Source organism: Lissotriton vulgaris, chromosome 5 (genome assembly GCF_964263255.1).
Source record: "Lissotriton vulgaris chromosome 5, aLisVul1.2, whole genome shotgun sequence".
NCBI classification, from domain to species: Eukaryota; Metazoa; Chordata; class Amphibia; order Caudata; family Salamandridae; genus Lissotriton; species Lissotriton vulgaris.
Genome location: NC_141693.1, coordinates 243,709,077 through 244,862,509, shown reverse-complemented (window position 1 = coordinate 244,862,509; position 1,153,433 = coordinate 243,709,077). Strand labels below are relative to the sequence as shown.

General features: G+C 47.3%; 1 protein-coding gene and 1 pseudogene across 1 annotated transcript; both read right to left on the bottom strand.

The window, feature by feature from the left end:
* Positions 1-231,601: 231,601 nt before the first annotated feature.
* LOC147710591 (CDK5 regulatory subunit-associated protein 2-like) lies at positions 231,602-1,114,852 on the bottom strand. Its single transcript, XM_086921269.1, has 38 exons — positions 1,114,363-1,114,852; positions 1,083,202-1,083,266; positions 1,079,417-1,079,484; positions 1,072,934-1,073,044; positions 1,052,992-1,053,068; positions 1,024,778-1,024,901; positions 1,015,829-1,015,983; positions 982,967-983,114; positions 947,937-948,056; positions 945,250-945,342; positions 943,941-944,159; positions 932,913-933,131; positions 900,427-900,597; positions 891,173-891,343; positions 881,233-881,364; positions 861,142-861,297; positions 811,300-811,397; positions 783,775-783,896; positions 744,090-744,205; positions 739,966-740,094; positions 708,645-708,820; positions 656,321-656,702; positions 634,295-634,532; positions 569,503-569,890; positions 568,933-569,165; positions 565,918-565,975; positions 504,781-504,989; positions 452,668-452,793; positions 451,129-451,242; positions 446,826-447,015; positions 414,918-415,039; positions 403,714-403,962; positions 348,514-348,645; positions 348,169-348,419; positions 343,999-344,139; positions 317,618-317,756; positions 308,460-308,506; positions 231,602-232,136 (listed from the first exon to the last, which is right to left on the bottom strand). The coding sequence occupies exons 1-38, from the start codon at positions 1,114,413-1,114,415 to the stop codon at positions 232,080-232,082; spliced, it is 5,799 nt and encodes a 1,932-aa protein (XP_086777395.1). The 5' UTR covers positions 1,114,416-1,114,852; the 3' UTR covers positions 231,602-232,079.
* LOC147710592 (TSC22 domain family protein 1-like) lies at positions 732,599-738,515 on the bottom strand (annotated as a pseudogene).
* Positions 1,114,853-1,153,433: the final 38,581 nt, after the last annotated feature.

Here is a 1,153,433-nt window from a genome sequence, read left to right as displayed (position 1 = left end):
GAAATTCCTTCTAACTGGAGTGAAGGTTGACTAGGGGAAAGCAGCACACTGGCGTTGGAAAGTAAAAACACCAAGAGAGCATCTGATAATGAAGTGGCACGGATGAGCAGAACACAGTATTGGTTTCAAAATCTTTAAAACATTTTTTAATCACGCGTGTAAGAAACATTAGAAACCTGGACTGTCTTGTAACGTGTAAACTATGATTAAAAGTGCAGGATTTTTAAGCACAAAATAAGGGGCAGATTTACCAACAAGTCACACAGCGCAATGCAGCAAGATGACTTGCTGCGCTGCTTGTCAAGGAGAGGGCAGGAATGCACATATCTACTAAGCTATAGCCCATTCATTCTCTCTCCCCACACTGGAACTGATTGCAGTCTAGCACCAAAGCAGGCATCGTTGCACCATAGTGCGTTACAGCCAGGATTGCTTTTGTGCAAAAAACAATCTTCTGAGGCGTTGGTCTCTTTTACGTGTACTGCAGAATGCAATGCTCGTGGAAAGAGGAAAAAAGGAGAAATAAACCCATTTCTCTTTGTTACACCTCACCAGGGGAGGCGTAGCATTTTGATGCATTCCCAAGTTTGGTAGTCTCAGTAAATCTGGGAAAGCACCAAAATCCGGGAGTGGATGCTAGGGAACACCCACCATCCATCTATGGAATACCTTACCAGGGCAGAGTGATGCAAGGCAGTAGCTTGCGCTGCCTTGTGTTACTCCAGATTTACTGAGCCACGCAGAGCCATGCAAGGGGGCTTTGCTTGGCTTAGTAAATCTCGCTGAAGCTCCTGCCCTTCGTTGTCTTGCTTCACCTTGCTTGATGCAAGATGTCAAGGTCTTTTCCTGACACTGCACGACACAATTTGATTGTTCTGTTGTCTACCGAGTGTGTGTGGAGGCCTCTTACACATGATTTTTAGTTTTTCGTGTGTTTAAGTAATTGGTTAAGTTTGGGTAGACACAGTTTTTTCAGTTTTTCCACTTTGCCCTTTCCATCTTAATGCCGGTAATATCGCGGTGGCATGCTGTGCAATTGATGGGTTTCCTTTTAATGTCTAAATAAAGTTGTATGTTGAATGAATATATCGTAATTGATTTGACTGTTTGCGGTTATGGGGCCGATTTATAGTTACTCTCTTGAACGCATTTCACTTGCTGCCATTTACTATATCTGATATAATTGATTTCTAATTCTTGATATGAATCAATGAACTATTTTTGGTTTTGTTTTCAGACGATCTATTGGGCGCATTATATGATGGATTAATGACATCATCTATAGATTGAACTACACTTTGTGACACATCTTGTCCCTTCTAAATTTCGCCCTTTTTCAGTAAGTCATTTATTAATCATCTGCTGAGTGGTCCCTTAAATTCAGTCTTGCCTAATAATTGGCGTATTTGGAACAATGGTATTTTCTGTTCTTACATAGATCTGGAATCATCTTGCCAAGCCATTCATTACCGTTTGGTCCGTCACTTCTTTTTATAAAAGGTGATTTTTTTATTCATGATTTTTTAGGTGATGGAATCACAATTGGTGTGGTGATAGCTCCGTTTTAAATTTCTTTGCCTTTTGTCACTTGGTGATTTTCCTAGTCTTTTTCTTTGAAGAAGCCTACACTATTTAATGTAATAATAATTTTAATATCTTTTTTGTACAGCTTTGAAACGCTCATGCAAATTCCAGTCCTGATGATGACCGTAAAATATTACAGCGGTCGAAACGCCGTCAACGCTTCTTGTGGCCATAATTTAATAAGGACACATTATTTTTGTTTGTGTTGTTCCTTTACACATGTAATGTATTTTGTGAAGCCACATGTTTGGTTTGTGATATGTTTGTCTTTTTGTATACCAACATTTGTTTTGAGCGTAATTGTTATTTTTGAACCTTTCTATAGATATAACAAACTGTAATGTTTTTTTTAAATTTAGAAATTCTTTGTGTGTTCACGAATTTATAGGCTTCTTCTTTTTCCTTTTTCTTTGTAAAATTTTTTGATTTTAATTGGATGTGGGTAGTTGTATAATTCGAGTGACTTTCTTTTCCTGATAGCTTGTTTCCTTCCCAGTATAAGAATTGGCTTGGTAGTTTGGTCTGCCCTGTTCCCATGATGTACTGGGCCAGGGTCAGACTAATTTGCATATAGCCAAGTTCTGAGCTGGGATGGTGCAGTGAGCTGAAAAACGGTGATGGATCAAGCCCTGATCTTTGGACTGGGTAAGAGTGGTCTGCTTAATTCAGACACTCTGTTCATCACCACCCCCTTTTCTGAATCATTTTTGTCCACCATAAGCGTGGAAGGGTATACTCAGATGTGAGTCCCTAGCTCATTGCACCATCAGGATTCAAGCAAGCCGGGCCGAAGACGGCTGAAATGCCAGAAACCGGTCCCTGGTAGCTTGTTTCCTTCCCAGTATAAGAATTGGCTTGGTAGTTTGGTCTGCCCTGTTCCCATGATGTACTGGGCCAGGGTCAGACTAATTTGCATATAGCCAAGTTCTGAGCTGGGATGGTGCAGTGAGCTGAAAAACGGTGATGGATCAAGCCCTGATCTTTGGACTGGGTAAGAGTGGTCTGCTTAATTCAGACACTCTGTTCATCACCACCCCCTTTTCTGAATCATTTTTGTCCACCATAAGCGTGGAAGGGTATACTCAGATGTGAGTCCCTAGCTCATTGCACCATCAGGATTCAAGCAAGCCGGGCCGAAGACGGCTGAAATGCCAGAAACCGGTCCCCGGTAGCTTGTTTCCTTCCCAGTATAAGAATTGGCTTGGTAGTTTGGTCTGCCCTGTTCCCATGATGTACTGGGCCAGGGTCAGACTAATTTGCATATAGCCAAGTTCTGAGCTGGGATGGTGCAGTGAGCTGAAAAACGGTGATGGATCAAGCCCTGATCTTTGGACTGGGTAAGAGTGGTCTGCTTAATTCAGACACTCTGTTCATCACCACCCCCTTTTCTGAATATAATTTAATAAGGACACATTATTTTTGTTTGTGTTGTTCCTTTACACATGTAATGTCTTTTGTGAAGCCACATGTTGTTATTTTTAAACCTTTCTATAGAAACAAACTGTAATGTTTTTTTAAATTTAGAAATTCTTTGTGTGTTCACGAATTTATAGGCTTCTTCTTTTTCCTTTTTCTTTGTAAAATGTTTTGATTTTAATTGGATGTGGGTAGTTGTATAATTCGAGTGACTTTCTTTTCCTGAACCTTTTGTTAGGTATATTGATTGTCTGTCCCTGGTTCAGGATTGTTGGACAGCCCCTGTAGTTTCCAAAGGAGATTGAAGACTGGCTGAATAAGTACATATTACTTCCCTTCAGGAAGGAACTATTTTTGTATCTTAGTAACTCCTTATGCATCTGGGAAAAGATCCACACTTTTAAATAAGTACTTGGTAGTTGGAAGGAATTGTGTAAAATTCTCTGGAAGGGCAAATGAAGGCTTCAACTTAAATTAACTCCAGAATGGTCCTAGGAGTGTTGGAAACTCCACACACAGGGAGAGATTGTGTCCTGCTGCCTGGACCTCTTGACTGATTAGAATAACCACACACAGACCTAGTTGCAGTTTAAGTATAAAAAGCAAAAAAGGTTTATTTTTATTTTTGAACGAATAGCAAAATAAGAACCATATTCTCTATTTTGAAGTTGTTTCATATTACAATAATAAATATCAATATTTCTCTGGGAATAATATGGATGTTTCATCTTTGCAGGTTAAGGCAGAAAAAGGTATTGCTTTTAAACAATCAAGGTAATTTCTAAGCTGTACGTTGCTGCAAGTATCATGTTTTGAAACCAGCACTAGAGTGTACAGCAAAATACCTGGTTTTATTTTAAATCTGAGCAAGTGAAATGTCTGTTTGTCAAATACTAGGTAATCATTGCTGTTACGTTAAGCAAGCATGTGTTTATCCCAAAATTTATAGAAATAACATATGATGAAGGATTCCTTTTTATATTGCATTTGAATGATGCTAGACTGATAAACATAAGAGTGTAATTCTTATATATAAATTCACCGAAGAAAAACAAAGGTTAAAGGCACATTATAGTTAGGTTGAAAATGCCAAGAAGGATTTACAAATAATGGCTGAGGCTTTACAAAGAACAACATCGCTCATGTCTCTATTCCCAAAATTAGTTATTCCAATTTACATGAGGTGCATGTGGACCGAGAAAGACATTACACCTTCACCTTAATTGAGTACAACTCAAATGATATGCACGTATGGGCCAGCACTCTGTCTTGATATCCCATCCTCATGCTAATAGTATATTTTATATCTGTCAAATATAATATAGGAAAATATCACATTCAAATGTACAGTGAGATAAAGCCTTTTCAGTTGTAGACAGAGCCAATGCATTTTGTTCTCTAGGAACTTCTTCAGGGCTTATAATTTCTTGTTTTCAAATACAGTACATTCCTCATATGATCCATATCCACACCATATCCGATATAAAGGTATAGTCACTGTAAAATTGTTAATAAATGAATAAAAAGAAGAATAAAACATTCAAGTGAGCAAGGTGGGTTTATTAAAACCTCATCCTAAAACAGCCAACAGCAACTGACCAAGTCAGAATACATATCAGTGTGCATTCTAAGATCTAAGAACACAAGCAAAGAATCATGAGTCTTAAAGGGGAAAGGGGAGAGAACATCACACATCTCCCTTCCATACATATGAAAAATAAAAGAGAAAGCAAAAATATATTACTAAGCATCTACAAAAGAAGAACATGTTCAAACATAGTCTTTCAAATAAGAGGGGGCTTTACGAGTTCTTTGACTTCTCTTAGAAGAAGACGATGACCTGTCAAAGGAATTGTTAGAACCCAAGTGAAAATTATTGCATAAATCATCATTATGAGCAGAGTCACTTGGAAGAGACAAATTAGGATCAACAACAACTACACGACTCTTATTCCAGATTCCTCCATCATCAGTCTTAACAGCATTTTAAAAAATCTTGATAACAGCTCTAATGTCAGTGTACTTTGACCACGGTTTGCGTCCTATTGGAGTCTTTATTTTCACAATATCCCCCACTTTGACTTCCTGAGAACACACACTTTTCTTTTGGTCAAAGTATGCCTTGCGAGCATCTTGTTTAAGTAATTCCTTAGTTCTCCAATCACCAATATCATTGTTAACAAGACCTTTATTCAAGCACATCCACCCAGGACACATCAATGTGTTAGGAACCCTCCCTTTGAACAACTCAAATGGGGACCTACCAGTAGAGGAATGAGGGGCAAAACGATAAATGTTAATTCTGTCCTGAAGGGTGGTCTTCCAATTTAAACCGGAAGAGCGAGCAAGTTGTATAGACTCTTTCAGTGTCTTATTAACCCTCTCAACTGCACCATTGGTTTCAGGATGGTATAGTGAACACCTTTTATGAATTATCCCACATTTTCTCAGAAAATCAACAAACAAAGAGGAACAGAATTGAGGACCATTGTCGGATAATAAACTATTAGGAAAACTTTCCTTATTAAACAAGGGCTCTAAAAACTTAATGATAGAATCAGAAGTGATTTCTCTGACAGCACAAACTTCAATCCATCTAGAGTATAGATCAATCAACACTATGAGGTAAGGGGTATCAGAAACACCAGAAAGTGGACCCAGGATGTCAATAGCGACCTCATCCCAAGGATGACCAGGTAAGACCCTCTTTACCATAGGCATTTGCTTTGTTTTTAAAATCTTGTCACTAGAACAGCACTCAGGACACTCTCTGACCATCCTCTCAATTTCTAGGTCCTTCCCAGGCCACCAAAATTGCATGCGAAGAAACTCTTTAGTTTTCACGATGCCCAAATGTCCACGATGAGCATGAGACAACAATTCTTTGCTTAGCATAGTGGGAGGAACAAGTTTAGTACCTCGAGTTAAAAGACCATCGTTTACAGACAGTTCATCAGAAACCAATAACCAAGGCTTATTCAAGCGAGTATTATTCTTCAAGGAAAGAATAACTTTTGAAATTTCTTCATCCTTCTCCAACTCTGATCTCCATTCAGATTCGACAATAGCACCATCAGTCACCTCACACACATTCGTAAATTCCTCTAGGTCACATGAATCATCCAACTCAGAGTTTTCACAGTCAACCAATCTAGATAAGAAATCTCCTGACTTGTTAGCAATCCCAGGAATATACTCAACCTCAAACTCAAATTCTTGCAAAGAAACAATCAATTTTCTAATCCTAGAGGATATGGCATCTAGTCCTTTTTTTGAAAACACCTCTTTCAAAGGTTTATGATCGGACAAAACGCAAACTTTCATCCCCCAAATCAAGTTTTTAAACTTTCTTAAAGCCCAAAAAATTGCTAAAGATTCCTTTTCTATTACAGAGTAATTAAACTCCGATCCTCTGAGACAACGAGAGGAACAGCAGATCAAGAAATCCTTACCATTCTTCTTCTGAATTAAAACAGCACCTAGTCCTTTATCACTTGCGTCAGTAAACATAACAGTGGGAAGACCAGGAACAAATGCATAGAGAGAAGGTGCTTTGTTCAATTCCTTCTTGATACTTAAGAATTCCGACTTGCAATCACTTGACCAGTCAAAGACAGCATTTTTAACCGTCAACTTTCTTAAATTATGTGTTTTGTCAGCAAAGTTAAAAATGAATTTACCATAAAATTCCACCATACCCAAAAATGAGAGAAGTTCATCTTTGTAAGTGGGTTCTTTCACTTTGTCAATGGCCTCAACTAACTCTTTCTTTGGAAAGACACCATTACCAGTGATACGGTGTCCCAAATAATTAACCTCTTGCACCCTGAATTTGCATTTTGACCTTTTTAAAGTCTACCTGCACCATCTAAACGTTTCAAAACCATGGACACACGTGTATCACGCTCAACAATGTTATTACCATAAATTAACAAATCATCCTGATAGCACTTAACACCAATTAATCCCCTCAAGATTTTTGACATGATCCTTTGGAAGACGGAGGCCGCAGAAACAAGGCCAAAAGGCATTCTCTTAAATTTAAACGTACCCATAGGTGTAATAAAGGCAGTTAAGTCTTGAGATGAATCATCTAGCTCCACCTGATGGTAGGCGGAAGCTAAATCAAGAGTAGTGAAATATTTAGCCCCTTCCAAAGTACAAATCATCTCATCTATGTTGGGAAGAGGAAACCTATCAACCACAACCTCTTTATTTAAAGATCTTAAATCAATGCAAAGGCGAATCTCGCCAGTGGGTTTCTTCGCTATAACAACTGGAGCAAGCCATTCAGTTGCTTCAACCGGTATAATTATGTTACTCTTAACGAGTTTATCTAACTCTTCCTGAACTTTTGCTTGTTCCATGAGAGGAATTCTCCTAACCTTTGCTACAACAGGGAGAGCATTATCTTTCAATTTAATGTGATGTTTGTAGCCACGCAAACATCCCAAATCCTCTTTAAAAACATTTGGAATTTTTTTTGCCAAACTCAAAGACAAGTTTTCATCACTTATATTACATGTTGTATCAGATATTTCATGAATTTGAACTTGAGGAGAAGCATTGGGATCAAGGGTAACCCCTAATTGACGTTGATGTAGCCAACCCAATAACGCATCTCCTTTTTTTGACACATAGACCTTTCCCACAATAATGCGAGATCCAAGTTCTATCTCAGCCATGAAATATCCTAACATAGAAATAGGCTTCTCACTATAACCTAAAGGCAAAATATCACATCTGAACATTTTCACATCTTTTGAAAATAACTCATTAAACATTTTCTCATCAATAATTGTTATCTTAGAGCAAAAATCAAATTTAAAGTTTATCATAGAATTTTCTACTTTAACCATGAATGAAGGATGATCTGATTTATCATCATTCACCTCAAAACAAATAGATCTTACTTGAGGTTGAGACCATCTTCTCCTTGAATTATCACCGTTTTGTGCTTTTGTCCTGCAAAACTTAGCATAGTGACCTTTTTTATTACACAAATTACAGGTTACTTTTAAAGCAGGACAAATAGGAGAATTAGCCAAATGATTAATTTGACCACATCTAAAACATGAACACCTGTTATTTGATGAATTTGCTTGTCTATTTTGTTTATCTTCAAAATTCACACCATCTGTTTTTTTTAATTGACAAACAGTCTCATCAACTTTTATATCTTCTTTCGACTCAGAAGTAGAAGGTTTTTCTTTCTCTTTTTTTAGTTCACCAACACATCTTGTCATATGCTCAACTTGTTTAGCTATTGCTAAAACTTCTTCGAGAGGTGGCTCATCTTTTAACCAAAGTTCTTTTCTAATTTCATCATGTGCACATCTTAACACAAATTGATCTTGAATTCTTTCATCAAGGGTTCGTCCAAAGTTACTTGATGATGAGAGTTTCCTTAAAGTAGATACATAATCTTCTACCGACTCATCCTTCTTTTGTTCTCTCAGTCCAAAATGGTATCTTTCCATAATTGTACTGAGTCTAGGTAAGTAGTGTCTATCAAGTTGTAGAATTGCTATCTCATATTCATTCAGATTTCTTTGTTCTGCAGCTGATAGATCTGGTAAATGCTCAAGAACATCTTGTCCTTCACCTCCTAAACAATGTAGAAGAAGTGAATGCTTTCTTTCCGCACTCAAGTTTGTTCCACAAACTCTTGCGTAATTTGCAAAAAAATGTTTTCACTTTTTCCATTTCACATTTGGCTCACCTGGACTCGTAAGAAAAAATGCTGGCTGGGTTACATTTTGCATTTTTTAATAGAAAGAATAATAAAAAAAAAATAATATATATTTATTATCAAACACTTATTAAAGGTGTTGATATTATTTCTCACTTAAAAAAAAATAATTAAAGATGTTTTCTTCAATCATAAATCTCCTTAATATTGAAAGAAATCTTCAATTCCTCTTGCTTTATAACAAGGAGTGGCCTTTTTTTTTAAAACAAACTCTTGACTTATTTATTTAGCATTGTCCTTTATTAAATGCACTCCACCATTCTTGATTTATTTTCTCTGCATTGTCCTTTGTTGCAGGTATTCCAATTCTATGAACGTTCTTTTTGAATGTAGAACGATTTAATAATGAACTTGTTCTATGAATGAGAACGCTATGCTGGAACACTTCTAAATGCAGAGTTAACTTGAAGAACGCTGAGTTGGAACGCAGCGCAAGTTTCTTTGACGCGCAGCGTTTAAAAAAAATGGAGGGACGTAATGCTGGAACGCAGCGAAATGTTCTCTGGAACGCAGCGTTAATCCCTTCTCTTAAACACAGCTTAAGTGACGTTGTTGTAAGCGCGAGCAGCTTGGCTCTGAATACAGCGCGAGGAGATTAAGAAAAAACGTTCACTTCGGGCGAAGGTTAAAATCCCTTATTAATCTTCAAATTAAATTATTTTTAAGTCCCAAAATCATTTTCTTTTAAATAATCCTCCCGCTCTCCTCACCCGTGAAACAGATTCAATTTCAGCCGCTGGGAAGTCGGCGCTTTGCTTCATAAATTGAAGAGCAGCCGCTGGAGGAGAAACGAGGTTAGATTACTTTGCCGAGTTGTTTAGTTGAGGTGGTTTCCGATCGTCGCCAATGTAAAATTGTTAATAAATGAATAAAAAGAAGAATAAAACATTCAAGTGAGCAAGGTGGGTTTATTAAAACCTCATCCTAAAACAGCCAACAGCAACTGAACAAGTCAGAATACATATCAGTGTGCATTCTAAGATCTAAGAACACAAGCAAAGAATCATGAGTCTTAAAGGGGAAAGGGGAGAGAACATCACAGTCACCACATGTATTGGACAAGTAGTGTAGGAATGGTCCAAAAACGGGTGGAAAACATAACAGTAACCCCCGTGATGTATATAATACTCGCTGTGAGGGTGAGAATCACCCTCTGTAATTTTAAATGCAGCATCTAGGTGAATAATGCCAGGAAGAAGGGGAACTTCTTCAATATATTTTGGCACCTGAGGAATACCACAGTAGAATCATCCATAAGTGTTAAAGATCTCACCCTCAGAATTTGCTCTGCACAGCTGACTTTTCCTACTACTACAGTGAAGAGGTTGAATGTCCTACAATCTACTCAACTGAGCCAGACAGGGTGGTAAACTCCAAAACAGGAATGGCAGAAAATATCAGCTGCTCTGCACTCTAGAAACAATAGATGTGGCTGCTGATGTTATAAAGTATGATGGAACGACATTTCGTCCCAATCCAAAGGCACAGCTTGTTTCATTCCTATTATTTTCACGTTTCAAACAATGTATTCCAAATTTATGCCATGTAATCATTCACTTCTTCCATGTCTTCCAGCAGTTAGATACCAGGAATGTGTGTTTGAGAAATCGGGCGAGACTAGAAGGGCGTGTGTTCAGAGACAGAATGACAAAATATTTAGCGGGAGATTCTGGTCCCGGGGCTAAACAGTAGTTGTTTGGTTAAGACGGTTGGTAAAAAGGTGTACGCGGAGGGGGAAGTGGGTGTGTTTCAGGAAGGTGATTGACTCCGGAATGGACGTGATGCGAATAAAGAGTTTTTGGGAAGTGAAGGGGGTAGAAGGAGAGAGATGGGTTTATCATCTAAATTGGGAGCCATCTGGAAAATATCATGAATACTTGAAGACAGCTAGGCGGAGAATGACCGCTGTTGGAAAATCTATTGTTATTTGATCTAATAACTCTGAGGAACGGGTTGATACAATTTGCAGTAAAACATTAGAAGTTTTGCAAGATAATGGAGATACATTTAGGGTGGGGCTAATGGGATTTTCACACTTAATATTTTGTATCTAGAATTTTGTGCGTGTGGAAACTAAATGGATGAACAGGAGAACATGGAAGAAGTGAATGATTACATGGCATAAATTTGGAATACATTGTTAGAAACGTGAAAATAATAGGAATTAAACAAGCTGTGCCTTTGGATTGGGACGAAATGTTGTTCCATCATACTTTGTAGCTAATTTCAAGTGCCATTAGGGTAAGGTGCTTTTCCAAGGAGCACACACTATACAGTCATTTGGAGAAACATTGGATTAATTTTGAGAATAGGTGTTCATTCCCTACCCCATGATGTACATTCTAATTAAATTACCCAACCAGGGTTTGCACCCGCGCCTGGTTAAACATGAGTACTATGGATATATTAAGGACTGTTGTTTCCACAAACAAGGCGGAACCTCGTGTTCATTCGGCAAGTTTTTTGAACGGGGCATTTTATTCACACAAGTAACTTTTTAATGACTTGGATGTAAACAGTGGCGTACAATGCAAACTGCTAAATCCACATCGTTTGTCAAGAATGTAATAATTAATTTCTTTCACTGTTTATTACTTTGCACCGTGATGTTACTTTGCATTATGGGAATTGCAGTGTGTAGTCACTGAAGGCAGGGCGCGTGAATCACGAGATTAGATCAGGTGTTACAATTAGGTAATAGGAACTCGGGAGGGGTTAAACTATGGAGGCAGGGTATAAATCGTAAGGTAAAAAGAGAAGAGGGAGATTTTTTTGTCAAGCATGATGATGATGGATCGCCTATGGCAGGTACGAGGGATACAGACATGGAAATTACCAGCAGTTAGATACCAGGAATGTGTGATTGAGAAATCGGGCGAGACTAGAAGGGCGTGTGTGTTCAGAGACAGAATGACGAAATATTTAGCGGGAGATTCTGGTCCCGGGGCTAAACAGTAATTGGTTAAGACGGTTGGTAAAAAGGTGTACCGTGGAGGGGGAAGTGCGCGTGTTTCAGGAAGGTGATTGAGTCCGGAATGGACGTGATGCGAATAAAGAGTTTTTGGGAAGCGAAGGGGGTAGAAGGAGAGAGATGGGTTTATCATTTAAACGGGAGCCATCTGGAAAATATCAAGAATACTTAAAGACATCTAGGCGGAGAATGACTGCTGTTGGAAAATCTATTGTTATTTGATCTAATAACTCTGAGGAACGGGTTGATACAATTTGCAGTAAAACATTAAGGGCCAGATGTAGGTGGCTCAATACCGGTCGGTAACGGCCGAAAAAAACGATTTTCGGCCGTTACCGACCGGTATTGGGCCATTGAGATGTAGGAGTCCGAAACGCGCTGGATTTGAATCAGGTGGTAACCAGCTGCAACCCATAAAAATGGACCCAAAATGCAATTCTTCTTGCACAATGGCGGCATTTTATGTAATTGCAAGACGGCTACGGCTACAGCAGGAAAGAGAGAGGGAATGGCAGAGAGAGGAGCGGGTCTACAGACAGAGGATCACCCTGTTCATGCTCACAGAGGCAGAGATCCTCCAGAGGTACAGGTTGGACCCAGACCTCATCAGGGACCTCCAACCACTGTTGGAGCACACCACCCCAAGGGCACATGCTATCCCACCACACGTGCAGGTGCTATGCAGCCTACACCTGTTTGCGTCTGGTAGCTACCAAAGTGTGGTTGCTGCGGTAGGTCGGGTGACCCAGAGCAGCCTGTCAAGGTTTTTCCACAAACCTTGACGCCATGTTACAGAGGATGGACCATTACATTTAATTTCCTGCAACCCATGTGGAACTGGTCCAAACAAAATCTGACTTCTACCAGATGGCACGATTCCCCAATATCATTGGCTGCATTGATGGCACGCACATTCCCATTTGTCCCCCTGCTGCCACCGAATTCATATACCGCAATAGGAAGTCAAAGCACACCATCAATATGCAGGTGATTTGCAATGCAAAGTGCGCCATCACTGACCTTGTGGCAAAATTCCCTGGGAGTACCCACGACTCCTATATATTTCAAAACAGCGACGTCTATGCACGGCTGACTGCAGGGGAATTTGGTGAAGGATACCTCCTAGGTAAGACACAGTGTCAGACCCCCATAATACCTATAGCAGTAAGAAGTACATGTATGCATGTGAGTAATGTGTTCCCTTTCCCTTTTAGGAGACAGTGCATATGCCCTCCGCTCATTTATACTCACCCCTACCTCAACCCCTCAACGCCCAGGCAAAGGAGGTATAACCGGGCCCACAAAAGCACAAGGAATGTGGTTGAACGGACCTTTGGCATCTGGAAAAGCAGATTCAGATGCTTGCACAAGAGTGGAGGTGCAAGGCAGTATATCCCCATCACCTGCTGTAAGATCATTGCTGCCAGTGCCATGTTGCACAGCCTTGCGGTAAAGAAGGGTACTGTGGTGGAGCTGTCAGACTACGAGGATCATGACGACGACATTGCTGTGCCTGAAACATAACCTGCTGGAGTGTCAACACCAAGTGATGGCAGATACAGACGTGAGGAGATTACACAAAACTATTTCTGAGTGAGTAATGAGACACAGACAGGTTGTGAATGTGAAGAACGTAATTTAATGTTGGCACAACGTTCATGCACTGATGTGCAACAAAACAAATGAATTAAACGTGGGGACTGCATGTGCCGGGTTTCCTCACCCACACCGGCAATGTCATTTGCGGCCGCGCTTCCCAGAGCCACTGGGATGTTGCTCGCTGCTTTTTGCATGGCCTGCAGGCTCAGCTGAGCGCCTGGCGCTCCTACGTGGCTCAACTACAGCGCTTGCCAAACTGCTGCGGCTACTGCTGTTGTCTGCCTCTGCCACATCCATGGCAGGATTTACAGCAGTATGTGAAATTATCATCGCCTCCAGGGCACTAGTGATCCTGGCCATGCCCCTGGTGACCTCTGCCGTGTTCTGTGTGAGGCTCTCCTGCATATTGACGCCTCTACGGCATAGCTGGGATGTGGCAGTGGCCAGCCGATTCATGGCCCTGTTGTGAACACGCGCATCCCTGTGCCTTGTGTGTTCTTGGCTGTCCATTTTTGCGCAGAGCTGGGTGATGGCGGTGCTCATTTGATGCATTCCTGATGCAATGTCTGCATTTGTCTTTGCAACCTCCCAATTACTGTCTACTATGTCACTGATACCCTTCCCCATGTCTCCTATTTGTTGGTTTAGGACTCTGAATTGGCGGTGGCAGGCCTGTATAGCTTTTCCCTGCATGCGCTGTATGCGTACCATGCTCCCCTCCAGGCCACGGAACACAGTGCCATCTCCAGGTGCACCTGCACTGCTGGGTCTGCGTTGGCGTCTGCGCGAGGTGCTGGACTGATTGGTGGACTGCAGTGCAGCAGGAGTCACTTGTACAGTTGCTGGAGCCTCACCCTGTGCTCCCTCCATTACTGGCAGTGGGGCCCCGATTCTCCTTCTGGCTGGTGAGGTTGCAGGTGCAGACAGGGACATTGATGGGGAGTTCTCGGGTGAGAACACCAATGGAGGGGATTGTGATAGGTGTGGGAAGTGGGGAAACTCGAGGGACTGTACTGTGTCATCCTCATGGAAGATGGCAGTGGTGTCTTCATCCTCCTGCGAGGCTTGTACATTGGTTGGCCCTGCCTCCACACTCTTCTCCCTCGCTGGTGCAATCCCTTCTGATGCTGAGGTTCGACTGCCTGATGTTGCCCCTAGGTATGAAGAAGCGTATGTCAACTGAGTGCTACTGTGTCACAGTAACTACAATAAATGCTTTGCACATTTAACTTTCTTTTTTCTGATTTACTTTCAGTGCCTTGCTGATGTCTGTGCACTTACACATGGTCCTACATTTGCTGACTACATTTCCCATAATGCATTGCTCCTGTATAGTGCTAGCAGTACTGGACTGGGGTTGGCCTGTACACAAAGGCTAAAGGGAAGCTGGTTGCTATGGAGTGTCATGCTGCGCATGCCTCTTACCTTTTCTTGTAGCTCTGGCTGAGCTGTCCACATCTCCTAGTCCCAAAACACTGCCAGGCTCGATGGTTGAGGCCACCAATTCCTCCAGGTCAGTCAGGGGGGGCGCTGGGTTCCTGCCTCCACCGGTGACACCAGCCTGCTTATGAATTTCTGCCATCTTCTTTTTTGTGAGGCTCCTGATATCATAAAACCATTTCTTCAGGTCCTCAATGTTCCTGCTGGTGACACCCACAGCATTGACCTTCTCTCCTATAGCAAGCCACATTTTTCTTTTAGCTGACTCAGGTACAGTGAGGGACTGCCTGCCAAATAGCTGCTTGTGGACTCTCACCAGTTCCTCCACCAGTACCTGCAGCTCCATGCTGCTGAACTTTATTTTTCTTTTTCTCTCTGCCTTCTGGCTCTCAGTGTTGCTTGCCATTTTTCTTGTATTTCACTCCAAACAAACTCTCCCTGCTGCTCTGTCTCTCTGCTCAGCTCTGACTGCCTCTCCAGAACCTTCTAATGAGTTGCAGCTACCTGGGTAGCCACTTCCTGGTAGGGAGGGGGAGGGTGGTAGCACCTGATTGGCTGTTTTCATTAGTTTCACTTTTGCCTGCTTTCCCGATCGGAATTTACCAATTCGGTATTTACCGATTCGGTATTTACCGAATCGGTATTTCCAATGCATGCCTATGGGCCTTTTGGCCCATATGGATGAATGGGCATTACTGATTCGGTAATTACCGATTCGGTAAATACTGATAGTCCGATACCGATTTTTACCGATTCGGTATTTGATACCGATTTTTTTCCTACATCTCATTTACTGATTCTTGAATACCGATTCGGTAAAAATTGGTATTTAAGAATCGGTAATTGACTTTTACCTACATCTGGCCCTAGAAGTTTTGCAAGATAATGGAGATACACTTAGGGTGGGGCTAATGATATTTTCACACTTAATATTTTGTATCTAGAATTGTGAGAACTTATAAAGTTCAAATTATAATTGTGTGTTTTTATTGTTACTTGTAGTGAACCCCTGACGAAGGGCCCCAGCAGACCGAAATGCATTGGGTCTTATTAAATGCTGGCATATGATGAACAAAAGCGTCAGTACGTGTTTTTGAATAGAGGTCCGGACGGACACATTGAGAGCATGAGAAACTTAGAAAATTGGCTTAATTCTGTGCGCGTGGAAACTAAATGGATGAACAGGAGAACATGGAAGAAGTGAATGATTACATGGAAAAAAATTTGGAATACATTGTTAGAAACGTGAAAATAATAGGAATGAAACAAGCTGTGCCTTTGGATTGGGACGAAATGTCGTTCCATCATACTTTGCATCTAATTTCAGGTGCTTTTCCAAGGAGCACGCACTATACAGACATTTGGAGAAACATTGGATTAATTTTGAGAATAGGTGTGCATTCCCTACCCCATGATGTACATGCTGATGTTATAAGACAGGCACTTTTTATGTAGTGAAATCCGGCCATCTTTGATACGCATCCTGGGTCTCCGTGAGCTTAGTATCATCAAACCTCTAAAACATGAATGAGGTGCCAGGGCACATGTCCATAGGTCTTTTATGCGGGGAAATAGTATGTGGCTCCCACGTGTATCAGGACTTCACTCACTAGTTTTCTTGGCCGCGGTCTTACCAGAAGGGCTTTTTGATGCATAGTCAAGGATCTGCCTATAGTTGCTAAAGAGATTTACAACAGTCACTAACCGGCAACTTCTCTATTGCCATAAGACTTTTACTATTTTCTCAAATAATATTATTTGAGTGCGGAGTGATAACAAGTTAGTAGGAGAGGGGAGAAGACCCCTCAGATCTGAGTATGTGAGGCAGTCAAGGGAAGAGAAGCAGTCTAATCCTGCTAAAGCACTTAACATAAATTGTTTGAGCCTGATTAAATCATTTAATTTCCATTTACCTAGAACTGTAAATATGTGTGAAATAGAATGTAAAATGTAATTTAATTGTTAACAAGTGAAGTGTGATGCTATATGCAATTCAAATGTACAAACCCCTAGTCGATGTGCAAAATCTTATATCATCTCCAAACACTCCCATTGGTCTACCGTGCTCTGTTGTTACTCCGCTGGGCAGAGCTGGCTTTAGTGCTGGTGGCGCCCAGTGCCACACTGTTTGTTAGCACCCCCCCCCCCCCCAATTACCACCTCTGCCATGGATGGATATTCTTACTACCACCCTTTAACAGTGCTCCTAAAGTCTCCATAACCGCTCTCTCTCAGATGCATTTAATTCGTTTTATAGCACCACTCATTCCAGTGTAGTGTGTCCGAACACTTTACATCACGCACACATTACAATGAGACAATGAATCATTGTGTGTAAATCAGTGTATAGTAAATGTTACATAAGAAAGAGGACTACCAGGTGCAGGAGTCACATGTCATCCATACTAGTAGGCAGTATACTTTAAGAGTGCTTGGTCTGGAAAAGCCAAAACTAAGAATTTAAAACCATGGTTGGGGATTCTCTTTCATAATAAGATTGATTTCTACCCAAATGTGCCCTTTTTGCAACATTAGGATAATGAAAGACTAGGAAAAAATCATAATGCTCTAACCTATAATTTGCAGTTATCATACAGCTCTCTGATGGCAATTAATAGCTCTATGTTCTATATTAGGATTTAAACGTATAAACTGCAAATTATGCTATGACAAAAGCAGTAACCCACTGACATATTTACATTATATGCACTTTGTGATCTGCATAGTACATATTCTTTGCAGCAGGCATATTAACCTTCTGTGGTACTATGAGTCGAAGCTTCTATGAGATATAACTTCGATTTGTCTCCCAGAATGATATCAATCATCAGAAATATCTTGACATTTTTATTGTTGCCTAAAACCATGAACGTAGCAGCAGGGGCTTTAAAACTATAATATGCTTGGAAAAAGGCACCCCCCCACCTGAAGTCAACGCCTGCAGGGGGTTTGTGGTATGTAGAGGCCGTGTAGAGGTATGTTATGTTATGTTATGTTATGTTATGTTATGTTATATATTGTCTTGTATAGCGCACGGCTACTCAAAAAGAGTGTCCCAGCGCTTTTATTGAGCCCTATAGCATAATAACACAACACAGTGATATAAAAACAGATTAGAAGAAACAGAAACAGAGGGAATATGGCCTAAAGGGCAAAAAGCCAGGTTTTAAGGCCCTTCCTGAAGGCAAGCAAATTAGTAGCACTGCGTAATGTCAACGGCAAAGTGTTCCACAACTGTGGCGCCAGCAGCCCAAAGGAGCGGCCTCCAATGCGGGCTCTTTTCACTCGCGGGGACCACCGCAAGAAACAAAGATTCAGATCTTAGAGATCGAGCCGGGTGGTAAAAGGCGAGTCTCCTTTGGAGATACTTTGCTCCCTCAGCATGAAGAGCTTTATAGGCCAAGGTCAAGGCCTTAAAGGCAATCCGCTTCCGGATAGGCAGCCATTGGAGCAACTGCAACAGGCCGGCAGCGCTGGCTTGCCTATTTAGGCCATAAATGGCCCTCGCGTCCGCGTTCTGAACAACTTGCAGCCGCTGCAATAGATATTCCGGCAGGCCCAGATAGAGGACGTTGGAATAATCCAGTCTTGAGCCAATCAAGGCCTGCACTGTCATCTTCCTATGCTCCTCTGAGAGAAGAGGCAGAAACTTCCGGAGCATCTTGAGGAGACCAAAACATGTTCCCGTTAAACCAAGGATCTGAGATCTCAAAGTCAGACCCTTGTCCATCTTGACCCCCAGGTTCTTGGCCAGCTGGGACGAACAAGACGGGGGGAACATATTAATAGGCCACCATGCCTGCCAGTCCGGATCCGATGAGCAGCCGAAGAAGAGTACCTCAGAGTTATCTGAGTTGCACTTGAGGCTGTTCAGCTGGAACCATTTAAAAACAGCCCCAAGGCATTCCCGGATACTCTCTCCATCAAAATCTCCTCCTTTCTTACACGAAAAGAGGAGCTGGGTGTCATCGGCATAGGATACGATCTGAGCCCAGAAAGACTCCGCCAATGCCGCCAAAGGGGTCATAAAGATGTTAAAAAGAGTCGGTATGTAGAGGCCTTGACTGATCTATGGGCCTCATTTGAATGTCAGTGGAACCACCACCGATAATCTGTAGGTGGCTGTCCCACCAACATCCAGGCCATTGGTCCGACTGCCGCATTACGATGCAGACATTCGGACCAAAGTGGTCTGGGGGACAGACCGCCGCCTCAGACAAGATCAAGGACTGTGCCTTGCTTCAAAAAGTGAAAGGAGTACACTCCCTGAAAGCTCCACCTGCATCATCTCCACCAAGAAGAACCCACCTGGAGTGTGTCCTGTGGACTTTTAAGGATTTGGCCTGGTGCACTGTGGAAATTGTAGTTCCAACATCCCAAGGACAATCTCAGCGCTTCTATACCCTTGGATTCATGTTGTGGACACTTTGTACCCCGCAAAAGAACATAGCTGGAAGTAAGTGTAAGAGTGTTACAACACGGTTGGCTGGATCTCTTTACTTTGTCTTTGTCTCAGTCCAGCACAAACTTTCTTTTAGCCCTCTAAGCGCTATTTGCTTCTAAGTAATAGTTTTACTTTTAATCTTTACAAATTCATATCTCTGGTTCCCTACATTGTATTTTAGTTGTTTAGGTGTCACTTTAATCATAACAATATAACCTATTTTATAATTTGATGGTGGATTTTTATTGTGTATTGTGTTTTACTTATTTAGTGTATTGGTGTATTTAAAAGCTTTACACACCTGTATCGTAAGTTAAGCGTGCTTGCTCATTGCCAGCTACCTCGTTTTGAGCAAGGGAATAATTTATTGAGACCTTGATTGAACCCTTTATTGTGTTTGTGACCTTATTACTAGTGGTAGATCCCTACTTAACTCTACCATTAAACCACTTTCCAACACGTGTTCTACCAATATAACAAATGCAAGATAACAATGGAATTCCCACAAAGCTTTAGAAAAGTGTGTGTTTTAAGAAGGAGTGCATCTTACCGAAACATCTTCAATTGTTGATGTCCTTGCAGAAGGTTCTTCCACAGAGGCTGGGTAGTTATTTGATGCTATTGATATAATTTCTGCATCAGTGATTGGTATTTCCAATTGAGGCGAACTCACTGTCAGTAATTCACATGAACTGGGCTGTACAGTGTCAGCACAACATTCAACTTCAAAAGCCCTGCAAGATAAGATTATGTGATAGATACCAGCAACAAAGACAACAATGCATACTTCCAGTCTCAGAACTTCACTGTGAGTCCCCGGTATCCCCCGGTAATTCACCCTTTGGCGATTACTGATGCTAGAAGCATCAGAAGTTAAAGGGGGAAAGTTACCAAGGATTATTTAGTATACTTGAGGATTCCCAAAGGATTTACCAGGGGAATCATGACCATGGCATCAGATTCCAGCACTATTCCTCGTTTAATTCACCTATTTTATCTGTCCAAGTGAAGTACATTGAAACTGCGGGGTTTCTACGCCATCTCCTTATACCGATGGAGCCTGTAACATCCGTCACCTGCTCCATCGGAATTACAGGAGCACTAGTGGTGAATGACCGATGAAATACTGAGCATTAAATAAGGTGCTTGTTCTATAATGTACATAGCTGCCTAAATGGTTCAGCTTTTCTAAATCACAATTGAAAGTGTTGTACAGTATTTCATTATGAGGTGAAATCTGAATTATATTTGGACTGACAAGGTTGCCAGACATATAACAATCGCTATCCCAGCACTTTTAGAGGCTATAGGCTGCCTGGAAGTCAAGATGGGCGAAGTTTAAAACATTTTTTTTAATCTGGTTTAGGTCATTTTAGGTCTTACCTGGTAGGCTCTCTTCCCTGTAAGCTTGTTCCCTAACAGGTACTGCATCACTACTCTTTCTGCTTTCACCCCACTCTCCAGTGCTCACCTATTCCACTCCCTGTTTATTTATTTAATATTCAATATTTTTTTCAAGTAATTCTATTCTCAGGCGCTCTTTTTATCTGCAACCCCTCCATCAGTTGTCTGTTCCTCAATAATAAACTCCCCCATCACAGACCCCGCCGGCTGACCATTTTGCAGTTTTAAGAAAAATGCCGTGTTGTGGTTTTTGTTTTTTTACCTAAAAGAGCGATTAGGTCACACGCGGCACTCCTGCACACTTTATTCTTAATTTGACATTTTCATTGGTAATCAGTGTTAACGTACTAAAATGGTAGTTTACAAATTTTAAATGGCCGATGGTGCATCATTTTCGTCACTATGTAAACTTCACTGTGTCATGGTTTCCTCGTGTGACCAAGGAAGTTCGCTTCCGAAACGCGTAACCTGGATTAAATTCTTCTTTGCAAAGACTCCTGAGAGCGCGCATTATTGGATTTGTTGCTGTAAATATATATATATATATATATATAGATAGAATATAGATATATAAATATTGTAATGTATAATTTAATATTGACATTTCAATTATGTCTAAATGTTTTCATGTTATAATTATTTTTTATTTTTTCCAGTTATTAGATATATGTTTGCATGTTATTTTTTGTAAAATATATATTTTATGATTTTTATACTTTTAATTTAAATTATAATATTGATATTTACAATTAAATATATTCACTTACAATTATATTGTCGATATTTTGACCACAATACCTTTTACTGTGATATTTTTTTACTGTACTGGCTGTTAAATTAAAATGTTTGTGATCATTATTTTTCCCATTATATTTGTTTGATAGATATTTCATCACACAGCACCCAAGGTAGCCTAGCCTTGTTTTCACCTCATGCCTCTTTTTTCCCACCACTTTACACTTTTTGTCTCTTTAACTCACTCTTGCAGATTGCTTTCGTGCCTTTTTCACCATTGCCTCTCCTATCTATCTCTTTGTTCTTCCTTCTCTATTTTTGACTACTGATAAAAATTAAGTCCCCGTCCCCAAAATTGAGTGCAGATGACCACCATCAGCAACCACCTGCACATATTAAATACTAGCTATATAATCAGACAAGAAATAGCAATTAAAGGATTCAGGGCTTTTTGACTGAAACTTCTGTGTAGATAATATGTACATATGTAATTTTCTCAGGAGGTGTTTTATTGCACCTGTGTTAATAAACCATCTCTTGTTCAGTCAACAGAGCAGGTTTCTTTTTGCTAGGCCTTATAACCTCCTGGATGCCTAATGTGCCGGCCAGTGACAATTAGAATAGTGATTTGGAAATGAGCAAAGCAACACACATTGCATGTTGAGGACCGGTTCCTATCGAAGTGACACAATCAGCGTTTACGATCAAATGTACAATACTTAATGAGATGCAGCCTGGAGGGTACGAACCTGTTTTCATGGAATGTCTCCATATAAAAGTTTCTTCTTTTCTCTCTTGTTCTGGGGGACTTCCGGAGCACTGTAAGAAAACAAATTGACAGTGGCACAATATATCACAAAACCTTGATCTATACTACTATTATAAAGGAAGAACTTTGAACCTTTGAGGCGGGTAAACTCGGGAACCACAGCGCCAAACCACACACCCGATACATCGTTGTAATCGTCAGGGTGTGCAGATGGACATAGGCTATATAAACTTAATAAATAAACGTTATTTAAAAAATTTACCGAAACAAAAAAGTAGTCCCTTGGAAGAAGCGCCGGGCGCGACGTGCGTGCCCGACGGGAAGAGCGCGGGGAGGAGAGCGGGGAGGAGCGGCGTCCAGGAGCGCGAGGAGGACCGGCGGACATGGCGCGAGGAGGAGAGGCGGACAGGCGGTGAGGAGCGGCGGACAGGCAGGGAGGAGCGGTGAGCGGCGGATGAGGTAGGTTATTTATTTATTTATTTAGGAGCGGTGAGCGGCGGAAAAATTAAGCAAAAAAGAAAATCGTGAGCAAGAGGAAGCAAATGGAGCATTACAAAAGTGAGCCAAACGGTGCACTACAGGAGGAAAAAGTTACGTGTGCAGGTTACAAAAGCGTACATCGTGAGCAAGAGGAAGCAAACGGAGCATTACAAAAGTGAGCCAAACGGTGCATTACAGGAGGAAAAAGTTACGTGTGCAGGTTACAAAAGCGTAGAAAGTAAACATAGAGGTGTAGGAGGAAAAAGTGACATGTGCAGGTAGCAAGAGGAAGCATTAAAAAAGTGAGCCAAACGGTGCATTACAGGAGGAAAAAGTTATGTGTGCAGGTTACAAAAGCGTAGAAAGTAAACATAGAGGTATAGGAGGAAAAAGTGACGTGTGCAGGTAGCAAGAGGAAGCAAACGGAGCATTAAAAAGTGAGCCAAACGGTGCATTACAGGAGGAAAAAGTTATGTGTGCAGGTTACAAAAGCGTACAAAGTAAACATGGAGGTATAATACTGCAATATATGGAGGAAGGCTCCGGGGGGGGCGGGCCGGGGCCCTGAAGCATAATTGCTCCCAGACAACATCGGGACGGGCTGCTAGTATGTATATATTTGCAAAGAAATCAATGGCATATTACTGGTAGGAGAAGGCAAATAGTAATTTTTCTAGCAAAGAGACCAGTAGGTGAACTTCACTCAGCGCAGCTTAACAAGTAAAGGTTAGTAGGGAAAGGATCCCTAGTGAAATGTCCTGTCTGCAGTCTGCCAGGGTTAACTGGCATGGCAAAGATACATCCTGTGTTACCATTGTGTGCCTCTACTATCCACGTAGCAGCAACTGAAAGGGGTACATGGACTAAGCCACTATATGATCCAAGAAATTTACATCTTTTTCATCTAGTCCTCAGTGAAGTGTCCTCAAACCATCTGCCCTTCACATCTTACTAAGAGAAGTTGGTTAGCCACCAGTGGCTGCTCCTCTGCTAAGGAGGAGTGTTGCCCCACTGCTCAAAAGAAAAAAGAAAATGATAATAACGTATCCTTATTATTTTATTTTTCCTATTGAAGTCAGTGGCTCTCGGGCTGGGCTAGCCAGCACAGGGGGAGGAGTAGTTTGCACTCATTAAGTGCGCATTACTGCTTGGCTGGCCCTCTTGGGCCGGCCAAAAAGTCATGCACACTTTGCATCTTCCCCACCAGGCTGCATTACACAGCCTGGTGAGGAACATGCAAGGCCTCCCAGTCCCAGTCTGAGGGCCGAACCACCGTGCTCAGACCAATCACAACGCTGCATTGCAGAGTTGTGATTGGCTTAGAGGAGCCTGGGAGCCCAGGTGCTTCCTGCTTCTTCTTGCTGCCATCGGAGACAGGAAGAATGAAGAGGGCTGAGGAGAGACGCCGGCCGGCTGGCCCAGGTAAGTGCTTTTTAGGTCGAGCTGATGTGGCATTCATGCGAAGCATGAATGCATCAGCTCGACAACTTATGCTGCCCGTATTTAGGAGACTGGACAGCAATCAGACGCGCGCTTTCACTCTGTCAGATTTCACCTCGGGAGCGAGCTTTCTAAGCGGCGCTTGCGCAGACTAACTCGCTTCCCTAACTCGCTTCCCTCGCACGCATTAACGGCACAGATACAGCCATCCCCCACCCCTCTGCACGCACGCGCACACATCCACACGCTGCCGCCCCCTCACCCCACCCACACACACACACATACACGCAGACAGGCACAATACACGCAGGCACATACAAGCGGCGCACCCCCCTCCCCCGTCTTACAAACCCGCACACACACACTTCCAACCCCGCTCACCGGGCACAAGCAGGGCTTCCATCACGGGGGGGGCTGGCACCGTCAAAGTGCTCCCCCCTCTCGTCCTGTCCCTCCGTGTCAGACCAGACTCCGCAGCCCGCTCCGTTTCTCCGCCCCTTCAGTGCGTGTCACGCCTCTCCTTTCTCCCGGCCGGAAATCCATTTTGCGTGTCAGGCCTCGTTTTCGGAACTGAACTGCAATGCCGAGAGCTTGTTACTTTCATGACTTTTCTTTTACTAATTGCTGCGCGTCTTCCGTTTCCACCGAGAACACGCCAATGGTACCAACAAAGAGCTGGTCACAACTTCGTACTTCTGTACACTTTAACAACTGTACTTTGAGGTAAGCGCCGATAGCATGATTCAACTCCTGGTGTTTCTCACTCTGTGGGTCCAGTACTGCCTTTATACATCTTCGATATATTACCTGAATCGGTACTAAGTCACTCTTGGCACCTCGCACTGTGGAACATTGCTCAGACTCGCATGTGCCACGTTTGCGATCATATATTGAGCAAAAACATGTTTTAGATGTTTATTTTCATTCACTACCTCATTGTTTCCTTTAGGACGAACCTGGCATGTTTGCACATTGTATTTCCACACTCGTCCTTACACCACATTTTTTCACATGAACTCGCCATTTTTCATCACAGTGAGACGCGTTCCTTAGCAATTTTGAGCACATCGGTGTGTTAAAAGCCTCTGCTGCCACCTTGTGGGTTGTTGACTCCTTCCGTATGATAAAGAAACGGAACTTCGTTTTTAAATGGCTGTTGTTTTTTTTACCTTGTTGCACTAATGTTGGCGTTGCAATTTGCCTCCAGGCGGCTCAGACTGGGTCACGCATTCTCTGGTCACAGGCTCTGGGCTGATGCCGGCCTGGCGCTGGTCGCAGCCCGTTCACCTTTTCCCCCCTGGGCCGTGCCATCTGTTGTGTCCATTTCCTCCCGTGGGCCCTCGCAGCTTCGTCAGGGCAGCTCCGGGCGGGTCGCAGCTCCACGTCGGGTGCATTCACTAACCTCGCCTACAGTTGCAGCATGTCCTCAGTGGGGGGGGGGGAGGGGGACTCTCTCCGGTACCACCAGTGCTGCACGGCCGCCCTCAAAATTGTGCCACCTGGGGCGGACTGCCTCCCCCCCCCCCCCCCCCGGCACCCACCTAGCTACGCCGGTGGACAGACTAACCCATCTGACAGTCTTACAGTGTCTGCATTTATATACAGGGACAGAACAAAGGCAAAAGCATGCCTCTGTTAAGTACCTGTGGAGAGAAGGCAAGCTGTGTGCCTTTGTTTCCCTCTGTGGCATTTACATTTAAATGTAAGGTTCCAGGCGCCCCCAGTCAGCATATACAAACAAAAGGAGGCCGGATGGCCCCTTAACTTCGGCCCAGCTGGAGGTGAAACAAGCATTTTCAATGCAATAGCTCTCACATTATTAAAGTTTGAGCTATTGGCATTGTAAATGACAATGCCTTTCATTCATTTGCATTGGTGCGTAAACAAGCACTTTGTACTTATAGTCCATGCTTATGAGAAGCACGGCTGGCAGTCTCTTTTACTGCCAGCTTTGCTCATCCTAAGCAAGGACTATACGTTTAAAGTGCGTGCTTATGCACCGATTGCAGGTTTTAAAAACAAATGAATAAAAGGCACTGTCATTTACAATGCCGATAGCTCAAACTTTAATAATGCGAGACCTATTGCATTGTAAATGCTTGTTTTTCTCTTCCAAAGCCTCCTACCCTGCCCCTGACCCACCACTCCTGTACCACTCCCGTCTGGTTGCAGCCACTACTGTAAGACACTACTGTGCAGGTTTTCTCTGCAACATAGTAAGTGAAACAAGGGAAGGTAAAGGCAACATCCTGATCACATCTTTCCAGCCCTTGCAAAGTAAGGATTTATGGGGCAGGCCACCTCATAATGTTACGCCTCTGCACCTTAAGACACAAGGTAAAAGATGCTCTATGCCACTTCACATTTTTCCTCCTTTCTGGCTAGGCTCTGAGAAGTCAGAGGCCAATGAAAGCTTCAACCCTTTATGCCTTTATCTTATTCTCTTAAACCTTTAGCACTAGATGTAGCAAGGTGAAGAGGCCACTGTATGTTTACAGAAGGCAAACTATTGATACGTATGCTAGTTGGTGATATGTGCGCTACAATTGTGAAATTCTATGAAGGGTGCATTTTCCACACACATATGGATTTGTGCTTCATATTGCAAAATTCACAATCTGCTGCCTCATTTGCAGCTGCCAATTTGAGAAATATGGCACTAGCTCGCACCAATCAACCCTTCTACAATCACTATAATTGCAGAAGTAAAGGAGTGACATTTCGCCCAGTGATATGTGGGATCGGGTGTTATAGATGGGAACATTTTTCCCAGATGGAATAGCTATCCCCAATTTTTGAACTCGAAGGAAAGGTGTTTCTTTTCAGATGGAATACATCTTACTTATTTAAATGTACTTCAAAGGCCAGAAAGAATGATTCCTTCTATGTCATGAAATTATTTTCTTTCATACTCCATTAGAATTAATGTTTATATTGCTGTGCTGTCAAAGCAGCAATTAGCTCAGGAAGGCATTTTTACAATCCTATGGTCGAATGTTTTCGGTTTTATGGTTTAAATCTTTTTATTATATTTTCGATTTTAAAGTGCATTCTAGCGAGATAATTAAAGTGTGTGTAATGTACATTACTATTCTGCGCAGACAGAGGTGTTTTTAAAGATCCTATAATATGATCACAGAAATACCAGAACGCGGGCTTTTAAACATAGTTGAAATAGAAGAGACCTATGTCCTGTTATAAGGAGCATGTAAAAGTAGGATTAATTTTGCTGTGTATAATATTGCTTTTGCTTTACAAAAATAATCTTACTGTGGCATGTAGAAAGGAGAGCGTTGATAAAAAAAAAACATTTTTGTGCATCCATGCAAGCAAAGATAATTCATCGTTGGTGCATAACAGTTTACAGAATAGGGTCTACAGCATGTATGCAACCCGGCAGTCACCGCAGTGGAGATCTCTCTCTGATATACATTCACTATAGGGCAGTCCCATAGCATATACTTACTGTCTGCATTTGGGGTGCACCAACTAGGGCATAGTAACTAGCAGTCGTATAGATGTTCACCAACCTCGTTGAAGTAAGAAGGGCACAGTGGAGTATATGGAATTGAAGATATTGAAATCTGGAGTTGCAGGAAACCTTATGGAGGTGGGAAAGTAGTCTCTCTCACGGGTGAAGGGCAAACTACATGGCTCTCCCATGCCCTACGAAGAATAGCTAATGAATCTGTTGAGAGGCTTGGGTTGGCTTGAAAGAGCCAAGCGATAACTCCTTGCTCAAGCCCAATGGTAAACAATGTGTGAGCCAAAGGAGGGGAATGTGGCTCTGCCTTATTCCTCTAAGGTAGTTGAGTGCGGCAACCAAAGGTCTGTGTGTAAGAAATTGGCCTGTAGATAAGCCAGTGTGTTCAACAAGGGGAAACAGGGAATTAAAGCCCCATCCTGAAAGAGGTCTCCTATGCTAGTGATTCCTGGGCTCTTCCATAGCTCAGCTGCATTCAATGTAATACTTCTTCTGAAGGAGTGGATACTCTTTAGGTGAACCACAGGCATGTAGAACTGAGAAGTCAGAGGTAGTTTATGGGCTTAGTGGGAGCTGTCGTGGGCGATGTGTTGAAGTTTGTTAGAGGACCTAGGTGACAGATTTAGGCAGGAAGGCCTCGCACAGTAAGTGCACAGTGTCTCGCCTGTTGGTGTCCTCTATTTCAGATAAATCCCAACCAGCAAGCAGGTCACTGAAGCTGTGGCGCGAGGTAATAATGTTCAAAATCAGAAGCGCCCAGAACTCTTCGATCCATGGGGCGCTTCAGCTTGGCCAGAGCAGGCTTGCGTATGTCTGCAGGGGTTTTAGATTAAGTCTCCCATCATTGCATCTAAGGGCCAGAAAATGCTCCTAGGCACAGGGATAGGGAGGTTCAAGAAATAGTAATGGAGCCGAGACAATATCATCATCTGGGCAACAGATACTTGGCACTGAATCATGAGGAGGAGCAAACCTACATATTTTCTATAATGCTGAAATAACCTTTGTATGAATAACTGGGTTTTAAAATACCAAAATAGCTTAATGAAAATGCAGCAGACTGTTTTACCTAATTTGCTTCCTTTACATTATGTGCTGCATAATTTGTTTTCTAGTCCACTTAGTTTAGTCGACCCCCTACATAGCCACATGTTTCCACTGGCCTTTCCATTAGTGTCTTTCAGTTATTCTCTCTGGGGAATACACATCCTTGCCAAATTTCCATTATTCTTTTTCTGTGTTTTTCTGGCCCTGGTAATGTAATCAGTTCTCCTAGTTTGTGCTAATTACTTGCGTAGTAATTTTCCGTTACTCTTTTTCTGTGTGTTTCTGGCCTCTAAGATGTAATCAGGATTCTTAGTGTGGGCTAATTATTTCAGGTATATTTGAAAAATGAATTCTATGAAAACAATACAACACACCACATGGTCTCTCCCCTATGGTCTCCCTGATATAGATATTACTTCCACATAAGTTTTGTGCGTGTGCATGAAATAGAAAGGGAAGGAGACAGGAATATATAAAGGGGGCTGTGTTTGTATTTCCACTCTAGATTTTAAAACCACTAAACATCACACTACTTCATACTCAACACATCCTTGTTTTTCTTTGTTCATATGAATTAGTTATTTTCCACACTGGCCTCACACTAATCCTGGCCAGGCACCCTACTGCAGACCACTACTGAAGCAGTACTGAAACATATCCATACTAATGTAATAAAGAGAGAGCCCAACCTTTTGAGGTGGGTAATCTTAGGAACCACAGCTCCAATCACAGCACCCAATACAGCGTTGGAAAGGGCAGTTGCAGCAGAAGGACATAGGCTTTGCAGACGCCCACCATATACATTTAAAAGGTAAAAGAACAGTGCCAGTAAAGTAGTCCTTGTGGGCGTGTCTGCGTTGTGCTGTGGGCGTGTGCTGGGGGCGTGACAAACGCTGGGGGCGTGTGGTACGTTCCGCCCTTCATGCAATGTCTCATATCGTGTGCTAATCCCACCCTGCTCCCTTTAAATACCCCTGCACCCCATAATCATAACCCACCCTTACTCCTTAAAATACACCAACACCCTTAAACACTAACCCATCTTAACCCTATAAATATACCCTGTACCCCAAAACCCAAACCTATCCCTAACCCTAAAAATACCCCTGTACCCCAAAACCCAAACCTAGCCCTGAACCCTATAAATACCCCTGTACCTCAAAACCCAAACCTACCCCTGAACCCTAAAAATACACCTATACCCCAAAACCCAAACCTAGCCCTGAACCCTAAAAATACCACTGTACCCTAAAACCCAAACCTACCCCTGAACCCTAAAATACCCCTGTACCCCAAAACCCAAACCTAGCCCTGAACCCTAAAAATACCCCTGTACCCCAAAACCTGAACCCTTAAAATACCCCTGTATCCCAAAACCCAAACCTACCCCTGAACCCTAAAAACACCCCTATACCCCAAAACCCATACCTAAACCCTAAAACTACCCATGTACCCCATAACCCAAAACTATATCTGAACCCTTAAAATACCCAAACACCCCAAAACATATACCACAGTACCCCAAAACATATACCCCTATACCCATACTTACCTTATCCAAACATTTAAAAAAAACATGCTTTTACCATTCATTCATTTACAACGAATTTCGTTGTAAATGTATGCGTGGTAAAAACATATAAAATGTACTGCCATGCGTTATAATGGCATTGCGGAGTCATGGTACTTTCGTAATGAAAGTATGCGGAGTGATGGTATGCGGAAAGAAAGTTGCGGAATAATGTGTGTTTACCCTCCCCCGGTAAGTACATTGGTGGCACGGCGGCCCACATCTCCAGCAATATACTCATATTTTTTCACCACCCATTTGAAAAATGCACAGGTCTCTCATTGATGGCCAGCACCGACATACACTTTTAGACACACCTCCCGCCACAAGTTCTAGAATTGCGAACTTTAGAGCTGGGGAGCTACGTTCGAATCTCGGCATCAGCTCAACATCCTGTGATTCCAGGCAAATCGCTTTGTCTCCCCGTGCCTACCACAAATGAATGTGTTCTTCTGTAATGTAAATTGTGCTCATGCCATGTTGTCGAGTTCGGGCTATATAATATTGCAAGGAAAAATAAAGTAGGGAAACTCGAGTTCACACACTACTGAACGCGCACTCTTAAGTGCATCAGCAGTGCACTGTGAATCGGAGCGTTTCACATGCCTGTCACAGATAAGAAATGCTATCAAAACGAAATCCTACAAAATAATATACTACTGGCCGGCAGCATATTCATACCCTGACAACGTCGGGACGGGCTGCTAGTATTAATATATATGTATTTTCTTTTATATATTCATGTCTCATGATCGTTTTTCGTGGTGTGTTGGGCATTTGAAAATGTTTGTCAAATTGCTCATTATGAACAAGGCCTATCTAGGCCGAAACACATCGATCTGACTGCCATGTAATGAAATAAACACACAATTGAATTGCACTTTTGAGTACGACCATTTTCTTTCATGAGGATGGGGAAAACATCTTTATGATGTATATCACCCAGTGGCGGCCGCTTCTGAGTAGTTTTCACACCGTTCAAAGACTCCCCACGAAACTTTCCAAACAAATTGTTCTTCCAAGTCTGCTCCCTCTTGGAAACTTTCAGGTTGTTCCATCAAGCAGGAGCCAAGAAAATGGGGGGGTGTCCCCAAACATTTTTTCCTCATTCATTTTTCCATAGGAATTTAGGACACAGCTACAGCCCAAACGCCTGCACGGATTTACACCAAATCTGGGAGCAGATTATTGTTTCCCTGCTCCTGCCTAGAGGGAGCAACCAAAAATAGCTACTCTCCCTGCTTGGGAGCAAAACCGGCTCCTGCTGCACTTGGGATGGGTGCATGTGGGGAGCTAGCACGGCTGCAACAGCCCTGGTGCTCCCCTGCAGCCCCCAACAGAGTGTGGTGGGGGCACCCGGGTGAGCACGGGGGCACCCATGTAAGGCCTTAGGGGATGGGGTCCCTGGGCCCAGTCATGGCTCTAGGAGAGGGGCGATGCCTTTTCTATCGATGGCCGAGCCCCGGTTGGAAGGAGTCCCCATGGCCGAATTCAGCGCAGAAGGGCGGCAATGTTGCCCCCTCTCATATTCCTATTTGACTGGGCCCTAGGGGATGGCATCCCTGGGGCCATAATCGGCCTGATACAAGGTCATGAAATTACGTGGTCCCCAACAATGTAAAGCTTATTTTACCCCAGGACCTGGCCCAACCGGGGGGGGGGGCACAGAAAAGCAAGCGCGGTCAACCGCTCTTGCTTTTTTTTTCAGTTTTGCTGTGGATTCATGGATCTGCAGTAAAATTGTGGCACAATTGGGAAAAAACGTTTTTGGCCCTCAGCAGGAACCCACCACCAGGTCTAGAAGTCAGGGTATTCCTACCCTGCCCCCTTCTTTTTTGCCTTTTTTCTAGGGACTCGAACGAGTCCCAGGCCCAAGATGGCAGCCAACACTTCCTGGTTGCAGTGTTGGTAGCCAATCAGATCTCAGCATAGGAACTGTCGGATCTGTGGAGGATTCACATTCCTAGATATACAAATGTATTTTTTCTTTAACCCCTGCGCTGCTCATGAAGAGCTCAGCTCGTCATGCAGTACACTGGTCGTGTGCTTGGGACTTTAAAGCCATAAAGGGCCTGGGGCGCACCTTGAATAAAACTGTATCAGAATTAAACAACTGGAAAGGGTTTGAATTAATCCATTTTGAGGTTCTTATGAAGAAGATCATTCTTGATGTCAAAAAATCAAATTCGGCACCAAAAAAGATTCTTCTCCCAAGATCGATTATTCTCCTCAATAAGGAAATAAATAAGCTAGTGCGGGAGCAATACTTGTGCAGATCAATTGACAGACTCCATAAAATTGATCGATTAAAAAGAAGGAGAAGTAGGATTAAGAAAAAGATAAAAAAAGAAAAAGAAGATTCCCTATGGATAAGTTTACGGGAGGCAGTGGTTCATGGCAAAGTTAGACAGTTTTGGTCTCTTATTGGGGAGGGTTGCGGTGCAAGAGTTGGTCCCCTCCCAATTCCAATCCCTGAATCGTCATGGGTCAATTATATCTCCACCTTATACGCTTTAAATGGGCAGTCAGTTGAGCTTAGGGACCTTAGTATTGAGCTTGACTCGGCAATAGAGCCCCTTTCAGAAAAAACTATTGAACAGGCGATTAAGGATATGCGTACTTCAGGAGCCATGGGACCTGATGAACTCCCGATATCAGTCTTGAAACAGGAGCCAGTTTTATGGAGCAAAATACTGTTCCCTGTTTTCAGTTTTTGCTTCATGAAGAAAACTGTCCCCTATTCTTGGAAAGGGAGCATACTAGTGCCACTATTTAAGAAGGGCGATAGGGATATACCGAAGAACTATCGTCAAATTGCCCTCCTTGACGCAATTGGAAAAGTTTTTACCAAATGTCTGCTATCATTAATTAATGATTGGGTTGATGCAAACCACATATTACCCCTAGAACAGACTGGATTCCACAAAGGGCACGGCACCTTAGACAATCTAACCGCACTTCAGATTATTTCTGACAAATATGTAAAGGTCCGTGGGGGTTATGTGTATGCGGCATTCATAGATTTTTCCACAGCATTCGATAAGGTGGATCGACCTCTGCTGTGGAGAAAGCTATCCGCAATGGGCATGCCTCCTCACTTGTTAGATCTGGTGCAGGTTCTACATACCGATACATGGTGTCGTGTCCTTCAAGGTGGAGAAAGGGGGTTATCACAAGTTATTCCATCAATTAATGGATTAAAGCAGGGTTGTCTCCTTGCTCCATTGCTCTTTTCCCTGTATATTGCGGATCTCCCTGCATCTCTTTCCTCAAGTGACGGTATAGCCCCGGTTGTAGGGGGAACCCCTATTTCCTGCTTGTTATATGCAGACGACATTATAATATTAGATTTAACACCTAAAGGGTTGGCCAATCGTCTCCGTGCATTAGATCTTTTTTCAGAAGCCCACTTCTTGAGGATAAATGCAACAAAAAGCAAAATCATGAGTATTGCAGGGAGAAAAAAGTTAAAGTATAAGAACTTTGTTTGGTCAGTTGGTGGCCACAAATTGGAGGTAGTAAAGACATGTCTTTCTGGGAAAAATCATCTCAAATAATTTGAGTGATAAACCCCATACAGATAACAACTCCCGCAAAGCTCTATCCCAGGGAAAAGGCTTGACTGCTTTATATTCAGCCACGGGGAGAAGACACTTTGATTGCCTATTGGAAGTCTTTAGGGCAAAAATCTCATCCTCCCTTCTGTACGGAATGGAACTGGTTGATCTAAGGCAATGGAATTTCCTACATTCTATAGAAGGGAAGTTATTAAGATCTATGTCTTCTCTTAACACTGCTTGCTCAGCAGCCGCCTGCAGACTTGAATATGGCCTTCGCAGTAGTTGGGTACAGGGCCTAGCAGTGGTAGTACGGTGGGTTGCTAGTTTGGCTAGAGGAGAAAAGGGTGCACTAAGATATCTTATGAAGATTGAACTGTTGGGCAGCTTAAAGGAGTACCCGCAAATTATTAAGAATTTCAGAAAGGCGGTGGCCCTTCTCCAACTGGAAGAGAGCACTCTTTTTATTATTTCTGCTGCACAATTTAAGTCACTTCTGAAAGAGGCATCCTGGGATCTTAGCTTTAAAATGGACAAGGAGGCTATTTACTCTAAGAAGGGGGCTAACCATCTTACTGATTCATATATGAGGAAAACTATCCAACCCTATGTCGCCTGGAATTTACCACATGGCATTCGGCGATTTTGGTTTCTCCTAAGACAGGATTTGTTGCCATTAAATAATTTATTGGCAAAATGGTATGGTACTCCTGCAATTTGTAATTTTTGCAACTTGTCCACCCAGGATTGCCTGCACGTTCTCTTCATATGCCCTTTATTGCGTCCATTCCGGCGTAAGTGGTTAAGATATATATGTCTGCAATTGGGTATTTTAAATGCTAACTCTTTCTTACTTGCACTGTATAATCCCCCAAATGAAATCTTCTGTTTTAATATATGTAACTTTATTTAATGCTTTTTAGCTATTTATTGATGACTTTTGTAGTTGGTGAAATTTGATTATTCTGAATTCTTGTAAACATTGTAGATGTCGATCTTTCATTGAATGGATTTTGTATTGTGTATGGTTCTTATGTGGATCTCCTCGGAGTTCCAAAACATAATAAAGGAATTGAATTGAATTGGTCGTGTGCTTATGACGAGCTGAGCTCGTCATGAATAAAGGGATTCATAGATCTGCAGCACAGGAGGGGAATTGCCTTAGCAGTCAAGGTGTTAATAACTCGAAAACTACTGAACAGATGTACACCAAGTCACAAAAGGGCTCTTTCTGGACTAAGATCTAGCTTTCTGAAAAATTTGGTGTAATTCCGTCCAGCTGTAGTCATGTCTAAAATCCCTATGGGAAACTGCATGGGGAAAACATACTTTGGGATGCCTCTTTTTCTCTTTGACAGTCTACATGGTGATGGTGTCACCAATCACAGTGGCATGTCATATTGGAGTGGTGGTTGATGGTTATTCGGTACGTTTCCACTGACCCTAAAGACATTGTCAAATATATACTCATCAATTCCATTTATGACTGTGCTGAACCGTAATCAAGAAAACAATGATCATCTAAGTTTATGAACAAATTGTCAGCAACCACCATTAACAAGAACAGATCAGCACTCAATCACCACCAGTTTAGATTCAATCCATGTTGCACTATCAAAACATTCACCATCCACGTCGTCGTTGATGTATTGCAGGTCATAGGCGCTGGGAGTAGGGGTGCTGGGGACCCCCAAAATAATCACCATGGTGTTCAGAAGGTGAATGAGCAATAAAGATTCCTTTACATTTTGTTATTATCTCACTACATTTGCTGTACCTTAAAGGACAGAGGTCAAATACCTGGCTCTGTCTTCTGACAAATGTCCACTTATTCTTTTAACACAGAGAGGGACGTTTACTTGTACTTCATTGCCTAAATTAAAGGAGTTTGTAAGGTTAACTATTGGACGTTCTTACTGAGGTGCAGTGAATGAGAAAGGAAAGGATGTCTGATGTCAGTTGTTTTCTTGCACACATTTAGATTTCTGTAAATAAACTATACAAATATTTCAAAATATATCAACACTTTAAGCACAGATTAAACAATTTTTTTGTAATTCTGAAGTGTGATGCAAACAAAGATTTTAACCAAATCATGACACTTAGTTTGGTGACGTGCAAATGATTAATATTTGTTTGAACCCCATTTCCACACATTATCGTTTGTGCTGTATAGTTTTATCAGTAAAACTGCATGTCAATGCAAATTTAGTAGCCATTTGAATGGATAATATACTGTCTGTAAATGACAGTGCACTACCACACCATGCTTTAGTAATATAGTTGCAGCAGTGTGCTCCAAAATGTACCACCAGCTATATACCACATCTTTACCACTCTCCTGATGAATTGGCGTGGCTTATTTGCTATAATTGTTCTTTGTGCAATTTGAATGTTTCCCAATCTCCAGCACTTCAGTGATATAACATTGAGGGCAGTACCCCACTATGAAAATTGTTCCAGCTCCACTGTTACAGATCTGCAATCTTGGTGAGACCTACGTCTCCGGAGTCTCTCAAAACCTTCAATATAGTCCAGCTTTAATTTATGACTAACATCCGGTCTAAACGCATGGACTTGATTAGCACTGTGCTTCGTTAATTAACAACCAACTTTTCTTTGTCTCTGACAATCACCAATTTGTTCAAATTATCTTTCCCATACCTTTTCCTCATGGTCTGCAATCTCTACATAGAACCTCTTGGCTCAACTACTTCTAGAGTATGGTAATACCCAGCTCTGGTTCTCATTACGAGTTGCCTCGAGCGGTACCCCTAATTGGACAACTACAAGTTATCTGGGGTTTCCAGACATGAAATTACCAGGCCCGGAAAACTCGGGTCTGGCTTTATCAGATTAGGATTCGCATCAGGTAAAACCACAGAAGGATAGGGATTGCGGGTTGAGAAACAACCTGTCCCCTGGCTGCCCACTCCATGACAATGGGGCAGCAGGCAAGGCTTCCCTAAACCTCACAAATCTCTTCACACCCAACCCACCCCAGCCCCCCTCAGATATTTACCACCTGCTTAAGCAGGTGATAAATATCAGCATTAAACTTCTTGGAACTAGGGAAAATCTGTAGTAAGGGACCTAGTTAATCCACAATTGTGAGGTTATTCCCCCTTCTGGGTATTTTAACTCATAATCCCTATTAACTCAAGGAGAGATTACTTTACCCAGTTACAAGGAAATCATGTCACCACCTATCACTACTCTGAAACATAAATCCTTACCTTACAGGTACAGTTTTAGAACTGCAGAGCAAGTCCAGGACCCCTTAGACAGTTGCAATTACCACCTCACTGGCATCACACATTAAACACTGCCCCCTTGAAATGTGTCATGCATAATGCAGCTCGCCTCACTAAAGGACTATCAATTTTGACTCCCATTACCTTAAAAAAGTGACATTGGGTGTCCCTACACACCAATATCATCATCAAGCCCTGCTGTTTCATGCAAGGGCTTTGAAATTGACTTTCTCCTCCCTCGTAAGAGTAAACCTCCACTATCTTGGGAGGCTCTGGTATCACAAGAAAAAGGTATATCAACAGGTAAAAAGTTAAGTAAAACCAATAAGAAATATTAGAACATTGGAATGTGGAGCACGCCATTGAATACAATGGAGTGCTCCAAGCTTATACGGGCTGGTAAAAACTTGCAAAGCAACATTCCAATGTTGTTTTACCAAGGCTTCTCAGAGCCCGAGGGGATTTAAACCACCTCGGGCTCCGAAAGGCCTTTGTTTTATTTGTTAGAACTTTCTGCCCTCGAGTGGAAGAATGTTCTAATAGCCATATAGCCCTTCGTAGCTGGGCTATACCGGTTATTAAAGTCTTGCTTCTTCGGCTCGGGCCTTTAACACTGGAGCGGGCCTTGAATATCAGGTATAACCTTCTACGGCGGACAATAAGGGTAAAATAAGGCAGCAAGCTTTTTCAAGCTATGCACTGAGTATCTGGCCCACAACTGAACTGCACATCATGCTTGTCAAATACTTAATTTACTCCAGGAAGGATTAAAATGTACCTCGTCATGGCACACCTGATTCATTATCAATACTAGCCATAGCTAATGAGGTACTTAAATACCAATACATACAAAGACACAGTCTAGTAATTTGCCCACAATTGACTTATCGAGTCAAATTACAGACAAAGGTGCATAAAGAGAGCAAAGAGGGCAACATGATTGCATAACATATTGTATTACACTTATTGTATTAAATATATGGGCACAAGCCAGTTAATACACCTAGTAATTGACCCCCAATAGAGTTATCAACTCAAGTTATAGACAGTGGTAAATAAAGAGGGCAAAGAGGGTCACATATTATACTACATTTTTTGCATTTATAAGTAGTACCACCTCAAAAAATCCTCCTGTCCCCTCACTTCCAGTCCTCTCCTTCCAGCCCCAGTCCTTGCTCTAGCAGAGCATTAGACATGATCCATATGATGTTAAGGGAATAGGGAAAAACCGGTGACAAATGTGCTTCCCCTTAATATGGATCTCTCCTCTTTGTAACCTGAGTATGGAAGTTGGTCTAATGAAAGCATTTCAAGCACTGTACCTGACTAGCAAAAATTGAAAAACGCAATTCATGTGTGAACAACTAGAATATTCTGAATCAATGTTTAGCGCAAAGGAGTTTAAGGGGAGTGTAACCAACAACAAATGTATACTCACACATACATTTCCCTTCTAGTTTTCCAGTCTTCTGCTTGAATGAGCAAGCCCCCATGGAAAAGAAGATAAAAAGCAGTGAAAGGGAAACTCCAACAACCACCGGTATGTCGTGCTTTTCCAAAACTGTGAAGGTGAACTGATTTGGAAGCTTCTGTCTGTGAAAATAAGCAGACCACACAAAAAGTGTACTTATTACTCAGGAGTTACAATTACATTTCCATTTTAAATTGCATTTATATAGCGCTTACTACCCCTGAGAAGGCGTTGCCATTTTGTTTTTCATTACAATTAATTTCATTAGAGTACTCCTTGAATCAATGTTTTTGTTACAATCGAATGCAGCATCCTGTCATTAACACATACGCAGGGCGACCAGCCGTGATCCTTATTTGTGCAAAAATGCTGGGTGTTGATTGTAAACAATGAGGGGCCCATTCATTAACTGAATTTTGTAGTACATTTGTAGTACCACAATAGTACTACTAAAGTACTAAAAAATTCTATTCTCTAACCTACAAGTGTAAATGTCCACAATTACCTTAACTGTCTTTTCTATGGGGAGATCCTCACACATGTATGTTTACTGTTTGGTAGTAAATATGGGAGGGACCAGGGCAGTGAATGGAAAAAGGGGCATACATATTAGAAAATGGCAGGGGTTTAGTGAAGAGTAAGGAGGGGTTAGGGAGGGAAATTCAACCAACCTGAAAAGAGTAAGCCCATTGCTATTAACAAACTGCACATCTAAAGTTGCTGTAGGCAAACAGGGACCCAAAACAGTAGTAAATGAGTAAGTCCAGCACCACAGATACAACACCCTCCCAAAGAAAATGACAGAGGTAGGTAACTAATATTAGATTAAATTACAATATTTTAAATATTTAAAAATATAAATACATATAATTTAATATGAAAAATGTTAAACATTAAAAAAATCTAAAAATAAAACTCTAAAACATATGTATGTTAAATATTAAGGAACATATTTGTTTTTTTAATAAGTGTTGATAATAAAAGTGATGTATAGAATTAACTTAAAGTATGCTAATTACATTTGATAAAAATTTATGTTATAGTAATTTATAAATTGCAAAAGGTTGTTAGAATATTTTATAATTAAATAATATTTTTTTTGTGACTATTTTGAACATTAACGTATACTTATATTTTAACCATTTTAAATTATTGTATTTAATTCATCATTATTTCCTATTGGATTTTACTTTAAGGGCCAGATGCATCAAAGGGTTTTGCCCATTCTATGTCTATGGGAAAATGTGTTCATGCATGTGGCCCTTAGTCCCTACCTTCATTATTTTCTATGGTAGTGTGTTGCAGTGCCAGTAATTGGCCATGTGCAGGACTTTACGTTTTCGAGGGCGGGGAGACTTGTGAGTCTAGAATTTTTAGTAACTTTATTCTCTAATTTTGTGAATAGTTCAAAGTAGTAAAGATACTCAAAAGTGTAAGAGTAAATTGCGCATGTAATATACTCACAAATTGAAGTTTCCTTATAAATAGACCTGTAACCGTTAAAGCCATTCCCTAATTAGTCCTCATATATAAATGCGTTGTCAGTCATAATTGAATATGATAAAATACTGCCATGAGTCTGACTGTTGACAAATTGCAATCTGATGAAGAACCTTTTTTGGGGAAAAAAGGCAAAGCACTGGCAAAGCCCATGTGTTTGGCTTGCATTTTGAGTCCTGAATAAACATTTAAAAGGAGTGCTGCAATACAAAGAAAAATGAATGATTACTTCCTGTGTACTCCTGTGAGATAAAGCATTTAATGTGTGATGATTCCGCATATTTTTTGGGATGTTAAATAGATCCTCTGGCATTGTAAAGCAAGCATTCTATAGAAGATTGAATGAGACACGTAATGACTAGGAGAATGAGGTGTGAGAGACCCTCGTGTGGGCAGAGCCAAAGTGCACTCTATGTATATAACAAGAGGTCTTGCAGACAGCTGTGAAAGAGGACTAAGGAGGACTGTTTTAAAATGAGAGTGATTTCACTCTTATCCGAGTTTCAAATGGTTAGTGTGCAAGAGTATATATATGAGGCATGTCACTCACAAGAGTTGAACCCAGCCGTGGCCCGTGCAGGTAAAAGCGGTGGGGCTGGGTTGGGGGGAGGGGGTAATAGATTCAACAGACGACCAGGAGGGAAAATTATATAAATAATGAATTTTCCCTTTTCCCTCATTGTCCGTCTAAATCCCCCCCACCCCCCCGGATCCACCACTCTTACCTGCAAGGGCCGCGGCTTGTCGAACCTATGGTTTCTATCTACGTCAAAGCAAGAACTATTCAAGAAATTCTTTACATACACATGAATCAGAAGGCTGCTGCAATCTGGGGATAGATATGATTAGATGGGGCACGTTTCTTTACTGCCAAGGAAAAGCAGTACTGTACAGTACTAATTAATACAATAATACAATCTAATACAATTCAACACAATACTTTGAACTTCATTAGAGCCCTCTGCAAGAACCTGTGAAAACTGTACAAAATTCTATTCTGAAACATAGACTGCAACACACAACTGTGGTCTGAAAGATATCCAGATACTCCATCCGACATATTGGTGCTGATGGAGAAACTAAAATTCACATATTCAGCCACATTTTATAGTGATCCAAGGTTAGGATGATAGTGTCACTCTCAACAGCAAAGCACTGCCGTATGAACAACAGACCCCTTCTGTGACAATGTGAGACAAGGACTGTACTGTTTAGGAATTGTTTACAGCCTATGCTGATAAAACCTTGGCCGAATTAAATCAAGCCTGTGAGTTGAAACAATGGCAGGATGGTAGCTTTCCTCCATCTTGGATTCACAAGATGGCAGATTCGCCACTTTTTTTCAAGCAGCATCTTAACTTGCTGCTCTCACCTATGCTTTGCACTAGGAGTAGAAACCTCCCCGGGAGAGTTAATCGCGAAAGGGTGTCCGATCATGCCACTGGCAATTAAATGAGCAGTCTACTGGGAGTGGCAGAAAGCATCTCTGCTTCTTCTGGGATGGGCTTTGTACCACTTGGGCTTAGCTTTTGGCTACATGGTAAAGTAGACCTGCCTGCAGAGCTAACCTCACTCCACCCGTGTTGCAGATTAAGTCGCAACGACTGCTCCTCTCTTTTCTTAAAAGTACTCCAAGGACCAGCTCCTGCAAGCTTGACAATGATCTGTATAAAAATAACACATTCATTGGCGTTGTAAGAGATTTTGATACCACACCAAACTCTGCTATCTCTCTTCCCATGTCCTGGGAACTATGCTCTGGTTTTCCTTTAGCTGTCAGGAAAATTTGTGATTGTGTCTTACTCCTATTGGCTACCCTTAGCCAGTGGTTATTTCGAAAAGAATAATTGCAGGTGCCCAAACTTTTATTAATAAACCAGCGGCGAGTGCTATCGAAGGTCGAGGTGCCGAATACCAAAGCTGCGTAATCTTGATTCCACCTCATGCATGTTTAATCCACCACCAGACACTCTCTGCCCCGTATCTCACTCTTGCAGGTTCTTTTTCTCTTTCAAACCTGCTTTCCCCCTTTGCCACTATTTCTCTGTCTTTCTCGTCCTCCTTCATTCCCCCTTTTGCGTTTTTTGTCTCTCTTTCTCTGGGTCAAAGTCGTTGAGGAGAAATAAGCATGCATTCCCAAAAAAAACGAGTACTGGTGGACCCGCCTACAACCAAAGGATCAAATTAAGCACTGAGTAATAGGGTGTACTCCACTCCTAAACATTCTAAGAGCTGCAGTTCATGTTTGTTTGTTCTATTGCTACCAATTAATTTTATAAATCATCTCTAGAACTTTGTCTCTCTGTTCAGAGATGAAATGCACTGCAAATCACTTATGGCCTTATTTAGGCTTTGACAAGAGTTCCTCCTGCTGTCATGACTTCTGCCTCAATGGTGGCCATGACCTCTGCCACCATGGAGGTTGGCACTCTACAGCATTTAGAGATCCCTGCTTCCCTGGTGTTGAGCCACTCTGCAGAGAAGGGCGCTGCCACCACACAGCACTGAAGTTCGACGAGAAGGCGCCATATTTAAAGGGCTCTCTCTGTAAACTTTTTTGGTTCAGGGAATAAAACAATTTCTACAGTTGTAATTTATTTTCTCTGAACAAACGTAAATGGTCCAGACATTAACTTAGCAGTTTCCCTGACTATAAATAGTGCAGTTGAACCATGTTTTTTTGGCAGGCCAGGAGGACCATCACTTTAAGGGGTTCCTCCTGCTGCTCCCAACCCTAAATAAGGCCTTTGGTGTGCCTGAAGACAAGAATACCTCTTCCTATTGTCGTCAACATTTACATGTCTCAATGTGTGCTAGACGGTGTGTGAGCATGCAAAGCCTGGGGTAAGAAGTGAGTGAAACCACAGTGAAATGGGTGGCTTTCCTGACCATGTTGTCATTTCCTCTAAGACTTCAGTAAAGCTGGACATTTAGTCACAGTCTTGTACGTGACTGCCACGACCCTTCCAGCTTTTCCGAGATACCGGGGTTATGACTATTCTTCAACCTCCACCTCCATCAGTTGTGTTCAGAGTTCATTTAGTCTCTACGTCAGTCACTGATTCTGAACTTGCAGTCTGTTGTTGGACTGTGAACTATGTACAGGGAATTTTGTGGAATTTCTGGCAGGGTGATAAGTTCTTCCTAAACTAGGTGTAGATGGGACAGATCGCGGCACAGGACTGCCCCATGCTTCCATGACTTTCGAAAACTCTATAGTTCTGATAAATGTTGTGATTTCACTCTAGGCCAGTCCATCTCTGGTCAGGTGTGCTCCCTAATTACTCTTCCTGGATTGCCACACTGTGCTTGTGCATAAGAAGTCTGTTGACACGTGTTGGTGAAAACAGGGAAACAGAGGTAGCCGCTCATCATTTGGACGTCAGTGCTTCTGAATGACCAATGTGGTTGTGGTGATGATGAAGAAACTGATTTCAAGAGCCCTTGGCAACCAGAAGGTCATCCAACAGCTAGTAGTCAGTCAACTCCTGATGGGACCTTTGCATCCATACTTATTGAAGGCTTCTTATATTACCACCCAGGTTTATGTATCTTGGTCCTGGGTTGCATTTTGTCATTAAAGATTTTGAGGGAAAGAATAATGTAGACTCCCGGGTTTCTGGAGGGTGGTTATTCTACCTTATTGTTCAGACGTGTATGGCCCTGTCAATCACTCATGTAGATTGGCTAGCTGATTTAGCAAACCCATTCTCCTTTTTCTGTAAAGCCAATGCATCCATGCACTGTTCTAAGTAGATGTGTTTTCGGTGGTACTGCCAAGTGTGATTCCAGAAAACACACATCATGTGAACGGTATTCCATTTTAATATGGACTACAGAATATCATGCTACCAATATATCATTATATCATGGACCAAAATACCGACAAGATAAATATATGTGGATAGGTGTAGGTTTATTTGACTTAACAACTAATTATATATATATATAGATATATATATATATATATATATATATATATATCTTGAACAAAAAAGTTTGCAGACAATGCGCTTCAAGCATGGCTCCCACTCTGCAAACCTCAGTGCTGTGAAAGGAGTCTGCTGTATGGTGTCAGCTTCCTTTACTACAGAGAGCTCAATGCAAGACAGACAAGGAAGGGTCATGACCTCTGCTCCTGCTGCCATGGCCTAAATATGACCATAAGAGATGTGTAGGACATTATATTGTCAAAGTATATAGACATGGAGTTATGAATAGTAAATCTATACTTATGAAAAAGCCTTTACCTTCTTGATATTTTAGTCTTAATATTTTGCCCTGGATATTATGGTAGCATGATGTCTCAGTTGTCAGTGTTAGTAGGATACTGCCATGTGAACAACAGCCTCCTTCCTTAACAACAAGCAACAAAAAGCATACTGCTCCGAAGATTTTCACAGGATATGTTGCTGCTAAAGTTACAATAACCCCCAAATATTGTATTATAAACTATATTAAGAAGCATGTTATGGTATTGAAGGGATGTTAGACAGTGATTTATTCCTAAAAGAATAAGTGTCAGAACTCAACTCTTTGCTCAGAAGCCTGGCAGACGCAGTGGTGCTAAAACAATGTTCACAGTGGGGGTTTTGCCAGTAATGTTGTTACATTTTAAGACCACTAAATTCATAATGTTTTACTAATACAACCATATGGTGTGGAAATGACAATGTGTGGAAATCGTGTTTCAATAAATAATTATCATTTGCTCATCACTGAAAGCGTCTTGATTTGTTTCCATCCAATTAAAAGTGTTTGTTTCCATCACACTTCAGATTTACAAAAAAAAGCTTCATTGGTGTTTTCATCACTACTGATGTTTTTGATGTATTTGGAAATATTTCTAGAGTCAATTTACAGGTATTTCATTTTTTGGGTGTTTCAAAAAATATTATCTAATAACGTTCACTTTACTTCCTCCTTGTACTCCAGCAAGATTGTCAGACAGGTCACTTTACAAAGTCTTCTCACTTTGCAGAGCATGAAAAGTAAACACCAATATCTATGTTAAACCAATAAGCAACAATTTGTCAGAAGACATAGCCTGACATTTAAACTCTGTCTTTAAAAGCACAGCATACTGACAAGATAAAGAAAACATATAAGGCATCTTTATTACTCATTCACTTTCTGAACTCCAGCAGGGTTATTTCTGGGGATGCTGCAGCACTACCACGCTCCTACTTCAAGCGCCTATGCGCAGCTGGTGCTATCGAAGGTCAGGGTGGCGAACACCAAGGCTACTAAAGGCCTTATTATTACTTTGGCAGTCCTGTAGCGGACAGTGCCATTTGCTGTCCACTGTTGGACTGCCAAAGCCATGGTGCAATCGCCCGCCAGATTAGGAGTTAATCCTGGCGTGGCAGGCGGTACTGTAGCAGTCTGACAGCTCAGAGCCTAACATGTAGACCGCAGCTCTCGGAGCACAGACTGCACCTTCTCTGCATGGCATGGCATACATGCCACACTGTGCTGGAAATGGGGGTGCAAAACCAAGGAGCACTACAAGTGCCGCCCGCATGCACCCTCAGTTCCAGAAGCTGCAGGGGGCCCTGTTTGGGCCCCCTTTGTTGCCTCCCCACCACCCATTACCTGGCACGCTCATCACCATGAAAAGGACAGTGAACAGGCAACTCCTAATATGCTTGGAGGTGCTGCAGCGGTAAAATACAAGCGTAAAGCTGGCGTCCCTGTCCGTTTCCCTGTGAATAATTCCCTGCGGAAGCGAGATTTTCTACTCAGGAGAACTGCCTGTGAGGAGAGAAAGATTAGTAGAGAAGTTCTGGATAACTGCTCGCCAACAATCAAGGCACCCTTGGGGGAAGATTAGAATGGTATATTAATTATCTGACTAATAGAATTACGCAGACCTGGGACAAAAGAAACCAACCAGAGCGGTTAATATAGATGTACAAGGGACCATCTTGCTGCTTACATTTGGATTTGTGGACACCAAAGGATTTGGTCTTCAGAATACTGATAGAAGATATGTCCAATATGCTTGAACTAAGAAGCCCTGATGAGAGCCCGTGAACAAAAATAGCGAGGCCTGAAACGCGTCGGCACAATCAATTGATGATGCACAATTAATTCATGATGTTCAATAATTGAATCATGCAAAATGGACTACTAGTTGAAAGCAAAAAAAGTGGTTTGCACGTATATGCCTAAATAGGAGGTGGGGTATTTGAGAATTAATTTACACTGGATACATATGGTGCAATTAATGTGGAATTGCTTCTTGACATATCATGTGTTTTATGTTGTAAATATGTGATTGATTCATGTTGTTTAAATTTGTCTTTATGATTTTTTGTAAATAGAAATACAAATCAGTGTGTGATCCTCTGTAATGAGAGGAAAATCCGTAAAAAAAATAAGAAGAAGTAATAAATAGGGGTAAATAAATAACCCAAATCACAAAAAGTACATAGTGTGATTTTTTCATCTTTGAAGAAATAGGACTTTAGGTAAATCTTTTGTATATGCAGCGGCTCTGACAGCATATTAGTGCTCCTGACTGCTGCACGACTGCCGCAGGATCCTTCATCCCAAGCGGTTGCAGGGGTCCTGTGGTGGTCCGCCCGCCACACTCATAATACTGAGGACGGGCCCACAGAGTAGTGGTAGTCAGACTGACACCACAGGTTTGGCAATCCAGAACTCGTGATAAGGCCCATAGTCTTGATTCCGCCACATGCATATTTCATCTGCCACCAGACATTTCCTGCCCTTTTATCTTATCTTGAAGGTTTTTTTCATTTCTGCTTTCTCCCTTTGTCACTGTTTTTCAGTCTTTCTCTTCCTCCTTATTCCCACTTTTGTGTTTTTCTCTCTCTTACTTCAGGTCGAAGTCTGATTTTGAAAAATAAGTGCAGGTCCCCAGAAATGAGTGCTGGTGGATCCCACCTGCAACCAACAGCTCAAATTAATCACTGAAGTTAGAAGGTTTGGAAATTAAGGGGGTTAGGCACCTGGAAACTAAGATGACGCCAGAGTACTGTTCACCACATATTAGTCGTCACAATGCAATCTATAAGAATGTGGTAGTTTACAACGCAGTTTTTACCATGAAAGGCATTGGCACACATTTTAATGTAAGTGTATGAAAATGATCTTTACCAAACTGCACTTACAAAGCATATTTTTAACCAAGCCTTTCGAAAAATACATTGAAAAGTACATTGTTGAGGTGTATAACAACATCAAAAAATAGAATACTTAAAGCTAAAATAGTGCCAGAAATTTAAAAAAACTTACAATTTTATTTCCACCCCAACCAAGATGGCGCCCAATAAATGACACATACAAAGGTCAAAATCTATATTTCTAAAATCAGTTTAAATAAATAGGTTTTAGTTATAAAATGATCACAGTAAGAAAAAATTCAAAAATATATTTGTCAAATAAAAAACAAATATGCAACACTTCACATACAAAACCTTCAGCCATCATTTTGTTACCACTTCTCCGGTAATCATTCAGTGGAGAGGACATGCTATTGTGAAGTTCAAACAAAGAAGAGTGCCATCTTCGTCCAAACTCAAGTAAGAACATATGTACAAACATCGAATATATTCATAGAGTAACTAAAAAACAGATTTCTAATAATTACAATATTATTTCTTTTCTGTAAAATATTTAGAGTCAAATACATCAAATCCGACAAGAAAATAGAACCAAGAAAAAGGTAGATAAGTGAAAAGTTTGATAGCAACTTGATAAGTGAAGGAGTACTTTTAAAATAAGCCAAATGAAAAAAAACTAACTAAACGTTTGTCATTGTACTAAAACCCGAAATGAAACAAAAACAGTCTGAAAGTATTTCCGTAGTTTTTACAAATATGTAATAAATATGTAAAATTATTTTAACTTTCAGATTATTAAAAATAATCCACAAGGTTAACATATTGTTTCAGAAAAAGGAAAACACATCCTCTTTCAATTTCGAATTATTATTTAAAAACTAAAACAGAGAACTACAAATATTTTTTTCTTCATGAAAAGAGGTACCTAATCAAAAAGCACCAATCTCCAAAAATAAAACAAATGCACCAAGATAAAAAGTTTCAAAGCAATTCAAAAGATATAAATAACATCTAGCATGGATGTGCCTTGACTGCCTTCTTCCACTGCGCTTGTGGAGCAGCCCTTTCCCTGGGCCACAGCACAAGCTGCAGTAGAAAAAGTCAGTTGCTGACTCTAATCGTTAAAAGGCGGGTGGGACCACTGACTCCTTGTTGGCCGGTCTCATTTCCGCTGCAATGGTGGTCGGTCCGACCGTCATCATAAGTAGGCCCTTAGGGCCATATGTATCAAGCCAAATTGACTTCGCAAATGCCGAAATTTGCAGAATTTCTTCGTTTGCGAATGCAATTTGGACAAATGGTATGTATTAAGGAAATCTGCTTTAAAAATAAGGAATCGCAAAATTTGCGATTCCTTATTTTGCGATTGCATTTAAGGAATCGCAAATTTTGCGATTCCATAAATGCAATGTGAGAAGCCAAAAAAAATCGCAAATTGGCCTTAAGGAATCGCAAATTACCACCAACTTCTAGTTGGTGGTAAGTTGCGAATTCCTTTAAAAATGCTATTTTTGCAGTGCCATGTGACGCACATACATGCCCTTAGGGCATGTATGTGCGCCACATGTGCACCCATGCATATTTCAGGGGTGTAACAGGGTGTCCTTTGGACACCCCTGCACCCTTGAAATTATTCTCATTTTGCGATTAGCAAATTGCGAATCGCAGATTGAGAATTATTTCCCATTCATTCCTATGGGCCTCCTGGCCCATAGAAATGAATGGGAAAGTGTTACTTAATTGCAATTCGCAATTTGCTAATCGCAATTAAGGAATTCTAAGGAATCGCTAAAAAAATGCGATTTTGTACATACATACCCATTTGGATTCTCAAATAGCGATCCCTTAAAAATCGCTATTTGAGAATCGCAAATGGGTATCTTGATACATATGGCCCCTACTGCCTTGCGAAATAAAGCGCTGTAATGGTGCTTCATCCTGCTCTGTTTCAGTTATGTTTTCAATGACAGTTTTAGGGCCAGAGCCAGGCACAATCTGCCAGGGCCACACAAGCTGCCAGGCGCAATTCTAAAGTTGTTAAAAATGACATTTAGATTACATTCAGTCCCCTGCCTCTTATCGGGTACTCTCTTATGGTCAGCGACTCATTGGTAATATTTTCTAGAGTATAGTCAGTCATTACTGACCTTTCTCTTTGCAGGAAGGTCATAAACTAGAAGGAGCTACAGTCGGTATGGATGACTTTAGGCCATTTCCTGGGCGTCTGCTCTTGAGTGCCGAAACCCTGGCAAAGTCCAATATTATTGCAAACCACGTATGAAGATGAGTTCATATCTGGAGTGAATGACTGATTCACGTGCATAATCCACAAACATATTAAAACTCATTAGAAATTAAACTTGAATGAAAGCAAATGTTCAGGTGACACCTGTATAACTGAACATGGTATCAATGCAGATTTGCCTAGTGTCGACTAGACTCATAGAAAAGGGAATATTGGAAATCTCCCATAATCTTTGTGTAAAAAATGAAAACTCTCAGAATTCGATGCTCCCGTGCGCCTTAACTGTTCTAAGAAATATTAGGTCCTCGCCTGACTGGCTATTGAAGAGGGATGTTCTTGGAGCATCCTTTTCAGCACACTGAGCAATCTGCAATCATCCCTGAAGAGACAAAAATACTTTCTCGAACTTCCTCAACTATGCATTGCTGAGCATCATCGCGTTTATACAACCATGCATTTCTTTGTGCTCACTGTTGTAACTGAAAGCTTTTAACATACTCAAAAGTTGCAAATTCAATGTAGTGTACAGACAACAAACCGCTTCCCTTACCTCACTGTGGCATTCATATGCATCGCCGCGGCAACCGTAGCATTTTCATCATATCGTTTTTCGGACACATTACTAACATTGTCGTAATTCCGAGTAGTTTCAGGAAGTGATTGCTCGCTGCTGTGTATGGGTGCTCCTGTGTCTGTTTCACTGACCGGGATATCTGCAGCCACTGATGCGTTATGAAATAGATCACTCAATCCTGCAATTCTTCTCTTTCCTTCATCTTCAGAACTTGTGGTGGTGCCAGCTGAGGGCACTCTACCAGTAATGGCTTCACCCACAGTAGTAAAGGCGGCTCTGCCAGCATACACCGCGGTCTGAATGTCTAAAACAAAATGAAATATATGTATTAGATTAAAAGGAAGACAATGTAAATGTAAATACCCCTCGGTTATATGTGAAACTCATGTCTCTTAACACCAAACCCCGCTCAATTTATCTATCTAAATTGAGTCTGAAAGATTACATTATAAACCAATGCCTCTTGTTTCTTGTTTCAGTAGGTGTTGATATAGCCAACAGAGTAAATTATATCCATCTGCTTTATCATCCGAAATCTCAGGCCAGAAACTATAATTCAGTGTCTACTCTCAGGTCAGCAGTACAAAGGTAGTGTGCAGCCTTACATAGTGCTGCTATTTTTGCAATGGAGAAACAAACAGCGACATGCATCAAGTGATTTAGGAATCGCAAACGATGCGAATCGCAAAATTCGGCCGTTTGCGATTCCTAAATCACTATTTGGGATGCATCAATCAAAAATACATGAAATCGCAATTTTTTGCGATTTCTAAAAATGCGATTGCATTTAAGGAATCGCAATTTGCGATTCCTTAAATGCAATGCATGACACCTAAAAAAATTGTGAATTCGCAGTTAGGAGGAAAAAATTACCATGAGGTTGGACCTCATGGTAATTTGCGAAAATTCTGAAAAGTGCAATTTTGTGCATTTTTCAAACTGTCATGTTGTGCACACACATGCCCTTAGGGCATGTGTGTGCACAACATATGTGCATAGATTGATTTCAGGGGTGCACCAGGGTGTTCTTTGGACACCCCTGCACCCTTGAAATCGCAATCTCAATTTGCGATTAGCTAATTGCGAATCGCAAATTGCGAATGTCTTCCCATTCATTCCTATGGGCCTTTTGGCCCATAGGAATCAATGGGAAGGGATTCCTTAATTGTGATTCGCAAATTGTGAATCCCAATTAAGGAAAAATAAGGAAACGCAAAAAAATTTGCGATTTTTTGATGCATTGTCGTTTGCGATTCCTTAACTTTCGCAATTAAGGAATCGCAAACGGCACCAATGATGCATGTAATAGTCCTGTGTCACTCAAATGGAGCAAGGTTAGAGGCCATTATTGACAGACTCAGAATGGTGATCTTTGATGGCGCACTTTTCCATACTTTAAGGTAGCCTATAGCACATCAGCACATCTCAGTTTTCAATGGGATTTTAAAATCCCTTATTCCGCCCTGAGGATAGTTTTACTGATGAAACAGGGTAATTATGTGCCGCAGTATGTTAATCGAGTCATCAATAAGGCATAAGAGCACAAATGCACACTATGATGTTCTATAAATTAGTTCAATTTTCTGAAATAGTGAGGTCTGTGAAATTACCAACTATGTGGGCTGCTGGAAAACATAGTATCCCTCATGGAGTACCTGTGGTTGAGCAAATTGTCTTACACACCAGACAACTGAATGACAATAGAGCAAAGATGCTGCGGATTCACAGAAATCAAAAAATGTATCGGTAACAGAAGGACTCAGAGGGCCCATGCAGTGAGGGATATCTAGATAGCTCTCAAATCCTAAGGAGGCATCATTAAACAAAGGAAATTCTGGAAAGCCTATGGTTGGTGATTGCTTTCGATAGGCAGGACTGGGTAAAGAAAAATGATTTTTGCATCGGATGGCCCCTTCAAAGTCTCTGAATAGTAAAACCTTTCACAGGAATATCTTCTAATTGGTTTCCATGTATTAAAGTTGGAACAGTCAGAATTGTTTCAAATATGTATGTATGTATATATATATATATATATATATATATATATATATATATATATATATATATATATATATATACATATATATATATATATCCAAGACACCGCGTCTTTACTCCTTCGCTCAGGCATTCCCCCAGGCAAGGAAACGCAGACACGGACCAATTTAGTGCAAATTATTTACTCAGTACAAGTTAGAGCATGACGTTTCGGCTCTCAGCGAGCCTTGTTCACATGACAGTGATCCAAATGCTACTCAGTCTTTTTAAAGGGCCCAAAGTTGATTTAAACAACATCACGTGTCAGGGCTAAAAAAGTGAAAAGGGAAGACATACTTGGGGAAAATACATGACGTTCCCTTTGGAATCCTTAAAAACATTCAGAATATATATATATATATATATATATATATATATATATATATATATATATATATATATATATATATATATATATATATATATATATATATATATATATATATATATATATATATATATATATATATATATATATATATATATATATATATATATATTTAAATATGTTTTATTGTATTTTGCTTCAATACATTAATACAATTCAGCTATTCCTTCCCACCAACCCCCTTCCCTTTCCTCATTCATGCAGGAGCGAGTTATAATAGTGTTTTACGAATTTCCCATTACAACCAGTAATATCGCATTAAATACAAAGAACAAAAAGGCAACATACATATGGCAACATTGCAAGCAAGAAAATGATAGTAAATTCTCAAGATTCAGTTGTTATAACATCAAGTTCCAACGTTGAATCGGCCCTGCGCAATGGAAATCATTTTGCGTCTCACCCTGCGTTAAGCTCCTAGCCATCGTACATATTACCGCAACCAGTGCTTACTCGTAGGTATTCTAGAAGTGATCAAACATTTTGCTATACATTTTTTTGCAATCGCTCATCCTAATTCATCTATTTTTTTTTTTAGCATGTCTAGTTACTTTAGTACCAGATATCAAGCCCAATAGACAAACCTGACTAGAGCATTGCAAAGGTAATTCTGTCAAATCTTTCAGCATCCTAGTGAGCTCCTCCGACAATTCTCATATCCCTGGGCATTCCAACCACATATGTTGATATGTCTCTGTAATATGCTTCAATTTAGGACAGCCTTCTGGTTTAGTGGGGTTCACCTTGTGCAACCAGCTTTGTGTGACATAGTCTATGTGAGTATCAATTTGTACCTCGCGTTGCTGGACACTCTCCTAAAGTTACCTAGGATGTCTGTCCACTCCTTGTCCTGTAGTGCTTCACCTACATCTGCCTCCTACTGTAGTCTCGGTGTATCTATATGGTATGTGGCATTTGGTAAAAGTAATGTGTATAACCTGGTGATAAGCTTGTCTCCTCTTCCCATATCCGGTATGGCCTGATTGAGTACCTGCGTGCCTGGTTCCTGTAGGAACCCCTCCCAAGCCTTGCAAATTGCCGCAGCCAGCTCAGCATAGGCCAGGAAACCTTTTCCTGTCAGGTTCCCCTTACCAGAGACACTAGCATAGTTCATTAATCGGCCATCCCTATATAAATCTTCCAATATGCATGGAGAATCGCCTCCTCTCAAATACCGCAAAGATACCAGTAATATGGGACTAATATCTGTTAACCACGGAATTCGCTGTTGTAAGTATATATAGTTAGCATTTTTATCTTTCCTAGCTTGTTTCAATATATCCAATAATGTACATATTTGTAATGGGAGCATCCTCCTCCTCTTCCTATGGAACACTGGCAAAGCCAAAAGTCCACGTGGTTTAACAAGCCTCACTAACGTTTCTGTCACTGGATCTGTGCACTGGTCTATAGACCACCGGGCTCTATGTTGCAAGTGGGACGATTGATAAAAGATTATAAAATGCGGGACCTGGAGTCCTACTCTGTCCCAAGGCAACTATGAAACCTTTAAACAAGTGCGCGCTTTCCCTGTACCCCAATATAAAAGGCAAAGTAACTCATCCAGTCTTCATTAGGGATCTTCATCTGCATATGCTGTAGAACATATAGAACACAGGGTAACAGAATCGTCTTACTAATCGCTAATCGTCCCATGAGTGACAGGGGAAACTTCAGTCATTGTCAGATACTACGCTCTACACTACCTAGCAAGACTCTCACATTGGCATCATATATTTTAGTGATGTTGGGGCTCAAATGCACTCCCAAATATTTAACGGGAATTTTCTTCAATTGTATACTGAAAAAGACTTGTCCCCAAGCCAGGTGCCTGTCTTGGATAAATAACAAATTTGTCTACATTTAGTATACACCCTGAATGAACCCTTACTGCTGTGATAATATTATATACCACCGGCCACGTATGTTCAGGGTCCATCAGAGTCAACAGAATGTCATCAGCATACAGAGACGATTTCCCGTTTGGTCATTAATCCCTCCGTCAACAGTCTTGCCAGAGGTTCAATAACCAACGCAAACATCAGTGGTGATAGGGGACAGCCATGCCGGCTCCCGCGTTCCACCGGCCAACTATCTGAAAAGCTATTTCCCATCTTCACCCGGGCTCTACTGTCTGTCTAAAGTAACTTTATCGATTTCAAATTAGTGTTGCCTAGGTCGTATCGTCTCAATAAACACATCATAATTCGCCAATTAACAATATTGAATGCCTTATGCACATCCAAATTAGCAAACACACAAGGTACTTCCCCTTTTTTGGATCCGTTCCATTATAATCTAGGCCTTCTGCATGTTAGTGGTGGTAGTGCGGCCTTCCCACAAATCCCATCTGATCAGGATGCAGCAGATCTCCAGCCACCCTAGCCAAGCGGTGAACCAAGATCTTCCCTAGTATTTTTGCATCTACGTTAGTCATAGATAGCGCACAGTACGATTCACATTCAAAAGTCTTTTAGTCAAGCAAATATTCCCTTTGGGACACCTTATTATTGAAACAAATATTTTCAAAGACACAATAACAAAAGTAAACATTTACCACAAAACTGTACTAAGGCAAAGTGACAACACATAAAAAATCATGAAACATACTGGACAATTTATTCATCACATAATACACCTTAAAAAATATTTCCATTAAAATAGATTTACATTTAAAAACAAGGGGGTAGACATTAAGGTAAGGAAACAGTAAATTCCTATTTCTACAAAAGGAGGTATAAACAGGCAGAATTGATTCAGCGAAAACGTCAGAATTATTCTCCAATAGATTTATGAAACAATCCTCCTTTCTTTCATGCGACGCGTTTCGGTGGATCACTATGGTTACACCACCTTCATCAGGAATACAATGTAATGTCTTCCCAGAAAAGTTCTGAAATTTTAAGAAAATATTTTTTAAAAAACATTGTTAAACAAATATACAATGAATGCCCTGCACAGCATATATCATAATTACATTATCACATTGCCACCAGTTTTGTACAACACTGTTAAAAACAACATACAAATGTACCACAGCCTACACATTTTTTAACAATTAACAGACCGTACTAATACATAATACATAACACCACAAAAAACAAACAATTTTCCTGGTTAGATTTGATTAGCAGCATTTTTGGTAGTACTTTAGTTACACACATTGGTTTATTTAAGTTGTGTGCTAATCCACATAAACATAGGTACCCAGAATTGGTTAAACTTCAAAGGAAAAGCTTCATTAAACATACAGGCTAAATAACCGCCTACCTAATAGCCCCATAGGTGGAGGTGAGAATCTTTATCCTGGCAGAAAATTAACCAAAGAGGGTCTGACATTAATGATTTCTATAAACACGCTGAAGTGCTAAAAAATAAATTTAAAGATCGTGGATACCCAAGAAAGTTACTATCACATTCACTGAAAAGGGCGAGATTCTATGACCGTGAAGCATTGATTCAACCAACTAAGAAAGATAGAGGTCAAACCAACAAAATTGTGTTTGTGAGTAAATTTTCAGGCATGAGCAATCAGATAAAGAATGTGGTTAATAAGAACTGGCATATCCTGAATCATGATGAGGAAGCTACCCTTGAGAGACCTCTTTATGTGTTTAAGAAAAACAAAAACTTACGTGATTTATTGGTCCATACCTACAGAGACAATGTGGTAGATCCACAAAGAACCCTTGACAATACTAGAGTAGTAGGTATTTCTAGATGGGGTTTTTGTAATGTGTGTCCCCAGTGTATAGTTGCCTCTGAATTTACGAATAACGGAATGACGATGAAATGCAGAACACATAACAACTGTAGGAGTAAAAATATCATTTATCTCCTGACCTGTCCCTGTGGGCTTTGTTACATTGGGGAGACAGGGAGAGACGCACGTGTTCGTTTCCAAGAACATAGATCTGCAATAAAGACAAAGAAAATCACAGCTCCCGTTGTCACACACTTTTTGGAGAAAAACCATGGAGAGAGCGAATTTAAATGGTTCATCCTCGAGAAAGTGAAAATTGGCAAAAGGGGTGGCAACATCACAAATGTACGCAAACAGAGAGAACAATGGTACATTTCCTTCTTCAACACAGTGAGGAAGGGTTTGAATTCAAGGGAGGAATGGGATAGGATCATTGGTGCAGTCTAGCCTTTCCACCCTATTCATATTTAATTATGTTTATTGCGCTCTGTTTTGAACATCTGGTCGTTTTTGTCCATCTGGCCTGGCTATCAGTCTGATGCAGCCTGGGTACGTCCGTGGGAAGGTACTCCCTTTGAGCTTCTCTTTTATATCCGGTACGTCATAGAGCATCCTCACCGCTATCTGTTGAGGTATAAGCACTTGGGTTATGGTCTAGATTACGATGACGGTTAGTATAGCTATAGCCATAGTTACATCCTGCGTATGGCTGCCTCCATACTGTGTATAAATAAACATCTACGTTTTAGTATAGGGACTGACATAATAACCTATTTTGGCTAGTTCATCCTTTGGAATACCGCGGCAATATAGGAGCCACTCTTGTTTTTGTGGCTGTAAAACACGCACAGTTTGATATTCTATATACTGGTGTTATAAAAATTCACATATGATTTTCATCTCATGAGGGTTTGTGTCATTGTAATAAGTACCATATTTTGCAATATATATTCTATAAACCTGTAGCTTTTTGTTAGGATGGCGTTTTTATGCGGTATCTCGTTTATTAGCTAAAAATATTTTTTGTATCAGATTTATTTTTCGTGCGTATTGTCGATAATCACCAACAAAGTAAGTCTTTGTATAAAGGCTCTGTGGTCATTTTAATATCGTAACGATATGGCTCACTATGAGCTGTTTATATCATTGAGTACAAATAGGGCTCACTTTTTAGGAGTTGGTCGGTAATTCGAGTTAATAAAAAAACAATGAATATATCTCAGCCATGCTGGAAGGGCTACTTTCTGATACCATATAGGCTATATAACGAAAATAGTCCTATCTCTATTTTGATGACTCCATGGTTTGAAACAGGAAGTCTAAACCTATGACCCGGACATCTATTAGGTTCCCGCGTTTGAAATAGGTATTTAAATGAAACCGGGTGTGTGTGTGCCGGTTTTCAAGTCGTTAGGCTGGCGGAGGCGGACACACGTGATGCGAGTATCTTGAACCCTTAGGTAAGTCTTGGCGCAGGCTCGCATTTGGGGTTCGATGCAATGCTCACTTCACTTTGAGGCTAGGTGGTATCCGAATATAATATATTAAGGAACCATCTTGATGCTACGCTATATCGCCGTTTAAAAAGGCTTAATTTGAAGAACTTCCCGTGCGGTGAAGCTGCGCATAGTACCGTGTGTCATTGATGAACCCATTGAATATTTATCTATGTGAGAATAACGATGTACTCCATAAGATCTTTAATACACTCTAGGAGGCCCTTTTTCCCCCTTTTACGCATTGGAACCTTTGGTTGACATCACTGTTTCATTTTTATTTTTTCAGTTTAAACTGCACATCCCGCCTGAGCCCAATACAGACATATTTGAAAGAGTGACCAGGCTTATATTTCACTACAAACACAGGCATTGAATAAGGTGGGTTTGGCTTGTGTGATGAGTCGCGTGTTAAACCTTGGCTAAAATGGATTTATGGTAAATAAGTACGTCATGTTTTTTCAAACTTATAGATTGCCGGTGATAAGAAGTTCCGATCTCGCTGGACGAGAGTCGTTTTTAAGACATAGGAGGTATCTACCCCGAGATATTATGTCTAGAAAATAACCATTAAGGTATGTGTATGTGAACTTGTCGATCATACATAGCTCTGTATACATGGTGTTATGTTGCCCCCTTTGGTGAATTTTCTGCCAGGATAAAGATTCTCACCTCCACCTATGGGGCTATTAGGTAGGCGGTTATTTAGCCTCTACGTTTAATGAAGCTTTTCCTTTGAAGTTTAACCAATTCTGGGTACCTATGTTTGTGTGGATTAGCACACAACTTAAATAAACCAATGTGTGTAACTAAAGTACTACCAAACATGCTGCTAATCAAATCTAACCAGGAAAATTGTTTGTTTTTTGTGGTGTTATGTATTATGTATTAGTATGGTCTGTTAATTGTTAAAAAATGTGTAGGCTGTGGTACATTTGTATGTTGTTTTTAACAGTGTTGTACAAAACTGGTGGCAATGTGATAATGTAATTATGATATATGCTGTGCAGGGCATTGATTGTATATTTGTTTAAGAATGTTTTATTAAAAATATTTTCTTAAAATTTCAGAAATTTTCTGGGAAGACATTACATTGTATTCCTGATGAAGGTGGTGTAACCATAGTGATCCACCGAAACCCGTCGCATGAAAGAAAGGAGGATTGTTTCATAAATCTATTGGAGAATAATTCTGACTTTTTCGCTGAATCAATTCTGCCTGTTTATACCTCCTTTTGTACAAATAGGAATTTACTGTTTCCTTACCTTAATGTCTACCCCCTTGTTTTTAAATTTAAATCTATTTTAATGGAAATATTTTTAAGGTGTATTATGTGATGAATAAATTGTCCAGTATTTTTCATGATTTTTTATGTGTTGTCACTTTGCCTTAGTACAGTTTTGTGGTAAATGTTTACTTTTGTTATTGTGTCTTTGAAAATATTTGTTTCAATATTAAGGTGTCCCAAAGGGGATATTTGCTTGACTAAAAGTCCTCTGTGGTACTCCATCCCTTTGGGTTGTGGGGTCCCTCTCTCTTTTATTAGAGTTATTGTACGGCCTTGATTGGCTGGAGAGTTCTTTTCTCTGTTATTTAGTTACAAATAAGTTGCAGATGGCACTGGATCAGATTAGGACCTTTGGGTTCAGTGAGGATCAGTTAAATCGCATAATCAATACCAAAAGCGGAAACAAGATTACAGTGGCTTCAGGGAAAGGAGAAAACTGGGGCAAACTGTTAAATCTTAAAAAGAAACTTATCCGCACTGAAGCACATGCAGACTTTCTAGTAGAATATGTTAAGTCTGGGACGATTCCCATCGGTTTACAAGTACGAAACGAAACTGGGCTATTTATTGACAATAAAAAGTTTCTGGAAACATGGGCACTGATCTCTAAGCGATGTAGTAGAGATTGGATGCTCTTAATAATAGAAACCGCCCAACATCTGATCATTATAGAAAAAGAAGCAATTGACCAATTAGAGACAGAACTAAGAAATTGCCCTGCATTAGAAGAAGCAAAAAGAAAACTAGAGGATATTAACTGAGATGTAGAAGGATACAGTGATTATCTACTAAATAAAAAAACCAACAAGCTGAACAAAGATATCGAACATTACTCTGAGGAGAGAGTATATCCTTATCTAAAAGAAAACTACTACCAATTACGAAATGAAGGAAATTGGGAAAGGCCACAGAATAAACACATTTATTCTAGGGGTGGCAAAAAACAAGTCACCTTCTCGGAATCATCAGGTTCTAGTAGTGAAGATGAGGTTGGTCAGAGTAGTGAGAACCCCGGGAGGAATGGACGAGACCAAGGGCATTTTTTAGAACCACGCCCGAGGAGAACTCGAGGATTCAATGGGAACCAAGGGAGGGGCAACTTCAATCGGGGTCACCAACAACAATACAACCGAGCACCTCCTCAGCAGGAATATATCAGTACCTGGAGCAAACGGTATTGGCGTCCAGCCGATTACCAGTAATCAATTTATCTAGTAGAGAACTTAGTGCAGTTGAATTAGGGATTCTCAGTAGAGGCTTTAGTTTTGTCCCATCTACTAACTTAGAAAAATTTCAGCTGGAGAAGGATCCTCGATCCTTCTTCAGGAAAATTAGACTTCGCAAATTCTTTGAGAATAGAGAGAGTAGGGAACGTGAGAATATCTCAGGACTGAAGCCCAGATCTACTTTCACACCTACCCTAGGGATAGTTAGTAAGAATGTGGAAGCTTTTTAAGTAGCAGTTGAGAGTGGGATCCACAAACTCCTAGAAAATAAAAAGAATTTCTATGGTTTTAACATCAGTAAGGAAGAAAGGATAGCCCTTAATAAACTTAGCAACGATACCTCCCTGACAATTGAGCCTGTAGACACAGGTGGTGGTGTCGTTGTTTTTGACACTATAGACTATGAGGAAAGGATGTCTGAACTATTAAATGTCGAGGAACATTATGTGCGGGTCAATGCTACCTGCATAACAAAAATAGCAAAGGAATGTTTGGACCTCCTAACAGAAGCTAAAGAGGAAGTCACATCTGCGAGGATGAGTACAGATTTTTGAACAACTTGGAACCCAAGACCCCGGCCTTTTACGGCCTCCCAAAAGTGCACAAGCATAAATTTAACCCCCCAATGAGGCCAATTGTAAGTAGCATTGATTCCTTATTAGAACCGGTCAGTAAATATGTGGACCATTGTCTTAGACCGTTAGTGTGCAATTTTAAATCATATGTGAGGGACTCCGCCCACATTATCTCTCTGGTAGAGGGCCTACCTTTTTGTGAAGAGACTCAGTGTCTGGTTACACTAGACATTGAGTCTCTTTATACGAATATCCCACAGTCAGATACAGTGGAGGTTATTGATGCCCTCTTGACCAACCAGGACTTGGGTGGTGCGAACAAAGAATTTATTGTTTATTGTGTGAGACTTATACTTACCAACAATGTGTTCCTATTTAAAACGGAGTATTTTAGGCAGTTAAAGGGTACCAGCATGGGGGCTACACGTGCCCCCAGTCTGGCATGCCTCTATGTGGGACAATTTGAAGCCAAACATGTACACAATGAACTGGCTCCCTTCTTTGAAAATGTAGCGGGCTGGTACCTCTACATTGATGATATCTTTTTTATCTGGGAAGGTACCACTGAGCTCCTGGAGGAATTCCTTAGTTGGATTAACTTGGGGGATCCAAACCTAAGATTTACATCTTTCTACAGTACCAACAAATTAGATTTTTTAGATATCTCAATTAAAAACTCAAATGGTGTTTTAAAAGTAGAGCTATTTACTAAACCCATGGCGAAGAATACTCTCCTTCATTATTCAAGTTTTCATCCAAAATCTCAGAAGGAGAGTATTCCATTTAGCCAATTTCTTCGGTTGCGAAGAAACTGCTCTGACATTAATGATTTCTATAAACACGCTAAAGTGCTAAAAAATAAATTTAAAGATCGTGGATACCCAAGAAAGTTACTATCACATTCACTGAATAGGGCTAGATTCTATGACCGTGAAGCATTGATTCAACCAACTAAGAAAGATAGAGGTCAAACCAACAAAATTGTGTTTGTGAGTACATTTTCAGGCCTGAGCAATCAGATAAAGAATGTGGTTAATAAGAACTGGCACATCCTGAATCATGATGAGAAAGTTACCCTTGAGAGACCTCTTTATGCGTTTAAGAAAAACAAAAACCTACGTGATTTATTGGTCCATACCTACAGAGACAATGTGGTAGATCCACAAAGAACCCTTGACAATACTAGAGTAGTAGGTATTTCTAGATGGGGTTTTTGTAATGTGTGCCCCCAGTGTATAGTTGCCTCTGAATTTACGAATAACGGAATGACGATGAAATGCAGAACACATAACGACTGTAGGAGTAAAAATATCATTTATCTCCTGACCTGTCCCTGTGGGCTTTGTTACATTGGGGAGACAGGGAGAGACGCACGTGTTCGTTTCCAAGAACATAGATCTGCAATAAAGACAAAGAAAATCACAGCTCCCGTTGTCACACACTTTTTGGAGAAAAACCATGGAGAGAGCGAATTTAAATGGTTCATCCTCGAGAAAGTGAAAATTGGCAAAAGGGGTGGCAACATCACAAATGTACGCAAACAGAGAGAACAATGGTACATTTCCTTCTTCAACACAGTGAGGAAGGGTTTGAATTCAAGGGAGGAATGGGATAGGATCATTGGTGCAGTCTAGCCTTTCCACCCTATTCATATTTAATTATGTTTATTGCGCTCTGTTTTGAACATCTGGTCGTTTTTGTCCATCTGGCCTGGCTATCAGTCTGATGCAGCCTGGGTACGTCCGTGGGAAGGTACTCCCTTTGAGCTTCTCTTTTATATCCGGTACGTCATAGAGCATCCTCACCGCTATCTGTTGAGGTATAAGCACTTGGGTTATGGTCTAGATTACGATGACGGTTAGTATAGCTATAGCCATAGTTACATCCTGCGTATGGCTGCCTCCATACTGTGTATAAATAAACATCTACGTTTTAGTATAGGGACTGACATAATAACCTATTTTGGCTAGTTCATCCTTTGGAATACCGCGGCAATATAGGAGCCACTCTTGTTTTTGTGGCTGTAAAACACGCACAGTTTGATATTCTATATACTGGTGTTATAAAAATTCACATATGATTTTCATCTCATGAGGGTTTGTGTCATTGTAATAAGTACCATATTTTGCAATATATATTCTATAAACCTGTAGCTTTTTGTTAGGATGGCGTTTTTATGCGGTATCTCGTTTATTAGCTAAAAATATTTTTTGTATCAGATTTATTTTTCGTGCGTATTGTCGATAATCACCAACAAAGTAAGTCTTTGTATAAAGGCTCTGTGGTCATTTTAATATCGTAACGATATGGCTCACTATGAGCTGTTTATATCATTGAGTACAAATAGGGCTCACTTTTTAGGAGTTGGTCGGTAATTCGAGTTAATAAAAAAACAATGAATATATCTCAGCCATGCTGGAAGGGCTACTTTCTGATACCATATAGGCTATATAACGAAAATAGTCCTATCTCTATTTTGATGACTCCATGGTTTGAAACAGGAAGTCTAAACTTATGACCCGGACATCTATTAGGTTCCCGCGTTTGAAATAGGTATTTAAATGAAACCGGGTGTGTGTGTGCCGGTTTTCAAGTCGTTAGGCTGGCGGAGGCGGACACACGTGATGCGAGTATCTTGAACACTTAGGTAAGTCTTGGCGCAGGCTCGCATTTGGGGTTCGATGCAATGCTCACTTCACTTTGAGACTAGGTGGTATCCGAATATAATATATTAAGGAACCATCTTGATGCTACGCTATATCGCCGTTTAAAAAGGCTTAATTTGAAGAACTTCCCGTGCGGTGAAGCTGCGCATAGTACCGTGTGTCATTGATGAACCCATTGAATATTTATCTATGTGAGAATAACGATGTACTCCATAAGATCTTTCATACACTCTAGGAGGCCCTTTTTTCCCCTTTTACGCATTGGAACCTTTGGTTGACATCAATGTTTCATTTTTATTTTTTCAGTTTAAACTGCACATCCCGCCTGAGCCCATTACAGACATATTTGAAAGAGTGACCAGGCTTATATTTCACTACAAACACAGGCATTGAATAAGGTGGGTTTGGCTTGTGTGATGAGTCGCGTGTTAAACCTTGGCTAAAATGGATTTATGGTAAATAAGTACGTCATGTTTTTTCAAACTTATAGATTGCCGGTGATAAGAAGTTCTGATCTCGCTGGACGAGAGTCGTTTTTAAGACATAGGAGGTATCTACCCCGAGATATTATGTCTAGAAAATAACCATTAAGGTATGTGTATGTGAACTTGTCGATCATACATAGCTCTGTATACATGGTGTTATGTTGCCCCCTTTGGTGAATTTTCTGCCAGGATAAAGATTCTCACCTCCACCTATGGGGCTATTAGGTAGGCGGTTATTTAGCCTCTACGTTTAATGAAGCTTTTCCTTTGAAGTTTAACCAATTCTGGGTACCTATGTTTGTGTGGATTAGCACACAACTTAAATAAACCAATGTGTGTAACTAAAGTACTACCAAACATGCTGCTAATCAAATCTAACCAGGAAAATTGTTTGTTTTTTGTGGTGTTATGTATTATGTATTAGTATGGTCTGTTAATTGTTAAAAAATGTGTAGGCTGTGGTACATTTGTATGTTGTTTTTAACAGTGTTGTACAAAACTGGTGGCAATGTGATAATGTAATTATGATATATGCTGTGCAGGGCATTGATTGTATATTTGTTTAAGAATGTTTTATTAAAAATATTTTCTTAAAATTTCAGAAATTTTCTGGGAAGACATTACATTGTATTCCTGATGAAGGTGGTGTAACCATAGTGATCCACCGAAACCCGTCGCATGAAAGAAAGGAGGATTGTTTCATAAATCTATTGGAGAATAATTCTGACTTTTTCGCTGAATCAATTCTGCCTGTTTATACCTCCTTTTGTACAAATAGGAATTTACTGTTTCCTTACCTTAATGTCTACCCCCTTGTTTTTAAATTTAAATCTATTTTAATGGAAATATTTTTAAGGTGTATTATGTGATGAATAAATTGTCCAGTATTTTTCATGATTTTTTATGTGTTGTCACTTTGCCTTAGTACAGTTTTGTGGTAAATGTTTACTTTTGTTATTGTGTCTTTGAAAATATTTGTTTCAATATTAAGGTGTCCCAAAGGGGATATTTGCTTGACTAAAAGTCCTCTGTGGTACTCCATCCCTTTGGGTTGTGGGGTCCCTCTCTCTTTTATTAGAGTTATTGTACGGCCTTGATTGGCTGGAGAGTTCTTTTCTCTGTTATTTAGTTACAAATAAGTTGCAGATGGCACTGGATCAGATTAGGACCTTTGGGTTCAGTGAGGATCAGTTAAATCGCATAATCAATACCAAAAGCGGAAACAAGATTACAGTGGCTTCAGGGAAAGGAGAAAACTGGGGCAAACTGTTAAATCTTAAAAAGAAACTTATCCGCACTGAAGCACATGCAGACTTTCTAGTAGAATATGTTAAGTCTGGGACGATTCCCATCGGTTTACAAGTACGAAACGAAACTGGGCTATTTATTGACAATAAAAAGTTTCTGGAAACATGGGCACTGATCTCTAAGCGATGTAGTAGAGATTGGATGCTCTTAATAATAGAAACCGCCCAACATCTGATCATTATAGAAAAAGAAGCAATTGACCAATTAGAGACAGAACTAAGAAATTGCCCTGCATTAGAAGAAGCAAAAAGAAAACTAGAGGATATTAACTGAGATGTAGAAGGATACAGTGATTATCTACTAAATAAAAAAACCAACAAGCTGAACAAAGATATCGAACATTACTCTGAGGAGAGAGTATATCCTTATCTAAAAGAAAACTACTACCAATTACGAAATGAAGGAAATTGGGAAAGGCCACAGAATAAACACATTTATTCTAGGGGTGGCAAAAAACAAGTCACCTTCTCGGAATCATCAGGTTCTAGTAGTGAAGATGAGGTTGGTCAGAGTAGTGAGAACCCCGGGAGGAATGGACGAGACCAAGGGCATTTTTTAGAACCACGCCCGAGGAGAACTCGAGGATTCAATGGGAACCAAGGGAGGGGCAACTTCAATCGGGGTCACCAACAACAATACAACCGAGCACCTCCTCAGCAGGAATATATCAGTACCTGGAGCAAACGGTATTGGCGTCCAGCCGATTACCAGTAATCAATTTATCTAGTAGAGAACTTAGTGCAGTTGAATTAGGGATTCTCAGTAGAGGCTTTAGTTTTGTCCCATCTACTAACTTAGAAAAATTTCAGCTGGAGAAGGATCCTCGAACCTTCTTCAGGAAAATGAGACTTCGCAAATTCTTTGAGAATAGAGAGAGTAGGGAACGTGAGAATATCTCAGGACTGAAGCCCAGATCTACTTTCACACCTACCCTAGGGATAGTTAGTAAGAATGTGGAAGCTTTTTAAGTAGCAGTTGAGAGTGGGATCCACAAACTCCTAGAAAATAAAAAGAATTTCTATGGTTTTAACATCAGTAAGGAAGAAAGGATAGCCCTTAATAAACTTAGCAACGATACCTCCCTGACAATTGAGCCTGTAGACACAGGTGGTGGTGTCGTTGTTTTTGACACTATAGACTATGAGGAAAGGATGTCTGAACTATTAAATGTCGAGGAACATTATGTGCGGGTCAATGCTACCTGCATAACAAAAATAGCAAAGGAATGTTTGGACCTCCTAACAGAAGCTAAAGAGGAAGGTCACATCTGCGAGGATGAGTACAGATTTTTGAACAACTTGGAACCCAAGACCCCGGCCTTTTACGGCCTCCCAAAAGTGCACAAGCATAAATTTAACCCCCCAATGAGGCCAATTGTAAGTAGCATTGATTCCTTATTAGAACCGGTCAGTAAATATGTGGACCATTGTCTTAGACCGTTAGTGTGCAATTTTAAATCATATGTGAGGGACTCCGCCCACATTATCTCTCTGGTAGAGGGCCTACCTTTTTGTGAAGAGACTCAGTGTCTGGTTACACTAGACATTGAGTCTCTTTATACGAATATCCCACAGTCAGATACAGTGGAGGTTATTGATGCCCTCTTGACCAACCAGGACTTGGGTGGTGCGAACAAAGAATTTATTGTTTATTGTGTGAGACTTATACTTACCAACAATGTGTTCCTATTTAAAACGGAGTATTTTAGGCAGTTAAAGGGTACCAGCATGGGGGCTACACGTGCCCCCAGTCTGGCATGCCTCTATGTGGGACAATTTGAAGCCAAACATGTACACAATGAACTGGCTCCCTTCTTTGAAAATGTAGCGGGCTGGTACCTCTACATTGATGATATCTTTTTTATCTGGGAAGGTACCACTGAGCTCCTGGAGGAATTCCTTAGTTGGATTAACTTGGGGGATCCAAACCTAAGATTTACATCTTTCTACAGTACCAACAAATTAGATTTTTTAGATATCTCAATTAAAAACTCAAATGGTGTTTTAAAAGTAGAGCTATTTACTAAACCCATGGCGAAGAATACTCTCCTTCATTATTCAAGTTTTCATCCAAAATCTCAGAAGGAGAGTATTCCATTTAGCCAATTTCTTCGGTTGCGAAGAAACTGCTCTGACATTAATGATTTCTATAAACACGCTAAAGTGCTAAAAAATAAATTTAAAGATCGTGGATACCCAAGAAAGTTACTATCACATTCACTGAATAGGGCTAGATTCTATGACCGTGAAGCATTGATTCAACCAACTAAGAAAGATAGAGGTCAAACCAACAAAATTGTGTTTGTGAGTACATTTTCAGGCCTGAGCAATCAGATAAAGAATGTGGTTAATAAGAACTGGCACATCCTGAATCATGATGAGAAAGTTACCCTTGAGAGACCTCTTTATGCGTTTAAGAAAAACAAAAACCTACGTGATTTATTGGTCCATACCTACAGAGACAATGTGGTAGATCCACAAAGAACCCTTGACAATACTAGAGTAGTAGGTATTTCTAGATGGGGTTTTTGTAATGTGTGCCCCCAGTGTATAGTTGCCTCTGAATTTACGAATAACGGAATGACGATGAAATGCAGAACACATAACAACTGTAGGAGTAAAAATATAATTTATCTCCTGACCTGTCCCTGTGGGCTTTGTTACATTGGGGAGACAGGGAGAGAAGCACGTGTTTGTTTCCAAGAACATAGATCTGCAATAAAGACAAAGAAAATCACAGCTCCCATTGTCACACACTTTTTGGAGAAAAACCATGGAGAGAGCGAATTTAAATGGTTCATCCTGGAGAAAGTGAAAATTGGCAAAAAGGATGGCAACATCACAAATGTACGCAAACAGAGAGAACAATGGTACATTTCCTTCTTCAACACAGTGAGGAAGGGTTTGAATTCAAGGGAGGAATGGGATAGGATCATTGGTGCAGTCTAGCCTTTCCACCCTATTGATATTTAATCATGTTTATTGCGCTCTGTTTTGAACATCTGGTCGTTTTTGTCCATTTGACCTGGCTATCAGTCTGATGCAGCCTGGGTACGTCCGTGGGAAGGTACTCCCTTTGAGCTGCTCTTTTATATCCGGTACGTCATAGAGCATCCTCACCGCTATCTGTTGAGGTATAAGCACTTGGGTTATGGCTTAGTTTATGATGACGGTTAGTATAGCTATAGCCATAGTTACATCCTGCTTATGGCTGCCTTCATACTGTGTATGAATAAACTTCTACGTTTTAGTATAGGGACTGACATAATAACCTATTTTGGCTAGTTCATCCTTTGGAATACCGCGGCAATATAGGAGCCACTCTTGTTTTTGTGGCTGTAAAACACGCACAGTTTGATATTCTATATACTGGTGTTATAAAAATTCACATATGATTTTCATCTCATGAGGGTTTGTGTCATTGTAATAAGTGCCATCTTTTGCAGTATATATTCTATAAAGCTGTAGCTTTTTGTTAAGATGGCGTTTTTATGCGGTATCTCGTTTATTAGCTAAAAATATTTTTTGTATCGGGTTTATTTTTCGTGCGTATTGTCGATAATCACCAACAAAGTAAGTCTTTGTATAAAGGCTCTGTGGTAATTTTAATATCGCAACGATACGGCTCACTATGAGCTGTTTATATCATCGAGTACAAATAGGGCTCACTTTTTAGGAGTTGGTCGGTAATTCGAGTTCATAAAAAAACAATGAATATATCTCGGCCATGTTGGAAGGGCTACTATCTGATACCATATAGGCTATATAACGAAAATAGTCCTATCTCTATTTTGATGACTCCATGGTTTGAAACAGGAAGTCTAAACCCAAGACCCGGACATCTATTAGGTTCCCGCGTTTGAAATAGGTATTTAAATGAAACCGGGTGTGTGTGCCGGTTTTCAAGCCGTTAGGCTGGCGGAGGCGGACACACATCCCGTATCTTGAACACTTAGGTAAGTCTTGGTGCAGGCTCGCATTTGGGGTTTGATGCAGTGCTCACTTCACTTTGAGGCTAATGTGAATTCGTCTCTTGACGTCTTTTAGGTGGTATCCGAATATAATATATTAAGGAACCATCTTGATGCTACGCTATATCGCCATTTAAAAAGGCTTAATTTGAAGAACTTCCCGTGCGGTGAAGCTGCGCATAGTACCGTGTGTCATTGATGAACCCATTGAATATTTATCAATGTGAGTATAACGATGTACTCCATAAGATCTTTATTACACTCTAGGAGGCCTTTTTCCCCTTTTACGCATTGGAACCCTTGGTTGACATCAGTGTTTCATTGTTATTTTTCCAGTTTAAACTGTACATCCCGCCTGAGCCCATTACAGATATATTTTAAAGAGTGACCAGGCTTATATTTCACTACAAACACAGGCATTGAATAAGGTGGGTTTGGCTTGTGTGATGAGTCACGTGTTAAACGTTGGCTAAAATGGATTTATGGTAAATAAGTACGTCATGTTTTTTCAAACACATAGATTGCCGGTGATAAGAAGTTCCGATCTCGCTGGACGAGAGTCGTTTTTAAGACATAGGAGGTATCTACCCTGAGATATTATGTCTAGAAAATAACCATTAAGGTATGTGTATATGAACGTGTCGACCATACATAGCTCTGTATACATGGTGTTATGTTGCCCCCTTTGGTGAATTTTCTGCCCGGATAAAGATTCTCACCTCCACCTATGGGGCTATTAGATAGGCGGTTATTTAACCTCTACGTTTAATGAAGCTTTTCCTTTGAAGTTTAACCAATTCTGGGTACCTATGTTTATGTGGATTAGCACACAACTTAAATAAACCAATGTGTGTAACTAAAGTACTACCAAACATGCTGCTAATCAAATCTAACCAGTAAAATTGTTTGTTTTTGTGGTGTTATGTATTATGTATTAGTACGGTCTGTTAATTGTTAAAAAATGTGTAGGCTGTGGTACATTTGTATGTTGTTTTTAACAGTGTTGTACAAAACTGGTGGCAATGTGATAATGTAATTATGATGTATGCTGTGCAGGGCATTCATTGTATATTTGTTTAAGAATGTTTTTTTTTAAATATTTTCTTAAAATTTCAGACATTTTCTGGGAAGACATTACATTGTATTCCTGATGAAGGTGGTGTAACCATAGTGATCCACCGAAACGCTTCGCATGAAAGAAAGGAGGATTGTTTCATAAATCTATTGGAGAATAATTCTGACGTTTTCGCTGAATCAATTCTGCCTGTTTATACCTCCATTGGTACAAATAGGAATTTACTGTTTCCTTACCTTAACCCATTGCCAGCGCTGAAAATATTCCACGCTAGTGCGGAACGTTCCATTGAGCTAATGAGATTGGAACGTTCAGCGGACGTGCGCAGCACTAGCGAGGTAGTGCACGCGCCGACCGCTGAACGTTCCCCGCACTTAAGGGGTTAATGTCTACCCCCTTGTTTTTAAATTTAAATCTATTTTAATGGAAATATTTTTTAAGGTGTATTATGTGATGAACAAATTGTCCAGTATTTTTCATGATTTTTTATGTGTTGTCACTTTGCCTTAGTACAGTTTTGTGGTAAATGTTTACTTTTGTTATTGTGTCTTTGAAAATATTTGTTTCAATAATAAGGTGTCCCAAAGGGAATATTTGCTTGACTAAAAGTCCTCTGTGGTACTCCATCCCTTTGGGTTGTGGGGGTCCCTCTCTCTTTTATAAGAGTCACATTCAAAAGTGTCATGCCCAGATTTAGATAAAATCACTATCTATGCCTCTCTCAATGTGGCAGGTAGTACCCCCTGTTCAAAGGCCTCCCGACACACGTTCAATAACGGTTTCAGTAACGGCTGGCACAGGTAAGAGCGGTGGAGCTGGCTGGGGGCAGGGCGGGGTGTAGGGAAGTCAACAAACGAGGGGTTAGGTGAAAGTAAATTAAAAAAAAAATCACTTACCTCACTGACTCGGTGATGCAGTGAGCGCAAGGTAAGTGGTTTTATTTATTTTCTTTACTTCATTTTACCTACCCCGTCATCTGCCGACTACCCCCACTTCACCACTCTTACCTGTGCCAGCCACTACTGAACGGTTTACACAACATATCAACATATTACTTATAAAACTCAGCTACTATACCCTCAGTCCCTGGTGTCTTCCCAGTACTCATGTGTTTGATAGCCCATTGTATGTCCGATTCATCTAACAGGATATTTAATGTGTCCAGCATCTCATTATCTGTCACTAGTAGCCGAGCCTCATCTAGAATGCACTGAAGGTTTACCCCCAATCTCCCCCACTACTCCCACATATCTTCTATCTGCAGATCTCAGTTCTGTATTAACACGCAGAGGAATGCTACTATCTACCCACAACAGCACCCCCCGTGCTGAGGAAGTAAAACTCGTATACCACAATGTCCTTTCCCACTTGGTTCAAAATGTTGCAGTATTCTGGGGTAGCAAGTGTGTCTCCTGTAGCATAATTATTTTCGATTGCCGCATACGAGCATATGACCATATTCTTTGACGCCTAATGGGATTCTGAATCCCTTTCACATTCCATGATAGGATTGTCACCTCATTGCGCAGTTATATAAATCCACCCAAGAACATGCACCATCAGTTATAGTAAGTAATACTTTTTGGATTGTAGTCGCTCCCCCCAATGAGTATGTGAACAATTGCACTTTGCCTTCCCCTCCCATGTGGCCTACCCCAACTTGGCCTCCACATTCAACACAATACGTGTTTTCCTCCCACCTTGCAAAAACACAATCAAACTTCCCTTTTATAGCGCAATGTTCCCAAGGATTTCAGTTGTAGGATCCCCAAGGGACAGCAACGCCATTAGTGTCAGGCATTCTTAAGACAATTCACTCAGCGTTTCCATCTCAGCCCCGGTCAATACACATTCTGGTCTTAATCGCTTATTACAGCCCCCCTCTCAGTAATCTAATATAATGTGGGCCCTCTTCCCCTTATCTACCAGATTCAAAACATTACACCAATACAGCGTTCACCATCTGCTGGTTGTCAATGACTCTCCAGAAACTGCAAAGCCCCATCCGGCTGTTCAGAAAAGTACCTCTTTCCTTGCCAATCAACTCTTAGGCGCGCCAGAGGCAGGAAGGCATAATCCCATCCTTTATCTCTGTGTTTCCATTTGACTGCTACAAAAGATTTACATTTTTTCTAGGTAGCCTTGCCATAATCTGCGTAGAAAGAGATCCTATAACCATTGTACTCTATCTCTCCCCACGTATACGTGCTGCTGCCAATATACCCACTTTGTCTCTATAGCTCAACATGTGTGCAATCAACATGCGTGGCAGTGGACCAGGTTTAGGTCTACCCCCAGGAATCCACATGTAACTCTCCTTCCACATTTAGTCCTGGTAGTACTTTAGGAAGCCAATCCTCCAGAAACAGTTCCACTGGTGTCATCTCTGTTCCCTCTGGCAATCCTAGAATGTGCACATTGTTGCGTCTGATCGATCTTCCAAATCTGCATCTTTTGTTACCTGCTGTTGTATGCGTCGTTCCTCGTCTCTCAGCTGACTTTCATGTGTGCCCAAAAGTTCCTTCGAATTGTCAGTTCTTGAGCCCAAATCTTTAACTCGTTTGCGTAATTTATCCATTTCCTGATGAAGTAAAGTCACTGCAACTGCCACACCATCTAATTTTTCAGTGATAGTTTTATTTCCTTCTAGAATCAATTTATTATGTCTAGATAAGACAGTGGAGCAGATTCTCCAGTGTCATTTACGGCCCCAGCTTGCGCCATCTCAGCAATTCTCTCTTCAATAGTGTTGCGGGTCTTTGAGGCTGTGCCTGAGCCCCTCTCTTAATTGCCCACAGCTCAATCTGAGATCGAGCTCAGCTTCAAGTTCCCCAATAACAGGGAGCACCACAGATCTCTTGTATATGAGACTCCGTAATGCACACCAAATCACCTAAAGAGTCTCATAATAAATTCTCCCTGACAAAGTGGGAGGGATCTTGGACCTCTCCCGCCACCTGACAGATGCAACAGCTCAAATGTTACCCTTCTCCCGTCAGGTCGCCACAGGTAAAAAAAAAAGCAGCAAATCAGTGGGATAGTCACCCAATACAAGTTCCACGTCAGTGGTCCAATGTATAATCACAACTGCTCCTGAAAATCTTCAGAGCGACAGTTCCCCCTCGTTTAATACGAACACTCGATATACATACTCCAGCTGCGTGCACTGTAGAATACTCCGCTTCGAGTTACGCAGGATGTTCACAGGATGGGTCAATGTTTCCACCAAAGTGCCTGCTATCCCAGATGCGCAGGACACCCGCAGACGCCGCTCTACCTCATCAAGTGAGCATTGGGGACAACCCCCACAGCCAGAAGAATGCAGGGAGGGTGGGTCATGATACACTTACTCCCCCCTCAATATTGTAGCTATCAGAGGGGCTCCTCAATTCCAAACAGAGTTGCAAGAGCCCCATTCCGGCTCTCACCAACAGGACCTTTAATCCCTTTGCTGGCCTCCGCCGCCAGCTCCTCCAGTCTCACCACCCTGGCTGCCAGACGGCCCGCCGTCACTACTCTGTCAGACCAACGATCTCAGCTCCAGCCTGGTCTCTCTACCTACTCCGCTCAGAGGTCCAGTCAAGCAGGCCTCACTCCAAATTGCCTTGCGGGCGTGCCCATTCAAGCTCTCAGCCCCCAACAGTCAGCATACCAGGCGGGGACTTCCATAAATAATCACTTCAGCGTCTGTGGGCAACATCTGTGGGGGTTCCACGTAGCACAAATTGCCAGAGCTCTGATCGAGCACATCTGCTCAGTCGGCCATCCTAGCTACGCATCTTTCAAATACATTTATAATTAGTGATGGCTAGTATTAATATATATATGGGTGTGTATAGATATTAATATACCTACTGACATCATCAATATTGTTAAATAATTGATTACAAAAGGCCTCAATTCTTCAAGGCACAAAATAAATACACATCAATAAGATCTTCCATTCTTCATTTTTTAGAGCAACCAAAAATCAAACACAGTGCAATATTCAAGCATAAACTATCATTTATATGCTGCTTGAACATGAAAAACTGATCCTAATTCAGTTTCTCACATCTACTCGTTTGTACCCCATTGGTCAACAAGCTGCTTGCAACATCTAAAATATGTTGATGGAAGCAAATAATGGTTGGATTCTGAACGTAATTTACTCATTACTTTGAGAATCAACTTATATAAAAAAAAAAATATGAAGCAGCCAAATAATATATGACAGAGGTGCTATTTTCACGGATATCTCCAGTAGACATTACTTCTGGGTTAGATATGAGCAAATCCTATTCAGCCGATATTATAAAAATCTGAATTTTTGTGAAATTCTTACACCACCAAACCTTATGAACCTCATGATGACTCAAGTACAGACATTTGTAAAAGTTACAGCCTGCGGAATGTTTCATGGGCCCCTTCGTTGAAGTGGCCAGGCTCTTCCTAGTTTAAAGTAATCATTGGAAACAATTTGTGAGAGAGAGTGCTGTTTCAGTTTATCCGAGACAGGAAGAACAATTAACTGCTTGTGGTAAGTTTTAACAAAAACGGATAAATGATCACTGCTTACTTGTTTGCATGACTTATCCAACAGCATTTTGCAGCGAGATTCTTGCAATTTGAATGTATCATTAAAAGTATGACTTTATCAATTCTAAAGTGAAACAGGGGCTGCTCCTCCGTTGGAGAGGAGGAGTACAGCCCCACATAAAATCTCCCTAAAACCCCATGAAAAATAAAATGGTAATTTATTACCATTTTATTTTTCATCCCAAGCCTAGCGTCAGGATGGGGGTGGGGTCGCTGCTGTGTGGCAGTAGCAGCAGCAGGGAGGAGGGTGAGCTGTCTAAGCATTTATGTTTAAAGGGCGCATGTCTTTTTGACCAGCTGTCCTGAGATGGCCAGCCACACACATGCACTTTAAACATCTCTAACTGAGTTGTCTTAAAACAGCTAGGTTAAAGTAGGGGCAGACTTCCAGGATGCTGTGGAGTGCCGAGTGAGGCCGTACCCTTCAGTCAGGGCGCTGCTCTCACAGCATGAAATCAGTGACCTGATTGGACAAGGCAGTTCCAAGCTCCAGCCTCCAGTTCCTGTGGAAGTCTGGAGCGGAGGACGTCACGTTTGCCCGGTAAGTTTTTTTTAAAAACGTTTGTGTTTTTGCGCAAGTGCCTGCTCCCCACTTCCCTGAAGATGCCAGCCACTACTGAAGTGGAAGGGACAGTTAGCTAAAAAGACTGCTCTGACAGCTTGCGTCAGACATGAAGTTGGACTAATTGCAGAGAGTAAAAAAACAGTAGGTCTGGGAGCACACCGCTCACCTATTAAGCAAGGTTCGCCCCTGGCATTCTGGGTAATGCAGTCTCTGGTAGTTTGCCTCGTAGAAGTGTTGTCGAGTGTTTCACCAAGGTTGGCGCAAATGTGCTGATCTCTAGATACCGGTGTTTCAGGTTCATTAAGCTTCGTCAGTAGAGATTACAGACTAGTTTTAGGGGTTTGCTGAATAGGTTGCCGAAATCGTCTCCAGTCTGGTACCGCTCACTGGCGCGCAGGGCATCAACCACGAGCTCGTCAGCTCCATGACTCACGGGAGTCCATTAGAAAAAACAGCAGGTCTGGGAGCACACCGCTCACCTATTAAGCAAGGTTCGCCCCTGGCATTCTGGGTAATGCAGTCTCTGGTAGTTTGCCTCGTAGAAGTGTTGTTGAGTGTTTCGCCAAGGTTGGCGCAAATGTGCTGATCTCTAGACACCGGTGTTTCAGGTTCATTAACCTTCATCAGTAGAGATTACAGACTAGTTTTAGGGGTTTGCTGAATAGGTTGCCGAAATCGTCTCAGGTCTGGTACCGCTCACTGGCGCGCAGGGCATCAACCACGAGCTCGTCAGCTCCATGACTCACGGGAGTCCATTAGAAAAAACAGCAGGTCTGGGAGCACACCGCTCACCTATTAAGCAAGGTTCGCCCCTGGCATTCTGGGTAATGCAGTCTCTGGTAGTTTGCCTCGTAGAAGTTTTGTCGAGTGTTTCGCCAAGGTTGGCGCAAATGTGCTGATCTCTAGACACCGGTGTTTCAGGTTCATTAACCTTCGTCAGTAGAGATTACAGACTAGTTTTAGGGGTTTGCTGAATAGGTTGCCGAAATCGTCTCAGGTCTGGTACCGCTCACTGGCGCGCAGGGCATCAACCACGAGCTCGTCAGCTCCATGACTCACGGGAGTCCATTAGAAAAAGCGGCAGGTCTGGGAGCACACCGCTCACCTATTAAGCAAGGTTCGCCCCTGGCATTCTGGGTAATGCAGTCTCTGGTAGTTTGCCTCGTAGAAGTGTTGTCGAGTGTTTCGCCAAGGTTGGCGCAAATGTGCTTATCTCTAGACACCGGTGTTTCAGGTTCAGGTTCAGTCTGTAATCTCTACTGACGAAAGTTAATGAACCTGAAACACCGGTGTCTAGAGATCAGCACATTTGCGCCAACCTTGGCGAAACACTCGACAACACTTCTACGAGGCAAACTACCAGAGACTGCATTACCCAGAATGCCAGGGGCGAACCTTGCTTGATAAGTGAGCGGTGTGCTCCCAGACCTGCTGTTTTTTCTAATGGACTCCCGTGAGTCATGGAGCTGACGAGCTCGTGGTTGATGCCCTGCGCGCCAGTGAGCGGTACCAGACCTGAGACGATTTCGGCAACCTATTCAGCAAACCCCTAAAACTAGTCTGTAATCTCTACTGACGAAGGTTAATGAACCTGAAACACCGCTGTCTAGAGATCAGCACATTTGCGCCAACCTTGGCGAAACACTCGACAACACTTCTACGAGGCAAACTACCAGAGACTGCATTACCCAGAATGCCAGGGGCGAACCTTGCTTGATAGGTGAGCGGTGTGCTCCCAGACCTGCTGTTTTTTCTAATGGACTCCCGTAAGTCATGGAGCTGACGAGCTCGTGGTTGATGCCCTGCGCGCCAGTGAGCAGTACCAGACCTGAGACGATTTCGGCAACCTATTCAGCAAACCCCTAAAACTAGTCTGTAATCTCTACTGATGAAGGTTAATGAACCTGAAACACCGGTGTCTAGAGATCAGCACATTTGCGCCAACCTTGGTGAAACACTCGACAACACTTCTAAGAGGCAAACTACCAGAGACTGCATTACCCAGAATGCCAGGGGCGAACCTTGCTTGATAGGTGAGCGGTGTGCTCCCAGACCTGCTGTTTTTTCTAATGGACTCCCGTGAGTCATGGAGCTGACGAGCTCGTGGTTGATGCCCTGCGCGCCAGTGAGCGGTACCAGACCTGAGACGATTTCGGCAACCTATTCAGCATACCCCTAAAACTAGTCTGTAATCTCTACTGACGAAGGTTAATGAACCTGAAACACCGGTGTCTAGAGATCAGCCCATTTGCGCTAACCTTGGCGAAACACTCGACAACACTTCTACAAGGCAAACTACCAGAGACTGCATTACCCAGAATGCCAGGTGCGAACCTTGCTTGATAGGTGAGCGGTTTGCTCCCAGACCTGCTGTTTTTTCTAATGGACTCCCGTGAGTCATGGAGCTGACGAGCTCGTGGTTGATGCCCTGCGCGCCAGTGAGCGGTACCAGACCGGAGACGATTTCGGCAACCTATTCAGCAAACCCCTAAAACTAGTCTGTAATCTCTACTGACGAAGGTTAATGAACCTGAAACACCGATGTCTAGAGATCAGCACATTTGCGCCAACCTTGGCGAAACACTCGACAACACTTCTACGAGGCAAACTACCAGAGACTGCATTACCCAGAATGCCAGGGGCGAACCTTGCTTGATAGGTGAGCGGTGTGCTCCCAGACCTGCTGTTTTTTCTAATGGACTCCCGTGAGTCATGGAGCTGACGAGCTCGTGGTTGATGCCCTGCGCGCCAGTGAGCGGTACCAGACCTGAGACGATTTCGGCAACCTATTCAGCTTACCCCTAAAACTAGTCTGTAATCTCTACTGACGAAGGTTAATGAACCTGAAACACCGGTGTCTAGAGATCAGCACATTTGCGCCAACCTTGGCGAAACACTCGACAACACTTCTACGAGGCAAACTACCAGAGACTGCATTACCCAGAATGCCAGGGGCGAACCTTGCTTGATAGGTGAGCGGTGTGCTCCCAGACCTGCTGTTTTTTCTAATGGACTCCCGTGAGTCATGGAGCTGACGAGCTCGTGGTTGATGCCCTGCGCGCCAGTGAGCGGTACCAGACCTGAGACGATTTCGGCAACCTATTCAGCAAACCCCTAAAACTAGTCTGTAATCTCTACTAACGAAGGTTAATGAACCTGAAACACCGGTGTCTAGAGATCAGCACATTTGCGCCAACCTTAGGGAAACACTCGACAACACATCTACGAGGCAAACTACCAGAGACTGCATTACCCAGAATGCCAGGGGCGAACCTTGCTTGATAGGTGAGCGGTGTGCTCCAAGACCTGCTGTTTTTACTTGCAGTGAGTACTTGGTCAGAGGCAGGGTTGGAGGTTAAAATCGCAAAGAAACCCTGCCTTACAGCAAGGTTTAGTGAGAGTGAGAAAGAAGGTAAGACAGAGTCAATGGATACGTGTAGGATTAATAATCCAGATGAATGTCAATATTTTCTTTTTTTCCAGAGTATAGCTCACAGACTAGAATTGATTATTTCTTTGTGAGCAAATCTTTATAATCTGATTTAGTACATTTGGAAATTGGAGCCATTATAATTTGGGATCATGCGCCTATGATTTCAGATTTTGATATTATTGCAGGGAAAACTGTGAAGAATAGCTGTGATTTAGGGCCAGATGTGCATAACTTTGTGTTTGCAATTACCTAATGGCGAATTTTTGCAATTCGGTATTAGGTAATCGCAAACAGTGATGTATCAATCATTGTGTGTTATACAATTCCCAGTGGGTCGCAAATAGACCTGTATCATTAATATTCATGAGTTAGGTCTTGGTGTGTGACCCATTCGGAATTGTAAAATTCACAGAGATGGTGACCTGTTGGGGTCAGCAGACCAACATGTCTAGGACTGCTTTTAAATACAATATATATATATTTTTTTATGCAACCCATTTTCCCTAAAGGATAACAGGACGTGTTTCAAAGAGAAAAATGAAACGTTTTCTACTCACTTTTTTAAGAGCAGGCAGCGGTCCATGGGACCACTGCCTGCTCTTAAAAAATGTTTCTACAAACATTCTCAAAGGGGAAGAGTTGCCTCGGGGACCCCTTCCCGTTTGCGAATGGGTTACCACCTATTTGAAGTAGGCGGTAAAATGTGAATGTTTTGCAACCAGATTGTGGTCGCAAAACATTCACACATACAACTGCGAATCGCTATTAGGAAGGGAAGTCCTTAACATGCCCCTCCTTAATACTGAATCACAAACCTATTTTGCAATGCAGTAATAGGTTACCTAATCGCAAAATAGGGCTTTGTACATAGAAAAATGCTTTTTTCCCAGTCACAAACAGACAATTTCTGCGAATTGTGCTGTGTGTGACCTAAAAAAAGCATCATACATCTAGCCCTTAATTCCACATTGTTAAAGAATACAGTTTATTATCAGATTTAGATATTTTGGCTATGAACTGTTTGATCTGAATTATATAGAGGATACTTTTATACACATTATCTGGGATACTTTAATTAGAGTAAGACAAAAGATATGAATAAAGAATATTGCTTTTTTAAATCAAAAACTGGAAAATTAATATTTTTTATCAAAGTCACAAAAATCCCTTGAAAAACTGGTGAAGGCTAAGTTAAAATCGAACTATTTATAATGCCTGGAGTTATCTTTACAAAATTATATCAAAATATTCTAGGGGTCAGGATAAAATGGCTATAATGCTAGTAAATAACTCAAACATTAAAAACGGAGAGATCTTATAATAAGGCTGTCAACGATGAGCTGGAATGACCAAACTGGAAGATTTAGACATTAAAAAGTGTTTTACTATATTTTATAAAAGTTTGTACTCTGCAGAGGAGGCAAGGGTGATCTTATGACCTTTTCAGCAAATATAAAGAAAAGTGTCCTAGTTGAGTGTGATTTTTTCCAGCCTTGCATAGGATTTTTATATTAGTTAATTTGAGATTGCTATTAAATCACCTAAAAAATGAAAAGACTCCAGGTTACCGTGTGGTTTTCCTCTAGAATTTTGCACTCAGCTGTCTGAAATTGGTGTGCCCAGGGTATTTCAACTATACAAGGATTTTTTTGGTCCACAATCCCATTGCATGAAGACTAAAATGGCTTCTTGCTATAGCTATTTGAGTGGAACAATCTGTTCTTATTGAAAGATAGTTACCATCAGACAGTGCAAGATATTTCTTGGACATCATATGTAGAGGTTATAAATTTAGATTATCCTATGCCTGCAATCGCAGACCCAGAGAAAGCATTTGATCAGGTTGGATGGGATTATTTATTCCAAGTGCTGAAATGGCATGGTTTAGCCTCAGATTTATTATATACTGCACCCATGGTTTCAATAAATGTCAATTAATTTCTCTCCCTAAATTCCTCTAAAAAGAGGAACACGATTTGGGTGTCATACCTATCTCTGTTATCATTTATCTAACCATTAAATACAGGTAAATAGGTTTTTAAGTATAAAGATAATCTAAAATATGTGGCATAAGTGGACGATATTCTTTTTTATTTCTCAAATCCATCTTTTTTTACAAAGTTGCTATATTTTCTAAAGAATCTGCTAAATTAAATGTTGAGAGATCAAAGGTATGACTTTCAAAATAATTCTGTCTTAAATCTTAGACTGGAAGTTATAACTAGGTTTGGGGAAGTGAAAAACATAAAACATTATGGAAACAATAGCATTTGGAGGACATTAAACTGAAAATAGACAACATGATTACAAAATCGTACACTTTGAAACTATCATGGGTGGGGAAGATTTCACTTACCTCTAATTGCAAAGAGAAAAGCATTCTTGCCTGAAGTGTCCGGGGTGTCAATTCCATCTGTTCCTTTAGAGGCGTGGTTATTGTCGAAGCATCCATGGTAGTCAGGGTCATTATCTTTTTTTGTCCTTCTATCAATTGTTATCAAAATATTCACTGGTTCTTATAGACCAAATTGTTTGTTCAATTTCCTCAGAGTTTATTTTTTTTCTTTTGAGAAATAATGATAGATGTATCTGTTGCCAAGCTTGATGGGGACCATGGCCCAGATGCATCAAGGTAAAATCCGCTCGCAATGGGGTAGATTCTCAGAATCTGCCCCTTTGCGACCGGTATTTTTGCATTTGGGATGCATCATCCCAAATGCAAAAATCGCATATTAAGAATTCGCTAAATTGCGATTACTTGCATTTAAGGAATCTCAAATTGAGATTCCTCAAATGTAATGCATCAAAGTTAAAAAATTAGCGATTTCGCTAATAGGAGTGGCAAATTACCATGAAGTTCAACTTCATGGTAATTTGCAAAAACTTTGAAAAATGCACTTTTGTGCATTTTCAAAGTTTCATGTTGCGCACACACAGGCCCTAAGGGCATGTGTGTGCGCAACACATGTGCACAGATCAATTTCAGGGGGTGCAACTGGGTGTCCTTCGGACACCCCTGCACCCTTGAAATCGCATTCTCAATTTGCGATTCGCTAATTGTGATTCGCAAATTGAGAATGTCTTCCCATTCATTCCTATGGGCCTCTAGGCCCATAGGAATGAATGGGGAGGTATTCCTTAATTGCGACTCGCGATTTGCGAGTTGCAATTTAGGAATTTTAAGAATTCGCTATTTTTTGAGCGAGTTCTTCTTGCATAGCATTTTGCTATTCCTTATTAGCGATTCCTTATTTTTCGCTAATAAGAATCGCAAAATGGATGCTTGATGCATCTGGGGGCATGTCTTTGGGCCCACTGTACAATCTGTCATGCCAGCTGTTGTCATAGTAAGCAGGCTATAATTTGTCTTGGGCTTTATCTCTTGCCATTGTCAAACATGCGGTCTCGAGGGGGGCGTGGCTACCGGCCAAGTATGGCGGCAGCATAGTGTGAGAGCTCCTGAAGGCACTGCGGCCTAATCACAAATCCGTCACACTTATCCGATACATCACCCACCCGAAGAGGCAGCATTCGGGTCCGGACCCAGAGCGGGGCCACCGGGTCGATTTCTGGCAGGCAGCGAGGACCGGAACCCTCCAAATCACACACGGGCGCCTTGGGGCCTGTGATCAGGGCAGAAGCAGCGACCTCGAGTAGGACGCCGGCCCCAGCGGAAGTGAGACCGGACCGGCCTGGCAGAGGAGGCACCTCCCGGTGCACCGCCGGAAACACAATCGCACCCACATCAGAAACCGGAACGACGGGAACACCCACAGTGACACTGCCAACAGCTGTATTGCCCAAATTCAGCTGCCAGCGCCTGCCGAGCGACAGCGTGAAAAGACGCAGCAGGATCAGAGGCGGAGGACGGACGGAGCGGCCGGCGGAGAGCGGCGCACCGGTGAGCTCCCCCAGGGATTGACCGCTTAGCCCTAAGCGTCCATATCTGGCGCCCGGCAGCCACAACAAGAGAACCAGCCCCGTATGCCCCCCGGGCCGGGGCGACTGAGGAGACCGAAGCGGGTGCCCCCGGGGGACAAAAGGGAGAACATTCTCAACGCGCCTATTAAGGCCCGGAAAACCGTCAGCGCCTGGAAACACGAGGCGAGGGAGGCGATCCTAACACGCCACTAATATCACAACCCCCAAAGTCGAAACGAATGACATCCAGGAAGGACCTCAACCGGGCATGAAATGACCCCGCTGTGAGGGTCGCCTAAGGGGTCCAGTAGGACGCCGGCCCCAGCGGAAGTGAGACCGGACCGGCCTGGCAGAGGAGGCACCTCCCGGTGCACCGCCGGAAACACAATCGCACCCACATCAGAAACCGGAACGACGGGAACACCCACAGTGACACTGCCAACAGCTGTATTGCCCAAATTCAGCTGCCAGCGCCTGCCGAGCGACAGCGTGAAAAGACGCAGCAGGATCAGAGGCGGAGGACGGACGGAGCGGCCGGCGGAGAGCGGCGCACCGGTGAGCTCCCCCAGGGATTGACCGCTTAGCCCTAAGCGTCCATATCTGGCGCCCGGCAGCCACAACAAGAGAACCAGCCCCGTATGCCCCCCGGGCCGGGGCGACTGAGGAGACCGAAGCGGGTGCCCCCGGGGGACAAAAGGGAGAACATTCTCAACGCGCCTATTAAGGCCCGGAAAACCGTCAGCGCCTGGAAACACGAGGCGAGGGAGGCGATCCTAACACGCCACTAATATCACAACCCCCAAAGTCGAAACGAATGACATCCAGGAAGGACCTCAACCGGGCATGAAATGACCCCGCTGTGAGGGTCGCCTAAGGGGTCCGGTGAGCGCCCGACCCCTATCCTGCCTCACAACGCCACGAACACCCTGACCCTACCTGAGAGGCCTACCACAGCACGGGACACTAACAGTAGGGGGTCGGATCACCGCGACCGACACGACCTTTACAGGCGACGCAACCTAGAGATCCACACCTACTGGCCAGGTGTGTCCCAAACAAAGAAGGGAGCAGGAGCAGGGAGTGGAGGAGCAGGACCCCCACCTACAAGTGCACAATATCGGAGTACACGCCAGCCTGCTGCCACTGACCTGCACGCCGGGGGGGGGGGGAGTCAAACAGTCAGCGCAGGCCACGACGCAGAAGGGGACGGCCCCGGGCTCCGCAAGTCTCCGCGCCATGGCGGGCAAAGGAACCAGGAGTGGATCCACACAAGCTAAGCTCGATAAGTTTGCGTACAGCCAACCCGGACACTCACATAACAGTGGGCGCAACTCCACGGGCGCTACCCCGGACACGGAGGGTGACAAAAGGATAACGCTGGAGGACATCATGAGAACCCTCACAGAGGTCAAAACGACGGTGGGTTCCATCTCCTCTGAAGTCACACTGTTGCGTGCGGACTTCCAAAAGATGACTGAAAGGGTATCCCAAGTGGAAGTAGTCACGAAATCTCTACTGGAAGACACGTCGGAACTGCAAATAGCCATGGAACGCATGGAGAAAGTCACAAAAAGCCTACAGGATAAGCTGGATGTCCAGGAAGGGCGTTCTCGAAGAAACAACATACGCATCCTTGGGCTTCCAGAATCGGAAGGGAAGGGGGCCATGGACCTCTACGTCGAAGATCTTATAACAAATAAACTGCAGCCCAAAGGCCTCTCCCACTTCTTCTCGGTAGAATGAGCACACAGGGTTCCGGGCGGGGCACCTAAGCCAGGAGCAGCGCCGCGACCAGTGCTAGCCAGACTCTTCAACTTTAGAGACAGGGATGCAATCCTACAAGCAGCAAGGGCCTCCCCACCTGTCAAAATTCAGAACGCAACCTTGTCATTCTTCCCGGACTATACAGCGGAGGTGGCCAGACGCCGCAAATCCTTCACGGAGGTGAAAAAAGCGCTAAGAGACAGAGAATTGCCGTACTCCATGCTATTCCCGCTAAATTACGGATAGTGGCCGATGGAAAGACATGGTTCTTTGACACACCAGAAGCAACACGGGACTGGCTGGAGGGCTGGAGGCAAGTGGGGCACCGTCACCGTCCACACAAAGATCGGATTAATCACCGTAATCGCACGCAAACGGACAGCCAGGCGGCCCACCCGACTCATCAGGATGGCACGACAGCAACAGAATCCGACTCTACACAAGACCCGCCAGACTCTGGACGGCCGGCGCCAGTCTGAGGACAAGCTGTTTGTAGAGTGACCTGGGGGTGCCGTGATGGACTTTGGACCTGGTGCGGCTGAGTAAGGTGGGCACAGCTAGTGCCGGAGGGGGACTCACCAACCCCACAAGCAAGTATGATAGTTGGGGAAGGACTAAAGCACTCTGCAATGTTGGGGGCACGGGCGGGGTTTAGTCCGTGGAGCAGGGGAGCAGGGAGGGGGGATGGGAGTTTAGTTTTAGTTTTTGTTCATGGTCATCGCTCACTTCACACGTACCACTGCCACTCTAGATATCGGCGTACTCCTATGCCTCGTCAAAGAAGACAACAGCTGCATAGCGCCTACCGACGCAGCACTCATGTCACGATCCCGAAGACTCCATGGCCAACCCACCACAAGCTGCACCCACTGAGGGTACCCCGGTCACAGTAAGGGTGCCCCCTTTGCGCGTCTTAACATGGAACGTCAGAGGCCTAGGGGACAAGATAAAAAGAGGCCTGGTCTTGCAAGCCATCAAACGCCAGAACCCGGATGTGGTTCTGCTTCAAGAAACACACCTTACAGGGAAGGCATGCAAAGCGCTTGACAGGCGCGGGTACACTATGGCGACACATGCAGACTTCACTTCTGGGTCTAGGGGGACAGGGATACTACTAAGAAAGTCATCACCCTTTATAATCACACATCGCGCGACGGATGATCAGGGACGATTCGCGGCAATACATGGCCAGTGGGAAGGCAAGCCGCTTAATGTGGTATCAGTCTACATCCCCCCGGCACTTCACTCTATAGCACTACCGGCGTTGGGTAAATTCCTTATAGACCTCCCTGAAGGTGACACAATCATAGGGGGTGACCTCAATGCAATAATAGACCCTGCACTGGACACCTTTCCCGTCAGAACCAACTCACGAAGGAATGCACCGCTCCCTGACTTTTTAGAAGCATTGGGCATTGTAGATGTGTGGCGACCTCTACATCCAGCAGCGACTCAGTACACTTTTTACTCAGCAGTACACGACAGCCTGTCTCGCATTGACTATTTTTTGTTCCTGGGGGTGGGAATGGGATCTGTAGACAGTATTGACATCCTGCCCAGAGGTATATCTGACCACTCCCCAATACTTCTCACCCTTACCACTAGAGAACGGAAATACGCAAGGATCTACCCAGTCTACCCCAATTATTTGAAAATCCCTAAAATACTGAAACTGAAACTAGCGACAACACACTATTTTGCTGAAAACACCGGGACGGTGACTTCACCGTCAATCCTCTGGGAAGCCTACAAGACCGTCCTTAGGGGGACTGCAATAGCGGCCATTACAGGACACAAACGAGACTCTCAGAAGGAACTTACTGAAATAGAATTAGCACTCCACAACGCAAACGCGGCACATATGCTAGACCCCTCCCCAGCTGCAGCGCACGCGCTGCAGCTACGACAACAACAATACCAGGCCCACCTCAAAACGACAGTGCGAGGTTACATTGCCAACACAGCACATAGAATTTATGATGTGGGCGACAAAGCAGGGAAAATGCTGGCATGGCTAGATAAGAGAGGGGGAGGAGCAAAAGGTATTCAGAGACTATATACTGCGGACGGCCGAGACTTAACACACCCGGAAGACATTGTGCACACATTGGCAGATCATTTTCAGAACATATACACCCCGGACCGCACCGTCACAGCACAAATGGCGGCTCTCTCACTGGCAGACGTTGCCATTCCCAGCATATCGCCAGAGAATACGCAAGACTTAGAGGCTGATCCGTCAGAGGATGAAATTCAAATAGCGATACAGTCGCTGCAATCGGGCAAGGCACTGGGTCCTAATGGACTGCCAGTGGAATGGTATAAGTCAATGGCATCGGAGCTCAGTAGGCCCCTCTTAAACATGTATCTGGAGAGTAGAGAGAGGGCAGAATTGCCGCTAGATCAACGCACGGCCACAATCGTGGCTATACCGAAGCCGGGTAAACCCCCAACCGACTGCACCTCATATCGCCCGATATCGTTACTAAATGTGGAAGCCAAGGTACTGGCGAAACTACTGGCCAACCGTCTGATGCCACACTTGGGCACCCTGATCCACCCTGACCAATCAGGCTTTATGCCACACCGCAGTACGGCGCTGAATCTCCGGAGGGTACGCGGGGTAATGGCTCGTTCGCACCTCCTCCCAGAGCAGGCCGTAATACTCTCCCTCGACGCAAAAATGGTTTTGACCTGGTTGAATGGGAATACCTCTTCGAGGTGCTGGCACGTATGGGCTTTGGCCCAAACTTTATAGCATGGATAAGACTACTATACTCAAAACCGGTGGCGCAGGTAGTGGCTAATGGACACATCTCACCGATGTTCCCGTTGGGCAGAGGGACCAGACAGGGATGCCCATTGTCACCCCTGCTCTTTGCGTTAGTACTTGAACCCTTAGCGATCTTGATCAGGACAACGCCCTTATTCAAAGGCATTCAGTGGGAAGAGGGATGGGAAGACAAAATTTCCCTATATGCTGATGACATGCTCATATACATGGTAGACCCTGATGACGGAATCCCAGCCCTGTTGGAAATATGCAAAACACATGGGCAAACATCAGGCTACACCCTGAATTGGTCAAAATCGGTGGTATATCCGCTAAAAGGTCCGGCACCGAGATTGCAAGAAGGCTGCCCCCTGGCGGCGCCGACGACCTCCTTCAAATACCTAGGCATTGTCATCGCAAATTCTGAAGCGGATTTCTTCACCAACAACCTCAAACCACCTCTGGATCGCTTACGCGCAGACGTTAAGCACTGGGCGACCTTGCCCCTCACCCTACTGGGGAGGGCAGCCTTATATAAGATGATGGTGCTTCCCAGGTTTCTATACATATTAGAAAATACCCCGTTTCTTGTCCCGCAGCGATACTTCAAACAAATTGCTGCGTTAATTTCCAACTTACTCTGGAACAATGGCCCAACACGCATAGCATACGACAAGTTGGTGAAAAGTTGGTATGAAGGAGGGATTGCGCTTCCCAATATTCAGCTTTATTATTGGGCTGCACAACTCAAAATAATTAACCAATGGCTTCACACCCCGAGAAACGACCCAGCCTACAGGGCAGACTGGTCACAGCTGGGGACGAACTGCATGCTCTCGACGCTATATAATAAAACGCAAATCAAACATCTGCGCGGCCCGACACAACACACGGTGGCCCTCTGGCATATAGCGCAGGAAAAACTGGGCTAGAAAGGAAGAATCACCAAAATGACACCGTTATGGGACACAAAATCACTGGGGAACCTTAGAAGGTGTGCAGGATTTACACAGTGGGACTCTGTCGGTATTTCCACGGTGGGGGACCTCTGGGACAAAGACACGGTAATACCGTTCCCGCAACTCCAGCAGCAGTATGACCTTAGTCCCACGGAAACATTCAGATACATACAAATTAGGCACGCGCTGCTCCAAGCGATCCCAGCAGGTACAACACTGCCAGAATCCTCACCACTTGAAGACAGGCTATTGACAGACTTCATGCAACAGAGCGCGACTTCCCTCACATACAAAAAATTGATCAACAATTTAGAAGACCCCACGCTGAAACTTAAAGACAGGTGGGAAGAGGACATAGGGGTAACGGATGAATCGGAATGGAACGAAGCTTTGGCCTCCCCGAAAGAAGTAGGCATTTCGGCAAAGTTCAGACTGGTGCAATTAAAAATTTTGCACCGCATTTACTACACCAGGACACTACTCCACAAAATACATAGAGTGCCCCATCCCTTCTGCTTGAGAGGCTGCGGGGAGGAGGGAACACTATTTCATACACTATGGGACTGTCCCCACATACAGGACTTCTGGAGGCAAATCATGCGCACAATCTCCCAAACACTCAGGGTCTCCATTATACCAGAACCTCGTAAATGCCTTTTGAACATCTGGGACCCAAATGACCTAGATAGATATGGGGCAATTTGGACTACACTGGCCATAACAGTGGCCAAGCGTGATATCGCACAGAAATGGGGGGCTCCGGATGTACCCACTGCGAACAGATGGTCCAAGAACATGGATGTCCTGATGGTCACGGAGAGAACTGTCTATGTACTTCGGGCCTCACCCCGCAAATGGAATAAGGTGTGGTCACCATGGAATATTTATAGGGGAGAAATATGTGAGCCCTTACCGGAGGGTGACGAACTGGACTCGGAGGGGGAGGAAGAGTAGCGAGTAAAATTGGGGATGTCCGCTTACTCGTGCTGCGCGCGGCAGGGAAGACAAAGGGGCGGGTGGGCCTGATGTTGGGAGGGGGAGTGGGAAACGTACATAGAAGTGATGACCTGAGTTTTGGGAGGGGAAGGGGGGAATGTCTCTTGGAGTTTTACGAGAGACGCCCATGTTGGGAAACACTTAAGGGGAAACACTGTTGTATTTTATTAATTTAAGTAAGGTACTACGATAGAACGAACATAGAACATAATAGAGAGGAAACGAACAAACTATGGGTTAGAAAATGTCGTTTGAGATCCCAGGACAATGTCGTACGTATGCGAAAATGCCAACTTGAATGTACTGTACTAACTGAATATTGTGCCTTGATATTAATAAAGTTTAAAAAAAAAAAAAAAACATGCGGTCTCTGGAACTCAAGCGGTGGATCGAGTGACCGGGTCATAAGTTCCATGAATAGACTAGTGCAAAAATGTGTTTTTTTGCAAATTTTTGAGAATACCCATGGAAGAGACCATCAGCCTAATTCATGAAGCTGAATTCGGCTCGCAAAGGGCCAGATTCTGAGAATCTGGCCCTTTGCGAGTGAGATTTTTGCATTTGGGATTCATCATCCCAAATGCAAAAATCGGTAATAGCGTTTTCGCAAATTTGCGATGGATTACATTTAAGGAATCTCTATTTGAGATTCCTTAAATGCAATTCATCATCCATTTAAAAATTGCGAAATCGCAATTTCGGGCCGCTATTTACCGCGAGGTCAAACCTCGTGGTAAATAGCGATAACTCAGAAAAATGCTTTTAAAAGCATTTTTCCGAGTTGCATGTTGCACACACACATGTCCTTTGGACATGTGTGTGCGCAACCCCTGTTCATATTAGCATTTAAGGGGTGCTACAGGTACCCTTTCAATCGCTATCTTATTTGCGATTAGCTAATTGCTAATCGCAAATAAGGAATACTCCCCATTCATTCCTACGGGCCATTTGGCCCATAGGAATGAATGGGGAGTTATTCCTTATTTGCGATTAGCAATTTGCTAATGGCAAATAAGGAATTAGTAGGAATCGCATTTGCAGGTATCTTCGGTATCTGTCCTCGAAGTCAGTAAGTTTCCTGTGAAGGTGCCAGTGATTCTAAACCCAGTGAACTGATTTGGCTTGCTTTTCCCCACTTCTGCAGCCTGTCTGCACTGCCTATGGACTTGTGCTGAAAGCAGCGATGTCACTCCTCAGTGAATTAGGAATCTCTGACACTATTGTTTTCAATGTGGCTTCTGACACGTTGGCTCTCTGTAGCTCTTGAGATGGCTCATGCGATTTCCTAGGCACAGCTTCCATAAATAATAACTTTCTGCCTGAATTTTGGTGAGGCATCCAGTCAATGATAAGGGACATTGAGAGAACCCCAATAAGAGTTATTTTGATGTCCAAATAACTTCGTAATCAGTGATTAGACAAGTCATTCATGAGTAACAGGGTGAAACAATTGTAAACTGGGGTATGACTGAAGAGGAGATCAGGAGACATAAACAGAAATGCATATGCATCGTTGGCTTAAAAGCAGGTTCATTCACTGGGATGGGATCAGAGGGTTCTGCTGTTATAATAAACTCCATTGCCTGTAGGCAATGGTTGCAATACAGTCACAATGTCACCAGGTGTGGTTCAACATTGCTACTGTATTCAACAGACATAATGTAAGTCCTGCCAGCCTTTACAGTAGTCTCCCCCCCCCCCCAAACCTTTTGCCTACTCACCTCCTGTTACAAAAAAATAGTTGTGTTGGCTTTAGGACACTTTGCACTTTACCAGTGCTATAATGCTAGTCTCACTCCTTAAAACATTGCAAAATTGTCCATCAGCTGATTGCCACATTCAATTTACTTATATGTCCCTAATAAAGTAGTATAACATGTACCTAGGGCCTGTAAATAAGATACTGCTAGTGGACCTGCAGCACTTATTGTGCCACCCACTTATGTAGCCCTTTTATACATGCCTTAGGCCTGCCATTGTAGCCTGTGTGTTGTTCTAACCTACAAATTCAACCTGGAAAAATAAAAATAAACCTTTATGAGCTTGTGACATAGTGCAGTGCAGGAAGTCACCTTGAATGATAGGCAAAGGGCAGGAATGTGCCACATTTAAGGCAATATTGCACATTGTTCTCCTTTCCCTTGTACTGGTGCCCTTTTTGCAGCCTAGAACACACACAGGCACACTTGCACCTTGGTGCAATGGTGCCTGTGTTGCATGCAGGGCTGTTTTTTGTACATGAATGGGAACCTGCCTGTACATTAACAATCCTGGAAGGTATATTCCTCTTTCTATGTGTGCTGCATTTAGCACACATAGACAGAGGAAGAAAAAAGAAGAAATTAAGATATTTCTCCTCGTTTCACCTCCCCTGGGATGGTGTAAGATTTTAGCACATCCCCAGGTTTACAAGTTTTGTAAAATTATGAATGTGTCAGAAACCACAAGATTTGCATGGGAACAACCACGCAATGCACATGGAATGCCTTTCCAGGGCAGAGTAACTCAATGCAGGGTTTTGAGCTGCGTTGCGTTACTCCAGATTTCTGAAACTACTGAGAGCCATTTGTGTGGCTTAAAAAATGTGACTTAGAGGTTTGCCTCACACATGTACCACGTTGTGTGGTGCAAACATAATGCAACCCTCTCATAAATAGGCCTCTTGAAACCAGTCCTGTGTCATCCTAGACCTTTTGGAGCATGTGCAGGGGAGAAAGGAAAATACCAGAACAAGATATAGGGGTCTAGAAGTTCTCCCACTTCAAAGGCTGGCACCGGGTATAAATATTAGACCCTCGGACCAACTCTTCAGTTTACTCTTGCACCTGTGGACAACCCCCAGAAAGACTGCCCTGTATTTCACATGACTGCCCTGCTGCTTGAGGCTTGCTTTGTATGTCAGAGGATGTTTCAGTGATTCTGCGGAGTCACAAAACTATGCTTGGGATCATAGGACCTTAGTTGGCAGTGACTAGGTCATGCTACCAGCTGAGTACCCATGACCTCGGGACTGACTAGCTATAGTGTCTCACTTGTCCTCCTACTCACTCACAGAGGCACAAGTGATTAGACACCCCAGAAAAGAACACTCCCGACCTCAGGAATCACGGTTCCAGGACACACCCTTATGCTCTCACACTCGTACTGGTCCACAATAAGTTCTAACAGAGGCACAAGAAAGTTTAAAATGTTTATTTTAACTATTGTGCTGTACTATGCAGTATACGTGACACAATAAGTAATAAAATGCCTAACTCAAATATGATCTGCATAGTAACTAGTTTATAAATGATGAAAGGAGCGTCATTGTATAAGACAGGATAGCCTAAACTCCCTCCCCTTCTACAGAAGCAAAATGATTATATATCAGAAGATCTGGGTGTTGGCAGCAGCCACGTACCTTAGCATACACAGATGAAAGTTCTACATCTCAGGTGCTGTCACAATCTCTTCCCTGGAAAGATCCCTCTCCACATGTGGGGTATTACCTATTTGTGCATACCTATATGACAAAAGAATGTGTTTCCAAACAACAGCTGCATTTGTGTGTTTTATCTAGGTGCTGGAGCCTAACCAGAACAGAATAGTGGAGGGCATTGTTGTTTGAACTTGTCTACAGTGTTCAAACTACATCCTAGGAAAGAACACAACGCAAAAACAACAGCAGGTTCTGTGTGAAAGTACAGTGTGGCACAAAGCAAAATATGTTTGTATAGTAACTTGCGCAAAGCAGGGGGCTGTCTGGAACATGCTCATGCTAACATAGGAAAAACGACAATGGGCCTGCATGGGACATATGACAAGAACGTCCCTGCTGCTACCATACCATTGCCCTGCTACTTGAAGCCTGCCTTGTACCTTCAGAGAACTGCCCCACCTGCTTCCTGCTTAATACCAGGACTACCAGAGTGACTCCAAGGGCTAATTGGCTGGTTTCCTGCCCTAGGCTACAGAGACTCAAAACTCATAAAGTTCCAACAACTTGAACCCTGCAACTAGACCCAGCCTGCAGAGAGATGCCATCCGTGCCTTCTGCGCTAGGCTATGCCTCCCCTCTGCAAGACCACGATTGCAACCTCTCCAAATGTTTAGGGAATCAGAAAACGGTAAGAGTGGCAATCTCCAAAATGAATTGTTTTAAACAATATGTAAGGATAAGGTTCCCAGATTTTTATTTGTTTTATTTAGCATTTGGGCTTAGACAAACCTAGGGGTCTATTAGGATGGCGGGGGGACTACAGTCCACCCCCGACCCTAGCGTTGCTGGGACCGGCTGCCAGTGGTGCGGCGGTCCAGCACTGGCAATTAGAATGCCACGGTGGCGGTGGCATCCCGCATATATTACAATGTGGCGGGCGGTGCTGTAAGCAGCTCCCGCTACAATGCAATACATGCATGTTGTCCATTGGCATGTACAACGTGACAGGCACAGTGCGATTCCTGCCACCTTGTGCATGCCAATGTTGGGGGGCACTATGGGTACCCCCCCAAGTTGAGCCCCCCACCGCCTAGGGGCTCGCAACGGGCCCCCAAAGGAAACACAACATGCCTTTCCATGGCGGAGTCTCCGGCGGAAAAGCGGCGGACGCCGCGGTACCCCCGCCATGCTATTGTGGCGGGGTGAAAGGCTGTCCGGCAGGGTGTTTTGGCGGGCGGATCGCCACCGCCGTTGGGGCGGTGGCGATCCGCCTAGCATCCTAATAGACCCCCTATTTTTTATTATCCACTTTTTAAGATCCAGCAGTTCTTTTTTGGCTATGTATAGAAACATGAAGTGTTCACTTTTCACTTTTGTTGAAGTGGTGTGTGACTCTACCGTCCACTGCTAATACTTGCAGAATACATTTGGGTCCTTAAGATTTCCCTGTGCCCTGAACAGAACCTCCGGATCTCAACATCCGATGGCGATCTCGGGCTCACTCTCCTTCTCAGAGACATGTTTGGAACTCTGGGGTCGTCCCAGTCCCTCACAATGTATTGGCGCCAAAAGCGCAGAAACATTAACCCTTTTTGAAACTCCTAAACACAATCTCATATAATGTAATGTAACAAAAAGACATTGTCACGCTAGCACCTTCCCTCTTGAGTTGGAGCCACGTTTTTTAGGGTATATTGCAAACGTATTTCAGGTAGCCCAGAGCAGCAAAGGCGGCATGCGTTGCTCACTTCCTTTAACTGCTAGTCCTGACAGAATCATTAACTCTCTGCACTCACCTTCCTCTTCCCTCTCTACCCCAACATCCTTCTAACTAGAGGTGTCTCCAACCTTTTCTTTAAGAACATCACCCGGAGCTACTATCATTGGTGGATGTTATAGTTACCACCCCATCCTAGGGTGTCTGCAGTGATTACATCAAATCCTGCAGGGTTGCCAGCAGTAAAGTAAAAAAATAATTATCAATTTGGATTTCCCCTACATGGGTAATACATAACAGCCATCGCTGTAATCCCAGTCGCACCCCAATGTATTACTTTGAGTAAAAAGTCTCTCCAATACCACATGAGTGATTTATCACTCAGTTAATAGCTTTAAATACATTTTGAACATTCAAACATTTCCTCCAAAAATCAGCTCATAAGTTCTGAAAATAGACATATTTTCATCTCAAATATGCACTTTTTTAATTTTGCGATGCATATATTAATTCAAGCTAGCAAAAGCTTCTATATTAGTTGGCTGGGCTGACCACACGAGAGCTACTTGCAGGTAGCTGGAGAGCTACTGGTAACTCACAAGCTACTCGTTGGAGACACCTGAGACTAGACAGCAACGTTTCAACTGCCTGCCTCCACATGACTGGACCACAGCTTTGGGCAATCACGTCCCATAAGGTAGTATGGCACTCACTTGATGATGCATGATTACATGAAAGCATGTGTACTTCTTAGTCTGCCATTCACATACCATAGGTGCCGCGGTCTGTAATGCATAAGCTGCTCCATACACAGCAACTGTATACCATGCCATGGAAGGACAGCTGCAAAGCCATAACGATTTTTTTTCCAAAGGCTGAATCGATGGATTTAAGAATGCTGGGGATGGATCAGCTGATCTGCACAAAATTCTGAAAAATACAAACACATATGTATAGATGGTAAAGCAAATAAATACATTGTAATTGATTATTGCACATGAAAGATGCTACATTTACTACCAAAAGTTCAGTTCTCGATAGGACAACCCTCATATAATTCATTTGGCTAGCTTTACCATAAAATAAAAATATATTAGAAACGATTGATTGCCAAATATACACTCAAAGCAGTGGAAATGACCAGACTTAAAAAATCCTGGTGATGATTGATGCACTTGGACCTTTATGGTGGTTTTGAGGCACCATGAGATCGTTGTAGTATATTGTGTTGTATGGTACTTGCATTTATATAGCAACTCTTACCCATGATAAGGTGCCAAAGTATGTTAGCAGATGGCATGGACATTGATTCACCAAAATACCAGTGGAAGTATTGTCACATACACGTTGACCTTAATAACAGCACAGGAAGTGACATCATATGACCTTTGAGCCTGAATCATAACCCTGATGACATCACAATAATTGACACAGCTGAACTTCGAAATTCAATGCATCATTAATATAAAACCAAAACACAGACGAATGTCTGTATTAGATACCACCTATATTAGAGTGCTGACAATCATGATCTTTGAAAGTGAGGATGAGCAATACTCTTCTAAGTGGGCTCTACGGTCTCCCTCCCCGACATAAGTTGGAAAGAAATTGGATCAAATAGTGAATTTTAAAGTACGATTTGGGTAAAAAAAAAAAAAAGCCTTAGGCTCTGAAAGGGCACTTGCTAAAGAACCAAGCCATTTTATGATGATTGTAAGTTGACACTATGTTTTGCAAAATGTGTTATGGGTGTGAGAGAGTCAGCAGTCTAGTAGTTGGGTGGGTGGAGCTAGCCGGGGCCAAGGGAAGAGGAGGAGTCTAGACAGGAAAGGGCAGATAGAGTAGGGACAGGGACTGGAACAGACGTGTCAATAAAGCTCAGTACATTTAAAAGTATATACCACAAGTCTGTCGTTATTTATGTCAAGACATGACAACTGGCGACGAGGGTGGGATGAGGTGACCTGCCATCCCTGCCGAATCGAGAACGACCCTGTACCGGGCACCAGCAAAGACGTGGTCGCTGTCGCGCCGTCTGTGCCCCACGAAGCCGCCGCCTACAGCCTTAGGCCAGCGGTAGATGAGCCGCTCCACGATCAGGCGATCGTGTAGAGCCCCTTCTGAGCAGCGTGACTGAAGCACTGCCTCTCCGGCACTGGACGCACTATTTCACGCCAAAAGAAAAGTCGTAAGTGTGCCCGCAGGCTGTGCCAATAAAAGGGGAACTGGGAGCCCACCCCAGTCCTCCTGAAGTGCCCTGAAAGAATAAGGGAGTGCCTGAAGAAGTGAGTGACCCCGCGGAGGCGTCAGAAGAAGAACGCCGACTTTGCCGCCTTTGGGTTCCACTCCCGATGTGTGAGAAACGACACGCTGCGGCCGGAAGAAATCGGAGCTTGCCCCTAGCCTACCTTAACGGTGTAAGTGGCCTGGAAGTGGGAGCTGTGCTGCATAATTCCTGGTGTCCGGAGAAGAGATCCTCGGTGAGTGCCCAGTGAGACCGAGTGAGCTGAGAAATGAATGAAACCAGACCTCGTGGAGAATGAGAGTTTCAAGCGGGCGGCCATCTTGAAGTCAGGCAAGCCAAAGAGACATCCATGTGTAGTTTGTGAACGGCCATTTTGAAGTCAGGCATTCCAGTGAGAAACAAGCATTGGTGCATGAGACAGTTGGAAACAAACAAGCACAAGCCAAAGCAAGTAAGAAATAACGAACAATCACAAGTCAATGCAAATAAGAAATAGTAAACAAGCACAAGTCAATGCAAATAAAGAAACAGCAAACAAGCACAAGCCAAAGCAAGTAAGAAATAATGAACAAGCACAAGTCAATGCAAATAAGAAATAGTAAACAAGCACAAGCCAACGTGCAGGTGAAATAGTAAACAAGCACGTGCCAAGCTAAAGAAGGGTGCTGTTACAATGGTAACTCCGTCCACCTCCCCACAACGAAATGAGGTCAAACCAATCATAACGGGGGTGTCACATCTGCGGCCCCCAGAACCCTTAACCCTGACCACTGGAGGGAGCATGGGCCCCAGATGGCAGGAGTGGTTTGAGGACTTTGAGGACTACATCAAAGGATCAAAGGTGACAGAAGATGAGGATAAACTGATTGCCCTCCGCAATCTTGCTGGAAGAGAAATTAGCAAAATAATAAAAGACCTTTCTCCGACGGATGCTGGAGATTATGGCAAGGTGCGAGAAGCTCTAAACAAGAAATTCCTACACAAGAGGAATGTAGACTATGAACGACATGTATTTCATCAAGCACGCCAAGGAAAAGAGGAAGCTATGAGCACGTTTATTACGAGACTGCGTTGATTATATAGACACTGAGAGTTTGACACCTTTTCAACGGATGACGCTATTAGATCACAAATCATTGATGGCTGCCACTCTGAGACACTCCGGAGGCGACTGCTGAGGAAACGTCATGAGATAGATGACATTGAGGAAATGACTCGTGTGTATGACCAGGCGGAAGAACATGCCAAGAGCATTGAGACTGGTAGAACTGAAAGCCGAGAGCAGGTGTGCTGAGTACAGGCTAGCAGCGGTCGCAGAAGCTAGAGAGAAAAGCAGTGGAGACCCCGACAGGTGTCCCGCCACCGACACACTGAGTATAGGAGGCGTGACCCAAGCCGAAGAGAAAGGAAACCAGAGAGATCAAAAAGGTGCTATAGGTGTGGATATGACTACCCGCATGCCGATGCATGCCCTGCCATGGGTCAACGATGCCGAAGATGTGGACGGACGAATCACTTCGAGGCAATGTGGGGAGACTATCAAAAGGAGAGACGGAGTGAAACAAAGAGGCCATCTCGCTCTGACACCAGAAGACATCACGCAAAAGCAGTCCAGGATAGGCCGAAGTCATCATCGGGCTCTTCACATTCCAGCCGGGAAACACGAAGATCTCAATGGTTAAGGAGATTGCCATCTAGAGACTCTAGATCAGCGTCAAGAGAATCTGAATACACTGTTGAATATGCGAACATGATTGCAGATCCTGACCAGCTCAAGAAATATCCCCGTTTGGACATCAGCGTGGGGAACCACGCAACCAAATTTGTGTTGGACAGTGGAGCGTCCCTGAATTACATTCCTGTGACTGAATATGAAAGGATGGAGCCACGACCGCCCCTGAGTCCTGCCCATGTTCGGGTATTCACCTGGATGTCCAAGAAGCCTCTTCCTTGCTTGGGGAAGTTTCCAACAACACTCAGGCACAAGACTGTGGCTGCACCAGCGTTCATCCATGTAATTGAGGGCCCAGAGGCTGACTGCCTCCTCAGTTTGCCAACGGCGGAGCGCCTTCGACTTGTCGAGATTCTTTACAGGGTCAGTGTTAATCCGGAAATTATCCATAAATTCCCCAGGTTGTTCCAAGGGCTTGGGAAGATGAAGGGGTGCCAAATTCGCCTTCATATCAATGAACAAACCAGACCGGTGGCGCAACATCCCCGCCGAGTACCGTTTCACCTCCAACAAGCTGTCGAGGATGAACTTCAAGAACTTTTATCCTAAGATATCATTGAAAGGACAGATGGTCCAACCCCCTGGGTGTCGCCGGTAGTCATCGTACCAAAGAAGGGCACTCCTGGTAAAGTGAGGCTATGTGTCGACATGCGCCTCCCTAACACAGCCATAGAGAGGGAGCGTCACCCGGGGCCACATCTAAGCGATATGATTTCTGCACTAAACGGAGCGAGAGTGTTCTTGAAACTTGATCTGAACAAGGGGTACCACCAGCTGGAATTGCATCCCAAACCACGTTACATCACTACGTTTGCAACCGATCTTGGACTGTTTCGCTACAAACGGTTAAGTTTTGGCATCTCCTCGGCTGCAGAAATTGTTCAGGAGGCAATTCGGCAGATCATCCAGCATGTCCCCAACGTCCTGAATTACAGCGACGACATTCTTGTGTATGGATCTACCGTTCAGGAGCACGACAAGGCTCTAGATCGGGTATGTCATGCCCTACTAGATGCCAACTTAACACTGAATAAAGACAAGTGTGAATTCCACCAATCCACCCTTAAATTCTTTGGTCACATATTCTCAGGCGATGGGATGAAACCCGACCCTGACAAGGTAGTTGCCCTCAATGAAACCAGGAGCCCCCAGGATGTTGGTGATTTGCGGTCATTCCTGGGCATGGCTAGCTATTGTGCTCGCTACATAAAGGACTATGCGACCATCAGCCATCCCCTCCGGACCCTCACAAAACAAGGACAGCTGTTTGTCTGGTCTCCTGAGTGTGAACAAGCTTTTAGAGAAATCAAGCAGGCGGTAGAGTCTGCTGACAATCTAGCATACTTCAGCCCTCACAAGAAAACGGAGATCATTGTACACGCCAGCCCTGTGGGTCTTGGTGCGATTCTGGCGCAGTACGAACATGACACTGACTTAAGACGCATTGTTGCCTATGCCAGTCGCAGCCTGTCAGATCCCGAGAAAGCGTATTCTCAGCCCGAAAAAGAAAGTCTTGCGGTTGTGTGGGCATGTGAACATTTTGATGTCTTTATTTATGGAAAACATTTTACCAGGATTACTGATCACCAAGCACTTGTCACAATCTTTGGCAATCCGAGATCCAAAATGCCACCAAGGATTGAACGATGGGGTCTACAGCTACAAGAATATACCTTTACGATAGTGCACAAACCCGGGAAGTCAGAGAACCCAGCGGACTACATGTCGCGACACCCGCAAGCATCGTCGGTGTCCAAGCACTCCATTGCAGAGGAGTATATCCACTTCGTGGTGGATCAAGCGCAGCCACCAGCAATTCCTTTGGAAGTCATCCAGGAAGCCACTGCACAAGATGCCATCTTACAGAAAGTGCTACGTCGACTGCAGACAAACCGGTGGAGACATGACAGCGGAGAGGAAGGTAGCGATCCGACTGTCCGACAAGAAATGCAAGAAGGAGAGCGAAGTCACCATCTTTACATGAAGGAGACTGTGTCATCGTAAAACAAGAGCAGCCAAGAAAGACAGATTTCCGAGCAGAACCCTTACTGATTACCCAGCAGAAGGGTACCATGATAACGGCGGAGTCCGACCATAGACGAATCACCCGGAATGTTTCACATTTCAAGAAATGCACTCCAGACATGAAAGAATCTCTCACAAGGATGACTGGAGCGCCAGTCAATGAAAGACATGACAGATCAGATCAAGAGAGTGCGAGTCAGGCGAGAGATCCTCAAGTAGGATCTGGGACTGAGACTGGAGGTGTGTCTCTGCGACCTCGATGCAAGATTCAACGACCAAGAAGACTCATTGAAGAAATTTGAGTAAATCAGTTATTTTGTTTGTTAAGAAGGGGGGAGATGTGAGAGAGTCAGCAGTCTAGTAGTTGGGTGGGTGGAGCTAGCCGGGCCAAGAGAAGAGGAGGAGTCTAGACAGGAAAGGGCAGATAGAGTAGGGACAGGGACTGGAACAGACATGCCAATAAAGCTCAGTACATTTAAAAGTATATACCACGAGTCTGTCGTTATTTATGTCAAGACATGACAATGGGTGTCCCCATACATCAATTACCTTCATTATGCTGGAGCCAGCATTTTGTAACGGTACCTACAACGTGTCATGGGCGCCCCCTTGTGCCGAATTTTACATGCAAGGCGTCAGGTGGTGAATTTTGTGATGAATGCCTTTCTTTTATCATGAATTGCGCCTATGTCAAAACTTAACTCTAGTATGTCAGCATTTTGTCATGGTTGCCCCCCTTCCATATGTCACCTTTGTCCTTCCTTATTTCAAAAATTAACTTCAACATACTAGTGCCAGAATTTTGCCATGGGTGTCCCCTGTGTCAAGAATTTCTTCAAATATACCAGCAAGAGCATTTTTGCAAGGGTGCCAAGAATTACCGGTATGCCAGTATTAGTGATTTACCATGGGTGCCCATTATGCCAAAACTTATCTCTAGAACACCAGAACTTTCACACAGTTGACTGCAAAGAATTTACCTGAAATCTTCCAGAACCAGTATTTTGCCATGGGTACCTCTACAATCCAAGAATTACCTCCAGTATGTCAGATTCAATGACAGACTCATAAGCATAACACCACATTTTTACTTATACTTACATTCGCTCACTCATACTAATTTTCACTCACTCATTTATTAATTTTCACTCACTTGCACTCAAGCATTCATTCACACTCACTCTATTGCACTCTTACTCTCACTTATTATTGTTGATTCATTCATACTTTTTCACTTACTTATGTGATTTGTTTGAAACTTCTAAATTCCAATGTTCAGAGTATAGGAAATTCATGTTTTCTTTAACGTAGGACAATTTAGACGATGGTGTCCATCTTGGTGTAACTCTGTTGTCTATCACGTGGCTTGAACTATTGTTTAGTCTATGTTATAATGAAGACTTTGCATTTTCGCTTCTTGAGAAAATGATTCCCTGTAGCTGCCTGAGCAGAGTGTACTTTCGTAAGGTCTGAGCAACTGCCCCACGTTGAATACATAAGGTGCAACATTTCATGCACTGAGAACAGATGCTGTCAACACTAGAACTACATGAATTAGAATCGTGAGAACATCTTTGAATGTATTTTCTTGCAACTGTTGATCTGTGCTTGATTTCTATTGGTTATGAGCATGTGAACCATGTACTGATGTAATAAGTGTGTGAAACCTTTAGCTAAAGCTCTATAAAAGAGTGTGATTTCTCCATGCTGGAGAGATCCTAGCCCCATTTTTAGAAGGCAAATCCATGCTGGATTTTCAGAAGTTCTTGCTGTATTATTTAAGATTTGTATGCTTATTGATCTAACTTTAATTTCACAGCCAGTACATTTCTGTATTTTATCTAATTGAGTAAATCTTGAAACAGAGACTTTGTCTCTCCTTCATTATCAGAAATGCTTTATTCTTGCCCTCTGCATGTTCTCCACCTAGCTTAAAAAGGGAGATTGGTCCAGCTGGGAGCACCAAAGTCCAGCAGGGACTACACGGCTCTCGATCCGGTGCAGTGCATATAGGAGGAAATTAAGGTATGGGTTTGCGCAGTGACAGATCTGGTAGCAGAGCTGATGGTTTTGACTGGATCTGTCAAGTACTGATCAGACCTGTAAGGGTATATTGACCCAAGTACCAAGAACTGTACCATGATGTTATGGATAGTTGTGCCCTGAAATCCAAAATCGACCCAGTCCATGCCCAATGCTGACCCGAGATGGCCGTGAGGAGATGAGGCGGACGATGTAATAACCTGAAAACTACGACATGAGTATCAACAGGGACCATTGCATGTACAAATTAGTGCAGATGAGGAGTGGGGGTGCATTTTAGGAGTTGTAGTGTTAGGGGAAATATTGGAACGCAGTGAACAGATTTGGAATTGAACTGTTCTGTGACGTTGACCCTTAGTTTCATAGGGACAGTGGTCATTGTTTCTTTGATATTATTTGTAGATTTCAGAAGAGTGCATTGAATACATTGCTTGTGGTGGCGTGTATTGATAAAGGCACCTTAGGTGTAGCTCAGATATTTATCAGGTTGTTCTATTCTTTGCTATGGTGATGTGTACTGTAAAAAGCTATTAGTCACACCAAGATTGGGATATACATTTGCTTTGTGATACTGTACTAATTAAAGCTGATTGCCATTCATTTTTAGGTGCCCAGGAGTGAGCACATTGCTCAGGGTAAACTTCTGCAGGCTGAACTTCTGCTAATGTAATTTTCTGAGTAACATAGTTCTTGTAAAACCTTCATTTCATGTAGAAGAAGCAGATAATGCTGAAACTGTGAGAGAAGACAGGCTTCAGGAGACTTCCACAGCACGCGGACTATTAATGTCACAGGGTGCCACGGAGGGGTAGGCTGGCAAACGGCAAGAGCTGCACTGCAATTGGCTACCCGATGAGGTGGTAGCACTGTGATTGGAGAAGGAACAGAGGACTCTGTGTGTGAAAGAGATGCGAGTGGAAGGCAAGGAGAAGTTATAGTTGACATGAAAGGGCATAAATCATGGGGATTGAGTCCCAGAAAATTTAACCAGAACTAGAAAAGAAAGATACATTTCTACCTGAAGGTACACGAGCAAGGGAAATGGCGACAAATAAATGGTTGCACATGTGTGTATGGCTCAAACAATGGCATCAATATACTGAGAAAGATGGGGAATTACAGTTCCTGCTGGGTGGTACTTACCACATACCCAAGCTTGAGAATCTGTGGAGGAGAATGTATGATTTAAACTCTCAGCCTAGACCCATACAATGCAGGGCGCGAAATCTGTGGGAACAAATTGCAAATGAGAAACACAGAAAGTGGTTTGCTCTATAGGCCTGGCAGAAGTTCGGTTCTTGGCTGAAAATTCAGGATGATGGCAGTAGGATGATGGTGGTATGATGTGATTGAGATAGTAGGCAGTTACCCTGTGAAAGACAGTGAGGCCCTGGGGAAGGAGAACCCTGCCCTTCCAAAAAGCCTAAAGAGTTAGATCCAGTGTGTGATGAAGATGACACTATATATGAACTTCTGAGAGCAACCCCTGTAAAATGCAGCGAGCAGCAATATATGCCACAACGCCATGCAGAGAACATGTCTATTACACCAACCCCCAGAGGCGAGTGTGCCGCTAAGCTACACCAAGCAGGAAGCACACAGGTCCTGTTGGTCCTTAGTACGCCTTCAACTACAACCTAACCTAGGATGACCTCCTTTGTAGCCTCTATTTTTTATTTTTTTAGAAATGTATTTATTGTGTTTTATCAAGGTTCAGAAAACATACATATGTACATTATTGTTCGGTATTCCTTCAGGACTCAGAACTAAATAACATAAATAATGGATGGCATTGAAGACAAGCATAAACAAGTACAGCAAGGACATTGCAATCATTATTGGTAAGCAATAACAGTCAAGGTGGGGATTCAGAGCAGGAAAGGAGAGGAGAAAAAAGGAAAGGGCAGTGTGGGACAGTTCGGACATATGTCACCGAACATATGAAGAGCATGTTTGGTGAGAGTACACTGTACCAATTTTTCTGAGGTGAGTGGCAGCTAAGGATTGGGAAATAACAGAAGTGCTGGTGAATATAAAAGGCCCCAACCATGTCCCGCTGAGTCTCTGGAGGGCCCAGCTAGTGGTTGAGAGAGTCTGTGGGGTCGAATTTGAGGCCTTGTGGGACTGGGTCCGCCTGGTTACGCTCGTGTTCGGCATATGGTAAGCGGGTATCGGGCTGATACCAATGGTGGGCAAACTGTGATTGTGCGGCAAGAAAGTATGTGTTAAAATCAGGAACACCAAATCCTCCACGTTTATATGGGAGTATGACAGTATCCCAGGCCATTCAGTGTCTCCAGACGGTCTTAATCAGATGAATCAGCAACCCACGCAGATTAAAAAAAAAGACGGTGCGGGGTATAGGAATATTTTAACCCCTTCGCTGCGGCGGCTATTCCGCCGCAGCGCTAAGGGGGTAGGGCGGCCGCGCGGCAGTCACATGCTTGTGACGGAACCGCTCCGTCACGGCACGCGGGTGAGCTGTGCTTGTGACGGAACGGTTCCGTCACGAACGCGCCCGCTCAATGGAACACGCCGCGCAGGCGCGAAATCTGCGCCGCGCAGGCGCGCCGAGCGGGCCGCGACGGAACCGTTCCGTCACAAGCACAGCTCACCCGTGGCTTGTGACGGAGCGGTTCCGTCACAAGCACACAAGGGGTTAAAACCAATAGAAGAAACGGGGGAGGACAATCATTTTTATGTTGGCAATCCTGCCCGCCATGGACAAGGGGAGAGAAATCCAGTGTTTGATCTGGTTTATTTCACGTATGAGAGAGGTTAAATTGTCCAAGGGCTTTTTAATAAACAGTAAGATCTTGCCTGTGTACTACAAAATGAGTAGTGAAGTCCCCAGTGTAAGTGTTTCTCCTGTAAATGGCGGACCAGGGTGCACATTGCCATGATAAATGGTAGCTGGGAGAGGGGGCATCCTTGTCTGGTGCCTCGTGTGATGGAGAAGGGGTCGATAAGGAGCTAATAACTCGGATGTGGGTAGCTGGTGCGCACTATAAGAGTGAGACCAGGGCTATGAATTGTGTGGGTATACCCAGCCTCTGCAGAGTGGCATGCAGAAAAGGCCACTCTAAGGAATCAAATGCCTTCTTCTCTGCATTGAGAAGGGCAATCGCAGCTGGCATCTCTGGAGATATTCTGTTCAGAACCCAGAAGATGGTACGTAGGTTGAGTTATGTGGATCTGTGGGCGATGATCCGGTTTGGATGGGGGACATAATTTGGTCCAAAAGTAATAAGCCTGTTAGCCATTGCCTTGGCGAGGATTTTAATATCGAAGTTTAATAGGGACAGGGGCCTGTAAGAGGTGCAGAGGGTTGGATCTTTGTCGGGTTTCAGTAGAAGAGAGATTGCAGCTTCTCTCATGGAGTGGGGAGGACATTCCTATCAAGGGCCTTGGCGTATACTGCCATGAGGTGGTGTATAAGGAGACCTTCATATGCTTTATAAAAAGCACCTGTGAGGGCGTCAAGACCAGGAACCCTGGACCCATCCAGGGAGTCTATTTCTAAGGAGAGCTCCTCCTATCCAGCACCTATAACACTGGGAGCCTCTCAGCTCAGTTTACCCCAAGCAGTCAAGTAGTCACAGGGTCCAACAATGTCTTAATTCCTACAGATTCGAAGTGAAGAATCATAAAGTCTCCCATGCAGGACGAGGTAACCAGGACGACCCCACCGGCCAGTGGATCAGTTCCACAGAAAATAAATACTGACCAACTGAAAACCAAACTTGCTGAGATCGTCAAGGGAAACATAGAAAGTCCTAAGGACATTACATTGAAGACAAATCGATTCACCCTGGCAAAAAATCTGCAATAGTGGCATGGGAGGAGTCTGCAAAGAGGGAGACTCTAGAGAATAAGTACGGGCATGATCTGACCCAGAGAAAGAAGTTAAGAAGAAACGCCAGAATGACAGCTGGGGACAGGGACTTAACCTCTTCGCCGCTAATGACAAGGGTAACTCGTCATGGACTTTCCATTGATTTCAATGGAAATTACATTAAAGCAGTAAAATAGCCTTAGCAGTAAAGGGGTTAAGGGCATTGAAGCTAAAGGGATTGAGAATGCATGTGATGCAACTGGTTCTATCAGAGAATGGAGTGAACTGGAGAAGTTCAGGAAACAAAGGGCAAAGAAGTAGAGACACAAGGTGAGATGGAGGAAGGAAACAAAGGGAGTGGACACTAGAGTGGTGGTGAAGGAGAAACCCCTTAAGGTATGTTCACGAGGGAGCTTATGTACTCATTCCATGGTCATGAGCGGACCTTTTCCATTTGACTAATTCACTCCCTAAGTTAATACACAACCCCTACAAGTGGTACACCCAGTTGGATAGGATTTGGACCATCTCCAATGTGCTGAGGGAAGACTTGGATATGTTGTTCAAAGTGACAGTCCCAAGGACTTATGGACAGACTGTAAGAGGGCAGTACACTGGCTGAACCTCAGAGTAGCAAAGACAAAAGCCCCATTTCTGACAGTAAAGACCAAGTACAATGCTGTTAGGGCCCACTTTAAAATAAAGGTCCCCCAAAGACGTGGATTGGAGCAAGATATTCAGACCGAACAGGAACCCAAGAAACCGATCATGCGTATTTTGAGCGACTGATGCAGTTATACATACAATATAACAGCATGAATGACCCCATTGGTGAGAATATGAGAGGATTTATTGCATCATTTGTATATGGGCTCACACCCGAGATTACTTCCCAAATATTATAGGGTGTACTCTGCTAGCAGTCGAAGCTGATTGATGAGCTCCTACACTATAAGCTAAGTGGAAGGGATTGAAGCAGTAGTATATGGTTGCCCTGACCAAGTTGGCACAAAATTGAGGAATGAGAGAATGTGACTGATGCAGGATTTAACTTTTAAGCGAGTAATGGATTAAACTTACAAGGAGTTGGCATGCAATATGGAGGGAATGTACTGAAGCATGGGAGGGGATGAGAAAATGCAAATGGTACAAATATTAGCCCACGTCATATTTGCAAAAAAGTCGGTCACTGGAGGAGGGAGCGTCCTGACCGAATGCAGATTGATGCTCAAGTACCTGACCTTGTGGTTGAGGAAGGAATTCCCCAAGTGCCTACACCTCTAATGAATCCTAATTTCCTGAAGTATAGGCTGCCCCAAGCTGGTTTTGTGCCCATGCAAAATGGAAATTCCAAATTCCAGCCCAATCCTAGGAACTCACAGATCCAGTTCTCAAATCAGGCTCCATAGATCCCTCTCAAGTTTGAGAGCGCAAGTGGGTGGACGCATTAATGGTCACCCCTTGTTCTTCTTGATTGACACTGGCACTACTCGTTCAACTGTGCGTACCATTGAAGTCCCTGTGTAGTTGTAAGCATCTCAAATCAATAACACTCCAACCAGGTTCGCAGGTCTTGTTCCAGTGAAGATAGGCTCTATATGAGATCAGTACCAATTTGTCATTTGCAACTCCAGCCAAGTAAATCTCTTAGGATGACAGTTTTTGTGTGCGCTAAACTGCATCATATATTCTTTTCCCAGTTTTTAATTTTTGTTTCTCTAGAGTCTAGTAAAACTGTTCCCCCCTCTTGGAGGGGGAGCATATTAGTCCCCCTTTATAAGAAGGGAGCACGTAACATGCCACAAAATTATCGTCAAATCGCCCTTTTGGATGCCATAGGCAAGGTTTTTACAAAATGTATTCTCAAATTAATTAATGATTGGGTGTCTAGGGAAGAAATTTGGCCCTTTGAGCAGACTGGGTTTAGGCAAAGACATAACACTCTAGACAATTTGACAGCATTGCAGGTTATAACAGAGAAATATGTCAAGATTCGTGGAGGGAGAGTTTATGGCGCCTTTATAGATTTCTCCACAGCATTTGATAAAGTAGATCGATCTTTGCTGTGGAGGAAATTATCAAATCTTGGCATGCCGTCTACTCTCCTGGAGTTAATATGAGCTTTACATTCGGATACCTGGTGCAGAGTATTGTTAGGTGGGGAAAGAGGTCTTTCGCAAGTAATTACTACAGCTAATGGGTTAAAACAAGGCTGTTTAGTGGCCCCTTTATTGTTTTCCCTTTACATAACTGATCTCCCCCATGTTTTGTCTGCAAGTGAAGGAATAGCTCCGGTGATGGAGGGTGTCCCAATTGTTTGTTTAATGTATGCAGACGATATATTGGTCCTAGACTTAACACCTAAAGGTCTAAATAACCGTCTGCAAGCTCTTCATAAATATGCCGAGGCACACCACCTGAAGATAAACGTCTCAAAAAGCAAAGTAATGTGCATGACAGGTAGGAAAAAGTTGAAATACCCCTCTTTGCCAGTTTATTTATCAAAAGTTTACACAAAGAAATCCCAATTTTCTGTCAATTAATATGTGGGATCCCTTCAGTATTTGGATATAGGGGACACTGATTTTGGGTTGGAGTAAGTCCTGTGGAGTGCTAGCTCTGGCTGAAATGCCTCATCTCTGCACTTCAAGCCTCTCAGGGGCTAGAATTATTGGAGTCGCAAACTCTGATCTGATAATTCTAGTCCAGGAGACTCTGGGACTGTCTCAAGTGCTGCGTTGGCAAGGGCTGTGGGCAGCATCAAAACATGATCCCTAACCGACTCCTGCAGAACTCCATAGGGAGAAGACAATGCTCCCCCTGGACACATATAAACCTGCCCCTCCACCTTACTGCCTGAGCCTCCACCTGACTCCTCTCCATTGACACTTTATACATGTTCAAAACAGGCGGAAGAGGTCAGTGTTTTTCTTCCAGGAATGACGAAAATATGCACATAAAGGATATGGTATTTACAAGTTTGTGCAGGTATTCACCATTCTGGGGGAATAGCTCAGAATAGCTCATTTGTGGATGCTAGCCAGAATCAGATATTATGGCTCTCCAACTACCCCAACACCAAAACTGCTATACTTTTAATCAGACCGTAGGTCAGCTGGTACCCTGGGAACCATTCCAAACAGGCTATTTCTGAAAAGTAGATACCAGATGAAATACACTGTGGTGTGGCTTCATGGATCCCAGCCAACTCTTTACCCAGAATGCTCAGCAAAGTATAGGTCAATAAATGCAAATGTTATCACATTTCTGAGACAGAAATCCAAAGGGTTTCCATCCACTGGCAAAAGTCTTATTATCCAGCATTCCCACGTGTCCTGAGAAAAAACATACCTCCCATGTGTGGGTAGGCCTAATGTACCTGCTAGGAATGTATTAAAACTGTAACCATGCGACAATCACATTAAGGCTGTACTGACTGGTTCATGACTAGTTTAATAGGTCCACACACAAATATGTTGTATCATTTTCATCATGAGAAGAGTGGGAATGCAGGACAACTCTTCCTGTTAGTTGAAAGTTGCATAACTTTCAGTGATATAAATATGAGGAAATTGAGTTTTCAAGTTTTCACCCATACTTTGACGTCTAGGGAATTCAGAGTAAGAAAAAGGATTGGGATCCAGGCAAGCCGCATGAAATTTGACTAGCCTTAGTGTCGAGTTTGCAGAAATATCTGGGGTTGGTAGGTTTCCCTGGGTACCGGCTGACAGCATGCCCAAATACCTCAACAAACAGTTTCCTACAATGATTGCATTTCAAAGGAAAAATCTTGACATTCTCAAGTTGCATTTTGTGGCCTTTCCTATCACAGACAATAGGCCCATACAAGTGGGGTAACACTTTTATTGAGAACTGTGTAAGAATGCAGACAAGTAGGACTTAATAGCGATCCACACAGATTCCAGAACTTTAAATCACAGAAATGTATGGAGAATCTGTGCTTTTAGCCAAATGTTGACAAATCTGACAAAGGTTTAAATGTATTTACAATGTAAGTTGTAAACATGTTGTGCTTTAACTTGTGACCCGTTGCTGCTGACTCGTCCTGGCTGTTCCAAATGCCACTGCTAGGCAGTTGCAGACGGTAGAGCTTGGGACGAGGACGCAGCACAGTGGGCTCCTGAATTTTCTTGGAATAAACTACAACTATATCTTCTCTTCCCTTGGATGAACCCATTATCTCCAGTTGTAGGGGGGATATGTATTTTAGAGAATCGCTATTTGAGAATCACAAAACAAGATATATGTAGGATTAGCAAAATAATTTGCGAATCCTTCATATTCCTTGACTGAGAATCGTAAATTGCGATTCGCAATTAAGTAAACCCTCCCCATTCATTCATATGGGCCTAGAGGCCCATAGGAACGAATATAAAGACATTCTCAATTTGCGATTCGCACTTAGAGAATCACAAATTGAGAATGCAATTTCAAGGGTGCAAGGGTGTCAAAAGGACACCCTGTTGCACCCCTGAAATAAGCATGGGTGCACATGTGGCGCACATACATGCCCTTAGAGCATGTATGTTCGCCACATTGCACTTTGAAAAATGCAAAAATTTGCATTTTTCAAAGAAATCGCAAATTACCACCAACTTGAAGTTGGTGGTAATTTGCGATTCCTTAAGGCCAAATTGCACTTTTTCTGTGCCTCATAAATTGCATTTAAGGAATCACAATTTGCGATTCCTTAAATGCAATTGCAAAATAGGGATTCGCTAATTTTGCGATTCCTTATTTTGTGCGGCAGTTTTTCATTGATACATGCCACGAAGTCCAATTGCGATCGCAAATGCTGAAATTCTGCAAATTTCGGCGTTTGTAATTGCAGTGTGGAATTATACATATGGCCCAAAGCACCACAGATGGTAATCTGAAATTCTGATTGTGCCCCAATAGGAAGAGCACAGCATGAGCTACTACAGAAAGCTCCCTTTGAACAAGCTGCATGTTAGGTCTCAGCAGAGAGGTGCAGCTTGAGTACTAGAGCAGGACCAAGGCTAATTTGTATAGTGTTGGTCCTTGGCTGTGGGCATAGAGAGAGTAAATAAAATGATGAACTGGAAGGCAGGCATGAGTAATTTCTATGATCCGAGATTAATTAAAGCATTTTATCCATCACTTTATTTTTGTTTTCTGTGTAAACACCCTATGTGAGATGGGCCTGCCCAAGCATAGGTCCAATACTTCTCTGTGGTAAAGGGTTCCAGCTGCTCTCATTGATGAAGCCAAATAAGGCCAAAATTGGTTGATTTGTTCCTGTTTAGAGCATGCGAGGCCTAACGAACAAGTTACTTACCTTTGGTAACGATATATCTGTAAGAAACATTAGTTATTATTAGATTCCTTACCTTAGAATATCCCCAGGCGTCAGACTGGATCCGGAAATTTTTGCGTAGCAATACCCCTGCGCGTCGTTAGGCGTCGTCTCCAGCTCCGCGTTCGTCATCGGCGTCGTCTGCGCCGGGATGACGTCGTCGGAGTACTTAGACGCCGCCTATGCGCACTGACGTCAGTTCTTAGCCACAGCTTTTCCGCGCCAGATACGCAGAGCCATGGTAGAACCAACACTGGTGCCAAGAAACTAGGGCCCTGAAAGGGGAAGAACCTTAACCCTAGGTATCAGTTCGCAGAACGGGGAGGATGGGTGGGGCGGTAAGGAATCTAATACTAACTAATGTTTCTTACAGATATATCGTTACCGAAGGTAAGTAACTTGTTCATCTGAAAGAAACACGTTAGTATTAGATTCCTTACCTTAGAATAGATACCCCAGCAATACCAACCCCGGTGGTGGGTCTGCGAACCAATACTCACACCAGGAAGTCCTGGAGGACGGAACGGCCAAAGAAGCCATCCCTCCGGACTTGACTATCCAGGCAGTAGTGCCTCGCAAAGGTGTGCAGGGGGACTCCCCGACCCAGGGAAGTAGTAGCCGCCGTGGCCCGAGTGGAATGGGCCCTCAGCCCGACTGGAGGCTCCTTTCTAGCCAAGGAGTAGCACGCCTTGAAGCATAAGACAACCCACCGAGAGATGGTCCGCTTATGCACCGCCCGTCCCTTCTTCGCACCCACGTAGCCAACAAAGAGTTGGTCGTCCACCCAGAACTGGCGTGTGCGCGCCACATAGAATGAAAGCGCACGTTTTGGGTCCAGACGATGGAGCCGCTCTTCATCCTTTGAGGGATGCGGAGGCGGGAAGAAGGAGGGCAAGGTGATGGACTGCCCGAGGTGGAAAGCAGAGACTACCTTGGGCAGGAAAGATGGCTTCGTACGCAGCAGCACCACTTTGTCTGGATGCACAGACAGGAAGGGAGGTTTGCAAGATAGAGCCTGGAGCTCACTCACCCTTCTGGCAGAGGTGATGGCCACCAGGAAAGCCGTCTTTAAGGTGAGAAGACGGAGAGGACAAGAGTGAAGTGGCTCAAAGGGAGCGCACATCAGGAAAGTAAGAACGAGGTTCAAGTCCCACTGGGGCATCACAAAAGGGACAGGTGGAAACATGTGTGTGATGCCCTTCAGAAAACGATTCACTATAGGGGACTTGAACAAAGAAGGTTGATCAGGTAGCTTTAAGAAGGCTGAAAGGGCAGAAAGGTAGCCCTTGAGAGTGCCCAGAGCAGAGCCCTGCTGGGCAAGAGAAAGAAGGAAGAGAAGAACCTCAGAAAGAGGGGCAGAAAGGGGATCCACAGCCTTTGCTGTGCACCATGCCACAAATTTGTTCCACCGGCAGGCGTATATCGACTTAGTGGAGGGACGCCTGGCTGCCAGAATGACATCACAGACTTCAGGAGGCAAGTCAAATGGCCTCAACTGCCGCCGCTCAATCTCCAAGCATGGAGGTGGAGACTGGACAGGTTCGGATGGAGGACCGTCCCCTGCTGCTGCGACAGAAGGTCCTCCTGAAGAGGCAGACGGATCGGGGGACCGACTGACATGTTGAGTAGCTCGGGATACCAGTACCTTCGAGCCCAGTCCGGAGCCACAAGGATTACCTGGGCCCGGTCGCGCCTGATCTTCTTCAGTACTCTGGGCAGAAGAGATATAGGCGGAAAGGCGTATAACAGACCGCAACTCCACTCGCGACGAAATGCGTCGCCGAGCGAGTGCCGCCTTGGAAATTCCAACGCGCAGAACTGATGACATTGCGCGTTCTCTTCGGTGGCGAATAGATCTAACCAAGGCTCTCCCCAGTGCAGAAAGATGCCTTGCGCCACGTCCGAGTTCAGACGCCATTCGTGATCCATCGAGCACCGTCGGCTGAGTTCGTCCGCCCAGGCGTTCAGAGAACCTGCCAGGTGTTGAACCACCAGGGTCACGCCCTGATGTTCCAGCCACTGCCAGAGCCGCAGAGCCTCTTAACAGAGGGTCCAGGACCCCACACCGCCCTGTTTGTTGCAGTACCACATGGCTGTGGTGTTGTCCGTGAACACCTGCACTACACTCCCCCGAACAGAGGGGAGGAATGCTTTCAGTGCTAGACGAATCGCCCTCAGCTCCAGAAGGTTGTAATGGAGCTGGGACTCCGCCGGAGACCAGAGGCCTCTGATCTCCGCCTCTCCCAAGTGGCCTCCCCAGCCCTGGAGAGACGCGTCCGTCACAACCACGTGTTCCCGTTGGGGAAGGGAGAGGGACCTGCCGTTGACCCAATCGCGGTCCGTGAGCCACCACTGCAACTGTCTCGCAGTGCCCTCCGAGATCAGGACATGGTCGGACAGGTTGCCCTGATGCTGGGCCCACTGAAACTTCAGGTCCCACTGCAGAGCCCGCATCCGCCACCGGGCGTGATGCACCAGAAGGATGCAGGAGGCCATCAGCCCCAGGAGCCGCAGCGTCAACCTGACCGAAACCCAGGATAGCGGCTGGAAGATGGGAATCAACGCCTGAATATCCCGGATTCGCTGCTCGGGAGGATAAACCCGAAACTGCGCTGAGTCCAGAACTGCTCCGATGAAGAGGAGCTTCTGAGAGGGGCACAGGTGTGATTTCGGCACGTTGATGGAAAACCTCCGTAATCTGGAGGTGGTTGACGACTGTCTGGGGCGGGCCCGCCTTCAACAACGAGTCGTCGAGGTAGGGGAAGACTGAAACCCCCAACCTGCGCAGATGAGCTGCGACCACCGCCATCACTTTCGTGAACACCCGTGGGGCGCTTGTGAGGCCAAAGGGAAGCACGGTGAATTGAAAATGCTCGAGGCCTACCGTGAACCGCAGGTAACGTCGGTGGGCCGGCAGGACGGGGATGTGAAAGTAGGCGTCCTGCAAGTCCAACGCCACCATCCAGTCTTGTGGGTCTAGGGCAGTCAAGACTTGAGCTAAAGTCAACATCTTGAACTTCTCCTTCCGGAGGAAGCCGTTGACGCTCCGTAGGTCCAAGATAGGGCGTAGGCCCCCTTTGTCCTTCTTGGGGACCAGAAAGTAGTGGGAGTAGCAACCACACCCTACTTCTGGCCCAGGAACGCGCTCGATGGCCCCCTTGGCCAAGAGGGCTGTAACTTCCTCTTGCAGAAGTTGCAAGTGGTCCCCCGACACGAGGTGGTACTGCGGTGGCATGGCTGGAGGGGTCGACTCGAAGGGGAGGGAGTAGCCCCTTCGGACGATTTGCAGCACCCACCTGTCCGATGTGACTGTGCGCCAGTGGAAGAGGTGATGGCGGACCCTGCCCCCCACTGGCGTCACATGGGCCTGAAAACTCGGACTAGGAAGGTTTTGAGGTGGGAGCTGCGGGAGCGGGTGCGGACTGGCCTCGCCTAGGACCCCGACCGCCTCCCCGGCGGTTCCCACGGGCGCCACCGCGCTGGACATTTTGCTGCGGTGTGTGGCTGACTGCCCGTGTGAGGGCGCCCCTTCCTTGGCCACGAAAGGAGTGAAAGGCACCCATTTGCTGGCGCGGGGCCGAGAGGCCCAAGGACTTGGCCGTAGCCCTAGAGTCCTTAAAGCGCTCAAGCGTGTGGTCTGCTTGGTCGCCAAACAGGCGACGGCCATCAAACGTCATGTCCAGAAGCGTGGCCTGGACATCAGCCGAAAAATTGGCGCACCGTAGCCAGGCGTGGCGTCTGACCGCCACTGTCGGGGCCATCGCTCTGCCTAGCGTATCGGTGGTATCCAGTCCGCACCGGATAGAGTACCGTGCCGCATCTCGACCCTCCGCTAGGGCTTGGGCGAGTTTAGCCCTGACCTCCTCAGAGCATTGTGGCAGCACGTCCGTGTCCCACAGGGTGTGGGTGTAGCGGCCCAAGAGGCATGCGGTGTTGACTGACCGCAGTCCCAGACTAAGGGACGAGAACACCTTTTTGCCAAACTGTTCGAACCTCTTGGATTCCCTGTCGGGAGGTGCCGACGGGAACGCGGTCTGGGAGTTAGAGGCCTGGATAACCAGGCTCTCAGGGGTCGGATGGGTCGACAGGATACTTGGGTCACCCGGAGCCGGGCGGTAGCGTCTGGCCACGTTCCTGTCCACAGGCTGTCCTGAGGCGGGCTTGGACCAGGTGCCCAGCAGAACGTCACATAAGGCCTCATTGAACGGCAGCAGAGGCTCGACCGAGCTTGACTGCGGTTTGAGGACCTCGGTGAGGAGATTAGTCCTCACGGCCGCTGAGGGGAGTGTAAGGTTTAAGGCCTTAGCTGCCCGCATCAGAACTACGCTATAGGCTGCCCCCTCCTCCGTAGCCACGGTTGGAGGGGAGACAAAACCAGTGTCTGGAGAAAGATCCAGGCCGCTGGCTTCCCCAAGCTCCTCTGTCCAGTCCGTTTGGTCCTGACATTCCTTTGTCAGAGGGTCCTCAGACCCCTCCCAGTCCTCATCATCACCCAATGCCTGGTAGCCAGGATCAACAATTGGGGCCCGTTCATTAAAGTAGAATGTACCCAGAGCCGTCTCGTACGGCGCCCAACGGGGCCGTGTCGACGGCTGAACGGGATTGACCGAAGAACTGGGGCCGGCGTCGACCGAAGTCGGCGCCGGTGGTGACACCCTTGGGGACGGCGCCGGCGAGGTTGTGAGGTCGACCGGCGTCGACACGGACCTGGATCCGGAGCCGGATCCGGCCGGGGCCTGCGGCGCCGGGACCGAAGTCGCCGGCGGCGCCGAGGCCGAAGCCGTCTGCGGCGTTGGTGCCGGAGCACTCGACCCGCTAGACCCCGGAGCCGGTGCCGGACCCACTGGGCCCGAAGGCGCCATGGGGTCCGGTGGAGAAGAGAGCGACCTCATGGCCATGAGGTACCGCTCGATCTCCTCCGGCGCCGCACCCTGTTCAGGGACCCGAAGGTATGGGGCAGGATGCGGCGCGAGCGACTGCGGAGCCGCGTGGGCGGTGCCACCCAAAACCCCGGCCGCGTCGGGCGAGCGTCGGGGGCGGTCGGAGGAGCGATGACCTCTCATGCCTCTTACCTGAGGAGGAACCAGAAGACAGATGGCGAGTTCTGGAGCTGCGAGGGCTCCGTCCCCGCGACCGATCCCTCGACCTCCCATGGGACCAGGACCTCGAATGACGCGGGGCCGACTGTCGGAGCTCGAGGCGCTTGCGGGACCGCTCCCGCCTAGCCTTCGACGTCAGAGCTCGACAGTCGGAGCAGGAACGGTCGTCGTGGTCGAGGCCTAGGCATTGCAGACACCGGCGATGGGGGTCGGTACTCGACATCAGTCGACTACACCTCGAGCAGGGTTTGAACCCGGGCATCCCTACCGGCACCTGAAGAGTCGAGCGACTCGAAGAAGATCAAAAATGATCAAAAAGTTTTAGTCAAAAAGTGACTAAGGGGTAGAGCTTCTCCGGATCTGCGCTAGCTGGCACGGAAAAAAGAAGAACTGACGTCAGCGTGCATAGGTGGCGTCTAAGTACTCCGACGACGTCATCCCGGCGCAGACGACGCCGACGACGAACGCAGAGCCGGAGACGACGCGCAGGGGTATTGCTACGCAAAAATTTCCGGATCCAGTCTGACGCCTGGGGATATTCTAAGGTAAGGAATCTAATACTAACGTGTTTCTTTCAGATAGTCGGGTGTGCCTGTCCCCATTGCAGCAGGAACATTGCTTACGTTTGTCGCTCCTTAAAGTGGCACTAGGTGCACAAACAGTGGACTAGAAGTGGCCCAGAGTAATTAAAACTGGCTGGGACGAATTCAATAATTCCACCCACCACTTTTTTTTTTTTTCCCAGTTAAACCCTCTAACTGTGAAGGGTATACCCAGACTAAGTGGCAAAGCTCACTGTGGTACTGGAATTAAGCTGTAGCTCACTGGTCAAATAAGGCTGAAACTAGTCCAGGATTGCTGTGGTCCCTTTCAGAGAAAATATGGCCTAGCAGGGCTGAACTTAACTGTTGCCACTGGGGCAGGTTATCCTTTGACTGTAAAGGTAAAGTCACTATAAAATGATGAACTTGAATCTAACTCAAAATGATTAAAAGTGGTTGAGTGAGTTTAATTCAAACATTCCACCAATCAGTTTGCTTTACTCGTTAGAACAACCTGGAGCAGATTTCCTAATACTTTGTACCGGGTTTGCATCACAAAACAAGGTAGGCAGGACTTTGCATCAAACATGTACACCTCCTCTGGGAGACGTTACAGTGGAGAAAAGGTTTCTTTGTTCCAAACTTTCTTCCAAACTTTTCCGGCCCTCCATATATGCTGTACTGTGCAGCACATATGCACAGCCGCGGTCCGTGCAGGTAACAGCGGTGGAACGGTGGAGCCGTGTAGGGGGGATTTCGAGGGACAATACCAAGGGAAAATTAAATAATTAATTTTCCCTCTGCATCGTACCTCGAAATCCCCCCCGCCCCCAAGCGACCCTACTGCCCCACCGCTGTTACCTGCACAGACTGCGGCTGCATATGCGAACATGGAAGCCATATACATTATGTCTAGAAATAGTATTTTGTACTGTGGGAATATTCTTCCAGTACAAAATAAATGCATGACATAATACACTTGCACTATGGTGAAAGTGTGTGTGCGTGATGCAAGGCTGCCTAAAGTGTGGCAACGGTGGGTGGGATGCAGGGGGAGAAGGAGAGAGAAACAGCCCCATAGCCTAGTGTATATGGCGCTGTTCTGCTGCCCCCCTTTGACATAGCACAGCTGCATTATTTGCTGAAGTGCATTGCTTCAAATATTAGTAAATCTGCCCCCCAACCCCGAGGAATGACAGATACGTCCAGATGTGGGTTCCATAGTTTACTTTACCATTGGGCTCAAGTCGCAACTTTTCGATGAGGCCCAAGAAGTCCACAACCAGTCTGGGGTTACTGTGTCCCCATTTAGTGGGAACATGTCCTCCTAGATTGTGCTTGGCTGTTCAACTGACTCCTCTGAGCAGCATAGCTCTCGGTGTCTGTATACCCTCGCAGGTGACTAGCCGTGCTCTACAAATCCAGTTTGATTGATTGAGGACTATTCTGTTTGGGGATGACCATGACTAATTGGCACTTGGCTGGTCCCTGGCCCTCGAAGCACATTGAACAAAAAATCTGAAAGAATGCGGCCCAGTGTAATTACTAATATCCGACATTAATTCAAGCATTCAACCATCATCATAGTCATCAAAGTTCCATAAAACATACAATAAGGATAAGACACACAAAACGTTCAAAACAATCATATTTGCTGAAAAGAACTCCATGCGACAATTAAATCCTATATATGAATTTAAGACAGACATTTAAAAAACACACAACTTAGAACAATGAATTACCCTGGCTCAATCTCTTTCTCAAAGTATTCCACCCAGTGCTTAGTTTGTTTTTCTCTGTGAGGTGCCGTAAGTGCTACGGTTGTCATATTTGCCTAGTAACAGTGTGCACAATACTGTATGCAATCATGTTGTCTGCAATAAATACTCATAGCCTTAGACAATTAAACCATTTAAAAGTAATTTAATCCGAGCCAATTCATTCTTTCACTTCAGTCAATGCATGCCTTAGTGTTTATCCTAATTCAAATTACTAATGAGCATTCCCTTTCTTTGTCTACTAATCGATGAGTCATGGATTAAGATGTGCTGCAAATGGGTCGTTTCTGATGTTAATGCTTGTTAATTCACTCTAAACATAGCATTATGTCCCAAGCTGTGGGTGAGTGTTAATGGCTCGATGCTCATTCATTCGTCTAATGCACTCTAAATGGCAAATCCTATGAATGCCTATTTCTTGGGAGTCATCGCTGAACTGAGCTCAAAAACAAAGACTTCCAAAGTAGGCGTCATCTAACAAACTGAAGGTTTGAAGTGCAAAACGAGCAATGCATTAAGCTGTTGACTTGCACTCCAGGTCAGACTGCGACAGAAAATAGGCCAGGGCACCACATTAAAAGGAGCCCCCAATGGTGAATCGGAAAGCTCAAATAAGTCGGCCACATTTGGAACTTAGGACAGTTTAAACATGTAAAAACAAGTTGCATGCAGCTTTTGCAAGGTCTGTGCGACGGCATGCACTTGTGTCTGCTGCAGGCAGCGTTTCTGGTAATATCAGAGAAATCAACAGCAAAAGCCTGCCCACTAGACCATAAAACAGGCCCACAAACAGCCACAAAACAGCCCACGCACTGATCTGTGAGTCCAGACCTTCGGGCACTGTCAGGTTGCCCTCTACTCTTGTCAGACCCTGCCTGAATTGTGTTCATCTTGGACCGGTAGGTAGTTGCTACTGTGCATTATCATAATATAATAGTGTTTTCTAGCCAGTATTCACGCAGACAAAGTCCATCTGGGGATGCAGCTGTCTTTCGGGTGATTTAAGAATTCTACTGGACCCAAGTCACAGTTACACATATAGAAAGCTGAAGCATCCTCTCATAAATTCCTAGTCCTGATCTATCGAATTTTAGGAGCAGGCTCAAAACAGGAAAGGCTCAAGTAACGAGCAGGCAGCATGTGAGCCAGAGGGCTGGAGGACCAGAGGAAACACCGCTCATGATCACAGCACGGGTAACAGTGTGGAAGGTGGGACCCCGGGAAGCTTAAGAAGCAGGCGGCACAGGATGCATCAGCAAAAGGAAGCAAGGTGTTGTATAGGAGCAAGGGCATCTCGGGGAGGCGGGCGAGAGGAAGAAGTGGGCAGCACAGGCAATTCAGAAGGATTAGGACTATCTGTTCTCTTGCACAATTGATGTACATTTAAGCAGAGCTGCAAAGTCTGCTAGTACACTGGCCAATTAAAGGCCTTTGCCTGCAGTCTATGTTGGCCTGCAGAGACAGATGACATAACTAGAATGAGAGCAGTTAATTTAAAACAAGTACAAACATCCTCAAGTGAGGTACCACACTCAAAGTAAGACATTGTGATGGTAATTTCATCTTTTTGCTGGACTTACATGCTTAGAATATCAATAGGGTAAACCTTGCTCCAACCCCCTTCGAATAAAGTAAGCCTGTTTCTGCAGACTTTGGGTTGACACATGAGCTACACCATGTGTCCATAACAACCATCTGTCGCTGGCATAGCTTAGACATACGCAATATCTTTGAAGCTTGCAGAATATTACGTTACAGTAACATTTCAGAGCCCTACATCCAAACACACAAATGTATGTACGACAATCATGGACTCAGGACTCTGATCATGAGAATTGTAGGCCAATCGCTCTGCCTCCACCTAGGGTTCTACTCGCCACCTTGAATTAGGTCAAAGATAGTAATGAAGACCCTGACTGTGGAGAAAAGGATGTGAGGAGAGGGAGGGAGTAGAGCAACTCCTGCAGGTTGGAATATGAAAGATCAGACTGGATTCCTTAAGCAAAGAGTTTCAAGTCCAACTTATCAAGGTTAGGCCTCCACCTAAGGGTGAGATAACCTGAATTACTAAGGGGCTTTCATCAGGAGCTAACCAAAGACATCTAAAAACTACTGATTGGAACTTACCCAGTGCAAGCAGGTGCTATGCTGTAACTAGCCCCCAGTACTGCAAAACTAACTCAGAAGCCGAAGATGAACAATGCGGCAGCACTGGGAGAAAGTAAGTCTGGATGGGAAAGACCAACTAACGACAAGGGCAAGAAGGCAAATAACGAATCACAATGCGTGAGGAATCACATGGACCACGAAGTGAAGGAACATGTTAAACAGGCTTAAACAGGGTGAGAATTAAAGCAAATAGCGAGAAGTCATAATAATCACTGTTGCCAGACAATGGAGCTTGGAGTTAGTCAGGTCTAAATACTTTGTGGGCACTATTGATCCCGAAGTGTGTCTGAGTGTGCTGGTCCTTTAGTGGCTGGAGCTGCGACTCTGGGTCTTGTAAATGTAGTATTATGTATCACAAGGTGTAAATTGCATTGTCTTGTGTGCTATCTCTTCTATGTTTGCTTTGTCTTGTCCCTAATCGTGCATCTTTGAGCTAAGAATGACAGCCCAACACGTCTGCCTTCTCAAATACACACTGTACAGTACATTGGAAGCATCAAACTTTAAATAAGCAATGGTCTTCTGACATAAAGAACCTAATGGTAAATAAACTGTACATTTTAATGCTGTGGAACATTAAAGTCTCCTTCACTCTAGACATCCACTGCCCGCGCTTAATTTCAGACCTGGATGTCCAGCACCTTCCTGAAACGTAATACAACAAAAAGGATTTCTTCCTACTGACCAAAAACATCAAGCCGCAACCAAGCCAAACCTGGCTCAATGACATGAACCTGAATGTAACTGAAGCCCAACTTTCAACCTTCACTAAGAGTCACCTTCGACACCTCAAGGAAAACAGCATCTAGAAGCTAATGATGATATGGTAACAGCTAAGAAAAGGAAGCCACTCCTCCCTGAAAGCGACTTCAGAACATCTGCTCAATACTTCGTACTCTTGCGTCTGGTTTGTGCCAATTTCACGCACTGCACAACCCAGACTCCACACTAGCCCTACCCCCTTCAATGCATGCCCTGTGCCACACCATGACTCTTCATAATGGAACTCCACTGGCTCTCTCTGTCGACCTACACCACCTTCAAGGGCAACTGTTTATCTACAAAGCCATCACAACCAGTGCCTGCCACATCTGTCTGACAGGTTCAATACTTCTGGTGTCCCTCAGCAGACCCACAACACGAACATCCTCAGGCTAGAGAGAAAGAAGTGCCAGAAAGAAAAGACTCGGTCCTGGCTTTTTCTATCTACACACCCAGGACCTGGAACATTATTATCCACTTCAACATAGTAAATAGACTACCTCCCCATTCAGAAGCCAGCACACCCGCCTAGAATTCATTCTCGGATTGAATCTCTGTCTTTGACCCTTTGCAGCGCTCTGCTGCTTTATGGATAGGGGTTCACTATACAAACACTACATAGATACATACTTGGGAACGAGGAAGTATTTGGAGGGTTTTATCAAGGAGGCTGTCATGTACTGAAAGGAAGTACATGAAGGGAACATGAGCTTAAAAAGTGGAACACATCCCGGAAAAGAATACATTATGTACACTGATGCTAACTATGCGCCACTGTTTCTGTACGCTGCCCACCTACAATCTGCCATACTATGTTTATACAACACTTTAAACAAGCTCTGGCGTTGCCAATAGGTCTCGCAGTAGGAAAGTTGGAGCTATTACAATTGCAAATAACAATGCCTTTTATTTTTGTTTTCATTTTAAAAACATAAAGGGCTTTGTCATTTACAAAATCAATAGCTCCAACTTTCCTACTGCGAGACCTATTGTGCACTGCACAGTGTGGATGAAAGTGGCACTGCGTGGGTGTGAGTTGCGTTGCGTGGGTGACTGGCGTTGCGTGGGTGAGTGGCGTTGCGTGTGTGAGTGGCGTTGCGTGGGTGAGTGGCGTTGTGTGGGTGAGTGGCGGCTTGCGTGGGTGAGTGGCGGCTTGCGTGGGTGAGTGGCGGCTTGCGTGGGTGAGTGGCGGCTTGCGTGGGTGAGTGGCATTGCGTGGGTGAGTGGCGTTGCATGTGTGAGTGGCGTTGCATGTGTGAGTGGCGTTGCGTGTGTGAGTGGCGTTGCGTGTGTGAGTGGCGTTGCGTGTGTGAGTGGCGTTGCGTGGATGAGTGGCGTTGCGTGGATGAGTGGCGTTGCGTGGATGAGTGGCGTTGAGTGGATGAGTGGCGTTGAGTGGATGAGTGGCGTTGAGTGGATGAGTGGCGTTGAGTGGATGAGTGGCGTTGCGTGGATGAGTGGCTTTGCGTGGATGAGTGGCGTTGCGTGGATGAGTGGCGTTGCGTGGATGAGTGGGGTTGCGTGGATGAGTGGGGTTGCGTGGGTGAGTTGTGTTGCGTGTGTGAGTGGTGTTGCTTGGGTGAGTGGCGTTGCTTGGGTGAGTGTGGCATTGCGTGGGTGATGGTGGGCTTGCGTGGGTGTGAGTGGCGTTGCGTGTCTGAAAGTGGTGCTGTGTGGGTGAAAGTGGCACTGCGTGGGTGAAAGTGGCACTGCGTGGGTGTGAGTGGCGTTGCGTGGGTGTGAGTGGCGTTGCGTGGGTAAGTGGCGTTGCATGTGTGAGTGGTGTTGCGTGGGTGAGTGGCGTTGCATGTGTGAGTGGCGTTGCGTGTATGAGTGGTGTTGCGTGGATTTGGCTTTGAATTTTTCCCCATGCTCTGAATACACCTTAAATGCTGGCTTAAAATAAAATCAGCAGCCTTCTAAATACTGAGATGTGTCCTGTTTGTAAGCACTCACAGTTTTTTAGCAGGTCTACCGAGCAAATTTAACCTTCAGGAGATTAACTGATAGCCCAGGATGACAGTGTTGTCCCCGAAGTATTAGGTCGGGCTAGAGCTTTAAGGGGAGGGAGGGAGGGAGTGAGGGAGAGAGAATGAGAGTGAATGAGAGAGAGAGAGAGAGAGAGAGAATGAATGAATTTGTGTTTTTAATGTTGAGGTGCGGTTAGGTCACTCTGGTGTACTCTTTCTGCATTTGGAGTGTGGGAATGACATTTCTGTATTTCCGTTAATAGAAACACGCTCAAGTCGTAGACCTCTCGAATTTCAGTGGCTGTTTGTTATTTTGTACTAGAACACACTTTGTTGCAGTCTGCTGGCTTATTACACACTTTGGCCGTTCAAAGGATTGGAAAGCACTATACTGCAGTAATGTAATACAATTGACGTAATTCATTTCACATCGCTGGCTGTGAGCACTTTCCACCTTCACCCTCTTGCCGGTGGCCTGCTCGGGTGGTGTGCAGTACAGGAAGAAGCAGTTGGCGAAGCAGCTGTCAGTTCACGACCAGGACCCCTCGAAATGCCACGAGTTGTCCCCCGGCGAGGTGAAGCAAATGGAGCAGTTTGTGAGCAAGTACAAGCACGACGTGCTGGGAGTGGGGGATGTCAAGCTCCCAACGGAGGTGGAGGCCCAAGCAGCGGAGAAGGGGAGGGGGGAGGAGAAATGCGACACGGCGGGCAGGGGAAGGGGCCGAGAGGGGAGAGCAGGCGATGAAATCAGTGCACAAGGTAGACTAACACAGGGGTGGGGGGGCAACACAGGGGCGGCAAGAGAAGCACATGATGAAAGGAAGAAGGCAGAGTGTGAGGAGTGATAGCAGCATGGTGTAGGGGAGAAAAGCTCATGACAGAACACTAAGCATGGGGAGAAGGACACAAGAGAGAACCACAGAGGACAGCAGGGGGGACTATGGGGGAGGGGCATGTGAGGTGAGCATAGGAGGATGAGAGATGAAAAGGACACGTGCTTCAGTGTAGTCACAGCAAAGGATCCCACACGAGCGCGTCTTGCAGGCCACAATACAAAAGTTATTCATTCAATTACCGCTGAATGGGTGACACTGTGGGGAGGTTCCTGGGAATTCTTCCAGTGTGACTCTTTCAGGGTGCAGTTCGAACGAAACATCAGGATTTCAGTGTATTTCACGCAATGCCTGCACGTTGTGACATCAGTCAGGGGGTGTGTTTCGTCTTACCTTCCTATCCACTCGGTGATCACGTCAAAGCCAGGAGTGAGTTAAGAATAGGAGGCCCCCATCTTTTGATGAATTATAATAAGGTGTGCTAGAGATGAAGGCGCTAGGTCCGAAAGCCAAGTCTCGAGTCACGTGAGTACAGGAAGGAATGTGCTTGCCTGTGAGAGAACTGGTCCGCAGAGAAGCCTCTTTATAGAGGACAAACCTGTGGCAGTCATAATGGCGAGGGAGAGCAAGCTGTAGACAGAGTCGGAGCTGCGGGCAGAGATTAGGCACTGGAGAGGGAGGGGGTGGGCTGCCTTTGATGATCATGCGAGTCACGGAAGGGGCGGGTGGGCAACTCGAGCGACCACGACCACGACCACGTGGAGGAACAGATGGCTCAACAATGTACTAAGTGAGACAACTGTATGGGGGGGCACAGGGAGGATGTGTTGAGGGAAAAGTAACAAGAGTAGGGTTGCGAAGGAAAGAGCATGGAGAAGGAAAGTCAGGAGGCAAGAGAGGGAGGGAAATGAAGAAAGAGTGGGAAAAGAAAGAGATGAGGCGCGAGAAAGAGAGGGATAAACTCAAGAAAAAACGTGGGAGTGCGAGAGATAGCGAGGACAACCAGAGAGAGGTCGTGGGAGGCGATGGAGAAACAGAAAGTGAATGAGAGAGAGAAGCGCAGAATCACCGAGAAAATAGAAAGTGGTAGAGGGCAGACCGCCAGCCAGTCAGCTCGGATGCCTCTTCAGAAGGTAGCTTGGGAGTTCTGCGTGCGAATTTCAAGGGATTTCCCCTTCATAAGCAAAGAAAATGGAAGTAAACCAGACGGCAAGGCTGTGTTTGCGGGGAGAGAGAGGGGAGGTGCTGGTGTGGGAGGGGGTGGTGCTGGTGTGGGAGGAGTGTTGCTAGGGCAAGGCTGTGTTTGCGGGGAGAGAGAGGGGAGGTGCTGGTGTGGGAGGGGGGAGGTGCTGGTGTGGGAGGAGTGCTGCTAGGGCAAGGCTGTGTTAGCGGGGAGAGAGAGGGGAGGTGCTGGTGTGGGAGGGGGGAGGTGCTGGTGTGGGAGGAGTGCTGCTACGGCAAGACTGTGTTTGCGGGGAGAGAGAGGGGAGGTGCTGGTGTGGGAGAGGGGAGGTGCTGGTGTGGGAGGGGGGAGTTGCTGGTGTGGGAGGAGTGCTGCTAGGAGAGGAGAAGCCCTGGCCGTGAATGCGCGTGCATGTCTGCTCACGTGATTCACGTGAACTGCAAGAAAACCGCAGGGCTGAAAGCCCTTGGTTTGAAGAGGATTTTGCAGACTTGAATTCTCCCCATTTCCCATTCCTGCGGAATGGTAAAGGCGAGACCTAAAAATGGTGAATATTTTATGATATCCTGGGCCAGATGTAGGTAAATCTAATTTACCGACTTATTAATACCGAATTTTACTGATTCTATATTTATGAATCGGTAAATTAGAAGGAGGGAGATGTAGGTAATTTTTTATTTTGAGGGCTTTGGAGCCCATAGGAATCAATGGGAAATACCGATTCGGTAAATACCGAATCCAGCAAGGGTGCAGGGGGTGTCACTTTGACACCCTCTAGCACCCCAAGTGCAGGCTTGTGTGCCATGTGGCACACATACATGCCCTAAGGGCATGTCTGTGTGTCACATGGCACAGGTGTGCATGCACAGATGTGCATGCACACCTGAATTCGGTATTTTACCACCCAATAGGATTGGGTGGTAAAATACCGACTCTTAAGGGCCTGTGGCATTCTGTGGAGTGCCACCTACATCTTGATTTACCGAATCGGTAAAATTACCGATTCGGTATTTTACAGAATCGGTAAATTTACTGATTCGGTAAATTTACTGATTCTGTAAAATAATAGCCCCTACATCTCAATCACCAATTACGGGTCGGTAACGGCCGAATTCGGCCGTTACCGACCGGTAATTGGCGACCTACATCTGGCCCTTATTAATTCATTTTAGGCTTTCTTATTATTAATTAATAGTTGCAATCAAATACAATATGTTGTCCATGTGTTACCCATTTGCCCCATCACTTGGATTTAGGTCAATAATGTTATATACCAAAATCCAGATGTACTAGCAATGGTACTGGGATTGACTATTGAGGCGAACAGTCAACGTTGGTAGGTGTTGCTACAAATAGCTTTAACAAGAGTTCTGGCCTCAATACGTCACAAAGAAGTTTAAAGAAGTAGAGAGGAGGGTGAGATTTGGGTCAGCCACCTTCAGCTATTGGCTTTCATGTGATTGGTTTATTGCTTGGAAGGATGTCTATTAAGGCCACAGCTTTTTGAGGAAGGTACGTGATCTCATTTGTGTTTCCTTTAAATTTGAGTGGAGAAAACAATCCTAAACTGCAGATGCAACAACTTGAAGTTTTAAAATGAGACCCAATTTGTGTTGTTTGATGTATTCATCTTGGTAGCACAACATTTTAATTGCTGATTTACGGTTTTTCTGCCTGATGTTTGGATGCTTTCATGATAACATGTTTTTGGAGTTACAGTTTTGATTTGTTCACAAAGTAAGATGTGTGGGCAATCATACGTTCTTAAAGAGCAACGGAAAGGCTAGGATGTTGTCACAATGTCAAAAATATCTACTATGCAATACATTGCTGTGTATGTGTTTTAAGTTCTTCACTTACAATGCAATCTTAAGCTTCTATCTTGTTTTTATAACACTCTTCATTGAGGGTAGAATATAACTCTGCAAATGTAACCTTCTCAGCGATTGGGCCATTTTAAATTTATTATTATTAGTAGCAGTGGCATTAGTAGTAGTAGTATGAAGGAAAAGTACCTACATGCATATGAATCACTCACTTAAGAGCAAATAAGAGTGCTTTATTGATGACAATAGATGTTTGTTCTTTCCGGAATGCTTTGATTTGTATGCAAGAAGTTTAGAAAAGGATATTATAGCACTGTTAGACATCGGGGTATCTAGTTGGTAAAGGTTTGCACTGTTGTTCAAGTAGGGACCCTTCTTCCTAGTCGGGGTAAGGAGGAGACACTTCTAAAATTACCCCTGCTCACCCCCTTGGTAGCATGGCCCGAGCAGACAGGGTTATCTCAGAGGCAGTGTGTAAAGTATTTGTTAACACATACAGTAATATAGTGAAAACACTACAAATGGACACAACACCAGTTTTGAAAAATAAGTATTCTTTATCTAAATCAAATATTCCACAATACAGTAATAAAGATATGACTTTTAAATGATAAAAATAGTACTGCTCAAAGCATATTGCAGATGCGACACTTTTCACACAAAGAAACTTTGATGCATCAAGGACATCAACAAAAACTGTTGCTGGGAAGGTGATGCTTCGGTTCCTTATGGCTAGGGAAAGTGATGCATTGGTTCCTTAGTTCAGAGTAGGTGATGCGTCTGTGCCTTACTGCCATGCAGGGGCGGTGATGCGTCGATTCCTTACTGAAGGGGAGGTGATGCGTCGGTTTCTTACTGTGCGGGAGGTGATGTTAATGTTAATGTTAATAGTGCTTATAAAGCGCAACATTCATCCCAAAAGGATATCACGGCGCTGAGATTGAAAGGTGTACAGTGAGGTAGCACGAATGACTGGGAAATTTAGTCTGCTTTGGGAAATTGTAAAGTTTTGAGTTTTTTCCTAAAAGTAAGGTAGCAGTCTGTGAGTCTTATATCTGTTGGCAGATCATTCCACATATTTGCAGCGTGATGTGAAAAGGCACGACCACCCATCCTGACTCTCTTTGTTCGCGTAGTGGCTGCTCTTGCAATTGATTGGGAGCGAAGGTTTCGGTTCGGTATGTAGAAATTGATCCTGTTTTTTAGGATGCTCGGGCCAGTATTATGCAGCACTCTGTGGGTGATGCATAGCATTTTGAAGGAAGCTCTTTGCCTCATTGGGAGCCAATGCAAGGCTCTCAGACAGCTTTTAGCAGAGTCATACTTTTTTTTAGGGCTCGGCCTCCGTCACCACGAAGTGGGGCGGAGCTTCGAGCTCTATTGTTATATAAAAAAAAAAAAGGTTTCTTTAGGGCTCTGGCCAGAAACATTCCAAACATTCCTTAGTGCGCGTGGCTGTTTTATGGCATCTGCATAGTGATTCGTCTTCGCTGTGCTGTCTTTGTAGTAGCCTTGACGCGATAGGCTTTATGTGATTTGCGTCCGCCATTGTGGGCATTTTCTCTGCGGTTTCGCGCACGGGCGTCCATAAATAAAAATTAGGAGCTGTCAGGGTGCCTCGTTAAGTGAATGCAGACGGCCGGGCGCGTTCACCATTCAGCAGCGCTCCGTGCGCTGGCTCGCTCTGCACTGCAGCCTCAGCCTCACCTCTGCTCTGCTGCCAGACACTCAGTGCTGCTAGCTCAGTGGGTTAGGCGATGGTAGCAGAGGTCTATCACTTAACTTTCCATTCTTCTTTTGAGTTTGAATTGGAATACGGCAATACAATTTGTGTGTTTGCATGTGTCTGCTTTAAAAATTGTACTAATAATTACGTTTTGTCACCTGTAAATCAATATAGAATATTAGTAAACTTTTTGGTTTTTCCAGGCTATGCCTCCAGGCTCATCAGCACAAGGCTGCATTCATACATCCTTTCCATTGCTTGTTACCTCATTAAGAATACGGAAGTCATCTGCTGTGAGTTTGTTTACGTCTGTCTTTGTTGCTCGTGGGACATGAGGCGTGCAGAGTGGAGGTGAGTGCAGAGTGGCGATGACTGCAGAGTGGCGGTGACTGCAGAGTGGCGGTGACTGCAGAGTGGCGGTGACTGCAGAGTGGCGGTGACTGCAGAGTGGCGGTGACTGCAGAGTGGCGGTGACTGCAGTGGCGGTGAGTGCAGAGTGGCGGTGAGTGCAGAGTGGCGGTGAGTGCAGAGTGGCGGTGACTGCAGAGTGGCGGTGACTGCAGAGTGGCGGTGACTGCAGAGTGGCGGTGAGTGCAGAGTGGCGGTGAGTGCAGAGTGGCGGTGAGTGCAGAGTGGCGGTGAGTGCAGAGTGGCGTTGAGTGCAGAGTGGCGGTGACTGCAGAGTGGCGGTGACTGCAGAGTGGCGGTGACTGCAGAGTGGCGGTGACTGCAGAGTGGCGGTGAGTGCAGAGTGGCGGTAAGTGGCGGTGACTGCAGAGTGGCGGTGAGTGCAGAGTGGCGGTGAGTGCAGAGTGGCGGTGTGTGCAGAGTGGCGGTGTGTGCAGAGTGGCGGTGTGTGCAGAGTGGCGGTGAGTGCAGAGTGGCGGTGAGTGCAGAGTGGCGGTGTGTGCAGAGTGGCGGTGTGTGCAGAGTGGCGGTGAGTGCAGAGTGGCGGTGAGTGCAGAGTGGCGGTGAGTGCAGAGTGGCGGTGAGTGCAGAGTGGCGGTGAGTGCAGAGTGGCGGTGAGTGCAGAGTGGCGGTGACTGCAGAGTCGCGGTGAGTGCGTGAGTGCAGAGTGGCGGTGAGTGCAGAGTGGCGGTGAGTGCAGAGTGGCGGTGTGTGCAGAGTGGCGGTGTGTGCAGAGTGGCGGTGAGTGGAGAGTGGCGGTGAGTGGAGAGTGGCGGTGACTGCAGAGTGGCGGTGACTGCAGAGCGGCGGTGACTGCAGAGTGGCGGTGACTGCAGAGTGGCGGTGACTGCAGAGTGGCGGTGTGTGCAGAGTGGCGGTGTGTGCAGAGTGGCGGTGTGTGCAGAGTGGCGGTGTGTGCAGAGTGGCGGTGTGTGCAGAGTGGCGGTGAGTGCAGAGTGGCGGTGAGTGCAGAGTGGCGGTGAGTACAGAGTGGCGGTGAGTGCAGAGTGGCGGTGAGTGCAGAGTGGCGGTGAGTGGAGAGTGGCGGTGAGTGGAGAGTGGCGGTGAGTGGAGAGTGGCGGTGAGTGCAGAGTGGCGGTGAGTGCAGAGTGGCAGTGAGTGCAGGTGCAGAATAAACAGTGTGTGACTATGCAGGGTGACATTGGGAGTGCGCGGGTGAGCAGTGTGTGAATGTGTAGGGGCAGTGTGTGATTGTGCAGAAAACACCACACACACAAACACCACACACACATAGCACACACACACACCATAGACCCATACACCACACACACATAAGGCACACAGAAACCACACACCTCAGTCTCTCAACACCACACACTCGTCACCACTCAACACAACACACTCACCACCACACTCACTCCCCAGGCTCACCCCCACAGACTCACCGCCACACACTCACCAGTACACAGAATACAACACACAGAACAACACACCCCCAGCCGTCAATGAATGCTTTCACCATGCACAAACACCAACAACCATCAGCCATCTGTGCACGCTTTTACCAAGCACACACCCACCAGCCGTCAGTGCACCCTTCTAATGCTTGTTTTTTTGATGTGTTGGTTTCTTACTGCGCCCCCAGTGTTCTTGCCGGTGTGGCACCCAGATGCGATGCGTGAGGATCAGGGATGCGTTAGTTTTCAATGCGGCGACACTGCGTGGCTCTCTCCAGCCGTGGTCCCACGATGCAATGGTTCTTGCAGCTGCACAGCAGGGCCTGCGTCAGGACCGGTGCAATGATCTTAGCATGCAGTGATTTCTCGAGAAACGGCAGGCGCTGTGACGGTTTCTTTGGTGATGCATCGGAAACAGGTGCCGATACGGCATGCTTCTCGAAGTTGCGTTACTTTTTCAGCTTCCAGCGGCAAACAGCCTCCAGAGGTCCAAAACAGCAGCAGGCACCTCTTAGCAGATAAGAACTCCCAGCAAGGAAGTTCAGGGAAGCAGGTGGTGAAGTCTTTGTGCCCCTGAGACTTAAGAACAGGAGGCAAGCTCTTCTTTTAAGCCCTTGGAATTCTTTAAGCAGGGGACACAGCACACAGCAGGAATAGTCACTGCAGGCCAACCCGACAGCACACAGCAAAGGGCAGTACTTCTCCTCAGTTTCTCCAGCTCCTCTCCTTGGCAAAGGTTCCTCTTCTTTTCCATAATGATCTAAAAGTCTGGGGTCTAGGCCGCTTTTTTTATACAGTAAATCGCTTTGTTCTATGAAGGCAGAGAGTGTCTTTGCCCAGCCAAAACCAGTTCTGTCCTCACTGATGCAGCCTCCTGGCAGGAGGTGGAGACAGCATTGTGAAAGGCAGACCAGGCCTATTCAGGTGGAAGGAAGTTTCCTCCCCCTACTCTAAATGCAGCTCATATCTATTCAGCCCAGCCTTGACTCCACTCCAAAGCCATTCAGTCAATCCACATCCTAGCTGAGACACAATGGATAGTTAGGCAAGAAAATACCTACTTTCTAAAAGTGGTATTTTCAAACCCAGAATGTGAAAATCACCCTCTCTAAAAGATGCATTTTAACATTCTGAGTTCAGGCATATTAAACTTTATTTTCCTATCTTGGTCCCATGGGCAGTAATGCTCATAAAATATTATGATCAAATTCCCCATTCTATCCTATGGGGACAGATAGCCTTACAATAGAGAAAAACAAAATTGGCAGTATTTCACTATCAGGATATGCCACACACATCAGGGCATGTCCCACCTTTCACATATACTACACCCTGCCCACAGGGGTACCTTGGGCCTACCTTAGGGGTGACTAACATGTAAGAAAAGGGAAGGTTAGGGCCTGGCAAGTGGGTGCACGTGCCCAGTCGACATGGCAATACTAGATTGCACACAGGCACTGCAATGGCAGACTGGAGTTACATTTACAGGCTGCTTATGGGGATGGCACAACCAGTGCTGCAGGCCCACTAGCAGCATTTGATTTACAGGCCATGGGCACACACAGTGCATTGCACTAGGGACTGACTAGTAAATCAGATAAGCCAATCATGGAATCACCAATCCTTAACAACAATCGACTAAGGGAGCACTTGCACGTTGGCACTGAAGAGCAGTGGCAAAGTGCCCAAAGTATCTAGACCAGCAAAATGAAGTCCAACGCACAGAAAAAACACAGGAGGCAAAGGCAATAATTACTGGGGAAACCCATGCCCATGATGCCAGGTCTAATAATCACAAACTTATAAATATCAAACAAAAATGTTATTATGTCCAGCCTTCTATAATTTAACATGCATTACCTAATCTACCATACTTATTTGTTTTTATTTATTTTATTTCACATTTTTGATTAACACAGCTCAACCCAAGCAGTGAGCTAGTGCTATTTACAAGTAAAATAACACTGGAGGACGAAACTAACTTTACAGTGGAAAGTGGAGAAAAAAACACGAAGAACATTAAAGGTTAACATAAACCAGTCACCCAGAAAAGCCATATGTATAAAACTACTAATTAAACGGAAGATGAGAAAGTGAGGTAGGCATGGGAGGTGGTGCAGTGAAGAGTCAGAGGGCAGAATAAATACCTAGTTAGGGGGGCTGTTCAAGATGAAGGATAGATAAGTATTTTAATGGACAAGATGGGCTAAGAGGTTAGAGAAGAGTGAAGGAGAAATGTGAAGAAGAGAACAAGGGGGCAACAAACAGGAGCAGGTAGGACGAAGGTTAAGGGTGAGTAAGAATAGCCAATAATTAGCAAGGTTGCAGATGGGAATAGAGGAGGATACGAATGAGAAAAAGTGAGAGGAAAAGTGGGAGTCAGATGGATTAGGCAATCAGAAACGACAAGGAAGATGCAGAAGGAAGAGAGTAAAGGGGGGATAGAGGGGTGAAATGCAGGTGAAGAAATAAGAAAAGCATTTACAGATCAAAGTAAAGCCTTAAAAGGTAGATTTTTAGTTTTTTGTAGAATTGAAGATAGTCCATATGTTGAAAGAACAAATGATGGACGGAATGTTGAACAATGCAAACATTCACCCCCAGATAGTCCATCTGTTGACACAGGTTTTCAGATAGGGCAATCCAAGGAGATGAACCCTCCCCTGAGAAAGCCCTCTGTTGCGGCAAGGTGTATTCTAATTTCTAAGATACAAGCCTGAAAACCTTCTTGCTCCTGGTGTGTTTACATCCTCCAGATATATTTAAGGAGAAAAATATGTAGGCTAGACTTTGTAAGTGGAAGGCTTCAAAAGGGATGTAGGGAAGCTGAATTTCATTCTGGCTCTGGAAAAGAAGCCAGTGTAGATCCCAATAGATTGGGGACATTGAAAGGAGTGAGTCCAAACAGATGCCAAAGCATCTGACCTCATGGGTAAGGGAAGGTGTAAAGTCAACTGACAGAGGTTTATAAAACCAAATGTGATCAAATTTTGATTGGTTATGTAGGTGAAATCCAATACATTTTGTCTTGTCACGGTTAAGTCTAAAGAACTTTCCCAACATCCACTTGTGAAGGTTCGATAGGCAGTTTATATAAAGTTAATGTCAGTGGAGGAAGTGATTGTTACGTACATTTGGGTGTCTCGTCAGCATATTGATGGTTTGTGACATCAGAGCTCTCTATTACATCTCTCAGTAGCACCAAGTACAGTTTACACTTATTGTTGCTAGGATTGATACTTGGGAACTCTGCAGGAAACTGAATCTGGTTCAAAATAGAAGTTTCTAAGCCTTCCTAATTGCTTGCAATAGGAAGGAATGACTTAAACCAATGAAGCACAGTTCCTTTAAAACACAAATTATTTTTTAAAATTTGGATACTCCTATGGTGGTTGACAGTGTTGAAGATATCAAGTAGGAGCAAAAGACAAGCATATCCTTTGTATAGAATGGAGGCAATGTCAAGAGGTCCCATCAACGTATATACTATACATACATTTCCATACCTACCTATCATATCTGCCCATCATAACTTACATACCCATCTACCATAAGAAACTTATTATACCTTGCATACTTACCTACTATACCTAATTTACATACCAGCCTACCGTTGCCTACCTACAATACCTTGATTACAATTATGTGCAACTGTGCATCCAAGACTTGTGTTGCATTCCAAACAAACATCTCTAAGGACGCATTCTCCTCAGTAGGGTGCCCAATGCTAAATCCAGTTCAGTTTTAGGTGGTGTCCAAACCACTAGCATTATGGAGGATGCAGCAGAATCAGCAACAGGTTAGGTAGGCCGGGAGTAAATTGTGCAACTCCTCATCATCTTCCTCATTGTTCGGAAACTGTTTGAGCATCTGAACCTCCAACATTACTAGTGTAGTACTAGGACCAGGGATAGAGAACAGTTGGGCAATCCATCCATAGTTACAGGTTGTGTTTTGATTATCTCAAAGCACTGACTTAGGTCAAGATCTGGCTGAAGTTGGTTCCAAATCAGACTTCATCATCGGGGCAAAGTCTAGAACGGGTCCTGCCTGTGGCCAAGGTGGCATTAGTGGCTATGCTTGCAGCAAAAGTGTTGAGGTGCAGCTTGGTGCTGGCTGAGGACCAGGCTGAGGCCATACAAGGCCAGTTGGTGAAGTGGAAGAGTGTGTTTGCAAAAATTCAACTAGAGGCCCTAAAGAGTACATGAGGCTTCGAAGTGCACCAGAGGCACACAGAACCATCCAAAATAACTGCAACTCTCTAAAGGCTACTATCCCTTGCGGACTTAACTTGGACAAGGGCAATCCAAGGTGCATCAGGTCTGAGTTGGACGACACCACTGGCGTCACAGTCTTTCGGTGCAGAATACATATGGATGAAAACCTTCACATCCGCTTCTGCTACTTTTTCTGTGTGGATATTTGCGCCCTGGTAGCGGAGATCTCACCACACATAAGTATACTAGTTTGCAGTAAATATAGAAGTGACGAGGGGGAGTGATAGGAAAAGGGGGGATAATTACACAAAAATGGTTGAGGTTAAGGGAAAATTAAGGTAGGGCTTGAGGGGTGGGGGCATGCTAATATAAAACACACACCCATAAAAGAGTAAGACCATTGCACGTCACAAAATAAATTTCAAAAGTTACTACAGTCCTATTAGCGCCAAAACATGCTTAAATGTACATCAGCCCAGCTGTGGTGTAAAGCAAGCTCCACACATGGACGACCACTGGTACTGCAATACACTGAGTGGAGGTAGGGAATTAAACTAACACAACGCAGAAATGAATGTTAAACTAATCAAATTATATATGCTTATCTGTTTCCAGTGAAACAAAAAGCATAATTAATTATTTGATTTTATTAATGCACTTAATTTTAACAAAAAATAAATTAAACTTCATACCTTATTTTTAAAAGTATAAAAAATATTTAAATTAAATAAAACATCTAATCAAGGTTACTACAAGTTACAGAAAAATGCTAGTAATGGTGTTTTTTTATTATTGTTTAAAAAGTCATATTCACACATAAAATATAATAGATTATTGCATTATTTAACTCACATTTAATTTGAAGAGCTAATTGTCAGCAACTTTTTAGCTTTAATTTAATATTAATCATGTTACATTAATATTTTACATTAAGAATATATTTAATGTTAAAAAAAAACTTTATTAAATGTGCCTATATTTTCCCATAGGGAGATCTCCATCAAAAGGTGAAAAATTCCTTGTAATAACTTTGCACTCATAAATTCATTCATTGAAGGCTCCACCCCATCTTTGGTGTCGGAGTAGATCTAATGTGTGATTTTTTTCCCCGTGAATCGAGCCCTTAGTTGTGAATAAGAACCATGTAATAATTTGTGCCCTTTACATACCGCAAGTCTTTTTGTTCTTTTTAGTTTTTTATGCATTGAGGAGCAATTGTAACCTACAGCTCATAGTTTCTGGAGGAGACCATCCACCATCTGGTATCACTATACCAGAACAAGGGCTTGTCCAGCACTCTGGCTCCCTGCCTTGAGGCAGTAGCCAGATGGATGGAGTGTTCCTACCGCCGCCTTAATGGGGATAAGACAGAAATTATGGTTTTGGAGAACCCTTCACCTACTATATCTGTCCCTATGTGGCCGCCATGTTTAGGCCCCGCACCGTCCCCAAAGCCCCAAATAAAGAGTTTAGGCATTTGGCTTGACAATGCCCTTAACTTTGGATATCAGGCCACTATGCTTTCATCAACTTGTTATGGATTGATGAGACTGCTCCGAAAAATCATTCCCCTCCTTCCATTTGAGGCTAGAAGGATTATGGTCCAGGCCCTTATATTGTCCCGGCTGGACTACGGAAACATTTTGTACCTGGGAGCACCTCAAGCTACATTAAATAAACTACAGGTTGTTCAGAACTGTGCAGCACAGATGCTCTTGCAGGTTCCACTGCGGCAATCAGCAAGGCCAGCCCTGCAACAGCTACACTGGCTACCCATCGCTGCTCTAATACAATTCAAGGCAATGTGTCTGGCTCATAAAGCCATGTGGAAAACCGGCCCATCCATCTTACGCCCTCTACTAACACATTACCTGCCACCTAGGACTCTTCGTTCTGGTTCCCTGCACCTGGCCAGCATCAAGAAAATAAGGAAGGTGAGATGGGGTGGACATCGTTTCTCCTTCATTGCCGCTGGGTTGTGGAACTCCCTTCCCCAAGTTATGCGGGGGAACAACAATCTGCTGACCTTCCGCAATTGATTAAAGACCCATCTGTTTAGAATGTTCCCTTAAAGGTTAGTTCGATGTTACTCTGTTTCCTTTCTTTTAAGCGCTACGAGGCCTCCGGGTAGTCAAGCGCTATGGAAATACCTTTCATACTCATACTCATACTCATACCTCCTATGTAACTATGATCAAGGCTGGCAAAAAGATTTTAAATTCTTGCACAGCAGGCATGGTGCGAATCCATCCTTGGTGTTGGTCATATTCAGACTGAGCTAAGAGGGGGATGCATCCCTCATCAGTACTGGACAGGAGAGGAGCCACTGATGTGCTAATGTGCCAGTCTTCAGAAGCAGTTGAAAGGGAAGCAAGGTTGAAAGGAATGCAAATTGTCATTGTTGAAGTCGCCATAGTGTTGGTAATTGCATTAAAAAAACTGCTCGCCGGTTTAGGTGAGAGGCTTGTTCGACCACACACACTACCCCTGTATTCACGCTGCATTTCAAAGCGCGCATATATTTTAGAGGCATGTTTACACCTATGGTCTTCGTGTGCCACTCGCTTATGTAACTTGTTCTTTTTTTTCTAACATAAAAAGCGGATACGTATTTTTTCATCATTCTGTAATGGTTCTAAAATTAATAAGCCTAGATTTACTGAGGGTTGTGGGGGAGCTAGAGTGGCCCTGCACAGGTATGAGCTGTGCCCACAGGCTCTTTTAATGGTAAGTAAATTGATGCAGAGTATTATGTAGCGAGAACTCGACCCGAAGGTATTGGAGCACTTTACAGGAGCACCAGTTATATTACACAAGGAGAGACTCCTTTTTGGTAGGCGCGGGGAGATTAAGTGAGTTGCCTCGAATCAGAGGGTGTTGAGCCGCCACTGAGACCAGGACCTGGGTCCCCAGTTCCAAAGTTGCCAGCTATGGCTGTGACTTAACTTGGCGCCATAGGGGTGGCCGGGTAAAATCTTACTAAACACATGATTTGGCCCAGATTTATCAAGCCTTTGCATTGTCCTTGGGTCGAGCAAAGCAATGCATGGACAACACAAAAGCTTCAGCAATATTTACATAGCCACGCAAGGGGCGAAATGCACTGTCTTGTGAGGCTTTGTAACATAACACAGCTGTTTGCACTGTATTATGTTACATTTGAGGCTGAGAAGTGTTTGATGGTGGAGCATGGTCATCCCATGCACCCACCCATGGATTTTGGTGCAATCCCAGATTTACTAACGCTAGGAAACCGGGGAATGCATCAACATGCTACACCCCCCCCCCCCCCCCCCCCACAGTAAGGTGTAACAAGGAGAAAGATTTTTATTTCTCCTCGTTATTTTCTCCTTCCACATATAAATCTAAAGATTGTTTTTCTGCAATTAGATGTCCTTTCCTGCACAAAACAATCAAGGCTGTAACACAGGGATTCTTGCATTATGGTGCAAGGCTGCCTGCATTGGCGCTAGGCTGCGTCAGCACAAGTAGAGAGCAGAAATGCTCCATATCTTTGTAAATGTGGAACATTTCTGATCTCTTCCTTTCATGCAACGCAGTGCTATGCTACAACTGTGATTGCTGCCCTGTTTTGCATGAAACATAAGTTAAGTGTGCCCCATAGTGTGTTAACTGGCAATAAATGTATACTTCCAAGGGCGGCTTTGCTGAAAGTTGGAGATAACTTTGTTTACAAACTACAACTGTAACAGGAGAAGAAACTCTGTGTCTTCTGTTGAGTATTTTGTTCATGCCTACCCACGTCAGTATGCTGTTACATTAGGTATACTCAGGAACACTGGAATTATGTGTTTTTGTGGCTGCAGTGTTTTTTGCATGTTTATGGATTTGTCGAATTTGCTACGTTAGACCTGTCAGCCTTAGGGTAGTCTTGCCCCAACATTTTGCCTTCCTGCTCCATTTTTTTAATCTTGTATTTGCTGGCCTTGGAACTGTGCACTTTACCACTGCTAACCTGTGCTAAAGTGCGTGTGCTCACTCCTTAAAACATGGTAACACTGGCTTATACCCAATTGGCATATTTAATGTATTTGTAACTCCAGTGTAATACCTACTGTGCCTAGGGTACATTAAATGCTACTAGTGGGCCTGCTGCACTGATTGTGCCACCCACTTACGTAGCCCTATAAATATGTCTCAGGCATGCCATTGCAGCCTGTGTGTGCAGTTTTTAAACTGCCATTTCGACCTGGCAAAATAAACCTTTTGCCGGGCCCAAACCTTCCTATTTAATACATATGTCACCACTAGAGTGTGCCTTGGAAAGCCCAGAGGGAAAAGTGCAGTGTACTTAAAGTAATCTTAAGTTTTACATGTCTGGTATTGAAAAACTCTTCCATTCATTTTTTAGCTACTGCAAGGCCTACCTCTCGCATAGGATAACATTGGAGCTACCTTCTTACATTTAATAAGCTGTAACTTTCAGAGGGGAAAAGGTATCCAGTTTATGTCTGGTGACTTTGGAATTTTAATGAAAAATCCTCTGTAATGGTAAAGTCGGATTTTAAATTACAATTTTGAAAACGCCACTATTAGAAAGTTGGAAAGAGGGCTCTTACAACATTGAACCCTGCACCTGGTTTCTGCCTGCTGTTAGTAAAACCCTGCCAAGTGGTGCCACCTCAGTCCTGGACCCTTGAAATGGGGCCAGAAGGTGTTCTGCCAGTTCATCAGTTGAGCCAGCAGAGCCAACACATCGTCTCTGCTGAGCGGCGCAATCCTCAGCAGAACCGTTGCATCCGCTCTTCTGCGATTGTTCTCCCAACACAAAAGCGGGTACTTGGCCCACCTACACCAGTGAGGTAGTATTTTTATCGGGAGACCTGTGGGAATGCTGGGTGGTAGGAAATCTGTGCTGGCCCTTTTATCCTGCAACTTTCCCACACAGAAATGGGAGGCAAATCGGATTTGTTTTGCTAAACTTGAGGTTTGCAGGGGGTTCTGGGTAAGAAAACGATGGGGTATACACACAGGTCACATCTCCCTGGAGTCTTGTTTTTAGAAATGTCTGGATTTGGTAGGTTTTCCTAGACGGTCGCTGAGCCCAGGACCAAAAATGCAGGCGCCCCTCTTGCAAAAACAGGTTGTTTGTGATCGATAAGAGCAGTGGCAGCTTCTCCATTGAGGTGGAGCAGCGTCGCCCCACTGCTTGTCAGCAGTGGAAAAAAGGAAAAATAAAATGATAATAACATGTTATTATCATTTTATTCTTCCTTACAGAGGTGCTTGTGGGGGTTCGTGGGGCTGGACTGTCTCACAGCCAGTAGGGGGAGGAGTGGTTCATGCACTTAAGTGCACATGACGGTTTGGCCTACCGTCTTGAGCCAGCCAGTCATGCGCACTTAGCATATTCTCCACTGGGCTGTAATTCAAAGCCCAGGAGGTGGAGAACATGCCCAGGTTCCCACTGCCTGTCTGAGTGCTGAACCACGGCGTTCAGACCAATCACGCTACTGTCATGGAGAAAGCAGCATCATGATTGGCTTAGGGGAGCATGAGTGCTTCCTGCTTCCAGAGGAGAGAAGACGCTAGTGGAAAGACAGAGAGATAGCGGCCCTGCAGAGGAGGTAAGTGGGTTCTTTATTTATTCTTTTCACATCCCCCTCGCCCCGCCACTCTCGTTGTGTACCAGCTGTTGCTGGATAGGGGGACACCTTCAGGCAGATTTACAAGCCAATGAGCCACTTTTGCGTCACTTTTCTCATGTTAAAAGTGACGCAAAAGTGACGCAAGGGGGCTTGTAAATCTGCCCTTGCATTTTTGGTCCCGGGCTCAGCGGCCATCAAGGTAAATCTACCAAACCCAGACATTTCTGAAAACATGATACCTGAGGAAGTCCAGGAAAGTGTGGCTTGCATGGATCCTCCAATGTTTTATTACCCAGAATCCCCTGAAAACCTAAAATTTAGCACCAAACAAAAATTTAATTTTACACACATTTCTGTGTGGGAAATGTGTGGGATCACTGGACTGGAACAAATTTCCTACCTCTCAGCATTCCCCCAGGTCTCTCGATAAAAATGCTTCCTCACTTATGTGGATGGGCAAGTGCACACAACAGGGAAATGCCCAAAATGTATTGGGGAGGCATTAAAATTATCAAACACTAAACAACCTGCTTTTGCAAGAGGCTCGCCAGCATTTTTGGCCCCGGGCTTGGCGGCCGTCTAGGGCAATCTACCAAACCCAGATATTTCTGAAAACTAGACACCCGGGGGACTCCAGGGAGGTGTAGCTTTCAATCTCCCATTGTTTTCTTATCCATAATCCTAAGCAAACGTCAAATTTAGCTAAAATAAATCACATTTTCTGCACATTTCTGTGTGGGCTCACAGCACCACTACAAATTTCCTACCACCCAGCCCTCCCAACGGTCTCTCAATAAAAATTATACCTCAGTTGTGTGGGTGTCCAAAGCACAGTCAGCCTAAAAACTTATTTTTAAAAAACCTGACCTCTTGGACTTGCTTTGGCCCCCCCCCTCATTCTCTACACGTTTTTAGCTTTTCCCTGTCGCAGACACTTGGCCCATGTAATAGGTGAGGTATCACTTTAAACGGTAAACCATGCGGAATGCTGGGTGGTAGGAAATTTGTGCCGGTGCAGTGTTACCATTCAGAAACGTGATTTTCTTTTTAGCTAAATTTCAGGTTTGTAGGGGATTTTGGATAAAAAAATGTCGGGGAATCCATGCAAGCTAAACTCACAAGTATCAACTGTATATGTAGCTAGGGAGGACGTAGCTCCCCTTTCCTATTCTGAAAAGTGAAAGGACCTCTCTAGGTAGTGGTTCACCAGCCCTCCCAGCTCCTAGTTTGTAACAGAATCCATGTAAGCCACACCTCCCTGGACTCCCCTGAGTGTCTAGTTTTCAGAACACTTTCCGTAGATGGTGGAAGAGCCCGCAACCAAAAAAAGAGGTGGCCCCAGGTAGCTTTGTGATTGATAAGGTTGATGCCTCCACAATATGTTTTGAGACTTTCCCCGTCACAGGCACTTGGCCCACCCACACAAATGTGGTAGCATTTTTATCGGGAGATATGGAGGAATGCTGGGTGGTAAAATATTTGTGACGGCCCAGTGATTCCACACTGAAATTTGAGGAAAATTTGACTTTTTCAGCTAAATTTAAGGTTTACAGGGGATTCTGAACATTGGGGGATTCACACAAGCCACACCTGTCTGAACTACCTGTGTGTCTAGTTTTCAGAAATGCCCGATATGGCTGCAAAGCCCACGAAAAAACAGTCCCTGGTGTCTGATGGGCGTTCTAACTCCCGCAGGGGATATTTGAGGGGCTGTTGCCCTCATTTGCCACTTGGGTCGGCAGAAAGACTGTAAATATTTTGGGGGAGGGTGTCGGAGCATAGACATGCCCATTCTGGACAGCCCCCTCGCGTATACAAAGTAAAAATAGCCCATTGTGCCTAGTGGAATTTCTTTCCATGTTCGGAGGCGGTGTACCCAAGTTTCTTGCTACAGCTGGCATAACCTTTTAGGCATCATCTGGGCATCATGGGCTCCATGATTCCATTCATAGTTAGTCATGTTCTGCCAAGTATGTGGCATGTCGTGCGAATCCTAGGATTATTGTGCCGGTCTCCCGGTATATATACTCGATCGGGTGTGATTTCTCTCCTGGCTCAATTTCACGACAGCTGCTACATGCGCGATGCCTAGCTTTGCGCATGCACGATAGTTAGTACATTGGCCACATGCGCGGTAACAATACCTCCAGCGTGCATGTGCAGTGCGCAGACGCTTCACAGCATCCACACGTTCAGCTTTACAGTGTGTATACCGGCCCCTCCCTGGCCGCAACGTGTCCGATTGCACGGACCTCAGGGAACCACACCGGAAGCCTGTATTTGGTATGTCAGGCAATGCTCCTGACCTCCAACAAAGCGCGATGCTGGGACACCAGACGCCGCACTCTAGCACCCAATTAGTCCTTGATTGGCATTAACTACCTGGCGCCGACACTATAAATAACCACTCATTTAACAACGAGGAGTGGAAGAGCACAGATATAGGCGCAGATCACGTAACTTATCAGTAAGAGTATGAATGTGTGGATACATGTGTTTCCTTTTCAGGCAATTTGAATCTGATATACTACAGAACCTCATGTGTGTTCTTTGTAGTATATACCTTCGTTAAACATCTTGTATTATGTTCTTTTTCTCATTATCGGTTTTCAGCGCTTGACCTAAGGGGTCTTCTGCCCTAACCCTCCTATAGGGCACAGTGTCCCAACTATAGGGTAAGCATTTTGGAGACAATTTCTTCTCTATGGTGCACAGATGATTGTCACAACTGCTGCACTCATAGCCACTCACAATAGTTCCTCGGTATGTGTGGCTGACTATATAATGTTTTGTGTCCCTAGTGCTCTGTTACACTGTACGTTTTTCAACTTCTGTTTTTTCTTTCAGGTTTTAGAAACAGGCCAGATCACGGTGGAGTGTGATCTTTATCACCCCACTCAATGGAAATCCTCTCACCACAGTCTGGTAAGAGTGGAGCCCGCAGGTTATTTATTTAGGTCCTGATGAATGCCACGGACCCTACTGGGCATTTGGCAGAAACATGTCGACCCCATTGATATAGGTGGGAGGACAATACTATTCCCAAAACACAGATCACTGTGTTTTAAATACCATATAGATGCCAGCAACATTACAATGTATTTGACATCTATAATGGCTTTTTAACCTCACTATCTTTGTGTATGGGCCCCCACTTAGTTTAGAAGTGCATCTGTCGACAGGTGTATGCCCCCCCTCTATCAAACCAAGTTTCTAGAGGGCGAGGACTGGTCAATGATGAAGCATGACACCAGGTGGTGTGTGAGGCCAGTCCTTCACTTTTTGTGAAATTCCTGCACTCACAAATCGATTAGCATAAGCACTAGTGACACCTCACTGGGAGCGGCTCAATTGTGATAAACAGCTTCTGTTGGAGGCTGTCGACTCCTAGAACCCTGTGCCTCTGGTTCCCTCATCCCAGATTTTGTCTGGGTCTTGTGGTTACACAAAAGAAATCTTATCTCACAACACTTCCTCAAGTGTCCATCATCAAAGAAAGCGAAGAAATGCAAAAGTCTCAAATACCTGCAAATGTCACGCTGCTTGCATGCCCAACACACAGTAGACATGGTCCAGAGTCTTCTCATCTTCACCTCTCCCAAATGGCACCTCCATTCCAGGAGTGCAGGTCCTTTGCAGTTCACTCCGAGATCTGGACCATGATGAGGAGAGTCCCCTGATGATGCGCCCACTGAAACTTCAGGTCCCTCTGCAGAGCCTGCATCAGCCATGAGCCATGTGTCACTAGAAGGTTGCAAGAGGCCATTAAGCCCAGCAGCCTTAGAGTAAGAGTACTGAAATCCAGGATAGAGGCTCAAACATCGGTATCATAGCCTGAATATCCTAGACTCGCCGCTTGGGAGGATAAGCCTGAAACTGCACTGTATCCAAAACAGCTCCAGTGAAGGGGACTGTCTGAGAGCGAGAAAGGTGTGACTTCAGCATGTTAATACTGAACCCCAGCGAATGCGGGAAGTTCGCCATAGTCCGGAGGTGGGAGACGGCAGCCTGTGACGAGCCTAGGACGAGCCTGCCTTCAGCAGCCAGTCATCAGGATAGGGGAAGACTGGCACCCCTGATCTGCGCAGATGAGCTGCAACCACTGCCATCACCTTGGTGAACACCAGAGAGGCACTGGTAAGGTCAAAGGGGAGCACGGTGAACTGAAAATGCTTGTGCCCTACTGAAAGCTGCAGGTAACCCCTATGGGCAGGCTGGATAGGAATGTGAATATAGACGTCCTGCAAGTTCAACGCCACCATCCACTCTTCCGGGTTCAGGGCAGAAAAGGGCAAAAAAACACAGTTGATGGACAGAATGCAGAACAATGTCTTACATTCACCCAGTACAAAGATCTGGGCCTAAATCCATCGTTTTTTTGCACTCCACACCACCCTAGGTCAGACAATGGCTATATGCAAATCAGCCTTGACCCTGTGCCTCATGGGAACAGTCCAGCCCGAACTACCAAGCCATGTCTTTCCTAGACCGGAATCAAGCATCCAAGGACCGGTTTCTGGCTATCAGCCTTCTTCAGCCTGGATAGCTTGACTCCAGTGATGTGGAGAGCCTGGGGCTCACGTCTGAGCATACCCAGCCCACTCGGGGCAGAAAAGACCTGAGACAATGTGAGAATTTTTAATTCCTCCTTTTTGGAAGTAGTTGAGGGCTTGGGGATATAGAATAGGATGAAGGCCCTTGTCCTTCTTCAGGACCAAAAACAGGAATAGCAACCACAGTCTACTTCTGGCACCGGAACCCTCTCTATGGCTCCCTTGGCCAAGAAAGCCAGGACTTCCTCCTAGAGCAGAGACATGATCCTCTGTTAGCCAGTGGTCAGATGGAGGCATGGCGCGAAGGGTAGGCGCGAAGGAGAGGGAGTAGCACCTTTGGAAGATCTGCAGAACCCATCTGTGTGAAGTTATCGAGTACCAGTGGTGGAGGTGATGGCGGATCCTGACACCAACTGGAGGCCCATGATCTAAAAGGGCAAGACCAGGAGGGGTTGGAGGCTGCCGCTGCCAGAGAGATGGTGGCTGGAGCTGACTGCCCAATCTACAAGGCCAGTAGGAACTTTCCATAGGAGCATTCAGTTAGGGCCTATCAGTAGCACTGGCTGCACTGACTGTGGGTTCCGTTTCATTACGAATCTGCCCACTGACACTATGATTATTGATGCAGGTCCTCAGGGTACCATTAAGGCTTGCCTCATGAATGTTAGATCTATGAGGAAGCACTTCATTGACATAACAGATCTGATTACTGATAATCAGCTAGATCTCCTTTTCATCACGGAGACCTGGCTCGATACCTTCTCCAACCCAATTGTTGCGTTGGCTACCCCAATGGGCTATAAAATTCATTGCTTGGACCGCCCAGTCGGTAGAGGCGGGGGCCTGGCTGTACTATACAGAGACGGTGGTCTCTTTGAAGTAAAAACTACACCTTGTGGTGGGGCGGTGTGAGTCGCTTGACTTTTGCGTACAAATATCTCCAGATTTCACCTTAGGGGGGTCTCTATCGACCTCCGGGGCCAGCTAAGGCATTTCTGGATTCTTTTGGGGATACCTTGGTAGAGAGATCTCTTCGCTTTTCAAACTATTTGCTGCTGGGCGATTTTAATCTGCATCTGGATGTCACAGACTTGGTGGATTCGGTGGCTTTTCTTGAGACACTTCAGATGACTCAGCTTTCCCAATGGGTGGAACACCCGACCCACCAAGGGGGCCATACTTTTGACCCCATCTGTGCCAATTTCCAAATAATGGTAATGAAGCCTCTCCAGGTCGCTTGGTCTGACCATTTCCCCGTATTTTTTTCATGGGTGGTGCAACGCCCGGTGCGGGAGGCTAATTACCATCGCCCCCCCAATGCTAGTAAACTGGACGCTAGGCAACTTAGCGGCTGTTTGGGTGCGGGCGGCCCATCCTTCTTGGCAGTTTGGATGAGAATGTGGCTAGCTTTGCTGATTGGATTTCTGATTCGGTCAGTGTCCTCTCCACGCCGGTTCTGGGTAAGCTCAGGAGAGAGTCCCCCTCTAAGCCATGGTTTAACCTGGAGCTGAGAACACTGAAACATGCATGTAAGGTGCTTGAAAGAGCCTGGCGCTCTAGTGACTATTGTCTAATTGCCAAACAGGCACTTAGAGCTAAACAGAAGCTCTACTACTCATCTATTGGCTTAGCCAAGGGCTGTTATTTTTCAGCTCGTATTGAGAGGGCTAACAATAACTCCAAAGAATTATTTGCCATCATGCAGAGTTTTGTGGCTCCCAAGGCCCAGGCGGCGGTGATACCATCCTCTGTTGCCTGGTGCAATACCCTGGCTAATTTTTTTCAGGAAAAAATAGCCTTCATCCAACAATCTTTTTTGGATGGGCCCAAGCTAACTTTGCCTGCTTCTACTGGGCTACAGGATAGGGAGCGGGGTAGCACCTTTTCTGGATTTAGTCCGGTGGAGTTAACTACGTCACTTAGAATTCTGAAAGTACTTAAATCTGGCTCGCCGAAAAAAACGTGTGCGGCGAGGCTCTTAGCGGAGGTGGCTGACACTATTAATTTTGAGGTTAATCTAGTGATTAATCAGTCGCTCCGCGAGGCCAGGGTCCTGTTGCCATGGAAGCAAGCACTAATTCTGCCTCTCCTTAAGAAGCCGTCCCTTGACCCTCTGTCACCTGCTAATTATCGGCCTATCTCGCTTTTGCCAAGTTTGGCCAAAGTCTGCGAGAAGGCCGTGACATCTCAGCTCACCAACTTTGTTGAGATGGCTGGCCTGTTACATCTGGCGCAATCTGGGTTCCGTGCTGCTCATAGCCCGGAGTCCGCGCTCTTGGAGGTCAGAGAGGTGATCCGTGAGTGCCTGGATGCTGGCGGGAGAGTCGCTTTGGTCATGCTCGATCTCTCGGCGGCATTCGATACGGTGCCCCATTCGCTACTCCTGGATCGCCTAATGGCAATCGGCATCTCGGGTTCGGCCTTGAGTTGGATTCGATCTTTCTTGGAGGGCAGATCTCAGCAGGTGTGGTTGCCTCCCTGTGCGTCTGCGCCGTTGCATTTGTCTACCGGCGTTCCGCAGGGGTCATCCCTTAGCCCTCTTCTCTTTAACATCTATAGGACTCCGCTGGTTTACCTTGCGGAGTCTTTGGGGGCTAAGGTGATGGCCTACGCTGATGACACACTACTCCTGTTCTCCTGGAAGAGGGGAGAAGACTCAGTGGAGGCTGTGCAGCATTGTCTTGCCGAGGTGTTTTACTAGCTGGCAGGCGCACAGTTGAAGTGCAATGAAGAAAATTTGGAGGATTTCCTTTACGGCGCATTCCCTGTGGATTTCAGGGACAGAATATGGCCTTCAGATTTCCCTTGGCCAATGGCGAGCAAGGGCTCCGCCAAAAACCTTGGGGTGTGGTTTGATGAAGACCTGAATTTCTCATCCCAGATAAAAAAAACTGACAGGGACATGTTTTGGGACCCTGAAAACCTTGAAGAAATTTCTTCCTCTTCTGCCAGTCAGTTCGGGCATTGATTTTATCCCGCCTGGACTACGCCAACGTTCTCCTGGTAGGTAGCCCTGCTTATCTGAGTAGGAAACTGCAAGTGGTCCAAAATGCGTCCGCCAGACTGCTACTGGGACTGCCTTCCAAACAGAGTGTTCGTATCCACTTACGCACCCTGCATTGGCTACCTGTGGAGTCGCGCCTCAAATTTAAATTGCTATCTATTGTTCAGCGCGCGCTGTATGGGCTAGGGCCTAGATATTTGCAGAAGAGGTGTACCTTCTATAAACCATCGCGGCATCTGCGTTACTCGGATCAGTTGCTTATGCAGAATCCCCGGTTCAATCACCAGAGGCTAGGCGGTCATTCTTTCACCCGCAAAGCTGGTTTGGCCTGGAATCGGTTACCACTGGCGCTGAGGAGTGTCTCTGACCCACTGCTCTTTAAAAAAACATCTAAAAACGCTGCTCTTTTAGGATTGATTCGGAGTGTGGATTAATTGGACTTTCGTGAGTTAGCGCCAGGACACTTTTAGTAGCTGTGCGCGGTACAAATAAAATATAACATATAACATAACATAACTGCGCCCTCATCCATGCAGAGGTTGGGAAGGTAGCATGGCCCGGTGGCTGGGATAAGGTTGGCACAGTTGAAAGCCCTTTCTGTGACCAAGAAAGAAGCGAAAGGCAGGCTGGGGATGACATGGGGTAGCCGAGAGGGCCAAGGACTTGGCAGTAGCCCCCGAGTCCTTAAAGAACTCCAACCCCGAGTCTGCCTTGTCCTCAAAGAGAAGGGTGCCATTGAAGGGTATGTCCACGATGTAAGCCTGGACATCCCCAGAAAGACCAAATGTTCTCAGCCAGACTGAGTGCCACCATTGACAAAGCTGATCTTCCCAGCGAGTTAGTTGAGCCCAAGCCACAGCAAATAATGAACTTCACTACATCTCTCCTGTCGGTAACTGCTTGGAAGAGAATAGCCCGGGCCTCCTCCAGGACCTGTGGCAGCACTTGCGCAACCGTTTCCTAGTGTGTGGTAATAGCGGCCCATTAAGCATGCGGAGTTCGCTTACCGCAATTCAATGTTGGCAGAAGAAAACATTTTCTTTCCCAAGCTATCCAGTCTCTTGGAATCCCTGTTCGGGGAGCGGCATGGAACACGCAATGGGAAGTGGAGGCGTTGGTCCCCTGGAGCGGGCAGTGGGCAGTTTTCCTCTTCACAGGAGCCCCTGTGCTAGGTTTAGACCAGGTCCCCAGAAGGACATTGGTCAGGGCTTCGTTGAACAGGAGTAGGGGTTCAGAGGAGATTCCCGGTTGCAACACCTCAGTCAAGATATTAGTCTTGACTTCCACCGAGGGCAACTGAAGCTCAAGGATCTCAGCAACCCTCTGCACCACTATTTCATATGTGGCTCCCTCATCCGGGGCTAGGGTAGGGGTGAAAGCATGCTGGTATCTGGAGATGTGCTAAGCTCCTGGCATCACCAAATTCCTCACACCAGTCCATTTTCTGTTCATACTGGTATTCTAAGTGATCCAGTGACCCCTCCCATGGCTCCCTCAGGCCTAGACCTTCAGAAAAGGGCTCCGGCTCCGACCTAGGACACGGGGGTTCTGTCGGTGTGGGTTTGGATCTGTGTCGTCAGGTATCAGAATGGGGCTGATGCCGTTGGTAGGCACTGGAAGTGTCGGACCAGCACCGGAGAAGGTCACAGTGACATGACTGGTGCCAGATCATGGGGGCCCATCAGAGCCGGGCCAGAGCCACTGACGCGGAGCCAGATGTGGCCCCCTCTGACCCCACTGGGGCCAAAGGCGCACCGGAGGGGTCGGGCTGTTCAAAAATGAGGCGCATGGCCTCATAGAACTCTTTGATGGTGGGGCACTCCGGCACCTGGAAAATTGGGGAGGCACGGAGTTTGCCCAGCTGCAGGTTCTGAGGAACCAAGTCTCAAACACAGATGTTCCTTCATCGCATCGGCAGACGGACAAGGACAATTCAAAATGCGCTTCAACTTCTTGTGCCTCTTACCCGAGTGTCCTGACTATGTGGAGTGGGATAATGAGGACTTCAGATTCCTGGAACGGTCCTGAGACCTTCCTCTCAAGCAGGACCGCGACTTCTGCAGAGTCGCCTGCTGGTCCGCTAGCATCTTCAGGGACTGTTCGCATCTTCAGGGACTGTTCTCTAATGTCTTCAGCACCATGGCACGGCAGTTGGAGCATTACTTGGAGTTGAGGTCATGCTCCAAACACGAGGTGCGGCTCCATCACTGACATGGCGAGGCGGCAGGTGCCACAGGGCTTAAAATCGGTCTTCCTCTGTGACATCCTCGACACATCCGGAGTTTGATGCAGCTATAATCCACAAAGTAACCACTGTTACAAACAGCTGTACAGAGATGCCACCACTGCCTTATAATGACCTTGTTAAAATGTTCAGACTGCCAACAAATTGCCCCATTAGCAGCATAAAGGAGAGCGGATCAGCGATTGCAGTACTAAATTAGCCAAAGAGTGGTGTTTCTGAAAGGATGGTCAGAAAGCAGCAAATTGTTCATGTCAGTAACTGCAGATTGATTTTATACTCCAAATCCATTCCATGAATCCCAAGTATCATCTACAAAACTTCCTGTGGGTGATACACGTCGGCTTCTTGCACCCACTTCTCCAGCTGTAGAGGAGAGTCATGCCAGAGCTGAATAAAACATTGCTGAACATGATCATTTGCACATCTGTGCAATACAGTGGCAGGTTCAAGTGTTGGGAAAAACTATAGATCTTGATCAATATTGAGCAGGCACAAGCATTCAGGGAAAACTTGCAGCTGAAGGCATGAAGCTGGTGAATTTTTGCCAATATGCATGAAGGTGTTTTGCCAGTATGAATATTCATGTAATAGCAATGTAGTGACATGTCTCACCTGAGTTGAAGGCTCATATGTGCTGAGTTGTGGAAGTGCAGGGCGGGCAAATATGTGGGACAGAGTTAAAGACTGAGGATGCAATTGCTGATAGACCTTTTCCTAGGTCTCCCTTTTTGCCCAATTTCCCCTTTTCATAACCAGATATTGGCTATAAACAATATCAGTGCTCCTCGCGGTGTGTTTGCGAAATGCTAAGCTTAAGTAACTTGCCGCATTCAGAAAAAGAATTGACTACAAAAATATGCGAAATGAATGCAGCCTCGAGCCTTTTGCTAAATCCCCTGATGCTGGTGTTTGCCAAATGTATGTCCACTGGGCCTCTAATCTATGGACTAAATGGGAACAAAAAATGCAAACTTTTTGACGATTTAAACAGAATCAAATGAGCTACACACCAAAGACATTACTTTGACGTATTTCATATAAATTAGCATAGTCACGATTTTAGTTGATGAGATTTCAGGGTTCAAGACCCTGAAGGACATAATAGTGTTGGCCGCGGAGTCCAATCTTTGGAAGAAAGGAGGAAGTCTGGTACAATACAGCATCTCCAGGGCGACACGTGCTGTCTGTTCAAGGCAAGGGCGAGCTGCCTCTTCCTCAAAGGCAAGGGCTGTGCTCAAGGCAGAACAATGGCCGCCCCAGACATTGCCTTTTCTTCATTATAGACGTGGTCACGCGCGCAGGAAATTGCCTGCGTGCAGTGCCACTTAAGCTGAAGTACATGCGCCTGACTGTATCTCTTGAACAATAATGTAAGTGCTGCAGTATATCAGCTGTTTTGTACCATGGCTTTTCAATTTTAATTGATGCTTTTACTTATTGCTTCTATGCAATTGTCAGAGGAAAATATTATCTACAATGTTTGCTTTAATAAATGTACATTAAAAGTTGGGTTTAGATGATTTATTAGAAGTTGCTGGATTCTTATACTTTACCCGTATTCAACGCGAGAGGTTCAGATTCGATATACTTATGAATTAAAGTTTTATGCGCTATATTGTGCTGCAATTAGGAGCATCAAAAGGCCATACCCCTATCACTGCAGTTAAGCATGTAGAAAGCCTGGTTTGTTGGGCGTTTATTTATTAACAGCGCTCCTATATTAAATGGGACGCCAGGCAACCTGACACGACAGAAACATGAAGAGGAAGAGTAAAGACTTGCCACACTGTAGAGTGTACCCTATGAAATGAATCTCCATTCGGTGCCGGTTCGTTAATAACAAGAATTAAGGGGGCGCCCCTGGCATTGAGTGGCTGTCTTTAGCATACTGTCAGCATACTTTCAATAATAATTCGTATTTGTAAAGTGCGAACACATCACCCCCTCAAGGGTTTCAAGGTGTTGGGGGCCGTTGGGGAGATTAAGTGAGCTATTGCCCTGAGTCACATGATGCTGAGCTGAGCTGTCGCCGGCCCCGGGGATTGAACCGTGGGCCCCGTGCTCCGGAGTCAGCCGCTCTGGCCGCTGCACCTGCCCCAATTATTGTGCAAGTGTGCGCATCCATGGCATCTATTGGTCATCCTGGAAAAAGGTGGGCATCCATGCGATTTACTGGGTACCTACCACTAAGCATGTATAATTGTATAAAGGAATCTGTCATCATCAACGCCAATACATATCAATAACAGCAGAATCCACCTAGTGAACTTTCGCATGTGGGTGTTTTCCCCTTGCCAGCCTGCCCCATCTCCAAACCCAGAGCCATCACAAGCAGCACCCCCGCCCACAACTGTTCCAAATTAGGAAAGAGTTGAAGACTCACCTCTTTAAAATCACTACATCACCATGCATTAACTATCCACAACTTCACTTCCTCTCCTATTAATAGGCAACTTAAAGCTTGCCTTTGATCATGTACAGTGCTTTGCTGCCTTTTGGCTAGGTTCTCACTATAGAAATACAATATACATACATACATACATTTTATATCATACCTCAATTACAAGGTGAGCGTGAATTTCAATGCCTGTATAAATAGCAAACGCCAATTTGCCCATGGATCAGAATTCTAAATAAACTAGTAACTACAACATTCCCCTCCCACACCCCACCCACCCCACCCCCAACTTTCCCCAGGCAAATTTCAGCAGGTCAAACCTCTCACAATGTACTAGGAAAAAATGTGTGGTAATCTCTAATGCGGGATCTAGTGCGAAAAACACCAATTCCACTAGTGAGTACCAATATTTCCTCCTCGTGACCGACCTGTCCAGTAACAGGTGTTGATAAGAGGTACATGTAACAAGAGGAGCCCGTGCTCTCAGAATCCAATGATCTTGGAGCCGCGCGAGCGCGTCGACCAAGATGGCCGCTTCCACCGGAGCTCCGTAAGTGCCCCGGCCCAATTAGCCGGTTAACGACGAATTTTATTTCAGGTATCTCCTAATTTTTGCTGCGCTTGTATTTCCTGCTCATTTCCTACCGTATGCTTCATTTTTCGTCGAATTCTCTGTGGGGAAGTGCTTCTGCTGGCTACTTGGTTCCCCCCCTGACTTTGCCTCAGCTTCTGCTGGCTTGCTCTGCAAAGGGGGCAGAGTGTTCACGAAGAGAGGGCCTGGCTTGGGCCTGGCAACTCCCATGACCTAGTGTAGCTACTGCACCAGTCCTTTTGAAGAGTTCTTGGGGACTTTTACGCCCTTTTTCCCTCATATTTATTAAATTTTGAGATGTTTCTTCATGTTTACATTTCTTTGAAGCAAAAGGTTATTTTTTCACCTCAAAATGGATAATAACAATTTGGCTGCTAATAAAAGGAAAAAGCAGATATCACCTCCTCCTTCAACGTTTAAGGTTGTTCAATCTTCTGAACCTTCACTTGCTTTAATTTTGGAGGAAATTCAGGCGTTGCGCATGAATACAGATACTATTGCAACTAAAGTGAAAAATGTTCGCAAAGATATGGCTTCTATGTCCATGAAAGTGTCTGATAATACTATCAAAATTCAGGACAATAAGACTAAGTTGGACGCTTTTACACCTTTGGTGAATCAAATAGCACCAATGCATACTCAATTGCTGGAATTGGAAAACCGTAATAGACAATACAATCTCCGTATTTTCAATCTGCCTGAAGAGGTTGAGGGATCTGATTGTCGCTTATATCTAGAGTCATTGCTAAATATCAAATTTCCTGAAAAATTTGAAGTGAATAAGGCTCACAGAATTCCCTCGCGCAGGAATCTCCGCCACACTAAGCCCAGACAAATGATTTTTAAGGTTTTGCGACACCATCATTTGGCTCTTATCAGGAGAGCAGCAAGAGACATTCCCTCACTCTTAGTGAATTGCTGTAAAATCTTCATCCATCAAGATTTTGCTAAGGAAACGGTTGCTATTCGCAAGTAATTTTCCTCTTATCGTCCACAACTGAGAAGCCTTGGTTTAAAATATGGTCTATTTGATCCTTCTACGGTGAGAGTTTGGAAAGACACCTTCTCTAAATCTTTTCATCGTCCTGAAGCTTTAAGGCTTTTTCTGGAACAACAAGCTTCACCGTCAATGGACATTCATGATCCTGTTACTTGAATGCTTATAGTCTGATTTATCCTGGCATTTAATTATCTCTTTCTTCTTGGGCTCCAACGGTTTTATGGCCATGCTTGAGGAACGGGAGTGCGTCTCTATGTTCTTATTTATGTGTCTGTTACTTGTTTGTCCTTTTCCCCTCCCTTTGTGTTCCTTCCTATTGTGTTTTTCCTTTTCGTGCTCTCTACATAGAGTTGCTCTTTTTCCATGGCTGTTTCTCATTTCCTCTTCCTTTCAATCTTTTTCCATCCTCCTCCTTCTAATTCCTAATGGCTAATACTCATAATGTTAAAATTGTTTCACTTAATGTTAAGGGTCTACGACATCCAGTAAAACGCACTAAAATCCTGGACTACTTGGATGCATGCAAAGCTGACATTTGTTTTAACCAAGAAACGCATGTTGACGACAAAATCTTACAATATATGAGTAAAAAGTGGGTTGATACCATTGTTTCCTCTCCTGCGCTGGGAAAAAAAAATGGTGTTGCCATTTTCTTTGCAAAAAGGTTACATTGTCAGATTCTTAGTAAGTTCACTGACACAGAAGGCAGATATGTAGTGGTTAAGGTTAAAATTCATGACTCAACCTTCTTCCTGCTTAATGTCTATGAACCTACGGCTGATGACCCTGCGTTTTGGTCTACTATAACAACTGAAGTTCTAAAGTTGGGGCAAGCTCCTTTGATTGTTGGGGGGGATTTTAATGTGATTATTGATCCGTTGTTAGATAGACTTTCCACTACAAAATTCCGGCCTGCTAAAGTTTTTCATGCATTTAAATCTTTCCTTCGTACAACCAAATTGGCTGATATTTGGAGGCTTCACTTTCCTTCTGAGAAATGGTTTTCCTTTTTTTCTAATCCCCATAATTCTCACTCAAGAATTGATTATTTTTTGCTTTCGCCTTCACTACTGCAATAAGCCACTAATACTGTTATAGGTAATATTGATGTTTCGGACCATGCATTAATTTCCTTTGTTTTAAACATTTCCTCTACTTTTGCCAAACAAAACAGGTGGCGTATGAACTCGAACATTGTACTTAATGATAAGCATAAACCTAAACTTTTGCAAGCTATTCAAGACTACTTTTTGTTTAATCCTGAAGGTTCAACTTTGATAGTTAATAGATGGGATGCATTTAAGGCCTACATTAAAGGTTCCACAATTTCTATTATGGCCCATGAGAATAAAAAATGTAATTCTAATGTTAAACTCTTTGAAAAACAAATTGCTAAATATGAACGTTTATTTATATCTTCTAATGACCCTCAACATAAATTTAAACTACAAAAGCTTCGTTATGAATTTAATGCTATACTTAGTACTAGAGCAGGAATCCAACTCGCAAAATCCAATGCTAAATTTCGCTTTAACACCAATAGGTCTGGGAAACTCCCTGCAAGCTACTTGCGGATCAAAAGGGATAAGACTCAAATAACTTCAATACGTGGTTCTCGTGGCCAAGTTGCTATTTCCCATAGTGATATTGTCCAAGAATTACTAAATTTTTACTCTACCCTATATAGTAAGCCAGATCCCTGTGATGATTCTTTAATTGATTCCTTTTTAAATAAGTGTAATTTGCCTCACATCTCTACCTCAGATAGAATAGGTTTAGATTCTGCAATTACATGTGATGAAATCTTACTTGCTATTAAATCACTTCCTAAGAATAAATACCCAGGTCCGGATGGGATTCCAGCTGAGTTTTATAAAGAGTTTCAATCTCACCTTTTGCCCTATTTAAGTGAGCTTTTTTCACATTTTGGTTCCTCTGGTACTATTTCGGGCTTTTTTACAGATGCTCTAATCATTGTTCTGCCCAAGCCTGATAAGGATCCTACGCTGGTTTCTAATTATCGTCCCATTTCCCTAATAAACCAGGACTGTAAGCTTTATGCTAAAATCCTTGCCACTAGATTAGCTCCTGTCCTTCATTCCATCATTCATCCAGATCAATCTGGTTTTATGAAAAATAGAAACTCTGCTAATAATACTAGAACACTTTTACACGTTATTGAACAGAGCTCTCATCTTACATCCCCTGCAGGAGTGATGGCTTTGGATGCAGAAAAAGCTTTCGATAAAATTCATTGGCAATTTCTATTTAAAACTTTATTATCTTTTAACTTTGGTGCCCATTTTATTTGTATGATTTCTGCTTTATATTTTGCCCCTACTGCTCGTTTGTTTATTAATGGTCACATTTCTACTCAATTTCCTCTCTTTAGAGGTACCAGGCAGGGTTGCCCCCTTTCCCCATTATTATTTTTATTAGGAATTGAGCCTTTTCTTAATTATATCCGCTGCTGTGACAATATTCAGGGTATTGCGATAAATGATGTCACTGTCAAAACTTTAGCTTATGCAGATGATGTTTTATTGTTTATTAGTAATCCTCTTTCCTCTGTTCCCTCCCTATTAGATATTATTGCAAAGTACTCTATAGTTTCAGGTTACAAATTAAATGTAAATAAGACTGAATTTTTTCCTTTAAATGCTTTTTGTACATCGGACATGCTGCCTAACACAGATATTCTTTGGCAAAACATTAAGCTTAAGTACTTAGGTATCCTATTTGCCTCCTCGTTGCCTGCTACATTAAAATTAAATAGTGATTTTATACTTGATTATGTTAAAAGCAAAACATCCAAGTGGTCTTCCCTTCATCTCACCTGGTGGGGGAGAATGGAAGCTGTAAAAATGAATATTGCACCAAAAATCTTTTACTCCTTGGCTATGATTCCTACTCAATTTCCTCTCAAATTCTATAAAAATGTTGATAAACTGTTATCTAAATTCCTTTGGTCCAACAAAGTCCCTCGTATTGCTTACAAGAAATTAAAACTCCCTAAATCCCAGGCGGGATTTGCTATTCCAGACTTTCACCTTTACCATAAAGCTTTTATCCTAAAACAAAGCTCTTTATGGTTTACAAATGCACATGTGGTCAAACATCCAATTTGGTTTGATATAGAATCCTCAATTATACGTCCATTTTCATTACTCTCCTTGATGTGAATGTCTTCTACATCCAAGGTAGTTCATCTGTCATCTATAATTAAACCCTCTAGATTAATAATTAACGATTTGGACTCTAATTTTGATTTACCTTTACTCTCTACAGTCCACCTGTCTTTATGGCATAGTGCTTTACTCAAACTAAACAGAAACATTAACTTCTGGTCCTCGTGGATCTCAAAAGGAATTTTATATCTTAAAGATGTATTTTGTGGAAATGCCTTTATTCCTTTTGAGCAACTACAGTTAAAATTTGATATCCCGGCTTCTGATTTCTTAAAATATCAATCTTTATGTAATTAAATTTGGGACTCTTTTCCCAATGGTATTCCCTCTTCCACCACTAATGACTTATTAATTTACCTTACGGCTGTTACGTCATCCTCCAAAGCTGTCTTTGTTTTTTATAAAAAACTTACCATCTCCCAAGGCTCCAATGTTGGTGCAATTTTATCTGTATGGAATAATGAGCTTTCCATTTCCCTATCAGATGACTTATGGTCCTCAATATGGCTCCACAGTATCTCTGGTTGGCTTCCCGTGTCCCTTTATCAGACTAATGCTTATATTTTATTTAATGCTCTTTGGACCCCATTACGATTGAGTCGTGCAAAATTGTTACCATCTGATGTTTGTTGGCACTGCAATTCAAGTACTGGGTCACTTCGTCATATGTTATTTGATTGCCCAGTTATTATGAAATTTTGGTTGGATGTTTGGAATGTCATTTTGAAAATATTACCTTTACATGATGATATCTCTTATGTTATGTTAATATGCAAATCGGTTGTCCTTTCTCACCCTCTTTGTGAGTCAGAGGCAAAGTTATTTAATTTTTTTATTACAGCTGCTTTAAAGTCTATTACATTTTGTTGAAAAGACGCTTCCTCTCTTTCAGTTCATGCTTGGTGGTCGTGGATTACCTTTACAAGAAGAGGTGCTCAGCTGTCACTTAAAGGGGTTATTCACAATTCACAGTCATTTCAATCTTTTTGGTCTCCTATTGATTTGTATGTTATGAAATGATTTGAATATGTATTTTCTTAGGTGTCTTAGTGCTTCATTTATCCTTATGTACCATCTTTTTTGTATTCAATTTAATTGTAACTCTATATTATATGATTTTCTGTTTATATGATATATTGTACTCCCCTGCCCCTCCCTCCCTTTTCTTCCCCTTCCCCTTCCCCTTCCCTTCCTATTCATTGTTGGCTTACTACACGGAAATACTAGCCAGATGGCGTCTGCATTGATGGCGGCACCACACCAATGAGGATATCGAAAAGATTCAAGGTAAATTTCCGCGAGCCACTTTGCTTAATGTTAACACTAATCGCATAATGGTGCAATCGGTTGACTGCACGACCCAGTGCCTCTAACTAGCACATAGCGATGCAGTGGTGATAGTGAATAATTATGCCGGCTGCCACCACACAACCAAAGGTTACCGGAGTATACATGTCTCAAGCCAATTGCTCCTCCTTCACGAAGTGATTTTGTGTTAGAAATTTGGCAGTAGTTCTTCCGACGCAACCACGCAATATTAGATTGTGACAACAGTGAATTTACCGGCGTGGCTATGCACTAATTCATCCGTTTACTTAGCTGACGTTTTGTGGCACCGAAGTTCGCTTTATAACGAATTTACACCTATTTCCATTTCTTTTAGAGAGTGAACCATCTCTCATTAAAAGAAAAAATTACCGACAGATTCCCCAATTCAAAAAGACCCAGTAGGATATAATCGATCGACTACACAAGTAAGTCTTTGTCGTCTTCCTGCAAGGATCCAGACTTCCGAGCCCGACGAGACCCGGATTCCCAGACCTCTCCGACCTCTACCCACATCTGCAGCACAGCTGAGACCCGTGGGTGAGACGAGACACGTGGGACCGGCCATCTTGAAAGAAGCAGCACTTCGCTCCAGCACGACTTCAGAGGCATCCTCGACCAAGTGCTTTGGGGACTGAGAAGCCCCGACCCCGAGCAGCTCCTGCACCGAAGACCAGCCCTCCAGCATCCACGAGATCTGCGTGGGGCCCTTCTGCCTGTTTGCTGCTTGACGCGTTGTCTGGTCACTTGCCGGCTGGCTAGTGGCCTCCTAGACGACGAACTCCGACAACTTCACTGCTGGTCTGGTTGCTCCAGACTGGCCCTTGCTCCCTTCCAAAAGAGGAGCACCCCGGACCCTCCTGGTCCACTCCAGACGCCGTTTCCACTCACCGCGTGGGGTGCCTTTGCCAAGGCTTGTTGAACCCAAATCCGGAGACGACACCGCCGACAGCGAGAGCCTGCGTGGGACAGCTCGTGCCTCCATCCTGGTCGTCGAAGACACCACCTGGTCCACGTGGCTGCAGAGACAAGCGTCCACCTTCACCTGATCGTGACGACGACATCTGGTTCCACTCCTGGTTCCCCTCCAGTCACTGGCTAGTGACTTTGAACATTGTCCCCTCTGCTTTCAGGTTCTTCTCTTCACTGATCCACCCTTGGATCACACCGGACATCTTCCTATTGACCGCCTGCAGCATCTTTTCCTCCAGGCTCCATAGACTTCAACGCCGGAACCCGACACGACTTGGCACCTATGCACCCGCAGCCTGTGGGTGAGGTAACACGAGCATTTCGGTGCTCAAGGGTAGCTTGACTCTCCTAGTGTCCAGTTCCACAGTCGTTTTTGTCCTATCTAGTCAGGGACGTCCGTACTCACCTTTTCTTAAAACTGTACTGTCCATAGACGTTTGTACGCATCTCGCGTGTGAGTTCACACTTGCGTTTCGTGGGCCTCCTAGTACTTACCTCAAGTTAGTATAGCGTGGTCCCAGCGATCCTACAACCTCTGGACAGCTCCATTCCTTTGATTGACTTTCACATTCCACTTACTTAGTATATGGTTTGTCGTGCCCCTAGGGCACCATTGTAAATCGTGCAACTTAAACGTATTTTTCCTAAGAGTTTGTCATGTGCTTAGCCCTCTGACCTCATAAAGAGTTCAGAGGTGTATGTTAGTTAATAAATACTTGTTTATTTTCCTAACAACCTGTGTGGTGTCCTTTCATGTGATATTCAAGGGGTTATATGTGGTAAAACAGCTGGCTTCACATGCCAAAAGAGTTTAGCCTAAAGACTGCTTTGTCCATGCTACCATTAGGATGGCTGGTCTATAAGGTTGACTTACAACCAATCACCATAAGGGTTGTTTGGACTGATACAAGGTGATCACTAGATCTAGTGAGCATCATATATCAGGCCAACTTCTCACATCACCAAGCAGGAAACCTATTGTCCAAACCTCCGTGACTGGAAGGACTACCAGCAGCAGGAGGTCAGACTTGTGTCTGTGGCAGCAGCATCCATTTTGTGATGCTGGGGCTCTGGTTAACTTTAACCGGGATAGTCAGAGCTAACATGTCTTCTCCCTCTAGATGGGTGGAATGCTACCCCCGTCGGCAGAATTGGCGAGGGGGTAGTATTCCAAAGCGTATGACACCTTACACAACATGTTTGGATAAAGCCAAACCAAAGTTAGCATTTAACCGCGAGGTTCATAATGCACTTAAGAGTATATGGTATGGCAATATCATAGAACAGCTATAAGGACATGGTTCCAAAAGCTGCAGACAGGCTCAGCTCATGCTAGAGCACCATCTCACACATAACCACGCACTCTGCCTTCAGGATTGTTAAGGCCTGCCATAGGAGTGATTTATAGGTTACTATGTGTCTATATGTAAGTAGGTATAGGGATACTACACCTACGCAAGGGGTAATTACACAACCTTGCCCCAGCTGAGTTATCAGCCAGTTGTGTCTAGTTGAGTGGCCAGCCAGGGGTGGCACAATACATGCTGCTGCCCCTGGTAGGCCTTGGTTACACCTATGCCCTGAGTACCTAGGGTACACTTTTACAGGGGCTGACAAGGTGACCCAATTCCCAATTGTGTATGTACCTAGAGTACATGGCTTGAATTTAGAGAGAGTGCATCAGGGCTGTGGGTCTGATTAGCAGGCCCACAGCCACATCTAAGTCGAAAACCAGTAAAGCAAAAGCAAAAAGTGGGGGTGACCATAGGAAGCAGACCCTACTCTCCTACAGCCCTAGCCAACACACACAAGGTGTTAAGAGCCTGCAGAGCTGTCCTGGTTGAGGCAAACATATTGCGGCCCCAAGAGTCCAGCCAACAGGCCTCCCGGGAAGGTGGAGCCAACAGCGACAGCAGGGAAGGAAAGGAGGTCTGCAACAAGGGCCCACTGGCAGAGGGGTGGAAGGAAAGACAAGCCGAGTCACACGGCGCCGGAAGGTGTCGATGAAGAAAGTGCGGGCGTCTCCAAGTCCCCGTCAGAGAGGAAGTGAGCGAACCTTCAAAGGGGAGCAGCAGCTCCCGTCCACCAGAGCCCTGGTGGAGAACCTCCAAGAGATGATCCACGGGGAAATGGGCAGCCAGATCTCCCATGCGCAGAAACCCCACAGCCGTGGAAACAGCGTGAGCAAAGGCTGCCCCCGCCTCCCTAGGGCCCCGTGGAAGAGAAAGCAGCTCCTCTGTGGGCGACGGCTGTAGGCTATGGCAGCCATCAATGAAGCCAACCGGAGGGGCAAGAGCCAAGCCCGAAAGGGAGAAAGAGGAGCCGAAGAGTGGGGGACCTGTGGTTCCTCCGGCGAAGGCTGCGGCGACGTCAAGGAGCCGTCTTTTGATAACGCCGGGGAGAACGCCTCGACGTGGCGGCCCTTCTCTGGTGAGGACGACACCAGCAGGCGCACAGCCTCTGGAGAAGAGGCAACGTCTGAGGACGAATCCACGATCTGACACCTGTCCAGTGCCGTAGAATTCACAACCTGGAGCAGGGCGTCGTCACCGTCATCCAACACCACAGTAGACGTCGGCCAGGCCACCGCCTCTCCACCCGGTGCCGGGGACTGGGGCTGGGACGGAGCAGACTCGACCTCCAACGAGGCAACCACCTGCGTGGAGGAATGAGAAGCCACGAGAGAGTGACAAGGAGTCCCCCGCTAGCCTCGGCCCATGGGGGGACGAGAGAGAGTCACCGACCCCCACGGTGGCGCCAGGTCCGACTCGACCTCCGGTGAGACATCTGCCTGCACGGAGTGACGAGAGGGACCAGGGGACCCACAAGGAGTCCCCCGCCAGCCCCGACCCACGAGGGTACGAGAGGGGCCCACTGACCCCTGTGGAGCCACCGGCCCTGACTCGACCTCCGACAAGGCAGCAACCTGCGTGGATGGACGAGAAGGCCCCGGAGAGAAGCAAGGGGTCCCCTTCCAACCCAACCCAAAACGGGTTAAGAGGGGTCCGCCGAATCCTGTAGTGCCGCCAGGGCCAGCAGCTGCCGGCGCCGTAGCGGCATCACCTCGGCCTTAGACAGTACCCCCTTGTCAAAGTGCCAAGATGGGCTCGGGATGCGACCCGAGCCCCGGCAACCTCCTGCGACACCACAGGGACTCCTGCATAAGTTTGCGGCGAAGCAGAGGCGCCGTGGTCCAAAGGAGGGAACCCTGAAGGGCCGCACCCCAACAGCACCACCTCCTCTGAGCCTGGATCCGGACTAGCCAGCGCCGGGGCCGAAGCCACCGGTGACACCGCGGAGGGCCCCGCACGGCGTGAGGGATCCGCCGATATCCCAGGAGGTGAAGGAGGAGAAGCCAGCAAGGCCGCAAAGCCGCTGCATATGTCTCCATTTGGGTTCTCGATGCCCCCTCACCGGGGGAACGGTGGATAGGGGGACGACACGCGGGGGTCTGCATCACCCGTGGAGAGCCCACGCCCCAAACAGGCCGGAAGCAAGCCCTCGGGGACAAGCTGCGACACTTACCCACAGGCGAGCCACGCTCTTGCGGCAATGGAGAGGTATGAGGACAACGGCGATGATGCCGGCTGCTCCGAGAACCATCCACAGAGGCTGAGCGAGGCAAAGAAGCCGATCTGGACATGCGAGCCGATAGAAGTTTCATCCGGCTTTCCCGCCGCGACTTCGGCTTCAACCGCTGGCACGCCTCGCAGTCATTGGAGCCGTCGTCCTCCCCCAAACACCACATGCAAATGAGGTGAGGGTCCATCGCCGACATCAAGCGCCCACAAGACTTGAAGCCCGAAGGCATTCGCATACTGTTCCCACAACACACAAGGGAAAGAAGGGAAAGGCCCAAATAGGCTCGCGCATGAACCGTATCCGCGTTGCACGTGGAAAAGGAAAAAAAAAACGTACGTAGGCGTGCCGGGACTTATGTCACCTCGCTGACGTCACGTACGCGGGTGCGCCTGGGCGAAGCCGCGTGATGCCGCCTCCCGGCGCGCAGGGATGCTGGGCAAAAAAGTTTCCGGATCCAGTCTCATGCCTGGGGATAATTCTACATTAAGGGATCTGCGGCTAGTAGTCTCTGTCAGATCCATCATTCAAACAAGGCTTTCCGTGTCTCCCTAAACCTGAAGTCAATCCTGCAAATAGGTGGTGCATTTGCTTCACTAGATGCTGAAGAATTGCATCCATTAAGTCTGGTACAATATTGTTCTAAACCAAGTTAAGGAGCTGAGCAAATAAACGTCAGGTTCTGAGACAGAGTCAGAAGTAATTTCTGCAGACTAATTAGAAATCCATATTGAACAAGAAGATAGCACCCTCTTTCCATGTCCCTCGTGGTTGAGTAGCATTGAAGAATGATGGAGTCAGTACAAAAATAGCAGAGTGCCTGACTTGTGAAGGATTGCTGCCAAAGGAGATAAGGCCTTACTAAAAACCCTTGGAGATGATTTAATATTGAATGGAGGTCCTCTAAACTGCCAACTGACTCTCCTGACACAGAAACAAAGATACCTCTGATGAGATGGACTGAGTGGCATGTGTATGTTTATAGCTATCATATATTTCCCTGGAGAAATTAACAGAATGACTTATTGTAGGGTCTCCATTTTGAAGCTTAGCGTGCTTGTTGATAATTATGCAAAAACTCCCTTACGGTTTTTGGGCTAGGAGTATACTTTCGGGCCAATCTGTGTGAGTGGACTGATATCACAGCTCTTTTCTGCAACTGCTCTTTAATCCCCTGAAGGAGGGCTAATTGCCTGTATGGACCTCTTTGCCAGGGAGTAATTGAACCGAATTCCAGGTGGCATCCTTGCCTGATTATTCCCAGTACTCCTAGCCCTGTCAAAATACCACACATCCGGGTTTTTAGTGTTGATGTCCACATCACAACAGTAAAATGCATCAGTCACGGATTACTAGCTCCTATTAGAATAGATACCCCAGCAATACCAACCCTGGTGGTGGGTCTGCGAACAAGATTACACCAGAAAATCACGGAGCACAGAACGGCCAAAGAAGCCGTCTCTCCGGACCTGACAAGGCAGTAGAGTTGGTAAACGTGTGCAGCGAGGCCCACGTAGCTGCTTGACAAATGTCCTGCAAGGGAACGCCGCGTCCCAAGGCAGTAGTGGCTGCCTTTTCCCTAGTGGAATGGGCACACAGCCCAGAGGAGGCTCCTTCTTAGCCAAGGAGTAACATGCTTTGATGCACAGAAAGACCCACCGGGAGATGGTCTGCTTGTGCATGGTCCAACCTTTTTTGGCGACCACGTAGCCAACAAAGAGCTTGTCATCCACACGGAACTGTTGTGTACGCTGCATATAGAAAGCGAGCGCCCGCTTTGGGTCCAGACGGTGGAGCCTCTCCTCCTCCCTAGAGGGATGCGGAGGCGGAAAGAAGGAGGGCAAAGTGATGGTCTCCCTGAGGTGGAAGGGCGTGACAACCTTAGGCAAGAAAGAAGGACGGGTCCTCAGAACCACCTTGTCCGGATGAACAGAAAGGGAAGGAGGTTTAGAAGAGAGAGCCTGGAGCTCCTCACTTTTCTGGCAGAGGTGAGGGCATATTGAGAGTTAGAAGACATAAGGGACAGTTATGAAGGGGTTCAAAGGGAGCGCACATCAGAAAGGTCAAGACAAGATTCAAGTCCCACTGAGGCAATATGAAAGGCACCGGTGGAAACGTATGCGTAATGCCTTTGAGGAAAGGATTAACAAACGGGGACTTAAAAAGAGAAGGCTGATCTGGAAGCTGTAGAAAGCCGGAAATGGCCAAAAGATAACCTTTGATAGTGCACGGAGCAGAGCCCTGCTGAGCCAAGGATAGAAGGAACGGAAGGACTTCAGAAAGAGTGGCAGAAAAGGGATCCACAGCCTTCGCCATGCACCAAGCCACAAGTTTGTTCCACCTGCAGGTGTACACCGTTTTAGTGGAGGGACGCCTGGCTGCCAAAATAACATCACAGACTTCGGGAGGAAGGTCGAAAGCTGTCAACTGTCGTAGCTTAATCTCCACGCGCGGAGGTGGAGGCTGGACAGGTTCGGGTGCAGGACCGTCCACTGCTGCTGTGACAGAAGATCCTCCCGAAGAGGCAGAAGGATCGGGAGATTGACCGCCATGCTTAGTAGCTCGGGATACCAGTATCTTTGTGCCCAATCCGGAGCAACAAGGATTACCTGTGCCCGGTCACGCCTGATCCTCAACAGCACTCTGGGCAGAAGTGGTATAGGCGGAAAGGCGTACAACAGACCGCAACTCCACTAGCAACGAAAGCGTCACCAAGCAAGTGCGTCTTAGAAATTCCAACGTGCAGACATTGCACGTTCTCTTCGGTGGCGAATAGATCTAACTAAGGCTCTCCACATCGCTGAAAGAGACCTTGCGCCACGTCCGAGTACAGGCGCAATTCGTGATCCATCATGCACCGGCGGCTGAGTTCGTCCGCCCTGGCGTTCAGAGAACCTGCCAGGTGTTGAACCACCACAACCCCACCCCGCCCTGTTTGTTGCAATACCACATGGCGGTGGTATTGTCCATGAACATCTGCACCACACTTCCCCGGACAGAGGGAAGGAATGCCTTCAGTGCAAGACGGATCACCCGCAGCTCCAAAAGGTTGATATGGAGCTGGGACTTTGACGGAGACCAGAGGCTTCTGATCTCCGCCTCTCCCAAGTGGCCTCCCAATCCCAGGAGGGACGCATCCATCAGCACTGTGTGCTCCGGTTGGGGAAGGGAGAGAGATCTGCCATGAACCCAATCGCAATTTGTGAGCCACCACTGTTGTGCAGTGCCCTCCGAGACCTGGACATGATCGGACAGGTTGCCCATATGCTCTGCCCACTGGAACTTCAGGTCGTCTCGGAGGTCCAAGATGGGGCACAGGCCCCCCCTTGTCCTTCTTGGGGACCAGAAAGTAGTGGGAATAACAATCACTCCCCACTTCCTGCCCGGGGACGCACTCAATGGCCCCCTTGGCCAAGAGGGCCGTGACTTCCTGTTGGAGAAGAACCAAATGATCACCCGAAAGGCGGTGGCACCGAGGTTGCATGGCTGGAGGGGAGGACTGAAAGGGAAGGGAAAAACCCTTGCGGATTATCTGCAGCACCCACTTGTCCAACGTAATGTCGCGCCAGTGGGGGAGGTGGTGGCGGATCTTGCCACCCGCCGGCACGGGGTGCTCCACAAAGCTCGGACTAGGAAGGTTTGGAGGTAGGAGCAGCGGGGGTAGAGGAACACTGACCTGCACGCTGATTCCCCACCCTGCCCTTGCAGAAGCCGCGACCACGGCTGCGCTGAGGCTGGTTCTGCACAGGTCTGTTGAAAGAACGTGCCTGGGTGCCTCTGCCCTGGCCACAAAAGGAACGAAAAACAGAAATGGCCGGGTTCTTAGCAGACATACCCAAGGACTTCGTGGCCCACAAGTCCTTAAACCGCTCCAAAGCACTGTCGGCCTTATCCCCAAACAAGCGGGTGCCATCGAGGGGCATATCCATGAGCGAGCTCTGGACATCGGGCGAAAACCCAGTTGAACGTAACCAGGCGTGGCGTTGCAACGTCACCGTTGTAGACATCGCCCTGCCCAACGAGCCTGCGGTGTCCAAACCACACTGAATGGCGAACTTAGCCGCATCCTTCCCTTCAGCAATCGCCTGAGAAAGGACAGCCTGGACTTCCTCAGGACACTGAGGCAATACCTGAGCAACGGTATCCCACACTGCATGAGAATAGAGGCCCAACAAGCAGGCAGTGTTGCGGAAAGTGGAAAGCATGGTGAAGGGGGAGCGGGACACAAACAAGTACATACAAGAAGATAGAGTGGTGGAGGGGAAGACTGTACACAATACAAACTTTATGTGATGTGTGAACTTATATTGGAAAATTAAATAAAAAGACTTGGAAAAAAAGAAGACAGAGTGAAATAACAGTTTTCAAAAGGAAGGAGATGACTTATAAGATTGCAGTTGGAGAATTTCAGAAAGACATCAGGAAAAAACAAGAAAAATGGCTAACAGAGGAAAAGAGAGCAGAGCAAAGTGATGCGACGGCCTTAGCAATGTTCAATTCACATTCACATTCATATTTTGCTGGAACAAGAATGTACTGGTGGCGGAGCCAGACCGGCGACCAAGATGGTCGCCCGGGCTCCCGGCTCCGTCGGCCTTCTTCCCCCGCCGCCTGATCCCCCTCGACTATCCTGCGCTGCTACGGTGCTCCCGAACGTCGGAAAGGGTGCTGTGTTGCTGTGTTCGACTCCGAGGGATTTTCGCGTCCTGAAGACGGAGATATTGACCCTCGTACGTTGTGGCCTGCACGAGACCCGAAGCCGGGACCCCGCGTGATGCTGCTGCCGGCCGAGAGTGCAACAACAACGGCCACGCAGACCCGGAAGGTGCCGGTCGACCGCCATGGAGGTCAGCCCACCCCAGAGAGCGTGCATCCAGCGCTCGCCCCATGGAGCCTGGTGAACGAGAAATATGCCATCCCTCTATGCCGATCATGTTCACCCCCTCCCCCCCCCGATTGCTGATGGATGAAAATGGAAACCTAGACGCTGCTCTTTGTTTCCCTACCGGAACCTTGTTTGGCCCGCGTGCCGCTGTTTACATCCCGCACCCCAGGTGATCGGAGCCGGTTGCGGCACAACGTTGTTGCGGCACTTTTTGGACCGAGGGGGCTCGTATGTGACCATCAGTGGGGAAGTGGAGATGGCACTCATACTGTGTGCAAACGTGGAGGACTTGGTGATACTATGCTTTTCCCTATATTGAGGGCTGGCGGCTCTGGTGTTCGTCTGAGCGGCGCTCACGCTGGGAGTCCCTTTTGGAAGTAGCGCCTCAATAAGACATACCTGACCATGGCGGTGGCAGTGCGCACTGAAGACCGAAGGGAGGAGATCGGATACCCCCTGTGTGCTGGAAGGGCAGAATCTGGAATAGATCGTTATGGGGTGATCCCGGTACATGTGGAATGGAAAGAGAGCCCGATGCCGGTATCGTCTTTAGGAGACTTTGTTTGTGTGGCCCCTTCTACACCTTGCCGTGAAGACGCTGCTGTGGGGAGTTGAGGTGACTCTATTGGTGGCTGAGAGGCTAATGTTTGTACTTGGGGGACTCCCTGTTTGTTCCCAGTGGATTGCTACAGGGACACCTGGTTCCATGGGTACATGGTTTAGTTGGAGAAACCACCAGATGTGTTTTTATCGCTCTCTCTCTCACGCTCCTTCTCCGGTGGCGGGTTTTGTCATGAGACCCAGAAACTGCGTAATGACTATTCTTTTTGCGCTAAACTTTGTTCTCCGGATCGTGAAAGACCAAGTGGCGGCAGATGGCTTTCGAGTGTGTCGTATCCTGGTGCATTGCAAGATTTCCGGCTTCTCTCCGGACTGGCCTGCTTGTTCACTATGGTACTTTGATTGCCCGACCCTGCACCACATGGACTGGGATATGTTTATGATTAGGGCTGGGTGGATCTACGTGAATTAATGGTACTCTGGTCTCCTCTGTTGCTACACGGGGGGACTTTCATCTTAGCTGGGTACCTCGGGGAGCTGAGCGGCGACTGTTATCCTGTTTATGTTGGTGTCTTTGATGCTTTGGTAACAACTCCGGTGTCATTGAAATGCCACGCGGCGGTGGGGGGAGGGGGCCGGGGGCCTGTACTGGGAACCCTCCAAGTGTTCTTTCTTTCTCCTATCGTGGGGCTCTAGTTAACTTCTTTCCTTTCCCTTTTCTTGCCAGGTGTTGAACTACTAGGGATATGCCCCGATGTTCCTAGCCATGTCCAAAGGCGAAGACCTTCTTGATATAGGGTCCACAACCCAACCCCGCCCTGTTTGATGCAGTACCACAGGGCGGTGGTGTTGTCTGTGAACACCTGCACCACTCTTCCTTTGACATAAGGAAGGAATGCCTTCAGTGCAAGACGGATTGCCCGGAGCTCCAAAAGGTTGATGTGGAGAACGGACTCCGCCGGGGACCAGAGACTCCTGATCTTCGCCTCTCCCAGGTGGCCGCCCCATATCAGGAGAGACGCCTCCGTCACTACTATGAATACTGGTAGGGGAAGGGAAAGGGATCTGCTGCTGACCCAATCCTGGTTCTTAAGCCTCCACTGCAATTGAAGTGCAGTCCCCTCCGAGATCTGGGCAACATCGGAAAGATTCCCCTGATGCTCCGCCCACTGGAACTTCAGTCCCACTGCAGAGCCTGATATGCCACCTGGCATGATCCACCAGCAGGATGCAGGAGGCTATGAGGCCAGCAGCCTCAGGGTCATTCTCACCGAAATCCGGGATAGAGGCGGAAACATCAGTATCATAGCCCAAATATCCCAGACTCGCTGCTCAGGAGGGTGAGCCTGAAACTGCGCTGTATCCAGAACTTCTCTGATGAAAAGGATCTTCTGAGAGGGAATTGATAGTGAACCCCAGCGAGTGCAGGAGGTCCGCCATAGTCTGGCGGTGGGAGACGACAGCCTGGGGCGAGCCCGCCTTCGACAGCCAATCGGTGAGATAGGGGAAGACTAGAACCCCTGATCTGCATAGATGAGCTGCAACCACTGCCATCACTTTCGTGAACACCCAATGGGGGCTGGTAAGGCCAAAGGGGAGCACGGTAAACTGAAAATGCTTGTGGCCTACCGTGAACCATAGGCAAAGCAGGACAGGACAGTGATGTGGAAATAGGCGTCCTGCAAGTCCAATGCTACCACCCAGTCTTCGGGATCGAGGGCAGACAGGACCTGAGCCAATGTGAGCATTTTGAACTTCTCTTTCCGGAGGAAGCGGTTAAGGGCCCTGAGGTCTAAGATAGGACACAGGCCTTTGTTCGTCTTGGGTACCAGAAAGTAGTGGGCGTAACAACCACAACCTAAATCTGGCACAGGGACCCTTTTGATAGCTCCCTTGGCCAAGAGAGCTGCACTTCCTGGCAGAGAAGGGCCAAGTGATCCTCCGACATGCAATGGAGTGCAGGTGGCATGGAGGGAGGGGTAGTCTCCAAGGGTAGGTTGTAGCCCCTTCAGACTATCAGCAAAACCCACCTGTCAGACGTGATGTTTTGCCTGTGGGGGAGGTGATGGCGAATCCTGCCGCACACTAGCCTCTGGTGGTCCTGAAAGGTCTGAATAGGAGGGTTTGGATGCTGCTGCAGGGGGTTATAGGTGGACTGGCCCGCCGGCTGGACCCCACACCTGTGTTGCTGGGTCCCACGTCTGCGGCCAGGCAGAGTCAGGGTAGCTTGCGTGGCCCTGTGGCCAGATTGGGTGAAACATGGCGGGGCACCCCTTCGGAAGCCACAAAAGGGGCAAAAGGCAGAGTGCGTGAGACGAGAGGTTGCCGCGAGGCCCAAGGATCTGGCCGTAGCCCTAGAATCCTTGAGACGCTCGAGCGCTGAGTATGCCTTGTCACCGAACAGGCGACAGCCATCAAATGGCATATCCAGAAGGGTGGATTAGGCAGTCCCTGAGAAACCAAATATCTTCAACCAGGAGTAGTGCCTCAAAGCTACTGACGTGGAAACCGTTCAACCCAGAGTCTGGGGTATCAAGCCCACACCGGATGGTGAACTTCGCTGCGTCTTACCCTCTGCAATGCGTGGGTGAGAACGGTCCTGGCCTCCTCCAGGCACTGTGGCAGCACTCGCGCAACCATATCCCACACTGTACGAGTATAACGGCCCAAGAAGCCTGCGGTGTTCATCGACCGCAGCGCTAAGCTGGTGGAAGAAAACATCTTCCTCCCGAGGTGGCCCAGTTTCTTGGATTCCCTATCTGGGGGAGCAGTAGGGAATGCGCCCTTAGACTAGGCTTGGACCACCAAGCTCTCGGGGTAGGGTGTTGGGAGAAAAAAAGTGGGTCACCCGGGGCCAGGCGGTGGAGTTGGGCAATCATCCTGTCCACAGGAGCCCCTGTGCTGGGCTTAGACCAAGTGCCCAGAAGGACGTCAGTAAGGGCTTCATTAAAAGGCAGCAGGGGCTCCGAAGAGGCAGCTGCTGGTTCAAGTACCTCTGTTAGGAGGTTAGTCCTGACTGCCACCGTAGGAAGCCGCCCTATGCAACACCACTCTGTATGAAGCTTCCTACTCCGTAACCACGTTAGGAGGGCAGAGCATGCCAAGGACTGGGGGGGGGGGCTACAGACCCCTCTCAGTCCTCCTCAGGCTGCCACTTAGGGTGTTAGGGAACGCCAGGGATGAACAGTGGTACTAAAGCACAAGTTACTACTTCTGTAACGATATATCTATAAGAGACATTAGTTAGTGATAGATTCCTTACCTTAGAATATCCCCAGGCGTCAGACTGGATCCGGAAAGTTTTGCGTAGCAGTACCCTTGCGCGTCGGTAGGCGTCGTCTGCGGCTCCGCGTCCGTCATCGGCGTCGTGGGCGCCGTGATGACGTCGTCGGAGTACTTAGACGCCGCCTCCGCGTGCGGACGTCAGTTCTTAGCCACAGCTTTTCCGCGCCAGAAGCGCAGAGCCATGACAAAAACAGACACTGGTGCCAAGAAACTAGGGCCCTGAAAGGGGATGACCTTAACCCTAGATATCGGTTCGCAGAATGGGGAGGATGGGAGGGTCGGTAAGGAATCTATCACTAACTAATGTCTCTTACAGATATATCGTTACACAAGTAGTAACTTGTGCATCTGAAAGAGACACGTTAGTGATAGATTCCTTACCTTAGAATAGATACCCCAGCAATACCATCCCCGTGGTGGTGGGTCTGCGAACCAATATTTACACCAGAAAGTCCTGGAGAACGGAACGGCCGAAGTAGCTGTCCCTCCGGACTTGACTGTCCAGGCAGTAGTGCCGCGCAAACGTGTGCAACGAGGCCCACGTAGCTGCCTGGCAAATGTCCTGCAAGGGCACACCTCGGCCCAAGGCAGTTGTAGTGGCCGTGGCTCGAGTGGAATGAGCCCTCAGCCCGAGTTCCTTCTTAGCCAAGGAGTAACACGCCTGGATGCACATGATAATCCATCTAGAGATGGTCTGTTTGTGCACCGCTTTCCCTTTCTTAGCGCCCGCGTACCCAACAAAGAGTTGATCATCCACCCGGAACTGGCGTGTGAGATCCAGATAGAACGAGAGCGCACGTTTTGGGTCCAGACGGGGGAGCCTCTCCTCCTCTCTCAAGGGGTGCGGAGGCGGAAAGAAGGTGGGCAATGTGATGGACTGCCCAATGTGGAAGGCCGTGACCACCTTAGGCAAGAAGAGAGGGCCTAGTCCTCAAAACAATCTTGTCCGGATGGACTGAAAGGAAAGGAGGCTTACAAGAGAGAGCCTGGAGCTCACTCACTCTCCTGGCAGAGGTGATGGCTACCAGGAAGGCAGTCTTCAAAGAAAGAAGGCGAAGAGGACAGTTGTGAAGTGGCTCAAAGGGAGCGCACATCAGAAATGTTAGAACCAGGTTCAAGTCCCACTGAGGCATCACAAAGGGAACAGGAGGAAAGGTATGTGTGATGCCCTTCAGGAATCGATTTACGATAGTGGACTTGAACAAAGAAGGCTGGTCAGGCAGCCTCAGAAAGGCTGAAAGAGCCGAAAGATAGCCCTTGATAGTGCCCAGAGCAGAGCCCTGCTGGGCAAGAGAAAGAAGGAAAAGAAGAACCTCAGAGAGAGGGGCATTGAGGGGATCCACAGCCTTTGCTGTGCACCATGCCACAAATCTGTTCCACCTGCAGGCGTATACCGTCTTTGTGGAGGGACGCCTGGCTGCCAGAATGATGTTGCAAACCTCAGGAGGCAAGTCAAATGGCCTCAACTGTCGCCGCTCAATCTCCAAGCCTGGAGGTGGAGACTGGACAGGTTCGGGTGGAGGACCGTCCCCTGCTGCTGCGACAGAAGGTCCTCCTGAAGAGGCAGGCGACCCGGGGGATCGACTGACATACTGAGTAGCTCGGGATACCAGTACCTTCGTGCCCAGTCCGGAGCCACAAGGATGACTTGTGCCCGGTCGCGATTGATCTTCTTCAGCACTCTGGGCAGAAGAGGTATTGCAGAAAGGCGTACAACAGACCGCAGCTCCCCTCGCGTCGAAAAGCGTCTCCGAGCGAGTGCCCCCTTGGAAATTCCAACGCGCAGAACTGATGACATTGCGCGTTCTCTTCGGTGGCGAATAGATCTAACCAAGGCTCTCCCCATCGCAGAAAGAGGCCTTGCGCCACGTCCGAGTTCAGACGCCATTCGTGATCCATCGAGCACCGACGGCTGAGTTCGTCCGTCCTGGCGTTCAGAGAACCTGCCAGGTGTTGAACCACCAGAGCCACGCCCTGATGTTCCAGCCATTGCCAGAGACGCAGAGCCTCCTGGCAAAGGGTCCACGACCCAACTCCGCCCTGTTTGTTGCAGTACCACATGGCGGTGGTGTTGTCCGTGAACACCGGCACTGCACTCCCTCGGACAGACGGGAGGAATGCTTTCAGTGCCAGACGAATCGCCCGCAGCTCCAACAGATTGATATGGAGCCGGGACTCCGCCGGAGACCAGAGTCCTCTGATCTCCGCCTTTCCCAAGTGGCCTCCCCAGCCCTGGAGGGACGCGTCCGTCACAACTACGTGCTCCGGTTGGGGAAGGGAGAGGGATCTGCCATTGACCCAATCGCGGTCCGTGAGGCACCACTGCAGCTGTCTCGCAGTGCCCTCCGAGATCAGGACATGGTCGGACAAATTGCCCCGGTGCTGGGCCCACTGAAACTTCAGGTCCCACTGCAGAGCCCTCATCCGCCACCGTGCGTGATGCACCAGAAGGATGCAGGAGGCCATCAGCCCCAGAAGCCGCAGCGTCAACCTGACCGAAACCCGGGATAACGGCCCGAAGATCGGAATCAGAGCCTGTATATCCCGAACCCGCTGTTCGGGCGGGTAAACCCGAAACTGCGCCGAGTCGAGAACCGCTCCGATGAAAAGGAGCTTCTGAGAGGGGCACAGGTGTGACTTCAGCACATTGATGGAAAATCCCAGCTGGTGCAGGAGATCCGCCGTAGTCTGGAGGTGGCTGACGACTGCCTGGGGCGAGCCCACCTTCAACAACCAGTCGTCTAGGAAGGGGAAGACTGAGACACCTAACCTGCGCAGATGAGCTGCGACCACCGCCATCACCTTCGTGAACACCCGTGGGGCGCTGGTAAGGGCGAAGGCGAGCACGGTGAACTGAAAGTGCTCGAGGCCTACCGCGAACCGCAGGTAACGCCGGTGGGCCGGCAGGACGGGGATGTGGAAATATGCGTCCTGCAAGTCCAACGCTACCATCCAGTCTCCTGGGTCTAGGGCAGCCAAGACCTGAGCCAGAGTCAGCATTTTGAACTTCTCCTTCCGGAGGAAGCCGTTGACGTTCCTCAGATCCAAGATAGGGCGTAGGCCCCCTTTGCCCTTCTTGGGTACCAGGAAGTAGTGGGAGTAGCAACCACGTCCTACTTCTGGCCCAGGAACGCGCTCGATGGTCCCCTTGCCCAAGAGGGCCGAAACTTCCTCCTGCAGGAGCCGCAAGTGATCCCCCGATACGCGGTGGTGTTGCGGTGGCATGGCTTGAGGGGTCGTCTCGAAGGGGAGGGAGTAGCCCCTTCGGACGATCTGCAGCACCCACCTGTCCGAAGTGACTGTGCGCCGAGAGTGGTGATGGCAACCATGCCTCCCACTGACGTCACATGGGCCGAAAAGCATGGACTAGGAGGGTTTAGAGGCGGATGCTGCGGGGGCAGGTGTGGACTGGCTCCGCTTGTTTCCCCGACCGCCTCCACGGCTGTTTCCACGGCCGCCGCCGCGCTGGACGACAGTTTGGGGCGAGTGGCTGGCGGCCCGTGTGGGGGCGCCCCTTCCTTGGCCACGAAAGGAGCGAAAGGCACCCATTTGCTGGCGCGGGCCGAGAGGCCCAAGGACTTGGCCGTAGCCCTGGAGTCCTTAAAGCGCTCAAGCGCGTGGTCTGCCTTGTCGCCAAAGAGGCGACGGCCATCGAACGGCATGTCCATGAGTTCAGATAGTTCAGTTCAGATAAGCTTTATTCGGTTAAATTAAAACCATAAAAGCAACAGAGAAAATTACATACATACAAAAATAACTCAGCAGTTCATTGTAAAATTAAAGGGAAGCTAACTATTTAAAACAAACTAAAATGTTTTAACTAATCGACTGTTCAAAATAATAACCCAAAATACACAAAGTCCCACTTTTTCATCTGATATTATAATTTGGTGCTCGGGGGCCAGGATAAAGGTCATGCAGGTCCCAGATACAGATGGGACCGTCTCCAACTGTGGGCTGGGTAGATCGTAAATAGGTGGCAATGTTCCTGTATTTAAATTTAATTAGTATCAGGTCCCCCGGAATGTCCTTGGGCAGCAAACCTAGCCACTCCACCCTCCTGACCCTCAGGATCCCGCCATCTAAGTCAGGTGGTAACGGTCTATTGTTTTTGAGCCAGAAGATGGCTTTATTCAGTAGGTCCTGGTGTGATTCATGTTTGCCTGGACTGAGTGCAGGGACCCCAGAGAGAACGGTGACATACGGGGCGGCTTCGGGGGGTAGATCAATTCGATGCCTTCTTTCTCGAACTCTGTGAGGGGTATGTCCGGGATTAAATGTAGCGTTGCGGCCACTTGGAATGCATGTTGACATGTGGGAATCAGATGTCCATGAGTGTATTTTGGACGTCTGCCGAGAAGTTGGCGGATCTCAGCCAGGCGTGGCGTCGTATCGCCACCGTCGTAGCCATCGCTCTGCCCAGCGAGTCAGTAGTATCCAGTCCGCACCTGATTGAATACTTTGCTGCGTCCCGGCTGTGGGAAGGTGGCCTGATATGCAGTGGTCACTATTCTAGTGAACACTATGTATCAGTCCAGCAACCCTTATTGATGATTGGTTGTAAGTCAACCTTATAGACCAGCTATCCTAGTAGCGTGGATACGAGCAGTCTAAGGCTAAAGACTCGAGAGGGCGTGTTAAGCCAGCTGTTATACCACATATACCCCTTGAACACCAAGTGAAAGGACACCACACAAGTGTTATGAAAATAAACAGTTATTTATTAAAGATCACAACAGCCCTGTACTCTTTATGAGGACAGGGTACTAAGCACAAACCAAAACTCTTACAAAAATACTTAAGTTAGCACAGTATATACAAATGCCCGAGGGGCACGGAAAACCATATACTTGAAAAGTGGAATGCGAAATTACTAGCAGGTAAGTACAGTACTAATAGGCTTTGGAATCGCTAGGACTTGACTATAGAATCGTTAGATTACTTCTAGGAGACCCAGGGGACTCGGGTGCAGTGTGTGCACTCTCACGCGAGATGCGGGACAAAGTCTATGGTAGCTAGGAATTGCAAAGTTAGTGTTCTCAGGCGAACCCGACCTGGTAGGGAGAAAACGAAAGTAGATTCTGACCCTTGGATAGTGAGGCTATGCTGGGGCACCGAAATGCCGAAGTTACCTAGCCCAGGGGCTGCAGCTGCATAGGACTCAAAAGACGTCGGGAATCCTCGTTGACGGACCAGGAGCCTGGAAGAAAGAAGTTGCTGGCAGGCGACCAGTGAAGAAAGTTCGGTGGATCCAAGCCTGGATCGATGGAAGATGACACCTGAAAGCAGAGGGGACCAAGTTCGAGACTACTAGCCAGTAGTCAGTGGGCACCAGGAGGGCACCGGATGGTAGCCACCTCGACAAGGCGTGTGGGTGACGCTGGGCTCGGAGATCTCACGGACCAGGAGGCGTTGTCGGCGACCAGGAAGGAGGATCGAGCTGTCCCACGAAGATAGAAGCTGTCGGCGTCGCTGGACCCAGGATTGGGCAACAAAGCCTTGGCAAATTCAAGCCCACGCGGTGGACCTAAAATGGCGTCTGGAGTGGACCAGGAGGGTCCGGGGTGCCTCTCTTCAAGAAGGAAGCAAGGGCCAGTCTGGAGCAACCAGACCAGCAGCAGTGATGTCGTCGGGCGTCGTTCAGAAGGCCACAAGCCAGCCGGCTAGTAGCCAAACAACGCGGTGCACAGCAAACAGCAGAAGGGCCCCACGCAGATCGTGGAGATGCAGGGAGGCTGATCTTGGGTGCTGGAGCTGCGCAGGGTCGGGGCTTCTCGGACCCCAAAGCACTCACCCATGGAGGACACGGTGGGCTTGCAGTAAAGATGTCGTGCAGTCTTGGCGATCGTCGGTCCCTCGAGGTCTCGTCGCACTCACGGTTCTCAGCTTGGCTGTAGAGGTGAGTAGAGGTCAGAGGTGCCAGGGAAGCCGGGTCTCGTCGAGCTGGGTCGTCGGATTCGTGATGAAGGACTTGCAGCAGACCGCAGTGTTCTTTAGGATGGTGCCCGCTTGATGCAGGGTGACTACTCCTTAGCCACAAGGGAGAATCTTGAGGAAGAAATCTTGAAGTCCTTTCGCAGAAAGTCGTGTCTTGATTCCAAAGATGATCTAATTTGAACAGGGGGCCCGCTCCCATCTTTATACTAAAAAAGGGGGCTGACCCGGTGACTAGGTCCTGCCTATGGGTGGGACTAGGAGGGGGGTGGTTACACCCCTCTGCCATGCCGGACTTTCCCCAGGCCAGGGGCTGGTGTGCCCCTGGAACTGGTTCTGACCGGCCTATGCGTAGTGAGCACCGGGGTGCCACTCAGCAGTCACCTTCCTGAAAAGCCCTGCCTACCCAGGATACACAAAACCATGTCTGGGACGGTGCTAGCACCGCCCCGGACAGGAAACCCTTTGTCCAGGCCTCCCTCGCTGGAAGGACTCCCAGCAGCAGGAGGTCAGACTCGTGTCTGTGGTGGCAGCATCCATTTTGTGGAGCTGAGGCTTCAGTTAACTTTAACCGGGGTTCACAGTTACATACATGTTGTGTCCCTCTAGAAGGGTGGAATGCTAACCCCGTCGCCAGAATTGGCGAGGGGTTAGTATTCCAATTCGTATGACACCTTACTCGACATGTTTTGATAAAGCAATACCAAAGTTAGCATTTAACCGCGAGGATTATAATGCACTTAAGAGTATATGGTATGCGATATCATGGAACAGCTATTAGGACTTGGTTCCGCAAGCTGCAGACAGGCTCAGCTCATGCCAGAGCACCATCTCACACGATTCCAAGCACTCTGCCTTCAGGATTGTCAAGGCCTGCCATAGGAGTGACTGATAGGAATCTGTGTGTCCATTTTAGGGTTAGGTATAGGTATACTACACCTACAGCAAAGGGTGATTACACGACTTTGCCCCAGCTGTCATGCAGCCAGTTGTGTCAAATTTAGGAGGCCAGCCAGGGGTGGCATAATACATGCTGCAGCCCCTGGCAGCCCTGGGTACACCTATGCCCTGAGTTACAGGGTCTGATAAGGTGGCCCAGTGCCAATTGGTAAATGCACCTAGGGTACATGTCGTAATTTAGAAAGAGAACAGCCAGGCTGTGGGTCTGATTGGCAGGCCCACAGCCAGAGAAAGTCGTAAACCAGTGAAACAAAAGCAAAAAATCTGGGTGATCATAGGATTGCAGACCCTACTCTCCTACATGACCCCCCCCCCCAAACTTTGGGACAATAAGCTAACCTTGACCAGGTGAGTCTTCTTGTTCTAAGTGGAAATATCTGGAGAGCCCATCGGCATTGCCATGATCAGTACCAGGTCTATGTTCCACTGTAAAGTCCATCCCCTGTAGGGAAATGGACCACCTAAGCAGTTTGGGGTTTTCACCCTTCATCTGATTTAGCCACAAGAGGGGCTTATGGTCGGTCTGAATCTTGAAGTGAGTGCCAAACAAGTATGGCCTCAGCTTCTTCAGGGCCCAAACCACAGCAAAGGCCTCCCTCTCAATAGCTGACCAATTCTTCTCTCTGGGGGTCAGCCTTCTGCTTATAAAAGCAATGGGCTGGTCTTCACCATCAAAATTCAGTTGAGAAAGTACAGCTCCCACACCCAACTCAGAAGCATCTGTTTGGACAATGAATGGTTTGGAGTAGTCTGGACTTTTAAGGATAGGTGCTGTGCACATGGCCTGCTTTAGGTCATCGAATGCTTTTTGACAGCCTGCTGTCCACTGAACCTTTTTTGGCATTTTCTTACTTGTCAGTTCATTTAATGGTGTCACAATGGAACCATAGTTCCTGACAAACTTTCTGTAGTATCCAGTCAGGCCCAAGAAAGCTCGAACCTGAGTCTGGGTGGTTGGAGGAGCCCAGTCCCTGATAGACTGTATTTTACTCTCCAGTGGCTGAACCTGGCCTCCACCTACAAGGTGGCCCAGGTATACAACCTGTGTCTGCCCTATCTGGCACTTGGTGGCCTTGATAGTAAGGCCTGCTGCTTGCAGAGCCTCTAACACTTTCCTCAGGTGGACCAGGTGATCCTCCCAGGTGGAGCTAAAGACAGCAATATCATCTAGATATGCTGCACAGAAGTCATCCAGCCCAGTAAGGACTTGATTCACCAACCTTTGGAAGGTGGCAGGTGCATTTTTCAGACCAAAGGGCATTACCACAAATTGATAATGCCCACCAGGGGTTGAAAATGCTGTTTTGGGCTTGGCAGCCTCAGCTAACCTGATTTGCCAATACCCAGCTGTTAAGTCAAATGTGCTTAAGTAGTTGGCAGAAGCCAATCTATCTATCAGCTCATCTGCCCTTGGTATTGGGTGGGCATCAGTCTTAGTGACTGCATTGAGACCCCTGTAGTCTACGCAAAACCTCATCTCTCTCTTACCACCCTGGGTGTGAGGCTTTGGCACTAGAACTACTGGACTAGCCCAAGGGCTATCTGAGGGTTCAATGACTCCCAACTCCAACATTTTCTGCACTTCAGTTTTTATGCAGTCTCTAACATGATCAGGCTGCCTGTAGATTTTACTCTTAACTGGCAGACTGTCACCAGTGTCAACCTCATGGGTACACCAATTGGTCTGACTGGGTGTCAGAGAAAACATATGTCTGAAAGACTGAAGAACCTGTTTACAGTCTTTCTGTTGATGCTCAGAGAGGCTGCCACAAAAGACAACACCATCTACTGACCCATCATCAGGATTCTGAGTGAGCAGGTCTGGGAGAGGGTCACTCTCTTCCTCCTGTCCCTCATCTATGGCCATGAGCAAGCTCATGTCCTTCCTGTCGACATATGCTTTGAGCCTGTTGACATGGAGCACCCTGTGGGGGCTCCTGGGAGTTCCAAGGTCCACCAGGTAGGTGACCTCTCCCTTTTGCTCAAGAATTGTGTGGGGCCCAGACCATTTGTCTTTGAGTGCTGCTGGGGCCACTGGCTCCAACACCCACACCTTCTGTCCAGGCTGATAAACAGTCAGGACAGCCTTTTGGTCATGCCAAGCTTTTTGAAGTTCTTGACTGGCCTTAAGGTTTTCTGATGCCTTCTCCATATACTCAGCCATCCTGGAGCGGAGACCAAGTACATAGTCCACTATGCTGGTTGCAGGCTTTTTGAGAGGTCTCTCCCATCCTTCCTTCACCAAACACAGGGGGCCTCTCACAGGATGCCCATACAAAAGTTCAAAAGGGCTGTAGCCAACCCCCTTTTGTGGGACCTCTCTGTAAGCAAACAGAAGGCAGGGAATCAGGACATCCCATCTACGCCTGAGCTTTTCAGGTAGTCCATGAATCATCCCTTTTAGGGTCCTGTTGAACCTTTCAACAAGCCCATTGCATTGTGGATGATAGGGTGTAGTGAATTTGTAATTGACACCACATTCCTTCCACATAGCAGTTAAGTAGCTTGACATGAAGTTTGCACCTCTGTCAGAGACAACCTCCTTAGGGAAGCCCACTCTGGAGAACACTCCAACTAGGGCCCTTGCCACTACAGGTGCTGTAGTGGTCCTAAGTGGAATAGCTTCAGGATACCTGGTGGCATGATCCACTACCACCAGTATAAACTTGTGCCCTGATGCTGTCTGGGGTTCCATTGGGCCAACAATGTCAATCCCCACTCTTTCAAAGGGCACCCCCACCACAGGCATTGGTATAAGGGGGGCCTTTGTTGTGCCACCTGACTTACCACTGGCTTGGCAAGTGACACAGGAGCGACAAAACTCCTTGGTATCCTCATTCATGTGAGGCCAGTGAAAGTGTGAGACAAGCCTGTCCCAAGTCTTTGTCTGGCCTAAGTGACCTGCTAAGGGAATCTCATGGGCCAAGGTAAGTAGGAAACCTCTCTGAGACAAGGGTACAACCAGCCTCCTGGTCATGCCAGGCTTGGGGTCTCTTGACTCAGTGTACAGGAGTCCATCTTCCCAGTATACCTTGTGGGTACCTGTGGCGTTCCCAGCAGCCTCAGCAGCAGCCTGCTGTCTGAGGGGTTCAAGAGAAGGGCAGCTTAACTGGTCCTTCCCCAGGTCTTCCCTTGAGGGCCCCCCTGAACCCAAGAATTCAACTTGATCAAGTTCAAACTCTCTGGGCTCAGTTTCCCTCAATTCCTGTAGGTCAGCCTCCTCTGAGACTTGATCCTCAACCTGGGGCAAGGGGGAAGGCACAGCCTTAACCCTACTGCTCTTCTTCTTGGGAGGTGTCTGGTCCATTGTTCCAGGATCCAGCACCTGTTCAGTGGGGCATTTCCTGACCTGTGACCTAGTCACAGCAAACACATGTGCTGGCAAACCTAACATTTCCATGTGAGTCCTCTGCTCCACTTCTGACCATTGTGATGACTCCAAATCATTGCCCAACAAACAATCCACTGGGAGGTCTGAACTAACTACAACCTTCTTTTGGCCAGTTACCCCTCCCCAGGAGAAAGCTACAATTGCCATACTGTGATTGGTAGTGACATTGCTTGCATTGGTCACCAGGAATTCTGTACCTGGCATGATCTGTCCAGGGTCCACAAAGTTAGGTGTCACCATTGTGACACTGGCACAAGTGTCCCTATAGGCCTGAGCCATTTTTCCATTAATGAAAGGTGTCTGTCTGTATTTGCCCAAAGTATTGGGACTTATATCAGGGGACATATCCATATCCCCTGTACTGACAAGGACAGCCTGAGTGAGTGTACCAACTAAGTTGTCACACCCCTCAGAACCCAGGGTTAACCCTACTAAACCCTTGGGAGGTGCACTACCACTGCTGGCTGTACTAGGGGGCACAGGTGCCTTAGGGGCTGCAGTGGCAGGAGTCTGCCCTCCTCCTTTCTTGGTGCACTCACTAAACCAGTGAGTTTTACTTTTGCAGTATTGGCACCACCTTTTAGATTGGCCTTCTTTCTTCTTTTGGGGAGCCTGACCCCCACCCTCTTTGGGTTGTTGGGGACCTGTCGAAGACTTCTGGTCATTTTGTTCCCCCTTTGAATCTTTACCCTTCTGGTCTGCTTTCTTCTGACCACCTTGATTCTGGCCCTGGTTCTGTTTAACTCTTGTTCTAACCCATCTGTCTGCCTTCTTTCCCAATTCTTGGGGAGAGGTCAGATCTGAGTCAACAAGATGCTGATGCAACAACTGGTTCTGACAATTGTTTAAAATTTGTTCTCTCATCATCAAATTATACAATCCTTTATAATCAGTAACCTTACTGCCCAGCAACCAGCCCTCAAAAGCCTTAGTGGCACAATCTACAAAGTCAGACCAATCTTGAGACTGAGTTTTCTGGGTATCCCTGAAGAGCACCCTGTACTGTTCAGTGGTTAGGCCAAACCCTTCAACCAGTGTATTCTTCAAGATTTTGTAATTGTTAGCATCCTCTACCCTTGTGGTGAGGAGCTTGTCCCTGCCTTTACCTTCAAAGGAGAGCCACAAGATAGCTGCCCACTGACTCTGGGGAACACCTTGCACAGTGCAGGCCCTCTCCAAAGCAGTAATCCATTTGTGGATGTCATCCCCTTGTTTAAAGGGGGGCACTATCTTACCAAGGTGCTTTGTATCAAAGCTCCTTTCCCTATTGCTAGGTAAAATGCTGCCACCAGTGGGGACGACCCCACTTAACTGTTGCTCTCTAGCAAAGGCAAGCCTTTCTTTGGCCAGGGCAAGTTCTTCCCTTTCAATCCTCAGATTGGCTGCCCTTTCTTTAGCTTCATATACTCTCCTCTGAGGGGATGTCATCCCTCTTTGAGAAGAGTTGTGAGAGCCATTGGTTTGAAGGGATCTGCCAGAGCCTCTTGACAGAGATCTGGCTCGTCCATTCCCAATGTTAAGCTGACCTGATAGTGGCCCCAGGGGTCCCCCAGTACCACTGTCATGTTTGCTTACGTTGGACCTGGTTAGTCTACTGACTTCTACCTGTCCCTTATCTGCCTCATCTCCAGAGGGATCCTCATCCTCATCCTCCTCCACATCTTCATTCTCAGTTGAGAGGTGGATGAGGTCAGGGTCACCTCTGGTTCCCTCAAGGGGAGGCATGCCTCCTTCTGGATTAGAAAGGCTAAGAAGTTTCTCAGCCTTTCTGGCATCATAAGTCTCTAGGAGACCAATCAGAAAGGAGGTGGTGGGGTTAGCCCCTTGCTTAATCTTCCTAGAGGTACATACTTGTCGTAACTCATGGAAGCTAAGCACAGTATATCTTGAAGGGATGACCTGTGGAGGGTCAACTGACACAAGGGGAGACTCAGAGTTTCCTCCTTTGTCCGACATACTGTTTCTAGTGTGGTGTAAGTGATGCACCTACCTACACTATGTGTTTACCTACTGATCCCTTGCTAAGAGTTGCAGCCAAGGTGTGCTAAGCCTTGAGGAGCTGCAACAGCTGGTTCAGTAGAACTCAGAGTATTCTAAGCTTACTTATATGTACTAACAGTACTTATGTGATCTTTCAACAAGATATTCTTAGGATACGTGTGGTAAAACAACAGCAAGCTCAAATCCCAACCGCTGCTCACCAATGTGGGAAGGTGGCCTGATATGCAGTAGTCACTATTCTAGTGAACACTATGTATCAGTCCAGCAACCCTTATTGATGATTGGTTGTAAGTCAACCTTATAGACCAGCTATCCTAGTAGCGTGGATACGAGCAGTCTAAGGCTAAAGACTCGAGAGGGCGTGTTAAGCCAGCTGTTATACCACATATACCCCTTGAACACCAAGTGAAAGGACACCACACAAGTGTTATGAAAATAAACAGTTATTTATTAAAGATCACAACAACCCTGTACTCTTTATGAGGACAGGGTACTAAGCACAAACCAAAACTCTTACAAAAATACTTAAGTTAGCACAGTATATACAAATATCCGAGGGGCAGGGAAAACCATATACTTGAAAAGTGGAATGCGAAATTACTAGCAGGTAAGTACAGTACTAATAGGCTTTGGAATCGCTAGGACTTGACAATAGAATCGTTAGATTACTTCTAGGAGACCCAGGGGACTCGGGTGCAGTGTGTGCACTCTCACGCGAGATGCGGGACAAAGTCTATGGTAGCTAGGAATTGCAAAGTTAGTGTTCTCGGGCGAACCCGACCTGGTAGGGAGAAAACGAAAGTAGATTCTGACCCTTGGATAGTGAGGCTATGCTGGGGCACCGAAATGCCGAAGTTACCTAGCCCAGGGGCTGCAGCTGCATAGGACTCAAAAGACGTCGGGAATCCTCGTTGACGGACCAGGAGCCTGGAAGAAAGAAGTTGCTGGCAGGCGACCAGTGAAGAAAGTTCGGTGGATCCAAGCCTGGATCGATGGAAGATGACACCTGAAAGCAGAGGGGACCAAGTTCGAGACTACTAGCCAGTAGTCAGTGGGCACCAGGAGGGCACCGGATGGTAGCCACCTCGACAAGGCGTGTGGGTGACGCTGGGCTCGGAGATCTCACGGACCAGGAGGCGTTGTCGGCGACCAGGAAGGAGGATCGAGCTGTCCCACGAAGATAGAAGCTGTCGGCGTCGCTAGACCCAGGATTGGGCAACAAAGCCTTGGCAAATTCAAGCCCACGCGGTGGACCTAAAATGGCGTCTGGAGTGGACCAGGAGGGTCCGGGGTGCCTCTCTTCAAGAAGGAAGCAAGGGCCAGTCTGGAGCAACCAGACCAGCAGCAGTGATGTCGTCGGGCGTCGTTCAGAAGGCCACAAGCCAGCCGGCTAGTAGCCAAACAACGCGGTGCACAGCAAACAGCAGAAGGGCCCCACGCAGATCGTGGAGATGCAGGGAGGCTGATCTTGGGTGCTGGAGCTGCGCAGGGTCGGGGCTTCTCGGACCCCAAAGCACTCACCCGTGGAGGACACGGTGGGCTTGCAGTAAAGATGTCGTGCAGTCTTGGCGATCGTCGGTCCCTCGAGGTCTCGTCGCACTCACGGTTCTCAGCTTGGCTGTAGAGGTGAGTAGAGGTCAGAGGTGCCAGGGAAGCCGGGTCTCGTCGAGCTGGGTCGTCGGATTCGTGATGAAGGACTTGCAGCAGACCGCAGTGTTCTTTAGGATGGTGCCCGCTTGATGCAGGGTGACTACTCCTTAGCCACAAGGGAGAATCTTGAGGAAGAAATCTTGAAGTCCTTTCGCAGAAAGTCGTGTCTTGATTCCAAAGATGATCTAATTTGAACAGGGGGCCCGCTCCCATCTTTATACTAAAAAAGGGGGCTGACCCGGTGACTAGGTCCTGCCTATGGGTGGGACTAGGAGGGGGGTGGTTACACCCCTCTGCCATGCCGGACTTTCCCCAGGCCAGGGGCTGGTGTGCCCCTGGAACTGGTTCTGACCGGCCTATGCGTAGTGAGCACCGGGGTGCCACTCAGCAGTCACCTTCCTGAAAAGCCCTGCCTACCCAGGATACACAAAACCATGTCTGGGACGGTGCTAGCACCGCCCCGGACAGGAAACCCTTTGTCCAGGCCTCCCTCGCTGGAAGGACTCCCAGCAGCAGGAGGTCAGACTCGTGTCTGTGGTGGCAGCATCCATTTTGTGGAGCTGAGGCTTCAGTTAACTTTAACCGGGGTTCACAGTTACATACATGTCGTGTCCCTCTAGAAGGGTGGAATGCTAACCCCGTCGCCAGAATTGGCGAGGGGTTAGTATTCCAATTCGTATGACACCTTACTCGACATGTTTTGATAATGCAATACCAAAGTTAGCATTTAACCGCGAGGATTATAATGCACTTAAGAGTATATGGTATGCGATATCATGGAACAGCTATTAGGACTTGGTTCCGCAAGCTGCAGACAGGCTCAGCTCATGCCAGAGCACCATCTCACACGATTCCAAGCACTCTGCCTTCAGGATCGTCAAGGCCTGCCATAGGAGTGACTGATAGGAATCTGTGTGTCCATTTTAGGGTTAGGTATAGGTATACTACACCTACAGCAAAGGGTGATTACACGACTTTGCCCCAGCTGTCATGCAGCCAGTTGTGTCAAATTTAGGAGGCCAGCCAGGGGTGGCATAATACATGCTGCAGCCCCTGGCAGCCCTGGGTACACCTATGCCCTGAGTTACAGGGTCTGATAAGGTGCCCCAGTACCAATTGGTAAATGCACCTAGGGTACATGTCGTAATTTAGAAAGAGAACAGCCAGGCTGTGGATCTGATTGGCAGGCCCACAGCCAGAGAAAGTCGTAAACCAGTGAAACAAAAGCAAAAAATCTGGGTGATCATAGGATTGCAGACCCTACTCTCCTACACCGGCCCTCCACTAGGGCTTGGCCGAGTTTGGCCGTACCTCCAACGGACACTCTGGCAGCACTTCCGCCACCGTTTCCCACAGAGAGTGGGTGTAACGGCCCAAGAGGCATGCGGTGTTGGAAGACCGCAGTCCCAAGCTAAGGGACGAGAATACCTTCTTGCCATAGGCCTCGTACCTCTTGGACTCCCTGTCCGGCGGGGCCGTCGGGAAGGCGGTCTGGGAGCTAGAGGCCTGGATAACCAGACTCTCGGGGGTGGGGTGGGTGGACAGGAAACATGGGTCGCCCAGGGCCGGGCGGTGGCGTCTAGCCACGTTCCTATCTACAGGCGAACCTGTAGCGGGCCTGGACCAAGTGCCCAAAAGAACGTCCGTCAAGGCCTCATTAAACGGCAGCAGAGGCTCCATGGAGCATGACTGCGGCTTAAGGACCTCAGTGAGGAGGTTAGTCCTCACGGCCGCGACGGGGAGCTCAAGGCCCAAGGCCTTAGCAGCCCTCATCAACACCACACCATAAGTAGCACCCTCCTCCGAAGCCACGGTAGGAGGAGAGACAAATCCAGTGTCTGGAGAGGTGTCCAGGCCACTGGCCTCCCCAAGGTCTCCTGTCCAGTCCATGTTAGACTGACACTCCCTGGTCAGAGGGTCCTCAGACCCCTCCCAATTCTCCTCTTCCCCCATCTCCTGAGATTCAGGGTCGTAAGTGAATGGGGTCGGTTCATAGAAACTAAAATCCCCAAACGGCGTCGAGATCGGCGCCGATAGGCGTCGTTCCGACGTCGGAACCGATTGAGAGGAGGCATCGGGGACGGCGCCGCCCGAGGACGACGCCGGAGGGGACACCACACGGACCGACGCTGGGGGGGTCGTAAGGTCCACCGGTGACGATCCATCGCCCGAGGAGGGTCCAGCGGCGCCCTGCGGCGCAGACGACACCAGGGCCGCTGTACCCTGTGGCGCCGAGCCCGAGGGCACCGGCGGTGTTGGGATCGTGGAGCCCTGCGGCGCCGGGCCCGAAGGCGCCGGCGGCGTCGAGGCCGAAGCACCTGACAGCGTCGGGGTCGTAGCCCCCGACCCACTAGGGCCCCCAGACGGGTTCACTGGGCCCGAAGGAGGAGAAAGGGACCTCATGGCCATGAGGAAACGCTCGATCTCCTCCGGCGTCGCGTTCAGCCCAGGAACCGGGGGGTATGGGGCCGAACGCGGCGCCCGCGACTCCCGAGGAGCCGCGTGGGCGGTGTCACCCGAACCCACGGCCGCATCGCTCGAGCGTCGGGGGGAGTCAGAAGAGCGATGATGTCTCTTCGACTTCTTATGCTTCTTACCGGACGACTTGGACCCGGAGGAGTGGCGCCGACTCCCGGAGCTGTGACGGCTCCGCCCCCGCGACCTGTCCCTCGACCTCCCGTGGGACCGGGACCTCACACGGCGCGGGGCTGACTGGCGGATTTCGAGTCGCCTGCGGGACCGCTCCCGCCTGGCCTTCCTCGAAAGGGCCCGACAGTCGGAGCAGGCCTCGTCGTCATGGTCGACGCCCAAACACATCAGGCACAAGCGGTGGGGATCCGTGACCGACATGGTACGGTCGCACTCGTCGCAATGCTTGAATCCGGGCATCCCTAACGGCACCGTCGGAGTCGTAAAGACTTCGAAATGGATCAAAAGATCACAAAAGTTTAGTCAAAAAGTGACTAGGGAACTGCTCATTCCAGATCTGCGCTGGCTGGCGCGGAAAAAAGAACTGACGTCAGCACGCGGAGGCGGCGTCCAAGTACTCCGACGACGTCATCACGGCGCCCACGACGCCGACGACGGACGCGGAGCCGCAGACGACGCCTACCGACGCGCAAGGGTACTGCTACGCAAAACTTTCCAGGTCCAGTCTGACGCCTGGGGATATTCTAAGGTAAGGAATCTATCACTAACGTGTCTCTTTCAGATGTACCCTCCCGCACAGGTACCGGCATCAGTCTGGCATCGTGTCCAAGTAGGGGGGGGGGGCTGGGGGGCTGGGGTCAACACCGGTCGGGGGCACAGCCGACGTCGGGGCGTCATCACTGGAATTGGCACTGGGGAATGTACCATGAGGTCGACCGGCGCCGAATCTGGATCCAGCCCTGGATCCTCAGGGGCAATCTGGCGCCGGAGCTGCCGGCATCAAAGGCCCAGGGCCCACAGCCTAGTCCGCGGGGCCCGAAGGTGTGCCAGCGAGTCGGCCTGGCCAAAGAGGCTATGAAGCGCTTCGTAAAAAGCTCTAAGCTGGGCACACGAGGTGCGGATTTGTGACGGACATCAATTTGTGACAGGAGTCATAAGGCTTGCAGCCGGTCTGACGATGGGACATTCCTCGTGCTATCATGAGTTGAATACTCAAAAAAGACGTCGACAAAAGTCGAAAAAAGTTTAGTCATTAGTCAAAAAATTACTAAAGGGCAAGCTCTCTCCGGATCTGCGCTGGCCGGCGCGGAAAAATAAAGAACTGACGTCAGCACGCAGGTGCAGCGTCTAAGTAGATACTGCAACGTCACCCCAGCGACCAGTCTGACGCCTGGGGGTAATTCTAAGGTAAGGAATCTATAACTAATTGTCTCTTTCAGATATCTCAGTCTACATAATACAGCGCCTGACATAAATACATGCCTTTTCAGTTCATTATTTCAGCCCACAACAAACTCAAAATTGTATTTAACAATATGTACCAGGCTAAAAGTGCTATAAAGGCAAGCGAAAAAGATATGGCAAATTGAAAATCCTGGCTCTAGCCTAATCGATTGTAAATGTGGCATTTTATACACACAAAGTCTCCTCTACAAAGGTAATTTATGGTTGTCTTTTAGCCACCAATGTTCAGAAACCAAATCGGGACCACACAGGATAATATGGAGGTACTGGTAGCCTAACTATATTTAAAACTTTCGCTTTTTAAATATATTTTGCAGTTACTGGTGAGGTGTTTGAGTTTCCTTGGCAGACAGAGTCTGTGATCTTCACCACTCTCTAGAGTCTAGAGAGTCTAGACAGACCCAATCACTGTGAATGTTCATACAAGCCCAGGCATAACTATTTACAAAGCAGGTGCAAGCCTATATCCAGGTCATGTTAACTGTGATTAGCTACTGAACATATTGTCAATGAGCTAAATGCTAATCCCTGGTGAAAAGCGCGGTCGTTTGAATATTAAACAACTGTAAATGTATGGGTCCTGCGTGACTCCTCTATTACTGAGAATATGTGCTGTTAGAAAGGCTTAATACTTTATGACTTGTAGGTCACATCGGATGTCAGCAGCTCACTGTGCCATCTTGCCTAGCCATAGTTATAAAAAAGAACAGCTGACTCATTGGGCCTCGTTCACAAGGCAGTTTGTTCATGTAAACATCCTTGCATACACAAATACTCTTCTTCATACAGAAAAACGACTTTTGCAATTCACAGAAGTCAATTTTGCACTTGAGATAGGGTTTACTCACACTAAGGTTTCCGTGAGAGCATTCTCTCCCCTCTTGTGTTTGAGGAGGTAATGACGTGGAGGTATTGAACACCCACAAACTCACAGCTTTGTGGGTAGTGGCAAATCTTTTTCTTGTCTCACACTAGGAAACTGTCTGATATGTACTTCTGTTAAGAGAAGGAGCACATTTCTTATCTGCGTTGAAAGGGGAAGGGAACTAACCCGACCCCAAAACGGGTTGGTAGTGTGTGTAGCTAAAAAAGAAAACAGTAATGAAGTATACCTGCACTCAAACGAAAAGCCATACCAGAGGGCACTAAAGAACTCCCTCTCCCAATGATCACAAGGGTAAAGGAGGTGGACAGGTACAAAACTACATTATTTAACCATCTTGGTCCTACGTACAAAGTTGATGGGGAAACCACACATTTCCAATGTTTCACCCACGGCCGTGGGCTCTGCCAAAGTGCGTCATTTTTTTGAATATGCGACAAAGACATGATTATATCGATTCTCGGAAGCAAACAAGGAATATGTGGCACTTTTCTAGGATTACTCTTGGAAAACTTGGACTGGAAGATCCGGGTGGGAACATGTAATTGTGACAGTATGCACAGTACAATTTAATGTTTATAGTGCACATTTTAGAATCATGCAATTGTACATACTTGTATAACACAACTTTACAATTTCGGGTATAGGAAAGAAAGTTATTTGCCCGAAAACACAATGCTGTATTGATCAAGCGAGACCTCTACCTCCGACAAATATCTCTGCAGCTGGTACTCAGTGAACTTTCTAACCATCATGAGGTAGGAAACAGACATGTTTATATAAACCAATACATCATCCTTTAAAATATAATTATTGCAATAGGTACATATACATTTATAGCAAATAAACCCGCCGGACCCATTAATAGATTAAAAAAATATATAGATAATTTGTATTTAGTGCGCCTAGAAAATACAGAAAACATCGCTTATGTAATTAAAAAAAAAAGTTCTTCAAATGATACCTTGAATAATTTACGCCTGTTCGCCGCTCCGCTCCTCTTCTCTACATAAGGACAATATTTGGGTTCAGAGGAGTGAGCGCAAAGCAGGGTGGGAAGCAGACAGCTGTGTGCGCCATACACAGCAACAAGTTCAAAGTGCCCGCTTTCTCTTCCAGCGCGCGCACAAGCATCTCTTCCAGCATAAATGGAGAGGTTGCTAAACTACAGTGGGAGCAGCAGCTGCGGGGGAGGAGAGATGGTTGAGGGGGAGGCGAGGGAGTCCGTTAACGCTTTCATTGCCTCAATAATGCCTACAGCAGTTTGGCGGACTAAGAAGCGGCTAAACAGATGGACATTATAGAGGCCGATTCATACCAAATGATTGGAAAAAAGGCCACCCGGACAATTCCCATACCTGCAACAGAAACTAGGCCCTGCACTTCTGTCTACTACCTTCTCCGACCAGACCCGTATCTCTTACAGCCGCGAATTCTGAGCTTTTAGATGTTTTCTTTATTGGTGACCAGTACTTTTGAAAATTATATTTTTCCTTCTGCTGTTTGCAAACATTGGCCAAATAGTGAACAGCTGCAAGTGGGGCTGAGCCCTAAATTATGTGATCAGATCGCAGTATGTCGCCACTTTTCCATTCCTGGTCTTTGCTTTTGCATATTTGTGCATTATAGAAGTTGTAGTCTTGGTTGATTTTAATTGTGCCAATCAGACAAACACACCTAATAACAATGATCTATAAAAGCAAAGTGGTGGACCAGTGGCTTGGAGACATTAGGTCACCCAACCTTAATCCTGAGATAGACTAGTGTTATCTAAATGCAGGTTATGCGAGATGCCATGAGCAGTACGCATCCAACCAAGCTCCCTCCAGTGACAGATCAACCACATCCTCTGCCACTTCCCTGTAAGACCATACCAATCCCACTGATGACCACTCTTAAAGACCATGCCCCACCACCTATACAGCCAATGTTTGGAGTCGTCATCCTTTTCCAACGACGTAATTTTGGGATGTCAAATCCGAGGATAATGATGTCTTAAAAGACTTAAAAGCTAACATTACTACATAATTCTGAAGGACGCTCACACGTCGCTATAACAATGATTTGTAGAAGAGCCACATCCCATCACAAAGAAACACTTCAGGAAGGAGGAGGGTGGGGGGAGGGAAACACCACCGAAAACCACCCCTTTGAGGGAGAGACCAACCATCACTCAGAAGGCGGCATCTGAAGAGCGGGAGTGCACAGCCCACCTCGAAGATGTCATTTTGGGGGACCCAACAGCATAACTGACTACAATACTTTGGAGGTAATAACCTAATCAAAAAGATAGCCAGTTTAATATGCCAACCATAAATATGCTTCTACAGTCAGCCTGCGTAAAGAACAATTGTCTTGTGTTGGGGCCTGAGTCACACCAATCAGGAGCACAGAGGGAACCCCAGACTGGTACTCATTCCTTCCCCAAGGTGCATTCTTTCTATTGGGCATTGACCCCATTGCAATGGACGTCGTTCAGACATGTTTAACACTAGCCTTCCACTTCTGAAGTCACAGCTTTTCAAGTAACTTGCTCAATCATCATCTATAAATGGGTTTTGAAGTGATCTTTGATTTAGGCTGTTGTTTAGTAATCAATAAACATCTGCCATTACTACTCAGTTTATTGAGCCATCAACAATTTATCCCACCCTGCATATAACACATTTCCATAGCCATCAATCACTTGGGCTTGCTTAGACATATGCCTGTCAATCCCTCCTAACAATTATATCAAACATTGACCCACCTTTGAAAGGATTTTGATGTAGCCTTTTGGACTGTAACTTTAATACTAACATATTTATGGAATATCCAAAAAGCTTTCCAATCAAACCCCACCCTTCCTACTATATCACATCTCCATGGACTTTGGACCTTGTAGCCTTGGAGATCGTACCATCAGAGAAAAAAGAGCTGTCCTGCAACATGTTTGGGAAAAATGTATGCTGTTACTGCATCTAAAGATCAGTTTTGAAGACCAGGGCCCCAATATTAAGATCTTGGACCTGGGGAAACCCCTGCTGGTCATGCATGACATGACCCTTTTAAAACCATGCTTCAGCAAGATTGAAAATGAAATTCCCCAATGCACAATTGACCTATTACCTGTGCTTACACAGGTAAAGAGCCATAGTCCAGAAGCTTACTTATCGAAAATTCAAGTCATGTGTTTGTCTTACATCCTTTGACATACGAGTTACTTACCTTCAGTAACAATGTATCTGGTAGAGACGATTCTAGCCGCAGATTCCTTCACGTAGAATTATCCCCAGGCGTGAGACTGGATCCGAAAACTTTTTGCCACAGCATCCCTGGGCGCCGGAGACGGGGTGACATCACGCGACTCAGCCCAGGCGTCGTCTACGCATGTGACGTCTGCGAGGTCACATATGCCCCACCCCGGCGTGCAGTCAGTTTTATTCGGAGAACTTTTCCACACCACAACGCGGAGCCACCACACAAAAAACTGGGGGAGCATGGGAACAGTGAGTGAAAGAGTATACATAAAAGAACCCCATAAAGAACAGTGCAACACCGCAGTGTCCAAGGGCAGAGAGAGAGAGGAAGAACAGAGCAGATCCCTGAGCAGCCACCCCGCCGATACATAGACAGCAACCCCCCACCTCACCCCCGGAGACCGGGAACCTGCGTAAAGGCATGACACATGTAGCAGGCCCACAATCACAACTCGAAACAAGGAAGAGGAGACAGTCCCAACAGGCAGGAACAACCAACCTCCAGCCACCACAGCCTAGAGGGAATCCACTCCCCAAGAAACAAGGGTAAGGCACGACCCGAGGGCTCCAACTCAGACGAGGTAGAGGGGCCAGGCCCCTAGCAGCAAGAGGAAGGGAAAGAAGGGAGATATTGGAGGCAAACCTCCCCGACCTGGAGCTGCAAGAGCAGCGGGGCATAGGAACACCAGAACCCTACCTTCCCACAACCAAAGAGGAGGGAAGAACAGCAACCAGACTGAGCCATCGTCAAGAGCAAAAGAAGGTACTCATAGAAGACATGGCCCCCCACCTGGAGGCGAGTACCAAGGACCAGCCCAGGGGTCCTTGCAAAACAGGGAGGAAGGGTTGACCGTGAAGGAATCTGCGGCTAGAATCGTCTCTACCAGATACATAGTTACCGAAGGTAAGTAACTCGTACATCTGATAGAGACTACTAGCCGCAGATTCCTTCACGTAGAATAGATGCCCTAGCAATACCCACGGGGAAGGAGGGTCTGCGAAAGGACCCCACCAGACTGGACAGAACAGAAGTCCCACATTGGATCAGACCTGTGGACCAGGGAGGTAACCTCATCCCTACCAGGCAAGAGGAACCCCACAAGTCAAACGCCAGCAGCCCCAGAATGGATGTAGGAGGAAGAAGGAACAGTGGAGCCCCACACACTCACAACAGAGGAACCTAGGGCATGGCCAGAGAGGCCGAAGCTCCCTACTCCACTCCAAGGGCAACAGAGCTTCCACCCAACGCCAGGACAGGCAGAGTAACAATAAGAAGAAGCCCAGAGGGAAGGCAACATGCCAGCCAGAACCGTAGATATAACCATAAGCCGCCAGAAGTATGAAGGACACTGAAGGACACTGAAGCATCCCAGCTCTCAGCACAAGAGAAGGAAGGAGAGGAAATGGGCGGACCTACTACTAACATGGGCCGCGCACACAACTGCAAGAAGCAATAGCAACGCACAGAAACGCCATGGAGAACAGGCACCGAAGGCAACCAGCACTCCCCAGTAGAGCATAGCTATACAACAGCTACCACTACCCCACATAGGGTACGGTAAGTCCCAAAACACGGGAACCCTCTTTGGAAGAACGTCCGCAGCAGAGGAGAAAGCAAAGCGTCACGGGAAAAAACAGCCCCGCGGAGGGCTTGACATCAGCCCAAAGAAAAACAGAAGGGCTAATCTCAGGGCCAAGTCTGTGCACTATTCCAGCAAAAAAACACACACACACAGGCAACAAGGGCCGTCCAGCAGCCAACAATGCCAAAGTCCCAGCAAGGAGGACTCAATGGCCAGCAAATACCATCTACAGCCAGGGCCTCCAAAAAGCCCAAACCCAGCTCAACTCAGCAGTCACTGAGGAGGAGGAGAATAAGGCGGAGGAAGAGGAGTAGGAGGTGGAGAAGGACGGAGCCCCGCCAGGAACCTCTGGATGGCAGATTCAGCAGGGGCAACCAACAACAAGCTGTCATCAAACGGAAGATCAATGAGTCGCTCATGAATATTCTCAGGGAACACGCCGTCCTGAAGCCAAGCATGGCGACGGAGGGCGACTGAGGAAGCCATGGCCCGGCATAACACCTCCGAGATGTCCAGAGCGGAGCGGAGAATAAACACCGCCAGCTCCCGGCCATCCAAAACATGATGTCGTAAGTCGACCTGAACAGTCTCCTGGGAAGCCTTGGATCCCAGAGACTCTCCCTAGTCCCACAAACAAGAGGAGGCCCTCGCCAATACACACAAGGTGTTAAGGGCCCGCAGGGCAGCACTGGTTGAGGCGAACATGTTGCGTACCCAAGAATCCAGCCAGCGGGCCTCCAGGGATGGCGGACTCAACAGCGGCAGCAGGGAGGGGAAAGCTGTCCTCAAAGGTGGACTGGCAGCAGAGGGGTGGAGGGAGAGGCACGCTGGGTCACGTGGCGCCGGAAGGTGTCGGTGCAGAAGGTGTTGAGGCACCGGATCCCCTGAGGCAGGACGCCTCCAAGCTCCCGTCAGGGAAGAAGTGAGCGAACCCTCAAAGGGGAGTAAGATTTCCCTCCCACCAGAGCCCTGGTGGAGAACCTCCAAGAGATGGTCCGCCGGAAAATAAGTAATCGGGTCCCCCATGCACAGAATGCCCAAAGCTGTGGACACTGCGTGAGCGAATGCCGCACCCGCCTCCGTAGGGCCCCGTGGAGAAGAAAGCAGTTCCTCCGTGGGAGACGGCTGCAGACTAAGGCGGCCGTCCCCGAAGCCAAGCGGGACGGGCAAAGGCCAGACTTGGAAGCCAGAAGGCACTGAAGAACGGGGGATTTGCCGCTCCTCCGACGAGCACCTCGGCCTCAGAAAAGGCGGGGAGCCACCCTTTGACGACGTCGGCGAAAAAGATACCACACAGGGGCCAGTCTCCGGGGAAGAGGATACCAATATGCAGCTAGCCTCCGGAGAAGAGGTTGCGTCCGAAGACGAATCCTCGGCACGACCTCTGTGTGGAGCCGTGGAGTTCGTACCCTGAGGTAGGACGCCAGCATCATCCGGCGCCAAAGGAGAGACCAGATAGGGCACCTCCAAGCCACACCGCACCGGGGACCGGAGCCGAAGTGGCCAAGGGGCGGCACCGGAAAGGTGTTGACTCGACCTCCGCCGAGGCAGCCGCCTGCATGGAGCGACAAGAGGGACCGGGGGAGTGACCTCTGCCAGCCTAGGCCCAGAATGTTGCGGAGGCGGTCCGGGGACCCATGCGGTGGCACCAGGGACGAATCAACCTCCCAGTCACCTTCCGACGAGGCAGCCGCCCGCGGGGAGGAACAAGAAGGGCCCGGAGGACGAGGAGTCCCCACCCCACCTCGACCCAGGGCGGGACGAGGAGAGGTTACCGACCCCTGTGGCGTTGCCCGAAGCAGACACTGGAGTGGTGGTGGCGTCAGCTCAGCCTTGGACAAGGCCTTCGCCTGCCCAGAGGACTGATCGGGGCTCGGGGATGCGACCCGAGCCCCGGTGACCTCAAAGACACTGCAGGGACTCCAGCGGGAGTTTGCGGCAAGGCAGAGAGACCGTGGCCTGAAGGAGGGACCCCAGAGGGGCCGCACCCCAACAGCACCACATCCTCCAAGCCTGGATCTGAACCAGTTGGCGCCAGACCACAGCCACCAGCAGTGGCTGTGGTCCTGAGGGCCCTGCACTAGGCAAGGGATCCATTGACGCCCCAGGAGGAGGGAGGAGACGCCAGAGAGGCCTGCTAAGCCGCCGCGTATGTCTCCATCTGGACTCTCAAAGCCCCCTCACTGGGAAACGGTGACTAGGAGGATGACATGTGGGCCGTATCACCCGCAGAGAGTCCACGCCCCCGAAAGGCCGAACACCAGCCCCCAGGGACAAACTGCGAAATTACCCACTGGGAAACAACGCTCTTGCGACATCGAGGAAGGACGAAGACAATGACAACGGCCGTATCTGAAGCCGTATGCCGAAGCTGATCGCGTGGAGGAGGTCGACCTGGAGAGACGCACCAATAGAATTTTCATTCGGCGCTCCAGCCGCGACTTCGGCTTCAACGTTTGACACGCCTCACAATCAGTGGTGCCGTGATCCTCCACACGACATGCAAGTTTTGAAGCCCGAAGGCATTCGCACACCGAAAAGAAGAGATAGGAAGCAGCCGGGTCATAGGTGACTGCACCACCAAACTAGTCACAATGGTATATCCTATTGCCCACCTCAAGTTATCTGCTGCTTGTAGATCACAAAAAATAACTAGACTTAATTTGGCTGGATGAGAGGCAATAAATAGAAAACAAACATTTAGGCACATACGAACATGTAAACAGAGGCAATTACAGATGAATTAATTTTAGGATGTCTTTATTCTCTGTTGTGCTTCACAAGATATAATCAGCCAATGCGTTTCGCCCAAACATGAGCTTCTTCAGGGCAGTATGGTATGTAAGGAAAGGTGTATCCGATATCGCATTTAACCAAGAAGAACGATTTGAGATGAATCTTCAAAGCGGCATTAACCGCATGTTGAAACCCGAGCCTGGCCCATTTGCGACGTCCTTAGGCCTGGTCGGTAGAAGCTTTATCTGTAATTGCCTGTGTTTACATGTTCGTATGTGCCTAAATGTTTGTTTTTTATATATTGCCTCTCATCCAACCAAATTATGTCGCATTCGCACAGTGTTCCACCAGACAAAAGACAGTTGGTGAAGAAAAAAGGGCCCAAAACAGGCCTGCAGCAAGACCGGATCTGCGTTGCACGCAGAAAAGGAAAAAACTGACGGGGGCACGCCGGGGTGGGGTTTATGTGACCTTGCTGACGTCACCTGCGCAGATGACGCCTGGGCGGAGTCGCGCAATGTCTCCCCACCCCCGTTGTGCAGTGATGCTGTGGCAAAAAGTTTCCGGATCCAGTCTACGCCTGGGGATAATTCTACGTGAAGGAATCTGCGGCTAGTAGTCTCTATCAGATAAAGAGGCCAGAATTCGTAATTCACAAGGACTCTGGTTGATGGTCCTTCATTTCTACCTCTAAAATGTTGAAGAACCAGGGCTCAGTAAACTCTGGCATCCAGACAGTGGTAATGTCCTACCCAATGGCCTCCAACTCCACACCGGTACCACTTGGGGGCATCCTACACGCTGCATCCCATCTCATGGAAGGCCTAAAGAAATCTGATAACATATCCCTCATCCAGATGGAACTCTATTGACTCCACTTGTTAGCCTGACTTACCTTAAAAACCAGCTCTTAGCTGCCTTTAGGCTAAGTTTGCGCTATAGAAATGCCATATACATACATAAGCTACTCTCCAGGCAGCAGACTGGATCCGGATACTCTGCAACAATACTTCTGACTGTAGGGGCTCTTCACTTGTGTTCCACTCCGGAAATGGCATACAGAGCCTATGTAGGTACCACCTAGGAGCTGTGAAACAGATCGAATGGAGAACACATTAGAAACATAAGGAACAAGTTAAGGTCCCACTGTGGCATGAAAAAGGAAGAGGGTGGAAACAAATGTTGTAACCCTTTCAAAACGATCATAACAACTGGGGACATAAACAAAGAGGGCTGATAAAAGATCTGCAAAAAAAGCCAAAAAGTACCCTTTATGTGCCCAGAGCAAAGCCTTGCAGATACAGGCACAAAACAAATAAAGGGTCAGACAAATTTGTCTGAAGATATTCTGTCTGCTGAGTACCGCACAAAACCATAAATTTGTCCCAATGGCAGGCGTACACAGTATTTGTCGAGGGAGGCAAGACTGCCAAGATGACATCCACCACCTCCAGAGGAACGTCAAAGGTGTTCAGCTGTTTGTCACTTAATCTCCAAGCATGAAGGTGGAGACTGTTAAAGCCCGAGGCAAAACCTAGTCCGGCTGTTGGGACAGCATATCCTATTGGAGTTGCAGCCTGATCCTAGGACAGATGCGCAAGCCTAGGAGTTCTGGATACCATACTTTCCGTGCCTAATCAGGATACACTAGGATAACTAGGGCCTGGTAGGTCCTGATTGTATTGAGAACTTGGGACAGGAGTGGTATCAGTGGTAAGGCATACAGGAGTATTGAATTCCCTTGAGGCGAAAGGCGCCTCTCAGCGAGTGTCACCATCGAAACTCCAAAGCGCAGAAGTGTTGACTTTTTTGTGCTCTCGGCAGTGGCAAACTGATCGAGGCAAGGATCTTCATATTGGTGGAAGAGACCTTGCACCATCTCTAGGCATAACTGTCACTCGTGAGCTGATAAGTGCTGATGGCTGAGCTCGTCTGCCCAAGCATTCAATGTTCCTGCTACGTGGTTCACTATCAAGAAAATTCCTGGGTGGGCCAGCCATTTCCAGAGGTGCAAGGCATTCTAGCACAGAGTCCATGACCCCACCCTGCCCTGCTTGTTGTAGAATCACATGGCAGTGGAGTTGTCCGTGAGCACCTGTACCAGCCTCCCCTTAATGGATGGAAGGAAGGAAGGCTTTCAACGCCTAGCAGATGGCCCTCAGCTCCCGAAGGTTGACATGGAGCCAGGACTCACCTGGACACTAGAGGCCTCGGATCTCCATCTCTCTCATATGGCCACCTCCAACCCAGAAGAGATGCATTGGTCACCACTGTTGGGGGAGGATGAGAGATCTGCAGCTGACACAATTGTGGTCTAGTGACCAACACTGCAGATCTTTTGCAGTCTCCTCTGAAATTGAACGTGGTCAGAAAGGTTCCCTTGATGTTGGGCCTACTGAGCCTTCAAATCCCATAGCAGAACCTGCATATGCCACCTGGCATGCTCGAACAGCACGAGGCAGAAGGCCATCAGTTCGAGAAACCTCAGAGTCGACTTCACTGAAATCCAGGACCGAGGCTGCAAAAATGAGGATCATAGCCTGAATGTTGTGGACTCTTTTTTCCAGGGAAAGTCATGAAACCGGACCGTATCCAGATTAGCTCCAATGGAAGGGAGTGCCTGAGAAGGAGTGAGATGTGACTTAGGTATGTTCATAGTGAACCCAAAGGATAACAGAGGGGAGGAGAAACCTGACATCTGAAAGTGTACGACCACCACTGCCATCACTTTTGTGAACACCAGAAGGGCACTGTTGAGACCAAAGGGGAGCACAGCAAACTGAAAATGCTCCTGTCCTACCACAACCAATAGGTGCGGATATCGAAGTAAATGGCCTGCAGCCTGAATGCCACCATCCAGTCTACAGTGTTGAGGGCAGACCTTACCTTGAGGTAATATGAATTTTTATGGTCAATTGTGTCCCCTAACGTAGACTCCAACGGCTCCATGTACGTGCTTCAAGTACATGTATGTTCCCTCCACAACCAGCTATGAAGACGCAAATACATTTGCGTCCAACGTTAACATGTCCTCTTTCAGATCCACCATGAATGGGTCGGATATTCAGTTCCTAAGTATGCCGTGCCACCGTCTTTACATGGTACACTTTCACGTTTTTCTGGCTCTGGCGAGTTAGGCCCTGATTCCTGCCATCGAGCCCTTTCTGCCTTCTGTCTCTGAAAGCTGCAACCTGGATCTGCATCTATGACCCTTACCCTACTCCCTGCGCGGCTAGCGGTGCCTGGCTCGGCCTGCTTGCCTGCCAAGACTGTATTTTGCCTTCAAGTTATCTGCTCCGCTCCTCGAAAATACATTCCTGTCTAGTGATTTAGGAAAACATCTCCCCAGCTGCAGAGCCAAGGGCCCGGCCTTTCTGTCTCCGTGCAAGTAATTCATTGCTCCCGTTACCATGGTAGGCCCATGGCCCCCTCGCATTACACGTAGACACGTAGTCACATATGCACACACTAGCAGTCAGTATAGAATAGCCTCTGCCCGAGAAACCTTTCCTTCTAGATAATACAGTTCCTCAAACACAAGATATTAGATATGATTTGGGTTTAGGTTGTTCTGACACGCCAGACTTCTGTCTCCACGTATGGTGCTAAATGTCAAGTCCCCTTCACCCTCCAGTTCCACGTCAATCACACGTCATGCTGCTGCGCGCGCATCTCTGCCATATATTTCTGCTGACACTGCAGGATCCCTCTATGGATCCACCCACTTGTGACACTTTCATGTGACGTTGTCTAGCACACACCTCCGTGTACGCCCTCGTGCACGCCTTCTGTTACGTACATGTGTTCTTATCTCTTTTCTCTCAGCTGTTACGCCTTCTGTATCCATCACCATTAAATGCATTTACTATATATATTGTACTCTGTTAATAAAGCATTGTCTATCCCTTCCTGAACCTTCGTGGTGATGGAACATGATACCTGGTTCGAACCAATTCCTTTTTAAGGAATAAAACCCTTATAAACTCAGATGCCACGGACTCTGCCTCTCATTTTTGATTGAGTTATTCTTATTGAACTTTACCGCATAGAAATTCAGTATAGGTAATTTTTATTTACCACATAATTGGCGCCCGAATAGGGACCCCTCCCCCACCTTACGCGCCGGCGGTGCGTTGCAGGCCTGGTCCCCTGCCACAGCTGTGACGGACAATTACGCGTACCCGCAGGATTTCCTGTATCTCCCTCAGGCCAACGGAGGTGACTGAGGCTGCGATCGACACCCAGACGAGGCGGTGAGGAGTGCGGAGGATCCCGACCAGAGCCCAGCTGAGAGAGCAAGGTCCGAGGTGTTCAGAGGCCCACCAGTTCCGAAGTTCCGAAGTACCTACGTCACGAGTCGAGTCGAGTCCAGTCCGGTCCAGTCCAGTCCAGTGTCGAGTTTCCGAGGCCTTCCGTTCCGTGCTTCCCGGTGAGTACCGTTGCTGGGGACGCATCTAGACGGGTGCATTAATTTGTGTCCGGTCAAGACGGGTTTGGGTACACAGACCCGGTCTGCACTGTTTAGCAGTGTATCTGTACTGTTTAGCAGTATATCAAGTATTCAGCTATCAAGTTATTGTTCGTTTTACGAAATGTTTTAATGTGTTTTAATGTCGTGGTATGAGTGATTGTTTGATTTTCATTACTGTGTTTATTGTATTAGTGGTGTCCAAATCCGAGTAAGTATCAAGTATCAAGTATCACAGCTAAAAATGCCGCTGTTTTCTAAACTGAAACAGATAGGAACTAGAAAAGGGATACTCGAGGAAGCTGTTCCCATCCCACCCAGGGACACTCCAGGATATTTTATGTACCACAAGCACGGCTTAGACGCTGTATTATATCTCGACTTGTGGGTGGATTACACCAAGGATTTAGCAGAGAATCAGAGATGGCCCGCTACAGGGACATGGGATGCCGAGTGCATCATGAGAGTAGAGGAAGCATTATGGAAAAAGAAAGCCAGACAGTCACAGAAAGATGCCATTGAACTATGGCGTAAAGAATCACACAGACGGACAGAGAAAGCACTCAGAAAAGCAGAGAAAAGTAGAGAGGATTCTGATAAGGCCAAAGAAAAAGAACTACTAGAAGAAGGAGAACGAGTTAGAATGGAACAACACGATAGACGGAGTAATGCCATTATAACAGGATTGTATCCTGTCCTGGCCGAGGGCCTGCCCAAGGCGACCCCGGAAGTACCAAAAGATCTGCCCCCTCCATTGGTTCCGACTAAATTACGTCACAAGACTGCAGCAGATATTTTTCTTTCTTCCTATTTAGACGATGTAGCTCCCGAATATACCAATGTTCCACCTGCACCTATACCACCCACTGATCGCCTTCCCCAACGACAGACCACTCCTCCACCACTTCCTGCACCCCCTACTAATCCTTTTGGAATTCCGTTACAGCCGCCACCGACCCTACAGACAGATCATGCTCAAGCCTCCGTCTCAGGAGGTGCATTAGGGGGTTACAATACCCCGCCACCAGTACGCCGATTAACTATTAGAGAACTAGCAATGGAACGTACTCCGAAACCAGTCACAATTGAAAAGCTTAAAGAGTTTCTTACAGGCTGTAGATATGACCCAGTACCAGGCAAAGACGGTTGCATGATATTAGCCTCAATACGCATAAGACGTGCTGCAAACTTTTTGGTTCTGTTTTCAGGAATGCAAGATTATCTAGACAGGATATATCATTTTGTCCAGACTGGGGAGGGTCAGGAATGTATTCACGAGGCCATGGCACATCAGAAAGTAGACACTCAAGGTGTACTATCAAGATTCCTCATAAACTGTTTCATAAGAGAACGAGACCGGCCTGGTGTAGATAAAGAAGAGATGGAGGTACTAACTACATGGGGTCAGAATATAGCAGACGGAAAACACGATAAACAAAAATGTATAGAGGCCATGTACAGGAAAATCCGTAAAGAAATAACAGTATTCCATGCAAAAGAGAAAGCTGAAAGGGAAGCAGAATCAGACGCGAATAAATCCTCAGAGGAGGATGAGCCAGAAGATAAAGGAACGATAGCATATGTAGGAAAGGGTAGACCTTTTAATAAAACGATACACCCAGAAAGCAAGAGACTTTTTCACTCTGCCATGTCAAACCCGAGGACTCCTGAACATCTGTTTCAGGCTACCGATAAAATACTTCAAGAACGAATGGGGTACCATGTACTCGATTCCATGGATGAACAAGAATTAGCCAGGTCAGCAGTACAATGGGCTGACAATTCCGATAAATATAATGATGACGCAGTAGCACAAACCTTTTTGAATCTTTCCCCAGACGAACAGCGACTAGCTGGTATGTACATGATACAGCACCTCCTTATATTGTATAAAAGCCAACATTCTGATCCAGGTCCCCTACCTGATGTATTAATAGAGTTACTCATGAATAAATGGAGAGGCCTGGGTACCGATTTAATTAAAGTAATTCTAGAACATCGACACAAATATAGTGCTTTTCTGAATCCACAGTTTGTTCCAGCTCCACCCCCAGAAAGAAAAATGTTTTACATAGACAGACAGAATCCCTTACGAGAAGTGCACCCAGTCAGGAATGATGATAATACCCTTAGACGTGTGTTTGTGTACACGCCCATAACTAAAATGGAATTATTGGAAATGAAGAAATTAGTGCCCAGTCATGATAAAGACCCTGCAGGTTTCCACCGTGAAATAAAAGACATGTTACTCATGGGTGATTATACCTACCCTGACATTATGAAGATATTGAAAGTACTATTGCCTGCCGGTATTTACGAGAAACTCAAAGAAAAAGAATGGGAGGTGGGAGACACAAAGATTGATTGGGCTGCATTAGAAAATGAAGAAGCAACTCGAACCCCAGGGTTGGGTCTTGGGGACAAAACTAAAGCGTTACCAGGATTGTTAGTACAGGTCTTGCCGCGATTATTAGCAACTAAAAAGGAGGACTGGGATGCAATCTCAGCCTGCAAACAGAAACCCGACGAAGACACTAGTGATTTTTATTCCCGATTTGAGAAATGTTTTATTATTAATAGTGGCCTGAAAGCAAGTAGCGAGTCATACCCACACCTTTTTGTATCTAAATTAGTCGAGAATTCTCTACCCCAAGTTAAGAATCGTGTACTGAAAGTCGAGAGCACATGGCAAGCAAACACGCCTTCACAAATGTTACAAATGTTGCAGTACCACCAGAACAGAATTAGAGAAGAACATGATCACGAACAAAGACGTATGAAAGACACGAAAATGAAAATGCTAGTTGCTCAGTCAGTTCCAGCTGACGGTCAGAAAAAGGGTATGCCGCAGTCCAATAATTCAGCAGCTCCTGTTAAAGGGATATGCAACTATTGTAAACAGCCAGGTCACTATGTAAACGATTGTGCGGTTTTGAAACACAATATATCTACAGGTAAAACTAAGGAAAGACCCCGTCAACCTAGACAAGACCAGGCCCAACAACACGTTCCACAGAATGTACAGCCTATGCATGCTCCACAACAGACAGTACAGACCGTAGCGGTACCACAGCCACAACCGATTGCCGCAACACAACATGCAACGCAGCAGATGTACCAGTATGCACAAACTGATTATCCCGATTATCAGCGATACACATGAAACAGACTAGAGAGGGAGGTTGGCTTGCCTCTTATTGAGGTTCCTGTAGATCAAGAGGGTCCTTATGTACATAGTCAAGTATTAGGAAAAGATAGAAAGTTTTTGATTGACACAGGGGCAAGCAGAACAACAATCAGTCACGACGAGGTTCCAGGGGCACCCCTCTCAGGCTCACAGAATGTTTCCCTTGGATTTTCAGGCAAGCCTATTGTAAATGAAGTATCGAAACCAGTACCCCTTTTAGTTGGTCCATTGTCTCGTACTACAGATTTATTGCTCACCAAATCATGTCCAGAAAACTTGTTAGGTATCAAAACACTGAAAGCTCTAGGAGCTGTGATTTGCTGTTCTCCGGAAGGAGTAAGATTGTTTTTGCGTGACTTTAAGGGTAACTATGTGTTGAGAGATATTGATCCTAGATTACAGAATGTTCCTGCACATTTATGGGCACAAGGCCCCACTGATGTAGGTTGTATGCACATCACTCCATATCGTGTCACACTCAAGCCAGGAGTAGTACTACCACGAATCCGAAAATACAAGTTACCACCAGATGCTGTAGTGGCTTTGCTGAAAATCATTGACGAGCTCATTGCACAAGGAGTGGTTGTAGAAACCGACTCGAATCTATGTAATTCCCCTATCATTCCAATTCTTAAACGTACGGATCCAAATGCACCTCCAGTTTATCGATTAGTGATCGATTTACGAGAATTGAATAAATGCATTGTCCCACAGTACCCTGTGGTTCTAGACATCTCTTCATTATTGACAGCTATTGATTCAGAGGCAAAGTTCTTTACTGTAATTGATCTGAAGAACGCCTTCTTTAGTGTCCCAATCGACCCGGAAAGCCAATATCTTTTCGGATTCTGTTTAAATGGCCGAAGCTTCAAATTTGCACGCGCACCTCAAGGATTCACAGAAAGGCCCAGCATCTATAGCCAAGCACGGAAAAGACAACTTGACAGTATTCACATGCCTGATAACACTGCACTACTTCAGTACGTCGATGATCTATTGATCACCGCCCGAAGTGAACAAGAATGTGAACAAGCATCACTGACGGTTTTGCATTTCTTGGCTGACAAGGGACACAAGGTGTCCCCTTCGAAGCTGCAATTCTGTGTTCAGCAAGTGATTTACCTTGGGCACTTGCTGTCCAAAGGGGGGAGACAGCTAACGCCTGACCGTATCCAGTTAATTGTAAACATGTCACAGCCCAGGACACAAAAGGAGGTACGGGCCTTTATAGGCCTCACTTCTTACTGTAGACAATGGATCCCTCAGTACGCATTTCTAGCCAAGCCACTCATACAGTTGACAACTCAGGAGGCAGCGACTTCGACTGTCCTCCCTTGGACTCAGGAACATACACAAGCTTTTGACGAATTAAAGAAAGCCTTATGTCAAGCACCTGTTTTAGCGACACCATGTTACAGTAAGCCTTTTACACTTTTTGTCACAGAACGTGAAGGTACCGCATTGTCAGTTCTCATTCAGGATCAAGCAGGTTCACACAAACCGTGTGCTTATTTTTCTAGTACATTAGACCCAGTAGCCCAGGCTCTGCCTGCGTGCTTGAAATCTGTGGCAGCAACAGCTCTAGCAATCAGACAAAGTGATTCCATAGTGTTAGGACACCAATTGACAGTACAAGTTCCGCATTCCGTGGAAGTCCTTTTAAACCGAACACAGACTCAGCACTTGACTATAGCACGATTGACAGGTTATGAATTGACATTGTTTCAGCCACACATAGAAATCAGACGTTGCAATACATTGAACCCTGCTACACTTCTGCCATTAAGTGAGACAGACCCTTTGGCACATGATTGTATTGAAGTCATTACCATCACGACGAAACCCAGACAAGACTTGACAGACACTGCATTACTAGATCCAGACCTGACACTTTATGTGGATGGTTCATGCATGAGAACAAGTACAGGGGAGTTAGTGGCCGCCTATGCAGTCACAACAGAAACTGAAGTCATAGAAACGAATTGTATTGACACCCTGTCAGCCCAAGCAGCAGAGCTCACCGCTCTGACTCAAGCCTGTATTCGAGCAAAGAACAAGAGAGTTAACATATACACAGATTCACGGTATGCTTTCGGAGTTGTACACGACTTCGGTGTACTCTGGCGAGAGAGAGGTTTCTTGACCTCTCACGGAGCCAAGATCCAACACAGTCCCCTCATTCAAGCTCTGTTAGAAGCAATACATTTGCCTACAGCGATATCCATCATGAAGTGCAAGGCACATACGAAAGTCACAGATACCATTTCCCAGGGTAACGAACTGGCAGACCGAACAGCCAAGCATACAGCTCGTGGAACGTCATAATCAGACCCTGAAAATTCGCCTTGCCAAGATATGTAGAGAGAAAGGCGTTGACTGGATAGTAGCTTTACCAGTTGCACTCTTTTACATGAGAATGATAGCGCATTCAAGAACAGGGCTATCCCCGTATGAGGTGGTCTTTGGTAGGCCACCGAATATGTGGGGGACGCCTCTGCCTCGTAAAATCACTGATGTTGACTGTACTATGCTGACAGATTACCTTGCCTCCTTGATGTCTGCACTACAATCATGTCGTTCACAGGTAGCTGCAGCCTTTCCCGACAACACTGAGGTGAAGCCACACGAGATTGTTCCGGGGGACCTGGTGCTCGTGAGGAACTTTGAAAGGAGGAGTCCGCTGGAGCCCCGTTGGCAGGCGCCGAAGCTCGTGTTATTAACAACAAGGACCGCGGTCAAGGTGGAGGGCCGCAAGGGCTGGCTCCACTCGAGTCACGTGAAAAGACACTATGGACTGCCTACGAAACTAGACTCCCAGCCCTGCCCCCTTCCAGAGACTGATACTAAACTTCCCTTGGAAGAGAAAACTCCTTCCCAGGAATTTCGCATGAAGTTGAGGTCTAGCAAGTCAGACAGTTTAATTGTTTAAGTCCTCCCCTAGGTGAATCGGTTAGACAAGTTTCTGACATGTACCCGCTAGATCCCAATAGAGAGAGAGATAGACAGAAACAGATCAAGAAACATGAATATTGTAAATCTCTCCGTAGTCACTGCATTGTGACATTATTGATTATGTTTTTTCTGAGTCTTTTGATTATTGCTGCAAGTATACTGTTACACATATATTTTCCTATTTTCAAACGTGCACATTCTTCCTCGAATGACACTGCCGAGCATACTTTCAGTGAACTGCCCCCGCACGAGTTATCTTACCGACTTGCGCTGCGCAACAATACATTCATTAGTATGTTACATCATTCCCATCAGACCAGCAATGCTACCAATTGTTGGATATGTGGCCGACTCCCTCCCTATCAGAAATACAAGGGAGTTTTGCCCCTCTTTCCGTACCCGTTCACACACAATGGTTCCTGTGGTGCATGGTTTAGTTTAATGAACTCTTTAGATTCTGATTCCGTAGTTTACCAGGGAAATTGGGTATGGGGAAATCTGAACACAGTTCTGCATAAAGTTTGTTTCCCTGACAAGGAGGGTCTTCCCCAAAGGACAGGGACTGATCTAGAAAATGAAGTATATGGATTAGGTAACTTTACACTTAACCTCATGATTCTGAATGTCCAGTCCGAAGCCGAACCAGTCTTGCCCGCAATGTCAGTATTACCAGTCAAAGGTGAATTATGTGTCAGAAAGAATGGTTCCGTACACCTGGGTCATAGTAGATGTACTACCGTGATCGAATTCAGTGATAAAGGCAAGTCTACATTTAAAGCCTCCCGTCATTCCTATTTCATTTGTGGTCATACAGCATATATACGCTTACCTCTAGATTGGGATGGTACTTGTTACATTGCATTCCTTCTGCCACCTGTTTTCCTAGCCCCTCCTGATTATCATAGGGACTCCCATCTAGTACACATTAGACCCAAGAGAGATCTCCCGATTGTCGACTACACTGAAACGGCATGGGAGCAGTATACAGACTTCAATAAAGGTTTCTTTCCCTATTTAGGTGCTGTTTTTAATAGTAAACTGATACGTAAATTAACCAGAACCCTCGAAGCAGTAGTGAATGAAACTACTTCTGCCCTAGGCAACTTAACAGAGGAGCAGTCTGCTATGCGGATTGTTGTTCTTCAAAATCGTCTTGTCCTTGACGTCATCCTGGCCGATAGGGGCGGAGCCTGTAGAGTCATCGGATCGAGTTGCTGTGTTTTCATTCCAGAAAACGCACCATCAGTATATAGAGCCATAACCCGTCTTCACAAGATTGCAAGTCAGATACACCAGAATCCAGGCACCTGGACTTGGTCCGGTTGGTTCTGGAGCGTACTATCAGCCTGGGGATGGAAAGTCCTATCCTTCCTCGGAATAGCCCTTCTCATAGTATTCAGTTGTTGCCTATGTTTACAATGTGGGCCAGCGATTTGCGGCTTGTGCGCCACATCATGTATTCCCCATTCAAGTCCACGTTCAAAATCCCGCCAGAAAAAAAGAAGAACAAATGATGTTATATGAACAAATTGATAGACTAATGAAGATCGATATATCATGAAGGGTCCGTAGGGGACAAGGAGGGAATGAGGTAATATGAATTTTTATGGTCAATTGTGTCCCCTAACGTAGACTCCAACGGCTCCATGTACGTGCTTCAAGTACATGTATGTTCCCTCCACAACCAGCTATGAAGACGCAAATACATTTGCGTCCAACGTTAACATGTCCTCTTTCAGATCCACCATGAATGGGTCGGATATTCAGTTCCTAAGTATGCCGTGCCACCGTCTTTACATGGTACACTTTCACGTTTTTCTGGCTCTGGCGAGTTAGGCCCTGATTCCTGCCATCGAGCCCTTTCTGCCTTCTGTCTCTGAAAGCTGCAACCTGGATCTGCATCTATGACCCTTACCCTACTCCCTGCGCGGCTAGCAGTGCCTGGCTCGGCCTGCTTGCCTGCCAAGGCTGTATTTTGCCTTTAAGTTATCTGCTCCGCTCCTCGAAAATACATTCCTGTCTAGTGATTTAGGAAAACATCTCCCCAGCTGCAGAGCAAAGGGCCCGGCCTTTCTGTCTCCGTGCAAGTAATTCATTGCTCCCGTTACCATGGTAGGCCCATGGCCCCCTTTGCATTACACGTAGACACATAGTCACATATGCACACACTAGCAGTCAGTATAGAATAGCCTCTGCCCGAGAAACCTTTCCTTCTAGATAATACAGTTCCTCAAACACAAGATATTAGATATGATTTGGGTTTAGGTTGTTCTGACACGCCAGACTTCTGTCTCCACGTATGGTGCTAAATGTCAAGTCCCCTTCACCCTCCAGTTCCACGTCAATCACACGTCATGCTGCTGCGCACGCATCTCTGCCATATATTTCTGCTGACACTGCAGGATCCCTCTATGGATCCACCCACTTGTGACACTTTCATGTGACGTTGTCTAGCACACACCTCCGTGTACGCCCTCGTGCACGCCTTCTGTTACGTACATGTGTTCTTATCTCTTTTCTCTCAGCTGTTACGCCTTCTGTATCCATCACCATTAAATGCATTTACTATATATATTGTACTCTGTTAATAAAGCATTGTCTATCCCTTCCTGAACCTTCGTGGTGATGGAACATGATACCTGGTTCGAACCAATTCCTTTTTAAGGAATAAAACCCTTATAAACTCAGATGCCACGGACTCTGCCTCTCATTTTTGATTGAGTTATTCTTATTGAACTTTACCGCATAGAAATTCAGTATAGGTAATTTTTATTTACCACAACCTGGGCCTATGTGCTCAGTTTGAATATTTCTTGCTGGAGGAAGGCGTTGAGAGGGCTTAGATCTAAAATAGAACAAAGACCTCAGTCCTTCATGAGCATCAGAAAGTAGCAGGAATAACAACTGCATCCTACTTCTGGCACCCTCATGATAGCCCTTTTGGCTGATAAGGCTTGCAATTCCTGACGCAAAATGGATCGATGATCCTCCATCAGTCGCAGGGGGGGGGGGGGGGTGGGGGGTGGGGGGGTAATGGAATTTGTAGCAGCAAGAGAATGAAAGGTAGGGCATATCCCTACCTTTCAACTTGCAGGACCCATCTGGCCAGCCAACAGAGCAAGACTAGTTGGATTCTGCCTCCCATTGGGTGGCTGTACTCCACTAAGGTCACACTAAAGGGGTTTGGCAGGTGGGGTAGTGGACTTGGCGGTTCATTGACCTTGACTGAGGAGTTGCTGGTGGGTACTATGGCCTCGCCCATGAAACTGTTGGGCACTGAGATAAAAATGCCTCGTCATCCATTGCAGAGCGAGGGCTTCTTGCAATCTTGTGGTTGACCAGAGCACTAGAGCATGGTTTGCGCGTGACCCCAAAAAAGGGTCTTGTTAAAAGATAAGAGGGACTCAGTGGATACTGGCCCCCGCTGAAGGACTTATTTAAGAACATTGGTCTTGATATCTAAGGTGGGGAGCTAAAGGTCAGGGATTTTGGCACACCTACACATCGCCATGGAGTAGGAGGCACACTCCTAAGTGGCAGGACCATGGGTGAGAAGACACCAGAATCAGTGTATAAAGGCCACTAGCCTTTTGTAACTTGTCTTGTCAATTCTCTTTATGGTATGGCTGGGCTATCTCATCACCTGGTTCGTAATCGCTGTCCAAACCGGTGCCAAACGGGGAATGCAGAGTATGTGTTTTCACTTGTGAAGGCTTAGTTGGAGGAAGCCGCGACCCAGCACTATCTCAGAATGAGAACGTAATGTAGGTCCCCTTCTGCTTCTCCCACTAGCAGTGTTTATTTCTCAAATCATCCATTCTTTTTTGTCAACCCAATGAACAAGTTACTTACCTTCGATAAATATGTATCTGTAAGATACATAAATTAGTTATAGACTCCTTGCCTTACAATTACCACCAGCCATCAGACAGGATCCGGAGAATTTTTTCTTCAGCAATACCCCTATGCGTCGGTAGAGGGCATCGATTGACTCCGTCGTCGACGTCGTGGTCGCCGATGTGATGTTGCCATGCCTACTTAGATGCCGCCCCTGGAAGCTGATGTCAGTTCTAAAACGACTTTACATGCCAGAAGTGCAGTCATGAAAGACACCAACATCTGGTTCGCCACACTAGGGCCCTACAGGGGAGTCCCTATCCCTAGAAGTTAGTTCGCAGAGCGGGGAGGATGGGTGGGGCGGTAAGGAATCTAGAACTAATATGTCTCTTACAGATACATTGTTACCGAAGGTAAGTAACTTGTTCATCTAAAAGAGACTATTAGTTATAGCCATCAAAGAGATGATCATCCACCTGGAAATGCTTTGTGCGGTCAAGGTAGAAAGACCCCGCACGTTTCGGGTCCAGACGGTGGAAATAGGTGGGTAGAGTAATAGTCTGTCCGATGTGAAAGGGAGTGACAACTTTAGGCAGGAAAGAGGGCCTCGTTCGAAGCACCACTTTGTCCGGATGGACCAAGAAGAAAGGGGGCTTAGAAGAAAGAGTCTGAAGCTCACTCACTCTGCGAGCAGAGGTGATGGCAACAAGAAAGGCAGTCTTCAGAGTAAGACGCAGAAGAGGACAGTTGTGAAGAGGCTCGAAGGGAGCGCACATGAGGCAAGTCAAAGCAAGGTTCAAGTCCCACTAACGCACTATGAAAGGAGATGGAGAAGAGATATGAATAATGCCTTTAAACAACCTACTTACAATAGGGGATTTAAACAAAGAGGACTGATCTGGTAGCTGAAGAAAAGCAGAAATGGCTGCCAGGCAGCCTTTAAGAGTGACCAGAGTAGAGCCCTGCTGGGCAAAATAAAGAAGGAACAAAAGAACCTCAGAAAGAGGGAAGAAAGGGGATCTACACCTGCTGTGCACCATACTAAAAACTTCTTCCATAAATTGACAGGCATATACCTTCTTAGCGGAGGGACTCCTGGCTACCAAGATGACATTACAGACTTCAGGCGGAAGGTCAAAAGCTGACAACTGTCCCCGCTCAATCTCCACGCAAAGAGGTGGAAGCTGGACAGGTTCGGGTGGAGGGCCATCCCTTGCTTCAGTGACAGAAGATCCTCCCGAAGAGGCAGTCTGATCAGAGGATTGATGGCCATGCTTAAGAGCACGGGGTACCAAACTCTTCATGTCCAGTCCAGAGCCAGAAGAATGATCTGGGCCCGGTCGTGCTTAATCTTCTTCAGCACTGAGGGCAGAAGTGGTACAGGCGGAAGGCGTCCAGGAGGCCGCAGCTCCACTCGTGACAAAAAGAGTTGCAGAGAGAGCGAAGCCTTGGAATCCAACATGCAGAACTGTTGGCATTGCGCATTCTCTTCGGTGGCAAACACATCTAACCAAGGCTCTCCCCACTGCTGAAATAGATCTTGCACCACCTTTGAGTGAAGACGCCATTCGTGATCCACCAGGCACCAGCGGCTGAGTTTGTCTGCACTGGCATTTAGAGAACGTGTTAGGTGTTGAACCACCAAGGTAATGCCCCGATGTTCCAGCCATGTCCAAAGGCGAAGAGCCTCTTGACAAAGGGACAACGACCTCACCCGTCCTGTTTGTTGCAGTTTCAAATGGCGCTGGTGTTGTCCGGGAATACCTGCACTGCCTTCCCCTTGAGAGGGGGAAGGGATGCTTTTAGTGCCAAGCGAATCGTCCGGAGCTCCAACAGGTTGATTTGGAGCCTGGACTCTGCCGGAGACCAGACTCCTCTGATCTCTGCCTCTCCCAGATGGCCGCCCGATTCCAGGAGTGATGCATCGGTCACCACTGTGATGTCTGGATGGGGAAGGAAGAGGGATCTGCATCTACCCAATCCTGGTTCGGTAACCACCATTGCAGTTGTTGCGCAGTTCCCTCCAAGATCTGGACGTAGTCGGAAAGATTCCCCTGATGCAGCGCCCACTGGAACTTCAGGCCCCACTGCAGAACCTGCATATGGCATGACCCACCAGCAGGATGCGGGAGGCCAATGAGGCCCAGCAGCCTCAGAGTCATTCTCGCAGAAATCCAGGATAGAGGCTGAAACATTGGAATAATAGCCCGAATATCCCTGACTCGGAGCTCTGGAGGATAGGCCCGAAACTGCACTGTGTCCAGAACAGCTCCGATGCAAGGGAGCGATCTGCGCAGATGAGGTGCGACCACTGCCATCACTTTCGCGAACACCCGAGGGGGACTGGCAAGTCTGAAGGGGAGCACGGTGAACTGAAAATGCTTGTGGCCTACTGTGCACCGTAGGTAACATCTGTGGGCTGGCAGGATGGGGATGTGACAATAGGCGTCATGCAAGTCCAACGTCACCATCCAGTCTCCAGGGTCGAGGGTAGACCCGAGTCAAGGTTAGCATTTTGAACTTCTTCCGAAGGAAGCGGTAGAGGACATCGAGGTCTAGGATAGGATGCAGGCCTTTATCCTTCTTGGGCACCAGAAAGTGCGAGAATAGCAAGCACGACCCTCTTGATAGCTCCCTTGGCCAAGAGAGCTAAGACTTCCTGGCAGAGAAGCGCCAAATGATCCTCCGACATGCAATCAAAAGAGGGTGGCACGGAGGGAGGGGTAGTTCCGAAGGGATGGGAGTAGCCCCATCTGACTATCTGCAGAACCCAACTGTCTGACATGATGGATTGCCATTGGGGGAGGTGATGGCGAATACTGGGGGAGAGGGAGAGGGGGTGGACTGGCCCGCTTGCTGGTTCCCAGACCTGCGTTGCTGGGTCCCACGCCTGCGGCTACGCAGACTGTGGTGGACGGGAGGATGCAGTGAGGGCCAAGGATCTGGCCGTAGCTTGAGAATCCTTTAAGCGCTCCAGAGTCGAGTCTGCCTTGTCACCAAAAAGACAACGGCCATCGAAGGGCATGTCCAGCAAGATTGAATGAACATCCCCCGAAAAACCAGACGTCCTCAACCAGGTGTAATGCCGAAGGGCTACCGACATGGCAATCGTTCTGCTCAGTGAGTCGGTGGTATCCAGTCCACAGTGGATTGAGAATTTAGCTGCATCTCTCCCATCCACCACTGCCTGGGATAGAACAGCCTGGGCCTCCTCTGGGCACTGAGGTAGCACTTGCGCAACCGTATCCCAGACAGTATGGGTGTAGAACGGCCCAATAAGCATGCAGTATTTATAGACAGCAGCGCCAAGCTGGAGGAAGAGAACATGTGCTTCCCAAGATGTTCCAGATTCTTAAATTTCCTATCCAGGGGGGCAGAAGGGAATACACCCTTGGAATAAGATCCTTGGACCACCAAGCTCTTGGGGGAAGGGTGTTGGGTGAGGAACATGGGATCGCCTGGAGTTGGGCGGTGGAGGCGGGCAATTGTGCATTCCACAGAAGCCTCTATGCTGGGCTTGGACCAGGTGCCCAGAAGGACGTCAGCGAGGGCTTTGTTGAACGGCAAAAAGGGTTCGGAAGAAGTTGCTGCTGGCTGAAGCACCTCTGTCAGGAGGTTATTTATTTATTTATTTATTGTCCCGACTGCCACTGTATGTAGCTCCAGGCCCAAAGACTCAGCCGCGCTACGCACCACAACTGCATAGGACGTTCCCTCCTCTGTAGCCATGGTATTTATTTATTTATTTTATTTATTTTCATGGGGAGAATGCATGCCAAGGTCTGGGGAGGTATCCAAACCACTGGCGTCACCCAATTGCTCTCTCCAGTCCGGTTCTTCCAGCTGGTCTGTCAAAGGGTCCAGCGACCCCTCCCAGTCCTTATCACCACCCTCCGGGCGATAGGGAACCCCTGGGATGAACAAGGGAACAAAAGTACCCTTCGGCGTCGGATTCGATGTCGATCCGGCTGTATCTTGGGGATGAGGACGGCACCAGCCGGGGGCACGGCTGGCGCTGGGGGCATCGTCGCTGGGATCGTCGCTGGGAAGATTGAGTAAGGTCGACTAGCGTTGATCCAGATCCAGGCCTGGATCCACGGGGCCCGCCAGGGCCGGAGCCCCCGTCATTGAAGGCTCAGGGCCCCTAACTGGCTCTGCGGGGCCCAAGGGAGGGCTTCGTAGAATGTACGAAGCTGGGAAGGGAATGCTCCGGCTTCCGGAAACGGGGGGAAATGCGGAGTTGTCCCTGAGTCAGGCGCATGAGACAGAGCCTTAGAACAACGTCGCTCAGGGTCCTGTGTTGCATCAGACGACCGACAGGGGGAAGGAGAAGAGTGACGGTGCTTCTTTGCCTTCTTCTTGTGCTTCGACTTACCTGAAGAGTGCGATGACTCGGAGAAGGTGTAGTGGCTCCATGACTGGTCTCGAGACCTTCCCCTTGAGCAAGACCGGGAGCAACGCAGAGCTGACTGCTGGGCCTCCAGAAGCTTTCGGGACCACTCTCACAAAGACTTTGGATTCATGGCCAGACAGTCGGAGCACGACTTCGGGACGGGGACGGGGATCAGTCACGGACATCAGCTTGTGACAGGAGTCACAAGGCTTGAATTCGGTCAGACGATGGGACTTCCCTCACACTACTAGGAGTCAAAGACTTAAAAAACAAGGGATTTCAGGTAAGGCTACATTTTTCTCTCCCGGGTCCCCTTGTTGACATACGTATTCTTCCAGCGTCAATGGAGTCTGCATCGGTGTCAAAATGTCCTTGGCGCCAGAGGCAAAGTCAGAACTGGAGCCGGAGATGACCCTGCGGTGGGGTCGGAAGTTCCAACTGGTGGCGAGGGAGAACCCGCTGATAGTATTCGAGATGGAAGGCCATTGGGCCAAATTGACAACCAGCGAGAGTTGGCAAGGATTCGAAGAGTACGAGCATGGCCTCCCAGAACTCCACAATTTGTTTTGGCATGGCAGATGTCCGGAAACTCAGCTTGTGCTGGAACAAGTTGCTGGAAAGTCTCCAATGTCAATCGAATTTTGGAGTGAGAAGTATGCCACCGTCCCCACGTTGTCTCAGGAGGGTGATACTGTTGTGAGGTGGTCCATCTTAGATTACTTGTGTTAGATTACTAGATCTTGATCAAGACAAAGACTGACCTCTGGAATGATTCCTGCAAAATCTGGATCTGTAACGGGACCATTGTCGAACTTTTGATTTGGAGCAGTCTCGTATAGGAGTCTCCTGGTGCTGGGTGATGTAGAGTTTCGTCTCGCGATTCATCGACTTGCAATTGCTGCAGGCTTTAGAGTTGTGACTCGAGCCCAGGGAAACCTAATGAGGATCTATTACAGACATCTGCTGCAGACATTTCCTATAAGGTTTAAAACCTGTTGCTTTATTTATTTATTTATTTATAAAGTTTTATATAGCGCAAACTTGATCCAGAAGGATATCAGACGCTTTACAATTTGAGGCAAAGGCAACAAATCAGAACATTAGTCTAACATTGGGAATCTAATGGGCATTGATTACATTTGGAAAGAAGGCTATGTGACAGAACTCAACCAAATCAGCTTCTTTTAATTTTTACAAGTCTGGGCCTCCATTAAGGATCTGATATACACTGCTTTCTTATCGAAGCTTTACAGATGACCACTGTAAGGTAAGCTCAATCTGTTTGCAGTTCAACTATTTTGAAGAACAAGTATGGTGAAGTGCAAGAGACATCAAGGTGAGTTTCCCTGGTGCAGGCCACTATCAGATACATCTGGAAAGATGCTTATGTGGCTGCACACAAGTAAACCAGCTTGTTTCTCATTTTGTAAGTTTGGGCCTCCAAATACGGGTATGGCAGAAGGGGACTCTTTTTTATTCAGTTTTGACTCAACATAAAATTAATTGGAGTTTGGCAGTTTACCATTCATGTAGCTACTTTGGGCATTCTGACAAACCTTTTAGCTACTTTAGGCGCACTAGAACAATATAGAAAATCTAAGTATGCCACCTAGTTAGCAGTTCATTTGTCATAAATAGCATTTTCTAGAGTACTTCGACAAGAGAGGGCCTTTGTTGGGTGACCACCAGGAATATAAAAACCAGTCTCTGGCTTGTCCTTTCATTTGATGCTGTAGGAACGACTCATCAGTTATGCCAGTTTCACACTGTGAATGGGCTGTTTTGTCAGTCAAAGTTCTTAGTGACCTGGAATTGGCTAATATTCTCTTTAAGCATCAGACTAATGTACAATAAAGCTGTTCCTACTAGATTTTAATTTGGATTGTCCCCAAAGACGGTTTACTCTTAAAAGTTTTTGCTACCTAGGTGGGAATGCCAGACACAAAAGTCAGCAGATTATGTATTTATGTACTACACCCTTAACTAGGGCAAGAATACATCTGGGAAGGTGCATGAAGACGTCATGGTTATCTACATGTATTTAAAATGAAAATATTTTTGGGATGGATTTTATACTTTTACCAGCATATCATTGTTTTTATTACGAGGTACGTTTTAATTGCTCTTACTCTATCAATTTACGCAGCAGCTAAGGCATAAAGAACAGCACTCCCAAGTCATTCCCAAGTAATGAGCAGGTGCACGCCTTTGAGCGAATAACAATGGGCGCCATGGGAAAATAATAAATGAAAGGGAGGAAAGGGATTGCTTTGCAAATGAGGTAACAAAAAAGGCTGGTAACAGCACTACTAAAATGCAACCCGTCTGTTTTTAGAAGTGTAATTCCACAGCAAAGGAAAGAGGAACAACTGTACCTGTGTTAAAGAGTGTTTCCTGGATAAGGAACAATAGAGAATGAGCCTGCCTTTTGAAAATTACTAAATCAAGGTGAGATTAGGAGATAGAGTGTTGTAACAATGGATTGTGATATATTCAAAATACGCAGATTAAAATAAAACATTCTATCTTTAGATTGACTTATAAAAACAACCAACAAACAGAAGGGACTAGTACATCCTTGATTAAGATAGATGAAGCTAATCGAGGGACAGAACTGTAACTATTAAACTAGTGCCCTTTGCGATGCCTAATGAGAAAGGCGGGACCATATATTGAGTGACAACCATTTTTTAAGAACAAGAGAGAGTTATCAAGTGATAAGGATGACTAAACCATGTCTCTAGGATCGGGAGGGTAGAAAAGAAAAAGGAAAATCGATCTGAAAGAAAGTATTAGGATATGATATAAATATATGTGCCATTAATACAAGGCTTACTACTGACACTTAGAGATGGGAGGAATAGATGAATCAAGTTGCAGTTAAATATTTTCTAAAAAGGTATACCGATCGTAAGGTTGACTCAGTTCATCAAAGGAGCACAGGATGCAACAAGAATGTTTCCCTTTGTGTAGAACTATGAGACAGATTATTATGTAAGAGTCAATACAAGTTACACCCAGATATGTTTTTGCATTACAATATAGCGACAGTCTAATTATTTGTATACATAGGTATAATGTGATTGTACTGAGAAATTATGGTTGAATTAAGGATCAAATTAATATATTCTTTAGAAACTGAGAATCAGGAAAATATTGTATGTACAGTTAGGTTGTGATTTGAGGATGAGTTAGAATTAGAATAGTGCTTGAAGACGAAATTATAGTGGAGAATGACTGAATAATTTTGATTGAGAAAGGTTCTGTATAAGAAAGAACACATTCCTTTTTGTTCTCCAGAACAAATTCCTTTCTGTTCTCCAGAACAAATGCCTTTCTGTTCTCAATGCACCATGGACTAGTAAAATGTTGTTGTCTTGCTGGAGAGAAATGTGGGGAATCCTTATAAATCTTTGGAAGACACACACACACATACATATATGTCAGCTCCATAGTGTGCCAGAAAACGAGTCACTGCAATAAACGGGTGCTGTATACGTGGTGGCGTGTCCGCGATATCAATGCCTGCTCCAACATCCTCTCATCCCTTCCGAGAAAACAAAACAGCACTCACGGGAACATTTAGCAAAAAGGTGGGTTAATTTACGTCTTAGACAAAAGACGTGAATAAACCCACCTTTTTGCTAAAGGTCCAGTGAGTGCTATTTTGTTTTCTCAGAAGGGATGAAAGGACGTTGGAGCAGATATATATATATATATATATCATAGGCATGTAAGATAATGGATTTGAACATTCTTAAATATTCAATATACAGCTAGAATTGTTTCTACCAGATACATTGTTACCGAAGGTAAGTAACTTGTACAACTGATAGAGACTACTAGCCGCAGATTCCTTCACCAAATTTCGAAATTACGATTCATGGTGTTGGAGACCATTTCGCAATGCCGAGACAAGGATCCAATTAAACAAAGACTAAGGGCTGAATATTTTTGGATCAAAAAATTAAATTCTACCCAGCCTATGGATCTGAATGATCGGATTGAATATTGAGGTTTTTTATAAACATCAATTCGCATTGACTATAGGCTCATGTTGAGCACCCCTTTATAATCAGAGTTTCACTCATCAAGTGAAAAACGTTTTGAGCATGTGCTTTAATTTGCTTTATTATTTCCAGTGCACACATTACAATGTTTAATTTTGATGCCTTGAGAAGTTTCTCTTTATCATGCATGTTTACAAATTACGAACTGTCACGCATTTCCTGCTGAAGCCGCTATACTAGTATCACATAACACGGACCTTGTGTTTTGAACAATTTGATTGGTTGTGAGGCTAATCACGTGATCCTCTTAGTTTTCCTCTTGTTTATTTGTATTTCGTGCGTAATTCTAGTTCCGTATAGCTGTTGTTCACGCAAACAAGTGGAGACTCTGGTTCCAGTCCCCGGTAAGCTAAAGAAATCCATGCATTTAAGCTTCAGATAACGTAGTATTCAATGTGGTATTAGATCGTCCGTTCAGTCTTCTATTCAGATTTAAGCCGTAGCGGCTACTACTGTTCACGTTTGTACGAACGTATGTAAGGTCAAAAGAAATGCATTGGGTCCATATTTTACCGTATTGTTGTCGAAAACAGTGATTCATGTGTTTTTAGTGTGTGTGTACATCATGAATTTGATAGAGAGATTGTTTAGTACAGAATCGCATCATGTTATCATGTATTATGTTGTGGAGTTTCTGACCAGGTCCTGTCTCATTTCTCTACAGACCCCTGATGAAGGGTCATTTGTCGTTGACCCGAAATGCATTGGGTTTTTGCAAAATAATGTGAACAACTTTGAAAATTACAACATAAGAAGAATATTATGTTTGTACACTACAGTGAATATGAACTGATTCAAGATTTCAGAAAAGCTTACAAATATTTCTTGAATTGAATTAAATTCAAACTTATGAAGAAACCGGTGTGTTTCATGTTATATTGAGCGCGCATTTCGGTGGGTAGAAAGCTCTACCCACAACAGTTCTCCCCTAAACACCACATACAAATGAGGTGTGAGTCCGTCGCCGACATAATCAATCAATCAATCAATCAATCAATCAATCAATCAATCACGGCATTTGTAAAGCGCGCTACTCACCCGGGAGGGTCTCAAGGCGCTGGGGGAGAGGGGTATGCTACTGCTCGAACAGCCAGGTCTTGAGCTGCTTCCTGAAGGAGAGATGGTCTTGGGTTTGCCGAAGGTGGGTGGGGAGGGAGTTCCAAGTCTTGGCTGCCAGGTAGGAGAAGGATCTTCCTCCGGCGGAGGCTCTGCGGATGCGTGGTACGGTGGCGAGGGCTTGGCTGGTCGATCGTAGCTGGCGGGTGGGCGTGTAGAAGGTCATGCGGTCGTTGAGGTACTTGGGGCCCAGGTCGTGGAGAGCCTTGTGTGCGTGGGTGAGGAGTCTGAACGTGATTCTCTTGCTGACGGGGAGACAGTGCAGGTCTCTCAGGTGTCCGGTGATGTGGCTTTGTCAGGGGATGTCCAGGATGAGTCGTGCGGAGGCGTTCTGGATGCGTTGGAGTCTTTTTTGACGTTTGGCTGTGGTTCCGGCGTAGAGGGTGTTCCCGTAGTCCAGTCGGCTGATGACGAGTGCCTGGGTAACGGTCTTCCTGGTTTCTGTGGGGATCCATCTGAAGATCTTGCGGAGCATGCGCAGGGTGTTGAAGCATGATGAGGAAACTGCGTTGACTTGACTAGTCATCGAGAGGGAGGAGTCCAGGATGAAGCCCAGGTTGCGTGCGTGGTCCTTTGGCTTGGGAGCGGTGCCCAGGGCAGGGGGCCACCAGGAGTCGTCCCAGGCGGAGGGTGATGATCCCAGGATGAGGACTTCCGTCTTGTCTGAGTTCAGTTTCAGGCGGCTGTTCTTCATCCAATCGGCGACGTCTTTCATCCCTTCGTGTAGGCTGGCTCTGGCGGTGGCGGGGTCGTTGGTGAGGGAGAGGATCAGTTGGGTGTCATCGGCGTAGGAGATGATGTTGAGGTTGTGTTGGCGTGCGATGGCTGCGAGGTGGCTCATGTAGACGTTGAAGAGGGTTGGGCTGAGAGAAGATCCTTGTGGTACGCCGCAGATGACTTCGGTGGCCTCGGATCTGAACGGGGCGAGGCGGACTCTCTGGGTTCTTCCGGCGAGGAACGAGATGATCCACTCCAGTGCTTTCTCTAGGATTCCGATGTTGCTGAGGCGTTGCACTAGGGTGCGGTGGCAGACAGTGTCGAACGCCGCAGAGAGGTCCAGGAGGATGAGGGCCGCTGTTTCCCCGTTGTCGATCAGGGCTCTGATGTCGTCGGTGGCTGCGATCAGGGCGGTCTCGGTGCTGTGGTTGGCCCGAAACCCGGACTGCGAGGGGTCGAGGGATCCGTTCGTCTCGAGGAAGGCGCGAGCTGTCTGTTGACGGTCTTCTCGATGACTTTGGCAGGAAAAGGAAGGAGCGAGATGGGACGGTAGTTCTTGAGGTCGGTGGGGTCCGCCGTTGGTTTCTTCAGGAGGGCGGTAAGCTCGGCTTGCTTCCAGCTCTCCGGGAAGGTGGCAGTGTGGAAGGAGGTGTTGATGATGTCCCGGAGATGGGGTGCGATGATGGCGTCGGCTTTGTTGAAGACGTGGTGTGGGCAGGGGTCGGTTGGTGATCCGGAGTGGATGGAGTTCATCGTGCGGGTGGTGTCTTCGGTACTGATCGGGGTCCGGTTGCAGAGGGTGGTGGTGGCAGGCGTTGGTTCGATGGTTGGGTGCGTGGTTGGTGCGTCGAAGCTGTTGTGTATGTCGGCGATCTTGCGGTGGAAGAACGAGGCGAGTGAGTTGCAGAGGTCTTGCGAGGGAGTGATGTCGTTTCCGGCGCTGGGGTTGGAGAACTCTTTGACTATGTTGAAGAGTTCCTTGCTGTCGTGGGCGTTTTTGTCCAGTCGTTCTTTGAGTGCCGTCTTCTTGGTGGCGCGGATCAGCTGATGGTGTTTGCGGGTGGCCTGCTTGAGGGCGGTCCTGTTGTCTATGGTCTGGTCGAGCCGGCAGGCTTTCTCGAGGGTGCAGCAGTTCTTCTTGGAGTCCTTGAGTTCGTCGGTGAACCAGGGGGTTTTCTTGCTGCCGGGTCTGCTGGGAGGGTTCTTTAGTGGTGCAAGGTCGTCAGCGCAGTTGGTGAGCCACTTGGTGAGGTTGCTGGCTGCTTAGTTGGGGTCCGTTGTGCTAGTGGGAGTGTTCTGGCTGAGGGAGGCGGTGAGCTGCTCGGCAGTGATCTTGCTCCAGCTCCGGCGGGGAACCTGTTGCGGGTGGTGGGGGGTCGTGGTTCTTCTGAAGCTGAAGTGGACGCAGCTGTGGTCGGTCCAGTGGAGTCCGGTGGAGTGGCTGAAGGAGATGTGCTTGCTGGATGAGAAGACGGGGTCAAGCGTGTGGCCGGCGTAGTGGGTGGGGGTGTTCACCAGTTGCTTGAGTCCGAGGTTGGCGAGGTTGTCCAGCAGGGTGGTGGTGTTTCTGTCATTGTTGTTCTCCAGGTGGAAGTTGAGGTCCCCTAGGAGGATGTAGTCGACGGAGGGAAGGGCGTGCGGGCTGATGAAGTCTGCGATGTCTTCGCTGAATTGTGTGCGTGGTCCCGGGGATCTGTAGATGAGGGTGCCTCGGAGGGTGGTCTTGGGGTCGGTGTGTATCTGGAAGTGGAGGTGTTCGGCGGCGGTGAAGGTTTCGTCGGAGTTGGTCGAGATGCGGATGGTGTTCTTGTGTACGATGGCGATACCTCCTCCCGTCTGGTTGACGCGGTCACTCCGGGTGATCTTGTATCCGTCCGGGATGGCTATTGCGATGTCGGGCGCTGAGGAGGCGTTCATCCAGGTTTCTGTGAGGAAGGCGACGTCTGGTGCAGTCGCGTCGAGCAGGTTCCAGAGTTCCACGGCGTGCCTGAGGACGGAGCGGGTGTTGAGCAAGATGCACTTGAGGTGGTTGTTGCTAGTGTCTGGCTTGGCGGGGGTGGTGCAGGTCTGGAGGCAGGTGAATCGGCAGGCTTGGCAGGCGAAGGGTCCGTGGGTCCGTCTCGGGGTGGCTCGGTAGCAGGCGGGGTTCCGGCCAGCGTTGAGTGCGTTGAGGGTGGTGGGGTCGTACGTCCGTCGTGTGGGCTGGCGTTCTCGGGTGCCAGGTGTCCTAGCGCTGGGCGCGGTCCAGGCGCGGACGGGCTTGCCTTTGGCGCGCCCGCTGCGCTCGTCCCCTGCGCTCCCGTGCGGCGACCTCCATAAATGGCGAAGTGGGAGGGAGGAGCAGCTGGGAGGCGGGAGCGGGGTGGCCAATGGGCGGGTTACAGAAAGGAAAAAGGGGGCGGGCGGCAGGGGAGCAGCGGCGGGGGACGGGGAAAAGCGGCGGGAAGGACAATGGGACGGCGACAATTCAAGGGCACAGAAGGCACAAAAAATACAATCACAGGGGCACAGGCACAGTAGGCACAACGAAATACCAATGGGCGGGTTACAGAAAGGAAAAAGGGTGGCAGGCCGCAGGGGAGCGGCAGGCGGGGACAGGGAAAGGACAATGGGACGGCGAAAATTCAGGGGGACAGAAGGGACAAAAAATACAGTCACAGGGGCACAGGCACAGTAGGCACAACGAAATACCAAGTATGGGGCACAGACAGGCAAACAGCTTGCAGAACGGCAATCCAAGCACACGGCTGTGCGAGGCAGCAGCGGGGGGGGGGGGGGGTGGCTCAAGGGTCCCGGCACTCACGGAGGAAGCTGCGCGGTGTGTGGAGCGACCGGCCCTGCATAAGACGCCCACAAAACGTACAAGTTTTGAAGCCCGAAGGCATTCGCACACTGTTCCACCAAAAGATATGGAGAAAAAAGGGCCTGAAACAGGCCCGTAGCAAGGACCGGATCCGCGTTGCAAACTGAAAAGAAAAAACGGACGTAGTTGAGCCAGGCGGGTCTTATGTGACCTCGCCGACGTCCCGTATGCGGACGAAACCTGGGAGGAGAAATTTAATTTGTGTTTGTGTATATTAGTGCCTAGACATCAACATTAAGGAAAAGGCCAGCTCTATTATGATGTTGATCACAGAAGGGCCACAACCTAGGCACAGCAGAAAGCAAGGTCACATGAAAACAACCCATGCTCTGTCAATAAGAATTGTGCAAAACAAGCTTTTAGCTCCACTTCAAAATGAGGAGCAATGAAATAAAGACACAAAACCCTGAACAAAACTAGCACCAAAGTCTCTACGAAGCAGACTAGAAGAAGGCTCCTTATGTTAGGCATACATAATATAGGTCAAAAGGAGCTGGCTTACCGTTATTTTTTTAATAAGTTATAAAAACATTATACATCTGTAAACAAAATCATAAGGGACAGTTCACAACCCAAGTGGACCCCCATTTTCTATTAATTATATTATACCTCCAAATCTTTAAGATGAATTAGCAATCACAGTTCCACCTCGCCTTTTCTCACTCTTCAAATGTTTCATAAGGCCATCTACAAGTCCTAGGGGATACATTTCAACATTGCCTGGCATTCACGTCCGGGGACCCTGCTGAAAGCGAGCAGCGCCTCCCTAACTTCGACAAACGCCCTCTGGCTGCCGCCATTCACGGCGTGCACCGAGGCCACGCCCCCCGCCCAGATTAAAAGGCGCTGAATGCGAGCGCGCTTTCAAGACTCTTTACTCCTGAGGCGGATAGCCGGGAGCTGTATTTTGTGTTGGGCTGATTTTTAAAGCTTTTAACATTTGAGTGTGATTTAAAACTGTGTTGTTTTAAAAACCATCCTACCTGACAAAGCCCTCTTGCTCACGTCCGGGGACCCTGCTGAAAGCGAGCAGCGCCTCCCTAACTTCGACAAACGCCCTCTGGCTGCCGCCATTCATGGCGTGCACCGAGGCCACGCCCCCTCTCTGGCCACGCCCCCGCCTCCTCCTCACTATAAAATGTGCCACTGGAGGAAGCGCAGCGGACGAGCGCAGCGGGAGCGCCGTTTGCGCGCCGAAGGCGCGCTTAAGGCAAGCCCGTCTGCGCCCGTCCGCGCCAGATCGGGCTTAGGGCCAGGCACTCTGGACCTTTCCCCTCAAACCAGGCTGCTGTACTCAAGGGAATCTCTGCTACAGCTGAATCAGCCTCCACAGGCCTCATGCGCATACTCCCTTAAAGGTGAGGCCCGATGCACCCAATGTTCACACTGCCCATTTAAATTCACCCCCACTCCTAAGAATCAACTACCTCCGACAATCATTAACATGGCGCTTTTGAATTGTAGATCGCTACCCAAACACTCCCAGGAAATACACATGTTACTAGAAGAGGAGAAACTTGAGATCTTGTTCCTTACAGAAACATGGCTCACATCTGACTCAGACTATGACATTGTGCAGGCGTTACCTCAGGGTTACCTCCTACAACATCTTGATCGAATAAAGGGAAAGGGAGGAGGGATTGCGATTATCTACAGGGACCAATTCACATGCCGATTTCACGACAGCCCCTTATTAAACTGTGAAAATATTCATTTTAGCATCCAACTCTCCCCATGCAAATCCCTTTCAAGACTCCTCATCTACCGCCCACCAGGGCCACGGGGTCAATTCTGTAGCTCCCTGGTGGAATCTTCAACTTTACTGTCCAGCACCTCGCCTAACATGATAGTCCTAGGCGACCTCAATATTCATTTTGACACCAGTGAAGATAACACCGCCTCAGAGCTACTGGCAGACCTAGCAACTCTCCAACTCCACCTCCAGAATGACAAGCCCACGCATATGCTCGGACACCTACTTGATCCCATCATAACCAACATGAACAATCTTACAACTAAGGCCCCGATTCCGGTGCCTTGGTCGGATCATCTACTCATCCCTTTCAGGTGGGAAACACCCCATTCCCTTCATCCTAGTAGACCCTCAGACAAACCCATGCGCCCATGGGCCAAGCTAGACACTGAGAAGTGGAAACAGGCTCTGGAAATCCATAAACCACCCCTGGATACAGACCCCACCAAAGCTGATACGAAGTTCCATTCCTGGATTGAAAACTCCCTTAACAGGACCCTCCCAAAAAAATCTCACCTTACCTCCTGTAAGAAAACATCGGCTCCTTGGTTTTCCCAGGAGATGTGCCAGCTAAAGAAACTGTGCAAAAAAGCCGAAAGAGAGTGGCGGAAAGACTTCGACCCCAGCCGCAAGCAGGACTACAGATCGGCCATCCTTGCGTATAAAAAAGCCCTGAAAAATACCCAGACCGCGTTTTTTTCAAGAGAAAATAAGCTCAGCATCATGTTCATCGAGGGAGACCTTCCGAATTGTTAAACAACTTCTCAAAAAACTAGAACCCTCCGGCTCTATCAATGCCTCTAACAATCACTGTGATGAACTGTCTAGATTTTTTGATCAAAAGATCCAAAATATCCTAAAGTCACTCCCACCCCTCGTCCAGTCGAACCAGGCATTGCCACCGGTACTGCTGAGCAACAATCTGAATACGGGACTTGACTCATTCATCCCGATAAGTCCCGAGTCCCTGTCCCCTATTCTTCAATCGCTTTAAAGTGGCTCACCTTCGGACCCGGCTCCAGTCAAAATCTTAAAGCTGGTTGCACCCACTATCCTTGAACCATTGGCAAATGTGATCAATGCCTCACTGACCAACGGACTGGTTCCCCCCAGCTGGAAAAAGGCTAAGGTGAGGGCCTTACTTAAAAAACCTAACCTGGACCCCCTTAACCTCTCCAACTTTAGACCGATCTCCCTCCTGCCATGCACCAGCAAGATCGCAGAAAAATTTATTAACGCCCAGCTATCTAAGTATCTTGAATCCAACGAATTACTTAGAGCATCTCAGACAGGCTTTCGCCCGGGCCAGGGCACTGAAACAGCGATGGTAACTGTGGTCGAAGAAGCCAGGAAGATTATGGATACAGGAGGATCGGTGGCAGTGATCCTCCTGGACCTAAGTGCGGCCTTCGACACAGTTAACCATCAGGTCCTGGCCCAGCGACTCAGCGATCTCGGGATCACAGGCATAGCCCTGTCTTGGCTGAAATCTTTTCTGCAGGACCGCTCATTCCAGGTCATAGAGGGCAATTACACATCTAAAGAGACCCCTATACGTTGTGGAGTGCCTCAGGGCTCCTCCTTGAGCCCTGCACTCTTCAACGTATATATGTCCCCCCTAGAAAAGATAGTCACCGCACACGGGATAAAACACCTGACTTACGCGGATGACACGCAGCTGGTGGTGTCCCTCTCCCAGCGGGAAAATCCCACCACAGACCTCTACTCCTGCCTAAAAGACATTGTCAGCTGGATGGACTCATCTCACTTGAAGCTGAATAGCGACAAGACCGAGATCATGGTGATGGGGAACCAAGCCCACTTCCATCCTAACTCCCTCTGGCCCCCCTGCATGGGTAAACCCCCAACCCCCAAGCCGGAGATTAAAAGCCTTGGTCTATGGCTCGATAAAAACCTCACCATGCTAACCCAAGCCAGGAAAACGGCTGGAGTCTGCTTCGGTCTCCTACGATCCACCCGAAAAATCCTGCCACTGCTCACTTTCCAATCAAGGAAACTCTTGATTCAAGGTCTCGTTCTATCAAGGCTGGACTACGGCAACGCACTTTACCTGGGTGTGCCCCAAAAGGTCACAACTAAACTGCAAGTAGTGCAAAATGCCGCCGCAAGGATGCTGACCAACACCAAGACCCGTTGCTCGGCCAAACCAGCTATCCGCGAACTGCACTGGCTACCCATCATGGAGAGAGTGCAGTTCAAAGCGCTGTGCCTTACTCACAAAATTCTTAATGGAAAGGCCCCCCCCATACTCAAAGATCTGGTCACTCCTTACAGTACCTCTAGACCCCTCCGATCCTCTAATGCCCACCTTACACGAGTCCCGAAGATCAACAGAACACAAGCAGGAGGCCACTGTTTTTCCTACAATGCGCCTAAACTACGGAACTCCCTGCCCTCTGATCTTCGTGCACAACCCAATTTGCTAGCATTTCGCAAAGCACTGAAGACGTGGCTGTTCCCGTGATCAGCCCTACTCCAACTTCATCGGTAATGGGTCAGCGCTGGGACGCTCAAGGGAAGCTACGCGCTTTAGAAATCTTGAAATAAATAAAATAAATAAATAAATAAATTTCGTTCCAACCACCTTGAGCACCTGGACTCTCTCTCACCACGTGGCTCTGTTATAGCATGGCACTCAACACCTTTAGCCCCAGCCGCCTCTGTCACAGTACTAAGTCACCCAGAGTCACCGGTGCTAGATATCAAAAGTTAAAGAGAAACTTGGGTTTGTTAATTTGATGCTTGAAACAGCAAACAGCACACAGCACAGTGTGAGGGTGGAAGCACAGCAAACATGATCAGGGATGCCCTTAGAAACACCTCAATTTCTCATCCAAAGGAAGACCTACTCATGAACTTCCTTGCTCCTCCACAGCTACGACCAAGAGGGAAAAAGAAGATATGGAGCAACATTCAAGGGTTTACCAACACATAGCCACATTGGTCTCCAGCAAGCCTCATGTTCAGGGCTAAACTGTTTTGTAGTTTACAGCACTGGCACTTTTGCCCATTTCTCGGAGATAAAACAGATAAAATACAAGCACTGTGATGAGTAACATGTACAAAATACCTGTATTCCGTAAAGTAGAACTGTTGAAGGAGATGCTGTACTTCCGCTAGTATGCTATGATTTATTACAATGTATTAGGGCAGTGCACGTTCTTCTCTTGGTGTTATAGGAAGAGTCTCACATTTAGTTTGTTGAGCTATATTAGCTGAAGTAGTGGACGACACACGCCGTAGATTTGGTCATAAGGTTTTTTACAGAATTAAGGACTGATGCAATATAGACAACATAAAAAGGTTGTGCATTTTGATTGCAAATTCAAGTAGAAAAGTAGCGTGATAAAAATGTGACACACACTTGCATACATACTAGTAATCCCCTGCACCACTATTCAAATTTCCATCTGGACAATAAAAGATAATCAACAAGCACTTTTTAAATGCAAGATTTAATTTGCAAAGTCAGTGTTTTTAAGCCTTTTTTTAGTATCTATAAATTAAGAAAAATTGTAATAAAATGTACCCATTCATAAATATATTTTTTACAGCTGTAATTGAAAGTAGCTGGTACCATCAGAGTTGTATGCAATTCTTAAATGAGTATTATTTTTGTGTTAAAAAAAGTTTTAAAAAGGCATGGGGTTTTGTAATACATAAAAAAATGATCAACTGCAAAAGGCAGAAATAAATGCAACTTTAAAAAAAATAAAGTACAGGCAGTGTGTTTTGTTGGTCAATAATTTGAAGACAAGACAAAATAAAATAAAATAAAAAAAGCTGTCCAAATGGGTTCTTTTTAACCAACAATCAATAATTATTGCTTTCTATAAATTATAATTATTAAAACATTAAATACAAAGCTCATTTAAGGAAGGCACTCCTCACACAAACATTTAATTGCTTCAATGCACTCATTCCTTTCTTTCAGCTGCACTTGATGCTCTTGGCTCATGGTCGGATGGCTGATTCTAGAAGAAAAGATGTACATATAATGTAAGGTAAATACATTTTAAAGTTTATAAAATCAGGACACACGTTTGCAACCTAAGGTATGTGTTTTCTATGCAGCATAGTTTCATTTTAATTTGCTGAATTTCAAACAGCACTTCAAAATAATTAAAGCATGAGTCATGTTAATGCCAGAGAACTAAAGATCAGCAGCCTTGAACACTACAGTAGTCGGTGAAGACACTCAGTTCGGTTCAAACAACTTTTTTTCCGGCTCCGTTTGAACCATAAAAGTGCACAGTGCAGAGCACTATGTATAATAAAAGATTAAAAGTAGTCATCCCAGTTCATAGAAATGAATAAATAATCATACAGCAGCAATTGTCAATAGGAAAATCAAAAAGCTCAGATAAAACTAAAGGAACAAAAACATCGAAAGGAGTCCTAAAAGAAAAACGTGTTAGGGGTGCCCTATGTCCTTCTGGGTTATCTAAGCAGAAATTCAAACATATTGAAGACAGTCAGAACTACAATCAAGAGCACGGAGATCCATCATAAAAATAAAATAAAATCCATAAAAACCACATAAGATTTATAAAACATCATATAAGAACTGTAGCCCTGTGCTTAACAGCACGTTCAATGTATGTGGCAGCAGAAAAGCAGATCTTGATCGTGGGTAAAGATTGCAGATAAATAAAAGCGGCTCTACAGTAGCGAATGTTGGCCGCCCTAAGGATTGGCAGTCAATAGCGTTTCCTCAACAGCAAGTAAAATTTACAAAATAGAATAAAACGTAAGGGGGTCTGTGGGGATATGGGCATAAAGGAAGTTGTGAAAAATAAGTGCCTTGTGACGTAAAAGCAGTAAGAAACTGGACAGTGCAAAGCCTAAGCCTCGTCAATAAAAATGTGCTTGTTACGAGTCCTACCCATACTAAGTAAGGCGCAGGACTTTCAACCGGACAAATCCCCATATAAACTTTGACTGTTGGTTTGTCTGCAGCACACCGCATTTTATCCTCCAGGCATCCCTCCAGAAACGCATACTTTAAAGTCCTAATGGAGGTAGCTGAAGCAGTGCTAGGAGTGGTAAACAAGTCCTTCCGTCTCATGCTGCAACTTAGCTTTAGTATATACTTCAACCAAGGAATACTCAAACGGTGGTCGAGTGTTACAGTCTGCAAGCACAGCCCTATTGAAGGATGTCTGGCTTTTGATCCATCTTCTAATCCACAAAAGGAGGGGTTGAATTTTAATAAGGTCGTCTATATAACCAATCCCTACCTCAGTGTGGCACAGCTAGCAAGCTCTTGATAAAACTATTCTCGATTTTTTCCAGAACACTCTGAACTTCAATGCCCCACACCTCTGCCCCAAAAGAAGCAATAGCACAGCATTAGGCTTTGTAGACTATCGCGAGTTCCTTAATTGGTTTCTAACCAAGTTTACGGGCAAAAGTACGGATGGCCTCCACTGTTTGGAGAAGGCAGCAGCTCTACTAGTCTTCAGTGGTCCCCATGACAGTCGAGTGTCAAAGGGGATGCCAAGGTAGGTAAAGGTGGGAACAGAGCCAACCTTCTTGCTATTCACTACAAAGGAAACATTTTCCTTCTTCCTTCCCCCAAAAATCATTATACGGGTCTTGTTTTGGTTGACCATGAGATTTAAACTGGCCATAAACTCACAAAAGCGGTCAAGAAGATGTTGTAGACCATTTGCAGTCCTGGTAATTAGGACTTTATTGTCCTTATACATTAGAGTGGGGATACACACAACACCTACACAAGGCCAATCGACCCTGAGATTAAACAGTTTATCTTCCAGACTGTTTATCTAAATGGAAAACAGAAAAGGAGCCAGGAAACAGCCCTGGCGTACGCCCCTAGCCTGAATAAAAGATGGTGTGGTTTCTCTGCCTGGGCCATACCTTACGCTGGCAGTGACATCATTATGCAGATCTCTGAGAAAGTTAACACTATAGATATCAACCCCCAATATCAATCATGATGTCCCACAATGTCAATCTGTTTACAGAGCTTATCGCAGATCTCAAGTCCATAAAAGCCTGATACACCTTGCCACACTTCGCCACAGTGTATTTGGCAATTAGCGGAAGCGGAATTGAAGATCCGAAAATAGGTTACGTTCCTTGGCCCAAGGCTGCAAACGGTCCAACAGAATTCAACCCATGATCTTCGCAGTGGAATTAATCGGAGATATAGGGCGATAGCAGTGGGGGTCATTTTTCGAGCCCTTTTAAAAATTGGAACAATGGTCACATGGGGCCAGTTCTTTGGAGGGCCGGTCACTAATTAGCCTTAAGGACATTTGTCAATACAGGGGGCCACAGTGAGATATTAGCTTCAAACCAATCTGGACCAGGAGCACGCTCAAACGGACAACTAGCCCCAGCCCATATAACCTCTTCCAGGTCAGTGACTGGCCCCGCAGGATCTCTTGGGTTCCTGAATAAGGGCCAGCATGAAGCCCGGTAAAATGATCAACCCAGGATACAGATGAAATAACAGTACCAATGGGTGATCCTCTTGTTGCCTCAAAAAAGCTGCGATTAACTGCTTCCCAAAAGGCCTTACAGTCCCTGAGTTTGCTTGCCTAGACCTGTGATGAGAATGCTGCCTCTCGGATAGTGGTCTTTCTGGCTTTGAGGGCGTCTCTATACAGGGATCGACATCTCTGCATCATGCCCTGATCTCTGAGGGATTGTCTTAAAGCAGTGAGTAGCTGGTTGTGCGCCTGGATGCAATTGGCTTATTATTTCATAACAATAGGGTATACGTAGTATGCAGTTTGACCTGGGACAATAATGGTATGGACAAGAAGATGTCCAACTGACCTATATGCTTTTCAGAGAAAGACAAAAACCTAATAAGACACCCATCAATTATTAAATGAAACAATAACCAAATAATCTTAGTTTGGAGAAGGAATTATATTTAAGAATGTAATCAAACATTCACAATTTCAAAAGTTTCTCCAAGGTGAAAATGGTGAATAAAGTGCCCCAGGTAGTGCTTGTGAAGTGGCGGGGATGTGAAAGTGGGAATATAAAGAATTACAATATTTACAAGAATGAGAAAGACCTGTCCAACAATACGTCAAGGAACTGACTAAAACGCTCAAGACATGGGATGCCAGGAATGGATATTATGTTCACTGCTTCTGGGCTGCAGATAAGTACAGGTCAAAATACAAGTGAAAGTCGACGTTTTGAACCCAGAGAATTGAAGATGGCAACTGATTCCTATAAACGGGGTCTTCCTCAGGACGATTAGCAGAGCAACCTCAATCTAGGACTGCCGGTTCAGCAAGAATCGTCATCCCTTTGCTCAAATCCTTGCCAAGGCTCCGACCTTCTCTGTATGTGCAGTGGCTTCATTTTTTCTGGACTCGGACCGTCCAGCCCTAAACTGAACTTCTTCACTGCTGAACCGTCAGTCCTAGATTGAGGTTGCTCACATCCCCACCACTTCATGAGCACTACCTAGAGCACTTAATTCACCATTTTCACCTAATGTTTGAAGAAATTCTTAAATATAATGTTATGTTATGCAGTACTAATAGAAGATGATTGAATGCTGCTCTACAAATTTGATAAACACTACTGAGGAGGGCTGGGTCTCACCCCTTTGGGTAACTGGCTGATAGATAAACCAAGAGTCAGGGTAAGTGAGGACCACTAGCTGTACTAAAACAAGCATTTGCAATGCAATAGGTCTCGCATTAGGAAAGTTTGAGCTATTGGTCTTGTAAATGACAATTTTTTATTTATGTGTTGGTTTTGAAAATAGATAAATTAATAGCTTTGTCATTTACAATGCCAATAGTTATAACTTTCGCAAATGTGACACCTATAGCATTTGTAATGGAACATATGTTGTATTTACGTGACTTAGATGTATTGATATTACAAAGAACAATGGCTTTTAATTTTTTAAAATAATTAATACTTAAATAAAAGGGATTGTAATTTATAATGGCGATAGCTTAAACTTTTGTAAATAACTTTTCTGAAGATTATGTTCAGCGTATTTTATTGTGACGAAAATCCAAGAACAGAAGTAAAATATTAACATATTGTGGAATGGAATAGCGAGACCTAAAAAAATGGTATAATTGACTACTTAATTCAAAGGTACTCCCTGGGCGACTTCAAAGGGATGAAAGGCTGAGTCAGCGCTGCCAGGATTGAAGCGAATTCCTGGCTTATTAGACGCGTATCTCTGCAAGCAGCCTGAGCGTGCAGAAACATTTTCAGGATTTAGTGTTATACAGGAAGTCTTTCTTGCCCTAAAGGAGTGAAAAGTTGTCACTCTGTAGAGTGAATGTAGACTAGCCCAATATGCGGCAAGAATAATCTATTTTTCTGATTTTGGATCTATTGTCTGCACGTGTATGACACATTCACAGCAACTACTAATCTTATTTTTTTTAAACAAGATGATGCAAAAACATCTTAAGCAAAATTTGTTACAAGTTACAAATTCACTGAGCAATAACGTCAATCAAAAAAGTGCCATAACTAAGCAGATGGGGTCTGAATCTTAGCCACGAAAATCTGATCAGCGCTCACCTAGTAGTACTGGTCATCTGAATTCTTAACAGGACTCTTCTGGCCTGGAGAGGCAGCGGAGGGGAGAAGTAAGACGCCCCCAATGTGACATTAAAATCACAGCTACTTGACTGCATTAGGTGTTTATCCGAAGGCTGGGGCCTACTGGGCCGCTGCTGACCACCCCCTCCCCACCAAAATATGCTATGTGGTCGAAAGTCCAAGAGGAAGCTGTGCCTGGATAAATGGCAACGTTCCATTACGAAATCCCACTGACATGGGGTACATTCATGACTTTTGTAGACATAGTTAATATTGCTGCAAGCTCTCTCTATATAGCGCCTGGCAGGGGGGGAGCCGGGGGGGAGGGGGGAGGGGCTGTGTGCCTGTATGTGTGTGCCTGCGTGCGCCTGTGTGTGTGCGTGCATGCAGAGGGGTGGGGGCTGGCTGTGTCTGTGTGTGTGCGCCGTTAATGCATGCGAGCGGAGCGAAGTGAAAGCAGGGGCTGGGAGTTCGTCTGCGCAAGCGCGGCTCAGACGCGCGCTCCCGCGGTCAAAACTGAGACTGCAAAAGCGCGCGTCTGAGTCGTGTCCACATTCCCAAATACGGATCACAATAGTTGTCGAAGCTGACTGCAATCAATGCTTCGCATTGAATGCAGGTCATGCTTCGACCTAAAAAAAGGATTCATCCACCTTAGACCATGCTTTTATTACCCCATGATTCTTAGAAGATGATAAAGGCGTATGGTGATCCAATACAGGGATCCTGGTGATCAGCGAGCCGTGAAAAGAAAGAGACAGAAGTCTGTGATCACTAAGGGAAGAGTCGGCCAAACTACAGTCTAACACCCAGACTCTTAGTGATTTAGAAAAGAGAATAACATCAATTTGACTAGGTGTACCTCGCCCACCACAAATGTCAGTGTATTGTTGGATGTGGAGCATAAAGTATCAAAAGAAAAACTGAGATTAAGTTAGACCAACAGAAAACTCAATTAGTCACCAAGAAGACAATGTGCAAAATGGATGATAGAGACCCCATCCTCATCCTCCAGCCCACAAATATTTCCATGGGAATAGTGACAGATGTTTAAGTTAAAATCCCCTAATAAAACCAAGGCACAATCACCATGTATGTTGTTGTTACAATTCTCAATGTCCTTCCGTAAAGAACATGCTAAGTCAACCTTAGCGTGGTCAAAACAATGTGGTATAGATTTATCAGCAGCAATCTAGCATCAGAACACTGAAACAGAATAATTTGATAATATACTGAGTCACACTTTGTCCAAAGTACCTTTGAGAAAGAGTAAAGAGAACAAGCGTGATCAGACCACCCTTGGCCCTGCCCATATTACTAGCCACTGCTGGCATCTGGTAGGTGGCAAACCCATCCCCATAAATAGAGTCAATGAGCCGCATCTCTTGTATACAGATAATAGTATGGCATTCAAAGAACTTAAGCCAGTCTGGCCTATCCCATTTACTAGCTAAACCAGCGATGTTACAGGAAGCAATGGACAGTATTTGCATAGGATGACTTGAGCTAGCCCTAGTGGGAACGAGATTACATCCTGTGGGCAACATAGAGACTAGATTCAATATGAGTACCGGCTAACAGGCACAACTGGCCGGTCACTTAGGCCCAAGGGAGTAACTGCAGCAGGAAGTCAGTCCTGTAGGTCCAATTGGAACAAAGGAGATAACCTATTGGAGGTCGCCAAGTTTGGCTCAGGGTGGGATAGAGGTGGGCAGAAGCCCCAGGGGTCTGTAAAAATAGCCCAACGGAAGAGCCTTAATGACAGCTGGCATAAAAAGGGAAACGTTAAGCTGGGAGAGGATGTCGTTAGCTGCTCTTTGATCTCTAAAATTCATCACAATATAATCCCGGTCATCTGGTTTGGAGTATTACCCACCCAGGAAACTCTGCTCACGAGATTTATCTGGTTGTGACCTAGCACGAGGCTACCCACTCGAGTATTAACCCAGTGTACGACTTTATTGACCAATTCCTTATGATCTCCATATGAGCTCTTGCTTAACGAAGGGACATTCCTTAGATCACAACAAAGGGGGTAGCCTGAGGAGGCAATGGCAATGCAAGGTACTTAGAGGGTCCAGAACACTGAGTGAAGCCTAAAGACATATTACCAGGGCCACCTGGTAATATGTCAATTTGTTTGTGTTGGCAGTAGCAAACAAAACGTTCCCATTTTGCAGCATAACATGCTCTAGTTGTGGGTTTGCGTGCTTGCTTAAGAATGTTCATACAATTAAGATACAGGAGCCAAACTTCTAAATGTAAAAGTTACTTACCTTCGGTAACGCTATATCTTGTAGAGACACAGTCTAGCAGCAGATTCCATAACGTTAAATTCTGCCCAGATGCCAGTCTGGATCCCAAAATTGTTTCAGCAGTACCTCCGCGCGCCGGGGGGCAGATTCATACGGCTCCGCAATGACGTCATCTCCGGATGTGATGTCAGTGGAGCCATATAAGGCCCCTCAGGCACATGGACGTCAGCTTCTTCTGTGAAACCTTCCATGCTAGAACGCGGAGCCACTATAGAAGCTGATTGTGGCAACAGTGTGCCAAAATGGATCAAAAATATTTTAAACATCATTAAAAATTAAATATCAAATGGTATGAAAATACTCGACATGGATTTGAGTGAAAATCCCCCAAAAAATCAACTTAACACAGGGCTAAATGAAACTCTGTGCCTTGGTGAATAACCCTCAAACGAGGGAAGAGACCATACCCTCTATCAACCATTCATCAAGGGTAATGAATGGCATGACAATAGTCCGACAGGACCTACAATAACAACACTAAGCAGATTGTTAATTTACACAATCACCTGATATATTATCGGTACTAGTGTCAAGGTATGATGTTACCAAGAAATCTTTAATTGAAAGAACAAATAAATTAACACTGCCGACTGGTGTGTAAAGCAGAGAGCAAGAGAAAATACACACAAACCCACGCTACAACCCATACAAATTCAGGTGGTATTGCACCCATTAAACATAAGCTAAGTGGCCAGGCCAAGCAATTTGTTTAACCCCAACATAGATTGAGATAGTGATCACTGGAATATAAACCAAGGTCTGAAAGGGTATAACCCTTACCCCAAGAATCATACGCAGAGCAGGGAGGATGGGCAGGGTGTTAAGGAATCTGTGGCTAGACTGTATCTCAACCAGATAGAGCGTTCCCGAAGTTAAGTAACTTTTACATCTGATAGAGACATCTAGCTGCAGATTCCTTAACTTTGAATTAAATACCATATTTGTACCCCTCTGGAGGTGGGTCTGCGAACCCATCCGTTGAAAGTTCTCAAAGAGAACTAAGGTACGAGTTACTTACCTTCGGTAACAATGTATCTGGTAGAGATGATTCTGGCCGCAGATTCATTCACGTAGAATTATCTCCAGGCGTGAGACTGAATCTGGAAACCTTTTATGCCACAGCATCCCTGCGTGCCGGGAGCGGGGCGACATCACACGACTCCGCCTAGGCATCGTTCGCGAACATGGCGTTAGCGAGGTCAAATAAGACGCCTACGTCAGTTTTCTTCTGAGAACTTTTCCGCACCACAACGCGGAACCACCAGATAAAAAACTGTGGGAGCATGGGAACAGTAGAAAAAAATTGGAAAGAAACGGTGACTAACACACTACACAGAGTAGTGACAACACCGTAGAACCCAAAGGCAGGGAAAGAAGCCACCCCAACACAGAGGCAACACAAGCACAAGGGGCAAGGCAAGACATGGCCAGGCGACCCTTAATCAGAGGATAGCAATGGAAGGAAGGGAGGGAAGGGAAGGACAGGGATAGAAAGCAATCCCCCCCCAAACCTGGAGTAGCCAGAGCAGCAGGACACCGGAGCACTGGAACCCCATCCCCCTAAGGAGCAAGGAGGAATGAACCGCCCCCAAACTGAGTCACCCGTCCAAAACAAGGAAGGTACTCACAGGAGACACAGCCCCCCACCGGGAGACGAGTACTGAAGACGAACCCACGGGGTCCTCGCAGAACAGGGGAGGAAGGGAGGGCCACAAAGGAATCTGCGGCCAGAAACTGTTCCACCAAAACGAAATGGGGGAAAAAAGGCGCCAAACAGGCCCAAAGCAAGGACCGGATCCACGTTGCACGTGGAAAAGGAAAAAACTGATGTAGGCGTGCAGGGGCGGGTCTTATGTGACTTCGCTGATGTCACGTACGCAGGTGACGCCAAGACGGAGTCGCCTGATGTCACCCAGGGATGCTGTGGCAAAAAAAGTTTCCGGATCCAGTCTCACGCCTGGGGATAATTCTACGTCAAGGAATCTGCGGCTAGTAGTCTCTATCCGATCGGTCAAACTAACAACCGACCAAGTGTACATAGGAATAGCAGGACAATGGCTTGGCTCTTAATAGAATCAATGATCACTGTCACAGAATATATTAATTAAAACAAACTTACAGGTCTGAGAGAATCAGCCCATGAAGGAAAAAAGGGTTGAAATCCCCTTAAGAATCAACCGTCAGAGAACAGACAAACTCATGTCCCCCAAAGGATAAAGAAAGTTTGATGACTGAAAAGGGTTAAAAGTATATTAAAAGTCCTATAATCTGCATTGTTCATGACAATAAAGAATTATAAAAAGAACTGTCCTGATAAAATCCCAAAACAGGACATTCAGTACTCATTTCCCCAAGAGAAAGATGAACGACAATCTAAAATGATCCTACGCACAGATTGCATAACATCTTGACACAAGATGCATATATAGACATAAAAATATATACAAACATAAATGCATCACCAGATACTCCAACTGACCCAGCACTTCACAGAATGTAACTGGTCAATAAATACTGCCAGTAGACAGAACGTATAAAGCTTGCCTCCATACAGCCTTCAGTGCCATAATGCAATAAACTGAATACTATTTTGAGCTCTGAATAAGCTCCAACACCAAGGCAAGAGAGAAAAGAGAATCAACAACATCTTTGATTAAACATCTTTCTTTTCTCGTTTAAAAAAAAAAAATATGTGTCACATACATGATACCGCCATGTATACACTGTATACATAAGAATAAACTAGAACTGAGAAACCAGTTCCAAGAAACACTTCTCAATAATATTGAAGAAGGGGACGCACCTAAAAGTGCAGTTCCAAAATATCTCATAAGATAAAATCCTGTTGAGAACAGGCACATACGATACCTAAAATATAAGAAACGCAGCAGCACATTTTATCACGTATATACCATATATCATGATGTATGCAATCTCTGAAAGGAGAGATTCAGCAAAAATATATAACCCTCAAGAGAAACAAGCATTTGCAATGCTATAGGTCTCGCATTTGCGAGAGTTTGAGCTATTGGCATTGAAAATTACAATGCCTTTTATGTAGAAAAGGAGGTAGGTACCAAGGAGGGACTAACAAGAGTATCAAAGAATCAGAAGCCAACGTTTACAAAGGATAATAACACAAGCCAATGAAAAATATGGGCGGAGAGTGAACGGAGCTTCAAGTCCATAAATACAGCACGTCTCAAAGAGACAGCGGAAGCACTGCCTAGGTGAGACCTAAAAAAACACAATTTGACGATGAGCAAATGTCCGGCAAAGTGGGGGAGGGGGGGGGGGGGTAGTGCTGGCATCTAAAGGATGTCTCTGCCCCCATCTTCAGACCCGAGTTTTAGCTCCCCGAGGGGCACCCTTCGCAATGAAAATTAAAAAGTGCAGAGACCAGATGAATAGCTGAGGCTCGAGTTCCCCTCTTAGTTCCTCCTAGCTATAACACACACACACACACACACAAATTCCAAAATATATTTTATAGCGAAGAACTGCAGACAAAAAACTAAACCAAATTTGTCTATAGAAACATCTAGGAGACAAAACAGCCACGCACACTTCACCTATCACATACAAGTCATTTGCAAAAACATGGAGGTATGGGATTGATTGTTTTTTGGGTTTTATTTTTTTGTTGGAAGAGCCTCAGTTTAGCAAAAACTACTGAGCCACTTTCTTTTCTATTTTTAGTACCATTTCAACAAGAGCCCCAATCTAAGGAGCGCTCTTTTTAGGTCGAGCTCACTCGACCTATTGTCGCCGAGTTGCTCCTCAAGGGAGATCGACTGGTGCACGAGCGCCGATTGCACATCGTGGACGCGCACGCCCAGCCCCCCCCCCGGAGCCGTGCACATCTCTTGCTCCAACTGTGCACAGCCAGTCAGCCTTTCAATCGCGCGCGTGCACGCACACACACGCGCACAGAGACACACCCCCTCTCCCCCTACAACTAAGCCCCACACCGCACACACAGACACGCGCGCACACACACATTCCCCCCTGCTCCCCCCCCCCCCCACTCACCGGGCTCTTTCCGCGTGTCCCTCTCCCTCCGCAGCAGGTCAGTCTCGGCATCGGCATCAGGCTCCAGGCTCCATGTCTTCTCCGGCATCCTCCTCAGCTTGCGTGCACGCTCACGGCGACGTCTCGTGCGCTCCCACCTTGTGCACGACGCATGCCTGAACCTGGTGAACGGGATAGTTTTTGCGATGTCTCGCGCTGGTGCGCGTGCAGCAGTTCGCCGGCGGTCTGTGTTCCTGCTGGTTAATTATGTTTTCCTTTAGGGGGATTATGGTCCCTCTTCTGTGTTCGGGTAAATTGTGCATCACTCTCCATGCATGAGACTCCGAAGTGTTGCTAAGCTGTGGTGACGCGGCACGCGGGGCCTTGCTCCCTAGCGCGGGGCAGGTCGGGATATTTAAGGTGGTCCAGCGCGTGGCCCGTGATGAATCCTGCAGCCGGGCGCCTGAGCGCGACCTTTGTGCTCGTGCGGCACCACGCGTGGGTGGCTGTCTGGGCCGCGTTTCTGTTGCTCGGATTTGGCCTGCTCCTACCCGCCTGGGCAGTGGTGTCACTTCTGCTGCTTGCGGGCGGCGCTTGGTGCCTGCACACTGGGCCTCCAGGTCTGTGTCTGCTGCCGGATGTTGAGTGAGCACTCTGTAGGTGTTTCTTGGGACGCAATTCTAATTGCCACGTGAGCCGTTATGATACTGTTTTCATTTTGAGTAGGTGAACAATATTTACTGGCACATCTGTTGGGTTACAGGCGATGCGTTACATAGAAATAAAATATGTTTGTAATAATGAAGCAGGTCCGCAGGAGTTCGGTTCGATAAATGGAGCTTTATTATGACAGCCGGCAGTAACCGTGATTACAAGAAAGGCATTCACTGTTTCAGAGTACCTTTTTGCTACTGTAAGTCCTACAGGAGACATCCGCTCTGAGCAGAAAATGTTGCCCTCTGCTATGGATGTGATTGATGTATACTTGATTCTTGATAGGTGTCTGCGAATGACGGTGCAGTCAAAAGCTATATAAAGTTCACCTGAGGGTAATACACGTCTTGAGTGGCGCATGTTTTCGATCTTTTGCGCACTGTTTTTGTGGCGAAACAATCCAAGCCCTGCATCACATCCTACTGACCTAGCAATATATTTTCGAAGGATGAACGCATTTGTGGGGCGAGTGGGGTTGAAAGTGTGCGGATCAATATGCCAGGGTGAACACGAAGCACTCCTTTCAACATCTGCCAGGTTAGAGGCTCCCGGCTAGTTCTTTGGATTACAAATATTAAAGTTTGCAAAGTAATTTTCTAATGAGGGGGATATATTTCTTCACGTAGTGCAGAGCTGGAGATTGTCGCTTGGCCCGCCGCTTTGTCACCGGTTATCTTTAACATCTAAATACATTGCATTGTCTCTGTTCTACACACGATTGTATTAACTATAATGCTTGGTGAGTCTCGGAGTTTGCTGCTGCTTTCTCCAGCATCTGATAAATTTTAATTTAACATGCTTGAATGGCCTTGCTTAGTTGCCCAGAATTTCATTATTTTCTCTTCAGAGAGCTCCCATGTATGAATCGCTTTGCTCTGACACCTAGACAGCGGTATCCTATTCAACAGACATAGTATGCTATGACTGGGGCAATGCCTACAGTGCGCTGGGATGGCTACTAACGCAAGAACAGTGATCCACAGTCCAGTTACAGTGAAGATTGCTCCCCAGATAGCAAGATTGCCCGCTCTCCCATGTAAGTGTATAGCTTCTATTTGCTGTTTTTGTGCAGACAGCTGGACATTTTCAATAAGCATTAATATTTTGTAGCTATCCTTGCATTGAATGTGAGCATTTTGATTTAAGTGACTTATTCAACACTTGTTCAATTGTCTACATATTTGGCTTCCTGTATGCATTGCGGCTTCCTGTATGCATTGCTGTGATTGCTCCTGATGTCTTGTAGACTTCAACTTTAAATCAAACTGTTGGTGGTACCGATGGTTCTTTTGTTGGAGCGTTTTTTTTATAGCTGTTGTGCAACTCGAAGCTTGCTTAAATTGCTGCATGCTTTTTTGCAATTAATTCTTATAACCTGTTCTGTTTTCCATTTGTTGATGATCTAAAAGTGGATTTTGTTATATAGTTGGGAGCACCCTTCTACCCCTTACCCTAATCCCTCTCCCCAAACCATATATGCCCGGAAAAATAAACTGACGAGAAAATCCCTCCCAGCTCTACCTCTCTCCACGTTTAGATGGCCAGGAAAACAAACGGAGGTAAACGGGTATTACCTTTTAGGGCGATAGGGATCCTAGTTACAAAGCCCATTTTTTCAGCAGCCTTCTAACTATGATTCAGTTTTCATTGAGCCGCTTTGCGGGGTCCGTCTTGCTGCCATGACCCTTCCATGTTTTTAACATTGTAAGCCTTTCTAGTACTAGTTGTTGTGTTATAATTTAATAAACGCAGAAGTGATCAGTGATGAAGCATGTTGCATTCAGCTCGTCTTTTAATGTGGCTAGTGGATTTCCCTACAGTAGATGGTTACTGGCTTTGCTCTAGGGATTGGGTTCTCTCATGGCCCATATGGACTGTATTCTACCATGACCGTGGTATGCTTAAAGTGCTTTAATTTCTATGTGATATGTATAGTATCTCTAGAATAGTTGTGATTGTTTCTGAAATGGAATCTTGTTCTGTTGTCTCCTATTTTATTTGCTTATGCTTTGTCCATCTTCTACAGACGCCATGACAGCAGTGGCAGTGGACAGTCTGCATTTGAATCCCTAGTGGCAAACGGCTCGCCTGCGTCCCTGATACCAAAGTAATTAAGAAGGGAAAAGTCACATGGATAAACTGTTTCATATAGGGGGGGGGGGGGGGTTGCATTGGGAATATTAGTGGATGCGTGTAAGGATTGTTGGTCGTTGCTGATGTTTTAGTTTAAGGCGAGAGCATATCTGGTCTAGAGACAAACTGATTCTTCTCGAGATTTCCTTTTTCACAGTATTGCAACAACCTTCTTCTTCAAGCTGATTTCTAAGTATTCCCTTTTCCCTTCTTTTTTTGTCGATGATGGTCTTTGTTGTGAGGCATGATGGATTTCCTTAATAGATAAGATTGTTTTAAGTGCTTTTTACATAACTGATGTAGAACGTTACAAGCCAAATCATAGTAAAGTAACACAAGTAATACACAAGGTTATCAACCAATTCCCTTAGTTAATAATGTTCAGCACATAGTAGTAAGCTGGGGCTTGCAATTTCTTTAAGTTAAGAGAAGATAATTTCAAAGATGGGTGAGTTATCTGGGGCATGGCAGTTGGGACTAGGTAGAGCGGTTCAGAACATTCTAGAGTAGGACCGATTCTTGAGGAATCAGTGAGGTATGGGGTTTCAAATGATGGGTAGAATCCATACAAGTAGGTACTCTTTCAGACTTTTGTCATAAGCAATATGAGGCATTTGTGTCTGTAGGGATGCTGTTCTAAATCTTCATTGAACTTTTCAAAATCGCGGAGTGCAAGCAAAGTACAGTTTTGCTATCTAGCACTCTATCCACCAGAGATGGTTACCACCTTTGCCTTCATTTAGCAATATTGCAGTAGATGGAAAGACTCCTTCAGGAGTAGGAATTGTTGGAACAGCTCTGGCTTCTTTTGTTCATTTTAAGTTGTCTCATAGTAATACAGCTCTGAATCAGGAAAGCGGCTTTTCGAATGGAAAATGGTGCTGTTTCGGTTAATCATCCAACGTCATCTGGATATTTAGTAGTCTCACATTAGTACTGCTTTTTAGGTCTCTCCTGAGCCAGCGCATACGTTGCTCTGGAGAGACATTTAGTAAGTGGGCTTTTAAAAGTCCAACCACACACTTTTGCTGGCCTCAAGCTTGCGGTTACGTGCGCGAGCACGTGCACAGCCGCCATCTGGCTTTCCTCGCAGCACCCTTGCAGCGCGCCTCGCTCCGCCCCTCCACCACCACATAGCGCGTCCCCACGATCGATTTCGCGCCTGCGTTAACTTTTACTTCTCTTATCTCCCATTCCCCATTTAATCTTGAAAAATTGGCGGTCGAGTGGCTTCATATAAAGCAGGTCACCCAAATCTTTTGTTTTTAATAGTATAATTTTCAGTGCATATGGCGGCAGCGTGTCTTTCTTATAGCATGCACTGCCAAAATCCTTATTAAGAAACTGCAGCACGCTGAGCTTGTGTTTTTTGGTGGCACATCGCTGATTTGAGGGCGCATGTTAGTCAGCCTCCCAAAACCGTTCCACTCCGATTTCCCCGCGAATCCCCCCCCCCCCCCCCCCACCTGACCAGCGTCAGCCTTTAGCCGACGTTGCAGCATGTATGCTTTATCCTTGAATCAGCCCAGAATATTCTGCTTTCCTTACCTGGTACGTTCACTTCAGGCTGCGTGAATCCTCTGCATGTGTAAAGGGTAACATTCTGTTGCTCCTGTCTGTGCTTAACTAGTTACGTGCTGGATTCTTTTAGTACAGTTTCTATTCACTAGATGTTCCAGAGATGAAAAGTTAATTGATGCATGCAAAGCTTAATTTTTATCAGCACTGTTTTATAAGTATGCCTGTTCAGTTCTGTCTCCCAACACCATTCTGCTATGCAGCTTAAACCCCCCACCCCCCTTACCTCCCTAAAAGCTTTATCTATGTTGGCCTCGTAAATGCTTGTTATTACAAGACACTGGCTAAACGCTACATCAGTCAAACCTGACCTAAAAATCTGCCCAATCTTTTCCCACCCGAAAACGTTTCAGAAAATGTAGAGTTTATGAAGGTCTTCCAGGGGATATGAGAAGCAGATTGTGTGTTTTATTGCCTGTAAACTGATGTTTAATGAGCATTTACAGTCTAACTTCAAAGCAAGTCATTCTGATCACATCACAGTTCTCCGGCCCCGGTCGTCAAAATCTGTTCATGAGATGACCACGCTTGAAAACACTTCATTACGGCGCCGGGGGTCTGCAGGCACGGGTTTAAAGCAGCTCTGCTAGCACAGCAATACTGTATGCATGTCGTGTCTATGGAATGAACCGTCATCTCTTTCCCTGTCTTACATTCTCGGGTTAGCTTAGAATGGAAAGGGAATTCGGTGAATGAAAGACGGACTACTTTTTGGCCATCACAAGGTACCTATGCCGACTGGCCCATCTGGCAATGCCAGAAGGACAAATTTGGTAATGATAAGTGCATTTGTATGATAAATTCTGAAGCGGAGAGCGAAAAAGTGCACACACTTTCTCGCCTCCTTATCCTGTTTACCACCTCTACAACCAGCAGGCAGGACTTCCACCCATGGGTGGAAGATATATCACCCCAGTTTTTGGGATCATGGGAGAAAAGGCGACGCAACAAAGGGGATTAAAAAACTCTTCTGAGTGCCTCCAGGGTTAGTAGGGCCGTTAGCGCTTTGCTGAGCCATCAGCACACTAAAGTGCTTCCTACGATGGTCCTGCTTTCGACCTTCTGACCTGTCCCTAGTACTTGTGACCAATCTGTAGGTTATGCAGTGAGGCAGAGTTCTGTGCTTCTGAGGACAAGAGAAGAGCAGGAAAAGGGGAGGAAGTGGTTTACTGCCTGCAGCTTGCCCTGGAAGAGAACCAGTCACCCTCTGGCTGGCAGGCATAGGCTGTGGGCAGTCTAGTGCTCCCGGCCCTCCTTAACCATAGCCCTACGAAGTTTCCCAGTTCCATGAGTTATGAATTGCTCCAATCCAGGTTCTATTATTTGTAGAGGCAAAACTGTCACCTAAAAAAAAGTCATCCTGACACTAATCTAAACGTAGACCCATCCAGACATGACATGTAAGAGCTTTAGAGCTTACAGAGCCCGCTCTTTAAGGCTTTCCTAAAAGCACAGAGATAGCTAACAGAATGAAGATAGACCAGCATACTGTCCCATAGCCAAGCCACTTATACAAAAAATGTTCTAGCACTAAGGTGAGCGTTCTTAAATTTGAGAACTCTGAGCAAATTGGCATTCGCAGAGTGTAATGACCTAGTTGGAAGATAGCGTTGCAGCTGTTGTCGAAGTGGAAGGGGACCAGTGTGATGAAGAGCTCTATGGACGGTGCTTCAAAACTTTATACGCTTGGCCATGGGGGAGAAACCTGCTGACTTATAGAACATAGTACATAAGTAGGGGGTCCCAGTACAAATATACATACAACTTAGATTCAATGTTATTTAATCACAATGAATCCAAACATAGGGTTCATATGCAGATTATTGAGTCATAAATTATGTTGTCCAAAATACGACAAACAAAGAAGTGCCCCAGGGAGGGTGGAGGCGGGAAGGTGAGGTCAGTGCAAGGTAAGTGCGAAGGTTTGCTGGGAAATCGGAAAGGAGTGCTGGTCAGGGTGACCTACTTCCTTGAATAGTTAAAACCGTATTGACTAAGAAACGTAGCCACACTTATAACATGAATGTTCAAACAATTGCATCATAAGCCATCAGAAGGGAAACCATTGCAAATAAATCAACAATATGGTCAAAATGCAGGCACATAGGATGAGCGTCAATGTTTCAACCCCACAGGTTCTAGGTAGCAGTGTGAATTTAGGAAAGGGTCTTCTTCAGGACAAAAAGGGATTGAGGAATACAGGGGTGTGGGGGGGCCGGGAACCTGGGAGACAAAGGCAACAAATCAATATATGAGTAGGCTCACTAAATGGCAATAAAAGGTAGCTAATGTGGCAAAAAGGGTTAATTACCGTGATCAGCAGTATCACAATGTGGGATTTACATGGTATTAATGGGCCTGCAGGGCTCCAAAAGCGAGAAGAGATGACATAATTGGGTGTCTGGAGGAGGAAAATAAAAGATAAAAACTAAATTCTATGCGTGTTTACAGAAAGCAATCTGAACAGCAAGGTAGGCAGTTACTCAATATACTCACCCTGCGTGATAATCACAGTATTCAAGAAGTGCGGGTGCCGCCAGGAGCAGGTCGGCATAGGACGTGGTCGGAAATGGAAAGGCCAACACTTAAAATAGTTGTGACGGTCCGGTGACCGCAACTACACCAGCCCACTCAGTATTGAAGAGTGGGACCCCGCATGGAGGGGTATGAACACAAACAGCCACACTCCGAGACAAAGTATACAGGCTTTACTCACTTGGCTCACGAGCTCAACGAGGACGTCATGCCAACGCTAGATGCGTGAAACCTACAGGTGGTAGGGGGTGTGGTTGCGCGTTGATGCAGACGCTAGCCTGATTGATGTGGTTGCCTAGGTGACACTGACACCATAGACATAAAAATACATATACTTAAAAGGACAGAGACTATCATGTGCCATAGTAGATAACCGATTACTGGGATAGACGCCACTGTGCGGGTGAGTGCACATAAAGTATCACAGTCCAATAGTTTAGGCCGCGGCTCTAATTCACTGGAGTGCAAAAGCTGTGTCAAACGCATATCTCTTGATACGAGAGGACAGCGGGTCAAAATGTAATGACGTCAATCATTTATAAAGTTTACTTGAAATTACTAAAGACAAACAAGCATATTAGTGCGTTGCCACAGAACTATCGAGTACTTCACATCGCAGGAGAGTACAAGCGTCTGTTCGGATTGAGGAAACCTTCAATGGTCTAACACATCATCCTTCAAAACAAGGTTGTCCAAATAATTTATATATTGGCAAATTGAAGCCAGTGCCTCTCATCGCAGGAGGGTAAAAGCTCCAGTATGGATCAGAAGTACATTTCAAGAAACATAGCAAGTCATTTTTAGCTAGGGAAAGGCAGGGATTGCAGGGAAAGAATTTATATGGGCATATTACAGCCAGACCCTCAACGCAGGAGGGTTAAAGCGTCTTGTTCAGTCCAAAAATCAAAGCCCTCGATAGCTACTTTAGAGAGAGAATGAAAGACCAAATTTGAAGACAGGATAGATTCAAGGACAGATAGTTGCTAGTTGGGCATGGCTACTTTCTATTTCATACAGACCATTCACAACAGAGTCAACAAGCATTTGCAATGCAATAGGTCTCGCATTAGGAAAGTTTGAGCTATTGGTATTGTAAATGACACATTTTTTATTTATATGTTGGTTTTGAAAATAGCTAAATTAATAGCTTTGTCATTTACAATGCCAATAGTTATACTTTCGCAAATGTGACACCTATAGCCTTTGTAATGCAATATGTGTTGTATTTACGTGACTTAGATGTATTGATATTACAAATAACAATTGCTTTTGTTTTTTTAAAAATAATTAATACTTAAATAAAAGTTATTGTAAGTTATAATGGCAATATCTTAAACTTTTGTAAATCACTTTTGTGAAGATTATGTTCAGTGTATTTTATTGTGACGAAAATCCAAGAACAGAAGTGAAATATTAACATTTTTTTGTGACATTTGTAATAAAGCTTGAAACATTTAGAGAACATATTTGAACCAGTTTTTGTTGAATGGTTGCACAGATTGATGATGTGGTGGCGCAGAGTGATGCTGTAATGGCGACGAGTGATGCTGTGGTGGCGACGAATGATGCTGTGGTGGCGACGAGTGATGCTGTGGTGACGACGAGTGATGCTGTGGTGGCGACGAGTGATGCTGTGGTGGCGACGAGTGATGCTGTGGTGGCGACGAGTGATGCTGTGGTGACGAGTGATACTGTGGTAGCAACGAGTGATGCTGTGGTAGCGACGAGTGATGCTGTGGTAGCGCAAAGTGATGTTGTGGTGCCCCTGAGTGATGCTGTGGTGGTGCTGAGTGATGCTGTGGTGAAGCGATAGACACATAAATAAAAATATTGTCATTTACAATGCCAATAGCTCTAAGTTTGGCAAAGGCGAGACCGTTGCATTGTAAATGCTTGTTTTCAATAAAGAGATGGGAATGTGGAAATTCACTACACACCGTGGCACCAAACAGTACGCCATTGTGTTAGGCAGTAAACTCAGAAAAACAATTATCTACCTGTACCGGATATACAGACACATAGACCCAGGTCTGTGTACAAAAATACATGCTATAGTCTTGTGTAAGTTCACTTGCATAGAATTACAACTTTCTGCTGGTGCTACAACCAGCATGTGCACCTCTCTCACCACATATATGTGAGGTGCTGTGCTCCATGGACGGATCTTAGGGGCAGGAGAGACACAACAATCAGGGCAAGCTGCAACACATTGAAAAATACCTTCCGTAAACCGTGCCCCACCCGTGACGCAGACGCACATCTCTCCTTATGTCTCGAACGGTCTCCTGCCACCAGCCTTGTGCAGTGCTCTTTGCTTCCTCAATCTTTAAGGCCGAGGCTTAGCTAGGAAGATGTCCCGGGAATGGGAACACCAGGGAACGGATTACTGCTCGTGAAGAGCGTGCCTTCTCTGAGCCCAGGGAAGTTACAAGCTGAGAGCTGGAGAAGCAGGAGACACAGTAGGTGGTGGGGGATGGCGTGGGAAGTTGAGGTGATTTACGACACACAACAAGTGTGATGGCTGAAGCCATGGTGAAGGAAAAACAAGCTTGTAAAACACAACAGCCATTTTTGGGAAAATAACTGATTAAGCTATCAATTTGATTTGGAGTAGACCTGCTGCAGCTAATGCATAGTGATTAAGGGAACAACACGGTCACTTTGCACAGAGTAAGCATGCATCGCTCCCATGTTCTTCAGTAAAGAGGGAGTTGGGTGGAGACTTGCAAGACTGTGAGAGGGGCCTAAGGAAATTCTAGATGCTTGACGTGACAGTGATGATTAGTAATTGTGAATAATTTCTGCTACCATTGTCAACAATCTTCCAAAGTATTTCCTTGTGTAAGGGTCAAAGGTATGATAAAAAGAAAGATCCGGAAAAGAACGACATGTGGGAGGTGGTGGAGAGACTCCGACACGAACGGGAAAACAGCAATCAGGGAGAGGACGGACAATCAAACAAAAACACAACTCCGGGCGCAGCAGTCGTGCTGATTATAAGAATAATATATCTTGGAAAATGCAAGCGCTGTGTGGCGTCCTTGAGGGCACTGTGCTGATACACAACCCTTATTCAGCCCAATAAATAAAAAAAAGTGCAGGAAGGCATGTAAAGTAAAAAAAAAAAAAGTAAGACCACATGTAGCAGGGACGAAAAGGCGGGATTAATTAAGCATACTAGCCAATCAAAAGTAGGCATGTATGAAGGGCATGAAAAGGAACAAATAGAAAAGGTAGGAGGTGCTACAATCGACAGTCTACATTACAGCATGTCTTTCAGAGCAGTTCATTCTCGACCTAAAAATGACTGGCCCTTACGATGTAAGCAAGAAGATGTATTCGACGCTTGCTCTGCACGGTCCTATTCTCACAACCTAACAATGCCCTTATTTCACTAGTTATAGTTCCCATAGTCTCACCCAATCAGCATTGCCAGTCTCATTCTTGCTGCCCAGCACTAGTATCACTTCTTCAGGATTGCCCCACAGTCTCACTCCGCCAGAATTATTAAGGGGGAGGTGGAGGAGGTGGTGGTGGGGGGCGACAGACAATGGAATAGGTATAGTTGAATAAATAATACCTATTCTGTTGTATGTCAGCTCTCTCCCCTGCCGTGCCCCACCTCGCTAACCTGTGCCGGCCGCCGTTAGTTGCTCATATACAGTACACACTGGCACACTCAGCCGCAGTAACTCTCTCTCTAACAGCAACGTTTTCAGTACCTCTCTCTCCCAGACAGTGCTTTAAGGGCAGAGGTCCAATAGTTTAAAAAGAATACTGGAACATCTGAGTAGCAAGCACATACCCTGGGATACTGAGTACTTATACTTCTATATTTGCATGCCAAATACTAAACCCAAAAGTTACTCAAACCTGCTGTGTCCCGAAAGGCCACCTTCGGACGACCCCAGGAATGTCACTTTCAACTGGGAGTATGGTGGACGAGTTTGGATGGTACACAAGCCACTTACCGGATGCATCTGGGTTTAACAGCAAATTCCTATTCAGTTGCAGATGCAAACCAGATAAGAGCTGGAATGGGTTGTGGTGTGTGTGCATAGCACAAGTATACAACACTTCTCCATGTGCCACAAGGATTCCGACAGGTTCACTGCTGCTGCCACCCATTCTAATCCGCCAAGGCAGTACCCTGTTAGGGTAAATCTATGCCAATGAAATTGGCAAAACGCTTTATCTGACAAGTCGCATGCTCATTTTGGAACTAGAGGTTAAGTCAACAAGATACATAACAACGGGATACAGTTGAAAGAATAAAAACTGATTCGACATGCCACGATAACTCAATTAGAGTCCCTTAAACTAGTTTGAAATAAAGTTGGAACCGAGTTAAAGAGTTGCGTGGAACCAAGCCTGGACGAAAAGCATTCCACATTTTTTTGTATCTCGTGGGAAATCTATATTATTCTACTTTTAAAACGGTTATCTTTAGTCATGACCCCACGCAACGACGTCACGTTCTCCCCTATGAGGTCATGCTGAAACGCGCAGCCAATCAAAAATATAAAGGAAGTGGTGGAGTGTTGAAAAGTAGGCTGGCCTACACGCTAAAGCAAGGTGATACAATTGTCCCACTGTAGAATTGTCGCTCCGCCTTATGAAGTTGATTGGCTATTGGTTCCTGCAACAATGGCGGCGCCCTGAGTGTCTTTTGTGGGAACTGAAGGAGTCATTTATTGAGAGAAAGCCGGGAGACTGTAGGGGCTATTGTTCAGTTGTCTTTTGAGAACGAATGGATAGCTTCTGTGGTAGCTATTTGGTGATAGGATTGTACAGTGACCCGCATTCAGTCAGCTTCTTTTGACGAAGCAATGAAACAAACAACAGCAGTATGTATTGCTTTAGTGGTCCAATGGGAAGTGTCTTAGACAAGCAGTGGCCGCGCTGCCGTGAAAGTGACACGGCGTGCGGCCGAAAAAGTGAAAGTGGTCGAGCGCGTGCGTGTGCGCATAACACCAAGCTGGTGGCCTTTTAAATGTATATGGTGGGCGTCTGCATAGCCTATGTCCTTCTGCTGCAACTGCCCTTTTCAACGCTGTATTGGGTGTTGTGACTGGTGCTGTGGTTCCTGAGATTACCCACCTCAAAGGTTTGGGCTCTCTCTTTATTATATTAGTATAGATCAATCACGTCTACGCTAGGCACTGTTCCTTTACCCATAAAGGAGGAACTCACAAGCAAATAGCATCCAAAAGAATGCAAAGTATAAACTCTGAAGTAGAGCAGCGTTCAAACTTGCTCAATCTTCAAAGAACTGAAGCACTCATAATAAATACGTAGTCCACCACAGAAGAGAAAACAAGCTGCACGGAATTCACTAGTTTAGAAAAAAACATAGATGAGTGAAAATGTAACAGAACCCTCCGAAAGTGTATCACAAAAGGAAAAGAGCACTCTTAGCTCACTCAAATAGTTCTTACTAGAACATAACAAGAAGTCCAATTAGGACTAATCTGTACAACAGAGAGATCTATACTAAAGAAATAGATTACCAAAGTAGAATTGCAGAAGAGCTATACAAGAGCAAACCACCAATACTACGCATAGAGAAAGTCACATACCCAAAAAGGCGTACTAACTTTAAGACTAGCTCTTTATCAGCTCTTTAAAAGCATGTAAACACCATCCGGAGAAAAAACAAGTCAAAACTACTCATTATATGCAAAAAGTAGTGCTTTACACCTCAACACTACAAGACATACCAGAGGCAGGCACCACAGCTGTGGAAACTTAAGAAATGTAACAAAACACCTGATAAGGTCCTATTACTGATGGCCAGCAATGAGGCGCTGCACTTCAGAATCAGCACAGTTATCAAATAGGCAAGCCTCATCAAAAGACAAGTCTTTCAAACTCTCACAAACATTTTCAGGAAACCTTGACTCACACAACCAAGCGTATCAACGGAGAGAAACTGATCGAGCCGTAGTTCTGCCAACAGAATCGGTTGTGTTAATTGCTGATTTAATATTAAACCTCGCCATCACACGGCTATCCGGCACAAGCTGAGAGAGCGCAGCCCTGAACCTTTCGGAAAGGGAAGGACGCAGGTGGTCAACAGAGTCCCACAAAGCAAAGGAAGCCGTTCCCAGGACACATGATGTGTTAAACAACCTCAAGGCCGAACTAGTTGACACAAAGATATTCCGGCCACACATCTCCACCCACCTAGGCTCTCTACCTGGCGGAATTAAAGGAGAAATCTCCACACTATGCGAAGCTGTAGCAGTTAGCACAACAAACCCGTTAGCAGTAGGGTATCGAGAAAGGGAAGCAGGGTTGTCCAGAGCAGGACGATGACGATGCGAAATAGCACGCTTTACAGAGATGCCTGACATCGGCCTTGCCCAAGTACCCAGGAGAATATCATATAGAGACTCTCCGTAAGGTAGCACAGGTTCAACACCAGTGACACCCTGATGAAGTAGATCAAATAATGGATCAGATGACAAAGTCACTGATGGAAGCTGTAATGCACAAGTTACTACTTGTGTAACGATATATCTGTAAGAGACATTAGTTAGTGATAGATTCCTTACCTTAGAATATCCCCAGGCGTCAGACTGGATCTGGAAACTTTTGCGTAGCAGTACCCTTGCGCGTCGGTAGGCGTCGTCTGCGGCTCCGCGTCCGTCGGCGGCATCGTGGGCGCCGTGATGACGTCGTCGGAGTACTTAGACGGCGCCTCCGCGTGCTGACGTCAGTTCTTAGACACAGCTTTTCCGCGCCAGAAACGCAGAGTTATGCCAAAAACCAACACTGGTGCCATGAAACTACGGCCCTGAAAGGGGATGACCTTAACTCTAGATATCGGTTCGCAGAACGGGGAGGATGGGTGTGTCGGTAAGGAATCTATCACTAACTAATGTCTCTTACAGATATATCGTTACACAAGTAGTAACTTGTGCATCTGAAAGAGACACGTTAGTGATAGATTCCTTACCTTAGAATAGATACCCCAGCAATACCAAGCCCGTGGTGGTGGGTCTGCGAACCAATAATCACACCAGAAAGTCCTGGAGGACGGAACGGCCAAAGTAGCCATCCCTCCGGACTTGACTGTCCAGGCAATAATGTTGTGCAAACGTGTGCAGCGAGGCCCACGTAGCCGCCTGGCAAATGTCCTGCAAGGGCACACCTCGGCCCAAGGCAGTTGTAGTTGCTCTGGCTCGAGTGGAATGAGCCCTGAGCCCCACAGGGGGTTCCTTCTTAGCCAAGGAGTAACACGCCTGGATACACAATATGATCCACCGCGAGATGGTCCGCTTGTGCACCGCTTTCCCTTTCTTAGTGCTCACGTAACCAACAAAGAGTTGATCATCCACCCGGAACTGTCGTGTGCGATTCAAATAAAATGAGAGCGCACGTTTTGGGTCCAGACGGTGGAGCCTCTCTTCCTCTCTCGAGGGATGTGGAGGCGGAAAGAAGGCGGGGAAGGTGATAGATTGCCCAATGTGGAAGGCCGTGACTACCTTGGGTAGGAAGGAGGGCCTTGTCCGTAACACAACCTTGTCCGGATGGACTGAAAGGAAAGGAGGTTTACAAGATAGAGCCTGGAGCTCACTCACTCTCCTGGCAGAGGTGATGGCTACCAGGAAGGCCGTCTTCAAGGTGAGAAGGCGAAGAGGACAGTTGTGAAGTGGCTCAAAGGGAGCGCACATCAGAAATGTAAGAACCAGGTTCAAGTCCCACTGAGGCATCACAAAGGGAACAGGAGGGAACGTATGTGTGATGCCCTTCAGTAATCGATTAACGATAGGGGACTTGAACAAAGAAGGTTGATCAGGCAGCCTCAGAAAAGCTGAAAGAGCTGAAAGATAGCCCTTGATAGTGCCCAGAGCAGAGCCCTGCTGGGCAAGAGAAAGAAGAAAGAGGAGAACCTCAGAAAGAGGGGCTTAAGGGGATCCACAGCCTTTGCTGTACACCATGCCACAAATCTGTTCCACCTGCAGGCGTATACCGACTTTGTGGAGGGACGCCTGGCTGCCAGAATGATGTTGCAAACTTCAGGAGGCAAGTCAAATGGCCTCAACTGTCGCTGCTCAATCTCCAAGCATGGAGGTGGAGACTGGACAGGTTCGGTGGAGGACCGTCCCCTGCTGCTGCGACAGAAGGTCCTCCTGAAGAGGCAGACGAACCAGGGGATCGACTGACATACTGAGTAGCTCGGGATACCAGTACCTTCGTGCCCAGTCCGGAGCCACAAGGATGATTTGTGCTCGGTCGCGCTTGATCTTCTTCAGCACTCTGGGTAGAAGTGGTATAGGCGGAAAGGCGTACAACAGACAGCAACTCCACTCGCGACGAAATGCGTCTCCGAGCGAGTGCCGCCTTGGAAATTCCAGCATGCAGAACTAATGACATTGCGCGCTCTCTTCGGTGGCGAATAGATCTAACCAAGGCTCTCCCCACTGCAGAAAGAGACCTTGCGCCACGCTATTCGTGATCCATCATGCACCGGCCGCTGAGTTCGTCCACCCTGGCGTTCAGTGAACTGGCCAGGTGTTGAACCACCAGAGACACGCCCTGATGTTCCAGCCATTGCCAGAGGCGCAGAGCCCCCTGGCAGAGGGTCCACGACCCCACCCCGCCCTGTTTTTTGCAGTACCACATGGCAGTGGTGTTGTCCGTGAACACCTGCACTACACTCCCTCGGACAGACGGGAGGAATGCCTTCAGTGCTAGACGAATCGCCCGCAGCTCCAAAAGGTTGATATGGAGCCGGGACTCCGCCGGAGACCAGAGGCCTCTGATCTCCGCCTCTCCCATGTGGCCTACACAGTCCTGGAGGGACGCGTCCGTCACAACTACGTGCTCCGGTTGGGGAAGGGAGAGGGATCTGCCGCTGACCCAATCGCGGTCCGTGAGCCACCACTGCAGCTGTCTCGCAGTGCCCTTCGACATCAGGACATGGTCGGACAGGTTTCCCTGATGCTGGGCCCACTGAAACTTCAGGTCCCACTGCAGAGCCCGCATCCGCCACCGGGCATGATGCACCAGAAGGATGCAGGAGGCCATCAGCCCCAGAAGCCGCAGGGTCAACCTGACCGAAACCCGGGATAAAGGCTGGAAGATTGGAATCAGAGCCTGTATATCCCGAACCCGCTGTTCGGGTGGGTAAACCCGAAACTGCGCCGAGTCGAGAACTGCTCCGATGAAAAGGAGCTTCTGAAAGGGGCACAGGTGTGACTTCGGCACATTGATGGAGAACCCCAGCTGGTGCAGGAGATACGCCGTAGTCTGGAGGTGGCTGACGACTGTCTGGGGCGAGCCCGCCTTCAACAACCAGTCGTCGAGGTAGGGGAAGACTGAGACCCCTAACCTGCGCAGATGAGCTGCGACCACCGCCATCACCTTCGTGAACACCGGTGGGGAGCTGGTAAGGCCGAAGGGGAGCATGGTAAACTGAAAGTGCTCGTGGCCTACCGTGAGCTGCAGGTAACGCCGATGGGCCGGCAGGACCGGGATGTGGAAATACGCGTCCTGCAAGTCCAACGCTACCATCCAGTCTCCTGGGTCTAGGGCAGCTAAGACCTGAGCCAGAGTCAGCATTTTGAACTTCTCCTTCCGGAGGAAGCCGTTGACGTTCCTCAGATCCAAGATAGGGCCTAGGCCCCCTTTGCCCTTCTTGGGTACCAGAAAGTAGTGGGAGTATAAACCACGTCCTACTTCTGGCCCAGGAACGCGCTCGATGGCCCCCTTGGCCAAGAGGGCCGAACCTTCCTCCTGCAGGAGCCGCAAGTGATCCCCCGATATGTGGTGGTGTTGCGGTGGCATGGCTTGAGGAGTCGTCTCGAAGGGGAGGGAGTAGCCCATCCGGACGATCTGCAGCACCCACCTGTCCGAAGTGACAGTGCGCCAGTGAGAGTGATGATGGCGAACCCTGCCCCCCACTGGCGTCACATGGGTCGAAAAGCACGGACTAGGAGGGTTTAGAGGCGGATGCTGCGGGGGAAGGTGTGGAATGACCGCGCCGTTGTCCCCGACCGCCTCCACGGCGGTTTCCACGGCCGCCGCCGCGCTGGATGTTAGTCTGCGGCGAGTGACTGGCGGCACGTGTGGGGACGCCCCTTCCTTGGCCACGAAAGGAGCGAAAGACACCCGTTTGCTGGCGCGGGGCCGAGAGGCCCAAGGACTTGGCCGTAGCCCTGGAGTCCTTAAAGCGCTCAAGCGCGTGGTCTGCCTTGTCGCCAAAAAGGCGACGCCCATCGAAAGGCATGTCCATCAGAGTGTTCTGGACATCTGCCGAAAAATTGGCGGACCTCAGCCAGGCGTGGCGTCTTACCGCCACTGTCGTAGCCATCGCTCTGCCCAGCGAGTCGGTGCTATCCAGCCCACACCGGATCGAATACTTGGCTGCATCTCGACCCTCCACAAGGGCTTGGCCGAGTTTGGCCCGTACCACCAACGGGCACACTGGCAGCACTTCCGCCACAGTCTCCCACAGAGAGTGGGTGTAGCGGCCCAAGAGGCATGCGGTGTTAGAAGACCGCAGTCCCAAACTAAGGGAGGAGAATATCTTCTTTCCATAATTCTCATACCTCTTGGATTCCCTGTCCGTCAGAGCCGTCGGGAATGCGGTCTGGGAATTAGAGGCCTGGATGACCAGACTCTAGGGGGTGGGGTGGGAGGACAGGAAACATGGGTCACCTGGAGCCGGGCGATGGCGTCTGGCCATGTTCCTATCTACGGGCGAACCCGTAGCGGGCCTGGACCAGGTGCCCAAAAGAACGTCGGTCAAGGCCTCATTAAAGGGCAGCAGAGGCTCGGTCGAGCATGACTGCGGTTTAAGGACCTTTGTGAGGAGGTTAGTCCTCACGGCCGTGACGGGGAGCTCAAGGCCCAAGGCCTTGGCAGCCCTCGTCAACACCACACCATAGGTTGCCCCCTCCTCCGAAGCCACGGTAGGAGGAGAGACAAAACCAGTGTCTGGAGAGGTGTCCAGGCCACTGGCCTCCCCAAGGTCTCCTGCCCAGTCCTCTTGAGACTGACACTCCCTGGTCAGAGGGTCTTCAGACCCCTCCCAATCCTCCTCCTCACCCATCTCCTGATACTCAGGGTTGTAATTCAATGGGGAATCGTAGAAGTGGAAATCTCCAAACGGCATCTGATGCGGCGCCCAGCGGCGCCGCTCCGACGTCGAAACGGGAGCAAAGGAGGAATCGCGGGCGGCGCCGCCTGAGGACGGCGCCGGTGGTGACATCTGACGGACCAACGCCGGGGGGGGAGGTTGTAATGTCCACCGGTGACGATCCAGAGCCCGAGGAAGGTCTAGTGGTGTCCCGCGGCACCGGGCCCGAACGCGCCAGGCCGCTGGACCTTGCGGCGCCGGGCCCGAAGGCGCCGGCGGTGTCGGGACCGTGAGCCCCTGCGGCGCGTCCCGAATGCGCCGGCAGCGTCGGGCCGAAGCCCCCGACCCGCTAGGGCCCCCAGACTGGTCCGCTGGGCCCGGAGGCACTGCGGAGCCCGTCGGAGGAGAAAGGGACCTCATGGCCATGAGGAAGCGCTCAATCTCCTCCGGCGTCGCATCCTGCCCAGGGACCGGAGGTTGTGGGGCGGGACGAGACGCCCGCGACTCCGAAGGAGCCGCGTGGGCGCTGTCACCCGAACCCCCGGCCGCATCGAGCGAGCGTCGGGGCGGGAGTCAGAAGAGCGATGACGCCTCTTCGACTTCTTGTGCTTCTTACCGGACGACGACTTCGACCCGGAGGAGTGGTGCCGACCCCCGGAGCTGTGGTGGCTCCGTCCCCGCGACCTGTCCCTCGACCTCCCGTGGGACCGGGACCTCACGCGGAGCGGGGCCGACTGCCGGAGTTCGAGTCGCCTGCAGGACCGCTCCCGCCTGGCTTTCGAAGATAGGGCCCGGCAGTCGGAGCAGGCCTTGTCGTCGTGGTCGACGCCTAAACAGGTCAAACACAGGTGGTGGGGGTCCGTGACCGACATCGTGCGGTCGCACTCCTCACAGTGTTTAAATCCAGGCATCCCTACGGCACCGATCGGAGTCGTTAGACTTCGAAGAATGATCAAAAAATTATCAAAAAGTTAGTCAAAAATTGACCTGGGTAACTGCTCTTTCCAGAACTGCTCTGGCTGGCGCGGAAAAAAGAAGAACTGACGTCAGCACGCGGAGGCGGCGTCTAAGTACTCCGACGACGTCATCACGGCGCCCACGACGCCGACAACAGACGTGGAGCCGCAGACGACGCCTACCGACGCCCAAGGGTACTGCTACACAAAAGTTTCCGGATCCAGTCTGACGCCTGGGGATATTCTAAGGTAAGGAATCTATCACTAACGTGTCTCTTTCAGATTTTAATATTTCAGCAGCTCTTTAAATAGCCTCAGCAAAAGCTGAACTACCTTCTGTTGCCATTTGTAGTGGAGAAAGCAATCATAATTAGTAGATAGTACCAGACTACTATCTCCACCAAAAATCTAAGAATCTCCTGCCTGAGGTTGACTAAGACCAACCAAGCGGTCGACGTCACCAGTGTGTGCAGAATCTCACTGCAACACTGGAGAAATGGCACCATAAGCAGCCTCATCCTCAACTTGAAGAGGGGATGGTGCAGAAACTGCCATGGCTATAGGAGGCGTCTCTGGCACGATCAACGTCAGGGCAGTGTCGTATCGACGTGCACGACTAATGGTGCCTCCGGCGTCGACCGGCGACGTCATAGTAATGCCACCGGCATTACTACGGGAAGCCGCACCCGGCTATGCTCTGACACCGTTATGACTCGCTATACGAGTCGAGGTCCTCGACTAGCACTAAAGGCAAACCCGCCAGCGAACTCCAGATCAGAGACCCATCAACTTCTTTGGGGCTCGAAAGCGCACCAGGGAGATGTGTTGAGCCAAGGAAGGTTTACAGAGCCTGAAAATATGCCCGTATTATCGCCCCAGCTTCAGGATAAGGAGGGGCACAAGGTCGACTACTGCGCATGCACCTCCAATAAGGACCGGAAGGAACCGGCTATGACGTTTCGACTTTGCTTGGCCGTCGACCTCCGAGACTTGGATCCCTTCCGATGGGATTTCCGTGACATGGATGAGCGACACCCATTGGAACAGCTCCTTGACCGGCTCTGCATAGAAACTTCAGAGCAGGAACGGGATCGACGTCGCCTGGACTCCGATCGGGATAGCTTCGCCGTCAGCAACTTCATCTGCCTTTCCGGCAAGGACTTAGGCTTCAGCCTCTTAAAGATGTCGCACTCATCGGAGTTGTGGGGCTCTCCTAAATACCACATGCAGATGGAGTGCGGATCCGTAGCCAACATGTTTCGAGTACAGGTCTTGCACGTCTTAAAACAGGAAGGCATAGGCACACTCTTTCCAGACTCAAAAAGGCATTGAGGTAGGCCAGAAACAAAAGGCCAGAGGAACTGCTTCTTCATATCTGCGTTACAGTGTGGAAAAGGAGAAACTGATGTCCGCACAACGGAGGGGACTTATATGGCTCCACTAATGTCATATACGGAGATGACGTCACAGCGGAGCCATACGACGCCGTCCCTGGCGTGCAGATGTACTGCTGAAAAAATTATAGTGCATTGCTCTTGGATTTGGGGTGGGTGTGGGTACCTGGAGGCAAAGTATGGGTATTTTGTGTTTTCAGCTGTGGTGCAAAGGTCTATTTGAGGAAATCCCAACTTTTGAAAGTAGGGAAGGAGGACTTGTGGGTGGTGTTCTGTGGTACTGCAAATCCGGACCCCGCTGTTTTACAGATATCGAGGTCCAACACTCGTGTCGCAAAATATCGTCGTACCATGACGAATTTGGTATCTACGAACCGGTAATGATTAGGGCATTATCCCTATGCATTTGCGTCACGATTGAGTGATGCTAACACCCTTAAATCGTAGTTTCCGTCCCGAACCCTCAGACTCCATCTTGTAAACGAAACCAGCTGTTCAGGGGTTTTTAAGATAATTCAGATACTAGGGGCGCTCTGCCTCAATTTCTACGTTACAGTGTGTAGTGTAAATAGGTCGATGGGTAGTGCGTGAAGAGCAGACGGAAAAACACCCTTAACCGTCTAAAAAAAAGTCAATGACTTAACAACAATTACACAGCTGTGCTCTCGCAACTACAATAGGGTGTCACAAAATTTTAGTACAATGACCAATGTAATTCAATAGACAGAAGCAGATTCTTTCGTGTTTTTCTTGTCACAGCAAGATGACGGTTTATTGTATCCAGACTTTCAGAATTTAGCGCTATAGTAAAAGAAAAACATAGAATGCAAAGGCCATCAGGCTGGAAATGGAGTATATCGCGTCGCTCTAAATCACGTTTGAGGTGAAATTAACAAGAGATAGAAGGTTAAGAATATGAATGTACCTTAATACGGGTGTGTATCAGGCTGTACCGGGAGGGGATCCATCTAATGTGGTGCTTTTGAAAACGGATGCGTTTTCTCAATCGCGGTATGCTGAGGAGGGAAACATAATTGTATGCGCACGCATTAGGAGTGCGAGAGCATGGACGTGTGAACTCATCAGGCGAATTAAAAAGGGGATTCAGTTGTTGTGAAGAAAGTACAGCAACTTACCAGTAGTGCGGTATCCCTCCTCTGTTGTTTCCCGGTCGCCGTCTTTCGTAAATGGACACGTGACCGGAAGGGAGGTGTCTTTTTATAGGAGTTTAAACATGGAAGATGTCGATTATGTGTTGTCAAAACATGACCGCCATGTTTAAGAAGCGAGCCGATAAGGCGAGATGCTTGGTAATTGAGTGCTCTTGTAATGTAAGACGAATGGTGGTGTGCAAAATTACCACACCTATTGGAAGGAGATAATGGCGAGTATCAGAGCGGAATGTGTAAACTATCTTAGTCTAAGGTGTCTTTTTGACCAATCACTATTAACTCATCTACAGGACACTCAAACTGAGATTCGGGTGTACATTATATTAGATAGATAAATACGAAGAGATATTGTGGTTTCTATAACATTACTTTCAACCGACCACTATTTAGACTAAGATAGTTTACACATTCCGCTCTGATACTCGCCATTATCTCCTTCCAATAGGTGTGGTAATTTTGCACACCACCATTCGTCTTACATTACAAGAGCACTCAATTACCAAGCATCTCGCCTTATCGGCTCGCTTCTTAAACATGGCGGTCATGTTTTGACAACACATAATCGACATCTTCCATGTTTAAACTCCTATAAAAAGACACCTCCCTTCCGGTCACGTGTCCGTTTACGAAAGACGGCGACCGGGAAACAACAGAGGAGGGATACCGCACTACTGGTAAGTTGCTGTACTTTCTTCACAACAACTGAATCCCCTTTTTAATTCGCCTGATGAGTTCACACGTCCATGCTCTCGCACTCCTAATGCGTGCGCATACAATTATGTTTCCCTCCTCAGCATACCGCGATTGAGAAAACGCATCCGTTTTCAAAAGCACCACATTAGATGGATCCCCTCCCGGTACAGCCTGATACACACCCGTATTAAGGTACATTCATATTCTTAACCTTCTATCTCTTGTTAATTTCACCTCAAACGTGATTTAGAGCGACGCGATATACTCCATTTCCAGCCTGATGGCCTTTGCATTCTATGTTTTTCTTTTACTATAGCGCTACATTCTGAAAGTCTGGATACAATAAACCGTCATCTTGCTGTGACAAGAAAAACACTAAAGAATCTGCTTCTGTCTATTGAATTACATTGGTCATTGTACTAACATTTTGTGACACCCTATTGTAGTTGCGAGAGCACAGCTGTGTAATTATCCATCTTGTAAACGGCATCCATCTTGTGACTTGCCCTCATATAAGTCAATTGATTAAAGCCGAGCTTGATCTAAAAGGACACGTCCTTTGTAGCTGACTTCCCCATGACCTGGCCGAAGCTGCCTCCACTGCCTCCAGACAAGCCTGTTTGGGCAGCTCCTCGCCCAGTGGCCGAGCAAGATATCATCAAGGCACAACATATCATAAACCATCCACTACATACAGACCCTGTTTTCCATACACATACACCTGTCCATGATTCTTGTTTATGACCCGTTTTATGATGGGAGGGTACCCGACTGTATTGGTGTTTCATCGATATCTGATGGGAGTTCTGGATCTGGCGGGGTAATCCATCACCAACTGGACATCTAAAATATGTGCTGACCAGCATGACTTCGCTCTTTGTATTATTGTAGAAATATTTATATAGCCATATCATAAACTCAAGAATTCTTGCCTGCAGCTGTTATTTATGTATATAAGGAAAAGGCTGGTTCTGTAAAAACGAACAGTCTCCTGAGAACTTACGGCCCGTGTTGTCGTACTTCTAGGACGCATGTTACTTGGTTGCAGCCAATAAAACTCGATCATTGACTTCAACTAGAAGACTCTGTGTTTCTGTAAAGTCCAGAACAGGGAGAACTCAGAGGTCTTCGGGTGTGGTCCCCTGGCACCACCGGGTCTCTAAAAACCCGGCACCTCAGTTGGCGCCCAACTCGAGGCGATATCAAGCGGTGACGGTCCAAGCCAGATGTTCGTGAGGAGCTTCGTGTGAAAATTCCGGAGGACGGCCAGCCACTTCAGCGACCCCTGCATGTCGACGTGGTTCCGAAGGTCTTTGCAGCGAGGTTCCCCGCGTCCCGACGGCTACGAAGGACTGCTGCCCTGACTATCGCCCTGTTTTGGACCCAGTGATCCTTGGTAGAGCGAAACGATAGACGAGTCTTCTAGTGACGTCACCGATCTTCAATATTCAGTTAAGTATAAGTGGAGCGTCTCCCAGTTCTTAGTTTGGTTCTTAGTTTTGGTATCCCAGAGATACGGTTTGTATTGGTTCTTGCAAGCACCAAAACCGAGGGGTTCGTGTATTCACGACAATATCATAATTAGATAATCCCTTGAAGTTTGAAGCTAGACTAGTGAGCGAAGATGCCTGGTCTCAGCAGACTTGGAAACTTGTTTTGTCTTGGTTGTAGTAAGGACTCCCGATTAGAGGATTCGTGTCCGGTTCCTCCGATTGGAAGTCCAACATACGAGTTATATATAAAGCATGGAGTAGGTCCTATCACATATAATGAGGTGTGGATAAAATACACCCGCAAGGATGGTGTTTTAAAATGGCCCCAATATGGTAGTTTTGACTCAGAAATATTAGATAACCTCGAGGTCAAATTGTTCAAGAAGAAAGCCCGGCCGGCGATGTTTGACTCTTTTCGCTTATGGCGCAAAGAAGCCAAACAGAAAGAAATAAAATTAGCAAAGAAGAATAAAAGAGGCATGTCGATGGTACAAGCTGCCATCGCATACAGGGATAATGAGGAAGAGCAGGAAAGTGAACAAATGCTCAGAAGCAAGAAACTAGCAATAGATAAATGCTACCCGATGTTACCACATGGGGGACAAGACTTAAAGGGAACACCCGAGAAAGATCCATTAATGTCCCATTTATTGAACTCACCACCCCCATATACATCGAGTATTGTTGGACCCCCGAGACGTACTGTTATACCGCGCCCTGGCGCACGAAAAGCAGCTCTTGCACAAGCACCAGCTCCTCTTCCGCTGGTTCCTACTTCTCCGGTGCAGCCTTCTCAAGGGCCGCCGCCTTTGCTACATACTCCTTCTACTTCTACAACTTTGCCTACTGCTCCAACTATTCACTACGATACTACGTCTGCTACTGCCTCGACTTCCTCTGCTGTTGCCTCGACTTCCTCTTTACATCAGCCTGTCTTTTCTGGCGCATCTGCCTCACCGCAAGCTTCTCCTTCTGTCAGACAGAGAGTGACAAGTACTGTCACTGGTCTATTCTCGCCCTTCTTTGGGTCGCCTAAAACGACCCCTAAACCAGAACGTAGACAGTTGCGTAGTCAACTACCCGACTACGAGGAAAGAGAAGTACTGAATGAGTTAGCACGCAAATGGGTTACGGATACTGTAAGATATGATGTTCAGTCTGTTATGGAAGGGTTCCGTCAGTGGGATCCATCCACTCAAAGATACGTATTCGAGGAAATGTGTGTGTACCTCTGGGAAGATTTACAAGACAATGACCCAAAATGCAGAAAGCAGGAACTAGCCCGCATGCGATTCAAATTTTACGAAGGCATGATTATAGGCGCAGATGTTGAGAAAGCAATGGATCTGTTGTTATCTTATAGGAGTAAGGGAAACAGCTCTAGATCGTTTGATGAGGATGATGTGTCTGGTAGGAAAAAGGCGCGACAGTACCCCATGAGAGAGGTTCCTCCGGTATGGAGGGAAGGTGATGCGAATGCGCAACCGCCTGTTCCATCGCATTTCCAGCGCGTATGGCTACATGTCCCCTGGAAAAGATCCGAAGTTTTAGCACTCAAACAGAACCTACCTGATCCCCGTAAAAACCCAGCAGGATATTACAAGGAATTATCACAGACTGCCAGCTCATGTATAATGAATTTAGCAGATATAGACATGTTGTTTGGGAATGTTGTTCCGCATCCTTTATGGAGTAAAATTCGTCATGTACATCATGATCAAGAACTAGGTGACTCATGGGCTAATATCACTGCTACTGATGCTAGACAAGTAGGTGGTTCTAAACCAGAGCCTTTAATAGCAGATCTTCCTGGTAGGATTATCGCGAACATGAAAACATTAATGCCTGAATTACGTGTAAATTGGGACAAGCTATCTGCGTGCAAGCAAAAGAAAGATGAAAATGTGTCTGACTTTTTCACGAGGTTTGAGGAGACTTTCACTGATCATAGTGGTCAGGACATGGCTACCGAGGGTGGCCACAGATTGTTTGTAGACAAATTTGTACATAATCTGCTTCCTGAATTGTGCAATAAATTGAAAGATTCAGAGAGTGCTTTGGCTGTTTCCACGTCAGCGCGGATTCTAGCCACAGCCCAGTACTATGAAAATAGACGCAAAGACGAGCTAGATAAGTCAGACAAGAAGACTAAAGAACTAAAAACTAAGGTCCTTCTCCAACAAGCCTATCCGCCTCGCACTCCTAGTCAGCCCAATTATCAGCAACCACAGCAGTATTCGAGAAACGCGCAAGGAAACGAGTTTTCCCACCAGCGTTCTCCATATGGCCTGAATCAATGTGCATATTGCAAAGAAGAGGGTCATTTCAAAAGTAATTGCCAAGCTCTTGCACGACGTTTAAACGGTGTCTCCGGCGCAAGAGGTAGAGGTGTTCAACAGGCTCCTCGAGGTAGGGGTCGTGGAAATTTCTCCCAGAATACCATTTCTTTTCCGCCTCAGAATTCTATGAATAGCTTTGACCAACAGAATAACGCATCTTCCAGGTCAGCCCAGTACTATGCCGATGACTATTACGCAGAAAATGAGAATGAGGGTAATAATTGCTAGGACAGCCATGGACAAAGAGAGGGAGTTGTTTCAGTTCCAGTAGATCAGAATGGACCTTATGTCGAGGTGATTACATCAGGAGTGTCGGAGCCATTTCTGCTGGATACTGGTGCTACAAAAAGTTCTATTGTGCTACAAAAAGTTCTATTATGCACTCAAAACTTCCTGGCGCACCTTTGTCCGGCGAAATGAATGTTTCAGTAGGTTTTTCTGGTGCCCCTGTTAGAAACCCGATCTCCAGTCCTATGCCCCTTTCTGTTGGCCCATGCGAATTAGAAGCACCCCTCATTCTTACAACAGGTTGTGGCGAAAATTTGTTAGGTTTGGATTTATTGAAGAGATTACATGCGACTTTGTATTGTTCTCCTTCGGGAGTACAACTCACCCTTGGTAAGAAAGTGATTTCCCCGATGTATTTGTCAAAGGAAAGAATTCCGACTGAGTTGTCATCTCTTCCAGATGTACTTTGGGCGAATGGTTCAAATGATGTAGGTTGTTTGGAGATAGCACCGTATGTCATAACATTGAAAGCTAATGTCAGGTTGCCACGTATTCCCCAATACAGAATGTCAAAAGAATGTGAAAAGGCTTTGCTAGAGATAGTCCACGATCTGATTGCGAAAGAGGTCATCGAAGAGACTACAGGCAACATTTGTAACAGTCCTGTTTTGCCTGTCTTAAAGCGTACCGATCCTTCACAGCCCCCTGTGTACCGATTTGTGATCGATCTAAGGGAAGTGAATAAGATCGTTGTACCGCAGTTTCCAGTCGTACCGACATTACCGCCTTATTGACAATGGTTCCAGCCTCAGCCAATTGGTTTTCAGTGATCGACCTGAAGAATGCCTTCTTCAGCATCCCGACTGCCGAAGAGAGCAGAGACATCTTTGGCTTCAATTTAGGAGGACGAAGCTTCCGCTTCAGACGCGCTCCTCAGGGCTACTGTGAGAGTCCTTCAATATTCAGTCAGGCTCTGAAAACACAACTAGATACGATTGTTCTACCTGGTGGCGCGACTCTGATTCAGTATGTAGACGATTTACTGATCGCTGCAGATACAGAAGAGATTTGCAAGCAAGCCACGTTGTCCTTGTTGCGTCATTTATGTGACATGAAGCACAAGGTCTCGCTTTCCAAATTACAATTTTGCCGACAAGAAGTAACCTACTTAGGTCACATCTTATCGAAGGAGGGAAGGAGACTGACCCCAGAAAGAATACAGGCAATTGCAGAACTGAGTGTCCCAAGGACACAAAGAGAAGTGCGTGCCTTCTTGGGCATTACATCATACTGTAGACAATGGATACCGAATTTCTCACTGTTGGCCAAGCCCTTGCTGTCATTAATGCGCAAAGACACACCCAATCCTTTGCCTTGGTCTGAAGATTGTCAGGCGAGTTTCCATGAGTTGCGTGAGGCATTATGTTCAGCTCCTGTGTTGGGCAACCCCGACTACAGCAAGCCTTTTACATTATACGTCCATGAGAAGGAAGGTTGCGCATTATCAGTCTTGACACAGCACTTTGGGGACAAACAACGCCCATGTGCATATTTCTCCGCGACTCTAGATCCTGTAGCTAAGGCATTACCAAGTTGCTTGAGGGCCACTGCCGCAGCGGCTGTCTGTATTCGACAGTCGGCTGGGTTAGTCATGAATAATACTCTGACCGTTATGGTCCCACATGCAGTAGATAGCCTACTAAACAGGACGAAAACACAGCATCTAACTAGTGCTCGACTGTCCAGCTATGAATTGACCCTATTAGCAAGCCACATTCACATAAAGAGGTGTGATACTCAACCCTGCTACGTTACTACCCATTCCACCAGCAGAGACAGAAGAGGTCGACAAACATGATTGCTGCTTTAGGACAGAGGAAGAGACAAAAGGGAGAGTAGACTTGCAGGACACTCCCTTCCCTGAATGTAATGATAATTTATGGGTTGATGGTTCATGTTTCAAGTTGCCAAATGGTGATACGACTGCAGCATATGCCGTGACAACATTACACACGATTGTAGAGACAGCTCGCATCCCCCAGAATTCTGCACAAGCAGCAGAATTAGTCGCACTCACAAGAGCATGCGTGTTGGCGAAAGGAAAACGAGTGAATGTGTACACTGATAGTCAGTACGCCTTTGGCGTAGCCCACAGTTTTGGAAGATTGTGGCGTGAACGTGGGTTCCTGACGTCACACGGTGCGAGAATCCAACATGGCCAGCTAGTACACGACCTTCTTGAGTCACTGACCTTGCCCCTACAGGTTGCGATTGTGAAGTGTAGTGCGCATAGGAAAATCCGAGATGATGTTGGCCGAGGGAATGCATTTGCCGATGAGGTCGCGAAAGAGACTGCAAGGAACACAATGAGTCGGATGTATGTTGTAGGTCCTGCTAGATGGACCCCTGATGTGGGTATGTGTGAGGACACCATCGAAAGCGTAAAGTCTATACAAGCTGATGCTACCGAGAAAGAGGTGAATGAATGGAGAGAGAGCAAGGGTAGGTTAGACGCGAATGGTTGTTGGGTCGAACTGTCAGAACATCAGCGATGGTTGCTACCTAACGCCTATGTGCTCGCAGTGGTAACGATGGCCCATGGAATGGCACACATCAGTGTGAAAGGAATATGTAAGCTGTTGGCCCCAGTATGGCAGAATAGTGGCATCCCAAAATGTGCAGAGAATCTGGTCAGAAATTGTATGGTGTGTTTGAAGCACAATCCCGGTAGGGGAACCCCAACCCCAGCTGGTCATTTTGCCCCTCCAACGTACCCGTTCGAGGTCTTGCAACTCGATTTCATTCACATGGAGAGGTGCAATAACCTGAAATATGTCCTTGTTGTCGTTTGCGCCTTCTCCAGGTGGGTAGAAGCGTACCCCCTTAAGAACAACACTGCATTGTCAACTGCCAAAGCCCTTGTCAAGGAATTCTTCCCTAAATTTGGCATGCCTAGAATTGTCTGGAGTGATAACGGAAGTGAATTAGTGGGACGAGTGATGAAGAGAGTGTGTGAGTGTCTAGGCATCCACCAAAAGTTCCATGCTGCAAATCATCCCCAATCGGCAGGATTGGTAGAGTGCTATAATGGCACGTTAAAATTGAAACTGGCCAAGATCCAAGCCAGCACAGGCCTCAAGTGGCCAGACGCCCTGCCTTTAGCACTCCTGTCTACCAGGATGATTGTCCATTCCAGATTAGGAGAGATCGTGTTCGGGCGCCCAGCAAATATATGGGGAGTACCGAGACCCAGGAGGCTCAGTGAAATAGAATACCCTGCACTGTCTGATTATTTGCACGAACTGACAACTAAACCGCATGCTTTACATCAACAGGTCCACAGCTCCTCTCCACCAGCGTCTGACGATCCAGGCCACGCCATCGAACCCGGCTCCTGGATCCTGATTCGGAATTTCAGACGGACCAAGAACGAGGAGCCTCGCTGGACCGGACCTTTCCAGGTTTTGCTGTCCACCCGCTCTGCAGTACGTGTCCTCGGGAAGAAACACTGGGTGCACGGCGCCCATTGCAAAAGGGTCGGGCTCCCCCTTCCATATGACCGAACGGTCCGGCAAGGAGTCGCTGACTCCGAAACTGAGTTTACACCTCGTTTTGTCCCCTTCAGCGATGCACGATTAAAAGGAACTGGTACCGACAAAGAGAGTGATTGTATTTTGCAAGGATCTGTGCCTCCGTCGATGCAGTTGGACACTACAGAACCTGAAACATTGTTTGAAGATCACACCGTGCCTGGAAAGGAACGATATAATCTGAGGTCAAAACCAAGGAACTGACATAATTGAATTTGTGCGATTTTCCCCCCTTTTCCCATGAACTATTTTTGATTTCACAGCTCTCTCGCCCAGGGAACTAGCTCATTTTTGATTTTCGAACCGCCATCCGGTTCTGCTGCTAGGGCCGCGGTTGAAGTCTGAGGAGTGCAGCCGGGGACGCCTAGGTCAACGGTTCTGGTCAGTCTGAGGGAATTACCCCGGACTGGACAGAGCGCACATCTTGGCAGAAGCAACCTCCCACCGCGGGCAGCAACCAGAGGATGGAGTTTCCAGGGGTTGAGAGACCTGCTAGACACATGAACTTTGAAAAGAAAATATGTACTGTAATGGCAAAAAGACGTACTCTAGTGTTAAGCATCCTAATGTTGTGCAGTATAATAATGTTTTTAACTGGCTATGCTCTGTCCATTTTTCGAGTTCCATTCATACACAACACACAGCTCGCACCTCCTCCTACTGTTCCCACACACTCCTTTCACCCTCTACCTGAACACGAGTCTGCCAGAAGACTAGAATTCGTAAATAACTCCTTTATCCAGCTCCTACACCAGCACCAGTCTATAATGAACACATCAAACTGTTGGATATGCGGACTCATGCCACACACTACTGATAAGGGCATCCCTTACTTTGTCCTGCCATTTAGTTACTTCGGTTCTCTGTGGGCTTTTCAGACCATGTTCCTGTATTCCCTTGAACCATACGTTCGAGGTGAGAACTCCAACAATAAGGCACTAGTGGCAGGGATCCGAAATATGAGTAGAGATATTGACACGGTTAGAGCAACTCCCAAAGATGAGTTTACCCCATACAGCAGGTGGAACATCACCAAGTGTGGGATTTCCCTAAGTGAGAGCCAGCAATCAAAGGAATCCTCCCCAGTCTGGATAGTACCCCGCCGAGGTCACTTATGTCTGCAAGGTATTGGCAGGGATCCCAAAGCGCAGTTGGGGAAGAGCATATGCACGGAGACGTATGTGTTTGCCTCCCGAACTTCCCCTCCATTCTTGGCGGCTAAAGGCACCTATTTCGTCTGCCATGACAAAGCCTACACATGGTTGCCCCCTGACTTCTCGGGCACATGTTTCATCTCGTTTCTGCTGCCACCCACCTACACGGCCGGGGCAGATTACCATCGGACAAGGACAGTTAGGGGTGTCGTGAGTCAAGACGACACTGCGGGTCAGGAGTTTGGAGACTTCGCAAAGGGTTTTCTGCCATTCTGGGGGCCCATGGTGAACAGCAGGAACATTCGACAATTGACGAGAATAGTTGAATCCGCCGTGACTGAAACGGCTGGTGCCCTTAGCAACTTGACAGCTGAGCTTCAGTCGGATCGACTTATGACCCTTCAGAACAGGGTTGCCCTAGATGTCATACTTGCAGACCGTGGTGGTGTATGTAGAGTGATCCAATCTAGTTGCTGCATTTTCATCCCCGATAATGCTCCGACGGTATACCAGGCCATCTCCAAATTACACAAAATCTCTGATTCCCTTCACATGGAGAAAGGAGACTGGTCTCTGCTAGGGTGGTTCTGGGAACTGATCTCTGCCTGGGGATGGAAAACTCTGATCTTCATCGGGATGATCTTAGCCGTTCTGTTTATGTTCTGCCTGTTTGTGCAGTGCGCTCCTGCAATATGTGGCCTCTGCGCCACTTCATGTGTAAGGAAGCCTGTGTCAAGGGACGAATTGAGCAACAGAATGATGCTACAGCAGCATCTCCGTGAATTCATCAATACAGATTTGGACTCAGATTAGCGTGAGTTATTGCCTAATATGAGGGCAAAAGGAGGGTCTGTGGTACTGCAAATCCGGACCCCGCTGTTTTACAGATATCGAGGTCCAACACTCGTGTCGCAAAATATCGTCGTACCATGACGAATTTGGTATCTACGAACCGGTAATGATTAGGGCATTATCCCTATGCATTTGCGTCACGATTGAGTGATGCTAACACCCTTAAATCGTAGTTTCCGTCCCGAACCCTCAGACTCCATCTTGTAAACGGCATCCATCTTGTGACTTGCCCTCATATAAGTCAATTGATTAAAGCCGAGCTTGATCTAAAAGGACACGTCCTTTGTAGCTGACTTCCCCATGACCTGGCCGAAGCTGCCTCCACTGCCTCCAGGCAAGCCTGTTTGGGCAGCTCCTCGCCCAGTGGCCGAGCAAGATATCATCAAGGCACAACATGTCATAAACCATCCACTACATACAGACCCTGTTTTCCATACACATACACCTGTCCATGATTCTTGTTTATGACCCGTTTTATGATGGGAGGGTACCCGACTTTATTGGTGTTTCATCGATATCTGATGGGAGTTCTGGATCTGGCGGGGTAATCCATCACCAACTGGACATCTAAAATATGTGCTGACCAGCATGACTTCGCTCTTTGTATTATTGTATAAATATTTGTATAGCCATATCATAAACTCAAGAATTCTTGCCTGCAGCTGTTATTTATGTATATAAGGAAAAGGCTGGTTCTGTAAAAACGAACAGTCTCCTGAGAACTTACGGCCCGTGTTGTCGTACTTCTAGGACGCATGTTACTTGGTTGCAGCCAATAAAACTCGATCATTGACTTCAACTAGAAGACTCTGTGTTTCTGTAAAGTCCAGAACAGGGAGAACTCAGAGGTCTTCGGGTGTGGTCCCCTGGCACCACCGGGTCTCTAAAAACCCGGCACCTCAGTTCCCACGTGTGGGTCTCTTGCCGCATCCTGCTGATCAGGTCTGCAAAATCGCTGTCTGCTCCTGGCAGACATTCCACCAAGAGATGAATGTGGTGGTGTCAGTTCTATATGAGACAGTTGTGACAGCTGAGAAGATCGTGTCCCTGTTGGCTGTCATAGTGTCCGTCCAGATTCGGACAACCTTGTGAGATTGGTGAGGAAGGAAAGCCTTTGGTGGTAGGAAGATCGCCTGAAGATACCAAGTAGTTGATTATAGAGATTGATGTTTGGCATCCCACTGACCTTGTACCGTGAGGTCTTGTAGATGGACACCCCAACCCGTCTCCAAAGCTTCTGTGGCGAGAGTGAGGTGAGGAAGAGGGTCTAGAAAAGGCCACCCCTCTAGCAGGTTGTGGGGTGTTCCGCCATTGCAGAGAAAGGTGAGTGCGGCGGTCTATCAGCACAATCTTCGAGGTGACCCTGTGATTGCGACCACTGGTGAGCTAGACATTGCTGCAGGTGACGCATGTGCAACCTCGCGTGGGGAACTATGGCACTGCAAGAGGCCATCATCCCGAGCAGATGCATCATGGTCCGAACTATGAGAGTTTTGTTTGGTTGGAACTAAGGTAAAGTTAGCTGAAAGTTTAGGACTGGGATAAGCTTGTCCTAACTGAGTGTTAATAATGTTTCCTAAGTAAGGTTGACGTTGGAGGGGTTGAAGGGGAGAATTAGGGACATTTATTGTAAACTCTAGTCTGTGAAGTAGATCCACTGTCAATTGAGTGTACTGTTGGCATTGTAGAGGAGTAGTGGCTTTGATAAGCTGATTGTCAAGGTTAGGGAATCTATGAACGTTTTGTCTTCGCAGATGTGCTGCAACTACTGCTAAACACTTTGTGAAAACCTGAGGTGTTGCGGTCACCCTAAATGGTAGATCTTTTATTTGCGGTGCGCAGGGTGTATTGGTATATGAAAATAGGCGTTCTTTAGGCCTGGAGTTGGTATAAAGTCACTCTGTTGGAAAAGTGGAATAGCATCCTGTAAAGTAACCATATGGACATGTTCTGATAGGATGTAGTGGTTGAGGGGTCGGAGATCTAGCATTGGTCTCAGTGATATGTCTTTTTTGGGAATGAGAAAGAATATACACCTGATCCTTTCTGTTGAAGCGAGTCAGGTTCTATAGCCCCTTAGAGAAGAAGGGCTTTGACTTCTTGTTTGAGGAGTGTTAGATGATCCTGTGATAACCTCTGAGTCCAAGGTGGAATGTTGGGTGGTGTGGTCATGAGCTCCAGACAATAACCACGTTGGATAATGGCTACTACCCATTGGTCTGTGGTGATGGATTCATAGACTAGGTGGACAGACTGTAGTTCACCCCCGGACAGGTGTGCAGTGGCCGGGGAAAGGAATGGTTAGTCACTGCTTTGAAGTGGGTGTTGCTTCGGGTGGGGAGGTACCCCTGCACCTTCCCTTGTTGTTTCCGCCTCTGAAGAAACCTCTAAAACCTCCCTTACTGTAGGCAGACGGGCATCGTTTTTGTTGGGAAGAGGAGGCGTCTGTGGTGGTGGATTTATATTCACCCTTGTAGTCTGTGAGATGAAAGGGCCCACCCTAGGAGCTGACGTCTGTAATGCTCCCATGGCCTTAGATGTGTCAGTGTCCTTTTTTATGTTATCAAGGGTGGTGTCGACCTGGGAGCCAAAAAGGTGCTCCTTGTCATGAGGCCTATTTAGTACTGCCTGCTGGACCTCTGGTTTGAACCCAGAACACCTAAGCCATACGGGTCATCTGAGATGCACACTGGTATGGATACTCCTAGAAGCTATATCCACCGCATCTAGTGCACATAGGATGTAATTGTCGACAAATGCTCTGTGACAATTTGTTGTCCCCTTTTGCAGTGTTCCTCTGTAAGAGTTCAACCATCTCATTCCAATGGGCTGTATCATAGCGGGCCAGAAGGGCTTGGGAGTTGGCAATAGCCAATGATTAGCTGCTTGGGCTGTGACTTGTTTCCCAGCTGGATCTAATTGCTAACTCTCCTTTTCATGAGGTGAAATACCCTCAATATCCTGGGAGTAAGATCTCTTACGAGCAGTAGCGGCAACTATGAAGTCAAGTGAAGCTTGACCTCTGATAAAGAGTGGGTCCGAAGGTGCCGCCTTGTGTATTTTGTCCACCTGTGGGGTGATAACTCTGGCACGGACTGGCTCTTTAAAAATGTCCTCTGCATGCCTCATCATGCTGGAAGTGTCATATGGATACTTCGTTACATATATTGCGTTAAGTTAGCATGAGTGCATTACATGTTTAAACAGCCTTTTTTCCTTCGGCTTCAGTTTTGCACACGACACATACTTGTTGTTGTCGCCTTCACCCTAGAAGCGGTGAGGTGGTTTATTTGAGAATAATATGTTATTTCTATGCTATCAGCTTTACCTGGTACACTTGGTACAACTGTCTGCACACAGAGCTGCACACTCTAAAATTAACCTAACACAAGGTTGCTGGGAGGCTTGATCCTCGCACCACATTAGACATAACACAAATAATGTTGATGCCAACATTTTGGGCTCTACGCGGGTTTAAGATAGAGTTACACGGAATGAACGTAGACACTTGGTGCTGCGCATGAAGAGAGCTGGTAGCGGTTGATGTGAACTGCTCCTACTGACATTGAGAGGTATGGGGCCGCCCTGCTAAAGCCCGAATGAGACCTTCTTAGATATAATATAATATGCTAGATAGGGTGCGCGAAATATAGGTGATATAGATTTCTATAGAAATTGCATTATAACATGCTAGCACCTTTTGCTTACTATGGATTAGTGACTATGCTGCTGACTCTGATTTTTATAATCTGCATTTTGGTATTATACAAGATACTGCGTTTGAGAACTTTGCATTGAATAATAAATATTTCAAACTTGCACTTGTGTTCTTTTACTCTCAGTTTTGGTTTGAAATGATTATATAACGAAAGAGTGTTCATGTGTTCCACGACTCCTGAGGTATTCTAAAGATCATGTTCTGGTTTGTCTAATACATGGATCATTCCATAATGATCCATGAGACACTGTAGCTAGCTAGGTAACGAGATTTCTGACACTGAGATGAGTTTTTGGATCATCCTAACTCACTGAGGTTCTAGATCTCTATGCACAGTTCTGTGGGAGAACGGAAACCCTGCTACATGGCGCCCAACGGATTGGTTGGCCGTATTTCATGACACTCGAGTAGTATATCATTCATACCTTGACGCCTTCATTCCCGTTTCCGGTAAACGGCGGTGTCGGAAAACCTACCTGTTGTTGAAATAGGTCTTTTCAAGCTTGAATTCTTCTAAAAAAGGTTTCTTTGAATCACTACCCAGTTGTGCTACAAAGTGTTCTTTGTCTTTTTTTTCTTCTTACTGTGCTAACATGGCAGTGGAAATAGCGCAGCATAGCCGCGTCGCGGTTCGCGACCACTTGCGGGGTTATAATGTACCCGCGGAAGGCTTAGCTGTGGTTCTAGTAGTGAGTGCGGAACATGCGTACCCGTACGAATTGTTTTATTCCTGGGTGACATTTCCGGAAGTGGACGCTAATTCAGGTGTCTACCATTCATACACTGCCACGGATGTACCGGCGGCTTATGCTCCGTACAGGGCACTGGAAGTACCTATAGACGCTTGGCAGCACGGAGTTTGGTTTGGTGGCGCCCTACCCCATTCTTTAACGGCTCCGAGGTTAGGTCCCTTATCCATTCCGGGCACAAATTGGCCCGCTTTGGGTGGATTTACTCCTCATCCTAATCGCACCACTTGTAATGTAGCTGACCTGCGGCGTCTTCATGAGGTCGCGGTTGGAGTGATTAGAGCGCTTGTTCATTACATTGGTCGTAATATTCATGGCGCAGCCCCCGCAGGTGCGCAGCTTCGAGCAGAACAGGCTGGTTTGAAAATCAGTCCTGTCTTGGTGAATTCCGTTATGGGCAGAAAGCCAGACAATAAGGATGATTTTCCTTACTGGCTTGCCGAGAAATTCGACCAGCTGGAGGCTGTGTTTCCTAATACGACTCCGGGTGAGAAACACCGGATTCTTACGCTTAGTTTACCAAAAGATTTAGCCCCGGAACTTGTTGACTGTGAGACATGGGGTAAGACTTTTGCAGCGGTTTACTCGCGGTGCTTTGGCACACCGTCAGTGTCGAACCTGTCTGCGATCCTCAAACGTGTTCAGGATGATCACGGACCTGAGTCGGCGGTTGAGTTGGGTATGCGCCTGAACGGTTCATTTGAGACAGTTTGCGGTATTATCCTTGCCAATGTAAAAGGGGATGCAGTGAACTTTCAAGTGGCCAATGGTCTGGCGTTAATTCCCGATGCCGAGAAACCCCGTCAGCTGGCAAGAATAATTGTGGCGGCTTATAAAATGGTTGGCCGCAATTCTAAGGGTGCGAAGGTTTTTCTTGAAAAAGAAAAGAAACAGCCCCAGGGGCAGTCTTCGGAGACAGGTGGACAGCCCAGGTCCAAAAAACAAAATTGGCCTAAAAAGCAGAATCAGGGTAAGCAACAACAACAGACACAGGTCTCGAGTCCGGCGCCTTCACAACCTGCGCAGTCAGAGCGAGTTTATGAATTGCGCGATCGCGCTACGATTAAATCGCCTGACAGATATCAGGCATCTGACCAACGCTCTCCTCGTTCCTTTCAGGACTCATCGGCTCCGTCAACCGGTGGTGGAGGGGGCGGCAGGGGCAGGGGTGGTCAGCAAGGACGTGGCCAGCCCCGCACGCGAAGTGAAGGGGACCAGCGGGACGACTCTACGCCAAAGAGACCGCAGTTTGCCAAGAAGAAAGTCGCAGCCTTAACGGCACATCGATATGCCCCAGATAGTGAGAACGCGGCTTCGGAATCTGACGTGGGCTCTGACCTTGCTGGACAGCGCGGCGGAGATTACCATAGTGAGAGAGGCCCTCCGTCCACTGTTGAAGGTGACAGCGACTGAAACTTATGTTGTAATCGAAACAGCTGATACACATGTTGCTCCCCCTGAAAGACTTTTTGAAATTGTCCTGTTAATTGAAGGTGACATGCAGCGAACTGTAAAAGGGGTATTTTGGGAGAATCTTTCGGATACGTATGACATTTTGCTTTCGGAGGCTGACTGGCCCCCACCTTTTGTTCTCGCAGCTCCGCGAGGGGAGGAGGTAATCCTCCCCAGTTTCGCGCACACTGTACCGAGAGTGGAAGCGCTGCATTTTGCAGAAGAGTGGGCTCTGGCGCTTGCGCCGGCTGTGTACCGAAATCAGTGTGGCTGGGATAAATTGTCCCCTAGCCATGAGATTCCTTTACGGTCACAGCCTCAGCCACAACCCCAGTATCCCATACGGCGTGAAGCTAAAGCTTCGGTCGCGGCTATCCTTGAACAATTGGAATATCAAGGTGTAATTGAAACATGTGTGTCACCAATGAATAATCCCCTTTTTACTGTTAACAAGCCGGACGGCTCGTATCGTCTGGTTTTGGATTACCGGCATTTGAACTCGCATTGCCGTAACTGTGCAGTACAGAATACTCACGGCTCTGCCCTAGTGAATAGTCTTGAGCGTAAACGGTTCAAAACCACGCTTGACATTTCCAATGGTTTTTATGCACATAGATTAGATGGTCTAAGTTCCCAATGGACCAGTTTTACGTGCGGCGGCGTACAAAAAATGTTTAAACGACTCCCAATGGGATATAAAAATAGTCCTGGAGTGTTTTCCGCCCGCATAGTCTCTCTTTTGGAGAGTTTCGATCCAGTTGCATGTTCGTATGTGGATGACATTTATCTCACAGACGACGAGCTTTGGGTGCATCTGTGTCGAGTAAACAGCATAATTTGTAACTTTGCAGACATGGGTTACAAGTTTAACTTTGCGAAGTCACACATTGCGGAGTACACAGTGTTGTTTCTAGGTTATGAACTTAACCATGAAGGAAAGGGATTGGCTCCTCACTTCCTGGAGAAGTGCGCGCAGTTGCGCTCTCCGACAACTCTGAAAAAATTACAGTCTTTACTGGGTTTTTTAAATTTCGGGAGGACATACATTCCGGAATATGCCCAGCGTATCAAGCCTTTATATGCCTTGGTACAACCATCTTTTTCCAAATCATGCTGGCTGCCTGAGCATTCAGCCATTCTGCAGTCTTTGCAGGCTGATTTGCTCACTTCTGACTACTTACAGACCCGTGATAACCAGACCAACCTGGTGATAAGAATTATCCCTGGGACGGTGGGTTTCACGTACCTGACTTTTAATGAGGGGGATACTGTACCTATTGCTTACAAGTCACACTTGTACACTTCGGCTGAACTGCGTTGTTCCACTGTGGAGAAAGTGTTAACGGCTGTGCAGATGGCAATTCTTAAAGAACGTGCCCTGTCGCAGGGAAAGCGCATGTTGGTTGTTACCCCGTGTCCTGCCTTGGAGGCGGTCACGAAAGCCAGTGTACCTAATTCTAAAGCTTTGCACCCTCGGTGGATTCAGTGGGCTACATCCTTGACATCTTAGGATGTCACGTTTATTTTTGACGCCGCTTTACGGTCGCAGGAGTATTTGCAGTATGAGTTTGTTCATCCTGCTCCTTTAGCAATGCGGCCGTTGGAGGATTTCCATTGTATCATTTACACGGATGGTTCGGCGCAGGTTGCGCATGGCTCTAAACATGCCTACGTTTCCGCTTGCGCCATTGTGGTCGGTGCCATGGTGAACGATGAGTTCAAGTCCAGTGTCGTGCACACGCAGACGCTTGGAGACTGCACCGCACAATTAGCAGAGCTCCGTGCTCTTATGCTCGCATTGGAGTACGCAGATCCTAGTGTGACAACTTTAATCGTAAGTGATTCTTACTACTGTGTCCAGTCTTACAATGAGAACTTGTTCTTTTGGATTCAGAATGATTTTCGTGATTCCAAAGGTAGCACAATAAAACATAAAATGATCTGGGTCCGAGTGGCGGAACTTAAAGAAAAGCTGCCGCTCGTGTTTGTGATTCATACTCTCGGCCACCAGCGCGTGGGAGTCCACGCTGTTGGCAACTCGCTTGCTGATGAAGCAGCGAAGTCAGCGGTATCGAAATACTTAGTTGCAGCAGTCACAAGGTCCAAAAGCAAAATAGATGATGACATCTTGGCGGCTGTTGCTGCCACGGCGAAGGGAGGTAAATATCCTGCGGGGTTCCCTTCGAAGTACACATACCACTTAAGTCCCGATAAGGTTCCTTATGTGAAAATTCCTGAAGTTGGAGAGCGTCTAGTTCCCAACTCGGATCGCAGAGCTTCTCTGATTACAGCGGCTCATGAAGGTGTGGCGTCTGCGCATGCGGGCGTCTCAGCCACTGTATCTCAGCTACAACAGAGGTTCTGGTGGCGGGGACTGTACAAACAGACGCGCGATTATGTCCTTATGTGTGACATTTGTCAGCAGATTAAGCCTTCTACTGCTGCGCGTCCGCCTCAGACACAGTTGTACATCTCTAATAAACCACTTGGATGTGTTTATTTGGATCACTGCGGTCCTTTTTCTTCTGATACTGCGTATAAATACATCTTAGTAGCAGTTGACTCATGCACACGCTTTGTGTGGTTATGGCCGCATCGCAGCGCTGATTCACGGACTGTCATTAAGGATTTGCGTGTCTTTGTGGGAATCTTTGCTTGTGGTGCTTTCCATTCGGACCAGGGTCCGGCTTTCGCCTCTAAGGCGTATAAGGATGCTATGGTTTCGTTGGGAGTACAGGTGAAGTTTTCAAGCCCCTACAGGCCTGAGGGCAATTCTGTGGTAGAAAGAATGAACCGCGACTTAAAGCAATCTTTGACAGCCCGAGTTATAGGCACTGGTAGAAACTGGCTGACCCACCTCTATGGCGTGCAGCGTGCGCTTAATAATCTCCCTAGAAGGTCTCTGGGTGGGCGGACCCCATACGAAATGCTCTTTGGTATCAAGATGTACGTCCCTGACCTTGATGGTGCAGACTGCGAGGCCCAGGCCGCGGCCTTTGACGTAGATGAACATTGCAATGTTTTACAGGATCTACAAAAGACCAGAGACAGTCTTGCAAAGGAACACTTGCCCTCCACGTCGGATGATGCGTTGCAGATCCCGGTAGTTGGCTGGCTACCCCAAGTTGGAGAACTGGTTCGAGAGAAGATCGATAACAAAAAGGAATTTGGTCCCTCATATCGAGCGCCGGTTCGGGTCCTTGGAGTGAAGGGCACAAGAACAGTCATTTTACCACCACTTCCAGGTCGTAAAGAAAACAGATTTATTTCTATTGACAATGTCAAGACACACAGGGTGGCCGATTCTTCATAGCATGACACCGGCTGTATCCTGTCCTTCCATGGTGAGGCACTCTGTGCTGGCTATTACATCTGGTGCAGATCAGGAGGTGTCCCTCGAGATGCCTGCCATATCAAGTCCTTTATTAAATACTATTCCTGTTACTAACATTGATGAGGTGACCTATGCAGATCCTGCTGATTTATCTATGTCCGATTTACATGCTCGTTTGGCTAACCAGTCCAGATTCTCTTTTGACTCTGATTCGGAACTTTCAAAGAAACCATCGACTATTGCAAAATATGCCACGTTGTTTAAAAAACATTTTTTAGTTCCACCTTGGACATACATTTGGCTGATACTATTTTCATTTTATCTTTTTATGTCAATTGGTTTTGTGTTTTATTTTTTCCGCCTGATTGATGGCCATTATGTGAAAGAAAGAACAGGAATTCGGTACCTTAATGGAACATTGGCCCCTCACTCCTCCTCACATTCAGCACATAGACTAAAGAGAGACTTACATTCAGTACAAATTACTGCTTGGCCTGTCCTTGATGGGATTGTGTGGGATGCGGTTAGGTTTCAGATACATGGCCCCACAGAAGTTATTAATGTTCCTAATGTGCTTAGAGTAAACATGGGAGATGTGATTAAGCAAAATATTCGTTCTGATGATTGGGATCTTCAGGCCGTAGAAGCATTGTTCTCTGATTTGAAATATTATGCGGCCTTTGATGATGAGGATTTGTATTTAGATTCTGTCAATTATGGTGATTTGTTTTGTTACCAACATTATGGAAATCATTTCTTGCACAAGACAAGTTCCAGGCGGGTTCCTGTGAATTACACTCAGTGGGAACATTGCCCTACTCCTTTACAGGGGAGCTCAAGTACGTTTCTGGGAAAATACTCTTACTTTACAGATTTTAATCAATCAAATCCTGAGTCGTTTTATTTTAAAGTGAAACAGAAATTCATGCCAAAAGTTAGACTAACTGACACAAAATTGTTGTATTCAAAGTCCTTTCTAGAAAGGTTATCTGTGGATGGCTATGAGTTATGGAAGGATGCTATTGACCTTAAATCGGTTTGGGGTACCAAAGATTGGCAGGTACAAGGCACTGAGGCTTTGCATCGTGCATGTCTCATCCCGAATCACATGTTGTTTTTAAATTCGACTATTTCCCAAACAACATGTTTTGGATTGGCTACATCTAAAAAATTAAATACCCCTACTATCCCTGATTTGGAAGAATATTCAGGTTGGAGTAATTTCACTACATTGTCCATAAGTGAGATACAAGCACTTTTGCAGAATTCCTCCTTTAATATTTCCAGTTTTGATCCAGATGGGTGGCTTTTATGGCAAAGAAGCTCTGATTCTTGCCAACGTCGTTTTTTGGGTTTGTCTGAAGGTTTTACACGCATCAGGCCAGATCCCAGGTTTGACTCAGATCACACTGTTACAACTTATTCAGTAGGCAAATTGTGTCAGAACTGGTTACAACATTCCACTTTAGCTGCAGTTAAACTGCATCTGTCCCAGTTGAATGAGAACATAGAGTTAAATGATTTTATAAAAGGCCCGACTATGGGTAGGTCTAAACGCTTTATTTATGCTATTTACAATGAAATTTGGAAATTTTCACAAGTCGAAGCAGCTAAACGCCTGAGGGCTATTGATCAAGCCAATTTGGAAAAAGTGCTTGCAGTGGTCGATAACAGTATTAACACGCTTTCTTCCAGAATTTACACATTGGATAATATTGTTTCTTCTGTTGTTGATATTGTACATGATGAAGTGTCCACGTTATACCATGGTCAAAATCAATTGCGTTCTGTAATGCAGTTTGCCTGGACTCTACAGACAATTAAGGCTGGTCGAGTTCCCTGGACCTCATTGAACGTTTCATCACTTTTTGCCCCTTTTAATCTTACTGAAAAACAGCGCATGCTTTCAATGCGTGATGCATCATTCTCTATGTTACATATTGAGAAGCTAGAATCCTTGCCTTTTTCTGTTGCTGAAACCACTACTGCCACGTGGCTTATTCATGGTTTAATTACATTACCATTTCCTTTATATAAATTTACTAACTGTATGCGATATATTGCTATAGGACGATATGAACCACTAGGCAATGCATTCCTACATGAGACATGGTCATTACCATACACATACAGATGTCTGAAGGATGGGAAAGAAGTGAATCTTAATGGTGAGGAATGCACACAGTCACCTGACCATTCATTAATATGCAGACACATTCAGTTACACGGTTCTTGTAATCAGGACCGCCCAAATTTAGCATGTGTTTTAAAAGGCACGCCAGTTCCAGCAGTGGTTCCCACATTCACATTGTTAGCTAATGGTAGTTATTTACTTTTAAACAACGAATTATGTTGTGGTTTATTAATTGGTGTGGCATATGTGGTAACTGTATCAGAGCGTGTAGTGTGCTGCAAGAATGTTCTATACCCACCCACGCATGGTTCTTCAGATGTCTCCATCTGGCCACGGATTCTAACCTTGGAAGCAAAATTCAATGGTTTAAGCAGAATAAGGGCCCTTTTGTCTCAAAAACAAGTGACCCTGAGTTCGGCCCGGGAAACTTATGTCCTTCACATAGCCAACACCCGCACAGAGGTGCAGGCGCTTTTAAATACTGATTTGCCGTTTCATTTCTGCGAGCTGGTACACCAGATTTTTAATGCTTCTTCAACGACTGGGCTGGCACATTTTTTCAAGTTAGTGAGCAGTGGCCTCGTGACTACGTTTGAGAAGGTTTTTGGTATCATTCCCACGTTTTTTCACACTATTTTTTCGAGTTTGTTTGGTGGACTACCTGTGTTATTGGCTGTAGCCGCAGGCATTCTGTTGGTATTTTTCTTCATAAAACATGGATGCCCATCCTGCACAAGACGCCGTTCAATGCCTCCTGACACTGTGCCGTAATCGGATGCTCAATTACTATGGAACATTGCCGCTTGCAGCATTAAGCACGGCCTATAGATTGTCATTTCGGTTCACCGACTTCACGTGTGTCCAACCTGTGTTTCACTGCCTGAACTGCGAGTTCGATTGGGCCATTGATTTGTGCCTATGCTTGAGGACTGCTCCTGACGTCGATTTTGATCAGCTAATGCGTCCCGTGGTGGCTCATGAGTTGATCTGTTCTGGCGAGAGAGTTATGGCCTTGGCAGCAATAAATGGAGTTCTGGGCCAATGGGAGATCTCTGCAGCGGCGGATGCCTTTCTGACACACAACGATCTGGTGAACCCACCGAGTTGTCCTCTGGCGTTACAGGAGGATCCGATGCTGGAGGAGCACGTATGTTCTTTCCCATTGCTGAATTGGATGGCTGAACTATTTTCGGATGATGGCAGTGATTTCATACTGGAGGCTGTTGCAACTTTCTTTGCATATACTTTCCATTCATGACATACCTGGGAGGAGTGCTTTGTTGTGAAATATGACTTTCTCCTCGCTGAATTGGAGAGATGGAGTGTGTTCAGCTGATGGAGAATTCAATCACGTGATGTCGCTGAGGATAACGTCATTGTGGCACATGACTTTGGATATCGGATAAGTGCCTTGTTTTTTCTCTTACAGACATTTGGATTGATGCGACCTGGTCTTACTTTCATATTTTTGAGACCTGGCGAATGACTTTTGGTTCGAAAGTTTTGTTTTTATTTTTAGACTTGAGGCCACTGTAGGCATTCATACATATTCATTCATACATATTTTTAGCTTATTTTAGCTTAAGATTATTGAGCTTTGCTTTCAATTTTTGTATCTGATTTAGTATTGCCTTTTCCCTTATGTTTGACGGTGCTCGGACCAATGGGGGGGTGTCATATGGATACTTCGTTACATATATTGCGTTAAGTTAGCATGAGTGCATTACATGTTTAAACAGCCTTTTTTCCTTCGGCTTCAGTTTTGCACACGACACATACTTGTTGTTGTCGCCTTCACCCTAGAAGCGGTGAGGTGGTTTATTTGAGAATAATATGTTATTTCTATGCTATCAGCTTTGCCTGGTACACTTGGTACAACTGTCTGCACACTGAGAGCTGCACACTCTAAAATTAACCTAACACAAGGTTGCTGGGAGGCTTGATCCTCGCACCACATTAGACATAACACAAATAATGTTGATGCCAACATTTTGGGCTCTACGCGGGTTTAAGATAGAGTTACACGGAATGAACGTAGACACTTGGTGCTGCGCATGAAGAGAGCTGGTAGCGGTTGATGTGAACTGCTCCTACTGACATTGAGAGGTATGGGGCCGCCCTGCTAAAGCCCGAATGAGACCTTCTTAGATATAATATAATATGCTAGATAGGGTGCGCGAAATATAGGTGATATAGATTTCTATAGAAATTGCATTATAACATGCTAGCACCTTTTGCTTACTATGGATTAGTGACTATGCTGCTGACTCTGATTTTTATAATCTGCATTTTGGTATTATACAAGATACTGCGTTTGAAAACTTTGCATTGAATAATAAATATTTCAAACTTGCACTTGTGTTCTTTTACTCTCAGTTTTGGTTTGAAATGATTATATAACGAAAGAGTGTTCATGTGTTCCACGACTCCTGAGGTATTCTAAAGATCATGTTCTGGTTTGTCTAATACATGGATCATTCCATAATGATCCATGAGACACTGTAGCTAGCTAGGTAACGAGATTTCTGACACTGAGATGAGTTTTTGGATCATCCTAACTCACTGAGGTTCTAGATCTCTATGCACAGTTCTGTGGGAGAACGGAAACCCTGCTACAGAAGCATGGGTAAATACTGAGTGTTTCTATGTGTGAAAGAGAGGCTTTCAAACAGAAGGACAAGTTACTTACTTTTGGTAACGCCATATTTGATAGAGACAATCTAGCTGCAGATGGCTTACCTTAGAATATCCCAGGCGTCAGACTGGATCCGGAAACTACTGCTCGAGCAATACTCTTGCGCGCGGTAGGTAGCGTGTGTCGGCTCCACGTGATGTCGGAGGCATCCACTCTGGAAGTGACATACGCATCACCTATACAGGCGCAACCTCGGTGCGCAGATATCAGTTACTTTTCACGACTTTCCACAACAGGAGCGCGGAGTCATGAAGCGCACTATGGCCCTGGAAGAGATCCGCTCTGACCCTAAAAAACCTGTCCACAGTGTGGGGAGGATGGATGGATCAGTAAGGAATCTGTGGCTAGATTATGTCTCTACCAGATAAGGCGTTACAGAAGGTAAGCAACTTGTCCATCTGATAGAGACATCTAGCCGCAGATTCCTTACCTTAGAATAGATACCACAGCAATACCATTGCCAGAGGAAGGACTGTGTACAAGTTTAGACCAGGAAGTCCTGCAGGACAGAGTGGCCAAAAAGGCCATCCCTGTGGACTCGACTTTCCAGGCAGCAGTGCTTAGTGAACGTGTGCAGTGACGCCCACATTGCTGCCTGACAAATGTCAAGGACTGGAACACCACGTTGCAACACTGTGGTCGCATCCAGAGATCTGATGGAATGAGCTCTTAAGTCTGCAAGAGGCTGTTTCTTGGCAAGAGTGTAGCAAATTTTGATAAAGAGCATGACCCATCGCCAGATAGTCCTCTTCTGCACCAAACAACATTTCTTTCATCCAACGTATCCCATGGAGAGTCAGTCATCCAACCGGAACTCTTTAGTGGGGTCAAGGTAGACCGACAACACTCTTTTTCGGTCCAAACTGTGAAGTTACTCCTCTTCTTTAGAGGGATGCGGAGGAGCGTAAAAAGTGGGCAGGGTGACAAATTGCCCAATGTGGAATGGTGTAACCACTTCCAGTAAGAAAGAGACCCTAGTGCGAAGCACCATTTTGTCAGGAAAGATGGTAAGGTAAGAAGGCTTGCATGACAGATCCTGCAATTCACTTACCCTGCTGGCAGATGTGATTGTCACTAACAAGGCAATTTTTATGGTAAGCAGCCAGAGGGGGAAGTTGTGCAAGGGTTTGAATGGATAACACATAAGGTCCCACTGAGGCATGATGAAAGGGGCAGGTGGAAACATATGTACAAACCCCTTGAGAAACCCATTTACAATAGGTGATTTAAATAAAGAGGGTTGGTCTGGCAATCTCAAAAAGGCAGACAGGGACGAAAGGAACCCTTTGAGAGTGTCCATAGCAGAGCCCTGCTGGGCAAGGGTCTGAATAAAGAGTAAGACCTGAGAGAGGGAAACAGAAAGAGGAGCAATAGAACTTTCTGAACAATATTTTACAAATTTGTTCCACCGGAAGGCATGGTAGAGAGCCGTCAAGCCACCAAAATAACAATGCAAACTTTGGGAGAAAGGCCAAAGGCTATTAACTGCTGCCGCTCAAACTCCATGCAAGAAGGCATAGAGTTGACAGGCTCGGGTGGGACCCTCCCCTGTTGCTGCGACAGACGATCCTCCCGAAAGGGGCAGCCTGATCAAAGAATCAATGTTCAACTGGAGTTACTCACTGTGCCCAGTCTGGAGCCACAAGAATGACTTGGGCCTGGTCACTCCTGATCTTGTTGAGCACTCTAGACAGTACTGGTATTGGCAGAAAGGTGTACAGGAGGCCTGAGCTCCACTCAAGACGAACAGTGTAGCTGAGCAAGTGCCACCTTGGAAATTCCGGCATGCCAAACTGTTGAGATTGCGCATTCTCGGCGTAGGCTAACCGATCTAATCAAGGCTGTCCCCACTTCTGAAAAAGATTTTGCACCATCTCCGGATTGAGACGCCATTTGTGATCTGCTAGGCATTGGCGGCTGTGTTTGTCCGCCCTGGCATTCAGGGAACCTGTCAGGTGTTGAACCACCAGGGATGTGCCCTACTGTTTCAGCCATGTCCTGAGATGCAGGGCCTCCTGACAAAGGATCCACAACCCCATCCGGCCTGTTTACAGCAGTACCACATAGCGGTGGTGTTGTCTGTGAACACCTGAACCAGTTTTCCCTTGATGGACAGAAGAAATGCATTCAAGGCCAAGCGAAATGCTCGGAGCTCCAGCAAGTTGAAGTGGAGTCCGGATTCCGCCGGAGACCGATCTCCACCTCCCCCAGATGGCCTCCCCATCTGTCACTACTGTGTGATCTGGGTGGGGAAGGGAGGGGTCTGCCTCAGACCCAGTTGTGGTTGGTAAGCCACCACTGCAGGTCCTGTGCAGTTCTCTCTGAGATCTGGACCATGTCGGAGGGGTTCCCCTGATGCTCCATAAACTGGAACTTGAGATCCCACTGCACAGCCCATATATGCCATCTGGCATGTGTCACTAGCAGGATGCAAGAGATCATGAGTCCAAGCAGCCTCAGAGTCAGTTGCACCCAAATCCAGGATAGATACTGAAACATCAGTTTCATAGCCTGAATATCGTGGACTCGCCGCTCGGGAGAATAGGCCCTAAATTGCACTGTTTCCAGAGCAGCTCCGACAAAAGGGAAAGGTTGAGTGGGAGCAAGGTGTGACTATGGCACGTTGATAGTGAATCGCAGGGAAAGCAGGATGCTCGCTTTAGTCTGGAGGTGAGAAACAGCCTGGGGTGAGTTCACCTTCAATAGCCAGTCGTCAAGATGGGGGAAGACTGAAACTCCATATCTGAGCAGATGAGCAGAAACCACCACCATTCCACCTTGGTGAACACCCCAAAGGTGCTGGTAAGTGCTCATGGCCTACCATGAACTACAGGTAACACTGATGAACCGGCAGGGCGGGAATGTGAAAATTGGTGTCCTGCAAGTTCAATGCTACCATCCAGTGTCTAGGGCAGACAAGACCTGAGCCAGAGAGAGCATCTTGAACTTCTCCTTTTTGAGGAAGCAGTTGAGGGCTCGTAGAACTAGGATATGATGAAGTCCCTTGTCCCATTTTAGGATCAGAAAGTAGCGGGAATAGTAACTTTTGGCCCGGAACCCTCTCTATGGCTGCCTTGGGCATGACAGCCCGACTTCTTCCTGAAGAAAAGTCAGGTGGTCCTCTGTCAGGCGGTCGTACGCTGGAGGCATGGAGGGAGGGGCAGTCTCAAAAGGTAGGGAGGAGTCCTTCCGGACTATCTGAAGAACCCACTTGTCCGATGTGATGGTTTGCCAGTTGTGGGGATGATTGCTGATCTTGCCACCAACTGGCCGCCCATGATCCTGAAGGGCCAGACTAGGAGGGTTGAGAAGCAGCGGGGTGGACTGATTGGACCTCTGGCTGCCTTATCCACAGGGACGAAAGTAGCCACGCATTGGTTGACAAACTTGCGCGGTTTTGTGACTGGCATGGCAGAAATCCCCTTCCTTAGCCATGAAAGGGACGAAAAGCAGACAGGTATTGGTGGTCACCGAGAGGTCGAGGGACTTGACCAAAGCCTGTGAGTAATTAAAGCATTCTAGGGCCATGTCTGCCTGGTCTCTGAAGAGATAGGCGCCATCAAAGGACATGTCCAAAAGGGAAGCCTTAACAGCCAAAGAAAAGCCAGAAATCCGCAGCCAGGGGTGGCGTCGAATAGCCAGCGTTGACAAAATTGCTCTTCTCAGCGAGTCAATGGTGAACTTGGCCATATTTCGTCCTTCTGATACCGCATGGAACAGAAAGGCCCGGGTCTCCTCTGGAACCTGTGGCAGCACCTGTGTAACCTTTTCCCACAAAGAGTGGGCGTAAGAGGCCAAGAGGCATGCAGTGCCCACTGATAACAATGCAAGGCTGGCGGAAGAAAAAATCTTCTTGCCCCAACTATACAGCCTCTTAAATTACGTGTCTGGGGTGTTAAGGGAATGTGCCTCGTGACGCGAGGTAGAGGCTTGTACCAGGTGCCAAGAAGGGAATCAGTTAAGGACTCGTTGAAAGGCAGGAGGGGTTCTGATGAGGAGGCACCCATCTGCAGAACCTTCATCACAATGTTAGTCTTGATGTCCAGTGAAGGGAGCTAAAAGTCCAGGATCACTGTTGTCTTTCTCACCACTATGGCATATAAATCTCACTTGTCTGTAGCCATGTAGGGAGAGAGAGCAGGCCAGAATCTGGGGAGGTATCCCGGCCTTTGGCCTCGCCCAGTTCCCGATACCAATCCATGTCATGCTCAGGCTGGTCTTGTAAAGAGTCCAGCGAGCCGTTGCAATCTTCCTCCATTTCTAGCCGCTAAAAATAAGGATGAAAAACTGACCATGGACCCGAGGGTGCAGTCGGCGCTGGTGTCATCGGAGATGAGGATAGGACTGGCACTGCTGGGAATTTCAATGCAGGGGCTGGCGCAGGTAAGATTGCAGGGGCACCGGTCCAGATCCACGACCGGATCCACTGGGGGCCAGTGATGCCGGAGCCACAGGCACTGAACGTGACAGAACCCCTCCTGAGCCTCCATGGCCCTAAAGCACACCGGGAGGGTCAGGTCGCCCAAATATGGGGCACATGGCATCAAAGAATTCCTTTAGTTGGGCGGTGGTCGCTTTGGCTCCTGGAAATGCAGGGAGGCGTGGAACCGACCCAGGTGCAGGTTTTACAGAAAGAGGCCTAGAGCGTCGCGTTGGCCAACGGAGGGGGAGAAAATGAAACACGCTTCAACTTCTTTTGTTTCTTATGCCTCTTACCTGACTGACTCGACGACTTCGAACGGCGGGCCGAGGTCTTATGACTCCTGGAGCGGAGCCTGGACCTTCCGCCCGATTGGATGGAGACCTCGGGGGCAAGCGGTGTGGAGAGAAACGTGCGGCCACAAGCAGCTTTAGGGAAAGCTCCCTCAAAGCCTTTGGAGGCATGGCCCAGATGTCGGAGCACGACATCAAGTTGTGGTCATGCTGCAGGTACCAGAGACAAATCAAGTGTGAATCGGACAATGTGCAGTGGCAGGTGCTGCACGGATTGAATCCAGAAGTCTTCTTCGACATCGAGGGAAAACCTACACACCAAAATCGTTGATAAAACCTGAAAAAAGCCAGCCAAAAAGTGAGAGAGGGTAGCTCTCTTCACAGATCTGCGTTAGCTGGAGCGGAAAGAAAAGAACTAACATCAGTGAGCCAAGGTGAGGCCTATACAGGTTACGCGGACGTCACTTCCGGAGCGGACAACACCGACAACGTCATGTGGAGCTGACCAACGCCACCTATCGGCACACAAGTGTATTGCTCGAGAAAGAGTTTCCAGATACAGCCTGACACTTGGGATATTCTAAGGTAAAGAATCTGCGGCAAGATGTCTTTATCAGATAATCCTGTTCTAGGGACTCTTTACACAGCTCAACATTGTGGAAGCAGCTGCCCTAGCAATACGTTTTTGAAAAGAAGAGGCATCTACTTAACGATGGTCCAGCTAAAGACAGAAGTTGTACACAAGGTGTTGATTGGTATGAGGATATTTCATGAGGCAAAGCGGGCAAAATCTGAAGGGTGTGCATTCCATCAGAAGGGCATCTTCAATGGAAATTAGTGCACGCAGGAGCAGGCCCGAGACGGGCGGCGCTCGGAAGGGTGATTGGCTGAAGAGTGAACCGACGAAATTCGAGAGCAGCGCAGAAATGAAAAGCGCAAACTAAACAATACCGTTGAAGACAGTAAAAGAACAGAAGAATCGTACCAAACAAAATCGAAACTAAAGACAGAGGCCCATATGACCTAACCCGACAGCGGAGAGAAAACAATCTTACAAAGAAGTTGATGCCTATATGCATATCACCGAGTGGAGGAGTCACTCGGTCTTGTGACTCGAAGTACGCGTTACTTACCTTCGGTAACGATGTATCTGGTAGAAACGATTCTAGCCGCAGATTCCTTAACGTAGAATTATCCCCAGACGTGAGACTGGATCTGGAAAACTTTTCTGCCACAGCATCCCTGCGCGCCGGGGGGACGGCACCACGTGACTCCGCCCTGACGTCATCCCGCTGGTGACGTCAGCGAGGATACATAAGTCCCACCCCGGCGCGTCTACGTCAATTTTCTTCAGAGAACTTTCCGCGCCACAACGCTGAGCCATCACAACCAAAACTGTAAGAATACTGGAACAGTGTGTGAAAACCCAGCTATACAGAAGGGAAAGGAATAAAAGGAGAGTAACAGCATATCCAGAATAGTGCCAGGCACTAAGGCACCAAGTCATGGAATGAAAGAATAGATCGCAGCTACCATAAGCAAGCCTGCAACCAACAGAACAGCCTCCCAGGAAACAGAAAGTATGTGAAAAAGGGCACAGCAGACGAAGAAGTCTGCAACCACCGCCCGGAGCCAAGAAGGGGTCCAAGGCCAGAATGGAAGCCAAATGACAATTCATCCCCCATCAACACCAGCAGAGGGGAGCTCCAAAATATTACTGAGGTCGAGACACAGCCAGGAGACCTCAACCCCAAGGACTGTAAGAGTCAGAAGTGCAAGCAACACAAGGAAGCAGGGCACAACCAAACCTATGTTGGAGACCAAATGCATGGGAGTATTAGTACCCCGGCATTCGCTCACCAATCACCAGAAGGGAAGGATTGGAGCAACGACAACAACTAGGCGAGTATCCCCCAGGAAGGGAGTAAGAAAAAGGCATTCGCAGAGGACCGCCGCCCTGAAGCAGGCGAGTGTAGAAGACCGAGAAGGGTCCTCGCAAAAATCGGGAGGAAGGGCTGGTTGAGAAGGAATCTGCGGCTAGAATCGTCTCTACCAGATACATCGTTACCGAAGGTAAGTAACTCGTACATCTGTTAGAAACTACTAGCCGCAGATTCCTTAACATAGAATAGATACCCTTGCCAGACCCCCAAAGGGGAGGAGGGTTCTGCGAGAAGACCTCTCCAGATCAGACGAGCCCAAGACCCCCAACAGGGGACCCGCTACGGGGACAGAGAAAATAGCCCCGTCCAACGCAGCAGGGATTAGTCACAGGCCCTAAGCTGAAGAGAACCTCAACATCGTGGAGGAACACCTGCCCCACAGGGGATGTGTTAGAACGACAAAAGAGGCAACCCAGCCTTCACCAACAGGAGAAAGCAAGACGTAGGGGGGGAGCAGAACACCTCTAACCCAGTCAACGTACCAGGGACCTCCACCGGAAGCCCCAAGGTACAGGTAGCACAGAGAAAGAAGAGTCACCTACAGAAGAGAAGAGGCCGAAATACAACAAGCCCTCCACTGGGAAACATACCCAGTGAAGAGGGCCCGAGCCAATCACATCTTGAAGACAAAAGACAAGACTGAACAACGCCTCAGCAAGAAAGCAGGCAGAAGAATGTGGCTAGCTGGACGTGTGGGGGCGCCCCTTCCTTGGCCACGAAAGGCGAAGTCTGCCGCCGAAGCACCCAACGGCGCTTGGGCCGAAGCCGCCGGCCCGCGTGGGCTCCCAGGCGGGTCCGCAAAGCCCGAAGGCACCTCGGCAGGACCCGACGGAGGGAAGCGCGACCTCATGGCCTTGAGGAAGGCGCTGATCTCCTCCGGCGTCGCGTTCAGCAAAGGGACCGGCGGGTGTGGCGCTGGATGCAGCACCTGCGAGCATCGGGGGGAGTCGGAAGAGCGATGTCGCTTCTTCGACTTCTTGTGCCTCAACTTACCTGAGGACTTGGAGCCCGACGAGTGGTGTAGACTCGCCGAGCTGTGATGACTGTGGCCCCGCGACTGGTCCCTCGACCTCCTCCTGGACCGGGACCTCGAGCGGCGCGGGCCGACTGCTGGATCTCGAGGCGCTTACGGGAGCACTCCCGCCTAGCATTCGAAGTCAAGGCCCGGCAGTCGGGGCACTACTTGTCATCATGGTCGGCCCCTAGGCAATAAAGGTACAGACGGTGGTGGTCAGTAATCGACATCAGTCGGCTACAGTCGTCGCAGGGTTTGAACCCGGGCATCCCTATCGGCACCGGAGTCGAGAATCGACTCGAGAAGATCCAAAATAGATCCAAAATAGTTAGTCAAAAAGTGACTGAGTACTGCTCTTCCCGGATCTGCGCTTGCTGGCGCGGCAAAAAAAAGAACTGATGTCAGCGCGCGAGGGCGGCGTTTAAGTACTCCGATGACGTCATCCCGGCAATCACGACGACGACGCGGAGCCGCAGACGACGCCTACCGACGCGCAGGGGTACTGCTACGCAAAACTTTTCTGATCCAGTCTGACGCCTGGGGATATTCTAAGGTAAGGAATCTAACACTAACCTGTTTCTTTCAGATAGGTTTCCCCAATAGCTGAACTAGGACAACATTGAAAAACATTAGTTCTTTGGAGACCGCAGAAAAAAGGATTATGTAGGCATCCTGGTGGGACAGGCATCATTTATTTCCCATCCTGCTGAGATGTGGTTTCCATGGAATGAATGAGCCTTCTCTTGGCTCCATTAATTGGCCAAATGTAAAGGAAAGGCAGAGGAACTGTACTTGAACACATGAAGGGTCATTAAGACCAGGGGATCCTAGAACCACCAAATCATAGTGGATTGGTGAGTGGAAGTGTGGTGTTTTACTTAGCAAACTCAGATTCCAATCAGTGTCATGTAGGCCCTAAAAACTGAATATTCTGTGATGGTTCTTCAGGTGACTTATAGGCGACTTAGAGAAACTCACAGACAATCTGGCATTCTAAAGATGAATAGACACACCTGGTAAAGAGTGTGAGAGAAAATCCAGAAAGGACCTAACACAGGTCATGCATAGCTGTTAGGAAAATGGTGAAAGATCATGTGATGTAAGTCAGCATGAAATGGAGGAGTCTATATTGATAATACACAACCCCAAATACGAGAATAAATTCTACATGGGATAAGTAGACATTGGCAGTTTGCAGATTCAGAGTCAATTTCCAAAACTAAGAACTATGGGTCTCGTCCAGGGTGACCATCTTGAACCTTTTCTTTCAAAAGTACCTCTTGAAGAAGGTTAATGTCCAGGCCTGTCTACAACCCTACTTTGCTACTGCCCAACAAGCTTAATTTGGAGAAGAAGCAAGAGATGACTTCCTCTGGTGGTACCTCTATGATGGTCTCCATGGACAACTATTTTCCCGAATTTCTGGAGAAGTTCTAGCCTGACAGATGGGATGGAAAATCAGGTTACTGTAGGGACAAGGAAATCAGAGTCAGTTATCAGTAGATAGTGGCACAGCACAAAAATTAACAATTGGCCTGCTGAAAGATGAAAAGAAGTCAGCTCTGTTTCTTGTATTCCTTAAACAAGGTAGAAGAGAAGATGTTTGTTGCTGAGAAACTAGGTTTTTAACTTTCTAACCAGTGATCTGTGTGAGCACGCTGACTGGTAAACCTTTGAAATGAAGAAAAGGATGCATTTGTCCTATATTATGCCATGGGCCTCCCAGATGGAAGCTAGTGCAATACGTTTCTTCCTTATTTACACTGGTATTGGTTCAAAGACCAGGGCAAAAGTGTGCTTATCCAAACAATTAGTTGAGAGATGAAAGGCAACCCACTCAATTTCATGCAAAGAAGTCATGTTTTACCTTTCCACCATTTTATAAACCATGCTGAAAGTGAATGTTCTCCCAAGCACGCCCTGCTTGCTAGGAAATGTATGGAGCTAAATAAGAACAGGGGCTATTTGCTTAGATTGGCTGCCAAGAACAGGGCTGAGGAAGACAATGCCTTATTAGGTAAAGGCCACAAAACACCTTTCTCTGTACTTCTCAAAGTCTCATGGGAGGAGGAGGCCTTAGAGACATTTGCCCTGAAAGTCTTGGAGACAAAGACTGAACCAGTGGCAATCAAACTGTAATCAGTGGAGATAGTGCCAGTACCTGCCCATTAAACAAGAGACCGAAGGTACAGATATGTGCCTGGTTAATAATTACTTGTAGAAATCTGCTTTTGAAGAGTTCAAATCGTCATGAAAGGAAGATTCAAACAATTTAGCAATAGCATAGTAGTGTCCTGTTAACAGAACATGGACCATCTTTTGACCCTGAAAATGTATCTGGGACACCACGTCTCTGAAAGTGGTTAAGGCCTGATTATCCTGAGACCGCCATATGGGTCACCTATGGTTCAGCATCCTGGTACAAATTCATTCATCTGTCGGTAATCTCTGCCACCCTCACAATTCATCTCTGAAGAAAGCTGTACAATATGATAATCAGATGTGTTTAGAAAAGTCAGAAAAGTGAAAGGCAGGTCTTTTGCAGTCATTATGGAGAAGTGTGGCTCAGGGGTTAGAGGCGGCAGACCTGGAAGCTGAGATCGGCCCTGGACCAGGGTTCAATTCCCCGCCTCGGCGGGTCTTGGGCTCAAAAATTCCACGGACTCGATAATTCTCGCACCGGTGCCTACTCAACTCACGGGTTCACACTCTGCGACTCTGGGCAATAGCTTGCTTAATCTCCACAACGGCCCCTCGCGGCGGGATGCCTGGCTTTCACCTTGTGGATACCCTGCCGGGGTTATCTCACAGGGGAATACCAGGACGGGTTCCCTAAGCAAGCGCCGGGAAACCCTTTGTGGGTAGCTGTGCGCTATATAAGCTCAAATACATTTACATTTACATCAATGGAGGGACAGCATAGTGATCTAGGGCTCAAGCAAATCTGGGAGAGTTAAGCGAAGCACATGCAGAAGCCTGGCATACTCCCAGCGCCCATAGCTAGCACAGCTTGAGGTCACCTTTCTGTGGCCATCAAGGCCACAGTACAGCTTTGGCCTTGCTGCAATTGGTCATTTTCCAAACTCTCTGGCTACATATATGTGGTGGATGGTCTGATAGAGGACCCACCCCTGTTGCTGCGACAGAAGATCCTTCTGAAGGGGCAGCCTGATCAGAGAATCGATGTTCATCTGAAGAAGCTTGGGATACCAAACTCGCTGTGCCCAATTCAGAGCCACAAGAATGACTTGAGCCTGGTCGCTCCTGATCTTCTTGAGCACTCTGGGTAGAAGTGGTATGGGCAGAAATGCATACAGGAGGTTTGAGCTCCACTCACAACAAAAAGCGTCTCTGAGCGAGAGCCACCTTTGAAACTCCAAAGCACAAAACTGCTGAAATTGCGCGTTCCCTTCTGAGGCGAGCAGATCTAACCAAGGCTCTCCCCACTGCTGAAAAAGACCTTCTGCCTCCTCTGGATGGAAACGCCACTCATGATCCACAAGGCACCTTCGTCTGAGTTAGTCTGCTCTGGTGTTCAGAGAACCGGCCAGATGTTGAACCACCAGGGAAATGCCCTGCTGTTACAGCCAAGTCGAGAGGTGCATAGCCTCTTGACAGAGTACACGACCCCACTCCACCTGGTTTGTTGCAGTACGACATGGCGGTAGTGTTTTCCGTGAACACCTGAACTAGTCTTCCCTTGATGGATGCTAAAAAGTCTTTCAGTGCCAGTAGGATCGCACGATGTTCCAATACGTTGATATGGAGCTTGGCTTCCACCGGAGACCAGAGTCCTCCGATCTCTGCCTCCCCCAGATGGCAACCCGATCCCAGAAGAGATGCATCAGTCAGCACTGTGACATCTGGGTGGGGAAGGGAGAGGAGTCTGCCTCTGTCCCAATCGCGGTTTGTCTGTCACCACAGCAGGTCTTTCGGAGTTCCCTCTGATATCTGAACCAGGTCAGTGAGATTTCCTTGATGCTGTGCTCAATGGAACTTCGGACTCCACTGCAGAGCCCGCATACTTCACTGTACATGGTTCACCAGCAGGTTGCAAGAGGCCTTGAGGCACAACAGCCTCAGAGTCATTCTCACTGAAATCCAGGATAGAGGCTAAAACATCAGTCTCATTGCCTGAATATCCTGGACTCGCCATTCGGGAGGATCGGACCAAAACTGCACTGTGTCCAGAACTACCCAAATGAAAGGGAGTGTCTGAGAGGGAGTCAGGTGTGACTTTGGCACATTGATATTGAACCCCAGCGAATGCAGCAGGTGCGCCATAGTCTGGAGGTGGGAGACGACTGCTTGGGAGGAACCAGCCTTCAACAACCAGTCGCCGAGCTAGGGGAAGACTGGAACCCCAGATCACCGCAAAAGGGCTGCGACCACGGCCATCACCTTTGTAAACATCCGAAGTTCAATGGTAAGGCCGAAGGGGAGCACCACAAACTGAAAGAGCTTGTAGCCCTCTGTAAACAGCAATTAGTGATGATGGGCAGGGAGGATGGGAATATGAAAATAGGCATCCTGCAGGTCCAGCGCTAACATCCAGTCTCCCGGGTCCAGGGCAGACATGACCTGATCTATGGTGAGTATCTTGAACTTCTCCTTTTTGAGGAAGTAGGTGAGGGCTCTGAGGTCGAGGATAGGACCAAGGCCTCCATTCTTATTTGGAACTAGAAAATAGCAGGAATAACAACCACAGCCTATTTTTGGCCTGGGAACCCTCTCTATAGCTTCCTTGATCAAGAGAGTTTAGACTTCCTCACGGAGTAGGGCATGGTGATCCTCATACGATCGTACACTGGAGGCATAGCTGGAGAGGTAGTCTTGAAGGGAAGGGAGTAGCCTCTTCGGACTATTTGCAAAACCCACCGTCCGAGGTGATGTTTCGCCAGTGGTGGAAATGATGGAGAATTCTGCCAACAACTCGTCGTGAATGATCCTGGGGGAATTGGACTAGGAAGGTTTTGCGGTGGAGGATGGGATCGTGGCTTGGCTCGACTTCTGGCCTCCCGACCCAAGAGGTCGGGGTGAACCGAATCCATGGCCTCGAAGAGGCTGCTGAGCTTAGGTATTTCTCAGGCTGGAACGGGGTTGGCACAGTTGGTAGCCCCTTCCGTAGTCATGAAAGGAGGGAAAGCAGATACAGGCCTGGATGTTGTGGTGTGGCCCAAGGACTTGGCCGTAGCCCGCGAGTCCTTGAAACGCTCAAGGGAGGCATCTGCTTTGTCTTTGAAGAGATGGGAGCCATCAAAGGCCATGTCCATATGCTTAGCTTGGACAGACCCCCAAAAAAACAGACGTCCTCAGCCAGGCGTGGCGACATACAGCCACCAGCGTGGAAATCGCTCTATCCAGTAAGATGTTGTGTCCAAGCCACATCGGATGGTGAACTTTGCTGCATCTCTCCGGTCTGAAATGGCTTGGGAGAGTAGGATCCAGTCCTTCTCCAAGACCCTGGCCAGCAACTGCCCAACTGTGTCCCATAACAAATGGGAGTAACAGCCCAAAAGGCATGGGCTGTTCACCGACCGCAATGCTAGACTGGTAGAAGGCTGTTCTTTCCAAAGCTTTCTAGTCTCTTGGATTCCCTGTCTGGAGGTCCGAGAGGGTACGTGCCACGCGAAGTGGAAGCTTGAACCACCAATATTTGTGAGGTGGGGCAGGCGGTGAGGAAAACTGGGTCGCCTGGTGCAGTGCAGGGCGATGGCAGCGTGCAATCATTCTATTCACAGGAGCCCCTGTGCTGGGCTTGCACCAGGTGCCCAGAACGTCCTTTAAGGCCTAATTGAAAGGCAGCATAGGTTCTGAGCTGGGGAAACCAGGCTGCAGGACCCCTGTCAAGACGTTAGTCTTGTCTGTCACCGCGGGGAGCTGCAGGTCCAAGACCTCCGCAGCTCTAGGCACCACCATATCAAATGATGCTGGGGATTAATGAATATTCTCCAATTATTATGCAGAGAGAAAATATAGTGGGGTTCAAGAAAGATTTTTGGAAACAACCATTCCAAAGAAAGATTCCAAGTGAGATGATTCTAGATACAGAGAATTCAAAGCTAATAGAATTGGAGATTTCCCAAATGTTAGACAAGGGAGCAATTATAAAGATCCCCTTATCAGGGATTCCAAAGGGTTTTATAAGTACTATCTTCTACTCAAAAAGAAGGACAAGCGTTGGTGTACAGTCATAAACCTAATATATCTAAACAAGTTTCTAACTTACAGACATTTCAAGGTGGAAGGTATCCATCTTTTGAGAGACGTTTTGCAAGCCATGGATTAGCTGGTAAAATTGCATCTCAAAGATGCCTACTTTACGATACCCATGGACGAGGACTGTCAAAAGTACCTTCGTTTCACTTGAAAAGGAACCCTTTATCAGTCACAGTGTCTCCCCTTCGGCTTGTCCTCAGCACCTTGGTGTTACCTCAGGGAGAGAGGGCTTCGTCTAATTATTTACCTAGGTAATATTCTCATTATGTCTCAAGAAACGTTGGAAATACAGGAACACTGACCGTCTTCAGAATCTGGGATTCATCATAAATATAGAAAAATCTATCATGGTCCCAACACAGGAGCTGGAATTACTCGGTTTCCAGGTAAATACATTTCTTTCCAATCTAATTCTGCCTCACAAGAAGGTTACCAAGATAAAGAAACATGTCTCCCTTATCTTATCGAAAGAATTAATTTGTCTGAAAGACCTGGCCAGGGTTCTAAGGCTCCTGTCATCCTCTATCCAGGCTATTTCTCCCGGCCCTCTTTATTACAGGGGGCTTCAAAGATTAAAAGCTCTAGGCCTTAGAAAATGTTTGTGGTTCGAAGATTCAGTTCCCCTCTCAGAAGACGCTCAAGAGGATCTTCACTGGTGGTTGAAAAGCCTTCAAGCATGGAACTGGAAAGCTATTTTCAGAAATGTCCCATATTTTACTTTAGAATCAGATGCGAGCAACCGTGGTTGGGGTGCTCGCCTAAACAATTTAGAGACCGGGGGAGGTGGTACTTAGAGGAACAATCCCTACACATAAACTCTCTGGAAATGTTGGCAGCCCTGAATGCGCGTATGAGCTTCAAAGAGTATCTAAAGAATTCCAATACTTAAATCGGCCTGGACAATTTCTCTGCTGTCTCATAAACAAATCGCCTGGGGGGCGCGAGATCCGAGAACCTTTCAGACATTGCCAAACAGATCTCGTATTTTTGTTGGGATCAAAAGATTACGCTCAGGGCAGAATTCATTCCGGAATTGAGAATCTGAGGGCAAACTGGAATTCCCGCTTCCTTCACGACTCCAGCGATTGGAAGTTGAATCCGGGGGCCTTTTCTCAGATTCAGGAGTTATGGAGACCATTTCAAATAGACATGTTTGCCAGCAGACTTACTCACCAAGTTCAGAAATACTTCAGCTGGAGACCGGATCCCAATGCGTCAGGTGTAGATGCCTTTCTCCAATCTTGGGAGGGGATCAAGGATTACGCCTTTCTTCCCTTCTCAATGATTCAGAGACTGTTGTGGAAGTGAGACTGGAGTCATCCTCCATCATTCTTGTAACCCCCCTTTGGAAATCCCAGGTTTGGTTTCTGGTAGTTCCGTTACTAGAGGTGGATTTCCTGCGGCTAATTCAGTCCTCCTTTGGTCTACTCCAGGGTCCGGAAGGAGAGGAACATCCTTTGTTTTTAGAAGGGAGGTTTGGAGAAAGTGGTCTTGTTGGTGCATGGAAAGGGATCTGGATCCCGTACAAAGTTCTCTACAACACGTAGTCAATTATCTAGCCACTCTCTTTGAGTCAGGTCTCTCCTATAGGACTATCAACTGCTACAGATCAGCAATATCCTTGGATCATGCCTTGATTAATATTCTAGCTATTGATAGCAACCCTTTAATCAAAAGGGTTATGAAAGGTGTTAGACTAAGAAGACCCCCCAAGGCTTGTTACGAATCCCTTTGGGATGTTAATCTGATTTTTAACCTCTTCCTTTATTGGCCTTATAACAATTTTCTCTCCCTTAAACAAATCTCCAAGAAATTGCCGACTCTTTTATGTCTGATTTCTTTCAGAAGGGTCTCAGACATTAAAGCTTTAGAACTTTCTAATAGATTCTACTCCTCCGAAGGTGTTCTCTTCGATATCTGGAAAAGAACTAAAACAATGTCAGACTCTTATTTTCTACCCCCTTATTCATGAGTGTGAAAAATTGTGTGTTGGTGTTGTAAATTGTATGAAGTCTTATGAGAATACAATTTCAACATTTAGACCTCTTAGCACTGATCAGCTTCTCCTGTCATAGGTAGTCTTTTTAGATCTGTTTTTTCAGCCACTCTAGCCAGATGGGTCCGCCTGATTATGCATGAAGCTGGCGTGGATCGCTCTAGATTTGGAGCTCACTATTCTAGGGGTGCAATGGCAAGTAAGGTATTTTGGGCACGGGGATCCTTGCCCGAAATACATAAAGCTGCTGATTGGTCAAATGCAAGTACCTTCTCAAAGCTCTATTTGAGCTCTACATGGCTTTACACATACATAATGGTAGCCTTTGGTCTTGTAATGAAATGACGATTCTCCAATTATTATGCAGAGTGAATGTTGATTTCATTAAAGACAAACTGAGGCTAACATTATCCCACCCTCCTCTCCCTGAGAGGCTTTTGTTTGGTACTGTTTAATCTTTATATGTTATATTGTATTTCTTACATTTAATGTATTGTGCATTGTTTATTATCTGTTCGATATGGACACTTTTTTAAACCTCTTCACTATTAAGTTTTTTTAGTTTTTCCTCAGATTATGTTTAGGAGCATCTGGAATGCCACGTTGTCCACCTGTGTCATCGCAGCCTTAGAGGAAGATGGGAGCGTGCACTGTCTTCTTATGATATTGTTAATGTTCTATATTTTGTGATGTATCAACATTCTTTAAAGGGCTGCATGTTGGGGCAGCAAATAAAAGTATTTGCATAATGATAGCCTCTTTGTAATGAAATCCAGACCACTGGCATCACCCAGTTTCTCATACCAGTCCATGACTTGTGGTTGCGGGATTTCTAAGGGATCCTGCTCCCCGTCCCAATCCTCCTCATCCATTCCGAAGCCTTCTGAATATGGCAGGCTGAACGGCATGGAGCCGTACGGCTCTGCCAGCACCGTTCTCAACGTCGGACGCGTGACTTGCTCCGTCTCGCGGCGATTATGATTGGGCAGCCGGCGCCAGATAAAGTCATTCTGGAGGTACGGCCTGCACAGGTCCAGAATGGGTCCAGTTGGAGGCCGTGGCCTCTAGAGAGGATGGCGCAGAATTCATGTGGGGGGATTAGACTCCGCCGTCATCCGAACCTGTGGGGCCAGAAGACACGCCAGCAGGGTCAGGCTGATTAAAAATGGGGTACATGGCAAAATGCTTTAAGTTGGGCACGAGTCGCTCCCGGCCCGGGAAGGGCGAGACGCACGGAGCCGGTACTGGCACCCGCTGCGCGAAGTGGGGGCTCAAACGCCAAGGTTCCTCAGCCTCATCGCATGACAGGCGGGGTGAAGCTCAGACCTTCCTCTCAACTGAGACCTAGACTGGGATCAAGATCAGCAAGGTAACCTCCGTGGTGCCGGATGCTGGCCCGCGATCAACTTCAGGGACCGCTCCCTCAAAGCCTTGGGCACCATGGCCCAGCAATCGGAGCACTAGAGACACACTAAGAGGTGTTCTGTGACCGGCATAGCACGGTGACAGGCGCTGCATGGCTTGAACCCTGAGGTCTTCTTACTAGATATCTCTAGCACACCAAAACGAGTCAATAAAAAGTTGAAAAAAGTCTGTCAATAAATGACAGGGGAGAAGTACTCTTCGACAGACCTGTTCTGGCTGGCATGGAAAGAAAAGAACTGATGTCAGTGAGCCGGAGTAGCGGTTATATTGACAATGCGGATGACACGACGACGAACACGACGCCAACGATGTCATGCAGAGTCAACTGACGCCATCTACCGGGGCACAGGCATACCGCTAAGAAAAATCTTCTGGAATCTCCTGGAAGTTCAAAGGTAAAGAATCTGCAGCTAGATGTCTCTATCAGATATGGTGTGATGCACAATTAGGTTACTCTAGGGAAGCTCTGGTGTGAGTTTGTCACGTTCTGCTATGAAGAAAAATTATTTGTCTCGTCACCTCAGAAAAGAGTCGCTGCAGGGTCTACTAGACATCTAAAGGCAGTGCCCTCTGATAGACTGTATCGGAATTTTCAAAAGGAGCAGAGAATTTGTCATTAACGCTAGATCAGGAACACCATTGGCCAGGTAATCTTGAGAGTAGTCACCACACTGGCTTTACGAGCCTTCAGATCCACCAAAGTATCAATTAAAGAGAGATCACTGTTGCTGGGTCCTGGTAAAAATGGTTTCACTTGCCTTTTGTTTCATTGCATAAGATGAATATATGCCTGCAAACATGCCTGGTCTTTGAAGATGGAGCTGAAAATGAGCTGCATACTCAGGTAATCTGTAGAATGGGGTTCGGGCAATAAAGGCAGTCATCCAAAAGAATGTTGCCTCAGCTAAAAACACTTTCTATAAAATTAGGGTTCTAAAGCATAAACAGGATCATCACAACTTGGAAGCCAGAAAAGAAGGCCTGAGGCACCAGAATAAACATCTGGGAGGCAATTTAGTTGAGAATCAAATAAGAACACATCCACAAATCTCAGGAGTGATAAGTATATATGATCTATGAACCCAGGAAAAACAACCAACTGCGACTTGCATCAACGTAGGCCTTTGCGATTCCTTAATTGAGAATATTAAGGAATCGCAAAAGCCTATGCATGTAGGAATCGCTATAAAAATAGTGATTCCTACACATTCCTTAGTTGCGACTCGCAAATTGCGAGTCGCAATTAAGGAATGCCGTCCCATTCATTCCTATGGGCCTCCAGGCCCATAGGAATGAATTGGAGATTGCATGAGCAATTTGCGAGTACCATTAGGTACTCACAAATTGCTCATACAATTTCAAGGGTGCAATGGTGTCAAAATTACACCCTGTTGCACCCCTCAAATTGATTTGTGCACAGATGTTGCACACACACGCCCTAAGGGCATGTGTGTTCGCAACATGAAACTTAAATGCACAAAAGTGCATTTTATAAAGTTTTTGCAAATTACCATGAAGTTTAACTACATGGTAATTTGCACTCCCTATTAGCGAAATCGCTAATTTTTTTACTTTAATGCATTGCATTTAAGGAATTTCGATTTGGGATTCCTTTAATGCAATCGCAATTTAAGTAATCGCAATTTAGAGATTCCTTAAATTGCGATTTGGGATGATGCATCCCAAATGCAAAAATACCGGTCGCAAAGGGGCAGATTCTGAGAATTTGCCCGTTTGTGACCGGTTTTTGTTTTGATGCATGTGGGCCAAAGAGTGAGCCAGGCACGGTGATTAATGGCAGCCATCAAAATGCGCTCATGTCATTTTCAATTTTCAATGGTGTCCCACTTGCTAGCGGGCAACATTCAAGATGGAGATGCAGTGAAGTATCATTCAATTGAATGACAGCTATTAACCATATGCAATCTCTAACAAAACAGAGGTAATAATTTACATTATAAAAATTATTCAAGTTAATGTTCAAGTGCATCACAATAGAGAATAAAAACATTGAAACTTCTAATAGATGTGTTAATTAAAACTGAGCTAGTGTGGAAGTACATACTGATTTCAATTTTTTACTAACATACCTCTAGATTTCCTCGAGCTTTCCTTAAGACATCATGGGTCGAAGCCACTGCAAATGTAAAAAGAAAAAAAATAAAATAAAAGAAAATGGCGTTATGCAACATTCTTGATATGCAGATATGTGTATTTCACACGTTCTTTACCAAACAGCAAAAAAAGAAATCATAATATCACATGGTCAGCACTTTTCATTGTACGGGAAAAGAGGTTTCTTGGTAGCACAACATCACAGATTTTTCCAGGATTCCACCATTACAGCTATTGGCTCAAAATGGCAGATGATATTTCAAACATTTACACTGGAGTACCAGCAGTTGCCATAAATGGCAACAAAACTGCACAAACTTTGTCACATATACTAAAGAAGCAAACATTGCTTGCACTTCAGCTTTAGTACAAATGAAACTAAAAAGTGAAGGGTGGAATGCTCAAAATAATCCAAGTCACTGGTAATAACTCGCAGCTGCTGCCCACACCGTTATTATTCTGCACACCATACCACCTCAGTTTGGACCCATCCATATGCAAATCAGTCTTGACCCTGATTCAAGAAGAGTAGTTATTCTGAACTGTAAGGCCAGGTAATCTCTGAACCAGAACACAAGCAACCCAAGACTGGCTTCATCCTGATTGGAGCTTTTCAGTTGGTTGCAGCTTGATTCCAATGGCACACCGAGCACGGAACCCATGTCTGGGCCTACTCGCTGTACTGAAGTATACAAAAAAGTCATACGTGGAATGCTTGAATTAATGTCGTCCACTGGTTAATTAATCGGGGAATCTAGGAGGCTGGCTTAGTATATGCTGCTCACTTATGTAAGTGTAGCACCCTCCACTAATCCAGACAAACCTTATGGTGATTTTAGTGCTTTTAGACAACCTTAGAAAGCTCTCCAAGTGGTAGCTGTGGAAGGAAGCCTTCAGGCTTAGTCCAGAAGGAGTGTGAAGCACAAGTTACTTACCTTCGGTAACGATATATCTGTAAGAAACATTAGTAGTGAAACATTCCATACCTTAGAATTAACCCCAGGCGTTAGGCTGGATCCGGAAAGTTTTCGTCAGCAGTACCCCTGCACGTCGGTAGGCGTCGTCGTGCAGCTCAGCGTGTGTCGTTGGCGCGCTGTCTCCAAGATTACGTTGCTGGAGCTACTTAGACACGCCCATATGTGCTGGTGTCAGTTCTGTACACGACTTTCCGTGCCAGGAATGCAGAGCCATGCAAGAAACTGACCATTGGTGCCATGAAACTAGGGCCTTGAAAGGTATGATCTCAACCCTAGAAATCAGTTTGCAGAACGGGGAGGATGGGTGGGGCGGTAACGAATTTATCACTACTAATGTTTTTTAAAGATATATTGTTACCGAAAGTAAGTAACTTGTGCATCTGAAAGAAACACGTAGTGATAGATTCCTTACCTTAGAATAGATACCCCAGCAATACCAATCTCGGTAGTGGGTCTGCAAACCAAGATCACACCAGAAAGTCCTGGGGAACAGAATGGCCAAAGAAGCCGTCTCTCCGGACTTGACTGTTCAGGTAGTAATGCTTGGTAAACGTGTGCAGCGAGGCCCACATAGCTGCCTGACAGATGTTAATGTACGAGTTACTTACCTTCGGTAACAATGTATCGGGTAGAGACAATTCTAGACGCAGATTCCTTAACGTAGAATTATTTCCAGGTGAGAGACTGGATCCGGATTTTTTTTTGCCACAGCATCCCTGCGCGCCGGGACCACATGACTCCACCTAGGCGTTTTCCGCATACGCTACGTCAGCGAGGTCACATAAGTCCCACCCCGGCGCGCCCACTTCAGTTTTCTTCTGAGAACTTTTCCGCCCCACAACGCAGAGCCATCTGCCAAGCTGTGGGAGTATGGGAACAGTGTGCGAAGAACAAGAAAAAGGAATGGTGCTGAACAACACCCCAAAGATCAATGTCAAACACCGTAGTACCCAAAGGCAGCGAAAAGAATAAAGAACAGAGCACAGCCCTGAGCAGCCACCCTGCCAGTAAGGAGACAGCCCTCCCCTTAGAGACAAAGAACATATGTAAAAATGTCATGATAACATGTAGTAGGACTACAATCCCAACCAATCACAAGGAAGGGGAACCAGTCCAGGACAAACAAGGAACGAAAAACCTCCCAGACACCCATCACAGAGTAGGATAACCCCCATAAGGAACAAGGGACAGAGGCACAGCCAAAAGACCCCAACCCAGAGGATAGCAGAGGAGCCAGAACCCTAGTAATAAAGGGGGGAGGCAGGGGAGGGAGGGCGGGATGAAAGGTAGGCCCCCAACCTGGAGCAACCAGAGCATAGGACATAGAAGTACCTATAAACATATCCTCCCATGTGCCAAAAGGGGAGAAAAGAAAAGAAATAACAGGACGAACATCCCGTCAGAAAGAGGGAAAGAACGTACTCACAGAACACACCGCACCCACATGGAGGCGAGTGCAGAGGCCAAGCCTAAGGTCCTCGCAGAACGAGGAGGAAGGGCGGGCCGTGAAGGAATCAGCGGCTAGATTCTTCTCTACCATATACATCGTTACCGAAGGTAAGTAACTCGTACATCTGATAGAGACTACTAGCCGCTGATTACCCTAGCCATACCCACGGGGAAAGAGGGTCTGCGAGAGGGCCCCACCAGCCTGGACATAATAGAGGTTCCTACAGGGAATGAGACCAACAGACAGGGCGAGGAGCCAGCGTGATACTATACACCAGAAATGGGCAAGAAACTAGAGCGCTAACCCACAGACGTGATGGGCCCACTCTAACAGGTGGACACTGCCAGGGTTCGAGTGCGCTACGGGGAAATTACTGTGGTAGTCTTAGAAAGTCAAAAACAACTTTGTGAATGATTTTAAAATATAAAGTGCACATAACAGGTGCGCAAACACTAGCATAAGCAACAACACACAGTCAAAGATGGTATCAGCATGTATCAGCGCTGCACGGTCACTCCAGCGTGATGCTATACACCAGAAATAGCCACGAAACCAGAGCGGTAACCCACTCGTGATGGGCCCACTCTAACAGGGTTCGAGTTCGCTACAGAGAAATTACTGTGGTAGTCTTAGAAAGTTAAAAACAACTTTGTGAATGATTTTAAAATATAAAGCGCAGATAAAAGGTGCGCGAGCACTAGCATCAACAACACACAGTCAAAGATGGTATCAGCATGTATCGGATGTCATGCAAGGGAACACCCCGTTAAAAAGCAGTAGTGGCTGCCGTAGCCCGGGTAGAATGGGCATGTTGCCCCACTGGAGACTCCTTTTTAGCCAAAGAATAACAAGCATTAATGCATAGAACGACCCACCAAGAGTCGGTCCAGTCCGCTTGTGCACGGTCCAACCTTTCTTGATGCCCACTTAGCCAACAAAGAGCTGGTCATCCACCCAGAACTGTTGTGTGCAGTTGAGGTAGAATGAAAGCGCACGTTTTAGGTCCAGAAGGTGGAGCCTCTCTTCCTCTTTTGAGGGATGCTGAGGCGGAAAGAAGGGGGGCAAAGTGATGGACTGCCCGATGTGAAAGGCAGTGACAACCTTTGGCAGAAAAGATGGACGAGTCCTTAGAACAACTTTGTCCGGAGGGACAAAGAGAAAAGGAGGCTTAGAAGAAAGAGCCTGGAGCTCACTCACTCTTCTGGCAGAGGTAATAGCCACCAGGAAAGCTGTCTTAAAGTAAGAAGACGAAGAGGACAGTTGTGGAGTGGCTCAAAGGGAGCACACATCAGATAAGTCAGAACCAGGTTCAAGTCCCACTGAGGCATTATAAAAGGAACAGGAGGGTAAAGATGAGTAATGCCTTTTAAGAATCTATTTACAACAGGGGACTTGAAAAGGGAAGGCTGATCTGGAAACCGTAAAAAGGCCGAAATGGTCGAGAGATGGCCCTTGATAGTGCCCAGAGCAGAGCCCTGCTGGGCCAAAGAAAGGAGAAATAGAAGGACCTCTGAAAGAGGGGCTGAAAGGGGATCCACGGCCATTGCTGTGCACAATGCCACAAATTAATTCCACCTGCAGGCGTATAACATCTTAGTGGAGGGAAACCTGGCTGCCAAGATTACATCACAAACCCTGGGAGGCAGGTCAAATTACGTCAACTGCCGCCGTTCAATCTCCACGCAAGGAGGTGGAGGCTGGACAGGTTTGGGTGGAGAACCGTTCCCTGCTGCTGCGACAGAAGATCCTCCCAAAGAGGCAGTCGGATCAGGGGATCGATAGCCATGCTGAGTAGCTCGGGATACCATACTCTTCGAGCGCAGTCCAGAGCCACAAGAATGACTTTGGCCCGGTCGCACTTTATCTTCTCCAGCGTTCTGGGTAGAAGTGGTATAGGCGGAAAGGCGTATAGTAGACCGCAACTCCACTCGCGACGAAAAGCGTCACCAAGCGGGTGTCACCATGGAAATTCCAACGCGCAGAACTGATGACACTGCGCATTCTCTTCGGTGGCGAATAGATCTAACCAAGGCTCTCCCCACTGCAGAAAGAGAACTTGCGCCACGTCCGAGTTCAGACGCCATTCGCGATCCATCATGTTCCGGTGGCTGAGTTTGTCCGCCCTGGCATTCAGAGAACCTGCCAGGTGTTGAACCATCAGGGAAATGCCCTGATGTTCCAGCCATGTCTAGAGGCGCAGAGCCTCCTGACATAAATGTATAGGAATGTAAATGTACAGGAATTTATATAGCGCAAATCACCGAGCGGTTTCTAAGCGCTTGCTTAGGGAACCCGTCCTGGTATTCCCTTGTGAGATAACCCCGGCAGGGTATCCGCAAGGTGAAAGCCAGGCATCCCGCCGCGAGGGGCTGTTGTGGAGATTAAGCAAGCTATTGCCCAGAGTCGCAGAGTGTGAACCCGTGAATCGAGTAGGCACCGGAGCGAGAATTGTCGAGTCCACGGACATTTTAGGACTCAAGACCCCGCCGAGCCGGGAATTGAACCCTGGTCCCAGGCTGACCTCTGCTTCCAGGTCTGCCTCCTCTAACCAGTGAGCCACACTTCTCCTTCGACCCTACCCCGCCCTGTTTGTTACAGTACCTCATGGCGGTGGTGTTGTTTTTTTACCGCAATTGGTGAATGTTTTGCTAGTCTATTGTATATTAATCAATTTCACCTATCCAACGGCCAACATGGCACAAACGAAAGGGCACTAACCTTTCTTGTTCCAAGTAATAACAGGGATCTAGACTCTGCACATAACGTATTATCCTGAGCACCTCCTCAACGGCATTAACATCACTAAGCGTAGATTGCACGTTTAGCACACCATTCACCTTTTTAATAATGGTGTTAGGCCTTCACGGACTAAACCTACCTTAGCACAGGCATGCATGGATAATTGCGGATCATTTACCATCCTTGTACTGAACCTTACTTTCTTCTACTTTTCAATTGTACAGACCCTGAAGAAGGGCTATTCTCGGAATGCATTGGGCATAGAGAAATTGTTGTTCATCACATACAGCCATACAGGAGTGTATCACTAATTTTAAAAAATTGATTGCTAATTTTTTTAAAGTGCTTGTTTTAATCATTGTATTTCACTGTATTATTGTGTCATCCCTGCACTTGCCCCACGCGGCGCTTCTCTCTTCCGCACTGCTACCGCGAACCTAGGCGCCATACTTGGACCAGTCTGGGGTGACGGTCTAGTTGTTTGGAGATACCTGCCCCCAGGCACCAAGGCTATTTTAATCGCGCTGACACCTTGCGCGCTAGCCAGATCGTTTAGACGCTTCCTGAGGCACAGCCGGGAAAGCTAGGAGTGTATCACTAATAAAAAAAAATTGATTGCTAATTTTTTAAAAGTGCTTGTTTTAGTCATTGTATTTCACTGTATTATTGTGTCATCCCTGCACTTGCCCCACGCGGTGCTTCTCTCTTCCGCACTGCTACCGCGAACCTAGGCACCATACTTGGACCAGTCTGGGGTGACGGTCTAGAAGTTTGGAGATACCCACCCCATCTCCCCCTATTTATGACTACCATCAGTCGTCCGTGCAGCGGGCGGGCGCGCCGGCGGCGCGCCAAAGGCAAGCCCGTCATCACCTCGACATCGCCTCTCGCCAGGACCCCTGTTCGAGCTCTACCAGACTCCCTGGTCTACGAGAGAGAGGTACTACTATCCTTGAACTCAGGGGGGGAGAGGTTTACGAGACTGCCGATGCAGCTGGGGGAAACTTGCTTGAACTGCATCGCCTGCCAGTTCAGAGCCCCCGCACCTGGCTGAGTGAGACAAGACAGAAAATTAGAAACTCTGGCATCGATCACGGTCCTCCAGCTAAATGTTGGATCACTTGCCAAACACTACCTTGAAGTACAGACGCTCATTGTCGAGGAATCTCCTGATGTGTTTTTCATATGCGAAACGTGGCTACGAGATGATGATATGACAGGGATAATTCATCTCACTCTTCCGGCAGGATACTTAATGAAGACACTTAACAGGGACTCTAGAGGCGGTGGTATTGCGGTAATCTACAAAGCCCAATACCCCTGCTCCTTCATTAAGGAAGAGATATGTGGAGGTGACTGTGCACGTTTTAAGATTACTATCAGTGCACATTTCACACTCTCAGGAGTATACATCTACCGCCCACCAGGGCATGCCTCAAAGTTCATTGAAGCTCTGTTAGATACAGCCAATTCACTTGTGGTTAGGTCTGCTAATTTTACAATTCTTGGGGACCTGAATCTGCACTTTGATCAGACGCAGGATCTGACTATCCATAGTCTATTGGCGTACCTAGCGGCCTTACAGTTAGACCAGCCTAGACCCAGTGTTCTCTAACATCCCAGAAATGACCTTAGCTTCACCGAAACCTATGGGCTGGACTGATCACTCTCTGATAAGAGCCTGCCTGGAGATCTCAGCACCTTTCAGGGTGGAGGAGGCGAACAGGGTCCTGAAAAGACCTTGGCATAAGCTCAAACTAAAGGACTTCCATGCTTTCCTTGGAGGGCTCTCCCTGGAAGACAAGGCAGATCATGACCCTATGAGGCCGGCCCAATTTATGGAGTCCCTGGCGCCCTTCTAACAGCCGCTTGGCGACATAATTAACCTATCTTTCTCCTCTGCTAAAGTACCAAGAGCTTGGAAACAGGCTTGGGTCTCCCCCATCATTAAAAAGCCCTCTCTAGATCCTTCTAAGCCAGAAAAATTTAGGCCCATCTCTCTTCTACCATGGGCAGCCAAGATTGCGGAGGCTCATGTGAATGACGTGCTATCACATTATCTGAGCCACAATGACATCCTGGATCCGTCTCAGAACGGGTTCAGGCCGGGTCACAGTACTGAGTCTGCCTTACTTGCTACCGCCGAACATCTTAAGATGATTCTTGATGCCGGTCGGAGTGCAGCACTGATTCTGTTAGATATCAGTGCTGCCTTCGACACGGTATCTCATGACATCCTCCTGTCCCGGCTGGAAGCGATAGGGATCACAGGATCCGCCCTAGAGTGGTTTCGATCATTCCTTGAGGAGAGATCCTTTCGGGTCTCGGCACCACCGTACATCTCTAAGCCTTACCCTATCGGTCAGGGGGTCCCACAAGGCTCTGCACTTAGTCCATCTTTGTTCAATCTTTATGTGCAACCTCTGGCCGATGTAGCAAAAAAGTGGGGCCTCACGCTGGTATCATATGCAGATGATACCCTGCTGGTCATCACTCTATCTGAAGGGCCATCTGCTTTGGCTACCAGGTTTAGAGATGGAATGACAGCTGTCGCCCAGTGGATGACAGACAATTGTCTGCAGCTCAATACTAGCAAAACAGAGGTTTTGCTGGCAGGGAAGAACACCGCCCTCTGGACTGAGCATTGGTGGCCGGCATCGCTGGGCGAAATGCCAACACCAAAGGCCCTTGTTAAGAACCTGGGAGTCTGGATGGACGCTTCATTAAACTTCCAGACCCACACCAAGAGAGTGGCAGCTGCATGTGTGGGCCTGATGAGAGGCTTTAAACCCATCCTGAAATATTCTGAACCATTCTGAACCATTCTGTACGTCAGTTCATCATACAAGCCATGGTCACCTCATGTTTGGACTACGCTAGCATGTTGCTCCTGGGCGCTAATAAAGCTGAGATCCTGCGACTCCAAAGGGTTCAAAACAAGGCTGTGAGAACCCTGATCGGTCTCCCTCGCTGGTGCCCGGTCAGAGCAACAATGGAAAAACTTAATTGGCTCCCGATTACATCTTGGATTCGGTTTAAAGCTCTGGTTATGGCGTTTAAGATTCTTAAAACCGAGAGCCCGGCCTTACTATGCCCTCTGTTGACCTGGTATGACCCACGGCGCAGCTTGCGTTCGCTGGGCCAATATCTGGTGAACGTGCCAAGTATCAAACTATGCCGCATGGGTGGCCGCTCTTTTCGGGTTTTGGCAGCCAAACAGTGGAATTCTCTGCCGATCCATATTCGTGGCATGGAGAACATGTTAGTCTTTCGGAAGGCTATTAAAACCTTTCTGTTTCCATCATTATAGTTTTCTCCTGTTAATTTCTGGCTAGCTTCTGGTTTTTGATCTGGTAGTGCCGGGACGCCCCTTTGCTGGAGCAGCTGTTGCGCTTAAAAATCTCTTAACATAACATGACATAACATAACATACATTGTTATGAAGTAATAAAGAACGGATGAAAAACCAATGTGAAATTAAGAATAGAAATTTAAAGTGAATAAATCAATTTCTAATAAACTAAGAGAGAGAAGTTGACTCTGTATACCTTTCTCCGAGTGCACAAGGGAGTCGCACCTCTGTGAACAGAGGGTAGCGCCATTTTGTAATCTGCATTCCATCCTCATACTCAGGTGTATTAACCCTACTGCACCACCTACCTTTCCTACAATGTGGATACTATAACACCTACACATCAGGAGTGCGTCCAACTGTTGAAAGTCTTATACACTACATAAAAAGCCAGTTTCCTACACTATGCCACTCCCTTGCTTTAGATAATCATCTCCCCAGCTGTGGAAGCATGAGGGTTAGCCCTAAAACTAAGGTCCTCATAGCATACTTACTGCTTCTGGCATTGCCAACGCCAAACATCTTGATAACATTCATCATCGAACAAAGGGCTGCAATGAAGCTGTATAGTAGCAAATCACCAAAATATAAAGTATAGACATTTTGTTTACTAACACTGATCAATAATGATTTTCTCCATGTCTTCTTTTATCTGGTTGGTGGAGTGTAATCGTTTCATTGTAGAATGCAACTTCTTCTCGTGTTCAGACAATGTCTTTCGGAGTCTGTTTATTTCTATTTTCATTTCGTCTTCCTTGAAGGAAAAAAAAATTTGAAAAGCAATATGTATAATGACTTATGGAAAATGACAAGAGCACTAGTGAGTAATGTGTAACATCCAGAACATCAGCATCATAAATTAGGAAGCATCATCAGTGTTCTCTTCAATTACAATGAATTCAGTTGCACTCATGTAAGTCACCTCTTGTATGTGGAGTTACTGCCTAAAGTAATGAGGACTGTGCAATACCTCCAATTAATGAAACACACTTACAGGATGTGCCTAACTGCCCATTATTTCAAGTTAACTTCAATCAGATGGTGACACACTGTATAATATGGTTCTAAGTTTCCAGACCTGCTGCTGACGGAAAGTGGGGGCACTGCCCTGGATTTCATTATGCACAAGAAGAAAGACCACTTGTGATGTTATTCTGCTCTTGCTAATTGGGAATTACCCGAATGCAGCCTGTGGAAATATTAAAAAAAGTGATGCAAATAAGAACCAGTCCTGACATTACAGAATCCTTCGGGTATTGTGCTCAAAATAATAAAGAGGAAAATCTTACTGATGCACTCCCTGCTCATAATGCTCACTAGAAGTTTTACACTTTATGCAGATTTTCACAAGTGGCACCAGCCTACCTGCCTGTAGACTCATGGACTCTGAAGAAGCGAAATGCAGTGCGACAACATGGCTAGATAAAGTGTAACAATACAAGGCATCAGTAAAATACTATGAATAAAATGTACACTTGCTCTTAAAGCAAATTTACATTGCAACACTGTTCTGATTTATACAAGTGTGGTAGAATATGTTGTAACTGTTTTTGATTAACTCCGTGCTCAGCATTTCAGGTTGCCTTCAGCCTGAGAGCAAAGTAACACAGGAAATCATCTTGTCGAGGGTCGGAATGAGGAAGGAAGCAGAATGTTTGGAGTTAAGATATTCTGTTTATGATCCGTCAAAAGAGCAAGTCAATAGTTCTGCCTTTCTTAAGTGTGAGCAATGTGCACTCAGAGAATATACCAAAGAGTTCTCCATAAAGTCCCCAGAGTGGACATGTGTTTGTAGACACACTAATAAGCGCACATGCACACACTCACACATGTGACTCAGGGATCCTTTACTAACATGTTCACATGGACTCTACAACCTCATTTTTAGAATCGATCACTACTCTTCTGGAGGTTTGAACTTAACCAGGGCTACAAGTTTTAAAAGGTACACCAAAAAACGATTAAATACAAAGAAAAGTTCTAAGTAATTTTAACTCTTACTAAAACACAAACCAACCAATCAACAAAGAGAAAATAAAATAAAATGTAGATAACTTTAGTAAAGGCGGTGTAGACAAGGTTAGATCGACCAGTAGGTCCATAGTCTGGTGGATCAGAATACCAGTTTCTAAAGTAATAAAACCAATTGTGTGGGAAAACTTGCTGCATCTGTTTGCTTAGTTATGCTAGGGAGTTACATTAATGATCAGATATTTTAGTAACACATAATGCTTAACAGTCACATAATTGTGAAAGTTTTTATCATAGTGAATTGTTGGGCTGGGTGATGTATTTAGCAGAGGCCTAGACATTAGAATTTCGAAATGCCTAGCTAGGTGCTTCTCTTTTGGGATAGTAGAGGCAACTTTTGAATTTATACTCTTCAGTTATCCTTGGTTTTCTAGTTTTTTTTTACTTTACTTCGAGGTACCCAGATGAATAGAGTTCTCCGGTCTCAGCTCTGCTGCACTTTTTTATTTTTACATATTGCTGCTTGCCACTCCTAGCATGTAACCTTTACGAATTCTTCAAGCGAAAGAGGCGTGCACACAGTCCAAGTGCTTGCTTTGACTAAGTGGGATTATGCTCAGCGGCTGGTATCACAGTGGATGCAGATGCACCCACTCATCTTCACATCCCTATAGATGATGAAAAGCAGTGGGGCGGGGGAGATCTACAAGGACCACCACATGAGATTTCTTTAGTGGCAGAGTGTGTGTTTTCTATTTTAACGTGGTCAAGTCAAGTCAAGTCATAAAATTTATATAGCGCACTACATACCCAGAGGGTTTCAAGGCGCTTAGGAAGGGGAGGAGGATTATTTGTCAAATATCCACGTTTTAAGCTGCTTTCTGAACGCTAGGTGATTCTGGGTGAGGCGAAGGTAAGCGGGGAGTGAGTTCCAAGTTTTGGCAGCCAGGTATGAGAAGGATCTGCCTCCCATGGTGGTCTTGTTGATGCGAGGCACAGTGGCGAAGGCTTGGCTGGAAGATCGAAGTTGGCGGGAGGGGGTGTAGAAGGACAGTCGAGAATTGAGGCAATCTGGTCCGATGTCGTAGAGTGATTTGTGTGCGTGGGTAAGCAGTCGGAAAGTAATCCTCTTATTGACGGGTAGCCAGTGGAGGTCTTTAAGGTGACCAGAGATGTGTTCGTTGCGTGGGATGTCTAATATGAGCCTGGCTGAGGCGTTTTGGATTCGTTGTAGTTTCTTCTGGAGTTTAGCGGTGGTGCCTGCGTAGAGGGTGTTTCCGTAGTCCAGTCGGCTTGTGACCAGAGCGTGGGTGACTGTTTTCCTTGTTTCGGAGGGGATCCAGCGAAAAGTTTTTCTGAGCATGCGGAGAATGTTAAAGCAGGAAGAGGATACGGCGCTGACTTGTTTGTTCATTGAGAGTGAAGAATCCAGGATGACGCCAAGGTTCCGTGCGTGGTCTGTCGGGATGGGTGCATTTCCGAGGGCTTCCGGCCACCAGGAGTCGTCCCATGCAGAGGGGGATTTACCTAAGATGAGGACTTCTGTTTTGTCCGAGTTAAGTTTCAGACGGCTTTGTTTCATCCATTCGGCGACTTCTTTCATTCCTTCGTGTAGGTTAGTTTTGGCGGTGCTGGGGTCCTTGGTGAGAGATAGGATCAGTTGAGTGTCATCCGCGTAAGAGATGATGTTGAGGTTGTGTTGGCGGGCGATGGTCGCGAGGGGGCTCATGTATACGTTGAAGAGGGTGGGACTGAGTGAGGATCCTTGTGGTACGCCGCAGATGATTTCAGAGGCCTCGGACTTGAATGGTGGGAGGCGGACTCTCTGGGTTCTTCCGGTGAGGAACGAGGTGATCCATTTCAGTGCCTTTCCTTGGATTCCGATGTTTCTGAGGCGTTGTAGAAGGGTGCTGTGGCAGACTGTGTCGAAGGCTGCAGAGAGGTCGAGGAGGATGAGGGCGACTGTGTCTCCATTGTCCAGTAGAGTTCGTATGTCGTCTGTTGCTGCGATGAGGGCGGTCTCAGTGCTGTGTTTGGCTCGGAAGCCAGATTGTGAGGGGTCGAGTGATTTGTTGGCTTCGAGGAAGGCGGCGAGCTGGTTGTTGACAGCTTTCTCGATGACTTTGGCCGGGAATGGAAGAAGCGAGATGGGGCGGTAGTTTTTGAGTTCGGTGGGGTCTGCTGTTGGTTTTTTCAGAAGGGCGGTGAGTTCAGCGTGTTTCCAGTCTTCTGGGAAGGTAGCGGAGTTGAAGGAGCAGTTGATGACGTCTCGGAGGTGCGGAGCTATGATGGAGTCTGCTTTGTTGAAGATGTGGTGAGGGCATGGGTCTGTGGGGGATCCTGAGTGGATGGAGTTCATCAGGCGGATGGTGTCCTCAGTGGAGATTGGGTTCCAGGCGTTAAGGGTGTTAATGGGGGGAAGATGGTCAGCTGGTGGTAGGGTGGGTTGGCTTCTGGGTTGGTTGTCAAAGCTGTTGTGGATGTCAGCAATCTTGTTGTGGAAAAAAGAGGCTAGGGAATCGCAGAGGGTTTGGGAGGGGGTGATGTCGTTGGAGTTGGCCGAGGGGTTGGAAAATTCCTTGACGATGTTGAAAAGTTCCTTGCTGTTGTGGGCGTTGTTGTCAAGTCGATCCTTGAATGCTGTTTTCTTGGCTTTTCGGATCAGTTGGTGGTGGGTACGGATGGCGCTTTTGAAGGCGTCCTTGTTGCTGGTGGATGGGTCTTTTTTCCAGGCCTTTTCAAGGGAGCGGCACAGTTTCTTGGACTTCTTGAGGTCATCGTTGAACCATGAGGCCTTCTTGATGCCAAGTTTGTGTTGACGTTTTTTCAGTGGTGCTAAGGTGTCGGCGGTGTTGGATAACCAAAGGGTGAGGTTGGAGGCGGCTTCGTTGGCGTTAGAAGAGAGGTCTGGGGAGGTTTGGAGGAGCGATGTGGAGATCTGTTCTGTGGTGATTTTGTTCCAGTTTCTTTGTAGAGTTGGTTGGAGGTGGATGATGGGTTTCGGCTTGTTGTAGGTGAAGTGAACGCAGCTGTGGTCAGTCCAGAAGAGATCCGTAGTGTGGCTGAAGGAGACATGGTTGCTGGAGGTGAAGATGGGGTCGAGAGTGTGACCTGCGATGTGGGTGGGGGAAGTGACCAGTTGTTTAAGTCCGAGGTTGGCGAGGTTGTCCACTAGGGTGGCGGTGTTGCGGTCGTTGATCTTTTCAAGGTGGAAGTTGAGGTCTCCCAGAAGGATGTAGTCTTTGGAGGGGAGCGCGTGTGGGGTGATGAAGTCCGGGATGTCTTCACTGAATTTTGCGCGTGGTCCTGGTGGTCTGTAGAGGAGGGTGCCTCTGAGTGTGGTCTTGGGGTCGATGTGGATCTGGAAGTGAAGGTGTTCGGAGTTAGCGAGGTTGGCGTCGGAGCAGGTTGAGATGCGGATTGATTTCTTATGGACGATAGCGATTCCACCTCCTGTATGGGCTGCATTCAATTATAATGGATTTAAGCCAAAGCGAAGCTGACCCAGTAGCCAGCTCATTCTTTCCGCCTATGTAAGAGAATTTTGGTTGCTTACTGTATCAGGGCCCTGCTGGGCCAAAGATAGGAGAAATAGAAGGACCTTTGAAAAAGGGGCAGAAAGAGGATCCACAGCCTTTGCTGTGCACCATGCCACACATTTATTCCACCTGCAGGCGTAAACTGTTTTAGTGGAGGAACGCCTGGCTGCCAAGATAACATTACAAACTTCGGGAGGCAGATCAAAAGACGTCAACTGCTGCCGCTCAATCTCCACGTAAGGAGGTGGAGGCTGGACAGGTTGGGGTGGAGGACCCTCCCCTGAGGCTGCGACAGAAGATCATCCCGAAGAAGCAGTCGGAGCGGGGATCGATCCCCATGCTGAGTAGCTCGGGATACCATACTCTAAGAGCCCAGTCCAGAGCCACAAGAATGACTTGGGCCCAGTCACGCTTGATCTTCTTCAGCACATTGGGTAGAAGTGGTATAGGCGAAAGGCGTATAGTAGACCGCAACTCTATTCGTGACGAAAAGCATTGCCTAGCAAGTGCCGCCTTGGAAATTCCAACACGCAGAACTGTTGACATTGGGCGTTCTCTTCGGTGGCAAATAGATCTAACCAAGGTTCTCCACACTGCTGAACGAGACATTGCGCCACGTCAGAGTTCAGACGCCAGTCGTGATCCCTCTTGCACCGGCAGCTGAGTTTGTCCACTCTGGCGTTCTGTGAAACTGCCAGGTGTTGAACCACCAGGGAAATGCCCTGATGGTCCAGCCATGTCCAGAGGCGCAGAGCCTCCTGACATAGGGTCCACGACCCCAACCGCCTTGTTTGTGCAGTGCCACATGGCGGTGGTGTTGTCTGTGAACACCTGCACTACTCTCCCCATGACAGAGTGAAGGAATGCCTTCAGTGCAAGTCTGATCGCCCGAAGCTCCAGAAGGTTGATATGGAGCTGGGACTCCGTCGGAGACCAGAGGCCTCTAATCTCCGCCTCTCCCATGTGGCCGCCCCATCCCAGAAGGGACGCGTCTGTCACAACAGCGTGTTCCGGTTGGGGAAGGGAGAGGGATCGGCCATTGAACCAATCGTGATTCGTGAGCCACCACTGCAATTGTCATGCAGTGCCCTACGAGATCTGGACATGATCCGACAGGTCGCCCTGATGCTGCACCCACTGAAACATCAGGTCCCACTGCAGAGCCCGCATATGCCATTTGGCACGCTCCACTAGCAGGATGCAGGAGGCCATCAGGCCAAGTAGCCGGAGGGTCATCCTGACCGAAACCCGGGATAGAGACTGAAAGATCGGAATCCTAGCCTGAATATCCCGGACTCGCTGTTCGGGCGGATAAACCTCCCGAACAGCGAAAAGCAGAAGGCAGAGGAGAGCGAGAGGCCGACAGGCCAAAGGACTTGGCCGTAGTCCGGAGGTCCTTAAAGCGCTCCAACGTACTATCTGCCTTATTGCCAAAGAGGCGAAAGCCATCAAAGGGCATGTCCAGCAGATTGTTATGGATATCCCCTGAGAAGCCAGTGGCCTTCAGCCAGGCGTGGTGCCGAAGCACCACTTTCGTGGAAATCGCCCTGCCCAGCAACTCAGCGATATCAAGCCCACAACGGATGGTGAACCTAGCTGCATCTCTCCCAGCTTCAATAGGTTGGGAGAGTACAGTCTGGGCATCCTCCGGACAGTCAGGCAGCACCTGTGCATCCGAATCCCACACAGAGTGGGAATAACTGCCCAAGGGGCATGTGGTGTTCACCAACCGCAGCACTAAGTTGGCAGATGAAAATAGCTTCTTGCCAAGCTGCTCCAACTTCTTGGATTCCCTATCCGAGGTGCGGAAGGGAAAGCGTCTGGGAAGCAGAGGCTTGGACAACCGAGCTCTCAGGAGTGGGGGTTTGGGAGAGAAAGAGGGGGTCGCCCAGAGCCTGGCGATGGCGTCGGGCCACGTTCCTGTCCACAGGAGGGCCTGTGTTGGGCCTGGACCAAGTGCCCAAAAGAACGTCAGAAAGTGCATCATTAAAAGGTAGCAAGGGCTCCGAAAAGGCTGCCACCGGCTGAAGCACTTCTGTCAGGAGGTTAGTCCTGACGGCCACTGTAGGGAGTTCGAGGTGGAGGGCCTCGGCCGCCCTACGCAACACCACTACGTAACTTGCTCCCTCCTCCATGGCCACGGAAGGAGGAGACAGCATGCCAAGGTCAGGTGAGGTGTGAAGACCACTGGACCCCCCAAATCCTCTGCCAGTCCGGATCATAACCACACTGCTGTGTGAGAGGGTCCTCAGACCCCTCCCAGTCCTCCCCTTCCTTTGAAGTCTGTGAAACAGGCTGAAAATAAGAAGTATGGACACAGGAGTAAAAAGGCCCCATGGGTGTCTGAATTGGCATCGAGCAACGCCGTTCCGGCATCGTGTCTGGGCTGAAACTGGGCCGACGTCAACGGTAGCACGCGGGCGCGTCTAAGTAGCTCCAGCAACGTCATCCCGGTGCCAACGACGCACGTGTAGCCGCACGACAACGCCTACCGACAGGCAGGGGTACTGCTGACGAAAACTTTCCGGATCCAGTCTAACGCCTGGGGGTAATTCTAAGGTAAGGAATCTATCACTACGTGTTTCTTTCAGATTTGGCCTTTTTCGACAAAGATGCAGGGGTCATCAAAGGGCCTGTCCATAAGGGATGCCTGGACATCCCCTGAAAAGCCAGTAGTTCAAAACCAGGCATGGTGTCCAGGTGTCCATGACAACACAATTGCTGTGCATAGCAAGCTGGTCATGTCCAGTCCACAGAAATATTGATTTTTGCAGCTTCTCCGCCATCTGCAATGGGCAGTGACAGTATGTTTCCGGCCTCCTCCAGGACCATGGGCAGCACTTGCACAATCGAATCCCAAACTGTATCCACTGACCGCAATCCGAGGCTTGCAGAAGAGAACATCCACTTGCCAAAGGTGACCAGCCTTATGGATTACCTATATAATGAAAGCTGGGTCCTTAGGAGCAGGGCAATTATGGCGGGCAACGGTCCTTTGCACAGGCACCCCTATGCAGAACTTGGCCCAGGCCTGGAGCAGGACATCAGTGAGGGGTTCTTTAAAAAGGAGGAGGGGTTTTGAGGGAGTGACTACTGGATGACGCACTTCTGTCAAAACACTGGTATCACCTGAAGGAGAGACCAGGCCAGTGTCTGGTAAGGTGTCAAGATCACTGCCATCCGCCTGTTTCTCATACCAGTTACTATCAGCCTTCTCAGGGGCGGTGTAAGTCAAAGGGATCCTCAGATCTTCCTCAATCTTACTCCTCTCCAGGCCTGTCAAAGAAAGGAGGCTTTGGCTCCGACTTGCAAGGTCTGGTATTGTTCGGCCCCATTTCTGGGAGGATATGATGATGGGTCTACACCGTCATGGGGTGTCGGCAGAGTGGTAACGATGTCACTGGAACAGGCTCCGGGGATGGTAGAGGTCTCACAAGCGGAGCTGTTCCGGATCAAAGGGGCTTGAAAGGTGCCAAGTGCGGACCTGCCGGTCGGAAATCCACTGGGGCACACGTGAAACCAATGGGGCCCAAAGGTGCTCTAGCGTTGTTGGCTTACCCAAAAATGAGGTGCATGGCTTCATACAATTCAGAGTTGGGCAGGGGTCTATCCGCCTCCAAGAAACTCCAGGAGGTGCAGAGGGGAACCAGAGGCAGGATAGACGTGGGAGCAGGGCCTAGAATAACTACTTTCCAGCACCAAGTCCAATGACGCTGAATGGCGCAGTGAAGTTGAAGAACGCTTCAACTTCCTTGAATTCTTCAATTTCTTGTGGGACTTACCAGACAACTTCGAAGGTGAAGACAAGTGCATGGAACTTCTCCACGGGTGGGCTCAGGACATTCTGCGTAACCAGGACCTGGAGTGTTGTGGCGATAAACAGCGTCAGGTGACGAGGAGCTTCAAGAACACATCCTTCAGCACCTAAGGATTCATGGCGCAGCAGTCCTCACAAGCCTTGGAGTTGCGGTCCGGATTCGAGCACCAAAGACAGACCAGATAGAAGTCTGTCACAGACATTTGTTTGTAGCAGGAACCACAGAGTTTAAACCCCACTGGATTTTTAGGAGACATCCCCGGCACACCGGGAGACAGGGACTCTGAAAACGATTAGACAAAACGCTGAAAATGGGTCAGCCCAAAAATGACTGTAGGTAGCTGTTATGGCTGGATTTTCTGATTAGATGGGATCAGCCCCTAGGGGCCCCTCCAACCCAGCCAGAACGTAATCACATCCCTTCTCAGGACCAACTATCCAGGGACCTGGGTACCTACCTGAGGATGGGGAACTCGCAATATACAAGCTCATATTATTAAAAACACCACTAAATCTATAGGGATACTAAGAATACTCACTGATTACTAAGGATAACTTATAGTCTCGCGGCCACTCAGACCCAGACTAATCTACCCTGGGGCAGATATGACACACAATCCGGTGCGTCTACACACGTGGGTCTGCAGCCCCAGTGCTCTCCCTTATTTCCAAACGGTTCGTAATCCGGCAAACCTCCACGCCAGTCTCCCCCCTGACGCTCTCACTTACGCAAGCCACAATCCTGTGGGTATACACGCTGGTCTCCTACCCAACGTTCTCACTAACGCCGCATATCCACGACGACCACATTCCTATGAACACCTATATATATATATATATTGGGAAGTCTCTTCACTAAGGGTCTGCTACTACAATAATATTATGGGATAGCCGAATTACTTAGTGTCAACAATTCCCTAGCTCAAGGGCTCCCTGTTCTCCCTATTCATTCAGACTTACCGGATCAGGGGCAGCATCTGTTCTGGCTATAACATCTGACTAGGAGGAAAAAGGTTACCTATGCTTTGGAACAGAAGACGCTGTTTACAGGATTATGGGAGGGTGTGGTCCCTTAGTTGCAGGTCTCCTCTCTCCCTCACTATTACTTACCTGATCAGGGGTAGCATCTGTTCAAACAGTAATACTAATACTACTAGGAAAGGGGATTACCCTCACTGTATGGGATACACACTATGTGATTGAGTTATTTCTTGATTTAAGCGCTCCTACTCCCTTCTGATCCATCAGTGGCTCAACAGCAACTGGCTAGAAGCCAGGATAGCTTTATCATAAAAAACTCATGCACACTAATTCACTAATTAATGGGGTCATTTATTGTAACAATAATAAAGTATACATATACAAAACTATGGGGTCTCTATAACTAGCAGTAACTTTAACACACCGCTGAAAGAGAAGGATTAAACATAACAGGAACACTCCGCTGAAAGGGAAAGGATTAGTTAGACATACAATAGCCTAGGGAATAAGAACAAGATTAAGGTGTAAGTGTAAGTGTAACTAATTCAGACTACCTCACCTATTAGAAGGAAGATTTCTCTCTCTGCCTCTGGTGGGATTAGGGCTCTCTCTGCCTCTGGTGGGATTAGGGCTCTCTCTGTCTCTCCCTCCTTCACCACATCACCACGCCTCTGGTTCAGTTGCTCCAGCTGACAGCCTTCTTTGATGCTCTCTGCACTGCTTTCTCTCTCCTCATCTTCAGCAATCGTCTGCCTTCTTTCTCCACTTAAGAACTGCACTCTATTCTGCAGCTCCAGCAGACATTCTCTCTCTCTCTCCAAGCTGAATTGAGCTCCCAGCTGAACTGAGCTCCCAGCTGTTCTGAGCTCCAAGCTGTTCTGAGCTCCAGGCTGAACTGCACACAAGCTGGAATGAACTCCAGGCTGAACTGAACACCAAACTGAACTGACCCCTCCTCCTCTCCTGTAGCTCACTAATATGGATTCCTCTCCCCTCATGGAAATTTCCACCAGAGGGCTGCCTCCTACCGAATTCCTGTGCCAGCTCCCAGGCTTCCACGCAACCGCAGTGGCCATCTGCTTGTTACGTCTGGGCCCAAGAGAAAAACACATTTCTCGGATAAGAAGCAGTCCTAACTGGATTTTCCTCTAGCACACAACAGTCTTAACTATAAACATTACCTTTACCCTGAAAAGCCTCTCAGCTTCATCAAGATGGAGTCCCTCTAGCTCTAGGCCTGTAGGCCTGAAAGGGATGAAATGCCCCTTAGCTCTGCCAGAATACCTACATAAACCATACCAATGTGTCAAGTATGTCAAAGCCAATAGGCAATAGACAGGTTAAAGTCAAGAATAAAGGATCTATAAGCAGCTATCCTCTTCTAGGTCTGGAAGAAAGGGCTTAAAAGGGCCAACACAGGCTAAGAATACCTATACTAGATGTGAGCAAGACTAATGATCTATATCACTGCTAAATAGAGCCAAAAACTCTGCCATAACAGTAGCTCTCTCCGGATCTCCACTAACTGATGCGGAAAGAAAAGAACTGATGTCAGCATGCTGAGTGGTAGTTATATAGGCACCACATGCATCACTTCCAGCGCAGATGACACAAAGCTGAACTACACCACCTATCAGACCACAGGGGTACAGCTCGAAAGGTTTCTAGATCCATTTTAATACCTGGAATTATTCTAAGATAAGGAATCTGCAGCTAGAAATCTCTATCAGATATTTTCAGAGCTGTATGTTTACATTAGTTGCACTAACAAAACAGACAACTGTAAATCTGAAAGACATTAGTGTTCGATTCCTTACCTTAGAATATCCCCAGGCGTCAGACTCGATCCGGAAAGTTTTCGTCAGCAGTACCCCTGCGCATCGGTAGGCGTCATCTGCGGCTTCGCGTCCGCCGTCGGCGTCATTGTTCGCCGGAATGCGGTCGTCGGAGTACTTCGACGCCGCCCTCGCATGCGGACGTCAGCTCTTCTTTTTTCCGCCCCAGCAAGCGCAGATCCGGGAAGAGCTAGTACCCTTAGTCAATTTTTGACTAACTTTTTGACAAACTTTTTGACTATCTTTTTCGAGTTGACTTCGACTACTGGTGCCGGTAGGGATGCCTGGTTTAAACCTGTGTGACGCCTGTCATCGACTGATGTCAGTTACCGTCCCCCACCGCCAGTGTCTCTACTGTTTAGAGGCCGACCACAATGACAAGTTATGCCCCGACTGCTGGGCCTGGACTTCGAAAGCTAGGCGGGAGTGGTCCTGTAAGCTTCTCGAGCACCTGCAGTCGACTCCGCGCAGCTCGAGGTCCCCGTCAAGGAGGAAGTCAAGGGACCGGTCGCGAAGCCACAGCCATCACCGCTCATCGGGCTCCAAGTCCTCGCACTCAGCTAAGTTGAGGCATGGAAAAAAGAAGTCGAAGAGGCACCATTGCTCTTCTGACTGCCCTCGCCGGTCGCGCGACTCGGTCGAGGGTTTGGGTGGCACCACCTGCGCGGCTCTGCCGGAGCCACAGGAGTCGCGTCCAGCCCCACACCCTCCAGTTCCTGGGCTTAATGCGACTCCGGGCGAGATTCGAGATTTCCTCGTGACCATGAGGACTCTCTTTCCGCCGCCGAGGCCTGACGGGCCGACTGGGGACCTAGCCTGCCGGCGGCTTCGGCCCTGACGTCGCCTTTGGTCCCGGCGTTGCAGGACCAGTCGGGATCCAGGTCGACACCAGTCGACCTCACAACTCCTCCGCTGGTGCCGACCCCTACGGTGCCACTCTCGGCACCGTCCTCGGACAACGCTGTCCCTGGTTTCAGCCCCGGTCCGGGTCCGACGTCGGAACGGCTCCGCTCTGCACCGTCTCCGGCGTCGATGGGTGAGCCCTTCACCTATGACCCGGCTGCGTCCTTTATGCCTGTTTATCAGGACACGGATGAAGGGGAGGACTGGGAGGGGTTTGAGGACCCTCTGGCACAAGAGTGCCAGTAAGTCAGGGCTGGGCAGATGAGCTGGGGGAGGCCAGTGGCCTTGACACATCGCCTGACACAGGTTTCATCTCTCTTCCCTCCTTGGCTATGGAGGAGGGTGCTACATATGGTGTGGTGTTACGCAGGGCAGCCAAGGCCTCGACTCTTGAGCTCCCTGCTGTGGCCGTGAGGACTAATCTCCTCACCGACGTGCTTCAACCGCCAGTAAGCTCTTCGGAGCCTATGCTGCCGTTCAACGAGGCCCTTACTGTTGTTCTGATGGGCACTTGGTCCAGGCCCTCCACAGTGCCCCCTGTGGATCTGAACGTGGCCCGACGCCACCGCCCGGCGATCCCTGCTTTCTGTCCACCCACCCCACCCCTGAGAGTCTGGTTATCCAGGCCTCCACGTCCCAGACCGCATTCCTGACCACTCCTCCGGATCGGGAATCCAAAAGGCTAGATCAATTTGGGAAGAAAATGTTCTCCTCGGTCAGTCTAGGGTTGCGGTCCATCAACACTGCATGCCTTTTGGGTAGTTACACCCACTCTCTGTGGGATACGGTGATGGACGTGCTGCCCCAGTGTCCGGAGGAGGCCCAGACAACGCTCGCCCAGGCTCTTGCTGAGGGGCGGGACGCAGTACGGTATTCCATTAGATGTGGACTTGATACCACAGACTCGCTAGGCAGAGTGAATTCCACGACGGTGGCGATCCGTCGTGGAATTCACTCTGCCTAGCGAGTCCGTGGTATCAAATCCACATCTGATGATCCGCCAATTTTTCGGGGGATGTCCAGAACACATTCATGGACATGCCCTTTGATGGCCGTCGCCTTTTTGGCGACAAAGCAGACAGCGCGCTTGAGCGTTTCAAGGACTCCAGGGCTAAGGCCAAGTCCTTGGGCCTGTCGGGCCAGCACCAGCAAACTTCTGCTTTTCGCCCCTTTCGTGGCCAAGGAAGGGGCGCCCCCACACGTTCGTCCAGCCACAGGCCGCAAAACCAACCTCAAAGCGGTCGCAGATGGCGTGCCCGCCGGGGCGGGGCAGGGGGACAGAGGCCCCGTCAGTCCACATCCGCTCCCGCAGCATCCGCCTAAAAGCCTTCCTAGTCTGAGCTTTCAGGCCCATCCGACGCCAGAGGGGGGCAGGGTTCGCCATCACCTCCTCCACTGACGTATCATCACTTCGGACAGGTGGGTGCTGCAAGTCGTCCGAAGGGGCTACTCCCTTCTCCCCGAAGCGACCCCTCCAGCCATGCCACCGCAGTCCCACCGCATGTCGGGGATCACTTGCGACTTTTGTAGGAGGAAGTTACAGCCCTCTTGGCCAAGGGGGCCATTGAGTGTGTTCCTTGGCCAGAAGTAGGACGTGGTTGTTACTCCCACTACTTTCTGGTTCCCAAGAATAGCAAAGCGGGCCTACGCCCTATCTTGGACCTCTGGAGAGTCAACGGCTTCCTCCGGAAGGAGAAGATCAAGATGCTGACTTCAGCTCAGGTCTTGGCTGCCCTAGACCCTGAAGAATGGATGGTAGCATTGGACTTGCAGGACACTTATTTCCATATCCCCGTCCTGCCGCCCCACCGGCGCTACCTGCGGTACATGGTAGGCCACGAGCACTTTCAGATTACCTTGCTCCCCTTCGGCCTCACCAGTGCCCCTCGGGTATTCACAAAAGTGATGGCGGTAGTCCCGGCTCATCTGCGCGGATCAGGGGTTCCAGTCTTCCCTATCTCGACAACTGGTTGTTGAAAGCGGGCTCGCCCCAGATAGTCATCTCCCACCTCCAGACTACGTCCAATCTCCTGCATTCGCTGGGGTTCTCCATCAATGTGCCGAAGTCACACCTGAGTCCCTCCCAACTGCTCCTCTTCATCTGAGCAGTTCTGGACTCGGCGCAGTTTCGGGTTTTTCCTCCCAGGCAGCGGGTTCGGGATATTCAGGCTCTGATTCCAATCTTTCTTTTATCCCGAGTTTCAGTCAGGATGACGCTGCGGGTCCTGGGGCTGATGGCCTCATGCATCTTGCTAGTGTATCTTGCCAGGCGGCGGATGCTGGCTCTGCAGTGGGACCTGAAGTTCCAGTGGGCACAGCGTCAGGGCAACCTGTCCGACCACGTCCTGATCTTGGAGGGCACCGCGAGTCAGTTGCAGTGGTGGCTCATGGACCGCTATTGGGTCAGTGGCAGATCCCTCTCCCTTCCCCAACCGGCGCACATAGTGGTGACGGATGCGTCCCTCCTGGGAAGGGGGGGCACATGGGAGAGGTGGAGATCAGAGGCCTCTCGTCTCTGGCGGAGTCCCGGCTCCATATAAACCTTCTGGAGCTGTGGGCGATCCGACTTACACTGAAGGCATTCCTTCCCTCTGTCCGGGGAAGTGTAGTGCAGGTGTTCATGGACAACACCACCACCACCTGGTACTGCAACAAACAGGGCGGGGTGGGGTTGTGGACCCTTTGTCAGGAGGCTCTGCGCCTCTGGACATGGTTGGAACACCAGGGCATCTCCCTGGTGGTTCAACACCTGGCAGGTTCCCTGAACGCCAGGGCGGGCGAACTCAGCCGCTGGTGCATGATGGATCACGAATGGCGTCTGAACTCGGACGTGGCGCAAGGTCTCTTTCAGCAGTGGGGAGAGCCTTGGTTAGATCTATTCGCCACCGAAGAGAACAAGCAATGTCATCAGTTTTGCGCGGTGGAATTTCCAAGGCAGCACTCGCTCGGAGACGCTTTTCGTCGCAAGTGGAGCTGTGGTCTGTTGTACCCCTTTCCGCCTATACCACTTCAGCCCAGAGTGCTGAAGAAGATCAGGCGCGACTGGGCCAAATTCATCCTTGTGGCTCCGGATTGGGCACAAAGGTACTGGTATCCCGAGCTACTCAGTATGTCAGTTGATCCCCCTATTCGTCTGCCTCTTTAGGAGGACCTTCTGTCGCAGCAGCAGGGGACGGTCCTCCACCCGAACCTGTCTAGTCTCCACATACATTTATGGAGATTGAGCGGCGACAGCTGAGGCCATTTGACTTGCCTCCTGAAGTCTGTGATGTTATTCTGACAGCCAGGCGTCCCTCCACAAAAACGGTATACGCCTGCAGGTGGAACTAATATGTGGCATGGTGCACAGCAAAGGCTGTGGATCCACTCTCTGCCCCTCTTTCAGAGGTTCTCCTCTTTCTTCTTTCTCTTGCCAAGCAGGGCTCTGCTCTGGGCACTATTAGGGCTATCTCTCGGCCATTTCAGCCTTCTTGGGGCTTCCTCATCAGCCTTCTCTTTTCAAGTCCCCTGTTGTAAAGAGATTCTTGAAAGGCATCACTCACATGTTCCCTCCTGTTCCTTTCGTGATGCCTCAGTGAGACTTGAACTTGGTTCTTACTTATCTGATGTGCGCTCCCCTTGAGCTACTTTATAATTGCCCTCTTTGTCTTCTGACGCTCAAAACTGTTTTCCTGGTTGCCATCACCTCTGCCAGAAGAGTGAGTGAGCTCCAGGCACTTTCCTCTAAGCCTCCTTTCCTCTCTGTCTATCCGGACAAAGTTGTTCTGAGGACTCGTCCTTCTTTCATGCCCAAGGAGGTTACTGCCTTTCACATCGGGCAGTCCATCACCTTGCCCACCTTCTTTCCGCATCCGCATCCCTCGAAAGAGAAAGAGAGGCTCCACCGTCTGGACCCAAAACGTGCGCTCTCTTTTTACCTAGTCCGCACACGACAGTTCCGGGTGGATGACCAACTCTTTGTTGGCTACGTGGGCGCTAAGAAGGGACGGACGATGCACAAGCGGACTATCTCTCGGTGGGTCATTTTGTGCATCAAATACTGTTATTCCTTGGCTAAAAAGGATTCTCCTGTGGGGCTGTGTCTGTCCATTCCACTCGGGCCACGGCGGCTTCTACTGCCCTGGGTCGGGGAGTCCCTTTGCAGGACATTTGTCAGGCAGCTACGTGGGCCTCGCTGGACACGTTTGCCAAGCACTACTGCCTGGACAGCCAAGTCCAGAGAGATGGCTTCTTTGGCCGTTCCGTTTTCCAGGACTTCCTGGTGTGATCTTCGTTCGCAGACCCACTACCGGGGTTGGTATTGCTGGGGTATCTATTCTAAGGTAAGGAATCCAACACTAACGTGTTTCTTTCAGATGCACAAGTTACTTACCTTCGGTAACGATATATCTGTAAGAAACATTAGTTAGTGTAAGATTCCTTACCGCCCTACCCATCCTCCCAGTACTGCGAACCGATATCTAGGGTTAAGGTATCTCCCTTTGAGGGCCCTAGTTTAATGGCACCAGTGTCGGTTTCTTGCTTGGTTCTGTGTTCCTGGCGCAAAAACCTATGTACAGAACTGATGTCAGCGCGCGAGGGCGGCATCTAAGTACTCCGACAACGTCATTCCGGTGATCACGACGCCGACGGACGCAGAGCCGCCTACTGACATGCAGGGGTGCTGCTGACGAAAACTTTCCTGAGCCAGTCTGACCCCTGGAGATATTCTAAGGTAAGGAATCTAACACTAACTAATGTTTCTTACAGATATATCGTTACCGAAGGTAAGTAACTTGTGCTTTTCCATTCTCTGAAATGCTGCAAGACTATGAACAGAGTTGCTAACTGCATTTAGCCTCACACAAATCAGGCCATAAAGGATATACAAATAGCAACAATTGCTTGTTTCCATGTGCCTCTGTAAAAGAATCATTGCTAGCATTTTGGAGTGATGAAAATCACTGGAGGAGAATGTATACAGACTACTGGAAATGTGGGTATGGCAGACACAAGGAGACTGCTAGAAGGCCACGCTGAAGTGCAGCTATTCAACTTCAGCCCCACCAGCTTTCTGAGGTATGCAGGGATAGTTATACTGCTTGCAATATAAATAAGTATGGAATTTTGATAACAATTCAGCCAATAAAATAAACATAAGACTGAAAACATATGTAGTTATTAGGTTAAGAGTTGAATAATCTAAATGAAGAGAGTAGGAATATGATGAAAAATATTTAAGGTATTGCTGATCACCTTGTTTTAGATTGTGACTGCTGAGGTATATGTATAGAGAGTGATCAAATAACCTTTTATTAACAAAACTCAAACTGTTTGTAGGGGCAAGGGTAGGGATCCATACCTATATACAATACTCTATCTGTAGACAGGAGTTACCATGACCGGGTTATTGGAATCCTAACACTCCTTATCTATATGAGCATAGCTCGTGGTGGAAAGAGAGACTTCTGCGAATTCTCCTTTTCTTTGAAGAGGGTATGCTACGTAAAATTCCTCCTAGGGCTTAGATCATCTCTAGCAGGTTAGCCCCTAGCCTCCAGACGAGGTTCACAACACTGCCCAAGTTGCAGAGATAGGAGATCTTCCTGAAAGGGTAGCCGGATCAGAGGGTAAATGCTCAGCATTTCAGAGTACTACACTCATATGCCTCAGCCTGGCACTTCTCAGGAGACATATCCCTGGTCTGTCCTGGCATTCTTCTGAACTCCAGGAATAAGCAGAAGTGGTCGCAACAAGCAAAAGAGACCTGTGTTGCATTGAAGACAGAATGCATTTCTTGGAGGCAACTCCAGTGTGCAGAAGCATTGACTCTACACATTATTGATACTGGCAAACAGATCTACTGTGGGCATGCCCCACTGATCAAAGATGCCTTGAATCATCTGGGGATGGAGACACTAATCGTGGTCAAGCAGCAGTCCGTTCAGCCCCTCTTCTCTGACTTTCAGTAACACAGCTAAAAGGCTGGCTACCAGAAGGATCCTCTACTTGTGCAGCCACCTCTAGAGGTGCACAGCCATTTGGCATAGGATCCAGAACCCAAATCTGCCCACCTTGTTGCAGTAGCAAAAAGTAGCCATGTTATCCGTGATGCCCAGCACCAACCTCCCCTTAATAAATGGCAGGATGGCTGTAAAGGCCAGATGGATCACTTAAAGTTCCAGAAGAATAATGCAGAGCTGGCTCTCCACTAGAGACCAGAGGCCTCTGATCTTCACCTCCCCCAAATGGCCTCCACCTGGTAACAATGCGTATGTTACCACTGTGAAGGGAGATTGGCCTGTCAATCGTCAAGTTGGCACATGTCTCTCCAGCAAATTAGGTAATGTTAACATGTTATGTTAACAGCACTTTTATAGCGCACAGCTGCCCCAGCAAAGGGGCGTCCCGGCGCTTTGGACAGGCAAAAGACATAACACAGGAGACATCAGGGAGTCAGGTAGCAGAAGAGCAGAATGCTAAAGTGCAGAAGGAAACAGATGGGTTTTAATAGTCCTCCTGAAATCAAATAACTCATCCAATGCACAAATTTGGGATGGAAGTGAATTCCATAACTTGGCAGCTAAAACACGGAAGGGTCGTCCTCCGGCGCGGCAGAGCTTGAACCGCGGGACCACAGCCAAGTTTTGACCCAAAGACCTCAGAGAATGAGAAGGAACATAGGGAATAAGAAGGTTCTCGAGGATCTGGGGGGAGAACAATTTAAGGATCTTAAAAGACAGACATAAGGTCTTAAAAGCAATCCGTTGCGCCATGGGCAGCCAGTGTAGTGTCCGGATAGTTTCTTTCACGGAACAGAACCTCGGTAGACCCACCAGGGCTCTAGCAGCAGCATTTTGGACTTGCTGCAACCGGGCGACTTCCGCCTGGTTGGCCCCTAACAGGAGCGAGCTGGCGTAATCAAGCATTGATAAAATAGTAGCTTGCATAATCAGCTGCCTGGTAGGGGCGTCGAAAAATTTCAGGATGGGCCTAAGCCCTCGCAGAATCCCAAAACAAGTAGCTGCCACTTTTTTTGTGTGGCTACAAAAACTGAGGGCAGAGTCTAACCAGAAACCCAGACTTTTAACCTCCGAAACCGGAGTAGAAGCGACCCCTAGCTCTGGAGGCCATCAGTCTTCACTCTAAAGGCTGCTCTGTTTGCTCACGATCAGGACCTCCGTCTTCTTAGCATTGAGCTGAAGACAGTTAGCTGTCATCCAGCCCGCTACTGCCAAGAGACCGTCCCGGAACCTGGGGGCATCAAGGTCGGACCTCCCACTCAGTGTCACCGCCAGCTGCGTATCGTCAGCATAGGAAACCATATTCATGTCCCAAAGCTTGGCGACCGCAGCCAGCGGCTGCACATACAGATTAAACAATGTGGGACTCAGTGCCGACCCCTAAGGCACTCCCTGGTCGAGCGGATAGGATTTAGACTCAAAGGGCGGGGTAGCAATCCTGAATAAGCGGTCGGCTAAAAACGACCGAAACCAGTCCAGTGCTGTACCAGAGACACCGGCCTGTTCCAGACGTTGCAGCAAAATCGAGTGTGAAACCGTACCAAACGCGGCACTGAGGTCAAGTAACACCAGTGCCACAGTCTGACCGGAATCAAGCACAGAGCGCAGATGTTCCGTCATCGAGAGTAAAGCTGTCTCGGTGCTGGGGCCAGCACGGAAGCCATTCTGGGAGGGATCCAGAATTTTTGCCCTCTGTAGATGTTCCGACAGTATACCATTGACATGGGCCTCTGCAACCTTCGCAACCCATGGGAGCAAAGAGATTGGTCGATAATTCTCCAATTTGAGGGGGTCCAACGTGGGTTTTCTTTAGGATCGGGGTGACAAAAGCCTGTTTCCATTTAGTTGGAACAGTGCCTGAGAAAAAGGACAGGTTAATGAGCTGGCGCACAGGAGGGAGGCAAAGAATATATGGTTCCCTAAACTGCGCCGATCTGAGAGGTTCAACAGAAGACCCAGATTTTACTTTAGTGGCCAACCTATTAAACACCTCCTCCGACAGGCAAGGGAGAGTCGAAAGAACCACATTCGTGGAAAGGTTGGTTCTCAGAGCCTCACTCGAAGGGATAGAGCAAGGAAAAGAACGATAGATAGCCTGAACCTTTTCAAGGAAAAAGGCCGCTAGATCTTCACAATGAGACTCTGAACAAATTTCAGCTGTAGGAGCTCTTTTCACGGTCAGGTCTTTAAGAACTTTGAAGATCAGTTTCGACGCATTAGAGCTGTTTTTAAACTCGTTAGAGTAATAGGCCGCATGTGCCCTACAAATGGCTCTATGGTAGCTTTTGACTTTAGTGAGGTATGCGGTCTTTTTCCAAGCTTCGTAAGTTTTCCGCCAGTCCCGTTCCGCTTGTTTACATGCTTTTTTTAGCGGTAACAAGGCACTATCGTACCATGGGCTTGGTTCTAAGGAGCGACATTTGCTCCACGTGGCCGGGATCAGAGCATCTAAAGCCTGGCTAATCCAGGCACAGAAAAGATCATAGCCGGATTCCACCTCGTTGAGGGGACCAAGTGGATTTTCAACAAGAAGGCGGTGGAAGTCTTCAAGCATTAGTTTTTTCCAAGGACGTTTAAAAACGACTCTAACGGTTTGAAGGGAAGGTCACTAATTGTAAGATACAATTTCACAAGAAAGTGGTCAGACCAGGCAACAGGGCTAGGCTGCGGAACCTTGGCACCCGACAAGTTCGAAAATATGGGGTCCAATATATGCCCACCCACATGTGTAGGGTGAGTGACCAGCTGGCTTAACTGCAGTGCCTCTAGATCTGCAATAGTGCTGCTAATCGGTGGAGTAAGGTGGCAATCAAAATGGAGGTTAAGATCTCCAAGGATACTAAAATTGGCAGAACCCATTGCAAGGGAGCTAGCCATTTCAAGAAGACCTTTCCTGAAGGCATTATCATTGCCAGGCGGACGATAAATCAAAAGTCCGGAGAAGGTGAAATGGTGGCTGACCGTGACATTAAAAGGTGCACTCTCGCAGCCATCCAGGTTCAATACCTTCCAGACACAAGGATAACAAGACTTGACCACCAAGGCGATGCCCCCACCCCTAGAGTTACGATTATGGGTAGAGATGGAATACCATTCCTAACAAGATCTGGTCAGAGTTGAGGAGACAACACAGTAGGTTGCATAGCAAGGTCTGCATACGACATTTGGTGTATAGGATAAGAAGAAAGCACGAGGCCAAGAGACCAAGAAGCTTCAGAGCCATCCTCACCAAAACCCAGGAGAGAACCCACAATTTTGGGATCATATTCTGGATGTCCTAGACTAGTTGCGGTGGTGGAAAGGCCTTGGACTCTATTGTGTGCAGGGTAGCCCCTATGATGGGAATACTCTGCTTAGGCCTCAAGTGGAACTTATGCTTGTTGTTGGAGAACCCCAAGAAGATTTGCAGAGGTGGTCAACAAGTGAACGTGGAGACCTCAACTTGAACACTCAGTCACCGAGGTCATATATGCCCCCATGACCTTTGCAGATGAGCTGTGACTACCACAGTCAGTTTCTTTAACCCCGAAGGGCTGAGATGAGGCAGCATGGCAAACTGGAAGTGTTCCAACACCACAGTGAACCACAGATCACATCTGTGAGACTGTAAACAGGTATCTGAAAATATTCATCCTGCAAGTCCAGAGACACCTTCCAGTATCCTGGATCGAGAGCAGAGAGGATCGGAGTTAGAGTGAGCATTTCAAGTTTGTTTTCTTCTCCTAGACTGGCATTCTAATGGGCAGAGGTCCAGTACATGACTGAGGCATTTGTCCTCCTTCGGAATAAGGAAGTAGTGCAAATAACATCTGTTGTCCCTCTCAAAGACTAGCACCCACTCAATGAGGATTTTGGCCTCCATGGGATTTTTCTTCTTGCATAGATACAGATATGATCTGCTGACTATTGCTTTGGCTTAAGAAGAATAAGGGGAGCGTACAAAATGAAAGGCAGGGTGTAGCCCCTTTGGACAATTCCACTCGTTGGTCTGATGTGATGGATTTCCAGCCACTAAGGAAATGCCATATGCTACCCCCTACTAGCTGCTTGTGGACCTGGAAGGGCAAATCAAAGCACCTTGGGAGATGCTGCAGCAAGGAAGGAACAGTTGAAGGACTGCTGTCCCTGCTGGTGTGAGCGGTTTCAGCTACAACCTCCTACCCTGTACTAAAATAGCGGATTTTGCTCCTGCACCGGCTGGGAAAGTTGATGCTGCCGGTAAGCTAGGCATCTGGAATAGCCCCTAAACTTTCTATATTGCTGGTGAAAGTGTCTGCGGACAATTATACCAATAAGCGAGTTGTGGCACAACTAAATTGAATTTGCCTGAGTGCAAAGTCAGCCTTTTCTTCAGATAGTTCTAGATCCCGTAAAGAGCATGTTCATATGTTATGCTATGTTTATTTGAAAAGTGCACTATAACCCACAAGAAAAGCGAAGGAGGCTCTGATATGGTGTGGGAGGTTGTTCCTCGCTTTAGGAGCGATGTAAGAGAATGCTTGTTCTCCTGATCTGGTTCTGCTTATATGTTAGATGCGTGCAAGTAGGAACCCTGCGGAGCGGAGGTGTCAGGCTTTTTGGTGGAAGGAGGTGCAACTGTTCAGGTAGATGAGGCCTGAGATGTGCAGTGCCTTGAATTTGTGTGTAAGGAATTTGACTTAAGCATGTTTGTGCAGCAGGAGCCAGTGTAGTTCGCGGAGGTTAGGTCTGATGTTCTGTGAGGGAGGGAGGATGAGGATGAGTCTGGCTGCCGAGTCTTCTAGTGAGTTGCTGGTGGCAAAGGCATGACAGTTGTTCTGGTGTTGCTTGGAAGCCATTTGAAGATCTTCTTCAGCATCTTCAGGGTGTGAAAGCAGGATGCAGTTGACTTTTGTGGTTATGTCCCATTTGCTGTTGATGATTACGCCAAGGTTCATGGCGTGGCTCAGAATTCGGCCGGCCACTAGTTGGAGTCCCATAGTGAGGAGTTCTTGCGGAAGATCACCACTTCTGTCATGTCAATGTTGAGCTTGAGACAGTTGGCTTTCATCCAATTAGAAAATTCTGTCATGCAGGAAGTTTACTTATTTCTTGTGGTGGGGGTTGTGTCCGTATGAGTTATTTGTCGATTGTTGTGTCTGCGGATGACCGCAGTCTGAGGGATCCTGTATAGATCCATAAGGTACACTTGGACATCCCCTGAAAACCCATTTGAACGCACCCAGGTGCTCTTCTAAGCACTAAACTGGTGCCAATACCACAACTGATGCAGGTAGTGTTGTCCAGGCCAGCATGTAATATATACTTTGATGTCTCGATTTGTTTGGGATGTGAAGTCCAGAAGTCCTCGGGCAGAGGCAGCAAACCTTGCTGGCCATGTCTCATAAGGCACGGGTGCCATTGCCCAGAAGGCACACTGCAGCCAAGGACTGTAAAGTTAGGTAAGCTGGGGAAAGATTCTTGCCAAGGAATCTATACATTTCAACTCATTAGCCTGTGGATTCTGAGAAAAAGTGTTTGGGTAAACTATATTTGTGGATACGTGTACCACCTGGCTTTCAGGTATTGGGTGATTCAGCAAAAAAATATAGGGTGGTCTGGGGCTGGGCTAAGCCTCCTGCTCACAGATCAGCTCAACTTAGTAGGTTGAGCGTGACTTGGCCATGAGAGTCTCCATGAAAATCTTATTCAATGGAAACAGTGGCTCAGATGAAGACAGACCTGGTTAAGATTTTCAGTCATTGAACTTGCTTTGGTTTCCAGAGTAGCCAATTGCACATCTAGTATTTTTGCTGCTCTTTACAAAACGAAAAAAAAGGCACTTTCTTCTATTAGTGAACCAGGTGGAGAGTCTAGCTCTGTCTCAGGTGATGTATTCAGGCCGCTGCAATTTTGCAAGCCTAAGAACGAACCCTCGCCAGAGTACTGAGTAGGGAGCAGATTGCCTCGTCATAATTTTTGTCATGAGGGACATTAGGTATGCTTTGGACCGCATCACCGTAGGAACCAAATAGGCCTCTGATAATACTGTTGTTAAGAGAGAGGCAGAGGCTGACGATCAGGCTATATAACCACAGATTGTGCCTTAGTTATTCAAAACCTTCTGTGGGCCAGCGTCTGGATAGGATCTAATACTGGTGCCGACAGTAGAGTCAGTATTAGCATAAAGATGGAAGAAACAGATGTGGACCATGGGCCTGGGATAGAAGTCTGATCTAGCTTTAAAATTGGTCCGGGGAATGGGACCCAAGGGGTCAGTGTTAGGTTGGGTCCACTAGTATAAGTCCAACAAGGGTCCCTGCAACTCCTTGGGGCGTGAAGGTGTGCCACAAAGGGTTGGGAAAACTTGAAACACGCCCTCCTTGAAGTCTGCTATTTGCTGTGGGTTCAACAATGGAGCAGGTAATGCCCGAAACAAATAATGGGCTGCTTAGAGTCTGAAGACGTTGAACCCTTTGAAGGACACCCTTTACTTTTCATCACACCTTCAGTGGAGGGATTTTGTGTCCCACGTGGCATGCTTTGTACCTTTGACTTACCGGAAGGAACTGACCTGGTGACCATGACCGAAAACAGGCCTGTAATTTGGAATGGGACCTTTCTTTCGCAGCTCAACTGCAACCTCTTCTTATGCTTGGTGACACAGAGCTTCATTTCTCGCTCCATGATAGTCTTTGAATACATGAGAGTACACTTATTGCATGAATGTAGTGGAGTGCGACTGCTCAATTTGTTTTGACAGCACAAAATTAGACTGTATGCAAATCACTTGATTTGCATACAGCCTTTTTTACTTGTTGTTCTTTTTCCTGGTTTTATTTTTGTTCCAGCAACCTTTACCTACAACTACAATATCAGGAGAGGAGTGGAGGTGTTCAAGATACAGGCATTTTACAAATACAACTGTCCATGTTGTATTGCAAGTTGTCCCCCTAGGAGTAGTAATCCTCATTATTGTCATCTAGAGAGCAGGGAAATTACACTTTCTTTCTGCAGTATTTTTTTAGCAGAGGCTCATTGCCTAATAACATCAGATATTATTTCATTCCTGTAATCCCTGAGAGTAAAGCCTGTAAGGTTATATTGACATGAGTTCAGTGATAGTTAAGTGACTCCAATCTGTGAAAGGATGGTGGAGTACAAGGCAACACTGTGGCTTTACTGGTGGATTGCTGATGTGTCAGTTTGCACCGCATAAGCTGGGCCATCCAGCAAATGTATCAGTGATGCTTGGCACAAACTGAAGAGAAGTCAGGTCCTTGAACATGGTCGTAATAGCCAGGTATAAGATTTCCATTTGACTGGAGTCTGATATGAGGTAAACTAACTCGTGGAAGAAGTATCTTCATTAACAGAAATGGTGCTTTAGAGTATGAGGGTGGGGGACACTCAGACATAAAAGTGGATTGGAGCATGGAGGAAGATAGTAAATGATACCGGTTCAACCCCTACACAGGTAGTTGAATAAGACCCACTCTGAGGTCGGTGCAACTGGGAAAAAATTAAGCTTTCTTTTAATGAATTGCACTGAAATTTTGATTAGACCCCAAACACAACATATTGCATGTAAGCATAGCTTAAAAATAAAAATACTGAAAATATTGCAAAGGAAGATTAGATGAGAGCACAAGTAAAACATCCATCCTACATGAAAAGAAGAAACGGACGTCACAAACACAGATATTGACATTAGGGAACTATTGTGTCACTTAAGGTGATTATGTCATAAGCTCCAAGCTCAATGTTTATGGAATCTGTTGTGGAATTATCTTTATATTAGCTGGGAGTATTGAAAGATAAGATTTGTGGAATGCATACCATTCCTGCAGTTATTTCCCATCTGTGGGATGAAATATTCATTAGATATTTCTATCTGCCAGGCCTGAGGACGCCACCTTTAATGGTACAGGCTTAGAAGTTAATTTTGAATAAATTCGACTAGGCTCAAAACGCCAAAAAGTACACGTACCCTGTTTGAAGTATTGGTTGAGATGTTCATTGGCAGTGACACTTTCCACATGAGCTTTGACAGGCGGTTTGCTTCTTCCAACACTTGCTGTGCTCTGTTGATATTTGCACTAACACTATTCAGAGAGTCTTGATCTGGATCCTAAATGTAAGAGCCATGAAAACAAGTGAGGTCTCAACAACCAGTTTGTCAATTTACAAGTGCAGAACAAAAGGCTAAGATATAATCTATTTCTAAGAGCATGTAAACACATCCCTCACATATTTTATTGTATTAGAACTTATGTGACAGAAAGCAATTGCTACTTACTTGTAAGTCCTGGTTCTCCATAGTTTGATTGTTCATTGGAGGCTTACACATTAGAATAATTGCCTGGAAACCTCAAAATATATATCTGTAAAGCATATAGGAGTACAGAAGGTGGAGTAAAACATGTCCAGAGTATATAATCTGGGAGTTTGTCATTACGAACTCCACAGCACCATAATGGCTTTACTGAAAACTGGGTGGTTTGATATCAAACGTCTCCACCCCAGACATGTTTCTGGACCCCTGGGTCGAGAGCCTCCTGCTGTCAGGGTCCTGAAACAAAGCACATAATGGGCAGAGGTGCCAAGCCTCCTCCCCTAGGATGGGCAGGGTCTACGAAGAGGAAGCTTCAAAGGCTTGCTGCCTTTGTGAGATGACCCAGCCATTTGCTACTCCTAGCAACTGGCCTCCACCGGTTCTGACCCTCACCTTGGGCGCGAGAATCGGCGGGAAAACTGAGATAGGAGGAGAGGTGTGTCCTCCTTTGCCAACCCCAACCCTAAGGTGGGGGAGGCGAGGTGAAGCACAACTCTCAGTCCCAGCCTTCTTGAAGATGGGGGGACCCAGCCAACCTGAGTGAGGTTTATGGGCCCCTCCCACTGAACGGTGGCATAATAGGGGGTGTGCCCACTCCAAGGAAGAGACCAATTGGTCCCAACCTGTACCTACCTGAAACACCCCTAAATTTAGTTATTAAGGGGCAACCCTGACCCTTGCCTCCGCAGACAAGAAGAAGAAGAGAACACCAACTGACTTGGCCCCAGCCCTACCGGTCAGTCCCGACCTCAACCTGCTCCAGCGGAATTCCGGTGTGTCCTGCAGCCAGCATCCCCCCCAAGAACCCAGAGGACCTACCCTGCCTTCCCTAATAAGACTGTCTCCTGTGAGCACTGGATTTGCTCACCAACAGAATCTGGCTCCAGACAAATCCGCAGATCTGCAGCACTATGAAACCAACACCCATGGCCAGAGTTCGAGTGGCCCAACACCACGAGGAGGTCTCCATGGTGATCCTGACCTGAGATCTGGTGGTCCCAGCCCTACCTCAAGTCTCCCAACGACGCCTGCAGTCCTTTTCTGGAGAATCACCCGACCGCAGCCAGTAAGAACAAACCCAACGCCAAAATACATCCCTGCACTTGACGTCCCAGGGCTGTGGGTGGCCCAACCGACGGTGTCCCAGCATCCCTCGACATGCCAACTTACCTATCCAACCGCTGGTCACTTCCAGAAGATCTTCGTGCATGAGCTGCAGTATTTGTTCTGACTGGAGCCTCCCCATTGAAACCACCTGGTCTCCCAACGTCGATCCAGCATACTGCACCCGGCCGCCCTTGGCTGCTGTGGGTGCTCTATGAGGCCTTCCTTGATCCTGGGGGAACCCTGGTTCTAACCCCAGACACACAACTCACACAACCAAGTACTTACAGTTAAAACAATAACTTCATTTCCTCCCATAGGATTGCATTCACTGTTTTTCATTTTAAAAAGTTGTGGAGTTGGAAATTGTATGAATACCTAAGAAACTGAGTTTTGCCAAAAACAACATACTTACTTTCTATCCAGGAAATGTCCCAGTGTGATATCTAGGCATTTTATACTAGATATGAAAGTAGCAGAAAAAGTAATCTAAAAAGTACTCAAAAAGTAATTGCGAACTAACTGAAAAGTAATTTACACTGTTTCTGAATATATGACCTACCTGTAACAAAGCCAACTGCATTCAAACTGTATTATACCAGAAAAGTACTATTTTACTTACCTGCGCTAAGTCTGGCTTGGTTCTAAAAATAAAATACAACAAAGAAATATTTGTATACAAAACAATTGGTCTGAGTTCAGTCTTTGAAGGTGTGACATAATTTCTTGTCTGAGTGTGTACAATAAATGCTTAACACTACCCTCTGATAAAGCCTTACTGCTCGCCTACACTACCACAAATAGAGAGTATGGTATTATCTACTTTTACCTCTGTAAGACTTTGGGGTCCACTGGACTCTAGGCACACTATACCTTACTTTGGTATAGTATATATAGATAGAACCGGGGGTCTATAAGGGAGCTTCAAGTACTCCGAGCTGCTGCAAAACTCCTACATAAGTGAGTTAGGCGCTAATAGAGCTATATAAGTCTCTATATCAGAATGTGTGCCAGGACAAACCTGTCGAAGGACCTACTGAGATTGTTGGTAAGACCCGTACAGAGATGTGTTGGATTCCCATCAAATAGGTATGTAGATCAAGTGTTCTCATTTGGTCATCCAAAAATGGGGTGGTATGTCTCTTGATCAATGAGACCCATCCATCGCCCTTACTCAATTGAATCGCACCATCAATCGCTAAGGTACCCATGAACAAATGATAATGATGGGATCGAGTGCAGTGCAAAAATCAAAAGATGTGTGAGTTAAAAACAAGGGGTAAAAGGATCAATAGGCGAAAAACTCTAATGTAATTTGTCCTTTCCCTCAAACAAACAAGAACAATGCAGAGGAAGCAGTCTAAATATATAACTGCATTTACAAGGCCAATATGTTTCAGCCGGTAGGGACAAGATCCCATGGCTTTCTTCAGGGCCAGAGTTCTAAGCATTAGCTACTGCATACATAAAGTGAACGTAACGACAATCTGTAAAGGATATACATAAATAGTCCAAAATCGTGTTCCTCTGTACCAAATGGTGTCTCTTACATCTGAATAGTACAGGGAGTGTACCTCACCTCTCCTGGAACCTCCCACGAAGCTCGGGTCCTGCAATGAGACAACGCCGGACAGAGCGGGGCCTCCTTTTTCCTGAGCTGGGTTCCAGGAGAGGTGAGGTACACTCCCTGTACTATTCAGATGTAAGAGACACCGTTTGGTACAGAGGAACACGATTTTGGACTATTTATGTATATCCTTTACAGATTGTCGTTACGTTCACTTTATGTATGCAGTAGCTAATGCTTAGAACTCTGGCCCTGAAGAAAGCCATGGGATCTTGTCCCTACCGGCTGAAACATGTTGGCCTTGTAAATGCAGTTATATATTTAGACTGCTTCCTCTGCATTGTTCTTGTTTGTTTGAGGGAAAGGACAAATTACATTAGAGTTTTTCGCCTATTGATCCTTTTACCCCTTGTTTTTAACTCACACATCTTTTGATTTTTGCACTGCACTCGATCCCATCTTTATCATTTGTTCATGGGTACCTTAGCGATTGATGGTGCGACCCAATTGAGTAAGGGCGATGGATGGGTCTCATTGATCAAGAGACATACCACCCCATTTTTGGATGACCAAATGAGAACACTTGATCTACATACCTATTTGATGGGAATCCAACACATCTCTGTACGGGTCTTACCAACAATCTCAGTAGGTCCTTCGACAGGTTTGTCCTGGCACACATTCTGATATAGAGACTTATATAGCTCTATTAGCGCCTAACTCACTTATGTAGGAGTTTTGCAGCAGCTCGGAGTACTTGAAGCTCCGTTATAGACCCCCGGTTCTTTTTGTTGTTAGGATTACAGTTAGGGGGATACGAACTGGGCAGGTCTTTAAATTTCCCTCAGACCCTTCTTCAATTGTTTGTGTTTTACTATAGTATATATAGAGCCAGCTTCCTAGATCAGGTTGTTATATTTTAAATGTTAACATCCTCTAAGACAATTATAAACCTTCAATATTGTGAGATCAACTTCGAGTCTATAATTTGCATAGGCCACTGAGAAAAGAAAATACAATTCAAAATCAGCAAACCATCATCAAAAATAAGTAAAATACAAGAAAGTACTACCTTTGAAAATATTTTCATCTCATCAAAATCTGATTCCAGCAAGGGTATGAGTACCACATTTTCAACATTAATACAGATTTACCTTTGAAATGGAAGATTTGTGCTGTTTACTTCTGACGTCTTTAACAAGAGCCTCTGTCTTCCGTAAAAGCTTTCGACCCTCAGCAATCTGCTTCCTTAATACACAGTAATTCTCATTCAGTCCCAAAACATGGCATCCATTTTTATCAGCCCACATGCGAGAGGAAGTAGCGGCATTAGACGATGTGGCTGAAAAGTTGACTGATGAATGATTAAGGTATTGCGAAGAACTTGGTTCATTTAACACTGGATCTAGTAGTGAAAAGAAATAGACATTTCTAAATTATGTTGTTTAAAAGCATAATTCAACTGTGTATCAAAGAGTTAGGTAACTTGAACATCTAACCTGTAGCTGATTGGAAATGTAAATTTACAGCACTTTGATCAGCTGGGGCACCACCTTTAGGCACTTTTCCAAATCCCTGTTTCTTTGATGTGTGAACCTCTTCTTTTGAAAATTCAGCATCAATTTTTACATCTGCAAAATTTAAAAAGTTTCATTTTATTTTACTTTATATAGAAATAGATGGGGTCTCTAGTCACACCACTCTCACAGCAAATCAGTTAACAAGACTGGAAAGGGACAGAGTATTAGGTAACAGAGCAAAAGGGAAGACCAAGCCTATTCTTTTCTTGTATATTTTGTTTTACAATTATTGATACAAAAACAAGCACAGAAAACATGGGTAAATATTGAGGTATGCAATGCTTAGCATTCTAGGATTCAACAGTATTACAATATCATACATCATAGCCCCTTTTCTTCCACCACAGCGGAGTATTTTACTATTGCACATTACCTCCATTCCTCTAGCCAGACCATACGTTTTCTCATTACTTCAGGCAGCTCCTCCCCTTCTTAAAGTTTTTCCCACCAACATACACCAGTCTAAATCCTCCTTCCATTGCTGCAATTTCAGATACTCGGGTGTACTCCATTGTCAAACAATATTTTGTCTTGCTACCACTAGTACCAACCAGAAGAGGTTATATCTATATTGGTTTGAGTCGATATACACCCCACTCACACTCCCTCCTCAGACATCAAGGGATGTTTTGGACAGGTTGCAATTTAAACTGAAACAATTTCATTAAGATATGTTTCCACCCACTTCCAGAAGGCAACAGAGTGGTGCATGCTCACATTGTATGGAAGTACCTGCCTGGTTGTCCACATCCTCTAAGACAAATGTTTATAGGGGCAGGCCCCATCTTGGCCAGAAGTGTTTTGGTTAAGAAGGCCCTCTGTAAAAGTTTTAGTTGGACAAGTCTGAATCCTGCTTTTACTGCAACCTCTCCCATTCTCCCTCTTGGAAGAATCACACATTTTTCACACAAATCCTTTAAATTCGCCAGTGGGATTCCCCTTTGTTGTTGATTAACTTTTTATATATGACAGCTGTTGCTTTCTGTGGGCGGGGTTCATGTAACATCCCGTCTTCCAGCAGGACTATGTCAATAGCAGTAGCTGGTGAGGGCTCCAAGAGGCCAGATAGCCCTTCTGGGAAGAACCGCTGAACAGGATTTGCTGCAGCAAAGAAGAACATAGCAGGAGCTTCTGCAAAGTCAGGCCAACCAGAGATGCACCTTGGGAGGATAGAAAACCAGGTTGGCCCCGGTCTCCTCTAGGTTCTCAAAGCAGTTTTTAGCTAAAATCTTTTCAAGTTCCACGTTCTGGATTTGGGCAGCTGGGCACATTTAGAACCACTTCCAAGGGTCCAGGACTGGGGAGGTACAACTTGGGGGGATGGGACTCACTCAGGCTGCGTCCAGGTGCAGGTTCAAGATGGTTGGAGTCTTTTCTGCCCCTGAGGCTCTGATCAGGCCAGTCAATTAACCCTTGGAGTCACTCCTGGGTTCAAGAAGTGGAACAGGGCTCATACAGCAGGGCGGTCTCTGAGTATTCAAGGCAGGCTCCAGGCAGCAGAGCAGTCCTTCCTGGTGCAGGAACGAGGACTCCTGCAGGCCACAGCAGCAGGCAGTCCTTTGGGAGTCACTGCGCGTGTCCAGAAAGAGAAATGAAAAGTAGGGCTGAGGGTCCTATTTTTATACCTGGTGCCTTCTTTGAAGTAGAGGTTTCTAGAGAATTCTCTTTGAAGTGCAGGGAGTTTTCTGCCTAAAATACCCTAGGCTCTAGGCTGCCTGCAGGCACAATGCACTGGTAGCAAGTCTTTTGTATAAAGGAGGGCCGAGCCGAAGGATTCGCAAGTGGGGCTGTGCGCCCCCCCCCCCCCCCCCCCAAATCCTGCCAGGGATTGCCTATCCAGGCACACCTAATATCTCTACCATGCGGCTCTCAGGGAAGAATATACAAAGTCCAACTACACCCAGTCATTTCACCCAAGAACAGCCTGCAATCAGCAAATAGGGCAGAAAAATGGCAACTTTCAAAAAAGTGGAATTTTCAAAGTTCTAACTTAAAATCCAACTTTACTATTTAAGAGGAATTTAAATTACAATTTATCAGACACCAAAGATGAAATCTTAACCTGTTCCCAATCAAATGTTAGCACAAATGTAATAAGGCAACCCAGTGTGCCTCACAGTAGATAAAAATGAATTTTTGAGTTTTTTCTATTCGGACATGTAAAACTTAAAAGTACATTCTCAACCTTTTAATGACAATGCACCCTGGTCTAGGGGCTGCCTATGGCCTACCTTTGGGATGACTTACATGCATTTAGGGCTTGGCAAGGGTGACAAATTGTCAAGTTGAATTGGCAGTTTAAAACTGGACAAAGGCTGCAATAACATACCTGGGATGTTTTAAGGAGCTACTTTCGGTGCCACAATAAGGACTTCAGGCCAACTAGTACCATGGCCTGGGTAAATGGTATACCACTTTACTAGGGACTTATAAGTAAATGAATATGCCAATCAGGTGTACGTCAATTTTACTGTGTTTTAGGGAGCGAGCACAAGCACTTTAGCATTAGTAAAGCGCACAAAGTCCTAGAGCCAACAAAAAAACAATTAAAACAAATAGGAGGGTGAAAGCAAAAGGTTTGGTGGAAGCCAACCATAAGGCAGACAGGTCTAACATCAACGGAGATCCCACTGGGTCCAGGGACTTTCTTGGGTTGGAGATCCCTAATCACCTCTATTTCTGCCTCAAACCATTCCTGATATTCGCTAGATAAACTGAGGAGTTCGTTATTCCTCAGGAATGCTCTGAGCCCCTCCCTCTGTACTTCGATCGTACTCCTGTCTAAGTTTATTTAGTATTCAGCAAGAGCTGTCACCATATTAGTATTTCCTGCTATTTTGGCACCCTCTTGCCACTAAACACTGGGACTCATCTGTTCCAGTCTATGAAGTCAGGCCAACATGTTGCCTCCCTTATTCTCTACATCATCAAGTCTGTTGTGTATAGTTAGATACTGAACTGTATTGCAGCATTTATATAGCTCTAACTACCCTATTCGGGCACTGAAGCAGCTACATTTGATTTCATACCTCACCCATCGCTAGGTAATGGGATTACTGTTGGTGTTCTATGCTCCACCTGTTCCAACTCCATCCATGATAGACAAGTTTCTCCAGGGTCAGAATTCCATATGGTCACCTGCGACTCAACCGAGGCCCAGTTTTCCATGATATAGAACAATGTTGTTTCTCTGACTTTTGCCATTACTTCCCTATCTTTCTGCATCCAAGGATCTAGTCTCCATTTACTCCTGATTTTTTTCCTCTTCACCCGCCAAGTACAAACTATAGTGGGGAATGCTCGGGTATGCCTCTGGCCAGAAATGGGCATCCTTGAATTTACCTATACATGAATGGCTGTGATGGACATCTGAATGGAACGACTATTGACTTTTGAGTGGATACTGGGTCCACCAAGTGTATGTTAATCCAAAAGCCTGCAAGAATTCTTTTTAGTTGGGTGCCTGTTCCTCATCACTTCATTTCTTCATCATCTCAGCCAGCATCACCCTGAGATTCTAAATAGTTGCATGAGTTCTGCATGTCCTTTCATAGACCACTTGCCATCCTTCCAGACAATCCCATGTTTCTTCTAGCATCTAGAAGCTCTGTGTCTTGCTTTCAGCCACTACCCTCATTTTGCTAGGAACATGATCATATATTTGATTCCGCGGTCTCTCAGTTCTCTTTTGACAGGATCAAAACTGCATCATTGTTTTTGGACCAGCAGAGTAAAGTTGGGAACAATCCATATTGATTAATTTTCAAAGTGGAGCTGATCCATATTCTAGCCGCCTGTAAGATTGCATCCCTTTCTCTGTGATTAAAGATGCAGCAAATGATTGTTCTCAGGGGGGGTAGGGGTAGTCTGGGTGGACATGCTGGTGCCCTGTGAGCTCTTTTCATAGAGTCCTTTAGGTTCAAGGGTGTTTAGGATCCCATTTTTTACAAAGAGTTTTGCACTTTGGCATTTCCCCCTCTCAAGTACACTTACTATTCTTATATTGTTCCTTCTGGACCTCTCCTCAGAGTCCTCCAGTCTTGCCAGCGACATCTAATTTTTTTCAGAGGTTTGTTAAGTTCTCTGCACAGGGTTTTTATCTCACCCTGAAGCGTCAATGTGGCAAGTTAATTTTTGGGTACATTTTTCACAAATGTAATGCATTTTTGCTCTGAGCAAGTTATACATATACTGCATCGATTTCTATCTCAAGTTTTTTGTGCTGTGCACTGCAGCCATTATGCCCCGTAGTTGGTTCGATCTCTGAACTCCACTGAATTGCTTCTCTTCCTCTGTCTCTCTTCCAGGAGGGCTTGATCTGAAAAAGGCATACTAGACCATCTTATTTTATTGCTGTGGCTTAGTCCCATTTTCCCAGTCCATTTTTTTTATTGCGTAGTATTGTTTGGTAGCGGGGTCTATTTCCCTGCCGTGGGCGTAAGTAGCACTAAAAAAGGTACAAAAAGGTAAGCAAGTAGCGCTAAAAAAGGTACTTTAGGTTACGATGGACCGAGGCAAAGTCTAAGTTTGGACCAGCATTTTGGAAGCACAGGTTGGCTAGAGGACCCACACAGACTCCAGTGAAGAAAGTACCTTTCCTGGTCGCAAGCAGAGAGATGAGTCAATCTTTTCCATTCAGTGAAGGCGATGCGTCAATTCCAAAGATGGGCGCCAGAGTTGAGAGGAGTCGAGCAAGGCGCCAGATCCTGCCATGCAGTCACATGGCTTGGCAGTTCAGGCTGGACTGTTCCCATGAGGCACAGGGTCAGACTGATTTGCATACAGCCATGTCTGAACTGGGGTGGCAGAGTGGGCTAAAGAACGGTGATGGATTAAACCCAGATCTTTTGACTGGGTGTGAGTGTTTGATTGATTCAGATGCTCCGTCCATCACCACCCCCTTTTGTACCGCTTTTGGCTGCCACAAGTGTGGCAGGGTATGCTCAGACGTGAGTCACTTGCTCACTTTGCCACTGGATTCAAGCAAGCCGGGCTGAAGATGGCTGGAATGCCAGAAACCGGTCCTCGGAAGCTTGTTTCTGGTCCAGGGAAGACATGGTTTGCAGTTCGGGCTGGACTGTTCCCATGAGGCACAGGGTCAGACTGATTTGCATATAGCCATGTCTGAACTGGGGTGGCAGAGTGGGCTAAAGAACGGTGATGGATTAAACCCAGATATTTGACTGGGTGTGAGTGTCTGATTGATTCAGATGCTCCGTCCGTCACCACCTCCTTTTGTACCGCATGCAGTCAGGGGAAGCAGCAATCTCAACAAACTGCAGCAGTAGAGATATGCTGTCCAAATCATAGATCTCTGGAGGCAAAGCGCTGGTTCCGATGACATGCGCCACTTTTACTGCTGCAACCGGGTCAATGTGCCGGTTCTGTTACACATAGACAGGTGATGCATTGGAATCAGTGTTGCAGGTGTCTGGGCCACTTCTAGTGAGCCAGGCACATGAGAAGCGGCAGATACTTTGATTTCCCTGAGTCCAGCTCTTCTTCAGCAGAGTCAAAGAGCAGCAGGCAGCAAGGCTTTCAAAGTCTGCAGTCTAAAGAAGATTCCTTTAAGCAGCACAGCATTCCTACTGACAGAGGTTGGGATCCAGAAGTGTCTGTTTTAGGGGGTCAGATTCCCTTTGCTTATTCCCAAAAGTGCCTCTAATGTGGGGGGGGGGGGGGGGGGGGGGGGGGGGACTTCCAAGAAGCTCTCCGAAGTGCACAGGTTTCCCTCTCAGTCCCGTCCTGCCTGCCAGACTAACTATATGGGGGATTAGCCCTTTGTGTGGGCACAGGACACTACCTATTCAAGTTAAGAGTTAGTTCCTCCCTTCCATCCTGCCCAGGCAAGGCCATTACAATGCAGATGTATGGAGATTGGTACTGACACACCTATCCTTCCTGTGTTGTGGCTGTCTATGGGAATGCACAAAGCGTAGCTGTCACCCACCCCAGACATGTAGTGGAGCCAGGCTGCCAGGCACACAGAGCAGTAAGTGCAGAGAAATGCCCACCTTCTAAAAGAGGCATATCTAAAATAGTAATGTTAAGTCCAACTTCACCAGTAAACTGGACTTATCAATACTATTCCAAACATATGAAACATGAAAAAGCTACTCCTCTCTGATCAGGATTACAGTTTAAAAGTGTACTAAGGCGAGGGTATGTCCAAGATGGTGCCCGTGTAGGAGCGGCTTCTCTGAGCTATGCTGCCTGACCTCTGCATCGGAGCGACTTGGCAGATCTTGAGGCCCTTTGAGACCGTGTCTGCGCATTCTGTCCTGCTGGGATGCTGTCCGGACCCGGAGTAGCCTCTGCTCCAGTGGTGGACCCCGCAATGCATTTGGGGCCGGACGAGGCCTGCCAGCCGTACTTCCAAGATGGCAGGTTCATTGGGCCTGGCGATTGCCGATGCCTCACTTTATACCTAACATCTGCTCTGCCACCTCCATGCTTGTTGCAGAGAGGAAGAAGCAGAGAGACTGTCCATCTCCCTTGGCGGACTTGGCCGGCTTCCCTGCACCCCCACAAAATACACAGAAGTACCGGCAACGACCAGCCAGGAACGAGGGAGGATAGACAGGTGCACAAATCAAAGTGGTGGCACGGGTGAACTGTGACGCACAATTCCTGGTGGAGGGTTTAGCGGCTCCCCTTTGCTCTAACCTCCCAGTGCATCTGATGTGCCTGCAGCCTGGGTTGAGGACCTGCCTGGTGCTACACCTGCCGAATAGCTTGTAAACTGCGGGTGGGACCTGAAGAGACGCTGTCTGCTGAGGAGCCTCTTTCGGCCAATGCATTGATGAAACTGCCTTAGTCGAGTGCTTCTCAGGCAAGCTGAACGACTTTGGCGATAGTCCATGTGAGTGAGGCGCTGCAGAGGAAGCCGGCTACATATTACCTCACCTGCATGTTTTTTTGGGGGCCATAAGGGGAAGCTGAAATACCCCTAGCGCTCTGGGCTTCCATCTCTCTTCTGGGGATGCTCGATGGGGGACCCCACGATGCCTAATTCATGCGCAGCATTGGCGCAAAGATGGTCCTTTTGACACACCTGAGGCTTTGAGTGCTCCTTGAGCCCAGCCACTGCTGCTGTTTGGACCCGCTGTGGTGGGGTTCACCTGCCTGGGAGAGACCTCCCATCTTATCTCCAGCATCACTGGGGGCCTTCCTTAGTGGCGGCCAGCACAGCGGTTCCTTGTTTGCTATTGTAAGTCCTGGAAAACTGCAGCAAACCTCCTTTACTCTGGCCTACAGCTCTTTAATGGTGTAGGTGGCTCACAAAGCAAGCCATCATGATTTCCCACTGCACTACCAAGTAGGATGACACCCTCAAGGACATATTCTCTAAAACCCCAGCAAGAAAGGCGGAACAACCTACAAATACATCCCCCACCCCAGCACTGGGTTAGGAGCTGGGGAATGAGGTGGAAAATGATACCCCCAGATGATGCCCAGGTGACGCAACCATTTCAGGAACAACTCTTTCGGATTCTTCAATGTGACTTTGCCACCCTTAAACAGAAGATGGCATCGGGGGTGAAGGGCCTCAGGAAAGGACATCAGCGTCTTGGACCAGAAAGTGGAGTCACTGGAACAAACCCACAACGCTTGTGAGGAGGAACTGGATGGTCACCGACTAGAATCAAGGGATCAAGATGTTGTCCTTAAACGCATTCACAGGGCAGGCCATCCTGCCCGCTCGCCAGGTCAAGCACAGGATATCCTCACCTGCCTGCACTACTACAGACAAAATGAGTTCATCCTGTCTGTGGTACGTGAAAAACTCACTGTTGACTTTGAAGGCTTCAAGATAGGGTTGTATGAAGATCTTTCCCCAATGACTTTACAATGCCACTGAAGCTCCGACCTGTGACAGACTTCCTCCATGAGAAGGGTGTCTGATATAGATGGGGGCACCCCTGCCACCTCCAATTTGTGTGGAACAATCAGACTCAGAGTGTCTGATCTTTGGAGGAGGCCCAGTCGCTGATAGATATGCCAGCGTTTCACGAGACCACTTCAGCCCAGTCGTCTTTGCAGGACCCAACTTCCTCCTCCGTCAGCCTCTGTCGCTCCACTCATCTAAAGCAATGCAAGCTACGTAACGCCCAGGAAACTGAGAGTCACATGGAGTGCGGCGCGTTAATACGCCAACTACAACACCAGGAAAGTGCTTCTGATGCAGTTCGTGACCACTGATGCAGGGGCAGTTCTTGACCTCCTCGCCGTGGCACAGCTGCCACATGGGTTCAACAAACTAGATACCCTATGACCTTTATTCCATTGAAGTCCTTGAGACTCAGGATGCATTCCCGCACACCATACCGGATAATCCTGATAGAGCAGCACCCTCTGATGCAAAAGCTATAGACATGGAAAGGGCAGGATAAGTTTAAGTAAAAAACAAAAGTACTATGCAGGATGGATTACAGCAGGATGTCTCCTGGCCCCGACTCTGCTCTCAGGCTATAAGGGAGAATAGATGAGTTGCTGAAGTCAGATGGTACCCTGACCCATCAGTAAGAGTTGATCACTGAGGAATTTAAATCATTTTATACCAACTCTTACTCTGCGGAGAGCCTTGATGCGAATTGCGTACTCTCTGACTTGCATCTAACCCCCTAACCCTCCGCCCCCCTCCAAACCCCCCCTCCACCCCATGGATATCGCCAGTCTGAATTGGGACATAACCCATAATAAAGTCCTTATGACAATAAAACGCCTCCAGACTTCACAATGGTTACAGCGTAGAATTTTATAAAGCATTTGGGAAGGGGGAAGATCCTGATAAGGGCAAGGCTATACAATGATTTTAGCACCACCGGCTCCCTGCACCCCCAATGCAAGTGGCCACAATTACTGTCATCCCCAAACTGGAGAAAGATCCTAAGTGCTGCTCCTCATACTGTTCCATCTCCTTGATGAATGTGGACACCAAGATCTTTATGGGTATTCTGTTTAATAGGCAAGCTCCCTACATGCAAGATTTGGTACACCCTGAACAGACAGGGTTTACACCTGAGCGGAGCTGCGGGACAACATCAAACTTCTCTGCCACCACCTAGATAAGACACAATGCTCCTGTACACCAGCACTTCTCCTCTCCATCTACGCAAAGAAAGCGTGCGATCGAGTTCAGTGGCCATATCTCCATGCAGTACTAGCACACTGTAGCCCGTGGTTTGGCGGATGGATCCAGAGTAGCCATGCCTCCAACAAGGCAATGGTGAGGGTTAATGGAATCCTGTTCCGAACCTTTACAATCACAAGAGGTACCCACCAGGGTTGCCCACTGGCGCCCTCATTGTTTGCTTTATATATGAAACCTTTTATGAACGAATCTGCAGTCATTCACAGATATCTGGCATTACCTTGGGGGGCTCATCTTGTCGAATTCACACACCTCTCCGACTGCTGTCGTGGAGGAACTGGCGACTTTTAGGGAAACCTTGGGATTTAAAACGATCCTTCAAAAATCATCTTTACTAAATCTCACCATTCTTGAAATAGCTTGGGGTACATAGGGGGCAATCTTTGTGTTTACCTGGGCCACACAAGTGGTGAAATACCTAGGCCTGAAGATACACCCTACTCTGACCACTATGGCAGAGCGTAATTACAGCATAATAACGATGACTGCCCATTCAGATTTGTCTAAATGGAAGGGATGTGGCCTCTTGTGACTAGGTTACTTGGCTGCAGTTAAGATGATGCTTTTACCAAAGGTGTTGTATGTCATGAAGACACTGCCACTCCCGCCCCTCCCCCTCAGACAGTAGATAAACTGTAGAGTCTTATTTAGGGGTGGGAGGAGGGCAAGGATGGTAAAGGCACTGGCATACCTGCCCCAGGCGGCAGGTGGGCCTTAGGGTCCCCCATTTAGCACGTTACTATCAAGCAGCACAATTGCGTTACATGGTGGAGTGGACCCGCACTGGCACTGAAAAACAGTGGTGTTTCATTGACCAAAGCTTGGCGGGCATGCATATTTGGAAGGTGCAGTTGCTACCAAAATAACATCAACCAGCTGGAGTAAATGTCTCACAGATACTTTGCACCACCATGGGGGTGTGGGACAAGGTTCAGACTCAGAAGGGAATGTCCACTCCTATCTCCCCCAGACACCTATACTAGGGAATCTGGATTTCCCCCGAGCGCTGAATTGTTTCCAATACAATGAGTGGCAAGAGGCCAAATGTAGAAGAGTGGGAGACCTTTTTGGCGCCGATGGCTTTATGGATTATTCCCAACTTTAATCAGCTTATGGTCTCTCATCATCGGCCCATTGACAGTACATAACCTTGAAGCTCTGGGTGTCTTAGCCCTTGATTCGGCCCCACGCCAGCAGACCCCTCACACCATTCGAGAAGTGGCTACTAACACACTCCTCCGACAAACACTTGCTATCTGACGTCTACGTCTTCCAACAAAAGTGCTACCTGGCCGATGAGGGGTGATAGCCCAAAGCTGGTCCCAGGATGCCTGTTTTCAGGTCCAGGAAGGACCTGGCCTAGGAGTTCAGGCTGGACTGTTCCCAAAGAGAACAGGTTCAAGACTGATTTGCATATAGCTGGGTCCAAACTGCGGTGGCATGGTTAGCTGAAAAACAAAGGATTTAACCCAGATCTATGACTAGGGGTGAGTGTTTGACAATGTTCAGAATTCCATCCATCATCTTTTTGTGTTGCTAGATATAGTCTCTACCAGATAAGGCATTACCGAAGGTAAATAACTTGTTCATCCCAAAAAGACTTCTAGCAGCAGATTCCTTACCTTTGAATAGATCCGACAGGTGTTTACAGTCTTGGTGGAGGAACGCCTGCCTACCAGAATTACATTACAAACTTCGGGAAGAAAATCAAAATCCTGTCAACTGCCGCTGCTCAATCTCCACACAAGAAGGCAGAGAGTGGACAGGTTCGGATAGAGAACCCTCCTCTGCTGCTGCGACAGAAGATGCTCCAAAATGGATAGCCTGATCGGAGGATCGATGGAAATTCTCAGGAGCTCGGGATACCAGACTCGCCATGCCCAGTCCGGAGCCACGAGGATAACTTGGGCTCAGTCGCTCTTGATCTTCAAAAGAGCTCTGGGCAGGAGTGATATGGGTGTGAAGGTGTACAGGAGGCCCGAGGGCCACTCGAGATGAAAAGTGTGTGAACAAGAGCCGCCTTGGAAACACCAGTGTGCAAACCTGCTGACATTGCATGTTCTTGACGGAGGCGAACATATCTAACCAAGCAATTCCATTCCTGGAGGAGGGTCTGAAGACCAATTTCAGACTAAGAAGTCCTAGTGAACCGAATGGCCAAAGTGCCCATTGCTACGAACCTGACTGTCTAGACAGTAATGTTTGATGAACATGTGCAGGTAAGCCCTTATACTGCTTGGCAGATATCCAGAACTGGAACTCCGCGAGCGAACGCAGTGGTAGCAGCTTTAGCTCTGTTGGAAATAGCTCACAAGCCTTCAGGAGGTTGCTTCTTGGCCAATGCATAGCAGATTTTGATGCAAAGCAGCAGCCATCGAGAGATGGTGTGCTTCTGCACCACCCAACCTTTCTTTGCACCAACATACCCCATTAGGAGTTGGTCATCCACCCTGAACTCCAGTGTGCAGTCAAGGCAGAACGTCAAGGCAAAGCTCTTTTTGGGTCCAGACCGTGGAGCAGCTCTTCCTCTTTAGAGGGATGTGGAGGAGCGTAGAAGGTAGGTAGGGTGATAGACTGTCCTATATGGTATGGTGTAGGCACTTTCGGCAGAAAGGAGGCCCTTGTGCAAAGCACTACTGTGTCATTGTGGCTAGAAAGATACAATGCCTTGGACAAAAATGCCTGCAGCTCACCAACTATAAGGGCGGATGTAATGCCACCAGGAAGGCTGATTTGAGAATGAGGAGCCTCAGTGGACAGTGACGATATATCTGTAAGAAACATCAGTAGTGATAGATTCCTTACCTTAGCATTACCCCCAAGCGTCAGACTGGATCCGGAAAGTTTTCGTCAGCAGTACCCCTGCACGTTGGAAGGTGGCGTTGTGCGGCTCTGCGTCCGGCGATGGTGTCCTGGTCCCCGAGATGACATCGCCGCAGCTACTTAGACACCGCCTTCGCGCACTGACGTCAGTTCTGTACACTACTTTCCATGCCAGAAATGCACAGCCATGCAAGATACTGACCACTGGTGACTTGAAACTAGGGCCCCTAGAGGGATGACCTTAACCCTAGAAATCAGTTTGCAGAATGGGGAGGATGGGTGGGGACGGTCGGGAATATATCACTACTAATGTTTCTTACAGATATATCATTACCGAAGGTAAGTAACGTGTTCATCTGAAAGATTCCTTACCTTAGAATAGATACCCCAGCAATACCAACCCGGTGGTGGGTCTGCGAACCAAGATCACACCAAGAAGTCTCGGAGAACAGAACGGCAAAAGAAGCCGTCTCTCCAGACTTTGCTGTCCAGGCAATAGTGCTTGGTGGCAGTGTGAAGTGAGGCCCAGTTAGCTGCCTCTCTTGTAAGGGGACACCACATCCCAATGCCCTAGTAGCAGCCATCGCCCTGGTGGAATGAGCACGCAGCCCCAACAGAGCTTCCTTTTTAGCCAGAGAATACCAAGCTTTAATACAGCAGACGACCCATCGGGAGATAGTCCGCTTATGTCCGGCCCGACCTTTCTTGGTGCCAACTTAGCCAAAAAAGAGCTGGCCATCCACCCGGAACTGTTGTGTGCGGTTCAAGTAAAACGAGAGATCACGTTTTGGATCCAGACAGTGGAGCCTCTCTTCCTCTCTAGAAGGATGCGGAGGCGGAAAGAAGGTGGGCAAAGTGATGGTCTACCTGATATGAAAGGCAGTGACAACCTTTGACAGAAAGGATGGACATGTTCTGAGCACCACCTTGTTCGGATGGACAGATAGAAAAGGAGGTTTACAAGAAAGAGGCTGGAGCTCACTCACTCTCCTGGCAGAGATGATGGCAACCAGGAGAGTCTTCAAAGTCAGCAGACGAAGAGTACAGTTGGGAAGAGGCTCAAAGGGAGCGCACATTAAACATGTAAGAACCAGATTCAAGTCCCACTGTGGCATTATGAAAGGAATTTGAGGGAAAAGATGAGTAATGCCTTTGAGAAATCTATTTATAACAAGGGACTTGAAAAAAGAGGGATGATCAGGGAGCCTGAGAAAGGCTGAAATAGCAGAAAGACAGCCCTTAATAGTACCCAGAGGAGAGCCTTGCTGGGCCAAAGAAAGAAGGAACAGAAGAACTTCTGAAAGAGGGGCAGAAAGGGGATCCACAGCCTTTGCTGTGCACCATGCCACAAATTTGCTCCACCTGTAGCCATATACCAACTTAGTGGAGGGACGCCTGGCTGCCAGAATGACCTCACAGACTTCAGGAGGCAAGTCAAAAGGAATCAACTACTGCCGCTCAATCTCCATGCAAAGAGGTGGAGACTTGACAGGTTCGGGTGGAGGACTGCTGCAGCTGCGTCAGAAGATCCTCCCGAAGAGGCAGTCGGATCGGGGGATCGATGGTCATACTGAGTAGCTTGGGATACCAAACTCTTCGAGCCAAGTCCGGCGCCACAAGAATGACTTGGGCCCGGTCGCACCTAATCTTTTTCAGCACTCTGGGCAGAAGTGGTAAAGGCGGAAAGGCGTACAGCAGACCAACTCCACTCGTGGAAAAAAACCGCTGCCTTGGAAATTCCAATGCGCAGAATTGCTGACATTGCGCGTTCTCTTCTGTGGCAAATAGATCTAACCAAGGCTCTCCCCACTGTCGAAAGAGAGCTTGAGCCACGTCCGAGTGAAGACGCCATTCGTGATCCATCATGCACCTGTGGCTGAGTTCATCCGTCATGGCGTTCAATGAACCTGCCAGGTGTTGAACCACCAGGGAAATGCAGCTGCATCACTTTCCCTTTGACAGAGGCAAGGAATACCTTCAGTGCAAGTCATGCCTTCAGTGCAAGTCGGATCGCCCAAAGCTCCAGAAGGTTGATATGGAGCCTGGACTGGGCCGGAGACCAGAGGCCTCTGATCTCCGCCTCTCCCATGTGACCCCCCCATCCCAGGAGGGACGCATCCATCACCACTGTATGCTCCGGTTGGGGAAGGGAGAACGATCTGCCCTGGACCCAATGTCGGTTCATGAGCCACTACTGCAGCTGCTGTGCAGTGCCCTCAGAGATCTGGACGTAATCGGACAGGTTAGCCTGATACTGCACCCACTGGAACTTTAGGTCCCACTGCAGATCCTGCATACGCCATCTGGAATGAGTGACCAGCAGGATGCAGGAGGCCATGAGTCCCAGCAGCCTCAGGGTCATCCTGACGGATACCCAGGATAGAGGCCGAAAGATCGGAATCATAGCCTGAATATCCTGGACTCGCCGTCAGGGAGGATAGGCCCGAAACTGCGTCGTATCCAGAACCACTCTGATAAAGAGGAGCTTCTGAGAGGGAATCAGGCGCGACTTCGGCACATTGATGGAGAACCCCAGCAAATGCAGGAGGTGAGCCGTAGTCTGGAGGTGGGAGACGACTAGCTGGGGTGAGCCGGCCATCACTTTCGTGAACACCCGCGGGGCGCTGGTAAGGCCAAAGGGGATCACGGTAAACTGAAAGTGCTCATGGCCTACCGTGAACCGCAGGTAACGCCGGTGGGGCGGCAGGACGGGAATGTGGAAATATGCATCCTGCAAGCCCAACGCTACCATCCAGTCTCCAGGGTCGAGAGCAGACAAGACCTGAGACAGTTAGCATCTTGAACTTACCCTACCGGAGAAAGCGGTTGACGTCCCAGAGGTCCAAGATAGGACACAGGCCCTTGTCCTTCTTGGGCACCAAAAAGTAGTAGGAATAACAACCACATCCTACTTCTGGCGCAGGAAGGTGCTCGAGGCCCCCTTAGCCAAGAGGGCCGCAACTTCCTGTTGAAGAAGTGCCAAATGATCCACAAATATGCGGTGGTACTGAGGTGGCATGGCTGGAGGGGTAGTCTCGAAGGGGAGGGAGTAGCCCCTTTGGACTATTTATAAAACCCACCTGTCAGAAGTGATGGTGCGCCAGTGGGGGAGATGAGGGCCAATCCTGCCGCCCACTGGCGTTTGATGGGCCTTAAGACCGGACTAGGAAGGTTTTGGGGCAGTGGTGGGCGGGGTGGAAGTGGACTGACCCGCCCACTGGCCCCCTGACCCACCTCTGCGGGTCCCGCGGCCACGCTGAGACTGCTGCTGCTGCAGCCTGTGGCTCTGAAGCGAACGTGCTGGGGCACCCCTTCTGTGGCCACAAAAGGAGCGAAAGGCAGAAGGCAGGGGAGGGCGAATGGCTGAAAGGCCCAAGGAATTGGCCGCAGCTCGCGAGTCCTTAAAACGCTCCAACGCACTATCTGCCTTGTTGCCAAAAAGGCAAATGCCATCAAAGGGCATGTCCATCAGGGTGCTTGTGACATCCCCTGAGAAGCCAGTAGTCCTCAGCCAGGCGTGGCGGCGCAGCGCCACTGCCGTGGAAATCGATCTGCCCAGCGAGTCGGCAGTGTCAAGGCCACATCATCTTGTGAACTTGGCTGCATCTCTCCCCTCAGCAATAGCCTGAGAGAGCACTGTCCACGCCTCCTCAGGACACTGAAACAGCACTTGTGCCACTGTATCCCACACAGAGTGGGGAAAACGGCCCAAGAGGCATGCAGTGTTCACAGACCGCAGCCCTGAACTGGCGGAAGAAAAAAACTTCTTCCCAAATTGTTCCAGTCACTTGGATTCCCTCTCCGGGGGTACAGTAGGGAATGCGCTCTGGGACGTTGAGGTTTGGACAACCAAGCTCTCAGGGGTGGGGTGTTGGGAGAGGAAAATGGCATCGGGCTACGTTCCTATCCACAGGAGCCCCTGTATTGGGCCTGGACCAGGTGCTCAAAAGAACGTCAGAAAGGGCCTAATTAAAGGGAAGAAAACAGCAGGTCTGGGAGCACACCGCTGACCTATCAAGCAAGGTTCGCCCCTGGCATTCTGGGTAATGCAGTCTCTGGTAGTTTGCCTCGTAGAAGTATTATCGAGTGTTTCACCAAGGTTGGCGCAAATGTGCTGATCTCTAGACACCGGTGTTTCAGGTTCATTAACCTTCGTCAGTAGAGATTACAGACTAGTTTTAGGGGTTTGCTGGATAGGTTGCCGAAATCATCTCAGGTCTGGTACCGCTCACTGGCGCGCAGGGCATCAACCACGAGCTCGTCAGCTCCATGACTCACGGGAGTCCATTTGAAGAAAACAGCAGGTCTGGGAGCACACCGCTGACCTATTAAGCAAGGTTCGCCCCTGGCATTCTGGGTAATGCAGTCTCTGGTAGTTTGCCTCGTAGAAGTATTATCGAGTGTTTCGCCAAGGTTGGCGCAAATGTGCTGATCTCTAGACACCAGTGTTTCAGGTTCATTAACCTTCGTCAGTAGAGATTACAGACTAGTTTTAGGGGTTTGCTGGATAGGTTGCCGAAATCATCTCAGGTCTGGTACCGCTCACTGGCGCGCAGGGAATCAACCACGAGCTCGTCAGCTCCATGACTCACGGGAGCCCATTTGAAGAAAACAGCAGGTCTGGGAGCACACCGCTGACCTATCAAGCAAGGGTCGCCCCTGGCATTCCGGTGTCTAGAGATCAGCACATTTGCGCCAACCTTGGCGAAACACTCGATAATACTTCTACGAGGCAAACTACCAGAGACTACATTACCCAGAATGCCAGGGGCGAACCTTGCTTGATAGGTCAGCGGTGTGCTCCCAGACCTGCTGTTTTCTCCTAATTAAAGGGAAGCAGTGTCTCCGCAGAGGTTGCCGCCAGCTGAAGCACATCTGTCAGGAGGTTAGTTCGGACTGCCACTGTAGGGAGTTGGAGGTGGAGGGCCTCCGCCGCCCTACGCAACTCCACTGCCTAACTTCCGTAGGAGGAGTGAGCAAGCCAAGGTCAGGAGAGGTGTCCAGACCACTGGCATCCCCCAGTTCCTCTGCCCAGTCCGGGTCATACTCACACTGAGTTGTGAGAGGGTTCTCAGACCCCTCCCAGTCCTCCCCGTCCTTCGAAGGCTGATGTACAGGCCAAAAATAAAGAGGCTGGACCTAGGGGTAGAAAGGCCCTATCGGTGTCAAAATCGGCATCAAGCAACGCCGTTTCGGCTCCATGTCCATGTCGGGGATGAAACCGGGGCGACGTCGGAGGTGGTATCGGTGTGGTCGATGTCGGTGGAGATGTACCGAGGTCAACCAGCGTCGGCCAGGATCCAGGCCTGGATTCTTGGGGGCCCTGCGGCCGACTGTGATGCTGGAGCCGCTGACAGTGAACGGAGAGGGCCCCCAGTCTGGCCTGTGGGGCCCAAAGGAGAACCGGAGGGGCCCGACGGCCCAAAGAGGCAGACTATGGCTGACAGAAATTCCTGCAACTGGGTCGGAGTCGCCAACGGACCGGGGAAGGGCGGGTAGGCTGATGGCGACACCGTAGGCTCTGCCAGAGCCACGGGGCAGCACCACCCGCACACTCAGCCACGTGGCGGGCGAGAGGAAGTCGTCGAGCAATGACGCTTCTTCGACATCTTGTGCTTTGTCTTACCTGACCCCCAGTGCGAAGACTTCGATACCGACAAACGATGGTGATGGATCTGCGACCGGTCCCTCGACCTCACACGGGACCTTGAGCGGAAGCGGAGCTGACTGCCGGACTTCAAGCAACTTTCCCACAAAGTCTTTGGCGCTTGCTCGCGCGGAAAAAGAAAGAACTGACGTCAGTGTGCAGGGGCTTTATGGAGAGGGTGAGCAACCCAATATCAGTTGTATTTAAACAAATGCGCTGTTGCTGCCGACGTCCTCAACCTTGTTGCTTCGTATCTTCTTCTTCACAAATCGTGACTCTCCACCAGCTGCCACTGAAGTCATATTCATTTTTGATACCTGAACTTCTTCTGCTGCGTGTTTGAAATTTAGGCACACGCATTGCTGTTGCCTTGTAGCTCCTGACCTTATAACTGGCAGAGTTCTCTTGTCTTTCGATTCATCTCAACGAGCATCACTGACCCTCATGGGAAGTGTATGTTTCATTACCTCAATATAATTTTTTCTAGGGTCATCAATTATAATGCATAAAGCCCATGTCCTGATGATGGTCTTATGAAACTATCTCCTAAAGACCGAAACGTCGACTATCAAGTCTAACTCTGCTCATTATTCAACAATCACCATTGATTTTCATTTACTTATCTGAAATCATCGTGTTATTTATTAGCAGTGTAGACTTACTTTGTGATGTAATATAGGAGCATATAAGACACTCCTTTTATGTCTCAAATGCATTTTTCTGTACCCTATTTTTATCACTGATTGAATTTCACTGTCGCAAAGAAAATAACAATCTTTTGACTTAAAAACCCGGTTATTGTATTTTTTCATTTCGATGTGTTAGTGTGGTAACATTATTGATCTGTATTAAAGAAATCATATTCAGCCACTAACTGGTAGTAGTGTGGGTACCCAATCAACCTGAGTCCCTTACTTGCTGACACTGAAAATCTCAAACAAAACCCCTTGCTGGCCCCTTTTTTGAACGTAGTGTGCAAGGGCGGCGTCTAAGTCGCTGCCGCAACATCATCTCGACGACGCCAATGACGGACGCGGTTTAGCACGACGCCACTTTCCGACACGCAGGGGTACTGCTGACAAAAAGTTTACGGATTCAGTCTAACGCCTGGGGGAAATTCTAAGGTAAGGATACTATCACTATGTGTTTCTTTTAGATTAAGCTCCCCCAGAGGTATAGTGTAGGGGGAAAAGGGTGGATGAGACCTTTCATAACCCTATGTACAATTATGGGATTTAAAGGAGGAGAGTTGGCCAGGCAGCCACAAGAAGGCAGACAGAGTAGAAAAATATCCCTTAACGGAGCCCAGTGCATAGCCCCGCTGGGCAAGGGAAAGAGCAAATAGCAAAACATCAAAAAGTGGGGCAGACAGGGGATCAATAGACTTTTCTGCACGCCATGCCACAACTTTTTCTAACAGGTGTATACTGTCTTGGTGGAGGAACACCGGTCTACCAGAATCACATTATAAACTTCTGGAAGAAGGTAAAAAGCCTGTCAACTACAGCAGCTCAATCTCCATGCAAGAAGGTGGAGAGAGTGGAAAGGGTTCCGGTGGGGATCCCTACACTGCTGCTGCGACTGAAGATCTGCGTGAAGCGGCATCCTGAATGAAGAATCGATGGCCATGCTCAGTAGCTCGGGCTACCAGATCGTCTGTGCCCCGTCTGGAGCCACAAGGATGACTTGGGCCCGGTCGTTCCTGATCTTCTTGAGAACTCTGGGCAGGAGTGGTATGGGTGGAAAGGGGTACAAGAGGCCTGAGCTCTGCTGACATTGCCATTCTCGACAGAGGCAAACAGGCTCTCCCCACTGTTGAACAAGACCTGGCGGAACCTCCAGATGAAGCCATTCATAATCCGCCAGGCATCAATGGCTAGGTTTGACCACACAGCCGTTCAGCGAACCTGCCAGGTGTTTAACCATCAGGGAAAACCCCTGCTGTTCCAGCCATGTCAAGAGACGCAGGGCCTCTTTAGAAAGGGTCCACAACCCACCCGCCCTGCTTTTACAGTAGCACATGGCAGTGGTGTTGTTCGTGAACACCTGCACTAGCCTTGATGGAGGGAGGAAAGGTTTTCAATACCAGTCGAATTGCCAGGAGCTCCAGCGTGTTGATATGGAGTACGGATTGCGGAAGAGACCAGAGTCATCTGATTGTCATCTCTCCCAGATGGCCGCCATATCTCAGTTGTAACCCATCTGTCACTACTGTCAGATCTGGTTGGGGAAGGAAGAGGGGTTAGCCTCTGACTCAATCGCGGTTCGTTAGCCACCACTGCAGATCTTTTGCAGTTTCCACTGAGATCTGGGCCAAGTTGGAGAGATTCCCCTGATGATGCGCCTACTGGAACTTCAGGTCCCACTGAAGAGCTTGCATATGCCATCTGCCATGTGTCACCAGCAGGATGCAGGAGACCGTAAGGCCCAGCAGCCTCAGTCAGTCTTACCGAAAGGCAGGTTAGGGCCCGAAACATCAATATCATTGCCTGAATATCCTGGACTCCCCGCTCGAGAGGATAAGCCGAAAACTACACTGTCTCCAGAACAGCTTCATTGAAAGAAATAGTCTGAGAGGAAGTCAAGTGTGACTTCTACATCTTGATAGTGAACCCCAGTGATTACAAAATGTTCGCCATAGTCTGGGGGTGGGTGACGACAGCTGGGGCAAGTCTGCCTGCAACAGCCAGTAATCAAGATAGGGGATAACTAGCACCCCTGTTCTACGCAGAGAGCTGCAACCACTGCCATCACCTTGGTGAACACCTGAGGGGTGCTGGTAAGGTCAAAGGGGAGCATTGTGAACTGAAAATGCTCATGGCCTACAGTAAACTGGAGATCGCGCTGTTGGGTGGGCAGGACGGGAATATGAGAAATAGGAGTCCTGCAAGTCCAACCTTACCATTCTGTCTCCTGGGTCCAGGGCAGTCAAGACCTGAGCTAGCATGAGTATCTTGAATTTCTCCATTTTGAGGAAGAAGCTGAGGTCTCAGTGGTCTAGGATAGGACGAAGGCCCTTGTCCTCTTTGGAGACCAGAAAGTAGCGGGACTAGCAACCACAGCCGACTCCTGGCCCCCGAACCCTCACTGTGGCTCATTCGGCCAAGATAGCTATGACTTCCTCGTGAGGCAAGGATAAATAATCCTCTGTCAGCTGGTCGTTAGATGGTGGCATGGATGGAAGGATAGTCCCGAAGGGAAGGGAGTAGCCCGTTAGGACAATCTGAAAGGCCCACCTGTCTGGTGTTATGGAATGCCAGTGGGGCAGGTGATGGAGAATCCTGCCGCCAGCTGGATGCCTATGGTGGTAAAGGGGGAGATTCAGACGGCTTGGAGGCTGCAGCTGCCGGATGCATGGGGCAGGGACCATACTGCTGGCTTCTTTACCCACAAGGTCTATGGGTACCGCAGCCTCGTCCACGCAGAGGCTGGGGAGCATGACCAGCTCTCGACTGGCACGGTATTGGCTTGGTAGTGGCAGGGTAGTGGCGCGGTTGGAAGCAAGCCCCTTCCGTAGCCACAAAAGAAGCGAAAGGAAGACTCTGGGTGACGTGGGGCAGAAGAAAGTCCTAAGGACTTGGTCAAAGCCTGCAAGTCCTTAAAGTGCCCCAGGGCCGAGTCTGCTTTGTCTCTGAAGAGACAGGTGCTATCGAAGGACATGTTCATAAGGGAAGCTTGGACATCCCCCAAAAAGCCAGTCGACCTCAACCAGGAGTGGCACCTCTGGCCCACTGTCGTCAAAATCGCTCTGCCCAGTGAGTCAGTCATGTTCAAACCAGAACAAATTGTGGACTTTGCTGCGTCGCTCCACTTGGTAGTAGACTGAGATAGTATGGCCTGGGTCTTCCATCCGGGACTAGCGGAAGCACTTATGTAAATGTAACCGCAGCCATAACAGCAGCCGTAACCCCAACCGTGTCCCACAGAGTTTGGGAGTAATGGCCCAAAAGGCATGAGGTGTTAACTAACCGCAATGCTAGGCTGGCAGAAGAAAACATTTTCTTCCCCAAAGTGTCCAGTCTTTCGGATTCTCTGTCCGGAAGAGCAGTAGGGACTGCGCCCAAGGACAATGAGGCTTGGGCTTCTCTGGCATAGACTAGTGTGTACGAGGCTCCCTCCTCTATAGCCATGGTAGGGGGAGAAAGCATACCATTATCTGGAGAAGTATCCAGTCCACTGGCTTCACCCAGTTCCTAACTCCAGTCCATATTAGGGTCTTTTATGCATGGCTGGTATTCTTCAGGGTCTAGCAACCACTTCCATTCCTTTCTGAGTCCTCCCTCATGGGAATACGGCTCAGGCTACATTCTAGAAATAGCGGTGCCTGCTGGTCTCAGAGTCACGTGACACCCATCAGGCTTTGTGTCGGAGTTCGGGATCACAACGGGGACGGCGCTGCCAGGAGTGTCGGCATTGGGACCGGTGCTGGGAAAGGTTGTGATGGTACAACTGGCGTCGGTCCGGATGCAGAAATTGATCTGTGGGGGCTCGATGCAGGTGTGAAACCAGATGGGGCCCCCTCTGACCCTGCGTGGCCCGAAAGCGCTCCAACGGGGTTGGGCTACCCAAAAAGGAGACGCAAGTCCTCATAAAATTCTTTGAGTTGGGCGGGGCGGGGCATTTCGGCTCCCGGAAAGTCGGAGAGGTGTGGAGTCGGCCTAGGTGTAAGCTCTGAAGAACCATGTCTTGAGTTCTGATTGGCAGACAGACGAGAAGTCGAAGAGTGTTTCGACTTCTTGCACTTTTTCTTGTACCTCTTACCTAAATGTCCTGAGGACTTCGAGCTCCGTGAACGATCCCAGGACCTTCCTCTAAACCGATACATAGATTTCCGTGGATATGTGTGCAGGGCGGCTAGCAGTTTCAGGGACTGCTCCCTTAAGGCCTTTGAGGCCATGTCGCGGCAATCGGGTCGCAACTTGCTGTCATGGTCACGCTCCAGACACCACATCAGCTGATTAAAGGTGCCAAAAGGCTTAAAACCTGTCTTACGAGATGATATCTCGACACACAAGGAAGTAATACCTCAAACACAGTAGACAAAACGCTGAAAAATTCTGTCACAAAATGACTGAGGGGTAGCTTTTCTCTGGATCAGCACTGGCTGGAGTGAAAAGAAAAGAATGGACATCGGCGTGTCTGGGTGGCACCTATGTAGGTGCCACGGATGTCACTTCTGGCACAGATGCCACCGCAGACACCACACAGAGCCGATTGACACCACCTATCGGCGTGCAAGGGTACAGCTCAAGAAAATCCTCCAGATACAGTCTGACGTCTGGGAAAATTCAAAGGTAAGGAATCTAAGGTCAGAAGTCTCTATCAGATACATGGTTATACATTGCAACTGCAAACAGTAATGAATCAACAGTTTCTAAAAATACCAACGAATACCAAGCATCTGTGAAAATAATATTACTTCCTCATGCAATACTAAATCGACTAAATTCATAACATTATTTGATTTTGATGGTTTGTCATCAGTCAAGGAACAAGTACTAGAAGGAATTCACAGGTAAAAATGTTAAACTTCACCCCAAGTGAGCCAGCTGCTACAAAGATTTAAATGTAACAGTAACCCACCTGAGAAGACGTCAGTTACCAACAGTGCAAAACTCTTGGCACATAATAAAGGTAGAGGAAAAGGTGAAGTTTAAAATAGTTTTTTTGTTCACCATCATCTATATAGTACTTCAGTCCTTGGGTATTTAAGAAACTTTGTGAACTGTCACAACACGAGAGGAGCCTTGTTATCAGTGCTTTCCTGAATGAAGTACACTAATTCATGAGGTGCTGCTAACATTCTATTTCATTCCAGAGTGTGAAAGCCTAAGTGGGAAATATTCTACATCCTACCCTTTATCAAGAGACTTTTTATGGAAGAGTGGGGGTTAAGTCACGCATTGCTTTTCACTTGACCACAGTTTTCTAACTGCACAGTAAGATGAGGAACATATCTTCAGATAACTGTGTTTCTGGTAAGAAATCATCTTATGAACTAACAGCAGAACTTTGAATTTCACCTTTCAGTTACTAGAAGCCAATGCACCTTGGTACTGCATTGGGTGCTCTCGCAAGGCAACATTTGCTATTGCTTTGCAGTATTGGATCATCGGAAACTTTGCAATATTTTGTCCTTGAATTACCAGCCTCAGAAAATTTCTATAGGCACATTCCACCTGATAAATGCTCTGGCAATCTTATCTCTGTTCTCTTTATTTAGAAGTGGAATAGCTCATCAGAGCAATTTTAAATGGTAATTAAATTTAGTAATCATTGACTTTACTTGGAAATTCTGTAATTAGCCATTAACCAAGTTAGTGGTAAAATTAATTCAACAACTTGAATGATCTTAAGTATTTCCTGGCCTTTCTTCAACCCATGGTGAAAGCCTGTCAAAGAGGAACTCATCTATTCTGCTAGGTTGAGTTGTGCAGCTCCATGCTGCTGATTTCACACCACCCTGGAAGTGACGAAGAGCATCTGCATGCAATCGCCACCCTTGTGTGTTAACATCAATTTCTTATCTTTTACCCCTTCTGCAGCCTCAGACATGGAGCGTGAACCATTACTGGTAAACGTGCTGAAAACTAATGTGGGACATTTTTAGATATTAAAGAGAGGCCACAGATAGGGGCGAGTTAGTGATTAATCTCCAGTTAGATAGAGTATCCACTAGGAAGATTGTTACAGAAGGTAATAAGCTTAATCTTTAGATGGTTACTTTTAACCACCAATTCCTTATCCTATAGTAGAAACCAAAGCAGTACCTCTCCAAATGGAGGGTCTATGGACTATACTCCAATCAAAAGATCTTTCAGGACTGAGCAGGAAAAATGTCCTTCCTGTTCATCCTGCTGTGAGGACGGCAGAGCTTTGTGAATGTATGCACTTATGCTCACATCACAGACTGGCAGATGTCAAGGACAGGCACTCCGTGTATGCCAATGCAGTGGGAAGAAACTTAACCTTGGTAGAATGAACTTCCAGACCTTCCTGAGGTGGATTTATGCCCAGCGAAAAGCAGATCTTAATTTACAGGAATACCCACCTCAACAAAGTCCTCTTTTGCACCGCCTTCCACTGCCATACAACATTATGGTGGTGTTCCCTAAGTACCTGCACCAGCCTCCCCTTGATGGACAGCAGGAGGTCCTTCAGACTCTACCTCCCCCAAGAAGACCTCACCAGCCCAGCAGGGACATGCATGAGGCTAAGAGGCCAAGAAGCGTCAGATCTGCTCTCACCTTGATCCAGGACCGTGCCTCAAACAATGTAATCACAGGCATCTGTGAAGGAATAGGGTGGGACCGCGGCTCATACTAGGGAACCCCAGTGATTTCAAGAGGTCCGTCTTCAACAGCCAGATAATGAGGTTAGGAAATACACTCATCCCTAATCTTGAAAGATGGGTAGTGCCAACCGCCATCACTTTTGTGAACATCCCAGGAGTAATGGTGTGGCTGAAGGAGAGCACAGCAAACTGAAAATGCTTCTGGACAACTTTGAACTGCAGAAATGTCCCCGAATCTGCAGGACAGGCATATGACAATATGCCCCTACTGGTTGAAGGACACCACTCAGTTGCCAGAGTAGACAGGATCTGAGCCACTACTAGCATTCCGAATTGTTTTCCGCAAGAATCGAACTGTAAGATATCATGGATCACCACCTTGAGCGGAAATGTTGAATCCTGCCTCCTTACGGTTTGGTATGCACCATTAACAGCAAACTAAAGATGTTTGGTGGCCATTGTAAGCGGTGGAAGAGGAATTAGAGGACTGAGGTCTCCATTGGCCACATACTGCCTTCTTAAACTGCGCCCACAGCCTCGAAAGGACTGAGATGTCTTGTGAATCACAATTTGAGAAGACTGTCTGTGTGTTAGTTAGCCCTGTGAAATTGCTTCTAAACTTTCGGGCACTGGCAGGGGTCAACAGCCCCAAAGAGCGCACCGTAGCCCTGCTGTCTTTAAAGTGTTCAAATGCAGAGTAGACCTTCTCACCAAATGACCAGGATCAATTCAAAGGCACATCCATTAGGGAGGCCTGTAGATCGTATCCATGCAGGTCTACAAAGGACACCACTGATACTGATGGCCCTTTCCAAGCAATATATAGTATCCAGATAATATATTTGGCCACGGCCTGTCCATTAGGACATATCTGGGCCAAAGACGCCAAAGAGTCTTACATGGCTGTCGGTAAGATCTCACTGGCCATATCCCAAAGGGCCCAACCGACAAACAGTATTTATGGACCGCAGTGCTATTCTGGCAAAAGAAAACGTGTACTTGCCTACTTTACTAATCGAGACCTGTACAATAAGACTAACTGGAGAAGGGTGCTTGGTGAGAAAATCTAGATCACCAGGGACGGATTTGATGCCTGGCCATTTGCCTATTCACAAGCAGCTAAGAACAAGACTTAAGGGCAACATTAAAAAATAGAAAGGGCTCAGAAGTCGCTAGCCTGAAAAGTCGGTCAGAATATTTACTTTGATCTTAATGGAGGGAAGCTGCAATTCTAGAGCCTCAGCTGTCCTCCGGACCACAACTGTACATGTGGAACTCTCATTGGTAGCCCAAGTTCTGAGTTGAGTTATGTCTCAGTCCAGGTGTCAAGCCCACTAACATTCTGTAAATCAATGTATAAGGCATCACCAATATGATGATGAGGTGGAGCAAGCAATCCCTATAACCCTCATCAACATCAACAACTTCTTGGGGCACGCCTTGCTATGGCACAGGATCCGAATCAGAGCAAAAGAGGTAATGGAGCCTCTATTGGTACGAGCACGTAGCAGAGACAGGATGCAGCACGACGATTGCACTTTTGTTATTTCATAGCGTGACTTGGCTCTAGATTCAGCATAGGGTCAAAACTGGATGCTGAAGTTGGGTGTGCAGACTGCGAGATCCATATATGGCCCTTGAGTGTCTAAACATCAAAGAGCTTTGGGTGCGCTACTTGTGCTTCTTCTTAAATTGGTCCCTAGACTTGTCTTTCGAATTCAACTTTGACCTACCTCAAATAAGACCAGTCCTGCTTCTTATGTCCTGTAATGCAGAGCCTGGCCTTGCGTTCCCTGATGGCCTTTGAGTACATGAGGTAACATTTCTCACAGGATTCGAAATCATGCTTGGCCCTGAGGCTCCATAAATTATTTGAGGAGTTTAGATGAAAAAAATAGAACTGATAGGAGGAGAGCTCCTGATCTGCGTTTTTAGGAATCTATGTCCGTTCACAGGGCGAATGCGTTTATGTGGCTCTTTTATGTAGCTCTGTATTGCCCTGTCCAGAGGCAGGGCAGAGTTGCAACATAGAGTAATGTAGCCAACTACAGGCACACAGGAGCTTTTGCAAGAGTTTCTGGTTTGAGCCTGTCACCTCGGGAGATTCACAAGGTGTTGAATCTGCGGTTAGAAGCCTCAATCAAAAAATAACTATTTTGAGGTTTCTAAACCTGTATGTATAGATTTGTGATCAATTTAGAAAGAAAGGAAAGGCATGTTCTTTCACACCCTATTGGAACGGACATTTCTCCAAAAAACATCTTTAAAAGAAGAAGAAGCCAAGCAAGAAGACTTAATTTTCCATCACCCTTTAGCACAGGAAGTGACATAACTGGATCTCCCATCATCCACCTCTACATGAAGTGATCAGTGAATTTACCATCATCCAACTGGACAGGAAGTGACAATACTGATTTCCCCCCAAAACAGTCTTCCCCCCTTCTAGGAGCTACTTAATGGGAGCTGCATTCATCTGTGCCTGGACTGTGCCCAGCGCAAGGAACCCTGGTTGGATCTCTATCCAGCAATATTCCGCAGCACTCCTCAGGTCACTAGACCCCAGACACTGTTCTCTCAACTGCTGTAGTGCTACACCTCCCACCACAGTAGGAGCTTTCACATGCACCCACTGTCAGTTCTCCAGCAGCCACACCCCCACACATTCACACAAATAGTTCAAGTTCAAAGATCTTTATTTGGTTATTAGAACAAACAACCATAAAAGCACAATCAAATAAACAGAGTTTTAAATAAATTGAGACTTCCAGAATTAAAAGTAACAGTTCGTCATAAGCACTACAGTGTTAAAAACAAATTAAAACATTTATTCCTCCATGCTATTTCTAAATTTTAGTGCTAATTTAAAAAAAACTGTTACAAATAAAGTGCAATCATGGGTTAGCAGCTGTAAATAACAAGGGGTTTTAGGTAAAGTCTCCGAGGTATGTCATAGTAAGGACAAATAAATAGAAAGTGCACCAGGTCCTGCGGAGACACGTTGTCGCAGCCGCAGGACGGTAGCACTTGGCCTCGGTGGCTCCCCTTAGGAACAGCAAGCAGTAAGTGGGAAAGGTCCAAGCGGAACCTAGTTAACAGGAATTAATCAAAGCCCGACATTGGCCATGACAAGTACGGTTCCATGCTGGGTGTAGATTTTATTACAACGTATTTCCGGACACTGCTTTTATTCAGTTCCACCTCCTCACGTTGTAAATACCGAGAGAGGGAAAAGGTTTTCCTGACAAATGTAACGACAGAGTAAGGGTCGTAGCGCTATGGTATCACTTAAGAAGGGAACGCCCAGTTGTTCATGCACTAAAAAAACTGGCCGTTCCCTTGGGACCCCCAACATCTGTTTCAAAAAGTTGTTTTCTGCAACCGCCAGGTCATTAATTGTCGTATGCCCCCAGAGCTCACTCCCATAACAGGCTATCGCCACACTCTTTGCCTGGTAAATTTTTAGCAATGCTGCAATTGGGCGTTGCCCATTTTCCTAGCAAAGCTAAAAATGGCTGCGTTAGTCCGGATTAGCTCCCCCCTTTTCCTCTGGACCGCAGGGCCCATTTCAACTGATTATCAAACAGGACACCCAGATATGAGAAGGTTTTTGTAGTAGGGATCTTCTCCCCGTTAACATGAAATGAGGGTGTCATTTTAGGGCCTTCCCTACATTCATTACAAAGGATTTTGCATTGTTAATGGCAAGGTCTCGGGATTTCATGAAGCTGTAGAAGGAGTTAAGTAACGATTGTAGTCCTTTTGCGGTCCTTGCCAGCAAAACGGCATTGTCCGCATAGAGTAGGACAGGTAGTCCTTTACGTCCAACATAGGGGTAATCTGCTCCAGTATTTAAAAGATACTCTTCCAGATTATGGATATATAAATTAAAAAGAAACAGAGCTAAAATACAGCCCTGCCGGACTCCCCGATGCACTCCAAAATCTCTTGTTACCTTTAACTCTTGGGAGTAACGTATGCTGGCCCTCGTGTCCTGGTGCAGATCTGCCAGTAAGTTAACTAAATTTTGCTCCACGCCCATATGGCCCATGGCCTCTCACAGCTTGGCCCGGTTAACACAATTGAAGGCCGATGAGAGGTCCATAAAGGCCATGTGTATTATACCCTGGCGTGCTAAGGTGTATTTTCCTAGGACCATGTACACATTAAGACACTGTGAGATCGTGGAGTGGCCTGGCCTAAAGCCGTATTGGATCGGGGAGATTATATTGTGCTCTTCCGCCCAGGTTGTTAATCTGTTTAAGATTACCCCCCCCCCGCTACTTTGACCACAGAATCAATTACAGATATTGGTCTGTAGCAGGCCGTGCTGTTACGGTCCCTTTCTTAAACACGGGGACTATCGTGGAGACCCCCCACTACCTGGGACATCCAGATACAACGGCTGCATTAAGCACAGCGGTAAGGACAGGTGCCCATTATGATACACATGACTTAAAAAGGTCCGGGAGCAGGCCATCAGGCCCTGGGGCTTTATTACTTGTTAGGCCCTTGATCCCCTTTTCAACCTCACTAATAGAGAAGCACAGAGGGTTATCTTCTAATATATCATTTTTGAATTCTGCTTGTGGTAAATTACTTTTAAAAATAGAACTAAAATGAGAGACCCACTCTTCTTCTGGTATATTAGTGCCTATAGCGGAGTTACCTGTTGATTAAAAAAGGGGTTTATTTATAATTTCCCAAAACTTTGCGCTATTTCTTAAGGTTTTGGGGTCTAGCAGGTGTTGCCAAATAGAGGCCTTCACTTCTGATTTGCGTTTAACTAGGGCCTTCTTATAACAAATACGTGAAGCCCTAATTCGAGCAGGATCTCTGGGCCTGGCCTTTAGTGCCATCTTTAAGTCACGACTTGTCTTGGAGCAAGAGTGATCGAACCATTTCGGGCCACTGCAAGACGGCCCTGTAAGGGGCACGGTTAACATTGCCCCAACTTTAGATACGATGCCATCAAAAGCAGACAAAATCTCTTGGGGCGGGGGGACCGAAGACACACAAAGAGACAACTCAGGGCCACACATGTTGTTAATTGACTCGTATAGTTGGCTCGGGTCTACCGTTGCCCACTTTAAACGACGTTTACCATCAGTACACTTTAAGACACCACCATCTACCCTCTTCTTGTGCAGTTCAGAGATCACACCTCCTAGTTGAATACAAACTGGGTTATGATCACTATGTTGGTTCTCCTCAATTTTAAAGCCCACGATGGAGGTACCGAGATCACCAGAAAAAAGTATATGGTTAATATAGGAACCACCTGGGATGCCTTTCTAAGTGGGTACGTCATGAAGGGTGTGGTCAGCCACCACTGACATGGCAGAGGGTAAATTAAATTTGTTCAGAAGGTCATTCATCAAATTACCCCGCAGTGTGTGATCGAAATGAAAACCTCTCTGTCTATGACAGCCCATTGAGCCTGATAGAGAAACCCCTGGGTTCCCACAGGGGTGTGCATTAAAATCCCCTGCGAGGAGTATATGTGGGAGGGTCTCCAGTTTGTTCCTAAGGAAGTTGCCCAAATCCACAAGTCTACATTCACCATTATAATTTACAGCGTTATAAAAATTAATCAAGGTTAGTGAGTCTTTCCCTTTCTTAACCAACAGCACTTGAATGTCAGTATTACAGAAGGAATATCTTTTGACAGTGCATACTAGTGCTAGATTAATGAATACAGCCAATCCCAATTTGGCTCTACCGCTACGTGACGGCTCTGCCGGTACAAAAAAGCTTTTGCATCCTTCAATGAATACGTTATTCCCAACCAACCATGTCTCTTGAAAACATACCACTGCAAAGGATCTTATAAAGGCTACCCAGGTTGGGTCACTAATTTTACCTGCTAGCCCAGCGATGTTCCAAGAGATTACATTAAAGCTAGGTGTCACTAGTTAATTAGGGTCCTTCACACGTGCATCTAAGGCTTTTTCTGGGGGAGCCATAGAACTAACTTCAGTGCTATCCCCTATGACTGTGTTTGACTCGGTGTTGTCTCTCTGGGTAATTTTTGACACTTGAGTAAGTTCATCGGATGTTACAGGATATACTTTGTCTGGGCCGCTATAATTCAGGGGGACGTTATCTACCGCTAAGTGCCTTAGGTGAAGCTCAGCCACGTTGGTTCCCCTGTCTGTATCAGTTATAAATGGGTTTGATGTATCCCTTATAGCAGCTAAAGAAACCTGAACTACCTTCGTCTGTTCCCTGTTTGCTATCCTACCTCGTGGTTCAGTAGAATTATAACTAGCATTCACACAAATACTAACAACACTCTCAAAACCCCCTCCCAAACCACATGCCACCCAAGCACCAACATACTGAATGCAAAACGTACTGCGGACTAAGATGTGCCCCAGAACCCCTCGAGAAAGGCTTCACTCGGAGGAGGCGCCTACGATCCAAGAGAGGAGACACTATTGTAAAGTCTCCATATATATTTTCAATCGATAGATGTCTCCATGATGCGTGGACTCGATTGTTTCACGACGGGTTCATTCATTAAAAAGGCTCTTCTTCAGTAAGAGCTGTGAGGTCCTGATGAGAACTCCCTACTAAATAGGAGTTTGAAACGCGTAGACCGTTAGTTTTTACGCCATAAGATCTCAAAATTGTGAATAGCACTTAAATAAGAAACAGCAGAAAAACATATTGTCTATGGTTTTTTTTATATATGTTTCATTGAATTCTTATTGTAAATAGATTGTTGTATTTGAATGTGAGAGTGAATGTATGAATGGGGGATGGAATGCCTGATTATGAGTGAGGAATGATTTGGAATTTGCAGCTTGATTTCCTATTGCATTGTATAAATTGTTTGTATATTGTAGGTTTTTGCTAAATTGTTGAAGTGGTGTAAATTTTTCCCCCAAAAATTATTTCAAGTAAAATAAAAATATTGATTTATTCAGATTGATTTAAAAATCTTGGTCCCATATTTAGTTTAACTCCAATATGTTGGGATAAATAAGAAGAAAATGAGGATAACAGTATTAGAGATTGTTCTGTTTATTATTAGGTCAGTAGCTTGGCTTTACTGTTGGGAGCCCATACCCAGTAGTGTTTTCTAACCCAAGCACCAACAGCACCTACACCCCCACTTTACACCGTGCATGTTTCTCAACACATGATCACTCAACACACAACGGATATATGGGAGCTGCTGAGTAGCGATGTACCTGACATTATCTTTATAACAGAGACCTGCTCAACCCCTCATCTGCTCCCGACAACATGGCTGTAATCCTAGCGAGCTACAAGATCGCTCAACAGGACCGCCTTCAGAAGCTAGGAGGAGGACTAGCTATCATCTACAAGGAATCCATCAAATGCACAAAATCAACAAAGAACGCCATCCCATGCATGGAACACTTGGACTTCAAGCTGCTAAAGACTTCACCGTGACCAGAACCCTCGCCTACTGACCAGTTGAACCACAAGCCACTTTTACTATTTTCCACATCACCAACCTAGTTGCTCCGCTCACCAGAGGCTTCATTCTGCTCAGTGACCTTAACTTTCACCTGGAAAACTTAAATGACCCCTGATCCACAGCACTCTTGAAAGCTTGAGCAACATTGTACTCACCCAGATCATCCAAGAACCCACACACACACTGTAGAACATACACTGCACAACATCTTCACCACAAATGACAGAATCAAATACAATTCAACCCCACCGCTCACATGGACTAACCACTCCATCATCTACTTCCAAATCAACACACCTCAAGTCAACACCTCTACCTGGTTCAGCATTCCAAGCCGCAGCTGGGGCAAAATCACAGACGCATATGGGCTCAACGCCCTCAGATGGATCAAACTAACCCAGAGGTCTTCAAACTTTTGGATGCTGAGACCGCCCGTCAACATTTTCAGGCAAAAGGACCCCCTCCTGACAAACACTTCTAAACCTCTAGGCAGAGCTACTGGAACTATGAGGCAGGTGAGGGCCAAATTATGCGGCAGGCTCGACTAAATTGTATGGTAAGAAAAAATAAATAATGCTATGTGATGCATATTTTGGGACAGTATTGCTTCATTATTTTGACATTTTGTACACAGTAACACTGAGGAAAGATTTCATCTCATCAGTACCAGTTTATAATGAAAATACATCAATAAACAACAGAAAGATGTATAGTCAACCTTTGTGAAGGGACTTCCACTCCACAGGAATAAGTACTGCCACATTATAGGCTCACCTCGCACAGGCCGGGAGCAGCCTTATGCAGAATTAAGCAGTTTACCCATGCCACTATCCTCTCACCCCCTCCCCTCCATCCCTCTCACCTCTTCCAACCCTGGATCCCTCTCTCACTTTGCAAGCCATTTTCTTTCACCCCTTTTTACAACTTCTGAACTCTCCCCATTCAACCTTTCACTTTATGTTTAATCACCTCTTGTCATTCTGTCTGTTCACTGCCCTCCTCTCTCGAATTTATCTCACGGCCTCTCTGGACACATCACCTCTCTCCCCCCTCAGCACCTCAAGTCTCTTCCTTCAAATTTCTGTCTATTTGTATCTCCCCTTTGTTCTTCCACACCTTCTTTAACCAACGTCCCTTTCCCCTATTACCTCAGCACCCACCTCAGTACTCCCTCTCTTCCCTCAACCCTGTTGTCCCTCACCCACGTCGCACCAAATTCTCTTTTTATGTCACAGATCATCACTCAGCTATCTTCTCTCACCATTCAACAGTATCCCTCCTCTGTGCCCTCACCTTTCGCTCACACTCACGTCTCCTCTTGCGTTTGTGCACTTCTTCAGCACTTCACATTTCTCCTCATCCCTGACCTCTTAAATATATTTCGCTCCCATGCCGTCCTCTCTCATCCCATCTACTCTCACCCTCTCATCTATCCTCACTGGGCATACCCGTAGGCTCCTCTCAGCCTGTGACAATCTTCTTATTGTTCCCTAATTAAATAAAACATGAATAGTCGGCCTCACTGTTTTGGTGCGGCCTGCACAGTTATGGAACTTTCACCCACCTTTCCTTCGCTCCACCATTAATCTATTATCCTTTAGGAAGCTATAAACACCTGTCCCTTATACCCTGTAGGTTATCCCATTTGGCTGGTTCTCCTTCCCCTTCTGTGTGTTTCTTATTTGCCATGTCAGCCGGCAGATGGTTATTAGCCCCAGGACACCTTTTTGGAAATAATAATAATAGACCTGGAATGTGGGACCCACTTTCTATCATTCCACGACCCCCTCGGGGTCGGGCCCCCACAGTTTGAAGACCCCTGACCTAACCCCACAGACAACCTCAACAAGAACATCAACAACTTCAACAATTGCACGGACTCCCTCGCATTCATCAAATCCAACAAGCATAATAGATCATACAAGCAGGCCAGCTGGTAGAAAGAAGACCTCTGACACCAAACGACATTGTAAACATCTAGAAAGGAAATTGAGAGTCAGCCACAACACCACCAACAGAACTACCTACAAGGCTGCACTCAGAAGCTACCACCAGCAAAGAAGAGACACAAAGAAAAAAGCACAAGTGGACAGTGTTGAAGAAAGCTCCAATGTTCTCGATCATTAAGGATTTAACCTCGCCCTCAGCCACTGTCCCCAACAACTCTGTCACAACCTTTCCAACTTCTTCCACAGCAAAATCAAAAACATCTACAGCAACTTCACACACTAACTCAAACCCAGAGAACTCATTGTTAACCTACCCGCCACCAACCAAGAAGGCCACCTGACTGGATGTACAACCCTCACCAAAAACGACGGAAATCATACTGACCATCCACACAGACCTGTGCCCCATCAAACCTACAACCTGGAAACATCACCAATCAGCACCACCCTAACACACATCATCAACACCTCCATCACGTCCACTACTTTCAGGAATTAATGGAAACTTTCAGAAATCAACACCCTCCTCAAGAAGCTCACAGCCGACCTGAATCAACTGAGCAACTTCCGACCTAGCTACATGCTTCCCTATCCAGCCAAAGTGATTTAGAAAGCCCTCAACAAGCAATTCCCATCCCACCTCGAACTTCATCACCTTCTAGACAACACTCAATTAGGAATCAGAAAGAACCACACCACCAAAACAACACTCATCGTGGCCACCTATGGCATTCGAATCATCCTGGACTGAGGCGAAACAGCGACCCACATCCTGCTAGACCTCTCTGTGGCCTTCAATAAAGTCTCTCATAATTTTATTTTATTTTAATTATAAAGTTTTATATAGCTCGAACTTGACCCAAGAGGGTATCATAGCGCTTTACATTTAAGATTGTTGCGTTTAAAGTTACATCAGTTACAAGAGCATAGTATGGTACAGTACACATAAACAATGTTGCAAGAATTCGTAGGAGGGAGGGGAGGAAGGAGTAATAGCGGGGAGACGATGAGGAACTGTGCCCAATGTCCGGCTGGGTAGGTGGCGGTCAAGGGGAAAACCAGGGCCAATCTCCTTATTAGCTGTCTAGCAGCTCTACCAGGCATCAGCCATATTGTTCAGGTCTCAACGGTTTTTGTAAGAAATATGCACATTCGCTGCACCCCACATTTCACAGATGTGTCAGCACTGCAAATCGTCTTAACTACTTGGCCAAATGATGAGTCAATCAGTGAGTTTAAGATTCACCAATGACATCTGCTATGATCTGCAACACATGAGCATAAATCACAGCAAGACACACATGACCATCCTTTCATAGAATGTCAGCAGACTGAAAACCATTATATTGGTTTAAATTCAACCTCTTACATAGAGCGCTTACAGCTGGCACGTGTGATTAATGAAGCTCTACATTAGACACAATGCATCACCATGGGCCTGCAAATGGTAAACTTAGTTTAGCATGCACAATTAGTGTGCAAGCACAGCATGCATCTTCCACACATGCACCTTTCAAACATAATAAGCACCCTCTACACACAACCAATGTTCCCTCTAATTTTTTTCCTTGGTGTGCGGCAGTGGAGGGTCTCTGTGCGCTGCAACCATGGCTATTTGCGCAAGGAACCAAACCGCGCGTGTCTGCGGCGCCAAATGGCACTCAAAACGTTTACTTTAAAAAGTCAAAAGATCGTGCATTTTCACACATACAGTGCCACAATAAGCGTCTTAAGGGCAGTTTGCAAATTTATTGTATTGCCTGTATTTTCATTGTTGGGTCTGTGATTGCTGTTGTCTGTCTTCCCCGCTGCCTGTACGTGGTCCGTGCCCCTTTTTCTTTCATCTGTTCTCCTCGCTGTCCCCGTGCTCTCTCTGCCCGGTCTTTCCTTCTGTACCCCTCGCTGCCCGTGTCTCTGCCCAGTTTTTCCTTCTGTTCCCCCTCGCTGCCCCTGTGCCTCTCTGCCCGTTCTGCCTTCTGTTCTTAGCTGCCCCTATATTTCTGTATTCTGCCTCTGTGCCATTAGTTTTTTGTGCCAGTCTGCCATCTGTGCCACTCGTTTTTGTGCCCCTTTTGCCTTCTGTTCCACTCGTTTTCCCCTCGTTTTTTGTGCCTTTCTGCCCTCTGTTCCACTCGTTTTTTGTGCCTTTCTGTCCTCTGTTCCACTCGTTTTTGTGCCTTTCTGCCCTCTGTTCCACTCGCATTTGTGCCTTTCTGTACTCTGTCCCACTCGTTTTATGTGCCCTTCTGCCCTCTGTTCCACTCGTTTTTGTGCCTTTCTGCTCCACTCGTTTTTGTGCCTTTCTGCCCTCTATTCCACACGTTTTTGTGCCCTTCTGCCCTCTGTCCCACTCGTTTTTTGTGCCTTTCTGCCCTCTGTTCCACTCGTCTCGCTGGATTAGGTGGATTGCACTGTTCAAATATTGAGGGGTAGACTGTACCTCTTGACAAATTTGCAGACATGCGGGTAACACGTGCACCCCCCAGTGCGCCTTGTGGAGAGCGGCGCCGAGTGTGGGGAAGCCAGACACCAGACAACCCCAGCTAAACTTTGAAAAGAAGGCCACTAAGGGGCCTGAAACAGACACTGGCTCACAAGGCCAATCGGAAGACACTGCGACATATCAGCCGCCACCCAACGACATTCGTGAGATGTTTAAAGACTTGAAATCTAGTCTACAAGCTATCGATGACAAAATGGACACCCCGGCCACTAGAATGGACAGGATAACTCGGAGGATGGACAAGCAGGAAGGTCGAGTGAGTGTACTCGAAACAAGGGTGACTGAACCAGAGGAGGACCAGACGGAGATGGAAAAATAAGCAACAGAACATGGACAGAATCCTTCACATTATTCAACAGAAAAATGAGGACTTGGAAGCCAGGTCACAACGCAACAACAAACGCATCACCGGAATTGCGGAAACAACAAATATTTCGAACATGGAGAAGTACGTGGAGAAGCTATTGTCGGATCTGTTTGGGCAGCAACTATCGACCATGTTCCTGGTTGAAAGAGCACATCGTATGCTGGGCCCAAGGCCGCGGCCGGGGACACACCGGCGCGCCAGGTCCTAGCACGAATCCTCAACTACCGAGACCGCGACACCATATTGCGTCTGGCAAGGGAAAGAGGCGATATTCAATACGATGGAAACAACTTGGCATTGTATGAGGACTTTACACTCCAGGGGCAAGCTGCAAGGAGAGAATTCATCCCAGCCAAGAACATTTTTCAGCAGCTAGGCACTAAATACTCTCTGATATACCCGGCTAAGCTGAGGGTACAGGGGCCCGGGAAACCGACCTTCTACACTGATGCCAAAGCGGCACTCACATACGCTAAGCAGATGGCCAAAGACCGCAAGCGACAGGACACGGCGGAGGAACAGAGGGCTGATAACAACCTCAGTGACAATGACTGATCGGGGGTAGCCGGTTACCCGGGAGCGCAGATAAGTACTGTATTTTGCAATTGAACATGCTTGGGCTGTCGTTGGGGGGGGGAGGGGGGGGGGGGCAGGCTTGGTTCAGGGGTGCATTAGACCACCAGAACTGCGTTTATTTGAGGTTCAAGTTTAACGTAGGAATAAGCAAATTGATGTATAGTTGGAGTGGTTCCGTTGGGCGACGAAGTGTTGCGCCAACTTCCCGGCCACCCAGCCACAAGTGCAGGGGTGTCTGTCCAGCCGACCCATGAACCCCACTGGGATGATTCCCGCACGTTACCTATTGTGGTGTTTTTGTTTGCAGTTCGCAGGGTTCTGGGAGGGTATATCACAACCTGATTGGGGGGTTGGTGTGGGAGGGGGGTGGAGGGATACTGTTTTTTCTTCCCTGTAATTAGTTCTGCCTCATATTGTGTGGATATATATATGGTGTGTCTTTTTATTCTGGGTCGATCCTGTGTCACCGTTGGATGGTTCTTTGGACATTGCTAGATCTAATGCAACCTAGGTGCTTCTCCACAGGAGTTTAGAACACAGTCGCTTAAATGTATGTCCTGGAATGTAAGGGGTCTCAATGACCGCAGGAAGGTGAGGCTCGTTCAGACCTACTTGCTGAGTCAGGAGATAAATATCTGCCTTCTTCAAGAAACACATTTGCCCACCACAGCAGCATGCACTCTTAGGAATAATAGATGGGGAGAGTTACAGCTGTCAGGCTATTCGGCGTACTCAAGAGGGCTGGCGTTTCTTATACGTAGAGGGCTGCAGTGGAAGACGCTTCAGACAGTAGTGGATAGTGAGGGCAGATTTGTTATAGTTCAGGGCACGCTCTACAATATCTCCACACTATTGGTCAATGTATATGGCCAAACTCTGACAATTCAGATTTCTTCCAGTCTCTTCACCATCAGATACTAGCACTGGGACCCATGGCGATACTATGGGGAAGGGATTTTAATGTGGTTCTATCCCCCACATTAGACAGTGAGGGAGTGACCCGTGACCACCACCCTAGGGCTGCGCTTACCTTAAACGACATAATACAAGATCTTCATCTAGTGGATTCATGGAGGGCACTACATCCCACAGACAGAGAGGGCATCTGCATCACTCACCATAGGAGCTCGTGGTCAAGAATAGACTACTGTCTAGTATTGAAAGATATTCATAATGAGGTATCTGACGTGATGCACTATCCTCGCACCTTCTCGGATCACGCACCCACTGTGCTTGTACTACATATCCCTGAAGAACTAGTTACTTACCTTCGGTAACGATATATCTGTAAGAAACAGTAGTTAGTATTAGATTCCTTACCTTGGAATATCCCCAGGCGTCAGACTGGATCCGGAAATTTTTGCGTAGCAGTACCCTTGCGCGTAAGTAGGCATTGTCTGTGGCTCCGCGTCCATCGTCGGCGTCGTGGACGCTGTGATGACGCCGTCGGAGTACTTAGACGCCGCCTCCGCGCGCTGACTTCAGTTCTTAGACACAGCTTTTCCACGCCAGAAACGCAGAGCCATGTTAAAAACCAACACTGGTGCCACTGAAACTAAGGCCCTAAAAGGGGATGACCTTAACCCTAGATATCGGTTCGCAGAACGGGGAAGATGGGTAGGGCGGTAAGGAATCTAATACTAACTACGGTTTCTTACAGATATATCGTTACCGAAGGTAAGTAACTTGTTCATCTGAAAGAAACAGGTTAGTATTAGATTCCTTACCTTAGAATAGATACCCCATCAATACCAACCCCGGTGGTGGGTCTGCGAACCAATGATCACACCAGAAAGTCCTGGAGGACAGAACGGCCAAAGAAGCCATTCCTCCGGACTTGGCTGTCCAGGCAGTAGTGTTTTGCATACGTGTGCAGTGATGCCCACGTAGCCGCCTGACAGATGTCCTGCAAGGGGACTCCCCGGCCCAGGGCAGTGGTAGCCGCCGTGACCCGAGTGGAATGGGCCCTCGGCCCAACTTGAGGCTCCTTCTTCACCAAGGAGTAACAAACCTTGAAACCGAGAGATGGTCCGCTTGTGCACCGCCCGTCCCTTCTTAGCGCCCACGTGGCCAACAAAAAGTTGGTCGTCCACCGGGAACTGGCGTGTGCGATCTAAATAGAACGAAAGGGAACGTTTTGGGTCCAGACGGTGGAGCCGCTCTTCCTCTTTTGAGGGATGCGGTGGCGGAAAGAAGGTGGGCAAGGTGATAGACTGCCCGATGTGGAAGGCAGTGACAACCTTGGGCAGGAAAGAGGGTCTAGTCCGCAACACAACCTTGTCCGGATGGACAGAAAGGAAAGGAGGTTTGGATGAAATAGCCTGGAGCTCAATCACTCTCCTGGCAGAGGTGATGGCAACCAGGAAAGCAGTCTTCAGAGTAAGAAGGCGGAGAGGACAGTTGTGTAGTGGCTCAAAGGGAGCGCACAACAGATAGGTAAGAACCAGGTTCAAGTCCCACTGGCATCACAAACGGAACAGGTGGAAACGTGTGTGTGTGATGCCTTTCAGAAAACAAGTTACAATAGGGGACTTGAACAAAGATGGTTGATCAGGCAGCCGTAGAAAGGCTGAAAGGGCAGAAAGGTAGCCCTTGATAGTGCCCAGAGCAGAGCCCTGCTGGGCAAGAGAAAGAAGGAAGAGAAGAACCTCAGAAAGTGGGCAGAGAGAGGATCCACAGCCTTTGCTGTGCACCATGCCACAAATCTGTTCCACCTGCAGGCACATACCGACTTTGTGGAGGGAAGCCTGGCTGCCAGAATGATATTACAGACTTCAGGAGGCAAGTCAAATGAGCTCAACTGTCGCCGTCAATCTCCAAGCATGGAGGTGGAGACTGGAGAGGTTCGGGTGGAGGACCGTCCCCTGCTGCTGCGACAAAAGGTCCTCCTGAAGAGGCAGACGAACCGGGGTATCGACTGACATACTGAGTAGCTCGGGATACCAGTACCTTCGTGCCCATTCCGGAGCCACAAGGATGACTTGGGCCCGGTCGCGTTTGATCATCTTATTCAGCACTCTGGGCAGAAGTGGTATAGATGGAAAGGCATACAACAGAACGCAACTCCGAAGCGAAGCGTCTTTGAGCGAGTGTCGCCTTGGAAATTTCAACGCGCAGAACTGATGACATTGCGCGTTCTCTTCGGCGGCGAATAGATCTAACCAAGGCTCATCCCACTGCAGATAGAGACCTTGCGCCACGTCCGAGTTCAGACGCCATTCGTGACCCATCATGCACCGGCGGCTGAGTTCGTCCGCCCTGGCGTTCAGAGAACCTGCCAGGTGTTGAACCACCAGGGTCACGCCCTGATGTTCCAGCTATTGCCAGAGAGGCAGAGCCTCCTGTCAGAGGGTCCACGACCCCACCCCGCCCTGTTTGTTGCAGTACCACATGGCGGAGGTGTTGTCCGTGAACATCTGCACTACACTCCCTCGGACAGAGGGGAGGAATGCCTTCAGTGCTAGACGAATCGCCCGTAGCTCCAAAAGGTTGATATGGAGCCGGGACCTCTGATCTCCGCCTCTCCCATGTGGCCTCCCCAGCCCTGGAGGGACGTGTCCGTCACAACCACGTGCTCCGGTTGGGGAAGGGAGAGGGATCTGCCGCTGACCCAATCGCGGTCCGTGAGCCACCACTGCAGCTGTCTCGCAGTGCCCTCCGAGATCAGGACACGGTTGGACAGGTTGCCCTGATGCTGGGCCCACTGAAACTTCAGGTCCCACTGCAGAGCCCGCATTCGCCATCGGGCGTGATGCACCAAAAGGATACAGGAGGCCATCAGCCCCAGAAGCCGCAGCGTCAACCTGACAGAGACTCGGAATAAAGGCTGAAAGATCGGAATCAGATCCTGAATATCCCGAACCCGCTGCTCGGGAGGATAAACCCGAAACTGCGCCGATTCGAGAACTGCTCCGATGAAGAGGAGCTTCTGGGAGGGGCACAGGTGTGACTTCGGCACATTGATGGAGAACCCTAGCTGATGCAGGAGGTCTGCCGTCGTCTGGAGGTGGCTGACGACTGTCTGGGGCGAGCCCACCTTCAACAACCAGTCGTCGAGGTAGGGGAAGACTAAAACCCCTAACCTGCGCAGATGAGCTGCGACCACCGCCATCACCTTCGTGAACACCCGCGGGGCGCTGGTAAGGCTGAAGGGGAGCACGGTAAACAAAGTGCTCGTGGCCTACCGTGAACCGCAGGTAGCGCCGATGGACCGGCAGGAAGGGGATGTGGAAATTAGCGTCCTGCAAGTCCAATGCCCCATTCAGTCTCCTGGGTCCAGGGCAGCTAAGACCTGAGCCAATGTCAGCATTTTGAACTGCTCCTTCCGGAGGAAGCCGTTGACGTTCCGTAGGTCCAAAATAGGGCATAGGCCCCCTTTGCCCTTCTTGGGTACCAGAAAGTGGTGGGAGTAGCAACCACACCCTACTTCTAGCCCAGGAACGCGCTTGATGGCCCCCTTGGCCAAGAGGGCCGTAACCTCCTCCTGCAGAAGTCGCAAGTGATCCCCTGACACGCGGTGGTATTGCGGTGGCATGGCTGGAGGGGTCGCCTCGAAGGGGAGGGAGTAACCCCTTCGGACGATTTGCAGCACCCACCTGTCCGATGTGACAGTGCGCCAGTGGAAGAGGTGATTGCGAACCCTGCCCCCCACTGGCGTCACATGGGCCTGAAAGCACGGACTAGGAGGTTTTGAGGCGGATGCTGGGGGGGTAGGTGTGGACTGACATCGCCATTGTCCCAGACCGCCGCCACGGCGGTTTCCACCGCGTTGGAAATTAGTCTGCGGCCCATGGCTGGCAGGACGTGTGGGGGCGCCCCTTCCTTGGCCACGAAAGGAGCGAACGGCACCCGTTGGCTGGCACGGGGCCGAGAGGCCCAAGGACTTGGCCGTAGCCCTGGAGTCCTTAAAGCGCTCAAGCGCATGGTCTGCCTTGTCGCCAAAAAGGTAACGGCCATCAAACGGCATGTCCATGAGAATATTCTGGACATCGGCCGAAAAGTTGGCGGTGGTATCCAGCCCACACCGGATGGAATAGCGTGCTGCATCTCGACCCTCCGCAAGGGCTTGGGTGAGTTTAGCCTTGACCTCCGTCGGGCATTGTGGCAGCACGACCGCAACCTTGTCCCACAGAGAGTGGGTGTAGCGGCCCAAGAGGCATGCGGTGTTGGAAGACCGCAGTCCCAAACTAAGGGAGGAGAATACCTTCTTGCTGTATTGCTCATACCTCTTGGATTCCCGATCAGGAGGAGCCGACGGGAATGCGGTCTGGGAGTTGGAGGCCTGGATGACCAGGCTCTCGGGGGTAGGATGGGTGGACAGGAAACAAGGGTCGCCCGGGGCGGGGCGGTGGGGTCTGGCCAAGTTCCTATCTACAGGCGGACCTGTAGCGGGCCTGGACCAAGTGCCCAAAAGAACGTCAGTCAAGGCCTCATTAAACGGCAAGAGAGGCTTGGCCGAGCTTGACTGCAGTTTACGGACCTCAGTAAGGAGGTTAGTCCTCGCGGCCGCGACGGGGAGCTGAAGGCCCAAGGCCTTGGCCGCCCGCGTCAACACCACACTGAAGGCTGCACCCTCCTCCGTAGCCACGGTAGGGGGTGAGACAACACCAGTGACTGGCGAAGTGTCCAGACCACTGGCATCCCCAAGTTCACCTGTCCAGTCCTGCTGGGACTGACACTCACGTGTCAGAGGGTCCTCAGACCCCTCCCAATACTCCTCATCACCCATTTCCTGATAATCAGGGTTGTCAAAGGATGGGGCCGGTTCATTGAAGTAAAACTCTCCAAGCGGCGTCGAAAGCGGCGCCGTTCCGACGCCGGAACCGGATCGAGGGAAGCATCGGGGGACGGCGTCGCCCGAAGGCGGCGCCGGAGGTGACACCCTAGGGACCAGCACCGGTGAGGTCGTTAGGTCAGCCGGCGACGACCCGGATCCGGAAGCGGCTCCAGTGGGGCCCTGCGGCGCCGGGCCCAAAGACGTCGGCGGCATCGGGCCGAAGCACCCAACTCACTAGGGCCCCCAGACGGGTCCGCTGGGCCCGAAGGCGCCACAGAGCCCGTCGGAGGAGAGAGAGACCTCATGGCCATGAGGATGCGCTCGATCTCCTCTGGCGTAGCCTGCTGCCAAGGGACCGGAGGGTATGGGGCAGGTCACGACGGCTGCGACTCCGACGGAGCCGCGTGGGCGGTGTCACCCGAACCCCCGGCCGCGTCGCGCGAGCGTCGGGGGGAGTCGGAAGAGCGATGACGTCTCTTCGACTTCTTGTACTTACCTGACGACTTCGAGCCTGAAGAGTGATGTCGACTCCCGGAGCTATGATGGCTCCGACCCCGCGACCTGTCCCTCGACCTCTGTCCGGACTGGGACCTCTCGCGGCACGGGGCCGACTACCGGAGCTCGAGCTGCTTGCGGGACCGCTCCCGCCTAGCTTTGTATAGTCAGTGCTCGGCAGTCGGGGCAGGCCTTATCGTCGTGGTCCACGCCGAGACAGTGAAGACACCGGTGGTGAGGGTCGGTTACCGACATTAGTCGGTCGAAGTCCTCACAGGGCTTAAAACCTGGCATCCCTACCGGCACCGTTCGGAGTCAAAGACTCGAAAGAATGATCAAAAGAGATCGTAAAAAGTTTAGTAAAAAAATGACTAAGGGACCACTTTTTCCGGATCTGCACTGCTGGCGCGGAAAAAAGAAGAACTGACGTCAGCGCGCGGAGGCGGCGTCTAAGTACTCCGTCGACGTCATCCCGGCGCCCACGACTGACGAGGAGCCGCAGACGACGCCTACCGACGCGCAAGGGTACTGCTACGCAAAAATTTCCGGATCCAGTCTGACGCCTGGGGATATTCTAAGGTAAGGAATCTAACACTAACCTGTTTCTTTCAGATCAATATATTCAGCCTTTTGCCTGGCGTTTTCCGCCTGCTGCACTGTTAGATCAGGTTTTCAGAGAAGGATTGCGGGACAAAATAGAAGAATACTTTACGCTTAATGAAGGTTCAGTAGACTCGCCTGGTATGCTCTAGGAAGCTTTCAAGGTGGTCATCGGCGGTAACTGCATAGCGTTGAGAACTGGGGTATTACGTGATATCAGGGGTACGCTAGCCAGATTGGAGAAAGAAATAGGTGATCTGGAGCGCAACTTTCAGATTAGCCCATCCCCGGCCACCACAGCGAAAATCAGGTTGAAATTGACGGAATTTCAAGTTGAAGCGGAAAGAGAGACGAGCTATTTGCATAAATATGCGCAGGCGAGATGTTACGGAGAGGGTGACAGAGCCGGGAGGACACTAGCTGGTCTGTTGCGAACAACTAGAGGCGCTGACTATATCACAGAACTAAAATTAGATAATGGTGAGGTTGCTAGGACACCGCAGGAGATTCTGTCCACTATATCCCACTATTATCAGCAACTATACACATCCACCATGAGACCGTCGGAGGCAGATATTGTGGATTATCTAGATACGGTGGCTCTGGCTTGGTTTAATGATGGAGCCAGAGTTTACATGAATATGCCGATTACCGTTGAGGATGTACGACAGGTAATTGGCAGTATGCCCCCGGACAAGGACCCAGGTGCAGACGGCCTTACAGCTGCTTTTTATAAAGAGTACGCTGACCTACTGGCCCCTCGTTTACTGCAGGTATACCATGAAGCGATGGAGTCAGGCGAGCTGCCCCCACACTCAAAGAAGCCATGATCATAACATTGCTCAAACTAGATAAGGACCCTGCCTCTCCTGACTCCTACAGGTCCCTGTCTTTAATCAATCTAGACGCCAAGATATATGCCAAGTTGTTGGCCAACAGGTTTCAACCAATGCTTCCGCAGATCGAGCTTCCGGACCAATCCGGGTTCATACCAGGGAGGTCGACGTCCCACAATTTGCGCACACTGTTCGGGGTCCTCCATTACCTAGCTCCTCATGTACAGGCAGTGGCCGCTCTGCTTGACGCCACTAAAGCCTTCGATTCACTGGAGTGGAAGTTCCTGTTTAAACTGTTGGCCCGTATGGGACTAAGCCCACCTTTTATCCAGCAGATTCAGATTCTATATTCCAAATCAGTGGCGAGGGTGCGTGTAAATGGCCAGGTGTCGGACCCTTTTAATATTACCCGTGGCACGAGACAGGGGTGTCCTCTATCGCCCTTGCTCTTTGCCATCGTGACAGAGCCTCTGGCGGCAACCACACACACAGGAGCATAGGGTTACGTCCCGAGGCCTTTTAATTTCCATGTACGCTGACGACATGACTATTTATATGACCAACCCCAAAGACAACTTTGACGTTATTATGAGGGAACTGATCCGATACAGGAGGCTCAGTGGGATACAAATCAACTGGACCAAATCTACGATATTAGCCCTCACCGCAGAGACTGAACGTTTCATAACGGAATACCCGATCGACTGGGTGGAGTCGGAGACAAGGTATTTAGGTGTAACAATCAGTAGAACCGTGCAAGACTTGTGGCTGGCAAATTACGGAAAGGTTGTAGACTGGATTGAAACAAAGGTCCAGAGATGGAAACGACTTCCCCCGTCGCTGTTAGGACGTATAGCAATTACCAAAATGGTTATTTTGCCTAAATTGTTATATTTATTTGTTAATATACATATGCCGCTTAATGTGCATTTCTTTCGTAGACTCAGGACGGCCGTGCTGGAGTTGGTATGGGCCGGCAGACAACCGCGTGTCGCCTGGAATCTGCTGACGCTGCCCTTCGTCGAAGATGGTCTGGCCGCCCCGGACTTCAAACTCTATGCATACAGTGCTCAGGCGCAGTTTTTGCATTTCTGGCAGCACCGACACCATTTCAACCGCATGTGGCAGTAGAGATAGATAGAGCAGCCCCGGTCCCGCTAAAAACGGCAGTGTATCAGGCATATAAGCGACCACAACAGGAAATAGACACGGTAGAGGCATCAAGATGGGCATGGCATAAAATAGCGAAACGTGCAGGGGTAAGGGAACTTTATGCTCCATCCATACCACTGGGGGGCAACCCGCTTTTGACTCCGCTCATGGATAGGGCTACAACTCGGAGGACGGAAGCGCGCGGGTTGGTGACAGGTAGGGACCTATTCCCAGAGGCCACATTTTTGACACTACAAACCATGTGCGGGGAGCAGACGCCCACAGCGACAGACACACTGTTATTCTATCAACTTGGAGCCGCATGTAGGGCGCGGTACTCAGAATTCTCCCAAGAACCACAGGCTCTCCCAGCATTAGAGAATGTTCTGTCTAATCCGTCTCCCAAGAAATTGATCACGCGTATATATACTGAAACACAGAAGACATCCCCCATTGCCACTTACACTTCGAGGGCTGATTGGGAAAATGACACAGGTTCACAAATCACGGAAGAGCAATGGACTTACTGTTGCTTTTAGCTAGAGTGTCTGTCGCCAAATTACCGGCTTCGGCTCATACATTTTAATTTCTTACATAGGGGTTACCGCACACTGGTACAATTACACCGCATGGGCCTTCTGGGAGATACAAAATGTTGGAGATGTGGTCACCAAGATGCTACCTTTCTGCATCTGGCATGGTCATGTAATCCAATATCTCGATATTGGGTGGAAGTGGCCCGTCACATTGGCAATATTATTAATGCACAGATAGCGCTCACGCCACAGATAGCACTGTTGAGTCATACTCAGGCGCTTCCCAGGGAGAGTCGTAGGTTGGTGTCAATGCCGTTCCTCTTGGCCAAGCGTCAGGTGGCGATTCACTGGAAGACAACCAGACCGCCTACAGTCAGAGGTTGGCTAACTCTGTCACCTACTGCAAAGACCAACTGACACATTATTGGAAACTGATGCCTGCTAGATCCTGCCCGGAGGATATCTGGGGGCCTTATGTGGCATGGCTGGAGGCAGGCAGAGTAGATCATTGTCTGGAGATGATTGTATGATCGGGATGTGCAGCGGGGGGGTCGAACTGTATAGAGTGGAGGAGGCGAGTGTAGTATGGATATTAAGAAGACTTTGCTGGACTCAGGAAGGGCAACATGTTACGCAGGATGATGGTATTAGCTATCAATCAGGAAAACACTTGACGCACAGGGTCGGAATGTATGTAACACACTAGATAGGAATAGGCAGAACAGGGTTGGGGGAGTGTTTTTGGATAAAACTTACTTATAGGACAGGTAGACACAGACAGGACACGTTTGATATGCTTTATATTTTAAATGGGTTTCCTAAACATTGTTGCAGTAAGGCTTCTTATTGGTTGATTTATTGTAGACTTGACTTCGCTGACGAACCTGGGCTGTCGGCCATTGAGCTGTGTAACAGTTAAAGATTGTTGATATTATTCGCTGCCGGCCTCCGGGTTGTAGGCGCATTCATGCTGTGTATTGCCTTAACAGTATAATAAATTAATTTAAAATGAAAAAAAAAAACTTTCAAGACCTCTTGTATATACTTTAGCATATATTTCTTTATGGGATTACTGCTTTTCATTGGTTTGTTTCAGTGTCCTTTAGAAATCCTTGCTTGCTATTTGTAAATCTTTCTTATTTGACCCCCTTTTCAATTCAGGGAGCAGCGCACCAGTACTTGTACCCTTACACTTGTCTCATTCTAGCATCTGTTTAGGGACTGATTTTCCCTTTCTCTAAGAGCGTTTGCCCAAAGCGCTCCATGTTTTCAGTCGTCCAGGTCCATTTCAGTAAACAAGCTGTAAATCATGTTCTTCTCTCGATACATTTGCTGTGCATTCAAAGATCGAGGTCAAATGTTAGAGCCTGTTTTCTGAGGGCGATTGTTTCCACCCCTGCAGTCGTTGTGCAAATAACTATTTACATAGATTTCGAGTTGTAAGCTGTCGCTGTTGATGCTGAGAGAAAATCTGCTACTGTTACTATTTTAAATATATATTGCCTCAATTTAAGATGGTGACTGCACGTCATGCACAATGACATCATTAAAGTCATGTGGCCATCTTGTTATACCTGTGTTGCAGAGGGTGTCCAGACAATATGTGATGGCGCTGACCATTATTCGTGCTGGCTATGGGAAGAGCACAGGTTTCCAAGTTTACTGCAGAGCTGAGGACAGCAGCTCTCATCTTGGGCAATAGAGCCGAGATCATGCAGTTTTTACAGTAGGGCACAGGTTGTTAACTGTAACCGAGAGAGCATCCTGCAGTTGTATGCAGGGCACAGTGTAAACACAGTATGGTAAGGCGTTAACAGCAGTGGTGTAACATAGGCCCCTGCAGCCCCCGTGGTACAGGGGCTCCCTCAGCACAGGACCCTGACCTGAGAGCTCCCGATTTAAGTCCGGAGGGGAGCCCATCCATGTACCTTGCAAGGGGGCCCACTCAATATTCGTCATGCCACTGGTTAGCAGGCCGAAATGTGCAATCTGGCAACAGTGCACTGGTTATGCACTCTTACAGTATGGCTAACAGTGTTCACTCTCACAGTTGTCCGCAGGTGGTGCCGTGGCATTTGAGCATGGCATTGCCTGCACAGCGGTATCTCTAGAAGAGAATGTTACTGGGGGCACATGCTGAGCCACAGAAGAGAGTGGATATATAAATATAAATTTGCGCATTATTTATGCATGTGTGTAAAGAGATAGATGGAGATGCCATTTGTGATCCGCTAGGCATCTTCAGCTCAATTTGTCCACTCTGGGGTTCAGAGAGCCAGCCAAATATTGAACCACCAGAGAAATGCCCTGATGTTGCAGCCAAGTGCAGAGTCACAGGGCCTCTTGACAAGGGGTCCATGACCCCTACCCCATCCTGTTGGTTGCAGTACCCCATGGCAGTGGTGTTGTCCATAAACACCTGTACTAGCCTTCCCTTGATGGGGGGTAGAAAGGCTTTAGATGCCAGCCAGATCGCCTGGAACTCCTACAGGTTGAGATGGAGTAAGGATTCAGCCGGAGACCAGAAGCCTGTGATCTCCACCTCTCCCAGATGGCCGTCCTATCCCAGGAGTGTCTCCACTGTCAGATCTAGTTGGGGAAGGAAGAGGGGTCTGCTGTTGACCCAATCATGGTTTTGTTACCCAAAACTGCAGATCTTGTGCAGTTCCCTCCGAGATCTGGACCATGTCAGGGACATTTTCCAGATGCTGCGCTCACTGGAACGTGTCACAAACATCATGCAGCAGGCCATGATGCCCAGCAATCTCTGAGAAAGTCTCACTGTAATCCAGGATAGAAGCTGAAACATCAGTATCATAGCCTGGATATTCTGCACTCACCCTTTGGAATGATAGGCCCTAAACTGCACCGTCTCCCTAACATCTCTAATGAAAGGGAGCATTTGAGAGGGTCAGCTATGACTTCAGCACATTGACAGTGAACCCCTGTGTAGGAGAGTAAGGTCTGCTTCCTATGGTCACCCCCACTTTTTGCTTTTGCTTTACTGGTTTTCGACTTAGATGTGGCTGTGGGCCTGCTAATCCGACCCACAGCCCAGATGCACTCTCTCTAAATTCAAGCCATGTACTCTAGGTACATACAATAATTGGGTCACCTTGTCAGCCCCTGTAAAAGTGTACCCTAGGTACTCAGGGCATAGGTGTAACCAAGGCCTACCAGGGGCTGCAGCATGTATTGTGCCACCCTGGCTGGCCACTCAAATAGACACAACTGGCTGATCACTCAGCTGGGGCAAGGTCGTGTAATCACCCCTTGCTTAGGTGTAGTATTCCTATACCTACTTACACATAGACACATAGTAACCTATAAGTCACTCCTATGGCAGGCCTTAACAATCCTGAAGGCAGAGTGCTTGGTTATGTGTGAGATGGTGCTCTAGCATGAGCTGAGCCTGTCTGCAGCTTTCGGAACCATGTCCTTATAGCTATTCTATGATATTGCCATACCATATACTCTTAAGTGCATTATAATCCTCGCGGTTAATGCTAACTTTGGTTTGGCTTAATCAAAACATGTTGTGTAAAGTGTCATACACTTTGGAATACTACCCCCTCGCCAATTCTGGCGACGGGGGTAGCATTCCACCCTCCTAGAGGGAGAAGACATGTTAGTTCTGACTATCCCGGTTAAAGTTAACCAGAGCCCCAGCATCACAAAATGGATGCTGCTGCCACAGACACAAGTCTGACCTCCTGCTGCTAGGAGTCCTTCCAGTCACGGAGGTTTAGGCAATAGGTTTCCTGCTTTGGGAGATGTGAGCACCACCCCAGACAGGAGAATGTGTATTGGGACAGGGAGGGCTGAATAGAATCAGACGCTGCCTGTAGCACTCTGGTGCTCCATGCATACCCCAGTTCAAACCGGTTGCTGGGGCACTCCAGCCCCAGCTCTGGCGCGAAACTGCACAAAGGAAAGGGGGTGTAACCACCCCCATTCCTGGTCCCACCCATAGGAGGGACCTAGTGACCAAACCAGCCCCCTTTAGTTGTATAAAGGTAGGAGCTGACCCAGGAGACTTTAGATTAATCCTGGAATCGACTGAAGACGAAACTCTGGACCCTTCGACATTCACTGAAGACTGAAGAAATCTCCCTTGTGGCCAAGGAGTGACCACCCTGGGCAACCAGGCACCATCCAGCAACTCGACGGCTTGCTTTGTCCGCGTTCCCGCCGGAAACCGAGCACAGAGCTTGACAAGACCTTGACCCCCGGATCCCTCTGACCCCACTGCACGACTCCAGCACAGCTGAGCCCCGTGGAAGGCACCGGGACCCGTGGAAGCAGGCAACTTGGAAAGTCTTCAACTTGCTAACAGCGCAGCTCCTGAGGCCTCCTCGAAGCTGTGCACTGGGGACTAAGACACCCAGACACCGAGCTCCACCTGCACCGAAGATCAGCCCTCCACACTCCACGAGATCTGCGTGGGGCCCTTCTACTTGTGTACTGCTAGACGCGTTGTCCGGTTGCTGGCCCGCTGGCTAGTAGCCCTCTGACGACGATCCTTTTGAGAATCCACCGCTGGTCTGGTTGCTCCAGACTGGCACTTGCTTCCCTGAAAAGGTGAAGTACCTCAGACCCTCCTGGCCTGCACCAGAAGCTCCTTGTGGATCCTGCGTGGGTTGCCTTTGCTTAGGCTTGTTGGCTCCGATCTTGAAGCCGAACCCTCCATCTGCGAGATCCTTCGTGGGACAGCTCCTCTCCAGCACCTGGTCGTCCTTGGTGCCTCCTGGTCTGCGTGGCTGCAACGACAAGCTTCACCCCAGCACCTGATTGCTCCTCGACGACGTCTGGTTCCCTCCTGGTTCCACCCAGTTACTGGCTAGTGACTTAGACTCTGTCCCGTCTGCTTTCAGGTCTGCTTCAACTCCGATCCACCCTTGGATCCACCCGGACATCTTCCTCCTGGTCGCCTGCAGCATCTTTCTTCACAGGCTCCATAGACGGCAACGGCGAAACCCGACACATCTTCACACCTATGCACCCGCTTCCTGTGGGTGAGGTAACGCAAGTACTTCAGTGCTCCCAAGGGTATTGACTATCCAAGTGTCTAGGTTTTTAGTTGCATCCTCCTAGCTAGAACGGAAGTGTCCTAAATCTTCATTTACTTACCTTTTACGTTCCTATTGACTTTCTATTGATTCTCGCGTGAGAGTACTGACTCTGCACGCGCCGCCTGTGGGCCTCCTACTCCTCACTTAAGGGTCAGATAGTGTAGCCCCAGCGATGCCTTAGGCCTTCTCCTTTCATAAGTCGTGGTTCTTATACCACTTACTTAGTATATGGTATTACGCGCCCCTAGGGCCTAACTGTAAATTGTGCTATTTAAAGTATTTCTAGGTGTAACTTGTTATGTGCTTTTGCCTCTGATCTCATAAAGAGTTCAGAGGAGTGTGTTAGTAAATAAATACATATATATTTAATATATATATCCTGTGTGGTGTTCTTTCATTTGATATACATATGGTAAAACAGCTGGCTTTACACGCCCTCAAGAGTCTTTTAGCCTAAGACTGTTCTGTCCACGCTACCTCTAGGATAGCTGGTCTATAAGGTTGACTTTACAACCATCACCATAAGGGTTGTTTGGACTGGTGCAAGGTGTTCACTAGAACAGTGAACATCATATACCAGGCCAACTTCTCACACCCTGCAAATGCCGGAGGTCTGCCGTAGTCAGGGCAGACAGGACCTGAGTAAGAGTGAGCATTTTGAATTTCTTCTTGAGGAAGAAATTGAGAAAGCGCAGGTCGAGGATAGTATAAAGATCTCGGGCACCTGACAGTAGAGGGCATAACAACCATGACCTACTTCTGGAGTCAGTACTCTCTCTATGGCTCCCTTGGCCAAGAGAGCTGTCACTTTCTGGTGGAGAGGGGATAGTTGGTCCTCAGTCGGCCTACACTCGTAAGTAGCCTGCATGGAGGGAGTGGCAGACTAAAAGGGGAGGGAGTAGCCCCTTCGCACAATCCGCAAAACCCACTAGTCAGATGTTATAGACCACCAGTGGGACAGGTGATGGCAAATCCTGCAACCCTCTGGTTTCCCATGATGGTAAAAAAAGGCAGATTAGGAAGGTTTAGAGGCTACTGCTGCTGTGGAAGGGGAGGCGTGGTGGACTGACTCGTCCACTGACTGCCCGACCTATGGGGCCAGGAGATACTGCGGCCTTGGCCACACAGAGGATGTGTAGCATGCGTGCCGCAGTGGCTGGGTGGGTACAGATGAGGCAGGATGTCTCTTCCATGTCCAGGAAAGGAACGAAAGGTGGATTGGGGTGGCAACGGGACATGGAAAGTCCCACGGACCTGGCTGTAGCCTTGCCCCAGAAAAGCCAGCGTTTCTCAATCAGGCATGGAGTCGTACAGCCACCGTTGATTAAACCGTTCTGCCCATTGAGTCAGTTGTGTCTAGTCCACATCTTATTGATAACTTCACTACATCCCTCTTGTCGGCATAAGCCCGGGAGAGTACAGCCTGGGTCTCCTCCAGGACTGTTGGCAGCACCTGCACAGCCGTATCCCACAGAACATGGGAATAGCGGCCCAAAAGGCCCACAGTATTCACGGCCCGCAGTGCCATGCTGGTGGCAGAAAACATCTTCTTGCCGAAGTTATCTAGCCGCTTGGATTCCCGATGAGAAGGTGTGGTTGGGAATGTGCCAGGATTTACATTGGAGGCGGAGACTTGGACCACCAAGCTCTTCGGGTGGGGAGTTTGTGTGAGGAAGTTTGGGTCCCCAGGAGTGGAGCAGTGGCGGGGGGGGGGGGGGGGGGGCAATTGTCCTGTTCACAGGGGCCCCTGTGCTGGACTTGGGCCAAGTCCCAAGCAGGACATCAGCAAGTGCCTCATTAAAAAGGAAAAGTGGTTCTGATGGGGACAAACTTGGCTGAAGCACTTCTGTCAAGACATTCATATTGACTGCCTCCAATGGTGAGCTGAGGTTCAGGACCTCGGCCTCACTCCTTACCAACACTGCGATGGAAGCTCCCTCCTCGAAAGCCACAGAAGGGGGAGAAACCATGCCAATATCTGGAGAAGTGCCCAGTCCACTGGCTTCATCCAGATCCTCTCACCAGTCTTGGGTGTCATACGACTGGTATTCTTCAGGGTCCAGGGACCTCCTCCCATTCCTCCCAGAGTCCTAGCCCATAAATACAGGGCTCCAGTCAGCACCGGGCTCGGTGTCAGGTGATGCACTTCTGTGTCTGCCTCTGAGTCAGGGATATAAATGGGGGTGGCGCCCCTGGTGGTGCTGGGAGTGGTGGTCTCTCGACCAGCGCTGGGGAAGGTCGACATGGCACAATCGGCACCGATCCAGATCCATCTGTGGATCTCTAGGGGATGACTGGTGCTGGAGCCGCCAGCGTGGATCCAATACAGGCCATCCCGAACCCACAGGGCCAGAAGGCGCGCCGGAGGAAAAGGGCCACCCAACTATGAGGTGCATGGTCTCATGAAAATCTTTTAGTTGGGCAGGGGTTGCTCCGGGTCCTGGAAATTCAGGGAGGCACGGAGTTGGCCCAGGGCTGGCTCAACCGTAGAGCCAGGCCTCGAGTTACACTCCCTCCTCTCGGCAGCCAACTAAGGAGGTGAAGTTGATGGAGTGGCGCCTATATAGGCACTGCGCACGTCACTGACAACGCCACGTGGAGCTGAACGATGCAAAGGGTACTGCTCAAAACAAATTTCCATATCTAGTCGGACGCCTGGGGATAAATCTAAGGTAAGGAATCTGGGGGTAGATACATTTTCCTCCAGATCAATATAACTTACAATATCGACTCTGATCAAAACCAACCACCACTATAATCTCATGCAGAGCTCTCATGAATAAGCCATACATTTGTGAAATTATAAACCCTCATGTTTAAAAACCTCTTGCATCACTAATCACGTTAAAAAAAATTGGTAAACAATGGGAATAACTAATCATACATTACCATATCTTTCAATACGATGTTGCCATTCTTCTTTAAAAAAGTTGTTAATCTTCACTAGAGCCTCTTTTTTCTCAGGATCATTTTCTTTTGAAATCTGCTCCTCAAGTTTCCTCCGCAAAGCATCATTTGCTTCTATGCTTCTTTCAAGCTGGATACGCAAACTTTGTATTTCAGATAAAAGTTTATTCAAATCGATGGATTGGACTTGTTCCTTTGTACATTCTTCTACTGTACACAGCCGCCCAACACCTAGACAGCAAATAAATAAATAAATAAATAGATATGAGAATATAAAGATTTAAAATGTAATTACCACTGGACCAGCTAGACCGGGTTGCTCTACCGGGTATTTGGGTAGCTAAAGATCAGCGATAAGCAGCCAACAAGGTCTATGTAGTGGCTAAATGTGACCTTGCTTACAACAGCATTTCTAAATCTGTAAATTATGTTCACATGTATAAGCGAATAGCCAAAATGCTTCTGAGGTCTCTACTACTGTGTTTGAGTGCCTCTCTCTCTATGAGAGATTAAATGAATCAGGCTATGTGCTACTGGATATGGTTATAATGCTATAAATTCCCCAGCATTGTGTTAAGTAGGAGTATGAAAAATTTCTAATAGGTCAGCAGAATTGAGAAAAGAGCACACCATTGTTATTTCTAGGACTCAAAACAGTTTGAAGAAACAACTAATTTGTGAAGATAAAGTTATGATCATTATTGCCTTCAAATACCAACTGTAATTAGCAAGTAAATACAAAAACAGTAAAGTATACACACAATCTTAAAGGTTCCAGTTTGAAGACTTCTTTACACAAACCAGGTCTTGATCTCTCAATAGTGCCCTTTACAGGCAATTAGCCAAACCCTCTAGGAAGGCCAAGCAAGTTCAGATGTTTTCTGTAAGGCAGTCAGGTTACTTGTGCGGTTTCATTGGAAACTTTCTAGCATTATCAAAATCCCCATTTGTAAGTTAAGTTACTGGGCGGTTCAGTTCCATTTGTGCCGTTTGTTGAATCATATTCGATGGGGCATTTGGTATCACGACAGGTTGGTCTTTGTTTGCATGCCACCCCTGATCACACGGGTATTTCAGAACTGAGCCATAGGCTAAATGCTGTTATAGTTTATGAATCCCTAGGCTGACTGCTCATTAACTACCTTGCTTTGTTGGCATCCTCCACAACTATTGTGGATTCTGACCTCTCCCTCCAGGTGTCCCATCCTCCAACTCCACCCTCACTACAATTAAGAGTCACTACCAGAAGGTAAGTAACTTGTTCTTAAGATAGAGACTTCAAAAAGCAGACTCCTCATCTTTCGAATAGATACTAGAACAGTACCTATGTGGAGGTGGGTCTTTGAATTAGCTCAAATCAAAAAGTCCTGTAGGACCAAGTGGGCAAAACGCCTTACTTGACGAACATGGATGTCCAAATACTAGTGCTTAATGACTGTATGGAGTGACACCCAGGTAGCTTTCTGACAGATGTCCAGGAACTCTGCATGCCTACAATGTAGTAGCAACTTTGGCGCTGGTGGAATGAGCCCACAGTCCTTCTGGACGCTACTTTTTAGCCAATCGTGGTGCAGAGTACGATCCAGTGGGAGATGATCCTTTTCTGCAAGTCCTTGCCCTTTTTCACAATGACAAAACCCACAGAGAGCTGGTCGTCCAGCCGGTGTTCTCTGGTACAACAGATGTAAAAGGTTGGAGCACTATTGGTGTCTGAGCAATAGTGTCTCTCCTCCTCCTTAGAGGGGCTACGCAAAGCATAGAATGCCTGCAGAGTGATGGTTTGACTGAAGTAGAACGGATGCACAACTTTGGTAAGAAGGATGCTAGCATCCACTGAAATGGTTTGATTGGGAAGAAGGTGGTTTATGGCAGATTGGCACAGAGAGCCTGAAGCTCATACACTAAGTCTGCCGCTGTAATGGCGATGAGGAACACCTTCTTGAGAGAAAGAAGCCGTAAAGGACTGCTGTGAAACAGCTCAAAAGGAGTGCATACTATGTGAGAACCAAGTTAAGGTCCCACTGTGGCTTAACAAAGGGACAAGGAAGAAGGAAACAAACAAAAGAATGTCAGATAACTTGGCCTGAAGGGGGTCAATCTGACATGTGCTGCACAAACCATACACATATCCCAACGACAGGCATATACAGTTTTGACAAGAGACACCCGCTGGCAAGGTGATATCTACCACCTTCGGGGGAAGGTTCAAAGTGTTAAGCTGTCACCGCTCAATCTACAAGCATAAAGATGTAGACTGAACGCCTGAGTGCAGAACCCTGCCCCAGTGCTGCAACAGCAGGTCCTTCTAGGGGGCAGTATGGTCAGAGAATAGATGCCAAAGCGTAGGAGCTCTGGATAACATAGTCTCTGTGCCCAATCAGGGCCTCAGGGAGGACTTGGGCCAGGTTGGTCCTGATCTGTGAGAACACAGGGCTGAAGAAGTATCAGCAGGAAGGCATTGAGTCCTCAGTTCCACTCTAGTCGCAACGCGTCTCATAACTAGTGACCGTGGAAACCCCAATGCACGGAACTGGTGACACTGTGTTCTCTGCAGTAGTAAATAGATTGAGCTAAGGTTCTCCCCTATTTCACGGAGGAGACCCTGCGCCACCTCCAGATGTAAATTCCACTTGTGAACTACTAGCCGTCGACGGCTGAGCTCGTCCGCACCAGCATGCAAAGATCATGTCAGTTGAAGCATCACCAGGAAAATTCCTTGATGGCCCAGCTATTTCCAGAGATGAACAAGTTACTTACCTTCGGTAACGATATATCTGTAAGAAACATTATTTAGTATTAGATTCCTTACCTTAGAATATCCCCAGGCGTCAGCGTGGATCCGGAAATTTTTGCGTAGCAATACCCCTGCGCGTCGTTAGGCGTCGTCTCCGGCTCCGCGTCCATCGTCGGCGCCGTCATGACGTCGTCAGAGTACTTAGACGCTGCCTATGCGCGCTGACGTCAGTTCTTAGCCACAGCTTTTCCGCGCCAGATACGCAGAGCCATGGTAGAACTAACACTGGTGCCAAGAAACTAGGGCCCTGAAAGGGGAAGAACCTTAACCCTAGGTATCAGTTCGCAGAACGGGGAGGATGGGTGGAGCGGTAAGGAATCTAATACTAACTAATGTTTCTTACAGATATATCGTTACCGAAGGTAAGTAACTTGTTCATCTGAAAGAAACACATTAGTATTAGATTCCTTACCTTAGAATAGATACCCCAGCAATACCAACCCCGGTGGTGGGTCTGCGAACCAATACTCACACCAGGAAGTCCTGTAGGACGGAGCGGCCAAAGAAGCCATCCCTCCGGACTTGACTGTCCAGGCAGTAGTGCCTCGCAAAGGTGTGCAGCGAGGCCCACGTTGCCGCCTGGCAAATGTCCTGCAGGGGGACTCCCCGACCCAGGGCAGTAGTAGCCGCCGTGGCCCGAGTAGAATGGGCCCTCAGCCCAACTGGAGGCTCCTTCCTAGCCAAGGAGTAGCACGCCTTGATGCATAAGACAACCCACCGAGGGATGGTCCGCGTATGCACCGCCCGTCCCTTCTTCGCACCCACGTAGCCAACAAAGAGTTGGTCGTCCACCCGGAACTGGTGTGTGCGATCCACATAGAATGAAAGCGCACGTTTTGGGTCCAGACGATGGAGCCGCTCCTCATCCTTTGAGGATGCGGAGGCGGGAAGAAGGAGGGTAAGGTGATGGACTGCCCGATGTGGAAAGCAGAGACTACTTTGGGCAGGAAAGATGGTTTTGTACGCAATACCACTTTGTCCGGATGCACAGACAGAAAGGCAGGTTTGCAAGATAGAGCCTGGAGCTCACTCACCCTTCTGGCAGAGGTGATGGCAACCAGGAAAGCCGTCTTTAAGGTAAGAAGACGGAGAGGACAAGAGTGAAGTGGCTCAAAGGGAGCGCACATCAAGAAGGTAAGAACGAGGTTCAAGTCCCACTGAGGCATCACAAAAGGGACAGGTGGAAACATGTGTGTGATGCCTTTCAGAAAGCGGGTTACTATAGGGGACTTGAACAAGGAAGGCTGATCAGGGAGCCTCAGGAAGGCTGAAAGGGCAGAAAGGTAGCCCTTGAGAGTGCCCAGAGCAGAGCCCTGCTGGGCAAGAGAAAGAAGGAAGAGAAGAACCTCAGAAAGAGGGGCAGAAAGGGGATCCACAGCCTTTGCTGTGCACCATGCCACAAATTTGTTCCACCGGCAGGCGTATACGGACTTAGTGGAGGGACGCCTGGCTGCCAGAATAACATCACAAACTTCAGGAGGCAAGTCAAATGGCCTCAACTGTCGCCGCTCAATCTCCAAGCATGGAGGTGGAGACTGGACAGGTTCGGGTGGAGGACCGTCCCCTGCTGCTGCGACAGAAGGTCCTCCTGAAGAGGCAGACGGATCGGGGGACCGACTGACAAGTTGAGTAGCTCGGGATACCAGTACCTTCGAGCCCAGTCCGGAGCCACAAGGATTACCTGGGCCCGGTCGCGCCTGATCTTCTTCAGCACTCTGGGCAGAAGTGGTATAGGCGGAAAGGCGTATAACAGACCGCAACTCCACTCGCGACGAAATGCGTCGCCGAGCGAGTGCCGCCTTGGAAATTCCAACGCGCAGAACTGATGACATTGCGCGTTCTCTTCGGTGGCATATAGATCTAACCAAGGCTCTCCCCAGTGCTGAAAGATGCCTTGCGCCACGTCCGAGTTCGTCCGCCCTGGCGTTCAGAGAACCTGCCAGGTGTTGAACCACCAGGGTCACGCCCTGATGTTCCAGCCACTGCCAGAGACGCAGAGCCTCTTGACAGAGGGTCCAGGACCCCACACCGCCCTGTTTGTTGCAGTACCACATGGCGGTGGTGTTGTCCGTGAACACCTGCACTACACTCCCCCGAACAGAGGGGAGGAATGCTTTCAGTGCCAGACGAATTGCCCTCAGCTCCAGAAGGTTGATATGGAGCTGGGACTCCGCCGGAGACCAGAAGCCTCTGATCTCCGCCTCTCCCAAGTGGCCTCCCCAGCCCTGGAGGGACGCGTCCGTCACAACCACGTGCTCCGGTTGGGGAAGGGAGAGGGATCTGCCGTTGACCCAATCGCGGTCAGTGAGCCACCACTGCAACTGACTCGCAGTGCCCTCCGAGATCAGGACATGGTCGGACAGGTTGCCCTGATGCTGGGCCCACTGAAACTTCAGGTCCCACTGCAGAGCCCGCATCCGCCACCGGGCGTGATGCACCAGAAGGATGCAGGAAGCCATCAGCCCAAGGAGCCGCAGCGTCAACCTGACCGAAACCCGGGACAGCGGCTGGAAGATGGGAATCAAAGCCTGAATATCCTGGACTCGCTGCTCGGGAGGATAAACCCGAAACTGCGCCGAGTCTAGAACAGCTCCGATGAAGAGGAGCTTCTGAGAGGGGCACAGGTGTGATTTCGGCACGTTGATGGAAAACCCCAGCAGGTGCAGGAGATCTGCCGTAATCTGGAGGTGGCTGACGACTGTCTGGGGCGAGCCCGCCTTCAACAACCAGTCGTCGAGGTAGGGGAAGACTGAGACCCCCAACCTGCGCAGATGAGCTGCGACCACCGCCATCACTTTCGTGAACACCCGTGGGGCGCTTGTGAGGCCAAAGGGGAGCACGGTGAATTGAAAATGCTCGAGGCCTACCGTGAACCGCAGGTAACGTCGGTGGGCCGGCAGGACGGGGATGTGAAAGTAGGCGTCTTGCAAGTCCAATGCCACCATCCAGTCTTGCAGGTCTAGGGCAGTGAAGACTTGAGCTAAAGTCAACATCTTGAACTTCTCCTTTCGGAGGAAGCCGTTGACGCTCCTTAGGTCCAAGATAGGGTGTAGGCCCCCTTTGCCCTTCTTGGGGACCAGAAAGTAGTGGGAGTAGCAACCACACCCTACTTCTGGCCCAGGAACGCGCTCGATGGCCCCCTTGGCCAAGAGGGCCGAAACTTCCTCTTGTAGAAGTTGCAAGTGGGCCCCCGACACGCGGTGGTACTGCGGTGGCATGGCTGGAGGGGTCGCCTCGAAGGGGAGGGAGTAGCCCCTTCGGACGATTTGCTGCACACACTTGTCCGATGTGACTGTGCGCCAGTGGAAGAGGTGATGGCGGACCCTGCCCCCACCGGCGTCACATGGGCCTGAAAACTCGGACTAGGAAGGTTTTGAGGCGGGAGCTGCGGGAGCGGGTTGGACTGGCCTCGCCTGGGACCCCGACCGCCTCCCCGGCGGTTCCCACGGCCGCCACCGCGCTGGACATGCTGCTGCGGCGTGTGGCTGACGGTCCGTGTGGGGGCGCCCCTTCCTTGGCCACGAAAGGAGCGAAAGGCACCCATTTGCTGGCGCGGGGCCGAGAGGCCCAAGGACTTGGTCATCGCCCTGGAGTCCTTAAAGCGCTCAAGCGCGTGGTCTGCCTGGTCGCCAAACAGGCGACGGCCATCAAACGGCATGTCCAGAAGCGTGGCCTGGACATCGGCCGAAAAATTGGCGCACCGTAGCCAGGCGTGTTGTCTGACCGCCACTGTCATGGCCATCGCTCTGCCTAGCGTATCGGTGGTATCCAGTCCGCACCGGAAAGAATACCATGCCGCATCTCGACCCTCCGCCAGGGCTTCGGTGAGTTTAGCCCTGACCTCCTCAGAGCATTGTGGCAGCACGTCCGCAACCGTGTCCCACAGGGTGTGGGTGTAGCGGCCCAAGAGGCATGCGGTGTTGAAGGACCGCAGTCCCAGACTAAGGGACGAAAACACCTTCTTGCAAAACTGTTCAAACCTCTTGGATTCCCTGTCGGGAGGTGCCGACGGGAATGCGGTCTTTGAGTTAGAGGCCTGGATAACCAGGCTCTCAGGGGTTGGGTGGGTCGACAGGAAACTTGGTTCACCCGGAGCCGGGCGGTAGCGTCTGGCCACGTTCCTGTCCACAGGCTGTCCTGAGGCGGGCTTGGACCAGGTGCCCAGCAGAACGTCACATAAGGCCTCATTGAATGGCAGCAGAGGCTCGACCGAGCTTGACTGCGGTTTGAGTACCTCGTGAGCAGATTAGTCCTCACGGCCACTGAGAGGAGCTTAAGGTTTAAGGCCTTAGCTGCCCGCATCAGAACTACGCTATAGGCTGCCCCCTCCTCCGTAGCCACGGTTGGAGGGGAGACAAAACCAGTGTCTGGAGAAAGATCCATGCCGCTGGCTTCCCCAAGCTCCCCTGTCCAGTCCGTTTGGTCCTGACATTCCTTTGTCAGAGGGTCCTCAGACCCCTCCCAGTCCTCATCATCACCCAATGCCTTGTAGCCAGGATCAACAATTGGGGCCCGTTTATTAAAGTAGAATGTACCCAGCGCGGATCCGAAGTCGCCGGCGGCGCCGAGGCCGAAGCCGTCAGCGGCGTCGGTGCCGGAGCACTCGACCTGCTAGGCCCTGGAGCCGGACCCACTGGGCCCGAAGGCGCCGTGGGGTCCGGTGGAGAAGAGAGCGACCTCATGGCCATGAGGTACCGCTCGATCTCCTAGGGCGCCGCACCCTGTTCAGGGACCCGAAGGTATGGGGCAGGATGCGGCGCTAGCGACTGCGGAGCCGCGTGGGCGATGCCACCCAAAACCCCGGCCGCGTCGGGCGAGCGTCGGGGGCGGTCGGAGGAGCGATGACGCCGCTCCGACCTCACATGCCTCTTACCTGAGGAGGAACCAGAAGACCGATGCCGACTTCCGGAGCTGCGAGGGCTCCGTCCCCGCGACCGATCCCTCGACCTCCCATGGGACCGGGACCTCGAATGGCGCGGGCCGACTGCCGGAGCTCGAGGCGCTTGCGGGACCGCTCCCGCCTAGCCTTCGACGTCAGAGCTCGACAGTCGGAGCAGGAACGGTCGTCGTGGTCGAGGCCTAGGCACTACAGACACCGGCGATGGGGGTCGGTACTCGACATCAGTCGACTACACCTCAAAAAGGGTTTGAACCCGGGCATCCCTACCGGCACCTGAGGAGTCGAGCGACTCGAAGAAGATCAAAAGTGATCAAAAAGTTTTAGTCAAAAAGTGACTAAGGGGTAGAGCTTCTCCGGATCTGCGCTAGCTGGCGCGGAAAAAAGAAGAACTGACGTCAGCGCGCATAGGCGGCGTCTAAGTACTCCGACGACGTCATCCCGGCGCAGGCGACGCCGACGACGGACGCGAAGCTGGAGACGACGCCTAACGACGCGCAGGGGTATTGCTACGCAAAAATTTCCGGATCCAGTCTGACACCTGGGGATATTCTAAGGTAAGGAATCTAATACTAACGTGTTTCTTTCAGATGTAGTGCCTCCTTGCACAGGGAGCCCACACCACTCTGCTTGTTGCCATACCACATTGTGAATGTTGTTCGAAAGCACCTGTACCAGTTTCCCAATGATGGATGGAAGGAAGGCTTTTTACGCCAAGCGGATGGTCAAGGGGAGGTTATTCTGGAGCTGGGACTCTGTGGGACACCAGAGACCTCTGATGTCCCCCTCTACCAGGTGGCCACCCCAACACCGCAGTGAGAGATTGGCCACTACTGTCAGCTCTGGGTGGGGTAGGGAGATGGTCTGTCACTGAGCTGATCGAGGTCCAGCAACCACCAATGCAGGTCTTTTGCAGTCTCCTCCGAAATCTGGATGTGGTTGGAGAGGTCACCTTGATATTGGGCACACTGATATTTCCGATCCCACTGCAGAGCCACAAATGTCACCTAGCGTGCTTGACCAGCAGAATGCAGGAAGCTACCAGTGCCAGCAGGTGCAGAGTCGCCTCACTGTAATCCAGGACAGAGGTTGAATGATTGGAACCATAGCTTGAGTGCCCATGACTCTAATTTCCATGGGAAAGGACCGAAACTCAACCATGTTCACAACGGCTCCAATTAAGGGAAGAATCTGGGAAAGAGTCAGCACTTTGATAGTGAACCCCAAAGATCACTGGAGGTGGCTAATGACTGTCTGTGCTGAGCCCACATTCAACGGCCAGTCATCAAGATGTGCTGCCTGCACTATCACCACCATCACTTTCATTAACACCCGAGGGACACTGGTCAGATGTCAGGGAAGCACAGCGAACTGAAAATGCTCCTGTACCATCACAAACCACAGGTAGCACCGATGGCTCCACAGGAAGCATATGTGGAAACTGACATCCTACCGATCCAATGTTACCATTCAGTCGTTAAGGTCGAAGCCAGACCAGACCTGGGCCATTGTGAGCCCCTTCAATTTGTCATCGCAGAGGAAGGTGTTGAGAAGGTGCAGGTCTCAAATAGAATGAAGGCCTCCGTCTTTGATTGACAGGAGGGAGTAGCAACTGCAACCCACTTCCAATGCCAGCACCCTCTCAGAAGCCCCTTTGGCCAAAAGGGCTAGCACCTCCCGCTGTAAGACTTACAGATGGTACTCTGTCAATCGGTCCATGGATGGGGGAAGGTGAGGTGATGCAGACAGGAAGATTAGGGCAAACCCCTTCTGTAGAATCTGCAGGACCCTCCTGTCAGATGTTATTGTCTGCCAACCCAGTAAGAACCGCTGAACCCTGTTGCCAACTGTGAGCCCTAACTCCCCCTAAGGGTAAGCTAAAGGGATTTGGCAGATGGGGCTGCATCGAACTGACTGGTGTCATGTACCTAACTGCAGGGCCGGTGGGTGCCACAGCCGCGGCCATAACATTTTTGCACCCGCCCCGCCCCCTTCCTCCCACTGAGATTGAAGTGGCTGCCTATAAGTATTTCCTCTGCAAAATTTGTGAAAGGAATGAAAAGGGTGATAAGGCTGGCAAGGAGGAGCAGACAGTATGTTGAGTGCCCTGTGGCTATGCTCTCCTTAAAATGATCAAGAGTGATATCAGTTTTCTCCCCAGAATGACAGGTCCTGTCAAAGGCCATGGCTATAAGGGACACGCCAGAGGGAGTCAGAAGGGATTGGAAGAGATGGAGTTTGAACTCTTGGATCTGACTCGGTGTGTCTGAAGGCCCCGGAAACAAAGGCTGTGGCGGAACAAGTTGCGAGATGGACTCCAACGTCAACCAACTTCACGAGCGAGATCGAGCGGCATGGGACCACCCACAACCCTTCTAAAATGTTCAAGAGTGGCTGGAAGGGACCAAGTCCCGTTTGAATTTTTAATGTTTTTACTACAACTTACCTGAAGATCTGGAGTGTGAAGATAATCAACCTTAGGATCGACTCCTGCAGCGTCTAGACTGAAAGCAGGAGCGAGATCGAGACTGAACTTTGGACTTGCACCAGTCATGATGTGGAGTCTTCTGATGCTTGGTGATGTACAGCTGCACCTCGTGAACTTGGCCTTTGGGTTCACTGGCATGCAGTCCTGCAGGCCTTAAAAGTGTGGCTTGAGCCCAGGCACCACAGGCAAACCTGATGAGGGTCTGTCTCAGACATTTGCTTGCAATAGTCCTTACAGGGCTTGAATCCTGTCACCTTGGGAGGTGACATGTCCATCGCATTGTGTAAGATTCTGGCAAAAAAACTGTCTCAATGAAACAAGAGGTACATTTAGACTCATGTCTGGTGGCGTGGAAAGAAAGGAACGGTCAGCATGCAGGAGTGGTGCCTATATGTGCCCTGCACATCATTTCTGGAGCAGAACAGCATGTTTTGAGCACCATGGCGCCACCTACCGGTGCACAGAGGTACTGCTTAAAAGTTTCCAGATCCCTTCTGATGCCTGGGGAATACTCAAAAGGTGAGGAATCTGGGGTTAGAAGTTTCTATCAGAAATCCTCTTTTCAAAAACCTTTAGCCCTTCTGTGGAACTTTCAATATCACAAAGATTAATTTCCCTTTATGGACTGAGTGCAGAAAGTGCCTTAGGCACAACAGTGATATTCAACGCTGCCTGAATCATAGCAGAAGAGGATAAGATACCCTTCCCTTTATACTGATCATACGTTGCTGCCTCTTTTAAGGTAGCAGGGGGGAAAATGCTATTCGCACCTGTCTACATGCCATGGTTGATTGCAGTAAGCAGCACATAGTCTGGGAGGGAAGACGTGGGAAGATGGCTGGGTGGAGGAAGGCTGGAGAAAGAGCAGGTCAGTGCCAACTCAGGTCACTTAATTTCATAGGCAAAGTACAATGTATTAGTGTGTTGGAATAGATAATACTGTACTGATAAACTTATACAACAAATACCGAAGACAAAATTTAAAGATATACAAATAAACATCTTACCATTTTCTATTTGTTTTTCTTCTCTCATCTTTTCATACACTTCTAGCTCGGTTCGTAGTGACTCCAAGACCTGCCTATCATCGGAAAGTCGAGTCTGTTGTATATTGAGTTCACTCTGCAACCTGTAAAATTAAAATAATCTATTTTGAGAATATACTCAATCAGCTTCCAATTGAAAATAAAATGGGCACTCTAAATATGCACAGGACGATGGAAGCTCACGAGAATGGCTAAACTCACAATATGGCTCCTTGATGTAGGAGTTACTTACCTTTGGTAACGATGTATCTGGGAGAGACGATTCTAGCCGCAGATTCCTTAACGTAGAATTATCCCCAGGCATGAGACTGGATCCAGAAAACTTTTTTTGCCACAGCATCCCCGCGCGCCGGGGGGACAGCACCACGTGACTCCGCCCTGACCTCATCCGCGTTCGTGACGTCAACGAGGATACATAAGTCCCACCCAGACGCGCCTTCGTCAGTTTTCTTCTGAGAACTTTTCCGCGCCACAACGCGGAGCCATCACAAACAAAAAACTGTGAGAATACTGAAACAGTGTGCGAAAAAATTAGCTAAACAGAAAGGGAGAAATGAGCGGTGAGCAACAACACCATCCAGAGTAGTGCCAGGCACTATGGCACCAAAAGTCAAGGAAGGAAAGAACAGAGCACAACTACTGCAAGCAAGCCCGCAAACAAACACAACAGCCTCCCTGGGGGCAAAAAGAATGTGAAAACTCCACAGCAGACAAAAAGTCTGCAACCACAGCCCAGAGCAGAGAAGGGCATCAAGGCCAGAACGGAAGAGGAACGACAATTCACCCTCGATACACCAGCAGGGAGAGACATCCCCTGAAAGAGCCAAGGGTCGAGATCCAACCAAGAGACCTCAACCCCAAGGACTGCAGAGGAGTCATAAGTGCAATCAACAAAAAGAAGAGGAAGAGCACAAGCATACCCCCCACTGGAGACCAAGGTACAGGGGCGCAGAAGCACCCATGGAACCATCAACCATTCACCATTCAACAACAAGACTAGCATCCCCCTAGAGAGGGAGTAAGAAAAGGCACTCGCAGAAGACCACCACCTGGAGGCAGGCGAGTGCAGAAGACCAAAAAAGTGTCCTTGCAGAACAGGGAGGAAGGGCGGGTCGTGAAGGAATCTGAGGCTAGAATTGTCTCTACCAGATACATCGTTACTGAAGGTAAGTAACTCGTACATCTGATAGAGACTACTAGCCGCAGATTCCTTAACGTAGAATAGATACCCTAGCCATACCCAAGGGGATGAGACGCTGCAAGAGGACCTCTCCAGCTCAGGCGAACACAAGACCCCAACAGGGGACAAATCAAAGGGAACAAAAACTGTCCTCCCAAACAGAGGATGAGGCAGAGGGACAGGGGAAAGAGCCCAGTCCCCCCCAAACAGAAGAGAACCTCAGCATTGTGGAAGAACGCCAGCCCCACAGGGAAAGTGTTATAATGACAAAGAGGCAGCCCAGCCCTCACCAAGCAGGAGAAAGCAAGGGCAATACGAAGGAGGCAGTACACCCCAAGCCCAGTCAATGTACCAGGGACCTCCACCGGAAGCCCAGAGGTACAGTCAACGCAGAGGAGTACCGAAGCAGAAGAGCTACCCACAGACTCCAAGGAGAAGAGGCAGAAACACAGGCAAAGCTCTCCACCGGGAAATACACCCAGTTAAGAGGGCAGCTGAGCCTATCACAGCTTGAAGTCAACAGACAACACAGAACGGCACCTCAGCAATAAAGCAGGCAGGAGAAGAAGAACGTAATCTCACAAGGTTCCCGCAGGACAAGTAGCAGGAGTGCCAGGGCGCATGCGAAGGCCTCCGGCAACAGAACTAAAGAGCAGGCGGGTGCAGCCAGCCGCTGACAAGCGCCACAAAACTAACGCTCAGACCACGCCGAGCTAAGAACAAGGGAAAGGCCAGAAAAAAATCCTGAACGACCCCTAAAGGGGACCGCTCCGGACAAAACCGATCCACAAAGAAGAGCGATCAGCTAGAAGATAAGAGGAGAAACAAGTAGGACAGACCAGGCCATCAACACAGGAAATTATCCCCTCAGAAACACCAGTCAGAGGACCAGACCAAACGGCAGACAAAGGCAAAAACACTGCAACACAACGCCGTAGATGGCCAAGCCACACCCAAGGAAGGACCAAGGACCGCAAAAGCATAATATAGCCACTAGGAAGGGCGAGGAACCCGCAAGGGGGAGTCCACACAGGGCTATACAATAGCTACAAGTACCCCACATAGGGTAGAACACGTCCCAAAGAAAGCATGAGAACCACTCTCAGGGAAAACAATCCCGCATCAGATGACAAAATCATAAACCTGCGGCATAAACCACAGAAGGCTTAGTAATCAGCCAAAAACTTACATCCTTACCAAAAAAGGGAGCTGAACCAGCACCCACATGAAGAGAGGGGCCAACCAAAGGACCCAAGGGAACAGCAACACACACAGAAAGTGTAACAGCTACTCCAAAAACCAAATACCAGGAGCAGGTGGGATAACGCCTCCCACCAAGACCGGGAGGATCAGCAAACCAACCTACTGAGGAAGAGGAAGAGGAGGAGGTGGAGGACGAAGCCCCGCAAGAAGACGCTGAATGGCGGAGTCCGCATGAGTGTTAAACAGGAGGACCCTTCAAAGGGAGGTCAACCAGACGCTCCCTAATATTTTCAGGGAAAACAGCATCACGCAGCCAAGCATGGCGGCGTAGAGCCACAGAAGTGGCCATAGCACGGCTGAGAGCATCAGCAACATCCAAAGCCGCACGAAGAATAAACGCGGCCAACTCCCTACCATCCAACACATGGCCCCGCAGATCAGCATGGGCACCCGTATGAGAGACATGAGAAAGAAGGGACTCCACAAAGTCCCACAGGCTGGAAGTAGCCCTGAACAACACACACAAAGTGTTGAGGACCCGCAAGGCAGCACTGGAAGAAGCGAAGACATTATGCCCACATGAATCAAACCACTGGGCCTCCAGAGACAGAGGAAACAACACCACAGGCAAGCACGGAATGGCATTCTGCAGAAGAGCGCCTTGGGTAGAAGGGTGGAAAGAAAGACAGACCAGGTCATGCGGAGCAGGACAGTGGCGAAGTAGGAGCGCCTGAGGCACCGGATCGCCTGTTGCAGGGCGCCCGCAATCACATAAGAGAATTATGGAATGACGCTTCAAAAGGAAGGAACAAGAAACAGCCCCCATCCACCAGAGCCCTGGTGGAGAATTTCCAAGAGGTTGTCTGTAGGAAATGGAGTGACAGGGTAACCCATCCTCAGAATACCAGCAGCCATGGAAATAGCCCGAACAAAGGCAACACTGGCCTCAGTAGGGTGCAGCAGAGGAGAAAGTAATTCCTCCGTGGGGGACGATTGCAGACTGAGCCGCCCATCCCCAAGTCCCAGGGGGGAGCGGCCAGACCCGGAATAGAGGAGGATCCACAGATGAATGAGGGGCCTCAAGGGAAGGCGGAGAGGCCGGTGGAGAAGTCAGCCGCGAGCCACGGAAAGAAGGGTTCGAAGATTTAGGCTGTGGGGATGGCGAAGAGCCTTCCCTGGAAGATGCCGGTGAAAAGGCAACAACATGGCGCCCTGTCTCCGGGGAGTAACACACCAACAGATGATAGACCTCTGGAGAAGAAGGGACCTCAGGAGACAACTCAAGAACCCAAAGCCGGCGCGGCTCCATGGAGTCCGACATCGGTGTCTGATCGATGCCGACCGGCACCGGAAGGGGGATTTGTGGTGCCGGGTCGACTCCTGCCACCACATGCTCTCCAGGAGAATGGTATTTACAACAAGGGGTGGTGAGGGACAGAGTCTCTTAATTAGGCAGAAAGCTCTCACCCAGTCAAGAGATCAGGACTAGATCCAACACCGTTTTTTAGCTCACTGCACCATCCCAGTTTCAGAACCTGGCTGTATGCAAATTAGTCTGTTCCTGTCCCAGTGCATGATGGGAACAGGGCAAACCAAACTACAAAAGCCAATTCTTACACTGGGAAGGAAACAAGCTCCCGGGGACCGGTTTCTGGCATTACAGCCGTCTTCGGCCCGGTTTGCTTGAATCCTGATGGTGCAATGAGCAAGGGTCTCACATCTGAGAATACCCTTCCACGCTTAGGGTGGACAAAAATATTTACAACAAGGGGTGGTGAGGGACAGAGTCTCTGAATTAAGCAGAAAGCTCTCACCCAGTCAAGAGATCAGGGCTAGATCCAACACCGTTTTTTAGCTCACTGCACCATCCCAGTTTCAGAACCTGGCTGTATGCAAATTAGTCTGTTCCTGTCCCAGTGCATGATGGGAACAGGGCAAACCAAACTACAAAAGCCAATTCTTACACTGGGAAGGAAACAAGCTCCCGGGGACCGGTTTCTGGCATTACAGCCGTCTTCGGCCCGGTTTGTTTGAATCCTGATGGTGCAATGAGCAAGGGTCTCACATCTGAGAATACCCTTCCACGCTTAGGGTGGACAAAAATATTTACAACAAGGGGTGGTGAGGGACAGAGTCTCTGAATTAAGCAGAAAGCTCTCACCCAGTCAAGAGATCAGGGCTAGATCCAACACCGTTTTTTAGCTCACTGCACCATCCCAGTTTCAGAACCTGGCTGTATGCAAATTAGTCTGTTCCTGTCCCAGTGCATGATGGGAACAGGGCAAACCAAACTACAAAAGCCAATTCTTACACTGGGAAGGAAACAAGCTCCCGGGGACCGGTTTCTGGCATTACAGCCGTCTTCGGCCCGGTTTGCTTGAATCCTGATGGTGCAATGAGCAAGGGTCTCACATCTGAGAATACCCTTCCACGCTTAGGGTGGACAAAAATAGGAGAATGGGGCGGGGTCGACGCCGGAACGGCAAAGGAGCAGCGCCGAAAAGGCGCCGGCTCGGCCTCAGATGGGGCCGCCGCCCACGTCGAGGACTGAGAGGGACTCCGGAAGGCGCCCCAGGTCCCGGCCTCCACCCACAACTCCACCGGAGCCGGGGAGGAAGGCTTCCGGCGCCGAAATTGTGCCGGCTCGACCTCTGGTGAGGCAGCCGCCTGCTCAGAGGACCGAGGGGGAGTCGGGGCCAGCCCAGAGTCCCAGCGATCACCTGCGATGCTGCAGGGAGCCCTGAAGGGATTTGCGGTGAGGTAGAGACGCTAGGTGCCGAAGAAGGGAGCCCCGAAGGACAACGCCTCGACGACACCACTCTCCTACGACCTGAAGCCAAAACCTCCGGAGCCGCTGGTGATTCCGCGGAAGTTCCCGCACGAGGCAAGGGATCCGAGGACGTCTCATATCAGGAGGTGGAGGAAGTGCCAAAGTAGCCTGCAGAGCCGTAGCGTAGGCTATTATTTGGGCCCTAGTCGCCTCCGTGCCGGGAAACGGCGGGTAGGAGAGCGACAGGCGGGGGCGCATGTCCCGGGGGGAGACTGCCCCCACTGCGGAAGGAGGGCAGGGCCTCCGAGACAAGCTGAAGGACCTACCAGCCGGTGCGCCATGCCCAATGTCACAGAAGAAACTGGCGGCTCCTTGCTTCCGAGGTTGGGGACAGACGCTGGGATGACACCAACCTGGAAAAGAGCGCCGACAGCAACTTCATCCGGCGTTCCCGCCGTGATTTAGGCTTAAGGTGCTGGCAAGTGTTGCAGCTCTCCGAGTTGTGGTGCTCACCCAGGCACCACATGCAAATCGGGTAAGGGTCCGTCGCTGACATGGGACGCGCACAGGAGGTACACGTTTTGAAGCCCGAAGGCATTCGCACACTGTTCCACTGAACGCCAAAGCGTGAAAGAATAGAAGGCCTGAAAACAGGCCGGGACACAATCCGGATCCGCGTTGCACGTGGAAAAGAGAAAAAACTGATGTAGACGTCCCAGGGTGGGACTTCTGTGTCATGAACGCGGACAACGTCAGGGCGGAGTCATGTGGTGCCGTACCCCGGCACACGGGAATGCTGTGGCAAAAAAAGTTTTCTGGATCCAGTCTCACGCCTGGGAATAATTCTACATTAAGGAATCTGCGGCTAGTCGTCTCTATCAGATATAAAGCTCCAGGGTCTTGTTTGTCATCTTCCTATCAGGAAATTCTGCCAAATATTTACAACTATCATATGAACCCTAATATTGGCTAGTTAAAGAAACCATCTGGTATAATTAAGAGCTGTGTGTTGGAGAACAGATTGCTGTGAGAAGTTGGCCTGATATATAATGTTCACTATTCTAGTGAGCACTTTGTATCAGTCCAAACAACCCTTATGGTGATTGGTTGTAAGTCAACCGATAGACCAGCTATCCTAGTAGCATGGACAAGAGCAGTCTTCTGGCTAAACTCTAGAGGGCGTGTTAAGCCAGCTGTTATACCATCACATAAACCCCTTGAACACCAAGTGAAAGGACACCACACAAGTGTTATGAAAATAAACAGTGTATTTATTGAAATCACAAGCTATATTGGCATCATGATGGTATTACCTAGATAACATATTCAAAAAGAGCAATTCCCAAAAGGAAAAACCAAACGTGTGCATTCCAAAAAACAAACAAACGAAAGTCTGTGCAGACAGATATACAAGCCACCGGGGACTGTAGAAAAGTAGTACTGACCGATATACAAGTAACTAGAGACTGTAGAAAAAGTAAACCCAACTGAGAAAACAGGGGAATGTGTCAGAATGGAATTAGTGCGCCTAGAAGGGGAGTGGATACGTAACGAAATAGCTGTGGTAACATAAGGCATGCTCACGTGTAAGCGGATCTGTAATGCGGTGCTAGAAGGAAGGGTGAAAACGGGCGGTTAAGTTATCACTCGAAACGCGAGTGCAGTAATAATCAAATGTACGTTGCCGGGTTTCCGTGCTTACCAATATGTGATTTCAGATGGGGACAAAAGAAGTCTCCTGGTCGTTGGCTGCAACTCGGGCTCGCCGGGCTGAAGTGACGGCTCGCGAGTGAAATTGACACACCTTAAACGTAACGCGGGATCGGCCAACATGAAAATTGACAAAGGACTCGGCGGTGTTAACTATGGGGGCCATATTGGAATGGACAAATAACAGAAGTGGTATGAAGTGGGAAGGTGACGTGAACATAAAACGTGCAACAAACAAGGTGCAACAGACAAGGTGGTGTGACGAACAAAGTGACATGTATTGACAAATTATCAAGAGGTTGAGAATAGCGAATATATGAATAAACAGAAAAATAGGCTGAAAAATAGTGTTGTCAGGAGTGGGTTAAATTGGCATAAACATGAGATGATGATGAAAAGATAAATAAAAGTGCATTAACATTTCAGAGAAACTCGCACAATGCGAATGTGTCCATCATGTACCCGGCTGGGTACTTTACAGGAAGCAACTTAGCTCAATTCGATCATTGAGCCCAAAAGGTTTATACGATTGCAAATGGTAGATCCATGACGTTTCCCTTTGTAATAGAAACTTATTATTGTCTCTTCCTTCTTTTTTTTCAATCATCTCGAGGACCAAAAATTTCAATTGTGCCACAGTATGTTGATTTTCCATAAAGTGTGCCGCCACACTGGATTTGGTTTGCTTTGTCCTTATGTTAGATTTGTGTTCGTTTAATCTAACTTTAATTTTTCGCTCAGTTTTGCCTATGTAGGTCTTGCCACATGGGCATTTGAGGAGGTAAATTAGGTTGGATGAATCACACGTTGCGTTGACTTTCAGGTTGATGGCTGTTCCTCTCATGGGGTGGTTGATTTTGTTGCCCATTATGATGTTGTTACAACTGTTGCAGTTAAGGCACGGTTTGGTGCCTTTATAGGTGGGTGAAATGGGTGTTTCTTTTGATAGGATCTCCTTCAGGTTGTTAGCTCTGGTATACGCAAAAATCGGAGGGTTTTTAAACATGTCTTTAAAGTCAGGTTCAGATGCCAAAATTCTCCAATGTTGTAAGATAATTTTTTTATATCTTCCACTCAATGTTGAGTATTTTGAGACGACTACCATCCGGTTAGTCTCTTTTTTGGTTGTCTTTTTCAAAGCTGTTTGGCGTTGAATTCTGGATACTTTAGTCTTGGCCTCCTCTGTGGTTTCCTTTGGGTATCCTCTGGATGTGAATCTTAAACTCATTTCATCGATCCGTTGGACCAAAGTATCCGGATTGGATACAATGCGTTTAACTCGCAACATTTGACTGTATGGTAGGTGACGTTTTAATGAATGTTGATGAAAGCTAGCGAAGTGCAACGTGTTGTTACGGTCTGTCGGCTTTCTGTACAGATCTGTGATTAATCCGGTGTCGGATTTAGTGATAAGGACGTCCAGGAAATTGATTTGGGTGTCATCGATGTTCCATGTCATTTGTATCCTGTGGTCTTTGGTGTTTAAGTTGTTGAGCTCATCTTTCAACATGGTTTTGGTGCCTTTCCATAGGAAGAATAGGTCGTCGATGTACCTCACGTACATCAACAAGTTTTCAGTCCAAGATGGATTGTCATATATGTAATTCTGTTCGAAATCAGACATATAAATGTTAGCGTACGCTGGAGCAGCGCAATTGCCCATGGACATCCCAGATGATTGTTGAAACCAGTGGTTGTTGTAACAAAAATAGCTATGATAAAGTGTGTAAATCATAAGCTCCATCAGGAAAACTTTCATAGCTTCCGGGATGTTGCTGTGTGCTAGGGTTTTCTCAATGGCTTCTATTCCACCTTTATGTGGAATTGAGGTGTACAAACTGTTCACATCCGCGGTGCAAAAGGTTACGGTCGTTTTGGTTGATTTTGATTTCTGACAATTTGAGTATGAACTCGGTGGTGTCTTTCACATAGCTTTTTCATTCTTTGACGAAAGGTTGGAGATAACGATCCAAAAATTTGCCTACGGGCTCATGAAGGGATCCCTTAGTGGATACTATAGGCCGCATTGGCGGATCTTTTAGGTTTTTGTGTATCTTGGGTAATAAAGTTATGGTGGGACTTCTTGGGTAATCAACCACTAGGTATTTCTTGGTGCGGTCATCGATGGTGCCTGTATCGTGAGCTTTGTTTATGATTGATATCAATGCAGCTTTGTATGAATTGGTAGGATTGGATTCCAGTGGAATGTAAGTATCAGATTCACTGATGTGTTCATCCATCTTGGTGTCATACATACTGGAGTTCATGACGACGAGGGCCCCGCCTTTGTCAGCTTTTATACATTTAATCAATTTGTTATTGGCAATCTTTTTCAGTGTGTCATTATCTTTCTGTGTCAGATTTCTGGTCCCAGTTCTTTTCTTGAAGTTTATTTTACCCAAGTTCTGTTTGACTAAAGTCTCAAACGTATCGATACTTTTGTGACTGGTGGGTGGTATGTATGAGCTCGTTGGGCGTAATCCACAGAGTTGATCCGGTTTCTGATCTATAGTTGGTGGAATCACATTCTCAAAGAAGTGTCGTAGCTTTAATTTCCTTGTCAGTTTAAATGTGCTGGTTTCTAATTCCAATTGATTGGTGTAAGAGGTGGGAATGAACGATGTGCCCTTTTGCAGAAGTTCAGTCTCGTGTTGTGACAGTTGAGTGTCAGAGATGTTGATCCTTAGCGATTCTGTTTCTTTTTGTCCTTCTTGGAGCCTCTTGTGTTTGGGGCTTCTGGTTCCTTTTCTCTTACTTCGCCTGGGTCGTCGGTTTCTGGGGGGCCTCTCTCTAAAAAAGGACCTGTGTTGGATGTAGAAGCGCTCTCTTCCGCTTGTGTTCTGTTTTGATCTTGACCCCTGTTGGTGTCAAGGGTTGTCTTCCTGGTTTGTCTGCTCGAAGTGTCACTCCCAGAGGAGGAGGTATCAGTGTGTTGACTTGTCGGTTTATTACGACGGCGTTGGGCGTAAATGTCAGCCCAAGTGTATACCTCATCCAATTGGTAATCTAAAGTATCACGTTTGAATTTCCTAAGTTTCCTGTCGTTGATATCCTTTGTATGTTTATCCAGTTGGATTTTCATATCCTCTAGCATTTGTGTAATGTCTTCTGTTGTTTTGAACACTTCAATTTCTTTCTCAACCTCTTTGATTTCATTGGTGAGGTCAACGAGGATGTTAGACAATTCTTCGATGATAAGCAGTATGAGATCTAAACTGCATTTATTTAGAATTGCGTTCCACTTGGCTTGGAAGTTTTTAGAGTTCTTGCACAAGGACGGTTTGAGTGCAATCCTGAGTCCACGGGGAATGCGGAGAGCTTGATGGTATTTTACTAATGTCTTTGCATGCAGTTGCTGGTTGATGCGTCGTTTAGATAAGTATAGGAGATGTTTGACACATTGTTCTCTTGTGCGAGTGCTGGACTCTTGTGATACGTCGTCTTGGATTAATGCATAGATGCGTTCTTTTTCCTCATCTCCATATGCTAGGAGGTCTGCTCTTGCTTCTGTAGATTTTGATATGGTTTCGTATTGCATGCTGATTGCGTGCTATTGCCTATGATGGGCGGATCAACTGTTAAACTCAAAAGGTAGGATAGGCAATGCACTGCGTGATTAATAGAAAAAGTAAAATTAAATCTTCGCAAATGCGTTCATGTGGGTTTAAAGGTGCTCCAACTGGTAGCGTAACCGTCCGTCTACGCCAAATTACTGACTTTAAATGCGTGTGAACATTAGAAATGCGCACATCCCAGTATTTGGGCACTCCCTCCGGTTCAAAAATGGATTGACTCCATATGGTTTTATAAATTTATTCAATTATAGTTGCTTATTATTCAAAAGTTCATCAGTGGATTATTTTCATCCAATTGATTGTATTTATCACAAAATCATCATTGCTCCGATGCATTTCGGGTCCAATACCCTTTCTCAAGGAGCACTGTAAAAATAAGAACGATCTATATTGGCATCATGATGGTATTACCTAGATAACATATTCAAAAAGAGCAATTCCCAAAAGGAAAAACCAAACGTGTGCATTCCAAAAAACAAACAAACGAAAGTCTGTGCAGACAGATATACAAGCCACCGGGGACTGTAGAAAAGTAGTACTGACCGATATACAAGTAACTAGAGACTGTAGAAAAAGTAAACCCAACTGAGAAAACAGGGGAATGTGTCAGAATGGAATTAGTGCGCCTAGAAGGGGAGTGGATACGTAACGAAATAGCTGTGGTAACATAAGGCATGCTCACGTGTAAGCGGATCTGTAATGCGGTGCTAGAAGGAAGGGTGAAAACGGGCGGTTAAGTTATCACTCGAAACGCGAGTGCAGTAATAATCAAATGTACGTTGCCGGGTTTCCGTGCTTACCAATATGTGATTTCAGATGGGGACAAAAGAAGTCTCCTGGTCGTTGGCTGCAACTCGGGCTCGCCGGGCTGAAGTGACGGCTCGCGAGTGAAATTGACACACCTTAAACGTAACGCGGGATCGGCCAACATGAAAATTGACAAAGGACTCGGCGGTGTTAACTATGGGGGCCATATTGGAATGGACAAATAACAGAAGTGGTATGAAGTGGGAAGGTGACGTGAACATAAAACGTGCAACAAACAAGGTGCAACAGACAAGGTGGTGTGACGAACAAAGTGACATGTATTGACAAATTATCAAGAGGTTGAGAATAGCGAATATATGAATAAACAGAAAAATAGGCTCAAAAATAGTGTTGTCAGGAGTGGGTTAAATTGGCATAAACATGAGATGATGATGAAAAGATAAATAAAAGTGCATTAACATTTCAGAGAAACTCGCACAATGCGAATGTGTCCATCATGTACCCGGCTGGGTACTTTACAGGAAGCAACTTAGCTCAATTCGATCATTGAGCCCAAAAGGTTTATACGATTGCAAATGGTAGATCCATGACGTTTCCCTTTGTAATAGAAACTTATTATTGTCTCTTCCTTCTTTTTTTTCAATCATCTCGAGGACCAAAAATTTCAATTGTGCCACAGTATGTTGATTTTCCATAAAGTGTGCCGCCACACTGGATTTGGTTTGCTTTGTCCTTATGTTAGATTTGTGTTCGTTTAATCTAACTTTAATTTTTCGCTCAGTTTTGCCTATGTAGGTCTTGCCACATGGGCATTTGAGGAGGTAAATTAGGTTGGATGAATCACACGTTGCGTTGACTTTCAGGTTGATGGCTGTTCCTCTCATGGGATGGTTGATTTTGTTGCCCATTATGATGTTGTTACAACTGTTGCAGTTAAGGCACGGTTTGGTGCCTTTATAGGTGGGTGAAATGGGTGTTTCTTTTGATAGGATCTCCTTCAGGTTGTTAGCTCTGGTATACGCAAAAATCGGAGGGTTTTTAAACATGTCTTTAAAGTCAATTTATAAAACCATATGGAGTCAATCCATTTTTGAACCGGAGGGAGTGCCCAAATACTGGGATGTGCGCATTTCTAATGTTCACACGCATTTAAAGTCAGTAATTTGGCGTAGACGGACGGTTACGCTACCAGTTGGAGCACCTTTAAACCCACATGAACGTATTTGCGAAGATTTAATTTTACTTTTTCTATTAATCACGCAGTGCATTGCCTATCCTACCTTTTGAGTTTAACAGTTGATCCGCCCATCATAGGCAATAGCACGCAATCAGCATGCAATACGAAACCATATCAAAATCTACAGAAGCAAGAGCAGACCTCCTAGCATATGGAGATGAGGAAAAAGAACGCATCTATGCATTAATCCAAGACGACGTATCACAAGAGTCCAGCACTCGCACAAGAGAACAATGTGTCAAACATCTCCTATACTTATCTAAACGACGCATCAACCAGCAACTGCATGCAAAGACATTAGTAAAATACCATCAAGCTCTCCGCATTCCCCGTGGACTCAGGATTGCACTCAAACCGTCCTTGTGCAAGAACTCTAAAAACTTCCAAGCCAAGTGGAACGCAATTCTAAATAAATGCAGTTTAGATCTCATACTGCTTATCATCGAAGAATTGTCTAACATCCTCGTTGACCTCACCAATGAAATCAAAGAGGTTGAGAAAGAAATTGAAGTGTTCAAAACAACAGAAGACATTACACAAATGCTAGAGGATATGAAAATCCAACTGGATAAACATACAAAGGATATCAACGACAGGAAACTTAGGAAATTCAAACGTGATACTTTAGATTACCAATTGGATGAGGTATACACTTGGGCTGACATTTACGCCCAACGCCGTCGTAATAAACCGACCCCATGAGAGGAACAGCCATTAACCTGAAAGTCAACGCAACGTGTGATTCATCCAACCTAATTTACCTCCTCAAATGCCCATGTGGCAAGACCTACATAGGCAAAACTGAGCGAAAAATTAAAGTTAGATTAAACGAACACAAATCTAACATAAGGACAAAGCAAACCAAATCCAGTGTGGCGGCACACTTTATGGAAAATCAACATACTGTGGCACAATTGAAATTTTTGGTCCTCGAGATGATTGAAAAAAAAGAAGGAAGAGACAATAATAAGTTTCTATTACAAAGGGAAACGTCATGGATCTACCATTTGCAATCGTATAAACCTTTTGGGCTCAATGATCGAATTGAGCTAAGTTGCTTCCTGTAAAGTACCCAGCCGGGTACATGATGGACACATTCGCATTGTGCGAGTTTCTCTGAAATGTTAATGCACTTTTATTTATCTTTTCATCATCATCTCATGTTTATGCCAATTTAACCCACTCCTGACAACACTATTTTTCAGCCTATTTTTCTGTTTATTCATATATTCGCTATTCTCAACCTCTTGATAATTTGTCAATACATGTCACTTTGTTCGTCACACCACCTTGTCTGTTGCACCTTGTTTGTTGCACGTTTTATGTTCACGTCACCTTCCCACTTCATACCACTTCTGTTATTTGTCCATTCCAATATGGCCCCCATAGTTAACACCGCCGAGTCCTTTGTCAATTTTCATGTTGGCCGATCCCGCGTTACGTTTAAGGTGTGTCAATTTCACTCGCGAGCCGTCACTTCAGCCCGGCGAGCCCGAGTTGCAGCCAACGACCAGGAGACTTCTTTTGTCCCCATCTGAAATCACATATTGGTAAGCACGGAAACCCGGCAACGTACATTTGATTATTACTGCACTCGCGTTTCGAGTGATAACTTAACCGCCCGTTTTCACCCTTCCTTCTAGCACCGCATTACAGATCCGCTTACACGTGAGCATGCCTTATGTTACCACAGCTATTTCGTTACGTATCCACTCCCCTTCTAGGCGCACTAATTCCATTCTGACACATTCCCCTGTTTTCTCAGTTGGGTTTACTTTTTCTACAGTCTCTAGTTACTTGTATATCGGTCAGTACTACTTTTCTACAGTCCCCGGTGGCTTGTATATCTGTCTGCACAGACTTTCGTTTGTTTGTTTTTTGGAATGCACACGTTTGGTTTTTCCTTTTGGGAATTGCTCTTTTTGAATATGTTATCTAGGTAATACCATCATGATGCCAATATAGATCGTTCTTATTTTTACAGTGCTCCTTGAGAAAGGGTATTGGACCCGAAATGCATCGGAGCAATGATGATTTTGTGATAAATACAATCAATTGGATGAAAATAATCCACTGATGAACTTTTGAATAATAAGCAACTATAATTGAATAAATTTATAAAACCATATGGAGTCAATCCATTTTTGAACCGAAGGGAGTGCCCAAATACTGGGATGTGCGCATTTCTAATGTTCACACGCATTTAAAGTCAGTAATTTGGCGTAGACGGACGGTTACGCTACCAGTTGGAGCACCTTTAAACCCACATGAACGCATTTGCGAAGATTTAATTTTACTTTTTCTATTAATCACGCAGTGCATTGCCTATCCTACCTTTTGAGTTTAACAGTTGATCCGCCCATCATAGGCAATAGCACGCAATCAGCATGCAATACGAAACCATATCAAAATCTACAGAAGCAAGAGCAGACCTCCTAGCATATGGAGATGAGGAAAAAGAACGCATCTATGCATTAATCCAAGACGACGTATCACAAGAGTCCAGCACTCGCACAAGAGAACAATGTGTCAAACATCTCCTATACTTATCTAAACGACGCATCAACCAGCAACTGCATGCAAAGACATTAGTAAAATACCATCAAGCTCTCCGCATTCCCCGTGGACTCAGGATTGCACTCAAACCGTCCTTGTGCAAGAACTCTAAAAACTTCCAAGCCAAGTGGAACGCAATTCTAAATAAATGCAGTTTAGATCTCATACTGCTTATCATCGAAGAATTGTCTAACATCCTCGTTGACCTCACCAATGAAATCAAAGAGGTTGAGAAAGAAATTGAAGTGTTCAAAACAACAGAAGACATTACACAAATGCTAGAGGATATGAAAATCCAACTGGATAAACATACAAAGGATATCAACGACAGGAAACGTAGGAAATTCAAACGTGATACTTTAGATTACCAATTGGATGAGGTATACACTTGGGCTGACATTTACGCCCAACGCCGTCGTAATAAACCGACAAGTCAACACACTGATACCTCCTCCTCTGGGAGTGACACTTCGAGCAGACAAACCAGGAAGACAACCCTTGACACCAACAGGGGTCAAGATCAAAACAGAACACAAGCGGAAGAGAGCGCTTCTACATCCAACACAGGTCCTTTTTTAGAGAGAGGCCCCCCAGAAACCGACGACCCAGGCGAAGTAAGAGAAAAGGAACCAGAAGCCCCAAACACAAGAGGCTCCAAGAAGGACAAAAAGAAACAGAATCGCTAGTGATCAACATCTCTGACACTCAACTGTCACAACACGAGACTGAACTTCTGCAAAAGGGCACATCGTTCATTCCCACCTCTTACACCAATCAATTGGAATTAGAAACCAGCACATTTAAACTGACAAGGAAATTAAAGCTACGACACTTCTTTGAGAATGTGATTCCACCAACTATAGATCAGAAACCGGATCAACTCTGTGGATTACGCCCAACGAGCTCATACATACCACCCACCAGTCACAAAAGTATCGATACGTTTGAGACTTTAGTCAAACAGGACTTGGGTAAAATAAACTTCAAGAAAAGAACTGGGACCAGAAATCTGACACAGAAAGATAATGACACACTGAAAAAGATTGCCAATAACAAATTGATTAAATGTATAAAAGCTGACAAAGGCGGGGCCCTCGTCGTCATGAACTCCAGTATGTATGACACCAAGATGGATGAACACATCAGTGAATCTGATACTTACATTCCACTGGAATCCAATCCTACCAATTCATACAAAGCTGCATTGATATCAATCATAAACAAAGCTCACGATACAGGCACCATCGATGACCGCACCAAGAAATACCTAGTGGTTGATTACCCAAGAAGTCCCACCATAACTTTATTACCCAAGATACACAAAAACCTAAAAGATCCGCCAATGCGGCCTATAGTATCCACTAAGGGATCCCTTCATGAGCCCGTAGGCAAATTTTTGGATCGTTATCTCCAACCTTTCGTCAAAGAATGAAAAAGCTATGTGAAAGACACCACCGAGTTCATACTCAAATTGTCAGAAATCAAAATCAACCAAAACGACAACGTAACCTTTTGCACCGCGGATGTGAACAGTTTGTACACCTCAATTCCACATAAAGGTGGAATAGAAGCCATTGAGAAAACCCTAGCACACAGCAACATCCCGGAAGCTATGAAAGTTTTCCTGATGGAGCTTATGATTTACACACTTTATCATAGCTATTTTTGTTACAACAACCACTGGTTTCAACAATCATCTGGGATGTCCATGGGCAATTGCGCTGCTCCAGCGTACGCTAACATTTATATGTCTGATTTCGAACAGAATTACATATATGACAATCCATCTTGGACTGAAAACTTGTTGATGTACGTGAGGTACATCGACGACCTATTCTTCCTATGGAAAGGCACCAAAACCATGTTGAAAGATGAGCTCAACAACTTAAACACCAAAGACCACAGGATACAAATGACATGGAACATCGATGACACCCAAATCAATTTCCTGGACGTCCTTATCACTAAATCCGACACCGGATTAATCACAGATCTGTACAGAAAGCCGACAGACCGTAACAACACGTTGCACTTCGCTAGCTTTCATCAACATTCATTAAAACGTCACCTACCATACAGTCAAATGTTGCGAGTTAAACGCATTGTATCCAATCCGGATACTTTGGTCCAACGGATCGATGAAATGAGTTTAAGATTCACATCCAGAGGATACCCAAAGGAAACCACAGAGGAGGCCAAGACTAAAGTATCCAGAATTCAACGCCAAACAGCTTTGAAAAAGACAACCAAAAAAGAGACTAACCGGATGGTAGTCGTCTCAAAATACTCAACATTGAGTGGAAGATATAAAAAAATTATCTTACAACATTGGAGAATTTTGGCATCTGAACCGGACTTTAAAGACATGTTTAAAAACCCTCCGATTTTTGCGTATACCAGAGCTAACAACCTGAAGGAGATCCTATCAAAAGAAACACCCATTTCACCCACCTATAAAGGCACCAAACCGTGCCTTAACTGCAACAGTTGTAACAACATCATAATGGGCAACAAAATCAACCACCCCATGAGAGGAACAGCCATCAACCTGAAAGTCAACGCAACGTGTGATTCATCCAACCTAATTTACCTCCTCAAATGCCCATGTGGCAAGACCTACATAGGCAAAACTGAGCGAAAAATTAAAGTTAGATTAAACGAACACAAATCTAACATAAGGACAAAGCAAACCAAATCCAGTGTGGCGGCACACTTTATGGAAAATCAACATACTGTGGCACAATTGAAATTTTTGGTCCTCGAGATGATTGAAAAAAAAGAAGGAAGAGACAATAATAAGTTTCTATTACAAAGGGAAACGTCATGGATCTACCATTTGCAATCGTATAAACCTTTTGGGCTCAATGATCGAATTGAGCTAAGTTGCTTCCTGTAAAGTACCCAGCCGGGTACATGATGGACACATTCGCATTGTGCGAGTTTCTCTGAAATGTTAATGCACTTTTATTTATCTTTTCATCATCATCTCATGTTTATGCCAATTTAACCCACTCCTGACAACACTATTTTTGAGCCTATTTTTCTGTTTATTCATATATTCGCTATTCTCAACCTCTTGATAATTTGTCAATACATGTCACTTTGTTCGTCACACCACCTTGTCTGTTGCACCTTGTTTGTTGCACGTTTTATGTTCACGTCACCTTCCCACTTCATACCACTTCTGTTATTTGTCCATTCCAATATGGCCCCCATAGTTAACACCGCCGAGTCCTTTGTCAATTTTCATGTTGGCCGATCCCGCGTTACGTTTAAGGTGTGTCAATTTCACTCGCGAGCCGTCACTTCAGCCCGGCGAGCCCGAGTTGCAGCCAACGACCAGGAGACTTCTTTTGTCCCCATCTGAAATCACATATTGGTAAGCACGGAAACCCGGCAACGTACATTTGATTATTACTGCACTCGCGTTTCGAGTGATAACTTAACCGCCCGTTTTCACCCTTCCTTCTAGCACCGCATTACAGATCCGCTTACACGTGAGCATGCCTTATGTTACCACAGCTATTTCGTTACGTATCCACTCCCCTTCTAGGCGCACTAATTCCATTCTGACACATTCCCCTGTTTTCTCAGTTGGGTTTACTTTTTCTACAGTCTCTAGTTACTTGTATATCGGTCAGTACTACTTTTCTACAGTCCCCGGTGGCTTGTATATCTGTCTGCACAGACTTTCGTTTGTTTGTTTTTTGGAATGCACACGTTTGGTTTTTCCTTTTGGGAATTGCTCTTTTTGAATATGTTATCTAGGTAATACCATCATGATGCCAATATAGATCGTTCTTATTTTTACAGTGCTCCTTGAGAAAGGGTATTGGACCCGAAATGCATCGGAGCAATGATGATTTTGTGATAAATACAATCAATTGGATGAAAATAATCCACTGATGAACTTTTGAATAATAAGCAACTATAATTGAATAAATTTATAAAACCATATGGAGTCAATCCATTTTTGAACCGGAGGGAGTGCCCAAATACTGGGATGTGCGCATTTCTAATGTTCACACGCATTTAAAGTCAGTAATTTGGCGTAGACGGACGGTTACGCTACCAGTTGGAGCACCTTTAAACCCACATGAACGCATTTGCGAAGATTTAATTTTACTTTTTCTATTAATCACGCAGTGCATTGCCTATTCTACCTTTTGAGTTTATTGAAATCACAACAGCCCTGTACTCTTTATGAGGACAGGGTACTAAGCACACAACAAAACTCTTACGAAAATACTTTAAGTTGCACAATTTACACAAATGCCCGAGGGGCACGAAAAACCATATACTATGAAAGTGGAATGCGAAATTACTAGCAGGTAAGTACTGGTCTAATAGGCTTTGGAATCGCTAGGACTACGTTACTGAACCTTCAGATTACTAGTAGGAGGCCTAGGGGACTCGGGTGCAGAGGGTGCACTCTCACGCGGGATGCGGGACAAAGTCTATGGAGGCTAGTAAAAGCAAAGTTAGTGTTCTCGGGCGAACCCGACTAGGTAGGTCGAAAACGACAGTGGATCTGGACCCTTGGATAGTGAGGCTATGCTGGGGCACCGAAATGCCGAAGTTACCTAGCCCAGGGGCTGCAGCTGCATAGGTCTGAAAAGACGTCGGGAATCCTCGTTGACGAACCAGGAGCCTGAAGAAAGAAGTTGCTGGCAGGCGACCAGTGAAGATTGTTCGAGTGATCCAAGCCTGAATCGAAGATGGATGACACCTGAAAGCAGAGGGGACCAAGTTCTTAATCACTAGCCAGTGATTGTGTGGGCACCAGGATGGCACCGGGCGAAGTCACCTCGACCAGGTGAGTGGGCGACGCTGGGCTATGCAGTCTCACGGACCAGGAGGCGTTGTCGGCGACCAGGATGGAGGTGCGAGCTGTCCCACGATGGTTGATGCTGTCGACGTCGCTGGACCCAGGATTGGGGCAACAAGTCTTGGCAAATTCAAGCCCACGCTGTGGGCCTAAAATGGTGTCTGGAGTGGACCAGGAGGGTCCGGGGTGCTCCTCTTTTGGAAGGGAGCAAGGGCCAGTCTGGAGCAACCAGACCAGCAGTGTTGTCGTCGTTGATCGTCCTCGGGAAGGCCACAAGCCAGCGGGCTAGTAGCCAGACAACGCGGTGAGCAGCAAAAAGCAGAAGGGCCCCACGCAGATCGTGGAGATGCTGGGGGGCTGGACTTCGGTGCTGGAGCTGCTCAGGGTCGGGGCTTCTCGGACCCCAAAGCACTCACCAGAGGATCCCTCGGCGGTCGTGCTGGATAGAAGTCGTGCAGTTCTGATGATGGCCGGTCCCTCGAGGTCTCGTCGCACCTACGGTTCTCAGCTTAGCTGTAGAGGTAGGTAGAGGTCAGAGGTGCCAGGGAAGCCGGGTCTCGTCGAGCTGGTCAGTCGGATTCCTGAGGAAGGACGTGCAGCAAACCGCAGAGTTCTTAGATGGGGCCTGCGGATGCAGGGTGACTACTCCTTAGCCACAAGGGAGAAATCTTGAGAAGAGTCGAGAGTTCCTTTCGTAGAAAGTAGTTTCTTGATTCAAAGATGATCTAATTTGGAAGGGTCCCTGCTCCTGCCTTTATCCTAAAGAAAGGGGTGGGTACTCGACTAGGTCCTGCCCTAGGGGTGGGACCAGGAAGGGGGTGGTTACACCCCTCTCCCATGCCGGACTTTCCCCAGGCCAGGGGCTGGTGTGCCCCTGGAACTGGTTCTAGCCGGCAGATGCATAGTGAGCACCGGGGTGCCACTTGCAGTCACCTTCCTGTAAAGCCCTGCCTACCCAGGATACACAAAACCCTGTCTGGGATGGTGCTAGCACCGCCCCTGACAGGAAACCCTTTGTCCAAGCTCTCCTCGCTGGAAGGACTCCCAGCAGCAGGAGGTCAGACTCGTGTCTGTGGTGGCAGCATCCATTTTGTGGAGCTGAGGCTTGAGTTAACTTTAACCGGGCGGCGGGGGGGGGGAGGGGAATGGGGAGTGGCTAGCTGGCCAACATGGCGGACGGAGTTTGCTAGTGCTCCGGTGCCGCTGGGGGAGGAACGATCCTGTCGTCCACGCTGAGGGGCCGTATCCGACCGAAAACGGCTGTATCCTGTAGCTCCTGCACCCCGCCTGCCTCGCTGAAAATCCTGGAGCTCTGGCGGCCGGTGCCCCGGAGTTACGCCGTGGCCGGGGGTGAGGCCTGGTGTCACGCTGCGGACCAGGGACTCGAGTAGCAGCAGTACCCGGAGGACGAGGGCTGAAAGGTGGCGGCGCGCCGGGGGCCCCGTGACCGGAAGTGCACCCCTGGATCAGGAACCCCGACCCCGCGACAGCCGAGAGGGGCAGGCGACACCCTACGACCCCGGGTGCCGGGTGAAAGGACGGAGACTGCGGACGGCCTTGAGCGGTGGACTGAGGTGCCGGAGCGCGGATGCTGTGACCCGTGTGTTCCTGCCGCTGGTGGCGACCACTGACGGGAGGGCCCCGCCGACTGAGTTACCCCCTGCCCGCGAGGGCCGAAGGTGAGAGGTCCGAGGAAGTGCGGAGGGGCCTGGTGTGGCGATGCTGCCCCACATCCAGCTGAGGGCGGACTAAATTCGGCAGGGACCCCTGGACTGAGGACCGGGTCCGGCTGGGACGCCCTGATAGCCCGGCTGCAACGAGGTGGTGCTGGGGGTGTCTGGGCCTCCCCCCGGGGCGAGCTAGAGACCGGGGCGCCTGGAGTGGGGCTGACACTACCCCTGGAGCGCCATAACTGTTTCATTGCCGGCTGGGCCCTAGTCACGAGGCACCGGACCGGTGTGGCTGATTCGGACGGGGTGGCACCCACTGGATCCTGCTGCTGTTCTTGGGCCCTTGATGTAAGCCGAAAGGGAAGAAAGAAATAGCGCCTCAGGGTGGACGGCGCTACGGAGGGCCCCGACGCCCCTATAAGCTAAGCGCCCCCCCCCCCCTTAGCAGTGCCACGGCGGCCTTTGACGGCTACCCCAGGTAGTGGATGCTGGGTGCGACCTGCGAGGGGGCAACAGAGGAACCTCGGACGGCTGGTGATCGCCTGCGGACGCGACCCTACCGCCGTCTGGACACCGGGCGCTTAACATGGTGCGCAAAGGCATGAAGAACACGGAGGGCAAGGAGGGGCCAGGCGTGGGCCCTACTCCAGATGCGGACCCCGGGGGCTCTGCGCCGCTGACGTTGGCTTCCACCCTTTCAGAGAGTCAGCAAGGTGATAAGCTGGACCTTATACTCAAAGAGATTAGAGACTCCAGAGCTGTGATGGAGACGCAGATGTGTACCCTTACCACTAATCTCTCCTTGCTTAAGGCGGACCATGAGAAATTAGCGGACAAAGTTAAGGATCAAGGTCTATCGCTGGCTGAAATTGCCCCGGCGGTGGCGGAGCACACGGACTCCATCCAGCTGATTCAGCGTCAAGTCAAAACCCTGATGGAACGCGTGGAGGATGCGGAAGGGCGTAATCGACGCAATAACATCCGCGTTATTGGCCTGCCGGAAAGAAGCGAGGGATCCTGTCCGGCGGAGTTCATGGAACAATGGTTCCGGGATAACGTCGCCCCTGAAGGTCTTTCACCGTTCTTTTGTGTCGAGAGAGCCCATAGGATCCCAACAGGACAACCTAAACCGGGCCAACCGCCAAGACCGCTCATTGTCCGGATCCTGAATTACCGGGACAGAGACATGCTGCTGAACCAGGCCAGAATAAAATCGGTCATACCGTGGGAGAATAAAAGAATATCATTATACCCAGACTACACCACTCAAGTGCAAAAACAACGGTCATCATACTATGAGGTGAAACAGAAACTCCAAAAGGCGAAATTGCGTTATGCCTTACTGTTCCCTGCGCGCCTAAAGGTGATCCATGACAAGAAAACTCACTTTTTCGAAAGCCCCACAGATGTGGAAGAGTGGATGGAGGTGATGGACATTGAGGAACGACTGGACCCGACACAGGATTCTACGGATGCTGGGTCCAAAGACGGCCAGAATCAGGAGGTCAACGGGGATGGCGTCCGACGCACTCACCCAAGACAGCGTAAACCGACTGCCCATCAGCAAAGGCAGGGACAGGTGGATGCAGTGGCAGCCGTGGGCACCTTCAGGGAGGACCGAGAGACAATTCATACGGACACTGAGGATAGCACAGTCCACTCGGACTCGGACAATAGTATGGTCCTGTTTCCGACGGTGACACCTAGAACCGCGGACGAACTTATGGACAATGCCCAAGAGTAATACCTCCTGTGGACCAGACCTGAAGCTTGAGTACACCACAATATCCTTTTATGTGTGAACTGGGGGGGCGGTGGGGGGAGGGGGAGAGAGGCGAAATGTGTTTGCTCTGACATTATGTGTGGCCCTTCTTTGATGGCGGACACTACGTGCCCTACCCTTGGGTGGGGAGGGAGCCTCGGATGTGAGGACTGCGAGATGTGACTCCTGTATCTCCTGTGATCCTACGGCGCTTGGCAGCTGTTCACTGGCTGTACCAGTATGGGGCCACCCCTGTTTCCCCCCCCCCCCCCCCCCCTGCCCCTGCCCCCTTCCTCTTTCCCCCCCCCCCCCCTTCCACAAGACGTGGCTACACAATAATTCCGATGGGACTCTCCCAGCGGCGCCGTTGAGCCGGCGGCTTGATCAGGCATGGCACTAAGGACACGGCCAGAGCTTGGCCGACCCACCACTAGCGTATGCAACGTTATCTGTTTTATTATGTTACACAGTTTATTGTTCGGCACAGCGGAGTTCAGAGGCTGCGCCTCCACAGTTGGGGTTTGGGATAGGGTGGGTACTGTCTCCTGGTTGACACGGGCGAGTCACTCACTAGGACATATGGGAACACTCATTGCGACACCTACACGGGGTTATGGCTGACGTACATGGTAGGTATAGGCTGGTCACCTGGAATGTGAGAGGGCTGAGGGCAGTGCAGAAGAGACACAGGGTGCATGCTTTCCTGCTGCGACAAAAGGCACATATAGTGTTCCTACAGGAGTCACACTGGACACACTCCGAAGCACTCCTGCTGCGGAAGAAATGGAGAGGCACTGTATTCTCTACCACATACTCTGCATTCTCCAGAGGGGCCACGATATGGGTACGTCATGGTACTCCTTTTGTGGAACTGGAGAGACGGACTGACGACCAAGGGCGCTACGTGCTAGTGAGAGGTACCCTAGACGGGGAAGTGGTAGTGCTGGGTAGCATCTACGCCCCGAATTTCGACCAAGATAAGTTCTTAGCTAAGGTGGGCCGGGCTCTGGCGGACTGGGCGGACGTCCCCTGGATCTTGGGAGGTGGCTGGAACATGATCTTAGATGTGACCCTTGATAGGTCACACCCCCCCCTTCAGGCGGCGGGAACACAAACTATCCGAGTTGTTTGGGACATGGCTTCGGGGCTGGGGATTGGTTGACACCTGGCGCACATTGCACCCGACACATAAAGAATATTCATGCTACTCCCCTGTACACAACCTGCACACCAGACTGGACAGATTTGTATGCTCCAGCTCTCTCGCGGCCAGATGCGACGCAGCAGATTATCTGGCTAAAACGTTCTCGGACCACCGGTCGTTGGCGCTTGACTTACACTGGGGTAGAATACCCTCGCCTGTCCCTACCTGGAGGCTTAACCCTGCGTTGCTTGCGGATGGCCCGTTTCACTCACATATAGCTGAGGCCTTAACTGGCTACTTCGATACAAACTGGGACTCTGCGTCCTCGAACTTAGTGGTGTGGGACGCAATGAAAACCGTAATTCGGGGGGCTGCTATAGGCCGCCTGGTGGGAGCCAGACAGGAGATCCATAGTAAACTGTGCGAGGTAGAGACGCGCTTAAGTGACCTGGAAATTGCGGTGGGGCAGGACCCTGACCGCCGACCTGATCTACAGCAGTGTGATATCGAACATGCTGAACTACTAGAGACCCTGAGGGTGATGGACTACGGAGCCTATTTGAAACGGCAACAGTCAGAGGCAGATAGGTCCGGTGCTCTGCTTGCCCGGCTGGTCCGGGATGCCCCTGAGAGCCCTACAATAACGTCTATCCGGAACGCGGCAGGTGATTTGATACACACTCAAATGGGTATTAATACTGTGTTTAAGACACACCTGGAGACCCTCTACGCTCCCCCCTCTGTAGAGGACAGGGACGAAATTACGGAATTCCTGGATGACTTGACGCTCCCAGTGCTGGCCCCGGGAGTCCAGGCGGCTCTAGCCGGGCCTATAACACAGCAGGAAATAAAGGTAGCGATCCACTCACTTAACCGGGGCAAAACCCCGGGTATGGATGGCCTACCAGGGGAGTTTTATCAATCATAGACTGATGTGCTGGCCCCTGTCCTGGAGAAAATATACCTCACTGCGTGCGAGGCTGGCCATCTCCCGGCTACCACCATGCAGGCCTTGGTGATTTCGATCCCGAAACCCGGTAGGGACCCTCAGGATGTAGGTAACTACAGGCCCCTTTCCATGCTCTCCACGGAGTATAAGATTCTCAGTAAAGCTATTGCCTTGAGGATCCAACATCACCTCCCTGGCCTGATCCATACTGATCAATGTGGCATCCTCCCAGAGAGGAGTACCTCCCAGAACTCGAGGCGACTTCACGCCCTCATGACAACTACACCCCACAATCTACCACACGCGGGCTGTATAGCCCTAGACCTCCGTCAGGCGTTTGACTCTTTGACATGGACTTTCATGTTCGAAGTCTTGCATCGCTTTGGTTTCCCGGAAGCCCTGATCAAATGGATCCGTTTATTATACACGGGTCCGACGGCCAGGGCGCGCACAGGAAGACACACTTCGGACAGTTATGAAGTCCACAGGGGCACCCGACAGGGCTGCCCATTGTCGCCACTACTGTTTGTGTTGACGCTGGAGCCCCTGGCTATTGCGCTTCCCAATAGAGCTGCGGAGGACGGCATACCGGTGGGAGGCACCGACCACATGATTTCAATATATGCCGATGACATCCTGGTGTTCCTCCGAAACCTGCGAGGAGACCACTCGTCTCTGGCGGATATCTTCAGACGATTTGAGGACATATCTGGGCTGGCTATAAATCCAGGGAAGTCCCTGGGCTTCTTCTTTCGAGATGACCAACAACCTCCCCTCATACAGTTCGGGACCTACGACATACAAGTGGCACCGACCACGTTCAAATATCTCGGAATACAGGTCTACCGGGACCCGGAGGCCCAGATTGACGGTAATATCCGTAAGGCCATTACTGGCATACGAGGTAGCGTGGGCTTCTGGACGTCCTTGCCCCTATCGGTAATGGGACGAGTGGCGGTCTCGAAGATGGTCCTACTTCCCCGCATTCTATATTATTTTGTGAACCTACCGGTTCTGCTGCCGCGTCAGATATTTACCACACTGAATACATTATTGGTCACCCTCATATGGGGTTCGGGGAGGAGGCGGATCAGCCTTAAAAAACTGCAACTGAATGCTAGGCAGGGCGGCCTGGGAGTGCCGGACCTGCGCAGTTACTACTATGCCAGCCAACTCCAATGGCTGACTCGATGGGTGGGGGGCAGGGACTTGCATGAGATCGCTTACACGGAGGACAAACTGGCGCGGGGAGACCTGCACTCCCTCCTCTTGCCCAATGCTAGGATTCCTGGGGACTGCCACCCCCTCCTGCACGTGGCCTTGACCTGCTGGAAGAAAGCACTGTCGTACTCGAATGGGACCTCCCCATATGCGGACAATATACCACTACTGGGACTCCCGACACCGCAGGGGACTTTAACACGGCGCAGATTACGACCCTGGACGGAGACTGGAGTGGACAGGGTGGGAGACCTGTTCGGCGACGACACCATGCTGGACCATGACTCGTTTGTGCAGGCCACAGGAGCACCTTCACGCTTCTACCTACTACACGCCTCGGTGACGCACTGTGTCAGACGGGCTTGGGCCCCGCAAAGGACGAAACCAGAACAGCATGAATTAGTGCACCTCTTATACTACATGGGAGCGGGGGGACACCTAGTGAAATGGCTGTATACTGGCATCAGGGAACATGTGCCTTCACCGATTGCTACACTCAGGGAGTCCTGGACTGCAGACTCGGGGGGAAACATAACGGACGGGGAATGGAAAATTATTTTAGGCCATCATAGACGGGTGTCTAGGAATGTTAAGTTTCAGTTCATACAGGCCATGGTTCTCCACAGAGCTTACCTTACACCCCAGAGGCTGCATCGGATGTTCCCTGCCACCGCACACTGCTGCCCGAGGTGTCACCAGGATGAGGCACATATTCTCCACATGCTATGGACATGCCCGAAGTTACACTCTTACTGGGGAACGATCAAACATACACTACACTCCATAACAACACTCCAGATCCCTGAGGGAGCGTTACCATGCCTACTGGGGAACAGGAAGCGGCCCAAGACATGCAAGGCACAGTTGAGATTTACGGACCTGGCGCTGGTGCTGGCGATCAGGGTGCTCACCATGAGATGGAAGTCACCCAGGGCCCCGCAGATAGAAATGTGGCGCAGCGACTTGCTGAAATGGGGCAAGACAGAATCCGCGGCGCTGCGAGACGAGGAGAGCAAGGGCCTGCGCAAATATCCTATAGCTCAGGAATGGGACTTAATGATGATAGACCTGGAGGAGATAGACCTGAACAGCTCGGGAGGCCCGGTGGGATGAACTCACAAATGTGGCGGGAGGGGGACGAGGCTTAAGGGCACCAGTGTGACTCACAGGGGCTAGACCAGACCTACGGCTTTTACCACTTCAGACATACATAGTGCCACCTTGACCCGGGATGTGGAGTGTACGAGTGAGAACGACCAGGAGACAGGGGGTGGGTGGGCGGTTGGGGAGGAAGGGACAGTTGGGGTATGCTACTTATGACGGACACGATTCTGGAGGGTACGGAGTACATATGGGAATCATCCCGGGAATGCTCTGACAAGCAATTTGTAACTGAAATGCACTGTTCCCACAAGTTTCTGGGTTTGAAAACGGAAAAGACTGATGTATGTTGTGATAAGAAAATGTACAGAAATGTATGTCATCCTGTAACAGTCACGAATAAAGAGTTAAAAAAAAAAAAAAAACTTTAACCGGGGTTCACAGTTACATACATGTCGTGTCCCTCTAGAAGGGTGGAATGCTAACCCCGTCGCCAGAATTGGCGAGGGGTTAGTATTCCAATTCGTATGACACCTTACTCGACATGTTTTGATAAAGCAATACCAAAGATAGCATTTAACCGCGAGGATTATAATGCACTTAAGAGTATATGGTATGCGTTATCATGGAACAGCTATTAGGACTTGGTTCCGCAAGCTGCAAACGGGCTCAGCTCATGCCAGAGCACCATCTCACACGATTCCAAGCACTCTGCCTTCAGGATTGTCAAGGCCTGCCATAGGAGTGACTGGTAGGAATCTGTGTGTCCATTTTTAGGGTTAGATATAGGTATACTATATCTAAAGCAAAGGGTGATTACACCACCTTGCCCCAGCTGTCGTGCAGCCAGTTGTGTCAGATTTAGATGGCCAGCCAGGGGTGGCATAATACATGCTGCAGCCCCTGGTAGGCCCTGGGTACACCTATGCCCTGAGTTACAGGGTCTGATAAGGTGGCCCAGTACCAATTGGTAAATGCACCTAAGGTACACGTTGTAATTTAGTGAGAGAACAGCTAGGCTGTGGGTCTGATTAGCAGACCCACAGCCAGAGAAAGTCGTAAACCAGTGAAACAAAAGCAAAAAATCTGGGTGATCATAGGATTGCAGACCCTACTCTCCTACACCAGATTGCCTTGTGCCAGATTTATGGAGTTTGGAGAAAGGTACAGTGTTCATTTAAGAGACTTTCCTTCCTCAGTCTATGAGTATGGCTGTTTTGAGAGTTATTCAGCACATTAAAACTCGAGATTGTGACTTCCTTGAGTAACAGGAAAAAATAATAAAATTTAAAAAATGAACTCTCCTGGCTCTAGCAAGAAAATCCTACAAATTAATATTAAGTTCCAGACAAATTGTTTGATTCATGAGCAGATCTGCATGCACAATTATTTTAAAGATTTTCTGTATAGTGAAGAAACCACCTGCCACTCTAAAAGGAGTGGCAGGTGGCCACTCAAAAAGGAGCAGGCTACCACAGGGTAACTGAGGTTTACCATTTGCGCAGATGACTTTACATAAAAGGTTTCCACTAAAATTCACCATAAGTAATACTAAATGTAATTTAAACTATGTCAATATTATTAAATTTGACTTCATTTGAATTTATTACATTTAATTATTTATTTAAGCTTGCCGAACTATTCAAAGCATTTGATATCTGAGGCCAAATCAGTTCCCTGTAAAGTGTTCAAGCGAACAACATGCCTACTTAATAAAAATTATGGACTATTTTTAACCTTACAACACGCAAACTAACATAACGAACAAACACCAATAATTGAGTTTTGTGATATTAGCAGTTAATACATTGAACAGGCAATAAGAATATATGGCATTTATCCTACTCAGAAGACCTAAATGTATCAGTCAACCATAGTTAAACAAGAGATGCCCATTATCTCCATTTTGAGGGAAATTAATTCCAAGAAACAATGGATGCAGTCATATCGGCAAAAAGAGCAAGGGCCAGTATACACTCATGCTTTAGGCCATTATTAATTTTGATTTTAGCAGAACAACTGCTCTTTAGGGAGACTAGCACCTCAACCCAGTTGTGTGTATGAAGCAATTGTATGGTGACCAGTAATCTGGGAAGGATGCTCCACAAATTTAACTTTTACCAGAGTTTAGATTAATCAGTAGAGTGGAAGGAGACCCAAAAATGCATGTTCTCAATTTGCAAATACATTGCATCACTGCTCTAATCAACAAGTAATGTTTAAATGAGACTAATGGAGAAGATGGGTCTAGTGAAATGACTGCTGAGTTTGGAACTTACGAATCATTATTCTCCAGAGCAGTGTTAAAGTTTGCTACCCCGAACAAGCCTGGGAGTAGTTTGAAAGCCCTGGTAGTAAATGTAAATGTAAATGTGGGTGCACTGTCACTCTAAGGAGTATCCCGGCGCTGAAGACCACTGGGGAACCCGTCCTGGTTTTCCCTGTGAGATGGTCCCTTTCTGGGTATCTCCAAGGTGAAACCAGGCATCCCCGGCGTCTGTGGGGGGCCGTTGTAGAGGTGAGGCAAGCTTAATGCCCAGAGTTGCCAAGTGTGTTCCCTGGTTAGAGTAGGCACCGAGGCGAGAATTATTGAGTCCGTTTGACCCTGGTCCACGACCCTGCCGCGTCGGGAATTGAACCCTGGTCCCGGGCCATTCTCTGCTTACGGGTCTGCCGCCTCTAACCAGTGAGCCACACTACTCCACTAAGGAGGATGATTGATTGGTACCAATGAGAGCAAGGAGGATGCTGGGTTAGCTAAAACACTGAGAACATCACGAGAACTACTAGTGTGAGAAAAATACATGATGTTGAGTAAGCCAGTTTTTAGTGTATAAAAGGAGGGGTGCAGATGCTTTGGGGAAGCTCACAGACAGAGTCGTGCGGATCTGCCCACAGCTGCTACACCGGAGGGAGAGGGGGAAGGAGAGGGAGAGGGAGAGGGAGAGAGGGAGAGAGAGAGAGAGAGAGAGAGAGAGAGAGGGAGTGAGTGAGTGAGTGAGTGAGTGAGTGAGTGAGTGAGTGAGTGAGTGAGTGAGTGAGTGAGTGAGTGAGTGAGTGAGTGAGTGAGTGAGTGAGAGAGAGAGAGAGAGAGAGAGAGAGAGAGCATCTGACCTTGCTACATCACTGATAGTAAGGAGAAACGCACTAAGCAAAGGGTGTAGGTACCAGCATCAATCTCTACCTTGTATATTAAATCGACCATGGTATATATGCAGACCATGTTGGTAAGTCATGCTCTATTTGTACTTTGGAAAGGTGTATCCATTTTTCGTGTTCAAAATGGCTGTGCCTTGTGGGCATTGTGGATCAGTTCACTGTGTACAAGGTACGGCTGTAGGTCATTCTTGTGGGTAATATGGACAGAAGTATGGCACACAGGTTATGGATGCAGGCAAAGCCTATTACGAACTACTGATAGGTTTGATGCACTCAGGCAATACTCGCAGGCCATTCCCTATGCGCAATACCAGTACAATATTGCTACAGTTCAGGACCTGCATTTATAATGAAGAGGTGCCCTGCAAATAGAGCTGTATGGTATACGCATGGCATGGATGGCAGTCACAACTTATGGTTACTAAGGAGAAGCCAAGGCTGTAGTCTATGCACAGTGCATAAATGGCACTGCCAGCAGGCATGCCCTCTGCAACCCATGTAAAGAGCAAATTCATAGTTTATAACAAATTCCAAAACACCTCAAAGTTGTCAGTAGCTAGCCACAAAAGCATAACTCCAGATCCCTTTAACCCAACAATACACTGTGTAAGACAGAAATGATCCAACATATAAAATCACAGATGTCATCAATGATGGTATCAGCTTAAATATGCAGAGGACATGGTCAGAGGCCACTCCATCTGTGCAGTGCATAGAAACCATAGCCTATAACAATGTTGTGTCTACACTAAGCACAGGTTGTGTAGTATTTCTATCACACCGAGGACACAGCAGCAGTCCATGCCTTGTGCATATTAAAAATAGGGCATTCCTGTCTTATGGCTATACTCTATTTGTAGTATGCACATGGGAGGATTGCAGGTTGAACCCCGTGGAAATTGGACACATTGTCATTGATGACTTGACTGGCGATGTCCTGTGCTACTGCATCAGTACGTTTGTAAATCATTTTCAGGGTGTATTTTGCAAAAGCTTAGTTTGGAGACAAAGATTTTACCCCTGACTTAACTCCTACCTATTTATTTCATTCCTGCTTCCACAAACTTCCTGAATAAGGTGCTTTACTTCGTCATCCTTCTCCTGGATCTTTATCTGCAACATCTCATTTTCTTTTTGAACACGTTCGTATTCACTATGAAGGTGATCAACCATAAAGCTCTTTTTTGAAAGAGATTCCCTTAATTTTTCATTTTCCTTTTGCTTGTCTGCAGATATAAAAGTTATACGGATTAGAAAATTAACATGACTTCATACTGTTTTTTTAAAGTAACATTCAATACTTTATATTTGCCTCCTAGAATTGTGCTACAAAACAATTTACAGTAAAAAGACCTCACACGTTCAGCAGATTTTTAATAAAAGCAACTTGCTGTAATATATTATTGATCAAGGGGTATAAGTATCAACTCCAATTCCCGTTCGGAAACCGGACGATTCTCAGAATTGGCCGTTCGTGAACGGGAAAATGCCTTTTGGGATGCATCATCCCAAAAGGCCCTCGCAAAATAGGGAATCGCAAAATTTGCGATTCCCTATTTTGCAAATGCATTTAAGGAATCACAAATTGCGATTCCTTAAATGCAATGTAGGAAGCACCCAAGTTGTACGATTCAGGTTGGTGGTAATTAGTGATTTCTTAAAAAATGCACTTTTTTGAATTTTTTCAAAGTGCCATGTGGCGCACATACATGCCCTTAGGACATGTATGTGCACCACATATGCACATATACATATTTCAGGGGTGAAGCATGGTGTCCTTTTGACACCCTTGCACCCTTGAAATTGCATTCGCAATTTGCGTGTACCTAATGGGTACTCGCAAATTGCAAATGTCTTCCTATTCATTCCTATGGGCTTCTAGGCCCATAGGAATGAATGGGAAGGTAGTCCTTAATTGAGATTCGCAACTTGCGAGTCGCAATTAAGGACTATGTAGGAATCGCAATTATTATTGTGATTCCTACATACATTGCATTTTGCGAGACCTTAATAGCGATCCGCAAAAAATCGCTATTTAGGGCTCGCAAAACGGTGTTTTAAAATATATGACCCCAAATGTGTAAAAATTAGAAACATTTCTAAACATGCAGTAGAAGCTTAATTGTCAGTATAAGTGAACACTGTAAAAAGGCTCATACTCTGTACAGTTGACAAATGCACTGCAGATGTGGCCACTGTTTAATTTTATTCATCCAGCTTATATATGTAATTGAGGACACAAAAAAGCAGATAGTATCCTTTTTCACTACTCCACCCTTCAAAAGAGCAAAACCATGGAAAAGCTGATCGTCCGGTTGTATACCACTGATGTAATGTGGGACAGCCCACTGAAGGACCAGCATGTACAATCACTCCACCTCCTAAGCAAGATGAGGTGGGGGAAAGAAAGATGGAAGATCAACGTTTTTGAGTAAACTACCATAAATGGGTGGAGGGGGTTGGAATGACAGGGTGTGGAATTTTCTAAACCCATCAGAAAGACAGGTTTAAAAGATAAAGGATGAACAGAACACCAGTGTATTGGTTCAAATGAAGACGCCATGAGGAAGTACAGAAGTAATATTAATTCCAATTAAAGGAGTGGGTGGAGGCATTAATAATGAGCTTTTCAAGAACTAAGCCAACAGGGAGAGGCTGAATATGGAAGGTTGGTCAGGAAACCATCGAAAGAGAGGCATCGGAAACAAGTACCATTTAACTGTAGAGATTGATAAACCCGAATGAGTGAGGCAGAGAAAACAACTAGGTAATACCTGAAAGGGTCTACCCTCCCTCCAAGCAATAAGAAACAAACTTATTCCAGAGCCCAGTATAAACAAAGTTGTGCCTGGTCTCTTGGCAGCCAGAATAAAATCTGGTATCTCTGAGGAAAGAAGGAAAACTTCTAACTGATACCATTCAATCCTCATGTTGGGAGCAGAGGAGATCAAACACTGGTAAGGATAACCTGGCCATGCTGCTGCAAAAGCAGATGCCCTCTATCTCTGCAAGGAAGCCAGGCCGAACACTGAGATCCAACATATCAATATACCAAATCCTCCTCGCCCAGTCAGGATAATGAGAATCAGTTCCACACTGCCCTTGCTCACTTATGTAGCACCCTTAAGATGTGTGGATTTTGATGGAGTGCATAAAGTAGGTCCAGTGCAAACTTGAAGTGTAATATGTCCCAGAGAACCACATGGTGAGAAGTGCAAGGTGTAGAAGGGAAGACATTTGCTGTTGAGAATCATGGAAAAGAAGTACATATAAGAACGTTCCAGGTGACCGAAGACCACCCAAACACACTGGTGGTAGTGTTGCCTGAAAGGAACAGTTCAATGCTGAGTGAAAAGGAAGGAAGAAACACCTTCCAGTTTAGGCAGATTGCCCGTAGCTCTAATTCGCGGAAGTGCATCCCAAGAACCTTGCAATATCATCTTCCACAGCAGCCCAAAGAGGACGCACCAATAATATCTGTGGTGTGCTACTGTGGATGGCAGAAATGGCAGCCCACTATGAAACTGATAGGAAAAATCCATCAGTGAAGACCGAAGAGCTTCATCAGTCTATCTTGTGAGAAAGAGGATTGACTGATATGTGGGTGGCTGGATGCAGAGCTGAGGAGTCAGCTTCGGAGGACCACTGGAAAACCGAATAGTCTAGTAACCTTTCATAGAGGATAAGAGGCACTTGTTTACCACCACAGAGGTGCTTTGCTAAAGTGGTGGAACATGACCCGGCCAAAAAGTTAGAGGTGAACTAATTTAATCCAATGAAAAGGAAGCAGGTAGATTGATAGGGGAGAGACCTGCCTTTTGTTTTCTGCTACTCACTAACAGGGATAAGTCCACCCACTTGGTAGCCATATTCTACCACTACATTGCCTCTGAGGGAATGCAATCACACAAGATGCAGAAACAAGGACCTGAGACACTGAAAAGGGTATTGGGGAGTGAATTCTACCACTAACAGGACAGAGTAATGAAATGGAGAAACACATGGAGCATCTAGTGCCAAGGAGACCCACAATTGCAGTTCAAAGTCACAACATCAACAGGGATTTTCAATCAGGTGTGGAAATTGCCTAAGAGACCACCATGCAATCATTACACACACACACATGTGCACAAGGTGGCCCTGGAGGGGACAGTGAAAAGCCCTTCCTGAGTGGAATTCAAGATGAAACGAAAGTTACCTTTTTGAGCATAACTTTCATTCCAAATATTTATCAGTTCAACTTACCAGAACTACTACATTGAACAGAATGATACAACAAAAGAGGATATGTCGCTAGGTACAATTTCATAGGAGGAGCGATCCTTTGTGTATAAGATTTGCAGAAAAAAGAAAACTCTCAGCTAAAGAACAAATCCCTTGAATCTGACCCAGAAGGTGGGTTAAAATCAATTTGCGTATCAGGAAGGGGCTGAAATTGTTTACTTAGTTAGAGGGGCCTTACGATAACTCGACCAAATCACCGGTCTATAAAACTTCCCCTGATGAGATGTATTTTAGCTATTAATTTCTCATTACATTATTCTCCAATGCTTGTATCAAAAAATATATTATTGTTGAGTTGTTGATTAATCGCATTTCAAATTAATCTCTCCCCACTGCCAAAATGTATTCACCAATAAGTACTCAAATGGAATGATCTTAGTTATCAAGAAGACATTCTCCATCCTGAGGTTGACTAGCCTGAGGTCACAAGCCTCCCCCCAATATTCCTATGCTTCCCACTTGAATATTTCCCCACATCATCCCAGAATCAACATTTTCCTCATATCTCCTAACCCCTATTCCTTTTATTCCCCATATTCTCCCATTCTATACATCCATTTACAAGTCTATCAACGCCGACTACGATGAGGATCTCAGCCAAGAAGCTCTTGTCAACCTCTCTGGTTTTTCACCCTCTTTCGAGTCCCGTTGTCTGGGTTACCTTTCATTCTCATTCTGCACCCAATAAATCCAACCCATGACATTTAGTAATTCCTTCTCCCAATCAATTTCTGCGGTTCCAGAGCAATTCTGGCTGCCACCCTAGCAAACTCCCTTTACTGACGGGGAAGAGACACTTTGGTAAAACATATGCCATAGCCCATCTATAACCCTAGCAACAATTATTGTGTAGGAAGACTACTGTATGAGAACAAGTATGGCTTTCTACAACAACAAAAAATAAGAAAGGTAAATACATTCTCCTTCACTTTGCTCTTTTATTCTGAGTTTGTACAGCAAGATATGTTTGACTATGAATTAAGTTTGGTTTAGAAAAAAAGATCATTATAATACTAACAGCGACAATACTCATTCAAACCACAGTGGGGACTTACCTCTTGATCCTCTAGCAAGGAGATCTTTCAGAGATTCATTTTCTCTTCTTAGGAAACTTATTTCAGAAATGAGTGTATTATGTTGATCTGTATCACTGTACATCTGTGTAGCCCCTAGAAATTAAGAAGTGTAAACTTAACTAAATATACTCTGTACAATAGTTTAATATTGAGTCATACTCTGGTTTAAACATTAGAAGCAAACATTTCTAGACAGTGGAAAAGGCTCCACATCTCATTAACTTGTGCTTTCTACTTAGTTGGCCAGTGCAGTTTGGTTTATCATATTTATCTTAAATATGCTCTGCTACAAGAAAAATGGGAGCCCTAGTAAAAGAACTCCATGTATTACATTCCATTATCTTGCTCTGCTCTTTTCTATCCCATGGTCAGTAACTGACTGATGGACAGCCATCATTGTTACTTGGCCACCAAAATCCAGAAGTGGAAAATATGGTAGTTTTATGGTGGTAAAAGTTAGACAGAGGGGAGCTTGGGCACAAAATCAAAAAGACCAGTGTAATTTGGCTACATAATCAGTGCGTGTTCAGTCATGAGTACATTACCACAACCAGGCGACCACAAGGTTTGTAGTTCAATAATCCTGTTTATTAACAGAAATGTTTTATAGGAGCCACCTAGCAAACATCAGCCTTGCAAGGAGAATCAACATAATGGTGCTTCTAAAACAACACACTAAAACCCAAGAATAACATTTTGTAGAACTTTACAGTGTAAATTGTATGACAGAAACTAACGTACAGTGTCTTATAATCACACTTTTTCTCTCACTCATTCTGAAATATATACCCTGAACTGGATCAAGGAAATGGATCCTTTTGAGGCAGATTCCCTGATTAGATTCTATGAAAAACCCATGCAAAGTAGTGATTTGGCAAGCCACAGTTTTTCTAGCATTTTGTTAATTACAGCATCGTGAAATTGTAACCACCTCTAGTAGCAACAGCGGTTTTGAAAAATAAGTAGTGACTATCTGTCCTTATAATAACCTTACTGTGACCACACACACAAGAGACATCAGAATATGAGGGGGAGAAAACAATACCTAAGAAAAACACATTCCAGTTTTCGAGGTCCTATCTGACAGTTATGAGGGTAGAATCAAAATCATGAACACTTAACAAAACAGGAATAAACGAATAACGAGCAACGGACATATAGGACTAAAATGACAGATTGCTCATTGAATGTAATCCCAAATGGAAGATAAAACATTTTAGAAACACAAAGAAGAATGTGTTTCTAAAGTAATATGTCAACAGCAGTAAATGTATAAAGTATAATTTAACAGGCTTTTCTGGTGCAACATGGATGAACAATGTGGTTTGCATACGCCAACAGAAGTTAGTTTAATGGGTCCCTTCCATCTTGATGTTAAAGCATATTTCATGAGTTGGATAGCAATTATACTTTAAAAAAATAAACTTTGCAAATCCACAACATGAAGATATTGTTCTCTCAGATTACTACGTAAAATAACCTAGCTGATAGATATTTAGGAGATGAAGATGACCTTACCATGGTCTAGTTCAACTTCTGCTAATTGCCGTTCAAGCTGTTGTCGTAGTCGGTCATTCGTTTTAATGGAGTCTTCAAGTCGATGTCTCAAAATTCGTATTTCTTGCAAATGTTCCATTAATAACTCTGAAAAAAATTGTACAAATTAATCCACCTAATTCTTATTATGTGTGTTACCTTCTAAAAAGCTTGATTATCAAAGCAAGTACAGTGACTTTGATAGTCAAATATACCTTTTTTTAATAGCTCTTACCCTCCATCTCCTAATCGGTATATCCACCTTTCCACAAGACTCTAATTAGGAAAACTGTCTAAATAGATAAAGAAATAAATCTCTGATTTTTAGGACAGTGTCTTTGTCAGCCTTAAGTACGTTCTACAAAGCTGCTACTTGGTGGAGCAAGACAGTCAATTCTCACCTGTTTTCCAGTGATTAAAAATATTCAGGAGGGTATTCAGTCTCCACTTGTTGATAGGACATGGTCAGATAGACAAGTAAAATTCCCCAAATGCACCAGTACTCGCACAATTATTTAATTTCAGGGATAGGGATGCCATCTTACAAGCCGCAAGGATTTCCCCGCCCATACGAGTGCAAGACTCCGTAATAACTTTCTTCCCGGACTACACTGCGGCGGTGTCCAGGCGCAGAAGAAGTTTTCAAGACATGAAACAAGTACTAAGAACTCAGGAGCTGCCCTATTCCATGATTTTTCCTGCAAAGCTCCGAGTAGCCGCAGATGATCGGACATGGTTTTTTGATACACCAGAAGCGGCACAGGACTGGATCGAGGGATGGCGAACGGTGGGGAACCCAAAACGCGGAAACAGACATCGCCGCCAACAAGAAGATGGAGACAACCTGGGAATGCAAGGAACAAGACACTCGGAATCGGAGCAGGCATCGAGCCAGGAGAAGGAATAGTTGAAGGGACGTTGCAGGCACCACTTGATAGACTACCAGCGAACTGTTAAACAAGAACAAGTAACACATACCATGACCTAAGCTGGGCCAGCTGGGGCGGCGGACTGAGGCGGGCCTTGGAGGGCAAGGAGGGCTGGGGCCCCGCTGGACCTCTTACCCCGGACAAGCAAGTACAATGTTTTTGGGAGGGCAAGAGCACTCTACTGAGTTGGGGTGGCTGGTAGTTGCAGAACCGCTAAGCAGGGAGGGCGGGGAAGGGAGTGGGGGGGATGGTTGTTAGTTTTTGTAATTGGTTAGCGATAGTTAATGGCGATGCTCATAAGAAACCGCAGCGACTGCGAAATAGACTTCTAGCTCAGGAGACACGACGCACACCAGAAGAATGGCTTTCTCGTACACATGGCGAGCGTTATTTAGGCACTTTCCTAGGTTCCACTTTCGCCTACTCGGCGAAGCCACTATCTGAAACCCAGAGAATGGGGTACCCCTCACAACTAAGCTTTATCTATGGCGTCGGACTCCATACCCAATGGCCGTGATGCATTGACACAACAGTCGTCAGTACAACCCCTTAAACTTTTAACATGGAGCGTGAGAGGGCTGGGGGGAAAATAAAGAGGGGACTGATACTGCACGCTGTGAAAGGTCATGGCCCGGCGCAGGCGCTGCTCCAGGAGACGCATCTCACAGGAACAGCATGCAAAGAACTGGATAGATGGGGGCACAAAATGATTGTACACTCCGAATTTTCCTCGGGATCCAGGGGAACCGGCATTCTGATAAGGAAGACATCACCGTTCTTGGTCTTACAGACTAAGGTTGATGATCAAGGCCGATTCGCAGCAGTACAGGGCCAGTGGGAGGGCAGACTCCTGAATATAGTGTCGTATACATACTGCCAGCACTCCACTCAGTGGCTCTGCCGGCACTCAGCGAATTCCTACTCACACTACCAGAGGGAGACCTTATCATAGGAGGGGATTTCAACACCACAATTGATGCAGCATTAGACAGATACCCTGCTCGACTGCAAACACCTGGACCCTCACAATTTCAGGGGTTTGTAGAAGCTATGGGACTCATAGATATCTGGAGACACATACATCCCACTACTTATCAATATACATATCATTCCAAGGTACATAATAGTCTATCCCGGATAGATTATTTTCTGTTGTTGGGCACCAGCATCCAGACTGTCGAGAAGGTAGACATAAAACCGAGAGGTATTTCAGACCATTCCCTGATACTGCTGACACTCTCCTGTCAAGAAAAAACACACCGGCGTTTGTACCCCATATATCCAGGCTACCTTAAAGTTCCTGCCATCAAGAAAGAACTCCGCACTGCAACCAAACACTACTTTGAGGAAAACACAGCATCAGTAGACTCTGCCATTACAGTATGGGAAGCCTACAAGACGGTGTTTAGGGGATAGGCTATTGCATCCATCACTGGACACAAGCGATTGCAGCAGAGGAAACGGACAGAATTAGAACTGGCCCTTCAGAGGCGGATACCGCTTACACACTAGATCCAACTCAAGACGCAGCACATACCCTAAAACTCCGCCAACGGCAGTTCAAGGACTACCTTGAAAAGCGGACAATGGCCCACATTACAATGACTAAACATAAAATGTATGCTATAGGTGACAAAGCTGGTAAAATGCTAGCATGGCTAGATAAGAAAGGTGAGGGCACAAAGGGAATACAACAGTTATGGTCGCGGGAGGGAACTCTACACTCACACCCAGAAGCAATAGTACACTTACTAGCTGAACACTTCCGAGAGGTATACACTCCAACTGCAGAGCTAACGGAAGCAGAGATACAGGATTCCCTGGACCGTATTGAGATGCCAACTCTGACACCGGAGACGACATTGGAACTGGAAAGGGAACTGACTCTTGCAGAATTGTCAACTGCAATTAATGTGGTGCAATCGGGAAAGGCACTGGGACCCACCGGGATACCCATAGAATGGTAGAAGCAAATGCCAGACACATTAGGCCCACCCCTGTTGGCGATGTATAAGGAAAGTTTGGAGAAAGCGGAACTCCCGTTGGACCAGCGTATCGCGACGATAGTGGCGATCCCAAAACCTGGGAAACCACAGGCGGAATGTGCGTCATACCGCTCGATATCTTTGTTAAATGCAAAAGCGAAAATTTCAGCAAAACTGTTGGCAAACAGACTGACCAGTCTGGTTTCCTACCCTACAGGAACACAGCACTTAATTTGAGACGTGTACAAGGGGTGCTGGCAAAGGCCCCATTCCGAACGGGCCCGACGGTGATATTATGATTGGATGATAGAACGGCGTTCCATATGGTGGAATGGGAATACCTATTTGTAGTATTAAAGCGGATGGGTTTTGGTCCTCAATTCAGGGCGTGGATACGACTCCTGTATACCAAACCCGTGGCCCGGGTAACTGCTAATGGCCACATATCAGAAGAGATACCGCTCGCGAGGGGAACACGCCAGGGATGCCCCTTGTCCCTGCTCTTATTTGCACTAGTGCTGGAACCACTGGCATCACTGATTAGGGCAACCCCGTTGCTGAACTGGACTAAATCGGTTGTCTTCATCCTAAAGGGACCGATGCCAGCACTTCCCACGGAATGCCCATTATTGATTGCAGAAGACTCCTTTAAATATTTAGGAATACACGTCACTAGGACCTCAACCGACTTCTTTACCAAAAATTTGACACCACCACTGGAAAGGCTGCACCGAGATGTGTCGCACTGGGCGTCTCTGCCCCTCACACTGCTCGGGAGAGCCGCATTGTACAAAATGAAGGCGCTCCCTCCATTCCTTCACAAAACACGCCCGACCAGGTCTCACCTCGCTATTTTCAGCAAGTAGCAGCACAAGTGTCAACCCTACTTTGGGATAACCGCCCAGCTCCTATTGCTCAAGCGAAACTGTATAGGAGCTGGTACGATGGGGGGGATTGCACTTCCGAATCTCCAGCAGTACTATTGGGCAGCGCTACTTAAAATCATAAACCACTGGCTCCACAAACCCCAAGATGACCCAGCGTACAGGGCGGATAGGGCACAACTACGAACACATAACATGCTAACAGCGCTTTATAACAAAGGAGCAATATCGAAATTGATAGGCATTACGAAACACACTGCCCAGATTTGGCATGCGGAACAAGCTCGGTTGGGCTGGAAAGGGGTGATAACCAGGATGACCCCGCTGTGGGATGTCAAAGTACTAGGACACCTGCGACGAAGTAAGGGCTTCACACAATGAGATAACATAGGCATCTCCACAGTGGGAGACTTATGGGATAAGGGGACAATGATACCCTTTGATCAGCTTCAACAACAATACAACTTGGGCCCGAATGAAATATTTAGATACATGCAGATACGACACGCATTAGTGACGGCGATACCACATGACACAGAGATCCTGGAAGCCTCCCCGCTGGAAGACCGGTTGCTCACAGACTACATGGAGGAAAAGGCCACTTCATTTACATATCGAAAACTACTTAATAACTTACCAGATCCCACAAACGCACTGAGAGTAAAATGGGCGACAGAGATAGGAGAGATAGATGATCATGAATGGCTGGAAGCATTGGCATCGCCAAGAGAGGTGGGAATATCTAGCAGGCTTAGACTAGTACAACTTGAAATTTTACACCGCATCTACTATATTAGAACCACCGTACACAAACTACAAAGAGCAACGCACCCGTTCTGCCTCAGGGGCTGTGGGGAGGAAGGTACATTTCTACACACTCTATGGGACTGTCTGGTCTTGACAGGCTATTGGCGGCAGGTATTACGCACCATATCGCAGACAACAAATGGGTCACTCTTAGCAGATCTGAGAAGATGTTTACTAAACATATGGGAACCTAATGACCTTTCACGTCACATGCAAACTTGGGTCACACTGGGTTTCTTGATTGCCAAACGAGACATAGCGCAGAAATGGGGGGTGGCTGGGGTTTCGACACTGACAGCGTGGTGCAGGAATATGGACCGGACGATGGTCACTGAACGTACAGTATATGTAACTAGGGGCTGCCCAAGGAAGTGGAATAAAATCTGGTCGGCGTGGAATACTTTGAGGGAACATATGTGACCCACTGCCAGAATCAAACATAGACAGTTCAGACGATGAGGGTGAGGAAGGATGAGAAGAACATAAGAACTGCTGGGAGGGTGGTAGCAAGAAGGGTCAGACTGTCTGTGGGTTTTCAACAAAGAATTGTACTGAATGTGACCCATGACCTACCTGAACTGTAAATACATCCGATATATATGCTTCTATATGTATTGCCAAATCGCTTTTTGTTTTAATAAAAACAGTTTTAAAAAAAAATCCCCAAATGCAATTGTGGATTTATGCATGGCAGGGCCCATTGGTGATGCACAAACAGACTGAACTTTCCTGCCAGGTTTCTTCCTCCACAATATGAAGTGGCCATGTTGTAAGGAACAATGGCTGATTACTGATCTTTAAGTGATGGCCATCTTAGAATTTACATCGACCCATAGGCACTCATCTCAGTTATTTGGAGAATACATTGAACTTACAAGTGAGAGGTACGGTTGCATGCTTTTACTTTATAGACGCTTGATGAACAAGTTACTTACCTTCGGTAACGATATATCTGTAAGAAACATTAGTTAGTATTAGATTCCTTACCTTAGAATATCCCCAGGCATCAGACGTCTCCGGCTCCGCGTCCGTCGTCTGCGCCGGGATGACGTCGTCGGAGTACTTAGACGCCGCCTATGCGCGCTGACGTCAGTTCTTAGCCACAGCTTTTCCGCGCCAGATACGCAGAGCCATGGTAGAACCAACACTGGTGCCAAGAAACTAGGGCCCTGAAAGGGGAAGAACCTTAACCCTAGGTATCAGTTCGCAGAACGGGGAGGATGGGTGGGGCGGTAAGGAATCTAATACTAACTAATGTTTCTTACAGATATATATCGTTACCGAAGGTAAGTAACTTGTTCATCTGAAAGAAACACGTTAGTATTAGATTCATTACCTTAGAATAGATACCCCAGCAATACCAACCCCGGTGGTGGGTCTGCGAACCAATACTCACACCAAGAAATCCTGGAGGATGGAACGGCCAAAGAAGCCATCCCTCCGGACTTGACTGTTCAGGCAGTAGTGCCTCGCAAAGGTGTGCAGCGAGGCCCACGTTGCCGCCTGGCAAATGTCCTGCAGGGGGACTCCCCGACCCAGGGCAGTAGTAGCCGCCGTGGCCCGAGTGGAATGGGCCCTCAGCCCAACTGGAGGTTCCTTCCTAGCCAAGGAGTAGCACGCCTTGATGCATAAGACAACCCACCTAGAGATGGTCCGCTTATGCACCGCCCGTCCCTTCTTCGCACCCACGTAGCCAACAAAGAGTTGGTCGTCCACCCGGAACTGGCGTGTGCGATCCACATAGAATGAAAGCGCACGTTTTGGGTCCAGACGATGGAGTCGCTCCTCATCCTTTGAGGGATGCGGAGGCGGGAAGAAGGAGGGTAAGGTGATGGACTGCCCGATGTGGAAAGCAGAGACTACTTTGGGCAGGAAAGATGGTTTTGTACGCAATACCACTTTGTCCGGATGCACAGTCAGAAAGGGAGGTTTGCAAGATAGAGCCTGGAGCTCACTCACCCTTCTGGCAGAGGTGATGGCAACCAGGAAAGCCGTCTTTAAGGTAAGAAGACGGAGAGGACAAGAGTGAAGTGGCTCAAAGGGAGCGCACATCAGGAAGGTAAGAACGAGGTTCAAGTCCCACTGAGGCATCACAAAAGGGACAGGTGGAAACGTGTGTGATGCCTTTCAGAAAGCGGGTTACTATAGGGGACTTGAAAAAGGAAGGCTGATCAGGGAGCCTCAGGAAGGCTGAAAGGGGGTGAAAGGTAGCCCTTGAGAGTGCCCAGAGCAGAGCCCTGCTGGGCAAGAGAAAGAAGGAAGAGAAGAACCTCAGAAAGAGGGGCAGAAAGGGGATCCACATCCTTTGCTGTGCACCATGCCACAAATTTGTTCCACCGGCAGGCGTATACCGACTTAGTGGAGGGACGCCTGGCTGCCAGAATAACATCACAAACTTCAAGAGGCAATTCAAATGGCCTCAACTGTCGCCGCTCAATCTCCAAGCATGGAGGTGGAGACTGGACAGGTTCGGGTGGAGGACCGTCCCGTGCTGCTGCGACAGAAGGTCCTCCTGAAGAGGCAGACGGATCGGGGGACCGACTGACAAGTTGAGTAGCTCGGGATACCAGTACCTTCGAGCCCAGTCCGGAGCCACAAGGATTACCTGGGCCCGGTCGCGCCTGATCTTCTTCAGCACTCTGGGCAGAAGTGGTATAGGCGTAAAGGCGTATAACAGACCGCAACTCCACTCGCGACGAAATGCGTCGCCGAGCGAGTGCCGCCTTGGAAATTCGAATGCGCAGAACTGATGACATTGTGCGTTCTCTTCGGTGGCGAATAGATCTAACCAAGGCTCTCCCCAGTGCTGAAAGATGCCTTGCGCCACGTCAGAGTTCAGACACCATTCGTGATCCATCGAGCACCGCCGGCTGAGTTCGTCCGCCCTGGCGTTCAGAGAACCTGCTAGGTGTTGAACCACCAGGGTCACGCCCTGATGTTCCAGCCACTGCCAGAGACGCAGAGCCTCTTGACAGAGGTTCCAGGACCCCACACCGCCCTGTTTGTTGCACCACATGGTGGTGGTGTTGTCCGTGAACACCTGCACTACACTCCCCCGAACAGAGGGGAGGAATGCTTTCAGTGCCAGATGAATCGCCCGCCCTCAGCTCCAGAAGGTTGATATGGAGCTGGGACTCCGCCGGAGACCAGAAGCCTCTGATCTCCGCCTCTCCCAAGTGGCCTACCCAGCCCTGGAGGGACGCGTCCGTCACAACCACGTGCTCCGGTTGGGGAAGCGAGAGGGATCTGCCGTTGACCCAATCGCGGTCCGTGAGCCACCACTGCAACTGACTCGCAGTGCCCTCCGAGATTAGTACATGGTCGGACAGGTTGCCCTGATGCTGGGCCCACTGAAACTTCAGGTCCCACTGCAGAGCCCGCATCCGCCACCGGGCGTGATGCACCAGAAGGATGCAGGAAGCCATCAGCCCCAGGAGCCACAGCGTCAACCTGACCGAAACCCAGGACAGCGGCTGGAAGATGGGAATCAAAGCCTGAATATCCCGGACTCGCTGCTCGGGAGGATAAACCCGAAACTGCGCCGAGTCTAGAACAGCTCCGATGAAGAGGAGCTTCTGAGAGGGGCACAGGTGTGATTTCGGCACGTTGATGGAAAACCCCAGCAGGTACAGGAGATCCGCCGTAATCTGGAGGTGGCTGATGACTGTCTGGGGCGAGCCCGCCTTCAACAACCAGTCGTCGAGGTAGGGGAAGACTGAGACCCCCAACCTGCGCAGATGAGCTGCGACCACCGCCATCACTTTCGTGAACACCCGTGGGGCGCTTGTGAGGCCAAAGGGGAGCACGGTGAATTGAAAATGCTCGAGGCCTACCGTGAACCGCAGGTAACGTCGGTGGGCCGGCAGGACGGTGATGTGAAAGTAGGCGTCCTGCAAGTCCAACGCCACCATCCAGTCTTGCGGGTCTAGGGCAGTCAAGACTTGAGCTAAAGTCAACATCTTGAACTTCTCCTTTCGGAGGAAGCCGTTGACGCTCCTTAGGTCCAAGATAGGGCGTAGGCCCCCTTTGCCCTTCTTGGGGACCAGAAAGTAGTGGGAGTAGCAACCACACCCTACTTCTGGCCCAGGAACGCGCTCGATGGCCCCCTTGGCCAAGAGGGCCGAAACTTCCTCTTGTAGAAGTTGCAAGTGGGCCCCCGACACGCGGTGGTACTGCGGTGGCATGGCTGGAGGGGTCGCCTCGAAGGGGAGGGAGTAGCCCCTTCGGACGATTTGCAGCACCCACTTGTCCGATGTGACTGTGCGCCAGTGGAAGAGGTGATGGCGGACCCTGCCCCCCACCGGCGTCACATGGGCCTGAAAACTCGGAAGGTTTTGAGGCGGGAGCTGCGGGAGCGGGTGCGGACTGGCCTCGCCTGGGACCCCGACCGCCTCCCCGGCGGTTCCCACGGCCGCCACCGCGCTGGACATGCTGCTGCGGCATGTGGCTGACGGTCCGTGTGGGGGCGCCCCTTCCTTGGCCACGAAAGGAGCGAAAGGCACCCATTTGCTGGCGCGGGGCCGAGAGGCCCAAGGACTTGGCCGTAGCCCTGGAGTCCTTAAAGCGCTCAAGCACGTGGTCTGCCTGGTCGCCAAACAGGCGACGGCCATCAAACGGCATGTCCAGAAGCGTGGCCTGGACATCGGCCGAAAAATTGGCGCACCGTAGCCAGGCGTGGCGTCTGACCGCCACTGTCGTGGCAATCGCTCTGCCTAGCGTATCGGTGGTATCCAGTCCGCACCGGATAGAGTACCGTGCCGCATCTCGACCCTCCGCCAGGGCTTGGTTGAGTTTAGCCCTGACCTCCTCAGAGCATTGTGGCAGCACGTCCGCAACCGTGTCCCACAGGGTGTGGATGTGGGTGTAGCGGCCCAAGAGGCATGCGGTGTTGACGGACCGCAGTCCCAGACTAAGGGACGAAAACACCTTCTTGCCAAACTGTTCAAACCTCTTGGATTCCCTGTCAGGAGGTGCCGACGGGAATGCGGTCTGGGAGTTAGAGGCCTGGATAACCAGGCTCTCAGGGGTTGGGTGGGTCGACAGGAAACTTGGGTCACCCGGAGCCGGGCGGTAGCGTCTGGCCACGTTCCTGTCCACAGGCTGTCCTGAGGCGGGCTTGGACCAGGTGCCCAGCAGAACGTCACATAAGGCCTCATTGAACGGCAGCAGAGGCTCGACCGAGCTTGACTGCGGTTTGAGGACCTCGGTGAGGAGATTAGTCCTCACAGCCGCTGAGGGGAGCGTAAGGTTTAAGGCCTTAGCTGCCCGCATCAGAACTACGCTATAGGCTGCCCCCTCCTCCGTAGCCACGGTTGGAGGGGAGACAAAACCAGTGTCTGGAGAAAGATCCAGGCCGCTGGCTTCCCCAAGCTCCCCTGTCCAGTCCGTTTGGTCCTGACATTCCTTTGTCAGAGGGTCCTCAGACCCCTCCCAGTCCTCATCATCACCCAATGCCTGGTAGCCAGGATCAACAATTGGGGCCAATTCATTAAATTAGAATGTACCCAGCGCCGTCTCGTACGGCGCCCAACGGGGCCGTGTCGACGGCTGAACGGGATTGACCGAAGAACTGGGCCCGGCGTCGACCGGGGTCGGCGCCGGTGGTGACACCCTTGGGGACGGCGCCGGCGAGGTCGTGAGGTCGACCGGCGTCGACCCGGACCCGGATCCGGCCGCGGCCTGTGGCGCCGGGACCGAAGTCGCCGGCGGCGCCGAGGCCGAAGTTGTCGCGGCGGCGGTGCCGGAGCACTCGACCCGCTAGGCCCTGGAGCCGGACCCACTGGGCCCGAAGGCGCCGTGGGGTCCGGTGGAGAAGAGAGCGACCTCATGGCCATGAGGTACCGCTCGATCTCCTCCGGCGCCGCACCCTGTTCAGGGACCCGAAGGTATGGGGCAGGATGCGGCGCTAGTGACTGCGGAGCCGCGTGGGCGATGCCACCCAAAAACCCGGGCGCGTCGGGCGAGCGTCGGGGGCGGTCGGAGGAGCGATGACGCCGCTCCGACCTCATATGCCTCTTACCTGAGGAGGAACCAGAAGACCGATGCAGACTTCCGGAGCTGCGAGGGCTCCGTCCCCGCGACCGATCCCTCGACCTCCCATGGGACCGGGACCTCGAATGGCGCGGGGCCGACTGCCGGAGCTCGAGGCGCTTGCGGGACCGCTCCCGCCTAGCCTTCGACGTCAGAGCTTGACAGTCGGAGCAGGAACGGTCGTCATGGTCGAGACCTAGGCACTGCAGACACCGGCGATGGGGGTCGGTACTCGACATCAGTCGACTACACCTCGAGCAGGGTTTGAACCCGGGCATCCCTCCGGCACCTGAGGAGCCGAGCGACTCGAAGAAGATTAAAAGTGATCAAAAAGTTTTAGTCAAAAAGTGACTAAGGGGTAGAGCTTCTCCGGATCTGCGCTAGCTGGCGCGGAAAAAAGAAGAACTGACGTCAGCGCGCATAGGCAGCGTCTAAGTACTCCGACGACGTCATCCCGGCGCAGACGACGCCGACGACGGACGCGCAGCCGGAGACGACGCCTAACGACGCGCAGGGGTATTGCTATGCAAAAATTTCCGGATCCAGTCTGACGCCTGGGGATATTCTAAGGTAAGGAATCTAATACTAACGTGTTTCTTTCAGATGTCATGTTCAGTTTACACATTCAACTGAGGATTATATTAAGTGGACTGACATAAAAATGCAAAGACATCATTACCCTCCCTTTTCATCCTTCATTTAGTTTCAAAGTTGGCATAAACAGGAGATACTTCTTACAACCATAATTCACCAACAGCCCATACATTTTCTCTACGCCTTAAACATCTTTAATTGCCCATCTGACCACAGGTGACACCTGTTGGCTAATCCCTCTCTCACCTTTTTGCACATTACACAAACGATTATTTATAGCTGATGCTCTAATCCGCAAACCAACATTGTTTCCATAGTCGACCTATATGGTGAACAATAACCAAAGACCCATGGCTAATTTTTTTGCTCCTTCTGTGATGTGTACACCGCTCCAGGGCTATTTGGGGACAGTTGCACCGCAGACGAGCAGCGGATTAGCAGCTCTCCAAGGCCTTTTTACTGATTGCCTTCTGACACTGTGGACACTTTACACGATGCTGCTATCTCGTTGTTGCTAGTTTCCTGGATATCTTTTATTCATTTTAATTGACCTCTGTACTTAGCTCTGTATTATTGCTGATCCTTGCTTCTGATTTGCTTGCTTTCTGGGTTTTTCGTATTTCAAGTTCACCAACTCCTTCTTTGATATTACCCAACCTCGTAGCACAGGAAAGGCCTGCTATAGGCCAACATTGATCAGGGTTAGAGATCAGCACGGGACTGTACAAGTACAAGTCTGGACTGGGTGGCAGCATGGGCCAGGTAACAGGTCCCAAGAGGTCAGTCAGTGCTGAATGAGAACTTGCCAGCCTATATCCAACTGGGGGAACACTGTGGGTCTTTGGGGCTTGAAGTCCGACAAAAAAAACAAGGAACTTGGACACTCTGAAGGCTGCAATTTACTGCTGAGTTTATAACTGCCTGGAGACTTTGGGGCATGGCAGGATCACTTGTGGAACTGGGTTGGAATCAGAAGACAGGGAAAAGGGGCAATATTTTGCTTGGTGGTGAAATGGGAGCTATTATCTTTTGATAGTCACCCATGTCCCTTCTTGTGGTTTGATGGAGTCAAGTCCTGTTGGCTTTCTAGGCTTATGGTGCACTTTTGACTTCAACTTCAAGGAAGACTTTGATCAGGAATGGACTTTACGCAGGGGCCTCTAGCCTAGATCGCCAGAAGCCGAGCGACCTGGATCGGGGCTCATGCTTCAACTATTACATCTTCTTATGTTTGGCGACCTAGAGCATCACCTCCCACATGAGGGTGCACATACTGCACAAATTCAAATCATGACAGAAGACCAAGTGCCACAAACACATCTTGTGCGGGTCTGTAACCAACACCTGCTTCCTGCAGTCTTGGCGCAGTCTGGATCCTGTAATTTTAGGGCAGGAGTTTCCAACCTTTTCTGTAATATGAACTACTTTATGTTCAATGAAACTTATCCAGAGCTACTATTATTATTGTAAAAGTGACCACATTACACATAATTACATTAGTAACCACCATATGCAGATTACTAGCAGTGATCACCTCAGTGCATCAGGCAGGGTTGCCAACAGTAACACAAACAATGTTTTTGTCAATGTGTCACACCCCTACATGGAGAATACATAACAGCCATATATACAATAGCCCTTGGCACCAAGATATTAGTATTACGAATATTTCTCCCCAATGCAACATGATTTATCACTCAAAAATCAGCTCTACAAATATTTTGGAATTTCAGTCACTATTATCCAAACATCTGGTTTTGAGTGCTCAAATATACACTTTTCAATTTTGCTTTACATATATTAATTCAGTCAAGCAAAAAGCTTCTCATTTAGTGTTGCACACAGGAGAGCTACTTAAAGGCAGCTGGTAAGCTTCCAGTAGCTCACAAGCTGCTTACTGGAGAAGCGTCTTTTAGGAGACATATCTTTACTAGCACACTGCAAAAAATAATTTGGGAACTATTGGAAGACCAACAAAGTTGGGAGCAGAGATCCAGATCCGTGTCGAAGGACACGCAAAAAAAGGAGCAGACGTAAGTGTACAGGGGTGGCACTTAAATGCAACTGTGCTCATTAACTTCAAGGGGGGTATGGAGTCACTGCAAAGCTGTCTAGCGCCATCTGAATGCTACTGGGAATACTGCTGAAGAGCTCTCCAGGTCCATCCTAGGAACTGAGTACGCTAGAAATTAGGAACCTGCTGTTAGAAGGATCCATTAGAAGCCTAGTTTAGGTGCTGCTGCTGTGCTTTGCAATGTACGTTCGTAATGTTCCTGATAAATGAATCTTAAACTTGGGTTTCTTTAATGTGATTGTTTGTATGGCTATTTCCAATTAAATAAATAAATAAATATATAATAAATAATAAAAGGAACTCTGACACTACATTGCAGGAAACTCTCCACTGGCTTCTGGTTGTGATCGGGGAAGATTTTATGGTTCAATGCTCAAGATATGGCTTCTCGCTATTTAAGGGAGCACTTCAACTGGCTAAGAAACGTTTGACACATGTCCGAAAGTTGGAAGTAATAGCCAATGGGATTGCCGATTCACTATCGCCCCTCCCATAATGACTTGAAAGAAGAAAAAACTTTCTAAACTCATGAAGCTTAGGAATACTCTAAAAGGCCCATGTTTAACAATTTTCTCGCAGGCTCCTACATAGTGTGATCATTAAATTAATTTTATAAGTTTTCTGGAACTTAGAGACAATTTGAGTGGATAGGGACACTGTATAAAGAAAACTACAAATTATAAAACATGTATATCAACGTGGACATCAGCGTGATTTAGGTTATACATATCTGTGTTAGAAGGTGCACAAGTGCACACAATCTTGGGATCCACTCTTCCTATTCTAGATGGTCCAGAAAATATTTTAAATTAGTCATTTTTAAAAAGACAGTACTCTTGGCCTTGTCCATGCCTATTTTTATCTCATTTCTTCCTAGGTCTGTAGACTTTGCCGTCCCATGTCGTCTGCCAAACTGAAGTTGTTCTATAAATGTGGGGTGCCCGGTGCTCAGTTTACAAATAAACGGCAGAAAATGTGCACAACAAAGAATTGATGCGTCAGGATTCCACGTCACAAACAGCTATGATGCTGCAGCAAGGAGGTAGGTAGCATACGTGACCCCAAAATAAACGATTTTGCAGCTAAAGTAATGTGCGCCTCCTCTCTCAATGCTTCTCACATGAGAAAGATTTTCGTTTCAGACACACTACTCACATTACTAAAGTGTTTCTGGACAGAAACGTTTGGGGCCACAGTATTTACTTTCAACATATTTTAAGTGATCTTGTTTGCCGTCTTTTCATTGTGCATCTTGAAGTATTAACTCACTTCACTGCCTTCGCACAGTATTTATGTTAAATGATATCTATTAACATCTTAAAAAGGTCTACATAGCCCAACATCCCACAAAAGACCACACTAAAAAAAACCCAAGGGTACTTCAAATTCGCTTTTAGAAGTTGTATTCAGCTTAATATGAAAGTTTTCACTGTCTACTGTCAACAGTGGGCACTACCACTGCAGTACCCTTTCTAGTCGCCTTATAAGAAAATCAACAGCAAGCCTGCAATGTCTAGCAGACAACTTAACAACTGGGGATCTCACGCTCTCTACTCATTAGTCTTTATATAGGCCCCAGTCACAGTTATACAGAAAGTCACATAAGACAAAAAAAATCCAACTCTATGCCCCCACCATGTGTCTCACGGCTTCACTTGGGCAGTCATATATCCAAAAACGATGGTGATCTTCCAACAATGGGTAACATGTTTACTAATAAGACCTAACCTTATGAAGAACGGTCATCTCAGATGGGGTTAACACTTAATGGTAAAACATGTAATACTTTGAAAGCAAGAGCTTTACCAATATAGTTGCGGGTCAAGACCCTCAGTCAAAGTGAGTGTCTAGAGGCTATTAATTTGCAGTATTGCCCTACATAAAAGTGACAAAAAAACTTAAAATGTATTAACTTTTTATTTTGGGGTCTTTTTGTTTCATGATCTTCACGAACACACACACAAGAATAAAAATAAAACACAGGAGAGAGAGAGGCAGGCCAGTCTAAGTGCCATCTGATCCATGAGCCACACGATCAATAATTGAAACAATCGGCAGCTTTCTTTACATCATGATTAACATTACTATCCACATTCGATTTATTGCTTTCAACATGAAGATTCACATTTCTACTGAAATTCGATGAGGCAATAAAATATCATATTTAACTTGTCATAATACCACCCAAAGTCTTCAATGTGATAATGAAACAAGGTCTTCTGTACATCATAAGTAACATCCTTAACACGAGGTTGCAGGCTTAATTAAGTACACAAAAAACCTAACCAGTAAAGAATTCGGTACTCCCCCTCTCTCAAGTTACCTTTCCAGTCTGCAGGTCGAAAGCCCTTCCTGCGTCTGCTCTCCAGTTCAGCCGTGTACACCAACCTTTCTGCTCTGACCACACCTACACTGTTGTTCAGCTGCTCCATGCCATTCAAAGATGCAATTTCTTGTCTCTAACATTCAGTTACAACTACTCCAGAAAGGAGGCTGACTAATAAACCATCCAACTGGCATCAGCTCCTGTGCTTCAGGAAAATAGACCGTTCAAATAAGACACCAATCATCAATTATTGAGATGCGGAAAAGGTGCACTGTTCAAAACGAAATGTGACACCAGCTTTCACAAAAGAGGAAAGGAAGTCTTGGAAAGCCAAGAAGGGTTTTGTCCTTAAGCAGTCAGTCAACCAAAGAGTATCTAATGTTACATAATATTCTATAATATAATGGTTAATAGTTCGACTTTTAATAAACACCATTAATTTATTTTTATTAATCCTAATTTTGGGGTGGCAAATCAAATGCCAAAAAATGCATGTAGCCATAATGCCTGGGATCTACGTTCCATGGCAGTACCCAGGCGGCAAGATCTCCTTTAATGATCCTGTTATTCTGGCTGGCGATTTTAATGTGTTTTAGATGGTCCATTGGACCGTTCTATTAATAGCCGATCGGTTATAAACAGCAAGATGCGATTAATTAAGACCTCCATGGTAAAATTAGGATGGCGTGACATCTGGTGGGACAGGATGGGGAGCTCCGAAGGGCTTTACATATAATAAAAAAACACAGGCACCCATCAAGAATCAATTTCTTTTTAGTTGACCAAGGGTTTAGAGAATAAGTGGAAAAGATCACTCAAGTGGGAGGCCATCTTTAGGACCACTCAGCACTTGCAATGATTCCAGCAGTGAGCACTGGGACAATACAAGGAAGGTGGACTATGGATCACACTATATTGCTAGATGAAACAGTGAAAGAGGCACTAAAATTAGAGTCGGAAGAATGTTTTGTTATGAATATGGATAGTGCACCTACAGGCATAGTATGGGACACATTCAAGGCGTTTTTGAGAGGGAAAATAACCAGTATTAGCCAATTGGTCTCGCTTTTGGGACCTTATAAGTGTTTAGTTATGCAGCACAATATCCTAGGTGCAACAACATTAACTGTTGCATGGTTAAACACTTATAAGGTCCCAAGGGCGAGACCTATTTGCTTTGCAGCCTGCTCACACTGCTCACTTCTTACTAGTGGATAAGTTACGGCATGACATCATGCCAGGTGAGCGTTGTAGGTGAAGGGAAATCCTTTAAAGAGAGTTATTTTCTCTCTGGACTTTCCTTCTCTTTTTGAAATTCGGGAGCAACAACACTGTCCTTGTATCACCAGGGCTCTAAGTGGAAGCTTTTTCAATATTATATACAACAACCCATAGTTGCTGCTTATTTATCTAATGCAAGTAACAACCATTGACAAAGCCAATAGTCCTAACTTGTAGGTATGATCTTACTTGTTGTATGATATATCTAGATGCAATGACAGAAACAACAAAATACAAGTCGGGCGGCACACTATGCTAAGCACAGGTTTTTTAGTTTAAGTTGTTTAAGCCACGTCCTTAATTACATTGGCCACGCCCCTTTGAGACCCTCCAGTTTTTTCATCCCACTTGAAGCCTTGAGTATGCGCTATATAAAAACGCATAAATAAATACTACCCATGCGTGCTACATGCTTGGAAAGCACTTCAGAGATTTCTCAAGGGTTATAAAAGCTTTACTGTGCCACATTCCTGGCCACATAGGTGTCAATGCTGCCCTAGCAGATATCACCATAAACGCAAGTTGGAGACCGAGCAGAGATGCTCTTGTAATTTTCTGGACAGGGAAATGTATCCTTTCAGTAGTCATTTGTTTTAAATTGCCGTTCAATAAGGCCATCAGGGTAGTCGCAAAACTTTTCACTCTGCACGCAAGCCTTAGTCGCTACTTTATTCTGGTGGCCACACATCGTCTTTTCTTTCGTGTTTAAACATTGGTTGGACGAGATCACTGGAAGTGACATCGACGACCAGCCGCTATCCGGTATGTGCCACTTGTCACATCAGGAAGTCCTCCGCGGGCGTGGTTAATAGATGACGTATAACCTACTTTCGAAAGGTCATTGACGTTAAAACGCATCCTTCTGTCATCAACATTTAGAACAAGAATGAGAGGAGGCGGGAGAGTCGCAGGCACACGTGATGGCGTGCGTCAGTGTTCCGTGGAAGACGGACTGCTTTTTTGTCGCCAGCTGCAGGAGTGAAGAGCCTCCCGGAAGTGCCTCTGTGTCTCGAGAAACTAAGTAGAGAGAGTAGCTCTCAGCAGGAGCGTCACAGGAGTTGGCGGGGTTTACATAATGACTGCTCACTGGAGTTTCCTGCCTTCATTTACACTAATCTTCCTTATAAAAGGATGAAAACGTTGCTCCAGTTACAACACTTTCTCCGCTAAACTGCCGCTAATCGGTGCAATCGCACACTAATCGTGCATCTGCATTCAATGCTTGCAACGAGGGGACAGCACAGCTGGGTGAGCAGCAACGTTGATGAAGGTAGTAGAAGAATGGGAGGAGAAAACAAGCACGTGCTGAAGCTGACGGGGAGGGAGTGGGAGGGGGTAGGGGAGGGTATTCACGCTTGCGATCATCGAAGAAATCAAATGCCAGCTGCTGTGCATGTCACGCGCTTGTGCGCGTGAGAGCAGGCTGGTGGCTGGCCAAGTAGCACTTTTAAAAGCCAGCTACTAAATGTCTCGCCAGACCAGCGCATGCGCTGGGTCTAGTGAGACCTAAAAAGGAAAAAGTTTACTGCGGAAGTTAGTCTTTTGGAAAGCCGTATTCAAAAGCAGGAGCAAGACCTCTTAGAGGAGATGGGGGAAAGTGAGAAATCGACTTTACAAGTTTACAACTCGAAATGTCTTTCAATTGCTTTATATGGTGCATCACTATGGGGCATTTTACCACAGAAAAAATTGCAGACCATAGAGAATACATTTTTGAGATCTCTTCTAGCAGTCCCCCAATCAACCCCAGTATTTTCAATACACTCAGAGCTAGGACTTGGGTATATTTTGGACAAGTTACAATTAGCTCCACTAATTTGCTGGGCTAAAACATGGTTGAATTATGAAATTACTCTTAATCACACCATCCTTACTGATTGTATGGCTCTAGACAGAGTAAATAAAATCCCCTGGCTAGTCTATAATTAAGAACACTATGTAGTTTGGGTCGGCCGGATCTATACACCTCACCAAAATCGTTACATAAGGGTGATGTTAAATGGATCAAGGAGAACTTTCTGGGACTAGCCATGCAAGAACGGGAAGCAGTGGAGGTCCTAAAAACGGACATCAGAGCAAATTATATGCTCCTAACCACTTCGGAAATTGAACCTTATCTACAGATTGTTACCATCCCGTTCCACCGACATCTGCTGGTTAGATTCAGATTTAATATTATACAGTTCTCTCTTGGCAATTATCCTGTATGGGGAAAATCTGAACAATCCACTCCCTGTAGCTGTGACAATTTTTCGGATCAATCGTTAATGCATTTTATCATGTTTTGTGATTTCTTTTCTGATATCCGAAAACAGTTTTTATTACCATTACTGAAATTGGCGGGGTTTACACAAGTGCGTCCTGCACTATTATATTTACAACTACTGGGTAGTACTAAGGTGATTTTTAGGGTTGTAAGTTTTCTGGTTGCTGCTTTGCGTAATAAGGCAAAAAGAACGGCTGATGGACAATTAAGAGGCATTACCGTACTTTAACTGATTGTTATCCATTTGTATGAGATGTATCCTTTTTTAATACATTTTAATATTTTAAACACTTTTATGGCACATTTGTGAACTTGAAATGAATTTTCTTATATATGAATTGTTTGATTTTATCTAAAATGTCATGTGATTGCTTTTATGATTTTAATTAATCGAATAAAGCTGTTTTGACTGGCTGACTGACTGACTGACTTTACAAGGTGTAAAAGAGGCGCTGTCTGCTTCAGTTGAAGATAGGCTAAGGAAAAGATGGAGGGAAAGTAAAATTGCGCGTTTTGAGTACGGAGAGGGTTGTGGAAAGCTCCTAGCATGGAAAGCGAAGGAAGACCAAGCAAGATCTTTTATTAAAGAGGTTAGGTCCGAGAAAACTGGTAATATTCTTGCTAGAAGCAAGAAAATTGAGGAACCCTTTCAGTTATTTTGGAGAATTATATCATGAGGACCTACCATTCACTGAAGAAGAAGTTTAGGCATGGGGCAGGAAGTTCCGGATGGTATTTCTGATATCAGTAGTACAGCGTTAAACAGCAGCATAACTACCAAAGAGATAAGAAATGCAATAAGGGCAGGTAAGTCTTGGAGGGCAGCAGGTCAGATGGGTTACCTCTGGAATTATATAAAATACTTGAGGAGGTCCTCTTGCCACACTTGACAAAGATGTTCTCTCAATTTTTTGAGAAGGGAGCAGAACTCTCAGCATCTTGGGATGAGGCAACAGTTATTCGAATTCATAACCAGGGAAGGCCTTGAATTTATGCGATTCTTATAGGCCAGTTTCTTTATTAAATTGTGATTTTCAGTTTTTTGCAAAAATCCTGGCAGAGACTTATCGCGGTGGTAGGGGGCCTTTTACATACTGACCAAAAAGGTTTGTAAGAGGAAAAAGGATCCAGGAGTTGACATTCAACCTGATTGGGGTAGCCAATATAGTTTCCACTTATAAACTCCCCTTAGCAGTTATTACATTGGATGCCACTAAAGCCTTCGATGGGGTAAATTGGGCTTATCTGCAGCTGAGGTTAAAACTTTATAACTTGGGTGGAAACTTTTGTAAAGCAATAGCCATGATATATAGAAAAAAACGGACCAGAGTTTTGATAAACGGTAATCTTTCTGCGCCCTTTAGTATTTCAAGAGGGACGAGACAGGGATGCCCGTTACCCCCCTCCTTTTTAACCTATATATCAAACCAATGGCAGGTAAGATTCGGAAAGATAGTCGAATAGTTCCCTTCAGATACAAGGATTGGGAGAATTAATTGGTGTTTTACGCTGATTTGTTGGTTTTCGCATCAGATACGACCTATCGGTCCCTCTATTAAATGACCTAACTTCACAATTTGGCTGTATTGCTGGGTATTCAGTAAAAAGGGAGAAAAAAGAGGTTATGGCATGATATTTGGAGTCAAAGCTAAATATATGTAAAACGGAGATGAGATATTTAGGCATAAAGATCACCCAGAATATTAAGGACCGCCCTTTCTTCAAGGTAATAAAAGAAGCTGGAAAACTGATGCTTAATTGGTCTCATCTTCCACTGACGTTTATAGGCACAGTAAATTTAGCGAAAATTAAAATTCCTATTTAAGGGGGAGTTAAGGGGGAGTGGTTGAAGAAATTACAGGGAAAAATTATCAGTTGTATATGCGACTCAAAAACCCCCCGTACTGCCTGGAAAAATCTACGCAGAAGGAAAGAAAAGGGGGCCTTATGTCTGCCAGACCTAACGTACAATGCCTTGGCTTTTCTTTTAAGAAACGGGAAGATGCTATTAACCAAACCAGACAATTATGACATTAGCAAAATGTTTAGGAACATGTTGTCAGATATTGAAGGAGGAATGCAAGGCTTTATGTAAAAAGTTTGGCAACCCAAAGTACTTTAAGAGAGTATGCCTCAAAATTTTACAAAATATGCATAACTTTGGTCTAAGATTAGGAAGGAAGTTAAACTCATGTACTATAATAGGTGGGCGCTGAATTGAAATGCACCGGGATCGCTTGAATCAAAGAATAATTCTTTGGCCAGTCCGCTAAAAGAGGCAGGAATGTGGAGATGGGAGATATCACGGAAAAAGCAGATTTGGTAACCTGTGATAAATTGATAGAACTGTCCAATAATAATCTCTCCAGTTTTAAATATCTGCAAATGAGAGGGTGGTTACAGTCATCTGAGGTGGAGATAGGTACATCAATTGATTTGGAAGATGGCTTAATGAGTAAAGTAGAACAGAAGAAGGAAGTTGCGAGGTGGTACTGGCTTTTGGTGGATCTTTCAGAGGGCGATTTCAAACTTCCTACGATTTATGGGGAAAGTGCTGTCTGATGCTGCAGCTGGAAGACCTATGGCAAATATCTTTTACCTTCCTTTATTCAACGGTTTATCCCGCCAACTTAAGAAAGAACCACATCTTCTGTATCCATAGAGTGCATTGGATGCCGAACAGGTTATCGAAGTTGGGGTTTGGAAGATGATCAAGGTGTGCCAAATGTTGCCAAGAGAAGGCAGATGATATCCATATGTTCCTGGAATGTCATGGGATTCAGACATTTTGGGAAGAAGTAAGTAGATATATCTCAGATATAGTGAATTTGAATTTAAAAATATTTATTGAGCGCTCGTACACCAGGCGGTTTCATGGCGCTATTGAGGAGAAAGAATGATTCCTGAGTGAAAGGGAGGATTTAGATTTTAAAGGCCTGCAAAAACAAATGGGTTTTTAGGGTGCTGCGGAACTCCAGGTAAGATGATGTTGATCTCATTTGGAGAGGTAGAGAGTTCCAAAATTGCGGCGCTAGGGCGGAGAACTTGGAGCCTCCCATTCTGCTCTTCTTGAACCTGGGCACCTCCAAAAGGGAAAGAAGAAGAACGCAATTGTCTGCTAGGGATATAGGGTACAATTTTGGACCTAATAAAAGAAGGCGCTGTTCCCGCGAGGGCCTGGAACGTCATACATCCCATTTTAAAAAGGGCCCTTTCTCTAATAGGGAGCCAATGGAGTGATCTTAATAGGGGAGTGATGTTATGTGATTTGGGTAAGCCATGTACCAGGCGGGCGGCTTGGTTCTGCACCAATTGAAGCCGTCGGATGGAATATGCAGGGGCGCCATTGTACAGGACATTCCCATAATCTAGACGAGGGAGGACCATAGCCATCATGATCAATTTGAGGGCTGAGAGAGAAAAAAAACGTGAGACCTTCCGGATAGTACGCAAGGTGAAAAAAACAAGAGGAAACCACCGTGCTGATCTGGGAGTGTAAAGTGAGTTGATGGTTAAGAGTGATCCCCAAGGTCTTAACAGAGAAAGAAGGGGAAGGGGAGGAACCAAGAGAGGGGGGCCAGAAAGAAGGAGACCAGGGGTTAAGTTTACCACCAGTGAGAAGAAGCTCGGTCTTGTCAGGGTTGAGCTTGAGATGATTAAAGCTCATCCAATCCCTGACAAAGACCATCACTGATTGGAAATTAAGAATAGAGTCAGGGGAATCAAAGAGGTTAAAAATGAGCTGGAGGTCATCGGCGTAATTAAACACCGTGACCTCCATCCCCTGCAGTGCAAAGATGAGGGGAAAGATATATAAATTAAAAAGAAGAGGGGAGAGAGAAGATTCCTGGGGGACACCACATTGAACTTTGCGAGCCTGGGAGGAAAAGTTCGCCAGATTGACTGCCTGTGAGCGATCGCTCAAGAATGATCTTAACCAGGCCAAGGCAGAACCTCCGATGCCTGCCGCCTCGACACGGGAGAGAAGGATGGTATGGTCCACCGTGTTGAAGGCGGCCGACAAATCAAGCAGAACCAATGCCTGGGGGAGATTCGTGTCCTGCCCCTCCCTAAGTGTGTCTAAGACAGATACAACCACTTTTTCAGTGGAGTGGAGAGGGCGGAACCCGGCTTGGCAAGGTGCAAGATAACCGCTGTCCTCGATGAAAGAGCTGAGGACTTTAGTGACGTGGCGTTCTAGGACTTTGGCTAGATAGGGGAGAAGAGAAATCGGCCGAAAATTTGCAAGCGCTGTAGGATCTGCGCCTGGTTTTTTTAGGATAGGGATAATGGTGGCAGCTTTGTGACAGGTGGGGACGGTACCTGACTTGAGGATCTCATTAAGGAAAGTGAGGGGAGGCGAAGGGCAAGTTAGAAAGATGTCTCACAGGATATGGGCCGGGCAGGGGTCAGAAAGGGATCCCGACTTGACGCAAGAAAGCAGAGGGAGGAACATTTCTTTAGACAACGGGGCTAAATGGTCAAGGTGATAGGTGTTGGGTGGGGGATCAGGGTTTAGAAATGCTGGGGAGGGAGGGGGAATGTTGACGTTGATGTCTGAAATTGTATTGATGAAAAAGTTATTCAGCGAGTCGCACAAGAGCTGGGAGGGTGGATGTGGTCCTGTCCGAGGAGGCCAGTTCGAATACTGTTGTGAAAATTTCCCTGGGTTGGTTCTCGGCCCGGAGGATTTTATTAGAAAAATAGGAGGTTTTGGAGTCTAAGTGAACACTGAATTTCAGGTAAGCTTACCTCTGGTATTTCTTTGGGCTATTGTCTGTGCATGCAGATTTTACAAATGACGAAAAAAAGTTGGCCCTTTACCTGATTCTTTTGGCACGTAGAGAGATTTGTAAAAAGTGGGTAAGTAATTTGCCGGTAAGTAATTTGCCGCCAAATGAAGTAGATTGACTTAAACTGTTAAAAATATAGAAAGTCTCGAAAGAACTTCAGAAAAGAAAAGAAATACATTTTGGAACGCTGTGTTTAAGTGGTCAGAGTCCAAATGTAGGGAGCAGTCAAGGGTAGGGTTAGCTTCAATGATAATTCCTGTCTTCTTTACGGTCTCCTAATTCTACTGGATGCTCTGCAGTGCGTCCGGTTAGTGGCAATTGCGGAGAAACAAGGAAGAACAATATGTGACATTAAGACCCCTGGTACAATCAACTTGCTCTGGTAGGAGCTAGATTTGGGAAGGGGAGGCTGAGGGGGGGGGGAGGAAGAGGGGCAGAGCTGGACTCCAAGGTAAATGAGGACTAAAAAACACAGTATCTATTGTTACATAATATTCTATAATGAACAAGTTACTTAACTTTGGTAACAATATATCTGTTATAGACATAGATTAGTTATGGATTCCTCACCTTAGAATTACCCCCAGGCATCATACTGGATCCAGAGAATGTTTTCCTCAGCAGTACCCCTGCACGTCGATAGGTGGCATTGGTCGACTCCACATTCGTCTTTGGCGTCGCGGTCACCGGAATGAAGTTGCGGTATGTACTTAGACGCCGCCCTAGTGGGCAGACATCAGTTCTTTACACAACATTCCACGCCAGAAGTGCAGACCATGCAAGACACAGAGCACTGGTAAGCAAAAACTAGTGCCCTGAAAGGGAGTTCCTTAACCTAGAAGTCAGTTCTTAGAACGGGGAGAATGGGTGGGGCGGTGAGGTATCCCTAACTAATCTACGTCTCTTACAGATATATTATTACCGAAGGTAAGTAACTTGTTCATCTGAAAGAGACAATTAGTTATGGATTCCTCACATTAGAATAGATACACCAGCAATACCAACCCCGGTGGTGAGTCGGCGAACCAAGTTCACACCAGTAAGTCCTGGAGAACTGAGCGGCTGAAGAAGCCATCTCTCCGGACTTGGCTGTCCAGGGAGTAGTGCTTAGTAAACGTGTGCATTGAAGCCCACGGAGCTGCCTGTCAGATGTCAAGAAGGGGAACTCCATGTGTCAAAGCAGTAGTGGCTGCTGTCGCCCTGGTGGAATGGACACGCAATCCCACTGGAGGTTCCTTTTTTAAAAAGGAATAGCAAATTTTGATGCAAAGAACGACCCATAGGGAGATGGTTCATTTTTGCACGGCTTACCTTTCTTGGCGCCTACATAACCAACAAAGAGCTGGTCATCCACCCAGAATTGTTTTGTGCATTCCAGATAAAATGAAAGTGCACATTTTGGGTCGAGACGGTAGAGCCTCTCTTCGTCTTTAGAAGGATGCGGAGGCAGAAAGAAGGTGGGCAAAGTGGTGGTCTGTCCTATATGGAATGGGGTAACCACTTTGGGAAGGAAAGAAGGGCTAGTGCGAAGGACAACTTTGTCCGGATGAAGAGCCAGGTAAGGAGACTTAGAAGAAAGGGCTTAAACCTCATTCACCCTGCGAACAGAGGTGATGGCAACCAGAAATGGAGTTTTAAGGGTCAGAAGTCTGAGAGGACAGTTATGTAGCGGCTCGAAAGGAGCGCACATAAGAGAAGTGATAACCAGGTCCAAGTCCCACTGGGGCATTACGAAAGGAGTTGGAGGAAACAAGTGAGTAATGCCCATAAGTAAGCAATTTACAATAGGGGACTTGAAAAGAGAAGGCTGGTCAGGCAGCCGAAGGAAGGCGGAAATGGCCGAAAGATAGCCTTTGAGAGTACCCAGAGCAGAGCCCTGCTGGGTCAAAGAAAGAATGTAGAGGAGAACCTCTGAAAGGGGAGCAGAAAGGGGACCCACAGCCTTTGCTGCGCACCATGCCACAAACATGTTTCATCTAAAGGCGTATACTGTTTTGGTGGAGCAAAACCTGGCTGCCAAGATAACATTACAGGCTTCGGGAGGAAGGTCGAAAACTGTTGCCGCTCAATCTCCACGCAAGGAGATGCAAGCTGGAAAGGTTCGGGTGGAGGACCGTCCCCTGCTGGTGCGACAGAAGATCCTCCCGAAGAGCCAGTCTGATCAGAGGATCGATGGACATATGTAAAACCTGGGATCCATGACTCTTTGTGCCGAATCCGGGGTCAGAAGAATGACTTGGGCCCAGTCACGCTTAAGCATCTTCATAAATCTGGTTAGAAGTGGTATAGGCGGAAAAAGATATAGAAGACCGCAACTTCACTTGCGATGAAAAGCGTTGCCTAGCGAGCGCCGCCTCGGAAATGCTAACGCGCAAAACTGCTGACAATGCGCGCTCTCTTTGATGGCGAATAGAACGAACCAAGGCTCTCCCCACTGCCGAAAGAGGACTTTCACCACCACCGAGTGAAGACAGCATTCGTGATCCATCATTCACCTGTGGCTGAGTTTGTCTGCTCTGGCGTTCAGAGAACCTGCCAGGTGTTCAACCACCAGAGATAAGCCCCAATATTCCAGCCATATTCAAAGGCGGAAAGCCTCTTAACATAGGTCCACGACCCCACCACGCCCTGTTTGTGGCAGTACCACATGGCGGTGGTGTTGTCCGTGAACACCTGCAATACTCTTCCCCTGACAGAGGGAAGGAATGTTTTTAGTGCAAGACGAATCGCCCGAAGCTCCAGAAGATTGATATAGAGACCGGACTCCGCCAGAGGCCTCTGATCTCCGCCTCTCCCATGTGGCCGCCCCAGCAGCGATGCATCTGTCATCACTGTGAACTCTGCTTGGGTAAGGGAGAGGGATCTGTTGTTGACTCAATCCTGGTTCGTTAGCCACCACTGCAAATGAAGTGCAGTGCCCTCCGAGATCTGGATGCAATCGGAAAGATTCCTGATGATGTGGCCACTGGAACTTCAGGTCCCACTGCAGAGGCTGCATATTCCACCTGCCATAGTCCACCAGCAGGAATCAGGAGGCCATGAGGCCCATATCCTCATGGTCATTCTGACCAAAACCTGGGATAGAGGCTGAAGCAGCGGAATCATAGCCCTAATATCCCAGAATTGCAGCTCAGGAGGATAAGCCCGAAACTGTGCTGTGTCCAGAACTGCTCCGATGAAAAGGAGCTTCTGAGAGGGAATCAGGTGTGATTTCATTACATTACATATTGATGGTGAACCCCAGCGAATGCAGAAGGTCGGCCTTGGTCTGGAGGTGAAAGACGACAGCCGGCTGCGAGCCTGCCTTCATCAGCCCATCCTCGTGATAGGGGAAGACTGGAATCCCTGATCTTTGCAGATGAGCTGCGACCACCACCGTCACTTTCGTGAACACCTGAGGGGCGCTGGTAAGGCCAAAGGGGAGCATGGTAAACTGAAAGTGCTTGTGGCCTACAATGAAACGTATGAAACGTAGGTAACGCCAATGGGTCTGCAGGACGGGGATGTGATAATAAGTGTCCTGCAAGTCCAAAACTACCATCCAGTCTCCAGGGTCAAGAGCAGACAGGACCTGAGCCAGTGTCAACATTTGGAACTCCTTCTGGAGGAAGCGGTTGACATTTTGGAGATCCAAGATAGGATGCAGGCCCTTGTCCTTCTTGGGCACCAGAAAGTAGTGGGAATAACAACCACAACCTACTTCTGGGGCAGGAACTCGCTTGATGGCTCCCTTGGCCAAGAGAGCCGTAACTTCCTGTTGAAGAAGGGCTAAGTGATCCTCCGACATGCGATGAGCCCCTTCGGACTATCTGCAAAACCCACCTGTCCAACGTGATGTTGAGCCTGTGTTTGAGGTGATGGCAAATCCTGCCGCCCACTGCCAAAAGGTGGCCCTGAAAGTTCGGACTAGGAGGGCTTGGAGGCTGCTGAGGAGGGGGGCGCTGGTGGACTGGTCCACCCACTGGCACACAGACCCACGACGGTGGGTCCCACTTCCCCGGCCGCGCAGAGGCTGGGCAGCTTTCGCCAGCCTGTGGCTCTGGGCGGAACATGGTGGGGCGACCTTTCTGTAGCCACAAAAGGGGTGAAAGGCAGAATGAGCTGGACGGATGCGAGGCCCAAGGACCTGGCTGTAGCCCTGAAGTCCTTATAGCGCGAAAGCGCATTGTCCGCCTTGTCACCAAACAAGTGACGGCCATCAAAGGGCATGTCCAAAAGCATACCTTGGACATCACCCCAAAAGCCAGTAGACCTCAACCAGGCATAGCGCCCAAGGGCTACCGATGTGGAAATCGTCCTGCATAGTGAGTTGGAGGTGTTCAGCCCACATCCGAAGGCAAACTTCACCGCGTCTCTCCCTTTGGCAACTGCACGGGAGAGCATGGCCCAGGCCTCCTTCAGGAACTGTGGTAGCACCTGCGCAATCGTGTCCCACACCGAGTGACATGTGTTGTTCACCAACCGCAGTCCCAAGGTGATCCAGCTTCTTGGATTCCCTATCAGGTGGTGCGTTAGGAAATGCGCCCTTGGAAGTCGAGGCTTGGACTAGCAAGCTCTCAGGGGTGGGGTGGTGAGAGAAGAAAATGGGGTCGGCCAGGCTGTGGCATCGGGCAATCATCCTATACACAGAAGCCCCTGTGTTGGGCTTGGACAAAATGCCCAAAAAGGATGTCCATGAGGGCCTCATCAAATGGCAGCAGGGGCTCCGAAGAGGCCGCTGCCGGCTGAAGCACCTTGGTCAGGAGGTTAGTCCTGACCACCACCGTAGGTAGCTCGAGGTTTAAGGCCTCGGATGCCCTATGCGACACCACTGCGTAAGATGCACCCTCCTCCGTAGCCACAGTAGGGGGAGAAAGCATGCAAAGGTCTGGGGAAGTGTCCAGACCACTGGCATCACCCAACTTCTCTCTCCAGTCCAGTTCCTCTAACTGGTCTGCTAGATGGCCCACAGACCCCTCCCAGTCCTACTCACCCTCCCCTGGTAGCCACTCAGGGCAATAGGAAACACCAGGGGGGGAACAAGGGTACAAAAGTACCGGTCGGCGACAGTCCTGATGTCCGCCGACGACGGTCCGGCTCAGTGTCTACATCGAGGGGGAGGTAGGGTCGACATCAGGTGGGGACACAACCGGCATCGGAGGGGTGGAGGTGTCGTCACTGGATTCGGTGCTGGAGGAGGTATCACAAGGTCGAAGCCGCAGACATTGAAGGCCTAGAGCCCCAAGCTGAGTCTGCAGGGCCAGAAGGCGCGCCGGCGGAGTTGTGCTGCCCAAAGATGGAATGTAAGGCTTCATAAAAGTCGCAGAGCTGGGCAGGGATCACTCCGGCTCCCGGAAACGGAGGGAAGGCCGGAGGGGACCCAAAAGGCTCCGGGGGCAGAGCCGGACAACTACCTTCCGCTTCCCACGCTGCGTCAGCCAACAGACGGGGAGAAAGTGAATAGCGATGATGCTTCTTCGCCTTCTTCTTGTGCTTCGACTTAACCAAAGACGAAGACTTCGATGATGAGTGGGGGTGGTGGCTCCACGACCTCCCTCTGGACCGGGACCACGAACAGCGCGGAGCAGACTGCCGAGCCTCAAGAAGCTTTCAAGACTGCTCCCGCAAAGACTTTGGGTTCATGGCACGGCAGTCGGAGCACGCTTTTGGGTTGTGGTCCCACTCCAAGCACCAAAAGGTACACGTGGTGCCGGTCCGTGACCAACATCAATTTGGGACAAGAGTCACAAGCCTTGAAGCAGGTCGGACGTGACATCCCTCCATGCACCAGGAGTCGAACGCTCAAAAAAGCTGTCGACAAAAGTCGCAAAAACAGAGTAAAAAAGTGACTTGAGGTCCTGCTCTCTCAGGATCTGCCCTGACTGGGGCAGAAAAAGAAAGAACTGACGTCAGTACATGAGGGCTGTGTCTAAGTAGATACCGCAACGTCATTCCGGCGACCACGATGCCACCGATGAACGCGGAGTCGACCTACGCCACCTATCGATGTGCTGGGGTCCTGCTGAGGGAAAAAATTCTCCGGATCCAGTCTGACGCCTGGGGGTAATTCTAAGGTGAGGAATCCATAACTAATGGTCTCTTTTAGATACAATAGTTAATAGTTCTACTTTTAATAAACGCCATTAATTAATTTTTCATCTTAATTTTTAGGTGGAAAATCGAATGCCAAAAATGCATTTATCACAAACTGTACCCCCAAAGCCAGGGATCCACAGACCCTAATTTGTGTTCCATGGCAGTACTTAGGCGGCAAGATCTCCTTTTGCACAGACAGAATAGAATAGAATACGCACTTATATAGCGCATGGCTAACCAAGGGCATCCCAGCGCGTCATGTGACACCATTCTGTCCCCACTAATTACGGAAAGAGGAAAGTCTTCAACTGCTTCCTGAATCTAAAATGACCGGGTTCAAGATTAATGAAATCTGGGAGCTGATTCCAAAATTTTGCCGCATTATAGGAAAACAGCCGACCTCCAGACCGGGCCAGTTTGATCCTCGGGACTACAAGCAATCGCTTATCATTCGATCTTAATTGTCGCCTGGCGCAATAAAGTTGCACCATGGGCTGAATCAAAGAGGGGCCATTAACAGAGATTGACTTATGGAAAATGCACATGTCTTTGATCCGGATTCTTTCCTGAACAGGGAGCCAGTGCAACAGACCAAGCGCCACCTTTACCAACTTCCGTTTAGGGATGATCAGCAAGAGACGGGCCTCACAATTCTGGGCAATATGTAATATCTTAATGGTTCCATGTGGCGCACCCAAGTAGACTGCATTAGATCAGGTTTAGTTAACTCAAAATCAACAGAGCTTGCAATATGGTCTCAGAAAAAACACATATACATACTAAATTCATTCAGGGGGTGGAAAGACGACATCAAACTATGAGTTTGTGTCAAATCTTTTTTAAACAGTTTAATGAAAAATCCAATCCATGTAACAGCCAAGGCCTTACACACGCCCCCACTTAATACCATAAGTCACACAAAAGGCTTTTAATTACTATCTGCACCACCTGTTAATTACTGAATAAAGACTACCTACAAATAAGTCGGGTTTTATCCTCCAGACATAACCAGTACTCTCGCCCTAAAATTACCAAAATACTAACCGTTTATGAATGTGCCACAACCAGCGCCCCATTCTATTGCCCAACCTTCATGAAATACACCTGATCCCATATAAAAAATATACAATCTTCTACAGAGACAAAGACTAAGCTAATGGGGACAAAGAATAAAGTCTAAGTTTGTGGCTTGTAGCTGACAAACGCTCCCCAGTATCTGCAAGCAAAAGAAGAGTTCTGCGATGCAAGATACTTCAACTTAATTAACGCTCCATAATTTAACCTTTGGAAGAAGAAAATAAAGTTTCTCTCCCGCTTGCAGGCTCTCCAGTTGCTATCTGTGCCTCTATAACCTACTTAGGTGGGTCCCCACACAATTAACATCCCATATGCACACACACGCAAATCCCTTGTCATTTACCTACTTAACAACACATGTATCTCTTTCCCACTTAAACCCACATCTACTTTCTGTGCTAACACTGGACAAATCAGCTGCATGAATTGTGTCCCTGCTGTTTGCAATATGGAGGGATGTAGTATTTTGTAGTCATGCTGGAATCCTGATTTGAGTGTAAACAGGACTTTAGGTCCCAGTTGGGCTTAACAAGGAAACAGAACGCGGCCCTTATAGGAATAATTAATAATAAGTGTTACTTTGGTTATCAGATTTAAAACATCCCAAAATGTGTAGGGTGTATTTGTTTTTTACTCTCCAATCGAAATGGTTTTATGAGTGAAGGATTGCGCTCAAAACCATTATCTTGCAAAGAAAAACTCAATAAATTTGATTTTTTGTGACGGGATGTTGCTTTTACATCTTCTTTGTAAAGGTGACATCCGGCCCACAAATAAAACAAGATGGGATCAAATGATTTCCATGGAAGAAGATATTTTGCTGCCCCAGGTAGACAGACGTCTAGGTGTGCCAGGTTATCGGGCCGGACTCGCATCCACCAAACTCCCATGAACGGAGCAGTCTCCTAAAGGAAATTAAGTTATGCCTAACCAAACCCCCTTGAAAAGCATGATCTCTCCTAGCTCATCTACATACTTCCATTCTATGGAGGGACTATAGTAGAACGCTGGTTAGCAGCATCCCTCAAATCCTGAACGTATGCATTGTAGTCCTCGACCAGAAGATAAGCACTCCTCCCCAGGACTTCAACACGCCCTCAGAGGTGCTGCAGCAAATAAATCCAACAGTGTGGTAGACACTCCCCACATAAAATGATCTCTACCTCTACCCTGTCAAGCAGTCCTCCACATCCCTACAAGCCAATACTGCACTCCAGTGAAATGAACAAACACTCCTTTGCAGTTATCTTCAGCTCTGGGTCTGACAAACTTGGCATCCTACTTTTAAAAATAAAATGCCTCTATTCGGACTGAGAGTTTGCCGGCACCTCCTTTACTACTCTGGGAAAAGTGTTGCAGCACACTTCCAAGGTCCACATCCCCTTTGCACCAATAGGTCAAACTCAGTTCATACCTCAAAGTAACAATGATCCTCGAACTCATAGAGCCAGTACCTCTCCCTCCAATGAGGCCTCCATAGAATTTGCTCACAAGTATCAAGTCCTAAACAAGTAGAGATCCTCCTACACCCAGAGAAGCACCTCACCTTTACTTGTCATAATAAACAACAGAATGCTGGTAACTCCTCATCCTGCAAGCAATGACATTAATGTTCAGATTACAATACCAATCATACAGACATCTAAAATAATCAGCACAATTTGCAGCTAGTGAAAAGTAATCTAATCCCAATACACAACAGCTAATAATAGGCCAACTCAACTTTCTCCAAAATGTCTTGGCTCATCTCAGTGACCTATTAGTTTGTTACACAAATGTTATTTGCACAAGTGTCGCTAAGCCCCAATACAATTCCTGGAACTTGCAGGTGTAATACTTAATTGTGACTCTGGCCCTTTATTCCTAACTAAAACCTACATGAATCATTCATCACAACTGATAATAGACATTATCACACCCTCTTCTCAATTTTACAACAGAACCGAACAAAATAGGAGGGGAGAAGGTTTGATTTGATTTGAGGATTTATAGAGCGCGTAGCTACCCTCGGGCGTCCCAGTGCTATCGTGACAGCTTGACAGTATTCCTGGGGGTGGATTATTGGGGGAACAACCAGGTTTTCAGCAATCTGCGGAATGAGAGTAGGTTGTTTTCTTTGCGGATGTTGAGGGGGAGGCTGTTCCAGAGCTTGGGAGCGTTGTAAGAAAAGCGGCGGCCGCCCGTGCGTGCTTTCCTTATTCTGGGGACGCTCGCCAGAAACAGGGTGTCCGACCTGAGCTGTCGGGTTGATTTGTGAAGCTTGATGAGAGGTCTCAATATTGATGGGCCTTTGCCTTGTAAGATTTTATGGGCGATGCATAAGGCTTTGAAGGCAATGCGCTCTTGGATGGGAAGCCAGTGAAGCGCCTTGAGGGATGGTTTAGCTGAGCATCTGGATTTCGTTCCCGTGAGTAGTCTTGCTGCAGCGTTCTGGAGTTTTTTTTATGGCAGCTGCTGGTGCGCCTAGGTATAGGGCGTTTCCATAGTCTAGTATCGATAAGATGAGGCCCTGGATCAGAATTTTCCTAGACTGGGGGGGGGGATAAGAGGAAGGATCTTACGGGCTGCTCGCATGAGCCCAAAGCAGGTGCCGGCTGTCTTTCTTGCTTGGGCTCTGAAGCTAAGGTCCTGGTCTAGCCAAAAGCCTATGCTTTTGATTTCTTGTTTTGGTGAGGGGGGAGTGCCCATGCTAGGTGCCAGGCAAGGGTTTTGGGAAGTTTGTTTGGGTCGCCTAGGAGCATGATTTCGGATTTCTCTCCGTTGAGTTTGAGTCTGGAGTCGCCCATCCATATAGATATATTGTGCAGGCAGGTGACTAGGTTCTCCATTGATTGATCGGCCTGGTTGATGGAGACGACTAGTCGTGTGTCGTCGGCGTACAGGACCACCTTTATGCCGAATGGTGAGGCGATGTCGTCCAAGGGGGCCACGTAAACATTAAAAAGTGTGGGGCTCAGGGAGGAGCCCTGAGGGACTCCACAGTTCAGGGGGAGAGATTCGGAGTGACCGTGGCTGTCGGCAACTTGGAAGGTCCTGTGTTCCAAGAATGATTTTAGCCATGCCAGGGTGGTCCCCGAGATGCCCGTTTTTCGGAGGCGGTGGAGGAGGATGGTGTGGTCCACTGTGTCGAAGGCGGCACTCAAGTCCAGGAGGATGACTGCCACTGATCCTCCTGCGTCCAGAATGGACCTTGTCTCATCTGTTACAGCCAGGAGGGTGGTGTCAGTCCCCTGTCCAGGTCTGAACCCGGTCTGTGAGTGGCGAAGGAGGTTGTTAGTCTCTAGAAATGTCGAGAGCTGTTCATTTACAATTCTCTCTGCCACTTTGCTGATGCCTGGAAGGAGGGAGATGGGTCTGAAGTTTGAAGGGTCCAAGGGGTCTAGATGAGGTTTCTTTATGAGTGCCTGAACTATCGCACTTTTCCTGTTGACGGGGACTATCCCGCTGGAGAGAGAGGCATTTATCAGTCTCGTGAGAAGGGGGATATAGTTGGGGCTACTAGTTTGAGTTTACTCATGGGTGCTGGGTCGTCCGGGGAGCCACTCTTCACCCGATTGAGAGTGTCCAACAGTCTCTCGATGGAGACGGGGAGGAAGGCTTTCAGGGCTGGTGCATCTGGGACGATGGGCCCAGCTGGGAGGTCGATTGGGGGATAGGTATTGGGGAAAGTCATTATGATTTTGAGGATTTTGGAAGAGAAGAACTCAACGAGTTGGGTACATCTGGCACCGGTGGGATCCGCGGCCGGCTGCGGTTCAGGGACTTTCATGAGAGATTTTACTATGCGGTAGGTCTCCTTGGAGGCCCACCTTTATGCCGAATGGAGGCAGCCAAGATTTTTCCTTCATAATAGGAAGCTTGTGTATTTTTGATAATGGTTTTATATTGCTTCATGGCCGATTTGTAACTTTCTTTGTTGTTTGGTTTCCAATCTTTCCTCCAGAGACGTTCCAGTTTTTTGCATTTTTTTCGGAGATCTCGTAGTTCCGAAGTGAACCAGGAAGATTTGAATGAACCCCTCTTACTAGGGAGCTGTTTGACGGGGAGAACCACGTCCAGGGACGATTCTATCCAATCTCGGATTTGGGCGTCTGCTAGTGAGGGATCCGGATTCAAGGTAGGGGTGGAGGCTATGAGCTGGTTGGTCCAGGCATCAGTGTTTAGTTTGTGCCACGGACGTGAAGGCGCTTGGGGTGGAAGGTTGAGGCTGATTTCGCTAGAGATTGGGATTTTGAGGCAGATAAGGTGATGATCTGTCCAGGGGATGGGTAGGGGTGAGGATGTGGAGAGTTCTGGGATATTTGAGAGGATAGGGTCCAGAAGATGGCCCTTTTTATGAGTGGGCAGGAGGTTTTTCAGGGAGAGACTGAGTGATCTTCTTTGAGGTCTCCCGCTATTTTGTTCCCTGGGTCATCCAAGTGGACGTTAAGGTCTCCCAGCACTGTAAGGTTGGAAGATAAACAGGCTAGGGAGGTGGCAGTCTCTACCAGGGAGTTAGGGAACTGTCCAAGTGGTCCCGGGGGTCGGTATATGAGAAGACCTGACAGAGTTTTCTCCGGGGAGAGATGTAGGGCAAAGTGAGCGTTTTCGCAGTTAAGGACTGGACTGTCTTTGAGATGGCAGGTGAGATGGGCTTTGGTAATTATTGCTAATCCCCCTCCTGATCCTTGAGGTCTGTCCAGATGTTTAACTGTATAGCCCGGAGGGAGGGCTTGGACTATGGACTATGTCTGGGTCGGATGCTGGATTGATCCACGTTTCCATGAGAAACAGCACATCTATGTCGTTGTTCAGTATTAGGAGGTTTATTTCGGTGCTGTGCTTGGGGAGGGATCAGCAGTTAAGCAGAGCCATTTTGATTGTCCTCACTTTGGGAGATGAGTGCGGGGTGAGTTTGTATGAACAATGGTTGCATTTGTTATGATGCTCATCGGGAGAGATTGAGTGAAGGCAGGGGTCCAGGGCACGAGTTGCCAGTTTCCGAAGAGTGTCTGATGAGTAGCTAATGGGTAATGAGACGAGGGGAGCAGGGGGCTGGGCTCTGGGCTCGTACTGGTGCGGACGGGCGCAGACGGGCTTACCTTTGACGAGCCTTCGGCGCGCTGGCGGCGCGCCCGCAGCGCGCGTCCGGCCGATGTAAATCCTTTTGAGGGAGGTGGGAGGGGACGTGGCCTCGGGTGGTGAGCGTGGCCTCACTTCCCTTGCAGGTGGCGGCAATTGTTGTCAGGCCCGCGGCAGCGTTAAGATCGGCTGCGCGGTGACTGTGAGCAGCTCCAAGGAGGGGGGAGTGCTCAAGGTGAATGTGCAGAACAAACAGGTATTTTAAAAACTGTTTTTGAACTACAGTGCTTTAAAAAACGGCGATCGATTCCTTCCGGCTTCCGCCTCAGGAGTTCTCTGTGTCAGCTAATGCGGGCTAAGATTCAGCGCGACTTATATAGTCCAGGGGGGGGGGGGGGGGGGGGGCGTGGCCTCGGGCGGTGGGCGTGGCCTCACTTCCCTTGCAGGTGGCGGCAATTGTTGTCAGGCCCGCGGCAGCGTTAAGATCGGATGCGCGGTGACTGTGAGCAGCTCCAAGGAGGGGGGAGTGCTCAAGGTGAATGTGTAGAACAAACAGGTATTTTAAAAACAGTTTTTGAATTACAGTGCTTTAAAAACGGTGATCGATTCCTCCCGGCTTCCGCCTCAGGAGTTCTCTGTGTTAGGTTCCTAATCATTGACACTCAACTAAAAGCAAGTTTATAAAATGTGAACAATTATTCACCCTTCAATGTCTGTCAGTGGAAGTGAAGTTTAAAGACAGGAGGCACACCATGTTACACATCATATTCCATTCTCAGGTGACCATATTCTTTTAACCACATGACTGCTGGCCGTTTTCCCCCCCTGTGCTGGATTTTGCACTTTTGCTGCCACCATGACGAGCTCAGCTCGTCATCAGCACACGACACCCGTGGGTGATGACGAGCTGAGCTCGTCATCAGCATCGAAAGGGTTAAAAGAACAAATGAGAGGATTCATTATCAAGATATCTAATTCAGCTTCAAATCCAAGGTTCGTACGTTACTTCAACCTTCAGAGTAGACAATAAGGATAAAGCTATAGCACAATTCTCATTCTTTCAGCTCAATAATGATCTTTGTCAAATATGATCATTGCCTACTCACATGAAGGATGCAATGCTTGATCTGATAATTACCAAGAAAAAGATACTGAAAATGTAAGGGCTGGTTACAGTGGAGTAGTCTGCACACCAAAGATTAGTTTCTTCTGTCTCTTCGACTGTTAGGCACTTAGTCCAAAACATACACCATTACCATGAGGGTAAAGGTTAGTGTAAGATTCAAGTTAGGTTTAGAGTGAAGCTTAGAGTCTGGGTTAGACTTTGTGTTAGGGTAAGAGGTGTGGTTAAGGATGCGTTGGGATCAAGCATTGCCTTGGGGTAAGACATGTCGTTATGGATAGGGTCATATCAGATTTAATTACGTATATGCTTATATACTGTGGGTTAGGCTTAATGCTAGGTGTAGCGTATAGGTCATGGTCAAAGTATGGATTAGAGTAGGTGTTAATCTTCAGGATTATGCTAATGTACATATGCAGCAGGGGTGTCAATGCAGTGAGTCACTATATTCTACAGATAACTGGTTGATGTAATAATAATCGATTAAGTGGCTTTTATAAAGTGGTAGTTTGTTGGCTTTTATATAGTGGTCGGCTGAGCATAACAAGGTGCTTACTTTACTTATAACGGAACAAATCCAAAAAACATAACAATTAAATCCTTTTCATGGCAGAAGATTGTGCCATTGCTCTGGTTATCAATTCAAATTACCCTTAAATAATTTACTTCGATGAATCAAAGCCATCTCATAACCTTTAACGTTTCAGCCTGATCATCAGAGAAATGACTAAGAGACTTCACAAATAGGCTCAAAAAGAGTACCAGTATTGGGCAATTTTAATTGAGCAGTGTTCTAATGAAGAGATGGAGACCCCAATGTAAAGAAACAAGTTACTGACTTTTGTTGATGGTTTATTCTAATTGCTACAATTTCTTTTTGACGATTATTCATCAAGAAATATCTCCTGAAGTTGGCTGGATTAGCAGCTCTATTATCTAGGAGTCGCTACAAGATGATAAAGGTATCACCTGCAAGCATGACATTAGTTCTACCTTAATTCGTTGAACCAGAGAGGTAAGGGAGATATGGAGAAACAAAACCAAAACTGCAAAACCATAGAAATAACCCACTGCCCAAAACATCTCACAAGGAGGAGAAATAGAAAGGCACAGGGTCATCTGGTAGTAGAATAGCCATCAGGTTGCAACTTAAGTAAGACTTAAGTGAGAATAAAGGTTAAGAGATTCTCTGTTCATTACAACTCTAGTCACCACATCAGCTAGATCCAGTGATGCTCTTATAATGTAGTTTTAGACACCTTATCCTTCTGCAAATACATGTATACCCACCTGGCATAATCAATCTACAAGTCTGTTGGAAATAGCATCTCACAAAACCAAAGCATTTATGGGATAGACATTTTTGCCTTGATGTTTCATCATGTCATCTTTGTTTTCCAGAGGTCTGAAGAACAGAACATTCCTTTTTAAGCATAAAAAATGATAAATGAATCTCTTAGCAGATTTTTAAAATCTAATGGATCTTTAGGAGAAGCTTTATATTTAATATTGAACATGCTCTTGTACTTATTGGGGTTTAAAAAAATCAGCGGGCGTGGCAAAGATGGCGGGCTGAGAGGTTGCACTTGCCGAGAGCTCCCGTGCCCCTGAAACCCTGCACCGCTCGTAACCGCTGATTCCCCCCCGGATCAAGCGGTGACTGCGCCTGGTGACCCCGGTGGTGGTGTGGAGTGGCCGGTGAGCCTTGACTTCCCCGCCGGAGGTGCGATTCTGTCCGAGATAGCCCGGGGCGGAGCCCGCTGGGCGGCTGGTGTGCGATCCGGAGGCCGTGAGGCTTCCAGGCTTGGGGTCTCGACGGTGTGCTCTGCTGCCTGTGGTGTCCCGTTGGAGTGTCTGAGCCGCAGTGGCCGAGTGGTGCCGGCGGAGGCTTCGCCGGCGGAGCGGAGCCGAACGGAGGAAATTGGAGAGAGCGGAGCCGAGCGGAGGAGATCGACGGAGGCGGAGCCGGCCCACGCCCGCTACGCAAGACCGGGGTTTGGAGAGTCCTCGCCTCGTACGGCTGTTCCGGCCAGGCCCTGGTTGTGGAGGAGTGGTGTTGCGCCCCCGGAGCTGTTCTTCGACTAGGAGTGCCGACCCCGATTGCCTACGCCCTGAGAGCCTGCCCTCCGTCGCTACTGGACTCGCGACAGGGGTAGGCCTCACTCCCTGGGCGTTGGCCCATTGACTGTAACGGGTGGCCATTTTGTGAACCCCGGCCTTGCTTGGGACCTCCGGGTGACGGTGCTTTCTGGCCGGAGTATAGCTGCCTTGGCACTGGTCACCTCTTCGGCGAGCGACGGCCATCGTTGACTCCCGTACCGCCAGGATGTCGAACGCTAGGGGTCAAAGGAGGGGTGGTCGGACTCTGCCGGACATGTTGGGACGCGGAGCCCTACGCAGCGGAGGGAGCCAAACCGCCACGACCTCCCCGGCCCCTTCCAGGGGCGCTGAGGGCGGTGAACCCCCGGTGACGCGGTCATTCCTCGAGTCGCTGTTTAGCTCCTTGCGGGAGGACTTTCAGACTTTGAAGCAGGAGGTGGCCGGGGAGGTCCGCGAGATCCGGCGAGAGGTGGACTCCCTGGGAGAACGAGTCAACACCGTGGAGGAAGCTGGTCACTCCAGAGACGAGGAGATCACCCACCTGCAGCAAGAGGTCCTGCGGCAGCGGGAGCAACAGATCGAGCTGCAGGCCCACGCCGAGGATCTCGAAAACCGGTCCAGGCGGAACAACATCAGGGTCCGGGGCGTTCCGTCCGGCGAGGAGGGAGAGGACGTGACCGCATACCTGGAGGCCCTCTTCCGTTCCATACTAGGGGAGTCAGAAGATTTTCAGGTTCGCATTGACAGGGCGCACCGAGTGGGCCGCCCCCGCAGGGCCACGGCGCCCCCCCCAGACATCTTGGCCTTCCTGCCGGACTTTCCCCTGAAGGAACGGATCCTTCGCGAGGCGCGGCGGCAGCAGCCTTTCCGTTTCCGAGACCACCCGGTGGCCCTCTATCAGGATTTATCTACGGTCACACTGCAGAAAAGAAAATCCTTTAAAATCGCCACGAACTTCCTCCGGGAACAGGGGACACAGTACTCTTGGGGACACCCTTTCCGCCTGATTTTTCGGTGGAACGGAATATTGCACCAGCTCCGGTCCCTTCAGGATGTCTGCGCAGTATTGGGCATAACAGCATCGGATACAGACACCCCGGCGCCGCGCCGCAGATGCAGCACTCGGGACGGTTGGCAGCAGGCTGGTGAGAGGCGCTCCCCGCCACCGGAGCGTCCGGACTCGCCCACGATTCGGGCGGACATGTCGGCCGCCATCCAGGAGGCCTCCAGAGCGACGGCGACCGGTGAAGTGGCCCTGACGGCCTGAACTTACTCCGGGGGGAGTCTGCATTAGCCTTTTCTTATTGCAGGTGCGGGGGTTCTGGGGGTGGGTGGTGCGGGATGGCGAGTGCAGGTGTTGGTGGCTGGACGTCCACTAAATTGACTTTCCACGGCCTTGTCCGTAAAGGACCGGACTGGGACAATGACTTTTTTCTTTGGTTTGAGAAGCGGGGAACGGGAATGGGAATTGCAGGGGGTGTTCTGAGTTTGGGGGTCAGCGAGGGGGCTGAGAGTTGGGAGTGGTGTGGGGTTGGGTTTGTGATGTTCCAAGGGAAGGGGGGGTTCCTTCAGTTGTGGGGTTGTGGGGTTCGGGGACTGTACTGTGCCGTAGGGATATCTATGCTTGCTGCGCGCTGGGGTTTCGTGAAGTGGCTTCTACGCTTGCTTGCTGGGCCTCGCCCACCTAGGTGCGTTTCAATGATTCCCCTCCTTGATGGATCTTAAAGTTGTCACTCTGAATGTGAAAGGGCTGAATAATCCGGTTAAAAGGCGAGCGGTTCTGTCTCTGCTAGAGAACTCCCGGGCTGATGTCTGCCTGTTGCAAGAGACCCATCTGCTGGCCAAAGACTGTCCCAGAATGCGTACCCCTAGGTTCCCCACGCAGTTTTTCTCCTCCAGCGCTTCCAAAACGGCAGGGGTGGCACTTCTGTTCTCCAGGGGGTTCCGGGGGGAGATCTTACACAAAGTGGCGGAGCAGAAAGGGAGACTCTTGGCGTACAGGATTAGGGTGGGAGGCTTGGTGCTGACTGTAGGCTCTATCTACGGCCCCAATGACCGCCAGGAACAATTCTTGCACAGGGCACTGGAAGACGTGGCGTCCACCTCTGATAAGCACATAGTGTTGGGGGGGGATCTGAATCTGGTTTTTGATGCGGCCCTGGACAGGTCTGTGCAACGGCGCCACCAGTTGGGAGAGCTTTCGGGCTTGGTTCGCACCCGACTTGAGGAGCTGGACTTGCATGACATGTGGCGCCATCTCCACCCCACCACCCGCGCGTACTCTTACTTCTCACACGCACACAAGTCCTATGCACGACTAGACCATTTACTTGTGTCGGGACCGATGCTTGTTTTAGCCTCGAATGCTGACATGGGGGTCCTCTCTCTTTCCGATCATGCGCCGGTAGAGGGCACCTTCAATCTGCCCCCGGTAGCTCGGCCGAGAGGGGTCTGGCGACTCCGGGACACATTATTGCACAGGCGGTCGACGGTGGAACAGATTCGTGCGGCCATTGCGGAATTTCAGCGCGTAAATGATAATGACGACACCTCCCGCGCGACGCAATGGGCAGCCCTGAAGGCTGTGCTTCGGGGCGAGTTTATCGCTCTCTCCTCGGCGGAGAACAAGGACCGACAGCTCAAAAGGGACGAGCTTACCCGGCAGGTGCGGGAGCTGGAGCAGGTTCATCACAGAACCGGAGCCCCCAGGATCTGGAGGCAGCTGAAAGCCGCCAGAAAACTCTTGTCTGCCCTGGACACGGACCGGGCGGAGTACGCGATGCTTCGGCTGAAGCACAAGTATTATACAGGTGGCGACCGCTGCGGACGGCTCCTAGCCAACAAGCTCAGGGTGCAACACCAACAGCACCGAGTGAAGGAGTTGGTTACCCCGGCCGGACGCTCGGTCACGGAGGACGAGCAAATAGCGGATGTTTTCCGTAATTTTTACGCAGATCTCTACACAGGTGAGGCCCCTTCTGCCCAGATGGAAACGGACTATCTGGAGTCGGTGCAGCTCCCTTCGTTGACGCCGGATTAGGCCCAGTACCTGGAACGGGAGATCCGTATCGAGGAGGTGGTCACGGCGATCTCCCGGCTCAAGCCGGGCAAGGCCCCGGGCCCGGATGGCTTCATCCCTCTGTTTTATAAAACTTTTTGTCAGGAGCTAGCGCCCCTGTTGACTCGCCTTTTCAACACGTTCGCAGAGCCGGGCGCCATTCCCCCTGAGTTTCTGCAAGCCACGGTCTCCGTGATCCCAAAACCGGGCAAGGACAGGACTGCCTGTGGGTCCTATCGTCCTATCTCGTTGCTGAATACAGACCTGAAAGTGTACACCAGCATATTGGCAGCACGCCTGGCACTTCATCTCCCGGGCATGGTCGACCCGGATCAGGTGGGCTTTGTACCTGGCAGACAGACAGTGGACAACACAAAGAGGGTAACTCATATTCTTGAGAAGGCCTCCAGGATCCCCGGGGAAAGAATGCTTCTTTCCATAGATGCGGAGAAGGCGTTTGACAGGGTGCACTGGCCCTACCTGGAGAAGGTCTTGGGCAAGTTCGGGATAGGCGAGAAGTTCCGGCACTTGATCTTCAACTGCTACCGGTTCCCGTCCGCGGTGGTCCGAGTGAACGGGGGCAGTTCCCGGCCCTTCCCCATAGAGCGGGGCACGCGACAGGGATGCCCTCTGTCCCCTTTGCTCTTTTCTCTTTATATGGAGCCGTTTGCTCAAAGGGTTCGGCAGAACCCCGACATTGCCGGGGTCAAGATGGGCGAATTTCCCCACGCGATCAGTCTGTATGCAGATGACGTCATTTTGACGCTTGATGACCCGCGGAGGTCGCTGCCGGCTTGCATTGCTGAATTGGACCTCTTCGCTGCGGTGGCGGGCTTCAAGGTGAACCTTGGGAAATCAGCTGCCCTCGACATCTCGCTCACCGGCGCCACCAGGGCGGAACTGCAGAGACTTTATCCTCTGAGCTGGTCCGGGGACCGGATTCCGTATTTAGGGATCCTGTTGGCGCCCTCCCTCCCGGCGATGGTCACGGCCAATTATGCGGCTTTGAGCTCAAAAATCAGAGAGGAATTGGGCCGGTGGGATAAGGGCACGTTGTCGCTGCTCGGTAGGGTGGCCGCAGTAAAGATGACCCTCCTGCCTCAGGTGCTATACCTGTTTAGGGCGTTGCCGCTTCAGCCCCCCACAGGGTGGCTTGCAGAGACTCAATCGGCCATTGCACGGTTTGTGTGGCAGGGCCGTAGACCGCAGATTAAGAGGACCATTGCTACGCTGGCGCCCGAATCTGGGGGGCTAGGGATACCAGATTTACGGAAATACTTCCAGGCCGCCCAACTTCGCTATCTGGTGGAATGGAGCCGGTGGGAGTCGGACAAACACTGGCTGTTCCAGGACCAGGCATTAGCGGGCAGAACGCTATAGGAGGTGCCGTTCTTGAGGCGGTCACACCGGCCCCCTAACCTCTACGCATCTTTTGTGACACGTGTCCCACTCCGGGTGTGGGACTCGGTGGCCACTAAGCATGAATTTACTACCTTTCCCTCTCCCTTCACGCCGCTAATTGGCAATCCTGACTTCGGTCCGGGACTGGAGCCTGGTGCCTACGATCGCTGGCGGGCGGCCCGCTGTTGCACTTTGTATCACCTATATGGCCCCGAGGGTGTCATCCCCTTTCGGGACTTACAGCGGGACTACGGCTTCCCTGAGACGGAGCGCATGAGGTATATGCAGGCGCGCCACTGGGCACTACAACCCCAAGTGCGCGAATCGGCGTATCGGGAGATCACGGTGTACGAGCGCTGGTTAATCACTCGCACGTCGGACGCTAAACTTATCTCCGATTTGTACAAGATGCTGCAGCCCCCTCCCTTTTACATTCACAACCCCGGTAGGGAGCGCTGGGAACGGGAGCTCGGACGGGGGTTGAGCCACACAGAATGGGACCACATCTCCTACCGCTCACGCCACTCGGCCTATCACACGGGGCTCACGGAGACCTTCACTAAAATTTCGACATACTGGTACCGCACTCCTGAGAAATTACATGAGATGTATAGATCACTGCCGGGGACGTGCTGGCGTAACTGTGGCCACACTGGCACGCTTACACACATACTGTGGGATTGTCCCCTCTTGGCTTCTTATTGGGAGGAGGTTCTTGGCGAGGTGGACAAATGTTTTGAGATAGAGCTGCCACGGTTCCCTGCCTATGTCCTACTGGGGTTGCCGAATGGGTTGATGTACCCCCTCAGGTCTAGAAGGGGCAGACAGATTGCGATAGCCTTAGGGTCAGCGGTGCAAAACATTCTCATACGCTGGCGCTCCACCACACTTCCCACTGTTGTCGGCTGGCTGCATAGATTGTGGCATGTCCTTGGCATGGAAAAGATGTCCTTGGTGGCACTGGGGGATACAGATGCTTTTGAGGAGCTGTGGGCGCCTTTCCATAGCTTGTTGTGTTCTGAGTTCAGGGAGATCACCTGCCAAAGGTATCTTAGGTTGCTACGACTGACACCGCCGCCAGATCCGCCTGTCTGACTGGTCGGAGTTGGCGTTGAGTAGCGGAGTCGACCGGAGAGTCGCTATGAGGGGAGAGCCGGAGGTCATTGGCACAGTACAGGGGGTGGGTTGGGGTGTGGTAGTTGGGGGTTTTGTAGGTTGGGTAGGTTGTGGAGCAGGGTTGTTTCCCCACCCCTTTTCCCTCCCCCCCTCTTTTCCCCCTCCATTCCCCCCCTTCCCTCCTCTTCTTCCCCCCTCTTCCCCTTCCCCCCTCCCCCCTTCCTTTTTCGTCCCTAACCACAGGCGCACAAGCTGTGTATCCATGCCGGAAGGAGCCTATTGCCGGAACTGAACTGCTCTGATGTATCTCATATACTGTATGCATTTATTGTGGGGCACCTGTGGTTTTTCTTTTCTTGCCCTGTTGTTTCCTTCTTTACCCTGCTTCAATAAAATACTTTAAACCTAAAAAAATCAGCTTCAAAATTCCTGGCAACAATCTGTTTTTAAGAGCATCTGTAAACTTCAAAAGCATCAAAAATAACTTACTTGGTAACTGGTATGATGATTCAGCAATCTGACATATTTTGGCTGCCCTTCTGAAATTCAGTGCTGCTGAGCATGAAAGCAAGCACTCACAGGCGCAGTTAAAATACACATAAGCACATATACATTGCAAGTGACCACCATGTATATCATTAGGATGCCTAACTTAAGAATGTTGGATTTATTGGACAAACAAAAGACAAAGAAAGAGAGACAGTGCACCTCCATGAATCCACTGGACAATGGAAAGTGTACTGGCCAGAGAAAAGGGAGCTTTGTTTACTGAACAAATTGTTGTTTCAGTCTATTTCGCAGTTGCAAGGAGCCTAGCTATTTCAACAGAGATTGTTGCGATGAACCTCTGCGTTTCTGCAAGATCCACTGACAGCAAAACCTTTTCATTTTGACATATCCAAAACAGTGATTTAGGGAACATAAACCACTCTCAAGCTGAACAGTGAAGCAAGTCAGACACCTTGGCCCATATTATTAGTTTGGCAGGAACTACATAGCCTCCAATTTCTGGAGGAACCTGAACATGGAGTAGACCCAACAATCTTCAATTTCCTACATCACACTGCCCCTATGCGAGAGAAAATTCAGCAGATGGAGTCTACTCCATATTCAGAGTTTCCTTAAGAAATTGGTGGATTTTCTGTTTCCTTCAAACACTAAATGGTGCCTTTAGTCTTTAACAGTAAGCTTAAGAGGAGGGGGTTAGCTGTACCACACCTTTGTGACAACAGTCATGGAGTTGCATTTTGCCAAAGGCAAGGTGGAAATCTAAAATAAAATGGTATCTTTTTGCTAATGACTTGACCATGATTTAAGCCTCAAAGACCTCACACTGCGCAGAATGAGATGGCTTTACCAGAGGCTACGGGTAAACTGGTTCCCTCACTTTGCCATCTCACTCCTCACTGCCAGAAAAGTCTTGCAGATCGGTTACTCATAAAGCTTCAGAACTGGTTGTGAAGCTACCAGTCCTTCTTCTCACTATAACATCTATGTAATCTTTAGACAATCAGGACTAACTAAAGAGGCAAATGCTTTTTTGCACCATTCTCGCTGCCTGATTTTTATGGACTATGTGAATGGCCTCTCAGGTTCCACTGGAAGTGATGTACTCACTGCCATAAGAAGAACCACATGCACCAGTGACATTTGTTTCTTTTCTCTAGGCCGCCAACAGATATAGGATCTAGAGCTGTTAATTATTTATAACATTATTTGAAAATTGTGTAATTTTTTCATGGCTTGTTGGCAGTTCATCCACCTAGGAAGTGTAGCGATATAACAGAATGTCTGTGCAGTATACATTCAGTGAATCATGAGTAGCATCTACAACCAAAGATGGCGTCCGAGATAATTTAAATTGGGGTTTTCAGGATATAGATCTATCTCCCACAAAAGACACGGCTCTTTGTACCCAGGTTAGCGCAAAGTAGCTTCTTTGGGAGGGAGTCATTGGGGGATTATCCTCTCTGAAGAGGTAAGTCAATCTTATGCACTTAGTCCACCACCGCTGATGGAGCAGATTGTCTACACAATCTGTCTTCAAAGAGTGCAAGTAATTCTGACTACCTAGATTGAACTTACGATCTGTGGTACTCGGCTCTAATGCAACTGAACTTATCGAGGTTTTTAGCCTCTGAGGTAGGATCTGTTATTTCGCAAAGGGGGCAGTCTGTTTCAGCTGAATGAGATCCGGTGTTACTGATTATCATCTTCCTTAGGATCTTCTAAATCTTCTATTGTTGGCACATAGGCCATCAACTTGGGCACCGTATTCCAGTAGTTGATCTGCGTTTGCTGCTTTGTGTCAAGTTGTTCAATGGATCCTATAGGAGCTTAGGTAGTTAATTTTCTGCAGTTTCTCCTGCATTTAGCAGAAAAGAGACGCAGCGTAATTATAGTTCAAGATTATTTGGATGCCCTTTGACCTCGTTTATTTTTCCCCAAGGAGGGTTTGCTATTTACATTGCCATTCATTGTTAGATTACTTCCTGAATTTGTTATTACTCCAGCTTGGGTCTGAAACATAGTGTTGACATATCTTATGGCTTCTCCCTTTGGACCAATGGATTCCAATGATCCTACATTTCTCTCCTAGGTAGTGACTTATTTTGCTACAGATCACTTTTTATAGGGGGATTACCAAGCTGCATATTTTATCAGCTTCTCATTTTGCAGTTCCCTAGAAGGATAGGTAAGTACTTCAGGTTAAATTCCTTTTTTGTCTTCAAACGAAAGAGGTGTCAGAGCTTCACATTTTTCAGACTGTCATTTTGCCTGCTCTCTTTCCTCCCTCATCTGATTAAGCATTAGGAAAAGCATCGTAGATTAGAACGTTAACAGCACTTAGTTTTTTATTCAGCGAACATCAGATTTTCAAATGCAGAAAAACATGTTGGTGTCTATTAAAGAACCCTATTTGGCACCCTACCGTTAGGAAGCGGACTAGCTCTCCATGGATCTTTTTGACTACTGAACTCCGTTATGAACTGACAGGGTACGTTCCTCCAGAGTGCATTCAGGCTCATTCCACTATGCACATGGCAGAAATGTCAGCTCTTTTAAAGTAGTGTTCTAATGTGGTATATTTGTCAGGGTGATATCTATCTTTCTTCAAAACTATTATCTGCAGATGCAAAGGTTGTTCTCAGTCCCAGTTTGGTAGGGTAGAGTAACAGTCAATTTTGGCCTAGGGTAGTCTCTGTCCTGCTCAAGTGAGTATTTTGCCGAAGTTATTATGCTTCAGAAGAATACATGATTTATCTTCTGATACGTTCTTTTTCGCGGCTGAAATTACTACAGCAGATTACGCATACACCAAACCCCCATCCTCTCAGCATGAGTTTTTTGTTGTCATTTTATTTTTGTGCCTCATCATTTCGATTACAGTGATACTTCTGATGGTGAATATTATGGGAAAAACTGGATCTAATCTGGTGCCGGGGGAGGGTTAGACTTTGTGTTAGGGTAAGAGGTGTGGTTAAGGATGCGTTGGGATCAAGCATTGCCTTGGGGTAAGACATGTCGTTATGGATAGGGTCATATCAGATTTAATTACGTATATGCTTATATACTGTGGGTTAGGCTTAATGCTAGGTGTAGCGTACAGGTCATGGTCAAAGTATGGATTAGAGTAGGTGTTAATCTTCAGGATTATGCTAATGTACATATGCAGCAGGGGTGTCAATGCAGTGAGTCACTATATTCTACAGATAACTGGTTGATGTAATAATAATCGATTAAGTGGCTTTTATAAAGTGGTAGTTTGTTGGCTTTTATATAGTGGTCGGCTGAGCATAACAAGGTGCTTACTTTACTTATAACGGAACAAATCCAAAAAACATAACAATTAAATCCTTTTCATGGCAGAAGATTGTGCCATTGCTCTGGTTATCAATTCAAATTACCCTTAAATAATTTACTTCGATGAATCAAAGCCATCTCATAACCTTTAACGTTTCAGCCTGATCATCAGAGAAATGACTAAGAGACTTCATAAATAGGCTCAAAAAGAGTACCAGTATTGGGCAATTTTAATTGAGCAGTGTTCTAATGAAGAGATGGAGACCCCAATGTAAAGAAACAAGTTACTGACTTTTGTTGATGGTTTATTCTAATTGCTACAATTTCTTTTTGACGATTATTCATCAAGAAATATCTCCTGAAGTTGGCTGGATTAGCAGCTCTATTATCTAGGAGTCGCTACAAGATGATAAAGGTATCACCTGCAAGCATGACATTAGTTCTACCTTAATTCGTTGAACCAGAGAGGTAAGGGAGATATGGAGAAACAAAACCAAAACTGCAAAACCATAGAAATAACCCACTGCCCAAAACATCTCACAAGGAGGAGAAATAGAAAGGCACAGGGTCATCTGGTAGTAGAATAGCCATCAGGTTGCAACTTAAGTAAGACTTAAGTGAGAATAAAGGTTAAGAGATTCTCTGTTCATTACAACTCTAGTCACCACATCAGCTAGATCCAGTGATGCTCTTATAATGTAGTTTTAGACACCTTATCCTTCTGCAAATACATGTATACCCACCTGGCATAATCAATCTACAAGTCTGTTGGAAATAGCATCTCACAAAACCAAAGCATTTATGGGATAGACATTTTTGCCTTGATGTTTCATCATGTCATCTTTGTTTTCCAGAGGTCTGAAGAACAGAACATTCCTTTTTAAGCATAAAAAATGATAAATGAATCTCTTAGCAGATTTTTAAAATCTAATGGATCTTTAGGAGAAGCTTTATATTTAATATTGAACATGCTCTTGTACTTATTGGAGTTTAAAAAAATCAGCGGGCGTGGCAAAGATGGCGGGCTGAGAGGTCGCACTTGCCGAGAGCTCCCGTGCCCCTGAAACCCTGCACCGCTTTTTTGCACCATTCTCGCTGCCTGATTTTTATGGACTATGTGAATGGCCTCTCAGGTTCCACTGGAAGTGATGTACTCACTGCCATAAGAAGAACCACATGCACCAGTGACATTTGTTTCTTTTCTCTAGGCCGCCAACAGATATAGGATCTAGAGCTGTTAATTATTTATAACATTATTTGAAAATTGTGTAATTTTTTCATGGCTTGTTGGCAGTTCATCCACCTAGGAAGTGTAGCGATATAACAGAATGTCTGTGCAGTATACATTCAGTGAATCATGAGTAGCATCTACACCCAAAGATGGCGTCCGAGATAATTTAAATTGGGGTTTTCAGGATATAGATCCATCTCCCACAAAAGACACGGCTCTTTGTACCCAGGTTAGCGCAAAGTAGCTTCTTTGGGAGGGAGTCATTGGGGGATTATCCTCTCTGAAGAGGTAAGTCAATCTTATGCACTTAGTCCACCACCGCTGATGGAGCAGATTGTCTACACAATCTGTCTTCAAAGAGTGCAAGTAATTCTGACTACCTAGATTGAACTTACGATCTGTGGTACTCGGCTCTAATGCAACTGAACTTATCAAGGTTTTTAGCCTCTGAGGTAGGATCTGTTATTTCGCAAAGGGGGCAGTCTGTTTCAGCTGAATGAGATCCGGTGTTACTGATTATCATCTTCCTTAGGATCTTCTAAATCTTCTATTGTTGGCACATAGGCCATCAAATTGGGCACCGTATTCCAGTAGTTGATCTGCGTTTGCTGCTTTGTGTCATGTTGTTCAATGGATCCTATAGGAGCTTAGGTAGTTAATTTTCTGCAGTTTCTCCTGCATTTAGCAGAAAAGAGACGCAGCGTAATTATAGTTCAAGATTATTTGGATGCCCTTTGACCTCGTTTATTTTTCCCCAAGGAGGGTTTGCTATTTACATTGCCATTCATTGTTAGATTACTTCCTGAATTTGTTATTACTCCAGCTTGGGTCTGAAACATAGTGTTGACATATCTTATGGCTTCTCCCTTTGGACCAATGGATTCCAATGATCCTACATTTCTCTCCTAGGTAGTGACTTATTTTGCTACAGATCACTTTTTATAGGGGGATTACCAAGCTGCATATTTTATCAGCTTCTCATTTTGCAGTTCCCTAGAAGGATAGGTAAGTACTTCAGGTTAAATTCCTTTTTTGTCTTCAAACCAAAGAGGTGTCAGAGCTTCACATTTTTCAGACTGTCATTTTGCCTGCTCTCTTTCCTCCCTCATCTGATTAAGCATTAGGAAAAGCATCGTAGATTAGAACGTTAACAGCACTTAGTTTTTTATTCAGCGAACATCAGATTTTCAAATGCAGAAAAACATGTTGGTGTCTATTAAAGAACCCTATTTGGCACCCTACCGTTAGGAAGCGGACTAGCTCTCCATGGATCTTTTTGACTACTGAACTCCGTTATGAACTGACAGGGTACGTTCCTCCAGAGTGCATTCAGGCTCATTCCACTATGCACATGGCAGAAATGTCAGCTCTTTTAAAGTAGTGTTCTAATGTGGTATATTTGTCAGGGTGATATCTATCTTTCTTCAAAACTATTATCTGCAGATGCAAAGGTTGTTCTCAGTCCCAGTTTGGTAGGGTAGAGTAACAGTCAATTTTGGCCTAGGGTAGTCTCTGTCCTGCTCAAGTGAGTATTTTGCCGAAGTTATTATGCTTCAGAAGAATACATGATTTATCTTCGGATACGTTCTTTTTCGTGGCTGAAATTACTACAGCAGATTACGCATACACCAAACCCCCATCCTCTCAGCATGAGTTTTTTGTTGTCATTTTATTTTTGTGCCTCATCATTTCGATTACAGTGATACTTCTGATGGTGAATATTATGGGAAAAACTGGATCTAATCTGGTGCCGGGGGAGGGGACTGAAGTGAGTATTTGGCAGGAGCTAATATCCATTAGAATGTATTGGTATCCCCTCATTCTTTAATGTTCTTACTTATTTATCTGCTGCATCCAACCAATGTTCTCTCCTTGTCTCTAGAACACGTTCTATGTTTCTGGATTATGTCTGCACCACAGAAAATTTTAAATAAATAAATATGAGATGCACACAAACTGATTACAGGATTCTTTGATATGCAATTATTGCAATTAGTTTAATGTAGCATTCTTTCATTGTTGTAAACATTAACTCCTCCAAAGGAGGTATATATCTCTTAGCAGGATGGGTGCAAGTTACCTTGAGAAAGCCTCTGTGGAGAAAGTGATTTCAGCTCGTGGTCTCGCTCCAATGTGCCCGCCATGTGTTCTACTGATGGAGCATAGATGTTATCTGTGTTATCAATATCGGAAAGGATGTGACAGGTTGAAGGAATGAGTACTTCATTTTCCATCTGCTGTTGGAGATGGTACATTGGTAAATCTGCATTAGAATTATCCTGTTCATACCTGTAAGGAAAAGGAAAAATATGCCTCAATTATTGCAACACTTGAACAAAAACAGTGAACAAAATACCATTTTGTTGCACCCCAACATTGTACTCTACCTTTAAAAAAGTAGCAAACCATAATAAACTAGATTTACGTAGGCTTGGTTGTGTTGCATCAATCAGGTGCTACTTCTGGGTCTATCAGACAAGGGCACAAAGTAGACTGCTAGTTTAAATACTGATATATCTTGAAAATAAATATTTACTTTCTGGGTGCGTTATAATAATAGAGACAGTAGGATACAGCTACAGTCTCTGATCACATTTGTGGCTGTTCTAGTGGTACTAATAACTTGTCAATCGCAATGAGGTGTCCCATCTCAAGCAGGACCCAGCGAGTTTGCCAGCGGCCATTGTAGAATGGGTGTCCCTCATTCTCAGCATGTGTAGCAGATCATGCAGAGGGCAAAAAGGATTGTTACCCAATCTGACCACCAGTGTAGTGTAGTACTAGTTCTTGTGAGATCTTCCCCTGAGATTAAGGGCTAAACTTAGCATCCTTGTTTTGAATCAACACACTGTGTTTTCCCTTGGCAAATCAGTGCACATGGTTTTGGCAATTTCTAGGTCATCGTAAAGTTATTGTAGGTTAAAGGATGAACGCCTGAAAAACAACAGGTGGCAGCCTACACATGTAAAACTAAGGAACGCATACGAAGAGTGTAAATACAGCTATCTTGGCCTTTGTCAGTCGAGTTCGGTTACCATTCAGGTTTGATGCAGAGGATTCTCTGAAAAATTTCTTGACTCCTAAATATCATTGGAATTCTCCACATAACACTTTCTAGGATTCAACATGTGCACTCTCCTCTATTCTCAGCTTTCAACTGGTGCAATTACACATGCACTCAATACAACCTCCTGAGAGACTCAGAACTTTAAGAGCACTTTGCATACAAACACAGGTTGCACTATCAACAGCACTTTCTCTGGAAGGAAGATGATGTATGGTTTTTTCAATGAAATCTCATTTACTCCTCCATTTTCCCTGATACAATCATCACCAGAAAGACTGCTTACAAAGTCAAAGACTTCAATGAACATTAATAGAGTGATGCAGAAGGATTCATGAGCAAAAACTAAAACACCAAAGCTAAGTAAAAAGTGCTGGAGAGAAGGAATTCTGAACACTCTTAATAACCCTGGCACCACAGGCTATTTGAAAACAATCTTGCTGAGGCACCTAAAGGTACTCTGTGACCTATTTTAAGATCATGTTTCACCAATAACATGGGTAACTCCAATATACGGAGAAGACCAGTCTTTATCCGTTTCATCACACTACTGTTCAAAACGTTTCTATTGGTTGAGTTTAGTGGAAGGCCTCAGAGAAGGAAATACCATCTTCAGTTATATTTTGTGGTAAATCAGTTTGTTTCAAAGTATGGATGGCTGCCCCCAATATTTGTGCACAGTGATTGTAGATTTGCGTGAAGCACTAGTAAGCTCCACTGGGTTAGAAGGACCTCTCTGGGCTACAGTCTATACAGATGGCACAGACACATCATGGAGGTGTAGAAACTGGGGACACCGGTCCCAATCCAAAAGCTAAGAGGATGAGGTCTACCAAGTTTCTTTATTTTCCAAATCAAATTTGGTACCAGAAAAATTTTGGGGAATCTGTAATAAGGCCAAAGTCCCAATCGGTGCACCTTGCAGAGTTCACCTAGAAAATAGTCCAGTGAAAAATAACTAACTCTTAACTGACACTTTTCAACTGCTGGCATTAGTGGAGTTCTCTGCTCATGCAAGATGAGCACAGGTAATAGTGTAAAAGTTGACAGTCAAGATCAGGATAAATTTGGGTGCCTGCATGCCATAGACTGTGCCGGGTAATGAACAGTCAACATCAAGGTCAGAAGGTGGGGTAGTGAAAGTGATACCAGCTATGCCAAAGTAGAAGGACCTCATTTGATCTGAATTTGCACTAAAGCAGTCATAGGGAATATTGTCACCTGAGGAATCACCTCAACAATAGTAGCTACAGAGTGTATGCAAGAAGTCATGAAGATTAGGAGAAACTCTAAAAACCTCCAAATGTCGACCTCAGACTTAGGCACAACTTCTCAAGCACTACATTGGGGTTGGAGATGCTTCTTTTTTTATTCAACAGTGTTATGTATGTACAGTACATACACAAAAAGTTATTAGTGAGCGACAGATAAAACGAGAAGCCAGTAGCGCATGAATATAGAATAAACAACAATCAAATGACGGTGCAGGGATGAAAATTCATTCAACTATAAGCATTAGGAGGATAGAAGGCAACATTCACATGAAACAAAAGCCAGCTATTGATTCTGGAATTGGTGGCCTGTGGAAAAACTCTAACACCATGTTGTGTGACACGTTTAGAAAGTTTCTACATCGCTTCTGGTGGTGCTGCCTGCAAATCCTCGAGTAGAGCAACTTTGCAAAATTCTGGTTCTGACTTTTGTCTAGTTTGCCCCACATAAGCCATCCACAAGGGCATTTAATAATATATATATATATTATTTTTTTTCTTATTTATTTTTTTTTTTTTCTATTTTTTTTTTTTTTTTTTTTTTATTATTGCAGGAAGAACATCATCATACAATACAAAAAAAATTATATACAATCTTTCATTTAACAGCTAAAGCAGGGGATAAACCAATATAGTTTCAATAATGCTTTTCAGAAAACCATAGTTAGAACAATAAATTAAACACTGGCCTGTAAACATGATTATAGTTCAAAACAAGTGAAGGTTCCCCAAATTTTTTCTTTCTTTTTCAAGGCATTCGGTCCTCTAAGTCTTGCTAAGGATAGTTCCATAACATTAATTTCATTTATCAAGCTCCACCATTCCATTACGCTTGGAGGATCTTTTAAGATCCAGGATCTGGCTATGACTAGCCTTGCACAAGCATATACAATTGTTAATAAATCCCTACATTGACTATGGTTGTCCTGAATATCAAGTAAGATCAGTTGTGGTGATATCGGCGGAGTATTAATTTTTTTCTTCAGCAGAGCATCAGTTATTCCTTTCCAAAATATAGATAGCTTCGGACATAAGACCAGCATATGTTCGATGCCAGCTGCATCCATATCGCATTTCGGACATTTAGTACGATCGTTAGTCTGGTTACCACATGTCCAACTAGCTATTCTCTGTGGAGTATAATATAGCTGGGTTACCGTTCGATATTGCTGGAGCCTTAAATTTGAGGATTGAACAACCCGGTTTATTTGACATAATGAGGCTGAGATCTGTTTAGGGTTAATGTTGACTCCTAGTCTAGTCGACCATTTAGCCGCTAGATTCCCACAGTCATCCCGTTTGTTTGCAGTCAGATAACCATAGCTTAGGCTTATAAGTGATTTAACTTTATCTGAATAGAGACATATTAAAGTGTCCGAGTTTGATACTTCTACAATCCTCATCTTACGAAGTAAAAAGTCCCTGATTTGGATATATTTAAAATACATGTCCTCATTTAATTGAAATATAAGCCTAAGTATGCCAAAATCTAGTAAACCATTTGGGCCATAAAGGTCTCCCAGAATAGTAATTCCATGCCTAGCCCATATCTTCCCTACACCGTCTGAAAAAATACCAGGTAGCCCAGGATTGCCCCACAGTCTAAGCTCGGCATTATAGTAAGAAATTCTTTCTAAAGTCATAATTTGGTCCCAGATTTTCTTGATATGTCTCGCTGTCTTGAATTTAACTCTTTTGAAGTAGTTAGGATCGTGTGCACGAAATAAGAATTGGTTGCAGTCAGGTCCCAGCATGTAATGGTGGTAGAATAGGGAACTATCGTTTTTCAACAAGCTTCGAATACGTAAAAAAAAAGTAGCAAAATAATATAATCTAAAATCAGGAAACATCAAGCCTCCCTTTTCAATAGGTAGCTTCAATAATTTGATAGATCTGCGTGCTTTTTTATAGCCCCACACAAAATTGCTACAGATGCCTTCTAGTTTCTTAAAGAAAAGTTTGTTAATTTGTAAAGGGATTGATCTAAATAAATACAAAAGTTTGGGCAAAATCTTCATTTTAATTAAGTTAATTCGCCCCACTAGGCTAAGCGGAATCGTGTGCCATTTTTTAAAAGTGATGTGATTTCCTTTAACATGGAGTCATAATTCATAGTTATCACCTTTTCTATATTGGCTGCCAACTTAATTCCAAGGTAAGTTGCGCTTTGGCATAAACCCAAGATTGGTTCCGAAGGTTTGTGATTAGCAATAACTTGTGTCTTGCTTACGTTAAGTTTATAGCCAGACACATCTCCGAAGTTTTCAGCCTCTTGTATTATTGCCGGAATTGCTGTAGCCAAATTAGTAGTGTATATTGCTATATCATCTGCATAGGCAGTTATCTTCAGATTTTTACCCCCGTGTTGTGCAGGTGTGATACTATCCTGAGCTGTTAATGCATTTAAAAAAGGCTCCAAAGATATCGCAAAAAGTAGAGGGGACAGAGGGCAACCTTGCCTTGTTCCCCTCTCTATCAGAAACGTGGGTGACTCCGTTCTACCATAGCTGATCTTTGCCCGAGGTGCATCATAGAGTGAGCATATCCAATCAAAATAAGGGCCCACAATACCAATTTTCTTCAACACCTCCCAAAAGTACTCCCACCCCACTCGGTCGAATGCCTTTTCCGCATCTAACATCACCATCCCGAGTGGGGTGAGAGTAGTTGAGGCAACATCAAAGGCAGTAATTGCCATATTTACATGGGCTGTGGTATCTCTCCCGGTCACAAAGCCGTGTTGCTGGGAGTTAACTAAGACTGGCATTATGGGGGCTAAACGTTTAGCCAAGATTTTGGCAAATATTTTTACGTCTGAATTGATCAAAGAAATCGGCCGATAGGAGCCGCATTCTTCCGGGGGTTTATTTTTCTTTTAAAAAAAAACTATTTTTGCATTTAATAATATAAATTGCATCTGAGCTATGACATTTGGTGTGGTCTTGCAGAGTAATTTATGTATGTCTTTTTTTGCAACAATGCAGATGCATCAGATGCGGCACTCTGGGAGCACCTCTAGTGGAACATTAACCACAAGGCCGACGAGTTAAGGTGGTTTCTGCTTGAACAAAATGGAAAAGTTTCAAGAGTTGGTGACTTCACTGCTACATTGAACCTGAGAGAATGTAAATGCATACCTTTATTAATCAAAGTTCATAATGGCCTGAATGAACTTGAGGAAATCAATCGACAAGTAGTTTCTATTTATAATGGTTATGCATTTCTCTGTATGATATTGGTTCCTTCATTTGCTAAATTGTTATCCAATATTGTATGCTAAGGTTATTCACCTTTCCCTTTATTATTAATTTCATCTTTCTTTCCATGTACATTCTTATTTAATTATTGCTTGGTTTTAATGTGCTCTTGCCCCGTATACGCGACTTCATTTAATTTACACAATAGGTTGATTGTGTCCTCTCACAATAGTTACATTAGGGACTGTATGGAAAGCGTATACCATTGATTTGGCTTTTATTCTATGTCCCCTAGGCCATTTAATCTATTTTCAGAACTCTGTGTTTCCTTCATGGTCCAGACATCACGGAACGCAACAGTAAGCGCGTCTCTGTTAGGCCTAGAACACTCACTTGTGTCAGCAATCCTGGCAGTAGGGCTTTCGCCTCACTGCCTCCGTGTGCATTCCAGCGTTGGGATGAACTCCTCTTTATCTATGCGTAGCCCATCGGCTCGCGTTTCACACAAGCTGGTAATGTTTAGAAGAAGCTGCTCGCTCTTTGCAGGTATAAAGTTAGTGCTTCATGGTAATGTTAAGCAATTTGTTTGTATTTTTGAGGATTTCCAATCATATTATGGCATCCAGTGTATATGCCGCTTCAGCTCTCGTTTGGGATGCACCTGTCATTTTGCAATTTCAATCCTTGTTTGTGTATTTCTTTGGTGAGTGTATTTTGAAATTTTATTAGTTCCATTCTTATAGCCATAATATTTATGAATAATGGTGGAAGGGTCATATTTAGTTTGCTTTTTGATTTTTCCCTTTAGGAGCTTGCCTGGATGTTTTTACACTGGGCACTCTGTACAACTTTTCCCATTCACATGTTATTTCAATAATGAAGAGTAGGAGCTCATTCTCATTTTCTTACACAGTAATTCCTTACATGCTATTATACAGTCAACTTGATTAGTCGCTTCTTCAAATACCACTGATGGTACTATATTATCCTTGAACATAGGAGAGTTTGACTTATGTTTATTTGATATTCATGGTGTTTTTGATGGTCCTGAACAAGACCCCTCTTTGATGTACTACTGACACAATTACTAGGCTGGTCAAAACGTTGACGGAATCCCTTGCGTTGATCCAAGGGACTTTATGTTGGACTATCTATTTTGAGAACCAAGTGCACAGTCCCAACAGTTTAAGACTCTAATGAAATTTGCCCCTGACCAGGCTACTTTAAAATACTGCATATTTATCTTTCTTATGTATTATACACTGGTTGACACATTGCACAGGCACTTTTGCACTTACCATGGAGCACTCTTATTAACATTATTCCAATACAATCCAATCCAAAAATTCTTTATTTCGGTCGTAAGACCATAAAAGATACAATACAAAACACAATAACATACATTTTAAAAACATAATTCATACAGTTTGAGTGATTTCCCACCTAGTCAGACAAGGAGGTTAAAAGCAAATCATAGCAGCGTCCACAGATTAGAGTTTTTTTTTCTTCCTAACCAGCCAGACTGCCATTAGAAATTTGGCTATTGCAAACACAATATGGCCAAGAGTGCTCGTTTTCATTACTCTATATGCCTGTGAATAATTTCTGAACCCCAAATTTCTGCAGAGAGGCGCTATCCAATATTTTTTAGATCTATGGTAGGCAGGGCAGACAAACATAATGTGGAGTTCGTCTTCCTCATGAATGTTGCAGCATGGACACATTTTGTCACCACCCTTAATCCATTTATGGGTAAAAGTTCTAGTGGGTAGTGTGCCTAGCCTCCATTGTACAAACAGTTTCCTCGTGAGGATGGGAAAAATAAAATCCATAAAACTTTCAAATACGTAAGAATTTTTGGATTCCAGAAATCGCTCTGTAAGGGTGCCGCTGTTTTGTGCATTCAGCAAGAGTAGAAATCTATTTTCTTTGTACATTTGGACCAAGCTTTTGCGTGAAACCCTTTGGCAGCCTTGTACGGGTTCCTCCCATAGCTCAGATAAATTCATGGAGTGCAGTTCGTTTTTTACAAAAGCGAGCCAAGGGATTTTGTCGCTTCGATTCAGGCTCATGACATGGATAAGGTCCTGCCTGTAGTGATGCAGTTCATTAGTGGACCATAGCCTGTGCCAGAACCTCACCGGCTTTGACTCTAACTCCTCAGCAATAGAGGGGAGGCCCATATCTAATCTCAGTGGCAGGAGTGGTGTGCCTCGAGGAAGAGCCAGGAGGCGTCTAAGAAAATTATTTTCCACTCTTGCCAGTTCTTGGCCTGCTTTGTGCCCCCATAATTCACTCCCATATGTAGCTGCTGCCTTAGCTTGGGTTTGGTACATTTCAAGTGCCGGACTGATGGGCTTATAGGTTGAAGTATTGGCCACCTTCAGGATTGCGCCCGACAGCTGAGACAGTTTGAGCCGTGATCTTACTATCTGGGGGTCCCATGATAGATTTTCCTGCAGTGTTACACCCAGGTACGTAAAGGTAGTTACCCTCTCAAGGCTGGCAGTAGCCAGGGTGGGATTGGGCTTGGCTTTTTTTGGTGGATTGAATATCATGAATTTGTTTTTTTCTGTGTTTATCTCTAGACCATGTCTGCAGAAAAGACCAAATCCCTCCAGAATCCTCTGGATTCCCATCGGAGATTTGGAAAGCAGGAGGGGGTCGTCGGCAAACATGATTGCCGGAACCCGCCTGCCTGCCAGATGTGGGGCGTCGTTGTCCTTAACGTTTTCTAGATGGGATATAACGTTGTTGATAAAAAGACAAAACAGGGTCGGTGCCAGGACACAACCCTGCCTCACCCCTCTACAGACAGGGAACCTTGATGACAGGCTATCATCCCTCCAACACCTAACCTGCGCATAGTTGTTCTCGTGTAGCCTAATTATGATGCTAAGTATCTGAGCGGGTACCCCTAACTTTTTCAAGACCTCCCAGAGTTTCTTACGCGGGACTAGGTCAAAGGCTGACTTCAGGTCCACGAACACCATGTACAGCCTTCCCCCCTCTAACCTTACCGTCTTCCAGTAAAGCAGGACGAGGCGGAAAATCTGATCCATGGTGGACGTATTTTTCCTGAAGCCAGCCTGGAGGGGACTCAGGATATCATTGGCCTCCACCCAGTCTAACAGGTGGTTCAGGATGAGGCGCGCGAATAGGTTTTGGGGGACATCTATAAGGCTGATCGGCCTGTAGTTGGCCGGGAGCAGAGGAGAACCCTTCTTGTATATGGGCACAATCTCTGTTTCCAGCCAAGAACAGGGGATCGCCATACCTCCTAGGATGGCATTAAAAAGAATAAGAAGGTACGGGCCCCAGATTTCAGGATGGTGTCTAAAGAGATCCCCCGGTAATCTATCTAAACCAGGGGCCTTTCCCATCGCTAATCGCTCCATTGCAATCACCACCTCACCTAGGGTGAATTCCAGGGCCGTTTCCGAGGAAACAGAGACCTCAAGCGCCGCACCATTGGACAATAAGATGGTATCTTGGTAGAGTGTCCCAAAGTGGGTCTCCCAGACATAGGAGGCGATATTAGGCTCCACTGCTGATTTGAGTTCCCCTGTCCCAGTGTTCACCAGGGCCCAGAATTTCCTAGAGTCTTTAGCGTTAAGGCGTCAGATAAATCATGCCAACGGTCCCAGTCCCACTCAGCCCTTGCATTATTCATTGCCGCTTTGTACTCCCTCCTGAGTTCTGCAACCTTACCCTTATTAGAGCCATCTTTATGGTAGCAATTAACTCAGACTTAATCTTCCTGCAGGAAGAGTTGTACCAGGTCGGGGTTCGTGTCTTTTTCCTACCTAACGGTACCACTGGATAGAAAACCTCAGCGAAACCCCTCACTAGTTCCTCATGAATTTGAGCTTGTTTCTTATTGTAGTCAGTGGGTCTCGGTTGATTTATAAGATCATCCACTTCTTTGAACCTGGGGAGTGCTATTCCATATAGCTTATTTATGCCATCTTCTGTGTTTAGCAACTTCCCCCATTTTACGCGACGCCTATTTGTGGTGAGAAGCAAGTCCCCAGCGTCGTCGCCAGTAGAAGAGGTAGAAGACCCGTCTACAGGTGCGGGGTGTTGTATCTCCAGTTGGAGGGCATTGTGGTCGCTATCTATTCTAGGTACCACCCTGAAGTCCTGGACTTTGGGCCACATGCTAATGTCTATGAATATATAGTCTAGCCTTGACTCATGGTCTTTTCTATTAAAAGTGCACAGTGAGGGGGTATCGGACGGGGTACGCCCATTGCAGGCCCTTATTGCGAAATTCAAAGTGAGGGACATGAGCTGTACTGCCAGCGGGGACCAGGTTTTGGGGTGGGGGGATGAAGATGGTGGAACTCCCCAGTAGTCGTCCTCAGTGGTGAGAGCGCCCTCCTTTAATCCTTCTAGGGGTTCGAAGTGACAATTGAAGTCCCCACCCATCACTATCTTGTAGTCACCTGGCAGTTGTCCCAAAAAGGATGATAAGTCATCTAGAGAGGATGATTCCTTGGGCGCAGCGACTGGGCGCGAGTAAACGTTGATAATTGCCAATGTTGTTATGCCAGGCCATCTGAGCAGCACGCACTGGATGTCCTGCGAAAGCGTAGCCATATTTTCCGCCTGACACCCAATATGACTTGCTACCCAGATCGCCAAGCCACCCGAGGGCCTCCCCCTGCCATTCCACTTTGCCGGAATTTCAAAGATTTCATACCCCATTCTACTCTGGGGTTCCCTCGCCCATGTCTCCTGAAAAAGGCAGACATCACTGCCGTTTATCAGGAGATCCCAGTCTGCTGTGTCCACCTTATTTGTAATCCCCGCCACATTCCAGGAAAGGACCCTCAAACCTAGACTGCGTGGTGGTCCTACCCCGTCAGGTGTAGTTGATGCAGTGACTATGGAAGGGTCAGGATTTTCCGGGACAGTTAGGGCAACCGGTGTGGGAGGCGGAACACACACAGCTACCGATGTCAAATTGATGCCAGTCAAAGTTTTAGGTGGAATCTGTACTTGACCCCTGGTACTTCCAGGTGATACCCTTCTCCCCTTGGGGGGATCCTGCACCCTGGTATTAGTCTTGCAAGCAGCTCTCACCACCCCCCTGCCTACAACCCCATTAGCAGTTCTTTCCGGGACCTGTTGGGTAGCACCCTTTTGTGGTCAGTCTACCTGGTCAAGGCAGGAAAATCTATTCGGGTGGAAGAAATTACCATGAGTGGGGAATGCATTGTGCTTAGGCCTATATCGTGAGCCATCCACTGCAAAGCCGACTCTAGTCCAGCCCTCTTCCCTCCTCACAGCTGGGTTACATGCATTTGGGTAACAAGCATTGGAAATGCAATAGGTCTCGCATTAGAAAAGTTGGAGTTATTGGTCTTGTAAATGACATATTTTATTTATTTGTTGGTTTTTAAAATTGCTAAATTGATGCCTTTGTCATTTACAATGCCAATAGTTATAACTTTCGCGAATGTGACACCTATAGCATTTGGAATGCAACATGTTTTGTATTTACGTGACTTAGATGGCAGCTCTGGTCGTTAGGCCACATCTCTAGAGAGCAGGAGAGTGCAGCAGGGGAGAGAAGCACAGCAATGCAATAGGTCTCGCATTAGGAAAGTTTGAGCTATTGGTATTGTAAAGGACACATTTTTTATTTATGTGCTTGTTTTGAAAATAGCGAATTAATAGCTTTGTTATTTACAATGCCAATAGTTTTATCTTTCGCAAATGTGACACCTATTGTAACACAATATGTGTTGTGAGGGTGAGTGAGGGTGAGGGTGAGGGGTTGAGGGTGAGGGGTTGAGGGTGAGTGAGGGTGAGGGGTTGAGGGTGAGTGAGGGTGAGGGGTTGAGGGTGAGTGAGGGTGAGGGGTTGAGGGTGAGGGTGGGTGAGGGGTTGAGGGGGAGGGGGAGGGGTCGAGGGTGAGGGGTTGAGGGTGAGTGAGGGTGAGGGGTTGAGGGTGAGTGAGGGTGAGGGGTTGAGGGTGAGTGAGGGTGAGTGAGGGTGAGGGGTTGAGGGTGAATGAGGGTGAGTGAGGGTGAGGGGTTGAGGGTGAGTGAGGGTGAGTGAGAGTGAGGGTGAGTGAGGGGTTGAGGGTGAGTGAGGGTGAGGGGTTGAGGGTGAGTGAGGGTGAGGGGTTGAGGGTGGGTGAGGGTGAGTGAAGGTGAGGGGTTGAGGGTGAGTGAGGGTGAGTGAGGGTGAGGGAGGGCGAGGGAGGGCGAGTGAGGGCGAGTGAGGGTGAGTGAGGGTGAGTGAGGGTGAGGGGTTGAGGGTGGGTGAGGGTGAGTGAGGGTGAGGGGTTGAGGGTGAGTGAGGGTGAGGGGTTGAGGGTGAGTGAGGGTGAGGGGTTGAGTGTGAGGGGTTGAGGGTGGGTGAGGGTGAGTGAGGGTGAGGGGTTGAGGGTGAGTGAGGGTGAGGGTGAGGGGTTGAGGGTGAGTGAGGGTGAGTGAGGGTGAGTGAGGTGAGGGGATTTCTATGCAGGTAAGTACTTAACAAAAATAACTCAATCGGAAAGAAAGAGGCAGAGTCCGTGGTGTTAGAGTTCTTAGGGGTTTTATTCCTTAAAAAGGAATGGTCATGGTACCAGATCGGATATCGGGTTCCTGCCACCACTGGGGTGCAGGAAGGGATAGAGCAATATTTTATTGACAATACATAGCTTATATACTTAAATCATATAATAGAAACCAATACAGTAGGCGTAACAGCTGAGAGAAACAAGATAAGAGCACACACGTGGTAGTGATACGTAATTAGAAGGCGTGAACTAGGCGTGAACATAGAGGCGTGTGCTAGAAACGTCATATGTAAGTGTCACGAGTAGGTGGGTACAAAGCAGAATTTGGCAATGTCAGCGGAAATCTGAGGCCTGGATGCGCGCGCAGCTGCATGACGTGTGATTGACGTGAAACTGGAGGGTGCAGGGGACTTGACATTTACACTGGCGGAAAGAGACAGAAGTCTGGCATGTCAGATCAACTCGTACCTCTATCATATCTGGTATCTGATGTTTAGGAACCATATTATCTAGAAGGAAAAGGTCTCTGGGGCAGAAGCTATTCTATACTGACTGTGAGTGCGTGTATAAGCGTCTAAGTGTCTGCATGAGATGCGAGGGGGCATGGGCCTACCATGGTAACAGAGGCTATGAATTACTTGCACAGAGACAGTGAGGCCGGGCCCTTTGCTCTGCAGCTGGGGGAATGTTTACTTAAACTAGTAGGTAGGAATGCATTTTCGAGGAGCGGAACAGATAATTCGAAGGTTGAATTCAGTCTTGGCAGGCAGCAGGCTGAGCTAAGCGCCATTAGCCGCACAGGGAGTAAGGCAGAGGTCACGGGTACAGAGACAGCCCAGGCTGAGGCGTTCAGAATCAGGAGGCAGAAAAAGGCTCGATGGCAGAATTCAGGGCCTACTTCGCCAGAGCTGAAAAACGTGTAAAGTACACCACAAAAAGACGTTGGCATAGCATACTTAGGAACGGAATATTCAACCCATTCAGGGTGAATCTGAAAGAGGACATGTTAACGTTGGACGCAAATGTATTTGCGTCTTCATAGCTGGCACAGGAGGGAAGTTACATGCACTTTAAGCTGGTACATGGAGACGGTGGGGTACACGTTAGGGAACATTACTTGACCATAAAATTTATATTTCCTCATTCCCTCCTTGTTCCCTACGGACCCTTCATGATATATCGATCCTCATGAATCGATCAGTCTGTTCTTGTAACATCATTTGCTCTTCTTTCTTCTTTTCGCGTTTTGAGTGAAAACTGGAATGTGCAATGCACGATGTGGCGCACAGACCACAAATCGCTGGCCCACACTGTAGGCACAGGCAGCAACTGAATACTATGACAAGGGCAATGCCTAGGAAGGATAGGATCTTCCATCCCCAAGCGGTCAACGTTGTCCAGAACCAACCGGACCAAGTCCAGGTGCCTGGATTCTGATGTATCAAACTTGCAATTTTATGAAGACGTGTAATAGCTTGGTATACCGTTGGCGCGTTTTCTGGAATGAAAACACAGCAACTTGACCCGATGACCTTACAAGCTCCGCCTCTATCTGCCAAGATGACGTCAATAACAAGACGATTCTGAAGAACAACAACCCGCATAGCGGACTGCTCCTCTGTTAAGTTGCCTAGAGCGGAGGCAGTTTCATTCACTACTGCTTCAAGTGTTCTAGTTAATCTACGTATTAGTTTACTATTTTGGACGGGGCCTGTGAAGAAAAAGAATCCTTTATTGAAATCTGTGTATTGCTCCCATGCCGTTTCAGTATAGTCGACAATCGGGAGATCTCTTCGGAGTCTATTCTTTACTAGATTTGTATTTCTGTGATAATCAGGAGGGGCTAGAAAAACAGGTGGCAGAAGGAATGCAATGTAACAGGTACCATCCCAATCTGGAGGCAAACGTATGTATGCGGTATGGCCACAAACAAAGTAGGAATGACGAGTAGCTCTAAAGGAAGACTTGCCTTGATCACTGAATTCAACCACAGTAGTACATTTACTATGACCTAAGTGTACTGAACCCTTCTTTCTGACACATAAATCACCAGTGACTGGTAATACTGACATAGCAGGGAGAACTGGTGCAGCTTCGGATTCGACAGTAAGAATCATAAGGTTAATTGTATAATTACCTAATCCATATACTTCATTTTCTAGATCAGTTCCTATTCTAATGGGGAGTCCCTTCTTGTCAGGGTAACAGGCATTAAGCAGATTCTAAACCATGCACCACAGGAGCCATTGTGAGTGAACGGGTACGGAAAGAGAGGCAGAACTCCCTTGTATTTCTGATAGGGAGGGAGTCGGCCACATATCCAACAGTTTGTAGCATTGTTAGTCTGATGAGAGTGATGTAACATACTAATGAATGTATTGTTGCGCAGCGCAAGTCTGTAAGACAGTTCATGAGGAGGTAATTCACTAAAAGAATGTTCGGCAGTGACATTGTAAGCAGATTGTTCACGCTTGAAGATAGGGTAATATATGGGAAGCAATATACTGGCAACAATAATCAGAAGGCTTAGAAAAAACATAATCAATAATGTCACTATACAGTGACTGCGGAGTGATTTACAATATGTCCGTTTCTTGAGTTGTCTCTCTCTCTCTCTATCTCGATCTAGGGGATACATGTCAGAAACTATTTAACCGATTCACCTATGGGAGGACTTAAACAATTAAACTGTCTGACTTGCTAGATCGAAGTTTTGTTCGATACTCCTCTTGGGGAGTTTTCTCTCTTTTTGGAACTTTGAAGTCTTTAGTATCGAGGCAGTCCTTTGAGGGGGTGGACGAGTCAGTTTCTGGCAACAGTTCATTACATTTTTTAATATGACTCGTGTGGATCCACCCCTTTCGGCCTTCCACTTTGATTGCGGTCCTCGTGGTAAGAAGGACGATCTTCGGCTCTTTCCAGCGGGGCTCCAGCGGGCTTTTCCTGTCGAAGTTGCGAATTAACACCGTATCTCCGGGACGGACATCGTGTGGCTTTACATCAGTGTTGTCGGGAAAGGCTGCAGCAACCTGTGAACGACATGATTGGAGTGCAGACATCAAGGAGGCAAGGTAATCTGTCAGCATGTTACAATCAACATCGGTTATTTTCTTAGGCATGGGCGTCCCCCACATATTCGGTGGTCGGCCAAAGACCACTTCATACGGGGATAGTCCTGATCTCGAATGGGGGACCATCCTCATATAGAACAGTGCAACGGGCAGGGCGACTATCCAGTCGACCCCTTTCTCTTTACAGATTTTAGCAAGGCGGGTTTTCAGTGTCTGGTTATGCCTTTCTACAAGGCCAGCGGCCTCGGGATGTCGGACACAATGGAATCTCCACTGATATCCTAGCAGGAGGGAAACCTGTTTCATGAGCTCGGATGAGAATGGCTGTCCGTTATCTGAGTACACGATACGAGGCAAGCCGTACCGTGGGAAGAATTCTCGAACCAGCTGCCTGGCAGTGGTCGGAGCAGTGTAATCTGGGACTGGATATGCTTCGGTCCAACGGGAAAGTGCACAAACAACTACGAGGACGTACTTGAATCCTCGACAACGGTCCATCTGGATATAATCCATCTGGAGGACTTCAAAAGGGTGATCGGGAGGATGGAATCCACCTTGCTCTACAGGGACGCTTTTACCTGGATTGAACTGACAACAGATCATGCAAGTACGCACTTTCTGTTTTGCTGCTGCTCGTAAGTGTTTGTTGTACCAGAGATTCTGTAAACTGTCTAACATAGCTTTTTCTCCTAGATGTGCTGGACTATGTGCTGTATTTATTATGACTTGAACCATAGAGTCGGGGAGAAACCATGTAGATTTTCCCTTCGTCATCCAACCTTGATCTGTCTGAATCCCTCCTAGTTCAGTCCATTTCTTTATTTCATCTGGAGTAGCATGTGTCTGAATATCGATTACATCTAGTGTGGGATCCCTAACTGCCATACAATGTGTCGGTACTATGATCTTTGTCACGTCAGTTGTCTGGATGTGAGTCAATGCTGTATGTTTTGCTGTTTGGTCTGCCAGGTCGTTACCCTGGGAAACAGAATCTGTAACTTTAGTATGTGCTTTACACTTCATGATGGATATGCCTGAAGGCAGATGTATTGCTTCTAACAGTGCTTGAATGAGGGGACCGTGTTGGATCTTGGCACCGTGAGAGGTCAAAAAACCTTGTTCTTGCCATAACACTCCGAAGTCGTGTACGACTCCGAAAGCATAACGGGAATCAGTGTATATGTTAACATTTCTGTTCTTGGCTAGTATACAGGCTCGGGTCAGAGCGATGAGCTCTGCTGCTTGAGCGGACAGTGTATCAATACGATATGTTTCTTTAACTTCAGTTTCAGTGGTCACTGCATATGCGGCCACTAATTCTCCTGTACTTGTTCTCATACATGAACCATCCACGTAAAGTGTCAGGTCTGGATTTGTCAATGGAACATCTGTTAAGTCTCTTCGGGGCTTTGTTACTGCATTAATGATCTCTATACAATCATGCGGGGCTGGATCTGTCATAATCGAAGGTAACAATGTAGCGGGATTCAGAATGCTGCAGCGTCTGATTTCTATGTGTGGCTGGAATAGCGTCAATTCATAGCCTGTCAGTCGTGCTATAGTCAAGTGTTGAGTCTGGGTTCGGTTTAGAAGAACCTCTACAGAATGTGGAACTTGTACTGTTAATGGATGTCCTAAAACAATTGAGTCGCTCTGTCTGATTGCTAGGGCTGTTGCTGCTACTGACTTTAAGCACGCAGGGAGTGCCTGGGCTACTGAATCCAATGTACTTGAAAAATAAGCGCAAGGCTTATGTGATCCTGCTTGATCTTGAGTGAGGACAGACAACGCTGTACCATCACGTTCTGTAACAAAAAATGTAAAAGGTTTGCTGTAACACGGTGTCGCTAAAACTGGTGCTTGACATAAAGCTTTCTTTAATTCCTCAAAGGCCTGTGTATGTTCCTGAGTCCAAGGAAGTACAGTCGAAGTCGCTGCCTCCTGTGTTGTCAACTGAATGAGTGGTTTAGCTAGAAATGCATACTGAGGAATCCATTGTCTGCAGTACGAGGTGAGGCCTATAAAGGCCCGCACTTCCTTTTGTGTCTGGGGTTGTGGCATATTTACAATTAACTGGATACGGTCAGGAGTGAACTGTCTCCCCACTTTGGACAGCAAGTGACCCAAGTACACAACTTGCTGAACACAGAATTGTAGCTTCGAAGGAGACACCTTGTGTCCCTTGTCGGCCAGAAAATGTAAAACTGTCAATGATGCTTGTTCACATTCGGGCTCACTTCGTGCGGTGATCAGCAGATCATCGACATATTGCAGTAAGGCGGTGTTAACTGGCATTTGAATACAATCGAGTTGTCTTTTCAGTGCTTGACTATAGATGCTGGGGCTTTCTGTGAATCCTTGAGGTGCGCGTGAAAATTTGAAACTTCGTCCATTTAAACTGAATCCGAAGAGGTATTGGCTCTCTGGATCAATGGGCACACTGAAGAAGGCGTTCTTGAGGTCAATTACAGTAAAGAACGTTGCTTCTGAATCAATAGCAGTCAATAGGGAAGAGATGTCGGGAACCACAGGGTACTGTGGAACGATGCATTTATTCAGTTCTCGTAAATCAATCACCAGCCGATATACTGGCGGTGCATTGGGATCAGTACGTTTAAGAATCGGAATGATAGGGGAATTACATATATTGGAGTCGGTCTCTACGACCACTCCTTGGGCAATGAGCTCTTCAATGATTTCCAGTAAAGCCACTACAGCATCGGGTGGTAACTTGTATTGTCTGATTCGGGGTAAAACAACACCTGGCTTGAGTGTAACCCGGTATGGTGTAATGTGCATGCAGCCTACATCGGTTGGGCCTTGTGCCCACAGGTGTTCTGGTACATTTTTCAATCTGACATCAAACTCTCGTAATACATAGTGACCCTTAAAGTCACGCAAGAAAAGTCTAACTCCTTCCGGAGAACAACATATCACAGCTCCTAGAGCTTTCAATGTTTTGATACCTAACAGATTTTCTGGACATGATTTCGTAAGTAACAAGTCTGTAACACGTTATAATGGACCCACAGCCAGGGGGACGGGTTCCGATACCTCATTTACAATAGGCTGTCCTGAAAAACCAAGGGAAACATTCTGTAAGCCTGAGAGGGGTGCCCCTGGGACTTCATTATGGCTTATTGTTGTGCGGCTTGCCCCTGTGTCAATTAAAAACTTTCTGTCTTTTCCCAATACTTGACTGTGTACATAAGGACCCTCTTGATCTACAGGAACCTCAATAAGAGGCAAGCCAACCTCCCTCTCTAGGCTGTTTCATGTGTATCGTTGATAATCGGGATAATCAGATTGGGCATACTGGCACATCTGCCGTGAAACTTGCTGCGTCGCGGCAATGGGCTGTGGCTGTGGCTGTGATACCGCTGCGTTTTGTCCTGTATGTGGTGGAGCATGCATAGGTTGTGCATTCTGTGAAGTCTGTTGCTGGCCCTGGTCCTGTCTAGGCGGATGCGGTCTTTCCTTAGTTTTACCTGTTGCTATATTGTGTTTCAGGACTGGGCATTCATGTACGTAGTGACCTGGCTGCTTGCAATAGTTGCATGTCCCTTTAACGGGAGCTGCTGCATTTCCTGTCTGGGCCGTACCCTTTCTCTGGCCGTCGGCTGGAACCGACTGGGCCACTAACATTTTCATTTTTGTGTCTTTCATTCGTCTCTGTTCATGATCCTGTTCTTCTCTGATTCTGTTCTGATGGTACTGTAACATCTGTAACATCTGGGATGGCGTATTTGCTTGCCATGTACTCTCAACCTTATATACACGGTTCTTAACTGATGTCAAGGAATTCTCGACTAATTTCGTTACAAAAAGATGTGGGTACGACTCGCTACCTGGTTTTAGGCCACTATTAATAATGAAACATTTCTCGAATCTTGAATAGAAGTCACTAGTATCTTCATCGTGTTTCTGTTTACAGGCTGAGATTGCGTCCCAGTCTTCCTTTTTAGTGGTCAGTAATCTTGGCAGAACCTGTACTATCAAACCTGGTAATGCTTTAGCTTTCTCCCCAAGGCCTAGCCCTGGAGTACGAAGTTTTTCCTCGTCTTCTATTTCTGTCCATATAATCTTTTTGTCTCCCACCTCCCATTCTCTTTCCTTGAGTTTCTCGTAGATGCCTGTGGGCAACAATACCTTTAACAATTTCATAACATCAGCATATGTGTAATCTCCCATCAGTAACATGTCTTTAAGTTCTCTATGAAAACCTGCAGGGTCTTTATCGTGACAGGGTACTAGTTTCTTCATCTCCAATAGTTCTAACTTGGTCAGAGGTGCGTATACATACACACGTTTCAAGGTATTATCGGTACCCATAACTGGATGTACTTCTCGTAAAGGGTTCTGCCTTTCCAAACGCTCCATATGATACATTTTTCTTTCTGGGGGCGGAGCGGGAACATATTGTGGGCCTAAGAAAGTGTTGTATCTGTGCCGTTGTTCTAGAATTATTTGTATTAACTTGGTACTTAGGCCTCTCCATCTATCCATGAGTAGTGCTTCTAATGTATCGTGTAAGGGACCTGGATCAGAATGTTTATTTCTGTATAACGTGAGGAGGTGCTGAATCATATATATACCTGCTAATTTCTGCTCGTCTGGGGATAGGTTCAGAAATGTCTGCGCTACTGTGTCATCATTATATATATTAGGATTGTCAGCCCATAGTACTGCTGACCGGGCTAGTTCTTGTTCATCCATAGAATTGAGTACATGGTACCCCATTCGTTCTCGAAGCATTTTATCAGTGTCTTGAAACAGATATTCAGGAGAATTCGGTTTTGATATGCCAGAGAGAAAAACTCTCTTGCTTTCTGGACGAATGCCTTTCCTAAGGTAAGTTCCCTTACCTACATACGCTATCGTATCGGTAGTCGTTTCTGGTTCTTCAGGTCCTTCCTCCTCCTCGGAGGAACCATTTTCTTTTTCTTTTTCGTGTATTTCTATTACTGCTTTTCTTATTTTCTTGTACATACTAGCTATACAATTCACTTTATCATGTTTTCCTTCGGCTATATTTTGACCCCACCTGTTTAGTGCTTCCATTTCATCCTGTTCTGTCTCAGGCCTGTCTCGTTCTCTTATTAAGCAATTTATGAAAAAACGTAATATATATGCTTGAGTGTCAACTTTCTGATGTGCCAGGGCCTCCTTAATACTTTCAGGATTTTCCCCAGTCTGGACAAAATGATATATTCTATCTAGATGATCAGTCATCCCTGAGAATAACACTAGGTAATCTGTAGCTTGTCGCAAACGTAGTGATGCTATCAACATTCTATCGTCTTTGCCGGGTACTGGATCGTATCTGCAAACTGGAAGTTGTTCTTTGAGTATGTTGAGACGGGGTGACTGGAGTGTAGGGTGCTTCTGCATGTCCCTAAGGTGTAATCTGTGTGTTGCTGGCGGGGTCTGGAAACCCCCGGTCGCACCTCCTGAGGCGGAGGCTTGGGCATTATCCCTCTGTGGAGTCTGTATGTGTACTTGAACTTGTCTCTTAATAGGATCAGGCAAAAACGGATTAGGTATCTTAACCTTAGTGGTGGGGGTGGAGGGACGACAGGCTGTCGGACGGGGGAACTTTGTTGCGGTAATGGCGGAATATGGTCTGGAGGCGGGTTGCCACCTCCGTCCCCGTCACCGTCAGTAGGCGGAGCGCGTGAATTGGTGTAAGCGGGTGCTACATCATCTAGATAGGAATTCAGAAATATGTCTTTAGTAGTCCTGTGCTTTACTTTAGTTGGAACCAATGGTGGCGGCAGATCTTTCGGTATTTCTGAAGTGGCTTCAGGCGAACCCTCGGCCACTAAGTACATGCCATTTACAAGATTGTTTTGTGCGCGGTCTACTTGTTCTGCTTTTACTCGGATTCCTTCAGTAACTAATTCGTTTTCTCGGACTTTATCCGATGCCTCTCTAAGTCTGTCTTCTTTTCGTAGTTCTTTCTCGGCTCGTTTATGTGATTCTTTACGCCATAATTCTATGGCATCTTTCTGTGATTGTCTGGCTTTCTTTCTCCATAGTGCTTCTTCTACTTTCAGGATGCACTCAGCATCCCACGTTCCTGTAACGGGCCATCTGTGTCTTTCTTCTAGGTGCTTAGTATAATCGGCCCATAAATCTAGATACAATATGGCGTCTATGCCATGCTTATGGTACATGAAATTTCCAGGGGTATTCACCCGTTACAACGCATCTTTTACTCCGCACTACCACTACAACGCGGGCATTACAACGCATACCGTTACAACGCATTGCGCTGGGGGGCGCTCTAGGATAAGAGGTAAGTTTAATTTACTATCCAACACCTTCCCTAGGGTCCACGGGGACTGGAGTTAGAATAGTAAATTATACTTACCACTATCCAGCACCCCAAAGCGCTATGCGTTGTAGCGGTATGCGTTGTAAATACCGCGTTGTAATGGTCCGCGGAGTAAAAGTATGCGTTGTAACGACATACATCCATTTCCAGGCGTGTCCCTAGGGGGAATAGGAATTTCTTCCTCTAGTATCCCTTTCCTAGTTCCTATCTGCTTTAACTTATTGAAAAACGGCATCTTGTTTACTTAGTACTGTATACTCAATCCTTGCTACTTAACTCTGAACACAACTAGTTACACAAGAACACAATAATGTACATTAAACAATCACTCATACCACGACATTAATCACATGAAAAACATTTTGAACATATATCTCTACCCTAGATACTGGATGTACTGCTAAACAGCACAGATACACTGTCGAAGACAGTGCAAGAACTTGAATAACTGATATACTGCTAAACAGTACAGATACACTGTCTAAAACAGTGCAGACCGCGTTTGTGTACCCAAACCCGTCTTTACCGGATACATAATAATGCACCCGTCTAGATACGTCCCAGCAATGGTACTCACCGGGAAGCACGGAATCGGAAGGCCTCGGAAAACTCGACTGGACTGGACCGGACTGGACTCGACTCGACACGTGGATACTTCGGAAACTGGTGGGCCTCTTGACACCTCGGACCTTGCTTCTTTCGGCTAGGCTCTGGTCGGGATCCTCCGCACTCCTCACCGCCTCGTCTGGGTGCTGATCGCAGTCTCCGTCACCTCCGTGGGCCAGAGGGAGAAACAGGAAATCCTGCGGGTACGCGTAGTTCCGTCTTGACTGATGGCAGGGGGCAAAGCTTGCAACGCACCAACCGGCGCGTGGGGTGGGGGAGGGGTCCCTAGTCGGGCGCCAAAATAATGTGGTAAATATTTGATTTACCGTCCTAATTTCTATGCAGGTAAGTACTTAACAAAAATAACTCAATCGGAAAGAAAGAGGCAGAGTCCGTGGTGTTAGAGTTCTTAGGGGTTTTATTCCTTAAAAAGGAATGGTCATGGTACCAGATCGGATATCGGGTTCCTGCCACCACTGGGGTGCAGGAAGGGATAGAGCAATATTTTATTGACAATACATAGCTTATATACTTAAATCATATAATAGAAACCAATACAGTAGGCGTAACAGCTGAGAGAAACAAGATAAGAGCACACACGTGGTAGTGATACGTAATTAGAAGGCGTGAACTAGGCGTGAACATAGAGGCGTGTGCTAGAAACGTCATATGTAAGTGTCACGAGTAGGTGGGTACAAAGCAGAATTTGGCAATGTCAGCGGAAATCTGAGGCCTGGATGCGCGCGCAGCTGCATGACGTGTGATTGACGTGAAACTGGAGGGTGCAGGGGACTTGACATTTACACTGGCGGAAAGAGACAGAAGTCTGGCATGTCAGATCAACTCGTACCTCTATCATATCTGGTATCTGATGTTTAGGAACCATATTATCTAGAAGGAAAAGGTCTCTGGGGCAGAAGCTATTCTATACTGACTGTGAGTGCGTGTATAAGCGTCTAAGTGTCTGCATGAGATGCGAGGGGGCATGGGCCTACCATGGTAACAGAGGCTATGAATTACTTGCACAGAGACAGTGAGGCCGGGCCCTTTGCTCTGCAGCTGGGGGAATGTTTACTTAAACTAGTAGGTAGGAATGCATTTTCGAGGAGCGGAACAGATAATTCGAAGGTTGAATTCAGTCTTGGCAGGCAGCAGGCTGAGCTAAGCGCCGTTAGCCGCACAGGGAGTAAGGCAGAGGTCACGGGTACAGAGACAGCCCAGGCTGAGGCGTTCAGAATCAGGAGGCAGAAAAAGGCTCGATGGCAGAATTCAGGGCCTACTTTGCCAGAGCTGAAAAACGTGTAAAGTACACCACAAAAAGACGTTGGCATAGCATACTTAGGAACGGAATATTCAACCCATTCAGGGTGAATCTGAAAGAGGACATGTTAACGTTGGACGTATGTATTTGCGTCTTCATAGCTGGCACAGGAAGGAAGTTACATGCACTTTAAGCTGGTACATGGAGACGGTGGGGTACACGTTAGGGAACATTACTTGACCATAAAATTTATATTTCCTCAATGAGGGGTTGAGGGTGGGTGAGGGTGAGTGAGGGTGAGGGTGAGGGTGAGTGAGGGTGTGTGAGGGTGAGGGTGAGTGAGGGTGAGGGGTTGAGGGTGAGTGAGGGTGAGGGGTTGAGGGTGAGTGAGGGTGAGGGTGAGGGGTTGAGGGTGAGTGAGGGTGAGTTAGGGTGAGGGGTTGAGGGTGGGTGAGGGTGAGTGAGGGTGAGGGGTTGAGGGTGAGTGAGGATGAGTGAGAGTGAGGGTGAGTGAGGGGTTGAGGGTGAGTGAGGGTGAGGGGTTGAGGGTGAGTGAGGGTGAGGGGTTGAGGGTGAGTGAGGGTGGGTGAGGGTGAGTGAGGGTGAGGGGTTGAGGGTGAGTGAGGGTGAGTGAGGGTGAGTGAGGGTGAGGGGTTGAGGGTGAGTGAGGGTGAGTGAGGGTGAGGGTGAGTGAGGGGTTGTGGGTGAGTGAGGGTGAGGGGTTGAGGGTGAGTGAGGGTGAGTGAGGGTGAGGGGTTGAGGGTGAGGGGTTGAGGGTGAGTGAGGGTGAGTGAGGGTGAGGGGTTGAGGGTGAGTGAAGGTGAGGGGTTGAGGGTGAGTGAGGGTGAGGGGTTGAGGGTGAGCGAGGGGTTGAGGGTGAGTGAGGATGAGTGAGAGTGAGGGTGAGTGAGGGGTTGAGGGTGAGGGGTTGAGGGTGAGTGAGGGTGAGGGGTTGAGGGTGAGTGAGGGTGAGGGGTTGAGGGTGAGTGAGGGTGAGGGTGAGTGAGGGTGAGTGAGGGTGAGGGGTTGAGGGTGAGTGAGGGTGAGGGGTTGAGGGTGAGTGAGGGTGGGTGAGGGTGGGTGAGGGTGAGTGAGGGTGAGTGAGGGTGAGGGGTTGAGGGTGAGGGGTCGAGGGTGAGTGAGGGTGAGTGAGGGTGAGGGGTTGAGGGTGAGTGAGGGTGAGTGAGGGTGAGGGGTTGAGGGTGAGTGAGGGTGAGGGGTTGAGGGTGAGTGAGGGTGAGGGGTTGAGGGTGAGTGAGGGTGAGGGGTTGAGGGTGAGGGGTTGAGGGTGAGTGAGGGTGAGTGAGGGTGAGGGGTTGAGGGTGAGTGAGGGTGAGGGGTTGAGGGTGAGTGAGGGTGAGGGGTTGAGGGTGAGTGAGGATGAGTGAGAGTGAGGGTGAGTGAGGGGTTGAGGGTGAGGGGTTGAGGGTGAGTGAGGGTAAGGGGTTGAGGGTGAGTGAGGGTGAGGGGTTGAGGGTGAGTGAGGGTGAGTGAGGGTGAGGGGTTGAGGGTGAGTGAGGGTGAGGGTGAGGGTGGGTGAGGGTGAGTGAGGGTGAGGGGTTGAGGGTGAGGGGTTGAGGGTGAGGGGTTGAGGGTGAGGGGTTGAGGGTGAGTGAGGGTGAGTGAGGGTGAGGGGTTGAGGGTGAGTGAGGGTGAGGGGTTGAGGGTGAGTGAGGGTGAGGGGTTGAGGGTGAGTGAGGGTGAGTGAGGGTGAGTGGTTGAGGGTGAGTGAGGGTGAGGGGTTGAGGGTGAGTGAGGGTGAGGGGTTGAGGGTGAGTGAGAGTGAGGGTGAGTGAGGGGTTGAGGGTGAGGGGTTGAGGGTGAGTGAGGGTGAGGGTGAGGGGTTGAGGGTGAGTGAGGATGAGGGTGAGGGGTTGAGGGTGAGTGAGGGTGAGGGGTTGAGGGTGAGTGAGGGTGAGTGAGGGTGAGTGAGGGTGAGGGTGAGTGAGGGTGAGGGGTTGAGGGTGAGGGGTTGAGGGTGAGTGAGGGTGAGGGTGAGTGAGGGTGAGGGGTTGAGGGTGAGTGAGGGTGAGGGGTTGAGGGTGAGTGAGGGTGAGGGGTTGAGGGTGAGTGAGGGTGAGGGGACATTCTTTTCACTTTCTTCAAAGGTTGTCCGTGCTTCAAGGGTAGTTGACTGAACTTTAAGTATAATAATTGTACGTACTCTTCGGTGGCATTGAGCTCACACCCTCGAATGGTCTTCGGTAGTATTGTTTCCTGTAGAATTCTATTTCCTGCTTATAAAGCGCATGTCTCGGTCAGTATCAGCAAAGTGGTATGTGCATGTGAAAGTCGGAGAGTTGGAGGCGGTTAAGGAAATGCAGAACATTCTGCAAAAGTAATGGGAAACCATTTTTATCTTGAAACTGTTTTTAACCGACAGTCTTTTATTCCTAATCATAGATGAGTGGGAGTAATACAGGGACTGGAGCAGCAGCGCCTCAGTTTGGATTGGTGTGGCAGGCAGGAGAAAGTCAGGAGAGGGAGGAGAGGGAGGAGGGGGAACTGCTTGCGAAATGAAATTAAAAGCGGCCGGGCGGGAAATGCTCTCGGTAGCATTCGTTTGAAGTGTGAAGCAGGGGGCGTGAGCAGCCTTTGATGTGCGGATAATTAGGGGAGGAGAAGCCAGGAGATCCAAGCTGGGGAACAGATGGCTGGCGATTTGGTGCTGTGCACGCGCATTTTAGGTCAATGCGCTTGCGCATTGACCTAAAAGCCACGGGCACAGCACCAAATCGCCCAGTTAGTTTAACTCTGGTTAAAGCCCTATATCCTCGCAAGCTCGATGCGCATGCGCATCGAATAGCGAGACCTAAAAATATGAAAGAGACACCAATTCAATAGAGGTATTACCAGCCCTGCCAAGCCAGTTGCAAATATATGGGGCAACCTGCGGACTTTTAAAGCGAACGATTATGCAGTCCCCCACTCTATTCTTAGGGGTAGACCCAATCCATGGGACCCTTCTAACCATCAGAACGTCTCCTTTTAAATTGGGTGGGAGTGGCCTATGAATATTTAGCCAACTGATTACCTTGTTGCGCAAGGAGTCCTGCGGCTCCATTGCACCACCGGTAAGCTCTGGTACACCCACCATGATCGCAGTATAGGCTACTGCCTCAGGGGGCAAATTAACCGTCCTGCGCCTGGTGTTAGGGCTGATAGGACGGCCAGTTTGCCCATTAACTGAACTCTCCTGTCTCGATTGTTGAGACGGGGCAGGTTGTTTTGACCTTCTGGGAGCAGGTACCGGGGGCCTCATCATTTGGGATGTCGATGGGACCGGTTGGGGGACAGGTGCAGTGTTGTTACTAGAAGTTTCCCCTGATTGAGCTAGTGGAGCATTTGGGACCTGGGTAGTTGTTACAGGGGTCGGAAGACTAATCCTGGCACTATCCCTGGGGGCCCTCTGTGCATTTACGCCCAACCCCGGGTCAAGACCATTGTTCGTGTGGATGTTTTCTATGGTCATCAGTCTGGCCTCTATAGAGTCCAATTTATCAGACAGAGGATTCAGAAGATTTCTAAAAATGTCCATAAGTGAGCTAATGAGCAAATTTGTGGTGTTGGAGGGGGCCCCACCGAAAATAAATGGGCCAGTACACACCGGTAGGGATAAGGCTAGTGGGGGTCTGGGAAGTTCCGTCCTATTCCCCGGGGATGTAGCCCCAGGCGAGGCCACAATATCTATGTTATCATCCTGAGTGGGCATTATTAAATCAACTTTAGCCCTTTTGGCGCCTTTTGGCTTCCTTGACCTCTTTCTTTTGGATGGATGATCCCCTCTGCTGCTTGCGTGTTCAGTTGGAGCTACATCCGGTCCCACCTCCTGCGTCTCTATTTCTATACAATCCGCGTTGGGGGAGAGTTCTACAACCCCAGAGAAGCGTAGTGAGTCTCTATCCCTCTGGGAAGTTGAAGGTGTCCTCAGTTGTTGTAGGACTGACTCAATAGTCTGATCAATGCTGTCCATAAGCGACAGGTGGGTGGCATCAAGCAATAACGGTGTGCTGGCATTAGTTGAAGAACCCGGAGAGTCCAGCGACAAATTATCTATACCCTCCTCAGGTTGACTATCTAGCACAGTTAGTCCTTTATTAACCACAGCGTTAGCCTTGGTGAGAAATTTCTCCATAGTGCCAGTAAACTGTTGAGCAGCCTTGCTTCTGGATACTCTGATGGCCATGTTATATGGGGCAACTAAAAAACGAAAACCACAGCCCAGAGGAGATGAGTGGTGAGAGAGGCAGGGCGTCAGAGGGATGGCCCGGTCCGGTCTCTTCCGGCCTAAAACGGCCCGCCCTTTGCCCGGGCTTAGCCCGGCGCGCGTCCCGCGATGCGCGTCTGTGGGCGTGATGATATGGATGCTCAGGGTACGGGGGCGTGGCCAGGCGGGAAGAGTCTCCAGGTGCGGCGTCTCAGGCAGCCGCTTGGAAACCTGGGACTCGCAGTCCCGCTGGTCCGCTGCTGACACAGGCTCTGCCTTCAAGCCCCTCCGCAGCCTTCCTTCTCCAAGGGACACACAATCCTGGTTCCTGCTGTCTCGAGCGGCGCCCGCAAAGCGGGGGCCGCGAGTCGCGGTTTTGACCGCCCAGGGCAAAGGGGCGTGGCCAGGCGGGAAGAGTCTCCAGGTGCGGCGTCTCAGGCAGCCGCTTGGAAACCTGGGACTCGCAGTCCCGCTGGTCCGCTGCTGGCACAGTCTTTGTCTTCAAGCCCCTCCGCAGCCTTCCTTCTCCAAGGGACACACAATCCTGGTTCCTGCTGTCTCGAGCGGCTCCCGCGAAGCGGGGGCCGCGAGTCGCGGTTTTGACCGCCCAGGGCAAGGGGGCGTGGCCAGGCGGGAAGAGTCTCCAGGTGCGGCGTCTCAGGCAGCCGCTTGGAAACCTGGGGCACAGTCTCTGCCTTCAAGCCCCTCCGCAGCCTTCCTTCTCCAAGGGCCACACAATCCTGGTTCCTGCTGTCTCGAGCGGCACCCGCGTTATTGTAAATATCATCTATGACTTTAATTTTTTCATACAGCTCTACATGTCAAGAACAGATTCTTACTGGGTAAGTAACATTTTCCGTTTGAGGCCTGTGAGCTGTAGATCACATGCTTTGCTTAGACTATACAGCAGTATTTTCCCAAAGCGGTGGCTAACCTGTAGCTGTTGCAGTTGTCTGAAAGAGAGTTCTAAGTGCTGCCTGGCCTACATTAGCTTGTTGTCTCGATAACACATCTACACAATAGTGCTTGGTGAATGTGTGCAGTGTAGACCATGTTGCAGCTTTACAGATGTCAGCTATGGGGATGTTTCCTAAGGAAGCAATAATAGCCCCTAGTTTGGGGTGGAATGTGCTCTAGGGGGGTTGGTAAAGACCTCTTTGCTTTTCCATAGCATGTTTGAATATATTTAACTATCCACTGAGCAATACCAGATTTAGAAATAGGATTGCCATTGTGTGGTGGAGCAAAAGCCACAAAGAGCTGTTTAGTTTCACGAAATGGGTTTGTTCTTTCTATGTAATGCAATAATGCTCGTTTAACAACTAATGTGTATAGAGCTCATTCTGCCACTGAATCTGGTTGAGGAAAGAACACAGGCAAATCAACAGATTGATTGATAGGAAAGACAGATATGACTTTGGGTAGGAATTTGGGATTTGTGCGAAGAACCACTTGTTGTGGTGGGCTTGACAAAATAATTCCTCTATGGTTAGTGCTTGAAGCTCACCCACTCTCCTCAGTGATGTAAAAGCAATGAGGAAAGCAACTTTCCAAGTGAGAAATTGCAGTTCACATTTGTGCAATGGCTCAAAAAGTGGGCCCATTAGACTGGTAAGGACAATATTAAGATTCCACACTGGAGCAGGAGGTCGTTTTGGTGGAATAACTCTTGAGTCCTTCCATGAAAGCCTTGATAACAGATACTCTGAAAAGAGACAGATGTTGTATATTTTGAAGGTATGGAGCTATTGCAGCGAGATGTAAGCATATGGATGTGTAAGCCAATCCTGACTGCTCAAAGCGTAGTAAGTAAGCAATGATATTTTTAATGGAAGCATCTAGCGGGTTGATATGGTTGTTATCCATACTAATATAATAAAGTTGAGCCCAAACCTTTGAGGTGGGTAATCGCAGGAAACACAGCTCCAATCATAACACCCAATACAGCGTTGGAAAGGGCAGTTGCAGCAGAAGGACATAGGCTATGCAGACGCCCACCATATACATTTAAAAGGTAAAAGAACCGTGCCAGCAAAGTAGTCCCTTGTGGGCGTGTCTGCGTTGTGCTGTGGGCGTGTGCTGGGGGCGTGACAAACGCTGGGGGCGTGTGGTATGTTCCGCCCTTCATGCCATGTCTCATATCGTGTGCTAATCCCACCCTGCTCCTTTTAAATACCCCTGCACCCAATAATCATAACCCACCCTTACTCCTTAACCTCATAACTCCTATGGAACGTCCAGCTCCAGTGCTGGACGTTCCATTGCGCAGGTGCAGTTCGAACGTTCAACGGCCGACGGCAGCACTACGGAGGTAGTGGTGCCGTCGGCCGGTGAACGTGCGCAGCACTTAAGGGGTTAAAATACCCCAACACCCTTAAACACTAACCCATCTTAATCCTATAAATATACCCTATACCCCAAAACCCAAACCTAGCCCTGAACCCTAAAAATAACCCTGTACCCCAAAACCCAAACCTACCCCTGAACCCTAAAATACCCCTGTACCCCAAAACCCAAACCTAGCCCTAAACACTAAAAAATACCCCTGTACCCCAAAATCCAAACCTAGCCCAGAACCCTTAAAATACCCCTGTACCTCAAAACCCAAACCTACCCTGAACCCTTAAAATACCCCTGTACCCCAAAACCCAAACCTACCCCTGAACCCTAAAAATACCCCTATACCCCAAAACCCAAACCTAGCTAAGAACCCTAAAAATACCCCTGTACCCCCAAACCCATACCTATCCCTAAACCCTAAAACTACCCCTGTACCCCATAACCCAAAACTATATCTGAACCCTTAAAATACCCAAACACCACAAAACATATACCTCAGTACCCCAAAACATATACCCCTATACCCATACTTACCTTATCCAAACATTAAAAAAATAACAGGCTTTTACCATTCATGCATTTACAACGAATTTCGTTGTAAATGTATGCGTGGTAAAAGCATATAAAATGTAATGCCATGTGTTATAATGGCATTTCGTAATGAAAGTATGCAGGGTGATGGTATGCAGAAAGAAAGTTGCGGAATAATGGGTGTTTACCCTCCCCCGGGAAGTACATTGGTGGAACGGCGACCCACATCTCCAGCAACATACTCATATTTTTTCACCACCCATTAGAAAAATGCACAGGTCTCTCTCATTGATGGCCAGCACCAACATACACTTTTAGACACACCTCCCGCCACAAGTTCTAGAATTGCGAACTTTAGAGCTGGGGAGCTACGTTCGAATCTCAGCATCAGCTCAACATCTTGTGATTCCAGGCAAATCGCTTTGTCTCTCCGTGCCTACCACAAATGAATGTGTTCTTCTGTAATGTAAATTGTGCTCATGCCATGTTATCGGGTTCGCGCTATATAATATTGCAAGGAAAAATAAAGTAGGGTAACTCGAGTTCATACACTACTGAACGCGCACTCTTAAGTGCATCAGCAGTGCACGGTGAATCGGAGCATTTCACAAGCCTGTCACAGATAAGAAATGCTATCAAAAAGAAATCCTACAAAACAATATACTACTGGCCGGCAGCAATTCGTACCCGTCAACGTCGGGACGGGCTGCTAGTTACAATATATAGCAAACTGCTTCCACTTAGCTGCGTAGCAAGCCCTTATTGTCGGCCTTCTGGCGCCTTTAATGATATTCATGAGGTCCGGTGGAAGGGTGAGATAACCAAACTCTATGATTTCAGGAGCCAGATCGCTAGGTTGAGATCCTTGGGATCTGGATGTCTTATCTCATCATGGCTCTGTGTGAGGAGATTGGGTGTGAGATGTAGTTTTTGATGAGGACCTACTGAGAGCTCCAACAGGGTAGTGAACCAAGGCTGATGGGCCTATGTGGGAGCTACAAGGATCAGTGTGAGGGATGTTTGTCCGAGCTTCCGAACCACTAGTGAAATGAGTGGGAGTGGCGGAAAAGCGTAGACAAATATCCTGGATCAGCTCATACATAGTGTATTGCCTCTGGACAATAGGTGCGGTTACCTCGAGGCGAAGGTTGGGCATTACGTGTTTTTGTGAGTTGCCAACAGATCTATCTGTGGAAAACCCCACATTTGAAAGAATGGGAGGAGAACTTGAGGGTGAAGTTCCCACTCGTGAATCTGTTGTCTCTGCCTGCTGAGATCTGTGATCTGATTGTTCTCTCCTGGGAGATGTTCTGCCAGGAGATACATTTTGTGATGTATGGCCCACCTCCAAATGGCTTGTGCAAGGCTTACCAGCTGGAAAGAGTGTCTCCCCTACCGTTTCAGTATGTAATACATGGCTGTCATGTTGTCAGTGCAGATCAGGACAGTTTTGTCTGCAAGGTGAGTCTGGAAGGCTTTGTGCACTAGAAATACGGCTAGCAGCTCTAGATGATTTCGGGTCAGGGTTTGAAGGTGGGCGGTCGAAACGAGACTCCTTTGATGGAGTAGCAGCTGTTTTATCTTTCATTGGCAATATTTTTGGAGGCAATATTTTCGGGTTTGAAGTCTTCGGATCCGAAGATTGTTTTGGTACCGAAGGAGTTGGCTCCGAAACGCGTTTCGGTTTCGAAGCAGATTGTTTCAGTTCAGTGCCAGAATGCGGCCGAGTCAATCCCGAGACGGAAGGCTTCGATATTTGTTTCTGAGCCGGGCCCGAAGGTGGGCGTTCGAATTGTGATCTCGGTGACGACCTTGGCCGAAGGCTGAGGAGGGACCGGAGCCTTTTTCTTGGGCAGAGGTGTAGTTTGGGGAAGGGTAGGATCAGTACTCACAGTACGCTGACCCTGGGGAAGCTTCTCGTCCATGTTGGAGTCTGCCTCTGACACGGAAATCATTACCTCTTCTTCCTCGGCTCCTTGCGTGTCGTCGACGTCTGATTCTGCGTCTTCTCCGCACATATCCGGAATGGAGCTGCTGTGTTGTTGCATTTTGTGGCATCGAGCCAGACGGTCACGGAGCGATTCTTGTATGGGAAGGATTTGCAACTGTCGCAGTCCTGTTCGTTGTGCTCCGGAGAGAGGCACAAGTTGCAGACTTCGGGCGAGTCGGTGCGCGGGTAATTGGCGTGACACTGTGGGAAGAATTTACATGGAGTCCGTTCCATCGACTGTGAGGTGGCTTAACGGGGCTTGGCCCTACGGCCTTCCTCGAAGTTTCGGAACTGATACGATACGCGGAGAATGGGAAACACGATCGAATAACAATACAGTCGAGGGTGAGTGGATTGCACACCAAGGGGAACCTGAGAAACGGTGTCGAACCAGAGAGCAGCAATTCACGTCCGAACCTGATGTTGGAAAAAAACAATCTAACAATGGAGTCGATGCCATGCGCACTATCCACGAAAGGAGGAGTCACCTACTTTAAGACTGGAAAGACTTTGTTGAAGAAAAACAAAGTGCAAACATCCAGACTCATCACTAAATGGCAGGAGTATGCAAAGTATGTGATCTACAGCTCACATGCCTCAAACATTATGTTTTTCTGATTTATTTCTCCTGTGTGCTTCTTGTGTGAAGAAAAGATTCAATCGATTTCTGCATGTATACAAAGGGAAACTGACAGGTCCATTTTTTCTTTGATATCTATGCATTACCATGGCATAGAAAGCAGATTCTTCAGTCGCTGGACCAGAGGGTGAAAGAAGGGGGATTTCAGGGTAGGTATCGAGACCATTAGACTCCTGTATGCCATCATACCAATTGTCATTTTGATAGAGCTGAGCAAGCTCATCACCCCATCATAATTGCATCATAATAACTATCTAAGTCTGTGCAGAAAAATGAGTGAGTGATTGATTGAGTGTAGGGTAGTTGTCTACCGTGTGGAGGGGGCAGATCAAATGGAGGAAATGGCACCTCAACTTGGTCGGGCTCGGTGTTGGTCGAGGTCGGACCAGCGCCGACTCGGACTTTAAGAAAACAATGGATATCTCTTCATCCTGTGTCAAGGAAGTCTGTATCAGCATCGAAGTGCCAGGAACAGGCATGATCTTGGGTGCTGTAAAGCAGGGACTGGACTGGCGCCATTGGCATTGTGATCGGTTAAGATAGTCCAATAGGCGAGGAGGGCGAGCTCATTGAAAGTGCTAGAGTCTCGCAGAACTCTTTGATCTGTGGTGGCGTGCAGATAGATTTTGATTTCTTGTTCTAATTTCTTGACTTATAAGACGATTTGGATTGCCCAGGATGGTCTTTGGGTTCATCATTTCGTAATCAACGCAGTTCTTGAAGTCGTGACTTAACCCCAGGCACCTGAAGCCCACCTGATGGGGATCTGTGACAGACATTTGTTTGCAACAGTCCCAAGAGGGCTTAAAACCTGTCAATTTGGGGGGAGATATTCATAGCCCACCGAGAAATTTTGACATTATATTGAGGAAAGTGTCTCGGAGAGACAAGAGAGAGCTACGAATCAGTGCCTGGTATAGGAAGATGGAATCCAAATGCATGGTTACTCCCACTTTTTGCCTGGTGTTCTGATGCTTTTTGACTTCGTTTGGCTGGGATCTTGCTAACCAGGGTCCCAGCCTATCTGCTTCCTCTCTAAATTGATTGCATGTACTTTAGGTACACTCCAGACTGGTTACTGGGTTACCCTTGTGAGTCCCTAGTATTTGGTACCTTAGGTACCAAGGGCATAGGTACCCCAGAGGCCTACCAGGGACTGAAACATGTATTATGCCACCCCTGGGAAGCCTTCCAAAATGGCACCACAGGTCTTCTCTTGCAGCCTGGGTAAGGTGGTGTAAGCACCCCTTACTGAGATATAGTATACCTACCTTTAAATACAGAAACATATAAACCTATAAGTCACTCCTCTGGCAGGCCTTGACAATCCTGAAGGCAGAGTGCTTGGTTTTGTGTGAGAGGGTACCCAAGCATGAGTGGAGCCCCTCTGCAGCTTTCGGAATCAGTTCCTTATAGCTGTTCTGTGATACAGCTAAACCGTTTACTCTTACGTGCATTATATCCTCGCGGTTAATGCTAACTTTGGAGTGGCTGCATCAAAACATGTCGTGTTTGGTGTCAAACACTTTAGAATACTACCCCATGCCAGTTCTGGCAGCGGGGGTAGCATTCCACCCTTCTAGAGGGAGAAGACATGTACACACTGGTCTGACCGATAGTTTAATAGAGCCCCAGCGTCACAAAATGGATGCTGCTGCCACAGACATGAGTCTGACCTCCTACTGCTGGATGAAACTCCGGCAGGGGGGCCTGGACAATAGGTTTCCTGTTCAGGGAGGTTTAACCACCTACCCAGACAGGCTTTAGTGTATTGGGGCAGGGTGGGTGCATTCAGTGAATGCTTTTCAGACACTGCCTGGGGCACACAAGGTGTCCCTGTGCATACCCCAGTTCAAACCGGATGCAGGGGCACTCTGCCCCTGCTCTGGCGTGAAACTGGACAAAGGGGAAGAAGTGTAACCACCCCCACCAGGTCCTCCCATAGGTGGGACCTCAGAGTTAGTCCATCCCCTAAACTTGGTATAAGTATAGGAACCCAGTCACTAGGACCTTAGATTACCCTGGACGAAACTCTGCAACATATATCTTGGACCTTCAACATTGTGGTCAAGGAGTGACTCATGTGTCTCATTTTCGAGGCTCCCGCCGGATCCCGAAGGATTTGTGACACAGGACACAGACTTCCAGACATCTCTGAGGCCGACACGAGATCACAGCAAAGCTGAGACCCGCAGCCGTTACGAGAGACGTGGGACCGGAACTCCTGGGCACTGTGCATATTTGCAAGTGTACCTACTTCCCGAGCTTTCCCGAAGTTGGGCACTGGGCTATTTGTAGTCCAAGCCCTGAGCACCATTTGCACCTAAGATTGTGGATTTACACTCAACGAGTGTTCCGTGGGCCCGCTTTTAGCAACCCTGCTCCAGGCTCCTTCGCGATCCATGGTCCGTCGACCGGTGGGTCCCCACGAAAGTAACTCTTTTGTTTCTTGGGCTTTCCTGGTTGCTCCAGATGTGCCCTGACTCCCCTCCAAAGGGTGAGTCCCTCAGACCTTGCTGGTCTGCACCAAAGCCAATCTTTCCATTCTGCGTGGGTTGCTGTTGCCAAGGTTTGATGGGTCATATCCGGATACCAACATCAGACGTGGGACAGCTCGAATCCAGCTCCTGGTTGTTGTCGACACCTCCTGGTCCTTGTTGGATGAAGAGTCAAGCTTCACCTCCATCACCTGAAATCACCCGACATCGGCTGGCATCTTCTTGTTGCCTCCCTGGTCACTGACAAGTGACCCAGACTCTGTCCCCTCTGCTTTCAGGTTCTTCAGATCTTTGATCCACCCTTGGATCCATCCGGACACTTTTCATCTGGTCGCCTGCAGCACTTCTTTGCAGTTATCCATAGGAAACTACGACGAAACCAGACATGAAAAGACCCCTATGCACCGTCTTCCCTGGGTGAGGTAACACGAGTATTTCAGTGCTCCCATGGGTCTTGACTCTCGAAGTGTCCAGTACTGAAGGGGTTTGATCCTAGTCCACTTCCAAGTGTGCCTAATCTTTAAAAATCTAACCGCAACTTTCTCCATTGAACTCAATGTTGATTTGCGGCTGTGTTTAGACACTGCACACGTCCCAGTGGGTCTCATGCGTCCCTACCTTGGGTGGTTCTTTGTTGCCCCCGCGGTTCTACAGGCTCTAGGCCTTGTCTCTATGACTGTAGTGGTACTTATACCACTTTCTTAGTATATAGTTTGTGAGGCCCCAGGGCAAAACGTATATTGTGCAAATGTACTGTGTGCTAATTAAATTCTCTGTAAGTACTTTTGCCTCTAGCCTCATAAAGAGACTAGACGGGTGTGTTTAGAATAAATACATTTATTTTATATATATATATATATATATACACCTGGTGTGGTTCTCCTTTCATTTGGTCATTCACGAGATTATAGACTGGTAAAACAAGCTGCTTTACATTCCGTTTGGACTGGTGCTAGGTGCCCACTAGAATAGTGGACATCATATGCCAGGCCAACTTCTCACACCTGGTAGCTCTGAAAGAAAGGAATTGACATCACAGCATGGGATTGGCACCTATGGAGGAGCTGCATGTCATTACCAGAGTGGAATGACATTAGCGCGGTACCGCACATGACCACCTACCAGAGCGCAAAGGGACAGCTGAAAAGTTTCTGTATCTTGCCTGACACCTGGGAAATTTTCATAGGGTGAGGAATCTGCAACTAGATAGTCTCTATAGCCTTTAATCATGCTCAGTGCAAGGCTTTGCGGAGTGAAAAATATAAAAAAGAAAAGGAGGTCCAACAGCCTTGTTGGTAGACAGTCAGTTTTGTGAATGTTACACAGGGCCACAAATATTTCATGTATGCTTGGCATAATAAAAACTCATGAAAGTAGGTCTGATGACCTCCATAAATTTAGGTGGTAGATCAAATACAGTCAGTTGCTGTCGCTCAGTCTCCATGCATGTAGGTGCAGACTGAGCAGATACAAGGTAAAAAAAAACTTGACATGTTGCTGAGCGACAAGAAGTTCTCCTAAAGTGGTAGCCTGATAGGAGGACAGATGCTCATGCCCAGAAGGTCCAGGCACCAGACACTAGTGACCAAATCACAGGCCACTAGGATGGCTTCTGTCTGGTCGCTCCTGATCTTTTACAGAACTTGGGGAAGGAGAGGCAGGCGTACAGGAGTTACATGTCCCATTCCAGCTGCAACACTTATCCTAACGATTTCCTTAGGAAACCTCAAAATGCAAAACTTTGGACACTGAGTGTTTTTGAAGGTGGCAAAATGATTCTCCCCACTATTAGAAGAAACTCTACGCAACTTCGGGATTCAGGTCTCTTGTGATCTGCTGTATGCAACCTTCTCAGATCATCCGTTCGGGCATTCAGGGACATTGCACTGTGAGATAAAGAAAATGCCCTGGTGCGCTAAACATCTCCAGGGACACAGATCACGACAACAGTACTCAGAATCCCACAACTCCATATATGCGTAGAACAAGTTATTTACCTTCGGTAACACCTTATCTGATAGATACTTTATCTAGCTGCAGATGCCTTACCTTTGAACTTACCCAGGCATCAGACTAGATCCAGAAGATTTTTTGTGAGCAGTATCTCTGTGCGCTGGTAGGTAGCGTTGATTATCTGCGCGTGGCCTCATCGGTGTAGTCCAAACCGGAAGGGACATTGGTGGCACCTATATAGGAGCCAGCCAGGCAGGCTGTCAGCTACTTTTCACCTCTTTCCACACCAGAAGCGCAGAGTGATGAAGTGCACTGACACACGCGTGTCCAAACTAGGGCCCTAAAGGGATCAGTCGTGACCCTAGAAATCTGTCAGCAGAGCGGGGAGGATGGGTCAGTCGGTAAGGAATCTGCACCTAAATAAGGTCTCTACAAGATATAGCATTATCGAAGGTAAGTAACTTGTTCACCTGATGGAGATTTCTAGCCACAGATTCCTTACCTTTGAAAAAATACCCAAGCAATACCATCCCCTGAGGAGGGTCTGCAGCCCAATTTCAGCCTCAGACGTCCGGTAGGACCGAAAGGGCGAAGTGCACGAATTTGACTGTCCAGTCAGTAATGTTTGGTGAACGTGAGCAGGGAAGCCCACGTTGCTGTCTAGCAGAGACATTTCAAAAACCTATGTACAATTGGAGATTTAAAAAAAGAGGGTTGTGTGAGAAGTTGGCCTGATATATGAGGCTCACTAGTTCTAGTGATCACCATGTATCAGTCCAAACAACCCTTATGGTGATTGGTTGTAAGTCAACCTTATAGACCAGCTATCCTAATGGTAGCATGGACAAAGCAGTCTTAGGCTAAACTCTTTTGGCATGTGAAGCCAGCTGTTTTACCACATAGAACCCCTTGAATACCAAATGAAAGGACACCACACAGGTAGTTATGAAAATAAACAAAAACCCCATGCCATTTTCACAAACAGGAGTATCTGTGGTAGGGGACCTAGTTAGGCCAGAGTCCACCTGATTACCCCAAGTATACCCAACCAATTTCTTGGGGGCACTCCCACCACCTGGGGGATTACTACTAGTAGTAACAGGAGGGGTTAGAGTATTACCTGGAGGAATATTTTTCTTATTGTTGGCCTTTGGGCAACTGCTGTCAGTTTTCCAATGGCCTACCTGTTTGCAGGCATGGCAATAGGGTTTCTTTTGGGTATTGGAAGGATTCTGGGACCCACCCCCTTCAGAGGATTTTTGGGGCCCTTTTGGTGTTTGATCTGTAGATTTATTCCCACCCTTCTCTTGAGGCTTGATTGATTCTTTCTTTTGGTCACCACCCTGGTTCTTAGGCCTAATCCTGGTTCTGACCCATTTGTCCACCCTCTTACCCAATTCTTGTGGAGAGGTCTACCAGGTGCTGATGTAATAACTGGTTCTGACAATTATTTAAGACTTGCTCCCTCATAATTAGATTATACAATCCTCTGTAATCAGTAACCTTACTTCCCAGTAGCCAGCCTTCCAAAGCCTTAGTGGCACAATCAACAAAGTCAGTCCAATCCTGAGACTGAGTTTTCTGGGTGTCTCTGAACATCAACCTGTACTGTTCAGTTGTTAAGCCAACCCCATCAATCAGTGCATTTTTCAGGACTTGGTAATCATTAGCATCCTCATCTCTAACAGTGAGGAGCTTATCTCTACCTTTACCTTCAAAGGAGAGCCACAATATAGCTGCCCACTGACTCTGGAGTACCTGCTGTACTTTGCAGGCTCTCTCCAAAGCAGTCATCCATTTGTGGATGCCATCCCCTACCTTAAAGGGGGGCACTATTTTACTCAGGTGTCTATTATCAAAACTCCTGTCTCTATCTCTAGGGATAATGCTGCCACCAGTGGGTTCTAACCCACTCAATTTCTGCTCTCTGGCAAAGGCAAGTTTCTCTGTGGCAAGGGCAAGTTCTTCCCTCTCAATCCTCAGATTCACTTCCCTCATCTTAGCTTCATGCTCTCTTCTCTGAGGGGATGTCATCCCTCTCTGAGAAGATGCCTGAGAGACATGGGTGTGAATAGATCTTTTAGAGCCTCTGGAGTGAGACCTAACTCGTCTATTCTTAAGGTTAGGCCTGCTTGTGGATGGGTTTGGGGCTCCATCCTCATGTAGGCTTAAGTTGGCCCTGGTAAGTCTGCTGACTGTAACTGGACAATTGTCTACCTCTCCTTCAGATGATTCTCCATCCTCCTCCTCCACATCTTCTGTCTCAGGGAGGTTAGAGTCATCTTCTACTGGGGGTATGATTCCATCTGTAGGATCAGGGGGGCCTGGTTTAGAAGCCCTTCTAGCATCATATGTCTCTAAGAAACCTATCAGCAATGGAAGGGTAGGGTTAGAACCCTGTTTCAGTTTCCTGGAGGTACACAATTGTCTCATCTCCTGGAAGCTGAGGGCTGCATATCTTGAAATGACCTGTGGAGGGTCAACATTCACAAGGGGAGTCACTGCGTGCCTCTCCTGTGATAGACATGCTTTCTAGTGAGGTGTAAGTGGTGCACTTACCTACACTATGGGTTTTCCTACTGATCCCTTGCTAAGAGTTGTAGTCAGGGTGTGCTACTCCCTTTCTACTACAACAGCTGGTTCAGTAGAACTCAGAGTATTACTAAGCTTTGTTATATGTACCTATGGTACCTTATGTGATCTTTCAAATGATCTCAAGATTATATTTGGTAAAAACAACAGCAAGCTCAAATCCCAACCGCTGCACACCAATGTGAGAAGTTGGCCTGATATATGATGCTCACTAGTTCTAGTGATCACCTTGTATCAGTCCAAACAACCCTTATGGTGATTGGTTGTAAGTCAACCTTATAGACCAGCTATCCTAATGGTAGCATGGACAAAGCAGTCTTAGGCTAAACTCTTTTGGCATGTGAAGCCAGCTGTTTTACCACATATAACCCCTTGAATACCAAATGAAAGGACACCACACTGGTAGTTATGAAAATAAACAAGATATTTATTAACTAACAAACACCTCTGAACTCTTTATGAGATCAGAGGGCTAAGCACATGACAAGACTCTTAAGAAAAATACGATAAGTTGCACAAATTACAATGTTGCCCTAGGGGCAAGACAAACCACATACTAAGTAAATGGTATAAGGAAATCAATAGAAGGAATGGAGCTGTCCAGAGGCTGTAGGATCGCTGGGACTACACTATCCTGACCTGAGGTAAGTAATGCACAAGTTACTACTTGTGTAACGATATATCTGTAAGAGACATTAGTTAGTGATAGATTCCTTACCTTAGAATATCCCCAGGCGTCAGACTGGATCCGGAAAGTTTTGCGAAGCAGTATCCTTGCGCGTCGGTAGGCGTCGTCTGCGGCTCCGCGTCCGTCGTCGGCGCCGTGATGACATCGTCGGAGTACTTAGACGCCGCCTCCGCGTGCTGACGTCAGTTCTTAGCCACAGCTTTTCCGCGCCAGAAGCGCAGAGCCATGACAAAAACCGACACTGGTGCCAAGAAACCAGGGCCCTGAAAGGGGATGACCGTAACCCTAGATATCGGTTCGCAGAACGGGGAGGATGGGTGGGTCGGTAAGGAATCTATCACCAACTAATGTCTCTTACAGATATATCGTTACACAAGTAGTAACTTGTGCATCTGAAAGAGACACGTTAGAGATAGATTCCTTACCTTAGAATAGATACCCCAGCAATACCATCCCCGTGGTGGTGGGTCTGCGAACCAATATTTACACCAGAAAGTCCCGGAGAACGGAACGGCCGAAGTAGCCGTCCCTCCAGACTTGACTGTCCAGGCAGTAGTGCCTCGCAAACGTGTGCAACGAGGCCCACGTAGCTGCCTGGCAAATGTCCTGCAAGGGCACACCTCGGCCCAAGGCAGTTGTAGTGGCCGTGGCTTGAGTGGAATGAGCCCTCAGCCCAACAGGGGGTTCCTTCTTAGCTAAGGAGTAACACGCCTGGATGCACATGATAATCCATCGAGAAATGGTCCTCTTGTGCACCGCTTTCCCTTTCTTAGCGCCCGCGTACCCAACAAAGAGTTGATCATCCACCCGGAACTGGCGTGTGCGATCCAGATAGAACGAGAGCGCACGTTTTGGGTCCAGACGGTGGAGCCTCTCCTCCTCTCTCGAGGGGTGCGGAGGCGGAAAGATGGTGGGCAATGTGATGGACTGCCCAATGTGGAAGGCCGTGACCACCTTAGGCAAGAAGGAGGGCCTAGTCCTCAAAACAACCTTGTCCGGATGGACTGAAAGGAAAGGAGGCTTACAAGAGAGAGCCTGGAGCTCACTCACTCTACTGGCAGAGGTGATGGCTACCAGGAAGGCAGTCTTCAAAGAAAGAAGGCGAAGTGGACAGTTGTGAAGTGGCTCAAAGGGAGCGCACATCAGAAATGTTAGAACCAGGTTCAAGTCCCACTGAGGCATCACGAAGGGAACAGGAGGAAAGGTATGAGTGATGCCCTTCAGGAATCTGTTTACGATAGGGGACTTGAACAAAGAAGGCTGGTCAGGCAGCCTCAGAAAGGCTGAAAGAGCCGAAAGATAGCCCTTGATAGTGCCCAGAGCAGAGCCCTGCTGGGCAAGAGAAAGAAGGAAGAGGAGAACCTCAGAGAGAGGGGCATTGAGGGGATCCACAGCCTTTGCTGTGCACCATGCCACAAATCTGTTCCACCTGCAGGCGTATACCGTCTTTGTGGAGGGACGCCTGGCTGCCAGAATGATTTTGCAAACTTCAGGAGGCAAGTCAAATGGCCTCAACTGTCGCCGCTCAATCTCCATGCATGGAGGTGGAGACTGGACAGGTTCGGGTGGAGGACCGTCCCCTGCTGCTGCGACAGAAGGTCCTCCTGAAGAGGCAGACGAACCGGGGGATCGACTGACATACTGAGTAGCTCGGTATACCAGTACCTTCGTGCCCAGTCCGGAGCCACAAGGATGACTTGTGCCCGGTCGCGCTTGATCTTCTTCAGCACTCTGGGCAGAAGAGGTATAGACGGAAAGGCGTACAACAGACCGCAGCTCCACTCGCGACGAAAAGCGGCTCCGAGCGAGTGCCGCCTTGGAAATTCCAACGCGCAGAACTGATGACATTGCGCGTTCTCTTCGGTGGCGAATAGATCTAACCAAGGCTCTCCCCATCGCAGAAAGAGGCCTTGCGCCACGTCCGAGTTCAGACGCCATTCGTGATCCATCGAGCACCGACGGCTGAGTTCGTCCGCCCTGGCGTTCAGAGAACCTGCCAGGTGTTGAACCACCAGAGTCACGCCCTGATGTTCCAGCCATTGCCAGAGGCGCAGAGCCTCCTGGCATAGGGTCCACAACCCCACTCCGCCCTGTTTGTTGCAGTACCACATGGCGGTGGTGTTGTCCGTGAACACCTGCACTGCACTCCCTCGGACAGACGGGAGGAATGCTTTCAGTGCCAGACGAATCGCCCGCAGCTCCAACAGATTGATATGGAGCCGGGACTCCGCCGGAGACCAGAGTCCTCGGATCTCCGCCTCTCCCAAGTGGCCTCCCCAGCCCTGGAGGGACGCGTCCGTCACAACTACGTGCTCCGGTTGGGGAAGGGAGACCCAATCGCGGTCCGTGAGCCACCACTGCAGCTGTCTCGCAGTGCCCTCCGAGATCAGGACATGGTCGGACAGGTTGCCCCGGTGCTGGGCCCACTGAAACTTCAAGTCCCACTGCAGAGCCCGCATCCGCCACCGTGCGTGATGCACCAGAAGGATGCAGGAGGCCATCAGCCCCAGAAGCCGCAGCGCCAACCTGACCGAAACCCGGGATAACGGCCTGAAGATCGGAATCAGGGCCTGTATATCCCAGACCCGCTGTTCGGGCGGGTAAACCCGAAACTGCGCAGAGTCGAGAACCGCTCCGATGAAAAGGAGCTTCTGAGAGGGGCACAGGTGTGACTTCGGCACATTGATGGAAAATCCCAGCCGGTGCAGGAGATCCGCCGTAGTCTGGAGGTGGTCGACGACTGCCTGGGGCGAGCCCGCCTTCAACAACCAGTCGTCTAGGTAGGGGAAGACTGAAACCCCTAACCTGCGCAGGTGAGCTGCGACCACCGCCATCACCTTCGTGAACACCCGTGGGGCGCTGGTAAGGCCGAAGGGGAGCACGGTAAACTGAAAGTGCTCGAGGCCTACCATGAACCGCAGGTAACGCCGGTGGGCCGGCAGGACGGGGATGTGGAAATACGCATCCTGCAAGTCCAACGCTACCATCCAGTCTCCTGGGTCTAGGGCAGCCAAGACCTGAGCCAGTGTCAGCATTTTGAACTTCTCCTTCCGGAGGAAGCCGTTGACGTTCCTCAGATCCAAGATAGGGCTTAGGCCCCCTTTGCCCTTCTTGGGTACCAGGAAGTAGTGGGAGTAGCAACCACGTCCTACTTCTGGCCCAGGAACGCGCTCGATGGCCCCCTTGGCCAAGAGGGCCGAAACTTCCTCCTGCAGGAGCCGCAAGTGATCCCCCGATACGCGGTGGTGTTGCGGTGGCATGGCTTGAGGGGTCGTCTCGAAGGGGAGGGAGTAGCCCCTTCGGACGATCTGCAGCACCCACCTGTCCGAAGTGACTGTGCGCCAGTGAGAGTGGTGATGGCGAACCCTGCCTCCCACTGGCGTCACATGGGCCGAAAAGCACGGACTATGAGGGTTTAGAGGCGGATGCTGCAGGGGCAGGTGTGGACTGGCTCCGCCTGTTTCCCCGACCACCTCCACAGCGGTTTCCATGGCCGCCGCCGCGCTGGGCGACAGTTTGCGGCGATTGGCTGGCGGCACGTGTGGGGGCGCCCCTTCCCTGGCCACGAAAGGGGCGAAAGGCACTCATTTGCTGGCGCGGGCCGAGAGGCCCAAGGACTTGGCCTTAGCCCTGGAGTCCTTAAAGCGCTCAAGCGCGTGATCTGCCTTGTCGCCAAAGATGCGACGGCCATCGAACGGCATGTCCATGAGTGTATTTTGGACGCCTGCCGAGAAGTTGGCGGATCTCAGCCAGGCGTGGCGTCGTATCGCCACCGTCGTAGCCATCGCTCTGCCCAGCGAGTCAGTAGTATCCAGTCCGCACCTGATATTATACTTCGCTGCGCCCCGGCCCTCCAGTAGAGATTGGCCGAGTTTGGCCCGTACCTCCAACGGACACTCTGGCAGCACTTCCGCCACCGTTTCCCACAGAGAGTGGGTGTAACGGCCCAAGAGGCATGCGGTGTTGGAAGACCGCAGTCCCAAGCTGAGGGACGAGAACACCTTTTTGCCATAGGCCTCGTACCTCTTGGATTCCCGATCGGGGGGCGCCGTCGGGAAGGCGGTCTGGGAGTTAAAGGCCTGGATAACCAGACTCTCGGGGGTGGGGTGGGTGGACAGGAAACATGGGTCGCCCGGGGCCGGGCGGTGGCGTCTGGCCACGTTCCTATCTACAGGCGAACCTGTAGCGGGCCTGGACCAAGTGCCCAAAAGAACGTCCGTCAAGGCCTCATTAAACGGCAGCAGAGGCTCCATGGAGCATGACTGCGGCTTAAGGACCTCAGTGAGGAGGTAAGTCCTCACGGCCGTGACGGGGAGCTCAAGGCCCAAGGCCTTAGCAGCCCTCATTAACACCACACTATATGTAGCGCCCTCCTCCGAAGCCACGGTCGGAGGAGAGACGAATCCAGTGTCTGGAGAGGTGTCCAGGCCACTGGCCTCCCCAAGGTCTCCTGTCCAGTCCATGTTAGACTGACATTCCCTTGTCAGAGGGTCCTCAGACCCCTCCCAATTCTCCTCGTCCCCCATCTCCTGAGATTCAGGGTCATAAGTTAATGGGGTGGGTTCATAGAATTGAAATTCTCCGAACGGCGTCGAGAGCGGCGCCGACAGGCGCCGTTCCGATGTCGGAGCCCAGTGAGAGGAGGCATCGGGGACGGCGCTGCCCGAGGACGACGCCGGAGGGGACACCACACGGACCGACGCCGGGGGGGTCGTAAGGTCCACCGGTGACGATCCAGCGCCCGACGAGGGCCTAGCCGCGCCCTGCGGCGCCGAGCCCGAGGGCACCGGCGGCGTCGGGATCGTGGAGCCCTGCGGCGCCGGGCCCGAAGGCGCCGGCGACGTCGAGGCCGAAGCACCCGACGGCGTCGGGGTCGTAGCCCCCGACCCTCTAGGGCCCCCAGACGGGTTCACTGGGCCCGAAGGCGCCGCAGAACCCGTCGGAGGAGAAAGGGACCTCATGGCCATGAGGAAGCGCTCGATCTCCTCCAGCGTCGCGTTCAGCCCAGGGACCGGGGGGTATGGGGCCGAACGCGGCGCCCGCGACTCACGGGGAGCCGCGTGGGCGGTGTCACCCGAACCCCCGGCCGCATCGCGCAAGCGTCGGGGGGAGTCAGAAGAGCGATGATGTCTCTTCGACTTCTTATGCTTCTTACCTGACGACTTGGACCCGGAGGAGTGGCGCCGACTCCTGGAGCTGTGACGGCTCCGTCCCCGCGACCTGTCCCTCGACCTCCCGTGGGACCGGGACCTCACACGGCGCGGGGCCGACTGGCGGATCTCGAGTCGCCTGCGGGACCGCTCCCGCCTGGCCTTCCTCGAGAGGGCCCGACAGTCGGAGCAGGCCTCGTCGTCATGGTCGACGCCCAAACTCATCAGGCACAAGCGGTGGGGATCCGTAACCGACATGGTACGGTCGCACTCGTCGCAATGCTTGAAGCCGGGCATCCCTAACGGCACCGTCGGAGTCGTAAAGACTTCGAAATGGATCAAAAAAGATCACAAAAGTTTAGTCAAAAAGTGACTAGGGAACTGCTCTTTCCAGATCTGCGCTGGCTGGCGTGGAAAAAAGAAGAACTGACGTCAGCACGCGGAGGCGGCGTCTATGTACTCCGACGACGTCATCACGGCGCCCACGACGCCGACGACGGACGCGGAGCCGCAGACGACGCCTACCGACGCGCAAGGGTCCTGCTACGCAAAACTTTCCGGATCCAGTCTGACGCCTGGGGATATTCCTAGGTAAGGAATCTATCACTAACGTGTCTCTTTCAGATAGGAACGCGTGTGCAGAGTGTGAACTCACAAGCGAGATGCGTAACAAAGTCAATGGACAGAACAAATTACGAAAAGGTAAGTATTAGACAGTTCCAACTAGCTAGGACTAAAACGACTGGAAATCTGGACACTTGGAGAGTCAATCTCCCCTTGAGCATTGAAATGCCCTTGTTACCTCACCCACGGGCTGCGGGTGCACAGGTGTCGGGTTTCCGCGTTGAAGTCTATGGAGCCTGGAAGAAAAGATGCTGCAGGCGGCCAGATGGAAGATGTCCGGAGTGATCCAAGGGTGGATCAAGGAAGATGAAGACCTGAAAGCAGAGGGAACAATGTTCACAGTCACTAGCCAGTGATTGGGGTGGAACCAGGAAGGAACCAGATGATGTTTTCGCGATCAGGTGAAGAGTGGACGCTTAACTCTGCAGCCACGTGGACCAGGTGGTGTCTTCGACGACCGGGATGGAGGCACGAGCTGTCCCACGCAGGCTCTCGCTGTCGGCGGTGTTGGATCTGGAATCAGCGTCAACAGGTCTTGGCAAAGGCAACCCACACGGTGAGTGGAAAAGGCGTCTGGTGCGGACCAGGGGGGTCCGGGGTGCTTCTCCTTTGCAGGGAAGCAGGGGCCAGTCTGGAGCAACCAGACCAGCGGTGTGGATTTCAAGGATCGTCGTCTAGGAGGCCACTAGCCAGCCGGCAAATGACCAGACAACGCGTCAAGCAGCAATCAAGCAAAAGGGCCCCACGCAGATCTCGTGGATGCTCGAGGGCTGATCTTCTGTGCAGGAGCTGCTCGGGACTGGGGCTTCTCAATCCCCAAAGCACTTTGTAGAGGATGCCTCTGAAGTCGTGCTGGAAGCGAAGTGCAGTTTCTCCAAGATGGCCGGTCCCACGTGTCTCGTCGCACCCACGGATCTCAGCTGTGCTGCAGATGTAGGTAGAGGTCTGGGAATCCGGGTCTCGTCGGGCTCTGAAGTCTGGATCCATTCGGGAAGACGACGAAGTGAACCGCTAGGACGCTTGATGGTGCCTGCAGATGCAGTGTGGACACTCCTTGGCCACAAGGGATATTTCTTCAGTCTTCTGTGGAGCAGAACGTTGAAGTCCAGAGTTTCTTCTTGTAGAGTTTCAAATCAGGATAATCTAATTTGGAATGGGACCAGCTACTACCTTTATTCTCCTAAAGGGGGCTGTACTATGACTAGGTCCCTCCTATGGGTGGGACCAGGAAGGGGGGTGGTTACACTCCCTATCCTTTGTCCGGTTCTGCGCCAGAGCTGGGGCTGAAGTGCCCCTGCAACTGGTTTGAACCGGTGTATGCACAGGGCACCTTGTGTACCCCAGGCATGTCTCATTCCTTTCAGGCCTGTCCTATCTAATACACAAAATCCTGTCTGGGGTGGTGCTAGCACCTCCCAAGGCAGGAAACCCTTTGTCCAAGCCTCCCTCGCTGGAAGGACTCCCAGCAGCAGGAGGTCAGACTTGTGTCTGTGGTGGCAGCATCCATTTTGTGATGCTGAGGCTCGAGTTAACTTTAATCGGGGTCCCTCTAGAAGGGTGGAAGGCTACCCCCGTTGCCAGAACTGGCGAGGGGGTAGTATTCCAATTCGTATGACACCTTACTCGACATGTTTTGATAATGCTATGCCAAAGTTAGCAATAACCGCAAGGTTATAATGCACTTAAGAGTATATGGTATAGCGTTATCATGGAAACAGCTAAAGGAATTGGTTCCGAAAGCTGCAGACAGGCTCAGCTCATACCAGAGCACTATCTCACATAATTCCAAGCACTCTGCCTCCAGGATTGTTAAGGCCTGCCATAGGAGTGACTTATAGGAGTATATGTGTCCATTTTAGGTTTAGATATAGGTATACTATATCTAAAGCAAAGGGTGATTACACCACCTTGCCCCAGCTGATTGATCGGCCAGTTGTGTCAGATTTGGATGGTCAGCCAGGGGTGGCATAATACATGCTGCAGCCCCTGGTAGGCCCTGGGTGCACCTATGCCCTGGGTACCTAAGGTACACTGTACAGGGGCTGATAATGTGACTCAGTATCCAATTAGATATGTACCTAAGGTACATGGAGTCCATTTTAACAGAGAGAGCAGGAAGCCTGGGGTCCTGAATAGCAGGATCCCAGGCCAACTAAGTCGAAAACTAGCTAAACACTAAGCAAAAAGTTGGGGGTAACCATAGTCAGATATCCACCTTCCTACAGGCTGGTTAGGCAGCTGCAAGAAGGCAGACAGAGCAGAAAGAGATCCTTTAAGGGTAACCACTTAAGAGGCCTGCTGGGCAAAGCAAAGAGCAAAAAGTAGGACTTCAGAAGTGGGGCAGAAAGGGGATCGATGTCTTAGTGGAGGCACGCCTGGCTGCCAGAATCACATTACAGGCATAGAGAGGAAGGTCGAAGGCTGTCAACTGTCACCGCTCAATCTCCACGTTGGCCACACTCAGTAGGTCGGGATACCAGACCTTCCTTTGTCAGTACGGAGCCATAAGGATGACATGGGCCTGGTCGTTTCTGATTTTGTTGAGAAATCTGGCAGGAGTGGCATGAGTGTAAAGGGGTACAGGAGGTCTGCACTCCACTTGAAATGAAAAGCTGCTTGGAGTGACAGACGCCTTGGAAACTCCAGTGTGCAAAACTACTGATATTATGTGTTCTCAAAGGACAAAAACGGATCTAACCAAGAAGTAGGGAATGCGCCATGGGAATTTGAGACTTGGACCAGCAAGTTCTCCAGGGTAGAGGCTGAGTGAGGAAATTTGGGTGCCTGGGGAACATCAAAGGTCAGGAATATGTGGCAAAAAGTCTATCAGGTGCCGCATGGCAGTAGGGTTGTCTGTGAGGACCTTCAACAGCCTCCCCTTGATGAACGGTAGGACGGTCTTCCGAGCCAGATGAATGGCTCCCAACCGCCACAGACGGATGAGAAGCAGTCCCTGCGCCTGAGACCAGAGCCCACTGATCTCCACTTTACCCAGTGACCACAACAGCCCAGCAGAGATACACCCATCACCACCATCAGCTTTCGGTGGGAAAGGAGAGGGGCCTGGAGCTAGACATATTTTGTTTGAGCAGTCATCACTGCATATCACAGAACAGTCACCACTACATATCTCGGAGCCTTCTCCTCAGAGACCTGAATGGCATCTGTCAGAATGCCTTGCCACTGGGCATAGCTGATAAAGAGAATGTCGAAGGCCAAGACGTCTCAGAGCTGCTCTCCTTATTATCTAGGATTGAGCCTCAAACATCGAGATCATAGCCCGAATGTCCTGGACTCACGGTGGGGGAAAACCCTAAACTCCACTTTGTCCATGATGCCCCAATGAATGAAAGACTCGTGGAGTTAGGAGGGACTTCGGGCTTGTTGATGGGGAAACCCAACTAAGTCCAGAATTTCACAATTGTTCGGAGGTAATCCACGACTGACAGTTTCAAGCCCACCTACAACATTGATCATTGAGGTACAGAATACTGGAATCCCCGACCACTAAAGATTGGCAAAAGCATCACTTTCATGAACACCCAAGTGGTGCTGGCGAGGCTCAATAGAAGCATACCAAAGTAAAAATGCTCCTGGCCTTCCATGAACTGCAGCTAACGTCTGTGAGACTGCAGGCCGAGAATATGAAAATCTGTGTTCCGCACGACAAAGGACAACATCCACTAATCTGTGTCCAGAGCAGAGAGAATCTGCGCCTGCGTGAGCATTTTACATTTGTTCTCCTGTAGGAAAGCATTCAAAGGCCAAATTCCAGAATAGGCCTTAGGCCGAGTCCTACTTTGGGACAACAATATAGGTAACGATTCCCCTCTCTTTCCAGGTCCAGAAATCTCTCGATTGCACATTTGGACAGCACCAACTGCACCTCCTCTAACACAATAAATGGGTGCTCGCCTGGAATTTGCTCTGATGTGAATGGAATAGTCTGCAGGGCAGAAAAAAAGTAAAGTCAAAGCTATTGAAATACCTAGATGACTGACATGATAGACAGCCAACCTGGGGGGGAATGTGGAATCATGTCCCCCATCAGTTGGGCACATACCACTAAGGGCAAAATAAACTGGTTTGGTGGCCATTGTAACAGGGTAAGATTTCATTGAAAAAGCATGACTCATCAAAGGGCATATCCATGAGGGAGGCCTTTATAATGCCAGAGAATCCTGTGGAATGTATCCACATGTGTTGACTAAAGACAACACAAGTACCGACAGCCCTCGCAAGGCAATGCGTGGTAATCAGGTCAGTGGCGATAACATATTTGACTATCATGAATCATCTGGGTCAAAGAGACCCTGAGGGTTTCTGGAAGTGCCAGCTGTTTGGGACATGGCCAGCAGATCCTGCTGGCCATGTCCCACACAGCATGCTTGTAATGACCAAGAAAAAAAAAGAGCATTAAAAGATCACAATGCTTGACTAGTGGAAGAAAACATGCGCTTGCAAAATGCGTCAAACCTCTTGAACACCCTTTCCAGAGGAGTGGTAGGAAATTAGTTAGGATTCGCTTTACTGATCAAACCCTGCAGAATAAGAAGCTATGCAGTGAATGTATGAAGCTTATATAGTGCATGACTTACCCTGGGGCATCTCCGCGCTTGCTTAGGGAACCCGTCCTGGTATTCCCCTGTGAGATAACCCTGGCAGGGTATCCACAAGGTGAAAGCCAGGCATCCCGCCGCGAGGGGCCGATGTGGAGATTAAGCAAGCTATTGCCCAGAGTCGCAGAGTGTGAACCCGTGAGTCGAGAAGGCACCGGAGCGAGAATTAACGAGTCCGTGGAATTATTGAGCCCAAGACCCGCCGAGGCGGGGAATTGAACCCTGGTCCAGGGCCGAACTCAAGCTCCAGGTCTGCCGCCTCTAACCCCTGAGCCACACTTCTCCAGTGGGGCGCTTTGTGAGAAAATAGAAGTAATCAGGGGCCAGTATATGACATCTGCCACTTGCATATTCTCAGACAAGCAAGAACAAGGCTTTGATCAAGTGGCCAATAGACTTTCAGTGATCGTATTGTTCAAAGGAAAGAAGCTGTCAGAATTAGCTGTCCCAGGCTGTAAAATCACAGCAAGAAATTTGTTTTGGCCTCAATTGAGAGTAACTGCAAGTTTGGTGCCTCCGCTGTTCCCAGGACCACCACTGCAAATGAGGCAACCCCTTCCCCTTCCAGAAGACGTGTAGCATGTTTGGACAAAGCCAAGGAGGATTGGGGAGCCTTGAATTATTGCGGTAAACCAAGCACAGACAGACGAGAGCAGTTCTCCTGGGAGTCACAGGCATGAATATTTCCCGCAGCAGATTGACTCTGCATCTCATATTGGATTTTCCACACTGGTTTCACTACAGAAACAGATTGATGTTTACCGCAATTATTGAAGGCTCCCCAATTATCCTTGGTTTTGTCCAAATATGCAACACCATCTTCTGGCGAAAGGACTACATCAAATACCATTGACTGCCAGTACCCGCCCCTCCATAGGTGCCCGGCCGGGCCCTATGTGAATATCCTTGACCACCCCTCACTCCCACAGGTGTTCACCACACAACTATCAGTCATCCACAGGTGTGCCTACATTGATAGGCCCGGATGAGACCCCACATTGTTAGCTGGGTCGAAACGTCGACGACAACTTGAAGAGAAACAATTCCCAGTCCCTAATAATATACTGGGAGGCTGTTAACATTTATTGTGTATCCATTGAATGGTCCTTTCTGTAACAACATTGAACCCTTGTTTTTATATCACAAAAATCACAATCAATACTCATAGGTTTCACCTTTTTAGTCTCGCGACCTATCAATGCGCGCAAGCGCATTGAGCGGAGCGAGAATTCAAGTGCTCAAAATGCTTGTGAAACCAAGGGTTTCGTTCGTGCGGTTTTCTTTAAGTTCACGTGAATCACAAGACCAAACAAGCACGCGCATCAGCCTCCCTCCCTCCTAATTGCATTTTTTCACGGCCGCACAGCACATCAAAGGGCTTCTCCCAGCGTGTGCTGTGCGGCTTCTCCTCCCCTAATTATTCATGGCCGGCCGTACTTTCAGTTTCCCGGTCGCTCTTGTTCCTAATGTCTTCCCCTTCATCGACTTCAGTCTAATTGGAAACATTTCTCGTTTCTGCTTCGGGCCACAAGAATGCGTGACGCGCTGTCTCTCTTTTATTGGCGTTCCTGTCCTTTCAATGAATTATGCATTTGTTTCGCCCGTCTGTGTCCTAGCATCTGAACTCGCACGTGTGCCCCACAGAAAGCAGCCCGGGTCTCCCGCCAAGTGTGGCAAAACGTTCACGTTCTGATGCCAGAACTGACAGACATTTTATTGTGCCGTGTGAATTAAGATGACACATTTGGAAGTAATTCGCTCACAAGTGCCGCCCTCCCTCCATAAACTTAAGGCCAAGCAAACTGCAGATGCCTGCGCTTGGCGTGAGATACTCGTCACACTCAAAATCTCCAAGCCCGGCGCATTCGTGCCTACAGATACCCAACTGGACCCGTGGCGGCCGCCAGCTGCTTCATAAATATGACTTCTAAGCCTGGGTCCATCCGCCCAGGGGGCCCGAGGAGTGGCCGGCTATGGAAATAAACAACTTCTCTACTCGTTCCAGGTGGGTGGAGAACTTTGAACATCCGCCGTGATTTCAAGTACTCAGTTTGTGCCGTGGGCCGCCTGGCCGTCATCCCCCAGCGGATTCTAAAGAGGCCTGGTGGGTGGAGAACTTTGAACATCCGCCGTGATTGCAAGTACTCAGTTTGTGCCGTGGGCCGCCCGGCCGTCATCCCCCAGCGGATTCTAAAGAGGCCTGTTCAATAAGGGGCTACAATAAATCAATGTAAAAGTGCTCGCGCTCTGTCTCTCGTGCCTCTTCCAGCCCGAAGCCCCGAGACCAAACAAGAGAACCGCTCTGGGGACTAACACCAGTACAGTAGTGGCCACACAAAAGTTTCATCTCGCTACCAAGCAAGCCCTCCCCAAGGCAAGCGTGCTATCCCGTCCGCTCATGCTTTTCAATGCCACATCGGAGGTGTGAAGTGGTACATGAATCCAAATACAATACAATGCAAATGAAACAAGCACTGGCAAAGCCAATAGGATTCCCTTTTTGAGGCATATTGGCGTTATCAATGTTTTAAAGATGTTGCACAGCAGAGCGTGTTGCTGTGAAACATGGCTCAAAGTAGACAAGCACTGGCGTTGCCAATAGGTCTCGCAGTAGGAAAGTTGGAGCTATTACAATTGCAAATAACAATGCCTTTTATTGTTGTTTTCATTTTAAAAACATGAAGGGCTTTGTCATTTACAAAACCAATAGCTCCAACTTTCCTACTGCGAGACCTATTGGCAACGCCAGTGCTTGTTTCACTTGGGACACTCAGCACTGAAAATCTACAACAAACGTGGATTGCCATATATAAAACAGTTTGTTTCTCTACACACTCTGTTACATGTCCTTCTTTCTCAGACATTTCTGTACCCCCATTTAACTGCGATTGGGCTGATATATATAATATAATATTAATCATTAAGTGCCCACAGGAACCATTGTTTTTTTTTAGATTTCTTGTGCCTTGGGACCAGCTAAAGAATATGTTCCATGGACCGAAACCTCAAAGAGGTGGGAATGACATTGTGATGCCCTGGAGCCTTCTCTTTGGAGTCAGAGTGGCAGGATAGGGTCAAGCCCCACTTCACTTTCCTATACTTGCACTTGGACTTGAACTTCGACTTACTAAAGCACTTCAAGTGTAAAGTTGAGCAGTTGCAGAAATGGCCTTCGGACCGGGATCGAGTTCACACCCACAATTTGGATGGGAGTGGGACTTTCACAAATATTGCAACTTCTTCTTGTGTTCCACAAGGTACAGCTTTGCCTCCCAGTCCCTTATTACCTTTAGATGCATGAGGGAACACTTATCGCACAACATAGAGAAGTAGCCTGAGCTCAGACACCAAAGACACACCCTGTGCTGCTCCATGACTGACAGCTCCACCCTGCAGCTGCAGCATGGCTTGAAACCTATTGTTTTGGGTGGGGACATTGTTCCCTAGCATACTGCTGAAATCATTATTTTAAAGTAGTGGAAAAATCTACAAAGTTGGGAGCGGAGCACTGGATCTACACTGGAAGTGGAAGAAAGAAAGAAATGGACATCAGCACACACGTGTTGCTTATATGCGACTCCCTATGTCACCTGTGGGGCAGTGAGAAGTCAGCAGAGCCACACAGCACCGCCTAGTGGCAAGCTGGAGCACTGCTATGGAAAAGGTTTCTGGATACAGTCTGGCGTCTTGGGAGAATTCCAAGGTGAGTAATCTGGTGTTAAAAGTATTCATGAAAAAAAAACATTTTGCATTTATCCTTTAATTATTATCTAGAGGCTGATGCACAGGCAGAGCAGGGTAATCAATTAATAGAGCTACATTTATGCCGTTATGCAAATCGGTGTCAAGGTGAGTGGATAAAATACTAGTGTTGCTTGAATCTGTATGCACTTTGAACAGATCAATGCCAGGATATCAACAAATTAATAAACAATGCAGGAACAATACAATGTTTAGAATATTATAGAACACAGTGATGAACTTGCTAAATAAGAGACTGGTAAAATGCAAAAGCATCAACTACTTAATGAAAAGTAAGTCAGTGTTGACCTAGATGCAAGCAACAACATTAATTTTCATTGCAACTCCACAATAAATGTTTTTAAAAACACAAAATATTTAATTACCTCAAGTGATAGTGTGCCAAAGCTGCTGAAGACTACCATCTGGCCATCTACAGTGAAGCAAAAGTTACTTACCTTAGGTAACTATATATCTGTAACAAACAGTAGTTAGTTTTAGATTCCTTACCTTAGAGTATCCCCAGGCGTCAGACTGGATCCGGAAACATTTGTGTAGCAGTACCCTTGCGCGTCCGTAGGCGTCGTCTGCGGGTCGGCGTCCGTCGTTGGCGCCGGGATGACGTCGCCGGAGTACATAAACGCCGCCGGAGTACATAAACGCCGCCCTCGCGCGCTGATGTCAGTTCTTATACACAGCTTTTCCGCACCAGAAACGCAGAGCCATGATAAAAACCAACACTGGTGCCAAGAAACTAGGGCCCTGAAAGAGGTGAAACTTAACCCTAGATATCGGTTCGCAGAAATGGGAGGATGGGTGGGGCGGTAAGGAATCCAATACTAACTACTGTTTCTTACAGATATATCAGTGCCGAAGGTAAGTAACTTGTGCATCTGAAAGAAACAGGTTAGTATTAGATTCCTTACCTTAGAATAGATACCCCAGCAATACCAACCCCGGTGGTGGGTCTGCGAACCAGTCTTGGAGAACGGAACTGCCGAAACAGCCATCTCTCCGGAATTGGCTGTAAGGCAGTAGTGTCTTGCGAACGTGTGCAGCGAGGCCCACGTAGCTGCCTGAAGGATGTCCTGCAAGGGGACTCCCCGACCCAGGGCAGTAGTAGCCGCCGTGCCCCGAGTGGAATGGGCACGTAGCCCCACAGGAGGCTCCTTTCTAGCCAGAGAGTAACGAGCCTTGATGCACAAGACGACCCATCGAGAAATGGTCCGCGTGTGCACCGCTCGACCCTTCTTAGCGCCCACGTAAACAACAAATAGTTGGTCATCCACTCGGAACTGGCGTGTGCGCTCCAGATCGAATGAGAGCGCACGTTTTGGGTCAAGGCGGTGGAGCCTCTCTTCCTCTTTCGAGGGATACGGAGGCGGAAAGAAGGTGGGCAAGGTGATGGACTGCCCGATGTGGAAAGCTGTGACTACCTTGGGCAGGAAAGAGGGTCGCGTACGCAACACAACTTTCTCCGGATGGACAGAAAGGAAAGGAGGTTGAGAAGAAAGGGCCTGGAGCTCCCTCACTCTCCTGGCAGAGGTGATGGCAACCAGGAATGCAGCCTTAAGAGTAAGGAGACAAAGAGGACAGTTATGTAGTGGCTCGAAGGGAGCGCACATCAGATAAGTCAGGGCAAGGTTAAAGTCCCACTGAGGCATCACGAAAGGAGCAGGAGGGAACATACGAGTGATGCCCTTCAAAAACCTATTTACAACTGGGAACTTGAACAAAGAGGGCTGATCAGGGTGCCTTAGGAAGGCGGAAATGGCAGAGAGGTAGCCCTTCAGAGTGCCCAGAGCAGAGCCCTGCTGGGCAAGAGAAAGAAGAAAGAGGAGAACCTCTGAAAGAGGGGCAGAAAGGGGATCCACAGCCTTTGCTGTGCACCATGCCACAAATTTGTTCCACAAGCAGGCGTATACCGATTTTGTGGAGGGACGCCTGGCTGCCAGAATCACATTACAGACTTCAGGAGGCAAGTCAAATGGCCTCAACTGCCGCCGTTCAATCACCATGCATGTAAGTGGAGACTTGACAGGTTCGGGTGGAGGACCGTCCCCTGCTGCTGCGACAAAAGGTCCTCCTGAAGAGGCAGATGAATCGGGGGATCGATAGACATGCTGAGTAGCTCGGGATACCAGTATCTTCATGCCCAGTCCGGAGCCACAGGGATGACTTGGACCCGGTCCCGCCTGATCTTCTTCAGCACTCTGTGCAGAAGTGGTATAGGCGGAAAGGCATACAACAGACCGCAGCTCCACTCGCGACGAAAAGCGTCTCCGAGCGAGTGCCGCCTTGGAAATTCCAACGTGCAGAACTGATGACATGGCGCGTTCTCTTCTGTGGCGAATAGATCTAACCAAGGCTCTCCCCACTGCTGAAAGAGGCCTTGCGCCACATCCAAGTTCAGACGCCATTTGTGTTTCTTCATGCACCGACGACTGAGTTTGTCCGCCCTGGCATTCAGAGAACCGGCCAGGTGTTGAACCACCAGGGTCACTCCCTGATGTTCCAGCCACTGCCAGAGGCGCAGAGCCTCCTGGCATAGAGTCCACGACCCCACCCCGTCCTGTTTGTTGCAGTACCACATGGGGGTGGTGTTTTCCGTGCACTACACTCCCCCGGACAGAGGGGAGGGATGCCTTCAGTGCAAGCCGGATCGCCCGCAGCTCCAGAAGGTTGATGTGGAGCTGGGACTCCGCCGGAGACCAGAGGCCTCTGATCTCCGCCTCTCCCATGTGGCCCCACCAGCCCTGGAGAGACGCGTCCGTCACAACTACGTGCTCCGGTTGGGGTAGGGAAAGGGATCTGCTGCTGACACAATCGCGGTCTGTGAGCCACCACTGCAACTGTCTTGCAGTGCCCTCCGAGATCAAGACATGGTCGGACAAGTTGCCCTGAGGCTGGGCCCACTGAAACTTCAGGTCCCGCTGCAGGGCCCGCATCCCCCACCTAGCGTGATGCACCAGAAGGATGCAGGAGGCCATCAGCCCCAGAAGCCGCAGCATCAACCTGACCGAGACTCGCGATAACGGCTGAAAGATCGCAATCAGAGCCTGAATATCCCGAACCCACTGTTCGGGATGATAAACGGCATGTCCATAAGGGTGTTTCGGACATCAGCCGAAAACTTGGCGGACCTCAGCCAGGCGTGGCGACGAATCGCCACCGTCGTTGCCATCGCCCTGCCTAGCGAGTCTTTTGTATCCAATCCACACCGGATGGTATACCGTGCCACATCTCAACCCTCCGCAAGGGCTTGGGCGAGTTTAGTCCTGGCCTCCTCCGGACATTGTGGCAGCACGTCCGCGACCGTGTCCCACAGAAAGTGGGAATAACGGCCTAAGAGGCATGCAGTGTTAACTGACCGCAACCCCAAACTCAGAGAGGAGAACATCTTCTTACCATACTGTTCATACCTCTTGAATTCTTGATCGGGGGAGCCGTCGGGAATGCAGTCTGGGAGTTAGAGGCCTGTATGACCAGTCTCTCGGGAGTGGGGTGGGTGGACAGGAAGCAAGGGTCGCTCGGAGCCGGGCGGTGGCGTCTGGCCACGTTCCTATCTAAAGGGGGACCTGTAGCGGGCCTTGACCAAGTGCCCAGAAGAACGTCAGACACGGCCTCATTAAACGGCAACAGAGGCTCCGAAGAGCTTGCTTGCGGTTTAAGGACCTCAGTGAGGAGGTTAGTCCTCACGGCCGCGACGGGGAGTTCAAGGGATAAGGCTTTGGCCGCCCACGTCAACACCACACTATAGGCAGCCCCCTCCTCCGTAGCCACGGTAGGAGGGAAGACAAAACCAGTGTCTGGCGAAGTGTCCAAACCACTGACATCCCCTAGCTCACCTGCCCAGTCCTGATAGTGCCAGAAGGCCCTCAGATCCCTCCCAATCCGCTTCACCACCCATCTCCTGGTACTCAGGGTCAAATGATGGGGTCGGATCATAGAAGAAAAAGTCTTCTCTCGACGTCGAATGCGGCGTCGAGCGGCGCCGCTCCAGCGTCGGAACCGGCTCGAGGGGGGGACCGAGGACAACGCCGTCCGGCGTCACCCTAGGGGCTGGCGCCGGCAGGGTCTAAGGCCGCCCTGCGCCGGGGCTGAAGCACCCCGCCCGCTTGGGCTCCCAGTCGGAACCCAACAGAGGAGTGAGCAACCCCATGGCCGTGAGGAAGGCATCGATCTCCTCCAGCGTCGCGATCTGCCCAGGGGCCGCCGGGTGTGGAGCAGGCCGCGACGCCTGCGGGTCCGGCGGTGTCGCCCGAACCCCCGGCCACGTCGCACGAGCGTCGGGGGGAGTCAGAAGAGCGATGTCGCTTCTTCGACTTCTTGTGCCTCTTACCTGAGGACTTGGAGCCCGAGGAGTGGTGTCGACTCTCCGAGCTGTGCTGACTTCGGCCCCGCGACCGGTCCCTCGACCTCCTCCCAGACCGGGACCTTGAAGGCGCGGGGCAGACTGCCGGAGCTCGAGGCGCTTGCGGGACTGCTCTCGCCTAGCCTTCGACGTCAAAGCCCGGCAGTCGGGGCATGACTTGTCATCGTGGTCGGGCCCCAGGAAATGTAGACACAGGCGATGGGGGTCGGTAACCGACATCAGTCGGCTGCAGTCGACGCAGGGCTTGAACCCGGCCATCCCTACCGGCACTGTCGGAGTAATTCGACTTTGAAGAAAGATCAAAAATGATCGAAAAAGTTTAGTCAAAAACTGACTAAGGGTACCACTTTTTCCGGATCGGCGCTTGCTGGCACGGAAAAAAGAAGAACTGAAGTCAGCGCGCATGGGTACTCCGGTGACGTCATCCCGGCGCCGACGACGGACGCGGAGCCGCAGACGACGCCTATCGACGTGCAAGGGTACTGCTACGCAAAAGTTTCCGGATCCAGTCTGCCGCCTGGGGATATTCTAAGGTAAGGAATCTAATACTAACCTATTTCTTTCAGATAAGCTTAAATGTCTTGTGTTATACTTCTACACAAATAAACTGAAAATCCTCAAAAACCTGGATTGAAATCCATCGGTCTTGCACACATAAAGGCAACACAACTGCAGAAGAGGATCATCTTGCTTATCAAGGATGCTCGCTTACCTAGTTATTGGAGCTCTTGATGACCAATTGGATTTTGCATTTTACTATTAGCCATGACCTCGAATTGTAATTCTGAGTAAGGATGTTTGTCCAGAAACCTCTTCTTGACTCTTGAATGCTCCAAAATGCAGATTCTTTCTGTCCCATGTCAAAGCCAGGGAAGCACAGTGCAAATGTGAGAATGAAGCTTGGGACCGCTGGCCTAGAAAATATGTTAACAACTTGCCCAGGGAAAAAGAGGGAGCACACTGATCTCATTTTTTCACCCTTCAAATTTTGGATATCAGGTAAGCATCTTAATTTACCCTTGCAAGGATACTCCAGTCCTCTGCAGTGCCTAATTTGGTTTTGTATGACCAACTTCATAATACAATTGAGCAGCTCTAATGATTTGTATATGATTTTGCTATGAATATGCAACACTGGCAGCTGAGGTCCAGCCTCTATTAAGTAATTACTAATGATGGATGTACCTACAGACTTTCCAATATCACTGGATCTATCATTCCTAACTGTGTCTACACAGTTAATTGTGTTTGAGCAGCCCTTTGTCACCTCTGCTTCTCTGTTTCCTGAGAGTCTACTGGTCTCCAGAAAAGCAGGGCCCACTTTGGTGGGTGATGATTTGAACCATGCTGACAGGGTATAACAAGGGGCAAACGGGAAAAAGTTCCATAAGTTGAAGATCGCTCATATCTTGCGTCTGGGAAACATGCTTTATTGTTTCTATGGCTCCACCAATATCCTGCCTATACCAAAGAAACAACTGTGGCAGGACATGGTTGAAACACTGTGATTGGGAATGGGTTATGGTAAGGTCGAGTTCCTAAAACAAGAAACAGGAAGGCATATTTCAAGTTGTGAACATTTCATACAAGCACCTAGAAGTAAAATGTTAACAGAGAGTGCTGCACATGGAATACACCAGCTGAAGTTTCAAGCTCATCCATTATCACGACTGAAACCCCCACAATTTCGACTGCAACAAGTGGAAGGTGTTTTTTTCCAGGGACAGAACTGGTGGCATCCAACCAATACATTGTGAAAATCCAAAGTGTTAAAAATGGTTTAAAATCTTACTCTGCATTACTTCATTGATCTGGGCTTGGATACTAAATGCATTTCTGCAAATGTTGAAGTGGCAGCACCTCAAACCAAGGTCTGAGTTCTATTAACTGTGATGTCTCTTACATATCTAGTATCAATAGTTCTAAGGTTGGATAGACGCCTTACCCATGTTCCGATTCATAAAGCACACTTCCACTCTCTTCTGGCTCAGACGCTTCCTCCCCTGTAAATATAAGAGTATGGAAAGGTCTTTAGCATCCCATAACTAATAGTCCACAAAGTTTATGCTGACTTAAAGCATGAAAGGTAACAGGGCAGGTTATGCGGTAGAAACTAAGATAACAGTACACGAGAAATAAAAAGCAACACTTGCAAATGTGGCACAGTTGTATGACTGATCTAGTAACTTTACAGGCTTTAAAGGTTTGGCACCTTACGTGAACATTTTTTCTATACTATGTAATTGAGCGGTAATACATCTCAGAAGCCTGCATGTCGTGGCATATCACTATAGCCGAGTACACACATAAATGGGTAAGTATAGACTTAAAGATTCCTGGAGCCTGTCAATCAGTCAATATACGGTGAAACATTTGATTTATTCTGCTACATTCTGAAAAAAATGGACTGCAAATATTCGTAATGTTGTAACTCTGGCATTCAATCATATTCAAAGATGCTGATTTTAAGTTGTCAAAAGGGAATGTAACAAAATATGTAAGTAGGGCTCATATTTTCTGGTCTTAAAAAAGCAAAAAAGCTAAAGGTTACTTACCGCAAGGACACCTTTATTCTTAGTCCTCTAGTCTCTTCAGATTATTGAATGGGAATACCTTAAATGAGGCCCAAGCAGAAGCAAGCTGCCCTCAAGTTTTAGGCACTAAGAAATAAGCTGCAAGAAGATGGAGAGGGTGCCGTAGTCCCCTCATATGCTCTGCCCGTTACCAAATTAGCTTCTGATTGCCAAGCCTTTTTCCCGGGGCTAGAGTGAAGTCTTCTACTGGTGAATATAACATGACAGGAAGACCTCAGTAGTGGATGCCGAAAGGCAATGAAATGATAAAAATACATTGCAGTGACTGCTCAAATCTGGCACCAAGGAAGTATTCCTCTCTCATCTAAAGGACTTAATTCAGGACTGTCCTCTTCAAGGAGAGTTTGATTGGGCAGCTTTTGCATTAAGCCACCTATGGAGCAGTTTAAATTCACATAAGTTACAGAGAGACACTTTCTCCTCCTCTTTTTCTGTCCTCACTTTTGTTGGCTTTTGGACTTTGGGCATTTTACCACGGCTAACCAGTGCTAAAGTGAATGTGCTCTCTGCTTAAAACATGGTAACATTAGCTTATCCACAATTGGCATATTTCATGTACTTACTTATTTATAAATCCCTAGTAAAGTGCTTCACATGTGCCCAGGGCCTGTAAATTAAATTCTAATAGTGGGCCTGTTGCACTGATTGTACCACTCACTTAAGTAGCCCTTTAAACGTGACTCGAATCTGCCATTGCAAAAACTGCCACCTCCACCTGCCAAGTTAACCTACTTGCCAGTCCCAAATCTCCCTTTTTATTACATATAGGGCACCCTTAAGGTAGGCCCATGGACAAGGTGCAGTGTATTTAAAATGTAAGACCTATACTTGTACGTTTTACGCGTCGTGGTAGTTAAATACTCTACAATTATACTTTTTACTACTGCAAGGCTTATCTCTCCCATAGGATAACATCGGGATTACCTTATTACATTTTATAAGTGCAATTTCCAATTGGGAAGATGTCCGAGCCCAAATGAAATGCTCACCATTACCCTTTTATCTGCTGCAATAAAATCTAAATAAGCTGGAAAGATATCAACATTCCTGCTCATCCTGGACATGGGGTGGAACTGGACTGTAGAGAGAGCAGTTTGAGATCTCGAAAATGAGAGAGGCAGGAAGGTAGGGAAAAGAACAAAAACTTCCTTAGAATAGTAAATTCAAGGAGAAGGTACATGGATGATCTCAGCAGCAGGAAAGAAGGAAGGAAGAATTGACTGTACGAATAAACAAAGGCATATTATTTGAACTCACTGGAAAAAACACTATGCCCATCATTTTGTACAGCACAAAAAAGGGTTAATACTAATAACCATTGATTTTTAACCCTTTCGATGCTCATGACGAGCTCAGCTCGTCATGATGCACAGTTGAGCTGTGCTGATGACGAGCTGAGCTCGTCATGAATAATGTAAAATATCAATGTCCAGCACAGGAGGGGGAAAACGCCTAGCAGCCAAGGTGTTAAAATGTTTGAAAAGACTGGAAACTAACACCAGAATTTACAACCAATAGAACCGGAAACAGGAAAACCACAACAAAGATCTTCTTTGTATATAGTTTGCGGGAACTGGAGCATCCTAGTTCCAGTGTTGCAGAGTGAGGAGAAGTAAGGCAGACAAGACTGCATGAGACTGTGTTGATTGTAGGTGTAATACTCCCACTTCTTCAAGGACTTGGCCACTGAAAGGGCAGATGAGTGATGGGATAAAAATGTGTTGCATCATACTTCATTGGGGTCAAGGCTGAATTTCTTTGATAAATGAAGAACATCTTCCAGTTTCAGGGCAGAAGAAAAGGTGCCAGTATGAAAGGATGATAATTTTAACAAAAGGGTAAGTTTGATGGTTTAACAAGGAAAGAAGGTCATTCATGTAAAAAATTGCGCTGGGGATACAAATCTAGCATTTCGTATGTATGCATAGTATTTATATTTTTAGTTCCACATTACAAGGTCTTAAACAATCGTAAGAGCTGGATCTATGGTAGCGATCAGTAAATAGAAGAGAGCAGTACCTTTCAATCACAACACCAACATTTTCTTAAAAAATGAGTGAGCGTTTCATGAACGAATCTGAAAGAGTTAGATTAAATTACTTTAACACCATCGATGCTAGTGTTATTTTCCTCCTGTGCTGGATGATCTTTTTTCCCATTGTTCATGACGAGCTCAGCTCGTCATGAGTGTATGGAGTTGTACACCATGACGAGCTGAGCTCGTCATGAGCGTCCAAGGGGTTAAAATAAATCTTTTAAACTTATATTGAGTAACTGCAGGACTCTATATCATTTCACAGCTTCCTGAACTTTAACACTTCATTAAATGAATATTTCGACTAGTAATGCCTATGTAACATTCTTACCATAACAAAGTTTTTCTTCAAGTGTCTGTAGGAGCTGCATACTTTGATTTAGTTGCTCCCGAAAGCCCTCAGCAACATAATAATCAACATCACTTGCTTGAAGTAACTCCTCAAAGGCTTTAATAAGATTTACAAGATGATCATGGTACACAATACACGTGTTGTGGCCATCTCTAATCTGTTGCCGTTGAAAAGAGAGCTCACGTGCTTGGGACTGAACCAGGGAATCATATCTGATAAAACAAAATGAAAATGTAAAATTTCTCATTAAATTGTCCATGAGTGTAGGATTTTAAGCCCTAACTGCATACACAAATATGGCCATTGAAATACCTTTAATCACTAAGCACTTGTAAAACAAGCCCTTTCTTTTTACAGTGCCAGTAAAAATAACATCTACACATGGATCAAACTACAAGTAAGAGATATTCTGCTGTTGGATACCTGTTCCATGCAGGTTTTCAAATTTTTATCTGAATTTCTTGTAATAGACGATTTCTCTCTCACACAAAATGCAATGAAAGGAGTCTCTTTATTTTTAAAGATGTTCATCTAGCTACAGGTTCTCACCTGGATGGAGAAAGTTCCCCCATTTTTCTCTGAAGATTAGAAACTTGGTCAAGAAGCTTTATATTCTCTGCTTTTTCTCTTTGGAGTTCAGATTCATAATGAAGATTTTCATCAGGAACAAGCCCAACCTCTTTCTGATTGGGTAAATTCAAAGGGCTTGAGTTCTGATTATTTTCAAGTGAAAGCTGCATGCCAGTTCTTTCTTGTAATGTAGTCTGAGGAGTAGGGACATTGTGACCTTCAACATAGATCTGTTTGCTGAGGGAAGTCAGACTGTTGCAACTTGTATTCAATTCAGTTGAAAGGTTGTCATCAGTATTCTGTAAACACAAGTTGTGATTGCTCATATTTCCTGGACTGCCATTAGCATGGTTCAATACGTTGTTTCCTACAAAACAGAAACGTTTTAGCTTTGATGCACATATTCTGACATTCACACTAATCAAACAAAGCAACTTCCTGAAGAAAATTCTGGTACTTTTAGTCCTTCAGCTGACTTCATTGATACTCTGAGGATGGACTGGTACAAATGTGTGTGTTCACAACGAAAGATACCACAGCACATTGACTGCCCACTTAATGGTCACAATACGTGCTTGAGTGACTCTGCCTTGGTTCATTATCTAAAGCTACTTAAACAACATATACACAGAGATACTGAAACATGGAAACAAGGAAATTATTTAATGCATTGGCTTTAGAGTAAGAGAGCCATTGCTACTATGTAGGTTTCTTGTGTTAAATCAGACTTATTAATCTACATCATTCATATTCATGAAAAACTTCCCAAGCATCCTAAATGCCAAGTATCATGGCTTGAGATAAAAGTCCAGCTGCTCTGGAGTCAAAGTCCAGTGTAGTGGTTCACATGGCAGGACTTAGGAGAATGTCCTACGCAACCTAGATCTGTTTCTGGAAAGTCATCAAAACTTCTATTTCATAGCACCTAGACCATGGATATCTGTATGGCAGAAATCATTGATGTGCAAAGCCCAAAATACATAAAACAATCTAACTAGCCCAAACAAATACAAGATAGTCTACGAATCTGAGATATCCAAGAGGCCTTGCTGATCAACGCTAGGCTGCAATTTGTTGAGAGCACATTTATGGCATTCAGAACAAATCTGTTTGCATCACATCAGACTCAGTATCAGGAAAGGGAATCTAAAAGAACTGAAAGAACTAAAAGAATAGCACTTTCCAGATTGAAATGAAAAAGTTACAGAATTTTTGGCACAAAGGACTAGGGCACCACCTTGAGGAAGCCCTTATAGGGATCTTGGCTCACAAGGTTTGAAAATCTCAGATCTTTAGACTCAACACAAATACCATTACTAGGGCCATCTTTTAATGGACCCAATATGACAGAATTATGGATGAAGCGAGGTGTGGGGTGTTCTTATTAGAGCATTTGAAAGAAGGCCCAAATTCCATGTAGAGTAGAGTTGTGAGAAACACCTTGCAGGAGTGGATAATACAAACTTGCCAAAGAAACAAGCATTTGCAATGCAATAGGTCTCGCATTAGGAAAGTTTGAGCTATTGTAAATGACACATTTTTTATATATGTGTTGGTTTTGAAAATAGCGAAATTAATAGCTTTGTCATTTACAATGCCAATACTTTTTTTGCAAATGTGACACCTATAGCATTTGTAATGCAACATGTTTTGTATTTACGTGACTTAGATGTATTGATATTACAAATGACAATGGCTTTTAATTTTTTTAAATAATTACTACTGAAATAAAAGTTATTGTAATTTATAATGGCAATAGCTTCAACTTTTGTAAACAACTTTTGTGAAGATTATGTTCAGTGTATTTTATTGTGACGAAATTCTAAGAACAGAAGTGAAATATTAACATCTTTTTGTGACATTTGTAATAAAGCTTGAAACTTTGAGAGAACAAATTTGAACAATTTGTTGTTGAATGGTTGCACAGATTGATGCTGTGGTGGCGCTGAGTGATAATGTGGTGGCGACGAGTGATGTTGTGGTGGCGACGAGTGATGTTGTGGTGGCGACGAGTGATGTTGTGGCGACGAGTAATGTTGTGGTGGCGACAAGTGATGCTGTGGCATTCAGTGTTCCGTAGTAGCTCATAGTGATGTTGTGGTGCCCCTGAGTGATGTTGTGGTGCCCCTGAGTGATGCTGTGGTGCACCTGAGTGATGCTGTGGTGGTGCAATAGATAGAGTAAGGGCAATAGATAGATAGAGGGAGCGCGATAGAGTGAGGGCGATAGATAGATAAATAGAGTGAGGGCGATAGAGTGATGACGATAGATAGATAGAGTGAGGGTGATAGATAGATAGCTAGAGGGTGATAGATAGCTAGCTAGATAGATAGATAGATAGATAGATAGATAGATAGATAGATAGATAGAGTGAGGGCGATAGATAGCTAGATAGATAAATAGATAGAGAGAGGGCGATAGATAGAGGGCGAGCGATAGATAGAGTGAGATAGATAGATAGATAGAGAGATAGAGAGATAGAGAGAGAGTGAGGGCGATAGATAGATTGAGGGCGATAGATAGATAGAGGGATAGATAGATAGATAGATAGATAGATAGATAGATAGATAGATAGATAGATAGACAGACAGACAGTGAGGGCGATAGATAGTGTGAGGGAAATAGATAGAGTGAGGGCGACAGATAAGAGTGAAGGCGATAGATAGATAGATGTGTAGTTGTGTGTGGTTGGGTGTGTGGTTGTGTGTGTATGGTTGTGTGTGGAGTTGTATGTGTGGTTGTGTGTGTTGTGGTTGTGTGTGTTGTGTTTGTGGTTGTGTTTGTGGTCGTGTGTGTTGTGGTCGTGTGTGTTGTGGTCGTGTGTGTTGTGGTTGTGTGTGTGTGTGGTTGTGTGTGTGGTTGTGTGTGTGGTTGTGTGTGTGGTTGTGTGTGTGGTTGTGTGTGTGGGTGTGGTTGTGTGTGTGGGTGTGGTTGTGTGTGTGGTTGTATGTGTGGTTGTGTGTGTGGTTGTGTGTGGTTCGTTGTGTGGTTGTGTGTGGTTGGGTGTGTGGTTGGGTGTGTGGTTGGGTGTGTGGTTGGGTGTGTGGTTGTGTGTGTCTGGTTGTGTGTGTGGTTGTGTGTGTGTGGTGTGTGTGTGTGTGGTGTGTGTGTGTTTGGTTGTGTGTGTGTGTGGTTGTGTGTGTGTGTGGTTGTGTGCGTGGTTGTGTGGGTGTGTGTGGTTGTGGGTGTGTGTGGTTGTGGATGTGTGTGGTTGTGGATGTGTGTGGTTGTGGATGTGTGTGGTTGTGGATGTGTGTGGTTGTGGGTGTGGTTGTGTGGGTGTGTGTGGTTGTGTGTGGTTGTGGATGTGTGTGGTTGTGGATGTGTGTGGTTGTGGATGTGTGTGGTTGTGGATGTGTGTGGTTGTGGATGTGTGTGGTTGTGGGTGTGTGTTGTTGTGGGTGTGTGTGTGGTGTGTGTGGTGTGTGTGGGGTTGTGTGTGGTTGTGTGTGTGGTTGTGTGTATGATTGTGTGGTTGTATGTGTGTGTGTGGTTGTATGTATGTGTGTGTTTGGTTAGAGAAGGATGTATGTGGAAGAGAGCAGCAGATCAGCACAGCAGAAGAGAACAGGGAGTTAGAGAAAGAGGTGGGTGGAAGAGAACAACAGATCAGCACAAGAGAAGACAAGCATTAGAAATGCAATAGGTCTCGCAGCATTAGAGTTAGTGCTTTTAGAATTGTTAATGGGTTTTTTTGTAAATCTTTAGCATGAGGGTGAGGGTGAGTGAGGGTGAGGGTGAGTGAGGGTGGGTGAGTGTGAGTGTGAGTGAGGGTGAGTGTGGGTGAGTGTGTGTGAGTGTGGGTGAGTGTGTGTGAGTGTGGGTGAGTGTGGGTGAGGGATTGAGGGTGAGGGGTTGAGGGTGAGTGAGGGTGAGGGGTTGAGGGTGAGTGAGGGTGAGGGGTTGAGGGTGAATGAGGGTGAATGAGGGTGAGGGAGGGTGAGGGGTTGAGGGGTTGAGGGTGAGTGGGGGTGAGTGAGGGTGAGGGGTTGAAGGTGAGTGAGGGTGAAGGTGAGTGAGGGTGAGTGGGGGTGAGTGAGGGTGAGGGGTTGAAGGTGAGTGAGAGTGAGGGTGAGTGAGGGTGAGTGTGGGTGAGTGTGGGTGAGTGTGGGTGAGTGTGGGTGAGTGTGGGTGAGTGTGGGTGAGTGTGGGTGAGGGATTGAGGGTGAGGGGTTGAGGGTGAGGGGTTGAGGGTGAGGGGTTGAGGGTGGGTGAGGGGTTGCGGGTGAGTGAGGGTGAGGGTGAGTGAGGGTGAGGGGTTGAGGGTGAGGGGTTGAGGGTGAGTGGGGGTGAGTGAGGGTGAGGGGTTGAGGGTGAGTGAGGGTGAGGGGTTGAGGGTGAGTGAGGATGAGGGGTTGAGGGTGGGTGAGGGTGAGGGTGAGTGAGGGTGAGGGTGAGTGAAGGTGGGTGAGGGGTTGAGGGTGATTGAGGGTGAGGCGTTGAGGGTGAGTGAGGGTGAGGGGTTGAGGGTGAGTGAAGGTGAGGGTGAGGGTGAGTGAGGGTGAGGGGTTGAGGGTGAGTGAGGGTGAGGGGTTGAGGGTGAGTGAGGATGAGTGAGAGTGAGGGTGAGTGAGGGGTTGAGGGTGAGGGGTTGAGGGTGAGTGAGGGTGAGGGGTTGAGGGTGAGTGAGGGTGAGGTGTTGAGGGTGAGTGAGGGTGAGGGTGAGTGAGGGTGAGGATGAGGGGTTGAGGGTGAGTGAGGGTGAGGGTAGGTGAGGGGTTGAGGGTGAGTGAGGGTGAGTGAGGGGTTGAGGGTGAGTGAGGGTGAGGGTGAGTGTGGGTGAGGTTGAGTGTGGGTGAGGGTGAGTGTGGGTGAGGGTGAGTGAGGGTGAGGGTGAGTGAGGGTGAGTGAGGGTGAGTGAGGGTGAGGGATTGAGGGTGAGGGGTTGAGGGTGGGTGAGGGGTTGAGGGTGAGTGAGGGTGAGGGTGAGTGAGGGTGAGGGGTTGAGGGTGAGGGGGTAGGTATTTTGGGATGCGAGGTGACACCGCCACGAGACCTTGTCATAAATGCATAACACTGTCCACAAAGGAAGCAGCTGCTCTGCCCCATCTACCCTCCCTCCTCAGTTTGTTAGCACGCCATCAGCATCCACATATCTGAACAGACAGCTCCCTATCCAGAGGGCATTAGGCAGTTATATAAGTTATCATGTTATTAAAGCCCGAGTGGCCTCAGATGGCAGTAGCAACAAGACGGACGGACGGAAGAGAGGGGAGGGGGGAGGAGAAATGCGACACGGAGGGAAGGGGAGGGGGCGGAGCGGGTTAAATTATACAAACAAAAAACAAGCCTTTCACCGTAACACGGCGGGCAGGGGAGGTGGCGGGCAGGGGAGGGGGCGGAGAGGGGAGAGGTGCGACACGGCAGGCAGGCAGGGGAGGAGAGTAGAAGGAGGAGGGGGGAGGAGCTGTATGTGTGAGTGCTCCCGAACAGGACAGGAGGCTTGTAGGAGTCTGAGGGAGCATGTAGACAGCACAGGGCCGAAAGGAGACGTGCATGTATGTGTTTTTAAGAGCAGTAAGTGTCAAATGAAACAAGCAGCATGTGCATGCCGGTAGGGGCAGGTAAGGAGAAAAGGGCAGAGGGTTTGCGTCTGGTGTGCGCGCGCACATGAAGGGGTAGGTGCAGGCAGGCAGGCCTGTGAGTGTGAGGTGCAACATTTATTACCACCACTACCTTCTTGTGTTTTTTTATCTTTGACGTAAGCCCTGCCATTTTCATCCTGCTACTAACAACTGGGAGTATAGCACCAAAGCATATGATTTGCTAGCAAAGATGTGGTTCATTGTCCTTGGAAAAATGTAAATGTGCTCTCATCCTAAATTCAAGGCCAGATAGCTGGATACATGCAGTTCTTAACCAACATCCAAAGGTCGCTACCTCTAAATTGGGATGCCACGGATTCTGACACTTAAATATGCTTGGGAAACATATATGTAAAATGCAGATTCCGTCATCCAAAAATATGAAGTTATTTACTCCAGACACACCTCCTTGTTAAACATCGAAAATACCCATAGCTATTTGCCATCATGCCCTAGGACAGTGAGTGTGGCCGGACAGTGGCAGGACAGCAGGGTGCCGCTGCCTGAGAGGAAGCTACCGAAAGGCCGAGATCGGAGGCACCGCAAATGCGGTTACGGCCTGAAAGGTGAACAGCAGGATGATGTAGGCGATCACAGAGGGGGGTCTGCATGGTGAAAGCAGCGGAAGAGACAATCGAGGCTCTTGCAGAGAAACGGGCCTGGAGCAGAGCTTCTCGAATACTGGAAAGACAGAGAGACGTGCGGGGGCCTGACCCTGTGACAGTGTGGAAGTGAACCGCGGGGGCCCAGAAACCCGAGTCAGACCCCCTGGATTCCTGAAAAAGTAGAGACACTGCAGGCAGCCGCAGAAACCACCAAGAACCCGCGGATCAAAGCCCGGACAGTGCGTGCGGAGGCCCAAACAGGCTGGCAGTGAAGGGAGGGACGCTGGCAGATACAACCAGCAACGAGCAGAGGAAAAAAAGGAAAAGGCGATCTGACCCAGCGAACGGGGAAGTATGTACAAATGGCGTGAGGCCTGAACCAGTGAGGAGTGTAGCAGTCCCGTAGACGGAAACAGCGAGGTTGTGACAGGACTGGGGCGTTCTCCCTCTGCAGCCTTACCCTTGGACATCTAAAGCAGACACCACGGGGTGAATGGAGTAAGGAGCCGCTGCCCTCACTGAGACAGGCCGGCCCTGGGAGCTATAAGCGCCTCCCTCCCCCACAACAGAAGCTGACCAGTACAATCTCGGAGGACAGAACCGGGTGAGCACGAGACAGGGTAAGACTGTCCTGTTCAGTGAGACACTGAGGGGCCAAAAGAAGGTGGAAGGGTTGGACGAGCACAATCAGGGGGGAAAAACAGAGGGCGAAGGGGGCGAGGCTTGGGACCCTAGAGCCACCACAAGATGGTGTGCAGGAGAAGTAGTAGCACATAATTGGACGCCTCCTGGCGGACATGGCGCAGGCACATTGATGAGCCCACAACAGACATAGATGGTGGAAGACGGGGTGGCCGGCCTGTGTTCCACTGGACTACCACTCGGAAGAGCACAGGGGATGCGACCACAGCGGAAGGAAGAGAGGGGAGGGGGAGGAGAAATGCGACACGGCGGGAGGGGGCGGAGCGGGTAAACAAAGACGGACGTGCACGCGCACGCGCTTTTAAGGTCAATGCGCATGCGCATAAGCTCAATGCGCATGCGCATTGACCTTAAAAGTCACGGGCACTGCAAGGAATCGCCACGATTCCTTGCAGTGTAGATAAAGAGTGGATAAGTCGCAATACTCTCGCTTGCTCGATGCGCATGCGCATCGACAGGCGAGACCTAAAAAAAAGGCAGTGATAGAAGGAGGCGGTGGAAGGGAACAGCAGATCAGCACGGGAGAAGAGAAAAGGGAGTTGGAGAAGGGGAAGGGGTGGAAGGGAACAGCAGATCAGCACATGTGAAGAGAACAGGGAGTTAAAGAAGGAGGTGGGGTGGAAGAGAGCAGCAGATCAGCACAGGAGAAGAGAACAGGGAGTTAAAGAAGGAGGTGGGGTGGAAGAGAGCAGCAGATCAGCACAGGAGAAGAGAACAGGGAGTTAAAGAAGGAGGTGGGTGGAAGAGAACAGCAGATCAGCACAGGAGAAGAGAAAAGGGAGTTAGAGAAGGAGGCGGGTGAAAGAGAACAGCAGACCAGCACAGGAGAAGAGAACAGGGAGTTAGAGAAGGAGGCGGGGTGAAAGAGAAGGAGTAGTTTCTGTCCTGTAACTCCAGTTCTGTAGTAGGGGTATCTCTGTTATAGTCATAATCTAGTGAATAGTCCCGCCCATGTGCGTGGACCCCGGCAATCAAAAATAATCTCTTAAGTTGTCAAAATAATGCAGAAACTGCAAAGACACTTAAGAGAGAATTTAAAGACAAATAATGCAGCCTATATCCACAGGCTACACTGTCCAGTACTTCAACTAGAAATTCCACCTAAAAAAACCACACACAAAACAGCCTGCAGTTTCTACCATAGAGAAACTTGCCTCCCCCAGTCAAAGACTCTGGAATGATAGAGAGGAAGGTAGGGACAGACAAGCCCCATAGGCTGCCATTATGTGGCTTAAATAGGATACTGTGCCTTTAAGAGAACTTTCCAGAACTTCTCCCAGTATCCCAGAATGCATAGCAGGTCCCTATACTTTCAGTTCTTTTTGGAGGCGAAGCACGCCAGACCTGTCGCATTCTTTACATGATGAAAAATCTCCACCGGGGAGGAGGGCGGGCGCTTATGACTATAACAGAGATACCCCTACTACAGAACTGGAGTTACAGGACAGAAACTACTCCTTCTGTAGTAGGGGATCTCTGTGTATAGTCATAATCTAGTGAATAGAATGGCAAGCCCATCCCCACACCAAGCGGCGGTGGAGAATAAATACATAACACCACTACTGTGCGAACAAATTCCGCAGCGAAGCCTGCCCAACCTGAGCGTCTGCCCTGGCGTCAGTGTCCAGGCAGTAATGCTTAGCAAAGGTATGAACCGACTTCCAAGTGGCTGCCTTGCAGATTTCAGCAATCGGCACGTTACGGAGCAGAGCCGTCGTGGCAGCTTTGCCCCTGGTAGAATGAGCCTTAGGCTTACCTCCTAAGGTCTTATTAGCCTTTTGGTAACACAATTGTATGCAGGACACAATCCACCTGAAGATGGACTGCTTTGAGGTCGCAAGACCCGTCCTGACCGACCCATAATTGATGAACAACTGGTCAGACCTACGAATATCCTTGGTTTTATCCAGATAAAATTTCAACACCCTCCTAACATCCAGGGAATGGAGAGATCTCTCCGCTGGGGATGAAGGGTTCTGAAAAAACGTAGGCAAAGTTATAGTCTGGTTGACATGAAAATCAGAAATAACCTTGGGAAGAAATTTAGGGTGAGTACGCATAACAACCTTAGCAGCATGAAATACAGTATAAGGTTCATTACAACACAACGCCTGAATTTCACTCACCCTGCGGGCCGATGTAATGGCCACGAGGAACGCCGCCTTCCAGGACAGGTGCTGCAACGAAGCCTTATGAATAGGTTCAAAAGGCTCCTTCATCAATCTGGACAGCACCACATTCAATTCCCATGAAGGCGAGGGAAGCCTGACAGGAGGGAATACTTTCTTCAAACCTTCCAGAAAATCTTTGATCACAGGGATCTGGAAAAAGGAAGTCTGTGAAGGGCATTTCCTGTAGGCAGTCAATGCAGCAAGATGTACCTTAATGGAATGGACATTAAGACCAGACTGCGCCAAATGTAAAAGGTAAGGAAGGATGACATCCTCCTTGCAGGTCGTAGGATCATGGTTCTTAGACAGGCACCAGATACAAAATCTCTTCCACTTGTAAGCATAGGAAGTCCGAGTGGAAGGTCTCTTAGACTCCTTCAGTATGTCCATGCAATCATCGGGCAGATTCAGATGGCCATATTGCACTATCTCAGGAGCCATGCCGCCAAACTCAAAGACGAGAGGTTGGGGTGTAACATCCGTCCCCCGAACTTCGTGAGAAGGTCCGGCCTGCACGGCAACCGAATGTGAGGAAGGAGAGACCGGTGAAGAAGGTCCGTGAACCACCACTGCCTGGGCCACTCCGGGGCGATGAGTATCATCCGAGCTCTGGACCGGGCCAGCTTGATGAGCACCGCCGGAATCAGGGGAATGGGAGGAAAGGCGTACAGAAAGCTGTTCGTCCAGTTGATCCATAACGCATTCCCCAGCGTCCCTTGTTGGAAGTACCTGGAGGCGAAGTCTCTGCACTTGCTGTTTTCGGCGGTGGCGAACAAATCTACGTCTGGAGTTCCCCACCTTGCGAAGACTTCTCCTAGTACTTCGTCGTTTATGACCCATTCGTGGTTTTCCTGAACCAGTCTGCTCAGTGCGTCTGCCTGAACATTCTGCACACCTGGTAGATGGGTGGCCGTTATCGTCAGTCCTCTGGCTAGGAGCCAGTGCCAGATCGTCTGCGCCTCCTGTGACAGAGTGCGCGATCTCGAGCCCCCCTGCTTGTTGAGGTAATACATCGTGATGGTATTGTCCGTCTGTACAAGCAGAGAATTGGTCTGGAAGGACGGAAGAAAGGCCTTCAGCGCCAAGTGAACAGCCCTGAGTTCCAGGAAATTGATGTGATACGTGGCCTCCATCGGTGACCACGTGCCTTGAATCTGTAGAGTCCCGGAGTGCGCTCCCCATCCCAGAAGAGACGCATCCGTCACGACAGTCTGCGTGGGAATGTCCTTGTGAAAGGGAACCCCTCTGAGGAGATTCTCCGCCGAACACCACCACTTCAGAGACTGAAGAGCATGCAGCGACAGGCGAATCTTGTCGTCCCAAGATCCTTTCCTCTGATCCCACTGGTCCGCCAAGCACTCCTGCAGCGGTCTCATGTGCAGCCGTGCGTGTGGCGTCAGGAAGATACAAGAGGCCATCGATCCCAGTAGAGAAGACACCGTCCTCACTGTTGTAGATGGAGTCGTCATAAGAGCCTGAGCCTTCCGAAGGAGTGATAATCGTCGCTCTTCCGAAGGAGACACGCTTGCTGACAGCGTATTGATGGAGGCTCCCAAGTACTGTATGCACGGGACAGACTTGGCCATGTTGATGTGCAGCCCCAACTTGTTCAAGAGAACGCACGTCTTCTGGAAGTGTGCTCGCGCTTCCGAGAAGGAGGATGCCTTGATCAACCAATCGTCCAAGTACGGGTAGACGAACACCTTGTTCTTCCTCAGGTGCGCTGCTACCACCGCCATGCACTTCGAGAACGTTCTCGGCGCAGACTTCAGTCCGAATGGGAGTACTGTGTATTGATAGTGATTGGTGCCGACTTGGAACCGCAGAGTACAGACCTCTTCCTCTCTGAGACAGAGGTACGTCTTCTATCGCCCTTTTCCTCAACAGGATATCCGCTTCCGCCTGAAGCTCGCGCAGCTGAAACTGCGAGCTGACCGGTGGAATAGCTGGAGGAGGGCTGGTGAACCGAAGACTGTATCCATTGCAAACAATATTCAGCACCCACTTGTCCTGAGTAATTTTTCTCCACTCTGCCAGAAAAAATTGAATGCTTCCCCCTCCCGGAGTGGGTAACAGATCCGGGGGAAGTAGGTTCCTAGGGCCTAGACCCAGCCTGGCCCTTGGGCGCCGGGGCCGACTGCTGGCCTCCCCTGCCCTTCTGGCGTTTCTGGAACGGCTTACGGAACTGGTGTTGCTGTTGCGATTGCCCCGAAGCCTGTCCCCGACCTCGGCCTTGTCCGCCGAACCGCCGTTGGAAAGGGCGGTACTGCTTCTTGGTCTCTTTAGGCTTCTCCAGGCCCACAGCCGTCAGCGTCTCGGCCTCCGCCTTCATGCGGGCCATCTCGTCGTCCGCATGCTTCCCGAAGAGGGTCTCACCGGAGAACGGCAGATTGGCTACCCTCTGCTGAGCGTCCGGCTTCAGGGACGTAAGCCGGAGCCCAGCGTGGCGCCGTTGGTTGACTCCGTGGCAGAATCCGTGAGCAGCCAACAGGGAAGAGTCCGCTGCCGCGCTGATAATCTGGTTGGCCACCAGCATCCCCTCACTGAGTACTTCCACGAAGTCTTCCCGCTGCAAAGCGCTCGAGGGAGTCGCAGAGGGCGCGGTCGTAACGGCCCAACAGTGCCGTGGCACTCGCCGCTTTCATGGAGGTAGCGGAAGTGCCACAGACTTTCCTCCCCGCCGAATCCATCCACCTTGACTCCTTATCCGGGGGAACCGTGGAGGACGGAGTGGTGGCATGCTGCTTGCGGGCCGCCGTCACAATGACAGAGTCAGGAGGAGGTTCCGTTCTTAAAAAGGCCGGATCCGAATCGGGGGCCCGGTACTTCTTCAGTAATCTTGATGGGGCCGCCTTCGTCACCGCAGGGGTGAGGAACAGGGCCATAGCCGGTTCTTCCAGGCCCGGCACCAGAGGCAGGAGAGGACGAGACAGGTGTTTCTGATGTAAAGTCTCAAAAATGACTGACGTTTTCGGAGTGGGCACCGTCAGGGATATGCCCAGCTTCGCCGCGCCCCGTAAAAGGACGTCATGGAACGCCACCAGGTCATCTATCGGGGACACTCTCGTGTCCGGTGACCCCGATAGGGTTGGAGAATAGTCCCTGGTCCCAGAGGACCTCGTTTGTGAGCGAGACTCGCGCCTCCTACGGCAGTGTCTCGACCTCGTGGAAGATCTGCGTCGCGATCTCTCCTTCCTCCCAGAGCGAGAGCGAGACCTGCCTGCCCGTGGCCGCTCCTTCGGCTTTCGTGGAGGGGTCTTCCTCGGTTCCTCACGGGGTTTCTGTTTCGGGGTCCCCTTAGGAGGAACAGGCAGTGACGGCAGGGAAGTGGACCTCGGAGGAGGAACCTTCGGCTGCGGGGTGGGCCCATGTGGAGGGACCGGAGGCGGAGGAGGGTCTCCTGAAGGCAGTGGCGGTTTGGGTGGAGGGTCCTCCTTAGGAACAGGAGGAGGAGTCGGAGTCCTGGGCCGAGATGGCGTGTACACTTAGGCGAAGGGTGCGGAGAGCCAGCCCCATCAGCAGGCGAACGCTTCCTCTTGCGTCCTCCACTGGAAGCAGCGTGACTTCTGGGACTAGAATCCCTCTTGCGCCGTTTTGGAGAGGCTGACCGACTCCTAGACGCTGACCGCTGTCTGCTGGACGCAGAGCGACGCTTCTCCGGCGTCGAACGACGCTTCCTGGACTCCGGCGTCGATCGCCGTCTCCTCGGCGTCGACCCTCTTCTCCTCGGCGTCGACCGTCGACTCCTCGACGTCGACCTCCTCTTCCGCGACGTCGCACGTCGCCTTCTCGACGTCGAGCGTTCCGTCTTCGACGACGAACGTCGCCGTCGTCTTGATGCTCTCGACGTCGACGGCGATCGACGGTGTCGCCTCGACGGCGAGCGTCGGTGCCGCTTCGACGGCGAGCGTCGATGCACGTCACTTTGCCTTCGGCGTCGGTAGGAAGATCTCGACGTCGACGAAGACGATGACGTCGACGGTGGCTTCGACGGCGGCTTCTCCTTCGACGTCGAGTCGTCACGCCGTTTCGACCCGGAGCCCCGGGGAGAAGGGGAGCACACCGCCGTCATCCCTCTCGACGTCGTCGTCGATGCAATCGACGTCGACGGAGAATGGGACCGTTTGCTGGACTTCCTGCCCCCGGGGAGCCCCCCAGGGGCCTCAGCAGACCCACCTGCAGCCCGCAGACGCCTATCCTCCAGGCCAGCCAGCCTGATCTTCAATCTGTCCCTCAGAGTCCGAGCAGAGAGCTGCTGGCAGATGACACAATCCTCAGGGACATGATCTTCTGGAAGGCACACGATACAGACATCATGGGGGTCACTCTTGGCCTTCTTCCTCTCACATGCTGGGCACTTAACAAAAAGGCCAGGCATTTTAGAGCCCTAAAACGCCTAAAACAGCACAAAAAAAAGGAGAAGAGAACACCAAGAAGTAAACTGCAACACTTTTAGAATTCAAAAGTGCAAAAACAATTCCAATAAACCCTTGAAAAAGGGAGAGCTCAATGCCAGGGTCCTGTAAGCAGGAGCCGGAAAAAAGAACTGAAAGTAGAGGGACCTGCTATGCATTCTGGGATACTGGGAGAAGTTCTGGAAAGCTCTCTTAAAGGCACAGTATCCTATTTAAGCCACATAATGGCAGCCTATGGGGCTTGTCTGTCCCTACCTTCCTCTCTATCATTCCAGAGTCTTTCACTGGGGGAGGCAAGTTTCTCTATGGTAGAAACTGCAGGCTGTTTTGTGTGTGTTTTTTTTTGGTGGAATTTCTAGTTGAAGTACTGGACAGTGTAGCCTGTGGATATAGGCTGCATTATTTGTCTTTAAATTCTCTCTTAAGTGTCTTTGCAGTTTCTGCATTATTTTGACAACTTAAGAGATTATTTTTGATTGCCGGGGTCCACGCACATGGGCGGGACTATTCACTAGATTATGACTATAACAGAGATCCCCTACTACAGAACAGCAGATCAGCACAGGAGAAGAGAACAGGGAGTTAGAGAAGGAGGTGGGGAGGTGGGGAGAAAGAGAACAGCAGATCAGCACAGGAGAAGAGAACAGAGAGTTAGAGAAGGAGGCGGACTGAAGATAGCAGAAAGATCATCACAGGAGAAGAGAACAGGGAGTTAAAGAATGAGGCGGGAGGAAGAGAACAGCAGATCTGCATGGGAGAAGAGAACAGGGAGTTAGAGAAGGAGGTGGTGGAAGGGAACAGCAGATCAGCACAGGAGAAAAGAACAGAGTTAAAGAAGGAGGCGGGGTGGAAGAGAATGGCAGATCTGCATGGGAGAAGAGAACAGGGAATTAGAGAAGGAGGCTGGGTGGAAGAGAACGGCAGATCAGCATGGGAGAAGAGAACAGGGAGTTAGAAAAGGAGGTGGTGGAAGGGAACAGCAGATCAGCACAGTCCTCATACGCAACCTGGGCTTCATCCTGGACTTCTCCCTCTCCATGACCAGACAAGTCAACGCCGTCTCCGCGTCCTGTTTCAACATCCTGCGCATGCTACGCAAGATCTTCCGATGGATCCCCACCGAGACCAGGAAAACGGTCACCCAGGCCCTCGTCACCAGCCGACTGGACTACGGCAACGCCCTCTACGCCGGAACCATCGCCAAGCTCCAGAAGAGACTCCAGCGGATCCAGAGCGCCTCAGCCAGACTCATCTCCGGACATCTGAGAGACCTGCACTGGCTCCCCGTCAACAAGAGAATCACCTTCCGCCTCCTCACCCACGCACACAAAGCCCTACACAACCAAGGCCCGAGCTACCTCAACAACCGCCTCAACTTCTACGCTCCCAAACGTCACCTCCGATCGACCAACCACGCCCTCGCCGCCGTCCCCCGCATCCGAAGAGCGAGAACAGGAGGAAGGTCCTTCTCCTACCTGGCCGCCAAACCTGGAACACCCTCCCTCCCGACCTTCGCCTGACCCAAGACCACCTCTCCTTCAGGAAGAAGCTCAAGACCTGGCTGTTCGAGCAGTAGCGGTACCCCCCCCCCCTCCCCCCCAAGCGCCTTGGGACCCTCCGGGGGAGTAGTGCGCTCTATAAATGCCTTGATTGATTGAGAAAAGAACAGAGTTAAAGAAGGAGGCGGGTGGAAGAGAATAGCAGATCTGCACAGGTGAAGAGAACATGGAGTTAAAGTAGGAGGTGGGGTGGAAGAGAGCAGCAGATCAGCACAGGAGAAGAGAACAGGGAGTTAAAGAAGGAGGCGGGTGGAAATGGAACAGCAGTTCAGCAGAAGAGAAGAGACCAGGGAGTTAAAGAAGGAGGTGGGGTGGATGAGAGCACCAGATCAGCACAGGAGAAGAGACCAGGGAGTTAAAGGAGGCGGCGGTGGAAGAGAGCAGCAGATTAGCACAGGAGAAGAGAACAGGGAGTTAAAGAAGGATGCGAGTGGAAGAGAACAGCAGATCAGCACAGGAGAAAAGAACAGGGAGTTAAATAAGGAGGTGGGGTGGAAGAGAGCAGTAGATCAACACAGGTGAAGAGAACAGGGAGTTAAGAAAGGAAGCGGGGTAGAAGAGAACAGCAAATTAGCACAGGAGAAGAGAACAGGGAGTTTAGGAAGGAAGCGGGTGAAAATGGAACAGCAGATCAGCACAGGAGAAGAGGGCAGGGAGTTAGAACAGCAGGCTGGGAGGAAGAGAGCTGCAGATTAGCAATTGTTGCCAATTTAGCTCTGTCACTTAAAAGATTGTTTTGCACCTCTGTCATGATGTGCAGCCAGTAGTTTGTTTTCCTGCCGGGCTGTGTCTTCCATCCTTTCGAGGTTGGTATTTCAAGTATGATTAAAAGCTGGTGTTAGAACTGGCTATTTCTGGTAGGCTAAGGCTGATGCCAAAGCCAGGCAGAAACCACCATTCTAGTCAGGGCAAGGAAGTCACAAGCCAAGATAACCCCTGCTCACCCTCTAGGTAGCTTGGCACGAGCAGTCTAGGCTAAACTCGGAGGCAATGTGTAAAGCATTTGCGCCAGCGCACAACAGCAACAACATACTAGGCACACCACAAAAGAGACTCCACACAAGGTTAATATAAAAATAACTTTTGTATTGTAAAAACACATCAGATAAAATCACATATATACATGGTGCCAACTGGCACGGGCAATATTCCCATTGGATTATTCACAAGACAGGGCCACATGGGCCACTGTCATAATCAGCACTTAGTAGAAATGAAATACTGTCAGAAATTAGAATAAAAGAATATAAAATCACTGTAGCACAAAGTAACAGTTATAAATCACATCCAGTAACTACTGGGAACAGGTGAGTACACACTACGCAACCCTAAACACCTTAGGAGCATGTCACGCAGGGAACCAGGACCTTACTAGGACCACCTGTACTAAAAAGAACAACCACCTAAGTATCACACAGCATTTAGGGGTCTAGGAAAGAACACATTTCCCATGATGCATAAATATACATTCAGAGGAGTAATAACGGGAAACACATGACGCATAAACCTGCACATTCAGCGGTGTTTAAGAACAGAGCACATGATGCAATAAAATACATTCAGGGGTGCAGCGCAAGAAGACACATGATGCCTAAAACATTCAGAGGTGCAGCGCATGAAAAGACACATAATGCATAAAAACATTCAGAGGTGCCAGAGCCATACATTAGCGCAAGAATCACATGATGTCTAAAAACATACAGGGGTGCAGTAATAACATATGATGCAAGAGAACACATTCAGAGGTGCAATAACCATATAATTGCGCAAAGACTCACATAAGCCACTACCTGTGGCAGTCCCTAGGCCAACTGGCCTTGTTGGGGCTCAGACGCCCTGAGTCTCAATGTCAGGGTGCGCTGCCATGCAGCGCCAGTCTCAAAGTACAAAAAGCCTAAACGTGGCAGCTGCCCACAAAGTGCTGGGCAGCTGGGGAACAAAACTGCGCCAGGGCCCTCACTGGCCCTTAGGCGCAAACTGCGCCACTGCTGGAGCCACACAGGCTCTGGGCATATCGCACAAGCCCCAGACGGTGGAGCCACACAGGCTCTGAATACATCCCTCGCAGGCAGGCGGGGGCGGGCACCGGCAATGTGCCCCGACACCCCCTCTCACTAGAACAGGCTCTTAAACACAATATGGCCCCTCTGAGCCAAACAGGCTCTCTAACGTTGGGGCGACCCGCTGCCAATCAGGGCCGCCCTGACCAGCAACAACAAAAGGGCCCTCGAGCCTCGCCGGGCTCGTAAATCAAGAAATGGCCCCCTAGAGCCTCTTGGGGCTCACACACGTTGGGGCGACCCACTGCCAACCGGGGCCGCCCTTGAAGCCCTCATGGCTTCATACTACAAGAAGCGCGAGCTCGCGCTACTGGGGAGGGGCGGGCACCGACCATGTGTCCCGGCGCCCCTCCCTTCTCTTCTGCCCCCTCGTTGAAGCCTTGCAGGGCTCAACACAAACACTGGCCCCTAGAGCCTTCCCAGGCTCTACACACCGTTGGAGCGGCCCGCTGCCATACGGTGCCGCTCTGACGAAGGGAACCGCCCAGGCAAAGCCCTACTCACCGGACTCACGAGGCGGCTCCTCTGTCTCCCTGAGGCAGGCGACGACAATGCGCCTCGAGCCCCCTGGCTCTCACCTTCTCGCTGTGAGGCAGCCGCTCGCTTCCTCACCCAGGGCTTCACCGGCGGCGGGGGATGGGCACCAACAATGTGCCCCGCGCCCCCCTCCGCTCTCTCTCCTCTCGGCACCGGCCACCATCTCTCGGGCGCCTTCTTCCTCTTCTCCCTGCCTCACAGGCTGCGGGGAGGGACTTCCGGCCGGCCGCGCTGGGATTGGCCGGCCGGCCAGCCGCTTCCGGGTCGCTGCGGGCAGCGCAGCGGCCCTTCTCCTTAGGCAGGCAGGCGGGGGCTGATTTCTCTTGCGACCAACAATTAAACAGCGCTCTCAGCGCTGGGGGGAAACAAAGCGCGCCAAAGCGCTTTGAGCACAGCTAGAGCGCTCCCCGGCGCCGAAGGAGATTTAAAGCGCTCCATGCGCTAAAGGGCAAAACCACGCGCCCAAAAGTAGAAATCAAGCGCTATCAGCGCTCAGAATCCACATACAGAGCTAGAACCAAAATAAAGCGCCCTTTAGCGCTAGAGCACAATCCACAGCGCTCCCAGCGCTAGAACAGCAGGCAGAGCGCTCCCAGGCTCTCAGGGGGAAGCACAGCGCCTCCAGGCGCTAGAAATACCACTCCAGCGCTCTTCACAGGAAAATGCAGCTTCTCCATGCTGCAACGGTCCCAGAGCTTCCCAGGGGCAAAGCCAAGTCCCCCCCTTCAGCCCAGGCAGGGCAGAGGGGTCCCCCAGGAGTCCAGGAATCCAGGAATCCAGGCATCCGGGGGCTGGGCAGCGCCCACCCCTGGTAAATTCAAGTCAGCCACAAGAGCAAGAACAAGAACCTTTTGGAAGGGGAAACACCCCCTTCTTATACACAGAAAAGGCTTTGAAGTCATTTGAAGTCTTTGTGCTAGCGGGCCCTGAGCCCTGGGTGTATCTGTTTTCCCTCTCCTGTCAGCCTCAGGTCAGAGGTGACAGTGGGCCGTCAGGAGGGAGAGCCAGCATGGTGGGCAGGCAGGCACGGCCCGGCACCACCAGACGCTCTTTCCTCCCATCCCTGACAGCAGATGGGGCCTTTCAACTACGGCTGACTCAGACCCCCTCCTCCGGGGCCCTGCAGACCCTGTCCTACTCAAACCAGACAGTCCATCCACCAGCAGGCCCAGGCACTCCTGGGCCAGGCTCACCAGCCAATCACGTGCCAGCAGACTCACTACACAAATATGCCAACTTCTAAAAGTGGCGCTTCTAGACTAGACACAATCATGCCGCATATACCATTTTGCAGCATTCAGTCTCACGCGTTCGTACACACCAAACTCGACCCTGCACTCCCCACACATCAGGAACTACCATGGGCATACATATTCCCCATTCATTCCTATGGGAGGGCAGGTCACTCACCACTCATTCACAGAGAGCTCAAGCACTTTACACTGTACCACAGTGAAAAAGTGCGCAGAGGCCTAAAATCACCAACACCAGGTTCCATAAACAGGCTAGGAAAAAGCAAAAAGTCTAGGGGTGAACCTGCCTAAAGGTACGGGTCCAACAGCTGGTAATAGCAGTAATGGCTATTTACAGCGCTTACAATCTGCAAACTAGATGGTTTAGGGTTAAAACTAACACAGAAGGTTCTGTGGGTCCATTTTACACCCGGTCAGTACCACATATGTAGACCTGTAAATACTCATGACATAAAAGCAAAAAACAATTTCACTGGTCATGTTTTACAAAATTATATTCTCCTTGACATGTTAAAAACGGTCTTGTGAGTGAAGACGGCGCAGTGCTCAAAAGTGCAAGTGTGGAACAAAAGTGATACCCAAATGTATACACAATCATGGATCCATGCTAATTCTTTGTGAGTTAAATACTAAGTAATAAAGCCTCAGTGACATTTCAAACCTTTTCTAAGATTTTGAGGCTTCATCACGTCGCAAATTGTGCCATCTATCTCAAGTACCCAAGGGAGTACAGAAAGGCCTGTTGGGCACTCGTTAGTGCATAATAGCCCAATCAATGTGTGTGGCCTACCTCCAACTCCGTAATAGATACACTCCAGAAAGGAGGTGCCTTCAACGAAAGCACTACACAGTAAAGAAAGCACATTGTCTATTTTCCATCGGTATTAACCGCAACATATTGAACTAAGGGACCCGAATTCCTGCTATTTTTAAAATCATGCTACCGAGCCTCATGTTGACCACTAAGGCCAAATTGCAACTGTGTGCACGCAGTCTGTGCATGATATGTACCACAGCAAGTCCAAACTATACTATACTTATGTCTCTGTTGTGTTTATACTCTTGGTAACCAGGGCTATCCATGATTATGGAAGCAGCCACCCAGTTACACATGCCAGTTCAGTAATTCCGGACAAAAGCACAACTCAGCCACAAAATAACTTGAATTACAATTATACACTCAAATATTATATTGTTGCCATCAAAATATCCAAAGCAGGTTTAACAGTTCTGGATCTAAGTGCAATGAAATAAAACAAGCATTTGCTTACACTTAAGCTATTGGCATTGTAAATGACAAGGCCTATTTATTTATCTGTTTTGAAACACAATATATAAATAAATAAATAGCATTGTCATTTATAATGCCAATGGCTCAAACTTTCGCAAATGCAAGACCCCACTCCAAGCACACTGAAAGGGAGGGGTGGAGGAGAGGAATGCTGCGGGGGGAGGCCAATGTGTTTAAGGGAGGTGCTCAGCTGTGCAAGCAGTGCTGACAAAGTGAATCCGATGAGCTGCGACTAAAGGGAGGGTCACGGATGCCATTGAAGTGCAAGCACGGCATGGGGTGATTTCACAAAAAAAGCATTTGTTTAAAGAGCAGTTATGGAGACAGCCACAAAGTGCGCTATACACATGCAGGAGAAACTGAAAGCTTTGCGACAAACATGGAAAAAATGTAAATAGACTGGAACAGAAAGAAAGTACTGCTTGTTGACAGGATGGAAAGTTGAAGTGCAGGCAGAAAATAAACAAGCGTGAAAACCCACTAATTACTTGCAAGAACCAGAAAGATCAGAAATAAATGTGAACGGAGGAACACCAAAGCATGTGATTCACTCATGAATATGAGGGTGAGAACGTCGTGGCAGTGGTATTTGTCCACATCTGCTCAGGTCACAATCGAAGTTATCTGTAAATGTAAATGTACATGTATTTATATAGCGCAAATCACCGACCCGGTATCTAAGCGCCTGCTTAGGGAACCCGTCCTGGTATTCCCCTGTGAGATAACCCCGGCAGGGTATCCACAAGGTGAAAGCCAGGCATCCCACCGCGAGGGGCCGTTGTGGAGATTAAGCAAGCTATTGCCCAGAGTCGCAGAGTGTGAACCCGTGAATCGAGTAGGCACCGGAGCGAGAATTGTCGAGTCCGTGGACATTTTTTAGGACTCAAGACCCCGCAGAGCCGGGAATTGAACCCTCGTCCCGGGCTGACCTCTGCTTCCAAGTCTGCCTCCTCTAACCAATGAGCCACACTTCTCCACACTTCTTCTAAAAAAAAAAACAAGAACGGACTCAGTAACCAGCCTCCTGTGCGGACCTGGAACTACAGCTGGGGCAGAGGGTCCGGGGTGGACGAGAGGGGTGAGCAGAGGCAGAGAAAGAGGCCACTGGAGACGGGCAGAGAGAAGCTGAGACAGGCAGACGGTGGCAAAGACAGAGGAGCTAGCAGAGGCAGACATAGGTCACTGGAGACAGCTAGCAGGAGAGACAGACAAGGGCGGCAGAGACAGCGGGTGAACAGCGGCAGAGTGGCCACTAGAGACAGTCGGAGAGCAACCGGGACAGGCAAAGGGCATCTAAGAGAGAGGGGAGACCAGAAGCAGAAAGAGACCACTGGAGACAGTCCGAGAGCAGCTGAGACGGGTAAAAGAACGTTAGCGAGAGAGGGGCGACCAGCACAGTGGTGGTGCGTCCATTGGGGGTGTTGGGGTGTTGCCCCACTAGCCTGGACGACCGCTGACACCACTGCCAACAGTTGAATAAATAAGTATTTCTTTTATTTAAAATTTTAAAAAAGAATCGTAACCGAGCGCACTAAGGCCCCGGGAGAAGCCCGACAGGATCGGGCATCCATAAGGAAGTGGGCCGTGGCATGGGGGCGGGGCTGCGGCAGAGAGTGACAGCCAGGCAGGCAGCGCATAGGCAGAGGGTGACTGACTAGTCTGCGCATGTAAAATGCAGGAGTAGTCGAGATTTCGACTGGCCCGCGAATACGCACATTTGAGATCCACATGCCGCCCCCACCCACCAGTAGTCTATATAGTCATGGACCCGGGGCCCGGGTCTCAAAATGGGCAGATATGAGTCTGCTCTTAGCCAATCCTTGATTGGCTACCAGCAGGATGGTGCTGCGCGTGGGTGTTGGCTGCTCTGAGCCATTGTTGTCGGTGATTGGCCACACTGCGCATGCTGGAATCATGCCACGACAACAACAACACCAGTAAGTGAAAGTGGATGTAGTCGACTGATCATGATGAGTCATAGTGAGAGAGAGTCAGTGGGCGCGTGACTGTCTGAGTGACTACTCATTGTTGTTGCTTGTCGGACTCATCGTGACCAGACGTGTGTGTATGTCACTGGACTCGGACCGCCTGCCTGGACCTAGTGTGACATCGAGTAGCACAGCCTGACCGTGTCCCCCCCCACCCACGTAAGTAATGACCAATGAATTACCATTGAGTTTATTTGATGACGTTACGTAACGTTAATATCAATGTTCACCGTCTCGGTAAATTACTAGTAGTTCAAAGAAGGCCTCATGCAGGCTGGCCAGGGTGTGCAGGCCAGGCGTCGTCGAAGACTGCCCTGCACACACCCTGGCCTGCATATTGTCGTGCTGTGGTGGGTGGCGGTGCATCGTGCATGGGATAATGGGAGCAGCAATCTTAGGCGGCAGCCGCTGTGCCAGCAAGCAACTACACAGAAGCATTGCTCAGCTGAGGCCTTTTCAGCGAGGCCCCGGGTGTGCCGTGACCCACCTACAAGCAAACAAATACACTTTTGATCCCCTGCGGCAGCACTAGAGACAGAGAACTCAGGGGATCAAAAGTGTATTTTTTTTGCTTGTAGGTGGGTCACGGCAACTGCGAAACAGCTCTAGTAGCTATGAAAGTTAAACTGGCAGTGGCACAATGTGTATGCTGACTTGTTGCTAAAGCTTAGCTAATTGATTAGGAAGGCGGCTGGGAAGCCACTGCCTGTACGTGAGCAGACACGACGACACAACGTCCCATTCATGGCTGTTTGCTGCACTGGGGTGCATTTATTTCATTTGTTCAGAATCAGTTTAGAATTGATTCAAGACTTCTTTGCGTGCTTTTTTCCCCCCACATGATTGCATTTTTGTTAGTATCTTCTTTTTTTGAATGTCTGTGTTCGATTGCAACTGACAAAGCGTATCATAAGCCAGTTTCTTCTTATAACAGTTAACCAGTGAACCGGATGTGGTTGATTTATTTGCTGCTCCGGTTGAATAACATTACCCCGTGGTGAGGCTTCACACTTGGTGTGACAAATAACGTCTGTTCCTCGTTGTCACTTGCAAATGAGGATTAACATGCAGAGTCAATATTTAAAGCAGCAAATTCTGTATAGTTTGCCATTTTCCATGTCTTTCTCATGATAAATTTCACAGGGTTTGATAACTAGCTTCAGGAAAAAGCAAGCATTTATTAATCGCATAACTTGGAGTTCTGAGCCCTGCACAGAATCCTGTTTGAGCAGACATCGGAATTTAACTTGGAGTCAGGGCCTTCTTTTTATAATATTCAGTGGTTCTTTTGTTGTTTGCAGTTTAAAAAAAAAAGTTGTTTCAATAAAAACAATCTGTGAGGTTCTCAGCATTGTATCTTGCAGTCTGTTATGAAGCTCTGTGGTTATACTGAATAAGCAGCTACCTATGTTATATGACAGCTCTTTAATAATGTAATACCTGCACTTTCACAATTGCTTTATTAACCTTCCTGCTTTCTCAAATTTGCTTGAAAATGAACCATTTTTCCACGATTTTTTCAAACTTTTCTCGGGGGAAAATACCCCCGAACCCTCCTTAGGGGGTTCGGGCTCGCTCGATACGCACGCTCGCTACGGTGCAGTATGATTATCAGTTTCCGGCGCACCACTTTCAAATGTCACCAGCCGCCACTGCAGACAGAGGCCACTGGAGACAGTCGGAGAGCAGCCTAGACAGACAGACGGCGGCAGAGAGAGAGAGAGAGAGGAGCTAGCAGCAACAGGGAGATGTCAATGAAGACGGTCAGAGAGCAGCCAAGGGGCGGCAGAGAAAGAGAGAGAGGCAGGAAGACGTCACTGGAGACAGCCAGAGCGCAGGCGAGCGGCAGAGAAAGGGAAACAGCAGCAGGGACAGCGAGAGGGATGGAGGATGGCAAGGACAGAGGGCAGAAGAGAAAGAGCGGGAGATGAAGAGACAGAGGAGAGACGGCAGGGAGGCCAACAGGGGGAGGAGAACAGATATAGACCAGAAAGACAGGCGAGAAGTTTGCAGGAAGAGAAAAATTTAAACGTAACGGGATGCTTTAGCTCAGAGAATTATTTATGCATTTTTTCAATCTGTAGATTTAACATCATTCTATATACCGATATATTTAGTATATGAAAAGCAGAATAGATTCTGGTGTAGTCACTGACGTGGTCTGCATAATTAATCCGAAGCCGAAAGGAAATAGAAGACTACACGTAGGAAGACGCTTTAATCGATGTGCACGAGGAAACATACAAATAAATAAAGGCTCACGAGAGCGAGGCCAGCAAGTTCGGGAGCGCACTCCTTTGAAGTCTGATGGGGGGGTGCGGGGGAGCGGCTTCCTTTGAAGTCTGATGCCGAGGCTCAGACAAATGGTGGTGTGCGAGCGGCTTCCTTTCAAGTCTGATGCGGGGCAAATGGCTAGCGCGCACCAGGTGCACATGCACTGCCAATAATCCGCATTCCAAAGCCCTATTGGTAGGATTTTCTGGTGCCCCTCTATATCGCTCGCATAGGCAATAGCTAGGCTCGACCTAAATAGGAATGCCTAAATGTACGTGAGAGGACAATTTGGAGATTATTTTCTGCATACACAGAAAATGTTCCATTCACATGATGTGGGATACATCAGTTATCTCATCCTGATTACATAGAAAGCATCAAGCCATCAAACTGACAATACTTATGAGACAGAGAACCCTTTTTCTTTTGGTTTATCCTCTTTATTCTGGCTTCCCATTTTCCACAGCTTAGCTCTTTTTCCTCTGAAGGACTGAGGATACCGTTGGCGGCATCATCTTCATTTTGCAAACCATGCTTGTGGATTTTAAATGACAAAGCCAGGTTCATTGTTAGATGCCACATGTATTTTCTAAAGCTTTTAAGACAACTGTTTTGGAGTGAGCTGTCTTCACATGCATATTTTCAGGTACTGGCAAGTCAACACAGCATCCGGCGAGGTAGAAAAACTCTCCATATAAGCACAAGGGTTTTTAAAGGAAGAAAAATACAATTTTAAGAAATTAACAGCATCTGTTTATTCCCTAAGACTGAGGTGCTGCATGGCCCCAGCACCACAGGTTTAGGGGAAAAGATAGGTACTTAAAGCCCAGGGATGCAAATAGGGCACAGACATCGTAAAATTTAAATATTTTACAGAGACAGGACACAGCCGGCCTGTGCGCATTTACACATGGAAGTGTTGGACCATGTGGCACATTGAGCCAGACCATGTGGCTTTAATGCTTGTTGTCAGCATGTTTCCATTTCAATCTATGATTCAACATGGTGAAAGTTGGGATTTTCATAGAAATGAAGAAGCTGTCTGAACAATAACAAAAGAGGTAGTGATAGATTAGCATGTAATGTTTCTTTATGAAAATCAGGTCCAGGGTGAAGCCCATGTTTAGGTAGGGAAGAGCAAAGAGGACATTTTGTAGTATGCTGTATGAAAGGAAAAACATTTAATAAGGGATATGGGGTGGCTTACTCTTTCCCCAAGTGCAGGTTGAATTCGGCCAAGAAAATGTGATCATTGTGAAGGTGAGCTGATCTAAGCAATAACTGATTAAACCATCTATAAAGTTATTTTTGCAGCCAGCTGGGTGTCTTAAGGCACTCAACCTCAGTGGTATAGCGGTCAAGACTCATTACTATGTTGAATCACTGGAATTAAAAGTATTTTATTCAGTTACTCAGTCTGCATTTAAAAGACATATAGTAGATTAAGGCAATTATCTTCAATAGGTTTTTCTTTTCTATTGAGGCGGAGGATGTTGAGTCATGGGGCTAACATATTTGTGTAGAGAACCCTAACAGGGTTTTTGAGTGCAATAGTGTTAAGATCAAAGTCTTGGATGAGGGTAGGCTTGAAGCTCCACTACAGACAGCAAAGCCGCCATTCAGATTTATATATCACAAGGGAGATGGGTCACTATGTTCAAAGGATGCGATTCTCTGATGTTACATGGGCAGCTGCCCTGTAGACTGAACAGTCTGTGACAAGAGAGTGATTGTAAGAGGCAGATGTAGGGCAGGGTCTGCAGACGTTATGCATTCGGATGAGGATGATCCAGCTTTAGTCTGATGTCCAGCACTTCACTCTGATGAGTGGATATGAGATTCATACTCTGGTACGTATTACACGGTGGCATAATGGATTAAGAGGAGATTAACTGAAGCACACATATAAAATATAACTAAAGGTAGTTGAATACTTCTGCGAGATGGTGTCCTGTGTCGATGACACACACATACTGGCAAGTTATCTGACAGAGTTTAGCTGCATCAAGTGGTGGTGGCTACTGTGAGTGGAATGGGTTTAGTCCTTGGCAGTAGTTTGGATAGGATGATATATATCTCACATTTCTGTGTGCGCCTATAATATTGTTTACTGATTAAGTTTTCTAGGTTGGCTATCAGATTTACTGTTGGGAGAAAAGGGTGACTGAGCTATTGTTAGATACATTTTGGGGTTTATCGGATATGTAGCTTTCCTTCAACATCGGCTGGTGTCCATCACAAGATCACACAAAAGTACAGGTGGGCTATTGATCTTGGAAGGCACATTTAGTATGAAACAGCTTAAATATACCCCAATAGGAGATCACTGAATGCAAAGATAACAAGCATTGGCATAGCCAATATGTCTCACTTTTGGGACCTTATAAGCATTTAGTTATGCAACACAATAATCTTGGTGCAATAACATCAACTGTTGCAAGGCTAAAAACGTATAAGGTCCCAAAAGTGAGACCTATTGGCTGTGCCAATGCTGGTTACTCATGGTAACACTGTCTGGGCAACGATTTCACCACTGACGCACAAGTTACTTACCTTCGGTAACAATATATCTGTAAGAAACAGTAGTTCGTATTAGATTCCTTACCTTAGAATATCCCCAGGCGTCAGACTGGATCCGGAAACTTTTGCGTAGAAGTACACTTGCGCGTCGGTAGGCGTCGTCTGCGGCTCCGCGTCGGTCGTTAGCATCGTTGGCGCTAGGATGACGTCGCCGGAGTACATAGACGCCGCCCTCGCGTGCTGACGTCAGTTCTTATACATAGCTTTTCCGCACCAGAAACGCAGAGCCATGATAAAAACCAACACTAATGCCATGAAACTAGGGCCCTGAAAGGGGATGACCTTAACCCTAGATATCGGTTCGCAGAACGGGGAGGATGGGTGGGGCGGTAAGGAATCTAATACTAACTACTGTTTCTTACAGATATATTGTTACCGAAGGTAAGTAACTTGTGCATCTGAAAGAAACCGGTTAGTATTAGATTCCTTACCTTAGAATAGATACCCCAGCAATACCAACCCCGGTGGTGGGTCTGCGTACCAATGACTCTTCAGTCTCTGAAGTGGTGGTGTTCGGCGGAGAATCTCCTCAGAGGGGTTCCCTTTCACAAGGACATTCCCACGCAGACTGTCGTGACGGATGCGTCTCTTCTGGGATGGGGAGCGCACTCCGGGACTCTACAGATTCAAGGCACGTGGTCACCGATGGAGGCCACGTATCACATCAATTTCCTGGAACTCAGGGCTGTTCACTTGGCGCTGAAGGCCTTTCTTCCGTCCTTCCAGACCAATTCTCTGCTTGTACAGACGGACAATACCACCACGATGTATTACCTCAACAAGCAGGGGGGCTCGAGATCGCGCACTCTGTCACAGGAGGCGCAGACGATCTGGCACTGGCTCCTAGCCAGAGGACTGACGATAACGGCCACCCATCTACCAGGTGTGCAGAATGTTCAGGCAGACGCACTGAGCAGACTGGTTCAGGAAAACCACGAATGGGTCATAAACGACGAAGTACTAGGAGAAGTCTTCGCAAGGCGGGGAACTCCAGACGTAGATTTGTTCGCCACCGCCGAAAACAGCAAGTGCAGAGACTTCGCCTCCAGGTACTTCCAACAAGGGACGCTGGGGAATGCGTTATGGATCAACTGGACGAACAGCTTTCTGTACGCCTTTCCTCCCATTCCCCTGATTCCGGCGGTGCTCATCAAGCTGGCCCGGTCCAGAGCTCGGATGATACTCATCTGTCATGGATTGGCAGCAGCGCAGGCTCACACACGCCACTAACCTTAGCTCAGGGTGTCCGGCAGAAACGACTTCGGATGCTAAGCTCTCCTCCCCCCACCAGACACGGAACCCACAGTGGAAGCGAAACACACTGTGCGCACACGTACCTAGCCGGGAAAGGGGAAGTGGATAAAATAATAAATGGGTAGCGATGATTCCTTGGGATCCCCCGGGAGTCTGGTCACCAAGATGCGTAGGACAGCAGGAGAGGACCCACCTGATTAGGGAAGAGTAATGAACACAATCAACACTACACTTCATGTGTCTCGGACAGTATCTTAATCAACTCGTAGGCACCTCACTCACCGGAATCATACAAAACCCAGGCAGTGAAGAAAAGGCACCACAGCAAGCCTGCAAGGTCTATGACTCGTTCTGTCAAGAGTTCAGGACTGTGGCATGCAGTAGTCAAAAAGGATATGGAAAATAGCGGTTGTTTAAATGACACAAACCGCTCTCAGAGTTCAGCCACAAGTTGGGTACAGGGAACCAACAAGGAACGTCAATGGAATAATGTCTCTGTCTCTTGTGGCAGGGATTGTCCGTTGAAACAAAACAAAATAAAACAAAACAGTTCTGAGACTACGTCTCCCAGAAACCCTCTCTGGAGAGAACGAACAAGGAATATTAGCGCAGCGCGTCTTCAAGCAGAACGCTCCCTAATAAGAGGTGAATGAACAAGCGATACGTCCCAAGACTGCCCTAATCTGTCTAGCTAGGGACGTTCAAACAATAAAGCAGAAAACGAAAGCGAGCCCGCTTTCGTCTCTCGAGTACTTATCCGAAGAGCGCTGTATGTTCCAAACGCTGGGTGAATCACGGCTTCTCAAATCCAGGAATCTTCTAGCTTCTCGCTGGAATCCGGCGGGGAACACCTTCCGCCACTCCGATCTTCTCTACAATCAAAATTGACAAGCACCGTCCGTGAGGATGGGAGGGGCTAATATGCCTTAGGTCTCATGGCTCTTCCTGCTTGCCCCTTGGAATGCTGGTCAATGTAGTTCACTCTACCCCTTCTACAAACGTCCCCACACGCATACCATCTTCGGGATCTCGATAGTAGTACCATCCCTCGACCCCCGGGCACTGCAATCGCTACAGAACCCCCTCTCGAGGACTGCCGACTCGGCGGTCGACCTGGCTTGCCCGGATGCAGGGCATGGAACCGGTCAACAAGCTCCGGACAGTGCAGATTCCCCAGGGGTTCCCAGGATCGATCTTCCGGGCCATAACCCTTCCACTCCACCAAATACTGGATTCTGCCCCTCACCATACGGGAATCTAGGATGGACTGCACTTCAAATTCCTCCTGACCATCCACATCAATAGGAAGGGGAGCTACCGGGAGTCTCATACTGGGAGGGCAAGGAACCAGGAGGGAGACATGGAACACTGGATGTATCTTCCAACCCACCGGGAGCAGGAGTTTCACAGCAACAGGGTTGATCACTTCAACTATACTGTAGGGGCCCACGTATTTGGGTGTCAATTTGGTATTCCCTTTAATGTGGAGATTCTTGGTGGAGAGCCACACCTTGTCCCCTACCCCATATGTCGGTTCGACCCTCCTTTTCCTGTCAGCGAAGCGTTTCTGCGCGGACTGGGCATCGGCCAGGCTGTTTCGTGCGTCCAATAACACCGCTCTGAGATGGGCGTGGTGTTCGTGGATGCTAGGAACAGGGGAATGGACAGGCCACTCAAAGGGAAGGATGTTTGGATGGTACCCATGGAGGCAAAAAAAAGGCGAACAACCCAGTGTTGAGTGCACGGCATTGTTGTATGCGAATTTGGCCATCCAAAGTAACACAGTCCAGTCCATATCATTCCTCAGAGAGAAACAACGAAGATATTGCTCCAGGGTCTGGTTCAGGCGCTCCGTCTTTCCATCCGTCTGAGGGTGGTAGCTGGAGGATAGACGGGCATCAATGTTCAAGGTGGTACATAATGCTTTCCAGAATCGAGAAGTGAACTGAGAACCCCTGTCGGTGATCAATACACAAGGAAGACCGTGGGCCCTGACTATATGTTGAAGAAACACTTTTGCTAATTCCGCAGACGTGGGGACATCCTCCAGAGGTATGAAATGGCCCATCTTCGTCAAGTGATCGACGACAACTAATATCACTGTCATTCCATCACAAGGGGGCATCTCAACGATAAAATCCATGGAGAGAGTGTGCCAAGGTTGGGGAGGTATGGGCAAGGGTCTCAGCAGTCCCACCGGTCGAGCATGCACAGCTTTTCCTTGCGTACAGATGGCACAATTCCTCACATAAGACCGGACTTCCTCTCTTAGTTGGGGCCACCAGAAGGAACGTTCCACAATAGCAATGGTTTTGTACATTCCCATGTGTCCCCCCAGAACCGAATCATGAGACCAAACCAATACTCGTTGTCTTAGGGCATCGGTGGGGATAAACAGCGCAGTATCCTGGTAGGCGAGATCATCCTTTTCCGTGCGATGCTCCGGATCCTCTTGTATCCATTCAAGTACGTTCATATCTGCAAGGGCTATTTTCACGTCCTCAAGAAAGTTGTTTGACGACAGGAGAGCGACAGATCCCACGCTTGCAGTTGTTTCTTGAAGGATCAAAGGTGTTTCTATGTCTTCGGTCTTTCTCTGTTCTCCATCCTCCAAACGTGACAGAGCATCTGCCTTCCATTTTGGGGTCCGGGTTTGTATTTGATAATGAAGTCATAGTCAGAGAAAAACAGAGACCACCGTAACTGTCTGGGAGTGAGGGCCTTAGCTGTCTTCAAGAATAACAAATTCCGGTGATCAGTATAGATCTCAACTGTATGTACTGCGCCTAGTAGATAATGACGCCATTCCTCACACGCCCTTTTAATAGCTAAAAGTTCTTTGTCTGTTATGGCATAGTTCACCTCACAGGGCGTGAGCTTCTTAGAGAAGAAGGCAACAGGGTGTACTTGGCCTGTACTAGGGTGTCTTTGGGAAAGCACTCCACCCACAGCATATTGAGATGCGTCGGTCTCCAGTATAAACGGTAGTTGCGAGTCAGGGTGACGAAGAATAGGAGCTTGAGTAAACTGCTTCTTCAGGTATTGAAAAGACGCATCCGCATCTTTACTCCACACAAAAGGCATATTTTTTCTTAACAAACAAGAAATCGGATGTATGATCTTGGAGAAGTCCTTGATGAACCTACGATAGTAGTTTGCGAAACCGAGAAAGCTTTGTACGGCTTTCACGGTTTTGGGTGTAGTCCAATTGAGTATCGCCTCTACTTTACTCGAGTCCATTTGAAAGCCCTTCTCGTTGATGATGTACCCAAGGAAGGACACTTCCTGGACGTGGAACAAGCATTTCTCCAACTTGGCGTATAGAGAGTTATGTTGTAATCGGTCTAGCACAGACTTCACATGCATGACATGTTCTGAAAGAGTGGAGGAATACACCAGGATGTCATCGATGTAGACTATGCAATAGGTTTCCAGACAACCCCGCAGAACCTCGTCCATGAAAAACTGAAATGCGGCGGGGGCATTGCACAGCCCAAAGGGCATTACCCTATATTCAAACAGGCCCAGCTTCGTTCGAAACGCTGTATTCCACTCATCCCCTTTTTTGACACGCACCAGATGATAGGCTCCACGCAGATCGAGTTTGGTGAAGTATCTGGCTATTTTGAGTTGGTCCATGAGCACTGGTATCAAGGGGAGAGGGTACCGGTTTTTGATGGTCACACGGTTAATGGCTCGGTAGTCTATACAGGGCCTTAATTCTGCGCAATCCTTCTTGGGAATAAAAAACATAGGGGATGAGGCAGGAGATGATGAGTGCCTGATGAATCCCGATGCTAAATTCTCTTCAATGTATGTCCTCAGATATTCTGTCTCCTTCTCGGTCATGGCATAGACCCTACTACATGGAATATCTGCTCCTGGTATGAGGTCGATTCTGCAGTCATATACCCTGTGTGGCGGCAAATGGGTAGCCTGTTGTTTGTCAAACACAGGGGAGAACGACTGATACTCCAAGGGAAGAATCGTGGCACAACAGTATCGCTCGAGAGGACATGCAGCCGCCAGACAAAGAGAAGACGAGAGTTCGGTAGTGCAGGGAACCGAAGAAACCTGAGTACAATGTTCCTGACAATATTCGGATGACAAGGTGATAGTGCGTGCTGCCCAACAGACCTTTGGATCATGTAGGGTTAACCAGGGCATTCCCAGGATGAGCCGAAACTGGGGGGCATCAATGAGATCAAACTGGATGTATTCCTGATGATTGTTTCCTGTTTGCATCAGCATGGGACAGGTGTGGTAGGCCACTGGACCCGACGATAAAACAGTTCCATCCACGGCTTTCACCAACTCCGGTTTTTCTTTTTTCTCACAGGCAATCCCGATCTTCATGGCGAATTCCTGATCAATGTAGTTTCCGGTGGCTCCTGAATCTACTAAGGCATCTATATTCAATGATTTCTGAGGGGTGACCCAGAGGATGATTTGAAGGTTCATATGCGCCACTGCAGGATGCAATGTGTTTGCAAGACATGGGGAGATCATTTGCGGCAAACAACCCAAGACAGAGACCTCTTCCTGGTTTGGGTTCTTCAGTTTTCCGTCGGTTGATCGGACTGTACTAGAGCTTGTATCCTTGGGACGGGGTTTCTGGCTGGAACGGTATTCCGGGCTCTACAGTCCTTAATGAAGTGACCCCCTTTCCCGCAATAGAGACATTGCTTCAAACGCCGTCTTTTCTCCTTCTCTTCCTGTGTCAGCGGTCCACGGATACCACCGATTTGCATGGGTTCAGGACCTTCGGAGGGTTTGGAACGTTCTTCAATAGGACCCCTAAAGCGAGGGTAGAAAGGGCGATTGTCTCCTCGTGATCTATCCCCTCTTCTCTCTAGGAGCCTGTGATCCAACTGGACTGTCAAATCAATGAATTCTTCACAGGTGTCGGGTAACTGTACCACTTGTGCAAGGACGTCCTTTAATTCCCCACGAAGGCCTTGATAAAATAATGAGATGCGTTTTGCAGGAGGCCAATCGGTCTCTACCACCAACCTGTTGAATGAGGTGATATAAGACAACAAGTCCTGAGAACCTTGACGTATGGTGAGTAGTTCCCTATCCAGGGTCAACATATGGGATTTGCGATCAAAAAGTTTGCGCAACTCAACACAAAAAGCAGAAAAATCGTGCAGCACTGGGTCGTTCTTCTCCAGCAATGGGATGTTCCAGCTAGCAGCATTACCCCCCATATAAGACATCATAAAAGCTGTCTTTGCAGAATCGTCCTGAAATACCCCGGGCTTACATAAAAAATGTAACCTACATTGATTCAGGAATGTTTCAAACTTACGGGGGTCTCCGTAAAAGCGTTCAGGGGAAGCTAAAGGAACGCCTACGGTCTGCACCACATGAACGGTATGAGCGGCTTCAGCCGAGGGGGCACTAGAGGTGGCTATTTGAGGGGGAACAGAGAACCCACCCCCTTCCACTTCCATAGGTTTTTTTGCGCCAGGGGGAGGTAATGTAGCAGGTTTAATATAAGGACTCCCTCCTGTTCCTTTCTGGACTAGTCCTGCGACTTCCCTTCTTAAGGTGCCCACTTCTTTATACAGGGTTTGATTTTCAGCTCTGGAAGTGGCTACTTCCTGTTGTAAGGAGGCCATGCCTTCCACCAGGGAGGCCAAGACTGCCTCAACATTCATCGTTCGGGCCGGTGTGTTAACTTGGGCTTGTCAATCTGTCATGGATTGGCAGCAGCGCAGGCTCACACACGCCACTAACCTTAGCTCAGGGTGTCCGGCAGAAACGACTTCGGATGCTAAGCTCTCCTCCCCCCACCAGACACGGAACCCACAGTGGAAGCGAAACACACTGTGCGCACACGTACCTAGCCGGGAAAGGGGAAGTGGATAAAATAATAAATGGGTAGCGATGATTCCTTGGGATCCCCCGGGAGTCTGGTCACCAAGATGCGTAGGACAGCAGGAGAGGACCCACCTGATTAGGGAAGAGTAATGAACACAATCAACACTACACTTCATGTGTCTCGGACAGTATCTTAATCAACTCGTAGGCACCTCACTCACCGGAATCATACAAAACCCAGGCAGTGAAGAAAAGGCACCACAGCAAGCCTGCAAGGTCTATGACTCGTTCTGTCAAGAGTTCAGGACTGTGGCATGCAGTAGTCAAAAAGGATATGGAAAATAGCGGTTGTTTAAATGACACAAACCGCTCTCAGAGTTCAGCCACAAGTTGGGTACAGGGAACCAACAAGGAACGTCAATGGAATAATGTCTCTGTCTCTTGTGGCAGGGATTGTCCGTTGAAACAAAACAAAATAAAACAAAACAGTTCTGAGACTACGTCTCCCAGAAACCCTCTCTGGAGAGAACGAACAAGGAATATTAGCGCAGCGCGTCTTTAAGCAGAACGCTCCCTAATAAGAGGTGAATGAACAAGCGATACGTCCCAAGACTGCCCTAATCTGTCTAGCTAGGGACGTTCAAACAATAAAGCAGAAAACGAAAGCGAGCCCGCTTTCGTCTCTCGAGTACTTATCCGAAGAGCGCTGTATGTTCCAAACGCTGGGTGAATCACGGCTTCTCAAATCCAGGAATCTTCTAGCTTCTCGCTGGAATCCGGCGGGGAACACCTTCCGCCACTCCGATCTTCTCTACAATCAAAATTGACAAGCACCGTCCGTGAGGATGGGAGGGGCTAATATGCCTTAGGTCTCATGGCTCTTCCTGCTTGCCCCTTGGAATGCTGGTCAATGTAGTTCACTCTACCCCTTCTACAAACGTCCCCACACGCATACCATCTTCGGGATCTCGATAGTAGTACCATCCCTCGACCCCCGGGCACTGCAATCGCTACATCATCGCCCCGGAGTGGCCCAGGCAGTGGTGGTTCACGGACCTTCTTCACCGGTCTCTCCTTCCTCACATTCGGTTGCCGTGCAGGCCGGACCTTCTCACGAAGTTCGGGGGACGGATGTTACACCCCAGCCTCTCGTCTTTGAGTTTGGCGGCATGGCTCCTGAGATAGTGCAATATGGCCATCTGAATCTGCCCGATGATTGCATGGACATACTGAAGGAGTCTAAGAGACCTTCCACTCGGACTTCCTATGCTTACAAGTGGAAGAGATTTTGTATCTGGTGCCTGTCTAAGAACCATGATCCTACGACCTGCAAGGAGGATGTCATCCTTCCTTACCTTTTACATTTGGCGCAGTCTGGTCTTAATGTCCATTCCATTAAGGTACATCTTGCTGCATTGACTGCCTACAGGAAATGCCCTTCACAGACTTCCTTTTTCCAGATCCCTGTGATCAAAGATTTTCTGGAAGGTTTGAAGAAAGTATTCCCTCCTGTCAGGCTTCCCTCGCCTTCATGGGAATTGAATGTGGTGCTGTCCAGATTGATGAAGGAGCCTTTTGAACCTATTCATAAGGCTTCGTTGCAGCACCTGTCCTGGAAGGCGGCGTTCCTCGTGGCCATTACATCGGCCCGCAGGGTGAGTGAAATTCAGGCGTTGTGTTGTAATGAACCTTATACTGTATTTCATGCTGCTAAGGTTGTTATGCGTACTCACCCTAAATTTCTTCCCAAGGTTATTTCTGATTTTCATGTCAACCAGACTATAACTTTGCTTACGTTTTTTCAGAACCCTTCATCCCCAGCGGAGAGATCTCTCCATTCCCTGGATGTTAGGAGGGTGTTGAAATTTTATCTGGATAAAGCCAAGGATATTCGTAGGTCTGACCAGTTGTTCATCAATTATGGGTCGGTCAGGACGGGTCTTGCGACCTCGAAGCAGTCCATCTCCAGGTGGATTGTGTCCTGCATACAATTGTGTTACCAAAAGGCTAATAAGACCTTAGGAGGTAAGCCTAAGGCTCATCCCACCAGGGGCAAAGCTGCCACGACGGCTCTGCTCCGTAACGTGCCGATTGCTGAAATCTGCAAGGCAGCCACTTGGAAGTCGGTTCATACCTTTGCTAAGCATTACTGCCTGGACACTGACGCCAGGGCAGACGCTCAGGTTGGGCAGGCTTCGCTGCGGAATTTGTTCGCACAGTAGTGGCGTTATGTATTTATTCTCCACCGCCGCTTGGTGTGGGGATGGGCTTGCCATTCTATTCACTAGATTATGACTATACACAGAGATCCCCTACTACAGAAGGAGTAGTTTCTGTCCTGTAACTCCAGTTCTGTAGTAGGGGTATCTCTGTTATAGTCATAAGCGCCCGCCCTCCTCCCCGGTGGAGATTTTTCATCATGTAAAGAATGCGACAGGTCTGGCGTGCTTCGCCTTCAAAAAGAACTGAAAGTAGAGGGACCTGCTATGCATTCTGGGATACTGGGAGAAGTTCTGGAAAGTTCTCTTAAAAGCACAGTATCCTATTTAAGCCACATAATGGCAGCCTATGGGGCTTGTCTGTCCCTACCTTCCTCTCTATCATTCCAGAGTCTTTGACTGGGGGAGTCAAGTTTCTCTATGGTAGAAACTGCAGGCTGTTTTGTGTGTGGTTTTTTTAGGTGGAATTTCTAGTTGAAGTACTGGACAGTGTAGCCTGTGGATATAGGCTGCATTATTTGTCTTTAAATTCTCTCTTAAGTGTCTTTGCAGTTTCTGCATTATTTTGACAACTTAAGAGATTATTTTTGATTGCCGGGGTCCACGCACATGGGCGGGACTATTCACTAGATTATGACTATAACAGAGATCCCCTACTACAGAACAGCAGATCAGCACAGGAGAAGAGAACAGGGAGTTAGAGAAGGAGGTGGGGAGAAAGAGAACAGCAGATCAGCACAGGAGAAGAGAACAGAGAGTTAGAGAAGGAGGCGGACTGAAGATAGCAGAAAGATCATCACAGGAGAAGAGAACAGGGAGTTAAAGAATGAGGCGGGAGGAAGAGAACAGCAGATCTGCATGGGAGAAGAGAACAGGGAGTTAGAGAAGGAGGTGGTGGAAGGGAACAGCAGATCAGCACAGGAGAAAAGAACAGAGTTAAAGAAGGAGGCGGGGTGGAAGAGATTGGCAGATCTGCATGGGAGAAGAGAACAGGGAATTAGAGAAGGAGGCTGGGTGGAAGAGAACGGCAGATCAGCATGGGAGAAGAGAACAGGGAGTTAGAGAAGGAGGTGGTGGAAGGGAACAGCAGATCAGCACAGTCCTCATCCTGGGCTCCTCGCCCTCCGCCTGGGACGACTCCTGGTGGCCCCCCGCCCTGGGCACTGCACCCAAACTAACAGACCACGCACGCAACCTGGGCTTCATCCTGGACTCCTCCCTCTCCATGACCAGACAAGTCAACGCCGTCTCCGCGTCCTGTTTCAACATCCTGCGCATGCTACGGAAGATCTTCCGATGGATCCCCACCGAGACCAGGAAGACGGTCACCCAGGCCCTCGTCACCAGCCGACTGGACTACGGCAACGCCCTCTACGCCGGAACCACCGCCAAGCTCCAGAAGAGACTCCAGCGGATCCAGAGCGCCTCAGCCAGACTCATCCTCGACATCCCCGACGCAGCCACATCTCCGGACATCTGAGAGACCTGCACTGGCTCCCCGTCAACAAGAGAATCACCTTCCGCCTCCTCACCCACGCACACAAAGCCCTACACGACCAAGGCCCGAGCTACCTCAACAACCGCCTCAACTTCTACGCTCCCAAACGTCACCTCCGATCGACCAACCACGCCCTCGCCGCCGTCCCCCGCATACAAAGAGAGAGAACAGGAGGAAGGTCCTTCTCCTACCTGGCCGCCAAGACCTGGAACACCCTCCCTCCCGACCTTCGCCTGACCCAAGACCACCTCTCCTTCAGGAAGAAGCTCAAGACCTGGCTGTTCGAGCAGTAGCGGTACCCCCCCCCCCCCCCCCCCCCCCCCCCAAGCGCCTTGGGACCCTCCGGGGGAGTAGTGCGCTCTATAAATGCCTTGATTGATTGATTGATTGAGAAAAGAACAGAGTTAAAGAAGGAGGCGGGTGGAAGAGAATAGCAGATCTGCACAGGTGAAGAGAACAGGGCGTTAAAGAAGGAGGCGGGTGGAAAAGGAACAGCAGTTCAGCAGAAGAGAAGAGACCAGGGAGTTAAAGAAGGAGGTAGGGTGGATGAGAGCACCAGATCAGCACAGGAGAAGAGACCAGGGAGTTAAAGGAGGCGGCGGTGGAAGAGAGCAGCAGATTAGCACAGGAGAAGAGAACAGGGAGTTAAAGAAGGATGCGAGTGGAAGAGAACAGCAGATCAGCACAGGAGAAAAGAACAGGGAGTTAAATAAGGAGGTGGGGTGGAAGAGAGCAGTAGATCAACACAGGTGAAGAGAACAGGGAGTTAAGAAAGGAAGCGGGGTAGAAGAGAACAGCAAATTAGCACAGGAGAAGAGAACAGGGAGTTAAGGAAGGAAGCGGGTGAAAATGGAACAGCAGATCAGCACAGGAGAAGAGGGCAGGGAGTTAGAACAGCAGGCTGGGAGGAAGAGAGCTGCAGATTAGCAATTGTTGCCAATTTAGCTCTGTCACTTAAAAGATTGTTTTGCACCTCTGCCATGATGTGCAGCCAGTAGTTTGTTTTCCTGCCGGGCTGTGTCTTCCATCCTTTCGAGGTTGGTATTTCAAGTATGATTAAAAGCTGGTGTTAGAACTGGCTATTTCTGGTAGGCTAAGGCTGATGCCAAAGCCAGGCAGAAACCACCATTCTAGTCAGGGCAAGGAAGTCACACGCCAAGATAACCCCTGCTCACCCTCTAGGTAGCTTGGCACGAGCAGTCTAGGCTAAACTCGGAGGCAATGTGTAAAGCATTTGCGCCAGCGCACAACAGCAACAACATACTAGGCACACCACAAAAGAGACTCCACACAAGGTTATTATAAAAATAACTTTTGTATTGTAAAAACACATCAGATAAAATCACATATATACATGGTGCCAACTGGCACGGGCAATATTCCCATGGGATTATTCACAAGACAGGGCCACATGGGCCACTGTCATAATAAGCACTTAGTAGAAATGAAATACTGTCAGAAATTAGAATAAAAGAATATAAAATCACTGTAGCACAAAGTAACAGTTATAAATCACATCCAGTAACTACTGGGAACAGGTGATTACACACTACGCAACCCTAAACACCTTAGGAGCATGTCACGCAGGGAACCAGGACCTTACTAGGACCACCTGTACTAAAAAGAACAACCACCTAAGCATCACACAGCATTTAGGGGTCTAGGAAAGAACACATTTCCCATGATGCATAAATATACATTCAGAGGAGTAATAACGGGAAACACATGACGCATAAACCTGCACATTCAGCGGTGTTTAAGAACAGAGCACATGATGCAATAAAATACATTCAGGGGTGCAGCGCAAGAAGACACATGATGCCTAAAACATTCAGAGGTGCAGCGCATGAAAAGACACATAATGCATAAAAACATTCAGAGGTGCCAGAGCCATACATTAGCGCAAGAATCACATGATGTCTAAAAACATACAGGGGTGCAGTAATAACATATGATGCAAGAGAACACATTCAGAGGTGCAATAACCATATAATTGCGCAAAGACTCACATAAGCCACTACCTGTGGCAGTCCCTAGGCCAACTGGCCTTGTTGGGGCTCAGACGCCCTGAGTCTCAATGTCAGGGTGCGCTGCCATGCAGCGCCAGTCTCAAAGTACAAAAAGCCTAAACGTGGCAGCTGCCCACAAAGTGCTGGGCAGCTGGGGAACAAAACTGCGCCAGGGCCCTCACTGGCCCTTAGGCGCAAACTGCGCCACTGCTGGAGCCACACAGGCTCTGAGCATATCGCACATGCCCCAGACGGTGGAGCCACACAGGCTCTGAATACATCCCTCGCAGGCAGGCGGGGGCGGGCACCGGCAATGTGCCCCGACACCCCCTCTCACTAGAAATGGCCCAACGCTGGAGCCAAACAGGCTCTTAAACACAATATGGCCCCTCTGAGCCAAACAGGCTCTCTAACGTTGGGGCGACCCGCTGCCAATCAGGGCTGCCCTGACCAGCAACAACAAAAGGGCCCTCGAGCCTCGCCGGGCTCGTAAATCAAGAAATGGCCCCCTAGAGCCTCTCGGGGCTCACACACGTTGGGGCGTCCCACTGCCAACCGGGGCCGCCCTTGAAGCCCTCATGGCTTCATACTACAAGAAGCGCGAGCTCGCGCTACTGGGGAGGGGCGGGCACCGACCATGTGTCCCGGCGCCCCTCCCTTCTCTTCTGCCCCCTCGTTGGAGCCTTGCAGGGCTCAACACAAACACTGGCCCCTAGAGCCTTCCCAGGCTCTACACACCGTTGGAGCGGCCCGCTGCCATACGGTGCCGCTCTGACTAAGGGAACCGCCCAGGCAAAGCCCTACTCACCGGGACTCACGAGGCGGCTCCTCTGACTCCCTGAGGCAGGCGACGACAATGCGCCTCGAGCCCCCTGGCTCTCACCTTCTCGCTGTGAGGCAGCCGCTCGCTTCCTCACCCAGGGCTTCACCGGCGGCGGGGGATGGGCACCGACAATGTGCCCCGCGCCCCCTTCCGCTCTCTCTCCTCTCGGCACCGGCCGCCATCTCTCGGGATGCAGGCATCCAGGGGCTGGGCAGCGCCCACCCCTGGTAAATTCAAGTCAGCCACAAGAGCAAGAACAAGAACCTTTTGGAAGGGGACACACCCCCTTCTTATACACAGAAAAGGCTTTGAAGTCCTTTGAAGTCTTTGTGCTAGCGGGCCCTGAGCCCTGGGTGTATCTGGTTTCCCTCTCCTGTCAGCCTCAGGTCAGAGGTGACAGTGGGCCGTCAGGAGGGAGAGCCAGCATGGTGGGCAGGCAGGCACGGCCCGGCACCACCAGACGCTCTTTCCTCCCATCCCTGACAGCAGATGGGGCCTTTCAACTACGGCTGACTCAGACCCCCTCCTCCGGGGCCCTGCAGACCCTGTCCTACTCAAACCAGACAGTCCATCCACCAGCAGGCCCAGGCACTCCTGGGCCAGGCTCACCAGCCAATCACGTGCCAGCAGACTCACTACACAAATATGCCAACTTCTAAAAGTGGCGCTTCTAGACTAGACACAATCATGCCGCATATACCATTTTGCAGCATTCAGTCTCACGCGTTCGTACACACCAAACTCGACCCTGCACTCCCCACACATCAGGAACTACCATGGGCATACATATTCCCCATTCATTCCTATGGGAGGGCAGGTCACTCACCACTCATTCAAAGAGAGCTCAAGCACTTTACACTGTACCACAGTGAAAAAGTGAGCAGAGGCCTAAAATCACCAACACCAGGTTCCATAAACAGGCTAGGAAAAAGCAAAAAGTCTAGGGGTGAACCTGCCTAAAGGTCCGGGTCCAACAGCTGGTAATAGCAGTAATGGCTATTTACAGCGCTTACAATCTGCAAACTAGATGGTTTAGGGTTAAAACTAACACAGAAGGTTCTGTGGGTCCATTTTACACCCGGTCAGAACCACATATGTAGACCTGTAAATACTCATGACATAAAAGCAAAAAACAATTTCACTGGTCATGTTTTACAAAATTATATTCTCTTTGACATGTTAAAAACGGTCTTGTGAGTGAAGACGGCGCAGTGCTCAAAAGTGCAAGTGTGGAACAAAAGTGATACCCAAATGTATACACAATCATGGATCCATGCTAATTCTTTGTGAGTTAAATACTAAGTAATAAAGCCTCAGTGACATTTCAAACCTTTTCTAAGATTTTGAGGCTTCATCACGTCGCAAATTGTGCCATCTATCTCAAGTACCCAAGGGAGTACAGAAAGGCCTGTTGGGCACTTGTTAGTGCATAATAGCCCAATCGATGTGTGCGGCCTACCTCCAACTCCGTAATAGATACACTCCAGAAAGGAGGTGCCTTCAACGAAAGCACTACACAGTAAAGAAAGCACATTGTCTATTTTCCATCGGTATTAACCGCAACATATTGAACTAAGGGACCCGAATTCCTGCTATTTTTAAAATCATGCTACCGAGCCTCATGTTGACCAGTAAGGCCAAATTGCAACTGTGTGCACGCAGTCTGTGCATGATATGTACCACAGCAAGTCCAAACTATACTATACTTATGTCTCTGTTGTGTTTATACTCTTGGTAACCAGGGCTATCCATGATTATGGAAGCAGCCACCCAGTTACACATGCCAGTTCAGTAATTCCGGACAAAAGCACAACTCAGCCACAAAATAACTTGAATTACAATTATACACTCAAATATTATATTGTTGCCATCAAAATATCCAAAGCAGGTTTAACAGTTCTGGATCTAAGTGCAATGAAATAAAACAAGCATTTGCTTACACTTAAGCTATTGGCATTGTAAATGACAAGGCCTTTTTATTTATCTGTTTTGAAACACAATATATAAATAAATAAATAGCATTGTCATTTATAATGCCAATGGCTCAAACTTTCGCAAATGCAAGACCCCACTCCAAGCACACTGAAAGGGAGGGGTGGAGGAGAGGAATGCTGCGGGGGGGAGGCCAATGTGTTTAAGGGAGGTGCTCAGCTGTGCAAGCAGTGCTGACAAAGTGAATCCGATGAGCTGCGACTAAAGGGAGAGTCACGGATGCCATTGAAGTGCAAGCACGGCATGGGGTGATTTCACAAAAAAAGCATTTGTTTAAAGAGCAGTTATGGAGACAGCCACAAAGTGCGCTATACACATGCAGGAGAAACTGAAAGCTTTGCGACAAACATGGAAAAAATGTAAATAGACTGGAACAGAAAGAAAGTACTGCTTGTTGACTGGATGGAAAGTTGAAGTGCAGGCAGAAAATAAACAAGCGTAAAAACCCACTAATTACTTGCAAGAACCAGAAGGATCAGAAATAAATGTGAACGGAGGAACACCAAAGCATGTGATTCACTCATGAATATGAGGGTGAGAACGTCGTGGCAGTGGTGTTTGTCCACATCTGCTCAGGTCACAATCGAAGTTATCTGTAAATGTAAATGTAAATGTACATGTATTTATATAGCGCAAATCACCGACCCGGTATCTAAGCGCTTGCTTAGGGAACCCGTCCTGGTATTCCCCTGTGAGATAACCCCAGCAGGGTATCCACAAGGTGAAAGCCAGGCATCCCACTGCGAGGGGCCGTTGTGGAGATTAAGCAAGCTATTGCCCAGAGTCGCAGAGTGTGAACCCGTGAATCGAGTAGGCACCGGAGCGAGAATTGTCGAGTCCGTGGCATTTTTTAGGACTCAAGACCCCGCAGAGCCGGGAATTGAACCCTGGTCCCGGGCTGACCTCTGCTTCCAAGTCTGCCTCCTCTAACCAGTGAGCCACACTTCTCCACACTTCTTCTAAAAAAAAACAAGAACGGACTCAGTAACCAGCCTCCTGTGCGGACCTGGAACTACAGCTGGGGCAGAGGGTCCGGGGTGGACGAGAGGGGTGAGCAGAGGCAGAGAAAGAGGCCACTGGAGACGGGCAGAGAGAAGCTGAGACAGGCAGACGGTGGCAAAGACAGAGGAGCTAGCAGAGGCAGACATAGGTCACTGGAGACAGCTAGCAGGAGAGACAGACAAGGGCGGCAGAGAGAGCGGGTGAACAGCGGCAGAGTGGCCACTAGAGACAGTCGGAGAGCAACCGGGACAGGCAAAGGGCATCTAAGAGAGAGGGGAGACCAGAAGCAGAAAGAGACCACTGGAGACAGTCCAGGAGCAGCTGAGACGGGTAAAAGAACGTTAGCGAGAGAGGGGCGACCAGCACAGTGGCGGTGCGTCCATTGGGGGTGTTGGGGTGTTGCCCCACTAGCCTGGACGACCGCTGACACCACTGCCAACAGTTGAATAAATAAGTATTTCTTTTATTTAAAATTTTAAAAAAGAATCGTAACCGAGCGCACTAAGGCCCCGGGAGTAGCCCGACAGGATCGGGCATCCATAAGGAAGTGGGCCGTGGCATGGGGGCGGGGCTGCGGCAGAGAGTGACAGCCAGGCAGGCAGCGCACAGGCAGAGGGTGACTGACTAGTCTGCGCATGTAAAATGCAGGAGTAGTCGAGATTTCGACTGGCCCGCGAATACGCACATTTGAGACCCACATGCCGCCCCCACCCACCAGTAGTCTATATAGTCATGGACCCGGGGCCCGGGTCTCAAAATGGGCAGATATGAGTCTGCTCTTAGCCAATCCTTGATTGGCTACCAGCAGGATGGTGCCGCGCGTGGGTGTTGGCTGCTCTGAGCCATTGTTGTCGGTGATTGGCCACACTGCGCAGGCTGGAATCATGCCACGACAACAATAACACCAGTAAGTGAAAGTGGATGTAGTCGACTGATCATGATGAGTCATAGTGAGAGAGAGTCAGTGGGCGCGTGACTGTCTGAGTGACTATTCATTGTTGTTGCTTGTCGGACTCATCGTGACCAGACGTGTGTGTATGTCACTGGACTCGGACCGCCTGCCTGGACCTAGTGTGACATCGAGTAGCACAGCCTGACCGTGTCCCCCCCACCCACGTAAGTAATGACCAATGAATTACCATTGAGTTTATTTGATGACGTTACGTAACGTTAATCTCAATGTTCACCGTCTCGGTAAATTACTAGTAGTTCAAAGAAGGCCTCATGCAGGCTGGCCAGGGTGTGCAGGCCAGGCGTCGTCGAAGACTGCCCTGCACACACCCTGGCCTGCATATTGTCATGCTGTGGTGGGTGGCGGTGCATCGTGCATGGGATAATGGGAGCAGCAATCTTAGGCGGCAGCCGCTGTGCCAGCAAGCAACTACACAGAAGCATTGCTCAGCTGAGGCCTTTTCAGCGAGGCCCCGGGTGTGCCGTGACCCACCTACAAGCAAAAAAATACACTTTTGATCCCCTGCGGCAGCACTAGAGACAGAGAACTCAGGGGATCAAAAGTGTATTTTTTTTGCTTGTAGGTGGGTCACGGCAACTGCGAAACAGCTCTAGTAGCTATAAAAGTTAAACTGGCAGTGGCACAATGTGTATGCTGACTTGTTGCTAAAGCTTAGCTAATTGATTAGGAAGGCGGCTGGGAAGCCACCGCCTGTACGTGAGCAGACACGACGACACAACGTCCCATTCATGGCTGTTTGCTGCACTGGGGTGCATTTATTTCATTTGCTCAGAATCAGTTTAGAATTGATTCAAGACTTCTTTGCGTGCTTTTTTCCCCCCACATGATTGAATTTTTGTTAGTATCTTCTTTTTTTGAATGTCTGTGTTCGATTGCAACTGACAAAGCGTATCATAAGCCAGTTTCTTCTTATAACAGTTAACCAGTGAACCGGATGTGGTTGATTTATTTGCTGCTCCGGTTGAATAACATTACCCCGTGGTGAGGCTTCACACTTGGTGTGACAAATAACGTCTGTTCCTCGTTGTCACTTGCAAATGAGGATTAACATGCAGAGTCAATATTTAAAGCAGCAAATTCTGTATAGTTTGCCATTTTCCATGTCTTTCTCATGATAAATTTCACAGGGTTTGATAACTAGCGTCAGGAAAAAGCAAGCATTTATTAATCGCATAACTTGGAGTTCTGAGCCCTGCACAAAATCCTGTTTGAGCAGACATCGGAATTTAACTTGGAGTCAGGGCCTTCTTTTTATAATATTCAGTGGTTCTTTTGTTGTTTGCAGTTTAAATAAAAAAAGTTGTTGGTTTTGTTGTTTGCAGTTTCAATAAAAACAATCTGTGAGGTTCTCAGCATTGTATCTTGCAGTCTGTTATGAAGCTCTGTGGTTATACTGAATAAGCAGCTACCTATGTTATATGACAGCTCTTTAATAATGTAATACCTGTACTTTCACAATTGCTTTATTAACCTTCCTGCTTTCTCAAATTTGCTTGAAAATGAACCATTTTTCCACGATTTTTTCAAACTTTTCTCGGGGGAAAATACCCCCGAACCCTCCTTAGGGGGTTCGGGCTCGCTCGATACGCACGCTCACTACGGTGCAGTATGATTATCAGTTTCCGGCGCACCACTTTCAAATGTCACCAGCCGCCACTACAGACAGAGGCCACTGGAGACAGTCAGAGAGCAGCCTAGACAGACAGACGGCGGCAGAGAGAGAGAGAGGAGCTAGCAGCAACAGGGAGATGTCAATGAAGACGGTCAGAGAGCAGCCAAGGGGCGGCAGAGAAAGAGAGAGAGGCAGGGAGACGTCACTGGAGACAGCCAGAGCGCAGGCGAGCGGCAGAGAAAGGGAAACAGCAGCAGGGACAGCGAGAGGGATGGAGGATGGCAAGGACAGAGGGCAGAAGAGAAAGAGCGGGAGATGAAGAGACAGAGGAGAGACGACAGGGAGGCCAACAGGGGGAGGAGAACAGAGATAGACCAGAAAGACAGGCGAGAAGTTTGCAGGAAGAGAAAAGTTTCAACGTAACGGGATGCTTTAGCTCAGAGAATTATTTATGCATTTTTTCAATCTGTAGATTTAACATCATTCTATATACCGATATATTTAGTATATGAAAAGCAGAATAGATTCTGGTGTAGTCACTGACGTGGTCTGCATAATTAATCCGAAGCCGAAAGGAAATAGAAGACTACACGTAGGAAGACGCTTTAATCGATGTGCACGAGGAAACATACAAGTAAATAAAGGCTCACGAGAGCGAGGCCAGCAAGTTCGGGAGCGCACTCCTTTGAAGTCTGATGGGGGGGTGCGGGGGAGCGGCTTCCTTTGAAGTCTGATGCCGAGGCTCAGACAAATGGTGGTGTGCGAGCGGCTTCCTTTCAAGTCTGATGCGGGGCAAATGGCTAGCGCGCACCCGGTGCACATGCACTGCCAATAATCCGCATTCCAAAGCCCTATTGGTAGGATTTTCTGGTGCCCCTCTATATCGCTCGCATAGGCAATAGCTAGGCTCGACCTAAATAGGAATGCCTAAATGTACGTGAGAGGACAATTTGGAGATTATTTTCTGCATACACAGAAAATGTTCCATTCACATGATGTGGGATACATCAGTTATCTCATCCTGATTACATAGAAAGCATCAAGCCATAAAACTGACAATACTTATGAGACAGAGAACCCTTTTTCTTTTGGTTTATCCTCTTTATTCTGGCTTCCCATTTTCCACAGCTTAGCTCTTTTTCCTCTGAAGGACTGAGGATACCGTTGGCGGCATCATCTTCATTTTGCAAACCATGCTTGTGGATTTTAAATGACAAAGCCAGGTTCATTGTTAGATGTCACATGTATTTTCTAAAGCTTTTAAGACAACTGTTTTGGAGTGAGCTGTCTTCACATGCATATTTTCAGGTACTGGCAAGTCAACACAGCATCCGGCGAGGTAGAAACACTCTCCATATAAGCACAAGGGTTTTTAAAGGAAGAAAAATACAATTTTAAGAAATTAACAGCATCTAATGTTTATTCCCTAAGACTGAGGTGCTGCATGGCCCCAGCACCACAGGTTTAGGGGAAAAGATAGGTACTTAAAGCCCAGGGATGCAAATAGGGCACAGACATCGTAAAATTTAAATATTTTACAGAGACAGGACACAGCCGGCCTGTGCGCATTTACACATGGAAGTGTTGGACCATGTGGCACATTGAGCCAGACCATGTGGCTTTAATGCTTGTTGTCAGCATGTTTCCATTTCAATCTATGATTCAACATGGTGAAAGTTGGGATTTTCATAGAAATGAAGAAGCTGTCTGAACAATAACAAAAGAGGTAGTGATAGATTAGCATGTAATGTTTCTTTATGAAAATCAGGTCCAGGGTGAAGCCCATGTTTAGGTAGGGAAGAGCAAAGAGGACATTTTTTAGTATGCTGTATGAAAGGAAAAACATTTAATAAGGGATATGGGGTGGCTTACTCTTTCCCCAAGTGCAGGTTGAATTCGGCCAAGAAAATGTGATCATTGTGAAGGTGAGCTGATCTAAGCAATAACTGATGAAACCATCTATAAAGTTATTTTTGCAGCCAGCTGGGTGTCTTAAGGCACTCAACCTCAGTGGTATAGCGGTCAAGACTCATTACTATGTTGAATCACTGGAATTAAAAGTATTTTATTCAGTTACTCAGTCTGCATTTAAAAGACATATAGTAGATTAAGGCAATTATCTTCAATAGGTTTTTCTTTTCTATTGAGGCGGAGGATGTTGAGTCATGGGGCTAACATATTTGTGTAGAGAACCCTAACAGGGTTTTTGAGTGCAGTAGTGTTAAGATCAAAGTCTTGGATGAGGGTAGGCTTGAAGCTCCACTACAGACAGCAAAGCCGCCATTCAGATTTATATATCACAAGGGAGATGGGTCAGTATGTTCAAAGGATGCGATTCTCTGATGTTACATGGGCAGCTGCCCTGTAGACTGAACAGTCTGTGACAAGAGAGTGATTGTAAGAGGCAGATGTAGGGCAGGGTCTGCAGACGTTATGCATTCGGATGAGGATGATCCAGCTTTAGTCTGATGTCCAGCACTTCACTCTGATGAGTGGATATGAGATTCATACTCTGGTACGTATTACACGGTGGCATAATGGATTAAGAGGAGATTAACTGAAGCACACATATAAAATATAACTAAAGGTAGTTGAATACTTCTGCGAGATGGTGTCCTGTGTCGATGACACACACATACTGGCAGGTTATCTGACAGAGTTTAGCTGCATCAAGTGGTGGTGGCTACTGTGAGGGGAATGGGTTTAGTCCTTGGCAGTAGTTTGGATAGGATGATATATATCTCACATTTCTGTGTGCGCCTATAATATTGTTTACTGATTAAGTTTTCTAGGTTGGCTATCAGATTTACTGTTGGGAGAAAAGGGTGGCTGAGCTATTGTTAGATACATTTTGGGGTTTATATGATATGTAGCTTTCCTTCAACATCGGCTGGTGTCCATCACAAGATCACACAAAAGTACAGGTGGGCTATTGATCTTGGAAGACACATTTAGTATGAAACAGCTTAAATATACCCCAATAGGAGATCACTGAATGCAAAGATAACAAGCATTGGCATAGCCAATATGTCTCACTTTTGGGACCTTATAAGCATTTAGTTATGCAACACAATAATCTTGGTGCAATAACATCAACTGTTGCAAGGCTAAAAACGTATAAGGTCCCAAAAGTGAGACCTATTGGCTGTGCCAATGCTGGTTACTCATGGTAACACTGTCTGGGCAACGATTTCACCACTGACGCACAAGTTACTTACCTTCGGTAACAATATATCTGTAAAAAACAGTAGTTAGTATTAGATTCCTTACCTTAGAATATCCCCAGGCGTCAGACTGGATCCGGAAACTTTTGCGTAGCAGTACCCTTGCGCGTCGGTAGGCGTCGTCTGCGGCTCCGCGTCGGTCGTTAGCATCGTTGGCGCTAGGATGACGTCGCCGGAGTACATAGACGCCGCCCTCGCGTGCTGACGTCAGTTCTTATACATAGCTTTTCCGCACCAGAAACGCAGAGCCATGATAAAAACCAACACTAATGCCATGAAACTAGGGCCCTGAAAGGGGATGACCTTAACCCTAGATATCGGTTCGCAGAACGGGGAGGATGGGTGGGGCGGTAAGGAATCTAATACTAACTACTGTTTCTTACAGATATATTGTTACCGAAGGTAAGTAACTTGTGCATCTGAAAGAAACCGGTTAGTATTAGATTCCTTACCTTAGAATCGATACCCCAGCAATACCAACCCCGGTGGTGGGTCTGCGAACCAATGATCACACCAGAAAGTCCTGGAGAACGGAACGGCCAAAGATGCCATCTCTCCAGACTTGGCTGTTCAGGCAGTAGTGTCTTGCAAACGTGTGCAGCGAGGCCCACTTAGCTGCTTGACAGATGTCCTGCAAGAGGACTCCCTGGCCCAGGGCAGTATTAGCCGCCGTGGCCCGAGTGGAATGGGCCCTCAGCCCAACAGGAGGCTCCTTTTTAGCCAAAGAGTAGCATACCTTAATGCACAACATGACCCACCGAGAGATGGTCCGCTTGCGCACCGCCCGACCTTTCTTAGCGCCCACGTAACCAACAAAGAGTTGGTCAACCACCCCGAACTAGCGTGTGCGATCCAAATAGAATGAGATGGCACGTTTTGGGTCCAGATGGTGGAGCCTCTCTTCCTCTTTCGAGGGATGCAGAGGTGGAAAGAAGGTGGGCAAGGTGATGGACTGCCCGATGTGGAAGGCTGTGACTACTTTGGGCAGGAAAGAGGGTTGCGTCCGCAACACAACTTTGTCCGCATGGACAGAAAGGAAGGGATGTTTAGAGGAAAGAACCTGGAGCTCACTCATCCTCCTGGCAGAGGGGATGGCAACCAGGAAAGCAGTCTTCAGAGTAAGGCACGAAGAGGACAGTTATGAAGTGGCTTGAAAGGAGCGCAAATCAGATAGGTCAGAACAAGGTTCAAGTCCCACTGAGGCATCACAAAGGGAAGAGGAGGAAACATGTGTGTGATGCCTTTTAAGAATCTATTTTAAACAGGGGACTTGAAAAGAGAAGGCTGATCAGGAAGCCTTAAGAATGCGGAAATAGCAGAGAGGTAGCCCTTGATAGTGCCCAGAGCAGAGCCCTGCAGAGCAAGAGAGAAGAAAGAGGAGAACCTCTGAAAGAGGGGCAGAAAGGGGATCCACAGCCTTTGCTGTGCACCATGCCACAAATGTGTTCCACCTGCAGGCGTATACAGAGTTTGTGGAGGGACTCCTGGCTGCCAGAATCACATTACAAACTTCAGGAGGCAAGTCAAATGGCCTCAACTGCCGCAGCTCAATCTCCACGCATGTAAGTGGAGACTGGACAGGTTCGGGTGGAGGACCGTGTAGGAAGGTGGATACCGGACTATGGTTGCCCCTAACTTTTTGCCTAGTGTTTAGCTGGTTTTCGACTTAGTTGGCCTGGAATCCTGCTATTCAGGACCCCAGGCTATCTGCTCTCTCTGTAATATGGACTCCATGTACTCTAGGTACATACACAATTGGGAATTGGGTCACCTTGTCAGCCCTTGTAAAAGTGTACCCTAGGTACTCAGGGCATAGGTGTAACCAAGGCCTACCAGGGGCTGCAGCATGTATTATGCCACCCCTGGCTGGCCACTCAAATAGACACAACTGGCTGATCACTCAGCTGGGGCAAGGTCGTGTAATCACCCCTTGCTTAGGTGTAGTATTCTATACCTACCTACATATAGACACATAGTAACCTATAAGTCACTCCTATGTTAAATGTTAAATGTCGTATACTTGTAAAGCGCACAGCTGCCCCAGCAAAGGGGCGTCCCGGCGCTGTATACCGCTGGGGAACCCGTCCTGGCTTTCCCTGTGGGATGGTCCCTACTGGAAATCCCCAAGGTGGAGCCAGGCATCCCCGGCGTTGATGGGGCCGTTGTGGAGATTAGGCAAGCTAATGCCCAGAGTTGCCGAGTGGAACCCCAGGTTAGAGTAGGCACTGAGGCGAGAATTGTCGAGTCCGCTGACCCTGGTCCACGACCCTGCCGCGTCGGGAATTGAACCCTGGTCCCGGGCCGACTTTTGCTGCCAGGTCTGCCGCCTCTAACCAGTGAGCCTTAACAATCCTGAAGGCAGAGTGCTTGGTTATGTGTGAGATGGTGCTCTAGCATGAGCTGAGCCTGTATGCAGCTTTCGGAACCATGCCCTTATAGCTGTTCTATGATATTGCCATACCATATACTCTTAAGTGCATTATAATTAGGGCTCCCGGTTTTATGGTATTTATTTTTTTCACATTTCCGTCTGTATTTATCCATATTTATTTTTTGGTCATTTTATCTGTATTTATCCACATTTATTTTTGACGCAAGGAAAAAACGCTAAAGCTAGTATTTTTCCACATTTATTTAAGTTGGCATGCACACTTGCACTAGGTTGTTATAGCTTGTTAAAGCACATTAACCTCGCAGAATTATATCTCATGGATGCGTCCACATCTCTTCTGGTCCTCTCTCTGTCTCCATGGCACCGCACTTCCTCTGCAGCTGTTTCACTTTTGGAACAACGCTCCCTGAAGCTTTCTCTCCCATTGCACTCCACCCACTGCACCTCTCTCTCCCAAAACACATCATTGCTTGTAACAAATCCAGCATCTGGGGACATTCTAGCCAGCAGATGTCTCTACCAAGTCACCTCATAAATGCAGTTCTCTATCTCAGCCCACATACCAGCAAGCATGCCTCTCACTCCTCCACTTAGCACAACACCGCCTGCAGCTTTCTCCCATACCAGCCCCTCCATCCTCTATCAAGGAGCAAATTACTGTCTCTGAATGACACTCCCCCAATCCTATCACTGCTTTTAGCGTTTGCTCTTGTGTCATATTCACCTTGCACAACTCTCTCCAACTATTTAGCACAACAGTGCATATTTTCCAAGACATATTTTGCAAATTGCTCCCAGTGCACATCACAGTTCCTAAGAATCTCTTGCCTACGGCATATGTAAACCCCTGTGGATTTTTCTCCCTTGGCACATTCCCCCCTTGCGGCTCTAGCTCCCAATCTCTGCGTCAAACGGCGATGCCATAACTTTGCTCTTCCCTGCCTCTAGTTCCTATGTGCCACGTCACTTTGCTTACGTCCCCAGGCCTCCATTTACATGTGATCCTCCTTTCTTATGTTTAAATGCAGTGCCCCTCCCTAGTTACAGTTTAGACTACACCCACGGCCAACTCTTTCAAAAAACGTCCTGCCTTTCATTAATCAACCCACCATTCTCATCGGCCCACTCCGATTTGTGGCAAAATGCTCCCAATTCCAGTTGTGCCCTCAATCCCCCACACGCATTGGCAGCTGGTGACCTTTGAAAGTGGTGTGGCGAAAACTAAACTAAAAATCTGTGCTTAGCATAGTGTGCCCTCCGCCTGGTGTTTTACTGCTTCTGTCATCACATGCAGTTACATAATACAACAAGTAACAAGCCAGGACTATAGGCTTTGTCAATGGTAGTTAGTTGCATAAAATACCTAAGCAACAACTATGGCTTCGTTGCATATTTTGAAAATGCATCAGCTCTGAAATGATTAGGTTATTTATTGTTTTGTAAAGATACGCAAATGAAAAAAAGATTCATATTTCCAATGGTTATTTAAATGCTTGATGTGAATAAAAGTGACAGCAGAGTTTATTTTTTAATTTACGTGTGAAACAACAGCAAAACTACATGCCCCGCAATGCACCAAGCTGGTGTTTTGAAGGGGGAAAAAAACGATGATGAATTCTCGGTCCTAAGAAAGATGAGAGCTGGGAAATGCAAACTAAGCCTAGTGGGGGAAAGGGCAGACATCCTTTGCAGTCCAGATACATGTGAGTCTCTCACTGTTAATCGGCTCCTATAACACTCTTCACGAGCCTGCTATGTGCGTCATTTACCAAAACAATGCCAGCAGCAGCAGTTAGATGGGTCTAAGATCCTTCAGACAGGAAATATGTCCTGTCAACACTACGCGAAAATGTTCCCAGCCTAGAAGGTGGTGGGATTAAGGTGGCGTGTCCTGTGGTGTTTTCACACCTCTTAACCCCTCCCCTGCTGATGATGGAACCGCTCAGTCATCAGCTGCGGTGGCGCTGTGCTGACGACGGAGCGGTTCCGTCATGGCCCGCCCGACGCTTCTGCGCGGCACGAATTCCGCGCCTGCGCTGAGCGTTCTATTGAGCGGGCGGGGCCATGACGGAACAGCTCCGTCATAAGCACAGCGCAACCAACGCTGGTGACGGAGCGGTTCCCTCACCAGCATGCGCCTGCCGCATTTCCGCCCCGCCCCCTTAGCACTGCGGCGGAATAGCCGCCGCAGTGAAGGGGTTAATGGACATCGGCTGCTTGCACTGCTACAACAATTGGATTGTGTGAACTACTGTGTGAGGGGTGCTGGAGTGTCTCTGCAGACACAGTGCTGCCAGTTCCCCCGTCTCTGGAGCAGTTTCAGGGCAGCAGTTTCCCATTTATTTTGGCTGCCACTCTGTTCATCACCACCCCCTTTTCTGAATCTTTTTTGGCCACTATAGGTGTTGCAGGGTATACTCAGACATGAGTCCCTTTCTCACTGCACCATCAGGATTCAAGCAAGCCGGGCGGAAGAAGGCTGAAATGCCAGAAACCGGTCCCCGGTAGCTTGTCTCCTTTCTGGTGAAGAATTGGCTTGGTAGTTTAGTCTGCCCTGTTCCCATGATGCACAGGGCCAGGGACAGACTGATTTGCATATAGCCAGGTTCTGAGCTGGGATGGTGCAGTGAGATAAATAACGGTGATGGATCAAGCCCTGATCTTTGGACTGGGTAAGAGTGGTCTGCTTAATTCAGACACTCTGTTCATCACCACCCCCTTTTCTGAATCGTTTTTGGCCACTATAGGTGTGGCAGGGTATACTCAGACATGAGTCCCTTTCTCACTGCACCATCAGGATTCAAGCAAGCCGGGCCGAAGAAGGCTGAAATGCCAGAAACCGGTCCCTGTAGCTTGTCTCCTTTCTGGTGAAGAATTGGCTTGGTAGTTTAGTCTGCCCTGTTCCCATGATGCACTGGGCCAGGGACAGACTGATTTGCATATAGCCAGGTTCTGAGCTGGGATGGTGCAGTGAGATAAATAACGGTGATGGATCAAGCCCTGATCTTTGGACTGGGTAAGAGTGGTCTGCTTAATTCAGACACTCTGTTCATCACCACCCCCTTTTCTGAATCGACTGTGCACCTCTGACTCGATTTTACAGCGCACAGAGGCAGGAGGAGCATTGGTTTTATTAGTATTTTCCCGTTTTTATATATAAATACAGACAAAAACCAAAAAGCTTTCTGTCTGTATTTATATGTAAAAATCCGTTTAAACAGAAAACCGGGAGCCTTAATTATAATCCTCGCGGTTAATGCTAACTTTGGTTTGGCTTTATCAAAACATGTCGTGTAAGGTGTCATACACTTTGGAATACTACCCCCTCGCCAATTCTGGCGACGGGGGTAGCATTCCACCCTTCTAGAGGGAGAAGACATGTTAGTTCTGACTATCCCGGTTTAAGTTAACCAGAGCCCCAGCATCACAAAATGGATGCTGCTGCCACAGACACAAGTCTGAACTCCTACTGCTGCGAGTCCTTCTAGTCACGGAGGTTTGGACAATAGGTTTCCTGCTTGGGGAGGTGCGAGCACCACCCCAGACAGGAGGATGTGTATTGGGACAGGGAGGGCTGAATATAATCAGGCACTGCCTGGAGCACTCTAGGTGCTCCATGCATACCCTAGTTCAAACCGGTTGCTGGGGCACTCCAGCCCCAGCTCTGGCGCAAAACTGCTCAAAGGAAAGGGGGTGTAACCACCCCCCTTTATGGTCCCCCCCATAGGAGGGACTTAGTGACCAAACCAGCCCCCTTTAGTTGTATAAAGGTAGGAGCTGACCCAGGAGACATTAGATTAATCCTGGAATCGACTCAAGACGAAACTCTGGACCCTTCGACATTCACTGAAGACTGAAGAATCTCCCTTGTGGCCAAGGAGTTACCACCCTGTGCAACCAGGCACCATCCAGCAACTCGACGGCTTGCTTTGTCCCCGTTCCCGCCGTAACCCAAGCACAGAGCATGACAAGACCTTGACCCCCGGATCCCTCTGACCCCACTGCACGACTCCAGCACAGCTGAGCTCCGTGGAAGGCGTAGGACCCGTGGAAGCAGGTAACTTGGAAAGTCTGCAACTTGCTAACAGCGCAGCTCCTGAGGCCTCCTCGAAGCTGTGCCCTGGGGACTGAGACACCCCAACACCGAGCTCCACCTGCACCGAAGACAAGCCCTCCACACTCCACGAGATCTGCGTGGGGCCCTTCTGCTTGTGTTCTGCTCGACGCGTTGTCCGGTTACTGGCCCGTTGGCTAGTAGCCCTCTGACGACGATCCTTTTGAGAATCCACCACTGGTCTGGTTGCTCCAGACTGGCACTTACTTCCATGCTAAGGTGAAGTACCTCAGACCCTCCTGGTTTGCCCCAGAAGCTCTTTGTGTATCCTGCGTGGGTTGCCTTTGCGAAGGCTTGTTGGCTCCAATCTTGAAGCCGACCCCTCCATCTGCGAGAACCTTCGTGGCACAGCTCCTCTCCAGCACCTAGTCGTCCTCGACGCCTCCTGGTCCGTGTGGCTGCAACGACAAGCTTCACCCCAGCACCTGATTGCTCCTCGACGACGTCTGGTTCCTTCCTGGTTCCACCCGGTCACTGGCTAGTGACCTAGACTCTGTCCCCTCTGCTTTCAGGTCTTCTTCAACTCTGATCCACCCGGACATCTTCTTCCTGGTCGCCTGTAGCATCTTTCTTCACAGGCTCCATAGACTTCAAAGGCGAAACCCGACACATCTTCACGCCTATGTACCCGCTTCCTGTGGGTGAGGTAACGCGAGTACTTCGGTGCTCCTGTAGGGATTGACTATCCTAGTGTCCAGTTTTACTAGTTGTAACTTCCTAGTTAGACCGGAAGTGTCCTAAATCTTCATTTACTTACCTTTTACGTTCCTATTGACTTTCCACGTGCCGCCTGTGTGCCTCCTACTCCTAACCTAAGGGTCAGATAGTGTAGCCCCAGCGATTCCCTAGGCCCTAGGCCTTCTTTCCCGAGTCGTGGTTCTTATACCACTTACTTAGTATATGGTTTTACGCGCCCCTAGGGCCTAACTGTAAATTGTGCTATTTAAAGTATTTCTAAGTGGAACTTGTTATGTGCTTTTGCCTCTGATCTCAAAGAGTTCAGAGGAGTGTGTTAGTAAATAAATACATATATATTTTATATATATCCTGTGTGGTGCCCTTTCATTTGATGTTCAAGGGGTTACATATGGTAAAACAGCTGGCTTTACACGCCCTCAAGAGTCTTTTAGCCTAAGACTGTTCTGTCCACGCCACCTCTAGGATAGCTGGTCTATAAGGTTGTCTTTACAACCATCACCATGAGGGTTGTTTGGACTGGTGCATGGTGTTCACTAGGAAAGTGAACATATACCAGGCCAACTTCTCACAGACCGTCCCCTGCTGCTGCGACAGTAGGTCCTCCTGAAGAGGCAGACTAATCGGGGGATCGAAAGACATGCTGAGTAGCTCGGGATACCAGTATCTTCATGCCCAGTCCGGAGCACTTCTTCAGCACTCTGGGCAGAAGTGGTATAGGCGGAAAGGCATACAACAGACTACAGCTCCACTCGCGACGAAAAGCGTCCCTGAGCGAGTGGCGCCTTGAAAATTCCAACGCGCAGAACTGATAAAAAAAATTGTAAATTGATACTTGTATAGCGCACTACTCACCCCCAAGGGTCTCAAGGCGCTAGTACGAACACCGCTGTGGAACCCGTCCTGGCTTTCCCTGTGAGGCGTCCACTCCTGGGCACCCCCAGGTTGAAGGCCAGGCATCCTTAGCGGTTTGGGGGCCGTTGTGGAGATTAAGCAAGCTATTGCCCAGAGTTGCAGAGTGGGACTCTATGATTGGAATAGGCACCGAGGCGAGAATTATCAGGTCCGTGAAATTTTGAACCCAAGACCCGCCGAGGCGGGGAATTGAACCCTGGTCCCGGGCTCTAACCATAGAGCCACACTTCTCCACTGATGACATTGCGCATTCTCTTCGGTGGCGAATAGATCTAACCAAGGCTCTCCCCACTGCAGAAAGAGGCCTTGCACCACGTCCGAGTTCAGACGCCTTTCGTGATCCATTATGCACCTTCGGCTGAGCTCGTCCGCCCTGGCGTTCAGAGAACCTGCCAGGTGTTGAACCACCAGGGTCACGCCCTGATGTTCCAGCCACTGCCAGAGGCGCAGAGCCTCCTGGCAGAAGGTTCACGACCCCACCCGCCCTGTTTGTTGCAGTACCACATGGAGGTTGTGTTGTCCGTGAACACCTGCACTACACTCCCCCGGACAGAGGGGAGGAATGCCTTCAGTGCTAGACGAATCACCCGCAGCTCCAGAAGGTTGATATGGAGCCGGGACTCCGCCGGAGACCAGAGGCCTCTTATCTCCGCCTCTCCTATGTGGCCTCCCCAGCCCTGGAGGGACGCATCCAACACAACTACGTGCTCCGGTTAGGGAAAGGAGAGGGATCTGCCTCTGACCCAATCGCGGTCCGTGAGCCACCACTGCAGCTGTCTCGCAGTGCCCTCCGAGATCATGACATGGTTGGACAGGTTGCCCTGATGCTGGGCCCACTGAAACCTCAGGTCCCACTGCAGAGCCCGCATCTGCCACCTGGCGTGATGCACCAGAAGGATGCAGGAGGCCATCAGCTCCAGAAGCCGCAGCGTCAACCTGACCGAGACCCGGGATAAAGGCTGAAAGATTGGAATCAGAGCCTGAATATCCCGGACCCGCTGTTCGGGAGGATAACCCCGAAACTGCGCCGAGTCGAGGACCGCTCCGAGGAAGAGGAGCTTCTGAGAGGGGCAGAGGTGTGACTTCGGCACATTGATGGAAAACCCCAGCTGGTGCAGGAGGTCCACCGTTGTCTGGAGGTGGTTGACGACTATCTGGGGCAAGCCCGCCTTCAACAACCAGTGGTCGAGGTAGGGGAAGACTGAAACCCCTAACCTGCGCAGATGAGCTGCGACCACCGGCATCACTTTCGTGAACACCCATGGGGCGCTGGTAAGGCCGAAGGGGTGCACGGTAAACTGAAAGTGTTTGTGGCCACCGTGAACCGCAGGTAGCGCCGGTGGGCCGGCAGGACAGGGATGTGGAAATAAGCTTGGCCAAGAGGGCCGTAACTTCCTCTTGCAGAAGTTGCAAATGATACCCTGACACGCGGTGGTATTGCGGTGGCATGGCTGGAGGGGTCGTCTCGAAGGGGAGGGAGTAGCCCCTTCGGATGATTTGCAGCACCGACATGTCCGACGTGACAGTGCGCCAGTGGAAGTGGTGATGGCAAACCCTGTCCCCCACTGGCGTCACATGGGCCTGAAAGCACGGACTAGGAGGGTTTTGAGGCGGATGCTGCAGGGGAAGGTGTGGACTGGCCTCGCCGTTGTCCCCGACCACCGCCACGGCGGTTTCCACGGCCGCCACCGCACTGTGTATTAGTCTGCGGTGCGTGGCTGGCAGCACGTGTGGGAGCGCCCCTTCCTTGGCCACGAAAGGAGTGAAAGGCACCCGTTTGCTAGCGTGGGGCCGAGAGGCCCAAGGACTTGGCCGTAGTCCTGGAGTCCTTAAAACGCTCAAGCGCATGGTCTGCCTTCTCGCCAAAGAGGCGACGGCCATCAAAGGGCATGTCCAGAAGGGTGGCCTGGACATCAGCCGAAAAGTTGGCGGTGCTCAGCTAGGCGTGGCGTCGAACTGCCACCGTCGTTGCCATCGCTCTGCCCAGTGAGTCCATGGTATCTAGCCCACACCGGATGGAATAGCGTGCCGCATCTCAACCCTCCGCAAGGGATTGGGCGAGTTTAGTCCGGGCCTCCTCCGGACATTGTGGCAGCACGTCCGCGACCGTGTCCCACAGAGTTTGGCTGTAGCAGCCCAAGAGGCATGCGGTATTGACAGACCGCGATCCCAAACTCAGGGACGAGAACACCTTCATACCGTATTGTTCGTACCTCTTGGATTCCCAATCGGGGGGAGCCGTCGGGAATGCGGTCTGGGAAGTAGGGGCCTGGATAACCAGGCTCTCGGGGGTGGGGTGGGTGGACAAGAAGCAAGAGTTGCCCGGAGCCGGGCGATAGCGTCTGGCCCATTCCTATCTACAGGCCTACCTGTAGCGGGCTTTGACCAATTGCCCAAAAGAACGTCACACAAGGCCTCATTAAACGGCAGAAGAGGCTCAGCCGAGCTTGCCTGCGGTTTAAGGACCTCAGTGAGGAGGTTAGTCCTCACGGCCGCGACGGGGAGCTCCAGGCCCAATGCCTTGGCCTCCCGCGTCCACACTACACTGTAGGCATCCCCCTCCTCCGTAGCCACAGATGGAGGGGTCTGTCTGGCGAAGTGTCCAGTCCACTGGCATCCCCAAGCTCACATGTCCAGTCCTGCTGAGACTGGCACTCCTGTGCCAGAGGGTCAACAGACCCCTCCCAATCTCACTCGTCACCCATCACCTGAAATTCAGGTTCAAAGGATGGGGCCGGTTCATGGAAATAAAAGTCTCCATACGACGTCGAGAGCGGCACCCAGCGGCGCCGCTCCGGCGACAGAACCGAATCGAGGGCAGGATCGGGGACACTCTAGGGGCCGGCATCGGTGAGGTTGTGAGGTCGACCGGCGACGACCCGGATCCGGAAGCGGATCCAGTGGGGGCCTGAGGCGCCGGGTCCGAAGTCGCCGGTGGCGACGGGGCCGAAGCACCAGACCCGCTAGGCCCCCCAGCCGGGACCGCTGGGCCCGAAGGCGACACGGACCCCAGCGGAGGAGGGAGGGACCTCATGGCCATGAGGTACCGCTCGACCTCCTCAGGCGTCGCATCGTGCCCAGGGACCGAAAGGTGTGGGGCAGGTTGCGGCGCCCACGACTCCGTCGGAGCCGCGTGGGTGGTGTCACCCGAACCCCTGCCGCGTCGCTTGATCGTCGGGGTGGGTCGGAAGAGCGATGATGCCTTTCCGACCTCTCATGCTTCTTACCTGAGGATCTTGATCCCGAAGACCGATGCCGACTCTCGGAGCTACGAGGGCTCCGACCAAGCGACTGGGACCTTAAACGGCGCGGGCCGACTGCCGGATCTCAAGTCGGTTGCGGGACCGCTCCCGCCTAGCCTTAGACGTCAGGCCCGGCAGTCGGAGCAGGTTCGGTCGTCGTGGTCGAGGCCTAGACACTGAAGGCACCGGCGATGGGGGTCGGTAACCGACATCATTCGGTTGCACTTGGAGCAGGGTTTGAGCCCGGGCATCCCTACCGGCACCGTAGGAGTCGAACGACTCGAAAAAAAACAGATCAAAAGATCAAAAAAGTTAAATCAAAAAGTGACTACGGGGTAGAGCTTTTCCGGATCTGCGCTAGCTGGCGCGGAAAAAAGAAGAACTGATGTCAGCGCGCGAGGGCGGCGTCTAAGTACTCCGGCGACGTCATTTCGGCGCTAACGACGAGGACGACGGAGCCGCGGACGACGCCTACCGACGCGCATGGATATTGCTACGCAAAAGTTTCCGGATCCAGTCTGACGACTGGGGATATTCTAAGGTAAGGAATCTATCACTAACGTGTCTCTTTCAGGTAAGGAGTTACAATAAGTGTAAAAGGTGTACATCACTATGACTTCATACGGACAGCACACCGACTCCGGTATGAGTGTGTAAAACAACTAGGGGTACAAATTATGTTGAGCAGCAAAAATCATTTAGATACACAAACATAGTCGGTGCCAAATCAACCTCAGCAGGAATGTGGTAGCAGAATTAGGCTCAAAATCTCTTTATTACAGACTAGCAGCCAGCCAGACGTTGTCCGGGTATGAATTGCTGCCGGCCAGTAGTATATTGATTTGTAGGATTTCGTTTTGATAGCATTTCTTATCTGTGGCAGGCCTGTGAAACGCTCCGATTCACAGTGCACTGCTGATGCACTTAAGAGTGCTCGTTCAGTAGTGTGTGAACTCCAGTTTCCCTACTTTATTTTTCCTTGCAATATTATATAGTGCGAACTCGACAACATGGCATGAGCACAATTTACATTATAGAAGAACACATTCATTTGTGGTAGGCACGGGGAGACAAAGCGATTTGCCTGGAATCACAGGATGTTGGAGCTGATCCCGAGATTCGAACGTAGCTCCCCAGCTCTAAAGTTCGCAATTCTAGAACTTGTGGCAGGAGGTGTGTCTAAAAGTGTATGTCGGTGCTGGCCATCAATGAGAGAGACCTGTGCATTTTTCAAATGGGTGGTCAAAAAATATGAGTATGTTGCTATAGATGTGGGCTGCCGTGCCACCAATGTACTTACCGGGAGAGGGTAAACACCCATTATTCCGCAACTTTCTTTCCGCATACCATCACTCGGCATACTTTCATTACGAAAGTACCATGACTCCGCAATGCCATTATAACGCATGGCATTACATTTTATATGCTTTTACCACGCATCCATTTACAACGAAATTCGTTGTAAATGCATGAATGGTAAAAGCATGTTTTTTTTGTTTGGATAAGGTAGTATGGGTATAGGGGTATATGTTTTGGGGTACTGAGGTATATGTTTTGGGGTGTTTGGGTATTTTAATGGTTCAGATATAGTTTTGGGCTATGGTGTACAGGGGTAGTTTCAGGGTTTAGTGATAGGTATGGGTTTTGGGGTACAGGGTTATTTTTAGGGTTCAGGGCTGGGTTTGGGGTATAGGGGTATTTTTAGCGTTCAGGGGTAGGTTTGGGTTTTGGGATACAGGGGTATTTTAAGGGTTTAGGGCTGGGTTTGGGGGTACAAGGGTATTTTTAGGGTTCAGGGGTAGGTTTGGGTTTTGGGGTACAGGGGTATTGTAAGGGTTCAGGGCTAGGTTTGGGTTTTGGGGTACAGGGGCATTTTAGGGTTCAAGGGTAGATTTGGGTTTTGGGGTACAGTGGTATTTTTAGGGTTCAGGGCTAGGTTTGGGTTTTGGGGTACAGGGGTATATTTAGGGTTCAGGGGTAGGTTTGGGTTTTGAGGTACAGGGGTATTTATAGGGTTCAGGGCTAGGTTTGGGTTTTGGGGTACAGTGGTATTTTTAGGGTTTAGGGATAGGTTTGGGTTTTGGGGTACAGGGTATATTTATAGGGTTAAGATGGGTTGTTTAAGGGTGTTGGGGTATTTTAAGGAGTAAGGGTGGGTTATGATTATGGGGTGCAAGGGTATTTAAAGGGAGCAGGGTGGGATTAGCACACAATATGAGACATGGCATGAAGGGCGGAACGTACCACACGCCCCCAGTGCTTGTCACGCCCCAGCACACGCCCACAGCACAACGCAGACACACCCACAAGGGACTATTTTGCTGGCACGGTTCTTTTACCTTTTAAATGTATATGATGGGCGTCTGCATAGCCTATGTCCTTCTGCTGCAACTGCCCTTTCCAACGCTGTATTGGGTGTTGTGATTGGAGCTGTGGTTCCTGAGATTACCCGCCTCAAAGGTTTCGGCTCTCTCTTTATTATATTAGTATGGATGTGGATATGGATATGGATAGAAATGTAATAAGATGTCAGAGTAGGTGCAAAAGTAGAAAATCACATATGGTTGAAGGCATGATGAGGTACACTACTACCATACCTCTCATCGTGAGTGGGGTCAATATTTAGGAGCACAAGAAGTGGCGCAAATCACATTTACTGGTTAAAATCACCCTAAGCTCAAAGTAAGCAGCATTGTGCTAACAACCTTAGAAGTATGTTCACATTCAGTAGCATATACACCCTTGGGTTAACATCAACAGATATGTGGAAATACTTCAAGGAATGCAAATCATATTTAGGACTAAAACACATTTAGGTGCAAAATCACATTTGGTGCAACATCTATAGAAGTTTGGCAGAGCGTTTAGGTGCAAAAAAAATTTAGGAGCAAGTTTCACATTGCAGGTGCATTAACATGTATGTTCAAAAGTCACATTAAAGGGGCAAAAATCAACATTTGCCCAAAGTTAACAGCCCTGTGGTACATTCAGGTGCAAAACTACATTAAGATGCAAATGCTTCCTTGTTGCTACATTAACAGAAGCATGAAGCACTCAATGCAAAAATAACATTTAGGTGCAAAACAAATCTTAGGTGAAATATCACCATTGATGCAACATCAGGAGTATGTAGACATGTATAAATGCAAAATCACAGAGGGGAAAAAGTAACCTTGGAGCAAATTCAAGAGGAATGCGGAGACACATTTAGGTGCAAAGATTCACATCTGTTTACAAAAAACACATAGATGTAAAGGCTAGCACACAGAGAAAATGTGGGGTATGATTAAACTTACTTGCCTGCGCAATAATGTACAATATAACATTCAGGTGCAAAATCTCTCCCTACTGCAACAGCAGTAGGAGTGTGGAAACACATTTGGGAGTACAAATGTGCTATATTTCAGGGACTGATGCCTTCACTTCATGGTTAATTGTAGTGCAACAAGCACAACTTTTTACTCGGACATATCCTCTCTACCCTAATCAAAGATGCGAATGATACTTTTTGCAAGCAATGTCATAAAGGGGCAGAACTCAAAGGCCTTCTCGGTGTATGTTTTTGGTGCTGGCGACACAAGCTAAAGCACAAAACAATTCATCCTTAGCCAGACCTAGAAAGGATGAGGCTGATAATCTCATTTAACTTTATGAAATAGGGATTTAGAAGACCAGAAAGTATAAATAGAATTACACAAACATTGTGATGGAAGAGATGGGTGGTAGGACATGATCTGAGATTGGCCGTTACCTGACTAAACAGATCTTTGGTTGGAGGAAACCGGGTAAAAGCGGAGTGTGTTGTATCACAAATAAACAGTAACATAAAATAACTAACTGTATTACAGAGGCTTTAAGTGGGATGTTGGGGCTGCATCTGCAATCATCCACCACCTAAAACACCACAATCATCATGCTTAATTAAGCCTTGCCGCTCGACTGTTGGAAGAATTCCCTTACCGTCCAGCATAACATTTTCATTTATTGTTAGTCTTTGCACGTTGTCAAGTACACTTTCAGACCCATTTTTCTTTTCTTCTCCTTCCATCTTTCGCATTTCATAAAGTGTACGTCCTTTAATAGATTCAGACCTCTGCGTTTGTTCAGTCTGCTTCTTTTTTGAGGCAGTAGTTGTGCTCTGACTTACTGAATTTAGGGAAGGTTTCAAAGGAACTGGCAAACGAGATTTTTTATAACTCTGAAATGTATAAAAGAAATCATTATGACGACTTGGGTTACTCAGTACTTTTGTGACTCGTAATCAAACTCACAAATCCTTCATATTTAAAGAGGAACACATCAACTATGCCTTTCTTTACTGAAAACATGATTTTGTGTTGTTTTAAAGCTAGACCATAACATTTGGGTGATACTGTCCTATTTTTCACTGCTTTAATGACATGCAGTGGTATAATAATCCATATTAGAGATACCGGTTTAGTATGGGAAATACTTAGCTATTATAGTATAATCCACAACTCATTCACAAAAAGTTAAACACTTTTACATTCTCATTCCAGTCTGTTCCCATTATAAGCTGTATCAGCAGAGAACTGCTACAATCATCCTTCCCTTTTAGAGCTAGAATTAGCTTTTTAGCAAAGAAAAAGGCGACTGTTTATAAACATTTGACATTCTTAACTATATAAATTAAGTATCAAGCCTAGCATTGTAGTTTGCTCACTAAACACTAGCTGGTGAAATCCAAAGTTTTGTTTGAATTTTAAACAGAGTTTTTATCTTATTTCAACGCCTAACTATAAGGTCAATGAAACCTATTTTTTCCAGTGAATTTTTTATTTTTTTTAAACATAAGCTAAGTTCATGTTAATAACTTTGGCCCAGTTTGAGGAATATTCACAAAACTTTCCAGAACAAATGTTTATCCACCTTTGCTTCTTCGTGGAAAGGTTTGGGGTGACCAGCCAAGCAGGGGCAAAGAAAAAGTGGGGAGTGGTCCCAAAACAGGGTTCCCCATGCAAATTGCCATAGGAATTTTAGGAAGTTATACAGAAAAGATGGCTTCTGCAGAATTCCACCAAATTTGGCAGAATGCTAGACATTTACTGAGGAAGTGCCTCTTTTGACATGGCTAGCCCCCCACTTTTTGCCTGGAAAATTATGCGGTTTCAATTGACAGTGAACAGGGACTCTGCCAACCAGGTCACCTGTGCCAGAGCTCCTTCCATAAAACTGTATCACGATTGGCAAACTTAGACCCCCCCCTGTAAGCCCCTAGTAAATGGTAACCCTGGAAAATAGAGCATTGGGATGGAAGAGGGTCCCCTAGGGGCCACTCATCAGGGCCATGCAACCGGCACTGTAGCCTGCATGCTTTGGTCCAGACAAGAACAACAAAGTTGACATGGCACAGTGCCTGTGTGCCATGTCAAAGCAGCACTACCTAGGTATGTTTAAGTCATCCCTCTAGAAGTCCTTACAAGTCCTAAGGCAAGGTGCACCATATCTCAGGTGAGGGGAAATCTGCATGAGCCTAAATGCCCCTACAATATTTAAGTATATTCTTCATATTGGAAGTGCCAGGGAAGCCATAGAGAGTACATGGGCTGGAAACACGATAACTTGAGCACCATGATGGCTTCACTGAAACCACAAGTGTTTGGTACCAAACAACTCCTCTTAATAAGCCAACATTGATGCTAGGGTTGGAAGTATTAAAACATGTACCCAGAGGGCACCTCAGTGGTGCCCCCTGAAAACATACCAACCCTGGCTTTTGGCAGCCTGGCACCCCAGACTAGTTTCTGGACCCCTGAGTCGGAAGCCCTTTCTCTCTGAGACCAGAAACAAACCTCCTGGGCAGAGGAGTCACACCTCCTCCCCCGGGCAGGCAGAGAGCTCGAGAGGGAACCTTCAAAGGCCTTTCTGCCTTTGTAATGCAGCAAAGCTGTAAAGCAGCAGATTGCAGCCCCCTCCAGTTCAAACCACAACTTTTGGAGGCAGTACAGACAGGAAAACGAAGTGAGAATAAGAGGTGTGCCCCCCATCGCCAACTCCACCTCTCAGGTGCTGGAGGAGAAGTTAAGCACATTTTTCAGTGCCCACCATCTTGAAGATGGTGGAATTTATCCAATCAGGGCTAGGACTATACGCCCCTCTCCCACAGGAAGGTGGCATAATAGAGGATGTAGACACCCCAGGTAAAGATCTTATTGGTCCTTACCAGTCACTCCCCTGTAACGCCTGTAAATCTAGTATTTAGGTGACACCCCTAGACCCTGAAATCAGATTCCTGACGACCTACAAGACCTGAGACCGAAGAGCCACAAAGCAAGGAAAAAGGACCAGTGACTGACTTGGCACCAGCCCTGCCGGCCTGCCTGCTGCCTCAACCTCAAAATCACATACTGGAGCCACCTCTGCACCCGATGCCCACAGCCCGAGTCCAAGTAGCCCAACGGTCATGTAAAGGTTCTCCAGTGATTCTGAGCGAGAGTCCATCATGGGTTGACATCAACGCCTGTAGCCTCTGTGCGACAACACCCCGCAACCTGCCTGAGTAGCCTTTCCCAATGCAAAAGGACACCCCTGCACCCAAAGTCCCTGGGCCTTGGAGAGCTTGACCAACGGTGTCCCTATGTCCCCTATAATCAAAACTTACCTGAGCAGCTGTGGGTTTTCTTCTTCCAGCCTCCTGGCTACAGCCTGCAGCCTTTCTTCAAAACCGATCTCCACCATTAATTTGCATTAGGCACCCAAGTCTGTGTTGGCACTCTGCTTCTGAGGGTGTAAGTTTGGTGCAGCATTGGCCCCCCTTGCTTAACTTAACCTCTGGAGATTGAACCCTGACACTGCTTTTGTTACCCGTGAACAGTGCATCTTCTATCACCCCCAGTCTCTATTGGTTAACATAAGGAACTCGACTCCGAATGGGGCCTCTGCACCCGGCCGCCCCTGTGCTGCTGGTGGTGCAGTCTTGTTGCTAACTTGGGTCTTGCCTGGTGTTGACCACAGAACCTGAAGACTGGATTTGTAAGTCATGTACTTACCTTCAAAACTGTATTTTTCTTTTCCTCCCATAGGTAAATATTGCTGAAATGAAAAATTGCACTAAGTGTCCACTTTTTAAAGTGAAGAGTATGTTTACTGAAAATTGTCCTTACAGTTGAACATACCTCTTGGTCTTAAAATAAATCTAGAAAGAAGTATATATTTTTTTTAATTGGTGTCTATCTCCTTTGTGAGTAAAGTGTCATTTATTGGTTACTGTGAGTATAACAAATGCCTTACACTCTTCTGTTTTAGGTCTACGGCTGCTCGACCACAATACAACAAATAGAGCACTTTGGGTTTACAAAGGGCCCTGTACATCTCTGGGGAAATTTCTGAACTCTGTAACCAATATTACCAATTACTGGTATATCACATAAAGAACGCACTTCCTACATTCACTCAGACAAAATAAGCTTAAAAATATAGTGATATCTGGATAGTTGGTCCTGCGGAAGCAGGGATACTCCCACAGTACCGCAAATATAAAAAACAGAGCACTGTGATTGGCCGAGAGGGCTTTTTTTCTGTCAGCCCACTCAGTACAGTCTAACAGAATCTAGCAATCTGGTTGGCTGGCCGCAAAATCATAAGAATTGATGCAGCTGTAATTTTAGGGCTTGGGGACTCGGTCCCTTATCCTGAATTTTGATAAGAAAATAAGAGATAAAGGGGCACTGTAGGAGTACCCTGACCAACTGGAAATCTTTGAATGGGAGAGGGGGCAATATATATATATTTGTTATGCTGCACATCCTGCGGCGGGATGCAGCAAGGCCACTTGGGAGGTCCCGTGGGAGTACCGTGCAACTGTGAGGCATGCACTTTCCTGTGGTACCTTGTAATGACGCTTGTGCCGCGGCACTGAGGAAGTACCTCAGAGAAAAAAATGAAATATTGGGTAGGTGTGCAACCGTGGGCGATTGGGCATATGAGCAAGATCAAAGGACCTACGTGACTGGTTGCTCACAGGAGACTGGGAGCAGGGCCTGGCTGCAGACCAGGATCTCTTGCCAACCCCATGCCATGTACCGCCAAAGGAGGTGGGCAGTTGGGTGTTGACTGCCTGTGGGAGTTGGGTGCAGGACCTAGACACAGGCCAGGTTCTTAGCCCAATCCCCTTACTTTGCATGACCAAAAGTTATGGTAAGTGATGGAGATTGTTGAATATGATTTAAAAACCCTAGAAATTCATGGAAAAACAAAGGTTAAAGTGAAGATATGGCTAGGTTTGGTTATATTATCTTTCTGTACTTTAAAAAAAATTGAGAAAAACAAAGGTTAAAATTACCTTATATTTCGACCCTGTAACAATACAAAACTATGGTTTTAAAACCAAACATCACACTGAAAATCATGAGTACTAGTTTACTGAGCAAACTAGAACTTGCCATGCACAGCTTATGACATAACATATTACATCTCTCATGACATGTTAAATAACATTGATGACAACACTGATGATATCCTAATCGACTTCACTGATGACATTATTGATAACATCAAAGAATAATTGTGACACCATCATATAGGGTTTTGGCCTCGAAATAATTCAACACACTACAAGTGTGGACATTTTTATTCATCTTAAAGGTATTAGCCACTCAAATACTCTGCAGGACTAGAAATTATAAGTGAAGATGTTTATAGGTATACATTTGACACAGTAAAGACACTTATTTGAATGCCTAACGGACTACACCAGTGAGAGACAAACCACCTCTATGTGGGAGACCCCTATATTTTACATTACCCAACAATCACCAATGTCTCAAAATCTTTAGTGAAGTTCTGGAAATAAACATCCACATTTTATAAATGACCTTGCAACATAGAATTTGTCAACAGCACTCCATTAGAACTATTTATTAAGGGGAAGTGTTGACACATCCACTGGTGGATTGTCTATTGTGAACAGACGGTTTGCTCTTTGTTACCAATTTCTTTTTAAACCGGCTTTAGCTTCACGCCTCAACCTACCGTCTGCCAAATTTGGTGTTATTCCAGTCAGGCATTTTTTCTGTACTGCTTCCCAAAATGTCCTATGGGAAGTAATATGAGAAATGGTACCCTGCCCCTTTTTCTTGGCCTCCTCTTGATGGATCGGTGTGAAACTTTCTAGAAAGTAGCAGAGGTGGATGATCTTTTTTTTCTAGAAAGCTTCTTGAAGATTCGTCAAATGGTGCCGAAGTTATCAGGGAAGCAAAAAAAGCTCTTACTAAGGAAACTTCGAACTTACTACTGACCACTTGCAAAAGTATTTTTTTTACCTCATCCAGCAAAATAAATTCTACATTCTACAATGTGGAGTTCCTAACAAGAACACAATATATATTGTAAAGTTGCTAGTACAAGTGTTGTATATGTTATTTTCCCTTTTCATTAACCATAAGCGGACTGGAGTACTGTTTAAATGTATGAGATTTTTGCATAATTTGCAGTGCATACAGTGGCAGATTCTAGTTTATTTCTTTTAGCTGTTTCCAGTTTTTCAGGGTCATGTCTTTTGACATATGACAAGGAAGCAAAATATTGCACAAGGACATAGATTTTCTAAAGATAGCTTGATGTTTTGGCCTAACCCCTTTTTAGGCCTGGCATGCGCCAAGACCTTATCATTTTACTAAATTATATGTATAATATGCTTACTTAAAGAGGCTTTCAGCCACCTCTCCTCATTCATCTCCTCTTTCACCCATAGCATACAGCATGGGGCAGCGGGTCAGCCTACTTTAGTCACCGGCTAAATTCATTTCGAATGGCCACATTTAGCTCTTTAACAAGGAGCACATCCACATACAAGGCAGTTCCCTCCAGTACCAGTATCAGTATCCGTGTTTTTTGTTTTAATTTCATTATTACATTAATGTTGCCTTTGTTTGTAGAGCCTAATGTGATAGCAGGATGCTTTCTACCAGATGTGCGCACAAAGCACATTCTAGGATTATCAGCTCCTCTCTCCTGCCAATTCTGTTGTTATTTCCATTTGAAGTGGCTTTTGATTATCTGGGTGCTTTTTCATACCATACCAGCAGCTCAAATGAACTCTGAATATAAGCTCTTGAGAGTGCTCGCTCATTGCAACTGCTTGTCTGTCATTCCTTCTTTCTTTACTCATTCTTGCCATTTTCTTCCCTCTTTCTTTCCTTTGTCATTCCTTCTTCCCTTTTTCTTTCCTTATTTCCTTTTTAGGTTGCGGCCTAGCGCACACTGCGCAGCAGTGTCGCGCAGCCGAGATTTAATGTTTACAAGTATGGGGGCTTGAATCCGCCCCTTTTCTCCATTGGCTGGCTTGCTAAATGGAGGCCAGCCATTAGAGGAGAGGGGCGTCACTCCGACAAGCCCGGATTCGGGGGGGTGTTTTTTACATTCTCTCTGTTTTCTTCCTCTTCTCTTCCCATTGGCTAGAATTTTACATTCCAGCCTATGGGAAGAGCAGAGAAAGAAAACCACGCCCCCGAATGCGATAATGGCGGCGCTTTCCTGAAGCCATTTCTGCCCGACTGCCGCAGGAAGAAGTCGACAAGCTGCTGAGTCCTCCGGGAGTGCTCGCTTTTCCTGCCTCTCTTCCCTGATTGTGCCCGTGTTCTTGCCCCTTGTCTGTTCTTGCTCCACTGCCCCCTCGTTCGTTGTGCTTGCTCCCCTGCCCCCTCGTTGCTTGTGCTTGCTCCACGGGCCCCTCGTTCGTTGTGCTTGCTCCCCTGGCCCCTCGTTGCTTGTGCTTACTCCCCTGGCCCCTCGTTCGTTGTGCTTGCTCCCCTGCCCCCTCGTTCCTTGTGCTTGCTCCCCAGGCCCCTCGTCGCTTGTTCTTGCTCCCCTGGCCCCTCGTCGCTTGTGCTTCCCCCCCTTGGCCCCTCGTTCTTTGTGCTTGCTCCCCTGGCCCCTCGTTCGTTGTGCTTCCCCCCCTTGGCCCCTCGTTCTTTGTGCTTGCTCCCCTGCCCCCTCGTTGCTTGTGCTTGCTCCACAGGCCCCTCGAGCTTGTGCTTGCTCCCCTGGCCCCTCGTTGCTTGTGCTTGCTCCCCTGGCCCCTCGTTGCTTGTGCTTGCTCCCCTGCCCCCTCGTTGCTTGTGCTTGCTCCCCTGCCCCCTCGTTGCTTGTGCTTGCTCCCCTGCCCCCTCGTTGCTTGAGCTTGCTCCCCTGCCCCCTTGCTGCTTGTGCTTGCTCTCCTACCCCCCTCGTTTGTTGTGCTTGCTCTCCTGACCCCCCTATTTGGTTGTGCTTGCTCTCCTGACCCCCCCCACTCGTTGGTTGTGCTTGCTCTCCTGCCCCTGCCCCCTCGTTGCTTGTGCTTGCTGTACTGCCCCCTCGTTGCTTGTGGTTGCTGTCCTGCCCCCTCGTTGCTTGTGCTTGCTCGCCTGCCCCCCCTCGTTGGTTATGCTTGCTCTCCTGCCCCCCCTCGTTGGTTGTGCTTGCTCTCCTCTCCCCTCGTTGGTTGTGCTTGCTCTCCTGCCCCCCTCGTTGTTTGTGCTTGCTGTCCTGCCCCCCCTCGTTGGTTGTGCTTGCTGTCCTGCCCCCTCGTTGGTTGTGCTTGCTCTCCTGACCCCACCTCGTTGGTTGTGCTTGCTCTCCTGATCCCCCCCCCCCTCGTTGGTTGTGTCTGCTCTCCTGACCCCCCCCTCGTTGCTTGTGCTTGTTCTCATGCCCCACTTGTTGCTTGTGCTTGCTCTCATGCCCGACTTGTTGCTTGTGCTTGCTGTCCTGCCCCCTTGTTGCTTGTGCTTGCTGTCCTGACCCCTCGTTGCTTGTGCTTGCTGTCCTGACCCCTCGTTGCTTGTGCTTGCTGTCCTGACCCCTCGTTGCTTGTGCTTGCTGTCCCGACCCCTCCCCTCGTTGGTTATGCTTGCTCTCCTGACCCCCCCCCCCTCGTTGGTTGTGCTTGCTGTCCTGACCCCCTCCCTCGTTGGTTGTGCTTGCTGTCCTGCCCCCTCGTTGGTTGTGCTTGCTGTCCTGCCCCCTCGTTGCTTGTGCTTGCTGTCCTGCCCCCTCGTTGCTTGTGCTTGCTGTCCTGCCCCCTCGTTCCTTGTGCTTGCTGTCCTGCCCCCTCGTTAGTTGTGCTTGTTATTTTTCCTATTTATCCACCAAACATTTTTGCCTTACGCTACAGCTGTCTGCAGGTCACACATCTGGCCAGGTGTACAATAGCTATTTATGTAAAACAGCTGTCTGCCGTTCACACATCAGCCCAGGTGTGCAATAGCTATTTATGTAAATTACTTATTTTTTGACACGTCTCCAACTCTTTGACACCAATTTTCAAATAAATATGGTATACTTCAGTTTTTGGCGATTCATGTGGAAGTCATCCTTTTCATGTACGTTGTTTCATTTCTGCCTGCTTTGTAGTACACCCGAGCAGCTGCACGAAAAATAACCTTTAGCAATGATAATTTGGTTTCCTTCCCAAAAATCTACCCGTTAACAGAGTTCGTCCCCAAACCCTTCCATTGTGGACATGGTCTTGCGTGCTTCTGTTCCAGCACCAACCCATTACTTTCCAATCCCTAGAGTTTCTGCATGGAGATTCCATGGTTCTGTGTGATGCTGCCCAAACTGCACTCTTGGGTTTGGCCTTAAGCAGGTGCTGGATTGGTAAATTGAACTCTGCCTACTTTACAGTTGTGAATGTCCCTTGCGAGTGTGGTGCTGTCAGCGGTACTCCACCCAATGCCCTCCCCACTCGAACCCCTCCAACCTCTAAGGAGGGTGTGTCTCCCTTTCCTTCATGTAAGTAACAGCTGCTGCAAGATTGCTATCACAGGCGAAGACATCTGCTCCCCAGCCAGAGCTCTATGTCAAAGCAATGACTAGAAAATACCAACAGCACGAGTCGAGTGTCATGTGTGAAAGCCGTCTGAAGCATGTGAGTAGTGGCTAGTGTTGCTCTAGTCTATTCTGTTTTCTGTGCCGGCGAGTATTGTATTTCTATATGGAAGGGCGTGTATGTAAGAGAATAGTTTCGGCTAATGCCACAGCTGTTCGTTTTTAACTTTTATCTCCAGGTCCTTTTTTTTCTCATAATAACAATAATAAAAGACAGCAATAAATGTTGTTGTAGAACGTACAGCTTGCGAGCCGCGTAAATTACAGATATTATTTCTGAATTATACTCTGCGTGTGTGTTGGGGCTGTCTGTGTGTGTTGGGGCTGTCTGTGTGTGTTGGGGCTGTCTGTGTGTGTTGGGGCTGTCTGTGTGTGTTGGGGCTGTCTGTGTGTGTTGGGGCTGTCTGTGTGTGCTGGGGCTGTCTGTGTGTGCTGAGACAGTCTGTGTGTGTGTGTTGGGCTGTCTGTGTGTGTGTGTTGGGCTGTCTGTGTGTGTGTGTTGGGCTGTCTGTGTGTGTGTGTTGGGCTGTCTGTGTGTGTGTGTGTTGGGCTGTCTGTGTGTGTGTGTTGGGCTGTCTGTGTGTGTGTGTTGGGCTGTCTGTGTGTGTGTGTTGGGCTGTCTGTGTGTGTGTGTTGGGCTGTCTGTGTGTGTGTGTTGGGCTGTCTGTGTGTGTGTGTTGGGCTGTCTGTGTGTGTGTGTTGGGCTGTCTGTGTGTGTGTGTTGGGCTGTCTGTGTGTGTGTGTTGGGCTGTCTGTGTGTGTGTGTTGGGCTGTCTGTGTGTGTGTTGGGCTGTCTGTGTGTGTGTTGGGGCTGTTTGTGTGTGTTGGGGCTGTCTGTGTGTGTTGGGGCTGTCTGTGTGTGTTGGGGCTGTCTGTGTGTGTTGGGGCTGTCTGTGTGTGTTGGGGCTGTCTGTGTGTGTTGGGGCTGCCTGTGTGTGTTGGGGCTGTCTGTGTGTGTTGGGGCTGTCTGTGTTTGTTGGGGCTGTCTGTGTGTGTTGGGGCTGTCTGTGTGTGTGTTGGGCTGTCTGTGTGTGTGTTGGGCTGTCTGTGTGTGTGTTGGGCTGTCTGTGTGTGTGTAGGGCTGTCTGTGTGTGTGTTGGGCTGTCTGTGTGTGTGTTGGGCTGTCTGTGTGTGTGTTGGGCTGTCTGTGTGTGTGTTGGGCTGTCTGTGTGTGTGTTGGGCTGTCTGTGCGTGTGTTGGGCTGTCTGTGCGTGTGTTGGGCTGTCTGTGCGTGTGTTGGGCTGTCTGTGCGTGTGTTGGGCTGTCTGTGTGTGTTGGGCTGTCTGTGTGTGTGTTGGGCTGTCTGTGTGTGTGTTGGGCTGTCTGTGTGTGTTGGGCTGTCTGTGTGTGTGTTGGGCTGTCTGTGTGTGTGTTGGGCTGTCTGTGTGTGTGTTGGGCTGTCTGTGTGTGTGTTGGGCTGTCTGTGTGTGTGTTGGGCTGTCTGTGTGTGTTGGGCTGTCTGTGTGTGTTGGGCTGTCTGTGTGTGTTGGGCTGTCTGTGTGTGTTGGGCTGTCTGTGTGTGTTGGGCTGTCTGTGTGTGTTGGGCTGTCTGTGTGTGTGTTGGGCTGTCTGTGTGTGTGTTGGGCTGTCTGTGTGTGTTGGGCTGTCTGTGTGTGTTGGGCTGTCTGTGTGTGTTGGGCTGTCTGTGTGTGTTGGGCTGTCTGTGTGTGTTGGGCTGTCTGTGTGTGTTGGGCTGTCTGTGTGTGTTGGGCTGTCTGTGTGTGTTGGGCTGTCTGTGTGTAGCTTTTTTGTAGGTGGCTGTGTGGGTGGTTCTGTGTGTGTGTGGGTGGCTGTGTGTGTGTGGGTGGTTCTGTGTGTGGGGGGGCTCTCTTTGTGTGTGGGGGGGGGCTCTCTGTGTGTGTGGGGGCTGTGTGTGTGTGGGGGGGCTGTGTGTGGGGGGGGGCTGTGTGTGTGTGGGGGCGGCTGTGTGTGTGTGGTGGCTGTGTGTGGGGGGGGTTGTGGGTGTGTGGGGGGGTTGTGGGTGTGTGGGGGGGGGGGCTGTGTGTGGGGGGGGGCTGTGTGTGGGGGGGGGCTGTGTGTGGGGGGGCTGTGTGTGTGGGGGGGGACTGTGTGTGTGGGGGGGGGACTGTGTGTGGGGGGCTGTGTGTGTGGGGGGGCTGTGTTTGTGGGGGGGCTGTGTTTGTGGGGGGGCTGTGTATATGGGGAGGGCTCTGTGTGTGTGTGTGTGGGGGGGGGCTGTGTGTGTGTGTGGGGGGGGCTCTGTGTGTGTGGGAGGGGCTGTGTGTGTGTGGGGGGGGGGCTCTGTGTGTGTGGGGGGGTCTCTGTGGGTGTGGCTCTGTCTGTGTGTGTAGCTTTTTTGTAGGTGGCTCTGTGTGTGTGTGGGTGGCTCTGTGTATTTGGCTGTGTGTGTGTGTGTGTGTGGGTGGCTCTGTGTATGTGTAGGTGGCTCTGTGTGTGTGTGTGGGTGGCTCAGTGTGGGTGACTCTGTATGTGAGTGTGGGTGGCTTTGTATGTGTTGTGTTATGTTATGTTATACTAGTTTTATAGAGCGCACAGCTACTCAAAGTATCCCGGCGCTGCTACCAAGAAAAACCCACCACAATACCAGCTGAAGAATCAGAACGTCAGGAGGAAAAGGCATCAGAACAGCAGCGTTTTCAAAAACTGCCGAGACCATCCTGAGGGCAAGAGGGAGCTCATTCCAGGCTAAGCCAGCTTTGCGGGGGAAGGAACAGCCACCCAGCCGGTGGCGTTCGAACCGGGGGGGTCTGTATAAGAAATTGATCAGACGACCGCAATTGCCTAGGTGGCGTGTAGAAGGCAAAGCGCGTCTGAAGGTAACATGGGTCCAGCCCATACAGAGCCCGTTGGACAATGGACAACATTTTAAATTTAAGACGAGACTCGACTGGGAGCCAGTGTAAGTGGCGGAGGTGAGCCCGCACACTCTGCCTGGGAGAAAGTCCCAAGTAAGAGTCTCGCTGACGCATTTTGGACTACCTGCAGCTTACTGGTAAGATACCCCGGACATCCCACCAGGAGAGCATTAGCATAGTCGAGCCGGGAAAGAATAATTGCCTGGACAACCGTCTCTTTGGCACCGACTGGCAGGAGAGGGAGACATTTTCGCAGTGTTTTTAAGATGCCAAAGCAGGTCCCTGTGAGTTTCTTAACATGAGTCGCGAAACTGAGGTTCTCCTCAAACCAGACCCCCAGATTTTTTGCTAGACCCTTGTCTGACTGGGGGGGCGGAAATTCAGATGGCCAGAGGGTGACTCTAAAGTCCGCAGAGAACCGGCCAAACAAGAGCACCTCCGATTTCTCTTCGTTGCACTTAAGCTGTGCATTGGACAGCCAATGAAACACTGACGAGAGACACCGCTGCACAGAGCTGACCGAGTCCTCACCCCTTTTCCAGGTAAACAGTAACTGCGTGTCATCCGCATATGCCATCACCTTGGCCCCCAATGACTCCGCCAGGTAAACCAGGGGGGTCACGTAGATATTGAACAAAAGGGGGCTAAGGCAGGAACCCTGCGGGACGCCAGTGGAAAGAGGAGTGGGCTCCGAGGCGCACGGGGGCAGCCAGACCTGTTGTGACCTGTCCTCCAGAAAGGATCTGAGCCAACTCCAAGCAGTGCCAGCAATACCGATGTTAGTGAGCCGCTCGAGAAGGAGAGCGAGGGGAACCGTGTCGAATGCCGCCGAGAGATCCAGCACCACCAGAGCTGCTCTCCCGCCGGCATCCAAACAGTCATGAATTGCCTCCGCCACCTCCAACAGTGCTTACTCTGTGCTATTGGAGGCACGGAACCCCGATTGTGCCGGGTGCAGCAGACCCGCCTTCTCCACATAGTTGGTAAGCTGCGAGGTGACTGCCTTTTCGCAGACCTTAGCCAAACTAGGCAGGAGAGAAATAGGTTGATAATTGGCCGGAAGCGCCGGATCAAGGGTAGGCTTCTTGAGCAAAGGGAGTAAAGGTGCCTGCTTCCAAGAGAGCGGGACACATGCCTCACGAAGCGACTGGTTAATCAGGATATTGACTTCCGGGTTGATCTGTCGGCCAGTTCGGCCAGAAACCTGGCCACGCAGGGATCCTTCGGGGAGCCCGATTTCAGTGCTCCAAGGATTCTACGAGAGACCAAGGGGTCTATAGGACAAAACACTGAGAAGGAATATCCCGGATTCCTCTCCGGAACACTCAGCTGAGTGGTCAGGGTCGGATTAGGGTTTTTCGGGAAAGAGTCTTGGATATCACTAATTTTCACCCTAAAATGTTTGGACAAGGTGTTGCACCAATTGTCGGAGGGGGGAACCACCACCTCCTGGGCACCGCGAGTGACAAAACTCTGCACAATGGCGAAGATTTCTTTAGCATTGTTATTCGCCCGATCGATGCGGGTGGCAAAAGGCTTGCTTTTTGCCGAAGCAATGGCTAGGTAGTACATTTTCTGTTTGGCTCTGAGCGCCTGTTTGGCGATAGGACAGTAGTTGCTAGCCCGCCAAGCTCTCTCGAAGACCTTGCAGGCGCGCTTGACAGCCTTCAGCTCTGAGGTAAACCAAGGCTTGGAGGGGGTCTCTCTCCCGAGTTTACGGGGACCCGGTGGCGAAAGGGTCGTGACTGCACCGCCAATCCAACTTGAAAAGTGTGTGGCTCTGTGTGGGTGCAAATGCAATAGGTCTCGCATTTGCGAGCGATTAAGCTATTGGCATTGTAAATGACAATGCTATTTATTTATGTTTTAAAATCAAAAACATAAATAAAAATAATGTCATGAGCAATGCCAATAGCTCTAACTTTAACAATGCCGAGACCATTGCATTGTAAATGCTTGTTCTTTTATTCGTTGCTTTCTTGCTTTCTTCTTTCCTTCTTTCTTTCTTGCCTTCCTCATTTTCTTTCTTTTCTTCTTTCTTGCTTCCTCTTTCTTTCCTTCCTCTTTCCTTCCCCTTTCTTTTTCTTTATTCCTTTCTTTCTTGCCTCCCCCAGGTATCCTTCTACCCTCTTTCATTCTTTCTTTCCTTCTTTCTATGTTTCTTTCTTGCCATGTTTCTCAAAGGCAAGAGACTGGCATCTTGAAAAACAAACAACAGTCGGCAAGACAATGTCTCATGTCATATCTATATCTGGCTTCTGCGTACTCAAATATTTACTCAGATAATACTAGCATGCGCAAATTTGGTCTTCCTGGAAAACGCTTCTTTATAGCTTACTTGGGAGGGGAAAAAAGTTGTTTTCTAATGACTTCATTTGACTAAACAATTGACTCTCTCTCAGGAGGATGTTTGTTATTGTGGACCTTAAGCAGGCATTAAACACACAGGACTGTGAGATTGCTTTATTTAATACAAAAATGAGAGAAATTAAGAATATCAATTGTCCTCATATTACGTTATTCTTATACACGCCTAATCAATGAACATCTCATGATATTCTTGTATCATTTCAATACAATGTCCTTTACCTGCAACACAATAGAATTGCTTGGACCCTAAATGCCTTAATCGTTCTTCTTGAATATCTGCCGGCGTCAGACTGGATCCAGACAATTCTTCAGCTATGCTCCCTTATGATGGTACATGGTACAGTGTGTTTCAGCGGTGGAGACGCAAATAAGTGCCACCCCTACATGCAGGTACTCATTTCTTATATCTTGCTCCTTCCGTGCACCTAAGGCATGGCGCATAGGACACATTTTCTGAGACAGTGTGCAGATCGCTAACTTGAAACCTTTTTAGACAGTAAAGAGGCCACCCCACAGAACAGGTGGTAAAATAGTGAGGAATTGGAGGTCAGATAGAGTATTCACCAGAAAGAGTGTTATAGAACGAAGATAGGGGACTTCTTCTGATGGATACTTCTAACCTCAGATTTTCGCCACACCCTTGAAGAAATACCATAGCAGTGCTTCCAAAAGCTTCAGGGTCTGGAGAGCAGACAAACCAACACATTGTGCAGAACTGACCAGGTAAAGTGATCTTCCTTCAGGACCGACTGTCAAGGTATGTTTCATTAGGGTTTAAACTGATGCCCATGAGACAGCCTGGCAGATGTCTAGATACCCTTCTCGCCAAAGCCATTTGAGGGGCCCTGGTGGAATGGTACTGCTGAACTTCACAAGGCTGCTTCTAGGGCAGTGCCTAGTAGAACTTAATAAACAGAACGATCAATCTCGACAGGGTCCTTTTCTGAAGTAACATCCCTTTGTTTTCCCCAGAGAAACTGATAAACAGCCGATTATCTACATGATGTTTTTTTTCTGTGGTTGATGTAAAACCTCAGGGCCAAACTAGGATCAAGGCAATAAAGCCTTTCTTTCTTTTTTGAGGGACCAAAACCTTCAGTAGGAAGGTCACTCTAGTGCTCAGTATGAGTATGTCCAGAAAGGAGGAGGTGCACAACAGACTGCCTAAAAAGTGCCTGCACTTCATTTAGATGGTGTGCTGATATAAAAGCATAAGGAGGGCAGTCTTCAGTATTAGGAAACTTAAAGCACAGCTGTGTATAGACTATAAGGGCATCCACAAAAGAAATGTGAAGACAAAGTTGAGATTCTATTGAAGCATGGCAAACCGTTGTGGGGGAGAGTTAGACATGAGAGTCAAACATTTTACATAACGTATCACAACCGGCAACTTAAAGACAGTTGGTTAGGTAAACTCAGAAAGGCCGAAAGGGCTGACAAACTTTCCCTGTGCTCTAGCAAGGCCTTGCTGGGCTAATGAATAGACATCAGAAAGTCTAGCTTGCACACAATTTGTCCCAGAACACATCCCTAAATAGACTTTATGCAAGAGTGTTTGGCAGCGAGGATTACATCCACCACCTAGGCGGGTAAGTCAATTGCATTCTGCTGCAGCTGCTCAATCACCACACATGGATGTGTAGGTTGTAGAGACTTTGATGCAGGCCACACCCCTGTTGCTGAGACAGGAGTTCCTCCCGAAGCAGAGCCTACTTGGAGGGGCAATAAGCATGACTTGGGCTCAATCTTTCTTGATTTTCTGCAGAACTCTAGGCAGGAGAGATATCAATGGTAAGGTGTACAGAAGTCCTTCTCTCCATTCCTGCCAGACTACAACTGCTAACATGTGTTATGGAGGCAACATCAGCATGTATAATTGTTGACACTACATGTTCTTGTTGGTGGGAAATAGATTCAGCCAGGGTGTTACCCAATGCTTGAATGCACCCTACACCACTTTGGGACCAAGATGACACTCGAGATTCAACAAATTATACCTGCTAAGTTTGCCTTCTCTGGCATTCATAGACCCTTTCAGGTGGCTGGTGACCAGGAAGAAGTTTTGCCCATGCTGCCACCTCCAGACGAGTAGCACAACCGGTCACAAGATCCAGGACTCCACTCTACGCTGCTTGTTGTATTACCACAAGTAGTTGAGGTGTCTGTAAGGGCCTGTACCAGCCTCCCCTTTGATGGATGGCAAGTAAGTTTTTAGAGCCAGACAAATCGCCCAAAAATCCAGAAGCTTAACATGGAGCCAGGTCTCCACCGTAAACCGCCCCAAGGATTGTGCCTTGACGCAACTATCCTTGAATCGCTGTAGCACTGAATCAGCCTTTTCTCCAATAATCTCTTGAGCTATCAAATAGCATGTCTATTAAGAATGCTTGCAAGTCTCCCGAAAACCTGGTTGATGGCATCCAGGCGTGCCACCCAAGTACAACACTGGTGCCAATAACTGTGTAAATTCAGTTTGTAGTCTCCAGACCGGCTGAAGTATGTATCTGGCTGTGTCCCGCTCATACTGTATAGTTTGGGCTAGGGATGCCGTGGGTTCTCCAGAAAGGCCAGCAAAATACCCTCCCAGAAGATAAAAAGCATTAACAGATCAGAGTGTTGAACTCGCCAAAGAAAACATTCTCTTTTTTCAAAGCATTAGTTCTTTTCGATTTCTAATCTGGAGAGTAGTCAGGATTAACCTTGCTTGTCAAGGCTTGAATAATCAGGCTATACAATGTAGGATGCCTTGTTAGGAAGTCTGGGGTAACGGCCCAATAAGCAGGCGGTGTTTACCGACTGCAACCCCAAACTGGCCGAGGAGAACAACCTCTTCACATATTGGTCCAGCCGCTTAGAGTCCTTATCCGGCGGAGCAGTGAGAACGGCACTCTGCGACGTCGAGGCCTGAATGACCAGGCTCTCAGTCGTGTGGTGAGTGGTCAAGAAGGCAGGATCACACGCACAATCTCTTGGCCCCGTTATACAATAAGGGACTTCTGGCGAAACTCATGGGACCTACCAGGCACACGGTGGCGATATGGCACAAAGCGCAGGCGACACTGAAATGGGGGGGGTGTTATAACTAGACTTACGCCGCTATGGGACTCCAAGGCCTTGGGGCAGTTACGACACAGTAAAGGTTTCAAACAGTGGGATAACATAGGCATCTCCACGGTAGGAGACCTGTGGACTAGAGATGGAGTGATTCCCTTTGACCAGCTGCAGCAGCAGTACGGCCTGGGAGCCAATGAAACTTACCGTTACATCCAAATAAGGCACGCACTACTGACAACGATTGAAGCGGGTACGGATGTCCCAGAGTCATCCCCGCTAGAAGATCGTCTGTTAACGGACTACATGCAAACAAGCGCCACCTCCCTTACATATCGGAAATTATTAAATAATCTGCAAGACCCATTACAAAGCTTGAAGGAAAAATGGGAAAGTGAGATAGCGGAGATGGATGAGACGGAATGGAATGAGGCAATGGCCTCTCCAAAGGAAGCTGGCATCTCAGCGCGCTTTAGACTTGTGCAATTTAAAATACTACATCGGCTGTACTATACAAGGACCACATTACACAAAATGCATAGGGCGGATCACCCATATTGCCTCAGAGGATGTGGTGGGGAAGGGACACTATTACACACACTATGGGAATGTCCACTAATTGCAGAATATTGGAGGCAGGTACTGCGCACGATTTCACAAGCACTAGAGGTATCGATCACACCAGATCCATGCATGTGCCTGCTAAATATATGGGGGCCTAATGATCTGACACGCCAGGGACAACAATGGGCTGTTATAGGTTTCATGGTTGCCAAGCGAGATATAGCGCAGAAATGGGGGGCGATAGAGGTCCCGACCCGAGCACAATGGTGTAGGAATGTAGATATGCTCATGGTGATAGAGAGGGCTGTGTATAAACAAAGAGCTAATCCTCGAAAATGGAACAAGGTATGGCTTCCGTGGAATAGTTATCGGGGGGATATATGTGAAACACTGTCAGAGGAGGACACGGACGATTCAGAGGAAGAGGATGATATAGATTAGGATTGGAGTGCTGGAGTACCGGTTGGAAGGAGACGGAATAGGAGGGATGGCGGGAGAATAAGTTAACAGGAGGGGCCGAGAGCGACGGAATGTACAGAAGTACCGAACTGAGATTACTCATATAAGTCATGAAAAGTGGAATGCGAGGTTGTGAACTTCACAATTGATCTATCGAGTCACAAGTTACTTTAAGTTTATAAAAACCAAAAAAGTAAGGCGTCACTTAAACTTTTGGCACAGGCTGCTGTGTTACTGATAAATGTCATTAAACTGCTACTAATACTGCAACTTTTTCGCAGGAATGGAACTAAATTTGGTAAATGTCATTACGGAAAAAATAGCAGCCGGCCTCCGGGTTGTAGGCAAATGCTGTGTAAACTGCACAGATGTCAATAAAGACTTACACAAAAAAAAAAAAAAGGCAGGATCACCAGGCATTAGGTGATGATACCTAGCGACGTTCTTATCCACCAGTGCCCCAGAGGCCGGCCGCAACCAAGTGCCCAAGAGGACTTCGGTAAGGGCCTCATTGAAAGGGAGAGGCGGCTCCGACGACGTAGAGCACCTCCGTAAGGAGGTTGGTCTTGAGGGCCACCGTAGGGAGTTTGAGATGGAGAGCCTCCGCATCCCGACGCAACACCATAGTGTAGGAAGCGCCCTCCTCCATGGTAGGTAGAGGGGAGGGTACATCAAGAAGACACATCAAGTTCGCCCGCATCTTGAAGGTCGGTTACCCAATCCTGCTCGGAGTCACACTGCCGTGCGAGGGGGTCATCGTAGCCGTCCCAGTCCTCGTACGGCTCTGGAGTAAAGGGAGCCGGCCGAGCCGGAGCCGCATCCCAATGCGGATCCCAGGTCGGAACGAAATGGTCAGAGAACCGGGGCAGGGGTGGGATAATCGGCACCCAGTGTGGCGCCTGTGGTGGAGCCAGCTGCGGTGCTTGGGCCGGAGCCAACGGCGCTGCATCTTGTGGCGCCGGAGCCGAGGGCGCTGGATCCTGTGGCTCCGGGGCTGGCGCCGGAGACGGTACCGCCAGGCCAACAGGATCTGGACACAGGACCGCTGGGCCCACAGGCGCGCCGGCAGGAGATGAGGCCTAAAAGGGCGGTCCATGGCAGCAAGAAACTCTTGCATCTGTTCGGGAGTTGCCGACGGACCCGGGTATGGCGGGTAGGCCGCAGGACTCACAGGCTTCGGAGGAGCCGCAGGGGCAGAGCCCCTGTCCCTCTCGTTCGTCTCCGAGGAGCGATGGGGGGACGTCGGAGAGCGAACAAGTTTCTCCAACTTCTTTTTATGGCGTTGCTTACCGGAATCTGAAGGTGAAGACTTAGAGCCCGAGGAGCGACGGCTCCGGTCCCGCTAACGGCGCCTAGACCCGGAGCGGTGGTGAGAGGAGTGCCGGACCGCCAGCAACTTCCGGCGCCGATCCCGCAAGGCCTTCAGGGCCATGGCTCGACAGTCATGGTCGGTCTCCAGGCAGTAGAGGCAGACATCGTGGGGTCCGCCACCAACATGTTACGGTGGCACGACCCACAAGACTTAAGGCTGGGCATCCCTACGTGCACCAGGATACAAGAGAATCAGACAAAAGTCCACAAAACTAGTCAAAAATTGACTAAGGTACGTGCTCAATCTGGATATGCGCTTTCGGTGCGGAAAAACAAATAACTGACGTCAGCACACATGGGTGGCGCCTAAGTAGTCTCCGTGACGTCATGCCGGCGCTTACGACGCCAGTGCAGACGAGGAGCCGCCCAACGCCACCTACTGACACGCAGGGGTACTGCTAAGCAAAAAACTCTCCGGATCTAGTCTGACTCCTGGGGATTATTCTAAGGTAAGGAATCTATCACTAATGTGTCTTTTTCAGATACCAAGGGATCGATAGAAGCCCTGCGGGGCAGATAAAGCAAAAGACACACAGATGATGGATGGAATGCAGAGCAAATCAAACATTCACCCCAGTCAAGAGATCTGGGTTAAATCCATCATTCTTTTGCTCACCATGCCACCCAGGTTTAGACCCAGCCATATGCACATCCGTCTTGACCCGGTCTGCGGGGGCAGATAGCATTGGGGAAACTCTTGCCGAGAATCCCCTGCAGCTCCGTGGGGCCTGACGGCATGCCAGAGGAAGACGGAATCACACCAGAGACCTGCAGCTTGGCCTCTCTGAAAGCTGTTATTGCTGCGGTGTCAACCTCAGGCCAGGAATTTGCGACATTCAGGGATCAAGGTCAGACTGCCGAGACATCAGGGAGTGCGATATTTATCATGACACCCTTGTGTCTCTTTTGAAGTTGGTACTTCTGGATTTTGAGTGGCAGAATGGGATGGAGTCCTGCTTGGCCTTCTTGCCAATGATTTTGACTTGTCAGAAGACTTTAACCTAGAAGTGGATTTTTCATGGGTCTAGTATCAAAACCATGACCAGGCCTGCAGCTTGGAGTGGAAGGGGAACCTAGGCTTTGACTGTGACCTTTTCTTTGTGCATGACAGTGTAAAGTTTCACCTCTGTTACAGATCTTCTTCGGATGATTGAAAGCTCACTAGTCAAATGACAAAGAGCCCTGCCCAGAGCACAAGCATCACAGGCAAACCTTGTGCTAATCAGTGACCAATATGAGCTCCGCCCAGTCAGGGAACCGTTTGAATCCTATTGTCTTGGATGAAGACTTCTTGACTTGTCAGAAGACTTTAACCTAGAAGTGGATTTTTCATGGGTCTAGTATCAAAACCATGACCAGGCCTGCAGCTTGGAGTGGAAGGGGAACCTAGGCTTTGACTGTGACCTTTTCTTTGTGCATGACAGTGTAAAGTTTCACCTCTGTTACAGATCTTCTTCGGATGATTGAAAGCTCACTAGTCAAATGACAAAGAGCCCTGCCCAGAGCACAAGCATCACAGGCAAACCTTGTGCTAATCAGTGACCAATATGAGCTCCGCCCAGTCAGGGAACAGTTTGAATCCTATTGTCTTGGATGAAGACTTCTTTCCCTAGTTCAAAAATGCAAAACGTTTTGGTGTTCTCTCAGGAATTCTCTTTAGAGAGACTTATAGGGAAAAAGCATAGAGGTCTGTTGAAGTATCCACAAGACACTTGTGTCTTAAGTCTGACCCTGGAGGAGACATGCAAGTAGGTTAAGTTTCTCTGTGAAATGCTTATGGTCAATATTTTAACTTGTATCTATTTGTCTGTCTGTCTATCGTTCTCTCTCTCTCGGTCTTTGCTTGTACTGCTAGGTCAAGGGTGGCTGAAAATAAATGTTGCTGTAGTTACCCATTATTCATTGTCTCCATAAAAGATTAGTCTTGATGGACACTATGGCCCCTCTCCGGTTTTTGCGACTGATGCTGTGGTACACTTGGCTTTTCAACCCCACTTCCTTGCGACCAATCTTCCTATTTTAGACAGTGGTTATGAATATTAATCAAGATTCCATGAAGAAAATTGTCAAAGTTAATAACTTATAACACCATAGGCCTGAATAAAGAGATTGCATATATAATGTGTTTGTCTCACAGAGCTGATAAGAAACTTAGGCTAACTGGCAATGCAATTTATTGTGTAATTTCCGAACAGCTTACGGTCCAAGGCAACTGTTTTTTTCCCTCACTGTTTAAAAAGAGGGTTGAAAAAAAAGAAAAAAGAAGCATATTTCTTCTTTTAATTCAAGCACAGCAAATAAATCAAAAGTAAAGTCCAACAGGCATTTGCTACTTATATTGTGAGAAGAGTTTTCGCTCTGTTAAGTGTTCTGAGATAAGTCACCAAATCAGATACATTTAACACTTATGAATTTAAGGAAAATGGCGTCAGAGGATTACAATTAAGTAACCTTACATCTTTCATTTAGCAAGTCAGACAAAAAAAAATATTTGTAGACTTACTTTGTGTTTTACATTAGTCATTCCTTTTGAAGCCACAGGTACTTTATCCTCAATTACTTGGTGGTTCTCTTTTGAAGTGTGTACTTGTGGAATATGATCCCCTTCACCAGCAGGCTGAATTTGATTATCTTCCACATCCAATGGTTTTACTTGTGATTTTCTATATACAAATTGGTGATCTGGAGAAAAACTTTTGATTTCATTGAAAGAGGTCTGCAATCCGATTTCTTGTTTTAGTATTTTATCCTCATTTCTAAAATGGTTAAGTTCATTTCTTAATTGCTTAATCGTGTTTTTAAGATCTTCAATGAGATTTTTTCCTCCTTCATCAGCACTGGTGTGTATGTCAGACTGATTATCCAGCAAGCAAGTTTCTTCCAATCTGTGTTTAAATAAAAAGGTTAGATTTTTATTGACGGAAAAATAAAAACGATTTATTCCAAGAGCATCACATATGAATGCTTAACAAATTAACAGATGATGTGTATACACAATCATAAATTACAGTGATTGTTATCACTATCTTTAAAACATATTCCAAGATGAGAAATGTTTTACAAAGCTACTGTGATGAGAACACATTACCTGTAGCCCAGAACATTAGGATAACTAGAGCAATCTAATCAAACTGAAAGTCTATTGCCCCTCTTATAGACAGTCTTTCCAATATCAGACATAGCACATTTAATAAAGTGTGATAAAATACTTTTGAATTAAAAAGAAAACACAAAATAACATAGGTTGAAAAAAATTACAGCTGGAAAAATCCAGAATTGAATGAATGCCACTTATCGCTTACTATTTTAATTCTCAAGATTTAACAAACTCATCCGCCCAAAAATTCTGAGTAAAAACAACAAGCACTGGAAAAGCCAAATGGTCTTGGTTTTGAAAAGGCTGAACCATTGTATTTTCCAATGTTTTTGGGAGCACCAGTGGGGGCATTGAGAGAGCAAAGAAACACATGAACTCCTATGGAGTACAGAATGCTAAATAAAAACAAATGAGTCCACTAAGGTATGCTGAGGAAGGATACAAGTCATTAGATACGAGTACAGACTGAAATGCCTCTGGGTGGGACAAATACAATAATAGGGTGGAAATCATCAAATCAAGAGTACACAAATGAGACAGACAACAAAACTACCCCATTATAAGCCAGGGCAGACCCAAAGCGCACTCTAAGGATGTTTGGGATATTGTACACTATAAACAACAAGCTTGCCTAAAGACAACTAAAGCTGGCCGAGCCGAGACCTAAAAAGGAAAAAACACAGGTCTAGCCACCCTCAACCTTGAGTCTTAAAAATAGAAAATAAAGAGAGACATGTTTAAAGGCTGCTATAGAAACTAGAACAGACTGCACATAACGGAGGCCCTGCCTATGTCACAGTCCTTACATCTTAAGGAGGAGCCTGTCCCTAAGAAGTCAACAATGCTTGCCACAAATAACAAGCTTTAGGCAGCATCTTTAAGTTGGTAAAACTATACCCCATCCATTCACAAAACAGGCTGTTCATCTAACTTCTTGATGGAAGTTCACTTGTGCCACTGTTTGCAGTATTTTCATTGGTAAAGGGTTCTTTTCTCTGGGTTTTATGCAAGATGAACCAAGAGTAAATGTTGATATATATTAATTCAAGAAAGTAACAAAATCAAACCTCAATTAGCTTAACTAAACTGTTCTTTTTTCTAGTTTTCGCAACTGACTCTTACTTTATCAAGCAGACTGCCAGCAAAGCATGGAGAGTTCCATAACTCTACATTTTGTTTTGCGTGCCACTGGCTTAGAAGGCTTGCTTTTCACTCGTTGAGGAATAGGTTAATGTTAACCTCTTCGCACATAGGCCTTGTCGGAGCAGGAACGCATGTAACAACAACATAAGAATCTAAAATACATTTTGGTCAGAATGCCTATGTGTTTTTCTCATTACCTATTTTGAATATTGAGGAATTCACTGGGTATTTATGCAGAGCATATGTTAGGTTATTAGGACGGAGGGTGACGTATGCCTTGCTGGTCCTCCTGGAAAACCAGAAGGTTTGTGACACAGTCTACCACATGTTAGGCTCACCACTACATTTTAACTTGTTTTTTCAAAATTGCAAGGATTTATTTGCTCTACTCTGTTTAGCCTTATAGTGACTGAGCTGGACTGTGAACTAGAAGTTGAGAAGACAATTTGCTGTATTGTCCTATTGTTTATTTATGGTCAGAGAAGACAATCTTTTATATTTAAAAAAATGCCTAATTCTGATAGAAAGTAACTCAATTACTTCTTATCGTTAAAGCAAGCCAGCTTCTGTGTGTAAGCCTAAAAACCTTAATCACTTTAATATAGCTAACAATTCATCATTTATGGTGATATATATGGGCATATTAGTTTATTCAATGCAGGGGGACTTTTTTTTTAAGTGTTCTGAAAACTACATTCATATTAACCCAAAGTCTGTGAAGATCACAGACTAGAAAAATGGCAACTATTCATATGCCACATGATTCTTTTTCGTCCACTGCAGCCCAGAGTAGTCCAAGACTGTTCAAGGTTAGTATGGGCTATACAGAAGTTGCAGAAGAATTCAAGTATTTATCACAAACAGCAGTGCTCGTGGAATATCATCTTTTATTTTAATGGATGCCATTCCTTCTGCATATTATTTACATTTTACAACATTTCCCCAGCAATTCCAAACACATATGGATGTAACTTAAAAAACGAAATAACTGAATGTATGTTGAACTACTTATATTTCAAAGTAACCCTCTTATCAACTGAGTCTATAGCAAATGTATGTAAAGGAGAGGAGGGCCATCGCCTTGCAAATCTTCAAAGGTAATCGATTAAAAAAATAGTAGGAATATTTCTCACCTAGGTATTTGTTACAATGATGCACACATTGATGTATTAATCATGGCTGTCCTTTCAGTATTCATCAGGCCTTGAGACATAGCGATATAATACTTTTTGGGCATCATCGGTGTCATTCCCATCATGCGATAGATATGTGGGCGCTAGATATGTGGTAGCTAGATAGGTAGCTTTTTGCACTACCCCAAAGACGAATCGTTTATACCATTAGGAAAAAAGAAGATGTCACTTATTTTCAGCTATGCTCTTTCTGGTGGATACTTTATCTAACCGCAGATTCCTCACCTTGTGAATAATTCCAGGCACAAGACTGGAAACGTGGATTTTTCCATTTATTTTTTAACGTGTTCCCATGAGCGGTGGTGGCATGTAGTGCAGCTTTGAGTTGGCTGAGCCCCTGCCCAGAAGTGATGCTGTGCACATCACCCCCTTGTGCATTGTTGTCAGATTCTTTATTGACTCTGTACCCACTGTTGGACGTAAAGAACAAGTTACTTACCTTTGGTAACAATGTATCTGTAGGAGACATAGGTTAGTTATAGATTCCTTACCTTAGAATTACCCTCAGGCGTCAGACTGTATCTGTAGAATTTTTTCTCAGCAGTACCCCTGCACGTCGGTAGGTGGCGTCGGTCAACTCCGCATTGTGTTTGCCCGAGATAACGTTGCGGTGCCTATTTACCTGTGAGCTGACGCCGGTTCTGACACGACTTTCCACTGCAGAAGCGCAGAGCCATGCAAGACACTGACATTGGTGCGCAAAAAACGAGTGCAGTGCCCGGGAGTCCCTGTCCCTGGAAATCAATTCGCAGAGCGGAGAGGATGGGTGAGGCCGTAAGGAATCTCTAGTTATCAGCTATCTGGCAGCGCAGAACTGAAATGCTCTCCCTCTTTTTCTCTTCCAGAAAAAACTGAAAACATGGCTGTTCAAAGTACAGGTCTTCTCTCTGTCCTCTTTCCATGTAGAGTTTTGCTCAGCGCTGGGACACACTTTTTTTAGTGTAACCATGCGCTTAATAAGAGTCAATATTATTATTATTATTAAAACTAAACTAGGTCTCTTACAGATACATCGTCACCGAAAGTAAGTAACGTGTTCATCTGAAAGAGACAGTTAGTTATAGATTTCTTACATCAGAATAGATACCCCAGCAATACCAACCCAGGAGAAGAGTCTGCAAACCAAGTTCATACCAGAAAATCCTGGAGGACAGAATGGGCAAAAATGCCATCCCTCCGGACTTGGCTGTCTTGGCAGTAATGCCTGGTGAATCTGTGAAAGGATGCCCACCTTGCGGCCTGACAGATGACAAGGAGTGGAACTCCACGTGCAAGAGCAGTGATGGTAGCCGTAGTTCTGATGCAATGAACTCAGAGCCCCACTGGAGGTTCATTTTTTGCGAAAGCGTAACAGTTTTTAGTACGAAGGACAACCTATCTAGAAATGGTACACTTTTGAACAGCCCAGCCTTTCTTGGCACCTACAAAGCCAACCGGAAAACTTTTTTGCGATTAAAGTAGGACAGAGCACGTTTAGGGTCCAGACGGTGGAGTCTCTACTCCTTCTTGGAAGGGTGCGGAGGTGGGGAAATAGGTGGGCAAAGTAATGGTTTGTCCAATGTGAAAAGATGTAACCTCTTTTGGAAGGAACGGGGGTCTCGTCCTAAGCACCACTTTGTCCAGATGCACAGAGGAGAAGGGGGCTTAAAAGAAAGATCTTGAAGCTCACTCACTATGCGAGCAGAGGTGGTGGCAACAAGGAAAGCTGTCTTCAGAGTGAGGCGCCTGAGAGGACAGTTGTGAAGAGGCTTGAAGGGAGCTTGAAGGGAGGATAGATTGAGACAAGGTTCAAGTCACAGTGGAGCATTACGAAAGGAGATGTAGCAAAGAGATGAGCAATGCCCTTAAAGAATCTATTTACAATAGGGGACTTGAAGAAAGATGGCTGATCTGGTAGCCGAAGGAAAGCAGAGATGGTTTCAAGATAGCCTTTAAGAGAGCCCAGGGCAGGGCCCGACTGGGCCAAAGAAAGATTATACAAAAGAACCTCTGAAAGGAGAGCAGAAAGGGGATCCACAGCCTTTGCTGCGCACCATGCCACAAACGTATTCCATTGACAGGCGTATACTAAGATGACACTACAGACTTCGGGTGGAAGGTCAAAAGCGGTCAACTGTCTCCGCTCAATCTCCACGCAAGGATGTGGAGGCTGGACAGGTTCAGGTGAAGAACCCTCCCCAGCTGCTGCAACAGAAGATCCTCCCGACGAGGCAGTCTGCGTGGAGGATCGATGGCAATGCTCGAGAGCTCTGGGTACTGTCATGTTTATATCTAGGACCCTAATTCAATATTCCCGATTTATGCCCTTGTGAGGTTATAATCAATAATATCCTGATAAAGGCATAAGAATCAGATCCATATTCAGTAATAGCCCATGCAGTCCAAAGCACAGCACGGCTAAACCCATCGACTCCTAGAAAGCACAATGCGTTCTTTAAACAAACCAAGCCTCTAGCAGCCCGGGAAATACCCCCTCCTTTTGTTTTGATTTGAACAAGAACTCCTAAAGTCCAGAAAGAACTGTTAGTGCTTAGTGACGTCTTATGTCCAACCTTACGTCAAACTCGGCACCTTCCACGTATAAAATACCAACAGTTGCCTTAAGCAAACACAAAGTGGTTTGGAGAAGAGCGGCCATCTACTTGCCCGAGAGCCCAGCTGATGCGAGAAGCCCAAGGAAGCCGCCCCTCCTGTTTGACGCACTGAGACGCTGTCTTTTTCTCCAGCCGAGAAAATCCAGCTCCGGTGTTTCCAGCCTACCCTTGCGGGTTGCTGGAATATCGAGTCCTGAGAAAAGAGATACCAGACCTCCCACATTCTATTACCAAGGTACGGAGCTGACTAAACCCTTAAGAGAATTTGTGATGCAGATTCTTGGCAAAATAATCTTAACCAACTTAACTTAAAAGCTGCTACTTACTCATCCCCTCCCACGTTTTAGGCTTAGGTCAGGTACACCGGGGTAGGATTAGTTAAAAGCACCAGTTGAGTACGTTAGTCAATGTATTTATGTATGTATATATTTTATCCATTTTAAAGTATCATATGGCTAAGAAACCATATCAATGCTTTTAGAGTATTATTTCATAATACTACTTTTACTGTACGCACTTTACTTTACTTTAAGTATTGCAATTGTGGCAATTCATTTCTCTTGCATGAGGAAGAAGACTGCTCAATAAATAACACATTTTATTGAAAACGCCTGTCTCTCTATTTCTTTGCATTCTGGTGAAACTAAGTATGCACTGCTGACTGAGTGAAATTGCTGTCTATTGTTTTCACACGACTCTAGAGATACACTCTTATTCTGAGAGAGCAAAGTTGTCATGTTTATGCGGTTGTCGGAAACTGAAATCCTTCTTGTCTGAGCCAGGGAAGTTCATCCCTCCCTATTCATTCGAGAAAGTTTCCAGTGACCTCTGAGCTAGCTGGCGCAAACCTAATTAAGTTAAACATAGTCAGTAGAGACCTAGATGACCTCAGTCCTACGTCTACACTGCTGTTTATGTTATTCCAATGCGCAGAGCCTACTGGGAAAATAGGAACTACACTACAGTACCAGACTCTTCGTGCCCAGTCTGGAGCCACAAGGATAACTTGGGCCCTGTCGCGCCTGATCTTCTGCACCACTTGGGGCAGAAGTGGTACAGGCGGAAAGGCATACAGGAGGCCGCAGTTCCACTCGCAAGGAAAAGCGTAGCTGAGCGAGCGCTGCTTTGGAAATTCCAACGCGCAGAAATTGCTGACATTGCGCGCTCTCTTTGGTGGCAAACAGATCTAACCAAGGCTCTCTCCACCTCTGAAAGGGACCTTGCAGGACCTCCAAGTGAAGAGGCCATTCATAATCATTCATGATTTTGTCTTGTGTTGCCGCGCGAACCACTGCTGAATGGCGTTTTATCTTTAAAACTGTTTAATGCTCAGAAACACTTCAAAATCAAAATTGAATTGAATTGGGAACTTACTTTTAAACATTTTGCTAGCTTGCTCTTGCCGCTATCCCTGAAGCTCTGCTAGATCTCCACCCCTAGGCCTAGCCAATTGGCCGGAAGGAGGAGGAGTCGGAGGCGGGGCTTAGGCACTAATGCACGCCATCGCGCGGAAGCGCCGGCGGTGCGCCGAAGGCAAGCCCGTCTGCGCCAATCCACGCCAGGCCGGGCCCAGGGACCAGCCCCCATGCACGAACAACCACCTACTCCTCAGAGGATCTAAGAAGGCTAAATCAGGTAGACCTCTCGCTTTGCCCTGCCACTCACGCACACCTCAAAAATCTAGGTATCCGGGGAGGAGCTTCGCGGGCGCCCAAGATGGCCGCGTGAGCTCGGAGCTCCGAAGACCTCCCGATCCTCCGCAATGATCCTGCCACCTATCCTGTCCCACGGCGGTGGGAACCATCAGCTAAGCCGGTGCTGAAGCGGCGCCCGTTCCCGGATTCAAAATCCGATCTTCCTGGACCGAGATATGCCGTCGTGAAGTTGGCGGACAATATCTACGCCATTGGCTGACACCGTTGGGATCGAGAGGTGGCCTGCCACGGGACACCCTGTGCGGGCGTGCCGCGCTCACTGGAGCAGCTGGCCCGGGCAGTCTGTGTTTTACCCTCCCTCTGGTTGACTTTGGGGCGCTCGTTGTTGTATCTCCCGTGCCGACTGGGGGTGCGCTTGGTACCTGCCCCTCCCCCCGGACTATCCTGCCATTGCATCTCAATATGGCGGGCAGAGGGGACTCGGACAAAGGAAAACCTCCGAGGGTTAGCAGGAAGCCGACTCAGTCCCAATCTACCATCCCAGAATGATTCTCTCAATCAAAGGGGTCGCCGGTTATGACGGGTCGAACTAAAGACTCGTTGCGGGACGTGTCCCCTGAGGATCCTGAATTTACACTTCGTGACGTGATGGGCGCCATTGCTGGCGTGAAGGCGGAGATGCATAGTCTACATGAGGCACTGTCCAGCAAAGTGGATACCCTAAAGATCTTAATCTCATTAGGGCCGATCTTGGCAAGACAAATGACAAGGTGAAGTCGCTGGTCCTCAAAACGTCGAGTTTAACTAATGACATGTCGGACGTACAGACTGAGGTCAGAGACTTGAAGATGGCTAATGGGCAGCTGGCACGCCGGCTCGACGATTTCGAGGGACGGGCTCGACGCCAGAATGTCCGCATCACGGGAGTTCCGGAGAAGGCTGAGGAAGAGTCGGTGGAACTATTTGTGGAGGACTTGGTGGTCAAGAACTTGGCGCCGGGAGGATTGAGCAGGTTTTTCTCAGTCGAGAGGGCACACAGGATCCCGGGCGGCCCACCGAAATCGGGCGCATCCCCTCGCCCCATCATTGCGAGACTTTTTAACTATGGGGACCGGGACGCCATTTTGCAGGCATCGAGGAGCGCTGGCCCGCTACGGTTCCAGAACGCAGACATTAATTTTTTCCCTGACTTTACGCAGGCCGTCCAGAAACGCCGGCAAAGTTTTAATGGTGTGAAGCGACGGCTTCGGGAGTTGGGGATGCGCTACTCCATGCTCTATCCTGCAAAACTAAGCATCGAGCATGGTACCCGGACAATGTTTTTCGACCTTCCAGATGCGGCAGGGGACTGGCTGGACACTTTGCCTCAACGACGGACCGAACCAGATGATCAGACGGAAGATGCAGCAGGAGAGTCAGGTTCCAGGGAATGAACAGTTTGCCTGTGACTTTTCTCTGGGGGGGTCGCTGCGGCTGGCATCGACTCTGAATATTGCTTCTTTTTCTTATCACTTCTGCACTTTTGATATGGAGGGTGACGGGGGGGGGGATAGGATGTCTCTATTCTCCTCTAGGGGCTTCTTGTAGGGTAGTTTCAGGGGCGACAGGCACACTGCTAGTTGGGGTGGCTTTTAGTCTAATGCAGGGGTGCAGGGTGGGGGGTAGTTGGGACGTGTGTTTACTATTTGTTCTATTCCTTCTAAACTCTTCATGGCTGGGGTTTTATTGTTCTGGTGCTCTTGGGCTGCATTCCGGGGGGGGTTGATGGGGTGGGATGTCATCAATGATGGGGGGTAAGTCATTGAACTTGTTGAGTTGGAACGTCAATGGGTTGGGGGATCGCATTAAACGTGGGGTTGTTCTGCAATTGCTTAAACGCTGTGCCCCTGATGTCGTTCTTTTACAGGAAACCCATCTTGTTGGTAACACTTGCAAAGCTTTGAACAGGAGAGGATTTAAAATGGTGGCCCATTCTGGGTTCTCTACGGGGTCCCGAGGGGTGGGCATCATGGTGCGCATGTCACTTCCCCTAGAGGTGGAGTCTACTTTGGTCGATGATAGGGGCCGATACGTGGCAGTGGTGTGCAGGTGGGAGGGGCGCACCTTGGTTTTGGTTTCGGTTTACGTCCCTCCGGGACTGCAAACATCCACTTTTCAAGACCTTGGTGGCGCCATTTTGGGTCTCCCGGAGGGACTGCTAATTCTGGGGGGGGACTTTAATTCTGTGGTTTCAGGTGATTTTGATTGTTTCCCATCCAGAGATCTACGTAGTGCACAGTCCTGGCTCCCAGACTTCCTTAACACCATGGGCATGGTTGATTGTTGGCGACTTTTGCACCCCGCTCAGAGACAGTACACTTTCCACTCGGGGGCTCACGGTAGTCTTTCCCGTATTGACTATGTCCTGACCCCCGCAGCCCAGGCGCAGTCGGTTTCTAGCGCTCGTCTTATGGCCAGGGGTATCTCTGACCACTCTCCAGTTTGTCCTTCGATTTTAACATAATGGCTACGTCGAGGGTGGCACCTATTAACCCCTGGTACTTTCGCAATCCCAAGACCCGCGATCTCCTAGCGAAATCCATTGAGCTGTACTTTGCTGAAAACTCGGGCTCAGTCGCCTCGGCCGTCTCTCTTTGGGAGGCCTTCAAAACTGTTCTTAGAGGGGAAGCCTTCTCCTTGATAGCCGAGGCGCGCAGGAGACGGGATGAAGACATGGTTCGGCTGGAGTTGGATATTGCGGATCTAAATTCCCAGCTGGCCCTGGGACCGACTCCGGATTTGCTCCATGCTCTTGCCCTGAAGCAGTCGGAATGCAGGGCTACTGCTACTGACGCAGCTAAGGCGATGAGCAGGGAACAGCAGGGCAGGATCTACGACGCCGGTGATAAGGCGGGTAAGCTTCTTGCCTGGCTGGACAAGAAGGAATTGGCATCCCGAGTTGTTCAGGAAGTCCTGGGCGACGACGGCCTGGTCGTCACTGACCCTGCTGCAATAGCCGAGACGTTCGCAGACTACTTTGAGACGGTCTACACATCTGTTTCTGCCCTGTCCGAATCTGACTCGGCCTCTTTTCTGGAGGAGATCGAGCTCCCTTGTTTGTCTGATGCTGAGCGGGAGGATCTGGACCGGGGCATGACGGTGGACGAGGTGGCACTGGCGATCAGGTCGCTGCGCTCCGGGAAAGCACCGGGACCCAATGGCATTCCGGTGGAGCTATACAAGCTCAAGGCTGACACTGTCGCTGCACCTCTGAGGGATATGTTCCTGGCGGCCCGTGAGGCCGGCGAGCTCCCGCTTGATCAACGTTTGGCCACTATTGTGGTCATTCACAAAGAAGGGAAACCTCGAGACCTGTGCCGGTCGTACCGTCCAATTTCCCTGCTGAACGCCAAGCCGAAAATCTTGGCAAAGCTACTGGCTAATCGGCTTGTGGGAGTGATCGCGGACTTGGTTCACCCGGACCAGTCCGGTTTCATCCCGCATCGTAACACGGCCCTTAATCTTCGTAGGCTCCACGCGGTTATGGCGCGGGCGCATTTGCTCACAGAACCGACGGTGCTTGCCTCACTTGACGCAACGATGGCGTTCGACTCGCTTGAGTGGAACTACCTCTGGGCTGTGCTTGCTAAATTCGGGTTTGGGCCTGAGTACATCAGCTGGGTCCGGCTCCTCTACTCTTCCCCGCTTGCCAATGTGACTGTGAACAGTCGTCTGTCTGCCTCGTTTGCCTTGCGCAGGGGTACTAGACAGGGCTGCCCGCTGTCGCCGCTCCTGTTTGCTCTAGCACTTGAGCCGCTGGCTGCGTGGATCCGGGTGCATCACATGGTATGCAGGTATCACATGGTCGCCGGGCTTTGAAGATCGCGTATCGCTCTATGCCGACGACATCCTTTTATATCTTACCTCTCCCTGCCGGTCCTTGATTATGGCATTTGATGTACTGGGCACTTTTGGTGGTTACTCGGGCCTGGTCATCAACTGGTCCAAGTCCTCCCTCTATGTACTGTGTGGTGACACTCCGCGCCTCCCTCGCGGCTGTACTATACAGATTTCGCAACAGGGATTCAAATACCTGGGCATCTATATTTCAAAGGATGCCCGTACCCGTTACGCTAATAACCTGCTCCCTCCTTTGGCGCGGCTGCGGCGAGACGCGGAGGGCTGGAAGAGATTGCCGATATCCCTGCTGGGCCGGGCGGCATTGTTTAAAATGATGTCCCTGCCTCGGTTCCTCTATGCGCTCCAGAACACACAAGACCCAGTGCCGGCCAAATACTTCGGAGAGGTTGAGAGCCTGCAGCGTAACCTGTTGTGGGATGGTAGGCCGCGGATCTCCATTGCCAAGCTGACTATACCGTGGTACGATGGCGGCATCGCACTGCCGGACATACGTCGTTACTACTAGGTGTCCCAGCTGGCGGCAGTTAACCACGGGTTTTACGGGCCGGCAGTCAATCCTGGATACGCCATGGATCGCTGGCTCATGAATGATGGGAATTACTACAGGGCGTTGTACTCTAGATCTCTGGATCGGAAACTGACTGGACCCACTAGGACGGCGGTGCACCTGTGGAGGGCGGTGACCAAAACTCTGGGTTGGCAGGGTAAGCTCACCATGGCAACTCCCCTATACGATTCTGACCTGCTTGGGAAACTGTGGCACTCCAAGGAGTTTGACAGGTGGGATCTCAGCGGTATCTCTAGGGTTGTAGATATGATGGCTAGAGGAGATGTTAAATCTTTTGAGGCACTGCAGGCCGAGTTCCAATTGGATAACACGGAATACTTCCGTTATGCACAGCTTCGGCATGCTCTCACATCTTCTATGCCCGTGGGAGAGAAAGTGCCTGAATCATCTCCGCTGGAAGATAGGGTACTGGACGGCCATATGCCAGATAGTGCCATCTCCTTGATCTATAAAAAGCTTATTAATGCGCGGACTGACCTGCTGGTGAAACTGAGAGACCTTTGGGTGAATGACGGGATTGAGATGGATGATGAGGAGTGGCAGTCCGCGGTCTCCTCCCCTAAGGAGGTAGCGATCTCGGCCAGGCTAAGACTTGTTCAGTTGAAGATACTCCACAGGGTTTATATCACAGGCCCAAGCCTGATTCGTATGGGACTCTCTCAAGATGGACTATGCAGGAGAGGATGTGGCGTATTGGCCACCTTTATGCATATACTCTGGGAGTGTCCGGCAGTTGCCTCTTACTGGGGACGCGTGCATGAGGTAATGAGAGCTGTTACCGGTGTGACCCTGCATGCGGAGGCCCGGCGCTGCCTCCTGAACGTGTGGGGCCCGACTGACTATAATGTGGCTCAGGCCCGTTGGGTCACCCTGGGCAATATGATAGCCAAGAGAGACGTTGCCCAGAAATGGGGTGCTTCAACTTCCCCCACCGTTGGCCTGTGGAAAACCAACATGGATTGGTGCATGCTCCGTGAAAAGACTGTTTACATGGCCCGGGGCAAACCCAAGATGTGGGGGTTGATCTGGGGAGCATGGAACTCGTATAGGGGAGACATCTGTGCACCCCCTGAGACGGCACAGCCTGAGGTCCGCCTTTCCCCGTAGCTCCCCCTTCCCTAGGTTCCATGTGTTGTATCCTGAGTCTTTGCTCCCCGTCCACCTTTCTGTCATGCGACCTGTTGTTTGTGGGATGTGCGTACCCTGCCCCTCCCCGTGATATGTGCCTAGAATATCCTTTTGGCCCTCAGCCTTGTTCTTCTTTTCACTTTCTTCTTTCTGTTCTTTCCTCTCTTTCTTTAGCTACATTTCTCTTTCTTGACTCTGTTTCTATTTATTGTTATTTTAGTATTCTTCATTGTAAAATTAAACCGGACCACTCCTGTGCCTTGTTTTTGTACTTGTTCCCGATTTGAGATAAGATGCTGCCTGGCCTCCGGGATGTACGGCTAAATAGCGGTGTACTTTGTTTTGATAAATAAAGGTTTTCCAAAAAAAAATAAAAAAAAAAATCTAGGTATCCTTCATAAGCACAACACACGTCAAGGACTCCGGCCTACCATCCCCCGCCAAAGTCAGAGGCCCACCTTTGCGCTGGCCAGAGATTCCACGTTACGCATCTTTTATCTCAATACTCGCTCCTTAGTCAAACATCAATTAGATATCTTTCTCCTTCTTCTATCTGATAAACCAGATATCTTCTTCATCACCGAAACATGGCTGAACGCTGACTCCACCCCTGATATCCTGGCAGCCCTCCCTGACACTTACTACATTTTACATGTCAATCGGGCCCCAGGAAAAGCGGGAGGCGGAGTAGCAGCCATTATTCACAAAAACCATGTCTTCACCTCCATTACCCCCTTAAACCTCCATGCAGCAGACAATATGATTATTAAACTTGACTCCATTGCTGGCTCACTAATCTGTGTCCTAATATACAGACCCCCTCAACATATGCCCTCATTCCCTCTCTCACCGAGTGAGCAGCTGGCCTCTTTGGTCACGGATTACGCTAAAATACTTTTACTTGGCGACCTTAATTATTGGTGCAATGCTGACTCTGGCGGCCCCCATGCCACCGAATTAATGGAACTCCTTCTTAACCTCAACCTTAGTCATCATATTTTCCCTGCTACACACACTAAAGATATATGATATAAGATATATGCAATGCGTGTTATTAGTCACCACTGCACAGAGCATGTGTTAAATTCGAAAATTGAACATACGCTGCTTTAATACAAACAGTAAATTCTGCTCGAGACTGCATAACAATGTTTGCTAATACCTGTATATATGCATTGTGTGTTATTATTCACCACTTCACAGAGCACAAGATAATTTCGACAACTGAGCACTAGTGTTCTTCACTCCACTATGACCGCTGCACTAGCGACCCAGCCCCTAGATGGCTCCCAAACTCAAAACCAAGCGGATTTCACCACTCCAATATGGCGACCATAGCTGCGACCCTGTTCCAAGATGGCACCCACGCATAGGCCGGTCACAAACCTTAATCCCTTTTCCATTTCCTACACAACTGGATATAACCACCATGACCGTTAGTTAGCCCAGTTCCAGCCATAACGCTGTCAGGGACGGAATACCTGCTGCGGCCCTCAGGAGACTCGTTTGAGGTAAGCCGCATTTGCAATTCCGGAGTGACCGGCTCATTGCGGGCTGATCTGCCTTTCAGCCTACTAACCAATTGACTGTTTTACCCCTTGCAGCTCCTCCTTAATCCTGCAGCCATCGCTTGCTACTTTCACCCCCAGTGGTACCGTGAACCATTTGCCCGGCTGGGCACTGGGACCAGTTGCTGGTTGAACCCGACCAAGTACCTAACGGACACCGTGCAGGTAAATTCCCACTCCTGCATCCTCACCGTCCACATATAGTGACACACAACTCTCACCATCACTTTCCTTTCCCACAGATCGACAAACCACCAAGGATTGACTGTACATATATACATATATCGGGCTTCCCAGTGTAACGAGCCTCTAATCAAGGTCTGTTGGTTTCACAGCCCCCTGCCATCACTGTTCGCCCTCTGTAAGCCATCTGCCAGAATCACTCGTTTTTTTTAAAAGCGTCGCATATTCTATGCCCATATAGCGTCCTATTCACGCCACCCCTGCATGCGTGTGGTTTTGTCACACTTGATCGTTTTCCACTCAAGGCCAAACCCATATTCCTTGTGTGCGTACTCGCTCACTTGCATTGTTCGGCCATTACACCACCATGCCTCAAGCACTTCTTAGAGACCAACATACCATTTTAACCAAATGCACCGCACCCCACGTGTCCATCGCACTTTCGTATTCGCCGCACTCCCCTGGCCACCCTCACCATGGTCTCACTCCGCAGCTTCCTGAGTGTAAACCATGCAAGTAACATCAGCTTGGGTCACTATTCTTAATTTAATTGCTCAAAACCCTACAGCCCAGCACGCCGTTTCGACGGCACCGCACGACCTATCACAAGGCAGAACGCACCGGCAAATGCATGAATCATTGAGAGTTCGCCGGGTACTCAGTTACTTGTTGTTTGTTACTGGCTAAGACCATGTCCATGTTCTTAAGTAAAAATGTTGCTGATATGTTGCCTCAACTCCAACAAGGGTTTTTATTATGTTTCCTATTTCTCCCATTTTTCCCCCTGCTTCATTCCCACAGGCCAATTAACTAATCAGGCAATTGTAACTGTTAGTCCTGAAGATGATCCCAATGTAACAGGAGCTAGGGATCGAAACGTCGACTTTCTAAACAGTACCACAATCTAGCCATTGTGTAAATTGTTGTGTTGATACTGCTTGGTTGCGCTTACTGAAGCTTATATTGTATTGTAAGCCACCATTGGTCCAACGTTTTGCCTAAGACTTTATTTTCCTCCCTATTTTCCTCTTTCACGCAAGGTACAGGATTGTGCCCTTTCTTTATCTGTTTGGTGCTCTCACTCTTGCTTATTCATTTTATATTCATTTTAAATAAATATTCCTCCGTCCGGCTGGACATTGGATTACTATCCATAGGTCTCATTGAAGTCTATGTGAAAATGTGTACATTATCAATCTCTAAGCCAAGGACCTTTGTTCTTGAAAATAAACACACACTAAAGGGCACACTCTAGACCAGGTATGGTCCACTAACTTCACAGTATCCACACCCACTATATCTCCCTGAATTTAGTCAGACCCCCATTTAATAAATGTTACCATTTCCATTTCTACCTGTAGCAAGCCCCCGGCGCCCGAAGGGGGTCTGGTCAGAAAGTGGAGCACCCTTGACACACCCGCTTTTCTGGACAGCTTAGCCAGCTCCACCCCTTAAGACACTCTGGATGTGGACCAAGCCGAAGCTAACATCTCGGACTGGCTACTAGCAGCAATCAATACACATGCCCCACTTAAAAAACTCAAAATCGCCTGTTGCTCGGAAGCCCAGAAATGGTTCTCCCAGAACCTTAGGGCTCGAAAACTAGACACCCGCCAAAAAGAGCGGAAATGGAGGCAGGCCTATGCCCCGGATGCTAAACTCCTATATTTGGCCGCCCGCACAGACTATAAAAAAGCCATCATCTCAGCTAAAGCCACCTACTTCTAGCAAAAAATCAAATAATAAATCAAAATACATCTTTGCTATAGTCAACGAGCTAACCAACACGGAGAGAATCCTCCCTAAAACCGCGGCCACTCAACAACTGTGCAATTCCCTCAACAAATATTTCTTAGACAAAATTGCCACCATCAAAGCCAGCATCCCAGTCGCCGGTCCTAAGACGGATTTCCTCGCCACGATACCCAAAACTCACATTCTTGACCACTTCCCACACATATCTCTCATTCTTTACAGGCCCTACTGGCTAGGGTAAAGTCTGGCTCTCCCATGGACTGCTGTCCTCCGCACATCTCAAAGGACACCTTCTCGGTCCTTTCGTCTCCCATCCTGACCCTCCTTAATGAATCCCTGTCCCAGGGCAGGGTCCTTTATTGCCTTTAAGGAGGCAGTTGTTGTGCCCCTTCTGAAAAAACCAGGTGCAGAGCCCTTAAACCCCTCAAACTACAGGCCCATTTCCCTTCTCCCTTATTTGGCTAAAATCCTTGAGGCGCATGTAACCACTCATCTTTCCAACTTCATAGAACAGTCCAATTACCTAGACTCCCATCAAGCTGGGTTTCGCCCTGCCCACTCCACCGAGATAGTCATCACTGTCAGCATTTCCTCGGAGGGCATCCATGACTGCAAAGGAATCCCACATGCCCTGGTCCTCCTGGACTACTCGGCCGCGTTTGACACGGTCGATCATACTATCCTATTGGACCTTGTCAGACAGGCGTGCAACTGCAACTCGGCCTATAGTTGGATCAGGCCCTTCCTCAGCGACCGCACTCAAGCGGTCCGCTTAGCCCCTTTCACTGCTCCTAAACTCCCTACATCCTGTGGGGTTCCTCAGGGATACCTTACTGTCCCCCTTATTGTTCAATTTGTATCTGTTTCCCCTGATCCAGTCCCTGAAGGAATGTAAGGCCATTACGTTCAACTATGCCGAAGACCTTCAACTGATCTTTACAACTTCCCTGAATCCATCCGGGAGTTCCAGGCCACTCTGCTTCATATCCGCCAATGGATGGATCTCTAAACAGGAAGAGTCAGACACTCTGGGGCCCACACTATTGGCCTCCAGAACTCGACCCTTCCCCTATTCGCTCTCCCTCGGTAAAAAGCCTAGGAGTGATCATTGACCAGGATATCTCCCTAAAAACCGAAGTAGGCACGGTTGTGTCCTCCTGTTTTTTCCAGCTCCGTAAGATCAGTCAGATGCTTACCCAATCGGCCGTGATCCAGGTGGTTATAGCCCTGGCACTATCACACTTGGACTATGCCAACTCCATCTACTTAGGCCTCCCACTCTGCTTGGCAAACGTCTCCAACTGGTCCAGAACGAGGCGGCCAGATTGATCCATCGGCAACCGCGTTGGCAATCAGCCAGACCTCTGCTGAAAAAACTTAACTGGCTCCCAATTCCCCAACGAGTTTCTTTTAAGACGGCCTGTATCATCTTCAAGTCCCTTCACGGCCCCAGCCCCCAATTTATCAATAACCTTCTACCTAGGTATATCCCCTCCCGCAACCTCCGCTCCGCCAACCTCCATCTCCTGGCCACTCCACTCCTTCAAGCTTCACCGCCAGGGCGGAGAAGGTTCGCGACTCTTGCCCCAGACTTTGGTACTCCCTTCCTTTGGCGATTCGGTCCTGCAACAACCTCCTAAATTTTAGGAGGCTGCTCAAAATGTGGCTATTTACACAGGCCCACGTATAATCCTCTGTTGACCCTGGCACATGCTAGACTTAGCGCCATGAAACCTCTTGGTGTACGTGCGCTTTATAGGAAATTACTAACATAACATGATCTACCAGGCTCCGGCGGCTGAGTTTGTCCGCCCTTATTCAGAGAACCTATCAGGTTATGCCCTGATGTTCCAGCGCTGTCCTGAGACGAAGATCTTCTTGACATAGAGTCCACAACCCCACCCCGTCCTGCTTGTTGCAATACCACATGGTGGATGTGTTTTTCGTAAACAACTGCACCATCCTCCCCTTTAGGGAGGGGAGAAATTCCTAGAGTGCCAGGCAGATTGACCAGAGCTCCAGAAGGTTGATATGGAGCCCGGACTACGCCGGAGACAAGACACCTCTGATCTCAGCCTCTCCCAGATGGCCGCCCCATGCCAGGAGTGACGCATCTGTCCTTACTGTGACATTTGTTTGGGGAAGAGGGAGGGATCTGCCTCTGACCTAAGCTTGGTTTGTTAGCCACCACTACAGTGGTTGCTCAGTTCCCTCTGAGATCTGGACATAGTTGGAAAGATTCCCCTGATGCTGCGCCCACTGGAACTTCAGGTCCCACTGCAGAACCCGCATATGCCATCTGGCATGATCCAACAGAAGTATGCAGGAGGCCATAAGGCCCAGCAGCCTCAGGGTCATTCTCACAGAAATCCGGAATAGAGGCTGAAACATCAGTGTCATAGACTAAATATTCCGGACCCACTGCTCAGGAGGATAAGCCTGAAACTGCACTGTGTCCAGAACAGCTCCCATGAAGGGGAGCGTCTGAGAGGGAGTCAGGTGTGACTTCGGCACATTGATAGTGAGCTCCAGCGAATGCAGGAGGTCCGCCGTAGTATGGAGGTGGGAGATGACAACCTGAGGCGAGCTTGGCTTCAACAGAGTCGTCGATATAGGGGAAGCCTGGAACCCCTGATCTGTGCAGGTGAGCTGCGACCACTGCCATCACTTCCGTTAACACCTGAGTGGCACTGGTAGGGCCAAAGGGGAGCACGGTGAACTGAAAATGCTCGTGGCCAACAGTAAACCGCAGGTAGCGTCTGTGGGCTGGCAGGACAGGAATGTGAAAATAGGCGTCCTGCAAGTCCAGCGCCACCATCCAGGGTCGAGTGTAGACAGGACCTGAGCCATGGTTAGCCTTTTGAACTTCACCTTCCGGAGGCAGCGGTTGAGGGCCCTGAGGTCTAGAATAGGGTGCAGGCCTTTGTCCTTGTTGAGCACAAGAAAGTAGCGGTAATAGCAACCACGACCTACTTCTGGCATAGGAACCCTCTTGAAAGCTCCCTTGGCCAAGAGAACTGAGACTTCCTGGCACCAAATGATTCTCAGATATGCGATCGAAAGACGGTAGCATGGAGAGAGAGGCAGTCTCAAAGGGGAGGGAGTAGCCCATTCATACTATCCGCAAACCCACCTGTCTGACGTGATAGTTTGCCAGTGGAGGAGGTGATGGCGAATCCTGCCACCCACTGGCCTTAGTTGGTCCTGAAATATCAGACTAGGAAGGTCTGGAGGCAGTTGCAGGGGGGGGGGGGGGGGGCTGGACTGTCTCGCCGCTGGCTCCCAGACCCGCGTCACAGAGTCCCGGGTCCGCGGCAATGCAGAGGCTGGGCAGCTTGTGTGAACCAGTGGCTGGACTGGGCCTGACTTGGTGGGGTGCCCCTTCCATATCCCGGAAAGGGGAGCAAAGAAGACGGAGTTGGACGAGACAACGCAGCGAGGTCTAAGGATCCGGCCGTAGCTTGAGAATCCTTAAAGCGCTCCAGCGCGGAGTCTGCTTTGTCGCCAAGAAAGCGATGGCCTTCAAAGGGCTTTTCCAGCAAAGTTGAGTGGACATTCCCAAAAAAGCCAGACATCCTTAACCAGGTGTAGTGCCAAAGGGCTACTGGCGTTGCAATCGTTCTGCCCAGTGAATCGGTGGTACCCAGTCCACAGCGAATCGTGAATTTTGCTGCATCTCTCCCTTCTGCCACTGCTTGGGAGAGAACAGGCTGGGCCTCCTCAAGGCACTGAGGCAGCACCTGCATGACCGTATCCCGTATGGGAGTATCGGCCCAAGAGGCACAAGCTATTCACGGACCACAGTGCCAAGCTGGAAGAAGAGAACATGCGCTTCCCAAGATGATCTAGCTTCTTGGATTCCCTATCTGGGGGAGCAGAGGGGAATGCACTCTTGGAGGGCGAGGCTTGGACTACCGGTGAGGAAAACTGGATCGCCCGGAGTAGGGCGGTGGACCTGTGCTGGGCGTGGATCAGGTGCCCAGAAGGAAGTCATTGAGGGCTTCATTGAACAGCAAAAGGGGTTTAGAGGAGGTTGCCGCCGGTCGAAGCACCTCTGTCAGGAGGTTAGTCGACTGTGATTGAAAGGAGCTCCAGGCCCGGGGCTTCAGCTGCCCTTCGCACCACCACAACTTAAGGCGCTCCCTCCTCCGTAGCCACGGTAGCGGAATAAATCATGCCTTGGGCTGTTAATGGGCTAGGTGACCCTTCCCAAACCTCATCACCACCTTTTGTCCCATAGGGAACACCAAGAATGAAAAGGGGAACAAAAGCACTGTCAGGCGTCAGATTCGACATCAATCTAGCTCCTGTTCCATCACGGGGTGAGGTTGTGGACGGCGTCAGGGGCATTATCGCTGGGATCAGCACTAGGGAAGGTCGAGTAAGGTTGAACAGTGTCGATACGGATCCAGGTCTGAATCCCTGGGGTCCGTCGGGTCCAGAGCCAGCGGCGGAATCGGGTTGTCCAAAGATGGAATGGTCTTGGTAAAATGCACAAAGCTGGGCAGGGGACGCTCCGGCTCCCGGAAATGGAGGGAGGTGCGGAGTCGTCCCAGAAGTAGGCACCAAAGATAAAGCCTTAGAACAACGACGCTCGGGGTCTCGCGTCACGTCAGCATACCGACGGGGAGAAGACGAATAGCACTGGTGCTTCTTAGTCTTCTTCTTGTGCTTCAACTTACCCGAAGACTTGGAGGACTTTGAGTGTGACGAGGTGTGGGGGTTCCACGACCAGTCTTAAGGCCTTCCTCTGAAACGAGACCAGGAATGAGGCGGAGCCGACTGCTGGGCCTCCAAGAGCTTTCAGGACCGCCTCCGCAAAGACTTTGGATTCATGGCCTGGCAGTCGAAGCATGACTTCGGATCTTGGTCGCGCTCCAGGGACCAGAGGCACACGAGGTGCGGCTCCGTCTTTGACATCGGGTTTGTGACAGGCCTCACAGGGCTTGAAGCCGGTCTAACGATGGGACAGCCCTCATGTGCCAGGAGTCGAAGACTCAAAAAAGTAGTCAACAAAAATCCAAAAAAGCTTTGCCAAAAAGTGGTAGCTCTCTCCGGATCTGCGCTAGACTGGCGCAGAAAAAGGAAGAACTGACTTCAGCGCGCAGGGGCGACGGCTAAATAGGCACCATAACGTCATCCCAGCAAACATAACGCGGACGAAGGATGACCCACGCCATCTTCCGATGTGCAGGGGTACTGCTAAGAAAATATTCTCCGGATTCAGCTTGACCCCTGGGGGTAATTCTAAGGTAAGGAATCTATTACTGTCTCTTTCAGATTCTGGAGCGGGAGGGTGGACAGGAATCTCATTTGTTTTCATTTTATTTTCAATCTTGTTCCAGCGTTCAGCGTAAATAGATTTAATAGAGATATGAATGACAGAAGACAGAATTTCTTTAGACAAAAAACTCATCAACAGGTGAATAAAGTTGAGAGAGCAAGCTCCAGATCTGTGCCTGAAGACAAGCAAAGACATGACGTAAACGAGTTGGGGTGGTGCAGATATAGGTCTCCGGTAGAGCATATATACACAGCTACAGCATCACTTCTGAGTAGCAGTGAAGTCTCCGTGGAGCTGCACATTGCCACCTACCAGTGAACAGGAGCAATGCTGAGAAAAATCCTCATAAACAGTTTGGTACTTGGGGTATTTACAAGGTGAGCGATCTGAGGTTAGTAATATCCATCAGAAAGATAGTTTCAACCAATAAGGATTTTTTTATACTTTGAAAACATACTAAAATGTTAAGTCACTGGATGGGGCTTGCAGCTCATTTACTTTCTGAGATCGCAGCCACATATACAGCTTTTACAAGGAATTTTGAGGAACAAGTTGCTAACCTTCAGTAATGCCTTATCTGGGAAAGTACACCTACATGCCGGTAGGTAGCGTTGTTTGGCTCTATGTGGCTTAGTTGACGTCATCTGCGCCGTAAATTAAGTTTGCGGTGCCTATGTAGGCGCCATCCAGGCGCACTGGCGTCCGTTACCATTTGCGACTTTTCACGCCAGAAGCGTGGCGCCACTGACCACTGGTGCGGAGAACTAAGGCTCTGAAGCGGGAAAGTCCTCATTTATTTTTTATTTGAAGAGTTTTATATAGCGCTGGCTAGACTCGGAGGTATCAAAGCACTTTACAAGAGGATCAACGGGATAGCAAGTTCCCCAAAAATTGTATATAACTTACACAGTGTTACAAAGTAAAAACACGAGTTACTAGAGAATGGCAAATAAAGACACATAATGAAACAACGTTACACAGTAGTATGACATTACTAGTGCATGGCGAACAGAGACAAAACATCCTAAGGGGCAAACAAGGTAAGGAGAAAGGAAAGCAGATCAGGACAGGAAAGTGAGAGATAAACAAACCAGTGTTGGGACCTGAAATTTCAGCAACAATATTAGGAATTGTCGACAGTAGTAGGTGAGAGGAGTGTAAGAGACCAGGGGGAGGGGGGGAATGGGGGTTACAGGTAAAGGTCAGTCAGTCCTGTCCCTAGAAATCCGAGAGCGGGGAGGATGGGTGGGTCGGTAGGAAATCTGCGGGTAGATACAGTATCTACCAGTAAGGTGTTACTAAAGGTAAATATAGATAGACTTCTAGACGCTGATTCCTCACCTTAGAATAGATACCCAAGAAATTCCTCACGGAGGTGGTTCTGTGTACCAGTTTCACATGTTGAAGTCCTGGAGGACCGAACAGGCAAAATGGCCTTCCCTATGAACCTGACTGTTCAGGCAGTAGTGTTTGGTAAACGTGTGAAAGGAAGCCCACGTCGCCGCCTGGCAGATGTCTAGGACCGGAACTCAGCAAACTAATGCAGTGCTTGCAGCTTTAGCTCCGGTAGAATGAGCCCATAAATCCTAGAGTTGCTTCTTGATCTTTATACAGAACACTATACATCGAGAGATGGTTCACTTTTGCATGGACCGTCCTCTCTTCGCTCCGACATACCCCACGAAGAGCTAGTCGTTCACCTGGAACTCTTGTGTGCAGTCAAGGTAGAACAACATCGCTCTTTTTGGGTCAAGACTGTGAAGTTGATGCTCTTTCCTGGAGGTTTGAGTCAGAGCATAAAAAGTAGGCAGAATTATGGTTTGGCCTACATGTGGAAGAAAGGAAGCCCTCATACAAAGCACCAGCTTGTCTGGGTAGAGGTTCAGGTAGGGAGGCTTGGATGACTAGGCCTGAAACTCACTGATCCTCCAGGCAGATGTTATGGCCACCAGGAAGGCTGTCTTAATGGTAAGGAACATGAGGGGACAATTGTGTAGGGCTCAAACGGAGCGCACATCGGAACGTCAGGACCAGATTAAGGTCCCACTGAGGCATAATGAAGGAATAAGGAGGAAATATATAAACCTTTCAAACACCTATTTACAATAGAGGATTGGAAAAGGAAAGATTGGTCAGGCAACCGTAGAAAGCAGATATTGCAGAAAGAGATCCCTTAACAGTGCCCAGAGCAGAACCTGGGCAAGAAAAAGAACAAAAATAAGAACCTTAGATAGGGAAGCAGAAAGAAGGTCAACTTGTTTCTCGGCACACCGTGTCACAAATTTGTCCCAACGGCAGGGGTACACTGTCTTAGTGGGGGCTCTTGGCTGCCAAAATAACATTGCAGACTTTGGATTGAAGTTTGAAAACTGTCAACTGTTGCCGCTCAATCTCCACGCAAGAAGGCTGAGCATTGAGAGGTTTGGGTGGAGAACCCCTGCACCCACCAGCTGCGACATAGGATCGAAGGACCAAGGCCAGGCTCATGAGCTCAGGATACAAGAATACCCGTGCCTAATTAGGAACCACAAGAAAGACTTGGACCCGGTCGCTTCTAAACTTATTAACAACTCTGTGCAGGAGTGGTATGAGCAGAAAGGCATACAGGAGGCATGTGCTCCACCCAAGATGAAAGGTGTCTCCGAGCAAGAACCGTCTCAGAAACCTCCAACGCCTAGAACTGTTGACATCACGTGGTCTAATCTGTGGCGAACAGATCTAACCAAGGCTCTTCTCACTGCTGAAAGACCTTGCACTACCTTTGGATAGAGAAGACATTAGTGATCCGTGAGGCATCTTCGGCTTGGTTTGTCAGCTCTGGCATTCAGAGAACCCGCCAGATGTTAAATCACCAGAGAAATGCCCTACTGTTGCAGGAATGTGCAGGGAAGCAGGACCTCTTGATGAAGTATCCACAATCCCACCCTGCCCTGCTTGTTGCAGTACCACATGACGGTGGTGTTGTCTGTGAACACCTGCACTAGCCTTTCCTGGATGGAGGATAGAAAGGCTTTGAATGCCAAACGGACCGCTCGAAGCTCCAACAAGTTGATGTGGAGTCTGGATTCCACCGGAGACCAGAGTTCTCTGATCTCCACCTCTCCCAGATGGCCGATTTATCCCAGGAGTGGTGTATCCGTCACTACTAAGAGATCTGGTTGGGGAAGGGATAGAGCCTTCTGCTGACCCAATCGCAGTTCTTTAACTAATGCTGCAGATCTTTCGCAGTTCCATCCGAGATCTGGACTATGTCACAGAGATTCCCCTGAAGGTGCACCCACTGGAACTTCAGATCTTACTGCAGAGTCCGCACATGCCAACAAGCATGTGTCACCAGCAGGATGCAGGAGGCCTGAGGCCCAGCAGCCTCAGAGTGAGTCTCACCAAAATCCAGGATAGAGGCCGAAACATCAGTATTATAGCCTGAGAATCCTGGAATGGTAGGCCCGAAACTGAATTGTATCCAGAACAGCTCTGATGAAAGGGATTGTCTAAGAGGGAGCCCGATGTGTCTTTGGCACTTTGATTGTGAACACAAGCGAATGCAGGAGGTCCAGAGGTGGAGGTGGGAAATGACAGCCTAGGGCGAGCCGGTAATCGAGATTAGGAAAGACTATCACCTCATATCTCCGCAGATGAGTTGCAACCACCACCATCACCTTGGTGAACACGCCAGGGATATATGACCGGAACAGGTCCCGATCAATCTATGGATTGCTTGGGGCCAAGCTGGCACTGGGGTGAATCTGGCAGAGACCCCTTCTAAACAGCAGGGCACTAAGGAACGTCTGTGGGAACGACCGCCAAAATCAGAGGTACATGCCCTCATAGAACTCTTGCAGTTGGGCAACAGTCATTTCGAGTTGCAGAAACTCATGAAGGTGCGAAGTCGGCGCAGGCCCTGGCTCAACCGCAGAGCCAGGCCTGGAGTGGCAAACACTCACTCGTCTCGCCGGCCGACGGACGAGATGAAGTCAAAGACCGCTTCGACTTCTTGCTTTTTTTCTTTTTGCGTGAGTTACCTGAATGGCTCAATGACTTCAAATGAACCGACGACCTCAGGCTCTGCGACAGTTTCCGGGACCTCTCTCCCGACCGGGAACTTCGATTGTGGAAGCACTGCATATCAAGCCACCAGGAGCTTGAGTAATGGCTCCCTCAAAGCTTTTGGGTGCAAGGCGCGGCAGTTGGAACAGACCTTCTTGTTCGTCCCAGTCGAGGCACCAAGGCAAACAAGGTGCAGTTCCGTCGGTGACAGGCACTGCAGGGCTAGAAGCTGGCCTTCTTGGAGGAAATCCCTGCCACACCAGGAGGTAAGACCTCAAAAGAGTTCAAAAAGACGTGTAAGTAATACTTTATTTGATTTGTGAAAATCATTTAAAAAAAAAGCGTGGGTCTTACCACCATGGGATAAAACTTTACATTTTTTTTATGCCGGAAAAGTGAAATGAAGGGTATCCATTAAGAGATTGAGGGAGAGTCTGGGCCCAGCCTTGGGGTGAGGGTTGGGGGGGGGGCAATTGGCACTGGTCGTCTTTAATTGTTTCCTTGTTTTCCAGCTCTTGGGCAGCGTGGGCCAAGAATTTTATAGTTTTGCAGGAAAGTTGTATCCAAGACCCGCTCAACAAGACGCAGAAAAAGCATAGCCAAAAACGACTAAGGAGTAAGCTCTTCCTGAGTCTGTGCTGACTGTCATGGAAAGAAAAAAACTAACGCTAACGTATATGGGTGGCACCTATATAGACACAGTGAACGCCACTGGCACACAGGGGTACTGCTCATAAATAAATTTGGATCCAGTCCAATGCCTGGGGATAGTTCTAGGTAAGGAATCTGTGGCTAGAAGTCTTTATCAGATTAATAGTTATGTAGGGCTCTAACTAGAAGATACAAAATATGTATAACTTGATATGAAGGATACTGACTTCTACACAGTGACCAAATTATGCAATGTATTTATAAACTGCTGACCATGAGTGAAGTGGTTTGTTCCCGTCTGTAAAAAGAGGGAGAGGAAAACTAGTATTCAGCAGTACCTATTCTGGTTGTACAGAAGAGTTGCATGCCAGCCCCTCCCTTATCCAATGCATGTCCTGCAGAGTGAGGGCTTTTTAAAACATCCTGAAAATGTTGAGAACCAATTGCATTATCAGAAGCAGCAAAAGAGTATAGACCAGACAATGTCCAGGAAATTAGCATGGCATCTCATATTTTACTCTGTTGAAGTTAACTGATAATTGCGCCCTTGCGAACCACACCTACACAAAAGCAGCAGCACACTTTTGTGCTACCTAGATTGCTGCAAAGGATGGCAATGCGGAGACACTATGCCCTAGATAAGCCTCAAAAACTTATTTTACAGCTGGTGGAATCGTTTTACAGGGGTAGACAGGCACATGCTTGCAGCATGCCTTGACTGTGGTTTTTGAAGTGCTTCAACGAAAGGCATGTACATGACGGTCGCCTGGACACCTCCCAAGAATACAGTTGAATGCATCCAAATTGTTTTTCTAGGTTGGCAACCATGCCAACAGGTCAAGCCAATGTCCAAAGAAGCGTCCCAACCATTCTTGACCAGAGAAAACCATTTCTAGTGGTGAGGCACACTTATAAAACTCAATCTTGCCAACTCTCACATTGAATGGAAATAGTGATCCACATGCCACCTGGCATTCTCTGTGCAGACAGCAAGACTACCAGAAGGCCTTTTGGCTGGTAGATTCCAGTCTCTTAAATCATCAGTTACAGAGAGGACCATAAGTAAAGGCATTTGTGCTCAATTGTGGACAGCAGAGCCAAAGATGGGTTACATTGGTACATTCGAAGTCAGTGGTGGGCAAGTTTAATCCTAATATTCAGGAGCATTTCATACCACTGACGAAAACTAGGACACTAAGGTATTTTATACCCTTCTTGGGATGCATCCATGTCACTTGAGTTTTTCAAAACAAAGAAAAGGCTTGCATCTCTGTTGTAAGAGAAGAGAATGTTGCCTGCCTCCAAGCCACCATATTTTGTGTGGCCATTATCACTTATGAGTGTGTCAGTCAGATGCAAACAATTCTACAATCAGAGCAAATCTTTGGGCTCAATAGAGGCCTGAACATTTTCTTCTGCCATTCAGATAATGGTCGTTGACTTCAAGAGTTTTTGAGGCAGCTCTAAAATTTGATACAGGGGGCAGCGCTGGTGTTGTAGGTGACACCAAGTGCCAGGGGGGGTCATCAAATTTGAGGGCACTGGCTTCGGTGGAATATGCACCAAAGCCAGAGCCTCTTGATGTTTGAGGATCAAGCTGCAAAAGTCACTATACCTGCAACAGAGAACCGAACCTTGAGGAATGACAGAGAGTAATAGGGCAGTCTTGAACATATTAAACATGGCCCTGCTATAAGTCTTCCTCCAGCACAGTCTGCCAACAGTCAGGAATTCTCACACCCGAACAGTTCTGGCAGCTGACCAGTTTCCATAAGGAAGAGTAGGATTTCTAATTCCTATAGTGTTTTTTGGTATTTTGTGAGAAGACATCTTAGAAGACCGGTTGTAAGACTTACCTAAGGGGGAAGCAGATCACTTGCCCTATCCCTGCAGGCCTTGGAGAAAAATTAATTGGCCTCCTGCTAAGTCGTAGCTCGAAGGCTCATGTTGTGATCCAAGACACTGCTTGCAGATATTGTGTGGCTCTGACAAGGACAACTTCTTATGTTATCTGTAATAGTAATTTAACACCAAACTCTTAGGAGGAGAAATATGATCAGCCTCTGTCAAATGCTAAGAACGTTTTATCGTCGAAGCAATAAGACCTTTGGACCGGCATCAAAGGGGCACAGAAAATTAGGAACTGACAGCACTGTGCCCATTGCCGTATTATATCATTCGATTATGTTGCATCATGGGTGGGTAGAGCCAGGCACCTTCTAGTGGCTCTGAACAGCAATCACAGGGGTAACAGAATCTGAATTCAGTTTGGTATCTAGAGGATATTGTTAAGGTGCCAAATCTGTAGGAAGAAGTATTCATCAGAAGCCAAGTGGTACTTCATTGCATCAATATGGCAAACATGTCTTCCTTAAAGACTTCCTTAGAGGCGGATTTCCACCCCAACCAAGCCTCAAGGTTTCCTATTGGTAAAAGGCACCCATTTCCTTGTGTAACCCGCATTTGTATGTTCAGAAAATCTGAGCTCCCCGCTCAATCTAGATTATCTGTCTTTTGGTTTTGGCAACAGTCGTAATGATGTACCTGTAAAGGATGTTGTACTCCGATAAGCACTAGTGTAGTGTTGTTTCTATATTCCTAATAGGCTTTGCGCATTGGAATAATATATCCTATAGATTAGACGTAGGACTGAGGTCTACTAGGTCTCTATCAAATATAGGCGTTCGTTTCTGACAACCGCATAAACATGACAACTTTGTTTCCCCAAGATAAAACGTATCTTCAGAGTCGTGGAAACAATAGATAGATATTTCACTCATTCAATTGTGCATGCTTCGTTTCACCAGCGGTGAAGAGAAATAGATAGACAGGCGTTTTCAATAAAAGGATTTATTGAACAGTCTTCTTTCTCAAGCATAAGAAATGAACTGCTACAATTGTAAAACTGGTTGTAAAATATAACGCATACAGTATAAAAAGTAGAGTAGAATAAAATAATACTGTAAGAGCATTGTATGGTTCCTAAAACCATAGATAAATACATACATAAATAACAGAAGCTAGAAGTACTCAACTGGTGTTTCTAAAAATACGCCTACCCGGTGTACCTAACCTAAGCTTAGGACGAGGGAAGAAGTAAGTGAGGTGTAGCATAAATGTAGTATTCTTTTGCCAAAAATCTGTTCAAGATCTCTTAGGGTCTAATCAGCTCCGTACCTTAGTTTAGAATGGAGAAGGTCAGTCTCGGGACTCGATTTCCCCAACAACCCGCAAGGGTAGCTTGGAAACACTGGAGCTGGATTTCTCGGCAGGAGAAAAGACAGCGTCTCTCTCAGTGCGTCTGCTGGAGGGTCAGCTTCCTTCGGCACTTGCTGTAGCAGGATGCGTTGGGCAAGTAGATAGACGAACTGCTCCAAACAACGATGTGTTTGCTAAGGCAAGTGTGGGCGTATTGAAACCTCGAAGTTGCGGAGTTTGACGTAAAGGTGTACATAATAACGTCATCAAAGAGCCTCAGTTCTTTGAAAACTCTATGAGTTCTTGGACAAGTCAGTTCTCAAGCAATGGAAAGTCCCTAACTGCTGAAGCCGAGTTTTCCAAGAAATCGTTGTAGATTTTCAGAACTAGTGGATGTAGCCCTGCCGTATTAGGACTGCATGAGCCATACCTAAATATGGTTATTATTTCTATGCCGATTTAAGGATATGGTGATTTATACCTATATAAGGGCATGAATCGGGAAAATTACAAGAGGGTCCTAAAATGATACATAACACCCACTCCACAATATCATGTTCATCTAAGTTCAAGCACTAAAATATATAATCTAGAGCATGTGTTTACAACCCCCAAAAGGCCATATAAAATGCATTCGAAATGGTTGCATACGGAAAAAATTAGCATTTTGTACAGTACATATTTAAAAGCAATGATTACATTGTAAGCGTATGATATGATATAATTCTAACCCAATGAATCACAAAATGTACATTTATGAAATGGCTCTAGATACAGAAAAAAGGTTGAGACCACCCCATAACAGAATATATAAGCTAGTCTGATTTGTGTATTGGGTGAATATTGTTTCTAAGAAGTACTCAAAGAATTCTTGTTTTCTAAGAATAGTTCTACTTCAAGCAGATTACTTTGTGCCAAAATTCAGTTTGTTTTGGAAAAAAGTCAAATAAATCTGTAGTGGAATTAGATTTTCAATCTTTGGAAGCTTTTGTTTTGAGAAAGTGAAGATCTAATTTCAGAGTTCCAAAAGAACGCTGTGTGATAATTTCAAAAGTGATTTTCGGTGTCAGGAGAAAACATTAAGTCATCAAGGCTGGCAAAGAAATCGTCTACCACGGTAGGTGAAAGTTCAACCACTTCATTAAGAAGGTCAATTCTATCTATAAGTATTTTGACGAAGTAAATCTCCCCATTTTACCTGGTCCATCTTCCGTACAATTAAAGAGCGAAATTTTAGCTTCGGAAGTTTCAGAGATAGTGAGATTAATTGCTGGGGCAAAAGCGTGTGGCTCAGATGGGCTCCCAATCGAATTTTACAAAACTTTTGTTAAAGAATTGACCCCTTTTCTGGTTAAGTTATTTAATTTTGTTCGATTGGGAGGTGCGGTTCCTTCGAGTTTTAAAGAGTCCATTATTGTTAGTTTTGTTAAAAAGGGAAAAAACGAGAAGGATGTCAATTCATATAGACCGATCAGTCTTCTTAATGCCGATTTTAAGATTCTTATGAAAATATGGGCACAGCGGTTTACACCAATTGCTCAGGCGTTAATTCATTCTGACCAGTCAGGTTTCGTTTCAGGAAGGTCCCTGTCAACAAACACCGGGTTTTTAATTCAGGCGTTAGATTTTGTTTCGATTAATAAAATTCCATCTTTAATTTCAATGGTTGATGCAAAAAAAAAGCTTTCGACCTGGTGAATTGGGAGGCACTCTTTATTGGTTTGTTAAAATTTGGGTTTCCAGACATGATAATAAGCATGTTAAAAAACATATATCAGAATGCGCAGGCAAAAGTGGTAGTTAACGCCAACTCGATAGGAGTGATTAATATCAACCGTGGCACCAGGCAAGGCTGTCCGATGTCCCCTATCTTGTTTACCTTTTTAATTGAGCCCTTGGCAATAAGAATACGCAGCAACCCAAATATCAAGCCACCTATAGAAGGAATGTCAAAAGTTAAATTATTCGCAGATGATATTATTTTATACCTTCATCCCGATAAATTTAATTTTGATAATGCTCTCCAAGAGTTTAATCAGTTTGAACAAATTGGTGGTTACAAGATCAACCAGAATAAAACCGAGGTGCTAGTACTGAATTCGGACTGCAATTTTTTAACATCCAATTTAAGATTACAAGCACTGAATAACGAACCGATCAGATACCTAGGCATTTATGTCTCCAATCAATTCGATCAACTATATAGCTTGAACTATCTAGCAACTCGGAATAAAATTAGAACTCTACTGGAAAGATGGACTTTACTGCCCTTAACTTTGATTGGCAGGGTCGAACTTATTAAAATGTCGATCCTGCCTTTGTTGGTTTTTCTTTTTTTAAATGTTCCACTAAAAATCAATTCACGCTATTTTAGGGAAATTGACTCAATGGTCAGGGATTTTGTTTGGAATAAGAAAGTTGCAAGGGTGAAATTAAGCACACTACAGCTGGGAACTACACAAGGGGGCCTAGCGTTACCAAATATACGAACATACTACACGGCCGCAATTTTGGATCTTGCAGCTCGCTTATTGGCAAATAGTAGACAGCCTGACATGTTTTTTTATGAAAAAATGGTCGAAGAGGTAGTTTTGCAAGTTCCGATATTTTTAAGAACAGCAAAGTTACCAAAGAAGACCAGATATAAGACCATTAGAGATATAATAAAAAGATTACAGTCCGTTCTTAATCAGGAAGTGGGGGGTGGTTTGCGCTATTTGAGAATAGAGGAGTGCAAGAGCCTCGGTCTTCAAATCCACTCAAGTAAAATTCAAAAATGGATGGAGACAGGCTTTGGGGATTTGGGGGCCTTCTTTGTTTCAGGGAGGCTCATTACTTGGCAGGAGGTTCTGGCCAGGTCCGATAATAAACTAAAAACGGGTTTTTTGGAATTTTTTCAAATCATAAATTTTATACATAAATATAATGTGCCGGCAGGGGAAATGCCACTGGCTATTGCCCTATACAAAGTAAAATTAACAGGATTAGGGAATTGGTATAAATTCCTTAGGAAGGGGGAAGCTTCTCCTTTAGTCGACGGAATCCTGGCAAAAATATCCCTGGAAACCAACTGTTCCTTCTCGTGGCAGGAGTGGGAAAGGATCTCAGAAGTGGGTCGTAAGTCTCTCAGAGCGGCCAATTTTAAAAGAATGTCGTTCCTATCCTGTTGGCTGGCGTACCTCACTCCTAAAGCATTAAGCAAACGCTTTTTGGGAGTAGAAAACAAATGCTTTAGATGTCAGCTTCATGAGGGGGGTGATTGGTTGCACATTTTTACACATGCCCAAAGCTGTTCGATTTTTGGTTTAAGATCTTTTCTTCAATCAGCAGGGCCATAAATAAAGTAATTGAACCCGAAGCCGAAATAGCCTTGTTTGGCATTTCAACAAAGAGAAGGGATTTGCTTAGTGCAGAAGTAACTTTCACTGCAATCTGCACTTAAGTCACCCGTTCTCTAATCCTTCAAAACTGGAGGTCAGAGGAGGTACCATCTTATTTTAAATGGGTAAATAAAAAGCGACGGACGAAAACATTTGAAGAGGCGTATGCTAAAAGAGTAGGGTCCACGAGAAAATTTATGAATATTTGGAAATATTTTCCTATTCGTGCATCTACCACCACCTCATAGCATTTCACATGAGAATATACTAAGAACACACAGGGTCTGAGGTATAGAAACGAATACTATTTACCGGAAAAAAAAATAGCACTTTAATAAAAATTATACGGCACGATTGCACTTTAAAGATTTTTAGCACTTATGCACTTTAGCACTTGAGCACTTTAGCACTTTAGGTTAAAGGCTCAATTGGAGGACAGTATTCAGTTTTTTGCACTAGCCGTGTGTCAATTATTGAAGCTGCTAAACTGTTTAAGTGTAACTGAAATTGAATGTTCTTGGTTCTTTGGTTTTAGCTGTGTTTCTTCTCATGTGCTTGATTTTATTCTGATTTTATTCTGATGATGTGTATAATAATCCCTGCTGAAGTATGTTCGTTAAATAGGTACTTTTTTGTATTTCTTGCACTGACCTCTGCTCAATAAAAAAAAAAAAAGAAGGTCAATTGCGCACTGATGTGCAGCATCGCCGTCAGTGTCAGTTGCGTTAGCAATGCAGATGGTACCTGCGTGCCTGTTGGTCCGCGTATCTCACCTCCTGTTGGATTTGCCTTTGAGATCTCAATGAATGCCGTCATCAGGATTGGTAGCCGTTCGGGGCAACACAACACATGAGCCGTTACCGGAGCCAGTAATGCCTCAGCATCCGTTGGCATAACCAATGGTAGTGTTAGACAGATATCCAAAACGCATTCCTCTCCACAAAGCAGGCATCGTAGAACAGGTAAGATGCAATCTTGCCAGATTGGTCTGAAGGACAGGAACCATGTGGTATTCAGATCTCTCAAATGAGCCAAGCCAAGAATCTGTGTTATGCGTTCACGATACCTTATGGCCTGGAGCGCATCCTCCATGCTGACTTGGGTATCGCTGGTGGCCGGATTTGCCATAACAGAGCAGGAGGAATAAAAATAACATCCCTGCTATGAGTCCCAAAATGAGAGGCAGGCCGCCAAACACAGTGTATGAAATTCCGAAAAATGTCCAGGACTGCTTCAAAGGGTGCCAACACTTCTGAAAAAATCGTCTTAAATACATGTTAAAGATACGACTTAACATTTCTGCTAAATGTATTGGGCAGTTTGTTGATAATAATGCATGTATCTCTGCAGAAGTCCTTGCAGATCATACGTCTCTTTGGACAAGGTCAGTGGCACAGTTTTTTGCAAAAGAATGGCTTTCATTCTGCTTAAAGTATCAATTTGTATAGAAGAGATGTTTAGTGAGGGCCATAGTGGCGACTCCCCGTCTGTCTCGGTTTTAGGAAACAATACTTGCATACAACAAGTGACCCTGGCTGACACACTAACGAGATAGCCTATTCCTGGCCTCATTCCACTGATGACTGATGCGTGCGGGCTCAGCTTTGAAATAGACAGTGGAGTACAGCATGACCTGCCCCCCTGCATTGCACCTGGAGTATTACCCCCCCTCACACCCCAGCGGGGTCTGTATCCAACGTCCTCCCTTACAAACCCGGTATTGACACCCCTCTGTGTCAGTACTCTGCAGAGCAGGTTGGACTGCTATATTTTCACTGAGAGGATGCAGCAGAGGTTGCCTACCCCATACATTTATTTATTTATTTATTTAGTGTACTTGTAGAGCGCAGTCCTGTCACCCAGAGGGCATCCTGGCGCTTAACATAACAAAAGGTGTACAGTGTACACCCTTGAAACCACATGTGAGCCCCCTGGGCTCCCAAATTCACTGAGCTTGCTCCAGTACCACGACTAGCTTCAAGGCTACACTAAGAGCGCTAATCACTTCCTAGAGGCAATATGCAGGTCTCTGAGACATATTGAGAGGAAGAATCGCTCTCAGTAATGCCCTTTGACAATGAGTTCTGTTAGGCAGTGGATGCATAAGGTTTTCCCAGAGGTCATGGTAGAGGGCGCTCAACCAGTGGATTCCATTCTCAAGACCCAAGCAGAGGGCAAGGCTCCAAAAGTGGTCAATGGCAAGAACAGCATCACTTAGGGGGCGTCTTTCCTGTAGAGGTTGCCAACATCACCGGGGATCCCGGGCGGATTCCGAGGATATTCACGAACAATCACTGCTGGTTTAAGTGTTCTCCTTTCCTCCCAACTACAACTAGGAGGGCAGCTGGCAGGTTTTATCCACAACTAGATTCTAGATTAGAGCTAGAATGCTATGGCACTCCCCAACGAGCAACCAGACTAGCAGGCCTCAACCTGCTTGCTTTTCTGACCAAGGATCAGCTCTCATCTCCTGAAAGCATCTTCTTGAGAAAGACACCAATTCACCATTGGCCCTCCACCCGAATAGATTAGTCAGCAGTCTTTTTCTGGTGTATAAAAGAGATGGGGCCACTGCCCCATCATAAACCTGAAGGAGTTCAACAAGTGGCTGGTCTATTGCCATTTCAAGATGGAGAGTATCCGTATAATAAGAGATCTTCTAAGGCAACACCACTGGATGGTACCCCTGGACTTGAAGGCCCCTACTGTTCCTCCACACCAACAGTTTCTGCAGTTAGTTTCAGTGGCAAGGCCAGGCTTACAAATTCATGACTCTTCCTTTTGGACTCTCTTTGGTTCACTGGAGGTTCACCAAGGTGCTAAGGTTGGTCATTAAGAGCTTACAGGCACTGGGAATACGTTTGATCGTCTATTTAGAATACATCCTTTTGATGGACCATTACCAGAGGAATTTATCAGGTTATCTTTAATTGATGGTGGACCTCTTTCGGGGCATAGGGTTCATCATCAACGAGAAGAAATTTCACTCCAGCCCAGAGGTCAACATTCCTGGGATTTGTAATAGATCCCACGTAGGCCACAATGAACCTTCCACTGAGGAAGGAGGCAAATATAAGGCAGGATCTTCGGAAGAAGCTTTGACAACAAAAGACCTCCTTGCACCAGATCGCCAATATAGTGGGTCTGTTGTCATCATCGATCCTGGCAATATTTCCTAGTCCTCTTCATTACAGGGGCCTTCAAAGTTTAATAGCATATCATCTGCGAAAGTGTCTAGCATACTCAGTCAGTTGAAGGGTAAGGACAAGGAGGAAATGGAGTGTATGGAACGGATGAGCAATCTTCGGTTTGGATCAAGATATCATCATAGAGCCAGATGCTAGCGAGAGTGGCCGGGGTGCAAGATGTGGCAAACTGTCCTCAGAAGGACAATGGTCTGCACAACGACAACAGTTACATATCATTTGCCTGGAACTTCCAGGAAGACCAAGAAGAAGGTGGATTGCTGTGTCCTGCTGAAAATTCCCCTACTTCAGGATCTTCTCCTAGACCGCGTAAGAAATCCACGCACCCCGGTGATGGCAGAGAAACTTCATTTCATGTCAAGGAGAATTAAAAGGAAGAATAGAAAGTCCCTCCGATTTCACGGAAATTGACGCTTACACTGTCTATGATGAACAAAACAAAGATAAGAACTGATGCAGGATAAGCGTACCGTTGTAGCAGCAGAGTCTGCTTATTTTTCAGTAAAAAGCAGGTCGGTATTTAGCACTGCTATGGAACTTTTCAGAGTGATGCACACGTTACTTACTTGTGTAACAATATATCTGTAAGAGATATTAGTTAGTGATAGATTCCTTACCTTAGAATATCCACAGGCGTCAGACTGGATCCGGAAAGTTTTTCTGCTTAACAGTACCTCTGCGCGCCAGTAGGTGGCGTCCTGTTGCTCCGCGTCCATCACTGGCGTCGTAGGCGCCGAGATGGCGTCACAGAGAGTACTTAGGCGCCACCCATGCGCGCTGATGTCAGTTCTGTACACAACTATTCCGCGCCGAAAGGCAGAGCCATGCAAGAGACTGACAATTGGTGGATAAAACAAGGGCCCTAAAAGGGGGATGACCTTAACCCTAGTAACCAGTTCACAGAACGGGGAGGATGGGCGGGGTGGTAAGAAATCTATCACTAACTAATGTCTCTTACAGATATATTGTTACACAAGTAAGTAACTTGTGCATCTGAAAGAGACCAGTTAGTAATATATTCCTTGCCTTAGAATAGATACCCCAGCAATACCAACCTGGTGGAGGGTCTGCGAACAGGATTACACCAGAAAGTCACGGAGCACAGAACGGCCAAAGAAGCAGTTTCTCCGGACCGGACTGTCAAGGCAGTAGTGCTTTGTAAACGTATGCAACGAGGCCCACGTAGCTGCCTGACAAATATCCTGCAAGGGGACACTGCTTCCCAAGGCAGTAGTGGCTGCAGTTGCCCTGGTTGAATGGGCACGCAGCCCCACAGGAGGCTCCTTCTCGGCCAAGGAGTAACATGCTTTGATGCATAGAAAGACCCACCAGGAGATGGTCCATTTGTGCACCGCCCGACCTTTTTTGGCACCCACATAGCCAACAAAAAGTTGATCATCCATCCAGAACTGCTGTGTACGCTGCAGATAGAATGCGAGCACACGTTTTGGGTCCAGACGGTGGAGCCTCTCCTCTTCCCTTGAAGGATGCAGAGGCGGAAAAAGGTGGGCAAAGTGATGGGTCTACCCGATGTGGATGGGTGGGGCAACCTTTGGCAAAAAAAAGAATGGGTCCTGACCAGATGAACAGAAAGGAAAGGAGGTTTGGAAGAAAGAACCTGGAGCTCACTCACTCTTCTGGCAGAGATGATAGCTACCAGGAAAGCCGTATTTAGAGTAAGAAGACATAAGGGAAAGTTATGAAGGGGCTCAAAGGGAGCGCACATCAGAAAAGTCAAGACAAGATTCAAGTCCCACTGAGGCATTATGAAGGGTACTGGTGGAAACATATGCATAATGCCTTTAAGAAAACGGTTAACAACCGGGGACTTAAAAAGAGAAGGCTGATCTGGAAGACGTAGAAAGGCAGAGATGGCCGAAAGATAACCTTTGATAGTGCCCAGAGCAGAGCCCTGCTGGGCCAAAGAGAGAAGGAACAGTAGGACCTCGGAAAGCGGGGCAGAAAGGGGATCCACAGTTTTAGCTGTGCACCAGGCCACAAATCTGTTCCACCTACAAGCGTACATTGTTTTGGTGGAGGGACGGCTGGCTGCCAGAATGACATCATAGACTTCGGGAGGAAGGTGTCAACTATCGCCGCTCAATCTCCAAGCATGGAAGTGGAGGCTGGACAGGTTTGAGTGGAGAACCTTCCCCTGCTGCTGCGACAGAAGATCCTCCCGGAGAGGCAGACGGATCGGGGGGGTCGATGCTCATACTGAGTAGCTCGGTATACCATACTCTTTGAGCCCAGCCCGGAGCCACAAGAATGACTTGGGCGCGGTCGCGCCTATTCAGCACTCTGGGCAGAAGTGGTATAGACGGAAAGGCGTACAAGAGACTGCAGCTCCACTCGCGACGAAAAGCGACGCCGAGCGAGTGCCGCGTTGGAAATTCCAACGCGCAGAACTGATGACATTGCGCGTTCTATTCGTAGCAAATAGATCTAACCAAGGTTCACCCCACTGCAGAAAGAGACCTTGCGCCACGTCCGAGTACAGACGCCATTCGTGATCCACCATTCACCGGCGGCTGAGTTCGTCCAGCAAGGTGTTGAACCACCAAGGTATGCCTTGATGATCCAGCCATGTCCAGAGGCGCAGAGCCTCCTGACATAGGGTCCACGACCCCACCCCACCCTGTTTGTTGCAATACCACATGGCGGTGGTGTTGTCCGTGAACACCTGCACTACACTTCCCCGGACAGTGGGAAGGAATGCCTTCAGTGCAAGCCGGATCGCCCACAGCTCCAGAAGGTTGATATGGAGCTGGGACTCCGCCGGAGACCAGAGGCCTCTGATCTCCGCATCTCCCATGTGGCCTCCCCATCCCAGGAGGGACGCATCCGTCACCACTGTGTGCTCCGGTTGGGGAAGAGAATCTGCCACTGACCCAATCGCCACCATCCAGTCTCCAGGGTCCAGGGCAGCCAGGACCGGAGCCAGAGTTAGCATCTTGAACTTTTCCTTCCGGAGGAAGCGATTGAAGTCCAGGAGGTCCAAGATGGGGCGTAGGCCCCCCTTGTCCTTCTTGGGGACCAGGAAATAGTGGGAACAACAACCACTCCCTACTTCCTGACCGGGAACGCGCTTGATGGCCTCCTTGGCCAAGAGGGCCGTGACTTCCTGATGGAGAAGAGCCAAATGATCCCCCAACATGCTGTGGTACCATGATTGCATGGCTGGAGGGGAGGACAGAAAGGGGAGCGAGTATCCGTGACAGATTATCGACAGCACCCACTTGTCTGTGGTGATTTCGCGTCAGAGGTGGAGTTGGAGACGTACCCTGCCACCCACTGGCGTGGGGGGGCTCCCTGAAGCTCAGATTAGGAAGGCTTAGAGGCGGAAGCAGCGGGGGTGAACTGACCCACTTGCTGGTTACCAGACCCGCCCCTGCTGAAGCCACTGCCGCGGCCACACTGGGGCTGGTTCTGCATAGGCTTAGTGGAGGAGCGTGCGTGGGTGCTCTTACCCTGGCCACGAAAGGAACGAAACCCAGACATGGCAGAGGCCTTCGTGGAAAGACCCAAAGACTTGGCCGTGGCGTGCAAGTCTTTAAAATGCTCCAGGGCATTGTCCGCCTTGTCACCAAAGACACGGTAGTCATCAAAGGGCATGTCCATGAGCAAGCTCTGGACATCGGGTGAGAACCCAGTGGAAAGCAACCAGGCGTGGCACCGCAATGCCACCATCGTGGAAATAGCTCTGCCCAACCCATCAGCGGTGTCCAAACCACACCTGATGGCAAACTTTGCTGCATCCTTGCCCTCCGCAATCGATTGGGAAAGGATAGCCTGCGTGGGAGTAACGGCCCAGTAAGCAGGCGATATTAACCGATCTCAACCCCAAACTGGCTGAGAACAACCTCTTGACAAATTGGTCCAGCCTCTTAGAGTCCTTATCTGGCAGAGCCGAGGGAAAGGCTCTCAGGCGTGGGGTGAGTGGTCAAGAAAGCGGGCGCTGGATGATGTCCAGTGGATAAGAACGTCGCTAGACATCATCCGGTGCCCGGTGATCCCGCCTAGCGACGTTCTTATCCACCGGTGCCCCCGAGGCCGGACGCAACCAAGTACCCAAGAGGACTTTGGTAAGGGCCTCATTGAAAGGGAGCAGCGGCTCTGACGACGTAGACGCCATCTGGAGCACCTCCCTAAGGAGGCTGGTCTTAAGGGCCACCACAGGGAGGTCGAGATGGAGAGCCTTCGCGGCTTGACGAGGCACCATAGTATAGGAAGCGCCTTCCTCCATAGTAGGTGGAGATGAGGCAAACCCCAGGTCAGAAAACACATCAAGTTCACCCGCATCTTGAAGGTCATCCACCCAATCCTGCTCGGAGTCACACTGCCACAAGGGTGTCCTCGGAGCTGTCCCAGTCCTCGTCTGGCTCTGGGGTAGAAGGAGCCGGCCGCGGTGGCAGGGCCGGAGCCAGAGAGGAGACCAGCCGCGCCAGCCGGGGCCGCGCCAGAGCCGCATCTCACGAGGATCCCAGAACGGAACAAAATGGTCCGGGAACTGGGTCAGGGACGGGATAAATGGCATCCAGTGCGGCGCCTGAGACGGAGCCAGGGGTGGCGCCGGGGCCGGAGTAAAGGCGGCGCCGGGGCCGGAGCCAGCGGTGCTGCACCTTGTGGCACCGGGGCCGGAGCCAAGGGCGCTAGATCCAGTGGCTTCCGGGCTGGCGCCAGAGGCGGTGCGGCCGGGCCAACAGGATCTGGACCCGGGTAGGCCGCGGGACTCCTGGGAGCGACGGAGGGACGTCAGAGAGCGAACGTGCTTCTTTGACTTCTTTTTATGGCGTCGCTTACCGGAATCTGAAAGTGAAGACTTAGAGTCCAAGGAGTTACGGCTACGGTCCCGTGAGCGGTCCCGCAAACGGCCCCTAGACCCGGAGCGGCGGTGAGAGGAGTGCCAGACCTCCAGCAACTTCCAGCACCACTCCCGTAATGCCTTCGGGGCCAGGGCACGGCAGGACGTTAGCAGCTTGAGTCCTATTTCTCTGCTGCCTGCGAAGATCCTTGACAAATATATTAAACAGGTACTGATGGAGACGCTGATTACGCTGCCAGGTGGATAAGGGATGATCTGCTATACAAGTACTAATGGATCTCTCAGCGTCATCTGATATAATGTCCCTTTCCCGCTTGGTTCACAGATTGCGCCTGGTGGGTACTCCGCTCTGGCCCTGCTGGAGTCATTTCTCACAAATATGACTCAAACAGTGAGTTGTGGGCATTTCAGATCAGACTCTTACCAGCTGGCTTGTGGGGTTCCACAGGGCTCACCCCTCAAACCAACTTTGTTTAATCTGTATGCTGCCCCTTTGGTGAAACTGATCAAATCGTTTGGCTTCCAAGTATTGTCATATGCGGACAAAACCCAAAGTATTGTCTCTATTACAGATGACATATGTGAGGTAGCGGATAATTTCAAATGCTGCGTGACAAAAATTAGTACCTGAATGAGAATTGGATAAAACTGAATGTCAATAAGACAGAGATACTGATCTTTGGTGACCAAAGATCGGTATGGTCTGAATTGTGGTGGCCAGAGACTTGTCGCCCTTTGCCATGCAGAGTCACCGAAGTAAAAACTCAAAGGAGTAATCTTTGACAGTACCTTCTCTTTCGACTTTAAGGTCAAGAGGACAGTGAGCGCCTGCTTTCTTATCATTAGAATCTTAAAGAAGATCTTTCTTTGGATTCCTGTCGAGCTAAGGGTAGCAGTGTTAGCACCCTGATTACTTCTCAGTTAGACTACTGCAATTCTCTGTATTTAAATCTAAATAAATCTACTTTCAATAGATTTCAGATCATCCAAAATGCGGCTGCTTACTTGATTCTGGATGTCCCTAAACGTCTTTCGGATAGATAAAAGCATTCCGTTTCTTCAACGGCTGCCGATCAGGAAGCGAGTGACGTTTAAAGCTCTGCGTTTGGTTAGGATTGCCCTAAGATTGGTTTTGCAATGGTTTACTCCTAACAGACTGTTGAGATCGTTCTCTCTTAGGAAGGTGAATACCTCAAGATTTCAAAAAGTCAGGTGGGGAGGACGCTCCTTTTTGGTAGTTGCAGCTACGTTATGGAATTTGCAGCCTCCCGGTTTTGCTAGCATCACTTCTCATACAGTTTTCCATAACAAACACAAAACCTGACTTTTTTCCTTTCTGTGATGGTTGGTGTGATGTCCTTCTAACGTTACTGATTCTTCCATTATTTCTAGCACTTTGACACCCCTAGATATAAGGCACGCTATAAATTCCAAAAAATAAATGGAAATGATACTGTGTGAAAAGCTTGGGCAGATGGGACGGTTAAACAATACACATACACCTAGAGACAAAAGGCTTGTGGAGTGGGGGGAGGTTTGGGGGACTTAGTCGCTCGGAGTTCTTGTGCTTGCAGTTTTGACAACTTCAACAAAGGTGGCGAATCAGATTTTCTTGATGTGGATCTGAACCTAATCTTGAGTTGATGTTGTAGCTTTGGGGCGCATACTCCCAAAGGAACTAACCTGTTTCTTTCAGATGCACAAGTTACTTACCTACGGTAACGATATATCTGTAAGAAACAGTAGTTAGTATTAAACTCCTTACCTTAGAATATCCCCAGGCGTCAGGCTGGATCCGGAAACTTTTGCGCAGCAGTACCCTTGCGCGTCGGTAGGCGTCGTCTGCGGCTCCACGTCCGTCGTCGGCGTAGTTTGCGTCAGAATGACGTCGCAGGAGTACTTACACGCCGTCCTCGCGCGCTGACGTCAGTTCTTATACACAGCTTTTCCGCACCAGAAACACAGAGCCATCATAAAAACTAACACTGGTGCCATGAAACTAGGGCCCTGAAAGGGGATGACCTTAATCCTAAATATCGGTTCGCAGAACAGGGAGGATGGGTGGGGCGGTAAGGAATTTAATACTAACTACTGTTTCTTACAGATATATCGTTACCGTAGGTAAGTAACTTGTGCATCTGAAAGAAACAGGATAGTATTAGATTCATTACCTTAAAATAGATACCCCAGCAATACCAACCCCGGTGGTGGGTCTGCGAACCAATGATCACACCAGAAAGTCCTGGAGAACGGAACGGCCGAAAAAGCCATCTCTCCAGACTTGGCTGTCCAGGCAGTAGTGTCTTGCGAACGTGTGCAGCGAGGCCCACGTAGCAGCCTGACAGATGTCCTGCAAGGGGACTCCCTGACCCAGGGCAGTAGTAGCCGCCGTGCCCCGAGTGGAATGGACACGTAGCCCCACAGGAGGCTCCTTTCTAGCCAGAGAGTAACGAGCCTTGATGCACAAGACGACCCATCGAGAAATGGTCCGCTTGTGCACCGCCCGACCCTTCTTAGCGCCCACGTAACCAACAATTAGTTGGCCATACACCTGTGCGCTCCAGATAAAATGAGAGCGCACGTTTTGGGTCAAGACAGTGGAGCCTCTCTTCCTCTTTCGAGGGATGCGGAGGCGAAAAGAATGTGGGCAAGGTGATGGACTGCCTGATGTGGAAGGCTGTGACTAGCTTGGGCAGGAAAGAGGGTCGCGTCCGCAACACAACTTTGTCCGGATGGACAGAAAGGAAAGGAGGTTTGGAAGAAAGGGCCTGGAGCTCACTCAACCACCGGGCAGAGGTGATGGCAACTAGGAATGCAGTTTTAAGAGTAAGGAGACAAAGAGGACAGTTATGAAGTGGCTCGAAGGGAGCACACATCAGATACGTCAGAACAAGGTTCAGGTCCCACTGAGGCATCACGAAAGGAACAGGAGGAAACATGTGAGTGATGCCCTTCAAAAACCTATTTACAACTGGAGACTTGAACAAAGAGGGCTGATCAGGGAGCCTTAAGAAGGCGGAAATGGACGAGAGGTAGCCCTTCAGAGTGCCCATAGCAGAGCCCTGCTAGGCAAGAGAAAGAAGAAAAAGAAGAACCTCTGAAATAGGGGCAGAAAGGGGATCCACAGACTTTGCTGTGCACCATCCAACAAATTTGTTCCACCTGCAGGCGTATACCGATTTTGTGGAGAGACGCCCGACTGCCAGAATCACATTGCAGTCTTCAGGAGGCAAGTCAAATGGCCTCAACTGCCGCCGCTCAATCTCCACGCATGTAAGTGGAGACTGGACAGGTTCGGGTGGAGGACCGCCCCCTGCTGCTGCCACAGAAGGTCCTCCTGAAGGGGCAGACGAATCGGGGGATCGACAGACATGCTGAGTAGCTCAGGATACCAGTATCTTCATGCCCAGTCCGGAGCCACAAGGATGACTTGGGCCCAGTCGGGCCTGGTCTTCTTCAGCACTCTGGGCAGAAGTGGTATAGGCGGAAAGGCGTACAACAGACCGCAACTCCACTCGCGATGAAAAGAGTCTCCGAGCCAGTGCCGCCTTGGAAATTCCAACCCGCAGAACTGATGACATTGCGCGTTCTCTTCTGTGGCGAATAGATCTAACCAAGGCTCTCCCCACTACTGAAAGAGGCCTTGCGCCACGTCCGAGTTCAGACGCCATTCGTGATCCATCATGCACCGGCCCTGGCGTTTAGGGAACCGGCCAGGTGTTGAACCACCAGGGTCATGCACTGATGTTCCAGCCATTGCCAGAGGCGCAGAGCCTCCTGGCATAGGGTCCACGACCCCTCCCCGCCCTGTTTGTTGCAGTACCACATGGCGGTGGTGTTGTCCGTGTACACCTGCACTACACTCCCCCGGACAGAGGGGAGAAATGCCTTCAGTGCAAGCCGGATCGCCCGCAGCTCCATAAGGTTGATGTGGAGCCGGGACTCCGCCGGAGACCAAAGGCCTCTGATCTCCGCCTCTCCCATGTGGCCCCCCCCCCCCAGCCATGGAGGGACGCGTCCGTCACAACTAAGTGCTCTGGTTGGGGTTGAGAGAGGGATTTGCCGCTGACAATCGTGGTACGTGAGCCACCACTGCAGCTGTCTTGTAGTGCCCTCCGAGATCAAGACATGGTCGGACAAGTTGCCCTGTTGCTGGGCCCACTGAAACTTCAGGTCCCACTGCAGAGCCCGCATCCGCCAACTGGTGTTATGCACCAGAAGGATGCAGGAGGCCATCAGCCCCAGAAGCCGCAGCGTCTACCTGATCGAGACTCAGGATAACAGCTGAAAGATCTGAATCAGAGCCTGAATATCCTGAACCCGCTGTTCGGGAGGATAAACCCGAAACTGCACCGAGTCTCCGATGACGAGGAGCTTCTGAGAGGGACACAGGTGTGACTTCGGCACATTGATGGAGAACCCCAGCAGGTGCAGGAGGTCGGCCGTAGTCTGGAGGTGGCTGACGACTGTCTGGGGCGAGTCCGCCTTTAACAACCAGTCGTCGAGGTAGGGGAAGACTGAAACCCCTAACCTGCTCAGATGAGCTGCGACCACCGCCACCACTTTCGTGAACACCCGTGGGGCGCTGGCAAGGCCGAAGGGGAGCACGGTAAACTGAAAGTGCTCGTAGCCTACCGTGAACCGCAGGTAGCGCCAGTGGGCCATCAGGACCGAGATGAAGAAATAAGCGTCCTGCAAGTCCAACGCTACCATCCAGTCTTCCGGGTCCAGGGCAGCTAAGACCTGAGCCAGTGTCAGAATCTTGAACTTCTCCTTCCGGAGGTAGCCGTTGACGTTCCGCAGGTCCAAGATAGGGCCTAGGCCCCCTTTCCCTTCTTGGGAACCAGAAAGTAGTGGGAGTAACAACCACACCCTACTTCTGGCTCAGGAACATGCTCGATGGCCCCCTTGGCCAAGAGGGCCGTAACTTCCTCTTGCAGAAGATTCAAGTGATCCCCCGACATGCAGTGGTACTGCGGTGGCATGGCTGGAGGGGTCGCCTCGAAGGGGAGGGAGTAGCCCCTTCGGACGATTTGCAGCACCCACCTGTCCGATGTGATGTTGCACCAGTGGAGGAGGTGATGGCGAACCCTGCCCCCCACTGGCTTCACGTGGGCCTGAAAGCTGGGACTAGGACGGCTTTGAGGCAGATGCTGCAGGGGTGGATGTGGACTGGCCTCGCCGTTGTCCCCGGGCAACGCCACGGCGGTTACCATGTCCGCCACCGCGCTGGATGTTAGTCTGCGGCCCGTGGCTGGCAGGACGTGTGGGGGCGCCCCTTCCTTGGCCACAAAAGGAGCGAAAGGCAGCAGTTTGATGGCGCGGGCCGACAGGCTCAAGGACTTGGCCGTAGCCCTGGAGTCCTTAAAGCACTCAAGCGCACTGTCTGCCTTGTCGCCAAAAAGGCGACAGCCATCAAACGGCATGTCCAAAGGGTGTTTTGGACATCACCTGAAAAGTTGGCGGACCTCAGCCAGGCGTGGCGACGAATCGCCACCGTCGTTGCCATCGCTCTGCCCAGCGAGTCCATTGTATCCAGTCCACATCGGATGGAATACCATGCCGCATCTCGACCCTCCGCAAGGGCTTGGGCGAGTTTAGTCCGGGCCTCCTCCGGACATTGTGGCAGCACGTCCCTGACCGTGTCCCACAGAGAGTGGGTAGAACGGCCCAAGAAGCACGCGGTTTTAACTGACCGCAACCCCAAACTCAGTGAGGAAAACATCTTCTTACCATACTGTTCGTACCTCTTGGATTTCCAATCAGGGGGAGCCGTCGGAAATGCAGTCGGGGAGTTAGAGGCCTGCATGACCAGGCTCTCGTGAGTGGGGTGGGTGGACAAAAAGCAAGGGTCGCCTGGAGCCAGGCGGTGGCGTCTGGCCACGTTCCTATCTACAGGGGGACCTGTAGTTTACTTGGTGCCCAGAAGAACGTCAGACAAGGCCTCATTAAACGGCAACATAGGCTCCGAAGAGCTTGCTTGCGGTTTAAGGACCTCAGTGAGGAGGTTAGTCCTCACGGCCGCGACGGGGAGTTCAAGGGATAAGGCCTTGGCCGCCCGCGTCAACACCACAATATAGGCAGCCCCCCCCTCCGAAGCCACGGTAGGAGCGGAGACAAAACCAGTGTCTGGCGAAGTGTCCAACCCACTGGCACCCCCTAGCTCACCTGCCCATTCCTGATAAGACTGGCACTCACGTGCCAGAGGGTCCTCAGACCCCTCCCAATCCGCCTCGCCACCCATCTCCTGGTACTCAGGGTAAAATGATGGGGCCGCATCATAGAAGAAAAAGTCTTCTCTCGACGTCGAATGCGGCGTCGAGCGGCGCCGCTCCGGCGTCAGAACCGGGTCGAAGGGGGGACCGGGGACGTCGTCGTCCGTGGACGGCGCCGGGGACGACACCCTAGGGGCCAGCGAGGTCGTAAGGTCGACCGGCACGACCCGGATCCGGAACCAGATCCAGTGGGGTCATGCGGCGTCGGGACCGAAGTCGCCGACGGCGCCGGGGCCGAAGCACCCAACGACGCCAGGGCCGAAGCACCCGGCCTGCTTGGGCTCCCAGTCGGGCCCGCTTGGCCTGAAGGCGCCGCGGAACCAGACGGAGGAGTGAGCGACCTCATGGCCGTGAGGAAGGCATCGATCTCCTCCGGCATCGCGTTCTGCCCAGGGACCGGCGGGTATGGAGCAGGCCGCGACGCCTGCGTCTCCGGCGGAGCCGCGTGGGCGATATCGCCCGACCCCCAGACGAGTCGCGCGAGCGCCGATGGGGAGTCGAAAGAGCGATGTCGCCTCTTCGACTTCCTGTGCCTCTTATCTGAGGACTTGGAGCTCGAGGAGTGGTGTTGACTCTCCGAGCCGTGATGACTCCGGCCCTGCAACCGGTCCCTCAACCTCCTTTCGGACTGGGACCTCGAACGGCACGGGCCGACTGCCGGAGCTCGAGGCGCTTGTGGGACCGCTCCCCCCTAGCCTTTGACGTCAAGGCCCAGCAGTCGGGGCACGACTTGTCATCGTGGTCGGGCCCCAGGCAATGATGACACCGGCAATGGGGGTCGGTAACCGACATCAGTCGGTTGCAGTCGACGCAAGGCTTGAACCCGGACATCCCTACCGGCACCGTCGGAGTCGTTCGACTTCGAATAAAGATCAAAAATGATCGAAAAAGTTTAGTCAAAAATTGACTAAGGGTACCACTTTTCCGGATCAGCGCTTGCTGGCGCGGAAAAAATAGGAACTGATGTCAGTGCGCAAGGGCGGCGTCTAAGTACTACGGGGACGTCATCCCGGTGCCAACGACACTGACGACGGACGCGGAGCGGCAGACGACGCCTACCGATGCGCAAGAGTACTGCTACGCAAAAGTTTCCGGATCCAGCCTGACGCCTGGGGATATTCCAAGGTAAGGAATCTAATACTAACCTGTTTCTTTCAGATAAACCCACACTGATGCCAGTGTGGGGTATAAAGAAAAATGCACTCAGAGGGCATCTTAGAGATGCCCCCTGAAAACGACCAAACACTAGTGTCCCGGCTGAGTGGCTGCTCGCCAGCTGCCACTACAGACATGTTTATGGACCCCTGGGTCGAGAGCTTGCTGCTCTCGGGGGTCTGAAACAATGCACATCCTGTGACAAGGTGCCAAGACTCCTGCCACAGAATGGACAGGGTTCACAAAGGGGACGCTTCAAAGGTTTGCCGTCTTTGTGAGCTACCCCAGCCATTTGCTGCTTCCAGCAACTGGCCCCCACCGGTTCTGACATCCACTTTGAGTGGGAGAATTGGCAGGAAAACCAAGTGAGGAAGGGAGGTGTGCCCACCTTTTGCCAACCCCTCCCTCAGGTGAAAGAGGTGAGGTGAAGCACAACACTCACTCCCAGCCATTTTGCAGATGGGCGGACGCAGCCAACAAGAGAGAGGAATATGCCCCCCTCCCACTGGAACGTGGCATAATAGGGAGTGTACCCACCCCAAGGCGGGACCATTGGTCCTGAACTTTACTTACCTGTAGCGCCCCTAAATCTTGTATTTAGGGGCAACATTGAACCTTGCCTGCTCAGACAAGAACCAACCAGAAGGAGGACCGAAGAAACCGTGCTCAACTAAGAAGAGGAGAACGCCTTCTGACTTGGCCCCAGCCCTACCGGCCTGTCCGCACCTCGAACCTGCTCCAGCAAAATCCCGGTGTGTCCTGCAGCCAGCAGCCCTCAAGAACCTGAAGGACCTGCCCTGCATTCCAAACCCAAGACTTTGTCTCCTGTGAGCACCAGATTTGCTCATCAACAAACTCTGGCTACAGCCAAATCCGTAAGTCTGCACCACTCTGCACCTGACGCCCACAGCCTGAGTTCGAGTGGCCCAACACCACAACGAGGTCTCCCCGGCGATTCTGACCTGAGTTTTGGTGATCTCTGACCTGCCTCGAATCTCCAGCCCCTTTCTGGAGGATCCCCTCCTACAACAACCGGAGCGGGTAAAAAAAAAACACCTAAAGACACACCTGCGCCAGATGTCCCACGGCCTTGGGTGGCCCAACCAATGGTGCCCCAGCATCCCCAGGCATCCCAACTTACCTCTCCAACTGGTGGTCACCTCCAGAAGATCTACTTTCCCGAGCCTGCAGTCTTTGTTGCAACTGGAGAATCCCGATAGAAATCAAAAGGGCACCAGATGCCAAAACAGCACCCTGCACCCAGCCGCCCCTGCAGGTGTACTTTGGGTGCTACCTCAGATCTCCCTTTGCCCTGAGCTTAACACCAGGAGCTTTGCTCCCACAACCTCATGGCTTGCCTGTGAGAAGCACCAACTGGAGGCCCCCTATCCCTTATGGATAACATTGGGCCTCAGCACTCTGCACCCGGCAGCCCTAGTGCTGCTGAGGGTGCTTTGAGAGTACATCCTTGACAGTGGACGAACACTGGTTCTAACCCCAGAAGACCTAACCTGAGTACTTACCATGAATTTCCTCCCATAGGACTGCAATGACTGGTTTCTTGTGAAAATGTGTTTTAAGGGTGGAGTTTGTTTTGTATGAGATGTTGAAAAACAGCAAATATCTAAAAACTGCTGTACTTACCTTTTCTCTAGGAAATGTCCCAGTGTGATATCTAGGCATATCACACTAAGTACAAAAAGTAACTCATAAAGTAATCTGAAAAGTAATCAAACAGTAATTTCCACTGTATTGAAAGTATTTACAAACCTGTAACAGTCATTTTCATTCAGCTTGCTAGTATTGTTAATCCTGCCTTGAAAAGTACCTTTTACACTTACCTGTGCCAGGTTCGCTTTGTTTTAGAAAAAAAATACAACTAAATTATTTTTTTTTATACTAACAAATTGGTCTGAGTTCAGTCTTTGAGTGTGTGACACCATTTGCTGCCTGAGAGTGTACAAGAAACGCTTAACACTACCCTTTGATAAAGCCTTACTGCTCGCCCACATTACCAAAAATAGAGAGTAAGGTGATTTGTACTTTTACCGCTGCCTTCCTTTGGGGATCCACTGGACTCTGTGCGCACTATACCTTATTTTGGTATAGTGTATACAGAGCCAGCTTCCTACACATCTGGGATGTTCAAAAGGTGGTGCATAAGTATCCATCATATATAACTTTATTTCAATTAAGTCAACCCCTCAGTTTGTATCAGCATTATGTTCTCTCTATGGAAAACACTTACGGGTCTTTGAAGACCGAGAACATATATCTCACTAATTCATCTTCTTAAGGTAACATCAAACAACATTATTTCCATGCTAACAGGACGCCGTTACAAGATCTACAGGATTGAATAGTTTGTCTGCCGAAGAGGCAAAACAAATTCAATTGGGAGCCGGGTCTTTAATGATATAAGTGGATAAGAATGTTGTTAAGTCTTCTAATTGCCTTATTTATCAAACTCAAATGGTATCCAGAAATGCAGTGACAAATAGGTGAAAGTATTTACAAGACTCCAAAAATATTCTTAAATTAAATAGATTTAGCATGCATGTTAAGACAGTGTATAAAGGACTATAAAGGCTTAATGACATATTCAAGAAAACTGTGGGAAATGTGAAGCCATTTTCTTTTTAGACTTATTGGAGGAGTCTCTCCAGGAAGCACACATGATCAAAATGTTTGTTTCTGAAACGTCCTAGGAGTTCCTAAACTAGTTTTCCTAAAACCAAGCTCTCACATTCAGATACGGTAAAAGGGATAAAGAATCCTTCTCCCACTGTTGAATCAGAAGACCCAAAACCAGAGGAAGTGCCAGTAGGAAGACCGAATCAAGACTAAAAAGTATTTCTTTCTCAGCTACAATGGGGCTGGTTCAAAATCTTTGAAATGCTCACATTTTTGAAAAGCCCTGTGAATTATGGGTGATTTTGGGCAGGTGTTTTTGGATGGAGCAAGTGTTTGGGACAGGTGTTTAATCTAAAAGAACTACTTTTATCCGAAAATTCTGGCATCAATCAGGTCCTCCTGGACCAAAAGGAGACATCCCCTGCAGAGAGGAATTTGCCTGCTCAACTTAGCAGGATTACATCTCACATGAAATATTTTCCTTTTCACAAGCTTTATGTGAATTAAGGATCCACAAGTTTAATGCTAAATAAGGACATTGATGAATGGCCTGTGGCATAAAGACTGGCAAAAAACAATCTTACTGATTCAACTGATTTCTCTTCTAGTCACGAGGAGCTCAGCAAAATTAGCTCATGATGTCTGTCCAAATGCTCATTCTCCCCTTTATATAAAAAAACATTTAGGAAAATGTTCTTAATCGCCAGATTCATAAATGAACAGCCTGGACATGCAGGGGTCCCTTTGTTCATCAAAACATTACTGCTGCAGTACCTTTGAAGCCTTCAACAACTTTCTGTTACAAGAAAGGAAGAAACCACTTGAGTTCTAGGTACACAGTTTGTAACATGGGGTGATTTAAGTTGTGCTCGGTTTCCTAAATTGAACATAATATATGGCTGTTCAGGCCCCAACAATGAGCTTACATGACGTAATAAAAATAATTTGCTATTATTGTTTATGTGACTGATGATGAAAAGCGTCAACGTATAAATAGGTTCAAATCATGAAGTCAACTTTGAAACAATAATCCACTAGACAACATAACCGCATCAGAATCAACAAGAAAACTGAAAATTCAAGTCCACCAATGTGGTACGTATATTGTACCATAAGGGGGAGTGGATATTCAATGCAGAACATTTAACTCAAAAAAACAAATGTTTTATGGGACCTTTAGTATATAAATACTATGGTCACATAAATATGAATGAAAAATTATAGTCATGTTGGTAGTGTGTTAAAATTATTACAATTTATAATTTCAACTTAAATTCAATATGTTTAAATTTACTATTTGAAAAAAATGGCAGGTTAACTTTTAAATAAAATTTTACCAGGCCAAACAAATTTGAAAAAGAAAAATGCATTTGCAGTTTACCACTAACCTTAGCTGAAGAGCACAATTTGCACTTTGATCTATTAGAGCGGCATGATTTTGAAGTAAGTCCAGTTCTTGTTTTTCGAAGATCTTCTCATCATTGTCATTTGAGGATGTAGGTTCTGTTTCTTCACTTAGAAGTCCATCTTTAGGCACAGCATTTAAATATGCAAAAGGAATAAACTGTAATAGGCAAGAAATGGTTAATAATAAACTGAAATGTATTTACTAAACGCACAAGTTACTACTTGTGTAACGATATATCTGTAAGAGACATTAGTTAGTGATAGATTCCTTACCTTAGAATATCCCCAGGCGTCAGACTGGATCCGGAAATTTTTGCGTAGCAATACCCCTGCGCGCTGGTAGGCGTCGTCTGCGGCTCCGCGTCCGTCGTCGGCGTCGTGAGCGCCGGGATGACGTCGTCGGAGTATATAGACGGCGCCCATGCGCGCTGACGTCAGTTCTGATAACACAGCTTTTCCGCGCCAGATACGCAGAGCCATGATAGAACTAACACTGGTGCCATGAAACTAGGGCCCTGAAAGGGGATGACCTTAACCCTAAATATCGGTTCGCAGAACGGGGAGGATGGGAGGGCGGTAAGGAATCTATCACTAACTAATGTCTCTTACAGATATATCGTTACACAAGTAGTAACTTGTGCATCTGAAAGAGACACGTTAGTGATAGATTCCTTACCTTAGAATAGATACCCCAGCAATACCAACCCCGGTGGTGGGTCTGCGAACCAATATCACACCAGAAAGTCCTGGAGGACGGAACGGCCAAAGAAGCCATCCCTCCGGACTTGACTGTCCAGGCAGTAGTGTCTTGCGAACGTGTGCAGCGAGGCCCACGTGGCTGCCTGACAGATGTCCTGCAGGGGGACACCGCGGCCCAGGGCAGTTGTCGTTGCCGTGGCCCGAGTGGAGTGAGCCCGCAATCCAGCCGGGGGCTCCTTCCTCGCCATGGAGTAGCATGCTTGGATGCACAAGATGATCCACCTAGAGATGGTCCTCTTGTGTACAGCCTTCCCCTTCTTCGCGCCCACGTAACCAACGAAGAGTTGGTCATCCACCCGGAATTGGCGAGTGCGGTCTAGGTAGTAGGAGAGCGCACGTTTTGGATCCAGACGGTGGAGCCTCTCCTCCTCTTTCGAGGGATGCGGAGGCGGAAAGAAGGTGGGCAAGGTGATGGACTGCCCGATGTGGAAGGCCGTGACAACCTTGGGCAGAAAGGAAGGTCGTGTACGCAACACCACCTTATCAGGATGAACAGACAGGAAAGGTGGAGAAGAAGACAGAGCCTGGAGCTCACTCACCCTCCTGGCAGAGGTGATGGCAACCAGGAAGGCCGTCTTTAGAGTAAGGAGACGAAGAGGGCAGTTATGAAGTGGCTCAAAAGGAGCACACATCAGATAGGTGAGAACAAGATTCAAGTCCCACTGGGGCATCACGAAGGGAACAGGAGGGAACATGTGCGTGATGCCCTTCAGAAATCTACTTACAATAGGGGACTTGAATAAAGAAGGCTGATCTGGTAGCCTCAAGAAGGCTGATAGAGCAGAAAGGTACCCTTTAAGAGTGCCCAGAGCAGAGCCCTGCTGGGCAAGGGAAAGAAGAAAGAGCAGCACTTCCGAAAGGGGTGCAGAGAGAGGATCCACAGCCTTTGCTGTGCACCATGCCACAAATCTGTTCCACCGGCAGGCGTATACCGACTTTGTGGAGGGACGCCTGGCTGCCAGAATGATATCTCAGACTTCGGGAGGCAAGTCAAATGGCCTCAACTGCCGCCGCTCAATCTCCAAGCTTGTAGGTGGAGACTGGACAGGTTCGGGTGCAGGACCGTCCCCTGCTGCTGCGACAGAAGGTCCTCCCGAAGAGGCAGACGAATCGGGGGATCGACTGACATGCTGAGTAGCTCGGGATACCAGTATCTTCGTGCCCAGTCCGGAGCCACAAGGATAACCTGGGCCCGGTCGCGCCTGATCTTCTTCAGCACTCTGGGCAGAAGTGGTATAGGCGGAAAGGCGTACAACAGACCGCAGGTCCACTCGCGACGAAAAGCGTCTCCGAGCGAGTGCCGCCTTGGAAATTCCAACGCGCAGAACTGCTGACATTGCGCGTTCTCTTCTGTGGCGAATAGATCTAACCAAGGCTCTCCCCACTGTCGAAAGAGACCTTGCGCCACGTCCGAGTTCAGACGCCATTCGTGATCCATCATGCACCGGCGGCTGAGTTCGTCCGCCCTGGCATTCAGAGAGCCTGCCAGGTGTTGAACCACCAGGGACACGCCCTGATGTTCCAGCCACTGCCAGAGGCGCAGAGCCTCCTGGCAGAGGGTCCACGAACCCCTGTTTGTTGCAGTACCACATGGCGGTGGTGTTGTCGGTGAACACTTGCACTACGCTCCCCCTGACAGAGGGGAGGAATGCCTTCAGTGCAAGACGAATCGCCCTCAGCTCCAGAAGGTTGATGTGGAGCCGGGACTCCGCCGGAGACCAGAGGCCTCTGATCTCCGCCTCTCCCATGTGGCCTCCCCAGCCCTGGAGGGACGCGTCCGTCACAACTACGTGCTCCGGCTGGGGTAGGGAGAGGGGTCTGCCACTGACCCAGTCGCGGTCCGTGAGCCACCACTGCAGTTGCTTCGCAGTGCCCTCTGAGATCAGGACATGATCGGACAGGTTGCCCTGATGCTGGGCCCACTGAAACTTCAGGTCCCACTGCAGAGCCCGCATCCGCCACCTGGCGTGACGCACCAGAAGGATGCAGGAGGCCATCAGCCCCAGAAGCCGCAGCGTCAACCTGACCGAGACCCGGGATAACGGCCTGAAGACAGGAATCAGAGCCTGAATATCCCGAACCCGCTGTTCGGGTGGGTAAACCCGAAACTGCGCCGAGTCGAGAACTGCTCCGATGAAGAGGAGCTTTTGAGAGGGACACAGGTGTGACTTCGGCACATTGATGGAGAACCCCAGCAAGTGCAGGAGGTCGGCCGTAGTCTGGAGGTGGCTGACGACTGTCTGGGGCGAGCCCGCCTTCAACAACCAGTCGTCGAGGTAGGGGAAGACTGATACCCCCTGCCTGCGCAGATGGGCTGCGACCACCGCCATCACCTTCGTGAACACCCGTGGGGCGCTGGCAAGGCCGAAGGGGAGCACAGTAAACTGAAAGTGCTCTTGGCCTACCATGAACCGTAGGTAACGCCGGTGGGCCGGCAGGACGGGGATGTGGAAATAGGCGTTCTGCAAGTCCAACGCTACCATCCAGTCTCCTGGGTCCAGGGCAGCCAGGACCTGAGCCAAAGTGAGCATCTTGAACTTCTCCGTCCGGAGGAAGCAGTTGACGTTCCGCAGATCCAAGATAGGGCGTAGGCCCCCTTTGCCCTTCTTGGGTACCAGAAAGTAGTGGGAGTAACAGCCACGTCCTACTTCTGGCCCAGGAACGCGCTCGATGGCCCTCTTGGCCAAGAGGGCCGAAACTTCCTCTTGCAGAAGTTGCAAGTGATCCCCCGACACACGGTGGCATTGAAGTGGCATGGATGGAGGGGAAGACTCGAAGGGGAGGGAGAAACCCCTTCGGACAATTTGCAGCACCCACCTGTCCGAAGTGACTGTATGCCAGTGGGAGAGGTGATGGCGAACCCTGCCTCCCACAGGCGTCACATGGGCCTGAAAACTCAGACTAGGAAGGTTTTGAGGCGGGGGCTGCAGAGGGAGGTGTGGACTGGCCTCGCCGCTGACCCCGACCACCGCCGCGGCGGTTCCCACGTCCGCCACCGCGCTGCTGGACATTTTGCGGCGTGTGGCTGGCGGTCCGTGGCGGGGCGCCCCTTCCGTGGCCACGAAAGGAGCGAAAGGCATCCGATTGCTGGCGTGGGGCCGTAAGGCCCAAGGACTTGGCCGTGGCCCTGGAGTCCTTGAAACGTTCCAGCGCATGGTCTGCCTTGTCGCCGAAGAGGCGACGGCCATCAAACGGCATGTCCAGGAGTGTGGCCTGGACATCGGCCGAGAAGTTGGCGGACCTCAACCAGGCGTGGCGTCGAACCGCCACCGTCGTTGCCATCGCCCTGCCCAGTGAGTCCGTGGTATCCAGCCCACACCGGATAGAAAAACGTGCCGCATCTCGGCCGTCCGCAAGGGTTTGGCTGAGTTTAGCCCTGACCTCCTCAGGGCATTGTGGCAGCACCTCCGCAACCGTGTCCCACAGAGTGTGGGTGTAGCGGCCCAAGAGACAGTTGGTATTTACTGACCGTAGCCCTAGGCTCACAGACGAGAAGACCTTCTTCCCGAACTGCTCATATCTCTTGGATTCCCTGTCGGGCGGGGCCGACGGGAATGCGGTCTGGGAGTTGGAGGCCTGGATGACCAGACTCTCGGGGGTGGGGTGGGTGGACAAAAAGCAAGGGTCGCCCGGTGCCGGGCGGTAGCGTCTGGCCACGTTCCTGTCCACAGGGGGGCCTGTGGCGGGCTTGGACCAAGTGCCCAGAAGAACGTCACACAAGGCCTCGTTGAACGGCAGGAGGGGCTCCGCGGAGCCGGACTGCTGTTTGAGGACCTCAGTGAGGAGATTAGTCCTCACGGCCGCGACGGGGAGCTGAAGGTTTAAGGCCTTAGCTGCCTTCGTCAACACTACACTGTAAGCAGAACCCGCCTCCGAAGCCACAGTCGGGGGCGACGTAAATCCAGTGTCTGGCGAGGTGTCAATACCACTGGCCTCCCCAAGCTCATATGTCCAGTCCTGATGTGACTGGCAATCTCGTGCCAGAGGGTCCTCGGACCCCTCCCATTGCTCCTCGTCACCCGGCTCCTGGAGACCAGGATTAACAGCCAGGGCCTCCTCGTGGAGATAGAACTCTCCGAAGGCCGACGGAATCGGCGCCCAGCGGCGCCCCTCCGACTCCTGAGGAGGACCGTAGGAAACATTGGGGGCGGCAACCACATCGGCTGCCGGGGACGACACCTGAAGGGACGGCGCCGGCGAGGTCGTAGGGTCGACCGGCGAGGTCCCAGATCCGGAGCCGGATCCAGCGAGGTCGTGCGGCGCCGGGACCGAAGTCGCCAGCGGCGCCGGGCCCGAAGTACCCGACGTCGTCGGGGCCGAAGCGCCCGACCCGGAAGGACCTCCAGACGGAGCCGATCGGCCCGAAGGCGCCACGGGAACCGACTGAGGAGGGAGGGCCCTCATGGCCATGAGGTACCTCTCGACCTCCTCCTGCGACGCGCCGTGCCCAGGGACCCGAAGGTGTGGGGCAGGCGGCGACGCTTGCGACTCCCGCGGAGCCGCGTGGGCGGTGTCGCCCGAGTCCCCGGTCGCATCGAGCGAGCGACGGGGCGGGTCGGAGGATCGATGGTGTCGCTCCGACCTCTCATGCCTCTTACCTGAGGACTTGGAACCAGACGATCGGTGTCCACTCCCGGAACGTCGATGACTCCGACCTCGCGACCTGTCCCTCGACCTCCCGTGGGACCGGGACCTGGAGCGGCGCGGGGCCGACTGCCTCAGCTCGAGACGCTTGCGGGACCGCTCCCGCCTAGCCTTCGACGTCAGGGCCCGGCAGTCGGAGCAGGTTCGATCGTCGTGGTCGAGGCCTAAGCACTTCAGGCACCGGCGATGGGGGTCCGTGACCGACATGAGTCGGCCGCACTTCGAGCAAGGCTTGAACCCGGGCATCCCTGGCACCGATAGTCGAGAATCGACTAAATAGAGGATCAAAAAGATCAAAAAAAATTTCAGTCAAAAAGTGACTGGGGGTAGAGCTTCTTCCGGATCTGCGCTAGCTGGCGCGGAAAAAAGAAGAACTGACGTCAGCGCGCATGGGCGCCGTCTATATACTCCGACGACGTCATCCCGGCGCTCACGACGCCGACGACGGACGCGGAGCCGCAGACGACGCCTACCAGCGCGCAGGGGTATTGCTACGCAAAAATTTCCGGATCCAGTCTGACGCCTGGGGATATTCTAAGGTAAGGAATCTATCACTAACGTGTCTCTTTCAGATACATCTAATCATCTCTTAAGAATGTATTCATCTAGGATTGACATACTACAACTTGGATCATCTTGGCCAATTCAACAGGTTGGCCTCAATTGTTCCACTTATATGGAAACAAAATTTGCATCATATGGATCACTGGTGAGTTGGGAGTATGCAAGCCGACAGTGGGGTAAATTTAGCAATCCACTGGTCTCATGACATACATGTTCTATTTTTTCCTATATCCAAGAAGTAATCTACGGAAACTACTTCTAAGCACCTCATCAATCCAGTCATCTATACTACAAAGGAGATTGTTTTGTAACCCTGGATTGATCACTTTTCAGTAGATTTTGCCTTTATTCTGATGCAGCAGAATGAAAACTACCATTTACCCCCAGCCCTTCTGTTTTCAGTTGTATTACTTCTCCAGCACTCACAAAAGAGCTACAATTCCGGTATTTTTTATTTTCACATTTAGCTTTGTAAACTCAGACCACAGATGTGTTCATTAACAAGACAGGAGAGACTGTAAACTGCATCTTGGTCTCTATCTAAGCCCTCACTCTTAAAAACAAACCTACTTAGTCCTCCAACAATTGGGGTCACTTCTACATGTGTTTAAGTGGTGAAATGCGACACCTGGTATCCTGAGTTGTGTGACTGGTGTTCTCCCAGAGGCCAAACCAAATGTAATATAAAGTGGAGACCCTTCTCTAAGCTAAGTTGTGTACTTGGGATTCCTCATATAATGTCCTCTAGCTTATTTGGGAGAGCTAATGGAATACACAATTTGTAGGTGTCGTAATTCCAATTATAAAGACATTATGGCCCTTAACAGGACAGCAGCAAAGTCCAGGTGGTCTTCCCTATGAAGTGAGCTAACTGGTGGATGCAAGGGCCATGCAGCCCAGCTGACCAGAACCAAACCTTAGACAACTGATTTGTTTTACAAGAGGGTTGATGACCTACAGGGAAAATTACAGATCTGCAATTGTGGGAAGCCTGCATTACTCATACCTACCCATAGCTTACCTGGTTTTGTGAGAGAATTTAGCACTATATTTCAAGCCCAAAGGAATAGGTTCCCTAACTCTTATCATAGAGCCCATTAGTTGTGGCCAGTCAAACTTATTCTGGAACCATCTAATCTATCTTTATGCCTCTTTTGATGTCAGAGACGGCACAGTTTTCAGACATAAGTTAACCCGTGATGCTAAATGCCAGCTCCACCATTTGCTAGTGGTAATCCAAGGGTTTAGGACAGGGCTCAGTGTCCTTAAGGGCCCCCACCACCCAAATCCGCCTCAAGGTATTAAAGAGATACAACTCCTTCAAAATACATTACTGACATTGCCCTGTATTCTGCGACAGATTCTGAAATCAGGAATGTCTACATTTTTCTATGATAAGGGTGGTCTTTGAGGACTATTTCTTGTTCTGTGCTTTCCTTTGTGAGAAATAACTGAAGCTGACTTTAGTGAAAATTATATTATAACAACAGCAAATAAATCTAATAGCTTTGTAAACATAATAAATGTTGCATCCTTCTGGCATGATTTTCAATAAAAGAATTTTTCAAAATATTTACTTTTCTTTTGAAATGTGTTCTGGAAATCTGCACCAAGGCAGTGATATCTTTGTTTATGAACATCAAAAGCAATTGTCTGATGAACAACAGGTTTGTTATTTGAGGCTGAGATTATAGGCAAACAAGAATTAAAAACGTTATATCCTTAATAGAACCGAAACTGTGTTACAGGTGAGGATCATGAATCAACAATTCATTATTTCTTATCCATCAGCATTCACAGCTAAACTTCAACCATCATGTATACAAACAAAACAACATAACCCAGAAGCACGACATTAGGTCATCAACAATACAAAGTGCCAATCACAAGACATAGTCCCAAATATAATCTCTCTCTCCACGTGTCAATCTCTCTATCCTTTGTGCTATCAGCTTTTGAAAAGGAGATTATTCAGACTAAATAATTTCAGTTTTTGTCAACACCTGCCTCATAAAGTGAATGACACCCATGTAGAAACCTCAAACAGCAAACTCAGTCATTAGCGGAAAACAAGAGATCTGTAAATATAAAAAAAATCCAACAAATCATCCAAATTTGAATCCCTACGACTCAACATTGTTCCTAGGATTGGGAGTATCAGATCATAGATAGGAGCTTGGAGGATTAATGCTCACCTCCATGTGCTTAATATATATATTTTTTTTATTAAGGTAGTTGGGGAAAATGTAATTCTACATCAGGACCAGAGGTGAGGATTATGCATGTTTGAAGTGTACTCACTATCAGAGAAGGCATGCCCATCACCAGCTTACAATTTCATGTCTGAAAAGTAGAGACTGTGGAACAGTCTGCTGTCTCTATAATGTTCTCCAGACTGCTGTCCAATAAAAAGGCCCTGGAAACCATGGCCTCTCTCTCTCTCAGAGTGGTCCCCATAGTGGGACACATCAACAACAGCATCGGCCAGCAGCTATCAAGCCCATTTGGCTACATTCAGAGAGGACACTGCTTTGGCGGGTAACCTATCTGAGATCAAGAGCAGTTGCATCCCCAATTGGCAGAGCTCTGCCTTCATAAATTCCGATGTCCACAACCATTGTGCTATACAAAGTTTTGGGAAATGTGTAAAGGCCAGATAAGACAGGGTCCAAGTTTTAGACATTGTTCATCTGGCATCGGTAAACATTACTGCATCTGGGGTAAATATTCTACCAGACAAATTCAACTTCCTGACCTACGCTCCCTTTTACAAGAGATGAAGAACAACAATGCAGCTAATTGTGCTTACAGCTCCTTACAAGACAGGAACTAATTCTGAGGCCAAGAAATAAACAAGTTCAGCATCAAATTGACATCCTAAAACTGTGAGTACTCAGGTCCAGATGCCTCAATAATCTGATCCCCAATAAAGTTTTGCAAAGGGCCTCAGCTTACCACACAAAGATTGTTCACAGATGAGTCACCTTGCATCAGATGGTGTCCCAGTGAAATCCCTATACAGTAAGTAATGGCTCTATATGCCAGGTCCACCATTGCCAAATCTTACCAAAAAAATCACAACATTGACGCACAAGTTACTTACCTTTGGTAACGATATATCTGTAAGAAACAGTAGTTAGTGTTCGATTCCTTACCTTAGAATATCCCCAGGCACCAGACTGGATCCGCAAAGTTTTCGTAGCATTACCCCTGCACGTCGGTAGGCGTCGTCTGCGGCTCCGCGTCAGTCGTCGGCGACGTGATCGCCAGGATGATGTCAGAGTGCTTAGACGCCGCCCTCGCGCGCTGACGTCAGTTCTGTACATAGCTTTCCGCGCCAGGAACGCTGAGCCATGATAGAAACCGACACTGGTGCCATGAAACTAGGGCACTGAAAGGGATGTCCTAGATATCAGTTCGCAGAACGGGGAGGATGGATGGGGCGGTAAGGAATCTAACACTGTTTCTTACAGATATATAGTTACCGAAGGTAAGTAATTTGAGCATCTGAAAGAAACAGGTTAGTGTTAGATTCCTTACCTTAGAATAGATACCCCAGCGATGGGTCTGCAAACCAAGATAACACCAGAAAGTCCAGGAGAACAGAACGGCTGAAAAAGCCATCTCTCCGGACTTGGCTGTCCAGGCAGTAATGCCTAGCAAACGTGTGCAGCGGGGCCCACTTAGCTGCCTGACAGATGTCCTGCAAGGGGACTCCCCAACCCAGGGCAGTAGTAGCCGCCGTGGCACGAGTGGAATGGGCGCGCAGCCCAACAGGAGGCTCTTTTATCGCCAAAGAGTAGCAAACCTTGATGCACAAGATGACCCACCGAGAGATGGTCCGCTTGTGCACCGCCCTTTGCTTCTTAGCGCCCACGTAACCAACAAAGAGCTGGTCATCCAAACCGGAACTGGCGTGTGCGATCCAGATAGAAGGAGAGCGCATGTTTTGGGTCAAGACGGTGAAGCCTCTCTTCCTCTTTCGAGGGATGCGGAAGCGGAAAGAAGGTCAGCAAGGTGATGGACTGCCCGATATGAAAGTCTGTGGCCACCTTGGGCAGGAAAGAAGGATGAGTCCTCAGAGCAACCTTGTCCGGATGGACAGAGAGGAAAGGAGGTTTAGAAGATAGAGCCTGGAGCTCACTCACTCTCCTGGCAGAGGTGATGGCAACCAGGAATGCAGTTTTAAGAGTCAAAAGACGAAGAGGACAGTTATGAAGTGGCTCAAAGGGGGCGCACATCAGATACTTTAGAACCAGATTCAAGTCCCACTGAGGCATCACGAAGGGAACAGGAGGAAACGTGTGTGATGCCTTTCAAGAATCTATTTACAACAGGGGACTTGAAAAGAGAAGGCTGATCAAGAAACCTTAAGAAGGCTGAAATGGTTGAGAGGTAGCCCTTGATAGTGCCCAGAGCACAGCCTTGCTGGGCAAGAGAAAGAAGGAAGAGGAGAACCTCTGAAAGGGGGCCTTTGCTGTGCACCATGCCACAAATTTGTTCCACCTGCAGCTACATTTTTTTGGAGGGACGCCTGGCTGCCAGAATCACATCACAGACTTTAGGAGGCAAGGCAAATGGCCTCAACTGCCACCGCTCAATCTCCATGCATGTAGGTGGGGACTGGACAGGTTCGGGTGGAGGACCGTCCCCTGCTGCTGCGACAGAAGGTCCTCCTGAAGAGGCAGACGAATCGGGGGATCAACTGACATGCTGAGTAGCTCGGGATACCAGGATCTTCGTGCCCAGTCCGGAGCCACAAGGATGACTTGGGCCCGGTCTCGCCTTATCTTCTTCAGCACTCTGGGCAGACGTGGTATAGGCGGAAAGGCGTACAACAGACCGCAGCTCCACTCGCGATGAAAAGCGTTGCCGAGCGAGTGACGCCTTGGAAATTCCAACTCGCAGAACTGATGACATTGCGCGTTCTCTTCTGTGGCGAATAGATCTAACCAAGGCTCTCCCCACTGCTGAAAGAGACCTTGTGCCAAGCCAGAGTTCAGATGCCATTCGTGATCCAGCGTGCACCGGCGGCTGAGTTCGTCCGCCCTGGCGTTCAGAGAACCTGCCAGGTGTTGAACCACCAGGGTGACGCCCTGGTGTTCCAGCCATTGCCAGAGGGGCAGACCATGCCTTGTTTGTTGCAGTACCACATGGCAGTGGTGCTGTCCGTGAACACCTGCACTATACTTCCCCGGACAGAGGGAAGGAATGCCTTCAGTGCAAGCCGGATCGCCCGCAGCTCCAGAAGGTTGATATGGAGCCAGGACTCCGCCAGAGACCAGAGGCCTCTGATCTCCCCCTCTCCCATGTGGACCCCCCCCCCCCATCCCAGGAGGGACACATATTTCACCACTACGTGCTCCGGTTGGGGTAGGGAGAGGGATCTGCCGCTGACCCAATCGCGGTTCGTGAGCCACCACTGCAACTGACTCGCAGTGCCCTCCGAGGTCAGGATGTGGTCGGACAGGTTGCCCTGATGGGTATGTAACTGTTACCACGCATCTTTTAGCACGAAATACTGTTACAACGAAACTATTACAACGCAGGACCCTTTACAACGAATACCTTTACAACGCATTACACTACAACGCAGATACTATTACAACGCATACCATTACAACGTAAGTATAGGTAAGTTTATCTTTTTTTTAAAACATTTATTAGGGGTATTGGGTTTGGGGTACAGGGGTATTTTTAGGTTTCAGGGTTGGGTTTGGGTTTTGGGGTACAGGGGTATTTTTAGGTTTCAGGGCTGGGTTTGGGTTTTGGGGTACAGGGGTATTTTTAGGTTTCAGGGTTGGGTTATGGGGTACAGGGGTATTTTTAGGTTTCAGGGCTGGGTTTGGGTTTTGGGGTATAGGGGTATTTTTAGGTTTCAGGGCTGGGTTTGGGTTTTGGGGTACAGGGGTATTTTTAGGTTTCAGGGCTGGGTTTGGGGTTTGGGGTACAGGGGTATTTTTAGGTTTCAGGGTTGGGTTTGGGTTTTGGGGTACAGGGGTATTTTTAGGTTTCAGGGTTGGGTTTGGGTTTTGGGGTACAGGGGTATTTTTAGGTTTCAGGGTTGGGTTTGGGTTTTTGGGTACAGGGGTATTTTTAGGTTTCAGGGTTGGGTTTGGGGGTACAGGGGTATTTTTAGGTTTCAGGGCTGGGTTTGGGTTTTGGGGTACAGGGGTATTTTTAGGTTTCAGGGTTGGGTTTGGGTTATGGGGTACAGGGGTATTTTTGGGGTTAAGGGCTGGGTTTGGGTTTTGGGGTACAGGGGTATTTTTTACATATATATTTACAATTTCTTTAATTACATTTAATTTAAATAATTAAATTATTTAAAAAAATTATTAATTACATTTTAAAAAATTATATACTTACCTATATGAACGTTGAAATGGTGTGCGTTGTAATAGTATCTGCGATGTAATGTCATGCGTTGTAAAGGTATGCGTTGTAAGGGATTTTGCGTTGTAAAAATTGCGTGCTAATGGTATGCGTGGTAATAGTATGCGTGCTAACAACATATATCCCCCTGATGCTGTGCCCACTGAAACTTTAGGTCCCACTGCAGAGCTCGCATCCATCACCTGGCGTGATGCACCAGAAGGATGCTGGAGGCCATCACCCACAGGAGCCGCAGCGTCAACCTGAACAAAACTCGGGATAAAGGCTGAAAGATCGGAATCAGAGCTTAAATATCCTGAACCCGCTGTTCGGGGGGGAAAAATCTGAAACTGCACCGAGTCCAAACCCGCTTCAATGAAGAGGAGCTTCTGAGAGGGGCACAGGTGTGACTTTGGCACGTTGATGGAGAACCCCAGCGAGTGCAGGAGGTCGGCCGCAGTCTGGAGGTGGGAGACGACTGTCTGGGGCGAGCCCGCCTTCAACAACCAGTCGTCGAGATAGGGAAAGACTGAAACCCCTAATCTGCACAGATGAGCTGCGACCACCGCCATCACTTTCGTGAACACCCAAGGGGCAATGGTAAGGCCGAAGGGGAGCACGGTAAACAAAGTGCTTGTGGCCTACCGTGAACCGCAGGTAGCCCCAGTGGGCTGGCAGGACAAGATGTGGAAATACGCGTCCTGCAAGTCCAATGCTGCCATCCAGTCTCCTGGGTCCAGGGCAGCTAGGACCTGAGCCAAAGTCAGCATCTTGAACTTCTCCTACCGGAGGATGCCGTTGACGCTCCGTAGGGCCAAGATAGGGCGTGGACCTCCTTTGCCCTTCTTGGGTACCAGAAAGTAGTGGGAATAGCACCCACGTCCTACTTCTGGCCCAGGGACGCGCTCAATGGCCCCATTGCCCAAGAGTGCTAAGCCTTCCTCCTGCAGAAGTTGCAAGTGATCCCCCGACACGCGGTGGTACTGCAGTGGCATGGGTGGAGGGGTCGCCTCGAAGGGGAGGGAGGAGCCCCTTCGGAAGATTTGCAGCGCCCACCTGTCTGACGTGATGGTGGAGGTGGTGATGGCAAACCCTGCCCACAACTGGTGTCGAATGGGCCTGAAATGCCGGACTAGGAAGGCTTAGGGGCAGATGCTGCGGGAGCGGGTGTGGACTGACCTTGCCGTTGTCCCCCGGCACTGCCGCAGCGGTAACCACGTCCGCGACCGCGTTGAGACTAGTTCTGCGGTCTGGCTGGCTGGACGTGTGGGGGTGCCCCTTCCCTGGCCACGAAAGGGGCGAAAAATTGAAGTTTGCTGGCGTTGGCCTAGGCCCAAGGACTTGGGCATAGCCCTGGAGTTCTTAAAACGTTCCAGCGCACTATCCGCTTTGTCGCCAAAAAAGTGACGCCCATCAAAGGGCATGTCAATGAGCGGGGCCTGGACATCCCCCGAAAAGTTGGCGGACCTCAGCCAGGCATGGCGGGGAACCGCCACTGAGGTTGCAATCGCTCTACCCAGCGAGTCTGTGGTGTCAAGTCCACACCTGATCGAGTACTGTGCTGTATCCCGCCCCTCCGCCAAGCTTGGGCGAGCAGTGTTCGGGGCTCCTCCGGACACTGTGGCAGCACTTCTGCAAACGTATCCCACAGAGAGTGGGTGTAACGGCCCAAAAGGCAAGCGGTTTTGACAAACCGCCGCCCCAAACTCAGAGGAGAACAGTTTCTTCCCAAACTGATCATACCTTTTGGATTACCGATCCGGTGGAGCAGTCGAGAATGCGGTCTGGGACGTAGAGGCCTGGATTACCAGACTCTCGGGTGGGGTGGGTGGACAGAAAGCAGGGGTCGCCCGGAGCCAGTCAGCGGCGTCGGGCCACATTTCGATCCACAGGGAGGACTGAGGAGAGCTTGGACCAGGTATCCATCAGAACGTCGGAGAGGGCTTCATTAAACGGCAGTAGAAGCTCTGAGGCACTTGCCTGGGGTTTGAGCACCTCAGTGAGGATGTTAGTCCTCACAGCTGCCACAGGAAGCTCAAGAGCCAAGGCCTTGGCCGCCCTGTTTAACACCAAGCTGTAAGCAGGCCCCTCCTACAAAGCCACGGAGGGTGGAGAGACGAATCCAGTGTCGGGCGAAGTGTCCAGACCACTGGCCTCACCCAGCTCATTTGCCCAGTCCTGGTTCAACTGGCACTGCTGTGCCAGAGGGTCCTCAGACCCCTCCCAGTCCTCATCATCCATCTCCTGATAAACAGGCAAAAATGATGGAGCCGGATCGTAGGTGAAGGCTTCACCCATCGACGTCAAGTGGCGCCGGTCCGACGCCAGACGTCGTCGTCGTCCGAGGACGGCGCCGGGAGCGACACCTTTGGGGCCGGCGCCAGCGGAGGAGTCTTTAGGTCGACTGGAGACGTCCCGGATCCAGGCCTGGATTCTGCGGGGCCCTGCGGCGTCGGGACCGGAGGCGCAGGGCCGAAGCACCCGACGGCGCCGGTAGGGCTCCCAGTCGGACCCGCGAGCCCCAAGGCGCCTCAGCAGGTTCAGATGGAGGGAAGTGCGACCTCATGGCAGGGAGGAGAGCACTTATCTCATCCGCTGTCCGTGCAGCCCAGGGACTGGCAGATATGGAGCTGGACGCGGCGCCTGTGGCGGAGCCACGCGGGCAGTGTCGCCCGAACCACCGGCCGCGTCGCGCGAGCGTCGGGGGGGAGTCGGAAAAACAATGACGCCTCTTCTATTTCTTTTTTGAGTGCCCCGACTGCACGAGCTCGAGCAGCCTAAGGGACTGCTCCTGTCTAGCCTTCGAGGTCAAGGCCCGACTTGTCATCATGGTCGGCCCGGGGCAATAAAGGCACCGACGGTGGGGGTCTGTCACCGACATCAGGCGGTGACAGTCCTCGCAAGGTGTAAAACCAGGCATCCCTATCAGCACCGCGAGTCAAGAGTTGACGCAAAAAGTGAACAAAAGAGATCACAAAAGTTAATAAAAAATTGACTACAGTACTGCTCCTCCCGGATCTGCGCTTGCTAGCGCGGAAAAAAGAAGAACTGACATCAGCGCGCGAGGGCGGCGTCCAAGTACTCCGACGACATCATCCCGGCGATCACGACGCCGACGACTGACGCGGAGCCGCAGACGACACCTACCGCTCGCAGGGGTACTGCTACGCAAAACTTTCCGGATCCAGTCTGACGCCTGGGAATATTCTAAGGTAAGTAATCTAACACTAACCGGTTTCTTTCAGATAACCACAGCCCCCATGGGATCAAAACACTGATACAGATACCAACTTATACCACAGTCTCCAGGTAGATCTTTATCTTTTTGTGCTGTCCATCCAGAATTGTTGGATAAAAATTGCAGTGCGTTCTGAAAGTCACAGAATCGACCACCTGCAATGTAATTTGTCATGCCACTAGGCGCAGGTAACCATCCAAAAGTAGCCAGTGTGACTATTCAACACAGTCTGTGAGAATGGACGGAGATTGGGGAAGGATTGGATATTCCCAGGACAATTCTATCAAACCTGGAAACCAGTCAACAGGATCACATCTATTTCCTATCTCTTCACCGGATCCATCACTCTTGTGGTAAACTTGGGACAAGTGTAATTGCAAGCTCTCCTTACATCTTGGAGGAACACATCCACAACCAGGATTGCACGCCACATCAAATAAGAGGCAAACGGATACACTTTGCAGGGTCTCCACCACCTCATTCTTCATCCCTAAAAGATTTTCTTCTATCAACAAAATGCAGTTGTCTAGACTGAAAAGCCAAAAAAACTTGGCAAACTCAGCAAGCAGATAGGACTTAGTCCACCTAGGCAGTTGATCTAGCTTACTGCTTACACATTGTTTATTCTCAACAGTACAGAGCAGGTAACCTCGTCTTTTGTCAAGCATTTCACTGCAAAAGAATCTACCAGTTGCTCTAGACAGATTATGTGCAATGTCAACTCATCAAATGGACATTCTCCTCCCTCCTGTAGAGATATATCCGCATTTGGTACACCATCGCTTCTGGCTTCAAAGGCATGCCGCTTTTGTGAGCTTCTCCAGGCCATTTGCTGGACTCAGCAACTGGCCCCCACCGGTTCTGACCCCCACTTTGGCGGGAAAACCTAAGTGAAGAAAGGGGGTGTGCCAGCCTCTGCCAACCCCACCTGACAGGAGGGAGAGGCGAGGTGAAGCACAACTCCGGGCTACCGCCATCCTGAGAATGGGGAGCCCTACCCAATCAGAGCTACGCCCCTGCCCCCCTCTCACTGGAGAGTGGCAGGATGGGGGGTGTACTCACCCCAGGACAGGGACCCATTGGTCCCTGCCCTTGCCCTATCTGTAACGCCCCTAAATTTAGTATTTAGGGGCACCCTGAACCTTCCTTCCTCAGATCCCGATTTGAAAACAAGAAAGAAGAACAAGAAGAAAGAAGACCTGCCGTGCAGCTGCTAATAAGAGGACGACACCAACTGACTCGGCCCCAGCCCTACAGGCCTGTTGATCCTTGAACCTGCTCCTGCTAAAACCCCGGCGTCTCCTGTGGACAGAAAACTCGAAAACCCCGGAGGACCTGCCTGCCTTACTCATCTAAAGACTGGGACTCCCATGAGCAGTGGTTCTGCTCAAACAGCAACAAACCCTTGTGCCAGCCAGGAACCCCGAATCCAGCACTCTCTGCACCCGCCAAGCTGGCACGTGCCTGAGAGGACAAAGACCATGAGGACATCTCCCCGGCGACTGTGACCCGGAATCCAGTGCCCAAGGACTCTACTCGACGATCCTGATGACGCCTGCAGCCTCACAAGGGACCCTCCAACTGCGACCAGTTGAGGGTAAGATTTCCTGACTTCAAAAGACACCCCTGCACCCGGCACCCCACGGCCCCCTGTGCCCAACTCCTGGGTGTCTACCTATCCTCCAAAACCCCAACTTACCTCTTCAAGTGGTGGTCGCACCTGAAGACTCTCCGTCTCCGAGCCTTCAGTCTTTGTTCAACTTCCAAGTCCCCCATTGAATAACATTAGGCGCCCGGAGGCCCAAAGGCACCCTGCACCCAGCTGCCGGAGTGCCGCTGGAAGTGCAGCAACTACCCAACTCTACTTCCCCACTTGCCCCGTGTAAGTGACCAGGAGCTCAGCTCCCACAGCCGCGTGGTCTACCTGCTAGCAGCCACCAACCGACGGCCCCCTATCCTCCTTAGGATAACATTGGGCCTACTCACTCTGCACCCGGCTGCCCCTGTGCCGCTGAGGGTGTAACAACTGTACTTACCTGATTCTGGGAAACCCCTGAGTCTACCCCCAGAACCTTAACTTTGCCAGCCGAGTACTTACCCAAAGACCAATAACTTGATTTTCTCCATAGGGTAACATTGGCTGGGTTTCACTCAGAATATTTTGTCTAAGTGTCGATTTCCCAAACTTACAAATATTCCTTAAAAATCGTCCGAGCTTCAAAAACGAATTTACTCACCTGCAATCAGGAGAGATCTCAGTGCTGTACCTTTCATCCCAGCACTGAACCTAGAAAGTAATTATAACCGTGATTTACTGTTAACCCAATTTCCTCCATAGGAATACATTGCCTGGTTTTTACCAGAAAATCTTCTAAATGTCAATTTTTCAAACATGCAAATATACCTTAAAAGTCGCCTGTATAACAAAAACTATTTCTTTCAACTGTTTACAGGGAATGAACAAGGGCTGAATCCAGGATACAGCCCTGAGTTAGAAAAACATACGTAAAGTGATATAACTGCATTCATTAAAAAACTTCCATTGAGCTCAATATTAAATTGTGTTTAAATTTGTGTTGCATTTAAAAGTCAACTGCTATTTGAAAGTATTCTATTGCAACATCTCATTCTGAGAAAGTATGTATGATACCTACTGTGGTTCTAAAATAAAGTAACTATATATTTTTATATACAAGACAATTGGCCTAGAGTTCAGTGCTTGAGTGTATGAGACAGTTTGCTGAGTGTGTACAACAAATGCTTTACACTGTCCTCTGATACTGTCTTACTGCTCGACCAAGGTACCACTTTAGGGAGTAAGGTTATATCTAACTTTAGCCTCTGCCATACCTCTGGGGACTGTGGACTCTGTGCACACTGTACCTTACTTTGGTCCAGTATATACAGAGCCACTTTCTTACAGTGGGCACGGCACTGAGGCGCATTGCCCCTTGGTCTTTGCAGTTCAATGTCCTTTCCCAAGAGACATGCTTGAAACACCTTACACAAGCTTACATCTGTTTACTAAATATGTAAAGGTGTTGTGGTTTACTTTTGTTGTACTCTGACATCATCATAATCCTAAGTGCAACTAACCCTAAGCTTTTGCCTAAAAGCCCCCTGTGTGTTTGTATCTATGTGCCCCACTTTGTGTATTATTGTATAATACCTCCGCATTGATTTATAAGTAAATATCAGACCTCTGTCCGGCTGGAAATGTCAAAACAAAGATAGCTACGATTCTGTCTATATTTTATTCTTCTCTACCTTCTTCATTCAAAGGGACCACTGTTGTTTAAAAGTAACTGCTCCCATGGTCCTTGGTTGACTTGATTGGTTTCCCTTGTTGTCTTCACACAGAAATGTAATTGTAACACAAATAAAAAATATATAATCTCACCAACTTCTTTCATTTATATTTGGGCGTTGTTTGTAGTTTCTTGTATCACTTCTTTGAAGCTCACAAACAATGCAGTGTTAATCCAAGATGGTCACTTTTTTCCTTCGAACTTGGAGGAGGCAGGAAGAGGCGGGGGCTCTACACACCACATCTTTCTTCTGTGTTAGCATCTGATGGCTCCAGGCAAGGGGGGACTTTACCGCAACGTCCAGGGGATATAAAATCCAGTGGGCTAACAAGTCTTTTATAACTCTTACGCGAAAGCAAGTTAAACAAGCATTTACAATGCAACGGTTTCGCCTTTGGAAAAGTTAGAGCTATTGGCATTGTAAATGACAACATGTTTATTTCTGTGCTGGCTTTGACAACATAAATAAATGGCATTGTCATTTACAAAGCCAATAGCCTAATCTCTCGCAAATGCGACACCTATTGCATTTGCACACACACAGTGGCAGAGACGAAATGGAGGCAAGTTATAATAAAACATCAAAAGAATGTAAACTTCAGCAAAACAACAAATTGTGAAAAAAAAAACAAGTGTAGAACTCTGTGCAGAAATGGACTTTAGTCAAACCTCAATAGTCCTTAAGCGAAATTCTAAGACATTTCCTGGACTCGAAGAAGAGAATTCCACTGCTTGGTCCAGCCATGCTCAAAAAAATGTCAGCTCCATTCTCAACTCACCCCTCCACAAAACGTCTTAACGCCAGCTGACCATCCGCAATAAAAGCAACACTTACATACCTTTGACGATCCAGGCGTCTCAACGAAAGACAGGCTGCAGGTACACTGGTGCTCATTCTAACCAAGAATGAGGCCACTGACCTTACAACGCTTGAAGCACTAAGATGAGACAGTTAATAAAGGATGTGTCAAGCTGTGCATTCACGGTCTGGCCACTGGAGCCAAGACGTCAAGTCGGTATGCAATTATGTACGAAAGGGAAAAACTCAGAGCAGGCACCTACATAACTGGTTTATCACACACCAAAATGCACACTAGGAGGCTACTAGATATTTCAGATTCCCATAAGCCACAAGCACCTACGTTGCAAGCTTTCAAAGTTCACACTTGCATTGTTTATCAGGAATTTCCATTCTCTTGAACAACATCAAAGGCATCACGCACCCAACTACTCACATTCTGCAGGAGCAAGCCGGAAACCCCGTCGCCCCTGTAGGTTCTGTGTTTATGTTTCCTTTAATGCACAGCTGACAAATTATGAATTCGACAATCCACTGCTAACGGACAGGGGGTTAAACGAGATAAAAGGGATAATTGGCGGGTCAAACCAAAGGACCGAAGAAATAAATAATAATTGTGCAGGAATGTGGACCTTGAGAGTCCTTGCATTTGTGCATGCTCCGTATTATATTATTCTAAAGCACGGGAGACCCTTTATATCGGTGGTCAGCTAGTGAATAGTTTGAAAGCTGTGAGCAAAAAAAGGGGAATTCCGATCACAAAGAGCTCCGAGCTGGCAAGCACCTGAGCTAAATCCGCCGCTGGCTTTTAGTTATGCAGCACAGGCGGATACAAACAGGAGATCCTGGTCTGTGGAAGTCTGTTACCCTACAATGGCACTGCACGAACGCCGCAGGCGCGACCCTCTGTGCTTTATTTGAAGTGTCAATAAAATGTACAGAGGTGGTATTACTGCACTGTATATACTAAAGTAGATGGCTGCCGGATGTGCACGTGACAACTTTACATATGCAACTGTGTGTGGGTTGTTGTGCTTCTGAAATTTGGTGCACAAGACACAGGCAAATTCCTAAGCCTCGCTGGACGCCTGTTCCAAACCAAAAATCACGAGATAACGAAAAATGTACACGACGAGCCCCGCTAGCTTGTAGGACGTGCCATGTGTGGATGAGATTCTCAACACAAACATGAGCCATTGTTAGCCAGAAGTCACACATCCTTCCATAAATAAACACAGGGCACAAGCGATCCCGTATACCATGTCCTCTCTGAAAGAAAAGTGACTGCCTCGACCGAGCACTGCACCCCACACGCTTAAATAGATGCAATACCGACAACGGCTTCACTCCCACGGAGGACACACAATGTTAGCAAGCCTCTACTTTTCAAGAGCTCCTCTGTGTCGAGTCGCCGAGTTTCAAGAAGCCCACATGATCACAGCACAAACACCGACATCCTGCAGCAAGCATGGGTTGCTGTGGCAGGAGCACACTTCTCCAATTCTTAAACCAATCAAATCTCTGGTTTTTACTGCCATTTTAAAAGGGTTATTTTTTGACACAGGAGACACATTTTTAACGTGGTCTGCCAATGTAGCAGAAACATAACTCTACCTAACCAGTCTTGCAGCACCAACCATCGCCTTTAAAAAAAAGTCAGGTCCCGGGCCGGCAGCCAATCACAGCGCGGCCTGGGAAATGACATCACGGGGTATCCCGGGCCGGCCAGCCAATCACAGCGTGGCCCGGGGAATGACGTTACGGGGTGTCCCGGGCCGGCAGCCAATGACAGCGCGGCCCAGGACAAAGGGGCGGGACTTAAAAAAAGAGAGAAAAACGCCCCCCAATCGCGTCAAGGCGGGCCCTGAACTCAGTGACGCTCCTCTCCAATGGCTGGCCAGCATTTACGAGGCCAGCCAATGGAGAAGAGGGGCATGTTCAGGCCCCCATACTACTAACAAAAGATTTCGGCTCCGCTCACCCACTGCTTACGCAGTGGGACGGTAGCCGAAACCTAAACAAGCATTTACAATGCAATGGTTTCGGCATTATTAAAGGTAGAGCTATTGGCATTGTTCATGACATTTTTTTTGTTTTTTAAAAAAAAAATCATAAATAGCATTGTTATTTACATTACCAATAGCTTAATTGTTAAATAAATGGCATTGTCATGTACAAAGCCAATAGCTTAATCGCTCGCATATGCATGACCTATTGCATTTACACCCACACAGAGCCACACACATACACAGCCACCCACACAGTCATTCACACAGAGCCACCCACACACACAGAGCCACCCACACACAGACAGAGCCACCCACACACAGACAGAGCCACCCACACACAGACAGAGCCACCTACAAAAAAAGCTATCCACACAGAGCCCCCCCACTCACACAGAGCCCCCCACTCACGGCGAGAGCCGGGGGAGGAGGGTGGAGGGAAGGGAGAGAACCCAAGAGGAGAGCCGGCGCGAAGAGGGAGAGCAAGCAGAGGTGGAGGAAAGCAGCACCAGCGAAGGGAAAGAGCACCGCGAGAAGAAGGGGAGGCAGTTCATGTCTAGGGAGGGCAGACAAGTGATGGAGGAGAAGGAACAGACAGGCGGAAGGAGGGTGATTCGAGAGGCAACAGAGAGGGATTGGAAAGAACTGAGACGTGAGAGACGAGACGAAGACGAGCAGAGGCGACCAGACCAGTCGGAGAAAGAATAGAGAAAGATGGCTTATCTGTAAAATTGCCATTCATTTTAGAAGCGTCGTTAATTATTATGCAAACTTGTAAATGATGTCGATTTTTATGATAAACTGAGAATATATGCTTTTTATGTTTATAGTGTTTAATAAACTGATGACAAACTATTATTTTGATAAACAGTAGATCAGCGGGAGCAAGCAAGAGCCGAGAACTGCGGGGGTAGAGAGCCGGAAGTGGGTTCTAGGTCATGGAATGGAGAGATAGCAGAGGTGTGGAGAACAAGAACAGATTGAGAGTGAGTGTGAGAGTATGAGAGAGTGAGAGAAGGAGAAGAAAAGAAGTAGGCGAAAGAGGGAGCAAGGAAAGTGCAAAAGCGGGGGGGGGGGCAGTGAGCAGAGGGGGAGAGGGACAGGTCTGACCGGAAAAGAGAGGGCAGACAGAGACAGAAGAGGGGGAGTTGAGGGCAGCAGCAAAGAGGGGAGGGGGAAGGGAAGGCTTGAGGGATGGGTACAGGGCATAAGGAGGGACATGAGAAAGCGAAGGGGAGATGGAAGGGGCGAGGGTACAGACAGAGCAGAATATATAGAGGGGGTGGAGGCGAGTTTAGGAGAAAGAACGAAGATAGGACTGAAGAGAGGGAAAGAACGGAGGGGTGCGAGGGAGAAGAAACAGCAGCGACACCAGGAGAGAGGAATACATCCAGGGGAGCAGGGAGAGGATAAGAGTGTGGAGAAGCGAGATCAGAGGGATGGAAGATGGGGGAGAGGGCTGGGGACAAGTAGAGAACAGGGGAACTCCAGAAACCGGAGGTGAGGAGGGATGCGTGCACTCTGAGGAGAGAGGGCAGAGGGAGCACGTGGAGGCGAAGGGAGAAATCTGAAAGAGGGTGAAAGAGCGGGCGCTGTGATGAGATATGAGGGGCAGAGAGGAGCGGATGAGGAGATAAAGTACCGGTCTGAGTTCATGAATGAGAGCTGGGCTGGTGGGGAACTGGAGGTACGCCTTGTAGAAAATACATTGATTCATATCCTGGATAGAAATGAATAACTAGGAAAAAGTTCAGGAGAAAAAACAGACTCATGAGCAAACAACAGGCAGCTGTACCCTACCATCTCAGACACTCTTGACCCTGCTTGAAATACCTGGAATTCGTCGAAGAGAAATTGCACTTTACTTCTGGAAGTTTGTGTCGCATCACGAACACACAGTAGTACGTAGCAGTTACGGAAACGTGTGCTTTAAGACACACAGTTTCTAAAAGCAGTTTAAATGGAGTTAAGGACATCCAAAAAGTGCCGTCCAAAGTTAACCGATGTATAAATCTTTTTTAACATAGTAGTATTAAATTAGGGTTCAGATCTACAAAATTAAAAACCATGATGCATAGCAAGATGCACAGCAAGATGCTCAATTCCCCTCAATACTGTAAGCACAAAACAGAAGGCACAAAAGGTGAGTACTAGAGAGTGTTTTCGAAGTCACAGGACACGCCATCACTGAGTCAACCAAATTGTGAAAGGGTAGGGGGTACACCAAGGCCATCACATGACCTTACCTGTCATCCTCGCCATCGACCAGAGGTAAGGACTTCAAGGGAAGCCGGACCCGCTAGACTGCCACCCCTCCCTTCCAAAGAAGTTGAACCACCTATTCCTGAAATGCCTTCAGCGATGATGGACTGTGGCAAACTGGCCACCGAGTGCTCCATGAGACGCCTTGCATCTGGGATCCGATTTGCCACTGACTGGATGAGCGAGGGCGCAAAGATTTGAGCAGAACTTAAGAGGTATCTGGTGTGGTATGTGCTGAGACACCGGTACACTGGCAGGATAGTGAGCAACACCCTGAGCCCTGTTGTGTACAGTGGGGGGTGTACAGTGGGGGGCTGGGACATGACAGGTGCGGGGCCCAGACCAGCAGAAGCTGTCAAGCTGATCTGGCTAACAGCGGCTGAGGCAGGGGCAATTGGGCCAACAGCCGGGATCTGCTGATTATTCATTCCTTGAAGCACGGGTTCCAATCCTTGAGCCTGGGGTTTTGCGGGAACGGGGGCCTTCTGCGCTGCCATGACCAGTTACTGAGGAAGGCTCCGCGGGCCCATCGGCACCCCCTGGGGCTGAAGCGGCTGCAGGAGAGGTGCAGTTAGAGTGGGGGCACTCTGCTGCATGACGGAGGGCATTCCTTGGTTAATAGCTGCTGGTGCTCGCTGCGCCGTGGAGGGCAGATTAAAGTGCTGACCCACTGCCACATTATGACTGGACTGCGACGCAGTGGGCAGATTTAAGGATTGACCCACGCTGTGACTGACGGGCGTTGCAAGGGGGAGATTTATTTGCTGGGGCACATTCTGACTGGTGACCACTGACGTGGGCATCATCGTGGGTGCATGTGCAGCAGTCATAGCAGAGGCCGTGGATTGTGCTTGTGCGGCTGTGGATTGCATGTGTGCCAAAAGATTATGCCCAGGAGCCCTGGCCCTACCAAGGTCTGCAGCTTATGGGGGTGCTGCAAGTAATCAGCCACGCTCCCTGTAACAGTAGTCTGAGTAGCCGGCATGGCGATGAGGGCGGAGAGAATCTGCTGCTGGGCTGCATAGTGGAGCTGCTGGGGCAGAGTCTGTACAGGCTGTGAATAGGGGGGTTGTTGGTGCACTGAAGGCACGGCCCCCATACTATGACCAGCCGAAGGGTTCAATGGAGGTTGGTAGCCTTGTTTTTGCTGTCCACAGCCGCCTTCAGGCGGGTGCGATTGTGCTGGCAAGGTGGCACTCTGAGCCCCGGGCTCCGAGTACCCCTGCTGCAGACCGGGGCCTGCGCACTCCGTATAGTGGCTCAGAGTGCTGCTGGCCGAGCTCTCGCTGGTGCTTTTCCTCTCCTCGGCCGCCTGCCTGACACTCTCCACCACCCTGTGAGGGGCCTCCACAGGCTGCCCCCGCTCGTAGTACTCGGTGCAAGTCCAGCAGCCCTTGCGGAAGAGCTAAGAGCTAGAGTCCAGTTTCACCACTCGGAACCGTGATGCGGCTGCCCCACGGCCGACCCCAGCGCGGCGGCCGCCACCGCCGCCTGTGCCACCTGTGCGATGGAGCCCCCGGAGGCCGGATGGGGGGGCTACGTGCACAGCTCCAGGGAGGTTGTTCATCATGTTCACTGCAGCCATGCCCCTGGGCAGGCCAGCGGCAGGAGGCTGCAGGGGCTCGGGGTGCAGGGGCCCGGCGATGCCATTTATGAGCAGCGGATGAGGCTGAGGAGGGGGCAGGCCGGGCAGGCGCGGCTGGTTTGGGGGACAGCGCCCCGCAAGTGCTGCAGCTGCTCCTCGTCGCTGCGCTCGTCACCGGACAACTCCGGCGCCGCTTTCTGTTGGGAGTCCTCGCTGCACGGCTGAGGGAATCCCGCCTGCTCCTCATCAGCTCGATCCTCCAGCTGCTGTTGAGCGGCACTCAGGATGCCTGAACGAAGGCGCCGCGGCCTGGATTACGCCGTGCACCTTCCATGATTGCCGCAGAGGATTAGGCTCCCGCACACCAGGAAGTGAACGCGGACGCTTGGGTGCGGTCTGCTCTGTCGGTGGCCGGTTACTAAAGGTTTCCTGGCGCTACAGCCGGACGTCAAAAACGGGCAGCGTAAGAGCCTGGGGAAAAGAAACCCAAAAAACACCTAAATATTAACTTGGGACTGCTGCCCGAGCAGAGCAGCCATACAAAGAAGTACTTGTCCGTCACAAAACGCAACGTGACATTGCAGGCGGTGGTGCTTGTGAGTCGGAAGCCCGTGGCGCAGTTAATTTTCTCGCAGGTGGCAGCAGTTGGAGGAGAGCAGAGGAAGCGGCAGCTGTTCGTATCAGCTGAGGAAACTTTGACAAGAGAGGAGCCCTCCACGACCACGTTTCTCCGAGGCAGAAAGGCCTCGGAGAAACCACTGCCATTTTCGTGATTGGGGGGCGTGTTTTCGTTCTCTCCTCTTCCCATTGGCTGGAAGGTAAAATTCCAGCCAATGGGAAGAGGAGAGGGCGTGACTTAAAAAAAGGCACGGAAACGCCCCCGAATCGCGTCAAGGCGGGCCCTGAACTCAGTGACGCTCCTCTCCTCCAATGGCTGGCCAGCATTTACGAGGCCAGCCAATGGAGAAGAGGGGCGTGTTCAGGCCCCCTATACTACTAACAAAAGATTTCGGCTCCGCCTACCCACTGCTTACGCAGTGGGACGGTAGCCGAAACCTAAAAATGGTGAGTCGGGGGGGGATTCGGAGTCCACCTGGCACCCTCCCCAAAAAACATAAAAGTAAAGTATTTTATTTTATAGCAGCCAGGGCATTGGAAGCAAAACACGAGCGAGTGGGGGAATGAGATTAGAGCTAAGCAACAGGAAGGGGGCAGAAAAGGAATTTAAAAAAAAAGCTGGCATGGGAATAGCAGCGTACATGGGGGGGCAAAACAGAGTGCTTGTTCAGAACGGCAAAACCTGCAAATGGGGAGAGCATGGCTGCAGGAGAGTAACAAAGAGCGCAAGAGCATGGTTATATCGGAGGCAGAGAAAGCAGCATACGAGAGAACAATGAAAAACACATGTTCCCTCAGAGAGTGCCTAAATACAGAAAAACGTAATTCCCTAAATGTGAGCAGTGGAAGGAAACAAATCAACTAGTCAAAAAAGGTGGTAAAGAAACTAAGATGCAGTCGAGGGTCAAAAACAGGAGGAGGAAGGAAAGCCATTGATTGACCAAGCAAAGTAGAGTGACGAGAAAGCCATCCAAATTGGATGCAATAGGCGGGCTCTATGCCCCTCTACGTTTTTGGTATGGTCATTAAAAAGTCTTTCAAAAACTGAGAACTAAAAGCTGCCTGGAGGCCAAGACTTAAAACCTTCCTTTGGTTCAGGAAGCTTTATAACTCCAAAAAGCTTTGGTTGTCTGTAAAACCTGAGAATGTAGGTTTAATACACACCAGCACCTCCCTCGCCTCGCCCCCCCTACCCCCCCCCCCCCCCCAAGCGGGTAGCGTGAAAAGGTCAACTTTACCCAAGTACGGAGTTGGGCTTGCCCAAAAAACAAATTACCCACTCTGATAAGATCTCATCTAAGATCAGATAGCAAGAAGCCTCAGCCGGCTTGGTCACATTGCCTAATCATGTTTAGATTCCTAAAGTATAACTGAGCAATTCATTGTAGCTACAGCAAAATTAGAAGGAAAAAAAACCCAAGAGCTCGCAGCATTAGAGTTAGTGCTTTTAGAATTGTTTATGGGTTTTTTTGTAAATCTTTAGCATGAGGTTGAGGGTGAGTGAGGGTGAGTGAGGGTGAGGGGTTGAGGGTGAGTGAGGGTGAGGCTGAGGTGTTGAGGGTGAGGGTGAGTGAGGGTGAGTGAGGGGTTGAGGGTGAGGGGTTGAGGGTGAGTGAGGGTGAGGGGTTGAGGGTGGGTGAGGGGTTGAGGGTGAGTGAGGTGAGGGGTTGAGGGTGAGTGAGGGTGAGGGTGAGTGAGGGTGAGTGAGGGTGAGTGAGGGTGAGGGTGAGTGAGGGTGGGTGAGGGTGGGTGAGTGTGAGTGAGGGTGAGTGGGGGTGAGTGGGGGTGAGTGTGGGTGAGTGTGGGTGAGGGTGAGGGGTTGAGGGTGAGTGAGGGTGAGGGGTTGAGGGTGAGTGAGGGTGAGTGAGGGTGAGGGGTTGAGGGTGAGTGAGGGTGAGTTAGGGTGAGGGGTTGAGGGTGGGTGAGGGTGAGTGAGGGTGAGTGAGGGTGAGGGGTTGAGGGTGGGTGAGGGTGAGTGAGGATGAGTGAGAGTGAGGGTGAGTGAGGGTGAGGGGTTGAGGGTGAGTGAGGGTGAGTTAGGGTGAGGGGTTGAGGGTGGGTGAGGGTGAGTGAGGATGAGTGAGAGTGAGGGTGAGTGAGGGTGAGGGTGAGTGAGGGTGAGGGTGAGTGAGGGTGAGGGTGAGTGAGGGTGAGTGAGGGTGAGGGTGAGGGTGGGTGAGGGTGAGTGAGGGTGAGTGAGGGTGAGGGTGAGTGAGGGTGAGTGGTTGAGGGTGAGTGAGGGTGAGTGAGGGTGAGGGTGAGTGAGGGTGAGGGTGAGTGCGGGTGAGTGAGGGTGAGGGTGAGTGAGGGTGAGGGTGAGGTGTTGAGGGTGAGTGAGGGTGAGGGGTTGAGGGTGAGTGAGGGTGAGGGGTTGAGGGTGAGTGAGGGTGAGGCTGAGGTGTTGAGGGTGAGGGTGAGTGAGGGTGAGTGAGGGGTTGAGGGTGAGTGAGGGTGAGGGGTTGAGGGTGGGTGAGGGGTTGAGGGTGAGTGAGGGTGAGGGGTTGAGGGTGAGTGAGGGTGAGGGTGAGGGTGAGTGAGGGTGAGTGAGGGTGAGTGAGGGTGAGTGAGGGTGGGTGAGTGTGAGTGAGGGTGAGTGGGGGTGAGGGGTTGAGGGTGAGTGAGGGTGAGGGTGAGTGAGGGTGAGGGTGAGTGAGGGTGAGTGAGGGTGAGGGTGAGTGAGGGTGAGTGAGGGTGAGTGAGGGTGAGGGTGAGTGAGGGTGGGTGAGTGTGAGTGTGGGTGAGGGGTTGAGGGTGAGTGAGGGTGAGGGGTTGAGGGTGAGTGAGGGTGAGTGAGGGTGAGGGGTTGAGGGTGAGTGAGGGTGAGTGAGGGTGAGTTAGGGTGAGGGGTTGAGGGTGGGTGAGGGTGAGTGAGGGTGAGGGGTTGAGGGTGGGTGAGGGTGAGTGAGGATGAGTGAGAGTGAGGGTGAGTGAGGGTGAGGGTGAGTGAGGGTGAGTGAGGGTGAGGGTGAGTGAGGGTGAGTGAGGGTGAGTGAGGGTGAGTGAGGGTGAGTGAGGGTGAGTGAGGGTGAGTGAGGGTGAGGGTGAGTGAGGGTGAGGGTGAGGTGTTGAGGGTGAGTGAGGGTGAGTGAGGGTGAGGGGTTGAGGGTGAGTGAGGGTGAGTGGTTGAGGGTGAGTGAGGGTGAGTGAGGGTATGTATGTATGTATGTATGTATGTATGTTGAGTTTGAGGGTGAGTGAGGGTGAGGTGTTGAGGGTGAGTGAGGGTGAGGGGTTGAGGGTGAGTGAGGGTGAGGGGTTGAGGGTGAGTGAGGGTGAGTGAGGGTGAGTGAGGGTGAGGGTGAGTGAGGGTGAGGGTGAGGGTGAGTGAGGGTGAGGGGTTGAGGGTGAGTGAGGGTGAGTGAGGGTGAGGGGTTGAGGGTGAGTGAGGGTGAGGTGTTGAGGGTGAGTGAGGGTGAGGGTGAGGTGTTGAGGGTGAGTGAGGGTGAGTGAGGGTGAGTGAGGGTGAGGGGTTGAGGGTGAGTGAGGGTGAGGGTGAGTGAGGGTGAGGGGTTGAGGGTGAGGGGCTGATAGTGAGTGAGGGTGAGGCTTACATTGTCTAGTTCTTCGGTTCGGTCCTCGTGTTTTCTCCGCTTTGCCAAACCGTGTGATCTTTGGCGCGGCAGCGAATGCCTCTGTTTCTGTTGTCGTATCTGCTGGTGCTACCACGGTCGGTGCTTAGAATGAGGGCGGACATCTTAATGCCAAAGCTGCTTTAAATGACACGTCGCTGACAGTTTCCACTGGCCCTTCTTTTCTTTTCTGTTATTTTAAATGCACGGTGTTGTGTAGACTAAAGTTGACCTTGTGTCTCCAACGCTGGACACAGTTTTTACAGATGGGCGTTTCTTACAGCGGTAATTTTTTTAACTAAAATGCACATTTCTGCCGAGTGCCCGCAAAGTCCAGATGTCCTTCGTATGCCCTTGTAAAAGCTTCACTTTAATCAACTTGTAACTGTCCACGGATAAATAAAAAAATAGAAGAATAAGGAAACATTTACGTTTATAAACACCATATTTGCTGGTTTCTCGCTTTAAAAATATGAAATAATAAAAACAGAAACGCTTTCGAAACAACCCGAGAGGCAGCGCACATAAACCGGCGGTTGACTTAAAAGTAAAATGAAAACAAGCCTTTCACCGTAACACGGCGGGCAGGGGAGGGGGCGGAGAGGGGAGAGGTGCGACACGGCAGGCAGGCAGGGGAGGAGAGTAGGAGGAGGAGGGGGGAGGAGAGTAGGGGAGGCACGGCCTAGCGGCAGGCAGGCAGGGGAGGAGAGGAGGAGGGGGGAGGAGAGTAGGGGAGGCACGGCCTAGCGGCCGTGCAATCAAGTAGTGAGGGGGCGGAGCTGGGGGAGGCTGTGAGAGAGAGTAGGCAAGGCTAGCGGCAGGCAGGCAGGGGAGGAGAGGAGGAGGGGGGAGGAGAGTAGGGGAGGCACGGCCTAGCGGCCGTGCAATCAAGTAGTGAGGGGGCGGAGCTGGGGGAGGCTGTGAGAGAGAGTAGGCAAGGCAGGCGGCTGGGGGCATGTGCACGCGCATTTAAGCTCAATGCGCATGCGCATTGAGCTTAAATTTCTCGTGCACTGCAAGGAATCGCCACGATTCCTTGCAGTGTGGATAAAGAGCGGATAAGTGCCAATACTCTCGCCTTGCTCGATGCGCATGCGCATCGACAGGCGAGACCTAAAAAGGAGTGACAAATTCACACAAATATCTGTGGCCCCTTCTGTTATACCAAAGTACCTACAGGCCGCAAAAAGTGGGCACGCACCCATGTTGCACCCTCTGGGCACTTTTAATAATACAGACTCACATGACCAGGCAAGAATGGGGCTGCATGAGCTGGATGCCTTCTACTTGTTGCCAGATTTTTAAACCTCAAGAAGCAATTGCTGAAGTTGCATAGCACTAATAGGCCGAAATAGTGTTTGCAATTTAAGCCGACAGGAAATGAATCAGACTTTTAAAACCTAAACTTTTGTTAGTTGGGGCTCACAACTCCTGTATAAGATACATAAAAAACACACACATAAAAAAATATTGTCTTGCTGCATCAATAATCATAGCACAATTTGCCAAGAATGTAGGAGTGGAACCGTTATGTGCCCCTCAAAACATGTTTTAATTTTTTTAGGTAAAACGTACCATGTCCTCGCTAATTGCATTTTCAGTTTTGTCATCATCCAAATTCTCAAAACAATGGTTGCTCTGCTTATTCGTATGATCGTAATTCCGCGATTGCAGATCCTGTACCAGCAACAACAGCTCTTTCACCTAAGAAATAGAGTTTACACGTATGATTGAACTTTGATCCATATGTTATGAACACTTTTTATGAATTTTAACACTATAATGAAAAACAAAGAAGTGTTTGTATTACCGTCATTGTAGCATTGCCTTCCCGACTTCAAAATGAGGCGATACTGTGTTTTAATGTAAATGACCTCACAGTCTTCACTGCTGCAAAGCCACATGTGCTGTCCCTACTAACTAGAGAAACATAATGTGTGGTTTGGCTTGTCACAAAATGCTAAATGCCATACTACGTGCCACAAAGGCACACAATGAGAACATGGTGATGTCAGGAGGTGGAATCTGTAAAGCCATCATGTTGTCTTTGCTAGCCCCTAATATATGCCCAGGGTAAAACATGGCTCCCTTTCCCAATAGGCACAACCATGGGTTACAAAATCTGTACATGACAACAGGAGTGCCTTTTCAGGGGCTGTGCACCAGAGACCATCAGTGGGATTGGCGTGGTGTGTGCTGATCCTCCCATATCTCTATGGTTTATTTGCTGTGCACTTTGTACTTTTCCATGGTGGCTATGTCACCACTCCCCCAAGTATTTACAGACATATCAGGTAGGTTTTGTGGCATATTACCATGGCTCCTTTATAGCATACCTTGCACAGACCATTATGAATTATGTATAGAATATTCCTCTGCCGGCTTAGTGTCTGTCTCCCGCACTCATTTAGTTTTTTTTAATTATGGCTCTTTCCTTTAGAGGTCATGTGTGTAATTTGTAGTACATTGGCTGCCAGGTTCTGTTTTCTAAACATTGCTTTGACGCATGTTCCTTTTTGGGTCAGATGAGCAGAATGATGGTATAATTCACCTCAACTCTTCTCCTATTATTAATTTCTCTAATTTCCTATATTTCTTTATCAGTTGCTATAATTCTGTCCTGAGGAAGACCCGGTTAAAGGACTTTACGGGGTCGCATCGCCAACTTCACAGGCTTAACCATATTTGGTTTGATTGTAGGACTTTGAGAAACCTAACCAATTTATTGTTCGTGGGGTTCCACTTTGTGATTAATGTTCTCATGGTTAAGGCAGTTCTTTGTTAGGCGCACTGTATATTTTTTCATTCGCACATTGTTCACTTATTTTCACTCTCACTGCACTGTCGCACCTCTCCACATATTGGAATTGTCTTTCTACTCATGTAATATACAGAGTGATTACATTTAAAAAGCCTGTTCAAATCTGCATTACATTAGTGACAGTAGGGTCAATAAATCAAGAGGCACAAGGTTTGATAGTTGTCGTCATTCACTCGAAACATGGTTTGTATACTTTTAATATTTCATAGGTAGCAGCACTGGTATCTGTGGGCACAATCCTGCCAGTTTCTGGTGCTTCTATGATTTACTAGAGACAAGAAACTTCAATATCCGTGCTAATAATGGATAGAGTTGTGTTACCTGTGTACTGAAAAGTGCATGCACGAAATTAACATGCTAAAAATGTTTTAAAATGTGTGGGGGTCCAACAGTTTCTTTTATTGCTGCCTTGTGTATAACTGACTATTTTATTAACATGTTCAGCAACAAGAAAGCACAAGTCTATGTATGTTATCAGGTGTGAATGGGCTACTGTGGCGGTGTGACGGGGGATGCTTTTGGGGATAGGGTCTGTATTATGCCTTTAACACTTCAGTATGTGAGGAAGCATGCACTGTTTTTCTCCATGCTGTACCACTTGTGTCTCAGATTTGCTTTATTCGATTTTACTTTTAAAAATCATAAAAGCATACATTTAAAAACACTTGTGATTAAAATTACATGCAAAAGTTACATACAAAAACACAGATTAACAAGGAGATAAAAGCATTTGCCTATGCTACTCGAATAAGTCCCTTTATAGAGTTCATTATTTTCCGTACCCCTGGCCTATGTCGATGGTTAGGGTAATTGGATGCTGAAAAGCCAGGGCCACAGAGTGCACAGGTGTTTCTGCCCTTCGGGTTTGCTGACTCTGACCTTGGTTTTGGGCAAGGGGTATATACCATGCTTGGGTAAAAGTCACATAAGTCCCAGACGGATATAGGGCCAACACCTTCAGGGGGGTACAAAGTTCGCAGATAGGGGGCAACTAAACTGCTTCTAAATTTTATTAAAACAAGGTCACCGTCGATATCTTTTTTTAAAGGGCCTAGCCAACCCACCCTTCTAACAGAAATAATGGTACCGTCCAAACCTAGGGGCAGGGGCCTGTTTTTAGTTAGCTAGTGTATGGTTTTGTTAAGTAAATCTTGTTCCCGCTCGATTTTTCCACGTTTGAGTGTAGGGACTCCTGCAAGAACACACACAAAGGGTACAGCCTCCGGAGGTAGCTGTATGTGTGTAGTATTTTTGAGCTCTGCTTTTGTAGCAGTAAATTGTAAAGGGCCGGATTGGGGTTCACTGTAGGGACATTAGGGAGTGGAAGGATAGGAACTGGGAGGTGAGTTTGATTGATACTGCTTGCGCCAGGTGGGTTGGGACAAGTTGTTGTTACAGATTTTTCAGTTTGTCTTTGGTTGGACGTAATACATTTCTCTATTCCCAACAGCCTGTCCTCTAGGGTGGAAATTTTAGCCAACAGCGGAGAAATGAGTGAGCTAACCATTTGTTCAATCTGGGACAAAAAGTTCGAATTAAAAGATGATACCAGTTGATCTATTTTTTCTTCCAGTTTAGAAGAGGGGTTAGTTGTAATGAGTGGGGAGCTAATAGATAATTTTTGTTGTTTTCGTTTGTTCCCTGAGGGCTTAACCCCATCCCATTTCCTTTTGCTAGATGAGGACTGGGGAGAAACTGCGTTTGGTGTGATGACATTTTTGGGTTGCTAAAGATGTACCAGGGGGCTGGCTATTGGGGTTACAGTTGGGGTTAGCATACTTGTTCTTTTGACAGGGCCAGGGGAGGGTGTTATGGAATTATTTCTAGGATCCACGGTGGCATAGCTTGTTTTACAAAGGAAGTTTAACTCGTCCAGCAGCGAGAGTTGTTGCGCTATACCATTTGATAGGTCAGGCGATTGGTTAGTGGATGAGCCAGTTTTAGCAGGATCAATTGCTAGGGCGATAGGCGGAGATGGGCTGCGAGGAACTTGTGACCCTAAATACAGACCTCTCTGGCTAATAGAAATGTTGGTCTCTCCCCTGTGGGTCATTGTGGAAAGTGGAATGTGCAATGTTAGGCTATGATAAGACAGCAAATAAGTTCTGGGGGTATTAGGAGATGTTCAACTTAGTCCAGTGGGTACTCCCTTGCCATAATGTCAAGAAGAAAATAACGTAGATAACTTGGGAGATTTGTAGGGTCAAGGGGGGTGGCACCGTCCGTCTTCCTCAGACCTCTGAGGCCACAGAGGGCCCGCCCTTTGCCCAGGCTTAGCCCGGCTAGTCCTGCGCGCGTCCCGCGCTGCGGGAACCGGATGTGATGATATAGCCCGGTGAGCTGGGGGCGGGCCTCCCCACAAGTGCAAGCACGCACGGGCTCCTGGTCCCTGGAGTCCCGTGCGGCGTGATCTTTGCAATTTTTAACTCCTCAGTGGCAGCTCGGCACGTCTTGGCAGGACCCCTCCCTGGCCAACAGCAACGGCTATCCGGAAGGTGCGGCGATGCAGGACCCGCGGCAGCGGGTCCGGAAAGCAGTTTTGTGCGCCCGGTGGGCTGTGGGCGGGTCTCCCCACAGGTGCAAGCACGCACGGGGGCTCCTGGTCCCTGAAGTCCCGTGCGGCGTGATCTTTGCAATTTTTAACCCCTCAGTGGCAGCTCGGCACGTCTTGGCAGGACCCCTCCCTGGCCAACAGCAACGGCTATCCGGAAGGTGCGGCGATGCGGGACCCCACTTGTGTTATGAGAGAAGTTTTCACAGCGACCAACAAAGCATTGGGGGTGCTGCAAGCGAAAGGGAAGCGTCTACTGCTAATGCCTGCATGCTTGAGAGAAAGTCATAGAAAAAGAAAACCACAATCACTCCTTCAAAATCTTACCTTTTTTCTCAGTTCCAGCAGTGACATGTTTTCTACGTCAAGATTCAGAGGATCTTTTTCACCCAGGCAAATACTAAGATAAGTGGTCTGATCCCAGCAAAACGAAAGTGTGTCATCTGCATGAAAAAACAGTGAGTCCAGTTAATACTGTGACTATCAAATACTTTTAGTTAGTATGAAAATGACAATGAAAAGATGGGAAATCATAAGCTTAAAAAATATTTGTTGTCGATTGCAATACAACAAGCAAAGAAATGTTAATGTTTAAATGTTCATTTACGGATTTGTTGATTAAATATACCTACAGGCATTCTATTTGTGCAGCATAGGATCTTATAAAACAATAACGACAGAGAAAAGAGGAAAGAAACATAAAATGAAGTGAAAGAGATATTCCAGTTGTTGCTGTTGTGTATCCTTATCTAGCCTGTTTCTAGAGAAGGATACACATGTATGTTCTCACACATTAAATGTGCAGTCATTAGAGCCAGTCATTTTCTGAAAAGACTAATTTTGATTTGGTCACTAGCCATAGCATCTTGAAATGATAACGCACTACTTCAAAAACCCGAAGAGCCCCTGATTTTATGGATGTGTGGGGACATGGAAGTATGCATCTTTCAAGGTCTATGGTTGCCAATAAGTAATTTCTAAGAAATTGAATGCCAAATATGGCCTTAGTATTAAGTCTGTAAGAGGAATATGGAAAATACAGACTAAACTTCTTGATTTCTCTCAATGTGTAGCAACTCTTCTGTTGTTATCTTGAGCAGAAGTTCATTAACCTCTTGATGAAGGACAAGGATATGATCTTCTTTGCAAAGCTGTGTTTTGGGTGTGACTGTAGGTGATATTCCCATCAACTATATACAGTACTCGTGATGATGCCATTTTTCACCCACCTGTCTGAGTTACAGTTCCACGGTGGCTGGCAATACCTCAGTGTTCCTCCATCAGTTCTAAGTGGTATGAAGCAGTCATTTACTGCCAGAGGCAGAATTTCTTGAGTATTGTCCTCTCCCTTATCCTTTATCACAGTTGAATGATACTATGATGTTTTTGCCTGTACACCACCTGTAGCTTGTGTGTACTGACTTTCTAGCTATGGTTGTTTGACTTGCTCTCTTCCTTTGTGAAAATGTTCCCTTCGTAACAAATCTCTTGTATGAAAGCAACACCAATAAAAGAGACTTTCTTCTATCACACAGTGCCTCACCCACACCTGCTCATTAAGCTTGAAACACCCCCATCACTGAGGATGAGGACACTCAATGAGATAACATATTAAAAAGGCATGTAAAGGAAGCTAGATAGGGTTTGCTTGCACAAAAGCTTTTTTAAGACAGGTATATCATGACATAAAAATCTGGCTTTTCTGATATTAATTATGTCTGTAAAAGCCTGTGTTGTTAGTACCCAAATAAAGTTCAAGAAGAGAGGAAATAGCCCAGAAGCAGACCTATTTCACAATTCGCATCAGCACAGCCTAAACAAACTCCAATTATAGAGACTCATTCAGTAGCCTTTGTGTCCAAGTCTGGGCTGTCAATCGAGAGTAGCAGAAAAAAAAAAGGATAGCTGTTGCAGGTATGCTCACAATGCCAACCATACTGTCCATGAAAGAAACAAATACTTTAGACCAGATGCTTATCCAATCCATATAATTAAATTATCTGCTTGACTTGGCTGAAGCCCTCAATATGGTAGCACCAAGCAAGGGGAAGCAGAAAAGTTACCTGTGTAGGTCGCAATTTCTCTAAAAACTAGACCCCGCAGGGTCTAGTTTTACCATATGGTGCCTCAGGCCCATTCTGTCCACATCTGAAGCATGAGAGTCTCAATTGTCCCTGCCAGCCACAGACAGGGTTGTGCTAAAATTGTCCAGACTGCATCGAGCATCTACAGAGGCAGTAGGCCTCACACCCTCATGTGACCTCAAATGTATCTCTCCTATGAAGGCCAATAACCTCAGGTCACTGCCTTTCTGATGAACAAGTCTTCGAGCCCCTGCCCTCTACATGTACATCTTACTGAACGTTAAGAAGATGGAGCAATAACATGATGCATTGGTCATCTAGAAGACAAGATGGGCTAAGAGTAGGAGTGGGGGCCAACTGGTACTTTACCCAGCTTTGGAAACTAAAATAGCAAGAGGGCTGAAAATAAACAATAGCCTTACAAGGAGCTTCCACCTTAAAGCTTCCGAGAGGTGACAAAAAGTGTTTTTGATAAAAAAATTCAAACTTTTGTTATGTTCTGCGGGCAAGCACCTGCCAAAATTAGATCTTGCGGTCAATGGTTCCTCATTTCAAATGTATAAATGGGCTACTTATTTGCCCATTCATTGAACACCTTGTGCAGTGTATTTTTTCACACAATGATGGTGCTCCTGATTAACTGTTTTATTTAGCATTTTGATTGAGGCTGTAATGCTTCATGTTACTTTGATATATATATATATATATATATATATATATATATATATATATATATATATATATATATATATATATATATATTATTTATTCTCTCTCTCTCTCTCTCTTTGGATTGCTGTGATTTTAAACTTAATAGAATGCATGTTTTTGCTCATGATCTGCGATGTGTCTTTGACACTTTTAATTTACTAGATTGAATAGTGTTATTTTTGATTAATGATGTGTCTGACATTTGTGTCTAAATTGTTTGAATAAAGAGTGTCACTCTTGACTCAGATCCTGCATTTCACATGTGTTTTGTTATTTTAGATAGAACATTTTTGGGCTAAATTATGAGGTAAAAACAACCCTCTAACAAGATCATCAGGAGAAGACTTTAAATTCACATACAGACCTGATGTCCTAGCAAGCAACAATTTCATGTTGACAAAGATATTGTAAATTGGAATTGCTTATACTTCTTATTCCTTTAAGCAGAATATGAATGGTATTGCATATTCACCAAAATAACACCTGTAAATAGAACTTTGCAAACTGGTTCAAGGAGGTGTATGGGACAAAGAAACTCCCTTTCACAGGTGGCCAAAAATATTTAAGCGACTCCTCCCACACAGTCTTCCAGCACATCTGCTGATAGATGTGGCAAGTAGGAAAAATGGACATTCAGGGAGAAAGGCAACACATGCATGCATTGAGCATTCCACATCCATTGTTATCAAAACTGTACCTCCAAAATATGCTGTAGCACTGGTTCCACTTGATGGCATGCCTGAGCGATATTCATTCTTTCTGAGTCCAGGGTCCTTTTGGGGACAGTTCTTTTTTTATTTGGATTTACAATCCAAGTAGATTACCAACTGTGTGACAAAGTGCCATCTTTCTTGCATTGAAATGCCCCCACTTTTTTCTGAACTGCTGATGTGCTTTGACTGAGTGTGCCCTGGGTTCCTGCCAACCAGGTACCCAGGGCCTGTGTTCCTTCCCTAAAACTGTGTTGAAACTAAAACCCAATTGGCATCTCTAGCCACCTGTCAGCCCCTAGTAAATGGTACAATATGTAGAAATCACACCTCCAGAATTAAGATTGATAGTTGTTTATTCTGGATACAGGGAGATCCTCAGCACAGCAGTCCTTTTACTCAGCGCTGCTCAACAGTAATGACAACCAGAATTTCTGGGACAATACATTCCATCTTCTGCCTGGACATTCCAGTTCACAGTCTAACCAATGTATAATGTATACACAATATCTTAAGCTACATTAACTCTACATTTCTCCCCCCTTAAGGAGCATTAAGGATTAAACAAGAAGAATAGGAAATTAAACTTTGAAGAACAAACATAAAAAGAAATATTCAAACAATAACACTATGACATTTGACAAATTATATTATTGTACATTGGAAACTTTGCAAACATTTCCAAAACTCAAAACTGTCCCATTCTCCAACACCACAACATTTCTCTTTACTCCAATTACTTTTAAGGGAATGGAGAACTTACTGTCCCCTTTTATTACCACACCACTTTTTTGTGTGATAACCCAATCTCCCACTTTAATGTTCGTTATTTTCACACCTTTTCTCAACCTTTCAGCATCCTTTTGCTTCTCAGAAACAGTTGCTTTAATTGCATGATGATCTACCCATAAACTATCTTTGGCAACCAAACAACTGGGATTGTCTTTCCTACCTGGCTCTCTCCCTTTGAGAGAAACAAAAGGAGAAACACCTGTGACAGCATGGGGAGTAGTGCTATGAGCCCAAACCAACTTCTTCAGCTCCTCCTTCCAAGAAAATCCATTAGCTAATGACAATTGGATGTTGTCCATGATAAGACGATTAATCCTCTCTACCATTCCATTAGCTTGTGGTCTGTATAAAGCTACTTTTTCATGTGTAACTCCCCATCTCTCCATAAACTCTTTCATTTCTCTTGATATAAACTGCACACCATTGTCTGACACAATTTTTGGTGCACCCTCTTCAAAGAAAGTTTCTTCTAAGAATCCTATCACAGTTCTGGTGTTAATCACATTCGTCGTTGTGTACACAAACCATTTTGTGTGATAATCTGCAAGTACAAAAATAAATCTGTCAGCACCACCTAACTTGTTAATAGGTCCCAAGAAATCCATCGCCAATTTTTCCCATGGTCTGACAGGTAATTCAACACACTTAAGTGGGGGTTCTCTCAATGTCTTCACCTTATCACTGTTAGCACATGCATAACAATGTCTGATCACTTCCTCAACCAAGCTATCTAATTTAGGCCACCAATATGTTTGCCTAATCCCTCTTTTCGTCATGCTTCTTCCAGGATGTCCTTCATGTGCTAGTTCAATAATCTGACTCCAAAGACTTACTGGAGGTACAATGCGATCTCTCCTCATTGTGTTATCATCAATTATACTCAATTCCTCTTTGATGTTCCAATACTCTTTTATATCACCATCACAATTCACACAGGTTTCCCATCCATTCCTAATGTATTCTTTTATCTTCATTAAGACTGTATCACTGTCCATTGCAACATCCCATAACTCTTTTCTCAATGCTACACATTCATGGATCTTGCATTCTTCGTTCTCCTCAGTCTCTAAATCATTAATTTCTGTAACTTCATTTCTGGTAGGTAGACGGGATAGACAATCTGCTACTACATTCTTGAGTCCTTTTAAGTATTCCACTTCAAAACTATATTCTAAAACGGACAACAAGCATCTCGAAATTCTAGGAGTAACTCCACCTTCTAGACCTCTTCCTCCCTTGAATAAATATGTCAGTGGTTTGTGGTCTGTCCTAACCTTGAACGGCAAACCCCAAAGAAAGTATTTAAAATGTTTAATTCCCCAGCAACATGGAAGAGCTTCTCTCTCAATTGTCGAATAACTGTTGTCAGCACCTTGCAGTCTCCTGGAGGCAAATCCAATAATTCTTTCATTACCTACTACAAATTTAGATAATACCGCTCCTAAGCCTACACCACTCGCATCAGTGGTCAGAAAAGTTCTCCCATTGATCTCAAAATGTCCCAATAAAGGAGCCTTCATGATACAATCTTTAACTTTCTCATATGCATTCTCACACAACTCATTCCATTCAAATGTCACATCCTTCTTCATTTGTAACCTCAAAGGTTCTACAATTTCAGTAAAGTTCTTCACAAACTTCGAACAGTACTCAGCTAACCCAAAAAAGGACTTCAACTGATCTTTACTCTCTGGACGTGGTGCTTCTTTTATACCTTGAACAATGCTCTGTTTAGGTTTTATACCATCCCCTGAAATAGTATGACCTAAATATGCTACAAATCCTTTCCTAAATTGGCATTTCCTTTCCTAAATTGGCATTTTTCACATTTGACAGTCAATCCATAATCCTCTAAACGCTTCATCACCTTGTCCAACAATTCATCATGATGATTTTCATCCTTCCCAGCTATCATAATGTCATCCTGAAAATACCAGACATTTTCTAGACTTTCAATACCTTTGTCATTACCCTCTGAAAAACTGCAGCCGCAGATGCTAGGCCAAAAGGCATCCTCAAATAAAGAAATGCCCCTAAGGGAGTGACAAAGGAAGTCAAATGTCTAGAATCGACATGAAGATTAATCTGATGATAAGCTGACGTCATATCCACAACTGAAAATACTTTCCCACCAGACATAGCTGATAACATCTCCGAAATATTGGGGAGTGGTTGTCTGTCAACCCAAATATTCTGGTTCAAATCTCTCAAGTCAATGCATAACCTAATCTTTCCCCCTTCCTTGGGGGCCACAACAATTGGAGCCAACCACTCGGACAATTCTATCGGCTCAATTATACCTCGACTCAAAAGTTTATCTAATTCTTTTTGTAACAATTCTCTCATCATAAGGGGTACATTCCGTACTTTATGCACAATTGGCAATGTACATTCCCTACTTTATGCACAATTGCCACTGTTGAAATTAAATCTTGAAGTAACAGGTTTTAAAAGATGAACCAGTAATGTGCTTGTTATTCAATCAGCTAGGCTATAAATCCAAGTTATGAGTCATTGTATTGTTTCTTCCTCTTTCTTTATGCCTCAATGCAGCATCATGAAAAATAAAACTTTTAACTCACAGCATTAATACATTCCATGCTGTGACAACAAAGCTTTCAATGAAAGACTTCACGCAGCTGCTATTCCATTATGTCAGGCACTCAGGCTAACAACGTCATAATGGGGTGATTGATGCTTTCCTTTTAGAGCTTGCAGCCTCCCACAGAGATAATTAGAGGTGGAATGCACTGAAACTCGAGTCAATCAGCTGGCGCTGGCTTCCCACAGGGATAATGGAAGCTACCTCGCACTGAAGCTCGAGATTGTTAACACTTGCTGGCTCCCTACAGAGATAATGGGAGTTGCCTCGTGCAGAAGTTCGGGCTGCTCTTGTGTTGACTTTTGAAAAATCACAGTCACAACGAAGGGGAAATCAATTTAAACACTGCGAGTTCTTTTAAGAAAACGAGGTGAACACTGACATTTAGATTATTCCAGATATCTTCCTCCTTTTAGAGTATTCATATGAATTGTAGTACATGAAGCAAATAAAACGATCTTACCAGTGTATAGATCGGTAGGCAACAATTTTCTTTTAGTCCAAGGGTGAGGAAATCCGTAGTCTGTCCCTCGCACAGACACAGCCCGTCGCCAAAATATGTAGAAATCACACCTCCAGAATTAAGATTGATAGTTGTTTATTCTGGATACAGGGAGATCCTCAGCACAGCAGTCCTTTTACTCAGCGCTGCTCAACAGTAATGATATAACCAGAATTTCTGGGACAATACATTACATCTTCTGCCTGGACATTCCAGTTCACAGTCTAACCAATGTATAATGTATACACAATATCTTAAGCTACATTAACTCTACATTTAGGTACCCAGGGCATGGTGACCAGAGAAGACCCCTGAGGGCTGCAGCACTTATTGTGCCACCCTCAGGGGCCCTGTAACCTGACACCCAAACACTGCCTTTGCAGGCTGAGTGTCTAAGTACAGAACTAAACAAAGAGTCGATATGGCACACATCCCTGTGTGCCATGCCAGCAGAACCCACTGCCCTGGCATTCTTCAGTCACCCCTCTAGCTGGGTGCCCTATTCCAGAGGTGTGGGCACAGGTGCATGAACCCTGTGCCCATACAGTACCCAGGGCCATTCCTGGGCACTGTAAGCGCAGTGATGCCATTAAGAGTATATGGTGCTGGGAGGTTGTCATTACGAACTCCACAGAACCATAATGGCTACACTGAAGACTGACAAGTTTGGTACAAAACTTCTCAGCACATTAAACCCGCACTGATGCCAGTGTGGGATTTAATGTAAACTGCACCAGAGGGCATCTTGGAGATGCCCCCAGAAAACCTAACCTACAATAAACGTCTGGGCTGAGTGGCTACAGAGGCTGCCACACAGCAGACATGTTGCTGGACCCCTGGGTGGAGAGCCCAGCGCTCTCCTGGGCCTGCAACAATGCACATCCTGGGCGAGGTGCTAAGTCTCCTCCTCCAGGATGGGCAGGGGCAAGCTTCAAAGGCACTGCCTCTGTGAGCTTCTCCAGACCATTTGCTGTACCCAGCAACTGGCCCCAACCAGTCCTGACACCCACTCTGGTGGGAAGACTGGCAAGAAACACTACGTCAGGAAGGAGGGTGTGCCAGCCTGTGCCAACCCCACCCCTCAGGTGGGGGAGACGAGGTGAAGCACAACCCCGGGCTCCGGCCATCTTGTAGATGGGGAGCCCTGCCCAATCACAGCTAGGCTCCTGCCCCCCCCCCCCCTCCCACAGGAGAGGTACCCACACCAGGACAGGGACCTATTGGTCCCTGTCCTTGCCAATAATGTCCTTGTCCTTACCTGTAACGCCCCTAAATTCAGTATTTAGGGGCTCCCTGAACCTTCCTTCCTCATATCCCGATAGGAAAAGAAGAAAGAAGATCAAGAAGAAGAAGACCCGCCATGCAGCTGCAAACAACAGGACGACAACAATTGCCTTGGCCCAAGCCCTACCGGCCTATCGATCCTGGAACCTGCTCCTGCCTAATCCCGGCGACTCCTGCGGACAGCAACCTTGGGACACCCAGAGGACCTGCCGGCCTTGACCCTCCTAAAGATTGGGACTCCCATCAGCAGAGGATCTGCTGCAACAACTCCCCTGGTGCAAGCCAGGCAGCTCCGGACCAGCCCACTCTGCACCCGCCGAGCCCGGCCCGTGTCCAATTGAACCAAGACCCCGAGGACGTCCCCCCAGCAACTGGGACTTAAAGTCCAGTGTCCAAAGACCCTCCTCGATGAACCAGACGACGCCTGCAGACTCAGAACCAGGAGCCCCCCAACCGCGACCAGCTGAGGGTAAGCTATTCCGACACCCAAAGACACCCCAGCACCCGGCGCCCTACAGCCCCCTGTGCCTCCCTTTGGGGTACCTACCTGTGCTCCAAGATCCCAACTTACCTCTCGGAGTGCTGGTCGCCCCTGGAGAGTCTCTATCCCAGAGCCTGCAGCCTTTGTTCCCTTTTGACCTTTCCCATTGGATAATATTGAGCGCCCGATGGCTCAAAAGCACCCAGCACCCAGCCGCCCGAGTGCCGCTGGCTGTGCCACCTTTGACCTATCCTACTTCCCCCCTTGCACTGAGCAAGTGACCAGGAGCCCAGCTCCGACAGCCGCGTGGCCTGCTAGCCACCAACCGGAGGCCCCCTTTCCCTCATTGGATAACATTGGGCCTAACTACCTCTGCACCCGGCCGCCCCTGTGTCGCTGAGGGTGAACCAACTTCACTTACCTGACACTGGGGGACCCCTGATTCTATGCCCAGAACCCTGACTTCACCAGCCAAGTACTCACCTGGAAACCGGTAACTCACCTACCTGCCATTGGATAACATTGACTGGTGACTCGAAAAATCTTCCTAAGTGTGAAGTTTTGGAAACTAAAAATATTCATATAAAATCACCCGAATTCCGAAGTACTCACCTGTGATCAGGGGAGAAGCCAGTACTGTACCATGTGGCCCAGTACTGAATCGCTAAAGTCATCCTTACCGGGTTTACTAGTAACTTGTATTTTCTCCATAGGAATCCATTATCTGCTTTTCTATGAAATTGTCTACTTTTGAAAACTAGAAATATTCTTTAAGAATCATACGAAAGAGAGGAGCTTCGCGGGCAAGCAAGATGGCCGCGTAAGCTCGGAGCTCCGCAGACCCTCCGACCCTCCGCATATATCCTGTGAGAAATCCTGATCCACGGTTGTGGATTCCATTTGGCGAGTGGTCGTAGACACGGGACCCGTTTTCCGTTTCCAAATCCGACATTTCTTGGCGGAGTTATGTCGTGTTGAACTCTGTGCCAGGGATGCGCCATTGTCCCGGGGACGGCCGACGGTCGAGACGACGCATAGCATGATCGATATGCTGAGTGAGCGCCTCCAGCTTCTGTTGGCGGAGTGAACGTAGCGGCGGAGTTGCCTACTGTTGACTTGCATTCTGTGTGGCTGCGCTCCGCGCCCATCTGAGGGCTCACAGCGACATCGTCCCGCTGCCCTTTGTTCTGCCCGGACCCAACATGGCTGGCAGAGGTGATCCCGACAGGACGGCGAACCGTGTCAGTAGGAAGACGATCCAGCCCCAGACCAACAAAATCGACCGGTACGCCCAGCAAAGGACCTCACCCACTGTGGTCGCTCAATCTAAGGACTCCCGACGGGCGGGCTCACCCGAGGGGTCGGAACCCACTCTTCGCGACATCATGGGGGCGATCGCAGGCATCAGGACTGAGATGCATAAACAACATGAGGTCCTGACACACAAGGTGGACACCCTGGCTATCGATCTCAATTTGATCAGGGCCGACCTGGGCAAAACGAATGATCGAGTGAAATCTCTCGATATCAAAACCTCCAGCCTCACTACCGATGTCTCAGACCTGCAAGCGGAGGTCCGTACCTTGCGGTCGGCTAATGGCCTGTTTTCGAGGCGGCTGGAGGATTTCGAAGGGCGTGCCAGGCGGCAGAATGTTCGCATTATTGGGGTGCCGGAGGGAGCGGAGGAAGCGGCCGTTGACCTCTTTGTCGAGGACTTGGTTAAGACCCCTCTCGCTCCAGCAGGCATTAGTCACTTCTTCTCGGTTGAGCGGGCCCACAGAATACCGGGCGGCCCTCCGAAGACGGGCGTCGCACCGAGACCCATCATCGCCCGATTATTCAACTTCAGAGATCGAGATGCGATTCTCTAGGCCTCGAGGCGACATGGGCCTCTCAAGTTTCAAAATGCAGACGTGAACTTTTACCCGGACTTCACCAGGGCTGTTCAGAGACAGCGTCAAAGTTTTGCGGGGGTGAAGCGGCGCCTCAGGGACTTGGGGCTGAAATACTCTATGTTGTTCCCCGCTAAACTGTGCATTGAACGCGATGGCCGCGCCCTGTTTTTTGATATGCCTGAGTCTGCGAGCGATTGGCTGGACGCTTTGCCGCATCGGCGGGAGGAGCAGGAGGAACATTCTGAAGGCGCATCTGGTGGCCCTGATCTTCAGGAATAGTACTTCTCGCACTACCCTTGTCGGTTGGTGTGCCCGTTGACTATGACCGATAAAGCCACTGCTGTTGCACTTTACTGGGACTATCCTTTCCTCACATGGAGGGTGGCAGGGGGGGGACTGCGGGGGTTCCTTACTCCTCTAGGGTCTTTTTGTAGCTTAGTTTATGGGGCGACAGGCACACTGCTGGTTGGGGGGGCTTTTTAGTCTGCTGCAGGGGTGCAGGGTGGGGGGTGGTGTTGGGGTTGGTTTTGTGTGCTTTCTTTGTTTCTTTCTTCTTTCTCTTAGGCAATGGTTCGTAGGCTATGCTTTGTTTCATGTATCGGTGGGGTCTCTGAGGGCTGGTGAAGGCTTGGGACACGATGATGGGGGGTAGGACATTGAAAGTTCTTTGTTGGAATGTCAATGGCTTGGGTGATCGTATTAAGAGGGGGGTGGTATTGCAGCTGTTTAAAAGACATATGCCTGATGTTGTTCTTTTGCAGGAGACACACTTGGTGGGGAACACGTGCCGAGCGCTCAACAGAAAGGGTTACAAGATGGTGGCCCATTCGGGGTTCTCTTCGGGGTCCCGGGGGGCGGGAGTTATGGTCCGCACGTCCCTTCCTTTCGAGATTGAGTCCACTATTGTGGACGAGAGGGGGCGGTACGCAGCCGTCGCAGGGAGGTGGGAAGGGCGTGTCTTGACACTGGTTTGGTTTATGTTCCTCCGGGTTTGCAAAATAACACCTTTCAGGACCTTGGAAGCGCCATTTTGAATCTGCCAGCTGGGTTGCTTATTGTGGGGGGTGACTTTAATTCTGTATGTTCTGGATCCTTGGACAGGCACCCGTCCAGAGACCTCCGTAGCTCGCAACTGTGGCTGCCCACTTTCCTAGATACTATGGGGTTGGTTGACTGCTGGAGACTCCTCCATCCCACCCAAAGCCAATACTCCTTTCATTCTGGCGCACACGGTAGCCTCTCAAGGATTGATTATGTTCTCGCCTTGGCTGCTCACGCACCGGCGATCTCTGAGGCCCGATTTTTGGCGAGAGGTATATCGGATCATTCCCCGTTGTGGGTCTCATTCGATTTTAATATTGTTGTAACGGAGCGACCGGTGGTGGTCAATCCGTGGTACTTCCGGAACCCAAAGACGCGTGGTCGCTTGGCCAAGGCGATCGAGCTCTACTTTACCGAGAATGTGGGATCGGTTGCATCGGCTGCCACCTTATGGGAGGCGTTTAAAACGGTCTTGCGGAGTGAGGCATTTGCCCTCATAGCGGAAGCTCGTAGGAACAGGGACACCGACATGGTGCACATTGAGGCAGAGATTATGGAGTTAGACTCTCGATTGGAGGAGGGCCCTGAGCCCGAGCTGCTACATAATCACTCCCTTAAGCAATTGGAGTATCGAGACCTGGCCGCCGACGCTGCTCTTGTCATGGGCAGGGAACAACAGGGCCGGATTTACGACGTGGGTGACAAGGCGGGCAAGCTACTAGCTTGGCTTGATAAGAAAGAGAGGGCCAGCCGCGTCGTCCCGGAGATATTGGGCGCCGACGGTTTGTTGGTTACTGACCCGAGCGCCATCGCTCAGTCCTTCACAGAGTACTTTCGAGGCGTTTACTCCTCGGTCTCGGACCGATCTGAGGCCGACTCAGGCGCTCTCCTGTCGGACATCGACCTCCCATGCCTGTCGGAAACGGATCGAGGCGATCTAGACAGGGACATAACCGTAGACGAGGTTGCACTCGCAATTCGCTCCTTGAGATCTGGCAAGGCGCCTGGCCCTAACGGTATTCCGGTAGAGCTTTATAAAATCAAGCCGGATGTGGTTTCCCCGCACTTGCGGAACATGTTCCCTGAGGCGCGGGAGACTGGTTTACTTCCCCACGACCAGAGGTTGGCCACCATTGTGGTTATCCATAAGGAAGGGAAGCCAAGAGATTTGTGCCGATCATATCGCCCCATCTCTCTGTTGAACGCGGAGCCTAAGATTCTAGCCAAAATGCTCGCCAACCGTTTGATTGGCGTCATCGGCGACTTAGTGCACCCGGACCAGTCGGGCTTTATTCCACACCGCAACACTGCTCTTAACCTACGTAGACTTCATGGCGCCCTGGCCAGGGCCCATACGCTCGAGGAGCCGGCTGTCCTGGCATCGTTGGATGCCACAATGGCTTTTGACTCCCTTGAGTGGAATTACCTGTGGGCAGTGTTGGCGAAGCTCGGTTTTGGCCCGGAATTTGTAGGATGGGTCAAACTCTTATACGCTGATCCGCTGGCTAATGTAGCGGTCAACGGTCGAGTTTCAGCATCCTTTGTTCTTCAGAGGGGCACCAGGCAGGGCTGTCCTTTGTCGCCCCTCCTGTTCGCTCTTGCACTCGAGCCGTTGGCGGCCTGGTTACGCAGCCACCCCGACCTGCATGGTATTCGGTGGTCCCCGGACTTCGAGGACCGAGTATCACTGTATGCAGATGCTATTCTTCTGTACCTCACTTCCCCCTGCAAGTCCCTCATTGTAGCCTGTGACGTATTGCGACTTTTTGGTCAGTACTCCGGCTTAGTTATTAACTGTTCTAAGTCACATTTGTACGTCCTGAAAGGGGGGGGAACGCCTCGCCTCCCGAGAGGTTGCGGCATACAGGTGGCGAGCCAGGGCTTTAAATATCTAGGGATCTACATCTCCACTAACTCCAAAGCGCGCTATGAGCGTAACTTGCTTCCCCCTCTTCTCCGCCTTCGGCGAGACATGGCATAAACTACCGCTCTCTCTGCTTGGGCGCGCGGCGTTGTTTAAAATGATGTCCTTGCCCAGGTTCCTTTACGCCCTCCAAAACACTCAAGATCCGGTCCCAGCCCATTACTTCAGTGAGATCGAGAGCCTATAACGCGCCCTGCTTTGGGATGGTCGCCCTCGCATCGCTATCACGAAGCTCACGCTGCCGTGGTACGATGGGGGGATAGCTTTGCCTGATGTGCGGAGGTACTATTGGGCCTCCCAGCTAGCGGCCATTAATCATGGTTTATATGGTCCAGTGGACAATCCGGGGTATGCCATGGATCGGTGGTTGCTGGGTGGAGGGAAGTACCATAGGGGACTCTACTCGAGGTCTCTTGACAGGCGGATGTCTGGTCCAACGAAAACCGCCATCCATATCTGGAGGGCGGTTACAAAGGCACAGGGATGGAAAGACAGGCTAACAAAGATGACCCCACTCTACGACTCGGACATACTGGGTAGACTGTGGCATACCAAGGGCGTTGATAAGTGGGATCTGACTGGCATCTCCAGGGTGGAGGACATGTTGTTGCGTGGCGAGGTAAAATCTTTTGCCCAGTTACAGGCAGAGTATCAGCTGGGTGGAACGGAATTTTTCCGGTATGCTCAGCTGAGGCATGCACTACTGTCCGCCATGCCGGAGGATGAGGCGGTTCCTGATAGTTCTCCCTTGGAGGATAGGGTGCTAGATGGCCACATGCCAGACAGTGCCATTTCATTGGCATATAAGAAGCTTATCAACGTCCGTACAGATCTCCTTCTAGGAGTGAGGGACCAGTGGTTGCGAGACGGGATAGAGATTGACGACGAAGATTGACAGAGTGCGGTATCTTCTCCTAAGGAGGTCGCTATCTCTTCCCGTCTTCGGCTGGTGCAGCTTAAAATCTTGCACAGAGTCTATGTCACTGGCCCCAGACTTGTACGTATGGGACACTCAGTTGATGGTCTCTGTAGGCGCGGCTGTGGTGCCCTCGCCACATTCATGCACATTATATGGGAGTGTTCTGCAATAGCTTCTTACTGGCGGCGTGTACACTCGATTATGAGCGAGGTAACTGGAGTGGAGGTGCATGCTGAAGCCAGGAGATGCCTTCTGAACAAATGGGGTCCGACGGACCATACCGTGGCACAGACCCAATGGGTGACCCTGGGTAATATGGTCGCGAAACGGGACATTGCACAGATGTGGGGGGCTACAACGGCTCCGAAGGATGTACAATGGAAGGCCAACATGGATTGGTGTATGTTCCGGGAAAAGACTGTGTATGTTGCCAGGGGTAAACCTAAAAAGTGGCAGAAAATATGGGGGGCTTGGAACGAGTACAGAGGGGACATTTGCATACCTACGGAGTCCGCTCCACAGTAAGAACACTTATCACCGTAGCCTATGACTCCAACTGGAGATTTACTATTCTGCTATCCTGTGTTTCCCTCCCCCCACATTCCTAGTGTTTCTACTACACTGATTATTACTGTGTTCACTGTGCTTCCCGGCCCTTCTACTACACCTCACTGTAGTCTGAATTTCATTGCCTTCTCCTCTGCGCCAGTTTCGGCGCTTCTTCTTCTCTTTTTCTCTTTCTCACATCTGTTTAAAAAGTTAAAAATTAACCTTTACTCGTTCTGATGTAATGATTCTTGCACTTTGATTTACTTTGCTCCGTTCTGCTGCCTCGCCTCAGGGATGTAAGGCTAAATAGCTGTGTGCACTGCTTTGAAATAAAGGTTTTAAAAAAAATTTTTTTTAAAAATTAAGAATCATACGAAATACTGAAATGTAATTACTTACCTGTTTTAAATTGAGACCCCAGTGCTGGCCTCAGGAGACCAGTACTGGATTACAAAAGTAACAAGATTGTACTTTACCTGCAACCTGAATTTTCGCCCATTTGATAACATTGCCAGATTTCTGTTGAAAAGTTTCTAAGTGTGAGGCACAAGTTACTTACCTTCGGTAACGATATATCTGTAAGAAACAGTAGTTAGTATTAGATTCCTTACCTTAGAATATCCCCAGGTGTCTGACTGGATCCGGAAAATTTTGCGTAGCAGTACCCCTGCGGGTCGGTAGGAGTCGTCTGCGGCTCTGCGTCTGTCGTCGGCATCTTTGGCGCCGAGATGTCGTCGTCAGAGTACTTAGACGCCACGCTCGCGCGCGGACGTCAGTTCTTATACATAACTTTTCCGCTCCAGAAACACAGAGCCATGATAAAAACCAACACTGTTGCCATGAAACTAGGGCCCTGAAAGGGGATGACCTTAACCCTAGATATCGGTTCGCAGAACGGGGAGGATGGGTGGGGCGGTAAGGAATCTAATACTAACTACTGTTTCTTACAGATATATCGTTACCGAAGGTAAGTAACTTGTGCATCTGAAAGAAACAGGTTAGTATTAGATTCCTTACCTTAGAATAGATACCCCAGCAATACCAACCCCGGTGGTGGGTCTGCAAACTAATGATCACACCAGAAAGTCCTGGAGAACGGAACGGCCGAAAAAGCCATCTCTCCGGACTTGGCTGTCCAGGCAGTAGTGTCTTGCAAACGTGTGCAGCGAGGCCCACGTAGCTGCCCGACAGATGTCCTGCAAGGGGACTCCCCGACCCAGGGCAGTTGTAGCTGCCATGGCCCGAGTGGAATGGGCCCTCAGCCCAGCAGGAGGCTCCTTTTTAGCCAAAGAGTAGCATACCTTGATGCACAACACGACCCACCGAGAGATGGTCCGCTTGTGCACCGCCCGACCTTTCTTAGCGCCCACGTAACCAACAAAGATTTGGTCATCCACCCGGAAATGGCGTGTGGGATCAAAATAGAATGTAAGCGCACATTTTGGGTCCAGACGGTGGAGCCTCTCTTCCTCTTTCAAGGGATGCGGAGGCGGAAAGAAGGTGGGCAAGATGATTGTTCTGACCGACTTTTTCGGCCCTCCTTTGAGGGAGGATGATTGGATGTGACTCTAGTCTATTATCATTCTAGTGCAGGGATTAGAACTGCAGACAGGGCCTATTCATAAGGCACAGTAATGCACTTTCGTACCCTTTTCCTTAGAACAGGGCTTATAAACTTATGTTAGGGGATAGATTCATTAGTATTAGTGATAATCCGTTCTTTTGCAAGAGTGTTAGTATACCTTCTATGGAGTTATGCTTATTTCGGGGCTTGTAGGCCTCAAACGGGAGAGACTCCATCTTGCTTTCTGCCCTGGCAGCTTGAGATGCTTCTAGGTCAAGTGTAATGTTTTAGTTTCGAAGTGTTGTTCGCTTGGAGAGAACCGGCTCAGGCTGGCCCTTATCGAAAGACTGTATTTTTCTCCACTCCGAAGACACAATATCAGGCCGGCCGGCTGGGAACGTGTCCTTGGTACGGGGAGGTACAAGAATTTGGTGGGCGGCAGGTTACTGGCCGTAACTTTCCATGAAAGGACAAGCTTCCATATTAGCAAAAGCATGAGGCAGTGAGTCAGTCAGTCTATAGGCGGCAGCTAGCCGTTAGCATCAATGCCATTAATTATTTCCAGGCAGACAGTCGCCATTTTGAAGTCTGAGAAAGATCATGAAGCTGATACTCTCTAAGAAAGATTGAAGAGGAAAGAGAAGTAGTGCAGAACGGCCAGAGAGAGAGAGAGAGACAGCAGTTAATTAAAGGAAGGTTCCAGTGACTTGGAGGAAAGCAGAGAAGACAGAGCATAGCGGTGCAGACGTGTACTCGTGACTGCTGAGGTGTGATTCTAAGACGAGACAAGGCACAGACAAGAAGGGAACCTAGATGACTGCCGAACCCCGACTTCATATCCATAAGGTGACGTCTGCCCATAACCTATAATGTGCACATTCTAACCTTTCACTTTTCTTTGCAGGATATATGTTATAGTATAGTATTGTGTTTTTATGATCATTGTAATAAAATACCCCAGTTCTTAGTGAACCAACATGTGCCTCGTATTTCTTGTTCAATCAGGGTAACCTGGTCTTCTAGTCAGGCATTGTTTTCATGAACGGATGTAATTCCCGGTCAGGTAAGAGGTGATTGAGCAATGAGGGAGAGAGGGACCCCTTACTGTAAAGAATAGATGGTACACGCTTTAATTTGGGAAGTTATGGTAATTCCTGTTATTGTAGTATCATATCCCGAGTAGCCAATGAGAGATTCCTTCCAAAGGTATTCATAGGAGAGTGATCGTCGTTGGTAAGCGGCGTTAATGAGAACACCAGGTGGGAGACTGGTGCATAGATCCGCTGGATTGCGGATCGGGCTGTGAGTGAGAGAACACTAGGGGGGACACTAGTACTTAGGTCCGCCGGATTGTGGACCGGGCTGTGAGGAAGAGAGCACTAGGACTGCAGACTAGTGTGTAGGCACGCAGGATTGCGACTTGCCGAGTGAGCACTGACTGTGGTCAGTGTGTAATGGTAATTAATCAGAACTGCCCCAGGGTAGACTAGTCTGGGCCTAAGTTGCCGTGAGACTAACTGGTATGAGTGGGATATTGTAGAAAACCTATGCATGTATATGGCTATTTCCCCATCCTTAGGTACAAGATATATATATATATATATATACCTATTGCAAATACGTTCTAAGGAGGGAGGTGATTACGTTCCAACTGGGTTGGAGGTGCTCTGAGGAGCTGATCCCATCTGGTCCAAGAATCTGGTCGTTACATCTGGCGTCACGAACTGTTTACGAAGCCTGTGTGCGTTGTATTGTTTTAATCTTGTTGGTTTGCGCTCGGCTCGTACGTATTTTCTTTTGTATATTATTTGTTTATAATTGTGTATATCTTTTTTGTGTGCTAAAATGTTTTCGCGAAAATCGAAATCTACTTTTAAATTGCCTGTTGAAATTCCCGGCTGGGAATCAACGCCTTACGAGGCCTTGGCCCGTGAGTGGGCCGATTCTACTGGTTTGAGTGAGAATTGGACTTCTTGTTTGGAGCTGGCGGAGCCTGCTGATGTGGTTTCTTGCTTGCAGAAGGCACCTGTAGTGAAGGGTGATGAGCTTCCTATTTTAGGACGCAGAGGTTGGATTGTTTTGACTGCATACAGAATTCTTCATGAGAAATTTGTGAAATTACAGCAACGATTTGTAGATATGGAGGAGAAGTTTGTTGAGGTACAAAATGCGCATACTCTTTTGCTATGTCAAAATAAATTGCTTGCCGACAAACTTGAGACTTATCAGACTATAGCCGAAAGGGCTGCTGTTCGCATTGCGTAATATAAGTATAGACACCGTCGTGGTCGTGTTTGTAAACGGAAAGTGCGTCTAGTCGTGGCGAAAGCCGGACTGGATTGGAACCCCAACGAGTGGGATGGTAATATCTGGGACTCGAATGATTCTGGCTCCTCGGCTGAAGAGGCTGATAGGTGCGAGCCTTCTCGCTCCGGACGTGATTGTAAATCTGCTTCTTGTGATAAAAATTATGATTCTAGCGGCCGTGGTCGCTCTTCCCATTCTGATGACGTATCTCGTCCTGATTGTTCCTCTAAATCTATGGATAGGGCTTCTTCGGATGCTCGTCCGGAGGTTTCTGCGCATCCGGTTTTTCGACGCAAATTACAGCAAGCTCCTGGTAATCCGAATGGTATTGCTTTGGATAGCTTGGAAGACTTTACTCAACAAGAGGTGAGTGATATTTTAAAACGATTTCGACAACGGCCTGGTGAGGCCTTACTTACGTGGATGGTGCGCCTTTATGAATTGGGCGCTGCAGGTATCATGTTAGATGCAGGAGATGCCTTGAAATTTTGCTCTTTGAGTTCCGATTCCACTGTACAAGATCATTTTCGAAATTTTAATGGTGCTGGCCAGATTAGTCTGCTCCAGTTAGCGACTGATGGTTGTAACCATAAATACCCTACTGAATCTGCCTGGCCTATCAATGACAAGCCGTGGTACACTTTGCTTGATGCGGCGCAGCGATTAAAAGAGGTGATGAAAACTGCGATTTTTCTCAGTACTGCTGACAGGTTGTTGGATGGTTTATTGACATCTTCTGTGCGAAATCGCATAATCCGTTCTTCCCCTGTTGCTTATAAGCAGGTTATGATGACTTTGTTAATTAATCAAACTGGCAATGCTTTATCTATGGTGCTTGAATCTGTTCGTCAGCTTGGTGAGTTGGGTGACTGGTTTAAATCTGAGAGACAGTCCAGACCGGAGGGTCGTACTGCTGGAGATTATAAGTTACCTAGACGTGATATGTTTCTTGCACTGTTGGATGATGGTGTGAAAAAGGAGGACATTGATGGTGAGCCTAATAATCGCTTATGGGAGATGTTTCGCAAGCGTGGTTTGGATCAGAAGGAGGGTGCCCGGCGTGTGCGTAAAAATGATTGTGATCGTGGTTATTCTGATGACAGTGGTGATGACAAACGTCGGGTTGATTCTGATCGTCGTGCTGATCGGCGATATGAACGTGATGTGTCCCCTCGTCGTGGGAAGGAGAGGGGGTGAGAGGGGGAAAAAGAAAGGGGGAGAGATGATCGTGGCTACAACAGATATAGAGATGAAAGGGATCAGTCCCCTGAGTTGAGGAGAAGGGAGGATCGACACAGGCTTTCCGATCGTAACTCACAGTATTATGCAGATGACAAGAATCCATTTCGTAATGGAGATGGATATGAACAAGATGTTTTGATACCCAAGAAACATGAGAGCATTTACCCTGATTTGTCCTGGTTGACAGAACGCAGTAAGAATGACTAGGAAATAGGTCAAGCTCCAGTACGCAGGTGGGCTCACCAAGACAATAGACCCTATGTAGATATTGAAATTTTTTGGAAACATCGTAATATCCAAAGGGCCCGAGCATTGGTAGATACAGGAGCGGATGCCACTCTTATTCATGGTAAATCAAAGAAATTCAAAGGCCAATTTTTCATAATTACTGGTTTAGGTGGAAAGGAAACTCCCGCAGTGCAAACTACACTTGAAATGAGAATAGGCAGAATTCCCCGAAAAGAATATTCTGTATTAGTTGTACCACTCTTGGAGTACATAATTGGAATTGACATTTTAAAAGGAATGATTTTGCATTTAGATGACGGCTGTTATCAATTTGGAACTAAACACTACATATCGTCCAGACCCGTACCGGTTGGGCGTTTACGAATGCCCCCCATGAAAATCCCTCAAGCTACAAAAGTTGTTTTTCAGAAGCAATATCGTATTCCAGGTGGCCATGAAGAGATTAGTGCCACTATTCAGGATTTGGTTGATGCAGGAGTTATAACTCCGGTTACTTCTGCTTGGAATAATCCCGTCTGGCCCGTGCGCAAGAGTGATAATTCTTGGCGCATGACTGTTGATTATCGAGAGCGGAACAAACACACACCCCCTTTGACTGTTGCAGTACAAGACATTATTACCTTAATTGAAAGAATCCAAAAGCATCCAGGTACATGGTATGCGTCCATTGATATTGCTAATGCTTTCTTTTCAATTCCGATTGCCCCCGAGCGTCAGGAACAATTCAGTTTTACATGGAATGGACGTCAAATGACGTTTAGAAGTCTTCCTCAAGGTTATGTACACAGTCCTACGATCTGTCACTGGCTGGTGGCGGAACATTTGTCCGAAGTATCTGTACACCCACAAATTCAGGTGTGTCATTATATTGACGACATTTTAATTCAAGGTGAGACGCAAGATCAAGTTCAGACCCAATTAGATCAAATCCTTGAGTGCTTACGTGAAAAAGGTTGGGAAATTAATCCTGATAAGCTACAAGGTCCATCCCAAAATGTAAAGTTTTTAGGTATCAATTGGCATGAAGGTCACAGAGAGGTGATCCCGCAGGTTACACAAAAAGTTTTAGATTTTGCAGTCCCAAGGAATCGGAAGGAAGCCCAGAGCTTCATTGGCCTGTTCGGCTTTTGGCGTCAGCATATTCCACATTTGAGTCAGATATTGGCTCCTTTATATCGAGTCACTCGCAAAAAGAATGTGTTTGAATGGGGTGAACCACAACAGAATGCATTTAATTTGGCAAAGGAAGCCATTCAGTACGCTTTGGATCTGTGGCCTGTGTGCGAGGGTGATGTGGATTTGAATGTGTCCGTGCAAGGTCTTTATGCAAATTGGAGTCTGTGGCAAAAACAAGGCAGACAAAAAGTACCATTAGGTTTTTGGACTAAAAAGTTACCTGAGGCTGGTGAGCGTTATACACCTTTTGAGAAACAGTTGCTTGCATGTTATTGGGCTCTGGTGGATACCGAGCAATTGACTTTGGGTCATGATGTGATTTTGAGACCTGAAATTTCTATTATGCAGTGGGTTTTGAGTTCGCCGAAAACTCATCGAATTGGACATGCTCAAGAGGCGAGTGTGATTAAGTGGAAATGGTACATTCAGGACAGGGCACGTGTGGGTCCGAAAGGTGTAGCAGCATTACATGAGCAAGTGGCGCTGGCGCCATCAAATGAGACTGGGAGTGATTGCTCCGTACCTGCAGCACAGGAATCTCCTGCCAAGTGGGGTAAGCCATTTGATGATTTGTCCGCGGAGGACAGAAAACATGTGTGGTTTACAGATGGTTCAGCGAGGTTCATTGGAGAGAACCGGCATTGGAAGGCAGTGTCCTATAACCCGATCACACAGAAATTGTTGAGTACAACTGGTGAAGGAAAGAGTAGTCAATTTGCTAAGTTATATGCAGTTTACCAGGTTTTGAAACAGGAATTACCTGGCACATGTCATATTTTTACTGATTCCTGGTCCACGGCTAATGGACTGGCGGTTTGGTTACCAACTTGGCATTCTCATAATTAGGAATTGCATTCGAAAGAACTGTGGGGAAAAGAATTATGGCAAGAAATTTGGGAAATGCTCCCACAGAGTACTGACACAATCTTTCATGTGGATGCTCATACTCCGATAGACTCCCTTGACAAATTCTCTCATAACATTGCAGATGAGAAATCTAAAAATTGCTGAGGCAGTGGTGGACATGCAAGATTCTGATTTGGCGGGATTGGCGAGGTGGGCCCACCAGAAAGCAGGACATTTTGGAGAAAAAGCCACTAGCAGGTGGGCCGCCGATCGAGGAATTTATATTACTTTAAATTACATTAAAGATACTATTCTGCATTGTCCCATCTGTCAACATTCTAGACAACGAAAAGTACCACAAATTGTTAAAGGTCATTTACATCGAGGAAAATTGCCCACTCAAATTTGGCAAATTGATTATATTGGTCAGCTCCCTATGAGCAAAAATTGTCAATATGTTTGTACAATTGTCGACACCTACAGCCTTTTGGTGGCCTTTCCCTGCAAACAAGCTACCCAAGTGAATACTATTAAAACATTGGAATTAATTATATTGTATTATGGCACTCCATTTCAAATTCAATCTGATAATGCATCCCACTTTCGTGGAAGATTGGTACAGGAATTTTGTGTGGAAAACAATATTGAATGGGTGTTTCATATTCCATTTTATCCACAGGCATCAGGCCTTATTGAAAGAATGAATGGTTTGCTTAAAGAACAATTGCGAAAATTAACTGACAATAAGTATGAAAATTGGAGAGATCATTTGTTTCAAGCATTATTGATTCTGAACAATCGTCCTTTTCTGAATGCTGAATCTCCTTTGATGCGTTTGTTTCCCCCAAATGTTAATGCGAAACCTAACAACATTGGCGATACTGTTATGTATTGGGAAATTTCTCCCGGAGCCCTGGCTCCATGCAGAGCAACCCCAGGTTCCGCAGGCTTGGACCTGCATGCCATGAATGATACTGTGCTTAAGAGTAAAGATCGAATCATTATAGAAACAGGCGTTGGTGTCTGTATACCAGCTGGAAGTTTTGGACTGATTGCCCCTAGATCAGGCCTTGCCTTAAAAGGTGTTCAAGTACTCGGAGGAGTGATTGACAGTGATTATCAGGGAGAGATTAAGGTCCTCCTGCTGAACAGCAGTGAGGTTGATTTATCGATTCAAAAGACTGACCGAGTTGCTCAATTGTTAATTATGCCTGTTTTCAGTGGTGAGATTCAGAAAGGCACTGCCGCAACATTGCTAACTGTGCGAGGCCAGAAAGGTTTTGGCTCTACAGACAATCCTGGAGCGAGAATATGGGTGCAATCGCCTAAAAATCCCCCTGAACAAGCTGAAGTCATTGCAATCGGTCATGACAATACCATATTGGTAATGAGACCAGGGAAAGATAGCTGGGAAGCTGTCCCGGCTGACAAATGTTACTTACGAGAAAGAATAATGCCTGTATTTGATTTTCTTTCAGATCATTCTCTGGACTGCTGCTGCAGGATGTGCCGGCGTTGGACTCCTTTTGGTCTGCTACGTCGGGAGAGGAGGGAACCCACAGACTTTGGTTGATTCGAGAACCCGAGTACCGCGTTCCTTCGCTGCGTGGGATTCATCATCGAACTTTTGGACAACTCTGGCTAAACGAGTTACTAATTCTCCGCATTTCTGCCTGACACCTATGCGTTCAGTAACTGATATTCTAGCGACCTATTTGGTTGCTGTCCCTGCCTCAATAGAGACTTTGAAGCATATTTTTAATATATCAAATGCCCGACTCAATGTAATTCTCGGCGATTTTGCCGCTCACGAGTATTGCCCTTTATGTACTATTCTTTCAGATTCCATTCCCCAATTCATTCTCAGATCACTACCTATAATATCACGCAGGGCGACTTGTGCTTTTTCTTGACTTGTGATCCTAATGCAATTACTGAATGTGTAAAACTGAAACTTAAAGCAGCCACCTCTTTTTCGACTCATGAAGAACTTTGTGTTCCCGAAGACCCCCGAAATCATGTACTTCTGTTAAAAATATTATGACCTGTAAAAGTATAGTAGTTGCCCCTAGCCATTACCGTACAATATTGTTACCTTCTGGTTGGCTATTTTCTTGTGGCAACACCTCTTGGCCCTATATTCCCGCAAACATTTCTGGAGGCCCGTGTGCCATCACTAGACAGAGTTTATTAATGTTTTCCTCACATCCCAATACCTATTCCCGTAAAGCTCGTGATGCTATGATGTTACATGAGGACTGTGATTCTTCCCTACATCTTTATTCTAAATCGGAATACCTTAGTTTAGCTATTTCGATTATTGGTGTCCCAGCATTGGCTGTTTATAACGCCAAATCAATTGGGAAAATGGCCTGTTGGATGGTCAAATCAATTAATCAAACTTCTACCATTTTATCGGATATGTTATTAGATGCCCAGGGTGAACGTAGAGCTATTTTACAAAATCGTGCGGCCATTGATTACCTTTTGTTAAAACATGGACATGATTGCTCTGATTTTGAAGGTCTTTGCTGCTTTAATCTTTCTGACCATACCAAATATATTCAAGCTCATATTGACAAACTTCATGACTTGACTGAGGAGGTTAGAAAACACATCAGGGTTGGTTCTACTGGCTCTACAATTGGTTACCTGACTTACATTCCCTACGACAAATATTAGGGGGTATTATGATTTCTATTAGTGTTTTAGTAGCTATTTGCTGCTTTATTCAATGCATTCCTTCCCTACTCCAATACTGTAGATTCGGCAAGAGGAATAGATCAGTTAGTTTTGTTTCCTATTACTCTTCCACAGATGTTAGTTCCATATAACGAATGATTAATAGACTAAAGTCAAGGGTGAAGTGTTCTGACCGACTTTTTTGGCCCTCCTTTGAGGGAGGATGATTGGATGTGACTCTAGTCTATTATCATTCTAGTGCAGGGATTAGAACTGCAGACAGGGCCTATTCATAAGGCACAGTAATGCACTTTCGTACCCTTTTCCTTAGAACAGGGCTTATAAACTTATGTTAGGGGATAGATTCATTAGTATTAGTGATAATCCATCCTTTTTCAAGAGTGTTAGTATACCTTCTATGGAGTTATGCTTATTTCGGGCCTTGTAGGCCTCAAACGGGAGAGACTCCATCTTGCTTTCTGCCCTGGCAGCTTGAGATGCTTCTAGGTCAAGTGTAATGTTTTAGTTTCGAAGTGTTGTTCGCTTGGAGAGAACCGGCTCAGGCTGGCCCTTATCGAAAGACTGTATTTTTCTCCACTCCGAAGACACAATATCAGGCCGGCCGGCTGGGAACGTGTCCTTGGTACGGGGAGGTACAAGAATTTGGTGGGCGGCAGGTTACTGGCCGTAACTTTCCATGAAAGGACAAGCTTCCATATTAGCGAAAGCATGAGGCAGTGAGTCAGTCAGTCTGTAGGCGGCAGCTAGCCGTTAGCATCAATGCCATTAATTATTTCCAGACTGTGGAACAGTGAAGGTAATGGATCCTACGTCTGGCCAGCCCGGATCTCAACAATTGGAAAAACAGAATAGGTTGGCTGGTCAGGATCATTGACAAACAACTCTAGGCACACGCAGTCAATATATACTACGTGACCAATGGAAATATATTCCAAGAAAATTTATTTACATTTAAACTTAGATTTCATAAGTTTCCAAAAACAACAGACATAAACGGAAGACTGTCAGTACAGTTGGTTCAACGACATGCAATCATGTATACAATATCTAAAAATATACAATTTTACAAATGTACAAACACTTGAGGTGAAAAGTCGGACAAAAAACATATTAACACACCAAAAAACAGTAAAACACATACTATTCCAAATAAATTGCAAAGTACAAGTGCTATTAGAAACAGTGCATTGTTTGTGCATGGAAGGAAAAGACGAAAGGAAACCAGTCCTTAGAACTAACAACCACTGGACAGGCGTAACTGAGATGGAAAAAAGGTGCCTGCCTGTCTTACACAGCCTGTGGTCGAATATTTTTTAGGATTACACTGCTAGGGCCCAATGGAGTGGTATGATTTACACCCTAGTTGCACCCTTTGATCTTGCCACAGGTTGGGGATGTCGACGCGTTTCGAACCTTAGATGTAAAAGGTTCTCCTCAGGACAGGGACTGGGAACGGTTTAATCTGTAAGGGAATTAGGGAATGGTGTCAGATATTTACTACAAAATATTGCATGGACCTACTCTAACTCAAAACAATGGGAAGGCAAATATTACCTGCACAGCGGGCACGGAAGTTGCCGTAGTGTAGCTGTACCGCAGTAAAAAAATGGAAGTCTAAAAGAAAGTGAGACAGTGCACAGGATGGTCAAACACCGTAGTGTCGAGCAGATTGTAGTGACATAGGGCCTATGTAAGTGCAGATCCTACCTGTACGTCACAAAGTGGGACACTGAAGGCACGGTGCCCGCGACGCGGTGCACACCCAGATGGAAGGGCAGCTCACATATTTAGGCGCCGGTATTGTTGGCTGTAGTGGATAATGGCGAAAAAGCGCCTGTAAGTATTTGAAATAACCAAGTCATAAAATGGACAAACAGTCCCCTGACACAGGGCTCACAACAAGCTCCTACCTGTATTTGGACAGGAATACAATTACGAGGGGCGGCTGGTCACAGTAATCAATACGAGCCAGCGAGCGGGAACGATTCAACCGGGACCCGCTGAAAATTACACACAATGAGAATCCATATAAGCTAGGGCGTCTGGCTGCAAACACCGCGCTGCAAAGGAGCCGAGTTTTGTCAGCACCGCCGGGGCACTTACTCTTATGGGCGAAGTCAATTAGCTGCTCCAAGAGACATCAATCAGTTAAGCGGCCGCGGACACCGCCGCGGTGTATTTAAAATGGAAACTGGTCGGGGTTGCGAGGGGCATCGTGATCGAAGTAGGACACCATTCCTGACTAAAGGATGCTGGTAGATGTAGTCTGCACTTACATAGGCCCTATGTCACTACAATCTGCTCGACACTACGGTGTTTGACCATCCTGTGCACTGTCTAACTTTCTTTTAGACTTCCATTTTTCAACTGCGGTACACCTACACTACGGCAACTTCCGTGCCCGCTGTGCAGGTAATATTTGCCTTCCCATTGTTTTGAGTTAGAGTAGGTCCATGCAATATTTTGTAGTAAATATCTGACCATTCCCTAATTCCCTTACAGATTAAACCGTTCCCAGTCCCTGTCCTGAGGAGAACCTTTTACATCTAAGGTTCAAAACGTGTCGACATCCCCAACCTGTGGTAAGATCAAAGGGTGCAGCTAGGGTGTAAATCATACCACTCCATTGGGCCCTAGCAGTGTAATCCTAAAAAACATTCGACCACAGGCTGTGTAAGACAGGCAGGCACCTTTTTTCCATCTCAGTTCCGCCTGTCCAGTGGTTGTTAGTTCTAAGGACTGGTTTCCTTTCGTCTTTTCCTTCCATGCACAAACAATGCACTGTTTCTAATAGCACTTGTACTTTGCAATTTATTTGGAATAGTATGTGTTTTACTGTTTTTTGGTGTGCTAATATGTTTTTTGCCCGACTTTTCACCTCAAGTGTTTGTACATTTGTAAAATTGTATATTTGTAGATATTGTATACATGATTGAATGTCGTTGAACCAACTGTACTGACAGTCTTCCGTTTATGTCTGTTGTTTTTGGAAACTTATGAAATCTAAGTTTAAATGTAAATAATTTTTCTTGGAATATATTTCCATTGGTCACGTAGTATATATTGACTGCGTGTGCCTAGAGTTGTTTGTCAATGATCCTGACCAGCCAACCTGTTCTGTTTTTCCAATTAATTATTTCCAGGCAGACAGTCGCCATTTTGAAGTCCGAGAAAGATCATGAAGCTGATACTCTCTAAGAAAGATTGAAGAGGAAAGAGAAGTAGTGCAGAACGGCCAGAGAGACAGAGACAGCAGTTAATTAAAGGAAGGTTCCAGTGACTTAGAGGAAAGCAGAGAAGACAGAGCATAGCGGTGCAGACGTGTACTCGTGACTGCTGAGGTGTGATTCTAAGACGAGCCAAGGCACAGACGAGAAGGGAACCTAGATGACTGCCGAACCCCGACTTCGTGTCCATAAGGTGACGTCTGTCCATAACCTATAATGTGCACATTCTAACCTTTCACTTTTCTTTGCAGGATATATGTTATAGTATAGTATTGTGTTTTTATGATCATTGTAATAAAATACCCCAGTTCTTAGTGAACCAACATGTGCCTCGTATTCTTGTTCAATCAGGGTAACCTGGTCTTCTAGTCAGGCATTGTTTTCATGAACGGATGTAATTCCCGGTCAGGTAAGAGGTGACTGAGCAATGAGGGAGAGAGGGACCCCTTACTGTAAAGAATAGATGGTACACGCTTTAATTTGGCAAGTTATGGTAATTCCTGTTATTGTAGTATCATATCCCGAGTAGCCAATGAGAGATTCCTTCCAAAGGTATTCATTGGAGAGTGATCGTCGTTGGTAAGCGGCGTTAATGAGAACACCAGGTGGGTGACTGGTGCATAGATCCGCCGGATTGCGGATCGGGCTGTGAGTCAGAGAGAACTAGGGGGGACACTAGTGCTTAGGTCCGCCGGATTGTGGACCGGGCTGTGAGGAAGAGAGCACTAGGACTGCAGACTAGTGTGAAGGCACGCAGGATTGCGACTTGCCGAGTGAGCACTGACTGTGGTCAGTGTGTAATGGTAATTAATCAGAACTGCCTCAGGGTAGACTAGTCTGGGCCTAAGTTGCCGTGAGACTAACTGGTATGAGTGGGATATTGTAGAAAACCTATGCATGTATATGGCTATTTCCCCATCCTTAGGTACAAGATATATATATATATATATATATATATACCTATTGTAAATACGTTCTAAGGAGGGAGGTGATTACGTTCCGACTGGGTTGGAGGTGCTCTGAGGAGCTGATCCCATCTGGTCCAAGAATCCGGTTGTTACAGTGATGGACTGCCCGATGTGGAAGGCTGCGACTACCTTGGGCAGGAAAGAGGGTCGCGTCCGCAACACAACTTTGTCCGGATGGACAGAAAGGAAAGGAGGTTTAGAAGAAAGAGCCTGGAGCTCACTCACCCTCCTGGCAGAGGTGATGGCAACCAGGAATGCAGTCCTGAGAGTAAGGAGAGGAAGAGGACAGTTATGAAGTGGCTTGAAAGGAGTGCACATCAGATAGGTCAGAACAAGGTTCAAGTCCCACTGAGGCATCACGAGAGGAACAGGAGGAAACATATGAGTGATGCCCTTTAAAAACCTATTTACAACTGGGGACTTAAGAAGGCGGAAATGGCAGAGAGGTAGCCCTTGATAGTGCCCAGAGCAGAGCCCTGCTGGGCAAGAGAAAGAAAAAGAGGAGAACCTCTGAAAGACGTGCAGAAAGGGGATCCACAGCCTTTGCTGTGCACCATGCCACAAATTTGTTCCACCTGCAGGCGTATACTGATTTTGTAGAGGGACGCCTGGCTGCCAGAATCACATTACAGACTTCAGGAGGCAAGTCAAATGGCCTCAACTGCCGCCCGACAGAAGGTCCTCCTGAAGAGGCAGATGAATCGGGGGATCGACAGACATGCTGAGTAGCTCGGGATACCAGTATCTTCGTGCCCAGTCCGGAGCCACAAGGATGACTTGGGCCCGGTCGCGCCTGATCTTCTTCATCACTCTGGGCAGAAGTGGTATAGGCGGAAAGGCGTACAACAGACCGCAGCTCAACTCGCGACGAAAAGCGTCTCAGAGCAAGTGCCGCCTTGGAAATTCTAACGCACAGAACTGATGACATTGCACGTTCTCTTCTGTGGCAAATACATCTAACCAAGGCTCTCCCAACTTAATAAGACCAAATCTGGTTCCCCCCTGGATACTTGCCCACTAAAAATCATCAAGCAGTGTAGGGAGACCTTCCTACCACCGCTGCTAGAAATAATGAATCTAGCCATGAGAGACGGTATCTTCCCTTCGGAGTGGAAGAGCGCAGTTTTTAAACCCCTGCTAAAGAAGGCCTCCCTTGATCCGGAGGTCCTAAAAAACTTCCGTCCAATCTCGCTGCTTCCAGCTCCAGCGAAGATGCTGGAGGCACATCTAAACAAGCATCTCGCTGCCTTTGTGGAAAGCTCGGGCTGCTCTGACTCCTCCCAGCACGGATTCAGGAGGGAACACAGCACCGAGTCGGCCCTCACCATCGTGCTTGACAGGATCCGCACGACAGTGGATGGGGGCCAGACCACCCTCCTGGTCCTGCTAGATCTAACTGCGGCCTTCGACACCCTCTCCCCCTCAGTACTTACATCTCGCCTGAGGGATGTGGGGGTGAAGGACGCAGCTCTAGATCTATTGACTTCCTTCCTTGATGGGAGGGAACAAAGAGTCAAGCTGGGGGAGTTCCTATCTCCATCCCGACCAGTGCTATGTGGTGTCCCACAAGGGTCGGCTCTTAGTCCGACCCTATTCAACATCTATGTGACCCCACTAGCCAGACTAATAAGAACTTTCGGGATGGAGGTAGTCTCTTACGCAGATGACACCCAAATACTCGTCTCTCTTTCCCATTCAGATGTGCAGACCGCCTCCAAGTTTAGATCTTGTATGGAGGCGGTTGGTCATTGGATGATTCAGAACTCACCCAAACTGAATGGGGAGAAGACTGAGGTGATGGTGTTTGGAGGGAAAGAAAACATCTGGTCAGCCAGCTGGTGGCCTGACTCGCTAGGAATGTGCCCTTCCCCCACAACATCTGCTAAGAATCTTGGGGTGATGATAGACCCTGCCCTGGATATGGGCAGGCAGGTGAGTAGAACCATCTCCACCTGCTGGGGCTTAATTCACTCCCTGCAAAGGATTAGGAAATACCTTTCTTTGCAGTCCAGAAAGCAAATAGCTGTTGCACTCATTGGCTCACGTCTGAACTACTGTAATGCGCTGTATGCGGGGCTAAACAGGAGCCTCCTGCAGCGCTTACAGGTAGTTCAGAATGCCACAGCCAGATTTGTTCTGGATGTTCCCAGACGCTCCTCGGCCACGTTGGCCAGGAAAACGCTGCACTGGCTACCGGTAGAACACCGAGTACGGTTCAAAGTCCTATGTATGACCTATAGAGCCATTGCAAAAAACAGCGACATGGGAGTTGGTTCCATCATCTCCCACTACACTCCTGGAAGGAACTTGCGTTCCTCCGGGAAATCGCTCCTGACAGTTCCCCGGATACGAAGAGCTAAGTGGGGTGGCAGGGCCTTCTCTACCCTAGCTCCCAAATGGTGGAATGATCTTCCTCTGGATCTTAGGTCTCTACCTTCCCTACAGAAATTCCGAAGTGCCCTTAAAACTCGCCTCTTTTTGCAAGCCTATGTGTAAGGATGTAAGTTTCAATTTTCTGATGGTATTGTTAGGCGCCTTGATACCTGCGGGTTATTGTTTTGCGTGTTACAAATTTTTATCAAATCAAATCAAACTGCTGAAAGAGGCCTTGCACCACGTCCGAGTTCAGACGCCATTCGTGATCTATCATGCACTGACGGCTGAGTTTGTCCGCCCTGGCGTTCAGGGAACCTGCCAGGTGTTCAACCACCAGGGTCATGCCCTGATGTTCCAGACACTGCCAGAGGCGCAGAGCCTCCTGGCATAGGATCCACGACCCGACCCCGCCCTGTTTGTTGCAGTACCACATGGCGGTGGTGTTGTCCGTGAACACCTGCACTACACATCCCCGGACAGAGGGGAGGAATGCCTTCAGTGCAAGCCGGATCGCCCGCAGCTCCAGAAGGTTGATGTGGAGCCGGGACTCCGCCGGAGACCAGAGGTCTCTGATCTCTGCCTCTCCCATGTGGCCCCCCCAGCCCTGGAGGGACGCGTCTGTCACAACTACGTGCTCCGGTTGGGGTAGGGAGAGGGATCTGCCGCTGACTCAATCGCGGTCCGTGAGCCACCACTGCAACTGCGTTGCAGTGCCCTCCGAGATCAATACATGGTCGGACAAGTTGCCCTGATACAGGGCCCACTGAAACTTCAGGTCCCACTGCAGAGCCCGCATCCGCCACCCGGCGTGATGCACCAGAAGGATGCAGGAGGCCATCAGCCCCAGGAGCCGCAGCGTCAACCTGACCGAGACTCGGAATAACGGCTGAAAGATCGGAATCAGAGCCTGAATATCCCAAACCTGCTGCTCGGGAGGATAAACCCGAAACTGCACCAAGTCTAGAACCGCTCCGATGAAGAGGAGCTTCTGAGAGGGACACAGGTGTGACTTCGGCACATTGATTGAGAACCCCAGCAGGTGCAGGTGGCTGACGACTGTCTGGGGCGAGCCCGCCTTCAACAACCAGTCGGCGAGGTAGGAGAAGACTGAAACCCCTAACCTGCGCAGATGAGCTGCGACCACCGCCATCACTTTTGTGAACACCCGTGGGGCGCTGGTAAGGCCGAAGGGGAGCACAGTAAACTGAAAGTGCTCATGGCCTACCGTGAAATACAGGTAACGCCGGTGGGCCGGCAGGATGGGGATGTGAAAATAAGCGTCCTGCAAGTCCATCGCTACCATCCAGTCTTCCGGGTCCAGGGCAGCTAAGACCAGAGCCAAAGTCAGCATCTTGAACTTCTCCTTCCGAAGGAAGCCAATAACGTTCCGCAGGTCCAAGATAGGGCGTAGGCCCTCTTTGCCCTTCTTGGGAACCAGAAAGTAGTGGGAGTAACAACCACACCCTACTTCTGGCCCAGGAACGCGCTCGATGGCCCCCTTGGCCAAGAGGGCCGTAACGTCCTCTCGCAGAAGATTCAAGTGATCCCCCGACACGCTGTGACACTGTGGTGGCATGGCTTGAGGGGTCGCCTCGAAGGGGAGGGAGTAGCCCCTTCGGACGATTTGCAGCACCCACCTGTCCGAAGTGATGTTGCGCCAGTGAAAGAGGTGATGGCGAACCCTGCCCCCCACTGGCGTCATGTGGGCCTGAAAGCTCGGACTAGAAAGGCTTTCAGGCGGATGCTGCGTGGGTGGATGTGGACTGGCCTCGCCGTTGTCCCCGGGCAGCGCCACGGCGGTTACCACGTCCGCCACCGCGCTGGATGTTAGTCTGCGGCCTGTGGCTGGCAGGACGTGTGGGGGTGCCCCTTCCTTGGCCACAAAAGGAGCGAAAGGCAGCAGGTTGCTGGCGCGTGGCCGACAGGCCCAATGACTTGGCCGTAGCCCTGGAGTCCTTAAAGCGCTCAAGCGCACTGTCTGCCTTGTCGCCAAAGAGGCGACGGCCATCAAACGGAATGTCCACAAGGGTGTTTTGGACATCAGCCGATAAGTAGGTGGACCTCAGCCAGGCGTGGCGACGAATCGCCACAGTCGTTACCATCGCTCTACCTAGCGAGTCCGTTGTATCCAGTCCACACCGGATAGAATACTGTGCCGCATCTCGACCCTCCGCAAGGGCTTGGGCAAGTTGAGTCCGGGCCTCCTCTGGAAACTGTAGCAGCACGGCAACGAGTGTCCCACAGAGAGTGGGTATAACGGCCCAAGAGGCACGCGGTGCCAACTGACTGCAACCCCAAACTCAGTGAGGAGAATATCTTCTTGCCATCCTGTTCGTACCTCTTGGATTCCCGATCGGGGGGAGCTGTCGGGAATGCGGTCTAGGAGTTAGAGGCCTGGATGACCAAGCTCTCGGGGGTGGGGTGGGTGGACAGGAAGCAAGGGTCGCCTGGACCGGGCGGTGGCGTCTGGCCACGTTCCTATCTACAGGAGGACCTGCAGCAGGCCTGGACCAGGTTCCCAGAAGAACGTCAGATAAGGCCTCATTAAACGGCAACAGAGGCTCCGAGGAACTTGCCTTCGGTTTAAGGACCTCAGTGAGGAGGTTAGTCCTCACGGCCGCGACGGGGAGTTCAAGGGATAAGGCCTTGGCCACCCGCGTCAACACCACATTATAGGCAGCCCCCTCCTCCGTAGCCACGGTAGAGGGGAGGGGGGGGGGGGGGGGGGGACGGAGAGACAAAACCAGTGTCTGGCGTAGTGTCCAGACCCCTGGCATCCCCAAGCTCACCTGCCCAGTCCTGATAAGGCTGGCACTCATGTGCCAGAGGGTCCTCAGACCCCTCCCAATCCTCGTCGCCACACATCTCCTGATACTCAGGGTCAAATGATGGGGCCGGGTCATAGAAGTAAAAATCTTCTAGCGGCGTCGAATACGGCACCGAGCGGCGCCGCTGCGGTGCCGGACCCGAGTCGAGGGTAGGACCGGGTACGACGTCGTCCTGGGACGGCGTCGGGGCCGACACCCTGGGGACAGGCACCGGCGAGGTCGTACGGTGACGACCCGGATCCGGAACCGGATCCGGCGGGGCCCTGCGGCGCCGGGACCAAAGTCGCCGGGGCCGAAGCACCCGGCCCGCTTGGGGACCCAGTCGGGGCCGCGGAACCTGACGGAGGAGCGAGCGACCTCATGGCCATGAGGAAGGCCTCGATCTTCTCCGGCGTCGCATTCTGCCCAGGGACCAGCGGGTATGGAGCAGGCCGCGACGCCTGCGGCTCCGGCGGAGCCGCGTGGGTGGTGTCACGCGAGCGAGCGTCGGGGGAGTCAGAAAAGCGATGTTGCCTCTTCGAATTCTTGTGCCTCTTACCTGAGGACTTGGAGCCCGAGGAATGATGTAGACTCCCGGAGCTATGATGACTCTGGCCCCGTGTAATCTCACAAGTAATCAACTGTGTTTATATAAGGAAATCCATTGAGCTCAATGCAAAATTGTGTGTAGAATTGTGTTGACTACTGCAACCCCTGTACCTATTGTCTTTACAAAGTGTATTGCCTTTCTGCAAGGTACTCATCTGAGACCTCTCATATTGAGAACAGTATATTTTGATACCTGTTGGTTCTAGAAATAAAACAACTATATCTTATGATATAAAACAATTGGCCTGGAGTTAAGTCTTTGAGTGTGTGAAACCTTTTGCTGACTGAGTGTGTACAACAAATGCTTTGCACTGTCCTCTGGTACTGCCTTACTGCTCGACCAAGCTACCACTTTAGAGAGTAAGGTCACACCTGGCTTTAACCCCTGTTATACCTCTGGGGTTTGTGACTCTATACACACTGTATACTGGTCCAGTATAGAGCCACTTTCTCACAAACTATACTTTGAAATTCATGGACCACATCCTCCCAAAATGCCTGTATGTTGCACGGTTCCACGGAAGTTGTTATAACATCTAACCGCTCTGCTCCACATCTCTCTACAATAACAAAATGTGTTAGAATATATGTATCCATTTCAATTAGGCGACACTCTGATCAGAAATGATAAAATACTGGAGGAGAATTTTCTGTTTCGCTCTCTAATTCCTCATTTCCTAGGGTAATTTCTGGGTACATCCCTTAATACCCAGTAATACACCCACCATAGAGTTACGTACAAAACAGTCATCAATTAGATTAGTTATGGTCAATGTTGGAAGCCGGAGTCCCAGTTTCGCACCACTGTCACTAAATGTGAGACCCAGGATTCTTCACTCAAAGTTAGGCCAAGTAAGGACACTGTTTGAGATAGCCCTGCTCACCCCCTTAGTAGCTTGGCACGAGCAGCCAGGCCTATCTCCAAGGCACAAATTTATAGTATGTGCAACCACACTCACAGCAACCCACTGGTGACACCACAAATGGACTCCATACGAGTTTGATAATAAGAGTATAAACTTTATATAAAAAGATATACAATCAGATCACACGATACAAAAGCCAACATATAATAAAGGGTAATATTCGTTCCGGTTGGCTGGTAGGTTCCAACCCCAACCACAGCTTTCAAAATGCTATGCTGGTCGCAATGCTAGAATCACACACGTTGCAATGGACAAACAATAGTGTGCTGCGTAAAGATACATTCCTGTGCTGGGCATAGGAGGAATAATACAATGCGTAACGATACAATCATGTACTGCGCAATGAAGGATTAATACAATACGTCACACCCCAATCACGTACTTTGCAATGAAGAAATAATGCAATGCGCACCGCTACAATCATGTACTTTGCAATGAAGAAATAATGCAATGCGGGCCGCTACAATCCTGTACTTTGCAATGGAGAAATAATGCAATGCGGGCCGCTACAATCCTGTACTTTGCAATGGAGAAATAATGCAATGCGTAGCGCTACAATTGTGTACTTCGTTTTGCAGAAATAATGTCAGGCGTCATAAGACAGTCCGGCAGTTCGTTAGCAGCAATATTGGCAATGTGTATTCCGACAGTCAGCCTCTTCGATAACAGTTGCCTCCCACACATATCAACGATGACAAAGTACAGCTTCTCACTCTGGCCCCAGTACTGCCACTACTTTGGTCAGTATGGGCCCCAATCTGAGCCGAAGCAAAGGCTCACGTCGTCAGAAGGAATGAGAGGCCGAGAGAGCGTCCCTCGGAGCCCGCACCCCGCCCAGGTAATGATCCACGTTACCTGGGGCGGGACCCCACTCTGCTCTCCTCCTTCAGCAAACTGGGCCTTCCGTGCAGAACTTTCTCAATGGGCCTCAGCGGCTCGGCCTGGCAGCTCAGCTCCTCTGGGGCTGCCGGGCCGTGCCGGTTAGGAAGGTCCCAGGCGGCCGGAGGGCACACGTACCCCACGCCTCTGAGATTACATTATTCCGGGTGCACGTTCACCACAACACTCTTCGGGTCTCCTCTGGCACGCAGCCACACACACAACGCTGATGGGAATTCACGTCAACTCAGAGTGCACGTTCACCAGGCACTCCTTCCGGCGGTTTCAGTTGGCACCAAGACACGCACGCCACGCTGCAGAGACTCACTTTCTTCTGGTGCACACAGTGATCAGCCGATCATCTCCACAGTTGCACCGAAGCACACAAACTGCTTCCCTTAGACTTACTCCAACTCCGGTGCCCAATATCCAGACGCTCTTCACCACCGCCTTCGGCCGCACCCTAACACGCTCACCGTGTCCGAGCCTCACTTCTCCTCCGGTGCACTCGATGACCAGACGCTCTTCACCAGCGCCTCCGGTACACCCCGACATGCACCCTGCGCTTCCCCACTCACTCCACTTCCAATGCACACGTTGACCAGGTGCTCCTAACCGACACCTCTGTGCACCACAACACGCACCCTGTGCGTTGGAGACCTCCAATGCACATGCTGAGCAGGCGCTCTTCACCAGCACCTGCGGTGCACCATGACACGTACCTTGAGAGTCCGAGTCTCACTTCACCTCCGATGCACACGCTGACCAGGCACTCTTCACCGACGCCTGCAGTGCACCACAACACACACCTAGCGCGTCCGAGACTCCCTTCACCTTTATTGCACGCGTTGACAAGGCGCTCTTCACCAACGCCTCCTGTGCAAAACGACACGCACCCAGCGCGTCCGAGCCTCACTTCTCCTCCGTGTGTCCAAGAGCACACCTTTCGAGGGTCTCAAGCTGCCACAACATACGCCCACAGCTTCGCTTGAAACTTCTCCGGAAACCTTTATGTTCCACTGTTTCCAAACAGGGAGACAGCTCATCTCGGGCCCTTGGTCTAACAAGACACAGCACAAAGCACTGTCTTCTTCAAGCAAGGGGACCCAGCGCACAAAGCACAGTCCCAACAGCCTCTTCCTTGGTTAAAACAGCGAACTGCAGACCAGCCTCAGATCACGGAGCAAGGGTCAGTCCTTCCCAGCAGTCTCTTCAGTTGTTCCTTCCTTAGTAGAGGTTCCTCTTGACCACGAAATAGGTCCAAGCCTTTTCAGTCTCAATCCATTTCTATTCCAACATTCAGGGGTCTCAGCTCTCATAGTTATACCTCTAAATGTCTTTGAAGTTTGTTGCGCTCAGGGGTCCCTGACCCTTGCCTAAATCAGTTCTGGGTGTTTCCCTCCCAATGTCAGCTTTCTCCCTTTGATACTGGGGGTCTGGTTCCTTAATCACTCAGCAGGAGATAGGTCAGTTGTTTTATTGCCGCGACCCAAGCCTCTTCACCTCCCGGGGCATCTCCTTTGCCTACTCTCCAGATACAGGTCAGCCTGGTGCCATCTCAACCTCTCCCTGGGTCAAGATCTCCCCCAGCTCCTCTCACCTCTCAGATCCAGACAGTCAATCCAGATTCAGCAGTGACACACAGAAATACTTAAAGCACAAAACTCAGCCACTTTCTAAAAGAGTGGTTTCTGAACACACAGTGACAAAACCACTTTCATAGAAAGATGTGTTATGACACTGGGTTCCTACATAATAAACTTCACCTCTTCAATTTAAACTTATGGGGAACTAGGCTAACAAACACATTACCCAGCCTCCCCCAATCTGTCCTATTGGCAGGATGGCCTTTCACCAGTGAAAAAACGAAATAGAGTGTTTTTCACTGTCAGGACATAGCACACACCTCAGTATATGTCCTGCCTTTCACTTACACTGCACCCTGCCCAGGGGTTACCCCAGACCTACCACAGGGGTGCCCACTGTGTATGCAAAAGGGAAAGTAAGGCCTGACAAGTGGTTGCACTTGTCAGGACAACATTCTAGCTTAGCAAACTGCGCAGGCCCTACACTGCTGGCCTGAGTTCCCTTCTCCGCGCACCTTTGCATTACTAGCCCTGGCACACACAGTACACATCACTAGGGACTTTACTAGTAAGGCAAACATACCAATAATGGCCAACCAATCACCATTACACTTTACACATGTAACACTTGTACTTTGACACTGATCAGCAGTGGCAAAGTACCCAAATCATCTTAATTGGCGACTCTATGTCAGGAAAACGGTCTAGGGGGAAAGCAAAAAGTTTAGGGAGCTTTAGCCAAAAAGGCCAAGTCCTACAGTCAACATAATATATTACTGTAGAATCTGATGAAGAAAATCTAATTGCAGGCCAACATGAAAAAGGTGGTCTAAGTCTACGGTCTGTGATAGAAGTACTTAAAATAGGAATTACTTAAATAGATCGAAGAAGTGCTGGAAGCCATGAGTGAGAACAAAATATATATGCAGTAATATTGTAAAAATGTGTCAGAAAAAAACATATTTTAAGACTCTTCGCTCAGGTCTTAGCCAAAAAAAGAAAAAAAAGTGTTTCATTGATACACTTCAAAAATAATAATAATTATTCACATACCATCCTTTTTGCTCATTTTAATCTTTTCCTCCAAAATCTTTCGAAGTTCCTGATTAGCCTGGATATCTTCTTCAAGTTGTTTACGTAGTGCGTATATTCTGTCCATCTCTGCTTGCATGTTCCTGATTCATACACAAAAGACAGGTTATTCAAAATGTGCATCAAATAAATACCTTTCCATTATAAAGCACAATTTTCTCTTTCAATATCCACCTGCATCTGTGTTGAATAACCACTGTCTGCCTAACTGGTCTAGCCTGTAACATCTATAGAATCTTCACATTTTTTTTTTTAACAGGATCTCAACATATATGAATTGTTAGCCACCAGTAACATTGACAACACATGCATGAAAATGTGCTTTTGTGTTTTTCTCACTCAGGACCCTCCAAAGTGGTCTTTAAAGACTAGTTGGTATTAACAAGAAATTAATTTATTGTCATTTACAATCCATTGAACATTATCAGTTCGAGGGTTAAACAGGGTGGTTTGGGATTTTCAGGTGCAAGCTCTCTAAAGCATATATGCTTAGGCACTCTCATTTTTGGTTTGTAACTGTGTTAGTGGTTTACTAGACGGGTGTCGGATCGAGCAAAAAGCTGTCAACATGTGACAATGAGCTGTCTATATTCTATGGAGAAGACTATGTTGGTTTTGCAAAGTACTTCTGGAAGTGGGTCTTACAGTGAAGCGATAGACAATACCTTTCTGAGGTTGATGGTTAAAAGAAACTGGTGAAGTTTGATCACAACTGGTAGTTGGATAATTGACGATGTGTTGTTGGATGTATGGTTTCTTCATTTAAATTTATGATTTCCAAGTATAAGCTAGGTAGATATAAAAGAAATCCATACAATGCTACAAAACGGTTTTCAAGAAGATCCTAGCCCGTGAGCATGTGTACAAACACAGAAAATACTAGTTACACTAGAAACATCTGTTTCTAGTGTGTAGTGCTATAGATCCACATAGTTTAAACTCTCCTGTAAGCTAGGTAGATATAAAAGAAATCCATACAATGCTACAAAACGGTTTTCAAGAAGATCCTAGCCCGTGAGCATGTGTACAAACACAGAAAATACTAGTTACACTAGAAACATCTGTTTCTAGTGTGTAGTGCTATAGATCCACATAGTTTAAACTCTCCTGTAATCTAGTGTTGGGTTTGGACTTTGCAAGTTCTTTTTGCTTGAAGAAGTCTGTTAGGCAGGGGTGTGGGATTTAATAAAAATATCTACTTGTCCATGGGGCAGGTTCCTTCATAAATCTACTTGTCCTGTAACAAAATCCACATGTCCCTTTGGTGCCATGTAGTGCGGTGACAAATTATGGCAGCAATCTCATTATATGAGAGCTCTGATATAGCCTCTCTGATTGTGCCAGGGCTCATACCAAAGTAGTGTTTGAGTACTTGCAATCCCCTTATATTGCCACGTTTCCGCAAATCTACATACTGGGACTGAAGGTAGTGGTAAGCAGTAGTTCCAGGGTTTGAATGCCCTTTCACTAATTTGCATGTTTTAAGGGTTTTCCAAAACTCTTCTCTAATCTTTTCCCATACTGAGAAATGTTGGAAATTTACTCATGACAATAGCAGACGTAAACCTTCTTCCAGAGTTGGGAAAAAAGTGGTTCCAGGGAAAGTGAACTTGCAAACACTCAAGAGTTTCGCATGAGCAAATCTGCACATGCATATTTGCTCATGCAAAAATGCAGTTCACAAATATTTTCTAGGAGTACTATTTCTTGTCTTATGTCTGTAGATTCTTGGGAATTCACGAAAGTCGTATGGCTACACTGTAATAATGGTGAAGACATAGGTCTGCGTTGCAACCAAGTACTTTTATTCAGGTACAGACTGGAGCAAACCCGACCAGCACAGAGTGGGGAAACCGTCTCTCCGCACGGCTGAACACGTAATGCTGGACTCGAAGCACCGTGCATGGTCTGTCCACGAGCCTAGACAGCCCGTGAGCCACAGCAGAGAGAGCGCGGAGGCACCCGAGTATTACACATCCCCCTTCCTTCCACCAACAGCAGAAGGGAAGGTGGAGAAATTACATATCAATGAAATCACAAACAGAAAAACGATGCTCCAAGATTAAAATTTAAACAGTGAATAATGCAAATTCAAAATCAGGACAGTGAATTAAAACTGTGAATAATGCAGATTCAAAAACAAGATAGTGAATAAAAAATATCCCAGTCTCGTAGCCAAACTATAATAATGGAGAAGACAGAGGTCTGCGTGGCAACCAAGTACTTTTATTCAGGTACAGGCTTGAGCAAACCCGACCAGTGCAGCCAGGAAAAACCGTCTCTAAGCAACAGCTGAACACGAAACGCTGGGCTCGGTAACACTGCGCACAGTCCATCCACAAGCCCAGACAGCCCCGCGAGCCACAGCAGAGAGAGGACAGAGTCATGTGAGTATTACATACACTTAATACAAGGACATATACCATAGGTGCAGTTCTGAGACTTTCTTTAATAATTGTGCCCCTAATTTGGTCAGGCATTGACCATGACCTTTTGCGTTTATTAAAAGTAGGGCTGGGGGTGCGCTCTACTCGCGCCGCCCTCCCACCCTCCTCACACACCATATAATGTGCATCCCGGCCAGACGGCGCAGCGGGCTGGCGCAGCGGGCGCGCCGGATGCGCGCCGAAGCCGCGCCTAAGCCAAGCCCGTCTGCGCCCGTCCGCGACCGGACACGGCCCAGGGCCTCAACCCCTGGCCCGGCCGGCAGACTCACCTGGAGCAGGAGCATACTACTACGCTGTGCTACAAATATTTGCACCTCTGGGCTCCATAGTGTTAGAGTAGGGGAGAACGAAGGGTGTCGGCACTGCCAATTCCGCTTCAGCACAGCGACAGTAGACAACAAGAGTTGCAACCTTTTACTGTCTTGTGGCCTCATCAATGTCAGATCGCTGAGCTGTCATAAACATGATGTTTATGATCTCCTCATCGATAAACACCCTGATCTGCTGTTCATCACAGAAACCTGGCTCGACACCAACTCCGAGCCAGATATCGTACAGGCCTTACCAGAGGATTATCAGATGGTGCGCCTGGACAGACCGACAGGCAGAGGAGGCGGAATTGCGATCGCCTTTAAACGACATTGGGCTTGCAAACTAGAGCCAATTAGTTTGGCAAACTGTGAGGCGGGCTCTTTCACCATAACAATTGACGGAAGCATGACTATAAAAGGTCTGCTTGTCTATCGCCAACCTGGACCCATGGCTAGATTTAAAGGCAACCTTCTAGAGTGTGTCACTGAAACAGCAATAAGAAGAGACAAGTTTCTGCTGCTGGGTGACTTAAACACACATCTGGAAGATCCGCAAGACAAAGGAGCGATGGAGTTCCGGGAAGAACTTCACACCCTACAGCTAGAGCTCAAGGGGCAGCTCCCAACACATAACCGTGGGCATCTGTTAGATCCTATATTTGCCAATTGGGAGGATGTCCTGGTGGCCTCCCCAGAACCCCTACCCTGGACAGATCACTTTTATGTCCCATTTGTTATACACCTGCCTAAGCATAAAGTAACTGCTCCTGCCCCTCTCAATTACCCCCGTCGCAGGTGGGCATGTTTTTCCTTGCCAGAGTTCAACAAAGCTCTCATCGAGGGTGGGCCCCCAGGAGGCAATGATGTGGCAACGGCCAGCAAATTACTTAATGACCGCATCACTGCTGCTCTGGACTGCACAGCCCCATTAGGCCGGCCAACAAAAGATGTCCACAGACATAGAACTGCTCCCTGGTTTAGCGATGCGTTGCGCTGCGCCAAAAGGGAATGCAAACGAGCAGAGAGACAATGGAGAGTGGCTTACGACGATCGGTCGAAAGAGGCCTATCTCATTAAGAGGCGCACCTATCATAATAAAATCCGGATAGAGAAAGCCACATATTATGCAGACAGAATTCAGGGGGCAGAGAACTCTGCCAGGGAACTGTTCAGCATATATAAATCCTTGACCACTCCTAAAACCTCCACTCAAGAGGATGATTACTCAGTAGCAGCTTGCAACCGCATTGCTAGCTACTTCGGAGATAAAGTGTCCAAAATTTATTCTGCTTTTCCCGAAATCCCTCCTGCAGCGGAAGAGCCTGCAGACCTAGCAGAGATGGAAGACGATCTAAATCTGCTTCTCAACTTCACCACCCCCTCACAGGCAGAGTTAGTTAAAATCTGCAGATCTGTTAAATCCGGTTCCCCCCGGGACCCTGCATCCCCAAAAAGGTTGAGTGACAGTCTGGAGACCCTTGAACCCTATATCAGGCACGTGCTGGATGTCTCTTTCCGATCGAGCTCTATACCTGAGGACTGGAAGCAGGCTGTGGTGCTACCCCTCCGCAAGAAGCCCAACATTAGCTTCGAGAAGCTAGACAACCTACGCCCCATCTCTCTGCTGCCTTATTTTTCTAAGGTAGCGGAGAAGGTGGTAAACAAACAGCTTATGAAGCATGTGGAGGAAGGCAACATTCTTCACCCTACCCAATTCGGGTTTCGGCCCCGTCATTCTACGGAATCTGCCCTTCTTAGGGCCACCGAATCCCTCAGACAGGGTGCAGACGAGGGACAAACCATGGCTCTAATCCTATTAGATCTCAGCGCTGCATTCGACACTGTAGCACATTCCATCTTGCTACAGTGTCTGAACAAAGGAGGGGTGAGAGGAGCAGCGTTGAAATGGATTTATTCATTTCTCACTGGCCGAGGCTTCCAAGTGAGGCAGGGCGACCACTACTCTGAGCGAATTTCTTTGGACCAGGGGGTGCCGCAGGGCTCGTCCCTGAGTCCAACACTTTTCAATCTTTATGTCGCTCCTATCGCCACCTTAGTAGAGAGTCACGGCCTCCGCTTGGTGTCTTATGCCGACGACACGCAGTTGGTGATCTCCCTGTCGCGTGCACCCAGTCTCTCGGCGGACATCTTCAGAGCTTGCATGCAAGATCTAGCTGCCTGGATGTCCGCCAACTGCCTCAAGCTCAACGGAGGCAAGACTGAGGTGCTGGTCGTGGGGGGCTGCCAATCAGCGTGGACGTCGGCATGGTGGCCATCCTGCCTAGGTCCAACACCCTCTCCGTGCCAGAAAGCAAAGAATCTGGGCATCTGGTTTGACACTGATCTCACCTTTGGCCCCCAGATCAATCAGGTGGTTGGATCATGTTTTGGGACCCTTAAAAGCCTCAGGAAGACTTTGAAATTTTTACCCGTGAAAGCCCGTCAAACCCTGGTGCATGCACTAGTCACATCAAAGATGGACTATGGCAATCTTCTCTATTTAGGGACTTTGGAGAAGAACTTCAACCGCCTACAGGTCCTACAGAATGCCGCTGCCCGCTTAGTGCTTAAACTACCCAGAAGAGCTGCATCGGCCGCGGCCCTCCGATCTCTGCATTGGCTTCCGGTCAGAAGCAGGGTAGAATTTAAAGCTCTATGTACGTGCCATCGGATCATCAATGGGAGATCCCCTCTTCCACTGCAGGGACTTCTGACTACTTATGAGCCGTCCCGCTCGTTGAGATCCTCTGGCTCTGGAATCTTGTAAGAGCGGCATTACCATCCCCAGCCCTAAATCCCACTATTGACCTACTGTGGGGACTGCCCCCTATTATAGGACATGTTAAGTGTGGTGGTTGTAACGTCTGCGACTTCACGGTGGAGGGTAAAGATTTCACCCACAATAGTATCACGTATGAGAGGCGGTCATTGTCAAACTGTAACACGCAGAACGTGATTTACACCATTGAATGTCCTTGTCCTAAAATGTATGTAGGGCAGACCACACAGAAAGTGAAGACCCGCATCTGCCAACATCGGAGTAGAATCAGGTGCCATACCGCCAATGCACCACTTGTGGATCACTACATTGAAGCAGGGCACAATGAGAATGACGTCAAATGGACTGTTTTGAAAGTCGTCAAACCGCCACCAAGAGGCGGCAACCTGACCCAGATGCTCAACAGAGAGGAGCTGAGGATTATGATTCAATTTAACACTATCCGCGATGGTCTAAATCGCGCTGAGGACTGGACAACATTATTATGAATGGTGTAATTTGAAAATTATGAACTCTCAAAATCTCAATGGACTGGAGATTATGTATTTATGAATGAGAAAATGAGTCTGCCTTAATGACCACTAAATCTTTACATATGAAAATTAATGAATTGTACCTAATGTAAATATCTCATGTTTAAACTTTTAATCACTCTATCACTGCGCCGATAATTATAGTCACTTTTGCACAATTTCACGCTCATAACCCTCGCTGCAGCATACCCCAATGATCATTACCCCACTCCAAGATGGCGCCCATGAGCGTCTTGTCCTTTCTCCATTTTTTATGCTGCACGCTTATCAAGCGTTCTGACCGTCTGGCCCCAGTGACTGCGACCCGGCAGAGCACCCAGGGACCCCAGACACTAAGGAGGCATTGCCTCCCACTGGTAAGCAGATTGAGCGATTGGCGATTAACGCTATGCTGGCCCCCCGCATTCTTATACTGAAACTGAGTTTCTATTGCAGACTCGTTTTGAGTATTACCGGACCTAACAGGCCAATCCCCTCCGCAAGGTAAGCTCGCCTTCCCTTTTTTTAAAAAAACTACGGTCTTAGTTGCAAATCCCCTGACTGATAGCCGCCCCTGTAATTATTTATCCCATAGACAATTCTGCCCTAACGGAAATGAGGTGGACATAACGGAACGACCTGTACCAAACAGGTAATAGCCCTTGCTGCTGCACGTGATCTTTGAATTTAATGCAAATGAACCCGCAGCGCTCATAATTTGCTTATAATTTGTCATCCCCCACCATTCAGGCGAATATCAAAACGAGGACCTATCTCAATTTATTAAAATTCCCTGAAACCCCCCGACCCATATGGGTAAGTGGTCACTCTAAGAGGTGGTGAATGTGTGAGCACGAATATGCATGATACAAAAGCGGACATGAGTGCCCCCAAATGCTGAATAAATGCGGACGCTGAGTGAAAGTGGCTTAGTAATATCTATGTAATTCTAAGCAATTTTGTTGATTCCAGTAATCAAAGTGAAGTATTATCTCTCACATACACATGTCACGTACCTCACCATTTGTATGACTCAAGGCTATAGACACGGACTGCAACAATCACCTGTTCCAAGGCTAATGATACCACTTGCATGGATTTAACGAACACGATAAGTCGGTTCCGATTACAGTGCATTGTCAGTTTTTTCAGAGTACAATTAAGTGGGTTCATGCATATTTCTTTCTTTCTTTTGTTTCCCAACCTTCTTCCTTATTCTTTGTTCCTATTAGGCGGTTGTGTGTTTAACTGTTTATACCAGGCAAGCAAATGTATGTATTGTTAGTCCTGATGATGGTCCCGCAACATTGAGCATATGGGATCGAAACGTCGACTTGTTTTAAGTGTTTTCACAGCCCTACTATTATGTCTGATTTACGCTGCGTCTAGCACTTTTATTGGCACTACTTTCAATGTCTACTGAATTACAAGTGGCCAATCATGCTCCTTCTTGCCTATAAAACTCTCCTTGTTTGTTCCTGAAAACGGTACAGGATTGTGCCCTTCCACACCCCAGTATTTGTTTCATTGTAAAAAATAAACTACCCTGTCCGGCTGGACAGTGGCCAATATAGCTCCCATTGTGGACTATTGTTTATCTGATTTTGAATTTATATACTCTTGGGGACCACTGTTGTTCTTAGACTTCACTGTGAGTGAGAGCATTCTACTCTTTCACAAGGAGCATATCGGCGCACATAGTACTTTTGTTCAGTGTCAGTAACTACTATGGCAATGTGTGCTTTTTGGGACCAAAAACTTATATAAGTTATAATGTTGAGGGCCCGGCAGCTCCCACACCAATAAGGTTTTACAAAACCATGCCAAAACAAGTCACACATTGGCAAAACGAAAAAGCTAACGACCAATTTCAGACCTACTGGCTTTGCCAATGCTTGTTATTTTTGTTTCTCATAATCTTATTGAAACTGGTTACACTGATTTTCCATTATTAATATTTTTGGGGAAATACTAGCATGCATCAACACGTTACTAAACAATGCTGCAAAGAAATCATACCTGAAACTTTACAGTAGGTTAGTGAGATTTTTTTCCTTGCTTTAATTTTTTATGACCATTTTATTTAGAAAGCAAAGAATCATCAATCTTGCTTTCAAGCTTCAGCAAATATCTGCATCAAGTCAGAGATCATTAAGCCTGATACATAGTCTCGAATTGCTAAACTTTAAAAGCGTGTATACACCTTTTTATACTGGAACCACTGTCAGTAGTGCAGTCAGAGCTTACAACGTTTACTTAGAGCGCTCACCGTAATAATAAAGGCTTCCAATTAATGAACTATAAATACAAGCTTGAACAGCATGGACAAAAATATTATCTTAACTTCAGAGTGCCCTTCCTGATCCATAATGTGGTACTGCAAACTGGCAGCCAACGGGTTTGTGCTGCAGGGGGTTGGACCTACTTGTCCCAAGGACAAAATACACATGAAAATGTGTTGCCCTTGACCCCAAACAATATGTCCCGGGAGTCGAATGATAGGAATTCCACATCCCTGGTTGAGTCACAAGATGTGGTAGGACTCCTCTTGGTAAACATTATGCATGGTCAATGACTCCAAGATGGATTGTTTTTTACACAGTGGGAGAGAGTAAGTATGGAGTGTGAACATAGTAAGGTGCATGAAGTGCATACTTATAGCACAATAAATCTGCAATAGAGACAGGCTTTCGGGGGGATGGTGGAAAATCTAAAGCATTACACACTACAAGCAGATGCCTACAGGATAAGTAGAATTTTCTGTTCATAGTATCTGTGGCTGTAAACATGCATCATAGCATAGACTGTAAAGTGGTGCTCCCTAGAAGCTGTGGCTACCATGTGAATGATGCAGATATATAAAACAATGTTCTTAAAACCGCCTGGTCCACCATGGCCTGTTGATAGGCTAAGATGTCCACACAGCAGTACTTGGTAAAGGTATGTGACACTGACCAGGTGACTGCCTAACAACTATCCACTAATGGGATGTTTCATAGGAAGGACGTGGCTGCTCTTTTCTTGCAGTTTGAGAGCACCCTGAGAGGAGCACGTGGAGCCCTCTTCACTTTTATTTCTTTATTTATTAGCAGGGCTTAATACATATTAGTATCCACCAAGCTATTCCTGCCTTGGAGATGATGTCCACTCTCAGAGTTTGCAAAGGTGACAAAGAGCTGGTTCAATTTAGGAAATGGCTCAGTCCTGTCAATGTGGTACATAAGAGATCTTTTGACATCCATTGGGCGGAGTGCTCTCTCTGCAGCAGAATCGAAATTTGCCTAGCTTACGTAACGGTAAGTTTCAATTCTATTAAGGACACGGAGGCGAGGATTATGCTATATCTTCCTTCGCTTTATTAACATAAAGAAACCACAGCAGCTTAGGAAAAGATATAATAAGAACAAAAAATGCTTTAAACATAAAGCATTGACGTAATGTTCAACAAAAAATCAACAACAACTCCCAAGATTCTCTTTGCTTGTAATAATAGTCCATAGTCCTTTGTCTCTGTCCATCATCACTATATAACCGGACTTCCCATCATCTTCCTCCTCTTTCTTCGCGCAGATCACGCTTAAGCCTCATTGGTCCTGTTTAGCACCGTCGTTGCCTGCCAAAAAAGGAACAGTATCAGCGAGGTGGCCCAGGAAAAAGCGACAACAAGGCGAGGAGCATTCAGTGAACAACACAGCACTGACAACGTAAAGGAAAACGCTTTACTTACTGCCATACGGGTGGGTAGAGACACCACTGTAGTCCGGGTGGGATAATCCTCGCCTCCGTGTCCTTAATAGAATTGAAACTTACCTTTACGTAAGCTAGGCAAATTTCGATTCTATGTCAGGACCGGAGGCTTCAGATTATGCTAGTTTAAAGCTTACTTACCACCAACTGAGCCAAATCCACCACCGGCTTAAAATAAAACCTCTTGAAGGTGGAATCCGAGGACCAGTCCGCTGCTCGCATAAGGTCCTCCAGACGAGCACCCACCGAGAATGCCTTAGAGGCCATGGCCCCCCTGGCGGAGTGTGCTCCAAAGAGAGAAGTATTGATGCCCGCTTCCTGCATGACCCAACGCACCCAGCGAGCAATAGTGGGGGAGGAGACAGCTTTGTGTGGCTTCCGCAGGGCAATCAACAGCTGACGCTCGCCCGGAGGGCGCAGATCCAAGGTCAGGTCCTCATATGCTTTGAGGCATTGCACGACACACAACTTAGGAGTGTCAGTAAAGGCTGGATAAGAAATGGAACGCGACGACGTCTTAGTGCGTCGGCCCACCGTAAAAGTAACCCCATCCGGGGAAAAAATGCGTGCAGAAACATCCAGCGCGCGCACGTCCGAGACGCGCCTACAAGAGACCAGACATAACAACCTGGCTAATTTCGCCGAGAGCTCCTTAAGAGACAGATAAGAATTCGCTGGCCACGACAGGAACAGATTCAGAACCAAATTGACGTCCCAAAGGACGGAGTACCTGGGTTCTGGCGGCAGTGCGAGGCGAACCGCCCGCAGAAGCCGGCACACCAAAGGGTGTTCCCCTACCGGGTGGCCATCGATGTTATCGTGGCCCGCAGAAATCGCCGACCGGATAGCATTGATCGTCCTATACGCTAAACCCTTGTCGGCCAAATGAGCCAGGAAATTCAGCACGGGAACAAGGCCGGCGACCATGGGATCCAAATCCCTTCGTAAACACCAACGCATCCACTTAAGCCAAGTGGATCTGTAACGCTTCGTCGTACTATCGGCCCATGCTTTGGAGAGCAAATGCGCAGCTGACCCCGAAAGGCCCGGGAGCGTCCAGCGTCTTCTGAGAGCCTCCACGCCACGAGGCGGAGAGTGTTCTGCATGACGAGAGGGTGAGGTTCCTGATCCGGGCTCGTCAGGAGCAGAGGAAACAGGGGGAGTAGGATTGGAAAATCCCAAGAAAGTTCCAGAAGAACCGGAAACCATACTTGAGACCTCCACAGCGGTGTAACCAACACCAGTTCCGCACCCTGGCGGCGTATTTGGGCCGCCGTTCGCATGATCATGGAGAACGGGGGAAACGCAAACGGCTGTTCCCGACTCCAATCCTGCAAGAACGCGTCCGTGGCCTCCGCCAGAGGGTCCGGCCTCCAGCTGTAGAACCGCGGCAGCTGGTGGTCGAGACGGGACGCGAAGAGGTCCACCGAGAAGGGGCCCCAAAGGGAGTGTAGCCACCGGAAGACTCCCGGATCCAGTTTCCACTGGCTGGCATCCCTGAGATGTCGAGAGTGCCAATCCGCTACCTGATTGCACTGGCCTGGCAGATACTCCGCCGTCACCGCAATGTGACGAGACAGGCAATAATCCCAGAAGTCCTTCGCTAAGTCCGCCAAGGCGCGGGACCGAGGACCTCCTAGGTGGTTCACATACCGGACCGCCGAAATATTGTCCATCCGTAGCAGGACACAAGCCTTCACCGAATCTTTGGTCCAACAGCGAACCGCGAAGGAGCCCGCAAGGAGCTCCAAACAATTGATATGCAATTGTTGTTCTTCTGACGACCAGGCGCCGCCGGTGGAAAAATCCCCGCACCGGGCGCCCCAGCCCGACCTGCTGGCGTCTGACTCTATGATCAAGTCCGGAGCCGACCCGAAGATCGCTCGCCCATTCCATGCCTCCATGTGAGACAGCCACCATGACATCTCCTCCTTCACTTCGTCCGTGAGGGGGACCCACTGATCGTAACACATCCCACGGCGCAAATGCTGCGCCTTCAGGCGCTGAAGAGCCCTGTAGTGCAGCGGGCCTGGGAAAATCGCCTGGATGGAGGACGATAGAAGACCCACCACCCTGGCGACATGGCGCAGTGACGTACGATCCCTCGCGATCGTCTGCCGAAGCAGGTGTCGTATCTTTGCGACCTTCCGACCCGGTAGGCTCAAGACCGCCTGTACCGAGTCCACCACGAAACCTAAAAAGGTGATCTGCTGAGTGGGAACCAAAACCGACTTGGAGCCGTTGATGACGAACCCCAGCCTCTGAAGCAGGCCGACAGCTTGACGCAGCTGTCCTGCCAGTACCTCTGGGCACTGCCCCATGAGGAGGATGTCGTCTAAGTATACTATCATACGGACCCCCTGACTTCTGAGAAACTCCACTACCGGGTGGAGGACCTTCGTGAAGCACCACGGGGCCGACGAAAGACCGAACGGCAAGGCGGTGAATTCGAACACCTTGCCGTCCCACAGGAATTGTAGGAAACGACGATGAGGGGGGTGGATGGGAACGACCAAGTAGGCATCCTTGAGATCCAGTCGCACCATCCAATCCCGAGGGAGGAGCACGTCTCAAAGGAGGTGGATCCCCTCCATCTTGAAGTGACGGTAGACCAACCACCCATTGAACTCCTTGAGATTGATCACAGGCCTCTTGCCCCCATCTGTCTTGTCTACCAAGAAGACGTTGCTGAGGAACCCATGTGGGTGGCGCGTTGATAGACGGATGGCTCTCTTGCGCAGCAAGTCTGAGACCTCCTCGTCTACCAATCGCGCGTCGGATTCTGAGAAAACCATCGGGCGCGGGGGCCTCACCTGAGTTGGTTGGTCGTGAAACTCTATATGGAAACCTCTCACAGTTTGCAAAACCCAAGCATCGGCAGTGAGCAATTCCCACTCCCCGTAAAAGCTTGCCAGCCGCCCCCCAATCGGAACTAGATCCAAGCAAAGTACACTTACCGGGGGCATTTCCTTGTCCGGAGTTCTTCTTGAACCCTCTGCCACCACAGCGTTGTCCCCTCGTGGGGTAGAAGTTGGTGTAGTTGGCCGAGGTCTGGTACTGACCTCTTCCGGAGCCTTGTCCACGGTTGTTGGTCTGCTGACCACGGCCGATCGCGCGGCCCCTGCCGCGACCGGCCCCTCCAGAAAAACGCTGGTGGAACACCCTCTTGATGCTGGACTGGGCCTTGTCCAGCGACGTGAACGTATTCACGAACTTTCCCAGCTCGCGGATGAAAGGCTCACCGAAGAGGCCACCCTGGGCCACGGCACCTGCCTCCGACGAGGCCAGGTCCCCCAGCTTCGGATCCAGCTTGATAAGGAGCGAACGCCGCCTCTCCGTGGACAGGGCACAGTTGGCGTTGCCCAAAAATACGATCACCCTCTGGGCCCAGTTGGAGAGCACCTCCGGTGAAATGGCGGTGCCATTCGCTCGAGCCTCCTCCGCCATATCGAGGATCTTCGTGGCGGGCCCGACCGCATCCAACAACTTGTCCTGGCAAGCCCGCCAGGACCGGTCGATCCCCTTCCTGGGGTCCTTCATGAATTTCGCCAGGAAGGTGGCCATCTTGGGGTCCAATTCTGGTGTCATGGCCACTTTCCCTTCCAGAGTAGGCCGAGGGCATTCCCCGCGCAGGCAACCCCTCGCCTCCTTCTCCAGGGGCTTGCGCAGCCTGCCCGCGACAAACTTCGCCACCGTCTCCCCCGGGGCCCAGGCCGCGGATCGGGGGTGGACGATCTCGTCCGGGTCCAGCATGCCCGACTCGTCTCGGGGCATCTCCTTCGCTGAAGGTGTCGGGAGCCAAGAACGGGTCGACTCCCCGTCGTCATCCGTGTCCGGAGAGTCGTAGATCGGGGAGGCGGGCGCCGTAGACACGTCGCCCGAAGTGCCAGGGTCCACCAAGGGCGTCGGAGGCACCGCCGTCGCCTTGGCCAGGAAGGCGTCACGAAGTCGCTCGAAAGCGCCCTTGTCCACGCCCTGGGCCTCCGATGAAGGTCCCTCACCACGGGGTCTCTTCGGAGCCGGTGGCAACCCGCCGGACGTCCCTGGGAGTTCGGGGGACGGAGGCACCTGCGCCGCTGCCAGCTTCGCACACTCCTCCACGATGCGGGCAGAAAGGCGGTCCTCCATGGGCCCTACCACCTCCGTCACGCAACGATAGATGGAGTTGTCCACCGCCTGATAAAACTCATCATCCTGCAGATAGGGGCAGGCCTCCTCATCGTACTCCCCTTCCATCTCGGAACCAAGGGGCAAATGCGGGGCACCCAAGAGGGCGGCAACCGAGAAAGTTCTCGAATGTGGGCAGGCCCAGCGGCTGCAATCACGTTTTGGGCCAGCTGACGTGGCAGGTGGGCTGCACCAACCCCCAAGCGCGCAGAACCTCCTCGCCGGGACCGGGTCTACGTACCCCTCAAGCGCGCTAGGCCACACACGGGTAAAAGAGGTGCACAGATCTCGCCCGAAGGCGATTCACGCGGTCAGAACCGCTATACAGACCCCAGAGGGCGTCAAAATTGGTAAAGTACAGACCCGGAACACCAGGCGTCAGAGGGGTACGCGAGGGTCGGCCCCTGCGCAAGCAGACCCCACGGCGTGGCTCCTCGCACTGCGGAGGCGCGCCGGAGGGTCGGCGAGACGACAGGCCGCCCCCTTGCGGTCTATGTACACACCGCACACAAGTGGGAATAAAGTCGCGTAGGAACGATAGAACGTTCCCGCAACCGGGGACTCTGAAAGGGAATAAACCATGCAAGGAGTCCCCAAAGACCGCACACAAGACAATCAATCACAGTAAAAGAAGACAAAATAGAAAAGCACTTATCTGGCTGCGGGAGCAGCGAAGAAAGAGGAGGAAGATGATGGGAAGTCCGGTTATATAGTGATGATGGACAGAGACAAAGGACTATGGACTATTATTACAAGCAAAGAGACTCTTGGGAGTTGTTGTTGATTTTTTGTTGAACATTACGTCAATGCTTTATGTTTAAAGCATTTTTTGTTCTTATGATATCTTTTCCTAAGGTGCTGTGGTTTCTTTATGTTAATAAAGCGAAGGAAGATATAGCATAATCTGAAGCCTCCGGTCCTGACATAGAATCTGGTTGTGGAAAGAAGACTGATAGCTTTAAGGTTTGGTTAAGTACCTTCTTACAAAGGAACAGAGAAGTGGTCCTAAGAATAGCCTTTCTCTTCTGTACTTGCATGAAGGGTTCTTGTAGGGTGAGAGCTTGCAGTTCACCTATCTGTCTAAGCAATGCAATGCCTCCCAGGAAGGCAACCTTCCAGGAAAGGAACTGAAGAGGGCATGAATGCATGAGTTCAAATAGTTTTCCAATGAGCCTATTGAGGACTACACTGAGATTCTAAATGGAAGAAGGAGGCACCAATGGGAGTATTCCCCTCTAAAGAGACTTCTGAGGAGGGAGGAGTGTTACCTGTTCTGCATGTAGACTGCAGCTAAGTATAGGGGAATAGTGGAGTAAGCAAGGCCTGCTTTCTGCTAGTGCAAAGGTTAGGCAATGACATCCTAAAGAAGCAAGTAACTTGCCTTTGGTGATGATGTATCTGGTAGAGACATATTCTAGTAGTAGTTTTCTTACCTTAGAAATTCCCCAAGATGTCAGCCTGGATCCTGAGATTTTTCATTAGCAGTACCCCTGCATGTAGTTAGGTGGCGTCGGTCGGCTCCACATCCGTCGTCAATGTCGTGCAAGTCGGAAATGACGTTGCAAGACCTACACAGATGCTGCCCTGGAGGTCTGATGTCCAGTACTTAACACGACTTTCCACGCCAGAAGCGCAGAGCCATGAAAGACACTGACCACTGGTGCGTCAAAACTAGGGCCTTTTAAAGGAGTCCCTATCCCTAGAAATCAGTTTGCAGAGTGGGGGGGTGGTAAGGAATCCACAACTAGAATATGTCTCTACCAGGTACATCATTACGGAAGGTAAGTAACTTCTAATCTGATAGGGACTTGTAGTTGTAGATTCATTACCTTAGAATAGATACCCCAGCAATACCAACCCCTGAGAAGGGTCTGTGGACCAAGATCACACAAGGGAGTCCTGGAGGACTGAAAGGGCAAAGTACCTGCCCCTCTCAACTTGGCTGTCCAGGAAGTAGCGTCTGGTAAACGTGAGCAGGGATGACCATGTTGCCGCCTGACAGACATTCAGGACTGAGGCTCCGCGTGCTAATGCAGTGGTTTCCGCTGTTGCTCTAGTAGAGTGAGCACGTACCCCACAGGAGGTCCTTCTTTGCCAATGCGTAGAACTATTTATTGCAGAGGACAACCCAGCGAGAGATGGTCATTTTCTGTACTGCCCGACCTTTCTTGGCACCCACGTAGTTAATGCAGAGTTGATAGTCTACCCAGAAGTCTTTGGTACAATCAAGATAGAAAGACAACGCACGTTTTGGGTGCTGGTGGTGGAGTTTCTCCTATTCCTTGGAGGGATGCGGCGGTGGGTACATGGTGGGCAGGGCAATAGATTGACCCACATGAAAGGGCATGACCAGCTTAAGGGAGGATGGATAGATCGACAGATAGGGAAACTTGGAAGACAGATCCTGGAGCTCGCAAACTCTGCGAGCAGAGGTGATGGCAATGAGGACAGCAGTCTTAAGGGTTATAAGCCTGAGAGGGCAATTATGAAGAGGCCCGAAGGGAGAAAACATAAGAAAAGTCAAACCCAAATTTAAATCCCATTGGGTCATTATGAAAGGACACGGAGGAAACAAGTAAGGCCCCTAAGAAATCTATTGATAATGGGAGACTTGAACAAAGAGGGCTGATCTGGAAGTCTCCGAAAGGCAGACATAGCCAAAAGATAACCCTTAAGGTTGCCCAAAGCAGAGCCCTGCTGGGCCAAAGAAAGTATGTAAATAGAACCTCTGAAAGAGAGGCAGAAAGGGGATCAACAACCTTTGCTTTGCATCGCCTTACAAATTTGTTCCATCAACAGTCGTACACCCTTATAGTGAAGGGATGCCTGGCTTCTAAGATGACATCACAGACTTCGGATGGAAGGCTGATAGCCGTCAACTGCTGCCACTCAATCTCCATGCAAGGAAGTGGAGACTGGACAGGTTTGGGTGAAAACTGTCCCCTGCTGCTGCGAGAGAAGATACTCCCGAAGGATCAATGGCTATGCCCATGATCGGCGCAGATGAGCTGCGACTACCCCCATTACTTTTGTAAAAACACCCGAGGTGCACTGGTAAGGCCAATGGGGAGCCTGATGAACTGCAAGTGTCATGGACCACCGTCAACCTCAAGTAACGTCTGTGGGCAGGCATTTGGGGGATATGAAAAAAAGAATCCAGCGAGTCCAATGCTACCATCCAGTCTCCTGGGTCGAGGGCAGAAAGAACCTAGTCCAAACTGAGAATTTTGAACTTCTCCTTCCGAAGAAAGAAATTGAGGGTCCGGAAATCTAGAATAAGACGCATGCCTTGGTCCTTTGTCATTTTTGGGCACCAGAAAGTAGCAGGAATAACAAGCATGTCTTACTCTGGCACAGGGACCCTCTCTATGCCCCCATTGGCCAAGAGAGCCGTAACGTCCGTGCAGAGAAGCTCAAATGATCCGCTGACATGGTCATAAGAGCGTGGTATGAAGGGAGGGGCAGTGTCGACGGGGAGGGAGTAGCCCATTTGGACTGACTACAGAACCCACCTGTTCGACATGATAGACTCCCAGCAGAGGAGGTGATGGCGAATCCTGCCTCCGACTGCCCGATGATGGGCCTGAAACGTCAGACTAGGAGTGTTTGGAGGCAGTGGAAGATGGAGAAAGAGTGGACTGGCCCGACCGATGGCTCACTAGCCCTCGAAGACGCTAGGTCCCACGTCCGAGGCCATGTAGAGGCGGAACAGCTTGTATGACTAAGTGTCTGGGCTGGAGAGGACGAGGCAGAGTCTGACTTCTCGCCAAAAAAGGTTGGTGCCATCAAAGGGCATGTCCATCAGAGTAGATTGGACATCCCCTGAAAAGCCAGAAGTCCTCAACCAGGCGTAGCATTGTAATCCTATCGATGAGACAACGGTCCTTCCCAGTGAGTCAGTGGTGTCAAGTATACAATAAATGGTGAATTTCGCTGCGCTGCTACCGTCCGCAACTGCCTAGGAGAGAACAGCCCAGGCATCCTCTGGGTACTGAGGCAGCACCTGCCAACCCGTATCCTAGATGGTATGGGAGTATTGGCCCAAGCTGGCAAGCAATATTCACCCACTGCAATGCCAAGCTGGAGGAAGAAACATCTTCTTTCCAGGATGGCCCAGCTTCTTGGATTCCCTATCGGGGAGCAGAAGAGAGTGAGCCCTTGGACGATGAGGCTAGGATAATCAAGCTCTCAGAAGAAAGATGTTGCGTAAGGACTGCTGGGTCACATGGAGCGAGCTATGGCAGCAGGTGATTTTCCTGTACACAGGAGCCCTTGTGCTGTGCCTGGACCAAGTGCCTTGGAGGACATCAGTGAGGGGTTCTCGAGATGGGTCGACCGACATCGGTCAAAGTCAAAGTCACGTGATTTATATAGCGCGCTACATACCCAGAGGGTCTCAAGGCGCTTGAGGAAGGGTGGGAAATTACTTGTCGAATATCCAGGTTTTAAGTTGCTTTCTGAATGTTAGGTGGTTCTGAGTGAGGCGAAGGTGAGTGGGAAGTGAGTTCCAGGTTTTAGCAGCCAGGTAGGAGAAGGATCTGCCTCCCATGGTGGTTTTGTTGATGCGAGGTACAGTTGCAAGGGCTTGGTTGGAGGATCGTAGCTGGCGGGTGGGGGTGTAGAAGGAAAGTCGTGAGTTGAGGCATTCGGGTCCAAGTTCGTAGAGTGCTTTGTGTGCGTGGGTTAGGAGGCGGAAAGTAATCCTCTTGTTAACGGGGAGCCAGTGGAGGTTTTTCAGGTGTTCAGAGATGTGGTCTTTACGCGGGATGTCTAGTATGAGTCTGGCTGAGGCGTTCTGGATGCGTTGGAGTTTTTTCTGGAGTTTTGCGGTGGTACCGGCGTATAGGGTGTTTCCGTAGTCCAGGCGGCTCGTGACGAGTGCGTGGGTGACCGTTTTTCTAGTTTCGGTGGGGATCCAGCGAAATGTTTTTTTGAGCATGCGAAGAATATTGAAGCAAGATGATGAGACAGCGTTGACTTGTCTGTTCATAGAGAGTGAGGAGTCCAGGATGACACCTAAGTTCCGTGCGTGGTCCGTCGGGATGGGTGCTTTTCCAAGGGCCTCTGGCCACCAAGAGTCATCCCAGGCGGAGGTGGCGGTACCTAGGATAAGGACTTCAGTTTTGTCTGAGTTCAGTTTTAGACGGCTGTGCTTCATCCACTCGGCAACTTCTTTAATTCCTTCATGTAAGTTGGTTTTGGCGGTGTTAAGGTCTTTGGTGAGTGATAATATCAGTTGAGTGTCATCAGCGTAGGAGATGATGTTGAGGTTGTGTTGGCGTGCGATGGCCGCGAGGGGGCATATGTATACGTTGAAGAGGGTGGGGCTGAGTGAAGATCCTTGTGGTACGCCGCAGATGACTTCGGTAGCTTCTGATTTGAATGGTGGGAGGCGGACTCTCTGAGTTCTTCCAGCAAGGAACGAGGTGATCCATTCCAGTGCTTTTCCTTGATTTCCGATGTTTCTGAGGCGTTGTATTAAGGTGCTATGACAAACTGTGCCAAAGGCTGCGGAGAGGTCGAGGAGGATGAGGGCGACTGTGTCTCCATTGTCTAGCAGAGTTCGAATGTCGTCTGTAGCTGCGATGAGTGCGGTCTCAGTGCTGTGTTTGGCACGGAAGCCGGACTGTGAGGAGTCGAGGGATTTTTTGGTTTCGAGGAAGGCGGCGAGCTGGTTGTTGACAGCTTTCTCGATGACTTTGGCCGGGAATGGAAGGAGCGAGATGGGGCAGTAGTTTTTGAGTTCGGTGGGGTCAGCTGTGGGTTTCTTCAGAAGGGCACTGAGTTCGGCATGTTTCCAACTTTCCGGGAAGGTGGCGGAGTTGAGGGAGCAGTTGATGACGTCTCGGAGGTGCGGTGCTATAATGGAGTCTGCTTTGTTGAAGATGTGGTGAGGGCATGGGTCTGTGGGGGATCCTGAGTGGATAGAGTTCATCAAGCGGATGGTGTCCTCAGTGGAGATTGGGTTCCAGTCATTGAGGATGTTCAAGGGGGGTGGGGGTCCTGCAGCGGGTTGGGTGGGTTGGTCTTCGGGTCGGTTGTCGAAGCTGTTGTGGATGTCTGCGATCTTGTTGTGGAAGAATGAGGCTAGGGAGTCGCAGAGGGCTTGAGAGGGGGTGATGTCGTTGGAGTTGGCTGAGGGGTTGGTAAATTCCTTGACGATGTTGAATAATTCCTTGCTGTTGTGGGCGTTGGTATCTAGTCGGTCCTTGAAAGCGGCTTTCTTGGCATTCCGGATCAGTTGGTGGTGTATACGGGAGGCGTTTTTGAAGGCGTCCTTGGTGCTGGTGTTTGGGTCTTTTTTCCAGGCCTTCTCGAGGGAGCGACAGAGTTTCTTAGATTTCTTAAGATCATCGTTGAACCAGGAGACCTTCTTGCTGACTAGTTTGATTTGACGTTTTTTCAACGGTGCTAGGATGTCGGCGCTGTTGGATAGCCATTGGGTGAGGTTAATGGCTGCTTGGTCGGGGTTTGAGGAGTGGGCGGGGGGGTTTTGAAGAAGCGATGAGGAGATCTGGTCGATGGTGATTTTGTTCCAGTTTCTTCGCAGAGTGGGTTGAGGATGGTTGTGGGTTGTGGTCTTATTGTAGGTAAAGTGAACGCAGCTGTGGTCCGTCCAAAGGAGAGCTGTGGTGTGGCTGAAGGAGACATGTTTACTGGAGGTGAAGATAGGGTCGAGTGTGTGACCTGCGGTGTGGGTGGGGGTAGTGACAAGTTGTTTGAGTCCGAGGTTGGCGAGATTGTCCAGAAGGGTGGTGGCGTTGCGGTCGTTGTTCTTTTCCAGGTGAAAGTTGAGGTCTCCCAAAAGAATGTAATCCTCGGAGGGGAGGGCGTGTGGGGTGATAAAGTCTGTGATGTCCTCACTGAATTGTGCACGGGGTCCTGGTGGCCTGTAGAGGAGGGTGCCTCTGAGTGTGGTCTTGGGGTCGAAGTGGATCTGGAAGTGAAGGTGTTCAGCGTTAGCGAGATTGACGTCTGAGCTGGTTGAGATGCGGATGGATTTCTTATGGACGATAGCGATGCCTCCTCCTGTTTGGATGATGCGGTCCTTACGGATGATCTTGTAGCCTTCCGGGATGGCAATGCTGATGTCTGGGGCTGATGTGGCATTCATCCATGTTTCTGTTAGGAAGGCGACGTCTGGAGAGATGGTGTCAAGTAGATACCAGAGGTCGATGGCGTGCCTGTGGACCGAGCGGGTGTTGAGCAGGATGCATTTTAGGTGGTTTGTGTCAGAGAACAGTTTTGTGTCAGAGGATGAGGAGTTGTTCTTGGTGCCGTCGAACTTGCAGGAGTTGCAAGAGAAGGGTCCATGGATGTGTCCAGGAGCGGCTTGGACGCAGTTGGGGAGACGGCCGGGGTTTAGGGCTAGGAGGGTGGAGGCGTCGTATGTGAGGCGGGTGGGGAGGGTGGGACGGGGGCCAGGAGGTCTGGCGCTGGGCGCGGTCCAGGCGCGGACGGGCGTAGACGGGCTTACCTTTGGCGCACCTTCGGCGCGAATGGGGCGTGGTCGCTGCGCGTGAACGCTGCGCGCGACAGCATCAGTCATAAGTGGGTGGGGAGGGGGGAGGGGCGAGGGAGGATCCGATGGGAGGCGGGTGCGTGGTGGAGGGGGCGGGCTCAGGGCAAGACAACAACAACACAGCAAATGGCGGCTGCAACGCGAGTGCAGACCGGGTTGGGGGGAAATGCAGAGGTTATTGGCAAAAGTATTTTAAAACAGTGAACAAATGCAGGTACAGTCGAGCGCACAAGCAGGCAGGCACGTTCAAGCGCTTAATGAGGCCAGCAGCGCTATGCAGGCTAAAGTGAAGATACAGTGCAGCAAGCAAGATACAGAGCCGTCAACAGATCCCCGGGGTCGGTGCTGCCGGTGTTGGATGCCTGAGGCCCCAACCGACTCAGTGGGACCCAAAGGCGCACCAGCGGAGTCGGACAGCTCAAAGATGAGGTGCAAAGCCTTATAAAACTGTTAGAAAAAACATTGACGGAAAAAGGGTAGCCAAAAAACAGCTAAGGGCTAACTCTCTCTGGTTCTGCGCTTAGGCTGATGAGGAAAAAGAAGAACTGACGTCAGCGCCCCCAGGTGGCACCTATGTAAGTTCTGAGACATCATATCCGGAGCGCACGATGCCGGCGACAGACCCGGAACTGACCGACACAACCTAATGCAGCACAGGGGTACTGCTACTGAAAAATCTCGGATCTAGACTGACGCCTGGGGGAAATATAGCTCTCCACACCAGAAGTTTCTATCAGATAGTAGGCTTTAGGGAGTCCAAGTCCTTGGAAACACAGTGGTGAACAAACCTTTCCAATCTGCACCATAACAGGAGTGTATTGCGGGCCATCAGCCTTCTTTTAAGATGGTTTTACATTCCTGTGGAATGTTGAGGAACCCTAATTCTAGGACCTCTGATGCCAAATCACAAGGCTGGGATGTCTGGGATTCAGATGCCTCACTGGACTTGCCTATGCATCGGAAGTTCTGGCCTGAGGTTGGCAGACATATTTAAGAGAACCAGAGCTTTATGTCACATTTCAGTACTGCTAGATTAGTGATGTTTGCCCAAGTTTCCTAGCCACAAACGGAAGCAGAGAAAAGGTGGCAAAGTGCAGGCAAATATCCCAGACTAAATCACCCATAGTGCATCTAATATGGAGTGTAGGTGTGGGTATCTGGCTGCGAGGCTGCGAAGCTTGGGCATTTTGTTTTTCTGGGTGAACAGTTCTTTCTGTGGGGTGCCCTAATGCTGGAAGTATGGATTAAGGACACAGGATGGAGTTTTTGATGTGGCCTGAATAGCGGGTCTGCAAATGCCCTGAGTGCCCAAGGGATATGCTCAACCTTGAGATTAATTTTATGGCGGAGTGCCAGATTCCAAATCCCCGGGGCTACATAATAGAGCTTGGGAAGTGTGTGCCGCTCTGCTTCTGATGTCTGGGTATGTAGTCTGTCTAGATGAGGCCCACTTTGACCTGAATGACTTGTGACTACTAATCTTTCACTTAGTTCTGAAAGCCTTCTTACAAGTAATTAATGTAGCAACCCTATTATGAATGTGGCCACATTCTCTGTACAGTCATGTTGTTGAGGTGCGCTCACCAGTCTGTAAGAGAGATGTATATGGTAATGTTTACTTGCGGCATTGGGTCTGAAGTAGGTCTGACTTGCTTCAATTTGTTACTGTTCTACCATTGCAGAGAGCAGTGCACCTTCGCAAATACCAACACTAGATCTTCTCAATAACCCCCCTCCCCACCCCACTGTAGACCATTGAACTGCAAATTACTTTTAGAGAGGATGCATGTAGAGCCTTATGAGATGAATAATATTGATGCAGCTGGCAAACATTCCTAGAAGGTGCATTATAGTGCGCATTGTGAGCTGAAGACTGGGCTGAATAAGAGAAAGATTGGGTTGAAAAAGAGAAAGATTGGGTTGAAAAAGAGGCAGATTGGGCGCATTGTGAGCTGAAGACTGGGCTGAATAAGAGAAAGATTTGGTTGAAAAAGAGAAAGATTGGGTTGAAAAAGAGGCAGATTGGGTTGAAAAGAGGCAGATTGGGTTGAAAAGAGGCAGACTGGGCTGAAAAAGAGGCAGACTGGGCTGAAAAAGAGGCAGGCTGGGCTGAAAAAGAGGCAGGCTGGGCTGAAAAAGAGGCAGGCTGGGCTGAAAAAGAGGCAGGCTGGGCTGAAAAAGAGGCAGACTGGGCTGAAAAAGAGGGAGCGGGTGCTGAAAGTTTGAGACTGTTGATCAGGATAAGCTTTCCCTGTGACTGCATCAAATATGGGCTGTAGGAAGGGTTGGATTTGAAAAGGGTGCAAGTGGAACTTGATAGCATTTATGGAGAAACCCTTGCTGTGGAGCAGGAACATCGCTGCTTGAATGTGCACTTGGCCCTGCAGATTTCCGCTGCCCCTTATCATTCAGTTAGGGGAAAACATGAATGCCATCCTCCTTAAACACACAGCCACCACTGCCAGGCACTTTATAAACAACCTTGAAGCCATGGTATCCCCGAAAGGAAGCACTTGGAAATGATAGTGTGTCCACTTATTGCAAAAGTACTGTTGATGGGCAGGGTGGGTGGGTATGCAGAAATAGGCGTCTTTGAGTTTGAAATCACCCTTTCGAACACGACATCCCGCTTTCCAAGATTGGAGCCTTGACGTCCTTTCGCCAGGCATTGATGGCAGCCTCAAGTTCAGCTTTGCCATTGAGGAAGGTTTTGGTGCCAAAGGGGTCTTGACCACCAGTGCAGATGGAGCATTTGGTATAGGCTTTGGGTCGGACCTATGATGTTAGTGCCCTTGGAGTAACTCAGGCTCCACAGCTGATGGGCATTGATGCCCTTGGCTGAATGTTTGCCCAGCTCCGAAGCTATTGGTTGGTATTGACTAGAGGCTGAAAGCAGCAGAGGCCCTTGGCTTGCCTTGTCTCAGCGTTCATGCTTGAAGCTAAATGCCATACTTTCTCGGAAGAGGTGCTCTGTCTTGGCGTTAGACTTCTTCTGGGTGCCCAGTTAAGGATGTGGAATTCACGACCAAAGGTATACTCAGGGCTTTGGACTTGACCTTCATGTATGTCCTATGCACCAGTTTAAAGTGGCAGCCTGGCTCACTCTACAACACAACTCTGAACTGGGTGCCATTTTGCGGGGGGAGCCTGTTCTTCGGCACCAAGGAGATCATCTTCACCAAAGATGTCTAGGGTGCCTGAGATGTCCTGCATCCTTCTTCTGCAAATCATTGCTCCCTTCAATACTGGATAGTCTTCTTTGATCAAAAAGTGAGTACAGGAAGAATTGTTGTGGTTGGGGACAGGCAGAGATTGCACACCTCACGTTGGTCTGCCCAGGGAAACTTCGAGAGTCAGCAAGGGCGGTTCTGAAAGGGTTTCCATTGCATCACCCGTGCAGCATTCTCTGGTGAGGAAGGACTAAATTCAGTACTTGGTTCCAGAGGAGCTCAAGACTTTTGATGTCCAGAGGCATCTGCGATCGATGATGGTCTTCGGTGCTGCTGAAGGTACTGAAACTTGGTCTAATCAAACAGAATAGGAATGAAAGGTAAACAAACGCGCCCAATCACAAATGTGGTCTGGACACTGCGAACTGTCAGCCCACTCGGCGTACGGACCAGATGGTTCAAAAAAGCTATCTAATAAGGAGTAAGTGCCAATGGGAGTCATCACACCATATCATGTTTGCTTTTGCTTGGTGGGACAGCGACGAACCAGTTATATTAATTTATTTCAGACTTGGGGAGGTGGTGATCCCCTGGGCTGCGGGGGCACTTTAGTCCTGAGGCCCTCAGACGTAAAGTGGAATTTATTCCCAAACAAGCAGTGCGCCAAGATGCGCGTTTGAAGAGTGATGGAGAAAGGGGGCGTGGCCTCTGAAGATATCTCAGCAATCCCGCTCTGTGGGACTTGCTGAAAGTAGCAGGAGGGCTTGTTGGCCCCCAAGGACCCTCTGGACCAAAGGGGACGTAATCCCCCCACCTGCTTTGCACCAGGAGGCGCATTTGCAGAGTGGTAGTGAAGGGGGTGTGTCCTTCGGTGACTTGCTGGAGTTTTTTCCCCCTTTTTTCATTATTTTAAGGGAGGGGGCTGCGTGACCCACTAACCTGGGCCATTTTCGGCCTGGGGACCTGATCCTAAAGGCCAGACCTATTTTCAATGGGTGAGGGGCCACATGCATCCCCCCCCTTACCCAGGTTGATTTTGGCCCTGGGGACCCCATCACCCATCACCGAGCCTGACCTTTTCTTTTATTAGTATTTATAGGGAGTGAGGCGAGCCTTCCTCCCCTCCCCCAGGTTGATTTTGGCCCAAGGGACCCCATCCCCCCGGGCCCGTCTTCTATACTGGATGCCCCATTCCCACTCAGTTGTTTTCGTTGGAGACCACGGTGAGCCTGAAGGCCCCAGCGGTCTCAGCCGGCTCCCTGAGTCCTAAGGGAGCCGGCATTGCTTTTCGACCGAGGGAGCTGCTACCAGGCATGTACCCCACCCCCTCGCATTTATGTCATTTTTGTCTCGAGAGGTGGCAGTTTCCCACCACACCCCTACACATTAATAATCCATTTGCCCTGGGGAGGCTAAAGTCCCCAGGGTGCAGGGTTTGCTGTGAGGGCAATCCTTGAATAAACTATGAAAAATGTCCTGGGGCTTTAGGGATCCTAGGAGGGAGGCCCTACGCACCCCTTCTACATATGTGGACATGCCCCCGGGACCTGGCCCAACCGGGGGTCGATTAGAAATAAAGCATGGGAGACCGCCCTTTGTTTAAAAAAAAAATTCTGCGAGAGTTGCAGATCCAGAGTGACTGCTGACGAGTTCTTTAAAAAAAATGCTTTTGTGGCCTAGCGGCGTCCCTGTCGGACCCCCCTAAAGGCCTATTCAACCAAAGCACAAGATGGCGAGCAACTTTCCTGGTTTGAAGTGTTAGCGGCTAATCAGATCTCAGCACGAGATAGGGAGGGGTCTCGGATCCACAGCGTCCCTAAATATACAACTGGAAATTTCTTTAAATAACTCAGCAAATACTGACCGAATTTACACCATTTAACAAAAAGGTCACTTTCTGCACCAACAGCTACCTTTCTGCCATATTTTGTGGAATTCCAGTAGTTCAAGCTGTAGTCTTATTTAATATTTCCTATGGAAATTATCGTGGGGAAAACGTGTTTTGGGACCCCCTCTTTTTCTCGGCCCTCGCTTGTCGAAACACCCCGAAACTTTTAAGACAGCAGCTGAAGTGAGCGGCGAACTAGTTTTCAAAATGTTGCTAAGATTCGTCAAACGACGTAAAAGTTACAGATCAAACATCTTCCTAGGGAAACTACATCCTAACTAGAACTACCTACTGGCAACCGCCAGTAAGTAATATCTATGGATCAGGTTAACAAAGTGGTGGTTAATTAATGATGTTGGGATTGTTGGTGTTCGGCATTAGGTAGGTTGTCATTTTGTTATGCTTGTACTAGGGTTAGGACAGTGAAATTACATTGTTTTTCAATTGCTCCAATTATTGTGTCATATTACGCTATTCTATCTGTATTCTACAAAAACAGATTATTTTTAAAAGCAATTTCTATATCCAACAACACTTCCTTTCACCTATTCACACACTGGCACCCAAAATGACCATCCATGTAACCACATACATACGTAATCAACAATTATCGCAATATTTCCTTTTGTTTAAAAATAAAATAATTGGTTTTGTTACTCATCACTTCAGTTTGCTGGGCAAATGCTCTGTTTCCCTTCCATAGAAACTCTTCCATCATAACACAGGAAGGATGTCGGCATATGATTTTGTTAATTTTATATGCTTACACACTCATCTTATTCTCTTTGATACTTACAAATCCACAACAAATACAATGTGCAGTAAAAATTACATATATATGCCAATCCAGTTTATTTTTCATCATCTCTTCTGATAGTATCTACTTAAAAGTGCTTCTCAAAGTCTAACACAGATTTGTAGCAATAAAAAATGTAATGCTCACCCGGCCGGGTTCTCTACGGATTCCTTGAACGAAGAATATATATGATGCTCTGATTTTAAGGTAAAAACCAGCTCTTCATATTGGGCTTGCATGTTGGGCTGTGTTAAACAAAAAATACATTTGAAATCAAAAACTGTAATTGAATATACTCATGAAATGTGAACAATGAAATATTAATTACGGTTGAAAAAAGGGGGTAGCTGGTGATACCTGGTGATACTTGAGTAAATCAAACACTTTGTCACTTCCAGGTCTTGGGAAACGCTGCCACTTAGGGCTCAATTATGAAAAACTCACGGACGTTGATGCTCTTGTAACAGACATTATCAGGATTACAAGTATTATGGAATTGGATGCCTTCAATGTGATTTCCTTCAATATTCCCCATTTCTAAATGGACCCTCAGGGTCCAATTCGAAATGTACTGGCTTTTCATGCCCCTGGAAAACCCGTTTTGAGCAATAACGTTGTCTCAGAGGGCTAGAATTACCAAAGCCACAAACGGGCAACTCATAATGAGGATTTATTGAGTGAAAAATATGCCATGAGGCAGCTCATTAACTAGCTTAATGAACAAAATGAGATTTATCTAGCGCGCATCTACTCCAAGGAGTGTTAAGGCTACCCGCTCACAGATAGCTTTACAGGATTTGACAGGGCCTCTATTCTTGTATGAAAAGCAATGTTTTCAACCTTTTTCTGAACAGTGGGATAGAGTCCACAGAGCGTAACTCAAGTGAGAGCTTATTCCATGCTAAAGGACCCAGATAAGAGAAGGCCGCCCCCCTCCTCCGGTGTGGCGAATCTTAGGAATCCTAGCCTGAAGGCTGTTGCTGATCGCATGTTTCAAGTAGGGAGTTAAAAACTAATTTTGCCCTTAGGTAGCTAGCACCTGTGTGATGAAGCGCTTTGTTGACTAGGATCAGCACTTTAAACAGGATCTCCTTATTAGACACCAGTGGTGAGCGTGAAGGTGTGGGGGGGGGGGGGATTGGGGGAGGGGGACGGCTATCTCGGTGGAAGGTTAAGAAGAATGCGGGCTGCTGTGTTCTTGACCAACTGATCAGAGTTGGGGAGCCCAGATACATGTCATTTGCATAGTCAAGCCTTGATGTGATGAGTACTTGGATGGCTGATTCCTAGCAGAGATTGAGAGGAAGTGTACAGATGTCCACTTATTGTTTTTAATGTTTTTAGATAGGCTTAACATTTTTTGGGGACTACCCATTTGGGCCATGCACAGTGAGGATCTTACATTTGAACTGGTTCTGGTATTCAGATATAGGCCAATACAGACTGAAGACTACTTGGTGGTCCACATGGATAACAGATGTAAACGTTACTTGCCTGTAATATTAGTTAATTTTCACTTCTTTGAGTATGAAACTGATTGTTTTTCAACATATAGAAACAGATATATAACATATATTAACATATATAATTGAAAAGGATAAACAAGATCCTCTACGGGGCAGAACTTTGGGGCTTTAATAACCTGTCTAAATTGGCTGTAGCGGAGAATAGCTTCTTTCGAAAATTAGTGAATCTTCTGCAAAGCAACCCGGTAAAGCCCATGCTCCATGATCTAGGAAGGAATGCACTCACGGATAGTGCTAGACTACGCCCCTTGATGTACTGGCGGAGAATCTGGACAACCCCGGAACTGGCTCACTATGCTAAGGGTTTTAAAGATCTGATGCGCTGTGACCGTTTTAAAAAGATCTCATGGTTACAGCAGGTTAGATCACTTATGCTAAACATTGGTTTGGTGGCCCTGTGGGAAAACCCTGAGGAAGGCAGGTTCCCGTCCAGAGAACAAATGAAGGAAATATACTGGGGATGGGTGGATACCAATACATATAGGAACAGTGACCCCTTGACTTGGACGGGCCAATTCCTTGTAGTTAAACCAGTCCAAAATTTAGAACCTTACTGGGATGCTATCACAAAGCAACAAGATAGAAAGCTCCTGTTTCAATTGAGAGTAGGTACGCTCCCAGTCAAACTGTTTACAGCAAGGTGGGAGGCCTCAATGGATACTCTTTGCCCTAGTTGCAAGGAAACCTCTGAGTCTTTGGTTCATTTTTTATTTGCCTGTCCCGCCTATATTCGCCCAAGACAAATATGGCCTGCCCCTATTTGTCGAGTCCTGGGGACAAGGAAATGCGATGAGGCGCTAAGATTGCTTTGCTCTGAAACATGGCTGCCACTTAATATCGCTGCAGCCAAATATTTAGGCTGGGCATGGACTATAAGAGGAGAGGCCCACCCCTAACCACAAATTGGAGAGGCCCACCCCTAACCAACAGATACGAATGTCTTGATATGGTTGACTGACCATCAGCTCCCTCCACCAATGCTAAAGGTAAAAACAACATCCAAATTCAAACTACTTATATCTCCAGAGGAACACTGATGGCAGGAGCAATCCCCACATCCCCTCCTGGCTCTCTCATAGAGCCTTTTACCCCCCCGATGGAATTACCCCCCTACCCGACAACCCTTCCGGATCAAGATCTCAAACACGATCACCCATACCTTCCTGAAGAGCCACATAAGAGGCAACCAATTAACACCTCAACCTTATGTGAAATACATCTCTCTTCTCCCACCCTTCTCCCAAACACCCCGCCCGAGACCCATCACCCCTTGCTAACTCACAGAATTTAAATCCCACCCTACCACTAACTTGGGATCTCCCAGTTATTTACTGGAATGTAGCGGGCCTTAGATCTAAGACTCACCTCCAGTCATGGATTGATGTGATTAACAAGCACAAAATAGTCTGCCTCCAGGAAACCTGGGCTATTGACCCTATCCACATCCAGGGTTACAAAACTTTCCACATCCCCGCCAGTCCGTCCATGCATGGAAGACCCAAGGGTGGCTTAGCAATCTATCTCTCTAATAAAATCTCGTCCACGACCATAGAGGTACCTTTAGCGTCTCCAACTGCTCAAATCCTAAAGCTAGTCTTTGATAAAAGTTCTATCTACTACTTTATCAATATGTATAACAATTCCTCCCCCGCTGAGTGTGTAAAGTCATTGTCAGAAATCACCCAATATCTTCACGAACAGAAAGCAAAAAACCCGCAGTTACAATGTTATGTTGTGTGGGGTGGAGATTTTAATGTCTATTTGTGTAGCAACTATAAAAAAGGTATCTGCGGGCTCCAAGATGAATATGATTCCCCTATCACTCATTTTATTCACTCCAGCATTGGTACCACTTTGAATGACTGTCTTTTTTCATTAGAACTTGAGTTTGCTAACGAAACAGTGTATCCCCCTGTCGAGTTTAAGCCGACCTTTCACGGTAGAGGTCTTTCCACCACCATTGATTACATCCTGTGTTCGCAAACCCTAAAGAATCTCTTAAACACTTCATAACTGGTACTGATCCTTCAAGTGATCACTATTCTAACAGTATTACCATTATACTTAATTCAGCTTCACCAACCCACAGCAAGACCAGTCTTTTAACCCAGCAATCTCTGGCTATGGACAAAATCAACGGCTACACAGTAAAATGGTCAAAGATAAACCCCAATGAGGTTACTAAAAAGATTATCCAAAAAACTCTTCCCCTAATAAACATCTGTCTAGCGGAGACTTCATCTCCTCATATGATCCTCTCTAGTTTTGTTAATATCCTAAAAGCTATCCAGCAGGAGCTCACTCGCCAACATTAGGCCCACGACAAGGACTCCCGGGGGTGGTTCGACACCCATTGCCGCAAAGCCCTCTGTGTGCTAAAAAGAGCACTTCATAGTCAAGATAGGGACGTGGCTTTAATAGCCACATTAAGAAGGAACTACAAACTGGCCCAAAAAACCTGAAAACGGGAAATAAAAAATAATCTTTGGGCCCAACTACACGAGAGTACAAGGAGTAAGGATAGCTCGCTATTCTGGCGAACAGTTAAGTCCCCCTTCTTAGCGGATGCTACAGCTGTCCGACACCTAGATGTGGCAGTATCTGCTGAAAAATGGGTGGCTCATTGCTCACAGATTTTTGGGGATCCCACCTCTGTAACCTTGACCTCCCAAATCGAGGAGGAAGTCCTTATCATGGATAATATTTATCCTATCGACCTCCACTTCGACCTCGCGGAGGTCATAGTTGCACTGACTTCCTCGAAGACCGGGAAAGCTCCTGGCCCCGATGGAGTTCCCCTTGATATCTTTGTGAGTAACTTAGACCTATGGTCCCCAATTGTCACGCAAGTTATGTCCGCAGCCTCACAGGCCGGCCTAATTGACTCTTGGTCTACATCTGTGCTTTTACCCATTTTCAAAAAAGGGAGAACGCGATAACCCAGCCTGCTACAGACCCATCTCCCTCTTGGACTCACTGGGTAAGGTCGCCGGGAGACTAATCCTGGAGCGTCTCCAGGATTGGGCCAAAGAGAAGAAGATCATAACCGACCTCCAGTTTGGGTTCCAGGAGGGATTGGGTACTGTAGAACAGGCCCTTAATTTGACACTATTAATGGGTAAATATGCTAGGGCCAAAGGCGGAAACCTTTATCTGGTCTACGTGGACCTAAGTTCCGCATTTGATTGCGTAATACACTCTAAGATGTGGGAGATTCTGAGCAACCTGGGAGTAGACCCTCCACTCCTGAAATTCCTCCGCGAGCTCTACACGGATGCTAAAGCATGTGTGAGGTACGGCATTAATGGAGAGCTATCGGATTCATTCAGCATAGCAAAAGGCGTCAGACAGGGGTGCGTCCTCGCTCCGTTTTTATTCAATATCTATACAAATGGTCTGGAGCAAGCGATGCTGGAAGGCAGCAAGGATCTCCCCTGCATAAACACCCGGCCTATCCCAGCACTATTATATGCTGACGATTCCGTCATACTGGCGAGAACCCTAAACCAGCTCCAACTCCAACTGGACAAGTATTGCCAATATATGCTTTCTCTTGGTTTAAAAGTAAACAAGTCCAAGACTTTTGTGATGTACATAGGCAAGAAAGCTCAGAAACGCAAACCTCTTTATATAGACAATGTCAGATTAGAAAACGCTAGGGAATACCCTTACTTGGGGATCCTTATTGACTATCATATCACCTGGAAACCTGCCATCACCAGTAAAAAAATGCAGTTCCAGCGCACAACTGCGGCGCCGACTTCTTTTTCCAGAAACTTGGGCAAGCCCGCTCCCGCTGAGTTACTTAAAATCTATCAAGCCAAATGTTTGAGTGTGGCTACTTATGGAGCGGGCGTATGGGGCTATGCTCCTGCCGGAGAGCTCCAAGTAACCGAAAATGACTTCTTGAAATATGCATTAGCCCTCCCTCGAAGTGCTCCAAATTACGGTAGTCATATCGAGCTCGGTCTGGATTATCTAACTGACACCATTAGATACCAACCGATCCTCCTCTGGCACCGTATATTGACCAAAGAGCAATGCCATCTTACTCGGTCACTAATAACCGATTGCCTATCCCTGACCCACTGGAAAAAGATCCCTTGGTTACTTTAGGTGTTTAACTTTCTGAATGATTTGAATTGTCTAGCTTTTTTTACTAACCCTCCCTCACTTATGGACATACCCAGAAAGACTCTGAAGAATCTATGTGTCACCCATCTAAGAGATCTTCGCATGTGCTCAGAAATCGGTAAACATTCAAACAGCCAACTAATGGCGATTAAATCCACCCCTGGCATCCAACCATATCTGTCCTTTTATTTGTCAAACCATGATAGATATGTTTTAACAAGATTTCGTTTTGATTCCTTTTATAGTCTTGTCTCGTTCCCCGAGGCTTCAGACTGGTCACGTGAATTAACTAGATGCCCCTGCGACGGCAAAACTCTTCAGTCTACTTTGCATGTAATTTTATTTTGTAGTTTCTATGAGACCCCGCGTAAACGCTGGTTGGTCCCACTTCTCCGCCAAACGGGACTGAGAAGATGCAGACCTGCTCTCTTGGCACTACAGTTTTTAGACACACAATTTGTTGCTAAGTGTATAGCTTGCTTTTTAAAGGCATGTCTGAAAACCCGATCTCAATTGGCGGTTTCTGCATTGTAAACTTTTATATGCACAATTTACATTCAAACTGTCTACCAGTGTCACATTGCATAGGCGATACTCTTTTTAAAGACTAATTTACTGTTTTGATCATGTATTAGTTAACATTGTAAATATGAAATTTTTTATTAATTTGATGCAAATATTTTTTTACAATGCACTTTTATGATTGTAAAATAAATCGAAATAAAGTTTCTTTTGAACTTTGACTATAAGAGCCAAAGCTACTGTGGTATCATGATTAATGTGCTCAGTGTATATGTCTTTAATTGTTATAGAGACTTGTATATATATGAACTTATACATGTCCACGGCTCCCAAATTAGCAACATTGTACTGCTTCTTTTCTATTGTTACTATGAGCTGGGTTTCCATGTGTGTTTATTGCTCTAGTTGCACTGTTTTATAAAAACAAATTTATAGATGTTTTTTAACGGAGAGATGCTACTCATTTTACCTGATTTTATCTGTTTTATTGGGAGCTGATGTAATGGTTTATGCTTTTATGACAAACTGTCGAATAAAGCTTAATTGATGATGATGATAAACAAGATCTTATTCAAATGTATTCAAAAGGTCACTTTTTGAGACCCTGTTGATCGAAGGTGAATGCAAAGTCTCAGCAGAGGCTTAAAGCGCGAATGAGTCCATAACTGGTGCTTCATATCAGTCAAACATTTTGAATCATACGGGCAGCTTCCAACAATACAGATGTTTAACATCAAGGCGTTTCAACTGACAGATACGAGAGCACAGTCCAGGTAGTATTTGACCTCCGTAGAGCACAGAAGAGCAGATCTTGGTTTATAGCTACAATATGCAATGTATAGCTATCGATCTACAATATTCAGTGTATAGCTATCGATCTACGATATGCTGCGATTAGCAACCTATCTCCAATAAACTGTATTTAACTAACCATCTACAATATGCTGTGTACAGCTATCCATCTACAAATTGTTGCATTGAGCTAACCAAGTACAATATGTTGTTTAGCATTTACAATATGATGTGCATAGCTATTGATCTACAATATGTTCTGTATAGCTATTCATCTACAACATGCTATGCATAGCATATAACATATGCTGTGTACAGCTATTCATCTACAATATGCTATGTATAGCTATCCATCTACAATATGCTGTGTACAGCTATTCATCTACAATATGCTGTGTATAGCATCTAAAATATGTGTGTACAGCTATCCATCAACAATATGCTGTGTTTAGCTGTTCATCTACAATATGCTGTGTATAGTATCTAAAATATGCAGCGTACAGCTATCAATCAACAAAATGCTGTGTATAGCTATTATTCTACAATGTTCAGTGTACAGCTATCCATCAATAATATGATGCGTATAGCTATCCAAAATTCAATTTAATTTTAAAAAAAAGTTTATCCGCTCCTAAAAAGCAATAGGCCATAAAAGTATATAAAAAATCATGCGCTTAACTGTAAACACACAGAAAAGTGAAAAATAGTCATAAAATGAGAATATTTTAAAAAAGCTAAAATGACTTTTAAAGTACAAAACAAACATGTCAGATAATACATAAGATATCCATGCTTGAATGAGCAACATGACCATAAAATTACATAGAAATATTGCACATAGCTGTTCGGAAAGATATGCCAGGAAATGCATCAAACATCCAGAATTAAAAGGGTAACGGGGAACTGGATCAGATTGCAGCGCACTGTTACAGAATGGGAGATGAGCGCTACAATTAAAAAGCAGGTAGAGGGGATAGCGAGAGAACAAAAACCTCCAATGCGGTCCGCCATGCGCTCCTACTGTCCCTCGCTAATGGACACAATGCATCTATCATGTTCAGTGTACTATGCCATGCTGCACATAATGATCTATTGGATTAGCCCAACTTAGTGCGTCTAGGCCTAAATGCTGCTTTCAGAAAGGCATAGACCGAAAAGACAATTTCAGGGGAGCACAGGGATTGTAAGTGGAGGAGAGCAGGTCTGCAGCTTTCCATCTACAATATGCTGTGTATAACTATCCATCAACAATATGCTGTATACAGCTATTCATCTACAATATGCTGGGTATAGCTGTCCACCTATAACATGCTGTCTATAGCTACCCATCTAAAATATGCTGTGTATAGCTACCCATCTAAAATATGCTGCGTACAGCTATCCAGCTACAATATGCTGTGTATAGCTATCCAGCTACAATATGCTGTGTATAGCTATCCAGCTACAATATGCTGGGTATAGCTGTCCACCTACAACATGCGGTCTATAGCTATCCATCTACGTATGCTGTCTATAGCTACCCATCTATAATATACTGTTTATAGCTATTCATATACAATATGCTGTGTACAGCGTCTACAATATGCTGTGTATAGCTATCCAGCTGCAATATGCTGTGCATAGCTATCCATCTACAATATGCTGTCTATAGCTATCCATCTACAATATGCTGTGTATAGATATCCATCAACAATATGCTGGGTATAGCTGGTGATCTACACTATGCTGTGTATAGCTCTCAAGCTACAACGTACTGTATATAGTTCGCGATCTATAACATGCTGTGTTTAGCCATCCATCTACAATATGCTGTGTATAGCTCGCAAGCTACAATGTACTGTATATAGTTCACGATCTACAACATGCTGTATATAACCATCCATCTACAATATGCGGTGTATGCCTACTTGCAGACAATAGCCCTACTGCACTCTTGACTCAATCTACAGGAAGTGCTCCACACTCAATCTAGCTCGCTCCCCCTTAAAACAATTATTACATTAAAATACAATACTTGTCATCCTACAATCAACATTAACCTTTCCTTATTAGGCCCTTCTTTCTCCTAAATGATTTTACATAAAAAGAATACCTTGTGTGTTGCAACACGCCAGCTCTGCCTCATATATTACAGAACATTATCAGGTGCCCCCGTTGTGCTCTAGTCTACACTGTCAATGCAAGCGTAGAGAGTAAGAGCGTTGTGAGCAGAGGAGCTGCATTCCCCTGCCTCCTGTAAGACTGCACAGACACACAGTATGCAAGGGAGATGGCAGCTGGCTACTCTGAGACATCACGAGCATGGCCACACATCCCTCAGGTCTGGGTAGACTGTCTTTGGCCATTTCACTGCCTCCTTCAGGTGTGGAAGTACTGAATCAGAGCAAGCATCTGCTTCTGAACCCAATCTTCCCTACTACAGAAACGGACTACTCTTTGAAATATGAGACAGAGTGGTACATTCCGAGAGTCTGGAGTTTCCAGCAGCAGGGTTTTAAAGCTTGTCCCACGTTCCTTTCTAAAGAAACACATGGCCTTCAAGGTGGCCTGCCCAGAAAGTTTCCTGTGTGCTTATGCACTCATAGATGTGAATCAAAAGCCAGATGCACTTTTCTAAGCACAATCACTTTGGGATGCACTGCAAACTCGTTTAGTGAACAGGGATAGTTCAATGGCTAATATTTTGCATGTGTTGCACAACTCAAAATCAGAACTAGTGATACAGAAGGTAAGGGGCATATTCTTCTTGTGGCTACTTCTTACCCCCAATTGCTAAACTTGAGAAGTAGTACTAAAGCATGCCCAGTCCAAACAGGAGGATCTGAGGAGTGTTCTTGAACCAGAAGTCCTGCAGGATTGAATAGGAAAAATAGCCCTGCCTGAGGACTTGAAAACTGACGCTGTAGTGCCTGGTGAAAGTACATATGGACGCCCACATGACTGCCTGGCACAGGGTTAGTTTCTGTACCTTAATTACCTTTTATGCCTGAGCGAAATCCACAAACAGCACATCATCAACTCAGTACTCCTTACCCTTATTAATATAAGAAACTAAGGACACGTTGTGGACCCAGATGGTGTAGCCTTTATTCTTCTTTCAATGAATGAGGAGGAGAAGAGAACATAACAATCATGGTGAACTACACCTTATAGAAAGGTGACACCACTTTCGGGAGAAAGAATGTAAGGGCTCTAAGCACCAGCTTCATAGGGAAAAAAGGTAGTATCCAGAGGCTGAACTGATAATGTGTGCAGCTCACTGACCCAAAGTACTGAAATGCTTCCAATGAGAAATTGTTTTCAATGTCAAAAGTATCAGAGTACACCTCTGAAGATGCTCGAAGGGAGCACACATGAGGAGACCTTAGAAGGTTCCACTGTAGCATAATAAAGAGAGCAGGAGGAAATCTATGTGAAAATCTGTTTAAGAAACAATTACTTATTTGAATAAAGAGGACTTAGCTGATAAACTTGAAAAGGCCAAAAGGGCAGACAAGTTATCTATTACTGTGCCCACGACAAATCCTTGCTGGGCCAACGACAGTAAGAACATCAGACAGTCACACCAAACAACAACATAAGTCCTGAATGATAGCTTCTTGGAAAAAGTTCGGGATAGAATTCACAGTCTAGGTCCATGCTGGATTTTGTGACAGTCTGTTGGCTTTTCCTGTCCAAGCCTATTTCTAGAAGTGCCTGCTCATTCAGCTCTGAGGCATGTGATCACGGATTACTTCAATCCTGCATTATTGGTTGTAAGAAGTACTCCTGTTTTGCTCACTCTTTGTTTCCACAGATCCTGATGCCAGAGAAAAGGCTAATCCTTGTTTTCAGAGTTTTCGCATTCCTGAAATATTACTATTCCTTATTTCCTTAACCTGCACTTTTTGTAGATTTTCCTTCCAGTCGAAAGTTGTTGGGTGTTATACTTGCCACTAGTTCACCCAGTTTTTCAGAATCTGCATTGAAGGATCCCATAGCTTAAGATTTACCTCCAGTCGTCCAATGCCATCATTTTGTCATGGGTACCCCTTATGCCAAGAATTAGATACAATACACCAGTTTCACAATGTCGCCACTGATACTGTCCCTATATCATGGGTGACTCATGTGTGAAAAGTTACCTTCAGTATTTCAGAGCCAGTATTTTATCATAGTTTGTTTCCCCCAAGCTGACCCCCATCCCCAGTGTGACATGGATTTACTCTACGAGGCCAAGAATTTCCTCACACACTGCTCTATGTTATACTAAGAATTACTGCGAATATGCCAGCAACAGCCTCTTACCTTGAATGCCCAATAAGCCAATAGTTTTCTTGAGCATTTCATGATCAAGGGTAGGCTCACAAGCATAAAGCACACTAACAAGCACAACCTTATGCACACTCTGTCGCTCATACTCCCTCCCTCTCTTATTCACTTTCTCTGCCCCAAACAGAAATATAGAGCAGCTGGTACTTTTTTCGTTTTTAAACAGATTTTATAGAGAACCTGGTACTTCTACGTGGAGTGTTATGCACAAGTCAAAGGCAGTCACCACACAGGTGGAAGAGGGTGGGGTGGGAGGGGGGGGGGTGAGAGAGGCCTGTTTAGTCTTTGTTATAATACAAGGTTCCCATGGAATGGGCACACCTCGATAGCTAGCAAGGGATGGGCCTCTGCCCGACTGCTACACGTCGTACGGGAATAGGGCTAGCAAGAGCTGGTCTACAGATTGCAAGCATATAAATACCGTGAATATGTCGATGGGGGGCAGTGAGTCTCCTGACTAGAAGGGCAGTTGCCATGATGAGTACGGAGTATGAGTAATGCTGTATTAAGTGCTTGTTGTAGTGTGGGAAAAAACAATAAAACATTTTTTTTAAAACAAGTCAAAGGCAGTCACTATAATGGATACATCCCATGAAGAGACTGAAACATGACCTGGCATCTAGAAGGTATGCTTTTTCCAAAAAGACAGAACGTTATGAGTTTGTGGCCGATACAATAGCCTTAGTAGGAAAGGTTGAAGAGATACTAGACGGTAGTTTGAATACATTGTTGGATAAGCATAAGGCTTTTAAGGAAGGAGTTACTAAAACCTGCTTCAATGCCAGGAGAAACCAAAATGTTACACATATAGGAGCAATTCTACAGGTGAAAAGACTGATATTTTTCCCATGGCTGGGATTAAATGGGGAGCTTAATCCGACAGACAATCAAATGGAAACATTAATATTAGTTGACAAAAAGAACTTGGAGATAGAGCAAAAGGAGCAGAAAAATTAGAGTTCTGAAGGGAGGGGTTGAGAATTTCTAGAGCTAGGGCTAGTCAAAAGGATCACTTATCTCATCAATTTTTATGAAGAAGTGGTTTGGATAAAGGAATAATATTCCGTCTACAACTGTGCATACATACTTATAATGACAATTTTCAATACCACCTTAGTGAAATTCATTAAGAATCCTATTCTGATAATCTAGCGATTGTGCAATTTGAATAGCAGCAATATTAGTTCGAATGAAGGAGGCATTAAGACTTTTGGTTTGATCACAGCATTCTTTGCACTACTTATGCCCGACTGTTTTACAAGGTTCCATCATGTCTGCTAGGTCATCATTCTAACAAGGATCATTAGGGTAAGAGCTTTTTGGTGTGGCATTTTTGGTGCTGCATTTTGATCAGAGCTGCAGTAAACTCGAAAGAAAAACTCCAGAATAGTCTCAAGAATGCTCAAAGAAAGTAGCCATGTTCCTTCACAGAACGTTAGTCAAGTCTGTGCTAGTCATTTTTATAAGACAAGCCCCCTTTGAGAGGAACACTGACCTAGAGGAGAAATTTATGCTGAAGCTTATAGACGGGTGATCTTTCCAGGTAAATAAGAACTTCGGGTTAGACATGAGAGATGGTGAGGTGTTAAAATAAGATTCAGTGAGTGGCTGGCACAGTAAGCAAATCGAAGTAACTAATTGGGTAATTTCTAGAGCAAAGCAGGCATTTTGGATGAAGTAGGTCTGTAGGAAACCACTGTCATCTAAGAATATCTAAAAAACGATAAGGAGGGCACAGCTAGAAGTCAAGAGTAAAAAAAAGCAATAAACCAACAAGAGTCAGGAAAAAGTTCCACGGCCAAATACCCAGAAGGGCACACAGGTGGGTATACCCCGAAAAATACATACAGTAGGTGGAAAGAAAACTTATCTTACCTATATGAAGTTCCACCATGCAGAAAGGGTGCATGGTTGCACTGGCATTCGTCGGCGGGTCGACGCACCGCCCCAAAAACTAACGACGCTGGTGTGTGGTGAGCGCTGAGGCTGGAAGTTTCAACCACTACTGCCTCATTAGCTCGGCAGCACGGCCAGCGTGGTGCCCAATCATCCTTGTGCCACCCGGATAGACCGTAGCATGGCACGGCTCCACTCGGCCCTTCTCCCCGACAGGGTTGGGAGCTGGACTTTAGCAGCAGCATACGTTTTGGAAAAAACCCAGCAGGAGCAGGCAAACAAGCGGGCAATTAGGACAGCATCTGAGCATCATAGCACCAGAAAGTTGAGCGTTTACTAAGCCAGCAAACCACATCTTATTACTTGCCATTGGGGCCTGGAAAAAAAAAGGGAAGGAGGGTGCATAGCACGACCCAAACAACTATTCACAATTGTCTACAACTGGCACCATTGCAGTGAGACAGGAGAGATGGGGGCTGTATCGTTAGAACCACCAAATCTGGTTCAGCCCCCTGGATGCGGAAGCGGCCAGGCTAGATTGGGTGCGGCTTGGGGTGAGCTCCCGCCCCCACTCTCTGGTGTGACTCTGGTGTGAGTGCCAACTCAGCATTTGTCATCATCCTTCTTTTTTTCAATATTAACACAACAGCCAGCTTGGTTAGCTCAAGACTGCTCAACACCTGGTCAAAGACTACAGAAGCTTACAGATGCCTCAATTAAAAAATAAAACTTCCGATGAGTCCAGGAGCTGCCTTTTCAATCTTCAATGAGCAGTAAGGATGCACCGGGAGTGAGCCTAAGAGATCTTGTTGGGAGCTTACGGGAGGATCACAATCGAAGGTGGGCATACACTACCTCGTGGAAAAGAGAGACCTCTTGTTTAGTGGAGGGCTGGAAGATTGCCCACAGAGTATTTCTACAAAGAAGATCAGTTGCAATGATGAAGAGAAATAAGCAGGAGCAACAAATAAGAACCCGAAAAAGCACGGCAACGGAAAACATGGTGGCTGTCTCAGCTAACTCGAAGGCTAGCGCATGCCCTCTCACAAAGGCCAATACGCACATGGAAGGTTCAGGAGAATATTAAGCCCCAGGCACACCTATACAATACAAAAATATAATTTCAGGGCAAAGGAAGAAATGAGGGTGGCAAGGGGCAGAAGCTCAAGACACTCACTGAGTACTTTCCTACTTTAGGGTGTCTCCAACTTCATCGGTGGGTGCCCTCCACCCGGTTTGACAGTGACCCCTCTTACAACAGTTATGGATACATTGGAGAATCAGTCTACCAGCATTATTATTCAAAACAATATAGCACAAGCATTTACAATGCAATAGGTCTCGCAGCATTAAAGTTTGAGTTATTGGCATTGTGTATGACAATGCCAATAGCTATAACATTTGCAAATGTGACACCTATAGCATTTGTAATGCAATATGAGTTGTATTTACATGACTTAGATGTATTGATATTACAAATAACAATGGCTTTTCATTTTTTTAATACTTTAAATAAAAGTTATTGTAATTGAGTTGGTGGAAGGGTGAAGTGGGTCGTGTCCCCGAGTGATGTGGTGGTGTCCCGAGTGATGTGGTGGTGTCCCGAGTGATGTGGTGGTGTCCCCGAGTGATGCCCCCGAGTGATGTGGTGGTGTCCACGAGTGAAGTGGTGGTGTCCCCAAGTGATGTGGTGGTGTCCCCAAGTGATGTGGTGGTGTCCCCAAGTGATGTGGTGGTGTCCCCGAGTGATGTGGTGGTGTCCCCGAGTGATGTGGCGGTGTTCCCGAGTGATGTGGCGGTGTTCCCGAGTGATGTGGTGGTGTCCCTGAGTGATGTGGTGGTGTCCCCGAGTGATGTGGTGGTGTCCCCGAGTGATGTGGTGGTGTCCCCAGAGTGATGTGGTGGTGCCCCCAGAGTGATGTGGTGGTGCCCCCAGAGTGATGTGGCGGTGCCCCCAGAGTGATGTGGCGGTGCCCCCAGAGTGATGTGGCGGTGCCCCTAGAGTGATGTGGTGCATGGCAGTGGTGGTGTCTGTGTGTGCATGGCAGTGGTGGTGTCTGTGTGTGCATGGCAGTGGTGGTGTCTGTGTGTGCATGGCAGTGGTGGTGTCTGTGTGTGCATGGCAGTGGTGGTGTCTGTGTGTGCATGGCAGTGGTGGTGTCTGTGTGTGCATGGCAGTGGTGGTGTCTGTGTGTGCATGGCAGTGGTGGTGTCTGTGTGTGCATGGCAGTGGTGGTGTCCGTGTGTGCATGGCAGTGGTGGTGTCCGTGTGTGCATGGCAGTGGTGGTGTCCGTGTGTGCATGGCAGTGGTGGTGTCCGTGTGTGCATGGCAGTGGTGGTGTCCGTGTGTGCATGGCAGTGGTGGTGTCCGTGTGTGCATGGCAGTGGTGATGTCCGTGTGTGCATGGCAGTGGTGGTGTCCGTGTGTGCATGGCAGTGGTGGTGTCCGTGTGTGCATGGCAGTGGTGGTGTCCGTGTGTGCATGGCAGTGGTGGTGTCCGTGTGTGCATGGCAGTGGTGGTGTCCGTGTGTGCATGGCAGTGGTGGTGTCCGTGTGTGCATGGCAGTGGTGGTGTCTCGGCAGAAGAAGGCGGCAAAGATCAAGAAGCACCAGCCATCAGGGAGATAATAAAAAAGATAAGAAAGGATGGGGGACCTGGCCTAAATGGACTCCAAGGAGGGATATTTAAGGATGACTTGGCTTATTGGGAAGAACTTTTATCCACCATGTACACAGAAAGCCGGTTGCAAGCCAATGTTTTGGAATCATGGCAAGGCTCGCTGTTACGAACAATTATTAAGAAGGGAGACAATACAGATCTGAAAAACTATAGACGGACTACCCTTCTAGACAAAGAAGGGAAAGCATATGTGAGCACCCTACTAGCAGAACTGAACAGATTGATCGGGTAAAAAGATAAACGTCCCCAGTATCAAACTGGGTTCTGCAAAGGCGGGCCAACAATTGATAACATTGTTGCACTATCCTATTTAGGCCAGCAAGCAAACATCAATGACAAAAAGCCAGTGTTCGCCGGCTTTGTCGACCATTCAATAGCGTTTGACGGGGTCTCCCGCAACGAGCTGTGAAACAAGCTGAGGAAATGGAACATTCCAGAAGGCCTCTTGAATGCAGTAATTTCCCTATACAGTAAAACCTGGGTAAGAATTAAATTAGTAGGTGACACTGTTTAAAAAAAAATGCTACACAGATGGAGGCCTAAAGCAGGGCTGTGTCCTTGCCCCGAAATATTTCAATTTACATAAACCAGATTTAGGGAAGACGCTTCAAAACAAAGGGGATTGGACGCTCTTAACATCTACAGCGAAAGCAATGAACTGGTAGTTAACCAAAATAAGGCCAAACTGGTGGCTTTTGGGCATTGCACAAACAATGCTTTACATAAATCAAGAGTGAGCACCCTAGTAATCGCCACCACAAGAACGTATTACTACCTCGGGCATGGCTCAGTGACACTGGGAAGGCAATATTACATCAACAAAGAAAAAAGTCCAAGACTCAATCAACAATCCACCCTTTATGCAAACATCAGGGGAAGCTGTGCAGCCCAACAATGGTGCCAATCAGGAGGGTTATAAAATGTAAAATACTGGCAATCGCTGGCTATGCACAGCAAGCATTCCCTGCCAAATGGACAGCTGGCTTGAAAAATCCCAGTGTCAGGTGTACAAACGTATTTCTAAATGACCAAAATATACCCGCACCACTTTGATTCGCCTGGAGTTTGTCTTCTCCAACAAAACTATGAATGTTTGGGATCACAGGCAAAATGCTATTACCAAGTTCTTAAAGCATGCACAGGATGCTTAACAAACGTGCTCAAAGCAAAGCACCTATATGAAGGAATGGTCAATACGTAGAACACTTATATATACAGAAAGTTGTAGTGGTCCTTGGCTTGGCAATGGAAAACTGGCTCTTGGAAGGGACGAGCTATGCTGCAATTAAGAATGCTCCAAACAAACAAATCCAACAATTATCACGGGAAGCAGACAAACAACTATCTAGCCAGGGGAGGGCAGCCTGGCTGAATTTCATCATATGAGGAAAACAGAATACAGCTTTATCCGAACCATGCACTGGGAAGGAAGTGGCTAAAGGATATTCAATGGGCCAGGCTGTCCCTGCCAATAAAAGAGCTAAATCCCAGTTGGAAATATTTGGCACATATAATCAAATATAGACTTTGCAAGTACAGAGAGAAGCCCCTGCTTCACCTGCTTTGCTGCTGCCCAGGCCTACTCCAGCTACACCGTAAGTTGTTGAAAGCCATGTTTCTGTCCAGGGGCCCGGACATGCAAAGAAGCCCTATCAGCATTGTTCTCTTGCACCATACCATCGGACCTGGCTAAATTTGGGAAATCTATAGCAGAGTTGCGCGCTCGGTTTTCCGAACAAGAAGGGCTTGATGACATGACCGCAGCTAGTACGGACAAACTATAAGCAACAGTGAAGTGAAGAGATCCTTAGGCAGCCATAACACAAAATTTACCATGCCATAAAAAGCGCACTAGCACTTTAATGCTTAGAGTGTTTAACCAGGACCGAACTGGCGTTAGGAACAAAAGGAATGGCTGCCATTCGTTATTTTTTTACTGTTTGCTTTATGACTAGGAATTATATGTCTCTTTTAAACTGTTGGCTGTAAAGAGGTGTTTTTATGGGGGATATACATTTTATGATTTCTTCTGGAATATTAGACAACGTGAACAATTCTAAGTGGGACTTTGTATGATTGCACTATCTTTGGAATGTTACAAATGATTGTAAGTGGGGGGCGGAGCTTGCCGGCGGCTAAGATGGCCGCATAGTCCCGTAGCTCCTGCCCGCTATTAAACAATCCTGCAATTATCCTGCATCCTTGAGGCGAACCAAGGCCCTCACACGGACCACAGTGGAGGTGAGGAAACGGGCTACCGGGCGATCCATCTCACCAGCTGTTTGGGTCCGTGAACGGGGATCCCCCCGAAACTGCGTAGCGGCGAGGCGGAGGGCCCAGAAGCAGCGGCCTCGAGTGCTCGCACTGCCCGTGCGACGTCACAGTGCGTGCGGCGATTGCCAGAGGACTGACCAGGGCCCCGACCTACTGAACACCGCAGAGTTCCGGAGAGTGAGGACTAACGGGCGCCCGACCCCCGCATCACCGGAGGGGTGGTGGTCACTGCAGCTGTCCCCCACCCGGACTCCCCTGAGCTCAGAGAAGCGGCTGGGGCCTGACCGCGAGTCGGGAGAAGCACACCTGATAACGCAGTGCTTCGTGGAGCACCGATCATTACCGGAGGCGCTGGGGATAGGTGACCTCCCCTGGATCAACGGGATAAAGTGCGACGGGCCCCCTGCTTCACAGGGAGGCACTATTGGCCCTAACTGCGGGAGTCGGACTGCCCCTGATTGCGCTCCTGGGCCTCGGTAGACAACGCGTCTGCAGGCCCCCACAAGACCATTCGGCACCACAGGTCCTGGACATCGCCCTACATCATTGCTGTGCCACTCGTGGAGCGGATCCGCCCCTCCTTGTGGATCAGATGCAAAATTGAGTGTGGGTCTGGTGGGGGCATCCACAACAAAGATAGAGTGGCACGTGGCGCTCCGGGGGCCTCCTGTTGCATGCTTGGGGTGTCCGCCCTACCCAGCTCCTCGTTGAAGATCCCTTGGGCGAGACAGCTGCCGCAGGAGCCGGTTCTGATAGCAACCTGAGTGGACTGGGGGGACAGGGCTGCTCCCAATTGATCGCCTCTGATCGCGGGCCCTGTCGCGGGGGTCTCCGAGGCACTAGGACTGTGACGGGGTGCTCCCACTTGGCGATATATACAATTGAGTGCAGTTGGCGACCCTGGCTGAGCTTCGGTGAAGAGCCTGACCAGGACCTGGAGAAGCACTATTTGCACCGAAGCGCCTGGAGTGTGTATAATCACGTAGTGAAATGGGCAAGGGCGACAAGACGCAAAGCAAGCTCACCTTTGAGCACCGGCGCTCCAGGTCTCAGAGAGCAACGGGCACGGTTAAAAACGCTGAGCAGGAGGATGAGGACGCAGCAGGGGGCGCAGAGATCAAGAACATGCTCTTAGCAATGGAGAAAGGCCTTCAAAGTAGCATGTCGTCGCTGGGGTCAAAGCTGGACGCCCTCACCTACAGAATGGACAGAAAGGCAGAGAGCATTGATAAGCACGCAGAGCGCCTTGACATGTCTGAGAGAAGGCTAACTGAAGCAGAAGAGGCGCAGACGGAGTTGGACTCTGACCATAAGAGATTAGACAAGATGATGCAGATGCTGCAGGATAAAACGGAGGATTTAGAAGCCCGCTCCCGTCGCTGTAACCTGTGAATAACGGGCCTACCGGAAACAACACAAACTGGCAATATGGAGCTCTTCATTGAGAAACTGCTGACCACCCTGCTTGGGGCCGACACCTTCTCCCCGATGTTTGTGGTGGAGCGTGCCCATCGCTCCTTTGGCCCTTGACCGCGCCCAGGTGCCCCACCGCGCCCTATCATAGCCAAGCTGCTTAATTATAAAGACAGGGACGCTGCCCTGAGGCAAGCTAGGGAAAGAAAAACTTTGCAATATGAGGGTTCGGAGATATCACTCTATCCTGACTTTACCGCCAAGGTACAGGAAGCCCGCTAACACTTCGCCCCGTTCAAACGCCAGCTGCGAGACCTCGGACTCGACTATGCCATGTTATATCCTGCAAAGCTCCGTGTCAATCGGCAAGGCCACTTGCATCTGTTCACCGACCCTAGAGCGTTGAAGCAACCCTTAAAGAACTGGTCCAAAGAGAAAAGCAAGGAGGCGAACGTTCCTGCAGAGGAAGCGGAAGGTGGCGAGCTGCTGGAGGAGCGTGAGTAACTGTCCACTGCCGGGTGACTGATTGACTTGGTAAGGTTTGGATGCTGCGGGTTGCAGGGAACACTGCTCTCCAGCTTTCGGCCTTTCTGCCTTACAGTGGTCTATTTCACATTTAAATGCGCTGGGGCCAGACTTTACGCAGACTTGATGTGTCCTGCCGGCCGCTTCCATATAACACTGCAGGAGCTTGGCCGGAACCCAGAGGGTGGGAGGCTCAGCATTCTTCAGATGCGGTGGTACGTGGCCCTTGTGAAGTCCATTTCCATGTCCTGAGGACCTGCACAGTCCTACTGGGGGTCGAAGTAGCCTCATTGATGCTCACTATAGACGGCTGCGGGTGGGGGCAAGGGAGGTCCTAGAGTAGTGCGCACACCTAGTTGGCACCCAGGCAACCTTGGCCCCCGCGTGCATACCACCTTATTTGGCTCTATGGAGACTACTTTGTTAGAGTTGCGGGGGGGGGGGGTTCCGCACGGCCCAGTTGGGGGGGGGGGGTCTGCTGTGGGTGGGGGGGGAGACATGTTTGTCGTTTTGAGTGGTATGGGGGGAAGGGGGGAGGTTCTTGCACACAGATTCCGCACACTGCTCATGCTGGACTTACACGAACACTGTACAATCATACACTGCAACAACTGTACCGCCACTGAGCACACCTAACACTGGGGACCATTCCTCCCCTTTGACGCTTAAAGCTCGGACGTGGAATGTGAGAGGGCTGAACGACTTACGCAAGCTGCGGAAAGTGATGAACTACTTAAATCGTCTTCATGTGAATATAGCTCTCTTACAGGAGACGTATCTACCACTCACGAGTAGGATGCTACACAGCAGGTGCATGGAGGGTAACACTATAGCTGCAGGTTTTACGACTCACGCCAGGGGGTCCTTATCTGGGTGAACCCAAAATCCAAGCTCACTTTAACCTCCCTACGTGTTGATACAGAGGGCCGCTATGTGGTTGCGCGCTGCAAAGGCCTTGGCGTGGACTTTATTGTGGTCAACGTCTACGGTCTGAACTATGACTCCCCAGAATTCTTCCAATCTGTAGCACATATTATCGGTGCCCACAGTACTGCACAAATCCTTTGGGGTGGTGACCTTAACTTAGTACTGAACCCAGATCTGGACAGGTCCGCAGGCCCGCATCACAAGCGGTCGGCTGCCGCACAACTGCTAAGCACACTGCTCATAAGCTTAGATATGGAAGACGTATGGAGGTACAGACATCCAACGCAGTGGGGATACACCCACTACTCGGCCTACTATGATATTCACACTAGGATTGATTATTGGCTAACTACCTCCACCGTGATGAGCCGTGTTAGGGAATGCAAAGTACTGCCACGCACACTTTCGGTTCACTCGCCACTTTTGCTGGTGGTAGACACCCCAAAGACGGCGATTCCCCCCTTTGCGTGGCGCTTCCCGCCATTCTCGCTCTTAGACCCGGTGTTCAGGGGTGAACTGGCGGAGTCTATAGAGGTCTTCTTTGAGACCAATGTGGGATCGGTGGACAGTTTTCAGACAGTCTGGGAAGCCTTCAAGGTATATATCCGAGGAGTAGCCATGTCTAAGCACTCTAGCGTGCTAAAGTCCATCAGGCAGAGGCTTTCAGAGTTAGAGAGGCAACTACAGACACTAGAGGGGCGACAACTGAGGAACCCCAGCACAACCGTCGCGGATGAAATAAAGTCCCTTCTGGCAGAATACCATGAGGAGGCAGACAGGAAGGTGAAGCATATGGGTAAATATGCAACTGCACGCTCCTATGGTGAGGGTGAGAGGCCTGGTTCTGTTCTTGCTAGACTGCTGAAGGGCAGAAGAGGGAGGTCGCAAGTAACTGAGCTGAAAACTTCTAACGATCGGACCACCACGGACGAACTAGAGATAGCAAATACCTTCCGGAGCTATTACGCTGACCTTTACGCTTCAAAGAGTGGTGGTCACACGGACAAAATCAAGGAATATCTGGAGCATATAGACCTGCCTATGCTTTCTAACACTCGCAGAGAATTCCTAATGCTCCCCATAGGTAAGGAGGAAATAACAGAGGCCCTAGCATCCATGCGCACTGGCAGTGCCCCAGGAGTGGATGGCCTAACGGTGGAATTCTACAAAGCTTTTCGGGAGCAACTTCTCCCCCACTTGTCCGCACTCTTTGATGATATATGCGTGGAGGGTAGCATGCCTCAGTCCATGAGGGAAGCATTGCTAGTCACGATACTGAAACCGGGAAAGGCACATGACGAGTGTAGTTCATATAGGCCATTATCTTTGTTAAATGTGGACACTAAACTCTACGCTAAGGTGCTGGCAACTCGCCTGGCGCTGTTGGCCCCCAGCCTGGTTGCTCCAGAACAGGCAGGCTTCATTCCCAGCCGGAATTTAACATATAATATCTGTACGGTTTTGGGTACAATGCAGCATGTCAAACAGGACACGAAGGCCATCGCCGTGTTCCTCGACATGGAGAAGGCATTCGACTCCATTGAATGGCTCTTCCTGAGACAGGTCCTACAGCGGATGGGTCTGGGCGAGCCGTTTCTCCAAATGATAGGAGCTCTTTACAACAAGCCCTCGGCTAGGGTGCGAATCAGTAACCTGGTGACTGATTCTTTCACTATTTGCAGAGGCACTAGGCGGGGCTGTCCTCTCTACCCATTGTTATACGCTCTGGCGGCGGAGCCACTGGCGTGCGCTCTGAGAGAATACCACGGCGACGAGGGTATCTGCTTCCCCACATACAATATAGTCGTCTCCATGTATGCGGACGACACTCTGCTATATGTACATGACCCCGAAAATAACCTTTCACCGATGCTCAGAGAGGTAGTCCACTTTGGTGCCCTTTCGGGCCTAAAGGTAAACTGGCCTAAGTCATTGGCCTTCCCCTTAACGCCGGTTACTCACAAATTCGACATGGACTACCCTCTTCAATGGACCGAGGACCCTGTAAGATATTTAGGGGTTCGCCTACACACTGACCCAGAGCTCCTGCTTAGGAAGAATTACGGGGTAGTGGGGAGAAAACTGGAAAACGACGTAGCCGCCTGGAGCAAGATTCCACTTTCTCTGCTGGGGCGCATTGCCATAATGAAAATGGTTGTCTTGCCAAGACTTTTGTTCCTCTTCAGCGCCATCCCGATTGTGCTATCCAAGTCTTTTTTCCAACGATTGACACAGATGGTGGTTCATCTTGCCTGGGCGGGCAAGCAGCCCAGAGTAAAGTGGACGACCCTTACACTTCCATACGCCATGGGGGGCCTCAGTGCTCCTAACTTAGAACTTTACTATCGGGTGGCGCAGGCGTCGCATCTACACACGTGGGTGCATGGCGATCAGTGCATCACACATGTAATCATGGAAAGACTGTTTGCGAAGCCACTTGCCCTCCCGGTCACGATATTCCAGCCATTGGACCGCAGAACTGGGATACTTGACTCCATCACATCCACTAACCACGCGTGGCACACGCTACTGTCTCGGCGGGGGATGGTGCTGCTATACTCGCCGCACATGCCTGTGGAATGGACAGTGTGGCTGCCCCCTATCCGCGAGGGGGGGAGTGGTCCTGGCTATGAAACAACTCGGCATCCACCTCGCTGGTGATTTTTTCAGTGATGGCACGGTTAAAACTTGGAAGCATTTGACAGGTGAGGGAGATGTTCGCACACTGCTGCATCGATTCCAGTATCACAGAGTGCGCAGTGCTTTTCTAGACTTGCTTTGTCCTGACCTGGCGGAACCACCGGGGGTTCCGGAGTTTACATATATCATCAAAACGGAGTCTCCTCGTAAATTAGTGACAAATTTGTATAAGAAAGCATTGGTACAGGAGGAGCATCAGTTTGTCAAGGCTAGAATGGATTGGCAGAGGGATTTAGAAATTACTATAGACGGTGCTATGTGGCAATACTGCTGTGTCAACACTAAAAGGATCTCCTTAAATGGGAAGCACAGATTAATACATTTCAAATTCCTCCAATGGGTATATTATACCCCTGAGAGGCTGCACAGATATGGTCTACAGCCCATTGCGGCTTGCGAGAGGTGCTGCGCACCACTAGCTGATTTCCTGCACTTAGCCTGGAGCTGCCCGGGTGTGCGGACATATTGGGAAGAGATTTTTAACGAGATGAGTCAGATCCAAGATGTGGAGCTGGCTCCGGACCCAGCACTGGCGCTCATTGGACACTCTCGGAGACTCCCAGTTGCAATCCGGCGATTAGCAGACATGGGCATGTTAATGGCACGAAGAGTGGTAGCTCTCTGTTGGATGCGAGGACTGCTCCCCACTGTTGCCCGTTGGGCTCGGGACATGCTTTATTGTTGTACTCAAACTGAACATTATAGTGAGCTCTTACCCCCCACAAGTCGCCCCAAAACCTTCTGGGGATTGTATAAAACTTACTTAAGTGATGCCACTCGAGGGGGGGAACACTGACTCAGAAGAAGACACTGAGGCGACCCAAATAAATCCCGCGGTGGGAACGGCGGACTAGACACTGATGAGGGGTCACCACATACCAGACATGGGCACCATCATGAATTCGGAAGGGATGAGCAAGTGTGTTTGAGTGGTGAACTGCACAGCGGATACGGCCTCCCCACCTTAACTACTGGTGAGATCAGTGGAGTCTTAGGGAAGAATCCAGTCACGAGCGGAGGATGCTAGTGAAGTGTGTGACATTACGGTGCATGGAGTACACTTGCGCGCAGGTATACCTGGCCCTCTCTAAAACAGTTTTCTATAGTGGTTGGCCTGAGCATGGCGCTGTGTGCGTGAACTTTGGGGGGGTGGGGGTGGGGGGGACGACATCGGGTTATGTTACATCTAATTCCGGCATAATTTGTAAGGTATTTTTTGCCAAGTTGAGCTACCTTGCTAGGGTAGATTATAGCGTGCCCGCAGTTTCCATTCTTCGATGACGTAGCTTGAATCATGTACATCTGTATTCGCAACGCAGCCGGACCTCAGGGCTGTCGGCTGATGGGCTGTATAATTATTGAAGGTATTTGCTAAACGATGGATGCCTGCCGCCGGCCCCAGGGTTGTAGGCGCTCTGGCTGTGTCTCCACTTTGGTAGGAATAAAGGTTTTTTTGAAGAAAAAAAAAAAAAGAATGATTGTAAGTAATCAGGCAATAAAAAAGAAAAATCATTCATTCGAATGAGCTCCATACAATCCACCACAGCTGCCACCATCCAGTTAGGAATGCAGCTGGCTAGTGTCCTAAGAGGGAGGGATGTAGCACTTACCAGGGATGACTGATTTATGGAAAAGTTCTCCTTGGTCCAAAGAATGAGTGATCATGTTTGGAATGTTGGTTGGTGAAGCCAAAAGCACCCTTTTTGATCTTAGTGGGACCGAAGAGCATTTAGAAGCCTTGGAAAAGTTAGAACAGAACAATGTATATGTGTTTTCCAACTCTGTCATGGTTGGGATATTGTAGAGATGATTTGGGGACTTCCTACTTGAACAATGCTTTAGGAGGATCCTACCACAGTCCACTGCCACTTGAACTAAACAGATTTAGCTTTTTCAAAGCTCACATCCCATCTTGGAACTGGGCTACTTTGGTTATGGGTGAAAGAGTGCCAGCACCAATTCATGCACAACATGCTTTGTTTTTCTGTCAGTAGAAACTGACCCTTACAAACTCCACATTGCTTTTCAAAAGAGTATGTATTCTGTGGGAGTTTTGATTTTCTGCAAAGTGTACACATGTTTATTCCCAGCTACAGCCTATGATAATTTAATTTCCAAACAAAACATATCCACTTGACTCACATGGCTATATCCATAATGCAAGGTCATAGATTTCCTAAGACTTGTAAGACATATTTTATAACTCATCATCAAATGTATTGTTCATCATGGGGGCAATTACAATCCATAAAAGGAAAATCTTAAGTTATTAAATAACATAGATAAAAGAATGGAAATAGTTAAAATCCCAGTTAAAAGAGAAAGCAGGACCAGCCTAATCGTCCTTATTGGAAGTTCTGATGTGACCCCATTCTCAGTCTGTGGAGTAGCACCTGGGATTGGTGGAGACTCTTATTCTTACCCTTGATGGTAGCAGAAGCGGCAGCTCAACCAGAGAGAGTCCCTGACTGTTCAGAATGCAAGGGAAACTGAGGAAACCAGGGAAGATTGCGGGCCCATTCCACATAACCTAAGGTTAAGAGAGTAGGGTTCAGGGAAAATTCCTGAAGCATCCTGATCCTGTAGTCAATGTATGTGAGCTGATTGGTGGGGCCATGCTCTGTGGAAGCAGAGAGGGTGCCAGCATTCATCTGCTGGATGTACTGGCGCTCACAAGATATATCTCAGCTCCCTCTTTGGTTATGGAACAGAGGATTGGGAAGGGAGCAGGCTGCTTGGCTGGTGCAGGCACAGCAAGGGGTGTTGTGGAAAGTGTATGTGGTGAATGATTGTGGCCCTCTTATTGTGAACTGAGATGTATGATGCCTTCCAGGAAAACCTGAACCACGATTTGCATAAAAACTGTGCTGTGTCTTGACCTCGGCCTTTAACCCAAAATCACTGGCAGGTGTACTCGTCCAGATCCAGGTGTGTGGTGCACCTAGGTCAACACTGTCATTGCGTCTGCTTCCACATTTGGAGAATGCTAATAAAGCTGTCTACCATAAACTAGGAAGATCACCCAGGCCCTCACCACTAGCAGACTGAACTATGGGAACTCACTCTACATAGGGATCACTAAACATCTCATGAAGAGACTGTAGACCATACAGAATGCTGCAGACAGACTCATCCTTTACCTCCCACACCCGTCTCACATCACACTAAACCTTACCGAGCTCCATTGGAACGCAATACACAAGCACACACATTTCAAATTCCCTCACACACACATATAAAGGACTGCTCAACATGGCCTACCTGAACAACCTCCTTCACTTTCATGAACCCTCCAGACACCTTCGCTCAGCAAGCCTTTTACTAGCATGCATACAAAATATTCACAAAAGCAGATCCATAGGTTAAGCTTTCTCTTACATCGCTCCTAAAGCGTGGAATGACCGCCTACTACACATTAGAGGTGCCTCCTTTTCCCCAAGAAGTGAAGACCTGGCTCTTCAAGTAAGTCCCACCCCATTCCCAGGGCTAGTAAGTCACACCTGCACAGCACCAGGACAGAATAGCCCCATAGGTGACAGTGGTGCTATACCAATGCATATGACATAAGATATCCCCAGTGATGTTAAGATCCAACATGTGTAGGGGAACATTCTGTGGCCCGCTCATGATCGGATGCACTGAGTTATCCATGTAGCAATGCTAAACCTTTTCCACTTGGTAGTAAGTGCAATTAATTGAGTTTGCAGTTTAAGAGTTCAGCACCTCCAGGAAGTCCAGGAGTAGGTTCATGTATTCAAACTACAGGGGACCCAGGAGTCACATGTGGGATGCATTAAGTAGGGGCATCTGTAGTAGGGAAGGGAGTTAGATATCCACCAGAGCCAGATACCATCACAACCCTTCACTAAATGCATTCCTTTAATCTCCTCACCAAGAGGCAAATAAAACAGAAAGGGTGATAAAGCACATTGGAACTCACAAAGCCTAATAATGGAGAATGCTTCATCTACCACCTTTCCCTATGTATCTGGAGTCATAAAAGGTACATTTTCTGTTTTTGACAACTATAAAAAAATTTACTGCATGGGTGGCCCACTGACAAAAGAAGGAACCTCCTACTTATTGGCCTACTTGTGACATGGGTTTGTGCACTGGAAATTCTTAGATAATCCACTAGTTCATTCATTATCTCTCATTGAGATAGCACAGTGAGGGACATCTTCGTTTCGCAGCTCCTGCCCACAGCACCTTTTTGACATTACCAGCCAATGGGTGCCCCCTTGCTTGGAAACATTTGCTATTGACTGCTGAATCGTCAGTTTACATGAGGACATTCTTCTGTCGGACTGAATGGAGGGATGGCCTCAAGTCGCACTATCATGCTAATGAGCAGTTGTTGCTCAGTCACCGTACTTTGACCATAACAGGTTCTTCCAGACTGCCTTAATACTTTCTGCAAACATTACTGGCTATTGCGGTCTGTGAGGACAGGTTGGAAGGGTATGCCGCACCATGGCACATTTGAAATAAGGGTACTCAGGTTAAGAGCTAATTTCATTCTGTCCATGATCTGAAGAGAGCTATGCAAGTTTTGCACACCTGTGTCCGTTATAGATTTAACCATTCTCACAGAACACTCATCCAAAGGATGCAGATCGAAATTATGATGATAAAGGATCTGACTTGGCTGTGATACCTTTCTAAAAACAACCCCTTCTGTTATAGATGTTTTAGGCACCATGCTGGTAGCAAAATCTCAAATCCAGTCAAGCTTCCAGAGAACATTTTTTAAAACGCCTTCAATATTGGCTTTTCCAAGTTCGCTGACAGTCCCAGACCACGTTGTAGACTATTTTGGACACAAGACCTTGCTCTGCTATAGAACTGCATTATTCTGAGTCTGTGATCTACATAGCAGTGGATGTGAATTCCTTGCCTGAGCAGAGGTGCAATCACTGGCACCATCCACTTTGTGAAAATGTGTGGTTCTGATGAAAGAACAAATGGCAGGGTCTTGAACTACAAATGGTCTTGCCAGCAACATACAAAAAGTTTGCAATTAGAAGACTTACAGTAGAAAATAATGTTTGGGAAAAACAGCATAGAGGGAGACTGAATTAAAAGAAGATCAAGTGGAAAGACTAAAAATAATTTTACTGTGTTGACCCCATACTGAATTCTGACCAAGGAAACAGCATGTTTAATAAAACAGGAGATACAACATTTTAGTTTTTAGGGAGGGTTTTTATATTTTAGTGTTTCAAGGAAACTAAAGAGGGGGGTTTCCCTATTAAGACGTTCTTAATACTGTATTTTAAGTTAAGACTATTTGAAGAGGTTTATATTCATCTTGAAGTAGAAGTACTGCTAGAACGAAGGGATTGTATGGGTCTCCGCCAAAGAACAAGTAACTTACTTTTGATATCTTTCTGATGGAAACTCTAACCACAGACTTAACACCTTGTGAATATCCACAAGCGCCAGCAAGGATCTGGAAAATCTTAAAGCAGTGCTCCTGCGTGCCAACAGGTGGCACCATGTGAATCCATGCCAACTTCATCCCACTCTGGAAGTGACAAACTGAGAATCATACAAGTGCCACACATGCACGCTGACATCAGTTTCTTTCAGAAGCTTATCTGAACCCTCAGACATGGAGCCCATCAGCAGACTATAAGGACCAGTGTGCAGATTCCTAAATTGGGACCGTTTTGGAAGAGGATACGGTTACAGAGGTAAGACGACGATGATGATGAATTTGCAAATAGATATCCATCAGAAAGAGTGTAGCGGAAGGGAAGTAACTTGTTATTTTCATAGTTCTAACTACACATTCCTAATCTTGTGAATAGATACTAAAGCAGTACCTCGCAACGTAGTGGATGTGTGGAATGGCTCGGACCAGTTGAAATGCCCATCCCTGACTCTCAAGGCGACAGTACTTCATGAACCTGTGCATTGATACCAACGCAGCAGCATGACCGCTATTCTGGACAGGTAATCAGAGTGTAAACAGGGTGTTAGAGTACAGGACTATCCACCATGGGTTTGTCCACATCTACATTGCCTTGCACTTCTTTGCCCCAGTGAACATCACAAAGAGATGATCATCCACTGATGTTCCTTGATGCCAGTGATGTAAAAGCTCAGCACTGTTTTGGGGTCAAAATAAAGTCACTCCTTCTCTTTCAGGGGATAAGGCAGAGGAAAGAAGGTCAGAAGAGTAATAGCTTGTCCAACATGAAAAAGCTTCACCACATTCAGCAGGACTGCAACTCATGTTCTTAACACTAGTTTGTCTGGAAAAATGTTGTATGAGGCAGCTGGCCTGAGAGACCAGTAGCTCACTCACTCTACGTGCTGATGTTATTGCGACTAGAAAGACAGTTTTTAAGGTCAGGAGGCACAATGGACAACTGTGCATTGGCTCAAAAGGGTGACACGTGAGAGCCAAATTTAAATCTCACGGTGGCATCACAAAGAGCTTTGGCAGAAACACGTGTTGCAAACATTTACAAAAACTGATCATAACAGGTGATTTGATTAAGGAAGGCTGGTCCGGGAAACATAAAAAAAATGAAATGGCTGATGAGTAATCTTTGACTGTACAAACAGTAAGTCTTTGCTGGTTTAAAGATAAAACAAACAAGACACATGACAGTTTGGCCTGCAACAGGTCCATCTGGTGTGTGCCACACTAAGTCACTCATACCTGCGCCTAGCATACACTGATATTGTGGAAGGGGCCTGCCTGCCAGTATTACATCAACAACTTTGGAAGGGGATCAAAGGAGATCAACTGCCGTCACTTAATCTCCACTCATGGAGGTGCAGGTTGTGCAGTCCCTGCTACCGCAACACAAGATCTTCCTGAAGCAGAAGTCTGACCATAGGACAGATGCTCAGGCCCAGAAGTTTTGGGTAACACTTTCCTGGCCTAATACAGAGCCACTAATTTGATGTGGGCCCGTTCATGTCAGAACTTCTTCAGAACTCAGGGCACAAGTGGTAGTAGCAGGAGTTCTGTGCACTAAACTATGCAGAATACATCTCAGAGAGAGAGCATTCTTGGGAACTTCAGCACTAAAAATGCTAACATTGGGCATTCTCGCTGGTGGCGAAGAGACTATGTCAGGGTTATACCCACTGCTGAAAGACGCCCTGTGCCACCTCCAGGTGTAACTGCCATTCGTTATCGTCAAGTGCGTTTGGTGGAGTTTTTCTGCCCAGGTGTTGAAATGTTCTTCCAGGTGGTGGAGGATCAGGGAGATGCTCTAACAATTCAGTCAGTTGCAGAGGCGAAGAGACTCCTGGACACAGGACCCATGGCGCCACTCTGCTCTGCTTGTTGCAGAGGTGGTGTCTGTGAGAACCTGCACCATCCTCCCTTTAATGGGTGGTAGAAAGGCATTCAACACCAAGCAAACTGCCCCCACATCCAGCAAATTGATGTGGAGGGGGGTCTCTGCCATAGACTAGAGTCCTCTGATCTTCAGCTCTGACAGATGGTCATCCTAACCAAGTAGTATTAGTCAGTGTTCACCATTACCTCTGGGTGCGGTAGAGAGAGGGGTATGCTGCTGGTCCAACTGTGGTCAAGCAGCCACCACTGCAGATATTTAGCAATTTTCTCAGAAATACTTTTCTGGTGCTTACCCAACTTGGACTTCAGGTCTTACTGCAGGGCTTGCATGTGCCATCTGGCATGGACAGCACGCAGAATGCAGGAGGCTATCTGGCTAAGATGCGACAGAGCCATCTTAACTGAGACCTAGGACAGAGCATAAAACATCATTGGCATAGTCCAAATGCCCTGGACTCGCTGATCTTGAGGAAAGGCCCGATAGTACACTGTATCCAGAATGGCTCCAATTAAAGGCAGGAGTAGCTGCAACCCGCCCCCCTCCCAATCAGGGCCTTGAGACCCTCACGGGCGAGTAGTGCGCTTTATAACCCCTTGATTGATTGATTGAGCCTGTGCAGGTAAGAGCGGTGGGACGGGGTGGGGAGGGAGTAGACAGGCGAGTGAAAATAACATTTAAAAAAGAAAACCACTTACCTTAAGCCTGGAGCATCACCGAATTGGCAAGTTATTTTTTTATTTAATTTTCCCTCCTGATGAAAGGAAGACTCTGTGAAGGAGTTATGTTATGTTATTGGGTTCTTGTATAGCGCATGAATCACCCAGGGGCATCTCGGCGCTTTAACCTGGGGGAGGACATCTGGCGGGTCAGGTGAGTAATTTCTCAGAAGCACTGTTACATTTAGAACAGGAAGGTTTTCAGTAGTTTCCGGAAGAATTGGAGAGATGTTGATTTCCGCAGCGCCTCAGGTAGCGAGTTCCAAAGTTTGGGGGCAATGTATGAGAAGGCTCTGCCTCCTGTACGGCTCAAGCGAATACGTGGGACCTAAAGGAGGGCCTGGGAGTTTGAGCTGAGGTTACATTCAGATGTATACTTATGTAGCTTCTCTTGTAGGTACCGGGGACCATCCCCCTTGAGGGCCTTGAAGGAGAGACAACAAGTCTTAAAAAGAACTCTTTTTCACTGGCAGCCAGTGGAGTTCTCTAAGCAGGGGAAGAGATGGAGACCCTGAGGGGCAGTTCAAGACCATCCTGGCTGCAGTATTTTGAATCACCTGCAGTTTGGCTAACGCTGTATCTCCTACTTCGGCCAGCAATGCATTCCCGTAGTCTAGTTTGCTCATAACCAAAGCCTGAACTACGGTTCTGCGATGTTCTAAAGGTAAATAGGGGAGAGTTTTGCTTAGCAGCCGGAGGCTGTAGTAACATGACACTGCTATGGATTTGATGTTATCTTTCATAGAAAGTTTGTGGTCTAGTTGGATACCCAAGCTTTTTACTGAGGAGGAGGGGGTGGGGGCCTCGCCCAGCTCTGCTGGCCACCAGTCGGCTGACCAGTAGTGGGCGGCTTTACCCAGGAGCATCAGGTCCGTTTTTTCAGGGTTAAGCTGGAGACACCGTTATCTCATCCACTCTGAGATAGCCAGCATTCCTCTTGAGAACCGAAATTTCTCATCCATGTGGTTTGAGCTGACCGAGAATAGCAGTTGAGTATTGTCGGCATATGATACAATCTCGAAGCCAAAAGGTTGCACAATTTTCGCTAAGGGGGCCATATAAATATTAAAGAGCGTAGGGCTCAAACACGAGCCCTGTGGATCGCCCTTATCTAGCAGGAACGTTTGTGATGCGAAAGAGCCTAAAGTGGTTGTTTGGCATCTGTCCATAAGGAAGTTCCTTAGCCATTTCAGGGCCATACCCCGATGCCACACTCCTGTAGTCTCTCCGCCAGCAATTGATGCGATATAGTATCAAAAGCTGCGGAGAGATCTAATAGGATCAGAATCATAGAGCCTCCGGCGTCAAGGGTAAGTCGTAATGAGTCAGTAACAGCCAGAATGGCTGTTTCTGTGCTGAAGCCGGGTCGAAAGCCAGACTAGGAAGGATCCAGGAAGTTATTCTGTTCCAGGTACTGGCTAAGTTGCTTATTTATTAATGATTCTAGCGTTTTTCCCAATAGTGGCAACAAGGATATGGGTCTGTAATTCCCCAACTCCTGGGGGTCTGCAGATGTTTTCTTCAGAATGGGGCGCACAAACGCTTCCTTCCAGGTGGGTGGAATACAGCCCGTATTGATGGAAGAGTTAAACATTTTTTGGATTAAGGGGGCACATATGGGAGAGAGCAAGGCCATGGTGCTTGGGGGGCATAGATCTACTGGGGAACCCGCTTCCTTCCAGGTGGGTGGAATACAGCCCGTATTGATGGAAGAGTTGAAAATTTTTTGGATTAAGGGGGCACATATGGGAGAGAGCAAGGCCATGGTGCTTGGGGGGCATAGATCTACTGGGAAACCTGATTTCGCAACCTGAAGTAGGTGAAAGCTGTGGCTTTTAAAACTTGCTTCACCTGCACCTGGAAACCTATGGACTTGGCTGGCGCAGAGTGTGCCCATTTTTCCATCTGCATTAATCAGCATCAATCATTATCAGGTCTTTTGATTTACCGCCCTCCGGGGAGTGATAGTGCCTTCAGGAAAGCCCTTCCTGAGCTGGTAAGCGCTCTCTCTTTGCTCTCCTCTAACTTTACCAGCATCGGCGATCTTAATATACACTTCGATGCCATTGAGATACCAGTGGTTAGAGGTCTGCTGGACGACCTTGAAGCTGTACAGCTACTCCAACTGGCCCGTCATCCGACCCACGAGGGAGGTCATATCCTCGACCCGGTCTTTACAAACCTTCAACGGGCCTAGGTCCCTCCCCCCAGACCCATGGGATGGAGCGATCATCACCTTATTGAGCTTTCTGTCACTATGGTGACACAATCCACTGGGAAGCATGATAAAACATCTTTCAGACGGCCCTGGAAAAAGCTCAAATTGGAGGATTTCCATTGTCTCCTGCGCACCACACCTCTGGCTCACTCGGATGACGTGGCAACCGGGTACTCCATCTTTTGCGCCTGGATTGTTAAAGTCCTTGACTTATTAATCCCAGCCGGTTGGAGTAGGAATCGACATTCTCAGCCTAATCCCTGGTACACGGAGGCACTCAGGGGTATTAAAGCTACCTGCCGACAAGCTGAAAGAGCATGGAGGAAGAACTATGATAAAGACCTGAAAGTATGCTACCTGGCTAAGGTAAAGACATATCACAGAGCTGTCTGCCGGGCCCGAGCTGATTGCTATGCACGGGAGTTCCAGGCGAGCTCTAACCCGTCCAAACTGGTTTTTAAAGTCTTGAAGGAGCTCACAGTAAACAGACTTCCTATTACGGAGATCTGTTCCCTTGCCCACTGTGAGTCGCTAGCCAGCTTCTTTGTGGAAAAAGTAAATGCCATCTACCGCTCTTTTCCCAAAGTTGACTCTGACAGTACGACCTCGACATTGCGTACCTCTCAATGCTTGGCCTCCTTCCCTATACCATCGGAGCAGGAGTTTAATCTCCTGGCAGCCAAGGTCAAGTCTGGCTCACCAGATGACCCTTTGAGATCTGCCCAGTTTATGGACTCGGCGTCCTTTTGCCTTCCTCCTATCCGCCATCTGGTGGAGCAATCCCTTACCATCGGTTCAGTTCCACCTAGTTGGAAGGCTGCCTGCGTCATGCCCATCATAAAGAAGCCTGGATTGGATCCGTCGAAGCCGGAGAGTTATCGACCTATCTCCCTTCTTCCCTGGGTGGGAAAGATTACAGAGGCCCATGTTAATAACATCTTAACAAGCCATCTGGAATCAGCACATCTACTAGATCCTACACAGAATGATTTTAGATCTGGACATAGTACAGAGACGGCACTCTTATTCATGGTCGAACATCTCCGTTCTGTACTAGATGCAGGTCAAACGGTGGCACTGGTCCTCCTGGACCTCAGTGCCGCCTTCGACACTGTATCTCACACCATTCTTATTCGAAGGCTTGGTGAGGCTGGTATCTCAGGCAGGGCGCTGGATTGGTTTCAATCGTTCCTTTCGGAACGAACCTTTCAGGTTGTAACTCCACCGTTTAGATCCAAGTCCCATGCCATCACTCAGGGAGTCCCGCAGGGCTCGGCGTTGAGCCCCACTCTCTTCAACCTCTACGTTCAACCTTTGGCGGAGGTTGAGAAGAGTTGGGGTCTCACTATGGTATCATACGCCGATGATACCCAGTTGGCGGTGGCTCTTAACGGGGACTCTGCCCAACTGGCGTTGAGCTTTGCGGACCGTTTGAGGGCCGTTGCTAGCTGGCTTACGTCCAACTGTCTACAACTCAACGCCCTCAAAACTGAGGTGATGGTGCTGGGGAAACATCCTGATCGATGGGGCGCCAGCTGGTGGCCTAAGGAGTTGGGACCTCCCCTTAACCGGTCTCTGAACTTAAAAACCTTGGCGTCTGGCTGGATTCCAAACTAATCTTCTCGTACCACACTAAGAAGGTGGCATCCACGTGCTTCGGCATTTTGCGTGGTTTGAGGCCTATCCTCAAATTTTTTGATGCCCCCACACGTCAGATGGTAATCCAAGCCAGCGTCCTATCGAGGCTCGACTACGCGAGCTCACTGCTCTTGGGCGCCAACCAGGCGGAAGTCCTGCGACTTCAACAGGTACAGAACGCGGCAGATAGAGCCCTGGTGGGCCTGCCGCGCTTCTGTTCAGCCCGTAGCACAATCTCCAACTTGCACTGGCTGCCAGTAATCAGGCGGATAGAGTTCAAGGCCCTATGTTTTGCCTTTAAAATTCTTAAATTTGACACCCCCATCATCCTTCTGCATCTTTTGTCTTTGTACACCCCTTCGCGCAGTCTTCGCTCTGCTGGCCAAAATCTGGCACTTGTCCCCCGATTTCAGAGATGTAGACTGGGTGGCCGATCGTTTACGGTCTTAGCCTCTAAATTATGGAATGCACTTCCTGCCTACATCCGCACCCTGGATGATCGTTTTGCTTTTAGGAAAGCTGTTAAAACCCATTTCTTCCCCCTGCCTTATTAATTAACAATTTTCTGTGTTAGTTATGTTACCTTTTCCAGCTATAGCGACGGGACGCCCCTTAGCTGGGGCAGCTGCGCGCTTAAAAAAATTCAAATAACATAATATAACATAACATATTAATCTCCTCGATCGAAATGTCCGCAAACTGATTGAAATGGCCCGTGGTAGTTGTCTTCGGACCAAATAGGGTCTGTGATGGGAGGGGTCACAGTCGGGAAAGTAGAATAGATTGTGGCTATTTTGTCCTGTAAGAATTTTGCTATCGAGTCAAGGTGAATTTGTCAGGTTGAGGGCAAGTGCCAGCGATGTCTGTAGATTCGCAGTTGTCTGGAGGTTATCCGTGACAAAGTGTGGCGAGTATGCCTTTAACAGCCAGTTGTCACAAAAGGTGAATAGTCGAAACCCCCAACATCCAAAAATGTGCAGTGACCATCGCCATCATCTTTGTGAACACAGAGGCACTGGTGAGGTCATAAGGAAGCACAGCAAACAATGTGCTTGTGGTTTACATTCAACTGCACGTAGCACCTGTGGCAATGGAAGTGATAATGGGCATCCTGCAGGTACAACACCACCATCCAATATCCAGAATACAGAATACAGTGGCAGCTACAACCTGGCCAGCACGAGCATCTGAAAATAGTCCTTTTGCAGGAAGGCATTGAGAAAACGAAGATCCACAACAGTACAAAGGCTTCCTCCTTCTTTACCACAAGGAAATTGTAGTAATAACATCCAATTCCTACTTCTATGCCTCTCTGTGGCTCCTTTGACGAAAAAAAGCCTGCATCTCCTGACGCAAAACAGACAGATGGTCCTCTAAAAGCTGCTTTGATGTAGGTGGCAGGTGTGATGGATCGGAAAGGAATAGCAAGGCGTAGCCCTGTTAGAAGATTTGAAGAGCCCACCTGTCAGATTGGATGCTCTGCTACCCCTGAAGGAAGTGGTAGACCCTGCCTCCTACCGGATAGTTGTGTGCCGCAAAAGGCACACTAAGGGGTTGTGAGTTGTTGCCGAAGAGGGGGATCACTGGGATATACGTATACAATGGCTAATGACCTGGTCTTTGTCTGTTGGGCCCACAGCCCTGACCTCTGAAGGGCTGTGAGGTCTGCTGTGTGAATGGCAGTGCTGGTGGTTCCAATATGCAAAGCCCCTCTCATATCCCCAGAAAAAGCTATTGTGGTAATTGCCAGACTGATCGGGCAGTGTAGTAAAGTGGGTTTCTGTTGCAGTAACCCCCTCCACTTTTTGCCAGACTACTGATGCACTAGGTCCCTGCCAATCAGGTTCCCAGGGCGTGTGTCCTTTACCCAAAACTAACCCAATTGGCATCTCTGGTCACAGGTCAGCCCCCGGTAAATGGTACCACAGGTACCCAGGGCAGTGTGACCAGGGAAGACCTCTAAGGGCTGCAGCACTTATTGTGCCACCCATTAGAAGCTCTGTACCTCTACATACACTCACTGCCTTTGCAGGCTGTGTGTTTTGGTGCAGAACAAAGTGAAAAATCGACATGGCACACACCTCTGTGTGAATGAATGAAATGAATGAAAATATTTATAGAGCGCACGATGGCCAAACGGCTTCCTGGCGCTGAGAGCTCTAGAGAACAGAACAGACATGCCTACAACCCACTGCCCTGGCATAGATCAGTCACCCCTCTAGCTGGGTGCACTATACCAGTGGTGAGGGTACAGGTGCATGATCCCTGTACCCCTAAAGTGTCTAAGTCCATTCTTAGACATTGTAAGTGCAGTGCTGCCATTAAAAGTATATGGTGCTGGGAGTTTGTCATTACGAACTCCACAGCACCATAATGGCTACACTGAAAACTGAGAAGTTTGGTATCAAACTTCTCAGCACATTAAACCCACACTGATGCCAGTGTGGAATTTAATGGAAAATACACACAGAGGGCATATTAGAGATGCCCCCTGAAAACGAACCCACCACTAGTGTCCAGGCTGTGGGGCTGCTTTCAGCTCCCACCACCACACATGTTTCTGGACTCCTTGGTCGAGAGCCTGCTGCTCTCTGGGGCCTGAAACAAAGCAAATCCTGGGACGAGGTGCCAAGCCTCCTCCCCCAGGATAAGCAGGGTTCACGAAGGGGAAGCTTCAAAGGCCTGCCGCCTTTGTGAGCTTCACAGGCCACTTGCTGCTTTCAGCAACTGGTCCTGACCCCACTTTGGGCGGGAGAACCAGCGGGAAAAATAGGTGAGGAAGAGAGGTGTGCCCACCTCTGCAAACTCCACCCCTCAGGTGGGGGCGGCGAGATGAAGCACAACTTCCTTTCCCTGCCATCTTGCAGATTCAGGGACTCAGCCAACCCAGGGACAGGCTCATGTCCCCCTACCACTGGATTGTAGCATAATAAGGGGTGTACCCACCCCAGGGAAGGGACCCATTGGTCCCTGCCACCTACCTGTAACACCCCTAAATCTAGTAATTAGGGGCACCCCTGAACCTTGCTTCATCAGACAAGAACCTGCAACAAGAATAGAAGAAGAAGGATCGAGCAGCCGTGCCGAAGCCAATAAAAGGAAGACGCCCACTGTCTTTGCCCCAGTCCTACCGGCCTGTCTCCACCTCGAACCTGCTCCTGGGAAATTCCAGTGTTTCCAGCAGCCAGCAACCTTGGAGACCCCGGAGGACCTGCCTGCCTTTAACCCCAAAGACTTTGTCTCCAGTGAACACCGAACTTGTTCATCAGCAACCTCTGGCTCCAGCAGGACACTGCAAATCCGCTCCACTCTGCACCCTCCGTCCAAGGGCGGAGCTCGAGTGGGCAAACACCACGAGGAGGTCACCCTGGCGATCCTGACCCGAGATCCGGCGACCCCTGACCTGCCTCAAGCCTCGAGTTTACACCTGCAACCTAAATCCAGAAGGCCCCCCTAACCGCGACCAGGAGCTGGTAAGAAGATCCGACCCCAAAAAGCACCCCTGCCCCGACGCCCCACGACCTTGTGTGCCCAAACCGATGGTGCCTAGCAAACCCCTAACTTCCCAACTTACCTTTCAAAGTGGTGGTTGCACCCAGAAGACCTTCGTACCCGAGCCTGCAGTGCCTTTGCAAACCAGAGGTTCCCCATTGAAACCAACAGGGCACCTGAAGTAGAAACTGCACACAGCCACCCTAGTGCCGCTGAGGGTGCAACTTTGGTGCTACTTTGTTTCCCCATTTGCCCTGAGCTAATGTCCAGGAGCTTTGCTACCACAACCAAGGGGCCTGCTTGCCAGTAGCCACCAACCGGAGGCCCCCTATCCCCCATTGGATAACATTGGGCCTCAGCACTCTACACCTGGCCGCCCTAGTGCCGCTGAGGGCTTAACTAGAGTGCATCCTTGACCCCGGGGAAACCCTGAGTCTACCCCAGAACCTCAACTCCCACTACCAAATATTTACCTCAAAACCGATAAGACTATTTTCCTCCATAGGATAACTGACTGTTTTTCTGTAAAGTTTTTAAGTGTGGAGTTTGAGAAATTAAAGAAATTCTTTAAAATTGCATAATGTAACAAAAACGATTTTACTTGTATGTTTTCAGGAAAGGTCCCAGAGTAGTATCTAGGTATACTACTCTGTGTAAGCCTAGTAATCTCAAAAGTTACTGACCTGCTATTTTACTAAAAAGCCTATTCAAGTCTATGTACTGCATTTAGTAAGTATTTGCATTTCTCAGCATCCATACTGTAAATTAAACCAAAGTGCAATACAATTATCATTCAAACTGTAATTCAATTGCATTACTATTGTAAAGTATGTATTGCGTACCTGTGCCAGGCTTCCTTGGTTCTAGAAAACGAAATAACTAAAAGAATATTTTGATAATTGGTCTAAAGTTCCGTCTTTGAGTGAATGAATTCATTTGCTGACTGAGTGTGTACAACACATGCTTAACACTGTCCTCCGATACTGCCTTACTGCTCAACCACACTACCACAAACCGAGAGTGAGGTGCTATCTAACTTGACCTCTGCCTACCTTTGGGAATCCACTGGACTCTGTGCACACTATACCTCACTTTGGTATAGTATATACAGAGCCAGCTTCCTACAGCCAGTGGCTTGGCTCTCTTTAAAATACTCAAGGGTCAAGTTTTCCTTTTTTGCATACCCCGGAGTAGCCTGTGGATCTCATGCATTTGTGGTGCACCAACACCATGCCTGTCCCAAAAGCACTTCTTAGTGAATCAGTGGTATTTCGGCCTGATCGGGTGGAGTACTTAGCTACATCTCAGCTTTCCTGAATGGTTTGAGCCAAGGAAGCCTGTAAGTCTTCTGGGACTGCTGGTAAAATCTCATCAATATTGTGCATAGGTATTTAACATCATAAGCTGCCGTTGACTGACCTCAGGGCAAAGCTGGCCATTGAAAGCATGCTATCGGCAAATGTTTCCATATGTTTGACACTGTCTGAAGTAGCCAGAAAAGAGTTAGAGGTCACTCTGCTGATGGACGCCTGCAATACCAAAATTCAAGGACCTGTATGATAGGTTAAAGAAATCTGAGCCACTTGGTGCTGGTCAATGGCGGAGTGTGACCTGGTGACTGACCAAAGGGCCAGAACATGGCTTAGCCCACATGCTCAAGAGCACATCAGTGAAGGCCACACTGAAGGGTAGAAGGGGTTCGCTCGTTGACTGACCAAGCTGAAGCACCTCAGTAACATTAGTTTTGATCTTATGCAGGTGCCCCCCTATACCTAATTGACCGCCTGCAAATTGTCCAGAACGCGGCAGCTCGGCTCATTGGTAATATCCCCGCTCGTACCTCGGTCAGGGCCTACCGGGATGAGCTCCATTGGCTTCCCATAGCCCGTCGCATTGATTTTAAAATTCTGACTCTGACATTCCGAGCAATCCATGGAATCGGCCCTCTCTATCTGAGAAAACGTCTTATGATCTCTTCGTCAGTTAGACACCTGAGATCTAATAGCTTGCGTCTTCTGACGGTGCCACGATTTAGGCTTTCTCGTAGTGGCGGCAGATCTTTCACCGTCACTGCTGCCAAGCTCTGGAATAGCCTTCCTCTTGATCTCAGGTTCTCTGATTCCGAGCCAGCCTTTCGACGCCAACTCAAGACCTGGTTGTTCACTATTCATTAGGGCTGCAGTTCTCTTAGGTTCAGTATTTTCTTTTTCCTGATTGTGATGCATCCTTGGTTTACTCTTCTTGGGGACTCTTATGTAATCTTAGCGCCGGGACACTTCCGCCGGAGGTAGCCGTGCGCTTTATAAGCTTCAAATAAATAAATAAATAAAATCTTCATCGTGGGTGGGTGGAGGTCGAGGATTTCAGCAGGCCTCCTAATGACTGTCGTAAAGGATGTACTTATCGCAGTTGCTGGTGCAGAGGAGGAGGAGACCAAGCCAGTATGAGGTGGGGGGTCCAACCCACAGGCATATTTGAATTTGAATGTACAGGTATTTGTATAGCGTGCGTCTACCTGGCGGTTTCATGGCGCTGAAGGATGCCTAACCGAGGGCTGGAGCAAGAAGGATCACTGGGAAGGGAAAGCACATGCAAAAAGAAAAGTCTTAAGGGCCCCACGAAATTCAAGATAGCAAGGGAGAGATCTAATCTGCAGGGGTAAGGTGTTCCAAAAGATAGGGGCTAGAACAGCAAATTTCAAACCCCCTGATCGGCTTTTCTTGAACCGGGGAACAGAAATTGAGTCGAGGAGCGAAGGTCTCTGTTAGAACAATAAACCTTAATGGCTGATGAGATAAACGCTAGGGCAGCCCCTGCATTGGCCTGGAAAGTAGTGCAGCCTAGTTTAAAGAGAGCCCGTTCCTTAACAGGCAACCAATACAGGGATTTGAGTAGTGGGGTAGAGTGATGGAATCTGGGCAGCCCATAAATCAGGCGAGCGGCCTGATTTTGGACTAGCTGGAGACGGTGAAAAGCGCATGCGGGGGAACCATTGTACACTAAATTCCCGTAGTCCAGCCGGGAGAGGACCATTGCCATTAGAATTAATTTCAAGGCGGGGTAGGAAAAGAACCGGGAAATTTTCCTAATAGTGCGGAGGGCAAAGAAGCAAGAGAAAACAACTGAACTAAACTGGAAGTGGGGAGTGAGGTGTTTGTTAAGTGAAATCCCAAGTGTTTTAACTGAGGGGGAAGGTGTAGGGGGCCAGAAATTGGGGCACCAAGGGCGAGGGGTGCTACCATTGACGACAAGTTGAGTCTTATCAGGGTTTAATTTGAGGTGATTACAATTCATCCAATCACTGATGAATAGCATGACAGATTGAAAATTGTGAATACTGACAGGAGAGTGTGAAAGATGAAAGATGATTAGGAGGTCATCGGCATAATTATACACGGTGACCTCCATCTGCTGAAGTGCAAAAATGAGCGGGAAGATATAGAGGTTAAATAATAAAGGAGAGAGAGAAGAACCCTGGGGGACACCACACTGGACCGGGCGAAGGGGAGCAGAGAATTCGGCGAGATGGACAGCCTGGGTACGACCCTCTAGAAAGGAGCTGACCCAGGTAAGGGCTGGGCCCCCGATACCGGCCGCCTTGACAAGGGCAAGAAGGATGGAATGGTCAACCGTGGCCTGGGGAGTGTTCGTATCTAGCCCCACTCTAAGCTCATCCATCACTGAGATGACAACCTTCTCGGTGGAGTACCGGGGTCGAAAGCCAGCGTGGCGGGAGGCACAGCCCCCGCCAGGCCGGCTTATTGTAGGGCTATGGACCAGTTAGCCGCATCATGGGTTGGGGAAAACTCTTCTCCAACACCCCACTCCATAGGGCTCACTCCGGTCCGAGCCAAAAAGTTAGTGTAGTGTCTGTGTATGAATGTGTGGTAATGTAATAGTGTCTGAATCAGAGGGATTGCATATAGGCTGTGCAACTTCAGGATCTGGGCACACCCTCAATTGAGATTAATTTGGGTCCAAGTTAGATAATACAATAGGTTGGGGATCTTCCTTCAGCATCAGTGATGTCTAAGGTACCGGCGCAGATTTTGTTGCCAGAACAGATGTCATCACCGAGACTCGTGCAGAACGCAAAGCGTGTTCAAGGGGCACAGATGGCGCGGTGGATAGATCCGCTGGTGGTAACCAGACTGGAGGCCCCTTAAAAACCTTGGGGCCAAAAGGAGCGAGATGATGTGCAGCAAAGTTTCTCTGAATGCTTCCACCTGCTACAACATTGCAGATGGACCAAGAAACTGGGGTGCATCAGGAAAAAGGTTGAAATAAAAGCCTCGGAGGGATGAGAGAGAGAGACCTGGTAGCACAATGATGCCATTCCACCTTCTCTAGAGAACAAGAGTGGAGGGAAGGGTCAAAGACCCGCTAGGACTTCTTGCATTTCTTTCTAGAATTGCCCAAAGATTTCGACATTGAAGAAAATCTGCCATGGAATGATTTCAGGAGCGGTTTGCACTCCCTACTTTGCCTGGAAGCAGGACTGTGTGGAGTCAGGTGGGGTTTTGCCTTGTAAAGCTTGGTTTGCTTTCTCAGATGATTTTTAGGTTCATCTGGGTGCAGTCCTTGTACACCAGTCGAACACAAACACCAGAGGCATACCTTTGTGGTGGGGGTTGGATTTTTCAGACATTAGTTTGAAGCAGTCCCTAAAATGTTTAAACCCTGTAGTATTAGGGGGTAGCATTCCCTTGCACACTGGAAGAATTAAAGAGATGAAATTGGTAAGAAAAAAAATCTCTTCAATAAATGAAGAAAAGGAGTGGAGCTCCAGATCTGCAACTGAAGTTGTGGAAAGAAAGACATTGATGTCAGCATGCATGAGTGGCTTATATATGTGCCTAACAAATAATTTTAAAAGTAGAGCAATGTCAGTGCAAAGTCACAGGATCACTGCATTATGAGTTTCTGGCACTTGGGGATATTCACAAGGTGAGTAATCTTTGGTATCCATCAACTTTAGTTAAATGAAACATGATGTACCAAAGACAGACACTAAAAGCCTCTCTAGGGAAGCTAGTTGTCATTTTATTGCTTTTACTGTTAACATGTTTTCTACAAAAATGAAATAGTTTTCTTTCTCAGTTTAACAGATTATAGAGATCTGTTTTTCACTAATTTAATTATACGATTGTTGCGTTATCACTACTGGTCTCTTGATTTCTTTCTGACAAAATTTCTTCACATCATGAGACACAACCGTAGGTGCCACTAACTCCGTTAAGTAGCGGATGGATGATGTATTGTATGCTGTCAGTATTGCTTCTGCTGGAGCGATTGTAGAACGAACCTTCCTCCCCAGTATCAATAGATTGGCCTGAACCTTTGCTGCCCTGTCTGAGGGTACTAATGGGGGACTGGGAAATAACTGTAGGGTGAGCACAAACACCCCCGAAACAACAATGAGGACAAGAATCTTTGTCATATGCATATCTCATGGAACAAGAAAGAGTGCGGGATGTCGTGATATCGGACTACCACAGCTTCTACTTTATGTCGCAGGGCTTTTTTGGTCTGCAGGACACTGATGGCGTTTTTGAAAACAGATCATCAACACTGCATGGTATGTTGAGGAGTTGGCCAGCACGTCTGGATGGTTAACATTTTAACCAAGCTTAGCATCCCATGGTAGAAGCCAGTCTGCCAAATGTAGAAACGTCTACACAGAGAGTGGAGGACTGCTTTTGCTCAGAATTTGCTTTGACACTTCACACTTGGCATCTACTAGATACAAATAATTGTGGCTATTGTCTCCTACAGGTATAGGATATCGTGCCCAGCAACTCAATGTCACGGACTGTGGCAAAGCTACAGTTGTGGAAAAGAGGCAGTAGAAGCCAGTGTCTTTCCTACGGAAGTTTACCAAGGGTTAATGCTACCAAGGGGCTCATTAAGATGTCAGGCGGAAAGCCTCCGCCCGATACAGACTCGGATCAAGGGCCTACCGATTTGCAATTGATGGTTCCGACTGCCAGACTACAAAGTGACCAAACACTGTGCAGTCGGATTCCCATTGTTACCTATGGGAGCTCGTGTTACTCCCGAGAACCGGTCGCAACACAGGCTCCTATGCGGAAATGGGGTGTATGTGAAAAACCCTGCACCCTGTGGCAGGCACCACATGGTGCCTACCACAAAGTGCAGGTTTTACAGGGGGGTACCCTAGGTACTCCCTTGGCCAACAACCTGAGCCGTGAGGGCTATGGGGCCCTGCTAGAGTCCTCCAAAGTCACTGTCGGAAAGGCTGGCTCGGAAAGACTGTTGAAAATGGATGTGGTAATCCAGATGGCGGAAACGCTGTCCATAGGGGGTTACGGTGCGGTTCCAACTGACAGGAATACTCAGCGAGTCAGTCGAAACGAGTCGGAATGACCGGGCGGTTTACGTTCCGACGACAAACATCGTAATCGGGTGGTCGTACTGTAATTCGACCGATTCGGTGGGAAAGGCTCTGAAAAGGACGTGAAGATTCCGACTCACAAGAGGAGGCTTTCTGCCCGACATCGTAATGAGCCCCCAAGTGTTATTGTGAGAGGGAGAAAGAAGTTCTGTAACACTTTTTCTGGTTGAAACGCCAACAAAACACATATTCCTCACAATGTAAATTTTTCCCAGGCACAAGACAATCAGGAAAACTTCACAGCAGTGCTCCTGTGCGCAAGCAAATTCGCTATGCACTGCCCAGAAATTATATAGCTGAGGCACATATAAGCATCACCTCTGTGCACTTATGTCATGTCAGTTTCTATTTCTTTCACTTCCAGAGACTGTAGATCAATTGTTAGTGAGAGTGTGGTGATCTCGGACTTGTTTTTTTTTTGTTTTAAAGATTTTAAAGAGTCCACTTTAGAGAACGGGGAGGTGGGAGGGCAGTGAGAAATCTGTTGTTAGTTGAGTATCAACAGATATAGTGTTACCCGAGGTAAGTAACTTGTTCTTCGGAAGGATACTTCTAACCGCAATTTCATCTCCTTTTCAATACCTATCAAAGGTGGAGAGTCTGTGTCCTTTGAGACTGAGCAAGCAAAATGAGCTTTCCATTAAACCTGCCTGTCCAAGCAGTAGAACATAGTGATGTTTTGATGCCCACCTTACAGCTTGTCAGATGTAATTACCATGCCAGCGCCATCATAGCTACCTTGGCAGGCCCTCAGGTCTTCAGTCCGTTCAGTGATTCGCAAATTGGCCAGGGCGTAGCAGATTTTGATTCAGAGACTACCCACATAGGTAAAGACCTCTTTTGAACCACCTTATCCGTTTCACCCCAGAAAACTCGATAAAAAGCTGATCATCTAACTGATCTTTCATTTGATCCAAGTAAAAACTCAATGCTCTCTTTAGTCAAGGCGATAAAGCCTTCTCTTAATCAAGAGATAATGCAGCATAAAGAAAGTCATTTATGTGAGCGATCGGCTAACAAGAAAGAGTGTCACAACATTTAGAAGGAAGGACATCTGAGTGTCAGCTCTAACTTTTCTGGGCAAAAGATGGTTTAAGGAGGAGCTGACCAGTGTCTGCAACTCACTCATGCAGCATGCTGACATAATGACAATGAGAACATCGAAACACCATTTTTAGCTCATAAGGCGGATCCATGCACAGACTTGAAGGGCATGCACATCAAGAGGACCAATTCGAGATCTCACTGAGGCATCACAAATTGCTTTGGGAGTCTAATATGTGTTTATCCTTTTATAAAAGAAAAAAGCATCACAACCAGTCATTTGGATAAAGACGCTTGGTTAGGTGAACAGAAAAGCTAGCAAGCCTGACAAGCAACCTTTAACAGTCGCAACTGAAAAGCCCTGCTGGTCTAACAAAAGTCCACACAAAAGAACTTCATAAGGTCTAGCCTGCACAAGGGATCAATATTTAGGACTCCACAGCGGGCATCCACCTTTTCTCAGTGTCCACGGTAGATAGACTTGATCGAAGAGTGTCTGGCAGCAAAGTGTAACATCCATCATTTTGGTGGGCAGGTCAAACATATTTAACTACTACCGCTCAATCTCCACATATGGCTATGTAGGTTTTGATGACTCAAGTGCAGGATGCTGTCATGTTGAGGAGACCGGATGTGCTCCCAGGGTGGGAGCCTGATCAGAAGGCAGATGCTTAACCTCAGAAGCTCCAGGTACTTCACTAATGGCCCAGTCCAGGCCAGTCAAGATCACTTGGGCACAGTCTTTTTTGATCTTCTTCAGTACCGGAGGCAGGAAATTGATTGGTGGAACCGAAGTCTTGTACTCTAGTCCAGTAAAAATTTATTCAAAAATGATTAAAATTCACACAGTTGAAAATCTCCCTCCCCCATTCTGCACCCTCTCACCAGAATGGTCTTCCATCTGGTGGCCCAAGCAAATGGGGCCCCATCCGATCCCGGTGACCAAGGTCAGAAACCTGGGAGTCATCTTCGATGACAAGCTATCATTCAAACATCACGTAAACTCAGTGGTCTCTTCCTCTTTTTTCGCACTGAGAAAAATTTAAAAACTTCTTCCATACCTGCCAGCCTCAGCAGGAAAGACTCTGATTACCACATTAATCTTCTCAAAAATAGACTATAGTAATGCGCTATTCCTCAATGCGCAAGAACAAGTCCTAAACAAACTGCAATCCATTCAAAATGCGGCAGCCAGAGTCCTGCTCGACATTCCCAAACAGCACTCTACCTCCTTGGCAATACGCCGCCTTCACTGGCTACGAGTCAGGAACAGGATCAAATTTAAGGCACTCTGTATCGCCTATAAAGCTACACACGAGACCGGGCCTCGCTTCCTTAGGAATGCTTTCCAGATCTATGCCCCAAAAAGATCTCTGCGAACAGCTTCCACCTTCCTACTATCTGTTCCCCGCACCAGAACCTCAACCTGGGGAATCTGGTAGCGACCCCCAAACTCTGGAACTCCCTACCCTTGTCGATCAAACCAGTCCCACCCTCATCTCCTTCCGAAGATCTTTGAAGACCTGGTTAATTGATCAATGATTCCATCTGCTGGCCTTTGTCCCTTGAAGTTCTAATGCGCCGAGACACCCCAGGGTATTTGTTGCGCTATACAAATTTCGTAAACATAAACCATGGCTGAAGGGTCTGCCGGAATACAGAATTTATGATAACCATCCCGCACAACATTTTCATGTCTCAGGTTTCTTGGAGAATGAGGACATTATATTTCTTGGCATAATCTAGCCATTTTGGGGTAATGCCAAGTTATGCTCTAGCAAAAATGTTAAGGCACTGCTCCTCCCAGCTTGAATTCATAAAGAATCAGGGGACGGTGGCTGGGGTTCCGGCTCCGTTTCCAGCTCACCCTTCTAACATATTGGATGTTGGTGTCAGCCATGTTAAAATTTGCATGCATAATAAGCCAATGACATCTTGTTTTCTTAGCTAAGCTGTAGACTCTGTGGATTCAAGCACTGGATCATTAACAAGAACAACAAATATGGACATGCTTTAGGTGTTAAGTAGATAACAGGATTGCCCTTTTCTTGTACACTTGTTCATCTAAAGTAGGCTGACAGTTACCTCCTTGTTCTTCATACTCTTGAGGACCTGATTAATTTTCTAATAAAAGTAACATAACAGATCCTGGATTATATTTGGGTGAAGGGTGTGAGAGGGGGCCACTATTAGGACAAACAGAAAATGATATAGCATGGCGCATACTGCAACCATGGACAGAATTGTCTTCTGCCCAGGTTGCTGTAAATTATTTAATTTCTTTTTCAAGAGCACCAAGGAAGTCAAACAGCGGGCACATGCCAGTGCTTTATTTGTAAAAGAATAAGTGTGGGTGTCCAAAGCTCTGCTCTGGCAGGGCTATTAAAAACATGTGAACCGAATACCAAGGTAGCGTAGTGCTGAATTAACCTTTGTCTTCTTTAATCCACTACCAGATGCTGCTGCCCCAATATCTCCCTCTTTCCGGTCCCTGTTTTCTCCCTTTGTGCCTATTATTCCCACTTTTGCTTCCTCAGTCTTTTAACTTTGTGTTTTTTTCCCTCTCTTGCTCACTGTCAATATACAATGAGGAAAAATAAGTGCTGGCCAATGGCAGCAATTAAGAATTGGCTCATGCAAGTCTTAATCATGACCTTTCATTTAGCCCCATAAAAATATTCTGCTCTACACAAGGGCTGGTGCCCATGGAGACTTCATTACCAGCTGCTTGACACACACACACCGAGGGTGTATCAAGATGATCTGGCTCTACTTCATTGCCCTTGACCATTTTTTCCCTTTTTGTGGGTGGGCCAGAATAAACAAGCTCTGGCTATCAGAGCTGGGCAAAGCCGATTTAAATTGCCCTTGCCAGTACCTTACAAAAAGTATCCCAGAACCAATGTGGGCGGCACAGCAGAGCCTTATCCGGGCCGGCCCGGCCCGCAAACTGGCCCACGCTAGGCCCAGGCGCATCCTGTGCAGCATGATCCGCACACATGCTTCATAGCAATCTCTGCCCTGCTCTGCGCAAGCAGGGTTTATGGGACTCTCTGCCCCTCTCTGCTTGTAGAAGGTTTATGGAACACATAGTCCACTGCAGAAAAGTCTGTGACCCCCACACAGCAGGATGCATATGCTTTAGAAAGCTCTGCGCCCCACTCCTCCTAGTTCCCATGGAGCAAAGGTTGTAGCAAGGCTTATGCTAATCATAGTACCCTGCCGTAAAGTCTCTGGCTTTACCATATCAAAGAAAGAGATCCCTTCCTTTCCTCCTGCTCCAAGTCTCAGACTTCCCTCCACGACACTGATTCACCAATGCCACTCTGGAGGCTCAAAGGCGACCCCCACTTATTTAGCAGCTCGTAACAATTGATTTAGCCATTTAGAAATTAGTTTCAACTACTTAATTTTGTAAATCTTTTCGTTTTGTAGTTACCTCTAATCCATCACTCCTTTTTGCTAATGCATCCTGGAGTTGAGAAATAAGGCTTTCCTTCTCTTTCAGCTCTTCTTTAACTTTCTTAAGACACTTAAGTTCCTTAATAAGTTGTAAAAGTTCATCATCTTTTTCTTTAATTGCACCATCACGTTCCTAAATGTACAATAAAAAATAAAAATGTTACAAAAAATAACCACAGTTTAATCCAACAGAGAAAAAGCATCAAGACACATTACTAGAAGTTACTCCCCAAACTCACTCCTATTTTCCTAATCCCATTTCTTGGCAGCACACTGGGCATTCTTTTTTGCTTTAACAAAAAAGCTCTAAAAGAGACAATGTTGAAGCGCACCAGGAGGTTGAGTAGAACCAGAAGGCAGGTGTAAATGTTGTCAAGAATCCTCCAAAAGCTACAAAGACAGCGAAAGGCGCAGTGCATTTGAACTGGAAACTATTTTTATTTGGAGCAATAAAGAAGGTTCATACCATTCCAGATTTAGAAAAAAGGCATAGGTACATGAATACAAGCAACATTTGATTTCCTTAGCATACTAGATTGACATACCTGGTAACAATTAGCTTTTAAATTATTTATCCATTCTTGAAAGATTTTGCTGGAACATAGACAATCTACCCAATCACAAATAATAATTATTTTCAAAATCCTGATTAGGATTATTGTGTTTATCCATTCAATGTAGAGGTCAACCTTCTATTTCAGCGCTATTAAAGAGAGTTCCATACTTTGACAATCTTTGCAGAACATTTTTATGAAATGTACATTTCTTCCATTTTAAAAATAAATACATGTTTGTAGATTTGTGTTATACATGTAACAGTACCACATATGGTGAAAGGTATGTCCTGTGCCATAAGTACATACAGCACAGGCTCACAGTTACCCATACAAATATATCCCATTCATACACACACATTCTTACATCCCCAAATACGACACTCTCACTGACACACATGGCAGCAATGTCATCGTGCCCCCTAGTCAAAGTATTTTTTATAAACCATAGTATCTGGGTCTATGGACATTTGGCTTTAAGTCAATGAAGCTGGGCATGGGGGTGTAGGAAGCTGGCTCTGTATATACTATGTTTTTCAAAAGTGAGAGAGACCCCCTTGCAACCAGGGGAATAGGGTACTTCAACAGTAAAAAACGTTTTCCCTTGGTGAACCAAATCTCAAGATGAACACCCCAAAATTAGGTTTCTCAGCCAACCCAAATGTAGGCACCGTAAGTTCTTTTACTGGCTAACACACTTTAACAACAGCAGTATAGTTCATTATTTATTATTATAAAAAACATATTCGTACAAATACAGTTGAATGTTTAAAAAAATTCATACAGAGCCACAAATTAAAAAAAAATTTGCACAACAAATTCATAAAATACAGTCTTTAACACCTTAGCTGCTTCGCAAATATCCCTCCCCAGTGCTGCGCTGTCCATTGGAACTAGTGCTGAATGGACGTCCAATGGTCGTGCGCAGCACTGGGGAGGTAGCGCTCGTGACGACCGTTGGCCGTCAGCAGCGCTTAAGAGGCTAATACATATAAGTTCCAACTGACAATTATATAAAACAATGTAATCAAACACTTGACACTAATAAACCTCAAAAAGGAGAGACATACAAAAAGACATGAAATTTGTCAATAGGTGTTGCACGTTTCTGGGGTTTCACAAACACAGTCCTGAGAGTGTATAATTATTGATCTGCAGGTTAGGTTTTTTACTCCCTTAATCGTGCCATGGGGCGTCGACGCGTTTCAATGGTTTTAGTAATATATTACCATCTTTATCAAGACTATATATTATTCAGTCTCTCCTACTGTTTGGCACTGGTTGGTTGCCTGTAGTTTAGACCTCCTTTCACATACTACAGATTTTCATGATCTTTCTACTCAGGTGATCGAATTTTCATCCTGGTCTATATGCACATCACATCTTCATTTCTTGTCCTGATTTGTTCATAGTAGAAGGCTGTTCCTCTGGCACTTTCTTTTAAAATCAATGTGTTTTCTTAAGTTAAAAGATTTAGGCCATGATTGATTCCTTACTCTGTAGCCGAGCCGTGATGCTGTCAAGTTTACTGCTTCTGTTTAAATCGGTTTCCCTATTGTAGAGATATCATCACCTCTGTTTTCTTTAGGGGCCGGTACATCTATTGGTTACTTACTGCGCATTCCGATAGAAAGCCAGAACCAGGTTTCCCGTACCCCTTGTAGTCCTCGGGTTTTAAGCAAAGCGGCAGCCGGTCGTCATCCGATCCAAAAACGAAGAGGTTTATTAGTGTCAAGTGTTTGATTACATTGTTTTATATAATTGTCAGTTGGAACTTATATGTATTAGAGACTGTATTTTATGAATTTGTTGTGCACATTCTTTTTTTAATTTGTGGCTCTGTATGAGTCTTTTTAAACATTCAACTGTATTTGTACGAATATGTTTTTTATAATAATAAATAATGAACTATACTGCTGTTGTTAAAGTGTATTAGTCAGTAAAAGAACTTAGGGCGCCTACATTTGGGTTGGCTGAGAAACCTAATTTTGGGGTGTTCATCTTGAGACTTGGTTCACCAAGGGAAAACGTTCTGTATATACTATACCAAAATAAAGTATATTGTGCACAGAGTCTAGTGGATCCCCAAAGGCTTACAAAGGTAAAAGTAGAGAATATGTTACTCTCTATTTGTGGTAGTGTGGACAAGCAGTAAGGCTTCATCAGATGGTAGTGTTAAGCATTTATTTTACACATTCAGGCAGGACATGATTTCATTTTTTTTTTTTGCGTATCAAGTAAGAGAGAGAGGACTAGAAAGCTAGTCCGTATCCCCAGGGATTTATATGTAATTAACAAGGACTAACTATATGTGACCGTATTATAGGACTCAGAACTGTATTGTCAGCAGAAACCCATTAGGTTTTGTCATGAAGCCCTCACCCACGAACCTGGTTGGTGGCATGCTTCATCATCGGGCCCACCCAGTGACACCGAATATGTCCCGGGTGTGCTTCGACGCCTGATTACAGCGGAGAAGGTAGATTACTGAGAGTGCAGTGTGGTGATGTAGAAAGTGAAATTAAAATGCTATACAGTGGTCCCAGTACCCGAGGGTAAATTAAATTTTAATGACTGGGCCTCTGTTAGCAGTCAAAAACAAGGCGAGTGGATGTGGTGGTGGTAAAATTAAGACCTCCTACATCCGGTGGTCTACATGTTTCAGCCAGTGCCTTGGGTTATGCTGGATTTCCTCAGGACCATTCATTAGTGTATGTGCCATAAAAAAAAATTAAGTTAGTGTGTTGGGCCTATGTGTCATACTCACTAAGGTGCTACACGTGTGCGAGGGGGATTCCCTCACCAAGCATACCTGGACATACAACATGTATGACAGAACCTAACATACAAGAAGAGAGTCTTTTAGCATATTGCATAGGTACACAATGATCAAACATTGCCGGTTTTTAAGAGCTGTGTAAAGACTAAGAAACGGCAGAAGTGTGACAGTACTGGTGGTTACGTTCGTGTGATAATTATCGATATATATCGTAAGCGTGGTGAGGCTAGAGAGCGAGCATCACTCACACTATGTGATAGGAGCATAAGGTAGAAAAGTATTCTCACGCCAGCGTTTTACCGCGAATGCTCCCTGGAGTGATTCGGCAGGGGGGGTACGACCCTAAAGAGAAAGAGCCACTAGTAGTGAGACAACCTGTAGGGAGAGAAGCGCTTACCCGGGAAGTGCATGGGGGTTCCATCGTACTCATGGTATTGTCGGTCAAGGCCTGCGGGGTACCTGTGGTGCCGTCTTCAACCTCCGGGACCTGAATGGGGGTTGCGGTGGTGCTTAAATGCAGCAATCAGATTGCCGGCACCTGTCTGTGAAAGACACAGAAAATTGGTGTTGGAACATACTGGTGGTCGTATGTAGTCAACACGGAGGCATATATTGTGCTTATGATAGCGGTCTGCAGAGAGCGGCCTTATGGTTAAAGGCCTAATGAATTCCACGTTATGGAATTGTTGAGTCCATCCTGGTGGAGTGAGAGGCGATAAATCCATTGTTGCTCCTTAAGAAGTATTCTCTCATTGTCATTTCCACTGGTGGCAAATTGCTCGATGATAGTCCAGGTCAAGTCATTGGGGGTGTGATGTTGACGTAGAAAGTGGTCAGTGATTTTATTGATGTTCTTCTTGCATCTGATAGTGCTTCTGTGTTCTACCACTCTGGTTTGTACTTTTCGCGTTGTCATGCCAACGTAGTGAAGGCCGCACAGGCATGTCAGGAGGTAAACTACATTGCTGGAATTGCAGTTAGTGTGGTGACGTTGGGTCCAGGTCTTACCTGGTTCCAGGTCCAAGGTTTCAGTGTGTCTGGTGAGGTGACATACGCTACAGTTATTGGAGGGGTAGTGGCCAGTTATTTTTGGGAGCCCCCAGGTGTTAAGAATGGTGTTAGGCTCTGCTCTTGCGTTCAGTTTTGTGCGAGTAGACACTAGGTGGTCTTTCAAGTTGTTGGACATCTTGTACGCAAAGTGTGGTGTATCCCATTCTCTGGATCCCGAGTTAATTATTTTCTAGTGGTTGCGGATGATTTTTGCAACTTGGTTGGAGGCCGTGTTGTAGGTAGTAACACATGTCATGGGTTGTTGTTGGGGCTCCTTAATGATTGTTTCTAGAAGTGCTTCCCAGTTCTGGTTCCGGGCTCTTTTGTTGGTTTTGGAATGATGGCCTTCGGGTATCCACGTTCCGAGAATTTTTCTGCAAGGGAGGTGGATTGTTTTTTATAGTCCGCCAGTTGGCTACAGTTTTTACGTATTCGTAGGAACTGACCGTATAGGAGATTTTCCCTTAGGGGTCTTGGGTGGAAGCTCTCGAAACGCAGGAGGGAGTTCCTTCCGGTCGGTTTGTAGTACGTTGTGGTGGTGAGGGCGCCTTGTTTGACTGAGATGTTGAGGTCTGGGAAGGCTAGTTCTGTGGAACTTGAGGTGCTGGTAAATCTTAAGTATGGATCCTGGCTGTTGAGCCATGTGAGGAATGTGTCCAATTCCTCACGGGAGCCTTGCCAAATGACTAGGATGTCGTCTATATATCTATGCCATTTTTTTATATTGCTGGCGTGGGGATTGGTGGCTGACATTATGTGGGCCTGTTCAAAATGATGGACATACAGACCCGCCACGCTGGGTGCGAAGACACTACCCATTTAAGTTCCGTTGGTCTGGAGATAGTGGGTGCCTTCATACTCAAAGTAATTCTCTTTGAGTGCCAGGGCTGCGCAGTCCAAGATACATTTTCTTGGCGTGTGGTATGTCCACGGGGTCTGCATGAGAACCTCTTGGAGTACTTCGAGGGTTGCATCCTGTGGGAGGCTCGTGTACAAGCTTTCGATGTCCAATCCCACCAATAATTGATTATTAACATCAAAGGTCTCATTGTTGATGATGTTGAGGAGATGTTTTGTGTCCTTTATGTAGGTGGGGGTTTGCTGGACCAAGGGATTGAGGAGGTAATCACAATAACGCGATAAGGGTTCTAGGAGTGAATTGATCCCCAAGACTATCGGTCTCCCCGGTGGTGGTATTGTGCCTTTATGTACTTTGGGTACGGTGTAGAAGTATGGCACTTATGCATTCTTAGTGCAGATGTATTCTGCTTCTTGTTTGGAAATTTGTTCCAGGTTACTCTCTGTTTTCACCAGGTTCTGGAAGGTTGTTCGGAGTTCAGAGGTTGGATCACGGTCAAGTCGTTTGTAATTGCGTGTGTCGCTGAATAATCTGCAGCATTCTTTGTCGTAATCCGCCCTGTCCATAAGTACAATGCCTCCCCCTTTGTCAGCTGGTTTGTTGACCAAGGAGGGGTAGTTCTGGAGGCGTTTGAATGTGTCCCTATCTTCCCTTGACAAGTTGTTAAAGTATCCCGTGGGGTTCAATTTTTCGATGTCAGTGTACACCGCTTGTTCGAAGGTTGCGATTTCAGGAGGAATGGTAGAGGGGGGAGGGGGGAGGAGGGGGTGGTGAAGGTGGACTTGGGTCTTAGGCAGGTGATGTTAGGGTTTTCGTTGATGGTGTTCTCATCAGAGGTGTTTTTTTCAAAGAACGCCTTAAGTTTTAATTTTCGTAAGAATTCTGCTAGTTCAACGTGGAGTTTGAACTTATCAAGTCTTGATGTGGGCACAAACGAGAGGCCCTTTTCGAGAACAGAGTATTCTTTGTCAGTGAGTTGGGTGCTTGATAGATTGAATACCAATGATGTTTGTTGGTCATGTGTCACTGGTTGCTCGTGCCTGGTTGATCCCTGGCTTTCTGGCGAGTGTTGGCGCTTACTGGGTTCTTGTCTTCGGCCCAGTGTACTTGCTGGTACTGCCTTCTTCTGCCGCGTGATCTGCAGCCCTGTCCTAAAAAAGGAAGTTGAGGTCTTGGGTTTCCAGCGAAGAGAGGCATGGGGCCTGGTGGGTACATTGGTGTGTAGCCATAGAAGGGGTTCTGCATGTGGCCAAATTGTGGGGGTGCGCCATAAAACTGGCCTTGTTGAGGTCCCTGCCATGTTTGAGGCCATTGTTGTCCACGGAGTCCTCTGCCACGTTGTCTGGTTGAGATTCTTTTGAACAGACCAAATGTTCACAGGAGATCTGGTCTTTGTTGAAGCCAGTCAGTCCTCTCAGGGGTACTGCTGGCTGCAGGACAAGTTGACTTTTGGCACAGGATCTATGGAAACTCTATACGGGCCAGTAGGGCTGGGCCCAAGTAATTTCTTCTCTGCAGTCTCTTATGCTGGGCGTCTTCTTTCGTCTTTCTTAGCAGGTTGCGGGAATCTCCCTTCTGGGTTCAGGGCTGCCCCCTAAATACTTCATTTAGGGGGCGTTTTCGGGGTGTCGAGGTCAGTAGCTAATAGGCTACTGACCTTAGGGTGACTACACCCTTGGTGTGCTCACCCCACTTGGGGAGTCCGCACAATCCTTAACACTGATTGGAGAGCGCCTGTCATCTGCAAGATGGCAGGCACTGAAGAGTGGGCTTCACCTCGCCTCCCCCACCTGAGGGGTGGGGTTGGTAGAGGTGGGCACACCTTCTGTACTGTTCTAATTTTCCCGCATGTCTTCCAGCTGAAAACGAGGGAAGACAGGAAGGGGCCTGCTCCTGATAGCAGGAGGGGCTGCAGGCCATGTTACAAAGGCGGCAAGGCCTTTGAAGCTACCCTGCTATAGATGGCTCTTCCTGACCTGGGGAGGTGTGACCACCTCTGCCCAGGAAAGGCTTTGTTTCTGGGCCCAGGAAGTGCAGGTTTCTAGCCTAGGGGTCCAGAAACATGTCTTGTGATGGCAAGCTGGTGTCTACTGGTCAGGGAACCCACCAGAGGCTGGGCGTTTTTAGGGGGGGGTCTCTAAGATGCCCTATGACTGCATTGTATAATACCACAAGGGCATCAGTAGGGGTTTATTAATCTGAGAGGTTTGCTACCAAACTTCCACGAATTCAGTAAAGCCATTATGGTGCTGTGGAGTTCATAATGCCAAACTCCTAGACCATATACTCTTTATGGCTTTACTGCACTTACAATGTTTAAGAATGGACTTAGGCACTGTAGGGGTTCAGTGCTCATGTAACTGTACCCTCACCAGTGGTATAGTGCACCCAGCTAGAGGGGTGTCTTGCCTCTAGCATCATTCCAACTACAGAGGCTTATATTGGCACTCTCTTTTGATTGTCCTCCATAGTCTCAGGCACCGCATATACTCAGGAAATTCCAAGCGCAGCATATACTCTGGAAAAGCCAAGCGCTTATGCAATGGACAAACATCTATAACAAGCATTGTCAATCCGCTTCCCTCACTGGGTGCCAGGCTGGACCCCATGTGAGTAACCTTTCCCCAATATACACTTCCTCGTGGTGTGCACTTCACACTTGGATGGTTCATTACTTTACTCAGGTGTCCCTCATTGTTAGGTCCTCAAGAGACCCCATTGTTGGTGGGGTCGAAACGCTGTCGACAAAACTGTAAAAACGAACAATTCCCCAGCTCCTACCAATGTACTAGAAGGCTGTAAATAACTATTGAACATTTATGTTATGGTCGTTTTTTGTATTCTGGAAACATATTTTTATGCCACTAAATTGATATGTAGGTTCAATGTTCACTTGGGACACCATGCACTTTTATGCTTAACTTGACTAAGAATTAACATAAACAGCTAATATTCATGAATTGTTTTGTTGTATAGGATTTCCTTTTTCTCTCTCAAACTTTTTTGCCCAAGTAAACTGCTAATGAGCTAAATATTATCATAGGTTGAGGTTGCAGGGGTGGAGGACTCTGTGGAGTGGTGTCCCTGGTGACATACATGATGTCTACTTCATCCATGGCCACAAAATAAATTGGGTGACTGCTGTGGTGGTGATGTAGACTGGCAGTGACTATATGCCAGTCCTCTGGAGTAGTCTTGAAATGGTTGGGCAGTTGAGGACATTTTCAACCAGGGTTGTAATGCTTAAGGAATGCGCTGTAGCTCAGCTTTCCTTAAAGTGTTCAAGGGTAGAATCAGCCTTTTTGCCTAAGAGGCGAGACCCATCAATGGTATGTGATTTCGTAACACCTACCCATCCCGAGAAAAGCCAATGGATCGCATCCACATGTGGCGGTTGATAACTACACTAGTGCCCACCACACATTCCAAGAAGTCAGTAGCATCCAGCCCTACCTAATGACTTATTTAGCTACATCCTGGCCGTCTTGAAAGGTTTGAGCCAAAGAAGGTCAAACCTCCTCCAGGACTGCAGATAACATTTGTGGCCCATGTCCCAAAAGGCTTGTGTATAAAGGACTATTAGGCAGACAGCACTGACTGACCTCAATTCCAGACTAGCAGAACTGTCATCCAATTCCTGAATGCCTTAATCCTTTTTGACTCCTTATCTGGATGGGTCGTGGGGAACACATTAAGGTTAACTTTGCTGGTGGAAGAGTGGACCACTAAACCCTCAGGAGGTAAGAGCTGCATAAGAAAGTCAGGGTCCACCAGCACCAATCTGTGGCACCTGGCCACATGACTGTTCAATGGTAGGCAAGAGCAAGTGTTCACCCATGTACTTAAACGGTGTCAGTAAGCACTTCATTAAATGGAATTTAGGGCTTAGCTGAGTCTGGTCCAGAGTGCAAAACCTCAGTGAGCCCATTTGTTTTGACTACACAGTCCAGCTGTAGATCTAGGACCTCAGTCGCATGTTGAATCACAACAGCAAATGATGCACTCTTCTCCAAGGGGTAAAACCAACACTATGGAAGGGTAGGCATTGAGCCACTGGCCTCAAGAAATCTATATAAATGTAATCATCTTGATATTGTGGGCTAGATCATCCCCCATCACCTCATCATTATCAGGTTGATCAGAGCACAAGCCAACAAGATGATGCAAGCTCTGTGGGAGACTCAGTGGCAGAAGTGTTTTATCTGAATCAGAAAGTATACGAATTAGGTGCATCTGACCTCAAATGGGGTTAAGACGGATTTGGTTTGGGATCAGACCCTGGTGTAGGCATGTGCTCGACCTCCACCAACACTGGGATTGGCACTGAAGGAACCAGCGAAAGTCTAGCAGTCAGTGGGAAAGTCAGCACAAAAGACAGTGCAGAACCTGAGGCGGGTTTGGGAGGGAGGCAGAGGGGCACCCGCCAGCAGTAACATCCTGGAAGCCCTAGGCAAATCATTGGTGCTCAAAAGTGAGCCAGCGAGGGCCAAAAGAGAGCCAAAAAAGAGCAGGGTAGATTCTCAAAGGCCCCAATCTGCTGCAGCATTGCTGATGGCCCTGAAAATTTAGGGTGCAACAGGACCAACTGAATTATCAGCTCCATGATCATGAGTGAAATCGGTTAGCACTGTGACACAGTTGCGACTCCTCTCTAGACAAAGAGTGGTGCTATGGGGCTGAATCCTGCTTCGACTTCTTATGCTAAGATGCCCTCTCAGGACAGCCACCAGAGAGAGAAAACCAGTCTGTGCCCATGACTTGGAGTGGAAGCGGTACTTACTCGAGGTATGTAACTTCTTTCGGTGTCGGTAATATTCAGCTTCGCATCACAGTCTCAGAATGCCTTCAGGTGCATGAAGGCACAATCTTTGCACAAATGAGTTGTTCCTCAAGTCCAAAAAGCAGAGGCACACCTTGTGCAGGTCCATCACCAAGAACTGCTTCCAGTAGTCAAGGCACAGTCTGAACTCTACAGTCTTTGGAGGAGACATTGTTCCCATGCACACTGGAAAATAATTTTAGAGGAATTCATCAATCAATACAAAGGGGTAGAGCTCTGGATCAGCTTTCGAAGGCCCAGAAAGAAAGGAAAAGACATCAACGCGTGGGGCTCCACTCCATCAATTCAGCGGCAGAATATGAAAATGCTGGTGTCCATTCTGGCACTTTGGAAATATTCTGAAGGTGAGGAATCTCTGGTTAGAAGTATCAGAATATTCATATCAGAAAGACATCATTTACAGCTGTCTGGTGTGTCAACTATGCCATTTGCCCAGTTTCTTACAAAAGGATGTTAGACAATAGGACACATTATGCAGGACTCGCAGGCCGAAAGCTAGTAATTTTTTACTTTTCTTTTTTGTTCAATCTACAGAGGACTTGGTATATATTACTTATGTTTAAAGCTATTTTCGCACAACTTCATCCGGCCTCTCAAAACCAATCATTACCCTCACTCCCTATGGTTAGCCAACTATCACGTCCCCAAGTCATCGAAGAGAAAATCTATCTAATGTCTGGATCTTCTTCTCAAGAATGCTCTGCTACTCCAGCTCTGATCCATCCATCCCTTTGGAGTTTAAGTGAGAACTCAAATAACATTAACTAATTCTGGAATGATCTGGCAACAGGAAAAATTGGTCTACAACTGTAAATGTAAAAATGATTTATAATTTGTCTTGAAATGGTTTCACCCCGAAGCCTGCCACCAGTTCTTAACCACCGTCATTGTATATACGTAGAGGTGAGTGAAAATCACATCTTAGCACGTTGAAACATTATTAATGTTTCTCGTTTCAGGGTGCACTGGCCAGAGGGGCATGACCTCACAACTGTTTGATAATAGGTGGTTTTAAAGTAGCATAATTTTCTGGTCTTTACCGAAAATCCCAATTGCCTTATTAAAGCCTAGATTATATTAAGTAAATGTTACATATTCATAATCCTAGTTCTACATCGAAAGATTCTTTGTTGAATTTATAAACATTAGAATTGTCCCAGCCACACTCAGGATCCAAGAACACTTATCTACCATGCGCATAACAATTACAATAAATGATTAACATCTTACAAATTTAAAAGCCTAAACCATGCTCTGCATTTTGATAATGCTCTAAACTATACCCACTCTTGACTTCCCGTTGGTAACAACCTGGTTAATATTCTCATAGTGCCGTCATCATCTGGTCTTCTTCCCTGTACACATTCTCTGCTGGTGTTAAATGTCAATAAAATTGGTTGATAAAAAAATTAATTGTTTTACACCCCAGATGCTGCAAGGAGGTTTAATGTATAAGCTCGAAAGGGGTTGACAACAATTTTGATAGAACCACAATGAGCATCCAAAGAGGCAAGAGTTTTCCAATCAGAGAGAACACTTTTTTCAATTCTTCTAGAAAACCCTTATTGACTAGAATCATGAAAAACAGCAACCTTCTAACCACAGTAGTAGCTCAAGGCTTGGTCAGCAGCGGTACGTATGGCAACACCACTTTTTTATAGTAGAATACAAGAAAAATGCACTTTTGCATCACCATACATTTCCTTTTAAAAGCACATGTGGCTCTTGAAGGTTTTGTTGCTTCTTTAACAATGTTCATATAGTATTTGGGCAGACATAAATGTCCATATTGAATGCATTAAGGAGCTACGCTGCCAAATTCAATGATGTCAGATTTGGATCTATTAATGTCCAGACACTAGACAGTAGTCAGCACTAGCAGCAGCCTCTTAAGAGCTTTTCTCAAAAACGGATGTAAATCAGTGTACCACTTTTGCCCTTGACATTCCAGTACAATCAAGACTACCTTGATTTTTATCTGTCTGGGTCTCAGCTGACTGGTTGGGATTCAAGGAATCCAGGGGAAGGGTACAAGAAACTTGCTGATAAGGCCATGACAGCCTGGAATTTGCTATTTCCTTTGTTGAGGCAATAGATTGTGAAAGTATTTTATTTGTATTAGAATGTTGTTTGCAGTCAGAGAAGGAAAGAAGTACAGAAGGGCTAGAGCTCCAATAGTTTAATATGCCTTGCGTATTAATTTGCACTTTCATCTGCGATCCCTCAGACGCAGAATTAAGAATGAATGCAGTATGTATGATAAGAAAGGGGTGTATGTACTTGTGAGAATGTTTATTGTTTTGTATATTGTTTTCTCTGCATGTAATAGTCTTTTACTGATGGTACTATAATATGATGTGTTTTATACTATGTGTTTTTTGAAAATCATATAAACTGATGCGATACATTGATAAATGAAAAAACTTTTGTACTAAGAAATATAACTAAAAGAAAAAAATAATAAAATTATAAAGTTCCAAAAAAATCTTTTCTTGATGTTTGCCCTTATGTGTTAAAATACAAAAACTAAAGTGTTGGATATGTTCCATTAAAATTATAGAGGTCAAGGGGGAATATATATTATTTGTTAATGCCAAATTCAATGATGTCAGATTTGGATCTATTAATGTCCAGACACTAGACAGTAGTCAGCACTAGCAGCAGCCTCTTAAGAGCTTTTCTCAAAAACGGATGTAAATCAGTGTACCACTTTTGCCCTTGACATTCCAGTACAATCAAGACTACCTTGATTTTTATCTGTCTGGGTCTCAGCTGACTGGTTGGGATTCAAGGAATCCAGGGGAAGGGTACAAGAAACTTGCTGATAAGGCCATGACAGCCTGGAATTTGCTATTTCCTTTGTTGAGGCAATAGATTGTGAAAGTATTTTATTGTATTAGAATGTTGTTTGCAGTCAGAGAAGGAAAGAAGTACAGAAGGGCTAGAGCTCCAATAGTTTAATATGGCAATGTGGCTCCTTCTATGACTAGACACCCTAGACTGTCCAAGTGTGCTCCAAAGCCAGTCAATAATGCATCCATGGCTACCTGCCTAGGAGATTCTGATATTAATGAACTCCCATAAGGGAATAGCGCTAATCACTCCACCATGTTAGAGACAGTATGACATCTTTGAGTAGATAAACCCAGTCATCCCAGGAACCTCACTTTTGCTTCCACCAATCATTCAGACTTTGTTGTAGTGGGTGCACGGCAATGCGGCATTCAGGATTATGAATATACAGAAAGCTATGGACCCAGCAGAGAAGAGATTTGCTTTGTAGCAAATTGTGTATCATGTGGAGCTAAAACACGTCATTTAAAGAGCATGAAGAACACATGTTTCCTTGGATGGTCCCTAGAGTTGCACCAAAGTTGAACTTAAGTGAGTTGCAGAAACTACTGAGGTATTTCAAAGTTATTTGAAAACTGTTTCCCACTTTTTGAAGATTGTCGACATTGAATATTCAGTTGAATAGGTAGTGATATATGCACTTTTCCCTAAGATGAAAATCAATGACCACCACGTATCTCAATAAAGTTCTTGTATCTGTATTGGTAACCAGTTAGGTCCACTACAAATCTCAGGACCTTTCTGTGACTGTAGCAGAAGGAATGTGAAAATATACATAAAGTAATCCCAGAGCACAAATCCAATCTCTTCTCTTTAATTGTGAAAAAAAATTATGGTAACTATCATGGAGCAGAATCATTCTTTCTTGATGTATTTGTTGGCGTGTGTGCAATTCAAGTTTGGCATGAAATCCTTGAGTGGATTTCTTATATATATATTTTTTTATTATTTTTTTTTTACAAGTACTGGTTCAGCTTTATTTCTTATAAAGTGAAGTTGATAATTTGGGGTATTTTTCAGAGGAAATGAGGAGCAAGTGCATTGAAATGAAGAGCACAACAATTTTGCATAATTTTCAGCACACAACTGTACTTAGGCATGCTTTGCCACTCTTTGGTATAGTTTGCGACTCTTAGGTTTGCAATAATTCCATATACGAGAACAGCACAGAGAAAGGGAGAAGTAGAGATGTGATTGGTGGAAGCTTCCATGGGATTGTCTGAAGGATCAGCGCGGTTGATATTGTTGTCATTTTTTAGACTGTTGCTGCAGTCCATAAGGCTTCAAAGTTGATAGAAGAATGTACTCCAATGCTGGTACAGTGGGAAACACCTATCCTTACAAGTGTCTACTTTAGTTCCACTGCTTTCATTGCTTCTGTCTAGGAGCACATCCTCTGCATCTCATCTGTGTGAGGTTTGAAAAGTAGGAAGCTTGTGACTGAAGACTCAATATCTTCATTTGTGCATAATGTTTTAAGGAAGTTAGCCTCCTCCACAAGGTTCTTCGCAGTGTTAGAGCTTGATAGTAGTCGAATGCAGACAATCCACACTGTCCAGCAAGTTGGAGAACATAAGACCTCTGCTAGCTACCTCCATGTCTATTCTTAGACCGGCTGCCTGCAAACTTGTACATTGTTTCCCACATGGATACGTTATAATGGCCTGAGTGGATGCATTGGTTATTTTCTGAGTTTTAGAGTTGTTGCACAAGTCCTGCCCTAAGATGTTCAGATGTTTGCTCTCCAAGTCAGGTCGCACTGCAGTTTCCAGAGCCAAATTATGACTTTCCCTCAATGCTAAAACAATTACAGCATCCACTTTATGATTTATAGGGAGATATGTTAGGCCCGCTCCCAGTGCCTTATATTTAATAAGTAAGGTGCTGCTGCCTATGTGGTTAAGTCATAAGAAACTTTTTTCTGCAATCTCTGGGAATAGCGGCAGGATGCACTCGTTCTAAAGACCCCATATTGACCAAGACTGTAGTATGTGATGCCTTGAGCAGATTATTCAGTTTGCGGCTACACGGACCAACATTGCCTTGAAGGTGTTAATGTCGTTTATCCGTGATATTCTACACAGAAATCGAGAAAAGAGTTGCATAAGAAGATATTGTACTAGGTACCATCATCTGAATATCATGAACGAAAAGGAGTTGGTGTCTCCTCATCTGAGGTGATTGATCTTGTGGTATGTCATAAATTGGTGCAAGCAGAATAGGACCTGATGGTGGTGATGGTTGTGGTGCAGGTGGAGAGATAATGGTATTGGGCACCACAATAGCCCTAGACATATAGGGGACAGTGGTGTTTGCACTGTATTATCATTTGGGAACCCAGGGTTCTTCGATGAGTGAAAGAAGCTGCTAGAAAGGAAGAGATTGATGGCAATCACCTTGATATCTAACTGCTGTTCTTCGTACTTGAGGTTATCACCGTCATAGTTAAGAATCTTGAGGCGGCATGCCTTGACTGCGAACAACATTACATCTTTAATGCAGATGGTGTCCTCAACACAGAGGTAGGCAGACGTCAAACAATGACGTGTTCTATTTCAACGGGGCGCACGTAGACAATGCCTCTGTCCCGCTGTCCCAGATTGTCTCTCAGACTTAGACTTTGATAGTGCCCTCTATCTCAGTCAGGCAAAAAGCCTGTGATTAGAGAGGCAATGCTTTTTGTGGTTATTCTTCTCCTGGGATCTCCCTATGGGGTACCTTTATAAAGTGAGACCTCGGACCCAACCTAAGGGGGATGGAGAGGGGGGGGGGGGGGCACTTCCACTGTCAACTATATAAAAACGGCATTGCTGCACAGTGTGAGCATTGGGGAGGGAAACCACAAAACGTATGTGAGGATCATTTGCTCCTTTCTTTCTCCCACAAATGGGGCACTTGACAAGCAAAGTAGTTATAACTGCCAAAGTCTCGCCAGAAAATATGGAAAAAGGGAGGAAACAAATGGTGGGAAAAAAAGACAGCTTAAATCAAATGACAGGGGTTACACCCCAATAACTGTTTCAGGAAACTTTTCTCAACAGCTGAAAAAAGAACTGGTGCTACAAGGCAATTGCCAGTACAAGTTATGATCGGATAACCAAGCTCCATAAAGGGGCAGTGCCCTACAAAGATCATACATTCTGGCTGGCTTTTCCTTTATTTAAGATTTATTTTTAGGGTGCCTAAGGCAACAAATTGGTAGTTTTGCTGCAATGTTGCTTTATGTATAATGTTTTCCACTGGCAATTAATTTTAAAAGATTTAAAAAAAACACAAATTTGGTAAACTCAGCCTTACATAGGTTGCAGTGAGCGGTTATGCATTTAAATTGACAAGAGTTCAATAATTCATTGTGTAATTATCACATATATGGTAAAAAAATAAGTGTTCTGGAATCCCACACATACACAACACAATTCTAATGTTCATGACCGTCATTGAAAATCCTGTGATACAGAACAATAAGAATTAGTCATTGTTTTTGCTTAAAGAGTGATAGTATGTGATCATTCCTAAGGGCACTGTGGTTCCATTTGTGACACCATTTATTTATGCAGGGGCACGATAATTTGCATGGGATGCTAGCGGTTGGTTTCTCGTCTTCTTGACACTTTGCTAATACCCAGCATACACTTAACTGTGATTTCTGGCTGTTCCTCCCAGGAATGAATATGAAATCCGCTTATGCTAAGAAGGTTCTGGCAGAATCATCAAGGTTCAGTTTTGAGATTGCCAATACGGTTGAATGATTGTGGTATCGGAATTCATCTGTGTGAACATATGGTGTTAAAGTCAATGAGTTCCATTAACGAAAGAGTACGAATTATCCCAAATTATTTTGTGGAGAGAATGAAGGTGACATTGGCTGACAAGATTCGCATGATTATTTTCTTGATATTTTCATCATTGGAACTGCTGTGAGATAGATGCTCTTGAGGTTTAAAGGTAAAGCTTTTACAGCATAATTCTCACCTGTGTGTCTTTAACAGAAACAGGGTTTTTGACTAAAATCAAAAAGGAATACTAAGCATGTTCTTCAGGGAGCATAAAGTGACGTAGGTCTCACACCAACAAAAGAAGGAATTTGGCCAAAACTTTCACCCAGTTTGGTGATCAATAGGCAAGAGGAGCCCCTTACTTTTGTATATAAAAGTAAAGCTTAGTATGAGAACTGTGAAATGTGTCATTCTCCACGATACAGCACGAGAAAAAGACAAGGAGATAATGCTAATTTTCTAAACTTAAGTTATGTGGATTTTCTGATCATCACTGGAGAACAAGCATTTACAATGCAACGGTCTCGCCTTCGGAAAAGTTGGAGCTTTTGGCATTGTAAATATCAAACTTTTTATTTATGTGTTGGTTTTGAAAACAGATAAATAAATGGCATTGTCATTTAAAATCCCAATAGCTTAATCTCTCGCACATACGAGACCTATTGCATTTGCACCCACACACAGAGCCACACACACACACAGAGCCACACACACAGAGCCACACAGAGCCACACACACAGATCCACACACACACAGAGCCACACACACACGCACAGAGCCACACACAGAGCGCCACACACACACACATACAGATCCACACACACACAGAGCCACACACACAGAGCCACACACACAGAGCCACACACATACAGAGCCACACACATACAGAGCCACACACATACAGAGCCACACACATACAGAGCCACACACACACACACACAGAGCCGCACACACACAGAGCCGCACACACACACACACAGACGGAGCCACACACACACAGAGCCACACACACACACAGAACCACACACACACACACACACAGCCACACACACACACAGCCACACACACACACAGCCACACACACACACACACACAGAGCCACACACACACAGAGCCCCACACACACAGAGCCCCACACACACAGAGCCCCACACACACAGAGCCACACACACGCACACTTACACAGAGACACACACACAGAGCCACAGCCACAGAGACGCGCACACACACACACACACACACACACACACAGCCACACCATAGCGCAGGGGTTCGGATTAAGGCGCACGGCTCTCCCTCCCCACAAACCCTCTACTGGGATGAGGAAGAGACATGTGAGCAGGGCAGGGAGGGGGGTTGAAGCAGCCCCCTTTCCAGTGGAAACGAAGCGGGGAGCCGAGCACATGGCTGGGGGCTCGGGCAGCTGTCCGCCTCATCCTCGCTTCTCCGGGGTCAGCTGAAAAGGCTGTCTCCGGTTCAGACCTTTCCCGAAAGACTCCACTGTCATCGCAAATATATTTAAACACAGGGCCACTGCTGTGAATCTAGCCTTGCGTCCCCACATAAATACACATATTAAAAGAGTATAACATATGCCTTTCTACAGTTTAAAAGTTAAAAATAGGAACAACTTTGGCTTAAAATAGGGCTAGCCCCCGACAGGTTTGGTTTCAGGGCTGAAACAGTAAAGGGGAAAAGAACGTGTTAGTTGAAAAGTTCTGAGATGTAGCGCCAAGCAATGATTATCATTCTGACCGTAGTTAGCGATACAGAATAATTCACTACATATCAAAGTACCCATTTTAGAGGGTAGGGTATTCGGCAGACACGTGAACTTCAGCACTGGAAGTATATGGCTAGCTGAGAAACGTGTGAGGGTCCCGGAAACCACAACAAAAATGGACCAAGGCGCTATAAGTCTGTCCATGCTGGTAAGGGAGTGGGCGTTTGAGGATTTAGGGGTATCGGAGGCGCTACGGCAACTCAGAAGCCCACTCAGACGAGCACCGCCTTCTGCCCGAGAAGAGGCGAAGCAAACGCCGTGAATGGGCTACTTACATGCCGGCTCTCGGCACCCTCTTTGTCTCAGCCCTTCAATGAGCCCGGTGTGTTCATCTGGCAGAACGGCGAGGCGGTCGAGCACTGCGTGCTATTCCTGACGCTCAGGTGCTCGTACTTGCGCAGCGAGGTGAGGCTTCAAGGAGCCTGGGCCGCCTCTCCCCGCCCCTGCTGGACCCTGCAGGCTTCCGTATCAGAATCATGGCAGTCTATCGCGTGATGCCGTGCGAGGACTCATTTATTCCTGCCTATAGGTATTTTGGTTTTCAGCCTGCAGAATGTTTTACAGCTTTGTGATCCGACACAAGTCCCTTAGCACAGGAATTTAACGGAAAAGGCTCTATTGTGGTTTGACGTACGTTTCTGTTCTGCAAGCCCGAGCTCAGCAAGCAGAGGTACCGTGAATCACTGTTCACGAATCCTCGCCCATAAATTATGCGCCTCTGCCAGGAAGCGTGTTGTTTCTGACTGACCTTGGTGATTTTTACCAGGAAGCGTGCGGTGCTGAAAGGGGTTGGGGAGGAAACAGCTAGAGGAGGGAGAGACAGGAAGCGGCGCGAAAAGGCGAGTGAGGTTGTCCGTCAGTGAGTAGAGCTGTGCTAGATACCACAGCAATGCAAACAACGGATGAAAGGTCTCTGGAGAAACCAAGAGGTTTCCAAACAGGCCAGTTTGTCAGGGCCACGCAAGTGTTGTCACGTGACAGATCTACGACCCTTTCATGGAGAAACAGACGGCATGCAGAGGGAATAAGAGTGAAAACACTGGGAGACAAATAGATGAACCAACGAGATTGGAGAGTGAGGTACACAGAGAAACAAGCGGTCGCCATTTGCTCTAAGCCGTCCTTTACAGGCTGGGGGTGTGTTTTTCTTTCTCCCCTCTTCTCCATTGGCTCAAATGTAAACAACAGGCGTGTTTTTGACTTGTTGTTTACATTCCAGCTAATGGAAAGAGGAGAGAAAGAAACGAAAAAAATATGCCCCGGAATCCGAAAAAGACGGGGCTTAGAGCGAGAGAATGACGTCACTGAGACCTCTTGCCCAATGGCTGGCCGCCGTTTAGGAGGCCAGCCAGTGGAGAAGAGGGGCGGGGTTTACCCTTCCTACTCTCAGACATTAAATCTCGCCAGCGAGACTGCGCATGTGCGCAGCCTACGCTAGCCGAGACCTAAAAATAGCACATGTTATCACTAACTCTCTAAGTTCATGGCATATAAGGTGGTCTACATAATAGTTCATAAACAGGTTTAGAATATAAATCAGTATTGTTATTTGAATAATACTGATAAGCACTTACATTGATAGTTGCCTTTCTAATGGCAAGTTGATGGTTGAGATGCTCCAATTCTTGTTTGTTTGTTTGTATGTTACAAAGCAACTGATCGATCCTTTCTTCTTTTTCACCATTCACGCTGCTATCTAATGCTTCCTAAATATGTTACAAGTAAAAAGGATATTTTTAATATGAAATTCTAAACAAATATACAGTACATGGTGAAAATAAAGAAATTTACATTTAATCAAATTATTATAAATTCAATCCAAGTTATTATAAATTCAAATGCTAACATAAAAGCTACACTCTTTCTCTTAGGCACAGATGGGGAGCTTATCAAATTGTACTCTAGTGCTTCATCAAGATAATACAGCATATGTACAATTGTAGATCACTTTCCAGTGAAGAGAAAAGAATACCACACCCATGACTTGCCTCTGGCCCTCAAAATTAGTTGGTACATAAACAAGATTTATTTTACACTTCTCTGCAGCAAGTCAAATATCCCAGGGGTAGATGGCATTATAACCCCAATCTTTGCAGGCAATGTTGTTCTAGTGGGCGGCTGCAAAGTCGTCATACATTTTTAAAGATTTTTGTCTTGTTGGTGACCTAAAGATTACTGTGAATGTGATCATTGTGGGTAAGAAATACACCCATTCGAGATCTTTGCTTTATGAAATGTCCATGTTGAAAATGACAATCAGTATGCTTACCGAGGGATCAGACTATTTGTCAAGGCACAAATACTGAAAAACTACATGAGTCATATCTCTGTCAAATAGAGCTTCCACTACAGGATTAAACTCTATAAACTTTATTCTATTAATTTTAAGACAGAGGGGAAACCTTTTAAAACTATGCAGTGGAAGTACAGGCCCATGAGATAGGAAGTACACCTCAAGTTGTAGATATATTTATGAGGTTTGTGGATGCCCTGCAGGGAACAAGCAAAGCAGCAACAAATTAATTTGAATGAGGTGCACCTAGAGTTTAGACACATTACATACAGTAAAAATGTTTGGTCTAAAATGGGGCTTTCTGTGACATTTGTTCTGTAAGAGGATGTTCTTCAAACACATGCTATGCAAAAATGAGCATGTTTGGCATTAAAAAACAATTGATAAAAATCAGGCTCGGATCTTGGTTTACAAACTTGCAATTCATGCTTGGGAATACAGATCAAAATTAAAAGAAATAATGCTAGAATACAGAGCAAAAACGAATCTTTATAGTTGTTGGGAGATAGCAAGGAACTACACTTTGTTGCCATTACAAATATAAGCCAAAGCATGATCACTGCAAAGCCTTAAATTCACTTGTTTTGTTTTAGCTGCTCAAAAACGTTTGTCTAGGGCCAGTGTTTGCCTTTTAGGGAGGGGAAATATTAAAATCTCTTATGCGATCTTTAATATGCATAGAGTACAAGGGAAGCATGTTAAAAAGTGAGATTTCGAACAGGACATGCTGCACTGTCTGGCATCATCACTGCCCATTCGCTGTTCAGAAACTGAGTCCTCAGTAGCCTGGGCATTTCTAAGCTTAATCCTGGCTACCTTCTTCTTTTTAAATTGAAGTTTAGAAGAATTTTGTTTATCTTCTTGTTTAATGATGTAGTTCGAAGTGCAATGTGTCTGCCTCTCTTTGTCTTCACTCGCTCTTCTGGTCTGTGCTCTGACCGTCTGTCTATCTGCGAATGTTTTTTGGGTGACTCCTGAAAGGAAAGAGGGTAAAGTGTATCAGTATCCTGATACTTGTCAGGCTTTCTAATATTGTCATGGTTTCTGAAATTGTAATTTCTCTCGGTGTGCACCTGTTGAGGAGACCCACCCCGTGACTGTGTGTTTTGTTAATTTTGTTTATTATCCCATTCCTTCTTTGAAGAATCGGGTGCTTGCTTAGAGTGATCCTTTTCAGAATTGCTTTTAACTATTGGTTTCCCAAGGCTGGCTCCCAGATTATCTCTACCAAGCAAAGCATAAGTATCTTCGATAATCTAAGGCAATTCTCGCTCCTGCTGTGCAGGACTGAATTCCCTCAGGTGTTGGTTTACAGCCACCGCTGCTGCCTCTCCTTTTATATTACTCAACATAATAATACCTGGGCAAAATTGAACATCAGTTTCATCCCCAGAGCTAAGGCAGGATCTGCCCGTACTCATTCTGAATCTGTTTCAGTACATCTGGTATGACTGCTTTTAAAGGAGTACCATGTGGTCTCATATATACGGCAGCGAAGACTGTACTCCAAGTGGCACAATCTTCTATCGGGGGAGCCATCCCCATTGGAAAGCAAATTATCAGTATTCTGTGTTTTTCCTGCTGACCCGTATGGGAAAAAAGCATTTGCAATGCAATAGGTCTCGCATTAGGAAAGTTTGAGCTATTGTTATTGTAAATGACAATTTCTTATTTAGGTGTTGGTTTTGAAAATAGCTAAATTAATAGCTTTGTCATTGACTATACCAATAGTTTTACGTTTCGCAAATGTGACACCTATAGCATTTGTACTGCAATATGTGTTGTATTTACGTAACTTAGATGTATTGAAATTTCAAATAACAATGGCTTTTAATTTTTTTAAATAATTAATACTTAAATGAAAGTTATTGTAATTTATATGGCAATAGCTTAAACTTTTGTAAATGACTTTTGTGAAGATTATGTTCAGTGTATTTTATTGTGACGAAAATCCAAGAACAGAAGTGAAATATTAAGATCTTTTTTGTGACATTTGTAATAAAGCTTGAAATATTGAGAGAACATATTTTAACCAGTTGTTGTTGAATGGTTGCACAGATTGATGCTGGGTGGTGCTGAGTGATGCGATAGATAGATAGAGGGAGGCCGATAGATAGATAGAGTGAGGGCGATAGATAGATAGATGAGGGCGATAGATATATAGATAGAGTGAGGGCAATAGACATAGATAGAGTGAGGGCGATCGATAGAGTGATGGGGATAGATAGAGTGAGTGAGATAGATAGAGTGAGTGGGGGCGATAGATAGAGTGAGGGCGATAGACAGAGTGAGGGCGATAGATAGAGTGAGGGCAATAGATAGAAAGATGAGGGCGATAAATAGAGTGAGGGCGATAAATAGAGTGAGGGCGATAAATAGAGTGAGGGCGATAAATAGAGTGAGGGCGATAAATAGAGTGAGGGCGATAGATAGATAGAGTGAGGGCGATAGATAGTGAGAGCGATAGATATATAGATAGAGTGAGGGCAATAGATATAGATAGAGTGATGGCGATAGATAGAGGGAGTCCCAAGGGCGATAGAGGGAGTGAGGGCGATAGAGGGAGTGAGGGCGATAGATAGAGTGAGGGCGATAGACAGAGTGAGGGCAATAGATAGATAGAGTGAGGGCGATAGATAGAGTGAGGGCGATAGATAGATAGATAGAGTGAGGGCGATAGATAGATAGACTGAGGGCGATAGATAGATAGACTGAGGGCGATAGATAGACTGAGGGCGATAGATAGAGTGAGGGCGATAGATAGAGTGAGGGCGATAGATAGATAGGCAGATAGACCAATATAAAGGCAGATAGATAGAGTGAGAGCCATAGATAGACAGCTAGATAGATGGTTGTGTGTGGGGGGGTTGTGTGTGTGTGGGGGGGAGTTGTGTGTGTGTGTGGGGGGGGGTGAGTGGGGGGGAGGGTGTGAGGGGTCTGGGTGTGTGTGTGTGAGGGGTCTGGGTGTGAATGCAAAAATACTGGTCGCAAAGGGGCAGATTCTGCGAAATTGCCCATTTGCAACTTGTTTTTCGCTTGATGCATGTGACCCCATATCTTTGAAGCTATGGCCTTGCTATGCTCTTGCACCCTCACCACTAGTACAACGCAGTGCAGTAACTTTGGCTGCTCTGCTGTCTTGCTGCATGTATGTGAAAATGTGCCCCCCATGTATTAAATGTATCATTTCGGAGGCTGTTGAAAGCATAGTGAAGAAGGGTGGCAGATATGTTTTTTTACTATATCTTTGGGAGGGCCTGCTGCTGAGGGTTGGAGGAAGAGTGTTAGGTGGAGAGAGCCTGAGGGAGGTGAAAGTTAAGAATGATATTATGTGTGACACTCCTTTGACTTCTCTCCTCTTGCACAGCTGCTCCAAGGGATCAGCTTACTGGGAAGTACAAATGTAGGTGAGGTGGGCCTGCACAACATAAAATTATCAGAACATCAGAGACAACTTGAGCTTGACTATCATTGTCCACTTAATGTCATTAGGAACCCCTCGGTGGAAAACAACCCGGTTATTAACACTTATAATTCCATATGCAACATAGAACCCACATGTTTATAAATGTTGTATAGGCCCCAGTGTAATATGTACGTATTTACCTGTTCTTGTCTCATATGTCTGCATGTACCAGTACTAAAATGTTTTTTTCAGCTGTTTCCGTCCTTCCTCCCGAATAGAGTCAAAGCCACGGCGCAGTTGATTGGAAAACTCCTGGAACAGCTCAATTTGAATTATGTGAAATGCGCTGTTTTTGGACCAATAGCCGCGCCGTCTGTACCTTTGGAGACAGACTGACCGGACATACCTGTGGGCATGAGATCATGTGCGCCAGTGATGGGACGAGGTGTCAGCGCCAGAGTGTAGCCCACGGGCACGGTGTCCTTTTGAACTTTCAGGACATGATTGAGACCTGGAATCCCACTGTAAACTCCGAGGTTCCGTCGGCGCCATTTTTGGATGACTCAGAACCAGCTGCCTCTGTGGCCTGGGATTAACCACGGCAAATTCGCCAAACCGCTAGTGCTTTACATACCGTTTAACTCAGGTAACTGTCCTTTTGCTTCTTCCAGAAAATCTAATCCATCAGAGACAAATAGCTCTATTCAAGGACAGTGAACCGGGGTCAAGCTTGAACTTTTAGAAACCATGAAGATAGCAATAAACCAAAATTGTCCAATCCCTGTAAATACCCACAAGGGTCTGGTATGCTTTATCGTCAATCATGAGCAATGATATTGTTCAAAGGGCACAATAAACAAAGCTTCCTTTATTTGTCTGAGCCGGTGAAAAGAGAGGCTGTGAGAAACATGAAGGAGCAAGTTCTGCTGACTGTGGCGACCGCACGGCTTGACAAAGTGTCTGCAAGCATATTTTTTTCCCATGCGGTTCACTGCTGAGCGGAAGCTTTGTTTTGAAATAATTGTGGTTCGAAACAATAGGGATTAACAACCAGCAGACGGGGTTAGCCGAAGTAAAATTGAAAGCGCGGGACAGTGAGGAGGTGTTGTTCGGGCGTGGGGGAGGGCAGGTGGCGGCTTATGTGCAAAGCATCCGACTCGAGAGTGATAAGTGCGTGGGTGTCGCGCAAGATTGCTTGCGAAGTGTAGATAATTGCGCATGTGGCTGAGGGTGTGTCAGACTGCGGGGAGATGAAGGCTAGGGAATGAATGTGGGAGGAGGGGTGGTTTGGCATGCATCAGCTAAAGAAAGGCACAGTGTGGTGGCAGCAACCCGTAGACGAACACCGCTCTTTAAAGCATCTGTGCCTGTAAACGCTGCAACGAGCTTAAAAAAAATGCTTTATTATATTACGCAAAGTGTATTAATTTGTATAATGAAACCACGTTGTGTACCAGACGTAACAAGCAATTTTTACGTACGAAAATGGCATGTAGAAGCATTTGTTTCATGGAAAACTGTAAGCATATCATGTGTTCTTACGGGCGCGCTCACAAAGTGTTTTAATTTGTATAATGAAACCACGTTGTGTACCAGACGGAACAAGCAATTTTTACGTACGAAAAATGGCATGTGAAGCATTCGTTTCATGGAAAACGAAGCATATCATGTGTTCTTACAGGCACGCTCACAACAGCAGAACGACAGCAGTAAACATGATGCGAAGGACAAAAGCAAACGCGCGCGCACACACTGAAATCTCCGATGGCCCTGCGCGAGCGCCCAGCAGCAAAAGCGCGCACACACGCTGAAATCTTAGACAGCACAGCGCGTGCCCATCCCCTGTCTCACATTCCCAGGAAGTGAGTAACAATAGATGCTTCGCTGGACGCAGTGCTTCGCACTGCTTACACCAGCTCAACCTAAAATCTGCTTCTAGCGGTGCTGTTTTTTGTGCTACCCAGAACTGCACACAATAAATATCAGATGACCTATGAAAAAAGCCTCATGGATTAATTGTTGAATAATCTAACGACACAGAAGAGAAGGACTGTTCAGATCCCCATAATTAATAATAGGAAGAATTCACATTAGTGTGTTATTTGTTGATATTCATGTGATTTCCTGTTACACGTACATGTCTCTGCATCATACCCCTGATTGTTATAACAAACGTTCTGTATTTTCATTAGGGTTTTTCACTCCAGGATTTTACATCTAGATAACATATGATGTCACACTACATTCTCCCATCTGTATCCAGCTAAGCATCTTTTAAGGACATTCACTTTTTTATTTTTCATTTTTTTTGGTACAGCCCTTCAGGAATAACTTTATTGTCCTATTAAATCCACACAACATACACGAACTTGCTGTTCCTGATGAAGCACACGTACTCATATCACGTGACCAGCACCAGAGTGAGGCCCCGAATTTAGGCTTGTTTCTATTTTGTGTCTGCATCGATTTATACCCTTCGCGCTTACCACGCTTAACCTGCAAGATTTATGCAGATTATTGTAATTTGTACTTGTTTCAGCACAAACTCTTTTCGCATCTGTTATGTTGTCACCCTCATCACGTGAACTGCCCCCTACGCGTTTCATCGCGTCCGATTGATGCTCCGTTACTCAGATCACGTGATAGCCCCTCGGCTACATCAGCCATGTTCAATTTCATTGCCGGAAGCTTCCCGCATTCATACTGCGATTCGAGCATCGGATGCCAGTCTACTTTCCTATTCTGAGTAAGTCCACTATTCCGGCAGCAATCTTAGCCGCTCGACTTTGCGTTTTATTTAACCTCATGCAATATTGTCCCCCCACGCCGTTTTTACTACTGAGCACTACTTCGGCTAATCTACCTTTCTCGATCGGCAACACTTTCATTCACGGAGCACCGCCCCATCACCCCGGTTCATTTTTGAGCACCATTATGACTGATGCCTAGTATATGCCGTGTCAATCTCCCCTGATGGCGTTTTTTCACCACTGTAATCATTTTTGAGTCACTAAACGCTCGCCATGTTCACCTAGACCTTTCATTAAACTCACTAACCGGGTATGTCAACATCTATTTGAGCATGTATATATCAGTTGTTTTAAAAATCGTGTTTGCTAAGATCCTGTATTATGTTATTTTTAGGCCCCTGAAGAAGGGTCACTCTACCCGACCCGAAATGCATTGGGCAATGAATAAAATGTAAAGACTGTAAACATGGAAGAAAATTTTCTTATGAAGTACAATAAGAAATAAATATCTGCACGCAATAAATATCAGATGAACTATGAAAAAAGCCTCATGGATTAATTGTTGAATAATCTAACGACACAGAAGAGAAAAAAACCTAGTAGTTTCCAGTTTAAAGCGTGCACGTCTTCGTGAGAGGGTTCCCCCCTCCACACATTAGTTTCTAATACCTGTAGTGGCCATATGTGGTTGTGTAGCCTGAGCAGTCCATGCAGATTGAACTGTTCTCATTATGTATTGTGTAATATTTCTGTAAATCTTTACTAAGTCTCTGTAGAGTTTACTTGTTCCTGCTACTGATAAAGCAACACTGTCAGCATGAGTTGTATATGAAGCTTAGACTGGTCAGGAGACTCCTTCTTTGCTGAGGGGATCGAGGCTCATGTGTTCTGTGGTACAGGGTAGGGCACATTTAAACCAATTAATGTGCTCTTGGTAAGTTAGCAGGACTTCCAAGTCCATGTATGGGAAATACTCATCAGGTGGTTCAACTTCAATGTATTCATGAAACAACAGTGGGTGCGCATCTGCAGGAGGGAATTTAACCCCAGAATAGAATACCTCTGTTCTGAATGCTTTGTGGGCCTCAACCACGAAGGTAACAGCTCCACCTGTTGCCAGGATGTAATCATTTCATAGTAACTACCTATCTGCAATGTTCTGAAATTTTTAGTTCAACTATCTGTTCTTCAACATCCTTGGTTTCTTTGGTCACTGTCAGATGAATAGTATTTAACTAAAATGTAATAGAGATATCATTTGTAGAGTGTGGGAACTTCTAATCCTCCAAGCTTGATTAACCTACAACCACTACATAGGATATACCTACCCAGCTAAGGCGGATTTGATTCCCTTCCCAATACGGACAGAGTAGGGGTCTCTGAGAAAGCACAACTGAGCTACTCCGATTTGACCATTAACGAACGTTTGGCTCAGTCCCTCAAGCTCACTAATACTTAGAGAAATATACATAGAATACACAGTGAGGTGTTTTCAATAATATTTATTGAACCAATGTTAATCTTGCATAAAATATGTGTGCATCAATGATTAGTAAACAGAAGCAGATAAATATGATCACAAGCACCCAAAGCGTAAATAGTAGGTAGAGGTCTACCATGTTGATAAAACAATGTATATATGCAGGTATATAAACCAAGGCAGTAATTGAGCGTACTCCTACAATGCGAACTCTACTCTAAGTTTTCCTTTGAGTGTGTGTAAGTGTAAAGCCAAGAATCCCCCCAAGTGACAATCCAACCCCATTACCTGAGGGGATAGAGTGATGTATCCCCTCTTGGTGATGAATTGGACACCACTCATGAGATGTCAGACCGCTGCGTGGTGATTTCTCAGAATGCAAGGACCTTGGTGTCAGTGGAAGGGCCTCCTCTGCTAATCTATTAGGATGCCCATCTTTTATAATAGCAAGCAGCCTTGCGATGTGCGTACAGATTAGCGATGTTATGGTTATGTAGATAGCTCTGTTGCCCAGTGGATGAAGATAGAGATTACATTTGTACATAGTGCGAAACAAGACCATGGACATGATCTTCAGGGTGTTGTGATAGTGTTGTGAGAAAGCTAGATGTGAAAACTAGTTTCGTTTCTGGGACACTAATCCAACATGGTCATCCATGCAAATATGTGCAAAAGGTCACAGCTGATAATGTTATTTGTGCGAAATAAGCTGCTCGCTACATGGGTCTAACATGGAAATATAATATATATATTTTTTTTTATATCTCAAAAACGACATAAAGGATTTACATCAAATAACAAAAAGGGTTCTTTCTGGACCAAGAGCTACCTTCCTGCCACATCTGGTGTAATTCCTTCTTGCGGTTCGGGATGTAGCTGACTAAAATCTCTATGGGAATTAACATGGGAAAAACACTTTTTTGACAACCCTTTTCTCTTGGTTTCCGCTTAACAGATCGCTCCATAACTTTCCATGCAAAACAGAACTCACTGGGGCACTTTTTTGGGGAACATTTCGTGAAGTTTCGTCAACTGGCGCCAAAGATATAGGAAAGTCATGAAAATCTTGTCCTTTGCAAACATGGTTCTAACTATAACTACCTACTGGCTACCACCAGTGGTTGATACGAACATATATATTTAGTCAAACAGCTGAAAAATCCTCCACTTCTTTCCTAAACTTGAATGTTATCTTCAGCAGTTGGTTGACGACTCATAAACTTTCCATTTAAATAATTGAATGATTTAATAACAAAACTACACTAAAAACCTTTGCCCATCTCAATGCAAAATATTAATACTTTTTTTTCTTTCAGGTTACATTTATTGACTATGGTAAATTGAGTTTCGTGTGCAACAAGAAGTCAAAAATATCAAGTATGTGGTTGTGTTTCACCTTAACCTGATGCTCCAATTCCAACACCTTTTTCAAGCAGACAAGCACATAATTCAGGCATTTAAACTTTAATTAAAACAAAATCTATCATTATTTCCTACAAGGATTAAGAAAAAAGCAGCAGGGAAGTCATAAAATTGAGAATTACAACCGATTTAACATAAAAAAGAATATATATGGCACTATTACCTGAAGGATTGGATCCTTGGTGTGGAGGTCCTCAGTTAGTTGTTTTATAACCTGATCTTGGTTCTTTAGTTTATGGTTGGTTTCACTCAACAGAGTATTGTAATGCTGTGCAGTTGCATTTTCTTTTTCCATCATTTCACCATGCAACTTCTCTAGCTGATTACGAAGATCCTATAAACAGCAAACAACTAACCTGGTTAGTACATGACTGACAACAAACTACCCTATGATTCTGTGCTCCCAATGAATTAGTCAATTTTAAACTCAAGGATGTAGAAGACATGGCCAACCTCAGAAGCTGCAGACAATGGCGAACATGAAGGTCAGAAACCTGCAACGGAGTATGAGCAACAGGATGAACAATAGGAGTAGTAATGGGGGGGACAAGGAAGGGAAATGAGTAAATAGGAAAGACAGAAAATGTGCTGTCAATATCTGATTCAGAGAATCCCAAAATTAAAAAGGGTGTATATATTTCTGATTTGGTGTAATTCCGTTCAGTAGTTGCGGAGTTCTAAATAGAAGTTCAAATTTGTACATTTAGGAACACAATAGCTCAGCGAATCCTCCCGATCTCGTGCTGGGACCTGACTGGCTGCCATCTCTTCAAACCAGTAAGTGTTGGTACCCATCTTGGGACATGGCTTGAGTAGAATTCCACAAAAGAAGTTTAGGAGAAGGGGGCAGGGTAAGAATACCCTGACCCCCCTAGACACCTTGGTGGGGTGTCCCCAGAGCAAAGAAAGTGTTTTTTGTTGTAAATTCGGTGGAAGCTGTGCACCGAAAACAAACAAACAAACAAACAAAAAAAGAAGCGTACGTTACTAATAAGCCCCTGGGTGGGCCAGGTCCCAGGTGCATCAAGAAATTAAAACGGGGGGCACACAGCCACCCCCCTTCTTGAGGATTATGTGAAAATAAGGGGAGGCCCACTTGGACCCGCTCTCGAGCCCCAGGCACCATCACCGGGGGCCACATAAAAAAATACATTGGGGGCTGCATGGACACCCCCGGGCTAAATTAAATGTAATGGGGGACCACGCTGACCGACCTCTCCCCCACCAAGGACCACAACCTTCCTGGGGGAAAAGTAACCATAAAAGCTCTGCCCTGGGGAATGCCACAGGGGCTTGCCCTACTGAGTAAAAGGAAGGGGGGCACCCGGCCTCCCTCCTGGAGCCATAGATGACACTGGGGACAGAAACCCTTCAGGATCAGCTTCTACTATGTCGCTGGATACTATGGCTTGGCGGAGGTTTAACCACTCCCTCAGGGCACCCAGGAAATTTGACCAGGCGGGTCCGACATAGTAGAAGTATATATATATATATATATATATATATATATTAATATATATATATATATATATATATATATATATATATATATATATATATATATATATATTTTTTTTTTTTTTTTTCCAGGAATAATCCGATGGAGCGCAGAGCTTTTCAAACAGCTGCAAGAACGGACTCGAACCCAAAATTTTGTGCAAGTTGGTGATTTATTCAGCAAGTGGTGTTCCCATAGTCATCACGACGCGTTTCGCGCTTCACAGAGCGCTTGATCACATGACACAGGTGATCACCTGACACATGTTTAAATACAGTCTACCAATCTAAGTAAGACTACAAGTGCAATAGAAATGAAAGAGTTGAGTCTCTAGGGACTACTCACATTATATTTACAATGTCTGCAAATGCATTTGTCTATAGTTTCTTGTAACACATTTAAGCATTTGTAAGTTTAAATAACTGGCTGTAGACATAAGCAAAAAAACATGTGTGATAAATATTCGGTGATAGTGATTTAAGTGCGAGTTTAACCAAAAAAATATTTTTAAATAGGATAAAAACAATCATGGTTAATTATCGGTTAAAGTGCAGTATTTTTAGGATGTTCAACGTTTTGCAATGATACCGGTGTAGTACCTTAATAATAAAGTCCATGTTGTAAAAAACACGTGCACATGTGGAGCCCCACATGTGAATACATTGCCATATAGTATGTGCAAACTACAAGGACATGGAAAGTGCTGTAAAGTGCTGGTGCAAACAAGACTGAATAGCTGCCAAATTAATGAGGACAACATCACCGCTGGTAGGAAACGATATTGCATTGAGGGTATAAAGTGTAATCTCTGTAAAATACATGATACAATCCCCGCTTTCGTCGTTCTACCAGTGGTAACATTACCGATATGTACAGTACTAGAGAAAATATATTATTATTCATATAAAACCATTTGTTCCATTAACAACAAGTGACCCAGTGATAAAAGACAATAAGATATTCTATTCATAATTCATATTAAGCCCTATAAATACCTTAAAATGGTAATTTACTTAAAAGCTAAAATTAATAAGTATAGAAATATGTCTAAAATTCATATAAATAGATTGATAAAATCACGGGCCACTTGATGTATATGGTACAAAAGGGTACAGATAACATAGATAATCTAAAATATTTCTCTTTAAAAAGACCCATGGAGTATTAAAGTAGGTTATGTGTTGACTGAGATTGGTTTTGTGTATATACTTTATCATAGACAAGTATATAAATCTTCCGTAATGTTCAGGCCTGAGGGATGCTTTGTATTCAGCTCAATGATATACTGTGTCTCAAGGCGGCGTAATTGGTCTTCTCTGTTGCCACCTCTCCTGCTAGCCTGTACACAATCAATAACATAATATTTGAGGTCACTACTTCTGGAATTATGTTTTGACTTAAAGTGCCTCGCTACAGGATAGGTATTGTCCTGATTCCCAATGGCTCGAAGATGTTGCAGGATCCTTCTGTGTACTGGGAGCTTAGTGCTCCCAACGTACAACAGGTTACAGGGACATATTAACACGTAGACAGCAAATTCTGTCTTACATGTTAATAATTTCGTAATTTTATGTTCCCTGCTATCAAAAGGGGAATGGTAACTCTTTTTGTTGATGGCTTGTTGGCATGCCTTGCAAATCTTACAATTATAGAATCCTGTGTGAGTTTGGTACCAGGCTGATGTTTCCAGTACCTCAGGACTGGTTTTGACCAGTTCGTCCCTCATTGACTGCCCTCTGCTGTATGTTATGCTGGGCCTTTTGGGGAGATCCCTCCCTATCACTGGGTCACTAGGGACCAATGGCCAGTTTTTGCTAATAATTTTAGCTATCTCCTTGTATTGGGTATTATACTGTAAAATAAATCTGAACTCAGAGTTCATTGTGGCGGTGTCCTCAGAATCTGTTGTTAAAGATAAGTTACCCGCCAGTAAAAGAGATCTGTCTTTCTGATTGGCTTTCACAATAGCTGCATCTACAATTTTAGGAGAATATCCCCTGGCTAAGAATCTTGCTTTGCTCTCCCTCTGTGCCAACTCTAGATCAATCTGCCTGCTATGTATCCTTTTGAGGCGTAGCATCTCGCCATAAGGGATGCTGTTAATGAGGTGCTTGATGTGGGAACTAGTGGCATGTAAGGTGGAATTTCCAGCTGTTGCCTTACGGTGGAGTCTTGTCTCTAATTTGCCATGTTCTATAAACACCTCAGTGTCAAGAAAAGTAATGGACGACTTGCTCAGTGTCGCTGTGAACTGGAGGTTGAGATTGTTGTTATTGAGATCAGAGATAACATTTTCAGCTGATAACATATACCCCTCCCTGATCACAAAGAGATCGTCAATGAAGCGTAGCCAGGTAATTACCTGGGCCTGCATAGTTGTTGAGTGTGATACCATGAGGACCATCTCCTCCCACCAGCCCATGTGGAGACATGCATAGCTGGGGGAGAAGCTGGCCCCCATGGCCACACCCCGCAACTGCCTGTACATAAGGTTGTTAAACATGAAGATGTTATTATCAAGACACATTTTGACCATTTCTAGTAGCATCATTCTGTGATCAGGCATATTAGGTAAAGATCTTTGTAGATAGTAGTCAAGAGCATTTAGACCGTCTAGATGTACAATGCTGGTATATAGCGAGCAAACGTCCAGAGCAATGAGTATGTAGTTCTCCTGCCATTGAATATTTTTTATTTTATTCAAGAAGTCGCTCGTGTCGCTGACATATGATGGGAGCTTTTTAACCTCCCCCTGCAGGAAAAAATCTACATACTGAGACATGTGTTCTAAAACGCTATTCCTCGCTGAAATTATAGGTCGTCCAGGGGGATTCGTAGGATTTTTGTGCAGCTTTGGCAGAAAATATATAGTCGGTACCACAGGATAGTCATTTTTTAGGAATTTGTGCTCCTGATTAGTGATGAGGCCCCTTGATTTCCATTTGGAAAGCATTTTGTTGCAATTTAGGTACATGTTTTTGAGTTCTGTACTGGAAAATCTGGTGTAACACATTCTGTCATTCAATTATTGCAGTGCTTCATTCACATACATCTCTCTTTGGAGCAACACAATGTTTCCACCCTTATCTGATGCTCTGATGATCACATTTCGATTGCTCTGTAGTTTAGAGATAAGGGCTCTGTAGTCCGCTATTTCCTTGTTGTATTTATGTCTGCCCCTGTGTATTCTGATGTTCAGATCTTTTAGTTGGTTGGTGACTTGTTCATGGAATAAGTCTATCGAGTCTTTAAGCATGATTGGAGTATATGTGGATTTAGCTCTGAAACTGGTTAACGGTTTCTTTATCTGTTGATTCACAGGTAAATTGAGACTTTCAGTTCCAATCAGAGATACAGTTTGGTCATTGTCATTGGGTGCACCCGACCCCCACATTTCCGCCAGTTCACCCATTAGTGCCTCTGTTGCCTGGCTGGCACTGTTTTCATCATTTGTTGGCAAAGGTGTATGTGCATTTTCATATTTATTCAATGTGAAATATTTTTTAAGTTTGAGTTTTCTAGTACTTTTGTAGACATCCAGTCTCGTGTTCACATAGTTAAAATCTCTTTTTGGGCAGTAGGTTAGACCCAGGCTTAAAATTTATTTCTCTCTTTCACTAAGTTCAATGCCTGCGAGGTTGACAATGGTTTTATCGACATCCATGGGAGTGATTATTTTTTGTTCCACCCCCCTCTCTTTTTGTTTTTGTTTTTCCAATTTGCGCCTGTGTTGGTTTGCCTTCCTCCGTTCTCGTCGTTTGATGTTTTTTGTGCGGCGTAATGTTGTTGCCTTGTCCGAGGGCGCAAGGTTTGTCTTCTGTCCTCGCAAAAAAGGGCCAGCTCATCGTCTAGTGTGTTTTTGGGTCCTGCTGCCCTTGCTTGTTCATCCTTCTCCTGGTCACTGTCAGGATTGGAACTATCCTCGGATATGGATGATACAGTGGCATTTTTATCAGTGTTGGAGATTGTTTTCTTAGTGCTAGTAGTGATAGCTCCTTGTTTGCTTGCTTGTTTATTTTTCCTTAGTGCCTCATATTTTCTAGAGAAAGTAAAAATTTGGCCTGTCTCATAGTCCGTTTTGTCTCTAAAGAATTTGTATGTTTTTCGATTTTTTATGATGTCTTCCTCTTTTTTTAGTCTAATGCCCATTTCCTTCCTGAGTTTGGTCGCTTCATCCACATCATTAAGAGCATCAATTTCTTCATTGATTTTATTGGTTTCCTCTAACAGTTCAGTTCTATCCAATTCTGCATGTTTGACTAGAATTACCATGAGTCTTTTGGAGTTGTCAAGGTTGCAGTCAGCCCATTCACGCATTAGGGCAGGATTCGGTTTGTCGTATGTAGGCGCTAAAAGAATGCGGAGCCCACGTGGCACTCTGTTCACATCTAAGTACATTTTCAATGACCGCGCCTCCCACCATTTGCTCTGTTCTGCGCGGCTTTTTTTCTCCAAAAGTTTAAATTTTTCTTTTAACGAACTGCTCGATTCCTTGTTTGCATTTACAGCACCACTTTCCTTCGGTGGTTCCGATTGTTTTTCGTCGAACATCATTAACGCTGCACTCTCTCTCTCTTGAACTGTGTCAGATGACATGTCGGGAAATCACCTTGCAATTACGCTGTTGCAATAATGGCTGTTAAGTGTATACGCGACGGGTTTTCGAAAAGTTATTTGTCCTCGATTTGCGTATCAGCCCATATATATATATATATATACACACAAGTTGTGCACCAGGAGGACCCTTTGGAGAGTGGTTGAGAAAGGGAGTGGTGCCTCCAATGAGTTCCTCCAGGGCTGACCTTTTAAAAAAAAATGTGTATATATATATATTTTTTTTTTGTTTTGTTTTTTTAAAGGTCAGCAATGGAGGAACTCATTGAAGGCATCACTCCCTTTCTCAACCACTCTCCAAAGGGTCCTCCTGGTGCACAGCTTGTTGGGGGGATGAAGTCCCCTTGGCTGCTGAGGGCCAACAACCCCTTCTGTCACCTCCAGTAATTCCAACACTGCAGGATTGCTGAGAGCTAATCCAAGGCTCCGTCCCCTTTGTCCACCACTCTGCAAACATGCCTCCTGGCGCGCTAGCTGTTTGTGGATGAAGTCCCCTTAGAGGCCAACACCCCTCCTGTTACCTGTAGTAAGTCCCACAGAGCAGGATTGCTGAGAGATCAGCGGAGGCCTGCCCCCGTCCTTCATCATTCTGCAAACCGGACTCCTGCTGCACTAGTTGTTGAGGGTTGAAGAATCTAAAAAGGGGGGGTGGGGGGATGTGTGTGTTTGTGTGCGTGTGTCTGTGTGCGTGTGTCTGTGTGCGTGTGTCTGTGTGCGTGTGTCTGTGTGCGTGTGTCTGTGTGCGTGTGTCTGTGTGCGTGTGTCTGTGTGCGTGTGTCTGTGTGCGTGTGTCTGTGTGCGTGTGTCTGTCTGTCTGTCTGTCTGTCTGTCTGTCTGTGTCTGTCTGTCTGTGTCTGTCTGTCTGTGTCTGTCTGTCTGTCTGTCTGTCTGTCTGTGTCTGTCTGTCTGTGTCTGTCTGTCTGTGTCTGTCTGTCTGTGTCTGTCTGTCTGTGTCTGTCCCCCCCAACTTCGATATTATAAGGTGGAGGCAAACTCAGAATCACAAAAATAATGATGTAGCCTTTGAGGAAGGCTTCACAGCCGAGGAAGTGTTTTGTCTGACTCAGATTGCATGGGAACAGGGTGCGCTGGAGCGGAGTCAAGGGAGGGTCTCGGGTACACCCGACAGCCATGGCGCGGTAGTCCCCCAGACTTTTTGCCTGGGTGTGAAAATTTGAGGGTGTCATTCTTATACCCGATGCTGACATTCACTTTCAGGTGGACAATTATGTCTGCAAGACCATCCTCAGGACTCCGCTTTGAAAAAGCAATAACATTCTCAACTACTGGGAACACTGTTTGATCAGACCGAAGAATTTGTCGGGACATCACTGTATGGAGCGTTAAATAAATTAACTCATATGTAAGGTGCACATCATGTATTACAGGTTCCATCCATTGTTGTGCCAAATTGTGTAGGGAACAAGTACCTACAGGATTGATAGCCTTTTCAATGTTAAGTCCCAAGGATGGTCTCGCCGACCTAGCTGGCCAACTGAGACCTAAACGTCGACAACTCATCCTCCTTAACATTAATAGTCACACTTTGTGTTACGTTCAGTTCCATCTGGATTTTTGGAATGATTTGTGAATTAATTTGATGGGACACTCAATTTTGCTAAACCGATTTTGTTATGAGGATTGATTACGCTTCCATAGATCCCTATACCATATTGATACTGTTAAGAGTATAGGATTATATAGTGACACAAGTGTCAGCATCTAAACTTGGTCAGGTAATGCTTGGAATTTTGGTATATACAATGTGGTTTATACTAATGACATGAACAACTTAATTAACGATATAGAGACTAAGCTAAAACATAGTATACGTGCTTTTACTTCAATACATCTGAGTTGTCATTTAGGAGTCATTATTTTAAGATAATGAATATGATCACTTTTTCTGACCAGCCAAATGATTAAGCTTTTTGAGAAAAGACTTCTCAGGGAATACTATTAACTAGTATACCCAGTTCCTTGGGGAATATTGGGTTGCCCTATTGTGTTATATAACAAAAAGACATGCTGTAAAAGTAAGGGCCTCTACCTTCTGCAGTGCTACAGATGGGCAGGGAAATTCAGACGCAGCGGTACCAGTTGAGAAATCAGCGCCTTCAATCGGAGATCAGGAGTGAGAACAATGTACACCTTGACACCCTGCCAACTTATCTTTCGACAGAAAATGACTGGATGGTGTTGAGTCCTGGTTCAATTATTTATGCTTCTTCTTCAACTTGGATTTAGACTTGCCGGATGACTTTTACCATGGCCTAAATAGTGGTATCATGTCTGCTCCCTAAATGAGGAGCGAGAGCAAGACATAAGTGAGATCAGTGACTTCTTTTGGTGTTCGGCAACAAAGCTTGCTTCAAGGTCCTGTATTGCCTTGCAATGCATGAGAGCACAATCTTCGTATGACTTGGATCATGCCCTGAGGCCAAAGACCAGAGGCATACCTTGTGCAGGTTCTTCATTTACACATGTTTTCGATAGTCATGGTATAGTTTGAACCATGTAGTCTTCAGTGGGGAAATCACTCAAGAATTTGAGGGAATTTGTCAATAGACGAAAAGGTAGTGGAGCTCTTAATCCGCATACGAAGGTGCTGAATGACACAAAAGTGACCCTTTTATGCAGCTCAGCTCCTTAACTTCCAGGGCGGAAGGCAACCAATGCACACAGCAGGGCATGGGAGCACTGCTGTGAATAACTTACAGATCCATTCTAGCGCTTAACGGCGAGGTGCCTGAGGTTAGGAGCATCCATTAAATTTTGATAAGCAGTCTACATACTGTACCACTGTCCCTATTTAATCGACTCACTACTCAATTGACCACTAAAATGGATTGATAGACATAAAGCTGAAAAATGCAGAAAAAAACACATCCATTTCTTTCCATAACTTGATTATTACTATAGCAGTTGGTTGATCAACCATGACCTTTTCATGCAAATAATTAAAATGATTTTATAAAAACAAAATCCCATTGCTAATTTATTTTAGCCAATCCCAATGCAAAATAATAATACTTTCTTTTTCCTTCAGGGTAAATTTATAGACTTTGGTAAATTGTGTTTTGTTTATGCCCAGAAGTCAAAGGTATCAATTTATTTAGGTTTGTTTGACCTTAACCTGAGCCTCCAATTCCAACCAGCACATGAAATGCATTTAAACTTTAATTACAACAGAATCTACAACTATTTTTCAAGCAATCAAACATTAAGAAAAGCCCTGCTGGGAAAGCAAAACAAATAAGAATTACAACCAATTTTAAATTAAACAAGAGATATGGCACTATTACCTGAAGGAGTGGATCCTTTTTGTGGAGGTCCTCTGTTAGCTCCTTTATAACTTGCTCTTGGCTCTTTAGTTTCTGGTTGGTTTCACTCAATAGAGCATTGTAATGCTGTTCAGCTGCATTTCCTTTTTCCAGCATTTCACCATGCAACTTCTCAAGCTGATTGCGAAGATCCTATAAATAGCAAACAACTAGCATACTTAGTATATGGCTGCCAACAATCCAGAATATGATTCTATGCTCGAAATGAATCAGTCACTTTTAGCTGAAGGGTGCAGGAGACATGGTCACCCTAAGACACTGTGTAACAAGACGCATAGCAGGAGTAGCCATGGGGGGCAAGTTAGAGAAAGAAGTAAATAGGAAGGATGTGCTGTCAAAATATGATTCGGAGAATTCCAAGACTAAAGGAATTTTTCATCCTATACCATGGGTACAGAAATAAGAACATAGCTGGAAGATGGAGACATGGTCCTCATGTCAAGTCACTAACATTCAAAGAGGGGTACTACATAGGGACCCAAAACAGCTGTTTAAGAAAGAACTATGCCCACTGATCAGGCAAGGGAAGGAGACATTTACCCATTTTTTCTTTCACTTCTCTTTGGGCTCTTTGAAGAACCTGGAGAATTAAGATTCTTGAAAGATGCTATATTACAAGTAATTGTTAATGTAACAGGAGTACAGTATATAAGAAGGAATTGGCTGATATTTGATCCACCTTTCTTAGAACTGGATTACCATATTTTTGAAAGGCCAAACGTTTTCAGATTTCACACTGTCGGGAGCATGGCTCTCACAGACAGTTCCGGTCTCATTTCTGTGCTGCAGGGAAATCTGAGAGAGAACTTTCTTATAAAATTATGCAACTGTACCCTGTCGCAAAGTGTAGAATCCATATAACTCTTATGGAGAATGTAATACTTAAGGGCTCTGAAAACTATGCCTGATGGCGGGTGGCATTAGTTTGTTCAATGTCATGTGTAATATGGAGTTGGTCCTTCACTGTTATTGAGTGTGGCTCAATAAATATTTTATGCTTTGAATCTGGCAGCAGCATTAAAATCTTAATTGTGGCTCATACAAGCAAATGTGGAATGAGATTTTGGTCAATGGAGAGACATTGTTGAGAACTTTCAAGGGCTCAGTGTTAAACGCATAGAGGGAGAACCTAACTGTGAAAAACTGTTGCATGTTTAAGGGCTTTCAACACTGCCATTTCATCCTAGATATTGTCCATCTTGTCCAGATTTTACTTTCTTAGTTCTGAGTGGTGTGAACATGTCAAAGTGTTTGGATGAAGTAAAATTAAAAATCTGTAATGTCTCCTTCACATTCGTCCCAGTCTGGTCAAAGAGCAAATATGCAATGAAGGTGTACAGTATATGGACAGGTAGCCTTCTTCAAAAAGCTGCATTGGAGCTGGTCAGGTGGTGCTGTTGAGAGCAGGTAACATGGAGTGGTAGCATGAGCAAACTCAAAGGTGTAAATGAAATTATCTGTAAACAATCAGGGGAAAACTTCCACACTGGCCATTGAAATACAGTCCGTGTAAATCCAATTCATATTGTGTTCAGATATTTGCCTAAAACCCATGATGACTAGGAGGCTTGTTCATTCGCGAAATGTTCATATGGCTGAGATACCCGCCACCCCCTCTCAACACAATCCCCAAGGATGGGAAACCGGAAACAGTTCTGAAGTCTTTGGAAGACGGGAGGGAGTAACCCTCCCGGCCGTATTTATTAAAATATGAAACAAAATTAAAACATTAAATAAACAGTTTCATATTATGTACAATTTCATTACCACATTGCGATGTTTGGCTAACCTTAACAGATTCTCTAATACAAAGGTTCTCCTAGCCGAACTAACATCCTACAAAACATTTACTTGAAATTTTGAAATTGTACATCCTAACGTTTAAGGGCCAACGGCAAGGTCGTAACCGGTGTCAAGATCCCTAACCCAGAAATATCGCCCTCACTTGTGAGGGGCGGCCCAGCGGCGTACCTCAAGTGCAATTACCAATTTCCCTTGACTTGACGGGGGCCCCAATAAAACTCGACGCCACTTAGAGGTCGTACGAGGACTCGTGTGAGGTATCTAGAAGGTAGCGTAGACCCCCCCCCAAACCCCACACAACTTACCACATCTGCCGTCGCAGACGTCCTGGCCCCGGGAAATTCCCCAGGAGGGGGCTGTAACCCCTCCTACCCAGGAAGGGGCCTTGACCGCCTTTCCTTTTCTTTCGGCGACCCATCCTTAGAAGGGACCGCCTCCCCGTTGAGGGGCCAATGGCCACCTCCCCCGAGCGCTCCCATCCGTGCTGGGTGACGCCCACTCATAGGGATCTTCCAATTAGTGCTCACCGATCATGACCTTACCGCCCGACCAAAATAAATACGACAATGCTAACTAAATGACTAAACTAAAAAGACAGTAGCAACTACACTTTTATTAAAAGCATGCTTACCAATGAACACTAAAGCAGAATTCCTTTATTGACCATTCTTTATTACATACTCAAAATCATCACGATAATACCACAACCTGTAAACGAAAATCAGCGTTATCCATCAACTTTATTCAAAAACCACTTGCTGTCCTCAGGGGCTGGTGGGTGGGTCAAAATTGGCTCTTCGTTCCGTCTCGAGCTCACGTGCAGCGAGGAGGTGCAGCTTCAGAGCACAGGAACAAGAGGATGCCTTCGGATCTTGCTTCTCCTTTTATCCGTCTTCAGGGCGGGCGTAAACCCGCCCCTGCCTGCCCCTAGGGCGTGGCCAGCCGCGTCAGTGTCTAGGCCAACCCACTCTAGGGCGGGAAAAGGCGCGCCCCGGCTACGCCGCTTCGGGCATACCAGCCGAGACTTGCCTCCCGCCCAAGATGGCTTCCCGGGGGGATCGTGGTACTCCGCCATACGTTCGGGGGGACCGAGTGGTCGCCCCTTTCCATATGGCTGAGATACCCGCCACCCCCTCTCAACACAATCCCCAAGGATGGGAAACCGGAAACAGTTCTGAAGTCTTTGGAAGACGGGAGGGAGTAACCCTCCCGGCCGTATTTATTAAAATATGAAACAAAATTAAAACATTAAATAAACAGTTTCATATTATGTACAATTTCATTACCACATTGCGATGTTTGGCTAACCTTAACAGATTCTCTAATACAAAGGTTCTCCTAGCCGAACTAACATCCTACAAAACATTTACTTGAAATTTTGAAATTGTACATCCTAACGTTTAAGGGCCAACGGCAAGGTCGTAACCGGTGTCAAGATCCCTAACCCAGAAATATCGCCCTCACTTGTGAGGGGCGGCCCAGAGGCGTACCTCAAGTGCAATTACCAATTTCCCTTGACTTGACGGGGGCCCCAATAAAACTCGACGCCACTTAGAGGTCGTACGAGGACTCGTGTGAGGTATCTAGAAGGTAGCGTAGACCCCCCCCCAAACCCCACACAACTTACCACATCTGCCGTCGCAGACGTCCTGGCCCCGGGAAATTCCCCAGGAGGGGGCTGTAACCCCTCCTACCCAGGAAGGGGCCTTGACCGCCTTTCCTTTTCTTTCGGCGACCCATCCTTAGAAGGGACCGCCTCCCCGTTGAGGGGCCAATGGCCACCTCCCCCGAGCGCTCCCATCCGTGCTGGGTGACGCCCACTCATAGGGATCTTCCAATTAGTGCTCACCGATCATGACCTTACCGCCCGACCAAAATAAATACGACAATGCTAACTAAATGACTAAACTAAAAAGACAGTAGCAACTACACTTTTATTAAAAGCATGCTTACCAATGAACACTAAAGCAGAATTCCTTTATTGACCATTCTTTATTACATACTCAAAATCATCACGATAATACCACAACCTGTAAACGAAAATCAGCGTTATCCATCAACTTTATTCAAAAACCACTTGCTGTCCTCAGGGGCTGGTGGGTGGGTCAAAATTGGCTCTTCGTTCCGTCTCGAGCTCACGTGCAGCGAGGAGGTGCAGCTTCAGAGCACAGGAACAAGAGGATGCCTTCGGATCTTGCTTCTCCTTTTATCCGTCTTCAGGGCGGGCGTAAACCCGCCCCTGCCTGCCCCTAGGGCGTGGCCAGCCGCGTCAGTGTCTAGGCCAACCCACTCTAGGGCGGGAAAAGGCGCGCCCCGGCTACGCCGCTTCGGGCATACCAGCCGAGACTTGCCTCCCACCCAAGATGGCTTCCCGGGGGGATCGTGGTACTCCGCCATACGTTCGGGGGGACCGAGTGGTCGCCCCTTTCCATATGGCTGAGATACCCGCCACCCCCTCTCAACACAATCCCCAAGGATGGGAAACCGGAAACAGTTCTGAAGTCTTTGGAAGACGGGAGGGAGTAACCCTCCCGGCCGTATTTATTAAAATATGAAACAAAATTAAAACATTAAATAAACAGTTTCATATTATGTACAATTTCATTACCACATTGCGATGTTTGGCTAACCTTAACAGATTCTCTAATACAAAGGTTCTCCTAGCCGAACTAACATCCTACAAAACATTTACTTGAAATTTTGAAATTGTACATCCTAACGTTTAAGGGCCAACGGCAAGGTCGTAACCGGTGTCAAGATCCCTAACCCAGAAATATCGCCCTCACTTGTGAGGGGCGGCCCAGAGGCGTACCTCAAGTGCAATTACCAATTTCCCTTGACTTGACGGGGGCCCCAATAAAACTCGACGCCACTTAGAGGTCGTACGAGGACTCGTGTGAGGTATCTAGAAGGTAGCGTAGACCCCCCCCCCCAAACCCCACACAACTTACCACATCTGCCGTCGCAGACGTCCTGGCCCCGGGAAATTCCCCAGGAGGGGGCTGTAACCCCTCCTACCCAGGAAGGGGCCTTGACCGCCTTTCCTTTTCTTTCGGCGACCCATCCTTAGAAGGGACCGCCTCCCCGTTGAGGGGCCAATGGCCACCTCCCCCGAGCGCTCCCATCCGTGCTGGGTGACGCCCACTCATAGGGATCTTCCAATTAGTGCTCACCGATCATGACCTTACCGCCACAGGCCGGATAGTTGACCGGCTATCCGGACCCCCCACAACACTCCTACCTAAAGGTCATGGTGTAACGTTTTTTGCCATGCTAAGAAGTCTCCTTTGAGTAACTCATTCCCCACCCGAGACAAATGCACTCCATCCCCCAAATACATACTGTCATCATTAATACACCCATGTGAAATAGAATGCAGTGTCTTGGAACGGAACAACCTACTCACTTTATTATTAAGCTTTCTAACGGAATGATTTAAAGCAGGAACCGAAATAGCCCCCCGCCACACTTTTCGTGGGATCATATGGGACCATGCAATTGTGCACCCTGGAACTCTCCTCGCTAACCAACTTACAGTGGAAAGCATCGCCTCAAGAAGAAGTCGTCTACCAGTGGTGACCAAATCATTACCCCCAAGATGTACTATGACTACAGACGGCGGTGACCTCGTCCGCCCTAGCAAACCCTCAAAAAATGATTGAAACTGGTCAATACAGAGACCGCCTCTTCCGTAGAAGGACACACTGTACCCGTATTCCCCAGCTACGTGAATCATATCACCTGCCTTGAATACGTCTGCGGCACGTCTCACGTATGAGTGGCCCACGACCCACACCTCCTTTTTCACAGCCGGTGATGTCTGACCGCTGGCCCGGTGTTGGGTCGACTGCAAAGTCCGCCCCGCCTCGTAGGCTTGCGCAACTGAAAACCAAACAAAAACAAGAAGCGTGAGTACATTGTTACAGCTTCACAACATGTGCAACCGCACATACCTTTTATAACAATTGGAGGACCAACGCCCCACTCGTTTAACTTGTTCAACATCCAGACCCCTGGCTGTAGCTTCTGTAGCAGCCCCTATCCGAAAGGAGTGGGTCCCAAACTCGCCCGGGTTCAAGCCCGTAGCGGCAATCGACATCGCAAGCACCCGCTGAAACTGAAACTTTGTCAGTGGGGTGGCGTCAGCGTGTCTCAACAAGGTCCCCCCCCCATGATGCCACCCTTCGTGCTAAATACTCTTCTAGACACCTTACCGGGCACATGGAGGACCCGGGAATCCTGCGTATGATTACGCAGTCACCCATCCCACTTTGATCGGTCTTGGACCTGACAAATGAGACCGTCATCGTCTCCCCTCTGATCTGGACGTGCTCCTGGCACAATCCTCCTGTCACATCCTGCTTGTTCCTCGCCACTAATTCGCTTACCCGCATAGCCCCATGGAATGCCAGCGTAAAAGCGGCTCGGAATAACACTGTCTCAAACTGAGATGAACATGTAGCAGGGAGTCTGGATAATAACTGGGCCAGCCTATCCAAACCTATCGGGCGCCTCTCGTCTACTCTGCGACCCTCAAGGCGTTGCCACCCCCGTAGCGCTTTCTGTACGACGAAAGACGCTGTCGGGTCATGGATCCCATGAGCCCTAGCAACAAAGGAAATGGCAGCCCGATGCCTCTGAGCCGTGGCCACCGATTTCCCGACCAGATGTAAGGACATCAGAAAATTCACCACCCACTCCTCCTGGCCCCAAAGCTCTTCTCTATCAGTCCCCAAAAAGGCCAAATAGGACCGGAACGCCCCTTCATATGCCTTCCTCGTCCTGGGTGCTAAACTCTCTCCCACGAGGTTACGAAGTTCGGGGCACCGAGAGACCAGAGAGCTTCGGGAAAGGGTGCCGGCTCCGGGTCCGCTGTGGGAAGGAAACCCCAGAAAGCCTGCATACGAAAACGAGACAGTGCATCAGCCGCCTGGTTCATTACCCCTGGGACATGTCGTGCTCTGAATAGCACATTCAATTGCATACACAGTAAAATCAATTTCCTTGAGCAGTCTCAAAATCCATTTGCATCGTGCTGCCTGACTATTGATACACTCGACCACGGTCATATTGTCAGACCAAAATACCACAGAGTGATCTTTGAACCCTTCGGGCCAAGTTCTCAGGGCCACTAAAATGGGGAAAAGTTCCAGGAAAGCAATGTTACTTGTCAGTCCACTGTCATGCCACCATGTCGGCCACTTCTGTGCAGACCATCTTGTGCCGAAGATGGCACCGAAACCTATGCTCCCTGCCGAATCTGTCCACAGCCCCAGCTCCTCAGAGGACACGGCCGGTTTGTTCCAGACGACTCGACCATTGAAATCCGCCAGAAATGCCAACCAAATGCGCATGTCCTGGCGGACCTCTGCCGAGAGCCTTGTGCGATGATGGCACTCCTTCAGGCCGACCATGGCTTGAGCAATCGAACGGGAAAAGGGGCGGGCCATTGGTATAACCCTCAGGGCAAAATTCAACTGGCCAACTAACTGCTGTAATTGATGCAGCTTAACCTTAGGTCCACTTATACACATTTGCAAGGATGTCCTGAACTTGGACACCTTGTTAGCTGGTAAACGAAAACAACCTTCCGCGGAGTCTAACTCGATCCCCAGAAACTCGAGGCAAGTGGAAGGCCCCACAGTCTTACCTGGTGCCAATGGCACGCCAAACTGGCTCATCAAGACACAAAACTGCGCCAAAGCCTGCCCACATTCCGGATCCCCGGCTGCCCCCAGGAACAAAAAATCATCAAGGTAATGCATCACATTTCGGAAACCCGTCTTCCTTGTGAAGACCCATTGTAGAAAACTACTGAATTTTTCGAAATAGGCACAAGATATAGAGCACCCCATCGGCATACACCTATCCATGTAATAATGACCCTGAAACATGAAACCTAAGAGACGCTGATCGTCTGGATGTACCGGGAGCAACCGGAACGCTGACTCGATATCAGATTTTGCCATCAGCGCCCCGGGCCCCAGGCGATTCAAAATGGCTACGGCCTCATCGAAAGATGCGTACCGCACCGAACATACTTCCGGGTCTATCGCTTCGTTTACGGAAAGACCACGTGGGGCTGATAAATTATGTATCAGCCGAAACTCACCCGGGTCCTTCTTTGGGACCACACCTAAAGGGGAACAAACAAAGTTAGGAACCGGTGGTACACTAAACGGACCGGCGACTCGACCTCGAGTAACCTCCTTCCTGATCTTATCCTGTACCACGGTCGTATGCTGAAAGACCGATAGCTGATTTTTACATTTCGCTGTACCATGAAAGTCCCCCACTGGGATGCGGAAACCATAAGAAAACCCGTTCCGCAACACCCCAGCAGAAGTACGATCCGGGTATTCACTGAGCCAAGGAATCATTGCCAAGGTATCAATCGGGGTAGGTAAAGGCGCCCCTCGGACTATGTTAGACCTGTTTGGCGCCTCCTCTACCCCCGTTATCACCCGTTTTGGCTCTGCACGTGGACTCAGGATGGGATGATTGCCCACACCCACTACATTCGTGTCTAAATTTGCACGATCCCTGGGGCCTAGTACATTTACCCCTGTTGAAGTTCCAACAAACCCCCCTTTTTCCTGTATTGCCGGCAGGCTTCGAGTAATTGTCGGTACCCGCACCTGACCGAAAGGGCGTCCCCGCATACTGGCGGGAGGACTCGCCAACGATACTCCCTACTAATGGCAATTTTAACATACCAGTCTCCTTCATTTTGGACCATGACACAGAATCATAACAATCCCACGTTAAGTTTTTATCATGTTCTTTAGCCTTTCTAAACAGGTTATCATAGCAGAACCAATGATTACCCTCGTGTGATACCGAGTACCCCATGATTCGTGACTGATAAATCGGCAATTCGGGTAACAGATCGGGCCTTCGTTCCCCCAAGATCGATGTAAAACCCCCCCACGCTTGGCCCCAATTGCCAATGCTTTCATTTACCTTAAAGGCGGCCATTTTTGCGCGCCAAACACTCGGATGCATGAGCTCCTTCTGGCCCTTAACATGCTCCATCTCATAGTGATCAGTAAGCAACGAGAAGATGTTTACGTACTCCCCTGCCCATATCTTCTCCTTAATAGCCAAAGGAACATGCTGACCCAACTTTTCCCTACGAGAGGGTGCTGACTCATCCCTCGCAATCGGCAATGGCCGCTTACCTGCACCGGACGTTGCCTCTGCTACTGCACCCGTCCCCTGTGGCTTCTCTACAGCGGCAGCCGGCGTGGACACCTTCGCTGCTTCCCGTGACTCACGCAGTTGCTTCATTAGCTCCTGTGCGTCGACAGCCGTGGCGCCCTCGCTACCTTTTCCCAACCACGCTGCTAATTGTGCTGCCAGCTCGGGCGGCATATCTTCCCCGGACACGGGGGTGACCACAACGGGAATCGGATTCCCTTCCTCCGGCACGGGAGTTGGTGCCTCGAGCGGGGTACTGGGACCCGGGTTGTTTCCCCCAGCTGCTCCCCTCCTGGGCCTCTTGTTTTTCCCTCCCGGGGCTGCTCCCGCCAAAGGACGTTTCGGCCCCCCTTCCTCGTCTTTATCCATTCGCCTCTTTAGGTCGGTCACCTCCTTCATGAGAACGCGCAGCATCTGGTCAGTAGTCATGCGCTTTCCCGCCTTCTTCGGCATTCTCCAACAAGTATCTGAAAAACAAACAAGAACGATTACAACGCTCAAAATTGGCTCTTCGTTCCGTCTCGAGCTCACGTGCAGCGAGGAGGTGCAGCTTCAGAGCACAGGAACAAGAGGATGCCTTCGGATCTTGCTTCTCCTTTTATCCGTCTTCAGGGCGGGCGTAAACCCGCCCCTGCCTGCCCCTAGGGCGTGGCCAGCCGCGTCAGTGTCTAGGCCAACCCACTCTAGGGCGGGAAAAGGCGCGCCCCGGCTACGCCGCTTCGGGCATACCAGCCGAGACTTGCCTCCCGCCCAAGATGGCTTCCCGGGGGGATCGTGGTACTCCGCCATACGTTCGGGGGGACCGAGTGGTCGCCCCTTTCCATTAATTACATTTTGACATACAGATAAAAATCACCCATGAGGCAATTCCATTGGGACTCGGTTTGGAAAAATAAAGCATGTTTTTAATGCATTTTACTACAGAATCTAGCCTTTACATACAACAGTAGAACAGCAATGCATTTAGGTCATAAGCAATACTAAGTCTTTATCAATGACTAGTAACAGTTCAAAAGGTACCAAAATACGACTTCATCATGAACAATAGAATCTCTCCATTCCTGTGACCCAATTCTAATCAATAATAAGATTCACCCCTCCTCCTCAGTATTCATACTATAACAGAAGAAAGCCTGGTGGTCAATCATTGTGATACACTAGCAACAGATTAATTGATCATACAATTCAGGCAACTGGCCCGATATTTGTTTAAAAATAATGTATTTCTTTCACTTTAACATTGGGCAGGCTGACTCCAATATTCTAGCTTCACATACTTGGCGGATTTGAATGATTTACAAGGAGCCTTAAACTGTGGAAGCCTCACACAGTTTTTATTCAAACGACTGTGGAGGTTTTTAGATATGTCAAATCAGGCAAGTGATTGACTATGTTTAGAAATAATTCTTTCCCCACTATACCTCAAACCCAGCTGCAATCCTTACAATATAATAATCCTAAAATGTTTCCTCCTCAGAGAAGTCAAGTTCTCTAAGTGGCTGAACAGGATAAGACTTTATACATTACACAGTATAATCAGACACAGCTTAAATCCCAAGAAGAATCCCATCCTATTTTCCCCACTCTAACATCTATCCTCAGATAGTAATTTGAACATTGTACATCAAACTCGAGTGCAAGATGATTTAAACATTCTTTGTTGCATTAAACTGTGCTGATAAATAATATTGCTCTTGGCAATGTCATCTAGAATACTGGCCCAAAGGAGATTCAGAAAAGTAGCTCCCAATTCCTCTGCTCAGTTTATTCAGCACTTATGGAATAGGTAATCGTAAGACTTTGCATGTACTATTTAAGTAATGTCCCTCACTTTTCCTGAGGAACTTGTTTGGCAGTAATGATGCAGGAGGATTCTAATCCTGAAATAAGAAATTCTATTTCTTCGGGGGATGATGTAGATGGGTGTCCAGTGGTTAAATTGGGTTCGCCTTCTTTATGGAAACCCTAGTGCTCGAGTGAGTACAGGCAATGTGGTGTTAGTCTCTTACTCCATCAATACAAGACCCAGTCAGGGATGTCCCCTCTCACCCTTGTTGTTTGCTTTAGCAATGGAACCGTTAGGGGAATGAGTTAGACAAGAAGGTGAGAGGCTGGGGGTGGTTCTGGACAGGCCTGCCATATAGTATCGCTTTAGGCAGACAACGTACTCATTTATCTTAGAGATGGGGTCCTCGAGATACAGCTGGTGCTATGCATCCTGGAGGAATTTGCCAAGCTTTCGGGACTACGTATTAATAAGAGGAATACCTATGTGATCCCATTGCGTCCTGCCCCAGATAGGCCGCTGACCCTCTCACTAGACCTGGAATGGGCATCTACTTCCTTTACATATTGGGGATTCGGATTTACCATACCCAGATGGACCTTTTCAAGGGTAACCTGGGCATCGCCCTGAGAGCCTTGCGGACGAATGTGGCCTTTTGGCGCACGCTCAAACTGCCAGCTATGGCTAGGATGGCACTATCCAAAATGGTGATGCTACCGCGGCTTCTTTACTATTTTATCAATTTACTGTATCGTCTCTGTGGTTGAGACCATGTGAATGCATGACAGAGTGTCACTTTCTGCCTGCCCTAGAGATTGCTATTCTTGCGGAGTGGGCGGAGCACGAGTTTGGCGTTTGGAGCATTTGGAGCTCGGAGCTGGAGGGGAGTGCAGGCGTTCGTGTCCACACAGAGACGAGAGCTGTTGGGCGCTGCGGTACCATGGCATCTGCAGAGCAGCGGAACGGTCGGCTCACTCGGACCCAGGCTCTGACTCGGCATCGGTCGTGTCACCGCCGCAGAGGCTCCAGGTGAGAGCGGCAAGGGAAGCCACCCCTCCCCCTCGCCTCCCAGCACTACCTTGCCTTGCCTCGCTTTGCCCTGCCACGCACGCAAGCAGCAATCCCCCTCGGCCCAGCGCAGCCAGCCCCCCCCCCGACCGCAGAGAAAGGTGAACAAAGGAGGAGGCGGAGGGGGGCGGGTGATTAACGAGCAGTCAGGCTGGGCTGTACTAAGGAATCCCATCAACAGCTCTGCTTCTGCTCCAATTAATTACTTCAAGAAAGCATTCTAAACATTCAGCATTTACCATTCTACCACTGCCAGGTTGGATCTTTTAGACGGAGATAAGTGGCGATCACTGTGGCATTTTATGAACGAAGTTCCCCCAGCTGCTGCCATCACCGCACAATTATTCCGAACGGTCGGCACCGGAGCAAGACACAAGGCGCGGAGGGCGGGGAGACGCGAGCGCGGCTGCAATAGAGGCTGCCGTGAAGTAAGAGCCCGGGGGGGTTGACCGACAGGCAGTCCGACTAGGTCTGATTGACCCACGGCCCCCCCTGTGTGCTCCGCTCGCAGCCTGTCCCCCCGTGAGCTACATCCACCGCCGAGGCCGACTGCCCACTCTGGCAGACAACTCAGGTAGACGAGATCAGGGATAGTCAGACTGACCCCCACTCAGAAAACTAAAAGCGACAGGCAGAATAAGAAAAAGAAAAAACAAGGCGCAAAAACAGAAGCAGACAGCAGTGTCACCAAGCAAAAAAGCCCTCTAATATCACCGATTGCTACAATGTTTAGAAACACAAAGGAAGGCGCCAGACTGCTATTGCTGAAAGATCCTGGTGCAGCCATTTACTCAACTACAGCGGAGATCCCAGCCCTTATGACTCCTCTAGCTCCTCAGACACTTTCTTTGCCTTGGAATGGAAAAAACAAGCCACAAAAAGAAGCGGGACAAAACTCAACCTGTACCATCAAACAGTGGCTTTTACGAAAACCAAGCCTGGAAGAGGAAAAGATTGTTCTGTCAGCGTCAGTAAGGGAGGAGTTGATGAACGGTACCAGTACAGGAACGGCACTTAAAGAGGATCTAAGCCTGAGCTCTGACACAGCACAGGCATGCAGGGCAAATAACGAGGGCACTAAATACAATATCACTGAATGCAACACAGAACTAACTAACCCCACGGACCGCCTGAATCAGACAGTAGGCTTAACAACCTCCGACCAAAGGGCACTAAGTCTCAGTGAAAAATCCTACTCGCCAACAACAATACTTAATACAACCCAAGGTGACCTGTCATCGTCCACCCCCAAGCCCGTAATAAACAACGCTAGACCAATAAGGCTTCACTTAGCCGCTCAGGTGCACCAGCTGGACCAAGACGATCAAGAAGGTATTAACAATGTCCGTCAAATTGTAAGAATGTCACCACCGAACAAAGACATTATGCAAATAACTGTGTCCGAATTGCCTGTCCAAGCGGGTGAAAGCATCATGCTAATTCCAAAAAAAATACAACGCCACAGGAATTCACCCTGGGAAATAAAAGCTATCAAAGGTATACCAACAATAGCTTCAGTAGGGAGATTGACGACAAAACCCACCAGCTTAACAATGAACAAGACCAAAAGGAGACCGAAAATTTAAAATCACAGTTCCAACAAGGAGAGACAGCCAGTAACCATAGTTTTTTTCGGAGACATCTAAATCTTTATTGAATACACTACAGACAACAATAACAGCGTTTAACATGCAAAACGATAAGATGGATATCCAAATAGACCTGATGAACATTATAGCAACACAAATAGCAGGGATCAATATCAAACTGGAGAGTATGAACAATCTTATTTCTAGAGCCCAGGCAAAATACTCCGTCCAGTGTGCATGCAGCCCAATAATAGACAAATTAAGCCTGTTGCCAACACTCCTAGATCAGATAATTCAAATCAATAAATCCTCCTTGGGCGTGAAGGGCATAACAAAAGAAAAGGAATCGACAATAATTAAAACAGAAAACAATCAAGTTCTTTCAAGCCCAGAGCATCACAACGACATAAAATCAGACAAACAGACAGACAATCAGGACAGATTAACCAACAAAGATCAGGACAGATCAAGCAACAAAGATCGAAAATTATCACGCAAACAAAAAAAAACTGTTAGGAAAGCAAGGAACAAATTGTCTCTGCCTTGAGAGCAGCATACAACAAAGATCTATCCAATGTTCTGCTTACCAGAGATTGGTTATACAACCGCCTCGGTTAGTTCAACAGATGATCTCACCGATAGTGTTATTTGCTTAGATCCGGCAGCAATTGAAAAACAAGCAGAAGGAAAGGGAGATAATAAACAAGGCCCAAATAAAGAGGTGACCCGAGTTGGGGACTTTACCGGAACCCAACAAATAACGAAGAACAAGTGCTAAAAAAACAAAAAAAAGGGGGGAAAGAAATGGAAACCATCATTGAAGATGCGAGAAGTCACTGTGAACAACGAGCTACGACTAGTAACCTGACAGCTCAAAATTGCCATGAAGAAAAATGCTGTGGAAACAAAGTTGCAAATAATCAAGGACAACACAAGTCAGAATCGGACCATGACACCAATAGAGATCGTGAAGATGGACGAAGAGAAACATGGAAACTCCCAGACAATCAAGAAACTCCAAACATGGGGAACCAAAAGTGCAGTGACAGTACGAAAGTTGCCCAGAAAATGGACATCCCGAAGTTCCAAATGCTTAGTGTAGGGTGAACCAATGGATTGGTGGAAAACCAAAAGAGACCACAACCGAAACAAGAAGCCAACTCAATCTTAAGGAGTACGGCACTGAAAGCAGAAACTACCTCGAGCGCAGGACACCGGGAGGATGACCTTCTGGTCGATCAGTCTGCGATGAATCTCAAGAACCATCAGGTCAACATAAAAGTCGAAATCACAGGTGACTTAAAGCAAATTACACTTGGAAATAAGGAAGAACTCCCAATACCCCAGGCAGGCCACTGCAACGCACCAACAGAACGGAAATTATTGCTAATCCCAGAATACGATTCAAAAGGGCCCCATGATATATTGAATAGAGGGAACATATTGCAGCTAACATCAAACATTCCGGCGTTAAAATACTTAACATCAGCGAATCTATTGGCAGTAGAATTCATAGGAATAAAACACCAAAAGAGTAAGGAGCTAACACTGACCACCTGGCTGACTGAAGAAGACGTGCAGCACATCATGGATTCTAAGGTGCAACTTGAAGCTTGGGGAATTAAAATGCTAAAACCAGCGACCCCCCGTTATCCTGGCTCCCTAAACAACATTCTCAAACGTAGTAAGGGAAAAGCTCAAAGGCGAAACGATAACACACCTAACATTCAAACATTACTCAAAGGGGCAATTGGCGGCAACCTTTCTACTACACAGAAAGAGGGGCCACAAAATGACCGGGTAAACAGAATGGACAGGACTAAGGACAACTGGGCTTGGTTGCCAGGAGTACTAACTTCGAAAACAAGCCTCTGACCAACGGAAAATAATCTATCAACACAAGACACAAGCAACATACAGGTGCTCTTGTGGAACATCGCGGGGGCAAAAAAATGGCTGGAGAACGGTGAACTCCCAAAAAAATGGGAAAATTATGATATAATAGCTCTGCAGGAAACCTGGGCTCTAGAAGCTCTCCCATTGGCAAATTACATCCACTATACAGTTCCAGCAACCAAAACCAAAACCTTCGGTCGACCAAAAGGGGGCTTGGCAGTCTATATCTCTTCAGAGTTAAAGATTGAAAGTGAACAAATGGATTCAGAAGGACCAAATATTCAATTGATCAAATTGACATTAGGGCCTGCTAATAGATAAAAAATCGTCCTCTTGATGAACACATGCACACATCCTTCGGCGAGGAAAAAATTGGCCCATAACAAACAACTAATCGGAATCATTACCAACATCCGGAGTTCCTTTCCCTTGTGGGACTTGATACTCACAGGGGACTTTAACTCAAACCTAATCTATACTCCGGACGAGGACGAATCTACATCAGCAGACAACATATATTGGTCTGTCCCACATCAACACCAGCCAATGAGGCTAAAAGTGGACCGCGTAGGACAAAGGTTGGTTAATGCCTTAGAGTTTCTTGGGCTAAGAGTATTGAACGGTAGAACTCCAGACGATTTGCCCCCTAAGTTTACATTCCATGGGGGGAAGACAAGGTCAAGACTGGACTACACAGCAATCTCAGTATCGCTGATACCATCCCTATCGCACTTCTCGAGTTCACAACCAGGAGTGCCCATTCATATCAGCTGATACATTTTAGGTCAAACATTACCAAACACCAGGTAAATACAACTATTGATGGCAACATACACACAGTGGACCTAAAACGTCTAAAATGGTCAAACGACACAATTGAAACATTGCAGTTAAAAATAAAAAGCTTGTTAATTACTAGCAAAATTGGAGCCCAGGACAAAATACATGCATGGGAAAGCTTTACAGCTGAGCTAAAAACATTAATGCCGTCAGGACAAAAGCAGCCCAACTCCCGGGAAAAACAACAACGTTAGGTCTGAGAACCCTGAAACGTAAATTTAAAAAATGTATAAGGATGCTAAAAAGAACAACTCCAGACACTGCAGCATGGGATAGTGTAAGACAGCTCAGGAAATGTTATAAAAAAGACCTCTGGGAAGAATAAAGAAGGAGCAACGACAAATTCTGGGCCGAACTCCTCTGTAGCGCAAAGAAATCCAACTCAAAACAGTTTTGGATCATCATAAACAACCTGAACCGACCGGTTACAGTGTTATCCTCAAACATACAAGAATCTGAGTGGGTGGAATTTCTATCCAGGAGGTTTTGTGAAGCTCCCTTGCTAGAACCAATCGTTGGAAACACCTATGATCGAGGGGCAGTTCATGTAAAGCCCCCTGGGTTCTTAGAAAGCACCAGCCCAGAAGACGCCGCAACTTCTAAACAGAAGGAGCAATCGAATGTGGTCACAAACCCAATGGAGGAAAATGTCTCCCCGATTCCAGCCATAAGTTACTCATCCCCTTCGACTGAAGAAGTTAGACGTATAATTAAGAAAGGCAGAAACGGCCAAGCCTGCAACCATGATGGCCGCCTGACTCCTCGGCTCCGCTGACCCGCCCGCTTTCTTTCCGAATCGCTGCAGATCCTGACGTCCATCCTGCATAAACGTCGGCGCTTCGGAATCGGGTGGTGATCCTGACTCCGATGGTGTGTTCCCCGCTGTGCATCTTGCGGCGGACCCGGAGATACGTCCCTGTCTCGCCTCAGCGCGGCGTGTGAGAGACCGGGTCTTTGTTCCCGGAGACGGCTGTCCCAGGACTCGGCAACAGCGGACGCTTGCAGTGGGAGGGACCGGCGGCTGGCGAGTTACTGTCGCAGTATTTTGATACAGTGTGCTGCCCGGCCCTGCACATCTCCACGCTCGCTTCCAGGGATTGCTGCCGGCGATACATTGTATCCCTCACTTGACTTGGGACCGGCACTGGGAGCCTATCTATTCCTCAGCGCTACGGTGGACGCCATCTTTCACCGGGCGCCCTGCACCTCAGGCTGCTGCTCTCGGAGGACTGCACGGGGCGCTCATCGAGATGCGTGCTGCATTGTAGCTGGGTCCGGGCAGCCGGAGACAGATTTGCGGTAGTCGACCCCACGGCGACTGTGCTTCGTGGAACTACTGCTGGCGCTTTGTTTTTGCGATGGGCACTGGCGGACATTATCGAGGACAACAACATGGCGACGCCCTCTGGGTGCGTGAATCTGCTGCTAAGGAACCCTTTGAGATTGCTGCTGTACTAGACGCCCTGAGCGACCTGCGATCCTTTATGCGTGCGAACGCCCGGGACCTGGAGGACCGACTGGATGCTGCGGTGCCTGGTGAGCCCCCGCTTTGCTGTATTGCTCGTCATGCTCTGCCCGCCTTGCCACACCCTGCGATCGACGGTGGTTGCCAGAATCTCCTGACGAATGTGGAGGCATGGAAGACTCAGGACGCGATGGCTGCCGTGCTACCCATTCATGATGTGCTGGGATGTGAGGCACTAGACCCTGTCCGTCGGCTGGAGAGTTCTTGCTGGACGCCATGCTTTGTGCCTACCTCGTGGCCCCCCGGGGGGCCCCCTTGCTCTATCATGGGACTGCTGCTATGGTCCTGGTCAGTCGACCTTCAGGTACTGCTGCTGTGTTTCCACCTTTACTGGGTAGCTACTGACTGTTTGGCTTTACGTTGGGCAGACCTCTGTGAAGGGTTTTTGACTCGGTTATGGTCCTTACATCTGCGATTCCCGTCTAAGATGGCCGCTGCTCGTCTGGACCTCATTGTCTGGCTGGATCGACGGAGACAAGGCTGATGCTGTCTTCACTTTCTCTAATGTGGTCTGATGCTGACATTGTTGATGGTTAAACGGGACAGCTGGGGAGGTGAACGTTGTTACGGTGTCGGGTCGGGATCCGAGGAGGGGTGGCCGAGGGTGAATACGTTGATTGTTTGCTCATCTTAAATTGGCCCTCCTCCGGCCTTCTGTCATTTCTTTTCCTTCTTTCCTCTTCTTCTGTATTTCGGGTACTCTTTGTTGGGCGACAGACACACTGCTAGGGGGGGGGGGGGGGGGGGGGTGGGGGGGGGTAGGCCGTAGCCTCTGCATGCGTGTTAGGTGGGGCGGGTATTCTTTTGTTCGTTTTAGTTCCTATGGGCCTTATTTTTTCTTCTTCTTCTTCTACTCTTTTCTCTTCCTTTTTCTCTGGGTCATTGGGTAGATCGCTGTGCTGTGGGTAGTAGCTGCCGTATGTAGTAATGTTTGCTCATTATTCCTCCTACCCTATTCTTCTGCGGCCGATTGATTAGCTGATACTGCTTGCTTGATGCCGATGCTGAAACTTGCCCACTTATGTCCTGGATGGTCTATTTTGCCTCTGATCCTTCTTTGTTTCTTTTTTGGACATACTAAAAAACTTTAAAATTAAACCTTCACTTCTCCTACTTCCCGGTGGCGCAAATGTTTCCAGTGTAACTCAGTTTAATCTTGCTTTGCGTTAATATGCTGCCGGGTCGCCCAATAGCTTGCTACTGTGATTCAAATGCTGCAGAGGCCGGCCGGATGGTTGTAGGCCCGTATTTGTTTGATTTAACTGTGCAATAAAGGTTTTCAAAAAATTAAAAAAACAAAAAAAGAAAGGCAGAAACGACAGTGCACCAGGCCCCTACGGAATCCCCCAAGCAATCTTCAAATATGATATTCCGTTTTGGGGCAAACACCTTTCCAACTTATATCAAGAAATAGAGAAACTAAACATCATACCAGTAAACTGGCAAGGTTCGATTCTGACACCTTTCTTTAAAGGAGACAGAGCAAACCCAGCGCACTACAGATTGATAGCCCTGCTGGACGTAGAGGCTAAATATTATGCCTCCCTGGTACTAGAAGAGCTTAAGGCATGGTCTGAGGACCTTAACCTTATTCCGGAAAACCAGACGGGCTTTAGACAAGGCCTTGGAACGACGACGAACATTTTAGGTCTTTCGCTAATTACAAACAAGTGTAAGCAGAGGAAACTGCAACTTTACCTCTGCTTTATAGAGCTAAAAGCAGCCTTCGACAGTGTTGATCGCCATCTTTTGTGGAAAAAGCTGCGAGCCTGGGGTATCCCTGAAAGGCTTTTAAAAGGCATCCTGTTATTCTATTCAAACACCTGTCTAAGGATTAAGATAGGTGATGGGTCCAGACTCTCTAGGAAGCTGACAACCTCCAGAGGCTTAAAACGAGGGTGTGTTCTGGCCCCCCATCTTTTTAATTTGTTTTTATCTGACCTCTCTCAAAGGCTGGACTGTACCAATACCCATCCACCAAAGCTTGGCGAACGGAGACTTTCGCATCTCTCTCATACGCGGATGACGTGGTACTAATGAGCCAAACAAAGATCGGCCTGCAAAGATGCCTGAATGAAATGTCAGTTTACATTTCAGAAAACAAACTTGAAATAAACACATCAAAAACAAAAACTATGGTGATTGGAAGAAAACAGTTAAGAAAACAGACAATCTGGCTTAATGGAATCCAACTCGAGGAGGTAAAAAAATACAAATACTTAGGCCTTTATATCGACAACTCAAGAAATCTTACGGAGCATAAAAAATATATGTCTCAGAGATCAAGCGCACTAACATTTGCTTTCAGCCTATTAGCTAAATAGCTGAAGGGCCCCTCCTATAAACCTTTGCTCGCCGTAATGAAGGCAAAAATTCTGCCAACTCTAACATATGCCAGCACGGCCTTCCATGGCGATGATGCAGTGCACCTAAACCAACTAATAGCTTCCATCTATGAACAAGCATTTACAATGCAATGGTCTCGGCATCATTAAAGGTAGAGCTATTGGCATTGCTCATGACATTTCTTTTTTTTTTCTTTAAATCATAAATAAATGGCATTGTCATTTACATTGCCAGTAGCTTAATCGTTAAATAAATGGCATTGTCATTTACAATGGGCAACTGCAAGACTTTGTTTGTAATGTAAGCCATGCTTTCGCAGTACTGTTGAATTTCATTATCCTCGCCTTGTGCTATTTTTCAGCCGTATATATGGAAATCCTTATAATTAAAAAATTACCACAATTAATTTAAAGTGATTAATATATGTAGTCAGTGACATTGATGCAGCCCTTCTAGACCTTCTTTGGACATATATAAACAAATCAACTACCCAGGAGCGTGGCCATGTAGGGATTACTGAGTTAAGCATACTGTAGCGCTTTAAAATCTCAGTTCAGTTCAGTTTCCCTCGACCTAAAAAGGACGTTTGAGTTTTTTTTACATCCATTGCTCGCTTGTTTGTTTTTTGTGGTGAAGCTGTAAGCTATTGGTGTTAGGAAACCCCCGGCCTGGTCTTGAAGATGTGGTCATAGACAGGAGTCTGTAGCAATTCTTTGTAAATCCTTACATTTTGCACAGCAGTACGTGATCTACAACTGGTGTTAAAAATTTCAGAGACTCTTTGCTTTAAGCGGATGTGAAATGTAAACCTCTCACTAGGTAGTACCTGGGGCCTTGGTAAAGGGGTGCCAGAGAAGTGGATCTGGTGGTGAGTGTGCCTGGTGAAAGTGTGCACTGACGGCTGGTGGTGTGTGCCTGGTGAAAGAGTGCACTGACGGCTGGTGGTGTTTGTGCCCGGTGAAAGCATGCACTGACTGCTGGTGGTGTTTGCGCCCGGAAAAAGTGTGCACTGACGGCTGGTGGTGTGTGTGTGTGGTTGTGTGTGTGGTTGTGTGTGTCGTTGCGTTGCGGTGGTGAGTGTGTGGTGGTGAGTGTGTGGTGGTGAGAGTGTGGTCTGAGAGTGTGTGTGTGGTGATGTGTGTGTGTGTGTGTGTGTGTGGTGTGTGTGTGTGTATGTGGTCTTATGTGTGTGGTGGACTTAATTCGAGTTTTTGTACCCTGCACACTCACACACTGCCCCTACACACTCACACACTGCTCACCCTACACACTCACACAATGTTCACCCTGCAAAATTACACACTGCTCACCCTGCACACTCACACACTGCTCACCCTGCACACTCACACAATGTTCACCTTGCACACTCACACAATGTTCACCCTATACACTCACACTGTTCACCCTACACACTGCTCACCCTACACACTCACACACTGCTCACCCTACACACTCACACACTGCTCACCCTACACGCTCACACACGCTCACCCTGTAAACTCACACACTGCTCACCCTACACACTCTCACACTGTTCACCCTGCACACTCACACACTGCTCACCCTACAAACACCCTGCTCACCCTTCACACTCTCACATAAGGGCCGGAAAACACCGACGCAGATTAAGCACTGATGGGTATCCATTTTCTTCCTTACACTTGGGCCCCTGACACACTGGCTACCACAGTTCAAGAGATCATTCTTAGTGTAGAAACATCCCCCAAAAGGTTTTATTGTTGCATTAAAATATAATGCGTAACATACATATTTTCTGACAATCTGTTTCGTAAAGGGGAAAGGTACTTCCGGAAGCCCATAGTAGGCACACCCAATTAACCAAAAACTGAAGACCATTTCTTAAAAAATACCTGAGGAATACTTGTAATTATATTTAGGCTTCTTTTCTGCTAATTGCTGCGTTGTATATTTTACTATGACAGCTATTAAAGGCAGTTGCTTAAATTATTTTTCTGTGCTTCCCGGTGACAAAAATAATTTGTTGGTCAAGAATATAGCATCTTCTGAATATGTATTAAGAGACCTTTGCATTTTACATAGAGATTCGTTTTTTGCATCAATGTGCGCTACCCTGCCATAATGAATGTATAATACTGCCAAGGAATGTACCCAATCAATGCTGCATAATTACAGTGACTGCCTGTAACGTGCCACTTTCTCTTTTACCGGAGGGGCCGCTTCCCTCCATCTGTGGAGAGGATGCAGCGTAACGACCAGAGCTATTGACTTTGTAACTGGGGAATCCGGTTCAAATTCCGGCATCGGTTCAGCATTGTGTGATTCTGGGCAAATGACTCAATCTCCGCGGGACTAAAAAAACATAGATGATTCTGACCTTGTGTATGCAAATGTCCTTGGGGTGAGTTCGCGCTGTATGAAAACGGCCTGGAAGTCGTTCCCTTCAGTGCCACCTCAGCGATTGTTCTCTGTCGCAACCGGTGGGTGCCTGGGGGGCGGGGGTGGGCAGCGGGGTTGAGGGTCGTCTCCGCCTCTCCAGCCATTGCCTGTAGCCAGTGCGGCCCACCGAGCTCAACACTGCGATAGTCAGGAAGCACCTACTTCCTGTTTGGCCGGCAATGCTTCCGGGTCGCCGCAGGCAGCGCGGCGGCCCGCCCTGCACGAGGAAGGGAGGCAGCTTTCGAGGAGGACAGCACCTGGCCGCGAGCGCGTTCTCGTGCGCGTGGCCTTAACAAATCGGCGCGCGCGGCCAGTGCTGTCCTCCTGGGAAGATGAGCCGGTAACAATAAGGTCTCTGGCGAGAGCGAGCTTCGCTCGCTTCTAGCCGAGACCTAAAAATGTAAATAATGTTCTTGTCGTGTCATGAAGGACGAAGGAGCTCAAAGGAGCTAGATAAGAGGTAGTAGTAGCTTCTTCAGTCTTAGCTTTACATGTATGGCCACAGCACGGCCTGGGCAGGTCCACGTCCTTGTTTCCCCTCTGTTATGTTATGTTATGTTAGAACTATATTTCTTGAGCGCACGGCTACCCAGATCGGGTGTCCCGGCGCTTTGGCAGAGAGTCCTGAACACAACCAAGAAAAACCCAGCGGCAGAAACACTGTAGGCCCACTGGTTAGGCGGAGAAGAGGAGCGTCTTGAGCTCCTTTCTAAAGGCCAGAAGATTGTTAGCCTTGCGGAGTGACAGAGGGAGCTCATTCCACAAACTGGCCGCCATAAACTGGAAAGACCGGCCTCCCATCCGCACGCGTTTGATCACTGGTACCTCCACTTTAGCCAAGTCAGCAGATCTCAAACTCCTCCGGGGAACGTAGAAAGCAATCCGCTTCCTGAGGTAAGCTGGGCCAATGCAGTGGAGGGCTTTAAACGCCAACGTGAGGACCTTGAAACTAATTCTGCTAGGGATAGACAGCCAATGCAGCCTGCCGCGCAGTAGAGAGGCACTGGCTCTCCGTGGAAGGCCAAAGATGGCTCTGGCCGCCGAGTTTTGGACAACTTGCAATCTGGATACCAGATATTTAGGCAGACCAGAGAAAAGTGCGTTAGCGTAGTCTAAACGCGAACCCACAAGTGCTTGCACGATGTTCTTGCGATATTGAAGGGAAAGCAGTGGGAGAAATTTCCTCACCATCTTCAAGATACCGAAACATTTCCCCGCCAGGCCCGTGATGTGGGGACGAAAAGAAAGACTGTCGTCAAATACCACACCCAGATTTTTTACTTGGGCAGATGGTTTCTCAGGGGGGAACATGTCGGAAGGCCACCATGATTTCCAGCCAGGGTCCTCAGCGCAGCCAAAAAAGAGCAACTCGGACTTATCCGAGTTACATTTCAGGTTCTGGTGCTGAAACCATGCAAAAACAGTCCCTAGTCCCCCTGTGCCCCCCCCCCCTTCCTGTGCCCACCACTTCCTGCTTCCCACACCAGCTGCCCGGAAAGTAGCGTCCTCAGGGTCCTGGTGCCCACTTGTAGAGTTTGTATCTGTTGTGAACAAGAGCAAAATGTCAGAGCCCTCACTAGATATCTGCCCTCCTGCTTTATTTAAGGAGCTGATTTAAACCCCATTTCTCATTAAAGCAGTCAAGGCCCTCACCAACTCTTACTTTAGCACTGCGCTGGTAAAGGTTATGGTTGGGTCACTGGCAAAGAAACTTTTGCTAGAGCTCGCTGAAACATGTAGCTGTGCCCATCTTGCCATGTTAGTCTAAACTCTGTCTCAATTCAATTTTATTTGAGGCTCATAATTTTTCCGACCACAGGCAGGTAGGTTTGTGTCCAAGGTTGTGCTGTGAGGAGTCCACTGTACCTCCTTTACAATGTATTAATGGCAAAACCTTAGTTGCCAAGCAACTTCTTTGTGCCCTAATCTCTCGATTGTTTTCCCTTTGCCAGAGTCGACTGTTTCGACACCTAACATTTGCTGCCTTTCTTTCTTGGCCCTGCTCCTTTCAGCCCCAGGGGCTGCATTTCATCTCCCACACTGCACCTGTACCCAGCAATTTTTAATGGATTATGGAGGAAGACTATCGCCCCTGTCTAATTCGCATGTATTCTTGTGTTCACTCTGCATTTGCTGCAAGACGTCTCCCTTGCCTACACTTTACAGAGACCCGTTTTTTTCTTGTCTTGGATGCAACTCATGCGCCTCTAATCTTCCCAGCGGTTGGACAGAGCCGGCCATTCTGCCTTTAATTGTGCCCGATTTTCAGACACTCTTCCCTCATGTGAGAGTCTGTTCTTCAGGTGTGAGTACACTCAAAATGCCCCCTCCAGCATGCACTGCCAGCCACAACATACCTTTTATTAAACTGATTTAGAATTCTCTGCATGGCTGCTAACTGGTCCTACCCACTTTGTACCAGCATTGTACACTGCTTCAGCTAAACTGACCATGCTGCAGGCTTACTTAGTAGCTTTCATTAATAGGGGGTGTGGTCTGTCAATGAATAAAATACTTGTCCAAAACAGCCACTTGCAGAAACCCTTGCAAGTCTCATAGGGACATTCCTCAGCTCGCTGTCGATCCTTGAAAGCGTGGTTTGCAGTCTGCCGAGAGGCTGTATGAACAGAAATCACCCCGTTTTGCCAGGATCCTATTAGGCACTCCGAGTCGGGCGGTGTCAATGGCTGTGTGTTCTCCCCGGCAGGGATCGCAGGCAATGACTAACACGGAAACAGCCATATCCGAGCTCGAGTGACACCTCCCTGCACACCAATGAAGCGAATGGGACATTACGGGCCGCCGCTCGCCGCTTCAATTAACTCACTAGCTAGAGGGGCATAAAAGCAAATCAAGCGGCTGCATACGGGGCCTGTGTGAAAGATGAGGAAACTGACGCGTTGTCCCAACTGGCTAAAACAATCTTGAGGCGCGGAGAGAAGCCAGCAACACGACCCCAGGGCGTTGCAAATCTGGTTTTATGTCCTCTTCCGAGGAGACAGGAGACCCCGCAGGCTCGGCCGGTAATGGGCAGTGGGTCTCCGGTGACGGATGGCCCCAGCAGCGAGGGGACAATCTTCTTTCTCTTTTACCTGAGGGGCCGCTTCCCTCCATCTGTGGAGAGGATGCAGCGTAACGACCAGAGCTATTGACTTTGTAACTGGGGAATCCGGTTCAAATTCCGGCATCGGTTCAGCATTGTGTGATTCTGGGCAAATGACTCAATCTCCGCGGGACTAAAAAAACATAGATGATTCTGACCTTGTGTATGCAAATGTCCTTGGGGTGAGTTCGCGCTGTATGAAAACGGCCTGGAAGTCGTTCCCTTCAGTGCCACCTCAGCGATTGTTCTCTGTCGCAACCGGTGGGTGCCTGGGGGGCGGGGGTGGGCAGCGGGGTTGAGGCCCGTCTCCGCCTCTCCAGCCATTGCCTGTAGCCAGTGCGGCCCACCGAGCTCAACACTGCGATAGTCAGGAAGCACCTACTTCCTGTTTGGCCGGCAATGCTTCCGGGTCGCCGCAGGCAGCGCGGCGGCCCGCCCTGCACGGGGAAGGGAGGCAGCTTTCGAGGAGGACAGCACCTGGCCGCGAGCGCGCTCTCGTGCGCGTGGCCTTAACAAATCGGCGCGCGCGGCCAGTGCTGTCCTCCTGGGAAGATGAGCCGGTAACAATAAGGTCTCTGGCGAGAGCGAGCTTCGCTCGCTTCTAGCCGAGACCTAAAAAGTATTCCAGATTCCAAGGTCAGCTTCCCCAGCCCGGGTTCGTCTGGAATTCAGCCTTACAAATGAAGAAGTTGGCAGAATGTACGCGACGGTGAAAACCTGGTATCGCTTCAAGCTAAACGCTGCTACATCAAAAATCAACGAGGCCATCTGGTCTGAACTAAACCAAGATAAATCTTCTCCTTTCAATCAATACTTTTGCAAATCCCTTTCGGCCACATGTACGACAGAAATATGGAACAAAAACTTATCGTACCAATCATTTAAACAAGTTGTAAATAAAGCATCAAAAACCCATTCATTGCTAGTGGACAAAAATATCCTAAGATCAAGGTCGCACGCCTGGATGGTGATAAATCACTATAAGTCCCTTGCACCGGCAGCTTATTTATGCGAAACCTACTCAATTAACGTAAAAAAACAACTTATGGCACTGCGTTTTGGAACACTACCATCCCAGGCTGAGCAGCCAGCTTGGCTGCACACAGGCCCTAAATCGTGCCGGCTGTGCAATCATCACAAAGAAGACTTTATCCATATAATTTGCACATGTAAAAAACTGCGGGCTGAACGTGTAATCTTTCTAAAGATAAGTTTCAACGAAAGAAGTATTAGATCCTGCAGAGCCGCAATAATGGCATGCCTAAGCCCATCAGACCCCCCACTGCATGGCAGACTGATCAAATGTCTTAAAGCCTTTAAAAAGCTTTGTTAAAGTGGTCGGAAGCCGGGCAAACGAGGTCTAACTTTCTGCATTGAACTTTTAAGAAACAAAATGATTTTATACTTAAATTCCTGTTTTTAACGGCTTATCGTAAAATTGCGCTTTTGCTACTTGTTTTAAATTGTTATGTTTTAACTAACTAAACAATAAACATTACTTACTTACTTATTTTGTCAATTTACTGGTGATAATCCCAAAACGTTGGTTCAAAACTTTGGATGCGCTCCAGAGGGATTTGGTGTAGGACGGCGGATGTAATAGAGTTTCCCTGCAGACTTTACGACTCCCGCTAGCGGGGGGTGGATTGGAAGCCCCCGATTTCAAAGCCTTCTACTTGGCAGCACAGCTCCAGCAGCTGGCCAGGTGGCTTGATGGGAGAGGATTGGATACACTGTCGCTGCCAGCTAGTTCCGTGCACACGGTGTTGCTTCCTAGAATGCTTGACCGGAATCAGAGGCTCAAACACATGTTACTTTCGGTGGAGCTGAAGTGCTGGGATAGATGCTCGGCACAATCCAAATAAGTGCCGCTCTATGCACCAAGCATCCCCCTAGCGGGGCTCACACAGTTTGGAATGGGTCCCCCCCTTCCACAGAGACAGCTGTTGGGCTGGGAAGACGCTGGAATACGAACAGTGGGCAACTGTTATAGTGACAGAGAGCTACTCTCGCTTGAGGACTTTCTGGAATACCACAGGCTACCGCCAGGGCAGTTCCTAAATTACCATAAGATACGGGGAGCACTGGTGGAACTGTGGGGGCCAGATGTGAAAGAGCCAGTCACCCATGCTACTCTACAGGCCATGGTAACATTGGGTTCGGCGGGGCACCTGGTGAAGAGGCTTTATCAGGCAATAATGGAGACCACAACTCAACCATTGCCTCACTTGAAACAACGATGGGAGAGTACCGTGAATAGGCAGCTAACCGAGAAAGAGTGGAGGAGAGTCTTAGGCAGCCTGAAAAAGGTGTCCAGTTTTAAGCTCATACAAGTTAACATGCACCATAGAACCTATCTAACAACACACCGGCTGAATGAGGTATATGGGAATGACAGCCAAGCTTGTGCCAGATGTTTTACTACTTGTCTAAATTAGAAATGATAGTAATGTTGTGATTAGTAGCTTTGAAACTAAAACTGAGATGATAAACTATCCAATTTCAGACAAGCTTGAATGATGTACTGCATAATATAACTGACAGGCATAATATGTCATGTACTGCTCTTACTATGACATGTAGTGTTTCTCTTGATTATTATACAAATACCAATAAAACATTTTTTTTAAATGCTATTTCTTCAGTAGTAGTTAAAGTAAGATAGCTTCCTAGTGCTGCGTCAGTTAACCTATATACTTTCTTCACTTCTTTGAAAGCCACAAAATGCTCTTTAACTTTTAAAATGATCTAGCATGATAATATTATTTCAAGTCCAGTTGTCCCAATACAACTCTTTTCCATAATCCATTAAATATTTATACCCATACTCGATGTCAAGGATGAGGAAGGCATTATTATAATATTTGCTTTCTACAAACTTCTGGAGACACTCATAGTAAAAAGGTAGCGTGTCCTCCTAAACCCTTTAGTTTGCTCACCGCACCAGGGCCTAATAGGGGGCAATAATGGTTGCTGCCATTTCCAAAGCCTCACAACTGTCTCTGCAAAGCTGAAGAAATATGGCATTAGGAATCCATCAAGAGAGTGGTGTATTTATTGGTTGCTTAAGAAGCCAACTCTGCATGTCCGTGCCTTGTTTAAACTCTGTTTTAAGACAGGTTTCATAAGGCAGAGAGGGTATGGCTGGTCCTTTCTCCCAGTCCTTACAGCCACCTCAACTAAGAGGCCAGTTCTCATCAGCGGCAAAGGCTAATACATAAAACGGAAGCTGGGATCCCACAACGGCCCAATCAGACCGCAACCGAAGAAACTGGGGGATGGACAATCTTCCCTTAGGACTTACATAAAGGCCAACCAGAGAAGATCAGGAGTAAGAGCTAACCAGTTTTTTGTCTCTTCCTCAGGCAGGCCCATTAAAGGATCACACCCTGAGAGGGAATACGAGTGGCCATTTCTCAAAACTCCAGAGGAAAATTTAGGTGTTGAAAAAACCTGGATTGGACAAGAAGTTAGTAAAGAGATAGAAAGATGCAGGACAGATGCAGGATCAAAAAGATGAGCACACTGTATAACTGTCTCTTCTTCAGGTGTTTCCCGGGTTTCCCCAATTTAAGCCAGAGGACCCTCTATCGTGCCAGGGTGAACACTATCATAAATAAGCAGGTGGAAACAAGTGCTTCCTCATAAGGGACAGTCAGAGACTTAAAGAATAGCATGACCATGATGTTAATATCTACAAAACATGTTAAAAAAACAGGTGCAAATTCCTCAAATTGTGAATATTCTACAGGCGTCAGACTGAATTCAGAAACTTTTAAAGCCTTACTCCTACAAGCTAGTTGGTTAATTTAGCATGATGTGGCTCAGCACAAACTCAGTTTCACTTTAGAAGTGATAAGAGGAACCACATATTAAGCGTCACCCATGCAACCGGACATCAGCAGCTTTCTTAGATGGTCTATGTGCTCAAACTAATCAACAGATTGGCATGACCAGAGAGCTTACCCTTAGATTGATCACTTTTTTAGGAGGAAAAAAAGAGCCCAGTTCACAAAAAGGAGAGGTGGGAGGCTCTTTGAGGAATCTACGGGTAGAGTACCGATAAGAAAGATTTTTACCATATGTAAGGCAGTTGTATGTAAGGGATTTGTAAAGCGCCCGAATCACCCCCGTAGGGGTATCTACCATAGATAAGTATCGTGTTCTTCTGATGGATGGTTTTAACTGCACATTCCTCGTCATATGAATAGACACCTCTCCAGGTGGGTGGTCAGTAAACCAGCTCTGACGAAATAGTCCTTCAGGACCGAGGGGAAAAAAAGCCCCTCTTGACGGACCCGTCAAGGCAGGTCACAGGCACCAGCATACCTCAAAAATCACATCTGCTTTTACAAACCTTCCAGGCACCTCCACTCTCCTGGACTCCAACTTACACAAATCCCACATACATGGAAAACCATATCCAGCAGTCGAGCCTTAAACTACATCACTCCTAGAGCATGGAACGAGCTGCTGCTACACAGAAGCGCCTTCTCCTCACTTCTTTAATTCCACAAGAAGTTGAAGACCTGGCTTTTTGAATAGTAACACCAGGTCCTAAGTGTGGTTAGCCTCACATCTGCTCAGTACCAGGATACTCTCCCAGGTGAGTGAGTTCTACAAATCTCCAAACCCTAATAGACAACTGTGTAGCAGCTCAAAAGAGGTGCACATCAAAAAAGTAGGAACTAAGTTCAAGTCCCACAAAGTGTTTTGGAGTAAATAAATGTTGCAAACCTTTCAAAAATGTAATCGAAACTGGTGATTTAACTAAAGGGTCATTGCAGCGCCGGCCAAACAAGGAGCTACCATGATGATAAAGTATGCCACCTCTAGGAGTGGGAATGGGCTCTTGCTTCAATATTTTCAATATCCTGTCAAACCAGACAATCATTAGGGTACACAAATGGTGTTAACTTTAATACTTTTTAGAAGGAACAGCACATCCTTCTTTTGTGACAGGACCCAAGACCCCGCCCTTCTTGTTGCAGTACCATAAGGTAGCTGTGTTGTCCATGAGCATCTCCACTAGCCACACATTGACGGTGGCAAGGAAGGCCGTCAAAATCAAGCGAATCATTCTCAAGTCCAACAAACTGATGTGGAGTCGGAGCATAGTCAAAGACCATAGACCTCTTACCTTCACCCAACCCACAAGTGATGCATCCATCACCATTGTCAAAATTGGGTGGGAAAGGGAGAGGAATCAGCCACAGACCCACTGCAGATCATTTGCAATCTACTCCAAAATATAGAAAAAAAACAATAGATTCTCTTGTGCTGTGCCCACTGGAATTTGAAGTTCAACTGCAGAGCTCACATGAGTCATCTGATATGTTTAGCCAGCAGGATGCAGAAGACCAACAATCTCAGTAGACTCAGACTCATTCGCACTGAGAACCAAGACAGGTTTAAACATTGGGATTATAGCCCAATCTTCCTGGATTCTCCGCTCTGGATTTGGACCAGTTAAGGACTGAGAATGCTGCCCTTCGCCAAGCAATCCACTCAAGGTCTTAGACTGTGACAGACCAGGAACCAGGAAATGAAATCTAAGACATAAGATCACACTGTGTTCCTAATAGGTATTAAATGGCACTGGGACAGGATATTTGTTTGGTAGGGAGGTTAGGGGAAGATTATGGGAATCTTTATATTTATATCTATACTTATACCTACACCTACAGATCGATAGATATTAAAGCAGGTTTCTGACGTTACCCATTTATTGGATGAGTTGCTAAATGATTATGAGGTCAAGAAGTCTGTTTTGATTAGAACATTAAAATGTCATGTTATCTATCTACAGGTACAATCATGTAACTAAACAGCAGAGGCTGCATATAATGTAACTACTGTACCCTTCAAATGCGGAGGCCAGGGGTCAATCTGTGTGGTTCTACTGCTATCATGTTTGCCCAGCATCAGCACAGTAAAAGTTCTAGGTGGTGAATTTGATTGCTTATGAATATCTGCAGCTGTGTCAATAGAATCTAAGGATCCAGTCTCAGCAGGTAAATTGCAGCCATTGTGGAAGCAGTGGACAAAGCCAGCATTGACGTTCTGTGAAATCTTCCTTTCATAAAGGAAAGTTCTCAATGCTGCCAGAGAACTCTCCTTTAAGTAGATGCAATGTCTCTTAGCTATTGGCCGAGGTAGACAGTCATGTAGTAAAGGCAACTTCCCTGAATAATGTCACAAGATGAAGGACCTCCACATACAACCTCCACCCTAGCCTCCATCTTTTGGACTTTGAGCCTTAATAGGTGCACAAATATCAGTTACACTGCCTCCCGGTTAAATCCATCAATTAATATTAACAGCCGATATCTAATGCTAGATGCACATCATTTTACTGAATAAGATGCTTATATATCAAAGTCACAAAACATATTGGGAAATTCTTGAACTGAAAGAGGTGGACTGTATGCATTTGTAAATTCCATAGCATCACATGCTGCCTGTGAGCAGGCATTTTTTATTAATAACTTAAAGGCGTAGAATGTGCTACCTATCTTTCAATACAAAGAGATTTGCTCTTTTAGAAATATAATAAAATTGTGTGCATAATCAAAATTGACCAGATCGCCTGGATATGTCTACAACCTGACTATGTATAAGGAATATGAAAAACAATGAATTCAATGTTTACAAAATTGGGTATATTCACAGCTTCACATGCATGCTGTTACTAATGTGTAAAACACACACATTCCACTACTATGATAAACTGAAGCATTTTCAAATGAAAAAAACTACAAAGAAATTGGGATTTTGGTGATATAAAAAAATGACATGAAAAATATAATGTAAATAGTCTGGAACAGTAAAGAGTGAATAACCTGTATAAAAACTTTGGAAATAGGTACATACATTAATTGTTTTGTCACCTCTGCTTTTCTGCAGCTGAACCTCATCAAAATCTTTCTCCATTTGCAATTTTTCTTGATGCAGAGTCTGAATTTCCAGATCTTTCCTCTTGATGATTGCCTGCAACTTGCGATTCTCCTTCTCTTTTGCATGACAATCGTCCCTTAGCTCACCAACAAGGGATTCTTTTTCCATTGAAATTGTTTGATCATTTTCCACACCCTGAAACAATAAAAACAGTTTGAATAAGCAAAATTTTATTTTCAAGACCCTGCATTAGGAGAGAGGAAGATACTTAGGACCGAGACTTTGAGCACAATAGTTGCCCAAGCTGTGAGGTCTTCAAATCATCTACTCTTCTTCAATAATCAAAACGTAACTGTTGGCTAATAGATAACCATATAATATTAATGATAGTTGTATAACTAGTACACTTTGTGATTGAAGTACAGATGTAGGTGCAGCTCTCACTGGTATTTGTTTTTAAAATATGACTGATCTCATAGACTCGGCTCAGTTCCTGTCTGGGCTATGCCAACCCAAGTCCACACACAGACACGAGTTCAGCTATTCACAAACATATTTAAACATTTGCCTTTACAGATCATTATACAGTACACAAGTACACAAAATAACTGACCAATTTTAAAGTATAAAATAAGTTTTTGCTTCTGCATCTAGAGATGTGGGCTTTGGCATTTTGCGTTCTCCCTTGTGGAGAACAGGTCTATCTCTGGATGACCCCACTTTTGGAAGTACGGTGGAGTACTGATGGATGTATCTCCCACTCGTGCATCTGGTGGCTGTACCTGCTGAGCAGGTCCGCCATCTGATTGTCCTTGCCTGGGAGGTGTTCTGCCATGAGGAAGATGTTTCTCTGAATGGCCCACTTCCACATGCTCTGAGCCAGATGAGACAGATGTGGAGAGTGTGTTCCTCCCTGCTTCTAAATGTAGTACATGGCTGTCATGTTGTCCGTCCGGATCAACACGACCTTGTTGCACAGATGTACTTTGAAGGCCTTTAGTGCCATGAAGATTGCCATCAGTTCCAGAACAGATCTCTGGTCAAACATCAGGCGGAGATCTTTGATATTGTGACTAACGACTCCCCAGATGTGTTCTTCATGACCGAGACCTGGCTTCAGGATGCCGACATCGCGATTCTAAATCTTGCTTTCCCCCCAGAATATACAGTGGCCACTCTTAACCGCGGCTCAAGAGGGGGTGGCATTGCGATGGCAGTGAAACGTTGTTTTCCCTGCGAACGGAAAGAACTAAAACTCTTGGGCTGCGAATGTGCCCGTTTTAGAATTTCTCTTTCCCATTGTTACAGCTTCTCAGGTCTCCTAATATACCGGCCTCCGGGCTGCGAAGCCGCCTTTAGGGCCGCTCTCCCGGACGTCATTAGCATAGAAGCGCTTAGCTGTGCTAATTTTAATGTGGTAGGCGATCTCAACCTGCATTTTGATTGCACATTCCAACCTGCTATCAAGAGCTGCCTAGCCGACCTAGAAGCCTTGCAGCTCCTACAAAGAGTGATATCCCCCACCCACTCAGGCGGCCATACACTGGACCCGTTCTTCACCACCTTAGAGGACATAACTATGTATCCACCTGTCCCGTTGACATGGACTGATCATATGTTGGTGAAGACAGCTATTCCTGTGGCAGACCCTATCTTTGTGGCACAGAACAAAACCTCTTTTTCTCGCCAGTGGAGCAAACTAAAACTAGAAGATTTTCACTCTCTACTTGGAAAGACTCCCCTACCTACCTTTTCGGATGTCGACGGAGGGTATGACTCTTTCTGCAATTGGATTGAAACGGCCCTGGATTCCCTTATTCCCCTGGTACGCTCCAAGTGCCGTACTAAGGCGCATAGCCCGTGGTATGATGAGACCTTGGCGTCTCTCAAGAGAGAGTGCAGGCAAGCAGAAAGGCAATGGAGGAAAGCCTATGATCCCGTGCGCAAATCCTGCTATCTTACTTTATCCAAGGCATATCATAGAGCGGTCTGCCGAACGCGTGCTGCATATTATGCGCAGGAGTTCCGGAACAGCCCTAACCCCTCTAAACTTATCTTCAAGGTCCTAAAAGACCTGACGACTAAGAGGGCCTCTGCTGCAGAAATCTGTACAGACCCTCATTGCGAGAGTCTGGCCTCTTTCTTTGTCCAAAAGGTGCATACAATCTATCGCACCTTCCCAACTGCCGTGCACCACTCGGACTTAGATGTCGGTCCAAAGGGCAATGCTCCGACTTTGGATATGCTGGCCCCCCTTTCTGAGGAGGGTTTCGATCTATTGAGCCAAAAAATCAAATCTGGCTCCCCAGCAGACCCCCTCATACCGACTCAGTTCAAAAACATGCAGGCAATATGTCGTTCTCCCTTGTTGGCCCTTATTAACACGTCTTTGGCTTCAGGGATGGTGCTCACCAAGTGGAAGCAAGCGGTAGTTACTCCCATCCTAAAAAAGCCTACCCTAGATCCTGTAAAACCCGAGAACTATCGCCCCATCTCACTGCTGCCGTGGCCTGCTAAAATCACCGAAGCCCACGTGAATAGGATCCTGGCCGACCATCTTGCCAAAGCTAACATCTTGGATCCCACGCAAAATGGATTTCCTGCAGGCCACAGCACGGAGACTGCCTTGTTATACATGGTTGAACATCTGCGCTCCGTGCTGGACACCGGACGAACAGCGGCACTCTTGCTCTTAGACCTGAGTGCCGCCTTCGATACGGTGTCCCACGAGATCCTATTGCGAAGGCTAGCGGAAGCTGGGGTTAGGGGTTCGGCTCTAGGGTTGTTCCGCTCTTTCCTTACCAACAGATCCTTTCAGGTTGCAATACCACCTGGCAAATCCACCTCTCACCCGCTCACCTTGGGAGTCCCACAGGGTTCATCTTTGAGCCCCACTCTTTTTAACCTATATGTGAGCCCGCTGGCTGCGGTAGTCAAACGCTGGGGCCTGACAATGGTGTCCTATGCGGACGACACGCAGCTGGCGGTCACACTAAGTGGGGACTCAGCTGTGGACGCCCTCAACTTTTGTGAGGGGCTACGTGCGGTGGCCAATTGGATGAACCTAAACTGCCTCCAATTGAACACAAAGAAGACCGAGGTGATGGTGGTTGGAAAGCAACCTGGATGGTGGAATGACAACTGGTGGCCCCCCGAGCTAGGAACGATTCCTTCTCCTGCCATTGAGATAAAAAATCTCGGGGTTGGGCTGGACCCCACATTGAGCTTCATCTGCCAAACTAAGAGGGTGGCTGCTTCCTGTTTCGGCATAATCAGGGGTATCAGGCCGGTGCTTAAATTCTTCGATGCCCCCACTAGACAGCTTGTAGTTCAGGCCTCGATCCTATCCAGGATAGATTATGCCAGTGTCCTACTAGCAGGTACGAACAAGGCAGAACTCATGCGGCTGCAACGAGTGCAGAATGCCGCAGCAAGAGCGGTACTAGGATTGCCCCGTCGTTGCTCGGTGTCCAGAGCATTGCAATCGCTCCATTGGCTGCCTGTCGCTCGTCGGATCGAGTTTAAGGTGCTCTGCCTAGCTTTTAAAATTCTGAAAGGTATGGCTCCACCTATTTTGATGAATTTACTGACCCCATATGTTCCTTCTCGATCCTTGAGATCGATGGGTCAGAATTTGTCTGTTGTTCCACGCTTTCTGCTGAGCAGGATGGGTGGCCGCTCCTTCCGGGTAGTGGCGGCCAAATTGTGGAACTCTCTTCCCAGTGAAATCCGAGCTATGGAGGATTTACTGCTATTCAGACGTGCCATCAAAACTTTTCTTTTTAATTAATTTTTCCTGACTTTGCTGCGTTCTGTGATGTTGTGTTTACCTTTCCTGGCGCCAGGACGCCCCTTTGCTGGGGCAGCTGTGCGCGGTATAAAAACCAATAACATAACATAACATAACATAACATGTGCATCTTCCGTTGCTGTTGTGTCCATAGTCCCTGCACAGTGTAATGGAGTACATGAGCTCCCCATAGCTGGAGAGAAGCGTCCGTTGTCAGGATGATCTGTGGCACAGGCTCTCAGAACGGTCGTCCCTTGCAAAGGTTTCGTGGATTCCACCAATGCAGAGAGTTGTACGCCCGACCGCTCACCAACACTAGGTCTTTCAACTGCCGGTGAGCCTAGTCCACTGACGCGCTAGGCACTCCTGAAGCGGACGCATATGTAGTCTCGCGTGCGGGACTATGGAGATGCAGGAGGCCATCATGCCTATCAACTGCATGAACACTCGCGCTGGAAGCGAGTGTTGGGGTTTGAATCGTTGTATCAGCGATTGAATGCTGTTGACTCTCACTGAATTTGGCTGTGCTGTGGCTGCCAGAGTGTTTATCGTCGCACCCAGATACTGCCGTATGTGGGCGGGTTGGAGGTGGGACTTTGGGTAATTCAGTGAGAAGCCCAGATCGTGAAGGAGGTGAATGGTGTTGGACATGTGAGCGGTGAAATGTGTGATTCTAGTGGGTCACTGGGACCATCCCCTTGGGAACACTATTTTCTCCTCTTATAATCAGAGGATTCCACACAGTTTATTCAGTTTATGACTTCATTAATTTGTAGATATTCTCTTTTTTCAACGAATATTCATTAACGCATATTCAATGAATTGTAATTTCACATTTTTCTTCAATGAGGCATCATTATTATACATAATATCCAATGCATTTCGGGCTGCATTTCGAGCCCTTCGTCAGGGAATAACACTGTAAAGATAAACATATAAATGTCACTTAGTTCTCAACATAAAACATGTGTTCTTATGACATGAGAAAATAACAGCAACCTTAATGATAGAATCGTTTGTTTGTCACATTCATAATGGCATATAGAAAAAATGATAAGTGAAATGGCAACTTAAATGCCTGTCTTTCAATGTTCTAAACTCTAATGCTGGATGAAAATAAAAGAAAAAATGCAAGGAATGAGTTAACTATTCAATTCAAAGTTCTTTATTCGACTGTGTGAAATAGTTAACTAGTTCAGCGTAGTTGAATACAACGTAGCGTGCAGGGTTTGTTTTGGGCAAACTGACCTGGCGTTAGAAGAGCGAGGGTCTGAGTAAGCGCGAACGCGGCTTCTGTGTCGTTCTCTGCTTCTTTCGGCAACATTGTTGCCGTCGGGTTTATGTTTTCAAAAGTGATTGCGATCACGTGTTAACTGAAAACTGAGAAAAGACTATGGTCTGACCGGCTCATGTGGAAGCTCTGTTTTGTTAAATATTAGAAAGGAAATTGCAAAAATAGGTGAAATAGGTTGTTTACGTTGTAAAGTCCAGAAAATTGCTCGATAATTGGAAAATTCAAAACATGAGATGACTTATGGCGGTCGGGAACCGATGTACGGGAGGAAAGAAAAGGAAAAGATGTAGTGTTCTAGTATGGTGAGCTATATGGAGACTATCAGGTTTAGTGCTAAGTGGGTATGTTGTGTTGTGAATGTACAGTGTAAACATACACAGGGGTGCCAAGGTAAGGCACTGGAGCAAATTTATAGATTATAAGTAGCATGAAAACTCTATCCTTTCATTGAGTCCAAAAGGTTTTTGAGTACACAGTCTATATATCCATGAATTCTCTCTTTGAAGTGGGTATTTAGTATTGTCTCTGCCTTCCATCTTTTTGATATTTTCTAGAATCAAAAATTTCAGCTGTGCAATATTGTGTTTTAATTCCATAAAATGCATTGCAACTGTGGATTTCACATTCTTTAGGCGTATGTTCGATTTAGGTTCTGTAATTCTCACTTTGATGCGGCGTTCCGTCTTGCCAATAGTTTGCCACAAGGACACTTTAAACCATATATTACATTAGACGAATCACAGGTTGTGTTGACTCTTAACTTGATTTCCTGACCTTTCATGGGATGATTGATTTTATTGCCTCTAATGATGTTATTACAATGTCCACAATTATGGCATGGTTTGGTTCCATTGAAGATTTCTGTTGTGGACGTCCGTGGTTGAATCATTTCCCCTATGTTCCCCTATGTTTTTGGTTCTGGTAAATGCAAATAACGGTGGATCTTTAAAACAATTATTGAAATCAAGTTCCAAGGTGAGCATTCGCCAATGTTTAAGTATGGTCTTTTTAAATTTGTAACTTGATGTTGAAAACTTAGATATGGCAACAATCCTGGTTTGCTCTCTTGATTGACTCGGTTGTAACAGAGACCTTCTGTCTATTTGTTCAAGTTTTTGTTTAGATTCTTCCATGATATGTTCTGGGTATCCTCTCTGTTTAAATTTGTTCTCCATTTCCGTTATTCTTTTTTGCAACACAGTGGGTTCAGACGTGATTCTTTTTATTCTGGCCATCTGAGAAAAAGGTAGAAATCTCTTTAGGTTGTGTTAGTGGAAACTGCTATAATGAAGCATATTGTTTCTGTCTGTACTCTTGATATAAAGATCAGTTTCAAGGTCTTTATGTGTGCGGTTTACTTTGACATCCAGGAATGTGATGGTGGTATTGGATATTTCCCAGGTTAGTTGAATTCTTTCATCCACTTGATTAAACTCTGTCAAAGCTTCATGTAGTTCTTCTTTGGAGCTTGACCAGATTATGAAGATGTCATCGATATATCGAATGAAGAGTTTTAAATTTTTACGCCATTATGTTTTAGAGAGTATGTGCTTTTCTTCATAAAACTTCATAAAGAGATTCGCATATACCGGCGCTGCCGAATTGCCCATGGCAGTGCCAGCCAATTGAAGATACCACTTGTCATTATATTTGAAATAGCTTTGGTATTAGAAAAGTTTGAAAGTTCACATCCAGGTCTGTGCTCATAAGGGCTTTTTCAATAGCTTCTATACCCATGGAGTGGGGTATGCTTGTATATAATGAACGTACGTCTGCTGTGCATAGTGTTATCTGTTCATCTGGTTCAATTTTGATTGTCTCTAATTTCAGTATGAATTCGGTAGTATCCTTTATGTATGTTGCCATGTTTTTAACTAGAGGTTGTAAATATTTATCTAGTAGTTGTCCTATGGGTTCGTGCATACTACCCCTGGTGGATACTATTGGTCTTAAAGGTGGGTCCAATAAGTTTTTGTGGATTTTTGGAACCATATTTAGTGTCGGACTTTTAGGATTGCCTTTCAGTAGGAATTTCTTCGTTCTGTCATTGATCACACCCATCTCATATGCTTTGTTTATGATCATTTTCAAGTTTTGTGAGAATTCCATGCTCGGGTTTTGATCAAGTCTCATATATGTGTTGGTGTCATTCACATGTTCCAATACTTTTTGTTCATATTTCTCTCGATCCATTATGACTATGCTTTTGTGCAGATGATTTTTTCATTGTTAGATAGTTTTTTGAGGGTGTCCAAATCCTTCTGAGTGATATTTTTATTTGTGTGTTGTTGATGTTTTATTTTGATTAGATCTTGTTTCACCATCTTTTCAAAGATATCAATGGTTTTGTGACTAATAGGTGCTTGAAAGGAACTGGTGGGGCGTAAGCCTTGCAGTTGATCTGTTTCTTGTATTGTTGGTTTAGGTAAGATGTTGTCAAAAAAATGTCGTAGACGTAGTTTAAGCATCAGTTTGAAAAAGCTGACTTCCAGCTCTAGATCGTCAGTTGTATGAGTCGGTACAAACGATGTGCCTTTTTGTAATAGTCGTTTTTCGTAATGGTTTAATGGATGATTGCTGATGTTAATAACTAATTGGTCTTCGGTGTTTTTTTCTTCTCCTTGTTGGAGCCTGTTGTGCTCCTCGTGACTGGTGCTTCTTTCTCCTTCTCTTTTTCTTTTTCTTGTTCTTTTGTTCTGTCCTCTCCTGGGTCGCCTCTTTGTGCTTGACCCTGTTCCAAAAAATGACTCTGTTGAATTTGAATGAGGACTGTCGGTTGTGTGCTTTGTACTAAGTCTGTACTTGTAGATGGTTGCAAATTGTTGGTTGTAGGTTGTTCAGTTGATTTGGTTGTAGATGTTGTTTGTCTCCTTCTCTGTGTGGAGTCACTATCCAAAGAGGATGTTTCTGTTTGTGATGTATATGGTTTATTGGCTCGTTTTCTTGAGTAGATCTCTGGCCAAGTGTAAACCTCTCCCAAACGGTAATCAAATGTGTCCCGTTTGTATTTACAAATTTTTCTCTCGCTTAAGTCTTTAGTATGTTTATCCATTTGGATCTGTATGTCCTCCAATATTTTGGTTAGTTCATCTTTAGTCATTAGACTAGATAATTCGTTTTGTGTTTCTGCTATTTCTTTCGTAAGTTCCTCCAAGATTTCCGATAATTCCTCTATTGTCAAGAGAATGAGATCAAGCGAGCATTTGTTTAGTATTTCGTACCATCTTTCTTGAAACTTTTTTGAGTTCTTACAAAGAGAAGGTTTTAGGGCAATCCTGAGACCCCGGGGTATGCGTTGGTTTTTGTGATACTTTATTAGTGTACTCGCATGCATTTGTTGATTAATCTTCCTTTTAAACAGATATATTAGTTGTCTTATATTTTGCTCCTTGGTGCGTGTGTTGGACTCCTGTGAGAGTTCATCCCTAATTAAACCAATTTACAAGGGCAGGGGTCGTGGAAACAACAACTCCAGATCCTCTGCCACCAGCAAGCAGTGACCCCTTGTCACCAGATGTTGGCCGCTTGAGCTGCTACCCTTTTCCCTGATGCCTCAAACACCTTAGATTCCTTGTCTGGGGAAGGAGCATCACCCGTCGTCTGAGAATTAGCCCTCTTCCGGGAATTGGAGACGACAAGAGAGTCCAAAGGCAGCTGCCCTTTAATGTAAGTAGGATAAGTAGGCGCTGGTTTATACTTTTTCTCGATCCTAGGGTTTATAACCCTGGCTCTGGTAGGCTCTTTAAAGATCTCTCCAGCATGTTTTAAGACACCTTTTAACATAGGCAGAGTTTTTACAGTTCTTTCTGAGACTGAAAAGGTATCAAAAAGAAAATCCACGTCAATGGGGTCAGCATGGAGCTGGACGTCGTGGTTTTTAGCCGCCCGTTCAATGAGGGCATTGAACGCTGCTGAATCCTCTGTAGGGGATGTCTTTACAGAATAAAGTTGAGTGTCTTGGGTAGAATGGGGATCACCTGGGTCAGCACCAGCAGCCCAGGGTTCATTGATATCATCAGGGTCTGTGTAGACAGGATAGCTGTACTCATCCTCATCTTCGCCCTCCCCAGCGTCCACGTCAGAGTAAGTGGGCGAGACATTATGGGCCTGTGGAGAAAGTGGTTCCACAAGGACAGGAGTCGAAGCAGAGTCCTTCTTCTTCTTCGGAGGAATCTTGTAGGACTCCATGGGTTGTTCCAGGGCAATCTTTCGCTTGTGGAGGGAAAGTCTGCCCGTTTCGGCATCAATAAAATGTTCTTGGTGGTCTTCCACCGAAGATTGCAGAGGCTTTAAGGTGGGAACCACCGTCGACGACTTCGGCACCGAGGACACCTTCTCGGGCACTCTGGCGACCACTCTAGGGGTGAAAGCCTTCGGCGGCAACGTGAAGTGGATGGGCGTCGACGCCTTGTGAGGTTTCTCGACCGGCTTCGAAGGCGGAGGATCTCTCGTTCCGACAGCCGAGGCCTTCTCCTTGATGCGCTGTAGGGAGTCCGTCACTTGCTTGGTGAAAGCGGCGGACGGCCGCGCCGAGTCGACGGGAGCCTTCGAGGCACCACTAGGCGTGGACTCTCGGGGTGCGCCGCTCTTGGCCTTGTCTTGTTGACGCGGAGTCTCGAGAACCTTCGGATCACCGAGTCCTTTGTTGGTGTCGACCGCCTTCGGCGCCGATTTACTCGGCTCGACCACATTGACTTTAGTCTTCGGCGCGGCAGACTTCGTCTCGACGCCCTTGACTGGAGCCTTCGTATCGACAACACCCTTTTGCTTCTTCGGCGCCGAGGGCTCCGAGGCCTTGGAGCCGACCAAGGTAATGCGCACTTTCTGTTTCGAGGTGGGCACCAGTGTTGTTGCTTGTGTCGAGACCGTTGGTTTCACTTTCGGTTTCGATTCTGCAGGGTGCGGCTCAATAGTAATGTCCGTGGCCGAGCCCGAAGGCGGGGCCGTAGAACCCATTGCAAGATCTTGGGTAAGGCCTAGTGGCGATCCCTCGACCTGAGCCTTATGAATCGGTACGGGCCCAGTGTCAGTGCGAGGTAGCTCATCGTACGAGCTATCCTCCATGGCCCCGTCGTCGTCCCCTACCTCGTCGACGACTTCTTCAGCTTCGAACATTTCGGCGTCCGCGTCGTAGTTGTAGTCTACTTCAGACGCGGGATTCGACAGGTTGTCACTGATGTCCCTGTTAGCTTCATCTTTGACATCCCCGGCATCGAAAATGTCCGCAGGCGCCGGTGCAGTGTGCTGGGCCTGCTGGCGCTCAGCGCGTCGATGCTTAAGCGTCTTCTTGGACCTGAAGCGGGAACAAGCCATGCAGCTGGCTTCGTCATGGTCCGGCGACAGACACTTGTTGCACACCGGGTGGACGTCGATGTAGGGATACTTTGAGTTGCAGACGGGACATCTCTTGAACGGACTTCGGTCCATGATGAACAGTCGATAGGGTCTGAGGCGTCGACTGGGCCCTCCGCGCCGAAAGCACGCGGGTGTATGGAATCCGGCTCGGAACCGAGCTGGAAGTTAGGCACCGAACGCAAGACTATACTGACGAAGAAAACTAAAGACCGTTTGGTCTTAAGAAAGTTTTTTATCGATTCCGACTAGAGGGAACCAATATACATTCGAACCCAATGGCGGAAAAAAACAATCTAAGGATGGAGTCGATGCCCATGCGCACTGTAGTCCAGGGGAGGAGCCACCTATCTCGTGATACTTCGAAGACTCTTCCAGGACAACAATGTGCGATCATCCGGACCCAACACTAGGCGGCGATCTACGCACAGATATGAATTCAGCAGCCCACATGCCTCGAACATTAACATTTTTGTTAAATTGAAAATGTAGTGGAAAAACTAAAGGAAGCAACCTGTAAGGAACAAAATAGCAAACAACTTTTTATACTTCATAAATAAGTACTTACATTAAGTGTTTTGTGATCTTTTTTCTTCAGCTGCTGCACCTCATCAAGATCCTTCTCCAATAGTGCCTTGTCTTTATGCACAGAATGAAGTTCCTGGTCTTTCCTTTTTATGACAGCCTGCAGTTTGCGGTTCTCAATTTCCTTTGCATGGCAATCATCACGTAGCTCTCCAATGAGGGTTTCTTTTTCCATTAATATTGTTTGATAATCTTCCACACCCTGAAACATACTCTGAATTAGCAAAATTATATTTACACAGCTCTGGGTAGGACTGATTGAAGATACTTTGGGTAGGACTAAGGAAGATACTTTAGAGTGAGACTAGCAAGACTACATTAATGTCAAGCTCTTTGTACCCAAACAACTCCCCAAGTATGCATCAATAATCAAACCTAACAACACAGGTTTCACATTTACGTACACTAGGTTACTAAGTGGTGGCATTTACAAAAAAAATCAGCTTTTCCACAGTTAGCTACTTTCAAACACATTGATTACAATTTCTCTGTTCGGTCCCGGCTGGACCATATAAGGTGAAGTGGGTTCTTATCACAGAAATCCATACAAATCCAAAAATGCATCTTTTGACAAACAAAGCAAAATTTTATTTCTTACTCTTTAGGGGCATAAGACCTCGGAGTGGCTGTAGGTTTACTTATGCTAGGCCCAAAGTCAGATTCAAAAGTATCTTAGCTGGGTAGCGGTGCCATTGGCTTTCACATTAAGATAAGGAGTGAAAACCACCACTGGCAAGTAAAGTACAATTAGACAAAGTCGAAAATAAAGTCACAGGAGGGCATTGGCCATGGTGGTGTGTTAAGATGAAAAATGGAGATATCGCAGCAACGCCTAATGCCCAAAAACATCAGGTAGGTTCACACTCATAAGCCTGGGAGAAATAAACTGAGCATGCCAGATTACAGACGCTTCCCAGCAAGGAGCAGAGAGCATCACACCATAATTCTACCTTTGCTGGTGGTCCTAGTCCTTCAACCACACTGGCAGCCACAAGGGTGTAAAGGAGAAGTATTCCATCACTGGAGATAGGAAGAACAGGCTGTACTTGTACAGCTACAACTAGATATATATATATATATATATATACATACATACACACACACACACACAGACATATACATATATATATATATATATATACACATATATATGTATATACATACATACAGACATACAAACATATTCAAGCATGTGAACGTATGAAAGCTTCAAAACTGGATTATTTCTCATAGTTGCAAATAATAGTAACATAATTAAAATACTGCACAGATCGCTCAGAATATATTTTTACCTTGAATTTCTGGATCTGTGCTTTGTGTGTAGCATCTCTTGCTTTCGTCAACAATGCATTTAAGCCATCTATTTCCTGACTGAAGTCTTCATTCTACAAGATTACAAAACATGTAAACAGAAACCTGAGTACCAACAGGCTGATCTATTTATGATGTGGACAGCACTTATCTATAATAGTTCTTATTCCGAGAATATTGAAATATGCTACTAAGATTAGAAGTTATACGTCAGCCAACAAAAGAACCATACACTGTTTCCTTATACGCTCCCATTCAAAATTATCAAAGGGTAAAAACATTAATGGAAGAAGATGGAAAACTGATGAGGGAAAACTCTAAAAATAGAAAGCAATGTTAATAATTGTATTCACTATTTTACTAAGAATCTAAAGCTGGTTGAAAACCAGAGGATTTGGTGATTTCCCCCCCCCCCCCCCAAATCCACAACCACATCACATACACACATTAGGTACATTGATTCCTTTTCTAAGCTGACAAAGATGGTATTTTATCACACTGAACAATTAAAGGCAACAGAATATACAGCTAAACAGGCTGAAGGTCTGAGAGGAGAGCAATACTTGCTTTATCGTTAATTGTACTCCTGGTCCCATTTTTCCTTAATTTGCAAACACGTATATCAGACATCTACTTGAAGGACCCAAAACGGTTTCTGATACCTGGAACCAAAGTTAAGCACAGCTAGCTACAGAGCATGTAGAGTATTCAGGTCCGTTCTTAAACCTGAAGGAGCTAATGATTAACCATCTTTGCTGGACAATTAGTAGTTGGGTTGGATCCTCACTGAGAACAGCTGAGGGCTAAGGAGCAGAAGCAATTGAATCACCATAAAAGGTGTCACCCACCTCTTTCTTCTTCCCAACTAATGAGCTGATTCCCCAGCAAATACGTATATGTATATACTAGCAGCCCGCCCCAACGTTGTCCGGGGGCAATCAGGCTTCGCGCAGGCAGTCCGCCAAACTTTACCGCTCCTCCCCACGCTTCTAAGTTAACCGCTCCTCCCCTTGCTTGACCTACCTCAGTCCGCTTCAGTCCGCCAAAGTTCACCGCTCCTCCCCGCGCTCCTGTCCTCCGCTCCTCCAAGCGCTCCTGATGATGTCAGCACGCACGTCGTTAGCGCACACGGCGGGCGCTACTTCCAAGGGACTACTTTTTTTTGGAACGTATATTTTTTTGTGGTATGTAGCCTATGTCACTCTGCAGACCCTGACAATTCCAATGATGTATTGGGTGTTTGGATTGGCGCTGTGGTTCCCGAGTTTAGCCGCCTCAAAGGCTCACAGTTCTCGCTTTATAATAGTAGTATAGATATATATTAAAAGATATGAAAAAATATTTATTTTCCTAGGTATTTGTTTTGTTTGCAATTTTAATTTCTGAATTGAAGGACTGTTCAACAGATCTACAGACAGTGGTTGTTTGCCATGAATTATGTCATGCATTTGTCTGTCTCTATTACAGGATCAAGAATGGTGTGGGGGGAATGACAGTAATCCATCTAGAAAAGGTACCGAATGGAGAGCTGAGGAGCTCATGCCATTGTCTTACAGGAACACCAGTTCCGGAAAAGCAACTAGGTCGGTGGTCAGGCCAATGGTGGAGAAGAAAGTGATCTCACCTTTTTAAAGAAGGAAAATTAAATATTATGGCTATGGTATGATAATGTGGCTATAAAAGGGGAGTAAAATGCACGGCCTACATTGAACCAACCTGCGTCTCAGCCAAAAACTCCCCTAATGAACAGATCCAGGAAATCTTGCCAACAGTTCCCTGAACAAATTATAGACATGTTTAAAGCTCATAAATACTGCTAGATTCTAACAATGCTGGTGTCTATGGGGATTGGAGGTGGCACCTGAGGAGCAATGGCCAGGTACAGGACCCACTGAGGCTGTCTACAGTTCTAGGTGCTATTTCAGGGACAGAATGGAGTTCAAATATACAGCTTATCATGAGCAGTGGCAGCCTAATTGCTGGATAGTACTGATGCTCCTGCAGAAGTGGGTAGGTCTAAAGCCAAATGGATAAAGATACACAGTCATTTCGAGAAACCAGCAAGAGGCAGTTTATTTGGGTTAAGGTCCAGTCAATGCCGTGTCATACCTGGAAAATGTCTTGCAGGCAAGACAAGAGTTCTCCAAATGCATGGACTAGATGTCTGTTTATGGTTTGCCATCAAAGAAGCTGCACTAGTGTTCAACAAATAATGAAAAGGCAGCAGAACTGTTGCAAATAAAAATAAGATGTCCAGACCTCAATATCTAGACACAATGGCGTGTGTGTGCATCACAAACAAAATCTGCCATCTTCATAAATGTTATTGTTTGAAGCACAAATCTGGTGGATGACCCATCTGTAGTATAAGTGCATTATAGCCGCAGCACTTATAATAGCCTAATGGGATATTCATCACCTTTTGACACTGTACCCCATCTGCCAAACTCTAATGTAACATATACTGTGCAGGCTGGATTTATATACGTAACTGTTCTTTTTATTGGGTGGCTTCTCTACTACAATTTTCCTTTATTTGAAACGGAGGTTCTGGACAGTAAAGGGCACAAATGTACACTAAATACATGGTGCTCAGGGTGTGAAAGCCAAGCTCAGTTTTATTGGGTACACCATTGCATAGATATTTATTTTTTGCCCACAGCCATACCTCTTTTTCCTTTGTCTTTAAAGCCATAGTTAGTCCTTGAATAGTTTTATCTCGTTTAAAACCATTCTTTTTTTCAACAACAAGTTCCTGTGCTTTGGTTTTTAGTTCAATCTGAAGAGCCTAAAATAAAAATAAATAACAAACAAAATCAATTTTCCATGAGCACTGGAAAACAAGGAGCAAGCGAATAAAACGTACTAACTGGCATTTAACGAGTGTTAGAAAATAAAGATGGCAGTTGGAACCTTTTATCGAGAGGCAACCATTAAATCACAGTAGTAGCAAAAAAAGTTTGTTTTGCCCAAAACGCTTTATCTGTGGGACAAATCAAAATAGTTCATACCATAAGAGGAACTTGTCCAGGTGGTAACATTTCAACAAGCACTGAAAAATCAATAGGTCTGGGTTTAATGTTACAAACACATACATCCAGAAATAATGTTTCCATGTAATAACACATTAAAGCCAATGTTTTATAGTGATGGTAGTAGTAGTGGTGGTGTTGGTGGTGTGAAGTACTGAGGTTGGCGGTATAAGTTGTGGTGCTATAGGTGGTAACGGTATCAGTGATATTGGTAATGGTAGTGCTGATACTGATGTATGTACTGGTGATAATGTTAGTGGCAGTGATCTGATTGTTGGTGGCTGCAGTATTGGTAGCGGTGGTTATGATCTTAGTAAAGCTTGCGGCAGTGTAAAAAGACTGATGGCTATTTACAATGCAAGTGCAAGATAAAGAACTCAATGTGACAAAACGTATAATGTCTAGAGTACACTGGATGCAAAAAAAGTTCTTCATGTGCCACAGTGAAAGCCCTCTGTGAGCTGGAATGATACACCAAACAGCCAAAAAAAATAAGTGAGAAATGCTACCCTGGGCTGAGAAGTGAGTGACGTCTCAATACAATGGCTAAAAAAGGGTGATCTCAATAAGCCAGTGGTTGAAGGGGGTTAACATTAGCCCACTCTACGGAAATTGTAAGCAACAGATCGTGCAAATAGCTGCCCCTGCCAACCCAGATCTATTTATACAATTGTCATGAACAAAGCTCAACATAGATGTGGAGAAATCTTCAAACGGAAGAGTGGCTCAGAATGCTGGGAAAGTGAAGGTATCATTCATATGGCAAGTCACTGCCTGACAAGCTATGCTAATAAGGCTTGGCCAGAGGTAGTCACCTCTCATGAACAGGGAATTCCTAAAGAAGGTTATGCTCAAGATAAGTATCCACCCAAGGTTGGATAATCAAAGAGTTGTTGGTTTATTACTGTGGCTGGATCTGAAGTTACAATGCACTGATGGAGCAATAATTTGACGAATATATAACAGGATTAGTGTTAATGGACATGAAGAACACATTCATTATAGTCATGCTCTACCCCAAATAATCAATGCCCTAAAGAGCAAGTTGATTATCTTTGGTAAAGCTCTTCCTGGTGGATACGCTCTATAATCGTAGATTTTGCAACTTGTGAATTTCCCCAGACTCCAGGTTGGAGACAGAACTTTCAGCAATTGCTCCCATGTGCCAGTAGGTGGTGACGACACACTCTGCAGCAGAAGTGAAAGCACAAAACTGATGTCAATTTTCTTTTTAAACTCTTCCACAAACTCGGACATTGTTTGACCGTGACAGACTGTAATCATGACAGCATGTAAAACCTAACTTTTAAGACGCGTAAACACCACTTCAGAGAGCATAGACTCAGAGGGAGGGCAGTGGGAAATCTGTAAGATAGAAAATCCACCAGAGAGCATCACCAACAGTAGGTAACTTGATCGACTGATGGATACTTCGAACAATCAATCAATCAAAGACATTTCTAGAGCGCACTACATACCCGTAGGGTCTCAAGGCGCTGGACAGAAGATTTGCCTTATGAATATGCAACAAATAAGTACCCTACCCTCCCAAAAGGTGGAAGGTCTAAGTGGTGGATTTACTGCAAGAAGTCCTGCTGGACTAAGCAGGCAAAATGGCCCTCCCTGCAGACTTGAGGGATGACACAGTAATACGAAATGAACGTTTGGACGACCCCGACCTGCCCCGTTACTGCTAGGGGTGGCGCACATATGCTTCCGCAGGGCACTGTACCTCACAAGGAAAGTGCTCCCATACGCGCCTGCAGTGCAACTGGAGGGCTCGCCAGGGGGAGAGGGTGTTCTCACACGCCACATGCTAGAGCAGCGGCAGGAGGCGGATGTTCAGACGCTAGGCGATTTATACCAAGACGGAGTCTTGGTCCCCTTTGAGACGCTGGTTGCAGAGGTTGGGCTCACCCCCGGGGGTTCCTCATGCACAGGTCCCTCACCGCCCGGATGGCGATTGGATGGGGCGACATCGCGGAGGAGCCAGCGCAGCACTTGACGGTGCAATACCTGCATGTCATGGGCAGGGGCAGGCAACCTATTAAATGGTTTGCCGCGTCCCTACGTATGCATACGGAGCTGGATCTGTCCCCACTCTGTGGAAAGTGGGAGCGCGAATATGGGAGGCGCGCTGGCAGACAAAGAATGGGAGAGGATACTCAAAAGCCCGGTGCGCATCCCCAGAAACATGCGCTTTCGCCAGATCCAAGTATATATAGTCCACAGGGCCTCACCCCCGCCTTAATAAACAAATACTTCCACAGGGCGGATGCGTCTTGCCCCCGGTGTGGCGAGCTGGATGCGGATCTCCTTCACCTTCTGTGGCACTGTCCACGGCTTGGTACCTATTGGAGGGACACCAGTGCCCGGCTCGCGCAATGCACTGGCTGCACAATCCCTTGCATTTGGCCTGAATTTCTCTTGCACCACTTCACCTAAGGACAAGGTGTCGGCCCGCTTTCTAGACCTGGGGATGGTCGCAGCAGTGCGGCTCCTCACAAAAAGATGGAAGGCAAGTGACTCGCCCAGTGTGCAGGTGTGGACCTTGTCCCTCCTGTCGTGGGCCCGAGCGGAGTGGACCGCCATTAGGAGAGAGGAAACAGTGGGGCCCCACAGAGAGCCCATGGCGGAAAGCTGGGAGGGCATGCTCAAGGCACTGCAGGCGGCAGAGGCTGACACAGATGAGGGGGCGGAGAGGGACTCAGTGGGCAGAGTGGATAGCAGAGGGGAGGGGTGTGCGGTGAACAACAACACTGACATGCAAGCTGGGGCCCGCCGTGGCGAGGGTGTAATTGGAATAGTGATACATGCATAGAATAAGGGGGAGGGGAGAGTCGGTAAGACAGAATAAGGGGACTAACGCAAAAAACATTTTAAAAGGGAGGGGGAGGAGGGCCTCGGGGATGGGAATGAGGGGACGTTTTGTACTGAATCCTGGCGACAATGCCGTATCTTGTTGTTATTGTTTTCTTGCAAATGTTACGATTGCAACTGAATTACACGTGTAAGACTTGTCTCTCCACGCAGAAATGGGACGCAATGACTCTTGTAAACTGCGGACATATCTGGGCACCCGAGACTTAGTCACCTGCCATATGAGTGAAATTGTATTAGCGCCTTAATAGCACATTGCACTGTCAGCGCACTGGTAACTGGACACTGTTGACAAAGTATTTTGATGTACATGGTGCACGCAATGAGATGTTGAAAATGAAAATGGAAATGCCAATAAAAAGAGTTGACAAAAATGAACGCGTGGACGACAGCCACATAGCAGTCTGGAAAATATCTCACACCGGAACACTTCTAACCATTGCTCTTTTGAAATGAGTGCTAAGGCCTTTGGGATGGCCAGGCCATTTTTATGTTCTGGACTGCCCTTCCTTCATTAGGATCAGCGAATCAAACAAAAAGCTGGTCATTCACCCAGCACTAGATCTACGTAAAAACTAAGGACACTCATTGGCTCCAATTGAAGAAGCATCTCCTCCTCCTCAAAGGGATGTGGCAAAAAAGAAAGGTGGAAAGCATGATTGGCTTACCCACAAGGTAAAGCGATATTATTATGTAGAAAAGATGCCAGAGTCCGAAAAATCAATGTGTCAGAGAAGAATGTGCTATATGGTGGTTGAACTGACGGTGCCTCCATCTGACTGACACACCAAGCAGAACCAATCGCAATGAGGTTTACAGTCTTAATATTCACCAACCTCAGGGAACAGTCGCGCATTGTACATCAAGAATGTGAGGACCAAGTAATGGTCCCACTGTATCATGATCAAGACGAAGGAGAACATATATAAGAGCCCTTTCAAAGAAACTCATCACAATCTGTGACCTAACCAACAAGGGTTGTCAAGCAAACATAGAAAGTTTTATAAGGGCTGGCAAATTAGCTATAAAGGTGCCCAAATCAAAGTCTTGCCATGCCAGTGATTAAAGAAACATCAGAACATTAGGTGGTCGGGCATGAAGAGGATCAACCCGTCTTCACAACAGGCTCCAAATGTTGCCAAAGTCAAATCTACTCAGTTCATTGCCCCTAATTCTACACACATGGAGGTGTACTCTTGAAGGTTTGAGTGAAAACTCTGTCCTGTTGCTCAGTCAGGAGGTCCTCCTGAAGAGGTAGACAGTGTTGAGGACCCATGCTCAGAATGTCAAAGTAACACACTCTCCTGGCCCAATCCAGAGCTTTCAGTATGTTTGAGCTTGGTTCCACTCCTGACTCTCTTCAGAATTTGGAGCTGAATCAGCACTAGTGGAAAAGAATACAGTAGACTGTAGTCCCACTACAGGTGGAATGTCTCTCATATAGTCTTGAAGCAGAAACGCCAACTCGAAGTGAGTGTGACACTGCATGTTCTTGGCATTAGCAAAAAGACATCCCACTAGGCGAAGAAGCTGGGTCCTGGGTGTGGAGGTCATTTGTGAAACGCTAGATATCTTGGGGCTTGTCCCTCATGACATTTAGCAAGCCCGCCAAATGAATGACCTTCCGAGAGACATTTAGGAGGTCAAGAGACTGTTGTATTCTCAGTGCGTTCTGGCACATCAATTGATGCTTTCATCACAGGTGTGAGATATGGGAAGGGTATGTTTAAGGCTATGAAAAAAGGCCTGCCAACAGGCAGAGAGGACCTGTAGGATGCAGGAGGCCTAGAATACACAGATCTGCACCTAAACAGAGGAGTGAGCATGAAACATATCCTGACTGGTAAGGCCTAGCTGAAGAGGCAGAAAGGCCTTGAAAGCCATTGTGTCATTGATGGCACTTATGGATGGAATCCACTGCATCGGTGGCAGATGGGACTTGCTGATGGAGGGCCCAAGTGAAGACAGCAGGAACAAGGTTGTCCACAAGAAGTTCGCAACAGACTTTAGAGAGCTTGATTTCAGGAGCCGGTTGTTGAGGTACAGAATACATTGGTCTCTGAATTGCGAAGAAAGGCCGCTACCACCACCATACTCTTCATAAGGGCGGTACACTACAAGTGTTCCGACACCACCACGAATAGAAGGAAGTGTTTTTAGGTCTCGCCTGTCGATGCGCATGCGCATCGAGCAAGCGAGACTATAGGGGCTCATCGACTCTTTATCTAACTTGCAAGGAATCGTGGCGATTCCTTGCAGTGCCCGTGACTTTTAAGGTCAATGCGCAGGCGCATTAAGCTTATGCGCATGCGCATTGACCTTAAAAGTCACGGGCGCGTGCATGTGTCTTTGTTTACCCGCTCCCCAGCTCCGCCCCCTCACTACTTGATTGCACGGCCACTAGGCCGTGCCTCCCCTACTCTCCTCCCCCCTCCTCCTCTCCTCCCCTGCCTGCCTGCCGCTAGTTTCCATTCGCTGCTCCTTTCTCGTCTCCCTGGCCCCACCGCCCTTCGATGTGAAAGTCCCCGCCCCCTGTCCCTCGCTGCTCCTTTCTCGTCTCCCTGGCCCCACCGCCCTTCGATGTGAAAGTCCCCGCCCCCCGTCCCCTCCTCGCTCACCCTCATCTCCACCTTGGTGCTTACTTTCCCTTTTCTTCCAATCCTTCTCTCATTCACTTGCAGTCTCCCCTCCTCCTCTCCTAGCACCCCCAGCCCGAGGCAGCTTCCCCTGCACAGACCCGCTCCGCCCCCTCCCCTTCCCGCCGTCTCGCATTTCCCCTGTCGCACTTCTCCTCCCCCCTCCTCCTCTCCTCCCCTGCCTGCCTGGATCGCCTCGCCCCCGGACATCATGGGCCAGCCTTGCTCTGCACAAATGTTTCCCAGCACCAGTCCCAGCATCTCTCAGCAGCTCCGCTCTTCCTGCACTGCTAGAACGCCGTGCCTCCCCTACTCTCCTCCCCCCTCCTCCTCTCCTAGCACCCCCAGCCCGAGGCAGCTTCCCCTGCACAGACCCGCTCCGCCCTCTCCCCTTCCCGCCGTCTCGCATTTCCCCTGTCGCACTTCTCCTCCCCCCTCCTCCTCTCCTCCCCTGCCTGCCTGGATCGCCTCGCCCCCGGACATCATGGGCCAGCCTTGCTCTGCACAAATGTTTCCCAGCACCAGTCCCAGCATCTCTCAGCAGCTCCGCTCTTCCTGCACTGCTAGAACGCCGTGCCTCCCCTACTCTCCTCCCCCCTCCTCCTCTCCTAGCACCCCCAGCCCGAGGCAGCTTCCCCTGCACAGACCCGCTCCGCCCTCTCCCCTTCCCGCCGTCTCGCATTTCCCCTGTCGCACTTCTCCTCCCCCCTCCTCCTCTCCTCCCCTGCCTGCCTGGATCGCCTCGCCCCCGGACATCATGGGCCAGCCTTGCTCTGCACAAATGTTTCCCAGCACCAGTCCCAGCATCTCTCAGCAGCTCCGCTCTTCCTGCACTGCTAGAACGCCGTGCCTCCCCTACTCTCCTCCCCCCTCCTCCTCTCCTAGCACCCCCAGCCCGAGGCAGCTTCCCCTGCACAGACCCGCTCCGCCCCCTCCCCTTCCCGCCGTCTCGCATTTCCCCTGTCGCACTTCTCCTCTCCCCTCTCCGCCCCCTCCCCTGCCCGCTGTGTTACGGTGAAAGGCTTGTTTTTTATTTTACCCGCCGTGTCTCTGCTGCTTCCCCCTGTCCTGTCTCTCCTCCTCTCCCTCTCTATACCCTCCCCCTCCCCCCCACCACTCCCAGAGGGGGCTGAGGTTAATTTGCTTTCTCAGGCGTCATGCATCACCCAGCTCGGTGACACTTTAGCGGGGGACGGGGTCTCCTGGAGGGGTCGGCCTCCTCACAGCTGTTCAAGCCCGCCAGACAGAGCTCAGTGTTGGGAATGGAGGAAAGGAGGGGGCTTTAAACCCGAACACGTGTTCTTGCAAGTGGGTTCCATGACATGTGACGTCAGTTTATTTTCTTTTTGTAATTTATTTCATCGTACATGTTGTAGTTCTTTTTCCCTGGCCATTTCGGCTCCTTGCTTTCCCCCTCCCCCATCTGCAGCGCTGCCTTCTCAGCCCCGTTTCCTTCTTCTATTCCCTCCCGTGTCTCTCTCCAGTTTCATCCTGTCCCCATATAGTCGCTTCCATCCCTATCTATATATCTCTAGTCTTTCAAGTGTTCTCATTTCATCCACTCCACCCTATATCGCTCTCCTCGTCATCCCGTGTATCCAATGTTTACATCTCCTGCTTTGCCCCCCGTTTTCAACGTCACCCCGTGTTCTCTCCATCCACCTCTTTACCTCCCTCGTCCTTCCTCTCTGTTCATGCTCACCCTTCTCTCGCTCTCTTTCGCTTGTCCACTCTCCTATCTCAACTACTATCTCTTTCTTTTCGTCTCTGTGCCCTCCACAGCTCATACCCTCTTGATGTTCCCATCTTTCATTCACAAACCGGCTTAGCTGACGCCTACACACTCATTTATATGTGCACGAAAATTGCGCGCACCCAGTGGCTTAGCCCGTGTGCCCTGGTGTCTAGTTCAGGGACGGACACTGGCCCCTAGCTGCTGTTTTAACTGTGAATTAACAGCAATAACCAGGGTTCAGTGGAGCCTTCCGGGCCCCGGTGCCACTGCACCTGCTGCACCAACGGAAGCTGCGCCCCTGCACGCACCCGAGAACCTGCAGCTCAGTAACATTCCTAGCTATTCTTGCTCTGCAGCTCAGCTCCCACCTATGCGTTATCGTGGCGCCGCAGAGCCCATCGCTCTACTGCGTATAGAAGCCTGGCTCAGGGCCAGTAAAACCACCAGCACACGAGTGCCCCCCTCCTCCTCCGGGCCGTGCAAACAGGCTCGGCCACAAATTACAAGTGTATCAGTACAGGCCTTGCCAGTCCGGGTCTAAACTATTAATATACATAGGCCTAGCCCTATAGAACCCGTCATGACTGGCCTCAAGGGCGTGACGCAGACCACCGAGGCGGGAAGGACTTTGAAGACTTTGAAGACTTTTAGGAACCAATTTTATTTTGAATGCACACCGCATAAAAATTATTGGCACATAAGAAATGTGATACTGCATTTAATCACTGTATACCGACACAAAATGCAACATTTAAGTATTCCTGTCGATGACAGGTGGTCAGGCACCCTCAACCCCTCACCCTCACTCACCCTCAACCCCTCACCCACACTCACCCACACTCACCCTCACTCACACTCACTCACCCTCACTCACCCTCACTCACTCACCCTCACTCACCCTCACTCACCCTCACTCACCCTCACTCACCCTCACCCCCTCACTCACCCTCAACCCCTCACTCACCCTCAACCCCTCACCCACCCTCAACCCCTCACCCTCACTCACCCTGAACCCCTCACCCTCAACCCCTCAGCCTCACCCTCACTCACCCTCAACCCCTCAGCCTCACCCTCACTCACCCTCAACCCCTCACCCTCACTCACCCTCAACCTCATGCTAAAGATTTACAAAAAAAACCATTAACAATTCTAAAAGCACTAACTCTAATGCTGCGAGACCTATTGCATTTCTAATGCTTGTTTAGACTGCAGGACGTTCATATGAAAAGATGCATCCTGCAATTACAAGGACATCAAACAGTCCCCCTTCCACGATCTAGTCTCCCAGATCCAGACAAGATGGGAATTGGGTCAGCATCGACATGTTGGACTTGTCCTATTGAAAAAGGTGTTGAACATTCGAAGCGTAATGTTGGCCTGAGCCCTCCTTCAATTTTGGGCTAAAAGAAAGTACCAGAACTAAACTCCTGCCTTTTTCGGCCTTTCCACAACACTTTTTAAGGCTCCTTTTATCAACACACATTGTACTTCCTGGGCAAGGATGTAGGCATAAATTGCCAAAGTCTGGACAAACACTGGAGGAACGGGGGTGGGGGGCAGACAGTGCCACTACCTTGACACCAGTACTACTGGAGGCTAGAGACTTTATTTGGATTGCATTAAGATGTTGTACAGGGTTTAAGAAGCTGGCTCTGTGAATACTATACCAAAGTGAGGTATAGTATGCACAGAGTCCAGTGAGTCCTCACAGGTAGGCAGAATTAAAAGTAGATAATACCGCGGCAGTAAGGCTTTATCAGAGGTTAACGTTAAGCATTTATTGTACACACTCAGGCAAGAAATGATTTCACAAACTCAAAGACTGAACTCTGACCAATTTATTTTGTATAAAAATATGATTTAATTGTATTTTATTTCTAGAACCAAGCTAGGCTGGTACAAGTAAGTGAATAATACTTTGCAGGAATAATACATTTGAATGCTGTTGTATGTAATTGATTTGGATATAGGTCGGTCAATTATTCAATTAAAGTTGAAATTACTTTTCAGTTACTGTATGACTACTTTTTAGAACACTTTCTACTGATATGCCTTAATATCACACTGGGACATTTCCTAAATAAAAGGTGAGTAAATCAGTTTTTATAAATATACAGTTTCTTATGTTTTCATACAATTTCTCAACTCCACACTTTCACCGGAAAACAGTCAATGCAATCCTATGGGAAGAAATGAAGTTATCGGTTTAAAGCGAAGTACTTGGTTTTGGGAGTTGGATGTCTGGGGTTAGAACAAGGGTTCTCCCCAAGGTCAAGATGCACTCTCAAAGCACCCTCAGCAAGCACTAGGGCAGCCGGGTGCAGGGTGCTGAGGCCCAAAGTTATCAAATGGGCGATAGAGGGCCTCTGGTTGGTGGCTGCTCATGGGCACACCGCTTGCTTGTGGGAGCAAAGCTCCTAGGATTTAGCTCAGGGCAAAGGGGGATCTGTGTTAGCACACAAGGTGCACCCACAGGAGCGGCTGGGTGCAGGGTGCCGATTTGGCATAGGTTGCCCTGTTGTTTTCAATGGGAGCTGCCGGTTTTAGGTTTTGGCTGCAGGCTCGGTCTTTCAGGAGGAACCAACAGCTGGGAAGGTAAGTCGGAGAGCTCGGGGAAGTAGGTGCACCTCAGGTCCTCTTCTCTAGGGCGCAAGGCGGCCAGTTGCAGGGGTGCCTTTGGAGGTCTGATTCCACCTTAAAAGGCCACTCACAGTTGAGGAAGGTCTCCGTGCGGAGGCTGCAGGTGACGTTGGGGAGTCCCGGAGGGGTCAACCCACAGTGGACTTGGGCTCTTGAGCGCTGGGGTACCTCACTGGGACCAGTGGGCCAATCGGACTCGGGCCGTAGGCGTCGGGTTTCTTTGTACTCAGCAGGCTTGGAGTATTTTTTTGGTGATTCTTTTGAACAGAGCTGCTGTTTACAGGACATCTGGTCTTTGTTGACGGCAGTCAGACCTCCCAAGGGTTCTGGAGGTCGTTGACTGCAGAACAAGGCAACGTTTGACGCAGGAAAGAATATTATGGAATCGCCATTACCTCAATCTAGGGCTTGATATTCCGTTGGATATCACAACCCTTATCATCAGCAGGCCGAATCTCTCTTATCAAAATGGTGGTTTTGCCCCAGCTGCTCTACCTCTTTCTCAATATATTATATCCCCCCGGGCGCCCGTATTTCCATACGCTACAAACTCACCTAATTAAGCTGGCATGGGGAGGCAAACAACCAAGAGTGAGCTGGACCACACTTGCTCTGCCTTATTCAAGAGGTGGGTTTGAGGTGCTGGATATGGAGCTTTACTATCTCTATGCGCAAGCCTTCTATGGACCTATTATATTAACCCCTCCCCTACATGCCTCATCTAGCTATCGAGCAAGGCTATATGGACCCACTGCTTCTGTCCTCCTTCATGGGGGTTAGTGTCCCAGGCGACAAAACCACCAGCTCCACTGTGGCCTGCACCAACCTAGCAAGGAGACGTTTAGCTAGAAAGATAAATAAACCCTTATACTCACCCCTTCCATCATCTGATCCCGGTCACTCACAAGGTCACCTGCCGCAACATGCTGCGCAAAAGGGGAGTTCATACCTGAGGGAGACTGTATCAAGAGGGAGTATTCAAAGATCAAAACACACTGATGAATGACGGAACTACCACGCCACTGGAAATCTTTTTAACCATCAATATTAGAAAAGACGTCAAGACCGCCACGCCAGCTTTTCCCCATGACACCCCATTGTAGATACACTACATGGATACTTGCAGGTGCCGGGGCCGGTGTACGCAGTTTCCAGACTATCGCACTGCCCTCACAGAGCGTCCGAACCCACAGACAGTCTCTTGGACTGGGTTGTACATGGAACTGGACACACCACTTACTGATGGGCATTGGCTCTACAGCTGTAAACAAACAGAGGAAGAGGGTTTTCTGCACCTAGCTTGGCAGTGCAAAATGTTACATCAATATTGGTTGGAGGTGGAGGCAGCACTGTCCCGGATGGCAAGAACCCCCATTCCCCTCAATCCGATCATAGCACTCAGACTACACAGAAGAACCCCTAGCCATGCACAGGAAATTCATTTCACTGGGACTTCTCCTGGTGAAACGCAGAGTGGTGTGCTGGTGGAGCCCTCGACTGGATCCTCTCAGTCAGAACGCAATGAGTCAGACTCCCTCCATTCCTCTCAAAATCGACTCCAACCATCTGCGAAGTCCCACAAGGATCCTCCGGTGAACAACCTTTACAACAAAACTTTTACAACGCACTACCATTACAACGCAACCATTACAACGCAAACCATTACAACGCATTGCGCTGGGGGGCGCTCTAGGATAGGGAATAAGTTTAATTTACTATCCAACACCTTCCCTAGTGTCCACAGGGACTGGAGTTGGAATAGTAAATTAAACTTTTCACTATCCAGCACCCCAAAGCGCTATGCGTTGTAAAGGTTTGCGATGTAAAAAACGCGTTGTAAAGGCATGCGTGGTAAAAGTATGCGTTGTAACGTCATACATCCGGATCCTCCATCAGCCCGACCCCGTTTATCATCTACATGGCCCCACTCGCATCCATCGTCAGACCACACAAATTCAACATCTCATCGTACACAAACGACGCAGAACTCATCCTCTACCTTTCAAACAAACCCAACTTCGCCAAATGCAACTTTCACGATGGAATGAAAGCGGTTGCAAGAGGGATCAAGAACAGCTGCCTTCAACTCAACAAGGACAAACCCGAGATACTCATCATGGGCCCACACCCAGACGCCTGGAACGAAACCTTGTAGCCCCCTGCCCTCTGAGAACCACCACCCCCATAGACCACGCATACAACCTCGGAATCATCCTAGACTGAAAACTCAAAATGGACTGCCAGGTCAACGCCATCACCTCCTCCTGCTACCACACCCTCCGCCTACTCCGAAGACCTTCAAATGGATCCTTCCCAAACACAGGAACCTGCCACACACGCCCTTCATCAGCAGCAGACTGGACTATAGCAACGCACCATACGCTGGGATCAACAAGTGCCTCACGGGCATTAGGGGGGCGTGGCTTGGATGCCGAGGAGGTAGGCAGCGTGAGCTCGGAGCTCCGTGCCCGATCCCGGAAAATATCCTGAAAATCTGATCGGACCCCGATGTAATCGATATCATCCGGTACTGGAAGGTACTGCGGAGGGTCCGGTGCCCACGGAGGACAACGCCGAGCCATTCCACAGCAGTATTTCGATCTTGAAAGTTGGACCCGGGCGAGAAGTCGCAGACCCTATAATGGCGGCGGTGGCATGAGACTTGGAGACGACGGAGGCATCTGCCCGGAGACCCACTAAGGACTGCTCCCTGACAAATCAGAGGTGCTGGCGGTTGTATCGCGCCTCTCCCGAGGTGTCGGAGTGGACCTTGGGCGCACCCTCGGGCGGTGGCTGGGGACCGCCCCCTGGTAGTGGCGACGATAGTGCAGCAGTGACCCAGTGACGAAAGCCCCGGGCCCTGGCACGACTGGCGCCAGCCGAGCCGACGGTCGTTCGGAGTTCCTGCTTCTTGGAGATAACCTTGGATCCGGGGACCCCGCCGGAGGGCGAAACCCGGCGACGCTCGGAGAACGACCAGGAACATACTCGGAGGCCACCGCTCGGGCCGGCCCAGATGGGGAAGCCGAAGGGGAAGGGAGATGGCGCGACCGATACTGAGGCTGCGGAGGGAGCGGAGCGAGACCAAGCGGCATTGCAGCGGATGCAAGATCGTATCCTAGAGGCCATCGCCACCACAAAGGACGCCCTACAACAAGACATAGCTCAGGTGGCGACGGGCTTGGGCCTCCTGAAGGCCGACCATGATAAACTTAAGGACAGGGTAAAGGCCGTGGAGATCACGGTTAAGGAATTAGCCCCGGGCCAAACAACGGTGAAGGCCCAGTTGACGGAAGTGATGGACCGCTTGAAGGTGCTGGAACGGAGGGCCGAAGATGCGGAAAACCGGAACAGGCGCAACAACGTACGCCTAGTGGGCCTGCCGGAAAAAATCGAAGGCGACGACATGGTGGGCTACCTTGATAACTGGCTGCGGACGGAGGTGGCACCGGAGGGGTTGTCCCCCTTCTTCTCCCTGGAACGGGCACATAGAGTTCCAGCGCGCCCGCCAGCCTTGGGCCTTCCTCCTCGCCCAGTGGTGTTCAAGTTGCTCCATTACCGGGACAGAGACTGGCTTTTACAGAGGGCGAGAGAGGCAGGGCCCTTTCAAGTGGACAACAACAGAGTCACCATGTTCCCGGACTATACATTTGAGACGCAGCGGCTCCGGGCGAACTTTCTGTCCCTCAAGCGGGAGCTCCGCAAGGAAGGCATCAAGTACTCCCTGTTGTTCCCCGCCAAGCTGAGAGTGGTGGTGGATGAGCAATCACTATTCTTCGCGACATCCGCGGACGCTTGGGACTGGTGGGACACTTATAAAGCGGGAACGGACGGTGCTAAGGCCAGGGAGGAGGAGGCTAAGGTGGCGCAACCGATCAGGCAATCCCAACGGATCAGGAGGAACCGCAGGAGGACCGGAAAGCCATCGGTGTCGCAGACGGAGGCGGAGAGGCAGGCGGCGCTACAGGCGGTAGCGGACTTATCCAGGGCCGCCAGAAGTCAGTCCGGGAAGGGCACGGAATCAGAGGAACCGGGCACGGGCTCAGAGACGGGAGAATCGGAATTTGGTGGAGCCCGGGGCCCTATTGTGACACCGCAGACTTCGGAGGAGATACTAGAGGCGTGTTGAACTGAACTGGTGGAGTGAACTCGTTGGTTGGACACCGGGGCACTGGGCCCGTGGCAGTGGAACGTTAATACTTGAGGTTTTGGAGATCTGTAATGTGGGGATTGCGGGGTGGAGTGCGCGGGGCTGATTTGCTTTGAGGTTCTATCGCATCAAGCCACGCCTTACTGGCCCCTAAGGTCACCGCAGTGGGGACTGCGACCATTACCACCTTTCCTTGAGGGGTGGTCGGGAGTGTTGGTTTGGATGGGGGTACTTCCAGTTGCGGGGGGGCCTGTCCTGGGGGGGTGGGAGTTGCGAGCAGTTGGGGTTGCTCGGGGGGTAGTTGTTGTTGGAGGGGTTCAGCTTCCTGTTTGGAGAGGGTGGGTGGGTGGGCCCGTGGTCACGGGACTTGTAAGGACATTGTTCTTTGTTGTCTGGTCCGGTTGTGTAGGGGGGGATGGCTAGTACCGGGGCGTTGAAATGTGTGACCTGGAATGTGCGGGGTATGCAGTCCATGACGCGCAGACATAAAGTTCAGGCGTACCTCAAGCGTAGGGGGGTTCATGTAGCGTTCCTGCAGGAGACACATCTTAATAAACAAGAAGGGGCTGCTCTGCAAAGGCGCTGGAGGGGACAGCTATTTTACACGACATTCTCAGCTTTTGCAAGGGGGACACTGATTTGGATACGGGCGGGGGTCCCCTTCCAGGTCACAAAGTTATTGGTGGACCCGGAGGGCAGATATGTGGCGGTGGAGGGGAGGCTGAGAGGCAGGGTGATATCTCTCTGTAATGTGTATGCTCCTAATGTAGACCTGCCCGCCTTCTTGTCTACCATCTCGGGCAAATTGGCGGGTTATTTGGCAGGGCCGGTCCTCTTGGGGGGGACTTCAACTCGGTTGAGGATGTGTTACTAGATAGGTCCCATCCCCCGCTGCGCGCGTCCCCAGTGCATAGGATCGCCAAGCGTAGGTTGGAATGGCAGGAGAGCTGGGCCCTCACGGATGCATGGAGGGCGTTGCACCCCACCACTAGGGACTACTCCTTTCACTCGCACCTACATGACCTGCATGTGAGGCTGGATGCGTTTCTTTGCTCGGCGTGTGTGCTCCCCGCGGTGGGAGGGGCGGAATACTTGGCCAGGACGATATCGGACCACAACCCTTTGTTGATATCTCTGGACTGGATGGTGACTGTTAACTGCGTGCCAACGTGGCGCCTGCAACCCGACACCCTAGATGACTTGTTGTTCAGGGAAGCCCTGGGTGAGTGCATTGAGAGGTACTTTGAGGAGAACAGTGGCTCGACCTCCACGAGGGCGGTAGAATGGGATGCATTTAAGGTGGTGGTGCGGGGACACTGTATTGGGCACACGGCTGGGGCTCGGAAAACTCTGTTGGATGACTTAGATAAGGCTGAGGCACGGCTGAGGGACTTGGAGAAGAGGCGCCCGAATCACCCTGAGTTGCAGGAGGGGCTTAGCGGGGCACGGGAGGGGCTGGCGGTAGAGCTGGAGCGGCTGCGTAGCTTCGATCACAAGGCGTACATGACGAGGGCGCATGCGGAAGGTGATAAGGCGGGGTCGATGCTGGCTTGGCTCGCTAACCCAGTTCGGAGGGGAGTGCCGATCATGGGGATACAGGAGACGGGGGAGGAGCCCTGCCACACTCAACCCGGGATCCTGAATAAGTTTTGTGCTTATTATGAGGGGCTCTATGAGAGTGGTGGAACGGGAGGGGCGGAGGAGCTTGAAGAGTTCTTGGACGGGTTACAGTTACCACGAGTGGAGGACTCGGAGGCGGAAGAGCTAGGTCGGCCCATCTCTCTTGGAGAAATAGGTTGTGCAGTAAAACAGATGGCCAGAAATAAGACCCCGGGACTTGACGGGCTACCGATCGAATTTTATAGTAAATACTTAGAATACCTTGCCCCACGGCTGCGCGAGGTGTACAATGCGGCACAGGCGAGGGGTCGACTCCCGGGCTCCATGTGCGAGGCCCTCATGATCCCGCTCTTGAAACCGGGCAGAGAGGGTGCGGCTCTGTCCTCGTACCGTCCGTTGTCTATGTTGACGACGGACTACAAGATCCTCAGTAAAATCCTGGCCAACAGACTGCTGGTACACATGACAAGCCTTGTTCACGGTGACCAGTGTGGTTTCATACCGACACGCAACACCACTCATAACATTCGTAGACTTACGAGACTGATGGGTGCGGACTGGCCGGGTGCCGTCTCCCCATTCGTCCTCTCCATTGATATTGAGAAGGCATTTGACAGCCTTGAATGGGGATACTTGTATGAGGTGATGCGCCGCTTCGGGCTGGGGGACGGATACATAAAATGGACCAAGGTCCTGTACACCGAGGCGGTAGCGAGGGTTCGGGTGGGCACACTGATCTCGAGACAATACCCGATCGGGCGTGGCACTAGACAGGGTTGTTCCCTATCCCCGCTCCTATTCGCATTGGCGATGGAACCCTTCGCAGCGGAGGCCAGACTGGGCCGCCACTACGCAGGTTTATCATTTAGGGGAAGGCCGCACTTCATCTCCCTGTATGCAGATGACCTGCTGATGTTTCTGGCCGATGCGGGCCCCGAGCTCCAGGGGGCGCGGCAGCTACTGGGGCAGTTCGGCCGGTTGTCGGGCCTGAGGGTCAACTGGCCTAAATCCTGCCTGTTCCCCCTGAGGCCGGGAGAACCGTGCCCACTCACTGCTCAGGAACTCCGGTGGGAGCCGCGTTGTCTGCATTATTTGGGGGTCTATGTTTATCATACCCCGACCGACCTACTGGACGGCAACATCACTCGCTGTATTAATGCCCTGCGGGGATCCATGGACTTCTGGGCGACTCTACCGCTATCCCTGGCTGGTAGAATCTCCCTGCTTAAAATGATAGCCCTGCCCAGGCTTTTGTACTATTTTAGGACACTCCCGGTATGGATCCCGAGCTCTGTTTTCAAACGCCTGAGGTCGTTGGTCATAGCTTTTTTATGGGGCACGGGAAGGAGGCGCATAGCGCTCGACACTCTGTTGCGCCCCAAAGATGAAGGAGGTATGGCGGTGCCGGATTTTGAAGGGTATTACCTAGCCGCGCAGCTGCAGATTTTTACTCAGGAGGTGGCGAGAGTATATAGAGGCCCCGAGGACGCGAGAGTGGAAGGCACCCCGCGGCACGTTCTGGCGTACATTACGCTGCACCAGAAGCTCCGGGTGGGAGACCTGACGGTCGAGGAGCAGACGTTCCGGATATGCTGGGACCGGGCCCGTAAGGGTGTCCGCCTTATGTATGCCCCCGAAATACCGCTGGGGATGGTCACCGCCCTCCCACATGGAGGCGACTGGTCGAGCTTGCTAGGATGGGAGGAGGCGGGAATACAAATGCTGGGTGATCTCTACGAAGATGGGGTGTTGCTGCCGTTCCAGGACCTGCAGGAGCGATTTGACCTTCCGAGGGGCGACTACTTGCTGCACGCAGCAGTCACGGGCGCTATGCAAGCCCACTGGGGGGAAGGGCTGCAGGAACCGGGCACCTCGATGGCCTGCCAGTACACTATGATGGCGGCGGGAACTTTTAAGGCTGTCACGTGCTTGTACTCTAGGATGCAGCGGGAGGCCTTTCAGCCTTTGGCAGCCCTGAAGGCCAAATGGGAGCTGGACCTTCAAGTGGAGATCCCTGACACGACCTGGGGCCAGTTGCTAAGGCGGGCACGGAAGAGCTCGAGAAATGCCAGGTTTCAATTAATTCACTTCTATGTCATTCACAGGGCATACCTCACCCCCGGGAAAATCCAACAGTATTTTGGGGTGGCCGACGCTGCTTGCCCCAGATGTAACACAATTGGGGCGGATTTGGGCCATATGCTGTGGGATTGCCCCTCTCTGGGAGACTATTGGCAGGAAGTTGGGCGGGCCCTTAACGGCGCGACAGATAGGGATATCCGGTTCACTAAAGCGGTTGGCGTCCTTCATTGGTTCCCTCACACGCCTAGGAACAAGACGACTAGTAAATTTATAGATTTAGGGCTTATCCTGGCCAAGCGGGAGATCACGAGAAACTGGAAGTCCAGAGTGGGACCCACGTATAAAAGATGGTATGGGGAGTGTCTGAGATGGGCCGCGTGTGAAAGTACTCTACGGTACCAGATGGCCTGGAGGTTGAATGACGAGAAGGCTCTGGAAAGGGCAACTGCATGGGAAGTGATGGTGCAGGCGCTCCGTGATATGGATGATGAGGGGCAGGAGGGCGAGAGCGAACTGGACCGGGCAGACCCTATCACTACACAGGAGAACACACCTTAGCGAATGACTACTTCCTCCTGCAACACACCGGACACTTTTACACTGTTAACTCAGCGCAGAGCGACCACGGGGGAGGGTGGGTAGGAGGCTGGTTTGGAGAGGTGTTGGGGTACCGAAATTTGGGGAGGGGGAGGGGTGAAAATCACAAAAGCAACCCAGAGATATTTGCCTAATGTAGCGGTCAGACGTTGTAAGGAGTTACGAGAAGTGATCAGGGATGAGGTCACCCACACCGAGGACGAGGGGGACCCCCCGGATGGAGAAGGACTGGACCTTAATAATCTTGTACATGCTGTATATTTACTGATGATTATATTGTCTGTACATTTCTATTGGTGATGCAATAAAAATGATGTTAAAAAAAAAATTAAAAAAAAATAAAAAATCAACAAGTGCCTCACTCGCAAACTCCAGAACGCCGCCGGACTAGTCCTCTGCGCCACTGCCACATCAGCCAACACCTACCGTCCCTACACTGGCACCCCCTCAACAAGAGAATCACCTTCAAGCTTCTCACCTATGCATACAAGGCCCTCCACAACACTGGACCCGCCAACTGAACCACCACCTTGTGTTCCACGCTCCCCAGTGCTCTCTGCTTAGCCCAGCTCTCCCTCACCTCGGATCAAGAAAAGCAAATCAGGAGGGTGCTCCTTCTCCCACCTCGCGGCCAAGCCATGGAACTCCCTCCCTCTCTACCTCCGACAGATTGCATCGCTCCCTAAGTTCCTAAAGGACCTCAAGACCTGGCTCTTCGATGGAACCCAATGAACCTCTGGACACTGAAGTACTCCCCTTGCGCCACTTTCCCCAGCGCCTTGAGAACCGTTTTGGGTGAGTAGCTTGTGCTTTAGAAACCCTTGATTGATTGATTGATTGATTGATTGATTGATTGATTGTGGACGGGCCCCCAAACTTAAAGATTGGCTGTCTGATCTAATAGTGCAGGGAACAACTGTTTCCAGAGTTCAAATTGAGACCGTAATCCGACATCCATATCCTGATTTCCTGCATACAGTCCTGTAATCTGGAGGCCGTACACTCTGAATCACTAGCAAGCGACACCACAATTTTTGAGCCGTCAGCATAGGATACCACTGTAAAACCAAAAGTCTCTATAAGGTTGGCTAATAAAATTACATAAATATTAAAAAGGGTAGGGCTCAAAGATGATCCTTGTGGAAGAAGCCCACAGGGAAGCGAAAAAGACTTGAACCTAAATCCAATTTAGCTCCACAAACTGCTCCCTGTCAGAGAGAAAGGATGAAATAAGTTTAAGGGCCTTACACCAAATCCCCAGGGCGGAAAGAAAGGTCAATAAGAAGACAATTGCTGACGGTATCGAAAGCTGCGTATAGGTCTAGTAGAATTAGCGCAGACCACCCTCCCTTGTTGATAGTTTGCCTCATTTCTCAGAGAACGTAATCAAAGCTGACTCAGTGCTGTGCGGACTTCTAAATCAGCATTGTGTGGCATCAAGTAAGTTATTATTCAAAATGAACAGAGGTAGTTCGGAAATGATGGCTTTCTCCACATTTTCCAGAATACTTTTAGTGAAAACCATAACACTTAACAAAATGCCAGCTTCCATGAACGGCAAGAAAATATGACTGCACATTATTATAATTGTGCATGGTAAGAATAAAAAGCAAATATTAGGAAAGCAGGTTTGTCATTGCTGGTGGGAGTGATAGGGTAAATAGAACAAAATACATTCCACTTTCCATTTATGTTATGCTGCACGCCTTTTACAATGACATACAATAAATGAAAAAAACTGCTTGTGTTAAATAATATGAAGAAATAGGAAAAAATACTAGGATACATTGCAGATCCGTGCTACCAAAAACACTTTGACTTGCCTTAAGCACCACTTTCTCAGTTTACATACATTTTAGCGCACTACTGTCAAACGTGGCAGGCAGTGAAAGAGGTGTGTGGAAAATCCAAGAATTACATTTAGTATCTCTAGCAACCATATGATTTCACTCAAGCCACATGCATTGCATAGCACGAAGCACTGTCAGCAGAAACATGAGAGCAGTGTGACTGATTGGAGGAGGGGGGTAGTTGATAGGAGAGGATCTTAACTAAATGGAGAGATCACTATTTAAACAAACAACAAAACATTAACGAAATAAAAAATGTCCTCACAGAAAGATTATTTTCTGGTTCCATAGCACTAATATCCGATACAAAGCAAAGAAAAGAAATCAACACTTTTGCAAAATACAGACGGATGATACCAACATATGACGGGCATTGATGCATGTTTTTATGCTGGGTGTGGTGAGTGTAGTGTGTATTGTGACATCAGGTCTTAAACAAGCATTTACAATGCAATGGTTTCGCCTATTGGCATTGCTCATGACATTTCTTTTTTTTTTTACTTATAAATAAATGGCATTGTTATTTACATTGGATCTACATCAGGGCGGTGGTTTAAAATCCCCTAGTCTTAGGGCCACTGCAGATGGTGCATCCCTGATTCCCTCGGAAGCACTTTCTGCTCCAAATGTAACACCTTCTGTTAAAAGTACCCCGGGAATGCAAGATCGGTCCCCCCTACTCCTATCCATGGGCACTACTCCTGAAATAACTGATGGGTGTATCCCCAAATTGACCACTGAAATTCTAAAAATCCTCTCCTGGAATGTGGCAGGTATTGCAAATAAAATACATACAGCAGACTGGGATCTTTTAATTAGTACCAGTGATATCTGTCTCTTCCAGGAGTCATGGGCCAGGGAACCAGTGAGTAGTGTGGGCTTTGCAGTTTTCGAGACCCAGGCTAAATGGAGTGGAAAGGGGAGACCCTCGGGGGGCTTGGCGATCTGGGTAGCGAGTCACGCTGGTTGTACTGCAGAGAGCGTTCCTACGCTCTCCGAGGACATCCAGTGTGTACTTCTCGGGTGGCCCAACGCAGCAAAACTGGCAATTATAAATGTGTATTCCCGTCCAGTTAGCGCATCCAAGGAATCGCCTACCCTAGAGGATCTTGCGTCCTTTTTGGATTCATTGCCCAGTGACTGTAAAATCCTGGGCGGAGATTTCAATTGCCACTTCGAACCGCTGGAAGGCTTAAAGGAGGGTGCCCTTACCACAGAAGATGACTTCTGGGGTGTTCCACCATGTTCATCCCCTCATCCCAAATCCTGGTCTCCACTTGTTGTACAAATTATGTCCCTAACCCTAAACTATGCATTGAGGGCTTGCAATGGCCGCACCCCGTCAGACTGCCCCTCTTCGTGTACCTTCAATAGGAAGGGTCACAAATCCAGGTTGGATTACATTCTCGTCGACATCGGCTCATGGTCCAGGGTTCAGGATTTCAGGGTATCTCCCCGAACTGATAGCGACTATAACGCTCTCCTGTTAGATCTGAAACATCCAGCACCTTCTGCTGACTCGCTATCCACTAACTATAAGGATGACCCGGGAAATTTGGCCCTAAGTTCCAATAGGCGTAGGGTAAAATGGGCGAAAATAGTCAATACTGAGGAAAACATTAGGAAAATCTTTGATATTGCAATCCCGAAGTTTGCGGAACTAGACTATTTAATTAATCAGCCTGGTTCCATGGACTTTAATTCCAAACTGGGAGAGATACATGCAAATTAGTGGGTTCCCTAGCAGAGGTCTTCCATCCTGTGGCTGCCCCACAGCGTAAAAAGACACGCACTTCACTCTGGTATAACTCCTCCTGTCGCAAGGCCAAGCAAGAATTAATTGCCAATATTAAGACAAGGTCAGATAAGGGTGTGATCGCCAAACTTTAGACGGGTTTATAGAGATGCCATTGCGTTAGCAAAAAGGGAGTGGGATTGGAACCATTGGCATGATCTCTATCTCGCATTAGAAACCAGAGACTCTAAAAGATTCTGGTCTCTGGTGAATAATGGTACTGGAGAGGTCAAAGCTGCAGTGGAGCCAAATATTGCACCATCTGTTTGGGAGGCCCACTTTGGCAAACTCTACCAGGACACCGTATTGCCTGCCGCTGAAGTGGCTCGCAATGATATAATCAATCCTGCAGTTGGGTTGGAATTCACTCTTGGTGAGGTAGTGGGTGCAGTAGAGAGATTGGCAATGGGGAAGGCTCCGGGTTTAGATAGGTTGCATGGTGATCTCTTCAGACAATATCCTGAAGTTTGGGGCCCCTACCTCCTCATTCTATTCAATGCCATCTTGGGAGGTATGGAAATCCCCTGTACTTGGCTGGGAGCAGAGATAGTGCCAATTTATAAAAAGGGCTCTCCTCTCCTCCCAGCCAACTACAGGCCGATTAGCCTCATAGATGTTCCCCAAAAACTCTTCTCTCGTCTCCTTTTGGACCACCTCCTGGATTGGATGGAGGCAAATGAGATTCTTAGTCCTCTGCAGGCTGGCTTCAGAAAAAATACGTCCACCATGGACCAGATCTTCCGCCTCATCCTCCTGTACTGGAAAACGGTGAGGATTGAGGGCGGGAGACTATACATGGTGTTCGTAGATCTGAGGTCAGCCTTTGACCTGGTCCCACGAAAAAAACTATGGGAGGTCCTTCAGGTGCTGGGCGTACCAACCGAGCTGCTGCATGCCATAATCAGGCTGCACGATGGTAATTATGCGCAGGTCAGGTGTGGGAGGGATGGAGCGCTCTCCGCAAGGTTTCCTGTTCTCAGGGGGGTTAGGCAGGGTTGCGTCTTGGCGCCGACCCTGTTCTGCCTCTTTGTGAACAGTGTTATATCTCACCTTGATGGAGTAAAAGAAACCGACGCCCCTTCCCTGGCAGGCAGGAGGGTGCCAGCTATCATGTTTGCTGACGACACCCTCCTGCTTTCCAAAAGTCCAATGGGGATCCAGAGGATTTTGGATGGATTTGGTCTTTTCTGTAGACAACACGGTCTAGAGATCAATACAGAGAAGACCAAATTCATGATTTTTAATCCTTCACCTAAGAGCAGACCAAATCCCACTCTGGGTACGGCCAGCTTAGAAAGGGTCACAACTTTTCAGTATCTGGGGGTGACTCTGCACGAGAATTTATCCTGGGAACCCCAGATAGTGAAATCTCGGCTAAAGCTGACCCAATTATCTGGTGCAATCCTGAAGGTTGCAAATGCATCAACCTATAAACCCATAAGTCCGGCTCTAGAACTGTACAAAACGCAAGCCAAGGCGGCTGCAATGTACGGCAGTGAGCTTTGGGGGTACAGAGCAGGTCGGGATCTCGCAAGAGTAGAAAATATCTTTCTCAGACGCCTACTGGCTCTCCCCCGTGGCAAACCCCTGATTCCCCTGAGACTGGACGTGGGTCTACCCCCTATCGCTGCTGAGCTGGAGTCTAAACCAGTAAGATTCTGGCACAGGCTCTGGTCCACCAGCGAGCTTGAACATTACAGGAGTGACCTCACCCATGTATTGGCCCTGAATCAACGAGATAGAATTCCCTGGCTGGCCTTTGTTAAGAAGGAATTGTATCGGCTAAACCTGTCTGAACTCTGGGAAGCCCCTGAAGCAGGCTGCCAAAGGTTATCCCGGAAACGACTTGTCCAAATATACAAGCAAAAAAGCCTCGATTTACTTATGACATCGACCAATAACGGCACCCTAACTGAACGTTTCCTGCAATCCAAAAATTCTTATGAGTTTGAGGATTTTATGGACATTATTTTCCCAATCCTTGCTAGGAAGCTGTTTATACAGTGGAGGGTTGGTACTCTACCGATCAAAACTTTTACCTCCAAATGGCTTCAGAGGGATGATAAATCCTGTCCTGGCTGTAATTCTCACGATGAGGAAGAAACCCATCTTTTTTCCTTCTGTCCTGCATATTATAGACCCAGGAAGTACAGGTTGGTCCCTCTTTGCAGGAATTTGGGTTTCAGGAGCTACATAGATGCCTATAGAGTTTAAAAAACCAGTACTCTGCCTCATGTAATTTTTGCTGTGGCGAAATTTATTATGGCTATGTGGCTCATCAGGAAAAAACTGTTAATTGCACAAAACCCCCAAGTGTGAACTTGTCGTTATATTCATGGACTGTGCTTTTATCAATTTATGTCTATTTTGTTCCTGATTATGAAAGACTTTTTCCCTCATCGTCCCTAGAATGACGCGTTATTCCTTTTTAATGTAAATGTGTTTTTATAAATGTAACTCTTTTTTTCTTTTTTTAAATGTTGTCAGCTTGTATATAACATGTATCTTTTATGGTCTTATAGACCGAAATAAAGAATTTTTGGATTGGATTGGATTTACATTGCCAACAGCTCTCTCAGCCCACACAGCTCTCTCAGCCCACACAGCTCTCTCAGCCCACACAGCTCTCTCAGCCCACACACAATGCAACGGTTTCGCCTTTGACAAAGTTAGAGCTATTGGCATTGTAAATAACAAATTGTTTATTTATGTGTTGGTTTTGAAAACAGATAAATAAATGGCATTGTCATTTGCAATGTCAATAGCTTAATCTTTCGCAAATGCAAGACCTATTGCATTTGCACCCACACACACACACAGCCACACGCACACAGAACCACACACACACACACACAGAGCATGCCTGCCCCCCCCCCCACGTACGTTCCTAAGAGAAGACCAAAACATGCCAGAGAAGTCTATAACATCACTGGTACTCAGTATTGGTAAGTGGTAACAAACCCAAATTCTAGGGTCAAAAGTAACAGAAGGCAGACAAATCACTGTTTTACTATGAATGTGTATAGTCGAAAAACACTGTGTAGTGAAATTTCAATGGTTAAGATGCGGTGTAGAGAGGACTAGGCAGAATGGGGTGCACACAAACTAAAACAAAGGTGCTTATTAGGGAAAGGTTGTGTGTGAACACATGTACAAATGTGCACTACAATTAGTATAGGTGATAGCAGATGGCGCGCTGAAGAGCTCATGGGCGCCTATCAACTGTGGAGATAATGCGGAGCCGTAGGGCATGGGCACTCACTGGGTACGTCCACTCCTACAAAGTCGCTGGTAGGGGGAAACTCCTGTGTGCACAAACATAATTATGCATGTACAGTATAACGAATGGCACGTAGAAAAGGCACGTGGCTGTAGGGTGCGATCTGGAAAATGGCAAAGAGACAGTACATGGGCATGAATGCGGATAGGGAAACATGCAGCGGTGCAGTATGACAAATGACCCAGGGTAGAGGGAGCGTGAATGACGGAGACAGTAGCGGAGCAAGGAATAGAGATTGTGTGGAAACAGTAACGGCGCTGTTAAAATGCAATACCTTGACAAACTGTAACAGCTAGAGACGGTCCGAGAAGGATATCTTTAAAATTAAAATAAAGCTCTGGGTGAAATAGCCGGTCGTGGCAGGACGGGTAGGTCCAAAGGTGGAGCTGCAAAAACGGAGAGGAAGAGTTAAAGCAGCTACCAGACCGGAGATCCAGCTCACGGACGGTGTAGTAAAAAGAGGAATCCCACGAGTGATGTAGGGAAGTATCCATCGTACGAAGAGAGTATGCGGGTGTGGTCTCTTACCTTACAATAGGTGAAGGAATGCACAGGTAATGTGCTCCACTCGAACATAAGTCCTCATCCGGGTAATGGATGCGGATGGGGTAAAAGTGGGTGTGTATATACAAGATATGCACTGCTGTGATACGGTTGGTGCATAGGTCAATGGGGGGTATTAATTGGTGAAAGGATAACAACTAGACCGGTAATCGAGAAAATGATGAGTGGGTCTCAATGTGCGCCTGTGCTAAAGAATAGAGGCAGCTCATGGCAATGAACGTTTGTCGGCCGAAATGCGGGAGGGTCAATAATATGAACGAGGGACAGGAGGAGGGGACTGGACGAGAAACGGCGAAGAGAGGGTCTGTGCTTCAAAGACCTTTGGGACATAGAAGTATTTACCCATGCAGCACATTATCCTGGGTGCCATAGCATCTACTGTTACATCATGTGAAAAGCAATATGCATTGTACTATCCATAGAGAGTTTGCATCCATGTGCCTAAGAGAGCTGTATATTAAAGTACCCGCTCAGGTGTCAGATAAACTGTCATGTGGTATTTGTTTCCTGCATCATGTGGCTAAAAGAGAACATGCACTAACAGTGTAACAATAATAATACAAAGGAAAAATATGACAGCCAGTGCTGCGATCCAAACCTGCTAAGCACAGCTGCACTCTTAACCAAAACATTCACCCCTGCGCCATCTAGGCCAAGGGAGTGATAGCGCAAACTCGACCCAAAGGTATTGAAGCACTTTAAAAATAAAAAAAAAACACAGCAGCACTGCTGTCAGTGCCCAAGATCGCCTCCAAAGACCCGTCTGGATCACAAGAGCACATTGGAAGGGGAAGGAGAGGTAGTGGGAAAGTTTATGGAGTAGCTGAGTACTGTCTGGGCCATTAACACCCCAGTCCTCCAACGCCAGTGACAACTGCCTGTTTGCGCACTGCCTGTGCCAATAAAGGCATATTCGGTTTCCACGAGTGACAACATACGCTGCAGCAGTGCAGTCCATCTGGCCGCATTAGTGAAAGCATAGCCAAAAGGTAACCTAGTCGGGGACCGCACGTACAGTCTGCACCAGTAACAGCACACCTGCCTTCACTAGTGACATCACACTTTTATGTTGCAGTGTTTATATAGCGTGAACTCGACCCAAAGGTATTACAGCTGGATCAGACGTAAGAACCTTTGCTGACACACCTTTCCACTTTGCATTCTGGTATTTGTGGTCCTATATTTGAATGGACACAAACATGACAAGCACCAGAATGCAAGTAGAGCTAGATTAGCAACTGATGTTGGTCACCGGGCACTGTGAAACTCAGGAGGAGTTTATGTTATGTTTTATATATTTAGTTTAATGAGATGTCGGGTTTGCTGCTGTGCATTGTTTGTTACATCGCTAGTAGCTGCAGGTGACTTGGAACACGTGGATACCATCTAGGCACTCAGTAGTTTGCAACAGCGCATGGGCTGGTGTGAAGTCACTACTCGGTAACTCTGATACTTTATAACCCGGAACAATGCAAAAGCAAAACACAGCAACCTTAATTTTACTACACGGTAGCAGCGGATCAGTGCTTGATAAATGCAACATAAAATTAAAATAAAAAGCTACACATTTTGTTTTAATATGGACGTTACTATTTGTCTAACAAAGTTAGAACTGGGCCCAACGATATCATGCTTTCTAACATACGTGAAATGTTCTAATCTGCATCCGTCGCCAGTCGCAAGGTTGTGTAATTGTTTCCAGACAGTTCTTGGTTCATAAAGGCTGCTCAGAGCAACCATATGTGGGCGACATCAAAGGCGGCCGAGTGCCGCGATACTTCGGAGGAAGGCGGGAGGCGTCCTGCGCCGTATTCCTGCTCCCCCGCCCGTTAATAGCTCGTTCGGCCGAGATGGTGTGGCTCGCTGGGCACCTTCTGCCGCAATTAACGCTCAGGCTGCGATACCGATGGCCTCCACTGATCTTGCCTCAGGCCCGTCGCGGCTCAGCGCTCCCGTGCCCGTCCTCCAGCGGGCCAATGTGCCCTGCAGTATAGGTAAGGCGAGCCACCGTGCGGATTGAATAAATGCTCCGCTTTCGGAGCTTCGTGAACTCGCCGCCGCAGAACCTTTGGGACATCGGGGAAAGGATCGGGTTACCCTGGCACAGACGGTGGCCTGCTCCCTGGCACAGCCGCTGCAAGGTCGGAACACACTTTGCAGCATCTTAAACAAGCTACTGCCCGGCCGCCATCTTCGCCGAAATGACGAAAACAAACATTGAAAAAAAAAAAAAAGTAAACCCGCCCACCGCCGCAATGACGATCGGAGAGGGAAGAAATCGCGGGAACGCCCACGAATCTGGTCCGGCCATGACGGACAGATCTCTGTTCCAACGGCTAGCCTCCATTTATGGAGCTAGCCAATGGAACAGAGGGGCGGATTCCAAGCGACACTGTTTCTAACATTAGATTTCGCCTGCGCCGAAAAGCTGCGCAGTGCGCAGCTCTCGACCAGGCGAAACCTAAAAAGGGGCTAGTTCATAATACACACCATCCTATGCATATTACTTTATGGAAAACCCTCCACACGTCATCAAACAGCTCAAAATCTCTTCTAGACACAACACAGCAGCTGTCTGACAAGTGGTCAAAAAAAGGAAAGATTAGAAGGACTGGAGAAAATATTGGTTATTTGCCAACAAAGCTAAAACTCTTATTTCCTTCTGTAAATCACAAGATGAATATTTAGGGAATGAATTGACTTACTTTCTTGATCGCCAGATGCAGCACCCTTATTTTTTTATATGAAAAAGACTGACATCTCAGACACTGTATTGACTACAGAGAGTTAGCTCAAATTACTATAAAACATTAGTATACATTACTTCTTAATAAAGCAATACTACAGTCTGTGCAAGAGGCACACATTTATACCAAACTTCACAGCAAGATGCCTACCATGTGCTGCATGAATAACGAGGCGATGAATGAAAACCGCTTTTGAGAACCTGTTTGGGCATTTGGAGTATTAAGTAATGCAATTTGCATTGTACAATGCTCCTGCCTTATTTCAACACTTCAAGATTTAAATGTTTTCTGATTTGTTGAATCACTTTGTGCGGATATTCAAAGCTGGCACTTTGTTTTTCCCAAAATCCTTATTGAACACCACCACACTGTGGCAACCAACAGTGTTATCTTGTTTTTAATAACATCAACTGACTTGTAAACTTGAATTTGAAGGAAGAGGCTCAATTTCTTGGGATTAGTTTGAAGGTATCTGGTTTATCACACGATCCAAAGGTGTCTGCCACCCATGAATGGCCTTTTCCTACCAATGTGAAGGAAACAAATGTTTTTTTGCGTCTGCAAATTTTTACCACCAATTTATTAAGAAGCTTTCACATTACACTGAGGATATCACGTCCCAAAGCAAATTATGAAAGGAGGTTTTTGCTGACTGAAGCTGAAGAAGCATTTAACATGCAGGAGAGACTGTGCATTCAGTCTTCTATTATATGCCATTCTGAAACAAGAAATACATTTACAGGAGACTAATGTTTATGAAATGGCCTCAGTCAAAAAACAAATATTCTCTTTGGAAAAGTCAATCAGTTCATTTACAACCACACAATATATCCACACTGCATCATCAGAGCATAAATGCACTAAATCTAAAATGCTAAAAGCAATATCTGTTAATTTTATAAAAACAATTATTGGCAATAGATTAAAACATTATATATTTTTTTTAAACTTAAGAAAACCATTGCATACTCTATACACAATCAATTGTTATGCATACAGAAGAGGACATGAAAATACATATATTGTGTCAAAAGAGAGACACATAGCAAAACAAATACAATTTCAAAACTTTTAATCAAAAAAGCGGGAGAGAACAGTAGACAAAAAGTTCATATCATTGTACAGAAACACAAGTGGCTATTAGATTATCTGTCACAGTCAAGATGCTGTGAATAATCTTTTTTCATTAACTCGCAAATATCCTAGCGATCTAGTGTCTATACATAAAAGGCATCGAAGTATTTCGGTAGGTAGCAGTCTATTGAAACCACCTTCTTCAGGAATGTTGATATCTCCCAGCCACCAATTGTATTATCTTTCCAGGTTTATTTCTGGAAAACACAGACTCCTGAGTATTTTCTATGTACTCTAGGGTTTTCAGAGACGTGTGACCAATTTTTTCTGGTCCAGTATCCCAATACAAAATCTGTATATTTCAAAGAGGACACCCTGTGCCAAAGGCGATAAAAATGGAGGGGTCAGCACCTCTCTTCCATAGGACCAGGTCTTTAAACTACGATTTTTCTGCTATAAGACAGTTACGGTCCTCAAAAATCTGTAACCTCGTCCCTTCTGATTTCGGGATGATTGCATCAAGATCCCTGTACTCCTTTTTCTTGGAATCACATGGGGACCGCACCTCCATTCTAAAATGGCACCATGATGACAAAGGAACCATGTAACCTTTTGAAATTTGGACCTATTATAGGAATTTAAAGTGCCTAGGGAACTTGCAGTGTAAGCATAATGCCAAGCTATGTGAGCATTCTTCTTTTCACAATTAACTTTACTATACCTTATACACCTAGTTTAAAGGATCTATTGGCAAATGCTTGTTTGTATTGTTAAGTCTTTCTTGAAAAAAGATGCTCAAGAAAAATTTGATCCTAAAGAACTTCAAGATATTCATCTGAAGACTCCTCTTACAAGACGTAACAATATATATGTCAGTCTTGCAGCTATATTCATCCCTAGCAAGAAATTACAACTTGATGGGATGCATATGTGTCACGATTCAGATATTTCACGTCAGACAAATTAAAATCACGCTGCGCTCGTTTTATGTTTTCTTGTTAATTTTGATGACTAAGAACATGCTAGGTTTTGTCCTATCTGTACTTAAAGCAAGTCTTTATATTCCATACATTTTAGATAGCAGTCGGTCCAGAATCTTGTCATACCATATGTTGGGGCAAAAAAGTCCTCTGCATGGTACAGACATGTACCCCTCCCCAAATTGATGACTGCTTTCAGCAAAGCTGTATGCCAGGAGAGGGTTGCTATAGACTGAGCTGTGCATTGTGAGCACCAAGCGGGACTTGCTAGGCCCATACCATGAGCCTCGGTGACCCGGTATGGCAGAGGAGGCCCCCGGCAAAGTTACCACTTCAGGGAGTGCAAAGACTTGTTAGAGTCTCTGCCGGTGATCTTGTGCTGGACGAGCCGGCGTCCGCATCATCACATACAGCGGTAACCCCGACTGCCAGGAGGGGCTGCAGGTACTAACATCGCCAAAGGATTCAGGCCACCACCCGAAGGAGAGACTGAGGCTACGATCAGCAGGTTGGACCCACACTGTGAAGGAACTGCCCTCAACTCAACACGGAGGACAGCCTGAGGTGCCATAGACTCCTCGCATCCTTGCTGGCGGCAGTTGTGAGTTGAAGAAAGGATTTTCCCCAAACTCCATTGAGCATAGTGAACCAACTGAGTCTTCACGAGCAGCACCGCTCATTTGAGACAGCCTGCACTGCCAGAAGCTGCAATGTAGGCGGCGAGCAGCCCGACTTCTCTGAACTGAGTAGGACTCAAAAGGAGTGGATTGAAGGAGTCTACTGCATCACTCAACTCTTTCGGGCTGCAAGAGCAGGTAACATGTGAACTGGGCAATTGGTCCCAGGGGACTCGCAGCTAACTGTGCTGCGGCACCATAGACATTTTGAGTAAATTCCTAAAGAGTCAAACGAAGAGGGCTTGAGTACGGCTTAATAGTTTGCATTTCCTGATGTGCCCTCCAGTTAATGGGAAATAACCATAAACACATTACACGATGGAGGGTGGGACAGGGATTAACCTGACAACTACTAATTTCCCGACCTCAAGGGGGACTGTGTTGTTGCTTGCGAATGTCGTACTTTGTTGCATGTGTAGAGTTAGAAATAAAATACAACTACAGCTAACATGGAGAGTCAAGTACAGAAGGGGTATTCGGCCCACATGAGCAAGATCATATTAGACCAGACCTGGGACATCAGGAGTAAAAGGACTCGCCCATCATGGTTGGGCCTAGCAACCCCTGCTTGCCCAGTGGCCCTCTGAAAGAGTTTCTGACGCCATATTTACTGATTGCTTAACTGATCTTCCTTTTTAGGATGGATATCAAATTCTTATGATAACAGTTGATATTTTTTCAAATATGGCTCATTTTTCTCCTCTATCCAAGTTGCTACTGCTGATGAGATGTTACAGTGTATGACAGATACATTTTGATTTTATCGCACACTATAATTTCTGAAACATTATGGTCTGGATCCTTTTCATTGTTTACTCTGAACCATCTCTAAGTATGGAACTGATCAACATGAAAAGATGATGGATGCTGGCTTTCTATGTAGTGTACCAAACTGAGGTACACTATGTAGAAAGTTCAGACGACCCATATTGGCCTTCAGGGCTTACATTAATAATCCCAAATTCTCTCTTTTGTGGTAGTGCGGGCTAGCAGTATAGGCTTATCACCAGGTTGTGTTAAGCATCTGTTGCAAACACAGAGTCAATAAATGAGACACACGCAAGAAGAAAGTTGAGACCAATTTAGAAAAATAACACAGATTTTTATATAATTTTAGACTCCAAGATCATCGGAATCAGGTAAGTACTTTAGGTGTTATAGATGATTACAGGAAAAACAGTAGAAAATCACTGCTGTCAGATTTGAGGCATGAGCTTTGAACGTCATAATGTTATCCTATGGGAGAAACAATCACTGCCTAAGGTGCACTTACAAACGATTCTCAAGGTTACTCTTATGGATTTAAGGTGCTTAGGAACCACGGTCCAACAAATTACCAACTGATCGATTTGCCTGCACTTTTGTGTCCGTAAGCAGAGGTGCTGGTTGCGATAGTTGCCTCAAACACTACCCGTTAACGTAAATGGAAAAACCTCTAACAATAAAAAGGCTGTAAATGGGGTCTTGGGGAGAAGTCCAGCAGCACCCAAAGAGGGGGCTCCACTCTTGAGGGTCAATGGAGCAAGGAGGCACAGTCGGCTGACTCAGGCTGTGGGGTACGGGTGCAAAGGTGTTTTGACCGGGGAGGGGTGGGAGAGGTTGCTTGCATTGGAGGCTCTCACTTCTTGGGGTCAACCTGGCAATAGGGGCAAACAAGACATCAGGGCCACTCTCGGTGCTAGCCTCAGTGATGCAGACGTCCCTTGTCGGTAGGTCGGTCTTGTCAGGGTTGCTGTCCAGACTGGATACTTAGCAAGTCTTGGCTGCTGCAAGGTCACCGGTACCCAGGGTATTGGTACTGGAGTACTCCTGGAAGGTCAAAAGGCTCTAGATTTGCTGGGGAGACTGAGCTGCCTATGGGAGCCACAAAGTCCTCCTCCTGGGGTGCTGCTTCCTCCTTGGACCCAGTGGTCAACAGAACGGTGTAACAGGTTAATGCAGGCAGTGCCTCTAGACTGCAGGTAAGCAGTTATTCCACTTCGAGGGAGATGCTGACTGATTGGTGAAATGGTGACAGCCCTCCAAGCCGTTAGAAGGATGCACAGCTGCAGGGCGAGTTGGGTCTTTTCAATTGTCTGGACAAAAGCAGGCATGGTTTGGCACCAAATTACGTGCTGGTCCACAGTTGTTGCATTTTCGGGTTTTCTGTCCCGAGCAGACAAATCTGAGTTCCTGGTGTCAAGGGGCAACCAAAATACTGAATTTAGGGACCTTAACGGGAGTGTAAGGTAGAAGCCAAATGGCTGCCTGCCGCTGGGGTGACTACACCCCCTATATGACCCCTTCCTGGGGAGAGTGGGCATAAACCTGGCACAGAGCTCCTAGTTCCACTAAAAAAAAAAAAGATGGTAGAACCCTTCATTTGTTGTTTACTTCAGGTAAACAACCTTAGGGGTGTGGCTAGCCTGAGAGTGAACACGCTTCTACTTAGCTAATTTTCCTGCCTGTACTGGTGCCAATGACTTTAGAGCAGGTAATGGCATCTCCCAGGTCTGGGGGAGGCCGGGGTTGCATATCAAAGGCAATAGACGCTTTGAAACCTCTGATCTTCATATTCTAAACACTAGCCATCCTGCTGGAGGAGGTGTGAACCTACCTCTAGAGCAGGCAATGTTTCTGGCCTCTGAGAGCGGAATCTTATCTGCAAGGGGTCAGTAACTTGTCTGTGGTGGCAGGCTGGACGTTACCAGTCAGCCATCACACTAAGGACTAGTAGGAATCAGGGGGCACCTCTAAGGTGCTCTCTGGTTGCAGGTCAGGTCAAATCCGATACTGGCATCAATATAGGTTTGTCAAGACGGGTTGCTTGGTGCCAAATACCGTTATTTTCAGTGAAGTCATCAAGTAGCTAGGTAACTCGTAATGGTAGTATGAAGAGACTACTGATGCCCGAAAGGGTTTAGAGAGACATGAGAGGGCAAAAACGGAGAGAAGGATTATGTGTGGAAATACCCAGTTCCATGAAGCGAAGTTAAGAGAAAAAAATGGGAAATGTTCGGCCCACAAGGAAGGGATTCCCTAATGGAGAAGTGCGAGCATGGGCATACAAGTACCATTCTTCACAAAAAATAAAATTCGTCTGGGACATTAGGTTTTGGTCTCCACGTCTACTGTACAAATACCACACAAGTATGGGGCAAGAGGAAGTGGAAGATTTACTCCCAATTTCAACCGGACCAACTGTAATGTTTTTTTTTTTTTTAATTAAAACGAAGCCCGATTTTATGTTAATCATAATTACTGCTTTATGAGGTGGGAGAGAGTGTTTCTTCGATTTCATAAACAATATACACCCTACTTCATAAACAGTGGATAACAATGTAAACATGCAAACAATAAATTGAGCATTATTTGTTTACCTCAATTTTACTATCCTTCTTGTATAAAATATCTGTTAATTCTTTGATTTTACGGTCCACGAAGCTGTGATCACAGGCTGCGTCAAATGCATCTTCTTTCAGTGGATCGTCATTACTTTGCAGCGTTAGATTCGGCTGCTCCGTTATTCTGAAATAATAGGACTGTGTTAATCCAACAATTTAGAAAGGAAGGATAATAAATATTGTGTTGAATATGTAGTAGGTTTTTATTCTGCATGGTATTCAAGGATTTATTTGGATCAAAGGTGTCATTGTTACTAGAGGATATCTTGGTCCTCTTGCAGATTTTCAACTCAGAAGTGGACTTAATCAGATGAGCACCAGGAAGCACTACAATACTCAGTTAACGGCACAGACACTATCCCCAAAATGAATGACTTCCAAGGTGAGTGGATTCCAACTCCATCCATAAGTTAATAAAACATCTTCCCACCACTAGAGCCATACGGATTAAGCCACGGTGCACCCAAGCAAAGAAGTGACGCTGCAATAACTTGCAGGAAGGAGGAGTGGTAACTATGAGAAATACTGTTACTCTATGGGTATGTGGATTTGGGCCCGATTTAAAGGTTGGCAGAGAGGGTACTCAGTCAAGTGAGATAGAATACCTAATTCACAAAACTCTTATCCGCCCTCCCTCTTTAGAGCCGGGCAGACTGCCAGCTTTCCGTCAGCAGTGCCCCTTGTTTGGGTATGTGAAAGGAAAGCTTACTCCAATAGCCTGACAGAGTAGTGGTCATAGGTGTAAAGGCATCACACCACCGTCCCCATTTAGGGCATATAGTAGGATATCCTGTTTTTTCTATCACAGCTAGGGAAAACACAAACATTTAAATAATGACCGCCTCCCCCAAAACTCAGGAAAAAAACTCCTCCGGTGTGGGAATCATTTGGTATTTATTTTAGAAACCAAAAAGGTAATTGGGAAGATGTCAAAAAGGACTGTGGCCATCCAACAAATGTTTGCTACGTTCAGAGGAGCCATTAAGATGGCAGTTCCTCTGAAGGTACAACAGAAATCATCTCTGAATATTGCGTTATTTGGTCCATCAGGGTAGCTAAAGTAATATCTTCTGCTACCCTGGTGGACAGAGTAAAGAACACCTTACAGTAAGTCCTTTGTGTCCTATATTACTTCACCTTTGCGCATTCTGATGCTCAAGAAATATTAGGTTTACAATTCTACATTTTTGATGAAGAATTCTATGACAACCCAGTGGAACAAAAGAAACTAAAAGACCAAGAGATAAGCCTTTGCTAAAACAGTCATCAATCTACATATCATAGCTGTCAAAAGCTCTTGCCTTTCAGATATTCAGAACAAACAACCAGCTCACAATGTCTGCAGTCTTTACTAGTCCTTTGGTGCCTTATGGAACAAAGATGCTCAAAGGAAGCCATTCTTAAAGTGTGTTACAGTTCTGGTTCTAAAAACGCTGCACATAATTCAAAAAATGCAAAATAATAAAATTCACGTTGTGTTATTATAATTATATTTGCCTACCATATATAGGCAGTGGCAAGCGACAAGTGCTGATCTCATTCTGCACCAAGCATAGGGATCAGTCTTGGTTTCATTTGTTTAACCCTTTTTCTCACAGTATAACTGTTTTTGAAACAGAGACAGTATCAGTTCCTAGTTGTCAGAAGCTGCACCTAGCGTTCATAGATGCCAGGACAAATTCACAACAAAACTAGTCTCTTTTGTGCAGGCAAGACGTGCACAACCCAGCATAACCATGAGTCTTATGGTAGTCTTAGCAACATGTTTTTTTATATAGTTCAAAACATTAATTCTGTCACTGATGAACTCACCTAACGATGTTACTTTAACATATTATATATATATATATATATATATATATATATATATATATATATATATATATATATATATATATATAATATGTTAAAGTAACATCGTTAGGTGATATATATATATATATATATATATATACACACACACACATATATATTTACACACACATACATATTACCTACTGGCGGTCGCCAGTAGGTAGTTATAGTTAGGATTGTTTTCCATAGGGAATCGGCAATATTCTATTGGGAATAACTTTGGCGCCGGTTGAGGAATCTGCCTGAAATGTTCCTGAAATTTGCCGCTCCGCTCCTTCCCTGAAAGTTTGGGGGGATTCGTCAAGCGGGGGCCGAGAAAAAAGGGGGTCCCAAAACGTGTTTTCCCCATGTAATTTTCATGGGGCGGTTGGACTCACTTTTAGCCCGAACGGCTGAATGGATTTCCACAAAACTTGGCAAAATTGTAGGGACTGGTAGCCCGATGTGCCTTTGCTATGTCTCAAGATATGTGCTCCAGTGGATTTTGAGTAATTTAGGTTAAAAAAAATATATATATCTATAAGCACGCCCCAGCGCGCTACGCGAGTTCGCGAGCGGAAAGCTGATTGGCTCTCGGGTGTCTGTCAACATTCCAAACAGTCCGGAGCGGCCGCCATCTTGGGTCTCGGTAGGATCGAGACAAGAGGTGGCAAAAACAAAGGGGGAAATGACCAAAAGGGGGCAGGGTAGACCCCCCTGACCCCCTAGGTTTGATGTGGGAGCCATAAAAGGCTCGCGGGGGGAGCGCCCGGTACGCGCACCGGGGAGCGTACCATAAGGAAAAAAGAATGACAGATTTTTTTTTAAAAGTAGCATTTTTTTATAAATTGGAGGTAGTTCGAAAAAGAACTGTTTTTTTTTTATTCTTTTTGTTGTTTTATATTTTTTTATTGTTTTTGGGAAAATTTTTTACTTTTTTTGGCTTTTATGAACAATTTTATATTTTTTTGTTATTTTATGGGGACAAACAAAAAACAGGGAATTGTAAAATGCTCAACTGGAGCAAAAAAAAAAATCAGGAAAAAATTAAGGTTTCTTTGGGCACTTGTGGTTGTCACCAGCACGGTTGATGAGTTTAATGCTTTGCTCACCATAGCTAATTGTCCTTCCACAAAAAATGCAAACTATTTTGAATTGTCCAAACTGGGTTTGGATGTTTGGGACCATCTCCTTTGTCTCGATGGACCCGATGGAGTGGGTTGCTTACTGAGAAGATTGGGGAGGGTTACTGGTCAGTTCTCTGACCTCTGCCGCAGCATAGTTGTTCGGGTGCCGGCGTTGCATGTGGCAAATCATGGTGTTGTTGCCAAAAGAATACTTTTTGGCAGGGTTCCCCCTGGAAAGTACAGTGCCACAGATCATACAAGTCACCTTTGGCGCATTAATTTTTTTTTTTTGCCCCTTGGGATTTAATATAACTCCCAGACTATGTGCTCCTCCTCCTCCTCCCCCCCCCCACCCCTGCTGCTGCTGCTGCTGCTGCTGCTGCTGCTGCCATTTTTCAGTACAAATTGGTACTAATAGGTCTCCAAACAGGTCTTCCTCAGTCAAAGGACAAAGTGAGAATAAGGAAAAAAGGTGGGGGCTTTCATCATTTGGAAAACAAAACTGTTCTGAACCAATGAAAAATGTTATTTTCAGGTCACATGAAGCGCTTACGCTGCGCGCCCGGGGGCGCTTAAGTAGCGCGATCGTATGCGCTCGGGTGTTTCCGGGTGCGCTTACGCCATGCGTATCACGCGGACACGGCTACGCGGACAGTATGACCCCAATTATGAGCAGGGATTTAATACCAACAGACCCATCAGAATGGGAGGACACGAACGTAGTAATCCCAGAATCGTTTTTTAGGGAACCGCCGGGGCAATCAGCGCCCGCCCCCGAGAACCCCACAGACGAGGCACTTCCTTCAGGGTCGGGGACAACCTCAAATGTATGTACAAACTTGCAGCCATCAATACTGGAAAACATAAAAGGCATTCCGGTTTTTAATCTCTCGAAGAAAGAGATTGATCCCATGGCCATTAATCTATTAACTCGAGGTTTATCATTTGTCCCGCCGCAAACTTTGACAAGTTCGAATTCACTAAAGATTTACATCTATTTTTCAGAAAGAAATTTGAAAAAATTCTTCTTGGAAAAATCCACCACCGTTGATCAGGAAAACAGATCCGGGCTAAAACCTCCCTCCTCCTTTACTTCATCCCTTGATATGTTGGGACCTGAGGTTAATATCTTTGAAAAGGCTGTCACCGCTAAGGTGGAGAAAATGATCAAGTATGTCCCTACCCCTGACTCCAACCTTCACAGGGACGAGGAAGTCGTCCTCAAAACCCTGAAAGACGACAAAAATATCACCATCAAACCCTGTGATAAGGGTGGGGGTATTGTCATTTTTGACACCCCTAAGTATACTGACAAAATGAATTATCTACTGTCTGCCACTCGTCATTACCAGAGAATTACATCTAACCCTGAACCTGCTCTCAAACAACGAATACTCAAAATGGTCCAAGAGGCCGTGAACCAGGACTGGATCTGTGATTCAGCGGCTGAATACCTGACCCCTACCAATACCAGAATCCCCATCATCTATGGGGTTCCCAAAACTCATAAGAGCTGCACTGACCCTCCGCTACGCCCTATAGTGGCCACCATTAAATCGGCCACTGAGCCCCTGTCTAAATACATAGACAAATTTCTCCAACCTCTAGTCTCTGAACTAGAATCCTATGTCAAAGACACGGGACACTTTATCAGCTTAGTGGAAGGCACCCCATTCTTTAAAAATCGAGAGTCACTTGTTACCCTGGATGTTGAATCCTTATACTCTAACATCCCTCAGAGAGGAGCCTATGACACCATAGAAAACATTCTCTCGAACAGAAATGATATTACTAACTCGGAGTTCATATTACAATGTCTCGAGTTGGTTCTCCATGAGAACTACATTGAATTCAATAACACCATGTTTACACAAACTAGTGGTGTCAGCATGGGGGCCAGTTGTGCCCCCAGCATAGCCTGTTTATACATGGGAGAATTTGAGCGTATTAACATCTTCAACGAAATGGCCCCCTTCCATGAAAACGTCAGAGGATGGCGTCGATTTATCGACGATGTCTTTTTAATCTGGAAGGGGGACCATACGACCCTGGAGGAATATATATCATGGCTGAACGCGGCTGACCCCAATCTGCACTTTACCAGCCACCATAGCCATCAAAGGATTGAATTCCTGGACATTCGGGTCGAACACCTGGATAACTCTTTAAAAGTGTCTCTATACACCAAGCCCACCGCCAGGAATACACTGTTACAATACTCCAGTTTTCACCCGAGGAACCAAAAAGATAGCATCCCCTACAGTCAGTTCCTGCGTATTAGGAGGAATTGTACTGATATCAATGACTACCTACGACAATCTGATATCCTGAAAGAGAAATTATTCCATCGAGGCTATCCCAGAAAGCTCATTAAGGACTCCTTCAAAAGAGTCAGATATGCGAATCAGGAGTTGATGTTTGAATCCCCCATGTCAGAACCCCAGGAAAGATTAGTGTATATCACACGTCACTCCAACATGAACCACAAAATCCGGAAGGTCATAAACTCCAGTTGGCACCTTCTCAACTTGGAGAAGGAACAAACCCCTCTTGGCCGACCCATATTCGCATTCAGAAGAAACAGAAACCTAGAAAATCACCTTGTTAGGGGAAAAATGCTGGAGGCTTCCACCAGCATCCAGAAGGCCATTACCAATGCTGAACTCATTTTTGGCAACCACCGATGTGGCACATGCCATGCTTGCCCCCATGCCATCATAGGAGACTCTGTGAGCACTACTGAGCACTTTATCGATGGCCCGAAATAAAAGAATGACCAACTGTCGAACTGCCAACATCATTTAGATCGTCCTCTGCCCGTGCAATCTGCCTTATGTTGGCGAAACCGGACGCGAATGCTGCCTGAGGATTGGGGAACATAAATCCAACATTCGAAACAGCAAAATCTCTGCCCCGCTAGTCTCTCATTGGCTGGACAAAGGCCACAATGAAAAGGACCTTCGCTGGTTCATCTTGGAAAAAATAACGGCCCAGCCTGGAATTGACTCCACCAACCCCCGCAAGAAAAGAGAGGTTTTCTGGATCTTCATGTTCAATTCTGTCAGCAAAGGACACAATGAAGAATGCTCTTGGTCCAATGCCCTGCTGTGAACTCGATTTTTTCTTGATTCATGTCCTTGTGAAAATAATTATGATGAAAACTTGAACCCCTTTTTGTCAGCTTTCCTTACCTAGTTACCTTTGCCCCCCCCGTTATCTGCACTTGGTGAACTTATATGTATATGAGGCCCCCTTTCCAAGATGGCCACCGCTTCTACATTCACCCCCCGGTTGTGCTCTGAGCTATTATGTAGGAGCTTCCATTTCTATCTACTGCGGTGCTTTTAACCCCATCCTTGTGTAGTTTCTCACCTAAATGAGGGATCTCTCCATTATGGCGCCAATGCCCTCGTAAGGATCCACCTCTCATATTCATACTCGATTTTGTATCCTCTCCAAGATGGCGGCCGCTTAGACACTGTTCCCCCCTGGGCCCGTTTTCACTATCGTCCATCATTTCCTGTGGGAATGGACATTGACGTCACCCATCACAGCTGTTTCTAATCTGCAAACAGATTTAAAAAGATGGGCCCCCTTGTTATGATTTGCCTCCGCCCCCGCCTTCGGAGAAAGAGGACGCCGATTCTGCGGTCCGCATTACTTTTCCCCATTCAGGTAAGGATCCACATCGCAGTAGCGCCCTAGACCGCCATCATTCTTGGCGCTTACATTTTAATATCCCCGTTCTCTGTTATTAGATCCCCATGTCCTGCCACCCGAGATTCCTATGCGGATACTGAAGGGCCTCGTTACTTAGCCCGGTTGCGGCACGGTGCGCCGACCCTGGCTGCAGCAGGGTAAGATCGCTCCTAATTGGTAAACACCCCCCTCTATTGCTTGTGCCCTGGGAGTGTGACGTCGCCATAAACTGATATATATCATCTATCCCGGCAGGGGTCTCCTGATTGCCTAATACCTACCATCGGGCCCCACTTGGATGGGGAATAATTTCAGACCGTCAAAGATCGCCCTTCAAATGCGGTCTTCTGCCTTGAAGGAAATGAGCCATCAACCGTTTTGAAACTAGCCTATGTTCCTCCTCTCATCAGGTAATTTGCTCCGCCCTAAGCCCTGCACTGATCCGTTAGCACATAGCTCTCAACTGGAGCTTTTCCCTTATCTTTTGGTTAAATGTAAATTCGTATCATTCCTCCTGCAGAGTCTCCCCCATTTGGATGTGTCATTTCCAAAGGAAATAAGAAAGAGATGTGCTCACTGTCCACCGCTACATAAGGTACATTTCCCTATCTGCATACTAGGCGATTAGGTCTGGCCGCTCGTCTAGTTAGATTTAGAGATTTACCCGAGCGCTTTTGGAACCGAGGCTCGTCACTCAGAAAATGCCTAGATCTGAATAGCTTGGACCAAACCTATAGTCAGCCCCCCTCTAACCTCCCTTGATGATTTTTTAAAAAACACGTTTTTTGTCACCCTTAGGACCTTTTCAAAACCGAAGCTACGTCGGCTCATAACTATATAGACCTGTGAATACTATCTACCTGCAGGAACCCTGCCTGACTTACATGAAGTATATATGATGCCAAGGCTTCTCAGTGGGAAAAGTGGTAATATTATCTTTTCTTTGTTTTCCTATATCGACAGGTCACTATGGGCACTATTCCCCACTATGGGTACTATGAGGTCCCCCCATTGATATCAAGACCCCGTTCACAGATCTCTAGCAATATCTGTGAAATCCCTTGCTAAAATTGTCCCTACCCTCTAATTGTAGATACCCAGATGTCCCAGTAATTGTATGTTCTGGTATCTCACTGAATGCCTGTCTGGTTTGTCTCTGCTGGTCCTGGGCTTATCCTTATTTGTCTTGAGTGTTTCTCCCATTGAGGAGAAACAGTAAGAATTCTTACGCCGTGAGTGACAACGCTTTCGGAGCCTTGATACACACTTTAAATGAGTTTATCATATCAACTCCTTTGCAATAATATATATGTATTATGAAATCATATTCGGCCTGCTAAAAAGTGTCTAAATCTATTTTTATTGTATGTATGAAATATGTATTCAACTATGTGATTCGCACTTAACAGACCTCTTTTTTATCCACTTTGTGTATGTCCCCCTCCCTGGTCTTCCATGCCCTGATGAAGATGCAGCCCAAACTGGCCTTGCATTGAAATGCGCGTTGGCGTGATCCACATGGATGGCCTCTAGTGTAGAGTGTAACAATTTGCTGCACCCCATCTTTGTCTGCCTCTGTGTTGTTTTTCTAGCCCTAGCAACTTTCGAATGTGGTGTTGCAGGCCCTTAGGTCTTCCTATGATTGTATGTGTATGACAGCATTATTTCTATAGTGAGTGAGACTGAGATGTGTATGTAAGTTTAGCGAATGATTGTGGGAGTGCGTGGGACGTGAATAAACACTTTTTTCTGCAGGAACTTTTAATTATGACTCTTACTAAGCCCTAGAAAAAATGTCTCCTGTGTTTGTATATATGCTTCAAAATTTCTCTATGGATTCCATTTATGAATTGTTATTTAATCAATAAAAAAACTTTTCTATTTTTTCAACAAAATGCTCTGAATTTGTATGATGTTTCATTGGCTCTGAAGCCTTGACTTGTGTCACCCCCCCCCTTTTATCCCTTGGATCTCCTTGATTGGACCACCTAATTAAACCCTGGCAGGGTAGTTCTTGCTTTCTATTTTACTGCGGCTACGCGATACGTCACGATGATGTTTTCGTTCGCGGCATTAGCGCTAACGGGACGCGCACCGGGGCGCGCCGCAAGACTGCGCTTACCGGTGCGTTCACCGGTACGCGCACCGGGAGCGCTCCAGGGCAAAAAAAAATAAATAAATAAATAACCATAAGCAATATACATAAAGAAAATAGTATTACATAAATATACAATATGGGATTCATTATAAAAAATATTACATTTCATAGTTATAGAAATTTGCTATTAAAAACCTTTGAAATTCACTGAAAAAAACATAGGTTTGAGGCCCTATATATAGTTAGGAATTAGCATTTAAAAAACCTATGAAATTCACTGAAAAAACCATAGGTTTCACACCAGTTATAGTTAGGAATTAGCATTTAAAAAACCTTTGAAATTCACTGAAAAAACCATAGGTTTCACACCAGTTATAGTTCGGAATTAGCATTTAAATAACCTTTAAAATTCACTGAAAAAACCATAGGTTTCACACCAGTTACAGTTAGGAATTAGCATTTAAAAAACCTTTGAAATTCACTGAAAAAACCATAGGTTTCACACCAGTTATAGTTAGGAATTAGCATTTAAAAAACCTATTAAATTCACTGAAAAAAACATAGGTTTCACACCAGTTATAGTTAGCTGGAAATTTTACTGGCATAAAACCATTGAAATTCCCACGTTCTAGTTAGTTGGACTCACTATAACTTGCGCGCCTGCAATGCACTGCTGATGACGTCGCACAAGTTACTACTTGTGTAACGATATATCTGTAAGAGACATTAGTTAGTGATAGATTCCTTACCTTAGAATATCCCCAGGCGTCAGACTGGATCCGGAAACTTTTGCGTAGCAATACCCCTGCGCGCCGGTAGGCGTCGTCTGCGGCTCCGCGTCCGTCGTCGGCGTCGTGAGCGCCGGGATGACGTCGTCGGAGTACTTAGACGGCGCCCATGCGCGCTGACGTCAGTTCTGACACACAGCTTTTCCGCGCCAGATACGCAGAGCCATGATAGAACTAACACTGGTGCCATGAAACTAGGGCCCTGAAAGGGGATGACCTTAACCCTAGATATCGGTTCGCAGAACGGGGAGGATGGGTGGGTCGGTAAGGAATCTATCACTAACTAATGTCTCTTACAGATATATCGTTACACAAGTAGTAACTTGTGCATCTGAAAGAGACACGTTAGTGATAGATTCCTTACCTTAGAATAGATACCCCAGCAATACCAACCCCGGTGGTGGGTCTGCGAACCAATATCACACCAGAAAGTCCTGGAGGACGGAACGGCCAAAGAAGCCATCCCTCCGGACTGGACTGTCAGGCAGTAGTGTCTTGCGAACGTGTGCAGCGAGGCCCACGTAGCTGCCTGGCAAATGTCCTGCAGGGGGACACCTCGGCCCAGGGCAGTTGTCGTTGCCGTGGCCCGAGTGGAGTGAGCCCGCAATCCAGCCGGGGGCTCCTTCCTCGCCATGGAGTAACATGCTTGGATACACAAGATGATCCACCTAGAGATGGTCCTCTTGTGCACAGCCTTACCCTTCTTCGCGCCCACGTAACCAACGAAGAGTTGGTCATTCACCCGGAATTGGCGTGTGCGATCTAGGTAGTAGGAGAGCGCACGTTTTGGATCCAGACGGTGGAGCCTCTCCCTCTTTCGAGGGATGCGGAGGCGGAAAGAAAGTGGGCAAGGTAATGGACTGCCCGATGTGGAAGGCCGTGACAACCTTGGGCAGAAAGGAAGGTCGTGTACGTAACACCACCTTGTCAGGATGAACAGACAGGAAACGTGGAGAAGAAGAAAGAGCCTGGAGCTCACTCACTCTCCTGGCAGAGGTGATGGCAACCAGGAATGCAGTCTTCAGAGTAAGGAGACGAAGAGGACAGTTATGAAGTGGCTCAAAGGGAGCACACATCAGATAAGTGAGAACAAGATTCAAGTCCCACTGGGGCATCACGAAGGGAACAGGAGGGAACATGTGCGTGATGCCCTTCAGGAATCTACTTACAATAGGGGACTTGAATAAAGAAGGCTGATCTGGTAGCCTCAAGAAGGCTGATAGAGCAGAAAGGTACCCTTTAAGAGTGCCCGGAGCAGAGCCCTGCTGGGCAAGGGAAAGAAGAAAGAGCAGCACTTCCGAAAGGGGTGCAGAGAGAGGATCCACAGCCTTTGCTGTGCACCATGCCACAAATTCGTTCCACCGGCAGGCGTATACCGACTTTGTGGAGGGACGCCTGGCTGCCAGAATGATATCACAGACTTCAGGAGGCAAGTCAAATGGCCTCAACTGCCGCCGCTCAATCTCCAAGCTTGTAGGTGGAGACTGGACAGGTTCGGGTGCAGGACCGTCCCCTGCTGCTGCGACAGAAGGTCCTCCCGAAGAGGCAGACGAATCGGGGGATCGTCTGACATGCTGAGTAGCTCGGGATACCAGTATCTTCGTGCCCAGTCCGGAGCCACAAGGATAACCTGGGCCCGGTCGCGCCTGATCTTCTTCAGCACTCTGGGCAGAAGTGGTATAGACGGAAAGGCGTACAACAGACCGCAGCTCCACTCGCGACGAAAAGCGTCTCCGAGCGAGTGCCGCCTTGGAAATTCCAACGCGCAGAACTGATGACATTGCGCATTCTCTTCTGTGGCGAATAGATCTAACCAAGGCTCTCCCCACTGCTGAAAGAGACCTTGCGCCACGTCCGAGTTCAGACGCCATTCGTGATCCATCATGCACCGACGGCTGAGTTCGTCCGCCCTGGCATTCAGAGAGCCTGCCAGGTGTTGAACCACCAAGTTCACGCCCTGATGTTCCAGCCATTGCCATAGGCGCAGAGCCTCCTGGCAAAGGGTCCACGACCCCACCCTGCCCTGTTTGTTGCAGTACCACATGGCGGTGGTGTTGTCGGTGAACACTTGCACTACACGTCCCCGGACAGAGGGGAGGAATGCTTTCAGTGCTAGACGAATCGCCCGAAGCTCCAGCAAGTTGATATGGAGCCGGGACTCCGCCGGAGACCAGAGGCCTCTGATCTCCGCCTCTCCCATGTGGCCCCCCCAGCCCTGGAGAAACGCGTCCGTCACAACTACGTGCTCCGGGTGGGGTAGGGAGAGGGACCTGCCACTGACCCAGTCGCGGTCCGTGAGCCACCACTGCAGTTGTCTCGCAGTGCCCTCCGAGATCAGGACATGATCGGACAGGTTGCCCTGATGCTGGGCCCACTGAAACTTCAGGTCCCACTGCAGAGCCCGCATCCGCGACCTGGCGTGACGCACCAGAAGGATGCAGGAGGCCATCAGTCCCAGAAGCCGCAGCGTCAACCTGACCGAGACTCGGGATAACGGCTGGAAGATGGGAACCAGAGCCTGAATATCCCGAACCCGCTGCTCGGGTGGATAAACCCGAAACTGCGCCGAGTCGAGAACCGCTCCGATGAAGAGGAGCTTTTGAGAGGGACACAGGTGTGACTTCGGCACATTGATGGAGAACCCCAGCAGGTGCAGGAGGTCGGCCGTAGTCTGGAGGTGGCTGACGACTGTCTGGTGCGAGCCCGCCTTCAACAACCAGTCGTCGAGGTAGGGGAAGACTGATACCCCCTGCCTGCGCAGATGAGCTGCGACCACCGCCATCACCTTCGTGAACACCCGTGGGGCACTGGTAAGGCCGAAGGGGAGCACGGTAAACTGAAAGTGCTCTTGGCCTACCGTGAACCGCAGGTAACGCCGGTGGGCCGGCAGGACGGGGATGTGGAAATAGGCGTCCTGCAGGTCCAACGCTACCATCCAGTCTCCCGGGTCCAGGGCAACCAGGACCTGAGCCAAAGTGAGCATCTTGAACTTCTCCGTTCGGAGGAAGCCGTTGACGTTCCGCAAGTCCAAGATAGGGCGCAGGCCCCCTTTGCTCTTCTTGGGCACCATAAAGTAGTGGGAGTAACAACCACACCCTACTTCTGGCCCAGGAACGCGCTCGATGGCCCTCTTGGCCAAGAGGGCCGAGACCTCCTCTTGCAGAAGTTGCAAGTGATCCGCCGACACACGGTGGTATTGTGGTGGCATGGATGGAGGGGATGCCTCGAAGGGGAGGGAGTAGCCCCTTCGGACAATCTGCAGCACCCACCTGTCCGAAGTGACTGTATGCCAGTGGGAGAGGTGATGGCGAACCCTGCCCCCCACAGGCGTCACATGGGCCTGAAAACTCGGACTAGGAAGGTTTTGAGGCCGGTGCTGCTGAGGGAGGTGTGGACTGGCCTCGCCGCGGGCCCCGACCACCGCCACGGCGGTTCCCACGTCCGCCACCGCGCTGCTGGACATTTTGCGGCGTGTGGCTGGCGGTACGTGGTGGGGCGCCCCTTCCGTGGCCACGAAAGGAGCGAAAGGCACCCGTTTGCTGGCGTGGGGCCATAAGGCCCAAGGACTTGGCCGTAGCCCTGGAGTCCTTGAAACGTTCCAGCGCATGGTCTGCCTTGTCGCCGAAGAGGCGACGGCCATCAAACGGCATGTCCAGGAGGGTGGCCTGGACATCGGCCGAGAAGTTGGCGGACCTCAACCAGGCGTGGCGTCGAACCGCCACCGTCGTTGCCATCGCCCTGCCCAGTGAGTCCGTTGTATCCAGCCCACACCGGATAGAAAAGCGTGCTGCATCTCGGCCGTCCGCAAGGGCTTGGCTGAGTTTAGCCTGGACCTCCTCCGGGCATCTAGGCAGCACCTCCGCAACCGTGTCCCACAGAGTGTGGGTGTAGCGGCCCAAGAGACAGGCGGTGTTCACAGACCGCAGCCCTAAGCTTACAGACGAGAAAACCTTCTTCCCGAACTGTTCATATCTCTTGGATTCCCTGTCGGGCGGGCCGACGGGAATGCGGTTTGGGAGTTTGAGGCCTGGATGACCAGACTCTCGGGGGTGGGATGGGTGGACAAAAAGCATGGGTCGCCCGGTGCCGGGCGGTAGCGTCTGGCCACGTTCCTGTCCACAGGGGGGCCTGTGGCGGGCTTGGACCAAGTGCCCAGAAGAACGTCACACAAGGCCTCATTGAACGGCAGGAGGGGCTCCGCGGAGCCTGACTGCGGTTTGAGGACCTCAGTGAGGAGATTAGTCCTCACGGCCGCGACGGGGAGCTGAAGGTTTAAGGCCTTAGCTGCCTTCGTCAACACTACAATGTAAGCAGAACCCGCCTCCGAAGCCACAGTCGGGGGCGATGTAAATCCAGTGTCTGGCGAGGTGTCAATACCACTGGCCTCCCCAAGCTCATATGTCCAGTCCTGCTGTGACTGGCAATCATGTGCCGGAGGGTCCTCGGACCCCTTCCAATGCTCCTCGTCACCTGTGTCCTGGAGACCAGGATTAACAGCCAGGGCCTCCTCGTGGAGATAAAATTCTCCAAAGGCCGACGGAATCGGCGCCCAGCGGCGCCCTCCCGACGCCTGAGCAGAACCGCAGGAGGCATTGGGGGCGGCAACCAAATCGGCTGCCGGGGACGACACCTGAAGGGACGGCGCCGGTGAGGTCGTAAGGTCGACCGGCGAGGTCCCGGATCCGGAGCCGGATCCAGCGAGGTCTTGCGGCGCCGAGACCGAAGTCGCCAGCGGCGCCGGGGCCGAAGCACCCGACGTCGTCGGGGCCGAAGCGCCCGACCCGGAAGGACCTCCAGACGGAACCGATCGGCCCGAAGGCGCCACGGGAACCGACTGAGGATGGAGGGCCCTCATGGCCATGAGGTACCTCTCGACCTCCTCCGGCGTCGCGCCGTGCCGTGCCCAGGGACCCGAAGGTGTGGGGCAGGCGGCGACGCTTGCGACTCCCGCGGAGCCGCGTGGGCGGTGTCGCCCGAGTCCCCGGCCGCATCGTGCGAGCGTCGGGGCGGGTCGGAGGATCGATGACGTCGCTCTGACCTCTCATGCCTCTTACCTGAGGACTTGGAACCAGACGATCGGTGTCCACTTCCGGAGCGTCGATGACTCCGACCTCGCGACCTGTCCCTCGACCTCCCGTGGGACCGGGACCTGGAGCGGCGCGGGGCAGACTGCCTCAGTTCGAGACGCTTGCGGGACCGCTCCCGCCTAGCCTTCGACGTCAGGGCCCGGCAGTCGGAGCAGGATCGATCGTCGTGGTCGAGGCCTAAGCACTTCAGGCACCGGCGATGGGGGGCCGTGACCGACATGAGTCGGCCGCACTTCGAGCAAGGCTTGAACCCGGGCATCCCTGGCACCGATAGTGGAGAAATCGACAAAAGAGAGAGAGATCAAAAGGATCAAAAATTTCAGTCAAAAATTGACTGGGGGTAGAGCTTCTTCCGGATCTGCGCTAGCTGGCGCGGAAAAAAGAAGAACTGACGTCAGCGCGCATGGGCGCCGTCTAAGTACTCCGACAACGTCATCCCGGCGCTCACGACGCCGACGACGGACGCGGAGCCGCAGACGACGCCTACCGGCGCGCAGGGGTATTGCTACGCAAAAGTTTCCGGATCCAGTCTGACGCCTGGGGATATTCTAAGGTAAGGAATCTATCACTAACGTGTCTCTTTCAGATACATATTACATCACTCATGACATGGTCAGTGACATCACTCATGATATCACTGATGACACCATCCAGTGAATGTGTGTCTTTCTGAAAAATAAATATGTTTTATTTATGTATATGTAAATGTCGATGGAAGAATAAATGTTTAAATAAGTGTCTAAATGGATTAAAAAAAAATTGATTGGTTAACTGGCTTATTAAGTGTAGCTTAGTGAATACATATATTAGCGAGTAACTTTTAAATATTGAAATATATGTATCAGTGTTTCACTTTGTGTATAAGTGGCTGCATGGGTTGGTGACTGACTCACTGTTTGTATGTGTTTTGAAGACCGCATATGTGCAGGACTGTATGGGTGGATGAGTGTGTATATGTGTGTGTTAGTAGGTGAATGACTGTCTCACTATTGTCTTTATTAGTAACGACATATGTTTTAATCTAGTATATGTGAGTATTGATGTATATAAGTTAGTATATGTGAGAGTGAGAGATTGTAAGAGTTCCTGTTTAAATAAGTATGAGTTTCTATAAGTGATTGTTTAAGAGAGTAAGTATATGTAAGTTTCCTTAGAAGTAAGGTGGTAGTGTGTGTATAGTTGTATATGCAAATAAATGGATGTTCAATAGTTTATTTGCATGTGTGAGTAACTTTTGGATACTGTCAGTGTGTAACAGGATGTATAGGTGTATCACTACATATGATGAGTGAGTATATGTATGAGTGACTATTATAGAACTGTTGGTGAATGAGTGGATGTGTATATAGATGGTGGAATTACTGAATTGGTTGTTGTAACTGGTATTGGTATCTCCATTTTTTTGAAAATGTTAGTTTCTATTTTTGAATATGCGTTTCAAGGGTTACATTACACTGAAAGGAGGTCTGTATGTCTCTATGTGATAATTGAAATGAACTTTTAAGTTTTTTATCTTATGAGATATGTTGGATATCTTCCAGTACCATTAATGTATTTTACAAATTATTGATATATGTATTTTACTGTAAAGATCCGTAACTCTTATGTATTTAACAATGATTGCCATCAAGTCTGTTATCTAGCTCTATTTTTTGAGCCCAATGAGAATCAGGCACTTGCACTTTCACTTTGCACTTTAAACACCCTCACTATTGATCTTTGTCATGTGAGCTAGGCACCTGTGTGCCGAAACGTTATGATGCGGGCATGCGATTAAAACAAATTTGAAGCACCGCGAAATCTGGTCTGTGCATTGTCTTACTTGTACAGGCTGTGAGCTACCCGTGTGCAAGTGGAATATATATATATATATATATATATATATATATATATATATATATATATATCACAATCCAGCCGGTAGCCGTGCCATAGATCCAAGCACAGAACCCAGCGCGTAGACACAGTAATACGCCAGAGCCAGTCTTTGGTTATTTTCAGCTTTCAAGTGCAGGGTGAAAATGTCGAACAGACGCGTTTCGTACAAGAATATATATATATGGCAGCTCCACTAGGGCAACCTGTGGTGAGAAAAAAAAAAAAAAATATATATATATATATATATATATATATATATATATATATATATATTAATATTATTATTATTTTTCTCACCACAGGTTGCCCTAGTGGAGCTGCCACACAGGAAGGGTTACCGCTCTCGATGCCACAGGCAATAGGCTGTTCACCATGGCACAGTTCCTCACGACAGCCATACGCGTTTCGAGCTAAAGAGCTCTTGTTCACTGGCAAAACATGATGAAAATGAGCCGGTACATTCGGATTTTATTTTATTTCAATCACGAGTCCCGCCCATGTGGGCGTTACAACAAGCATGCTGGTCCTGGTAGCCCTGATATGCCTGCAGACTCAGAATTTGTAAAAGCAAGTGTGTCGCTCATTCCATCATGTTAAATAATATCCTGTTTGAACAAAGGTCCTTGTAGCATGACAACCAGCTTCCCAATATTCACCTGTGGCTCAGGCCCCCTCCTTTCCTGCGAGTGTTCATTGTACCAAACACCCAGGATCCGCTGGCAGCGGCGGGGCAGCTCCACGACCAGACGAGCCGCTAAAAATTCTCTCACCACAGGTTGCCCTAGTGGAGCCGCCACACAGAAGGGTTACCGCTCTCGATGCCACCGGCAGTAGGCTGTTCACCATGGCACAGTTCCTCACAACAGCCATACGCCTTTCGAGCTTCGAGCTTAAGAGCTCTTGTTCACTGGCAAAACATGATGAAAATGAGCCGGTACATTCGGAACTATTTTATTTTAATCACGAGTCCCGCCCATGTGGGCGTTACAACAAGCATGCTGGTCCTGGTAGTCCTGAAATGCCAGTGAACGCGACCGGTCCCTCGACCTCCTACGCGACAGGGACCTCGAACAGTGCAGAGCAGACTGCTGGGCCTCGAGAAGCTGTCGGGACCGCTCCCGCAAAGACTTCGGAATCATGGTCCGGCAGTCAGAGCATGACTTGGGGTCGTGGCCGCGCTCCAGGCAGAAGAGGCAAACTCAGTGCGGATCCGTCACTGACATCAGTCGGTTACAGGAACTGCAAGCCTTGAAGCAGGGCATCCCTTGTGCAACAGGAGTCAATGACCTCAAAAACGATGTAAACAAATGTCGAGAAAAAGTCAGTCAAAAGGTGATTGGGGGTACCGCTCTCTCCAGATCTGCGCTTGCTGGCGTGGAAAAAGAAAGAACTGACGTCAGCGCACGAGGGCGGCGTCATCACACTCACTCTGCCTCACTAGGAGCCGACGACGCGACCGCCAGGAGTGCTTTTTCTCATAGTAACGTTGTTGGGACTAAGCATAGAGCAGCAAGCACTAAGAGGGGATTGCATGTAAAATAGTTTTTTAACCTGCTGAGAAATTGCTTTTAAATTTGTTTTAAGCATTGTCACGCCTTCCGGTTAGATTTCGGAGCTGTGTTCAATACTCCAAGGGCTGGGAGGAGCTACGCTAGCAAGCAAGATGGCCGCTTAAGCTCCCGGCTCCGCCGACCTCCGCCAGCAGCTCGTATATCCTGCAAGTTATCCTGATTTCACACCGGACTCCCGTGTGTGTGGAGTAGCTGACTCTGAAGGCGCAATCCCGAACTTTTTATCATACCGGGTGACAGAGATATGTCGTGTTTAATTCTTGGCCTACCCCGGAGCTGAAGCCGGGACCTCGATTTCCAACCCATCCGGGCTGGAATTGAACAACATCGGCTGGAACCTTGGGCTTTGTCCGGTCTCCCGAACGGAGATATAATCTTCCTGGTTTTGGACGGCGATTTCGTATCCTGCCTGCAACACAAACGCTACGGCGTGTCACATCGTTTGCTGGCCCCGTATCCGACGCCTGGAGACACAGTAAGCTTGCCGTGAGGGTGCGGACGGGAGCCCTTATCAGCGGCGAAGGAGCAACATCGTGAGGTGAGAGCGCCCGTTGGTGGTGTCCGCTCCAGATTTGCTTGCTACCCCGGAGAAGCCGGCCTCCGGGGGTTTGCATCCATATCTGTTGCTTGCGGAAGGAGATGGAGGGGACAAAAGGCACGCCACCGCTGCACGCCGTAATGGCGGCCATTAGAGCGCTTCACTCACAGATCATCGTCAACTACCGGGCACTGTCTGTAACGATGGACGACCTTTGCTGGAGACCGGACGGTGGCTTTTTGCCATCATCGCAGCCAGCGGTGCTATCGACGGAACATCGTATATCCGACTTCGAGTTCCCTGTGCAGGAGCCGGATTCCTTTGGCGCTGCGGATCCCTATAATACAGATCGCGTGCCCGTGAACATTGTCAGCGTTCCCTGTTTGAGCCCTATCTCGCCGAACATCACTATGGACAACCTTGACTGCCTCAACAAGATCACCTGTGACTATTTGAGGGTTTTATCATCCTGCCACGCTTTTCCTCGCTTGCCTTGTGTAGACTGTGAACTTTTATCCTTTAATTGGCTTGTTCGTACTGACTTGCATTTCCATGAAAGCTTTACCGTTCTCACTGCTGCTGTGGCCTGGGTTACAACTACTCCAGTGAACACTCGTTTTGGCCAGGGTTAACTTGTGGGGCTTTTCAGGACACGGGACAGTAATGTAATCGGTTGCTGGGATTGTGACCTGTGAACTGCGGGAGTCGGGTGGTATGTTTGGTACTTCCCCGGATTGATTGTGTATTTCGCTGCTCTTTCTTTTGAATTTGGTTCCGGGGGGTTGCATCTGGTGTGGGGGAGGGGAGCCCGGGAGTGTGTGTTTTTGTTTCTCCTCCTCTGTTGCTTTCTTCTTTTAGGGATGCTTCTGGGCGACAGGCACGCTGCTAGTGGGTTAGGCCGTAGTCATTGCAGGGGTGCAGGGTGGTGGGGTGGTTTGTTATTTTGCCTTTGTTTTGTTCTATGGCCCCTTTTTCTCCTCTTCTCTCTTTCGGGTATTCCTCTGGGCGACAGGCACGCTGCTAGTGGGTTAGGCCGTAGCCATTGCAGGGGTGCAGGGTGGTGGGGTGGTTTGTTATTTTGCCTTTGTTTTGTTCTATGGCCCCTTTTTCTCCTCTTCTCTCTTTCGGGTATTCCTCTGGGTGACAGGCACGCTGCTAGTGGGGTAGGCCATAGCCATTGCAGGGCAGCAGGGTGGGGGTGTGAGGGGGGTTTGTTATTTTGCCTTTGTTGTGTTCTATGGCCCCTTTTTCTCCTCTTCTCTCTTTCGGGTATTCCTCTGGGCGACAGGCACGCTGCTAGTGGGTTAGGCCGTAGCCATTGCAGGGGTGCAGGGTGGTGGGGTGGTTTGTTATTTTGCCTTTGTTTTGTTCTATGGCCCCTTTTTCTCCTCTTCTCTCTTTCGGGTATTCCTCTGGGTGACAGGCACGCTGCTAGTGGGGTAGGCCATAGCCATTGCAGGGCAGCAGGGTGGGGGTGTGAGGGGGGTTTCTTATTTTGCCTTTGTTGTGTTCTATGGCCCCTTTTCTTTTTCTCGCAGGATCCGGTCACGATAACTTCCGGTTTCCTCCTGATGTATACGAGTGGGCGGGGTATGGAGTGGGTGGCTGTGATGGTAGATAGGTAGCTTAGTTCTTTACCTTTAGTGAACTTAATGGCGCTTGCGTTTTTACTGTTGGCCTATTTTGATCCACGACTGCTTTTAACACCTACCCGCATATTTTATACCTCCGAATGTGTAGCTCCGGCTATCCTGTATTTTCTTCTTCATCTTGTTTTGGGGGGGGGGGGGGGGGGGGGGGGTTAAATATAAAGTGAAGCCTTATTCATATCCTTGATTCGAAATATTTCCAATACATTGTCTATCCTTTACCGCTGCCGGACCCATGGGTTGTCGGCTGAAGAGCTGTGTTATTGGCATTACTGATCCGTGTTACATGCATGTGGTACAGGCCCCTGCCGCTGCAGGGTTACTTTTGTATCTTGTGTTGAACGATATAATAAAGGTTTTCAAAAAAAATACTCCAAGGGCTGGCTATTTCTGCATAGGTTAACGCTCCAGCTTGCAGCCACAAACGCACTAGAGCCTCCCCACATCATCACGCTCACTCTGCCTCATTAGGAGCCGACGCTCGCCCTGCGCCCGACCTAGACCAGGGGCCAGGAACCCTGCTGGTTCCAATAATTTAAGGCTCTGTTACACACGCGAACAGCTCATATACCTCAAAGAAGAACCCAAAAGTAAGTGCAAACACTCTAAGTTGGGAGCACTATCCTTTACAATGTCCTAGTTGTGATTATAGAATCTGCTCTCCTTTACGTAGGTCTGACCTCTAAGTGGAGGGAGGGGAGCTCAAAATGTTCTTACTTAATTGTCGCTCCCTCCCCAAACACGCTGTGGAGATCTACATCCTATTGGAAGAGGAAAAATCGGATATCCTATTCCTCACGGAAACCTGGTTAGACAAAGACATGGATTATGCCATTATACAAACACTCCCATCTCACATTACGATACAGAGGCAAGACTGAGAAGTCGGTCGGGGAGGGGGCACTGCCATTATTTAGAAGGATGTTCTTAAATGCCGCATCTCGAATAATCCTAACTGTGAAAGTATCCTGTTTTCCATCTGGGTATCTCATGTTACTACCCTTTCGGGCATTTTACTTTACCGCCACCTAGGCCCTGTTAGTCCATTTTGTCAGGCTATGCCTGAAATTGCAGCTAATTTGGCAAGTTCCCTGCCTAATTTTACGGTATTGGGAGATTTTAACATACATTTTGAGAATGCTCAACTCCCCCAAATAGCAGACTTTGTTGAGGGGCTAGCGGCCTTTCAGTTCAATCAAAAATTCCCAGGGCCAACACACAATAAAAGTCATCTATTGGACCCCATTTTTTCTAATATTCAAACTTTGACTGCCTTTCAACCTATTCCATTACCCTGGTCCGATCCCTTCCTGCTCTCATTCACGTGGGCTAGGCAGGAAATAAGTCCTCCAGCCAGGGAAATAAATAAACTTATTCGGACCTGGTATACACTTCCATGAAACGCATGGGAGAATGAATTGGAAATCACAAGACCTACACCCCATCCTAATCCTATAATTGCCAATGATACTTTCAATAGTTGGCTAGAGTCTCCCAAAAAAGAGATCCAGATCAAAACTGGTACTAAGAGAAATCCCTGGTACTCCTTAGTTGGGACTCTGGAAGCTTAAGCAAGAATGCAAAGTATTGGAAAGAAAGCGGAGAAAAAACGTAGCATCTAGCAATAAAGCCTAATATAGAGAAGCTATTAAACATTATAAATTAGAAATAAAATCTGCACAAAGCTGCTATTATGAAGAGAAAATAGCATTGGTAGTAAATTCTCTGCGCTAAATCTTCGTGATTGCTAAATCACTTCTGATTCCTTCTGTCCCCTCACTGATCGCAGATAACCCTCAATCCCGTTGTAATCACCAAGCGGAATTCTTCTCAGGGAAGATACAAACTATCTATAAGTCCTTCCTTCTGGAAAGTGACAAGCAGCTGGTACCTCAAACTGATCCAATAAAGGAACAGGTCCTACTGAAGGAATTCCCCCTACTGAATCAGAATTCCTTAGTAGAAATTTTAACCCATCTTAAATCGAGTTCACCTTCCTACCCAGCCCCGCCTACTATTCTTTATAAGATCAGTAAGACCATTTCTTCAATCTTAGTTGACCTGATTAATGCCTCCTATCTCACAGGAATTGTGCCTACCTTGTGGACACGGACGATGGTCAAGGCTCTGCTAAAGAAGCCCAACCTAGATCTGGAAGACTGAGCGAACTACTGACCTATCTCTGTGCTTCCTGGCATAAGTAAAATCGCCGAGAAGCATGTAAATTCTTCCCTATCGGGCTTCTTGGAAAATAATGACTTTCTCCACTCCTCACTAACAGGTTTCAGATCACAACAGGGCACTGAGACTGCTCTCCTGTCGGTAGTGGAGGAAACCAGGAAAATCCTTGACAACGGAGGCTGCGCTGCAATTATTTTATTAGATCTAAGCACAGCCTTCGATACAGTCAACCATGGCATTGAAATGGCTGCAGTCTTTTTTAGATGAGTTTTTTCAGTTTTTGAGGAAGACAGTATCTCCAAACAAGTACCCCTTACCTGCGGAGTTCCCCAGGAATCTGCATTAAGGCCCACCCTGTTCAACGTCTACATGAGTTCCCTGGCACACATAGTCACCCCATTTGGGGTGCAGATCGTCACCTGTGCAGACAATACTCACTGAACAAAAATGATAATTCAGGAGGAGCCCTCACATCCCGTCTAGAAAAAAGTGGCCAGCTGGATGGACACCTCATATTTGAAGCTCAATGGAGGTAAAACGGAAATGCTTCTTTGCAATGCAGCCCCCCCTCAATATAGACTCCTGGTGGCCCAACAGTCTAGGTCCCCCCCAACTCCGAAAAAGTATATAAAAAGCTTAGGAGTCGTACTAGATGCCAATCTAGATTTTAAGGAACAGGCGCGGAAAGTGGCAGGTACCTGCTACGGACTTCTGCGGATGATCAGGAAAATTCTTCCCCTTCTACCTTTTGTGGCCAGAAGACTGTTAGTACAAGTATTAATCCTGTTGAGACTGGATTATGCAAATGCTATTTATCTTGGAGCTCCACTGTCCACCACAAAAATACTACAGACAGTCCAAAAGTGTGCAGCTCGGCTGCTTTTAAATGTTCCTAAACGATTTTCAGCCTCATTAAACTGGCTTCCAATCCAGGAGAGGATTCAATTTAAAGCTATGTGCATTGCCATAAAGCACCAGCGGGAAAAAGATCCTCGTTGATTCAGGTCATGATTCTTCCCTACCAGCCTAAAAGAGTCCTAAAATCAGAAGGTAAATACTTTTTAACAGTCCCAAAAATTAAACAAACAAGAAGTGGAGGCCGCCTGTTTTCATATAGTGTTGCCAAGTTTTGGAATCTTACCTCCCTTCCCATCCGCTCTCAATCTAATTACCAGCACTTTCTTAAACAGTTAAAAACCTTTCTCTTTCCCTGTTATGCTATGAATCTGGTTTAGCGTACTCCTTAGCGCTGGGATGCCTTCGGGTAACCAGGCGCTTTACAAGTGCTTCCTCAATTATTCTCTACCGCGACGTCATCCCGACAACTACAACGCCAACGACGATCGTAGAGTCAACCAACGCCACCGCCTGAGGCGCAGGGGTACTGCTGTCGAAAAACTTTCCGGATCCAGTCTGAGGCCTGGGGGTAATTCTAAGGTAAGGAATCTAAAGCTAATTGTGACTTTCAGATAATAATTTTTTGTAAATTATGGCAAATGTATGACACCAATAACATCTCTGATAGAGAGATGGATTATGCTCCCCATATGTGTAGCAGGGAGAGTTGCTCTTCTGAAAATGATGCTGCTGTCAAAGTGTACTTGCCAAAATACTGCTCAGAGCACGTATTATAAAGTTGGCATGTGCTTGTAGCCTAGAGTAAGCTCGGGAAAAATGCAAATGTTTTAAGAGGACGGGCAGATTTGCTGCGCCCAATTTTATATACCATCTGATTTCACAGGCGCAGTTTGCGCCCCACTGGTTCCATAATAGCAAACATGCTCTGCAGTACAACCTTAAATAAGTTTCCAACTATTGGAAAGGAGAGTTGTTGTATATACTGTAGTAATCAATCAATTATTGCATTCACTAAGAAAAGTCCGTAGGCAAGCTTGTTTAGTAGAAACGTTATATTTTTATTTCATAATCCCATGTTATCAAAAACAGTAGATCCAAGAACTCATATGACATAGAATCATCAGCCTACACGTTTCGTCCACACTTGGACTTCATCAGGACTCAAAATTCCTTCTTTTGCACTTCCATCTTTAGAGTTCTTGTGTTCTTCATAACATCATTCTTATTCTGAACAACGGAGCTACTCCTTCTCCAGCAGCTCTGCCGCGCCGGCGGGTATTATCGGACCAGCCGCGTTACGGATGCGGGAGAAGGAGTCACTCCGTTGTTCAGAATAAGAATTTCCCCATTAATGGGATTATGATATGAAGAATTCACCAGTGCGCACGGTTATTGGGCCCTCATCGCATTCAGTAAAGAAGAACCTTAAATAAGGATTAGAAGGCCAAGTGCCTCAGAATATCGCTTTATTGTAAAAGCTCTAAAGACCCAATGAAGAGATAGATAAAGTTAAATGTACAGCATGGGCTTTGGCAAGACTGTCCACAGTATCTGTTGTGCCGGACAATTCTTCACCTACAATGCCACTGATCAATAACTCATTTAGAAGTCATGTGTGAACTATGAGTGATAAAGCAGCAACTACACAGCAGGCAGATCCACCAGATGAATGATTTATTTACAAATAAGAAATGCAAGACATATCAGGAATAAGTAGGTGATATTGCTGGTACCTCATGAGATGTATGGACATACCATATTGCGGCATTCCATTGATGATCTATTCCCGTATTTGTCACATGACCCTGCAGGGTAGAAGCTACTTGCCTGACAAGCCCATACCCAGTCAGGCTGATCACATTCCCATTCAGGCTGAACACACAACAATCTATAACACTGCAATGAATATATAGTCACAGAAAACATGCATTGCAAAAACAGGTGGTTACGAAACTTGAGCTTTGAGATCTCAGAGGCCAAATGGGCTTTTTGCAGTCAAAAGAGGTCTCCGATAATGAGAGATATAGATTAATACATTTTAAATTCACACACAGAGCACACTACAGCCTAGGTATGATTGAGAGTTCACAGAGCTGTTGGTGTGCAACCCTACAGCCATATCTCATGCACCTGGCCTGGCACTGTTCCCCAATTAGTTCATTCTGATCGCACGTTGTACAGGCAGTAAATAATATGACCGAAATAGCCCAGAGTGAACCTCAATCAAGGCACTTTTAGGATATGTGATAAACAGTCCAAAAGCATAAAGGAAACTGGTAGCAATCGCAATGGTGATGGGAAAATGTAGAGTTGCCATGATTGGGAAGAGACAACCACCACAGTGAGAAATGGTTTAAAGATCTAACATTGTGAAATGTGTTTTTGAGGGTGTATGCTCCATTTTACCCATGGCAGAGATATTTGAGGTCAGTTGGGTACATAACTGACCCCATGAATTACCAAGCAGAGGTGATCTACTACCAGTGGAGGTTTATATTGCCATGCAGTCCCTGAGCAGGAGGAGTGAGCTGCACTGTTGAGAGCTGAATATGTAATGTAGAATGTCACCCAGTGAATCATCACATTGTAACTTGTCCTTATTCGTTAACCAATGTGAAAACGCATTCTCACTCTTTGTTTGTCTCACACTGTGTATTTCCACTACTCTAATTGATAAATACTTAAATAAATGCAAATAATACCTTTGAGACATTTCGATCTCCCTTCTTAACATTTAGATTTGAGATATTATTCTGTATTTGTGCACTTGTTGACTTCACTCACTAAGCGAGATTTAAGGGATGCTACCTGTGTAAGCAGAGAGAATTATAAACGATGCTACTAAGTTAGGCCATAATAAATTACAGTTATATGTTGTCATATTGAGTTAGAGGAGATGTGTCCGCGCCTGCCACTAAGATGGCCGCATCTATGTGAGGCTCCGACATCGGCAGCCCTAATCTGCCTGCAATAGCCTTAAAAACCGCCTGCGGCACACCGCAAGGATGAGATGCGGTAGGGGGGAAACTGGAGAAGCCTAGAAACTGAGAGACAGGGGGAACCAATGTTTGGCGGATACATATGGTGAGGGGAAGCGGGGAGTAGTCCACACCACCTCAGAGTCCCATCGGTGACGGGGACCGCGGGCCAGCCTGAGATCACCAGGTTCCGTCTGATGGAGCGCCAGCTCCCCTCGCATGCCACACAACTAAAACACTGATGGAGGCCCATCCCCAGCGATGACAACAGGCAACTACGTGGGCCAGCGGGAGACGTCTAACACAGCAAGCACGGCCCGTTGCGAGTCACTGTGGGTCATGGAAGAGCGGACCTCACGAAGACTGGACCATGAACGCGCTGAGAGGGTGACCTGGAAACTCTATTGCGGGACATCACTGAACCCCCAGCAACGGCGAGTTATACACAGGGACACGTGCGATGTGGTAAGTCAAGTGCCCACGCACGATCTCCCAACTGCCCAGCACCTTAACCTCACCTCAAATCATGGACACTCCTGCAGACGTGGCTGCTTTCTGCATGGAGATCATAGCTGAATCCCTCCCATCTCACCGTTCAATGTCTGCAAATTCAGGAGCAGAATATTCAGGGCGCTAGTCCCCTGCAGCTTACAACAACAAAAATTCAAGAGCTCTGAACTGGGAGATTTGTAAATCCATAGATGGCAATGCCAGGCACCTGGACCCCATCTGAACAGTACACAAGACTGCAGCTGTCACTCACTCCTAGCAGTTGCATACCCAATGTATAGTAAGCACCCATTCCAGATGGGCCACCGAGGATAAAATGCTGTCACGCACCCCCTTACCCCCCCATGGTGATCACAGCTTGTTTTGTATTGGAAATGTTCTTGTTTCTTTGCATTAGTAGTTTGAAAAGGATTTGCTATGATGATAGTCAATATAGTGTGGGTGTGGGGGAAGGGTATGTGGGATTTTTGTTAGTATGTGTTAGTAAGTCAATTGGAGAAGTGTGGCTCACTGGTTAGAGCAGGCAGACCCTGAAGCAGAGGTCAGACCCGGGACCAGTGTTCAATTCCCGACGCAGCAGGGTCTTGAGCTCAAATGTCCATGGACTCGATAATTATCGCTTCGGTGCCTGACCTAATCATGGGTTCACACTCTGCAACTCTGGGCATTAAGCTTGCTTAATCTCCACAACGGCCCCCCGCGGCGGGATGCCTGGCTTTCACCTTGGGGATGCCCTGTAGGGGCAATCTCACAGGGAAAAGCCAGGACGGGTTCCCAAGGCAAGCGCGGAGATACCCCTTCGGGGGTAGATTCTGGCGCTATAGAAGAAACATAATAATAATAATAATAATAATAATAATAACTGTCTTCTGCTGCAGAATATCGCACCACACAATAATGTACACAAACCGTTACAGAATACTTTCAACCAGGCCATCTCTACAATAGGACATTTATAGCATCCATGCCAGCTCAAAGTCTAAAATTCTCTGCTATGTCATGGAACATCTGCGGCATCAACAACACGCGAAAAGGCAAGCAGGTGCTCTCCTACCTACAAAGACATGATATTAAAATCACTTTTCTACAGGAGACCCACCTATCCCCTTGAAGTGATCATGTCTTTGCTAAGCAATGGGGCTCCCACCGCTATTATTCTCTGGGCACCTGCATTCGGATCCATTAAAGCGTCACATTCCTGCAACATGCCCACTACGCTGACCCGAACAGCCACTACCTACTGCTACAAGGCACCCTAGAAGATAAGAAGGTACTATTAGTCAACCTCTATGCCCCCAACGTAGACAACCCTGATTTCTTCCAAGACTTACTTGCCCACATGAACAGTTTTGAGAAAGAACGTATAGTGGTAGGTGGAGACCTCAATATGCCACATTGCCTATGGACATATTCAACTAGTGCACAACCTGCTGACAAACCTCGGACTAGAGGAATGTTCCGACATATCACTGACACATCCTCTCTGTTAGATGCCTGGTGCACACCCCATCCACATACATCTGGTTACACATTCTATTCCTCCCCCTATTCCAACTGGACCATAATACACTACTGGTTCCTGTCAGCGAGTTCCCTTCTGTGGGTTTCCGAAGTTACAGTCCTTCCCCGGAAGTTGTCAGACTACAGTCCAGTACTCCTCCAGTTAGAGATTCCATACGACTGCCCAGCAGCATACAGCTGGCGATTGGAGGGAGATGCACGCAAGAGCTGGTATTTCATAGTGAGCTATTGACTGCCATTATAGACTACTTAACACAGACAAGGTGACCACACAGGCCACCTTATAGGAGGCCTTCAAGGCATATATTTGAGGAATATGTATCTCTAACCATGGAGGTGTTTTGCGAGACATCCACACTCAATTCCGAGTTGAGAATGAACTACAAGATCCCGAAAAAACAACCGCTGTGAATAGCACATGCCAGCGCCAGCCAATACGAGGCGGGGGACAAAGCTTGACGAGCGTTGGCTCGCCTACTACGCCCAGTTACGCAAAAAAGCGATATAGTGGAACCCCGCTCCACTACAGGAGATGCCGTCATAGGCATGGAAAATATCCTGAATTAATTTAAAAGATATGATCAGGACTTGTATACAGCGCGTGTTGCAGAAAGCCCTTCCGAGATCGCCTCGTACCTTGTGGAGATTGAGATGGTAAGGCTAACGAAAGAACAAATGGAACGTCTCAGTGATCCCCTGGCCCTATAACAGGTGACAAGCTATCAAGGCACAGGATGGTGCCAAGGCACCAGGACTGGACAGACTGACTGGAGCCTTTTATAAAGCTTTTAAACAACAGCAAGCCCTGTGAATCCTAGCAGTATACAACAAGGCGCTTGATACAGGGGAGCTACCACCTACGTTCCGCAAGGCGGTCCTGACAGTACAGCTATAACCAGGCAAGGATCCCAGTAGTTGCGCATCCAATCGACCCCCTTCCCTACTAAACCTAGACACCAAAATACTAGCAGAGATACTTGCTACTAGACTAGCCTTATTGATGGAGCACTTTATCTCACCGGCTTAATCTGGCTTTGTGCCGGTCGACCTCCCTAAAAACTTCACACTATATTTGCACTGCTCAACGAAGCCTCTTCTAATACACCAGCAGCAGTGGCTCTATTAGACGCTGAGAAGACATTCAACTCGCTCGAATGGCCAGATGCTGAGAAGGCATTGGACTCGCTCGAATGGCCGTTTTTACGTGCCCTCCTATGTAAACTGGGTATACCCCCCCCCCACTTCCTCGCATTGATTATGCTTTTATATACACCAGACCGACAACCCATCTGCGGGTGAACGGCGTACTTACAGACACCTTACCCATATCCCCGGACACCAGACAGGGATGCCCACTTGCCCCTCTTCTTTTCATAGCCGCAATGGACCCACTGGTCTGCTTCCTCCAAGACGTCACTCACACTGCGAGCTACAACTAACACACGGTCCCCTATTGCTTTCTCTATAGGCAGGCGATAATCTGCTTTTTATTAGGCACCCACAGGATAATATGCCACCAGTTATGCAAGAAATAGCTAGATCTGGAAACCTCTCAGTACTACGTATTAATTGGACAAAATCCGAGCTCTTCCCACTGACAGATACCATTTGAGCATTACCTGCAGACTCCCCCTCCAATGGGCAGAAGACGGCACCAAATACCTTCACAGAAACAGAGATCAGATCTCTCAGTGCAACTACGGCCTGACTCTGGCATCCCTCACGATACAAGTGGACAGATGGCCCAGACTACCACTCTCCATGGCGGGTCGAGTGGATATAATTAAGATGGTGGTGCTCCCCAGGGTTCTACATTTATTCACAAATATTCTTCTTCCGTAGACTTTCTGCTGTACACTACGTAGCACCCTACAGTGCCTGGTATTGATTCAGATGCTCCGTCCATCACCACCCCCTTTTGTACCGCTTTTGGCCGCCATAAGTGTGGCAGGGTATGCTCAGACGTGAGTCCCTTGCTCACTTTTCCACTGGATTCAAGCAAGCCGGGCTGAAGACGGCTGGAATGCCAGAAACCGGTCCTCGGAAGCTTGTTTCCGGTCCAGGGAAGACATGGCTTGGCATGTCTTCCCTGGCAGTTCGGGCTGGACCGTTCCTATGAGGAACAGGGTCAGACTGATTTGCATATAGCCATGTCTGAACTGGGGTGGCAGAGTGGGCTAAAGAACGGTGATGGATTAAACCCAGATCTTTTGACTGAGTGTGAGTGTTTGATTGATTCAGATGCTCCATCCATCACCACCCCCTTTTGTACCGCTTTTGGCCGCCATAAGTGTGGCAGGGTATGCTCAGACGTGAGTCCCTTGCTCACTTTGCCACTGGATTCAAGCAAGCCGGGCTGAAGACGGCTGGAATGCCAGGAACCGGTCCTCGGAAGCTTGTTTCCGGTCCAGGGAAGACATGGCTTGGCAGTTTGGGCTGGACTGTTCCCATAAGGCACAGGGTCAGACTGATTTGCATATAGCCATGTCTGAACTGGGGTGGCAGAGTGGGCTAAAGAACGGTGATGGATTAAACCCAGATCTTTTGACTGGGTGTGAGTGTTTGATTGATTCAGATGCTCCGTCTATCACCACCCCTTTTTGTACCGCTAGGATCTATTGGGACACCATACTCTTCTTTGCGAGTGTGGGGGCCTCGGAGTAACAGATTTCTACTCTTACTATCGCGCTGCCCAATGCCACTACACCTACCGTTGGTACCACCCTGATGCCAGCATTCAATACATCCTCCCTGAATGTGCACAACTAGAAGGTCTTTCACATTCACAGATCCTATCCAAGGGTATACTGTTGGAGATTCAGGATATTCAAATGGTCTCCACAACATGCTGTGCATGGCATAAGATGCGACAATCATTAGGTGGGGGTCCTCTCTATTCAGGCGCTTTCTCCCTCGCAGACAACCCGTGGCTCCTGCTCATGTGGGAGGCACTAGTTAAATGCATGCTCGGGAGATACTCCCTATCCACCATGTGCGACTTATTCCCCAACGGCCATGCTTTACACCTGACAGAAATTGCACCAGTATGCAATATCCCCTACATGGACATCTTCATTTTTAGGAGCTGGCAGAACACTCTGCAATCTCTTTTGCCCTCCTCTCCGCTCACAGCCGACGACTTCCCACCCTTGACAATGGTAGCCACAGACGGTGGCCCCATGACATTCAGACTCTACCATGGGTACTGGGAACGTGGGAGGAAGTGCAGGGGATATCACAAACAGACCAGATATGGAGCTACTGTTGCGCACTAATGAAAACATTTCTATTAATCAGAGACACAAGCTCTTACACTTTAAGTACCTACACCGATATTATCTCTCCCTAGTAGGAATCACCAAACTTGATCATTCCAGATTAAATAACTGCCTAAAATGTCACGCCACAGGAGCGGACTTTGCACATCTAACCTGGTCTTGCTGGAAATACCTTCCTATTGGGTGGCTATATTCACACACATATCTGCCATGTCCGAACACACTAGGACACCGGACCCCTAGTGGACCAACTGGGCTATACACAAAATGTGCCATTTGTTTCTCACCTCTCACCACCAGGTTTTTATTGCGCTGCTGCTGGGCAAGAGAGAGATAGCATTAGGTTGGGGATGTGACAGATCACCCACTCCTTCAGACTGGCTGAAGATTATGCCAACCTACAGCCCCGTACATCCCGCCCCAGAGATATCGGGCCGCTCTTCCACACATAGCTCCACACTCTGACACATGACTCCACTGATCAATCCACGACGCCCGGTGATCCGGGCTATACATGTAGCTATCATACTGAGGAGAAGAATGGCTGTCCTCACTGTTACCGGTTGATGTGGTTGCAACAGGGGAATTAGTGTCTGGAAGGATTGTATCTTGGCAGTAATGAGGCAAATTATCCCCCGTTGTGATTGGAGGATCGCTCCTAGGTAGGGTTGTATTTGAAGGGGATGGAGGTGGAATTTGACTGTTTTATTCAAGGTCTAATATGGAGTTAATTTATTTAAGCAAGCCTTCATAAAAGCAATCCATCTTCACCACTTCAGTTATATGTGAACCAAAATGTATGAAGTACCTTAGCCACATTGGCTACAAAATAAAAAACCCTATATGGAATGCTGCTACATATATTTTTTCAGTAAATGTGTCAATTAAAAACAAGAAATAAAATACATTGTCACTGCATTTCATTTAGCAGCTGCTTTGAGTGCAAACATTTCTTACACCTTGCTAACACAGGCTCTCGTGCAGCTTTTCAAGACACTATGACTTTATTGTTCACAGTCACTCTGTAGCCAAGAGTGCTCAGGATATCATTTAGATCAATCAAATGAACAAGAAGCACCAAGACCCATCAAGTCAAGACATCCCACAATCTGCATGCTACTTTCAGTGCATCTGTACTTAGAGCATGCGCAGGGTAAGAATCCCGCATGCCCAAGTTACCTCAGGAGAATTCATAACATTTCCTGCTCTGAGTTAATAAACTGATTCACGTTCAAATAACTGACCTGTTCTTTTCGATCAGTCTTGAAGCAGTGTCAGTTTTTAACTCATCGGCAGGTGGCACTTCAGACATTTTCTGTTCCAAATGCATCCTTAGAATTTTCTCGTTCTCTAGTAATGCAGAGACAGCTTCCACATTTGTTTGGGCAGTTTTTAGATCCTGTAATATAAAATCAAACAGTTACCCAATACAAAAAATCAGCTAAAACGTTGACAGTGAATTAATTATTAACATATCATCAAAGATGGCAAGGAAGGGAAGCCCAGAAACAAATCCACTTGTTACAGACCCATCTCCCAACTGAATGCGGAACCCAAGATCCTTGCCAAACTCTTGGTCACACAGATATCTCGGGTGATAACAGCACTGGTCCACCCGGATCAGTCAGGCTTTATGCCCCACCGTAACACGGCCCTTAAGTTACAAGTTACGTAGGGTTCATGGAGTACTGGGGTGGGTTGATACTATTAAGGAGCCGGCCGTCATAGTATCGCTAGACGCCTCCATGGCTTTTGATACCATAGAGTGGCCGTACCTGCTAGCTGTCCTTGCCGAAATGGGGTTTGGGCCTGTCTTTACAGCATGGGTTAGACATCTCTATTCGGAGCCCTTGGCCCAGGTGGTAGTTAATAACAAGCGATCAGACCCATTCCAGCTGCATCCAGGGGCCAGACAGGGGTGTCCATTGTCTCCCCTGCTGTTTGTCCTTTCCCTGGAACCATTGGCGGCCTGGATCCGTGCAGACCCGATTTTTCGCGAACTGCGGAGGTCGGAAGACTGGGAGGACCGCATCTCGCTTTATGCTGACGATGTAGTCCATTATCTAGCCTCCCCCAAAAGGTCTTTAATTTGTGTGTTGGATATTTTCACAACATTTGGCAAATATTCAGGCTATCCGATTAATTGGAGCAAGTCACTCATATATGTCCTGGGAGATGAGTCTCCTCCACTGCTCAGAAATTGTCCGATGCAGACGGTGAGAGATGGTTTCTGCTACCTTGGAATCTTTATCACTGCAGATCCTAAACTCCGGTATGAGCGGAACCTATTCCCACCCTTGCAGCAACTCAATAGTGATGTCGCTATTTGGAGGAACCTCCCGCTCTCTCTGTTGGGCAGAGCTGCACTATATAAAATGAAGTCCCTGCCCCGTCTGCTATATGCCTTGCAAAATTACCCAGACCCGATCCCAAAACGATACTTTAGAGAAATCGAAGGGCGGCAGAGAGTGTTGCTATGGGAGAGGAGGCCCAGTATCGCACTAATGCAAAATTACCCAGACCCGATCCCAAAACGATACTTTAGAGAAATCGAAGGGCGGCAGAGAGTGTTGCTATGGGAGAGGAGGCCCAGTATCGCACTAATGTAAATGTGTGTGTAAATGTGTTTATATAGCGCCTTCTACCCAGAGGTCTCGTAGCGCTGTATTCATACCTCTGTGGAACCCTTCCTGGCTTTCCTGTGAGATGTCCACTCCTGGGCACCCCCAAGGTGAAGCCAGGCATCCAAGCGCTGCTGGGGCCGTTGTGGAGATTAAGCAAGCTTTTGCTCAGAGTCACAGAGTGGGACCCATGATTAGACTATGCACCGAGGTGAGAATTATCAGGTCCGGGGAGATTGAGTTCAAGAGCCGCCGAGGCGGGAATTGAACCCTGGTCCCGGGCAAGACCTCTGCATCAGGGTCTGTCACTCTAACCATTGAGCCACGCTTCTCCAGAATTAGTTCTGAATTGGTAAGACGGAGGTATCAGTCTCCCTGACATTTGGAAATATTATTGGGCCTCCTACCTGGCTGCCATCAATCACTGCACTTATCGTCAGCCCAGGCGACCCGGGTTTCACCATGGATAGATGGCTACTCCCTGGAGGGAATTAAAATAGAGCCTTGTATTCAAACCCCCGGAAACTCTCTCTCACCGGCCCCACCAAACACTCTGTTCTGATTTGGCATACCAAAAGCTTAGGTTGGGATCGAAAGCGCACGTTGGAGATGCCTCTGTGGTACTCGGAGCAGCTTGGTGATCTCCAAACCACAAAAGGCTTTGATAAATGGGACCTGATCGGTTTATCCAGATTGGGAGATCTTTGGGTGAAGGGTGATATGGTCACTTTTGCCTCGCTCCAGCAGCAATTTGAGCTTTCAGGTACAGAATTCTTCCGCTACCTGCAGATTCGCCATGCTATCGCCGCGACCTTACAAAAAGGCACAGTCCCCCCTGAATCCTCACCATTAGAAGACTGTTTACTAGACGGCTACCTTCCACAAAAAGTGATCTCCCTTTCATACAAGAAACTGATTAACAACACCCCCGATCCTCTTGACCGACTGCGTGAGAGTTGGGGGAGAGATGGACTTGAGTTTGATGATGAAGAGTGGCGGGAGGCGGTCGTCTCACCTCGGGAGGTGGCGACCTCGGCACGTCTTCGGTTGGTCCAGCTCAAAATGTTGGACAAAACATACATCACTTGGCCCCAATTAGTCCACATGGGGAAGAGGGGGAGGGAGATTGCAGACGCAGCTGTGGACACGCCGGTACCTTCCTCCACATACTATGGGAATGTGATCAGATACAGAAGTATTGGCAGGAGACACACGAGGTGATGGAAGAAGTGCTACATAAGACCATCCGTCCAGAGGCTAAAAGAGGTCTCTTAAATATGTGGAGACTCAATGATTTAATAAGTCTGGAGAGGCTCTGGGCTACGCTGGGTGCAATGGTAGCCAAACGAGATCTAGCCCAGCTGTGGGGGGCGGCTGCTCCTCCAACTCTGCCCTCCTGGAAAAGGAGTCTGAACTGGTGCATGTTCAGGGAAAAGACTGTATATGTGGCACGAGGATGCCCCAGGAAGTGATCCGCAGTATGGTCGAAGTGGAACGGTTATAGGGGAGAGATTTGTGTGGCCCCTGTACACTCCTTAGAGGAGGAACCATTATCCCCTTCAATGATAAGTTATCATCAACGCAATCATGTATGTCTCATAACTGTAATCGCCATTGTGTCATTTATACATAACAAATGTGCTGATGCCGACTGTTATTTTACTTGTTTATGTTTAATAAAAAGATACTTTAAAAAAAAAGATGGCAATTACAGGGTTTAAATTAAAAAAAGGACAAGTAAGCTGAATTTCTTAACATTATATGCTGGATCGCAAGATGATCAAGCCTACCCCATACATATGGAGCCTTCAATAACTTAGTACAATATTAAAAATAAGCTCAGAAATAATTAACTCTTAGTGGACCATAGGCAGAAATGTATTTTGGGTGTTAAGGTGTCTGGGGATCTTTGGTACCTGAAGAATGAACCCAATAGATAGATGGATAGATATCATCCTTTGACCCCTGACCCAAGCATCCCTCTTTCACCTTCACCCTGTCCATTTTCTCCCGGTCAGTGAACACTTGTTTTTGCTCCTCCCCATGTGTACATCACTTTGTTGCTATCTAATTAGGTTTGTGCTACATAAATCTGTAGTCTACATTCATACCCGCAGTGATGCAAAAAACAAAGTGCAGTCTCCGGAGAATTATTGGCTTTAAATAATACATTTCTGAGGTTAATCTAGTCTTCATCAACGCAAAGTACATAAATCTAACCTTATGTATCAATTAACACACATATTTTGCTTTGTCATCATTCTAATAATATTTTTTTCTTTTTAAACATGCGGAAGCCTCTCAGTGAAAAAGTGCACCCTCCACTGCTTCCAATTCAGGTACAAGGTGGTTTAACTCGGGTAATGCTACACAAGTGTACTTGATTGCTTAATTATTATGAAGTGTGTTAATTAATATTCCCATCCGCCTCCCTTGCGGTGTTTAACTCACTCCAGCCAGCACTGCTTTCCTTCGTGTGGGGTGGCAAGAAGCCTCAATGCAGCTGGGAGGTGCTGGTATTACTGTTCGAGCGGGAAGGCTTTGAAGCCCCAGATATGCGCTTATACTATCTCTGAGCACAGGCCCAGTTTGCACATCATTGGTTGTTCCCATAATGGTTCCAGCTGCACGTATCACTTGAAGCTGACGCTGTCCTTCCAATGGTCCTTGCTGCGACCGCCTTATATGGTGGGGGTGGTGGACCTAGAACTGAAATCAACCTCGTTCTTTGCACGGCATGGGCGTGGAAGATACTTTTGACTTGTGCTCAATTGCAGTATCTATACTCCACAAGGTTACCGCTCGCTGCGCACCCAGATATTTCTGCTTCAAAAAAGCCTGCTGCCCTTAAGGTATTAGGCGCAGTGGGACTAACACAATTAGGGGACCTTTATAAGCAACGCCAGTTCGATCGCTCTCTGACATACAGGGTGGTAGGGATTGGGGGTTGACGCTCTGGTTCACTTAAGTGCGCGTGCGGCAGGCGACCATCTACCCCGATTACCCAGCAGAGCCCAAGCCGCTGTTAGCACTGCAGGCGGTGTTTGCAGGTACGGATCGCACAGGCCTGATCATGAAATTGTATACTGCGTCCCTTAAGGAAAGAGAACCGCTCGATTCCCCTTCCTATAACAAATTGGTGGCACTACTGGGGACTTCACTGTCACCGGATATATGGAAGTTTTGCTGTGCCCCAAATGGCTGAATAACTGCAAATTGTAACCTTCGCATGGAAGAGGTGTGGTGCAGCGGCCAGAGTGCCTGACTCTGGACTACAGGGTTTACTGTTCGATCCCCGGCGCCGGCAGGTTAGCCCAGCACAATGTGACTCTGGGCAATAGCTCGCTTAATCTTCCCGAGGGCCCCCAGCGCAAGGACACCACTTCGGAAGTAGCTGTGCACTTTACAAAAATACTGGTATCAATTTTAAATACCTGCAACAGTTATACTATACCCCGATGGATTATTGCGTTTTGGTCTGCGGGAGAGCTCCTGCTGTGTTAGTTGTGGGCAGGGGGAGGCAGGCTTCTTGCATCTCAAATGGAATTGTAAAGGTATATACAGTTTTTGGGGTAAGGTTACGAAGATGCTAACGAATGTGGTGTCGGAACCCGTGCTCTATACTCCTGGGGTTTGCCCATTAGGCTGGGTAAAGGATCCTAAACCCTGCAACCGAAGACTGGTAGCTGTTTCGACCTTATTAGCTAAGAGAGCGGTGGAGCAGTGCTGGGGCTCTAGATTCACTCCAACATTGGAAAAGTGGATCCGAGATTTACCGTATTGCAAAGAGTAATTTGAGATCTATGCTGAGGAATTACCTGAAACTTCACGGCCTAAAGACTTTTGGGCTCCTCTCTCTCTGCATATCTTTACAATAGATGCTGTAATTTGATGCACTAGATGTGTCCATTCTTGGGACTGTCATATGTTGTAATACTGCCAAATGTGATGAGATGCTTAGTTGGGGGTCACAGTATTTTTCTTTTAAGTTCCGCGGGGGACAATGGGTTGGAGGGTGGTGGGGAGTTCTGAGGGCTGTTATTTTGCTCTATGGGAAAACAAAAAATGCTTGCACTATTAGTGATCCTTGATGTGAGTTCTGGCCCCTTGCAGGGGACCTATTGTGTATTTTACAAGCTGTTCAATAAACAAATATAAAAAAATAAAACATTATCATTAAGTCTCATCACTCATATAAAAAAACAGAAACTTATCAGTTTGGTTTGGAGCATTCATCTTTACAGTAACAATTCATCTTTAGGTCAACAATCTGGCAAGAACTCTAAATCATTTCTAAGCAATATCAGGGAGAAAGATGGCCACATGGAAAAAGTTCAAGAAGACTGCCAATGTACCCAAGAGTGGTCATCTCAGCAAATTCACACCAAGATCAGGCCATATGATGCTCCTGCAGAACGCAAAGAACCCCCCCAAAGCTATGACAAGGGATCGACAGGCCTCTCGCAATATGTTAAATGTTAAAGTTAAAGATTATGTTATTTAGAAAAGACTAAAAAAGAATAACTTTTGTGGAAGCTTAACCAGGAGGAAACCACTTCTTTCCACAAAGAACATTGCTGAACGCCTCTGGTTTGCAATACAGCACTTGAATGAACCACAGTTTTTTTTAACAATGACTTCTGGGCACATGACATTGAAATGTAGCTGTCTGGTTGTAATCTTCTACAAATTTTAATAAAATCTAATACAGGCTTCATTGCTAGAAACTCATACCAACTGTAAAGCTTGGTGACGGAAGGGTGATGATTTGGCCTGCTTTGCAGTCACAGGACCAGCAAGCCTCCCAATCATAATTTCCTACTTATGACAGCATATTCTAGAGGAAAATGAAACACCATCTGTACAACAGCTACAGGCTAGCTGGAAACATGCAACAGTACTATGATCCTAGGATTTAAAACAAAGTAAATATGTGACTTAATAGCTCAAAATGGAAAGAACCAGGATTTTTGTGAGGCTGAGTCTAAAGTTTGCAAGCCTAGTGAGGACCAAATGCAAGCTGGGCATAAACAAATGTTCACAAACATCTCCAAATATAAACAGTTTTACAGAAAACATTTTTTTCAAGATAATGCTGCTAAAGGTGGGGTTCCACATATCACTGAATAATGGGGTGCATTTACATTTTCAAAAAAGACAACTGATTGTTGCCTTGTTTTTTTGCTTAATATATTATGACATAGTGAGATTTGAGAGTGTTGTCACTTGAGGTTAGACTTATCCAGTGTTACAACTTGATGAGAACCGCCTTGTTCATAGGGTAAATACTCCATTGAAAGGAAATGTGTTTTGGCTGAATTTTATTTATCTTTACGGATAACAAACGGGAGATGGCTGGGAAAATTACGCAATAAGACACATAGGCTTTATGGTGCTTTAGATGGAAGTAAGGCAGTTCAGCAGAAACATCACTGCAAGAATTCTGTAACTGCATGCTGAACTGAGAGATGAGGACCGAAAAGCAACCTGCCACTGTTTTGGTCAAAGCACTGCCTCTCTTGCCTAAGGTGGATGCATTATGAAGCACCAGTGATCATTACTACCTGAGAATATTCATACTTATTTGAGACAACTAATATGGCAGTTACCAATGAACAGATCTTTGGGAAAAAAGACTAAATGAAGTGAGATTGTTGGTGACTCATATTAGCAGATACAGATTTCTTTATTATGTGAGTTAATTAAAAACTGCAACAATATTACATCTAAAACACACAAGTCAATTCAATGATAGCCTAAATAAAGAGCATCAATGCTAAGTAAGTCATAGCAGCAAAGGTTTTCGGATATAGCAGTTTGATGGCTCGTAGCTACTTGTACGGTGATTCTCCATTCATAGAGTATCCCACGGTCACCGCCGTCGAATGCTGCTTTGAACTCTATAGAGCAAAGAACTAATTTCTTTTGCGTTCGCTTGAATAGGTCAGCAAATTAAACTGGTTCAGTTGAGTCATTGTAGAGCCATCTGCCTTTTCCTTGCGGTAGCTCTATATTTCAAAAGACCTGAGTGGCGTAGAGCACAGCAGAGAAAGGCGGCAGGCGAGCGGGCTGGCAAGCATGCAGGCGGACTGGGGGTAATGCCGGCGGTTGGTCAGGCTTAAATGGGAGAGTGGATAGTTGCACCGCTGGTTGCAGAATGCTTATATGCTTGTGCACTTGGATGCAGCATACTGCGTGGTTCAGAGACCCTCAATAGGTGCAAGCCGCACTGGCATAGCACTGCCCCCTTCCAAACCTATCTAGAGAGGTTCACAGCCCTAGGGCCTTACCTGCCCAGCACAGGTAGTTTGTCGACTGTCTGACTCAGGGCCACGCCTGGTGTCCGCTATGATCTTCTCAACCAGGCCGGAGCCTGCTCCTGAGTTTTATTCACGCTCCCACTTTAGCCACTGTAGTTTCCTCTCAGCTGGGTCCCCAGGGACCTGGAAAAGCGCCTGCAATCACACATCCTGGTTCACCTTGCCCTGCCTCACCGACCACTCACACAGATCCACATCATTTTATTTCAATTTTAGAGATTATATAGATATTGTTCCCTTCTTGAACAGATAACTGGGTGTAGTTTTGCAGATGCATTTTCGCTCCTGTTCACCCTGTCACTGCCCTAGTGCTAGACACGACGCTATCTTCTGATCTTTGACACGCCCAATTGTTGACAATAGTCTTGGACACTTTTCATTTTAGCACCTAAGGCTATGGCTACATAGATGCTGTATCATAAATGGGTGGAATCCCTTAGAATTTAAAGCCTCAGCATCCCTTTAAAATCTGTTTCCATCCTGCTTTGAAGATATGTTCCAAACAGGTTAGGAATTAGCAAAACAAGGTGACATGTGCAACAAATTGAAAGTGTTCGTTAGTCACGAGCTGCCCCATGAGGTGGTACATAATGACAGAGGCATGAATATAAACGCTATTCCCTGATCATCGGCATAACTAGTAGAAATGTGACAACTCCTGACAATCCCTGCCGCACTAAAGCTGTGAAAACATTTCGGTTGACGATATTACAACTGAGACCTGAAGTGGATAATTCAGATGAGAATTTTTATTTCCAGGTACTATGAACAGTTCACATACACACTGTGGCAACAACTTAAAGGTGAATTGCACTGGACAGAATTGAACCATAGGACAAATGAAGTGAATGCGACATATGAAGCAGAAATATGAAATAGAGATGGCAATAATAAAGAAAGCCACATGTTATGTATAAATATATGTACATACTGTACAAACTGGCACATTATGGCTACGTTTCTTAGTAAACGCAGCTCCTTTTGTTACCATTTCATGAAAAGGCAATTCTCAATGATGTGACTGTACAATTTGGTGATTTAAAAAGCAGTGGAAAAGAAAGGGAAACAAACCAAAACTGTTCCTCAAGTTTTCAAATTGTTCACTAACCTAAACAGCGGAAAGACTAATGAGACAACCTAGAATTCCACAAATATGTACATAATCAAACAAACAAGCACATCACACACACAATGTCTATTCCATCCATTTACAAGTCAACCATTCTACAGTGGAAAGTTATACTTTACTTACTTCTTCCAACTGAATAATTTTGCTATTTAGAAAATCTTCCACTTTTTGCACTTCTTTTTGAGCGTCTTCTCTTAAGCGCTGAATAGTAGATCCACTGTCACCAGTCAAGCTCTCAACAGCTTTACTAAAATAAATGAGAAAACAATAAGCACTCAATGAAGCATTCTGATAAGGAGATGATCACAGCATCAGAAATCTGGTGATCAAAGCAAGCACCGATTGATATTAAACAAATGCAAGAGTCGGTACCAATGTTATGGCCAAGATATAATGTTAGGCATGAAGGAGCTCCATATCAAACCAAAAATTTGGAAACAGCTTGAATGTTTGTAACATACTGAAATACATGCAATGTTTACAGTCAATAGAAAAGTTTGTTAAAAAAACAGCACAAGAGCGACTCCTAAAATCTTACATGGCTTATTTTCTATAACCTCATCACAGAGTTCTCACCAATGTTACCAGCTTTCCAAGTAAGATGATCAACATGTTTCCAGACCACAACGGTGCACAAATAGAGCACATTTCTGAAACATCTCATCACTTCTTACTTACTTCTATCCATGATGAAGTTTTACTCAAATTATCACATGCAACACACTGAATTCAAAACACTGCTCACGAGTACCTGCACTCTGACATGACGCACATGATCATTACATTAAATAATGACAGCTGTGAGACCCTCTGACACAAAGCAACAATTATTAGGTTAAGATCCATTTGATTTCTCTATGCTTCCGCCTCTGTATGTGCTGTATGTTAAATGTGATCAATGTTTGTTTTACCTCTGTGCCACTTCTGTTTCTATGAGTTTGGTGTTTGTGCTCTTCTTACCTCTCTGTGCACTTGTCTCTGTGTTCTGACTGTCTCTCATTGCTCCTACCTCGTGTTGTTTGTCTGTGTTAATCATGTCTGTCTCTCCGTGCCCTCTACTGCCTGTGCTCCATATGCCTCTGAGTTCCTTCAGTCTCCTGGACTCATTTTATCTCTTAGTGCGCCTTCTCTTGTTTTAAGCAGTTTCATTTATTGTGCTCCTCCATGTCTCATTAAGCTTTTTATGTGTTTGTTGTGTGTGCCCAAGCAGCCCCTCTGTCTCTACAGTCTCATCACCCATTCAATCTCAAGCACCTTTTAGGTCTTTGTAATCCTTCGTTCGATCTGTATCCCTTCATTTTCTCTGTGCTCTTCTTACTTTCCATGCCCCTTTCATTCTCTCAGTGGCTGATGTTTCTCTCTGTGCCTCTTCTTTCTTTTATTGTACCCTGTTATTTTCTGTGCCACTTCTTTTCCATGGTCTTGTCGTTGTTTGCTTCTTGCTTCTTCAGTGCCTGTCAGCTTTCTCTCAGTACCCCTTCATTCTCTTTTTGCTCTTTTGACAAAGAGAGAAAGAGGGGCCTTATCTTTCTTTGCTCCTTCTTTCTCTCGAAGGTTCTTCCGTTTTACAGCAGCTGTGCAGGTCACCTGCTGGTACCACTTTCCAATGAAAATGCATTATTATTTGATCACACTTCAAAAATACAGCTGACCGTTGAAGGTTTTCAAGTACCACAAGCAAAAAATTGTCCATCACTAAGATTAGATTGGTACAAGTATTTACAGGCTGTAAAATACAATTACACACATATTAATATTTTCAAAACTATGCTAAGTCAGATTTGTTGTTTTAAAATAGGAGTTGAATCTAGGGGTGGCGAGGAGGGCATCAAATACTGTTCCTAAAGATTAACCTCTAGGACATGTACAGATCTTTTGCCCTAGTCCTTGTGGTTGTGGGGTATGTTGGCTGGACAGGCCTAAGCTAGGAGCAGGTTTGTGTGGCTGGAAGACATCTGAAAAGTTGCTTGATGCAATTTACATTACAACCATAGAATATTGACCTAATTTTCTTTTTATGGCTGTCTGCCAACATATACCTTCTGTGAGGGCCTGATGTAGCCAAATTGGAGAACTCTGGCCCATGATTCTACGTTCCCTTGCGCTGATAGAGGGTCCTTTGATGATAGTAATTTTATGCATAGTGTTGGAGAAAGTCCTGGGGGCAATTCCTCCAGACAGCTCAGGGTTTTTTTAGGTACTTGCAGTAAGAAACGTAGATGATCGAACAACATTGTTGTCACTCTGTCCACTAGAAGTGCAAATGTTAAGTAAATGGGACTCCTGAGCTGCTGACATTCTATATGTGGGAATGGAATGCAGTGCATTCTCTCCGCCAAGAGGGAGTTGTGGGATCAGATGGTAGTATAAGCAACATTTCTATTTTCTTTCAGTTGAGAGAGAAACACTTGTGCCACCTGGTTCAACTGCCATAACCTTCATTACAATTAAGAAGGAGATGCATTCTGACTGACATGCAACGTTTTACACAGTGCTTAATTAGTGAAAGGAAGAGTGCTGAAGTAACAAAGCTCTGCAAAAAAGCCAGTGGTGCAATTAAAGTCGGCATGCTAAATACCAAGTCAGGTAGTCTTCAATTCACTACCAGACACTCCTGTTCCAGTTTCTCGCTCTTGCAAGCTCCTGCTTTATATTTTTGACAGTATTGCTGTTTTTTCTTCCTATATATTTCCGATCTGTGTGTGTTTTCCTTCTCTTGCACTCAGTAAATATCTGATATGAAAAATAAGTGCCACTTCCCAAAAATATGTGCGGTGCCCCCCACCATCAACCACCAGCTACAATTAAGCACAGTCTTTAGATTTTAATGATGTATGCGAGTATTGTCATGTAGCCATTACAAAGTACAGTCTAGAGATCAGATCACTAGAGTATGCCCGCAGTTAAATCTGACAGAGATCGATATGGACCCTTTTGACTAAGAGTGTTCACTGTTCCAAGAAAGAGCTGATCTAACTATGGGCAGTTCCTTTGCACATCTGTCAATATGGTATCAAATGCTACAGAAAGCTCTTGCAGTACGATCAATCGCACAATGGGGGCTACCATTATTAGTGGTCAGAAGATCTTCTCTAAAATTTAGGAAAGTTTGATATTGAGGCAGGAAATCTGCCTTTTGAGTAGGCTGTATTTCTCCAGGAGCAAAGAAGAAGACTCTTTTGCTACACCCTCGTGAAATAGGTTGTAGTCTCTACCCATTGGAAACAAAATGTATCATGGTGTGGGCGATGTATGCATTTTGCTTGGCCAACACCATTGGACCACTACCTAACTTCCTCTATTCCTGATCCAGTAGATAATCTGTCATACTGGTAGATGTTTATGCTGTTGAAAGCGCAATTTATTATTCTAACGTTAGGTCTCTGCACTCACGTCTTTAGACTCTAAGCAGCAAAAGGATCTACCATGCTCACTACACTTCTTAAATACTTCTCTGCAGAGAAAAATGTATAACATATCCAGGACCTCATTACAGACCTTAGTAGTCTCATCATTGTCATCACTGTACCCTGAAGGTATTCTAAATCAAATTCTTCCATTCTCATTTCAAGATCTTACTTACAGCAGTTTTACAAAAAGATATGGTGGTGTTGCTTTATCACACTCAAATAATGTCACTTTACCACTAGTAACAGGCAAGCTTTGTCACTCCCTTGAACACCTTGCAGTCAAATGTATGATAGGCATTCAGGTAATATTTTGATCTCGTATAGACGGCTCCAACACAACTTTCTATAAAAGTTTCAAGATCATTGTGAAAACCCCAGAACAGCATCCTGGTTCTTGGTGACTTGAACATCCACATGAATCCTAACATTATCGGACCACACAACTTGGTTAACTTCAGACTCACTAGGTTTTCCTAGCATATAAATTGACCCACACATTTAGCTGGCAACATGTTAAACCTGTTACTCACTTTTAGCTTTGCAATCTTCAAGACAGACGGTGTCAACATCACACCCATATCCTGGTCATGTCTCAATCCTGGAACCTAAAATCCCAAATATCCTCACTCAACAGATACATCAAATATACACTGAGCAGAAACAATACTCATGACATGCTACCTAGATCTCTCCGAAAGCCCAAACCGGGGTTGTTTCTGCAATACTGAATCCAAAATAACCATCAATATCATAGCCGAAAGAGAAAGATTTTGTCATGCAAAACCCGCCACAACCCTTGGTTCATAAACAAACTGCAAATATTGAAACAAAATAAGCATGCACGGAACATAAATTGTGAAAGACCAACTCTGAAACTGAGAAACAATTCAGACCGCTCCATAACTACATCTATAAAATGAAAATGTGGTCAGCCAAAATAACATACTATAAAGAACACTGACAATGCAAGAAACTCTACAGCACTGCAAATATCATCACTTCAAATTACTCCTGCTCAGGAACTATAGGATAACCTCAGCAAGAAACTCTACAAAGGAGGGGGGGCGGAGCTAGCCGGCGTCAATGGTGGACGCGTAAGAGCGAAGCTCCGAGCCAGCGCCAGCAATTATCCGGCATAGATCCTTTTTCAGCGGTGATAACTTAGCGAGACCAATGTATATGGCCTAGTGTCAAAGAGTCACTAGGACTCCGGTGCGCACAACAAAATAATTGTTTGTGAAATTTTTCAAATTGGTTTAGTGTAAACCTTTTATTTAAACAAACATCTCAATGTACTCATGATTGACTTAAATAAATGTTTTCCAATCATAAAGGTTACAAACTTCGATATTCAATAGTTGATTTGTAATAAACAAAAAGTCACATTTTATCAAAACACAGGTGCAATATGCAATCAAAAAGCAAAGAAATACAAAGAAAAGCAAAAAACCCAATGCATTTCGGGGCAACAGCCCCTTCGTCGGGGGTCTGAAAAGAAAAAAAGGGAATTAAAGAAGCTAATGCATGTCTATATATCACAATGTGAATACTTGTAACCCTACTCATTTCGAATTATGTCTTACCTAACAAGTGAAAGCACAATGATGACCTGTGTGCAATGGCTCTTAGTTTGCCAAACAATTTCTAAAGGGATAAGAGAGACGTGAAAGTTATACTGTCTATCGAGGTATATGGAAGATAAACAAAAAGTAAAGTCCATGTTACCTGTTCTTAAGTCAGAAATATATCTATAAAGAAGAAAATGCAATTACATGTCTCTCAATCTTAAATCTGTGCTTTATATGTTTGCCAAAATGCAATGTCACATTAGCTCACCTGCTAGTGTAACTTGTACGCAATGAAAAAGAAACCTGCAGAAAAAAACATGCAGTAAGTGCATAGCACGTTAACCACTATGAAAACAGCAAAAAAAAAGGTACCGCTTTAAATACCTGCGTATCTAAATCACAGCGTATCGATCACGCACAAGTCTCTCCTCACAATTCTGTGAAAATGAGATGGTAAAAAATATCAACCAGTCTCTTCAGACGAAAGTGTGGTATCTGACAGTGAACTAAGCACTACAAGACAACCAGTAGTGTCTCAACAAACACAAAGAACAAGTCAGACCATTGAGTCAACAGCAACAACATCTACAACACCATCGGTTGCTTTTTTAGACAAGGAACAACCGCCCAGCAGACCACCGGATTTACCCTTGGTACAATCAGAAAAAAGACGAGAAGAGGACAAAGAAAAGGAAAAGGAGAGGGAGAAGGACAGAGAGCAACTCAAAAAACCATCATTACGGAGCCAGACCAAAGCCTTGTCATAAACATTTCAAAATACTCACTATCAGAATTTGAAGTAAAACTCTTGAACAAAGGAATTTCATTTGTAAGAACATACCAAACCAATGAGTTAGAAACAGAAATATCCTTCTTCAAATTCATGAGAATTCTCAGGTTGAAATTTTTCTTCATGACACTAAATCCCATAGACAATTTGGATGACACTGAAAAATCTTTCAAGCCTAAAAGCAACTTCATGGCACCAATATCCCACAAAAGCTTGGACACTTTTGAAACATTGGTCAAATCTGATTTGAGTAAGATACACTATAAAAGGAAACTAAACAACTTGACAAGAGCAGAACAAAGTGCGATTCAACGTCTAGCAAGAAACAAAGATATCACAATACAAAAAGCTGATAAAGGAGGAGCACTTGTGATAATGGACTCCATGATGTACAAACAAAAAGGAGATGAACATGTTCTTGATACAAATACATATGCTCTTCTAGAGCTAGATCCAACTACAAACATAACTCAGAGTCTTGACAAAATTTTGGAAAATGCAGAAACGCAGAATTGGATAGACAACAACACAAAACGGTTTCTCAGGCAAATCTACCCACGAAGACCCAGAATTTATTTCTTGCCAAAGGTTCACAAAAATATTGAAAACCCACCGTTCAGGCCAATAGTGTCAGGCTGTTCGTCTATTTTCGAGAATCTTGGCATTTTCATTGACACTCATATGCAGCCATTCATTCAAAACTGGCCCACGTACTTGCAAGACACTTCGGACTTCCTTAGGAGTCTGGCAACTATAGACACAACTAGATGTAGCGATTGGATTCTCTGTAGCATAGACGTCACATCACTGTACACGTCGATACCGCATAAACAGGGTATAGAAGCTATGGAATGGGCTCTTCTAAAAACTGACAAACCTCATGGACTACAGATATTCTTGTTACAGTTACTAGAATTCTGTTTGATCAATAGTTATTGTCACTGGCAAGAAAAATACTACAACCAAATGACAGGTACTGCCATGGGTTTCCCAGGAGCATGTATATATGCAAACATCTACATGGCGAAATTCGAATTGGATTACATCCTGGAAGATCAGACTTGGCAACAAGGTCTGATCTATTACAAGCGCTATATAGATGACATCTTCATTATATGGAAACGGTCTAAAGCAGAACTGCTAAGAAACATTCACAGCCTTAATCTTGTGGACCCAAGGATTCAATTCACGCACAACATAAGCACTGAAGCATTGCCATTTTTGGATGTTTTAGTGGAGATTAAAGAGCGAACTATCAAGACGAAGCTACACAAAAAAATAACAGACAAGAACACTGCGTTACTGTACAGCAGCTTTCATCCGGCCAGTCTAATAAACAACTTGCCAGTTTCTCAATTCATGAGAATTAAACGTATATCCTCCGATCCAGATCAATGCAGTAAGAGTCTTGACGATCAAAAGCACAGATACCTCGAGAGAGGTTACCCCAAGAAATTATTGGAATCACACCTGGAGAAGATTAAAACAATACCAAGAACGGAACTCTTGAAAAAGAAACCAAAAGATCCAAGCAAAAGAATGGTTTTTGTGTCAAAATATTCCACGGCTTCTAGAGACATCAAAAGAACGATACTGAAAAGATGGGAAATTCTACTTGCTGAACAAGACTTCGGAACTCTGTTTAGTGAACGACAATTGTTCGCATACAAAAGAGCTCAAAATTTGAAGGAACTCCTCAATCAACCGACTGCTTCACCACAGGAACAAGTGTATAAAGGAACTATGAAGTGTTTTAACTGTAAAAATTGCAACAACGTTATCCCAGGCAACACACTTCAACATCCAAGAACAGGAGAAAGAATAGTGCTTAGACACACAACAAATTGTGACTCTGAGCATATAGTTTATTCCATCAAATGCCCATGTGGCCTATTGTATATAGGCAAGACAGACAGGAAAATGAAAACAAGACTCTCAGAGCATAAGAGTCGCATAAGAAACAAAAATATCACGTCTCCATTGGCACAACATTGGATAGATGCAAACCACAATATAGCGCAATTACGCTTTCAAATCATAGAACTTATACCACAGAGGCTAGGTATGGACAATGCCAAAATCTTGCTTCAAAGAGAAACTTACTGGATTCGCAAATTACAAACCATGACCCCACTTGGACTAAATGACAAAATAGAAATGGCGTGTTATCTCTGAATTCTTGTACTCCCTAAAACTAGCATGGTATTTTTTACAATTTAGTGAGGTCAGTGGAAAACAGTAAACATGATTCCTTTTTTCTACACCATTTCTCAGATATCTCCCTAAACTCATAGATCTTTTCTAAAATAAATACAACACAGCACCTCGTATTGTTGAGCTATAAACTATAAATATGATTCTTTTATTTCATATTATTCATTGGATTTTGTTATAATTCAAAGCCGGAGATGCTCATAGGTTGGAAATAGGCAAAAATTACTGTTTTTCGTGCTTATATGTTGTACATGGTTTCCTAAAAAAATGCATATATTTTCACCATCAATAAACTGCTGTGCATTTGATTTTTTGTAATATGCATGTAGATTGTAAATAGGCAGGAGTTCATTGTGTTTTAACCCTCCTCGTCTATTCCCTTCACTTTCTACAGACACAGGCTAGATCACATGTCATTCTACCCCTTTTAGTCATCCATCTTAGAATAGGCTCGGTATTCTAGTTGTTGAATGAGATATCCATCATTTGTCGGATTCTTTGTCATGAGTTACTTCTTACATTATATCTTTAGTCTCCCGTCGTGTCATCTGCTTTGTAAACACATTCCTTTAAGCAGAATGTTTCGTTCCGTGTTTCTATAAATCGGACTTTATTTTACTGTATCTTGTGTTTGAATATATTTATGTGGAATACTTTTGATTTAGCGTGCCTGGCGCGCACAGATAATGTATAAAGTTCCGTTCGAAATCTACAGAAATCAGCATATAGGCACTCTTGAGTCCTTCTATGCTGTTTATCCCTCGCCGGTACTTTTCTAGAAATAAGCGTAGGACTGTCCAGTCTTACACCACTGCTGGTCGGTCAGCACACTGTCGGGTAAACACGGAAGCGAACGGACTTTGATAACGGACGGTGAGTCGGACTGGAGCTCTTTTTGCTTGCACACGCTAAAGCCGATTGGCAATAGGGTAGCTAATTCAAACCTTTCTTCTCTCATTTTCACAGAATTGTGAGGAGAGACTTGTGCGTGATCGATACGCTGTGATTTAGATACGCAGGTATTTAAAGCGGTACCTTTTTTTTCGCTGTTTTCATAGTGGTTAACGTGCTATGCACTTACTGCATGTTTTTTTCTGCAGGTTTCTTTTTCATTGCGTACAAGTTACACTAGCAGGTGAGCTAATGTGACATTGCATTTTGGCAAACATATAAAGCACAGATTTAAGATTGAGAGACATGTAATTGCATTTTCTTCTTTATAGATATATTTCTGACTTAAGAACAGGTAACATGGACTTTACTTTTTGTTTATCTTCCATATACCTCGATAGACAGTATAACTTTCACGTCTCTCTTATCCCTTTAGAAATTGTTTGGCAAACTAAGAGCCATTGCACACAGGTCATCATTGTGCTTTCACTTGTTAGGTAAGACATAATTCGAAATGAGTAGGGTTACAAGTATTCACATTGTGATATATAGACATGCATTAGCTTCTTTAATTCCCTTTTTTTCTTTTCAGACCCCCGACGAAGGGGCTGTTGCCCCGAAATGCATTGGGTTTTTTGCTTTTCTTTGCTTTTTGATTGCATATTGCACCTGTGTTTTGATAAAATGTGACTTTTTGTTTATTACAAATCAACTATTGAATATCGAAGTTTGTAACCTTTATGATTGGAAAACATTTATTTAAGTCAATCATGAGTACATTGAGATGTTTGTTTAAATAAAAGGTTTACACTAAACCAATTTGAAAAATTTCACAAACAATTATTTTGTTGTGCGCACCGGAGTCCTAGTGACTCTTTGACACTAGGCCATATACATTGTTCTATTACCAGTTGGCAGGCACTAATCCGGTACAGCACACGTATCGATAGATAGGATCAAAACCCCGGTGTCATATACGAGTGCAGCACCCTACCTTATTCATAACTTAGCGAGACCGGCAGGATTCGCCACCTCTGCCCCTAACTGACCTCCGGCTGAAGTTTGGGCGAGAAACGGACTTCGGAACCCTCATTTTGCCCGTCCACGCTGCAGGCGCCAGACCAGGCCTGGATCCCCGGCCTTTCCTGGACGACGGAGCCGAGATACGTCACCCGACGTGCGGCGGCGCCGAGCGGGCGTCTCGGGGTCAGCCGGTGCCCGGTGGGGGCTGACCTTCCAGCTGCCCCACACTCCTGGAACAAGCACCGGAGGTGCAATAAAAGACATTGGAGGCGACAGGAGCAGCGGGGGAGGCGCCGATCCAGCTGCGGGGCCGGTGACGGACCGCGTGGCGACTGCGGAGACCCCTGAAGGTACGCTTGTCCCGGGCCCCTGACAGACAGACATTGCCGCAGCACAGGGGTGCAGCGCGTCGATTGGGGGGAGAGAGGCTCTCTGTGCACTGAAGCCCCCCCCATGAGAGTCGAGCTTCAACACTGCCCTGAGCCGTACCGGTGGGACTGGAGGGTGGACTACCGGCTGCAGCTATCAAGGCCTGCAGACACACGTGGCTCCAAAGAATCCTGGCGGGACACTCGCGCAACATAGCCTGGTCCACTGAACCCCCGAAACGGCCCGCAACCAGCGAGGGGGCACACACAGCGCTCTAGTATCCAGTAGTGCCTTTATTCACGTGGAGCCCAGCCTTCCCTGACAATACAGCTATGGGCAAGGGGGACAGAACGCAGACGAAACTGTCCTTCGATCAACGATGCCATAAGGAGCCAGAACAACCGATTGCCCAGTCTCCGGGCGCGGTTAGCGACCCGGGTGCCTCACTGTGTGCGGAAATAAAAGGAATGCTCACCACTATGGAGAAGGGCCTGCAGGAGGGCATGTCGGCCATTGGCAACAAGATAGATGCGTTGGCATATCGGATGGACCGTATGACGGAAAGGGTAGACAAGCATGCGGAGAGGCTGGACATGGCGGAGCGCCGATTGACAGAGGCGGAAGGGGCGCAATCAGAGTGGGACGCCGACCGTAAACAATTTGGAAGACTGCTGCAGGTGATCCAGGAGAAGTCGGAGGACTTGGAGGCACGTTCTCGGCGCTCCAACATCCGCGTAACGGGAGTGGCCGAATCGACCCAAACGGGCAAGATGGAACTGTTCGTCGAGAAGCTACTGAAGACACTACTGCGGGACGATACCTTTTCTCCAATGTTTGTAGTTGAACGCGCCCATCGCACCCTCGGACCAAGGCCTCCCCCGGGCGCCATTCCCAGGCCGATCATAGCCAAATTGTTAAATTACAGGGACAGGGACGCAGCCCTCCGAGTTGCCCGTGAAAAGGGGAAACTACAGTACGAGGGAATGGACATATCGCTATACCCCGATTTCACCTCGAAAGTGCAGGAGGAGAGACGAAGATTTGTCCCGTACAAACAACAACTTAGAGACCTTGGCTTGGACTACGCCATGTTGTACCCAGCGAGGCTGCGCATCAACAGGCAGGGACATTCGCACTTTTTCACTGATCCCAAAGAACTGCAAAAATCTCTGAAGGTGTGGATAAGAGAGAACCGGGAGAGCCCGGAGACACGTACGGCGGAACGGACCGGTAATGAGGACCTTGAGGAACAGGACTGATGAGAAGGGGGGCATCCATGGCGCAGCATGGAGACTCTACTGCTTGCGCACCCCCGGAACCCCCCTCTTGGGGAAATGGACGACGCCCTCACGGAGCAATCTGCCGCAGTCGCTGAGCTATTGTACGCTGTACTGTGGGTGGGATCTGCACGTTTTGAATTGATACCACTGTGGGGTTGCGCTTAAACTACTATAGTTACCCTAAGCAGGAAATGGCTCCCAGGTGCCCAACGCAAGTGAGAATAGAGAGGTTGGGGGTCGGGGGGGAGGGGGGATGAGGACCCAGACCTGTTGGTAGAATACTGTGCTTACCAATCACTGCTAATCTCTACCAACGGGGCGCTGGCGAAGGGGCAGTCTATGGACACTGTTCGGAAGTCCCGGTAGGAAAGGGGACGACAAAAGGACTAAGTAGGCTACCTCTGCCCTAGCGCTTTCAGCTGTTACGGCTCGGATCGAGCCTGTTTGGGGACTTGTTGCATGGGTTTGACAGTGGGTGGGGGGGAGGGACACTGGGGATTCGGTCACACCAGGTTGGGGTTGGTTGACTGTGGGAGGCGGAAGTTCTGGGAACAGGTATGTTCGGGGGGGGGGGGTTCATAGCGTGCTCTGAAATGTTGCATCCCACAGAGGTGCTTGGCAGTTACTGCATACGATGGTTGGCAATACCTATACTTGAAATGTGCATGAAGTATTGCTACACTGTAAATGGCTGATACACCACACGAGGATTTACTGAGTGACACGGAGACCTTTAAGGCTCTTACATGGAACGTGAGGGGCTTGAATGACTATCGTAAACTCCGCAAGGTACTGCACTACCTCCAAAGACATCACATAGACCTGGCCCTGCTGCAAGAAACGCACTTACCCAACACCAGTAAGATGCTTACACATAGGGGACTCCAGGGTAACTCCACTTATGCAGGCTTCACCTCACACGCAAGGGGTGTCCTAACATGGGTCAATCCAAAATCCAAATTGTCCCTCACACTGTTGAGAGCAGATCCGGAAGGAAGATTTGTGCTAAGCAAATGTACAGGCAAGGGGCATAACCTGCTGGTCATGAATGTATACGGCCCGAATTACGACTCCCCGGACTTTTACGCGGCAGTGGCAGGACACTGTACTGAGTGGTCCTCAGATAGAATGCTGTGGGGGGGAGACTTTAACTTCATTTTTAGTCCGGAGCTGGATAGATCGGCGGGCCCGCCCCGACGCCCGGCAGCAGCAGCGCAGCAAATGCAAACTGAAATGGTGAGACTGGGGCTGGTGGATGTCTGGAGGGAAAGACACCGTGATAGAGGGGGATACACGCACTACTCTGCGTACCACAATATACACACCAGAATCGACTATTGGTTGTCCACACTCCCACTACTGGCGACGGTGAGGGGCTGTAGGGTGCTCCCCCGTACACTATCGGACCACTCCCCTATATTGCTGGTGCTTAACACCCCCAAGCAGAGGATACCCCCGTTCACGTGGCGCTTCCCACCATATTCACTGCTGGATGAGACGTTTAGAGCCGAACTAGGGGAGGACATAGATATGTTTTTCGCCACTAATCTAGGCTCAGTGGACAGCTTCGGGACGATATGGGAGACATTTAAGTTCTACGTCAGGGGGGTGGTCATGGCTAAACATTCCAGTGTCACGAAAGCCATTAGACACAGACTGACATACCTTGAGGGGCAAATAGCAGAGTGTGAAAGGCAACATCTGACGGGCCCAACCCCCACTGGAGATGGGACCCTGCAGGAGCTTCTGAAAGAGTTCCACGAGGAGGCAGACAGAGAGGTTCGACATCTAGGAAAGTATGCAACGGCGCGCACTTATGGTGAGGGTGACCGGCCAGGCTCACTCCTAGCCAGGATAATGAAGGGAGCCAGGCGAAGACAGGTAGTCACAGAATTGCAGTCGGCAGGGGGAGCTGTGCTAACAGCGGAGGAGGACATCCTCGCGGAATTCAAGGAATTTTATGCGGCGCTATACACAAACAAGATTTCAGGGGTAGAGGATCAAATTGACAACTACTTAAGCTACATCAAGATGCCGTTCCTCGAGAACTGGCAGAGGGAATTCTTGATGTCCTCCATACTCCGGGAGGAGATATCAGACGCGCTGGATGGCATGAGATCTGAAAGTGCCCCCGGGATTGACGGATTAACGGTGACCTTCTACAAGGCGTACAAAGACAAGCTATTGCCCTACCTCTCCACCCTCTTTGACGAAATCTGTGAGGAAGGCGCCATGCCGCCCTCTATGAGAGAGGCACTTATTGGAACAATATTGAAACCAGGCAAACCACATGACCTTCCAGGCTCATATCGCCCCCTGTCACTCCTCAACGTGGATGCCAAGCTATATGCTAAGGTGCTGGCGGCCAGGTTGGCACTCGTGGCCCCGGAGTTGGTGGCCCCAGAGCAAGCGGGTTTTATTCCAGCTAGAAATCTCGCATACAACATCCGCACAGTGATGGGAACCATGCAGCACACCAAGCATGACGCCAAGGCCATCGCAGTCTTCCTAGACATGGAGAAGGCGTTCGACTCCGTAGAGTGGGCATTCATGCGCAGAGTCCTTAAGAAATTGGGACTGGGAGACCTATTCCTCCAACTCCTTGGCGCGCTTTACTATAAACCCACGGCGCGAGTTAGACTGGGCGATGCAGTCTCGGAGCCGTTTGTCATCAGCAGAGGCACGAGACAGGGATGCCCCCTCTCGCCGCTACTTTACGCATTGGTGGCGGAGCCTCTGGCCTGCGCGATTCGGGAGTATCACTCTTATGAAGCTATCAACTACCCCACCTACAAGATTGGTATATCCACGTACGCGGACGACACCCTGCTATACGTCAGAGACCCGGTGAATAATCTCTCATCGGTTTTGCGGGAGGTTGTACGTTTTGGAGCGCTCTCGGGGCTGAAAGTCAACTGGTCCAAGTCAGTGGCGTTTCCCCTGACCCCTGTCACTGAAAATTTCGAGGTGGAATACCCTCTCCAATGGTCCACAGAACTGATAAGGTATCTGGGCATAATGCTACACACGGATCCCGAAATTATGCTGAGGGAAAATTACGGAGTTGCCTGTAGCAAACTCGCAGATGACGTTGAACTCTGGATTAAGCTCCCGCTGTCATTGATGGGACGAATTGCTATGATGAAAATGGTTGTCCTGCCGAGATTTCTGTTCCTCTTTAACAATCTCCCGATAGTCCTCTCTAAAGCATTCTTCACAACCATTGACAAACTTCTCGTAAGACTGGCCTGGGCTGGAAAGCAACCTAGAGTGCAGTGGAAGGTCCTTAAACTGCCATACGAGCAAGGGGGGCTGGCTGCGCCCGATCTGGAGCGCTATTATAGGATTGCGCAGGCCTCACACCTCCACACTTGGATACATGGTAAACAGGACATTCCGCATGTGACCCTGGAGAGGCTGTTCGCAGACCCAACCCCGCTCCCGGCGACTATCTGTGGCCCTAGGGACCGTAGAGTAGGAACACTGGACTCCTTCCTGTCTACTAACCATGCCTGGCACTCCATACTACAGAGGCAAGATAAAGAGCTGATGTACGCACCCAATATGCCGGTGCATTGGGCGCTATGGCTTCCCACCTTGGCGGAACCAGGGGTACACAGGGCCCTCAGTGAACTGGGCGCACGCACTCTGGGAGACCTGTTCGAGCATGGGAAGGTAAAGACATGGGACCAGCTGACACGAGGGAGGGAGCGTCCCTCGTTACTTCAGCGCTTTCAGTATCATAGGGTCCGAAGTGCCCTTCTAGACCTACTAGGTCCCGACATGGAGGAACCCCCTGCAGTACCGGAACTGGTATATGTCATAGACACCGAGGCACCGCAGAAGCTGATCTCTAAGCTTTATAAGATAGGGCATGAACATACGGCACTACAGTACACGAGGGCGCGCTTGGCCTGGCAAACTGACTTGGACACCCAAATAGACGACAGTATGTGGGTATACTGCTGTGCGGCCTCCAGGCGGATTTCGCTGAACGGGCGACACCGGTTGATCCACTTTAAATTTTTACAGCGAGTGTACCATACGCCGGAAAGGCTCCACAGGTATGGTCTCCGTGACACGCCAGGCTGTGAGAGATGCCACGCACCAGTCGCGGACTACCTGCATTTAGCGTGGATGTGCCCGGGGGTTCAGAGATTCTGGTGCAAGATATTTGCTGAAATTAGCATTATCGTGGGAATGGAATTGGCCATGGATCCAGCCCTCGCCTTGCTAGGCTATGCAAGGAAGGTGCCCGGGCCTGTGAGAAAGATGGTAAGCATGGGCATGCTACTTGCCAAACGAGTAGTTGCGTTATGCTGGATGAGGGGCCCCCTGCCGACACTGAAACGATGGTCCAACGACATGACGTTCTGTAATACTCAAGCGGAGCTCTACAGTGAGCTGCTACCGCCCCGAAGTAGACCCAAGAATTTCTGGGGGTTATACCAGACCTACTTAACTTCTAGGATAGACGAAGATGACCTTGCAGCGGGGGAGGAGGAGGTACAGGGGTGCGACCCGCACCTGGATCCTGGGTGAGCCAGCCAGGGTAGTCCATTACAAGGCAGCGCGACTTAGACCTGTGGGAGTTACAGCATCCTTGGGAGAGTGTGGACATAGGAGAAGTCCCCTGCAGCTATAGGTTGTAGCACGCAACACATGCCACAGCACGCCAACAGCTCATACACTGCCACACCTGAGGAGCACTGATTGGGGAATAGTTGGGGGGAGGCGGGGTTCTAGGGGTGGGGGGTAGGTTGGGAGAAAATGTTTAAAAAATTATAGAATTGTCCATATACACACAGTGCACATCACACTATCGATAGTATCAGCTTGCCGGAGAGGTCCCGACTCTGGCTGAACATTTGCTTGACATGATGTTTTTTTTTTTTTTTCTTTGTGTTATGCCTATGAGTTACTGATAAGAGAATTTGGCCTACTGCCGGCCCGAGAAGGGATGTAGGCGAATGGCTACTTGCGCTCTGTAATGTGCTGTTTTGTGATAAATAAATAAAAAAATTAAAAAAAAAACTCTACAAAGGTTTTTCAAAAGCAACAATTAACCTGCAGCACTGCAAATGTAATCCATTCAAGCTAAACCGTTTTGATAACTATAACCTCAGCTTATATTTCATTCAACAATAAGAAGCATCGAGAGAGGCCCAGCGGGGGACAGCCTGCTCCGTGAGCCTGTACCCTCCCTGCCGACCGGACATCCAGGTTCCTACGTTCTCGGCCGAGACTGTGCCCTGAAGACGCCCGCTCCACAGACGCAAACTAAAATAGACAAGTATACCATCAACGAGCGGACCCCAGCAAAAGTGGCATCTGGAGACTCCTCCCTCTCCGAGGGTGACCTCTCGACCATCCTGCAGGCTATCGGCACCTCCCAGGCCTCGGTGGAGAGCAAGATCAGCGAGGTCCGGGTGGATATGGCAAGACCATCTTTGGGCGAACTAAGCCGTGGTCTGATCCCTCCTGGGGCATTGCACCCCGCCTTATCGGACTCCGATCTTTGTAGAAGTCCCGCGCTCCAGGGATCCGGTGAGGATGCAGGAATCTGATTTGTGGAGGCCACCAGGGCCAGTACTGAGGCAGAACTCTTGCAATACTTTACATTTATAAGCAGCTGATGACATCATGATGACATCCATCAAAGAGAGAGATTCAAAGCAGACAGAAACTTTACTAGCCTTAAACAACCTTGGGACTTCGTCAGGTTGCAACTACTTGTAAGCTTTCAGCGCTCCTCGCTCTCCCTGTTCACTGGCTCCCTCGTGCACGGCGGCTGAAGAAGCGCCCAGCGAGTTGCAGAGCACTCTTTTTAAACTTAATCTTCACTATTTGCTCCCTCGTGCACGGCGGCTGAAGAAGCACCCAGCGAGCGTTGAGCACTAATGTAACCAGCTTGCATTGTTATATCGCCAGCATGAAATGATTATGCTTTTTAAAAATTGTATGAATTGTTTTTATAAATATTAACGCTGTCACTAATCACTTGCTGCACATTACCTGTCAACTGAAAGGCACACGGCGAGTCTCACTACTCCACCACCAAAAGTTTGGTTGTGTGGAGGGGACTAGCGCCACTAAAAGGAAGTACTGCACACCCACTTCCGTTTCTACAACACTAGCGGCAGGTCAGCACTCTAGTGCCTCGCCTACCCCGGCCATAAAAGACCTGATGTAGGCGCTCCCCCTCAGATTCAAAGCAGACAGAAACTTTACCAGCCTTAAACAACCTTGGGACTTCGTCAGGTTGCAACTACTTGTAAGCTTTCAGCGCTCCTCGCTCTCCCTGTTCACTGGCTCCCTCGTGCACGGCGGCTGAAGAAGCGCCCAGCGAGTTGCAGAGCACTCTTTTTAAACTTAATCTTCACTATTTGCTCCCTCGTGCACGGCGGCTGAAGAAGCGCCCAGCGAGCGTTGAGCACTAATGTAACCAGCTTGCATTGTTATATCGCCAGCATGAAATGATTATGCTTTTTAAAAGTTGTATGAATTGTTTTTATAAATATTAACGCTGTCACTAATCACTTGCTGCACATTACCTGTCAACTGAAAGGCACACGGCGAGTCTCACTACTCCACCACCAAAAGTTTGGTTGTGTGGAGGGGACTAGCGCCACTAAAAGGAAGTACTGCACACCCACTTCCGTTTCTACAACACTAGCGGCAGGTCAGCACTCTAGTGCCTCGCCTACCCCGGCCATAAAAGACCTGATGTAGGCGCTCCCCCTCAGATTCAAAGCAGACAGAAACTTTACCAGCCTTAAACAACCTTGGGACTTCGTCAGGTTGCAACTACTTGTAAGCTTTCAGAGCTCCTCACTCTCCCTGTTCACTGGCTCCCTCGTGCACGGCGGCTGAAGAAGCGCCCAGCGAGTTGCAGAGCACTCTTTTTAAACTTAATCTTCACTATTTGCTCCCTCGTGCACGGCGGCTGAAGAAGCGCCCAGCGAGCGTTGAGCACTAATGTAACCAGCTTGCATTGTTATATCGCCAGCATGAAATGATTATGCTTTTTAAAAATTGTATGAATTGTTTTTATAAATATTAACGCTGTCACTAATCACTTGCTGCACATTACCTGTCAACTGAAAGGCACACGGCGAGTCTCACTACTCCACCACCAAAAGTTTGGTTGTGTGGAGGGGACTAGCGCCACTAAAAGGAAGTACTGCACACCCACTTCCGTTTCTACAACACTAGCGGCAGGTCAGCACTCTAGTGCCTCGCCTACCCCGGCTATAAAAGCCAATGCTTCCAGTTCAGCGCCGCGGACGTGCGCAGCGGGCGCGACGTCTGCGCGCCGGAGTCGCGCCAGAGTCATGCCCGTCTGCGCCCGTCCGCGCCGGGACCGCCGGACCTCGGACCCGTTACCCTGATGTACCCCTCACCAATCCTTTACACATATATCAATACTCTAGGGATCAGCTACTTTCCATTAGGCAACCTTTACACTTTCCTCACTCCTGTCCTATTCTCCTTAATCCCAATACCTTATGTGGGCCGATCAACTGTAACACCTGTACTCCCCACCCACCTACCCCCGTTCATAACACTATTATTGCCGCTCTCCTCAATACCCGTTCCCTTCCTAGACATAAATGGGACATTTTAGAGCTCATATCGTCTAAATCCCTGGACTTATTATTTTTAACAGAAACTTGGGCAGACCAATCATCGGGACCAGACTTTTCGGCCGCTCTACCCTTAGGATATTGTGTAAGTAGATTGGACAGAAAAGGACAGAAGGGTGGTGGAATAGCCATAGTATATAGAGAAGAAATCCGCCTCCACACCACACCCCTATCCCTCAAAGAATGTGAAGCCATGGCCTTCAGTTGCACCCTGTCCAAAAAACAATCATTCGCTGGGACACTAGTGTATCGTCCCCCTGGTTCACGTACTAAATTTCTTGCCAATTTCCATTCCATCTTGGAAAATTCTATAGGATCGACGCATTACACTATCTTGGGTGACTTAAATTTTCACCTAGAGATAACAGATGATGCAGACTCTATTACTATTCTAAACGATTGCCTAGCAGCCGGCCTCCATCAATTAGTTGAAGCCCCTACCCACATCGCAGGACATACTTTGGATGCGATATTCACGAACAATAACGACATCACGGTCTCCAGAGTAGAACCTCTTACATGGACTGATCACTCGGTGGTATATTTTAACATCAAATTGAATCCTATGACTATAGTACCAACTAAACCACCACCCCATACTACATCAAGGAACTGGAAAAATCTTAACATCCCTGAATTTTCCACAATGTTAACGGAATCACTGCAAAACACCTACTCTGATCCTGACATAGCATCCAATAACTATCTTACACACCTCACCCAAGCATGCAATACTTTCGCCCCCCTCAAAACTTCCAATAGAAATCGTCATACCCCATCAGCACCTTGGTTCTCGGAGGATCTCCGTAGGCAAAAACAACACTGCCGAAACCTAGAAAGGAGATGGCGCAAGCATTATTTTCCATCCGATAAATTAATTTATAAATCAGCCTTGACCAATTATAAACAAATAATCTTCACTCAGAAGACTAACTATTTTGTGTCACAAATTAACTCGGCACAAAACTCCACTAAACAATTGTTTCAGGTAGTGAACCAGCTTTCCAATCCCCCGGCACCCCCGGAGGACACATCCCAACAACTCTGTGACTCGCTTGCCAAGTTTTTTACAGACAAGGTTATGTCAATCTTTAGCACTTTTTCCCCTTCCATTCACTCTAGGGCATCAACATCTTCACCTGACCCTTCAAACACCTCAGTCACTTTTTCTCATTTTCAAGAAACCTCCCAAGAGTGTATCCAACACCTCATAACTAAAATCAAATCCGGTTCCCCCACTGACCCATGTCCACCTTCTATCCTTAATTCGATCGCACACATTATTTCACCAGCAATTGCTAACATTTGTAACACCATGTTCAGTACAGGAATATACCCCTCAGTATGGAAACAAGCAGTCATACGTCCACTTCTTAAAAAGCCTAACCTAGACCCGGGAGATCCAGCTAGCTAGGCCCATTGCCTGTCTACCCTTTCCGTCCAAGATATTTGAGAGTCTTATGAACACGCAACTCTCTAACTTCATTGAAACCAACGATCTTCTAGATGACACACAATTTGGTTTCAGACAGGCACATGGCACAGAAACAGCACTTATTAAAGCAGCTGATGAGATTAGGTCTGCTATGGACAAAGGGGGAGCGGCGGTCCTGATATTATTGGACTTGTCCGCAGCCTTCGACACGGTCGACCATACCACCTTGGTCGACCGTGTCTCTGCCTTAGGGATTACTCACAAGGCAAAAAATCTCATCTCTTCATTCCTTGAGAATCGATCCCTAACAGTCAAACTAGGTCAATTTTGTTCGCCTACTTTCTCACTCCCATGCGGCGTTCCTCAAGGATCCTCGCTAAGTCCGACATTGTTTAATATATACGTGTCGGACTTGGCGAGGGTAATCAAAGCCCACAATATCAGCCTTACAACCTACGCCGACGACACACAGCTCGTCCTATCTATCCATCAAGATGGTGCTGATGTGGCCGCCAATTTTCAATTAGGCATGTTAGCAATAAGCGACTGGATGGCTGCCAATTGTTTAAAGTTGAATTCCTCCAAGACAGAGATAATGGTCTTTGGTAAACTGGAACCCATCTGGTCTCCCGTCTGGTGGCCTGACAAGCTAGGTCCTCCCCCCACCCCGGTCACCAAGGTGAGGAACTTAGGGGTAATATTTGATGATAAATTGCTATTTACCCATCATGTTAACAATGTGGTGTCCTCTTCATTTTTTGCGTTACGGAAAATAAAAAAGCTACTACCTTATATCCCCAGTTCTCATGCAAAAACACTCATCACCTCCTTGATTTTTTCACGTATAGATTATTGTAATGCTCTTTTTTTGAATGCACAGGCCAAAATTACTAATAAACTTCAGCTAGTGCAGAATGCGGCAGCCAGAGTCCTTCTCAAGATTCCCAAATTTCAATCCATCTCCTCCCACTTGCAAAACCTTCATTGGCTTTCCATCAAAAACCGCACCAGATTTAAGTCCCTCTGTATAGCATACAAAGCAATCAATAACATAGGTCCTGTTTTTCTCAGAGAGGCCTTTAAACCTAAAAACAACCCCAGAACCTTGCGCTCCTCTTCCTATCATTGTGTTAACATTCCTCGCACCCGAAGAGTTAACTGGGGAGACAGATGCTTTGTAATAGCCACAGCCAAACTTTGGAATTCTCTCCCCACCTACATCAAAATCAGCCCCACTCTCATGACCTTCAGGAGACAGTTGAAAACGTGGCTTTTCACTCAGTAAACTGCTCTTTCTGTTTAATTATTTTCTGTCTGACTACTTTTGATCTATAGCGCCGAGACACCTACGGGTATTTGCGCGCTTTAAAAGTCGCATAAATAAATAAATAAATAAATAAATCAATATGGATGGGTCCATCACTGCCGCACACTGCCTTGCTAAACGTTTGAGTTTAGCTATTTGTTATTGTTAACTTATTTTTCTTTTCAGGGCAACAGATGCTTCAGTTCCAGGAGTATAGGGTGGGGGGCTTTAGCGGGGTTTGGGGGTGGGTGGGGAGGACTGTCCTAATTGTTTTTGTCCTGGTTCCCTTTTGAGCCATTGCTTTACGTTTTTTACGGCAGCCTGACATTTGCACGCAGCAGCGCCATCGACAGACAGCATATCACCTTGCGCATACCACACCCGTCCACCCTGGCTGCCGTACACTGCTACCCCTGGGACCCAGGCCCCTTCAGTCCGCCCCACCTCCATCTCACACACAACCCAGATGCCGGCCATCGTGAATCGTGGAACGTGAATGGCTTGCTGGACCGCATCAAACGTGCAGCGGTCCTCAAGTACGCCCAGCGCCACTCACCCGACGTTCTCCTACTTCAGGAGACCCACCGCCTGGGAACCCACTTCCCATCCCTAACAGAATACGGGTTTGACAGGGTGTGGAACTCCGGCTTTACACGGGGCTCCCGGGGAATGGCCATACTAATCCAGAGGGGTCTTCCCTTCACCCCTGCACATGTGAAGACCGACGCACAGGGTCGCTACGTGACAGTATCCGGTAGGCTCAAAGGCACATCCTGAACCTAGTCTCAACATACATCCCACCCGCTACACTCCCCTCTCCATCACCTTATAGCTATAGTCTCTGACCTGCCCCTGGGTCAGACAGTAATTGGGGGCTACTTTAATGCAGTTATGCAACCGTCGCTTGACACGACAGTAGAACCATCCTGGTTGCGCCTAACCCATGCCAAGAAGCTGTCAGACTGGTCGGCTGCTCTTGGTCTGTGTGACGCCTGGAGGGTTTGGAACCCCTAGGGGAAACAATATACCCACACCTCGGCGGCCCACCACACTCATCCTCGCATCGATTTGCTCCTCCTGTCTTCCACCGGCTGCCAACATGTCTCCAACATCTCTATCCTCCCACGTGGAATTTCGGACCAATCAGCTATTTCGTTACGCTTAGGCGGTGCAGCTGACGGGATGCAGACGGTCTGGCGACTGAACGTGTGCTTTTTACAAGACAAAGAAATTAAGGACGCGCTTGCGGTGGAGTTGCAGCACTATTTTCTTATTAACCAGGGATCGGTCGCCTTCCGGGGCACACTCTGGCAGACCGGTAACACCACCATACGTGGCATAGCCAGAGGCCTAGCGCACACGAAACGTTCGGCACAGACTGTTCGCCTGACCCAACTAAAGGCAAAGGTCACGCGGCTGGAACTGACCTTCACAGTTACGGCTGAAGCCCAACCCGCTAGACAGATGGCCGCAATCCGAAATGAAATCCGTCAATTTCTTGATTCTGCCAGATGCTGTGGGGCTCGTCTGTGGCCCTGGTTCACGGATGGGGTGATAAAAACGGAAAGCTGCTTCACAACTTGGTTTCCTACCCCAGGACCAACAGAATCATCCCCAAAATACGGGACGCCGCTAGAACCAACCACTGCTATTGCCCAGGCTTTTGCGGGCTACTATGCCCAGCTGTATTCAGCTTGCCCCCTTGGGGCCTCTCTGGTCGATTTGCTGGGGCAGGCGGGTGTCCAGCTCCCCTGCCTTACCCAGGCAGAATCAACTGATGTCGACCTCCCATTTAACCCAGAGGAGATACAAGGGTCCATTTCCTTGTTGAATTCTGGGAAGACACCAGGGCCGGATGGCTTCCCGCAGGAGTACTAAGCGGCGTACAGAGATTTGTTGGTACCCCAATTGGTAGATCTCTTCTGGCACAAGGCTGAGGAAGGGCTTCTTTCCCCCTGAGTCCGAAGTGGCTACTATCGTGCTCATCCCGAAGGCCCAGCCACCTTCTTTCATTGTGTGGACTCCCATCCGATCTCTTTCATTAACACTGAAATGAAGATTTTTGCCACAGCCCTAGCCCAACGTCTCCTTCCCCTTTTGCATAAACGGGTCCACCGGGACTAATGTGGCTTCATGCCGACACGCGGCACTCAACGCTGCATACAGCGCCGCCATCTCGTCCTGGCACACCGCCACAGCCTAACACCCTACCTGGCACTGCTACTTATAGATTTTGAGAAGGCCTTTGATACGGTAGACTGGAAATACCTGGAGGACGTCCTCGTGAAGATGGGATTCGTCCCCATTTCTAACACCTCATCCATGTCCTGTACTCCAACCCCCAAGTCAGGATCCTTACCAACAGTGCCTTCTAAGAGGCATTTCAAATCCAGAGGGGCACGCGTCAGAGGTGCCCTCTCACACCCCTTTTATTTGCGCTGGCGATGGAGTCTCTGGCCTGCCTCATACATAATTACTCCCAAATCCGGAGCTGGTCCTGGGACCCCCATCAAGTAGACAAAATCGCCCTATAGGCGGACGATGTCCTGCTTTTCTTGGCTGACTCGGAATTCTCCGGTTCACGGTGCCTGGAGGTGCTCAGGGCCTTTGAGAATGTCTCAGGCCTGCAACTCAACCCGGCGAAGTCCCCTCTGATCCCTCTTCATCTTTTAAGGGCTTGCTTTGATTGGCAGTCTAATATCCCTAAATAACAAACGGGGAAAGAAAGGGTCTGAGGGAAAATATTTAAAGACCTGCCCAGGGTGAAGTCCCCTAGCTCAATGAATCCAATACAAAAAACACACTGGGGGTCTATATAAGAGCCTAGTTAGACTCCCAAAGGGTACGAGCACTCCTGCAAAAGTCAAGGCCCGATATATGCAGTTATATGGTTAGACTGCATTCTTTGCACTGTTCTTGTTTTTATTAAGGGAGAGATCAAGTTATATTAAAGCTGGTTGTATTGATCTTCTATCCTTTTTTAAACTCACTACACTTTATTATTTTTGCACTGCACTTAATTCCATCACGATCATTACACTCATGGTCTTCACGGCAATCGAGGATGTGACCCAGATGAGTATGGGCAATGGACTAGTCTCAATGATCATGAGACATACCATCCCTGTTTGGATGACCAAATGAGAATATTTGATCTACAGTTGATATTGATGGGAATCCAGTGTTTCTCTGTATGGGTCTACTCAACAATTGCAGTGAATCCAATGATTTAGGTTGTTTATTTGGTATTTTTTGAGAGAGCTAATGGCATCTAGCCTTAGTAACGCTTACTGACTTTTGCAGGAGTGCGCGTACCCTTTGGGAGTCTAACTAGGCTCTTATATAGACCCCCAGTGTGTTTTTTGTATTGGAGTCTAATATCCCTATCAGGAGATCGTTCAAACACCTTCGGATCTGGGAGACTCTGCTCCGGGAGCTGGAATGAGCGCTAAATATTACCCCCTGGTCACAAAGGCCAAAAATGACCGTAAGCGTTGACAAACCCTGCCCCTTAACCCCCTTGGAAGAGGGGGTTAAGGGGCAGGAAAATGATAATCCTCCCCTGCTTCCTATACATCATTCAGAATACCACCTTTCATTTACCGGGTAGTTGGTTCCAAAGCTTTGATGGGGTGATTACAAGGTTTCTGTGGAGGGGTGGGAGGCCGTGTATTACCCTAGCCCGCTGCCGGATCCCGCCCTTTGACGGAGGCATGGGTATGACGAATCTCCACCTCAACTACTATGCTACCAGACTCCTCGTCATCCATGATTGGTTTACTGGGGGGTGGTCTGACCCTGCCTATCGGACTGAATTTAGAACCATGGACTTCCCGCAAATCCAAGCCTGCTTATACGGGGCTCCCATACCACAGGCAATCCCACCAGTCACCAGAGCGGCCCTAGTGGCCTGGCGCTCCGCTCTGCGATACACGCACTCGGACAAGCGACTCACTCAACATAAATCTCTGTGGCATGGCACGTGGCTGCGAGATGCATCGACCCTTGCAGGCTTTTGGCAGTGGGATCACGTCGGGATCGCGCTCCTTGGGGATGTCTGGGTGGGGGATCACATCAGGGCCTTCCCCGATCTACATCAGCGCCATTCCAGTCACACCTCCCAATTTTATAAGTATTTACAACTCTGTCACGCCCTCACCGTACATATCCCACCAGGGACGTCGCTGCCCGAGTTTAGCCCATTGGAAGCACAGGTTATGATGGGAAATCTAGGAAGAGGAGGGGTGTCACAGATATACCTCTCCCTGGTGAACAACGGCCCCACTACCATGGACTCGCAGTTGACCTGCTGGGAGGGATGGTTGGGCCCCCTAGAGAAAGCAGACTGGTGCGATGCCCTTATGGCTCCCAAAACTTCTTCTAAACTCCGTCTCATTCAACTTTACTATCTCCACATGGTCTAACTCACTCCTGTGCACCTACGTTAGGCGGGACTGAGCCACCCCCCCCCCTCCACCCTCCCCCCCCCCCGACGGACTGCACACAATGTGGCCAAGCTCCGGCTGATTTTTACCACATGGTCTGATTGTGTCTGGGCCTTGCTCCGTTCTGGTCGGGAGTGGAATCTGATCTTACGCAGACTCTGGGTTGGCAGGTTCCCCACGATCCCCTGCGTCGGCTCTAGAGCCGACAACCACTTTCTGGGCATGGCGGTTGCTGTGGCGAAGCGATATATTGCAGCGGCCTGGGCTCAAGCCAAACCCCCTACCCCGAGAAAATGACGCAGAGGGGTGGACTGGTGCGCAGCCCAGGAGGAACCTCTCTTTGAGGCCCGGGGATGTCCTGGGAGGTTCAACAAGGTATGGGGCAAGTGGCTTAACTTGCTGTTTTAAATTATTTGCTCTCATGCACCAATGTATTGCCTTTCAGCCGGGGTGCCTTGCTTGATTACTCCTATCATGGCTTTGGCTTTTACTGTCTGTTGGAGATGGATTTTGATTTACCATGCAAACTGTGTGCTGTCCTTTTGTTTGTTTGTTTTTCAAATGCTAATAAACTTGATTATCAAGAAAAAAATACTATACTTCTTCCAACTGACAAATTACCTCGAATCAAACCGGCAACTTCAGAATTCCAATCTGGCTTCATACTAAATGACAGTACAAAAAAGGAAATTCTAAATATCGCAAAATAATGACTTCGAATCTGTGACAAAGACAGTAGAACTATTATTATTATTAATTTTTTGAGTTACATTTGACATGGTTGACAACAAAGTACTTCAAGCTTGCCTGAATACCGATTTTGGCATTCATGGAAAAGCCCATGCTTTGGTGTGATTCTTCCTAACAAACAAGAAACAATTTGTCAAACTAGATGAATTTACTTCCAAAAACACCAACAACATCAATGGAGTCCCGCGAGGGTTGCCCTACTCACCTACCTATTTGATATAATCTTCTCTTTCATTGAGTTTTTAAATGTACGCCGATTACACGCAGATTAAGCCCCGATTCCTCAGCCATTGGTCCTTACCTGTTTGCCACTAAATACTGTATAAATATAAATGTAACAAATAATATTTGATCTAAATAATCCCTTTGTGATCTCTTTGACTGGCCAAATTGAGGATTATATTTGACTCAGTACCCATTATATCTACTCCCCTCGCCCCCACAAGTCCAAGCATTTAGCAGAAATGCATATCTTCTTCTCTATATCTCCAGAATCTACTACTTGAGGGCTTACCACAAAGGATATGCCCAAATAAACACCTAGTCTTATCTAGATTACTCTACTGCTTAACATTTTCTCCAACGCACCACACTTAATGAACAACATCCCACTGGACACCTATTGACCTCATACCAGTTTGCCTCTGTTCTTTCCTAATCTGAATGTGCTTGCTATGTTCAGAAGTTACACAGCGTCCGAATGATCTGTAATCATTATTATCTTCTGTCCCCTTTTCCCTATAGAATACTTGTCATAGTCGTTTGCTGCACTGTCTCTTCCTATCACTCTTGATCACACCTTCTTGCACCTAGAGACTAAACTTGTTGGGTATGAGTAACACATAATAAATAAATACACACAAATGCTTATCTTGAGTCTAAGAATCAGGATGTGTAATTTAGAATCAAAAACAGTTTTGCGGCATCTAATTTGCATGCAGGTGCCTACAAATCGTTATGATTCTGCACCAATGTGTAATTCACTTAAGATTTCTGCAGATTTTAAAATGTCAGAATTATATTATTCACACAAAAAAACTTAACATTTTGAATCTATGGATTTTTTTAACACTTGCCTTAAAAGTTTAAGTAAATAATGTGTGGCAGGGATTTGCCACAACAGAACATACAAACATAAAGAAGTGTAAAATGTGTATGTGCATAAATAAAATAAATACAAATAAAATATGTTAACAAATGCAATACTTACGAGGCTTTAATAAGCAGATTGTTTTTTTCTTGCAGATGGTGTTTCAGACTTTCTACTTCGACCTTCAGCTCAATATTCTGTTAAAATAAAGAGGCCACATACACAAATAAATCTTCAATTATTTAGAAAGAGTAAAGCATAAATATAAGATGTTCTTGTAAAGCATGCAGTGGTGACAGACAAACACCATGAAAAACAATTAATTTACTTACCTAGAAATTACCTACTTTAAATTGTCAAGTGCCCTCATACAGCACCCAATCGGAAGAGCCATCACTTTATTGTGTAATTAACATTTTCAAAGATATTCATGATAAATAGAACGTTTCTTTGGGAAAATTGTAGAATAATATATTTTCAGCATTGCCCTTTTTGCTGAATGCTGACAGTAACTTGATCTGACTAAATAACCTCGTAGTTTTAATGATCAGTCATATTGTAAACCACATTCAACATGTATTTTCCTGAGGAACAGCTTTGTGAACCTACCCTTTTCAAAGGCAAGTACCATGGGAAAGACATGCAGTGACTAAACGGGAGAATCAAATCCAATATGGCAGCAGCAGGGTTGGAGTGGTGTTCAGATAGCTCAAACGTGGAGATCTTTATCAGTGCAAGATATTCCCACCCTGAGAGATGCAGGACACAAACATCCTCGTGATGAGCACGTAATGTAGGTGTTCAAAGACGTTTGTTACCCAAACCTTCTATTATGAATTTGGACAAGTGTGTAAAAATGTAAAAAAAAAAAAAAAAAGAATGTAAACTAGCCATCTCTCAGACATTTTCTGTATACGTTGGAGATCAGTTATGCAGCAATATGAAAGGATAAAAGGGAAGGAAATCATGAATGCCAAAGTAGTGGTGCATGAAGAGGGAGCTGAAGACAGTGACAACTAAGAAGAATGTGTAGGAGATATTGGAGGAATTAAGCGTTTGACTAAGAGGGACGAAGATTTATCTGTCCTGTATCTACACCATACTTTCAGGAACTTCTTCAAAACAATATTCAATTCCACTTTATTTAAACAAGTGGGGGCAGAAGAGCCGACCCAAAAACTGAACAATGCAGAAAACAGAAAGAGGTTGTGCAAGGACTGCTTTCTGGGAATACAAGTATGGAGAAATGGTACAATAAGTGGTGAAATTGAATGAAAATGGTTCATTCCATCTTCTTGGAAAAACATATCAAACTCCACAGAGCACACAGACAACTGGAATCAAACCCAGAAAAACAAAGGCGAGGCTGTATTATTGTAGAAACAAGGGCAGGATTTCTGAAAAGCTCAACGGGAGGAAAGTATATTTTATCTGGGCACTATTCAGGATATCCTAGTCTCATCGTGGAATAGAAGACAATAATGCTAATTTCTCCTACAATAACTAAAAGACACAGCGTGAGGAAAATCGGATTCCCCTTCATGCTGAGGTAAGAGGGTTGTGACCAGGACAGGGGGCAACTGGAGACTGGCACAAAGATCAACAATTGGAGGGTAAGGAAGAGGCAACCCAAAAACTCAGAACAATAAATACACCTCAGAGATCTCAGATGGTAGCAGTTGGAATTCACCGACCCACGCAGCGAAACCAAAGCCATCACCCCGTCCCAAGACCTCTGCGATAAGCTTGGAACCTACTTCCACCTCAAGATCAGAACACTCTGCGACAACTTCATCTACCACACACAAGATGCCACAGCCAGCCCCCCGCCCCCAGAGACACCAGAAAGCCCATCATGTCCAACTGGACGCCAATCGCAGTCGAGGACACCACCACAACCATGAAAGGCATCCACTGGGGCCCCCACCGACCCCTGCCCCCCGCACATCTACCACAGAGCTGCGGACACCATCGCACTTGAACTACAATGGACGATCAACACCACCTTCACAATAGGCACCTTCCCAGACAGCTGGAAGCGCACAGAAGTCAGGCCCCTGCTCAAGAAGCCCACGGTCGACCCCACTGACCTCAAATACTACTGACCTATCTCGCTCCTCCCTTTCGCAGGCAAACTAGCAGAGAACGCAGTCAACAGGGAACTGACACAGTTCATCAAAGAGAACCTCGTCCTCGACCCATCCCAATCCGGATACCGAAGCCACCACAGCACCAAAACCGCCCTACTCGCCGCCACAGGCGACATCCGCGCCCTCCTGGACCAAGGCCACTCCGCAGCCCTCATCTTCCTCGACCTGTCAGCAGCTTTCGACACTGTCTCTCACCGCACACTATTCGCCAGACTAAACGAAGTCGGCATACGAGAAACCGCCCTGGACTGGATCCGATCATTCCTCACCGGAAGAAGCCAAAGGAGCAAACTACCACCCTTCCTCTCCACCCTCACCGAAATCACCTGTGGAGTCCCACAGGGGTCATCACTGAGCCCTACCCTTTTCAACATCTACATGGCCCCCCTAGCAGCCATCGTCCGACAACAGAACCTCAACATCGTATCCTACGCCGACGACACCCATCCTCTCCCTCACCAGAGACCCCACCACTGCAAAGCTCAATTTCCAGAAGGGGATGCAAGACGTTGCAGTCTGGATGACCAACAGCTGCCTAAAACTCAAAGCTGAGAAGACAGAAGTCCTCCTCCTTGGAACAACCCCCTCAGCATGGGACAACACCTGGTGGCCAACCGCCCTCAGAAGCCCACCTACCCACGCAGACCACGCCAAAAACCTTGGCATCATACTCCACTCATCACTCACCATGAACCGACAAGTAAACGCCGTCACCTCCAGCTGCTTCAACACCCTCCACATACTCCGAAAGAACTTCAAATGGATCACCCCGGAATCAAGGATGACGACAGTCACCCACTCACTCTTCACTAGCAGACTGGACTATAGAAACGCACTCTACGCCGGTATCAACAAGTCCCTTCTCCGCAAACTCCAGACAATATAGAACACCGCAGCCAGAATCGTCCTTGACATCCCCCGGCACAAACACATCAGCCAACACCTGCGGAGACTCCACGGGCTCCCCGTGGAGAAGAGAGTTAACTTCAAGATCCTCACCCACGCCTACAAATGCCTATACAGCAAAGGACCCAAATACCTCAACGCCAGAATAAACTTCCATGTACCCAAAAGAAACCTCCGATCTGCCAACCTCGCACTGGCTGAAACCCCACACATCCACAGAGCCAGAGCAGGCAGAAGATCATTCACCCATATTGCAGCCCAGACCTGGAACGAGATACCGTCAGACATCAGACACGCCCCCTCCCTGAACACCTTTGGGAAGACTCTCAAGACCTGGCTCTTCCGCTGAACGCAGCTGCACCCCCCCCCACCCCCACCCCCTTTACAATTCCATGATTGATTGATAGGTTACACAACGTTGCAGTCATGCTGGAAACAATAGCTCATAGTAAACAAAACAAATTGTAAGAAGATCATAATGTGGAGGTCATGAAAGCCATATTATGTGAGTGCTTGAAGGCCACAATCAGGGAGAAGCATGGCAGCAGGGACAAGTAAGAAAAGGGAAAGTCTAAAGATGGAGCCCATTATAAACAATAGGGTGTTGTAGTATAAATTGGTTTATGTATGGAAGAACTTTCTTCAGATCTTGATGTAGACACAAAATCTCAAAGTAGGAGGTGAAGTTGATGCAAATAACTCCAATGAAGAAATAGGAGAGATAAGGGAGAGCGGGCCAACAGAAGGCAGGCAAGACTAGGATGCACAGAATTGTGAACTTTAAGGTCCTAACTTAAGGTGAAGGGATGATGCCCAGTAGAGGCCCTACAGTAAACAGATTTTGAGAGTACTTAGGAACTTTGGAATTTGTCTCTCCCACGACACTCTCAGAGAACCACAAAAAGGCGGGATATATTAATCTCTCCATGTGAGATTGAGAAAGCAATTGTGAGCATTCAAAGCAGAAAGGTGTCAAGGGCAAAAGGCAACACAGTCAAAATACATACAATGGAGTATGGGAATACCAACTCTCTCAGACTAGTCAAACACTTTAACGGTGTATTGCAAGGTGGCAATGTCCCATTGATTAGGTATGATGCAGACATCTTATTTATCCATAAGGAATTAAGCAACCGACAACTCTGTGTGTTGTACAGAGCCTTCTTTTTAAAAACCATTAATATTAAACCATTTCCAAAATACAACCAATCTAATCCTTTTGGAGCAAAGTAGATGGGGCAATGTAATCCTTTTACCTTTGAATTCACTAAATTGGGTTAGGCGTTTTTGAGCCATGTTGGAGACATTTACAGCAAACCTGCAGCTAAGATTCAGTCTTTAGCTAATCTACTGATACATTTGCTTTTCAGAGGCAAGGTTGCTACCTATCACAAATCACAAATGGCTAGTGTCATAATGGAGAGGGAATGCATAAAAAGCAAAGGATGGCTCTTTTAAGAAATCACTTTTTTGCAGACAATGTGCTTATGTACCAAAAAGAGACAAGAGAATCTTTAGACAGCTTTACCAGAACTCTGCAGATATATTTTCTTAGCAGAACACAGTCATGTTATCCAACATGTTCCTCAATCCCTGCAAATGTACATAATGAAAACAGTGTAAACTTCAAAATACCTGTGGTAGGCAGCAAGATCAACTAAGTGGGAGCTTGGGTACTCAGAAAAACTCCCAGTAATTTTACCAAAACTATGGTATTATATATGCAACCCACAAAAACGACATGCAAATTGGAAGAACAAGACAGATTTACAATATTACCCACCATAGGACCTGAGAATTTCCTCTAAGACAAACTGCACTATACAGAGCTCTTTATGACTAGGCTGCTTCAGAGACTGGAAAACATCGGCCTGGGTGGGAAGGTGCAGGCCTGGCTGCCGTCCTACTTGAGCGCCTGCTCTTAAAAAAATCGCTCTTCGCCCATTTTCGTCCAAACCCAAACCTCTTTGGTGTGGTGTCCCCCAGGGCTCAGCCCTGAGTCCCTTACTTTTTAATGTGTATCTGGCCCCTCTCTTTACCTTAATTGCCAGCTGGGGTGTCAGAGCAATTTCCTATGCCGATGACACACAGCTGGTCTTCTTTTACCAAGAGCAGACAGTGGAGGCCTTTGACAATTTTAAGGGCTGTCTTCGCGATATTGCTATCTGGATGAATACGAATAAGCTAAAACTAAATGCAGATAAAACGGAGGTGATCTTCTTTGGAAAAGGCCCAGTGCCCTCGCCAGATCTCTGGTGGCCCCCTGAAATGGGGGCCCCGCGTTCCTCAGTTCTAGTGCGAAAAATCTGGGGGTGAGATGGGAAGACGACCTCTCCTTTTCAGCTCACATTCAACAGGTATCGGCTGAGTACTTAAATAAACTAAGAAATCACCGAAAGTTCCTGGATCTACTACCAGAAGATTGCTGTAAATTAGTAGTCCATGCCACTGTAACATCTAGGCGGGACTACGCCAACAGCCTCTACCTTGGCCTGCCGAAGTATGCAATCCAACGATTGCAGATGGTGCAGAATGCGGCTGCGAGGCGGATTAAACATATTCCATTTAGACATCATGTCTCTCCGCACCTGCGTGATCTGCACTGGCTGCCAGTGGCAAGAAAAATTGAATTTAAAGCCCTGACCCTGGCCTACAGGGCGTTGCAGGGCAAGTGCCCGAATTATCTTAAACTAAGATTCTCCCGATATAAGCAGGCACAGTCCCTGCACTCTACTACTCAGAATTTGCTCCATGTTCCACGCTTCTTGAAGGCTCGGCTTGGGGGTAGAGCGTATTCGGCAAGAACAGCTAAATTGTGGAATGACTTACCACGGTCTCTTCGAAATGCAAACTCAGAGTCCTGCTTTAGGAAACAGCTAAAGACGTGGCTTTTTAATCAATCATTTTTTTTTTAACCCTCATGCTTTTTTTTTAACCATTCGGTATGTTGTCCCTTGCTCACTAAGCTACGGGTCACCTCCTGGTGAGGTAGCTGTTTGCGCTATATAAACTTCAGTATTATTATTATTATTATTATTATTATAATAAAGGCTGGAGGAGCTACGCTAGCAACTAAGATGGCCGCGTAAGCTCCCGGCTCCGCCGACCTCCGACTCCTGCCAGAAGATCCTGTCATTTATCCTGATTTTGCGCCCTGCCTCCGGGTGTATGAACCGAACTGCAGCTTAATGGTGCAATCCCGAGATTTCTACCGGCTTGGTAGACGAAGTTACGTCGTGTGGCAGTTTGCAGCCTAGACCAGCTTGTAAGCCGGGGTCTCGAGTACTGGCCCAGCCGGGTTTCAGTTGAACAACAGCGGCTGTAGTTGTGTGACAGGATCCGGTCTACCGAAGTTGAAGTATCTTTTGGGCCGAAATCGACGGCGATTGACAGAGTTGGAAAACATCAAGGAGGGGTGACGAACGACTGAAGCGGTGGACGGGGGTCCCTGGCCCGGTGGCCCGGTCTGGTCGCCACCGGTGTTTGCTGGGTTGGGATCTCCTCCAGCGGTACCGAAGTCCGGGTTGATATTAAACCGAATGACAAGTCCCCCTCCGCTGTTGTCCGTTCCACATTTATCTGTTCTCCCCAGGAAGACCGGGCTCTCTGGGGCTGTGAACATGATCGAAACCGACCAAGGAGTGGTGGAACGGACGGAGAGTAACCCGTCACTACAAACTGTGCTGGAAGCCATCGGGTCATTTCGTGATTGTATTGAAGCCCACACTCACAGAATGATCGAGCGTCTGTCTGGAATCGGGCGAAGTGGACCGGACCCTACTCCACTACAAGAAATGGAACGACTCGAGACCCCCAAGATGGCCACGTCGTTGGAAGAAGCAGACCCCGTACTATGGGAGGTGTTGTAGCCTCTGACCGATGTTTTGGTTGATCGAAGCGAGCTCGATGCTGTAAATGGCGTGTCTGGCATACGACCGTTGCCGAGCAAGGAAGGACTGCTAGGTGCTCCCTTTTCGGAGTCTTTTGATGGGAACTGTTCTTGGCTTGTAACCGCGTCGCTCCCCAATATATCGGCACCACTAAGATGGCGGATAAAAAGAAGCTGGGAGTCCAAGATGGCGAGGAAAGTTTTTGGACTTGATGGTGTTTTCGGCGTTTTCATCTCTCTGCTGCATCTCGATGTGAACTTTGATACATTGTTTCCGTGTTCTAACTATCCTGTAAAGGGGACAGTTTGTCTGGAAGGGGTTCACACGTTTGATCAGACGGGTCAAGGATGAGACTGAGTGACTGGGTTTAACATCGAGTCTTGCTTAACATGGGGTTTGCTATCATGATGCGTTCGGGAGGTTGGGCGGTGTTTAAAGTTTTCCCTGTTGCGCTACGTACATGCGTTTTTATAGATTTCTTGACCTTAGTCTGGGGATTCTTGGTTCTGGCAGGGAGGAGGGGCAGGGCTCAACAAATGTACTCGCCTGCTCGCAAATGCTAGTGAATTTTGTGAACGTCGAGTCAGTTTCAAGGCCTACTTGACCGGCCTGGCGAGTGCTATCTGGCAGTGTGCAGTAGCATGTGAAGGCTCTAGGTGGCAGCACGATAGGAGTGCAGGTGGTGCGGTGCGCGGTGAAAGGCTTTAGGGGGCAGCATGCATCATGCACGTACGATAGGAGTGCAGGTGGTGCGATGCGCGGTGAAAGGCTTTAGGGGGCAGCATGCATCATGCACGCACCACCTAACTTAGTGGTGGTGGTGGTGGTGTTTTGGTGCGCTGCCTATTGTTTGGGTGCCAGGGCCGTCAATCTTGTAGCGCGCGAAAGCGCTACCAATGACGGCCCTGGCCTGCCCCTGCGCTGTGCTGCTTAAAGTGCAGCAGTGACGTAGCACGCCACCACGCGCTTTCCTCAGTGGAGTCGGGACTCGGGACAGAGTGCAGGGCGATTTGGGAGAGGTGAGTCAGTTTCGACAATTTGCGGTTAAATTTATTTTCGTCAAACGAGGCTGAGCTGAGCTGACTGATCCGTCATGTGTCACCCTTTCCCCGGCCTAGCTCCGGCTCCTTCCCAGTCCTGTAATTACCACTCCCCAAGGCCTAAGAGAAAGGTCTGCTCATCGACGCTGCCTGTGAATAATTTGAGGTTGCTCGCTATATGGGCATCCTGCCCATTAATAATGCCACGACTTCTCCTCCTACTGACTTGTAATTCGGGGTAATAAAGATGGTCACTTTAAGGGCCATCCTGTGGGGGCGGGAAAGCTGCAGTTGGCGTGACAGGGGCTTTGCTGAAGGTGAACGGCGCGCCACAGCCCTTGTGCGATATACACGTCGTAGAATAAAAAAAGAGGCATAATATGTACACATTATTTGGTTTTATAGATTCTCTTTCGAAGACGTGGACACCTTAGCTTGAGTCAGTGAGAACCGGCGTGAATAGAAAATAATAAGCTGACATGTTTGTGCAACCCTTACAAAATGCTTTGTTTGCTGTTTTCCTCTGGGTATTCATTTAGCGCCAAGTGAGGCTGCACTTGGCGCCGCCTTAGGGACTGGTGCGCGTGCCAGGCAGTTAGTAGCATGTTCATGTGCACACGTGTGAGCCGTCGTCATTACAAGGAATGGCTCATGCCACTGGTGGTAGGATAGATGTACGAGGATACATTAAGGGCTAGAGGTTTAGTAGTCCGGTATAGAGGTAAACCGTAAAGCTGTATTGGCAGTTTAAGAGGTGCAAGTGTGTCAGAAAGGGGGGGGGGGTATTCGAGAACCTGTATAGCGGAATTGGTAAAGTCTCTTTAGTGAAAAATAGGAAGAAGCTTCAATTAATGGAGAGGGAATAGAGGAGGCTGAACAAAGACGGATATGTGTAGACAGGGCAATTCCACCCGAAATGTGAAACAAGCTTTTTGTGATCCTTGAGAGAATTATAAAGACTGCAGGGCATGTTTTTTCGACGTAGACTAGTATGGATTCGACATTCTTGGAATTAATAATGTGAAAATTCGAGAAAGCAATGTTCATGTGGAAAACATATGTATTTGTCTCCAGCCTCACTTGCAACTGCTGCAGTTTCAGATACCTCCCTTGTTCACACGGAGCGGGCTGTCATGTGATCTGTTTATCAAACATTTGCTTTGTTCTTTGGTGTGACATGTTGCAGCCCTATTTGTAAAAGTATTTAGGCTGCAATACAGATAGCTTCAGACAAAAAGGAGCTTGTGGTACAATTTCCACTAGATGGCAGCACGGTCGTTGTGGAAAGACAGGGCCACTAGATAGCAGTGAAACGAGTGAAATTTAAAACGTTGACATTTACACGACGTAAACTACTCTTTCAAACATGTTGCCAGTTTCTGAACTGAATGGGTAGCAACTGGTTGTTGGCGCTGCAAATGTTTTGAAAAAAGTCCATTATGCGATCAATTTGTAGGTCGAGTGCATTGCTGTTAGGTCGAGTAGAAAAGTCTACTCACTCGACCTGCAGGTCAAGTAAGATTTTTTAGATTTGTCGAGCCCTGAGGAGGGGGGACCGGGGGCGAGTCTGAATATGCCCTCCTCCACTTTCTTTCTACCTTTAGTAATTAGTTAGTTGCGGCGACAGGCACACTGCTAGTTGGGGCTAGGCAATAGCCATATGCAGCGGTGCAGGGTGGGGGGATGTTTTTAATTTTTATTTTGTCTTTGTCTTTTATTCTATGTTTTCCTTTCTTCACTCTCTCTTCACTTCCTTCACGAGTATACTTGTGGAACATTCTGACTTCGATTGTCTTCTAATACCTGGTGGTCATGCTTCTGTTATTATACTGATTTTTGGGTGGACAGGCTCCGAGGACTGGCGCTTAACGTGGATTATATATTGTACTGTTGCACATCCTACTTCTTAAACGTTAGCGTACGTGTCCGGGCTATTCTTACATTGCTAGTTTATATCCTGTTACTTTGCCTGTTCACCTTCCTATTGTATCTGAATGTATGGCACCCGATATGTCTATCTCTCGCTTTGTTTTGAAAATTATAAAAAGATTTATAAAAAAATAAAAATTTAAAATAAAAAAAAATAAAGGCCATGGTGACTAATCAAATAAATAGGGCAGGAGGGTTTGCCTTCCCAAACCTGCATGGATACTCTAAGGACATACAATTTCGATTATCAGTTGATCATATGAAGGACTACTTGAGTGAGCATTGGACAGCTCCGTATAAACTGAGAGTGTATTCAACACAAGTCATTCCATCCTCCGACCTTGCATGTCTGGTGAGATTATATGGAGGGTCTACCTGTCAAACTGTCAGCAGCTACTAAGTTCACTTTAGTCTGCCTCTCTGTCCATCTTCTCAGCAAATTATCTGGGAAAGCATCAGAGAGAGGTCGATACATGAGATGGACAGCTGTTTCTAAGTGGGAAGCTACTCTTCTTTGAGAACTTTAGCCAGAAGGCAGGCAGAAATATCATCCACATTTTATCATATTTGAAGAAGAAGTATTCAGGGACAAAAAACAGATTTAATTGGAACTTAACGGATTTAGCAAAGATAACGGACATGGCTGCAATGGACAAAGGCTTGTTTCATACAATATATATAGCCAAGACCTGATGGAGTCCATCAGGCATTTTAAGGTACGAGGGGATTACTGGCATCCAGCTGCATGTGCTATAGACCGTGTCTAGATTGAAGATTTATTTAGGGACAATTTCCCACCAGATAAATTGATGATACTTTCCAGAGACCTACTTAAATGATCCTCTGCTTAGAAACATTCTGGAATGATTAAAACAGTTCTAAATGCAGTATGGCTTACCTTAGACCAGAAATTATATTGAGAAGGATTTTGCAACCGGACCTAGGATGTTTGTCCATGAGGTTAACTGATGACACCTTGGGGAGTCTACTTTCTATCCCCTTGTGTGCACCTTGCTTACATGCCGATTATGTGGCTTCCCCATATTGTTTATTTTATGCATGACCAATGAGTTTACCAATATCTGCCCTTCTAGGGAGTTAAAAATGTTTTTAAAATGCATGTTTCACTGCTTGATATTGACTTCATGTGGTGCTTTATTTGATATCAACAGGTGTAGGTGCACCACATCTCATTATAGATAGGGTGCACTGGTGTCTCACATTCCTCTTAAAGCCCATTTACAGATGTTGCGTGTTTTAGGTATTTTTTTATTTTATTTTCTGCAGTTGTACAAGTTTGGGGAAAAAAAACTCAATAAAAAGACGGTTTAAAAAAATAAGTTCAACATAGGAGGGAGCCTAATCAACCTTCCTCAGGTCCAGGAGTACCACAACATTAGAGACAATACGGTGAGAGGGCCATATAAACATAGTGTGGATCTCTGAAAGAGTCTCAGCCTATGCTTGAGCCTAACAAAAATCATGGTCTCTTATTGCCTTGTTTTTAGCTATACTTGCTTCTCTTTTTCGATACGAGGGTGTGCAAATATAGGTATGGCTAGAATAAGTTTAATACTACCATGCACTGTTTTTAATATTGGGTGTGGATAGGATATTATTAAATTGTTTTTTCCATTTCTACAACCCAATCTTAACTCACTCACTGTTATCACTTTAACACATTTATGCACTGCAACAAATATATTTTTTACCCTCCCTATGCCATACACACAAACTAGCACATTTGAGTTTCTCCCACTTGATTAGGTTACAGTTCACCTAATCCTCAGTGGTTAAACAGCTTTTCCTTCTGGTGAAGGATCCCAAATGATGTAGGGCGGCACAGGACGGGTATCTGATGGGAATCATTTGATGGCCACCACGTACCATCTAAATTTGGAATTGGTGACTGTTCCCGAATCAATACATGCCTTAACAGTTCACTTTCATTTTTTTGTGACCCACTGGTATCTCTTGGTTATAATTAGAATAAGTCTCCTACTACAAAGACTATTGTGCACAGCATAGCCTCAAGATGCCACTCATCTATGTCTAGAGTAAAATTGGCTCCTGCCTCCTAGGATGCTTCACCGGCAACTAGGTGCCTTGTGTGACACACTAGTCTAAAAATTCATCAAAACAACAAGTGGTCCTGAGCATACGACAATAGGGAAAACAATTGATATATATAGATCACAATGGAGCTCTATATAGTTCAAGATTCCTTGACCAGCCGGCCAAAGAATATTGATTGGTTCAATAGATTTGTGATCTCGAAAATACAACAAATAACCCAAGAGATAAGGGTTAAATTGGGGCACAGTCCTGTGCCTTGCAAGGAGGAAAAAGGTGAGAAAGTAAAGGTAAGTGAAGAAAATTTATCAGGCAAACAGTGTGAGCTTGCAGGTCACTGGTATAAGTTATACATTTAGCAGTGTATCCTGGAGTCATTCATACAACCAATAGTATCAGGGAAGTACATGTATGAACTACTCTAAGGTCGACGTTTCGATCCCCAGCTCGGGTATCACGGGATCATCATCAGGACAAGTGAAATAATTTTGCCTGAACACAGTTATATAAAGCACACCGAGTTGATGGCTTGAAATGGAATTGGCTTCAGATGAGAGAGTTCTCATGGGGTCAACCACGTTATTCTTAATGGGTAAAACGTTCCATGGGATGTGGTTATGAATTCTGTATTGGTGCTGGGATTGATGAAGCCCAATCTTTAAGGTTTGCACGGTGATGTGACACCGGAATAACTGGTCTTGTGATTGATCACTCTGGGACATCTGGTCCTATGACATTATTTTGCATAGTCTGTTGATGGCTATAGGGGATTTGCAGAGGTCCGTTTCTGAGAATGAGACTGCAATGTGGTATGTTTAATTCTTTGGGGGACCGACTGCCTCCTGGGCAGGATCGCCGTCCTCCAGCGTCTTGAATTAGCGCCGAGTCAGGAAGAGCGGCCAGACGAATAACTGGTCCGCGGTGAGGGAGAACAATTCTCCGAGGCGTCGGTCACTCGAGCTGCTCGCAATAGAACGCTGGGAGCAAAACTCTCTGGGAGTAAACATTTCAGAAGAAGCTGGGACCTCCACACGCCTTTAGCCAATTGCGTGCTGAAGCCAGACGTAAAGGCCAATGGCGTGTGAGCACCACATGCACAAGCTTGTCTAAAAGCTTAAGCGATTCCAAGAGGTCGATTTCCTACAGCAGCGCATGCGCTGTTGTAGGCTCGACCTAATAAAAACTACAATCGTAACTTAACAGGTATGAGTGTGTTCTGTTGCACCCCATCACTTATTTTTTTTTAGCCAGACTAAGCTCATATATTACACTTTTTCTACTTCCAACACATCTAATCCAATTACCCTATGCATGCTATGAGATCAAAACCACAGTTTCTGGTTCGCATTATGCAGTGTGTTCACGGTTGCTGGTGTCCACAATCTTAAAATTGTTTTATATAAATACTAACATAGTTTTGCATAATAAATTCTTCCAGATTTGAGAAACTCCCAAGCCACTTAGCACAAGGGGCGAAACACAAGTCAACTGTTATATAAATGATGCTTTGTACTAATTAAGGAACCAGCTCTCGATTAAAGGCATGCTCTTACATCAAAATAAAAATTACTTCATAGCTTAGCAGCCTCATCATTATCATTTTTTTTTATTATGGATGTAAAAGGAATACTAATGGTATACCTATCATTCATAAAATATGAAAGTTTGATGCACAAGTTACTACTTGTGTAACGATATATCTGTAAGAGACATTAGTTAGTGATAGATTCCTTACCTTAGAATATCCCCAGGAGTCAGACTGGATCCGGAAATTTTTGCGTAGCAATACCCCTGCGCGTCGGTAGGCGTCGTCTGCGGCTCCGCGTCCGTCGTCGGCGTCGTTAGCGCCGGAATGACGTCGGAGTACTTAGACGCCGCCCATGCGCGCTGACGTCAGTTCTGATACACAGCTTTTCCGCGCCAGATACGCAGAGCCATGATAGAACCAACACTGGTGCCATGAAACTAGGGCCCTGAAAGGGGATGACCTTAACCCTAGATATCGGTTCGCAGAACCGGGAGGATGGGTGGGTCGGTAAGGAATCTATCACTAACTTATGTCTCTTACAGATATATCGTTACACAAGTAGTAACTTGTGCATCTGAAAGAGACACGTTAGTGATAGATTCCTTACCTTAGAATAGATACCCCAGCAATACCAACCCCGGTGGTGGGTCTGCGAACCAATATCACACCAGAAAGTCCTGGAGGACGGAACGGCCAAAGAAGCCATCCCTCCGGACTTGACTATCCAGGCAGTAGTGTCTTGCGAGCGTGTGCAGCGAGGCCCACGTTGCTGCCTGGCAAATGTCCTGTAAGGGGACTCTTCGGCCCAGGGCAGTTGTTGTTGCCGTGGCACGAGTGGAATGAGCCCGCAATCCAGCAGGGGGCTCCTTTTTCGCCATGGAGTAACATGCCTGAATACACAAGATGATCCACCGCGAAATGGTCCTCTTGTGTACTCCTTTTCCCTTCTTCGCGCCCACGTAATTAACAAAGAGTTGGTCATCCACCCGGAATTGGCGCGTGCGATCTAGGTAATAGGAGAGCGCACGTTTTGGATCCAGACGGTGGAGCCTCTCTTCCTCTTTCGAGGGATGCGGAGGCGGAAAGAAGGTGGGCAAAGTAATGGACTGCCCGATGTGGAAGGCTGTGACAACCTTGGGCAGAAAGGAAGGTCGTGTACGCAACACCACCTTGTCTGGATGAACAGATAAGAAAGGTGGAGTAGAAGAAAGAGCCTGGAGCTCACTCACCCTCCTGGCAGAGGTGATGGCGACCAGGAAAGCAGTCTTCAAAGTGAGAAGACGGAGAGGACAGTTATGGAGCGGCTCAAAGGGAGCACACATCAGATAAGTGAGAACAAGATTCAAGTCCCACTGGGGCATCACAAAAGGAACAGGAGGGAACATGTGTGTGATGCCCTTCAGAAATCTATTTACAATGGGGGACTTGAATACGGAAGGCTGATCAGGCAGCCTTAAGAAGGCGGAAAGAGCAGAGAGGTACCCTTTAAGAGTGCCCGGAGCAGAGCCCTGCTGGGCAAGAGATAGAAGGAAGAGGAGAACCTCGGAAAGAGGGGGAGAGAGGATCCACAGCCTTTGCTGTGCACCATGCCACAAATCTGTTCCACCTGCAGGCGTATACCGACTTTGTGGAGGGACGCCTGGCTACCAGAATGATATCGCAGACTTCAGGAGGCAAGTCAAATGGCCTCAACTGTCGCCGCTCAATCTCCAAGCTTGTAGGTGGAGACTGGACAGGTTCGGGTGCAGCACCGTCCCCTGCTGCTGCGACAGAAGGTCCTCCTGAAGAGGCAAACGAATCGGGGGATCGACTGACATGCTGAGTAGCTCGGGATACCAGTATCTTCGTGCCCAGTCCGGAGCTACAAGGATAACCTGGGCCCGGTCGCGCCTGATCTTCTTCAGCACTCTGGGCAGAAGTGGTATAGGCAGAAAAGGCATACAACAGACCGCAACTCCACTCGCGACCAAAAGTGTCTCCGAGCAAGTGCCGCCTTGGAAATTGCAACGCGCAGAACTGATGACATTGCGCCTTCTCTTCTGTGGCGAATAAATCTAACCAAGGCTCTCCCCATTGCTGAAAGAGACCTTGCGCCACGTCCGAGTTCAGACGCCATTCGTGATCCATCATGCACCGACGGCTGAGTTCGTCTGCCCTGGCATTCAGAGAGCCTGCCAGGTGTTGAACCACCAGGGTCACGCCCTGATGTTCCAGCCATTGCCAGAGGCGCAGAGCCTCTAGGCATAGGGTCCACGACCCCACTCCGCCTTGTTTGTTGCAGTACCACATGGCGGTCGTGTTGTCTGTGAACACCTGCACTACACTCCCCCGGACAGAGGGGAGGAATGCCTTCAGCGCTAGACTAATCGCCCGCAGCTCCAACATGTTGATATGGAGCCGAGACTCCGCCGGAGACCAGAGGCCTCTGATCTCCGCCTCTCACATATGGCCTCCCCAGCCCTGGAGGGACGCGTCCGTCACAACCACGTGCTCCGGGTGGGGTAGGGAGAGGGATCTGCCACTGACCCAGTCGCGGTCCGTGAGCCACCACTGCAGTTGTCTCGCAGTGCCCTCCGAGATCAAGACATGATCGGACAGGTTGCACTGATGCTGGGCCCACTGAAACTTCAGGTCCCACTGCAGAGCCGGCATCTGCCACCTGGCGTGATGCACCAGAAGGATGCAGGAGGCCATCCACCCCAGAAGCCGCAGCGTCAACATGACAGAGACTAGGGATAACGGCTGGAAGATGGGAATCAGAGCCTGTATATCCCGAACCCGCTGTTCGGGCGGGTAAACCCGAAACTGCGCCGAGTCAAGAACCGCTCCAATGAAGAGGAGCTTCTGAGAGGGACACAGGTGTGACTTCGGCACATTGATGGAGAACCCCAGCAAGTGCAGGAGGTCGGCCGTAGTCTGAAGGTGGTTGACGACTGCCTGGGGCGAGCCCGCCTTCAACGACCAGTCGTCTAGGTAGGGAAAGACTGACACCCCTAACCTGCGCAGATGAGCTGTGACCACCGCCATCACCTTCGTGAACACCCGTGGGGCGCTGGTAAGGCCGAAGGGGAGCACAGTAAACTGAAAGTGCTCTTGGCCTACCGTGAACCGCAGGTAACGCCGGTGGGCCGGCAGGACGGGAATGTGGAAATAAGCGTCCTGCAAGTCCAACGCTACCAGCCAGTCTTCCGGGTCCAGGTCAGCTAGGACCTGAGCCAAAGTCAGCATCTTGAACTTCTCCTTCCGGAGGAAGCCGTTGACGTTCCGCAGGTCCAAGATAGGGCGTAGGCCCCCTTTGCCCTTCTTGGGTACCAGAAAGTAGTGGGAGTAACATCCACACCCTACTTCTGGCCCAGGAACGTGCTCGATGGCCCCCTTGGCAAAGAGGGCCGTGACTTCCTCTTGCAGAAGTTGCAAGTGATCCCCCGACACGCGGTGGCATTGCGCTGGCATGGATGGAGGGGTCGCCTCGAAGGGGAGGGAGTAGCCCCTTCGGACGATCTGCAGCACCCACCTGTCCGATGTGATAGTGCGCCAGTGGGCGAGGTGATGCCGAACCCTGCCTCCCACAGGCGTCACATGGGCCTGAAAACTCGGAAGGTTTTGAGGCGGGTGCTGCGGAGGGAGGTGTGGACTGGCCTCGCCGTTGTCCCCAACTGCCGCTGCGGCGGTTTCCACGGCCGCCACCGCGCTGTTGGACATTCTGCGGCGCGTGGCTGGCAGCACGTGTGGGGACGCCCCTTCCGTGGCCACGAAAGGAGCGAAAGGCACCCGATTGCTGGTGTGGGGCCGAGAGGCCCAAGGACTTGGCCGTAGCCCTGGAGTCCTTGAAACGTTCCAGCGCATGGTCTGCCTTGTCGCCGAAGAGGCGACGGCCATCATACGGCATGTCCAGGAGTGTGGCCTGGACATCGGCCGAGAAGTTGGCGGACCGCAACCAGGCGTGGCGTCGAACCGCCACCGTCGTTGCCATCGCCCTGCCCAGTGAGTCCGTTGTATCCAGCCCACACCGGATAGAAAAACGTGCTGCATCTCGGCCCTCCGCAAGGGCTTGGCCGAGTTTAGCCTGGACCTCCTCCGGGCATTGTGGCAGCACCTCCGCAACCGTGTCCCACAGAGTGTGGGTGTAGCGGCCCAAGAGACAGGCGGTATTCACAGAACGCAGCCCTAAGCTAACAGACGAGAACACCTTCTTCCCGAACTGTTCGTATCTCTTGGATTCCCTGTCAGTCGGGGCCGACGGGAATGCGGTTTGGGAGTTGGAGGCCTAGATGACCAGGTTCTCGGGGGTGGGGTGGGTGGACAAAAAGCATGGGTCGCCCGGGGCCGGGTGGTAGCGTCTGGCCACGTTCCTATCCACAGGGGGACCTGTGGCGGGCTTGGACCAAGTGCCCACAAGAACGTCACACAAGGCCTCATTGAACGGCAGCAGAGGCTCACTGGAGCTTGACTGCGGTTTGAGGACCTCTGTGAGGAGGTTAGTCCTCACGGCCGCGACGGGGAGCTTAAGGTTTAAGGCCTTAGCTGCCTTCGTCAACACTACACTATACGTAGAGCCCGCCTCCGAAGCCACAGTCGGAGGGGAGCTAAATCCAGTGTCGGGCGAAGTGTCAAGAGCACTGGCCTCCCAAAGCTCATATGTCCAGTCCTGTTGAGACTGGCAATCCAGTGCCAGAGGGTCCTCTGACCCCTCCCAATCCTCCTCGTCACCTGCGTCCTGTAACCCAGGATTAGTAGACAGGGCCTCCTCGTGGAGATAAAAATCCCCAAAGGCCGACTGAATCGGCGCCCAGCGTCACCCTTCCGGCGCCAGAGTTGGACCGAAGGAGACATTGGGGACGGCGTCCACAAGGGGCGCCGGGGGCGACACCCGTGGGGCCGGCGCCGGTGAGGTCGTAAGGTCGACCGGCGACGACCCGGATCCGGAAGCGGATCCGGTGAGGTCCTGCGGCGCCGAGACCGAAGTCGCCGGCGGCGTCGGGGCCAAAGCACCCGGCGGCGTCGGAGCCGAAGCACCCGACCCGCTAGGACCTCCGGTCGGGGCCGATTAGCCCGAAGGCGCCACCGAACCCGACTGAGGAGGGAGGGACCTCATGGCCATGAGGTACCGCTCGATCTCCTCCGGCGTCGCGCCGTGCCCAGGGACCCGAAGGTGTGGGGCAGGCGGCGACGCTTGCGACTCCCGCGGAGCCGCGTGGGCGGTGTCGCCCGAGCCCCCGGCCGCATCGTGCGAGCGTCGGGGTGGGTCGGAGGAACGATGACGTCGCTCCGACCTCTCATGCCTCTTACCTGAGGACTTGGAACCTGACGACCGGTGTCCACTCCCGGAGCTTCGATGACTCCGACCTCGCGACCTGTCCCTCGACCTCCCGTGGGACCGGGACCTGGAGCGGCACGGGGCCGACTGCCGCAGCTCGAGTCGCTTACGGGACCACTCCCGTCTAGCCTTCGACGTCAAGGCCTGGCAGTCGGAGCAGGTTCGATCGTCATGGTCGAGGCCAAAGCACTTCAGGCACCGGCGATGGGGGTCCGTGACCGACATCAGTCGATCGCACTTCGAGCAGGGCTTGAACCCGGGCATCCTACCGGCACCGATAGAGTCGAAGATTTGAAGAAAGAGTGATCAAAAGATCCAAAAAGTTCAGTCAAAAATTGGCTGGGGGTAGAGCTTCTTCAGGATCTGCGCTAGCTGGCGCGGAAAAAAGAAGAACTGACGTCAGCGCGCATGGGCGGCGTCTAAGTACACCGACGACGTCATTCCGGCGCTAACGACGCCGACGACTGACGCGGAGCCGCAGACGACGCCTACCAACGCGCAGGGGTATTGCTACGCAAAAATTTCCTGATCCAGTCTGACGCCTGGGGATATTCTAAGGTAAGGAATCTATCACTAACATGTCTCTTTCAGATATACAACTTTTATGAAAGCTTGTAAAAAAAATAAAGGCAACATAAATAGCCTAAACTAACAACATAATATACAAAAGGTCCTTTATCCTTCCGGATCCTTCTGTTGCCAGGAATAAGGGCAACCCGGTGGACCCAGAACCATTTTACAAGAAGCAATATAGAGGGAGGATTCAGACTGCCTAGAAGCTTCTGAAATGTACCAGTGGAAACACCACACTAATACCACAATAGCCCTATGTTTAGATGGGAGGTTTTGCTCCAAACTAGATAAGCGTGTATGATGCCTTTAAACTCCTACAGACGTCAGACAGGCACCGGATATTTCTGGGGCTGACTGGTACTTTTGTCAACAGAAAGAGGAAAACAAGTGACTAACACAGGGGAAGTCAAAAGCAGTAAAAAGCATGTCGAAGTGCACCAACTACCAGCAAGACCATCAGTATTCTGTGAATTCGAATTTGTAAGGATGAACACTTACTGCAGCCGACACCTTAAAGCTGAGAACGTGTGATACTTCCAGTATTAGAAGACTATTACAGACAAAGACAATGCAGTAAAGGGCCTCGCTGAAGCAACACACGAAGTGTAGTACTACTATATCAAACTTTTGTTAGATTTTCTACTTTTTACACTTACAGTTCTGTAGATATTCTCATTGGCACCATCAAATTTTTCCTTAACTTGTTCTTCTAGAAAATATATTCGAAGCTTCAAGTTAAAATTTTCTTTTTTAAAATCAGTGATTTGCTGTTTATAAAGGAAAGAGCAAAATTAATCAGTGGCTGTCATAATGAAGGCTGAAAGACAAACTGTATTCTCACACTTAAATATAACATTTGAAAACAATGTGTTTACAACATTAATGCAAATGGCTGTAAGTCTAATACAGTGGACATAAGCTGGAGAAGATTGCACAGGGCCCCTTTACAAATTCATAGTTATCAAACGAATATTTTAAAAGCCTCAGATAACATTGGTGACATTAGGCATTACTGCCTCATGCTTCGAGGTAGGTCTACGGGTTCATACCTCGATCTATCAATGCCTATAACTTGAATGCTTAGTAGCTTGCTATCACTATCAGAACAAACTGATCTCCCAATCTGAATCTCTTCATCACTACCTTCATGTAAATCCAGTCACCATGTTGAAAGGTTTTTCTGTGTTTAGTCACTAACCTGGCTTACAGTTTCTTTTTTGTTTGTCAAAGGTCAGCCTTCCTTGGTCAAAACCATACTGGACTTCATCTATCAGGTTTGGAAGTAGAAGCCCCAAATGCATCAATCACAAGACCCTTCCTATACATTTTGACATCCAAATTGAGGAGTGTTAGCTGGGATGTGAGCTTAGTAATGTACATCTTGAAAAATTCAGTAGTAAAGACACCCAGACCTGGTGCCTGGTTAGCTTTTAGGCTTTTGATGATAGCTAGTCTAATCTTGTCTTCTTCTGTCGGCACCCCCCAGCTCCTTTGCTTGATCGTCTCTTAAGGGAGGAAATGGTTAGGTCTGCCAAGTATGCTTCCCCGTCCTCCATTTTCTGTTCGTTTCCTTGGCTTAAAGGGTGGCTTTAAAATTCTTTAACAGACCCACTTTCCTTTGTTAGGTTAAGTTTATTAACTTTCTCATTTTCAAAACGTTAATGTTTGTTTGGTTTACTCTTCAGCGTTATTCATTTGAATGGTTTTGAGCTGACCTCTCATAATAGTAGGTGCCTTAAGGTTCGCCTGCACCACAGTGCATTTATGCCTCTTGTCTGCTTTTTCTAGAACAACTTTCAATGTGCCAACAAACCCCTCTCTCTCGCTCCCTCTCTCTCCCTTTATTGTGGCAGCCTCTCTCTTTATTGTGGCAGCCACAAACATCATTAAGCCTATAAGAACTGATTTAAAAGCTTCCTAAGTTGGGGCATGAGAAACGTCTCCTGTGTGTTTTAGTAATCCAGTATTCATCAATAGCCTCTGAGATTCCTAATCTATTAACTCTGTCCTTTTATTTACCCAATCTCCAGTTTCTGTCTCTGTGCCTCTTCGCAAGGCAACTCAGCCCTTGCGAAGGGTGTTGTCCGAGTTGGATATAGTCCCTATGCTTGCTTTGGTCAGTTCTCTGAAACCCCCCTCACCAGAGAGAAAAATGATGACTATACTTGAATACATTTGGCATCCGGCTGGAAAAATAAATTATTCACTTCCTTTAGGGTGGGCAGTCCTTCACACGCCCACATGACCCAGCTCTTGCAGCTGCTCTTTGACATCCAAAAATAGGTGACAGCAATCATGTTTCACCTAGGACAAATTTGTCTTTTTGAAAACCGTAAACAAAAAAACTATGGTCTACCGGAAATGGGGAAATTTCACTACTTCCAAATCAGGCACCTGGCGCTACAGCCTGGAGTCAAAGATTCTGCAGCAAGGTCATTGACAGAAGGCGAGAAAGTTCTCACATCATACCAGAGGTCCAGAGATGGGTTTCCATCGTCTACTGGTTCCTTAGTTCCCCTATGTCAGATAACATGTGAAATTACATGCCAAAATGGGATAGAGAACTCTGATGTAGAGTCACCCAACACAGGTGGGACTAGGCATGGGCGGAAAATCCGTTCCGCTCGCGGATTTTGCGGATTTTCGGGAAATCCGCAATCCGCGAGATTCGCGAATCTCCCGCAAAATCCGCAAATCCGCGAGCAGCGGATTTTGCTCGCACTGCTCGCACTGTTCGCGTGAGTTCGCGCCCCGCGAATAAGTGCAAAATTGCAGAAATACGAACTTAGCAAAACTGAAAGTAACTACTTACCAGGTTCAAAAGTTCAGGCTCATCATTAGTAGCCATTTCCTGTAGTGCTTCCTGAGGGGCCCCTCCAGAGTTCAGTTGCCAGTTGAAACTATTATGTGACCCTGCTCTGAACCTCAGAATAGTTACACATATGCCACAAAGGTCCTGAATTACAGCTAAGGGAGACAAGCAGGAGCCAGGCTGGAAGTTAAAATCCATTAATCAGCCCCTAATTCATTATTGTCAGTTGGGGCAGGGCAGGTGTTGTAACTAATTTTGCAACAATGAAAGCACTTAGCAAGTGCAAAAGATCACTAATCAGGGCGCACTAAGGAAGCAGGTGCCAGCTAAAAAAATATTCTGTGACACATTAATCAGCCCCAAATTAATTCAGGTCACTTGAGGCAGGGAAGGTGTGCTTTGCTTTGCCGAAAATAATGTACACTGGACAACCAGAGGGTGTGGTGATGAAACAGAGGGTGGCATGGGTGGGCCAGAGGGTGGCATGAGTAGTCAGAGAGTGGCAGTGGTGACAGAGAGTGGCAGTGATGAAGAAGAGTGTCCCAAACAGGCTGGACACGTAGAAACAACAAGTTCGCAAAACTTGCGACCCGACAGGTAAGTTCGCAAATTGCGAAATTGTAAAAACCCTCGCGAACTGGCAGAAACACGGGCGAACACAAAAAAAAAAAAAATCCGCAAATTCGCGGGAATTCGCGATTTTGCGGATTGCGAATCCGCAAATCCGCAAAATTCGCGAACGCGAGATCCGCAAAATTCGCTCATGCTTAGGTGGGACACACTTTGGAAGTATATGTAAAAGACTAGCTTATAGATTCAGCATTAAGAGCCTGTGCTGAAAATAATAACAGGGTGGTATATGGAAAAGGAGATTAAAACTGATCTATCTTATTAATGGCTCACAATAGACATATTTTATAAGCAAATGGCTATTCCAACATGGCATGCATAGCGCTGGAGACCACAAGTCATTCCTGGGTGAGGGCACTCAAGATAATTGACTAATGAGTGGGGACATACTAAAGGAGAAGGGAGACATCCTTGGACATGGAAGTGAAATAATTCGCAAAATTATGAATTTTAGTTTGTGTGGAGGGAGGGATGTCCACTATAGAGTGGTTGTTATAATGTTTGCCAGTTGACCGAAAAGAGTAATGTAGAAATTTATAAAATAGCATTCATCAGGGATGGATGAACCTCAATCACCTTAAACTGAACCCGGGCAAGACAGAACTGATCTTGCCCGGGAAAAGTGAACTGAGCTGGGGCCCCCACGTGTGGCCATCTGACATGGGTACACCCCCCCCCCTAAAACTTCATCAGTCAAAAGCTTAAGGATCATGCTCAGTGCGGACCTCTCACTCAAGGCGCAGGTAGGAGCCGTACTTGAATAATAGCCGTAGTATCGGCCAGCTTCTTCCAGCTCAGAAAGATTTAAAAAATTGCACACCTCTCGACACACTCCGCACTTATTCAAGTAGTCATCGCCCTGGTCCTTTCTCGCCTAGATTTCTCGAACAGTCTGTACTTAGGGCTCCCAGCAGGTTTGCTCAAGCGACTTAAGTTCATCCAGAATCAGGCGGCCAGACTCGTCTGGAATCTACCCAGACGGCAATCTATCAGGCCAGGTCTGGAAAAACTTCACTGGCTACCGGTGGCCCAAAGGATCACCTTTAAAACAGGCTGCATCACTTTTAAAGCCCTACATGACAAAGGCCCCAGATTCATCAGAAACCTGGTATCTAACTATGCCCCCTCGCGCAACTTCCGATCTGCGCATAAAAGCTTGGCAACTTTCCGTCCGTTTAAGAAGAAACGCCAAGGAGGTAGTTGCTTCCATCATTTGGCGGCCACCTTTTGGAACTCCCTACCACTTGTCTTAAGACAATGTCAGGACCTTCTGATTTTTAGACAATCTCTCAAAACTTGGCTTTTTAAAGAGGCGTATGCTTAAGAGTAACTGTGTTTTGTGCCCTGTTTTACCAGTCAGCGCCAAGAAACCTACGGGTGTATGAGATCTTAAGAAGTTTATTTTAACATAACATAACATAACAGAAAATAAGTGATCTGGTAAAGGGATCAGCACGGAGAACTGGGATCTCCAGAAAGACTAATGATTTACTTTTAAGAAGGCTTATAAACAAATGTTATTTTTAAAAAAAGCAATATATTTTTCTGAATTCCACTTCTTAATAATATCAATAATGGAGAAAAGGAGTAGTTCCTGGTGTTATTTTCCATCTTATGATGGTTTGTGTAGATGTCTACAATATGAATGTGTCGGTCTTTACTTTCTGATCATGCGCGAATATTAAAGCCTTCATCTTTCCAACAGAATATACATAAGTGTACGGACGCAGTTATTTATTCCCATCTGGTCTGGACCTAACCATGCTAGCATGTCATTTTACATATGAAAAGAGAATGAAAATAAGTTTGCCTGAATCTAAAAAGAAAAGTGCATTTTTTACAGTTCTCAATGTTGATTTTAATGTAATTAAATAATTTAGTAAATGTATTACTGTATCTATTCAGGGCCACTCGAATTATGCAGTAGTGATGGACCAAATTATGCAGCAAGGTTGAAAAGTTATGCGTCAAGACAAGCCAAATTATGCAGTAAAATGTGGCACATTCTGCGATAGTATTACTTCATTATTTTGACATTTTTACTCCTGGTAAAACTGCCTGGAAATAGAGTTCACCTCCTTATAACAATTGAACATCCAAAAACAGCAATAAGCGACTTAAAGGTGACTAGTCAAACTTTGCGAAAAGCACTGTAGTGTTCAGGAACCATAGTCGCCAAATTTTATGTAACTTTTGATCCAATTGAGCTAGAAAACATTTTTTTGTGTTAAATCTGCAGATCATGAAGAAAATGGATTACGTAGCAAAAGTGGCAAATACAGAATTTGGCCAGCCGCAGAATCGCCTAATTTCAGTGGACATAAATATATCATATTAATCTTGAAAAATGGAAGGTAAATGGGAGATCAACATTTTTTTTATTTTCTGTAACACAATGAGTCTAAAATGCCAAATTAACAGATTTTAACTTTTTTATCTTTTACTATCTGCAATGTTTTATTGCGATGGTTTTAATCCACTAAACTAAAATGTATTCATCTTTAACACATTCTCATATGCTAGTTTTTATATCTACTCAGTAATAAACTTGTGATTCTAGGGGAGTGTAATCAAAAGTCTACTACATTTTCCCATATCTGTTTTTTTAACAACAAATAGACTTTCATATTGCTTAAATGTGTCAGAAAGCAATATGTCTGATATGCAGACTGATCGCATTTCTATCATGATTATATTCCTTGTGCCAAACATGTTTCAGGCTATGTCTAATCTGGGCAATGCATAGAGTTTTGTACAAAATAGCTCTCACACTGAGACCTTTTCATGGGATTGCTGCAAGTAGTAAGCAATCTACCCTGACTCTTAGTTAAAAGTTTAGTTTAGCTGTTATCACAAAATCTAATTAGGGTTTATGCAGTCACTTGGTTTTACCCTGAGGAAGACGCCCCCTTGGGTTAAAGGTTTGGTGTAACAATGTTTCATTCTCATACTCTTCCATAATATTTGCAAATTTATGGCAGGTATTAGCTCTAGAATATCCCACAAGCATTTCTTATTATGAGCTTTCAACCAGGTTTCAATGGAATAAAACAATGGGAAGTGCTATGCACGTATCTGATTCAGTACATCATTCGATTGATGCAAATACATTTCTGGGTATCTCCCATAAAATGCACTGGATTACTTTTACGAATATCCGCAGACAATCAAAACTACATCTAAAATCAAAGACCAGGACTTGGAATTTCATAAAAGTGTCTCTAATTTAAGAATGAACATCCATTATCACAATATTTGTCTTTGAGGCACTTATTTCAACTTTTCTGTGATCTGACAATATGGAGCAAATACTTTTTCAACAATGTCAACTTTTTCTGTTACTGCCAACAATATTACATCCTTTGCTAACATAGATATAGGTATCTAGGCACAAAACAAAGCTAGTTATTTAAAAACAAATGTGCTACAGTTACAATGTGGTCTTTTTTTCGATTAGTGCCGGAGAAAGGATAGGTTTTGATCATACCGATTATGTATCTTATTAAAACAATTTGTGGGGGAAGGCGACCGGGTGCAAACAAATCCAAAAATATTTTCATATATACGAAGTAAAAGGCCACCCTCAAGTCAATATATCCAAGACATATTTCTTACACAAATTAACAAAGTAGTTAATGAAACCCAAAGCTGCATATCAGAATAAAATGCATTCAATAGTAATACATTTGCAACTTACATTTTCAAAATCCTTCATGGTTCGAGCTCGGATAGGTGCCAATCTGTGGTCTGCAAAGCTTAAGAGGTCTAGAAAAGTAGCATAAAAAAATTAACTGGGATTGAAAGTGCAGTTACAAAAATCCAGTGGTGGATTCAATTGAGGGTGCCATATATGAAATTAATGGAAGGCAATTAAGGTGTGCCTTTCAAAGCTTTTACTTGTAGTCATTAAACATACAGAAAGACTCTACTGAGACATAAAAAAACAACTATGAACAGGTCAGAAAAGATGCAAATAAACAGTGATCTAGTTACTCCATGGGGCATACTCAAAATAAAACCTCGTGAAAACTGGGATAAGCCAGTTCCTCAAACAAAATGTCATTAAGAAAGCGATCCTAGACCAAACAGATCAACAGTGACTGTCCTCATCTGCAGAATCATCAACATGCACCGGTGCCTCTCTTTTAAAACTTATACCAGTCTCATGCATTTCAGAGAGTTTCCGCCCGCATCTGAGCCAAGCTTTCAAGAACACTATTAGCACTTTGTTCTGCTGGGAGCCAGACACCTTTTCTTATTCTGTGGCCATGCTCTTACCTGTAAAAAGTAAGTAGAAATGTTGCTATCCTTTTTCGATTGATCTTAATCGTGTAAAACTTTTCTAGATCTGTAACCTGATGAGAATACTGCTCGTAAAACAGGCTAACCTCTCCGGAAAGCAGTGCAATGCATTGTGACCCAAATATCAGTGGACAATCTGTTTCACTGTCCAGGCATTATAATACTATCCATGTCTTGGAATGATGGAGTCTAAATTCCGAACATTGGAGTGCTCGATTGGCACAGAAAGAAAACATGGGAATCACTAGTTAGTCCTTCTTTGACAAGCTCCACCAATTGACTCCCATTTGACCCAAGACCACACTCATCTCAAGGCAAGGACATCAGGGTATAAAACACAATACAGATGTAAGATGTACCACACATGCTTCCCTTACAAGCCAAGACAACGCAACATACATGATATTGATACCCAGCCCCACAACAGACAGCCCATATAAATTCCATTTGACTACCCATAAAATAGTCCCCAGATGTGCTGTCAATTATGTACCACATTAACTAAAACAATTCTCCCAAAATATCCTTCCTAAACAGTACACATCCATTAACAGTCGCCCTCTCTGCACCCTCATCATGTACCTGAACAGGTCCCTTTCCCACACGAACCGGAACACCAGATAGATTATCATCAACCTCAACAAGAACAGTATCCGAGTCAGAGAACTGATCTTTCGTAAAACACACTGGCATCACTGCAATGCTACAAGAACGATCAACTTGTCACCAATTTAGCCACAGATTGGCCACTTTTTCTGCAATCTAAGACCTAACAGAGGACATCTGAACAGCCTTGCCTTTGACACCTTCCAATGTGAGCCTAAGATACACCCTCCCAAACTTCTGCATGTGAACCATAAGTGAACCCCCCACCCGATCCTTTCTGTGGTCGGAATTTTGTATGTACTAGGCCTGGTTTAGCTCAACAAATCTCTCCACTTCACATCAGATTAATAGTACGTGAGACCCTCATCATTTACTTCACATTACATTTCGTGCAAGCTGGAAACAAACTTGTAACCATTGTCCTCCCCAATAGCTAGAGGTCCGAGTTCCTGGATAGCACATGTCTAACCTATGTCTTTCCACTACCACACTTACATGGATGTGTAAAAGGCCCACTAATATTTTGATAGCTTCAGAATTCATTCATTCTTCTTCCTCATCTTCTCCCCTTTACATAGCAGTAAACAATTTTATATATTCTTGCTCGTTCACCTCCAAATAAAAGAATAGCAATAACTTATTACTCTGGGCAGAAAGTCCACCCAATCAATGGATATGAAAAAAAAATCTTTACAGTGATTTAACTACATTTTCTACTTTAGGATAGATTTATTTGTCACTAGGCAAAGCAATCAACAAGCATTTGTAATGCAATAGGTCTCGCATTTAGGAGAGTTTGAGCTAAAGGGCTTTGCAAATGACAATGCCTTTTATTTATGTGTTGTTTTTAAAACAGATATTAAAAGGCATTGTCATTTACTATGCCAATAGCTGAAATTCTCGCAAATGTACGACCTATTTGCTTTGCCTATGCCAGCGCCTGTGCTATAAAAATGGTTTTAAAAGCGTTAGGAGAGGGTGTGTCCTGCCTGCAAAAGCAAGCAAGACAAAGCTACTTGAGAAAATAGTGCTTGAAGGCTGCAATTAAATCCTACCGAGTCACAATGCACCTAACAGAGGGTGTGGCCGTGAGAGGTTACATAATGAGACAAGGCGGTACTATTGAGGGACTACTAAGCCTATTGACCAATGAACAGCCACAGTTTACAGTGGACAATGACAGAAGCCAATTAAAAATATGGGCGGTGAGTGGGCAGAACTTCAAGTCCCTACCTGAATACAGCATGCATCGCAGAGCAGTGCATGCGCTGCCCAGGCTTGACCTAAAACTGAGTTTATACTTTGCATAGTACAACACAAGTGGGCTACCAGATACTAATAACCAAAGAGCACCAATGTCCTTCACTGTTACTGCACCCCCTGTGGTCTAGTACACCTGCATTATAGGACAATGCAAAGCAATCGATAAGACACAAAAACAGAAATGTTGCAAGTTACATCACTGCAAATGCCTTAAGTCTCCCCAACCATCCTGCTTAATAGCACTGCATGAGTGTCCTCACATACTTGAGTGATGTTACTGGAGCTACATACCTCTACAGAGGGTTCTTGATCCCAAAAGCACTGGAATATACAAAGCACAAGCGTTGACTGCTGTCAGACATCAGATAGCACGAAGCAGTGCATAAGCGAAGTCCAGATACACAGTTAAAGGACTTCAGCTGCCTGCTGAGCTCTCCCTCAAAGACAGACGTTCACCCCACAAAACACAACCTCACCAGAGAAACCAAACTTAGTACACTTAATCAAAACACAATACGCAAACATTATTTCTTGTAGATACAGAGAGCACAAGCTAGAGTCCTCAGCTGACATATCTTCTTGATGTCATACAGCTGAACAGGGAAATAAGGCACAGCTGAAGACAGTCAGACAGACCACACCAACCGGCTGAAGTCAGGCAGATTTGTAAGCAGCTACACAGAGTAGTAACATTACATCCTCGTCACCACAACATCATGTCAGTGAAGGAAGAAGCACAAACCAGGAGTAAGCTAAAAAGGGGTGGCTTTGCAGAAACTGACTCTCCGAGAACAACAGGGGAGCGATCTTCCACTCATTCCGAAGTGATATCATCCTAAATCAGTCCCATCACAGGTAGGGTACCTCATAGTAGCAATCTTAGATAATGTTGAGATTCAGCTCTGGCTTTAATGGGGCCTTCAAGGAGTACGTAGCTCTAGGCCAAATAGTTACAACCCCTCCAAAATTCCTGTAACTCATGTATGTTAGTGTGTTCTGTAATGGGGGAACCCATTGTTATGATACCGAACCTCCATGTTAAAACTTCTGAGATTCTGCAAGACTGCGGTATAGTTGCAATACTAACATTTTCAATCATCATGCTATCAACTACAAAGTGAAATATTTCTGCCATGCTACCTTAATATCAGGAAATGGAATGCTTGCGAACTTGTTTTTTTTATGAGCCTCACCAAAAATGTTATAAATCAACACTTATGTATTGTTAAAAGTAGCTCAAAAGTATGCTCTCCGGCTCTTTGTTCTATTCCTATAACGTTACCACACTGAGCTATTTTTATTTATACCTACCGCAGTTTGTTGCAATAAGACTTTGTTCATCTTCCTCAACATCAGGCAATTGTGAAATGTTCACACTAAAATAAAATAAAAAAATAAGACGATTGACAAAAGCTCAAAGATAACAAATATGTGCAGTAAACAAGAAGTTTCCATTAAAGAAATGATCTCATGGTAAAGAAGTCAACCGTCAATTACATTTGTGTTACAAGGGACAGTTGTTTTATATTTCAACTTATGTAATTAAAGCAAGTGGAACAATGAACAACAAAGGTCTAGAAAAGGTTCCCTATCAATCTCTTGTCACGCCTACCTCTCGCCCCCGATTCCAAGGATATAGTGACAAACAAGAGAAGAACTCAGAATAAAGGACCAACCACCAGTCCTGCATGTGCATTTTCACAGTCAACTAGACATACTATTTCAAACAGTGGCTAATGTGCATCTGCGACAAGCTGCGCCTTATTAGCAGAGGGCAGTGAAACCACCAGAGAAAGAGGCAACTTTATCTAGAGATACATCTCAGCATGGATTTTAAAAGAATGACAAGCATTTTTGATATACATACAAACCTGCTGCACACGTTCAAAAGTAAATACATAAGGTTACATAAAATATCACAATGATGCTTCTCTTTCTATTTTCTTCTTAGTCCTGTGGTTGACAAGGTGCGGGCATGCAATCACCCTATTTCGTTTTATAATCTATTTAGTTACGTTTGTGGCGAAGTAGTGCTCCCTCGTGCGGTCACTAAATAGATGTAAAAATGTAGAGACCATGTTGGGTCTCTGTGAGATTTCAACATGAGTTGACCAAATGTAACATGTGCTGTAGTTAATTTATGAGGTACTTGCTTCTCATTTCCAGACTGTTACACCTTTGCACGCTCTCTTTTCTCTTAATAGTCACATTTTTGATTTAGGGCCAAATAAGGTTGTTCTGAGTCGGTTTAGTTATACACCAATGAAAAGTGTTAATGAAAATAAAAACGCAATTACTCAGGGAAGAGTCTGTTAGTGAACATCACCAAGCTGTCAGTATGGCACTACTATCCGAATAAACAAATAGTAAGAATAAAATAAGATTAGTATCACAATTCACAAGTACTAGACGGTACAACTTAAATCACAAGACAAGAGGCTCTGAATCCACAGTTGAAATTGATGGCTGACAGATTGAAATGAATATTATCCTCCATAGCACAATTGCTTCAGATTGCAAGAACCGTAGGCAACCACTGACCATTCAATCCATGGGTCTCCATCCTTTCCCACAGTAAGAAGCCTACTGGTAGATGCCCACCAAAAAGCAAATCGGAGAGTTATGACACTTACAGTTCACCCTTAACTAGGCCCCTTAGTCAATAATACATATGTGTTATATGTGTTTCCATAAACTCAATTTATGGGTTTACAAGCTTCTTGCCAGTAGATTGTTTTTAATTTTTGTTAGTGTCAAACAAATTGTAACTGTTGTTATGATTTAAAAGGTAACTAGATGGTAGATATAGCACTGTGTTTTGCTTGGCGATGCATGTTTAAATAATATTTAGTTTATAATAATTACAGTTTCAAAAATATAAACATTCCTGTTTCGGTTGAGCCACATACAGGGAGCTGTGTGAGGAACAGATCCATTCAGCTTATGGTTTCAGTTGGCAGTGCACGGGGAGTCGTGTGGGGATCAGAACGCTAGAGAGGAGCTTGCGATTCATCACCACCATATTGGTCACCCATCGCCAAGGGCAATTACAAGCCAATGTACATGCTTTCACGCAGTGCAACTGTATTGTGACATTTTGCCTTTTTTTCTCAAGAAAATAGGCGCATTGATTAGCTTCGCAGCATTCGAGAGAGCGTGAATAACTGCAAAGGATTGAAGTGTGAAATTTACATTAAATACCTACATTTTGACAAAAACATGGAAGGAAGAGAAGAGAATAGCCAAGAGAGTTTTATAAAACAAGCATTTGCAATGCAATAAGTCTCGCATTAGGAAAGTTTGAGCTATTGGTATTGTAAATGATACATTTTTAGGTCTCGCCTATCCCATTTCGCAAGGAATGGATAGGGGAGAATTATAGGGTTGGATCAGGAAAGCTAAACCAGGCGGCGGATTTCGACGAGTGCATGTGTCCGTGCACGCGCTTCCATCCGACTGCCTCGCATCATTGCCACCAGCAGCTTCACTTCGATCCGCTCCGCCCCCCGCTGCACGCGCTTTCCATCCGCCTGCCTCTTCACACTTCTTCACGGCCGCGAGGCCGTGCTTCAAAGAGATCTGCTCCCCTGCCCACTGCTTCACACTTCACACCTCTCCTGCTCAGCTCTCTGGTCTTCTGGTGTTCCTGCCGTTTCTCAGCTCTACACAGACCTCTATCCTCAGCCCCCCCCCTCTTCCACTTGCTTCAAGCAAGCTCTGCTTGTACTGACTCTGCCCCCGATCCGGCCCGCCAGATCCGCTGGAGGCTTCCCGCTGCCTCACTCCAGTGTGTCCCCGTGGTCCCGCGCTTAGGTCTCCGGCTCTTTTCCAGCGAAAAAACGGACTCCGCAACCATTATCAATCACCCCGCAGGTACAGGCTTCATTTCTCTGCTTTTCCGCATATGCCGTTTTCCGCCGTTTCTACTGCTCTTTCATCAATGTCTTCCCGTATTGGCGCCCGCGACAGCTAGTTTTCTTTGGCATCTTGCCACAATTACTTTCTCTGTAATCGCGTTAATCCCTCTTTCTTACTGTTCAGATCCTTTCATTTTGGAATGTACAATTAATGTTATCATCTTATATTACTCAGCGGTTGAACAGGATGTTTTGGGCTAGTGGTACCTTCTGGCTTATAACCTTGTAGCTATCAATAAAGCAGATAGATGTTATGATCCTTGCACTTTGAAAAACGTCCTCCTTACCACGGCAAGTATATTTAATAATTTAATTTCTGAAGTTTCACGTCATATGCCTTTATTTCAACATAATATTGTTGTTAAATATGAATGCACCTGAAATAAAAATGTTTAGTTTATTTCTGATCCCTTAAAATGATATATTGACCGTAATTGCGGCGTAGTCTGGTGTGAACGTTAGTTGTTGAAAGTGAGAAAAGTTTTCATATTTCGGAGGAGGCACAACCGGAAATTATGTGGGGTGGAGGTAGGGTTGCCACGGACAGTTTTCTACCGGCATCACTGGTGTTTTAATGTCTTTGTCGGTACAAACATATGCAAAATCACCCAAATCAGGTATTTTTAGTACTTAGCAGTACAAACTTCAAACAGCAAATATAAACCGAAAGCTATTTTAAATTCATTCTAGAGGTGCTTTAAGATCCCTGGCTCGTAATAATTAAAGTAGGCCCAGTCAGAAAATGCATGTTAAAAATGAATAGGTACGATTTTGTATAAAATCATATTTCGTATCAAGTCCGGGCCTTTACAGACTTGAAACAACAAATGTGCGGTTTTATTTTCTTGGAAAGGTGGCAACCCCAGATGCAGGTCAGAACCGAATTCTAGTCACGTAAAATGTTCTGAACAATATTAGATTACTAGATTTGTAGGACTCCTCCAGTACGTAATGTTTCCCTGCTGTTGCCCGACTCCTACAGTAGTTCCGGCTGCCATGATGTTTAGTCAACGCGATTCCCTTTTAAGCTTTTCTATGGGGAGGGTAAGCACTCTGGCTTTATGCTTAATCACGGACATTACATGATTTGACGACGCCTCGTTTCTTCATTTAGTTGCAATGGTAGGGCATGTTTTGTTGAATGGCCACCGTAGGCTCGCTAGTTTTGTGTATTAATGTAGGCCGAACCTGCCAGTGAACTGTCACTCTGCCTTGAGGTGCTCAGTCCATAAATATTCTTTGCATGTTCTAAAAAAAGTTTTCCCTGTTTAACTGCGCGCCCGCACAAAGCATGGCTGCCTGTTGGAAATTCGTTTCTTTGAAAGGTTTTTGTGTGTTTTTTAGAGCGCTGCTTTTGCGTCATTACAATACAGAACAAAGCAATGACTCCCCGCATCAGACCATTATTTAGCTGGACACATTTACGGCCTGCTTCGCTTTCATCAAAGGCATTTTCCTCCCTCAATTAATAAATACTTGATTTCGGTTTTTGTTTAGGGGCCGTGAAACGCTGACACTATTGCACAATGCAACTCTTGAGATCAAAGGCAGTCCGGCACGAAACTTTTATATCAAGTTTGTAAACGGGCAGAAGTAATTCAATGATTGCCACAGTTTAGTTATGGACTGGACGTTATCTAAGCCCATTGTTGTTGGGGTCTACACGGCGCCATATTGAAGCACAGTATGTGATATGCTAATTTATAAAGTGGAAAATATTCCTTTTATGTGCCATGCCGCGTCCTAACCCACTTAGCATGGAGGAATTCTCCCAATGCATGTGAACTCTTGAAGCATGAAGCTTCTCCAGCACGAGCTTGGGCTCACACACCACATCACCACATCAAAGGCTTGCGCGTCCACATCAAAGCCATCAGCCTCTCTCCCACAGGCTTCTAACGCTTCCCCTGTACTTTCACTTTCACAGCCGCCAGGCCGTGTCTCGCATTTCTCCTCCCCCCTAATTATTAACTGCCGCCAGGCCATGTCTCTTTATTTAAAGCACCTCTCTGCTATTTTCTTTTCTCTATCACGCTCTTTTACCTACACCTCTGTTTCTCCACTCTCTCTACCCCCAGAATGTGCCCGCTTTATTTTCTTTCTCCAATCTCCATTTTCGTCTAATTGCTCACCCTGCTGTTGCTGCCCATGGCCGGCCGTACTTTCACTTTCCTGGCCGCCAGGCCGTGTCTCGCATTTCTCCTCTTTTTTGCTGTCAACCCTCGTTTCTTCCTTACACTTTATTCCCACCTTTCTTCCATCTAGGTATATCCCCATCGCGATTCTCACCTCTCTGCTATTTTCTTTTCTCCATCACGCTCTTTTACCTTTCTCTACTCTCTCAACCCCCAGAATGTGCCCGCTTTATTTTCTTTCTCCAATCTCCCTTTTCGTCTAATTGCTCACAACCTAGCTCAGCCATTTAAATCCCAGGCTGTGGTTTTACCCTGGCCACATTCGGTACTTTTAACTGGCCTGTCGGGCTTTACGGTGGTCCCGTCAAACAGCACTTTCTTGCGGTGGCTCAGGGGAGACAGATATACATGTTGCTTAATCAGCTATAAAGTGCCAGTGATCTGTGGTAGGGCCTGCCTAGACTCTCTGCCTACATCACGTCTATCGCTCTATTTCTGTGACATTGTTTGCCTTCTCATTGGGCTCAGTGCAGCACGTTATTATCTTTCTCCCAGTGGTATTTCCAGTAGATGACCTAAAGTGTACACTTTTCTCATGCACACATCACTTTGGTTCCAAAAATTGCTTGCATGCCTTTAGAGAAAGTTAGACTCCCAGGGTTAATCAATCAGGATTTATAAACTGCAGCAGCCCTTGTCTGGTGTTGCTGCATTTTGAAACATCTTGTCATGAAGGTTTCTTTATTTATCTTTATTCAAGACTTTTTGTGCCTTTCTGCCTTCTGTTAGACTCGTTTTTCCCTTTTTTTCTGCCCTTATGCCCTCTGATAGACTCGATTTTTGTGCCTTTCTGCCCTCTGTTAGACTCGGTTTTTAGGTCTCGTGACCTATCAATGCGCATGCACATTGAGCGGAGCAAGACTATAGGGCTTTAAACAGACTTTAACTAACTGCCGATTTGATGCTGTGCCCGTGCGCTTTTAGGTCAATGCGCAAGCGCATTGACATAAAATGCGCATGCACAGCATCAAATCGTCAGCCATCTGTTGCCCAGCTTGGTGCCGCTCCACCCCCTGCGGCATCAAAGGCTTTCACAGCCGGCCGGCCGTGCTTTCAGTTTCACGGCCGACCGGCCGTGTGAAGTGCACTTAAAAGGCCGCTCTCCCTGCTCCGCCCCCTGCTGCGGCCGAGACGCATTTCTCCTCCCCCCTTCCCCATGCACCCTGAGTGGGCTGAAGAATAAAGATTGCCACAGTACTTACCTCCCAATATGCCAGGACAAGAGATTTGTAAAGTAACCCAGTACTGATATGTGTAGGAAGTGAGTTTGGATGGGCGATGATTCCTAATCCTCCCATTAGTTTAAAAAAAAAACTTTAAAAAAAAAAACTCTGCGCACACATTTACTCGATGTTACGCTTGGTTCTGAGATTCACAGCCCTCTTGCAGTTGGCATGTTCACTGCCCGAGCTGTACGCCTGTCAGGACTAAGTCAGTGATGGCTTCCCATAGACAACGCTGCTCAGCATGTCCTTGTTAACACGTCATTTGATGTGCACTTCTGTAAAACTGATGTTATGTCTTAGATACCATTTGGCAAATGTCTAGGCGTAGTGCCACCAAATCAGCAATTCCGATACCACGAGCAATTGAAGTTCGTGTTGCGTTACTTACTATCAGCAGTATTAATGCCCCATTTTGGGGATATAGTGTTTCTTTGACATGCGGACATCTTTGCAGACGCCATATTGTATATGGGGCCTGAATATGCAGCCGCCTCAAACTGAGAACCGACATCACCAAGAAGTCCAACCCCTCAACCCGCCCCACCTCCCCCCACCCTCCTGCTTTTTTAAAATTCATCAAGCCCCTGCTGCTTGGACTGACCCAACAGTTAAAGCTGGAACTATTACAGTAATCGACTGGCCAAATGAAGGAGAACCGAGACACACACTTTATTACCAAAGGGGCGATTTGCTGCTCATCTGTAATAGCAGCAGCGCCTCATATTGATCAGCCCATCAAGATACTAATACCCTGTAAAATTACTTTTTATAACTGAAACTAGGTTAATCCAAATCAGTCTGCGGCCTGACGTCCTACTTCGCGCTCAGCACAGGCTGCTGCTCTGTGCCTTGGTTTTCGTGATTTAAAGCCTTTTACATTGATAATGGTGGATGCGTCGTTTGCATCAGCGGGCGCTTCAGCCTTGCTCCTGCCCGGGGCTGTCTTTTTGTTTTAACTAGAGCATCACCCACTTAATTAAGGAGCAAATGTTTGTCTCGCTCTTCAGAGTTACATCGCAGTTTTATGTTCCCACCAGATTTATTAATCATGCTCTTTTATGTGCAATCTGTAATTTGTGCTGTAAATAAGAAGCAGGCCGATCCTCCGTTTACTATCAAGAGGTGCTTGGAATGCAAAGCTGTGCGGCTGTCTTTAGTCTTTTTCGTGCCCAGGGTCACACAGTGTGGTCAATTGAGAAAGCATGGATCACTAGGATCTCGGGCTACAGATTTCTATGTGATTTTTGCTCTAGTTTACAATTTAGGGGTGGGTGTAATTCGCATAATTCAGTGTAGCGCAATTACGCAGAATTACCTGTGAATTCCATGAGATCACGCTTAATAACCAGAAAAGAATAATTCTACATTTAGCGCCATTTGTGAGCACAAAATGCCTCTTTTAGTCCACAATGGACACAAGAATGCATTTTGCTCTCAGAAATGGCACTAAATGTAACCGAACATTAATAGCAAGCAGCAGCAACTCACTAAATATGCCCGAGCTCGAACCTGGTTCCCAAATGCCAAATTGGGCAGCTCTGGCCCTTCCTTACGCCACATCCTCTCCCCCATATGGTGCGCGCTCCACTTTCTCCGTTTCATGGTTCGTGCGTAAGGTATTTCTCGTGGCACTGTGTACCCTTCTGGGCTGTTTAAACTTAGCTCCAAGTAACATCTTTCAGCCTGATCAGAGTTCGCCGTCTGACCCGTATTTCCTGTAATCAGAGCCCTGACAGGATTCTATCGCCGGCAAAACTACTGCAAAAAGAGCTGTCACTGTCAAATGGCAGGTCACCCGGAGTAGGATTGTACAGAGCCTGGTGGCCAGGCTTGCTGATGTCATACTTAAGAGCTCTCCTTTGGTCATAAATGTGACAGCGTAGCTGGCAGTTTTTCAGGCACAATATGGTACGTTAGTTACTCATTTACTGGACGATTCAAACAGGAATAGACTTGTTTTTTCGTGATGTAACTTTTCATAAAACAGAATGCGATATGATTTTTAAAGTTCATATGTTAATGACACGTCTTTTAACTAATTGCTGACTGAATACAGTAATGAAAATATTTATGTACAGAATAGGATATGCCCTGTCACTACCTTCCCTTGCTGCTAACTAGGTTAATCCAAATCAGTCTGCGGCCTGACGTCCTACTTCGCGCTCAGCACAGGCTGCTGCTCTGTGCCTTGGTTTTCGTGATTTAAAGCCACATCCTCTCCCCCATATGGTGCGCGCTCCACTTTCTCTGTTTCATGGTTCGTGCGTAAGGTATTTCTCGTGGCACTGTGTACCCTTCTGGGCTGTTTAAACTTAGCTCCAAGTAACATCTTTCAGCCTGATCAGAGTTCGCCGTCTGACCCGTATTTCCTGTAATCAGAGCCCTGACAGGATTCTATCGCCGGCAAAACTACTGCAAAAAGAGCGGTCACTGTCAAATGGCAGGTCACCCGGAGTAGGATTGTACAGAGCCTGGTGGCCAGGCTTGCTGATGTCATACTTAAGAGCTCTCCTTTGGTCATAAATGTGACAGCGTAGCTGGCAGTTTTTCAGGCACAATATGGTACGTTAGTTACTCATTTACTGGACGATTCAAACAGGAATAGACTTGTTTTTTCGTGATGTAACTTTTCATAAAACAGAATGCGATATGATTTTTAAAGTTCATATGTTAATGACACGTCTTTTAACTAATTGCTGACTGAATACAGTAATGAAAATATTTATGTACAGAATAGGATATGCCCTGTCACTACCTTCCCTTGCTGCTAATTTCAAACTGAACTCTCTGTCGAAGCTGGATATTGGATTATACTTTGCTTAAGAACTTGCTGCTATTTATTGCTTTTTGAACACTTTGGGATATGTTTTGGTATTTTAATCCTTCTGCTGTTAATCCCAAAACCCTAAAAACAATTTGTTGCCAAAGCGGGCATGTGTTGCCACCTAAATGCTTGAAAAATCTTTAGTACTGACATTCGCCAACGTTATAACTATTGGCATTGTAAATGACAAAGCTATCAATTTAGCTATTTAAAAAACCAACACATAAATAAAATATTTGTCATTTACAAGACCAATAGCTCTAACTTTTCTAATGCGAGACCTATTGCATTTCCAATGCTTGTTGTGCCTTTCTGGCCCCTGTTAGACTCGTTTTTGTGCCCTTCTGCCCTCTTTTAGAATCGTTTTTCCCTTGTTTTTCTTCCCTCCGTTAGACTCGTTTTTTGTGCCTTTCTGCCCTCTGCATCACCACATCATCACTCAGCACTACCCCAGCATCACTCAGCACCACCACATTATCACTCAGCACCACCACATTATCACTCAGCACCACCACATTATCACTCAGCACCACCACATTATCACTCAGCACCACCACCACATTATCACTCAGCACCACCACATTATCACTCAGCACCACCACATTATCACTCAGCACCACCACAGCACCACTCAGCACCACCGCATTATCACTCAGCACCACCACCACAGCACCACTCAGCACCACCACAGCACCACAACATCACTCAGCAGCACCACAGCATCACTCAGCACCACCACTGCACCACTCAGCACCACCACTGCACCACTCAGCACCACCACATTATCACTCAGCACCACCACATTATCACTCAGCAGCACCACCACCACCACCACAGCATCACTCAGCACCACCACGTTATCACTCAGCACCACCACGTTATCACTCAGCACCACCACGTTATCACTCAGCACCACCACGTTATCACTCAGCACCACCACGTTATCACTCAGCACCACCACGTTATCACTCAGCACCACCACGTTATCACTCAGCACCACCACGTTATCACTCAGCACCACCACGTTATCACTCAGCACCACCACGTTATCACTCAGCACCACCACGTTATCACTCAGCGTTATCACTCAGCACCACCACGTTATCACTCAGCACCACCACGTTATCACTCAGCACCACCACGTTATCACTCAGCACCACCACGTTAGCACTCAGCACCACCACGTTAGCACTCAGCACCACCACGTTAGCACTCAGCACCACCACGTTATCACTCGGCACCAAACCACAGCACCACCCAGCACCACCACAGCACCACCCAGCACCACCACAGCACCACTCTGCACCACCACAGCACCACCACAGCACCACTCTGCACCACCACAGCACCACTCTGCACCACCACAGCACCACTCTGCACCACCACAGCACCACTCTGCAACACCACAGCACCACTCTGCAACACCACAGCACCACTCTGCAACACCACAGCACCACTCTGCAACACCACAGCACCACTCTGCAACACCACAGCACCACTCTGCAACACCACAGCATCACTCAGCACCACCACTGCACCACTCAGCACCACCACTGCACCACTCAGCACCACCACATTATCACTCAGCACCACCACATTATCACTCAGCACCACCACATTATCACTCAGCAGCACCACCACCACCACAGCACCACTCTGCACCACCACAGCACCACTCTGCACCACCACAGCACCACTCAGCGCAACCACAGCACCACTCAGCGCAACCACAGCACCACTCAGCGCAACCACAGCACCACTCAGCGCAACCACAGCACCACTCAGCGCAACCACAGCACCACTCAGCGCAACCACAGCACCACTCAGCGCAACCACAGCACCACTCAGCGCAACCACAGCACCACTCAGCGCAACCACAGCACCACTCAGCGCAACCACAGCACCACTCAGCGCAACCACAGCACCACTCAGCGCAACCACAGCACCACTCAGCGCAACCACAGCACCACTCAGCGCAACCACAGCACCACTCAGCGCAACCACAGCATCACTCAGTGCAACCACAGCATCACTCAGCACTACCACAGCATCACTGGTTCAAATATGTCCTCTCAATGTTTCAAGCTTTATTACAAATGTCACAAAAAGATGTTAATATTTCACTTCTGTTCTTGGATTTTCGTCACAATAAAATAGACTGAACATGATATTCACAAAAGTTATTTACAAAAGTTTAAGCTATTGCTATTATAAATTACAATAACTTTTATTTAAGTATTAATTATTTACAAAAATTAAAAGCCATTGTTATTTGTAAAAGCAATACATATAAGTCACGTAAATACAACACATATTGCATTACAAATGGTATAGGTGTCACATTTGCGAAAGTTATAACTATTGGCATTGTAAATGACAAAGCTATTAATTTAGCTATTTTTTATTTATGTGTTGGTTTTGAAAACAGCGAAATTAATAGCTTTGCCATTTACAATTCCAATAGTTATAACTTTTGCAAATGTGACACCTATAGCATTTGGAATGCAATATGTGTTGTATTTACGTGACTTAGACGTATAGATATTACAAATAACAATGGCTTTTAATTTTTGTTTAATAATTAATACTTAAATAAAAGTTCTTGTAATTTAAAATGGCTATAGCTTAAACTTTTGTAAATAATTTTTGTGAAGATTATGTTCAGCGTATTTTATTGTGATGAAAATCCAAGAACAGAAGTGAAACATTAACATCTTTTTGTGACATTTGTAATAAAGCTTGAAACATTGAGAGAGCATATTTGAACCAGTTGTTGTTGAATGGTTGCACAGATTGATGCTGTGGTGGCGCTGAGTGATGTTGTGGTAGCGACGGGCGATGCTGTGGTGGCGCTGAGTGATGTTGTGGTAGCGACTGGCGATGCTGTGGTAGCGCATAGTGATGTTGTGGTGCCCCCGAGTGATGTGGTGCCCCCGAGTGATGTTGTAGTGCCCCTGAGTGATGTTGTGGTGCCCCTGAGTGATGCTGTGGTGCCCCTGAGTGATGCTGTGGTGGTGTGATAGATAGAGTGAGTGCGATAGATAGATAGATAGATAGATAGAGTGAGTGAGTGCGATAGATAGAGTGAGTGAGATAGACAGATAGAGTGAGTGCGATAAATAGATAAATAGATAGATAGATGGATAGATAGATAGAGGGAGGGCGATAGATATAGATAGAGGGAGGGAGGGCGATAGATATAGATAGATAGAGGGAGGGCGATAGATATAGATAGAGGGAGGGAGGGCGATAGATATAGATAGATAGAGGGAGGGCGATAGATATAGATAGATAGAGGGAGGGCGATAGATATAGATAGATAGAGGGAGGGCGATAGATATAGATAGATAGAGGGAGGGCGATAGATATAGATAGATAGAGGGAGGGCGATAGATATAGATAGATAGAGGGAGGGCGATAGATATAGATAGATAGAGGGAGGGCGATAGATATAGATAGATAGAGGGAGGGCGATAGATATAGATAGATAGAGGGAGGGCGATAGATATAGATAGATAGAGGGAGGGATATAGATAGATAGAGGGAGGGATATAGATAGATAGATAGATAGATAGATAGATAGATAGATAGATAGATAGATAGATAGATAGATAGATAGATAGATAGATAGATAGGAGGGAGGGAAGCCGATAGATAGATAGAGGGAAGCCGATAGATAGAGGGAAGCCGATAGATAGATAGAGAGAAGCCGATAGATAGATAGAGGGAAGCCGATAGATAGATAGAGGGAAGCCGATACATAGATAGAGGGAAGCCGATAGATAGATAGATAGATAGATAGATAGATAGATAGATAGATAGATAGATTGCCAGAAAAGTATGTGAGAATCACCAGGAGAAGGGCGTTGGCTTGGCTCACATGTAGTGGGCCTTGGAGTACATGTTTTGGTTGGTCAGAAGTTGTGTGCGTCCTCAAAAAAAGTTGAGCTCTCCACACTGCTGTGATAATTTTATTTCTCTAGCTGCCCGAGACATCTGTATGTGCCCCCTCCGTCTAAAGTGCCTGTAGAGTGAGTGTGTCCTATCTATTTACAATTGAAGCGCCATGGGGATGGGAGAGTGCGCAAAGCACACCAGATGCCAAAGTGTGACAAATAAAACAATATTGTTATTAGCACATACCAATCATACAAAACTGTTGTTTGGTGTGTATTGGAGGCATGCGTGATTGGTGTGCATCAGTAAGAGTGGGGAGGGGAGGGTACATGCTGCAGGCGAAGTTTACTAGTTAGTAGTGTTATAAAATTTGTCACTTGCATAGTGCTCCGATGCCGCTGATTAGACAGTGCAGGCTATCGCCTGGTTGAGAGGCACTAGGAAGTATGCGGTTAGGTCATCAGTGTAGCGCATATCTGTCATGTCTATGGATTCGTAGCGCTCCATAATTCTATGTCTGCCCTGGAAATATGGATAGAAATGGACAATAAAGGCTGCAGCTCATAGAAGACTGTGTTGTGTACATTAAAATGTGTTATTTGCATACTGCTCCGATGCTGCTGCCGAGAGCCTTGCAGCGCTACCATAATAGGAGACTAGTAGACTTTTTCTCAAATGCAGGATATCAGAGCGCTTTACATAGCACCAGTTACATTACACAAGGACACACAGTAATTTTGTAAGGCACGGGGATATTACGTGATTTGCCCCGAATCACAGGAAGTTTAGCGAATTACTGAGACTTGAACCGGGTTCCCCAGGTCCGAGGTCGAGCGCTCTAGCCGTTAGGCCAACTCCATAATCCTATGCCGGCTTGGAAATGTGTATTGAATTAGCCAATAAAGGCTGTGGCTCATGAAACACAGTGTTGTGTATATTAACACACCATGACGGGAGACTTGTAGACGTACGGTTTAGTAGTGTGTGACGCTGCACACTTTCAGGGCAATGTATGCACAATGTGCTGCACCGATGAACACCATAACATAAGTGTTTTGTAACCGGATGCATACAACGCGCACACAGTCCCTTTGAATTACGAATCAATTGGGCATAGGATGTTAAAAGGGATGAAGAATAAAAAAAAAACAATGCTTGTTTCTTTTCTCTACTCCCTTGTTTTGAGGTTCGATTCACAAAGGCGTCGTACAGCATGCAAAAGAGTACTTCCGGAGTTCCTCTTTCCATATTCTAAGTACTCTGTGATCTGGCCCTTTGTGTTTCATGCGGACAAAAAAAAAAGCCAATCACGTGAGGGCCCAAGCATGTGCAGCAGAAGGCGACCTAAAGCCACCCACTCACCCCGAGAGCCTGGAGGCGTGGCGGAACCCGCTGGGGTTACAGATCACGTAAGGTGAAAACACCTTCCAAAAGTTGTGCCTCAGAATACTTTATCGCGTGCCAAGCAGCCGCTCAACCTCCGCTGCACAGCACTAACACCATGCACTGGAGGTAAAGCCGCTGTAATCCGGCTGAAGTGCGCTGTATGCTATGCAAGGGTACTCCTGCCAACGCACTGCTACCTATGAATGCATTTTATTAATGTTGCCATCCATGGCTGCCCGAGTGTAACCTGTTTGGATTAAGTGAGGCACATTCCACATATATTATTATAACACAGAGATATGACAGTTGTGTGGTATTCAAATGCACCATCGTTTCATGGTTTGATACTATTATTGGGGAGCATTGCATTCATGTTGAATGTTGACAAATAAACTACCAAACTGCTTCAATGCACATCATGGAGTAATGCTAAAACAGCATAGCAGAATCTCGTCGCAGAGCACCGAAAATATTTCAATTCTAAACACTGTGAAATGTGGCCCTGATCACAGCACATCCAACAGTAAAAAAAACAAGGCAGCAATTAACTTGTAAAGCACAGTATTTTTGTTAATAGTGAGACTACGCACGTAATGTACCCTATAAGCAATAATTAAAAGCAAAGCAGCATAAAGGTGTATGTTTATGTGAAGCCTACAGAATGGCAAACCTCCATCGCACGCTAATTTAGTCAATAGTGAGAATATGTACAAACATGTACCCTGAAGCTATAGTTAAATGCAAATGCATAGTATGCCGTAAGTAAACTGTAGAGGCACGGAAAGTAGTTATAAGGAAGCTAAATGTAAATATAATGTAAGGGATTGGAAGAATAAAGCGGAGGAGCAGATACTACATATATAATGGAAACGTTTGTTAAGCGTACTGGTATTGGTGGGGAGGGGGGGTGAGTTGTACATTGCTGTGGGGAGGGGGGGGGGGGGAGAAATGCGAGACACGGGCTGGCGGCCGTGAAAAGTGTGAAGCAGGGGGCGGGGGAGCGGAGCCATTTAAAGTGAAGCTCTCGGAGGCAGGCGGCTCAGGGAGCAAATTGTAGGCGCGTTCACTAGAACATGCACTCGATGAAATCCGCGATGGTTTCAGAGCTTGGTTGAGCCTCTATACTCTCGTCCTATTATCGCTTGCGCGATTAATAGGACGAGCCCTAAAAAAAAATATTTTCCCAGGGGTAAGGTACTGCTGTACAAAGCTTATAAAACGAATGTTAACAAATAAAAAATAAACGTACAAACAAGAGACAGCCTGTTTAGGCGATGAGGAATATTTCTCTATCTCAGATGACGATGATGGACAAACAGGCCCAGGAGGCAAATGTGAAAAGAAGAGAAAACACATGGAGGTTACATTCAATAGGACAGGAGTCCTAGGTGGCTCAAAGGGAGAAGGTGTCCAAAGCTGCATGCAGAAAAGGCAGCCAAGCACTGCAAGTGGTATACCAACAGGTGAGATGGAAATAAAAGGAAGAACATCCAAATTGGATAAATACATACTTGATTTGGATTACAATGATAATATTGACGAAGAGTTCAGGGAGATGATTGATAGGAGCACAAAAAGATAAAGAAAGTGACAGATCCAATGGGGGAATATATCTTTGATCCTATGTAATATAAGACATCCTGGGGAAAGGGACGGGTGGCCTTTAGACCGTGTATTCGATTACATTTGGAAATTGCTTAAGGGAACCGATAGCGAAAGACAAGGGTAATATTATGCGAGCGGAGTGTTCTCAGCCAATATTCGATGACAAAGTGATGATGATTCCTAATCTGTATTCGGAGCAGATCACTTACTTATTTAAAATGGGTGGAGTTCCTAGAAAAGGATTAGAAAGGTCTCTCAAACAATGCCAAGAAAGGCTTCTAGATGTTCTAGGGCCATTGGCAAGGATGTTCAATTTAGTGTACGATGCATACCTTAAAGGAAACGACCTACATATAAATCTCCTATGGGGCTGGTGCCAATGCGCAATATGTTTTTCTGGGCAGTGCCAAAACGGGTCTTCTGGACGAGAGCGGTAAGTCAGTTCAGTTCAGATTGCTTTATTTGATTTTTGTTTAAAATCATAAAAGCGTACAGTTAAAAATACAATCATGATTAAAAGAAACATACGTATGAAGTCATAAATTATCTGCAGATTAAAAGTTAAAAACATTTGCTCACCCTGTGAATATAACTATCATGGTAATAACATACTTTACAGGATTCGTGTTAACAGTTCTTCCAATAAATCAGAAAGAAAGTTGATAGGGGTTGCAGTACTTAAGACTATTATGCGGTAAATCTAATCTGTTAAGCGCTGGGATACTACAACAATATGATACGCAAACTCCTCTACCCAGCCTGGTATTATCCTCAGCCGTTGGTCTGGGGGCTGGGATATATGAGGTGCTTGGGTAGAAATCGTGTAGATCCCAGGTAGATATGGGACCATCACCTCCTTTGGGTGGCCATGTTTGGAGGTATGGGACAATATGTCTACTCCTAAATCTTATTAGTACCAAGTCACCAGTGATGTCTTTTGGGAGGGGACCTAGCCAGCCCACTCTCCTCACGGTCATAATCCTTCTGTCAAGATCATGGGGCAGGGGTCTATTTTTTGATAGCCAAAACTTGACCTTATTTAACAGGTCATGTTGTCTCTCTGATTTTCCCTGTTTGAGTTGCGGGACTCCCGAGAGGACGCACACAAATGGAGCGGCCTCTGGGGGTAGATGAATTCGAGAAACCCTATTGCGGTCTACTCTGGGAACAATATTGTGCGCTATAGTGGGTTTAAGAGGGGCTTTAGGAACATTTGAGGGCAAAGAAGTGAGGACCAATACTTGGGTTTGGGCAGCTTGGTTTTGTGTGGTTGGTTTAGGCACAATCGGGGGAGCAGTTGACAAGGGATGATTAGGTATTGTAGCATTGGTAGAAGGTAACAAATAAAGTTTGATTGTTTCCTCAATCCCTATCAGTCTATCCCCCAAGGTGTTAATTTTGTCAATCAGGGGGTATATAATAGATGTGATCAGTTGTTCGATCATAGACAATAAAGCCATCTGGGAAGTGGGTGCTAGGTCGTCTAATTTATTAGCTGCCTCTGATGTTGGGGGGGATTGATAGGAGGCAAAGTTGTACTTGGGGGCCAATTTTGTAGTTGTTATATTTTAGATTGACTCCCATTATATTTATCCCCGTCATGCTTCATTTTGGCAGATGTAGCCCGAACGGTTACTATACTTTGGGTATTGGCTTTTGTGGAAATGAAGAAGGGTTCCAGCACACTCTCGTTAGGGGCTAACGGGTTAATGTTATTTGGCGGGGAGGGTAATCCTACTGGGGCATACCTAGTCTTGCACAGACTATTTAATTCCTCCAACAATGAGAGGCTACACGCTGTACTGGTTATTTGTGATGAGGATTGGCTACTACTTAGGCTGTCTATAAGCTGGTCGGAATTTTTTTCAATGTCTCTGCGCGTAGGTAACAGTGTACTATTTGTGTGCATGTCTATCTTCCTGGGGCAAGAATCCGACCGAAGAGCTGTTTTAGTGGCAACCCCATTGCTGGTCATAGTATGGGTTGGATGTAATAAAGTTGATAAAGTTTATTAGGCAAGTGCTACTGTCCAGTACAAAAAGTCAATCGGTAGCTTTACCTCCTCATGAAAAGCCAAAGGGCGTGGCCCGTCCCGTCCTCCTCAGGCCTTTGCCCGGCATCCCGCTCACGTCCCGCGACGCGGGGAGTCCGCCTGATTTATGCGCCGCCAGGCGCGATGATGGTGACTTCTGGCCCCACGGGCAATGCCGGGAAATGTAGTCCGATTTCTCCCTCCGCTCAACGGCCGCGGGAGATGTTAGCTGCGGCGGCGGGAGGGAGATAGAGTGTTCCAGGGAAAAGCGGTGCCCAACAGGTCTTGCTTCTGCAAGGTAGGGGGACTCCACAGGGTAGGGAAGCTCCTCAGGTCCGTAATCAGCGTCGCCCGCTCCACCGGGACACCGCCTGATTTATGCGCCGCCAGACACGATGATGGTGACGTCTGGCCGCAACGGGCAATGCCAGGAAATGTAGTCCGATTTCTCCCTCCGCTCAACGGCCGCGGGAGATGTCAGCTGCGGCGGCCGGAGGGAGATAGAGTGTTCCAGGGAAAAGCGGTGCCCAACAGGGCTTGCTTCTGCAAGGTAGGGGGACTCCACAGGGTAGGGAAGCTGCTCAGGTTCGTAATCAGCGGTAAGTCAATATAATGTGCATAAACACATTAATTGAGTGATGTGAAAAAAAAAAATAGCTTAGTGACGGCCAAAGGCCTATTTTATTTTTTTTACAAGGGCATGGTGAGATCCTTAGGAAAGTACGCACAGACATTTACTAGCTTAGATAAAGCCCAATTCAATATGAATGAGTCTTTAATAGAAAAAGGTTTTACGGACTGGTCTAGAAGGAGAGGACAACCATCCAGTTCAGGACAAGGGGAGTATGAGGATAATTACTGTTTTTACCCCATTAAAGGTGGGAGAAAGATTACAACTGTTCTAAGATCATTGAAAACAGATAAAGGATGCTTGGGTTTTTAAAGAACTGTGAAAGACTATCAACAGAGTTTACAACTCAACCTTACCAAATAAGAAAGCCAAACAGAATAGTGTGCAACAAAGGTTTGAGAGGCATTGAAATGGAAGAAATAAAGCAGATGCTAACAAAAGGAGACATAGGGGAAGTAAGCAAAAAAACAAAAAAAGATTTTGTTAGAATACTTTTTCTTTGGTAATATATTTAAGAAACTTAACCTAACTGGTATTTCCAGACATTTGAAAATTGAAGGAGTCCATCTATTAAGAGACATCAGTTTCAGTGTCTACTGTTTGGGATATCTGCAGCCCCTTGGTGTTTTACAAAAGTTTTAAGGCCAGTGTAGGATTCCTAAAGGAAAGAGGTGTACAGATGATAATATACTTACACGATAATCCTTTGATGGATCAAAATATGGAGGACTTGAAAGAACATTTGGTTCAAGTGAAAGACTTGTTAGAATATTTGGGTATCATAGGGCACATGAAAAAATCAGTTGTTGACACCAATCCAATGTTTGAAATTTCTAGGTTTTGTAGTAGACAAAATGGTTTGTCAATTACCAGTGAAAAAAAGCAAAACAATAAGACAGGAGGTAAATGCCTTGTTGAAGAAAGAGGAGGTGCAATTGAGAGAGTTGATTCGAGTGATTGGTCTGTTATTGTTGTCGATAAAGGTGATCATTCCAGGACCATTACATTACTGAGCACTACAACAGTTGAAGACTTTGAGTCTGCCCAGAGGACTGTGGTATGGAGACAGGGTAACACTGAATCAGGAGACAAAGGTAGAATATCAATGGTGGAGCGAGAATTTGGGAGCATGGAATGGAAGGGCAATATTTGGAGTGAAACCGGATTTCATTCTGGGATAAGATGCAGGCTTTGTAGGATGGGGAGCGTTTGCTCAGGACAGGAAACAGGAGTATGGTATGCAGTAGAAAGGGAGACTCACATAAATTGCCTACAGATGAGGGAAGGTTTTTTTGACTTGCAGAATTTCAGTAGACAGTTAAAAGGCTGGCCTCATAAAGATGGACAATATAGTGGCAGTGGCCTAGTTCAATAACCTGGAAGATACCAGTTCAATTAAGAGATTGTTAGACTTAATTCAGCAAATGTGTGAATTTTGTTTCGAGCACCAAATTATCCTGAAAACAGAATACTTACCTGAGGCATAATATGTAATAGCAGACTGGAATTCAATTAATTTTACAGATTTCAGCAATTGGAAACTGAGAGTGGATTTGTTTCAGGGAATTAAGGAAATTTTGGGTCCCTTTGTAGTGAATCTATTTACTTACAGGTTGACAATCCAGTTACATGATGACATAAGTTGGAGACTAGTTCCAGGTGCCATATTGATAGACGCATTCACACAAGATTGGAGAAATATTAATGGTTATGCTCCCACCCCTTTTCTCAATAATACAGAGGGTACTAGTTCATGTGAGGAGACAGATGCCAAATAGAACTGTTGACCCCGTTTTGGAAATTTAAAGCTTGGTTTCAATCATTGTTAGATATGGCGGTCGACACTTCATATTTAATTCAGTAGTGTAAAGGACTTTCAAAGGAAGTAGAGCACAAAAAGCACCCTTTAGTTTTAGTAAGTTTATTCCACCTTCTAGCATGGAATATATCAGGAATTGAGGAAGATTCTCTGGGCTTTCGGGAGCAGCTACAGATTTAATCGATGAGTTATTGGCACCAGATATTTAGAAGAGATACAGAGGGGCATGAACAGTACCGCTACATTGATGCATGGAAAGGGATTTGGATCCCGTACAATCAGATGAAATAGAAGTGGCTAATTTCTTTAGCAGAAAGATTTGAGAAACATTTTTGATTCAGGGGATTTCTATTTGTAGAAGCTGTTTGGTAGGCAGAGTGATTAAAGGAGTTAGGTTGAGAAGACCACTGAGAGCTAAGTATTGGACTTTATTGGAAGTCGATGTAATAACAAAACCTTTTTAAAAATTGGTCAGGGAACAAGTACTTGAATGTCTGGGAATTGACTTGGAAATTAACAACCTTACTATGTTTGATTTCTTTCAGGAGAAGTATCTGAGATTATAACTCTAGAAGTATCTAGTAGGTTTTACCAACTAAAAGGAGTCATTTTTAAAATATGGGAAAGGACTACGACTAGGTCTGTTTCAGTATTTTACCCAAGTTTTGACAACGTTCCGAAGCTGTGTATGGTGAGGTGTTTCAAAGAATATGAGTGTAGAATGTTAGACCAAAGATGTGCAGGTGAAGATCAATTTTTAATATCAATTGTTAAACCATTTAAATGTGTTATAAATGCTATGATTGCAAGATGAGTCAAGTCAGTAATGAAAGAAGCGGGTACCGACTTATGTAAATTTGCAGTTCATTCAAACAGAGGAGTCATGGCAAGTAAGGTATTTATGTCACGGGGAAAACTAAAAGACGTATTAAATGCAGCATATTGTTCTAACGCAGAAACTTTTTTTTCATTCTATTTTAAAGCTATAGAACAGGTTTTAAGTTGTGCCTTGAAAAGCTTTGAAGATGCATAATGCTAGCCTCCTGTCTTGACATAAAAATAGTTTTTCTGGTTTATTTTGCAGATAACTAAGTTATATAAAAGATATGAGACGGAAGATTAATAGAGTAACAGGTTTATCTGGGAGAATCAAACAAAAGAGGCAGAATATAGAAGACAAGCTTAATTTGTGAGACAAATTTCTAGTTCATTGTGATGTTTCAAAGTTCTATGTTGGAAGCTCTTAAATGTGCTGCTCAGAGGGAGTGAATAAAAGATTTATGCTTAATGCTAGCCTCGTTTATCTTTAATAAAATCCTGATTCTTTATTCAGTTCACCTTTAAGAATCACAATTACAGTTGGGAAAGCAAAATACTCTCTCTCCTAAGAGGACCTAACAAGAATTGCGACTACAAATCTTCTATACCCATGCTTTGTCGGAGGGAGTAGCTAACACAAAAGCCCTTGCTTACTACAGTAATCAGTGGGATTCCATAACACAATAACCATCTGCTTTAATACAGCGTAATTAACTGCCTTAGTACTTTAACATTTGCTTTCCCAATCGCTAAGTCGCACCTAGAACCTTTATTGTCTCATATCATTATAAACAATCAGGCATATAACCTTTATCACTGGCTACTCACCATAAACAACTCAAGCCTACTGTATTGAGTCTAATCTTTCCACACGGTAACTATCCAGCATACAATCATAAAAAAGAACAAATGTATACAAAATTACAGTTGGCAAAGCAAAACACTATCTCTCAGAGGAGCGCCTATCAAAGATTATTTTAGTGTGTATCTTCTATCCCCACAGTTTGTTAGTGTGGATCACCAACACCAAAACCGTTTGCCTACTACTGTAATCTGTCAAATTATTATCAAACGAAATACATGCCTACAGATTTAGCACAGTGTAATAACAATCCATTTTAACAGCATATTGACTTTAACACCTTGGGCGTGGCCGCGATTCTGCGCCTGTGCAGCGTTTTTTGAAGTGGGCGGGTTTATGACGGCCCCCAGTCGTCATCAGCACACGCCCACCATGATGCATGGAGGCCGTCATCAGCATCGAAGGGGTTAATACAAGATTTTCACAATAGATCACGTATACTAGCTTTGTAATAATCTTTCATAATAAATAGAAAAAATCTACTAAATCGGTCATGACTTTTTACAATGAACCAAGGAAGCCTTTACCCTTTTAATTGGCTTCACATCTCACCCGATACTGAGCTAAATAAAGTATTCTTAAACTGGTTACTATGATGGATACAGTTAGAAAATTACTAATATGTAGAAAAACACAGCTTGCAAAAAAGTCTGCAATCCCTCTCATGTAACAAATTACCGGTCTTTAGTTTGGAACACAACGTGTTAACGACCAACTGTTAAAAGCTTACTGGTTTTAACAAATGCTTTTCACAATTAATAATGTAGATCAACGGCCTTTGTCATAACTTTTCATAAGCAAACCAGACCTATGGCACTGGACTTAACGTCTCCCAGTGCACCATTCAGCCCTGTAGCTTGTCACTATAACCAACTCAGACCTACAGTTCTGAGTGTAGGTTTTTGCACACAGGATCCATTAGACACACAGTAATAACGTGTCGCACCTTTAGTCCAATGTCCCAAACTCAACAACACTCTTAAGGGAGGGGAAGCCGGGGGGAAACCTCTAATGCCACAGTCTACCATTACTGTAACCCCGGCTAGCACCTCTAAGCAGATATCTGCCATCCCACGCCCCTTGCCTTCTACCACCACCCAGGGCCAGGCACACCAAGCTGCGGCAGACTTGCCCCATGGCAGGGACAAGCCGGCCGCACTTGCAAAGAGAGCAAAAAGGGGAGCATGGCTAGCTCACCATTGTCCAGGAATACCACCTCAAGACTTCCCTACCACCATCTGCAAACAATAAATCTACCACCTGAAGCCCAATCGTATGTGGTGGCACTGGCTGGTGTTCCATCCCTAGGTGAGGGGAAAAGAGAAAGCGGGACTGAGTTAAAAAACAAGTGCATCCAATGGCTCAGCACGAATAGACCCCTCCTGAGAAACATCTCAGGTACAATCCAGTCAGCTAGGAGAGTGGGCTGGATTGGGAGGGGCCCCAAGTCAATAGCGGGAGATGTCATAATCCTGAACTTTAGGGACACAAACGCTGTTGATTACATCTGTAACGCCCCACTCTTTAGTTCTAACACTCAAATTTGCCCACTCCATCTATCCTACTTTTACCCTACCCCCAGCCTGGAACAATTCCATCCAAAAGGTGGCTGTAACAACAGGGGTTGCTATCCCCCAACCTGTATTTTGCCCAATCGGCGGTTACCCAGGGAGGGTCCACGTAACTGTAGTCCTTTCTTCCCTCTCTCACCGCACTGGAATAGGTTCAGTGTGCTGGAAGAGGCGGATTGACTCAGTATCAAGGGTAGCCACCCTCAACAATTGAAAAAGGAATCCCCAAATAACGTAGGGCCAAGGGAGGTTAATTCCACACTTCCCTCACCCGGCGATGTGCCAAAAATCCACGCCCCATCAATGGGGACTTCCACCAATAAGGGGATTATTGTAACAGGTGTCTCGGGGAAAAGTCCAGATGGGAGTTTAAAACTTATCTCCTGGAACATAGCTGGCCAAAAAAACAAGTTGCTTAGTCCTGACTGGGAATCCTACATGGCGGAACACGACCTATGCCTGATGCAGGAAACATGGGCACTGGAGGAAAGTAGGAGCCACACCTTTGCAACGTTTGATGTCCCGGCTGTGTCTCAAGGTAGAGGTCGGCCCTCGGGCGGGCTTTCTACCTGGATTAAACTTCACTTGGGTATCCAGGCAACCCAAGTTGCAACCAATTCCCGGGACATCCAGTGTGTCCAATTAATAACTCCCACCAACTCCAAAGTAGCCCTAATAAATGTCTACTCTAGGCCCTACAAGAATGGACAAAAGTCTAAAACAATTATAGCTCTGAATACCTTTATTCATACCCTCGACCCTTCCACCGCAATTATCCTCGGTGGGGACTTCAATTGCCAATATGAGCCGCTGGGCAATCTGGAGTTGGGTGAACAGGATGAAGTGGATGCATTGTGGCATATTCCAGAGCCCAACGCTGCCCAGCCTAGAGTATAGACTCCGCTGGCCATCCAAATTAAATCCCTTACCCTTGCAACGTCCCTGCGGGCGTGCAATGGAAGGCTAGACCCAGATCGCCCTGCCTTAGCCACTTATAATAAGTCCCGGCAAACCTCCATCATTGACTATGTCATGGTGGAGGCAAGCAACTGGGATAAGCTAAAGGAATTCAGGGTTGTGCAGAGGCACGACAGCGACCATAATGCCCTTGTACTAACCCTCAAACTCGGTTCCTTTGGCTTCGCCAATCCGGCCGCTAACTTTGGCATAATTCCATCCCAATTGGTACCAACTAATAATAAAAGAAGGGTTAAATGGACCCACCTTGTTGAATCACCTTCCCAGCTTGCGAAATTATATCAGTGTGCACTTCCTCTGCTAACGCAGTTGGGCGAGCCAACGCTAGCCAGGGACCCAGTCGGTATACACACGCAACTTGCAGTGGCCTTGGGGTAAGTTCTCTACCCTGCGTGTAGGAACAAACGACTTGTGCCTAGGACACACCCCTGGTTTGATGCCGCTTGCAAGAAGCAGAAAATTCTGCTTCTGGCGGCTATTAAATCTAGTGATATGGCCAAAATTAGGGCAATTAGGACTAGGTACAAAGAAGAATTTAGCAGGGCTAAGAGGGAGTGGGAGGAGGAGAGATGGGAACTATTGAGAGGCGCCTTGCAGGCAAGGGACTCCAAATTATTTTGGGCATTAGTATGCACTGGTTCAAGCAAGGGTGGGGAGATATCTTTGCCAAATATTGCCCCCTCTGTTTGGCAGGCGCACTTTGCGGCCCTCTACTCTAACCCCGAATTTGACATCACAATTTACCCGACTGGAGCTAGGACACTTGAACCGGTCAGTACCCCGCAGCCTTTACTAGACCAAGGTCCTCCGCTTGAGTGCCGGCGGCGGGGGGCTGCCGGTTGGGATAGCTCATGGGAAGGGGAGGGATTTGTGGTAGAGCTAGGCCAGGGAAATACTGAGACCATTACCATCAAAGAGGTAGAATCAGCGATAGCTAGGCTGCTACCGAACAAGTCCCCCGGCCTGGATAGGCTGCCTGGCGATTTATTTCGCTCACAGCCTAAAATCTGGGCCCCGTACCTCACTGTTCTGTTTAATGCAGTCCTTGATGGAGCTAACCCCCCTGACACCTGGGTTGGTGCCGAGATTGGCCCCATTTTTAAAAAGGGTTGCCCCCTAGCCCCAGATAATTATAGGCCAAATAGCCTTTTGGACACCTCACAGAAACTAATGGGCCGAGTCCTGCTAGATCGGTTGCAAGGGTGGATGGAGGACCTTAAAATCTTAACTACCCTCCAGGCAGGCTTCAGAACCGGAATCTCGACCCTGGACCAAATATTTAGGCTCCAGGTCCTCTTTTGGAAGACTGTCCAGGTGGAGGGTGGCAGCCTCTACCTCGTCTTCGTGGACCTGCGGGCCGCTTTCGACCTTGTGCCCAGGGAGAGTCTGTGGAGGGTTCTGAAATGTCTCTGCCTCCCACCCTACCTCCTAGATGTCTTGACACGCCTGCATGTGGGGAATTACGCCCAAGTGAGGTGTGGCAGGAACTGAGATTTATCCCCCCGCTTTCCAGTCAGGAGAGGTGTACGGCATGGCTGCGTCTTAGCCCCGACGCTCTTCAGCCTGTACATTAACGGCCTGGTGGGGGATTTACTCAAGGTCAGGGATAGTGATGTCCCCAGGTTGTCCACTGGCCGGGTGCCCGCTCTGATGTTTGCTGACGACACTTTGTTGCTTTCGCGAACATCAACGGGCATCCAGCGAGTTCTGGACGGGTTTGTGACATTCTGCGCCTCGCGTGGCCTAGAGATCAACCTGGGTAAGACCAAGTTTATGATCTTTGGACCCCCGAGGCGCACCCGTCCGGTCCCCACTCTAAATGGGACACCGCTTGAACGAGTGAAAACTTTTGTTTATTTGGGCATCACCCTAAACGAAGACTTCACCTGGGGGCCCCCAGGTTGCTAGTTCCACCCTGAGACTTTCGCAGATCACTGGGGGTATTTGCAAGTTCCATAAGTCAACCATCTTCAGACCAGTTTCCCCTGCTCTTGAGATCTATGGGGTCCAGGCAAGACCTGCTGCAACATACGGAGCAGAGCTCTGGGGCCATACGTACACACATAGCCTACTGAAAGTGGAGCAGGCCTTTATGAGGAACTTGGTGGGTCTCCCCCAGAGCACTCCATTGATACCCTTGCGATTGGACATGGAAATCGAGCCCATCACTGAACTACTCTCAGCACGTCTGCTTCTGTACTGGAGAAGGCTCTGGACTGTCCCAGAGCTCGAGGACTACAGAGCGGAATTCTCAATGGTCTGGGCTACCCTGAAAGGCAAGCGTGTACCGTGGTTACAGCACATCAAAACTCTTGCCCAACAAATTGGCCTCCCCCAATTGTGGGAGTCCCCTGAGGTGAGCTGTGCGGCGGTCCAGAGGAAAGAACTGGTGGCCATTGTGAGACATTTTAACCTAAGTCTACTGTGTAGTGCGACAGTTATGGGAAGGCTTACGAAAGAGTTCTTACAGGTCAAGCTGGCGCCTCAGAGGGAAGAATTCTTAGACCTAATACAGCCACCGCTAGCGAGGAAACTATACACCCAATTAAGGCATGGCTGCTTACCCATCGGGGCACTGACTCTCTCTTGGTCAGGGAAAGAGGATGGTTCCTGACCAGCATGCAATTGTACTGAAGAGGACATTGTTCACATTCTGTTCTTTTGCCCGGCGTATAGCAGTATACGTAGATGCTGGTGGGTACCGTTGTGTAAAAACTTGGGATTAAGCCAATGTGCCCAGGCCTGCAGGATCCTAACCTATGACACCTCTCCCACCATTGTCTTCTCGGTTTCCCGCTTTTTACATGGAATGTGGCGAAGAAGGACTTCTTTGCTTAACTAACTGTCTTTTTTTTATTCTTTTTTTACTGTGATGGCCATTTCTTGATAACTTCCAATTTAATAATGTCTTATCTTAAAAACTATTTATATTTTTATTATCTATGTACATATTTTATCTGTGCTTTTATGGTCTTTGACTGAAATAAAGTTATCAAAATGAATAACATTAGAAATGGATACAAAATTACAGTTGGCTAAGCAAAATAGTATCTCTCCTAAAACAGTAGAGCAAGGATTCTCACAAGGCAAACCTTCTAAAACCATGGTTTGTCACACTGAGTGACCAACACTAAAACCACTGCCTACTAAGGTAATCTGTGAGATTCCAATTAACTATATACCTATCTGTAGGCTTTAATATAGAGTAATAACAATCCGACCTTAAATGCTTATCGACTTTAACATATATATTTTAAAATAAATATGTGAGGCCTTGTGCCTTTATCATAAAGTTTCATAATAAACAGATCCGGCCTATAGCCATGATCACGGACTTGCTACTATAACCAACTTAATCCTGCTGTATCAAGTATAAACTTTGCCGCAAGCCAAAAAGTGCAATACAAGTAGTCTTTTTGGGGGAAGCACACAAATTAAGCCCAACTAAATCCAGTAGTCGGACACCAACATGGTTAATCCCAAGTCTCTCTCTCTCTCAATAGGACTTTAAAACTCTTTTTTGTTGATCAAATAACAGTTGCACTGTCAAACCAGATCTAAAAATCCATGTAGATTAGTGTAGCACTGGGCTCTCAAACACTAAACTGCACTCTGAAGTATAAAGTTAATAACTGTTCTCCTCTCATATGTGCTGTTACTGGAGAAAAACGGTGTAAATTATCTTATTATCTAAGACACTTTAATAGCAATACAATATAATGCCTGTGCCACTGAAAATCACGCTCAGGCAGCTTAATACATAAACAAAATGATCACAGCTGTGTGGAGGGCAAGCACTTTTTTTTTTAACAGAAGCACACATTTTCTGCCCAATCAAACATGTTCTCATTGTCATCAACATGCGGCCAGAGCAAACGCCCATCTCCTGGTAGTGCTTATTACGGCACATTTTTAGGTTCATTACATAATTTCTGAAGACAGCCGAGCTATCAAAGCAGACCTGAAAAGGAGAGAAACAAATTGGAAGAAAAATGAAACAGGGACAGAGTGAAAAAAGAAGAAAAACAAGAGCCGGGGTGGAGTGTGGTAGAAAGAAACATAGCAAGTACAAGAAACAAAGGAAAAAATGTAAAACAAAAAAGTTAAGGCTAAAAGAAAACAAACACTGCCAATACGTCTGACTTTGAAGGAATGTTGTATGGTAAAGTGAAGCATTACAAATAAATAGCATGGGAACAAATCTGGTAATACTGGTGTAGGTTTAAAAACAAAAAAAACAGGCATCAGTTGCACTACCAAGCCAGACCTAGAACTCCATGTAGGTTAATGACTGCTCTATTCCCATCTGTACTGCTGTGAGAAAAAAAAGCATAAATTATCTAGTTATCTAAGACACTAATAGTTTTAAGCTCAAAGTCCAAGTTTAGGCAGCTGCACATACAAAAGTGATCACAGCTGTGTGGAGGGGACGCCTTTTTGTGCAAGTACACAACACCTGCCCAATCATAAAAGAAAAGAAAATATTAAACGATGTACAGGAGTGAAATCAGAAGTCTTTAACACCATGGTAGTCAGAGATAGGGTTCCAAACAGTACAATAGATCTTAAGCACTAGGTGCTATAATTTAATTAAAATAGAGGCCTGTGTCAGAAATATCCAAAAGTAGGGGTTCACCAAGTCCAATGTGATGCTGCATGGTGCAGCGCAGCCAAAATGAACTGTCCTTGCAAAATCAGCCCAACACAGTAGACCAACTCACACGTATGCAATGGTACACTTTAATGGGTAGTTCTCTCTGTTACACTTCAAAGGAAAAAGACGGGTTTGCTGTCAATCTTAAAGTCATTTAATTCAGTTAATTGTGGTGGAAATTGTATGCAGTTTCATTGCACCTGCTACAAATTCTTTACAGGACCCGGAACAACCACCCGAAGGGTGAATTACACACCCTAAACCTGGCAAACAAATGTTCTTTTCTGGGGTCACTTTGGTGATGTATGGTAATGTGACCAGTGTCCAGTGAATGAAGTAGGGGCGTGGTTTGCTACTGTCCAACTCTTCAGTACCCACTGGTATACCCATATGGTACTGAGAAATATACAGCATAACAATAAAATGTGTATTTGTAAAGCGCACATTCACCCAAAGGTCATCCTGGCGCTGAATAACAGATGTTTATTGTTACCCAACTCAATGGTACTCACAAAAGATGGTAGCATTATGCCAGGGATGCCGAAAATATAGCTAGAATAAGCATTTTGCCAAGAAACCCTAGAGAAAGTTTTCTGATACCAAATATATCCACATTTGTCCAGGAATATTCATCATTCTGTCCTCGGCGGGCACCATCATGACAGGCAAATAATTATTGTTTATGCCAAACATGGACTAAATAAAGTCAAGGGGGTTTAAGACAATGCCACACTTCCGAAGACATTTGGAAATACAGACCAATTGTGCTCTGGACAATTGGAAATACAGACCAATTGTGGTCTTTACCTCCCACGTTTGCAAGGGTCAGCTTTACTTATTAAAACGGCTTTAAAAACAATACAGATCGATAACTACATCTCAGTTTAAGAGACGCGCTATGTTTTTTTTATCTCCGCTACCACTCTCCTTAGCTTCACGATGCCATTAGGCAAACGTGTGTAAAATAAATGTACACAACTAATGAATGTGAGAATAATAAGTTGCCTCAGCCGACATTAAATACGAATATCTACCCAATGTGTTTACATGGCATGCATTAGACTGGGATGAATGAGCTCACACCCTGCGCCTTATTGCAGGCTGGTGCATGAATAATAGAGCACAAGAGTAGGCACCAGATGGTCATGGGTACAATTACACGTAGAAAGGTGGCTAGCAGATTAGTCACCTTTGTTTGGTCTGTAGACCAAAAGTGTCTGCATATTTAGATTTCCGTGCTGGTCTGGTACCTCTTGCGAAGGGGTAGGTAGAAGGAAGGAGATAAGAGAAAAAAATCAACTGCAGATAAGTGGTTGAAAAGGAGCACTACAGAATGATGCACGAGACACAATAGGCGCTTAAGGCTGTGGGCGAGACAGTAGAAAACCTTAAGTGCCCGCGCTGATGGGGGGAGGTGGGGGTGAGCCTTCATGCATGGATTCTGCTGAGAGAGCGACTGGCATGGCAAGCGCCGTAGGGTCAAGAGATGCAAAGTCATATGCAAGCAAACCGAGCTAATACGTTATGGGAGATACTGAGCATAGTAAGTCGTGAGTGTTGGTACCTGTCATGGTAGAAGGTGACGGTAAAATGTGACATTCTAGCAATGGGTGGGAGGACAAACATTACAGGGGGTGACGAGTGCAGTAAAGGTGGTGGGCGGTGCTGGGAGGAGACGTGGCAGGCACTGTGGAAGAAAGTGGACAAAAGCGATAGGCGCTACAGTGGATCGCTGAAGAGGACGAAGAATCACCATTTGAAAGTGGGCACCGAGCACCTTGGAGTGAACAGTGGCATGATCAGCAGAGGGTGCGTGAGAGGTGACCAGCCCAAGAGGATGCAAAGGGGAGCAGGCGACGCAGAGGTTTAGGAAGAAAGCGAAGTTGACAGGAACACTCTAAACTGAGGGTGGAGATGGGGCAAAGGGCACAGGTAGTATGGCAATGCATGGCAAGAGAAAGCACCACCTAGGAAAACTGGAGGTGAAAAACATCACCTGCAGTGAAAAGAGGGGAGGTAAAAACTTCACCGAGAAGACACCCGAATGTTCGCTCACCTGCCATTGAAGTCCAGAGGTAGAGTAGGGTCCTCGCCCGGCATCGAATCCATGGTCTGCTGATGATGGTCTATGTCCAGCTACACTGGGACAGCAACAGTATTCCAGAGTACCGCCGATATCAAGGACGGACTAGTCACCCGTAGACGTGTCTGCCAACGAGCTACATTCAGTGCCATCTCCAGCGTAGCCCAGTCAGTCGGATCATTGTTGTAGAAGAGCCTGACTGGTAAGAGATGATACAGTCGTTTAATAAAAGCTTTTCCCTTAGCCAAAGTCACGCCAAGAATACAGTAGTAAGCGACACGGCAAAACATAAATAGATGTTGCACATATTTTCGGCCACTTGACCTCAAGCACACATCCATGAGGAGATTAATACCAAGCTGAAAGCAAATTAAGTCTGCTGGTACGTTTCTGCAATTTCTCTGTAGCGGACTCGCACTTTACAGAACCCCCTGTGCCAGTCCATAATGGGCTCTGCTTCTTCGCAGACTCTACACCGTACCTCCGCGTTTTGTCCTTTCTTTTTGTCTATGCTCTGCTCCAGACTCAGCAAAGGCGGGCGAAACCACAAACAGACTGCGCGCCTCAAGCCAGCCTATGGTAAACAGAGCGCAAAGCGCTGCTATTGGCTGAGTGCTCTACACAGTCATAGACACAGAAAAAAGGCACAGGAGACATAGGCTTAATGTTGAGACAAACTAGAAACGCGAAAGGACTATCTCAAAGAGAAATTTGTGATCGAGTTCGACAGGTTCTAACATAGACTAAACAAGCACTGACTATGTCATTTTGTAGTGACAGTTGAGTTATACACAAAAGATAGAAGCGTAGATTATGTTTGACTCAGAAACTGCAGTTTATGTAGTCCTACGGGCCCATAAGGCGGATGAGCAAGCAATACACTCTGCTCCATCAGATGCCTGTCGTGAGACGGACGATCGAGACAGAAGGCTAGTGCCCTGTGTAAAGATGACACGTATTCCAGGTAAGATGTAAAGGCTTTAATAATAAAGTACACTGACACAAAAGGTACGTCTACATGCCAAGAGCCTCTCGCAGCAACTGTCAATTCAACTGTCATACAACCTGCCAGCGTTCCAAATAGAATACACTGATGTCATTTGCCAAGGTGCCCCTCATGGCAAATCTCAAGTAGTTTGGCACGTAAACACTTGGGAGGAACGACCTTGCCATTCCTCAGTACCAAATCCCCTTCAACAGACAGCTAATCTTTGAGTTCCCAAAACGAATGCATATGTTCAGGAACCTTTTTTTTCACAGGCCAACCAGCTCTTATATACTTCTTTACTTTAAGGAGTACAACATCTTTCTCCATCACTGCAGACCAATCTGAACCTGAAATACATGGTATTTCATCTACAATGTTGGCTATGCAAAATGTATCAATGTCCGAAACCTGGTCATCAGTGTTGGGTAAAGGTAAACGACTTAGACAGTCCGCAACCCTATTTTTATTCCGGAAGATACTCGACATTGTAATTAAACTCTAGCAACTTCATGGAAATGCACGATAGGCGGGGGGATGCAACTTGAAGACCCTTGGTAGAAAGCACCTTTATTAAAGGTTTATGATCACTTCTTTGGGTAATCTTGTAACCCCATAAGTACTGTCTAAAATGTTCCAAACCCCATGCACACGCCAGTGCCTCTCTCTCAATCACAGAATACCATCCTTCTGTGGGTGGGATCGAACGTGAGGCAAATGCTAGAGTCACCTCTTTTCCTTCTCAAGTAATCTGTGAAAGTACAGCTCCTAATCCCGTACTACTCGCATCTGTAGTGACAATGCTGTGGAGAGAAGGATTGAACCCCTGTAGGGATGGAGCTTTACAAATATCTTCTTTAATCCTTATAAAGGACTCCTCACATGTAGAACTCCACTCAAATTTGTTATTTTGTTTGATAAGTTCCCTTAAAGGAAAAGTCTTTGAAGAGAAATTACTCACAAATTTAGCATAGAATTCCGAAAGGCCTAGGAAAGCTGTAACTTCCTCCTTGTTCTTGGGTGAGGGAGCTTCCCTAATTGCCGATAGCAGTTCTTTTTTTGGTTTTATGCCACTGCCATCAATTTCGTATCCCAAATAAGTAACCTTATTTGTAGCAAATTTACATTTGCGCAAATCAGCAGTAAGCCCATGGTGTTCAAGTACACCCAGGACTCTGTTCAGTTTCTCATCATGTTCTCTTCTGGTGGTGCCTGATACCATGATGTCATCCTAAAAAATTAGGAGATTCTTTTCCTCCTTAAAGAGTGTGCGCATCAACCTTTGGAACATGGCCGCAGCCGAGGCCAGTCCGAAAGTTACCCTTTTAAATCTAAAACATCCCAAGGGCGTTACAAACATAGTGAGGCTCCTACTCCTGGGATGCAAAGCCACTTGGTGGTAGGCTGAGCTTTGATCAATTGAGGAAAACCACTTTGCCCTGTTAGTGTAGGAAAGCATTTCACTAATTTTCGGCAAGGGAAATTGATCTACCAAAATGTTCTTATTGAGGTCGCGTAGATTGAAACTGTAATTCCCTGAAATCCAACATTTCGATTGGTTCATATGTAAATGATTTAGGAAAAATATCAGGACTCTGTAATTTCCTGCCTATGACGGGAAATTTTTTTTCCAACCACACCTTCTCATTAACGATAGTATAGGGTTAGCCTGAATCAGCAACTATTGAAATATCCACCCCAATCCAATATCGGTTTCTTCTTTTTGCTCACTCCATCATCAACATTCAACATAAATACATTCATATCCTCATCATATGAGGAGATAGCATCTTCTTGTTCTTCTAAAACAACTGCTTTTACGTTTCTTCCCCCTTTCTGTTTCTTTGGGCACATGGCAATGAAATGCCCAATTAACCCACAATTTGAACACTTTTGCCTCAAAGCCGGACAAGATTTGTCATTTGCCAAATGGTATCTGCTACCACATCTAAAACATTTTCTATCATCAGAAAGTTTAACTTTATAACTTGAATCCTTTCTCTGCACATAACCAGCTCAGGGTTTACTGTTTGTATTCTTAGAAGCTATAACTTTTGCCACAGTAGATTTGTCCTCTGTAGAGAATTTTTCTTCTTGCAACACTGCTTTGGCACATCTACCAACGAGTTCTATACATTTTACTATTTCCACAACTTCATCCAGTGGCAATTCACCTTTAGCCCACAATTTCTCCTGAACATGCTTATTAGAGGACCTCATAACAATTTGGTCGCGAACCAATTCATCATGTAACGCCCCAAACCTGCAAATAAGCGCTAAGTTTTTCATCGCAGCCACATAATCCTCCACTGATTCCTCAGGGGCCTGTTTACGTTGAAAGAATTTGAACCTGTTAACTGAGATAGAAATGGTGGGTTTGAAATACATAGTTAAGTCTTCCAACGCAATAGTGTACACATCACCTGTTCTGGGTTTTTTGTTAATACGATTGTAAATTTTCATTGCTTTAGCACCTAAACAATGAAGAAGAATTTTTTTCTTCCTTTCAGGGGTCAACTCTTCTTCATCCTCAAAAGAAGACATATAATTCTCAAAATATTCCCGCCACTCTTCCCACTTAAGTGCATCATCACCTGTTGAAGGAATGAAAGGTAGTGGGGGAGACAGATTCCACACAGTGCATAGCTGTTGATGTAGAAGAGGAAGTACTGTAACAAAGCACAGAAACAATTTATCCGATGGTGTGCGTGGAGAAGTGTGGCTCACTGGTTAGAGCAGGCAGACCCTGAAGCAGAGGTCAGACAAAGGGACCAGGGTTCAATTCCCGACGCGGCAGGGTCTTGATCTCAAATGTCCACGGACTCGATAATTCTCGCTTCGGTGCCTGACCTAATCATGGGTTCACACTCTGCAACTCTGGGCATTAAGCTTGCTTAATCTCCACAACGGCCCCCGCGGCGGGATGCCTGGCTTTCACCTTGGGGATGCCCTGTAGGGGCTATCTCACAGGGACAAGCCAGGACGGGTTCCCAAGGCAAGCGCTTAGAGACCCCTTGGTGATAAGCGCTATATAAATCCAGCATACAATACAATACAATACCGCAGGCAAGCACAAGTTGGACAAAGTGGCAGAGAATCTCGAAACAAAATAGATAGGTGTGTGTACCACCGTTGAATATGGCACACTTCTTTTGTGGATAGCGTAGAGCATGGGTACTCACAAACTTTCTCTCAAGGGCCAAATTTACAGTGTGCTTTGTGTCCGAGGGCCGCATCGGTGGGGGCGGGGCTAGAGCAACAAAAAAACTTTGACAATGAGGTTGAACACAGGTCCCTGCAGCGGACGCCTTTGTCCACTGCGCTACCAGACCCGGCATATATATATATATCTCTCTGCCTCCCTCCCTCCATCCCTCTATCTCCCTCTCTCCCTCTGTCTCACTCACGCTGACTGTCTCACTCCCTCTCCCTCTCTCCTTCCCTCTCCCTCCCACTCCCTCTCCCTCCTTACCTCTCCTTCCCTCTCCTTCCCTCCCTCACCCTCACGCTCCTTTCTTCACCCTCACTCCCCTTCCCCCTCTTAACCCTCTCCCTCCCTCACTCCCCCTCCCTCACTCCCCTTCCCTCACTCCCCTTCCCTCCCTCACTCCCCTTCCCTCACTCTCTCACTCCCCTTCCCTCACTTCCCTTAACTCACTCCCTCACTCCCTTCCCTCACTCCCTTCCCCCTTTTCCCCCTCTCCCTCCCTCACTCCCCATCCCTCACCCTCACTCCCCTTCACTGTCTCCCTCCCACACTCCCTTCCCTCACTCCCTCCCCTCACCTCACTCCTTTCCCTCACCTCACTCCCTTCCCTCACCTCACTCCCCTCCCTCGCCCCCCTCCCTCCCCTTCCCTCCCTCACTCCCCTTCCCTCCCTCCCCTTCCCTCCCTCACTCCCCTTCCCTCCCTCCCTCCCTCGCTCCCCTTCCCTCTCTCACTCCCCTTCTCTCAGTCCCTCCCTCCCTCCCCTTCCCTCACTCACCTTCCCTGGCTCCCTCACTCATCTCTCCCTCACTCCCCTTCCCTCCCTCACTCCCCTTCCCTCCCTCACTCCCCTTCCCTCCCTCATTCCCTCACTCCCCTTCCCTCCCCCACTCCCCTTCACTCACTCCCCTTCCCTCACTCTCTCCCTCCCTCCCCTTCCCTCTCTCCCTCCCTCACTCCCCTTCCCTCACTCCCTCCCTCACTCCCTCCCCTTCCCTCACTCCCTTCCCTCACTCTCTCCCTCACTCTCTCCCTCCCTCCCCTTCCCTCTCTCCCTCCCTCACTCCCCTTCCCTCACTCCCTCCCTCACTCCCCTTCCCTCACTCCCTCCCTCACTCCCCTTCCCTCACTCCTCTTCCCTCCCTCACTCCCCTTCCCACACTCTCTCCCTTCATCCCCTTCCCTCTCTCCCTCCATTCCTCACTCCCCTTCCCTTACTCCCTCCCTCACTCCCTCCCCTTCCCTCATTCCCTTCCCTCACTCCCCTTCCCTCTCTCCCTCCCTCACTCCCCTTCCCTCTCTCCCTCCCCTTCCCTCACTCCCTCCCTCCCCTTCCCTCACTCCCCTTCCCTGGCTCCCTCACTCATCTCTCCCTCACTCCCCTTCCCTCCCTCCCTCACTCCCCTTCCCTCCCTCATTCCCTCACTCCCCTTCCCTCCCCCACTCCCCTTCCCTCACTCCCCTTCCCTTCCCTCACTCCCCTTCCCTCACTCTCTCCCTCCCTCCCCTTCCCTCTCTCCCTCCCTCACTCCCCTTCCCTCACTCACTCCCTCCCCTCACTCCCTCCCTCACTCCCTCCCCTTCCCTCACTCCCTTCCCTCACTCTCTCCCTCACTCTCTCCCTCCCTCCCCTTCCCTCTCTCCCTCCCTCACTCCCCTTCCCTCACTCCCTCCCTCACTCCCCTTCCCTCCCTCCCTCCCTCACTCCCCTTCCCACACTCTCTCCCTTCATCCCCTTCCCTCTCTCCCTCCATTCCTCACTCCCTCCCCTTACTCCCTCCCTCACTCCCTCCCCTTCCCTCATTCCCTTCCCTCATTCCCCTTCCCTCTCTCCCTTTCCGTCACTCCCCTTCCGTCACCCCCCTTTCCCCACACCCCTTCCTCACTCTCTCCCTCACTCCCCTTCCCTCAGTCCCCTCCCCCACCCCCGATCCCCTTCCCTCCCTCACTCCCCTTCTCTCCCTCCTTCCCTCACTCCCCTTCCCTCCTTCACTCCCCTCCCCCCCCTCATTCCCTCACTCCCCTTCCCTTCCTCACTCCCCTTCCCTCCCTCACTTCCCTTCCCTCCCTCCCCTTCCCTCACTCCTTCCCTCACTCCACTTCCCTCACTCCCCTTTCCTCCCTCCCTCCCCACTCCATCCCCTTCCCTCACTCGCTTCCCTCCCTCACTCCCTCCCCTCATTCCCTTCCCTCACTCCCTTCCCTTACTCCCTTCCCTTCCCTCACTCCCTTCCCTCACTCCCTCCCTCATTTCCCTCACTCCCCTCCCTCACTTTCCTCACTCCCCTCCCTCACTCCATGCCCTCACTCCCTTCCCTCACTCCGTCTCCCTCCCTCTGTCTCCCTCTATCGCCCTTCTCCCTCTGTCTGTCTCCCTTTCTCTGTCTCCATGTCTCTGTCTCCCTTTCCCTCCCTCTCCCTCTGTCTCTGTCCCTCTACCTCCCTCTGTCATCTCACCTTGCCTGTGTGTCACAGCTTCCCCAGCCAGCTTCCCCACCGCACACAGTCACACAGCCCCACCCGAGCACGTCTCAGGTCTTTAAAAAGACCATTTGCATGTGAATGGGGCTTTGTTCACCTCTTAGCACCCCTGCAGCCCCACTCTGGCCTCCTGGAATGAATCGCTCGGCCCCACAGAGCAGCAGTCTCTCTCAGAGTGTCTCTGCAACCGGCAGTGTTTGCAGACACTCTTGGATTTTTTTTTTAAACACGGGTACGATGTCTTATGGTCCGCGGGCCGCCACGGAAGGCTTGCCGGGCCGCTGCCGGCCCGCGGCCCGTACTATGAGTACCCGTGGCGTAGAGGATAGTGCTCAAAATGTGCGTGTCACCGCTAAGTAACACGTCATGTAGTTCCTTACTAGCCTCAAAGAATGTTAATAAATGTATAGGTGTGCGTGTCACCGTTGGAAACACGCTCCGAATCTGCGATCATTGCCTCAACAGATGTTATTAAAAACGCTGGTGTGCGTGTCACTGTTGTAGGAGACCCGCCGATAATTGCCACTCAGGATGTAATCACATGAATTGGTGTGCGTGTCACCGTTGTAGGAGACAGGCTCTAAATATGCCAACTACAGGTGTGCGTGTCACAGTTGGAAACACGCTGCGAATCTGCCCTTAAATGCCCCAAAAGATGTTATTGAAAGAATTGGTGTGCGTGTCACCGTAGCAGGAGACACGCTCTGACAATGTTAAATTCGCTCTCTAAAATGGCCGCCAGACGTCGAACGACGTGTGCGTTCCAGTGACGTTTACATCCGGGACTGAAACTCTGACAGGAATGCGCCGTTCACCTGACGTGCGCAGTGAAATCCTGTGAGGACAAAATACTTTGTAGTGCGGAGCTTCCAGGGTGAAGACCTCCCAACACGAAGGGCTCCCAAAACAGCCAGACGACAGGCACACACAAATGCCCTCAAAGTGAAGACTCCACTCAACTCGGGACTCTGACAGCACCCAACTCGGGACTCCGACAGCACGCAGAATCCCCCAGCTGACACAACACTCACCGGCTTAACAATTGGGTGAAAGGAACGATTTCCCAGGGATCTGAACCGCAGAGCCAGATCACTGCCTCCAGGAATAGCCAACCTCCAAGTACAGATCAGCCAGGACTGCCGCCATGTAGACCTTGCCCGTAATGACAGAAGGACAACACAGGTTGAAGAAGGTCACTCAGCCTGTCACTCCCTGAAGAATCCGCATGATGACAACCGCTGGCGAAGTGCTGAAAACCGCAGCCAGTGACATGCAGAAGGAAAGCGAGAATGGCAAGGATAAGACCCGGCTCCTTGAAGACGTCCTAATAAAAAAATAAAGAACAGCTGACCTCAAGTGGGTTCGTCGCAGTGTCAGTGATCCCGTATCGTCGCCAAATTGTAAAGATGACACGAATTCCAGGTAAGATGTAAAGACTTTAATAACAAAGTACACTGACACCAAGGTACGTCTACATGCCAAGAGCCTCTCGCAGCTACTGTCAATTCAACTGTCATACAACCTGCCAGCGTTCCAAATAGAATACACTGACGTCATAGAGCATTAGGCAAGGTGCGCGAGCTGGAACATTGCATGGGCACAATTGAACAAGTAAACACAACACACTGAACAACATTCCACCTTCCTACACACAAACAACAAGTATTGGGAAAAGAATGAGTAAAACTGCTAGAAACGTGTGACCACATAGGTAACCCGTTTTTTCACAAATTCTAAAACTGAACAATTAAATTTGGAAGAAATAGGAGGATAAGCACTTAAAACAAAACAGGAATAAAATAACAGTGCACAATATAGTCTTTACATCTGGCAGGAAATCTAACATTTGTTTCCAACAGATTCCAAGGCTGCACCAGCATAGTAATTCTATGTTAGGACCTGAGGCTCCGATTTTGCTTTCTCATTTCTTTATTAGAAATGCTCAGCAGCCAATTAGAAAACAGTAGGAAAAAATAACACTACAATACCCAGGGTATCACATAATAAACCATAGAGTAACCAGTATAAAACGCCCCATAGAGAATACCATATCCTCCTTCTTTGCTGCTCTGCAGCCAGTTAAGTGCTTCATACCTTTAATGGCTTGTGCTTGTTATTTGCTGCATGGCTGTTTTGCTCAATTCAGATTGCATGTTGCATTGCTTTGTCCACTGCCTGTCTCTGCGCTCTGTTCGCGCTGTTAATATGCAGTTTTTAGGTCTCACAGAGAGACCTATTGCAGTCAAACCAGAAAGCTGAGTTCACGATGCGGATTTGTAGAAGTGCACGTGCTTGTGAACGCGCTTCTATCCCCCTGCCTTGCTCTTCAAAGGCTCCCCTTACCATTTGCTCCTGCCTCCCCGCCCACTGCTTTACACTTCACGGCCACCAGGCCGTGACTCTCATTTCTGCCCAGCCCCCTCCCAGTGCTGCCTTGTTGTTGTGTACAGACTACACTGCTCAGGAATGTGAACACAAACAGGGGCTCATTGCCTGCTTTCACAATCCCCCTGCTAATTGTGCACCCCCCTCCTCCAATCAAATATGACTCATCCCCCCCACCTCTCGCCAGCCTTCGCAGCCTCTTAACAAGGCCCCCAGAAGCTGCCTGCCCTGCGTGGGTCAGGAGAGGCGTCTGCGCACTTTAACCCCCTCCATGTCTCCTACTCTTTCTCTCTCTGTTACTTTAATTGTTTGCTATCGTTCTCCTTTTCTCTCTCCGTTCTTCTCACTTTCTGTTCCTCTCCGCTTCTCCTCTTTCTGTTACTCTCACCTTTTTTTCCCCTCCCCCATCATGCTGTCTCCCTCCACTCTCCTTCCTCAACTCTTCCTCTCCTCTCACGTGTTCTTTTAATTACTTGCTACTTTTTAGGTCTCGCATCAGCGAAAGACCTATTGTTTTCACTTTCCTGGGAATCTGAGACAGCGTTTGGCCACGCGCCTCTGCTGTCTCAGATTTGTCCTCGAGGGCGCGCACGGCGCCGTGCACATCCCCTGCCTCCGATTCACAGCCTCTCTCAACCACACACAGCCACACTCACGCATGCGTGCACACACACATACACCCACGCAGGCACAATGCATCGGGACACACAGACACACATATACACACGCACAGCTAACAGACACACAGCCACACATATACATACACGCGCACAGCTACACACGCGCACACACACAGTTACACCCGCATAAGCACAGACACAAACACACAAGCGCCCATGCACGCACGCAAATACATACAGAGACACACACCCCCCCCCGCACACATACACACACGAGTGCACTGAGGCCCCCCCCAGGCCTTTTGAACTTACCGGGCCAATCTCGGGGGACTCCGCTCTCACCACACGGCAGGGGCAGGCACCGGGCATGTGCCTCGTGCCCCCTCCGCAGAGTTCACGCTGCGGCTCTTGCCAGCTTCTTTCCAGGGGCTCCCACTTGGTCAAGGGAGCCCCGCAACACTTGTGCAACCTTCTGCTGGCGGCCCCGGGGCTCTCCACCGCTCACAGGAGCCCCGTGTCGCAAGACGGATTGACTCCTCCTGCCTCCTCTTCCGGTCTGAACGCGGCCCGCCCCCGTCACAGGCGACCTTGCCTGACTTCCGGTGCGGCCGCGGCGGGATTCCGGGGGCATTTTCTGTCACACAAACCTTGCCAGAAATCACATTTTTTCCAATAGCGCTTATGGTGACTTATGGCTACCTCATTGTACTTAAAGTCAGTTAAATATTAGTGAAAACGGTGTGACGCATCTTCATGAGTTGGTTATTTTGGATCGCTGTCTCGGTTTGTACATGCTCTGCTTCTGATCTCAGCGACTACGTTTTTGCTTAAACGTTTATATTTTATTGTGCACAGCCTGTTACTTTAGCGCATTATGGCGTCTTAAGGTTATTTAAAAACGCCGGAATGTCCCGGGGTTCGTTTTCATGTTACACCCAGTGCTGCCATACGTACGGGAGGGTGGTGCACGTGCCCTGCTCTCCACATGCTGCCGAAACCTCGGATTGTTTGTAAGAGATGTCATTCTTACCTGAACCTAGCTCACTGCGCCACCACAATAAGTGTCTTCAAAAATATTTCTTAAAGCAAATATTTCTAAACGGCCTGTACACGCATTTTTATGAAAACAGTCCCATCTCGGTGCAAGCTTGTTCAGTGTCCATCATCTGTTTGTGTTCTACAGAGCCATCCGTAGATCTGCCAGCGCACTAAACTGACAGTGTCAGTTGGAGGCTTTCCGACCGACATCGTAATCAGCCCCAGTGTCTATTGTCCACTGTGGTAGAGGAACAAAGCAGTATCTGACCGAAGAGGCCCATTGAGTTGTTTGTGCTGCGGTTCAGAAAATACCTGATTTGGCAAATCAGGCTTTACTTCTTCTGGAGCTGGCTGGACCATTGCTGATTTGCAGTTGGCTGGGTCTAATCTGAGGTGGCTTGGTGGGCAAAGGAAGAATGGTTTGGAATGCTACCATGACCGGTTAGTTGCCAGTAGTTAGGCAAATTATAAGCATGTTTTCCATCACCTTTTGTGTGTTTTTTGTATGTTACACCATCTGCCCTGCCAAACCTCACTTCCCCACACCATGGACACACAGCTTAAACAAGTGTCCACATACATAATGCATACAGTGTATGTGAAAGTGCCCATAGGCTGTTATCTATGATAAATTAGCTATGTGTTATCACACTCCCCCCTTGTGATAAAATGGTTTCTGGTGCTTCCTCATGGGGGCCATCATCAGCATTGTAGCTGTCCCTCACTGTCTCCCTGTAAGCGAGTGCTGCCAGTCATAGGTGCATGGGCGAATCAGTGCAATAAACTGCAAACCCCTTAATAGTCTGTGAAAGGTTGCTTCAATATATTTCGAAAAAAAACACCAACATTGCTGTTCCAGGTACAGTCCTTCACAAAGCCATAGTAAATTGCAAATTATTCAATGAAAATTCGGAACTTCAACTTTCCCCTAAATTACCAAATCCCTGCAATTGAATAACTCTAGGTCTGGGCAGGCTCCTGCATGTGGAAATCGAAACAAGCATTGAAAAAAGCTAGTAGGTTTGTCTTATAGTTGAAAGGGCCTCTTTATTCACTGGCAGGTTTCTTTGTCTGGCTGTGTGATGGGTAATTGGGGGAATTTGAGAAAAGTTAAAAGGATGAAAGAATGGATATATGAACGAGTGAAGGTATATATGAGCAAATGGATGGTTGAATGGGCAAGAGTGCCTTGATTTTTTAATGAGTGCATTAACGGATGAAAATATGAGTAGATGAGTGAGTGAATAGAAGTATGGATGAATGGTACTTTTTAGACATGTTTACATATCCTTGGGTGTAGCTTGTCATCAGCAGAGAAGACAAAAGGGTTCCTTCAACCCATGGAAGATTGTTTCAACCTGTCATCCACAGCTTTAAATGTACGCAGCTGGTAGAGCATGTAAATGATTGGGCCAATATTTCCCTACATGATGCCACCAATGCCAACACTATGGTAGAAGCTGATTTCATCATGCCATGTATACAAGGCCCACCATTATGGCAGAGGTGGTCTTTTATGGCAAGTAAACACAACCTGCGAATGGTAATGGCAACAGTGCTCCGTCCATCATCTCCTTGTGTTTGCTTTGTTCGCCCTAAGTTGGCAGCGTATGCCCAGACGTGGTCTGTTGCTCACTTTGCCACTGCATTCAAGCTAGCCTGGCTGATGAGTGCTGTTAGCCCGAAACCGGTCCCAGGATGCTTGTTTCCGGTCCAGGGAAACCATGGCTTGGCAGTTCGGTCTGGACTGTTCCCATGAGGCACAGGGTCAAGACTGATTTGCATATAGCTGTGTCTGAACTGGGGTGGCGAAGTGAGCTAAAGAACGATGATGGATTCAACCCAGATCTGTGACTGGGGTGAGAGTCTGAAAAGTTTCAGCGTTCCGTCCATCATCTCCTTGTGTTTGCCTAGTGGCATTAATGCCATTAGACGAGAACCTGCTCCTATGGGGGTGCACAGGCTCCAAATTTCTTGAAATAAAATTACATCATGGGAGTCCACAAAGGTACACCATTCTTGGACTGCTAATAGCTTAGAAATCCCTGCCACATTCCAGACAAGGAGGCTTAGATAGCGATCACCAATTCTAGGATAGCTTGAGTCACTCTAGCGATCCATGGATTACCCCCCTTCCACAGTATTGAGAAGGGTGGGAACCCTACTGCTCTTTGGGCCCACTGCAATTAGCTAGCAATAGGCTTCAGAAATTGTGGCCAGCCCTGGATGGAAAGAGAACTCCAACTGGTGCGAGTTTGAGGTTGGACCATTTGACCCTAAGTTTTTGTCTAGAGACATCAGACCCTCGTCCCGAAGTCATCTTTGCCCTCTCAAATCACCTATGCTGCATGTGGGGTACCCTGCCATGGTAGCCTTAAATCTTATCTGACTGGAGGTCTATATCTGAAGGTAATGGAGGAGTTCACAATGGGAATGGTGCAGGGGTCAATTAAAAATAATCCAACTACTATATCCTTATCAAAACAATTAACTTGGATCATATCCCAAGGTGACCCCGGAAGGGGTAGTCTTTCTGCATATGTCGTCTCTGATAATTGAGTAGCAGTGTCGAGTAGACCTAAACCAGTGGATAACATTGTTTTTAAGTGAGTCCTGGTCTTCATACCCAAACTTGTGGAGTTTGGGAACCTCTGTAAGGTATACCACTAATCGATTGCCCTGATCATTAGATCTTGTGTAAACACCGTCCATCACTACCCCCATTCCCAACCCCCCTCAATGGTCAGACTTGGAGGAGAACCCATCATCTAAGGTAACCTCGCCTCTGTCTGTCACCCTACCCCCTTCCCTACCATGTCCAACGCCTCTTGAGTACACCGACGATTTGATATACGTGTCACTAGGGCAGAGACCTCTTGGGCCGGAAAGAGGGGGTGATGTAGGCCTAGTGATGGCAACACTTTGCGCTGGTCTATCGTCGCCTGACCTGGAATATCCCAAACACCTGTCTTCACTTCCCTTTGTGACAGTGAAAGGAAATGCTGTGGGGGCCTCTGTTGAAACAACCTTCTCGCAATTTACTCTATCTGTTAAACTAGCAACCTCAGGGACACCACCACATCACTCGGGGACACCACCACATCACCCTGGGACACCACCACATCTCTCTGGGACACCACCACATCACTCTAATACACCACCACATCACTCTAATACACCACCACACCACCACATCACTCAGCCCAACCACATCATCACTCAGCACCACAACAGTACTGTCCTTGCTTGCTACCAACAAGCATTGCAATAGCCAATAGGACTCGCATTAGGAAAGTGTAAGCTATTGGCTTTGTGAATAACAATGCTATTAATTTATATATTTTCAAAGCCAACACATATTAAAAAAATTGTCATTTACAATACCAATAGCTCACACTTTCCTAATGCGAGACCTATTGCATTGCAAATGCTTGTTATTTTTAAGAATTCACAAAAAACACAATATAGTTACTGCACACTATCAATGTATAAATATACTGATAACTCACATGTCTATAGATCATGTAAACCCAAAGAAGAGGGAGTCTGGTATCTCTGAAATGCATTGTGATATGGATAATAAATGATTTTACGTGATCAGCATTATGTATGAAGATATGGGATCCTTCTAAGTCCTCTTGGTGAATGAAACTCCGAATAAGATGCTAACTTGGACATTTATTTAAAAAATAAATACTGACTATATATGTAAAATCACTATCACAATCAATGTTTTTTCTGAGTTTTGGCCACAGAAGATCGCTGTATATTGTTTTCCTATACTGTTAGAGAGATATAGAAGACAACAAAAAAGGACTGTAAAAAAAGGACTGTCAAAAATAAACGTGTAAACATGTTATTAATGTGAACAGACACCAAGTAGAAGTATTTATTTCCCTTTATTCACGGAGCGCCGGGACAAGCAACCTTACTTTGCAGCGGTCGGCGCCAGTATGCAAAATGGCCGCCTTCCGCTTCCGCTACTCCCCTTCCGGTTCCGTTAGGCGGAACACTAGAACGCTACCACATATCTCCCCCCTTTATGCAAAACAACAATAAAGCTTTGTCCTTACTTCCAGTCCATGTTAAAGTCCTTATACTTCTCTGGCACCTTCACTTCTCTCCCAACTCTAGTCTTCACCATTTCCACGCCTCCTTCTTTGTTCTGTTCCTTCTTTCCCATTGGTCTCCCTGCACTTTCTCCTTCTTTGTCCATCACTTCCTCACTCCCTTCTTCTTTGCACCGGCTCCTCAACCCTTCACTCGTACCTTCTTCTCCATCGCCATCTTCCACTTGCTGCATTCCTTCTACTACATTCTCGCCTTGCCTTCCACTACTTCCTTCTTCTCCATCTTCTACTACATTCTCTGCTCCTTCTTCTGTCTCACGTTCCCACTTTATGATCTTGCTGCATTTGGCCATTCTGTCTTTCGACCACACCTTCCCGTCACTGAGTAGGGCTGATCGGGCGTAGGGCTCTAATACTTGTAAAGGTGGTGAGAATTTGCTTTCTCCCTTCCTCTTGAGGATGGCCAGCTTAACTCTTACCCAGTCACCCTTTTCCAGTTCAACTCCTTTAACATTGTGACTTTTGTTGAAATATGTCGTGTAGACCTCTTGTGCTCTTTCCAGGTTCCTTCTGACCACCGCTGGAGACCATTTACTTTGTATCACCAATTTCCTCCATGCCATGTTATCCTTGGTGAAAGCCTCTCTTCCTCTCAACACCTTAAAGGGGCTGTATCCCGTGCTCCCCGGGGTGATCCGATAGGCCCAGACCATCTTTTCCAGTTCCTTCTCCCAATCTAGTCCATCGTTGATGGCTGCCTGGATGGTACCCATGATTACACGATTGAATCGCTCCACCTGACCGTTTCCTGAGGGATGATAGATGGGCGTGTGTTTCACTTCTATTCCGTTCCTGTCGGTGAAGGCAATCCATTTCGCCGAGGTGAACTGCGGCCCATTGTCGCTGATGATGACTTTCGGGATTCCTTCTCTGACAAAGGTGGCGCGCAAGAAATTCACCACTGCCTCCGTGTCTACGTTCTCCATCACCTCTACTTCCGGCCATTTGGAGTATTTGTCGATAAGAGCCACCACATACTTATGTGTCCCTGCTTTATTTAGGACGGGGCCCATTATGTCCACCGACAACATTTCCCAGGGTCCATCTGGTATCGGGAATTTTCCCAGTGGGGGTCTTATCATGCTTTGGGATTTGTCTGCCTTGGCACACGACTCACACAGCCGTATGTGTCGCTCTACCTGCGCATCAATGGCTGGCCACCAGTATGCTTGCCTGGCAAGGGCTTTGGTCTTGGTGATGCCCTGGTGCCCTTCATGTAATAGAGCCATTAAATGTTCCAGTATGTCTTGAGGTGGTACCACTTTGACCCCTCTCAACAAAAATGTGGGATTCTCAGCTAGCGACAGTTCATCCCTCACTTCCCAGTACCTCCGGAGTTCTTCTTTGAGGTGTCTCTTCTCCGGCCACCCATCGATGACATATCCTTTAATGGCTTCTAAGTCGACGTCTTCTTTGTATGCCTCTTCCCACTCTTGTGCACTTATTACCTTTTTCTGCGTTCTGAATGGTGGCAACCACATATCCTTCCCAACTTTGCTTCTCCTGGCCACTTGCGTCTTCCATGGCAGCCGCCCTGCTAAGGAAGTCCGCCACTTTGTTCTGCGGTCCCGGAATGTGTTCCACCTCATACACAAAGTCCAACAGTCTCAGTGTCATTTTAGCAATTCTAGGTGTTGCATGAGCGTGGCCACTGGAGGTTAGCACCCGGACCAAGGGCTTGTGGTCCGTTTTCACCAAGAATTTCGCTCCCCATAAGTATTGGCGGAACCTCTCCATGGCCCACACCACCGCCAACATCTCCTTCTCAATTACGCTAAACTTTTCCTCGTTTGGCGCAAGAGACCTTGATGCAAAGCTGACCGTGATGTCTCGCCATTCTCTGCCCGTTGCATCAGTACAGCCCCTAGGCCACGGTCGCTGGCGTCTGTCGTGAGGATTGATTCTGCACTGGGGTCAAATCCTTTCAGTGGAATGGCCGCACTCATTTCCCTTTTCAATGATTCAAATTCGGTCTGCTCCTCCTGGCCCCATAGGAACTTGTTCTTTTCCTTGAGTAGCTGGCGTAGGAGATGCGTTTTAGTGGCGAAGTGGGGAATGAATTTGCTGTAATATTCGGCCCTTCCCAGGAATGACCGAACGTCCTCCTTCTTGCTCGGGGTGGGGGCGTCCAGAATCGCCTTCATGTTGGACCTTTTCGGCTCAATCCCTTTTTCGCTCACCTCGTGACCTAAGTATGTGACAGACTGTACTCCAAATTTACACTTAGACAACTCCGCTGTTAGGCCATTGTCCTGCAATGTTCGTAGCACCTTGTGAAGTTTCTCGTTGTGGTCATGCATGGTCCTTCCCATCACCAAGATGTCGTCTTGGAAGAACTGTACGTCTTCCACGTTCTTCAGTAGCCTGTGCATCATCTTCCGGAAAACCGCGGCCGCCGAGGCCTGGCCAAACGGCATCCTCACAAATTCATAGCAGCCGAATGGTGTGATGAACGACGTGAGATGGCTGCACGATGGATGTAGTCTTACTTGGTGGTAGGCTGACGATAGGTCCACTGTGGAGAACCACTTGATGTTCTTCGTTTTCGCCAACATCTCATTTAAGCGAGGCAAGGGAAACTTATCAATGACAATGTTTTTATTTAGTTCCCTAAGGTCCACACACAGCCGGACTTTCCCATTCGGCTTCTGGGCTACCACTAGGGGAGAAAGCCATTCTGCACTTTCAATGGCTCTGATCACACCTTCTCTTTCCAGTCTGTCCAGTTCCTGTTGCACCGCCTCTCTGCATCGGAACGGGATGTTCCTCACCTTGTGCACCACCGGAATCGCTCCTTCCTTCAACTTTATGAGGTGCTTGTATCTTGCCAGTTCCCCTATCTGGCCGTTGAAGACCTTGGGGTATGCCGTTTCCATGAGTCCGCCTCATCTCTCTTGTCCAAGTCCATAAGTAGGATTTTCTCAATGCCTCCAGGGTTGAGTTGTATCCCTAAGGCTCCTTGGTCTCTCCAACTCAAAACAGAGGGGCCTTTCTCCGCAACATATAATTTGCTGTCTTCCCCTTGCGACTCGTGCGCGGGATCAGGTTGCGCCAGTGGGTCCTCTTCTACAGCAGGGTTATTAGCACTTGGCCCTCCTGCGCCTGCACGCTGCTCCGCCAGTTTGCCTGGTTCCACCACCACCCTATGGGGTTAATGCTCTCCACAGACTGCCTTGGGCACCCCTTTTGCGTGGGCCCCCCTCCGCGACCTGTGCCTCCTCCACTCAATGAGGGGCGAAGGGTCCCGGTTGATGTGGGCCCTCCCTTGCTGTGTCGCTGGCTGCTGCTCTGGGCTGGGAGACTCTGCACTGTGATATCAAGGCCATAGGAGGCACGCAGGCCTACCTCCTGATGTGGTGCTCCTGCACCTTCAGGCAACTCGAGGTTCGCGCCTTTTTGCACCCTCCAGGGGTCCTCTGCCACGCTCCGTGTACCGGCTGGGGTAGCACTCCGCCGGTCGGGCACTTCCGGTGCTGCACGCGGTGCTGCACGCGGTGTCTGGGGTTCGGGCTCTATGCCGTGTGCCTCGTCGCCATTGTAAACTTGTTATTAATGTGAACAGACACCAAGTAGAAGTATTTATTTCCCTTTATTCACGGAGCGCCGGGACAAGCAACCTTACTTTGCAGCGGTCGGCGCCAGTATGCAAAATGGCTGCCTTCCGCTACTCCCCTTCCGGTTCCGTTAGGCGGAACACTAGAAAACGCATCTCAGAGGCCCGAGAACATAACGCCCTAAGGACTGTCCAGTTAACTTACCAGAAATCGTAATCAATTAAAAAAAATTAACCGTATCTAAAAGCTCTTTGCCTCCTTGGACACCGGGAAAGGACTGCCCTTTAATATTGGATAATACAAATCCATATTTGGCTGTCAGGTCTGCCCCCTCTTACTTTCGTTATCGCTCCCACCCCATATGCTCGTTCCCTCCCACCCTTCCTTTGATGTCCGCTTCTTCATACGCGCCCCACTCCCCCTAGCCCTCCCAGAAAGCAAGACATTTCACACCAGCCACTTCACGCGCTCCGCAGAATCAGCCCTCCTCCCAGCGATGCCTGTCCTTCTTCAAAGGTAGCTTGTTTTCCATTGCCGACAGTTTACAGCATGGGCTGTCTACCCTCATAGTGACGCTCAGCTTTCCTGAAGTTCCATGGGTCAGTGCAGCCCGGGCTGCTCTTTAGACGGCTCTGTAAAGAAGATGCTGCCATTAAATAAATATATTAATAAAAAAACAATGAAATACAGTTTTAAAAAAGGTGCTTTAATGTTTCATGTTTAGGGAGTTTTTCATGTTCGTTAAACACGAGGGCTCGTGTGCAGCTTTCTTTCCACTAAAGTCCTGCACCCCTCGCCTTGAACGCTCCATGTTGCTCCCCTCGCCCCATTCGCTCTCTCTTCTTCGTGTGCTGCATTTTATTCCACTCGCCCAGACCTGCTCTCTGTTGCTCCTTCCTCCTGCCCAATGCTTCTTCGTCCTTGGCTTTTTTTAGATTTTTCAAAAATTCTTCTCCCCAACCTCTGGCCTGTTGCTCTGCTACACGTGGCTGTCCACGCCTGCTACTCATAAGGGGAAGTAACAGGAGGCAATCCATCCGTCAACAGACCTCATCAGATAGCAGCCACGAGTACTACACATTTAGAGAATGTAGCTATCTCGTTTTTTTAATGCAACTTCATGGATTCCACATTTTTCATGCTTCTATTTTTCGCAGTGTAGTTTACTGTTGTTTCGTCTAATGTCTAATGTTCACACATTCACTCTGTTTTTTCTTGTCTTGAGAGAATGACCCACAACCCCCCCACACACACCCACACACAGACACCCCCCCCACACACACACCTCACCCCCCACACACACACACCCCACACACACACACCCACACACACACCCCTACATAATTACACTGCACTCAATGCAACATACACTCCAAATACCACTCAGTGCCACATAATTACATGCCACACAATTACACTCTACTGAATACAACATACACTCCACCCAATACCACTCAGTGCCACATAATTATATGCTACATAATTACACTGCACTCAATGCAACATACTCTCCAAATACCACTGAATGCCACATAATTACACGCCACATAATTACATAGCACTCAATGCAACATACACTCCAAATACCACTCAGTGCCACATAATTACTCCACATAATTCCACTGCACTCAATGCAACATAGTTTCCAAATACCACTCAGTGCCACATAATTACATGCCACACAATTACACTCTACTGAATCCTACATACACTCCACACAATACCACTCTGCCACAATTATGTGCTACATAATTATACTGCACTCAACGCAACATACACTCCAAATACTACTCAGTGCCACATAATTACATGACACACAATTACACTCTACTGAATACAACATAAGCTCCACACAATACCACTCTACCACATAATTATATGCTACATAATTACACTGTGCTCAACGCAACATACACTCCAAATACCACTCAGTGCCACCTAATTACAAGCCACATAAGTACACTGCACTCAATACAACATACACTTCAAAACCACTCACTACGACATAATTACACGCCACATAATTACACTGGAAATGAGTTGGCAGTGCCGATCCTTCTTCCCCAGCGGTGGAACCTCTTGCTGGACCCTCTCGGCAATCCGCATCCCCTGATCGGGTCGGGCCATCTTCTCCTAGTGGCATGGCGAGTTTCGGGGACTGCCGGCAAGTCCCAGGCCTTTCGCGAGACGCTAGCAGATTTATCAGCGAGGCTTGGTCCCCCAACACACACAAACGGAGGGGTGGGGGAGTTCGAGAGCACACAAAGCGTTTCCCTTGCGGGAGCGAGCCAGGGGCACCATGTGTTTGTAAGTTAATTACAAACATATTGTGTCAAGCTTGCGCCCGCAAGGGAATCGCCAAACGTGCACGCGTTGCCATTGAAAGAAAAGGAACGCGTGCATGTTTTTGGCTGAAAAGCCAAAGCGTTTGCTAAAGGGTTTTTTGCCTATGCAGACAGTCCCTTGGTCCTCTTCCTCAGCAATCACAGCAACTGTAGGTCAGTTCCCAGACACTCAGCACGGATTGCTTCTTGATCACGACCAGGCAGAGGCACACAGAAAGGTTGAACAGTAAAATAGCCACTTTCCAAAAGTGCTATTTCCAAACTTAGAATTTAAAAACCATCTTCACTAAAGGATGTGTTATTAAATTCTGAGTTCAGGGATACCAGATTCCATATGTCTATCTTGCCGTTATGGGAAGATATGCAGGTAAACATGTTACACAGCATTCCCAATGTTATACTATTGGCACGATAGCCTTTCAATAGTGAAAACCGAAATTGGCCGTATTTCACTATCAAGACATGTTACCCAAACTAGTAACACCAAACAAAAACCGGGACGTCTGGTCACCCTACCTTTGACCTTTGAGGCCCGAAAATAGAGCCCCCTAGAGCCCCCTTTCGAGGCTTCCCCAAAAAACTGGGGGGGCTCAGACCCCCCCCCCGACTTAAAGCCCTGCTTATAAGGTCCCAAAGGCGAGACCTATTGGCTATGCCAATGCTTGTTTATTATTGGCATTGTGACTTGGGAAGGTAATTAAAATGTAATACACGAGTAAAGCATTAGGTTGTGCTTTGATTAAACAATCGCCTTTAAAGCAAATCTGCTCTAGTCAGAACACCTAAGAATACTACAAATCTGGCAAATGCAAGCGATTTTGGCCAATTTACAAAAAGGAGCTTCAGGGCGATTCTTAACTATGTCTGTGCTGGTGACCCCAGCAGTAGTAAAAACAGACCAGCAGCGGAGGCCTTAGAGACATACGCTGAAGTCCCCTCAGCCAATCAACGGGCAGCATTTTGCATCACAGAATAGTCTCTTATCCAGTACAGAACATCTATCACGACAGCTCATCTCTTGCCCTGAAATATTCTAAAGAGGAAGTAGAGGGAGAAAGGAAGAAGATTTAGATCGCTTGAATTTAAAAAAATACATTTAATTAGCACATCAGTATTCCAAAAAAGCTGCTGCACAGACATCAGCGCTATGGTACATCTACCACTCAGCGACCGAGAGGGGTGGGAGTCTAATGGGATACAAGTGACACTGAAGACTAGAGAACGCGTAGACAAGCTGCAGACAAAGTGCCAGCTCTACCCCACCCACAGTCTGCAGCACCCATGACTCAGCCAGTACACTAACCTTGTTGGAAGAAGAGCTCCTCCGCTGCTGGTTCATGCGCTCCTCACAATCTGCCTCCCGCTGCTCTCACTCCTTTGACTTCTTGTGCCGGTATTTGATCTCCGAGTGTGGGTGCTTCTCTGTGGGTTAAACAGAAGAGAAAGACTGTTAAGAAGGTTACGTTTATTTAGACTGTAGTTTATTAAAACCACCATAAAAACAACCATTTCAAAATAATGCAAAAAATACACTTAAAAATAAAATAAAACGCCCCAGAGGAAGAAGAACAAGCACGCCTCACGCTAAAAGTGGGAGGGTTGGGGGAGTGCGAGAGCACACAAAGCGTTTCCCTTACGGGAGCGAGCCAGGGGCACCATGTGTTTGTAAGTTAATTACAAACATATGGTGTCAAGCTTGTGCCCGCAAGGGAATCGCCAAACGTGCATGCGTTGCCATTGAAGGCAATGGAACGCGTGCATGTTTTTGGCTGAAAAGCCAAAGCGTTTGCTAAAGGGTTTTTTGCCTATGCAGTGCATGCGCATTGCGTAGGCGAGACCTAAAAACACATAACTGAACCACATTTTCTGTGGACAAATATTTATTTATTTTTGGCATTTATAGAGCGCACTGCAACCCTGCGGGCATTCTGGCGCTCACAAGATAGCAAGGAACCAAGAAAAACTGTTAAGAATATGAAGGGCGATCTACAGAAGAAGAGCATTATTGCTAAAAGGCCTGGTTTCCAAATAAAGACTATCATGTATTTTTCCTATGGTTGTAAACAACAGAGGTCATGATGTCCTTACAATGATTGCCACTGAAATCCACAAGGCACTCTGTTGTACTTATAGTTTATGTTCTTCCCTTTCGCGCGAGGAGTGTGGAGCACTATGCCCTGTCCGATTAACATGCTACCTACGGTTGTGAATTTCTTGGGTGGTCAGTTGGAGACTGGCTGGCTGGAGTTGAGCCATGCTTGTACTGCAGGTTGCAACTTACAAGAAATAAAGTTACTTACCTACTTCGCTTGTGAAGAGTCGTCCTTAAGTACTTTTAAGATTTGGCGACAAGTTGGCCAGTGGACTCCTGCAGTGGCAAGTGGTTCCGGACCCGCTTTCAGGGCTACCTGTTCTGGCTGAGGCCAGTGATCTCATGATGTTCATGACGAGCGATGGAAGCAGAGTGCTAGTTGGTGAGTTGTCCAGCTCTTTCTTTTTGGCGAAATTGGTGTGGGGAGTGCAATAATAGTCACACGTGGGCATCTCCTCGAGACTTGGCAGGTGACAGTGGTGACTTGCGCGAGGCATTACATGCTCACTGCTGCTGATGTCATTATAGTTCACACACAACATGTCCTAGACTTTACGAAAGCACATAAGACGACATCGGCGGCCATTAAAGTGTGTTTTTCTATACATAGCTTCAATGCATATTTTCAACGATGCTCTAGTCATTCAAGTGAGAAGCGAGCCGACTCTACTTTATCGGTGACTCACACACCTAACAATATTTATTCAACGGTGAGCCACATCAGATTAAATCACAGCCCGGTGAGCAACAACTGTGGTTATTACATCGCTTCATTGGTGAGCCATTACAGTTCAGGTCGCTGTGTGCTTTTTAAAGATTGTTATTGTTATTGGGTATTTATAAAGCGCAAACTGTCGCTCCGAAAGGAGCATCCTGGCGCTAAAGAGCGAGGAAGTCAATGGAAGAGGGAACTAGATGGCGGCCAATAGATATGCGTCTGACAAGTTGAATAGCCAAGTTTTAAGTTGTTTTCGAAAAGGGGCTTCTCGATCTAATAGTCTTAGCTCCTTTGGCATAGCATTCCATGCCCTGGAAGCCAGGACACTGAGAGTTTTTCCGCCTTTGGTTTTATAGTGTGTGGTAAATATAAATTACCTATGCTGAATTTATGCGGTAAAATAAAATAACTCAATCCAAAATGAAAGACAGAGTCCGAGGTATCTGAGTTATATAAGGGTTTTATTCCATAAAATGGAATGGTTCGAACCAGGTATCATGTTCCATCACCACGAAGGTTCAGGAAGGGATAGACATTGCTTTATTGACAGAACACAATATATATAGTAAATGCATATAATGGTGATGGATACAAAAAGGCGTAACAGCTGAGAGAAACGAGATAAGAACACATGTACGTAATAAAAAGGCGTAACAGAAGGCGTGCACAAGGGCGTACACGGAGGTGTGTACTAGAGACGTCATATGAAAGTGTCATGAGTGGGTGGATTCATAGAGGAATCCTGCAGTGTCAGCAAAAATATATGGCTGGATGCGCGCGCAGGCAACATGACGTGTGATTGACGTGGAATTGGAGGGTGAAGGGGACTTGACATTTAGCTCCGAAAGAGGAGACAGAAGTCTGGCGTGTCAGAACAACCTAATCCCAATCATATCTAGTATCTGGTGTTTGAGGAACTGTATTATCTAGAAGGAAAGGTCTCTCGGACAGAGGCTATTCTATACTGACTGCTAGTGCATGTATAAGCGTCTATGTGTCTGCGTGTAGTGTGGGGGCCATGGGCCTACCATGGTAACAGGAGCAGTGAATTACTTGCACGGAGACAGTGAGGCCGGGCCCTTTGCTCTGCAGCTGGGAGGATGTTTACCTGAACTACTAGACAGGAATGTATTTTCGAGGAGCGGAGCAGATAACTTGAAGGCTGAATACAGTCTTGGCAGGCAAGCAGGCCGAGCCGGGCACCGCTCGCCGCGCAGGGAGTAAGGCAGAGGTCATGGATACAGAATCCAGGCTGCAGCTTTCAGAGGCAGAAAGCAGGATGGCAGAAAGGGCTCGATGGCAGAAATCAGGGCCTAACTCAACAGAGCCAGGAAAACGTGAAAGTGCACCATGTAAAGACGGTGGCAAGGCATACTTAGGAACTGAATTATTGATCCATTCATGGTGCATCTGAAAGAGGACATGTTAACGTTGGACGCAAATGTATTTGCGTCTTCATAGCTGGTCTAGGAGGGAACATACATGTACTTGAAGCACATACATGGAGATGGTGGGGTTCACGTTAGGGGACACAATTGACCATAAAAATTCACATTACCTCATTCCCTCCTTGTCCCCTACGGACCCTTCATGATATATCAATCTGCATTAGTCTATTTATTTGTTCACGCAACACCAGTTGCTCTTCTTTTTTCTGGCGGTATTTAGAACGTGGACTTGGATGAGGAATGCATGATGTGGCGCACAAGCCGCAAATCGCTGGCCCACATTGGACACTTAAACAACAACTGAATACTATTCCGAGGAAGGATAGGACTTTCCAACCCCAGGCTGACAACACGCTCCAGAACCAACCAGACCATGTCCATGTGCCTGGTTCCTGGTGTAGCTGACTTGCAATCTTCTGGAGATGTGTTATAGCTCTATATACTGACGGTGCGTTTTCTGGAATGAAAACACAGCAACTCGATCCGATGACTCTACAAGCTCCGCCCCTATCGGCCAGGATGACGTCAAGAACAAGACGATTTTGAAGGACAACAAGTCTCATAGCAGACTGTTCCTCTGTTAAGTTGCCTAGAGCGGAAGCAGTCTCATTCACTACTGCTTCGAGGGTCCTGGTTAAGTGACGTATTGATTTGCTATTGAAGACAGCTCCTAAGTAGGGAAAGAAACCTTTATTGAAATCCGTGTATTTTTCCCATGCCGTTTCAGTATAGTCGACAATCGGGAGATCTCTTCTGGGTCTATTAGGTACTAAACGAGAGTTCTTGTGATAATCAGGTGGAGCTAGAAAAACAGGTGGCAGTAGGAATGCAATGTAACATGTCCCATCCCAATCTAGTGGCAAACGTATATAGGCAGTTAGACCACAAATGAAATAGGAATGGCGTGTAGCTTTGAATGTAGACTTGCCTTTATCACTGAATTCGATCACAGTATTACATTCACTATGACCTAGGTGTACTGAACCATTCTTTCTGACACATAATTCACCTGTAACTGGTAACACTGACATGGAGGGTAAGTCTGGTCTGGTATCAGCTTGGACATTCGGAATCATGAGGTTAAGTGTAGAATTACCTAATCCATATACTTCGTTTTCTAGATCAGTCCCTGTCCTTTGTGGAAGACCCTCCTTGTTAGGGTAGCAGGCTTTATGCAAAACTACGTTCAGATTTCCCCAGACCCAGGCTCCCTGATAGATTACAGTATCAGAGTCTAAAGAATTTATTAAGCTAAACCATGCACCACAGGAACCATTGTGTGTAAACGGGAACGGAAAGAGGGGCAGAACTCCCTTGTATTTCTGAAAGGGGGGGAGTCGGCCACATATCCAACAATTTGTAGCGTTGCTGGTCTGATGAGAATGATGTAACATACTAATGAAGGTATTGTTGCGCAGCGCAAGTCGGTATGACAACTCGTGAGGGGGTAATTCACTGAAAGTGTGTTCGACAGTATCATTTGAGGAAGAATGTGCACGTGTGAAAATAGGGAGGTACATGTGTAACAGAAAACCTGCAGCAATAATCAGAAGACTCAGAAAAAACATAATCAGCAAAGTAACGATGCAATAGCTGCGGAGAGATTTACAATATTTCTTTTTCTTGATCTGTTTCTGTCTATCTCTCTCTCTATTGGGATCTAACTTATACATGTCAGAAACTTGTCTAACCGATTCACCTAGGGGAGGACTTAAACAATTAAACTGTCTGACTTGCTAGATCTCAATTTTTTCTTGTACTCCTCCTGAGGAGTTGTCTCGGTCAGGGGGAGTTTAGTATCGGTTTCAGTCAATGGAATGGGGCCGGGCTGAAAGTCTATTGGCGGCAGTCCATGAAACTTCTTTATGTGGCTTGAGTGGAGCCACCCTTTGCGGCCTTCCAACTTCACAGCCGTCCTCGTGGTCAGTAGTACAAGCTTCGGCTCCTGCCAGCGGGGCTCCAGCGGACTCTTTCGGTCGAAGTTCCTGACGAATACTAGGTCCCCCGGAGTAATCTCATGTGGCTTCACCTCGGTATTGTCGGGAAAGGCTGCAGCTACCTGTGAACGACAAGATTGTAGTGCAGACATCAAGGAGGCAAGGTAATCCGACAGCATATTACAGTCAACATCAGTAATTTTGCGAGGCAAAGGCGTCCCCCACATATTCGGTGGTCTACCAAAGACCACCTCGTACGGGGATAGCCCTGTTCTTGAGTGCGCGACCATTCTCATGTAAAAGAGCGCGACTGGCAATGCAACTATCCAGTCCACGCCTTTCTCGGCACAGATCTTGGCAAGGCGGGTTTTCAGGGTCTGATTATGTCTCTCTACGAGACCTGCTGCTTCGGGATGTCGGACACAATGGAACTTCCACTGATATCCTAGCAGGAGTGATACCTGCTTCATAAGCTCAGACGAGAAGGGCTGACCGTTATCTGAATACACGACACGGGGCAAGCCGTACCGTGGGAAGAATTCACGTACCAGCTGCTTGGCAGTGGTCGGAGCAGTGTAATCTGAGACTGGATATGCTTCTGTCCATCGGGAAAGCGCACATACAACTACGAGGACGTACTTGAATCCTCGACAACGTTCCATCTGGATATAATCCATCTGGAGGACTTCAAAAGGGTAATCGGAAGGATGAAATCCACCTTGCTCTACGGGAATGCTTTTTCCGGGGTTGAACTGACCACAGATCATGCAAGTACGCACTTTCTGTTTTGCTGCTGCTCGTAAATGCTTGTTGAACCAAAGGTTTTGAATACTGTCTAACATGGCTTTTTCTCCTAAATGTGCAGGGCTATGTGCTGTATTAATGATAACTTGAACCATAGAGTCGGGGAGAAACCATGTGGCTTTTCCCTTCGTCATCCATCCCTGTTCTGTCTGGATCCCTCCTAGTTCAGTCCATTTCTTAATTTCATCTGATGTAGCATGTGTCTGTATGTCAATTACATCTAGGGCGGGATCCCTAACTGTCATGCAATGTGTCGGTGTCGTGACTATTGTCTTTTTTCATATCAGTTGTGTGAGTGTGAGTCTGAGCTGTATTCTTGGCGGTTCGATCTGCCAGGTCGTTACCCTGGGAAATGGTATCTGTGACTTTCGTATGTGCCTTACACTTCATGATGGCTATAGCTGAAGGCAAATGTATTGCTTCTAACAGAGCTTGAATGAGGGGTCCGTGCTGGATTTTGGCACCGTGAGAAGTTAAGAAACCTCTCTCCTGCCAGAGAACTCCGAAGTCGTGTACAACTCCGAAGGCATAACGGGAATCTGTGTATATGTTAACTCTCTTGTTTTTGGCTTGAATGCAGGCTTGGGTCAGAGCGATGAGCTCTGCTGCTTGAGCTGACAGGGTGTCAATGCGATGTGTTTCTATGACTTCAGTTTCTGTCGTGACTGCATATGCGGCCACTAACTCTCCTGTACTTGATCTCATACATGAACCATCCACATAAAGTGTCAGGTCTGGATCTGGTAAGGCGATATCTGTCAAGTCTTGTCTGGGTTTCGTTGTAATGGTAATGACTTCAACACAATCATGTGCCAAAGGGTCTGTCTCACTTAATGGCAAAAGTGTAGCAGGATTCAGTGTATTACAGCGTCTGATTTCTATGTGTGGCTGAAACAATGTCAATTCATAACCTGTCAGTCTTGCTATAGTCAAGTGCTGGGTCTGTGTTCGGTTCAAAAGAACTTCCACGGCATGTGGAACTTGTACTGTCAGTTGGTGTCCTAACACTATGGAATCACTTTGTCTAATTGCTAGAGCTGTTGCTGCTACAGATTTCAAGCACGCAGGCAGAGCCTGGGCTACTGGATCTAGTGTACTAGAAAAATAAGCACACGGTTTGTGTGAACCTGCTTGTTCCTGGGTCAGCACTGACAATGCAGTACCTTCGCGTTCTGTGACAAAAAGTGTAAAAGGCTTGCTGTAACATGGTGTCGCTAAAACGGGTGCTTGGCATAAGGCTTTCTTTAAGTTTTCAAAGGCTTGTGTATGTTCCTGAGTCCAAGGGAGGACAGTCGATGTCGCTGCCTCCTGAGTTGTCAACTGTATGAGTGGCTTAGCTAGAAATGCGTACTGGGGAATCCATTGTCTGCAGTAAGAAGTGAGGCCTATGAAGGCCCGTACCTCCTTTTGTGTCATGGGTTGTGACATGTTTACAATTAACTGGATACGGTCAGGTGTTAGCTGTCTCCCCCCTTTGGACAGCAAGTGCCCAAGGTACACCACTTGCTGAACACAGAATTGCAGCTTCGAAGGAGACACCTTGTGTCCCTTGTCAGCCAGGAAATGCAAAACCGTCAGTGATGCTCGTTCACATTCAGGTTCGCTACGGGCGGTGATCAGTAGATCATCGACGTATTGAAGCAGGGCAGTGTCGTCAGGCATGTGTATACTGTCAAGTTGTCTTTTCAATGCTTGGCTATAGATGCTGGGGCTTTCTGTGAATCCTTGAGGTGCGCGTGCAAATTTGAAGCTTCGACCATTTAAACAGAATCCGAAGAGATATTGGCTTTCCGGATCAATGGGGACACTAAAGAAGGCGTTCTTGAGGTCAATTACAGTAAAGAACGTTGCTTCAGAATCAATAGCAGTCAATAGAGACGAAATGTCTGGGACCACAGGATATTGTGGTACAATGCATTTATTCAGTTCTCGTAAATCGATAACTAATCGATAAACTGGGGGTGCATTTGGATCTGTACGTTTAAGAATTGGAATGATGGGGGAATTACAGAGATTTGTGTCGGTTTCCACAACCACTCCTTGTGCAATGAGCTCGTCAATGATTTTCAGTAAAGCCACTACAGCATCTGGAGGTAACTTGTATTGTCGAATGCGTGGTAGTACCACTCCTGGCTTGAGTGTGACACGATATGGAGTAATGTGCATACAACCTACATCAGTGGGGCCTTGTGCCCACAAATGTGCAGGAACATTTTGTAACCTGGGATCAATATCTCTCAACACATAGTGACCCTTAAAGTCACGCAAAAACAATCTTACTCCTTCCGGAGAACAGCAAATGACAGCTCCTAGAGCTTTCAGAGTCTTGATACCTAACAAGTTTTCTGGACATGATTTCGTCAGTAATAAATCTGTAGTACGTGTCAATGGACCAACTGCAAGGGGAAGTGGTTCCGATACTTCATTAACAATAGACTTTCCTGAAAATCCAAGGGAAACATTCTGTGAGCCTGAGAGGGGTGCCCCTGGAACCTCGCCGTGACTTATTGTCGTCCTGCTTGCCCCTGTATCAATCAAAAACTTTCTATCTTTCCCTAATACTTGACTATGTACATAAGGACCCTCTTGATCTACAGGAACCTCAATAAGAGGCAAGCCAACCTCCCTCTCTAGGCTATTTCATGTATATCGCTGGTAGTCGGGATAGTCAGTTTGTGCATATTGGTACATCTGCTGTGACGCATGTTGTGTCGCGGCAATCGGTTGTGGCGGTGGTACTGCTACAGTCTGTACTGTCTGTTGTGGAGCATGCATGGGCTGTACATTCTGGGGTACTTGTGGTTGGGCCTGATCTTGTCTAGGTGGACGGGGTCTCTCTTTAGTTTTTCCTGTGGAGATATTGTGTTTCAATACTGCGCAATCGTTTATATAGTGGCCTGGCTGCTTACAATAGTTGCATGTCCCTTTAACGGGAACTGCCGAATTACTGGACTGTGTTGTACCATTTTTATTACCACCAGATGGGACTGACTGAGCAACTAGTATTTTCATTTTCGTGTCTTTCATACGTCTTTGTTCGTGATCATGTTCTTCCCTAATTCTGTTCTGGTGGTACTGTAACATTTGTAACATCTGTGAAGGTGTATTAGCTTGCCATGTGCTCTCGACTTTCAGTACACGGTTCTTAACCTGGGGCAATGAATTCTCGACTAGTTTGGATACAAAAAGATGTGGATATGACTCACTACTTGCTTTCAGGCCACTGTTAATAATAAAACATTTCTCAAATCGGGAATAAAAATCACTAGTATCTTCATCGGGTTTCTGTTTGCAGGCTGAGATTGCATCCCGGTCCTCCTTTTTAGTTGCTAACAAACGTGGCAGGACCTGTACTAACAATCCTGGTAATGCTTTTGTTTTATCCCCAAGCCCTAAACCTGGGGTTCGGGTATTTTCTTCGTTTTCTAATGCAGCCCAATCTATCTTGTGCTCTCCCACCTCCCATTCTTTTTCTTTGAGTTTCTCGTAAATACCAGCAGGCAGTAATACTTTTAATATTTTCATAATGTCTGGATAGGTGTAATCTCCCATGAGTAACATGTCTTTAATTTCACGGTGGAAACCTGCTGGGTCTTTATCATGACTAGGCACTATTTTCTTCATTTCCAATAATTCCAATTTAGTTATGGGCGTGTACACAAACACACGTCTAAAAGTATTATCATCATTCCTGACTGGGTGTACTTCTCGTAAGGGATTCTGTCTGTCTATGTAATACATTTTTCTTTCAACGGGTGGAGCTGGAACGAACTGTGGACTCAGGAAAGTACTATATCTGTGCCGATGCTCTAAAATTTCTTTAATTAAGTCGGTACCCAGGCCTCTCTATTTATTCATGAGTAGTTCTATTAGTATATCAGGTAGGGGGCCTGGATCAGAGTGTTGGCTTTTATACAATATAAGGAGGTGCTGTATCATGTACATACCAGCTAGTCGCTGTTCGTCTGGGGAAAGGCTCAAAAAGGTTTGCGCTACTGCGTCATCATTATATTTATCGGAATTGTCAGCCCATTGTACTGCTGACCTGGCTAATTCTTGTTCATCCATGGAATCGAGTACATGGTACCCCATTCGTTCTTGAAGTATTTTATCGGTAGCCTGAAACAAATGTTCAGGGGTCTTCGGGTTTGACATGGCAGTGTGAAAAAATCTCTTGCTTTCTGGGCGTATTGTATTATTAAAGGATCTACCCTTTCCTACATATGCTATCGTTCCTTTATCTTCTGGCTCATCCTCCTCTGAGGATTTATTTGCATCTGATTCTCCTTCTCTTTCAGCTTTCTCTTTTTCATGGAATACTACTATTTCTTTACGGATTTTTCTCCACATAGAATCTATACTTTTCTGTTTATCATGTTTTCCGTCTGAAATATTCTGACTCCAGGTAGTTAGCACTCCCATCTCTTCTTTATTTACACCAGGCCGGTCTCTTCTCTTATGAAACAGTTTATGAGGAATCTTAATATTAGACCTTGAATGTCTACTTTCTGATGTGCCATGGCTTCCTGAATACATTCCTGACCCTGCCCCGTCTGAACAAAATGATATATCCTGTCTAGATTATCTATCATTCCTGGACACAGAACTAAAAAATCTGCAGCACGTCTTATGCGTATTGATGCTAACATCATGTAACCATCTTTGCCTGGTATGGGGTCATATCTACAGTCTGTGATAAGTTCTCTCGCCTTTTCACTTGTAATCGGTCTCGGAGTACGTTGCATTGCTAGGTCTCTTAAGTTTAATCGAAGTGTTGGTGGCGGGGTCTGGAAACCTCCTGATGCACCTCCTGACGCGGAGGCTTGAGCAGGATCTGTCGGTAGGGCCGTGTCAGGCCCGAAAGGATTAAGCGGATTATTAGGGGGTGCAGGAATTGGTGGAGGACTTTGCCGTTGGGGGTGATGATCAGGGGGATGACGATCAGCGGGTGGTATACGTGCAGGCGGAACATTGATATATTCAGGAGCTACGTCGTCTAAATAGGAGGAAAGGAAAATGTCTTCTGCGGTCTTGTGACGTAATTTAGTCGGGAGCAATGGAGGAGGCAGGTTTTTCGGTATTTCCTGGGTCGCCTTGGGCAGGCCCTCGGCCAGGACTGGATACAGTCCTGTCATAATGGCATTACTCTTTCTCTCGTGTTGTTCTATTCTGACTCGTTCCCCTTCTTCTAATAGTTCTTTTTCTTTGGCTTTTTCGGAATCCTCTTTACTTTTCTCTGCTTTTCTGAGCGCTTTCTCTGTTCGTCTATGTGCTTCTTTACGCCATAATTCAATGGCATCTTTCTGTGACTGTCTGGCTTTCTTTTTCCATAATACTTCTTCTACTCTCATGATGCACTCGGCATCCCATGTCCCCGTAGCAGGCCATCTCATATTCTCTGCTAAATCTTTGGTGTAGTCCACCCACAAGTCAAGGTATAATACGGCATCTAGGCCGTGCTTGTGGTACATAAAATATCCGGGAGTGTCCCTGGGTGGGATGGGAACAGCTTCCTCGAGTATCCCTTTTCTAGTTCCTATCTGTCTTAGTTTGGAGAATAAAGGCATTTTGAACCTAGCTACTTGATACTTACTCGAACTTGAACACAGTTAATACAATAAAACACAGTAATGGAGATCGAACAATCACTCATACCACGACATTAAAACACTTTTAAACAGTTTGAAAACGAACAACAATAACTAGAATAAAACTAGATAACTGCATACTGGATATACTGCTAAACAGTACAGATACACCGCTAAAACAGTGCAGACCGGATATACTGCAAAACAGTACAGATACACCGCTAAAACAGTGCAGACCGGGTCTGTGTACCCAAACCCGTCTTGACCGGACACAAATTAATGCACCCGTCTAGATGCGTCCCCAGCAACGGTACTCACCGGGAAGCACGGAACGGAAGGCCTCGGAAACTCGACACTGGACTGGACTGGACTTGACTTGACTGGACTCGTGACGTAGGTACTTCGGAACTGGTGGGCCTCTAGACACCTCGGACCTTGCTCTCTCTGCTAGGCTCTGGTCGGGATCCTCCGCACTCCTCACCGCCTCGTCTGGGTGTCGATCGCAGTCTCAGTCACCTCCGTTGGCCGGAAGGAGATACAGGAAATCCTGCGGGTACGCGTAATTGTCCGTCGCGGCTGTGGCAGGGGGCCAGGCCTGCAACGCACCACCGGCGTGTAAGGTGGGGGAGGGGTCCCTATTCGGGCGCCAATTATGTGGTAAATATAAATTACCTATGCTGAATTTATGCGGTAAAATAAAATAACTCAATCCAAAATGAAAGACAGAGTCCGAGGTATCTGAGTTATATAAGGGTTTTATTCCATAAAATGGAATGGTTCGAACCAGGTATCATGTTCCATCACCACGAAGGTTCAGGAAGGGATAGACATTGCTTTATTGACAGAACACAATATATATAGTAAATGCATATAATGGTGATGGATACAAAAAGGCGTAACAGCTGAGAGAAACGAGATAAGAACACATGTACGTAATAAAAAGGCGTAACAGAAGGCGTGCACAAGGGCGTACACGGAGGTGTGTACTAGAGACGTCATATGAAAGTGTCATGAGTGGGTGGATTCATAGAGGAATCCTGCAGTGTCAGCAAAAATATATGGCTGGATGCGCGCGCAGGCAACATGACGTGTGATTGACGTGGAATTGGAGGGTGAAGGGGACTTGACATTTAGCTCCGAAAGAGGAGACAGAAGTCTGGCGTGTCAGAACAACCTAATCCCAATCATATCTAGTATCTGGTGTTTGAGGAACTGTATTATCTAGAAGGAAAGGTCTCTCGGACAGAGGCTATTCTATACTGACTGCTAGTGCATGTATAAGCGTCTATGTGTCTGCGTGTAGTGTGGGGGCCATGGGCCTACCATGGTAACAGGAGCAGTGAATTACTTGCACGGAGACAGTGAGGCCGGGCCCTTTGCTCTGCAGCTGGGAGGATGTTTACCTGAACTACTAGACAGGAATGTATTTTCGAGGAGCGGAGCAGATAACTTGAAGGCTGAATACAGTCTTGGCAGGCAAGCAGGCCGAGCCGGGCACCGCTCGCCGCGCAGGGAGTAAGGCAGAGGTCATGGATACAGAATCCAGGCTGCAGCTTTCAGAGGCAGAAAGCAGGAAGGCAGAAAGGGCTCGATGGCAGAAATCAGGGCCTAACTCAACAGAGCCAGGAAAACGTGAAAGTGCACCATGTAAAGACGGTGGCAAGGCATACTTAGGAACTGAATTATTGATCCATTCATGGTGCATCTGAAAGAGGACATGTTAACGTTGGACGCAAATGTATTTGCGTCTTCATAGCTGGTCTAGGAGGGAACATACATGTACTTGAAGCACATACATGGAGACGGTGGGGTTCACGTTAGGGGACACAATTGACCATAAAAATTCACATTACCTCAAGTGAAAGGTGGGAATATTGATTAAGTTACAGCCTGCTGATCTCAAAACTCTGGTGGGATTGTAACGCGTATATCTTTTTGAGAGATATTTAGGGCCAACGTTCTTTAGTGCTCTGAAGGAGGTCAATAAGATTTTAAAGAGAATCCTTTTATGGAGAGGGAGCCAATGCAATGTCCTGAGGGCCGCAGAAGCTGAGGATTTTCTGGGCAATTTTAACACCAGTCGTGCAGCTGCATATTGAACGCTTTGTAGTTTTTTAGCGTCTGCTTTTTTATCCATGCCATCAGGCCATTGCAATAATTGAGGCGGGAAAGTATGAGGGCAACAGCTACAGATTTTCTTGATTCGGTGGGGAGAAAGTCAAAGAATTTCTTCAATGATTTTATGATGTTAAAACAAATTCCTGCTATACTTCTAACATGGTGGTCAAAGGACAATGACGAGTCGAAGAGAATGCCCAGATTCCTGGCCACCTCTACCGAACTGGGAGGCCACCATTTGCTGGGGCTGAAATTAACATTTTTCCCAATGGGCAGTATTTCGGTTTTACTTGAATTGCATTTGAGATGATTGTTATTCATCCATTTGAAGACATCAGTAAGGCAATTCTGAAAATTTTGTTCGGCCATTGTGGAATTTCATTACAAGAACGGAGGCTACATTATGCATACAACTTTTAATGCGTCTCCAAGCAGCCGCATACATCAGAATTAAAAGGTTCCATAAAGAACATTCATAACAAATAAAGGGCATGAGCCAACAAGAGACTGCCTCTTTTAAATGCGGCTCTGAGCAGATAAGTTGCCTTTCCTTGTTACCTTATCTTATTATTATTACTATTATTATCTTATTGTTAATATTATTTAGTATAATTTTGTAAAAGGTTTGGGCTATTGTTTCCCCTCTCTTTCCTATTCACCTCCATACCGATTTCCAATTTATGGAAATCCCCTCCTTCCTTCCTTCCCTTTGGTTCTTTTGACCTAGGTTGATTCATGTTTATACGTCTTACACTTGTTTGTGTATGCCTTTGTCCTAACGGTTTTTTATTTCAGGCACGTGAGTATTCGCCGTATTTTATCATTGTTTAACTTTATTGACGTTAAATTTGTCACTTGCCTTTTCCCTTTGGCATCATTCTTTTACTTCCTCTGCCTTCGCGCGCGTTTCCCGGTTTGACTGCTTTATTTCATTTTATTTACATGTCAGTAAATATCGCGCTCGAAACGCGAGTTAAACTCCCATTGTTGTTAAAGGAAAGGACCTCGGCAACAACGGCGCCACGTAAGCGCGTTGCCTAGGTCCTTTCCTCTCCCTAGAGACGAGCATTGTTGCAGTCTCCGGCGCGTAGTGCCGGTTCCCATGGATACTGAAGGCGCAGCTGATCGCGAGCGGTTTCGAGTTCGTTACTCGGCCATCGCGATCAGCTGTACCTCGTTGGCAAAGCTAAAACTTAACTTATTAATTTTATAATACAAAATACCATTGAAACTCCGCCTCTTTCCTTAAAAAAAAAAAACAGATAGAAACCTTAATAACTTTACACATGTCTGAGTCGGATTCTGAGGGTGCCTCTGCCCCTACTCCCAATGTTGAGGGTGACCGTTTTAAAAGCGTGTTGAATGAGGAAGTGCAGTCCTGCATACGTGGTTCTTTGAGAAAGGTGATGTCTTCTAAGAGATCTATCTCTCCTGATGAGGATGAGTTTTATGAAGGTCATTCAATTGATATTGACAATTTAAGGGGTAAAAAAGTAAGAAAGGTTAAAAACATTGAACAATTTGCCCCTAAGAGCGCTGTTGGAGGTCCTAGCACCTCGCTTTATTTGGGAGGTCCCCGCACCTCAAAACCTCTTGGTGTCCTTCGCGTCACAACTCATCATGGTGTCCATCGCGGCACAACTTATTATGGTGCCCCTCGCGGCACAAGATATCCTGGTGTCCTTAGCGGCACACAATATCCAAGTGCTCATGACCACATACTTGACAATGATCTCAGAGATGATAATTCCTCTGACACACCCGACGAATATGTGCTTGATTTAAATGATGACTACGATGAAGACCTTTTTAACCCTCCAGAATCTTCCTCTGGTCCAAAAGATATTATTCTTGACCCTCTCTGGGAAGAAATGTTTTCTCCCCTTAATCTTAAACATCCTAGGAGTTCAGAATGGTGGCCTCACGAACATGTGGCAAAATTGATTGATAAATGGTTGAGATTTCCTCTTGAACCCAACACTCGCAACATCCTGCGAGCTGAGTGTTCAAGACCTTCCATTGATGAAAAAGTCTGCCAAACTCCTAATTTGGACCCAGAATTGATAAAATTCCTTTTTAAGCTTTGACGGGATCCTCGCAAAGGTATGGAGAGGTCCCTTAAGGGTTGTCAGGACCGTGTCCTGGACATTCTAGGTCCTTTGGCTAGAATTATCGACGCAGCGGAGGAGAGCCATCTCAATGGTACTCCCCTTAATATTGACTTAATCAGAGGCTGGAGTCAGAGAGCTTTAATTCTGCTAGGGAACGCTAATGCCAGCTTGAATGCTGAAAGACGTAGAGTTGTTCTGACCAAAATAAACCCGAAACTTTCGGACATGGCCGACAAGGAGACCTCTCAAAATCCTAAAGGCCTACTTTTTGGTGAAGATCTCATTAAAACTCTCGGCAAATATGTCTCTACTTTTACGGCCTTGGATAAAGCCCAACAAAATATGCATAAGGTCTTTAATAATAACCTTTTTGCTAGGGCCGGAAGAAGGGGTCTCTCTTCCGGACGGTTTAATCAACGGCCCTCCTCAAGATCAAGAGGTTTCGGAAGAGGCTATCAGCAATTCAACAACTCACAATTCTTTCCTCAGAGAGGACGCGGCATGCGCTCAAGAGGATATAGATCACGTGGCCAATCCTCCACCGACACCACAACAAGTGAGTACTATCACCCCTCCTTCCCCTCTTTCTTTCCCCTCAGAGGTGGGAGGGAGACTCAAGTTCTTTTTCCAGAACTGGAGAAAGATTACTCAGGATCCTTGGGTCTTGAACGCAGTCAGAGGTTTCAAAATAGACTTCACAGAGATTCCAACTCAGTCTTCTCTTCCAAAAAATTTCCAAATCCCTTAGACCAGCAAAAAATAATAGAGGAAGAGATCTCTTCCATGCTCAAGAAAGGTGCGATCTTAGAAGTCTCCCTAGAGGAACTCAGGTTCATAAGGACCCTTTTCCTCATAGAGAAAAAAGACAAAGGTTGGAGACCTGTTATAAACTTAAAACACCTCAACAAATTTTTAGTATACAGGCACTTCAAAATGTAAGGGATTCACCTTTTGAGGGATCTGCTTTTAGAAGGAGATTGGCTAGTAAAACTAGACCTGAAAGATGCTTACTTCACCTTTCCTATGGCAGAAATTCATCAACCTTTTCTCCAATTTCTTTGGAAAGATCGATTGTACCAGTTCAAAGCCCTTCCTTTCGGTCTTTCTTCAGCCCCTTGGTGCTTTACCAAAGTCATGAGACCAATTGCCTCCTTTCTAAGAGAAAGAGGAATTCGTTTGATCATCTATCTAGACGACATTCTAATTATGTCTCAGGAACTTTCTCAAATCTCTCAAGATCTGAAAACAGTTATGGACCTCCTAGGAAATTTGGGCTTCATTTTCAACAAGGAAAAATCGGTCTTGACTCCTTCAAGGTCGATGGAATTTTTGGGGTTCATTGTAGATACATCCAAGTGTCTCCTTCTTCTCCCTGCCAAAAAATTACAAAAATCAAAAAAGAAATGTGTTGTGTCTTGAAACTCCAAGAGTTTTCCCTCAGAGAACTCGCAAGACTCCTCGGTCTTCTTTTTCCTCTATCCA

Coding starts and splice junctions, on each gene's coding strand:
- LOC147710591 (XM_086921269.1), bottom strand. CDS start 1,114,415: ATGGATTCGATGCCGGGCGAGGACCCTACTCTACCTCTGGACTTCAAT. Junction 1,073,045..1,079,416: donor CCATGAAGGATTTTGAAAAT/GTAAGTTGCAAA, acceptor CTTTATAAACAG/CAAATCACTGATTTTAAAAA. Junction 232,137..308,459: donor AAGCTCGAGGAAATCTAGAG/GTATGTTAGTAA, acceptor CTTTTCTTCTAG/AATCAGCCATCCGACCATGA.